Raw genomic sequence first — 1,065,203 nt, 5'->3', positions numbered from 1 at the left:
GTCACGCCGAGAAGCAGATCCTAGAAAAACAGGTGTTAAGTTTTATTAATAAATATATACCACTCCAAACAAGGCAATTAGGGAATAATATAACCAAAAACATTTGAAGTAGTTCAGTTTCCGGAGCCATCAGTGGAAGCAAAAGGATCTCTACACTGTTCCAGTTCAGATCTAATAAAAAAGCCAAACCTGTAATAGCTCCTCCTCACAGCACAGAGCAGCTCTGACAACAAAATAAAATAAATAATCAGCTGTAATATAACCCCCAATGTATTATTATGGCGTAGTTTCCCTCCAAGTTTTTGTGCGAAGCAATGCGACTTTTTTAAAAAAATAATTATTATTTATGGTTATTAAAAATAATAAGTCATGGTTATTAAAATTAAATTACAACATTTATTTGGTGCTCATATTCATCATTTCAGTCTGGAAAATTGACTCGATTTTGCAGGCAACAATACGTAAACAGGCTCTGGATAATGATAGCTCTATTCAATTAAACTAAAGGATTTAAGTACAGAGATAATATTTTCATGGTTATTATAAATTTCAAAGTAATATTGACTGAGAACGTAGTAGATCTAAAAATGGTATCAGGGCGGACGGTGCTCACAGCACCTCCTGTGCGGTGCCCTGTGGGGAGGCGGGTTTGGCTAACCCCCCCCACACCACCCCAATCCTGCTCTAGCTCTGCGCTTGTCATTTCTTAGTTTCATCACCTGTCAATGGTAGGATTACTGAGGCTGGTTTGTACCAAGGCAGCATCCCTGCAACAGCATCAGCAAAAGTGCTTTGCAGCTTACCGCAGGCGCGGGAACGGGCACGGGCAGCAGCCGCACGGCATGGCCAGGAGCAGCTGGACAACGTGCCGGTACCCAGCGCAAAGGAGCTGCGTGCACACTGTACAGGCCATGGACAGCAGAACCCTGCCCCTTCCTCTGCCAGCCTTTCCACTGCTCTCTGCCGCCTGCTGTGGTGGGCAAACCTCGCTGGCAGCACCCACATCGCTGGTTTTGCTGGACGCCGTGGCGCTGGCCAACTGATGTGCTGGGCGGCTGACACAAAGGGCAGGATAACGAAGCATGCACACACCAAGTTATGTATATATTGGGGTTTCTAACACTGAAGCATTAGCCCTAAATTATTTATGATGACTGTGGCCTTTTAGGATGACAGGACATCTTACAGAAGAGCGAGAGGACAAGTTCCCACTCTGCAGCAACCTGTAATGAGAGGAGCTGGGTGGGGAAAGCAGGGAAGGTGCCATGAGGAGCGAAGTAGCACAGGGTGGGGAGAGCAGAGCCGAGGAGGCACAGAGGCCTCCAGCAGCGCGTCATTTCCAGCTGGTGAAGAGGCTGCTGACATCTCCAAGCAAGCTGGCAGAACTAACACCTAAAGGTGAACGCTGAGCCAATTTGTAGCAGTAGACGAGGATCGAAACCAAACTAAGCAGTGGCACCTGGCCTGCCCTGGCAGGCACTTACAGGGGATTCTCCCAGCATCCATTTTTGCTGCAGTTTCAGGTCTTTGTTACCTTATTCTAGTTTCATGTGGTGTGGAAGCAGCAGTGAGGAGCTGAATGCAGCAGCAGCAAACAAGCTGAAGTCTAAAGGAGGCGGCTCTGAGGAAGGGCTGGGAAACATGGCAGGTGATCACAGACCTGCCGGCTGAGCTGGTGACTGGTCCACACCGAGTTAACAGGGGCCCATGCAAGGGTCCCGGCCTCGGTGGCAAGGAGAGGACAAGGCACATAAAGCCTAGGAGAAAAAAAAAATGCACAGCACAGAACTACCACCATGATGCTGGTAATGACTGGTGCTTTAGATGATGTTTAGCACATAAATAAAGTAATTGACCAATTAATGAGCATGTGGCAGATGCTTGATACGCTGTAATAAGTAGGGAAATGTATGCTCTAACACAAGACATTGGCAAAAGGAATATAAAAGCGGAGCTGCAGTCTGTGCAGAGAGCAGGAGCGGTGCCCGTGTTCCAGCAACGAGCAGTGGTTGGGGGCAAGGCCACAGGTGCTGGGGGGACAAAGGGTTTGGTCATCACTGAGCAGGGCCCAGCAGGTGGTGAGAAAAAGGGATCATGCCAGAAAACCACAGCCTGGGGGAGTGTGGGACCAGCGAGTCTGGGACCAGTGAGTCTGGGACCGGCCAGCTGCGCCCCCGGCTCCTGTCTCTGCTCTAAAACCCCTTTGGCCATTAAGACTCCAGTAGCGTGTCTGCGTTCACCACCAGCCTGCAGGCGCCGTGAGGATGTGGTGGCAGCTTTAGCGCTGCCCGTCTGCTCAGCGGCACAAGAGAAGCCACTTGAAAAGCTCAGAGCTGCAGGACACAGGGCCCGGCGCTGCGGTCCCCGGAGCAACACTGACATGCAGCGGCCAGTCACCCGCGACCCGGGGATCTCACCCATCCCACGCCCAGCTGTGCATGTCCCACTGGGACCCCAGGGCTCCCCCAGCACCTGTCACCCGCTGGAAGAGCCCCAAGGGCGGCAGGACCCCAAAGGAAAGGTGAGCCCCAGCCAGCCCACCCATTCTCGCTCAGCTCACCCTGCTTATGCCCCCATTGAATCCCGTCTCCATTTAACGAACTCCTTCCCACCCGTGCTGCCGTGACAACCTCCCACACAGGACTGGCTCTTTCTGAGAGGGAGGGGTGTTTGCTGTGTGCTCAGGGAACAGATTTTAATATCATTCGGAGCTTTTCAACAAATATTGGATTTTTATTCCAAATATGGGCTGAGCAGGCTAATTACCAAAAACCTACAAAATTAATGTAAGGGCCACAGTTTGATCTGAGACAAATAAATATAAATGGTATTTATTTAATATTCCCCTGCCCTTTAAACAAGGGAAGTTTGCCATATTCAAGTAAAATAGCTAATTATAAAATAGCTGAAGTTGTGACCTATCACAGATGCTGCAGATTACACAAAGCAATTATAATATCACATCAGAATGGGTGCTTTATATCAGGTTTTCCCCAGGGGCCAGGACTGTGGCAGGGTGTGCTGGCTGGGCTGCCTTCCCACTCACCCCCCATCCACCCATTCAGTTCTTCCTCACAACCCTCAGATTTAGCCAATGGGGTAAATGAGAATGCCAGTGGCACTCCCAGCCACACAACCTGGCCGGCTCTGGACACACAGTCCCTTTCTTTCACTGCTTTTCCCAGCCCTCTGGGACTCTCTGACCCTTTATTTCCACTCAAGGTCTCTGGCCTTCCCCCCATCATAAGCTGCACTCTGCATACAACTCCAAACATGCCTAAACCCTCACTGATGTCTCCACACATGCAGCTGAGTCCTTGCAGAAACCCACAGAGGGAAGAAGGACCAGCTTTCTGCTGGAAACTTTTCTTGTAGGAGAAAACCTTCCCATAGGAATGCAAATGGCAAAGAAACTGTTCCTGTGGCTCCTTTGAGGCAATCAGGACATTGTGGAGCACATCTGCATTATCCCAGCTACAGCGTGTGCTTCCACAAAGCACAGTACTTCCCTTCTGGCTGCTGCAGTATCTCTGTGCCTGCCCCACTGGTGACAGGGGCAGGGTGAGCATCCCTCACCCTGTATCCCTTCTCCTCTCCCACCGCTGCTCATGGGCCCCTGTAAGTGTGATGCTACTCCTGCCAGCTCAGTGGCATTGCAGGTGGAGGACAAGCCCTCCCGCCAGGGCTTCAAGCTGAATTTTAAATGATTGTTTCAACTATGTTGCTGCCAGTCCCCTGTTCTGTTTGCAATCACAGGATGTTCAGCGGCCCCAGGGTGACCTGTTCCTTTGCCCAGCCAAAGCCCCTCTGGCCGTGGCAGCTCCCTGGGGACACGGCTGCACCGCCAACCAGCCAAAGCCTCGGCTCATCCGTGCTCCAGCCTGTCCCAAGGACCACAGTGACTTCGTTGGAAGTATTTCATCTTAGACTGCCCTAACGAGCTAATTAAAAGCACCTGTGTATTTAGCAAGGTTACACACCTTTTTAGTAATTCTTCCTCTCCTGTGATTTGTTGAGTAACTCTTACCCAATTCTTTTCCCAGTTTCTCCTTGTCCTTGCCCTGTGGGCCAGGGGTTCATAATCTTCTCCAACTCATTCAGAAATAACCTCTAATTAATAAGTACAACGTTAATCAGAAGAGTTTTAATGATCAAGCTTTTCTTAATATTTAGTACTTTCAAATACAGCTACCAAGACAACACCCCTGTCCCAAATCCCACATTACTGAAGACACAAACTGGCCTTCACAGAGCACGAGGGATGCTCAACTTCTGGTTCAAGCTCTCTTTCTCTCCATTATGTTTAAAACAAAACCCCACAATATTTGGAAGAGAAGTAAGCCACTGTGTTTAACAGTATTAATACTCAATGCAAAAAAAGGATAGTTCTTCTATCGTTACAGACAGCAAATATTCTATTAGCTACAGGTTTGCTTTTGTTAATGTTGAATCCATGCAAAAGATTTATTTCTAAACACTCCTAGGAATAAAACAAATTAATTTGCTTTGTGGGCAGTACCTGTAGGCCAAGATCATCTTCTGCAATTAAAAATCTGTCAAGTGACAAGTTCTTACAAAGCTGTAATCTTAAGCAGGCAAGTGCTCCATCTCAGTCACATCATCTGCTTTAGAGCCAACAGTATCATGGAGTCAGTCGTGGCAACAGCTCAGATCCCCGTCATCTCTCACAACACCCATGCCCATTGCTTCAGACACAGACAGGGGCACGTTACACACTATTTTAAGCAGAGAAACAGGATTCTCAAAGGGGAAAAAAATGCTATACTGCAGTTATTTAAATAAGAGACCTTTACGGTGTCAGCATAACATATTCCCCATCGTCACATTTTTTGTGAATCATCAGTTGTTTAAACGACCAGTTAACCAATTCATGGCGAACTTTTATTGGGCTCAATACTGTGGAACACACTGTCAGTTTAGCACAGGAAGTACCTTGTTCTAAACAAGCACTGATCGAGCTCCACGGAAACACCAGCTCGAGCCAAACGCCACTGCCTGGCCCGGCCTGACCTGCTGCTGAGGTACAGACAGACTCATGTCCGTCACCAAAGAGCATCCCTCTGCGGAGAAATGACCCTTGGGCTCCTTGTATGATTTTTCTGGACAAGGGGAAGAGCAGGAAAAAGCAATACAGGTGTGACACTCCATATAGAACAAAACAGTGTTGCTTAAACACAGCATATAGCAATTAACTTAACAACTTAAAACAAGATTTATTTTTAATGTCACCCTTATTTCCTTGTGCACTTTTAAAGTTCACATAAACAGAATATTGAATATTTAAATCTATTTAGCATGTTTTGCAGAGCAATCATTAAAAATCAGTTTGTTCTCATAGAGCTGTATTTTATATACTTCCCCATGAGCAAACCCCCTTTCCCGAGCCTGTTCAATAAGGATTGATCTCCCCCTGTGAAGTTGATTTGTATCAATTTCACTAATTAGCAGCGATGAACCTCTTTCTGGGAAGACACGGCCAACAGAAAGCATTTATGGGAATCATTGCTGCCACAACCATAGTGCTTAGTGGAGGTTGAGCAGAATTAAGGCAGAGACCAGTACATGTGCGGATGGCAGCGACACAGACCGTGACAGTCCCACGGGCAGAATGGATTTTCTGCTTGTCAATCTAAAAGTGTAACCTTGAAAAACACAGTCATCCTTCCCTGTTAGGGACCATCAAAATGAGAACACACTCCTTTATGTAATAATTCCAGTATTATAGGGACTGGAATACATTAGAGTCCTGGGAGAAGTTGTACCTGCAAGAAATCTCAGTCTTTGTTATCAAGATTACCACTTTACTGCACTTAAATCTTTCAAGCTACTTAGATCCCACACCTCCTCAAAGAAACTGCTCCTTACCTTGCATGACTTCATCTTTTAAAATAATTATTCAAATTAAAGGGACTATGATTATCTTTGTGTTCGCTGTGCCTTTTAAAAATAGAGGAAAGCTTCACTCCAGCCTTTGGGCAGCAGCTGCGACATCCCTCGCTGCTTCTGCTCACATTCTGCAGCTGCACGAGGACCGAGGCTGTAAGGCTTTTCAGTTCCGCTAATATTTCAGTGTTAATATTGTGAAACACCTCTCTCTGGCATCAGACCCTCTCCTCCACACCGCAACACAGTTTTATTGTGTTGATATTTAGAAGAAAGCAGATCCTTACCAAGTGGAGACGGAAGACACAGTGAACACCCAGGCTGATCCAAAGGAACTACTCGGTGCAGTCTGATATTACAATGCAACTGCTTTGACATGGGAAGTGTTCTCTCCCCATCTAGGTCACTGCTTCTCTCGTAGCTGATGCCTGCGAGGGACTCGGCTGGGCTGTCTGTCTGTCCGTCCCATGAGGCTCCAGGCAAATACAGGGGCAGATGTGCCCAAAGGTTCCAGTACTGCAGGTCCTGGAGTGAGAACTGGCTGCAGAGAAACAGTCTGAGGGATGCACCATCTTCCAAACTTCACAAGAATCTGGCTGTAACAGGAGCTCCTGCTTTCTGGTGGATACATACTCATCAGGTATTTAAACTGCTGCACCCAGGCCAAAAAAAGCTCAGCTTCCGGTAATACCTTTTTAATCATCAAATGGTAAACCAAGGCTCCAGACAAGGCATTGGAATCTCCTCCAAAGAACCCAGATCTTCTAGTTTAAACAAAGCAGAGATTTCTACTGAAGTAAAACCACACCTCTGGGGGGATATGGGTGGAAGTCAGGCATGAATGGGACCTGAAGACTTCCAGACCTGAAGATTTCTTACCCAGGTGACATTTGAGAGGGCAGCTTCACCAAAGTGACCTACCACGCTGTGTCAGAAGTCAGGCAGAGTCCCTTTTTGGTCAGGTGTTAAAATTACACTGGTTGACCTGAGTGCAGATATTTTCAAGAAACCCTAAGTCAGTCTAAGTTGACTGAATTAGGAAATGGGGGTTGGAGGGAGGGAAGTGCCAGAGATTTTAATGAGCTTTGGATGAGGGACAAATGCCTCAAGATGTAAACTTGATGGAAGGCAGGAAGGCAAACCCTGAGCTTCTGGAAACCCCTGGAGCAGCGTTAACATGGTCAGGTAACCACCCTCTGCACCTGCGGGACACAAAACACCTCTCCCAATTCCAGCTGATACCCACTGTTCTTAACAATACACAGCGCAATAAAGTGACCACACACAGAATGATTTACGACCCATTGAGAAAACTATTGTTTATTTAGAAAAAAGGTTACACTGGTAGAATTCAGCAGATAAAAAAATTCTTTTTCTTATTTTTTTTTTTTAAAAATGTCGTTGTGAAACTTCTCAGACTAAAGTTCAGCAATACAAAGCTCCTGTAGCTGTAATTGAAACTTAATTTATTTCATTTTTGAAGAGAGCATTTCCAATCAATCGAAAAACAACATGACAAACAAAAGGTGTGGCAAGGGACAACTGAGCACAGGTTTAGGTTGGGTTGGGATGGAAGGGACAGGGTTCATTCTTTGTATCTTTAAACAAGTCAACGTTGTACACAATATACAAATAATCCCTAAGCATTGCATGAAAACAGTGCTCCCACTTACTTTGTTTTTTAGTCACCGATATTAAAAACAGGCCAAGTAATAAATAAAAACTGAGTTTAAATGAGGTAAATCCAAAAAGGTTCAGTAACTGTTTATTTGTGGTTTTCAAACATCTAAAAGAATGCATTTCAGATTGAAAGAATTACTAAACTCAGGCAGTATTTTCGACAACCTAAAGTGGAACTCTGTACACGAGACCTCATTTGCACTATGGCAACTGTTTGTTTGCAGCACATTGTGCTAAAATATGGAATAGGTAACACTTTCAGCCAGGTACTGAAAATAAATGTGTAAGAAACTAAGCAACAAGTTAAAATACAGTAATGTACAACTCAACAATTAAATCCTCAGCATGGGGAAATAAAGCAGAGAACTGAATAATTTAAGGAGATGCAGATGGGTCCTCTTCATTCACAAATTTCTGTGCAATCTATATTCTGGAAAACACATTTCTGGTCACAGCTGGATATCTTCCCATTTTAATCTCACCTGCAAGGAAGGCACACACACAATTGGAATTAGGTGTCGTTCAAGTGAAAACTGATCTCACAGCTGAGCACGTTACTCCATTTGCAATTCAAAGAATGAGGGGGAAAACAAAACTATTGCATCGGTCATTCATTCCCTAACAGCAAGAACTATATTAATGCAAGCACTGCCTTGTAAGTAGTGCAATATCAATTTAAAGATACAAATAAGAAACAAGTAGTCGATGATGAAGGGAAGTAGTCTTGTAGGGGTACAACCCCCTCAAAATGTTATTATCTCTGAGTTAGGCAAGAAATAAATAGAGTCAGATGTTGTGCATTAACAAGAATGTTATGAAAGATTTAACAAACAGGAACACAGGATTTAGATTCCACAACAACCCATTTTTTTCATCCTTCACGAGGCAAATGAAGGGGTGTTGTCAGTATCATAGGCCAGATGCTCCAGCTTAGTTCATTACACAGCTGGATGTGAATTTGCCTGTGCAACTGACATTCACCTAAGCATTTGTTGCTTAAATCATGATGTAGTCAGAAAAGCACATTTGTGCTTTTCTAATTGATGACAACCCTCATTTTATATTGAATTGCTGGTCAAGGTAAAACTTCACATTTTATTACTAAAGAAGCTGCAAGTCCTCAGTAGTGAGCTTCATCTACTAAGACTGTCCCCCCCACACTTTTTTTCCCCTCAAAAGGAACATGTGAAGAAATGGGAAAAAGATGAGGTCCATCCACAATGATCAGACAATAACAGCTATGAAGGATAGTCAAAAAAATTCTATTAAATCCTTTCCAAAGAATGCTCATAATTTCCAGTTTGGGAAGTGTTTACAGAAGGATCTTCTATTATTTCAAGCAGATCAAACAAATAGCACTCAGAAGCAATAACCAAACTCGCACCCTGTTTCCCCACCAACACTCTCCAAAGAGGCACAGTATGACCATGGGCTTTGTCACACAAAACCCCTCCACACGTTTGCCCTCGGCTTCAGTGCCTGAACGAGCAACGTCACCAGGTGAAACTCTTGAGATGCTGTTTCCAATAATCCCCCTTTGGCTTTCTGAGGCCACAATCCACGTACAGAGGCTTTTTTTAGAACATAGTTCTGGCTGATAGCAAGATTTCAGCATTCAAATTTTGGGGTTTTGTCTGATTTGTTGGACTCCCATCAAAACACTCCTCTGTACGTGTTATATAAGCCATTCTATAACCCTTAGGCTTCTTGAAAAAGAATTCCCAACAGCAAAGCATTTACACCTTTCAGGTTTGCTCTCTGTTGTTGTAGTCAGAAGCAAACCAGAGAATGTGGGACTATGTCATGGTGTCTCCTGACACCTGAAGCGGGCACAGCCAGCACAAGGAGCAATGCTCATCTGAGAGTCCACAGCCAACAGAACATAAGTTCTGCCATACATTATCACCGTAACTATTCTCAAACATGATACCTGTACAGTTGAATTTCACTAATGAGGCTGCAAGGGACCCTTGCTCCAACAGCAGGATTAGCAGGTTCCTGCGGACTGTGGGTTTGCAGTGCGCTCAGGATGCAGCTCTGCACCTCTCTGGGCAAACTGCTACAGGTTTTGACCACCCTCACGGGAAAAAGATCTTTTTCCTCTCCTGTATCTCTAAATGAAATTCACAGCAAATCGTGTTTGTGAAAGGTTGCATCACTTTCCAGACCAGCCAAGGCAGTCATGAAAACACGGCAAATTTTCAGCCTCATTGATCTTTCTTCAATACGAGACAAAGCTGCACTTGTGTACTTCAAAATGTTGTCTTTCCCCTCTCTGTAACAGAAAACTCTAGCCTGCCTTATATGTTGTTCAGTAGTCAGAACAATGTAACTCTATGAAAGCAAATAATCTCAAAGCACAAATAATGTGACTGAATAAAAAAAATTGTTTCTACTTCATTTCTGCTTGTGTTCACTTTGAGTGCTCACAGAGTCTACAAACTGTTAACAGAAACAATTCATCAACTCTAAAGAGAGAACAAACATGAAAATTATAAAACACTTGGACAATTTGTGAACAGAGAGAAAAGCCAAATTCCTTGATATTTGTGGAATACTATCAGTTATTTTCACGTTTACCCAACATATACATAAATTGTAATATGTAAAGCTGCACACTGCTTTATGTAGAAAGATTGGTAGCAGTGTGTGACTCAAATTGGGATGGTCAGGTGAACCAATTAAGCTCACTGGGGCACCTTCCTTCCCACATAACTGCAAATGAAACATTCCAAGACCCTTAGATGGCTAGATGCAAAGAGCAGAAAACACCCCATCGCCATTACCCTAAAACTATAGTTAAGTTTCCACATATTGACACAGGTCTGAAAAAAAATCAGAACACTGACAGCTTCAAACAACAATTTATTTTTCTAAAAGCTCCAGTCTGAATACGGGTTACTTAAAATACTCTGAAGTTTCTTTTCTTTCTGCAAATAGTCAATGTCTCCATGCGCAAAGTTTTCCTTTGGCTTCTTGCTCCTCAAATCTGATCAGATAAAAGATTAAATAGAGATAATGAACTGACTTACTACACTATACAGCTATTTGGTTTAAAAGCTACTGCTTTTTGCTAAAGATAAATAAGAACATATAAAACTTGAGTTTCCAATATATTAAGCAAGATATTCCTAATTAACAGGGAGATTATCAAGACGAATGACTATCAGATCACATGGATTCACCCCTGGTTTTGTATGGCAACCTTGCTTGGAAAAAGTGCCAAACATGGAACTACACCAAACACTGGTGAACCCCCCATGTTGGTTTTGGTTTGGAGTTTTTTATTTTGGCCAAAAAAAAATGTGAGCATCTATATACTTCTTAGCTGATGATGGGGAAAAGTGTTTTTTTCCCTTAGATAAAATTAAGAAAAACAAACCAAACCCAAAACGACAGAAATCCCCCGAAACCAACCAACCCACCCACTCCTGAAAATCTCCCCAGAACACACAAACAAAATCAAAACCCCATGCTGGGTAATTTCAGCCCTTTCACACTTTGGCTGTTTTGCCTGTACATCCTTTATCAGTCAAAAGGAGTCACAGGAGATACAAGTCAAACAGAGTCAAAAAATTTTTACCTTGCTTAGAACAATCTTCATTATCTGTGCTTGTCTGAAGATTTATGAGTAGATTCAGTGTTAAGGAAAAACATATTTTACTACATATTATGAAAAAAAGCTAATTTCCTGTATTTTTCTGAAATGCTGATGTTTAAAAGGATATTGTTTCTTTTCTTCTTTGCCTCCAGTGCTGTCTCGTTTTTCTTTCTTTTCTGCTTTTTCTTTATCATGTCTTGATTCCTTTAAAAATACACATGTGGGAAATAGTTTATTATAGTATACATTGTACAATCTGATTAGAAGGATTATACATATTTAAAGTTATAACTGGCCACAGCTAAAATTAGTAATCGGGCAGAATGACAGTAATCAGCTCCTGAGATTCCTTCTAACAGTTCCATGGATAACTGCTACCACTGAAAAGTTACAACAACTGGAAACTACTGTTTGGTGTTTTACAAATCTGACTACAACATACTTCCCTGTTCGCACAAATAAAAGCTGACACACACACACTTGAAAATCTAAATACAAGCAGACTAGTTTATATGTAAATTAACCCTGTTTTCAATGCATCTCCTCACCAAACCAGTCTGCAAATCTTGTAGATTCCTCAACATCTAAAGTATAAGTTCCGAATTTTTCTGGCTACTGCCAAAATGAACTGTTCCTCCAATTTATTCTGCCAGGAGTGACTGCTGAGCCACAAGATACCAGAATGTTCAGAAGCGTTTCCTTACATATTCAGAATCTCTTCTTAATTTAGGCAATAAAGCAGCAATAAAACTTAAGTAAAAAATCCAAACGATTGGTTTGTTCTGTCAACAACAACAAAAACTAAATCAGCTAAATAAGAATAGCTTATTTTACCTTTTTGCTACCAGAGGAGCTCTTCTCCATCTTCTCTGCTTTAATTGAATCACCTTTCTCTTTTCCTGAAGATTTTGATTTGTTCTTCTCCTTCTCCTTTTCATTTAAGCGAGGGGAATCAGAAGGACTTTCACTTTTGCTGTGTTTTGAAGAACCAGCTAAAAACACAACAGAAAGCTGTAACTCACAAGTCAAAGCCTAATACTCACTCACACAAAACAAAATACCTACTTGTCCCGTTTTCCTCCTTGCGTCGTTTAGTGGAATCCTGTGGTACCTCTCGGTCACTGTTTGAATGATCCTGGCACCAAATACAATTATGCAGATATTAGCAGATTAAACCAGACTCCTGAAGTAGCACCTGCTCATAATGTTATTTTTGAGAACTAATTTTTGAATACTTAAAATGTAATTGGACTATTACATCTTGTGTAAAGTTTCCTGAGATTGGTTTTGAAGGGAGGAAGTTTTGAATACATGACTGTAGCCCCACCTTCAAAAAAGTAACAGAACAAAAGAGAAACCACCCTGATATGGATTCGCTTCTGCTTGGATAGGCTGTACAACCGATTACGGCTGCATGACTTCAAACAGAAAGCTTCCCAAGTATATACCAACTTTCTAAACTAGTTCATAAAAATGTCACCAACCCTTTTACGATCTTTCCTGTCCTTTTCATCTTTCTTCTCTCTCTCTCTGGATCTTTCCCTTGACTTGTCCAAATCTTTCTTCTCCACTTCTCTCTCCTTACTCTTGGACAGTGTTGGAGTAGTGTGGTTAATGTAGTGCTGTTAAATTAAGGCAATATCACCAAACATTAATACGTATTCCTAAGATGTGTAAATAAAACTCTAACATTACAGATCTAGCTCAAAGAGCAAAATTAAACATTAATACCTCACTAGCAAACAAAAGTGATTAAGACACCTTCAAACCTGTCATCTATAATTTATTCTATAGCTTTGTTTTCTCAACACTGGAAATTCAAACACACTTCCTCTTAACTAAAACACTTATATTAAATACACACAACGTTGTTCACCAGTATTGTTTGATGCATCAAAACAAATCAGACAGCAGTTGCTATTGACACAGGATATGTGGATTCCCAGCCTGACTTAACGCTTCCAGTCTTGCCTGGAATAAATGAATAGAATCAGCTTTTAAACAGACTCTAGGCAATTTTTAATGAATAATCTTAATCCACAGAGTATTTAAGGCAATACTCTGAATAATGTGGGTTTTCATCTGAAGTAATACAGAATTTTACCTTAATCCTAAACTTCAAATGCTAAAAGAAGCCGGACATAGGAAAGAATTGGTTTTGCTCTGTAATGTGTTCAAGACTGCTGCTTCACTCTTGCTTCTAACCAGTTTGGATAAGCTCTGTAAATCATACTAGTTTTACAAAGCTGAACATTTTTAATATAAACTGGGATTGCAGTGGAGGAGAATAGAAAATAAGACAAAGTAATGTAAAATATAATACTTGACAAAGCTTAAATGCTATTTTATATATATATTTACTAGCGTATGTATATATATAAGGTAGCACATGTATCATATAAATACCAATGCATTACAGTAACTAATTCTGTCTTTTTAAATACTGTTATATACTTAGATCTTCTAAGAAATAATTTTCATAAAATACCAATACACACATTTTATATTAAATGCGCCTTTCTTTGGTATTTTATACACTTAGTTACAGCACCACAGAGATTTAAATCAGTATACTTTAATCTTTCTCCAGTTACACAAGCTATCAATTTTATTTAGGAAAAAAATAGTATATTTTAATGAAAATGTTGTATCTATTTCTTTCCAGAGAGACATCTTCCTGAAGAAGACACCAAAAGAAAGGTTAAGTGGAAAATCGGTTTAGAACAATCTAGAAATCACTTGAACCAAACCAAATACTGTTTCCAATAATTTTATTCTTTTAATTAAATTAATCCTGTCCTCCTCCAGTTCCAAAAATTGTTTAACTTACCAAAACCAGATGTTACTGGTCCTATGTTAAAAGTCACACTAACAACATTAGGTCTCTCTTGCTTTTATTACTTGAGTGGAATTTTATCCTCCTATGCCAAAGGCTGAACCTTCAATACTCCTTTTCACTAAATACTTTTCTTTCTGCTTTTTTCCCCCCCTCACTCCTCTTTTCTTGTTAGATTTCCTACATTGCCATTCCACAAGTACACTTATCCTTTTCTGCTGTCAGCTTTTAAGAGTGACTTGCAGTCCCACTCAGCTGTCTCCCAGAGATGCTTTCTATGTAAGAAAGCAACCTCACAGCCTTCTCTCCTGCTCTGTTTCCTAAGCTCACATGGCTGTTCATGATGGATTCCACTGCTCTTCTACCATCCCAACGTAGTTTTGGAAAACTGTGTCCCACCCCCCTCCCTTTACAAGAAAAGGCTCCATCAGCTTGGAGCTTGAAACCACATCAGCTCTGGAGCACTGCTGCACACTGTGCAACCTGCGCAAAAGCCAAAGCAAGAGTCACCACGCACCTAACTCAAGCCTGGCACCATATATTTTATAACCTGCAATGTAAACCAACATTTCAATGGCCTGGCCCCAGAAACTGGGCAAAGTCAGGAATCAATCCAGCCTGGAAGCATACAACAGCACTATGCTTCTACTAACTTTCAGTGGAAGCTGAACTCATAAATCTGACAGACTCCTGAATATCCCATTCTTGCCACAAACAAGTACATGGCAGTAAAGAAGAACATTTAACTTATCTTAAACCATGTACAGAAAACATTGTCAAGTGCCTTAAGTCTGTCAGAACGGCACAGAACAATGAAAATCAGTTCATTAAGTGAGAAAGAAGAGAAAACAGCATTTAGATGAGGAAGGAAAGGGCTGGACGCTTCCCATCCCCTGAGCCCTTAACAAACAATAAATCCATGAAGAGTCACACAACTGCAATACACTTCCAGCTCAGTCTATACCAGTGCATTGCAGTTCAATCTAAAAATAAACTTTTCAAATTCACTAGAAAAATAAAGCTGTTTGTTGATCATTTAATTACAAATAGCTCCACTGTCTGCTTGATTACCACCTCCATATGCTAATAAGCTAAATTTTAATTTTTTTTTTACTTAACTAATGAAAGCTTCCATGAAGTTTCAATTAACCATTTGAACTTCGACTAATATAGTAAGGGAGGGAAAAAATGAGATTCTATAGACTACCATACACCCGACTTGAGAGATGTGAGCTCAAGATAAAGATTTTTAATTTCGAAAAAATATAAATACACAAGGTATCACTAAAATTATTTCTATATCATTTTTTGAAAGCACATTGATTCAATCTATAGACACTGTAATTTCATTAATTGTAAGAATCAAAGGATGCTTCCTATATACACTCTCCCTATAAGAAGCGACAATGGGTACAACTTACTCTGAGGAGATTCCAGTTGGACACGAGAGGAAAATTTTGACAACGAGATCAATCAGCCATTGGAATGAATAATCTCCCCAGAAAAGTGATGGAATCCCCAGCGTTGGACACTGTTAAGGTTCAGCTGGACAGGGTGCTGGGCCAGCTTGTCTAGACCGGGCTTTTGCCAGACAAGCTTGGACCAAATGATCCTTGAGGTCCCTTCCAAGCTGGCACTCTGGTTCTATGAACTCTTGAGAACATCCTTTAGCGGACATTCTCCTAAGGGACTGAACCTGAAGTGCATCTACAGGACGGATGGTAATTCAGGAGGTTGTCTGTGATGTTCAGAAATATAGTACAACAGCACTAAACCATGAATACAACAATAGTAAGAGGAGAGAATGCTGATACTCCAGAGATATGTCTCATTCTTTGTTTTACATAAAACCTATTAAAACCAGTAGTTAAAATCCCCCTAACTATTAGAAGAACTGTTTTAACTATTCTATTACCTCTTTAGCCGAATCAATGGCTTAATCATAAGGACATTTCTAGAAATCTACAGGTTTCAGAGAGGACCAGAAATACTGACCCATAAAATCTCTGACAGAATGGTAAATTCAGGGGATTTTTTTTTACTGCTTCCACATAATTATCCCTCTCTCCTCTACAGAGGTTCTATACAGCAAAAGAAAAATTCTCTCTGTTACTACATCAGTTTTTATAGGAATGGAATTAGAATTTTCTGATGGGGTTTTCAAAAAGACCAAAAGTTAAGTTCTCTCTGCAACAAAATATGAAAGTAAACTTTGGCGGTTTCTAAAAGATTCAGACCTTTGCTGAAGAGTCCTTGAGTTCGTTGAGGCTGTCCTGTAGAAAATGAATGGAGATGACACGTAAGCTGGAATTGTTTTCAGAAACCAGAGGAACTTTGGGAAGCGTGGCCGTGCCCTTCAAACAAAAAACAGCTACTCCTTCTGGAATAAATCTTATGTTAATACTGTACAATGAATAAAGCTAGGAACTGAAATATATTTTAAAAACAAAGAAAAAGGGGGGAGGGGAAAAAAAGACAGTCGTATCTATTCTCTAGACCAAATTATTAAGTAAGCTACAAAATACGTTTATATCTAATTCTTCATAAAATGGTGAAAAACATTCTCCTGACAAGACAAAATATAAAGAAAAAATAGTCATGACTCTGAATACAGCTGAGCCAGGTTTAAAATGTATCTTCTCCACGTTCAGTTAAATGTGGTAGAAGTCGCTCTAGAATGACTTTACATTGCCATGCACAACAAAACAGGCAAGAACTGTCATTTTGAGTAGTTATCACTGTCACCTGCTTCCTCAAAACTAGCAACAGCTATGTGATTTCTCCAAAATTAGCCTAAATCTTTAAAGTAAAACTTACATAGAAAAATATGTACTCTGAAAAAAAACCAAAACCCAAAAACCACACACAGGAAAAAAAGAAAAGCTTGTTCTAAAGTTGGTAAGATGATGAAGTTTAAAGGCCCACATAATCCATCACAGTGCTCTTGATGAAGTATTAGTAACTTACAGTTTTAAACGTTCAACGTACTGCAAATTCAAAGATTCCATGAACATAGATGGTTTAGAAATAAAATAAATATGGAGCAAGGAATGGCTACCCTGAGTCTTCAAGTAGGCTACGCCCATGGTTTTGTGCTGCGCTTGAATGCTTGGGGTTTCTCTTTGCTGGGTAGGAGGCTCGGTTGCCACATCTGGTTTTATCGTAACGCAGGGCTCAACATGGTGGGAACCCATTGGACATAAACAAACCTCGAAGGGAAGGTACAACCGAAGCTGCATGCGCACTGAATATACACAACTACAGGAGAACTGATCACCAAGGAGACTTTAAAATGGAACTCCTTTCCAGACTCCTCCTTAGAAGGCACATATCGGTATGATGCTCATCAAGAAGCCTGATGAATTCAGAGGTATCGTACATCCCGTATCATCCAGGAATCTTCAGTGACAGATTCTTCGATAGCAGCGCAGAAAAATACGCTCCACTCTGCTGCAAAGACTCATTTGCTTGTAGCTACCATTGCACTCCAAAAAAACTGACCGCTTAAAACAATGAGGCACTTCTGTGTAAAAATTCTTGCCATTTCCAAACACTATTTACAAAATTTGTGCTAGGTCCTTGAAGCATTATTCTGGATAATGAAAAATATTTTTATAGAAAAAAAAAGACAGTCCGCCAATAAAGACAAGGAATGCATTTTCTAATGCAACATAAAACCTCCAGTGGCTCCAGTGTATACTTGGCACAAAACTTGAAGGAAGTCGAACATTGGCATCCCAAACTCGTGAGCCTAACATGGGTGCTGCCTTCCTCAGGCTATACTAACCTTTACTGTTGAGGAATGTGACGGAGAAGAATGTGTATCAACTTTGCGGCGTTTTTGTTCTGAGGAAAGAACAGAAAAGCAGCATTATTAAAACACGTTTAACAGAGGATATTCTAACAACATGCCTTTCTGAAATACCAAAATACTTTAAGCTAAACTTCAAGCTTTACCACTATGTAAATATTTTCTTAAGCTATCTAGGGTTACCAGCATGCCTTGACCCTCTTTATGAAAGTGTGCAGGAAAAGTATAATGTGAACAAACTGCTGTAAAATTATGCTCATTTCAAACCTCCATTTTATGTGAGTCTGTACCTGAATTTCAGATTGGCTATGAAGACCTTGGAGAGGTGAACCCAATGAAAAGCATTACAAGCCTCCTTTACTTGGTTTGCCTTAAGGCAGTGCAAGTATAAAACTTAACATCGGCTTCAGATGACACATAATTAGAATATCAACATTAAGGATCTGTTAACCCTTAACACAAGACGGAACTGATAAAGTTTCCTGTGTCTTTAAGGACAAAGGCCTAGGTCTTCCACATACCCTTGTTTTCTTTCAAAGGTTATGATGAAACTCTCAGAGTACGCTCCAGGTTTTTTTGCATTAAATTTTTGCAAAATTTGCAAGGCCAGTTACATAAATATATTTTAATAAAAAAACATTTAGACTTCTAGTAAAAATGACAGGTTATCAAAATGAGCACTCACTGAAGACACATGAAGTTCATGTATTCACACAGTTCACCTTTTGCAGATTTCCTGACTACCCACTTTAGGCACTAACTGTATTTAAAAGCTGATGCCAAAATGCCATCTAATATGTAGCAATTGCTTCTCACCATCTCTAACATTTTTTTGTAATTCAGTGATTTTTCCAGTGGCACATTCTATTATTCTAGACAAGAAAAGAAATAAAGTATGTAAACTTACCCCTTTCAGATTCTGATGTTTCTGATCTGGGAACAGGTGACTTCAAGGACCCAGCTACTGGCATCTTTTCTCCTCCTTTAGCATTTTCCTTGGATTTCATTTCCTTTGCTACATCTTTTTCTCTGGATGGCTCCTTTTCTCTCTCCTTTTCTACAGTTGACTTGGACTCAACGATGGTAACAATTGTCTTGGACTTCTCTTCTTTTGAAGCTTTTTCTTCTTTCTTGACTTTTTCCTTCTCTTTTTCAGATTTTGGTGTTTTCTCCTTGATCTCTCTTACTTTATCATCTTTGTTTGCCCGTTCTTCCTTTGGTTTATCTTTCCCATCCTTCCCAAGTGCCTTCATCTCTGGAGTGGCAGCTGGAGTCTTGTCTTTTTTTTCTTTATCTTTTTCCTTCCCACTTTTTTCTTTATCATCCTTCTCTTTAATAATTTTGCTGTACCAAAAATAAAAAGGCCAGTTAGCATGAATACAAACCCCGTTCTAGTTTTATCACAAAAGTTTTACTTCAGATGGCTTGACAGAACATCCTGAAGCAGCCAGGGCCAGATTTCAGGTGTGCTGTCTCTCTGTCAGAGCAGCAAAAAGCAAACATTCTCATTTGTTTTACCTTTATCCAGCTAAAATGGAAGGCATTTAACAACAGATTCAGATCAGTACCACTGTATATTTTGGAAGAAATAATCTCACTTATTTAACTTTGAAGAAATGGAAACTATTTCTATGGCTATAAATGAATATAAAAAAGAAAACCCAGGTCCATTTCAAGTGTATTCTATGGTTTGGAAGGAAGAAAACAGAGAATGCTAAGAGTGCTTTTCCTTACCTATTAGAAGCACTGTTTCCATTGCTTGTTGTCACCTTTGGTGCAGCGTTGACAGTTTTATTAGTAACTTTCACCACACCTTGAGACTTCTCCTTTAGTTTATCTGCTTTAAAAAGGAGAACATCTTTATTTCAACAAGTTAATATACATCCTATCAGTTAAAATAATACAAATACCGAAGCACACGCACGTAAGATCATGTGTAGCTAACAGGTAACTAAATGCAGAACACCCTCTCCCAAAAACCAACTAAAGAACACACACTGACTCTATTCTGCACCAAAGTTTAACAAACTGAATTTTGATAGAATAGCCTGTAGTGTCCAAAGAATTCTACTTAAAAATAAATAAAGAATAATCATAGGTTTGTTTACCAGTCTCCTCAGTATTGCCTTCGTCCAGTTTAACTGTATTTATTGTGAGAGATGTAGGCATCCCAGCACCACCTGGCCCATTTTGCACTGTTGCAGCTACAGCATTCCTGGCAGGTGGGTCTTTGTGGTGGAATTCATTTTCAGGTATCATGAAAGGCTTCCTACTTTTCAACTGCCCAGAATAGCTGCAAGTCGCACAGATTGTTAAATATGCACAAACATAAAGCAAAACATGGGTTGAATTTTAAATGAGGACATAATCTAACAGTTCATATGTTATTTGTTTCACAGTTTTTCCCAACTGATATGCAGTTTCTTCCCCTCTACCGATGAGCTCAAAAAGAAAAAAACTAAAGACACAACAAAACCAAACAACACAGGAAAAAAATAAATCAAAACACACACAAACACCAAGAAAACAAACGAACCAACCCACTAGACACAGAAGCAGCCCTACTTCCACTCCTCAGCGCACACACACCTGCCGGACACACAGAACAAACAGCCTACTGACAAAACTTCAAACTATTAGGGCAACTACCCCTCAAGCACACACGGACGAGTCTGCATGCATCACAGAAAGATGTCAAACATAACTAAGCATTTTAGTTTAGCATTTCAGAATCATACAAACTTCCAAAATCTAAGCGGTCTTCATCAACAGCCCTTGGCTTTCTTCATTTAACTCTCCCTCCTATCTACTTGCTGCTCTATTATTCCTCTAAAATTAAGCTATGCTCTTGTGAGTGGAAATCTTTACTAGTTAAAATGTCTTGTAAAGGAAATTAGTGATCATCCAGCACAAAATGAAAGTTTTCATTCACACTGCCAGCCCTGAGATGCAGGATAGCAAAATCTTCTGTGATAAGGTAAAAATCAAACGTTAGGACTGTAACAGTTCCGAGTCCTTAGAAGCTTTTCACGATCCACTTTTAACCACTTTCTTAAAGTAAGGTGTTGTTACCCCATAGCCAACGCATATAGATCAGGTCTCTTCTCTTTCTCTTCCTGACATATCTTGTGAACTCTTCTTTCCAAGGCTTGGCCCAGGTTCAGCACTTTGGGATACCACGGAAGGATTTTGGTCAGCACAATCAGGATATTTCTGATATGTGTATATTCACCTGTTTCAAGGCAGTGCACAGAAGCCTAGAACACAAATTGACTCTAATGAAGTTGGGTTTTTTTGTTAGAGCTTTCAAAACCTTAAGTTTTCCAGCTTCTTTATTTACCTTAGTTAGTTTATAGTGCCATTTGTGTACCACGTGTCTAAAATTCTCATAATCCAATTGATCAGCTTTATTTCCACCATCAAATCCAGTTGCCCGCAATATAGTAAGGAAGCCTGGATAATTGCCACATTCCTAAATGCACATAAAGGAAAAAAAAGTATTTTCTGAGAAGCATAAAACCAGTAATTCTGCAATATTTAATAAAAATGAAGCACGTTCTCACTGATTCTGCTCAAGACTAAGACATGATCACACTTAACTAGACTTGCACACACACTTTTTTTAAAAGCTTATTTATGTTGCAATCTTAGCTGTGGGTGAGAGAAAAGATTATTTGCAATTTAACTATTATAACTTCTGCAAGGAGTATTATTAGAGTTTCTATACGCTTCCTAAATGATCCTCAAGACAAGTTCTGAGAAAATCAGAAATGTAAGGGGTTTTCTTTAGCCACTATATATTTTGACACTATACAAAATTACTTCTATTAAAAACAACATGAATTAATAAAACTCAATTCTAAGATTATGCCACCAAAAAAATTCAACCACAGAGTGTTTTTAAATCGAACTAACAGTTTCATTAAATCCATTTTTATTTGGTTGAATTACAAAAGTGGCCACTGCATATTCTCATGAGCAAACTCATTTTAATAACTTCACGTACCTTTTCATATATGACTCTGTCACTGTGCCATCTGGTCACAGTCTCCAGCATACAGCATAAAAACCTGCCATATCTACTGGCTTCGTTTTCAGTGCAACTTGCAACTGTATATATAATATCAGAGAAAACCTGTGAATAGCAGTAATAAAAAGTTAGTGAATTTATGGAATTAGAAAAGCAACAAGAATTTCAAATTTCTTTCATCTAAACCACCACTACACTGGATTCTACATATAAAGGAGATCTCTTATACTCTGTTTTCAAGACTCTATTACCCAGCTGTTGGTCCTTCACACTTGGCCCAGAATCTAAGCACTGCACATAGCTGCTGCTGACACAGTTTTCCATAAAGCTTGTTTTGTTTTCAAGTTAACAGCTTATTTGAGCAGATAGACATAAACACCTAGCCAAGCTGGGTTCTCCTCCTGGCTGTAGAAATGCAGACAACTGGAAGGTTGCAAAGCCTGAATGCAACTCTTGTGACTGCTAATGACTTTGCTCTGAAACTCTGGTCTCATGGATAAATCAAAACCAAAAGTTCCCGAAAATAATCCCCTGAACCTCTAGGAAAACTTGGTTTGTAGAATCTAGAGTAGAAAAGGGAACTTTTGGTTTTCACAGATCCTAGAATTAAACATCGGTCATAATTTTCTTTAACACTTTTGGGAGCCAGGAAGAATACTAGTCTTTCATGCTAATAGTAATTAACTACACACACGGAGTGCCAGCTACTTACTCTGTCATAGCAGAGAAGTGTGGAGAAGTTGGGCGTTTTCTGCTGATGCACCAGTTCCACAAAGTGAGCACAATAAACTGCATCGATTGCCGAAAAAATGCACCGAGGAAATATACATAACTGCAAAAATTTTGTGATAGTCTCGTTTTTGGTAGACTCTTCAAATACAAAGAAGTTGAGAGAAAAAGAAAGAAGGAAGAAAGGCAGTTAATGGGTTAATACTCAACTACTCACTTCCCAATTATTTCAGTATTGCAAATGCATATTGTCGAGTTTGTACATTAGGTTGCTTGTATTCCAGACATGTCTTTGGCACTGCTCAGAAGAAGACAAAATGAGCTTAACAGTCCAAACATGGGGGGACGGTAGAGGGTGGCTGTAGCAAGTGTTTTATTTCTTACTGTGGGAATTCTTCTATTACACAATGCGGAAGGGGAGGAGGAAGGTCAGAAAAAAAGACTTTGCTGAACTTCTCCACCCGCTCAAATTCTGCACATTAGCGAAAGGAATACCATCTGCTATTTATCTACAACACTTGTTTCTCGTTTCTAGATGGGGTCAAGTTTCAGCTCTGTTTCCTTAGAAATAGAAGAACAAGCTGTCTATGTAGAATCCCTTAACAATCATTTTTCCAATCAACCAACCAACCAACCAGAGGAACAGTTTTCAGCACACCACTGTCCCAATACACACACATTTTACGCAAGTTTCATTCTAACACTGAGTTAAAGACTGCACTGAATGCTCAACAGTTACCCCTTCCATTTGGCCAACCACTGGCTGATTAACACAACAGCCAAACACACACCCAAAACTGATCCTGCAGCAGCTCGTGCCCAGTTAACAATGAGCACAAAAACAAGCTTGGAGTGACGTAAAGCACACAAAAGGAAGGCAGGAAGAATATAAACACATGGATTAAAGCACAGAACTCAAGACTCTGAATGGGTGCCTTCCGAGGGAAGCCAGACATCATCCTCATGATGGCAACTGGTGGTTTTGCACTGGGATGCCTGCACAGGCTGCAGAGCACAAGTCACAAGACCCAGGATTTGCTCACTTTGATTCTGTGATGCTCATGGAACAAAGACTGTTCCAGAAAGGACTGTCAGCTTTTACTTAACTAAAAAGCTCATGTTGACTTTATTTCATTTTAGTATCTACCCCTCAAAGGTTATAACAAGCCTTTGACACTTAAAAAAACGAAACAAAACCACCAAGAGAATCACAGCTCATAGAACAATCAAGTGTATAAGTTTTACTTCAAAAATGCAAAAGTAAAGCAAGTAAACAGCCAGTCAGAATAGCCAGTTTCCAATTGTTACAACTACCAGTCTACTTATTTTGCCAAAAATTAACCTACTCTTAATGATGTAACACTATTAAAAGTACCAACACAAGCAGCCCATCTTACAAAACAAAACTAAATACTAAATCTTTTTTAAAATAACAATTAAAAAATACTACTACAGTCAATGTGCTGTTCAATTTCCTTATTTACCATCTATAGATAATTTCTTCCAGTGGGGACACTGCTGAAAAGGTTTCTCTCTGGATGCAATGCTGGGAAACTTCTGGCAGCTGAATTGTGAGCACTCACGAGCCAACAATAAGCTATGCCCCGTGCCCCACAAACGCCTGTGTTGTTAGGAGTACATGTTTATATGCAGATCGTACCTACACAAATTTCTACATGCTTTCAAGTACTTCCTTAAGCAAAATTATCAGTCAGCTCTAGACAAAGCTTCAGTCACGCAGTACTTTTTCAATCAGTAATTCCATCTAGCTAATTAGCTGTCCATATCAGTACATTTAATATTTATAGGGAATAACCTTTTTCAATTTAACTATCAATGTTTCTTTGTTAAATCAGTTGGGTGCATCTTATGTGAGTCGGACAATAACACACTTTTCCACTGGATTATGCTAGGCTTCTTGAGACAGGCAAACAACTACTACCAGTTACAAACCGAAAGTTCTTCCAGACAAGAAAACTGACCAGAGAAAAACATGTCAGATTAACCATAATAGTAGAGCTCACAATCAATATGCAACATAACAGAGGCTTTGTCAGAGAAAAATGTTCTGCCTCCTGCATGTCTGCCATATGAAACATTCACATGCTGTTTCATTTCGTGGTGCTCCTCGGCTGGCGCAATACTTACCTTGTCACTGGAACAGGGTTTATGTTACCGCCCAAATGGCAGTGTACTGCTCCTAACTGTGGCCCTCAGACAAAGTACATTAACTCAAACCACTCACTGAGAGTTACATGCCTATTTCTTGCAATGTAGCAATTAACCTAACTTAGCAGCGCTCTAACTGCAGTAAATAAGTGCAAGCCATCTTGCAATTACAACTTCCCACTGAACTGGTCAATGTCTTACTTATTTTCTAAATTAGTGCAACATTAAAAGGTCTCAGCATCGCAAGAAACAACACAAAACATCTCCCTAAAAACCAACCACTCAGCATTTGCAGCATACACATTTGAATTCAAAGTTTACCTTGCTAACAGACCTCAACATATAAAGAGATCAAATTTTAAAATCCACATTAAGAGTATTAGTGCAAGTTGAACTTTAAGTTCTGGGGACAGTGATGACAACAACATCCAGAGTGTTTCCCCTCTACACACTTACTCGCCAGAAGCCAGTTATCCTTCTCCAGTTTCAGTCTCTGTAGAACCCGCTGCACATGCTCCAATTGCTTCTTCTCCTCTTCCAGAAGCTTGTCCTGAAGAGCTGTGCAACGTTCTTTTTCCTTTTTCTTTTTATTTGGAGGCTATAAAATGTCAGTGCAATTCACTTAGCATTATACTAACACTTGCTATAAATAGAGCAATTAAATTCCTGACAATGCTAAAGAATATTTTAAAAGCTTTCTATTTCAATAAATAATGTTCTGCTCTAGTAATCAACTGATTTTATGAACATCAGCTGATTAAAGTTAAAACAAAAGTGAACAGCTAAACCACAGATGTGAGTGTCAAAAGGTTGCTGTCAGAGACACAGATTTTCCACTAATTTTCACTTAGTAAAGACACTGGTACTTTTCATGCAGGAATTATAAGGAAGAGTCAATCCAAATTATGTGCATGTGACAAATCGGAACGGATGAATCACGTGACATAAAACCTTCCAGAACAATCTTAATACAAGATTTATATTAAAAAAAGAAGTCTTTCAAGGTTAGAAAGTTTAAACTGGACCATAAAGTTATACAAACATACCATTTCCTGATTGTCATCTATGGCTTTCATCTGGACTTTAAGTTTATTGACTTCTCTGTCGTAGCTACTATGTGGGACGGCAAGGTCATACATTGTCAAAGACCAGAATGTGGCATAAAACTGAGGACTGATGTCATCCCAAACCTTGGGAAGGTGCAGAGAAATCACAGCATCATGAACAGGAGCCATCACTAGCTCACATGATGTAATGTACTTGTGTACTTTGTGCTGCTGTTTATTTCCCTTCTCAGCTTTTTTCAGTTCATCATACTTAGACTGCGGATAAAAAAAAAAGGGAAAAAAAAATGTAATCTTTGTACACAAACAATATAATTTAACTCTTACAATAATTTAACTGTTCTCAAAAAACTTTCTATATAACAAACATTTACACAGGTAAAATGCCATTGATATACATAAAGCATTGAAGAACATCGTACAGAACTTTTAGTATTCATCCATATTGGATTGATTTATCTTTCTTCACTGATCCTTCTACTTGTTGTTATAGTAACATTATACTACACCAAGTAAAAATTGCTCTCAACATTTAAAACTTTAGATGCAGGGACCCTTCTTAAGGTACCACATTGTTTGGCAGCTGCAACATTTGGGGGAACAGAGAGGGAGAGAATTCCTACTGATCACCCAAATCATCAGAACAGACAACTTCATTAGCTATAACTTCTGTCAGCTGTGTGAAAACTGACACATGGGCCACATTTTCTATTAATATAAAGGATAACTGGCCCACAGCTTCTCTTTCTACCTCAACTCATAAAGCTTCTGCAAGCTCTATTTTGCAAACTTAAAACTTTAGCCGGAACCTAACACATCTATTGATAACATGTAACACAGCAGCACTAACAGCAGGCAAACAGACGAGTTCTACTTACTGAGATGTGGTGTGCGTACATGGGTCTGGAGAGGAAAAACGCAGCATCGTGAGGCGTGTGAAACTCGTTGCAGAGAACATCAATAGAAGGCACTCGCTTAATGTAATCCTCTGTGCTCAGATTGGATGCTAAAAACCCACCAAATTGTACCAGGGTGTCATGGCACTGCATGTGAAAGACACAAACAGTTAGCATTATTTTGTTCAACAGTTAAGTCAGGGAGAGTTTAAAAGCTTGCTTTTAATTTTTTTTTTTCCTTTTTTAAAAAGAGTTAACAGTGCATAGTACAGCAAGAATTATCTCATACAGGAAGAGATGCTAAACTCTCTGTGTAACACACTTCTGTCACTCAGTGCTGCCTCGATTCTAACTGCAGCACCTTAAAGACCGACCAACCAACCAACCCTAACAAACTGCAAAAGAGAGGAGAACTATAAGAGCATTCTGTTCTACCAGAGTAAAATTAAGCTAGTTCCTATTACCTACAGCAGCAAAAGGATTCAGGCTGCTTCTTTAAAAAATAATAAAGTTCTCCTAACAAAGTAAGATCATAAAAACAAAATAGTGAACTTAAGAACTTTTTTCATAAAGGATGTTCTAATCTTTCACTCAGAAGTCACTTCTCAATATAATGTATATTTAATACACCCATGTATTTTAACAATGAGATCACTGCAACTTATTATATTGTGCTGATACTGTAAAATTTACCAAAGAAAAGGGGGGTTCTTATAAACACAAGTGTTTCTACTTGCCTGATCGTACAGTTTTCCCACCAGCTTCAGATGTTTTTCCCCTCCCTCTTGAAAGATTACACCATTTCTCTGCTGAGCCATGAGCAGACACAGTGGAAGGGCAAGATCATGGTCCAATAATGCATCCTTCAGTCTCTGAGAAGATTTTTTTGTATTCCTGATTTGGCCAAAGTATCCACCCTGTGTAGGACAGAAAAAGATGCCCAAGTTTGGAAACGGTGCATCACAAAGTATTAGAGAAGCCATGTGTGCTTCTGACTGCAGAAATACCAATGAACTAACATCGGTACAGTTTGCCATCTGTCAATAAACTCTCTCCTTGGATCCTGTACTGCAACGTATGTATCTAAGAAACAGAAATTAATTAGTCTTGCATGTTATTAATTAGTCTTTTACACAGTAAACAAAAAGTGACATTTCAGCTCAGGCATGGCATTGCCTTCCAGACCGCGGTCTGCTGCGATCTGCTCCAAGTCACTTCTCGGTTCAACACAGGAATTTCAGATTTTAGTTCTGATAACAGCTACCCAATGCCCCAGGGAGCTGACTCCAGGTCAGACTTGACCATGACTCTGATGCCGAGGCTGCAGCAGTTTTAACTGTTGGAAAGGTTTAAGACGTTCCTCGGCTCAGCAGGGAGCTGCTCCCGCAGAGCAGGACGGAAGAGCAGAGCTGCGCAACATCCCAGCGCACCAGCTGCTGCAACTCACAGCTCTAACACCCTTCTGAGCTATGTTGCCAGAGCTGATCAAAGTGTCTTTAGAACCACCACGCACAAGCAACAGATCTTATTAATTACATTTAACACAAACACACCTCAGCTTTCAGTTGTTCTCCACCAGTCATGGCTTCCAACTGTTCCATTGTCATTTCTTCTGTAATTTCTATCCCAGCCATTTTCTGTACTACCTCTTTTAAAATGAGCAAGTCAAAGCTGCACAGAAAACAGAAAAGTGGAGTGAAACAAGAAAATTTGTTTAAGAAATGGCAGCTATCACATTCAATATACTGTACAAAACAATACTATGATGCACATTAAAAGAAACAACATTTTAATCCTTTTTCGAAGAAGAAACCAGTGTGCTGAGCATACAAGGATTTCTTTATTGCGAATAGAAAGTTAGTACTTAAAAGTAACGCAGGCATTCACAGCTGGATTCCAGAACCCCTTCAGAATGATTTCATTGCTTCTGAAAGTAACAGTGAGTGTGGTGCTATTCAGTATCAACAAATTAATCAAAATTTATTGCTTCCTTTTGTTGTTTTACATGCTTCGTACTGTTGGAAAGGCTTAAGACCTATTCATGTTATTTCATGAACATGGAATATTTTAAATGTTATTTAAAATTTTCTAATAATAGTGCACAGCCTAAGAAATTTACTGGAAAAATTAGCCTGGAGTGCTTATCCAGAGCATGGAAAAGATTTTTTTACTTAAAACACAGAATATACAAACCACTCCAATAATCATCCCATCTCAAGCCCAGGCTTTACCTCCTGCTCTACATTCTACAAGGGCAATGACTTTTCCTCAGCAGTGGTAAATTGTAACTTGAATGATCAAATCAGCAATATTTTCCAGTAACTTCTGAAATGTGTGTGTCCTACTTATAAAAAGTGTTGACCTATGTCCTCCAATACAAAGTTTTTTATATTGCAACAATTTATATTGTTTATATTTTGTTTCCTTTTCCAAACTTAAGTATGTCTTCTGCCTAGTAACTATGTGATACAAGCATATACTCCTGTTCAAATGTCTGAATGCTCCAGTCCCATGGAACTGGTCATAGTGGTAAATTCATTTTATTTCTATGACCCCAAATACTCAACTGAATATTAAAAACAATTTGATTTTTTTTTTTTTTCAAAATACTTAAAGTTTTAATACTTAATTCTGGGGAAAGACAAGAAACATTACTTACCCTTCCTCTGTAGCTCAATGTGATTGTACCACCATCAGAATACAAAGCAAATTGGGGACAGGGGAGCACATGAGACTGAGTGTCTACATTGCAAGGAAGGGAAAAAACTAGGTTTCTCAACATAAATACCCTAAAATAACACGCTGTGTTATCTCCACTGGTAAGCTGTCTTTCAGTAAGCATATGGGGATTAATAATAGAAAAAAGTTGATACCTATGTGATAAAAATAACACATTAAATAAATGAAACAATTATACTAAGTGATGATGATGGAAGGACAAAAGGAAAAGGAATATCCAAATTGCAAACCTTGTTTAAAAATATTCTTGAGTCATTATTAACACTGACACATCAAGAAGCAATCCATCTGCCATTAAATAAATTGGATGGAATGTTTAACATAATATTAAAATGTTAATAACTATCCCTGCAAAGAAGACATTATGAGAAAACAAAAACTCAAACTGGAACAGTCACACCCTTGTATATCACATACTTATTTTTTAAATAACATAGAATAACTTCTATGACAATATTACAGACTGGCATGGTTTTTTCCCTGTCAGGCTCGTTATTAAGTGTATTAAAGTAAGTTACAGATGAAAACTCAGTACTTCAAAAATAATATGTCACAGCTAAACAATCAGAGGAAAAATCATGTACTAAAGAGGACACTATTCTTCCTTCTACTTGAATTTCTCAACCTTCCTCGTATTATGAATGGAGTTTTACTGCTACTAGAGAAACAACTACATCAAGCACCCATGTATCAGCAAGCACTCAAAAATACATTCTAAAAATAGAGTTTATAAAGATCAGCTATGCGAGACTTGCCTTTTCCCAGCTTTCAGTTGGTTGGCTACATATTGAAGCAGACCAGCAAGCTCAATCGGGTATTTTCGGAAAACTGCACCACAAAAGCTAGCCAGACCTAAAGCAAGGAGAAACAGCTGTGACTGCACCTCATGAGATACTCATCATTGAATAAGCATTAACAGCATACACGTGGAATGTTAGTAACACAGGTATTTTTGTAACACAAAGAAAATACATCTCGCTATTGATTTAAGTTGCCAGCTCTCTGCTTAGTTTAAAACAAATAGCTGGCAGATCCAAGGGAAATATCCATCATACTCATCAATAGTATGGTAGATCATAGGGAAGCTGAACTATTTGAAACCTTAATGTAATAAATAAAACAAGAACACCAACTCTGCAGCCAGCTCGAGATGGTAGTGTCATCATGCTTCATTCTCTCCTTCTCAGGGTTTGCCAGAGCTTCAATGATACAGTCTTTAGTATCCGTTAAAGAGAATATTTTTCCTCAATTTGTAAAAACAAAAGTTATACAGTCCTGTTTTTCCAGTTCCACAATTCGTAATATACAAACACGATATGCAAGTAGGGCAAGAATGATATAGGGATCCACTAACATAGTTATGGTATAACAAAAGAAAATCATGAAAGAAATGGTAGCTTTAAAAGCAGTATCTACAGAATGACTATGCCTTCAAGAACAAAGTAGTAAAAAAGCCTTTAAAACAAAGTCTGACAGAATGAAAGAACAGAGAGGGTTCTGTCAGCCACTAAGATTGCAAAGGTATTTGCAAACTTCACTAAAATCTCCAGTAAAAAGTAGCAAAAATAGAAAACAATAAAATATAATATTTACTCACAGACAACAGATTTAATCTGTCTACAACTGCAACTTTATCAGAATGTTGATGTATTGATTTACGTAAAAGGATACATGCCAAGACGTCATAGTTCAGAGAAGTGAGGTATTTCAGTGAATCAACAACTGGAGTTATTAGGTTATCATATTTTTGTATTTGTGATAAAATCTGAAAGTTATAAAAGACAGAGCTGAACAGGAACAGTATTCCTTGTCTTTCACATAATAAATCAAAACCTTTTAACAATGCTTGTCTACAAAACATACACAAAACATCCTTTGCAATTATTTTTTCAGAAGATCCTAAACCAATTCCAAAGTAACCGGCAATGTCATTATTCTATCTAGCACTTTAGAGATCAGTGAAACATGTCTCTAACATGTAAGAACAATTCTGTATAACTGTTTTCCTTTTCAGTGCTCAGAAAATAGAATCGCAAAAGCATTTCACTCATTTTTTTCTAAGATTTCTTGAGAATCCTAACCCTTGGCAGTAAGATTTTCTGTTGCTTCTCATAATAATAAGACTATTTTAAAAAATGAACCTAGGTCATGAAAGAATACAAGTAAACTGTACTCATAAAATTTCAGAATGTTCTCACTGATGCATGACGTGCATGCTTTGTGTGCACGTGTATTGCAGCGTTAACTTCAAGTAAAATCTAAAGTCACATTTGTGAATCAGGTGGAGGTCCATCAATATACTTTTACACCTCTCAAGCATTCTGCAGCACCAAGTAGTCTTAGAAATCCTCTCCAACCTCCGAGGTGTATTTCAGACTTCAAAGCTTTAGGTTTTCTGCTAAATGAACCTGCTGTATCTTTACTATACACATATATGACCGCCGGGAGCAAGCCAACTTGAAATCACATTCCGCATACCCTCATCAGCGTGTCCCTGTGCCTCTGAGATCCAGCTCAGCTCTCTCAAGTTACTTTACTCCTATAAATAAGCGGATGTAATTTTCTGTGCAGTTATGGTTATTCAGTAGCTACTCATATTCAGTATCTCAGACCTGTGCACTACTAGCAAATTACCGCATTCTAAAACTTGCGTCAAGAGTAAAAAAATAATTAAATTATAGCTGCCCTGTCACTAAGACAGCAGGTCCCTTCCTACACTTCAATATCTGTTAAGATAAAATAGTATGTAAATACATGTAACTACATACATAGTCAAATAAAATAGTAGGATTGCTGTGGCTGAGCTTCCCAATTTGTCTTCCAGAGGGTTTCACATTCTCCTTAGTTAAACGCCTGTAAAATAGAACATAATTTATTGCAATACATAATCTAAAAGAATACTAAAACAAGCTAATTCCAGTGAAGAAACACCTTTATTAGTCACAGAGTTTAAACTGTCACTAGCAAATGTGTTTTTAAGAAATCTAAGCATAGAAACGTCACTCCTCTGGGAATGTGAAATTTATGATCCTATAAGGTGCAGTACATACAAACCAGTTGTCCTTGTACTACTATAGACTGTATTCGTTTCAACTCTGAGTACTTCGCATGTGATGCTGTTAATGTCTCCTGCAAATCTGACTTAGCCACAGATCAGTCACTTTGCATTTGTTACATTCTGTCCATTGACACACAATATGAATTTCATTGTTACACTTCCACGGCATCCCCTACTGAAGATACCAGCTTAACATCAAACCTGAAGTTGATACACAAAAGTGAATTGTACGCCTCACAATCTCAACAAGGGACAGCACTGTGGCTCATCCGCGCAGCTGAAATCCACTGCACCAGAAAAGGGAGGTAAAGCTTTACCATCTCTGCTGGCTACGCAGCAAGTCAGAAGAGAATCAAAAACATTGTTTTTAGCTTTCACAGCTGCAAGTCCAAAGTCTTTCACCCAGTAATAATTATTCTGTCTTCCCTCTGTAGAAAGGTTCTAATTATCCACGTTATAAAACCATGGCATTTGCTTTTGGCAAACAGAGAACTGAAGTCCCTGACAATGATGCCAGAGATGTTAAACGCGAGGTCAATCTAAAGTTGTTGTGTGCCCGCTTGAAAATGAGAATGAATCATTCCATTCAGTTGAAATTACTGCCTTAAATTCAGACCTGCAGAAACCTTAACAAGATTTTTAAGACTCTTTCGATTAGAGAGTCTCCGTACCTAGAGAAAATATGTTACACTCTGACATTTCCAGAAGCAAAGCAATTTTTCAAACAACAGTATACCCAGGGAAAAGGTTTTCAATAATTTAAGGGGTCATTTTTCACAGATTAAATACCCTGTTAGTGACAAACTCAACTGTATCCTTATTTCACTGTTCTTAATCACAGTACATTAAATACTTTATGAACAAGGATTATCAGTGAAATTACTGACTCATTAGAAAGGGAACGTATTTGTCAAGTTTTTTTCTTCAGTTGGTGACATGCAATATCACAGCTGATCCTTATTTATGGCATTAGACAACTTACTTCATGATATATTTGGCTCGGTCTATGGTTTGAGCTTTAACTTTCACTAGAAGAGGGTGACTATTGTATGTTTCGTTCTTCCATTGCCCATAAAGACGGTACCTTGAAAGATCATAAAGAAAAAACATTTTTAATGCTGACAATTCAAGAGACCACTTCCAAAGAACGGAAACAAATTATTCTACTCACCGGTACTGGTATGGAAAAGTTTTGAACATTCCCCATAATTCCTCAGACATGCATGCATTGCAGTCCATCAGAGAAAGAGATGGAAGTAAGACTTGATCGGTAATACTCAACAAACAGCTAAACAGTATCTCCTGAGACAAAGAGAAAAGACTTGAGGTAACCATCGAGTATGTCAGAAGCAACGCTACACATCCTATGCAGATACGCACAAATTGCACATCTTTGTAGACTGATAAAATACAAGTTTGCCACAAGATTAAGACTTCCTCAACAAAAACGGGATTAAAACTATCTCCCATCATAAATCTTCTATTACGCAATTTATGGACCACGTATACTGTCAACATTTTGTTTGCCTACTTAAGATATTTGAGCAAAGCTGCTGAAGTTCTCAGCAAGTTGCACTCAAATTCTCAAATCAAATAAATAATTTTAAAATGGATATACTGTGGAACTGCGTGAAGTGCAACAGAACAAAATAGATGTTGGCAACTGCTTTCTAACGCATTAAGGTGTTCCTTGCCACAACTTCCATTTTCAAAACTCCAGATTAAAACCTGAAAGCATTATACATGTTTCCAAGGCACACTACCCATTTCCATTTTTTCAGTATCCTATCCTCTCTCTCTCTTATACATTTTCCTTTTCCACAGAGCTATGTTAGAATAATCATAGCAGAAAAACCACCCAAAACATGCACAAACAACACAACACACACCAAAGAGAAGAGACTCATTTTCTCTGCAATGATTCAGGAAGTCAGGAAATCATGGCACGTGAGAAGCGAGGAATAAGTAATAATGAAAACTGAACAAACTTCATATTGAAAACTTGCTTGTTGGTTAAAAAAAACAAAAGCAAAACTTATTTTTGCAAGTTAGATCTTAATAAGACACTTGGGTTTTATTGTGACTAATCTTCATAATTCGATAAATTGAAAAAATAGAAAGAAATAAATTAGTCAATAAAGAAGCATTTTCCATTGCACTACCAAGCACCTGCTCTAGTTCTAATTTCTCCTTTTCTCTATGCTTTACCCCAGTATGTTCTTTAAGATACAAGGTGCCACCATGAAAAACACATTCATGGAATAAATAGTTGGAGGTACCCCCTAGAATGCACTAGACTGAAAGAATTAGATTAGGATTGAAGAATGCAAGATAGAATGAATTTATTTATTTTTTAAAACAGGGACATGAATATGGAAAAGCCCCACATGACTGGCTCAGACGTGTTGCTTAAAAAAAAAGCCTATAACATGCATTTGGCATTTGTTAAAGCATAAAACTCTACAGAGAAAGAAGTGTTGTACACTTCTTAAACATTTGGTGTCGATTACCATCTCACATAAAAACACCTTCCTCCAAAATAAACTCACCATTTTCTCTTTATCTTCTTGTTTGCTTCCATCAGACTGAAACTGTAACAAAGACAATCTGTTAATTGTAGCATAATTAACATAACAGTTACGGTTTCACAACGAGGCTACCTCAGCAAAAGCATAAGCCTGGAGAGCCACATGCCTAGTAAATGCTTAACTTTCCAACTTGTCAGCATTAAAATATTTTTGAACAGATATTCAAACGCATGGATGAAATGCATTTCTTACATATACAGGGGCTTTGTACACTTTTGTTCAAAAGGAGGTAATAACTAAAATATTAAGGAAACTTACTATTATGTATGAAACACTGGATTTTCGTGTTGGAGAGAGGAAAGCAAAGCCCTATGCATTCACTTTCTAGTTAAAAAACAAATACCAAAACGCAGGACTTACAAGCCAGTTATCAACAGCCATAGATTGTTTTTTCCCATCTTTCTCTCATAATAATACTCTCTTAAGCTTTTAGTCTTCGTTATTAAATTACTTTTTCTCTCTTCTTGTTCCACTCACTATGAAAAGCATATTAGGCTATCACACCAGTAACGCACACTGATTTTAAAGACGCCCTTGAGCATGAAAGCTGCAGTGCAATGTTAGTAGTCTAACTTTTAAACTACTGTATGGGTTAACTCCCAGTCAAATCACCTCCAGTTTTAAGTATTTCTACTGTGTGTTAAACATAGTTTCAAAACTAGAACATGCTGATGGCAATACTGCATTAAAAGTAACTTTCCCTATGTTACCTTAACCACTTTGTCACTGACGAACTTCTTCATAGTTCCAACCTAGAGCAAATAGCTAAAAATGTTGCTCATTCTTGTCAGAAACACAAACTATTATATTCATGTATTTACAGTAAAACTGCACAAGAGATGCCTTTAGCCAAGTAATGTTAATTATTCTAATGTATGTATCCACAGAAACAAGGGCTTTCTCACAAAACATCAGTACTTGAACTTAGTTACAAAGTCATCCTAATAGTCTGCTGACAGCAGTGAAGTGAATTACTGCCTCAGGATTATAGTTTCCAAATTAACCGTGTTGTCAGTGCAACATCACATATCACTCAAAGAGCAATCTTCTCACAGGCCAGAAATAAGCATGCTGCAAAGCCAGAGTGGGAACCATTAGGAAACCTTGCCATGCTGGATGAGAGAATGCTGAAAAATGACACCTCCTACAAAGATATGGAAACAGGGGAAGATGGAAATGCTTGAAGTTACTATAATTTTATTACAAAGACTACTTGGAACCCAAACTTAGCGTAACTTCCGTCACCCTATCATTACATCTTGGAACCTGGCGAGACCAAACTCTCTTGCCAAAAATCTGGTACTTTTCAAGTTTTGACCAAATGTTCTGTCATACCAACCTCTTTCATAAAGGCTTTTCCAAGGCGCACCACTTTTGCAAATAAAATAGGATCGTGGGAGAGATGAGGACCAAGGTAACAAAGCATGTTGAACACTTCCTTCCTCAAGTCCTCAAAGCTGTCTGCTTGTTTTGGTGCTCTCTTGTTTGGCAAAGAAGAAATCGGTGACCCTTTAGCTCCTTTCGGCACACCAACTCTGAAAAATAAGACGTGCAGCGTTTCACATGAAACAGAAGTGAAAATTTTAGAAGTGTACCAATACAGTCAGACTTGTTAGTGAATTCATGCTTATACATCAATAGCAGGTTTCCCCATGAAGAAACAGAATTCTACTTTTCACTTTACCTGCGGTACAGAGGTTCAATTGTCACGTGTACAAGCTGGCAAAGGGCAATTGCAATAGGCTTGTGTGAAGTAGCATAAAACGGAGGCATCTGGTCCATAATACTTTGTGCATGCTGCCAATCACCAATTTTTAATAAAGCTTCCAATAAACCAAGCTTTTGATTATCAGGAGGCTGCGAGAAAACAAACAATGAAAAAGGGTATTCATAAAGTCTTCTTAATATTTCTCCTTAAGCAATATCCAGCTGTAATCCACAGCCAGAGGGAAAAAAAACCTTAGTATTTTAACTATGTAATAAAAATATGTAAAAGAGAATTCAAGTAGACATTTAGACAATAAGCACACTTCCAAGGCAATAACAAACCAGGCCACAGAAATCCAGAACAAACCCCAAGCCACGCATTTTTGCACATTCAATACAACAGAAGTAACCAGAGGACAGACACAAGCCTTCCAAGAAGTATGTTCCTGTTTATGTTTCAAATAAATACAAAATGTTTTCATAACAATTATATTTTCTTTTAAATAATCTTATTGGAAAGGAAGCCTTTGATAGATACACACCTTTTCAGTTTTCTCCTCCTCTTTTTCCTTTTCCTTCTCCTTTTCCTCAGTTTTTTCAGAGGATAAGACAACCATCGTCAGTTTTCTGACAATTTGCTTAGCTTCCACTATCTCTCGCTTATGTTCTTCAATGATGGCATTATCCCCTGGAAGAAGCTAAAAACAAAAAACCACCAAACATTATATCTGAAAATTAAAGCAACCTACTACCACTTGAGCTCAAAGTAGTTGTTTGTCCCTCCTTGTTACTAATCAGATAAACTTACTCTCTGAAAGATTATTTTCCTTGCTATCATCACCCCAACAAGGAAGTATACTGGTAGAATTCCTCGATTTCATAGAAGTTTGTGGAAGAAAGAATCCCACTTGGACAGGTTAAAGTTTTAAAGAGCTACACTCTCCTCATTTGAAAACACAGGTAACCTACTAAGATTCACCAAGAAATACCTAGTGTGGAATTTCAAGGGGTAAATCATATCTTCAGACTGCGGTAGATACAATAGACGACTGTGTGTATACATATGCAAGTAGAAAACAGTTCTTACACGCTTGGAAGGGGAAAGCAGAGGTGGGGAAAACATTCTTGATGTGACTTATAATCCTGACAGCTCCTCTTGTATAGGAGCTGCACAATACATACACTTAAGACAACACCTACATGCTAATTATTTTCTTGAAACTCCCATAGCAAGTTAAATGAAGCCTGAACTGAAATGAGGAAAGAAATGCCATCCCGAACAAGCAGAGCCAGACTGGCAGAGACACTCTGGAATGCAAGTGGATTCAAAATGACGTCAAGAAACAACATGACAAAGGTGACCAATATAAATGAATGCAGGGACCAGTCCAGCGGTGAGACTGGCAGAGAACATGCCCACACCTGTACAGGTCTGAGCTGGGATTGCACAGGCCACCCTAACTCCCAGTCTGAGCAGTTGTTTTGTAAGCTTACAAACATTACTTAACACAGTAGCATTATTACCATGCATTCTCCCTCCACATCAATTATCTGAGACAAGCACTCCTACTCTCGCTCTACCTGACACATTTTTTAGCCAAAATACTCCTGTGAAACCAGAAACACTTATTGACAACTCGGATTGTGACTAACGCTATTAACTGCCACACAAATTAATGGCAGGACCATATTCCAATATTTCCATAGTTGTAACTAGAGCTCATTTCCTTGATTTCAGTGGAAGACTTAAGAGTCTCAAAATATCTACAGCTAGTCTGAAATAAAAGTTTGTGTATAACATAAAATTATTTCGGTAACTGTAACATTCTGTTTACCGTTGGCCAAATTGCTACATTGGTTGGTTGATAACACTGTCACACTGCAGAAGAGAAGTCAAATAGCTAGTCATCGTACTCGGGCCTGCACTCATAGACTTCAAGTATAATATCCAAAACTCTGTTACGATCAAGTGTGTCTGATTAAATCTTAACACAACTCCGTTTTCCTCTTTCAACCTGACATTCTTGCAGATGGAATGAGATGCCTATTCAGGAATATTTAAGGGTTAAAAAAAAAAAAAACAAACAAAACACAACCCTACTATTAAAATAAACAAAGCATGTTAGGAGCTGATTGTCCTATCACTGTTGAAAAAATGGGTTTTGTAAAGCAAAGCACTCAAAGGGTCTAGTTCTTTAGCAAAGTTACTCAGGCATTTAAAGCACACTCAGGCATTTGGCTCCTGTCTCTTATTCAGGCAGCAGGAAAACAATCTGGAGGATGCTACACAGATAATTCAAAGGCAGTATATCAGCATTCAGATTTGTGTGTGTTTACTTGAATATGTGACATTAGAAAGTGCTGGAAATTTTAAAAGATGCTAAACATGTACATATACAGGTATTATTCAGTATGTTCTGAAGCTTTATATTAAAATATCTGGTTTGCTTTCTTGAATTTTCTTAGTCTTGGCATTTGACAGAGTAGCACTGCCACTTACGTGAACATAAAGATCGTCCAAATCTATGAGATTATGTTGCAGAAGGACAGCAGCAACTCTGTACAAGGAGCAAGGTGTCTCACCACTTGGATCCTAAAAAGGACAAGATTGCAAATTTAAGAAAAAAAAAAAGGCAATCAGACCACTGCAGGTCATGTAACAAAAGAAACGACTCAAAGTTCATACAAAACATATTAACCCACAGTTCTCCTTTTTACCATATTATTTAACTGCTGTTACTCCAAGCCACTAGACTTAATTGTGATACACAAACAGAATTTTCAGAAACAAAATCATTCAACTCTCTTCACACTTTATGGTACTCGTAACCAATTCCTAACCACACACTTAAAAAAACCCTTGAATATTTTATCAAATATCAACCATCTCTCCCTTGCAAACATGCTCTTGTCCTGGGAACAAGTCTATGTTTATAGGGTACAATCTCTTCAATAATGCCAGACCTTATATAACTATACAAGTTCAAATGGCAGGTATCAAGATTGTTTTCAGCTGTCTTGGAGAACGCTAAGCAGCTTTCTCTAAAATTCACTAGAGACTTCCACTCAAATAATGAAATTATTGCTTTCAATACTGGAATTTTGCAACTTAAAAATTATTTTCTACTTTTTAAAAAAAAGGCAGCAAAAATCTGTTCTCACTGACTGCAACTCAACACTGAGTACAACCAACCATCAAACCCAAAAATTAAGACTGGAAAGAGATTACCTGATAAAATTTGAACTTGAACCCAAGGATATGGCACAGAGTTTGAGGTTCACACATGTACATGTAAGACTCTATCAGTGGTACAAAGAAGTCATCGTACTCAGGCCTGCACTCATAGACTTCAAGTATAATATCCAAAACTCTGTTAGGATCGAGGTTAAAACATCCTAGTGGAGAAGAACAGAGTAGAAAAGTTTAACACCGCTGCTTTTCATCTTCATTCTGTTACTAAAACACATATCAAATAGTTTTTAAAGTTAATTCTTTTCAGGTAAAATTGAGCGTGGATCTATCTACAGCAAAATAAACTGAATCATCTGTAAATACAGCAATCACTTTGACTTACACTGAATATTGTACTAGGCAAAAATAATAAACAGGACTTTCAATTCAGATTACCGAAAAACTTCCACCTTAAGGTGAACATTTAGTAAGTAGAAACCCAACCTTGGCATGGGCTGCTTCCTCTCCCCTTGGCTGGCACACATGTTCATGCAGGCACACAAATCAGCCAGCTAGGAATCAATTACACCCCAAAAATCGTTCTAGTTTGAGCTAGACCCTGATCCACCTGGCTGTACTGTCCTGTCATTCCAGTATTATTACTAGCATTAGGGAGAACAGCTTGTTTATTTTGAGCGGAGCAAGAGCAAGGATATAGATTAGGTAAGTCAATGTTGTAATCATACCTGTATTTTACTATGTAAGCTTTTCAAACAAAACCCCAGATGTGTTTGAGACAGAAATATTACTTATATCAAAAGAATACATATCTAGACTATTTTCTTCATTGCGCTATGAGAAGTTTTTTCCAGGCACATCCCTTAGGCAGATGTATAATTGAATCAGCCTTTCCTTCCCAAAAGCCACTTCTACTACACCAGGACCTACTGCAAGTCAGTACTTTAAAAGAATTGACAATTTATAGAAAGTCTATTTGCAACTCCTAAAATTCCAGAAGACAGAAAAGCCTTCCGTTATAAAATTCCTCAAACTCAGTATATTTTTAAATGGAGTAATTAGCAAAAGCATTCTCTTCTCTAGCTCTCTTCCAAAACAAGTAGTATTATTGCAGGGATTTGACAGTTTCAGGCAAAATTCTGTGACAGATGAAAACTACCTTTTATAAAATACTGGCATAGACTTTTAACCATTACTGCACTGGCACCAAATGAAACAGGCACTGGTGCAAACATCAATATATGGTACAAAACTCTTATTTGAAAACAGAAATGTTAAACATGGGAAATTACAGATATTTCCTGGTTTTAACGAATTTTGCATTTTGACTGTGACACTCTCGCCAAGACTCAATTTAGAAAACACAAACAAAAAAGGAAGAACATTTACTACTTCTCATTTATCTTCAAAAAAATTACTTGTTCAACTTCTTAAAGACTAAAACTCATGCATTCAATCCCCTACCTTAAAAAGCAAAAAGCATTACTTTGTTACCCTCCAATCTGCCTGCTAAGCGATGACAAGTGCATCGTCAAAAATACTGCTGAAATGAATCAAAATCACAGCATGCAGGTTCAAGGCTGTACTGTAAATTCAGTGTCTAAATTAAATTTAACTACAGAACAGTCCCAAAATTGATTTTGCCACAGAAATAGCAACTTTCAAATGTCATCATCCTATCTGAGGTGATCTAACAATACATGTTACTATCACACTACATGCCTGCATGAGATATTATCTGATCCACAGATGACCTCAAATAGTAGTCTAGGATCAGTCTCTGGAGTCATAAGACCACATGGGAAAACCAGTGCACATATTCCTTCAAATTCCTTACCTATTAAAGATTTGATATTTTCAAGGATTAAATCACTAGTCATATTTCCAGACAAGTCTTGACCCAGTTCTGCAATGAGCTTTGCATAACCTTCGTTTTCCTCTCGTAACAAATTAAACTTCTGTTGCTTATAACTGCAAATAAACAGAAATTAAACACTATTGCGTAACACACATCACAGTGAAGCTTATTTATGCTCTTATCAATATTAAATTTGTTATACAAAATGCTATTTTGAATACACTTTTAAGAATTAGTAATTTACTTGTGTTATTGCAGAAATTATATAATGCAGTACAATGAATGCTTGCAAGAGAGCAAGCATTCTCCAAACAAATCCAGCTGCTCTTTTATTTCAGATGCAGACTTAAGAGCAAGATTATGCTTCTACTTAACAGTAAAGCTTGGTCTTAGACATCATGCTGGAGAACTGCTCATAACAGTCCGTGCATAAGGACCTATTCTAGTTTCAAGCAGTGTTCTTCTAGACTGAGACTGAAACATTGGATGTAGAGATGAAAACCAAATGCATACCACAAAACACACCCTGTGTTAGCAAAACTAACATCATTACATATGCTGATTCAGGAAAACCGGACTAATTCCCATTGCCCCTCCCCAGTCACTCCCCAAACCACCCTGGCCCCAAAACTTACAAGAGTTTTGTCTTTATTTTAACAGATTTCTGATTGAACTGTTGAGACTGCTTGATAAGTCCTAATGACTCCAGTGTCTCTGGATCTAAACGCTCCTTTAGGACAGTGTCAGATACAAGATACTAAAAAAACACCAAAATACACATTAAATTTGTCAATTACAAAGACCTAGAAACCATGTGATTATCACTTTAGGCTACATATCCTTTCTGACTACAAAAAAAAGGTCAAATATTGTGATATACCAGGACACTAAATGCATTCTGCTTCAAACATAAGCAGACAAAACTGAGAAACTATTTAACTGAAACTGGAATTTTACAGGAGTAGATTTTACATAGAAAAGCACTCTGAAGAACCAAGTCCCAGAGCCTAACTTCTGGTTACAAAGTATACACTGCATAGCATCTGGGGATATTGTTGATGGGCTAAAAATTTGAGTTCTCTCAAAGCTCTTTAAAGAATTTAAGGGACAACTTCTAACAATCTTTTACTAAAAAATAAATAACTTCAAAACTCTCTGATATTTCTTGTCAGATTTCGGCATATACTTTTAACAAAATACTTTCTAAGTGCAACTTACCAAACAGGCTAATACCAGTTGGGTAAAATGATCCCTCTTAGTTTTTTCTTCTAAACAACTTGTTTCAATATCTAGTATAAAAGATGGAAAATGAAAAGGAAAAAACAAATCATTACTTGTGGGATTCATACAAATTCATTCTTTTAATAACTATTCTGTTAAACGCTAACGATAACACAATGTAAAACACATTGTTTGTAACATGCTCACTTCTTGCCACGTTCCACCTACTCATCCGCCTTGAGGTCACAGATTCATTTCACCAGAGAATCACACAACACCAAGTCCACAACATTGGAAAAAGAAATGCTGACAGCAGCAAATACTGGTTAGAGGGAAAAGGTGCTAGAGGAAACTCATTAAAAACAAGCAAGAAATTGTCAAGTGTCCTTTGTCCCACATTTGAAACCTAGCTCCTCAGCCATACCATTTCTCTGTTACTAGTGGGGGCACAGCATTTCGCTACACACTAATTCAAAGGGAAGGAGGGGGGAAAAAAAAAGGCAAACAGATTAACTAGTCTCAATTACTCAGGTAGTACAAGATATAACTAATCTAAATTTTCTAACCCAGCTTAAAAAACCAAAGGGTATCAGTGTAATGCTGCATTATAAAAACTAATTATTATGAAAAGACAGCACAATTACACAGGACGAAACACTGTGAATAAAACAGTCAACATTCATCACTTAGGTGTTGTAGAACAGAGGCTGCATATGCAAACTTAATTAGGTGTCCCTCTGCACAGGCAGCCACAGCACAGAAGACACCACACTCCTCCAGTGTGCAGGACAAACCAGGAGTTGCGATGAGCACGCTGTCAAAAGAATTTGCTGAAATTTGTTGAAAAAAACATAAGACATAAAACAAGACAGGAACTGCAAACAGTTAAAACAATGACCTGGAAAAAAAGTATACAGGATAAAATGCTGTAACACGAGAGAAAGAGCTTTGGAACAACATCACAACACCAAAACCCCTGAGTTATTACCAGAATAAGAAGCTCACATCTTTAAAGCCTGCTCGGTCAGCAGACAGTAACCTGGCAAATTATGTCATTTGCATTTAGATTTCTGGACAATTAGTCCAAGCTCCATTGCGCTAATAGTGACTGTACAGATAAAAGTATTTACAGAACACATTCTGAGAACAGATGATCTACCTACCAGCAACTCAACTTTTATTTAATATACTCATAAGAATGATAAGAACACCAAGTCCATTAGCTAACATCCAACACTCTTACAAGCTAGCTCCTGTAACTATTCTCGGCAGATCAATTTCCATTGCCTTTAACAGGTAAGCTTCTGGAAACTATAACAGAATAAAGCAGAATGGAAAGACATTAACAACTGAGATACAGATACACTGAGGAAGAATCAACACGTATTTTGTAAATAGAAGTCAGATTTAATATAAGTTACAGATTTATTGAAATTTCCTAAAGAAGTCAACAAGCAAAAGCATGTATTTCTCCAAATCTGTCGCAATGCTGAAAGGAAGGGAACCCCACTTACCTAAAATGCAGAACACATCAGCTAGGATGGAAGGCATGTCTTCCCGAAATTCCTAAAACGAGAAAAAGATCACTACTTAGTGTATACAGAAATTCCAGTATGTACACTTAGATAATTCTTATTCTATTGCATAAAACAAAACTTCAAGGTTCACATTAATTAATAATGCAGACTGTTATTACTAATGATATTAACAGTAATTAATAACTCCGATTAATAAATAATGAAGAGGCTCCATTATTGACTAACACCTAAGTGCCGTACTAACTCTTGATATGTAATGATATAATATTTTAAAGTAATTTAAAAGAGTATTTAGTGGCCAGGTACAAAAGCCTCTGGTTACTCCATTTCTCCAGCACCAAGGAACTCCCCGTCTGAAGAGCAGCAGCAGCCTGCAAGTAAACTGTACTTTCTCAGGCACCCACAGTAACTAAAGATCAAACATCATCACATGCTACCCCAAGAGCAAGGTGCACTTCAGCCTTGGCTTCTCTCAAACCCAATGCAGAAGCTTAAAAACCTAAAAAGGTTATCCTAGAATTACTGCAAAATGTGTTTTTCCTTAATGTTCTCTACATGTCAAAACTGCAATCTAAGAAAGAATAAGAAATCATCTTCAGAAGATTTTTTTTAAAATGTATTATTTTCAGATTTTTTTTTTTTTAGGAACACCAACATTACACCTTAGAAATTTAGAGGAAAAAAAACCTCATTTCCCTACTTTATTTATTGAAAACATTTTAAGAAAAACCCTCTTGAAACAAAAAGTAAGGCTAACACACTATTTTAAAGGCAGTAACAGGACTTAAGGCATCCTGATAGTAAAATGGCAGATGCACACTGTTAAATTCTAAGAAAGATATAAATCATAAAAAGACCAGTAGGTGGCATTACAGACATGCTGCATAAGCAAATGAAATCTATTTTTAGCATTTATTAAAAGCTTCAGTCTTCATATGCCCTTAAAAATTACTTAATTTTTAAATTATGCTAAAATGAATACATCTATTCCTTACCACAAAAAGTAGGGGAAAACACAAAACCCTGACAGACTACATGTGTTGCAAGTGAACACAAATGAAGAAAAAGGACAAGAATGACTTTTTAGACATGTAAAAACAAGTCCATCGAATATTATCCTGCTTGATTTCATTTGGTCTTTTATATGACAAACTGAAAATTTAATAAGTATGCAATTTTTACAAATATATACTTACTATGACATCACCAAGAACATTAGAAGCTTGATCATGCTTCAGGTTTCCCCTGACAACATGGTATGCAAGCTCATACAAAGCCTGTTGAATATCTGTTGAAAGGAAACAGATAATTAAGGAACATACAAGGTAACCCTTGGTCTAACTTCTAAAGCAACGTTTAAAATAATGCTGTAGACTTCAGACACCCTGCAAGTAAGCAGGATACGCTTCTCTTATCAATGATTGGGATTACTTTATTACTGCTGACAGGTTAAAGTTGAGCATCAATATCTAAGACATCACACAAGCAGATAGTAAGACATGATCTACTTTGCCTGGAGACTTTACGGAATAACAGTAAAATGGTATGAAAAACTACAGTCCTGTACATAACAACTCAGGTCTTGGCAGGTGGTTTAACAAAGACACCTTTAGCTTATAATTCACATAAATATTAAACATATACATACATTAAAATATCATATATAGAAAACATTGTACTACTTTTCCTTAACTGTATCACAGATAGGCTTTCAAAAAACCTTTCTCTACAGGCAAGTAACATTTAAAAAAGTGCTTAACAAGGATTTTTTACTTTTTTTTAAGGAAAGTCTCCTGTAACTGAAGAATGCTGTTTTACGAAAGCTTATATTAAGCTGAAACACTAAACAGAGGTCCTGCATTTGAGAAAAATCTCATAATGTTAAACATGGTGGTTGCGAAAACAGCTATGGTAAACTTGTAAGGAACTGTTTTTAAATAATATACCACAATGATGCTATACTTTCTAGTATATGAAAAATAACAAAACCCCACACTTTCACTTTGCACTTGTACCACATGGTTTGTTTAATAATATTTGCCATGGGTATACAAGCTATAAACCTTAACATCTTAAACCAAGTACTCAATACCATCATGACTGTACACCACTGTAGCTGCATTAAAAACAGGTTTGTTAATTTTTTCAATGAACAGGTTAATTTTGTCATTCACAGTGCTTTTGGCAAAGAGCACTAATCGCTAAAGACCTGAATACAGCAGGACTGGTTTAGACATCAATTCTAAGTAAAACATAACACTACTACTTCAAAGGCAAATTCGAGAGTACAGTGGTGCAGCACCCAGTTGAATCATTCACGATGAAGCCAGGCCAGCCATAAGCACAGCCTCAGGCCTCTGCAAGTGGTTCCCCCACACTGCGGAGAATTTGTTTCACAGGCACACCACCAAATCTGACCTGTCTCCATAAGCTTGTGAAATACTGAACTTCAATGAATGTCTTCCTGGAACTAAAAGGCAAAAAATGAAAGCACCAGTGCAGACTTTGGAACTGGATCCAGGTCACGTGAACTCAAATTCTTAGCAGTCAGAACCTTAGTACCTCGCTCCAGATTATCCACAGTTTCAGGGTTTCTTTCCATTACCAGAAGGACTTCAGCTATTTCTACTGTCTATTAAACGCTCCAGTATAGCCACCTCATGTATCTACCTAGTCATTCCCACTGAAGCTTTTAGATCCTGATAGCAAAGACAAAGAAAACAGCATACAGAAATTGTCAACCTCCCTCTAGAACAGAGAACATCTGCTGGTTGCCTTTCTTCAAAAACTTTGGGAACAGTGATTTGGCATTACTGAACAATAATTCTTCTTACTTAATAATATTACTTATAATTTATATTGAAATGTTTTGGTTTATCTTTTCTGCTATTACAATTGCCCATTATGACTATTTTAGCAAGAACCAAAACACCATCTAAACAGCATAGAACATTTGTGGTCCTAGTAATATGGAAGCTTTTCTTCCAACAGATTCTGCAAAGCAAACAAAGATTTAATTTTTCTTTAAACACCAAAGGTTTCTTAAACTGAGGATTTAAAACTTAAAGACAGCAGTGTATCCCTCTATCAAAGGAGAAAATGTCTAACTCAGGTACTGTTGTAAAAATACAATCACTTGCATACATTATTGTTCATACATTTAACTTCTAGAATAAAATCTAGTTTTATGTTGAGTCTGCAAAATGGAATTACATTTTCTACAGCACAGAGCACATACTGGACCACCACACCACCACTCACGACTGTCTAAAAAATCTCTCACCTGGACATCTACAGACAAACCCAGTTGTGGATATTTATGTTGCCTTCCTATTTGTAGTATTCACCTTTAGCACCATTAATGGTCACTGTATATGAATGTTCCAAGCAGATACATGCAGAGGTACCACAACCAACTGTTTCCAGGCTTTTAAAAATGTAATTAAAAACTACTAAAAACACACAACTTACCTCTGAAACTCATACTATCATGGCTTTTGTTTTCACTGAGTGCACGACATAGTTGCACACTGAAATAAAATAAATATTTTTAAATTAAAACAAAAAATAGTTAGATACTAGCATACACACACAAATGTTCTTTTGTCGTTGTTCTGGCTAAAATATCTTTAAATTTAGGCAGTTTAAATGGCTGACTACATTTTAATTTTTATAGAGTAAACACTAATTCACAGAAGTTACACTGCAAAGAAATATAAGACTCCAAATAGACCTCATACATATATACATAATATACTTTAAAAAATATTCTTCCTAATATTACATGTGCTTACAGAAAAGTGAGAACAGTAGGCAATGTTGGTATGTGAAAGGAAGCACACAAGTGCTAGCATTAACCTACTGTTGTTAATCGATGAGGAAACGCTTCTTACAGAAATACCATGTCTGTGATCGTTTTCAAACCCTTGCCCGTAAAAAGTTTTAACATTAAACTACATGCATGATTTCCTGATGCAATATTTTATCAACGGTAAGACAGGACTTGACATAGTCTAGTCACTAAAAGAATCCACTACAGGATGCAAAGACCTGTCAAGTTACATTGTCTTTAGTTAATCTCTGAGGCTCCCTCAACTAAATTAGCCATAGGTAAAGGGTACACTAAGCACTGTACAGACTGTGCCATGAAATAATAGTTCTGCGTGTTATAAAATAAATCCTTAAAGAGCAAGCTTCTCCACTACACTGAACATGCTTCCAGGCTACAAGGATTCTCCCTCTACTCTACTGCCACTTTCACCCCAGCATGATGCTTCAAAAGCAGTTTCACATTTAAAAGAAACAGTATTTTTAAAAAGTTAGCGATTTACCTATAAGAGACACCAATGAGTATCTTAAGAACTTCCTTCACACTGGCAAATTTTCAACCAAAAGTTTCACCTATTTTTCATCAAGAAGTCTTTCATGTGCTAAAACCAAAGACAGAATCTGAACTACATCACATTCCTGTATAAAATGGCAAGACTACAATTTCCTGTGGGAGTGATTTTTAAGCATCTTCTCAAATAAGCCAGGTATGTACAATTAGTACAGAGGCTTATCATGAAAAATAAACAGTAAAAACAGATTCTGTAGCAATCCGTTACTCATTTTATTTGCATGCTATACAGATTACTACCTCTCTAGCAGGACTAAACAGCTGTTCAGCAATCAAAGGATTATACTTAGCAAATACAAGGTATATGCACCCTGTAAAGACAACGGGAAAATGGGCAGTTTCACATATACTGTAAATCGGCAGAAATGTGCAAGCTCAGAAAAAAAAAAAAAAACAATGGTATGGCTAAGATGTTCTAAATGCTACTTAAGAGAATGTAATATATTTGAAAATAATCAGAACAGAGATAGCAAAATAGGGGAATAGATAGCTTATTTTTCATAAATGGTAACTGCACTTTTTTTAAAGAAGCAATAGATTTTTTTTCCCCAGACATCCTCCAAGAGTGCATCAATTTAAGTCAGATTCTCTTAAATTTTAATTACTACTTGTCCACAAAAATGCTACTCTATAAGCACTCATTTCTAAGGTCTGTACACAAATAGCAATAAAGTGAAACATCCAACTCAAAACTATCTATTGAGATGCACACTTTAACCCCTACGTCATAAGGTGATATCATCAACCAGGTTACACAAGCAACAACCCTGTCTGCTTGCACTGAGGAGTTGACTTAAGTACATCTTGATACAAAGTAAGAGTTTCAGCCTCTTCCAGTTCCCTTTCCAGCAACACCAAAATAGTACTATCCGCTTCACACTACTTTAGAACACAAATCAAATATAGAACACAAGAAACACTAATTAAGATGAGTCTGTAAAACAACTTGCTCTATATTTGTAATTAAACCCCCTTGAATTATTAAATGGACATTCACAAAAATAAAACTGTCAATATTAGTACAATTAATCAACCCAGAAAAAAAGCCACAACAATACTTTCCCATTTAAACAATGCCCAGGAAAATGGAAAGTTATGAGGTCCACTTTTCAGTTCAACAGACCCAAGCTGTTTGTTGTTTGTTCAGAGTTTTTTTAAACTTTTATTACTGTAATCTTGTAGTTCATTGCTGCAAGCTTAGGATGGAGAACTTCCCTACCCTAGTAAAAATTATATGCCTTCATCCATAGATAAAACTGTGCAATAAATGTAAAATACAACTAAAAAAATAGAATAACCTAGAAAGTAAATTAAAACAAACAAACACAGAATCACTTTTGAAAAACAGTTTCAAAGTGAAATTTGTTTTAGACTACAATGGGGTAGAGCTGCTTAAACAACAAATTCTGAAGCAGTATTGAGCACCTATCAAACAAGTTTGCATGGCAGAGCCAGCAACTGAACTTAAGCCTCCAAATTCATATACAGCATCCTATACCCTCAATTACACTCCCACACAGAGCATATGGCAGTAATTATCACAAAGTGTGCATACCTGCAAACATTAAAGTATAATGCATAATTTAACTCACATGGGTAGTTTTCTAGTTGAGATAAAATACTATCAACTGCATTTTGCAGGCAGGATGGCAAAACTTCAACTAACCTCTGTTTTTCTGACTCCCAGCCCTTTAACTCAACACTGTGACATTCCTCATGCAAATAAAGCAGCAAACATGTTGGGAGTGCTTGAAAGATCAAGTCTTGAAATTTCACATTCACAGAATGTTAAGCGTCTTCAGTTTATCTCGAGGCTTAACGTATTGCATAAACTGCCAGTCAAGTTCATGATTAAAGCCCCACCTTGCCACTAAAGAAGGGTCCGCAATGTGTCTAATTGAGCAAAACAAATTTAGACAGAGATGGGTCTGAACAAACTAGAAAGTGACAGGATGACCACGTCCTGACCAGTTTATAGTTTTTGGCAGCTAAGAACACTCGAAACTACCACATGATGTACATTCACGTATTTGTATTAGATACTACTACACATCAGTAGCTGGACTAACTAAACTCAAAGCACATACAGTTTTGAACAAGGTCTCTGAAAAATTTTTAGGAAGTGAAGGGTCACTGCTGCCTAAGTTCTGTGATGCTGCCTTGCCAATTATCTAATTAAGACACACAGAATCCATTCTCATTTTGGGTGTTACTGCTATACATGACAAACTGATTACACCAGCAAAAATAAGGTTGTTTATTTTTCACAGCAAAAGATCAGTCAGTTTAAAATTGATTTCCTTACCGGATTCCTTTAAAATATTCCTATATTTTGTTTTCTTCATAAACCAACTTTTTCTTTCCCCCTCCTTCCCCGCGCCAATAACAGCATCTCCCCCAGACTACAGCAACGTTACAAATCCTCCATACCACTCAGAAAGTAAACATCAGAAAAAAACACTACAATCGCTTTAAGCATCCATAACTAATCACATAGAAGTCAAAATGCCAAATAAAACCAAATCATTTACTTCTCTCAATACAGTTTCATATTCCCTCAAAACATAATATTGTAGTTTTATTTAGATAACCAGTAACTGCCTAAATACTATCTTGGGCTGATCTAGTCAGATCATGTAAGCCATTTCACACTCAGGCAAATAACTATTATTTTCCTGTATAACCTAATCTTTTCCTCTGCTAATTGTGAGTGGGTTTTTTTCCTGTAATATTCGCTTTTCAATAAAGCTGGTATTTGTCTCCTTGTGAATAAGCCCACCACTTTGTTTAAAAACAAACCCCTCCATACATGGCTATAAAGGTGGGCCATGCCACTGCAAAACAGAGGGTCTGGGGAGAACAGTGTTTTGTGCAAGGAGCTTCTATGACGTCTGTTCTCTACCCTACTACCTTTTTCTTCATGAACAGAGGAGATCATTACCATAGCTGCACAACCTTTATAAACAGATGAACAAAAGAAAAAAACAAAAAGAGCAAATATCAAGAAGCGTTTCTCAAAGTGATCCCCCAAACACCTGTATTTGAAACTGTAGGATTTTTTTTGGTGCAACAACAACAAAAAAAACAAGAAATGCACAGAAGAATTAAAATAAGGGCATTTAAACATATAGTGAGGAGACCAGAAACCCTTGTCCAAGCTGACACAGTAACACGAAACTGACACCCTGGGAAATAACCCCCAGAGCATGGGGACTCCTGAAATCCAGGCCCGCAGACCTGGAGTGAACCTGCCCAGGTAAGATTGCTTACAACAGACAAACAGAAGGCCCTGAGAAGGAAAGCTCCCAGCACACCTGGGCTGATTTAGGAAGCTGCAGCCAAACCCCTCAGCACACACAGATTATCTTGTAGATCACACAGGAACGACCAGCTAAGTCAAAAGATACAGCGCTGGGTAGAAAGGTGGGAACGGGGCTGAGACCTCTGCCAGAAAGGTCGACACCGTGGAGCCAGCGAAACAAGAACGCTTTAGGCCCCACATCGCCCCGGCGGAGCAGCTACCGAGGGGCTCGACACCGATAAACCTGGCCCAGGGCAGGAAGGGGGCGCTCGGGGAGCCGGCAGCGGGCGTCAGGCGCGCTAGGCCCGGCTGCGGGGGCCGAGGTTCGGCGGGGGCCGTTCGCGACCAACAAAGGAGGCCGCACCGGACAGGCAGGCGGCCTAGGCACTCCACTCAGCCGGGGTTCCGTCCCTGAGCCCCAGCAGCAAGGACGCAGCTCCGAGCGACGTCCTCCCCGCCCGCTCCCACCTCTCCGCCGCCCCCCCACCAGCCGCCCTCGGCCGGTGAGACCTAAGCACCCTCTCCCTCTCGCAGGCCGGCGGCCCGCAGCACCCCATCGCCTCCCCGCCGCGACACCCCGCACTCACAACTCGCTCTTGCCCCCTTTCTCCCAGTTCTTTATCCACTCGGCAGGGAGTAGCGCCGCCATCTTCCCCGTGTGGCGCCGAGAGCCCGGATGGAGGAGCAACGGGCCCGGGTCAGAGGGGACGGTACGGCTCGCGAGGAACGACGGGACGCGAACGCGCCGTACCCTGGGAAACGGCGCGCGCCGTTCCACCGCGCCTGCGCAGCCGCCCCGCCCTCCCGCGCGCGGCCGCCCCCGCAGCGATCGCCCCTGAGGGGGAGTTCCTGGGCGGGCGTCCCTGCGGCCATGGCGGCTCCTGAGGTACCGAGGGGGCCCCGGAACCCCTTGGCGGCGCCGGCCCCTGCTGGGCCCTGCCGTCGCCCCCCTACAGCCGAGTGGTGCCCTCAGGCCGCCCGCAGTCACAGAGTCCCGGAATGTCAGGGATTGGAAGGGCCCTGGAAAGCTCATCCAGTGCAATCCCCCCATGGAGCAGGAACACCCAGATGAGGTTACACAGGAAGGTGTCCAGGCGGGTTGGAATGTCTGCGGAGAAGGAGACTCCACAACCTCCCAGGGCAGCCTGGGCCAGGCTCTGCCACCCTCATCGGGAACAAGTTTCTTCTCATCTTTCAATGGAACCTCCTGTGTTCCTGTTTGTACTCATTGCCCCTTGTCCTGTCACTGGTTGTCACCAAGAAGAGCCTGGCTCCATCCTCCTGACATCCTTGCTTACAATGGTGAACATCTTCCTTAATACTATCTGGTACCAGTTAGCTGAATTGTAAGGAATTTCTAGGTTAAAAAATAAGATACATTTTAGTTCTACGGAACAGCCTTTATTGTCCATCTTTTCATGAGGCTTTTGTGTGCTAGAAAAAATGTCATGGGCATCCTAAGATTCCTACGAGTCAGAGACCCTTGTTAAAAGCTAGGACGGCTTTTTGTTTCCTTCTGTTATTTTCAGAGGTTGACATTTACCTTTCTAAACATTGGGGTAAAATAAAACTTTGAAAAGAGCAAAAATGATGATGACTGCAGAGGCATGGTATGTCACACTGCGGTCTTAAGTCACCTGCTGTGCTTTCTGCCCGAATAAAGAAGCAATCTGAGTGTTTTGTCCCAACTACATTAAAGAAATTGCCTGTGTTGGGCACTATGGTAACAGCTGGATAACAGTAGGAAGATATTTAGCCTAATGCCAAATAAATACAAGGGTTTCAAGGGTGTAGTATATTATCCAGCAAATATGTAGTTAGAAAATAATTAGTGTTAATTTAATCTTACAAAAATGTATTTGTTCTTGGTTTTCTAAATGAATACTAGAGACACCAATTATGAGAGCTGGAAATGTACAAAAGCAGAAGAAATAAAACATCCAACAGCTCGTTTCCTCTGAATTAACCCATTCCATGAATTCATGTGACAAGGCACAACATTATTCGCTCTGAGGGGTAAACAACTGAGCACTTTTATTGCATAGACATTAAAGAATTACTGTTTGGAATAATATGTCCTCTATTACTTGGCTTTTATATCATGTGCGTGAAAGAATTGCTCTAAATTCCTGACTTTTTATAAAATCCGTCATTGTTTGGCAATTGTTCCAGTTCTTTTTCTGGGGATGTTTCCTAAATGCCCACACAGAAGAAAAAGCTTATGAAGAAGACATCCTTCCACATTTCCCATATTATTTCCATTTGGCAAATGTTGTTTAGGCAAGTAAGAATCCTAAAGTTTATCTAGTACCAGCTGTTTCTAATCAGCTAGGCAACTGAAAGGAGAAACTTTCTCAAATAGTAGCTGTCAAACAGATCTTACAACTTTTGGGTTTCTGTCATAGCTAAACTCCAGTATCACCTCATCATCCTGAGCTATAAAATGTACCAGATTTAACTAAGATCAGCGGATGTGGAGAAACACACTGTTTGGGAAAAGTTTGCTCGTTCTCAGCTCACAGAAAGCAGAGCTGTTTCAGCAAAAGTTGGTGGTTGTTTGTCTTTCTCACCTACTTTGCAACACAGGCAAGAGCCAACCTTAGATTTAGGTTGTACTTCCAAACCCTGTTGGTGTGGAAGTCTTCAGGTCAAGGATGGAGAAGAGCTATTCTGAGGGGCTTTGCTCCCAGCCTGTGCTGAAACAATTACATGGATGATTCCTGTTTGTTTTCTCTGAATAATAAAGACACAATGAAAGACTAATAAACAAATTAAGAAACATTTAATCTTCCCGTACATACACGTAGCATGTGCCACATCAAGGTTAATTTATGTGAATCTCAAGATAATAACATGTAAAGTGTGAATATATGGAAAAAGCATTATATTTAAATATTTTATATCAACAAAGGTATTTTGCATGTTTTGTAAGCTGTGTAGCGATGGTATCCCTGGCAATGCAATTTGGAGTCTTGCAGCATTACCTGAGCCCACTAATGCAGACAGGCAGAGTACAACTTGTAAAGCTATTCCTAATAGGAGAAATAGGCTATTCCTCACATAATAAAGGTATTCCTGAACCCACAGCTCATCACTCACTTGTTTGTCTAACAGCTGGATATTCTTCAGGATGGGCCTGTATCCTTGCACCTCTTGGATTACATACGTCCTACCGAAAATGTTGTTTGACTTCTTGCACTTTGCTCAGCTCAGCCCATGATTAGCCTGCAGTCACGCGTACGAAGGCTCTGCTGTAGCAGCTCCGTGGCAGCTGCCGCTGAGCGCTGGGAGAAGCAGGCAGCACATGCTGGTGTCCGAGCAGCTCTGCAGCGTGTGCTTATGGTTCGTGCTCCTGCCCCTTCCTCAGCATGTGTCCTTGTAATTGCTCATTACGAGGGGTGAGGGCAAGGGGTCCGCTGGGATTAGCGTGCTCCGGACCAGAAACCGTCAGGAGAAGACGGCGTGAAATGAAGAGGCTGTTCGAGATGCTGAGGGAGGAGAGGGAGTCTGCGGGCCACGGTGGGGCCTGCGGCACTGAGGGCCGGAGCAGCAGCCGCAGGAGCTGAAGCCGCTGATGCCCGGGGCCCGGCGGCGGGCGCTGCCGCTCTGCGCTTCCCGGCTGTGGCCGCTAGGTGCCGCCCTCCGCCGCGGGGAGCCGGCCCGCCGCGCCCCGCCCCAGCCCGCCGGGGGGCGCTGCTGCCTCGTCGCCGCCGGTCCGCGGCGGGGCCGGAGCGGCTGTCCGGGGCCGCCATTTCCTCGGCGTGCGCTGCGGAGCGGTTCCGGCGGCCGGTGCCGGCAGGAGAGGGACGCGGTGGCGGAGCGGTGAGTTGTGAGGCGGGCGCGGCCGTGGCTGTCGGTACCGCGGCGCGGCGGGCGGGATGCGCTTCCCGGCTGCGCGCTCTGACGGCTCTCGCTGCTCCGGGCAGCTCGGCTGGGCTCCCTGCGCCGGGCAGGGGGCTCGGTCCCTCCGCGCTGCCCGAGGCCCTCCCGCCCCTCACGCAGCCGGTGCCGGGGTCCCCGGGGGCTGTCGGGGGCGCCGCTGCCTCAGGCCTGTCCCGGGCGGCCCTCGGCGGCCGGAGGGGGCGTTGCCATGGGAACGGGCCGGGCTGAGCCCCGGTCGGGGGTGCGGTGCGAGCCGGGCCGGGCTGAGCCCCGGGCGGGGGTGCGGTGCGGGCCGGGTGGGGGTGCGGTGCGGTTCGGGCCGGGCTGAGCCCCGGGCGGGGGTGCGGTGCGGGCCGGGTGGGGGTGCGGTGCGGTTCGGGCCGGGCTGAGCCCCGGGCGGGGGTGCGGTGCGGTTCGGGCCGGGCTGAGCCCCTGGCGGGGGTGCGGTGCGGGCCGGGCCCGGCTGCCCACGGCGAGATCCGCAATCCCCCGCGCTCTGGATTGAACATCGAGTGTTGCATTCGCTTTGCATAAATAAAAGAAAAAATTGCTATGCTAGTATCCACTTTTTGTGCTCGTCTCTGGTTCTTTTGGCATGTTTGAATATTGTTTCCCCTTGCAGATTCTTTTATTTTTTTTTTTTTTAAATAGACTTATCCCATTCTATAATGTCTTTTCTGCTTCTTGTTATTAAAAATGTAGTTTTGTTCAGGTTTTCTATGATAAGAATTAAGTAGTTATTAAGAATTCTGCAGGAAGGAGTTCACTCAGATCCTATGTTATCAGCTGTGATCAGACCTCAGGCCGCTCTGCACAGTGCCCGGGTGTCTATGCTGATCTAGATCTCTTCACCAGTTAGTGTGTTCCTGTCTCTGTGCTACTCTCTCTGATGCTCCTCTCTTCCTGATAGAGACCCTACAAATGGGTGTGAGAACTATTGTCAACCTTGGTAACTTCTGTCCTTTTTAATTTCTATTCATCTGTATCTGCTAGAAGGTATAAATGTGTTCTTGAAACTGCTTTTAGATATTTTTGCAGAACTGCTTTCTTTATCCTTTCATTGCTACAATCTGACTTTGCAATTTTAGGACTTCATGTAGGTAAGTGGGGAGATTTTGTTTCTTAAACGAACGATTAGAAACTACAAGTTCTTAGGGTAGACTGATATGGGAGGAAAAGTGACTAACCAGGGGAAGCACTTTTTTGTCAAATACTTTTTAAATCTAATACCTTAACAAAGAGCAGTATGATATGCATTAACTTAATCTACTCTTTGTTTATTGTGAGATAAATCACTGCGTAACAGAGAAAACAACAATGAAATACTGTCTCTAAGAAAGCAAGTTTTCCTATTATTTGTTGATTAAGCTTTTATTTGCGTATTTTTCACTTTCCTAGGTGCTTCATCTTTCTACCTACTTGATTGCCTTGCAGTTTTCTTTGAGGCCTTTTAAAGAACACCCAGCTACCTCTTTTAAAAGAAAACTTGGCACCTACAGCATTGGCCAAGAAGGGCAAAGGAACAAGTTAATGATTGTTCTGTACCTCCTGTGACCTTGCCCTTCGTAACCAGCAGCACAAGTGAAAGAATTCTGATGGGAGTTGTTGTTTGGCTGTGGGTTTTATTGACTGCGCCCACTGGTACAAGGCAGACTTGCATTTGTTATCAGAACAGTGAGAAAATGTGCGTTCATCTCTCAGTTTTTGAAGTGTGAAGATGAATTTCATTTCAGGTCTCTGTGTGGCTGCGATGGTGTTGTTACTACACCTGCTGCTGGCCTCCCCGGGTGGGTGAGACGGCTGCAGGGAGCTGGAGACTTGTACAAAACCTAAATTATAATCAGATGCGGAATTTCCTAGGAGAGAGAAGGCTGGATTGTTGGATCTTATTCTGTCTGCTGTTAGTCTTTCTCCTTTTTGCCACCCTCTAGTTTTAATTCCAGGATTTTGTTTTGTTCTCTTTGGATCTTCTGGAGTCTCCAATTAATGTCCCGTGCTAGTTTCAGTCAAACATCTGAATTTCAGACTTCCCTTGACCCCAGACTCTTTCAACTTCAAAACACATTTCAGTTTGGATTTCTTGGCCAAAGGATAGAATTTTTTTTATTTTAATCATAGTTTTGGAGTTGTGCCTTTGTAACTGTGCTGAAGGTTATGTGAAGAGGAAGATTTTTAACCTTTGTTTTTTCTGCCAACAGGAATGCAAATATTGAAATTTGTTCTAAAGATTGGCGGAAAACAGAGATGAAACCACTATCTGCTTTGATTAATCTATTACTAAACTCAGCCTGATTGTATACAAATTTCTTGGGGGAAAAACTATTGTAAGTACCTTTTGCATTTGTGTGTTTGTTACAGGAGTTAACAGTGTACAGTCCTTTGCTGCTTTTTCTTTTTCATAGCATGTGGTGTTTCAGAGTTCTAATCCAAAATAGTCTGAACAAGGCAATTGAAAGTCGGGCTCCAGAAATAACAAGGTTTTTGAATGTCACAAAAAAGTAGCTGTGTGTGAAATTTTCCAGTATGGTAAGACTGAAGGCATGCTGCAAACTGGAATTGAATGTCACCCCATCACAGAAAATATCAGTGAAGCTGCACTTACCCTGCAGTTCATTGTCCTTCCCCTTCTGTGTTTCAGGGAGTTTCTTATTAAATAGAAAGGCAAGCAGCGTGTTTTCAATAGGTGCAACTTTCATACTTAACTTTTGGTACTTTAGTTAGAATTAGTCCCCAACTCATTCCAGTTTCCTGAGAAACTTGAAATATGAGGATAGTTTAAGAGAGATTCCAGGTTTACAAGATTGAGTTGTGTGTGTGGAGAAAACAAAAACACAAAAAACCCCACATACGCAAACTCGCCTCATTCTCTAATGGCAAAACATTCATTCTAGTGATACCAGAAAGTATCACGATGCTGCATCAGGCTGCAGTTCTGTGAATGCGAATGATGAGCCCAGCGGCCCTGGTGTGCTCGGGAGCAGTGGCTGGGTGGAAGGGAACACCCTCCCCAGTGGGCACGGCAGAGGTGATGGGCTCTCTGTACTTGTGGTTTGCAAGTTCTTTCTTTAGAATCCAGAAGATTAAGCAGTTTTGCTGTAATATTATGTTGCTGTAGTTACACTTCCATACCATTCTGTCTCCTTGATGAAAGATACCCTCTTTTTCCATCGTTTTCTTCCATTATAAGTTTAAATGATTTGTTACAGGTTGTAACACTGAAAGATGAAGCACAGCTCAAACTTAGGAAAGGAGATGCATCCCAGGGCACTGTAGATTTTGCTAGGCTTTGTGTATGATTTGCTGTTCTATCTAATGTACTCCCGTTGACTGGGTGAATTTTTGTTTCTTGATCCAAAGAGCAGTAACTCAACTTTTAGGGGTTATGTTTCTATAGTGATACGCTTTATGATCATAGATTTAAAGTTTTAGTTAACTCTTCTACTCAATTGTGGACAAAAGCAGCATGTCATTTCCAGTTTTAGGAGGGTAGGAACTGCATATCTTGCATAGCACCCAAAACATATTGATAGACTTTCTTGGATGGAAATACGCTTCAAATTGCACTAAATACAACTTCCAAGCTATTGGAGGAAAAAGTTCTGGAAGTTTACTCTCAGTTGCTTGAGGAAGAACTTGAAGCTAAATCAAATTCTTGTTAATAATACAACAGTTAATGTTCTGAAGTTGAAACATAAAAATTGCATAAAACATAGATTTTTATATCACTTGAATTGTACACCAAAAATCCAGGCATATAATCTAAAAATTAAGAATCTTTTGGAAAATAGATTTTTTCCCCTCTATATGGAATGAAAATATCATTAGGGGATATGGAAAAACTAAATAGGCTGGTATTCTAAAGTGCTGGGGAGAAAAAAGCCAGAAATATAAAAATTATCTTTCACTCTGGTTTGCCTGAAAGGTTACGTACGGAATGTCAATAAGCTTAAATGGTGTAATTCAAGTGACCTTGTAAATAAAAATTGATAGCTGAATCATACACAGACTTCTATATGATTTGCAGAAGTACAGTGCCTTTCATGACAAATATTTCATTATATTCCTGCTTATGCCGTGAATAAAACGTTCATCTTATTGGAACTGCCAGAGGACTTTGAGACCATCAGGATTGCTCCTTTCTGTTTTATAGTTTTGTTTTGGTAGGGAGTTATTTGAGGTCTTGTGCCCTTGGTGTTGGCTCTCCTGCTCTCTACCTTTGGTTTTCTTTCAGTCTCTTTCTCAGTATGTCAGGTTTGGGGTTTGGTAGGGGTTTTCTGTGTTGGTTTTGGGGTTGTTTGTTGTGGTCGGTTGGTTGGGTTGCGGGGCGGGGGGGGGGAAGGGTTGTTTGTTTTGTTTTCATTCCTCCCCACAACTTATTTTTAGGTACTGTCATGTGTAGGCAATTAATTTCAGTGGCAGCAGCTGTCAGAACTAAACCTTGGCTTTATATAGGTTTTCCTGTGTCCAAATTATAAATGCCAACATGTCTTTCACACTTTGCTTCGTACTAAACACTTAGCAAGGTGTGGTAGAGCTAAAATAGCTTTGTCCAGACGTTTAGTCCTTCCTGTTCATTGGTCACTTTGGATAACACTTATTTATACATTCATTAATGGCTCTAATGGATTATGTCTGTTTGACTTTTGACATCTCTGTAGGACCAGCTACTTAGGCTACAGCGTGTCACTTTTTTCTATAGCATCTGGTTTTTACTTCTTCCTTCACATACATACAGCTAAAGTTCTTCTGAAGACATTTATCTTGCAAGTTCACAAAACCAATTTATTTTCTTTCTCTGCCCTCAGCAGATGCACATTTGTCCCACTCTTACCTACTGAGAGCACTGCCATGGGTTCTGTTTATTGCTCTATTCTGTAACCATATGGCTTCTTCAAGAAAACAGTTCTCAAAATGATGTGTTTCTATTAGCCTGGCCATATTTATTTTTAAGGTGGAGAGTGTGTAAAAGTCTTCGGGACTGGAGTTGAGAATTAGGAGGCTCTAGTAGCCTACTATAACCTTGAGCAGCTGACTGACTTCTTGTGATGATAAACCCTGATGGGAGGCTAAGTAGGACCTGTTTGAAAAGCAGACAAATGAAGCTGAGCTGATGGATTTAGGTAAGCCTTGGCACTGAATCAAAAGGCATTGTGCAGATACATACGCTCTTTATAAAATAAGAATAAACCAACCCAAACCTCTTAGCAGAATTGTTTTTAAATGGCCGTTGATACTTGGATGGATGCATGCTAGAATTTGTAAACGCTGTTTAAATAAATCCTATGTTTCTTGTGTTTTTAATCTTTACACTTGCAGCTCGCAGCATGCCGCTTGCTTGATCTAATTGCGGCTGAGCAGGCACAGAGTGAAATTCGGCGAAGTGACATGTGCATAACCTGTGTGTCAGCTGGTACAGTATGTTCTGTTTGATGCTTAGTTGGTGCACTGCTCTCACATTTCAAATGCAGTCAACAATAAACACTAACATCCCTCTCATAGCACGGCAAGCAGCAGCCGCCCCGTGTTTCTGTACCCTTGGTCAGGAACATGAGGCTGCGCAAGGCGCTTTCTGACTTGGCGGTCACTGCCAGGCTTGTCATGTGGAAGGATTAAAAATAACTCCTTATAATGCCAATCTGGTTTAGGATTAAGGATGGAAATAATCATGTCTAATAAAATATACCTGGAATAGAAAAACAGGTTCAGTACTTTTCCTTTGAAGCATTTCAGATCTAGGTAATGCAATGATGATGTATTTTTGCATCAAATCATACTTGTTAATATTTTAAGATCTGAATTGAATATGTTTGGCTTGAAAAACCACAGTACAGTTTTGCATTTCATATACATTAATGTTTTTGCTATAAATTATTTATTTTTGCTTCTGAAACTTACTCAATAGACTATATAAATTGGTGTTTTAACTTGAAAGTGGGAGGTGTCTTGTGACAAATACCTTCAGATGTTTAAAAGCAGGATTAAATGTGGCTCAGCTTAGAAGTCTTTCAGGCTAAAATAGTCTTTGTTCACTCACTGCATGTATAACAAAATATTTAATGCTTCAGTAATAGTTAAAAAAATATCCTGGGTATTACAATTCAAGATAAATTCTAACATTTCTGGACCTTCTACTTTTAATTCATATGTAGTTAATTAAATCTATGCAGAAAGGCTTAATTAACTTCCATATACATAAAGTATATTCTCTGAACTCAGGTTTGGTGCTGGCACATATTGTAAAGGCTTGTGCACCTGTCTTAGTTGGCTACTTTTTATTAATATGTGTTTGTTCGCCATAATCATTCAAAAACATATCTGCAGTTATTTTTCTTCTGCAGTGAATGTTCGAGAGCTGTTACGGTGCAGGTTATTGTTTCCAGTCATTACTCCGACTAACTGGAGTGAGGCAGCTGTTAAAATACCTGTGTAGAAATACTATTCCAAAGCTAGTTCTAATTTCACACTTTGAACAGTTGCTTTTGACAGTCATTTGAGACAGAAGTAATTGATATTGCATTTAAAGTAGGAGTGATGTTGTGTTTAAAGCAGTATTTACACAGGCAAAGTGTTTGCCTCAATGCTTAATAAGTTTATTAATGTCTTTTTCTCTTAAATAAAATTATACTGAACTGTAAACCAACTGTGTTTAGAGGGGCTGTCATAAATGGTGTGGTTGATGTAACTGGAAACAGTTACTTCATATTAAAGAACTGATGTGTGGTGATCAGACCTCACTACTTGCTTTTCTTTTGGTATGTGCTTTTCACGCTCTTTTGATTGTGAGGATTGAAATCATTGCTAACCTCCAGAGAATCCAACAGAGCAAGTATTGCGATTATGGCCACATCGAGGGCATATTTTTTTTAATTCATTGTGGTAACAGAAGCAGTATTGGAGTGTTTGTAGCACTGTGATTCCCATTGCAGTTGAGGGTAGTACAGGTACTGAATTTGGGGTAGTTCTGTTGATTAAAAGTAATCAATAACACTGAAAAAGAACGTCTCAGTTAACCAATTATAATCTCCATCCTGATTTCTAATATTTCAGTTTAGTCTTTGATCCTCTTCCTTCCTTTGTGTCTTTGCTCGAGTGTTTCCTTCTCAGTTCGCTGGTGTCATTAAAACACACAAACATCTTTCCAGGAAACACCAAAAGGCTCAGTAGAGTAAATGGAGTAAAACCAGTACAAAGTGATTTCAGTAACAGTTTAAAACTCATGCTGTTATTTCCGTTAGGAAAGTCTGTCATATGTGAGGTGTAGCCACCTACGGGATATTGAGTTCTGCAGCCCCTATTTTTAAAGGTGAGAAGTTGTTTTGGGAGCAGAGGAGAAATGCACAATTAAACATTATATGTTTATCGGCACTCTGAAAATGAAGCCTGCTTTAAAAGAAGTGGGGTCTTTGGAATGAAATTATGTGAAAAGTGGATATTTAGCAATTGCAATAAATAAAAGTTTTTGGAATTTTCAGCTTATTTACTAAAAAAAGTACCAGAAAAGTACGGAAGACCCAGGCTTGTTCATGCAGCATTAAGTGTGATTTGAGGATCATGCCTGTCAGAGGGCACTGGAGCATCTGGGCCTTACTTAAATTATAGTATTTGTTCATATTGCTTTGGTAAAATATCTTCTTTAGCTTATGAAAAAAGTCTTGCTGTAAGCAGTGCATTCATGTTATAATGAAGTGTCATATATGCACCTGGTATATATTAGTCAATTTTTCATTCTTTGTGCGTAAGACGGTGCTGCATCAGACTTTTCTTTTTAAAATGACGGACTTTAAGATGAGTTCTGATAATGGAGCAGTTAAGTGGTGCTTAAAACAGAACCTCTAGATAGTTTACAAGAAGTGGGGCATAATTAATTCTGTCTCTTACCAGGTTTTTTTAACTTCATGTGTCATGGTCATCGTTGTAGGATGTGGTCACCGCATATGGCACGAGGAACACAAAAAGCACAAACCAAGGGTGCTGTTTGTCGGCAGTGAATTCTGGAGATGTGTCAGGCTTGACCCTTGGTCTGTCTGTACCCCGGGTTTCACTAAGGACAGGGAGGGGGCGTCACGGAGGGAGCCTGAGCAGATCCTCTCTGATTTGCCACAGGTACTTCGTATGCAACAGATCAAAAGGGGATGTAGCAGCTCTGTTCTGTTTTTAAAGCAAATGTAATTTTTAAAAAAGTTAATATGTAAGCATTTAATAGGATGAGTTATTTTTCCACTGTTTCTGAAATCCCTTCTATGTAAGTAAAATATTGATACATTAAAAGTATATGCATTTGTTCTGGTTTTCCAACATGTGTTTTGAAAAGGACTCTAAAAGGTTCAAGGTAGGTTTTGTTTGTCTTCTTGTAGAAAGTCTTCTAGGCGTGCGGATCCGAAAATTAGTTTGCAGCTAATGATATTTGAGTAATACAGATTGTTTTATGAATGCAGTGTGGTAATGACGATAGACCCACAAGGTGGCTTAAGGTCTCTACAGAAAGACTCTTAAAGGATTTAAAATAACATCTTAAAAGGAAATAAACGTGCACTTTTAAACTTTTGTTATGAAAACTGTTTTCAATACACACATATATTAAAAATATGTATTGTGACAGCTTTCTTATTACTACATGCAATTACTGATTGATTTCTTTTTTTCCCCCTTCAAAGTCAAAACAAGAATATAGGTCAGATTTGTAGGTCAGTCAATGTAATTTATTCAGAAGCTATTTTTTTAATTTGCTAAGCTAAACCAGAAGACGGTATAATTTCTAGTGTCATTACATTAGTCCTGAGCTGCCTTAGAGAAGGAGTTGAAGCCGGTGCTCAGAAGTGGTCTTGTATCCGTGATTACGTGGGGCGAGGGGGCTGAGTCTCTGACGTCGTGCTTTCTCAGCCTTCGTGTAGGTTAATTATCTCTGTGTTCTGGGCAGAGGATGCAGCTGTCCTGCAATGGGCGCTCATTTCAATTTTCCCCTCCCACTTCTGAAGTTCAAAAAAAAGGTTTTGTCCTTCCCCTTCAAGCTAAATCTGGTATTATATAAGGAATTATTGTAGTTGTAACATCTGCGTGGATCTTACAGATAGTATAATCAATATTAATGCAGCTATTGGGGAAACTAAATTTTTGCTTGATGGCCTACTTTATGAAGGTGAGGACTGGAAATAGATATATTTCAGGATTCGCATAGAAAATGGAGGAGGACACTTGTTCAAATAAATACGTATTCTGTTCTTCCTTACATGAATTTCTTCTTGCTAATTACTGAATTATATTGCTTTGTGCCGAGAAGCCCCTTTGGGCAGTCTTATAATAGTTTAATTTACCAGTTAATAAAGGAATAAGTCTGAGATGTGTATCAGCAGTAGCCTGTGCTTTACCCAAGACTTTCTAAGTCAATATCACTGCACTTGTCAGGGCAAGAGATGAATTGAATGTGCTCTGACTTCATCCATCTTGGGGTCAAGGCGACACCGACGTCAGTTTGTGGCTCTTGCGCAGGACCGAGTTTTTCTTTTATCCTGGTGAAGGAAGGGGCTTGTCCGAGGGCTCGGGCAGGGCAGCGGTCGGTGCTCGCCCTGGGGAGGTGTAGGCAGGGCTTGTGACGTGGCCGGGTGAGCGGCGCTGGTGGCAGAGGCACGGGGCCCTGTGGTAGTGCGGGAGCGGGGAGCAGCGCCGTGGGCACGAGCGCCAGGGCTGGGGTCCCGCACTCGGAGCGGAGGAGCCGCGCGCAGCTCTTCGGAGAGATACCCCAGTGAAACGTCTGAGAGTTTATTTCACGAGATATTCTGCTGAAGTGAAAACCGGCGTGTGTCTTTACAGTGGAAGTCCGAAGGCTTGTTTATTTTTGATGGTTTCGCCAGTTGATGCTCATCTGTAAGTGAGCTTGCTGGTCATAGCTCTATTACGGGGAAAAATAAAGATAGTTGTGTTTCAGAACTGGGCTGTAAATTCTTGCAAATGTGCTCTGGCTTAGATCCGTGTTTTAAATCCAGTAACTTCATATTTCATGTTTGGAAGCCTTTTGGCAGCGTTTTGCCCAGAGCTTTTGTTAAACATTTTGTTGATTTCATTCTTGCAGTGTTTGTTTGTTGAGAAGTGCTTTTAAAGCTGTAAATGTATAAACCTATGTGTTTTCCAGGTAAATTGTTATTGGCCTGTGAAACTTCATGACCTTCCTGCCTTTCTTTATGGATGTTTTTTTTGCTTTAATTTTGTTTTCAATGTCCTGGTGTTTGCGTGGTGGGGGGGCAGGCAGGGGCGAGATGGAAGAGGAAGAGCCATTATTTTAAGACATAAAGGATGGCTAGTTTAGTTTAGCCAGTTTCCAGGCTTGCATGTGGGTTTGAATTCTTCTGTCTGTGAAGACGTTTATTCTTTGTTTAGGAAGTCCAAGAGGAGACCCCTACATATGAAGAGATGACGTGTAATGGCCCGGATAAGTCAGAAGCTTGTGCCAGTTCAGACGCTGACTCTGACCAGGAATGGGCGCAGGAGCGCTACCGACTGGGGACTTTTGCGGAATTTCCGCGTGGCTGTCCGGTTTCGGCATCGGCGCTGGCACGAGCTGGCTTTGTTTATGCTGGAGAAGGCGACAAAGTGAAGTGCTTCAGTTGCCATAAAACCGCTGAGGGATGGGCGCCTGGGGATTCCGCGATCGAGAGGCACAGGAAGCTTTCCCCAAATTGCAAATTTATTACCGAATCTACTTTTCTGGAAAATAACATACATCCTGTCGCCCAGAACTGCCAGCACAGAACTGAAAATGGTTCCGGTAATTCGGGCCTCCCACATGCGCTGGATGACTCATCTGATGTGGAGGCAGATTACCTTCTGAGGACTAGGCAGGTTGTGGATATGTCAGATACCCTCTATCCTAAAAACCCTGCCATGTGCAGTGAAGAAACCAGATTAAAGTCTTTTCACAGCTGGCCCCTCAATGGGCAGTTGACTCCAAAGGAATTGGCTAGTGCTGGATTCTATTATACAGGTGTTGGTGATCAAGTGGCCTGTTTTTGTTGTGGTGGAAAATTGAAACAGTGGGAACCCAGCGACAGAGCTTGGTCAGAACACAAGAGGCATTTTCCCAAATGCTTTTTTGTCCTGGGCCGGGATGTTGGAAATCTTCCATGTGAAGAAGGGAGGAGTGGTCTGAACAGCGGAGAGCATCCAAGGAATCCATCTATGGCAAATTATGGAAGACGTTTACAAACGTTTTTAACTTGGGTATATCCTGTTGACAAGGAGCAGCTTGCTGAAGCTGGGTTCTATAGCATAGGTAAGTCAGACCTTAAAATGACTAGTATATTTTACAGATAAATTTTATATGAATACCTGTTTAATTAAGAAAAATAGGCTTTTTTTTATTCTAATGTGGAATGATTTGCCAGAATTTCTTGATAGTGTAAACTACTTTTCACAGTTCTTGGGTAAACTGATCTACATTATATCAAGTATTTTTAATAGCAAAGTATAAAGTGGGTCAAGTTCATTTTTAGCAGTAAAACAGCAAAGCACGTTTTCCTTGCCTGCTAAAGCCCTCATAATACATCTTTCATAATGACAGTTATTGAAATTAGTGTTTTTTAAATGAAGTGCTGTCCCAGCTGTCTGCCTCGGGTCTAAGGAGTGGGTTGCAGCCCATACCAGAGCCCACAAACAAGACAGCCCAGGTTGTGTGCCGTTTTATTTAGATAACATGTGTTTGCACTGCCATAGCACTCAGACAGCTGAACAGCAAATACTACCTGCCGTAAAAGCTTTGTGATGACAGTGACTGCGGTGGAAGAGCTTTTACTCTTAGACGTGTGGAGTTTGATTTGGATAAGACTCCCGACATCTTTGCGCGTTGGTTTCCCAAGTCTATTGACTTGCACGGTGCCGTTAAAGCTCTTGGAAGTTCCTTCACTGAGACATGTGGTACAAGTGCAAAGTGTTGCTCTTCCTCAGTCACAAAGAAAAGAAAAGGGGATTATCCAGGATAACTTCTTGCTCTCGTCTTAATTAGTTTCTCTCCTAGTACCTCTTGGAAGAACTGATTCCATTTGTTTTACTTGTGGCCATAAATAAAACCTTCGATATGTTGCTATATGGGTGATACATGAGTGGGCAACCTAGGGAAAAGAAGCTTCTTTAACAAGCAATATTTGTAGCCAGTAGCACTGTTTTTATTGATTTCTTCTTGGAGTCCTACAAGTCCCCAGCTTCCCACAGCCACGGGAGACCTGTGCTGTGGAGCTGCACTAAACGGACACCAGCATATCGGACCCAGTGGCTGTTCAAGCGATTTCTGTGAAAACTCTTTCCCGTGGCCTGAGAGTGATTTAAGTCTGTAGGAAAAAACTATCCATAGCTCGTCTCGTTTCAATAAACACAATATCTAAGCAGTTTCTGGCACATCTCCGATTACAGTAGGCGTAGTGCTGGAACAGAGCGCGCAGCTGTGCTGCTGCACAGAGCCCATTGCTCTGGGTGCTGAAATGGAGCACTGAAGGGCACAGGAACGCGGGGGCTTTGTGGCACGCTGCGTCACGGTTTGTTTACCAGTGCGTTGAGCTATTTGAGAATAGATGATTCTTAGCTTTTGCTTTTTATCTGTATAATTACTCCTTGAGTAAAATTCAGGATATTTCATGTGACTCACATTTTGTATTTTTTTAGGCTTATGGCTCTCCTAAACATTTGTTTCCATCCATCTTGAAAATGGAGTTCATTTTAATTGATTACCAATTGTAACTAAAATTTTTCTTAACGCTTCAGTTGAAAACTTATTGTTATGCCTGCTAGAAGTAGGTAACTTGATTTTCGTGTGCTTCCTCAGGTAATGGTGATCATGTTGTGTGTTTCCACTGTGGTGGAGGATTGCAAGAATGGAAGGAAAATGAAGACCCATGGGATCAACATGCCAAATGGTATCCTGGGTAAGGTATTTTTTTACTGGTTTATTATTGCATGTCTAAGGGTTTGTTTTTTTTTACAGTATGTTACATTTTAATGACAGAGCGTACTAATAAAGGTTTCAAAAGGTTAACTATGGCTGAGGATAGTTTAGATTTATTAAAATAACTTCATTTTTTTCTTTAGTTGCCCTCTTCCATTCCTTCCTTCTTCATTTTTGCCATGTAGGCACCACAGGAATATTAGTTATCTTCCATGGTTTGTTTTTTCCTTTTCAATAAGTAAAAAAGATTTTAAGGAATTTTTGCATGGGATCCTTATTTCTGTTGTTCCATCTGTTCTGCCTTCTGTAGTCCCGCTATTGTTATGTATAACCATCAACATATGCTTTAGTGTTATATCAGAGGCCTCAAAAGAGGAGATGAACCTGATGTCTGTGGGAGAGGCAGAGGGCGGTCTGCAGGGGGTGGGAAGGAGAGCTGAATCCCAGGAGGCCGAGGGCACACCGAACTCATGGCAGCTGATCAGTCCCAAAGGTGGGCCTGAAATTGTACCTTCTTACTAACTTTATTTTGAAGTCAGTGTTGTTTGCACGCCAGCGTGTTTGTAGGAATTATTAAAGGGATGAGGAGACTTCTGTGTCTGGACTTAACTGCTGTCTTGGGTAGCAGACCTGTGAAGTTCTGTGAATATGTATTCAATATTGTTCTTTTTTCTTCCTCCTCCAAGCACTACATTCTAAGTGTTATTTTAATGGCCTCATACATGTCAAAGTTTGTAACTTCTGTCAGGATACAAAGTGACTGAACTTCTGCCACAACAAACCTGTTTGCGCAAACAAACATGAAGAGTCAGTCAGTGGTGGTATTGAATACAAAACATACTCGTGCATAACTTTAAAGGGTTGAGGATTCCAGACCCAGAAGCAGTTTTTAGAAAGACTGCCGGTGTTGTCTAAAATCTGTCTTGAGGAAAGGAGGGAAAGTATATCACTCACTTTTTCTTACAGGTGAATAAAAGCTGTTCAAGTACAAAGACTTAGTTACTTGTAGAACATTGATAAAATCAATGTATTTTATGCGTTAGCTGCCAAATTTGTCTTCTGTGGTGGAAAGCCTTCTGGCAGTTAGTATTTGTGCATCAGCTGATCCTTGTGTCAGCAGTGGTACAGGCAGCTTTTAATTGTTAGCCTCTGCCGCTAGAGCTGCCATTCCAAGTTTTTGGCTTGGTGTGGTGAGTGGTTAAGATGCATATTCTTGCTACGTTTCACTCCTCCTTATATGAGTTTGATATTTGGTTTAGGTTGCTTAAAGGATGTCAGATCTGACGATTTTCTCTCAGGTCATTAACTGTGGTACGTGGAGCGTGTTTGCACGTGGGCTCCCTGGGCAGCGTACAGTCTGTCCCCATGGGCTGCTGAGGGTGAAGCAGCTGCTGAAGAGAAACAGCTACTGCATTCTGCAGCCCTGCTGGTAGGGAGAGCTCAGCCCAGTGGCTGCGACTGCTTGGAAAATAAAGCAAGCATGCAGGGCACCTGGCTGGCCAGTGGCTGCTTTTCTGGGATTGCAAAAGACTAAAGGAACCACCATTTTAACATGATGTTTGTTTTTCACTGGAGTCTTTACTTTTATAAATCTGTGGCATCAGCTGTCATGGCAAACGACTTTGGCTTTCCGTTTCACCAAAAATGCCATAAAAAGGAAGTGGAGCATCTCCCTTATGAGCAAAGGCTGAGGGAGCTGGGGCTCTTGAGCTTGGAGGAGACTGAGGAGTGGCCTCATTAATGTTTACAGATATCTAAAGGGTGAGTGTCAGGAGGATGGAGCCAGGCTCTTCTCAGTGACAACCAGTGACAGGACAAGGGACAATGGGTGCAAACTGGAACACAGGAGGTTCCACTTAAATATGAGAAGAAACTTGTTCCCGATGAGGGTGGCAGAGCCTGGCCCAGGCTGCCCAGGGAGGTTGTGGAGTCTCCTTCTGTGCAGACATTCCAACCCGCCTGGACACCTTCCTGTGTAACCTCATCTGGGTGTTCCTGCTCCATGGGGGGATTGCACTGGATGAGCTTTCCAGGGCCCTTCAACCCCTGACACTCTGTGCCAATGTGACAGATAAGTACTGCTGAAGTGATTCTGGTGTCTTTAGAAATGTTTAAATGATGTTACTGACATTGCTGACATCACATAGAAAGCTTGTTTTGAAATTTCTCGATGTTTAGTCAATGTAGCAAAGCTTTCAAAAGTTACATAATCAATATTTGTTTCCTGCTTATGCAGCTTTATTATAACTAAATATTTTCATTTATAGGTGCAGATTTGTGATAAAAGAAAAGGGGCTAGAATTTATAAATAATGTTCACTTAAGAGATGGATGTGGGGATTCAACAGTAAGTACCTTGCTTATTAATCAGACATAATTTTGTTAAAATAGAAAACAATCTTAATATAATTTTCATATGAAGTTACTCTTCTAATTATCTGCACATCGTTAGTCCTCCTGCTGCTTCTTTCATTGGCAGAAAGTGAACAACATTGAAGTGTGTTGTGGTTCTGTCATGTAGGGTTTATAGTTATCACAGTTCTCCTTAGCTGGGTTCTGGATTTCGGGTGTAGGGAGCCTTGTGTGTGTTGTCTGCTTGGTATTGAACAAGTGCTGTTGTTTTATAGCCTGGGAACCTAAGGTTTATGATCAATAATTCCCTTATTCAAGTGTAGTAGATAATTTTTCTTGTTGGTAGAGCGTTGTTAAACACGTATATAGTCACTAAAAAGTAAACCCAATGTTATTTTAGAACTCTTCAATAGACTAAGAATTGTGTACATATGATTATAGCAAAGATGGGTTAAAATGAAAATTTAAAACAATATGAAAGACATACCAAACTGCTCCCTTTGCAGTTGTTCCGAGCGGATTTAATAGTTTCAGTCAATAAAATAACTGAGATCAAATGGTTATTTTCTGTCTTGTAGCTGTACAAGTTTCCTTTTATCTTCTGCAAAACGGTAATTTTGTCTATTTGTATTTCACTTTTAGACAGAAGCTGCTGAAGGGACAATACTTCCTAAAGGTATCTGTTCAGGAGAAAAAGCCAAACCCAAACAAACACACCACACTGCACGCCTCCCCAGCTTGGAATTTCTGTATTTGCACGTATAGTAAAGGAAATGATTAATTTTAACAATAACTTTAGTACATTTTAAAATAAAACATGACAGGCAAATTGTTGGGTGGTACTCTTGCATTGCTTCATTGCTTCTAGTCAACTGTGGAATGAATTTTATTTCTATTAGGGAGCATCTAATCATGGTCGGATAAATATTGTAAAGATTGTAAACCATGGAAAAAGTACATATAGGATGCAGTCCTGTCTTTATAGCTCTTAAGTGAGCATCAAGCATCAGTAGTGCTGTGGGATGAATGTTATAGAATACTGAAATGAAACAATCACTGGTGCTTTTAAGGAGGCAGGAGGAACTGGTCTGTCCGATAGCAAGGAGCAGGATGCTGAGCAAGCTGAACAGCTCATTATATGTTCCAGTGTTGCGCTTTCCTGCACTGTGTTTCACAAATACCGAGCGATAGAAAGCCAAGACAGTTAGGAGGGTAGAAGGAATGCAGTCAAGCAGCTTCATTCCAGGGAATGATAGTTGTTGCTAGTAAGAGTGGTCACACAAAACCTATTTTAGACATCTTATTTATGAGAGTGAAAGGTTAAAATGTTTGCTTTTTGAACAATCTTGTTAGAAACCAGTAATGTTATAAATAACTGGAAGTTTTTACAACTAGCAAAATTCTCAAATTAGAAATATAGTTCCTTTGCCTAGATATTTGCAAAGGTGTCTTAGAGTACTATAGTGAATACTGTCCAACAATCAGATGCATCCTTGTTGAAGTGTTTTATTGTTTTTGACTTTTTTTTGTTTTAGATTATCTCTTACAGAATCCTTTGGTACAAAGTGCCATAGACATGGGTTTCAGTTTGTCTGAGATTAGGAGCACCATGGAAAAGAAATTGCAGATGTCTGGAGAAAGTCACACATCTGTTGGGGAGCTGGTAGCAGACTTAAGTGCTCAGAAAGAAAATACAAGGGAAGAACAACCAAATGAAATCCCAGTTGAGGAAAATGAGCTTGTTCAGTTACAAAACCTCTGTGTGTACTTTCATTTCAGCTCTTTAGTCTATGGAATATATCTTATTGTTATCTGTAAAATAAGTAGTATTTGTACCTCAAAAGTGTATGATATTGAAATAGTAGTCTAGTGTGCTTCTAGAAAAGGTTATACATGCTACTTAAGGTCAAAATTATTGTGACAATGACTTTTAAAATTAAAAGCAGGGTTCACTATAGATGTCAGGACTGGTGGCAAAATGACATGGACACAGCAACGTGCTGTCAAATATTCAGTATAATCAAAATGAAAAATCTTAGGAGGGGATTCTTTATTTTTCAGTATAAAATTTTGCATGGGACAGAAGCACTTTCCTTCTTGGCCAATAAGAGCAAGTATCCTTGTAGATGGTGTTTGTTTCCAGCTGTTCCAGCTGTGCTGGGACATGCGCGTTCTGCTCGGAGCCATTGTGCGCTCTGCAGACAGAGCAAACCCAACATTTCTCACTCGGGACACTTTAAGACAAGCACATGGGTGAATTCACAGGGAGGGAAAAGGCCGTCTGGTTGGCGTGATAGGCAAAAAACGTACCAGCCCACTCTTCCTAACGAGATTTTAAATTGACGTTATGGGGGAAAAGAACTTGCGATGAAGCCAGACGTGATTTTTGTGGCTGGCTGTGCAGGGTGTTCCCGAGTGGCAGGACAAGGTGTTGGAAGTTTGCGTTTTCAAATGGGGCAACTGGAATAACAAAGAGCTTGTGTACAATGCAAAATTGATTCTTTCTGTATCACAACTGATAAAGCTTTTGAAGCACAGGCATTTTGAAAACAGGCAGGGAAGGAAATCACATCCTCATTCTTTTAATTGGGGAAAAAAACCCCTCCAAATTATTTAACCAGTATCAATGAGCCTTTCTTGCACCTTCCGCGCAGGTTTTGGGAGTTGTCAATGGGAAGTCCGTGAAAAGAACGGTTCCTGATTGAAATATGCATATCCTAAATTCTATAGGTATTTCGAGCTCCTGCGAATACAGAGAGCTGAATTCCCTTCTGGTGTTTTCCTGGGAGCTGTAATGAGGTGGGGAAGGAGGAGGAGGATTCCATGCTGTAGCTTGGTTTCCTACCTCTTGTAATTTTTTTTGCCTTTTAAAGCTGTGATCTTTAAATCATATGAAGAGAACCTTGTCTTTGTGTGTAAAGTTCAATGATATTACGTATGTTAACTTGCATTGTGTGTTTATTTTCCTTAGATCTCAGTACTGAAGAGAAGTTAAGACGCTTGCAGGAAGAAAAGCTTTGTAAAATCTGTATGGCTAAGAACATATCAGTTGTCCTCATTCCCTGTGGTCACCTAGTTGCCTGTAAGGAATGTGCTGAAGCAGTTAATGAATGTCCTCTGTGTCGTGCAAATATTATGAAAAGGCAGGAGATTTTTATGTATTAGTGAAATATACAGCACTGTGGATGCAAACATTTCCTGCTTTATTGCTTTAAATATAAGTTATGTAATGTCAAAAACTAAGTTAATTCCAGGACGTAATCATATGGCAGTATTTAGATTTTTCTGCTATCAATCTCTAAATACATTTTAACATGTTAAATTATTTTTCTTAAGTGATTCTTTTTTGTATGTAAAAGCCAATACTGAAAGGCAAATATTTATATTCTGTAACTTCAATTTCCAGACCTGATGTGGGAAAGCCTGGGTAATGCAAAGCTTTATTTATGTGATCATTCCTTTGCTTCGCTTTGCTAGGACCCTGTGTGACTGACGTTTATGCAAATACAGCTGTATAAAGAGTCGGCCCTATATAAAATTTGTAAATAAGTGAATTTAAAAAATATTTTATACAGGTGTATTGTATCTGAGATTTTATCTTCTCAAAAACGTTGTGTAAGATTGAAAATGTTTGCTTCTGCAACTTTGGTTGTGACAATTCAGAGACTGCAGGGCAAGCCGCTGCTGGAAGATTTCACCTTACGCGTGTCGCTGCTGTGATGAAGTTTGTCTGGTTTGATGTAGGATTCCTGTCCCCCCCTTTTTTCTGTTTAGATGTATAAATTGGCTTCAGTAGATTGGTTTTAGCTGTCTGGTTTTGGCAGCAATGCCTCTGTATATAAAATGTATATTCTCTTGAAAGAGAATAGAAACGGAGGAGATTTGATGTCCCTTGTGCCCTTCATGAAGAAGCGGCCTCAGTCTAAAATTCCCTCCCAGCACAAAAAGCTGTTCATTGGTTGACTTTTTGTTCTTCTGTGCTTATTTTGAATATTTAGCATTATCCCAAGTCACTTGTCTGCTGAAGCTTTGAGGTGCTTTTGTTTGACTAGTTTTTCATAAAAACTCTGTCTCCATGAAGATGCTTCTTTAGCAATCCACCAGTAATGTTAGAAACACTTCATTTTTGTTCGTGTCGGTTTGCAGCACTGAAATTGAAGAGTTGAGAACCGTTCTAGTGAGAGTCACCTTAAAATAGTTAATGAAATATTTACTACCAGGCTGTTCCTCAATTCTCCAAAAGGTATCACAGCTTTATGCTCAAGTACAGCTGCTTGACAATCGCTCTCATTATGTAACTTCCTTATTTTGTGGAGCTACTCGTGTGTTCTGTGTATATATTTGTATCTTTAAGTCTTACACACTAGTATATTTAGAATATACAGAATATAGTTTTTCACACGATCAAAGTTTAATGTCTACTTTTTCTATTTTTTTAAATATGTGCTGTGATTATATGCTGGTGTAATGTTATGAATAGTTAAAATAAAGTGCAACCCAGTCGTTCCTGATCAGCATATTTGTTTCTCACATGCAAAAACCAAAAAGATCCTGACAGAAGCCTGCGTTCTGTTGCTTTGTTGGTTCTGTAACCTGACTGTTATTAATTTAACCTGGTTGTTATTAAGGATAACAAATGTATTTTAATTGGAGAGGAAATAACATCTATTGTTTTTATAACTAATGAACTTTAATTTATACAATTAAAACAGGATAACTTTATTTTTTAAATAATAAATTAGGATTTGATACTTAGGAATACATGATGACCAGAAATCCATGAATAAATCAGCACAGAAAGGTTTTATTTTGCCTTTTTGTGCCTTTGAAGAGTTTAGCGTTTCACGTAAGTCGGGCAGGCGGGGTGTTTCAGCGCGGACCCAGCGCGGCGATCCCACCCGCCTGCTTCTGACTCGTGTTGCTGTGCTTTTCCGGGGCGGGTAAAGGGCAGGGGCCGGTGTTTGCCCTGGGCTGCTGTCTCTGGGAGGCAGAGCGACCGGATCATCCTCAAGATTCCGTTTTGTCGCAGCTCTAGGCAGGAGATGAGTGTTGGTTGGGAGTACAGCACGTAAACCGTCCGAGAAAAGCCAGAAGTCATCACAAGTAATACCCCCTAAACCAAACCAGGGAGCAAACGCCTTGTCCAAACGATCTGCAAGCAAATAGCAAAATGCTTCATGTTAAAGCTTGTCAACTTTTAAAAGGTGCACTGTGTCCCTTATTGGAATGTTTTGATAAATGTTTTAGAAGTCATAACTAAAATTCGAATTGCTGTTATAGCTACTTAGGAACATTAGAGGGCCTAAAGGGCAGTTCTAGCCAGGTGGGGATTGGTCTCATCTCCCAGGCAGTCAGCAATAGGACAAGGGGCCATGGGCTTCAACTCTGCCAGGGGAAATTTAGGCTGGATATTAGAAAGAAATTCTTTACAGAGAGAGTGGTCAGGCATTGGAATGGCTGCCCAGGGTGGTGCTGGACTCGCCGTCCCTGGAGGTTTTTAAACTGAGATTGGACGTGGCACTTAGTGCCATGATCTAGTAAACGGACTGGAGTTGGACCAAGGGTTGGACTTGATGATCTCTGAGGTCTTTTCCAACCCAGTCAATTCTGTGATTAAAATCCTGGTAGTGAGATGACAAAATAACAGCTCTGTAGGTTTAATCAGGGTTCTATTCAGAGCACATGTGAAAAAATAATTAGCATAGTAATCAAATTCTGACAGCTTGAATTAGGAAGAAGTTTTTCCAATTACTTTGATTTTCAGTATATTAAAGGCTTGGAACAACAAAATCTCAAGGAAAATGGGAGGGGAAGTATTAAATGTATTGTGAGTATGTAATATTTCAAGGCAGGTGAAAACTACTTGGTTACCTTTGGATAATTATTATTTTACAGTTTTATAGCCTGGACAGCTATTGGTGATGGCTGAGATAAAACGCTTGATAAGTTAGAATTGCTGGGAATGTATCAGAGAGATATTTGAATTAGGGTTTTGCTCTTAGATTGAAAAATAACATGTACTATCGAGAAATGAAAAACCGTGTGCAGAGTCCCACTGGGAAAACATCTAGGAGAATTTTTACAGTAATTGCTGAAATGCCAAGTTTAGTAGAAACACGTGGTCACCTGCAAATTTTGGAGAATGAGTTAATACAACTTGCAGAAATTACCAAGACGGAACACATTTAAATGTATTTATGTTCTGTCCTCATGATCTCACAAAGTTAGATCTTTCTATAAAACTCTTGACATAGTTTCTCTGGCATTGTTTAGTTTTGCACGGTATGGCGAGTCATCACTTAAGCCAAATAGTTAATCTCCTGCCTACAAGCTCTTCAAGTGCGGGCGTCAGGCCACGTTGCCTCCTTCTTTTAGCTCTTGTGTAACAGAGCGGGACTGTGGACCCTCAGCCGGGCTTCACCCCCCAGCCCTGCTCGGCCAGCCCGGGGTGTTACCGAGTCCATACGGGAACTCTGCTGGGAGGGTACAAGTCACCAGAAAAATATCTGTTGCTTCAAACGTCTCTTTTGATGTTTTGCAAAATAGAATGTACCAAAAGTAACATTAATTCCACGCCTATCTCTGCATTACAATTTAGCCCCTTTATAACTTTGTTAGAAGTTACTTTGTAAAGGCTTAATGGGCAATTGCAAGTTTCTGTAGGGAAGACCCATGTTGCAGGTTGGCAGCTCCACCCCCGCTGGGCTCACTGCTGGAACAGGGTTCAGAGAACCAAGGTGCCCCCAGGCAGCAGGGCTGGGAGTCGCCGTCCTTGGCCCCTGTGGCGAGTGTCCCAGGAGTGCCCTCGGCCATGGAGGAAACAGCTTGGTCACAGCTGCTGGCACTGGGGCTTCGCGGGACCTCTAGCATCATGCTGAAGGAAGTTACAGTCTAAAAGAACTATTTTTATCTTAACGGTTTTGAACACCTGTGCAAACCACCAAGATGCCATAAACTGTTGTATTCCTTGCTACTCATTATACGTTGTGCTGCTTACAAAAAATCCAAATCACAGCTAACGACAAGATGGCACTTTGCTTTGCCTCCACCTCCCACTGTGCCAGAGCCAAGGCAGCAAGACCGGCCCTGAGCCCGGACACGACCGCAAGGAGAGGGGACTTCGGGAAGCTCCGTATGAAAGAAACCTGGGAGCTGGTTGATGATGGAATCTAAACCAAAGGAAACCGCATTAGGGATATATGTAGGATCTTGGGAATATGGTAGGTCAGCCCCAGAAAACTGTGCAAGCTTGTTACCTGAAAGAGTAATCTGTTCCCTGACCTCATCTGTCATGTAAGTAACAGCCGCCTCCCCATTGCATATAGTTCCACTTCAACCTTCTGAGTTCTGGCCTTGGTAGTTTGTGGGGAAAAGGCCAATCAACTGCCATCATCCAAACCTGCTGTTTGCCTGTAAATACAGGAGAGAGCTGTCCCATTCGTTTGATGGAGGATTTTCCTCAAAGCTTAAACACAAATGCATTTGACTTTACAATAGTTTTGCTCTAAGATCTTGTGCGGAGGTTGAGCTGAATAAGAACGTTTCTGTGCCAGTTGCACTCTAACCTCACCTAACCACGAGCCAGCCTTTTCCTCGCCTGTTCCTGGCAGCCCTGGCTCCATGTCAGCTCCGTGTCAGCCCCAGCAAATCCCACCAGCTGAGAATGGCGCTCTGCTCCGGACGGGTTTGCCCTGCGCGTCAAGCATGCCGTGCAGCTTCACTGCCTGTTCTCCAGCTGTCCCTAAGCCGAAGCTTCTTCCCCAGTGCTGGCCGCTGCTGTCTGGCCCCCTTGACCTGATTTCATTCCTTGCCTGCTCTCACCCAGCCCTTCTTCTGTCACACAGCCTGTTCTTCCCCGCCTTTAACTGCGTCCTTCCATTTATCCGGGTTACCCAATTTGAAACGTGTTTATCTGGTTCCTGTTCTTCTTCCACAGACTTTGTCACTGATGCTGTCATGGTGTCTGACTCATAAAATGGTCTTTGATTCGTGATGCCTCTGCCGGGACTTGGCTACAGGTCACAAGCGCATGCTAGTCATGTCTCCTAAGAGCTCCCGGAGCAGATCGTGCCCCAGAGCCAAGCACAACGGCCTGAACGGTAACACTCTTTCTATAGATAAGATGAGGTGGTGCCTCTAGGGAAAGCTCTTGACTGAAGCTTGGAGATGGGCTTTTCATTATTTCCTACCAATAACTGGTGTGGCCTTTACACTGTTTGGTGAGAACTTTAAAACATGGCTAAGAGATTCTAATCTCAAAGAATGAGATGTGGTGAGAGAATCTCACCTCAAATAGGGGGATGAGTGAAGGGCTATGGGTAACAAGTGGCACAGACTGGATAAATCTCCTGATAATGCAATTAGCAGGAAGCATTTGTGATTTACTGAGGATCTAAATTCATTTCTAGAGCTGACAATGAAGGGGAGTTAAAACTTCCTTTTTAATGACAGGGGACAAACTGTGATACTATGCTCTTTTATAGGTCTGAGGGCACGGTCAGCAGAAACTTACTGAATCAAGAAAATTCAGATGAGTTAGGTGTTCTGGAAAGACCTGCTGGGGCAAACAAGGGAGACGTCTGTAAATCATAAAAGGAAGAAATTATTCACGGAACATGGAAAGGCCTAAGGAGCAACCAATGTGCAATCTCTCTCCTGCAAATTATAGGAGAGTAACCCATTTTTTGCTCTTTAATTTTGTTTCTTATGTAATAGCTCATCTCCAAAAGGATTTAGAGCAGATTTCCCTACAGTGACTAAGCCAGTTTCAAAAATCTTGGAAACAAAATCTGTCTGGGAAGACTGCTTTCCCGCTCTGTACCCAACTAAACAGATCAAAATATGGCTGTGGCTTATTTAAAGCAAGCCATCAAGGTTAGAACATCACCTTGGAATGAAACCAGTGTACAAATTCTGGCTTGTTTGCCAGTTCCCATAAGCAAACACCCCTTTTTAATAGAAATGAGGAAACGGAATTGCAGAGGGGTTCCTGTTCTGCTACCCGCAAAGAAAAGGAAGCAGCATGAGCATGAATGTCCTGCCTGGAAGAATGAACCAGCCATCTGTCAACTTGAGTTTATTCTGATCTTCTCTAGCGGTAAAATTCTGGCCATTAATTCAGACACAGAATTGGTATCTATGCTTTCCTTGCTCAGTTTCTTAACCAGGTGACTGGTCAAGAGCTCTCTTTGGACCAAGTGTAGTAAAAGTCCCTGTTGCAAAGTCTTTGTTGAATTATCTCTCAACTGGGCTCAATATCAGAAATGGACTCTGAAGCTCTTAAAGAGTAGCTGTTGTGAGAAAAGTAACATAGTCCTGTAGAACAGTTCCTCCTACAGTTTCCGCAGAAATTCTGTCAGACACAAATCGCTGCTAGGAAGGTCAGAGTTTAAAATATCTCTGTTTCCTTATTATGCTTGGATAACATCTTTTATAAAATTGATTTTTGCATTTTTTTTCATTGTATTGGAAAAAGAGTGCTAGATAGTTAAACTTTGATTTCTTCTCAGTTCTGAACAAATGGTGGAAGCTCATTCTGGAACTGTTAGCTTGGAAAGAAGCGGTGTGCTAGCAGAGGAACTGCTTTGTAGCTTCCCTGTTGTATCCACTGGAATGCTCTGTTCCAGCAGCATGATCCGTTCATGGGGAAAATGCACACATCGGGCACTCGTGAGAGCCAGTTTTGTCCCCCACAATGACAACAAATGCAATGGTTAAGAACTTGTTCCGCTTTTCTGCCCCCTACATTCCTGCCCACCACTTGAGAGACTGTTGCATTTGCTCCTTAGATGTGTGCTGTGTAAACTGGTTTATGACAGTTATTTGCATGATCCAAGTGTGGGGCTGTGTTAGGAATCCTCCCAAGGCAGCTCTGGCTTAAGAAATTCCCGTCTTCTTGTCACTGGAGCAAAGCAGAAACCTCCCCAGGCTCCCCAGGAGCACACCACGCCTTCGGTTGTGCTGACTGAATTGCTTACGGACTTGTACTCTAAATGGCATCTGAGAAATGATTTGGTTTGGGGGGGGAAAACGAAACCAGTCCCTTGGAAACCAAATGGCCCTGCCCCCTTCTCTGCTGAGGCAGCAGTTCTGCTCAGACAGCAGCCGGGCAAACAGCTGAGTGGAACAACTGGGAGGGAGGAAATGAACTGGAGAGGGCAAAATCCTCTCAGGCGGGCGCTGTGACCGGCGGTTCGTAATACGCCGCTGCACCTGGAGTCTGGGCTCCAGAGGGTTTCCTTGGTTTGTTGTCACAAGTTTCAAAAAGCAAATTCTGTCACAGGAGTCAGGACACCCAGACGAGTTATGAACTGGGCTTCCAAGGTCTGAGTCAGCTTTTGAAACGGGCTGAACTCTCCGCCACGGTTATTGTCAGCACTTGCACGCTCATTCCTTTAAAAACACACCCTAAAAACGATGTCGCGTTTTCTTCTGTTGAACACATTTACCTAAAAAAAATCTCAGCTATGAGGTCAAGTGTGAACTATGAGGTTTTTGGAGTAGACCAAATATCTGCCATGTGTTAACACGGGGATTTGGGGCACAGCTGACCCTCAAGCTGCCGCAGTGTTGTGCTCCTGCCAGCTCCCCCAGGACACCGCTATGATCTTACCGAGTTCTGGATTTGAACTGTAATGTGAGTTGCTCTATTGTATCTTCAGCAAAGGATACATTACTGGAATTCCATGTGCAGGCAAAATGTTAGTTTTGGAAGTGTGTAGGTTATTTTCATGGAAAAGTTGTCTATCTGGCAGGTGTCAGAAGTTAATTTGTAGAGGGAAGGCACAAATGGACCCAGCTCCTTTCCATCTATTTCTATGTGTAATTTAACAACTATTATATATCATAAGCATGTTTAAAATTTACTTGAGGTTTGGTGTGTTGTTTTGTGGTGGGTTTTTTGTTTGTTTTGTTTGTTTGTTTTTTTCCCCCAGACTATCTCTTATTCACACTTCTGCAATTTCCAAACAGACATTAACACATTCACATTTAAGATTAGCACCTGTACCTGCAAGTGAAACTATAGACATAGTTTTATGACTGGGTATTCAGGATATCATTTTAAAATGTTCCCTAAAAGGAAATATTTCTCATAATTTTCTGCTGCTTTTTTTTTTTTTCTTTTCCCCACAGCCTTGACAGGAGGAAAAAAAAAACATTCTGAAACATTAATTCAAGCTATACAATGTAATTTATTTTTGAATGTCTGTCTCATGTACCAACTGACAGATTTGCTGGAATTGCTTGGTGACATCAACTCCTATTACACTAGTTTTTTTATTTTAAACACTCCGTATCTGATCAGAGTTTCTATTATAAGTGTCATTTGCTCTTCAATACCTCATCTTAGTTTTGAAAAGACTGGAACTGATGGATAGTCTGAAGCGTCCTGCCTTTGTTAAACAGCTGAGCAGAGTCACTCAGCTTAGTGCCTGCTTAGTTAGGCCAAACCTCTCCCCAAAATTAAAAGTAGATAAACACAAGAGGCTGATTAGAGACTAATTACCAGGACAAAACTATTCTCGTGCTGACTAATCTAACAATAGGCTTAGGTGCTATGTGCAACTATTCAGCATGAGTAATGTGCTCAGCATTACACAATACGGAGGAAAAAAAATGTAGAAGGAACTACTGAGTTGTGTGTTTAGAAACACGAGTGTCACAAATTTTGTATCTGGCTACTTTAAGTATTCTATACTGCTTATATGTGATCATTTCAGGTTCATATCAACCTTCATGCAGGGAGAAACACAGAACTGCACTCAGAGCCTAGGAGCAAACACCAATTTAAATCAGGAATGCACTTAGTGATGGGCAGCAGCAGAAAACGTTTCAGGACAACGCTCCTAGCCACAAGAATACCCCCAGCCGTCAGCAAACATCGCTTCTGTGTGTATCACCACACAAGCTTGGAGCTCACAAGATAAGGCACGCTGCACCCATCTGGGCACATTTATCTGCAAAACCATAGGCTCCCTTGCACACAACTTTGCTTACTGTGCACAAAATGAACCAAGATAGGCCAGATCAGGTCTGAAAAGCCAGCGGTGGCCTGGCGGGGCGAGGACATTGTCCCTGCAGTGTCAGCGGCTCTTGGCCTCCCAGTCTGGAAGGGAGGAGATGCTGGAAACAGATGCTGGAGTTCATGGTTAGAAATTCCAAGCATGGATCATACCCGTTAATTGTACCCATCCATTTCTGTAAATCATTCAATGTCTTAATGTCATTATTAATAGTCAAAGGCTGGGGTTTGATAATAGTTTCAGTTAAAATCCAGCCTAAATATTTCCAAGGAGGCACAGTTTGCACTTTTTCCTGTGTAACTTGTAAGCCATAAAGTTTCAGAGCTTGAAGTAAGCGTGTCACCACACTCTGCAGATAATCAGATTGTTCAGCACACACTAAGATCTCATCCATGTAATAATCTATTATAGCCTGTGTGAATGCTTCACATGTAGGCTGCACAGCAGTACTCACAACAAACTGGCGAATTGCGGGGCTGTTCATGAAAGTCTCTAACCACATTTTGGCTTTCATGTTTATCGGATATTGGTGAGCGAAGAAAAACTGCAAGCGATTAATGGATTATTTCTAGAAAGACTGAACTTCGCCTCAGCTGAACATAGAGAATGTGAGGGGTTGAAAGGGACCTGGAAAGCTCATCCAGTGCAATCCCCCCATGGAGCAGGAACACCCAGATGAGGTTACACAGGAAGGTGTCCAGGCGGGTTGGAATGTCTGCACAGAAGGAGACTCCACAACCTCCCTGGGCAGCCTGGGCCAGGCTCTGCCACCCTCACTGAGAAGAAGTTTCTTCTCATATTTAAGTGGAACCTCCTGTGTTCCAGTTTCAACCCATTGTCCCTTGTCCTGTCACTGGTTGTCACCAGAAGAGCCTGGCTCCATCCTCCTGACGCTCCCCCTTTCCATATTGATCCCCAGGAATGAGTCCCCCCTCAGTCTCCTCTTGTCCAGCTCCAGAGCCCCAGCTCCCTCAGCCTTTCCTCACACGGGAGATGCTCTACTCCCTTCAGCATCTTGGTGGCTGCGCTGGACTCTCTCCAGCAGTTCCCTGTCCTGCTGGAACTGAGGGGCCCAATTATTTAACAATCCCCGCCGCGTTGCAAGGGGGAAGGACACCAGGCCCCGCGTCTCTGCGAGGCCCGGGCGCGTCCCCCCGGCGGAGCCGCAGCTCCTTTTTAGGCCGCACTGGCGCTGCGGTTACCCGATCCTGCCCCAGAATGGAGCCAGCAGCCGTGCCGCCCCCGCCGGCCGCGCACGGAGGAGGCCGGGCCGCTGCCTCCCCCGCCTCGCCCGCCCCCTCAGCCCGGCCCGGCCCCTCAGGCCGCGCCGCGCTCGCCAGCCGGCGGGGGTGGGGGAGCGGCCGGGCGGCCCGCGCGCATGCGCGGCACCTTGTTTACCCCGCTCGGCTGGCGCCGCCGCGGCCGGCCGGCAGGTGTCGCCCCGCGCCCAGGAGAGCGGGCCCCGCGCGGTGGCCGCCAGGTGGCGCCTGCGCCCTCCATTCGCTCGCGAGCCGCCGAGCAGCGAACACCCCAAACAATCCCCAGCGCCGCCGCCAAATTAAATAACCTGCCCGCGCCCCGCGCCCTCCCCAAACCCCCCCTCCGCGGCCGAGGCTCCGGGCCGGGCGCGCAACCGGCAGCCGGGCCGGGGATATAGGAGCGGAGCTACGAGCCTGGGCCTCCTCGCTGCCTACGCCGACACTGGGCAAGGTAAGTTAGAAAATGGCGGCGAAGCTTCTGGAAGTTTGGAGGGGGGACTCGGGATCGCGGTGCGTGGCTGCGGAGCGAGGCCGGGACGGGGCCCGCGGTCCCCCGGCCTGCGGGGACGGCGCGGAGCGCTAGGCCTGCTGGCCACAGGGACTCCGCGCAGCCAAGATGGAGGACGGCGGGGCCGAGCCGCGAAAACACTCCAGCCCCCCGCTTCCCCACCCCCCCTTCCCAGCGCGCCCCGGCGGGGAGGGGGGACGCGAGTGGAGCGCGAGTGAGAGAGAGAGAGGGCGCCGAAAGCGGCCCCGCTGCCCGCCCGGAGCCCCGTTCCTCGTCCCCAGAGCCGGCCGCGGGCAGGCTGGGCCCAGTGCGCGGCGAGCTAAAATGGAGAACCACCTTCTCCTCCTCCCCCCTTCTCCCGAGCCGAGCAGGGGCTGTTGGCAAGATGGAGGACTCGGGCATTGTGTGTGTGGCGGGTGTGTGTGTGGGCAAGCCGGGCCGGGCCGCTCGGGGGGTGGCTGGGAGGGGAAGGGGGTCGGAGCCGCTGCGGCCGGAGCGGGGTGGGGGGGGCGGAGAGCGCTGGGCCGCGCGGCGCGCAGCAGAAAATGGTGGGGCGGCCGCCGGTGCCCCGGGTGGGTGTCGGTGGAGGCCGGGGAGAGGGGACTCCCATCCCTGACAGCGCTCCCCCTCCTTCCCTCAGCTGAGCTCTCCTGCCAGCCCGCTCCCGGCGGCTTGCCCGCGGAGGGAAGTGCCGGGGGATTGGGGTTTCTCTCCTTCGTCTCCCTTTCCCGGCTCGGTCGAGCTGGGGCAACTCCGGCTGCCTCTTTCTGAGTGACTGGGCTGGAGAGCTGGCGACAGCGAGTTCCCTCGGCCCAAGTGAGGACGTGGGGTCTGACCTGTGCCTTTCTCTCCCGCCCCTCTTCGCTGCCTCCTTCGAGAGAGCTGGCGACCCCCCCCCCCGCCTCCTCCGGCGCCCAGCTCGGGGAATGCCTTTGTAGGGCGAGTTTTCCCCTCCGGGTGACTTTGGGCGAGCTCTTCGGCGGCTGCCCTCTAAGAGGAAGAGTTGTGGCAGTTTCCGTTCGGCTTGCTTTATTTTTTTCTGTTTTTTTTTTTTTTGTTTTTTTTGTAAAGAAAGGGCACTTGCCAACTTGTGCCGGGGCCGCCTGATGCCGGGAGCCGCGTGTTGCAGGAACCCCGCTGGGCTCTCGCCGGCCCTGCTGGGGGAGGGAGGGGGAGGAGGAGGAAGAAGAATGCTTCTTACTGGGGGGTTTTGGCGCCACTTTTGTTTTAGATAGTGCTTCTCTGCCCCCTCCTCCTCGGCACGCACTGAACTGAGCTGAACCCTGCCCAGGTAGGAAGCAAGAGCTTTCCTGGTGTTTCTCTTTTCTGGGCGCTTCTTTTCTCTACACGGATTAAAAAAATATATACACAGTTGTTGCTGTGGTGAGGGACTTGGAGGGACGGGGGAATGAGAGCGGCAGCAGAGGCCTGTGCTGGGCGGCCCTGTTTTTTCGGGGGTTCTTTCTCCCTGTCCGAGGGCAGCCCCGAGCCGGGGTGCGCTGGCTTCGGGTGCCCGCCCCGCCGGCCTCCCGCCGCCTTCTGCCTTCCTCCGCGCTGGTGGCGTTGTGTAATCCGCTCGTCCCGTGGAAAACCGCGACCGACCGACCTCATTTTTTTTCTTCTTTTCACCCCCGAGAACGGGGAGTGAAAACGCTCGTCTCCCTCTTTCGCTTCACTCGGCTCTTGCTGTTGTTTTCCCACGGGATGTGGTGTTTGGACTTAATACAAAGTTTCAATAACCGCTGAGTCCGGTGCTGTAGTTACTGTGTGCTTTTAATTTTTGTTACTTTTTGGAAGCCTGGGTAACAAACGCTGCCGCGTCCCCCCTCCCGTGCTGGCTCAGTGCTCTCTTCCCGTGTGCTCCCCGCAGCCACACCCTGGCGTGTCCGGCCTCGTTAACCGCCTTATCGCCCGTGCGACCCCGCGTTTTCCCTCGCCTCCTCCCCCCCGGGAGGAGCGTGAGTCCCGGCCGGCCGCAGCAGCAGTGCCCGGAGGTAACCCGAGGCGGCCGAGGTTGCGCTGCGCCCCGCTGCCGTCTCCCCGGTGGGGTGAGGAGGGGCCATGTCAGCGCGGCGGTTCGTGCCGGGGGCGGGGAGTCGGGTTACCGAAGTGCGTCACACGCGGCCCCGCCGGGGCCTGCTCCGCCGCCGCCTGGGGCCGCCGCCGCCGCGCCCGCTTGCCGCCGCCCATTGGCCAGCGCCCGGGCGGGAGGCGGCCGCTTCCTCCCGCGCCCCGCGGCGGGCAGCCCGGGCGCGCACCCCGCCGGGCCCCGGAGCCCCGGGAGTGCCGCGGAGAGGGCAGCGCCGCGCGAAACGCTTCCGCGTGTTCCTGGTTCTGTTGGGTTTGTGGAGGGGGACGGAGAGGAAAAGGCCTTTTGGATCGCGTCCGTCGAAGCCGTTGGGTGACTGTGTTTCTGCTGCCTGGGAGTTTTGTTCAATCCTGGTTTAAATGACCTAGAAAGAAGAGTTACTAGAATTTCCTGCAGTAGGATGTTCTCCAAGCACAGGTCACACTGTGAACTCTTGGCCGTTCAGTCTCGATTTGTGATTGATGGCTTCTTTCTCGTTTATAATGCTTGGCCGTTTGAAACAAACTTTCCCCCTTTTTATATTGCCTTTTCCCTAAAGCCATTATTTATTAACGTATTTACTGTTACTTCTGGAGTGTTTATATTGTATTGAACTGTACAGGATTTAGAAAACATCCCTGTGCAGGCTGGTTGGTTACATGCAGGTAAATAAATACCCTAAGTGATTGTGCAATTGACAGACATTAATCTCTAGCTTCTTGGTATTACATGGTCATTATGCCCAACTCATAATTTTGCAGATAAATCTTGGCAGTAATCAGTTGCAGAGTCACCATGCCACAGATCTTGTGTGGGGCTCCTTGCTGGGTAACACTGTATCTTTTCCCTTATAACCATGATGACAGTTTCATTACAAAATGACACAAGATGTGAGAAGGCCACTGCCAGGCTGTTAGCATAAACCTTCATCTTTTTCTGCTTTCAGTGCTGGAGCTGAGTGGGGTGGAATGCCCATACTGCTCTGATTAATTAAACAAAGACTAAGAAAGCTTCAAGGTTGAAAGGAGAAAAATGAATTAATTCCCATATCTAATAGGTAGATCTTGCGCCTTAACTGATGAGGCTCATCTAGGTCCTTCTTAACAAAACCAGTGATGTTTTACAGTGTCATCTACAGGTGGGCTCTTTGCAACCTGTGAGAGAAATCAGTTAATTTCCTTTGCTGTTGTTTATGTTGAATTAGCATTCAATGTTGTGTAAGTGTAAAGTCAAACAAACCAACCAGGCATGGAACTGGGGGATGGGAGAGATTCTTTAATTTTCCTGTGAAACTTCTTAGCGCTTGGATATCTCCCAAGTTATGTACCTGGGCCAGAGATATGTTTTTGGAGCTTTTTCATCCATTTACAGTTTTGGGAAGATATTACTGAGTAAAGTCAAAGAGCAGTGTAAGGATTTGTTAAACTTGTGTTTAAGAACACTAGTCAAAATTTATGTACAGATAATTTCTTTTAAGTGTGAGGTCTTGATGTTTTGCAATCAAAAGCTGGAATTATTGGTTGGGATAAGTTGGTTCAAATTAATGATGCTGTGATATTTTAATATATTTTTAAAAAATTAGTTCTGTGAAATGACAAAAAAATGATAGGTTCATAGCTTATTAAAATACTTGGTTTAAAAATACATATTACTACTTGAAGAACATTCCATTTTTAAAATAGGAATATTCAATTAAGTGACTGTTAATCTAACTTGAATTCCATAAATATATCACATTCCATCTTTACATGTTACAGTCTTTAAAGGCATAAACGTGCAGAATGAAATTATTTCCACTTGAAAGGAGCGTAAATAGAATTGTCAGTTAAATGCTCTCTTTATTTTTATTTTATTTCAGTATAACATATCAACAGCAACCAAATTATTTTTTAAAAATGTCATGCAAACAGCTTCTCTTGAATATTACATGCTACTACAGTCTCCTGTAGAAAATAGCTGCAGGCAACAAACCACTTGAAAGTACATGCTCTGGTTGGTGGGAACAACTGCATTAGGTTTCGTCAAATCATGAAATAATCTTAACACAGCAGAGCATTATGAACTTTTTTTAATTAGATTGCTCTTTGTCGCTTATGGCTCAAATTTAGAATGATATGAGAGCCCTCATTTGTCATTTTCATTTGTGATGTTACTGTCTTGGTTTTGCTGCAGTCAAATGCTGTAGGAGATATTAGATTTTCTGGGACTTGTGTGACAGCGTAAACAGGTTGTATGTTTTACAGAAACCTTACGCACTTTGGTTGCTTATTTTCACCAAATGAATCCCCAAAAGCAAGCAAATATTTCTGCTGGTTACTTACGCTTCTTGGTTCTGTTGTTGGAATGCTGTGTTTTGTCAAATGAGATGAGGTTCTGAACTCGGTGCGGTATGCCAACAGTGTCATAATTTCTTCTCCCATTAATTTGAAAACTTAGGAGAATATCGTAGGTGTGAATTTCTAAAGTTGTAAATTGTAATTGGGTTTTGTAGTGTGTGTTGTGTTGGTTTTTTGTTGTTGGGTTTTTTTTTTTTTTGGTTGGTTGTTTTTTTGTATGTGAGGAATTAAGAAAACATACAGGAAAAGGAATGTATTGTAGAATGCATGTCTGTCAGCTAGATGCTAGAATTTCCCAGAGCTTCATTTGCTTCAGTAATTGTTTTGTAATGGAGAGAAGTGATTGATAGCAGCCATCAACATATCAGTTTAGTATTCTTAAATAAGCCCTGCTCACTTTCTCAGTATCACTTAATTCATATTCTGAAAACTTTAGCTTCCTTATATGAGGATCATTGACAAAGAAGAGGCAAGAATTAAGTGAAAACTTCGTCCTTGGGGAACTGAGGGTGCGCAGGGAATTGGAGCTTTGGCTTGGGAAGCTTGTACACAACAAATCTATGGAGTAATGGAAAAGACCTTTTTTCCATATGTATGATAAAAACTTAGATAGTGACATAGAGGCTTATTGCCTTGGTTCAGATTCAACGCCATTCAATGTTTTAGATCGCCTCCACTTTTGAAGTGAAAGGTAAGTGAAAATGGGAATGCTTTGTGGGCCCACAGCTCTTCCGTAACTGGCCCTGGCAGTCCTTTGGTTTGATCTGATCTAGTCTTCTTCCCACCTCCTGACCCTTCTGTCCTGTTGGCCACAGGCAGAGGTGGAACTAAATGGGGCTACAGGCAGATTAAACGCTCTGGTCGAGATATTAGAGTCCTTCCTGCAAGGAAGGAGCTTGTAGTGTGCCGAGTTACTCAATCCAGTCTGGTCAGGTTTGATCTGGATCTGTCAAGTCAGTGGTGGTTTCATGTGGGCCAGGCTTATGCTGCTGCACTGGCTACCTTGTGCCTTGAAGGGTGCTGGGGGGGTCTTGGAGGGGCCTTGTGGGGAGTTGTGCTCAGCGGGTGTTTTGTGAGGGTGGGAAGACTTGGGTGTTTGTTTTGGTAAATGAAATTTCGGAGAGAAAACCTTTTGGTAACCTTTGCACTATTGCATCAGCATGACTGAATCTCTTGCTCTAGCTTTTGTTTTTTCTTAAAGACTACTTTCTGGAGTAAACCAGTTAAACTCTTCCACCTCTGTGAACAGTTTTAATGTTTGGAGATCAGTCCAGTGACTTCAGTTGGCTTTTTATATTGGGGAAAAAAAAAACTATCTACTTTCCAAAAGTGTGTATCTTTGTGATTTAAGGGTAAGCCTTGAAATCTTATGAGACTTTTAACAGGGTCAGATATTTACTTATGAGTGATACAGTGCAAACTTCTGTTTTGAGAATTGGAGATTTAAAATGTACTTTTAATTGTATGTTGTTTTAATTAGAATTTAGCTTCTCTAAGTTTTCTCATGTTGCAGTTCGTAAAAATCTGGTGAAGGTAGTTTTTTTTTTGTTTTCTGTTTTGTTTTTTGTTTTTGCGAGTAAATACAAAGTAAGGGAAACTTTTGAACGTGACCTTCATTTAGATCACCACAGACAAATGTAGGGCTAGTGCTGATTGGGTTCTATCTTGAGAAAGATGATTCACTGTTCAGATATCAACACAAATACTGTGTTTTCTCAGTCCTCTCATTTTGATGGCCAGGATCACTAAGACTAGACCGGAGTCCTAAATTTGATGGGTTATGCCATTGCAATATTTCACAGTTTACTCTACCCCTTTTTAGTATCTGTGTCTCCCAAGTGTTGCACCATTAAGAAAATCACTGATCTGTGAGATCTTGAGTAGAGAAGAAGGGAAAGCGAGGTGTTTCTTTTTGTTAATCTCTCAAACATTTTCCCTCGACTGCTCGGATCTGAGGAGAGTTCTGGCATGCATTTTGGAGATAGGGATATGGGGAAAAATTTGATCTCCTTGGCTTTCATGTTACAATTAACCCTTAGCCTTTATTGGCTACAGTCACGTGGAGGAGTGCAGGCGTAGTCTGCTTTGAATCTTCTTAATCCCAATTTGTGTCAGAAATGAAGTGCGTACAGGATTGCATTTGTATGCAGTTATTGTTTGTCTTATTGTGACTTCAGAGGGAAATTAAATTAGCTGTCATGTAACTGCTTTATGCAGGTATGCACTTCATGTCCAGGCATGTACTTTATTGTTGTCTATTCTGTACATTTTTTAATTGTATAACTAGCTATAACATCCCTCTCTGGAGGACTTATTTTTGAAAAAGAATATAATAAGAAGAGTGAGTAGATATAAGAAGGTTGTCATATATTGGAGGGTAGATTGTGATCTGTGATTGAGAAGTTAATCACGATACCCACCCAAAGACAATTATCTAGAGATGAGTGGGTTTGGTTTGGTTTGGTGGGGGGGTGGTTATAGGGGGCAGGTAGATGAATATTTATTTTCTTATGGCTCTGAATCTGATGGCTTATGATATTAGTCCTGCCCTCACACAACCTTTTATGCATTTTACTTTTCTATGCTTCTGTTTCAGTAAAGGTTAGTTATTGGATTAGAAGGGAGTATGTGTGGCACTAGAATTCAGTGGAAGAATATTTGTTTTCCAAAGCAGATTTTTGTTAGTGCTTCTGGGTGGCTCCTAGAGAGGAAAGTATTTTTGCATCTGTTCCCATTGTTTTAGGCTTGATAGGGTAAGCCAATGATTTTTGCTTATATTTTGAAAAAGGTCTTAAATGGTGTGTGTTGCCATGTAATATCTATGTCTGCAGTGGTCTAGGTGGATGATAAGTACTATAGATGATGTGCAAATATCAGGGTTTTCTAATAGCAAAATCATGGAAAGAAATCAAGTATACTGACATTTCAGAAAGCAGGAAACATTTCCAAAACTACTGACCAGTTAAAAAAAGAAACATCAAACCTTAGGAATGCATCTTTTGTTTAGTTGGGTTTGCATTCCAAGATTGGTCTTGAGTTGCTGCAAGGTTTGGTGAAATGCTGCTTGGCTTCTGGCCAGCGGGTGAGCTTTGGGTGATGTGCAGGATGACTCACCTTACCTGCAGACACCCCAAGTGTCTCCCTTCCCCACTCCCACTGAGTGACTGGTGTCATTCAGTGTACGTGCTTGCCAGTTTGGTGCTTCCTGGGAAGGTATGGTGATGTAGTACATGTAGTCACGTAGCAAAGAGGACTTAATGCAGGTGTTTTCCTGTTGCTTAATACAAGTGATCTGTCTAGAAAGAGATGAATATTTTTGATTTGTAGGTAATGTTGCAGTTCTTGATTATGGCTGAATTGCATTTTTTTACTTAGGATTTCAGCCATGAGTTTTATGAAATAATATTATTATATTAATATTCCTTGCAGCATCTCATCTGGGGAAAAAAAAGATTGACTTTTACTTTGCAAATAAAAATAAGCTGTTCAAGGTAAGCCTTTTCTGTCTTTCTTGCAATTACCTGCTATTCCTTTAGGTAAAACTGCTAGTTCATCCCTTAAGAAGGATCAACTCTGGAAATTTGGACCATATCAAGTCTTAGTAAGCAGATAATATACAAGTAATGTAATTGTCTGATTTCATTTGTCAGCATGTCATCTTCAGCAGCGAGTGTTCAGTATGAGGAGAGTTTGTATGGATTAGGGATGTGAATATTCAAGATGCTTTTTTTGTTGTTTTTTTTTTTTTTTTAAATATATGTTATTTTAATTATCTTCCTGTGGGCAGTTGAATATATAGACAACTGAGGTTACTAAAAAACGATGTCAGTAGTAATGTCAGGAACACAGTTTTGTAATTCATGAAGCATGCATTTGAGATCTCTGGTTTTTAATTCAAAGGTGATTTTGTATGACATGAGTCCTGGAATAAATTTGGGGTGTGGTTTGTTTGTTTGTTTTAATTACTTATGGATATAGTGGCCAACTGATTTAATTTGAGTAATAAGGCACTGCATCCTGACCACTGGCAATGTTGTTCATTTCACTTCTGATCTTCTTAGAAACAGAGAACTGATTACCTATGATTTTTTTTTTCTTTTTCCCAAGGAATAAAACTAGGGAAACTTGATAAAGACTTGTTTCAAAATGAGGATGGCCATTGGCTGCGGTCTAGGTACGGCAGTGCTGTGTTTGTGGCACACATACAGGAAGTAGGATTGATACGGACCGTTGTATCTTGGTTTAGGGTAAAAAATATAATTTAAATATAGTTGCAAAGGAAAGACTGTGATATTCATAATTTAATATTAATAACATAAGTATTTTTAAAGTATGTTTGAAATTTTGTTATTTTGCACTATTTTGGGATAGGAGCTATATTCTTACAGGAAAGTACCAGTTTGGTGTGCTGCCATATACTGTTTTATTTTTATTGTTACTTTATGTACCTGGTTGAAAACCATATCCCAAATATTTTATTTTCAACTTCACATAAAATAAAGCTTTGTATTGTGAATGGGCAGTTGCTTCCTTATTTGTGTTGTAGGTTACAGAATCATATTGGAAAGAAGGGCCCTCTGGAGATCTAGTCCAGCTTCCTACTTAAAGCTTTTCCAGTTAGGCCAGGTTGCTGTGGAATTTGTGCAGTCAAGTTTTGAATATCTCAGAGGATGGAGTTTCCATGATCTCTCTGGCAACCCATTATGCTATTCTTGTTGGACGGTTGTTGGTATTTTAGTTGTTTGTGGGTTTTGTTTGGTTGTTTAGTTTTTTGGTGTTGTGGTGTTTTTTTTTTTTTTTTAATTATTATTATTTTTTATTATTTCAGGTCTTAAAGTAATCTTAAATTCCTATAAAGATTCATGCTCTTCCACCCCCAGTATATTTGGAATGTATTCCTTCATGATGGAGGTGTGGGAAGCTAATGACCAGGTTTAGAACTGATTTGGTTTTTATTGAGAATTATTGAAAAAGAGAGAGGTCACTGGCTACAGGGATTACTTTTTGGTATCTACTTTCCTCTTGCCTCTGGTTGTGTTTACTGTATTCTTCGCCTGTTGTCCATCTTCAAGCTTTGCTACTGTGTCTATGACAAAGTCTTGCAAATAAAACTGCCTTCCCTGAGCACCTACCTGTTTACTTAGGTGGTGTTCATACACTGATTGACAGGATTTATCTTGTGGTTTTCATATTTAAGCAATGATATTTTTATTCCTTCTCATAAGAAATCTACAGTTCATTTGAAACTATGGTAACCAGGAAGGAAGGCTGCACAAATCTCTTTCTCTGGTATAGATAGGTCTGTTCTTACTTGCCTAATAAATGATTGGCCAAAAAAGATGAAACTGGCTTTTGCATATTGATTTACACAACATAGAAATGCTTTATTAAGACAAATACATCAATGATGATGGAAAAATGTTTGGTTTCTTTTGCATGTGCTGCTGTACTGCATTTTTATCTTGAATAATTCCATGTTTAAGGTGCTCTTGTTTTATTAAGTGAGCTTCCGTTCGGCTTGCTCTGATAAGCTGTATTTTCAAAACTGATGCATGCCTATTGTATTTGTTTAATTTTTAAAACGTATTTTTTAAAAGTATCACTGATACAGCAATATGTATATGCCGTATTACTATTCTGCTGTGAGTTAGAACAGATTTTGTAAACTAGAGGACGTGTGGCTTGACCGTTGAAAAATAACTGGAAAAAGACTTTAGGCATTATATTTTTCTTGCTGAATTGCATTGTCTTTCTGGTTATACTGATGAATTTCTCTTCAGCAATGTGATAGTTTAATGAAAGTTAAAAAAGTTGTGTACTCAGATTATATTGGTGCCTCAGAGTAGTAGTTGGTGCTAAGTAAAAATTTTCAAAGGTGAGCAGACAGAGTTTGTGTACATCAGTATGATATGAAAACGAGAAAAACATTTTTAGAAACTTCCTCTTCATTAACACCATGAATAGAAGAAAATGCAGTAAATCATCCTCTTCATATACAGGAGGTCAGGCCCGTTAAGATTTTTTGTATTGATCTGAAATGCAGTATAATCTGTGTAAAACTGATTCTCAAGTTCTTTCCTCTTTGTGCCAAGGGAGTATAAAGTATGTGTAGCATATCTTGCATTCAAAACTGGTTAGGGAAGTTTTGTTTACGGAGAAGATTTATGCATTCCTGCATAATCCTACAAATGGGCTTAGTCTTCTGCTATCTCCAGTGAAGAGAAGCATGGAAAAATTCTAATTGAGTCCATGTTCTTAGTAGCTTGGAGATTTAAGAAACTTAGTGAAGTTTTCATTTCATTTGCAGTAAGGACTATTTGACAGTATATAAGGAATTAAAATTAAAATTACCAGAATGAAGAAAATGATACCGAGGAAGTTAGGAACGATAGGAAAGTATAAGAATATGTTGACGCTTACTAGAAGCATTTCAAAAGTGTGTTCTGTGTCCTGTTGCATTACCTTCCCTTTATTAGTTTCTGTTGTGGAATATGTTGGCATTGAGTTATTAGCTACATGAAGTATAAAAAACTGCATTTATATAAAATTTTAATTTTGGAATATGTTGTTCTATCAGACGTGGAAGGTTGCAAATGTTTGTCTTATATGTTTGATAAAGTTAGGAATTGAAAAAATAATCTTTAAAGCCTTTTGAGGTGAGATCTGGAGGAGAGAAATGAAGCTGGCAGTCCATTGACAATGTAGAGTTGTTTTTCACCATGAGGGTAGTTGGTGGAGAGACTAGGTACCTAGCTGATGTGAAAGAACAGAATTGGGGCAGGTTTGTAACTGGCACTTGTTTCTGAACATAACTGCATGTGCAGAGTTTCCTCCCTCTTTCATAGTCATCTTCCTTTCGTACTTGTTCCCTTCAAGCTGCTGAAGATGTGCCATCACCATGTGGTGCTGCTGCTGGTAGGGTGGTTTTGTCTCTGTGTCCTGACCACCTGCTTGGGTTGTTTGCCCTGTGCATGTGTGTTCTGCCTGTTCGAAACCATAGGTGAACTGGTTTAAGGAGCTAAACTGTGAAGAAGAATAGTTTTCTGTGGGTTTAATCTCTATGCAAGGAAATTCAGGACTGCTGTTGATTTGTATTAATTTATGCAGACAGGAAGATCATGCACATTTTTCTTCGGTTTCAGTCTATGCACTGGTTAGAAGCTGTGCAGATGTTACTTGGAATGAGACAGAAGGAGTTAAGAAAAGATTTGAGTGGTTATAGAAGAATTTCCTCCCCCCAAGATTTTTCTTCCAGCTTTAGCATGGTTAATCAGATGCCGTTGTCAAAACCCTGCTAGACCTCCTCCTTCAGCTGGATGCTTACCAGCTTGTTGTGGTTAGATCTTACTATGAGCCTTTGCACTCTCCAGTGTTCCGTGGTTTATGGAAGCTGCAGTGCCAGTTCTGTACGTGAGGTCTGGCTTTGGCCTTTTTACAGAACATGGACCATCCTGTGCAGTGACCTGCGGTCCCATCCCTCCTGACTCATCTCCCTCCTGGATTCTGAGTTTTTGAGGCATGCTGAGGCTACAGGTCTCATCTCTAGGAATACCTGGTAGCTAAACCAGACATACCCTTTTTTAATCTCATAAAATATTAATATTGTCCTTCAGAGAACCTGAGAAATAGACCAGATGATCCCTGAACACATTGCATGCCTCTCCTCTCTGCCTTACATTAGGCTCAGTTCAGAGCATTTTGTTTTCTTCCACTTTTGGTAGAAAACTAGCAGTGTTTTTTACAACATGGATTATTTTATTTTTATTTTATTTTATTTTTTAAAAATTTCATTATATTTTACCAACTAACTAAGAAGATGTCAGCTTTCTTCTTTAGGTCTTTGGGAAGAGCTTTAGTGTTATTACTGCAAAGTGATTCATTGCTAAATTCCTCACTATTTTAGAGTTTAGATTTGGGGAAACCGGTCTGTGATTTGTTGAAGATAAGCTTCTATGTGAATAATCAAACTGACAGCTACGCTGTAGGCTGTGATTTTGCTTTGGAAGTTGTAGTCTGGTTGGAAATACTAGACAACGGGAAAGCCACATGTACAAAATTTTTGGAGTGTTGTGCATGGTTTGGGTTGTACAGGGGATTGTAGAGATTCGGGTTGTATGGTTTCTGTTTATATAAGCCATGTTGGAACAGGAGTGACTCTTTTGGTGTTGAATTTTTAGAGGGCATTGGGCATGGGTGGTGGGCATTGGTTCTACCCAGTTTTGCAGGTGTTCCTTAGAAGGACTGTTGTGAATATAGCTGCAACTGCCCGAGCTCGCTGTTTCTCCTTACTGCTGTTGAAATGTTGCTGTGGGACTTCCCTGCTTGGAGGCATGCCAGAATGAGTGTGTGGGAAGACTTAATACTTGCTACTTACATAGCATTTTGTATGTTCAAAGTCTTCTGCAAATACTAACTAATCTTTATTTAACATTTGAGCCCAAATTCTGTCAGTATAAATCAGTAACAGCCCGTTATGACCCCTACTTTTCGATGTCAAAAGAACGAAAAGCTGTAACTAGTGTAGTTAAGAATAATCTTTATCATCTTATTAACGTACTGTTTTTGTCACTCTAACCTTCTGCTTTAGTGTTGTGTAGAAAAAGGTTACGAATAGAGTATAGTACTACTCTTCAGGAGGTCTGTGCCTTGCAGAATGCTGACTGCTGGAGAGAATGGCATTTCATTCATTTTGTGTGTGGTATTTCAAGCTTTTCTGGGCTAGTTTTTGTTTCTGCTAGATTAAGGGTTATTTCTTTGCAGTTTGGGAGCCATTGCATATTCATAACAAGTAATGCTGTGAGAATGATGTTCATTCTGAGCTTGCTTCTTAAAAGCTCTGTTCATCTTAAAACATAGTCTTAAGTTGAAAATTAATTGCTGCATACCTGTACTAAAAACTTATTAAGGTTTTCCGTGTCTGTGTCTTGTCAGTATAAATGTTAGTTTTCGGTTAACTGATATGTATTAAATATGACTGGTATGACAAATTCATCAAGCTGTTAGTGTTCTGATTAAAGTTCTCACAACACCACAACCGAAGTAGCTATGTACATTTTTACTAGGATCTCATACTCACTTTGAAAATTACTATTGTGTTGGGTTTTGTCTAAACTGTTGCTCAGCTGTAAATGGCTAGTGTGTTGCATGGAAGTCTTTTGCTGCAGCAGTGTCTGAAAAATCAGTGTATGGATTTAAAACAGAAATGTAATTCAGAAAAATGCCTCTTTTGAGTGGCAGTTTTTATAGAAAGTTATGTGGTTGTGCATTTTAGCTTTTATTACCCAGATTTTCTACTGCTTGTTTTTCTTCTGAAGAATCTGTAAAATATTATTTTCTTCAGGTAGTTTACAACTGTAATATGCATGAATTTATAAATGTGTGTCTTTGCAAATTGCGTTAGGTGTATTTTCATGTTAAGCATTCTTTTAAAGAGAGGCTTCAGCAGTTCTGAATTAAGCTTCAAGATTTTGTTATTCCAACTTTTCCTTAGGCAGTTAAACATAAATTTGCAAGAACAGGTCTATACAATAAATTGTGTGCTGGAAACAGTGTGGACTAATGGGAAGAAATATTGAGATGAGGGCCATTTTAGTATATCTGGGGTTCTGTGCTAAACCTGTGCTTCTGTTTGCTGCATCAGGACTGGCCTGGATACTTCTCTGTGGCTTGGTGCTGCATCTTGGAGATGCTTACAGGTCACTAAGGAAAATGATGGGGTGGACAGTGCATATTGGTCTTAAACGTTTAACAGAGTTAAAAGGGAAATTTCGTAAATTAAAGTAAAAATTGGTCTGACAATAAATATAGTCTCTGGTAATATATAGTTTTCAGAATTTCTAGAACAAATTTGTTAGTCCTTAAGGAAGTTTGAATTGTAACTTGTAACACATGAAAAGCTGACTGTAAATTTCAGAGAGAAAAAGTCTGTAAAACAAGGTTTGATCTCCTGCTTCCTTTTACGTTTGCTCTTTGACCAATCAGTTCACTAATTTTGAATAGGTTGTTATGTATTAATTTGTTGTCGAGTTTTAGTTAATGAGGTTTTTTTGTTTGTTGTAAAGTTCAGTAGCTTTAAATGGGTCTGGGATATTTGACCTCCACTAAGTGTTTAAAATGTAGCTAACCTTTTTTAAAAAAAGTAGTGTTATACAAAAATTAATAGCATGCATAAGTATCCCATATACAGGCCTAGTACTGTTCTACGAATTCTTCTGATCTTTGTTAAAATGGGATAAATCTGTATTTCTATGTAACTTACCTGAAAAAAAATGTTAGTCAAACCAACTTGAGCATAAACATAGTAAAAAATCTTTTCTTCTTTGTTTTCTAGTAATAGTGTGATTTTTAGAAACTACACAGATCAATGAAGAAAATCATTAGAAATAGAACTAGTTCTTATTACGTATTCTTACAGTATTAAACTACTCAGTGGTGAGTGCTGTCTGATTAAATAAAGCTAGTCCTGGCAGATTCTAATTATGTCTGATATGCCCAAGAAACATCATAATAGCAATGGATAATATAAATTATATAGATCAGCCCACTCTTGGCTGTCCTTGGTAAAATGGTGGCCGTTTGTTAGCAGGGGTGTGTGTCTTCTGTTTCTGTCACATCTCTGCAGCTTTCATTGCCATTTTATATAGGGTTTAGGCAAAGGTGACCAGCTCTTTACTTTTGAGAACATTTATTCAGACACCACAGAATATACTGTGTTACAAATTTTTGTTATTGTTGGAAAAGCAGCATGTTGGGGCCAGGCTTTTATGTTTTATAGCTGGCTAGGTGATGGTGGTACAGGTGTTTGGGTGCTGTGCTAAGTGTGCATAGTAGTGCTGTGGCCAGAGGGTAAGAGCTGGATTTGGAGCAGTGCATGGCGACTTTTAAAGCAGTTGTAGCCTACCAGAACAGTATGGACATCTCTTTTGTTTTTCCTTTGGTGTAATTTGATAGTAGATCATGTCTGTGGTAGTATCTCACTGATTTTAAAATGACCCATTTTCTTGCACCAACCACGGGAATCTTTTGTTGAGCCAGCTTAATTTACTAAACTGTTGGAAAGGCAATTCATTCAAAAAGAAATTAATAGATTGTTGCTCAACAAAGGGTCTGACCAGTGCCCTTGACTATGAGATGTGGCCAGAAAGAAATGCAGGGAAAAGGGGACAGTGGGACTGTTCTTTTACCAGTAGCAACCAGTCTATTGTCATATTGAATTACATGGTTATTATTTGTAGTTTCATTCATTATTTAGCAAAAAAAAAATATAGATACAGTTGATGCAGTTTGTTCAAGTTAGTATAAAATGGGCTCTCTGTTGATAATTGAAAGGAATACTGGAAAAAAATTTGAAATTACTAGTACTTGGCCAAGTTGTTTCCATTGAGCAGCTTCCTTTTCCCAGGGTGAATGACAATTAGAGAAGGCATATAAAAGGCAAAGATTGTGAAACGGAAGTGAGTGGAACTAGTAGAAGTGTTTAAGTTTTAAAAAAGGACTTTGTGTAATGTATGTGTAACACATTTTATATTTTAAGTTTTCAATAACAACAGTGTAAAGCCTTTAACTGCTGGAGAGCACGTTGGTTTTGAATATATACTTAATTTTTAGGATTTGGTAGTTTCTGCACAGAAGATTTAATGACATTCAGAGTTGAAGAGTATGTGTGGTAGGTTGTACACTGGGACTTGTGTATCACAATATAGTAGAATGTAGTCTAGAGTGCTGGAAATCTGGGATATCTGTGTTTTCGGACTGCTACAATTTTACCATATTGTTACTTCTATTTAAGTGGTTCTCTGAGCTGCTAATCTGGGAATAGATTATACTCCAAATGGAGCAAGGTTCTGCAGTTTATTCAGGCAACACATAGATGACGGAGTTAATCAGTTAGACCTGTCAAACAGTATAAGCTGCATATTGCTGTAAAAATACTGCTATTTTGGACATCATACAAATGCTTAACTGTTGCAGTTGTCACGTTCAGAAGCGATATCTTATAGCAAATCAGAACAGTTAATGCAAAAAAGTTACTTGAAAAATAGATTTCACCAGTGTTGTTGTTTCTAGATCCTCAAATCTTGAGAAGGCAATGCTAAGGAATGTCTTTGTATGGATATATATGGAATGAGAGGGGAGAGGAAAATAAGTTTAGTTTGAGGGAAGTATAAATTAATGTTTAACATGTAAGAAAATACTTGTTTAGACTATTTTAATGATACATTACATTATAATGATAAATCAGCATTGAAGGAAACGCAAACTTAAGGCAGCAAGTGTCTTCAAGGAAAATTCAGTAAAAGGTGTTTGGTAAGATGCTTTGAAATAGTACTTTGCATTGCTGTTGGGTATATACTACAGTATTTTGGTTTGTCATAATCTGTGTTGGGTTTACTGGACAAATAATGTGTTTACCTTTACTCTTGGAGATACTTTTTCCTGCTACATAAGAAAGTTGCTTTTCCTTTTAAAATACTGTTGTATTTGAATACTTTTGAGCAGCAATGCCGTTTGAAGCTATATGCTCTGTGCTTTGTGCATCTCTCCTTTCCTTCCCCACTCATATAGGTGTTCTTTTAAAGAGCATGGTGCTAGATAAAGTAAGCTCTTTTGTTATTTTTAATACTGGTCTTAGCATTGCTTCAGTTAGTTAATGTTTTATAATGTACAAACCAATATTTTGATCATTTTTTTTTATTGTGAAAAAGGCCTGGTAGCACTCTCAAGTGTCCATGAATCAAAAAAAAATGCCACAGCTCTATATTTGGAAGGTGCTAACTTATTCTACCTGTTTATAAAATTAACCTATAATTCTCAGACAGGTTTAATGATGAATCCCGTATCTTCTGTCCAGGACAGATCTGGCATTACGTGCTTGTACAGACTTACCAGAAATGAAGTTGTGTGCCTCAGTCCAGTGTAGGTCAAGTTTTCATGACTGGGTCATCTGGTGCTGCTTTGTCCAAGCCTAAGCAATAGTCAGAGGACTCGTGCAGTGTACTTCTGCATTCTGTTGGCACAGAAGGCAGCTGTTTATGCAGAAACCTGGAAAATGGTGTGATTTAAGTATCACACTGCAGTTTTTGACTGTCCTGTAAATTAGATCTTCTTGTGCTTATGCTCTTCCTCTCATGACTTAATGACAGTTAGTTATTCTGCAAATGCCACACAGTTATTTGGAAGAGGCTGGGTTATTCTTCCCCGAGTGGTGTTCCTTGTGAACTGTGCGTGGTGGCAGTATAGGTGAGTGTACCTGTGCCTGGCCTGTATTGCTTTGTGGGTACAAAATGGAATTCACAAGTTTTATTACTGTTGAAGTTTCTAATAACTGTAAATTATTACTAGAGTACTAAACTTCTCTATCTTGAGAGCCTAATTAAAATAAAGGCACAAGATATTGCAGAAAAGTCAATACTACTAATTTTGCTTACTGAAGACTAAATTATATGTTAAGTAAATACTGTCCGTTTCATAATAGCTGACTATTAATCTTCTTATTCTAATTTGATAGGAGTTACCTTCCTGAAGTAATTCTTGATCCATGTCATTTTCATTTGTTTCCTCCTTCTCCCTCATTCCTGCCCCCACATATTTAGATTGATGAATAGCATCTGTCTTCTAACGCTGTTAACTCCTCTATCCTTTGGAATTCTCTGAAAGACATGGTAGTGCTGCCCTATTTAATTGCATTAAAAATAAATCTTTCTTGCATTGCTGTTTGCTGATTCTACAATGGTAAATGGTCTTCAGCATAGCAAGTAGAAACAGGGGCGTTGTCACTAATGGAGATGTAGGATAATGGGTTCACATTAACAACTACCACTGACAAGACATAGGAAACTCCATCAGGACTTTTTAGAAAAACCAGATAAACTGAAGAAAGCCCAGGGGACACCCTCGGTTTTAGAGACCCATCCATATCTATGGAAGCAGATGTGTTCACTTAGTACCAGTTCGAGCAAAAGGCTGGAAAGGGTGAAAGAAAATGTTTTCACTGTTTTTCTGTCACTATTATTTGGTTAATGTGCAGTTTCCTATTGTTTGTGGGTGTTAATTAATTAATTAATTAAATACATTGGTAGGCTTCTATAGATTTCCCTACAGGTAGAAATGTGAAGACCTGAAATCAGGTTAGTCATTAATTCAAGTTCATAAAGCAGATCTTGAACTAAAATTTCATTTCGCTCTTGTATATATTGATGAAGAAGATAAAAGCCAAGCCATTTTTCCAGTACCTCAGAAAACATTTCCACATTAGACCAGTCAGCTTTAATTGAAATGATTAATTACTTTGGAGTGAGAAGTACATTATTGTAGATTCTTTTTTTAATGCATACTGCTGCTAATCCAGCTTGGAGATGCAATATTATGAGCTAGATAAACTCTGCTGTGGAGACTCAAGCTTAGAAGAATGGTTTTTGAAGGCAACGGATAAATGGGTGAGCAGGTGTGTTGCTGAGCTCTTGAGGGAAGTGGGGTTTGTTGGGGTTGTGTTGGATGAGCGCTGTAGCTCCTGCATTTGTGCAAAGCTAGTGGAGGAATTTAAAAGAATATGTGGGTGGTGGTGGTGGTCTTACTGTTTGGTTTATGTAGTTTTAGTGAGGGAAGCTTAAAACTGGGATGTGCCATAATGTTTCAGTTGTTCTTTAGAAGCAGGTTGGCTCTAGTAGATGATTGTCCAATTCCCTTATGCTTTGGACAACTGTATTCAACTGTTTGCATTTCTGTGTACAATATACCAGGCTTAAAGGTGTATTTTAAAACTCATAGCCCTCTAGGAAACCCTCTGATTTCTTGTCAGTCTCACTTGTTTAGGATTTTTCTGGAGACTGCACTGGTGTCCAGTGATCAGGAAAAAAAGTTATGATTTTTCGACATGACTAATGCATGTGAGATTCAGGTAGGTAGCCTCTTGACAAATGTTTTGGTTTCCCCAGTATTCTTAGCCAACTTGGTGGCTTAACTGAAAAAAAATCATTTTTCTTGTCTTAAGCCACTGGTTGAGATCACCGTGGCTTTTTAAGGGAACAGCACAAAGCTTGCCTTGTTGGAAAGGTAACTGTTAGGTTAATAGCCTGTTTTAAGGAGGAAGTTGTTTATTGTTGAAAGGCTGTTTCTTTAATAAATAATGGTTACATATTTGCAAATATTTTTGGTGGGCATTATTTCCTTAATAGATGCACATTCTGCAAATGGATTTCACGGAACATCATTTTATTAGCAGCCCAGATTTGCACTTTGACTGCTCATACTCATGTGCTTGTAGGATTTTTAGTTTATTAGCGAAGAACTGTGGACAACTTCCAGAAGTTCCAAACAATTGTCCCAGGTTAAAGTGAGAGGTAAAAAAAAAATATGAAAAAGTGTAGCTCATGATCCCTTACTGATCGGAAGGAAATAGTGAAGGATGTAGGGAGCGTGTGCTACAGGGGCAGGTGGATTGATTGTTAGAGATGCAAGGGTCTGTATGGTAGTACTCAAGAAGGTTTTGGGAACTAGATACCCGTTCCGATGCGTTGTCCTTTCTCTTCCTCCCCACATACGAAAGTAAAGGCAGCACTGGAGCAGCTATAGCAGAAATTTTGTCTACTATGAAATGGCTGGAGGAAGACCAGGAAGATGAATACTTTTTATTACAGCTCTGCAGTTTGCTTTGGGTTATGGGCGTCCATTATTCTTTCTGGTTTCAAGCTGGATTATTGGAAAACAGGTAACCAGTGAAAAAAAACAGGTATCTAGTCTCAAAATTTTTCTTGTGTATAGAAGTTTGTGAAAGGTTTGTTTGAAATGACTGAAAATAAATACATTAAATTATAATATTTTCAATCTTTCTTAAAATACTGCTCTTCATGAGTGATACTATGTCTGTATGGAAGATACACAGATATTAGTATTTCCTGTGGAATGAGTTTTGCTAATTGTGGCTTAACAAGTGTTTCCAATAATAATTTCTTTTCACTCCTGACAAAATGCCTGTGCATCCCTTCTTTCATGTGATGGAGGCGACTAGAATACTGCAGTAGTGCTGGTTTGATTTTAGTTGGTTTTGAAGTGCTAAGGTTTAACGCAAGTGATGTGGTCTTTCGCTTTTTCCTCTGACTAGCAGTGTGGGGTGGTTGTTAGCTGCCTGTGCATAGCCAGATATTGGTGCTGCTTTCATCAGCCTGAAGCAGTTTCTAGAGAACATCTTGAAGACGTTATTGTTTCCTCGGGGATTTATTGCATTTGCAACATCGCACCTCTGTTCTGCTGGTTAGAGAGTATGATTATCAGCCGTTAGTACTGAATGCTTCAACATGGTCACTACACAGAGTTTTCCTTCTCATTCACAGATTCTGTGCTGCTCAAATGAAGGATCTCTCTCTGGCGTGTTTAGTTTTTGTTGATTTGTTTCATCCGCTGTGGTTATTTTCCTGTACTTGTTATTTCAGTAGAAGTGGTGTCGAGCTGTTAGTCTTGCTGACAGAAATGTTCATAGATTTTTACAAAACGAATTTTTCTACTTTTTTTTCTTTTTCTTTGTAGGGAAGATAAAAGTTCCTTCCTTTTTTTTCTGGTGATCAGTCAGTCTCTTTAAAAATATTTTTAAGATAAGTGCTTTACATTGTTTCTCCACCCTTTAGTCTTGTGTGTGAGCTCTAGAAAAGTGAAAGATCACAGGCAGAATTTTTGGGTTTTGCCTTCATGTTGCCAAGATGGGAACTGTTAACAAATAGCATGTCATATTGCACATTAGAGGCAGTGCAATACATGAAAACATCTAATGGTATTTCAGCTCCCATGGTTAAAATCTTTTTGTATTTGTTTGTTACTTACAGTGTACATTTATATTGTCACGCTTTGTTTACTTTCTACTACTGTGCTGGAGATGGACATGTTTTTAAGCAGTTGCTGCTTATATGAAATTGTGATTTATTTATTAATAGTAATAAGTACATAATATTTATTTAGTCCATTACTTTAATGTAAATTTGGGGAATGGTAAATATAGAAACTTAAATTTGTTCTTTTTGTTTCAGGACAGGGAATCATAGCACCTGAACCTTGATGTGTTGACTGATGAGAGATTTGGTTTAAATGGGCAGCCAGGGCACTGCTTTGTCTTGTCTCTCCTGACAAATCCCAGCTTCCATTTTGAACAAGAATGTGGTTTTGGTAAAGGGGAACCATTTAATGGGATCATTTTATGCTAAGGCATGAGGGTTGTAAATATTGCAGTCCAGCAAATACTTGGTGATTCCTTGAGCTGGAAATTGCTGCTTGTGTTGCTCCAAGGAGTCACCTCATGTGTGAAGTGAATTGCTTGATGGGTACTTCACTTATTTCAGGGTTATTGGAGGAAGTGAAAATATTCTTGGTATCTGCTTCTGGAAGTAACGCTGGACAATTGCGATTTTTTTCTATGCAAAACGATCTTCCTTCTGTTTAAAATGGATGTTGTTGATTCTTGGGGAAGTAAGGTGAAGATACGTTGATATCATTAAAATTCTCAATTTATACTGTATAGTTTTTCACCTATCAGAGTCAAAACAACTCTAATTTTCTTCCTGATGTGTTCTTTTTGAGGATTGAAGGGGACTAACTGATTGTAATTCTAAAATGTGTATACTCAGTTGGGCTGTAATACAGAATTAAATATAGAAATATGGCAAAGAATGATTAAACGTTCACTACTGTAGAATGTTGTAGTCTATAATCACCATACAGTTACTAACATCTTTATATGGTCTGATAGAGAATGACATACAATAATTTTGCTTGGGAAGAAGAAGAAATCAGTATTTTTATAGGCTACAGAGAAACCTGATAACATTTTGTTAGGCCTGAGCTGGTAAGGTGTCCTTTGTGGACTTTTTGTAGATAATGTGAAATGCCAGAATGACTTCCTTAACTATGTCCTCCTAGGTGTTACAAGTTTCATTTATTTATTTGTGGAAAAGCTGTGTGAACAGTTCTGATGGAGTACTTTCATTCTGTCACTACTATGAGGCTGAAAAGGCTTCTTCGTAGCTTGTCACTGGTAGTTTGCCTTTACTGTGGGAATTTAGTGCTACACCTAATTTTTAACACCTATTATGCTTTCTTATTGTTGTATGATACACAGAGGTCTTAGGTGGAGTTAATTCCCTGGGAGACCTGTGCAGAGTTCTGTTAATCGAGTGGTATCTCCGATTCTTGTTCAAGCTTTTTAATTTCTCAGATGGTGTTTGTGTGTTGTCATTTTACTTTGCTGTTGAAACAGCTGTGAGTTTGCCATTCTTGGGCTTTAGTCCTTCAAATGCTCTAGCGATGTTCTTAAACCTTCCCTTACCATGTTAGTTAAGCTCACAAGTAGCTAATTACTGCTTGTTCTGTGCTCCATGGTCAGTCTTCTCTGGGCTGTGTAAAGGTTCTGTGTTGTTGCCTGGCTCCTCTGTTCTTACCTTTAGTCCTTACCTGCAGCCAAAGTTTGCAGAAGCGGAATTTTACTTGTTGGTGGCCTAACAAGCGTATCTTGCTATGATCAGCTCCAAGAAGTGCTTACGCACCTGTTTTATTTTTGTTTGTTGTTTTCTTTTTTTTTTTTCTTTTTTTCCTTCTGCCTTGTTTTCTTAGTGGGCTGTGTATTAGACCAGATTCTGCGTTTCTTGAGTAGTTTTTATGCTTTAGCATGTAAAGTCTTAAGTTAATTCACATAGTAATAAAATTTATGTTCAGTAATTAATTTTTTTTGGCAGGCATCTGTTTCACAGTAATGAATTGGTAGCAGTTCCTAAAATGTCTGTTGACTGTCTAGAGAATTGTAGGAAAGCTGGCATTTTAAAATGTTTCTCACAACTGAAAGAAGTAGGCAGCTTTAGATTAACCCATGTGTTCTCAGAAAAACTTCCCAAACTTTCAGCTGTAATATACGTGTATATTAAAAAATAAAAGTGGTGGATAGTTTTTCTCTTGACCTCTGAATTCAAAAGGCACTTACTTTCCCTTAATCTCAAAAATACTCTGAGATTTAAAAAAATATTTTAAGAGTAGAGATAATAGTTGTGTTTCTTAAAAAACAAAACAAAACCAAAACCAACCAAGAAGCCCTACTTGATATAGTATTATATATTATTACTATTGTCTCTTCAACTTTTTAACAGCAGACAAAAACCATGGCTCTTTTTGCAGGTTCATTTTAGGTTGCTTGCAAGACTAAATTCATAACATTTAATGATCTAGGATTTTCATACCCTAGGGCAAGATTATAGTAAGTGGAGGTCAAGCTGAACAACCACCAGACCTAATTTACACTCGGATAAAAATGTTCTTGTCTAACAATTAGATTGAATGTTATTACCTCTTTCCATAACTTTGCTAAAATTTGGTTTGTCTTGTTTCAAGACCAAGACAATCGGATGCTGAGAAAGCATCTTCTGAATGGTGTCACAGTCTCACCTTTCACGTTTATGAAATAGCACAGGATTGGGTATCCACATTAATGACCCCTATCATGCTTGTTGTGGAGAGGATAGGAAGACTTAATGCAAATAGAATGTGTTCTTAATGTATAAACTTCTTAACATGATGTCCACATGAAAGTAGCAGTCAGTGATTCCAAAATAAGGGAAGAAAAATATTTGGGAAAGATATAACTAACCCTTTTGATTATTTACGTTTGAGTCTTCCAAGACAGATCTGATAAGTGTGTTTCAGTAGGATTACTATTGTTATTTCTTCAGATTGGTTGATCTGTTAGTTACCCATGTTTTGCCACTGATGCAATAGATCATGACCAATAGTTGTATGTAGGCAAACAAAAGTAAAGACAGTAAATATTTTTCAGTCAAAGCCTTGTGTTTCTGTGACTGAACAGTGTATGTAGCTATTTTGTCAGGTTGTGGTAACTTCTAGTGGTGTGCCTGTATAGGAATTTCATTTAAATTTTAGAAGTCTGAGCACAAACCTATTTGAAACAAGATAATACACTTGTAATCCTGATTAACTAACTGTACAACAGCATGAGAATTCTATGCTGATGATTTTTGGTAAGAGCAATACTAAACATTAAATGGCTTTTTGAGTAAGCAGAACACAAAGTTGGCAGTTTGCATTAGTAATGTAAAGAGATTAATATAACACAGCTTATTGCTGATCCAGTGTTCTTATGAAATCAGTGTCTGGAGCACGGAAATCATGACTTGAAAAAATTAAGCTAGGTTATTTTTTTTTTTTGTATAAAGGTATTTTAAACGTGTGTGAATCCTGATCTCATTACTTAATTATTTAGTCCCTTCCCTTTTCCCATAACAAATAGCCAGTCCTGCCATAACAAACCTTTCTTTCCTTTTCTCTTTTTTTTTTCCCCCACCAGGTGAAAAACTCTTTGCCATTAGATGTTGTGATTTGGCATTAGAATCCTGGGTGGTGATTACAAACTATTGGTAAAAATAATATATGAGAACAAAACCTGTTAGCCATAAGTAAGCAGAGTCTGCTGAGTTCAATATGGGAATAATAAATAATTATGTAATTGATGGCTAACTAAGTAAAACAAACACTGCATTTGAATAAGCAGCTAGGACAACTGAATAACTTAATATGGGGAATTCAACTAGATTTAATTTTGTATTTCAGAAATTTCAATATGTGGTATAAAGTATATTGACTTTTCAGCATTGCATCTTTGTACGGTGTAAAATGGAGCAGAAAGGTCAAAGTGTCTGAAAGAGATAGTGCCTGTTTTAAATAATCCCTCTCGTGTCCAACTTTTTAAAATAGTTGAGATTATTATTTACTGAGAAAAGTCAGAGAAACTAAGGCAGGGCTGAAGAAACCCTGTACGCTTAATACTGTGTTGTGTTCTTGACTGCTGAGTTCCCATTTCCAGTTTGAGCATGGGGAGATGGGGGATTATGTATTTGGTACAAAATAGGATGAGAAACCTGTGTTACGAGTAGGAATGCAGTTAATTATGAAACCGCAATTGTTGGGGAAGATGTGGTGACAGATACACCACTTGAAATCTAGCAATTCTTGTTTTAATAATTAGAGGTAATTGCAAACTGATAAGTCAAATGTGATCATCAACTGAAAACCACAAGGTGATTCAGTTCAGATAATAAACTAAAAGCTTCAACTCTAGTGAGTTGCTGAAGCATTTTTCCATGCAGTAGTTGGACAACTGTAGGTTTGGATAGCCGTCCTTTGGTGAATTCTGCCGTGGAGTTGAGTTCTCCATCCCTCTCCTGGAGGTTACCACCTGTGTAATGACAGTCAGCAAAATGGGGTTTGCCAGTTCTTTACACCTCCCAATTTGCAGTTCGGAATATTAGCTTTAATTATCAGTGAAGATGAGCTGTCATCTATAAATCAAAGTATATGAAATGCGAAAACTTGATTTTAAAAAAATTTTTATGTCTATTTTTTTTTCCTTCTCAATTGAATGATAATATTTGATCTAGTTAGTTTTTCCGCCTTGTGTAGCAGCCTGTTAAGAGTCCTGGGAAAGGGTTGTCCAGCAGTAAATATATCTGAATTTGCCACACAAAATCACAAATATTAAACTGCTGTATGAATTAAAATATAGCTGCATAAATACAGTCAACATTGCAATGAAATTTTATTTTACATTTTATATATACTTACCAACGAACTTTCAGCAAAGTGGTTTGTTGGTATGCCTTGTATGAAAGAAGCTAGTGAACTATGGTGACTAAAAGGAGGTTCTTTTTGTGTTTAAGATATGCTAAAAACAATAGCTTGAATTCTCCTCTTATGCCCAAGATTGCATTTTTGTCTCGGCTGTAAGGAAGAAAGCCGCAGCCTTTAGCGCATGAGGTGTGTTTCATTGCTGGAGGTGAGCGGATTAGCGAACAACTGGTAGCTTGGGGTGCTGGAACTGATGCGCTTCCAAGAGCACGGAGCGGCTCTCTGAAGGCAGCTGGCGGGTGCTGCGGGGTGCACCCCGTTCCTCCCGCACAGTGGGGGCAGGGGAGGAATCGTAGCACAGGAGCCTGTTTAAGAGACATCTGGCACTACTGCTTTGGTTTTTTCTTTTTCTTTTTCCTTCTTTTAAAAACAAAAAGCAGGAAAGAGAGGATGAAAGTAACTACTTAACAGCTTCTACTGGGTAGCTGAGCTAATAAGTGTCATAGTTGTAGTTTTAAAAATATTTTCTGTGTATTGAACTTGTTTGAGTAAAATATTTACTACAAATTGTGATACTTGCATAATGCAAACAGTAAATTTCCAACAAAATTTAGCTGTAGGCTGTAAATACCTTTTGAAGGGGGAGGGAGTTACTAGCTTTGTGTGCCTGATTACCTATAAATAAACGTATAGGTATAGCTTTTTGAATTCTTTTTTTTCATTTTAGATTAAATGAAGAAACCTAGCCTTAGTTTTGGTTGATTTAACAAGCTGTACACTTCATATATTAGATGTGTGTGGAATGAATGCTTGTATATCCCTACAGTCCCTAATGCACAGTATTCAAGAGACTTACAAAGAAAGATGATTTTGGAAGGACAAGACTCACTAACCTGTGCTTTAGAATATTTTATACATATCAAGAGTTTCTCAGTCTTTGTCAGCTTAGTAAAAGGAGTTTGGTCTCTAAGAACACCCGTTTTTATTCTTTTTCTTCACGTTAGCTTTCTTATGACAGACATAGTATGTTCTAGCTCTTTGGTACCTGCCACAAGGAAGCAGTTAGAGAGTTGAAAGAACTTAGTGATTTGAATAACGCCAATATTTTTGCAGTGTTCTTAAGACATACACAAGTGGTCACGCTGCTTTCCTCTGGATGTTTAATGAATATCAATAGCTAACTCTAGGTCTCCATACGTGAGGCTTCAGCACCAATCATCTCGCCCACAAAATCATTTTAAGAGGGCTCTGTTTTAGGATGATTAAAGAAAAAGAACGCGTGATTTTCAGGCTTGGTGATGATAATATGTCGTTTTTGGTTTTCTTTTTTTTTTTTTTTTTTCCCACCTGTTAATGAATTCATTAATGGATTATTAGCATTCTGCATTGTGGATGTATTATGTTTCCTAAATTGCGTGGGGGAAAGCCCTGCACATTGCAACTGCTGTTTCATATAAAATTAGTATTCAGTGCTGCAAATCCATGAACAAACCACTTGGGATTTTAGCCCAAATGTTATGAGGGAGAACAGGAACAAAATGTTGGGTATTAAAAATCTTCAGGTTATGACTGAGGATGTGTGGAGCACAGATGTTCTGAAGTTGGCAGAATTGCAGAGATAACTTTTTAATGCAAGATAACAAGGCTTTTATCTTTACCTCTTCTGTTTTAGAGGTGAAGCCAACTTTTACATACATGAGTAGTTGCTTGAATATAATTTTGTAAGGATGATTATTTAGATTGATTGTTGAAACAACCATAATCCACTTATGAAAGGCTTAAGTTTTAGCTGTCATACTGCTTGGTTTGGATGTGGCACAATATTTATTTCTTGCTTTTTAAAGAGTCCTTTTCCTTTCTGATGGCATAGGTTTTCATTTGAGCCAGGGAAGGATGAATGGCTGCTCTTGATTGTTTACACAAGCACTAAGGTACTGGCTCTTTTGGATCTTCACTATAAGTAGAGTTTTAAACTGCTGTTGTGAGACTGATAATGCCAATGGTCACCCAAGTGAGAGAGTGACGGGGCACCTGCTGCTCGGGGTGCAAGTCAGCTGCGTACCCACGGGTCCCAGAAGTGATGCCCTCTCTGTAGTCCAAACCCAAGCCAGGGCTGGTGGCAGGAAGAAAGCAGGATGGGATGGGGTGTGAAGCACTTACCACACTCTGTCATCCCTGCCCCTCCTTATTTTTTTCTAATTCATTTTAGAGATCCAGTTAAGACTGAAGCAGTTTCACTTGTGCTTATACTCTTCTGGTTGTTTCTGTGCTGAACTTAGTCTCTTTCGTTGTTGTCTGGGAGGGGTTCAGCCATTTTTATGTAGTGTGAAGCTTCAGCTAATAAACTCTAGTGGATCTCAGCTGATGAAACACTGACCTGAACTGGTTCTCCGTTTTTCTTCGTATCTTAGAAGGCTTGGGACCACAGTGCAGGGGAGTGCAGCACAGGACTGTCCATAGTGCGCTGTGACCTGGGCTGATGGGAGCTGATTTTGGGAGATGTGCTTTAGAGATTTTACTTTTTACTCTTTGGTAGTTTTGTCTTATGTTCTTTTTTTTGTTTGTTTGTTTGTTTTTTGTTTTTTTTTTCCCTTATTTCAGTCATCTAATATTGACTGCATCTCACAGTAGCAGCTGATGCTATTGTACTTTGTGCTGTGTAGTCCCCCCTTCAGAATTTATAATTAAATCCAGTTGTTCTTAAAAATGCCCGAACAAGATTTGGGGCACAAAGCCCTAGTGAACTGGACTTTTCAAAGAGGAAATCTATATGGTAGGAGAGGAGGCTGAGATTCCTATAAAGTGAGGAAACTTGCAGGCTTGCATTGATCGGTGGAAGAATAAGAAATAGAACTCGCCAGATGGGATACCTTGTGCCATGTGTACTGAAGTAATTCATCACTCTTGGCTGCACGTTTGAACAATCCTAGTTCTGTTCTAGGCTTTCCTGGTGTAGCTGGTTACCTGCTTGCTGTGGGCAGCGTGTGTGCCTCTGCATCCCTAGCTTTTACAGGAGCTGAAATGTTGAGGGAACGTGCAAAGGACTCTGTTTGAACAGTCAGCGTGCAAAGCGGCAATATTGATCTATTCTGTAGTTTAATTTGGAACTTCAGGCAACTTGGAGGTACGTTTGCCTGCTTGCCTTGTATCATAAATGAACTAGTGCTCCTCTTTTAGCCTATTTAAGTAGGCATATGTGGAGCTTTTTTTTCCCCTCAAATTGTGGTTGTCATCTGACTTGGCTTTTATTCTTAAGAGCCTCATTTTCCACGCAGTCAGACTTCAACATCTGGAAGCCATTTCTTCTTTGGCAGAGAAAGACGTGACAGACACAACGAGGTTTAACTTTTTCTTTTGTTGTCTTACCTTTACCTTTCCAAAAAAGATATTGAAAATGAAACCCTTTTAAAGATATATGGGAATTTCAAGTGTGTTTTAGCAATGCTCAGGAATACTGTTGCGCACAATTATTAAAGAGTATTATATGTGTTTTTCTTTAAGGGTAATAGTTGCATTTATTGTACAGCTGATAATGTAATGCTTATATAAACTGATTTAAACCTTCATTTGACTGAACAGTGTTAATTACTAAATATCAATTAAAAACCCATATTATTCAAACCATGACAATATATTTATATTTCAAAATGGCATTTAACCTACTGCATGAAAGGTATTGATGTTATTAATGGTATGTTAAAGAGTGATCGTATGACTGTGAAGCACTGTAGCAAGCTCTTTTCCTTCACTATAGTTGTTCCACATATTTATTTAATAAAAACAGTAGAGATCCAAAAACCACTTTTAACGAGAGGGGGACTATTTGGTGGTTGAGGTTGGTAAAGTTATTAGGGTGGTCCTTGAATGTTATTCACTTCTCAAGTCTCTCAGCTTACTGTAAAGTCTAAACTTCACTTTAGGTTTTAGCCTTACTTCATATGCCTTTTAAATATTTTTTGTTCCCCCCCCCCTTTTTTTTTTTCCCCCAATAGTAAAGCCTGTTTAAGCTTTTTCTTTCACAGCATTAAACTATGAAAACAAATTTTGCTTTCTGTTTGGTGATGTGTGCGTTACCTCTGGGGACCTGTGTTTTCCATGTGCCCAGCTGTTTCCTGGCTGGTCTCAGGCTCTGGCGGTCACCGCCAGCTGTTCACTGGGCTTCTCCTCCCAAAGCTGGTCAGAACCCAGTGGATCTGTAGGTATATGTGCAGTCTGCTGTATATTGAAAATGCAGGGCGTTCAGCTGGGGATCTGGCCTCTCCACCGCCTTGGAGCTACAGGGCAGCAGAGTGTTGCAGTATTGACAGTAGCCATGCAAGGACTCCAGTTTGGCATTTGGATGCAACTGGTCCCGCCGTGTTGTGCCTGTGCTGGTGATGCGCTGTGTTGGCAAAGCTGGTCACCGCGTTGTGGTGCAGGGGCAGGGTTGAGCTGTGTCTGCTGACTGGTGTGGTGCAGGAGGAGCTGATTCAGTTGGCTGAGCCAATGGAGAACTAGTCATGGGGGAGGAAATGGTGATGTTTTCCTAAGTTGCTTGCTCCTGGTTCATTTGAGTGCTAGAAGGGAGCAGAAGCTTTCCTGTGTGTTTTGGGAGCAGGAAGGAAGATTACTGCTTCAGACAAGCATTTTGTGAGATGGCTCTTTCCCACTTAATCAGCAGACATTTTTGCATGAGCTAAAGAGCAAATATCATAAAAATTGAGTGAAGAGCAGGCCAGGGAATAAAAACGGTAGTGTGACAGCATATCAACAGCCACCATAACATCGCTTTTTTGTTTTTTTGAAAGATGGAGATGTATGGACAGAACTGGTGTGGATGGAGGTGTAAGAGCTGAAAGATTAGAATAAAATAAATTGTGAAGAAAGGGACTGAAAATACAAGACCTGTATGAAGTAGGTCATTTAGATTCTTTGTTGCAGTGTTAACTGTTGGGTGACTTTGGCACCATGAACTGGTAGTGTGTGTACAGACCAAGTCTCTGGTAAGCATGGAAGAGTGTAGATTGATGATGTCTAGTTCAGGTCTTCTTGTAAAGGAATTACAAGACTCATTTGTTAAGCAAACAGGCCAAAAATAACCACACATCTAGAGGTAGTAATTGCATTATTGTTCAGTTTAGTTTGATTATGCTATCATAATCTGATCAAAACTGCTGATATGGTTATAACTAAATTACATTAAAGCACAGTTGTTACAATACAAAATGCTACTTGAAGCATGTTTTCTGTATTTTACTCAAATTACAGAATTGCTTTAGAGCTTGTTGGCAGCTGAAATATTAGGTTGTATGGTATCAGTAGAAATCACACATGTAGAAATAGCACACTTTCTCAGGCCTGTAGTGAATGTCATACAGTTGCTCAAAATCTCGCTTAAAAATCAATGTATGAAGCTGAATGCAACAGTAACTTGGGGAAGAAACACCAAGCAACCAAACCTTATTTTAAAAAACAAATGTTTAATCATATTCTTGTCTCCCAGAAAAGGAGTGAGGGGCATAATATAGTCAATAACATCTTTCTCTTCTAAAATAGTTAGGACAAAATATTGGACATACATCTGATCCCTTATTTAAATTTATCTGACTAGCATTTTAACTGTTGGTGCTGCATAATTGGTTCTGAAGCATCAGCATCTCTCATTCATGGACAGATAAATAATTCAGGGATGCACTTTAGGTACACACTTTAGCATTACAGTTTTAGAAGTTCTAATTTTCTGGATTAAGAAAGTGGGGTTCTTGATTTTTTACAGAATATGAACTGAATTACAGGGAAAAATCAATACAGCTGTGAACAGCCATCACACGTTTCAAAAATCTTTGTCCTGCCAACATAGCCATTTTTAAACTCTGTGTCTCTGTCTTGCCCAGAAAAATAGCAACTTTACTGATGTGCCGTATAAGATTTCCAGATAATAAATGCCAAGCAACAAGAACAAAAGTGTGCACGTCTAGGGAACCCACCCCAAACCAACCCCTGCCTGCCTGGAACTCCTTGCTGTGAGCTTGTTAAGCAATACTTAGATACTGTGCATGCAGAAGTGCATGAAACACAAGCTTCTGGGACAGATCTTGTGATTTGTATTTTGTGTGTGTGTGTGTATATTCTTCTAACAAAGGCTGATCACCAGATGACATTAATTCCTGTTTAGCCTGTCTGTGCATTTAATAGGAATGGTTGAGAGAACACTAGTGCTCGGCAGCTGCCGATGGCATATGTGTTGTTGTGTGGATTGTGCTGGTGGATTTTGTCAGCTTTTGCCAGATCTCAACATGTGGCCAGTATATTTGAGTTAATTACAACCATACCTAAATTAACCATATATTAGGGAAAAATAACCTTTTAAAATGTAAAGCTGTTTTTCAGCAAAGACACTTTTGAGTTCTTTACAGTGTTTCATGCTTAGCTCTTGCTTTTATCAGTCAAATTATTTTAAATAGAAACTCCTCTTACATTTAGATGTGGCAGCGTTATTATGATTAGTATTCCTGGACTACTTCTGTTGTTTCAGTGACTTTTTAGTAATGTTATGTTAGCAAAATTTTAAATAGAAAGGTACAATGAAGGGATACATATTTCTGCTATTAAAGTGTATTTTGAAATTCTGCTTGCTTTTGACAACTAAGTACTGAGACTAGTCATACTACAGCAGCTGTATGCATTTCTGTCATTGAATCAAATGTATATGCATTTATTTCAGCACAGACCCAGGAATCTTCTGGTGTCTTTAATCTAAATATAAATCTAAAGGAAATGGGCTACAATATTATTGCAGTTTTCACAATCTATTATAGTTTATCGCACAGAAATAACTAGGTCAACCTCTGGATGACCTGTCTTTTGGAGTTTCTTCAGTTAGCTTTAGGCTAGAGCTCCACCTTGTGATCTTTCAGCAGGATACATTTTCTTTTTATAGTTAATAATTTAATTATGATTTCACAAAGTAGAGTGACTTCAGAAAGTTTTCACAGACTTGAGAGATTTCAGTATCTGCTTTGGAAAGTTGAAGTTGCGATTCTGTGAACATGCAAAGAAGAAACTGAAGAGATGCTTTTTCTGATACACTTCAGTTTAGATTTAACTTATTAAAATAATCTGCTTATTAGAGCACATACAACAGTTAATGTAGACTTTTACCATTTGAAATGCCATCTGCAAGAATTTCGCCTACTTCTTTTAAGACTGCACTGTGATAAACTTGGTATATTTTAAAAGCCTGACAGGATGCTTATATGGACTGTTTTCCTTTCTCATTGATTTCCCAAACCGGGTGCTTTGAATGAGTCATCAAGTACGTGCACAAGGAAGACACAGCTGGCAATAGTCTTGAATTTCTAGAAGGCATTTACTGAGATAAAGGATAATGGTGAATGACCAGTGCCAGCCTTTTCCCATACCAAAACAAGAGAAAAATCAAATAAAATTGGAAAGTGATAAATTGAAGGGAAAGAACATGGCTCTGGGCAGTATGGAGTTTGGGTGTGGGAGTTCCTGTGTGGAATACCATCATGACTGAATACCGAGTTCAAGAAGTAATTGGAAATGTTAACGGAAAACTATGGTTAAGGATTTATAAAACATTGGGACAGGCCCTCTGACTGAAAAAAATCCCTGAGTTATTTCTGGTTGCTGGGAACGTATTCAGGGAAACATCACTGAGAACAACAAAGCAAATGTGTATTCCTTGGGTGGCTTCTGTTGGCACGGCCAGGGAGGGCATGCTGGGCTAGGCTGGCCCTGCAGGTTGAGAATCACAGGTCTGTGTCATGTTCTGGATGCATGCAAATCTTTTAAAATTATCCTTTATTGGGACAAATGCAAGGGGTTTTTTGGTCATTGCTGAAATCCGAGCCTGATGCTGGAGGTCCTTTACAGTCTTACCTCATATATTCTTGCAAGACATTCATCTGTAGCTGCCGTTTTCCTTAATACCAGTATATCGTTGCACTCATGAGAGCCAAGTTTCTCTTCCTTCAAGAAAAACAGTTCTTGGAATGTAAATCTGAGCAGCTCAATGCTTCAGCACGTAGCAAGATCTTGGTATTTCTTTCCCATGTTATGAGTTGATCCTGTCCAAACACTGCTGTTTTCTTTCATGTTTTGTTGTTTGCACTACAATGAACGGTCCTTACAAGAAGTTCAAGTTGGTATAAACTGCAGCCAGCTAGATTTGCCAGGTTATTTGACTGTTTGATGTCAGGAATGCATACTTTAATACCCATTCTTTTTCAAGTTTTCATTACTATTTTCTTTTTCTTTAAAATATATCTGTGATTTTAAGGAACTTTACTGAGTATTCCTGCAAAATTTGAAAGGACAATAGGTTTGCTTTTCATAAAGGGAGTTTAAAGTGTATTAATTCTGTGAACAAGTGGTTAAACTTTGGTCAGTACTTTCAAAGTTGATGGAATAGGTACTTTTAGTACTGCAAATAGATAGTATTAATGAGCCATCATGCAAAATTTGCATGTAAGGTTCTTGATTGTCACTTTAGTACTTCTGTTGCTTCTCGACATTGAAAGATGTAAACTAAGAGAACTCAAATAGCATTGTCGATAGACAGGTTGAACTTGAAACTGAGCAGTGTGTTTTTTGAAGTTTGCATCACTTGCTTTGCACTGGGGCTGAACTGCTAATGTGTCCAAAAAAGGGGCGGGGTTTTTTTCTGCTGTCCCACTCCCCCTGCAACTGAGCATGTAGTTTTACAGCCAACCTGGATGGAATCATAACTTCTTGCCACCGAAGAAGGGAGTTTTACTCTTCCCTCCCCTGCTCGTGGCCATGTGCTCCTGTGTTTCCCATGCATTGGCTCTGGATACCTGCTGCTGAACCCGTTTAACTTGATAATCTAGGGAAAAAAAAAATCTCGAGGTGTGTTTTACCCATTTTATTCGGGAATTGGATCGGGAGACACTGAACGGCAGAGCCTACAAAGATAAATGGCTGGGGAGGGGACGTTGCCCTGCCCGTGGGCGAGTGCTTGCCAGGGAGAGGGTGAAGTGCTCCCCTTGTGTGGCCGTGTGGCTTTAGAGGAGCAGAAGTGAGGTGACAAGGTTGCTGTTCTGCAGTAGTGATGTTTTTGAAGCTTTTTAGCTTCTACTGTGTTCTGGATAGAACACTGGTAGTTGCCAACTATGTTGAGATTCACCAGCCTACCTTGAACCTCCTCTTTTTGCCACTATTTCTTTCTGCTCTTGTTCTCTGCTTTTATGTGATTGTGCGAAATGTGAAGAAAATGTAGTAAGTTCAGAGTTTATGGTTTTTCTCAACTCTGGAAATTCTGGAAGCTGCAGTGGCCCCTAGCATTGAGACAAAGCACTTGCAGGAAGAAGTGGCGTGGCCTGGATCTACATGCTCAGTTGAAATGTGGTCTCTGAAGCATCGCTACCAGACATTAAGCAACGTGTGCTCAGCATGCCAAAATTAAATCTTTCCCTCAAATACCTCATCACTCCAGCAAGTTGGAGAGTCAGCAGACTTTGACTCTGAAGCTTTTTCCTCCTACTGCTGTATCTTTAAAGTAACCAAACATCATGTTTTCTTTATCTACCTGAGTAAAAGTTAACCTGGGGTGGACAATTGACATAGAAAACTTTAGCCTGCCTGTTTAAATCTCACATTTGAAGTATCCAGTAATGTTTGGGTTTGGTTTTTTCCCCCTTAAACATAGGAAAATTAGATAAATGTAAAAAACTACAAATAGGTGGCAACATTGTAATTAAGTTGAAAAGCAAGTATTTCACGATCTTATGTTTTCTTGATAGAAAGCTGTGCTGTTTCTGATGTTTTTCTTCGTAACATGTGGATAGTATTCTCTTCCTTGATAGTCTTAGAGTCTTGTCAAATGCTTTACATGTTAAAACTGTTGTAAGCCTGGAAGAAACTGAGTTGTTAAACAGCTGGGTAGGTTATAAGAATTAGTTACAAGAGCTTATCTTTCTGGAAAATGCTGTGGAAGTTTACAACTCAGAGCTATAAAGTTGGTATACATACTGTCCTGGATTGAACACATGCTGTGCTTTAAATGTAATATCAAATCTGCTTTTGGTTTGGTTAACCAGAAATATCCTGGTGTTGCTCGGTCTGAGCTCTGCAGTGCATGGTGTCACAGTTCCAATTTTAGTATAGATTTTGAAATAAATCTATTACTTGTAAGGTGTTGATGGAAACCATTCCAGTTTGTTCATCCCATTCAGATCTTTTTTTTTCCCAAATGCTTTGGTATTTTATTTTGCTGTGATGCTTTTAAGATCGTGGAGCTACTTTGTAGTAAGATCGTAGGAGGAGCCAAAAATATGAAATCTTGAAACAGGAAAAAGCTTGGTTGGGAACAGAGGGGGGTGTGATCTAAATTTTCAATGTTTCCAACTTTTTACCACTTCATACGTGGAAAAATTTTCACTGTTTGTTTGTTTGTTTGTTTGTTTTATTATAGAAGTTGTCCACTACAAAGGAAGAAAGAAAAGTAAGCTTGTGCTACAGACTGGTTTTTGAATATATTTCTAATACAGTGGTGTTCCAGAAGATGATAAAGAAATGATAGCAGCTCCAGAAATACCAACTGATTTTGCTCTCCTTCAGTAAGTGTTTTAATTAAGAATTTGTAGTTTCATTTTTGAATATCCCGTCTGTTGTTAGTGTTAATACATATGATTGGTTTTTTCTTGGAAACAAGGAAACAATATTAAGGTTTTTTTCCTTTTGAGAAGTTGATAAAGCATTGTCTGAATTCTTTCTTGAGCATTCAGCACTAGTTAATTAATGTAAGTATTATAGAGGTGCTTAATTATTTTAAATCCATTTTTAAACTTTGCTAGTAGGAAGCCATTGTGACAGACACTTTCGTTATTTGTGTGATGTACGTCTCAGGATTTTGTCTTTCAAGATGAACTGTTTGAATCAGAAACTCTTCGATTAGGAATACCAAAAAAAGTTGAGGTCATTAAAGCCTCTTTATAGAGACAGAGGAAATAGTTGAGGTATTTGCCCTTACTAACTGGGGCAGATCGTCTAATATTTAAAATATCTGACGCCAAATGCTGTAGTTAAAGCCAAAGTCTAATCGTCACTCAGGCATCCGTTCCTCAGTGTTTTTGACATAATTTGATTAGCTCGCTAGTCTTCCTGCAATTTTAAAGAAGCAGACATTTGATTTTTCCAAGATTTAAAATGAGGTATAGATTACATTTTGGACAGGTAAGCGATTATTCGAAGCAGACCAAAATAATCCAATTCCTCACCTTTTAATTGTTGAGAAATTGGCCTGAAGATGTTTCAGTGGACTGTTGAAATGGATGAAATTAGTATGAAGTCTAAAAAGATACAAAGATGCAGCTTTGTATCAATGAGGGTGATTGTGTGGTGTTCGGGGTTTTTTCCTTTTAATGTTCTTTCCTGTGAAAATAGGAACACTTGACAAGTCTTGAAGCAGTATTTGTCATCTCTCTCTTCCTTTCTCTCTACATGCCCTTCCTGCCCCTGCAGCTGGAGACTTCGCCGGTCCATATCAGAAAATATAGTCAACAAAACAAGAAATAGCAAAATGCATGTTAAAAGGCAGAAAACACCTTTCAGACACTTGCAGTAATGAGAGACCTTACATTTCTTGATTGTTTTAGAATGTTATTAATAAATCTGTAGAAATAGGTCTGCCGTGCCCCTGGCCATTCTTTATGGTTGCATTGGTAAATTGCATCAGGAGTTGTGTAACAGAAATTTGTGCTAGCAGCTGGAATCCATCGTGCTGCATGTCTGTGTTAAAACAAGATCTAGTAGCATCATTTAAGTTGTATTCTATAGGAAATATAGAACTAGAGAATATATAAGCTAAGCATTCTCTATTAGTAGTTCAGGTGATTTCACAGACCATCTACCCCCTCTCTCATTGGCAATTAAGGATTTGTATATCGGTGCAGCATATTTTAATGATGTAGAAAATCAAACAAATGAGGAAATTCATTTATTGTTTAACATCTCTTCACCTTACAAGCTTAAACAGAACTACTGGCTATCTTTTTGACAGACAAGCCTCAGCTAAACTTTTTTCCTGTACCTTTCAACATTGTACCTCTTAACTGCTTATTTAGTTTCTAACAGCATGAAGAGATCTGCTGAGACACTTTGATTATGAGGGAAGGTGGTGGTTTCTCTTTTTGATGATAGTTTTTTTTCCCTGGCAGATATCTCTAGTGCTCTTTGCTTTTTGAAATGGTGTAATGTTTGTCATGTGCCAAAAACAAGATTCCCAACTTCTTGCTACTTTCTGTCCACCTTCACATCTCTTAGCCTTGGTGTATGTCTGTCACTGCAGGCGAGTTGTTAGGAGGAGGCAGGGTAGGTGTGGGAGGATATGCTCTGGTCTGTTCCTCCACAGTAGACTTAAACGAAAGAAAAAAGCAGTTTCATTGTTAGGGCCGACTTACTGGACAGAGAACATAATGTGACTTCAAGTGTTATATCTAAGAATGTTGCTGATGAAATGTATAAATGGTTTGTACTTCTTATCCTTGCAGGGAGTCTGAAACACACTTCTCTTCTGATACAGACTTTGAGGATATTGAAGGAAAAAACCAAAAACAAGGCAAAGGCAAAGTATGTTCAGCTTAATCTGGTTCCTGAAAACAGAAGCATTGTATATAGTGGTCATGGTATGAATATTTTTTTTTTATTACCACGTAATACCCAGTTAAAACGTCTTGTGTGTGTATGTGATTGCAGACCTGTAAAAAAGGAAAAAAAGGTCCAGCAGAGAAGGGGAAAAGCGGAAACGGAGGAGGGAAACCTGGTGGTCCAAATCGGATGAATGGACATCACCAACAGAATGGTGTGGAAAACATGATGCTGTTTGAGGTAGTTAAAATGGGCAAGAGTGCCATGCAGGTAAGACTTGGGGATATCTCTGTGACTTAGGTGAATATACAATTTAATATTATTTTCCTGTTTTAATGAAATGAAGCATAAAGTTTAATTTTTTTTCAATTTGTAGTTTTTAGTTCCGGAATTTTTTTTTTTAAGTGTTTTTGCATTGTTAAGGTTTGAATTTGAACAAACTGATTTTTCATTTCTTAATGTCAGGCATGAATAATCATACGTATAATGAAGTAGTTCAAACTGTGATTTGGAGTGAATTTTCAGTATCCTGCATGAAGAAAGATTATTTTAGATTACATGACTTTAAAGTCCTTTCTGTGTGGCTGTAGCTAAATACAAATGTGGTTTGTGCCTATAGTTGCCATAGAACTTAACAAGGAATCTGTAGTTTGTAGATGCTCCCAGAGCTTACATTATCTGAAAAGAAATAACTGCTTCTCTCACTGAAAGTAAAATCACTGGCTACAACTTAGGGGAAATTTAAAGAGTAGCCCTTAAGTTGGCTTGGCTGTATTGCAACGCTGTAATTGGGTGGAATTTGGGTCAGGAAATTTTAGAAGTCTGTGTTAGGCAGCGTCTCCCCTGCACTTATTAATAGGACTGAAGTCAGTCTGTTAAGAAATTCAGCAGTTAAAAAGTTTAGTGAAATCAGTAAAGCATTTGTTTGGCTCTGTGAATCTTGCAGTGGAGGGAGGGTTAAAGTGCGAGCCTGTCCGCTGTGCAGCATCCCGCTGGCTCCGGGTGACTCTCAGCAGCCTCCCAGAAGCACTGTCTTTGGGACTGGAAATGTGGAGTGTCCAGCTGCTGCCGTGTCCAGCTGCTGCCGTGTCCAGCTGCTGCCACACGCGCAGGAGGCTGCGTCTGTGTGCAGTCCTCTCAAGACTTGCTGGCTCCTGCATTAGTGCTGGGAACCTTGGAGCCTGAATTCTGTGGCAGAAATTTAGTTCAGGCTTTTTTTTTTTTTTTTTAAAGAACGGGCTGATTTAAAGTATTTGCACAGAGAAATTTTGATACTTCCATCGTTTGTTTTGTTCTGTTGTATTTCAAAGTGGGTGGAAAAACTGTACTTTTCTAACTTGCTTTTTGTGCTGTGTTTTTAGTCAGCAATGTATCTTCATGACATTATAACTGTTAATACGATACATAGTTAAAATCTTTTGTTTTCCAAGAGCAAAATGGACCTTTGCCAGGCATGATCACTCTGTTGAATTAGGGAGTTGATATCTGGGTAATAGTGAAAGAAAAAGAATCCTTAAAGCATTTTGAAAGTAAAGTTCACTTAAGCACTCTGTGCAGAAATTTTTCTCAGTGGCCCTCAGTTCTTGCTTGCATGAAAAGAGTTTGATAATAACTTTCTTCTGAGTTGGTGTCTGTTGTCTGGCAAAAACAGGTGGTTCAACCACTGAGACAAAATGTTTTGAGAAACTGCTGTTTTACTGGAGGTTCTTTAAATAAATGCTTGAAACAGGCTGCCTATCTGAAATATTAGTCCCATTCCTAGCATTATCCTGTTCTTGCACCGTTGTCACAGGTTTTGTGTTAATTTGCTTCTCTTTAAAGTTTTTTTGGGAAAATGCTGTTGTTCCTGTTTGGTTTGGTTCATACAGGGTAGGGTAGTGCTGTTCATCCCATCACTCTGCCGTGCACGGAGCACAGTCCATCAAAGGGGCAGTATTGCTGAAGGGATTTGTGGCTGGTGGAACTGAAGCCCTAAGTGCTGTCCTGAGAAAAGCATCACTAGTTTTGGGTTTCTTTTTTGAGGGGAAGAAAACCCGGCTCTGTAAAAGATAGCAATTATTTTTGCATTCTTCTAAGAAAAAAATGACTGTAGTACTCTGCTATTCCTGTGTGCTCTGTTTAGGTGTCAGTTTTGTACATGTATATGTTTATAGAATGAGTTTTTTTTCTTGAAAATTGATGTTATGACAGTAAAGGATCATTCAGACATTTTGTTCTGTATTAATAAAAAAACACAGAGTTCAAGTTATTTATGGAAGAAACTATCGCTTGCTGGTAAGCAGCTAAATAACACTGACTGCCTTCAATTGCTGAAAAATAAGAACGGCCTTTCTTTCTTTTCAGTCTGTAGTGGATGACTGGATAGAGTCATACAAACATGACAGAGATATAGCACTTCTTGATCTCATTAACTTCTTTATTCAGTGTTCAGGCTGCAAAGGTAAGATACTGAAATGTTTACTCATCCATTAAAGTAACATTATAGCATATTATTCTCATTCTTTGCTGTTATACTGCACATACTGTAGGAATGTTCCATGCCTTTGGCTAGTCTACATTATTAGGTTCTTGTAGTTAACCTAGTATTTTTGAAGGTGGGAGCAGGAGCTTTAGAAATATTATACTGTATTTAGAAATGTAGATTAAGCCTTTTGTATTCACACCAAAGAGAACGCAGTACTGGTACCTAACACTCCGTCTTCCTCTGCTGCTGCTATTAGTTCAGAAAAACATCTCTCTCTTCGAACAATGGTAGTTCAGCTTGTTCAGTCTTGGAATTCTAGTTTGGATTTATCTCCTTCATATCATGGAGTGTTTGAAGACTGTTTCTTAGCCTTTGTAGAGATACTTGCTTTAAAAAATATTACAGACAGTAAAATTATATTTCCATATTTTATTTTCTTCCATATTTTCTTTCTTTATGTCCTCATCCTCCATTCTTTCCCCCGTCACCCCATTTTGAAGAGGAAAAGGTGGCTTACCCTGCGGTGTCATTGTGCTTGGTAGAGTAGGAATGGATATAACTGGTTCTGCTTAAGCATTTTTCTGTTCCGATAAACTTTTAACATGCATAAATCTCCAGAGAGCTGGCAGCTTTCCTCAGGTTATCCATGCTTTCAAGAGCAGTGACCTTTTGATTGTTGTTAGCAGATAAAACTACAGAATAATTTGATGCTTTCTGAGATGATCTCTGTCATGAATTTTAGGAGATCCGTTTGGTTTTTAGATCGCACTTCGCACTCTAGCAATTGGAGGCTAAGATGGATAGAAATGGTGTGAAATCACTGTGTTTATTAGAGTGCGGAAGACAATAAGTAGCACTAGAACTGTTCAGCATTGTCTTACACCGTTTAGAATCTTGAGCTGTGACAGGTCACTTGGGATTAGTGTAGCCTCTCATCTGATGAACAGGTCTGGCACAAGTGTGTTTGACTTTGGAATATGAGTGAATGAGTAAATTCTAGATGTGTGTGTACATACACAAACATACTGTAAAAGAATAATAATGAACCCATATATGTATGTAGAAAAGAAGACCAGTTAGTGCCAAGCACTTGTTATACATGAATGCTAAAATAATTTATAACTTCTTAAAAAAATAGTTGTATAATCTGTACATTAGCTGAAAATTGATAATTTTTACATCGTAGAAGGAGGCATGTCATCTGCCACTACTTCTTTCATATTTAAAGTGCTAATAATCTAATATCTAAATTGTAGGAGTTGTTACAGCAGAGATGTTCCGACATATGCAGAATTCTGAAATAATCCGAAAAATGACTGAAGAATTTGATGAGGTAATTTTATGAAGTGCTGATAACGTATGGATATTAATTTTTTATTTTACCTACTCTTACTGGATCACATTGCTACAGGTTTCTGCCAAGGCTAAAGTCAGCTGTAAAATTGACAGGAATGAAACCCTTGAACTCCCTTATGCCACTGAACTTGTGAGACTAGGAAGTAGAGCTCTCCATGTATATAAGTTGTTTTATTAATGGTTTGAGAAATCAATATCCACGGTCAGTTTTTGAGTAGTGGGCACTCCTGCTGCAGGGGGGCTGGGTGGGATACCTCCCCGGTCCTGCTGCCTGTGCAAGGCCTTGGAATCTTCTTGAAGTAACTTGTAGAACGGTTGCTAGATTTATTTCTATGCATTCATTAATGTATGAATCATGGGGATTTGAATTTGATTATTTTTCACTTGGGGACTTTAATGCTTTGCCTTTCATGGGAATTATAACTTTATCTCTTTGAAATTGTCATTGAATTTCTGTTCCACTGAGTGTTTGGGTGAGTGAGATGGGCTGTGGGTTGTGGTGGGGTTCTGGTTGCTTGGTTCTGGTTGGTTGGTTCTTGGCGGGGGAGGGTGGGTGGTCGTTGTTTTTTTTTGTTGTTGCTTTCTTTCTTCTTCCTCATGGGTTTGTTCCTGGGTGGGATTCCTTCTGCCCTGTGTCCCCCAGAATGTAAAGATAGCTTTAGAACCTGCCCCCAACATTTGTCCAACACAAGAATAATTCCCCCCGCCCTCACCAATTAAAATCCAAAGAACACTGGTAGTTTTAACAGAGGGGAAAATATAATACGATTTTGTTTAAAAGGATCTTAGTATTCATTAGTACTATCTCAGTTCATAAACAGTTTTCTGATTTGCATAAGGTAATGCTGAATGAAATTTGTAAAGTTTCAGCTGAGTCTGTTTGTCCAGTTTGTTTTTATCACTGCCTTACGCTCACTTTTTCTTGTAACAGAACTCTAACAAACACCTCTTAGATTTCTAATAGTTTTTCGTGGCTGCTTTCTTCATTTTCAACCTGTAATGTTGTTTAGCCTCTCCAAGAAGCTGATCACAGAAGCACCGACACAAATGATTGCATTTTTTTTCTTCCCCTGTCATTTTACCATTGTTTGTAAAGGATCCCAAGTCAGGAGAGGATCACACGTTTGTTATATTCCAAGTGTTACAGTAGGTCATTTTATGACTTCAGGAATTTTCACTTTTATATATATAACAGGTCCCTGTAAACTTCTTTTTTGGGAGGGAGCGAAAGAGGGTAAAATAGGACAGAAGGAATAAATTAGTAGTTATTTCAGTATATCTGGTTATGTGTGGTTTATATGGTAGGACTTGCAGAATGTTATCTCTGCATATAACAAGCCCAAGCTGTAAAGCATATTCATACTTGTGGAATCACGTTCTGATGTATTGTTTTCATGGCATTGGAGATTTTTTGCTTTAAAGTTGTACCCATCTCTTTTTAATCTTTATTTAATAATGTGACTTTTAAGACATTTTTGTTTTCTGTTTCCCTCCTTGTTTTTTAATAGGATAGTGGAGATTATCCGCTAACCATGGCTGGTCCCCAGTGGAAGAAGTTCAAATCCAGTTTTTGTGAGTTCATTGGAGTACTCGTCCGACAGTGTCAATATAGTATCATATATGATGAATATATGATGGACACTGTCATTTCACTGCTGACGGGGCTGTCAGACTCCCAAGTCAGAGCATTTCGGCACACTAGCACACTGGCAGGTCAGTGAGTTATATTTGTCTGTGAATTGCTTCCAGTTTGTTTCGTGTTGCACAGGAAAGAATGGTTCTGCTTGAACTCTTTGATATTTGACATTCAACTTGTGTTTCATTGTTTTCATCTAATGCAACTTTGGTACAGCTTTCTTGCCTTCATTGTTTTTTCATTACTGAAGAACACAGCATTGCTTTAAAGCATTCTTTACCAGCTCTCTAGTACTTAATTAAGTCTAGTAAAAAAATAAATAGAAGGAAACTTTTCAGTTGATTCTCTTAGTTTGTCTTTGGTCATAATAAAGGTGTAGGTATCTTTTTATCCTCAAATGCAGTTCAACCTATTTATACTCTGCAATAAGTCAAACAGGAGTCATATTTCAGATTGAATGCAAAAGTGATGGTGTATATTGAAGCCATGGCACAATGTAGTTGAAAGCAGCATTTCCATTCATTGCGTTAGAAATAATTTTAAAGAATGCCTCATCAGTGATACAGTTGCTGAATTTCTGTGTGATTTTAAGTAATTGTGGTTTTTACATGATTTTTTTTTTTAATTTGTTAAATTATGAAGAAATCCCTTATGAGTATGGAGCGTTTAAAATAAATTTGTCATTATATGCACAAAAGGTAAAAGCTTCTTGGATAAGGAGGTGCTAAAGCTGCGTTGATGTCCGAAGAAGGGCCTCAGCTGGCATTGCGCAGCGCTCCACTTTGCTGTAGCAATTTCAGTCTGAGCTAGGTGAATTTTGACAATATACGTGGAGTTTTTGCCAGGCTGGAGGTGGTGGTTGTTAGCTTCACTGGCCGCTTTGCAGCTCCCTTCAGTTGTGGCCGGGCAGCTGTGGTGTTTCATGGCTGGGCCCTGGCGTGCCTGTGGGCACACTGCGCGTCAGGCCGCTGCTGCCAGGCTCCCGCTGGCCCAGGCCTGTGTCGTGGAGACACAAACAAACCCCTTTATTGCAGGAGAATATACTGATCCTCCCCTGTCATCAATTTGACTGTTGTACCATATGGCTAATACAGATTTTAGTTCTTAAAAAAAACAAGATTTACTACTTTAAAAAATTTCAGTTGTATCTGCATAGAAGTTGCCCTGTTGAATGTTAATTTCTGTCACACAGAATGATTTTTATTAATAGTCTGTTTGCATTTGTTCACATCAGTAGTAAATTCTGTTGATTTTCTGTAATTACTTGTGCGTTTCATATGAGATTAGTTTGTATTCTTGAAGATTGTGTTCTGTATGGGATTGAGACAGCCAACAAAATCCTTGTGTCCATATTTCCTGTTATTGGCAGTAATTTTGGCTTCTATGATTAGCTCAGACTTGTTCATTTGGATATCCTTGGAGATCAGAGTGTATGAGGATATTTTGATGTATCTGCATGTTTTTATGCCTAACTCATCGACTTTATTCAGCGCGTACCGCTAGCGTAGTGTTGTATGTGTGCTCTGCCAAGACAAGCCCGTTCAGGCCTTGTTGTTACCAAAGTGCATCAGAAAGGCAAGTACGCTGTCGACCGCCTCCTGTTTTGTGCAATGGGCATGTTCGTCTGCACCCCTTTTAACAGGGTCCATTCAGAAATAAAAGCACACCAAAAATCCCACCCAAGTGTATTTTACGATTTGGTTAGTTCTCTGGCTTCCGAACGGTTAGTCTTTTCCCTGCTTCTGCAAATAAAGGAATATTTAAAAAAAAAAAAAAAAAAATCTGCCCCTTATTAAAAGTATAATAGAGGAGGAAAGAATGATGTGATATGGTGGCATTGGTCGTGCAAGACGTTTCCTTTTGAAGAAAGAAACTTGTATGTTTGAGGTTGAATGATTTTGTGATATCAGTCTAACTGATTCTAATGATGCAGCCCTTTTTAATATTTCCTGGGCTGTGTTTCTGAATCTTCCATTCCACCATTTTTGGACAGAAGCGTATCCAATGTCTCAATTCAACAATAATGCTGATAGTATTAAAAAACTGACAGAAAGAAAAGAACATGTCAGTGTTCCATCTGTTGTGTTGACAAGTAATGCTGCGCTGCTTAGTAAAACATTGCTAAATTTTATGTAAATTTACACTGAATATATTTTTGTAAATACAGAAAGGGTTAAGGGAAGATGTCAAGATTTTTGTTTATCATTTTTCTTTGTTCAAGTAACCTTTTAAATAATCCTTATTCTTTTCATTTGTTTGCAGCCATGAAGTTGATGACAGCTTTAGTGAATGTGGCGTTAAACCTTAGTATTAACATGGACAATACACAACGACAGTACGAAGCAGAACGAAATAAAATAATTGGGAAACGAGCTAATGATAGGCTGGAACTCTTACTACAGAAAAGAAAGGAGGTTAGTGCAGCTATCTGTAGCTGGCGTGCATAGAATGAGTGCTGATTAACAGCAATTAATAATTAATCCTGTTCTGTAATGTTTTGGTTTGGTGGTGGTTCGTTTGTTTTTAAAGTTAGTTATTAGTCCCTCTGTTTCATTCTTTAAGTTGTTAATGTTTAATGTTTGAAAAACTTAATTACTTTGAAAGGTGGTTCTTACCGTGTGGTTTTGTGTAAAAAGAGATAAATGAAGACTTCTAAAAAATTTCCAGATAGTGCCATCGTAGTGAAGTTACCAAGAGACACTGCAATCAGTCATAGGAAATTGTTTGTTGTATTTCTTGACGAGTTTCCTAAACTAAGCTTAAATATGCAACAAAAATTACCATATATCAACTGGTTTTGGCTTCTAAAGAAGGACCCCACGATCTTGGGGAAAAATACTGCTTTTATGATGTCAGTGTTTTCAATACTTTTAAGGGGTTTTTTTTCTCCTACAGAAAACACTATCAGTGTTGAAAATGCAATCTCCTTCTGTTTTCTTTTGTGTAAAAGGGGCTTGCTGATTCATTGCTGACAGTGCTGTCTCATTGAAAGCCCTAATTCACTCAGGTTCAACGTTTCATTTTTTGGAGAGCTAGAGTGGGGTTTTTGTTGTTGTTTCGATTTGGTTTAGATGTTAGAAATAACCTTCTGGTGATCAAAGGAAACATCTTCAACTCTTGTGCTGTTTTGTGAAACGTTTTTACTTTCTTGACCACTGAGATAAACTAACGACTTTGTGTTCGTCTCACAAAGCTCTTGCAGTTTGAGACTGATCCCTTAAACTCCTATTAAATGAAGTTGTGCTGGATGCATGTGCAGTACCAGCCCTAGAATAAGTAATACCTAGAGACACAGAAAAGGCAGTGAGGTGGTGATGGAGACTTTTACAGTCTCAATTGCTCTTATGTTTATTTGCTTTTAGGATTTCTTACCAGCCTTTCTAGTTTTTGTTTCAATTTTTTATTTTTCTTGTACCAAATGAAATCAAGCTTTGAAGTAACATTCCATTGTTTGTTTGATTTCAGGTTTTAGTTCTTTTATAACTCAGCCCCCCCCCACCCCCACCCTTTCAGAAGCTGCTGTGGGCAGGTATAGATTTAGGGCTAGAACAGGTTACATATTTTGCTTTGTTAGTCCTTTTCTTCTGATGCTTAGTCTTTATCTTCTTACTGTACTTCCGCATACTTTTTCCTTTCTTCCACAATTCCTAAAAAAATTGGGCTGGACATTAGGCTTAAAATGTTACTAGAAAATTAAATCAAGTTTTCTTATAACTAACTTAAGAAGGACCTTGAAGAAACCCAGTATGTTTTTGTTACTGTTCAAGAACAGTTTTCAGGTGGTCAGGATTATTAAAATTTATATGCTGTTGTAGATATAATTCCTTAAATAGTAGCATGTCGTACCGTGAAACAGATTTCTGAATGTTTCAGGATTTAATGGCCACATTTAAAGAATGTTGACTGAATTTAATTTAGGCAGCATCAGCAGAGTCTGGTCTGACTGCAGAGGTGCTGCTCACTGTTGATGTACTCTGTTCATTCTTGCAGCTTCAGGAAAATCAGGATGAAATAGAAAACATGATGAATGCAATATTTAAAGGTGTTTTTGTGCATAGATACCGGTAAGTTTCTCTTAGTAAGTAATTTGTAGCTGCATTAATTTATTTGGGAAGCTGGTGATGAGTTACTTCTAATTATTAATCTGTTTGATCCTGTTACCCCACTTCCCTCCACAGAGATGCAATTGCTGAAATAAGAGCTATCTGTATCGAAGAGATCGGCATATGGATGAAGATGTATAGTGATGCCTTTCTCAATGACAGCTACTTAAAATATGTCGGGTGGACTATGCACGATAAGGTAAGCTGCATGGAGGAAAAGGAGCAGGGTCCTGGAAGCTCAGCTCCATGGTTTTGGTTGTCGATCTTGCCAGACTGAGTTCTGATCACTTGATTGTTTTAATCAGTCCCTGCTTTTCTTATCATTCAGAAGCACTGGTGTTTCGACATATATATAAAACAGGCTGGAATCTTTTGGATGGTTTTAGGGAGTATATATAGATTTTTAAGGTACTGTTATTTGTAAGGAAATGGCTTTTTCTATTCATTTATTGCTGATACAAACTTCTACTTTATAATGCTTAACTATTTAAAATTAATGCATTTCACACGGAATAATCCAGTCATACAGCCTAACAGTTTCTCTGTTTTTCCAACTTAAGAAACTTCTTGGCATTCTCAGCTAGCTGTAAGGAACATGGGAAAAGTCCCCTTTTGTGCTGATGTGTGCCTCAGGCTCTTACCACCTGCCAGCTAGAGATTCTCCTCTGCTTGGAGTTTACGAATACTCCTTGACTCGCTGTTGAGTCAGCACATTGTCTCAGTTCTTGCATTTGGAGTGGAAGAAACGCAGGATGCTCGCTCATGCCACGCTGTTCATGGGTCTGGTATCAAAAACCAGGAACCTCTGGCAGTGGGATGATAAGAAACCATGTCAAGTCAGTTGTCCTGGACTTTGAAAAGTGTTTCTCTATCTGTACCTTGAAACTTGTTCCTGCTAAAGCAGATCTTGTACTTGATAATTCTCATCTAACAAGAGATGGTCATTAATGGTACAGATGTTGAAAGGAAGCACAGAGGATTCTACTTGGAAATATCCTGTGCATTTAAAGTACATCTTTAAAGAATGAAACGAGGTTATTTGACTTACTGATACAAACTGCAGTGTGATGTTGGGGGTTTTTGTGTTGGTTTCTGCACTCCCCCCTCCCCCCGCCGTTGGCTTGTTATAAACAAGTAGTTTGTATAGGATATCTTGGCAACATTTAATTTTTGTCTTTGAAATAACTCAGGCTGCAGAAGAAGCATGTCTTGCTTGATTTGAAGATCACGTTTGTATCCTATACTTGACTTTTAATCCAGTTCTTAATTTTATTTTAGCAAGGTGAAGTAAGACTCAAATGCCTAACTGCTTTGCAAGGGCTTTACTATAATAAAGAACTGAATTCCAAATTGGAACTCTTCACCAGTCGGTTCAAGGTTAGTGTAACTTCATATTTTTAAGTACATGTGAATTTTTTTAAAGTTGTATTATACTTGTTTCCTCTTTAAAAATACTTTGTTTTGTGTTCTTAGGATAGAATTGTGTCTATGACTCTTGACAAAGAATATGATGTTGCAGTCCAAGCAATAAAATTACTCACTCTTGTTTTACAGTAAGTACATGTACATCTCCTTATCTGACCTACAACAAATATTAAAAGTATTTCTCATACCTGTGGGCAAGGACAGCAGCTTGACAGAATTCAGAAAATGCCTATGCATCTTAGACTTAAACAAATTAGAATTTCAAAAGTAATCTTGCTAGAACAGTGCTGCTACTTATCTACCACAGTTAAGTAAGCATAAAGGCTGGAAACTCAGAATTCAACCTCCATAATTTGAAGCTATTGTGGAATATTGAACTGAAGAAATATAGGATGTATTTAACATTACACAATAATGAGCTTTTGAGCATAACCTCCTACCAAACACTTATACTTTATCAGTTAATTTTCGTTTAGGAAAACTTTGGAACTAAGATGTCTTGTTTTGGGTTTTAGGATGTTAAATTGAAGGAAAAGTTTTCCGTTTTCCTTTATTTCCATCTCCTTCTCTAGCATTCATACTCTGACTCAGCTCTTGTTTTCTGTTTTCCTTCTCATCCCACCCTTAGGAGTAGTGAAGAAGTTCTGACTGCCGAAGACTGTGAAAACGTCTACCATCTGGTTTATTCAGCTCATCGGCCAGTAGCAGTTGCTGCCGGGGAATTTCTGTATAAAAAGTAAGATGGGGAAGTTATAGTTAACTTCTTGTTCATGTAGCTGTTTTGAAGGCTGTCCTTTAAAAGCTTGTACCTACAGGGAATATAATAAAACCCTTCCTCTGTCTTTGCCTTTCCTGTTCTTTCTGTGTTCCGTGAAACATCTTAAAATGCTCACGTAGTTTGGTACCTAGAACTTGCACTTGCATCATAACAAGTATTTTCCTATTTGTAGTCCCTCCTTCTCCCTGCCAAAGTTGCCTCATATGGTCCTTTCAGAAAGTATTTTTAGCTTTTTCCAATATTTCTTTGTTGCTTGAAGTCTCATGTAGAGGTTCAGAAAATGTAGTTTGTTACAGAGGAGCATGGGACCTCAAGCACCTGCAGTTATCACTGATGCTCGTAAACTATTTTGTTATAATTATACATTCCACTGGAAACAGTCAGTGAACTACCAGCTCAGTATATATGAAATTGTTCAAATGATACTTGTCCTCAGTTGCTTCCTTTCAAAATTAAATATGGAGCCAAGCAGCAAAGTATTGTGTGTCTGTAAGAAACAGTATTTTGATCTGAATTGACTGTGGCAAAGGCAGTGAAGAAACAGCTTGTCCTGAAATAACTTTTCTTTTAGGCTTTTCAGCCGCAGAGATCCTGAAGAAGATGGAATACTTAAAAGGAGGGGAAGACAAAGTCCGAATGCTAATCTTGTGAAGACATTAGTGTTTTTCTTTTTGGAAAGTGAAGTAAGTTGAGTTTCAGGGTTATCCTTGTTTTTGTAGTGTGTATAGTGGTGCTGGTTTGTTTGTGTGTGTTTTTAATTTAATTGTTTTTCTTTTCCCCACTCATTTGTTAATAACCATGAATGCGTCCTCATTTTCCTATTACTTGAGCCAGCTGGGAGTTAAAAGATTTTTGTGTGGTTGTGATTATTTGAAGGATCTGTCCCATACGCGTTGTTGAGACAGGCTGTGAGCTCAGCTCAGTGTTCTTCCGTTGTTCTTCATGCTCATGTACAGGTGGAAAGAAATTGTGATGTAGGTGATTTATGAGTGAGTAGGGGAAAAAAGCCTCAAACCAAACAGCCCCTCACGATACCCACCTCCATATCTCCTAAGTTTAGACAAATCTTGTAGCACTACTCTTGTTAGCAGCTGGTCTGGATTAATCTTTTTAAGTTAATCGGGGAAAAGATGCTTCTGTTGAACCAGAGAGCTTGCAAAATTTTCTGGGTTTTTACCGCAAACAGGACCCAAGTTTAAAAAAAAAAAACACAACTGTATTATAGCAAGTTCTGTAATGAATTTTATTGCTGATAAAGAACAATACTAAATCTGTTCTCATTTTAGTTGCATGAACATGCTGCTTATCTTGTGGACAGCATGTGGGACTGTGCAACAGACCTCTTGAAGGACTGGGAATGTATGAACAGTCTTCTGTTGGAGGAGCCTCTCAATGGAGAAGAACGTAAGAGATTTTTCTCCATCTTTCTTTATTGCTGTGCAGTTTCTTCGTCTTGATTTATAAGGAAATAAGATGTTTACATTTATGAGTCCCCATATATTCTCTGTTTTTACATGACTATAGTAAATCACTAATAGTCATTATGAAATGTGAGGAGGAGTAGAAAGAGATCACTTCTGGTATGGAATTGAAACACAGAAGAACAATGGTGGAGAGAAAAGAGAGGGAATTGCATGTAGTGTCCAGTTGCCCTGTTGTTCCACAGGCTCAGGCTGCACTTCAGGCACTGGAGAAACTAGGTTACTTGTGAAACTGCATCATTATTGAGTGTCACAACTACCCTATGGAAAAATACTGTCATTTCTTTAATGACAGTAAAACCAAGCAAACCCTCCAGCATGATTCTGTAATTTTTAGGTCCTCTGAAATGGACCTCTGAAAAATGAAAAGGAACTAAAATGATTATAAAACTTGGTATTTGTTTCATCCTGTTCTGTGACTCATCCAGTGATATTCCTTCAATTTCAGATATTTTCTTATGTTGTTTTATAAGGTGCTTATCTTCTTTATCCCCTGTGTCAGCCCCACCCCTGGAAATGAGCTATTGGCCTAGATAAATGCCTTTTTTTTTTTTTCTTTCAAAAAATAAACATATTTTGAGCCTTAAATACTAACACTTACGGAAAAATAAAGTTTAAGCTGTGTGTTAACGTCTGTTTCTTAAATTTCAGCTTTAACAGATAGACAGGAAAGCGCACTGATTGAAATAATGCTCTGTACAATTCGGCAAGCAGCTGAATGTCATCCGCCTGTGGGAAGAGGAACAGGGAAAAGGGTAGGAAGCAAAAAGCTACTTGTCTAGAGATGTGGCAGTGGTTCTGTGGGGACAGTGTGGGGAGAAGGACAAGGTCATCGGCCGTGACTGCTGAAGGGACTGAATGCAGAAATTCAGCTTCAGTCGCCACAGCCTCCAGTATCTGACTGCCTGGCTAGTTCACTTGTCCTGGGCTTCGGCACATGCTTAGTACAGTTTGGACTGCTGCATTTGTTTTTGCTATTAAAGGTAATACAAAATTGATTTTGGAAGAAGTATTGATTGGAAAGGAGAACAAAAATCAATGTTTGGGAAAGCTAAAACTATTTTCTATTTGAAAGAGCAAAATGAGAGAAGGGGATATAACTTCATATTCTCTTTGGAAGGAGGACAGCCCAGCAGCTGGCTTTTCTCTGATGATCTAGGTAAACCTGTCCTAGATTGTCACTTCTGTTTTCAAGATAATCTAAGTAGTATTAGGTGTCACTTTGAAGTGGTTTTTTTTGAGTGCTGATTTTTTTTCTTTTAAATTGGCTTTTTTTTTTTTAACAGTGATATTTTACAGTGACGTTAGAAGGTCTGTGTACCTAGTTGTCATTTCATTAATTATAATAAAACTTTCCACCAGAACTTTTAGTTGTAAAATCCTCACAATACCGATATTTCAGGTGCTGACAGCAAAGGAAAAGAAAACCCAGTTGGATGACAGGACAAAAATTACTGAACTTTTTGCTGTGGCACTTCCTCAGTTGCTAGCGAAGGTAGGTTTATTTCCATTTGGACTGTTGTTGAAATGTTAACAGTATAGTTTCTGTATTTAACTATATGACTTGCACAAGTCTTCATTTTTTCTTATTAGTCTTTATTAATATTTGATTGTCCTATAACGAATTGTTTTTTCCAAGACTTTTTCATTTAAACTTTTTCCTTGTCAATTTTACAGTATTCCGTAGATGCAGAAAAGGTCACCAACTTGTTGCAGTTGCCACAGTACTTTGATTTGGAAATTTATACAACAGGGCGGTTAGAAAAGGTACAGTAACATTCAATAACACAAAAGGAGAAACCCCATAATTTAGACTTAGTCACTGAATTTCAGTCACCATTGTACATGCATTAGTTTTGTGTGAGACTTGGACTTTATGGTAACCCCTATTGAGATGAGACTCGGACTTGAGGGCTGTGGGTGGCTGCAGTTCTTAACTGTACTGAAAGAGTTGTCTTGAGGCCTGGCTGGCCAGTTTTAACAGGGAATCTTGCCAGTTGAATGAACTTTATGTGAGAGCATTTATTGATGAGTTGTGGTCATGTTTGAGGTATGCTGCCTGACAGACAAAGCTTGTAGAAATAGTTCAATAAGTTTTCTTTTTCTGGTCAGCAAAACTAATAAACCACCAACTTAATTGCATGAAAAAGGGCAAGACTACTAGACCACAAATTATGTAGTTACTGCTCTCACTTTACCTGCTGTGGTGATGAAGTTGGTGTAAGCTCATCTCTATTTTCCCCTTCTCACGTGCGCTATTTTGTGGTATTGTGAAGGACGTAGCTGGAAATCATTAGGGTCAATAAGATAAAAACATGTAGAGTTGACAGCATAGCCTAGCAGTGATGGAGCAGCAGTGAACAGCTCAGGTGGAGAGGAGGCTCCTACTTAAATTTTGCCAAATAGCTTTTTATTTCACTCAGAAGCTTTACCAGCTTTCTAGAAGTGTTTTGTGTTCCTTATCATAGCTACAAATGTAATACGTTGAATTTATCTTTTAAAATTCCTTAAGGTCTATTAAAAATGTGTGTGTGTATGTATATATATTTGTGTGTGTGTATATATATATATACATATGAATTCTTTTTTTTTTTCTTTCTTTCCCCCACTCATCTTTCTTGTAGCATTTGGATGCCTTACTGCGACAAATCCGGGATATTGTGGAGAAGCACACAGACATAGATGTTTTAGAAGCCTGTTCAAAAACATACCACGCTCTCTGTAATGAAGAATTCACAATCTTTAACAGGGTTGACATTGCAAGAAGTCAGTTAATAGATGAACTGGCAGACAAGTTTAATCGACTTCTCGAAGACTTCCTGCAAGAGGTATTTCAATGTGCACGATCAGCTTTTCCTGCCTCTGTAAATATTTGCAGTATGTTTTTGTCTTCTTATATAAGTCAGGGTGTTAGGAATGGGAACTTTGCTCTGACTTTCAAAGCTGTTAAGCACAACAGAAACACAACAGAGTCATTGCTGTGATTATATGAACTCAGACTGTTCTTTTATATTAGGACAGAGAGTCTTTAATCTCCTTTTGACAAGTGTCTTTTGGGAATTTGAGATAAGTTTCAGATAAACTATGGAATTGCATAAACTTTTCACCTTTTGTTTTTGAAGCTTGTGTTTTCGAGAGATGTAGCATTGCAATTCCACTAGGATTCTCTTCAGATGTACAAGCCTTGCTAGTCTTTGATTGCATATTGCTATTGGTAGTTATCAAAATCTCCAGAATCCTCTTCCTTTCTGAACGCAAGCAGATGCAGTTAATAGTTTAAAAATCACTTTGTTCCCACACTGTTCTAATCTGAAGGGTGAGAATTTTCTGATACAGTACTTTACTATGTGGGATCTCAGACATTCAGACAAAACTTGTTTCTTCTCTTCCCATCTGTGATAAGGAGGATGAGAAGAGTCTGTTTGAGAACTTAATTATCAACACTTCAGATGTAGACTTAACAAGCTTTGCTCCCATTCCTCTTGCTTATTGGCCTGAGCTGGGACTCCACTCTAAAAACGTGAGACATATGTGGACTACCTAAGAAATGTGCCTAGTAATACATTTATTTCCCCCTTTGTGAGAAAAAGAGTGAGAGGTAAAGCAAGGAAATGGAATGTCAGGCAGTGGCCTTGGAGGAAAATGGCAAATGCTCTGCAAGTGTTGAAATCTGTAGTGCTGTGATAAGGTTGTGCAACTGCAGAACCGTAAGAAGCATTGGACTTGGAGTGGCTGTGATATACTGAGGAGGAGTTTCTGTGACCTTAGATAGTTGATCCTGTGTACTTCAATAGACACTTTTTGGACCCTTTCTTTGTTATTCCTTTCTCCAAGTGCAAGTTGCTCAGAACTGGTGGGAAAATTAGCACAAAACACTTCCCTTACCTCTCTCAAAGACTTTTTTTTTTTCTGTGATTAAAGTAAGATTGAGGTAGTGACCTGTATGTAGCCCATCTAGTCCAGTATCTATTGTCTGAGAGTGGCCTCTGCTGGATTCTTCAGAGAAAATTGAGACACCTACAATAATAGACTTTTTTCCTTTTTTTTCTTTTTCCCTCCTGCCCTATTTGTCCTTGTGCTGCTGACTGTTTCTAACCAGGAACTGCTACCTTCTCTCTCAAACTCTTCTGCAAACAAAAGTGTCAATCATAAATAATCTAGATATAATTCTCTCTCTTGGGGAGAGGTGTTTTGGGGTTCTTTTTAAAATAATAATAATAATAATAATAAAATCTTAAGTTCCCTAGTTTGCGCACCATACATCACTTGTGATATCTTCCTGTATGATTACTAAATAGGGGGAGGAACCTGATGAAGATGATGCATATCAAGTCTTGTCAACACTGAAGAGAATCACTGCTTTTCACAAGTAAGTAGGTTTCCGCACACATCGTTCATTCAGGGCTTGTGGTGTGGGAGAATTATTTTTATTTGTTTTTAATTTGTTAACTTTGTAAAGCAACTTAGAAGGGATTTTTGTTTAGTGTGAATAAGAGTTGTGCAGAACATGACACATTTTGAATATATGAAGGAATATATACAGAACTGAAATATTTGGAGAGGTTTTTTTATTTTGCGTTGTGTTTTTTTGGGGGTGTATTTTTGTTGGATTTTTTTGGGGGAGAGGGTGTGTGTTTGGTGTGTTGTGATGTTTTGAGTGTGGGTTTTGTTTGTTTGGGATTTTTTTTAGACCAGTTAAGCTTTTAGTAGTTCTTAACATCAAATTGCAGAAGCAGTATTAGTTGAATTACATCTTTGCTTCATTTCTAATGCTTCCAGTGCTCATGACCTATCAAGATGGGACTTGTTTGGCTGCAACTACAAGTTACTGAAAACTGGCATTGAAAATGGAGACATGCCAGAACAGGTCTGTAGTTAAAAATGTGTTCTTTAAGTACAACAAGAAATAGCTTTTGTTGCTGTCTTTTGTTGGCCTTTGTCATCTAATGCGTTTTTCCTTTTGATTTCAGATTGTCATTCACGCACTGCAGTGTACTCATTATGTGATCCTGTGGCAGCTGGCAAAAGTCTCTGAAAGCAGTTCCACAAAGGTATGCCTTGTTCCAGTTGTGTTAGCAAATAAATATTGGTATGTGCCTACAGTGGCATCAGGTGGGAACTGTGATGGAATTAAGCCTAAGATCTTTTTATGCCGATACCTGCCTAAATATGCACTTAAGTTCTACAGATTTCCTAGGTTTAGTAGTAGTAGTTGCTTGACTTTTAAACCCACTATTTCTCAAAATTGTTATGTTTTTTATTATTTAAATATCAATATTTTGTTTAATTTGACAGAGTCTTAAAGTAATTGGAGTAAATAAATGCAATACCTATTGGACTGGCACAGTGAGAATGCTAAGGAGTTTATAGATACTCCAGTTATAAAATACAGCATAGTTAGTATTACTACTCAAGTAGTGGGTTTGAATTTGTTTGCAAACTGAAGTATCAGCGACAAGTCCATGACATATAAGAATTTGCACACTATTGTAACGTTTTCAGTGCTCAGTATGTTGCAATCATACTTTGCTCTTCATCAGTCTTTTAAATGTGTTGTTAAATAAAGACATGGAAAGATTAAGTTAAATTTCAGGCTCTCTCAGGGAATAATGAGAGGGCCTGTTCTGGTTCTATGTATAGTAATCATGAAGGGCAAAGCTCTGGCAAATGTCATCTTTCTAATTTCACTTCTTGAAAAGTCTTGGAGGAAGGATTAAGGTTTCTTGTGTCCACTGGCCAGCATTGCCTAGAGAGGGGGAGGAGCCGGTTTGCTGTGTGACCTGCCTAAGGAAAGTGGCTTATGAAAGGCTAGCAGGTTAGAACTGAGTTCCTAAGTGCGGAAACAGTTCCATTTCTTTAAAAAAAAATAAGAATCAAACATACTTTCTGCGGAAGCCTTCTGCAGTCCTCTCAGGAGGATGCATTTCGTGCTCTCTTAATCAGAAATACACACTGGAGTTGCACTTTGTTGTTGGAGTTACTGATAACACACCCTTTATATGGCAGAGGTGAAATAAGTACATTCTTCAGGTTTTTTAGACACTCTAATTGCCATACTTATAATTAATTTTTAAAAAAAGAAGTTGAAGGCATCTGTTGTAAGTTACTAGGAAGAAAACAAGAACTCACAATATAATTTATAACCAATAAATTGTAATTTGTAATTAACAATCCATTATTACAATAAATTAATGTCAGCATGTATAATATTCTTTTTCCTTTATTTTAGGTTGTGGTAGTATGAGCTTCTGATAGATAGAGGGCTGGAGAAGCTGTGTCATTTGTACTCATGTTTTTTATAACAAAGAACACCTTTGTGAGATCCTGGGGGGGTTGGTTTCTTTCTTTCTTTTCTCTTTTTTGTTTTGTTTTTTATTTGGTTGTTGTTTTCTTCTTTCTCTCATGTTGAGAATGCAGTGAATAATTGCAGCCGTACTGATTGAGTCATTACAAATCTGAAGATCTGTTAAATAAATGTGAACTTCTTCAATACCGGCTGGCTAACGAGTTTACCATCTAGGTTTTAATGGCTTTTAGCATTTCCAAAACCGAAAATATCGGCTATGAAGTGGATACATAGATTGTTGAGAAGCACTTACGTTGAGTGAAGTTTTTGGAGGCTTTGTTAGCCTGCGTTTGAAAGGGTAAACAGCAGTCAGGATTTTTTGTAATAGCCATTAAAGCTTTATCATAAGCCTGATGGCAGAAGCTGAGCTAAATGCTGAAGCTAAGTTGGAAATGAAGATTAATTTAGCTATTTTGCAGTAAAATATAATCTGTAATACTTTCAGCAGGGATGAAAAGAACTTATTTGAAAAGTGGTCCTTTTTTGAGACCGTTTTCTGCTGCTGTCATAAAATTTGGTAAATTAAAGCTCTCATAGGTTTAACTTCTGAACCACGATGATGTTATTATATTTAACTGCTTGTCTTCTACCAAATATACCAGGTGCGTACAGAAGTTCCATTGATTTCTGTTCAATGCCGATGGAATGTAACAGCAAAGAAGCTGAAGCACAGAAACAAAAGTGAAAGAAATGTGCTGTGCCTAAAGTTTGGGGGTTTTTTGTTCAGTGACCAAATGAACTGCTAGCTGCCTGCTATTTGTGAGCAGGTTGACTGGATGGGAATTAGCTTCATAATATATGCCGCTAAAATAAAAGACTACATAAATAGTTTGGTTTTATTAAAATTTAAATGAGTAATTCTGTGCAAAGGAAAGAAAACATTCCCATGTGTAATTCTCTTAATATCAGTATAGTAATCTGAATGGAGAATGTTGAGAGAAAAGGTTTTATATGTGGTTAAAGTGTTCCAAAATCATATTATACTTAAACTCATAGTCAAGAAGTAGCTTTGCTTTTGTAATTCCTGTTGAGATTAAATGACGCATTGTACCAAAGTGTTACCTGTGTTGTTGAAGGGAGAGACTTGCTTTGGTTTGGATTCCATGGAAAGCTTTCAGGCTTCTCTCAGGTAGTTCTTCTTTGTCTGGACTGATGCTGGTTACACAGTTGGTCTTTTCTAATACATTTTCCCCAGTTCTACATGGGCTAAAATCTTCCTGTGATTGAGTAACACCAACTGTGCTGCACATGGGGATGGTACTTGTGCCAGTTTGATACTTTATTTGCTCAATAACCTACTTTTGTGGAAGTAATTGCAATACTTACAGAGCTACTTTTTTGTTTTTCGTTGGAAGAGGGGAAGAAAACCCCAACTCTTGTCTGACATTTTACGTTATCCTCAAACAGTGAGTTTAAAAAAATACCGTGCAGCCATGTCTGGTTTAGTTACAAGCAGCTTCCTAAAATCTGTCCTCTGGCTTGAAAATACAGAAATTGAAAAGACAAGATGCTTTTGCTCTGAGTTGGTGTGGGGTGGGGGGACATTGGTGGTGTTTCTTAGGTGTTTGTTTGGTTTTTTGTTTGTTTGTAGTTTTTTTAGTGTTGTTACTTCACGGTTTTCTTGCAAACTTCCATTTCTTTTTGCGGTACACAGCACGACAAAACTGAGGAAATTGCTTTTTGCTGATTTTATTTGTAATAATGATTTTAAAATAATGCAGTAGACTTGAACATTACAACTACACATGAGACCTGTGGTGCATAGCTCTGTGGACATGTGTACACTAAATGTACAATTGAAATAAGATTTACATGAAATCCTTCTCTTTACAGGAGGATCTTCTGCGTCTAAAGAAGCAGATGAGAGTGTTCTGTCAAATCTGCCAACACTACCTGACAAATGTAAACACTGCTGTTAAGGAACAGGTCAGTGACTGTTGTTTCTCCTTGTCGTTTGCTAATATTAAACTTCTAAAGCAGCTGAAAAGTTCCCCTTGCTAATATTTTTAGCACTTAAGTGGGAATGTGATGCATCTTAGATGTTTAGGCTGAATACCCTTGCAGTCTGAATACATACTGTACTGGTATGCTTGCCTTGCTTTAGGCAAATTAGGTAGGATTTCAGGATTGGTTCTTTCTAGTCATCTTAGGCAGCATAAACTTTTATTCGAAGGGGTTTTTTGTTTGTTTCTTTAAACCATGACTGGGCAGACTCATGGTAGAAGCCTCTTCTGGTTTGCAAGTGAGGTGGGGGAGCTCCATTTCAAAGCTCTTGCTTACCCTGTGGTCATGACACATGCCGCCGGTGGAGCTGGTTGTGGGTTCATGGACTCAGAGCTTCAAGACCTAAGGACAGCTATTGAAAAGAGAGAAGTTGTAATTTTTAGTTCTATCTTTGAATGCTTTTACATTCCCACATTTGTACTATGGTTTAAATGTGGCCATCTTCTGAAGAACTGTGAAGACAACTTTCCTCCTCTTGCTGTAAACCTGTGAGGACATACAGGGGTAACTTCTCTGTTCCCCTTCAGCTTGATGCTGCATGCACAATATATTCCTTAGTTCTGCAGAGTTCCCAGGATTTTGGAGGATCTGAATCAGGAGAAAAACAATGGGTCCTTAACATAAGAGTGAATGTATTTTTGCATGCACATGTATGCACTCTAACATAGGGGATTTTGTTGTTGGGAAGTGGGGTTTTTTTATTGTCACCCTTAGGTACAGTCAGATGCCGATCAATTGGTAACAGCATTGTTGAGAGATATTTGGAGACTATTCTAGTAAGTGCTTGGAAGCCTTGCCAATGATGTACTGCTCAGTAAAGATGTGAACAGCTGTCACTTTACTGGTTTCATCGTCAGTCTCTCATACAGTTATCCCTTGTGGGGGAGAGCTTTAGATGGAAGTTCAAGAAGAGCTGAGACATCATCTTGGGAAATACTTGAGTTCTGACGGTAGCAGGGTCAGAGAAAGAGGTTAAACTGTAGAGGCTGAATCTCTCCCAGTGTGCAGTCAAACACTTCTCTAGCCAGGATGCTCACAGGAGTTTCAGATTCCAGCGAAGAGCACAGGTTACTGATAGGAGGATTAATTCAAAGTAAATGCCTTTAATAACCTTCAAGTACTTCTCTATGGGGGAAGGGCCAGTCTGTCTTCTGAGTGTGTTTTTCACTCAAATAAGTAGCCAGAGTGGTTTTGCTGCTAAAGGCAGTAATAACGTGGTTGAGCTTGAAGTAGAAAATCTAGTCGTCTGAGTTGCACAACTGCAGCTTTTCAAACTCTTGCTATGACAAGAGTATTCCTGGAACTGAATAGGCATGTTTTATGTCAGAGAGCAATCCAGTGTCAAAAATCACAAGGTGCAGGGTGTGAAAGGGTGAGTAACAAAAGTTACTGAAGCTCTGAGCAGGTCTCTCTAAAAGGCTGTGGAATGCTCGAGAAACTACAAGTGCCTTGGTAACGCAGGGCACAGTAGCCACGGCTCCTCTTCCCTTCCCTCATTGCGTGAAAGGGCACACGGAACTTCACAGGAGCATATGGATTTTTGTGATCAGGAAATTAGTAATATGTGCTTTGAAGAATTAGAGAACAGATCTGTTCATTAAAATTGGAAGTACTTAAGAGGTTAGAGTCAAAGAGAGGAGGTGCAGCACCGAGCAGTGTGGTGCCTTGGTCTGTTGGTGTGAAGGATGTCGGTCTGGGTACCGATACATGGGATCTTTCTGGGGAGGCGGAGAACAGGCATTTTAAATCTAATGTCAGATGCACCAGTTAGCAAACAAAAGGAAGAGGTAGTTGTTCTTTTGGAAGCAAGACATCAGGATTTAAAGGGATTGAATGCCCTCATCTATTAGATGTTTTACAAATGTGATCAAAACAATTTTAAAAAAGGGAAAGAAAAAAGGCAACTCTACTATGGTTGGTGTCCATAAAATTCTCTAGTGACCTAATGTAGTAACTGTCAGCACAATCTGGGAGTTTCAGGCTCGTTGAGTTTTAATCTCACAATGTTGATATTTGGTTGGCTTCATCTGTGCAATATTTTTATTTGGAGACCCAGTCTTCATACAGCAGCCTCCCATAGGGAACGCTGCACATTTTGACTTCCAGCTGGCCTGTGGCTCATTAGGACTTTAAGTGGCCTGTGTGTACCATTAAGCTCTAAATAGTTAAGTGGAAATATATTATTCTAAATAAAATCCAGTTTCTGAGCAAGTATTTACTAAGGTTTCTTTTTAACAGGCTTTCACAATTCTCTGTGATGTGTTGATGATCTTCAGTCATCAGATTATGACAGGAGGACGTGACATGTTGGAGCCACTTGTTTACACTCCTGATTCTTCATTGCAATCTGAACTACTCAGTTTTATTTTGGATCATGTCTTCATTGATCAGGATGATGATAATAACAGTGCAGGTTTGTACAAAACTTACGTTTCCTTGATATTATTTGCCTTCTAACTAAGGTATTTGTTTCCCTGTGCTTTTTTTGTTTGTTTTTGCTTTTCTGGCATTGAGAGGTGTTTGTGGGCACAGAGGTAGGTTTGTCTTGTAGGTGTCAGCAGCCAATTAAAGCATTTATGTTTTGGGGACATGGAGGATCATTGTGGTGAAGGTTTGGTGTAACAGGCACAAGTATCTTTGTCTCTACATCAGGGAAAGATATTGGTCAGCGGGCAATGAGATGCACTGCTGTCAGAATTGATATTTGATTTTCGGAATCCTGACTGTTAGCCTACATCACTTTTTACATAAATGCTTGAATATGAAATACTAAAGGCTCACAGTTTTCCTGTTCTGAACTCTTTGCAGATGGACAGCAGGACGATGAAGCTAGCAAAATCGAAGCATTGCACAAAAGAAGAAATCTGCTTGCAGCTTTCTGTAAGCTCATTGTATATACTGTGGTGGAAATGAACACAGCTGCAGACATTTTCAAGCAATATATGAAGGTAAATCTGAAGCCTAGTAGTGGGACTTAGTAAAGCTACTAGAACACAGTAGAGACCACATCTGGAATATTGTGTCCAGTTCTGGGCCCCTCAGTTCAAGAAGGACAGGGAACTGCTGGAGAGGGTCCAGCGTAGGGCAACAAAGATGATTAAGGGAGTGGAGCATCTCCCTTATGAAGAAAGGCTGAGGGAGCTGGGTCTCTTTAGTTTGGAGAAGAGGAGACTAAGGGGGGACCTCATTAATGTTTATAAATATATAAAGGGTGAGTGCCATGAGGATGGATCCAGGCTCTTCTCAGTGGCAAAAAATGATAGGACAAGGGGTAATGGGTTCAAGCTGGAACACAAGAGGTTCCGCTTAAATTTGAGAAAAAACTTCTTCTCAGTAAGGGTGACGGAGCATTGGAACAGGCTGCCCAGGGGCCTTGTGGAGTCTCCTTCTCTGGAGACATTCAAAACACGCCTGGACATGTTCCTGTGCGACCTCACCTGGGCGTTCCTGCTCCAGCAGGGGGATTGGACTGGATGATCTTTTGAGGTCCCTTCCAATCCCTAACATACTGTGATACTGTGATACTGTGAGCTGTGGATTTTTTAATAACTATTGATTTTTTACCTTACAAGATAACTGATTGAAAATGTGAAGAATTCAAAACTCCAGAGTTGGTAGTTTGTAGGCCTTTAAAAGTTCTTTTTCCATAAAAAAGGGAAAAAAATGTCTGAGATGAGTTTCATAGTTCCAGTGTGTGACTAGTGGGGAGGTAGGAAGGAAACCTGATAATTATTTTTACATTGTTTTTAATAGATCTATTTTCTTATCCTGATGGATGGTATAATTTTAATTCAGTTATTAGTTTAGCAGGCCTTTAGAGAGTCTTCTTACAAAGATCAGCTCCATGATGTCTGGTGTCATCAAATAACCTCTTTCTATCTTATTTTAACATAAAAGCCCCGTTTGTGGCTCCTGGGACTCACAGCTGCACAATAATATGAGTTCTCATTTTATGAACATGATAAATCTTTGCTCCTTGGTGATTCCCTTAAAAAAATAAAATTTGAGTAGCCCGCTTTTGTCTGTCTGAGTGCCCTACATGTATTTTGAATCTCTAAATAAACTAATTGGGTACTTACTGAACCTCAGATACTTAAAGAACTGAACAGGTAACGGTTTTCATTGGAAAAATCACGGCTAGGAAGCCATCCATAAGTGCTTCCTTTCAGCAGAGAAAATAGAAAACTCCCCAGCAGAGTTACAGGAGTTACTAAAAAGATTAGATTCTAATCTTGTACCCTGAAGGGGTGACCATGTGTTATTAACAAATGTGTCATGGCCTTGAAGATAAATAGGTCAGTCTGCCTCTAAAGTAATACGACCAGAATGAAAAGAAGTGGATATATTCTTCCTGATTGGAGGTTTTAAAATCATTTTGGAGGTGTTCTAGGGTATTGTTTTGATGATGTGTTCACTTTTCGAAGTGTTCTTTTTTAATAGCAACTCCTAGATGTTTTCTGAAGAATTCAATAGTTGTAATGTTTTCAACTGCAATCAGAAGTTAACTTTTTGTTTTAATTTTTCCTAGTATTACAATGACTATGGTGATATCATTAAAGAAACGATGAGTAAAACAAGACAGATAGACAAAATCCAGTGTGCTAAAACGCTTATTCTCAGCTTGCAGCAGGTAAGAATGGTTTGCAATGTTTTTATGCATGAAATTCCATGTGATAAATCACATCCTGTTATTTAACAGCCAATGCAAGGTATTAATGAAGAAATTGTCATGGAAGGTGTGGATAAATAGGTCAAAATTGAAATGCATTTTCTGCAACTATTAAAAAACTGTCAGGCTTCCTATATTGAACACTTTTGATAGCACAATATTTGGTATGTGAGAGGATAATAATTATGAAATGAATACCTCTGTGATACCTTCTTAACTAAAACAATAGTTTGAGTCACATACTCAGAAATGTGGTATGAAACTGCTAGTTTACTTAATCTTGAACAGATAAAGAAGGGAAAATGCTTCCTGTCTGTGTGGTGGGATTTTATGGTTTGGTTTGTGGGTTTTTTTGTTGCTCTGAGGCTTTTGTTTGGTTTTTTTTAACTATTCTGAGGAGTTATGGGAAGTTTTGGTAATTCAGTATTTCTTAAGATTTGGTAGGGGCTTCGCCTACCTTTGAAATGGAGACACGATCTTGAGTAATTGAGCTTGTTTGTGTTGAGATATGATGAATTCAGTTGAGGTGAGAGTTGGATTTGTCTGCTCTCGTGATCCATCTGCGTGAATCTTATTTACAGGCTCAGAACAATAAAGCCCTATCCCTGCAAACCGCTGTAATCCAACAGATCTTGGCTCTTGTTGAAAGGAAAAACTTACTCCAATTTGTCCTCTCTCTGCCCACACCTTTTTATCGGTACTAGAGATCATAAGCCACATAGTGGATATAGATCTAGATATTGATCCTGGTTGAGAATAACCAGGGAAAGTCCTTAATGAAGCCCCTGAGCTGGCTCATCTGTGTGGCTATTGCCAGTACAAGGGAGGATGAGGCCTTGCCTTTTGGTAGCAGCTTCTGGTAGTAGCTGGTGGAACTGCAACGTAAAATGTGCAACTGAATACTAAATTCTCTTACAGTTTGTGCTGCCTTTTCACCAGAGTTCACAAATTCTTGTGATATTGAGTAAATGCTCTTCTTATTAGTCTTTTCCATCTCATGAATAACCAGCCACTTATATTTTAAAGGGCAGACAGGGGAAGTTAGTTTTGGAAGTACAATTACGCTGTTACCCAAGCCTGATGTGGCAATAAGAATAGTGACGTGAGAGGACCCAAGTATTATGAAACAAACAAAAAACCTCCCACATATAAAGTTAAATACATAACTAGCAGTTTTTCCAGGAAAACTCCTTTAAAAAAGGAACTAACGAGAAGAAATATTAGAAATGTGATTGGATGAAGGGAATAACTAAGTTGCAGTGAGCTACACCAACATAAAAGTATGCAACTATGGGCCCAAATTTATCTGTGAATGAAAAGTTAATGTTCATAGCCCTACTAAGTCTGGTTTTGGTTTATTCAGTGTTACATGGGAGAGTGGAGGGTGTGTAACACAAACTTAGAAAATAATAGAAAAATTGTTAAAGAGAATTCCAGTCAAGTTCAGTAGAATGAGAAAAGGATTGCTCAAAGAAACAGATTGTAAAGTTCAGGGTGTTCAGCTTTGCCAGCTGTTGATGGGTAGTTACAAGTGTGATCCTCAGTGACAGGGTTCCTGGTGTCTTTGGCAACTTCCCTGAAGACATGTTTCCATTTTAGATTTTCTTCATTATATTTTGAAAAGATACCAAAAAATGAGTTACAAAGTAGTAGTTTGACAAACTAGTAAAGACCAGGTGAGAATTTACTCCCACTTATTTCTTCTCTGTTAGTGTATGTATCAAGGAATCCTACTAATGTTTAGTATTTTCAACTCTAGAACACCTAATTTAGGGAAGTGCTGAAATCTGTCATCCAACATATTTACAGTTTGACGTGTGTTTGGCTAGTGTGTATTTCAAGGATGGGCTCTGAAGTGCAGACTCTTCAAGAGTAGCTTTGACTTGGGTCTCCTAAATCTGTGTTTGTCTTTTGGGGCCATTGCATTAAGGTGGGGGGAGGGAAAAGGCAGTAAGCCACTTTTTTACTGAAAGTTAACTCTGTGTCAATTGGTTCGAAGTTTGGCATAATTTTTTAATAAATGAAAATCTCTCTTCTCTTTTCATACAGCTTTTCAATGAAATGATTCAAGAAAATGGTTATAATTTTGACAGATCATCACCGGCATTCAGTGGCATAAAGGAACTTGCTCGACGTTTTGCTTTAACGTTTGGACTGGATCAGCTGAAAACAAGAGAAGCTATTGCTATGTTACACAAGTAATTGTGTGCTTTGTTTTACTTCCCTTTTTGTAAATGCTTCTTGACTAAAGTTAAAATATCTTTTCAGGCTTTCAAAATCAGTTTATTAATACGAAATGCATCAGCACTGAAGATTGTATAGCTTATTCATAATTAGAAGATGACAGCAGTTTGGTCCCTGAATTAGACACAGATGTTAAATAATGTTGATGTTCTTGAGCATCGTTGTATGAGCCTATAAATGACAGTAGTGTTGATGCTGCCATGAAAAACCATTGTGAATGTTTTATCTGTAACAGTTAGAACTGATCCGCCTCACTGCCAGTGATGGTCATGGTGGCCTCATGCAGAACACTTGAAATGCAAGGAGAATCTATTGCATCATGACAGAAAGAGTGCATCTGGGTGCCCGTTAGGAATAGTGGTTGGTTTGTTTGCTTGTTTGTTTTTTCCAGAATAGGGAAACATTGCATGTCTTCGTGTAAAGGAAAGATGTTCAGTTTGAATAGCTCCCAGTGCTTAGGACTTTTTCTGTAGTTTGCACTTAATGTAATTTAATGTTTTTAAAATTTTTCTTAGGGATGGCATAGAATTTGCCTTTAAGGAGCCTAATCCGCAAGGTGAGAGCCACCCACCATTAAATCTGGCATTTCTTGATATTCTGAGCGAGTTCTCCTCCAAACTTCTCAGACAAGACAAAAGAACAGTGTAAGTACTTCCTTAATATTCTTAATAATCGTAATGATAGCCATAAAAGACATGCATCTGAATAAATGTGTTTATGTGTATTGTATTCACCTAAAGTGGAATCTTTGGCACATCAAGATAACTTGACACAGTGCAGTCAAGTATAATCGCAAAGGGTAAATTGTATTTATCATTTTTATTCTCATTTTATGGTGGATGAACAGAAATTATCTTCTGCTTTTGCTGTTGTCAGGCCTTTTTGTTAACTAGATGAAGAGCACTGGGTGTCTTGACATGTTAATACCTTGTTACAGATCTTTTGCATCTTTATAATTATTTTTTCCATTTAAAGGTATGTTTACTTGGAGAAGTTTATGACCTTTCAGATGTCTCTACGAAGAGAAGATGTGTGGCTTCCTCTCATGTCCTACAGAAACTCTTTATTAGCTGGTGGGGATGACGATACTATGTCAGTGATTAGTGGAATTAGTAGTCGAGGATCTACAGTAAGAAATAAGAAGACAAAGCCAGCAACAGGGAAACGGAAAGTACCTGAAGGTAGAACTTTTCATATTAAGATTTACTCACATGAACTACACAGATCCATCCCTCCTCTTCAGCTTGAGTGAATTTGTATGCTTTAACGTATTTTTTTAAAAACAAGATAACTTCTGTGCATGTCTCAGTGGGAAAACTCTTCATTTGAAGAGTCTGAATAACATAACACTGGTTCCCAAAAGGAAATAAAGGCACTATGCTGCGTTAAGTCACAAAATACAGAAGTATTTCAAATACTCTAGCCTGTGGTTATAAATCCAGACCCTTTGGGGCACATGCAAGATTTTGTGGCACAAAAATAAATCAGTTCTCAGGAAGTGGAAAGCACATGCATTTCAGTCATCTTTAAACATTCCCTTCTAGGCTAGTTTGAATTTACGGGTGTCCTGTGTTTCCTTCCAGCTGAAGAAAGCAGCAGTAGTGACAGCATGTGGCTGAACCGCGAGCAGACGATGCACACACCGGTCATGATGCAGACGCCTCAGCTGACTTCCACAATAATGAGGGAGCCCAAGAGATTGCGACCTGAAGAAGGTTATATGGGTGTCTATCCTATGCAGCCCGAACACCACCAAGCTCCGCTCGATTACAAGTACGTAGATGAGTAGGTCTGCTTTGTGTTAGCGTTCATACACAAAACCAGTTCGTGTTTAAAATAGAATAATGGTCTTTTTAAGCACGCAAGTAACGTGGATGTTGGCTCAAAGGCAACAGGAAGAAGCCGCGCGACAACAACAGGAGAGGGCAGCGATGAACTACGTCAAGCTGAGAACCAACTTGCAACACGCTATGTGAGTGAGAGTGGAATGTTTCCTTCAGTGGTTCGGGGAGGGAGGGTTTATCAAATGAGGTGTTACTCCTGTATCTTTTAAGAAGGATACATGTTCTAGTTCTTGACTAGTGTTTTCCTGTGTTCTAAAATTTTAAGTTGCCTTAGAAAAGCTGTGGCAAAAGTGCATGGTGATGTGTTTAGTAGATAGATCTGTTTGATTTCTTGCTCAATTCAGAACTTAAACTCTAGAAAAATTGAACAGTAGTGAGCTTTGTAATAAAGGGAACTGGTTATTAAACTGAATGCTATCTGTGGCAGATATATATAACCAGTGCAACATATGAAACGTCACCTTTATGTATTTCCAACTGCAGAATCACTTTTAGAAATAGAAAACTAAAAATTAGTTTTAAAATAGGTGTTCAATGTGTGAAGCAGAAAGTTTCTGCTGAGCTTAATTCCACTATTTTTTTTCTCCTTTAACTGCTGAGTTGTAACTTTTAGAGTTCAACTACTTACTTATTTTTAAAAAGTATACGTTTTGAAGAAACTACTGTCTTCAGCGTTTCTGTGATTGATTTGGATTTTGTCTGACCTACACTGACACCAAAGTTGGAAGGAATCCTGTAGTACCAGTTTTTGTAGAACTTTGCAACCCAAACACACAAAAAACTGTGTAGGGTCCTTCATGTTGTGCAAGAAGATGAGGGCAGGCTGATGTTTCCTAACGTAACGCTGTCCTTCAGAGGCTGTACATTCTTACTGTGGTGTCATTTCCTGTGATTCATCATGGGTGCGTTTTGACATGCACACTAATGAAATTATGTTCCAGAGCTAGTTAGCTGAGGAGGGGAGGGCTAGTTTTAGAAGTTCTCTGCTTTTGTGAAGACTCTGTTGTTCTACAGAAGTACAAGTTGTAAACTAAAACCGTGGACATAATATTGAGGAACTTTACATCTTTCCCCTACTTGTTTTTAGTTCCCGAATACCAGCATTCATGCACTATAGTTTCAGTAGCTGGGTTGTTTGTATAGTGACACTAGTTAGTATAATTAGAATGCCTCCATACTTTTCTCATGAGGTCTGATGTTGTATGTAGAAGTTGTGAGGTTGAAGGACTGTGTGGGAATATCTGAAAAGGGATTTATGCATCCCCTTCATTGCAGAGACGTTCCTCCTTGCCGTGTCATAAGGCAGGAACAATTTTTCTTTAGGCAGCAAAACTTCTATTCTTTCTCACTTGAGCATAAACACCTGCATGGAAATCTCTGAACTAGGGGTAGTTTTGATCTGCATATCAATTCTTGCAGCATCTCAGGATCCTCATTTAGAGGTGTACCACAAGGTTCCATAAGTTGATCTTTGTTAGTTGTTGTTCGCTTTCTTAGTGTCTTCTAGAACGGGGTATCAAACTCATTTTCCCTGGGGCCATGTCAGCCTCACAGTTGCCTTTAAAGGGCCAAATGTAATTTTAGGACTGTAATAAATGTAACTGCTCCACCATTTATACAGCCCTAAAATTATATTCAGCCCTTTGAAGGCAACTGTGAGGCTTATGTTGCCCCCGGTGAAAATGAGTCTGATACCCTTGTTCTAGCTGGTTAAATACCAGCTTTCTTTAACAGTATTTATGCATTTATTTAATTACTTTTCTGTCTAATTGAGTTGTAATTTGTTGGCAGTTCCTTACTGAATTATTAGCTTTTAGAATATTCAGATAAAACTTAATTTGATGTGGTGCTAAACAAGATGCTTTTTCTTTTCATTTCAGTCGACGTGGCACAAGTCTAATGGAAGATGATGAAGAGCCAATTGTTGAAGATGTGATGATGTCGTCAGAAGGGCGGATTGAAGATCTCAATGAAGGCATGGACTTCGACACCATGGACATAGACCTAGTAAGAAATCAACTTGTCTTTATAGTGTATTTTGGATTTGTGTTTCTGCTTTTCAAGTGGGATATTTGAATCAAATTTTCTTTTTGGTGAAACAGAAAAGCAATTCTTATTGATCTCTGTATTCTTAAATGGCTGTGCCACTATGTGTGTACAAGTGCCATCTGTTCAAACTGCCATACAAAAAGCAAGAGCACTTCCTGTAATAGTTTTGAGAGATGAACATTTATCCCGGTAAATTCTTATCCCTTGAGAGTTCAGCTTCATTTATTACACTTTAAAAATTCACTCTTTTTTCAGGAATTGCAGTTAACATGTTTATTTGCTTGCTTTCTAAAGCCACCATCGAAGAACAGGAGAGAAAGAACGGAACTAAAACCAGATTTCTTTGACCCTGCTTCAATCATGGATGAATCGGTAGGTTAACTTACGTAAGAGGAAAATGCTGTAAAATCAGTCTTGAGGTTACCTTACTCTCTTATTTCAACTTTTAAATGGAAAGAACGCAATCTTTAGGTTGGCTTCATTAGCTGATTTTGGCAGACTGGTACAGTCAGTGAAATATTTTATGCTGTAATTCAGCCTCATAAATTCTAAGGTAGTCAATGTTCTTTGTAAGTTCATAGGATTTTGGTCCTTAAGACTTTATATATAGCTATGTAAAAATCAAGAGCCTTTGAATCTGAGAAGAAAACCCATCTGGTATGGAAAAGACCCTTGCAGAGGTTGGCAGCAGAGAGCTCTAGAAAGACAAAGTGCATACACAATATTAATGACAAGTTTCCTGTTGTGATGAGCTTAGTTGAGTGACTCTGTCATTACCAACTGTCAGCACTGGATGGTTTGTGTGGGGTTTTTTAGGTGTTTTTTGGTTTTGTTTTTTTAATTGGCATATTTACTTTTGTGTGCATAAATAAGATACTGGACAAAATAGATAATAGAGATAACACAGATATCTGTTTATAGAGATGAGAGGTATTTTTTCTTTCCATATAAAGTTTTAGGTCCAAAACATCCGAAGTCTGTAGTTTCTGCTTGCAGTTGCCCCTTTTTCCGACTTGATAAATCTGCAGTCTCTATTCTCTTTTAAAAATCTGCATGAGGGATTCCTTCTGTCTTGAACCACTTGTAATGTATGCAGCCATTTTTGACCTTGCGTAGCTGGTACAAAATTACACTGGAAATAACAAGCTGCAGCAAGCCAGCCGAGGACAGTGCAACAAGGCTTCCTGGGAATCTTGGACAGAGTGCTGGAATTTGGAAGACGATTGTGTATTTTTTACAGTATTGTTGCAGCATGAACTTGTCATGGGAGAAAGAAGTCTTAAATACTGTTTCAAATGCAAATCCATATATTTTGTACCAGTAGGCCTTTGCTTTATTACTACTGAATCAGATTAGGTTGTGCATCTAGCTGTTGTGTGTCCTGTTCTCAAAGTAACACCAGGAAAGTATATCACCTGTTTTCTCATGTTCTGGTTTAAAATAGCACTAACCCTCTCCTTCTTGATTTTCAATTGATAGATCTGTGAAATACCAGTCATTTTTATTCTGACAATGCTGAAAATTTGGTCTTCTACAGGTGCATTTCATTGACTTCAGAAACCTTTCAACTTTTCAGTCTCTGAAACCAATTAAGAATGGTTTTAAGAGGTTTACGCGTAGCTAGGGTTTCTTTCCCGTTACTTTATTTCTCATCCATCCCCCCAGCATGAGCCGGGCTTTGCCGGGCCTCAGCCGCACTGCGGCAGTGTCACCACACGGTGGCAGGCGGTGACAGTGGCTTTGCTCCTGCCAGGGGGAGCCGCAAGGGGCAGCCCCTAGCAAACCCGACCCTGCAGAAACGGCTGCTCTCCAGTGTGAACCCCACCCGAATTCCTGTAACTGCCTGCGTGGGGAAAGCTCTGCTAATAGCTTAGGAGACAACATGAGTCAGAGCTGAATTTGTCGGGCAGCATTTTAAATGGGGGGAAGAAGAAATCATAAATGCAGAAAAACTTTCTCTGGATCAAGTTAACTTGCTTTATTAATATAATTTATTTCAGAAGTTCATTATTCTTGGAGTTGCACTTGTTTTTAATAGACCTAAACATAATAAAGCTGTTTAGTTTATTCAGATGCGCATGGTTTACTATCCAAATTTTAGTCTGTTTTCGTTTTTTGATGTGTCCAGTTATTGCTGGCACCAGAGGCAGTTGCGCCTAGTGCTATATTCCATGATGCATCTAGAGTGAATTCAATACCAAGAACAGTAAAAATTGGTTTGTAAACAGATAAATGTGAACAGCAGTCTTAAGGTTCAGGAGAACTAAGTCTCTTGTGGCTCTTTCTGATTTTATAAAGTCCTATAAAAGCTAGGCCAGTTATAAGATCTGGATCTTCTGAGATTGTTGTTGGTTGGTTGGGGTTTTTTTTTGCGTATCAGTGGTGATACCTGCCTCCATTGGCATAGAAAACTATATGGTTTGATCCCACGTGAGAAGGGGAAGCTGATTCTTTGTTTCAGGAAAGCTTTGTCTTCACTTCATCAGAGAGTCTCCTGAAGGACAGTGGTTTGATTTTTTTAACCTGATTATTCTTTTATTTTTCCACTGCCTTCCTGACAAGGGCGATATATTTAATAGGAAGCATTAAGTTCGTGTCCTGGCTGCTGCGAGATGCCCTGTTGTCGTTATGAACGCAGACCCAGCAGCAGCCGGTGTGCAGAGCGTTTCATCCCAGGTTGCTGGAGCTGCACACTTGATTTCAAGTTAAGCCCTAGAAAATGCCCTTGTCAAAGAAGTCTAAATGAGGCAACTAACTAAAAATTATTTTACAATTATTACCTAAAATAGTTAAAGCACAGTCTTTATCACATTTCTACTGGATCTAGCTAATTTCAAGTGTGGGAAAAATATTTTCTAATGAATGAGGTGCCCTTTGCATATTATTGCGTAAATCAGAAGTGTGGTAAACCTGGTTTGGAAGCAAAATAAACTTGTAATGCCTTAACATATCTTGAAGTGTCTTAATCTAAAATCATATACTAATTGCTTTGTTTTTGTTAAATGTGTAGTAGACTACAAATTGACACCATTTCTAACTTTTTTTTTAGGTTCTTGGGGTGTCAATGTTTTAATACCAGAGCAACAAATAAATCAGTGGTGAAGTCATTTTCTAAGTGGAAGAGGAAGTTTTTCAATACAAAATTGTGGTAGATACAGTGAAATTCTGAACAGATTTTTCTCTAAGGAGAATGACATGCTTTCAAGATCAAGTGCATTGAAGGGGCAGTTTTGTTTGCCTGAAAAAAAATAATGTAAAGGACAAGTAAACAATTTGAGGATAAGCTACACTTTTTGTTGGGGGAAAAAAAAAAAATCAATATTTTATTTATGTGCTATCGGTTTATTTCCAGATCATAAGAAGTGTTCCCTCTGAGTTTTAATCTAACAGCCTGAGAGGTGTTTGGTACAGGTTTGAGCCCCTCTCTGTACACGTGCTGGCTATACTAAATAATCACGAGCTCTGCTGGATTGCTGTTTACATCCATGAACTGCAATAGATGGATTGGTTTTCTTACACTGATAGAACCAGAAGAGTGTCAGTATTTTAAATTAAATGCAAACTTCAGCAACAGAAGGTTTGTATCAATTAATCATGGCAAAAATGCATAAAAGAGAATTTTAACAGCTTCTTAATCTAAACCACACTTTAATTCCGAAAGCTTCATGCTAGCCTTCTCAGAAAGGTCCATAAACGACGAACTACCGGAAAGTACCAGATCGCAGTCATGCTTGCCCATTACCAACCCTGAAAGTTTGCTTGTCCTTTAAGAAAAATGTAATGTTGTGAAATTCCTTCCAGTAGTGCCACTGTATTTTGTCTCCAAATAAAAGAAGCTTATTGTAGTATGTTTGCAGAAAAATTCTAAACAAAAATTATACAGCTTATTAGAGTGTGGGAATAGGGATCTAAATTTTAAATAAAATTATATATATATATAAATTGGTGCTGATTTTATAATTGCGCAGTTTGTTTAGTTTTTTCTTACTTTTAAATTCCAACTTAAAATTATGAGGTTTCAGAAATATATTGAAAGTTTAACAATGTTTAAAAATAGAAGAGCATGAGAATTCATGCTTTAAAAATGATTTTTAAATTTGTATTTTATATTGTTTTATCTATCTGTCTTTGCAAGCAGTCTTCAGGTTAAAGATACTTCTAACAGGTTACAGTACATTTCCTCTGTATGTAAATTAGATTGGATAATAGAAATTCATAAACAACCCATAATATTCTTTGAAAGCTAAGCTTTAAACTTCATTTTGTGTCCATTCACAAATAAATTAAATTTGGTCTAAACCAGAAAGTGGATCTATGCCATTTTGACATCGGCTCATTTTGCGAGGCTTAGGCAGCTAGACATCATTTTAAAGGAAATATTAACTTATATTACATATGTATATTTTTTGTCAGTTGTCTCTCAGTTCTTGAGGTATATTATTTTAATCATTCCATGCCTTAATATGCTTGCAATACAATAATCTCCCCAAATGGGTGAATACAAAAAGGCTTCCTGTTTCTAGACTCAGAAATGAACCATTCGGCTGTGGTAGCCAAAAACCATAGATAATCTAAAGGATCACGATAAAATAGAATTATTTTACTAAGTCATGGGGTAACAACAAACTCAAAACTAGATCTGCCTAACTCATTTTACATAAATAAATACTCTCATGTCTAAAAGTACTGCCTATATTGTTTTTCACACCACTGCATTTAATAGAACTGCTGAGAGGACTGTATATATGATTTTAAACTTCAGTTGATTTTTCTTACTCTCGAAGGAGTGTTTCTTTGTGAAAGCAGTTCTTACAGCTTTGTTTTCAACCAGCTAAAAATGTTTTATATATTTACCTTAACCTGTTGTCCTCCACATTCTATTGTCCTAATTGTACTGTTTTCTGATTTGTATTTATGTCTTGAGACAGTAACTTTTTGAATAAAAATAAACCTGCAGTATGTTGTATGTTTGATCTTTTTAAGTGGGGGTGAGGGGAGGCCAGTGAAGAAGGGGGTGTGAGTAATGCAAATGTTATGTTTATAGAAATCAAAATCTTTTTCCATGTCTTTTAAGTGTTTGTCTCAGAGTTGGGATAATGTATGAAAAACTGCACTGTTTTATATTTGTAATAAATTGTACAAGTTTTTAAAATGTGAATAAAGCACTAATTGGGTAATAATTTAAAGTAGAAAAGTTAATGCAATCATGATTGTTTGAAATATGCTTTAATTTGAGATAACCTTGTTAAAAGAATTAGTGTAAATACAGAGTGAGCTTTTCATGAGGTTAGTACCTGCAAATAAAATTTTTAAAATTTGTATAGAACTTTTACATGCCAAGAAATCAATGGTTAATTATTTTCGTGTTACGTTTTTTTCAAAGTGTATCGATAGCCTTTCTGTTTGTTTCTGTTTCTTATTAACTCTGATCTGACATTACTCAGAATGCTTTTGATGAAGATGTTGGAGATATTGTGTATAGTCGAATTGAAATATCACTAGAAGTCTATGCTACTTTCCATTTCTTAAATTGAGCATAACTTGGGAAACCTTTTAAGCTTAATTGGCAAGTCAGCAAGGAAATGAGGGGAAACCCAGACCAGCTCTTCCCCCCCAGCCCCCTGGCTGGGTGTGGAAACCTCCTTTCTGCTACAAGGCTTTTGCAAGGAGTCATTTTAAAATGGTAGAGATAATAATTCTAATACTTGCTAATGTAACTTTGAGTGTTTTGGGGTTTTTTTTTAAATTAATATTATGACAAATGTTCGTTCCTGTCTCTAAATCCTGCTGTAAGGTCAATAGTATCTTGTGGAAAATGGTTTTAGTAGGCTCTAAGTTTATAACACAAGAAAAATACCTTCGCTATACAATGTAAAGTCTGTTCTAGTTATACCATTTTGATACAAAAGCCTGTAAATGAAAGAAATCTGACTTTTGAAAACATATGTGGTTAAAATGTAGAAAACAACAGACAATTCCGAGAAGGTAAAGCCTGTCCTCTAGTTTACCAGAGGCCACAGAGAAGATATTGACACAGAATGAAATTCAAAGGAGTAGTCTTCTCATATTCTGTACAAAGTGTTTCTTGACATTAAACAACCAAAGACAATACGTAAGACATTAGCGGTTGCTGTTGTTTGTTTTGTTTTTTCCTTTGGGTGCTGTGGTGCTGAGTCCTGTAGCTTGTTAGTAAATCCCCATCTTCTCTAGTCTCAGTATAACTAAATAATTGCCTCTTTAAAATTCCCTCTTCTCTGTTTCCCTGCTAGTCTACACAGACACTTGGGATTTCAGGTGCTGATACTATTAGCTTTAACTTCCTACCCATAAAGAGTCTACTGAGGTTTTTGAGCTGCTTTGATTCACAATAGCGTTTTGCTGCTTTTCAGCCTATAGCTACCTTACTTTTGTTAATATCCTGTGGAATGTCACGCCTTATTCATGCTTTGAAGCATTTGTCGTAATTGACAATTTGTTTTGCAGAATTCTTTTGGTAAAACACAAATTGGTTCTTCAAAAATATACTTATTCCTGCTTAACTGCTTTAGTTTCATATTCTTTAGTCAGTTTAGGGTAGGTACTGAAATGCAGCTTATGCTGTTCCCTCCTTTTTCACTAAGCAATATCTAGTATCAAGATGGTTTAATTTCTGATATTTATTGGCATCCGAAAGGAACCACATCTTTGGAGGTGGGTGATGACACGTACTTGGAAAACAAGGTAACGTAGGACAATACTGTTCTATAATAATAATTCTGTTAGAGTAACAAATCAGTGTCAGTTTTGCCTGTCATTTCCTCAGCTGTCTCTCTCCCTTCTCCGTGTTGCTGAGCTCTCTTGAGTGTATGTCTTTGATAAAAATCTTTTTATATTCCTTTTTTCTTTCGAAGATTTTAACAGCTACACTTGGAGTCATAGGATCTCTGTAAATTAGTGCCTTCCAACCAGAGATGCGTTTGCCTTTGTGCTCTTTGTAGCCGCTGCCAGGCGTTGCAGATGTAATCGCAGAGGCGGTGCGCTGGTTCCGAAGCACGTGGCACAGGTGGGACGGACAGAGCGCTGCAGCTCTGCTCCCCACACGGGCTGGCCAGTTTCTGCACAGCTTTTCCAGCGGTTTGGGTTGGAGAAGAGGAGGAAAGGCCATTATGTTTTTCCTAGATGATTTTTGTCAAAGAAAAAACTGGAGTTAGCAGTTCTAGAAGTAAAATTTGTGTTCAGCTCGTAAGAGCTTAAATTCTGCACTTTTTGAAAAGCCGTTAATAAAAATATGAATCAAAATAATAAAACCTATAGGGGTCCTAGAAAATCTCAAATTAGGAAGGGAATATGAAGCTCGTAGTTACTTCATTAAGTCGTTCAAATGATACAATACAGTTTTGGAAAAATCGATTAATTAGTTTGAAGACATTTTCATGGTGTTGATGGGTGATAACAGATCAGGTCGATGTGAACAGCAGCAGTTTGTTTCAGATTTGGTAGGCAGGCTGTGGACACTGCTTGAATGCTTGCTTGAATAAGCAGCCGATGTCCCATTTATTTCCATTCTTTAGGAGTGCCTTTGAGAGAGCTGGGGTTTGGAGCACGAACACCTTGTGCATGTTTACAGAATCCCAGAATGTCAGGGGTTGGAAGGGTCCTTGAAAGCTCATCCAGTGCAATCCCCCCATGGAGCAGGAACACCCAGATGAGGTTACACAGGAAGGTGTCCAGGCGGGTTGGAATGTCTGCACAGAAGGAGACTCCACAACCCCCTGGGCAGCCTGGGCCAGGCTCTGCCACCCTCACCGGGAACAAGTTTCTTCTCATATTTAAGTGGAACCTCCTGTGTTCCAGTTTGCACCCGTTACCCCTTGTCCTGTCACTGGTTGTCACTGAGAAGAGCCTGGCTCCATCCTCCTGACACTCACCCTTTATATATCTGTAAACATTAATTTAGCCCTACTCTAGACTGCTCATTCAATACATTTGGCCTTAACTGCGGCTTTTTCCCGTGAACCTTTAATCAGAATTGGCTGTGAGCTCCGTCGCCGGGCGGTGCTGCCCGCAGTTCAGTGTTTTGTGTGGTCGGTGCGGTGAACCGGTTGGGTTGGCCGGGGCTGTGCTCCTACCGTGGGGCTCGTGCTCGGCCCCTGGCCTGTGCTCGGCCCCGCGTCGGTCCTGCCTGGCAGCCAGACCCCGCTCAGCCCGGCTGCCGCTGCTCCGGCAGGAGCGGTTAAACCACAGCTCCTGAGTGACGTACGTGCGGAGCTCTTATTAACACTCTCTTTTCACCCGTCTATATTCTGTTTTCTTCTTTTTAGGCTACTGAACCCCACCAAAAGCAAGAAAGCAAACCACATCCACTTGTTTTTCGTATCATGCACAAAAGCATTTAAAGATTTGGCATATCTTATATTTAGCCTGCTCTTTATATTCATCTTAAAATACTGAGCTGTCTTTTACCCAACTGTTTTTACGTACCAACTGACAAAACCTGTCTTTTCATTATTTCTGTTGCTGCCTTACAATCTTTTGCATCTTGAAAAGCAGCTTTATAGGGCTTTTTTTCAAACTGAAGTGTTCCATTGCAGCCAGGAATTGAAGTGCTCTCCGAAACCCGACGTGGATCGGGGAAGTGGCTTTGTCAGTGCAAACACCCTCTTGTCATTTCCATCCTGTTGGAGGTACTGATGGTGTTACAGTCTAGGGGCATGTTGTGTAAATGCTCATAGCTGGAGCAGCCCGCAGATTTGTATTATCAGTAGTTTTCCTTGTTTAGGAACTATTCTTTTTTCTTTCTCATATCAATAGATTATACTTGGTGAAGGCAGCTTGCTTGAAGTGCCATGAAGCTAAAAGGAACAGATGTTCTATTTAAAGTTGCTTTCGTTACAGATTCTTTTTTTTTTTTAACCTTGCAACCTGCTTATTTCAGAATGACTTTTAACTCGCATAGTTCTCTAGCTCACCTGGCTTGGATTTGTAGATCTGATAGCAAGAAGTGGTGCCCTGTAGAACAGAGAGGCTGCACTTCTCCTGGGATTTGTGTTGAGTTAACCAAAGAGAGCAGGTTGCTTATGTTTGCTGTGGCATGGTACTGATTTGTCACAGGTTGTGACAGATCCACAGATTCTGTGGATTTTAGATGCATTATGTGATTTAAAAGCATCATCTCTTCATGTGTGCTGTTCCTTTAGTTAACAGTATTAGATTTAGGTCACTTGATCCATTATTAAAGTTCAAAAGACATGTCTTTTAGACTGTTATTAAATCCCTACCCACAAGAAAAGTAAGAGTTATTTATTTACTTTAATTTGATTTGCTGTTCATCTCTTATTCATTTACCAGTAATGAAGGACGTGTGGAGTGGTCCTTAGAACAGACCACACCACTCAAGGATGTATAATCAAAACCCTGGTAACTTGGCAGGAAGGCTCTTGCGGGCGGATAACAACTCCCGTTCTACAGAACACAGCTGTTCTAGAGAATGCAGCTGAATGCTCAGATCACGGCGCCACTCCAGTTCACACCAGTGTAACGTGGCTCTGACCAGTTGACGTGTTGGGGCCCGGCTGGCAGCTCGGCCGTGACGTGGCTCCTCAGGCTCTGCCTTCTGCACCGTGTCAGGCGGGAGGTGCCCAGCCCCTCTCTGAAGGGTGGTTAATAATTATTCCTACACTGGCTTGTCACCAAGCTGCTGCTGGCCCTGCCAGCCCTGTAGCCTTGGGCCAGACACCACCTGAGTCCACCAGAAAGAACACCCGGAAAGTGACCTTCACTGGCCAGTTCATTTTGAACTGGTCAGTGAGGTCAGTCTGAGCTGGGCAAATGCAGTTGGGCCTCACCTGCCTGGGGAGTAAGAATTCATATTTTTATCAGAAAAATGTTACAGAGAAATAAACCAGCTTGGTTTAGGCCAAGACTTTCACACCATTGTATTTTAGGAATAAAGACAGATTGAATGCATCGGCATTAGGTACATCTCTGATCCCTGTAGGACTTGCTGGGGAGAGGAGTGGGGACGTTTCTACTGCTAACATCTTACCTGAGACGTCTTTTTCAAAAAACTCAGAAGATTTGAAGTAGTCCTCACTCATTCCTACTTAATATCTGAAGAAGTTCTGAAATGAGGACTGAGCCACAAAGATGATGGAGTGCAGCATCTCCCTTATGAGGAAAGTATGAGGGAGCTGGGGCTCTGGAGCTTGGAGAAGAGGAGACTGAGGGGTGACCTCATTAATGTTTACAGATATATCAAGGGTGAGTGTCAGAAGGATGCTCTTCTCAGTGACAATCAGTGATAGGACAAGGGGTAATGGGTTCAAACTGGAACACAAGAGGTTCCACTTAAATTTGAGAAGAAACTTGTTCCCAGTGAGGGTGGCAGAGCCTGGCCCAGGCTGCCCAGGGAGGTTGTGGAGTCTCCTTCTGTGCAGACATTCAAACCCACCTGGACACATTCCTGTGTAACCTCATCTGGGTGTTCCTGCTCCATGGGGGGATTGCACTGGGTGAGCTTTCCAGGGCCCTTCCAATCCCTGACATTCTGGGATTCTGTGAAAATATCTCTGCTTTTATTCTCCACTCAGTGTGAGTTTTGAAGGCATCTCTTGCTCCACCCTCTGTGTAACTGGTCACTCTGTTAGTGTCTCCATCCTCCGTGCTGCTGTGGGTAATGGGACATGGGCAGAAGCGCTTGTCCTGGGGCCCTGCAGTGGCAGGCGGGTACCGAGAACCTCTGTCACCTGCGTGCATTGAACAGGGTGATTATTTTCTGAATTTCAGAGTGGTGATTCTTTTGTGCAATGATAGGCTTTTCCAGCACCATTTTAAGGTACAGAGGAGGGTGCATTATCCAGGAATTTGGACTGAATGATTTGGAGAACTGAGTTTTGCCTTTTAAGGCAGATGTGAATCATTGAGTAAACTGATGTTTGTGGTGTAGCTTGTTACAAAGAATTCTGCTTTCAAAGGACGATGCTAGCAATTATGCAAAGTAGAGCTCAAGGTAATAATACCATGCAGCTCAAATCAGTATGATAGTTTTGAAGTGATGCCTTGTAGCTTTTGCAAAAGTCAAATTAAAGTATTAATCCTGTTGTCATTCTAGTACCATAGCATTTAGGGTGAGACTTCCCAGACTTTGTATGAGAATCAGATCCAGAGAGATAATTTGTGGTAATTTATTCATTGATTTTTGGCCTCTTTGATTCGTTCAAACATTGGGTGATTTTTCAGTAACTTCTATTTCTGGTGCTACTACCCCGTGCTGAGCTTCAGGTTGTTTTTCTGCCACCTTTCCGAAATACAGAGAGCTTTTCTCGTTATCTTTGGTCCCTGGTGTCTTTCTTTTCATATACTGTTTGGAGACCCAAAGCTTTTTAATGCTGTTCAGGATAGCTCTTGATGTCTAACACACGACCGAGTGAAGATAACCTCCATATTAACAGACAACTTGAGACTGACTGTGACAAGCCTTAGTCTCCAACCAGTCGGAAGAAAATCTGCACAGATATTTGTTTCTGACAACCAAAATGTTGTTAAAGCAACGAAATGTTTGTTACAACATCCAACCTGATGATAATTTTTAGTGAACGTTCCAACATTGGTTGGTAGGGATCTGTGGAGATTATCTAGTCCAGCATCTCTCTGAATGTTTAAGTCAGTTGAAGTTGGCCTAAACAGAGCAGCTATTTCAGAGCTGAGCCTTAAACCCTGGAAGATCATCTTTAATCCACTTAAACCAGGATCAAGCAATTTTCGTATTCAGCTGACTCTCAGCAGGCATTTCTAGAATTATGAGGCAAGTATATTTTACTGTACATTGCATTAATATATCACTGCTTGAGGGAGTATTTAATATTCCCTGTATGCCTGTTTAGTGGCTCGATCTGCGTGAGCAGAGACTTGTCTGCTGGATAGGTGCTGGTGAGCAGAGGAGCAGTGTCCCCACTCCCACAGGCTTTCCTGCTGGCTGCCGAGCTCGGGAAGACTTTGTGTGCAAAGTGACCCTTTTTCTTTCAGATATTTGCAGCTAACTCTGGTGCTCGTGTGAGCTCCAAGCGCAGCACCGTAGGCGAATCTGGATGCGTCTTTGGGCTAGAACTGATCTGATCCCCTGAGGTGGATGTCACTGCCACAGGTCACAGCTGTCTGTCTGGCTGTCTGTCTGCTGCCTGGGCTGTGCTCTTGGTTTTGTAGTTCTGGGGTTTCCCCCCTTTCTTTTCCTTCATTTTCCCATATCGCTTTGCACCTACAGATCTTCACAAACTAATTCTCTACAAGAACCTACAAATAAGCACAACCGTTCTTGTTGCTTTACAGCAACAACAAAAAAATTTAAAAATATCCTTTTTTCTGATGAAAGAAGGTTATGGTAAGCCACTTCAGGGTGAAGATAAAATTGGTTAACAAGACTCTTCTTAGAGGAGAATAACGATGAAGAAAATAACCTTCGCAAAGAGGATACTTCAGGGTTTGTGTTGCAAGAGCAAGGCTGAGGCTTCTCTGCTGTGTTTTACAGGCGTGTGTGGAATTCATCCGTCCCCGCAGCCCTGGGAGCTGTGGGGTCTGGTGGGCACGGGTGGAGCCCTGGTGGGTCCCTGTGGGGTCCAGTGGACGCGTGTGGGGTCCAGCGGGCGCGGGCTGCATCTCCGCAGTGCACACACCAGGGGCTTCCACCTTTTGGCAGTTACAGGATTACCTCTGTGCTGCTGAGCAAAATCGCAAGTGCCTTTGGAGCTGAAAGGAATTAATTGCTAGATTAAAAAGGGCTGAGTTCTCTGTCTTAGGAAAATACTAATATGTTAGGAAAATATTAAATTGCAGGAGCCTCTAATAGAAATAAAGAAGCTGGCATAGTAGAAAGGTGGGAGAGGTTTGCGTGGTTTTAGTGGCTGTGAAATTTGAGCACAGATTGTACTTTTCGGTACTGTCAGGATGTGATTTACAGATGTTCTGGTTCAGATGTGTGCTGGAAAATACGTTTTAAGTGCTGGAGCATCGTTGTGGAGAAGACTGCTCTATTTCCTGCAGGAGAAGGATCAGGTAAGGGATGTTCAGCTCCTGGGGAGAGGACTTCATCCTTCTTGGCTTTGGCCAGAAATTTAGGGAAGAAGGTACTTTTGTTCATGCTTAAGTGAAACATAAATGTAGCTAAGTTTATTCTAGGACCCAAAATAGCCCAGAAGCTAAGTCATAGTGCATTATCCTGTGCAGATACCTCCTGATCTCCCCTTTTAGATCCTTCAGTAGCCTGATGGGCACCTGTGGTTCCACAGCGTAAAGTGATCTGCTCCAGCAGCATGGTCATCCTTAAGACACTCAGACCGCGAGACAAATTCCCCATTCTCACCATAATGCCTTCTGGGGGACTATCTGGTCTTGTTTCAGGTCCCTATAACACAGTTATGGATCAGTGGGGTTTGAGTGCTGTCTGAGCTGATGGTTCCATTTCCATCACAGGGACCAGTCTCCCTTCCTCATTTCTCCTGTGGGGCCCTTTTCAAGATAACAGAGCAGGAGGGCTTCACCATAGCAGGGAGGTCTCTGCTGGGGGCTTTGGGAAGAGGTTCATTCCAAATCATCAGGAAAAAGAAGGGGATGTGCATCAGCCTCTGTTGGGCTGTGTTTCTCTACTGGCCAGCCTCGCTGTGTCCTCTCAGTGTCCTTCCAGCTAGAAAGAAAAATAAACTCCAAGGTCTGAGCATGTTCAGTGGAATTCGGGATGGAAGTTCCACAGAAGCCAGTCGTCCAGTTTCCCGTATTTTGCCTGAGTATCGTTTAGGTCTCTCTTCTGGATGGCTTTGTCACGACTGCAGTTCTTCAAGCTGAAAAACAGCTGTTAGGTTTTAGTTGGGGTTTTCGGGGGGTTGTTTTGCGTTGTTCTTTGTTCTGTTTCCCTGGCTGTGCAGTAGGGTGGGTGCCGCGTGGTGTCGTGGGGCAGCCTGGGTGCGACACTGGCAGCTCAACGCAGCAGCCGCTTGGAAACGCACCCCAGGAAAGCATTAAAGCAGTGACTTGAGAAACCACATGGCTACTGCCGTATATTAGATGACAACATAAGATATACAGGTATATGGTTTCATTAATAGCAGTTAACTTAATCAGTTCTTTTCAGCCTTGGGTATGGAGCCGGCAGCCTATCCAAAGTGCGGTCCTTGACTTTCTTACTGCCGTACTTCAACCTTTCTTCTCCTAAAACTGGTAGTTTCTTAATTTCTTAGACTTTTGCACAATTAATTTGTCAAATGTGTTCTCAACATAGTGAAAGATTAAAAAAAAAGAACCAACCCAACCCACAATTTTCATTTAAACTTCAAATAGTTTTAAAACAGAATTTATTTGACTTTGCCTTCAGCTCCTGAGCTGGTGTCAGCCTGAGGTAATGCTGACTCCTGCACCAATTAGGACTAATCAGTGTCATTTAAAAAGAAATTTAAGATCTATCAAATTTGATATGCTTTGCACTAAATAATGAATGTTTCTATCTCCACCCTCTCTCAGTGGTAGTCGAAGTCTCCTTGGTGCTGCAGAGGGATTTGTTTTAAGCCAGGCTAAAACTCTCCTGGCTCTTCCAATCAGCGAGGCCTTGTTACAAGCCATAAAACGAAATGTTGGAGGAAGGGGGAGCAAAACCCCTCTCCTTTCTTGAGGAATGATCATAAAACCTTGAATGAGTCAGTGTTCTTTGCCTGTGTTTTACACTTTGTGTAGCTGGCTCCGCCAGCCTGACGGATGTTTTATAGCATCTCTGCTGTGCGTTGAGGCCACGGGGCTGGGCTGGCCCAGCACCCCTGAGCTGAGGGAACCAGGGCTGGGAGGTGACAGAGCAGGTCGCTGGGGATGGACCAGCAGCAGCCGGTGAGCTGCAGCAGCACAGGAACGCGTGAATCTTCATCAGAGGGGAGGCTGTGCCCCAGGGAGCCTGGCTCTGCGTGGTCCTCATGCTGCGATGGGGGTCGAGGGTTTTCAAACTGCTCCTTATTGCCCTCCTTGGAAGGGTGTGTGACAGCAGTAGTGCTTGAGGAAGGGCTTGTGTTGGAAGCTTTCTGTATAGATGAATTCTCACCACCCTGTTACATCAAATTCAGCGATGGAGAGGCTTCTGCTTCTCTGGCTTCAAGAGGCGCTGTGTGTTTAGCAGGGCAGGTTGTCACAGCGGGACCTCAGAGGCTCCGGGTGCAGCAGAGATGGAGGTGCTGGAAGGAGGGGCGGGGGTTCAGGCTTCTCCTGAGAACAGTTTCACGGGCTGTCCGCTGGGATCACAGGTCTGGTGCTGCCCTGTCTCACCCCCGGCAGGACATTTCTGCATGGGGACTGTGGATGGGAACATCGGGGGTCACATGGGGAGAGGGTTGGGTGCTTGTTCAGCAGCTGATGTCGGCTGCCTGGTTCCAGTCCCAAGTGGAACTTGAACAAAACCGGGATCCTCTGTCGCTGCAGCTGCTGGACAGAAGGCTGAGCTGCGGGGATGCCCAGCAGGTGTCTGACTTACAGGCATCTTCTCCGGTGCCAGGATGGTGTCTAAGCCATTGGACAGATATGCTGGAATCGTTATAGTATCTTGCAATATTGGTGAAGTCTGTGATTCTCTGCAAGGCTGATGGAAGCCACATGGAACCTCTCACCTAAATTGTCATTTCCTAATCATGTCTTTCAGTGTCTCACAAAAGACCATCTTCTACAGCTTTTGAAGGTTTACATGCAAATTAAAGTCAACCCTACTCGTGAACAAGTGCTGCTTATGTATGTCTGAACAACACAGCGTCTGGCAGCTCAGCAGAACACAGTTCTAAATTTGGGGTTTATTTCACAGCATCCAGGCACATCTGTACAAAAGCAGAGTCACGCAATGGTACCGAGTGCTGCTGCAGCTTCTGCTCATGGCTTCCCAGCTTCTGGGAGCCCACCCAGCCCTGGGGCAGTGATGTGTGATCTCAGGACAGATGGACAAGGAGTGGGGGTGAGAGAAGAGGGACCATAGCTGGGTCACCTGCAAATACCTTGATTCATTTAGGAGACTTTGGACTCCTTCTTGCTGTTTTTCTGCAGCACAGCGGAGCCCTGTGTCTGACATCCATAAATGAAGCGGGGGGAGCACTATTCATTGTACAGGGCATCCACCTAAAAAAACAACATGAAATAAAGTGTGATGTTGTGGGGTGAGCTGTGGGCCGGGCTGTGAGGTCACCGTGAGCTGGAGTCTCTTGTACTTGTGTTATGGGAGACAGACCTGGAAATGGAGGGATGGGAACAAAACAAGATACAGGTTGGGAAAAAAAATACTGTAAGAGTGGGAAAAACACAGGAAATTTGTTAATACCAGTCAAGCTGGTTATCCGGCAAGCAGGTGGACTTGCACATATCCCAGGAAAAGAAGCTTTTAAGGAAAATGGACCTGCCAGCACATGGAGAGAGATGTGATTAAGGAGGAAACTGCTGGTGCTGCTTTATAAAACCTGGGCTTTGAAGGAAATTGCTGTGTTGGGTGGAAAAACTGAAGTCACTAAAATGGAAGAGAAGAGGAAGTCGCAGAGCTACACAGAAGGCAGATAGTTCTGCAGAAACCTGATGGCTGATGCTGAGCCAGTGGGAACCCTGCTCAGGTAGGTGAAGGTGAGAAGGCAGCTCCTGCCTGCATGAGAATGGGCCCTTTGGTCGGGAAAGCTCCATCATGATTGGTCTCTTGCATCTTTTTGAATGTCTTCCATTGCGGCATCCCACATGTATCGGATGCATGAGAAGGACCTTGTGCCACTGGTTGTAGGTCTTGGTCCAAACCCCGGCGCGTGAGGGAAAAGGTTGTCTGATGAACGTGCCGGCTCTGCCTCTGCTCCAGGCTCGCGGACCCGAGCGCTGTGCGATCCCATGGGTGAGCACTCAGCCCTTCCCTGAGCATGAACCACGTTTGCTGGTGCTGCAGGGTCCATGGCACAGCTCCTCCTGCCCCTCCTGTGAGCGAGTGTGGGTGCTTTGAGCCTCCCGTGCGTGTGGAGCCATTCCTGGGAGGTCCCTGGACACTGGTGTGGCCAAGGACAGTGACTGCAGATGGTCCCAGTCCCACATCCAGATGACTGGACCAGCAGCTGAGCCCGGGGTGCAAACCAGAGCTGGCAGAGGTCCCATGCACAGGGCTTGGAGGGGCTCATGTGCCCCCTTGCAGCGGCTTTTGGCCCCTGCTCATCATCTCTGCTCCTCCACGCGGACACACGTGGCCTCTACAAACCCCTGAAACCTGCAAGGAGCTGCGCAAACTGCCAAGAGCTGCCAAGAGCCTGTATTGTTGTGACACTGGCAGGTTTTATTGGTCTGCTTAAAATGTAAGTGCTCATGGGAATATAGGAACCCTGGGAGGGTGATGACAGGAGCTGCGATGTTTTCTTCAAGCAGCACAATCCATAGATTAGCACAGATCGAATGCTAAATTTTGGCTGGCTGATTTCACATCAGATGAGGAATCCATTTTGTATCTAAATGAATGCTTTTATCCTTCTGGGTTAAGTATAATATGACACATAATGCAATACCCGCTGTTTCACAGTGCAGTTAATCAGTCCTTTCCTTGGTGCCGCAGGGCACTGAGCGGGAGCTCCGAGGTTTGTTCTGCAGGATACGGGCACCTCGGCCCCCTCCTCATCGCTGTGCTGGGCGTGAGGAAAGCACTTCACTCCACTGAGCTGCTGCTGTTGCCCCCGGCTACAAGGAAAAGACAAAAGAAATTTCTAATAAAGTGAGCAGTGGCTCTTTTTTTAAAGAAAGGAGATGATTAAAAAGTTGATTTACTGAAAACACCTCCAGCCCAGGAGTTAAGCGTCTCTCAATTGGGAGAAGAAGTGTTTCGCTCCCTGAGAGCATCCACTGGGCTCCCGCAGCACCCAGCACTGCCCAGGGTGGCCAATGGCCTCTTAGTGCCATGGAGGCCAAACCAGGGCTGGGAGCATGGGGACACCACCCAGCTGGCACCCAGGGCAGGGGACAGGCAGATCAGCCCCCACCATGTTCCTCTTGACACTCGTACTCTGAGCTCCATCCTGCGGGTGTCTGTCTGTCCATCCCACGTGGCCCACTGCAGACCAGGTGTGAATATTCCCACCATGTCAGCACAGGGCACTGCTGGACGGTGAGGAAACCCCTTGTGTTCTGGGTCTGAGAGCAGTCCCTGGAAAGGTTTTATGGGCTTTCCTGGCAGTTCTGGGTGGGGGAGGAAAAAAAAAAAGTGAATATGTTTTTGAAACGAAGATTCCTTCTTGCTATGAGATTCTGCAGCTTTTCAAGCTCCTGAATAAATGGTTTGTTCTGATCCAGCTCATGCTGCATCTCTGCGATCAAACCAAAGTGATTTGAGTGGGGTCATGAACAAAAAATAGATATTTGCATTTCTGTTTCAGACTGTCCAAAGCACCAGGCTCCAGAGATGGCACTTGCTGAGTGATTACTGCATTTCAGTGCTTGGCGAGTGATGGGTTTGCCTGGTGCTTTTATGCCAGATCTCCAGAAAGGCCCAAAACTCGCCTGGGGATGTGTTTTTAAAAGTGCATCATCTAATTCAAGTACAAAGCAGATCACATATATAAATGTGATCAGTCATTTGTGTGCTTAAGTCAAAGCATTATCGCTTTGAAAATCCAAATACCTGTCCATCTTCAGCCACAGCTGCTAGCTCCTGTTTTTTCCCCAGTTTATTTATTTTTAATATCTAGCTGCTAGTATGGCTGCACTCCACCCTTAAATGCCAGGGGAGAAAGCATGAGCAACCTTGCTGGTGAGAACGTCTTGGGAAAGCAACGTGATTTGTGTTTGTGTGCAAGCAGTGACAAAATTGAAGTGTAAATAAGGGTTGAGGCTGTATAAATCTGACACGGCACCAGGTGCTGCTCGGTGGTAAATCCGCGTGTGCTGTGTCCCGGTGGCAGGAGGCTGTCCCTGCTCCTCGTGGCGGCGGAGAATGCGCAAACCTGGGCGAAAGCTTTGTCTCTTTGCAATGGCGGTGAGCGCTCTGCCCGTGTGCTGCCTTTAGCTTGTTTTTATGGAGGAGAAGGCGCCTCCAAACCTGCTGCTGTGCCCTACCTTGTCCCCTGGGCACTGGGAGAGGGTGTTCCAAGCGTGTTGGGCACTAGTGAGTGGACCCTGAGAGCAGCAATCCCAAAGCAAGGAGGATGATGGTGCTGGGACAGTCCCATGGTTCCCCCAAATGGGCTTAGCTTCTCTGCTGGCACTGGCAAAGGTGCCAGAATTGCCCTGGGGAGACCTGCAGCAGATAGAGGCCCCTCTCCCTAGGAAATCTGCCTAAAGCTCAGTTCAGCTCCCAGTGTGTCTGTGAGGCCAGAAGCCGGGGCGATGGGCTCACTGTGTGAGCTGCCCCAGCTACCTCCAGGTCTCTACACAGCTGTAGTTGGGGAGAACCAGCTTTTAACCCAAGAGGTGATTTTCTGGAGAAGCAGAGAGGCTGGCTGCAAAAAGGAGATGTCAAAGTGCTGGGAAGAGGTTTGGCCTCTGTACTGCTGAGGGCTGTTTCCAGAGAAAAAGAGTATTTATAGAGCAGCTCAGAAATAGCAGCATGATATATCCACAGTGCTGCAAGCCCCTTGTTCCCTGCCAAGGCATTTGGGGTGGCTGGGCCACTGGAAATATTTCAGGCATGGTGCAACATCAGCTGCCACCAGAGCTTGCACGGAGGAGCAAGAAGAGTCTGGGCACAGCGGCAGCAGCCCTGAGCCTTCTGCCCAGAACTGCACATCAGCTGTGCCACCCTCCCTCCAAACTGCTTGCATTCTGACAGCGTTTGCAAGCATTGAAGTCTATTATTAGCATCTTTAAGTTAATATTTATGTTTGCAGTGCAAGTAGGATGGGGAGAAAAAAAACAGATCAACTCTTTTTACTCCCACTATTTATTTATTTCCCCCACTAAGCCTGGCCTTCCCCTGGGAGGTGCAGATCAGCCCTTTTGTGCTCTCTCTTCAAGGAGCTACAAGAGGGATACGGGACAGACAAGTCCCCATGTTGCTGCCCACACCCAACCCCTCCCTGCAGGCCAGAAGAAAGCCACCGCTTTCTGTTCCATTCCTGCCTGCCCTGGAGCCCTGCACCCCTCCCCTGCCCTGCTCTTGTGGCCCCAAACCCCACAGCTCCTCCTGGGGTTGCTTTTTTTCCAAAGCAAACAAAGAATAGTGCTGGGGCTGCTGATGCTCGGCTGAGGAACAGCTCCGGCCAGGGACCCTCCCACATCCCCACATCGTCCGCCCCTCCTAAACTGTGCAGGGACTTTGACCAGGCTGAGATAGAGCCTGGAAACCCTGCCTGGGGCTTTGACATTGTTCAGTGTTTTATTTTTTCAAGGTTTCCACTCTGGGGAACTCCCACGTGTGTTTGGGCTGCTGTGAGCCCTTGGAAAGGTCTGTTTTGCTCAGGTTCTGTGTTTGTGCTTGAAGCTTTTAGCTCTGCTGAGAAATTAAAGGTGGTGACAGGAGCCTCCTTTTGGGGGGAATCTTTAGGTTTTTGTGATTTGAATAAAATTAATGATAACACAGTAATGTAGTAGTTCAACTTAGCTTACAGTATGGAGAAAAAGTTATAAACCCCACGGTCTTGCATTTGCCTTGAGCTAAGAGCCCGCACCTAAGACCCACCAGGCTCCTGCCTGTCTCTGGTCCCTTCCAGCCACCAGGAACATATGGGGCTGTTTCCTCTGTGCTTTGGGTCCCTCATGGGCACAGATGGGTGCTGGAGGGAACAGGGCAGCCCTGTGCCTGCTTTCGCCATGAAGAAAGTCACCATTTGGTAGACCTGCAGGAGACTTTGCAGCATTTATATAAATAAATGGAAAAGGTGGAAGAAAGGAGCTGGACAGAAGGCAGCTCTGCTGCCACCCGTGGAGGTGATTCCCAGGCTTGGGACTTTTGGATCCCCCCCTGTGCGCTGGTAAATACCGGTGGGCTGTGCAGGGAGGACCCTGCAGCTTCGCCCCACAAGCCACAGGAATCGGCGTGATACAGGCACGCACGCCAAAGGAAATTCTCCCATTGATTTCAGGAGGTTAAAGCAGGGCTAGAAATCACGTGCATTAAGATGAGTTTTGTTCGCCACAGCATTGCATTGATCTGTCCCGTACGGCTCCGCTCTGCGTAGGAGCAGGATGCGTCCCCATGGGGCCATTTGCAAGATCAGATCTATACTGCACACAGCTGGGGAGTAACTTATCTGTGAAATCACCTGCCTAAAGGACAGCTGGTTTCACCGCTACATTTTCTGGCTGTGTGTTTTTTCGTGATAAAAAGAAAAAAAAGAGCTTCATCCACCTTTCCCAGCAGTGGCTAGGGCAAATTTAATTTGGTACACGTAATTTGAGGGCTTGGCGGGCAGCAGTAAGACCAGAGCTTAACAGCTCTTGAAAGCCATTAAATAACGGTGCTTAACGATGATTTAAAAATATCTCCCTTTCCTACCCGCAGGTGAGGGTTGGACCTTTCCTCCCCCCGGAGTTCTGCCGGGGCTCACGGCAGGAGGAGGAGGATAAGGGCTCCAATCCCTGCAGCTGCGAAGAGCTGGTGAAATGAAATCAAATCAGGGTTTCCTCAATAAGAGCAGGGGGCTCAGCTTCACGTTCCTGCAGAAAAGCGTGGGGTTGTGCCGGGGGAGTGGAAAAGGCCACTGAATTGCTGCTGTAGGATCCAGGTGGAAACAAGATGTGTTCCATTCTCCCACGAGAGAGGAACCGTGACCGAGGGCCGGCTGTCCCCACGTGCTGGTGGCAGCTTGGATTTTGTGGGAAGACACCAATGTAAGCTGTTGGCATGAAGCAGCAGCCAGAGACACAGCTCATCTAAAGTTGTTTATGCTGCTTAAACCAACAACCAAACCACAGCAAAGGTAAAACTTTCTAGCTGGGGGTTTTTATAAGAAAGTGGGGCAGTCATGTGCTTTTTATGGTCTGTTTTATTTTATTTGTTGATGATTCGTGTATGAAATGGGAATCCTTCCATTGTGTATGCTCCTCTCTCTGGTGTAACCAGCTCTCCCTCAGGTAGCACATACCACCGCTGCTCTGGAAGGAGCAGAGACGTTCTTCCCTGCGCTAACGTGCTAAATGTGAGCATCTTTCAGTGGTTTGATGTTACGGGGTCAGAGGTTTTGCCCCGTTGCATTTGTCGTGGTGTTTCTCTTTCACGTGTTCTTAGGAGGGGTAAATGCTAGAAGTCAAAATCAAGCTGTAAAGCTCATCTTTAAAAAGGACGTGAAGAATAAATAGCCCTGACCCATAAGCGAGCTGCATGGCACCTCACCCTGGGCACGTCCCGCTTGGTTTTGATTCAGACAAACTGGGCTTTACTGGGCTGCATGGAGGCCAAGCCGAACCCTTCATGTCTGACCAAGCCACCCCCAGTGCTCACTGGGATGTCCCAGCAAGGCAAGTGACCGAGGGGGCTGTGTTGGAGGGTAGAACATCCCTCTGCCATTGCGGTGAGAGCAGGAGGCGGCAGGGGTGAGGTGCATGGTGAGGATAACGTGTCAGTGTGGTATTTCAGGCAGCGACCTCCCTGTGTTTCCACCTCTGTTCCCCCTGCATCACTGGGAGGTGCCGGTGGCCTGGCGCTGCCTGCGCCGTGTGTCCCAGCTCTCCTGGCCTTTCCAGGCCTGAGTGGGTTGGGTCTGTTGGTTTTTTTCTGGCTATGGCCTCACGCTGTCCCTGCCCAGACAGCCGATGGGTTCCCCAGCTGCAGTGGTGGTGGCCATAACCCCCTTCTCCCTCAAGCATCCCCACCACAGCGTTAATTGCGCTCAAGGCTTTATTTTAGCCAGCTTGAACAGGGCAGCTGTATTTGTGCCTCTGTCTGGAAGGTGGAGATATGGACATGGGTGTTAGTGTGTCCCAGCTCCTTTCTCCTACTTTTTGGCCTGAGTCAATCAAGGCCACTGGGCCAGGGCTGAGTTTCCAGCTAGACTCAAGGCTGAGCCCAGGCTCCATTGTAAAGCCTGTGTTCACTCATCTTTAATATCTATGCCCAGACTGCAGAAGTTGGAAATACTTGCAATCAATAAAATAGTTCGACAAAGCCAATCAATAAAACATTATAAAAAGCAGTGAAAGATGGAGGAGAGAGACATTTGCTGTAATGCACCTGCTGCTGTGTGCAGCCTCTTCAGACAAGGAGCATGAATTGCTGGCCGTTTCCAGAATCCACCTGTTCCAATGAGATGAGAAATAGGAGCCTTTAACATCTCCAGCTGCTGGGATGGGGTGTGTAGGGCTGCACTGGTGTCAGTGAGGCATCAGGGCTCTCCCCTAAGAACCGAAACCATTAGCAAAAAACACTTGGTTTTGGGTCCAGAATGATGGCAAAGCCTGTGCAGAGGCTCATGGTCCCCAAAACACCACTGTGCCCCTCAGCACCCTCCTGCCTGTGTGGGCTGGGGATGGGGAGGGCAGTGCAGAGCTTGGTGGTGGTGACTAAAGGGTCTGGTCTGAGGGTCAGTGCTGGGGGACAGCAGAGGTGCCAGGGTGGCAGCAGGGACCGTGGTGCCAAGGGGTGGGTGATGGCTTCACCAGAGCAGCCGGGTTACTGTCCCCAGGGACGGGCAGCAAAACCAGCCTAATGCCGTATCAAGTGCTGAGAGCTGCAGGTAACCCAGGTGATGTCTCATGGCAAAACCAGGTCTGGCTAACTTTTCCATCCACTTAATCAGGAGAAAGTGGCAAAAAAACCCTTAAAGTCCCAAAACAGGGAATGTCAGAAAGCTCTGCAGAGCCTGTGGTATCTCTGCAACCACCCACATTATTTTTCCTTAGTTTAATTAAAGCCTGGGAAATGTAAACTGTGATGGTTCTGCAAAGAGGAAGCGATACCACAGATCACTTCCTCGGCAAAGGCCATTATTACATGTTTGTATTGTTTGTTCCATTCTGCAGCTGCAGGTGTGTAACCGACGGGTGCTGGTTGTCCCTGTCCCCCGATCGCTGCGCGTCCTCGCTGTGCGTGCCCACCCTCGGCGTGGAGGTGGGTGTGAGACATGTTGTGCTAAGAAACAGGCAATGTGCTCTCACCCCAAGTTTACACCTCGTGACACTATCTGCTCGGGGAGGATGGAGAAAAGGTAATTCATCAGCTCAAAGCCTGGCACCGTGCAAGCTGGTTCAGGAGCTGTGTGTGAGGAGGAGGAGGGAGGGAGACAGGAGTTGAAGACATAGAGTTGAGGATGCTGGACTGGCAAGTGAAAAAGTAAAGCAAAAAACTGAGTGACTAATGTGCTGTGCCTGAGACGGGTGCTGGGTTCACCACAGTGAGCAAGAGCTCGGCTGTAGAGCCACCGCATCCTCAGTCGAGGTCCATGTGAGTTGTTCATCTCAGGAATTAATGACTTTGGAGCATCATTTCCACAGATCTCCTCATTGCTTCAACCCCTTTTGCTCCACTGATTTACTCAGGAATCGAATCTTGTCCAGAAAACCAGCTGGACTTTGTGAAAGACTCAGGACAGGCAGGGCTGGGCTGTGGGCTACCAGTGGTGCAGAGAAGCTGCTTCTCTGTCTTCATTAGTTCCCAGGGTTAGGACAAACACAAATCCAGCCGGGTTCCTCCTTGTCTGGTGAGGCTGTGCAGCATTTCATGTGACCTCACAAGGGACAGAGTGGTGCAGCGGTTGGGATTGCCAGAGAAATGTTAGTTTGATTAAAGCTGGCACACTACTTGCTGAGAGTTTTTTGGTTTGGTTTGGTTTTTATTTTTGAGGAGATTTTCCAAAATAAAAAAGAGAAAGAGGAAGAGGCAGATGGTATGAGCAGCCATGTGCAGTGACCCTCACCATCATTGCACATGGATGAGTTTCACAAAACAGTATTTCAGAAACACGAGGAAGGAAGTAACACAGAAACAATCACCTGAACTGGCACCTTTTAATTTATTGTAAACCCATGTGTGGGTTTAGTTGAAATCCCCACCAGCTGCTCCGTTAGCTTCTGGTGCCCACAGGGACCCCTGAGCACAGCATCTCCCAGGGTGTCCTGCTGGGTGCTCAGGGTGCATTGTGCCGTGTGCCCTGTGCTGCTCAGACCCCAACAAGAGCCCGGAGAAGGCTGAACTGGAGCCAGCCTTTTCCCCAAGAACCGCTAAGGTCTTCAGGCAGTGCAAGTGTCCCCCCTCGCTTATGGTTCCTGCTCGATTAAAGCTCCCGGTGTTAGATATTTGTATTTTTTATTACCGTTGCAGAGCTAACAGTGCTCGGCTATACGGGAGCGCTGTAAATATGAGCCTTTCCCTGTCACCTGCACTCATCTTGATTTTAGAGCACTCGGTGGTACCCAGAGTATTTAACAGCACTCCGGCTCTGACTAATGGTTACAGATGCACATAAGATATAAAGATTAGCAGCTCAGCTGTCTGATTAATATGTAAATGTACCCAGTTATGTGTGAGTGCTCTTAATGAAGTAACTCATACTTCTGTCTGCATATACCAAAGGTGATTGATGGAAAAAGCACTTTAGGTGCCTGCTGGAAAGTGTAAAAGTTTTTGTCTGTATCTTTCCTTTACAAAAAATCTGTAGACCTGGGGCTGAGATTTCCTAAGGGACAAAAAACAACCCAGTCTGAGTTTAATCTAAACTAATCCAAATTGTTGGCCATGCTCCTGCGGTATCTGTAAATTTTCAGATAGGAATAATCCATCAGGATCTTGTATAACAATCCACATGGTACCTTAAATAAACCTTCTCTTTGGCTGTAGCTTGCAGCTGACACCAACTGTAAATTATTTCATGATACTTTATATGAAGGGCTGTGGGCTGGATTGAATGTTGTGGTGAAGGCAGGAGTGCCCATCCCGATGGAAGATGCTCCTGAGCTGCTGCTTCCACCCTGGCCGCGCTGGGGCACAGCCCTGTCCCCACTGTGCCAATGGGGCGCGCAGTGCCTTGTGCCCAGCTGTGTGGCTCAAAAACATCGAATAACTATCCTGAGCCATCAATGGGTTTGTGCAACGCAAAGCGCTTCCCAGTCAGGGAAGGAACGCTGCCTGAGAGCTCAGGCCTGCAGCAGGGGCGGCGATGGCTGTGCCCAGGGCAGGGATGTCACCCTTGGCGCATGAAGCTGGCGTGTCCCGTAGCGTGGGCTGCCTGTGATGAACCTTTTCCTGGGGGAGAGGACAGCCCTGGGAACACCCCTTGAGAAGGCCACCGTGAGTCACATCTGGCTTTCATCCTGCCCCTAAAAACCGCTGTGTATGTTTCAAGATCACTCTGCAAAATAAAGACCATTAAGCTGCAACTGGTTGTGAGGCAGGGGAGAAGTTTTGCAGTGGTAGTGAAATTTGGCACGATGCTGCAAGCTAAGCACTGCGTAATGTCAGCTCCCTGGTACAGGAGCTGTAAAGTGCTCAATTGCTGCAAGATCTCGCACAGATGAAATGCACTACGGCGTGGGGCTGTCAAAGGAGTTTAAAATATTCAACTCCTGTTATAGTTCTGTGCTTTACCCTTCTCCCTCTCGCAGGAATTCCAGGCGCTCAGAGCACCCCTGTTTTTCACCTCCTCTCCAGGCTGGGGAATCTGCAGACTGCTTCTTGCTGGCAAAGCCAGGCTGGGCAGGAGCCCTGCTCAGTGCCCCTGGCCCAGCAGCTCTCCCTGGAACACCTCTCACGTTGCTGTCTCCCTGTCCTGGTTTCTGTAGCTTGCTGAGGCTGTAGTTGCTTTGTCCAAAATTTTCCATGCCTCTAGCTGCTTTTTTTTTTTAGTGTTGGTTTTAAATAGTCAGACCTTTCCTAAGAGCAGGGGTTGGAGTGGTGTGAAGTTTCTTTATTAAGACTTTTTGCTGATGTTCTCTCTGTGAGCAGAAACGTCTTGGTTGGTGTGCAAGGGAAGGGGGAGTGACAAGGTGGATCTGGTCTCGAGGCTGCCAGCAACAACACAAACTGGCACCATGTGCCCATGTTCTCGGGGCTGGTTTCAGCTCTGGAGAGGAGGATCGAGGGTGGCAGAGCCTGGCCCAGGCTGCCCAGGGAGGTTGTGGAGTCTCCTTCTCTGCAGACATTCCAACCCGCCTGGACAGCTTCCTGCGCGATCTGCTCTAGGTGAACCTGCTTTAGCAGCAGAGTTGGACTAGGTGATCTCCAGAGGTCTCTTCCAACCCCAACCATTCTCGGTGTTGGGGGTGCCAGCCCAACCACCATTTGGACATTTCTCCATAAATAATTGCCATTGCTGGCTCCGAAGGTTTTTCTACTGTCATGTTTACCAGCAAACCTTCTTGCTTTTTATTTTTTCTTCCCCCTAAATGCAGCAACCTGGATGCACACTCTGGCTTTTTAAGTGTTTCTTTTTATTTTCTTCCAGTTCCTCTGATGCAAGAGAATCAGCTCATTGTAAGCACTGGCATAGATATAATGGTTTATTGTATTCTGGATGACAAATTGGTTTAAGATAATTATTAGGCTGATGTTTAAAGCTTTCAATGCAAATCAATGCAATTAAACATGAAATAATACTTCATAATTCATATGGAGAAAGATCTTTGTCTGCAGTTAATGTTTCAGGAGAAAATGTTATATGAGATTTGTTCAGTCCCTGTTACATCAGTGTCCAGCTAACGGGTGCTGAACAGGGACTGTAACGTTTTTCTCCATTGATATTTCATGCATTTTCTTGGCAATTTTCTTTTTTCTTACAGTTCTGTAGAAAAATACAGCTATTCCTGCAGTGCTTCCCAAGGCCTCTGGCAGGAATCCCATCCTCCCTAGGCTGTGCTTTGCAGTGTTACATGCATGCTAATGCCCCCACTGCAGAAGGAGAGGTGTTGCTGTCCAGCCTGGAGGGGCAAAGCTGGTGGCATGGACACTGTGTCACAGGGTCCCCAGCACTGACTTGACAAGCTGAGAGACCCTTCTCCTCTCTCTCCATGAGCACAGAAAAAGCTGGTGGCTTCAGCATCTTGTTCCAGACTTCTCCATCATCCAGCTGCTGCAAGTTGCCTGCTCTGCTTTCTCATCCCACCCTTCCATGAAAGGCATGTAGGAGAGCAAATCAATGGTTGTTTGGGATGTGCTCCCTGTGAGCTGGTCTGTTTTTCAGCTGAAAGATATTTAAGGGTTCACAAGGTGCAAAGCCCATTCACCTTCCAGACAGATTGGGTAAAAACACAGCTCTCATTTGAAAGACTGAAGAGACAAGACTGGTCCATCACCCCCTTACACTGCAAGCCAGCATTTGTAATATGTGTGGGACACTCAGGATTGATTATTTATTCCTGCCCAAGATGATTTGGCTTCATGTCTCCCATCTTTGGGGTGTCCCTTGCTGTCAGGCTCTGGGCACAAGTACTTGCCCTCTTCCCATTGAAGCCACCGCAATCAGCGGCAGGAGGGGGTTCACTGGGTTGGGAGGGGATGCCCATGGCTGGTTGGCTCAGGCTGTCCTGGAAGAACGGCAGCCTGGATTCTGACTTTTAAGTCAAAATTACCTACAGATTTTTTTACCAATGACTATTTGGTGATTTTGAAATAGAAATATTTTCTGAGCTTTATGATCTTCAGAAAAGCTGTTCACTCCTTTACTAAATGCTATTGTAGCTCACAGGTCTAATGCATACATTTCTGTACATATAGATATATAAATATGGATGTGGTATATTCACTTTGTTGTCATGTAACATGTTACTCATGTATTAATAATTACTAACCGCACAGATCTTGAATCCTTCTGGGTGGAGTGTGTCCAAAATTTCTGCAGAGGGATCCTGTTTAAAGGCTTCACATACTTTGATACTATTATGGAAGTATCCTATTATTAAAGTGTTTGTATTAATACATTACAAAAACGGGCTTGAAGTTGTTCAAGAGATATCCAGTATTTCAAAGCCGGGTTTCTTAATTTGACACTGCTTTAAAACTTGGCTGCTAAGCAGACCCAGCCTCTTTGTCCCTTGCTAAGGGCCAACATTGTGAGTGTGCATTGCAAAGACCCCAAGTACCTTCATGTTGAATACAACCATTTGCATTCAGCCCTTTGCAGTCACATCTGGATCTTCTGTGGTAGACTTTTTTCTTTCTATTTTAATTCTAAACCAATTTAAAGCCTTTTTAATGGCAGCAAGTGTACACCTGACCTGCCATTTTCAAGCCGCAATTTACACTGTCTCGCAGCAGCATTAATTCCAGCACCCGAGGCGGGAGAAGGGCTCACGGCCACCACACTGATGAGCAGCAATGGATCGGTGCTATTTAATTAGGAGCAGCAGCTGCTTCCCACAGAGCCGCTCGCACACTGTGGGGGCAGCCCGAGCACCAGCTGCCCCGTGGGGCACAGAACAGCCCCAGCCCCCACTCGCACCCACCTACAGTGGGTGAAAATCCCCCCCCAGGGAAAGAGCAACCTGGCACAGGCTCCAGTCCTCACCAAGGCTCCTCTGGGGCCCCCCTGGGTACAGACTCCTCAGATCAACCTCTAGACACAAACCCCATGACATTTGAACTGAGGTTCAGCTGGAGCACAATCTGATTTGGGGAACCCTGAAGATAATGTGTAGTTGTGAATTGGGGGAAAAAAAACCTCAAACATGAGATGTTTTTCTTCCTGTAGGAGAGCATTGCTGCTTGTTTTTGTGCTACAAAATGCTCTGGGTTTGGGGAACACTTTTTGGCAGTCCCAGTTGGTACTGCATGCTCCAAACCACTGGGCCAGCAAAGCTCTCACTGTAGGAGGAACATTGGCTGACTATAAGCTCTCCATATTTCCAAAACCAGCACAAAATTGTCATGGAAGAATGTATACTGGCAATAGCCTTTGATCTATTTTTGAAGGGCAGAGATGAAACCCTACATCTCATGATACAGACATAAACTATCAGCAAACTTGTCCCTGTCAGAAGAGGTATAGTGCAGGTTATTTTCCTTTTCCACTGTCTTTGTCCCTGGCCTTGTAAATGGGACAAATGCTTCTCATCAGCTTCTGGGACACTCCAGAGGAAGGGGAAAAAAAGACAAAAAAGGAGAAAGGCAGGCAAAACTGGAAGCAGCAGGACATGATGGATATATTTGCATATCATTTTGCGTTTGTGAGAACAATCATAACCCACTTGTAGAAGGATGACGTCAGGTCTACCCTGTCAGCAAATCACTTTTAAGAGCTTTTTTTTTTCCCCCAAACAAGTTCTCTGCAGTTGTTTTCCTTTACAATCTGCACTCGTCCAATCTACTTACTGGGATTTATGGACTGAAATTTGGCATAGCTTTGTTTTATCCGTCATGCGAAAAGCCAGATAAATAAAGACAGGCTTCTTAAGTGGGACTGGAAGCTGCAGGGTTAAGGGGTAATGATGAGAAATGTGCCTGAGCAGGGGATGTAGGCAGTGGTCAGACACAGGCAGCTTTGCAGGGTGGGTTCAGGTTTTAATCATCCAGCCTAACTGCACAGACTGCTGGTGATCCCCTGCTCCCGGCAGAAAATGGGTCCCAACACCTTCTCTTGAAACATTTCCTTGTCTGATTCTGGCTCCAAAGCTCTTCTACATTTGAGAAAATGGGCTTACCTTTCATATGGGAAGGAAAATGATCCAAGCAGAGCTCAGTAATTCTCAGAATATACTGGGAAGAGAAGACATTTATTTGGTCAGGTATCAGCTAAACTCGGCAGAAAAGATACTGATAATGCAGAAAGGGCACTCGATACATGCAGAAACATTCAATAGATGTGTCATGTTTGGGGAAAACAAGTTTCAGCTGCAGTGCTGTGGGATGGAGAGACCCATGGTGACCTTGTGCGTGTGGCACAGCACGGGTCACTGCTGCATTGCGGGTGCGGGGGACTGGGCACCGACACTGGCCCCGCAGCTCTCTGAACTGGCCGTACTGATTGCCAGTGGCACTGGGGTTGTCACGCTTGAGTGGCAATGGAAGCAAGCTGCTGCTGCACCAGGATTGCAAAACCAGCTGGGGATGGCCCAGCTTGACACCAGCCCTAGACAAACATGTAACAGTGTGTGCAAGGGTCTGACTGATGAGGGATGGAGAGTTAATCCATCAATGTGAGGTTACAGAAAAGAATTTGATGTCTTTTTAATGACATTGCAAATTAGACTGCTAAAGGTGAAAATGTTGTTTTAATTTACAGAAATATTTGGTTCTTCAACACCATTGATTAAGGAATTAGAATGATAGAAAATTAATATATACATACTGAGTGAATTTCAAGCCAGTAGATTTACAAGCCTCACAACGCAGCTGCAAACAGGGCAGCAGGTGAGCTTGTGCCTGCCCAGCCCTGCTGGGGCTTGGGGCTTGCCCTTTCTCAAGCTAACATATCTGACAGTGGTTTTGGGGAGAAGACAGAACATTCATAGATGACATTAAACCAGGAGAAAGGTGAAAAATGAAGTAGTAAGTCACCGAGGCTGAGCAATTGGGCTTTGTAGCCTGACACAAATAAACAGTATTTGTTTTTTAATAAGGTCAAACATCATGCCCTGCATCCTGGAAGCCAGGAGCCAGGTTGTGCTTGCCGAGCAGCGATTTCTGCCCAGACAAGTAGAGAGCCAGGGAATGACTGAGAGATTATGGTGAATTAAAACTCCTTGTCCAACACCGTAGCCTAAAAGGTATAGAAATCATTATGGTGGTTGCAGCACTGGGGAGGAGACGCCGTTGTTTCTGTGCCAGATGAGATGGGAATATTTCTGAAACATGTGCCCACTTCTGGTCTCTTAATAAAGTGGCTGCTGCTGTGAAAGGCCCCAAGAGGAGCACAGCTGATGTCCTGGGCACCGCTTGGCATGGCCGACTGTGACGGGCTCCTTGTGCCGAAACCCTGTGCCTTCCAGAGGCACTCTGTAGAGGCGTACAGAAACACGGCTTGGGTAAAACCTGTCAGAGGTAGAAGATCCTGTCCAGGCAGCTGAAGGTGGGCAAACGCAGAGCCCAGAGGCGAGCCCGGCTGTGCTGGGGCAGGGGACAGCAGAGGATCGAGGTGATACCTTTTGCATCTCCCCTTTGCCGCTGCCTTTTGCTCCTCCATTGTTGCTCAGTGAGAGCCAGACACAGCCTTTGAGCATTAGAAATATTTAAAAATCATCCCTTCTGCTCAGGGGAAAGGTGGAACAGCAAACAACTGCCACATTGCCCGAGAGATCAATAACACCCTGCAGGAAGCTAAATCGTCCTTTATTAATCTGATGAATTAGCCTGATACAGGGAGGAAGAGATCAACAGCATGGAAAATAAATGCATGCCCTGAAGCAGAGCTTGTCAGATATGGAAATAGAAGTGTCTTTCCTTTTATCCATAACAAATAATCTTCAAAGTTAGGCTGGGAAACCAAAGTGACTTCTGAGTTTTATCAGTGCTACATGGATAGAGAAACTCACTTCTCTCTTTGAAAAGCAATTACACAATCACGCCGAGACAAGCAGTTTCCCCACTGTGCTGCTGGATTAGAAAGCTTGAATGTCTTCCTCCTTATACTTTAAGAGGGTCTGATTCAGCAAATTATTTATGTACATGTTTCAGCATCAGAGCTATTCAAGGGAGCTCAGTTTTAGCTGTGCAGAATCAGGATCCAGAGAAAAGGCAAAATGAAACAGCATCAGACTTCCATCTTTAATTGAAGAGGGCAAAAATGAGTTTTCATAACGAAGAACAAAAAGCTGCATGTCTGAGCAGTTACACTGGAGAGGAAGCCCTGGCCGCTGGTTTTTCCCCCAGCTTCGCGGTAACAAACTGCACACCACCAAGGGCTGTTGTGGGTCTCTCTCTGAAAATGATGTGATTAAGCCATTCCTTATGAAATGTGGTCAGCTTTTTGAAAGTCTCTACACCACCTTCAGTGGTTATTCGGAAGATTTTGAGGGAAAACATTAGATTTGCCAGTGTGGAGAGACTCCTGTTGTGACTCGTGCCCCTGTTTTCTTTTTTTTGGGGGGGAACATGGTGCAGCATCATCCAGCCATGCTCTGTGTGGGCCGGGGCAGCCCAAACCCCGCAGCTCTGCAGTGAGAAGCTGTGACAGGTTCTCGTGGCTGAAGGAGCATTTTGCTTCCTGCAGCCGCATTGGCTCTGCAGCTCTTGGGGGAGAGCTCTTGCGCATCTATTAATTTCCATTAATTTTCATAAGAGTAAGCATTTCAGTTTTCATTTTAAAAAATCCCAGAGTTTCCAGCTTAAACTGTTAGAATATACTTGAAAAAAAATTGTCAGTTTTAGGATTTGAGGACATATCTGAATTTGAAAATGGTTGAACATGGCAACCTACATTGGTAGATATGGCTTTACAATCGCCATTGTGGGGGTTGAAGGTGTGTGAAAGTCCCTCTGGAAGATCCTCAGGCAGAGAAGTGCATGGATCTTGGTGTATTTTGCTGAAGGAAGTAAGTGCTACCATTTCTCTTTGGACCCCAGAGCCCCAGTCAGACTGGAATATTGGCACCTCTAATTCAGTCTTTCCAAATTACTTTTATTTTTTATTTGATAGGAGATGATACAAATACACAAATAGCCCCTTACAGTCTTTGGTTCTGTGCAAGCCACAGATATTACCAAACAGAAAGAGGGGAGTTCTGCAGGTGCAAAACCCACATCAGATGATGAACTACCTCCAGTGCCAACGCTTTGCTCATTTCCCATCCCTCTGGCCAAAGAAGATTTTTTTAACCTTTAACTATAGCACTGAATAAAGTTATGTAAATCTGATGCAATGAGGAAGGCTTTAAAGCTGTGATAGGTATATCACGGTCCTCTTCCATTCTGTGAAATTGCTTTACAGCCAAGCCATAATCACAACGACAGACATACTTGATTGAGTTTTGTCTGTCTGTTAATCTATGGAGTCATTTGCAGGTGAAAATGATGAGCTGTGTGTATCTGTGAAACTGGGGATGCACTGAAAAATTATCCTTTTAATACTAAGTGTGGAGATTCCCCCGTGTTATTATAGGAGTGCATTTTAGGATTAGAGTCTTTGGAAGCTTCTCATTATGACTGTGATTTATTTTTTTAGTGTTTTTTCCCCATAAAGTAATATTAGAGATTAAGGAGCATATATTTCAGGTGATAGTGAAAAACAGAAGATTAAGGCAAGGTACTGAGAATGTTACTGCACTAGAGATGGCGAAGATGACTCATTTCTCTAATGCATGGGGCGAAAGCTTAACTGAAAGGGTGAGCAGATGAGAGGCAGAGCACAAGTGGTGTTTTATTGTCAGATCCTGAAAAATGTCATTTCAGACTCTCAGGGGAATTCTGCCTGGGCTCTCCTATTGTGAGTGCAATTTATTGTACGTTAAGAGAAACTGAAAACTAGGGGACGAGTGGCCTTTCACAGTGGGATGAGGAGGAGAACAACACTTTCCAGGTAAGGTCTGACTTGCAATAGCATGTACCAGAGGAGCCAGGAAGGCCGACAGTGTCTTTGCTGATGAGGATGCACCAAGGGGAGGTATGACAAAGTGAGGAAGGCTTGTCTTGAGTCTACAGTAGTGGAAGGGCTTGGTGGGACTCACCAAGGCCTGGAGCAGTGTGTGAAGTTAAATCCATCCCTTGTAGCCCTGAAAAGGCTTTTTCCCTTTCGGTTTTGCACAGCGGGATGTCTGCATGCTGCTGCTGGAGCCTTGTGTGGTTGCAGTCATCCCGTGCAGCCTGGGAAGGTTCATGTTGCCTCTGTGAAACAGAGTTAGCAGCCTGTCTTATCTACAAGGCTCCTCTCAGATATCAAGATGATTAAGCACACGCATCTGTAAGATGTGCCCCGACACCTCTTATTATTGATGACAATGATGACTGGGAGCAATGAGTCAAAGTGAAAAATCAAAATACAAGGTGAAGCAGTGGTGAGATAGTGACTCCCCAGTCACGAAGACCTTGGCTGTGGTTCTTGCTGCCAGGGCCATTTCCCACCCCAAGGAGGAATCCTGCCAACAACCAGGTAGCCCCAGTTGCAGATGGGGCAAAGGGGTTGTGGGTGCTCCTTGTCTGATTGTGACCACAGGAGCTGGCCGTCATGCCTGAGAAGGGATGTCCCCTACCATGGGGTGGGGTGCAGAGCCATGCCAGAAGTAGATGTCAGGAGGTCGAAGTGGGAAGGGGTCTCTGGAGGTGGCTCTGCCCTCCTCAGGCAGAGCTCGTCTGATTTTCCTCTCTTGCTTTGAGAAATAAGAGAAAGAAAAGAGAGTGAAACAAAGAGCGCCTTGAAATATTGTTTGATTTTAACGCCCAAAGTCCATGTCCACAGGCTCCTCACTAGCTCCCCTCACCTGCACCCAATTACATGCCAAGCGAGATGGTGACTAATGGAAGATACAGTTGTATTTCTGCGAAAATCAACGGCAAGCCTTCCCCGGTGCAGGACCAAGCTTCTGCGAGGAAAGAGCTTCTTGCAAACTATCAAAGTTTGTGAGAGAAAAAAAACACACCTCTTAAAAATCCTCTGCAGTGATCGGCTTTTAAATTTAGCCATCCAGAGACTTCTGATCCAATCTAAATGGAAAATTGTAACCTTTGCTGAAGAGAGTGATGCTATTCTGTGTGAGGTGGCAAGGTGCTCTGAATCTTGTGAGCTTGAACCCAGAGGGAGGTTTGGTTTTAGGTCTCATGTTGACTAAGTTCTCCTGTCTCATTTAGAGAGGGTAGTGTTACTGTAAAGGAGGATATTCAGATGATCATTGCCTTGGCTCCTTCAGAAACATTGCCACATTTTACATTAAGTACAACCTTCCTCACATAGTACATTGCTGCAATTAATTGTCTTGACACATGATTAGTACCTGGGGGCAAGGACAGATCGTTCTGTTGATTGGGCAGGGATGCGTTATTAATTGTATAAGCTGGCTCATAGTCAAAGGACACAAACCAGCGGCTGCAGTTATTGTCACTGTGGAACTGGTATTTGAAAGAGCGCAGGAGATTTGTGGCGGGGCATTGCCCCTTTGCCATCGCAATATTATTAAGATTCTCACACTGCAACTCGTAAGAAATTAGTCTTTAAACCTGATCTCCTGGCAACACCAGGTCAGCTGGTATTTCTGGCACTGTGCTGCACCCTCCCATTTGCTGCTGTTGATTTTCCCTCTTTGCACAGACATGGCGTCTGGCAGACTGACCAGCACAAGTGGCTTCTTCCTGGTTAACAGGGACCAAGTAGGAGTTTTGCACTTGAAAAAATGAACTGGCTGACCTTGACTCATTCTGAAATGACATGGTGTCCTGCTTAGAAATTTAGTTCCATTTTCTGGCAAGAAGTAATTGTGAGAGGAAGAGAGTTCATGAAGGATGTTACAAGATTTAGTGGAGTAGGAGTAAAAAAAAGCAAAAATAATAATAATGATCCTATTGTGTCATTTATTCTCTCTGCATCCCATGTAGTTGAAGCAATTTTATAGCTATTGTTACACTGTGCGGGATCTTTTCTTAGTATTAATTACTAGACTGTATAATACAATTCAAGCCTTACATCCTCCACTGAAATGAATCCTAAAGTACTTCCCTGCTGATTACAGGCTGTACATACCAATGCAGACACTTTACAGAGCACACCTGGGCTCACATACACACACAGGAGGCAGCCACAGACGGAGGGGAACGACGGTACTTCAGAGGTGATCACAGCACCCATGGGGTCCTGAATTTGTACAGGGAAAGCTGCCAGGTGGAGGCCAAAGACAAGTCAGAAGTCCCAGGATGGGAGGAATATGTGAGTTGTGACACATCATGAAGATGAGATCGAATATTAAGGGTTTTTTTCAGGCCGATGCTATTAGTTGTGCTGTGCAACACCTGCAGCACCTCCACGAACCAGGAGGCATTTCCATGCACTGCGTTTCGTTAATGTTCAGCCCCATCCTGTCCACAGCACTGCGTCGGGATGGCTTTCCCGGCCACTGAACAAACTGGCTGCCTGCGTGCGGCTTCGAACTGTGCTGCCAAAACTTCTCATCTTGACAGCATCACCCTCTGCTCTCGTTACATTAGGACCAGGAATTGTACATACCAACTTTCTGAGTGACACCTAAAGGGAAAAGCATGTTATGTTATGTGCCATTATTAAGCGCCTCAGGCTCCAGCAATCTTTTTTCCTGCCAGCATCGATTCATTAAGCAGCATATGGAAGCATAATAGTGGCTGGTATTAGGTTATATCCCCCGTGCTAACCAGGCTCTAACTCTTCTTCTTCATTTTTATTTCCAGTGTTTTGCATTGTTGTAATGAAGAACAAATTGTACAGGATAGAAGGGACCAATTTTAGCTTTTGGCTCATGCATGTCTACAAGGTCTGTGTGTTTTACTGGTAGGACGTTTATATATTTGAAATTCAAAAAGAAAGACTTCTAAATCTAAAAACTATCTTGATTCACTTGGGATGTCAAATTGAGAATAAAATTCATGAGTTTAGGCACATTCAAGAGTAGCAGGCCATTGCAACTGATAACGTATTGAGATGTCCAAGGCCCTAGAAAGCTTATGTAGAAGATTAGGCAGGAAAAGAAAGAAAATGGCCAAAAAAAAGGCATAATAAGAAATATAGAACAATATTCTCCCTCCTCACCAGAGAAAAACCCTGTTTCAAATGACAAGAGCAACCTAGTTTTGGTTTAGCTGAAAGCAAGGCTTGTTGCATTCAGAGATGCTCCTGTGCCGTTTTCTGCAGAACGTGCTAGGACGTTGCGGCACCCTGGTTTTCACAGGGCCAAAGCTCCGCACCCCCCGCTATGTGGACCTGCGACAACTTGTTTTTTCAGTTGATCATCTTTGCACTTGTGTCAAACCTCATAACAACAGAATCAAAAATAAACTAACCTAAACCACACCATGTGCAAAGCCAAGTGTGGGAGCTGCTTCCTGGGGACCACCCAGAGCAGGTGCTGGGGAACGGCCAGGCAGTCACAGCCAAAATGCTGCCTGGCCCGTGACTCAGGTGGGTTTTATATTTTACTGAATTTTGTTCTCAGGCAGTTGCAGAGAATTCCCTTGGTTCCTGGTTTCTGCTCTCCGTTACACCCATGGTGATGGTGCAAGGGGTGAAGTGACTAAAAAGCAGGACCCCCAGTGTGTCTCACCCCTGTACAGCTCCCACAGCATGAATACCATCACTAAAGCCTTTTACTTTTTGGTTGGGAATCTGTGCACAGGTGACATGTTGCTGGACTCAGTCTGCAGGTTGTTGCTCTGGTTGCTCAAGGGGCTGCAAGCCCATGGTGTTGCCCAGGGCTCATGATGCCTCAGGCAAAGGGCAGCTCACCAGCAGCAATGGTCCCTCTGCTCTCGAGACATGGAGGGCCGCATGCATGTCACCCTCTTGCCCTGTGCAGGTGGGTGCCAAAGGGGTCAGAGTGTCAGGACAGCCCTGCTCCCCAGCCACCCACGGCAGGTCAGGGTCTCAAAGGCACAGCGCTTGGTGGGGAGGGAGGGCAGAGACAGTGGAGAAAAGGAGGAAGGACCGTGTTTCTCTGCTTACATTGACGATGATCTTTCTCTCAGCAGAAGACTGGTTTCTACAGCCGTGGTAACTTCTTCCTTCAGCTGAAGCCCCACATCAGACCCCACGATGCCTCACAATGCAATGGTGAGCAGCTTGGCTTGTGCAGCTCAGAGCAGAGCCCACAGGTGAAACTCAGCAGTCCTGGTGCTGCCGCTGCTGTGGGGGGTCCTGAGCTCACTGTGCATTCACTTATTTCTCTGTCCTGTCAGAAATGAGCCCGCTGCCCTGCTTCTGCTCATGTCCTGAGCTTTAGCACATCCCCAAGTGCTAATGACTTCAGAGCTGCTACTGAAAAGAACTCCGAGAAGATTAAAACTGCAGTAACAGAAATACACTCATCTGTAATGAAAGTCAAGTGCCCTGTTAACCAAATGCTTAATTTCTTAATTCAATTTAAACTCTGCTATGACAAATGTGTTCTTCTGAAGCAGGCAAAAATATTTTCAACTGACAATGCATATTTTAATTTCAGTTTTAAAGGATTATCTTAAGATTCGCTAATGACAAAGAAAAGGTGTGCGTGCGGGTGCTCGGGGCAGACACGTTCTTCAATGTGAATTTATGGCTGTTTTCACCTATTATGTTATAATCTGTCGTGTGTTTTATCAATGTTAATACTCAATTTGCATATTAATATTTATTGTTGCTCTGGACTGCAGAAGGATCCCAGGGCTCTTTCTCAAAGGAAAGGGTGACAAACTCCTCACGCTCCAGCTGCAAGAGGAACACAGGCAGGCAGTGGCAGCGAAGCGCCTTGCGGGGATCAAATCACTCCACGTGGGCAGAAGTGAGCTTTGCGTGCAAGTTTAAATGGAAAGACAACCTTGAGGAATGGCGGGTTTCCCCTCTTCAGAATTTCCTGCAGTGTCTCTGGTGCTCCTGGTGTGGATGACCTCTTCTTTAATTAATTTTTGTTGTAGACAGTAATTTGTGGATAATTTTCCAGGTAAAACAAAGGTTGAACTTTTGAAGCAAATGTACATGACATGACCTTTATATCTCTTACTCACTGTCAGGCTTCGCTGGGTGCTTTGCACCTTGACATTCAGTGAAGCAATAAAGAAATGAAATGTACTAATGTAACCTTTATAAAAACAGTTAAAATGATAGTTTAATTTTTAATCTCCCACTATGATGTTAAAATAAGCTCAGTAAACTTTGGCAGTAAATTGCATTCAGAAGGAACTCAATTTAAATAACATTATGGTTATGATAGTCAGCAAATTATGTCCTAAACTGCTGCTCAAAAAAAAACCCCAAACCACAGCACTTTTAGGAAGGGGCTGTTGACCTTTCCAATTTTTGGATAATTATTGAGCCACTATTCGATTTTTGGTAGTTGATCTGGAACCTTAGGTCCTTTCTCATTGCATATCCTGCCTGGGCAATCAAGGGGGTGTTGTAGATGAACATCTCTCAGCACCCAGCGCAGATGAGTCTTATGTATTTGAGCTGCAGCACTGTGTTTAATTTCATCTTTATAAAAGACTGCACAAAAAAAGGACCAAAAAACCATTTGAGGGGAAGATGAAGAAATGAAGTAAAAGAATGTTTTAAGCAAGATTATAAAGTTGTTTGATAGTAAAAATAATTTCTTGGTCTTAATATAAAATGGCATGGTTTGCTGGGTTATCATTACAGATCAGGCTGTAAAATCAGGCTGAACTTGTGACTCTGGAGTCCCTGCAACAGACTGAAAATACCATCGGCTGCAGATGCCAAAGCATGCTGGAAATGAGCACTGTGTGATAACTGAAATCTGGTATGAGATACAAGTTATTAGAAATGTATATACGAGACTATGTGTTGCACCTCACATAGAGGGATCTTAAACTATTTCACAAACACATATTTCTCAGAATTGTTTTACCAGAAGTGTATTCTTTCTGTAGTTCGTGGTGACACAGCAGTCTTCATCCATTGACCTGCATGCCATTTTGATCTCTGTTTTGTCTAATGAGACAAAACTTACTCTGGAAAGTGAAGGACATGTGCCCAGCATTGGCTTGGTTGGTTGTTTTAATCCGTGAGAGATATCCGTGTTCTTCTACTTGTTCTCTTACGGTATTAAATCCTTCTCCTGAGAGCCAGCCTTTAGTTGCCTGTAGTGCTTAGATAGAGCTTGGACAGGGACCATAAAAGCACTTTGATAAATAGGTAGGACCAGAGAAAACAATGGTGCCTCAGCTCTGCTCTCCCCCTCCCGCACCTGTGCCTGCTCAGAAAGGGACATGTTGCCTGTCATGGGAAAGTGCCAGGGAAGGTAAATAGAGTGAGAAAATACAGTGATGCCACCACCTCAGCTAGACCAGGAGCAATTACTGGAGTGCTGACTTTATTTCTTACAGCTGTCGAGAGGTTTCTGGTTCTTTGAAGCTGAGGCCAGCAGAGCGAAGGTGTGGGAGGTGATGTTCAGTGAGGGGGAGACAGAGGAAAAGCAGAATTTGCACTGGTGGGGAAAACGAGATGAAGGGAAGGACACAAATCTTACCTCTGGGCGGTAAAGAGGTGGGTGCACATTGTATACTAGTGGGTGCTATTTTCTGCAGAAGTGGTGATATCGACTAGCAGGTGATCTGGATTACAGTACTAAAGGCTCATTACGTTATTCCTGATGCTGTTTTCTCTACAAATAAATAATCTTCTGAATTAGTTTTACTGTATAATTTTCAGTGAGTGTAATGTAAAAAGGCTTCAGTAAACCGGTTCTTTACCCCTTGAAGGAAACTGACAAGTAAAAGCTCAAAAATTTAAATTAGTGATCTAGTTTCATGTTATTAGATTTCCCCTGATCAAGGCAGCAGTGAATATACTGCATTAATAAAGCACCAACTGTGTAGAACAAATAGATTATGGTCCTTTTATTTTTTTTTTAAATGGTGGCACTACGAATACTTTTTCACTACATACCTTTGCCAGTGGAAGTGAAGGATGACATTTAAGCACGTGTAAAGAAAGCACACAATCTTATCTCCATAATAGTTACCTTTTTACCTTCTCGTGACTAATTGGGGACATGGGGACTTTTTTGAAGCATTGGTCCTTTCTTCTTGAAGATTAAGGCAGGTAAGTGTGTTACAGATACTGAATTGGAAGGGGTTTCATGCCTATGATTATATTGTTACTACTTTGACCTTAGTCAAATTGGGGGCATTTATACACTGTTACAAAAGAAAGACATGACTCATTCAAGGGGGACGCAACTGAAAAGAATGGAGTGAGCTAAAAATGTGGTACTCCATGAAATTACCTGACTTCAAATGCCTGGAAATGAAGAGGAACATTTCCAGTGGACATAACCTGGACATAGCTCAGTCAAGGAAAAACACACGTTTTGTTGGGTTTATTTTCTTATTTTTTTGTGACTGTTAAATGAAAGGTGCTTTCTGGAATTATCTCATTTCTTGAACTTTTTTTTTTTTGTTTTTCCTTTCTCACTCGGTAATTTCTCAGGTTTTTCTCAGTTAAGTATATACATGCCACCATGAGTAAAGAAGTTAGGTTTACATCTCTGAAATTTTTGTAGAAACTAAGGAAATTTTGGAAAAGTTATGAAAAAAATTATTCTACTCTCTGTTAGAACTGATGGGTGAAGATGTTGCAGGGAGAACAGTAAAGGAATTTCAACAACACAAAAAGACAAGTATTTTGTGAACTATTTATGTAAAAACTAATTAAATGAAAATAAAATAATAATTGTATTTCGCTTTAAAATTTGCCCTACAATATTTTGGTGGGAGAAAAACCCCTTGTATTTGATGAAGAGCTCTCTGAGATAGGAAAATAATTCAGGCAGGAGTTTTCTGCCTGTTTTAGCTGTCAAACAAGAGCAGGAATTGGAAGTCAAAGACCTACATTTAGCACCAAAAGAATAATGTACCTGCTATGGTCCAAATGGCAAAGGGCTGGGACCAGTGTGGTCCCATTGCCACTGCATTGCCTTACCCAGGGGCTGGGGTCTCTCTGGTGGGCAGGTCACTGCAACCTGGTGCCTGAAAATGTTCCCGAGCACATTCCTCTGTAAGCAAAGCCCTAATGTGTTTTTTGGACAGCCCTGAGCGTGCTTATGAATAGTTCATAGTAAAAGCTTCCACAGAGAATATAAAAAGCAATTAAATCTTAATGGCCCGATGTTTACATTTTTTGAACTACAGGTTGGAAAGCCCAAGTGCAGATCGTTCAGACACAGCTAACGTTTTTGCTGTAAGGGGATTTGTGATAAGTACTGGGCAAAAAAAGTGTCTAACCAATCTAGTCTCTCATTTTTTAATGCACATTTTCCTTTTACCACTAGAAGTAAAGGTTTTCAGTTATATTTTAGAGGACAGACCCATCAGAAAAATAACTGTTGGTACCTGCAGATATGAGGTCCCAGGGAGAGGGGAGCCTGATCTCACCCCGGCGAGAAGGTCAGGATGAGTATGCTGTCCCCAAACACTATCAGGGTGCTTAGACACCATCCCCACAGGAAACACCATCCCCATGGGAAACACCATGGCTTCATACAAATATAACAAGACTCAAGTGTGAAGTACGTTATAGTTGGTTTTTAGGAGGCGGTCCCACGGGGCCAGCAGCCTCACAAGGAACTCCTTACCCTGGCTGGGACTCGGGACCCACCTCATGTAGACCTACTAGCAACCTTTCATGGGTATGTTATGCCAAGTCACACAGCAAGTTTCATCTCCAAATAAAACTTCTCCTTTGACACTAGGCGGGATAACATCTTTGATGCCTCAGGCTTTTTTCTGCTCCCTACTGACCATTGCCACCTCGACTTGGGTATAACCCATGGGTCAAGAGATCCATCAAGGGAGGCAAAGGCTTTCCTTTCAGCCTTGCAAGCTTTGTGTCTTGGTGTGTGAGGCAATTTTATTTCTCTTAAAATAGAGTAGCAAGCCACCACATGCAGTCTTCTTCCTCATCCTGTCCTTCTGGGTCACCTTGACCCAGACATAGAAGGTTCAGCCATGCTTGGGACGGGGCTTCCTAACCAACGGGACTGCCAAGGCATGCCAGCCAAGGGGGAGACGGTTCGCTGCAGGCACTGGTGTGAGAGTGCTGGCTCTCAGAGGTACCCATCTGGTGTGGGTTGAAAGCAGTGACCTTGAGTTATGTGAATTCTCTGCATCACCCAGACATCATCTGCTGAGCTTCTAACCTTTGAAAAACCCACATCTGCCTTAGGGAATGGCCTTAAATGCACAGAACTGTGATAGTGATATGAGGAGTCAGAGCCTCTCTTGGCATGTAAATATTGTTGTCTTAACCAGCTCAATTTCTTTTGCTCTTTTCTCTCACTGTATTTGATTTGGTCTGCAATCAATAGTGAAATGAAAAGGACGTGGGTTTAGTCCACCCACAGACTTTCACTGCGCCGCTTGGAGATGCCAGATCTGCAGGGTTTGGCTCAGCTATGCTACAAGCCGCAGGAAAGGTCTAACCAGAATTGCGTGCTGGGTAGTCCTTGCCTAAAGATCACTGCTCTCCAAAAACACGCGCTTCCTGTTGTCTGCCGAGAGACGCTTCAGCTGCTCTCGCCCTCGCTATGAGCAGGACAGCTCTGCTGCCGAGTCTACTAGTCATTTTACTGTCAGTGTAGCTTATGATCTGATGTACAGCCTGGCATTGACTTCAATGCAAGTTTTCTTTCCTGGCTGAACCAAAGCAACTCTATTCCAGTCTTTCATCAGTGGCAAAAAATAAAGCTTAATGAGGGCATTTTACAGGATCTGTCAGAAAAAAAAAAAAAAGAAAAAAATAGAGATGTAATATGCACAGGTATTTTAAAATGCATAAGCACCACATATACATGTGTGTGTTTGGACACAAACATCTTCAATTCTGGGTTTTTTTGTTTGTTTTTTTTTTGGGTTATTTTAGGACAGAAGTGTAATTTTCTTGCTGCTGAATTTGGTGTTGTAGGCCAGAAAAGCAATCTGTGCCCAAAATATGAAGGCAAAGCTTTCAAAGAACAACTAGCATAACCAGATAACCAGAACGTGTTCTTTTTTCCTATTGAGATCATGTCTGTTTGTTTTGCTGACAGCCTGGCTTGTGCAATGAGCATGCAGTGAATTCCACTGCCAGTGTGCTTTCTATACAAAATACTCCAGGTAGGAGCGCACGTGTGTGTGTATTTCTCTGTACTGAGACCAATGTAACGTCACCGCAATACATTCTGAAAGACTTATGAAATGAAAAATCTCTCCTTAGTGCAATGAGAGAATACATGCAGGGCTGTACTGAACTGCTTGCTCTAATGTTTAATTTAAACCTGGTTATTAAACCACCTAGAACTTATATGTTATTTTAAAAATCTATTTGTATATTTTCTCTTTGCGCTGTTATATGTTATATGTTATATGTTATATGTTATATGTTATATGTTATATGTTATATGTTATATGTTATATGTTATATGTTATATGTTATATGTTATATGTTATATGTTATATGTTATATGTTACTTATGATTGGAGTCTCAAAATGTTGGAAACTCCAGCTGGAAACAGGAACATGCACACAGTGCATTTTTATTTTGCCATCAACAGTCTTTGGTTTTGGGTGAAGCAGTTTGTGCATCACCACAAATCAACAGTACGGGATGAGGCGGTGAGCACAGTCATAAAAGAAACCTGGATGTATCAATAAACAGGTCCCATTGAGATCAAACGGTACATGCTGAATTCTGTATTTATGAAACTTCAGCACAGTGTTGTTTGCCTCACCCTCCAGTTGTGTACTGGGAAGGAGAGAATTTGTTATAGACCAGAGGTTGGTAGCAGGAAAGCAACTCAGTGTGCACTTCCAGGGCAGCGGGGACTCCTGTGATCCTTGTATGCATCGTCAGCACCACAACAAGGGGCTGGGCACCGCTGAAATAGATATCAGGTAAAATAAAAGCACAGACAAAAAAGACCAGAGAAAACACTTTATCCTCTGAGTTTTCAGAGTTCAGTGAAGCCTACCAGAAAAAAACAGAACAAAATATTTGAGAGGCGACTTGACTCTAGAGAATAAACACTTACACAGGGAAAAAATAATGGGTACCAAAGGGCTTTTAACTTAACTCTGAAAAGTATAACGAGATCCAGTGGATGGAGTCTGGAGCCAGACAAATTCAAATTGGAAACATGACCTACATTTTTAATAGTGAGTGTGATTAGCCATTGGAACAAAGTACCCACAAAGTAGTGGATTCTCTCCTCTTGATGGCTTCAAATCAAGACTAGATGCCTTTCTGGGAGATAAGCTTTAGTCAAAAGTAGTTACGCTTTAGTCAAACACACGTTACAGGGCTCAATATAGAGGTAATTGGGGAAATGTAATGGCCTGTGATATCCAGGAGGTCAGGCCAGATGGTATAATGATTCCTTCTGGCCTCAAACTCAGTGAATCTCAGAATGAATACAAATGTTATCATCTGGATGTGCATTTGAAATAATTGCAGGCAGAGATTAGACACGCAATTGCATATGGTTCAGAACTGATAAACTTTCCTCCCCTCCAGAACAAAGGCCCTTATTTATGCCTAATTACATGGTGCTGTTGTAATTCAGATAAATATCTGCTAGGAACTCGGGTGGGATGTCAGCAAGTCAGTTTTAACTACTGTGTGTGTGTTGTGTGTAAATCTCGTTTTCAAGGCTTAAATTTGACTCCAGACTTGCTCACACAGGAATGTACCAAGAAGAACTGCATCTTGGACACTTGCTCCACCCTGAGAGCATCATCATAGGATTTAGTCCTGTCAGCTTTGAAGCTGATTCAGTTAAATCACGAAGACACGGAGGTCCTGGTTCCCAAAGCAGCTGTGTGCCTAATGCTTATGACTACCTGTGCATGGCTGAATTTTGCAGGAAAGGGTTGTTGAAAGAGTAATAGCAGAAAAGAAAAAGGTGCAAGCTTCTGTGAGCAGTTCTGCTTACGCTGACATTATCGCAGATGGCATCTCTGCTCGGTAATGCACATGCACCTGCAAAATAGCCAGCTGTTGCAAGGCTTCTGGAGAAAGAAATACAAAATATTAGCCGGTAAAAGAAACCGCATTAAAACACAGATAACTTTTCATATGAATTTCACCATAGTATGTAGCTTTCAATTTTAGTGTTATCTCACTCACAAAGCATTCAAAACAACTGCACAGGTAAGCAGTGAGACCACACAGAGGAAATAATATTCTTAAAGTTCAGTGAAATGTCGTCATTTATGGTACGTGTGTATATACCTGTGCTCAGAAGGCAAATGTCGATGAGTGTAATGAGTTTCATTCATAAAGGTCCATAACCTTTTGTACTCTCAATCCTCCCCCAGAAACAAATCTGATCGATGGCACCAACCACCCAATTTCTGGGTGATGAGAACATTTACTTTTTTCAAGTTCCGAGCACAGTAGCTAATGTGCCACTTGAGGACTTGATATTCTGAGGAAATGACATTTTCCCTGCACTATGTATCTCATCTGAAGGGGCCAAAAGCCTGGATCTGCAACTGCCCTCACACCTACCCAAACATTTGAACAGTTCTGTGACAGCCTAGTCTTACAGGTTGGCCTTTCTCAAAGAGAATGAGATCTGAATGATGTATGTATCCTGGAGTATAATGCTGGGATCTGCACCTGCATCCAAACCTTATTTCTTATAGCCACTATAACACATTTGATAATTGTAGCCTGCTTTTTCCAACTTCTTTCATTTCAGCTCAAAAAGGAAACATGACAATGATGACTCTGCAGCTACTCTGTAGAATAGCCAACGTTTTACTGAATCTCAGCATTACTTTCTTCTATGAATAGCAAGTCTCTGTCTGTAAATATTATTCTGTACGGTCGTTCTGAATATTTTGTTAGATTACACTAAAAATGAAAGTGACATGAAATAATGAAAATCATATTTAAAGTTAGCTGTGTTTTAATGTGGCATTTTGCCAGTTAAATATTTTTTCAAAACCATTGCAATAGCTGCTGATTTTGAAGCTACTTTTTCAGTACTTCTACAGGGATGGCGTTTATGATAACACTGCTGTATCAGCAAAACTATCAATACAGGTATTTTACTTTCTATCTTGCTTTATAGCCCTTTATACAAGGCCTTCCTATAATGGTTCTGCAGTAGCATCAATTTCATAAAGGTCCTGAAGGTCATTCTTATTTTCAGTCAAATAACAACACCCAAGAATTTTAATGATTCTTTTTCATTAGTGTTATATTCAGAATTGTTATAAAATTCAACAATGTATGAAAATGTCATCGCTAGGGATGAATGAAACAACTCATCCGAAAATGAAAATCAGCCCAAATCAGGCAAAAGAAACTAAGGCAATTTCATTTTGTCTCCCCTACCTCCACTTCTCAGGTAATTCAGCAAGTTCCGGTGCCTGAAATATCATCATAATTTATTTTTCTAGACAAAGGAAGTTCTTAGAGCAAATGACCTAAACTTGAATACAGCACTTGCTACAGTGCCATGTGTGAAATTATCAGCTAAAATGGGAGAAAAGTGAATAAGAAAGTGAGTAGTAGGAGGAGAAGATCAGCACTGAGGGAAGGTAGACGAGCTTCCCAAGTGTCAGTCTGGGGCCTGGTATTATTGAATGTTTTTATTAATGATGATCCCATAAAAAATAAGCATGTGCTAATGGAATTTACCGGTGGCATAAGGGAGGGAGGTACTGTCACTGCAGAGATGAATAAAACTCTCATTTACGCAGAACTGAGTGACCTTGAGGAGCAGGATAGGATAAATTGGATGAAACAGAAAAGGATTTGAGTGCAAGTTCATGCATCTGGGTCTTGTTAACCAGGTTTCTATAATATTGTACGTGGATGCTCAGAGGTGAGAAAAGAATAAGGAGGGCAAAGACATGGAACAAGGTATTTTCACCAGGGTAATGAAATGCTGGTAACTGTGTATGAGGCACATGTTTGAAATCAGCCAGGATGGTGCACACTATTCACAAATGATTCACTTCACTTTTGGGAAGATGATTAGAGTGGCCATGGGAAGGGAGAGCCTTAAGTGGGAGAGGAGTTTGGCAAAATGAAGGCTGAGGGAGGCCGCTATAAATACCACATGGGCATAAGCTCTAGGAAGAGAAAACATCTATTTAAACTAAAAGACAACACTGGCAGAAGAACAAATGAGTATAAATTGGTCATGAATAAATTTTGGATGGAAATTGGAAGCAAGTTTCCAAACAACAGAATAGTGATGTTCTGCAATTGCTTTCCAGTGAGAACAGTGGAAACAACAACAACAACAAAAAACCCCAAGCTACTTTAAAGACGGAGGATAATGAGTTTCTGAAAGGGATTATATGATGTGTTTGGCTAAGATAGCAGGGAAGTAGACTTGATGACCCAAGAGGTCTATGCAGGCCTATCTTTCTAAGCCTGTTTTTCATGACCAAATACTTCAGAGCACTTTCAAGTGCTTCCTTTCCTTCATGCATTTTTTAGATAAATTTTTTACAGTATACTGCAGGGACTGCTTGCTGGACTGATTTAGGGGAGGCACAAAACTGTGGTGTCCAGAATATGCTGAATACTCTCCAAAAAAAAACCCAAGAGAAATGTCCAGAATCCTACAGGGCAAGGCTCAGGGTGATAGAAGAAATGACTCTTTTCAGTGGAAGGCAACAGGGACTAAGTCCAAACAGCCTCGGTGGTGCGGTGCAGGGCTGTGCCAGCGGTGTCTCGGTTTCTCTCTTCTCAGCCCAGGAAGCACCTCTGTCCTTCCGTGTGGTTTATCCTGCTTGGTGCCTCAATGCTTGCTTAATGTCTCTTGTGCCAAAATCCAGCATTTCCATTACTTCTTAAAAGCTGCATGTCCCCTAGTCAATGTGGCCAGAAAGGGATTGGTATGGAAGCTTGGTCTTTGGGGCAAAGTACCTGGAGTTTTATGGATTCCTCACCCACAAATTAGTGTTTACAGCTCTTTTACAGTAATAGACACTGCTTCACCAAAGTGCTGGGAGTATGCAGGATGGCCCGCTAATGTGGTGATGCCCTTACTAAGAGAGCATCTCATAGTCAAAAGGTTTATGATTTTCCACCTATGCTTTAGCTGAAATCTGATGAGTGGGACAATGAGATCTGCAGAACTGGGTTATTCTGGTTGTTTTTCTGCTCCAGCTGACTACATAGATATTTTTTGTGAAATCAGCTGTTAATGTTGAGAATAAGTTCAGAAATGGGAAAGCTAGATGAAATCCCCAAGAGTACAGGTAGTTTGGAAAAGAAGCAACAGGCAGCGGTTTGCTGAGGGAGCGGTGCTTTGCTTACACCTTGTCGCCCTCCACATTAATCACGTTTGCAGTAGCCTCTACCAGCTCTACCTTTTTTTGTGCAAATACCTTAACAACCTGTTTAAAAAAACCAAGTGGGATAGCCGAGTCCCCAGGTTCACGTAAACAGGGTAATGAACACCTGTGTAATAAAACAGAAAAGCATTAAACACGGTGGTGGAAGTTTTCAGTCCCTCTTCAGCTGAGGTTTTCTGCCGCTTTCTCAGCTGGGGTCTCTGCAGGGAAAGAGGCTCCTGGTGCCTCCAAAAGCTGCAGCGTTGCCATCAGTGACTTTGGTGCAGTGCCCCATACACCAGCTACCCTGTGACTCACTGGTCGGAAAAAGGAAAAGCTAAAGCTACAGGGTGATTCAAAAAGATGGACCCGATTTCAAAGAAATACTTCTTTGAAGTCGGGTCCATCTTTCTGAAATACCCCGTAGTCTGAAGGAAATATTTTCAAGCCAAAACTATATTAAAGGTCAGAGCTGAAATACACCCTGGGAAATGATCAAAAGAAAACAGTTTGAGTGATTGAAACTTAAAAAGAGGAGCCCTTATTTTTGGTGGGTTTTAATTTAATCTTTGTTCCTGAAATGTGTGTTTCTAGACAGCTATTTTTTCATCCAGTTCCTTAACTTCAGCCAGGACATGGGATTCTGTGAGCACCTGGGTGAGATGATTTCACTCTGCCCCGTCTTACTAGCAAACTCAATTTAAAACTAATCAGTCATAAGGACGACCTATACTTATTGCTGTACTTTAGTGAGTTATTACTCGTACACCTGGGTTTGAGAGCGTGGCTCACTGGGGAGCACAGCGGCCTCACACCAGGGATGAATTCAGCCCTGAGGTCACTGCAACTCGCAGGGTCTGTCCCGATGGCCATGGTGGCAGTGGCAGCACTACCTTGTCACTGTCGTGCAGTGCCACTCAGCGCCAGGAAACGTGCTCGGTTTTTCCATGGATGGAAATATCTTTGTGGTATAAAAGCACACTTTCAGCTTGTTTCCAAACAGATCCTTTTGCATGCATGTGTGTGTGGGAGCTTTCAAGTGACAAGCGTACTGAGGAAATGTCTGTGACCACAGCAGGTGAGAGAAATAGCATTTTCAGACAAATCTGGATTTTGGCTGCCCACTCGTGCACCTCACGAAGGCGGCAGCGGCACCGATGGTGCCAGGAAGGATGTGAGGGGCCTCCTTGCCTGTGCCGAGGCTGTTGCCTGCCTCCAAGCAGAAACAATGAGCACCGCTGACATGGGCAGTGATTAAACACCACTAGAGCCTATGAAAGCAACCGGTCATGAGGTAAATTAGCTGGGGGCTTGCATCTGTAGGCACTGGACCAGCCACCGTGAATCAGGGGCTGTGCTCAGCACCCACAGCCCGAGGTGAGTGGCCTGGCGGGACAGGGACAGCGCCACCGCCTTGCTTTCTCTGGTTCCTTGCCCCTGGGCATTTTAAAAATAGGAGGTTAAAAAATAATCCCTGCTTTGCAGGGATTCAGGTCATGCTTCGCCCTTCTTTGTGCCCCCTTAGGTTAATGCTAGAGGAGACAAGCACGTGTGGCACCTGCTGACAATGGCGCCATGGTCCTGGCCTCCCTGCCCTGACGCAGTGCGGTCATCGCCCCATGGCCATCGTGTACTGCGTCATGTCACTCTCCTGCTGCGTCGGGAACAGCATGGGTGAGGGTGGGCTGTGAAATGTCACCTCTGTGTTTGAGCCGCAATGCCGTGAGGATGTTACAGACCGCGAAAGAGGAAAACAAAAAGGGGTAAAGGAAAAAATAAAACACAAAAAAGCTGTGCTCGTTCCACACTCTTCCCTCAGTGCTGTCTCGCCCCGTGTGGAGGCTTCAGACGTGTGAACACATCCTGTTTACATCTGCCACGGAGACAGAGATGCTGAGGGGAGCGCACAGCTGAGGAGCAGTTGGAGGCAGCGCTGTGTGCAGGGAGAGCTGGCAACTGCCCCAGCATGGATGCACTGCCCATCTACCACGGGGGCATCACCCGCGAGGCTGGGGAGAAGCTGCTCTTGGCTGCGGGCACCGATGGCAGCTACCTGCTGCGGGACAGCGAGAGCATCCCGGGAGTCTACTGCCTCTGCGTGCTGTGAGTGCTGCCGGCCCCGCGCCACTGTGGGCTGGGATAGGGGTGCTGGGATGGTGATAGCTGATTTCCAACCTTCACATCCACAGTATGGGATGTTCCCACATAACAGTGGCAAAATATGTCCTAATATTATCATTTGCAGATGCATGAGACTTTTGGTTCCTTTGCCTTGACTTAGGGTGTGCATGAGTGTTGTGGGGTCCTTTGCAGCGTGAAGAGGAGCAGGTTTTGCCTTGCAGAGCCCATGCTTCCTCCAGGCATAAAACAAAAAGAAAAAGCAGGTCTGGAGCACATAGGAAGGACAAGCGAGGTGTTGTGGGGAAGAGCCAGGCAACTTGGCTTGAAATGACATGCACTGCCTCTTTGTGCTGCATGATCTTGCTTTCTGCCCGCTGCCTTCTGCTTCTTAAATGTGCTCGTGGGTTTGCTTAGCAACATCCACATTGTCCTCTGTCATTGGGAAGGGTAGCATGGATTGCTGTCAACCAGAACATGCCTTTGCTTCAGGGTGCTCTTGGGCAGGCTGTGTGTCCCACAAGCCATTTGGCTTGGATTAAACTACCAGTAAAGAACATGAAATACTGATGGGTGAGTGCTAATGTTTCATCAAATAGGGTGAAAGCAGCAAAATTTGATGGGCTGGTCTGTCAGAGAGAGGGTAGAGAGTTTTTCCTGAGGCACCTGGGGTACCTTATAGTCATAGGACCTCATTTTAATGCAGTAATTTAGTTACCTTACTTTTGGCAAAACCAGAGGTCTTGGACGTCCTGAGAGGTAACACTATACAAAGAAATGCCATTGTACTAAAAGAACAAAGATGTGTCTACCAAGGCTAAACAGACACTTGTGCTTTACCTCAGTGGGAGAAGGAATCCAAGAGAAAACTGGTTTAGGACCATCAAGAAATTAGCTAACAGAGGGCACTTAGGTACCTGGTAGGAAACCACAAGAGGGAGAAGAGTCCTAGGTCAGGTTCCCAAATGTCTTGAATACATTTCCAACACTATGTAATTAAGCCATGAGTAAGCATTATCATTCCCCTGTTGTAGACTAGTAAATGGAGGCATGCAGGAGTGTTATAGGCAGTCCAGAAATACACAACCTTGTTTTCAGGGAGGATCTTTGTGGCAGAAGATGTGTTCTTTTTTCTCTCATGAAACTGGAAGGTGAACCAAGCTAGGCTGACAAATACCTTAACAGCTAGCTGAAAAATGGGAAATAGGCATTTTGAGTTAAATGAAAAGTAGAACAGACATAACAAGAGGTAAGGAGTGCTATGATTCCTGTGATGGGAATAGGCAATAAAAGCAGAATATTTTTTAAATAACTGTGAGAGGAAATGGTGATATATTTTCTTAATGCTCGGAAGTCATTCAGTGCAGGTGAAACACTAAGACATTAGAGAAAGGGTCAGGCAAAATGTTACAATGCCAAATAAAATAGAGAACTCTGGAAGTCCACCATAGTCTAAATCAGAGTGTAGGTATGTAACAAGGTCTTTCACCTGCACACAGTCAATTGGGATATTTTTCTGTGTTAGTGGTAATTTATGTCCTTCAGAATAAATTTCATGAATGAAATAAAATATATAAAATGAAAAAAGCACAACAACAGAAAGAATTGCTAACTATGAAGGTCTGCAGTGCTTGGAGAAAAAGAAAAGTGACTTCAGTAAGGAATGGAACCCTACCTAATTGCTTCCCTGAAATTATGGGCCACTCATGTCTTCATGTTATGTTGCATTCAAACATATATGATAAGCGAAGAGGGGAAAGCAAAAAAATATTACGAATGAATGTTATACAGGCTTCTTGTGGAATGTAGCTCCTCAATCAATTTTTTATGAGGGAAATTTTCAATAGCATCTCGGATAAATCAAGATGAAGAAGAATGTTATTATGAGTATGATGCAATATAGACAGAAAGATATCTGAAAAATGCTAGAGCTAAGCCTTGATACTTAATATTTCAATTCAGAGCATTATGCAAGAAATAGCAGATACACTAAACAACACATCATGCAATAACTTTGGAGACAGTGGAGACAGTTACCATAACGACACCAGCAAGTGGCCTCACACTGAAGATACCAATGACAGTTAAAGAAATGTGGACCATAAACTAGAGAAGTGTTTTAACAGGCAAAAGTTTCCCAAAGCAGAGCACTTGAGTGGAGAGACTGGAGGAGCAAATAGGAAAGGCATGTAGATATGTATTAATGGAGGATGCTAAGCCTGGCTTTGGCAAAATAAAACCAGTGGACCCACCTCCGCCACTGTCTGAACAGAGATGGCAGAAAGTGTGTATGTGCATGAGGGCTTTGGTAAAAACTGAGAGGGAAACCTGAAGTTGCTATATTCACTGTTTAAGAAGAAGAAAATAGAGGAAAGACTAAGTACTTCTCAGTTTTTTTGTTTGTTCATTTGTTTTTTTATCTATACTTCCTTCTAAATAAGTAATGGAAATCATTAGGAATAACAAAGTTGTTAAGAAATTTACATTTCTGTTCAGAAGTTGTGCTAAAGATCACTCTGGGAATACCTAGATATATCAAGATTAGGCATAACATGTATTTACTGCAAGTCCTAAAGTGATCTTTGAAACACGAGCAATGAAGCTGGTCAGACATTAGATGTATCGCAATAAGCATCAGAGCTAAACAAAAGATTTTACGTCCTTCCAGTGACAATTTCTAACAGAAGTGAGACTGTTTCATGCCGACAGCAATGTTTCTATTGCTCTTAGAAAAGAAAAAGAAAAACAGTCCAGTTTTCCAAAATCAAAACATGTTCAGTCTGCCTTCTTTCTCCTCTCCCTGCACCTCCCTGGAGAAGTAAAATAAAACAAATCTAAACCACCCCAGCTTCCCAGACCAAACCTTCTCAGGGTTAGGTTTGTTGTTGATATTTTTTTGTTCACCATGAAGGAAGAAGGGAGTTGGAAAAATAATAATAAAAAAGCATAGTTCTAATAGAGAGAAAAACAACATGTATCAAATAAGTCATTAAAGAAATATTTGGATGACAATGCTGTGATCAGCTTGAACTCGCAGAGGTGGCCGCTCTGCCCTTCTAGCTCCAGGTACAGTAATCAGTAAGTGCTGTGGTTGCCACTGCACTGATTAGGCTCAAAGATTGCCTCTTTTTTTCCAAGAAACTGAATAAAATTGTAATGCCATCACTACCACCATCCCCTCCCCATCAGGCACCCCCAAAAAGCCTTAACATGTTTGGCCAGTCTTTGCTGAAACACGTAACAAGGGCAACGGTGTTCATGGTCAGGCTCATTCAGCTTTTGCTTTTTCAATTAAAAAGTGAAGCCCTGACCTTTAAAAAGGAGAAGAGTCACAGACTTCATGAATCCCTTGTGACTGACACTGATTTTTACAGGCAAGCATAAAAGAGACAGGTAGTAGCATAAAACCTGACCTACAGAGCCGGGTAACTGCGGCAGGCAGGATATTGTTGGTGGAGCGTTTGGCTAGAAAACTCTGCTTTCTCTCGTATTTGTTTCTGCTGAAGTATTGCTTTATCTTCCTTGAATGCTGCTTTCTGCTGTCCAAAGTCATGGTGTGCACATGGCATGCCTGCTAGGCTTCAAAGACAGAGGTTTTTTGGTGTGGCTGTGGCAAAGCACAAAGAACCCACTTTCATAAGTATTTTAAGACCACAATCAAACTATGCATGGAAGATTAGAAAGGTTTTGATTTGCAACGGTGTCCCCTGGGCTTCTTACAAACGGAAGTGCTGCCTGCAGATTTTGGCCAAGTTTTTTAATACCAGATGCTCCCAAGATCTTTGTTGTGTGAATATTATTATTAAATTGACAATATATACTTTAAGGGTGTTCGTCATGTTTTGAACATGTCAACAGAGGAGCACAATCTTTTCCTGGAAATTTTTTAGGGTTGCTTTGAAAAGCAAGAACATTTTTGTTGTTCCTGAAAACTGTGCTAGAAGGAATGCATATGCTTTAAAAAATGTACATGTTTTACCTGTAAACGTTAGACACTACATGCAGTGCACCAGGGTTTTAGTGCCATAACCTGGTTGTTCCGGGGAGCTTCGTTTACTGGGCTGGTTTCCTCTTTGCTCAAAGCCCATTTGACGTTTTTAGCACCCCTAGAAATCTTCTGTGCACACCGCTCCTAATGAAGTCAATGGGGGACACAGGACACAATAACGGTGGCAGGTTTGAGAAGCAGCCTCTTAAAATGTGCCTGAAACATGCATAAACAAAATGCCAGAGAGTACAAAAAGCACCGCTTTCCTTTACAGATACATGAGCACACATGCAGAAACAAGCAGCTCACGCTTGAATGGGCAAGGATAAAACATTTGTAGTTTGGGTCTTAAAATTAATATACTTGAAAAATCTTGGAATGTTAGTTGTTGTTTCAGACCTTTAAGTAAGCTAAACATGACATACTCGTCAAACTGTATGTTCAGATCATTTGTTTGAAACCAGCGATTCATGTACTGTGCGGCATTCAATTTGTGGAAAATAATCAAAAGCCGGAATAGAAAGCTGTTTAGAGCTCTTGAAGCAACAGTAATGGCAGCAGGGATAGGCTGCAGTCCTATCAGATCTTACGTGTGCTATTTTTTCTGTCACCATAACCACAGTGCACAAGTTCAGGCAACGTGCCGAAACTTTCTGATGCGGCAGATACATCAGCTGTACAGCGTGAAGGTGTAATACAGGATCACGAGCCAGCTCCAGCTTAGCATTTCTTTTGTTTCACAAGTAATAGTTTTGATGATAGAAATGGCAGAATAATTGCATTTATTATAACACTGCACATAATAATCATCATAATTTAAAATGTAATTTGGAACAAAAGCTTCTCTCTGAGGGGGTGCCCCTCAATTCAAGGTTGTCGTAAATATCACACATGATTTTCAGCTTTGAAAAAAGTCTTGTACAGCACAACGGTAAATTCCACTGAGGTGAATATTTCAGCTAATCAGAAGGAGCTTCGTCTTTGCTGAAAATAACTTGGCTAATGGCCTTCAGACATTCCAATGGCTTTTATTGGAAAGATTTTAGAAAGGTAGACAGCCTGAACAGTGGGAAATCACTACGTTAACAAATATGTAAATGGCAGAATGGGTACAATCGTTAGACAACAGATCCTAGATGAGCTCTACTCTGGTTTTGCAGGCTCGAGTTTTGAGGATTAAGTTGCAGCAGTGATTTCAGGTTCAGGGATTTTACAGTCAGACTGTGCCTACCTTGCTCTGAAAGAAACGGGAAATGTGACAATGAGCTACACTGAATCACTCCCTAACAAACTGAGAAATGTGTCATAGAAATATGAAACAGTAACATTTACAGGGCTATTGACAGTGTATAATGTGTTGCAGTTCTTGTGAGTTTTGCCTAAAGTGAGTGAAATTTTACCAGATAACCTTATTTAGTGAGTTTTTGCCTTTGTGAGGTACTACTATTCTGGAGGACATGGTGACTCACGAAGCTTAGTTATTGGCCCACCATAAAGTATCATCTCAGATTCAAATAAATTCTCATTTTATTTTCAAATTTGAAAAAAAAACCAAACAAAAAAAGTCTTTGAGACATTGCTTTTGGCTGGCATCACCTTGTATTAGACCAATAAAAACCTTGCTCAGACAGGCTACATGCTCATTAGGTAAATCAGCAGCGTTTCTACTGATGGTTAGGAGTGTTCAAGTGGTGAAGATGCTGACAATCTCACACAGAAATCTGTGCATAAATTCCGAGGCACATCACAAGACCTGATTTGCTCTTTCAGGCTTCTGTTAATTTGAGAAAAGAAAATCAAGATAGTGTGTCTGCTTGATAGTGCCATAGCAGTATGGTAAGCTTATTGTAGTTATAGATTCAGTATCACAGGTAAATTTTTTGTCACAAAAAGAGTGTTAGTAAGGATATCAGTGACAGACATGTAAGATGAAGTGGATATGTATAGAATCCTGCTGTGAGTTAAGCTACAGTAGCTGTTGGGCTTTTCAGGTGTGGTAAACACTGGTTTAAACTGTTTTATTCACTCTTGCTGACATAGAGCTTGTATCTTGCCCATCATCTCAATGTGAATGCTATTTCTTCAGCTTGAGTTAGCTGATGGATGGTAATTGCTAAGTTGCTGTATCTTGATTGTGTGTCTGAGACCTAAATAAGGCAGGAACCAGGCTGCCTGTCAACAAGAAAATGCAAATTCCGGGGCACAGTGAGGAGATACAAGCTTAAATAGGATTTTCTCCTACATCAAATAACAAGACTTTTTGGCCTTTCCATGATTAATAAACCGAGCAGAAATATAACAATTAAAAGGGAAAAAGAAAGAAAAAGGACGAATAAGTGGTCGTCTGGGTTGCCTATTCCATCCTTTTGGCAGCTGTCACCTCTGTCGCAGGGGGCCCAGGGGTGCCCTGGGCAGGGGAGACCTGGCTGAGCCCAGTTGTGGAGGTGCGGGCTGCCAGGCGCTGATGTGCCTTCCCCTGATCTCAGGACGTTTGGCTCTGTGGAAACCGCGTTCCGCTCCTGTAGGTGCCGTGCTGTTCATGTCACTACCCATGTTCCCAGTCCAGGGCTGCCCACTGGGACACGGCTGAGGTTGGTCCTTCTGACCGAGCATTCAGGAGCTGGTCTGCAACCTGCATCCAACCCCTGTGGATAAGGCAGAACTGCAGGCTGACCTCTCTTGCTCAGTGCATTATTGGCTGTGTGCCACTGAACCCCACTGCCGAAGTACCGAGTCCCCCACGAGCTCTCACCGAGCAATATTGTACAGTGAAATTACAAGTAAGACCAGGATGCAAATCTACCAGGTAAGAAGAACTGATTGGTATAGTGCAAAGACACCAGAGGAGAAAGCTATGTAAAAAGGAAGAAATTGATGTCATTTATCGCTGACATGGCTTTCCCTGTCTCTCTGGCTTTCTCCTTTTATATTTGTTCCATTTTGGACCCAGAAATGAATACAAATTAGTTTAATAAAATTTCCCAACTGAGATACAAAACATTTGGAGATGGTTTTAAAATATACCGTGCAGCTGAAATGTCATGCTTAATTTTAATCTGCAGCATGTGGCTAATATCCTCTGGCTATTCCAATGGTGCAGAAGATTGTAATTATTCACCTGTTAAAGCAAATGCAGCTTTAACAAGCCTGATCACAGTTGAAAAGGAGGAGTGGAGAGGACAGGTAGACAGATGCTGCCTCAGTATGTCATCTGTGAATGATGCCTTTTTTGCTCTTCGGGAGGAATTATCTAGCTATAAAGAAAAAACCCTATAATATAAAGCAGTCTGTTTTCTGTAATAGCAACATTTTCTAGATTTTCCTTTGTGGAAGTTTTCCCAGCGATGGTGTTGCAACAAAGAGAGCGTTACCGTAGTTCCCAGCTGGTATAACACATCCTTCGTTATGGAAATGAAAAAATGAGTGGGATGACAAAAGAATATCATCTGCAGTGACCAAAACACTCTTTCGTAAGCACTATCCAACACTGTCCTTACAGCAATCGATGTTTTCTACTTCTCATCAGCATTTTGGCATTTTTTGCCTTTGATAAAAAATTTATATGGCTTTGTTCATCAAGCTGTTAATTCATGATTGCTCCCATCCCCTGGGTGCCACTGGCAGGAACAAGGAGTTTTGTACTTGTGAATGAGGCTTGTGGCCATCCCTGGGCCAGATGAAGGGATGGGGGAGCCCGTCTTTGGGCGTCAGGAGCTGGTCGTCCTACGAGGAATGATGGTAAGCCAGTGTCACTGCAAGAGTGCTCACTGAAATCCTTCTCTCAGTGACATGTGTCCATCTCCTGTTGATTCTGTCCAGCAGAGAGAGGAATTCATGTCACTGAGAGGTGGACTTAAACTGCATCTCACTAGGTAATGGCCTCAAAGCATGAGCGATGTGAGAGACCCCCAGTGACTAGTGTCATGCCCAGGCCCCGTGGCACTAGGTTTTTGGATTTAGCTGTGTGGCCACACCACATATAGGGACATTGTGTCACACTAAAAGGTCTTCTCCTGCCATGAATTGAGTAAAATGTAGAAAACTGAGCTGCCCCTCATGGTGGCTGGGAAATTTCTCATCTCCTGAGATCTAAGCTTCAGTAAATGCACCTTTTCACCTGCTTTTGAACCGTTCTCACGTGTTTTGCTCTTTGGAAGATAATGTTCTATACAATCTCTATTTCAACTTCTGTATTTACTTTTTGTTTTAAGAAAAACACCTTGATCTTCCTTCAGCCCACACTGATCTCAGTTAATGTTGGGTGGTTTAAATCATAAAAACCTTTCTCATGGGAGACTGTGCCTGTCTAGCAGTAAAGGGAATTTGGCTCATCCAAATCGTGTCACTCACACACGGAAGGCAAAAAGCACTTTGAAGTGGTAATGAAGTAAGTTCCTGCTGCTTAACAGAAAGTTTTGATAAGATCATATTCGTTGGGAGAGCGCTTATCAGGACAGCTGTAATTCATTTTGTGGAAACAAAAAACCCAATGGAAAGCAGGTAGGTGGGAAGATCTAGTTGTTCACCTTCCTAACAAAATGCATCCGCCTTCCTTTGTGCTTTTCCTTTGAAGAAGCAGGTGTGGTGGTCCTGGGCCACCTCACCTCTATGGAGTAGCTGTGTTTACTGATGGCTTCAGAGCCAACGACAGACTACAACGTTGTGTTTGTCAGCTTAAGCACAGTGAATGCCTTCAGGCCTTTCAGTCTTCTGTCCTCTGAGAAAAAATGTACGTTTGCCAGGGGAGTGGAGAGCTCTCACTTTGTCCCTTGCAAGGCTGTGATAGCAATGTCATACCCCTCCTGTGGTCCATGCTGTGCTCAAAGCGCCCATGTTCTCAAACTCTTGTTCTTTTTTCGTGTATCTCATGGGTTTTTAATCTGAGCTGTCCTTTGTGCTTTCTCTGGGCTTGGTTGAAATATTTTACAGTGGCATGTTTTGAAAAATGCAGGGTAGGTGTCTGTCTTATACCTTACCCTGCCTTGGCCCTGAATATTACTTTATCTGACCCCTATTTTTCAATTTATCCAGCTTAGTAAACCCTTCTGGCAGAGTGCTGGAAGCCATCAGATATTTGAGAGTCAGGGCAGCACCCCAGCCCCTCAACCACTTCAAGTCGTGCAATCTCTCAGGTACAGACAGTGATGAAAGGAACACCAGATGGCAGCTTTCGGGACAACTGAGCCATTTGTGGAAAAAATCAGATTTTAAAGAGATTGAAGCAGTCGGAATGCTTTGGGACAAACAAGAACAAGCATGGGTAATATGCACAGTGTATTATTAAAAAGAGGAGGCAAGAGAGTGAGTTTCAGATTTTTACATACTGATTCTGTTGGTTTTGAGGCTTGAAAAAGAATTACCATGGAGACAGTCAGACATCCACTTCAAAGAGACGGGACAAAATGCCAAGACCTCTCTGGTGTTTCCCAGTACACTACGGCCTATAAAATCCTAATTTCAGCAACTATATATTGGCTGCTGCGCTACATACATAGGTGCAGGAAAGCCCCTCGTGATTTCTACAAAGAAAAGATGAATGTGACCATCAGCTGCTCATGAAAAGCTGACAATACAAGCACAGCTCTCAGAGGTTTTAAGAAAGGACGTGATAGTACAGGATGTCTTGTCTCTGGAGAAAATGCTCCTTTTGTTGACATGAAAAGCTAGATGAAGTTGTGTTGGGATCGTGGGTTTGGGGCAGGCTTATCCCCACACGTGAGGAGGAGGAGGGCAGTGACCCAGCTGCCGCACAGGGAGTTTGTCCCCACAGCCCCCACAGGAGGGAATGGCTTCTCGTCTTCTGCCTCCATATTGAACCACAGTGGGAGCCGAGTGCTGGGGGGAGAGCTCACAAATCATGACAGGCGTTCTTGCTCCCACCTCGTGGGGTTACAGCAGTGTGACAACTGTTAACAACTTCCTGCTTGGATAAATTATATCAGACACCGCTTTGCAGAGGTTGCTGTAATGACTTTTTAACAAGAATTTATCCAGGAGCTATGACACGGGGCGTAAGTAATTGCAATCATACGGTATCTGTGTCATTGATGGTTTTTGCAATTTTGTAGTAACTACTATAATACCATGTATAATTGGAAAGAAATACAATATTTTTCTGCTGTCTTAAGGGAACAGCAACTAAAATCCTGCTGTGTATTCATATAAATCTTTGTAGTATGAAATACAATCTTTCTTATCTGATACCATCCAATGTTGCACCCACAGAACTACTATCAGTTGTCTCTGCTTCTGAGTTAAATTTTTGGATATTGGTATAATACTCTGCCATGTAATTCATTCACTGTGCTGAGTTTGTAAGAGACTGGCTGACTCTGGACACAAGTATGTTTTGTGTTCTTAGTGCATGGCTCCTTATGCTCAAAAGACTCAGATTTAAAAAGAAAGAAGATTCCATACTCTTACAACTCTCCTTTATCAGTATTTGAGAATTAGGAACATACAAGCAAGGCAAAGAAGAATTTACCTGGCTTTTGTGGGTCTAGCTTTCCAAACAAATTAGGCTCATGCTATTGCTTCTGGGAACATCTGCATTTACATCAAACACAAACAGTAATGTTGTCTGCCAATAATACACCTGTTTTTCCAAGGAAAGTATGTCTGGTGTGTGTCAGTAAAAGGAGGCCACTGGAAGAAAAATAGTGCTGAGGCAGGAATGAAAGCAATTTCACTTAGCCTGGAATAACTGAATATTGTTGAACTAGATCTGAGTCAGACCAATCCCTCCCATCCAAAAAGAGCCCAGTAGGTTGCACAGAGCTTCTGACCTGCGTCTCAGTTTGTTTTTTGTCTGCCTAGTGCCTTTATAGGTGAGTTTATTATTAATGAAAGGTTAGCAGATAAACGGACTCTGACATAACAGAGTGCACCTCTTGTGAAACCTGGCAGTAGAAATGAGTAATAAATACTGTTGATTTTTTTTATTCACAGGCATCAGGGTTATGTTTATACCTACAGAGTGTCCAAGACAGAAACTGGGTCCTGGAGTGCTGAGGTGTGTACTTCTTTCCCTACCAAAAATTTCCACGTTCTGTTTGATGTTTGCATTGATTCAGTGAAATATATTCAAATTATTCCTGCTTCTGCATAGTGTGGTTTTCATTGAAGGTAATCGATCCTGAGTGTGCCCATCAGTAGGATGTCTTGGTGCCATTTCTGGTAGTCTTGAACTCATAAATTAATTTCTTGTTACATTTCAGCTGTTGCATAATGCAATAGTGAATTATTTTGCATCATTTTAAATTGCAAAAATATTGTGTTTTTATAATTTGACAAGCACAGTCAGTTCCCTTCTCTCCCACGCACCACTAATGTCAGAATATTTAAGGAAATTATTTTCAATCTACAGTGTTTTAAAGTTAATTTCTCTCCAGATTAATTCATCATGGATGCAAAACCTAGATAGGGTAGCCAAAACTCGATACAAAATACATTTTCACCCATATGATAAGAAACTAGTAAATCAATTGTAGAATAACACAGTTTGCAATACAGACAACTATTTAGGTTGATGGAATCAGGATACTAACCTGTGTTTCTTTTATGAAGGTCTTGTTCTTTGGATGTTCTCTGTGTATTAATTCATAATTAGCTTTCTGTTTGTGCATTAATGAACACTGATTACAAACATTAAGTGATTTCTAGACAGGCATAATTCCTTGGCCATTATGAAGTGGTTGCAGTGCTCTGGAAGACAAGACTGATTCCTGGGGTTACTTAGAAGCAGATTGTGGAGTAGAAGTGACTCCCATTACTGCAGAGAAAATAATTGTCTGTGTTCCCCTTGGGAATGGTCGCCGGGAAGAATTAACTCGGTCATTCCTGTAAGGCGCCAGGAGCACCCTGTAGCTTTGCACGGCCTGAGCAGGAGGGATTTTGGGGAGGGGTGGCAGTGCACCCGGCATGCCAGGGCAAACACTGGTGCCTCAGAATGAGTGCCGGGACCCCCAGGGACCCCACTGTGCAGGATGATTCCCTGAGCGAGGCTGCAGCCTGCTCGGCCCCAGCTAACGTCAGTATCCGCAGCGAGGTTTCACTGGGGTTGCACAGGCCTGCTACAACTCTTGCCCCATGAGCTCCACTGGATTCCTATGTCTGGGTCTTGGGCTTTCACTCACTGTATTTTAGGCAAACTCTGTCTGTATTTCACAGTATAGGTGTCCTGAAGGACCAGGATTATCAGTACATCATCTACAGGACTGCACAACCCAATGATACCATCCCTTTCTTTAAGAAAATGGAAACCTTTGAGTAAATGTTGCTATGACCACGCTGGCCTCAGCTGTTAGAAACAGTAGCCTAAATCCAACTTATCCCTACATAATGTGCCTCCAAGGCCAAAACAGGCTCCAGCTGCAGCTGGTGCTGTTCTGTCTCTGTTCCCTTCCCAAGGGCTGGTGAGTCTCTGCTCCAGCTCGGGTTCACCCGTCTTTCAAGGACTGGACAGGGAAACTAAAACACAGCTGGGGAAATCCCAGCCCGTGCGAAGCCTCCGGCTGGTGCCGGTGCAGGCAGGACTCGGACTCAGCCTGGGAGAGAGCAGTGTCCCTTGGAAGGGACTGTGCCGGCAGGACTCCTGCCTGTCTGCCCATGACTGGATGGGGAGGAGTTGTTACAACAATGTCCTGAAGGATATAACAGAAAAGGTGGGATTTTTTATTAAAAGCAGACATGGTTTCATTTCACAGTGTTTGAAAAGATGCTAATGTTGAAAGATAGAAAAACTCCCACTTTTAATAAACAGGCAACATTTTGCTGCTGCCTTTGTACAAGAGATAGACAGGGATACTGATGAAGAGATAAGCCAGTATCGAATGCTTGGAGAAAGGCAGGCAGAGAGGCGAGTCCAAACCTGAATTTGGTGGTGTAAAGACTCGCCTCCCCAGTAGCTCTATCAGACAGCTCTCTAGACTGTCTTACTGGTATTTCCTGGCTGAAAGGATCTTACCAATAAACCCCAGTCTGGGGGTTAAACGCTGACTGCAATAAGTCAGAAACAGTGAAAGACCACTTGGGAATTTGCCTAATAAGCATGGCAGGCTCTGGGTTCCTCTTGTAGTGATTAAGAAATCATCCCTGTTCCAGCCTTATATCACCTAATAGCTGGAAACTGCTCTCAGTGCAGGGAGGATGTGATGCCCTGGGGGAAGAAGAGCAGTATGGCTCACTGGCTCATTTGAAGTTAGCACATCGGGGGCCCAAGTGAAGGGCTGGCTCTTCCCTGGGAGGTGTGTGCATTTCTGAGGAGAAGGCTTTTGTGCCAGCACCCTGAGCTCTGCACGGATGTTCAGAACCCAGCAACCCCTTTCACCTCTCGCCTTTTGGCTTCACAGACAGCACCTGGAGTCCACCGGCGGCTCTTTCGGAAAGTGCACAACCTCATTTCAGCCTTCCAGAAACCCAACCAAGGCATCGTAACGCACCTGCAGCACCCGATCATCAACTGTGCGAAAGCCAAATACCCCTCAGGTACTTGCAGGTTGGAGGGAATCTTGGCCACAGCTGAGCAGAGCTTCCATCGCAGTGGGGGGGTCTTGGATTCATCTGCCTATTTGACAGGAACTGGCCAGCAGGGTGGTATTGCCAAAAATATGCCCTAACTTTGTTACTGTGGGATCGAAATGCTGGCACCGAGGTGCTCGTTAGAGATAAGGCCTGTCAACGTGATGAGGAAACAGATTTTGAATGTACTACAAACCTTCTGATCTGTCCATTTTCTTGCAGTCTTCAACCTTTCTTTGTGATTATTTTTCTTAGGGAGAAATGAAGGCCACAACTTCCACCTGCAGCCGTCATGAAGATGTTTCCGCAGGTGTGACATAACCATATCTCCCACTGTCTCTGGTCCATGCTGTAGAACAGAACAATTTATGTGATAGTTAATACAACTCCATGAGTTTTCTTGTAACATTTGCAGAAATGTGTATTTCTGCATTTCTGTATTTCTGCTTGAAATTTCAATGCTTGAATTTTTAGCTCAAAACTTCACCCATTACTTAACTTTGGACCCTTCTTTGCTTTGTTCTAATTGGTATTTATGCCGAAATGGGCAAGTGCCTTTTTATAGCTTTAAGAAAATGACATTAAGATGTCTTTGCATTGGGTGGGTTTTGTGTCTGTCATTCATACAGATCCTAAAGATATTCTGGAGGCGGCATCATGAGGATGCCACTAACCAGCTTCCCACTGGCCACCTCTGCCTGACTGTACAGAATTTGTAGCTTGCACAGAATGATCAAAAAGCTTAATCGCTGCACTGAGTAACTGAGGAAACCAGCAGAGAGCATCATTCTTTGCTTTTAGATACTCTCCATACTTGGAAAAAAAAGCATCCCTGCATACAATTTTTAAAAATAAATTATTTTTGCATGACGATTTCTCTGCTTTGCTTTGTCTGTGTTTGTGTGCTGCTGGGCTTCTGGAGGAGAGCCCTGACTCCATAGGACCTATCAGCTGTTGGGGTGAGCACCTGGCTACACGGGAACTCCAGTGCCCGCCTTTTAGATGCAGGTTTAGCAATCACGGTGACCCTGTCCTGCCTGAGCTGGCAGACAGGAGGAAACACTTGACCAGCCTGGCTGTCCTGCAGCAGCGTGTTTCAGCAGAGTCCGTGTCTGTGGGGCAGTCACAGGGTGTGAATGTGGTGTGGGGCTGGGCTGTGTGTGTGCACACTCGCGGGGACGCAGCTGGGCTGCCTGGTAGGTTTGTGCCACTGTTAGTTGTGCTTCAACCTGCACAAATGGTCCTGACTATCCAAAAAAAGGTGATTCTCCCATGTTCCTTTCCAAAGCACAAGAATAAGAGTGGTTGCAAAAATGCTACAAAAACATATATTTTAAAAAAATCTACAACTCTGAACATTCTATAGCCACCTTTGCTCTGGTTAAATATTGTGTGCCCATACTTCTAATTTCCTCTGCACAGCTTGGAAGGAAGGAAGCGTCTCCTAAGAGGTAAAGAATCTTTTTCCAGAAACACCAGGCTACAGGCACAGGAGAACAAACCAGCCCAAATTCCAGCAGACATGGCCAAGCTGGATGCGAACAGTGACAGTGCTAAAGGGGCTGCAGCATTTAATAAGGCTGGGATGTTTACTTTTCTTTTTTGTTTTTTCCTCTCATATTTTTTTCTCTTTTATTTATTTTCCCTCCTCCATGAGTGGCTCTGTGTGTTTGTGTAAGAGGGAGTGTGCGCAGGAGACAGTGCAAGCAATACAACATTTTCTGTAACACGCAACATGTTTGTCGTAAATCAGCAATTGGAATAAATGCAATAAATGAACAGCCTCATTGTAAGAGGGACCAGTGAGTAAGACTGTTGCAAAGTTGTGACAGTTTTAGTTCATTAGGCATTTTCTGGCTAAATGAAGGCCAGATTTCATTTGCAGTGAAAAGTTCCATCCCCTGACTAGTCATATCAGATCTTACACCATGTTGGCATGCGTTGCTCTGTACCTCCTTGTTACATAAGCTCACTGGTTGGAACAAGGCTCTTACCTTAACATAGTGCCATACAGTGGCAGAGCCAGAAGGATTTGCTCTTTAATAAAGTATTTAAAAGCTGGGGTTTTTTTTAATCGTTACATAATTTAGCAAACGCCACCCATGGAGGCGCTGAACTGCCCAATGCGAGCGCGGAGCACAACGTCCCTACACACGCGCTCCTGGCTCACCTGGCCTCTCCTGATCGCACCATGCTGGGGATGTAGTGGATGCACTTTGCTGGGGGGCTGTGCCCTACAGAAATGTCCTATTGCCTTCAAGCGACTACTGAGGCTGTCACCGCCGCATGTGCAAATCCTGTGGCACAGGAGCAGCAACCACGTGTCTGCGGTGCAGCGAGCTGAGGATAACTGGCTCGAATATGATTGACTCCAGGAGTGCATTGTTCTTCTAAAAAATGCATAAAATAAGACAGAAGATGCCATTTTTCTTTAAAACTGAGAATGTTGTTTCAGTTTCTGATGTAAATTATTAAGATAGAGGCTTGTTTGTGTTGTTTCTTTTGGGTACCCAAGGGGCTGGAATTGCTGTAGGCTTAAACAAGGTGGAAACAGAGAGAGAAGTTCATGGTATCTCTGGGACAAGGAGTCGGTGTTTGGCTATGAGAACAGTAATATGGAGATTATATAGATTTCATGCATTGACTTAGGTGTGAAGAGCTACACATCCTTTTAGCGAGCAGCAGCTTCTTTCTGTGGGCATGATTTCTCAGGCAATGTCTGTATCACCTGCTTCTCCTCTCCCATCCCCAGCTGAGCTGCAGCCGTGCAGGGACGCAGCCCGTCGCTGCTGCGCTTGCTCTGCCCCGTCCCCGTTCCCCGGGTGCTGCACCCAGCTCTGACAGCTGCTTTAGCTCTGTGGCCCCCGCCATCCCCGCTCTGCCGTCTCCCCAGTGAAGGCAACGCCGCTCCTGCAGCGTCTGATCCTGCCGCAGCTCTGGCTTTGCCTCCACTAAGACCTCCCCACTCCTCCCCATGCTGTGACAGGCCTGCAGCACTAATCAACACCATCTCCCAGGACAGTTTTCTTCTCTTTTCCACCAGAGCACCCCTTTGGCCTCACTTCCTTCTCACCCATCCAGCACAGCTCTGCCACCCCAGCCTTCACTCCCAGCCCAGTTGCTCCCATCTGTTTTTCACCACGCAACCTTTTCTTTAGCCTTAAACATTCCTTCTGCCCCCGGTCCACCATCTCCTCCCGTCTGCTGCACGTGCTGGGCTTTTCATTTTTCCTCATGTGCGTACTTTTGATACACACAGTCATTCATCACTATCTATTCGAGGCAGCTGTGCAGAAACAGAACGTGCGGGTATTTAAACTTTGCTCCTTGTCCCCTACCACCCTGTTGACTTCACCCACTCAGTTCTTGGGAGCGCAAAGGCATTTAGCAGAATTTATTTTTCTCTCTCTCACATTTGTTCTGATGAAACGTAATGGCCTGTGCACAGAAACAGGCTGATTTCACCTGCACTGAAACCTGCAGAGCAATATGCATGAACTTTGGTGAATGAGACGTAAGATTAAATCTTGCTAGCAACCCCCTGCCCTCCAGCTTCTGAGGTAACCAATATTGTCTGAAACCCTTATCCAACTGCAAGGAAGCACTTATTACTGACACGACCCAAATATCCCAAAATACACGGTGTAAACAAAGACAATATCACACCCCATCAGTTTGCACCTTTATTTTTAAAAAATGAAATAGTCAAAGTACTTTCTTTTTCAAATATCGACACATAATATATTAACTTTTAATATTTACAGCGTGTTGCTGGGATGTTCTTGTAGAAAATGCATGCTTCTGGTCTGAAACCCAGAGCAAAATGCATCAGACCATTTAACTGCAGCCATATAACATAAACCTGTACAGTATCCAGTCACTATTCAGCACAGGAGTTAGAGCAGGAATAAAAAAATTGGGATCTATTGTTTCCTAGCAACGAGGCTGAGGCCATTATAACACAATTTCTGTAAGATCAGAACCTCTAACTGGTGTTAGACAAAAACTGAAGATCTTGGCATACATTGTAAACATTTTTACTGTTGATGAGAAAGCTGAAAAGGAACGTTACTTTGACATATATCGTATGCTATGCTTCTCTTTCTTGTTTATTGACACTTCGGCCTGAAGAGTATGAAGATTTTAATGTTTTATCATGGTTCATACAAGTAAAATATTGTCAAGGACACGATCTGATATACTAACATTTATTAAAAGGCTAAAGTCCACCACGAGATCTAAGGAAAAACTGGAAATTGTCAAACACGTTTCCTTAGACAAATAACGGCAGGTGACAAATGCCTGGACACATACAGCGAGCCCGACTCCATCGTTCCCAGTTTCTGCCGAGAAGCGACGCCTCTGACAGCCAGGGTGCCTTCGCCATGGTCACGCTTTGTATCGAGTACGGGTTTAAAATAACAGTCAGCATCCGACAGGGAAAACCCTCCCGTGCCGGGATGTGCTGAGCTCCGGCAGCTCAGGCTCAGCCAGGACCTGCTCTAACCCCCTCCTAAGCCACTGGGTCCGGCTTCCCGCAACACTGACCACTGGGAGAGGGTTCGCCCGGCGCCCGGAGCCCAGAGTAGGCAGGTAAGGTGGGAATACCCAGTGGCACGTAGACCAGGTCATACATATTTATTTGGCTATGTTCTACATAGATATCTATATATATATATTTATACCTTTGAAATGTTCTAGATCTGCTAAATCAATATGAAAGCAAAGGAAACATTACATGTACACACTGTTTGGCTGTCATAAAAAATATAGCACGTATTTCTCATGGCAGGTATTTGCTACAGGATAATGTGCAATAGTGGTACTTTTATTTTATTTTATTTTATTTTATTTTATTTTAATATTTTTTCACCTTCAGAAACTGTTTGCAGTGCAAAACACTAGCATCAAATTATCTGATCTAAATAACTGTATAAATTTCCATGCTGTTATTTTTCTTTTTTGCTTTTTCTCTTTTGGGTGTCTAGGTTATAGTGCAAAATCAAAAAAAAAAAAGCCAAAACAACAAACAAACAAATAAACACAAAAACAACAAAAAAGGCTGACAAATTGGTCTAACTACTAGGGAAAAGAAATGGAGACTGAAATACTCCCTGCCTCCATCTGAGGTTGTTCATGAACAAGATGGTCCAAAGCTCTTTGTTCGCTCCAGTTCTCATAAATCACTGCTGGCTGGCCCATGTGTAGCTGTGATTTCCTTTTCCAGCGCTCTTTCAGAAATAACCTGTTTCTTCAGCACTGCCACCTCAACACAACATTTTTATTCAGTTTCCTAAATTCCTGAAACTGTGACGATGAAGGCATTTTTTTGCTTTTGTAACCGGGCTGTGTAATGTCATGTGATTCTTTACACATCCGTATTCTCCTAGGAAATACTGTTCAAAAATGTACCTTAGACTGCACCCAGGAACTGGGAAAATGCCAAACCTACTTTCAGTGACAAACTTGTAACACATTTCACTCTTTGACCTTTTGGCATAATATGAGAACAACAGTAATCAAGGCAGTATTAAAAAACACAGCTGTAGGTAATACAAAGTGCATTTCCTGCATATAATACAAATATAATTTTAAGAAACTAAAGGCACAAGCTAACTAAATATGTATTACATACTAGAAATGCACAGTTCAAGGTAATTCTAATAGCTTCAAATATTTGTTTATAATGGATATTTAAAGCAGTTTGAAAATGATACCTCATCAGTGAATTGCAAAAAAGTATAATTGCTTAAAATATAAGTAAAATAGACTCTAATATTGACATCTTGGATCAGTGATAAAATACATCATCACATTTATGAATGCACTCTCTATATACAATTAATAAATTATTCTTCCATTGATTAAAAGTGTATTAGAGGCTCAAGGATTTGAAGGTCCATTTTTAGGCTGGTGTGGAGGTATTCAAATTCTCCATGATCGTATGGAAAATTATGGAAATCAGAGCTGTCACACCTGGGTGTTGTCAGCTCCTAATTCTGTACATTAGTTAATGATGAGCCCGATCAAAATGTGGAGGTACGGATTTTGGTCCACAGTTCCCCCTGGCTGGGGAGTAGAGGGAGGTTTCGGGGGCCAGGCTCAGCCCGACCCTGCACCCCCAGAGCTGCGCTGGCTCCTGGGGAGCCCAAGGGACAGAGACGCTCATGGTGTGAGGCTGGGACCCGGGTCCAAACCCCCGTGGGGTTCAGGTCCAGGTGTCAGCTCAGGCTCATCTCCAACTTTGGTACAGTCTGCTCCACTTGCCCAAAAACAAAGGAAAAAATAAAACTGGGGAGAAAGGAAGAAAGACAACGAAAGCGCTTTGTTGGCTTCCGTAAATATGAGCAGAAATAATTTCAATATATTTACTATGTCTGTTTTGAAAGAAATGTGCAATAACATCACTGTTACGGATACACAGGCTCTATAACAAGACTTCTAGCTCCTTCTGAAAGTCAGTAAAGGAAATCTGCTGCCTTGTGCTCCCCACTTCTTGTGTGCTCTCCCTTCCCTCCCAAAAATCAGGTCATTTAAAAATGACAAGCTGAAAGAAGGATCACCTACTCTGCTATGAAATAACTGTGCCAGCAGCGCATGATACCTTGGGAAATAAAAATTTCTGCCCATGCAATATAATGCTTTTCTATGTGCTCTAGATATTGAGCTGAAAAGTGAAGAGTCATCCCCAAAATATTCTACGTAATCACCATATTTACTATCCACACTTAGGTTCATCAACTCCCAACCCACCAATCTTCTTCAGACTCGAGAAAATGAATAATACAACAGGATTATTATTTTGAGATGAAGAGAACGTGATGCCTAAATCCAACAACACTGCAATTTCCAAATGGTCTGTGAAAGATGAGTCCTGGCCCCACGACTAGAGACAGGCCGGATCCTGCACGGCTTGTTGTTCCCGCACCCTGTGGACCCCCCAGCTGCACAACGAGAGGTGTCACAAAGCTCCGAGTTAAAGCCTGTCGCCTCGGGTGCTTGCACAGCCCTTCTATGGCCACCCCTGACACCTGGCTGGAGCCCAGGGCTGCGGGGCCACTCTGCGTCCCCCCACCAGGATGGTTGGCAGCTCCACGTGTGCTGCCGGGCTCCAGCAGAACCCAGTGTTGAGGGAAACCTCAGGTGAGAGGCCCCCATGGGCACAATGGAGACCCAACATGACGTCCACCACTGAGAGGCCGAGGGGTGGCTACGGCTGAGCAAAGCTACAGTCCACACAGGAGAGCTGTTCTGTGCTGAATCCAGTTCAAGTCAGGCTTCCCAGGTTAGAAAATCCCTCAGGTCACAGCTGTGAGGACATGAGTGGGGCTGGCGAGCAACTACAAAGGTTCCATACACAGTCTGGTTTCTGTGTGCGATCCCTTACGGGAGATCTCACTGGGATAAAAACTACCCAATAAACAAGGGTTGCAGAGTCAGGCTCTGTAACCTTTTAAATAATTGGTGAGTTATTAAATCAACGACAACAAAAAAGTTGTGTTTAGAAGAAGAAGGCAGAGCACGCTGGGCTCCCCCCACCCCGCGGGGCCGTGCGGTGTCACCCCGGGCACCTGGTGCGCAGGTCGCGCTGCTCAGCTGTCAGGACTCTGCTTCTGACTTGTTTGAATACTGCCACACAAGAACTAAAAATCGTCACTGTCATCTCTCAAAGAGTCAAACGAACAATATTAAAATACCATCTTCTGTCACATTTAAAGGCAGTTGGATATGTTTTTTTTTCCTCTATATTTATATATACAGAGTTCTGATCTAGAAAAACCAATACAATAAACCATTTTACGTTTAAAAACAGGCAGTCTTTGGTGACGCAAGGGCAGAGATTTTCTTTGTTACCTTCTGCCTATTTCACTCTGTCTCATAAAGTGAATATTATTGGCACTGTCAGAAAGTTCGAGATACTGCTCCACAGACAAAACAAAATATCCATCGTAGCCTTGTACCCGCCCAGTGCTTAAAAGCTGCTGTTTCTCTCCATCTGTCCATGCCCTGATACCTTCTTCCCCCTCCTGCAGCCGCCTCTGTTCCTTAGTCCAGGCCTGAGCCACAGCTCTCTGTCTGGCTATCTCCAAGACATGGTTCTTTTCTTCTTCCACCGTTGTTCCATACCGAACGTTGAAGCACAGCGCACCGTGCTGGAGCTGGATGTCAGCAAAGCGTCTAGTCCTTCCATTGATCACAGAAGTCATCTGGGACACTGTGACATTGACGCCATTCTCCAAGATGCGTCGTCCTCCGGTGTTGCCGATTAGGGCCAAATCTTCTTCCAAAGACCCCAGTTTGATGAAGTAATGAGTGTCTCGGCCCTCTATGGTGAAATGCAGGTTCTCCAGATAGTGAGCATTGTTGAGGATGGCAGCAATGCGCCGGCTGTCTTCATTAGCCACGCCTATCACATCAGCTGTCACTATACCATCCTTGATGGCGAATTTGATGCCTTTTCCAAATACTGAAGGAATGGCTGCAAATCTTGGTTGCTTCACACCCTCATAGCACTTGCCGTCACTATACCTGGGTGTCATAGGAAGTTGGTCCAAGGATATAAAGTTTCGGAGTTGCTTTTGTAGCTCACACTGAATACCCAGGATAGTCTGGAAAAGAAATTACCAATAGTTTGCAGGTGAGGCACCTTGCAGATCATTATAGTGTTTCACAGACCATACTAATCTCTTAATTGTTTAGAATGGATCTTCAATTCATTTGGAAAACATTGCACACATCTACAAAGCCTGGGAATATGCACAGGCTTTCTAATCAACTATGGTATTGCTTTCTGTCTCTTGGAGTATTTTGTTTCTAGAAAGCAAATGGAAAATGTGTTTACCACAAATGCTATTTTCGTATTTATTCTTTTGTTTTTTTCACTTCCTTCCCCCTTGAATTGTTACTCTTAATGGCAGGTCTGTTGACTCTTAGGTGTGGGGAAAACTGAACTCAAAGCTGTGCTCTTTCACATGATTCTATGCTTAGTGTCTGTGCTTCTAATTACATCTTTTGTTATACACCAGTAACATTTTTTATAGCCCATTCTTTAAGATAAGCAGGCTGTGAAGGTCTCAAGGCACTAGGAAAATAGGAACCCATCTGTAGATCTTGCTCCCCATCAAGGCTAAAAACCAATCTCACTCCAACTGTCTGTTTGTTTTTTAACACTATACCTATCAATTCACCTTCTTCTGTGCCTTTGTAATAGCTTCTTTAATATCATAGAGAAAATTTTATATGGCCATGCTCCTACATCTGGATTGAGCTCTGACCCTCCAGCCCTCTGCAACTTGTGCAGTCATTTGTGCATAGGAAAAAAAGTGTGTTAAATGGTATGAATGTGAACTTGCAACACGTCAGACTTCCTTTTCCTGAGAACCTCACAGGAAAGGCATATTTTCTCGCTCATCTTCGCAAAATCATATTTCCTTGTTAACAGATACTCATGTGGTCAAATGCAAAACACAAACACCTGCTCAGAATATTGGTAGTTCGTCCCGTTGCAGTTACATTGATTGCTAGACCCTGGTAGCTGCTGCATGACTTTTCTTTACTGAAAATAAGCCCTGGAGAAAGGTTGAGCTATATAGATCCCCCTTCAAATCCATAGCAAAAGTTCTGTTTTGCTGCACTAATTACGCAGAGGTAAACAGCTGCAAAGTTCCTTCATTGTGTTGCTAAAAGCTTCTTCTTAAAACTCTTCTCCACACTGATACCTGTACATAATGTGAAAACATTAAAGTTTCAAGCATTGTTAGACTATTTGCCTTGCCTATTACATAGAAAGATAGTCACACTGTTTCCTTCATTTCAAGTATTTTCTAATCAAATTCCATAACTTAGTATTAGAAGCAGTGGAACAGAGTTTCTGCTCACCTTTCCAGGATCCCACTCTTGGGTTTTTGTTTGAAGCTGTAGAAGTTCGTATGTTGTCTCCAACGCTTCTATCTCTGGTTTTGGGAATCCAGGTAGTACGTTGTGCAGCTGGAAACCAAACAGCTCCAGCCAGCTCCCAATGTCTACAAAACAAGAAAAGGATACGGGCAATAAGGAACAAAAATCCTACAAAGAGTGAGGGTAGTCTGCAGAAATCCCAGCTATGCAGAAATAATGATTTCACATCAATTTGTGTTATCAGTACTGGCTAAAGCATTTATCATAGCAAATACATTATTCCATTTCAAAGCATAGCTATTCTGAAATCAATGGTGTAACTTCTAACTATTTAGAGTGGAAAAATTCAAATTAAGCTGCCTCCATTCTTCCCTTAATTTTAGCACTTAGAAAAGCAGCAGAAACAACTATTAATTATTTTCTTGTTTACCTCAGAGGCTATAGAAAACAGATGAAGCTCAGTAAGATGTTGTCTACTAAAGAAATGACTTTAATCTATGCAAGATTAGAGCCGAACAATAACTTTGGATGTGTGCAAAAGATTTCTGGAGTCTTGAATCCACACCAGAACTTGATCAAAAGTTCTATTTTCGTGAGAAACATATTAGTTTTACCTGTTGTATACTTAGCAACATCTTGGATTCTGCCGACTGGGTAATTATTTTCAAATGAGTAGAGATTAAATGGTTGTGGAACAGCATTCAGATGTTTCCATATATGATGATTTGGTGTCGTCCACCGACCAGCAATGACATCATAGTCCCGCTGACCTAGATGAACTAATTTTGTAAGAGAATCATAAAGCCCTCCATGAAAACCAATGATAACCTGGAAATCTGGGTTAGTGTCCTGGTAGATCTCTCCATATGGGGTGTACAAAATTTCTTTTATGACTTGGCCCCGACTGCTAAATACAGCTAGAGGTGTTCCAGTGTTATCACAGGCAACATAATATTCTTCTCCACTGCTTAATTCCATTGCAATGAGATGACCTTGAAGATCATAATACAGGGATGTTATTTCCGAGCTAGTATGATTGTACAAGTGAGTAACTCTTATTGGGTTGGAGAGATCTGCATAGAAGAACTGTAAGTGTTGTCCTAGGCTTGATTTGCTGGCAACTCGTCTTCCAAGACCATCATAACAGTATTGCACCGTCCAGCCAGCCACTTTGTTGTATGCTTTGCTCAGCAGACCATTAGAGTTGTACTCAAAGATCTCATTGCCTCTTTGCCTGAGAAAACCATCTTCGTCCATTTTATATTGAATTTCTCCAAGTCTGGTAATGCGATCTCTCAGATCGTATCTCAGAGGAGTGAGGCGTGCACTGTTTCCATGGCTCAGCAAGTTGATGTTGCCGTTAAGGTCATAGCTGTAGCGCCACTGAGTTTTATCATTCACAGACACAGTCTGAAGTTGACCATCAGCATCATATTCATAAAAATATCTTGTTATATTGGCATCTACACCTACGCGTATATCACAGATCACCATACGACCCATATTATCATACTGGATGGTCATCCAGTAAGCGATAGACTTGAGAATTTCATATTGTACTTCAATCACCTGACCATTGGCACTAAAGATTTTAGTATGTTTCATCACAGTGGTGGTTATAACTTGGTTTAAATCATAATTAATTACACTGAATTTTCCAAATTGTTCAGTCCTGCCAGAAACATCGACGTAACGGTACAGATCTATGGGAAGAGGCGTCTCGTTTATCATGGCCTGCATGCTTGTGACACGGAAGTTGTTGTAGCTGTAGTCGAATCTGGCGTTTACAAGGCCTTCTTCACTAAATCTGAAGATTTGGCGACCAATAAGTGGACCTGTCCAAAACAAACAGGGGAAAGAGGAAAAGCAAGAAAAAGAGTTAATTATGTCCACAGTCTACATACCCTACAGATCTAGCACACACAGGCAATGAACTCATTGCCTCATAGCCTTATTGCTACTTGACTGTCTCAGAAAATACCATTAACTAAGAATATGTTAGATTATTCTCTTACAAACCATTATTAATGCTTGCTCTACAAAATACTTCTATTTTATTAACATTTGTTTAAATCAATGTTATTTTATTCATTATTATGATTTCTGTTTACTTACAAGATAACTCAAAATTTATTTCACATGGTGATTTCCTTCCTCATATAAACAGTCCTTTTGAATTTATGTTATATTATGGTATAAACGGGGAAACTTGGAAATACAAACAATAAACCAACTTGATTTAGTATTTAGCAAATATCCACACAGTGGAAGAAAAACAATCAAACATTATAAGAGCTATTCCATACCAAGCAATAAAAAGAAAACTGTATTTCAAATGGGACAGCTATATATGCCTATGGACACAGACACAGAGATATACACACGTATTTTTCTTTTGAAACATAAAATATAGGAACTCGTAGACATAAAAATAATGGAATTTCATGCCAGGTAACTGCAGGATCAGGGCCAAAAACTTTGGCAAAGTAGTCACATTTACACAAACCTGTTTGTCTGTATCTGATGGTACAGATGAACCCATCATGCATTAAATGTATTGTCTTAATAACCCCAGAAGACTCCTCGTAGGTGAACGTGACTTGCGTAGTATCATAAAGAATCTCGGAAAGTCGGGACTGTTTGGTGTATTTATAAAGGACTCTGCGTCCTGTCCCAGGATACAAGGTTTGCAGAAGCCGTCCGTCCCTGGCGACGTCCTGGATGAAAGCTGCGTGGCTGTCTGGAGGGGTGTAGATGTTGCGGTAGTACCCGACGGAGAGCATGGTCTGCAGGGCATGGCGCACCATGCTGGGCATGGTGACGGACAGCAGGTAGTCGGACTGGTCGTACTCAAAGATGTAGCGGCGCTGGCTGTGCAACAGGAGCATCACGGACTGCAACCAAATGGGAACGGCAGAGTCAGCGGCTGATCAAGGACATGATTATTCATCTACTGAGTGTCTGAAGGTTAAGGAAACACTGAAACAACCATTCACTCTTGTAGTTTGCTCCTACTGTCTATACAATTCCACATGAAGCTTTCAGCTCCAGGAGACCTGGCCAGCAAGCTGGTACAAAACAGGTGGAGATTAATAATAAGTCTAGAGGTAAGGACCTCCAAACTGGAAGGCAGATGTAGCTCTCAGTAGCATTTCAGTCTCATGCTGACTTGCTGTGTTGCTTTGAAATATTTAGGTCATCCTCCCAGAAAGCAAAACCAGAGGGAACCTCTTCCTCACACACAGGCAGAGCATCTGCACCAGCAGCTGTTTCCAGAAGAGGCGGAAAAGGGAAACTTGTAATGGTGTGTACAAGGGGTTGCCACTCTGCATATCTCTAGCACAGACCTGCCCCTTTGTCTGTATGTCTTCTATTAAATGGATGCTGGCCCAGAGGTCACAGTATCTCCCTGCTTACAGACGGATTAAAATAGTCTGCAGGTTCTTTGGTGTGACTACTTCTATCTCTAGTTTTCAACATTTACAAATAATAGAATCTCTACACAGGCACTTGATATTTGTTCTGTGTTGGTTAATTGTGGCTGGTCAATGAAATCTAATTTGTTTGGCAGATGAAGGTGCAAGCATGGCAGACATTTTTCTGTGCAAATTGAAAGCTTGGGTTCTGGAAGACTTGGCACCAGCTATTTGCCAAGTCACAGAGTACAAGCCCACTGGTGACCAGCCACTGTTGAAACAAGCATAATGAAAACACAGAGTGAAAATCTACGGAAGAAGTTTGTAGCCTTCCCTCAGCTCAAGAAAGCGGTTCGGCTGGACCAGAGCACGGCACGTCCTTGCACGGCTGCCCGAGCTGGGACAGGCTCTGACGCTGTGCAGCTCCAAGCTCACAGCCCAAAACTACCGCACATAAGCAAATTTGCCAGGCTCCTGCACGACTGAGACATCATGCAAAAACAAGTCTTGTGAGGAACTATGTGGCTGCTTTTTCACAGAACACTGAGGAAAGAAATCAGAAAAAAAAGGGTTTTTTTCCCTCTAAACTCAAAAATCTTCTCTGGGAAAAAACCACAAAGAGCTCAGCCTCAGGATGTGTTAAGTAACACTGGCCCTGAGCCACTTTGTTCTGACAAATAAAAGGAGTGCTTATTCAAGGACCAAAGATAGGCTAAGCCTTGGCCATCCTCTCTGCACCCCCAGCCCTCCCAAGATGTATTTCTTCCTGCCTTTGGTGACAGACACCTGTCACCTGGACACAAGCCAGTGAGCACCAACATGTGCCACTCACAAGTCACCCTCTGCCAACTGGTGACGACAGGCCTGTGCAGCGAGCTCGTTCTGATCGCTTTATTGCTGCTCTGCCAAGCATTTCCAACACGTACAGCGTTTATTTTGTTTTCAACTCCAGTCAAGAGTCCCCAGTCTGCAGTAAACCACTGGCTGAACTCTCTCCCAGCGCTGATGTGATGCCTCTCTCTATATACTGCTCCCGGGCCTGTTTTTAATCTGTCTGCCATTGACAAAGTATGAATAACAAGATCAGAAACATCTCGAATATAACTTTAGGGCCCCTGTGTGCTATTTTTACAGCACTTTGTGGCTTTTCCACTTTTGTCCAAGATAGTAAAAGGATAGACAGTACAAGGGTTGGAGACTTAGTATCCTCTCCAGCCTGTTAGAGGAGACCGTAAAGAGAAAGAGAAAAAAATAATAAATTCGCAATTCATCCTAATAATATTACAATAGATTTTTCAACTCTTTGCACTAATTGGATTCTAATTGTTTTAAAGGATTTCAGAGGGCAGCTCACAAAACATCCAAAAAGCTGTCATTTTATAAAAGCAACCACAGCCTGGTCAACCATGAAACGCTTGATGCCCCGTGGGATATGGAGACAAACAGCCCATGGCAAGTGCTTGGGCTTCTACTGGGGATGGAAGTGCTGAGCATCACCACTAGATGTCATACCCGTCCAACATACACACGCAGCCGCTCATCTGTTTCGTCTGGTGGTAAAGGAGAGATTTTATAACACCATTAACTAATTGAAGAAAGTGACAAAACAACAGGAATTGAATTTCATCAGCAAAAAATATTTACAGTGCTACTATAGTAGTGCTTTTTAAAACTCAAACTATTTGGGCTAATTTTGGATGGGGTAGAGATTTTTGAAGATGTACAATTAACACATCAAGTGCTAAAAAATGAAGAATTAAATAACTATGAACTGGAAGCAAACTATTTAATTGATTTTTTGATAAAAGGAATCATTGAGTCTTATGAGGTTTCAGGCAACCTTTAGGAATCATTACACAATTAACGCAATGAGTTATTGACTTTAATGGAGCCACAGACTGATATTTCAATGTCTAATTTTGACAGTGAATTCATCTTTCTTTGGCACAAGGAACAAACAGCACATTAAATAGCTGGTAGATTATGTCCATGGTGTGTCTGAATTTCAATAGCTTTAAAAACAAGTTACAGCATAACCCAAGCCTGGTGCTACCTGAACCAGTAAGGCTTTTGCTATTTGCTTCTACAGGATCAGGATTTGGCCACTTATGTAGAATTCCAGAGTAACAGTTTTAAGTTATATGACTTTATTTATAAGCTCATAAAAAACGAAGAACAGATAAAGTGGTTTGGAAAGATAAGAAGCATACATCTTTCCAAAATCTTGGTCCATTACGCCCAAAGAAAATATGAAAGAATCTCCAAAAGGCACATTGCCCAAATATTTGAAAGCTGTACTAAATGCTTGTTTACTTGCAATTTGCAGAAGAGCATACAGACAAAAGAAGCCCTGACAAATTTATCTGAAGCAAACTTCTGAAGCTTCTGGGGTCTGCCAATCTTTTTAACATGTGCAAGAACCATAGTGCATGCAGACAGGAAGGAATCGCATTTTTATGCATTCTTCAGCCTAAATGATTTTTTTTCTCTGGGTTAGGTTTCAGTTTTTTTGAAGATCAAGCTTAAATACATTCAAAATAAGTACAGCAAAGTTTATCTTAAAAGTACACATGTTGAACTCCAAAATATATAAATAACTTCAAAGTGATTGGATTTCCTGCGTGTAATACCCCTATCAGTTTCACCTCACCTGCCCCCTCCCAGCCTTTCCTGTGCTTAACAGGTTCAGAGAAACGTTCTGCAAACTCAGGCTGTATTGGATAGTCCAAGATGTTGCTATTTAAAAAAAAAAAAAGAACACTATTTGAATACAATTTCACACTAAATTCTGAAAGCTTTAAAAATACAGATTGGCTTTTTGGTTTTGAGAGACTGTTTGGATGCTGTTTTTCCTCAGTCTGTAAAACACTTGTTCCCCCATTTTGTGACCATTATTCATAGACATAAACGAAAATTACAACACTCAGGCAAGTTAGACACAAAAAGCAGAATGATAAGTCCTTTAAATACTGAAATAATCTTTCTCCTCACAGGATCAACCCCTTTTTTTTATAGCACAGCACTGAATAGGTGCAGGTTCGTAACTACTGGCTCAACATTTTGGCTTGAAAGAATGGTGTTTATGGGGAGCAAAAAGTTCCCTTTCAGTGACTGTTATATTTCTGACTATGTTATACAGAGCAGCAACATGTTTTTCAGCAGTGACAGTGTCCATTGTTCACCTGAACTTGGACTGAGACCAATAAGTCATTATTCCCTACCAAATAAACAAATCGGAGATGCTGATAACTTTCTTCAGAATGATGGTGGGATTGAATGGATGACATGTAAGTCTAAGCATGTCCAGAGACATCTTAATCTAGTTATGTAATTGTATGTATTTTCTGTTTAAAAAGTCTGAAATACTCTTCCAAGAGGTAGCATTATAACACAGTTCACAATATAATATCTATTTCAAAACAAATATTTTTGCCTTGGTACAACAATCTGCTTTTAAAATTATTTACCTTTTCTAAATATGTGTAACTCCATATTTTACCATCCGCCCATGTTCTGGAAATTATGTTCCCACTTGGATCATACTCCATTTTCTCAGTCCACGTTCCTCTTTGGATATAGGTGACTAATCCAGAATGTGAATATGTGATATTGACCTCATTGTACTTGCTGATGGGAGACCATAAAATTGGGCGTCCTGTCTGGTCATACATAATCCGAAGAGTGAATTTTCGATGATCATCATAAATCTTTCCTGTTCTGGTTACGTGATCGAAATCAATGGAGAGCAGATTTCTGTTGTGGGCCTAACACAAAAATACAGTAAGGTAAGAAAACAGCACATCTTAAATACACACAATGCAAATACTTCCATGTCAAATAAAAACGTGCAATGGTTTAACACTACAATGGAAAAATTAGGCCTCATTACAGACAAGAAAACACATAAATATTCAGCTGAGAAACAGAAGGATGAAGAAACAAAATGCTGCTTGCATTCACGGTTATTACACTTCGCATTACAGGATGCTTCCTGTTTCCATGTGCTAAACCCTCATCTCTGCTCTTGCCTTTTCCGAAGTTTTTCTTCTTCTCAGCTTTCGTATCTCTGTGGATGGACTTTATGATTCCAGCCAAAGATGGGTAGTTAAGCCCATAAATTAGCGATGATATCCACATTTGAGATGTGCAAAATTTGTTAAACTTACTGTGTAACAGAGCGACTGCGCTGTGATCTGTTAACATTTACGGTCCAATAGCAAGATGCAGAGGGGCAGCCCTATTCTTAATTTGAAATCAAGTTCAAAGCTGAGTCAGGTTGACAAAGACAAAATATATTTCTCTAGTGCTTTCATCATCTGCCTCCTTACATCATTCAGTCACTGGGCAACCACTATTAAACTCCATTTAAATCAGAGATACAACTGAGGGAACCATAAAACATTGTTCATTGACTTGTATTTCTCAGATCAATGCTCAACACACTCATTGTATTCATCTACTGTATTTTATCTAATCACTTGTATTAATTTATTCCAATTAATAACTTCCTGACGGCAGAGATGGTATCAGTGCAAGTGCTCGCAGAGCACACAGCACCAAGACCTGGAGGCAGAGCCGTAAAGTAAATGGTTAAGAATACCTGTTTAATAATTCAAGCTGTGATCATATGGTGGCAGTGATTAGAAAGAACTTTCTTTTCCTTTCTCCTTTCTCTTTTTAGATACAAAATGATCTGAAAATCTAGAAGAAGCAGGTGTTCTTTCTTCAACTACCATTCCTGGGGTTTTATATACACACATGTCTAACTTTAATAGTGTTCATTTACAATAGCTATAAAATACCTATATACCCCTGTAGACTGCTGTAACTATTACAATTTATGCTCTAATGATAGTTAAGGAGCTCAGGTAAAATGTGATGCTCAGTTCAACTATATTTGCTTGTATACAGTCTGATGGATTAGGTTTATTATATTTATTTGCAAACTTCATGTAATTTCTGAAAACAAATCCTCTTGTGGTAAAAAAACTGAAAAGCGAGCAGGGGTTATACCCTGGCTTATATTCATTTATTGTCTGTGTACATATTTAATGTTCTTATTGCTATTATTATTACTATTGTAGAATGCAGTTAGGGGAAAGAAAAGTCTTGAATACAAATTGCTTGACATCTAAATTTCAGGCATGATACAAAAAATAATGAAAACCAGAGGCAGAATTTGCAGCAAAGTAGATAGCAGCAGTATTTGAGAGCTCGTGGAGCTAAAATAAGATTTGGATGGATGCCACTGCTTCCCGTACATTCCACATTCTATGTCTCACTTATTTACTTCCTCAGATTTAAGTTAAATTTAACACCCTTCTCAAGGTGAGACAGGACAACACATGGGTAGTGGGTCTCAGCTCAGTGTTGTCACTGAAAAGCTGATTTCAAATCCCAGTGTCGTCTTAAAGATGACTCCTGCAACACACACGGAATGTAGTAAGGAGCTCCTGTGAGAGGCTGGAGCTCATGCGTTCTGTTATAAGTCAGGGAAACTGGTTTCTGAAAGCAATGGCAGGTCAGAATTTCAGCAGGTGAAAACAGGGAGAAAAATTCAGCTGACTTCAATAATAATGTTAGTAGTGCATAAAAAGATATTTATTATGTGTTTTTAAACATTCATTGACTCCCATTAGTTTCACAGTTAGAAATTTTGCAGTGTAAATAATCACAGAAATGTGCAGCTCTCTTGACTTTCATTCTCAAGACTAAACTGTCTACGATGTGTAAAACAGATGAGATTGTGTTATTTCCTTGTCTGTGTTTTGATTTGAGCCAATGTAAACTGATACACACTGGCAGAGGATTTGTTCCTGTCATTAGAACTTGCCGTAAGACTGGTAAATAAGGGGAGATCATTTGCTAAATGCAATAATAAACATAGCTGTCAAAGCCTGTATCTGCAGGACTTTTGAGTTGAGGCCATTGGGTTATGTGCATTTTTTAATTTTAAAAAAATTAAAAAAGCAAAAATAAGGAGACTGACCAAGCATTCAATTTTCAATTTGGTAGATACTCAGTTGTAAAACCTGGACTGCATCCAATGCCAAGTTCTTCTAAGTTATGCAAAAGACAGGAGGGAACAGAGCTGCATTCTAATCAGTATATTACTATGCATCATGCTCATTGGTTTTAACAACAGCCTTTGCCTCATTTTTAGAAGTCAATTAAAACAGCAGCTCAATTGATAAAAAAGAAGTCTTGGTAGATTAAGATTGATGTTAAAATGCCTGATCGTACATAGATTTATTATTAATATAAAATGCATACATGCCTACAGACTCACATACTTTCAGAAAGTGTCAGGGCAGGCAGTTCTGCAGTTAAAAGAAACCTGTGATTAACTCCTGTTTCTCTCATTGATTTAGATACTGAGATGAAGCTAGATGTCTGTTCTAGCATTTCAGTTCACTTAGTCACTTTTGCTCTATTTCTAGAGCAAGGAATTCGCACCATGCAAAAACCCCACTTTTTAAAACACAACATTTACAGCATTATTCAGAACGTGCTAACAGTAGCCTCTTTCCAAAACTTGAAACAGCACTAATAGAGTGACATACTTTGAGGATGGTTGCCAATTGTGATTAAGAGTTAAGAATGTTAGGACCAGGAGGAAAACGAAAAGCTTTCTTCTTCTCAACTAGGTCATCCTTTACCTCACCCAGTTACCCACCTTCTAATTTATACCTCTTAGCACTCAAAGCTGTTTGTTTCGGTGATGGTATCAGGACTGATCTCTAAGTAACATCTTTAAACCTTATTTCTATGCTTTTTTTTTCTTTCCTTTTCTTCTTCCCCTTCAGAAAACTCTTCCATTGTGCTGTGTTTTGCTTTTTCTTTAAATGATGGCTCCCACAAGTCCGCACCTTTCCATTGAGAACTGATCCAATCCCCAGAACTTTTCTTTACATGTATTTTCAAAGTTCAGCATAGTTCTTCCTGCCCTACATTGCAAGCTTTCTAACACATTTCCTATTATGCTAGTCATGGCATATCAAGAGTTTAAAAACTTTCTTTTTTACAATATGACTTACTAGAAGTTTTCAGAAGGTCCCACCAGAACCTCATCCAGCATAAGGGCTTCTAATGATGCTATATTTTTTCCCCAGCAGTACTCAAGGATCTGTCAACAGTAAGCTTTAAATCCCTTCATTAATTGGTGCAATGCTTCAAACACACTATATGATGGTATTTTTGCTCCTGATGTCCCGCATATTTCCTTTAACCACCGAATAAAGATAGCTGTCCCTGGGTAGATTCTGCTGCTTGTTGCCTTCCTTGCCAGCTGCACCATTCAGCTGCCTCCCAAGACAGAGCTATGAGGATTCACACTATGCCAGAGAGGGGCCAGTCAGAAGTTGGCCAAGAAAAACTAAATGAAGCTTTCCCCCACTTCCGATGTCCTAATAAAGTAACTGACTTCCAATTCTGAAAGCTGCTCTTTCAAACAGGTATTTCAGATGCAGTGGTCAGTCTGTCCAGATCACCCAAGACTTGTGTTTTTGATTGGTCAGAGAAGTTGAAAATCAAACAGATGATACACTTCAAAAAATACACAGTAAATCATCACCAAAAGACAATACAGAGTTTTAACAACCATCTCTATATTTTCAGAGCAAACAGATATACCTTCAGAGATAATTCCTATCCAGAAAGGCTATAGTTAATAAAGTAATATTTTTAAGGCCAAAATTTGCAGTCCTACTACTGGTACAGACATTTTAAGGGGTATTCATGTGAAAAACAGAACCAATTTAATAAAAAGCCTGTTCTGCAAGGTAGCAGATTCTTTGAGCCTTAGCGTTACCTAATTGAATGTTGAATGTTGACCATCTGTCATTGTAATCTATGAGTTCTCCTCACAGGCAAATATAAACCACAGATGCAATGTCAAAGCAGCTAGAGCCATAGCGTAACCCAGCCAGAGCGAGCCAGGGGCTTTGGGAGCCGGAGGCAGAGGGCAGGACACACAGCCTGTCTGATGCACGGGGGCTCTCCCATTGCTTGGGTTTGCAGGATGGGCGCTGGCAGGACACCCAAGGTGTGCCCGGCAAGACCTCCTGCCCCAGGCAGAGTCTGGCACCTGTGATTTTGCCCAGAAGAACGAGGGTTGACAGATCTGAGAGCGGCAGAACATGGATCCAACTCTGCTGCTGTGCCAGAGCAACTACGCACCGTCCTTTGCTCACAGCTTCTTCCAAAGCTGTAATTAACTTCTTAGTCAAAAAAGAAGAGCAAGAAAAAGAGTAATTATGTCTTGAGGTCAAGTCTCACAAGCAAATTCAAACAGAGATGAAACACTCCCGCAACTGTCAGAGGAGTTTGATTTTGAAATTCATGGCTGGGGCCCACCATTGATAAAAACTTTCCGCTGCTCTTATTATAAAATAGAACATTTCAACACGATTTTAGTTCAATGGCTTTCAAAGGGAAAACTGCACTTTACAGAAGAGGAAGCCTTACCCTTAGCCTTCTCTCAAACGTGGAAATATTGCCTTTGGTCTGCTCCCTCCTTTGCCTCCATTCAATGAGATTTGAGTTATGCTCACCAGGAAGGGAGATATTGCACTTCCCTAAAGTGGGGCTGACAACCCCTGCTAGAATATGAGGCTCCGTGTTAAGCGTGATTTCCATTCCACTGGCAAAGGTGACTCTCAGAGACCCATCTGGGCTGACCCGGTAGATACTCTGCGTGTTATCTGTCAAAAAACAACAACCAAAAACAGGCAACAGAGAAAAGTTCAGATCTCTGGATTTACGAGGCAAATGTTAGGTGCAATAGGGATTTGTTTGTCCCCAGGTTACAGACAGCTAAACGTACTGAACCAGCTGCAGTGTGGTTTTTGAAACCTGTAACCTACAGGCCTTCCCATGTCTAAAGAGATCTTTGTTACATTTGGCTTGATGATTTCCATCGTGAAGGTTTCCTGAAGCAGTTTCTGCATTCAGCATACTTACAAGTATGCAAACCCACAGGCTGGGTTCTGACCACTGCTATTCTGATGATTTTAGCACATTGGGATCTGTTAACAAGATAGTGTACTGCTTGAATGACTGCAATGAGTAGGTGAAGTCAAGCGAGAAAGCCATTTTCAAAATGCCTCGGCCAGTCTCTCATTTCGTCCCTTTTCCCTGTATCCCCTTCCTCTCCCCCATTAGCAGCTGGACCCTGGGGCACGGTGAGGTCCAGAGCCTGGTGCCACAGACCCACTGGGAAGCAGTTGTTGGCAGAAAAATGGAACAGGTCAGCAATGTGGCACAGCGAGCAGCTCCGAAGCTCAGGGCCGGGCTGCAGAAGACTGTTGAGGGCAGCTGGGACGAGCCAGCACAGCCTCCTCCCCCTCACCAAAGCTGCCCGCAGCACGCAGAGGGTCCAGAGCAGGTCTCCACCAAGGGATGCAGAGGAATACAGACATGGCATGCTCCTTTCTCCGGCCTGTGCGCTGCAGCTCCTCCACACGGTGCCGCACCGCCCTGCGCTTGGCCAGGAGAGGGACATGCACACTGGAGGTGACTGTGGCTCAGTTGCCAGGGGACAACTCGATCATGAGCTTCAACCGTTAGTGCTAAGGGACAAAGTCTCACCCTTAAAATGCAACTGAATACACACCAGCAAGGGACTGTGAAAAGCATTTTTGTTTTTTTTTTTTTTCTTTTAAGCTGGTTCACACAGAAGAAACGGGTCCAGCTCTTGGGATGTGAATATGTGCAAAATAGTTGGGTGTGTCAGAAAGTGAAGGTAACAAGCACTACATTAAAAGAGACTTTGTGACCCAGATGTAAGGATACCATATCTGGCTGGTTGTTCACAGGGTGCTTTGTGATAGTTTCACAGAGATAAGGAGATATGCAAATTATACGAATTCATAAAAATGATATGTATTATAACAACTACAGCTGTCCATTTCTGGCAATGCTCATGGTGTGCTAGCACTTTCCTGAGACAGGACTTGGTAACATACCAACTTTGAGGAGTTCCAGATTTAAGAACAGACATACACTCAGGCAGTCAGTAAGTGATGCAGAGAGCAGATGGGGTCACTTGGACAAAGGCTAACAGGTGATACAACAACATAAAATAATTATTTCCTCTTATTCAGTGCTGTCTCTGCAATGCAATAGTAAAGAGGTATCAGTGAGTATCTCGTGAGGTGAGTTCTTCCTATATTTTTCTTATAGATCAAAAGCTGAGAGGAAGCAAAGTTCCATGACTTGCTCAGGGTTACAAAGCTTTCCTATAGCAGACTGGGAAGCAAAGCAGAGACCTATTTCCCAGCACTTGCCCTCTCAAAGCCTGAATAAGCCACTGACAACAAAAAAATCAACAAGGAGGAAAAAAACCTCATATCAATTAAACTTTATAAAACTGGAACTTTAGTGATGAACCTGCAAAATCTGGAGGGAACACTTGGGCATTTCCATTAGGCAGAGAGTAGATTCTTCTAGAGAGAGATGATATTTCCAGGGCAATACTGGGGCGTCTACAGCGGTTGAGTCAAAATCTCATCCTCGAGGCAGTGAGCAGCAGGCCACAGCACGACCAGAAAGAATTCATGGCATTGGCCAAACAAGGCATCTCGCTGCTAAAACGTCAGGGGAACATGTCACTCTTCTGGGCAGCATTACTCAGAATAACAAAGTTCAGTGTATTATAGGTTAGCCTAAGCCCTCTGGATACTGAAATAGAAAGTAGCACATAAAGCCTGGAGATATCAGAGGTTTCAATAACTAGAGTCTATCCATGGGATTCTTCTAGGAGGAAAATAATTCACTTGTGGCTTGTTTCTAATTAGTACCCCAGGAGAATTATAGGTAGTATCTAGCTATTTGTACTGAAGCAAGGAAGAAACAAATGAACTAATTCCAATGTCTTTTTTTGGCAAACAGTTAAGAATGCAATAATGTCTAGAGTTTGAAATGTAATTGTTAGGGAAGAAATAACAGAAATGCATTAATTACCTTGTTTTAAAGTATATATTGTAGAGGTAGCTGAGAAGTTTGTGGCTGTGATCACACTCTCTCTGTTTGAAGTATCAAGTTCCACTCGAGTCAATTTTTCAACATCACTGTGGAAACTGCTGACTTCCCCAGTTGGGAAGGTCGCGTTGGTCAGATGGCCATCGGAGTCATACCTGCAACACAGGATGTTAAAGAGCCATGAAAATACATCACCTTTTTCTTGTAGATAACTCCTAAAAGAAAAAAAAAAAAAAAGTAAGAAGCATTGTCAACACCGTGCAATAAATAAAAAGGTAAGAATTGGTCCATTTATTCACTCGAAATTCCCCAATCCGAATTCCAGCTTAAACTCTTCTTCTGTGGTGCTGGATAAAATGCAAGTGGAAGCAGTATGAGCTGCTACCTGCATTGTCCAGCCTCTGCCAGTGGTTGTAGCCCAGTGGGATGTGCTGGAGGAGGGTGGCCGCTGGAGTTCACTTGGCATTCAGGCGACCAGCTCAACCCAAAAAGGGGTTTTCTTACCCTTAAATTTAAATCAGAGTGACTCTTAGATTCTGCAACACTCAAAAACTGCCTTTTGTTGCTGATGTGTGAAGTACATAATAGGAATGGTGAATTTAAAACAGAGACCTAAAGCGTAACAATAGCGATAAAATTAGATTGAAATTTGCAGCGATTAAGTTGCCTACATGGTTTTTACTCTCGTGTTACGTTCCCCACAGGCCTACTGAAATCAGCAGGAACTTTTCCTCACAAGTAACAGCACCAGAATCTAAAGCACCACATTTCAGTTCACCAAAATTTTATCAGTGCTGAAGAAATTCTTTTTCTTTAAGGTACTTTATGTTAATTGGGCCATGTTATGAAAAAGTCGATAATTAATTCAAAAGCTCTGGAGCACTGTTCCTAATGGGTCTTTTCAGTTCTACAGATATATTTGTTCTTTCTGATGTCTTACATGGAAAACAATGCACAACATTGCCTAGTGCTTGATATTGTTTCATATTAATGCCTTCCATCTTAAAAACCTTACTGACGTTAACACATTTTTATTCATCCAAGACACCTCACTGATACCGCAGCTGTATCTGCATGAGTAAAACTAACTCATGTTCATAAAATAGAAGCCTATTTTTGCAGGTAGGAAAGCATAATGAATTTTTCATGTTTTATTAACTGTCTTCCCTCATTCACAAAACATATCCTCAGCTGGCTGGGGTACCAACCAGCAAAGCTCTGCTGCCTCCAGTGGAGCTTTTCCAATTCACATCAGCAGACAATCTGGCTATGTCCTTCACTTTAATGTGTTGGCATAATTTCCTTAGGGTCTTTATTTCCCCCTAATTAGTCAGACAAAATCTATATGTCACAAAAAGTTTTGGTGAAAAAGATCAGGAATTTTTCTCTTTCCCCCAGTATAAAAAAAGAAAAATACAGCAGCTGTTCTTTTCAAATGAACCAGTGGAGAATGAGCTAGTGGCCATTTTGTGGTTTTTGACAAATAAATTAATCAAATCTTAAATACAATATAATCTCTCTTTCATTTCTACTGCCCACACATAAATCATGCGACTAATTTACATTCCACTCTTACACTGGTCCTGCGCAAATTGACTGGGTGCCACACCCAGCGATTAAAATTGACTCAGATCACTACTTTTCGCCATTAGAAAACTCCATTAACATCAGGCAGTTATATTTCATTTACTGCTTGATCAAACAGATATGACAGCTGCTCGCTTATTTGGATTTTCTACCGTGCCATAGAAAAATCCTCAGATCATGCATTTTTATGGCGTAAATGCAGCCATACTATTGAAATATACTTGTGCACAAGACTCAGGATCCATTCTCACTAAGGATCTGGTCTTGCTGCTGGTGATGCTGATGAAGTGATACAAAACTCCCTGTCTAGCTGAAACTGTTACTGGATGGTCCAGATACAGAACCGAATTACAAGGAGACCAGAGCACACACCAGTGGACTCTTACTCATGTTGATGCTCCAAATGACTTCAAGGAGAACATGCAGATTAGTGTCTCGGTAATTATTCCACAGTGTGACGATCTAAAGGGTTTTTTAAACTCCAGATTGCTCTAAGAAACCCAGCCCTCTGAGGACAGATTCTGCCACCGTTCACATGATGAATAGTAGCACACAGGGACTCAGTTCTTGCAGAGCAATGTCCTACCCATACTAATAGGGGCAGGATCCTGAGATAATTCTTAATGTTAATTTGGGGCCCAGTTATGCCACTGTTAATCATGTCAGTGACCATTTAATCATGCAAATAATTGCATTGATTTCAGTACCCACACGAGGAAGTGCTCACCAATATCTGAGATGTGCACTTGGGGATACAGCTTCACAATCCATTTGCATTTCTATGGGTAGCACAGTTAAGAGTTGTATCATTTCAAAGGGAAAGCGGTCTAATTATTTTTGCAGACAGTTGTTTCTTGCAGGTGTTTTCTTGTCCTTGATTTAATAGAGGCCCAGTGCTCCCCCTCCCCTTTTACAGCTTTAATGATACAATATTAAAAAAATGTAGATGACTGAAAATTGTACATTAGCTATAATTTTATGCAAGAGCTCTTTCAGTACTTCCATTCCATCAGATTAGAGTAGATGGATGACAAGTACTTTTGTAGGTGGTTTTCTACCTCTTAATAATTTCCCTCTGTGAGTGAATCTGACATATAGGTAGATGATCTGAACAGTTCATTATCTTTGCTCATATTCCCGAGTACGTGTGATATGTGTTGTTAAACAAACTCATCCTTTTTTCAGCTTGACAGTGCCATGGGTTGAACTTTAGGATGTGAATGCAAATCTAGTTTAAACAGAGAAGACGATTCCAAGCAATTTGAAAGTTGCTTATATGATAATTTTCTGTGCTCCAACACTATGTTCATAAAGGACTCAAAAGCAACTCACATGTAAGTAATCTTTTCAAAGAAATCTAATTTTCAAACTGAAATCAAGTGTCAGTTCAGAATGTGACCTGTCTGGAAAATAATGCCTGGTTAAAGGATAACTAAGGACCATCACGGCCCATGACCTATTTATGGCAGAAAGTGAGCAGCATCTCCTGAAAGCACATTACTCAGCACAGCACTGATTAGAGTCAACTGCTTCTGACAGGAGCAGGCTGAGCGACATTCTGTGTATCAGCCATTCGGAATTTGTAATATATTATGAAGGTGACTTTAAATATTTGACTGAACACAAATATGAATGACATGACTTCACTGTTTAATTCTGCTCTTGTTTTTGTAATGCTAACAACTGAAATTCTGTTGATTGCTAGGGACTGATCCAGACTGGCAGAAGTGCATGGTCGTGCAAAGCCCAGACAGCTTGAAGCATCAGTGAGGACAGTGTTACCCAGCCTGCAGCAGTCAAAGCTGTGAAAGTATGAAAAATTGTTCAATTTAGCAAAATTTCTTTGTGTAAATCATATACATTATATCGATCGTTTCCAGGCACAGTTATCTCTTTGTGAAGAAATTTCTATTACATACAATGGGAGGCACTTGCAAGCAGGTGAAGTCCTTTAAAAGATCTTTACTGTCCTTGAGTCATACTTAAACAAACAACCTGCCAGAAGACAACAGGAACAAGCAATAACTGTGTGAAATGGTTTTCACTCCATGTCAGTGGGACAGAGGAAGAAAAACGAGATTAAGAAGCACACAACTAAAATGATCTGCTCTAATGTGCTCTAACAATCCAGGTCCCGCAACAACGCAAGGTGTTCAGCATTTTAAGAAGTAATAGGCATGACTTGGAGCTACTGTAAAAGCTTTTTGAAAGCCTCACTGCTCCATGGTCTGGATTGATGCCGTCTTCAAGTAGGGATTTAAATGGATCACTCTCAGTGTTGAAATTATTACAAAGCAGCATATATTTTAAGACAGTTCTGCTTATAAAAGGTAGCGCTCAGTTCAGTGTTTAAACAGCACCAGGACAACAGCGAGCTTTGTCTTGTTGCAAGATAATTTAAATTTGTATCGATAGATGCCTGATAATGAGAACTGAAGCAGGAAAGCCCTGTATGGTTTTGTTTTTCTGCATATTTGCAAAAATGTCCCTCTCTAATGGTTTATACTTATGTTCACCTTATCAATTTAGTCTTTGGCAGAATAATAGAGGGCAGGATGGAAAAACAACCCCTTGAATAAAAAAATCCCACGCACTAGGTAGCAATTCTCTCTGCTTTTATGCTATGTCCATTTTAAGAAAATACAATTTTGAAAACCTGTAATGATGGTGACTCAACTACCTTGCCAGGTGGCTTATGCAGTAACTGAATTCTCCTCTATGTGTTTTCTGTTCATACCTCACCTGGATGGCATTTTGTTTTACTTTTTCACCATGAACTCCTACAGTCCACAGAAAGCAGGCATTTGTATACTCCCCGAAGACTCTGAATTAATACTGCAATGTTAACATATAATTTCCATCCATCACTTGTCACATCCTCAAACACGGATTATGACAATTAACTATAAATGACAAGAAACCCTGATACATCGCACCTCTTTATAAATAAAAAACTAACTTTCTCTTGGGTTGTTCTCTCTCTGGGATGTTCTGACTGCATCTTTAACTGGCTTGCCTTGGTCTAGAGAAGTGCCATCAAAGGTCTCCTGAATTCCTTGCTTACAAGGCCATTCCTATTCCCCTTACACACAGCCTTTTGCTGTTACATATCCTCTCCCCCTGCTGATGGAGGCAAGTCCACTCTTGTCCTTGAATATTCCTTCCACTGAGATTCTCCTTTTCCTTTGCAACACTCCCTTCTTCAATGAGCATGCTAATTCTCCCCTTTTTGCCTTCTTTGGGATTTTTTTGCAAATTCCTGATTAATGTCACAACTTGCCTCTACTTCTTCAGTTACAAAATTTTCCACAACCATATTTTCACTTAGAGAAACATATTCACTATGATAAATGAAGTGCAATTTCAGGCAGTTTCTGCTACACTTAATGGGGACTACGTACAGAGCTTTTACATATGAAAGGCTTTGGCAATTAAGAAATGGTAGTGTTTAATTGTAAAAACTTGTGCAACACAGCACTACTTGTCCTTTCTCATGCAGCAGTAGTAGCAGAGTATCTTTTTAAATGAATAGAAGTAAAAAAAATACCAGCGTTAATTTAAAATAGGGTTTCTTACATCAGGTGTTTAAGTCATGGACTTACTCGTACACAGTTGTCCATCCATTTTCATCGCTTTTGGTTGCTAAAAGCCCTGTGTTTCCAGGATATGTCATCAGAGCCAGGTTGTAGCCTTGGGCATAAACCCTTTTCAGGACCCCGTTGCTGCTGATTGTCAGCCAGTAGACCTGGCCCCCTGGCACCACGACCCACAGGGGCAGCCCGCTGGTGTCCCTGCGGATGTGAACCGAATTCCCATTGCTGCTGGTGATGGTGCCAATGTCCCCTTCCCCGCTGTAGCTGAAATTGTAGATGTAGTCCCTTGTGATGAGGTTCAGCGTGTGCAGGTGGGTGCCATTGATGGTGAACTGGTACAGCTCTTGGTCCGCTGGTGATGCAATCTCGTACAGGTTCGTGTCACTGAGGTGAGCCTTGTTGCGGCTGACCGCGCGGATGCGAACGTTGCCGAGATCTGCTACATACAGGGTGTCATCGGGAGAGACAGCTAGAGAGGAAGGTGCTTTCAGCTTTGCGTCTTTGGCATATCCACCATCACCTGGAGGACAAAAGGACAAAATTTTAGTGACCTTTAGTGTTCACATTTAAACTGATCCCCACAGCCTGACATCCTGCTTCTCCTCAGTATCATTTACGGGTCAATAAAACAGTATCTTCTTCCAACTAATTACATCGGTATTATCTAAGGCTGGTATAATTCTAAATCAGTCTCACTGAAGACAAACAAGAACATAAATTATCTAATTGACACCACTTTTGCTAAGGCTAAAATCCTGCTGCTCAGGAAAGCATTAATGGCAAATTGTGAAAGAGAAAAACCCATGACACCTGAAGTTTAATCTCCTACTATTTGTCTAGTGGTATGTAGTTAAAGTAGAATTGTCTTATAAATAAAACCTAGTAATAATAAAAACCTAATAATAAACCTAGTAATTCAGCTAAAAAAACCTAGTAATCACCTAAAATTACTCTGAAGCAAAGATTAGTTTATACTTATTAAAAACTCAACACAACAGGAAAGCAAAAGAAGAATTATAGTCAAACAGGGCCTTGAGAAACCACCCCTTCCAGTATCACTTGATAATTGACATGGTTTGTGTATTTTAAGGTTTGAGGAGAATATTTGCATTATCATGGGCTGTATATGCATATTAAAATGACTTTGCATGAGCAGGATTTTCTGTAACTAGCAATAAAGCACATTAAACCTCATTCTTGGGGAAAAACACATTAGTGTTTGTATTGCTCCTTTTCTCCTGATTGAGAAATGAAATTTGGTGCAAATTTTGAGCATAGTCTGTGCTTCCTTGCAGATCAACAAATTAGCTGGTCTTCTCACCCTTCCTCTCACCAGCCCAGCACTAGCACAATCTTTAGATTTCCCACAGTCTTTAATTTTTCAGCAGTGAGGGCAGTTTCCCTCAATAGAACCCTGAAGAGGATTCAGTTCAGTACCGCTCTACCATAGCTGTAACTGAAGCTGGCAGCACTTGGCAAATGGACATGAAGCTTTGATTATCATTACAATGCTGGGTCAGCAACTCATCTTCTCTGGAAGACCATTTACATTTTTTTCCTCTCCATTCTTGACATACTTAATGTTTTCTTGTCAGTAATTAACCTTTTCCTTGAAATGGGAGGCTTAAGAATGATGATGACATTATGGAGCTGAACACAGTGGTTCTTAGAGATGACAAGATGACAACATATTGCACACCTCTGTATATGGGAGTGTTGTCCTTTGTACCATTATGAAATACATTTTTATGAAAACAAAAAAAGAGCCACAATTTTTCTGGTGCATGCATAGCAGAGGAGCTGTGTTGCTCAGGATGTCTAGTGGTGCAGCGTAGGCCCGGCACCGGCTGTTCCAGTTTAAAGCGCACATAGAAGAAGAAATTCTGAACATCATGTGTTTGCATCATTTTGCTGGTTGTGCAGCATGACACAAGTGCTGAGAAGGTGTAAGCCAGTGTTTTTCACTGGCTGTGAAACACCTTGATGCCTCCTTGATGAGAAGGGCTGCCTGATCCAGTGCAACCTGCACTGAAGCTGGTACCATCAGCAGTGTGGGCAAGCATAGCTGACACAGAATGGCAGACTTGGAGCTAAGACCACCCTGGGGTTCCTCCAGTTGTAACTGGAAGACTCACATCTCTGCATCCAATGGATTAAATCCACAAAGAGAGCTGATGAGCTTTTTGGCTTTCCAAGGAAACAGAATCATTGCTCGCCTCTCCTTTCCCTTGTCACTTTGCTAATCAGCAACTGTTCCAGGAGTTCTCACCAGGAAATACCAAACATTGCCTTACCTGAAAAACAGTCACAATTCGGGTCAATCTTGCAGTCACAATCTGACGGGGCTCCAGCGATTATAGAGATCTCACCGTTGGTTGTGACCTGCTGTATACGGTTGATCTTTCTTTCATCTGTCTCTGCAATGTAGAGTATCCCGCTGTGAGACACAGCGATGGCCCTGGCTGACTCCAGGGTGGAGTGGATGGCCACCTTGCTGATGATGAAGTGGTCGATGCCCGGCACCTGGCAGTGGATGGGGCGCCCTGCAATAATTCGCACACGCCTGTTCTCAGAGATCTGCAGGACAATGTTGTTGTCCAGGACATACAGTGAATTGTCTAGAGGGTTCACAGTGAGGTCTGTTGGCCACTCTAACCTCACCTGGAAAAAAAATTAAGGGGAAGGCGGAGGCGGGGGGAGAGAAAAAAAGAATGATTAAGACAGTAAAGCAGTTTCATTCAACCATGTCTCACCACTGTGTCATGAAGGCACTCAGTGGATTCACCCAGTACTGCTTCTCTGTTATGTACCTTTAATTAGGTGTGGCTGAAGAAGTTTCAACAAGCATACTCTTTTCTGAGGTCCAGCTCCAGTGTGGAACAAAATTTAATGTGAAAAATAATTTAACGCCCTCTAAGAGGTATTTGCACAAGTCCATTAAGGTGGGAACTTTATTATACCTATGCGGTCATGCGAATACACACACTTCATGTCATGCAACGTCAGCTAGAAAATTTTCCAGGTCTGCATGTTATTGTTTCAAGGTTGCAGTCAACACTGGCAGAGTGGAAAACTGTTAGAGGTTGTCAATGTCCTAACACTTTAATTGACTGTTAGCACAAAAGGAAAATGACATACTAGAAGAGCACCACATATTTCCACAATTTATTTACTAAGCAAGAAATGTTATTAAGACTTATATACCATAAGAAATATAAGCTTGTTAATTCTTTGTAACATGATAATATACCAATATAGCACACTTCACATGATACAATAGCCAAGCCGTAATTACTTGTAAGGATTTTGCTTTGTGAATTCAGCATTTCAGTCCCGGATTAATGTTCTTCATATATATGGTTAGCTTTTTGCCTTTTTCCCTGCAGGTGAGGGTGTTAACCAAGCAGTTTCCAAACCATGCTGGAAGAAATGCTGGAAGATTGACCTCACTCGTCTGATAGCTCTTGCACCAGGATCTGGAGGAATTAAACTTGCTCCCAGTTAGAGGTGGGGCAGCCTGTCAACCTGAAAGACAACCAGTATGTGGCTGCTGAGTGCAGCATGCACTGTGAAGAGATGGCTGCTGTTATCTGGGTGCAGTTTTTCTGGACCAAATATTTCAGTCATCAGAAGAGAATAAATAGCAGTCTAAAATGTAACAGTTTTATCTGCTTTATATGTCACAGAAGCTTCTATTATTTCCTTTACTGGTTTTATTGCTGTTTTTGCTCATTTTTCCACTGTGTTAATTAAAAGATCTATGAATCTGGAGACTGCAGATGCTAATACAATGCTGAGCACTGAGGAACAACATATGGTGGAGTGTGTGGCCATCGCAAGCCACCTGCTCGCCTGGGGTCAGAGCGGGAACCAGGCTGGAGGCCAAGTCACTCCCTTTCTCAAGCAACAGTATTTCCTGAATAATCTCATTTCCAGAAGTACATTGCTGGTTTGATAACTGCTGTGAGGGCATTGTGGCTATCGTGCCTCGCCCTGCGTGGTTACGTGGTGCACCACACAATTACGACGGCTCATGGAGTAATCGAATTCCTCCCTGTGCCCAGTCCATTTCACTAGACAGCACAACAACTGGCATTAAGACTAATGCTGTTGGGTTCAAGATCTCTTCCGAACCAGGTGGGAGAGTCCTTCCAAATGATGATAAATGCGGTGAAACAGTTGGAACCAGATTTCTCCCATGAAGGTGCTGATTTCTGTGCATGTGTGACTGCCCAGATTCCACCCGCTGTGCTCGGGCTGGTTTACACACTGCTGTTAGCTCGTGCTTCAACTGAGGGCTCACTGGGACACGAAATAAACCTCTTCAGTTAGCACAAAAATCTCTACAAGGCTATCTTCGGGAAACTTGGAAAAAAACCATATTTGCAATGTACCTTTAATGCAGAACATTTGACTGCTCTACCAAAGTAAATGGATTATTTTAAATGGAAAACAGACACCATCAACTTTAACAGCCTCCTTCACAGATCACTTTGCTGTAAAAATAATCTTTGATTAACCGTAACTAGATTATTAGTGATAAAAACTTTGGGCTGCGACTATCTATTTTTGCCATAATGACTCTGCATAGCACCTGCCATGTCTTAATAGCAGGTTTTGCTCCGTGGACCAGCCACACTGCCTTTGTCCACTCAGTAATTTGAATTCCTCCCACTGTGTACATATGCCTGGTCTCTTACAGATAAACAGGGACTGGTTTGGGTCAAACCAACTTTTTCTCTGGTTGATTTGAGGCTGATTTGGTTTACTGAGATAGAATAAACTTTTATGCAACTGTCCATTTCACTTGCAGCAATGTCCATTAAGCTCAGCCTGAACAGCTGTTAACTGCAAGCACATTTGCTTGCATACTGTTTACATCTGTAAATCTAGTTGCATTATGGTAAAAAGAAATAAAATTTTAGTTGGGAACATCTAAACAAGTTTGGTTACTACACCAGAACCACTGCCTACCTCTCTGCTCTGCAAAGCCCACAGAAGGCATGGCTACAGCTTCTCCTGCCTGGGGTTAAACCGTCATGGATGTATCAATGGTTTATTAATAACCCCAGGTGTAATACTAAAGCTAGCATGTTCCTGTCTGGAGACGGCAGCACAAAAACCAGCAGCTGCTCACTGTAGGCTTATGCCAGTGCAACTGGAGGGGGAAAAATAAAAGGTAAAATAGCCCAATTAAAATAAAATACACATACAAACTCAACCCTCTGAGCATTCCTGATCTGAAGAACTTCACAGATTTTGAAAATAATCTGCAGTGTTTGTGTCAGGATGAGACTTGAAGGGATCAACACAGTGGTGTGAGCTGGGGCTGCTCTGTCCCACCCCGGCCCTTTGGCCCATGCAGGCCCAGCAGCAAGGCCAGGGCTCATGGGCTACGACAGAGAGCAGGTTCAGGACAGTTTGCTGCCTAAAAACTGATCACCTAAATCGTGTTAAGCTGGAGTGTAACTGCACCCTCAGGTTCACTGTTACCTTGAAAAGTCACCGGTTGTTTCTTTTATTTTAAAGTAAGCTGCCCTCTGGCAGGTTTCTGTGACCAAACCATCAGTTGTGCTTCATTCAGAGCCAATAAACATGTTACAGAGAAGCCCTTCAATTCTCATCAGATATGACTGTGGCTATTAAAAAGTGTTTTCCAGACAAAACCTCAGTTAGGATTAGAATATGAAATCAGTTAATACATATTTTAATTTGAAGCAGTACTTCATAAGCCCCTGTAGGAAGTCCTGTCCCATTTATGTATAATTTTCGTACAACTCAGAATTGGGCCAATTGGAAGTGGTTTTGCTTATATTTGGTGGGGTTTTCTTTTGAGCAGCGTACAGAAATGGGATTGCTGATCATCCCATTATAAACAGATGAGCAGTCAGTACTCTTCGCAGACTGAAATTTTCAGGTGACAATTCTGGTTTGGTTCACTGGAGGCTGAGAATATGCAATAAAAATCACTGCTGAAACAAGTGAACCTCTGAGCAATGAGACCTTTTGCATGTAAGTATTAACACGTCAACTTTTCAGGGAATTCAGCATTTAACTGTCAACATTAAGGCTCCAGCTATATCTAATAATCAATCTCTCATTTGAGAAGTGCAAAATTAACACCTACTGGTCTGGCTTTTTAATACATTTTTTCATGCCAACTGTTCCGGAAAACACAAAGTGCACTAAAGTGGCTTCAGTTTAAAGGAATTTTCATTTGGAGAACTAGATTTAGGTAGTTAAATAGCTCTCAGACACAAATGGTATTTTTTTTTTCTTTGTTTCTTTCTTTCAAAATATGCATGTGCTTATACAACTATCTATCTACCTGTCTATCTGCTTTGGAAATTTGTTGTTTTTTTATTTTACAGCAAATCTTTACAACTAGCTAACTAACTGAGTGTTTTGCAAAGTAGCACTGATAGGAGAGCCTTCATTTAGATACCTCTTAAACATACATGCCTGCACATGTACACACATTTAAATGGTTGTTTGTGAAGAATACTGTTTCACTTTTTGTTTTGATATGTTTTAAACATGTGGTTAAAACTTTCTGCACACTTTGCATGACATTTTATGACTGTGGCATTTCTGGTACTATTTTGAACAAATCAGATCAAACAGATTCTCCTGTTCCTATCAAAGTAAGAAAAGTAAAGAGGAAATATTTATCCTTGTCTGTAGATGAAGGTTTCAAGCTTAACTGTTTGGTTGCAGGGGTAAATTTCACTGGGATAGGTTTCATTTATCATGGATTAAAAGAAGCTCCATAAATCCCTCAAAAGGCTTCTCTATTGCTTTGATTTCTTGCCATGCATTGCTTGTATATTTTGATTCAATTTCATGTAGTAGCATGAAGTTCATGCCAAAGTTTTTCTGATAGTCCTGACTGATGGATTACTTCGTATCACTACTGCTCAGCTTGAAGCACTTCTGTTTCTGCACCTTTATTCAGCTCTGCGATTCGCCTTTGCAGACCTGATCAAAACATCCTCCGCATTTCTCTTTGGCTGCTAACTTGCTTTTTCCATCTCCTCTTATTTATACTCACTTCAGCTGTTGTTTCCAGGCCAAACTCGTTTACCCACCACAATGTCTTTCCAAATAGCGTTGTTCTCTCTCCCCATCCCAACCCTCCTTTCTCGTTCCTTCTGTGCGAGCAGTGGCTCTGAGGAAGGACTCCTGGCAGTCCCTCAGGAGCCAGCCCGCACTTTACAAGGCTGAAGGAAACCAGTTCTGCTTCCCTGAACTTTTTACAGGATGTCTTACTACATGTATGTCTCTGTATTCTCTCACAGTTGACAATCACGGATATTTTTCCTGTCATTTTCTGTCAGTTTGCTCTCACTTCTGGGCTCTCTCTTTTGCTGACGCTGGAGTGTCAGCTCCTCTCGTCATCTCTCTGGGCGACGCACACACACACACAGATGCCGTTCAGCTCTGTGCCCTGACCCCGGGGACCCGTCCCTGCCATGGGGCTACAGCCTCCTCCCACGCTGGACAGGCCTTTGTTCCTCATGCTCCTTACGCTGCCTGTTATCAAATTCAGCATTATACAGTTCAGCTGCAGCAGTCCCTGCTCTACACTTTACAAATGTTGCTCTCTCTGCATTCATTGCTTCCCAGTGAAAAACCCAGACAAATGAGTTTTGCGGCCCTGGGCTGTGGAAGCAGCTGTGCCACATTTACAGATGCAGCTCAGAGGTCTGAGGGTGCGAGTTCTCCGGCATCACAGCTCGGGGAGTCTCCTCGCTGACCTGCCTTTGCCATCCGCTATTTCCAGTGGATGAAGAGCACCTAGCGCAGGAACACAAAGGGGAGGCACCTCTCCGGTGGTTTTCACTGCTTGTCTTAGCTTCACTTGCCACAAGGTTTGCTATGCTCTTGCTTTCTAGCTCTCATTTTGTTCCATTATTTTATTTTATTTTATTTTTTTTTTTTCTGCTTCACAACTTCAAAGATCCTGTGAGGAATCTTGAGTCTACTAAGTCGACAGAAAAACTGATTTCTAAGGGGACAGGTTTCATGCTGTCTTTATTGAATAATAGAGGGAATATTATCCAGAACTACATAAGCCCATTGACTACAAAAATCAATCAGACTTAGATTCCTAAACCATTTAAGTCTGTTTAAACATAGTACCCATGATTTATACAGGCTATGAAAGAAATACTTTGTTAAATGCTCAGAAGGAATTAACAAAGTATTTCGAGAAGGCTGTTACCTCTGAGAGGAGGATTCTTAGACTCTTCAATTAAAATATCTCAAAATAGACCACGAATTTGAATCTAACCCAAACTCGTCTCCAGTGCTGGAGTGGGAATAGATGTCCTCCAAACAGATCACTGCAGTGAATTTGCATGGCCAAAAGGATGGAGGGGGACCAGGTGGAAATCTGGTCAACAACAGGACTGTTTCTAGTCTGCCTCACTTTCTAACTTGCACTTCCAGGTACTGTGCTTGTCAGCTGAGGTGGCACAAAAGTAATGTTGTATAAATCTTAATAAATCTCTCACTAGTTTTGGCTTCCCCTTTCCCTTCTGGGCTCAGTAGTTCTGGATACAGAAAGCCAGTGTGCTGCCAATGCAGAAAAGGAGGGAGGAAGACCTTGAAAAGCTTTAATTGAGACAGTAATTAAAAGCTATTTGAGAACAGTGGAAGCTGGAGATAGTATGTTATGGTGTCTTTTGCTTCCAATAACTATCGAGGTTCATAAAAGCACCTGGGCTGAAAACTGAGAGGAGGAGAGGATACATAGAAATAAGATTTCCAGAACTGAAAAAAGCAAAGCGAGTGAAAGCCCTGCCTTTGAGCAACACCAGCCACTGTGGATAAGTCACCCAAATACTCTGACTCCGCCCTGAATCCTGAGTCAAACTCCGAATTAAAATTTAAATTATTGAAATTAAAACTTTCTACAGGTTTGTGCCTGGGAAGCTGCCTCTGACAGCAGCTCTGCTCCTCGGGGCAGCGCTCCCCTGGCCCTGGGCTGGACAGACAGACAGGGCAGGAGAAGGATGAGGAGCTGGGTGTGTAGGAGCCACAACTGCAAAACACATTCCTGCCAGGATCAGAACAAGTGCTAACTCCACAGCTTCCACAAGAAAATGCAAATTCAGTTTTATGATTTAGGCTTTCCCTTAAGAGTTACACTATTAGACTCACAAATGCAACTTCTGCAAGTGAAAGGAAAAAGGATGGGAAAAATAGATGTTCTGCAATTCATATTTATGTCTGGGCATTTCTACGGCATATTCCTACAATGATACACAATTCAATAGTCATAGCTTTTAAAAACCCATTGTAAGAGTGAACAAATTATTTTCTAAACTGTAGCAGAGAGTTAAAGCAAAACAACTATAGACATTTTCAATTTCTATCTTTAAGTTATTTTTTTTTTTTTCACATGGATATAAACAATTATAGGCAGAAAAAGCAACTGAAGTAACTTGAGCACTAAGATTAGTTGTTATCATAACAGGATTTTCTCCAACTATTTTTTCACAAGTATTTACACAATAGATACTTCAACTGAGCAAAATGAATGTAACTTAACTAGCTGTCATGCTGCATTGAAAGCAAACACATACTGTTGTTAGACTTGAAATAGCTAATAAAAAGAATTAGGCACCTTGCATTTTGCAGGACAGACAAGACAACTGCATTCCATGCAGCAATCCTTCTATGTGAGTATTCACATTGATCAGGTACTCACAAGAAAACACACTGGAGAGTGTTTGATTCTGGTCTGAGACTGTAAGCATGCACTCTGCTTTAAATTTATGTCAGCTAAGGGCATTAGTTACTGATGTGATGCATATTTGGATACGGATTATCAGACTGTGCCAGAAAAGCTTACAAGGATGAAATATAGGACTAACATTTCTTCAAGCAAAATTCAAGAAATACCACTCAACTAAATAATGTATCTCAAGCCTGAGATGGATACAACCTGGATGTAAAAGGAGAAGCACTTGGTTTTCTTGCCTTCCTAAAAGGTTCTAGGCAAAGATTTTAGAAGTGCACCTGAAATTAGGTTTCCAACAGGTTCCTAATCAGGTCTGGTTTTCAGTACCTCTAGATCAAGAAAGGCATAGAAAGGCTCCAGACCTAGAAGGGCTCAGGAAAGCTCTACAAAGTTTCTTGCAAAACAAAAAGGGGGTGGGGGACAGGACATGCAGGAAGCCCTAGAAGGGGTCTCTGGAAAGTTCCATTATATATTCAGAAAGAGCCCGTAAGGGCTCCGGATCTAGAAAAGTCTGCCATGCTAGAAAGGGCTGCAGAAAGGCCCCAGAGAAGTGCTAGGTATGCTCTGAGAAAAAGTTCTAGAAGGCTTCCAAACCAACCCAAGAAAAAGATCTAGTGAGTCCAGAAGCTATAGGTGGCCCCCTCTCCCCCTTGGCTCCAAACAGCTCTAGATCTAGGAAGGTCCCAGATCTAGAAAGGTGCCAGATGTCTTCAGAAAGGCTCTTGACATCTCCAGTAAAGTTCTAAATCTCTGGGTCTCAGGCTCTCAGCAATTTCCAGATCTAGAAAGCAACAGGAACCTCTAGACAGTGCTAGATCTAGAAACGTCCTTTAAAAATGTCTTATTTTCTTTAGTCCTTTGAACAAAATCCCCAAAGACTGAAGCAAATAGCATATTATAAATCCTTTTGGATATGAGCATACAAAAATCACTTCACAATGAAATTAGTTCCTTATCACTCAGCTACATACACCAAGTTTCAACCATTTGACATCTCCTGATTCCCCAAATGTTTGGCATACCTTTCATGAGCCCTGCAACACACTTATTATAGTTCATAGTAGTAAAAGCAAAAAACATGTTGGTTTTGTTGTCACAATTGATATGGACACAGAAATATAACTCTGAACTGGCAAGAAAAATGGAATAAAAAAGATATACATATGGATGGAGGACCTAAAGGGTTTTCCATCATATCATGACTTTCCCCAGTGCTCACCAGAGACAGCTACATGCTGTTCCGTTTCCCATTTTGCTTTGAGCAGTTGATTGAATGGCTATTGAGTGATGTTCAGACACTTATGATTTTTCCTGCAACGTGACCTACATTCCTAAACTTCATAAATTTATTCTCCAAGGCAGTGTATCACTTTGCATGCCATACCCATCCCAAAGGAATCTATCAGCAGGAGATGAGGCCCAGTTTGTAAAAGACTAGTGTCCTTCAGACATTTTTTAGCTAATTTGTTTGTAAGTGTGAGTGCTATTGTCAGAGTACCTTATTGCATAAAATGGTGCTCTCTATCATTCTGTTTGTGTCTCTTTCTGGCCTAAACATCATGCAGAGCTAGAAGCGTAACCTCTGTATGGCATGCTACAAATGGATACAACCAATTTCTGTCTTGACATTTGCATTTTTTTTCTCTCCACTGACACAGTTTTCTCTCTTTTTTTAACTTGGCAGAAGCAAGGGTAGAAAAGATGCTGAAGCAAACATGGTATCAAGAAGAGGGGACATCAGGCATTCTCAGCTGTCATCGCCCAGCCTGCAGCTCCTGCAACGTCACTTTCTGTGGTTGTCACAACTTCATTTGACTTCAGCAGCTTGTAAGCAAAACTCAGGGCAAACTTAGTCGTAATAATACTAGAGATATCACTAATACCTCCACAGCGATACTTCCTGATACTAAAACCTGCTCAGTCTTTGTTTATAAGCAGCTTTGAGGCCCGAGAAATACCCAGACAGTGAGGAACACCATGAGCTAGAGTTCCCCCACGCTGACATGCTTCAAAGTCCTGCCCTTTGTCAGCTCTTACTATTACAGTGCTGTTTTGACAGGATCTGCAGACTTTAAGGTTCCCCTTAGCACCTGGAGGAATTTGCAGCCCAGAAGTATCACTACACTGACTATTTTGACGCCCTTGCTGCTGGTTATCACAGTGCAATGCTTTCAGACATGCAACCATACCCACACTTTCTTTTACAGCTTTCAAATGCAGCAGCTTGCGGCTGCGTAACGTTTCAATGACCCGACAATATAATTAAATGCCTATATTGCTTTTTTTACTTACACTGGTTTTATGCCTAAGCTTTCTCCTGCTCTGCGCTGTTGTGAAGACAGACCAGGAGTCCAAAGACCAGTCCTCACTCCCCGAAGCTGTTGGACAATCTTCCTCTGGCCTAGACAATGCAAGAGTTTTCTACCCCAGCAGTGGGGGACACCACCAGCTCTGGTCACTGCTGGCCTCAGACCTGCCCTGGACTCAAACTCCATACTTGTGTCAGCCCATTTGGTCTCCTTCCCCCTAACACTGGGCAACATTTCCAAATGCCCAAACCAGAATATACTGGGCAACATGAAAGGCTTGGAATAGAGGCAGTAAAGACGGGTCCACATAGAAATCAATTATTATTAACTTGATAACACACAAAATCTGTTGCATCTGTGGGAGGTCCTTTACTCTATAGATGTGTAAAGGGTTGGTTGGGGAGAGGAGGAGAACAACATACAAACAGTACCAGCCCTGACAATCTTAAAAAAAATGACTGATGTAGGAGTTGACTTCATCAAAGCAGATATTTCTTAAATCACAGACAGGCCTCATTATTAGTGGATGTGGATGAGCAACTGGATTAAAAGAAAACGCGGGGCATTGCCTGCTCAGCCTGCCTCGGCCTGCTCCCATCACCACCTACATTCCTTTCTCAGCAGACTTTCCTGGGGCTTGGACTCCAGGATGTCAGGGTCCAGCTTGCACTGTCCAACTATTCATGGTAGCTGTGCAATATATGTAGAAACCACATAAACATAAATGTATATAGAGATAGTTATATATGCATATACAGGTATATATTATGTGTATATATATTTTCTTCATGCATACATTTTGTCCACTGTGTCTCCTCAACAGATTAAAAAAGTCAGATATCAGTCACTGACACATCTCAGACTCCCACCAACCTGGCAAAGCTGCACTAAACATTTTCAGCAGCGTAATTCAGCGTAGCAGATACAAGGCCCCTGCCACAAATAACTCATGGGCCAGACTCCATGGTACTGAAACCATATTTAAATGAGAGACATAATTGAAGGCTACTTGTGCAAAAAGAATAGAAAGTGAAGCAACCAGATAAGTCGGTTCCTTGGGAAAGACTGACAGAAGAGCTTCAAAACGAGCCTGGTTCAGCTGTGAACCTGTCCCCGGAGAGCTGGAAGTGGCTCCTGTGCCTGGGGACCCGGGCAATGCACTACGGACTCGTCCGGAGGAGGAGGGTGGGCGAGCGGGAGGAAGGCCGGGGGTGGCAGGGCAGCTGGGATGTGTTGGTGTGGCTGGGTGGACACATACAGGGCTCAGTGCAGGCACAGGCAGCATCTGGTGAGCAAAGAGGTTTCTGTTGTGAACGTGCACCTGGGAGCACCTGGACTCAGGGCCAAGCCAGCCATTTCTTACAGAAATGTCTCCCTTCTTGCAGTTTCTCATTAGAAACAGGTGATTAACAACCAATTTAAATCTGGCTCTGTATAGCCGGAAACAAGAGAAAAGTCATGAGCAGAGGTCTGTCAGGCCTCCATTCCACCACCAAGAGTCAAACACTCCCTGCCTCAACAATCAAAGAAAAGGATGCAATTGCTGGAAGAGTTGATTAAAAATGTGCATAGTCTTTTTCTCAGTAGTAATGCATTATTTATGGAAGATAATTGAAATAAATTGCTGTTTTGCAGGTGACCAATATAAGAAGAGCACTTGGGCTTTAAGGAAGAAATTGCAGTGTGACTTCATCGCATGCTATCTCACTTCTATGACTAATATTTTAAATTCAGTGATAGAATAACTTGATTAGAATATAAATTAGCTGTGATGAAACCATCCTTCTTTCCATTTGATATTCTAAAAATCACATTATGCACCTACAAGTTTGATTCATGAGCTCTCACAGACTTTTTTCCACCTGAGGTCCTAATCCTATGAGCCTCTTTTCTCAGTTCCTGTTAAAAAGAGGGTAGTTAACCTCTCCTCCACCCCTGGGAAAAGACTACTTTATCTTCTACCTCAAGATCCTTTCTTAAAAAGGCTTCCAGCTTGATTTTGCTCCAAAGTATGGATACTAGTGACTGCTTCTTCCTCAATGTGATATTATAGCCAGAATTATTTTCTATAGGCTTATGGTTTCCAAAGACCAACAATTAATTAATTGAGGAGGAAGCTCATATATGAAAAGGCTTGAAAATGCCTCAGTAAAAGCTGTGTCCTTTATGTACTTTGGACTATTTTTCAAAACCACATTACTTTAGGATACAGTTGCTCCTTCCTAAAGACTTCCCACTTACTACCCTTTTAATTAAGCGTGGAAAAGCACCCAGCCAGAAGCCCTGTTTCTACTGAAGTCAGTGGCAAACCAGTGGCTGATTTTGCTGGGGCCACAGCTTTTGCTCTAGTAAGCTTCTCTGGTGCAAAAGCCAGAGCAAAGCCAGAGAAGAAAGAACATGAAATTAAGCAGCGGAGTAAAAAGAAACAGTGAATAAGACAACTTTTTACCAGAAAAAAAAACAACAGCCTTTATGGGCTCCTTCATGCAGCAAAAATTAGAAAAAAAATAATAATCTTTTCTAAAAAGAAAAAAGCTCTGAAAGTTTCCTGTAAGGGAAGAACACACACACACGTACAAAAGAACCCATAAATTATCATTTCTGCTTTGTGTGCTTTTTTGTTCAGAGATTTCACAAATGTACATAAATCATGTTTTGCAAAGCACTGGAAAATACAGCTTAGAGATTTGGAATATTTCTGATACACTAATTACACATAAGTAAACAGTGTATCAAAAGCCTTTCACAGGTAAAGGACTAAAAGTGTATCAAGAGCAGGGGTAGTTTTGCAATGCTTTACTACAGTCAAAACAGGTTTTGCTCTTTGATGGCATACAGCTCTCTAACACAATTAGAATATTATGCATCTAGTGTTAAAAAAAGCCAATGAGAAAGCGCTTTGTGCTTTCTGCAATACAGGAGTGCAGTATGTCAGGTATGTAGATAAATACCTAAAAGGATAGCGTGTCTTCCTCAGACCTGTAATACTAATTAATTAATTTGCTCCATGTAATCCTGCAGTTGCTTTGAGATACCCTACTCTCAACCTGGCTTAGAAGTACTTCAGCCTGGAACCAATTTGGACTTCATGCTGGCAGCACACTCTCCCTGTTTCTCACCCATTCATCAGATCATATTTTTGTCTTTCACATTTTTCTTTCCTGCCTTCAAACGTACCCAGGGAATGTTCTGTTCAGGCCGTGCTTGCTCTGATGAGCAGACCCTCATTGCTGCTTTCAAGTGAGGTCACCATGTCCTGGGAGCTTTTTGTTCTGCTCAAAAGGCTTCCAAAATGCCACTGAAGCGTATTGTGCCTGTGCAGATGCTGGTGGGGAGCGCCTGCAGCACTTGTGACTGCAGGAGCAACATCAGCGTTTGCAGTTTCGAGACACATACTATATTTTCAAGCAATTCTGCTCATCTTTACTCCTGTGTTCCAGCATTCTGTCTCTCACTTCACTATTTCAAGTAAGTCATCAACAGCATTATGTACTGTTCTCACCGCTCTCCTGATCATTCAAAGCAGGCTGTCCAGGACGTGACATTCTTGCCATGTGTGGGTCACCTTTAAAACCTGTTCTAAAAGTTTGCCTTTTAATTTGACCTATGCAAGCAAATTGCCTACGCAAGTAACATTTTTATATGGGAGCAAAACATTTTGCAGTGTCACTGAAGTTTATGTGAAGCAACACAAAATAGATGGTTCCATCACGTGGAGAACTGCTAAACAAAGGCTGATGAAGTGCAAATGTCGAGAAAAAGTCTTCAAATCAGACCTTTCGTTTTGGAACACAGCAGTGACAGTTATTAACACCATCAATCAGGCCGGAGCTGTTGCTTTGGCACAGACTCATGCCTAGTGGGACTGACATCAGCAGAAGAACAAGGCCATGCTTACGGGCTAAGAGAAAGCTCTTGGGATCCATTTTCTGTTGCCTTGCAAATGTTTGGACTCTATATGTGCAGGGACTGTGCTTGAGACTGGTTTAAACAGTTCCCAAATATTATACTAACTGCTACCACTCTCACAGATACAAACGACTTGAGGTTCAGAGTGGTGAAAATTCAACCCACATATTTCTCATGGGAGGAAAGACACAGGATGAAATTGCAAGATGGTAGAAAAATCTGCTAATTCTCTCCTCAGCTTTCACCACAGCAATGAAGGCAGAAGGGAAGTGAAGCTTATCGCTCAAGCTGAGCTGAAGTGTTTTTACCTTCTCACAAAACCTCCCACAACATCAATATAACTTCTATGAGCACTGGATCTAATGAAGTCTGGTTTCCTAAGGACTTCCGTCTCATGGCTGACTGACTCGGGAGTTTAATAAGATCCAAGCACTAAATGAAGCTTTTCCTGTGAATGGAGCATTTATTAGATCCTGAGTGGAATCTCTGGAGTTTAATAAAAGAAAGCTCATGCTGCAATATTTCCTTTTGAAAGGCCACTTTAGGTCTCTCTCCTCCAACTGGATTAATATTTTTTATGGAACATGTAGGAATTTAATTGCTGTGAAGGCTGGTGTTCCTCTACAAATGTGTTTGAAATTGTCCCAAGATTTTGATTTACTGCAAGGAAAAGAATTCTGACAGACAGACTTACCCACACCATGTGCCCTCATTTTCTATCAATAACCAGACTAAAAAATTTCTCTATGCCCTAGGGATGCAGCAAACACTACAAGAGTGTGCACGTTTGAGAAAAAAAGCAACCCGGAGATGCCTCTGATCTAGACCAGGATCAAACCCAAATCCATCAGGCAGTGAAACAGGATGATGGCCCCCTCTCTTTCCCTTCTTTCACACTCCATCCCAGTCTCCTCTGCATCCTCCTCTCCTCCTCTTGTGGCTTGTGGGAAGTTTGGAGAGCAGTCAGCACTGCAGCAATTCAAGAAGTCAGTAGGAGTATTTTAGACCAAAGCCTATGTCCCTGAATTAGAGTGCCTACAACAGCCTTCCTACCAAAGGGTACAGGGAGGGAAGAACACTGAACAGGTAATTCTGTTCTCTTTAGCTGGGCTTCGATTTGACAGAAGGAGATACAGAACACACAGCTGCGAGATCAGTTAGCTCAATCCATGGGGCCTCCAGCTCAGATGCTAAAGTATAAGGTTCAACATAGGTTTATTATTCATTCAATTAACGTACAACAAAACAGTTTCCAAAGAACAAATGAAGAATAAGAACCAGACCTAGAAGACGCCAAGGACTGAGCAGCAGGGGCACCCATCTGAAAAGTCCAGCATTCAGATCCTGGGTACGGTAGATTAGCAAGGTGAATATTAAAAAGATCATCAGTACCTTTTGATATTCTTGAAAAATGTGTTGCCTTTAAAATTTAGCTCTTGTTCATGTTCTAGTATTCAAAGTTTCAGTCAGCATTTTCAAAAACTATGACCAGCTCTATCAGAATGAAAGATACTGGAATAACTGGTTTTAATGTAGATGTCTGCTAAAATCCTGCCACTCAAAGTGTTGAGTATATACATATATATTCATAAAACTAGCCTGAAGAGCCATTTTCTTTAGATTTGCTCCTTATTAGCTAATTGAAGAACACTAAAATCATTTGTGCTGAGCAGAAAAGTCGTTCAAGTTTTGTACATGCTGAAATAGTACTGAAAACACTGGCATGTCATATAAATACCTCCACCGAATGTCCTTTTCCTTCTAAATTCAGATTAACATCCTCACAGTGAAGCATGAGATCGAAGTAATTAGTCAGAGGTTGGTGGTTTACTTGCCACAACATATAATCTTTTCAACCCGAGCTGGCCTTCTTTCCCCCTGTTCTGAAAGCAGAGTACTGTGCTTAAGAATGAGAAGGTGGTGAATGATTAATAAGAGGTGTTTCCATCAAAACTGATATTGGAATAAATGATTAAAGCCTTTCACAATCAACTCATTCATTAAAGTGAATGTGTTAAAGTGAAAGCTTGTCATTTATGGTAGTTTTCGCAATGGGCAGTTTTTCTACGTGTTTACTTCAAGAGTACATTTTTGTACTTTGGTAAATCAAGAAATACCATTTTTGAGCAAGTCATTGATTTTATTGTCAGAACAAATTTAGCTTTGAGAATTGATTTTATTAACGTATTTCATAAGTCCCTCTAAACACAATTTGTGAGCAACCCACATTCTCTTGATGTAAATGCCATTTGTAATTTGGCCAAAGAACAATTTAAGTGGAGATGGGCCAAACTCATTTTTCATTTATGTTTATGCCATTCTGGAATAAACTCAGCAGTCTTGCAAGGATATACAATTACTTCTGACTAAGTGAAAATATAATTCCCATATTTTCATTGATACATTATAATTTCAGCTTAATGTGCTTGACTTCAAGGGGATGTGATTATTTCATAGAGTTTTCTGGCTATCAGCAACAATTTTGGAAGAAGACTATCGAGCAAATTTGATATAGTTACTGTTCAGAACATGCATTCTTGGCATTTATTTTGTATCTGTGTTTTACTGTGTATGTGAAAAACCTCAAAGTACGGATTTTGTGAAAAATTTCAATAAGTAGATTCACTCAAATCCCCACAAAATAAATCCTCCAAACAAGAAATGCTTTCCAAAGCTGTATGTACATCTGTACTGCAGATTGTCAACTTCATCTATCAGTGACAGAAAATTATACAGTATTACTATACTTAGACCTAGCAAATGAGACTAGCTACTTTTTAGGGATACTTTAAAATGCCATCATTTATTACGTTTTTTAGAACATTTACTGGCATGCATCTACAATTTATCTTATCTCAGTCTATGTGGTAAGAACACGTATTGATTTCCCAGAATACTGAAGCATTTGCAAAATTTTGAGAAATGTGAAAGGAGCTTCCTGTAGGTGCTGCAGCACGGAAGCATCTGGATTGTTCATGGCAAAACCCGTTTATTTCTGTCTCTATGAAAAGAAAGCCTTACCCCAGCTGAATGCTGATGTCCTGAGAGCAATACGAAGAATCTGCTCTATGACATGCTTTTTCTCACCTATGATTTTGCAGAAGCCCTTTCTCCATGGCATTGGAACTATGTTGTAGGTAAACAAAGCCTATTTCTGGCAAGAAGCCAACCTACCAAAAAATAATGGTTTTAAGGCTATTTTAAATCTACTTACAAATTTGGCATATTTGATTTCAGCCTCAAAAGCTCACCTTTTTAATTTCTTTTTAACAAAAAAAATTGTATGTTCATATTTGCCAGACACTCTGCTGTGACTTCTTTGCTAAAGGTTATTTGCATTTTTTAAAAGGGATTGAAAACCACCAAAACTCACCATTTCAGATTTAGCGAAACATTTTGTTACTCAGCAAAATGAGCAAAAATTTGAGCACAAATAGACACGCTATATGGCGAGTAAAGAAATTATTTGTCCAGGCTGAGAGCGCAAGGAGAAGGCGGGGAGCAGATGTTGCACCGGCACCATTCCCTGCACCTCGGAGATCTCTAATCTGGTTATTGATGCCCCAGGTGGCTGTTACACACACCAAAGAAGCAGGAAATGTGCTTGGGGCAGCTCTTGGACCCGCGGAGTGCCCCCGTCCCTCCCGCCAGCCGGTCGGCAGCAGCGGAGCCCGGTTGGTGTCTCCAGTCGCGGGCTCTGCGCCCAGATGTGCTGGAGTGGGAGCCAAGGTGCCCAGGAGCCATATGATCTCAAGACAACTACTAGGCTGGTTTAAGCTTGGGTTTAGCACAACTAAGCCACTTCAACCTGTCCTGCTTTATGAGGAATAATTACATATCTACTGGAGAAGACAGGACACAAGGGCCTGTCTGTCCAAGAACTGGGAATAGGGAAGCTGAGGTTCCTCTGCCAACACTTGCAAATACGCAGGGTGCAGTGACATGCGAAACAAAGCAAGGACATGTTTTTCTCTTTCAACTCTAGCAATGAAATCCCCAAGTGCTTCTGTGACAGTGGCATCTGATTCCATCATTTGTCCCTGTGAAATTTGATAAGAACTACTCAAAACATTGACCCTACATTCTTCATGTATGCAAATACAAGATGGTAATCACCTGCTATTACTCAAAGCCTACTTAAAAATGAGGAACAAACTCTGGCTATTGTTACAGAGTGTATTTTAACTGCTATTTTCCAATTGCAAAGGACTGAGAAAAGGGCAGGGAGAAAATGAAATGCAAAATTACCTGCATCCTGGTTATTAGCTTACACAGTCCGTAATATAACTTAAGTATGTTACTTGAATGCCTCAAGATTTTTTCAAGTACAGCTTTTCCCTCATTGTGAAGCTGATTAATTCAAGTATTTATTGGCAAAGGCCAATCCCTTCCTTGTGCTATCTGTAAGTGTGGCTCCCTGACTAGTCAAGAGTACCATTTATGTTTCTTCATGTTTATCTATATAACTTTTTTAGCATAAACTATAGATGTGGTATCTTTTAGTCCAATTTCTTCTACACTGCTCTTGGAATAAGAACTGAAGAGCACTTTGAGAAATGTCTTGAAATGCAGCAGCTTCACTACAATACTGCTGTTGTGTAATTACTTACCATAATGCTCCACCATGATTTAGAACAGATTTAGATGTAAACAGAAAATATATTTTTTCCATTTAGTAATTCAAGCAAATCACTCTGAATGCTGGACTACAGGAAAGCACTCTACACTTCTGATAAACTCCTCAGAAGATATATCTCAGAGTAGCAAGCAGCTTCCTAAAGTAGTGTTTATTCTTTACATAAGCCCCTCTACACATTCATATGCCATCTCCTGGGAAAAAAAAATCAAGTGCACGGTTTTGCATATATATAGTACACCTTAAAATAATCATGTGAAAGAAAGATCCACTCCATATTGTGCATTCCAGAATGATCTGATTTATCCAGGATATTCTGATATACAATCCTTGTACAAGAAAGTAATTTATCTGTCTCCACAATGTGTAGAAAAGTGACAAGACATGAAAACCAGGTGCCTACCTGAGTGATGTCCATTCCAGAGTCACAGCTCAATGGCTGGGTTGATGTGAGGCCATTCGAACCTATTATTGTTGTGATCACACCATTCTCATCAATTTTCCGAATCATGGTACCGTCAACGAAGTAAATAAATCCGTGCTTATCCACAGTGATACCTGGATGAAGGGAAAGGGTAAAAATGTGTTAGAGTGTTAATACTGACATTATCTAGATTTAAAAGCATGAGCTTAAATTTCTTCCTCTCAGACTCTGAAAACCTGCTGATTAAAAAAAGTATGACATTTTTTTTTTACTTATTACTTATTTGAGACTTATACAAACTCTATATGGAATGATCCTACCCACATATCAGACTCTTTGACTTACAGAGAAAGAAGGAATACACGAGGAAGAAACAGAACAACACAGCAGAGTCTTTGCTTGTAACGTAGTTCTATATACATAGAATTAAGATCTTCAGTAACTTTGTTTCATGTCCTTCACAAAGTGGGACAAGAGTAGCTTTTCTAAAAACTTATCTTACAGTTGATTTGTCTTCATTTTTATTTCTTTAATTCTCATGCAGAGACTTTTTTTTTTCCTTTATTACTGTACTGCCTGAATTATCAGAGAGTCTGAGCGAGGAAGAAGCACCCACAGAAACCAAGACATACTTTTGTTGTCATACACATAAAAAAGGTGCAAACCTGGCTCTGCTCAACAGGCAGAAGGAATATCTGTGCTACAGATAGTGCAGTGCTGCCCAAGATGATGCCTCCTGACAGTGATGGGCTTCACAAGGAGCTGGTTCAGTTCTCCCACTTCTGGATCGGCAATAGGTCCAGCACGGCTACACCGCGCAGGAGAGACGGACCCTGAAATGAATGTGAGGGCTACGCAAAGGAAAGGTCTTGGTCTTGTGTGTTTCAGCGGGGAAACTGAGGCACAGAGGGCCTGTTGTCTCCCACCACGTAGTCCAGCCATGTCAGAACTCATGCCCAGCCCTGGTCTGTTCCAGTCTAACTCTTTCTCCCCAGTTCTCCCTGCATTCAATCTGTTGGACTTTTCTATAGTACATGAATGGTAAGATCTTTTTTTTTTTCCCCACGAAATGTTGAAAATATAGCTAGAAAAGCACTTCTTTTCATGTTAGGTTTGTGAAATCCTTTCTACCAAAACTGCTCAATTTCTTGCTTTAAACTACTTCATAATTTCCCATTTAAAGTTGCATAACTGTGCAATTATAGCAGCTGCTGTGCACAGCCAAGCTATTTTAATAATGAATTTATGTTCTGCTACACAGAAATGAAAGGCAAAGGACTTGAACAGATGGTTTGGACAGTGGCATACAGAGTTCTTGATTTTATTCCTCTGCATTTAGCACAACTAAAGCTACATGTACTCTGAGTTTACAAAACGCTTATCTGCACACCAGTCTAGCATCTCATACAGCAATTCCACACATCATTAAAAAAGAAAAAAAAACAAAGCCAAATCAGATTCCTTTACCTCTGAGCCCCATTTCCCCATACTTAATTTAATTTCTGTAGTATATAGGAGCAGTTGTAGGTGGGAGCAAGGGACAGTAAGGAGTCTGGGGGGCAAGGGAAGAGGCAGGAGACTCTGAGGTTTGAGGATATCATCACAAAAAAAATATCCAGAGGCCATAACCATCTAGCGTGTAGCTATACTGCAGCATCCAGCACTCCTACTACATCCAGCTTCTGGGCTATTCATCAGTTGAAATTCTTTAAATTGTCAATACAGTGTGTTTACCTGGCTGTGAGCTGCTGTTAGAAGAGGGGTATTCACCATCCTGTCACCTGCTCTACCCAGGACAAAAAAACTCCCCCGACTGCCAAAGTGCCGCAGGGTACAGGCTTAAGCTGTATCGCTTTGTTATGTTAAACAGCTGACTGCTGAAATGTCCAGTTCACCAGGCCGGATGTCACCCGGGGGACTGAAATCCCCTGTGGGGGCCGGATGGGTCAGCTGGGGAAAGGCTGGGAGGTTGTAAAAAGGCTCAAGGAAGAGCAGCCATCTCAGGGCTTGGCTCCCTGCTGGACTGGGAGCTTGCAGCTCATGTCTCCTTGCAGCTCCCTCGGAGGATCTTTACTCTTTAATTAGAGTAACAGTGCTTTCAGAAACTACAGGATGACTGGCAAGCTCACAGCTATTGTCTGCTTCTGAGAAATCCAATTATAAACCTGAAAGACTGAAGGTTTGAAGGTGAGCTGAGGTAAAGAGTGCATAAAGAGTGCATCATGAGAAGCAGAAGGATGTGCTTTGGTGTTGGGGGGGTAACCTGTGTGTTCTAGTATTTGGGGAGGGATGGCATCTCTGTCTCTCACGCATGCAGAAGAGACTTTGCACTGGATAGACCTGTGCACACAGAAGGCCAGAATTAGAGGTGGCTGTGTTGACTCTGCCACTCCAGTTTGGAGCCACAGAGCAGGAGAAGCTGGGCTCTGAAACACCTCCTGTGGTTCTCGTGGGGATGCTCAGGGGTTCCTACCCTCCTGTCTGGTCTCTGTCCTGCTCTGATCAGCTTTATGCAGTACAGGGAGTATTAGTAAAGGGAAAAGCTGCTAGAAAATTGTTATAGATTTTTTTCTTTTTTTTCTTCAGGGATGTGTGAAGGTTGGAGACAAAAGTCTCTTTGATCCCAGACTCCTACTACTTTATGAGTCTCCCCAAGACTTCTTTTGAGAAGACAAAGCCATGCTGGTCTGCTGTGGCAGGCAAGGTGTGAGGATCAGGAACTGCTGTATGTGACTGTTGTATGTGATATTACTGATACTGCACCATGGAGCAGTATCAGATGCGATTTGATTTGCTTTCTGGTGTGGTTCACAGAAACCTGATGTGGGTGGGAACTGCAGCGCATGTGCTGTGTCTTGGTTTGCCTTTGCAGAGGGGTGGAGCTGTCTGCCAAGCAAAGAGCTCTGCTTCTCACCTGGGTAGCACAGCCCTGGATCAGACCCATGCCATGGGTAACACAAGGCTGGGATCTATCGCTAAGGCAAGCGCATCTTCTGTTTTACGCAATTTCCCTGCGAACAGATGGCTGTGTTGGCTGCAAACCATCCATTACATAAAAATCAAAAATTATGCTGCAATTAAATAAAGCTACTCAGCTGTGTTGCTGAATGGATTTCAAACACTGACTATATAAGAAAACTGAAGGTCCTTTAGTGTTAACAGTGCACATCTTGCTCTCTAACCGTTGCAGAAAGGCAGTCTATCTACAAGAGAAGTACGTATGTCAGTGTGATGGCATAAACAAGCCCATGTCTTTGGTATTTGTACTAAAGATAATAAATTCCTGGTACTTCCTAATAAGCCAGTTTCTTCAAGTATCAGTGTATATACATTCGACAACAAACTACTGCACCCAGTGCTTACTGCCATATACTAAAAATACCCATTTGAAAAAAAATTACTTATGCATTTAAGTCTTGTTGACAAATACCCAAATAAGGCATTAATTGGAAAAACGAATACAGATTTGTGGCTAAACTGTTCCAATTTATTCATTGTCAGAGTTGGATTCATTAATGTTCCTGTCACATCGTGCATGATGCTTCACATAATCTGTACTCCAAGAGCTTATTTTTAATCCTTTTCCAACATACAGCGTAATGCAGAATCAAATCACACACAGCACTTCAATTGTGCTTTAATCGCCGAGGAACTCAGAGAGGAAACATGCACATGCTGAGTGTAATGAATTGCACCAAATGCAAGTAGGAACACTGCTCACTCCATGAGGGAGTATAAAGGTCATTTCAGGTACCTTTTCTTTGCACAGAGAATGAGATGTAGCCTGTATTGGGCTGTTAATCTGATTGTTTTTTTTTTAAGGAACTGTTGCACTAACCTGTATGCCCAACTGATGCTGTCTTTAGGCTCAAATGTGACCTGTTGCACAAGTGACAGACTTACCTAGCTGGGATGTGAGATTCCTCATTAAACACTGATGTCTGAGAAAGGACAAAATAAACTTGTGCAAGGATTTAATCTTGTTCTTTGACTCGGGGCTGAGCACAACCCGTTTTTCTGAGTAACTTGCTTCTACTGAAGGACTGTTTCTAGTTATTGTTATTAACAGTAACTGAGACTCTCAGACATAGGACTAGACTTTGTATCTGAAAGTAGAACGGTAGCTGTCATGAAAGTCTATCTCCAGTAGATTTATGTGCAGACACCTTGGAACAATATTTGTAACACTCAGAGGCTTTTTAATCAGTACCATTTAAATTCTGTCAACTAATATTAAAAATGAACTGCTGCTAGTGCAGTCAGATGTGGCTACTAAGTGTCATCACTAGAGAGACTCAGCAGCAAGAGTTTTGATACTTACAACTGTTTTCTGCACAAAATAGTACCTAGTAGGTGGGCTGAGCATAACCATGGTAAGCATGGAAGGCTATAACCTCTCCTGTTACACGCTCTCAGGAGTGATTCTGGTTAAAGTGTTATTTCACTGGGCAGATCTGCCTTAGTGCACATACATACACAATACAAATGCAAATAACCCTTTGCAAGCAAACTGATCACTTTTGTATAAATTCACAATATATATGATTATTATACATAAGATTTTTCAGTCTAGAAACGTTGGCATTTCATTGTTAATAGAACTAAGCTTATAGTACTATTAAAAGCAATAAAGCAAACTCCCCACTAAGGTATTTTATTTTCCTTTCCTCCTGCCTTGAATTCTGCACTTGTATTTTAAAAGACTCTTTTTGGGAACAAATCCTTTTTGAACACATCAATAAACAGCAGCCAGAGTATGTTGCCCACTTCTGGAAATTCGACTTTACACCTTTTGCCCAGCTAAAAACTTCACAAATAAGCATTTTACATTGAAAACTACTAATTAAACTTCTGAATAATTTGCAAAAGAACACCTAGAACTACTGTTGAGACCCGATAAAAGAGAATGCCACCTTCTGCTGAAGAAAAACTGTATTTAGAAGGAACTTGTGATTCTCATAAAACTTTAAATAGGAAGAAGTGAATCAAATTGGTTAATTACCATTTTATGGTTGGTAAAAGGGCAAATTACATGCCATCCATCTCCAAACTTCTAAATGTCTCCAGTGCTTTTAATTAAAGCTGCCATCTAGAAACTACTAAAGCAATTTTATGCAATTAGTTATTTATAGGTTACCATAATACACCACTCAAAATATGATTCAAGTGATTTGCAGTCTGTTGCTTTGTGATCTTTGTCATCCTTACTTCATTACTGTCTCAGTACTAGAAGCAAAATACTCAGCCATTCTTTGTCAGCTGGAACACGACTTCAGTGCTTGCACTTGAGTGTTGTTCTCTTTAGATGCCTAACAGCAGAGCTGGAGCAGACAGCACTTTTAACTGCTGACTGTGAATGAAAACATCCTGCTTCCAGTCGGAGCTGGATGACTGGGGTCATTCTTGACAACAGTTAGCAGAAAAGCGAATAACTTATGCATTCAGATGGAAGTTGGATGAAAATTAAAATAAAACTTACTTTCTGAAAAGTTTACCTTAAATGTTCTACAAGTTTCCCAGATCTCTGAAATCATATGTCGCTAAGACGACTAAAGAGAAAAATAAGGAATAAATTTTGCTGAATCAAAAATGGCAAGAAATAAATTTTTGGCTGGTTCCGTGATGCATACATGACAATGATTTTCGGTTGCAAATCACCTTGTTTTGTCTACCTACTTTATATATTGCTAATGAAGCATCTCACCCCATTCTTCTTTCCTTTTTAAATTGTGTGGAAGGGTTGTAAAGGTCTTAGGAATTTATGGAACAGCAAAGATTGCTGGATAAATAGCATTGATCATTACCTGTGACAAGGGGGTCTTTTTTTTCCACAAAAGGCTATATTAGGAACATGGTGTATATCCTGCTGAAGGTAACAGGAATCTTTTAGCCGAGCAGGAGCAGGCCCTAAATGAGCTACTGTCATTTGTCAAATGTAAAGGTTTAATCTGAGCAGTTGTTCTTACACTTCATTTACTTAAGAAAGTATCGCTGCAGATAGTGAGCAATAAGACTGATTATTTTGGGATGTAAGCTACTGGGGTGAACACATTTTCAAAACCGTGATTTTTTTTTTTTTTAGTATTATTTCTTTAGTAAAGTAATTGCAAGCAAATGAATAAAACTATACTGCAGAACTGATTTTTAAAGTAAGCTTTCATTCGTGATGCTAGCTCATGGCCAAGGCTCCGACTGAAAAAGGTTCTTTGCTACAGCTGTGTGTGAGGTGTGTTTATGCACGGGATTCAGAACGTACTCCAACCTTCTGCCTTTCCCTGGTGTTTACTTTGAGGTCACTGCATCTGTAGCGAGGTCACTACACTGCGGTCAAGTTTTCTCACCCCTGTGCAGCGTTCAGTGTCTCGAGGCACCGACACTGCGCATCAGCCCTCTAGTTCCAGAGCCTGGTCTGGACTCAGGAGTCAAAAAGCAGATACTGCAGGAGCCTAGGTGCTTAAATCTTTGGATTTAGTGCTTGGGATTCCAAACGTTGTAAATAGCTTCTGACAATTAGCATTCAATCATTGCGGGGACTCACTGTTTTCACAAAAGCTAGTTTGCTTTTCCACCACGGCTGTCCTGTGTGGGTGCTCCGAGGTTGTCACAAATACAAGGTAATTGAAATCAGATGTTAATCTAAGACACTTTTCTTAGTGTACTGACTGGGAGATGCTGTAGCTCAGCAAAAATGTGTTAACTTGATTGTCTCAGCTTCTCACTGCCTCTGTCAATTAAGCTTGGGAAATCAAATATATCTGCATGTCTCAAGCCTGCTGATGTCAGAAGGGCAGGGTAGGTAAGTGTTTAATGCCTTTGATCCAGGCATTGGCTTTCCACTGATAAGTAGAAAAACTCCCAGGTATTTCTGTTAATTTTAATGCTTCTTACTGCTCCAATATTCAATGATTAATCTAGTTAAAAGCAGGACATTATTCTTTAATGCCCTATTATAAATACTAATTCGGATTGCTTAAATGATAGTGTAGGTGACCAGCACTGCCATAAATACTTTTTATTGAAAAAATCCCCAAACCCACCAAACAGAATTTCCCACCCCAAAATTAAAATCTGTTACTTGGTAAAGTTCAAGTGATTGAAATTCAGTCAATGATTAATATCTTGTGTAGTTACTACTTCATTTTCAATATCTTCTCGTGTAATAAATGTGTTCAGCTTGTCACAGATCTTATTTTATGTCCCCACCTTGTATCATTTCACATTCTGCTTAAGTACTTGGTCATCTATTACATGACTCATTAGTCTGAGATCTCTACAGAATTAAAGAAAGTTGTAGTTAAAATAATATATTGAAGTTCAAGTTTCAACTACATCACCCATGCATGTTTAAAAGCATCTTTCAAAGTCAGCCCAACATACAACAGTGTAAGATGAATGTTCACTAATCCCCATCTCTGGTCCTTCAGAGCAAAGTGGGAAGGGACTGAATAAAGCTACATGTGTTTGTTACCTGCAAAGCAGAAGTTGTGGAAAGTGGATCAAGTCATAATTGATTAGTGTGGCTTCGTGATGTTTTCCTGCCTGGCATTTAATTCCTGGTCACTAGGCAAAGGTAGTCTTGCCAAATAAAGATAATGAGAAATAAAAGTTGATGAAAGCCTTCAATCATTAAACAATCATGTAAGACTCTCCCAAAACCTACCTGCATGCCCACTGAAATAGAAAAAACTGTTATGAGTTCAAAAAACTTAAACCAGTATTTGAAACAACTTTCATTCAGAAAAGTCAATAAGAGTATTTGAATTTCTACTTATTTACATGCTTTCGAGGATCTTGCCAAACAGAATTAAGTTTCAGAAGTGTTACACAGTAGGTATTTCTTACCAATTTTGCAAATGGATAAACTGAGTCGTATAAAGAAGCCCTTATTCAGAATCACAAGCAGCCCACAGCAAAAATGAGGATACAACTTCAAAGCTGTAACTAACCAAGGTCAGGTGGCCACTAAAGAGAGTTCTTGGATATGACCTTTCTACTAAGAAAGAGGTAAATTTATTTTTCATTTGTAACAGGAAAAAAAGGAATACTCGGCACAAAAATAAGGGGCCAAATGGAAAAAAACGAAAAGTTTTTCTGCATCAGTTTAAAAAATAAATGCTAATCTTGTCTAGTCATGAAGCAATGCAAGTGGTTATATTTAATAATCTCTTGGCAATTACTCCATCTATTTCTGCATTACCAGGCAGCGTACTGAGAAATTAGAGGCAATTAATTTATTTCTGCGGTCAAATACTATGTAACATTGTGTTGCTTTGTGTTCAAGTATTTTTAAATGTGGGTAAGAGGTTGGTGAGTCTGTGGACTCACCATAACTTTTGTCAGTGTTTCTTGTCTCCTAGAAAAAATACTTTTGTGTATACTGTTTGAATGCTATTTCAGTAGAAACGTGGTGTCTTCTAATTGACAATTATGCCAATAACAAACAAAATAAGTGATATAAAATTGTATTTAAGTGAGACTTTTACATTTCTTAATAAGTAATAGATCTATGGGTACTAGGTAAGTATTCCCTACTACTTTCCAAGGTTATTCAACCTCTTACAGTTGAGAGGAAAACAAGGACATGCACTTTTAAGGCTATTATGATAATACACAGCTAATTGTTTGTACTGTGCTGGTGACTACAGGTTGATGCTGTGTTTTGTTAGACCCTGTACAAAAAGGGAATGTGGCAGTCCATGGTTTCTTGAGATTAAAATCCAAAACATAACAAAACTGACAATTTCAAACTGATGTAATTTAGAGTAGATGCACAAATCAAAAGCAGCTGGGAGCCATTACCTGAATTTGCCCATATACAAGCCATTGTCTGCTAACAGTTAAGGTTTTAATATCTGCTGGCTGCCCCTGAACTCATGAATTGCACTTTTATTCATCTTAATTTGTTTATGACTAGAACCTTCTGCTAAGGAAGCCAGCTATGCATGGGTATTTTTAAAGTAAATAGCATATTAAGAATTTTTACCAACATAGTTACCCAATAAGTAAATAAGATGGAACAACTAATTGTATTCTAATTAGATATAATCAATTGTAATCAGCAATAAAACATTGATCATTCTCCTGCTAAAGGATCTGAACCCCTTTGTTTTGTACTATTTTTAGAAGTGATTCATTACATTAATTAGTTGCCTGAAGATTAGCATTTATTTGCACTTACCTCACACCTTCTACTATTAAAGACACGTTAAAGTAGCTCTATAATTGCAACGTGTCTCTTGCTGAGCCTTAAAACAGGATTATTTGCTTGTCTTAGAGGCACTTCTGCCTGGATATACATTCTAATTTCCTACCGAAATACAGCCTTCCTGTATCAGCTCACAAAAAATAAAATATATAAAAATAACCAAACCCGGTTCTCAGAGCCAGTCAGCAAGAGGGAGCGGTGTGTGACGGGGATGCTGAGGACCCTTGTTCCAGGGATTTCAGTGGCAGGTGAGCATGATCAGCTGCTTTAGAGCACCAAATCCAGAGACTTTTCTCGCAGTTGCAGGGCACGCTGCAAGGGGATTGCTGGTGGCACTGGTGGGGATTCAGCCTTCACAGACGTTTTGCCTGTGACACTACAGGAGATTTTCTGACAGGAAGGCTGCAGCAAAATGCTTATTTCATGTGCAGTAGGTGAGATGCTCATGTTTTGTAAAGGGCATTTAATGAGGAAGGACAAGCTAGTGTTCCAAAGAAACCTGATTTTGCTGGCTCTCTGATTTGAACAGCCCTAAATTAATGTGTCTGAGTAAGCTCCATTAACATTCTAAGAGTCAACTCAACGCATAAAATCTAAAAAATTGACTCTGCGATCACATTACTTGCTTTAAAGTTAAATATAATTAAATGCTGCCACTTCACAAGTGAAAGGTAATAAAAGAGGAGTGTTGCCCCACAAGGAAAGAGTATTTCAGAGGACGCCAGCTGGAGCCGGCTGCTCACGCTGCTCCCTCGTGAAGGACTGGTGCTATTAGAAACATCAGTGAGCTTTGTGAAATGATTTGGCTTGCTTGTAGTTGGTTAAATCATCACCTCAGACCAATTTTTGTATGCCCATTTGCATTTGAGTTTCTAAATAAGGGAGGGAAATGACAGATGACCAACACCAAGAACTTCAGATATGCTCTTTTCTTACCTCTTGGGCTGTTGAGAGAGGCCTCGGACGCCTTTCCGCCGTCCCCGCAGTGACTCTGGTCAAAGGGAAGGCACTGATCCCCTGTTCCTGCCACCACATCTGCATTTTTGGCCAGATCTTTTGTTTCAATGAGAGATTTTGCTTTGTAGACTTTTCTGGTGTTGGTATCTGACAAGTAAAGGGATTCTGACACAGGATCAATGGCCAAGTAATATTTATGAGCAGGGCTTGTACTGAAACAGAGAAGAACATCAAAGTTAAATTGTTTTTTATTTTTAATGTGTTTGTGGCAGCATAAAAAATTGTATTCTACTTATCTGAAGACATCTGTCCAGTGATTCGGGGATGACAGAGGCATAAGTGAGACCAGCTTTGACGTGGCTCCCGCAAGCAGCACGGCTGAGCAGGAAGGCAGAGTCCTGGCTCAGTATAAAGCTAACTGGAGTGACTTCAGCTTAGTTATCATTATTACTATCAAAAGCAAGGTCAATTTTCTATACCTGAGGAGTTCTAGTTCTCTTGACACTGCAAACAAATCCATGAGTTGCAGCAGAGTGAATCACAGACTGTTCTGCAGGGGCACAAATACCCACTCTTGGTTATTTTTATCTGTTTCTAAACCTTAGGAAATATGAAGGTGTGAAATACGGTGCCTTAATTCTTGCCGACTGTATTGTCAGGAGCAAGGCAGAAGGCCAAGTACTGTCAGTGCAACTAGGCATGAATTAATGCATCATGATTCATGCACTGAAGTGCCTTATTGAGATTATAAAATGTTATTTAAAAAAAATATTTACATATGTTAATTAAATGGTCAGGATCATAAATTCTAATTGGAGAACTGGGTTGCATCTTATTAACCAGCAAGACGTTTTGTTTCTTTTTCAGAGCAAAGTCAATTTCCAGTTTGAGGGAATTATCTGAGCACATGGCACACCAGGCTGGTGTACTGAGCCTGGTGAGTCCTGCTTATAAAATAAAAATCCAGAGAGGTGTAGATTCTTTAAATCGCACAGTTGGGGTTGTTAATGGGACATTTTATTAACATTGGTACAACACTACTCCAGGTTGCTGCAACGAAGTTAGAAGCAAGTTACTCCTCTCAGCTTTGGCAGGTCTGTTTGTGGTGGGGTTGCCAATGCTTGGGTACAGCTCCTTCTGCAGGGTCAGGTTTTCATGCTACAACAAACCAGGGAAGGAAGATTCTGGATAAAACAGACATGAAGAACTGGCAGAGGCTCCAGGACGGATATGTAATGAGATGATACTGACTTATTTTACTGACTCAATTTCAGACCGATGGAGCCTCTTGAAATAGGAAGTTTTTGCTTGGCTGAGGCAGATACTAAGCTCTATTAATAATTCGTTAGACAGTTCTACCTTAGTGAGCAATGTTGTGAAACAATGGAAAAATTGCTTGCTGATATTTTTATTTTAGCAATCTATTGAGTTACTTTATATATTGCTAAGAACCTTCTAACAGATGATCAGCTGAAATCTTATTTCCATTTATAAGTGATAAGGCTAATGTTGTACCACGATAAATGTGATAGAGCTTGGGCCATTTCTCTCAGTTCTTATTCTCCATCTAAAAAGGGATATAAACTACTCAGCTTCTCTGAGGACTGGGCCACAAGCTAGACTAGCTTAAAGCTGACCTTAGTCACAAATCTCTATACGAGACACAAGGGGGAAATATAAGGAAAGGTATATTCCCATAGTTGGGGAACAGATGTGAAACCCAGCCCAAGGAAACATAAGACAGTGGTATGATGAAAGGTAAGAGGATGAGCTAAAGCAATTAATGCCAAACTACAGATCACCAGTATTACAAAATTTTGTTTGTTGGGAACACTAAGAATCATTTGTGCCCTCTGGAGTGAGCTCAGAAGAGACCGGCCAGCCAAAAGATGACTTTTTACGTAAAATATTTCTGTGGAAAAAGTTGCAAGGAGAATTCTAGATGTTAAATAAACATGTTGTTCATCATGCAGAAACTGTGGAGAAGCAGGGGTCGTTATACACTCTCCTTGTAGAGACATTTTCTGTCACCCTTGTTGTTACATTTAATAGACCGGCTTTTAGAAAACTCTTCATGTCTGTGCTTCAAGCCTTGCATACTACAACATTTAAATGTAAAGAGTATTAGCAAAAAAATGGAACAAAATCAAATACTTCTTATCTTTGCAGGAGTTTGCAATCAAATCTAAATCTGATGTTTTAATTAAATTAGCCTATTAAAACCTCTATCAAGTAGACTAGGATTACAATGAACCCTTCCAGAACAAGTGATTACTATCCTGTAGTAAAATTTTGCCCTGCAACTGCAAATTCTAGTTTCCATTTTTATCAGTTACTAAAAGCCTTGCTATTTCCTATTAAAACCTTGATGACAGGAAAAACCAATGAGATAAGTTGTTTCTAAAGAGTCAAAAATAAGATCAGTGACCTCTGTACTGGTCTCCAAACTCTATCACTTTTTACACAGTGGTCCTGGTAAAAGAAACCCTTTTTCCCTGCTCTCTTGGAGAATAAAGGTTATGTTGAAGAATGGGATTTTGAAGCCTTTTCCTGCTTGGACTGTCATCAGCCTCTGACACCTTTTAGTTGTTTATTTATATGTTTCTTTGATAACCCCAGAAATTTCCACCAGGGACTGCTGAATACTCACTCATAACCTCCAAGGCTGTATTTACTTCAAGTGGTTTCCTTCAATTTCCCACAGATTTGACTTGGACAGAATACTGATAGAGGCAATTATTATTGTAATTAATAGGGCTGGGGTAGTTGAGCATTGTCACAACTTGACTGAATTAAGGTTTAAGCTCATCTCCAGAAACCAGTATTAGTGAACAGGTATTTAAAAATATTCTGCTTTACAAAAGAAAACCCTGAATTTAAAGCCTGATTCTTGTTCAGAATGCATTACAGAATAAATAAGTTTGATTTGCTTCATTTCTTTATTTTACAAAGATACAGGTCAGTTTAAAGCAAATGGAAACAATCCTAGTTAAAAAATAGAACCTTGCACTTACCAACTAGGAAATATTTTTTCAAGTTTTCATTGTAAAACATGTGAGAAGTGACACCATCTGTAAGCAGGCTGGCAAATAATCTATAGTAGTCAATAGCATTCTTGTGGCTAAAGCGAGTAATTCCAGCCAGTGCTCTCATCCTGCAAACACGTTCAGTCCACACTCTGCTTCCTCCTATGCTATGAAGTTACCGGCTTAGCTTGTGCTAGTGCTGCTTTATTTATCTCACTTAAGTACTGAAATGCCAAGCAGTTTGTTTCTAAGGACACAGGGTGCCTTGCTGGCTCTGCCTTGCCTGCAGCATCACCTCTACAGCTCGCTCACTGTCTGTTGCAGGAGCCGAATGTACGACATTCATTCTTTGAGAGAAACCCCTGCACTGCAATGCCAAAATGCCAGCTGGAAAGTGGGGAAGCCGCTTGCTTTTGCTACAGCTGGAGATGGAACTGTGACACAGCATCCTCAGCTCTGGGGTCTGCTGTGTACCCTCTAACTGCAGCAGATTTTAAAGTTTGTAGTATCCTAGAACCACTACAGCACAGTCCTCTCTGTGACTATGAAGCCTTTTTCTGTTATTACTCTGTTGCTAAAACTCCAGTTTCCTTGGCTGGCTATATATCTGATCATTCAAATAACATGTGAAATGAATATGACAGCTATGAAATGCATTCTCAGCTTTTGGGTTTAAACCCCTCCTCCTCTGCTTGGTGATCAGCAAACAGAATTTTAGACAGAGACTTCATTCCTTCAAAGAGAACAATCAAACCTACTTGACAATAAACAAAGGTAAATTTGATTAACAATTATTTTTGTTAAATTCAGAGCGTTTCTCTACATCTAGACTTCTAAAAGGACTTTTGTAAGGCTTTTTCCTCAAACACAGTTCACATATTACTATTACTGTGCTTTACTTACCTATGTCGTGTGTCTCTATTCCTAGGCAAGACAGATCAGTTCAGGTTTAAAAAGAAAAAGACAAGAAATGTTAGTCCTCAACAAAACTGTATTCTTCGCCTGACTGCTCATAGAGCTGTACCCCAATAACAAAACATTGCTTATCCTGTTACTCAGTATTACTGCTTTCTATCAAACTGCTTCCTTTCCACTGCCTGCATATTGTCAAGTTAATTCAGAACAATCAGCACAAAACATCATCACCAGCAACATTAGCCAGCTGGAGATTCATGGGTATTAAGTAAGGAAATATCAGTGTCTGAAATCTTTCCTGCCTTCCTCTCTGACCCTGAAAGGGAATGGGAAGCCAGAGTCATAACTACGTGGGAGTGAGACTGCAATGGCAGGTTTCATTGTCTGCTTAAACTCAGTCACATTGTTTGTTATAGATGAGGAAAAACTTAATTTTATTAATTTTAAACACAATAAGTCTGTCTTCAGCTGTGATGCTGTGACTTGATACTTGATACTCTGCATATTTGCTATTGAATTATGGGGTTTTCTTCAAAAAAAGCACTTCATGGAATATTTCAAATTTTGAGAAAGTGTTTGCAGGGCAAGAATTTAGCTTTATTAATTCTGCACTTTGTAGAAATTAGTTATGCAAAATTTGTTCTAAAGGCCACTTAAGAAGCCCTTTTTAATTGCTGCCTTTAAAGTAAGCGCAAGTTTTCTGGTGAGTTTCTTTGACAGTTGGTGAAATGTATGTTCACCAGACAACTAAATGTGGCTGCTACTTTAAGTCCTAAAGGGAAAAAAAGGCTCGCCATGGTTTTCATAGGCATATCACATCCAGGTTAATGAACGCTAGTCAGGGAAAGTTAGTTATTTTATTTTTTTTTTTTTTACCTTAATTCTAATATACCAATTGAGTTTCCAGAGGGAAAGATCCGTCTGACGAAATTGAAGTCGCCGATATACACGCTGCCATCGGGCCCAGAAGCGAGAGCAACCGGGGCAAAGAGTTTGCTGCTGAGTGCGAGACCGTTGCAGGTGGAGCACGAGACGCTCCTCTGGTGCCCGTTGCCCATCACGGTTGAGATGACTGGTGGCTGCTGCGAAATGAACATGTTTTCACCATTTCCTTTGTGTACGATTCCTAAGGGTTGGGGAGGGGGGAGCAGAAAACAGAGACAAAAAAAGCAAATGTATAGCATTTAAACTATTCTGCAGCTTTGGGTGATGCAATTCTCTAGAAAATCAGATTACCAAGCCAGCAACAAACATCAGGTCTTTTAAAGACTGCCACAGGGTTGCACTAATCTCTTCCAATTTTGTTCAGTCCCAAGATTTGCCATCACCCTTTTGTCGATTAGCGGTTAGCGGCTATTTTAAAAGCCAACATCATGAGGAGAACTCATGGTTGGTTAATGCTCTAACAAATTGACTGTTAATTGCAGTGCTATCTGATTTCTTGGGGATTACTATTTTAATATTCATTTTATTCATAAATTTTTATTAGGTAGCAGAGGAATTTCTTAGGCAGTTTGAATATTTAATTAAAGGAGATTAATAGCAGGAGCACTATGCATTTTTCACAAAAGAGCACTGAGTGGCAGTATAAAATCAATATTCAAATTTAAATGTGCGTTCTTCATGGTATATCAAAATGGTGCCAAGTGCAGGAAAGCCAAGTTAAGAGTCAAGGAGTAATTTGGAGGCACAAGTGAATCTCTTACCAGCAAGAGTATAGTAAGTTCTGCCATAAAGTTTAAACCAGCTTTCCAGTGTGTCAGTATTTCAGCACTGCTCCGTGGCATATGGCATTGAAAGTCTTCCCAATTGCTGGGCCGGTGATACCAGAACCAGTACAAAGAAATATTGTCTCAAGCTAACAGCTGTGGTGTTTATTTTAAATAACAATGTGGTAATGTAGTTAAGAAGTACCTTTAAAATGATATGCTATTGTAAGATTTTGTCTGTTTCTGTAGAGGCAGATGGGTATTCTTTTAAACTGCAGTCCAAAATCTCTTATTTCCCTTGGAAAGCCCAGAACTTCATTAGAGAAGTGGCCAAAAAAAGGAATAAACACCTGCGAGTACGCGGCTGAAGAAAACATGCAGGCCAACTCAATGTGAGTGATAAAGCATGATTCAACTTTACTGCCCGAGATAGTGTGCATTTATACCAAATACCATAATTATGCATACTTGTCTCTATCTAATAGGCTAAGCACTAAAAGGTTACATTTACTTACTCCACCTACTTGGGTTTAGCTAGCTATGCGCATCCTGCATTCTTCTGACTCTTATCTCTTCAAGGATATCCTGACCCTGCCTTAGTTAGTACTTTTCCGTTCCCCCCTTCCCACGGCCTAATAGACAAGCTAACTAAGGCCTACTTATGTCAACTAAAATGGGCTCTGCTCGTACAGTTGCTTGGTGGACTCATGTCCACGCTCCTTGAGCCAATCCCTGACAAACACCCAGGAATCTAATTTCTGGAGGACTCTTACATTAGGGAATGAGCATATTCCAGATACTGCAGGAAGTACATGTTGAGACATATCTGAACTTGCCCGAAGTATGGCAAATGTCTTTATGTACTGTTTCTACCAGCTTTTGTTAGATTATTTTTTGTGGCTTTCAGGCAAGTTTGAAGCTAAAATTCTCCTTGGAAGTTCCTGAGTGTTGCCAGAGCAATTTTGAAGGGATTTAAAAAATATATATTTCTGAACAACAGAGGACAGAATACACATATTTGTTTGAATGTTATCTTAAAAAAAGTATCTTGGAAACACACCATTAAAATTAATGGCAATATCCTTCCTTACACACCAGATAAAAACACTACTAAATGAGGATGCTGCCCTTTGTCTGAAATTAACAATGTAAAGGTAATCTTTCAACTGCCTCATACAAATGCCAGTAAATAATTAGGGCTCCAGAGAGTATGTTTTGCTGTCAATAAATGTAAGCCTGTGCTTAATCTCAAGCTTTTGAGCTGTTGCTTTAATTTCAGTCAGTGCTGTGTTTCACTGGGGCTGAAATTACCGTAAAGCATAAAGTCCCCGTAAAATTACTTTCCTTCTCCCAGATAAATAAAAATAGAATCAATACACTTGCCCATCAAAAGAAAAATCTAATTCAACGAATACTCTGAGAAATCGGTTAATAGGACATTGATTTGTATTCATGAGATATGGGTGTCTTTAAAAGGTACCAGTGTTTATAGTATGTGTTCTCTTTGTGACTATAAGAAATGCCCTGAAGATCTCTCAAACTGACCAAACTCTTTGTGTTAGAAAGCATTAAACTCTCTAATCATGTCACAAACTATATGTGATCAAACCTCTAAACTGGAGGGGAAAAAAAACGGGAAAAGAATAGTTTAGCATAGCTGAGAACAGCATGCGATCCTTTGTTAATCCAACAGTCATACTGATACATAACTGTGTACATTCAAAAAGCTTGAGTTTCCAGTGACAGCCACATGGAAACAATATATGTTATTTCACATCTGTACTGCTGGTATAGGACATACTTTTTATTTATTTTATTAATTTTTATTTTTTAAAAAAATATATTTACATCTGACATTAGAACACAGTCTTTACTTGCCATGGTTTCTGCAAGTCAGTACTTGTAAGTCCACAGTTTAGACTGTGCTATGAAGTGCAATTCTGTAAAATTGCATGTATTTATTTTACAACTTTTCTGTTGTACCTACTTATTTTGTAACATCTCTAAACTGAACAGTGTTTTGGGGAGGGAGGGAAGTGTATCCCCCCTTGTGTCTGAGTAGGGCTATTGCGCACAGCAGCAGACCTGCTGAAAGACCAGGCTTAGTGCTTAAAGTTAGGTATAAACTCCTCAGGACTGGCCAGCTAACCAAGCAAAGTGCTTCTAGTTTGAAAACAACGTTGTAATTTGCAATAGAGAATTTTTAGAAAGACATTTATGCTATATTCCAATGCTATTTCTATAGTTAATCCAGTGACAGGTTTTCAAAAACAGATGCAAGTTTCACGCTTCTAAAAAGAGCAGCTCTTCATGCATAGTGGGAATGCTTTAATTAAAAGTAAAAAAAATCTCAATATATTGATACTTCAGAAGGCTACTCATGCTTTTCATTTATAGTGGCATGGAGATAAGCCTGAAATGTATAATTCTAAGTTTGAACCATTTCTTGTCCTTATTCATACAACCAAATGGAAGAGCAGTTCACTAGTTTCTAGATGAGACCAGAAGCACACTCATTACTTTTATTCTTTTGGTTTAACACAGTTCATTATTTGGTTTTGTTGCTTTAATATGAGCCTGCAGGCTGCTCTGTTAGGTATGCACTAGCTATGATGTAGTCATTGTTTTTCTGCTCCTAACTGCTTTTCTGGTTCCTACACATGAGCCAGGTGTGGATGCTCAAAGCCTGTTAGAATCACGAGGAACATCTGTACATCCCTGAGCTCTGGCTGGGCTCTGTCAGCCTCGCTGGAGATGCTCTCACATGCAAACTGAGAACAGAAGAGACCCACTGATTTCAAGCCAGATGTGTTTATGCCCTCCCCTCCCAGATTGTGTCCCTTTGAGCAATAGATAAAGATGTTCAGCAGCTTCCTCCGGCTTCAGCCTGGATCACGCCCAGCGCAGTGGGAACATCAGAGGAAGAGGAGCAGGTACAAGAAGCTGCACATTCCCCACCCTTGTTATTGGGCTGGGGTAGCTGGTTTGGGAGGAGGTGGCACATGGCTGACAGGTCTCTGCTCTCTGGTGTTCCCAGCCCCACCACTGAGACAGGGCCAGGAAACTATTTGTCACCATGTGCCCCGTGCTCAGGAAAGCAATGACCGAGCCCCACTCAGATTATAATTTTATACTTCACAAAATCTCAGAACATGTTAGTGCCTATGGGGTGAATTATAGGGGTAACCACTGCAGTTAGCAGCCAGTCATATAAATAGGAGTTACTGCCAGCAATTTAGTCTTGGAATTAAACTATGCAAGTGGTAAATTGGCACTAAGGAGTAGACTATGGGGCTCACAGTTGGGGGCTGAGCTGGCTGAGGTCAGATTTCTCTTTGTGTTAAATGTCAATAGCTGGCATTTAAAAGAGACAATCTATACAAACCAATAAGACAGGGTATGAAAGAACCGCTGTTTAAAATGTCAAACTATTTTAAATCAAACCAGAAATCCAGATAATTTACAAACTAAATCTGACCTTTTGTATTAGGAATATTTATCCTGTAGATGTGCATTCAACAACAGAACTTGTAAAAACCTGACAGCTATACATCTGTGCATGAATCTTCATTAACAGAAGTCTGCAGATGGAAATTTTAGTGGGCAGACTCTCAGCTGGAGCAAATGGAGAGAACTTTACTGAATCCAATACGTTGTTGATTTATAAGTGCCCCAAGTTGTTCTTTCCCCAGACACTGAGATATCTATTGGCAAAACCATATTTTTTCTAGTTGCCATAATTTATCTACAAGTATTGTTTTAATAATTTAATCCCACCAGTTTCTTATTATAAATGTTAAGGGAGAAAAAGTAAAAAAAACCTCAGGAATAAAAGAAAAGCAGTAAAAAAAGAGATTCAAGTCTCCATGCTTGAAGAATTTCTATGCAGGGTTAATGCTGTGACACCAAGAACACACTATAAACTGACCTAAAATGTGGTACTTCTATACAAACAGTGCGAGAATGAACCTAAATTAGTGTGCCCTTTTGCTGCCTGCATGATGACAACGTGCTAGTGATCGCAAGAGTTAGTGTTATTAATGTTTAATACCTGGGAGCCAGAACATCAAAAACATCCTTTCTGATGGCATTTACAGTGTAGTTCTCAATAAATGAGGGTGCGCATTCAAAGAGGATTACATATTAGGAAGTGTAATGCTTAAAATCTGAACAATTAATTCCTTTAAAATTTGTATTCTTCTTCTGCATGGCCAGTTAATAAAGAAAGGACTTACCACTTTGTGGATTTAATACGTGGTGTTTGTTTATAGACCAGCCTCCCAGATTTGAAGCATCCATTTCAAAGCCTTGAAGGATTACTGTTCTCTTCTCCCACAGAATAAAATCAGCACATGTTTCATATTCATATCCCACCGACACTGCAAACAAATAATTAAAGATCTATCAGTCTACCTTTCCCTCTGTGAACTACCAGGTAATTTTTCATTCCAGGTTTTGATATTCATATGTCAAGTAATGATGCCACTAATTTTCCTCTGCCTGATTAGTATTGTTGAGTGGTATTTTTTTTAAAAAAAGGATTACTATGTTATTACAGCTATAGCGACTACTGATTCCAAAGCAGAAAATTTTCTGTTGTATCAGTTATGGATTTCTTAATAGTATGAATCTCATCCAATGACTCCTGACTTGGTTGTTTATTGCATTTCTGCTTATTACCTGAATAACAGCTTAAACAGAAAAAAATCCCCGTTAAAACAAACTGTTTTAAATTCGGTTGCTAATTGTAAAACCTGTAGTTAGGCAGAAATGGATTGCCAAGCTGAAAACTTCTAGAATTAAACATTTATCTTAACAGTCTTGCACATCACATGGTTCCCCTCTACATCTGGCCAGAATACCTGCTGAAAATCAGAAATTTCTCAAAGGATGGTGGTTTTGGGGGTGCCTCAAACTGGTCAAAAATCCTTCCCTTTCATACTGTACAAAACAAAATAAAAACAAAATAAAAACAAAACAAAAATAAAACTCTTAGAGGTTCTCCTGCCTCTCTACTTTGTGCTGGTGAGACGACATCTGGAATACTGTGCCCAGTTGTGGCCCCTCAGTTCCAGCAGGACAGGGAACTGCTGCAGAGAGTCCAGCGCAGCCACCAAGATGCTGAAGGGAGTGGAGCATCTCCCGTGTGAGGAAAGGCTGAGGGAGCTGGGGCTCTGGAGCTGGACAAGAGGAGACTGAGGGGTGACCTCATTCATGTTTACAGATATATAAAGGGTGAGTGTCAGGAGGATGGAGCCAGGCTCTTCTTGGTGACAACCAGTGATAGGACAAGGGGTAATGGGTTCAAACTGGAGCACAGGAGGTTCCACTTAAATATGAGAAGAAACTTGTTCCCGGTGAGGGTGCCAGAGCCTGGCCCAGGCTGCCCAGGGAGGTTGTGGAGTCTCCTTCTGTGCAGACATTCCAACCCGCCTGGACACCTTCCTGTGTAACCTCATCTGGGTGTTCCTGCTCCATGGGGGGATTGCACTGGATGAGCTTTCCAGGTCCCTTTCAACCCCTCACATTCTGGGATTCTGTGATTCTTCAAAATGTACTCTTGGTATCTCTACTATACCAACTTTTTTTTTTTAAAGTTATTTTTCTCACCCAGAAAACCTTTTTAGATTTCAGTGCAACTATTCATAAAGGAAGAACGTTATTTTGGTACCAAATCCCCAAATTTAATCTAGGAAATACTGAGACAGTTCAGCCCTTTCCAAAATAAAAATATCTGTAAAAATATTTTAAGACGCAAAATAAAAAATAATTAAGAACACAGTTTCTGACATTGTCAATATTTTCTTCTCACTTTTTCTGAGTAGTAGCTTCAGGTACATTTTACTTGAACCATAAATAGTTTTAATGCCATCTAAATTCCATTACTGGCTGCAGTCAAAATATTTTGACCAGCTATAGCAGGGAGCATTTGTGTCTGTAAGATAAATGTTTTATGGCAAACTGAAAGCTGTTGCTTACAGCAACTTCACTTAGAGCCGCTTTATCATTTTAGCAGAAAGAACCTGTTTTCGCAGCTAAACTCTGACTTGTAAAAATTGCATCTCCTTAAGTACTGTAAATATTGTATGTTTTAAACATTATAGGTTTCGGTCTGAGGATAGAGCAGACACTTGGTCCATTTTTTGTGTTACAGGAGATAACTGCTGATGGACATCAGCAGTTTCTGGGTCGCTCCCCAGCTGTGGGCACAGAGCTGGTCCCAGAACGGCTGCATCCTGTGCTGGGATGAGCCACCAGCCACCAAACGTGCTGTGTTCTGGGTGTTAATGCGGAGAGAAGACAAAGGGCAGATTTTTCCTATGAAGAAACCTCACATTTGCCGCTTACACATTGGCATCTTCAATCCATTCACACACTTAACACATTCAATCCTGGGTCAGATGTGTATACTTGAAAAATGTAAAGCCCTGCAATACGGAGTCACTCAGTCTTGCTCGGTGAACCATGACAGGCCCACAAGACAGCCCAGCATCTCCTGTTGGGTACCCGGCTGGTATCTGGGTCAAAGGAGGTACAACAATTTACACAATCTGATAATCTCTTCCAGTGGATCCTCAGCGGCACATTGACACTGTAAAGTGTCTGCTATTCCCTGCCGACATCTGATGTTTCTGAGCTGTCCAATACCCCCCAGAGGTCACCATCCTCTTCCTTAGAGTTGCCCTGTTCTCACGGTTATTGTGCGTAGCTGCCTCTCTGTCCCTTCTCATCAGAGAGACACCTGGACATATACTCACTTACATGCCTACAACCATGTTTCCATGTATGCTTACACATATTTATGAAAAAAGCCTCTGCTCCAACAAGGAGTGTCATGTAAACTTAAAGGAGGGTCTCCTGAAACATCTAACTGGAGATACTGATATGCCACCTGTGAAAATTTCTTATCAGTTGTCTTGCATGCAAAGCAATCAAGGTGAAGCATAACAATCGTAAAGTCAACCAAGAGACTGCAGTGCCACTTGAAAAATAACTGTTTTGTTATTGGCAGGTTTTGCAAAATGTAATTTTGAAAGTGAAACGACAATCTTCATCAGCTTACCTTTGTTATGAGGTGTTGTTTTCTGGTTAAGTTCATTTATACCCTTTTTTGAGGTGACTGAGATTTCACTGCATGAAGGAGAACTGCAGTGACTATGGTTTTGGACACTAAAACAACCAGCAAGTACAGTTCTTTGCAGTGTCAAAATGGATTTCAAAAGATTTACTGAAATCACCTGTTCTTTTGATACAGGTATTTAGAAGAACGAACAACAATTTCTTAGTACTGCCAGCATATCAACAGTTTGAGGGCCGTTGCCAAAATACAGGTAAAAAATAAAAGACAAGATTAAACAGGGCAGTAACATCTACTTAAACCCTTCCTGATATATTTGTACTTTTCAGCATCGTACCTCTTCAAACAACAAATACAATGAACTCAACCAAAGTAATGAGTAATAAACAGAGAAGGCCTCAGACTATTCTGCTTGAGAGCTGGTTTATATTCACACCAGAATGGCTGGTCCTTGCACATCCCCTCATGCTGCTGCGTGGGATGCAAGTGCTTGCTGGAGTAAGACTGAGCACGCATGGGGTTACACAGGAGAACTTATTGAGGTTTCTACTGAAATCCTTCCTTTTCCTATGTTAAATTACAAAGTAACATAGACTTTACCACCAAGGTTTCGTGTGTCAACATCCACATGATGTTTTTTTATTCAGAACAAAGAATGTTTATCATCTCAGATTTTACTCCGAGAAAATGGCCTCTTGTTAGGGACTTGGGCACTAGACAAACACTATCAAACATTTCTCCAACAAATTTAAACAGAACTACTTGTGTGTGGAAATACACTTACAAAGTCTTATTTTCTGCAACTGCTGTCAATAACCCTGAAAAAAAATAAGGATGTTTATAGTATTTATAAAACCAAAGACAGATGGTTATATTCCTGAGTTCCAGGACTTCAACCTGCTGCAATTTAATTAAAATGAAAACTGAACAGAATGCATTATTAAATATTGGTAATATACTGGCAGAGGAAACTATTTTGACAAAAATTCATAGAATGGAAGCATATAATGGTCCCTGCGAACTAGTGTGTCAAATTAAATAAAGCTTTATTGGAATCTAACAAAGCATGCTAACAACACACTTAAAATATAAAGATTTTTGCTTCTATTTTGCAAGAAACATAATTAAGTGAAACTTTAAGGAAAATAAAAAAATTAATCAGCGGTTAATTTAAAAGCCATTATCCAGCACTGTTGCACAAGCTTTATTCAGAGGGCCAGGGCGAGATTTACAAGGAGGTTTCACAAGACAGTAAAGGGCACCCTGCTCCCACCACACAGCGTTCCTAGGACACTGAGAGCCCTCTCTGGTATCAATGCCAGCACCTGAGCGGACACTTCAAAACGTTGCCCATCCTTCTGCAGGTGTGAACCAGATGTGGCAGATCAGATGCAGCTACGACGCTGCAGCAGTTCAGGCTGCTTTGCACTAAGGGTGAGTTTTGATCGCTTCGGGCCAATGTTATGTGTGAGCTACAGCTGCAATGAGAAGACCTGCGTTTCTGCACTGGCTTTCAGAGCAGATCAGGAAACTAACGAAGCTGAAAATTTATCACTTATTTTCTAGTTGCTTCAGTTTTCAGCTGAATTTGTTCCTGATCTGGCTCATTTCATGATCAAATGAATGTGAGTGGTGGCCCGGGGGTAAGGAGAGAATGTGGCAACACCCCTTCTGGCAGCAGCCTGCAGCTGTATCTGCTGAAGTAGACCGAGGGACCACAGCCCTAGAATAAGCTCCTTGCATTCTGATATATTCCTGTGTGCATCATGTGATGTAAAGCACACTCCACATCTTGGTCTCATAACCCATTGTGGACACCAACAGCTTTCTGCATCATTGTCTAAGTAGAAATGACTAGAGAAAAGCTAAAATCCTCCTTCCTGCCATCACCTCTCCCTGCAGCTGCCTCCAAGACAACCTGGATGGGGCAGCTGAGAACACAGTCATGCACTGAGTGCACTGGGAGCTGCAGGGCTCGCACAGCCAGGCTGGCACTTTCAGCTTTGCATGAGCCAATTTGCAGCCACGACTGCCTGTGTGGACCCTTCAGAACAGCATTTTGAAATACAGAACAAGGCGCAGTCCTTGCAAGGGCAGATGGCTCCATGTAGCCCTTGCTATTCTTGTTTCATAGCCTGGTCCTGCCAGTGCTGCTTGCTAGAATTGCCCTGACTTAAAAAGCAAAACAAAACTGCTCTAAGGAAGTGAACAGGGCTTATTCACATTACTAAGCTTTGCTGGTAAGGTAGATAATGTTAATGGAAAGTATCTATAAGATTTTTCCATTAAGCAACATGACCTCAAATTCAGTTAAAAAAATAGCAAGCCTTTTAAAAAACAAATAATGAAATTAATGAAAAAAAATGGCTGGCTAAATAAAATGTGTTTGCACAGACAGCACTTCTGTGGCAATCTTTAGAACAGCTGCTCGTGCTGCTTGGTAAAGAGAGCCTCTGAAACATGATGATTTCATATAAACATCTTTAAACAACAAATCAAAAAGTTTTAACTGCTGGGGATGTAAAATGTAGTAAGAAAAGATGCCTAAAAGTTAGAATTTTATAAACCCTAAGTGGAAATGACATTTTAAATGTCACAGCCAAAAAACGACAGAAAAAATGACACACCAAAGGTCATATTCAAAGTAACATTCAAAAACAAAGACAGCTGAATATAATGCCGTTAGTACACAACCATTCGCCAAGGGAAATGGGGATTTTCAAATTGATTAAATTAGAAAGAAGACATTGGAAGAATAAGAAAGAAAATGCTCTCAGGAAATCATACAAGTCAGTTCAGCTAAAAAGGCATTTGATTTAAAAGAATGTAAAAGCAGCAACAAAATTTATCAGCTGTATTTTCCCAGGTTGATGCGTGTGAGCGTTTCTGCTCACAACAAAGAGATTCTACATACCCATAGCCTCGGCCAGACCAGAAACCTTCTGTCCGTATATATCCGTCTTATTCCAGGCAAACGTGTAGACCAAATTGGCTGCAGCAGGAAACCATTTCTGAAGCAGACGTCCTTCAACAGCAACTATCAGATGGACTTTTGTCATTCCAGAAGGGATAGTTGTGTGCGTCAAAATAATGCGCAGCAAAGTTTTATATCCTGGCGTTCGACTGCTGAGATAACTCAGCTTCACAAAACTTGAAGGAATTGGGATTTCCTCTTGGACCACCTTGGAAAAAAAACCCCCATCATTATATGCATAGCCCAGAAAAATGCAAAACTACAATAATAACAGCAGGTGCTTATTTTACATTTCACAATCATTATGTGAACACGGTACCGCTTGAAACACTGATGGTCTTTCTGTGTTTATTCCAGCAATTCAGTAGCCAGGCATATTACAGGATGTCCAACACCAGAAATTGCTTTGTCACCTTACTGGATGGCTGTCTATTTTGATAAAGAGCCTCTTCCTCCAGTGTTTTTCTCTTATCTACCTGGAGCAAACACTGTCTCCATGAACATACTCACACTCAAAAGCTCTACTACTTTACCTCAGCTTTATTATTTGTTTTACTTAATGAGTGTTCTTAACCAGAATACAGTTAAAAACTTTTAAAAATATGCACACACTTTGTGTACTACATGATGATTTGAAGATACTATCCTGCTTTGGGGGTAATAACTATGACTTGGGGAGAGCTGAGAAAGAAACCAAACCTTCCTGCTCGAGCACCTTCTGTGCAGAAGCGCTTGCAGTGAGGCTGAGCTCCAGCGAGAAGGGACCTGGCAGGGACAGGCACAGCACAGGAAAACTAATGAGAGAATGCGGAAACACGGCAGCGACGCTGAAACAGTCTGGGTGACAGAGCCACTGAGCTAACAGGTAGGTCCCGAGGGTCTGCAACAGAGGACACATCTCACGGTACCTCTGGCAGTGCCACTGTCTGAGTCACTCGGATTAAACTGGCTTGGGCGTGCCAGCAGCGGGGCGACATCAGCACCTGGAGGGACAGCACGGACCGCCAGCTTGCAGGGAAAAAAGGAGACTTGGCCTCGACCTTTTGAATGATGTGGGCCTGGGAGCTACAAAAAAGGGCTTTAGCTCTCGTGATCTCCTGAGAGAGAGGAGCTGTTCTGGGACTGAGTGTGAGGAAGAACAGGCAGGAGAAGAGAGCAGCTTCTTGGAGGATGCCACTGCAGCCACCCAAAAAACCACTGAAAAGTAGACTGTACTTTACCATGGTTAATGATTTTAGTGTATTTCTGTAATCACAAGTCAACCTGTCACAATGTTAAATCTGTCAAGCTTGGAAAAATACAAACTGTTTTGTTTATATCTCCCAGGTTTTCAATTTTTCTTGTTTAACAAGAGATTGCTTCACTTTCAAAACAATTTTATTTACACATTGCAACAGGATCACTGTCAGAGGATTGCTGCAGTACAGCTGGAGGCCTGCCAGCCCTCATCATTTCAACATATGAAATGTAGTGTTGCCAGGGAAATCCTGCCCCATTTATTGTCCCTGATTTGCAGTGTTCCCCTTCTTTCCTGCTGACATCCCAGCTGCCCCCACTGTCATACATCTGACATCTCTGCTCATTTTTTAATAGAAAAGTGGGAAGAAATATTCATGCATTAATACATGCTAATATATCTCCTTCTTTTATTATTCTGGGCTCCTTTTTGTTCATTTCCCAGTACTGTACAAAGAAATTTAACCATTTAAGGACCCTGCAATGTCAAAAAAGGGACTGGGGCCAGTTTCTCTCTGAGTAGATGGCATCTTTGGGTACCTCGCTGTCTAAAGACGACCCAGGAATATCTCACGTGGAGTAAAGTATCTCACATTGATGTACGGGGAAGTCGTATTGTTTATCTATAACCTAGCATTGGTTTTGTGCATTATTCTAAATAAAGCAGGATTTCAGTAATAAATTGTGTTAGGACTCCCCACTTTCTTCTACTTGCAGGTAAGAAATAAAGCGCCTTAAAATATTAACAAAAATAAATAAAGAAAAAAAGACAAAAGCATTGTGTGAAACAATACTAGAAATCTGCATAGCTGACATTCTGACAAGTCAATAACATCACAGCAGTTAATTGTGTATTATTTGGTATCATCTTCTAAAATTGTCTATAACTTGTTTTGCAACTGAACAAATTGTTAATTTGTAAGGCTTTTCATTACCTGTAGCTCTGGAATAACAGTTCCTCTCTCAGGACAGGATCCTCCAAATGCGGTCAAGGGTGAAGGCAGTACTATTGGATTTGGGCTGACAAAACTACTGATGTCACAAGATGGTGCGTCCGACTGTGTTCTTTGCATTACAACTTTGTCTACGATGATAAATCTATTCCAAGGCAACCAAAGTGTCCTTTTTTCAGATATGAAAGGAGATCTGTCAAAAACCAGAGTGATGGAGATGCCTCCAACAGCCACAAGGTCAAAACTGGAAAAAACAAAATACTTTGTTTCTTTTTGTTTTATCATCACATTATCACAACTTTCAAGGCATCACAAACAAAAACTTTAGGTTGCTCATTACAGCCCTGAATTTACTATGTCAAATCACTCAAGTAGACCTTTCCTTTTCACTTTGGTATTCACGAAGAAGCTTTACCTCCCCATGCTTTCTCTCTGCATGCATCAATAGTAAGGTACAGCGCTTCACTGCTACTTGGCCTACCTCCCCTCTATTTATCAACTAGAATCAATACTAACAAGTCATCTGTAACAAGAGTGTAGACCCAGCTACTTTGGTTTATATGAAAAGAAATTCCTAGCCCAGAAAAGGGATGTTACTCATAATCTATGCAGGTACAGCATGCAAAATAAGAAGGCTTAAAGCCTGTTTGGCCTTTTCTCTATTAACATATCCTTTTGTCTTTTTCTCAAAGTAGCAGGAAGAAAAGGTTAAATACATCGAGCAGAAGACCCCTCTGTGCAGGATATTAAATTTTTGGGAAAGATGCCAATTAATTGCATTGAGAACTGAATCAGCTCTTGTACATAAGGCGGGTGATCCGCTGGGAGCTATTGTGAAGAACCTTTGGCATATCCAGGCTGCAAAACAGTGGGACATCAGAGGCACGATACACAGAGTCTCAATTTTCTGAGCTTCTGACATCCGCAGTCAGGCAACATAAGGTAATATGTAAATAGATACTTCATCCTCTGTATTATTGAATGCATCTATTATGGAGGCTTTTGATGGTAACAAACTGTGATAAGAAGTCAGACTTAATTATGCATATCTCATCACATTTCCCAAATGACACCGATTACATTCACAGCGAAACACAGGTAGCATATTTGAATGCAACAACTTTATCCAGGCTAGCGTAAAGAGGAGATGATAATTACTAATTTTCAGTAGTGCGATTTGAAAGTCAATAAACTAAGGTAAAATAAATACGCATGCTCCTTACTTTGATAAATTGACAAAGCCAAACAAAAAAAAACTGTGGAAACAGTGACAAATGACACTCTTTCCTTCTTGGAAGGCAGCTTCTGATTTCTTGTCATTCACAACATAGCCAAGGAAGATGAAGTCTTAAACTGCTCTTAGCAGGTTAATTCAAGTTGAGGAGCAAACCAGGAGTGTATTGCAAATGGATGGCCAACCCTGGAGTGCAATATAGAATACACGAGAACTTCATTTTGCTTCAAGAATGGAACTCAGCCTTACAAGGCTGGGGAAGAGAGGGAAGCCAGGATTGTCCACAACTGCTTGTGGAACAGCCGTTCAACCATTTTGACTCTGGAAAGAGTCGGTCCTCGGTTTTACTTGTGCGGCTAAGATAAATCAATTAAAGGAATTAACTTCATTGAGACCTCAATAAACTACTTGAAAGATTCACATTTAATAACAGAAAAAAAAAAAAAAAGAAAAAAGAAAAAAAGAGAAGACTGAATTCTCTGGAAAATCTTACTAGAGAAAATATTCAAAAGTCAACAAGGTGCTGTCACAGCAGTATTGTCACATTTTGACTCCAGGTGTTCGAATGCTGCTTTAATCCTGTTGCTGTTCAGGCTTTTTCTTCTCTTTCTTCTTCGGTCCCTTTACCACAGACAGCTTTAATAATGTGCTCCCAGAGCAGAATGCCAGATGCCATCCTCAACCTACACCAGCGATGTCTATGAAAATTTTGTACATGAACAGAAGGTGGTAGATGGCACTAACTACGAAAAGCTAAACTAGTGAAAGACCCTACAAGAAAGTCCTACCTTCCGTCTTGTCGGCTGATAGTGTACCCATACTCATTGTGGTGCAGAAAACTGACATTCACTCCTACCAAAGGCGTTCCGTCTATCGCCACCACTTGACCTCGAATCACACATGCCCGTCTGTAACAAAAAGAGTGGAAGGCAACACATTAGACATATCAGGATGGTGAGAAAGGCATTGATTTCAGAAACTGTGCTATACTTCTGTTCCAGACAGACAGAACCGCTCCGATATCATTGTGACTGTTGATTTTGAATCAAAATTCAAACAAGTCCAAAAGCTTGGTTTGAAAAACCATTATCTTATGAAGACGACACACAGACTCCTCCGTGTATCATTGGTGTATTGAGAATATATTTCTATTTATGGCTGTATTTCAGGATGCCATTTGTTCTGCCACTGAATAGCGCTACTAACGTTTCACTGATTTAGCTTGCTGCAGCTCTAGGGGGTGATGATTTGTGCAAAGGGAGAATGAAACCTCATTCTCTGCCGCTAAGAATAGGGCATCGCTGTCTATTAGAAAAAAGCTGAACTAATGCAATAAGGCAGCAGTGAGACACATGGTCTTCAGTGAACTTCAGAAAGTTATATAGGTAAGTTCAGAGAGTGCCTAATCAAGTGTAACATACATTTTTCTCAATACCCCATCACATTTTATGCCCTTTTAAATTCCCTCTGGGATTTGTTGGACTTGCACCCACTTTCCAGCATAAAAATCCTCCCATTCTAGTAAAGAGGCTGGAATATGGCAGCACAGCAGAACGCATCAGAGTCAACGGACAGGAAAGTGAACTCGTTACTAAGTGGGTCTAATCGGAGGCTAACAGGATCACAGAATCATAGAAAATGAGAGCTGAAAGGAAATACAAGACTTTATCTTGTCCATTCCTTTGCCTCAGGTAAGATCAACTATAGCTACATAACTCCAGACAGATGCTTGTCTAACTCTATAACCTCACCAAGTAACCATTCCAGTGCTTCTGTATGAGTGCTTTACTCATGGCAAGTTTTTCCTACCATCTAATTTGAATCTCCATTACTGCCTTTTAAGACCATTACTGTCACCCTAGCCACAGAAATAGGGAAGAAATTACTCTCTTTTTCTTAGCTTTATCCTTCTATGTATTTGAAGACTGAAATGAAAAGGAGACAGGTCTCATCAAGGATGAGGAATAAGATGTAAAATACACTCATGGTGTAGATTAGGACCTAGTGGGGTTTTCTAACGGCTTACACAGCTCCATTCCACTGAAACTCCTTCCAGCATTTTGCCCCATGCCATCAGGTATGCTCCATCAGCACACCTCCACCAGCAGAACAGATGTGGGTCTTGGGATCTAATGAGAAAATTGCCCATCTCCTGAACTGTGGTTTCACATAACAAAGAGAACAGTGTATGCAGAAGTCTTTTGATAATGTTCAAAACCAGTAGAATACTTACAAAAGTAACCAGCATGAATTATTCCATATAAACTATAAGCATAAATTTAGACATTGTTTGTTTTTCTCTCTCATTTTGAAAGTTCCTGGTAGACCTCAACAGATACATCCTACCTTTGCACAGTGAATATGTAATCTAAAACTTAACAGCTCCTCAGATGAAAGGTATTTAGGAGTCTATATATGAATTTAAAAAATATCTCTTGAGAGATTAATTAATCATGATCCAATGAAATCATAAGAACTAATTGGAGACCATAAATTTCTGAAAATTCTGACTTGTTTCATAAGATTCTGTTCTCCAAAGCTACTTGGCAGGACACTAATTTATTGCTATGATATCATCAAACCCAGTTGACTATGAACTGAGAAAATGCAACCGATAAAAATTAACCCCTTTGTGACACTGGACATTGACTACAGCTGCTAATATAAGTTCCATGCTCCCAGAAAGATGCTGATAAATCCCAGAGGAATGGGAGAGGCTGCATTACTGCCAATATGTGAAAGGGAGTTCTGATGTACCACGTTTTTTTTTTCTGCATTAACCAAATTTGGTTGTGGCTCTATTTGTGGGTGAAACCTGCTGCTTCACTGAAGGCAATCAAGCTTCTGTGTGTCTCAACAGACTCACAAGACTCACTCAACAGAACAACCAGGCTCAATTACTCTTTGATTTGTTAGAGCAGAAAATACTGGTTTCTATCGTCTTCACATATTTCTAACATCAACAGACCTGCCTTTCCTTTTCTAAGTCCTTCACTAGTGCACTCCCTGTATCTACAATACATTTTTATATGATAGAGACACCCTTAAAAGCCATCATTATCCAGTATATTATTCTCGTACTCCTGTTTGTTCATTCCACACAGACCTGTATTCTGACTCTACTCTGTCCTCATATTTTATCAAGCACTCAGATTTGTGTGATAAAAACTCATCAAAGTCTCCATTATTTCATACATAGTCTTTCTTTCCTCTACCGATTCACTTTACTTCTCGTTATTCATAAATAATATTAAAAGACTTATCTTTCAACTTTCTTACTCTTTATTATTTGTCATATTTTACAAGCTACACACATTTACAGTATGTGATAAAGATTCATAAACCTCATTATTCTACATTTATCTGCATTGAACTGTCTTTACAATCTTTCAGATTTTAAACGTTCTAAGCCTGCCTCAGTGTTGCTACATTTGTCCTTATTATTTACTCTTTTTTTATTACCTACTCCAAGCTGAAGAGTCTTCTACTCTCTGGCTTCTTCTTGAATTACCAACATCTACTAAATCACTGACTGTTTGATCAGAATTAATTTTAGTTTTTGCTTTGCTGCAGGTATGGAAACATTTTCCAGTTACTTGATGAGCAGGACGAATCTCCGAGGCTCAGGAGGTAACAAACACCCCCCAGTTTGCAGCAGGTTGTCCCTCGTTTCCCAGAGCCCGTGCCCGTGGGCGTGCAGCTCCCCTGCAGCTTTGCCGCTTGCAGACCTCGCTTCACTCCTTTCCTTAGCAGAGCTTTTAGAGCATGTTCCCTGCAGTCATGTCCCTTCATACTCAACTGCCACTTCGTGTTTCATTGCTTCAACACTCACCCGCTTTCCAGAGGAGCTGTGGACCTCGCTACCTCTCAGTGCTTTTCTTAATTTTAAGAGAGAAACCTCTGAAGATCATCATGCCTCCTCAACGTGTTGTATGTCCCTCTTCTATTCTCAGCCTCTCAGATTTGTTCTGCACGCTTGTGACTGGCCTGCTTTTGTTTCTCACGGGGGATAACAACTCATAATACCTACCCACCCAACAGTCACCTACTTGCAGCAATTGCATAAGCTTGCACTAAGGCCATCCAAGTTGTTTTAACTTGAAAGTAAGTGCAAAAATGTCTTTTCTAATTTGGAGGAGCTGGGAAGGAACATGTCCCTGATAAGCTGCCTTAGTGTTTTCAAATGCATTAAAAATGTTTCTAGTCCCCTGGCAAGCTGTACTAAATCTGCAACTCCAGAGGGAGCAGTTGGCTTTTTGAGAGATTCCCACGGGTTGCAGGTGGCCTAAAAGAAGTGGGATTTCTCTGTTAATGCTTCGTGGGTCATTCCATGTGTAACTGGGGGCCTCAGCTCCCTGCCATCTGACAGTTTGTCTGACATCTCTAATTTAGGATATAAATAGAAGTTTAAAATTCTAGGTAGATTTTTTTCATTACTTTTAAACCATTTTATTATTCCACCACCATTCTTCTTTGTTCTGTTACTACTTATCCGATATTTTTTTGCTTTTGTTTTGTGTGTTGAGTTGCCAATATTCTCTGAGCACCTGAGGCTGAGACATTAGGCTCAGATGTGGCACTGTGTCAAGCAACTCATGAATTCACAAGTGTCACATTACCAGAAGATGTCATTTACTGTATTACATTTCTGATTAAAATCTTCAATCAGAGAAATTAAGCTAAAGGCTAGTAAGGTACATTCATTTCTTCCTGCTGACAACGTCGCTGTAAGCAGCCTGTGAAGGGTAATTAATTCAGTACCATACGCTGGACCCTTTTTGTAAGCTATTTGCAGTGAGTCAAATAGCTTGCCAGCAGCATGCACTAAAAATATTCGCAAAGAAACAAGCTAAAAACCTTCCTGAAAACAGAAGTTCATAAAAACATTTTAATCTGCTATGCCCTGCTACATGCAGTAGGTCAAAACCATTCCTGATGTAAGCAAGTACATTTCCATTTATTCAGAATGTGTCTAATCTGCCTTTTAGCATGTCACAGTTTAAGTTGGGAATTTGTAAAAACCCAGTACAAATTGACATAGCTTTGACATAATAAAAAGCAAAATATGTTTTGAAAATATCTAGCTCCTTAACATTAATTTTGGTGTAGTGTTTACCCATGGCTCAATGCAACACCATACTGCATAGTAGAAACCAAATGTTAAAAAAATAGATCTATGCTAAAATTTAAGATGCAAATTCAAAAGGACAGATGTCTCAGCAGTTGTCACAACAACTAATTGTAGTATTTCAGATCATGTTGAAAATGCTAGGATATGGTAGAGACAAAACACTTCAGTCTGAATGACAGAGATAATCTTCACCAGTTTTTGATAGGTTTCCCAAATCTATTCAACCTCCCTTTGGCTTTATGTACAGTGAGATTCATGCGAGCACCACCCATATTGGAGTTCCACTGAGCTATGGTACAGTAAAACACTGCACAATGTCATTTGAATGAAAAGACTCAAAACATTGGCTAGATATTTCTTCCTTCATCCTCCTAATGATCTCAGAGACTTCTTGAAAAGAGGAAAAGAAAAGAAGTGCCAGATAGGACTTTACAAAATTCGAGCACCAGTGGGAATGGATGCCAGTGCTCTGAAATAAATGAAAGCTACTGTTTCATCCAAACCTTCCCACATTTCTTGTTGAACCACCAGTGCTATAAAATAAGTGGCACTGCAGGTGGCCATGACTTAATATCATCTGCTTGGACACAACCTTTTCAGAAATAGCCAAAAGGAGATTAAAAATCCCCAAGCATCCTTTGGTCTGTACCAGATAGGCAGGATCACAGATTTCTGATATTTTTTTTACTGTAGTAACAGTTGTCTTTCTATATTTTTTTCAGCAATCTTAATTCCCAGGAGAAGAACAGACACCGGATGACAGTCAGAGTGACAATGTCAGAGGAAGATTTCTGAACAGAGGCAGGGCAGCTATGCTGTTGCCTCTTTCTAAGATCTGTCATCCTTGAGGAAAATTCTGGCAGTTTTTAATAATATTTGACTTATGGATGAGCAATTTTTCAACAGCCTGGAAGACTTGAGGATCAAGCAAAGTGTGGCCTGAAGAACTCCTCAGGGTGCCCAGCACATTGCAGATTACTGTTGACAAAACTCAGGAGACATGGCTCAGCGCAAGTCTCCAGGCACTGCCCTGATTCCAAAGACACAGAAAGCCTCATCTGAATCTCAATGATCTTCTCACCAAACTAAATAGTTATTTCTATATAGTGGGAGCAAACGATATCTGGGGTGTGAATAATGGACCAATGCAAGTACGAGTCATATTCCTTAATGGTATAAAGCATAAAACCAAGGTGAGCGTGGGCTGCTGCTCACACACCAGCCTTTGCTGCTCTTTGTTCTTCAAAGGCATGGCAGATATCAGGGTAAAGAAATAAAACACTCAGAAAAAAGCTTTTAAATCCAAGTTAAATCCCATCAACGATAGCTTTAAAAGATCAGTTCCTTATATCTATAAAGGCACATTGATGGGATTATGTGCAATCTGGCTGCTAACATTTGCAGTGTCACAGAACACCATACAGGCAACTTGAGTGCTCACCTCCTCTCCCAAAACACCTCACTGCGAGGCATTTTGATGAGGAAAGTCTTTTGCTGGTCTCTTTTGGTTTGAAGTGTGTACATCCCACTCAGGACCTCGCAGCAGGTGCAGTGGCATTGCTCCAGCAGCAGGAGACCCGCCACTGGCAGGTGGGTGCTTGTTATGGAGTTCATTTTCATGCCCTATGGTTCTACATATTTATCATATCCTGTTACATTATTAATAGTGATTAAATGTTTAGGTATTTCAGATCAATAAAGACTCTCTTTACATATTTACTTGATTAAAAATTAATAAGTTACAAAGATAAAGTGCACTGAATTTGTGCGCAGCTATGGAATGAAGTCAAGGTTGTAACCTAAGTGCTATGTACTGTACTGTGAAAATAAAAAAAATCTTATGGCCTTATTACGGGAACATGGTTTATCTAATGTATAGTCCTAGTTGACAGGGTAATAGTTAGGTGATGTGGATGATTTGTGGATCTCTTTGTCAGCATGTAAGTTATAGCTTCCCAGGTGAACTACAGCATAAAAACTTATGTGCCCCTATATTTCAAATGTTCAAGAAAATATGTGTTACCAGGTTTTCTGAGTGAATGCCCCTTTCCCATTGCACAGTCTTTTCCTGTTAAAGGGCAAGCCAATCTCACAAACACCGATCACTCTACTGTTTGCCTGACAGCTTGAGAGCAACCACAGCATAAAATGCTGAACTCCATGCTGGTCTATCAACCTACGGTAAAACTAAAAAAGTTTCTTAATTTAGGTAACTGGATTATATGTAAGTGACACATATGAAATTTATTATGCTGTAAATATCACACAAACTCTATTGTGCAGAAAAGTGACTGAATATAGCGCATATGAATCCAACTCGTGCCACTGTATGTATCTACAGCAGAAAGGGCTGAGCTTCCTCCAATTACTCTGTAAGTACAAGATGGTTTACCTTCCGCAACCGTCCAAGTCTTGTTAATATCAGCAGAAGAGTTTGTTGCTGTGACAGTTTATGAATTAGACAGGTAGTAACAAAAACCTTGTAAACAAAATCCTGAGCTGTTGGGACTTAAATGTTTGCTATCCTTTTAAGTATATTTTGATAACCAGAGAAGAATTCTCAACTAACCAAGTATCTGTTTTTTCCTTGTTAAATAATTTCATTGTATTTCTCAACATTCAGAAAATTCTTTTCTCTAAAAGAAAACTCACCTGCTCTCAAACGAGACATCTCCTGGGATTACATGAGTGCTTTCCTTCCCAATGAGGAATCTGATTCGGTCATAAAAGAGCCTGGGAGGATGCTGAGAGAAAGGCGGTTGGCTGTGCTGGATCAGGTCAAGGGGATCGGGTGAACCCTGGCAGAGAGGGCTTGCGTAACAATTGCTTTGCTGACAACAGTCAGGGTCTACGCAGTCTGTCAAGCCATCTAAAACAGAGAGAATGGAAAGTTCAGGAAACTGAGCGATTCTGAGAATAAAGCACTGTGTTTAGTACCGGAGAGCACAGGAGGTATTCCATCAATCGGAAGGCATGCTGATTACGACACATTCAAATTCAATAAAGCATTAGTCCAGGAGGGGTATTTCCTCTAGTCATTAACACTGTTATCACCTCATAAAATCCCCACATTGACAATGAGAAAACAGAACCTACAAACTAAGTCAATAGGGGAGAGTGAGAGTGTCTCCACTGCAGAACAGGCAGAAAAGGAAAATCACTACACAATACTTGCTAGTCCAACAGGTGCATGATCCACACTGTGCAGCTGCTAGCTCTAATAGTCCTTTATTGTCACTAAGCTCTGTTCACACCTGTGAAGAACATACAGTTACTGACCAGTCTGCAACAATGAAGTCTGAAATGTAACTCTCATAAGCATCTTCACTACGGTAGTAAAAAAAAAGTACTTGTTACAGTTGTCTGTCTTACATTTAAAGTTCTACAATAGATTTATTAGTGGTTTAGGATGTTTACTTTTCATTTATTGGTTGCAATACTAGAATGATCCAAAAAGGACAGAAGCATGGCTATAGTTCTTTTGTAGTTGGTAATATATTATGTACATGCACACCTTGATGCAGGCTCTATCCCAGTGACCTGACAGATACAGTCTTCTCCACAAATGTTTGCACCAGGAGAACAATTTTGGAAAGCAAAAATACACCTATTCCTCCTCCCTCTATTTGCAAGTATGAAAAACTAGGAGAAATTTTTATTATTGTTGTTGTTGTTGTTGTTGTTATTATTATTATTATTATATTTCTTCATAGACAAACTTGCAACATTTGTGGGTGAAATTCATTTACTTAACTGTCCAAAGCTTATGGTGAAAAGTGAAACACTGAAGTGCATCTAAATTAAGCACCTTAAAATTGGGCTTCTATTAGCAGCTTAGACATCCAAATTGCTTAAATTGCATACTCAACCAGAAACAGATTTAATAAGGTACAGTAAAATGTCCAACTACCTTCTTAAACATCCATTTTATGACTTAGCAGTTGCTAACTTCCATGGATTGACAAGCACACCAATGCATATAAAGCAAGATTAAGGCATTGTATCCTTCAACAAAGAGATGTCTTTGTATTTTTAACAAGGTCAGTCTGAATAAATGTGGAGTCATCATATCACTGTATGGACTTCCCTTGTGTTAAAATTGGAATGCTATAGGATCAACATACTGTCAGATATTTTCACTTCATGTTTTGACTTTTCATGCTCTGTTCGTGCCTATAAAACTGTACCTCCTCAGGGCAAGCGGCGTTATCAGGGAAGATGCTGTAGTTTTGTCATTGACTTTAATGGGTGTGAGACCAACCCTCAGATAACTCTGCTCTTTTATCAATAGAGCACACTGCACCGTGTGAATGCTCGGTAAATAACACCATAAAATATTCACTTTGAAAAGAAAGCAAAAGCCTTTCTACAGAACCAACAAGCATTAAGAAATGGGCTTTCTTAGAATCTAAAAATCCTTGCTGGACCTTGAGCAAGGTAACTGCTTGGCTAAATAAAAAATATTAACATATCTATCCTACTGCAGCTGAGAAATCAGCTACAGCTGGCTAGTTTTTGTGACGATTAGCCAAGGGCAACTGTAGATAGCTAGCAACAATAATCTAAGAACCTCGGACCCAGCAAAGCTGGAATAGCTACAGGTCAGTGCATGCTTTAAGTTATTTCCAGATTGCCCCAGTCCCAGAGACAACGGGCATTTGCCAGCGGTGGGAGAATAGCTTCACAGGACGATGAGGAGTTTATTGAGCTTGAGTACACTCAGCAGTCACTTTATATTCAAGAAAACCTAGAAAGCTATTGGAATCTGCTAGGAAATCAGTAAGCTGAAACAATAAGGGCCCTCCAGTCCAAACAAACCCACATGGGAAGTGGATGGAGGAGTCAGCGATATGAACCAAAGGGATATTCATTGTGTTCTGATGAAAAAACAAAAGAGCTTTTTGGGTTGAAACCTTGAAAACAAGGCTTGAAATTGCAAGGGAAATATATGTCCTCTTATTGTTTCCTCATTTTGTCCAAGGAATGAAACTCTATAAATTACTAATAAGTCTATTCTATTCTATTCTATTCTATTCTATTCTATTCTATTCTATTCTATTCTATTCTATTCTATTCTATTCTATATTATTTTTATATTATATTAGTAATAACATATTACTAATAAGTAAACTAAAAAGCAGCAAATTACTATTAGATTCTTCAAGACTGCAAATATTAAAGCATTCTACTAGACTTGAAAAGGTGACAAAGAGATTGAAATCTCTTGCTTTTGCTGTGTACTGGTGGAGAACCCTGTGAAGGCTCTGGTGTGGTTAGACGTGGCTATTCAGGGCTGGTCCTGCCAGTGGGCTGGTTCTGGCAGTCACAAGCCGTGTTCAAGGAGTCCAGGTACTTTCTGGAAGGTATTCACAAGCTGACTGCTGTCTACCTGGGAAATTTGACAAGCATTGCTCTGGCAGAATAAGTACTAATCAGGCACACTTATTTCAGAATAGCAGATTCCAGGGGGAAGCTATTTTGGAATAATTTATTCCACAGTAGCTATTCTGCTTAATTTTTCCCTTGTCAACAAGCCATTAGATGTTGGAACTGAGCTGACCTGATTCTCTCATTTATGTAAGAAATAAGGGTGAAAATTCATTGAAATATTAGAATATGAAGATTTGCTTAGAAAGAAAGAACTATAAAAATAACAATTAAATACTTTGCTTTCTCTAATAGAGTCCTCATTCTCTGCTTTGGTCAACAGCTTACATGTCTGCAACAAACCCTGTGCATTCATGCTGTACACAGAAGGAAACCGAGCAAAGGGAAAGCAGATTTCCATCTTCTAGTCAGGCTCAATTTTCATCTTGTCTTCACAGTTTACTTGTCAGCAAAGTGACTATCTTATAAACTCTTTCAGGTTCTGCTAAGGGAGTTATTTTGGTCTGAATTACTTGCACCTGGTTTCATTTGTCACTCCAGGCTCTCAGGGCTACAAAAGGGTGGGTTTCCCATCTGTAGGGTTGTGCAGTCCCAGAAGCAAATCTGAATAACTCATGGCAAGAACGGTATTTGTCCTAACAGCACCATGAATGTACAAAGTGCTGGGTACACCAGGGACAGCTTATGGCCTTGTGAGCAAAGGCTATCAAATTGTCAGAGGAAGAAATTGCTAACCAAAATATAAACGTTAATCCGAAGTAGGAGTCTTTGAGGTTATAGATTATCATTCACAGCTTCTCTCTCATGCTGTGTTTAATTTTTTTTTTTTAATTTTTAAAATGTTTTCATTGATTAGGTGTCTATTTATTTCAATCTCCCTTCTCAACCAAGCAGAATGAAACAGAAGAAAGATGCTAGATCTGGGAATGATGCTCCATGGACAGGGAAGCAGGAGGTGCAGTAGCACCAGCTCCTCTATGACTCTTAACACCAAGTATTTGGCTCAGGCCACTGGGTGTATGTAATTAATAATTATTAACTAGAATTGTCTGAATAATGCAACTTCTAGCTTCCCCCCCAAAAAAAAACCCAATCAAACAAAACTAGAGAAAAGAAATCAACCTGGATAAAACTAAAAAATATTGTTCACACTTTGTGCTGAAGTAAAACAATAAAACACCTATTTATGGGCAAATAGAGAACTCTTAACCCCAAATAAAATATATGTTCCACTTTAAGCTCTTTAAGACTTTGCTTTTAACTTAGACTATTTGAAAGAAAAAAGAAAAAAAACCCAAATCTAAAACCCGATAAGAAACTACTGTAGTTCAGCATGAGACCCATGAAAATTAACCAGGTAAAAATACCTGGTACAGAATCACAAGTTACATATGGAGGCAGTTTATGGTGTGAGGACAACATTTTCAACAAGCCAATCCTATTTGAAAATTCACTACGTTAAGAAAACAGCAGGTTTTCTATTAAATCTCAGGAGACAACAATCAGGAGTATGAACAAACTACTATGCACAGCAAAAACTGTAATTCATACAGCGGGGGAGCCTGTCTGCTGAAGTTTTTACTGTCAGTTACCACAAAGTGCATCACAGCATAAGTGTGGACTAAAATGTATCACAGAGGTGTAAATGATTTTGGTTTGTTATTAGAATTTTTTATTTTATATAAAAGGCAGCCAGGTACCCTCGCGGTGCAGTACAGATTATATAATAAAGTGATTAACATTTTGATGAGCCTGAGATTGTGGCTTCACATCTTCCAGGTACCTCGTTCCAAATGCAAGGGATAATGACAGACTGAGATTTTTTGTTTTTGTAAGTAAATTAGACAATTAAAATATTTTTAATATTACTGCTAAAAGAGAATTCACAAAGATCAACTTGAGGATAAAAAGTACCTCATAGAACTCTTAGATAATTTAAACAACCTCAAAGAAAAGGCAGAGCACGCCAAAACAAGTTGCTCTGTTTTCCGTCGCATCACTCTTCTCTGCATTGCTGTAGCTCACAGAGTTAGAACAAGATTTTCCCATTTCTTGTTGGGGAAGAGATCTTTTCAGGAAGCTTTCTATGAGGAATTATATTAATATTTATCATGTCAGGAGTTTGTGTCAATGGAATCACACAATGTTTTCCATAAAACAAAATATATTTTCTTGCTTATACACTTATATACATATTTGTTATTTAATATGATGGAAAGAACGCCACAAGTGTGATGAAATTACCTCCTCAGCTCTGTTTCTATCGCAGTCATGGAACGCTCAGTTTGTGCTAGGTACAGCACATTCTCTAATGCATATATCGTGCAGCAATCTCTCTTCTACATGGGTGACCACCTTCAGCAGCCGGACAAACTGGGAATGGAGCTATGGATCCACCTCCCCATTGGTTCCTGTGTAGCAATATATCTCTTTGCTCACCATGTTTAGGCAAGTGCTGTGCAGTGATTGTATTTAATATATTTTGTATTTCAGCTTTCCGTATGCTGCATAATATCTATATTAAATGCTCAATAAAATAACAATGGGAAAAGGAAAAGGCATTTTATCAGCTACAAGCTAATAGCAAGAAAATGGAACAAGTCACATATTTTGGGCTGGCTCTGAACAGCTTTATGCCATCTACTTTGCAAATCCTGGCTTTTCTAGTCTTCTCATCTAGCCCTGAATTACTTGCAATTCATGACTACAAATATGAGAATATCACAATAACTCCTGTCACTGAAAATGGCCCCGTGTTCACAATGAGTACAAATTATCTAGGTGGCAGAACACTGGAGGACATTACGGGGGCACCGGGCGGGGTCCCTGCTAAGGGAAGCGAAGAGCAAAGCTGTTCTAATTCCAGCAGCGGTGGCTTCCCCAGCTCCCCAGTGCAGCATGCAAGAGCTTTCACAGCAGCTTCATTTTTATTAAACCACTAAGACACTTTATTAACTGGCTATGGAAACAACAAATTCAATTGGACTCCACCTCCTGTATTACTGTGTTATTTTAATAAACCATCCACTATCACTAGGTTCTGTCAAGCAAAACATAAATAGTTAGCAATAATACTTAAAATTGCTATTCTTCTGCTTTAAAGTTCATTAAAAGAGCAGTATTCTCACCCCTTCAAGCTTTTGTTACACATGGAGAAGACACCACTAACGTTAACTGCAATAGATTTGAAGTTTTATGGTTAATGTCAAGCCTAGAATATCGCAAGGAGTGGCGTATATGCCTATATGGTGCATGCATATAAATGTACACATACTAATAAATGTACTTGCTCAGTCACATGAAAATCCAGCCCACCTCTAAGCAATACGCTATACTTAATATAAGCAATACCAATGACCTTTACTTTTACTGCTGCAGAGCAGCCCAGCGGTGTGCGGGTAAGTGCTCTCCTGCTCCCTCTGGTCCAACCCCAGTGCGCACAAGCCAGTGCTGGAGCTGAGAGAATGATGTCCAGAACATTTTCACAGAAAGTAAAAAATGGGATTTAAGTTTCTCCTTACAGTAAGTCGACTTTTTTCTCTGAATGCTTTGCAGGACAACCTAAACAACTCAGCACCATGACTCTGCACACTTGAAGGATTTGAGGTTTTCGGTACACTCGTATGATCAATTGTTCAATACTATTGTTGTTTGCGAAGAAAAAAAAAAATCCACAGGAGTCTTCAACTACCATTTGCTTGCTTTCTTTTACTGATTTCAAATAAGCATTAAACAATGCCTGTGCTGACTTGTTTCACCACAGGCTCAGTTAAGTCCAATTAGGGTTGCCAGGAATCTGAGCAAACTGAATCAAAGCGGGATTCTAGAAAGGACTAAGCGGCAGTAACCACCATGAGTCTCTAGTGCTTATTCGTATGTGTTAATCCAAACTCCTTCAAATTCCAGCTGTAAAACAGAGCATGCAGCAGACAGTGAGGCTGCTAATTGGGAACACAAGTGTTAGCATAAGGCCTCTGGAAACCCACCAGTATGGCTGTGGAAAGGCGATACAGTGTTTTATCCAGTGAGTACCAGTGGTGGTTGGCCTTCCACGCACAGGAGAATGCAAATATATCAGGGTATGATTTTCAGAATCTGTATCCCCAGGGAGCCCTCGCTGCTCAGCAACAATGAAAACCATTCCCATCAGTATTATTTATATTTTGTAATAATAGCATATTACTTATATATGGACTCGATATCTCTGTGATGGATAGGTTATTAAAATGCCAATGGATGGGTCAGAAATACATCAATATTTTAGCAGCACTGGTTATCAACCCAAGGCTATGCTGAGTCATATATTTTCTCGTGCTTGGAAAAGCTTGGAGAAAGCTACGATGATTGTCTGAAGTGACTGAAGGCATATTTGGAAGTGAATTCAAAGCCTGTAGTAAACAGTATTTTTCTAAAAAACAAACAGCCAAGATTGATTCACAAAAGAAAAAGAAAATGATGAAAAGCAATCCAGGCAAATTTAAAAGAGCGATCCATATCTAAGAAATCAGTGGGAGTGACAGGCTGCAACTTTCAGCTTAAGACAAAGCCCTGCAATGTAAGTAGGTGTCAGAACTGCAGGTAAACGGTGGCTTGGCAGGGGCTGAGCTGTGAGCAGGTGCTGAGCACCCTGCATGGCCAGCGCTGGGGCAGGGGGCTCTGCCTCCTGTGCCTGGACACGGGCATGAGGCTGAACTTCCCAGCAACTCCTGCAGCTACTGGAGCTTTTGAATGAGTCTAAAGTAATGGCAGGACAAGAGAAAATTGCCTGCTCAGACAAGCTGAATGGTCATCATATAAACTGAAAATTAAATCATGTCAGTCACGATAATGAAAGAAGGAGAATAAGAAATGGGGAGTAATGTGATGGTGAGGGAAGCCAGGGCAAGGGAAAGGCCCCACTGCAAAGGACATCTGCTTGACATCTTGGCATTATTTAATGGACATCACACTGCTAACAGACTGCAGATGCACTCCACAAGAGCAAGTGCAAACCTTACTGTTGTGCATCTGTTATAATGCTAAGACCTTTTCAATGATATTTGTAGTGATATTTGAACAGGTAAACATGCCCTTAAGTCAGCAAGCAGGAAAAAGCTAACAGAGAGTTATGAGATGGAATGGGAAATGCAGTTATGGTACAGTCAGGTTACAAGTGCAGCATATACTAATGTGGCTCTAAAAGAAATAGTTTTTTCCCTGCTCAGGAAAATATTTCTGCGTGTGTTTAACCCTCCCACCATGGGTAACTGCACTGATGAGGAACTTGGTGCTTCAGCATCTGCAGAACCAGGATGCCTGTGAATATGCCTGTGGTTTACCTTTATACTAATATGCCCGTCAGTCCTTAAAAAATTATTTCAAGACTTCCTCCCTCCCAAACCTTTTGTGCTGTTACCACAGACCAAATAATAACACTGACCCTTCCCCAGGCCAAATAAATGACATTATTAGATCCCTACAATTTGAACTACTAAAATACTTCATTTTCTAACATGTTTTTTCTACCATGTACTTGAATGTATTTTTCTATAGTAAAAATCTCAGTTTTTCAGTCTCTGAAAGTACCATATAACAAATCAACTGGAAACTACACAACATTATCATGCTGCCTAACTCCTGAAATTGGAGTTTGTTTGAAATAATAATTGTTCAACTTTACTACAGCTTTGTTCTTTGTGACTTCTTCCTAACGAGCTTGAAGCAAAAACATCTCCTAAGGACTGAGATATAAATATTTGATTTAAACACAACTGGCAGCATGACTAAGACCTTGTCCAGGTGAGAATACCATGATTTGGAATACACAACAGCATTACCTCAGGTTTAGAGCATTATCTCCTGGGCTGTGCGCACCAACCGAACATGATCACATCCCAACGGCTTAGGAAGTTACTACCTGTCAGCGGAGTTCTGTAACGCGGCTGAGTGCATGCTCTTAACTCACCACAACCGACGGCAAAAATGTTAATAGCTTCCATCTTTATGAACCTAATCCAGCTATGTGGCTGGAGGGATGGTAACTTGTTATGCCACCGTAATATGCTCATAGTCTAAGGCACAAGCTCCCAGCCAACATGGCTTAGCAGGTAATGTCATGTCTCCTAATTTCTGTTTTTACTGTTGTGTACATATAAAAACCCCTGAAACACTAGAAATCAGCTTCTGATTTCATATTAATGTAACACTGTTATAACTCCAATGACTTCAGGGGAATTTTTCTAATTTATGCTTATGCCAAATCAGATCCTATGAATGTCATATATAAAGAGAAGTGGTTGTAATATGTAGATATAATTTTATTTTCTTATATAAAATTGATTGTGAAGGAAACTTAATTACATTTAGCCCATCTGTAGTAGTCAGATTAATTAAACTTTTCTCTTTGCATTTATCTCTAATTGTAATGTCAACAGAGCTGTCCTAGTCCATGTTATGTTACCATTAAAAAGGAAAAAGAAAATTACTTTTAAAACCTGCAGTGAAATGATGTTAAGAGTCTGCCTTAAACTGACAAATTCAAGGAGATTTAGAGTTAAAACTGCCAACTCTTTCAATAACTCACCATTATTGCAGAATATAAAGCACCCAAAACCACAATACAGGGCAGTTTATGCAGAGCCGGTTCACAGAGTGCATCAGAAAATGCTTTGCATACATTACAGGCTAAGCAGGGTTTTTGTGGGCAGGTTTAAGAGGGCAGGCGAGTGAGTCTGTGGCTGGGATGGCGGGGGGAGCATGGGCAGATGGGGGGGCAGGCAGGGGCAGTGATGGAGCTGTGGGACCGCGGTGACAGAGACACATACCAGCCTGGAGCAGCAGAGACAGGGTTGTCAGAGGGCTCGGAAATCAGGTGGAAAGGAAAGGATAAAAAGGAAGAGAGTGATTTTGAATGGGGTTCAGAAACAAGAAAGCCTTTGCCAAAGGACAGCATGGTCTCAGTGCCCACAGGATACAAAATCAGAAGGTCTCAAAATATATCTGTAAATGAGGAATCATCACTGAGTCAGAGTGTTTCTATTGAGGTCCCACAGTGACCTCAGTTCTTGGCCCTAAACCAAGCTTAATTTATCAATGACCTAGAAGAAAATAGACAATCACTATACTGAGGTTTGGCACTACAGCGGCCTCTCAGATCTCACCCAAGACACTAAGATGATAAGTGTGATATAATAAGATAATATATATTTCAGTACACCTCAATGTAGAATCTAAGGGAAAAAAAATGAAACTATGCTTGGGGGCAGATGTATCCAGAGGCTGCATGAGAAAGCTGCATTGCTCTGAGAATGGGGGAAAGCACACCCTAAAGGATGGTAATAAGTAAAGGAAAGGAAAGCAATAGTCATTCTTGACTGTCCAGTAAATGATTATTCCTAAAACAGACAGAAAGAAGAATGAACTCTGAGAATCACCAGTGAGGAATGTCGTGGCTTTTCTCTTAGTGGTAAGTCTGAATCGGAGACTGGATGTTTTTTCTTAAAAAACACCCACTAGTTCATGTGTTAAAATGAACTACTGGAAACGAGGCAGAGACTAACTTACCTAAGAACTATGTTTTCCCCAGCAAACCTAAAACTTACACAGCCTTAGAATGAGTCAAGACTACAAAGGTAGGGAGCATTTAGTGTCAAATGCCCTGGTTCAACTGGTGGCAAACAGCGAATTACTATTTTAGTGCAGGGCTCTGATTACAGTACTTTCAAAAATGACTTCTGTATACTTTCTACAGTAGTTTACTCAACAATCGTTCAAATGTAGGTCCAGATAATTGCAAGAACCGTGCTGTGTCTCAGTGGAAACATGAAGAAAGAGATTAATGTTAAAAAAAAGAGTCATAATGTATGTGTTATGCTTGCAAATGTATTCATTTAATATTAACATAAGACTAAACTCTGGATGCATTTTGACAGGCACAGAAGTTTTGTTCATTTGGGTATCCATTGGCTGTCTTTTCTGAAGTAGAGGACTGTTATCTTGAACAGGAGACAGAGTGGAAAAGAGATAGAAGAAATTACTTGTTGCCCTTTTATTTATTTTTTTTTAAAGAAAAAAATCAAGTACTGGGATGATATGCACAGCACAACATCAACATAACTTCTGCCTTGAATAACATATAGCACAAGGGTCTCTTTGCTCACTGCACTACTTCAGATGAAGTCAGTGGATCAACTGTCTTGAGCAGACATACATTTACATTCTGTGATAAAAAGGGAAACTTACACCAAAACTATAGACTCAAGTGACAATCAAGGATGTGATAAATAAACAAAGAGACTTGAATTATGTATCATACCTCCATCATTGTCCAGGTTATCTCCACACACCATTTCCATGACAACATTACATCCCGAGCCACTCCAGCCCACTTGACAAACACAGTGCCATCCATTCTGATCAAGAGTGCACCTCCCATTTCCATAACAGAGACCTGGACAGCCATCTAGAAAAGAAAATGGAAAAAAGAAGCTTTAAGGGAGGAGCTTTCTTTTCTTCCTTTACAGTTGCAAGTATTCTTTAACATTCTTTCATATAGGATTATACTTGCTGTCTTCAAATGATCACAGCTCCCTTCCAAGCCATTTCTATTTTTGGCCAAATATGGAAAAATCCCCATCCTGGTCCCTGCCCTTGCTTGCTCAAAAGTCATTTCTTGGTGAGGAATGAGAATTTTTTTAGTAACATTTTGTGTGCAGGAAAAAAGTGAGTAAGCTTATAAGAAAATATTTAATAGCCTACTGTTTTCATCTTTTTCTCTACTTATTGAAGGATAAGTTGTAGATTGCACAGGATGGTATATACATAATCAAGGTTTATATCAAAGATTTACATGGCAAATATTCCTTAATTGACAAACTGGCATTTGTGGACATAATCGTACACATTGCAGGGAGCAGAGGTGACCTTTTTATTCTATTCATAAACAGTCAGCTGACTGAGAAAAAAGCTGATCTGATTTATGCTACAACACAACTCTTTCCACAGAAGGCAAATGAGGGAGCATTTCCTTCCAACACCCAGTTCCACTTCCTTCACATTATAGCTGATCGAAGTACGACAAACACTTGCCCTTTAGTGGCTCTGATTCTAGATCAAAACGGGAACAATGACTGTAGCATCCCCCGGATTACATACTTGTAAATTCTGAATCCATAGTAATTTGGACATTCTCAGCTTGATCTCTTGCCTATAAGAGTGGGGGGGGGAATTGTCGCTTGGATGTGTACACTCATGTCCATCTGCTTGCGCAGTGTAATGCCAGCTCAGACATTTGTCAAAGCCTCACCATGTCACACAGGGAGCCAAAGGACAATGGGGAAAGCTCAGCAATAAGCTTAATAGTGCAAGTGGCCTCCCTTCTGAGAGTCCTCCTTTCAGCATGGACATACAATGGACATACAGGAACTGAAAGCCGTTCTGCACTTGATAGTGAACATCAACACTTAAGTGTTATCAGATTTTTTTTTTGGGGGGGGGAAAAAGAAGAGGCCTCAGCCTGCATAGGTGTTTTGCAGCCCCAAGAGATAGATGCTCCAAAAGGGCTTTGGAGGCGCTGACTAGGGAGTTGGTACAGCTGGTCTGCCAGGTTGTGGTGTACAGCCCAGCCTGCAAGACGTTTCCTGGAAACTCTGCACTAGACACATCTCATTTCATCTCTCCTTCCCACCCTCGGCACAGGTTACCAACCACATCTGCAAACAGGGAGACTGCAGACTCCGACCCCCATGCTCTGAAGAGCTGGAGACAGCTGGCACTGTTTTCTCGCATCAGAATTCTTTAAGTTGCTGCTCTAGAACAGAATGAGGTTGGCAACCACCAGATATCCTATAAAAGCCAATTATTTCCCTCTTTCAGGGAGCTGGGGGAAAAGGCAGGATATGAGAGCTGTTCTGGGTAACAGGGATGTTTTTCCACTTCAATTCACTGTCCTGCTGAGTTAATTCATTTCTTGTATATGGTTATTTTTTGCTGCTGTGTGTGGTTATCCTCTAAAATGACAAATGTCATGACACGAATGCCTACTTGTTTTTATTGTCTAATTCTGAAGAAATAAAATAATAACCACAAAACAAACGCCCAGCTCTTGCTGGAACATTGGTTAGTTTGACATTTCAGCTAGCAGCACTTCGGTAAGGGGCAATGTGCACCAGCGCTCCGCACAGCACGGCCAGGACGGAGGGACTGCTGCCAAGCTCGGGGAGGGAACTTGCGCTGACATGACCAAGCAGGACCTGCGGCAAGGCACGGAAATCAAATCGACAGCACCAGATACAGACCAACATAAAATTTAATGCTTGTATCAAATGATTTGAAGAGAACTATATCACATCTAGCATCGGTAGCTTTTTAAAAAAAGTGCACTTCTCGATCAAAAGAAACTTCCCTCAAGCACAAATGACAAAAAACCAAACAAAAATGAAATCAAAACACAAAACATTTTTGTTCTCATGGAAGACAGGATCAACACAAAGTTTTTTGAGCAAGTCCTCACCTCCATCATTACTTTTAAATGGTAAGTGAAAGAAAAAAAACCTCATTTGCCTAACATTGCATATCAGATGGCCACATAAAACATGCTTACATCGCTACAAGTTCACAAATAAGTTGAGCACATTTTTTTCTTAAAGCTGATTTTTTTTTCCCTGTGTTTATATATCTCCATAAACAAATGTTTTGTCTGTTCTGGCAATGTAGAAGTACAGAAGCTCAGACAAAACAGGTAACACAAAACACTCCATTCCCAATACTTGTGTATCTTTTCACTATTCTTTCCCAGTGCTGATATGAAAAACTTACCTCGAACAGCATCTAAGTAGTGAGCTTAAAAAAGAAAAGAACAAAACTGAGATGGATTGAACTTCTGTACGCAAATGAAAATACAGACACCATTTGCTTATGACTTGCCATCTGTTCGTTGATATAAAGCGTCTCCCGCTTACTGCAGTTGGTTTTGTTCCTGCTACTGTGACCACCACACATCGTGTCTGTGATCATTCTCCGTTTGATGATAGGGATGCAGAGGACAGCTTGGGCTGCACCTGACAGTGCCCACAATACGACGAGCAGCTCTATATCTTTTTAATTATTTTCTAGACTCGCTCTACACAATCTTTATAAAATGAGGCCGTTCCTCCTTCACAAACCTAATTCTTGCTTTAGCAAATCTGATTTAGTAAATTCTAGAGCCAGTGAACAAACTGTCTTAAAATGATGAAGACAAAGATAAAACATTCTACGCTTTTTTCAAGAAGCATATATGAAAGCTTATGCTGCTTACTGCTGAAAATTAGATACTCTGCTATTACGAACAATGAAGATGTTTATGAATAAACTTGCTTTGGGACATTTTAGGGAGAAAAACTATTAGACTTTGCAAAAACCTGTTGTATTTAATTAAAAATATATCTATTACATTTGTACAGTAGAGTTACGACTTCTAAAAAGGGTCTGAAAGTTTTTCCTTATTAGGAATATTGGTAGGAGTCAGCTACAGAAAAACTACCTCTAGTAACAAGTAAAATATGTACATCTTCAGACATGAAGGAACGAGATTTAACGCAAGAATTACTTAAGCTGAATAGTAGCTTCCCCTCCCTCACACCTATTTCTTAAACATTTTTTTCCTTCCTGACTCAAAGTTCACATGTGAATGCAACTCAAATATAGGTTAGGAATTTCCTGTAAGTAGCTGCAGTGAGCTGCGATTCTGTGGGACAAGCGGGGTGGCTCTGGCAGATCTTTGTGTAACCAGTTAAGACTTTGTGCATTTTCTTTCTCGAGGTACAAAACGCTCTTACCGATGGTGCAGTGGTCCCCTTCCCAGCCAGGGCTGCACTCACACTTGCCGTCCTTGCACTGGCCGTGCTCCGCACAGTGCGAGTGGCAGGTCCGTTCTTCGCAGGCGGGTCCCACCCAGCCCTCTTCGCACTGGCACATCCCTCTGGCACAGACACCGTGGCTGCCGCAGTCCAGGGTACACAGCTCTGCACGGGGATACAGACGCACCCAATGTCAAACAGCAGTTTATACCACAAATAGACTTTGCTCGCTCATCAATTGGATCAAATACAGGATTCCACCACCCAGTACAGACCTTGTGCGATGTGGCTGCCTTATTCTTAAGCAGTGGCTTGCAAGATCATTTATTTGTTTGAGGCGGGGACTGCAAAAATGATGACTTTGCATATGGTAGGGCAATGGGTCTTAATCGGTCGAAAAATGACACGAAAAAGTCCATGTCTTTTGACTGATTTCAGGTGAGGCCTCTAATAACAGCATGTCCTATCCATCCCTAGGTCCCACTGGCTCAGTTCTGAAAGCTTTTATAAACTCAAATATTGCAAGTGAGCTGAATGAAAGGATAAAGTGGCAGATTAAATACATATAAGCAAAAGTCTTTGAGGTATTCAGGTGTTTGCAGTGATGGCAAATGGCCTTCACTTACAGTAGAAAGAGCCACCGTAAAGATGTCAATAAGGCAGAGAAGAGCAAGCACCTCATTCTGCCACCAGTGTACAACATTACATGACTTACAGGCCAGGCACATCTGCCTAGTTCTGAAATGGCTTTTGAGGCTTAAAACTTGTTTCCTTCCTCACTCTAATGAGCCAGCTGCTAAGAAACCAGAAAAGCCATTTTGGGAAGACAGGAGTACCTCCTTCATCGCACTCCAAACAATTTCTCTACCTGGGCACTGTAGAACACCACTTATCGTGAACCGGAATGAAAGTCCTGAATTGTTTCAATACATCACAATATGCCAATTGCAATTCTACTTCCACTTAGACTAAAGTTGTTCTGTGAAAAGAATGGCTTCATTATAAAAGGGTTCTATGTAGTCTGAATTTATTTAGAATAATTAGTGTCAAGAGACAGAATTCGCTTGTTATTCTGCAATTAACCTGCCACAGAAATGTTTCCTCCTTCTTCCTCTCAGAAAGCAGCTGATAGCACTACAAGTGTAAGCCAAATAATCCTGTCTGCTCTGATTGCAAATGTCAGTGTTACATATTTAGTCGTGGCAAGATTTTTCCCTTGACAGATTTGAAACAATGATCATTTATATCTTGGAACTACTGTATATAAACATTCTTAAAAACATTTGTAGTGACAAATGGTGTCACTGTATCTACCAAGCAAGGTTTTAAAAGTTTAAATTGAAATCTTATCAATTCCAACCATTTTAACACACATTAAAAAGCAGCACAGAAATGGACCTGCAGAGTGAGATTGCAGATGTGCCAGGTTATGTCTCAAGTCTAGAGTGTAGCCCTTATTTTTGTTAATAGCCGGGGTGATGGCACAGAGTGCAACTGAAAAAATCATTGAGTGGCAAACTGGAAGAGCATGGTCAAAGTCTAAACCACCTTCAGAAGTGGAAGGCATGGTAAAAAACTTAAGATAAAATTCAGTAAAAGCAGCTGTAGAGTAGTGTCCTGACAAAGCAAAAATCAACTACATAAAAAAATAATTCTACCATTCAGATAGGCACTTGTGTTATACTGGAGGACAAGATAAACATAATTATCTAACGATACTCTTGCAAAAAGAATATGTAAGACAAGGAAAGAGACTGCTCTGCTATTTTCAAATGAAAATGTGTGCTAAGCCTGGGGCATTATCCCTAAGCAAGACTTGATTGCTACCTGCTGATCATGTATTAATCTAATGATTCATGCCTTGGACTGCCTGCCTGCAGGTACTGAGAAGGATTTCTTCCCTCTTGCTGCATAATTTGGCTTGGCTTTTTTGTTTTATTACTTGTTTGTTCCTTGGAAACCTGGGAGACTGCTCAGGGGACTACAGGGGCAACTTGCTCTGTTATTTCATTGGTATTAAAGTTGCCCAAATACCTGTTCCTATGAGCAGGAACTAAACTGATCCCACCAGATCTGGGATCACAGAAGAATCACCCTGCGGTCAGACTGGCAGAGGACCTCTGCAATTATTTTAACCTATCTTTATAGCTTGGGGCATGGGCTAACTCCTGAGAATTAAATCTGACAAATTACCTGCTACTTCAAGGATTTAGGCTGCTAGAGGGATGCCTTTGATCTCCCCCGATCTCCCTCTACTTCATTATAATTACTGCTTTTGGTATTTTACTGTAAATGACAAAGATTGTTAAGAGGATTTTAAGAACTATTCTGTAGTTTACACTATGCTGGGCTAAGTGGAATAGATTTTTTGGGTTTCTTTGACCCTTCTGGATTGAGTATCTACTACACATTTTTTTGCAGTTGTGGGACTGGCTTAGTTCAACCAATACCAAAACTTCAGGCAATATTCTAGGCATCAGTGTACAGAAGTGGCAACGCAGGCTGGAAAGGCTGAAGTGGAGGTACAAAGTCATATACAGAGATTCTGATTGTGTCAGCAGCTCTAGCATCTCCCATCTCTTCTACATCTGTAAATAAATCAAAGACCCAGCTGTTGGAAACCTTGATCCCATTGCACAGATGGCACGCACGCCTGCCTCACCTCTGTCTACCCAGCAGAGTCTAATCGCAACAAACTCATCTTCCAAACAAACAGAACAGAAAGCAGTGTGGAGCCAAAGGCAATGTAGGCACATCCCTACCACAGGGTCATAGATCTTGCACATATTCCTATTTTACAACCCCCAAATGAGACAGATCTCAAAATATTTGAAAGTTTTCCATTGTTTTCCCCATGTTCCACACAAGGAATACATGTTGAAAGACTATTTAAGCTCATAAATTCAATCAGACTAATGAAGTGGAGATAAAAGATTTCCTTTCTCATTAAAAAAAACCTCTAGGCAAGTCAGTATACAGTCTTCACTCACAAGGCTCCTTTTTTAAAATTCTATTTTCCCACATAAAATCACACACAGCCAAACAAATTTTATTTTTCACCTATAGGAATACACTGTCTTGGAAAGGCAACACAGCAGCACAAGTTCTGGACTCCAAACTGGCTCTGGGTGATAGGAAATGTTGGGTTAGTTGTCTTGCCCCCAGTCATTCCATTTTCACACCTCATTTCTGCCACAAGTCAGGGCACAGTAAACAAACCAGTAGCTGAGTAACAAGTGTTACAAAAAAAGTGTGTGTCAAACCTGCTCCGGGAAAGGAACGTTGGAATGATCTTACCTACCTCTTGCCTTTCCTTCTAGTAACACATTTTTTCTGCCAAATCTAAATCTTCTCTGATGCAAACCAAAACCAATTTCATAAGCATCAAATGTAATGAAATCCAGTTTCTTAGTGTGGAACAGAGACTTTCCTCATTTACCCTTGTCCTGCTGCTCAGCCCACTCACACTTTATGGTCAAGAAGGCCAATCTTGAGACTTACATTTGTTTCAGTGACTTAATATAAGGCTTCAGAAATCCTGCTTACTGCAATAATGTATTCTTCTGCCATGCAAATTCAAGATTCTCCCCAGATTTCTCATGCAAAGCAAGGAAAATCAAGCCTAATGTCATCCTATTAATGCTGTGGTAGAACCTGCAGCTTTAATCCTCAGCTAATTCAAACAACTAAGATTAAAAAAAAAAAAAAGTATTTTCAGTTCAGGTTGTTCTGATTTTAAATGCAAAACAACTCCTTAGCTTCTCGTGTAGATAAACATGTACGGAAATATAAGCGTGGCAGGGAGCCAAATTATCATTTGTGTTTTTATTGAGAGACTGGGTTTCCGCAGCAGACTAGACAAAATGAGATATTCGAGTGAGTGGACAATGACCAAATGCAATGGGAAACAATGCAATAACTGAATTTAGGTAAATAGCTTCAGACAAAGATGACATGGTAAAATTTCAGACAGCAAGTCAGACATCATGCAACTGTTCTGCTCAAGGGAACATCTTCCTCCTCTCATAGCAATAGGTCCTACAGGACTTGGAAGCACCCAAGTTGCCATGAGTACCGCACAAGGGGCCAGGACAGCATGGAAAGGGCTTTGAGCTGTGGGTAGGTGCAGCAGTTGAGACAGCCAAAGATGCCTCCTCTGATTGAAACAATTATTCCACTCCGCCTCATCTCCATCCATCTCCTGGCTCTATCTGGAGCTTATCTGAAACTGTGGTGAGCTGATCTGGATAATGAAACTGGCAGATAATGATTCACTTTATTTTCCTGGGTTAATATGTGACAGCTTGCTGAGCTAGATCAGCCCACCGAGGGCCCAAAGCAGCACCACGGGCAGGGCCAGGGAGGAGATGCAGGCCACAGCCCGGATGGGGACCGTCCTCCTGAGGAGCCACAAGCTGTGCCATCAGACAGGACAGCAAAGGACAAGAGCATGGGGGAGGTAACTTATTTAACGTAAGAGGTTATAATTTGGAGTAGGAAAGTCAGCTCATGGGTATTCTATCCCAAGCCTGTAGTTATGCTGTTGCATTAACATTGATTATTCTCACAACCCACAGCGCAACACACACGATCCGTTAAATCCCTCAATTGTGTTGTTAGATTTGTGGGCTCACACAAAAGCCACCTCTTCTCTCCCACTCCTCTCTGTGGATGGTCAGTGGCACACGTGCTGCCCAGCCTGCCCGTCCCCTGGCGGGTTCTGTGGAGCGCCGGGCGCTGCAGGCTGGCATGTGGCTGGCATCAGATCCTCAGCAGCTGTGAACCTTCCTGGATCCCATGAAACCAACACTCACCTATCTCACAATAATTCATGGCCCTATTTCAATTTTTGTACCTGTACGCCTTGCAAGCAAAACAAAGTTCTCTAAGTGTAGGGTTGGAAAGTTAATTTCCTCATTTATAAAAACCCTCAGCTCTGCAGATAAACAACAAGCAACGTGCTGGGAAACTGGCCTCAGCCAGCCCCTGCAGCTTCTTATTAATACAGTCTTTACCAAATCTAAAACTCAGAGTCCTTAGACTTATACCAATTAATGAATAAGAGACTTAAAAAATGTTCCGCTCAGTCTAGAATTTTTACTGACATGTCCTTAATTCTGGATGCTCATTAATTTTACTGGAAGAAGGCAAATGTGAACAGTGAAGCATTATTTGTACATATTCTTGAGAAGGAGACAAATATGTTGATCATTCCTGAGCTAATCTAAAAAGCATTAAAAATTCACTCCACACTCTTCATTTTAATTACCTAAGTCAACAATGAGTTCTTTCAAATGTGTTTTATAATAACTTTCTACTTATGTGATATGAAAAGGGAAATTAAAGCTAAATATTTTATAATTTGTAATGATAAGGGAAGATTTTATAGTTAATTTGACATGTTTCAGAAATAACTCATAAAAAATCATGCTAAGAATACAAAACTATATGTAAATAAAAGTGGTCCAATACTACAAAAATACTTCCATTTTACTTTTCTTTACATTCGGTGGCAAGTCTTGTTCTACAGATAGTCTGAACCTTATGTATCACATTCATAATTCTGCTATCCATTTTTTAATAAGTGGTTTTCCACAAAGATTAGAAATTAATCTATCCTGACTTTCACCCAATAAGCTTAACTGCTGGAGGCAGCAAAAAAATCACCTATCTAGGCCTAATAAAGAAAGTTTTTTCAATTTAAATATACATTGCTTTTAATAAGCGTGCATGATAATTTCAACAATGTTACTGAGCTTTTTAAATTACCTTCCTGCTGTGTCCTGGAGACAACTCTGTTCTAGCTTTCATTTGCAGCTTTCATTTGCAGCTGCTGACTTTATTAATATAATTTTTTACACCACAAAAAAATTCAAAAATTTAAAGTTTCACGAGTTTCAAAAGCACTTGAGCTATTTTTCAGTAAAACCTAATGGCAAGTTGTCCCCACTAGAGAATGCTACCTGAAAGGGTGCACTATAGAGGTTTGATGTAGATAGCATGTTTTACATATCTGTACTTGAAGAGATGTTATTTTAATGGTACAGCTTATATTACTTTCCCAATTTAAATAAGCTCTTTTGGCAATGTGAATGTTGTAAGTGCACCTAATCTAGACTTCTCCAACAGCGTCAGAGTATGTCAGTTAAGCGTGCAATTTTTTACATTTTTAGCTAACCACGGCTAAGCCAATAAACCGTCAAGGGACAGATTTTCTGCAGAGACAACACAGAAGTCTGATCAATACAATAGATCATCACTGAGTGGCTGACAATTTTTTGGCAAAAAGCAAACAAACAAACAACCCTCTTACTGCTCTACTGTCAGAATACTAAAATAACACACAGTTCTGACAAGTATCTACATGCATAGCTTAGTTTACCTATTTTATTGTCTTTCTCTCCATGCATTGCATTCCTACATGTGACAATAAAATACATTAAAGGGCATCTAGCAATAGCATCACAATTTGTGAGTTGGAGCAGTTTGTTCTATGTGAGTGAATAAATTCAAAGCAACATGTTAATGTTAATTACATGAACACTGCAAAACGATTGCATGGAATTTAGTCTCACATATACCTCCAAAATCACTTCCACGGTAACTTTCCAAAGATTTTGCTCTTGCACAAAGCAGGACTCTGTGGTCCATCCCAACAAAGGACACAAAGTGAGATTCACCTCACCCAAATGTAGAAATCTATGTCTGAAATAGCTTTCTGTAACAGTCCGTTATCAGACTAGAATGTTTAAATCTATTCAGCTATTGATATCTATCATTTCTGACACTGCCATGAAGGAAGAGACGGTAACAAACATATAAAGCTATGTTAAGCAGAAGAGGAATGATTTTGGAAGAATTCTCAAGGAGAAAACAGATCCTACTCCAAATTATATTTGCCTTCATTTCTGGCTCTGAACAATGTTACAGAGGCTCATAGGATATTACAATTATTTACAGGTTTCTGCGCCTTATATAGACATGGACTTTCCCTAAAATATCATTCATTTCTTCTGTCTTCTTGATGTCTTCTTTTACTCAGACTCATATTAATTATGCCCTTTTCTCATGATTACATGACTGATACTCTATTTGCTATCTTCTGTTCAGTAGATGTATTGGTTTTGCTATGAAATGAAGTAGTGATTCTAGTAAATAAGTTTTGGGGTGGTCTCACTGGCAACTGAAAAATAGCCCAGCTGAAATCACTCTAACAGAATAAAGGATAAATCCTGGCACTTTTCTTCATGTTATGAACTGGATTATTGCAGGAGGCAATGAGGGACTTCAGGAAGTCGGGTCTTCCTCCAAAAGACAAGAGTTGCAGAAAAGTACTATTGAACTAGTCAGTGTCTTCAGAACAAAATGGGGCAATTTAAACTTCACACAGACCTATTATTTATGATGATTCAGACACAATTACCGCACAATGATCAACTATTGCTACCAAAGGCAAAACTTCTCCAAAACCTCTTGATTTCCCAAACACCATTTCATTTTAAACCTTTCTACTGCAAGATTTATGCAGAAAACCTTTCTGACGTGTTGCCTCACAGATATCTAACTACCTTTCTTATCTTCTTACCACAGGCCACAACACATAAAATAAAATAAAACAACTGGAAGTAAAATGCCGTATCACTGCTCGTTACTCAGAATGTTTCATCATCAATCTAGTGACAGTTTTAATTGCTTTCTGGAAATAATCCTACCATCATCTCATTGAACTTATTTCTGATGCATTAAGTACTCTATAAATAGCTCCTCTGGCTTCCAGTAGGAAGGCTGCCATTAACACTATTGTGTATCTCAAACTATATGAATTTAATTGCATTTTTAACAAAACCGTAGTGTAGCTTCTGATAATGCTATACCTATTTGAAAGTATCTTTTCCAAACTGGGAGCTTTGATTCACCTTAGTATTTGTTTGTGTAGAAAAGTAATAATTGAATAGACAGAAAAGTCCAAAGGGCAAATACAGCAGAGGTAGGGGAAATGACATAGAAACTTTTGCCCCTTCTTAGATCTTTTATTACATTTTTTTTCAGCTTTATTTTTCATCTGATGAAGAATATTTTCTTCCTGATCCAAATCCAATTTGTATATATATAAAAAACTTCACCCTTTATCGATTTTGCTGTGGTTCAAAATGGTATTTTTACAGTGCAAAAATTTAATCAATACAGCCTGATGAATCTGGACTGGTGACGGTAAACATACTAACAGATATTTCATTTCAGGCAGCCAAAGCTTTAAAAACTGATACGACTGAAAAGGACGACTCATTTGCCATTGGGTATATCTCTGTTTACCCAGCCACAGCAGGGGTGTAAAGCAGAATACAATTAGGCTGTGCTTGCCACACAAGGGACTTCAGCTGCAGAACCTGTCTCTTTCTTCGAGATCATACAGGTTGGCAGGTTGGACAAGGCCTTTGTGGGAAGCTTTTAAAATAAATGAGCAGATGTGTAGCCTAATAGTAAGTAAGATTGAACTGACACAAGGGTGAGGAGAACCACAGAGTATTCTGACCAGGACATTATTTAAATACTGTTTCCCAAGTAAATGTGGAGTTTCCTTGTCAAATTTGGTCCTGTTTTATAATTTGCCTCCACTGTTTGATTTCAAGTTGTACATGTTGTAAATCAGTGAGAATACGGTCGTCACTGGAGATTCATATTCTGACTAACGAGCTCTGAAATCCTTCACAATACACTGAGAACCACAAAAGGAAACGCTGTGCAACGTCTACCTTGTTCGATATTTTATTTGATCAGGAGACTAGTAAGAAAGTGGTCCAGAACAATCTATCACGAGCAGTAATGAGTGAGATGAAAGCTATGAAAGCTATGCCTTTGTGTTCAGCCACAGAGGGGAAAATGCAATCCACAGTTCTGTGGGCTGAAAAGCCAGTTGTGTAGGAAAAATCAGAAACCTGTTGAGTATGTGACAGACCATGAGAATCAGGAAAGGCATGAGGCCTATGGTAGCGATGAGAAACATGGGGAGCGACCAAATGGCTTTGTAGGGAAAAAGGAAACAGGTAAAGGTGGCTCAGCAGGTACATTTAATAAAGCTGTCTCACAGCTACAGCCTGAACTAATACAGCAGCAAAAGAAAGTAAAGATGTTTGAAACACCTGTTTTCAGCAAAGGTTTACCAGATTGCCTGAGTAGATCACAATACATCTTTATATAAGCACTAAATTTTTCATGATACACAGAAATAATATATTATTAACACTGAGTATGGCTCTGCTCAGAGCATCAAGTTTTACACAGTTATTTAATTAGTGAATTTAATTAGTAATATTCAGTAAAGAAGTAAGGATTTATTTAAGCACTATTAGCAAAAAGTAGGCACCATCTTTAATTCACTGGCTTACAGGAAGACCTTTGAATACAGGTCCACTCACAAACGCTGCTCCAGTTCAGTGGTTACCTCACCCAGGTCACAAGCTCTGTATGTTAGATGTACCTGCTGACTTCAGGAACAAAGATATATGTCACTTTCCATATCTCTGAAGGGCTCAAAATGCTGAAAAGGTGGGCACTGGTACTACTTCATCACGTATTACAGGAACATCTATTCAGATTCACCTGTGTAAAAGCAATGGCAACCCAAAAGTGAGACAGATGCCATTGTCACCCAAACCAGACATAGGGTTGGCACTCAGAAGAAAAGGGGTCAGTGACTTGCAGAATCTAAATCAACATGGCAGGACTGGATGCTTTTAGAAGGACATACTTCCATTTTTTAAATTTTCTTTTCAGTGAAGAGCTGGAATACATAGACAGCCAGAAGCACTGGATCAACCAAAATGAGCCTTATTAACTCTGTTTCCAGCAATCAATTTGTATCACAGAAAAGACTAATATGAGAAATTAAAAGTCATTACCAGCTTCTAAGTAACATCTCAGGTTTGCAATCAAAAGCAAAATCAGCTGAAGAAGCTGGGCTTGCTCCTTCTCTTTTTAGCATAAATAGTGTCTTGGACAAACTCAACAGCCAGGCACAACAAGCCCTGCAAGAAGTGCAGCCTCAATTAGCAAAGTCATACAGTGCTCAATAACTGACTATAAATACCACTTACACGGACAAGAAGCAAACATTTCTAAGTCCATTGCTGTGCTTCTGAAGATGAGTAGGGAGAGATGAAGCAGCTCCCAGTAAACAAGCCATAACTTCCTCTGTGTCAGCAGCACACACAGAAATAGCAACACGCATCTGGCGGCTGCTGTTCTGTCTCGTTGCTGCTACAGCAAAGTTGCAGCTCATGACTTGCATTTTTCCTGCACCAGGGAGAAGCAGCACCTGGGTCACAGGACCCTGGCTGTCCCATCCCTCTGCATCCTTGGTACAACTGCAATAATGCTTTGTGGATTTCAAGAAGTGAATGAGTATCCTTTATTATTTTTCTCGCTCTCTTCCTTCTACGCTGCCTACATTTTTCCACTAACTCATCACTTCCCCATGTCCCTCCTTGCGCATGCAAACTCTGCTTTGCTGAGGCAGTTCTCTCGTTCCTAGGACACGCTGCCCCATCACATACTGCCCACAGATACCTGCTGCTTCTCGCTTGCAGAGCTGACAGAGGCACCGCATTTTCGTGATGGGTGCATGGGTGGGCAGAGCAGGAGCTGAAAATACGAATGTGCCATCTGAGCAATCAGCTTTCTGCAGTCCATCAGACAATTATTTTGGACCACGAGGTGAGAGATACTATTTAAATAATCTTGAAACTATACTGCAGCTACAATACACAAGGAGTTTTTGCTCTATCGCCACTGAAATGTTCTTGCATAATTACTATAAATGTAATTTTATTTAAAAAGTATTACTTGAGCCTAAACATTTAAGCAGAAGTCCTTAAAGGGAGCAGAGACCAGGACTTCCTCAGATGTCTACATACATTACCCTTGCAACAATCTACACAATCAAAAAGATTAAAAATGCAATATGCTGGAGAAAATAAAGTTCCCATGATTTTGACTTTTATCAATAGCAATTTCCTATTTTCAGAGATAAGTTAAACTTCATAGGCTCTGCTGCATAAGCATATTGAAATTATAGCTATTTTTGTAGAACTCTTACCATGAGAATAAAAAAGATATATTATAAATATCTGCTTTTCAGGGACCGATGCAACATATTTTGCATAATAGGTGTTCTGAAAGTCACTGAAGGACAAAACCTTTAGTTATTCTAATGCTTTTTTATATTCTTGTTCTAACAATTCCCATTTGTGCTTTCCCAGCTGTGAGGAAGCGAAGCTCTCTGCTAACACAAGAACCCTTCTTTCAATGTTGTTGGTAGGGATAACTTGTCAGTTTTGTCACTGGGCTTGGCTTAGCAAACTAAAAGTTGAAGATTTTGTATGTCAATACCGTTCTGTTGTCCATTTAGGCTGTTTTCCCCCCTCCATTGCAGCATCCACAAGACCATCAGAATGTTCCCATAACTTCCCTACTTTACAGAGACTTCTTTTATAAAGTATTCTTGTGGAGTACAAGCCTTTCATATTCAGATTTCAGTATTTTCTTGAACAATGAGTATTTGCAGAAGTCCTTTCCATACTATAACATATCCTGTAATTTGCTTAATTATGCTTCTTAATCACTGTCTGGTAGATTGACCACCATGGAGGTGATAAGGTTGAGGTGCAAAAAGGAATGCAGGCATCCAACTACAACTTTAAATGTCTAAAGCCGAAATTTAAACCCTTTGTTTAGCTTAACTAAATCTGGAGGTGCTTGAACAGCTTTGGCACCTGAATTACTATTAAAATCCCACTTATTTGCCAGGTTTTGCTACTATCTAATCACCCAACTGAGGTCATTAACAGCTTTATGTTAAGCTGGCCTAGCACAGAACACATGGAGGTGGACAGGTCCTGGACACAATGGACTCGCTGTAGAGATGCAATCCCACGCATACAGAGAGGAACGTCTCTGTGAGGCTCCTGGAAGGCAGGATGAACAGGACCATATTGCTGTCACCAGAGCAATTCAGGTATTTTGCCCTTGGATATGGGAAGAACTGCCAGGACAGAAGCATCTGAAATTGGGTCAGTGGATTCCACCCAGTGCAACACCTTTTCATGGATGCGAACAGGATTCACAAAAGGTGACTTAAGTAAATTATGTTTACATTCGAATGAGGAATATTTCCAATAGTTGCTGAACGGGGTGCAGACAGCAATAGATTAAGAAACTTAATTTTCAGGAAGAAAAAGGGAAGGAAAGAGCCGTTATGTTTGGCATATCTGCAAAATAAGCAGCAATCAGCTGAAAAACATCCCAAGTTTCCTCACTGTGTATCTCATACCCTTGACTTATCCTATTTCGTAAATCAATACATGACCACATCAGGTATTTCTGGTTCCCTCTGGACTGATTTCAACATGCAGGAGAATTAATTTTTGTTGGAGTGCTTCCTCACTGCCTTAAATTTCCCATGTTTTAAATTCTCCAGCAACACATATTAAATGTTCCAATCTTTAACTACTAAGTTTTTAATAGAAATCTTGCTCACCAGATATCTTTTTGCAAACTCTTGCAACTCTACAGGAGATACAAATCAAACTAGTCACACACAGTTTTTTTTTTCTTTTCAATGAAATATACAGTAGTAAGAAGAGTCTTTCTACAATGTCAGACAATGTACAGCAGGGGAAACTTCAATCATCCCTCTAATTAGCGAAGCAGTAATAGTCAAAGCTCCTCACAAATTAAAGAAAGAGGACAGTTAGATGAAATTAAGTCAGTCCATCATTTCTTCAGAACAAAATAATGAAAGATGGTTACAGTGTAATTAAAAAGTTCTTGAGATTTGTGTAAAATAGGGAGTAGAAATAGCAGCATGGAACAGAGCAGTCTAGAGAAAATACATGACAGATTACATCACGTATCGAGGAAATTTCAAGGCTATTTTCACTACTGCATGTTGTTTGTACTGAATATCCTTGTCCTTGGCAAATCAGAATGACTGACACCCATAATTTGCAATTTCCGAAACCTGAAGAGTTTTCTGATTGCGATGAAATGGTTTACCCTAATTATTTTTTCAAGTTGCAGTTTTTGATGTTTAATTTTGAAACCAATTTGAGATGTCTTGAACTATATTAATGTACTGTATTATGCCTTCATTTCTTTTTGAAGCACTTTACTTTAAAAAATGCATACTTCTAATGATTTTAAAATTACTCTACTCTGCACATATCAATTTACAACAATTACAACATTTTGCATTTTTCAAAGCACTTCAGTTTTAAAGAGGTTTTATGCTTTGCAAGATACCGAAGGAAGAGGCTGCTGATCCATTTTTACCCTTTGTAAAATTACCGCCAATCTTGCTAGAGAGAGCTTAACCAAAAATAGGTATGCTAAATATATACCATCTCCATATAATCATTTTAGGATGAATGTTTTTGTGACTAAGAACTGCCAGTCTTCTTTTCCCCCTCATAATTAGGTTGCTTCAGTGGTATAAATGGATTCAGTGGAATTATGACAAATGTCCTGGAGTGAATAGGACAGGCGCTGGCCTACTTTGTCTGAATAGAGTCTAGAGAAATGAATACAGGACAGGATGTCAGAGGCATCAGCTCTGTCACAGATTTCATTACTTTTCAGTCTACGTTTTAGGCATAGTGCTGCAATTAATTAGCGACTCAGGGCTGGATTCTCACCTGAAACACACTGGGATTGCACTGGTGGCATCACTGCAGTTACACTAATTTATGTTCGCTAAGGCTCTGCCCCACTAAAAACTCTGTCATCCATTTTCTCTTGATGTTTCACTCCCTTAATCTCAAGGCTCTGTGTTGAAGGTGTCAATCTGAGAACACAAGATGACGTGTTTTTTTTTTTTGTTTGGTTTGTTGATGCTGCACCTTCAATTAGCCAGAGCTTCCCTTCGAGCTGACACGAGCAGTCAGTATTCACAAGTTTATCTTTCTGAAATGAACTGTCTATGAGCCTCAAAGAGAGATAACTCATTAACATCAAGGGATTTTGGATGACAGCCTATAAATAAAGCAACAAAGATTGCAAGTAGAAAGTTGACGATACTGAAGTCCTGGTGACATTAAAATAGGGTACTATCAGTCTTCCATCCTCCTGTTTTATTTTGTCATGTATGCGGTAAATCACATCCGTGCTCCACAGGTCAACTAAGCCATATGTTTAAGGTCTGAACAACGGATTGTCACATCCAGCCATAACTTGGTTCAGTACGGTGTGATGATGCCGATACTCTGAAATAGGCCAAGGATGATCTTTTGCAGCACAGGTAGTTTTCACAAAAAATCTTTCATAATCAGTCTCAACTGGAACAGAGGAAGAAAAGCCTGTCCTCTAGTCACATCTTTTAGATGAGGGGGGAGACTAAATGAGAAACAGAACCCAGTCTCTTCTGTATCTCTCTTGGCCATGTCCACTATCAGGTAGCTAAACTAGTAATGGCCAAATGTCTTTGGACGGTTCTGTGCGACTTGCCAAAAAGATGACCAAACTAGGAATAACTAGAACTAAATGACCAAAGTGATAAACAAGATAGTAAGTAATTAATTCAAACACAGAATGCTCACATTTCTATAGTGAATATCATCATGGGTTTTTAATTTTCAGTGCTTTGTATCAGACAGGTGTTTGTTTTTCTACAAACTAATGATTAGACAGATAGTGGTTTTTGAAATCTGGAGGAACAAAAGAAAATGACTCTTTGTGGATGTTCAGTATTGAGGCTAAATATGTTTGTAACAGATATTCAACTAATGTTGACAGACTGGATCTTGATAGAGCTGAATAAGAAGCCAAAATAGGTTGTGTCCTCCAACTATGTCCTACAAGCAGTGTGGGATTAGCAATACTAAATGTCTAAACAACTTTCAAACCATATTGAGTTACTGTTATTGAGAACCAATTCAAACATGATGAAAACATTTCCTGACAGCTGTTTTTGAGTTCTGTAAGAGGATTTTCTGGACCTCAAGAGATGGCAACAAGAACTTTGGATCCAGAAGGAGTATCTGGAGGTGGCACAGCGAGATCAGTTTTTGGCAGTCCACACATCAGAGCAGAGACTATTCTGGACATCTGTGTTACATCGACTAGCCAAAACTGGCTTGGACTGTATGGAAATGTAGGAGTGTTGTGGCTGTGGTTCTGGTTTGGAAATACTTTGGGAATCAAAGCAGTGCAAGGAAAGTGAGCCTGGCCTCAGGCCTCTGATGATAACAATAAGGTTGTGAAGCAGTTCAGAATGACCAGTCTTTTGGCTAGAAGATGCAGTAATGGCCACATCAGGAGAGGATGTCAATGATTTTGGCAGCAAGCATCTGTTCTCCCTAGCTCATAGCTGGGAACAGTGTGCTCCCAGGTGGCAGTGCCACCAAGGTGCCCAATTGCCAGCTAATCCTCATGCATAAAAGATGCTCAAGCTGACAGGTCATACAGGACAGTTTCACCAGGGCAGTAAGTCAGGTGGACTCTGGACTGGTTACACGGTGGTTAATTCAGTGCCACACAGCTTTTCTCCACAGCCACAGTGTAAGAAACTTCTCTAACACTGGAGACAGTAATCCTGAACTCTGATCACAAAGTAGGGCTGCCCTAGTTGCACCAGCCTTTGTAGTACAGATGATGTCTGCTTAATTATTCTATTCTAATGAATACATTAGATCCTTAAAAACATTCATAACGTCTAAACAAAAAGGAAGAGCTCTTCAGAAAAAGCATTGCAAAAGTTCAGTGGACAATCTGAGACATTTAGCTGCTTTCCCCCAAAAAGTGGATAATACTAGAAGTCATATTCTTCTATGGAAGCATCAAAGATGAACTTTGCAATACTTAGGTGGATCACAGTGATGGCCTCCTCATTTTGACAGTACCTTTAGAACCCATGCCCCATGTAAGGGAAGACTAGAAATAAGTCAAACAAACTCCAATACTCCGTGCTTTTGTGCATGTGCTCCCTCAAATATCTCTCTCTCTATATATATGTACATTTCACTTTTTTTTTTTTTAAATTAGCCACTTCTTACCAACCAATTGATAAAATCATGTCACAGTTCAGTGTCTGTTATATCTAAATAGTCTCAAAATGCAATTTCCTGTAGAATCTGATCTGAATAGCCCGGTAGCTTAGAAAAAGGCATTGTCTTTAGTACAGAGATTGTGCAGTAGAGCAAGCACATACACAAGAGCAAGTCACTGCTTAAATGATCAGGCCATACATTCTTAGCAAAATAGCATTTCTTTAAGTGTGAAAAATGAAACCTGTTTCATAAGAAACACGGGAAATATGAGTTAGTTAAGGTGCAGGTATCTTCTTTTACCTTTCTTTGACCTTTGAATATTTAAGCGTGGAATTTCAGCGTTCCCTTGGTGCAATTATTTTTATGAAGCAGTAGGAAAAGAAAAACACATACTTTATGTCGTCAGTCATACTTCCCACAAGGCCTGCCCAAAATCCAAGAAATACATAATTCTGGCATTATTCTTCTTGTGGAGGTGGAGATAGAGACAGGGAGAGAGAGAAAGACAAAGAGGAAGAAAAGAGGGTTGGGGAGAGAGGTGTGTGTGTATGAAGCATTATGAGAAGCAAATGGATTTAAAATTTTGGCTTTTTTAATAAACATTAAGGACAAAATTACAATGAATTTGACAAAGAATTTGACAGTCTTTCACCTCACAGTAAGATACACAATTGTAAGGCTTTTCACCTATTCAAACTGAGAGTAGAAGGTACACTTTTCAGCAGAGGGAGTCAGACATAATTGAAACAATTTGCCTAAGGACATGGCAGACCATCCTTTATTTTCAGTCTTTGTGTGAAGGCTGAATTTCTAAAAACAGAAATTTTGTGCCAAGTAGAAACTGAAGGATGATTTTTCTAGGTACATGTCCTACAGAAGAATCAAACAGCATGAACACCGTGGTCTTTTCCAGCCTCTAAAAATCCATCAATAATTCCAGAGCTGGGGCTCCAAACATCGGCAGTCCTTTAGGATATGCATGGATCACAGTGTCACCCTTCTCTATTCCTCCATGTCCACACTGATTTCTGTCTTTCCCCAGTCTGCCACTCGTAAAATGGAATTTCTTATTGTTTGAAGAGCTAGAGATGGGCAGTTAGGGGAAGGTATCCTAGAGACGCCTCATCCCACTCCAGGTGGGCCACAAAGTATCTCAGGTAACGTACTCAAAAGTATTCTGACACCTTTGCTATTGTTCCTTTTTAAAGTACAGTAAGATACATTATTTTCTATTTAGGAAAAACCACAAAACTTAAAATAATTTATCCTTTCATTCTGGAAGTACTTGGGATTTGATGGGGAATGTAGAAATTATCAGGACAGGAACCTGTATCCTTCAAGGCGACACAGAAAGGCAAATTCTCAGTGCTGACAACAATGCAGCACAGAGTGCAAGGTTCGGGGTGCGCTGAGATGCTGCTCAGCTATCAGTGGCAAAGCTTTCCTTGCTGTCAGACGAGCAGTCTGTGGTTCACCCTCTACACCCTCTTCATTGTACAGAACCTCATGATTTTTTCCATTCGCATATGACAGCTCGTTTATTCTGACCTTGTTGCCTTACTCACCTGATGTTTTCCTTTCTCACTAAAATCAAGCTTTACTTCCAGCATGCTGATCCACACTGATCCTAGGAAGAAAATCTCAAGTGCAAATGAACATCTATACTCCAGTCTAACACTCACTGTATTGCCACAACAATCCTGAATCTAGTTTAACACCTATGAAAAAATATATATTTGAAAGGGGAAATCTGAAGTATCTACCTATAAAAAGAGATGCCTGTTGGTGGCTGTAAAAGCAGTCTTTGATAACTCAGAAGACAGGAGGGATAAGAGAGGTATTTTCTCTACTTGGTTGACAGAGGTAAGGAAAAAAGTTACCTTTCTTCTAAAAATTAATCAAAACAGCTTTGGAGGTGATACAAACATGAAAACTATGATCCTAGCACACAAGATAAAAGCCTCTTCACTGCAGTTATTAGCTCTTTGCTCCCTTACTTAATATCTAACTGCCCCATGACATAACAGAGCTATTGGAGATTAGCATATCTTTTTGAGCTACAATAATGCTGTAGTAGAACAGAATTAGTTTGCATATTTTGAGAGTTAAAAATTAGGATGCAGCTAGCGCCTTTCCTAATTAGCCTAATTATTTGCTTCATTAATGGAAGTACTACTGTATTACTAACCTTCAGGGAATATTTTTAACAAATAATAAAACACGTATAAAAATGCAAGCAACCAGACTTTTGCTAAAAGTCAATAAAAAGTCAATTCTTACCAAAGCCAGTACCATATCTGACAGTGTCAGACTGAATTTGCCTGCATTAATTTTGGAGCGTAGAACAAATGCAGGGTCTTTGTAACAAAGTTATCATGGCGTGTGATGTTTCGTAAGTCCCAATATAAAGATCATAACTATACACTTTAAAGCTCAGCATGGAAATTTATACTGTTCCAAGTGTTCTTTTGAATGATGATTTCTAAGAAAAATTGGTGACTTGGACGACTGGTTGTATTCCACAGTATTCAGCAAACCTGTCACTTGGATCTATTCTGTACTGAGATGTGTTACTTATCATCTGAGATTCTGGCTTTGCGAGTTTTATAGGGGAAAAATATAGTAGCACATACATTGGTAATGACATGCTCCATTACAGAGTAAAATGGCCAGAGTGCATTCATTTCAAGAAAACGAAGTGTAAATGTACAAAGCGCATAGGAAATCCATTTCAACTCTTAATCAAATTCAGTGGGATCAAACCTTGATGGTCGTCTAAGAAAGAAAAGAGTTTTTATCTCAGCGTGAGAGAATGGATGGTCATTTTTGTTTAAAGATTTCTTTGACAGAGCCTTCTTCCTCACCAGTCACTGAATTTAGACCATTAGGGGTTTTTTTATATCCTCTCAGTGTCTCTGAGAGTTGTGGATTCCCTCATTGCATGAGCCTGACAAGTGCTCAGCATCTCAGGTGAGAGTCACACTAACTCCGACCCGTGCCCGCAGGGACGTGCGCTCTGGTGGGACTGCTGCTCTCACTGGCATGCCATCAGGCACTCAGTATCACTCCTGTCACAGAGAAAAACCCTTCCTATCATATTGTCACCGAACGGCAGGGATTGGGAGGGACCTGGAAAGCTCATCCAGTGCAATCCCCCCGTCGGAGCAGGAACACCCAGATGAGGTTACACAGGAAGGTGTCCAGGCGGGCTGGAATGTCTGCAGAGAAGGAGACTCCACAACCCCCCTGGGCAGCCTGGGCCAGGCTCTGCCACCCTCACTGAGAAGAAGTTTCTTCTCATATTTAAGCGGAATCTCCTGTGTTCCAGTTTGCACCCATTGCCCCTTGTCCTGTCATTGGTTGTCACTGAGAAGAGCCTGGTTCCATCCTCCTGACACTCACCCTTTCCATATTGATCCCCATGAATGAGGTCACCCCTCAGTCTCCTCTTTTCCAAGCTAAAGAGACCCAGCTCCCTCAGTCTTTCCTCACATGGGAGATGATCCACTCCCTTCAGCATCTTGGTGGCTGCGCTGGACTCTCTCCAGCAGTTCCCTGTCCTTCTGGAACTGAGGGGCCACAACTGGACACGATATTCCAGGTGTGGTCTCACCAGGGCAGAGTAGAGGGGCAGGAGAAGCTCTGACCTATTGACCACCCCCCTTCTAGTCCACCTCAGGTATCATTGGCCATCCTGGCTGCAAGGGCCCAGTGCTGGCTCATGGTCATCGTGTTGTCCCCCAAGACCCCCAGGTCCCTTTCCCCTACACTGCTCTCCTTGCCAACAGAAAGCCGGCTGCTGACAAGCCCACTCGGCACCATGCCACCGCGCTCCTGGTTCATCTCTATCTTGTTTTTTTTTTTTTTTAATCCAAACCAGCTCATTAATAGCAACCACGTTCTTTTGCGACTCAAACAGAAAGCACAAGTATTATTGAAAAAGTAACATCTCCAGCATACCTGTTGAACAGTCCGGACCTGTCCACTGCGGCTCACAGCTGCAGAGCCCCGTGTCCAGGAGGAAGGTCCCGTGCCCCGAGCACTGCTCCTGGCACACAGGCAGTGGCGTCTCGCAGTTCACGCCGCCCCAGCCCGCCGAGCAGTGACATTCCCCTTGAACGCACACGCCGTGGCCAGAGCACATTGGATCCAAGCAGTCCTCTGGAAAGCAGGGAATATACAACTTAGAATATAAAGCCAGCAGCTTGACAGGGGTTTCCTGGTGAAATACAACACCAGGGATTCAGATTAATTGGGGATTTTTGTGCAAATACCCAACCTGAAACAATGTTAACAAACACAAGGACAAAGCAGTCTATCCTAACATCTGTACAGAAGTATAAGCCAAAGAGAAGAAAAAAAAGCAAGCACGTAGGCTGTTAGAGGTCATATGATTCTTCTTGTCAAGGATATTGTCTTATTTTTTAATTGCAGATTTCCAAGATGGATCTCTTGGTCCAAGTCAGTGAAGTCTGTGCTTCAGCAGCAGGGCTTGGAGAAAAGAGCACCAATTAGTAATTACCTCTACAATTGCGCATTCTGTTTCCATTTGGGTATTTGTGCTCTATGTTTTCTTTACATCTGGAAAAAGGAAGATTTATTCTTTCATCCTCTCGTGGAAAGCTTTCTCTACAACTGAAAATTTGATACAAAAAAAAAATGGCCATCCACTAACCCTAAGTAGTGAATCCCTGACTGAATGCTTGCTCTAAAAAAAATCTCACACTCTCATAAAAAGCATGTGCTGGGCAATTGCAGATAATGAACAGATTCATAAAAGTCATAATGTACTGATGAACAATTTGCAAACAGACCAAGAGCTACATTTGTTCTCAATTTGGATTAAAGTATTCCTAGCGAAAAATTCAGGAGCTTTGTAGAAGAATTTAAATCAGCTGGTTAGTCCTGTATAATCAGCATATTCTTTCCTAATGCCCCAGTACTTCTTTAACAAGACAGATTTTAAGCAGAACACAACCTGCCTGCTCTGGAGGCTGCAGTAAGACTGCAGAGCTGAAGAGGAATTTGTGGGGTCCGAGCACAGGAAACAATTAGCCAAAAGCCTATTCATGTTGGATCACGCTTCAGACTAAGGTTAAAGAGGCACTTTGGAAGTTCGTATGTGTATTTTTCAAATATCAGCACAAGTACTGTTTTAATAGTTAAATTGTAAACAGACAGTATTGTCTACTACATGACTGAAGAGATGCTCTCTGCCTCAATAATGGAAGATTAAATACTTTGGACATAGAGATTAATGGCCTTCAGTTTATAGGACCTTCTGACCGAAGAAGAAAGAAGTGATACGGTGTCAGAGCTGCTGTGTCATCAGTTCAATTTATTATTTCAAATTTTATTTTGTATCTTATTCAGACTTTCAGGCTTGTGCATAGCCCAATGTAATTCTGAAAGAGGGGAATCAGTGTTTCTGGACAACACATATCTTGCTAAACATAGGACAAAAACACTTGGCAATTTTCTCTCATCCTGAGACAGCTCTTTATTTTGCTGATCTTTTAAAATTAATGGAGTGACTCCATAAACAATTCAAAAAGTATCACTTGCTTTAGTAGTGCTAACCTGCCAGGACAAATTCAAAGGACTCCCATAGCAACGAATACATGTAGCCACTGACGTTCCCTGGATAGCATGGCTGTTAGTATGCCTGCTATGTCAACAACAATGCTACAATACTAAACTCATACAGTAACATAATCTGAATTCCTGACAGAATTACTTCCACTACCATACAAGCTATGTTGTACAATACAGAAAGCTGAACAGTCATGAACAGTCATGTAGCAGCCTGCGCTGCTACAATAAAACCTCACTGTGCTTGGTTGCACACGTTTGTTTCATCCACCCTATTTCTACATAATTCCACCCTTTAAAAAAAGTTAAATACATCTCTTATTTGACAAATCCAATGTTTTCACACTCTTAGATTCAATAGCTGCCTGAGTATATTTATCTCTATTTTTTTCATTTTTTTCATCACATTATGGTAAGAAACAAAGCAAATGAAAACAGCAGTCAGTCTCTCACTAGCTACTGACTTGTTTGGCAATAGCTTCAGTGAGGAAATCTGTTTATTACTTGCTTTTTCCCATTTGGGTTTTTCTTGGTTTTGCCCGCTTCTGAAACTACCCAGTATGAGTATGTCAGAAGCATTTTCTTGATCCTCCCTTTAAAAACCGTACCAGGTATGTCAAATCCATCAAATCCATCCTGGATATTTTTCTGACTAGAGAATTCAAGCCACATAAAGAGCCTCCTCTGTGTGCTACTCAAAAGAATTACCTAAAATCTATATAGCAGGAAGCATAAAGTATGCTGTCACAAGCTTCAGGCTAAGGGGACTAGTGAAAAATAATCAAATCAGGGCAAGCATGAAGAAGAGTTCTGCTTTCTGAGGCTATGCACACGGGAAGAACGTCAAAGCTGATGAGCTATCTCAGAAATGCTAACAGGCAAACGACAACTCCTTCTTTCCATAGACGAGGGCATAGACACATTGGTGCTACAACTAGCAAAAGTACAATTACTTGTTCTCAGAATTTCCCACTTTTTATTAGATAAGCCTTAAAGGATGCCACTTTAGTACCCTGAACAGAGGCTCACAGTAAAAATGACATATGACAACAGAACTATACAATATGCTCTGGTAAACTGAAACTGCTGCTCTTTTGGCTTTATATTGCCAGTGTGTTCTTTGCAGAAAAATCTAAGTTGTAACAGAATGAAGAAAGGGAAAAGCTGATTAAGATCTGCTGATTACTTTGGAGAACCACATCCCATTTTGTTTAAATGATCTTTTGACAAATCATCTGAGAACCAGAGTCCTCCTGGACTGAAAGACAAACTGAGCATTTCAGAAGACTGCCCATGCTACAATTATTACATTAGACAAAGTTAAATAATTCTAATCTTTTAGAATAAAAATATGAATCTTGGAAATTATGTGATCAGCTTCCACTGACTCTCACTGAGAGCTGAATGCCTTTACCTTCGATAATTTTCTTTCTTAGAATTACTTTCCATGAGATAATAAAGGTAGTTCTGAGAAAAACAGTACTGCTTCATAGTAAGCTACTCACATCTACATGAGTTCTTAACTACCTTAAAAACAGGTTTGGAGACTAAAGACAAAAATCAACCTCCCTAAGTATAGAGAGGGAAACTTCACAAACCTTCCTCACAAATCTCTCCTTTGTATCCAGGGACACAGATGCAGACACCCATGATACAAGTGCCATGGCCAAAGCAGGTTGGATCAATACACTGTTCTTCTGGAACATCACACTCTGGTCCTTTCCACCCATTTCGACACACACAGTGACCTTTCTCGTATTCTCCATTTCCGCTGCACAGCACTGGACAGGAATCTAAAGAAGACAGATTGATCTTTTTAATGTATTTACATACTTACATAGATTAACATTTAGTGCATTTATCGTTCAGTAAAATGGCTTTTCCATTCCAGCCCCCCCGACCCTCCATTCGATTTGAGGGTTGTGAGATTACAATCTCTGAACTAGGCAGTGCAGCAGTCACACAATGTCCTCATCTCCTCAGTCTGCTTCAACAGTATACCTGAAGTTTGACCTGAAAAGGGATATCTAGAAGATAAAAATAATTCCCTCCCCTTGATTGGCCTCCGCAGAAAATTTGCACAGTGATGCCTGCTTATGACTTTCAGGAAGATTAATATTTTTTCCCTGTGAACTGAAGCAAGATACTGCCCTTTTCTTCTTTCTTCTAAGCAGACTTATCATTACTGAAGTTTTAGCCATTACTGATCTGCACATAAACCAGCAATGTGGAAGCTTAGTTTTACAATGCAGCTCTTAAAAAATAGCCAATCCTAAATTTGATGAAATGTTGGAAAAACATGAGAGCTTCCAGACATCATCTACAGCAGATGATGGATAATGCCAACAAAAATATCTGAAACAGAAAGAAGATCACTTACAATATTTTTAGCATTTTTTTTTCCCCAATGCTGGAAAACAGTGTCTAAGCTGCTTTAGGTCTCTTTTCTACACTCTATTCACCTTAAGACCACAGAAGCATTTGACTTACTTGTGCAATTTTCTCTGAAGTGAAACTGTTGGTCACTTTTAAATAACAGAAAATATTATGCTAAGCTAACACATGTATTTCAAAAATGTATTTTGTAGTCGTGGAGTGGATGCAAAGGGGGATGGAGGAATCTATTAACTCTGAAAGTCAAGGAGAGGTGGTTGATGCATTTTAGCTCATGTACAGTATAAAGGAACATTCTACACGTGTGCTTGTACTGTATCTGCCATCTGGCTGGAAAAAGGAGTTTAATCTCCATTAATCACTCTGAATCTCTGCAAGCCTAGCAGTCACACATCATAATCATGAGCCCTGTCAGGCACTGGGGGTCAGTTAATACGAGATTACCTTTTGCACAATCAGGACCAAGAAATCCTGGGAAACAGTGGCAGTGCCCCGAGATACATTCTCCATTCCCATTGCAATTAGTAGAGCAGTCATCCAGGATTTCTGTTTATTCAGAGAGTTGTGAACAAAGAGAAATATAAATTGCTTGAATTTGAAATGAATGGCATCTTCACCTCACTCTGCAGGACACATCTTAACATACAAATAGGTGCAGAAGCAGTAAAAGGCCCATTTTCATTCACAGGGAGCATAAAACAAAATTCCTGTTCAAGCAGCTTACAAATATTAGATTTTGTCTTGACAGCTTCGAGATAACAAGTGCATCATTTATATTACACCAAAAAGCTTTTAAAGTAAGTGTTCATGTAAAATTCACCGCCATTAAAAGCACTGCAAAAAACAGAATATTTGCTGAAAAATGTCCACCTTAAACACTTTCCTTTATTGCTGAAGTAATTTGTTTGAAACCTGTTTATAGAGTAAATTGCCTTCTATGATGTTCACCTGAACTATGTGAATTGAATTCCTTGGAGGAGGGTAGGATTTTCACTTCTATACAATGCAGTGATGGAACTCAATGCAATAGACGACTACGAACTAGATTTGAAGAAAAAATCCCCAACCAACCAACAACAACGAAAAGAAAATTCAGACCAACCAACCAAAAAAACAACCACTGAACATAAACAACAAACCACCTTCAATTCTGATTTTAAACTTCATCGCACAGCTTTGGCCAGTAAACCACTCAACCTCACACATTTGGGGACAGGCTCATATCTGTACAAGAATTAGCTGGTTTTAATTTACACATGTATTTCCTACAGGGATTCAGTGGATTCATTGATTTATAGGGGTTTTACGTAAAGAATATGAAGCAAACCCAAGGCCCAGGCGCTCCCGTGGGGGAAGGTCCCAGTCAGGCCAGCACGAGCAGTGAGGGACCGGGCAGGAGGGGATGGGGCTGCAGGACATGGGGAACTGCGGCTGTTTTACAGGGACACGCACTAATAGATGTGGGGAAGTACCTCTGGCTGTAGGAAGATGGAGAACACGCCTCCTTTCCCACAAAATAATAACCATTGTGGGGAAAAGAAGAAAACCCAGGTCCTTTTGAAGAGTATCCACCCACAGCAAGTGATTTGGGAGGAAAAACTTCTCTCAAGAAAATGCATAGCATTGGAACAAATCTGATATACTTTTAAACGCAAACATAACTTGTCAGAAGATTGATTATAAGCCCATCCTACAACTAATACAAATAACTGAAATAAGTTTATTTTGATCCTATTATGGGCACTTGGATAGATAAGGATTGGTTCCTCTTGGAAACTTCTTCTGCTATTTATAAATGTTCCTTTCAGGCTATCAGTTTATACCAAAGAACAGGCATTTGATATGTATCTCTTCATCAGATATCCACAACCTGTACACAGATGTCTAGTTCAAAGTAAACAAAAAAAAGCTTGTTTTCAGAATTAAGTTTTTTTCACAGATATGCTACTCTTTATTAAATTTATGTATTACTATTCATTATCAACTTTTCTCTTGCTCTATCTGTACACTTGCCTGTCTTCTCAGTTTTCCAGAATCACGTGGTAAATGATACCTACATTGATCTGAAATGAAGAATTAACAGTTTGAAAAGCTACTTTCCCTCAATGCAATGTCTAGTTTGGGAGGGGTCTTTATCCAGTCTGTGCAAGTACTCGAGGCATGTCAGATTTTGCATGCAAATTACCCCCTCAAGGGAAAGTCTGATCAGAGCTTTAGCTGAAGTGTCAGCAAAATCAATTTTGCACATAACTAACATTGAGCAACTCGAAATACTACCTAACAGATGCTTATGAGGAGGGCATGAGTGCTTCACACAGCCAGCGGCAGCACACGGCAGAGATGCACCCGAGCTCTTGCTCTGAGTGTTTCAATCTCCGGTCCTGGTTGATTCCTTTGTCAGCAGAGATGTCAAATATGATTCCAGCCCAGTCTTGGGCAAGGAGCAAGGCTCAAGGATTATTATACTTTGTGTGTAAATCCTCAAAGAAACAACCAAGAACCATTATGCAAATAAAAATAAGAGAAGCAGCTAGACAGGTTATGAAAACACAATAGTTAGCACTATTTTCAAATGCATCCACAGTACATTCTTGTAACATGAACCCTCTTTTTCCCCAAAGGGTCTTCTTGCTGCCATTTCTGAGATGAAGTATAAGGATTCCTGCCGCACTCTGGCTCTCACTGCTCCCCTCTGTGAGACCCAGTCTGTTCTGCTTCTTGGCCAGAGAAGGCTTGGACAAATTATTTTCCACCAAATGTATTAAGAACTGAACCACAGCATCCAATTTCCTTTTTTTTTTTTTTTTTTGAGGTTATGCTACTTAAAAATGAAATATTGGTTAAACCCTCCCATATAAACACTGCTGTCTTACAGTAGAAATAAACAAGTGGGCAGGTATTTGGATTCTAATCTGGACTGGAGTTTGGACAGGTTTCATACTCCTCACAGACCATCTGTGAAGATGCTTCATAAATTGCTTGAATATTGTTCTCTCATATGGCATCGAACAATGGCAGTTTTTCTTGCTTGTAAGAGATTTACTTTTCTGAAGAGAGCAAACATGAACTTTTAATCCCAAACCAGTCATTACAATTCTATCTCAATTTCTAAATTATTTTCCTGCAAGTCCTTCCAAATCTTGGTATTTGAATCATACAGTCCTGCTCTGCAAGGTGTTTACCATCCGTAAAAATAGCATCCAATCATTCTAAAGAGCAGATGGCATGTCCGTTACTAGCAAAGACATCTTGCTAAACATATGGTAGAACAGGTTAACTAAAGGGCATAGTGGTTAAAGTCTTGCAGCAAACCGAGACTGTCATAAATACAACGCCTCACCTAAATTTAAAGCCCAAAGAAACCCTATGTGTGAGCACTGCTCACCAACAACACCTACAGTTGCAAACATTTACTGTCTCCATGTATAAAAAGGCAGCAGGGAACTGATGTGCCACCAGGACACCGTCTCTTCTATTTGCCTTCTGTGCTTCAAACAAAATGGTGCATTCGAATAACTGTATAAAATAACAGCACCCATCCATCAACGACGATCACAACCAAGTCCACAAAAGCTGACTTTTAGATTTTCTAACTGACTAAAATACTGTAAATAAGAACTTAAAGCCTGGATAATTTTTGTAGGATTTATGGTTCCCATGTAAACAGAGAGGGCAGACATAATCTCTTTTACTTTGAGCAACATAACACCACAAATTACTCAAGCATTCAAGATATAGTATAAAAATCTTAATACACATGGAAACTTGACAGTTAATTAATTTGATAATATCCATCTTTAATACACAAATATTGCTATTTGTCTAACATTAGCATAAACACGAAGTTGCTCCACTGAGGTTAATTAAACTACGCTGAAATATAGCATATTTAAGAGAATACTTAAGAGAAGCTGGAATCGAGGTCAATAATTTATTTTCAAACACAGGTTTCTACTGTAATAATCAGAATAGCAATTTTCTTGTAATTGTTCTTACCAATCGCTGTAGTTAGCACAAACACTTGCTCCACTTTCTTTCCGTCGTTGTAGAATGCCATATGCCAAGCTCCCTGGTCCATATACTCGATGAAACCTGTCTCTTGCAGTGAAGTTAAGATCAGATTCCTGGGAGCTTGCTGAGGCTCCTCTGAGTTTTTTGGTTCCTGTTTAATTAACTGTTTTCCATCCATCAGTTTTACAAAATCAAACTGAAATAATAATGAGCAAAAATTAACCACCTGGCAAATTTTTATTAATCTACTCTGCTCACCTCGTTCAAACAGGGATAAACAGTTGAAATATTAAGAGAAATTGTCTAAGTATTCACCAATGTGGACAGCAGTTGCATAACCCAGTCTATTTAACTTCAGGTTCCATATAAAGAACATTATGGTAGGTCAGAAATCTGGCACCACCACTTGCCATTTGCTATGGCAGGGTAAATTCAGATTTGGTGCACTAAATACAGCAGATTTACTTCAAAAATGACATCTCTTTAATGGGAATAATTCCAAATAATTCCAAAATTCCCAAGCTGTAGTGCCTGTGCTATGCAATGATTCATGTCAAATGCAAAGAACCTGTTGTTCTGCAACAGATTTATAAATGTTTGTCCTTTAATATCAATATCATAGATAAAAACTTAAATATAATTTTTGTTTATACTTAAATTTATTAATGCAAATAAATATCTATTTTTAACATGGAAGTTCTTGATACCTAACCAAGTTGCTGCTGAGAACTTTAAGACCAGTTAAGCTCAAAGCAACAGCAATGTAAACCTTTCCATGAATCCCTGTTCAAGAAATGTATATATTTCTCCAGGTTTTTCCAAGCATTCTGATTTTCAGCAAAGTTCAACTTCAGCTTATATAAACACCCACCTTCAATTAAAGTCAATGACAGCTAAAAGCACTTATTTCTAAGATCAAAATTCTAGTAAATAATTTTTGAGGTTAGACTACATGATGATCTCCAGAGGTCCCTTCTAAACAATCTTTCTATAATTCCATATACAAGTATGTCACCCTCTATGGTGTTTGAGCCTGCTCTAAGAAAGCCAAAAGGAATCTATCATGCGTAGAAAGAACAGCTTCATGTGGCCAATACATTAAGCCTAAAAAGTTTCATGTGGCCAACAATATCGCATTTTCTTACTGCTTAGCTAGGTTTTCTCCTGCAAAATCCCTATGAGTAAACACTCAAAAATAATCTTCATACTAAAACCAGAAACTTGTTTTTTTTTTTCAATTAACTCTTTATACTGATGATGTAATTGATGAAGTCATAAATAGATTAAAGCATTTTCAAATTATCTGGTGCTTCATCCCAGTGCCCCCGCACAGCAGACACAAGAGCCACACAGCAGCACCGGGTATCCTGTCCAACCTGTGGACAGTCACATCCCAGTGGTCACAACTGCTGACACTTCCACTGTGACACTGTCCCCTCCCTTGTCCCTTCCCCTGAGTGCACAGTTTGGGGGAATAGCTAGACCTCAGTAAAAGAAAGGGATGAACAGTCTGCTGTTTGTGGTTACGGCTGGTCCCTCTCTCCCTCCCGTCCTTTGAAAGTTTATTTGTGAACACCTGCATCCACTGCTGTCTGAAAATACAAGCACAGAGAATTAGTATTATTGCTAATTACCTGGGTGTGAGTAGGTGGAATGTTTCTTCTGCCGTAAATTCCCAGCAGAGAATCCTTCGCCAGTGAAATGTTAAATTTCAGGTACACAGGGTGATGTATAGTAATCTGAAAGCGCCAGAATAAACCAGGGGGGATCGTCTGCATAACTTGTGCTCCAATCTCAACTTCTCCTGTGTCTATGGCCCGGCCCTTCTGAAACACTAATTTTCCAGGAACAAACGAAACCGTCAGTTGCATATTCACAGTGGGTGAAGATAATAGGTCACAAGGTATAAACGTGCCTTAGATATATTTAAATGTATTGAAACAACCCCTAAATGGAAGGTTTTTCACTGAAACCACTGCATTTTTTATTCAACTAGTTGAAAAATACAAATAAGCTTGCATGCAATATTTACGACAATAGGCATCACAGAGCATTTTTGCCCTGGAAATCTTGGAATGCTTTACTGAATTTAAAAAGGTAGGAGTGCTGCTGCATAAACCATGGTCTTTACCTATCAGCTATGCAAACAAAACCCATTCAACTGAGAATGCACGGAGAGAAGGCAGCAGGAGAGCTTCCTCTGGCACATATCTCAGGCTGCTGCTGAACGGGCATTGCATAAGCTACACAAATGGACACCAGTGCGGACATAAAATCCATCAAATCTGGTAGGTTGGAGCCCATGTCCAAAGCCTAGGTTTCTGCTAATCACTATTCCTAATGATTTTATTATGGCAGCAATAATCTAGTCCTGGAACATCTGTTTTGGCTTGAACTTTCTGCATGGAAGTGTAACAGGGGCAGGAGGATAGGGACAGGCAAAAGAAACTGGCATAATTTGGTAATGCCTAACAATAAATTTGCAGACATCTACAGCATGTAACTTCACACATGGGTATGAGAGAGCTGAAATAGAAAGGGAAATGGAATGTGTAAAGAAGACATTGCCAAACTAAATTGGAGCTGGCTTGCTTTGCTGGCTTTTATCACCATCTTTGTGTATTTTAATGCCTGTCTGTGATCGGCATCCTGACATGCTGCAAATCACAGACCCAATGCTGTGAACATCTGAGCTAATTCCATTGTAAGTTTTGCAAAGCTCTAACTCACATTTCCATACTTGTGCCTAGAGAAATGCAAGGTGGTATGCTGCATCAGAGGAACAGCCAAGAGAAGGAGATTGCATTCAGCAGTCACATCTATTTATGTTTCATTTCATTCAAGTATCACAGTGAAGGCTAAAGAGAAGCAGTCAAAGTGATTGGAGCCTCACCTTTTACAATAATGCATATAAATAACTAACGTAACATAAGTTACGTGAAATTTTATAAATTGCCATTGGAAACAAAACCAGCAGTACCAAAGCCAGGGCCAGCTTTTCCCTGAACATATTAATAACAAAGATCCTCAGTGGGATCTTACGTTGCCTTTAACTAGTGTAGGAAGTACTTAGCATTCTTAATGAATAGGGATTTAATTTACAAGGCAGAAGTAATTCTCAGGGTACTGGATCTTCCAGCTTTATGGCTGCTTTGTGCCACCGAACCTCCAGGAAGAGCTCGGAGCTCACTTTTAACACCTTATCACATGAAAGCATCTATTTTTAGAGCACAGAACTTGTAATCTAATACTCTAAAAATACACCTGTTACTTAGTTCAGGAGCTAAAGTATTTCCAAATTGCTGCTTTAACAATATTCAAGGTGAGACTGCTTTTGTCCAATTTGCTTCACAGAAAAAAACTTGAATGTTGAGAATTAAACATTCCAAGTTGGGCAATGAAAGTGGATCCCTTCCCACCCCAACCTATATAAGATCCAACCTGGCTGATGTAAATTTAAAAACCTTTTCCCCTACTTCCAGTACTCCAGAGATATTAAATCTTAATGATTCTTTGCAAGCAATTACCCTGGGTTAAGTAAAACACTAAGGAACTTTTTGGTGATATTGACACATGGTAATTAATGTGATTCAATTACAAGACAGTAGAGCACTAAGAAAAAGTCAAGGATACAGTATCGTTTTTGAAGTTAATGGCATTACTGGTCGGTGTTCAAGGTTCTTTAAAATACAGTAACTGCTTCTTAGTTTGTTGAAGTGAGAAGGCCTGTTTCTTTGAAAATAAAAAGCATTATGTCTGTTGTCAGGGAGTATTTTCACTAATTGATGTTATCGAATTATGCTGAATACCACGTTAATGTTGCTAGGCTCAAAACAACATATCACTGAGTTTTTCCACATTTGGCTGAAAATGCCTTTGCTTTAGTAATAATTTCATGCAATCTCTGAAGAAACCAGATGCACTTAGATCTAGTTTTATCTCATTACACAGGAAAGAAGTGGATGCTGCTGTTCACGATAGTAACATTAAAATATATATAATTATCTACCACCTACTGAAAGTATGCGCTTGCAGCAGCTCTACCTTTCAAACACTATTTTTCCAGACAACCACACAGCATGAAAAGGCTACTGTAAAAGCCAGGTCTGAAGTGCATGTTTTCATATTCACTGAGGCACTGTGCCTCCCTTATAGAAAAATAATCTGGCTCTGTTTCTGTGTTTTTAATTGAACTAAGCAGGTATTTGGCTGTACAAAAAAAGCATCTGAGGATACACTGTTCACAGACTATTCTTGTAGACTTCCTTGCTCCTTCTTGAGAAAGTCCAAGAGAAGCTTTTAAAATTACAGTGCTGCAATACAACTTCTGTTCTTGTTCTAAAAACACCTTTCATATAACAACATTTTTCTTATGACAAAGTATTGTTTAATTATCTATATTCAATTCCTTGTACAGCTCGCAATCTTGCCAGCTGGTATTAATTCTTCCCTATCTTTTCTAAGCACACTTTCCTTGCAAGTCTAAACCAGAGATAGATTCCTAATCACAGGCTTCTTTTAGCTTCAAGAAAGTAAAACTCTTAACAGTGTGGTGCCAATTATCTTCACAAGAAAGTACCCATATGCTGATTATTACTGATCCTGAAACAATCAATCTCCTTGTACTCCCCTGGTAAACACCAGCGTCAATAGGATGTCTGAGTTTTTAATCACATTACTACATATTAAAATGTTAACTCATAGCCGTGGGTCAGTGTGCTATAAAAATGCCTTCTTAAAGAAATCTGGCTTGCTGGTTTGTAAACTTGATTTTCATTAAAAGATTAGTTAAAGTATATGCTTTCAAAGTCTGGAAAAGCATTCTGTGCTACTGCATTGAGCTGGGAAAATGGGAGGTCACCATTTCTGACAGTAGTTATTCATCCCTGTGAAATCACATCAGAGGCTTGAAGTTTACAGGCGAAGTATCAACTTTCTGTGATATCCTGCTGTGGTGGAAGGGGGTGTCTGTTTCCAAATGTGCCTTCCCAGCACATCTACATGGAAAATTTGGTAAAAGCACTTGGAAGAAGATTTCTGCTATGTATTAAAAGTGATGTAAAGAAATAAAGGCAGCAGAAATTAGCCACAGCCAAACTATGTCTGTACTAATGCCCAGTACTAAGTCCACATGAGGTTTCTTGTGTTTTCCCATGTGTGTACTCCTTGTTAGTATACACCCTGGATTACAGGCTACCCCCAAAAGGCAGAAGGGGACAAGTTGAACAACACTCTGGCTACATTCAAGACTGACTTCAGAAACTGCTGGATAAGCCCTCAGTGAAGCAGCTGCTACCACAGCTTCCCACGCCTTAGTGTTGTGCTGGAATTGTGTAGCTACACGAGACACAGGGATTGCCTGCGGCAAGGCAGGTGCTTTGGGTTTTTTACCCAGTGCACTGAGTATCTATTGACTCACATATTCCTTTCTCTGTTCTCAAGCATCTCATTTTTAAGATTTTTGACCTTTTTCCTACACATCCTCCTTTGGAAGCCAAACTCTTTGGAAAAGCTTTTATTAAATGTGTAATATATTGATGAAATTATTTAATGCAGTTGAGAAGAACTACTTGAGGTATTTTCCGTAGTTCACCAGGACGAAAATACAAAAGCGTATAAAACATTTACTGCAATTCACTACCAATCCATTGTAAGGGACGGAATAATGGATAACATCATCATTGTCTCCTTACATATATTTCTGTAGCTCATTTATCGAATATCTCTATCCAGTTGTGCCACATGTATTTGTTAAAACTATTGATGTGAGATGTAATCTTCCTTCTGGAGCGACTGGTGCAACAACGTCCCACCCTGTCTCATATTTACAGCCATAGATCTCACCTGGCACACACAAAATCAGATCACTGCTCTGCTCTGAAATTTGAAATCTCTGGAAATCTCCTATCATTGCAGAGCTCTCAGTATAATTTTACCTTCTTCCTAACAATTGGAAAGACTTGGTTTCATATTCTACTCCCATTCACCCTTTTCTGATCTGATTTATCTGCTTTTTCTGAGTATCATAAAAAGAAAGGGGAAGGCCATCTGCTTCTTACAGTCAGAAAGCATCGGCATGGTGGTCAATGGGAAGCGCAGGCCAAAGCTTTTAACTAATTCCAGAGTAGGCGATCTGAGAACATTGATGAGAGGACTTGAAAGAAAGTAATTGCACATCTCCAAGACAGTGCTGCTCCATTCCCTACTCCTGGCTGCAAAGTTCCATCCATTCCTGTGGCAGCTCTGTCACTTCTCTGCCCCTTCAAAAGAGCTGGGTCAGCCACTTCCACGGCAGAAGCCTGCTTCTCAATTTTTAATGAAGCCATTTTCTGCTGCCACAGTGAACTGATGTGTCTTGGTCCCTGCAGCATTGCAGGGACGCAGGGAGCTGCAGGGAGATGCTGTGGGGACAGAGCCAGAGCTGTCAGATGGGCTCAGGCACCTTGCAAAGCCTCAGTAGGTTCCTGCGAGCTGATTCCCTGTGACTGGTTAAGCCGGGATGCAACAGGATGCTGTATTCCAGCTTACGTCTTCAAGAACCGGATGCCTTTAAAAGCATTAAGATTTCTGCGTATTCAGACCTGTCAGTACAAAGGGTTTAACTTTCCCTAAGCCTGACTTTGGTCTGCACGACAGGACAGCATCGAACTCTCTGCACACATGGGCACAAGGTGAACAGGATCTCACCCTCCTGTCTTGAGACAGAAACCAAATGCTCCAATGTCTCCCCTCTCACAGAAAAAGGGTAATTATTTTGCTATTGAACACTACCTCCTAATAGCTTGGGTCAGTTCAGTGAGAGTTCTGCTAAAGCAAACAATCTGGCTATGGGGTTTTTGTACCTGTTTGAAAATTATACTAGAGAAGATAGAACCGAAATCAAAACACTCTCAAACTGCAGCAAATACAGAAACTGAACCGCAGTAATGTTTAAATATTTGTAATGTCTGTTCTCTCATTCACACGTACCTTTTTTCTCTGTTTTATCAGAAACCTTCCCTCCGATTGGTGAATAAGTAGTATCCATGGACTCTGTTCCTTTATTTCCTTTGCTAACTCCATTTTCATACAGCTGTCCCTCAACAGGCTGTAGTTGCCAGGTTAAACCAAACAAGTGTACTGCTGCAAAAAAATGAAGACCAATTAATTGATATCTAAGCTACAGCACCTTCAGTCAGACTAAGAAAGAATGATATGACCCAGTTTCTGCAAAGACAAGTATAATATTACTTCTTTCTGTTAGCAGTAAATCAGAATTTTAAGAGGTCTAATGAGCAATTTACTATTTCAACTTAAAACTCTATGTTTAATTAGTTTCCACACTTCCTTTTGGAGCTCAGCCAGATCAGGGTGGTGCATTTCTACAGCAATTAACAGAAATACTTGCAATTAAAAGGATAGAAGTTGAATGAATTTAATATTGTGCGACAGATTCTAATGCTACATTAACGTTGTCCCTCAGCTTTCAACTGTCAAAGAGCTCAGAGTTTGTTGATTGAAGCACTGACACCAAGTAAAACTTCTCACCTTTCCAACCCGGTTCTAAAGGAAACTGTGCTCATTGCACTCTCAAATCTGTTCACTCATGCTAAACATCAGTGAAAACACTGACTCCGTAGATTTACACTGCAGATAAAAAACTGGGTCTAGAGCTAAAATAAACACAATTATTCTACAACACATACTAGCAGAAATATATAGAGTTAGTTGTTATGTATAGAGATAGTTGTTATTTATGTATGCACTGGGAAATCTACTCAATTGATCGTTTTATGAAGTTATAAACTCTCTTTTTTACCATAGACGCGGGCAGCCTGCTCCACTTTGCCTACACAACCATTCAATTTTCTCCTTTCCTTCCTTTTGTTTGTGATCTGAGGCATCGAAGGATGGTCAGAGAAAGACAGCAACTGAGTATCTTATTTTAGGCATACTACAATAGTATTGCAGTCACTCTAGACAATTACCTGGGTCCTACTGAGGAGGACAAATTCTTCCAGGGAAGTGGTTGCCTTAGCACTGAAGTAACTCGGCAGGGAGGACAGATGACCCACTAAAATAGGGATTGAGAATACCCCCAACAGAGGAGCTGAAACTGTCGCATGAAGAGCAAACCCTGGGTAGCAGGCACTTTAGCCACATGCAGCAATTTGCACTGAGCAGCATCTGCTCACAGTGGGAGCCTAAAAGGCAATATATTTGCTCTTCCTGAATCATGTAGGAACCTCAGAGGCCCTCAGGAGCAGTAAGTGTGATCTAGAATGGGTCTTGCATTTAGAAAGTACGTTGGTTTTCTTTTGGACTTGCACACACTTTAAGGAAAAAATCCCAATACAAACAGGAAACAGAGTCCATTATTCACTTTCTCTGTGTTTGCTCACAAGCCTTCCTTGCATGCCAGAAAGTTAAATTATATGGCAAACCCCCATGCCTTCAGTGGGTTCCTGGCAAGGGATTACCAAAATTACCACAGGAATGCAAAGCTGCTGATCTACAATCATTAATTCCAGATCTGTGCACTCCTGAATCACTCAACAACAGATACAGGATCCAAATCAAGCAAATGAGAGCATTTCTACCAAATTAGTGAGGCGACTATATTTGTGACACACTTATATTTTTTCTACTGGCTTCAGGAGAAGAGAGACAAATTTACTGAATTCTCAAACCATGGCTTCACCATCAGATCCGGGGCCTGGAGACACACCACCGGACAGTAAATTCCCATCCCCCAGAAGAGCTACTAAAAGCTTACTCCAGTGTTAATGGCAAGATCTCAAGCCACAGATGTGCCTGGATTGCTCCATATTCTATGGACTTGAAATCATCAAGGGACCATGCTAATACTTTGAAATGGGTCTTGCAGTCAGATCACACAGACCTAAGCTCTGATCTTTGAGCTTATTAATGCAAGACAGACTACTTCCACGTATAGAAGGTACAACAAAATCAACGTGCTTTGACATCTCTAGAGCGGGTGGCTCTTGCTCCTGGCTTGAGCTTCTGGACATTATTATAATTTAAACAGTTAATAACAACAAAAAGGAACAAAGCTCAATGGGACTGATAACTAATGAATGTACATTTCATTTATACTAATGCAAATAATTATGTCAGCACTTAAAACAGACCAACACTAGATAGAAAATATAACTGCACACATCAATAAGCTTTTAGTGGTTATAGAATCACTAACATAATCTAATTGCTTTCTTATGCTCTTTCCATTGTTGCTATTACTCACTTCCTAAAATAGCATTTGCATGTGCTGCAGAGGGTGTGTCACAAAGCAAGGACTTGAATACGTAATGTGCCTTTCTCCTTACTATATGTCTTTTCCAGATTACATGCACTATGCATTTTGTCATCCACTTGCACCTATTCAAATAGTTTGCTTGCTTTGTCTTCCTTCAGGCTGGGGAAGTGTTGTTGTTTTTACAGTTCGTGCCAAAGCTTGGCAAGCTCGCAAAACTGTTTGTATGGATGTTTGACACTCAGTTTCCTCCCTGAGAAACACCAGCTGTACTGTGGAGATGATGGGCTCTGCCAGCCTTGCACTTCTAGCCTGTGGGAGATGACATGGGATACTGGTATACCAGCTTCAGGTTAAACAACGTGCAAAAGGGAGTGCTTGAACAACCAAGCACATTGCTGTGAAAATGAGGCCTAGTTGAATTAAAATAAATGACTTCTATCACTGAAGGAACCTGGTCATATTGCAATCTTAAAACCAATACAATTTTCATTACATTAGCTCTTGAGAAATAACTTTCAGACCCAGGTATCACTCTAGTACTAAGCAGACCACATGGAGCAGTAAAGGCATTAATTCTTAGAGATACCTTTTTCAGAAGTTAACTACAGGGTGTAATAAATGTTTATTTAGCAGACACAGAGCCTTACCTTGCCTCTTCATTTTCCACAATACTTTTCTTTTACCTAGGGTATACATAATTTCTATAAAGCCCATGTTTCCTACAACATATGTACATCCTGTTTTAAATACACATTTATTTCACCGAATAAGATTAAATAAAACTTTCAAATCTCTCTGTCTCAAGTCTCTCTAGAAATAAGTAGGCACGTACTGAATTTCATTAAAAATCTCAAAAGAACTTCTCTTTTGAGTCATTCCCTCTTTGATTTTTCTAGTGGATTTCTGGCTTTTGCTCATCTGTACAGATATTCTTTCTTGTCATGCCTGAACTTCCAGTATATTCCCCCCTCTATCATGACATTATTACTTTGCTCTGTGTTATTTATGAGTTGCATTCTGCCAAGAGAAGAGCTGACCATTGCTTTTGCTGAGGTGATCTGGAGAAAGGCAAAATATCTGAGGGCAAATTTTGACCCTCTTAACATACTATTTGGAGACAGAACTTATATGATGGATACTACCATACCTCTATTTTATATCGGTTTTATTAGATAGCCCTGTTTAATCCAAAGTTTCAGATAAAATTGTAGCACAAAAGTGGATGTACTTTTTTATTTCTTCCCGCAACATGCATTATGGATGTTATTGCAGATGCTACATTTGGAGGATGCCACAGGATTATACTGAAGCTAAGCTGCTTCCTCAGTTACCTGCTCTGGCCAGGCTGCATGGCCGAGCACTCAGGGTAACCTTAAACAATCTCCCTCTTGAATACAGAAGATTTCACTCATAGTAAAGGGCTTTTCTTGGCTAATTTATTATGTTTCCTAGGCAAAAAGTAATTATTAGGTATGGAACAGATCTCTTGCAGAAGAAGATAAATCAAAGGCCTATATCATCTACCCCTCCCATAAATTTCCTTCACTGAACAAAGACACAAGAAGCTATTGTGACTTTATGCTGCCTTAGGGATTTTCTCCATTCAGAGGCAGGTTTTTGGTTGTTTCACATTACTGCTGTAAATGAAACCAGTTGTGCCCTGTTCAGAACCAAAGCTTGGGTCTTTAGCTCTGAAGTAAATGGCCAGATTGTTTATTATGTTTAACATCTAAATAAACTCATATTTCCAGATAAACTAACTTGGTCCCTGCAATTCTGTGGCATACTCGAGTAAATATTCACAAATATATAAGCATTTTTTTCAGATCTCACTTTGTAAACTGGATTAACCCGCCATCTGCTATGAAGCCAATGATCTAATTTAATTTATTCTTATCTACCTTCTGTGTAAGCACAGCTTGTCAACTCCTGTGCTACACGTTTGGCAGAAGATGAATAAGAGGCTTGGCTCCAGTGCAAAAGAGGCTCTCAGTGGAGAGGAGATGTCAGAAAAGTCCTGTGCAATAAGTACTTATCAACCCACAAGATGAACTTCAGAGGACAAGAATCCTATAAATGTGAAGTCTCTCCAAATTGCTGACCTCCACTAAAGGCTTTTGTTTAGCTTTCTCTGCTGTTTCCAGTTGTTTTACAAAATCTCCGTAGATCATCCCCCTGAAGCCTCGACTTTAGAAGAGCTGTAGTAGAACATATATAGGCAGCTGACTATTCTTTCTGCACCTGCTCTGACCAAGTGCCAGAAAAGTATTTATTTTCTATAACTGCTAGCAGGTTCTGCTTATAAAACCGGATTTCACTGTGGCACGAAGCCATGGGTGCATCCGTGCCTCAGCTCCAGTAATGGTGAAGCAATGTGAAAATACCTGAACACAAATAAGTCAGAAGCAGAGTTCTGACCTTGACCTACAAAAGGGGTGTTCTTCTTTCGTAAGTTCATTTTGTAAATGAAATGCTACATCATTCTGCTCTAACCAAATTTCAGAATTTGACACTCTTAATATTTGATTCAAATTGAGCATTTTTTAAAATCCATATTGAAGTGATAATTTATTTTGTACTATATATGGCCTTTCATGAAATAAGGATTTTTCCATATATTTGTTACAGCCAACTTAACTCCCAAGCATCCTCCTCTTTCTCAAGCCTTCTTCTTTTTGTATTTAATACACTTTTACACCTGGGAACAGAAATCCCACCTCCTCTCCTGCAATCCTCCTACTGGGATGTACAATGACTAGCCTGGTTTCCCACTAAGGAGCTCCACAACATTTTGGAGTTGCACATCTGCATCACAGCTTTCCCGTATACCTGAAACACTTAGCAATCTTTACTACACCATGATATTCTTCAGTGCAAAATCAGCATATTTTCCCCTTGAGCCTTCTCTGCATAATTTTGAGTTCTCAGATTTAAGGATTTCTGTTTTATATTGTAAAAAGCTATGCAACCAATATTATAAATCAATGTATTGAGATGCATACATGCTTGAAATTTGGCCTGGCCCTTCCCAATGTTGAAATCATCACTCCTCTACCCTGCACACCGTGTGAGAAATGACAGGTCACAGTGGCAGACAGCAGAGAGGTTTTAATTTCCTCACCCTCTGTATGCGTATAGTTTAAGACCCAACACCCATCTCCAGTGCATACTCATAAACAGTGATATTATCATGAAGGATAGGGACAACTTCATATTCATACTTGAAAATTCATTTGTATATAAAACAGTCATTTTGTAGTCAGGGATGGTTAAATCTAAGAACGTGGGATGTATTTTTCAATGGCACTGAATGTTTGCATCTCCTGCTGAAATCAATAGGAACTGTAGGAGTGCAGCACCTCTGATCAATAGGACCAGCGATTTGCAAGTCCAAATCAGCTACTGATAAAATGGCAAGGTATCATGAAAGAAAAATCTGACTTACTAATGGGCTAAAAATAACTTAATAGATTAGCCACATCCAGCATTGTATTATACTTAAAGAAAATGGTGTGGTGCTGAAAAATTATAAGAAAAAAAAATATTTCCTATTCTCTCTCTTGTATTTGCCTTATTTACTCTTAAATTTTTGGTCAAATTTCTTCTTTAATTGCTGATGGCTTCTTAGGTTTTTATTAGAATTAGATTTATAAAAGAGAATATTTAGTATACCATTCCACAACAATAGCATATTTTATACTCTTTGTAGAAACACAGACCAACGGAAGACACAACTATGGACTTAATTGAATCAAACAGATATGTTCTTGCCTTTCATCTGATAGTGTGGAATTTATTTCATAGCCTTTGAACATCAGTATGTACGCAATGTCTGCTGGTCCTGATCTTACCAGAAAAAAATAGACTATTTAAAAGTATTAGAGAAATTTCAGTTTTCTTTTCTACACTGTTCTTTCACAAGGTGCCATCTCTGTAAATATCTGATCCTAGAATGGTGACACGATGCAGCTCAGCCCTTTCGAACACCTTGTGCCAGACAAGGATACATCAACACAGAGCCAGGGGCTTAATCTGTTTCTGTTTTAAAATCAAAAGCAGAAAAACTTCAAGGTAACCGGATTTCAAAAATTTTCCCTGAAGATTTTTTTTTTTTCCTTTAAATTTCAGCATTCTTTTGCATAAATCTTTAGAACACACACAGCTCATACGCCCTCCGGACACAGAGTCTGCCAGCAGGCAGGTTTTGCCCATTTTATGCTGCTGTCTGAAGAGCCGCTATCCTGTGTTCCCCAGTCAGTCTTTCACTGCACTGGTAATTCACCCTGCTCCACCAAATGCTCCGTTTGCTCCCAGGAGTGGCTGGTGAAGCTGCTCCAGCCCCTGACGGGCACCACCGGCACCCTCCCTGCTGGGTGACCCAACCGCTCTCCTGCCTTACTGCCCACTATGTGGGCAAATTCAAGCAATTGTGTCTCAAACTGCCATAAATCACAGAATCCCAGAATGTCAGGGGTTGGAAGGGCCCTGGAAAGCTCATCCAGTGCAATCCCCCCATGGAGCAGGAAGACACAGACACACAGGAACGTGTCCAGGCAGGTTGGAATGTCTGCAGAGAAGGAGACTCCACAACCTCCCTGGGCAGCCTGGGCCAGGCTCTGGCACCCTCACTGGGAAGAAGTTTCTTCTCAAATTCAAGTGGAACCTCTTGTGTTCCAGTTTGTACCCATTACCCCTTGTCCTATCACTGGTTGTCACCGAGAAGAGCCTGGCTCCATCCTCCTGACACTCATCCTTTATATATCTGTAAACATGAATGAGGTCACCCCTCAGTCTCCTCTTCTCCAGCTCCAGAGCCCCAGCTCCCTCAGCCTTTCCTCACACGGGAGATGCCCCACTCCCTTAATTATCTTTGTTGCCCTGCACTGGACTCTCTCCAGCAGTTCCCTGTCCTGCTGGAACTGAGGGGCCACAACTGGACACAATAAATCCATTACAGTTCTCAACATACCTGAAAGTACAGAAGAAAAAAAGTACGTATGCCTTTACATGATAGAAAATAACTCAACGTATTTACGGTGTGGAGACTAAACATTTGCTTTATGAAATGAGTTTTTTTTTGGAGTAAGTACTATGACTTTAGAACCTATTCACAGAAATTACTCCTGTTAAAATGAAAATATGTGTTTTACCTGAGAAACTAAATATTTTGACTAAAGATTTTCAATAAATCAGCTGTTACAGAAACATTTACAGGGTTCCATAATTTTCTTACTGTCCATATAACAGTCAAATTTGTTTCAGAAAGGACCAAATAATAAACATGCTGATTATAGGCCAAAAGAGAAAATGAATTTTTTAAATTACTAGTAGTTCAAAGGAGAAAAAATACAGAAGAAATATGTGTTCTCAAGTAAAAGGTTCTTTACTGAGTCTCCCTGATAATAGGGAAATACTGAAAAATAAAAGAACAAAAACATTCTGCTTCTTTAACTTTTGATTGAAAAGAAATCACAGCCTAGAGGACTCTGGCACAGGTCTCAGTTTGTTACAAACAGAAGAGCCACTTGCAAATTTTTGATCTGGAATAAGCTTTGCATTTCCAAGACTTTGGGAATGTTCCGACTGATTCGAGGCTGCAATTTGGGCCTATTTTTAACAGGAATATGTAGCTCATGCACCTAATGTCTGTGCAAGATACTTGAGAAAGCACATTTGAGTTATAAGGGAAAGAAAAAGCTTAATGTTAAATTTTTATCTACTTTCATTTAGCCTGAAATCATAGCTCATTATAAGTTAATGCAGAATATGTAATAAAATACGAAGGTGAAAATACTTTTGCCTTTACAAAACCTCCCTTATTCTTCCAGCAAGAACCACTTAGCTGATCCCTGGTTAAATCTGATGCTTAAATTAAAATGAGTTTTGTTTTGCAGTGTGGTCCTAAGTCTGTAGCCATTGCTTGGACATAATTACCTCTGACTTGAAGAAAACCTGCCTGGAGTGAGGACTGAGGGACCTGAGCCATGGGGAGCAAAGAGAAAATACTTGTGGGAGTGGATTTTAACTTCAGAGCGTTACATACAACCTGATTTTGTATATTCAACTACTCTTACTTAAAACGTGAACATTTCAATTTTGGATGTGAAAAGATACACAAACATGAAAACTTACAGAACAAGTAAACTTTAAAAATATTTTATATGCTATTATTCATACCTAACAAAAGGGAAAGAACTAAGATACCTGACCCATAAGAACAGATCATGAACTTCTTTAAATATTTAAACAACCAGAAATGGGCAGCATGAATATTAATTTAGAATAAGCTAGCTAATACGACCTGAACCTGCAGGAAGGCTTATGCAGCTGAAAAATTTCCTGGAGAAGCAAGAGCAAATAACAGCATCTTGGAAAGTTTTCTGAAATAGAACTCTGGATTCAGAGATTTACATTTTTCTATAGAAAACATAACTAGAAATACTAATAATTTCTAAAATACAAAGACATCTTCATTTTATCTTGTTCTGCCCAATGAGAGAAAACATGTTACACCCTTATGTTATCAGGTTAAGATAAATACAGACACATCTACAGGAAATTCATACAGAGCTTTTTAATTCATGACGACATGATGCACTCAGGGCTTTCTTGGGCTGATGACATGTAGCAGCATATCTCTAGAAAGTTAAGAAATTTTCAGTGGCAGACTGAAATTAAGCAGGGATGAAACAGGCAGTACTTCACCCAGATGAAATCGAAATGGTGTGGGTGGATATATGTGTAGCAAACAGATGAGGCTGCAAAAATTATACAGCTAGTCCTAACTGAGGGCATATGCTCACCAGCTGCTATGTAAATCTGCAATTAATGTAGCTTACTAGATCCTCAGGTGCTTTCAAATAATCATACACCCGAAATGATCAAATCTGCTTTCCCATCTGCATTAGATGAGGATGTCAGAAAAAATCCCTCCTGATGAGCATCTCACTGATAGAAACCAGAATTTTTTCCCTATGGGACAAAAAAAACCCCCCAAAAACCCCAAAGCAAGCAACCAACCAAAAACCACCCCACAACACACTGGAAAAAAATGACTGAAATTTTAATAATATTCACTATAAGGACATTTATATAAGGAACAGAGAAAATTAGTGGCCACTTATTAGTTTGGAGGTATCTGTACTTGTACCTCTGTACAAGTTTTACTACGTATAAACCACTCTTTCAGGCAGACCCAGCGTTATTCCTGTTCAAGCTATAAGATGCTGGTGATACTTTGGCTCATGCCCATCTGTAAACTGGCCCCTATATCAACAAAGCAAGAGTGCATGCAAGAAAGTGCATCACACCAGCAAAAATTAATTAGATTTCAATATGTTTACAAGTCACAGTCGCATTCTAAGATTCTACACACTGAGTGTTTTGTAATGTTTTCAATTCAGATTGAAAAACCCATGTGATAATTAATGTTCAGCCAAAATGTCATAGTAAGTCACAAAGACTTGCTCTCTCCTGTATGATTGTAGTCCCATTTCCCATATACCTATTTTACAAAAAAAGGAAGGTGTTTCTTGCTATTCTGATAAATCCTGTCAATCTATCATGATAACAAAATTGCAAAGTTAGATACTTACAAAGATGAGTTTGAAATTAAGTAAACGCCCTCCAATCTATGTAACATTTTTTCTGAAATATAAATTCAATAAAGGGACAGCAAAATGTAACTTAGAAAACATATTTCAAAATACTACGAATTTTTAGAGCTAGCTGTCATTCTGTCCAAGCATATAAGAATGAAGAGGACAAAACGGAAGATTTGAATCACGATTAGACTGAAGAAATACAATTAAGAGTTATCAATCATTGCTGAATAATTCTTTAACAGCAACAATGTTGTAAGGCTTAATATAAAAATCAAATGTTTAATTTAAGAAGAATATCACAGCAATTAACATCAGTAGGAGTCCTCTGCTAGTATAAACATGTCATCTTGAATAATATTTCTTTCTCTATCAGGCAGTATCAAGGTTAACAGAGTAGAAAGTTAATGAGAATTCCATGCTGTATTCAACCTCTGGCCAACCTAGCATTTAGCTCGTCAGAATTTACAAAGCACCCAGTGGCAAACAGGATTTGTATTAACGTGAAAGCAGGCAAGACAACAGAACAGCGAAGGTAAAGAATAATTGAGCACAGAAAAGCAAGAGCGGCTTACCGATGACATAGGCTAGCAACAAGGCCAGGGTGACTGTAATAGCAGTGGCACTCAGAGCAGTGCACTTCCAGTTGCAACATCTGTAGGGTTTGTTAAAAGTGAAGGTGGGTCTAGAAAAGGTGCTTCTAGGAAGAGGCCTAGGAGGTGGAGAGTAAACAGTATTGGATGTTAAAGGATAGTTCTGACTGGCTGCGCTGAAGATAGCTGAAGACCCAGATCCATGTTTAAATAGGAAATGCCTACAAAAAGAAGACAGAGAACCATGATGTAAAAACCAGTTTGTGATTTAAGAAGCAAAAGGAACTACAGAAGTAATGTGTGATAAATACCACATATATCCACAGAAAATACAAAGGCAGGAAAATGTGCATTTGAATACCCTCTGCACTGGAAGTTTTTCAACCACACTGCAAGATTTCCAGCAATTTTTTAGTGAAACAATATAACGTGAATGACTTCTATAGTATCCTTGTAGTGGTTCGGAGTAATGCTGAGGAGAGGTTATTTCGCAGTGAACCGCTGGGGCGTCCTGCAATACGAGCAGCCCCATGTGCTTTGCTACTTGGGCATTCCCAAGACACGGGAATCATTGCCAGCAACACCCACTCCATCCACAAACACACAACCGGATTTATCTCACCAAAAGTACAAAAAAAGTGCAGAAGCCACTAGTACTCTGAATATTTATTTTCACTTTGGATTCTCTCCAGAATATAGGAAATAACAAAAACAAACAAACAAAAACCAGACAAAAATGAAAAAGAGAAAAAAAGAAAAAAAGGTAGAAGAAAAAGGAAGAAAGAAAATGAAAAAAAAGAAAAAAAAAAAAAAGAGAAAAATCCACAAGGATAATCCATTTTTGAAGGACTGTAGTTGCTGCACAGGTAAGTACAATGTCTTTAGTATTCTTAATTGAGCTATTTTGAGAGCAGTTTTTCTTAAAATGCTTTTGCCTACTGTGGTGATTCTCAAACATACTAAGAAAGAATTCATTTGGAGAGCTATTTCAGCATATTTTGGAGGACTGATTGCCTTCCAGAAAAAAAAGCAGAGACCTACATTAGCACAAAAAATAAGATACAGAAATGTGCCTTGCAGAACAGGCTCTGCTGCAGAAACATCGAGTGGTTGTCTATAGGAAGATGGACGGTTTTCAAGACTGGCAAGTACTCTCCAACAGAATTTGGGAAAGGATATTTAAGTTTAAACAATAACTTGCTCTGCTATGTGCTCAGAAACTGTAGCAAAAAAGGACATATTCAAGGCTGACCATAGCAACCACATATTCTTTCGGAAACACCAACTTTCCCTTGTTTTATGTGAACAAGCTTCCCGAGCGCACTATTTTCTGACAGGCACAGATTAGCTGAATCTCATGCCAAGCATGCACCCAAAGAAGTGCAGAGCATCTTGGTGGCGCTCGGTCCCACGCCAGGAGGTCTGATCTGAGATGGCAGGTGAGGGGCACTGCTCCTGCACAGCTTGTGAGAACACGGGCTGCCTTGGCCACAGGGCTGCCACCGCATGGCCTTTTAGCCCCGATCTCTGGAGCCTTTCTGTTGAGCACCCCAACCCAGAAAGGCATTTCCTAGAGAACCGCATTCAACTCTCCTGAGCTTGCCAGCTCTTTGCCTTGGGAGCCAGATACTGATGGGAAGCAATGACCCACTTGTATCTCAGGTGCTTTGAACTGTGCTCCATTCACACCAGTACCCTGCTGAATAAGAGCACCTGTGGCTGTTGCTGCTGGTGGTTCCTGCACAGCCCATCTCTCTGTTCTTCCATCAGCTGAGCGCTGTGCAAGTGCCCTGAAAGCATTACCATGCCACTTGTGCTGGGGGTGCAAGTTGTCTTCAGTTGTTTCTGCCAAAACTGAAGGAAGATCATGCATTTAGAATCAGGTGGCACTATGATGCCAGCAAGCCAAAAGCCACAGACACACCTCACAACTGAAGTTAACTGGCCAGCGTTGACACAGCCCAGAATCTTCCCAATGACAAATGTACCTTTACACCTTCAGCAAGGCACAGGACAAGTTTTTGAATACATATATGGATCAATTAATCCATGCTGGTGGAATTTCTTTGATGGATACACAGCAGGATGTACACTGGATCAAACACTCAAGAGCATGAAACACGGTTATACTGTGACATTTGACTTTAAGAATATTGTAAATACATGTTCCTGAAAAGGTAATTGCAAAAACGGTGTAATGAGTATGATGTTACGTATTTCCGTTATAAGATTTTAAAAGGTAGGTTACAGTTTTCAAAATGCCAGATCATAGAAAATAAAAAAAAAGTATCACAGGGCAGCTTTATCTTTTAAAGGGCCTTTATTCAGGCAGTTACATGAAAAGAAGGTAAATGAGAATACCAGTTAGCTTGCATTGAGATTACAGTGCCTACATGTCAGGAGTCTTTTGATGCACCATGTGAAGAAAATATTTGTGTTGCTTATGTTGAATACCAGCTATTCCTGTTTGGTACAACAGCACTCAGACAGAAAAAAGATAAGCGAATCTGAGTACAGTATCTTGACAAGGCATTCTAGTTTTCTTTCCCATTGACTTTCACAACTATAGATTTATACATCATATAGATGGCAATGCTCTGAACATGGTAATGTTACCTATAGCTGTTTTAGTTCAAAAATCCTAAACTCAAATATAGTAAAATAATAAGTTCCAATGAAGAAATATAACTGTCAACAGGACTATACAATGCTGTTTTCCTCATACCAAACCATCAGAATAAAGTTGGTTGTTTCAGCTTCAATGCTTTGTTGTCACACATTGTTTTTACAAGTATGCAAGGCGTTAATTTTCGGTCAGTATTTAACTAGGTACAGAGTTTTTTAGATATCCAGGAGAGACCATCACAGCAAAATTTGTACCAATATTCAAGGGAGCAGAAGTTGAATTACCATATAAGAAATATGTTAATATATATAAGCATATACATAAAGTATGTATACATTAAAAAAAAAAAATAAATATATATATATATTTACCAGCCAATAATTTGTTAACTGCTTTACATTTTGAAGACATAATGACAAAATGCTACATATTGGATAATTATTCATCTAATTTTTTTGGAAAATATAGCAAAGTGGTCTGATATTGGCAATATTGATTGTCCTTTATGGTGCCTAGCTCAAAGATATCAGAGGTAAAGGGAAGGAAGCACTGAACTGAAAGTTATTATTAAGGCTCTAATAGCCTTGCAGTCAATAGCCAGCAATAATTTCATTCTCTTGTACAGGAACTTATAAACGTGACTTCTTAGGCTGATGGTAAAATGCTGGTGTGCAGGGGGACTTCGTGATTAGCAGAGAGCACACTCAAGCTGGTTCCAGCTCACACACTTGTAGATAGATGACTCCATTCACACAGAGGAGAATTTACATAGCTCTAACTTGTAATAAACCTGGGATTCTGAGACCACAGCACGCTGAAACTGAGCTACCAGTGAAATAACATCAAGAAAAATGTTAAAAACCACAATTGTTTATGCCTTCCATTTTTGGGGAGAGTATATTGAGTATCCAAAGACATTTCTATAGAATTTGAAAAACACTGGTGACACAAAGACAAATTTCCCAAGCTAGACTGTGACTATGTTCGCATAAACTCAGACAGCTCCTCATCAGTCTGAGCACACCACTGTTCCCAAAGGACGTTAGGACATGATAAACTGTTGCTATCAATTCCATAAAATCAGGTGCTCTCTTGAAAGAGCAAAATAATAAAAAATGCAGTTCAAAAGTTTAGATGTGACTGCAGCCTGGTATGTGCTTTAATATTTGATCTAAGAGAGAAGCTAAAGCCTTTTTTAATTTTATTTTTTTTTTTTTTTTTCAAACTGAGAACACAAAGCAAATCAGACATTTATAAGAAAGAGTGATAGACCACTTGTTCCAAGTGGGGAAGTTTACAAAAACATCAAAAACATCCATAAAGAAGACGACAGTATTCTCTTAAAAAGGACACAATCCATAAGGCATTTGTTTGTGAAATAAAAGTCACTTAATATTATTACACTGATAATTCCAATATATGCATAAATGTTAAAGGCTCAGTAATAATTTCATATATAAAAGAGGCAGTTGGAAAACATTTCCCCTTTCGTAAGTTAACCACAGCATCTGGTTGGCTATCTGTCCATTTGTTCATCTCGAAAATGTAAAACTTTTGAACTTTGAAACCTCTCAAGCAAAGCTGACAGGAAGAAAAGGATCCTACCAGACTGATAAAAATAAGGGGTGTGGAGGGAGGGAACAAACCCGTCCCAAAACCCAACAGAACCCGTAAAAGCCCCAGTGAGGTCCTTGTACCTAAGCTCAGCTCTTGGTCCCCTCCCAGCCCCTCCAGCCAGCCCCCGGCTGTGGCAGACCACACATGGGCTGAGCAACAGCAACGAGCCCAGGAAAGAGACAAAGGACTGAGGGAAGGGAGTTCCTGGGGAGTTTGGGGGGCAGAAGACATGAAGCGAGACCTCTCAGTCCTGCTGATCACAGAAGAGTTTGCTTACTGTCAAGATGCTGTTTCATGTGGCTCATCTAACTTCTCGTGTTCAACCTTCAGAGGAATGGCATATAACTCCAAGAGTGCAGTTCACACAAAAATGGTGAATTCTCAGCGAGGAGAAGGTTAGAGAACAGGAGTTCATTTATTTCTCTCCACCGTTCACCGTGAGAATATTTTGTTATGTACTTTTGGCTTCCTATCTGGAATGGTAATTTAAGCCTTACAAAAGCTACACATGAAGCACCATCCCAACTGAATTCAAGTGGTGGTAATGTAATACTATTACAGAAACCAGATTAACTCCACATGGAAATCCTTAATTGAATTCTGAGAAAATATTTAGATATCCCAGTACTGTAGTGATGTCCCTCAACTCTGTCAAGGGCTCGATATCCCTTCCCTTCTGTAGTTTCTGTGCATTTACCCTATGCCTAGTGTCTGTAGGCCTAGAAGTCCACCCTCATTTGTACCTAGAACATGTTTTCCTTGCATTTCCACTAAAAACTACAGCTTTGTAAGAGAAAAAAAAAAGAAAAAAAAAAGAAGGAAAGCAGATTTGAAAGCAAACCACTGGGTTAGTAGAAACACAAATCTTGCTTCCCTTTATTCACTCATGTTTACTTTACATTCTGCTTGAAAACTTGGCCCTGTGACCCAGGATGCGAAAGGATGTAGAAAGAATCTGTATCCTTTACTTTTCACTTCAGTACAGAACAACTAGTGACATGATGCTGACTCATTTGTCTGCTGCTGCTGTAGGTGAGATAAGCCTGTTAACTAGATGACTTAACTTCCAAGTCCCTGGTAGAAATCTGGGACAATAATTATATAAATACAGAACAGTGCCAAAGCCAATTAAGAAGAGCTTCTGAAATGGAACAGGTGTCCAAAATATAAGTGTCTTCTGGTTTCATTGGCTATTTAGTGGTAAAACAAACAAACAAAACCCCCAAAACTACCGCACTGGGGACATACATTACTCTTGTATAGGTCAGTATAGGCTTTATTATCATGAAACATGGTGACATTGCTACATTAACCTAGTAGTTTTCAAAAGTGCTTTTCTGTGGCTTAGAACTTTCCTTTAGCACTACAAACAGCAACTGAGGGGGTGAATCCAGATAGAGTTGAGTGTACACGGTCTATGTGGCGCAGATTCTCACAAAGTGCACCACCTACATATGCTAAGATATTGGCAGGAATGTTCGTGTCAACTGGTGGTAGACAAAGTGTTAATGACATGACTGAGCGGCTCTGGGAATTTGAGGAAAACCTTTCTGATCCCCTAGGGGCTTATGTCTCTAGGGTGGAGAAACTGAGTGAAACAACTGTTGACTGTTTTGAAAAGCTGTTGAGAGAAATGAAAGCACTCAGGGAAGACACACATGACTCACGATTTGTACGAACCAATGTTTCAGCCATTAGGAGAAAGCATTTCCAATATCCAGAGAGAGAGAGAAAGCGTTTCCAATCCCCAGGGAGAGGGAGAAGGCGTTCCCGATCTCCAGAGAGAGAACACAAGCAGACCACCATCAAAGGTTTACTGTGGTTCTTCCTACGTGAGCAGGGAGAAGATATGAGTAAGTGGCACAATAAACTTACTGGGGAACTTCAAGAATGAGTGCATGAGTTAACAGGGAAGGCTTCTAGGAAAAGGCCTGCTCCGGTTTACAAAAGAGATTCTGATGCTCGTGAAGGAACTTCTAATTCACACCAGGAGACCGTGCACCGAGATTAGAGGTGCCCTGCCTCCAGCCAGGTGGAGGAAAGGGATAACAGAGTTTACTGGACTGTACAGATAAGATGGCTTGGTACAACACACCCCCAGGAGTACAAGGCTTTGATGGACACTGCTGCTCAGTGCACAATAATTCCGTCAGACTGTAAGGGGACACAACCCATCAGTATTTTTGGAGTGACTGGGGGATCCCAAGAGCTGACTGTTGTAGAGGCTGAAATGAGCCTAACTGGAAAAAATTGGCAAAAGCATCCCATTGTGACTATCCCAGATGCTCCGTCCATCCATGGCATAGAGTACCTTAAGAGAGGGTATTTTAAGGACCCAAAAGGGTATAGGTGGGCATTTGGGATAGCATCTGTCGACACTGAGAGAATTGAACAGCTGTCTGATTTGCCTGGTCCTGCAGATGACCCTTCTGTTTTAGGACTGGTAATGGTTGATGATCAGCAGGTGCCAGTTGTTACCACAACGATGCATCGTCGACAGTATCGCACCAATCGGGACTCTTCGATTCCTATTCAGAAATTGATTCGTCAATTGGAAAGCCAGGGTGTGATCAGTAAGACTCACTCACTTTTCAATAGCCCAATTTGGCCAGTGCGTAAGTCTAGCGATGAGTGGAGACTAACTGTAGAGTACTGTGGCCTGAATGAAGTTACACCACCGTTGAGTGCTGCTGTGCCAGATATGCTGGAGCTGCAATTTGAACTGGAGTCGAAGGCAGCTAAGTGGTACGCTACCGTTGATATTGCTAATGCAATCTCTTTTCCTGTCCTCCCCAAATCCTAGTGTCCTAGTGAGAAGGAGGGGAAAGGGGTGGGGGGGGAGGGGGAGGGCAATGCTGAAGGAAGAAGGGGGAAAAAGGTGAAGGGAAACCATCTGCCACAGTTGTCTCCCCACGATCAAACCACGACACTTACTCATACAAATACTGTCCCCCTGTTCCAGGGATGCCCACACCAGAGCTTCTCCCAAATTAAAAATACAGGAGAGTATATGAACTATTTAAATCACCTTGTTGTCCCTAGTTACCGGATCTCAAATTATTTGAAAGAAGGACCCTCAAGTGCCACTGCTGCTGACATGAAGAACGTACTTTGTTGTAGCTGAAAAATGTTTATATTTTTGTTTCCATAAAATATTCTTTCATTCCCACATTATTAAATTTAGGGTCATATTTACAGCTTTTATTTTAAGTTCATGGTCACATTTACAGTTTTCAATTTTTCTTTTACAATTGAGAAGTCTTAAATATTTTTAGATCTTTTCTTCTGTGCAGTGAAAACACATGGGACTCTGACTGAATTTAAAACCCTTGCCATGTGTCTGTTTTTAATATGGTCAGCCTCTCTATAGATTAGATTTATTGTTTAATTAGGTAGAAAATGTCAAAATACAAGTGAAATGTCATGATAGCAAATACTGACCAACAGGATTTGAAGGAAAGATCATAAACAATGCCCTCCCCTGTGTTGATTCTTGGAATAACCATTAGTCCAATCATTTAACTCAGGAGACGGCTCCATTCGCAAACAAGTTCCTAATGAATTGCGTTGCTCAAATAGTAATTGTCTCCCAGCTTGGTGGTTTATGATCATCACCACCTCTGTGCCTCGGGAGCTGTAAAACCATTTGGTTTGCTATGGAAACCTTGAACTGGGAAAAAAGGCACAAAAGTGCTTTCTCTATCTCTGCAGCAGAGGAAAGATTCACAAGATGGTCACACGAAGAGACCAAGGAGAAAGAATGAATCTTCCAAGAGCTCACACTGACCTGTGTGAGCGTGTATCTATATCTGCATTTTTATTGAATTATTTCTGTTTCTAGCACTACTCCAGATTAAACAGAAAATAAATATGTACAGGTTTCTACGTTTTGAAAGGTTATGAATGTACTTTTTGAAGAGCACAAATACTTACAAGCTTGATTGAAAAAGAGCAAGGGAAAACTGCAGTACAGAACAAATCTCTTGATAAGTGATAGTTGCCAAGGTCTCCCCTATACTAAACAGAATTATAAACAGGATTTTTTAGGAAAACAGAAATCCAGTTGGTCTTAAACATGCGCCTTAAATAACTACATAATACAGAAAGGAATGACTCCATCTATATGATGGGCTGAATAAACTTCTTGAACTCCAAAACTCTCAAAGTTTTTAAGTGTTTAGAACCATAATCAACCTTCAGGGCTCTGAAATAGTTCTGAATAGTAGCTAAAAATCATAACTGCCTTGAACCCCAAATACTACTTTTATTATTCTAGTGCTTCAAAGTTTTATATAAATTAATGATAATTGAATTTCAGGTTCATGGTTTGGTACCTCACTGTCCCTTTAGAGATGTTATTACCATGGTGATAAGATTGCTTAAATTAAGCTGTCTTTTTCCACAGTACTTGGCTCATTGCCAGTGCAGTGAAGGGAGATTTCAGTCCATTCAGCACAGCATTAACCTCACTGCCAACACCGCTAAATGGGTTGGAGGAACCAGAAATTTGATTTAGAAAGGAAGGAACAAGGAAATATGTAAAACACTGAAGCACAAAGCCAGACTAAAAAAATACTACTTCAAAATAAAATCAAAATTAGGTAAATTTTGACATTTAGACAGAAAACTCAAAAATTATAATCTAAATGCAAAACTTTATTCAAAATAAGCACATCCAATGGTTTACCCATGAGGGAACTCTAACAGACTATAGGGAGGATCACAAATAGTTTCAGGTAAATTCCCCTATTTAACATCTACTTTTTTCTTATTATTTGAATGAAGTGGGAAAATTAATAGGAAACACATGAAAAAAACAATACAAAATACTGAGTCAACTAGCAAGGCATGGAGAAAATGAAAAACACTCCTTTAAATTGTCAGGGTTTAATACATACTCCATAAAAAGATGTAAGCTGTGTTCAGACGGGGCTGTCAGAGATAATGACAATGTATTACACTGTAAATCATAAGATTTGAAACATTAGAGCAAAGTATCTATGAAACCTGAAAAAAACAATTATTTTAGTGGAAAGGAAGGGAATAAGCAATAGGTTGCAAGTACTTTATTCTGAGGGAGAAGAAAAAAATCAATTTATGTAAAATAACATTATCCCCCAAAAAAAGAATCGTTGTTCCCTGTGTTTTTATGTGGTGCGAGGGATCCTTGCAGTCTTTTTCTGGTAATACCTACAAATTATTTTTCTGCGTGACAATGAAATTACTGCATGTTCGTAAGTCACGTTAATAGTAAATTGTTCCAAGGCTGTGTGTGTACGCACACAGATGGTGCCTGCGTGTCCAGCGCTGCAGGCTGAGCGCAGTCCATCAGCTTAAGCTGTTACACCTCCCACAGCTACAGCTCTTCTCCCATTCCTTCTTCAACAACTACTCTGTGACACGGTGTCTGAAGCTTTAAAGGTATTCCTGATTCTTGCTTACAGTCAGAATAATTGCCAGCGTTAGAGAACTGGCCTTGGCAATGACATACATTCAGACTCTATTTTTGGCTTTGTCAAAAGCTTGTGTGAACTTGAACAAGTAATTTCACCTTTCCAAGTCAGTCTCCTCATTAAACCATTGGGCTAATAGGGTGGGTCCTGACAAAACTGTTTTGCAGATTATTCTATGCATAAAACACCTCTAGATGAAGCACAAACCAGAATTTCTGATTTACCTCTTCCTATGAAAATAGCGTATAGTTTTAGTCTACAAAAAAACTTTTGGAACACTTTCCTCAGTATATGCCTTTACTGCAGCTCTTTCCATTCTAATCTAGGTTTTCAAATTCTAATTACATAACAATACATGTCTAACCAGAGTATGTTAAACATTATCAGAACTACAGAAACTTTTTTAGTTCAATATGACACGTTATCATTATGAGCAGACTCATGAACTTGCTTCATTTCTGACTGCCCAGAGTGAACAGGATTTACAGTCATATGATTAGTTCTAGTAAATCTTTTCCTGTCTGAAAATTCTCTAATACTACACAGCTATAGATAAACCACGCAAACACATGTGCTGCTTACGGATTAACAGCAGATATAGTTGGATAGAAAAGCTGAACATGTGTGTTCGGATTTTTGCCTAGTTATTACATAGGGAATACATTACTGTCTAAGTCTTCTTTTTGATTGCAAATCTTCCAAATTAAAAAAAAAAAAAACAAACAAAAAAACCCCCAAACAAACAAAAACCCCAAACAAACAAAAAAACCCCCAACAACTGCTTAGATATATTAGGTATGTACATATTAGGCAGATTTTGTGCTATTAAAGATTTAGCACAAAAATACAGCTGCCATTGATATGCTTACCTTTATTTTGTAGGGTTATTTTTATTGAGCAGCTAAATATTTATGGAAGGCAAGAGAATCCAGATATTAGACTAAAGTATTTGTTCAATTCTAGCTGAATGATTCTCTCTTAAAGGAAGGAAAAATGGGCTACAAGCCATTATTTTTCTCTAAGGCTGTGTTGTATACTACAGACTTCTGGGAAGTGGTGATTGCAAATGTTTTTATTACAATGTTCCCCTGCTATAGTACTTGTCTGCACATAAGCTTGTTTTGGCAAACAGTCTCGCAGATTCTGCTCTCTGATTCTATAGTCGTTCAGGCCGCTCCACGACAGGCTGCAGCTATTTGCTACCAGAGGGTGTATCAAATCAGCCAAACCACCCACTGAACAGCAGGAACGTGGAAAATTCCCTGACTAACGTGTAGCCCACAGTGTTTTCCAGTCTGAACTCCTAAGCCACTGTGCAGCCCGTTTGTTAGCATCCAATTACATAATTATATATATAACTAAATATCTAGGTATTACACTAGATAATGCCCTTTATGAGAAGTTTCAAATTTGCAAAAATAATAACCAGAAAAATGGAACTGAACTCAAAGAAGACTTAAAATTGCAAAGCAATTTCAACCAAAAGGGTCTAAAGAGAAAATAGTGACCAGGGATGTAGAAAGACTGAACAACATCTATCTAAGTGTTAATTGAAGAGAACCGAAAGATATTTAATGGGTACAGAATGCTCAGGGATCAGTCTTACATGCAGCAGAAAATACAGAATATATATGTTTGTTACACTAGAAACGGCAGAGATTTATCTTTATAGAAATTATGTAGACAGAAGCTTCTAGCTCTAGAAGAACCAGCTGAACTAAAATTGTGTTCATTTTTGGAGAAGTATCCCATCCTCTTTGATTCTTTTTGTGATTTTTGCTTAAGACAAAGAAGCAAAGTTTTATTTCAGAATGAATCAGAGGAGAAGAACTTAATTTGACACTTCTGATTAGCAGCAAAGTGTTTAAAGATGTAAACTAAAATTGAGATATGTAATAAAATAAAAACCACCTTCTTATAAAAGAAGAAAATTTAGGTTTCTGTGATTAATTGTGATAATGGCCCTTGGATATATGTGTATTAAAAAGTAAACATTTCTATACATGTTACCTAAAATTCTCTGGATGTCAGACATCCATCTGTGTTTCACCAAACAACTTTCACAGAGTCAGGCGCTTTGTGAGTCTGTGTTTTAGAATGCCAAAGGGACACCCAAAGGGAACCCTTGTCAGAACTTTTTGGTGCTCTGCTGGCTGTAAAGAGGAAGAACGTTGTAGAAAATCAAGGACTTGTTTTAAGCATCAAGTCAGCAAACACAGCTGTAGTTGAAAGCCATCACATTAGCTACTGCTTACTAGGAACCAAAAAGCTTATTATAGCCAAAAATTCAGAAAGCTGTGTGTGTACCCCTGCAGACAGAACATTGGCTACAGAATCACAGGTTTGCTGGATAGAGAAGTTATTTGCTTTCAGTTATTTTCCAGAGTTAATTATTTGTGTAAATTGTGAAAGATCCTGAAGCAAAACCCTCCATCCCTAGCTCCTTGGGTTAAGGTTCTCCATACACATACTTATCTTTTGTCCATTACCAAATGATTATCAAATTATATTCTTTGTGTATATATAAAGTGTATAAACACACACAGAGGAAAATAGTATTTTAGTATTATTCCCTATCTTTTCTTATCCACAGGAATGTTGAAGCCTGAACACTGACTCCAGAAGTGTACACCAATCAAACACAACTTCTGTTTGCTGACTGCAAAACGACCCTGGGAGAACGTGGGATGGTGTGACAAGTACACAAGCACAAATCCTGACTGCATTCAACTCTAAAACACCTATCTAATCTATTTGCCTTAAGAAAATCAATGTCTTCCAAAACTTAGCAAAACACGTGCTTTCTTGAGCATTAATGATCTGGATGAATCAAGTAAATACAGCCTCACATGGCTACACGACATGGCCTCAAATCAAAACGCACTGGCATGTCCTGAACAACAAACTTGTAATTCCCCATCACCCCCTCACGTCAACGTCAGGCCTCCTTCCGTCTTTTTTTGACTTTTGAGCTGTGTTGTGTGTAACGAGTTGCTCTGTACCTGGTTTCCAGCGGTATGTTGCTGTTCAAGACCCAGCTGTTATGGAGATGCACCGAATCTTGGGTGCTGGTGGGGGGCGTCGGGGCAGCAGGACTGGGCTGGCTGCGGGTGGTCATTGATCTTCTCTGCAGAGAATCGGCTGCTGGAGGTGGTTTTCTGGCGCAAGTGCACGCGTGCGGCGGTGGAGGCGGCGGCGGGAGGGGTCTGAAGGTGAACTGGTTGTGTGGGCTACCTGGCATATCTGAAACAACAAGGAAAAGGAGAAGAAACCCACAGAGGGTTATTAATTTAAAAAAAGATCAAGAGGGTATGCGCATGATATAATAGTTACAGACATTAAAGCATTGTGCTTTATCATGTTGCTAACACAGTTGCCTGTAAAATGTTGCAACATGTGAAATAATTTAAGATATAACACACTACTGAAATGAAGAATATGAGAACATAGACACACATCCTCCAGCACTGTAGTTCAGTAGTTCAATCAAACAACAAAAACAAAATAAAAAAAAAAGAAAAAAGATACAACATTCACTTAATTTGTCATAGGATTTTTTGAGGAGGAGAGTAAGGAACAAATAAATCAAGTTGACATTGTATTGCAGCACAGACCAACTGATTTCATGAGGTATAAATCTCATTTAAGAATATCTGTGAAAGAAATAGAGTGTAAGAATTAGTGTTGCACTTCAAATCAAGAGAGAAAATAATTGAATAATTCACACCACCTAGAAAACATCTTCGATAAAACAAGGTTAACACATTTCAGCGAGTTTGTTACTGCATTTGTTAAATGAGCTGTGGGAGAAGGCCCTCTTAAAGATTACCTGCAGCACTAATGATCCAGATACCCAGAGAAAAGGTTTTGTGGCAGCTAAAGGCAGATGAGCTGGCAAGGAGCTCACAGCTACCAAACCAGGCTGGGAAGCAGACGGGGTGAAAGTCGTGTGTGGTGGGTACCCAAGGCCCTGCTGCCTGTGCCCTGCTCCCCCACGGCACCCCCAGTGCTGCCCCAAGGCACCCCTAGTGCTGCCTGGGAGCCACTGGGAGGGATGTGGTGCCCGCCCCAGGGGGTTGCAGCTCCCATCCGAGAGGAATGTGGTGCCCGCCCCAGGGGGATGCAGCGCCTGCCCGCATCCTGCCCTTTTCTAGCACTGCTATTTGGCTTTACGGTGGCTCAGCCTGTGCCAGTGAGCTTGAATGCTCCTGCAAAACACAACAAAAATACAAATATGGTGTAACGGTACTTTGAAGGGACAATAAAATGTTTTTTTCTCTGCTTCTCAGAAAAGTCTCCAAACCTCTCAGCAGAGCAAGAAACAGCTATGGAGAATTGAGGCAAGAAATTACTTTTAAAAGGAACAATAAGAGATACTTTGCAAAGAAAATGCTGATAAAAATTGCTGCCAGATTGGGTGAACTGTGAAGCTGTTAACTTGAAACTCTCCTAGTTATTTTACTTCAGTGTCTAACACGGCTTTGTCCCTTTTCTATACTCACCCTCACTCTCCCTTTTACCTTAGCAGACATCCAGTTAAATTTGCACAAGACCAGCTGGAGCAGAGCTCTGATGAACCTGCAAAAATCCCCTGCAAGGAACTGTTGTTGCCATCCACTTACAACATGTGCTTGCTTTAAATTAGGACATGATGTGTCTTCAAGGTGAAAGATGAAAGAGTGCCCCTTCCCTTCTTGGAACGGCTGGTGGAAAAAAATTTTAAAAAGCACTTTTTTCTCTGTGACAGCCACAATTTACCCCAACTGGAGAAACAAGGTTGTTTAGTGCTCCACATAAGCTTTTCTATGCTGTGGTAAGCAAAGCTGTCACGGATTTGGCCCAGGCTTAATCCTTTTAATTTCATTGATCTTTTATCAAGGCAGCATTCTTACAGTTCCATTAAGGTTTACACTGTAATATTAGTTTGCATATACCAGAAAAGCATTTCTAAGCATATTTGAAAATTGGAGACTTCAGTAAATTAAATCACTGCAGTCAACAGTCCAGAGCTCTGAAATAATCTGCTAAGGCACTTTCATATAATAATTAATCTCAGTAAATCCCGTATCCTGCTATTTTACAATTGAAAGCTACCTAAATTTTGGACATAATATTTGATGTCCAGCATCCTCAAGTATTTGATCAATGACATTCCCTTCGCAGTATCTATCTTAAATCCACTTTATGGAAAATCTGCAAGACTATTATACATCCTACAATTTGCATGACAAGCCATTTTAATGGTTGTACCACTGTCCTGTTACAAAAGTGCTGATCTTTGCCAGGACACGCAGTTAGGCTCTACAAGGTACATCAAAAGCTATGTAATAAATGCTGAGCAGCCAAGGTGACTGCTTTTCTAGGTAAATGGGGGAAACATGTATAATCTATATGGCACCATATCTTTTAGTTCTCTTCTTCCCCTTCTAGCTGCACCGTCCCTATCCCATTGATAGCACACAATTATCTGACAAGTAGTTTGGTATGTTCCATGCAAGAGACTGGTTCTACTTTGTGAACCATAAAGTATTTCTGGTTGGTACGGTACCTTATATCTCCCAGCGCAATTTATTACAATACATTAACACATCAGATTTCCTGGGGAATTCCTTTTTAATGATCACTCGTTTTTAATGTCACTCGTTTGTCCAGCCACTGACATCAAAGAAAACCTCGCATGAGATTCTGAAGTATATTGGTGATTTAAAGACAAGTCTTCTGCATCAGACCTTCACTTCAGTAAAACACTGCAAATTTATTATGTTGACAATCAGTCTGAGTTTGCAGTTAGTTTTTACAGACTATTTAATTTGGCAAAGTCATTTTTATTTTGCTTGAAACTAAGTCTACATCTCATGCACTTTATTTTTATACCACAAAAAATGTTGTTTGGGCTATAAAGCATCATATCTAAATATGCACACTTAAGATTCTTCAGGACTCTTCAGGAATAAATGGTGGACTCTGTAAAATAACTTAACATGGGATCACTTAACTACCTAAAAGTGACATTACACAAGAAAATTTGTCTAAACCCAACAAGTTTCCAAAATATATAGGAATGATATAGAAATTAGCTTAGCCTTAAATTTTTATTCCATTGCTATTGTTCAGCACAATGCTATCCATAGCAACTCCTGATTTTTTTGTTACTAATAATGTTCAAATTTAACATTTTCACACTAAAAAGTCTATGTATGATATGCAAATACAGCGTTATTTGTTTTCAGTGTGTTCACTGACATGGCAGAAGTTTCCGTTAATCTAAAAACGTAACTATAAAATATGATTTCAGCTCAGACTTTACATTTACAATAATTTGCTTCAAATTAGAATTTGAGCAGCTCCCAAGCCAGAAGAGATGCTCTTGGCCATCGCTGTTGGCCTTCGCATCTGCAATTGCATTTAGCCCATTTTTTTTGTTTTACAGACAGAAGAGGCTGTTTAGAAAATGTCAAAGTTCTTTCCCCTGAGAATTCATTATTTTTAAGTAGTTCTCTCCTTTCAGCAAAGCATACATACCATACACTCACTCCAAAGGAGAAACCTCTGTATTGATGCTAGCTATAAACAAGAAAAACTTTCCTTGCAATTCTGCTAGTTTGAAAGATTTCTACTTGCTTTCCTTTCTCTGAAGTATGAAGGAGGGAATTCTGCCTCTGTCCTGAATGTTTTTTCTTCTTTAGTTCTGACTCATTCTTTTGGGAGGCCCCTGATCAATATCGAACACACGCTTTTCCACGGCGGTTGTATAATGGTGCTTGGTATCCTACAGTTATGGAGTGCAGATCTCAACAGCCCTTCAGCTGCCAAGTGCTACTGCTACTGCCTTTTCCTTCAGAAGATACGATAATTCAATCTTGTTTTTTTTTACTAGGCCTCTGCTTTTCAGAAAGTGCAAAGTTAATTAACTGAGATGCTTCCCTTACTCTGCCATTTTGGTTGACTGCTGCTATTCTGCTCAAAAGTTATTGGAGACACAGACCAATGGATGAGAGCAGCATTAACATAAACTCATTTTCCTTAAGAGTCAGGCTAAAATGCCTTTGTAATCATAAAAATGCAGCCAAATTGCTTTATAGACTGACAAAAATGAAATAAGCTGCTTTATCAACTAGTTAGCACCTGACTAAAAATTGGTTTTGAAAATAAGCCAGGCCTTAGCTAACATCATGTCCTAACAGTTTTAAAGTATACTTTACTATACTTTTTGGATCCACATTGAAAGAGGGGATAATTGAACTGTTTTATCATTTACCGACAAGATTACAATAGCCTCTATCATGACTAAGTGAAGTATATCAGAGAGAATATATTAAAACGCAATGAACCTTAAAAGGTTTGCATCTAACCTGTAGTGCTTTTCAGATATTTTATTTTTTTCAGTTCTTGAATTCATTATTTATTGGTCTGTTTGGATTTTTTTTCTTTTTTAACTAGACATGTCTCAGCTGAAAATGAATTAGCTTGCAATCTGATATTTAATGAGCAAAATAGTAACATATATTCAGAGAGCTTACTTTAACTAAAGTTCTATGGGTATACTACTGCTTGTTACCAACAAATGTGTAATTTTTTATCAAGCAGAGAAGAAGAAGCATAATGCTATTTATCCAGACTGAGCCTCGGAACAGGTACATCCACATTGTGCAGGAAGATACGTCTGACACCTTCTAACAGAATGGAAGGATTATGCCCAGAGCACTGTGCCCAATTTATGTAAATGGGCCCTGAAGAACTGGAAATATTCAGTGTGGGGAAGACTGAGAATCTGTATGCTTAAGATTAGAGCTAAAAAGCACAGAATAAAAATCCTCTATTTTACAATGAGATTTATGCTCTGGGTCTAAGAAGACAAACTAAGTATTAGAGGTAGGTGCTACCATCGCAGAGTGTTTGGTCTGCTTCCTGTTAATATACTTCCTGATATTGTGTCTTTACAACCTTTCCTTCCATTCTAAAGTTAAAATTATTCTTTTTTTTGTGTATACACAAATGACCTAACTAAGCCCCTAATAATTTTTTGCCTATCTCTGAATTACTTTTATTTTTGATGTCACATATTTTAAGGTAAATTTGAAAAAAAAAAGTGTATGAAATTGCTCTATTGTTGTGTAGAGTTACATTGTGTTTCAATAATCTATTCCACCCTCGCTCCTTCTAATGTAGCTCAGCATTTAGTTGGCATGCCTTCTTGGAAAGTCCTTTGCTTTGCAAACTTTATCACACCACTAGGATATAAAAGTATCTAACCAGTACATTTAACACCAATTTACCATTAATTAATTATTCTGCTGTATATATATATTTTTTTCCCCTCAGCCTTACTACACAGTAAATCTTCCAGAATATAAAATATCAAACATCTCTAGAGAATTCTACAAACCATATGGTTTTATGCAAAATAAAGTTTATAATGTAATGAAAGCTTATAAACTAAAGGTCACACAGACTCGAGTTTACACACCAAGTAAAAGAGATTTAGAGACCTGCAGAGACCAACACTACTCCCCAGCACAGCTCATGCCCACGGTGCTCTGAGATCGCCCCTGCGGCAGCAGATTGCCCTTGGTGAGCAGGTTGGGGCGGCCCAGAGCAGTGGGAGGGAGGGACCAATTAAGCATTGGGCACCTTCAAGGGACTCTGGACAATTTATTTAGCAGTACAGGTGTGCCCTTGAATAGCCATGTATATAATTTCTTACCATACTGCCACTCTAAGAGTAGAATGAATCCTATGTATCATTATTAATGCTGTGCTGAAGACACGGCACTTCCAAAGTAAAATTAACAGAGATCTTATACCACGTACTTCGAATGGCATCAATGGAGCATAGAATACAGCTGGATTTAGACTGTAATAATGTAATGATGTCAAACAAGTTATCTATAATACTTAAACACGCAGTCCAATGTGTTCATATGGATCTCACTAAATGTTTACTTTATGTTCTCAGTATCACATATGTTCAATTTCCTCAAATCCCTCACAATTATACATATGCACGATAAGAGCTTCCAACACATAATGGATCTTTTTAACAGTGGATCTTTTTAACAAAGAGAGGCTGGGTAAAATAAGAATTCTAATAATTTCCTCATGCTAAGAGAAACTTATTCCTCCTTCAGCACTTCCAAGTTTAGTCATATTTAGAAGTTAAATATGATGGTAATTCAACTCTTCTTAAAACACAAGTCACATTTACATTGAATGCTGTATGGCCTGACTATGTAGGAAAAAAATCTCTTCTGCATATATGCTACAAGGACAGTAAGGACAGCTCACGACGGCTGTGCAGCACTTCCTTTTCTATTTTTACACTAACAGTCAAAACTTGCACTGTATAAGACCTGAGTGACTGTATTTAGTAAACACTCATGATAGACCTAATTCTAGGAAACTTTACAAAAACATAATTACCCAGTTTGGAATGCCAGAGTAACAAGGAATGATGGGAGTATCACCAGCAGGTCTCTGTTTAAAATACTGTTGCTTTTACAGAAGGAAACGATTTATGTTTCTTTAATTCTGTTTAATGCGGTCTCTTGTGAAACAGTGATAAACTTAGATAAAATTCCTTCTGGAGTCCACATGATCAGTTGGAACATTAAGAGTATGCAGGGATGTGGTGAAGAAGCCTAAGCTCCACTTGGAATTAAATCTGCAAGGGATGTCAAAGGCAACAAGAAGGGTTTATCAAAGTACATCAGCAGCAAAAGGAAGACTAGAAAAAAAACCGGGCATACTGCTGAACGAGGTGGGTGCCCTGGTGACAGAGGATGGTGAGAAGATGGAGCTACTGAATGCTGCTTTTGCTTCTATCTTTACCGCTAAGGCTGTCCCCCAGGAACCCCAGACCCTGGAGGTAAGAGAGAAAGTCTGCAGGAAGGAAGGCTTTCGGGTTAGAGACCATTTAGGCAAACGGGACACCCAGAAATCCATGGGCCCCGATGGGATGCACCCACAAGTGCTGAGGGAGTTGGCAGATGTTACTGCTAAGCCACTCTCCATCATCTTTGAAAGGTCAGGGAAAGCAGAAAAGGTGCCTGAGGACTGGAGGAAAGCCAATGTCACTCCAATCTTCAAAAAGAGCAAGGAGGAGGATCCAGGGAACTACAAGCCAATCAGCCTCACTTCCACCCCTGGAAAGGTGATGGAACAGCTCATTCTCAGGGTCATCTCTAAGCACCTCGAGGAAAATACAGTTATCAGGAGTAGTCAACATCAACGGAGCCAGGCTCCTTTCAGTGCTGCCCAACAATAGAATAAGAGGCAACAGGCACAAACTGAAACACAGGAGGTTCCATCTGAATATGAAAAAAAACTTTGATGAGGGTGGCAGAGCCTGGACCAGGCTGCCCAGAGAGGTTGTGGAGTCTCCTTCTCTGCAGACATTCAATCCCACCTGGATGCATTCCTGTGCTGTCAGGTGTGCTGAACCTGCTTTAGCAGCAGGTTGGACTGGATGATCTCCAGAGGTGCTTTCCAACCCAACCATTCTGTGAGTCTGTGATTTCTTCAGGTAGACTAATATAAGCCTGTGATTTTCCCATTATTTATACATACCGGAGATTTCATAGTGTTTTGGAAAGTAAATCAGAAGTGTCTCAGAAATGTCCCTGCAAACAAACTGTTTCCAGATGCAGGAAGATGTGGTAGAATTTTTTCAGGCAAAAGGAACAGAAGTTAGAACTCATTAGAGAATGGAAGGCAGTGATTAACCACTAGGGAACTGTCACATCGCCACCCTTTCCAACTTTACTGATAGGATGCATTTAATAATATTCTGCCTTTCGAGACTCTGGCATCTGTCATCTTTGTACTGTGTACTTAACTTGTCAGTTTTACTTTGTAAAATTCTTGAAATAAGACTGATACACCCTTTTTTTTTTCTTTTTAGGTGTGTGTGTGGGAGAGTTTTTGCTTTTTCTGATGATAGAAATGTCAATATACTCAAACCAAAAGGCGGCATTTTGGGCCCAAAGCGATGTATTTTCTTCTCCAGGTGTATCAGCTGGTGCGATGAAAGACATTACCTTCCCTGACAAACTTTGCCTCACTTAGAGGCACTTACGTCTGTAGACCATTAGAGCTACAACAGCACTACTCCTCCTTAATTAACTCCATCACTCAGTGTTCTAACTTGGGAGCCTGATTGCTGAAGTAGAATAATTTTGGACATAAACAGTGCACTATAAGATGCTATTCTCTGTGCTGTAGTTTGTAACTAGAAATGAATTTCAGGTTAAAACGCTGTGTACTGTGGATAAGATGCAAGTTTTAAATGTTATCATGCGGAAGCACCTGCCAATAGAAACACACTGATGCGTATTCATATAAAATAAGCATTGTCAGAGGGGAGTGAAGAGCTGGAGCTCCTGAGGTGCTTTTATTCTGAACTGTCTGAATTATAGCTTTGTTCTACAGTACTTCATATAGCTGCTAAGTACTAATGCACACTATGTGCAGTATTTACATGAAAAACATCATTCCATTTATGTGAAATGCTCACATTTATGTCAATTAATATGACAAATTCAAAATGAAACTATCCTACTCACTCTCTTCCATCTCCTCCGTTGCAGGTGGTACATCTGTCAGGTTCTCTCAAATACCCATCCAGTTGAGTCAGGACTCCTCTTAAATCACTACAGTCTGTTCCAACACAAGACAGGACCATCGGTGGTTGAGTCACAGAGGTCAAGGGCAAAACGTGAATGGAGCAGCAAAGCAGCACTCCAATTATAATGAAGACCCAGGGAACAACCTAAACAACGAGTTCAGGCTTCCAGTGGTTTGTTTAGCAGACCCAGCAGCTGCTGAGACAATTAACATCACACAGCAACCAAAGGACAGAAGTGGAGACTGACAGCTCCCAGCCAGCTTAAAGGTGATATTTCAGGAGAATGCATAATTCCTGCCATTACTCAAAAGTGGTGGGTTCAGTCAATATCACGAGTTGTAACTTCTATCAGTGGCACCTCACAGGGGACAGTACAATCACTATTCTAAAACTCTGAACAAAGCGGGAGAGATTATAGCTTACAGAGTAAGCCTATCATCCAGGTTTACAAAAGCCATGCAGTTACAAGTAGCCTGGCAGCAAATTTTGATGACCTTAGAGGTGAACAGATTTTGATTAAAGAGCAGTTTATGATTGGTAAAGTAGGTTGCAAGCAGCCACGGCTGTAAAAATTAATGTTTCCCTGGTTATTGATGGTTTTCGGCAGAGTGATATATATTCAAGTTTTGGCCTTTGTGTCATTAAATTCATTAGCTGTGAGGGCTTTCTAAAAGGGATCTATGGGTAATGGAATTAGAAACTATAAATCATATTGAAACATACAGTATATTTAGAGTGGTAGTTCAGTGGACATATCATTAATATGGACACATGAAGCCATGCTGTCAGCAACCCCTACAACGGATGATAACCTTCCCTGCCTCACTCGCACCTGGTTCATCTGTTCCTGTTACTTTGCAACATTTTTAGGAAACAGGGCTGCTCGAGGCGATGCCCTGTTACAGACCCAAATAATGTAAAACCCTGCAGCATCTGAGTCCACTGCACCGTGATGGCTGAGTTGAAGACTCTTCCATTTTAGCACTTGACTTTTCAAGGCTGGGGACAGTGATATGAGTCCTACCAGTTGACAAAGTACAGAATCCTTTTCAACTTCAAGCCCAGCCACAAGTGAGGTAAGTTTGTTGGTTCATATTTTTTCTAATATAAAGTATTCTGTGGCTCTACAGAAATATGAGAAGATGATAAGCCCTTAGTCATGGATAAACCTGCCAGTCACATTAGGACCCAAATTCAAGCCCTGAAGAGAATGCTCATGCACATTCCCAGCAATACTGGGGGCAAGATCCCAAGCATATCCCCCATCTAATTAGACTCAGAGATAGCGCTTTGCTGATAGCGCTGCAAACGTCCTCTAAATTTAATTAAAGGTGGAAGTGCCTGAACTTCCTGGCTTCAAAGATGAATCCCACTCCAACTTCTCCCACTGGGATATGTAAAGGCTTTGCTCAGGACACCTGACTCTGCCCACCAGATTATCATGTCACATGCAGACATCCAGCACATCTCCTGACGTTATTTTGCAGAGCACAATTGAAAATGGCTTTAAACTGAAAGAGGAGAGATTTAGATTAGATATAAGGAAGAAATTCTTCCCCATGAGGGTGGTGAAGCGCCAGCACAGGCTGCCCAGAGCAGCTGTGGATGCCCCATCCCGGGAAGTGTCCCAGGCCAGGCTGGACGGGGCTCTGAGAGACCTGGTCTGGTGGGAGGTGTCCCTGCCCATGGGGGTTGGAACTAGGTAACCTCTAAGGTCCCTTCCAACCCAAACCATTCTCTGGTTCTATGAGAACAGTAGATCCATTTTTACGATCAATACCATGTACAGATGTAGAAGCTTGAAGCTCTTCTGAATCATTCACTAATTGTCTCTACCCTCATGTGTTCATTTTAAGACAAACGTTATAGAAATATATTAATGAGGGAACATCAGGAGAAATTCAGACTAGTTTCTGTGTTTGTAATATTTTGAAGAACATGTTTAAAGCTTATATAGGAAAATGAAGGTCTCTATTCTATTCAATAAAACAGCATTCCATATGGTTTTTGTTATGGATTTCACCCTGACATTAAATTGTTTGATATGAACATCTTCACATCCATTTCCAGTGACCATTATATGATTACAGGGAGTATTTAAAATAATTAATTTATCTGCAGTTATATAGTAATTGTGAAGCAGCAGAAAAAGCTGTCAAATGTATCCATAACATGCAAAGATACGTAGAGTTTAACTGTGGCTCTAATGCATATCTATCTCAAATTCATCAAAATAATACTAGTGTACTAGTGGTTTATAAATAAATAGTAATAAATATGTATCATCTTGACTTAAGACTTTACAACTTGGTTTTGTGGAAGCACTGTAGTCAGTTAAACAGACTACAATGTCTGTGAGAGTACTGCATAAAGCCCTTGCCAGGGCTGGAGGATACAGAGGAGCAGAACACATGGTCATCACACTGAAATTAACTAAAAATTATTTTAGGCCATATCATGCTATTGAGGGTTTGGGGCCATTTGCATGGCTGTGCTCTACAGTGGAGATGTAGAAAACAGCTTGCTCAGAGCCAGCTGTTCAGAACAAATATGCCTTGAACTACAAAGTTCAACAAGCATTCACCAGAAATCACTGAGCTCCACCTGATTATAAATCTGTATCCCCTGTACTGGCTCTGTAGAAATCTTTTCTGCTGTATTATTTGAGATACAATTTTAAAATTATTCTTCTTTCTCTGTAGACTACATGTGGCAGCAGAATTGTTTATTGCTACAATTTTCTGCTAGCTATTTTGGATAATCATAGAGAAAAACTTATACTGAACCAAATTTGTTACCTAAATCAGGAATATGATTCATTACTCTTCCTGAAGTCAAGAAGATACTTCAATTTTACCTTACTGGAGGTTAATTTTAAAAAGAGTTGATGAATTGAGAAGCAGCTAGTATTTGTGCTCATTATAGGCAAGTAAATATTGCTGATAACTTTTTAAAAAAATGAAAGTACATGTGGCCGAGCCTATCCTATCCTGAGAGTAGCCTGATCTACAAAATAATTTGCAATTAATACATAAATTACAGTAGGACAGGTTTTTTTCTCAACAACCTGATTAGCTCCCTGTTAGTCAGGTTAGAGAGAGCTCGTAGGAAACCAGAATGTTTCCTTCAACTTCACTTACCTTCTACTTCACAAACTTTATTTGACAGATTTCTTAAAGAAGAGTTCTTTAAGATATATACAGTTTCAAAACATCTGTTGTCCTTTTGACATTTTGCTTTAAAACAGAAATCAATTTTAAAATAGAGAATTCTTTTAAACTATCTTTAAATTCTCTTTTTAAACAGAGAATTATTGTTTCAAATAAGGGAAACACTTTTTTTAAAAAACAAGCACTGTGGTAACCTTAGCTGTAGGATACTTAGCATCCATTTATTCTTGGTAACCCTTGAAGTACATGGTATTATTTAAGAAGGTTGCAAGTATTTTTTCAGATAGCATTACAGAAAGCTAATTGTCACTCATCAAATGATTTTATATGGTATCTAAATTACACTAAATTAGTTAAAGGATGTACCTCAGCATAAAATTAGCTGACTGACTACTTCTGCCACTTATCCCTAGAGGTAGTTAACAAGTTCCTGTCCCTCTCAACTTAATCCACAAATAAAAGGAATACTTCTACAAAAAGATCTATTCTTGCCATTGATGTTTGCTACCATTTTATTTAGGAATGTTGACATTTCTTCTATAGTACTGAGTTTGCTGGGAGGAAAGACAACGGTACACGTGTACCTGGTGGTAAACAACAAATTGATTCTTTTTTAAAGAGAAGAAAAACTCCTGTAGGGAAAGACAAAACAACAACACAGAAACAGCTAAGATAACATCTGAGAATGAACATAACAGCCTAGGCACAAACCTACAGTTGTAGTCTCTCTGATGCATATTTGGGCATGTAGAAGCAGGCAGGTAGATTTTCTGAAATACCAATATGCTTCTACCACTCCACTACTGCACTAGTTGTGGCCTGAGGCTCCTCACAACTATCTAGGGCTTTTAACTCCACTCTGCATTTTATTATTAGGAGTCCTGTGCTCTTAAACACCTTTGAAGATCTGAGTGGAGCTTCTGCCAAGTACCAACAGGGTCACTTCTGCATAAACCCATTCAGGTAGTTAACTTGGGGCAGTAAGGTTTGACAAGCTGCTTCTGCTATTCTTGTTTGACTTGCAAACGAAAAGTAGCACAATTCAAAATTAACAGAGATTACATCATTTGACAGCATTAATAAAAGTTCTTTGTGACCGTATCCTGAGTTTACCTCATACCACATTTCTAAGGTGCATCACTCAAAGCTTATCTATGTACCGCTATTTAAACTCTTTGTAAATAAGACACACATTTTTGAATATTAGTAGAAATTGCACCTATAAAATATTGAATAAAACCTTCAAAACAAACGCATAAAAAAGTATCAAGGGAAACATACTTTTTCATATGAATCTAGCCAACAAAGTATTTTAATGAGTGCACATCTATTAAGAGAATTCTCAGGATACTGTAATTATTATTCATTTTCTAGAATTGTTTCAGCACGAAGCTTTATGCTACTATAGGGACTTTAATGTTTATGTTTTGTGACGGCTGCGTTGACTATTAAAAAGCAATTTGGCTGACATTTTAAGTCTTTTGTTGCCAGTTTTAATTGGATTGTTCACCAAGCATCAACTCCCCCGTTAACTGCAAAAACTACAGGCCAACGTCAGTTTATAGTAATGACTGTTTAATGATTTTATCCTGTCAGTATGCCAGCTTCATATGGATGCATGCATGATTAGTTTCATATCAAGACCTGTAATTAAATAACTGAAACCTAAACAAATGAGCATATCAAACGAGAACACATCTTTAATAAAGACTTAAAGATTTATCAAGACACTCATTCCAAATTAAAAAATAATTAATGTTTTGAGGTCAAACACTGCAGGAGTTGGTATTAAGGGAAAAAGTTCTCTGCACCTTTTGCTATAGAAGAAATTTCCCTTTAAGTGGTGCAAAGTTTGAGACTTCAATGCAATGAGTCTTTGTTTACCATTCTTAAGACTGACTCATATTATTCAGAACTCATCATCAGCTATTTTTATTTGCTTTCCAGATTAGGTAAAGCTGCTTTCATAGTAATAATTATAAGATATAAAAATAATTATACCTTAACTGAAACTTATAGTGCTTATAATCAAAGAACAACAAGCCCACTATCTTCTCACAAATTCAGATTCTTGAAAGAAACCCAATTATTATTCTTTGTTCAGCTCTGAATCCTATGCCAACCTCCTACATATTTCAGAAAATCAAATACAGAAAAAAAAGGCTTTTAGAAGATAACTCTTTGAAAGTGTGAAATATCCATGAAAACAAAGCCCTACACAGAGTCCCACAGCAGGGCCAGCACTGCCAATGCAGTGAGTGTCTCCTCATCCTGCTCAAACAGAGTTCAAGAAGCTGGGAGCTTCTTTAAGAATTTCACACCTTATGGTTTTGGCCATTTGACATGGATGGTGACTTTCTGTAGGCAGTTAAACTCCTGAATTTAGAAACAAACTAGGTATTTACACATTTTGGCCCTTAGGAAGTCCAGGGAAATGAACTACTGACCAAGGGCTTTCATTGTTTTATTAATAAGAACATCTGCACTGTAAGATTTAGTCTAGAGTGTCTCTGTAAACAGAGCTGGTACGTTTATGGATTCCCATTAAACCTAGACCTCAAAGGTCAAATACCAGACTTTATTGTGTTACGCATTCAGCAAGTATTCAGGCAAATTTCAGCAATTTATAGCAACTTAGAAGAACTTACGTTCATCTGTTTTCAGGCTTGACTTTTATAGACTATAGTTACCTACTAGAAAATATTAACCTACTGGAAAGTCAATAGATTTTCAAGGTTGCTTCATTTTTATGTACAAAAAGCTGGATGCCTCGCAGAATCATTCATTTTCCTTTTATTGCCAAGATGATGGCTTAAAACCTGTTCTGACCAAACTTCTGAGCAGATGGCTTTATTTGAAAGATTTAGGGGTAAATGTAGGACTCATCTCTTTTCCCAGTTACAACAGCATGATATGGGATTAACTCCATTGATTTCAATTATGTTGTTCTGCCGTGGTTTGCTAGATATAACCACAGAAGCTAACAGTCTAACTTCAATAGGGCATATCCATTTCTTATATATTTAGAAACAGAAAATTTGTCACTTCAAAATATCAGCTATGGAACAGCACAATTCTGTTCCAGGAATCGGTTTCCTGTATTTTTGATTTAGAAAAGGGTGAACAACTGAACCAGTAAAATACAGGTTGGCACAAGCTTATTTCAATTTGTAAAATAAGAAGGTCCAGCAGAGGCATGTGAATGGACCATACATCAGAAGATGAAAATTCACATCGACAAATGCAAGGTACCTCAAATTGATTGCTGAGATCTAAATTGACTCCAAGTACTCAGAAAATGGACGTGGTTATGTCTGTAAACAGCTCAATGAAAAACTCTTTTCTATGTACAGCTTTAGTAAAAGAATGTAACAGCACGGACAATAAAGCAAATTGGACAGAAAGTAAAAAGGCAAATAGTGTTAAATCACTACACACACCTTGTGGAGTACTTTGTTCCATTCCTGACACCTTTTTTCAGAACAGTTTGGTAAAAATAGAAGGGATTTTACCAAGAGGTGACTAGATTGGTGACGTGGAAAAAACCACTACATGCATAGACACTAAAGAGAGCAGTAAGATGTAAATGATAGAAAAACAGCATAATGAACTCGGTAGGTACGCAATCATTTACACTCACAATAAAAGTATAGTGGATCACTAAATGAAACAGTTCAGAGAGAAATTTTTTTTAAACACCACATTTAATACAGAAACTTGTTGCTATAAACTGTCATTGAGGAGGTGCAAATATGTTATGTATAAGATTTTATCTAGATAATTATTCATCCACGCAGAGTAGGCAGACAATATACACACAAACCTAAGCATTTTTAAGTATAAAACCTACCTATAAAAAAATATGCATTTTTATGTGCATAAGTACATAATGTACATATGTATATTTTATACATACACAAAAATCTCCACTGAATTCAAAAATAAAAGTTACACTGATATTTGCTTGGTTTGTTTACAAGTCTAAATGTTTATCATCTTGAAGGATTTAATTTTACATATGTTAGCAAACCAGCACAGCGCCAAACTGCACTCACTGCTTGCCTCCTGCTCCAGCCAGAGAGCCTCCACCATGTTCCAGCCATTGGTGAACTTCTTCCTGCGTGACCCTTCAGCCCTGGCTTCGTCAGAAACCACTTGGGGAAAACCATATGTGTATGTCATTTACTCAGCCAACGGATGAAACGAGTTTAAGGTAATCCATTCTCATGGAGGAAAATGAAGAATGGATCTGCCCTGAATTCATGTGCCACCAATAATGCAAATACTAGAGATAAAATAGTTGATTTGAAGATCTCAGAGTGAGCTAGGTATTGACATGTATGGCAATTTGAAACTCAGCACGCAAGAAGGAACCCAAGAAACCACTTCTATAGGATCTATTGTCCAGAACAGAATAGTAATTCAAGTGTCCTTCTGATCCTCACCCTGGTCTTTAAATTCTGATTTTCATGCTTACTTGCAGTCTTTTAAAATACATGACTCCAGTGAATATTGCAAATAACATCATACAGATTTTGTGAACAGCACAAATGGGGCTACTGCACTTCAACCTGAGTGATGCAACAACCAGGTACCAAAGTACCCTCCACCAGCCTCATCTCACAGTACTGAATAACGGAATAACCAAGAAACTAGGATAGAACAAATAGCTCTGGTCATATACTTGCCCTGTGTTTTGTACATCTGCGTGCCTTTATTATGCAATATGCAGACAGAATGCAAACAAAACAAATGTATCAATCAGGTGGAGGAAAGAGTTGGTTATAATAAATGCTATAGTTACCTTCTACTAAAGAGGATGGACAGAATGGGTGGAGACCAGCAGGTGGTTTCAGCTTATGTAATTTCAAAATGACCTTTTAAATGTAATAATTACAGCTGAGTTGGAGCATTCAGCTGAAATTGAACTCTGCAGAATTCCACACACTTACAAAGCAGAAATTTTGGAAGAAAAATGCACGATTTGCATCAAAAAGGAGGGGAACACTCAGATACAACTCTCCTTCTCTTCTCATTTGTTTTTATACAATCTTGCATTGAAGAAAAAGCAATACACAACATAACCAAATAAAACATATCCTATCGTAAAAAAAGTACATGGCTGAAAAACGTATGAGTAAACACGTCAATGAACTGGTTCCAACTAAAGACAGAAGAACTGAGAATAGAGATACGACCTAAGACAGCAGTATGGTGGTACATCGTCCAACTTCAGACAAAAATTTTGCCTAATGTAAGTGGGAATATCAGATGGGTGCAGAGATGGTCCCAGGTTAGTTTATAGCTGATAGTGATCTCCGAAGCTCTAATTCTGTGTTGTTGATTAGACAGGAAACAAACAAACAAAAAACAGCAGAAGGAAGGGAAGGATCTGCCACCAGCTCGGCTCTGCAGGGCTGGTTCCAGCACCCATACTCGCCCTGCGTGCTGCAAAGCCACTGCCCTGGTCCCAAAGAGGCTGTGAAGAAACAACTGGGACCATTGCGTGGGACATCTGCTGAATTAAATTTCATCTCATGTGAATATCCTTGCAATCTGATAGCACAAATATAATTATATTGCTACATTGTTTATATTAAAAACATTGCTGTACTGTACATATGACAGCATAGCTAACGCAAAACTAACTTTTACTTCACGAGACAACTAAATGACCAAAACTGTAATTGACATTTAAGGTATTGATCAGGCTCCAACACTAATACAAAGTAAAATAGCTTGGAAAGTTTATCCATTTACTGATTAGTGATTCACCTCCTTACAGATGATCTCAGAGTATGACAGCATTGTGCATGTTTGCATTCTTCTTCATTGTGCAGCATCAGCTCCACTTCACCCACTGTAACGGCAACACTAAAATTACCAAGCATTACCTATACAAAACTATACACTTCATGCTTCTTTCAGAATTACTCTGCTGCCCTAAAAAATCCCCCTCAAGCCCCATAGCAAGAGCAGTAAGCTCCATGTCTACTAATAAAAGCCTTCCCTAAGCATTAGTCGAAGGCAAAGCTGTTCTACTAGTAGAGAATCCTTAAATGGTTGCTGCTAAAGTGAATAATATTGTCCATGTCATCACTGAAAATGTAAAATCACCTGGAAGATTTACAGCAGATTCCATGAATTATAAGAAAATTCTGCACTCAGTAATACCACAAATTCCAGGCAGAGCAGCACTGTGGGCAGTTGCTATGTGGAGTGTAGAGAGAGCGCAAGCACAAGTGGTCCCCACATGTACCAAAAATAAGGGCAACACACTCGTCACTGGAGCACAGACAGTGCACCGAGATGCTCCCTTCCTGAAAGCAGGAAGGGAGGAACACAGATGAAGTGAGACACTGTCTTATTTTCTTTTCACATAAGGCCGGTGAACACAAGGAAATTGCCAAGTGCGATCTCTTGATGGGTACAGCAATTCATTCCTTCTCCCTCAGTCTCTCCTGGTGCTTCCACTGGTGCAATGAAGATCTTTATTTTCAGTCTCGACTTCCTACTGTCAAGCAAAACTGAGCAATGAATGCGGATACAGTTCAGCTGAGAGCAGAATTTGATTTAATATTCCTATAACACTTTGAACATAAAACTGCACTATAGGAGTGCTAAGTCTTATTAGGCTTCGCAATAGTGAATGCAGGCTGACAGGTTCCTAGACTTGACAGTGTTGCTCACCAGAAGACTCCAATGCTATAAGCACAACTAAGCAATGCAGAGAACACTTATGGGTATAAAACAGAGGAAACACTCCTCCTCACAAATCTAGAAAGCCAGTCTTTATGGCTTTCATGTGAGCAGGGGAGGCTCAGCTTTATTGGTTCTATGTGACACAAAGACAGGACCAGAACCTGAGGCACTCGTGCTGCACACCCGACACACGCTGCTCCTGAAAACACAGCTGGCACGGGGATTTGAACTTGTGTCAGTCACATAACACAGGAGTGCCTGACCACTGCGCTGCAGGACACACTGGTGTCTGCCTCCCTGCTCCAATAAATATTTGATTATTTATATGCACTGAAGTAGCTCCCAAGAGATTAGGAGTCAGAGAGAGAGGCAGAGGAGACTAATTGTGTAGCAGGTGCAAGGATATTATTTTCCATTCCCTCCTCTACTATTATTTGACTTTGCAGGCAAGTACCTTGACACCTGCCTTTCTTCTGTGAACCTCTTGCTCTGATGGGGAATTTCACCTCCAGGCAGAGATCTCTTCTTTGGGGAAACGTCACTGGAATTGACACATTTCCTGAAATGTTTGGGTTTCAGCACACTTTCAAAGAAATGGGATTTTACATTTTAAAGCTCTACCATAGAGAAACAGGCAACACCTTAATGTCAGGTGTAAGCCACAGCAGCAGGTTTCTCTTTCACAGATGGTGGTAGAAGTCTCAAGTTTGAGGAGCTTTTCTGATGAGGTGCAGAGGGCTCGTGCCTGGGGCAGCACGTCTGCCCGTCTGGACATGTCGCGAGTCCTCTGGTCATTCAGCTGTTCACCTACCAAACCCAAGGTAACCAAAATGTAGGCTAAATACCACCAACAGGAGCTTCTTATCGATTGCTGTAGGAACTAAGTAAAACTCCGTGTGCGTAGCTTCAAGTTCATTTAAAACAGCAGAAAAAACAATTTACTGGGTTTTCTTCATCTATAAGAGAAAGACTCCGTGGATTCTGAATGTATCCACACCCCACTGATGCTATAAAGACAGACTAATTCTACTATATAGCCCAATAAAAGACAAGATACCTGGTAATCTGCTTTTTTGTGAAGCAGTACTTCTTCTCATCTAATACAGGAGAGATAAGAGACAGCATAGAAAGCTATAAGGACAGCACTTTATCCCTTTGTTTGAAAATTCTTGATAGACAGCATTAAAAAATAAAAAAGAAAAAGTATTAAATGGGCTCTATTCAAATGCAGCACAAAAGAAAATGGTGTCTAGTTCAGGCTGGGCACAGTGACCTGCCCTAGTTTGTAGCTGAACAAAGGCATAAAAGCAAATGATAAAGTTCCATTTTGTTATACAATATTTCATTAGGGAGCTAATTAAACAGGCTATACTCAAATGCAGCATATAAACAATATCACACATGAAGGGGAGCATTTCTGGGAAGATATTAGCTCGTAGCACTAACATAAATGATTTAAATTTTTTTATTCATTTCTCAACAGTTAGGAACAAAAAGCTTTTTTTCCCCCCCATTACCTCACCCTAAGTAGTTTTTCAAATCAAGCTCATGTTCACATTCACGCTGTCACTGATAATGGATCTTGTGTCAAATAAGAAGAGAGTAAAGGACCCGATAATAAGTGCAATTATAAAACATCAAAAATGGTAGATCAAAGTGGATTTCCTTTATTCCACTGTGTACAGTCACTTCACAGCTTTTCAGTGTTCCTGTCATGCGGTCCTGACAGGATGTATTAATTTTCTCTATTATCATAGCAACAAGAATGGCACACTTCAGAAAGCAGCTGACAAATGCAGCTCCTCATTATTACTCTGTCTTACTTTTATTCATTTTGTTTATAAAAACACTTTTAAAATCCCCTTCTCCTGAGACTCTGGGGCATGATGATAGCCACCAAATGGTTGATAGCCTTGCGATAAACAAAACTCAGGGACAAACTCTCAAGCCTTCTAAGTACTGTTATTCTTCAAGAAGATCTGAAATTTACAGCCTCCAAAAATTCCAATCCCAAATTTCATGTTAGAAGAGCCTGAAACCTTCACTTAAATATTCTCATGCTAATTCATCTTGGAAGAGTATCCATTTTCTGAATTCTGTATGAGAATTTAGAGCATAGATTGGTAATTTAACATACAAATTGCATTTGAAAAAAAAAAATAATAAAGCTCAGGAGTTAAGCAAACCAGCTCAGCTTCATTCTTCCTGCCTTGGCCCCACGGGTGCCATGACTCAACTCCTGGTGCGATCGCTCAGGTTTATCATCGCAGCAATAGTTAAAAGCTTCTGAAATGAAATGTGCATGGCAAGAAAACAGTTGTACAGCATTTTCCAAAAGGAAAAAATATGGATAGAAGCTTTCAGCTGGTGGTCTCCTCAATAAACTATGCTCACCCTTCCTGACATGAAAGCTTGTGTGCTTTTGAGCTCATCACAAATTGTGGCAGTCGGTATCACCAACATGCGAAGGAATGCAGACTCAAACCCAAAGAAAGCAGAATAAGAATCAAGCAAATTGCTTACTATAAACAAGCACATGCAAAATGAATTCTGAAGCAAGAGACTGTCATACAAAATTGCACATCCCTTTTGAAGTGAGTAGACCATAAGAATTTGCACTAAGTGAAAATATAGTATTCACACTAAAACCTGAAAATTGTATTTGACAGGAAGAATTTCATAGGATAAATTCTACTCTAAGTATGCAGGCTAATTGTAAACCATTATGTTCAAAATTCTACAATGTTAGTTTGAATTCGGAATATACTTGACCAGCATTGACTTTCAAAAATAGCTTGAAAAATAAATTCACTAATTCAAATGACATGGCCCTACACAGTTGGAAATAATCGGAGGTACTATACCATGCTGCCATCACAAAGACTAACTATCTCAAATATTAGTATAAAAGCGGATGCAGCAGTTTCATATCCTATAGTATGAATATTATGGCAATGATGCGTAGAAGTGATTTACACCTTCATTATTTCTAGACTGCAAGAACTGCTATTGCTAGCACTTTGTAGAGTCATTTGCTAACATTTAAGCAAGTTATGATTAATGCAATTTGAGTAGAACACATATTGGACAGATAGATTATAGCCCTGCTGATACTGTATGTACAATAATTAGTACTGTGACAACAGCTAATTATTTTTAATTTTAAAGCTGAAGGATTTTATCCATAAATATTGTGGCTGGAGTTAATAGATCAGTTCTTTCCATAGCCAAATCAAGGTGACAGAAATTATGCATTAAATAAATGAATAATTTCTTATCAATATTTAAAATTAATGGAATGACAATCAATAACATTAGACATTTAAAGCACTGCTGCAAGGTATTACTGACAAAATTAGTATATAAAGCACCCACATCATCACACACCTGCTGTGCAACATGATGAAACTTATTAAAGACAATTGAAAACATAAAAACTACCTTCTTAAAATTCAAGAGATCTAAGATAACAGCACGAAACACTGTTTCAGCTGTATGAAAGACCATCTGTCTGCATAAGAACTTGAGTGAAAAACCAGATTCTCAGATGGACTTAAAAGGAATTGCTTCATTGATTTTGATTGTGCTACTCTAGAAGAGCAAAAGCCCAAATTGTATGGCCTGCAGTTACCATCAGGACCTTACATATCTGCTCATGGCCAAAGTAATGTTCTGTATAGCATGAGCACATACATCTAAGAATTTAGATAGTAGAACACCAAGGAAACTGTGAAGAGCTCACTTACGAACCAGCATGTGGTATATTTGAGACTGGAAGTTCAGAGTTTAAAATATTCCAGCAAGTTTGGGACTTCGGGAAAAGTGATTTGAAAGACTTTAAGAGAAAATTCCTAGAGCCGGGGTAGCGGGGTGGGGAGAACAAAGAAAAAAAAAAGCGTTTCACAGACACGTGAAGATGATACACAACTTGCAGTAGTTCATTGTGGCCAATGATGGACTTATTTCAATACCTGGCTCTACTCAGCCACAGACATAATATGGGAGAGGACAACAGCACTGAGGTGATTGCTTCAAGCACTAGTACCTACTTTTTCTACCCCTGGGAAGTCCAGGAATCACTGATGTGTGCACAAACAGCAGCCCCTGGCCATGGCAGCGCACAGCAGACCCAACGCAGCGTGCTGCTGTACCAGCAAACTCAGATGTGGGTCTGAGCTGCTGCCAAATTGTATGGACAATTCGAACATTTCAATGGCCTAAATCAATGAGGCCCTCAACACAATATAGGAATGCAAACAGTATTTATGTCCCAACTGTTCAGAAACAATGAAAAAAAATCCCCAGAAAACAAAGGATAATGCTAAATTATGAGATTTTCCTGAACACTTTTACCCATTTCCCTGCGAGTTCCTTTAGTCTCAATGGGTATAATTTCAGGCTTGCTCACAATCGAGAGAACACTACTTCACTTGAAAAGCAAGCTGAAATCCTCACATCACCCTGTCAGCGCTGCCTGCCCACGGGCTCCGAGGGGAGCGGGCAGAGCTGGGGAAGGCTCTGCTTGCAGTCTGGCCCACATTTTAGAAGAACCTTGTGTGTGCCCTGGGATTGGAGCAGCATACCGATTTTCTTTTAGGTCTTCCAATTTTCTGGCAATACAGAACATTTATAATTGATGTTTCATTGATTTGATTATTTTCTAAAGAAAGTTGTACAGTTCTTCCACAGCTAAGAGCTGCAGAATGCTCCCCGAAGCATTCACATTTATCAGCACTTCTCTGACTCACTCAATATCAGTTTATTAGCCTTGATTTGTACCCTTGTGTTTAACATCAAGGCAGTTACTTTTTGATTGCCTCTGAAGAAATAACCCTTAAAAACAGAAACTGAAACAAAAGCTTTCCCAGCAGAACAATTTTTAAAACTTAGCGATACTAGAACAAACTTCTTGCTTTCATTTACTTTGGTAGTAATTGCTCAGTGCAACAAAGAAGCCATTTCTAATAGAAGACTCATATCCCTTGCTCCTTTAAGTGCTTTTGGTATCAGATTAAATATTAATACAAAACTAACTATACTGTTCAACTACTTTTTGCGTTACTGTTCTGTAAGGGATCACACTATGAAGCAGATGTAAGTCTGATGTCAATATTAAATGTACTTAGCTTTTCTTGGAAGTCAATGTGTCGATTTATACATAAAGGTACTCATCTATTGGCACTTCAGATTTTCTTGAGAGTCTACATCTCGGAATCATCGTGAGATGAAAGAACTGGTCAGAAATGCAAATAATGTATTTTATTTGACTGAGGTTCCATTACATTAAGAACAGAAGAACCTAAGAAAGCAGTCAGACAGCTATACCTGACCATGAGTCTATTAAGAGATCTGATAAGTTAGCAGAACCAGTCTTAATTTCAAGGTATGTTGTACATGTAAGAAAACAGTTATTATGATTCTATGCACATCTTAATTGTATTCCTGCCACAAACATGTATAAATGTGAGTATCACTAAAAATACCTTATTCTGGTTTATTTATAATTCACCATCTTTTGCCTCATGGAGTAGAGAAAGATAAAGAACCAATAGTTATTTTCAGATACTTAAAACAAGTTCTCGACAGCATAAACTTGAAGAAGTAGCAAAATTTCCTACCACAAGTGGAAAGTGAGATATAAGATGGAAGATAGAAGTTCAACATACAGGGAGTCCCAGTGTCAAAGATACTGAAATTCTCTGAACAGCCAGGATAACGCTGAAGTGCTGCTGAACTGAGGTGGCATCTAATTGTTCAGAGCAGTGTGCCAGTGTTCTCACTACCACATATAGTGGTTTTCTCACATGAAGTGGCATTGATAGAAAGTATTCTTTTAGCAGCTTGTACATAACTTGGCAAATGCAAATGTCTACAGATGCAATATTTAGATCACCTGCCACATAACAAGCTTATGACCCAGTCCCAACCATTGCTGGGTAGAGAAGAGCTCTCTGGCAATGGAAGAAGGTTACCAGAGGACTGAGACCTCAAAGGACACCAAGACCATTTCAGAAGCACAAGGTTCTGGGGAGATGTAGCCCAAGTAGAGTAATTCTCATTAACTTTGAACACACTAATCAGGATATAATCAGTATTAGCTTGCGTGAGCTTAAAGGTATGCGTACTAAAATAGCGTACCCAAGAGAAGGAACACTTGCCAGCATAGCTATGCACTATATTTAAGCACTGTATTTAAGTATGTGAGCAATACAGCCAGCAAAGAGAGAAACTATGACTTGTGCTCAGGTGTCATGGAAAAACATGTAACTAGTGACCCAAGTAACAGAATTTACAAGGTAAAGAACAGCATAAGTACAGGGTATTGCAAACTGACAAGGACATCCTCAGCATGAAGTGCATTGTCAGTTAATGAATCTAGTAAAGTTTTGTTCTGAAGTCTAAAACTGGCTTATCAGAAGAGTTGTCATTCTTCTACATAGTGTTTCCATGGCTCTTTCTAGTTCTCTGCCTGATGCATATAGGTACACACATATTCAACTGCAACAGGATGTTCCCCAGCTTCCCTGTGATCTATGAGCTTTGCCGGAGACTTTATGCCCTTCAGATATATAATAAAATACAGAGTTAAGTCATACAAGATGATTAAATACAATCTGACCTGAGTTCCTCCTTCTGCATTATCATCCAGTCTCTCCTCTTCACACATCTAACCTGTTTGATGCAAACACCAGCTTGACACCCTACAGTAATCAAGAGTGAAAGTGATAACAGATGCCTAAAAAAAGAAGCTGAAGTAGTAAACCAGAAAAAGGTATGGGTGACAAACTGTGTTCCTGCAGATTTTAATGTTTTTCTTAAAATCATCACTGGCACTAATTGCACTATTTACATGTTAATGCACAACACCTGGCCTCAGCTGGGTATAAAGAGGCTGACAATGTTTTCCTCTCACCTCATTGACAAGGAACTCAACACGTACAGTCTTACAGAGATGGGCTAGCCAAATATAAGGCACCAATAACTAGGACAGTGGGAAAGCAACCGAACTTCTTCAAAACATTAAAAAAGCACAAAGCTACTCAACATTTGAATTATTAAAGGACTAGACTGAAACTAAGTCTGAAGCACACAGGTACATGAGAAAAGTAAAAACAAGAGACAAAGGTTGATTAAAGAAGCTGTCTTTCACAGAATCCCAGAATCACAGAATGTCACACAAGCAAGCTTTATGATACAGTAATAGATCAATAGATAAATACACAAAAAGACATAGATTTTATAAGGGAAAAAGACTGCAGGAGGAAATGCAGAAGTTGTAGGAATACAGTTACAATACCAGAATCACTTTAAAAAATAAAGATGGATAAAATAGGCAAGCAGCTTGTATATAAACTACACACACTAAACAAATGAAATCTGCTCAGGTCTTACCCAGCAAACATAACCACGTAGGGTCCCACCAGGTGAGCAGAGACCTCTGTGCACACACAGGCCCACAGGACCTCCAGCCCTGCATCCCTGTACAGCTCCTCCTAGGGTCTAAATTGCCTTGGAAGTCAGCTCCATTTCCTCTCTCAAGTAACAAGCCCATCCCAGCTCATATGGATCAAAGCTTTCCACTCATCCATGACACAATCTTTATAGCAGTAATTTTCCCAATAATTTAATATGATAGGAAAGTTACTTCAATAACACTGCCATTTAACACAGTAGAACATACCATTGTTTGTGAAAGTTCATGTACATAAATACATCTATATTTCTATCAGAAAACAAACAAAACAAGAATGAGAAAACCCAAAAACACCACAAAGAAAAACCTGACTCCCATAGTTGTTTTTTCTCCAGTTGTCTCATGCAATTTGTCCCATTACTGGGTACTTGCTAGAAAAGACCAAATAAAGGAACCTGATATGTCCACACAAACAGACACACGCAGTCAGTTCCAGAACATACAGATAGAAGAGAGGTATAGAAACACTAGGTGATGACAGCAAACAATATAAATCACTCACCGTGCTGTGGTAAGAGGAAAGACTCATCCCTAAACCCGTTTCTCAGCCCAAGTATAATTTCAGCCCTTGTACAAATATAGCATTAGTATACATATTAAACACACACACACGCCATCTAGAAAAGAGCACTCTGGATACCACACATGGTATGCATGTGATGATTAAGTTGTTGACAAAACCCCCTTTCATTCCTGCGCTGATTTTTATGAACAAGATTTAGAAACTCCAGGAAAAGATATAAAATGCAATCTCTATGAAACTCAGAGCTCCATCAATCAACCAAGAAAAGTAAAAAGAAAAATCAAACAACAACTTTATAAGAGTTCAGGAAAAAATATCTAAGTCTGCAGTAGAATGTAAAAGGCATTCCAAAGGTGTGTGATTTCCTTTGTATTTTAGGTTTTGTGGGAAAAGACTTAATGTGAGATGAGAAACTATACTTTATATAATGTCTAACTGACACCAAAAATAATGGTTATATTTGTGAAAAATCAGTACGGAAAGATAAATTTGAAAACAGTGATTTAAGCATTGAAGACTCTGAAATGGAATGACAAAATATTAATCACAGGTAAGGCTGACATCCTGTAACAAATGACTTCATAACTCACATCTGACAATACCAGATTTTATAGGAGAGAATTCATTTATAGGGACAGTTAGGTACAGATTTAGCATTTGAACTTTATTTCTCACTTTTTGTCAATTTAAGTTATGGCTCACTTCATTATTTGTATTTTAAAATTGCAACTAATTTTTAAGAATTCTTTTATTGAAAGCTAAAATTGTATTGTACTTAAGGTAACTAAAATATTGATTTGTAACACAGATCAGCAAACACAAGTGCTGATGTAGCTTCTTTCCCAAAAGGAACCACAGCTGGCAATGGTCTTGACATATACTTAATTTTGACAAAGGGAAAACAGCAATTTTAGTATTGAACCAAGTTTCAAAGTAACTGGGGATAGTTGAAGCTCTCAATTTTTCTTCACTGTGAAGAAAACTCTCTTGTTAGAAATTCTCTTCATCTCCCTCCTATCCATACACAGCAGACTTTGCTTGGCTGTTGTTTTATGCCCTGAAGGACATCTACTTATTTTCCAAAATGATACTTTACCGAGTATATCTGTTCTTTTTCTTTGATTACTGAAGGTAATTTTTCTCATTCACGTTATTTAAAGTAGATTTACACTCGGAAAAGAAAGCAGAATTCTTTCTCTTCTTTATATTACAACCTTATAATACATAAAGAAAATACAACTCAATTGAAAACATCAAATATGTATGCTCAACTTTGCAAGAACTGATGGAATAAGGGTGAACTGGGGGGTTGTCCTGTGCAGGGACAGGAGTTGGACTTGATGATCCTTGTGGGTCCCTTCCAACTCAAGACATTCTGTTATTCTATTGTTCTATGATAAGCAGGCACTAGATGTGGCATTTTGTGAATCTCGAAAGAAAAACAAAGCAGAAGAATAAAGATATGTAAAACAGTTGTAAGGTTGTTTTCTCAAGAGTACCCTCAATAAGACGACCAAGACCTCTGTCTCCACTGAGATCAGAAATACGTTTGCAACAGAATATGGTTATTTTACAATTATATTATTGAAACAACTGGACATTTCCCAACTCACTCAACAGAATCTGTCATTCTTCTATCATCAGTTTAACTGGGAACAAGCTTACAGGATATTTATAGATGTATTCTCAGAAAAAAGGGAGGTTTTTTTTTCGCAATTGACCTTTTAGAATACCTCTGCAGAATAGAGACCTTATGATGGCTAATCTTGAGGATCTCTCATGGCAGTGAAAAGTCACAGAGGCAGCTCCTGGCTTCCTGGAACTTCTTTACATTCCATAGCAGCTCTGCCCCAGTTGGCCAGGCCCAGCTGCAAGGCTCTGCTCACTCGGAAGAAAATATAAAGGCTTCTGTGACTTAGATGATTTTTGTGTGACAAATATTGTATAAACTATAGCCAGGAGTCAGGACCTGCATAATATCCTTTGATGTGTCAGACACTGCAAGCTACACAAATCACTTCTGAACAGTAAAGCCTGTATGCAAGTTTATTTCACTTGCAAAAATAAAGGCTTAAATCTGGAATGAGAAATCAAAGAACAAGTATTCAGCAAAATATATATGTATATATACACAGATACACACCTATATATAAAAATGCCAGTGAGACAATGCACAAAAGCATCTAGAAACTTAGTGATACAGGGGAAACTGGTACTAAGCAGTCAACTTCCAACAGCCATCTCCAAGCCTTCAGCCATAATGGGAATGTGGGGGAAGAGAAAGGAAGAGAGCATCAATGAAAGTAACTATTGAACATCAAACAAACAAAAGTAGGTTGATCTCCTCCTTTCCATGCCAGTCACAACAAATAAACTTATATAAAAATAAGTCTGACAAACAAGCCTTGAACTTACAGGGGAAAAACCCAACTTACATGAAAAGCCAAAGCATATTAGGGCTAGATCTTGGCACTCTACACCACTCAACAACCAAATGGATTCCGAACTAATTAGGGGATCTGAGAAACGGCTACACAGCAGTGTGAATAAACTTTTTTGGGTAAGCTACAGTTCAACAGAAACTTCCTTGCATGTAGCTTGTTAGGAAAGAACATGGTCAAGCCTGAAGGTACTGCATGAGCTTCAAACACCCCATCAGAATCCATGTATTACCAAGAACACAACCATCAGTTTTAGCAAAGTGCAGCCAAGAATAATGTTGCAAAATTGAGCTTGCAGTGTTTTGTACTTTGAAAATCTATCGAAAGTCAAACCTTAGTCTGATGCAAGTGTTTGTAATTTTATTAGCTGTGCTAGAATACAAATAAATATAGCTATTCATCAAAACTACTAAATGCAAGTCAAAACTTGTTGAAAACAAAATCTAGTGGGCTTTCCAAATTTGCTTTTATCAGTACACGTTACTACAACTATGTTTTTTTAAATCCCTGCCAACTTTTCATCATCCATCAGCAAGTCTTCAACATGAGATCAGCTATCACATGTCAATTAACAAATCTGTAAACAAGCTGGATGCTGCAAATTAATTTAATGTGACAAACAGAAGCTGGTGACTGCTTAAGCTGTTAAACCATTTCCTCACCTTAACATTGAAGGTGTAGCTGCTCGTCAACTTAAGGTAATGCAACTCAGAGAAGCCATAATTCTGCTCGTTCTCCCATCTCTGGTTACTTCATCTGGCCTGGCTGTACTGTGCAAGTGCATGGTAGAGTAGTTCAGGGTTCTGCACTGAGAATTATCTCAGCAAAGGGACTATTTCTGTGTAGGTCAGCTCTGATGCCTGAGAGGAGATGAGGCCACTAGGCCACCATCAAGGAGATGGCAGAATTCTGGCAGTCAGCATGATCTATGGTCTAAGTGAATTTTAAGAGTGACAAAAGGACAGCTTCAGGGTAAGACAGGAACAGCACCCTTCCCATCCTGAACCAGCGCTGCAGTGCTCCCAGCCTGTAAACACGTCAGAACTGACTTCTAATCATGTCCACAGTGCTCAAAAAGCAATTTAAAAAATAAAACTGAAGAAACACATAAAAGTCAGCTGGCAGACACCTCTGTATTTAGTTGTTCAATTTCAGGCTGAGTTTACCCAAGTTAAAAAACAAACCAAACTAATTTCATTGAACCATGGACTATCTGTGGAATAAAGGCTGAGAGAATTAGAACCGTAAAAAACTAAGGGAAGCTGTACATCCTTTTTCTTTTCCTCCCGAGTTTTCTCTGCTCTCCATTCCCTATGCATATACATAAGGAAATAGGGAGCCTCATCCTGTGTTTTCTGCCAGCAGAATGCTCACTGAAGTCAATCGCAGCTTTGTGCGTGAGTTGGTTAGACAGGGCTCCTTCTGTAGAAATGGTTTGATAAAAAAGTATTTTAGAAAAAGATTTCTCTTTATTTAATCATCTCTCTATGTATTCTTGTCGTTCCGGGCAAACAGCCAGGAAAGGGGAAAAAAATCTTCTGCAATAGTAACAGAACACACGAAATTGGTAATGTTATGATTCAGCCATTTTTTCTACCTTCTCCAAATACAAAACAACACATTGTATTTTTAGTTTGAAATTGGCTCTATTTTCTGCCAAATGCATTGAAAGCACTTAAGCCATATCTCTTAAAGAAAGAATAAATGTTGCAGATATCATTCCCATTAATATGCTACCTTTCAATTTCAGTTTTGCAGGCTTTCGAGGAGTGCGCAGTGCTTGGGGGGAGGAGGAGGCTGGCAGCTCCGCAGTCCGGCTGGGTACGCATGAGGTTCCTGCTCCCCATACCCCACTCAGCCCACGGCCGCCCTGACCGGCAGGGCACCACCAGTGCCAGCATAGCGTTCTGCTGGGAAACCCAGACGGCAAATTGTGAGCACTTAAATGCCGAGACCCCTTGTTGACCATTTCACTTTAGAACTGTGTAACAGCAAAATACAGGTAATGTACCTTATAACGCAGTGAGATATTATCGTGTCCTGACCTTTCTTTCATTTGCAAAGATGTTCTGTGAGAACCAAGTTAATAATCTATTTCTCTCTTTTTGGCAGCATTTGTTGAGTACTCTTGTGAATATTCAGACAGGTGTCAGCTCAGGGAAACTGCTGCTTCAGTAAGTTGTTTGGCAGGAGAGCATTCACCGGTTGGTGAATACTGGATGGAATAAAAACATTTCCTACATATTTCATCAATGAAAAAAGAGTGGATCACTTTAATACCTTATCTAGGATTCAAAGTGCACAGCATGGGAGCATGTTGTTTCCTACAACATTCTCAGCATCATCATTATTATTTTTTAAGGCTGGCTTCCATAAGCTCCATGCTCTTCACACTAGTTTCTCAGAGCAACCTCTCTCCTTAATTACAGAGACGGCACATATTACATTTGTACTTTTTAAGCTCACCTCATATTGCTCCCCTGTTTTCCGTCATAGTTTCTGTGTACTCCCCATCTCTCTCTCTCTCCCATCTTTAAAGTGCATCTCTGTTTCACTGCACACTGTCCCTGTTTCCTCTGTCACATTCTCACAACACATCACAGTAGTGAAAAGTACATTTCTGACCCAGAGCGGGCACATACACACAACTGTGTTGCTCCCGCTTCACCACAGCCACCTCATGCTAAATGCTGTGTTAATTTTTTCAGGTCATAATATATAGAAACTGAGCAATTTCTGGATTACTTAAAACATGTCAGTGGGACATAAAAAAAAATGCCACCAACTATCCTTAATTCTTATTTTAATGCTAGTAGTGCAACACTGAAGATGCAGTGTCTGCAAGTAAAGACCTGTCAAGAAACAATTAATGAAAATAGATTTATTAAAAGTAGTTTGAAGTGTGAACTAATATTCTGAGTCAATTCCTAGCTATTTACCATTTCACACACATCTAAAAGCATCCTCCAGTAATACAACACAATGATTGCTCAGCTCCTTTGCAAAAACAGAATTCAAGATGCTGTCACAAATGTTTTAAATCGGCTTTTATATAACAAAGACATTTAAACTGCAGCTTAATGAAAGAGTAGTTGGTGCATGATGAACATGAAGAGGGTAGGAAGGCAAAGCTGTTCATAAAATGCGAATTCAGTTTATCTTTCTTTTATCTATACAGGATTGCATTTCAAAATGGACTCAGTCATGACAGAACCAGTGGTCTAGGTGAAAACAGTTAATTATGTGTGTTCAATGACAACAGCTTTTGAAATGACAATTTAGTAACAGGAAAATATCTTATTTTCTAAAGCCAGCTTCTCCACAAGGGTAGATGTTTTTCCTATTTACAAATACAGAATAATAGTATTTAAAATAAGTATCCAAGTGAAGAAAAAACAGAATTTTCTACTCCTTAATTAAGATAAGGCCAATATATGGACATTCACATACCTGAACCAAACAGTTTTGCTTCTAATAGATTCATTTTTTCAATGATTAATTTTCGTTACTTTACAAGACCTTAATCTGGCTTATAATCAAAATGTATGGCTCTTAGCGAAGATCATCGGACTTTCTCAGGTCCAACATCTGCTTACCTACTAACCTGAAAGCCAGTCTGCCCTCCAAATCCAACAGTGATCCTTTTCCCCTGTCGGTGTTAAAAAAGCAGCAATTCTAACTCTATTGGGTCATAACAGATTACAAACCTGTCTCTGTGCCAGTATTAGAACACTGTTTGTTTTACTTAAATGGCATGATAAAAAAAATCAGGTTAGAGGAAGCCTCATCTGCCCTTCGTTGGTATTACTAATACATCCAGTGTGACCTCTAGGAAGTCCTCAAAATGATTTGGAGACCACTGAGTTCCATAAGAACAGTATACTGAATACCTACAATACACCTTTTCTAGAATATTTCAGCAGCCTGTAAAGCAGATGAAAAAATATAAACTGAAATGATTTAAGAACCACCACAAAACTGCAAACTCAGAAAGCTGTGAAGCATGTTGGATAGAAGGAAAGCATTACAGCTGATATGTTTGAGATCCATATTCTAGAAGAAAACAAAGATGTTTGAGCTTTGATATAGGTTCAGAAACTACATTTCTCTTGAAGAAAAGTATCAGGAAACAAAGTTTAAAAATACAGCCAAACAAAACACAAGTGTGAAACAGGAAAGCCTTTCTTATTTGAACAAAGTCTGAAGGAGTGGAAGAAAGTGGCTTTAGGGTGGACAGAAGGCCCAGGACAGAAACAGAAAGAGGAGCTACATCCTTCCTCAAAGCATGGAGACTGAGGAGAGAAAAAACAAACAGCAGGACAAATTCCTCCGTAGTCTTGCTCTTCAAAGGAGGAAATGTGGCCATGGGTTTCTTGTTATCCCACTGGGACCATGGCTGTGTGCCAAGTAACTGCGGGATAGCCGAGGTGAACCCTAGAACTTTGCTAAAAATCTGCAGGAGCAAAATAATTTGTTCATTACAGTATCAGTTTGTAGCTTTTAGTAACCACACAACATGGACAATGTGGGATTTTCACTTGCTGAGAGCGTAACTCAACCGATAAAACCAAAGATGAGAGATGTTTTCTCCATTGGTCTGGTCACTAAGTGGTAGCACATACTTGATTTCATAAATAATTCAAGCTAATGGGAAGTACTAGTTTTAAAGAAATTATTAGTGAAAATAATGCTTTCTATAGGAAGCACAGCCTGTGGTACAAAAATATACTCATACTCTTGGGAAAAATTACACTTACATTCATTAAATGCGACTCTTCCAAGGGCATCAATGCAGATAAAAACGGGTTGGTGTATAGCATTTCTTGCAACTTAAGTATGATGCTGCATGGAAAAATGTATTTGGCTGAATCACAATTTCAGAATGGAACCAGGGTGAAACAGGCTGCAGCAGAGCTACAGATAAACCTAGATTTCTTATCAACAGGAATTAGAAGTCAGACTGTTGTATTTTTTAATTATATCACTCTTCTCAGTGCTCCTAGATAAAGTCGATGCTACTATGAATACACTTTACTTTTTTCTTTTTTTCCTCCCAAGTGTTAAGACAGGTTCTTTAGAATACAGTCTTTCTCAAACCATCAAATATATATCAGAATAAATTAGGGCAATCCAAAGGAATGATTCATGCTCCCTGGTTAGATGATGTGTGTCATCCACACCCGTTAATAAATAGAACTCTCCAGTAACTTTGGATAATGTCCAAATCAGAAACAAGGAGATACTAGGCAGAATTTGTGGTAACTCTCCGGCAGAGCAGGTGAATTATTTGGTATACAATCAGAGTGACTGTTTGTGGATGTATTTAGGCCAGTGGAATATTGCAAGTATCACATACTAATGAAATACATTGTAATATGACTGTTCACTGGCTATTTTTTAAAATGGAAATTATAGCACATGATAATCACTACACAGAAAACAGAGAAACAACAGTAACATTACCTGTAAATTAAAAATCCCTCAGGCTACACATCACATCTTTCACTGAGTCAAGATGTATATGTGTGCACACATATATTTTTAACACTGTCAATCAATTATTATGTACTGTGTGCAGAAATTACATTAAACAATGTATGGATTTACAAAGCAAGCCTAAAACAGCCTCTGAATGCAGCATTGTCAGGGACTTAACCTCCAGAATTAACACCCCCTGCAAACATATCCCTTCAAATCTAAATCAGACAAGCAGAACAGAACACCAACCAGCAAAACTTGCACCACTCCCAGAGGGAAAATCTACCTGTAAAGCCTGGGAAGGACAACAGCCGTCCAGCTGTTCCTGGAGATCCTCATCTTGGAGCTGAACATCTGGGCTCTGTATACACACAAGGGGTCACAGCTCTCTTGCTGAAGCAAGCGCAATTGGAAAAGAAAACGAAGCTTGCCAGCTTCCCAGAGAAACGCCAAGGTAGTATGGTTAATTGTGTATATATGGTGATGTAGGAATGACAACGCTATTTAAAAAAGCCTAAAAAACTTACAAAACAAGCAGATCATAAAGATGTTTAAATTTCAGAATGGGCAAATAAGTCCGCATTGAAATACAAATTAATATCCTTTAAAAACTTCAAAAGTTTACATTTGTTAACATATAGTTACTGAATGACAACAGCACTGAATGACTGTCTTTGAACAAATATTTTTAGCAGGACAAGCTGTAAAAGCTTTGTAAAACTCAGCTCGCTAATATCAGGTAGAGGTAGATATCTGTCTTTTGACTACATCATGAGATATACCTGAACTCACAAATTGAAATATGCATGCATGTATATGTATGTACAACCTACAGGACTTGAATCAATAATTTTTATCAAGTCAGAAATGTCATTCCAATCAGACTCATGTAACAGGGATTAAGCTAGAAATTTTTTGGGGAAAAGGTTGCAGAATAAGTTACTGGGGCAGGAGGGTAGGACACAGATCACAAATGTAATGTTACACAACTTCAAAAACTAGTCTATTTTTGAAAGCATTCTTTTCAGGGAAAAGTTGTAGGAAGCTGGTATATTACTTCTGCTGTTTGTCTAATCTTCTTAAAACATTCCTTACTGCAATACAACATTTGGTTGCTTTTTCTGAAATTTTAACCATTTGGGATGAACCCCTCATACCAGATCTCTACCCCAGGGTAGAGAAGCGGGGAGGGTTGTTCACATTCACCCAGAAAGCTTGAAGCATGATGTTAAGGCCAATGTGCTTTACATATGCTACTGGAAACTTCTCTTCTAAAACACTCCAGGGCCCCTAGCTGTTCTTGGAACAAGAGATGTGCAAATTGTCACAGCATTAGCCTTTATGTCAGTCTTGCATCCAAACCGAATGTACCAAGTCCTCAGAGGCCCCTGGGCAACCAGAAAGTGCCGGCACCACATGGTAGAGAGGCTGAGAAGACTTGAGCCCAGGGCTACCGCGCTCAGGTCTCTGCTCTCGTTGATACACAGACTCATCCAGCAAGGACAATGCTATAAAATGAGCCTGCGAGCCAGAGGTTTCTTCCTTCTATGCTCCTAAAGACCTTTGCTTAATGGCACTTACGCATGATGGAGAAGACAGATGGCTGATTTAAGCTACTACAAAAAAGAGAGGATCAGGTGAAACCATCTGGACAGAAAACAGATGAAGGAAATAGAAACAAGAAGCAACAGTGGATCATTAAAACAGACTAAGATGCAAAAGGAGAGAAGAGATAAGTACACAAGAATGATTTGAGCAGGAACAGCGAGATTAGATCTCTTTAAGACTGCTGTGGTAAGATCACTAGAATTTGAATAGAAAGCCCAGAAATAAGAAATTAAGTAGCAGAAAAGCTCTGGGGCAAAGCTCAGGCTTGGAAAGAAAGTGACTGAGACCATACCAGGGCAAGAAGTCAACCTCCAGAAACAGAGGAAACAAAAAAAAGAAAAAAGGCGAGCTGTCAATTAACATTTGTGAAGCCAAACAGCAATACATGGATTTCTTTGCCTTTCAGTGTTGCTTCCAAATAGAAGACGATAGCTTGCTACTGCTATCAAAAGTTCTTCAGCTCTTCAAGTAGTGCAAATGTTTGTACTGAGCCCAGATGTTAGGAACTGCTCAAAACCAACTGATGCCATGTGATAATTTCACTTCTTTTGCCATTTTATAAACTTACAGAGCTGTAACTTAAGCCAGCATGAGCTATTCTTAGTACTATAGTGTACTTATGTTTGAAATATTCTGGAAAAAAGATCACATGTTGAACAGTTCAGATTAGATGCCCAAATTTAGCAGGTGCCTTTCACTTAATGTGTGTGTATGTGAGTTCACCACCCATAAAAGGGAGGTAATACCCCCACTGTTTCCGAGGGTTATTGCAAAGAGAAATATTAATACATTAGCATATGTGAAGTATTTGAATACTCTAATGATGAGGAGCACAGAATTGCCAACAGAAACTTAATACTGTTGTAAGAACAGGGATGGAACAGTGGTAATAAATGAGGCTCAAGGCTATACATTGAACAATTAAAATAAGCTAAAATATTGAATAAATTGTCACCATGCTGGCACAGTCCATTCTGCTCATTCAATATGAGAGGGGTCCTGAGAGGGCAGAAGCAGAAAATGTAAATAGCGACTGTAACATAACGCATATGCATATACACCTTTAATTCTGACACTAGAAATTTTTTGACAACTAGATTTGATATTCTTAGAATAATTATAATTGTCATAACAGAAAGAGCATAAATACAGAAAAGCAACATTTTTCACACGAAAAAGTAACCAACACTAAAATGTACCAATAGACAGACAAGAATATTCAGTACTGCTGTAAAAATTAAAATTTAACAAAGGTGGTGACACACTGTAAAATTCTTTTTGCTTGAAGCTTTTAATTTACCAGTGAACATTTATTATAACTGACACTGGAACATGATTTTCTCTGTTCCAGACCTTTTTTACCTTTACACATCCATACACAACTACAGAAGCTCATTATTCCAACTTCCTTGGGAATGTGTTTTGTTTGATTTCATGGCATAATAATTTAAACAATAACACACACACATACAGTCTTACTTCCTTGACCTGTTCACTTCTCTGTGATCTCTGCATATATGAAGAATAAAGGTAGAGATTTCAGTATTTGCTTTAACGACATGATGAAGCAAATTCTGCTCCCATATAAGTGGGATTATATAGCAGGGCTGACACCTTCTCATTCATAGAATGTCTGGATTAATTAGCATGCAAGGATAGCAATAATTAAATTAATTTAGTCATGTGTACTTGCACAAGTGCCCTTGCCATGATCTGTTATTAGCACCTCTAAGCTAACACATGATGAGGTAGCAGAATTGAGCACAATGATGCTAGCAACAGAGCTTGCATTTTCAAATGTCTCTTCCTATTCTGGCAACTCGCTCAAGGTCTGTCAAATCACGCAGCCCTTCCTCAGGTAAAAATCCCAGTTCAAACAAATGTTTTCACCCAAGGAAACGGTCAGAAGCTATATAAATATACTGCTACTTCTACAAACAAAACAAATTTCGACTGAGCTTTGCCACCAGTGCTGAGCTGGGCTGAGCCGCTCGGCCAGCGGCGCTTGCCCACTGCCACAGCCCAGCGCCTGATGCCAGAGCCCAGCACTGCCCGAGCTCGTGGCCGTCACGGTCGCTTGCTGCGCTTGCAAAACAAAACCAGACTGACGCACAACTCAAATTCTGGACCTCGTTAAAAAAATTCTAGGCCAAGGGTCATGTTTTATATGCCTTAATGTTGATAGGGCAGTCAGGAAGGGTAACGCTCTAGTGTGAGATAATAAAATGCCTTTGGTGCATTCTTCTGCCTCACTTGATGCAGCAGCCACAAAAGCCAGAAACACACAAGTGCAATAGATAATAAAAGAGAAGGTAGCCAGCTACACACTCCAAGTGCTTTTGTAAACTTGTTTTAAAACACCGATCTATTGTGGTAAATATATTGCTTTATGTTCACATTTAAGTCCATTTTCTCTGGTTCTCAATGAACGATGATAGCACCTGATTTATAACATTTGTTTCAAGGCACCTTAATTTTTTTCCACTGGCATCAAATTAGTCACATGCCAGCCCACGGATAAGAAAATCACTGTTAGTTCTTTTCTAAGGAAATAGTATGTAAGTTTTAGACAAGAAGAACTATCTCTTCACATTAATTTTAAGTTAAGGATAAGCAAAGGACTGACTGCTAAAAGAGAGAGTCATCAGTCCTGTGCAGTAAAAGACACATCCTGTAGACAATGTTTGCAGATACATGATTTAGAGGGGAAAGAAGTTACTGTGACACTAGTGCTTTGTGAAGACATAGATAACAGCCCAGATGATGTACTTCCCACCTATAATATACCTGAAATAAAGACAGATGAGGACTCATCTCGTGCACAGCGTACTCAGCAGTGTGCAGTGGAGAACCAGAGATGAGTTAATCAGACTGGTTTTAGATCATTACATTCACAAAAGCAAAACAAGCTCTACTAATTAGTAGCCACTTTCACAATGTCTTCCTTTTTTAAAAGGTGTTCTTGCCACAAGGTAACTAACTTGAGATGAAAGTCTAGCAAAAGCATGGCAGACTGTAAATTTTTGAGTCAGTAGGTCAAATTACGGAATAGTATTCAACAAGTTCCCAATTCATAATAAAACTACAAAATTGCTTACTTAGATTTTAGCTGAAAACTTGTTAATTTAAATATGAAAGGATTTAATCTTTTTCTTTATACGAGGTCAATGCTACAATTCTGAAGCAAAGACAGAAATAATAACAAAGGATTTCTGTTATCTGTATCAAGTGTTTGGCAAGATGTACAGATTTGCTCAAGACACTTACAAAATCCACAATTCAAAATTTTCCAAAGCTAGTATTTGGCAAAGCCTGTTTCTGACAGATGACATGAAAAGTAATCACAGGTGAGACACACTGCACTGACAGGGAATTTGGAAATCAGCTACTCAAAATGCAAAGTGGATTGATTAGAAGCATCCACCCTCAATCAGGAGTCCTGGGAACTGAAAAATTAAATGTGCCTGGACCCACCAGAAGACTACAAGCCCCAGCTGAGGCAGAAAAGCCAACACATTGGAATAGATGGCAATTTTTTTATAAGAAACAGACTCTGCCATGCCTCGGGTCTGACGTGCAAACCATACAGGAGGAAAGGAAGCCGTGATTTACACCTCCTCAGGGAAGGGCAGCGATGCAGCAGGATAATGAGGGGAAGGTTCTGATTTAATCTTGGCACACTTTAATTAGATGTGTATTTCTCTAATTCCTTTGCTTAAAGCTTTAATAAACACTTGTCTGTTTGGGTTACCATAGATAAATATCTTGACCTGCCTTCTACCCGAACACCCCTTTAGTTAATGAATTACTGATGACTGCACACGTACTTTTCTGATATCTTGGAATTATTATTTTACAAATGGATTCTACTGGCTCATTCCCAAATGTATAGTATTCAGATTCAATAAGCTTTCCATATAAACAACAGATTGAATGGCCTTTGTCCTTATTAGCTTATAGAAAATTAATTTATTAGTGTTAATTTTCAGGCTTGGGCCAGTTGCCAAATGTTAAGGGCAGCTGCTAGAACTATAGACAATATCACACAAGTCAGAGATGGAAAGATCTATTAGGTTATTTCCTTCAACTACAAACTGATGAAGAACTGCAGTCAATGAATCACATGCCTGTCATGTCCTCAATAGCATATACTCAATTGCGTCGGCTGGTTTTAAACAACTGTGGCCACAAAACCTCTACCACTTCATTTATTGCTTCATACTGCTCTAAAACAGACACATTTGAAATATTTAACAGTCAGTAAAAACGTATTAGCTTTACAGATTCTGAAGCAAAGGACGAGCCAATGCACCCATCCAGTCTGATCACCTTCAGAACCAGAACTCCAGCTTCAGCCAGCGAGCCTCGGCTGACCCGCATCACGCAAGGCTCAGCTCAAGCACACTTTGAGAAACACTCAGCCCCTAAGGGCTCCAATTACTAAGGACTTCCTGTCTATTGGTGAATGATTCCTGTGTTAAACGACCACACGGTTTAAAAAATGTCTTTGATTTCATATTTAAATTTCTCAGACTGCCAATTAGAGCTATTGAACCAACATTGCTGGGTCTATGTCTGCTGGCAGATATATTCTGCTATATATTCTGCACTGCATTCTTAGTGAAACATCTGTGATGCTCTATAGCTCTTCCCTCCCTGTCCCCTCTACTTGTTTCGGTTATACGAGTGAAAACTCAAACATTCTGTATGGATTCAAACCTTTTAAAAAATAATCTTTCCCTGAATAACAAGTCCCAAAGAGGTAATTGCATTTTGCGCTCCTCTGAGAGTTTCTTTATTTTATACATCCCTAGTGTTAAAATGCCCAGAACTGACTTGTCAGAGAAGTCTTAGCGATATCGCTGTACTTCATAGACCCCTGACAGGATGTGTATATATAGGCAGCCCAAAGTCGCATTTAACTTGTTGGCTCCATTTATCTCATTTACTGGCCCTTACGGTCTCTTTCAGCATTACTGCTTTCCAAAGTAGTTCCTATTAAATATTTTATATTGGTTACTGTCCCCAACACTGAATCTCATTTGTTTTTTCGTGTATCCTTGTGGATATTTGAAGTGTTCTGTATTGACTTCTGTATCAGCAATGATGTTTTAATGTCTGCAGCTTAAATATCAGATAAGAAGCACATTTCTGACATCTTTTACTACAGTTTCTCATAACGATCTTCATGTACATGGATACTGTAGCATGCTATGCTGTCCCCACCCACCACGATTGAGATATTAAAAAGGTAACCAGCTAAATGGTAATAAATAGCTACATTATCTATGATTTTAAAATCAAACCCATTATATTTAACTATACTTGGTAATTGTTTCTAAACACAGGTTTCAATAAATCAAAAATATAAAAATCAATTATCCTTGACATAATAAAAGCTTACTTATGCAGAAACTAATATTTGTGCAAATTCTGACCTGATACCATCTTAATAACAGATAAGGATAATCATGAAGTTCTTCACAGTTAATAACAAAATTCTGTATTGAAGAACTTTATGCATATTATATGAGGCTCAGAATGAACCTGTGAAAGATAATAGATAAAATAATCAATATATGTATACTATTTTGGCTCTTCAGAGGACTGGCTCATCTTTTAACCATATCTGTGTAATGTGAACTAATATAAAACTTGATTCTGATAAGAATCTATTAGCATTCTTGTAATACAAATAACAAAATTCTCTGTTTGGCAGCACTGTTTAGGAGACTAGAAAACTGCCAAATGAAAAGGTTAACACAGTTACCTAAAACCTTCACTTGGGACCTGTTTCTATGACAGTGTCATTTTCTGATTAGGCTTATTTTTTTGTATTTTTCCTACTATTCCATTAATTGATAAACTTTATTGTGTATACTGAACGTAAGTAAGGGTTTCAAAGTAATACTGTACAACCTATAAAGAAGAGGCAATCTGGAGTTATGAGCACAACCAGACTGTTTCCAAATGTTTAAAATTCCACCCAGAATTAACTGGGAGTAACTGGAGCTTTTTCATCACTACAATTTGCCATGTTCCACCTTCTGAAACAACAGCTCAATGGAACCGGGCTTTCTACTTCTCTGTTTTCCTTTAGGATGACTACAAATTTCAGTCATAGTTATCAGCTTATCACACAACTGAGGTGACCCAGAAGCATGTCTCTAACTAATCCCCTGTGTGCCTTTTCATTAGCAGAAACAAGCTTTGTTCAAAAGAAAAGTCAAGGAAATTAATTCAAAGATGTAGTGGTATGAAATGCCATTGAATCTGGTAGGCATTTCAAATCAATCAGGTTAGATTAATAGAAGGTTGATCCTTCTTCTGCTATTCTTAATCAAGTAAAATCACCAATCAGAAAAACAAACACATTAAAATACCTGTCACCTGTGTTCAGATCACTAAAACAAACCAGAAAATATTTTTAGAAGTAATTAAATCAGCAAGATATAGTGTGCCTGTAAGAAAGACCTACTTGTAGTGGAGAATTTCTAGACAACTATCCCTACTTCTCTTCTTCCTGTTCCAGGGGGTCATTGGAAGCATCCAAATAAGGGTTCAAATCGGAAATTACCAACACCAGCTGCCTGACATAAGCCAATTGAGGAGCTCCTCCAAATACAATTTTTATTCATGTGAACAGGAGCAAATGTTTGACTGCCCAGTCAGCTGCTTTTTGAGATGTTTGATTTTCTTGTATTTGTACACCGATCGATATATGAAAACAGAAGGAGGAGTTCTCTAATTGGGGAAGTTTTAAAACACTTCTCAAATTAACTGAAATTTTGATGTATCGGTTGTGAAAATCAAGCTAAAAACCAACAGCAAATTTATCAACTGAGACAAATTTCTCACTTTTCACATGCTTACCTTTTTAATTTGAGTAGCGACTGTTTTCAGTGCAACCACTCACATTCATGAGGTATATAAACGCTGCCAGGGCTCAAACTGTTCAAGCTGCTACAAGAAGCAGCTGTACTGAGACAGAGCAGGTGTGTATTTGACACCTACCAGAACAAGTAAGCAGTCAACCCCAAACTTGCGACCTAGAAGGCACCCACAAAGCGGCTGACATACACTTCAAATGACCTCTCTCTGCATCACTGAAGTATTAGCGAGTCCCAGTTCTCCAGGAGTGACTGCTTTGTAAAATTATACAGGTGTTTTAAAACTACTTTAATACCTCCTATTTCCACTTCTTAAGTTAGCTTTGTATTCCAGCTTTATCAGTACACTGATACTTGTTTAGGATTCACGCTTCAGAATATTATCAAGGGCTTTATCTACATCATCACAGAAATGTGTTGATGTCCTCAGAGGACACAAGGAGAATTTAAGGGAGGCAAGCAGCCTTACAGCAGGAATGAGGGGCAGCAGCAGGATGGGAAGCTCCTGCCACGTATTTTGGACAGATATGTTGTACATCTGAACTAGGCAACTATATTTCAAAGAGTACTCGACTACTGTTTTTTCCCCCATGGGCATATAAAACTGCAAATTACATCATTACATACGGAAAGGGCAGCCACGACAGGGATAGCAGTGCAGGAGACTGGGTTTCTGGCAATTCAGGGAACTGCTGTCAAAGATGATCATCAAAACATGATTTGAGCTGACAAAGCTAACAGCCAACATCTCCACTTTGTGGCCTATCCTCACTGCTCCCAACCCGGCTGCAGGTTATTTCTGCCTCTGCATTCTGACTCCTAATGCAAACCTCCCCTGTGGGAAGCTGCAACCTGGGCTCTGCCAGCTGTCTAGAGCCCACATCAGCTTACGGGGCCTCACAGCCAGGAATTAGATCAAGTTTCATGACCACACAAACCTAAAGCTTTGGAAGAAAATAATATGAAACCATTTGAAAACGTCAACTCACTGCCATTTCTCTAAACAGAGGCTTCTTGCCATAAATCTGGCCATGATTCAGTACCCTAAGAGTTCTTATGCGTCTGAGAGAGAAACTTAACCGAGATGCAGGCTTGGGCGTAGCTTTCTGAAACATTAAGGGGTATGTTGTTTTTTCTCTTTTTTCTTTTTCCTAAGCAGAAGATAGATAATTCTTTCCAATCTATTATAGAAGCAACAAATGAACAAATATTGATGCAATGAACAAACATTTATGCAAACCCCCAATTTCATTTAGACTGTTTACCTATTATGGCTTTTTATTTAACATTAATAAGCACTGTTTAAATTCTAAAGTAACTGCTTTTAAACATGCTCATTTTATTGTATGTACAACTGTAGTATTGTTTAAAAATGCATTCATTATAAAACAATATCCTTTTTTTTTCCCTTTATTTTTCAGATCTTTATAATTTAGGGTTTTTCTTGCCATTATTAGCCACCAACTGATTTCTAAGACTCCTACAAGAAGGCTCAAAAAATTCTGCTATAGTTGGCTGGTAAAGTACAGAAAATGTTTTCTATTTGATTTTGTATTAAAAAGAAATTGGATATCACAAGACTAAAATGGTGATGCCAGCCAGAAAGATATTTTGAGGCAAAACGCAGCAGACTGTCTTCAGAGAAAAGATGTAAACAAAAACGAGTGACTGAAATAATGTGGAGCACTTCAGACATGGACGAGAGGTACTAGGGATCAGAAATGAATTATTATGCTCTAAAGTGATCCAATAAAATTCGAACCGTAGTGCAGTAATCAGAAAATGTATTGGAAAAAAGATAGGTTATAAAAAGAAGAAGGAGCTTCCAAGTACTGTAGGTTATTAACTACTATGGAGAAATCTGTATTCAGGTGATTCTTTTTCTAACAAAATATGCACACGACCAAACACAGCTGAATTTGCTGTTCACAAGGAAGTGAACTATAAAAATTAAAAAGCGAGAATGGAGATAGGATCACAGGCTAGGATAAAAATAATCAATGCAACCATCAATAAGCAAGTCAAGATGAACATTGTACTGACTGAACACACAGCCACACAGGCTTGATGAAGAACTCAATTATACTTTTCCCCATGGGCAAAGACATAAAAGAGAGTTGTAGACACATTGAGCACATCCCCACAAAGCATTTGGGCAGTGTCCCTTGTTAGAAAGGAAGAACTGCAGTTCTAAATGGTGAATAAAAACAGGTGCTCTGGAAGAAAAACATTTGAGCTCTTTTATCTTTGGCAGTGAAGTCCTGGCCAATGGCCACTGTGCCCATGGCCACTGTGCCCACCTTCCCCAGGGCTCCCAGATCTCAGTAGCCCACAGGCTCACACAGAATGGGAGGGAAAGTCTTCCTCTATGGAAGCAATGGAGAAGTGCTGGCACAGCCATGTTCTTAGCAATTTCTAAGCCAGGAGAGGGAAGGGCTGAGGATTTTTGAAAAACCCTTAATCAGTATGATGCTAAACCAGGGCAAGGAAGAGGTGGGACACAGTGGCTTCCTTGTGCACCTGCACCATGGATCATCTCTCACATTCTCTTCCTATCAAAGCAGGCAGATTTCTCAGGACTGCAGCATCCCTTATGCCACTGGCACTGAGAAGACACCAAAAGGCAGCAGGGACTTGGCAGAACACCAGCAGCTCACCCCACGTGCACTGACTGCCTATGGGCAAACACATACTGCTCACAACCCAGGGTAGCATCCTCCTCAGAGCAGGAGCTTCCCGCTGCTCCCTCTGTTCCACAAAATGATGGCTTTTTCACTCACATTCACACCACTGAGGTAAAAATAGATCTTGAGAGTCAAAATAGGACATTAAACCTGTAGAAGTTGACTATATTGTTGCACCATTCCCAGACAGGGAAATCTAGGCTGCAAAGCCAAGCATAAACATGGCTTTTCATTTATACTGAGGTAATTTGAGTGAGATACTGCAAAGAAAATTTATATCACCTTATTTATCAAGCCACGATCTCTGGTCGAGCCTTTTATAATCATACCAGGAAGGCAACCACAATGATAAGTGAGGTGCATATTCACTACCTCAATCTTGACTTTTCAAAAACAGTTTCTGTGACTAGAGATGAGTCTTCATCACTATCACCTTCCTTATAAATTACGCAGAAAATCAAATTCAAAACACACATTATGATTCTGCCACTTCAACAATCAGTAAAATCCTTGCTCTAAAAGACCTTAGCATGACAGGGCAATAACAGAAAGTTTGCTGTCTCAGAAGCACTGTTTGGGGAAAAGTTAATCAAATACGTTGTACTCAAACCAAAAGTGCCACTTGAAATGGCTGTTGGACAAAGCAATGAGAAGGACACTTAAGTCTAATGAACACTCACTGTGGCTTTGGTACATATGAAATGCATGTATTAATTTATGTTTTACATTTACTCAAAAATAATTGTAGGCAGAGAGTGAAAAACATATTGCATTTCAAAACCATGTTGAAAGATGTGAGTAAGACATTTTTGATTGTGTTTTGCTACACTGACTAATCATGGCAAACCTGGGGTGTGTTTGTGGCACAAAGACCCCTTTCTACTTGCTGTCTTTCCATAAGACAAAGGCATTGCTCAGGAGTGTAGGAGAGAACCACTCAACACTGTTAAAAATGCCAGACAGCCCACCAGTGAGTTAGAGCTAAGTGGAGTGACAATATGGTGCAAATATTACAGGTGAAGGCGCCACATGGAAACTCTCTTTAATATGAGGCTCATTAAAGAAATGGCTTCACCCATTCCCACAGGAAATACTTTTGAATCTTCCTTGGCTGTGGTATTTGATTCATAGGAAATGTAACAATATTTTGGAAAAGACAAGAATAAATCACCATGAAGTACTCCAAGCTCATTTACAAATTCATTTCGGCTCCAAAGCAAGTGACATGCTTACTACATTGATGTAAACAAGCCTGAAGCAACATTTGTAATGCTCATTACAATGACTAGATTCAAAAGCCAAAAGAAAATTAGCAGTTCATCAATAACAGTCAACTGTTGCACAAATATACCCCTAAGATAAAACAACACTGGCTGCATCAAACGAGTCATACTCTGCAGTATTTATTAGCATAACCAATGTTAAAACTGTATGGGATCTTCACATAAATAAAACCAGGCAGAAATTCTTAGAGCTGGAGTCACAGAAATTCAAAATCATCGATATTTATGTGTTCATAGTTGTCTAACGTGCATATCATCTGGGGAGAGTAGGACATTTAATAGTTACAAACATTTCTTTTTACTTGTCTGTAGTTAAAATACTGATATTTTTCTTCTTTGAGTTCCAATGCACAATGCTGTCTTGTTTAAATTTCTAATGATGTCAGAGAAGATATAAAATCCCTCTAATGTACAAAACTGATGAGGTGGGGATGGGGGAGCATTATGAACCGTAATAAAAACTATATACAGGTTAGAAGTACCCTTAACTTTTGTTCCCTGAGTTTCTTACATGCTTTTGGTAGCTCTTAGCAAGGTTTTTAGCAAGAGAGCTGAATAACCCTGACCTGATGTCCTAAGCCATCCTCACTTGCAGGCATTTCCTCCCACATACAAGTATTTTAGGAAGTGTGGTTTCATGGAATAAAAGAACCTACAAATCACTGACGTTCCCCAGTTCCTTTTCCAGATAACACCCAAGGGGAAGGGATGGAGTTATGTGACAACATTTGGTTTCTGTTGCCCGAAGGGCGGCTCCCCTGTGCTGCCAATACATCTCATGGTGAACAACGTGTGGTCAGATGCTGACTGGTGCTGCTCAACTGATGGTCAGCATTGCAAAGCAATGTATAAAATCTACATTGCAAATCATCTGGAGTAGAAACTTAAGATAAAGAAACAACACTGGCAATAATTAACCATCAGAATGTGTGACTCTAATTAAAATACTACCCAAAAACATCTGTCAGGGAGAGGAAGCAGCCTGCAGGAATTATTCAGTGCTCCTAGACCCATATTCTAGATGAGCTAATTATACACAATTCCTCTAATGCTCATATTACAAAATATAAAGTCAGGGTGTAGAGCTAGGTATGAATTTCATTTTGTAAGGCCTGTATATGAAAGCAAGCTGAAATAAGCAGTATTCAAATCATGTCCAAACTAATTGTGTAATTTCATATACAACTTCCCATTCTTATCCTATTTCTATTGCAGAAGTGAGAAAGAGTCTAATATGTCTGATTTAGCTTTCACTTTGCGAAGACTCTGAAGGTTGCAGTCATGGAAAGTAGCCACTTCATTTTCTATGGTTCTTCTAGGTGATGTAACCAAAGATATTTGATACTATCAATATTTCCCATTTGTAAAATGGGGATATGCTAATTGTGATTCTGAATAATACAGATTTATGCTGATCTTCATCTTACTCCTAAGCCCAAGAGGAAATGAAATACTAACAAATTTGAAAATGGAAGATAAGACTTTCTCATGTAATTTAATGAACAATGAATTCAGTGGGTAAAAACAAAAAAAAAGGCTGAAAAGGAAGAATGAGCAAACTTTTGTCATCCATGGTAGGATGACAATAAATTCTTAGGAGATCTCATACTGTCAAGAAGAAATTATATTTAGATTAAACCTTGCTAGAACCTAAAAGGATAATTTGTCAGTATTTTCCACTTTTCTACCAATCCTGGACTCATTTGCTAGATCCCTTCTTTTTATCTCACAGTATTAAAGTTTGGGAGAGCTGAAAAACATTTTGCAAGGGGAAGCAAAAAGCTCTAAATATCTTTGCATTTAAAACCATTCTGGCTGAGGAACCAAATAAGAGTAATTTGATCGTATTTATCTAGTAGCCTGAACTATAACCTTCTATGATGAGAGCACAAGTTTTCCCGCTAGCCATATTTCACACTAATGAGGTTCCACTGGCAGCTTTCAGCAGAATATCCCAAACTTTGATGAAAACCACGTTCTAGCTGCCAAGATCATTTACATTTTAAGACATATAAGTGAGAATTGCTTGTATTTCAAAATACGTATTAAAAGCAAACCAGTATTAAACAAAAATAATTAACTTAATCCAAAGGTTATACATATAAAATATGTCTGTAGGTTGTTTCTGTAAATCAGATTTCTGATCTTTTAATAGATTTGCAATTTTAATCAAAAGAGGTGAGAAATAAAATGTATTACAAACTTAATAATAAAACAACATAAATAAAATATCAAGAAAGATATGTTGGTTGTTTAGAAACAAACTGTTCTCAGCAACACACTAGTCCAGAGATACCCACATAGAATCACAGAATCACAGAACAGTCTGGGTTGCAGGGCCCTTCCCAGCTCCCCCAGTGCCACCCCTACCATGAGCAGGGACATCTTCACCAGCTCAGGTTGCTCAGAGCCCCGTCCAGCCTGGCCTGGGATGTCTCCAGGGATGGTTCATCCACCACCTCTCTGACCAACATGGGACAGGCTCTCACCACCCTCAGTGTAAAACATTTCTTGCTTATATCTAACCTAAACCTCCTCTCTTTCAGTGTAAAATCATTACTCCTTGTCCTATTGCAATGGTCCCTACTGAAAAATTTGTCTCCATCTTTCTTATAAGCCCCCCCTTTAAGTACTGAAAAGCCACAATAAGATCTCCCCAGAGCTTATCTTCTCCAGGCTGAACAAGCCCAACTCTCTCAGCCGGTCCTCCGAGCAGAGCTGTTCCAGCCCTCTGATCACCTTGGTGGCCCCCTCTGGCCCCTCTCCAACAGGTCCATATCTCTCCTGTGCTGGGGGCTCCAGAGCTGGACCAGCACTGCAGGTGGAGTCTGGGCAGAGCAGAGCAGAGGGGCAGAATCACCTCCCTCACCCTGCTGACCACGCTCCTTTTGGTGCAGCCCAAGATGGGAATGGTCTTCTGGGCTGCAAGTGCACATCACTGGCTCAATTCATGGTAGACGTTTAACTATAGAAGAAGTATTTAGTTCAGCGTCCCCCTAGTCTCACAAAGATTGCTGAAATGACGAGTCAGATACCCTTCACCCTGCCCGGCGTGTCCCACCGCACCTTCCCCCATCGCAGCCCAGATAAACCGAGTTCCCAACAACTGCAGCAGCACCACAACACCCTTTTGCACTTTAAAATATTTGTGGAAATACTTTTGCTGCCTGCTCATTTGCACCTGAGAAAGTCAAAAGGATTCAAAAGAAAGGAGCAATAATTTATATTGCTACAGGCTCCCTAAGCCATTCCCACTATCCTTTCTGCATAATATATGGGAGGAAAGCCAAGTGATTTTTTTTGAGCTCTAATGCTAAGTTACTCATTTCTGGGATAAAAATTAGACCTGACTGTTCTCCTAAAGCTTCTCTCCCTCCCCTCATTTAGATACCTGCGAAAGAAAACAAAACTGCAGGGCTAAAAATATTACACAACCTTGTACAAATGCACAGATACTTTTTACTGTGGGCAAAGGTCATTTGGATTACGGAATATAAAAAATATTTCTGATACATTCAAAATACCGTTTCATTATCTTTAATGTAAAATATTGAACATTGTTTGATATTTGTCTCTAAATAAGCATTTGTTGTCCCTAAAAGAGAAACACAAGGAAGGGAATGTTTTAACGTTGTGTACTGACTGTAATATGCAATATGAGAACTGTAAAGATTAAAATAGCAGCTATGCAGATGCAATGCCCCTGTCAGTAAGAAAAAGTAATGAAGACAGCAATGTTTAAAGGCAGCATTTTCCCCACAATACTGACAAACTACTAATCATTAGCTGCATTTCCATATATGAGCAATTTCATAAATGCCTTAAATACTAGGGGCACAAATAGATGATTTTCCTATACTATTTTATTTCTTTTGTAATAGAAGATATTACAAGTGCGGTGATGTTGCAGTGCTTACAGAAGCATCTCACATTTATCCAAAGCAATTCAGATAACTCATCTTCTTCCTTTGAGATGGTAACATTTCCAAAGGAACCACTCTGAGGTCAACAAAAGCATCTTACACTCTTAACAGCTCCAGCAGAGCAGTTACAATATCAATGAATACCACAATGCTCCCCAAAAGGCATCGCTGGGTTACCGCAGAGATTCACGCCCTTCCTTTGACACTGAGGAGGCTTCTTTGAAACAACAGCAGAAGCAACCAAAATAAATACCATCTAAACAGTAACGAGAAAAAAACACTACTGAAGCAAGATAAGTCTTTTGCTAAGGAAAGATCAGTGGCCCTTTCTGTTAAACATCTGAGAGCATCATACATCGAATATCTCACAAGCTATAGTAAACTCCAGAAGTTGAAGGAATTTCACCTTGAGAGCTTGGTATTTGGTTTAAGCTGATGAAGTTGCCTTAGTCTATTGGGTGACTAAAACCACCCAACAGAGAGGAGTGTACGACCAGGAATGCAACCCATGCCACAATGAAAAGGCAAAGCAAAGCACACTAGGAATGAAGAGAAAAATATTAAATGGAACAGACAGAATGGGATTAGGACTGATATTTACCTTTATATTTTCAAGGCTACTTACACATATCTGACCTAACTGCTCTACTTGCAATGTAGTAACTCAGTTTCTTAATTGCATCGTTGTAAATAGTGACATAACAGGAGCTAATGGAAATATTCCAGATACAGCCATCATTATTACAAACACAATCCTGCATAGAGTCAGTCACATGCATATTACTCTTCAGAGCAAGTTTTGTTATTATAATGCAGCTGTTGCTAATAATTTCCTGAAGAAATAAGAAAGCCAGAGATCAGCTTAACGACTGGCTTGTTTACAAAATAACAGTAAATGACAATATTAATGCTAACATGCTCACTTTCTTGCATTAAACACAAAACTTTTATGGAGACCCAAATTCAAGTGTAACTTAAACAGGCATGAATTTACAGCATGTCTATTGACATGTATGATAAATAAAATCAGAATCTTGTCCTTAGCTAAATTGTCCCCACGTTTGAATAGCTACAGTATTCACAAAGCTGTGTTCCTCATACAGCATCAGCAGTTACAATATTTCTTTTACTATTATGCTTAATTATCTTCATCCCTTTAACAGGTACTGTTAAGACACTGATTCTGAAGCGCAAAGATCTGAGGTGACTTGTCCCAAAATCACCCATCTGCCCAGCAATCCAAGTGAAAAAACCCCAGATATTTAGAAAGAGACAAAAGCTCCAATAAATGGATCACTGCTCCCAGGGTATAAAACAAATACTTAGGTGAATTACACAAGATTAACCTTACATGTTTGTGTCATTAAACTCAGACTTGATCTGTAACCTACTGATTTCTCTATTACATCCACTTACTAATATATGGCTAATATTATTCTACCTTTGCAGTTTGCTGTTTAAAACTACTGATATTATTAAAATTATTGCTTCAAATATAATCTGATCCCATATAATGATGTTAAGAAAGAATAAAATAATTTTAAAAAAATATACCCAGGCCAGATCTCAAGCACTCTAAAGCTATATTCCACAGCCAATCTAGTGGTATTTCAGCCTGTACTAACACCCTAATTTCTTGTCTACAAATCTCAAAGAAGCTGTTGTGAACTATAGCTAATGCCTAGTTGCCATAATATAATGCAGCCAAAGGAACTGAACATGAATCTGGCTCCAAGGCTGAGTGTGCACTTCACAGTGCACTCATCCAGTACTGAGAATCCGGTAGTCTGATATTATTTCTCACTACTTAGTAGAGAAGGAGTAGCTAATTGCATAAAAACATCTAAGTACACATCAGGAGTAAGCGAAACAGACATTGGAGTTCTACAAAACAATCTGACACCCTAAAACAAGTTAAAAATTGCATTATTGCAGAAATGGCTCAAGTTCTGTACTAGCCTCAGCTGAGATGAGTAGCTAAAAGTAAAAGAGTTGATGGTTGTGCAAACAAGTCAACTGCTGCTCAGAAAAGGATGACGGCGCAAATGCACTTGAGGTTAAAATTCATGGCTTCACAGCAAGGCAAACGTCCTCTAGAGCAAAACATAAGAACTGCGTGAACAATTTAATGGGAAAGAGTATATGGATACAAAATGGACTGTAGTCTCCTTTTTAGTACACCAGCTAGTGTGGGATGCTGATCCACATCAGGTGATGTAGATTTTGATCAGGATTGTACCATCTCCTGAACCATGGCTTTCCTCCAGAAAGAATAAAGAAATTTGCCAGCTCAGTAATCTGGCAGTCTAAACCACATTCTGATACACTGCAATGACAGATACCATTGTTTCAGTGAATTGAGGGTAAATGCGGTCTTCTTCAATGGAACAAAGTAACTATTCTTGATATTGTTTTTCCGTAGTGTTTCTGTCTGAAATTTGCAGTCACATATTATAGAGTAACGCTGCTCATGTTTAAACAGAGCTATTTATACTGTGCCATAGATAAGCAATGATACCCAAGAAACTGCCCATTCATTACTTGCAGTTAATATATATTTTCCTCAGCCTCAGGCAAAGCTGAAGGCATTTTGTGCACTAATAGGCTATTATTAGTTGCCATTAACATCGACAGCACTAATTTAAATTGGAATGTTGGTGTTTCACACAATCTGTTCTATGCTGCCAAAACAACCAGAGTATGTTTAAACAGTGATTATGACAGAGCTGGTGTGTCTATGAAGGAAAATAATCCTCAAATAAATTCTCAAATTGGGCTACTCGGAATACATAATGAAGTACTTATCCTGTGTCAGGGAACCTCCTGCTAGAGCTCTGAATGAATATGAGAAATTGAAGGAATATCTAAACAGAATAAAATTAGCAAAAGTATATTTGCTTCAGATCAACATAAAGTGAAAAACGTCCTGAAAGCAGGTCTACCAGAGTCCACATGCTTAGTTGTCCTAATGTCACCACAAAAAGCGCTACTCTGCATTTGTAGCTGAATTGCATTCATAGAGAAAAAAAATAAAGTAAACCCAACAAAAACCAACTGACCTTTTCAAAATACAGACAATAATAGCAATTAGTTTTCTCAAACAATGCAACAACTGTATCTTCCTCATTAATTTTACTCCAGTTACAAATAGCTGTGCTCACATACAGTTTGGTCAACCCTTTGAAAGCCAGAATTTCTAAATATCTATTTTTTTAGCAATTAGACAGTATCATGGAAACTAGCATTTCATGAACTTCCACTAACTGATCTTCTATGCTCACTCATTTTCACACCACAGAAGTTACTGGCTGGCACAAAGAAAATCTGCTTCCATGGCAGGAGCTGGCGAGGATAAATGCAACATGTGTGGCTCTCTGATAAAGCCCCTGGCACAAATGACTGCATAGAAACAGAAAGATGTTACATCTATTACTTCATTTAAGTAGAGATTTATTAACTTCTGTATTCGAAGAGTGCTCTGCTACTGAGTGCCAACCCAGATGGAAAAAATGGTGCTCTCTGGATCAGGAATCTCGACTATGAACTTACCTGTGAAGTACTAGATAGTATAAACTAATATAGCTTGAGCCATAGTCTTCAAATTTATCCATATTAACTTTCAAAACTGTAATCATTGTAACAACTTGACACCACAGGAAGCACTGATACCTGCTCTGTCGACCCTGCCTGGAGACAACTAAAGAGTTCAAATGAGCTTGTGCTCGCAGTTTCTTTCTCTTCCAACTTACTTCCTCTCCCAAATATTTAGTTAAAATTCATATTCAAGTATTTAAACCACAAATCCCCAATTAAAAATGTCTTCTAAAGCTTACAAAGAACCAAATACTAAATCCACATGCAAAAGGACAACCTGTTCTATTCTAGACCATGCAGGAAATAGGTTTCAATTCATTCAAATCATTCTCTGAGACAAACATTTAGAAGAAACTACTCCATTCTTTGTCAGTGAAACACAATGATTATGTGTTTCTATCTTAAGGACACTTCACCCATGGTTCCTGTGATGTAGGATGATGAAGGTAACAAAAACATTTCTTTTGTTACCTGTAATAAATTTTTTCTATGTCAAGATAACTTATTTAGTGCAACTGGTATGGGTAGCAAAACATCATGAATACCCAGCTGCATCATTGCATTCCAGACTAAAATATGTACCTTGGTACCTAATAAAAGAACGAGCTGTGCACTAAAACATTTTTTGAAACTCAAGAAGATAATCTAACATATTTGAACCTATATTTGACGTTACCATTAGTATTGACAAACGTACAGCTGAAATTATAAGTTACCAGCTTCGTATTTGAGAAATGCAAAATACATAAGTATAGAAATGGCATTTATGACTGAACTCTCATCTTATGACTATAGAACTACTAAAATATATCACTGTCAACACTAAAGTGTCAATCTGCCACTTTCACTGGTTTGCCTATCTTCTGACAAGTTAAAAATACATATTTAACTACCTTTAGAACTACCATAACAGGTAGCTATTAAACACAGAAACTAAAATATGAGCTAAGCTTGTTCATCATAAGCATAATGAATTGTCTTTAACATTTAGAACGTATTTTCATAAATTTTAATGCAGAAATAAAAATTATTAATTCCTCCATGTTACTTAATTAAATACACATATTTCCCTTCTATGACACACTAAACCATCTGAAAAGCAAATAAGTAACAAGATCCTGAAAGACAATGGATATTAAAACAAACAAACAAACCTAAAACCATCGAAGAAAACCCTGAAAACCCCAAAACCATTCCATCACCCTTCAAAACCTAATCCAGCAACACACCCTCCATATGCTGATCGATACAGAACTGAGATACAACCAAGACCTGTTCAATCTGTCCAACTGCTAAAGGCACACCTTCAGGTGTAGCCAGCATGTGTATAAACAATTCTACACAAAATGTGATATAAATGTACATGTAGAGATTTGGTTTAGAACCTAATTTATGGGCTACTAAACTCAAATGATAAATGTCCTATGATATAAAATGGAGAATGTGGGAAAGTGGTCTCTAGAAGAATGATATTTTAACAAAAATATTGTTTCATTTTTTTGTCTTATTTTTAATCTGCACTATAAATACAACACACATACCAAATAACCCTTTTGCCTTTCATATAATACAGAGACCTAAGAATGAAGGTGGAAAAGAAAAAAAAAAAACAAAACAAAACACTAAAAGGAAAATTAAAGATAAGTAGAAGAAGAAAGAGTGAAATAAATGACTATTTCTATTCAGTCAATTAGATGCATTTCTTTATTACCATTCTCCCCATCAGACTTCCTTTCATGGTCAGTGTCTGTGAGGGACAACGCTGAGTTTGCCCGGCTGGACAGACAGGAGCTGTGTTCCGATTTCATCCCCCTCATCCACATCCTCAGGGCATGATCCGGGGAGGCAGCACCTTCTGTTTCGGTATCCACGTCAGATCCCACCTCCAGCGGGTAACTGTGCTCCGCTACCCCGTGTAAATCCGCTTGGTAGCCAGAGCACAGAATATGGGGAGTCTCACAGAATTCCATGTCTGGAAGAAACAAAAGTTCAGAAAAAAAACTCAGAAGAGAAAAGCTATATACCTTTGATTTTCTTTTGGAGAATCTGTTTTGAGAATTAACATTGTTAATACTATTAGAAGACTTTTTCTGGTCAGTGACTCACATTTATCTAATCTACTATAATACAACTGGAAGAGTGCAACTCGGTAAAATATATGATGATGCACTGTGCCTTTTTCTCTGAAAGAAATATATATTTTTAGCTCAAATATGTGTACACACCCACACGCTGAGAGTAGTACATCAATCTACAACTGAAGTGAGTACTTACAAACACAGACACTGTCTTGTTTTTTGCCAGAAAGGCAACAGCTCTAAACCTAATCTCAATATGTTTTTATCATAGGGAAAGCATAGCAATTTTGGAAATAGCAAATTTATGAAATAAGTTTTGAAACATTTGGTTAATCACAGAAGACAAAGAAAGGCTACTTACCATTGGATTGCTCTTTGAGAGTGCTGTCCTTGCATATTCACACCAGTGGGTTTTGGTTCTCCAGTGCTGGTGACCTACAGGAACTTCCTAGAAGATCGGTGACTACTAGCACTGTACAAGTGCCACCTCATGACACCAAGTGACCAGAGATTTGAAAGAGTTGTACAGTGCTCAATATTCCAATTATTCTTACTAAACACCACAACTGTAGAGCACTAGAAATTCGAGGACAAACAGAAGGTGGACAGGACCCATAATGTGAATATGCAGAGGAGACATTCTCGAAGAACTACAGGTAAGTAACAGACATGAGCAAATTACAACTTCCCTTTGAGGTGGCCTCTGCATATTCTCACTTGTGAGAATCCAATTACAAATGCAGCTCCCAGGGAATAAGACAAGGAGTTCTAATTAAATAAGGATTACAGAACCGCACTCCCTAATTGAACATCAGACCTGGGATGTCATCTTGAGAGACTAAATACAGTATCAAACATGCATACAGTATTCTTTCAATTTCTAGAAAAGAAACATTAGAGACAAGAGTCATTGATGGAGATTGAGGACAAATACTCTCTTCTACTGTCATCCTAACTAAAGCTTTAATTTGCCAAACTAATCCACTTATCAGCCAGCGAGAGGAGCAGTTCTTATTTTAGAGCACACTCTCAGAAATAACTAAAAGCCCTGGTATTTTCTTTAACGTATCAACCAAAATCTACAAACCAAATGCTAAACTAGAATACGCTGAAGTGTCTCAATTTTTAAGTCATCTATCTTTGCATGTCTTTCCTTCGCAATCAAAACATTCCTGAAGGTCTCAGTTGTAGTGACAGCCAGCATGGGCTGGCTTTCAGCTCAGGGAATGGCAACTGTTTTCTAGAGGGCAGGGGAAGATGCTCTGTTCTCCAAGTCTCTCATGCCTTGAGACTGACTATGAGGTTTGATGGAGATATCTAGGAGAAAATAGCCAAGATGCTAAAAAGCAGCTCCATAGTTTCTGCAGTAGAGGGAATATTTGGCACTTGAATATTATCTACCATTACAACGCAGTGTAATGGTCTCTGGGGCCTGTTTAGAACTGGCACTTGGTTGGCTGTGAGAATGAAGGAGGAAAAGAAGATCAAGCAGTACTTGTGGACACGCTTGTGAACACAAGTGAAAGCTGAGACTGGACTCTACTGGTTCCCAATCCTACAAAGACACTTGCAAGAGAGACTTTGAAACCTATAAGACCCTCTGGAAAAAACTCTCCTTCCTCTATGGCTAAGATGGTAAGCACAAAGCATTCAGTCTTCAGACGAGTCCTTTTTTTCGGAGGTTTTCAAAGCTCATGGGGCATGGGAGAAACCAAGGCAAACTCACAGAAAGGTACTGGGTATAACTAAGTACAGTGTGATTTGTACAATGCCCTATTTTTAAGTATCATTTAAATGATGTATTATATACACAACAAATAAGCTCCACTTGATTTAACTAGACAGCATGGACAAAATCTTTGTATGACATGAAGAGTGCAGGTATTGATGCTGAACACTGAACCATCACAGCTGCATTGCACTCCTAACTTTTACTTAAGTTTCCTTTACCAAATTTAAAAAGGACTTGTAAATAAACCAAGAAATAAAAAGCCAGCAATAGTCCCAGATTATTAACCCAGATGAATGAAACACAAAGGGAAACATATCAGCAGGCTGACTCTATTCCACCCTGACAGGGTGACATTGTTCATTTAAATTGAGGTTGTGGATGCCCTTATTTCACAAAACTTTTTTTCAGTAACAGAGGTAAGTTAACGCTTTCTTGTGAAACAGCTGATTTAAAGTTCTGCTTAATTGAGCTGAGCTACTATGAAAAAGCGACAGGAGCTCTGCTCCATGTACTGCACCTGTGCTCAGAAAGAAAGGTGAAAGCCAAATTGTGCTGGCAAGGAGCTCACAACTAGCAATGAACTACCTTGTCCCACGCATTGTCTAATCAATCAAAAATTGATGATGGTTAACACATGCTTTAGCAGATAGCATAAAAGAGAGGAATAGATGTATATAGCCATTTAAAGAAGTATATTATCAAAGAAAACTAAGATTTAGCTGCTATAACCATATAAAACTCAAGGAAAGTAAATCAGGCTCATACAGTTGTGTTTAAAGACACTAGTGGGTTCTTTAGCACTTCTTGTAAGCTCTAATGAGAAGGTTCTTCCAAAGGGTGATAATTTATCAATGTACAGCAAGAGCAATTTATATTAAAGAACACATTTAATTATTTCCTCATGAAATAAGACAGCCAACAGAGTTAATTATTAGCCTTAATACTGGTCTTGATTTTGACTGAGGCCCACAATGCAGAAATAACCAATGAAACTGCCCAATAACTTTTTTTTTGTTTCTTTTTTTTTTTTTTTTAAATTATCTCAAAAAGCAGTATTATTCTTATTTTTTAACTTAGATTCCTGTGAAGCACTACAGCAACACAAGTTTCTTAGAGGATGTCTCTGTCAACTAAATTATACCTTGTGATCTCAAGAAGCATCTTCTGAACCTCTTTCCCCTGCAAAGCAGATTTCTACTTATTTTCACCAGCTGAGGAACTTCTCCGTAATTACAAATCTTCTCAGAACTTCGTGACCCATGTCAGCTGCTGTCAGGTCCTCAGGGATGCAGGCACTTCTCCCCACGGATGCCCACTCCAGGCAGATCTCTGCCCCTAGCAGCCCATGTCCTCCCTGCCTGCAACAGCATACGCCAAGGGGAAAATCCATCCCAGCAAATCCCACAAATGCTAATTAAATTACACATGTTTAAGAAGCACAGAATTTACCCTTCAGTCTATATGTTAATTCAAAATGTGGCAGCTAACATAATCAGTGTTTTAGCTACTTTTTTTGGTGGAGCAAAAGAAAGCGACTTTTTTGTACTATAATTCATATTCAACTGAACTCTAACATAATATATTGCCTTAATAGTCTATTTCTTAAGTATACAAGCCTTTGTAGTATTTTAACTCCCACGGGATGAATTTTCTGAAAAACACTTAGAATGCTATGAGGGGCTGGTTTTAGTCTGCATATCCAACCTTGTTACCTAAAATACTACATATTTCCACAAGGATATAAAGTTCAAGTGTGGATTTATGATAGATTTAGTCTTACCAAAAAGATACAGTCACAAGAGAAATGAGGGAACATTAATGAGAAATTCAAGTTCTTGCATGAATGATGGACGGAGGAAAAAAGGTTGCAGTTATGAAGGCAGGTAGGAGATCACAATAGGATATTCACATCTGGAGCCTCGTGGTGACGACTGTAACACAACTATTAAAAATGCAAGTCTTTTATCATTCATTTATATTAATTTCTTTTTACAAAAATTAACATATAAAGAAATATAAAGAATTTAATGATCAAGAAAAGGAAAGAAGGCTGAGTGCATTAAAAAAATACATGAATTAACAGATTCTTTCTACCTTTTAGCAACTTAATTTTCCTGAAAAACACGAGCAGTTAAAAAAAAGTTTGACCCCACTGGCCAGTGATGCCTTTGCTATTTAAGGTGTTCATGTCGACATGAAATTTAGGCAGCTGAACAGGCAGGCAGCTCCAGTGCTGCTCCAACTCTGCTCACCAACAGAAAGCTCCTGAAAACTCCAACAATCTAGTTTTTCCAGCAGAGGAAAAAATATTACTCAGGGGAAAACTATAGAGGTTCTGCTCTTCAACTTGGTATTGCTGCAAACTTAGTGGACTTGCAGGACTTGTGAAATTTCCACACCGTTGTCATTTGCCAAGAATTTTGCTAATTTCAGACAGCTAACTGGGAGAGTAAATAAATATTTACTTCAATAAATAATTATTTAAAATAAAGAGAAGACTGTCCAAACAAATTAGATAAAAAGAGAATCACAAAACCATTGTATAAACGGAGATGGGTACAAAGAACATTCCTTTCAAATTTCCCTATTCCCTTATAGAAAAATGTTAAGTAAGTATTATTTGTCATTCTGTTATTAATACAAAATAAATTACTTAATTGACCTATCTGTTCAAATACAGAAAGAGCTTACAGAAAAATGTAAATTATTTATAGACTTGAATAGTTTGTCAAGTTGCTACTATGTACCATTTACGAACCACATCACATAATTAAGCAATACTGACTTACATATTTTAGAAGTCCCTTTAAATATCATAGATTCACAAATTTTATCCTTGATTCTTGGTATGAGGTGGCTCTTATTCTGAGGATGCTCACTGCCCAAGCACACATAAAATCAGTTCTCCAGATGAAAATAGACAAATCCTCTGTCTCTGCAGATGCAAAGCCATAAAGGAGCCTAAGTAGTTCAAAGGCAAGGAGAAAACAGCAACGTCTTGGCAGTTTGAATCCATGGTACTTATCTTGGGCCGGCCTCCTTCCTTTTTCACACTGGATGTTATTTGTGAATACTGGGAATATATTGGAGTTTGGGAAGCAGATCCAATGGAAAGATCCTGAACAATAACAGAAAGAATTCCAGAAAAACAAATAATATGCCCTAACCTGAAGAGTGTCATGGTTCCTTTAGTTACTAATCTGGTGTCTGAAGGACTGATAATGGGAATGCAGTAGATAAAACACCCCAAACATGCTGTTTTGAGGTAGGTGCAATGTTTGGGATTTTCTAGTGTTGCACCATGAATTTGTGTTTGTTGTTTCACACTCTGAACTGATGCCAATGGTTTAACCAGTAAGGGTATTGTATGTGTTTCAAAATGAGAAAAAGGCAGAGCAGCTACTCTGGGCACAGGAGACATGGAGAGAGACGGGGAGGGAGGGAAGAAGGGAGGAAGAAATGTAAATCAAATGGGGAAAGTGAAGTTCACATTTATTTTTGGAAGCAATACATATGCACCCTCCTAAATGAGAAATTTTGAGGGCTATTGAGCACTCTGCTAAATTCAGTGTGCTCAATGGCCCTTAAAATTTCTCATTTCTCACCTAAGGACCATGGTTTACTGGCTGGACTTGAGAATTAAATGGGCAGAGATCTTAAGATACTTCATAAAGTCATTTATGTAACACAGCCTGCTAGATAACTTTGGGAATGTCTTTGTGTGTTCACATTTCATTTAGTCAAAGATTTTGCTTGTTTCCACATTGAGAACATGCCACATCTTTCCCAGGACAATATAATTCAAAGACATTAAACTTCAGTAACCATTCATATGAAAATCATTGAAGAAGAAGCCAAAAATCAATTCACTTACAAAAGCACATTACGCTGACTATTAATTTGCTTTACAAATCTCATGTTTATCACCAATTTCACTATTATCACAGCCCAAAACAGATTCTCAGCTGCATTTATTTTAATTTTTAAAAATTTATACACTTGTTACACATAAATAACATGCACATAAAAGATACCATTTGCGTTTTTATACTTATCTGTCAAATGCATCATATTGTGCATGTTTTCTTTTACTGCGTTTCAACTTTTCCTTGCATTCCCTTATCTATGGAGTTTATTTCCTTACAGTAACCTCCAGTTACCACCAGAGATGCTAGAAAGTTAGAAATAACAGTAATAACAAATAAAGGAGGAATAAAAGAGGAATCAGAGTCTGCTATAACACTAAAAAGTTTCACGAAATTTGCAGATTAGGCAGCTGAGGGATCAGGAAAGGAGGCTGCGCTTTCAGGAAACTCTTCAGCTTGTGAAATTTATGAGAAAGAAAGAAAGAAACTCTTTATTCCTCAGGTCCTTCCCCAGAGGAACCAGAGGATGAGGTTCCAACCCACGCCTCCTGGCAAATATCTTTCTAATCTCTTCTTCAGACTAATTCTTCAAGCTTAAAGAAAGAGGGCAGAAGCAGAATGAATCTATTTTTAAAAACGCTCCTGAAGTTCTCAGGTATTAATTTTTATTTTTGTCGCTATTGAATTCAACATGAATAAGGGAATGCACTTCTCAAATTCTGCACGGAAATCATCCTCATCCTATGAGGACAAAGACAAACTTTGTCCTCAGGAGCAGAAGATTTTTTTTTTTTAGATCACTGGAAATTTTTAATGTTAGAGGTTTTGTTTTCCAAGAGCAACTAGCAAGGTGCCAGGGAAATGGATGCAGTGGGTGACATTTTAATTTGGGAAGAAACCTTGCAATTATCAGATGGACTAGGAATTTAATTCTTCAAGTTCAAACACATCTTAAGTATTGTGGGCTATAGCCTTTCCTATTCCTAAAGTGTGGCTTTATGAGGTAAAGTACTTCCATTCACAAGATTCTATTAAAGAGAAATTTCTATTGGAGGTATTCATAAATATATCTCCTCTAGTGAATTTGAGAGTTATAAAACCATAACAAATACCAGGAGTTAGCATTTAACCTAAATTTCTGATAAAGGAAAACTACTTAATCTAAAATAATGACCACATTAACTCTACCTTATTAAAGACAAGAGGAAAAAAAATAATCTAATTATCACAAATGAGAAAGAACCTCCATATCCTTTGTGAGGATAAATGAAGTCCTTCTAATGCTACAGCTGAAGAAGAGTTTGGAAACCTTGTCTTACAATAGATACAATTTCTTTCTTCTTCTGCAAAAATCTATTAGGAAATTAAGAATTTTTATGAAAAAATATTTTCTGTTTCCAAAACCTCTGTTCTGAGAGAAAAGCATTATAATTTTCTGTCAAGAATTTTAAAGGTTCCTTGGTTCTGAAATAACTTTTCAGTTACAAGTTTAGGAATACGTGTATACGTTTTAGGGAAGCAATAGATAATGGATTCTTTCTTCTTCTCATTACATTTTCAAAATTACAGTTAGTCACAGCCTTAGCCTGTAGATTTTCTTATGTTTTTTGTTTGGTTGTTTTAAATAGCAAGATAAGACTTTCACGGAGGACAGCAGAACTGTGACTCAAGTCATCTAGAGCACATTAACTAACTTTTCTTTTTGAAAGAGTTCCACATAAACAAACATTCTTCCTCAAGATTAACCCCAGAGTGTGAAACAGAGGAGCAGCTTTAGTCCAGTACATTTACAATTCGTAACAGGCAAAGTTAAAGTTGTAGTTCTAACTTGTTTCAAAGCCTGTATAGCACTTTAGAGAAGAAAGATTGACAGAACTATTGAACAGACTGTAAGCTGTACACTAACACAGATTGCTGCCATATCCTTACAAACTTGAATTCAACTCAGAGATGCTTTTCTGGTAGTAATTTCTGAACACAGTTACACTTAAAGCAGAATTGCTTTCATTCAAACTTCAATCTCAGAAGTTTCACCACAGGTGCTACTTTCTAGTAGCACTTAAGATTAAAATAGGCAATTAATTTCTATCAACAGTTTTTATTCCAGTTTAAAAAATATTTTAAAAATACATTTTTTTTCCCCAAAAATATTGAAATTGTTTCTCTTTTAAAATTCTAGTCTAATCATTGACTTAAGATACACGAGCATCAAAGGCTTTTTAAAATGTGCAAAGCAGGTATCTTCATAAAGTTCATTGACGTAGTGTTAGAAGGCATTTAAAAATGTCAGAGGGCATTTAAAAACCAGAAGTCTAAAATCTGACTTAATTTACAGTGCTGTAAATCCAGAAGGGAATTCTATGAAGCCAGTGGGCCAGGTAAAGAAGGCAGCACTTAGGATTCAGGTCAGTGTGACTGTCTCAGAATAAGCATCTGGCAAGTGTATAACTTTGCGACGATAGAAATAATTTTAGAAGTCTGCTCTCAACAGTGATTTACTAGAAACATTCTCCTTTTCTGATGGGATACTCAACAGACCTGAGGCACTCAGACCACAGATACTGCTCAGAAAGAATTATCACAGCGTAACTCAGCTCCTCACTTTAAATTTTACCAAAAATTACTAATATCATTTTAAAATTGCTTCAGAGAGTATCAAGGATGCTAACTATTTTCCTTTGAAGTGACATGGAGGGAGAGCAGCCAGCAATGGAGGCAGGTGGGAGCGGAGGAAGGTATTTGTGTCGCCCTGTGCCAGTTCCAGCGAATGCTCAGTGAATGAGCCATTTCAGATGGAAACAGCGCAAGTGAGAGGAAGGCTGCTGCAAGACTGCTCTGACAAAGATGCACTCGTTCACATTCCAGCTGACACACTGCTAAAAGTACTGAACATTAGGATAAGGTATTTGCAATGGAGCAGGTGTTACAGAGAGCTCTAAGCACCTAGAGGCACAATCCCCTAAAGGAGGGGTGATGCATAAGGCAGTCACCAGAATCACCTTGGGTGTTAACAAACAGGAGAATGGTGTTTTGTGTGCAAGAGCACAAAGTCCAGTTGCTGCAGTCCCTGTGCTGCCATCATAGATGGAAAACAGGAGCAAGAGCTTCTCCTGGGGTACCTCCAGGTGGTCCAGCAGCAGGGATCCCAGCCTGCACCCCGGCTTGTCCGAGCCGGGTCACAGCCACTTCCAAGGCAGAACATGGGACATTCTGTTTGACTGGTTGTGTTTTGATCTCAGGGGCTTGCTAAGAAGGTTGTATGAGAATGGCAGATCTATATCATATTTTGCCTTTTGCAATTATTCTCTCAGAGTAGTAAGTTGCAGAAATAAATAAGTAAGGCTTTACTTTCCTCTCAAACCTCTGCAAGCAGAAGGGTTAGGAAAGGTAACAAGCAACAAAGACATTTGGGCACATAGTGTGTAGGGAAGGAGGGTGCTGCTTGGTCTGTGTTCCACTGGCCTCAAGCATGTGGCTGGGCCTGGATGGAAAAAGGTGAAGCAGTGAGAGTTTCAATGCGAGCAATCCCCCCCTGCAAGCCAACAAACCTGAGACAGGATTAGCATATCTATCCTTTCCTTTTTGTTGTGAAGCTGCAAGATGTCCAGAGCAGAGAATGGCTAAAAGACATCAAGAGAAAAGCTGCCAGTGAGACACAAAAGGCAGCAGCACCAGGAGGGAATATCTTTGTAAATCTTGACAGACACTTTCCAGGCTTTGAATGGTGAACCATTTGCTGAGATTTTTGAAAAGTGAGGAAGCATAATGAATCAGAACAAGTATTGCATATTACTTTGGAACCATGCATGTTTGACCCTTTCTGATTACTCAGGTAAAACACTGACAAATCCCTGGCTGCAAGCTTCCAGGTTCACCAGGTCTGCCTGCCCAGCAAGCGGATACACACAAACCCCCAGCCAACCTCTTCAGACCTTGGCGACCGCAAATGCTGTCAATCCTGAAAGGACATCTGATACCTCTCCCAAGCACCCACAGCTAAAAAGTCTGGCTAACGGAGCAAAAATTGGAAAATTTCACCCATTGCTTTCTGAGTTTATCTGAGTTTATACTTTTTTTTTAATGTATATATAAACACATCTGTGAAATACTAGATGCATATAAACATAGATACAGACATATATAAATTTAGAATTTGTAGGATCTTTAAATAACTGAAATTGAAAGGAATTTCGTCAATCAATAGCAAACCCCCCCTGCTCAAATGAGAGCCAGGTTAGATCAGGTTGCCCAGGGCTCTTAATGAAGAGTATCAGCATTCTTCTACAGAGCAAAGACTTCTGGCAAGACTGCTGTTGTAAAACACAAAATGCTATGAAGCATTTTAAGACCATTTCTTCTGGTGAGGTTTTCAGGAGACTCTGAGTTATGATGCAACAATAAAACTAGAAATCCAACTTGCTTTCCACGATTTTGAAAATCCAACCCACGAATTCGTTTTTCACTGTTAAAATATTTTAAATTTTTCCCATAAATTCACTAAAAACTTTTTAGTGTTTAATCAGCTTTTTAATTAAAAAAAAAAAAAAAAGAAAGATATTTCCACATTTTTTTTCTTTTTTTCCAGATATTTCAAAAATTTACATGTGGTAGACATGATTTTAATAAGTTAATATCTAGTATGATGTGATGAATTCTTTAATTTGGATTAAATGGCTAAGTAACATTTAGACCAACAAATATACCCTTCAGATTAATTATGGAACGATGCAGAGCGAGAGCATGTACATGTGCATAAGCTCTTCAGTACTTCCATTCACATCCAATTACATCCAGCTGCCAATCTGACACCAAGGAGAACATATGAAAGACAACTTGGCACATCCGTTCCATTTGATTAGCCGACTGGGGATACAGCTTGTCAGACAAATAACCCCTCTTCCCCAAAACACTCTTGAGGGGTTTGTCATCAAATGTTCCATCTGATCAAGAACTGGGAGATTAAACTGCCTTCAAAACACTCTGACCACTTCTGCTCCCTTTCTTCAAGTGTTTAGTTTACCCAAAGGGATTTCCATAACAGCAGTTCAAAATTAAAGGTCAGCTCATCTGCAGCTTAAGTGATATTAAAACAATTTAATGGAAATAATTGGGTTTGCATATCTTATTTGTGATACATACAATCACAGTAACTATTTTTGAACCATTTAATTACCTTCCAAGACCTTTATTAGATTTTCTAATATTTCCAGATATTATTTCTTCTACACTATATTTCTTTAACTACATAAATTATAGCTAAAAGCTGTTAACTCAACAACTTTGTTACACAAATCCTAACAAAGAAAATTAGAAAATGAAATAATCTGTTTGGATCTTAACAGATTGAAAAATGCAGGAGGAATTACCCACAGTATTAGCATTCCCCATAAAAATCGCTTCTCAAGTTTTGCAGCATCTGCCTTTGAGACATTTTATTTGCGGAACAGAAGATGCACACCAGTAGCCTTTTCCACTGCTAACATCCCTTGTATTCTGCAGCCGTGGGTGACTGAAAGCCTGTGAGCTCACCATAATTCTTGGTTCTATGAAGCTGCTTGATCAATGATGCTTGGGAAGAGTCAAAGTTATGAGCATCCACAGCAGCTGAGAGTACTCTAACCCAAAGAAGATAAATCAAACCAAAAGGGCAAGATATCTCACTAACAGATTAGCCTACAGTGGCCCTGTACACTCACCCATGCTTGCCATAGGCAAATAAGCAAAGCTTACATTCTGTATTGTTGGAAATACTTTGTACCTATGTATTAAAAAATTCACACAGCTGGAGGTGAACTAATTGAGGTGGTGGAGACAGTAACACAGAAGGCACTTAAAATGTAATTAAGCCATGATCAGAAAAGGAACACATAAGGGAGAAAGCACTCAAAACAGAGACACCAGGGAAATATCAGATTCAAGCAAAAATGAGAGTAACAGTGTATTAAACCACATTCAAAGACATTTATATATACTGCTAATAGAATCTGTGTAGATTTCAGTTGAAACACTAAGGCTGCAGGTAACCAAAGGAAAAAAGAAATACACCCTTGTTTGAGACAACCTCCCTGTGCTTTAATGCCCAGCAGAGAGCTGGTGTTTGCAGAGGAAGGAGAGGGCCCCATCCTGCCCCTGAGCCATTCTGAGTCATGCTGGGGATGCAAGAACAACAACACTACAGGAGCATTAAGTGTCTCGATTCTTTTGGTTTTATTCTGTAAAAACATATTCTAGCTCTACCCTAAGCTGTACTAGAAGGACTGGAGCAGGAACTATTTGATATATTGAAAAGCACAGTTCATACGTACACTCCCTATATTAAGGAGAGGGGAAGTAAACAAAACAAAGTAAAAACGTGAAACTATAAACTTCACAATCTTGACACAGCACATATAATAAATTCCCTTTGTGACAAACTCCGCAGTCTCAAGAGACCTGCTGATAGTTCACAGAATTTACTGCCTATTCTTCCCTCAGTGTTTACTATTTTACAGGAGAAAGAAAAGTATCAGGAAAAAAAATGCAAGCTAATATCCATTTGTGTAAGAGGTTTTTTTTAGATAAAAAAATTAAAAAGCCCAAATCCAACAACAACCTCCACAGAAAAAGGAAATGCTTAAATATCCTTTTGTATAAAGGTTTCTTCTAGCAGACAGCTTTATGTTTTAAACAGACCTAAAAGCAGTTTTCCATTGTTTTTTCCCTATTACGTTTGTTTCATGCAAACCTGCTGAGTTGAATCTTTACAAAAAACAGTTCCCCCACAGGGTACAAGTCACATGTGGATTTTGTCTTTTTTTCACTTTATCCACCATTCAGTATTGTCTCATCTCCCTACCAGCTGCTTCCCCATTTCCTGAGCTGCACCACCTCGTACTGTGTCTGATATTAGACACAGCAGTGACAGAGCAAATGGGAAATAAGCAGCACAGCTGATCGGGGCAACTGGCAAAGGATGCGAGCAGCACATCCAGGAGTGGATATGAATGGAGAAAACCCACAACATTTGTTTGTAGGAGCTTAAATCACTTCTCTTTAGAAACATAGCAGCATCCTCTCTGAGCCAACTCTAATCAGACAGAGCTCTTATAAAGCAGTTTGACTCCTATTTCAGTAAACACATGAACTGAGCACTGAATTAGGAGCAAACACCTTTTTATAATAGAGCTCTCAGTGGAGGGGGCAGCAGGGCAGGCAGGGCTTGGACTCAGTGGGTGTGAACATGACAATGACTCAAAACCAAGAAGTGTGAACAGTGAGCTGCTGTGTAGCAATGAAGAAAGTGGACATAGGACTAAGAACAATTTTTGCCAGGCCAATAAAAATCACTTATTCAGGCCATCTTATCAATAACACACACATTCAGAAGGGCACCTACATCCCTCATTGCTGTCCCCCTTCCCATGACTCCCTGGTTTAATTCAATTCAAAATGAGGAATGGTAAAAGATCAAGGAATGAATGGACAGACACGGGGACAGAAAACAAAACATTAGGAGGAGCCTGCGGATGCACCACTGCTACTGAAAAGGTTTAGATGTTGACCAGAAAATTTCACAAGTCAGTATCTTCCTGTTTAGTACAGTTGTCTTCTCGCTTAGACTAGTTCGCTGAAATTTTAACAGGCAGGTTTGTTAAGGATGTCTTGAGGCTAATTTTTACAAAATAATGATGCAAACACTGTAAAACTGTTGAATGTTGCCAAAGAGAGCCAGTCAGTAAATATCTCACTTGCAAAGAATCCGCCACTGAACTCCAACCACTTCAGAAACTGGCTCATCTCTTCCTTCTGTTATTGCATCTACTTCTTGTTTAGCACTTTCATTCATTTTAATAATATATATACACAAAAGAAAGAAAACTGTCTTTATGTTCTTGTTTTTTTCTCCTTTAGTATGGCTTATTAGCCATGAAAATATATTTTATGCATAAAATTCAAATATAGGTACTTGCTAGAAACATTATTCCACTCAACTGACAGTCTAGACATACCCATTACCATAGCTGATTTAAGGACCGAGATTTCTTTTAGTAACCAAAATCCTTGGGAAAAACTTGAAAATAGTAAAAGATAATGTCTGAACACTCAATTGATGGCAATAGATATCTAAATTGGAGCAGCAAGTTACAGCAAAGAAGCACCTTGTTTATGCCCACAGTGCTGTTACCTCACATTCAGGTGTGGGATTTAAGGCAGCACATGGAAAGATGAGTGGCAGATGCGTCTCTCTTCTTTCTCCTAAAACATCAAGCACCGTAAAAAGGCAAAGTTTTCTAACCCTCTTCATAATCATTTAACCCAAATCTGATACCACAGATGATGGAGCATTATTAAAGCGTGAGGAACCATAAGATACATGCTGCCAAAACAGCAACAGAAATGATTGGTAGCATGAGAAGTTTGGTTTATTTGAGTGGAGCTGTTCAGGGATGACGATAATTATCTGTGAAATGAATATTCACCACATGGGTGAAATCAAGGCTGAATAATACTTCACTGGAGAGTGGGAATAATGTTCAGGAGAAGTTGGCCAAAGCAGACACAGCTCACTTTGCACTGAGGTCTAGTGCAGCTGTATGACACACAGATGGGTGCCAGGAGAAACAGCCTGCAGTAGGCAGACCTATCCCCTAGGTTAGGTTCTAAATACAAGGCTGAAAAATAGCTAAATAGCTTTTATGTCCCTGAAGGTGTGCTCAGTCCTACGTCAATAAATACATTACTGCTATTACTTCTATAAGAAGTCAATAGCACTGAGGTATCCAACACCACCCCCTCCTTTTCTCCACTACTCCAAAAACTTTTCATGTCAGAGAACACCTTGCTTACTTAGAGTAATGAAAATTCCAGAGGTAGCCAGTTCTTTGCTAGTGGCACAAGCCTCTGGCTAGCTGAAGTGAGCACCTGGCAACCCACCCAAAAGCACAATGGCCACCACAGTGGGACTGAAGTAGGAGAGTTTAACTCTCTGAGGTTTAAAAAAACAACCAACCAATCAACACCAACCAAACCAAACCAACCAACCAAAAAACAACAAACAAACAAACCAACCCCACAAAAACAAACAACCCCCTCAAATTTAAAAGAAAATGTTTGTGTGCCAGAAGTCCTCAAATGTTTTTTTTCCCTTTTCTTAAAAAAAAATATATATATATATATATATATATATATATATATATGTAGAAAGCAGACCAGACTATTCTGAAGGACCTTTCATGACCAAAAATGAGTTGAACAGCAACATGGGGTAACAGAGACCTGAGAATACAGAGTTCACAAGGAGTCTAAGAGGACCATGAAGGAAAAAGGAAACATTGCCTGTATCTTCTGGCTCCAAACAGCATGGAGTAAAGCTATGACAACCCTTAAATGCGAACCAGCAGTTATTATTTAAGTAGGCAACAGCAAATAAAGCTGCTCTGTGGTGAAGGCAGTGGTAAAAGTGCACCCCATGTACCTGTACCACTGCCCTGGAGTCAGCTGGAAGGCAGGTGTGACCCAGCCTGCAGCCAGAGCCACTGCTGATCTCCTGTCCCTGTGCCATCCCTGGGAAACAAGCCAAACCTTCACACTACATAGTGCCATCAAAGTCGTAAAAGTGTAGGGAGGAGCCAAGAGATACTTTAAAAAGATGCATCAATTAGGTCTTCAGAAGTCTGATCCAGCAGCTAGGACATAAAGATGGACAGATTTGCTTTCTAAGCATAGAATAAAAGCAAACTGTTAGCATCCCTCTCCTTGAACACATAAACTCTACAGATCAACAGTCAATAATTATTTGCAAACATTAAGTAATCACTACTACAATATCAGCTTAAACTGATGTGACGCCTATAAGCATAATTCTCACTGATACCAGGAAGAGCTCTACCCCTAGATTCAACAGTTCGATTAATCCTTTCAGAACCTGTATGCAAACCAAACCAATCAAATAAATACTACAAATAATTCCTTTCTGAAACCACTAATTATACACTTCTGACAAAACACTACTCAAGGTTATGTACAGGCACATACTACAATACATAATTTGTAATGTACTTTTGTTGTTAAAGACAGAAAGATTATTTTCTGATTTACAGTAGTATGACTAGTGAAGTCAAAGGACTGAATGCATATAGAATTAATATTAAAAACATACCTACGTTTTTCATATTTTTATCCATAAGCAGAAAAATAAAAAAAAAAAAATCTCCTGTATCTTCACAGAAAATTTCTACAGAAAATCCAAAGATCAAAGTAAAATACAAAACTACATATCAGATAGTTTCTCTTAAGAGTCAAAAAAGCCCACCCTATTAAAACTAATGCATTAATTTATTACGGAAGTTAATCGGTGGGAAATGAATTTTTAAGATGATCAATAAAACCCCCAAAATATCTTAGAAAATTCATCAAGCTAAGCTTAAATATTGAGGAAGCAATGAGAACCATCAAGCAGCGTATCAAAATACTGTCCTGGCACAATGCATTCCTGAATAAAGCTGCCTAAGTTAGTATATTCAGTTTTAGCTTTACCCATAGAATCAGTATAATGCTGAAAGTATAGCCTGTGCTGACTGGTGAGGTGAAGGGTGAGCTTTGTCCTTTGTCACAGACACAAGTCGAGTGGTTCTGACATTAAACTGCCTTGTGCTCAATAAGATCACACAGACAGATACTCCAGTAAATGTATTACTTTCCTGCTCGTTTTACCTTCTTTCACTAGAACTTACTAAATATTACTGAATACAGTATTGATTCAGAAAAGCTGGATACATGGGAAGAGAAAATAAATATAATATAGTTAAAGAAACAAAGAGACACTTTATGTGATGGCAGTCGCAATGGGAAGAGGAGTGCGCTAAATGCAGACAGGTACTGTGTGGTCATCATTATTTTTAGAACAGGTGACAGAAAAGATGGTCATCAGAGATAAGCTCACATGAATTAAGATTTCTCCAGTAAGAACAGGTGAATAAGATCCTTGTATTTCAATTGAGAAAGGAAAAAAGGAATTTTTTCATACCATGCCCTTTTCTTCATGAATTCTGTATTTCCTTCCAGAGTGACACAGATAAACGAATTTTGTAATCAGTCCCCAAGTACAGAATGAGAATAGGAATTACCAATATATTTTTCCAAGCAGCACAGGGGAATACAGCTGGGGGTAACAATTAGACAAAATTTCTATCGATTTAAACTTCTGGTAACTGGCCCTAATTGCAAAATAAAAAAACAAATTGGTTCAAAGTTAGCATGCAAGTGTACACACTCCTTATTTCTCCATTTCCTTTAATATTTTTCATCTCCATATGTACAACAAAATATCAGAAAACAATTCTGGCTATTTTTCTGGACTAAACGAGGTAGGGTACAAGATTGCATCTTAAAGTAATGCAGGTAGAACTTGTATTGTACTATGTCGATAACACATGCATACCCTTCTGTACTTATGTCTGTAGAAACGAATCCAAAAATTCTCACACAAATAACAAAAGAAAACATTATTGAGAAATTACAAAATTAATTCCTGCTTCCAGCTGAACAGAATAACTAATTTTATGGAGGGCAATATACAGTCCTTTGATTTCTACTAAAAAATATTGAGTAATAATCAAGTTCTTTAATTTCATTATTAGGAAAGATTAAAAGTATTTCTCAAAATTACATTACAGATGACCATATAGTCAGTGTCATTATATGAGTTTTATTAAAAAAATAGAAAGTTCTCTTGTCTTGATTAGAGCGGCATAAGTTACAGAATTGTTTTACTTCAAAAGATGCTGAAAGAGAGATTGAACTAGTAGACATCATTAATTTTTTTGGAAATAAGGAAAAAGTTTGATATGTCCAAATGTTATTGAGTGCAAATGTTTTAAACAATATTTGAAGTTGCTCTTTGATCAGAATTTTAAAACTTCCTTCCCTAGCAGAGGTGCGTGCATGTTTCACAGGCCACAAAAAGATGCCTGATAACAGAAAACTGCAGGGTTTTTTTGCACTAGTGCTGTTAACTGTGTTTCTAGTTATGAATGCTTACTTTTATTACTTACCTCTCTCTTGAACAATATTGTAGTAAATCATGCAAGTCTCTTGGATGATGCCAGATATACAAACTTCTACAGTTAATCAGTGAAAGCACAAGTGAGATTCTGTTCTTAAGACTTAGAGAAAGATTATGATTAATAAATTGAAAGAAATTAACATATGCATAAACGATCACTCACTGTGTTATCTGCATTTCCATTTCTGTAACTTTTATGTATAACAAATCTGCTTCCAGAACACATTTTATTACATTATGCTGTTAAGAAAATCATATGTGAATAATCTTTGCTCCGTAATTTAAAATGAAGAGGAACTCAAGTTTTTATGTACTTCTAAACACCAACCAGTTTGATCCTATTAAAATGTTTAGAAGCAAGGGAGCCTTAAGAATTTCTGGCAAATATTTTGCTGCTCATGCTGTTCTGCAATAGAACTGTACACCTGTACCAGGAAGCCAAAACCATCAATATTAGACAACTGTTAGAAAGCTTAAATAAAACCTGCTCATAAATGAAGCATATTGGGACATTTATTCCCTTACTTACTTTTAGACCAATGCGTCTTCCTTTGTTTGAGTGGAAGTAATCTTAAACTATATATTAACTAGTGAGAAAGACTGTGGCAAATCCAGTGAATCAATAATTCTCCATTCGGTGGGAGATTTAAAATTCAAATAAATTTAAAAACCAGATAAACATAAAAGCAGATTAACCTCAGCTCATCTAAACTTGACTTTATTAACAGAAGTTTTACAGAACAGTTCAGGAATCTGCAATGAATTTTTCTCAATGTTTAAGACTACACTGATTTTTCCTTCTATGGCAGCTTTCTACCAGCAAACACTCCCTGTTTTTGTAAGTGCCAGGACCGGTTCCGTGTCACCCGTCCCCGCAGGCTGTACCTATGATCTCGCTGCCTGTTCGGGAGGCAGCGGGAGCAGGTTCAGGTGGTTCCATTGCACCTGCCTTGGGATGGGCAGAAATGCCACCTCCCGGAAAGTGGAACAACCTTAAGCATCTCTAGGTTTTTAAAGTCATCGACTCACTGAGCTAATCCGTGACAGCTCTTTATTTTGAGAGGTACAAACTCTTCTGACAGATACATAATTGAGAGAGAAACGCTGGGAAGAAATGTTATTTTGTTTCAGCATCTGCTCTATAAATGGAGATAAGCAAACCAGAATTCTAATTACAGAAAATAAGACAGCTTTTCTTTGTTTCAAGAGTGGCATAAAAGACACAACAAGAGTATGTATATTGAAAGGGCTGTAGAACAAGTGTAGAGCTCTTCACTGGTTCCCATATTCTGTAATAATCACTTTGTCATCCTGTCTTGATGTTTGTTGATATCTTGTTTTTAACTTATGACAGATCTTCTTGGGCACTTTTAAATGTTATAGGAAGAGGCTATATTAATACAGCAAGAACATTTTACAGATATAATTTCAGGCTTTGACAAACAGAATTCCAGAACATATTAACTCAAAAGTTTAAGCGTCTGCTGTAGATATTCCATTAGCATTGGGCACAAGTTCCTGTAAGGATTGCTATCACTCAGTTTCTGTTACACTGGCTGGGTTATCCTTCCCTTCTAATTTTTATTTCTATGATTTCTGGCATTTTATACTATGGAAAACTGGTGATGCAGAGAAGAAAATGGAAAATAGGTTTGTCATTTGCACCTGTACACTGACAAATGGATTGCTAAGCTAGCGTAACATTTGGAGAATGCTTTTTTTATTCCTCAGATGAGATTTGTTAGCAGGGGATTGAAAATGAACTGAGATCCTTCTCTCATTTCTTTCTTTTCTCAGCAGATTTTTTTTCTCACTTTTCCCCTCTAGAATATTCACTTCTTAAATCAAAGGAATTACTTATGAGAATGAACCTATTTTTGATCATACAAGACATTGTTTCCACTGAGATGATGGCATACATGAGAAGATTGGAAGCAGCACTACAGGTATGGTGACAGCAAGTTACGAGCTCTTGTAACAGAGTTGTGATCTAGGGAGGGAGCACTTCAGCCTCGTGGGAAATAGTTTCTTTGCACATTCAGTTTGCTCACATATTTTGATTCTATGAGGGGAAGGAAATGTATTTTAATGAAGCCACAAACATACGGTTTCTTCACCCCAGTTATTCCAAGGAGAGACATTTCCAATTACTTGGCAAATCAAGACAGAATATCCAGAGGGGGTCTGAAACTACGTGCAGCTTTTCCGTTCCTTAGCGCTCGCAGATGCTCCCCACATGGAGGAGAAGGCTCCAGTCCAGGGAGCCGCAGGGAATGGCTCATCGCACCGGTTTTCTCTGGGAGACTGTAACATCCCCGTGATTAGCACACAACGAGCCACACAAAGCCCAGCACAGAACACCAGGAATCCCCATTTCTGCAAGGGATTACAGGAGGAGACAATGCACTAAAGTTTTAGCAGTGTGGAATCTCTTACTCTGCCTCATATGTAGTTTTTTTTGAACAACATGAAGCTCATAACCAGTCCGACCAGATGGTGTAACATGCAGCAGCAGGAGATGGAGCTTATTAGCTATCGCTTCCTTCCGCTAGTTTGCAGCCCAGAAATCTAAAGGACCTTTAAATCACCCTCTCACAAAAGCTGAGTCCCTGTCAGGAGACAGGCCGAGGGATGTGTTGTGTGCCCTTACACAGACATCACTTCATTACCCTTCAAGTCCCTCCTCTGAAGCAGACAGGGCCAAAACATGCTTAAATTCTCAGAAGAGCTTCTAAAATTATGTAAGATTACAAGGAGAAGCTAATAAAGATTGGGTTATTTATACCTTTGCACATAATTTAAAAACAAAGTAATTGAAACAAAACCCACATACTATATTACAGCCCAAATTCAACTCACTGTGGCCCTGGTGCAGACACAAAGCACATCTGCTGCCCTGAATGGATTTACGTAATTTTGAAATCAGAGAAGAATATGTCTATTATGTAAAAAGCTTTTGCTACTTCACATATGACTAAAAAACATCAGGACATTTTCCTGACAGGACAATTTCCTACCAGTGCTTGTCAGCATGACTTAAATGTATGTCTGTGATGATAAGTAAAAGTGTTTTTGTGTGGTCATATGATGTTAAGAGTTACATGTGTTTAAATCTTCCTTCTTGGTAAGATTAAATTTGCTGAGAGCACAGCAAAACAGACCATCAATTTCTGCACTTCACATATTGTTTTTCCTTTCTAGGGAACGAAAGCGCTTTTCAGCACTACAACATTTCTATTGCCTGTATATCCTCACCATTACTAGAATGTAATGGAGGGCAGAAATGAGAATTAAACTGCAACAGCAGTAAGCTAAAAAAAACAAAGGATGAAACACAAGTGGCCTTAGGCTGAAGAGCACAACCTTCCCACATTGCGACCCAGGCCTCCTCTTGAAGCATATGGAAGATTCAAGGAAGATTTTGAACATTTAGCTGGATCTGTTTACCTGTTGCTCCTGAAGACAACTCTACATACCTTATCTACAGAATATTTAATACATTACCAATCTGCAGCTTTTGTCCTACAAAAAAGTTTTCCTTACTTTTTAGGCTAAAAGTAGAAAAGGTCAGTTCTTTGTGAAGCACTCTAAAATGTTGTTTCTTTCACAGAGATTTACCAGAAAATATTTGCTATTGGATCCCGCTGCTAGGAATAACTCCAGTTTGCCTTGCCAATAATGCAGCTCAATATATTTATCTTGCCAGGAAATATATGTTTGTCTATCCAGAAATTTACCACCATATGCTCATATTGTTAATGATCAATAAACTTTATCATGCCAATGACTCAATCCCAGATGCTTATCCTATCAGGAATTCATTCCTCTAAACTAGTGTTTTCTACAAATCTATAATTAACCTAAAAGCCATAAAGCTTTTTTCTACTGCCAGTATTTGTAGAGTACAGCTTCTCTCATATTAACTTTGGTAGATACAGAAAAAAAAACCATTCAAATGATGTGAACATGCCACAAAAAAGTTAGAACTGCAATCTATGGATGATACAACTACAAGAGCTTATTTCCTCACGGCTGTGAGGTTCCCAGCAAGAACATTTCTGATGACTTCTGCCAAATCTGTCCCACCTCCTTCAAATACAAAACACTGCGTTTACCAGTTCTTTCAAGAATTAATTTACTACGTTTGCTAATATCCCCAAAATATATGGTGTAGGTTCTGCTAGGAATTTCCTTCATCAGATCTTCTTGCCAGGATGAAATATTGCAGATTTATGTATCTTCAGATAAAAAAGGGTTTGAACATTCCAGCAACTAAGAGAATGCCTTTTAACATGTACACACAATGCAATTAGCACTGACTCTTCAGGAGCCAATGACACTTTGTCAGGAGAGTTTGCTATCTGCTCACATTGAGTTGTTGGGCCGGTGAAACACAGCTCAGCTTGAAACAGTCTGTGGTGTTATTTGTTAAATTTGGAACGGTCAGATTAACTACAAATTTCTGATGTGAATAACTCCAGAGACACCATTTACCTTGCACTGGGCTCTCCATAAGGGATATCAGTACTAGACCTCAAGAATGACACCTAGAAATCATTGCTTAATCAACAGATTAACTCTGTTACTTACTGTTGGCTTTTTTCTTTCATATTTCTATCTATAAAATATGTGGCATGAAACCAACCAATAAATAATTCCCTTTGAAGAGTAAGATTTGAGATACAATTTCAGGAATTGTAAGGAGTACAAAAACATCGAAGCAGTTGTTTGAGTATTGTTTTCAATCTTGGAAAAAAAAAATTGTAATTTGCAAGATCACATGGCCTTTCAAACAAAACTTTGACACAAAAAGTGCTTTACAAAATATTAAAAGAGCTATTCAACTCTGCAGGATATAATTGAGAATTCTGAAAATGTTTCCTTTGTGTTCATGCCCTGCAGAGTTTGGGTTTATACAGATTATCTACGTATGCCAATGTGTAAATAGCCAAGTGTAATGATTTTACATAGTCTCAGATTTCAACTGAAGCTCTTCATAGAAAAAATCCTCAGTTTTGATAGTAACAATGAATAGTCCAACTGCTCATTACAAAAAGCTTCACAGAAATTGCTGAGATATATCAGCATTTTGAGCAACAAATCACGTTTTACTCTGAAGTTATTTACTAAATTCAGAACACTGCCCAGTATTATTTATATAAGCTGCCATGCTTAAGTAGCCAATACAAATTCTTCCATTTTCCATAAACATCTAAATTGGTGATTCTTTTCAGAAAACTAACTACATCAGTACAGATACCCCTACACTTGTGCCTGTTGTAAGCGTCTACTTATTAATTTTTTTATTCTGAAACAATTTTCCTCTCACATTCCATCATTAGAGCTCATTTGATATCACACCCTTCATCATTATCACTTCATTCATGACTGTTACTACGTGTCTGTTTTCTCATCTATTCTCGCACCTCTTGTGGACGAAGTTCATGGATTTAATCCTCACTGTGCAGCCCATTAATTGAGCACACACTCAGTGCAGGGTACTACTGCAGTTGTACCTAGTGCTAGAGAAGAATATTATGTCACTATGTTGGGATACAACTATGGATGATGTCCCTATCATTTTTTTTTGTTTGTTTGTTTGGGGTTTTTTTGTGTGGTTTTTAATTTATGGTATTGACTGAGCAGCTACCAAGATTCACCAAGAACTCTCCAAGCCCCCGGCCCCAGTAGCATGGAACCTGGTGTCCTTTTGGAAATAACACACTAGATCAAATCAAACCCTGCTTGAGGTCTGGAATTTTGTACATGGTTTTGCAAACTTGTTTGCTCTTGTTGGAATTTTGAGCTCAACTAATTTTATATTTCAAATCTGTGTTTCTTGCCAGGCCAAATATTTTGGTTCACTTTATGGCAGAGTAAAACTGTATGATTTAAATCACTAGAAACATATAGGGATGAATTCCTGTGAAGCCTAGAAGATACACTTAGCAGCGCAATTACTCACTCAGTTCTACCAAACTGAATTTGTCACAGAAGAAAACTATGATTTCTAGTACAACAACCAAAGTTTAACTCCGTCCTCACAAACTAGTACACAAGCATGTTTTTAAAGAACACTTTTATACTCAATAACACAATAAAGTAAGCGGTATATATGAAATAATAATGTACTGTCTGACCTAGATTGATCAGGAAAGAAGGTGCCTAGAGGTAAGCAGGTATTTAAGAGCTGCCCTGCATATTGACAAACTACTGTAGAGGCTTAAGTGATTTTCTCCAAATCCAGACATCAGGCTTCATACCGCAGTTCGAAGCAGTACACCACTGTGTTTCTCCCGAGAAGAAAAATACCAGTGCTTGTAAAACAGAAGATCTGCAAATTCCTATAGTATCTAATAAAATTTAATTTGAACAGAAAAATCTTGGGGCACATATTTCCAGTAAAATAATCTTATGAGTGCAAAATACTTGGTCTGCACAAGCATAAATCTGATTCCTAACAGGCCAGTCCTGAACAAGTGAGGTAAGCTCATGCCTGACAGCTTCTTGCAGAAACTCACACTAATTAGACCATTTCTTTAAAATTATTAATGTGATTGCTTTCAGAGGCACTGTTCTGGAAGAATAAACTCAACACAGAGGCTGGTTTCTTATGCCTACAACAGAGTGACTGCAACCCTGTTACAAGTGTCAGAGCTAGGGATGCTACAGCTGACAGAAAGACCAACAGCAGCCAAACTTTGGGAAGCGGAAGCTCTTCAGACTTGGTCACAGCAGAGGTTCTGCTTTCACTGCTGCACTTAGCAGTAATGAGATAGCTGCTTAAGTAAATCTACATGTACATTTACATCATCTCCAGTTACTAACAATATAGCCATATCCTAGTTAAGCAAAGTCTCATAAGATGCTCAAGATCAAGTCATTTATAAAGAACCAAACATGTAAGTTGAGTTCTCTATACAATACTTTGTTGAAATCTGTATTCATGACTTTTTCTTTTCCAATATTGCAGTTTTGTAACTCTTTGGAAGGAATATATGTGCATAGATCGAGGCTATCTCTGGCAGCTAGGTATTATTTCTCCCATGAATTACAGGTATTTTCAGGCAACACCAGTATTATGAAAGTAACTTGATTCAGAATATAGGCAGTAAAAACAAAAAGGCTATAGGAGTTATATAGCACAGCTATTCTAATTTTTGCATTAATTTACACATCACAGAGGAGACAAAGTTCCCAGCTTCAAAAAGCCTATATTTTATTTCCTTGTAAAAAAAAGAACATTATTTTAATATTCAGAAAATTGAAGAAAGCTTTTCTGAGTGAGCAGTGAGCGATTTGTTTGGTTTCTTTGGGTGGTTTTGGTGTGCGTTTTGTTTTTTCCTTTAATAAGTGCCAGTTGTTCAGCTGAGGGGCACAGGCCGCACTGCAGCGGATCAGCTGAAGCAAGTCCCTGAGGCGCAGGGAGCAGCTGCCCCTGGCACGGCACGCTGCTGCTGTCACCTGGGAGGGGACGGGACTCTCGCTGCTTCTGACACACACTCTGATTCCTAACAATATTCTCCCTGTCCCACCATCCTGCCTGAATTTGTGACAGAGCTAAAGGCAACAGATACGCTCCTTGTCTGTAACGAGTGTGTGAAATGCAGCACGTTGGTTCCCAGGAGCAGCAATCTATCAGGGTATGCTGCAGTAAGTTCTGCTTATTTCCTTCCATTGCTTTAGTATTAGTCTTTCGCTTTTACCTCTTACCAGACAGTAGCTTTTCTTAACCTTAGCTCAACAACCCTAAAATCTCAAATATTTGTCCTAGAATTCTGCCTGTATCATGCAAAAGGTTAAGCAATAAATTCAACTGCCGCCTTTTTTTTCCTTGCAATACACTAATTATCTTCAGCTTTTAAATGCCTTGGTTAATTGTATAATTAGAAATTTTGATGAGAGAAATTGTTGCATTTTAATTCATTCATAGGCTCTGAAAGCACATGCAGGGATAGCCCATGTGGAGGGGTTTTGATAGATAAAGATTTGTTGCTGAATTAGTCAGGCTCAAAGGAATCTCAAGGCCTCCTCGAGAAGCTGAGAACAGAATCTGCTGTGAGAGAGAGGGGTGTTTCTCAATCACCCGGATCCTGGCGTGGCGTGAATCATCGGACGTATCATCAGTGAGACTCCAGCGCATGGACAGCCCATGATACTCATTTAGCGAATCCATGCTTGGAGCGTGGACGCGTGATTAGAATATAGTTTCATATATAAGGAGGCTGGTTTCTGTAATAAATGGCTTTAGCGTGATTCACATTGAATCGACTTGTTTTGCTGAGTCCTGATTTTGTTCCAACAAGCCCACAACCTCGACGTTGATTTATACCAAAATGCACACAATATGTGCAAAGGTAGTAAATAATTAAGTAGGCAACATTAGTAACAAGAGTAGCAACTACTAAAGGAATGTTTTTCTACAGCTATCATGTGATGGTCTCCAGAATACCAGTCAGTCTATCCTGCTAGAAAAGCAATTCTACTTCAAAAACGTATTTCCTAAATTTTTGATACTACAATATGTTTGAAAATAGCTAAAAAGTTGAGTATCACTACAAGTCTTTGAAAGCAAAATGTTTGCTTATCTGCTGACAACATTATATTGTTTCATATTAAGCAATCAGAATGTAATAACCATAATTAGTAGATTGAAAAAACAATTTACCTTGTGTGGACTGGTCAATGGTTTTTCTTTTTCTGCTATGACTGTTATAATTAAGTCTTAGCTCTTGGCTATATTCATTCAGAGTTTCTCTTGAGTCATAAGATTGCCTCTGCTTTCCCCCATCTTCACTTTCATCTGAAGAACTTGTGTAAGTTAGATCCACTTCATGTTTAACTTTTGACAGGGGCTGGTAGGGTTTGCAGTCCATCTGCTCCATCTCTGGTTAAATAGGCTCAAAGGCATCAAAACAAGCAACTGGAACTCCTTAAGGAAATAGTCCTAGAAAACAGAACAATAATTGACTTCAGATATCACATACAAATTTAGCTCACAAAGGGCCAGTTTTATTTTTAGTTTATATAAACCAATTAAACTGTATTAATATCACTATAATCCAGGAAAGAATCTGAACATGGCTTATTTTATTGTTTTACTTTTTAAAAAATAGAATTAAAACAACAGCCACTTGAAGAAAAAGAAATAAAACCAAATCTTAAGCACTATCCGGTTAGAGCAAGCAATCACTTTACCTTATGCACAAAATGCTACAAAAACTTATTTTTGGCATTAAAGCTATGATGGAACTGTTACTATTTCTCTACAGGGACGCACAGTCATCTTAAGTGAAAATAACATTTGGCACATTTGGTATCTTTTAAACTATGAAGTCTAGAAAGCAGATAGTTCACTCTTTCGAAGTGTTTTGCTGTACATTAAATTAGGTTTAATCAAGAATTACAGACTTCATGAATTAGAAAACCACAAGACTTAGTAAAAACAAAAATACACCACACTGTTACTCTACAAGAGCATATGCCGGCTCAGAAACCGAAGTTTTCCTTTCATATTATGCGACCCTTTCAGCAGGAAGCAGCTTCTACCCCGCAGTACAACAACCTCCTTATTCCTCTGCACCTCCTGTCTAAACTCAGACTGACATGGGGCTGCACTGATCCTCAGTCTAACCTTACCAACTGCAATTTGTCATCTTTTATATCACTAAAATTACGTCCAAACCCAATATCATTAAAAGCAAGTGGGTTGCAGCTGCACATGCAACTTCAATGTGCTTGTCCTGCAACCTTGCCTCCATGAAGATATTTCATTAATTTTAAGGCAAACTCCGCGATGAAATAACAGGGGTCGTGTCACACCTTTTACAGCAGGATGGTTCACAGACTTTGGAGCTCTGTTCAAACAAGCTTTGTGGGGCTTTTTTGTTAGGTTGGTTTTTGTTTTGTCCATTTTGTTTGGGTTTTTTTTGTTTGTTTTCAGGTTTTTGTTTGTTTGGTTTGTGGGCGTTTTTTCTGTTTGTGTTTTTTTAGATAAACAGATGCAATTACCCTAGAAAACCAAATACAACAAAAAAGGTGCCTGTAAATATTATTACTAGAAGACCAGAAACACAGAAGTTAAAAGATATTTTACTTAATTAAAAAGCAATTGCTTATAGCTGCTTGATAATTTTAAGGTCAGCCACAGAGGGAAGTAAGTTTAATACGCAGTTTGATATCAGACCATTTCCCATCTGCAACAAGGACTTTTAACTCCATACATTGCCAGCTGTGAGCTCCAAAAGCAACCACAGAAAAAGTGAGAACACATAAAAGGTAAACATAAAAAACCAAAAAATCCATAGAAAGCACTTCTTGTTGGAGAGCTACAGAAATGAGTTTAATTTTTGAAACTGTCTGAATTTTTTGAGAAACAACTGCTGGTGGGCGTCACTGTGAAGCAGCGTAACAAAACTCCATCTCCTGCTTGTGTGTCCTGCCCACCCTTTGGAAAAGTCCCCTCTTCCCGAGCAGGAGTGGAAAACACTGTGCGTGGAGTGAAGAGGGAATACGGCTTCTAACAACACAGAGGGAGAAGAAAACCCAGGCCCACAGAACCCCTGGAGGGTCGGCAGGAACGGAGACAAACCGCTGTGGTTTGTGACACAGTGCAGCTTGTGCCTTCCCGCGCCCACAGTTCTGGATGCGACCTGGAGAAAGAGATTGAAGACACATCTCTGCCTGAAACAAAAAGTCTCAGGGAGTTTTATCCAATCATTTAACCTGAGACGGAATAGCTCTTGAGAAACAAATAGCACTTGGATAAAGAGCTTTAGCATTAAAAAAAAAAAAAAAAAAAGGCGGCACAACAAAAATAAAAAAGGCAGTTCAGCAGTTCTCATCTCCTCCTCAACAAATTGGACTTGAAAGTGCCCAAGTCAATAAAAAACTCTTTAAGAGAGAAAATAAAAAGACAAACGGAGGAGCTGCCAGTCTGCCAGTGACCAAGGCTGCCTGACACATGTGTTGTGGGGCCTCAGCAATGAACACAAGTTTTTGTGCTCTGGATTGATCACACCGTATCAAGGCGGTATTAAGATCCTTCTGTAGACAAGTTACTAATAACCACTATTTGCTTCCCAAAAGCCTGAAGAATTTACCATCATCTGCCAACATTGCCTACTATGGCACAGGAAGTTCAGTGCTTATTTTTTAAATTGCTTTAACAGTCTGATCTGCAACAGAAGAACACAAAGGTGCTGGGACTTCCAAGCATAGGGCTGGCTTTAAAGATTAACTGGTGACTCCATAGAAACAGTTACTGACAGGGAAAAGCATTCCTATATATCCTGTCTGACAGAACAAATGGAGATGATGCCAGAGAAACCAGAGGAAAATGAGGAGAAATTAAGGGCCTCTACTGCAAAGATATAGTAGACAAGAAATAAATTTTGCAACGAAGACAAGTGCGAGCAGCCTCGGGGCACATGGTGCATCCCACTTTCAAAAGCTCAGAACAATGAACCTGACAAATGTAGCTCATTACAGGAAAAATTAGTCATATTCTTATGCACCTTGACTCACGGAAGAAAAAATACACTAAGTTGCTCCTAAAAGATAATCTTGCTGCATATCTATTTTGCAGGAGGCTTTATTTGTTACTTGTGTTTTTTTAAAAAAAAACAAGTAACAAAAATTTATTAGAATGTACAGAGACCTATAAAACTTAGGCTGCAGAAAACCAACTACTTAAAGATTTGTTTTTATTATTTTAAAATAAGGTTTAATAACCAGAATCTTCACTTTTTGTGAGAACAGTTTGTAGCAAAAATATATTTAATGATATCAACCAAGGCAGCAGACTGACCAAATCATTTAATGTAAGCAATTCACATTAGATTTATTACATATTTCAGGTCTTTTCTTTCACTGTGTTACTTTCATAAGTGCCACCTTCTTGTGTTTCATAGAATCATTTCAGTTGGAAGAGACCCTCAGGATCATCAAGTCCAACCCTAACCTAACTCTAGCATTAAACCCTGTCCCTAAGAACCTTGTCTAAACACTTTTTAAGCACCTCCAGGGATGGTGACTCCACCACTGCCCTGGGCAGCCTGTTCCAATGCCCGACAACACTTTCCGTGAAGAATTTTTTCCTAATATCCAATCTAAACCTCCTCTGGTGCAACTTGAGACCATTTCCTCCTGTCCTATCACTTGCTACTTGGGAGCAGAGCCCAACCCCTCCATGCTCCAAGCTCCTTTCAGGCAGTTCAGAGATCAGAAGGTCTCCCCTCAGCTCCTGTTCTCCAGCTGAACCCCCCAGGTCCCTCAGCCGCTCCCATCACACCTGTGCTCCAGACCCTTGTGCAAGGATGCACATTTTCTTAAATTTAAATTAATGTAAAGGCTCCATGAAATATTCCCTTAAAAACTGTAATATTATTATTCCTCACTATGTAAGGAAAGAATGATTACAAAAAAAGAATCAATTTACGAATATCACAACCTCAGTATCACATTCTCCGTGCTCGGGGACTCTACTTCTGTCTCCTACCATTGCCATACACGACCAAATTTCCAGCCGCGCAGCTGCACATGTGCCTGAAGCCACAGCTTGGCTTTTCTCAGTGTGACACTGTCCCCAAGCTCGGCTTTTCTCAGCGTGACACTGTCCCCAAGCCACACAAGCACCAGGCTGGAACACTCACTGACTGCAGCGCATGCTGCACAAGACCAAGAAAACTTAACATCAAGTTTGACACCCTTTATGGCAGAAGGATGCAGACACAGATATAACACCGAGAGATCTCAGCTTGCCTGCTCACTCACCACCTGAAGGAAGAAAATCTTGCTGGCTAAAACTCATCTCTTCCCAGCCCAGCCCAATTTTAGCAACACCCTCTAAAGTTCAGTGGTGCTCATGGCTCACATAAGGGCTGGAGATGCAGCACCAGAGCATCAAATGCCGCAGTAAACTTCGACTTCCTTTCACACACAAACTAAACTTGTGCTTCCTTTATTTTTTCCTTAGGGCTTTAATGTCTCATAAACCCACAGCTACCTGGCCTGACATGAAAGCAGGTGATAAATCATTTGCACGAACTGGAAAAATACTTCATAAAATTTTTCAACAAAAGATGCTTTTATGCATCAGGAACATACAACAACAACAAAAAAAACAGACTAAATTTTCAAGCTTTTTACAGTACAAGTTAAATTTAATTAAAGATGATATGTTATGATAATTTGAATTTAAACACTGACAATCAAATACTTTAACCTTATTTCAGATTTTATCTGGAAAAAGACTACAAATAAAAGACAAATAAAAAGACAACAATAAACAACAAAAAATGCTTCAATAGGGCAGGAGTATAAACAATACTGCATAAATGTTTACACAGGTTTCTTCAAATAACTGGCCTTCAAGTAACTAAACAGAATACCCAGCTGATCAATATCATGTTGACTTTGTCAGCAAAATGATAAAGTCTAATAACAGCTCACAGTTCCTGTAAGTGACCTTTGTATAACTGTCTTAATGCTCTCCTCCTCACAATAAATAGCACTTTTTTGACTTTCCATCACTGTTCTGTCATTGAAGGGCTTCATAAAACATTTACCCTCAAAATATTAGAAATAATATATATTACGTGTTTATAATAAACATACAGATACATGAAATATATACTTAGGCACTGAATATCAAGTAATTTTCAACCATAGTTTAAAACAGATATATGCCATTTACAGAATACACAACTAATCATTTAAATTCACAATTAAATATTTGCAACCCCCCCCCCCCAAAAAAAAAACCAAACAAAAAAACCCACACAAAACCAAGAGTTTCAATTACATGGGAAAACACCATCTTTTAAGTAATGGAATTAATGTGGAGATGTATACGGATTTATATTTTTAATGTATATTTTATGCAACTTTCCACATGCATGTTGTTCATGTTGTTAGAAACTGTTTTCACATTTCACTGGCATCAAACCCCTCTTACATCCACCACCTAATTTCATGTTCTGCTTAGATCAGGATCCCACGTTCCCTTAAGCTCAGGAATAATGGGATAACAGTAGCTCATGAGAAAGCCTGTGATGAGGCTGTTGCAGTGCACATACTAATCAATAAATGCTTGTATAAAAACCCTCACTGTATGCATTTACACCGCATAGACACTCTATAGTCAAATACGGTGCTGCCACGAAGACCACATTAGTTTAATAGTGCCTTATATATTATCTGGCTGCTCTGATAGGGTGCCTGTTTAATGAGCAAATTTCCATATCGATGACCCTCCATCAGTCCCATCAAATCACCAGTGGTATACCCAGTTGGTTATGAGTAAGTCCACATTATTTAGAGTGGTGAAGATATGGATGGTAATGAGTATCATGTAGCTGAATAAGGTCTTCTAGAAGCGTAAAAGAGTGAAAGCGTGAAGAACTGTGACCTTTTTTGGCCTCAACTAAGCATTATGTCCAATAATCAGATATCCCAAAGTACACAGAATAAAATGCAATTGCAGTTATGACACTAAAATATAACCAGGAAATACTCCTTGTTTACATGCATTCAAAACCTAAATTCCAAAGGAAACCTCCTGTGATTCCATTTTTCATTCTCAGGGGGCCATTCAATCAACTACAACCCCCAGGTCCACGTTTGCTCAGTTCTCTCCCGTATTTCTTTTTTCCTTTTTTCAACATATACCCTTATCTGAAAGTTACCATCTGCTTATTACCTTTTCAGACTACTGGTTTCTAAAAATGAGCTACTAAGCAGGTATTTCAGCTCTGGATTGCTGAAGGCAAAAAGAACAGCACCTTTATCCTGCAAGTCTTTTCTGAAATACAAAATGGTAAAATACGAAAGGAAAACCAAAGCAAACATTCTTGACTTAAACCTTTGAGAAATGCAACACCAAGAAAAAAAAAAGACACGGAAAAAAAATATTCTGACCTTGTAACATACCTTCAAAACTATATCCTTCAAATATTTGTTTAGATATTATAAATAAAGGAAGTCCTTATGTCGTCCTTAAAGTTCTCTGTTTTACGGAACTGTTACATGCAGTAAGAAAGATACCAGCTGGAACAGCTGAGCAGTAGTACAGCAGGAACAAATTACGTTTCTAGATGATGCATGGAATTAGCACTATGAAGAAATATTGAAAGTCTGCTTAAGTTTGCAGGGTGAAAGTAGATAATACTTTCTGCTGGAAGGAAAAAAGTCATACTAAAACCAAGAAAGAGTAATAGAAAGCAATCCCTAGAAGACCAACTGAAGAAACTGGGAATTTTTAGAAAAAGAAACACACAAAATTCAGATTAACATTTTCTGTAGATCATAAAATATCAACACATCAAAAGATGTTTGAAGACAACATAATGAAGTACGGGTCACTGAGTATGACATGCCCAGTATTTCTGCATACAAATGAGATTCTGAAATACTGACACATTCTGCTATTCCTGCAAGAGGACTACACAGTACATCTTCAGATGAACAAATGTACAGATGAAAGAAAACAATGTGAAAATATGGGTTTTTACTTATCTTTCTAAATCTGATATGTAAAAGCAAAGCACATTTAGGGACATACCATGGGTTTAACACACTCTCTAGAGGATGTGCTGTTTTAACCTGTGCATGGATTACACTCGCCCATACATTTATATCTGTCATTGTGATAGATGCAAGTGGAATAAGGTTCATTTTCACATTAAAAGATTTTAATTTAAAATTAGTAAAAGTCTAATTTAAATCTAGTTAACAAAGTAATTCAAAGTTTTGCCCATTTAATCTAAAGTTTCAGAGAGAAAATACTGCAGAATAAAACTGAAAAAAAATGTCAGGTTGCTGCAGTATTTTGTGGCATATGGCAAGACTGAAAGTGAACTGAAAAACATACGTTATGTCAGCTACTCAACCGTGATACAGAATTCTTGGCCAACACATGCCCTTCACTTTACTTGAAGAATTGTCACTGACTGTAAAAATCACACAACTCCCTAATGTTTTCTTTTGGAAACCCATCATTTGATATTAGTGAGCATAAGCAATGGAGGTTCAAGCACAAAAGATCAAGCTCTACTGCTGTGGGGTGACGTACATCCATGATTTGGGGCAATATATCCTTGACAGGTTCAGTGTATCTCCGGATCTCTTTCTGAAGAACTGCACACTTTAGAAAATACAATTCCTGATTGCATTGCAAGATAACTCCTGCTGTGAACTTTTAATATCAAATAATAAGAACATTGTGAAAAATATCCCAACACCTTGAACCTTCAAGTAGGAATCCTGCAGAAAATAAAAATATCTGGACTTAAGTAAAAGTAGCCATGTGCTTGACATCTACAGATTTGGTACAGTACACATAGGCACGTCATCTAATGCCTTTGAAATTTAATTCCCAAGTGTATGGCAGGGACAATATAGGGAAATAGATATAGGAAGTCTGGCCCATATAAGAGCATAGGTTGAGATTACAGGATCAATAAATATTCCTACGTGGATCTCTCAGAAGTTGTTTTTACTCCAGGGAGGGTGTACAGGCAGAGTTACATTGTCTTAGTAAAAAACAATATAAGAAGAGAATAGAGTTGAAGAAGGGGATGTTCCACTTGACATTCAAGTATGCCTGGGACAACCAGGCTTCCTCCCATTTCACAGGACGTTTCCAAAATATACCAGACACTTCTTTGTACTAACTATATTCAGATGCAGTGTTAAAATGCTTGCATACGGAAACTCAGGTTTCTCTCCACTGTTAACATTAACAGTTTGGTGTCAAGAGCATAATTCTGCGCTGTAAAAACCTAAATTAGGAGATTCCATTTAATAGTCAAGTTCTATGAGAACACAGTTTAATCTTGGAGCTCTTCTGACAGAAAGAGGTAAACAGTGTCACTTTTAAAATACATGTACACTATGTAAGTGCTATAATTTATCAAACAATGTTACACAACAAAGTGAGGTGTATACGTACTTATGCATATGCAAGTAGGAAAAAAGGAATCTTCATTTCATCTAGTACATATGGAAGTATGGTCCTTTGGAATATATGCTGTTTTAAAATACTTGCAGCAAGAATTGTATTAATTTATATGTAACAAGAAAATTGAATTGTGCTTTGGCTATTTGTTGATAATGTAAATTGTATAGCCGTCAAATTGAGATAATTATTGCTACATGTCTTTTCCAACTGTGTGCTTAATTAAGAAGACCCAGTAAGACCTAATTAGCAACAATGTAATTTTTAAAATCCAATTTAGTAGTGCAGAGATTAAAAAAATTGAAAATAACATGTTCCATTTAGATATTATTAATTTTTTGAGATGCCAATTTAAATTTTGTCGCACAATAAGGTTAGCACAGGAGAATAATTTACAACACATCAATACCATGGAACAGCTAAAAACCAGTTCAATTACTACGTTGTCACTGATACCAGGATGCCTTGGCAATGGCATTTAAAAACATTCAACTGACTATTTTGTCTACATTTTTACTTTTCCTGTTTCTAATTAGAATAAAGGAAGAAGTCTTCATTGAACAAAGTAGACTTATTCACCACAGTATTGATGGACTATCAAAGGATAAGAACACGTCTAAGTGTCATCACACTTTATGAGACGAAAGATTTAATCAGCTGACATCACAGTAACAAAGTCACAAGAAGGGAGTTATGCTGATAGATTTTTGTTTTGTTGTGTTTTGTTTTGGCATTATTCTTATGTTTTCATTTTCCTGTCTAAGACAGATCCCACAAGACGTTGTGGTAGATCTCAGGGGGGCTTAGCACTTGCAAAACCAAAAAACCCACCTAACAGAAATCTGACACAAAACTCTTGACACCACCCATGTGCCAGCTGCAGTTGAATATTGCTAATGAGGCATGTTATCTTAAACATTATCAGAATCTCTAGTATTGTCTGCTTCTCAGCTTTGCTGTGGCTTGTTCATATTTAGACTGATGACCTTTTTGGGGTAATTTCTTTTTGCTATATTATAGCTTCTAGGATTTCTAGAAGCAGTATTGATTCAGCAACTTGTTTATTTCCAGTACAGGCTGAAAATGTTGCTGCACTCACAGCAGGCATATGATCTATAGTTTAATGTCTTGCAAGTATACAGATATTCAAACAGGTTATCACAGCAGTGTGCAAGAACTTTTATGAAGCCACCATTATTCACTACATATAGAAAGTGAACTTTTCAGTCTTTTCCTAAATACTTAGTTTTCTTAACTTTTGCTCTTCTAACTCTACGAAGAAATACCACCAATTATTATGCAGTTTTGACATCACCTCCTAAGTTAAAACTTTAAAGGCTTTTCAGGCACTTGAAGTACTTTTTTGAAAGACGACCTGACTACTGCCTGACCACAAGACCAACATCTGCAGCACCTTCATTTGAAGTATCACTCAGGTTGCTATTTGCGTGCCTGACACCATCATGACTGAGAACTGATCTTACTGTTCCTTTTCTTCTTGCTTTGATGTCTGTCAAAGTATTCAGTGTCTTCAAGTGCCATTGTTCTGACAAGCAGACCCTCCCAATGGACTTGTACTATATACTGTGACTCCCAGAACTGCTATTATTTGAGTTGGTGTCAGATTGATTTTCTTTCTGTTCATGAGAGTGCTATGATCTCGCAGGCTTGAAATTACTGCTGATTTATGCCTTGATGCAACCCCTCGAGAACTGGCTTGTATCAGCATGTCACCTCTGAAAAGGTACATTTGAATCCTCAGAGATATTTCCAGTGGAACCTTTGTTCTCATTTCAATAGAGAGCCCTTTGTAATGGATGTTTGCTAGAAATTTCTCCTGCAAGTACCAAGAGTCTTCTGTAGTGCAAACTGGAAGTATATTATGCATCTATCCATTTTTACCAGCCTGTGAGAGCCTTCTTGGCAGAGATTAAGTGAAGGAAAGTTCTCCATCCATAACCTCACTGTTTTCACAAATTGATTATACCATTTTCCTCAGCACTCTGCAGAGGCAGTGCAGGTTGTGCAGGCACTGAAGAGTGAGAATTTACCCTAGCATTATATCTAAAGACTCACCTACATAAGGAAATATAACAGACTGCTTATGTAATAGTAGCGGGTTTTTGCCAATTTCCTCTATTATTTAAGCATTCATGTTTTTACCTATTCTGCCTATTAGCATCATGGACAGTTGTTGCACTCTCATTACAAGTAGCCTCTTGCCTACATCTTTGTGAGCAATTTTCCTGTCAAACATAGCATCTCTTCTGCAAAAATACACTAAAAGCTAGGTACTGATTTTACATTTAAAAAATTCTAACACGGTAAATTGCAACTGAAATCTTCTTGCCTGTTTTAAACATCAGTTTCTGAAATCTTAAAATATTTTTTTTCCTTGTTGATAGAGCAAATTTAGGTAAACTAATTATTTTATTTTCATGTATGCTTTCCCGCGTGGTGTAAGAGCAAAGACAGACATGGAGATTCAGCCACGTTCATTACAGCTTTTTAAGGGATTTGCCCATTTAGTTCCATACTAATGTACAATTCCACACTAGGGAAAACTTTGCAGGTAGATTAAAAAAATCCACATGAATTCAGATATAGGTTCAATGTTGAACATGAATTTATTCAGTTATGTGTGAAAAACAAACAAACAAAACAACAAACAAAATAACAACCAAACCAAGAATTTTAGCAACTGCACAGAAGCACATGAAACTTTTGATATATTTTAAAAAAATCCTTACCTCATTAGAAAATAATTGTTTCTACTCAAAAATATTTCTTAGAAACAAGTGGTTATTGTATTTAGTAAACCATTACTGCATAAAACGCCGTCTCAGTCAGACCTCTTAACACTCCTAGAGAGGATTAAAAAACCACCGACCAAGTGGCCAACTCCTGTTTGCCCATGTTCAGTGCCAGTGCTACTCAAGTGGTCCTACTCTCCTGTTTAGGTGCTAGAAGGAAGAAGAACCTTCAGAAAGACATCAATAGTGTCTGTATCTCCCCCAGCTACCAAGGGAGACCAGGGTGCCTACAGCTTCCTCACAAGAGGAACATCTTTAGTGACCAATGACAGACCCCAGGGAACGGCAGGAAGATGTGCCAGGGGAGATTCAGGTTGGACATGAGGAAAAGGTTCTTCACCCAGAGGTGCTGGACACTGGAACAGGCTCCCCAGGGAGGTGTCACAGCCCCAAGACTCAGACTGTTGAAGAAGAGACTGGACAACATCCTCAGGCAGATAGTATGAACTATGGGGTGTCCTGTGCAGGGACAGGAGTTGGACTCAAAGATCCTTGTGGGTCCTTCCAACTGAGGACATTCTATGATTCTACGGTCCCTACCTCGGGTATGTAAGTTAGGAGAAATGAAATCTAGCCGCACTTCAGTGTTTGGAATAAGTTCTCAAAACTCTCAGCTACTTGACCCATCATATCATATACCTAATACATTACTATCACTATCACCACCCTGAAAAGGTACTTGGCAGGAACATATTGTCCTTGCACTCGTGCAGTGACTCCATTCAGCTCAGCAACCTGTCTTCAGCTGAAAAAATCACAGCAAGGAGAAAGACAAGGATGAAACTGAAACAGCTCTTATCTATTGCTTTTATACATATGTATACACACACACACATATCTATACTAGCTGCATTAAAAAAAAAAAAATCAGAATCATTATCCCTGCCTTAATATTAGGATGTGGTGTTATCTTGGTGAATCATTTTTCCTCAGGGACATTGTGTGGATAACAATTCTGTTCATGTTAATTCTATTTACATTGGGAGCGCTGTAGTAGACGTTTAATGTGAAGCTGTGTTTCTTTCACGAGCAAGAAAAATGTCACTTTCCTTTCCCAAAGCACCAAAAGGCTCCTTTTACTGTCACAGAACACAATTATATGTTAGGGCTCTGCTGTCTCTTTCCAGCCAACAAGGCAAGAAAATGACCTTTCTTTAACATATGGCTGAATTGCATTATCTTCGGTTCAGTGGATATCCTTTCTTATATCCTCCTGTATCAAGTGCCTTCTTACTGAGGTTCTGAAATGGGCACCTGACTTTCACATATGCTATTGATTTAATTTTTTCCAAAAAACTTGCTTTCATTTGAGGAGGGATGTTAACTGTCATCCCACATTTCATACCCTGGTTTGTAACATCTGTAAATACATCAAAACACTCAAAGCTGCACGGAGGCTGTCAGCAGAATTTGGTCACGGGCTGCTGCATTTTACCCCACCACAATATCATGTAAAAAGGTCAGGAAGAAATATCCCACGCACACTCACTCCGTCTTGTGCTGCGGTCTTGTGCAGAATAACAACACTGAAACCGGTGCCCTGTTCCTCCTCCATTCTGTGAAGCAATCTGCGTGACTGGTGTGCCTTGGGTACCTTGGCAATGAAAGGAGAGAGACAGTCCCCACAGCACAGATATCTCAACTGTGCTTCGGTTTACACAAACAAGATGCTTGGGGAAGGAGAAAAAAGTAGCTGTGACATTAATGAAGTGAGCCACTGCTGATCTGCACCAGAGAGCACGTCAGCAGTGGAGGAGTTGTGAACATGATGCTGAATGACAAATATCATTCCTGAAGAACATCACACCACGCAGCTGCAACAGAGTGTTATGTTTTAAAATTACAAAAGTTCAGAGACACCAGAAGACCTCACAAATCATCACTTAGGCACATAGCTCATCTCACAGGTAGCCACATAAATAAGCTCCCCCAGAAAACATTTGGCATCACTGTTGATCTGGAAAGAATTCTAAATATTCATTTCAGTGCTCTTAAATGTAAAGGAGTGAATGCTGAGCCTTAGAACTATGTGACAAGAAGGTTTCTGTCAAGTGTTATTAAAGATGACTCAGATTAATTTCTCCTCTGTCTAAGAAAGAAGGCTGCATAGCTTAAGGATACCTTCCCAAATGCTACCGTTTTTTCAACATGTTGTTTGTTACATTAACACTGGAGGCATTATTACCATGGAGGTAAAATGTGACTGTAAGTGCCAAAGGAACCAGGCTAGTAACACATATGACATTAACAGTTCTTTACAAGATTAATGTCGTATTTGTTACTAGCCTGGCTCCTTTGGCACCTACAGTCACATTTCACATGTTAATGTAAAATACTTTCCATTTATTTCCATTTATTTTCAGCGTAATGTAATAGCAGTAACTCAAAGTTTTACATGTTACATGTTCTGAAGTAAAATAAACCTTTCTATTCAGCTGAAGATGAGTTGAAACACTTCATGCCCAAGTGACTGTTAATTTATGAAATGTCTGGGTCTACAAACAGTTCTTGCATTTTCAAAATCCATTGAATTTGAACATCATTCTGCTTAACAGACTGGCAATACAAGGTATACTTGCATATTACAAGGTATACTTGTACATGAGATATATATGCTATACACTTTTCAAAGGACAAAACTACTTTTTAGTGGAAATACTGTGCAAAATTGTCTAAACAACTGTCTATATATATTGATTTCCCCTGCATCAATGTGGTAATATGTCAAGGTGAATTTCTCTGAAAATTGATACTGGCTTTAGAATTCACTGTGAACTAAGGACAGGATCCCTACTATCAATAATGGAAAAAAAGCCCCGAGAAATATCTGCACTGAATTCCTCTGAAGAAGACCAAATAAAATACAGGCTTCACATTCACCTATAGTAGCCTCTATAATTAGGAAATGAAAGTGCATTGTCCTGGATAAAATAAAATACAAACAAAACCAACCAAAATCCACCAACCAAACAAAAACCCGCCATAAACGAGTAAAGTACCCCCCAAATACCACTGTAGATGCACAGTGCCATTCTTTTCCTAAAATCACAAGTCTGAACATACTATTAGAGCACAAGTTCTGACCCATGTTCACTTACTACGCATCTGGCTCCCAAGCAGTGGTATTGTTCATGTTTTTTACAAACATATATATTGTGGGAGGATTCAAAAATACTTCAGGTAAAAGGGTTTTAATCTGTGCAAATTTTGACCTCCCAAAAGAAACACAGAAATTCCTCCCACACGTAGAATCTACTTATTAATGTATTTTTATATCTTAGCCCTATAAAATTAAAAGGAACACAAATCTGCAGTCTAAACTATAAACGTTAACATGAAATTTGCTACTAAAATGGTCATTAGAGGGCTATTTCTCATTTCAGCTCCAACAATTCCCAAACCTTTTATTACAGATTTCTGGCTAAGCTTTAATCAGGATTGGAGGCCTAATCACAGTTAAAACACATATAAATCAAAATCTTATTCCTACTCCTACATACAATTCTTACAACAGTTGACTTTGAATTGCCTGATGTGAAAATATAAGGAAAAAAAAACCCCACAGATACAGAAAATAAGTGGCTCTGGTCCTGCATGCACTGTTCTATGGTCCTGGAAAGACATCCCAGCTGGACCACTTGGAAGGGGAAACAATTATTTTTCCAGTGGCTTCAGCTGACCTACATATTTAGGGAATGGAGCATTCAATGAGTCTGACAGAGAGCAACACTTCAACAAAAAGAAGGAAATTTGCAACTGGAAAAAGCTTAATAGTTGGAGGAAGGAAAAAACCAGCATCAGTAGACTGAGAGAAAAGAGATTTAGTTTAAATTTTTCTTTTGCCATTAATGGAATATTTTTTTTTTTAAATGGTTAAACTATAGCCACAACAAGCTTTATGTAACAGTTATTGTTGCCTAGTAATGCAACTACACCTCTCAATTAATTTAGATAAATTTAATGATGAGCACACACACAGAATTGGAACAAGGATTCCAGGGCTCACCAGAACTGTTTCCAGCTATTACTGTCTCCAATACTATGATGGCCAGCGTGCCGCCTGTGTCAGAAAAACACACAGATATTTCCATTTAATTTTTTTCCCCCTTTAATTTAAGACTTGTAGTAAGTTGTTTTGCCTCTAATTTCTAAAACATTTATTAATCTTAAACACTTCCATTTCTATTGATCTCCAAGGTCAGTTCAGTAGCCCCAGAGTTTTCTTCTTACTGAAATGAGCATTTGAAAAGTCATGTCTCAACAACACATTGATCTGTGTGACTTTCTGTTAAACCTTCTCGTTTAATACCTAAAACTGCTGAGAACGAAGCACGATTTCCCTCCGGCTCCTGTCAAACTTTTCTTGTTAAGTCAAGTGCCAGAACTCTTGTAAAATCCTGTAAAGTACAAAGGTCTTTTGTTCTTTAAAGTGACAATCCTATCTAAGTTTCTTGCTTCAATACAATGTCTAGCAAGTCAGTAGGTGTCCAAAACATTGTAACACTAGTACTTTAGCAAAACAAACAATTAAGCAATCCTCCTCTTTAGTGGGGGATGAGTGGAATTTTTGCATGTTAAAGAAAAAACACAATGAAAAGGTGACTGCACTAACCAGACATCAAGAAACATTAACAGCTGGAACGTGAAGTCTTTCTTACTTGATACTTTTCTTATTTATTATTAGAAAAATGAGCTCATTAAGATTACAAGCTTACAAGTTGCACAACGAAGGTCATCCGCAATATTATCCTCTTAAATAATGTTTCAAAGTGAAGTCTGAGCAAATACAGTGAAACTGCTGGAGTTTCTCACCATTTTACTGACTTTGAAAGTTAGAATTTTTTTTCTTTTTTTTGGGAGGGTGAAACGTGCATTTCTTCTAAAATCTACATGCAATCCGCTAAAACTTGATGGGAACTACACTGATGCACAATGGCATAAATGAGTTCAGACTCAGCCTTCATGCACTGAGCAATATAATAATGCGATTTCTTCGTTGAAGGTCAAATAAGAGAACTAACATAACCACTACAAAAACACTGGGAGAAACTCTGAAATAAATGTCTTATTAGCAGCTTGAGAGGGTCCATTTTACAAACACAGATGTTTGGAGGCTGAACTTCTTTAATAACTTGGCTTTAAACCATCTTAAGCCCTATTACAGTCCAAAAGTAATTCAGAAAACAAACTGTATTAGGTGAGTTTGGAATTAAAAATCCTCCTTTATGTATTCAGCAGAAGGAAAGCAAAAGAAGTTCATATTTCATTGAAAGCATGCAGCACACAAAATGTTAAAAAGTTAGTTAAGAATTCATTACTTTTTTTGGATAATATCCAAATACTGGTGCATAGAGATCCCAAACTAATCAGTTGACCAAAACACCAAGTAAATTTATCTCCCTGATGAGCTGAAAAGTAAAAGAAAACACACAAAATTAAGTTCTTATAGCATAAATATCTTGGCTGAAATCAGGAATGTAATCAACATTCTCATATTTACTGAAATCTAAAGACTGCAATTAATGTGGACCAAGTCTTTACCTACCAAATTTCAACTTTCTAATCACCAACTAGCCTGACTTTTTTTCCCAAGTCAAATGGTTATGAGATATGCTCAACAAATGTTTAATAATGATCAACTACATGAAAACAAACAACCCAAACTTAACACAGAACACCGTTTCATGAACACATAAAAATGGAACATGGATCTTCTTGGGATACTGGTGTTCATAATAACAAATAACCCTTTAATATAAATGTATGTGTTGCCTGCATTGACAGGATAAGAAAGCAACACATTTAGTGATCTGTGTGGCTGACTTTAAAAGTATTAGTTCAGATTTTAGCTATCAGATAGTGATTATCACAACACAAAGTTAATCTTTAAACTGCAGTAACAAATACATACGTGAAAAGTTATCTGGAGCATTTAAGAATCATGTAAAAGGAGAAGCATTCTGCTCATGAGAAGTATCCTGCTCAGAAAACATGGATTGACTGAGAAAAAGCATAAGTAACAATGACAAAATACGTAGAAATCTATCATTGTTGCTTCCCACTGGCAGGGATGTCAACATGGGGATATTGGTGCTGCACAGCCTGTATCATGGGTGCTTCTCATCAGGTCCACATTATTCCAAATACATCACTAAAGAAATAAAGAACAGTAATCCCAACCATCATGGTTTCCAGTCCAGTATCCAGTCCTCTGTATTCCTAACCCATGGAAGATTATTTCTAACTGAGTCACATTAAGCAGTGAACTCTACAGGCGGTTTAGATTTTTGTAATTCAGAGTTCTTTTGGCAGGATTAGGTTGATCTCAGCAGAGATGCACAGATTCCTAAGAAGTTCAGGTCTCCCAGATTTAAAATAAATAAATAAATAAATAAATAATTCCAAGTTAATAATCAGAAACAGCCTAATCAGATTAAGGTTGTGAACTCTGGACTACCATAGTGTTTCCCATCAGCTCAGCAAGCTTAATCCACAAGTGGATAATACGATTCAAAGCATTCCTATCAAATATTCCCTTGCAAGACACTAAACCTATCATTACTGCAAAAGAAACTAATATCTTTGCTAAATCTAATAAGATTTAACCAAGATCTTTAAGCGAGCTATTGAGGGCTACAATTGTTGCCATGTTAATCCTTCTCCTCACAACACAAATACTTCTTTGGGTATTCAAACTCATTGTCGTTTGAAATATGATAGTTAAGCAAATATTTCAAAAGGAACATATAAAAATCCTTCTTTCAGCAGCTTCTTGTACTAGCAATTAATTTAAAACCCCAAATTCCAGAACCACTCCTCTTCTACAGACAGTCAATTTCTCCAATAGTTTATGCTCCCTTGTGCATCTCTCCTTTCATCCTGAAGAGATCACAACCCCTTTCCGCCCAACCCATACCAGAGTTCTCTGGCTGTGAGACCACCAACACCACACTGAGGTCTGAAAACAGTTCTGCTAAAGGTCTGATGATTAACGATAATACAATTTGTTTTTAAAAATGTATGTACATGAAATGTCACCCCTCATATGTTAGTATGTGTACTAAATTGTTGCACTAGCTTAGAGTACTTAAAAGGACAAATTTTAAAACCATTATTATTATGGTTTATCATGGTATTATTATGGTTTATCATGGTTTATTATCATGATGGACGTTCCTAATAAGCAAAATCAAGCCCACAAACAAGGTGTTTTAGAAGTCTTGTCTTCTAGGGCATATAAGTGTCAAGGTTTCCCCCACTCCTCCATCCACAAACCAAAAGTCAAGGCTGCATTTAAAAAGAACATTAGTGCTCAACAACAACATAAATACTTCCCATATTACCTATTCCTTGAATGACTCTCTATAAAACAAAAGATTCCTTTCAAAAAAATATGCCCCTTCACCTTTATCTGTAGTGATAGTAATGGGACTAAATAGTACAGAGCCATTTCAAAATGCCATTTCATGAGAAGTGGTTTAGTGTACACCACATGTGATGTAACTCGGATTGCCTTATTAGCAAAGGTCATCCCCACAGTCAAATATTGTTGGGTAAGTTTCACTTGTCAGTCAAGCTTGGATGAATACATACAGTTACCAGATTGAACAAGCCATGCAGGTGTTTCCTATCAGCTCTTGACAAATGAGAGAGATAAGACCTTGCAGTTCTCATTACTTGCTGATTTTGACATGCTGATTTCTGTATAACTAACTGTTCACAACTACAAGCAGAAATTAAAACTCTGCTGTGGAATTCAACTTAGCTTGCAGCTAAGAAGCCACACTTTCCTATCACAAATCCTATGCCGTTCTAATTTATGACATTTGCCATAAAAATAAAGTTTTGGGGCCACCTAAGTAGTCCAAATTGATGTGGGTTTTTTTATTATTATTTTACAATAAGTACATAAAATTGCACTTCTTTGAATTTCTGATTAAGAATCTTTTTCACTCATACATTTCTCTTTGGTAGCTCCTTAATGAAAAACCTAGAAACACTTTTCTTCCCAATGCTTCCCTCATGTTCCCTGTTTGTTTTTTGCTGCACGTCTCAGTCATCTTCTCTGATCTTTCCGTTGCTTCACTTCAATTATCTTAGGCGCTTTCGTGTTTACACTCAGCCGAACTGAAGGTATAGTGCCCACACAGAGCTCAGATGGCTGCATAGTGCTACACAAAGTGTTTAGAACATGTGATAATGTTCCACATTTCAGCTCTCATAGTCTATAATGGAGGTTAATTTTCACTTATGTTTCAGCTGAAAGAGCAACAGGAACTCTGCTCTCCCAGATCTGAGATTTACTTCCACCCCCTGCAGAAAAACATAAAAATTTCATGGTAACAAAAAAAAAAGCTAATCAAAGTATCATGCATAATCCTGCTCAATTTACAGTGAAATAAACTACATCTTAAGAACATACAGTTTGAATATCAACAGACAATCTTTGAAGGCTTCAGTATATGTATTTAGAGATTTGGATACTGGAAAATACATGACCACCACTGTTTCTGAAGGGCTCCATAAACTACACAAAGCTCACCATGCTAAGCTAAGAGTCAAGAAGACTCAAGGCATTTGAGGATAGGATCCATCCTTAAACACAGACCCCAAGAACACGGTAAAAAAAAGTCATGGTTATTAACACATGGGTCATTCTTTGTCTTATTTGGACTGTCAGAGAAGAATTGCCATGGAAAAGCAGCATTTTACTGAGAGAAGAAAAGGTATGTGATGTTACTATCCAAGAAGTGTTTCAGGCCAATATTTTCTTCCAGGATCAAACCCATAAGAAGCAGAGATCTTAATGGACAGCAGGACAAGGGTTGCCACTTGCAAAACCCCAAGCAGAAACATTGTGCTTACGCCCCACAAGGAGTCTGAAGTTTCTGGCAATGTTAGACTCATTGTGCCTCCCCTGCACGCTTCATCTGCGAATGTACAGTAAATCCAGCTTATTCTGATGCATCAGACTTGCCTTGTATGCACAAATCTCCCATGTGGTACACACACTGTAGGTTTGCACAGATGCAGAAGTCTCAAGGATTCTCCAAGGGAAGGAAATTTTGCCCAAACAAGATTTCTGCAAAGAAGTGTGAATGTGTCAGGAAAATAGCCCTGGCTGCAGCTTGTCTCCCAAAATGGCCAAATCCACTTTGCGGTTTTCAGGATGATCCATGTGAGGAGCTCTGGGGAGACACTCACTGTTACCTGAGACATCACAGGCTGGATTCGTCTGCAGCAAAACAATATTCAGGAAAATAAACCGTGTTTGTCACGGAAGACAAAACATGATTGTAGTTTTTACTGTACACCCCCAAAAATCTGAGGGCTTGTTCAAGAGGTTAGACTAACAAATATTGAAAAGAACCCTAAGTAAGAATAAATGTTGATTGCTTAAGAGAATGACAAATAATTGCACAAGTGCATATGTATCTTAATGGCTATACAAAAATATTTCATTGGTCTTTTTTTTCCCCTCAACTATAAATCAGCATTCACATTTTCCCATTAATTTTTAATGGAAACGCTCTGAGTACGTATTGGACAACTTCTGATTAATTGTCATTTGTTTTCTAAAACCAAAAATATTTTTCTTCAGTACAAACAAGTCTTCTCAAACAGAAATATAAATTAAACAGCTTTTTATTCTCCAAATAATACTAATTTTTCACCATACGTATCAGATGTAATGCCAATGCATATTTGTTTATTTTCTGAATAAAATCGTATCGCCTCTTCAGTACAATTAATAGAGAACATCTTGACTCTGAACACATTTTTCAAGTACAGCTCAGGCACTCATACATTTATAAATATTGCCTCAATTTACTTAGCTATTTATTCCACTGTTCATTTTATCCCTATGAAAATTAGAGAGATAAGCTTGAAATGTGCAAACCAGACACACTCGCTACCTTGTTCATCAAAGAGCTGCCGCTGACAATGGGATCATACATCTAAGTTATGTAAAAGCACCAGCAGCTTTAGATTTCTTTGATAATGTTTATTCTTTCTTGGTTTCTGAACAGCCCCCATTACTTTATAACCCCGTGGTATTATCAGAGCCTGTAAGAACTATTCTTTCACAGACAATACACATTTCCTTTGCCAGTCTCACCAGAAGGAGGAGACCTTAGCTACGTGTGAAAAACTATATTCTAAATATCTACGTGAAGTTTAAATTTCTGTCAATAGGTGGCAACACTGTTATGTGTAACATATGAAGCATATGTGTTTATGTACATGCACGTGCCCAGACACTTGCTATTCCACTATGGCACGCTTTTCCACATGTTGCTTCTTTTGTGTTTTAAGTGTTACCTGACACCATTTTCCAACTACATACAAGTAAAAACTGTCTGGTTCATATGCTTTTTATAGAAAATATGTATGGATCACTGTGATATTTAAAGTTTTTTTTAGTAATTCTCCCTGACAGACTGCAAACCATACCAGCTAGATTAGGAGGCAAATGTGTGCATTTGGCTTATGGTCAATTGGGTAACACATCCCATGGCTGCAATTTGGAGACCAAAAGAATTTTCAGGAGTACTGAAGAGTTGCTCTTGCCCCTTGTGAAGCCCACATGGCTGCTGGGGCACCTAGGGAATTTTAGGGGTATTAAACCTTTCGCGTATTTGTCATCACAAACAATTTTTTTATTGCAACATGATGCAGAAAAAGTCCAATTTCTGAACAGAAAACATGGTCTTCTGTTGGGCGCATCTTATGTCGAGTCTCACATCCAAAACTGGTATGTGTGAGGGAAAAACGGCACCAGTTGGGGATGTAAAATTGCCACTTTATAGAAAAAAGTCCTGATTTGCTGGAAGTCAGAGGTGGCACTGGTAACCAGCACTGGAATCTGCCTCTCTTGCCGGCTTAAGCCAAGAGGCAGATGCCAGCTCAAAGGTTACCCAGTGCTGGCCACAGTCAGTAAACCCAGAGCTCTGTTAAAGCTGAGATACCTTCCTAACAGCTAACCATCACAAAGCACTATGCACTAATTAATTCACTTTCCTAATACGTTTTTTCAAAGCTTCTATCACACCAAACAAGAATAGCACTAGAAAGCCAAGTGCTACTAAACCTACATTTCTATATATGCTGTTGGTCTATAGAGAAAAGCTAAACCTTCAAAGAGACAGGATTATACAACGAGATAGCAGTTCAACACACACAGATAGTGTTTTGCTATTTTCTGAACTACATTCATTTCCCTTTTCAGCTTTTTTTTCTTTTTTAACTGAAGAAAATCCAGCTGTGTATTCTCAACTGATAAGAAAGGAATTTGGGTGTCAGTGCAACATGAGAGCTGTAGAAATTTTGATAAAAGCTCTTTCTGGGGGAAAAAAATGACAAGGCATCAATGAGGTTATGTTGGACCATGTTTCAGATACGGTGGTTACAGCTGACCAGAGAAGGAGGCTTCCTGTATCATTTCTCTTTGGATACTCCATTAATTTTCTGTTTAACAGCAATGTCACATGCTTACTAGGGTTCAACTATGATAAAAGAGGCATATAAATGAGATTTACAGATTACTAGGATAACATTAAAAGTGATATAATTTAAACTACTTCAGGTGTTATGAGGATAGTTAAAATCCATCAGGACTAACACCTAAACCCCGTACAGACTCATAAATTCGTATACATAAATACAGATAGATCTTAATACACACACACGTAGATCCACAGCCCAGATTTTATTATTTGAAGCAGTATCTTTGTACTGCCACAAAACTGATATGGGAATGATGCTCAATAAAAAACCTGAATACATGTTTTAATTTCTAGCACAATGCTAGCATCTCCAGGCTAAACAACTAAAACTCTGAGTACGCGTACATACATGTAGCAGCAATATTGCTGGACAGCTTTAAAAGAGAGGGGCAGTAACCATCAGCAATATTCTCAATTATATTTCCATCTGGTGGAAAATCTGTTATTTTTAAAAATACTTCCAGATTTAAGCCTTTCCTCATCATCTCTCCTTTCTCGTTATTTACTTGTTTTTTAAACATGATGTACATCCTCAGATGGCAGCATCACAATAACAGTACATCAGGCTGCCATGCTTACTGAAGTTATTTTCATGTTTGCAGATGATGAAAAATGATGTCTCTAGGACTGCGATCCACACTATGTTATGAAGGCAAACACATAGCCTTGTTACTGCAGTAAGCTTTGGTAAAATACATTTGTCATAGGAAAACCATACAATCTTTTGCAGTCAGAAAGACTGCAAAGTTCCTCCCCTTCCTTGTGGTATCCATTCAGATTAATATAATTTTATGCTGGCAATTTGTTTGTATATTTACTACCTCCTAGGCAAAATACTGTGCCAGAAATCAGTATGTAGAATAAGAGACATTTTTCTCACATCGACATATTAGTGTTCTACTCATGTATCTCACCTTTACAAACTGATCTAGTTACACCCTACCAGGAAGCTATTAGTGGTAATTCATGGAAAATGTGGAGTAAGTACTTATTAAGGTAACCCTAACAGGTTTATTGCTCATGAAGGCCTAGTAAATTCACCATATGCTTAGAAACATTTTCCCTCTCTACCTTATTTCTTGCTTGCAGAATGAAAATTATACATTATCTACTTTTCAGAAAAACGATTGCTAGTACCCATGCAGAAAAGCAAAAAGAACTACATGTAATTCACTGGTAAGAGTCACAGATGAAATGAAAATATTCCTATACACAAAACTTTCAGAGGTGAAGAACCACATACATGTGGTGACTTTAATCATTAGTTTACAGAAGGATCTCAAGTTTTCTAAGTGTGCTATAGATCTACATAATGTCTCAAAGGCAAGCTGTTGCTTTTTATCTTTAATTTACCTGAAAAAGTATAAAGTATATCACTAGACAGCTCTTTATTGGCCCTCCACCTGAAGATGCTCAGGGGAGTTACTCTAGCAAAAAAGATGGCAGTAATTTAGACTCAATAAAAAGGCTCAATAAATTGATCTACTTTTTTTCCAGAGTGATGTAGGAACTAATCAGATCTGCTAAGTCTCCATTTCTGCAGATTTCTAACACACATTTTGGGATGGGGAGAAGATGGGCAAAATACTTCTACAGAAAGTCTGCTGCTGTTACAGACAGAAAACTTGTTATGTAGTTCAGAAATACATAACTTCCCAATAGAATTTGGCTTAGAAAATACCCTTGGATGAGGGGAATCTCGATTTACACAGCCATTTTAACCTGACTTTCTTTTTATAAAGAGAAAAACTGAACACGATCTTCAAATGTTATAAAGTGTAGAAGAAAGAGAAACTCCCCCAAAGGGAAGCACTGGCAAAGCAATTCTAGTAAATATATCTCGGCTTTGCTGCTACACTGAAATATGTAAAATCTTTTTCCCTCCAAAAGCACCACCAGACACTTGAGAAATGCTGCATGGTACAGATTCCCTTCATCCTACCCAGTCACCTCTAAGCAGAACGGCAGCAGCACCTGACAGCGTGGAAAAACACCTCCCTCCACTTCAAAGCAAGGAGGAAGGAGAACAGTAAGTTAACATCTTTTACGCTAAATGTATTAATCTTGTACAAACCATAAAGTGTGATTTCTGAATATCTCTCACAAACACTATGATGTAGACAATGCTCATGTAAAATATACAGAAGCCCTAAGAATATGCATGTAACACATGAATATGTGCAAAGGCAGGCATAGAGAATAGCTCTGGAAATAAAACATTAATTATAATATCCTGAACATAAATAGAACTGTAAAGTATAATCATCCTAAAATAAGACATCCTTGAGGAGGGAGGGGGCGGAATTACTCTAACAAAATGAAGTCTCAAATTCTTGCAACAGCACACAGAGTTTCCAGTGCTAACTCCAGTATAATTTTTCACAAAAATGCCATCAACAATCCTACTATAGCAACTCCCTGGAGATAAAGGATGTGCCAGCTCAGATTTTGCAAACACTGCCAAATCTCAGAGAGGGAGGGGAGGGTAGAAAAAAAATAGACAATATTTCTGTGCAGATTCTAATATGTTGAAAATATGGTGAAGTGATATTATCCTGACATAACTGAGCTGCCGTCTTGCCCCTTTTCAACCTGATTAGTATAGCAAGATCTGCTTTTATACAGTGTTTAGAAATAATCACTGCTAGATTTCATTTGATGCACCTTGCATACCAGATTGTCAGAGCACTAAAAGTTTAATTGATAATAAAGATAATATCATTGCCTTACTTTTATATGGCACCTTTCAGAGTGAAAGATCCCAGAGGCACTGTTGACTTACAGGTAGCACCAGAGTGGAAATGTGATTGCCATTTGCTACCATATAGCAACAGAGCTACAAGATGGCACACACAATGAAATCACCACCCAAAAGTTGAGGATTCTCCTCTGTTTACTTCCCCAACGTTGAGAGCTTCAGTTCTATGTAGCAACTGGGCTTGATTAAACAAGCAAAAGTGAAATTTAACATCCAATCCTTTTTTCTATCCAGTTATTTTGATTAATAGCTGAAAGAGAAGGCAGACATAGAAGATACTCCAGTTTTAATTCACAGTAATTTATTCACAAAGATCCTCTGAAGCACAGATACCAAAATGAAGACGTGACTTCCCCGGGTTCCGTAGGGCCTGGGCAAATGGCTGCCCTGAGACTTTGCCACCGTGGTTTCTGGAAAGGATGGCAGAGCCACAGCCCCTCAATTCCCTCCCAGCTCAAGCCTGTCCTTGTTCAGCGGAGAGCTGGAATTGAGCTCCCCGATTACAAAACCTTTGAAAAAAAAAGCTTCTCAAAAGCATAGATCCTCTCCACATTCAAAACCCCTCAAAATCACCTGAACGCGATGGATGCATTTTCTAGCTGATGGAAGAGTAATGACCAGCTTGTTTCTCATGACTGAAATCATCACTGCCTCAAATGGGATGGGAGAAGGGGCAAACCTTCTCTCCCTTGTTTTTCAGGCACGCCTTAGTCCAACCAGCACAATATCGGTGTATTCTGGGCGTCTCTAACTAGGATATGACAGCAAGATGCTAACAGAAAGCAGGAGCATTAGCCAAAGACTGATGAACAGCTACTCTCAACTCCAGGCAAGGTCAAGATTCTGCTCAAGGCATGATGAAAAGAAATCAGCCTCAACAACAATGATGCACAAATCTCTCTCCAGTGATGAACGGGAAGCAGACATCTGTTCCCATACTCCTAGACTTCCCTACAGCATTTAGTATTGTGGATCAGAGGGATGGCAAGGATACAAAGAACTGTACTGAAGTCATTGAAGTCCTTTTTGAAGGTACATACAGAAAGTAAGGCCGCAAAAAGCAATCTCAGCAGTGCAAACCTCCCTCAGAGGGCTGACAAAGATACAGTCTCTCCATTTGTATTCACAACAATATAGACTCAAGCAACAGAAAAATGGCATTGAAGCCAAAGTTGTATTTATCTCATGCAAGCATAAAGACATCCCAAACCCCACAATTTTGTTATGTTTAGCTGAAATCAGAACTAGAGACCGAATTTGAACCTAGATTTATGCAAAGATGAAACACTGAAGAATATGCAATCACCACTCATACAACTGGTGGCAAATTTCAACCACAGGCATTGATGCTTGGCCAATACAGTTCACAGTTTCTGCATTCCTCATGTTTTCTCATTCCCAGAGGGAACTACTTAGAAGGGAAGCTTCTAGTTCTCTTAGTCTCATTACTTAGCAATATACTGTATTTGGTATAAATCACTTAAAGCCAGTCTAATTTTAGTCAGGGTGGGAAAGCTTTCAGGAGGGGAACCACAACTAGAAAAGTCAGCATCTACTGAATTAGGCATCAAATAACTTCATTGTACCTCAACTTCCTGAACAAAGTAGTTACTTCTGAAAGAAAAAGTATTACACAAACTAGATCCATTTTATTCACAGAACTAGCTGCCACCCATATCAAAAGTTTTCTGCAGACACGATAATGCTCTCATCTTCACTTTCTATGTTTATACAATCTGTTCCAATTTAGCATCCAATTGTGGATGCTAAACACCAGGCCAGAAATGGATCTACTCTGTTTTCAGTGGACACACACAACCATTTTAGATTTATGTCTTTGTTACGGACATTAGAGTACACCTTCATTTTACATTTTATGTTTGGGTATTTGTTACCTCCATGTATTTCAGGAAAAACAAAACAAACAAACAAACAAACAAAAAAAACCAAACAAACAACAAAAAACCCACACACAACACAAAACTTTATTATTAAGATAAAAGCAACGTATGGATATATTTTCTAGTTTATGCTTACCAGAGCAGATGTTTCTGGCGACAGAAATACTTTTATGGATGAGTTAAATATTAAATCTGGAGGAGAAGGAAGCTATTAGCAGATTCAGATTAATTTCATTGTTGACAAATGCCAGGCAATGCATTCATACACACAACTGGGCTCTAAATAAAATGCATTTACTCAAGAGAACATCCTTATTGTTACCACAGACAATCGAATGAATGTTGCTGCTCTCATATCCTGACAATGGAAAATAATATGAAATAAAAATATTAAGGTGCACTAAAAAATTAAAGTACAAAACAAACCTTTAAATATTCTGGGTGATGTGGCATACAATCAGTGCTAAGCCTTCTCCTGTAATCCTCTACTGACATCGTTTATTGTAAAAGTAATACAGATTCACAAATGGGCAATGAAAATTATTATTAAAACAAATATCCTTCAGGTTTTGAACCGTATGGGAATTTCTTATCTGCTGCTATACAGTGAGGATTCTGGATTACTGATCTGTTGGACTGTTCATTATTAATCATAACAAGCTGGTTCAATTTTCCATTGAGCCATACGCTAGACATAAGACCTCAAAAAAGCAAATAAAAAGTGAAGCAGAAGTCTAGAATATACCTCTTACAGACGACAGCAAACTTCCATCCAGATCAGAGTTCTGAACAGTCTCCTGCAAACCAAGATCTAGTATGTGTACCACATACTCACTGTCATTTAGAACATCTATAAAGGACAAAGTAAATGAAATATCTCTTGGGATTTCCAGTAAAAAAAAACGTTGAAAGGTTCAGCTTCACCGCAGAAGTCTGTTATCGCATGTGCTACGTTATATAGAAACACTGAATGCTTTGGCAAATTCATTTTTCTACAATGAATTACGTATGAACTGCTTTAGCCCCGCTTCTCCATCCCTCCATTAATGGCAGTCAACACCACACTCTTGGACTGATAAGTCCTTCAGCTCATCTCTGGGTTTGAGTCACGTCGCTGTCACCCTCACCCCACAGCTCGCTCTGTTTGCAACAATGACAAATATTGCGTCTTTTGCTGTTAATCCTTTTCACGAAGCTTCTCTGATCTACTACAAATGTAAACCCTCATTAAGATTCATACATATATACATATTTTTTTTTTTTTTTCCCTTTCTGTGTATATTGCCACAAGGGAAACTTGAAGTCATTTCTCTCTCACTGATCCTTTAAGAGCCTGTGGCTACTGCTGATCTGTATTAATTGCTACTGAGAATTCAAAATCTGCATCTTCAAAACAGGCCAGAATAGCTCCCTTCATCATTATGTCAACTCCAGTAACATGTTACTGTAGAAACCCTGAGCATGATGAGGCTGAAGTCCTCTGTGATTTCAGAGTAAGAATCATTTCTGGTGAACTACATTCACAAAACAATTTCGAGTCTTTTCCTTATAACAGTAATTTCAATAAGCACTTCACTCTTTCCAAGTTCTAAGCGTATCTGAACTCACCACAGTTTGCCAATGTAGAATATAAAAACTTTTCTTTGTATATTTAAGTCATTAGCCTTACAATTTCCTCTTCTCTGAAACAGCCTTTCCAGTAGAGTAAACATCATCTAAATTTAGCCCAAGCCTGCACATTCAAAACCAGATAAGCAACGTGCATAGGCAAGTGGTGAGGACAAGTTCACTGGGATTAAACAGAATGAGGACAAACCTTCAAGAATAACAACATTAAAAGGAACTCTAAGCTCTCTTATATCCGAAAACTCACTGCTTCAGAAAAGTACAAACACACCAGAAAACAGATTAAAAAAAAAAAAAACCTGTTGGAAAATATTCTTTCTGCATTAATATATACAGAGAAAATGTGTACAAGTTTTAATCCAAGACCAGATATACCTGAAAAGCAATTTCAAATTGTCACTAGCTTTACTGTCTACCCCAGAGCATTTCAGTATATGTGCATTTACTGACAGACTAACCAGAAAAAAAATAAATTTGCCTTAAAATTCTTTCTTCAGTGAGTCCCTGCTGAACCAAATCCAGTGGCACTGCCTTTCTTGTCAAAGCTCAAGAGCACTGTCTTCACATACAAATACCTTAATTGCTTAAATAATAACTTGAGGTATCATATGTACAAAGACGAAAGATAGGCTTCCCTAACTGTTTGTGTTGCCAGTGAGAGGAACCATCGCTTCCCCAAAACAGGTGTCAAGAAATGAGAGAGACTAATACATCATTGAAATACAAAGTAAGAATCCAGAAGCCATGGAGATATCTGGCCAAACAGTTAAAGTCATTTGAAGGGAAGCAGAAAGTCTGCAAAAAATTTAAACAGCTACAGAAACAAAACCCACTGATGTGACCAATAAATACTTATGGAAATGTTCACTTAAAAATTGAAGATGGTATTTTCACAGATTCTGATAAAATGCTGATCAAATTTCAACTCCAGAAGATTTGTAACTATGTTGACTAAAGAAAACAGCTTACTATGAACAGTACCTAACCTCAGATATTGACTGAAATATCCTTAAAATGGTACTGTAGCATTATTTTCATTTTAATATGAATTACTTACAGATCAAAAATGCTTAAAAATAAAACATTGAAGAACCATAAGCTAACAAAGTTGGGTTTTTTTTCCCTAAATTGGAAGGCATTTTAATATCCCACAGCATGCTGACTTCTGTGAAACATGGATTTACTAAACACTTGAGCAAGCAGAAAAAGCTAGGTTCTAAGATTCAAATGAGAACATACTTCAGTGCATTTTGCAGAGTCTGATTTAAACTGGATTGGCAAAGATGCTTATCAAACATAATAGCTTGAAACAGAAAATAATTTATTACATTGTCTTATATATCATGGAGAATAGAATCTACAATAAGATGCAGGTGGAAAAAGGTTTCTCATCTAAAACCACTTAATTAGAAAATTTAACAGAAAATTATTTTTGCTGGCTTTTTGAACGTATGGATTGTTGGTCAAAGTTAAAACAGGAAGAGAAATTACGATACTCAACCATCAAAAGCTCAGAAGTAAGATCAACGGCAAAGTTTAGAACTTGTAATTAGCTCAACATCAAATCTCATTTAGCCTCTCAAGCCCAGTAGTATTTTCCAAAGAGTAACAAAATCCTGAAATCTTCCCCCTCTTACACTTCACCAGTAAGCAAAGACATATGCCAGGTTCAAGTGCACAGCACAAGCACCTACAGTAGTTATAAGACTAAAGTGCACATAAATAATGCGTTTAAGATATAAGCCAGACAGAAACCAATTGCCTAGATGCAATTCTGGGAGCAGAATGCAATACCCATGCTTTATATTTGAGTTATAGAGGGGGGCTTGCGTAAAACATATGTAAAAATAGCATCTCGATTTTATGAGCCTTTGACCTGTGCTAAAATGCCAAGAAAAATTCTAGTTTGTAAGTGGTACAAAGATTCTGAGAAGATAGTTTGGTAGGTAGCATCAAGGTCTGCATCTTAACATTTTATGGACAGATAACAATCCAGTATTTTAGAAGGAGGAAACCTAAATCAGCAAAACCTAACAATTTTAGTATATTTTGTAGTCACTGTCAAGTTTGCAAAAAAATGTTTCAGTCTAAAACCATTTATCATTATTTTAAAATAGTTTCAAGGACTTCTCTGAAACTCTTCAGTCATACATCATATGTGTCCTACAGAGGATTCGGGTGGCAAAAAGCAAAGAAAACAAAACAAAAACTAAACCCACTTTCTGTGATCTAAAAGACTCTGGAAATAACACTATATATCAACAAATGAAAACTTCAGAGATATTATTTAAAGAAAAAAAAAAATCACTAAAAACATATATCTTTAAAGCAGCACGTATTTTACATTGTTTAGTCTAGAAGGGCGTTTTGCTGTGAGATTTTCCATTCTTTCTCTATGTCTTCACTCCCAGGACTCAAACCTTGATTAGCATGGGATAGTTTCAGTTTAGCTGTATCTTTTGCTCCCTTTCAGAGCCAGGGCCTCTGCTCAGCCTTCGCTTCTCAGTCCTGGTCTCAGCCCTGCTCCCCAGTCACTGCCCATTGCCTCAGACCTCTCCTTCCCAGCAGCCCCACTTTCTTAACCATGGAGTACAAATGAACCATGATGGATAAGGAGGCTCCAGCCCTTCATTTACTCTCCTCTCACTCTCCCTGTGTGGCTTTAGCCCCTCACATTTGTTTATAAAGCAAAATTACAACATGTTAGCAGCCACACCAGCTCATAGATACTACAGCATGGACCCATCACTAGCCTGCGGGTGTTTCCATCAAGCGCCTTCACACCGGGAGTACCACTTTCTAAGCTCACTCAGAGGTATAGATCCTGAAAATACTTCTGATATGCTTCACCTTCATCGCTTGTACCAAATTCACACATACATATGTTTAATAGTAGTTATATAGTAGAGAAGTATTTGCATGCATCACAATGAAATGCTCCTTTTCTCCACTCTCTATACTTATAGGTCTATTCTGTACAGATTTCTATCTGAAATAGAACATGAGGGTCTGGAAGAAAACCTGATTTCCACACTTATTTAGCTGCCATATTCTATTGCTTTGTATCAGCAGTTTGAAATTGCTACAATGGTACATGATAACATGCACTTTAGGGTTCTCCCCAAAATGTTGCCAATCCCTGCTCAAAAAGTCAGCATAGTATTGAGCTACTACATAGCCTTTAACCGTAATTTTCTGAGAGAAAACAGGGGCAGAACATGGAAGTCAGTATGCTATTGACGGCCACATGATATTTGGTTGTCTTGCAAATCTTCCTTTCTCAAAAAATATACGTAACGTGTAACTCTGACACCTATAAAGGGCAAAACCGATAGCGCATTCAGGCTAACCCATGCATTCAAATCTGCTGCAGAAATCTCAAAAGCTTTCCATTAGGGGAATTGCAGAGGTGTCCCAGCTCTGGAGCCACACGGGTATCGCCTCCCGTGCCGCTTACCAGCCTCCCAGCTCTTCCTGATCATCGCCCTTCTGGCCAGGTGAGCTGTTAGAGCTGCTAAATCAGATTGCTACCTCAGCTGCTTTCTTACAGCTTTCGTATTGTTTATAAGTCTATGAGATTGGAAATTAGGTCCATATTTTTATCTTTGCAATCTCCTTTTGGTAAGGCCATAATACTATATGTATTACGGAATAACAACCTCCCTAATGCTGTGTTACACTGAAACCAAAAAAGAACCCTGCCACTCAAAATCCATGGCTTGATCTCTTCCAGAAATAACATTGGAGTTCTGTTATTGCACAAGACTACAGAAAGAAGTTTTTCATGAGCAGGCAAAGGGCAGGGCATTCAGGTCTTCTGTTCTTAGCAGCAGGACAATCCTCCTATGTGCACTTTGAAAAGCTCTTCTATAGTTCTATCAATAAAACAGGAAAAGATTTTTTCCTAATTCTCCAGTGCAGCTGCATCACTTTGTCCACGATTTACAGCTTCCGGATGTTGTAGTTATAAGATTCATACAAGTGGTTATTAAAGAAACCTGAGATGTGGGTTTTAGAAAAGACAGGTGCAATGCAACACAAATCTCATCAAGTCACTCACTCTTGGGAAAGTTCACACATAACATATTTCAGGGATGTTCAAACTGTGCTAAGAACTCTGCAAATATTCTATCTTCACATCTTAATGTCCCTATATAAATCATAAATACTATCTACTTATTCATTTACATCTTGATTTTAATTTAACAATCACCTTGATACCCAGCTGTCAAATTATTTCTTTGTTTGTCAGTTGCATTCGTTTAGCTAATTAATATGTCTTGGACTCCTGAGAAAATAAAATGATTTGAGTTACAGCTCCAGAACAGGCAAGCATTCTCTGAGAGAATTTCAACACAATGTCCACAAACAGTTCTCCTTGCCTCTCCGGTAATTCACTTGTGTTACACAAGAGGAGAGTAAGCATCAGCTCCCCAGGTTTCTCTTCAGCTACCTGTGCCAAACCTTACAAAGACAAACAGAAAACTCCAACTCTGTTGTCTGTGGCAGAAATAAAGACTTGGTTCTCTTAGCATCATCCTCCCTCTGATGTTTGGATTCTACTACAGCACCCAAAAGCAGATCTCCTCCATGCGTATTAGAAGGTTTATACCACCAGACAACAGCATCGTGACAAAGATGGAGGGGAGCGTGTTAGATGGGCAGAAAAGAAAGACTTCATTGAATAACACATAAAAAAAAGCATCTCTCATACAATGAAGTAATTGTTCTTAATGTTTTAAATAAATGCTGCTTTTCATTCTTCCCAAGCTGCATTTATAGTATAATTATATGATTGCTGGGGGCTTCATATAGCTGAATTATAGGGTGTCTCTTCCACATTAAAGTTTGTGAAAGAGCCTCTCTGCTTCCTTTCATATTTCTCTAACCACCGACAAGGATACTCTCAAGGCATTCTATAATTCAATTACAACTATCCTCTGAGAAACATATAATTTTATAGAAAGAAGATTTAAGCCATCATGTATCCATTTTTTCCTGTTATGAAAGCATTTCTCTGAAGTCTGGTATTAAATTTAAATAGGTCTGAAACAATCTTAACCCAATAGTTTTCAACTGTGTCATTTGACAGTTGTCAGACTGGCACAACCCCCCGAGCTCACTTTTAACTTAAGTGCTGTATGGGCTAAGTACGTGTTGGAGGCTATTGTATGGGAAACACCACACAGAGAGTGTATGACAGATTGTGTGCGTGTGTGTAAATACGTGCTATATATGCATTCACCTCAACCTCTATGAAACTAAATTTTACATAAACACACGCACTAAACAGATTCAATGCAATTCAACTGTAACATCACATTCTTAGCTGCTGTACTAAATGTGATATGCTAATGAGAATGCAAAACCCAAATGTCTGAGCTAATTAGCAAACGGCATTATAGTATGAAAAACCTTTCCCCATCATACAGATTTTTCCAGGCACGGAAATGCTGGTTCATAACAAATCACAAAGTGGTTTATTTAGTTGGTTGGTTGTTTTTTCTAAGGAATGATATGAATGACAATGGCAGCAAAATCAAAACCTAAAAAAAGGAGCTCAGTGGGCAGTTCCCACTCAGCTTGTTTTCTCAAATGCTTTGCAGGAAAGGAAAGCCTAATACCCCAAGCAACTACACACAGCCTGTATTTGTATTCTAACAAAACAGTGCAAACAGCACAGGTATAACAAGCCCTACAATTCAAGGTGTAGACTGAAAATAGATTTTGGTTTGCAAATCTTAACCATAGTTAATTTCCACTATTTTTACTCAGTTAATTTCAGTTGACTGTTAGAATGAACTTTCTTATGTCTTTTGTTTTATTACAAATCCATTGCAGGGATTTTAAAAAAATACATAATTTAAATATAGTTTATTTTACTGTTTAAAGATTTTAATCTAGGCCAATATTTATTGTGCAACTTATATTTCACATAGTCAATATTCTGGGCATCACAAAATATTATTATAAGAATACACCATTTGAGACTTCATCTTCAGGTTGATCAAATGAAATAGGATGGGCAAAGTGAGTGAATTGTTAAGAAAAATGATGGAAGTATCTCATAAATGCACATAATTATGAGACGTACAAAAGAATGTAAAAAATCTGGAATGTTTTGATGCTGATGAATTTAATCTCCTGAGTAGGGACATGCATGTTTGCTTACACTGGTGTAACTAGGGGTCTTTAATGTCAGAGACTATTTGTGGTAGGCATCTAAAGTGGTTTTACAAGTCTACCAGCAACAGCTTCTCCAAACACCCAAGCTCAAAGAGAAACCAGCTTTATTCTCAATGTGTTCATCAGGAACTTTACTATCTTGAGGCATTTGGACATATCTATACAAACAATAGACCTAGAAGGAGCAATGCTCATTGTAGCTCAACTTATGGAACATACCAATGAACTTAGCGCCAAATTCCAAAACCAGGCAAGTAACATTCAGTCTCATTGACAACATACCCCTGGTCAAGTCTTCTCTGATTTAGTATTTTGCAGTTATTTTCGCCATGAAGCTGGAAAGCAAGAATTTTCACTGTTCATACATGCTGCTTTGTTTATACACACCAAAAAATACCTTTGTGTATTTAAGTCATCACTTGTGGTTTTCCAGATGCCACCTGAAATGGATTCTGAAAGCAGCCCTGGGGCACAGAACTCCAGTGGTACCAAACGAGGAGAACAAACCCTGGGCATTTTCAAGTCATCTTCACTTGAGTTTATTTTAGTGTTTCTAAAATCCGCAGCCTCGAAGCAATCTCTGACTCATCTCTTTCTTCAGCAAATTCCAAACAAGCCATCAGAATAATTCAGCTGCACCATAGCAGTTATTTTTTATTTCCTAGTATTTCAAGTATGACTGGATGGCAGCCAATGCCAAATGCTGATTTTTGTAAGGGTAACTACTTGCTACCTAGGGAAAGGAAGAAAGTTGCCGGCTGACATATCATATTTCATCTATCATAATTTGTCAGCTAAACCCAAGAAGGGTTTCTAAAAAGACAATCTAGACAGCACTTCAAGAGTTTTCTTTTTCAGATAACACTCACACAGCTGACAAAATAAAAAGTATCTTTAAAACTCAGACTCCTGATGAAATTAAGCAGATACACTGAGCCATTTCACAATTATTTTTACAAGAGAATGTTTTTGAGATCAAGCAGCTCTATAATGGTGTTACAAATGACACTGCAGTAACACTAAATTGACACTTAAAAACAGAGGTGAACTTAATTACCTTCATTTTGCAAAACAGACTGCATTACCATAACTTTCACCACACAAACTGACTGTTCTGCAACAACAATCTAAACATTAAACATGTTTCAAAAAGAACTTTTGGGCAAATTCAACACCTGCACCATGCAAAATAACTAAAAAAGTGACCTAAATCAAAATAATTTCAACATAAATGCATCTGAAATGTGTGATACTAACTAAAAGACAAGTAAAACCTATGCAAAACAAGAAAATAAGTATCTGCACATTCCTGTTTATACTGAAAAGAGATACCTCAAACTTCACATAAGTAAAACAAGTATAAACCATTTCACAGGCTCTGTCTGCAATGCCTAACTACTAATTCACTAATGATTTTCAAACAGAAATCAAAAAGCTTTATGGAGAAATAAGAAAAAGTCAATATTATAGTTAGAATAATAAGTATGTACTAACAGACCAAGACAGCTGTCAATATTTCATATTTACTCAATTTGGATGATCACTGCTCACTAGAAAATTTTGTTGTTATGCAGGAATATTCAATTTTGCTATCACTTTCCACCAATTTTAAATCCATATGAAATAGTCTGTCATATAATAATCTGAGCTGTAGTTTAAACTGTGCATAGAAATAATGTTTACTTCTGTAATGAATGCAGTCTTACTCTGTTTAACTGGAAATAGATATTCATTTGAATTCTTTGATTTAGGAAAAGCTGTCCAATACTTAGCCCTCTATTTTGGAGCTCGAATGGCCTGTTCAGCTCCACTCAGCCACAAACTGCCCATGTGACCTTGCACAAATCACTTTTCAATGTGTAAGACTGAGATAACAGCACTTCTTTACTTCATAAGGGTATTTGGTGGATAAATGTGTTAGGGAGTGCAAAATGCAGGCAAGCTACAATCAGAAAAACTTCGCAGAGAGAGATTAGTCTCCATTTGTTTAACAATCCATTGTCAAATTCACGTGTAGCTGGAACCAGCAGCAGATCGGTAATTTTCTTGGATTTTCAGGTGCCTTACAGTAACAGTGACTAATTTAACTTTGTTAAGATAGATATTGATACTTTTGTACGAATCAATTTGTCAATGCCTTGAAGCTTGATAAGACCAAGCATAAGAAGGGAGGCAGACTATCCCAGGTGGAGCTCTGCTTCCCACTCCCTCTGTACTCAAGGACCAAATTCAGCAAGTGCCATTATTGGCCTCAGTTTCTCTGGGACTCATCTATTTAGGCCAGATCTGAGAAAGACAGGTAGAGTGCATGATCTACCAGCCAGCAATAGGAAATGAGCAGTAGTACCCCAGATTTTTCTGGGAAAGGGAAGTATCTCCAGATTCATGGAGACTGGGTCTGTTTCCAGTTTGTGACGACAACGGACACGAATGGACTCTGCCATCATCCAGCCTCCAGCTGCGGCGCTTAGAGCATCTGACACATGAAAGAACTTGGTATCTAACTTCCTTTCACCTACATGTCAGGGTCAGAGAAAAGCTGGGCATTTTTCCTCTGTTTCAGTACTAGAGCATGTGTGCTTCAGTGCAGCTGATCAGTAATTCTAATGGGTCGCCACTTTGAGATACCTCACAGTGCTATCAGACTCATCTATTCAACACCAAAACAGTGAGCTTCAACGACAGAAATGTTCCTTAGAGATAAAAATGTATTTCAGAAAGATGTGGAAGATGTCAAAATTACATTTCAGATTTGCTACCAAATGCCCACCTGTGTCTCCACATTTCCTCTATACCTGGGCCGCATGACATGGAAAAACATTCATTTGGATATTGTTAGCAAGCTGTCTGGAGCTGTGCTGGTAAGCACAAGGACTCAGATGCCTGATGTTGCCAGAAAGAACCCTAGACTAAGATGAGGAGCCAGCTTGGATGGGGGGGGGGGGGGGGGGGAAATAATAATAGGATAAATAACAATGTTGCAGGCTGTGAAAGACAAAGCTTGCTGCAAAACTACAAAAAAAATTGCATCGGATTTGCTTCTAATAAGAAAGTGAGACTACATTGGGGAGCCCTGAAGAGGAAAACTGCTAAATCTTTGTGATGCTGATCCTTGGAACACGGTGGACTAATACATTTTAATACAGTGTTGAATTTTAACAAACTGCAAAGGCCTTATTAAATGTGAAGTGAATAGAGGAAAAAAATTATCAAGATTTTCCAGTCTGTGAATTCCTCATAACTGTGAATATAAAAGGGAATTAAAACACACCAATAAAAATACATTGGGCAAATGTATCAGAAAGTACCCTGAAAGTTAAGGAATAACCAACAACAAAGCACAGATATGCTTAGATTACCGTTGTGGCAATTCCTATCTACAGGTAACAAAAGAGAAATCCTCTACTTCCTAAGTATAAAATGTCTTAACAAGAGCAAAATGTTAGCTTTGTTTTTGTACAAATTAAAATCTTTTTCAAGGGGAAATATCTTTTAGGACTTCTATAAATATAATAATTTGCCTATCTTTAGACAGCAGGATAAAAAAAAAAAACTGATAAGGAGAATATCATATGCCTTTTAAAATTCCTGAGTAGTCAAAAGCTAAGTAAAAATTACTACTTTTCTATAACTGATGTATTGTTAACACAGTATTCTGAGATCCAAGGATGTTACTGGCTGCCATGCTGAATCATATTTACAAATCTCCAGCTTCCCAGTGAACCAAAAGAACAGACCAGCTCATTCTCACTAAGTGTGTAATATCCACAAGAATGAGCAAATATTTAACTGAGTGAAACCAGATTATTGACACAACAGATTTTACAGGGCCTTGGCACAGTAGGTCTTAAAGGGCAAATATCTTACTAGAAACTAGAGTGGGAGAGATTGATGTTAGAAGGAAATGCAGTGGAAGGCAGGTCACAAAAGGTAAATGACAGAGCTGTGCCAGCTGCCACAGATGTCCCAGGCACCTTGGGGGAGAAGATGCCCTCCCTGCTCCTCCAGCCAGCACCTGGCCAGCCATCGGAGAGGGGCCCAGTGTGGAGGAGAGGACAGCCAAAATAAGCACTCTGGGTGCTGGGACCATATGATTCCCATTGATATTATCAGTCTTATTTTGCCACTAGCCAATAATGTTCCTACACAAGATCAACCAGGTAAGAAACTGAGCTGCATTGCCCCACATGCTACCAGAGACCTGTATTTCTCCGCAGGTGGGGTGAAACACGTCACTTGTACGCTTGAAGGTATTCTTGCTGGAGGCCTAAGGACTAGCTTCTATTCCCCAGATGTAAACTCTTCAACAGAAACCAGTTACTGAAAATATTATTTTGGGGCTCAGATTAGAGGATGCGTAGAGAACTAATTCATCCACCATCCAAATGAAGGCCAGATCCTACCACTGTTCCAGGTGCTGAGCAGATTTCTATTCTGCAAATAGAACAGAATATTCTCCCATGAAAAAAAAAAAAATAAAAATTACTAGCTTACCTAATTAGGTTGGAAGGCCTGGCATATATATTTATTCATCAAATGAATCAAAACCACTTACCAAATAAAAATTATCCAGTCATGATATCTGAACTGAGTTTTTAGTCAATGGCAACTAGAAATCTAAGTACTGTTTATCTGCTTCATAAAAGCTACATATATTTTTATTACGGTGCCAGTATAAAAATGAGAAAAACTTTGCAATCTACCCTATGATAAGAAGTGGTCTTTGATCAAGACTACAAAGTAATCTTCAAATAAAATGAAAAACAAGGAAGCATGCCGGAAAATGGTAGATCAATTGCTGTCATTAAACACATACCAGTATTCTTTCAAAGATTCATTTGTTTTTGACAATTAGCTGATGATAAAAGAACCTTTCAAATCTTTCAAGGAGTAAATATAAGAATAAAGAACTCAAAATAAACGCTGTAAACTTCCGTGTTGTCCCTCCCCAACGATCCTCATATGGTTGAAAACTGCGCCAAGCCCCCCGTGCTGCTCTGCGGCAACGCTGGCACGCTCCGTGCTAACAAAACCAAACTCTCCGAACCAGACAAGCCTCCCGATCACTTGTCTATTTTTTCACAATCCCAGACGTTGACCTATGATAGATAAGTGAATATAGTTAGGAGGAAATCATGACCTGTTTTCAAATAGTTAGAACAAATAAACATAACACTGTCCAGCCAAGAACCTACAGGCAAAAACTAAGATGAAATCACAAAAAAGTCGAGCAAAGACTTTGATCAATCTGTTAAGATGTTGCTTTTAGCATTCAAGAAAGCATTTGTGAAAGTCCAAGGCAAAGCTCCATTTACAATGCATTAAAAATAAGTATAACAAAGGAACCAAGTATTTTCTTCTGCCCCTGCTGCCAGTTTTTCCAGTCGTCTCCAGCAATTAGGCACATATTACTAATAAAATACATGCTATTTAACGTATGTCTACCATTAGGTACAAAAGCCCACAAAGGTAACATTCCACAACTTCAATTTGTGCTCAAAGGCAACTTCCTTAGCAAATTTTAATAACATTATTGTCATTAGCATCATGATTACCTCGTCCACTAATTCTCTTGGAAAAGATCCTGGAAAGTATTGCTGTAACTGCAAACACATTTGCAAAAACATATTACATTCTGGGATGGAGGAGTTGGTTGTTTAATTTTTTTTTACATTAAGCAACAACTTTGTAGTTTGCTCAGAACAACCATGCTATGAAGATGGGGGCGGATAACTTCTGCATGTTTCCCACCTTGTGCCTTCTTTTTTGATTATTTAAACTCATGGACATGGATGGGCAGACTGAAGAATGTGATTTCTTTGTATTTTTCTGAAGATTTAAAATAAAAATATGGGGTTGAGGGGGGAAGTAAAAACTACTACTGACTGATATTGCCAATACCAACTGTTTTAGTGATTTCTTCCCAGCAGCAGTTAAATAAGCAACAACTTCACAAGTTGGGAAGAAAAACTCAGAAGAGGGAACTGAAATGTTTTAGAGTTTAGATGCATCTATCGTACTCAGACCATTTAAGCACCTTCAATATAAAATCTGACTGGTAAAGTAAGCAGGAAGGAAGATTTACCAGGAAATAATGACAGTTTTCAGCCACTAATGTCCATCACTTTCCTCCCAGAAGCTTGGTCTGGAGTCCAAGTCCTAAGCCTAAAATGCTGGGGGAGGGAGCTCAGATAGGCAGAGGGAGAAGAAGGATTTTGTCCAACTCATAATGAAGGCAACTGATGTCTCATGCACTGACAACAGGGTAATTTCATACATACATAGGCATATAAGTATAATAGATTAACATTATGAGGAACTCCTGGGTGCTCTGAATTCCATAGAATCCATTCATACTAAGCACTGAATTTCTCTGTAAGCAGATAAGGGAAAATTCTAGGACCTGCGCTCTTCTAAGTTACAGGAAAATCACCAAAAAAGTGAAAGAAAAATTGTAGACCTACTGCACAACGAGTAAGCAAGGGACAGACATATTAGACTGTCAAAAGCACCAGATAGAATAAATCATTGCATCATTACTTAGGAAGGTCACTTTCCAAGAAATACTGTAATGACAGGAAATTTGAGTATCCCATCTCATATTAATTTCTACTGTAATCTACTGTAATAAAAAAAAAAAAGCTCACACTTATATGTAAAAGATGCAATGGAGAAACTTGGTAGAATTTTGGTTGCAAAGTTATTCATCTTGACTTTTCAATTACTCTGGAAATGATCAGTTGATTAGTAAGCAAACTACTGATATATTATCCCTTAATAGCAGAAACTGAATTGGTAAGCTAGGCTGAAACCTGGCTGGGTGGATCAATTTTTTTATTAATACTGAGTAACACTTAGTAAACATTTAGTAACATATGAGTGCTGTTGGCCTTGTAAACTTTCTTTCAACCCTCTTCTGACACTTCAGACAGATCCAGCTAAGATTCATGCACCTCTCAAAGGATTCCTTGATTTATAATCATAGCATTCACCAACGGGGTTGTCAGTGAGCAAGTTTCTTTTCTTTGTCTGCAATTACTTCCCCTTCTTTTTAAGTTTTTGAACAAATTTTGACATTCTTGAACTGCAAAACATTATTATATTAGTCAGAAGATGAATAATTCCTAATTCTTGTATTCTTCTCGTTCCTCTGCCTCAGCTAGGGGGAAAAGGCTGAGGCATATCCTTACCAACAAATGCTGTTTCCCATTTTCATTCTCACACTGATCTTACTACATGTACATCCCCGAAGCATGAAAAATACCTAGGATCTTTTTCCCCAAATAATAAAGAACAGCTACATTACCTTTTCCAATCCAGTGTTTTGCTTAAGGTGTACGCAGTGTTAGATACTTTACAAAAGCATGACCAATCCAGTGCACTCAGTAAGTATAAAATTTTCTAACTGTTAAGGCCAACTGGAAAAAGACAACAGGGCCTTTCAACTCTAGCCCAACAGCTCAAATTTAATTCAAGTATCTGGTATGAGCTAAAGGATAAAAAAGCAATGATACTGGGATTTAGACAACCCTTCTTTCATTCACAGCACTGCTGTGTAATCAGCATAAGACAAGGATCAGCATACTCTGACTGGTTTTATCCAAAATTCTTAACTATCAGTGAACAAATGGACAGACATCTGCATTTAAAAGGTATCTCTGATTTACAGCGCAGGGGTCGGTGGGTCATAGAATGGTGTTAGCACTACTTATCTGATTCTCCTTCTAGATCAAGTGAATCTCTACAGTGGGTAAGGTTTACTCCCAGTGCAGAGGCCTGTACACAGCACAAGGTGATGAGAGTGGAGCAAACAGGACAGAGGATTTAGATATTTGGATTTAGATATTTTAGATATTGGTGGATTTAGATACTTGCAAGAAAAGCTCCAACTCAAAAGACTACTGGAGACGTATTTAGTAGTTCTTATTTTTCGAAGAAAATTACTAACTGCATTTAGGTTTTATGGAATAAGAAAGAATTCTACAGCTAAACAATGATGTAAGCACAGAACATTAGTTTATAATCTAATGAAAACACCTGCCTTAGGCAGTAAGCTAGCTAGTCAATAATTGAAAAAACCCAACCACCTCCTATAGAAAAGATGTCAAAAAAATGACTGAACTATTGACAAAACAATTTTTTGTATATAAATCATACATTACGGGTGGGGGGAAGTTAAAAAATCCATGGAAACTACATAACAAAAAAGCAAAAACTTCTGTTTGGAAGATGCCTCCAGAAGTCCAACAACCTGCTCAAAGCAGGACTAACTTCAACATTAGAGGTAAGGTTCCCCACAGCCTTTTTCAGACAAATTTTGACACTCTTCCAGGATGCCACAACTTCTCAAGGAAACACAAACCCAGATCCCCACCAACCCTCGTGCAGAATTATTCATTGTCCTGCCTTCCTAACCAGCACATCCCCGTGCTCCCTTCTGACCAGTAACTCTTGTCTTGTCACCATGTGTCCCCAAGAGCAGCCTGGCCCCTGCAGGCTACTAGCACGGACATGCTGGTGGTGAAGGCTGAACTTAGCCCATCCTTCTGTCCTTCCTCACAAGGTCACCTCTTTCCCCACCTCCTGTCTGCTGAACTGCCCACAGGGAGAAAGACCTTGCATGGGAGAGTTTCTAAACCACTTGGTATTGACTTCACACTGCTCTCACTACTAAGATGACACCAAATGCTTATGAAAATTCCAGCCTACCAGCCTGCTAGCTGAAAATACTATTAATAACCAAACAGATTTAAAAAAAATATATATCCTTTTTTTCTTCTTCCTATATTGCAGACCCCATTTGTTGTCTATTAACTCTTAGTTTATAAGGAAAAAGGCTGAAGCTCCTTCTGTTCTGTGATTCCTGGCAGGCTAGCTATTTATACTCCATCTCAATGATCTCCTTTCATTTTTCAAGGGAAAGAAGGTCTAAAGTATTTTTATTTGTTCATTACACACTATGTTGTCAAAATATCTTTTTGAGGAAAAAGGTCAAAATCATGTGCATATCACAGAGTTCTTGCACCTAACAAATTTTTCCTAATAATAATTACACACAAGTATTTATTTGTAGGTGCATACACAAATACAACTCACACACATTTAGTGGATGAGATATCTGTCCTCTCCTCCCATATGATACTGTCCGACTATTAATCTTTTTCTACAAAAACACAAAAGAAGACAAAAGTAAAATGAATAGTGTAAATCAAACTATGTGAAATGGAAAGTTGTTCTTCAAAACTGCTGACTAATCTTGTAGTCAAATCCCATTAAAACATCTCAGCTTGTCTCTTCCACAAGCAGAAGAAATAATACTGCAATTAGATCATTATTTTCAGGAGCCAGTAACCCTGCACTGACATTAACCACCTCTGCTGACAGAGCAGAGTGGTTGGGGTCTGTGAAGGGTCCTGGTGGATCCAAAATGAATCCTACAGGCTCATCCAGCCTGGATTATCTTCTGACTTCACTGGTGAAGCCTATAGCATACACCAATAAAAGCTTTCCCTAGTGACCAAGAGTTATTGTAACATTTTAGTTACATTTCAACACACACTTTAAAAAGTGTGCTGGTGAAAAGGTGATTATTTTTAATAAAATTATTAACTACCATTTTTAAGGTTAAGAAAGTACTGAAATAATACCTGAAAAGAGCAAAACAATATATAAGTTATATATTAGAAACAGTATGTAGTAATGTAATAGTAACTGGGAGTATCAGTAGGAAGGCCTGAAAAAAATCATTTCAGTGTGTCTGTGACCAACCAGTGTAGAGTAAAAGCATCCCCTACACAGTTGTATATGCACTGTATAACAAGGAATAGATTTTTTTTTATTTGTAGTAAGATAAATATACACCCCGTAGTAAGACCCAGCTACCATCCAGAGTTAGAAAACTAGAATTCGTTATTTCTGGCCACAATGAAAGGTGTGAAGTGCTGCCAGCTCCCTGTCCTGCTGCTCCTGCAGTCCCCAGGGGAGGGATCTCTCCCCGGCAGAGCCACCACGCTGCCTTTTCCTTTAGGCTCAGGATTTCCAGCTTCAGGACTCGGTGACAACACTGCCGTATCATCTCTGAATTTTTGAAAGGCTAGTGAGTCCAGCATAACAGAATATTAATACAACAAACAATCTGATTCTAGCAGATTTGGAAATGTACTAACACACTGATAGAAATTACCATCTAGCTCGATGAGAAAAATCACTATTGACTTGTAAAAATATTTTTTAAAAATTTACTAGAGCAGAGTGTGACAGAACACTTTGCATAACAAACAACTAGCAGGAAATAAGAACACTAAATTCAAAACCTCCTCAAAGCACATTCCTGTATTTTTTTTCCAAATAAAAATTGTTTTCAAGATGCCAATTATCATAGTAATTTTTGTTGTAAAGGTAACATCTTTCATGTGTTTTATATTTCACTGTTTTTGGGTGGGTAGATGCAGCCCTGTACACAGGAACATGAGGATAACAGGGGGCCGGAAAGATTTTACAGGTACAGACACAGCACACGACACACAAACTTAGTGCTAACAGGGATGTTTTGTTCACAGGGTCAAACAGCTTCAAATCCTCCAAGTGACCCAGCAGACCCAGTAAGACCCAATTAGTAGTTGCACGTATGCAATTCACAAATAGAACAAATAGTATGTGCACTAGAGAAAATGCAGTGTTTATAGGAAATGTAGTGCACTGTACAGGCTTTTCACACACCAAATGTAAACACCTGCCTCACCAGCCAGCAGAAAGCTTTTTATCTCCCTCGCATTTAGATGAGCATCTTGTTAACACTGTAGTGAAGCTCTAGGACTTTCAGGAGTTCTGGAGGAGGAAGAAGCTTAATAATCCCTTCTGACTAACCTGATTATTAGAATCTGGAGAAGGGGAGAGGGTAAAAATTTCATCCCTGCAAAAACCTAAACAAGGCTTAGGCATAAGAAAAATGCCTGTATCCAAATCAATGCCCTCTTCCAGGGTAGCAAATTACATAACAACTGAGTGCTGGCTATAAAGTTAGGGGGCTATTAATTCATCAACTGGTTAATATCAGTTGAAAAAAACCCTTTTCTTAAAGAGGCACCATGTTCTGTATTTCTGTTCACCCTTCCACAATGGCTGCAACTCTCATTTGCATTTGGACTTGGAAAATACTATCTTTACTTTGTATTTCTGTTAATATTTTTTTCTGGTTTTAGCAGATTTCAACATAATTAATCCGAAAAATGATAATCCACTGCTACAACTTCAGCAGTCCTTAGAAGCAGTACACTTAATAACTGACATTGATTAGGAGCTCTAAATGATCCTGCTGGGATTTAGATGTGTAACAGAACGCTTCTCTACGAAGTCACATTGGCTGATGAGAAACAGAACAAGATGATGCGTGCAAAGGGGAAGTTCCTTTGACTTTCAGCAGAAAAGGAGTTCCCTTTCAAATCTTATACACTTCCTTTCTGAAATCGAAATATATTCAAACAATTTCTTTGCTCTATTTCTCACCAGCAATCTGGCAAGTTGAGTAGTAAACCCCATAGTACCATATGGTAGAAGACAGCTGAGATAGAAACGTGTTTTGTAATGTCTGTCCTAATGAGTGATAGAAATAAAACTTAAACAGCTATCTGGCTTAAACATCAAAAAGCATCAAAAATTCACAGTTATGGTTAAAAGTCTATTGTGTAGCCAATGCCAAATATTTGCCAAACTGTAATACTGTACCTTACAGACATGTGGTTCCACTTCTGTTCCCTGTAGCAGCCTGACTAAAAATACGCATTCTCCAAACCCCTCAAAGAGCTTGGCAATGCTATCAGCTGTGCCTAATTGCTCAATGCTGCTGGAAGAGAAAAGGAACGTAAACACATACATTTATCTTTTTCCATTTGAGTACAGAGACAAACGGAAGATAGAAGAACTAGAAGTCATTTTCAGACTTTGTTCGGTACAGTTTATTGCATATGTAAAAAATCAGCTTGAAATAGCAGATAACAAGAAACACAGAAACACTTAACATTTGTGGAAGTGTAGGTTTGAAGACCTGTCTCAAACATTTGAGTTGTAGTTTTGTTGAACCATTGAATATACCACTGACAATTCCAGAGCTGTAGTACCAGAAGCACAGCAAGTAAATTCTTGCCCACCCCTACCCCTTCTGCCACCCCACTGTCCCCTTTTAAAAATATTCATGTAGCTCAGTCTTTCCCACTAACATCAAAAGACAAGCAGAGACGGTAATGCCTACAAAGCTTTTTTTTTTTTTCTTTCCCCCCCTCCCGCCCCACATCTCCTTCTCTCAGAATACACCTTACAATTAGAGAAAATCATCTCCTCCAAAAGTGTCAGTTATCAAAACCATCTGCATGGGCCTACAGTTCTATAAATATCACAAACTGACACATTGTTGGGCAGAAAAAAAAAAGGTACAGAATATTTTACAGAAAAGAATTTGTCTTCGAACATACAAGAGAGAGGAAAAAGTATTGATGGAGGAAACTAAGCCTCCTAAACAGTCCTCATGCTAGGCTAGTGCATTACACACGTTCCTCAAAGAAATCAAACTTGGTCATCATGTGCATCTCCATTTAGTGGGCAAAGATGGTTTTCAAAGTCAGATTCCTGGCATTCCCTCCTCCCGTACTCTGCCCTGCAGACAGGCCTTCCAATGCACAAACTGGACTTGCTAAGCCAGAAGATCCACACCAAACAGTAACGGGCACTGAGTTCACAGTACTAACCGAGACCCAGCTGCAGCCCCACATGACCAAAAGTCCACGCTGCGCCTTCTGTGTCCCACGCTACTGACCCACCACTCCACGTGCACTACTCTCCATGCTAATGTAGGCACAGTCATTGAGATGTCCACTGTCCACTTCTCTGTAAACTGTGTGTTTGGATTTGACTTCTTAAGAAACACTACTATTTAAGACTGGAATAAATAAGATTCGGACTCTCTGGATTATAGACTGATATTTTATACAAGTTTTAACAACTAATAATACTTTTAATCTTAAATGTGTGCACTTACTGTTTCTTTTTAGAACAAAATCATAAGGTTCATGTTCAGTGAATTCATCTCCCCTATATATTTGTCCTCTTGACACACGTTATCTATTACTACATTCTGTTAATTTTATTTCATCATTATATATGCAAAATGAAAACTAAGAATATTTATCTGCTCTGCTTCCAACATTTTGTTCTGCACCCCAGCAAAAATTTGAATTTCAGGAAGACTCTATAAAATGAATTTTCCCTTTTTAAAGTTTCCAATTTTATTGCAAGTCTGCCAGTCTGTCTACACTTGTATCACCCAGCAAAGAAAGCAGCCAACAGCAGAAAGCTCACAAACTCAAAAGAGGTTACCAATCTAAGCTCTTTGGTAGGCAAAATACTTCATTTTCAGTCCACCAAGTACCAAAAAGTTTCCTATATGTTTTACCCTACAAAATTACTAAAGGCAACTCTTCTATTACTCTTTAGTGGAAATTGAAGATGGCAAATTTCAATTACCATTTAATCTATTTGAAAGGATTTACTATAAAACACCACTCAGAGGGTAAAACACATTTGCTAGAACACTGAAGGCAAGCCCAGAGTGAGGATGTGAGAGCCAGCACCTTGGACAGTAACTCTTGTCCTGCTGCTCGGATCTCGGTCACTAATTATGTAATTATAAACGTTATCTCAGTACAATTTTGCATGTTTTAATTTGAGTGAATTTGTGTGCAGTATCTGAACAACTAGAGCTTAATTAAAAATCGTTAAATAAATACTGCTGAGGAGACCAATGTTTCACTTGAGCTTTGCTGCCTGGTAAAAAGTAGGAACAAATTTTGAGGCTCCTGTACCAGTCAGAGAAGGCGTATATGCTCTAAGAGGTCTCTAAGTTCCAAAGAATCTATCCAACATAAATGCTGAGTGAAGGGACAAAAAGGAGAAGGTAAAGTAGTAGAGGAACAGCTTCTCCACATGTTCACCTGAAACACCCCTTATAAATAGCTTAACAGTGATCCAAACAGCATTAGCTTTTCCTTAGAGCCATAACATAGTCAAAACATTTTGCAGACTCCTATTCTAGCAGGCACTGCACAAATACAAAATAGAAGTGATTTGAGTCAAACAGTTTACAAATCAAAATGAGACAGAAGAGAACACATGAATACAGCAAACAGATGGGAAAAGAAAAAGGGAACAAATAACGAGACAATATTGGTTAAAAGTCAGTCTCAGAGCACAATCTCAAGTGACTGGTGTTAAACATTCCATAGATATAATGAATGCAGAGTTCTCCACAGGCTGTTGAGGATGATGAACTAACTTGGCAAACATTTATGGGTAACCTTTTTGTTGAACAAAAGGGATAGAGGTGATTTTCTAAACAGTTTACTGGACAGAGACAAAGCTTTGGCACAGGCTAATTCAGCATTAGTTGTCTCTTCTTCTAGGCTACAAAAAGAGAAACTAGGTCACAGAGATCTAAGAACAGAGAAGTTAACCAGTTTATATTTGATGAGGCACAGAAAGTGAGTTGGAAGAGACATTGAAATGACAAGCTAGAAATCCAGTTTTTATAGAACAGTTTTCAGTAGTTATAAAAGGAATATGTTTAGGGAAGACTAGAGACAATCGCCACAGTAGTCAAGAATGACAGAACAAGAATAAGAGATTGAACTCTTCTGTCAAAGGAGTAACTACAAAAAGCCAGTTTGGGTCAACCAGAAGTCATAGAAATGGTCTTGCTGCAGCTCTGAGCCTGAGCTATCAAGCCCTGCCAGACTCCTTCAGGCAGAATGCAAGAGCAGATAGGAAACAAAAACAACTGCTGACCTCTTACTGTCAAGACTGCCCAGAGAAAAGCTTTACAAAGAGAAGTGGGCAAGACAGCAATGATAGAAATTTAGAAGAGACAGTGAAAACTCAGCTGTAAAGGTAAAAGGGAGGAGGATAACAAAGAAAAGATGAGACACAAGCACATGATCCAGAAAGGGCTGAGTCATGAAAGGCCAAGGAGGAAAGGATCTCAGGAACAGAACAGCATACTAAATGTTAAAAGCATGCAATGGCTTTCAGAGGATAAATGGCTTTTGTTCTGACCTTTTCTTCGGTTTTACTTCCTAAGCAAAACAGAATTAATTCAGCAACCCCTCCTCCCTGCAACTACGGTCATAGGACTCCTAACAAATTACCAAAATACTTGGACACCAAGAGCCATCTTTAACAACCCTGTAATTTGTGAAAAATCACTGAAGTCTTCAGAATGAGGCTTCCACCAATAATTCCCTACTTTTAAGAAAATGTTATTCATTATTAGATAGACTTCAGGAATATAAAAAAAATAAAAGAAGCTCAGGAATATTTTTATCGATTTATACTATAAACCACAAACATCTTTCTGTTTATATGAGCACGAGGGGGGGAAGGGAAGGCTCCCATTCAGCTTCCAGTGACACCAAACACTACAGAATATAGACTCCATTGGCCCTCTGCAATGGAAGAATTCAGTGGGAATTTCACACAGCAATGCCAACTATATATTTTAACCTTTATAGGTTATTCATATCCAAGGAGGAATAAAATAAGTGAAGACCAATAATACAACTACACAAAATCTGTGGAGCAGTACCTGCCTGAGTTTTAAAATATTTATGTGTGTGTTGTGAACACTGGAAAACACACTTTTGATGAAGGCAGTGGAAAGTAAGTCACAAACTATGAGGTTGCTTTATTGCTTGAGCTGAATTTTCTCAGTTAACTACACATAAATATGCGAAGTTAAGTGTCTTTTCACTTTTTATTCTGAAAAGAGAAAACCTGTAACTACAGGTGTTTCAAAAAGATGGACCTAATTTCAACAATATAGTGATTACAAACTGGGTCCATCTTTTTGAAACATCCTCTATTATGTAAAAAAAGGTATATTGTTCATCCAGTTACTCTTCCGTAGGGCAGGAGTGCACTGAAAATAAAGAACCTCTAACTCAATACTGAGTTAAAAAAAATCTAATCGCCCAAACAGTTTGTCAGAAGTGTCTTGACTTTTAAAGGCAAGAAGATGCTGAACCTTATCCAAGTTTGTTAATTAATATCCTCCCTAGATAAATTCCTTCTTACTGCTGTACTTGATTACTAAATCTCTCTGCTTCAAGGCAACAGATGGCTTAAGTTGTTCCAAAATTAAAAAGTCCAGAACTCTCCACACTATCATCTAAATTTAGTAATATCCTTAAGAATCAATATTATTTTTTTAATTTAGCAATGAAACAACCATGGATAGATAGAAAATTCACTCTTGCAATTGTCTGACAGTTACAAGTTCAGAAAATTATTCATACATTCCCCTTGTTTACTAAATTGCTGGTCAACACTAGGAACATAAACAAAAGCACCGAATCCTTGACAACAAATCTGTAACCATTATGACAAGAATGGGTCAAATCACACCCTTCTGACAAAATTGCTAGTTGAACATTCTTCATTATAAGAAAACAAAAACACACCACACACTCAAGTTTTCAGTCTGGTATCTCCAATTGTTCCTTTTGCTTTTAACTCCTTTCCAACAGAAGGGGACAGCCTTTCTGAACTCACCTAGACTATTTGTATAGTTTAAAGAAAGGCCACAGGAACCATTTTCTTTTGGTGACTAAGCACAAACACCACTTATTTTCTCCTATTTCTATGGCATCATGACCTATGGGCCACAAAAGTCAGCAGAAACCTTTCCATTGAATTGAAAATCCATTCTCGGACCCTGATGCTGCTAAGATCTGCACAGACAGATCCTTGCTTCAATGACTACCTATTTCTTTATAGAATAAGGGCTACTAATATACAGCAGCTGATTTTTATAGCAACTTTGGACTTTACTGCATTTCAAGTTGTTGAAAATACTGCAGGGTTTCTTTATCAAATTACACTAACTCTATAAAAGAAAAAAAAACAAAATCTAACTTTTGGCATCACATGAAAGCATATATCAGAATCTGAGTGCAAAGCAAACAGGTCAGTTGTCAGAACTCCTGGCACAAAAAGAATTTCAAGCCTGTTCACATTAGCACTTCTGAATAGATCCAATCTATTCATTGAAAATGCTATTATAAAGACATTAATAAAACTATATTATTGAAAGAGCTTTTTAAAGTTTCACCCCAACTACATTCATTTTACTCCTCTATAGTTGTTGTATCTCATGCTTAGTATCTCATTCTTTGAAATGTTTTCAAAACACTGAGCTTGAGAACTTTAAGATAATCTCTCTTTTCAGTACATTGTTGCTTGCATAGGCCTTCTGCTTCCTCCTAAATTAAGTCACAGAGAAGAATTCATCAACATTGCTATTACACTAACTTTGTTTTAAACTTAAAATTTTAATCCATTCCTAAGTGGCTGTTCTATTAGAATTTAAAAGAAAGAATGTGGAACCTCTGGGAGCTGAAATTCAATTATATGTATGTGTCCACTGGCACTGGGGAAGAAGCTAATTTATATGTAGAAACCAGAACACAATTCTCTACTGGTTTATGTAAGAAAAACAGCTTTTGTCTCCTAAAATGGTCACTATAAGAATATAAAACTTCTAATCTGAATTTTAATTAGAAATCGGGAAAGAAAATGCACTTGCCCCTCTCAAATTTTGCCAGCATTCGTGTAATCCTGAAAATCATAGTATAAAACATCTCTTAAAATAAAGGTATTAATACACTTTAGCACTGCAACCATGAAAAATGAGAGTTTTCTGTCATTTTTACAAAACACATACACACACAAAAAATTTGGGAAACCTTGATTAAACCAGTTACTCAAGAGTTATCCATTTCACTACTAAATATATATATATATATATATATATATATTGCATAAAATATTACCAAACTCTTCATATGTAGTTATTTCCTTCCCAGCAGCTCTTAGAAGGTATTACTGTAGAGATGTCCTAGATACAATGACTATCCCATCAGACATGCAGAAATGCAAGACAGACACACTGTAGTCTCACAGGCACCTTGGATTTCACGGCATCGCTACACATACGGACAGCAACGAGACACTTGATTTTCAAGAAAAGCCCAAGCACTGCAATAAGTCATCTCAGTGGAATAACACACTCCTGCCTGCCTTAAACTGAGCTGTCTACTGAAGTGAGTATAATATTCAAGGTATCCTGGTACACTGTAGAAGAGCTGAGAAGGTACATTTCTTGTAAGAAAAAATTATCCCCAGAGAGGGAAGGAAAAGCGCCCAGTCCTGCAGTTCTCATTTACATGAAATCTGTGAAATCACAGGAGACAAAAATATAGGCTCCATCTCACAGTTACGATCAGAGACCGATCTGTCAATTCACGTGCATAAAGTTACTTACACAAATACATTTGAGTTTTGACCTCATTTGGAGGAATATCAGAACACTTAGGTACATGGGTTTACTACTTACCACTGTATTTTGATTCAGAAGCCAGTAAATTACTGTATGCCAACAAAACTACCCAATTATTTCATAATAATTCAGCTGCATATTAGACCTGGAGCAGCTCTAGATAGGTCGCTATAAAACAGAAGGTCAAAAGAACCAACATAATTTATTTAAGTATAAATTCTTAAGTACCTACGTATAACAAAGTTTGTAATTTAGAGAAAAACAGATATATTCAGTGACGTTATTTCTCACTTCAATTCACTTTCTTCTGTCCACATATTTAAAATATACCAAAACTTATTTTTATTTTATGCCTGTACGGTTAGTTTTCAGAGATAAATTAGTTTTGTGTACAGTAATTAAGTATAATAAAAATAGAATATCATAGTTATCTTGCCATTTATTTGGAAATACATTATTCCAGGAAGACTCCTCCCGTGTCACATTTAATTGCCTTTGAAGATCCTGCCATTTGAATCCGTCTTCTGGAACATGCATTTCATCATTATTTTTTAGCCTTGTTACATCAATCACCACAACTGCTACAGAAGATTTCTGGGCTGTGAAGTGATAATTTGTTCCAGCGATATTAATGAGGCAAGCAGTGGTCTTGAGGGAGGTGACAGCCCATTGCTTTGCAGACAGCAGCAGATTAAGGTGTTGTACTATACATAGTTTGAAACATATCACTGGAGCCTTCACAATATTATACACTACACCTTAAGGTATTTTTGCTACCCATACTACCAGTTACTCATGGAGTAACACTCCATCCCTTGCCATGGTGCATCAGCATTCAAAGCAGCAATACCAGGGGTATTAATGGATGGTTTGGAGCTTCTGGGAATAACATGACAGAACCAAAAAAGAAAAAAAGAAGATGTGTTGATGCTGTACTGGCATTCCCAGTATACTGCTCCAGGAAGTGGTACATCTGGAAAAAACAGATGGTCTGTGTTTAAATGGGAGGGAATAGAGTGTTTTAATTCCCACACATCTCTAATTCAGTTCTACACATTTGATTTCTGTTTTCTCAGATTATGGAGTGTTACAGGATCTGTATGACAGGCTTTATCCATATTACTGTTACTATCAACATTGCCAGCTAAAACCCTAATGTTGTACTGTCTTTATCTGCGAACTCTGACTCAGCCATATGTGCACTTTCAGAAAAGCAGACTTGGTCTTTAAAACAAAGCTTAAACCAGAAATTTATATGAAATAAAATACAATTCATTACAGGCCAGATGCTCTGCCACCCTGAATCAATTATGATCGCCTATTTAGCCTTTTGCACCTACTTTATGATACACTTTGCATAGGTACACATGGCTCTACAGAATAATTTTAACTAAAAGGAAAAAAAAAAAAAAAAGATGACAACACACTCAGGAATCTTTTACATGTATTCTTTCCACATAAATGCCTCGAGATCTTAACTGATTTATACATAAGAGCCACTTACAGGCATTCTAAAGAATAATCCTAACCATGCATGATTTACATTTACACATTTTAACTCGAATAAGGAGAGGAAAGAGGATATGGCCATCTGCGTAGTTTCAAAGCCTCCTGTGGATAACAGCTAGTGCTACCAGCTCTCCCAGTTACTAATGCCAGATTGAACCATTTGTAACTGGCGCACAGGGAATGGCTGGCTAAGAGCGGCAAGATAAGCTTCTAGAAAAAAGACCAAATACACTTTTTAAGCAGAAAGCACAATTATCTTCCTGATGATTAATCTCCAGCAGAAATGTAACTTGGGAGACACGAATGAGGAGCAAATCTTCTAAGAACATTTGGCTTTATCTTCTTTTCAATAAAACTCATTTGAGGTACTGGAATTTTGAGCCTGACACAACCCAAGACAAATTTAACAGGTACGTTATACTGATCTAACTATATATATATATATATATAGACACCCTTGGAAATGTACAAAACCCTTTCTTATAGATGGCCAAAACCAGGAATTTGTTCAAACATAATTAGCCCTTATAACTTCGTAATATAGAGGTCAGCATCTGTTTAAAGTCGGATTTGACATCAGTTGAAGCATATGGATAGGAATCCAAACTCTTTTTCTCATTAAAAATACACCATTTAATTTGGCTCAGTTCAGAACGATTAGCAATATGTGCTCAAAGAGAAGCCTACAATTGGAACAGGGAGAGTTGGCTTGGGCAGAAGACCATGCACAGAAGAGAATCCAGAAGCTTGTAACGAAGGCCTATATACCCTATTGCCAGACTCTTGGTAATGCTATTAGCTCTTCATTTTCATAAGCACTCAGATATATTAAATAAAAACATGCAGCCAACAAGAAACATAGTAACAATTACATGTAAATAAATGAAACATATTGCCTCCTTAAAATAATCAAAGACCTATCTTCCAAGCTTTCTAGAAATAACAGATTTCTAAAACCAAAACCCAACCTGAGGTTATTTACACCTAAACATTAATAAAAACAATTAGACAAAAATATACATTTGAAGAAGACATAATGCTCTGATTCATGGTTTAGAAGAATATGCAATCAAATACATTGCCAAATCTAAGGCTTACAGTTATTGAACTGTGAGGTTCAAAGAATGTTGCAGTGCAAGAAGTATGTTACAGGAGAGATGTTGAACTCCTAGCACTTTCTAGTATATGTCTTAATAGAAGTTAAAAGAAAGAAAGAAACAAACAAAACCCCTGAAAATCCACACCGTGCATCTTAACATTCTCCTCTCTAGAACATCTGTGTACAGACAGAAGTTACTGCACAGAATAGTAACCCCTTATTTTGAACTGGCATACAGAAGATGCTGGATTCAACATTTGCAAAACAGTTAGGTGTTTAATACAGTGGAAGCATTTTCAAAGTTATTCTGAAACCTACTACTGAAACCTTATTTGATACCAAATGTAGAAAACTAGAACCATCAGCAGGAAAGCTGATCTAGCATACATTTATATTTTTTTCTTCCTTCATAGAATTGCAGAAAAAATATGAAAGGAAACAAATACAGCATATACAGTAATGTACAATTTAAAAACTGCAGGAAACTCACTGCTGTAACTTTACATTTAACTTCCTACAATTTAACTGAAGTTATTTGGAACCCCAGAATTCAGTCGTTTGAACTTTAAGACTTCAAGACTAGATTTAGTGCAAACCTTTAAAAAGAAAGCAAAACCTAATGTCATCTAACTTCCTTGCATTTCCTCACTTTATGTGCTTAATATTTTATATATAAACCTTGCTATAAAAACACAAACAAACCAACAACGAGAGTATGTCTGTGCCTCCTTTTACCACACCAGTACCTTCTGCCCATTCAGCCTTTATGAATAGGATGATCTGATAACACAAGACAGCCAAATGTTTTTGGAAGCACCATTACTCTGTCATGATATAATGATGGCATATTTGCTCACAGCTTTCCCTCTTTTTAGAGAAAGCAACTGAGAAATTACTTCTCTGTGCACTAGTATTTCTATTTCTAGCAATGAAGCTGGTACAATAGAGCACAGAGAATCTCTCCCTGTGATCACAGGAGTAGAAGTTCACTTGTGCTTCACTTTTAGGTTGGATTTAGCGGGACCTCTATCAGAAACCTAGCCTTGGGGCTCTGGATAAACCCTTTCATGTTTCCAGGGCACAGTTACACGACATAAAAATGCAAACATCACAATTCTACACAGTTATCCTCTTACTCTTACTAAGAAACTAGTAGAAACAAGGTGGACTTTAGTGCATCTTCTCATTTACTGGTAACACATTCATATAACGCTTTCACATAAAATTTACCTTGATTATAAACTACACTTTTTGTTAAGTGGCTTATTAGATTGTTTTTAATTACAGACTTTGCCTATTGGAATAACAAATCAAGTTTTGTAAAAAAATGCTTTGCACTATAGCTTGTTTCTGGATAATTTAAAACCCCATGATACTTTATTCTTTGACTGTCAGTCTGAAAAGCAGAACAAGCTAACCAGATCCCTAGTCCTTCTTAATAGGGCTGACTGTTCTCATCAAATATGTGGAAGAAAAAAGGAAAACAGGCACTTATTTTTCCCCCTTTGGATTTCTCAGCTGGGGAGAATACATTTACCAAACACTTTCAAGAATATCAAAGTCAAATCTAAATCTTCAGCTGCATAATATAGTCATTTTCAAAGGATATTCTTTCTTGGTGTGCTGAATATAACAATATTAAAATGTACTTAGAATGGCACTGCAATTTACCACTGGTTTGAAGTCACTGTAAAGCAACAGGCATGGCTGTACAATATGGAACTTTAATCTGCCTAATTCTAAGAATTTCCCAGCTTCAAAGCAACTGTTGATTAAAAACAACCACAAACAAACAAAACCAAAACAAAACCACACACACAAACAAAAAACCCTAATAATAATAATAATAATAATAATAATAATAATAATAATAATAATACCCACAAACTAAAAAAAGTCCCAAAACAAAGCACCCCACACCACCCCTCCCAATACTACTACTTTATTAGGAGACATCCCACATGTATTCACTACATAGTGGTCTGGGACAGACCCCTGTAAAACATGGAAGGGGTGTTTAAAGAGTCCAATAATTATCGCTAGTCTCCCATTGTTTTTCAAAAGAGTTTTCAATTTTTTTCTTTTTCCAGCCTGGAAAACAATTCTATTCATGAGGGAAGAAGGTTAATAGTAATATTTGAATAGGCTAATTAAATTTTCTCAAAGCAGTGATTTGCTATTGTTTCATGTTAGAGCTAAATATTCTGGGGAAAAAAAAAAAAAAAAGGTTTTCTTTTTTTTTCTTTTTACTGCTGCACTGTAATACCTTACTGTAACTTAGCACTAGGTTTGATGTTACATATGAGGACCTTCATGCAGAGGAATACCAAAATGGTGCTAAGTGAATGTTTTAAATAAACATTTGAGAGGTTTCACAATTTTCAAAACAGTCCTCAACATACATGCACAATCATGACCGCTGTTCATGCTCAACACAGACCAAATGCTAAAGTACAAATGACTCTTTAATAATAAACTTTTTAATCATGGATGAGTACAGTGATAAGAAACAAGAAGAACATTGCCACCTAGCTGTTTCAACAGTGCCCATAGAAGATGGCATGTTCAGCTTAAGTCTCAAATACTCCAGAGAAAAATCAACCCAAATCAAACATGTAGGAAGGGCTACCTAAAACTATGGGGAAAGAATGAGTTTCTGTCTTTTTTATCTTAGTGACTCTGGAAGCAGCTCATCACAAAATATGTGCAATGACAGCCTTTTCAAAAAAATTATTGAGTACAATCATCAATCAGCATCTGACACCATCTTTCTTTCATCAGTTCTCAGCAGAAAGTCAGACAGACTAAGACAGAGGTATGTACACTGATGTTTGTAAATTAACCTGCACTGAGAAACTCCTGCAAAATCTGAAACGTCCTTCAATAAGATATCCATGTATACGCAAATAAGTGAATACCTCTGATGGACAGATGTTTTTCTTTAAAATACATTTTTTGGCTTTTTGTTACAAATATTTCTAATAAAGGTTACATTCAAAAAGCAGTCCCTGTACAATTTGCAAAACGCAACTGGCTACACACATGCAGTATAAGGACTTCCCAGAAAATTCAAGGTAAAGAAAACCAACTGAAGGCTGATATTGCAGGTGCCCAGATGGTATTTTCGGAGCAAGTAACTGTAAGAAGTGCCACAGCAGAAGACACCCTGCCCAGCACCTCCCCTGCTCAGCAGCTCTGCAGCCGGGAGCTCGTGTATTTCCAAAGCTTTTGGTAGTTTCTCTGAAGCTCTTCAACCTAATACACTAAATTTAGGGAGCTGTGGCACTGAGTAAACAATCAGAAGAGGGGATAAAGCTCCTGTATAGCTGCAAGGTTTCAGACAGTGATTTGATCCCCCTTCCTAGGAAAATTTTTGTCATCTTTAATCTAGAACAATGCTAGAGTATTAGTGTCTTATACAGTTCCACATTTACAACTTTTCCATAAGATCAATTTTAAAGATAAATTAAAATATCAATTAACTCAGCCATTCAAGACTAGATTTGCATATTAAGGTGTTTCATTTAACCAAAGCTCTGAGACAGAGCTGAAGGTGTGCCTAAGGAAGAGTCACAACACTACTGCCCGAATTCCAGTCCTTCTCAAGGACAGTGAAAAACAGCACTGGGATTTCATTGAGCCGTTTATGTATTCATACTGTGGCATTACAATAGTGATGAAATAGGGTTTGTGCTTTTTGTTTGTTTGCTTGGGGTTTTGTTGTAGTTTTTTGTTTTGTTGTGGTTGGTTGGTTTGAGTTGGTTTAAATATTATTCCATCAGGTTTTTTTCATCAGCTGTTAACATAAACATAACAACATAAAATAATTAAATGCAGATAGCTGTTAAAAAAACCTAACAAAAACAACGTAGAATCATAGAACAGTTTGGATGGGAAGGAAACTTATTTATTACAAAAAACAAGGCTTACCTATTCCAGTCCAGCCCCCTGCAATGAGCAGGGACACCTTCAACCAGACCAGGCTGCTCAGAGCCCATCCATACCTGCACACTCCTGTGAATGAGCACACGTGTATTTATTCATGCATAAGAACTCTTTCCACATGGGTAATCCAGTGCCTTGAAAGCAAAAGACTCATGAAAATAGGGATAGAATAAAAGCAGCTGCTTGCACTATCTAAGGAAGACACATTTTGGAGAATTTGCTTTTCATCAGACCAAAGTATCCAAATAGTTTCCCTGACTCCAAGACTATAATTCAAACTATATTTGTCATTGAGTTCTACTACAGCTATGGTAGTAGTAGACTTAGTAGTAACTAAAAATCACAGCAGCCATACGTCTACATATGTGCACAAACAGGAATCGCTGTATGAATCCCAATACTTTCATTCATGAAATACAGCATAAAATTCCTCTTAATTTTTACAGTGTACATAAAAAAAAAAAAAAAAAAAGAAAAAAAAGTTGGGAGAAAAAGGGAGGCTCACTAAAAAGTTAATCTTGCCTTTAACTGAATTTATGAAACGGAACAGGAAACAAACACCAAATGTGAAAAAAAGTATGAGTAATCTCCTTGTAGAGAAAGGGAATTATTGCTCACACAAAAAAAGGAAAGGAATATGAGCTGACAGATACTTATAAGCAAACAAGCAGAAGGCTAATGAGAACGTGGGCCATTGTCACTTGCAAAATGTAAAAATAAAAGCTGATAAAGACTGAGAACACCTTTTACAGTTCTGTAGGTGGGCTTTTGCTAATTAGAAGTCAGACAGTGCCTCCCCCCCAAGCCTGGCAGAAAACAGAACCAAATATTTACTCCTTTAGTAACATTTTAACAAAATATTTACTCCCTTAGTAACATTTTAACAAATTTAGGAATTTCAACATAGAAGATGACAACCGCTTTGCATTTCTGTTAATACATTTCAGTTCTAACATGCAAGTGGTAACAAAAGTTTAAGAATTAAACTCCCTCTCCTCTTTTAAATCACATCTAGCCTCGTGCAAATGAATCCCTCACTTTAGGAAAAAGTAATATTTACATTTAAGATCTACACAAAACTATTTTCTTTTCCACTTAAAAGAGGCCTGTTATGTTACTTTGTTTTTCCACTAAAATCAGGACATAGGAATGAAAACCCATATGAAGAAACACTGTTTTGCTAAAATTTAGGCCTTTAGAGTTGTAAAGAGGCTCAGAATGGGCTGTGGATGAGATTATCTCTACAAAAAGAATCAGAAAAATGAGGTCTGGGGGGCGAGCAGGAAAAATAAAAACGCTTTCCTTACATGTCACCCAAATAGCTGCTACCTAATCACTATAATTTATACAGCAAAGACAGCAGGGGTAAAGAAAGCCATACAAAATATATATACCTTGTGGGAAAATGGTAATTCCTAAATCCCTAATTCTTAGGCATGGAGAAGTGTATGCATTCTCTTATGAAATACCTTGTCCATGGTCTTTTCCAGGGCAGGGCTGCCGGTCTCTGCCTCCCGGCCTTGACGACCTGGACTTTATTCCCTAAATGTGAAGCTGCTCTCTGCCCACAAGCTCAAGTCCAAGAGCTGACTTTCAAAGTAATAATTATACCAGTTTCTCTGGAGTCTGCAGAAAGAGTTAAAGCATCACTGAAAAAACTGAAAAACTGCCACTGGAGACTGAATGAAGAAATTGCTGTCAGACTTCTGATGATTTGTAGTAAATCATAAGTATCTTTTGTGCTAGTTCGCCTGCGCCTCAGTTTAGGAGGATACCAGGCAAATACCTTGGGTAAAACTTCAGAGTTACAGAATCCAAACCTAACGTCTCTAAATTTTGTTAAATGTTTACTGACTTACAGCTAGTGGTTCTTAGTGATACTATAACTTAATAAAGCACAAAATACACTATCAGACACCAAATATAATTTGGCATTAGTTACTCTTACGCGCTATACCTATTAACTGACAAACTGTACTGTTCAACACTCAACACAGAAGTTTGCTCAAACGAAAAGGCCACATATAAAGCAAGTAAAAGTTCCTTTTTATGATGGAGCTTAAAGCACAACCAATACATAAAAATAATACCAAGACGATTCAAAAAGAGAGTACAAATTACATTTATCATCGTTAGGTGGTACATTTATTTTAAAGTGGAATATTATGACAACTTAAAATAAAGTCTTTATCCATTTCCAAATTATGCTAAAAAAATCTATTCAGCTGTTATAAAAGCAACATATCAATCATTTCACAGTAATACTGTGCTCGATTCAGTCCTAATGCCAGCTATATTACTAATGTTAAGTTTCACTTTGTGACCACTAATTTTCACTACTTAACAGCAGTATATTCAGTGTCTATGGATACTCTGTTTGAATTCTGAAGTGCAAACTTATTTACAGATGAGAAAGAAGAAGAATATTTTACAGACCTCACCAATCTTCCACAGGGAAACCTTACTATTAATAGGAAAGTTAGCCTAAAAAAAAAGAGTTATTTTTGAAGCCTTTCTTTGACTCCTCCAAAATTCTTATTCAATGCATTTTAAACCAGTTTATTTTTAAGGCCCATAGGTGCCTAACTCCCACTAACCTCTTGGTACTTTAGTCCACCTGTAAGTAACCTGCATGTAATGATTTAACTGGCATTCAATTCAAATTCTGAGCACTCCAACAGGCCATTAGCATTTATAAAGAACATGGTATCAAAGAAAAGTTGCCACAGACAGAAACTTAAAATACTATTGGTAATAATGCAACACTGCTCTCTAATCAGAAAAAGGAATCCCATCTACAAGATTTACAAATACTAAGAATGGTGCCAGAAAAGACAAACCACAAATAATGGAGTATTTCTTGCAGACAGGTAGGCAGAGGTAGCTGGGCAAATCTCAGAACTGCAAATCCCAGCAATGCACAGAAGAAAGGAATTCACAATTAATCCTTTTAAAATTAACTACATGAATAATTTCATAAACAGTCAAAACAATATGTTAGGAAACAGCAGCAAATCCTGCAGATGGTGGCACAGGTGTGCAACCAGCACTCCCTCTGTTTAAGGAGATATTCGGCAACATCAGCCAAAGTTCTGGCACAGGAAGTGTTGTGTTACTGCCTCTCAAAACACAAAGCAGAGGTTCTCTTGCATCTTTCTAAAGGTAGTTAATTCAATGCTTTTTTTTTTTTTAATTAACACAGAGAGGAGAACTGTGAGTTGCAACATGTTGCATATTGTGTAATAAACAAATGTGCTACTAAGGGCTGTAGAAATTAATGGCTACGGCCCTGCTACACCTCCCAGACAAGTTACTGCTCTGTGGCTGAAGGCTACATATCTTTATTTTTTCCTCTTATCCAAATCTGAATAACATATTGACAGTCTTATATGTAAGAATAAAAGGCTGAAAGCCCATTGCCTTAAGAACTATGAAGATAAGACTTACCTTCAAAATTAATTCAGAAAAGGGGCTTTTAATCCCCATCAGTCATGTTATCGTTACAAATTACAGCTTCAGTTCCATTAGGCAACTTGAAGAAAAGGTGAAGTTGTGCAGAAACCAAACTCCAATTTTTTTATTTATTTTTTTTTTTTTTTTTTAACATTCAGAACCACTCGTTGCTAAGTTCTTTCACTCATTTGACAAGCAGCTTAGAACCTTTTACTATGGAAACAATTTCTATCTGTCAGCCTGTGAAATTCTTTTGTCTATATGACTCCAAAGGATGAAAGAATTGATTTTAATTCATTTCTCAGTAGCACAAAATTCCAAGCAAATCTACAGTATCCAGAATTCAAACTGACAATTATAATCTTGAATACCATTCATTAAAAAGCACTCATGTCTAGGAGAATTATATTATTTAGCCATGCTTAGATTTATCATTTTTAAAAATGATCCTTTATTTAAATGGACATTCTCCAAATACATGTATTTGTATGCTATAAATACATAATTGTTCAGATCAGAGGTATATTAACAACAAGACTTGTATACTAAACTGAGCCCTCCTGGGTCTGCCACCATCTCTACCATCAACTGAAAAGTTTCTAAGTCAGAAAAACTCTACTTGGGTATGAGTCCCTATCACCACTGATGGATAACTGCAGTCATGCTCAGTATATATTCTGGGGAAAGAAGAAAGAAGGGAGGGACATCCAGAGTGATGGCATTTGTCTTGCTAAGTAACCGTTACACATGATGTAGCCCGGCTTTCCTGGGGATGCTGAACTCCTGCCTGCCCATGGGAAGGGGTGAATGAATCCCTTGTTGTGCTTTGCTTGTGTCGTGGTTTTTGCTTTACCTATTAAACTGTCTTAAACTCAACGCATGAGTTTTCTCGCTTTTACTTTTCTGATTCTCTCCCCTACCCCAGCAGGGGGAATGAGCAAGCAGTTGCATGTGGCTGAGTTGCCGGCTGGGGCTAAACCTCAACAAAGGAATATCTTTAGTCTTTTAGATATAACTAAGAAAATGCAGAACTGGATGCCTATTTGGCAATGCAGATCTCTGGTTCTAAAAGTAATCTCTCCCTATCCACAGTCTACTTGGATAGGTTGACAAGTTCCTCCAAAGAGCTTAAAACTTCCAGTGAGCATTTAATGTTCCTTTCGCTCTGTTCATGAACAAAGATTCCATGTAACAGAAAAATCATGGCCTGAATATAGCTTTAAGTAAGCTTTATTGCTTTGAAAACCTAGAAGGATGAAATCCTAAGCAGCGCACAGTAGCCCATATATGAACGTGCAACTTTATTACACTTTATAACCCAGCAACCTCAGAATCTGTTCCTGTTCTGCTAGAAAAATCTGCCCAATGACTCTTTATTCAGACCTGGTTTACTCCATCAATGGTAGCTCTCCACTTAAGAGGACTTAAGGCACTGCTGGGCATGTGAGGGGAGGGAAGAACTGTAGAGCAGAAACAGGCAACCGAGAGGGAAGAAGGGCCCTGCAGGGCCTGGGGAACATCCCTCACTGACTGCTAAGTCCAAGCGGCAGAAGCAGATAATACTGCACTGGTTTATTTCCCCCAGTAACTATGTTTATCAGAAGGAAAAAAAAAGTGAATTTGGATATAATCTGGGAATTCTCAGAAACTGGACACAAATTGCACTTGAGGGAGCGTCATCTGTGTATTCCCCAAAACAGATGAGTTATTTCAGCAAACAGGAAACAACAAATCTGTATTTCTACTAATTCTGTTAACATCATCCCTTAGGCCTATACAGCTCATCTACTGTCCAATTTTAGCTGTTTGCTTCCCCAGAAACATAGTCTTTCTGAAACAGTGTCCTTCTCTGCCCTTTTTTTTTTTTTTTTTTTTTAAACACGCAAATATCATCTGGTCTAAGGAAAAGCATCCAAATGTTTAAAAGTGCCAAAACAGTAACTCCTTTACATGGTCATAGTTTTTAATACGTACTTCTTAACAGAGGGCTCTGTTTGAATCACTATGGTAGAGACAGTTCAGTTTTCCCATCAGTAATGAACGATGCATTTTTACTCAAATGTACCAGATCTTCAGCTCCCAGGATAACAATGAGGACAAGAGCTCCTGTTTTATTCTGCAGACAGAGCAGATATTACCATACCATAATTAAGGTTTTGTCCCTAAGAGCTGGAACCATAACAGAAGACAGGTTTTGCCAACAGTTTAAGGAAATAACCTTTTAAAAGTTTTCACACTACACAATTCTGTCCTAAAGCCATTTTGATAGAAGGTTCCCATGGTCACAACCACCTTCATGGTACATATAGTTGCCTTCTCATCTGTTAACAGCTTTGTAATCCCACAGCCCTTTTGTGCTGGAACACTAAATCAGTTTGGAGGGGAATTTTGCACAAATGCAGAAAAACAGGTTCTGTAAACAGGCACAATGCTATTCAAGTCTTCTAGTGCCTGTAGACAGCAGGCACCAAGAACACATTTCTGACCCCCAGGCAAAGTATCAGAGAAAAAAATTGAGATAATAACTTTGAGGTTTATTTCTTAATTACAACAAGCTGTCTGCAAATTCAGGGCATAATAGCATTGAATTGATCTCACTCATCCTCAGTGTTGGACATGAGTATTTACATTGTTTCTGCGTATCAGTTTATAATAGATAAACAGATTTCCTGGAGTGTGGCTCTGTTTGAAAAATCCTTCATTTCAAACTTTGTCACTCACAAGACTACCATTAAAACACATTTTTTTTTCTGAGAACTACCATAATTTCATCATTAACTCATGTTTCAAATAATGCTGCAGAAAGTTGGTAACAGATTGGCTGTCCTTCTTCAGCTCCCTCATGCTCTTCAGCTGAAATCTGTGTAGCAGGTCACAAGTCATTTAAAACAAGCAAAAACCCTGCACACACCAAAAAAATAGTTTCCCCTTAGAAATCACAGCAATCTCAGTGGTCACGGTTAGGGTGGCTAAGTGTCTAACATACCTTTATGGATTTTACTCTAAGAGGATACAACCAAGAGACTTAGGAAATCTCAAGTCCTGTTCTGCAGAAGACAACCTGAACCACCAAGCATACAGGTGAGTCACAGTGCCCCTTCTTGTCAGTCCAAGGAAATTGCTTTCCTTTCTGGTGGAAAAGTAGAAATACTTTCCTAACTGTCTCCCAGATCTGAATTTACTAGGAGGTTTTACAAAATACACACGCGTACATACATGCTAATGATGTTCCAGTGAACAAAATAAGAAAAAACCAAAACACTCTACTTTTCCTTTTGTAATCAAGTTTCCTAGCATTTCTCAGAACAAAAAAGTTGTTCAAAAACTACAAGAATTAGTGACACCTAAATGCAAGACAAAGTGAAACCATCTAAAGAAGAGCAACACAACTTCAAGTGATTCACAGTTGATTATCAATGGATATCACAATTCAATGTTCATTTCAGAAAAGCCATCAAGTTCAGGTTTTCGCTGACCCTCTTGCCATGAGCCTTCCCATGAGGTTTCACATAAACACAAAATATACAAGAAGTTAATTATAGAGGACCACACTGTAATCTAATGCAAGCTCAGAGCTAGTGGAAGAGCATGTATATGTCACTACAAATATTTAAGGAAGATCTTTGGTGTTTGATTACATCAGTCAAGGCAAATTCGGAAATGTTAAGATCTGCCAAAAGCACTTTTCTATCAGGTGACATGAGGAAACAGGCAGCACGTGTCAGCCTGTCTAGAGCCCCACAGCAAACCCCGTTGCCTTTCCTACCAGCCCAGTCACACAGCTGCATCCTCCTGCTCCGCCTCACCTCTCCTCTTCCTTCTCCATCATTTTCCGATCAGTTTGAGCATATTCAGTTCTGCACAGACCTACAAATGCAGCTGGTTTGCTTCCCTTTCAATTTATTTCTCACCATACCTTGCTCCTCAGATCTTCCCTAAATGGTGCGCAACCTGAAGGCTTGAACACTCAGCTTGTCCCTGGTATCACACAAACACATTAAAAGAACAGGTAGTGGTCTCTGCAGACTGACACCCAACAGTCACACTCTTCTAAGAGCATTTACCCTTTGATTGTTTTACATTATTTTCGCACCTTCAATCTCATCTGCTATTTCCCTTGTTGTTTTTTTTTTTAGCTATCTTACAGACTCTTAGGAGAAAGGGCCACAGTAGGTTTTTCATACTGAGTGCTGAGGTTTTTCATACAATAGCTGAGTGCTACTTGGCTGAGGTTTTTCCTTTTGTGGATGCTGCCAGTTATGGTTAAATTTTAGAGGTAGATAATGTGCCCTAAAAATTCAGCCTTAATTTTAAACTCCTTCAGAAAGGTATTGTCTTCATTTTCACATGTAGAAAAGTACAAACACAGAATACAATTGAAAAAAAAAAATCCAGACAATTTAACATTCAGTTTTATTTGGAAAGAAAGACAACTACTAAGAGTACCCTACTAGCATAACCATGTCCTTTGATACAAAAGACTGGGCTCTCAATAGCTTTATTTAGGAGTTCAAGCCAGATCCTTAATATGCTTTTAATGCAATATTTTTAACTGATGTGGTGCTTATACCTGCAGAATATTTTGATGCATTTACATTGCATTTGTGATTTAATCTACAGCTCTACACTTATCCCTTAGGTGTGCGGTAATCCCCACTGTTAAAAAGGCAAAGCAAACCAAAAAAAAGCTGAACGTACACTATTCAAGCAATCTATTTCAAACAGATGTCAGAGACATATTTTATTATTTCTAAATTGTGCCATTGATCAGCAAGATGATGAGCAAAGAAAAAGATCTGCTAACCTAAAAATATGTGACTCTTATTTACACTGCATTTCCAATCAATAAAGTAAAAACATTACTGAAATATGAAGAGTCATGGTTTTGATTTACTGCTGCTTCTCATGTCTTGTATGAAGTCCACCATCACATTGTACTAGAATGGTTTACACTTCATAACAATGTCACTTTGTCACTGTAACATATTAATGCCACGTTAGTTATGCAGAAGTTGTTCAAAATTTCTAAGCCCTTATAAAGGTGTGAGACATCTTTGGCTGACTGACACAGCTGGATTCTCGGTCACTATCCTCAGATATTTGTTCATCCTGTAAATACCTTGTACACATTGACGGCAATTGTTATGATGAAATAAAAGCTTGCAAACACAGCTTTTGGTTGGTTGGTCTTTAAGAGGACCACGCTAGAAAGATTTAATGCCCTTTACTTATCTACAAACTAAAGCACATGTGAGGAGGAGCAGGGAATACACACTTCTCTTGTATCATTCCTGTATTCGACCTTCAGTAATTTCTTTTAAACATGAGAACTTAACCTGTCTCCATCTGATAACAATAGAGGCAGTACATTTAGCATCCAACATGACAATGTTTAATGAAATGTCAACAGCTACTCATTAAGAACAGGACTGGAATGACTAACACTTCAAGAGGCCTATTTGTATTGGCTGGATGATTTATGGCATGGTAGTAATAAGTAATGGTAAAACACAATGCAATCGCATGTCTGTGAAAAGTTCTGGACGCTAAAAACTCAAGAGAAATTTTAAAATCAGCAACATAGACATCTATGTTCTAGTATCCATCTTCTGAAAATTATGATATAAAATCACTTTTGATTTAATTTCTTGGACCTTGATTATTTTTATTAATTTGAGCATATGGTCTAAGCTTAGTGAAACAGCATGTACATATACACACAAGACAACTACCAGTATCGCTCAATTTCCATACATCTGGCATTTCTAGATACAGTTAAAAGTCTGAAAGCATGAAGGGTTACATGGCTAATACGTAATGGGACTCCAGAAGTTGTTCCATTCAATATCTGAACAATCAGCCTCAAGAACTCCAACATGTAAGTAAGTTCCACATTCAGAACAGAGAATATGTAAATCTTCCACATCTCAGTTGTCCAAAATAAACCCCACTGCCATTCCCAGCTGATGAATCTAATAATCACATTCATTTCTGGCTTCCCTTTGATTCAAGAGAAAATGCAAATCAGTTAAGTTCAATATAGAACCTGCAAGACCAAGCCACGGAACAGACAAAGCTTCAGTGCTGTTGATAAGTGAACTGCTTCTGGCAGCATGGAAGGAAAATAGTTTCCTCTTTTTCAGTCTAACTGGAGCTTTAACAGAGAAACTTTGAAAATACCAGTTTTATACTGACACACAATCACAATCCAGCTAGACTGGAAATAACAGCACTCAACTGCTGTGCCTGTTGTGTGGAGAAGGGCAGGCACATTCAAACACCCTTGGCTCAAGAAAGTAAGCAAAAGGAGTATTGAAACTTACTCCATGTAAGTAATTAAAAACTACTCAGCAACAGGAAGGTGAGAAATGTCTCATCTCCTTGCACTTGAGAATGGTCTTCACAAAGTCATCTGTCTTTTCCTCCCTTAGGGACTTCTTACGGAGATTAATTTATATTCCTCGTTTCATTAATATTCAAGAAAGTGCTTTAGATTTTCTGTTCAAATGTAACACCAACAGTTAAGTTACAAACTGCATTTTTAGGATGCATTTTCCCCAACATTTAAGGACTCATTTAGCCTTTTAAAACACCTTGAAATTACTCTTGACGTAGAAGTTACAAATAAAGGAGCTAGCATTTTCATCCTCCGGATGGTATTTTTTTCTGACATTCAATTAACCAGGTATAACTGATGCTAATATTTCAATTTCCACTAAAGTTAAATTTCTGGTGCTTTTTTTTTTTTTGCTCAAACAGGTTTTAAAATTTATTACACATACATTAAGGTAAAACCAATGTCATTTAATATAGTGAATTAACTGAACAGGTAACACCTACAATCTATTCAAAAAAGCAGAGAGGCAGCTAAATTAAATACCTCCTGTCAGGTATAAACAGTAGTGACATTACTGTGTTACATAATGCTAACTGCAGCTATAATTTATACACAAAGATTGTCACATTATATTATACCAAATTTTAAGATGGATGAGGGCTCTCAAGTAAACACCTTTGAACAAACAGAAACCACTTAAGCATCAACAAATAAAAAAGATACAGCTTTTCTAAAGTTACACGGCAACAGCAGACATTAGCTTAACCCACATAAAATGATTTTTAAGGCTAACAGTGAAGGTACTTTTTTAAGGAATTAATATTGATGTAGTTTCAACCACAGGCAAAGATGAATGAGGATTGAAATCTGTTCACTTAAGCATACTCTCCTCACCTTGAAATTCAATAGATTTTTGAAGAATAGAGTTATCCAACATGCCAATATAAGAATACAAACAGTATCTTCTTTTTACTTCAGCAGCATCAAGATCTTACTTTCCTTCCAGTGGAAGCACCATTTAACACATCTCTCTTATTTAATTCATGAAGACCAACTTATGCTTTGCAAATTTTTGTCTTTTTTTTAGCTAATTGTTGACTCACAGAAAGCAGAACAACAGTAAGATGCAACACGCTGGATATTCATTTTGAAGACGACAGACACCACTGACAATTCCATCATAGTCACTAAAACATGGTACAACTGTACTAGGGAATAATTCCAGGCATATGTAAAAGCTCAGCCAAATATTACTAGGCTGTACCCTTGGCCAAGAAACAATAAAAAGTTGGTAAGCTGGGGGAGAAGTATACCTCTAACTGATTTTAATAAGCTTTGAGTATGCTGCTTATCAGTGCTTCAGCAAGATGCTCAACCTTTCGAAACAAGTATCTACTTAGTAAAATGAAGATGGAGCTCTTGGTGAGCATCACTGAAAAACTGTGAAGATGTAAAAGCACTCAACAACACCCTGCTGGTCTGGCAGAATTACCAGAAAAGTTGATATGTCGGTAGCTGGTTGATCAGTCTGTCACCACAGATCCAGGGACGTGCACGCTACCTAGACTGAAGCAACAATCAGAGCTTTTCATTCTCTAGAGGGATCTCCATTTAGTCGTGTCCATTACAAAAGGGCATCACAGACACATAAGCATAGCGCTAGCATTGAATGACAGACTGGATAACCTGTTGTAAACTTTCCATATCAATAGACCATAAAAACAAATCAACTTCTATAGGGGAACAATAGAATCACTTTAATACGTGTTCACCTGATAATTTTTTATTTTTAATCTAAACATGGTATTTTATTTCTGAACCAAAGGACTATAGTCAAACACTGAAATCAACAACAATAAAATTCCCCTTATTATTTTTACATATTTAAAGTTAACTTCTGCATGGGTTTTATATTCACAAATTGTGATAAAAAGAGAATGTCCTTAGGAGAGGAACACAAAAATCTTGGCAAATTGCTTAGACCAATCTCTGCTAAACTACAGTCTGATTTTATCCTATTTTCAGTAATTTTGAAGGCAAAAAATCCTGTAACTCAAGTCAGTGGGATCAGGATTGGGCCTTTAGAGTGAAAGCAAAACTATATTAAAGTCTGCTTGGTCTCACACAACTGTTTTCACTTGTTCGTCATTTCAAGGGTAATACTTCTAAAACAAAAAAGTAGACTTCAAAAAAATGAAATGAAACTCACTCTCAATGATTCAGTTGCACAGCAAAAATAAATGGTGTCACATACAGAAGTACTAGTTTTTTTTCTTTTCCTTTTTTTTATTATACTGATCAACATTTTCACAGCAATTACTAATAATTATAAAATATTTTTTAGTATTATAATATATCCACTTACTAAGACTCCTCTGATGGGCTTCAGTTAGTTAGGTCCTGAGAAGCTTAGAAAAGTTTCCATGAAAATAACTGTTGTGATGCTGATTTACAAGCTATAGTTTGCTACAATTCCATTAGATTACCACACACGGGTTACCACACACTAGATGTGGTAACAGCTCATGTACATACATATGCAGGCAGTAAATACATTTTGTAGTAAGAATAAAACACATATATCAATACCTAGGAGATTCATTTTAAAGCTGTATTATGTACTATCACAAAATTGGGTTGAGAGTCTGAACCCGGCAATCTTTTAGTTGAATTGTTTCATCACTAAATAATGTTGTTTGGCACTGATTAGAAACAAACAAACCAACCTGTAAATTCTGACAGAATTTGGCAATTTATTTCATTCTTTGTTCATGTCAAAACAATGTTTCTTCTTTAGAAATGGGCTAAGAGAAATCTTGTTTTAATGCTTTAGAATTTTTCATTTTACATCACCCAATGTGTTTCTCAGTCACAATTTCTTAACTTGTTCATGAAATAAACTTCAGGTCATTCCTGGTTTTAGTCCTATTCTCAGTTCTAAGATAAAGAGATGGTATTGGACATAGGATGCCAATTCCACCTCTCTCTCCATAAGGTCTTTAAAGATGGACGATGTTTGCATTGTCCAGAGAAGACATCAGTAACAAAGCATACAAAACAAAAACAAACCAAAAAAAAGGAGAAAACAAGGCATCTTGTTTCACCATATGAACTGAATAGTTATTTCTCTGATCTGGAGGTAAGTGCATAAGTCAGGTCTTGTTTTCTACCCCTTATTTTTACTAAAAACAAAACCAAACCCTGCAGCTTCCATGCTTAACATATAAAAAAAAAGCAAATTGCCAAGCAAGAAAACCCAACATAACTCAATTGCTAATAGCATTGACCTTGTTAATGTATTATCTAAATGAAGTCTCAAAATAGCAGTACAGTAATTTATAGTAACCTCTTGCACATTACAGGTTTGCATTTGGGAATGGTAACATCAACATATAAACCAATTTCTCACGGTCTGTAGCTGCTGCTCTAGAAGACTCACTATGAATCGCTCAGAGCAGTTCAATACAGCTCATATAAGCTTTATGATTTCAAAATTCAATTTTGTAACTCATAATCAACTACAAATATATTAGTAACTGAATATGAGCAATATTAAAATGAAATGTCTTCTTAATATTGACTACTTATCAACTGGTGACTTAGTCTGTTGAAATTAAAACTATTAGTATATTTTATGGTGATTGCTAAAGCTGCTGACCAGAAGTAAAATCATTGTGCTTTATAGAGTTAAAAGTCTCTTAATCTAAGCAGCCAATTTAACCTAACGTTTCTAAAGACATTGTAACTTTAAATAAAGTGTATTAACGAAATACTAAAAGGTTGCACAATTAAATTATAGGTGAATATGTTCATGTTAACTCCTCCCTCCAGTATGTCTGCAGAGATAAGAGTCATGGAAATGATGGCTATCCACCTACTCTCACAGAAGTTCAGATGAAAGACATCTTATCCCTTTCCTCTCGTTCAATGCTCAAACAGCTAATTCGGCAAGAAAATCAGGATCAGCTCCTCTGCTGAACCACTTGCTATGGCTTCACTGATGAAATCAGTGGCATTTTTCCAGGTAGGTGGAAATATGGCATATAGTGGCATTTACCATATAGGTGGAAATACACCTATTTACATCTGTGAGAAATTGGTCCATTTCCTCTCAGTTAATGCTTTATTTAATAGGCATCACCAAAACATTTGTTCTCAAAACCGTTCTGCAAGTTTCAAACAATGAGTAGCAGAAGTTCCCACACTCAGCTTCACATGCTGCATTTTCTGTTTTTTTTTTTTTTAATAACTAAAATAACTGCTTACTACTAAGATTTGCTCTTGTACTCTTTAAAGATGCTCACTCCATGGTAACTCTGATTTATTGAAATTTATGGAATTTATGGAAATCCATAGTACAGCTAATGGGTTTATAAACCTCCAAATGTTATCATGCTATAATTGCACTGCAAGTGATGTTAGCTCTCATGTTCTAGCAAACATGCATGAAAATGCTTCGTGCAGATAAGGAACACCACCATTTGCGGACATCAAATCAGACGGGCAAGCACAAGAAACCTCTTTTACAATAATACACAGAATAAGTTTTGAAGATACTCTGTATCCAAGACAGTTCCAAGACACCTATTAACCTAAAAACTCCAATGACCAAAATTCTGTTTTGTACAAAAAAGGACACCTTTGCTGGTAAAATTATAATAGCTAGCCTACATGCTGTAAAATCCATCTTGTCCTAGCCTAGGAAAGCTCTAGGTACAAACTCTGACTATAAGGGTTTTTTTTTTGTAACTAGCTGTCTACCTATATTACAAGAAGCAGCAGCAGCAATACCAGTCACTACACCTACAACCAGATCTTTGTCACTTAAAAGCAGTTAATAATACAAACTTAAACAACAAAAATATGTTAAGATATGCATTTAAATGCTGTTTTACTAGTTGAGGGCACAGTGTGGGCTCTACATCAAAGAGAATTATTTGTATTTTATAGGAGAAGGTTGGAATTTGCTTGTAGCAGCCAAGGTACTAATAAAGAGAAGAGAGAAAGGGAAATCAAGAATAAAGTTCACAAAACCATAGAGTTCTCAATTCAACACTAACCCAATGTTAGAGAACCTGGTATGTGGCACTTCCCTGGTAAAAAATGCAAGAAGGGTGCTATTTCCTTTCCATACTCAGATCTGGATAAAAACAAAGAGGAAAGAGATGGTGGAGAAAGGCTTGGCTCTGGGACAGACTATAAAGAGGAGGCTGGTGATGGGTAAGATCAAAGTTGTGAAAAAGCAGCTGAAAGCAGAATTGCATGAATTTCAGTTTGCTGGACTTCACAAAACAGAAAGGCACAACATTATGATACTCTGATACTCTGCAGAAAAGCAGACAAAATTTTGGATGAAATGAGAGCTCTGAGGAAAGAACTGGGGGAGAAACTGAGAAAAATGAAAAGAAACAAACATCAGCTCATAGGTGCATCTATAACCTAGATGTATAGGAGGTGAAGGATATTTATTTGTGATGGTTTGTAAAGCACATCAGGTGGCTATGAAAGAATGAATGGTTCTCAAATGTTGTGAGGAATAAGGGCTAAGAGCTGTGCAAAAGTGGGAGTATGGGGAATGTGAAAAGGAAGAGGAAAAACTGCTGCGTGGGGCAGAGAACAAAGTCAGAAAAACACATAAGTAGGCTGGAGCAAGAAACAGTTTAGTGATAAAGGGGCACCAGAAGTAGCTGTCTATAGGAAAGCAGCATGGACTTCAGAGGTGGGAAAGGCTCTGTGGTTAGTGGCACATGCGTGGAATACAGAATTTGAGAGAGGAAACGTGTATGTGAGCAGTAATAGATATTCCTGCTGAGGATGGCTTATGGGAACAAGCAGGAAGGATTTTATCCAGACCATCAGGAAGCCCACAATGAGCAAGGCTGCTTCTGCATTGTTTCTTTCTGAGTGACACCTCCCTAATCCAGTAGCTGGCCAGTGTCTTGTGGAAGAAGTGAACTCAAAAACAAAACACAGCTGAATCAGAAAAATCATCACACATCAGAGCTGCTGAAAAAGAAAGCGTCTTCTGGAACAAAACCACGTGCTATGAGAAAAGTAGCTTACTTGCCTGCTTGTTTTTTTTCTTTTTTTAAAAAAAAGGTATCTGTGTTTTTTTCAGATAAGCAACACAACTTCCATAAATCTTTCTTACTCCACAAAAATGGACAAGAAAGTCTCACTCCTCCAACCACTACGTGAAAGCTCCATCATACTCACCACTCCACTACCACCTTTTGGAACCAGTTTCCATGGGATCAGAGCACTGGTAAATCCAGTCATCCAAAACAGTGTTCCAAATCTACCTACAGTCCTAAAATGGAGCTACAGAAGGGATCATTTGCTCACAACCCTCTTCAGATTTAAAACCCAACACTTCCATAATGGAAATATGAATTCTTTAAAATATGTCAAAATGTTGTCAGTTATTTAAGCTTGAAGTCCACATAGATAGAAAGAGATGTACAGGTGAGACACACATGCATACACAGTCTAAAAGCAGAAGGCTATACCTAAAACCCCAAATGGCTTGTCTATGGGAAGGGAGAAAAATAAAAATAAAATAAAATAAAATAAAATAAAAAGAAGAGAGATTAGGGTCTCTTCATAACCCCTAGCAAACACCTGTCTGCATTCAGGAAAACAAACAAACCAAAACACCAGAAATACCAGCAGCCTACAGGCAAACCAGCAAGATACATCTATAATTTGGAACAAGCAGCACTGTCTACTTAAAAGAGGCTATGAACTGGAAGAGTGCAGTAATTGCTCATTAAGACTACAGAAAATAAGCACTGCTGAGTAAAGGCTTCCAAAGCAACAAGCCAGTGCTGAGGTCCATTCAATACAGTCATTTTAATTTCAACATACTTACAGACAACACATTAAACTGGAAGTGATCTTTTCCCTCCAACCTTATACTACTCATTTTCTAAAACTCAGAAACGAGAATTCTGTACTAGAAAATAGAAAACAATAAAACATTGGTTTCACATAGTAGGTTCAGCCAAGGAGATTAATATCAAATATATATGATTTTTGTTCTTTTAAATAGAGTAAAACAGTTCACTGCAACAAAGTGAAAACAAACAAGGAATACTTATATTCAATAATATACTCAATATACTGAAGTTCAAATTTGTATGACAGACACAGTAGTAGAAACAAAAACAAAGGCGTAGCTTAATTATCTTTTAATCAGCTTTCAGAACATAAATATTTTGCTTAAAAAGTAAATACAATAGGAAAGAAATTAACTTGTTTTCTGAGTATAGATTAGTCTACTGGATATTTAGTAAGATTTCGTAGAGTTGAATTTTTGGGTATCCTCAATATTTTACTGAAAGAAGTTTCAGAAAAGACTAGTTCTCATTAGAAAATCCTACTTATAGTCATGTTTTAATGTATGTGTATGTATTTCTATAAGTCATGAAGGACAGCCATAACATATCCTGCTCTTAAGACCTCTGAGACCCCATTTAAGAGAGAGAACACCACCAAGACCACTGCATGTTTTCGGCTTTATTTAGCCCTAAATATATTGTCAGAGTACTCACTACAGAGCAACGCCCAGGTAGAACGTTACATACTAGGAAGACGTAACCAGCGCAACTAAAGTCTCTTTGACTGGATGCTTTTTACAGTTACACGGTGTTGAACTGAGTTGCGCTGAAATTGTGAAAGGTAATCGACAGACAAATCTAGATGTGCAAGTAGCAGACAAGAAAGCAGAAATTCCCAAATATCAGACACAGTGCCATCACTAATTTAATATTTGGTCTCTCAAACATTTTAAACTCTAGTGCCACTACAGTCATCATGAGACATTGCCTGTCATTGCGACTGAACAAAGAAAGGGCACGCCGTTCTCCCAGTCTGGGAAATGGGAACAAAAATTATTCCCAACCAAGTGGAGAAGACTGTGTTTCCATAATCAAAGCCCTGAGATAATTATAAATTTAGTGGCATTATTCTTCTTACATTTTTCAGATTAAAATTCATTTAAAATTAAATTCATACCACCTAGACCTCACAAATCACAAGGGGCTAATGTCCTGCCTGCTCCAATTAACACCAGTGCCAATCCCCAGAATTTCCTACCACAATGAAGAGAAGAAGGTATACGCTTATCTATTCCTATGCCTTTACTGCAGAGCAAAAATGTTGCGTGCCTCCATACACACGTGACTACGGGTACATGTGTGAGCAACCATGTAGTTTCTTCAGTTTTAAAAACTAGCATTTTAAATTACGATGCCACATCAAAGGAAAAATAACAGATTTCCTATGCTACATCTTTTCTCACATGACATTGCTTTTCTGAATACATTTCAATAGCTTTTTTTACACGTAAGCTATCAATACAATATATTCATTTACTTCCAACACTGACTACTTGAGATGTTAAGAGTAGTAATTTGCATGCCCACATTCTTAAGAGGTGCTTTTAATAAGACTTTTTAGTTTTTTTTATTTATATGTGTCATTTAAACGTTAAAAATTTGGCAAATGGAAAGCACATTTCTCTTTAAAATAAAAGATTTTGACTTAAGTATTTGAAATGCAGTTTCTTGTTTCTTTTTAAAGATCAGACATTCATAGAACAAAACCTATTGGGAACGTGTTATTCGGAAAACTTCTAATCATTCCTTGGAACAAAACTGTGATATAATGAAAAAAGGCAACACCCACAAAGGTTCCTAAATCCCCATGCTGTTATAAGATTTGACTTCTTGAAACAATCCACCTCCCCCCCTCAACACACAGTTGCATTAAAAATACACTAACAACTTCTGATGATTTTATATTATCAATATATGCTATCTATAGTGAAAACAGCAATTAGTTTATTAACAACCTTATATTTCATCCAAAGAGAAGCATTTTGAAATTAACCTATAGCCCTACAAGTCATGCATAAAATAAGCTTTCAAAAGAAACTATGGACAGGAAAGCAGAAAAACTATTGGGCTATGTCTCACCTTCTGATGGATAGCTCTGTCCCCACTACAGTGTATCTTGTTATTTGTGATTCACAAAGTGTTCTCTACAATACCAGGAATACCATATCTTAAATAGCAGATTGCTCTACCCTCAGCTTCACAATTAGCAGCCAAAATACAGGCACTAGCAGCAGTGGGGTTTTGTAACTGCAAAAACATTTGGAGCTAGAGCAGATGTTTGAGATGCTTGCCCCACCACACGGACAGCTGGTATTTATTTCCATATCACAGCGTATCTGACTCGTTAATGATCAGAGAAGCATCAGCACGATCAAGATGGGTATCTACAGCATTTAGATATTATGATCACAATCAATGAGAAGACTATCACTAAGATATTATACAGTTTGAAAAGGTTTCACGTATTTAAGCCAAAGAACAGAGAGGGGTGGGAGAAGTTCTTGCCTTTGGTTTGAGAATTAGAACGTGTAAACCCCACATCGGCTAAAGGAAACACATTGACATTTAACACAGTAAGATCATGGAGTTAACACTCAAGATGCAGGGACCTCTCTACGTACCACAACCATACCAACGGCCAGTCTAAACATTCACCAACCAAGCCTAAAGCATCAGTACAGCTTTTACTCTAAGGTATTTAAGAAAATAACGGTTGAAAGCAGCAGAAGCAGAGTATTATATATGCGCCTTGCCTTACACTAGAGATTACCAGATCCCATAGACAGCAGGGAGACAATATACTAAATATACATTTAACAGATTAAGCCTGAGCATCAGCCAGAAACAAGGCAGCGCCCAAACACTGGCGGGGAGAGCGCGGTGCCACTGCCCCGCCAGACCCGCCTCACCCCTGCGCGCCCTGGGGATGCGGCTTTTCACTTGAGCGGGCCGGGCGCTCCCGCAGCGCCAGCGCGGAGCCGGAGCCAAGCGCCGCGCCGGGGCGCCCCGCGGGGGCGGGCGGCGGCCCCCCAAGCGCGCCCCGCCTTTCCCCGCCGCCGTACTCCGCGCAGAACCGCGCACACCAGCCGCCACCGCCCCACTCCGCCTCAGCGGCAGCAGCCGGAGACCGAGAGCGGTTGCCGCCCGGGGGGACAGCACCCCGGCCGGGCGGGCAGAGCCCCACGCCGCGCCGACTCACCCGGTCCGCTTGCTCGAGTGCGACGGGCGCGCTGCAACCACGGGCGAAGGAGAACCCTACGAACGGGAGGAGAGGCAATGCCTCAGTCCTCCGCACAGCTACGGACGCAGCATCTGTGCTGGGCGACGGCGCCAGCTCCGCTCACAGGCGCAGGGGCAGCGGGCTCCCTCAGCGGCACGGCCAGCGGTGAGGTGCCCGCACACCGGCACACACCGCTCGGAGGCACCGTCCGCCCGCCGGGCTCCACTGCCTCGTAGCATACATGTAGACGCACGTACACACCCAAAGGCATCCACCAAAAACCCTCCGAGAGCGCCCGGTGGCTGCCGCTCCGGCGGGGCAGGGTACCCTAGCGGTGCCGGGCACCCCCTCGCTGCCCCGGCACGGCCGCCGTCCCCCGCAAGAAGCGAAGTTCGGGGCGCCCGCGGCGCCGCGCCCGTCTCCCCAGCAAACTTACCGAGCGCAGCCACCGGCTGAACTTTCAGCAGCGACCCGGCTCAGCTCCGCCGACGGCTTCTCCCATCGCCTCTAGGTGCGGTGTCCGCGCCCTGCTCCCCGGCGGCTGCGGCGCGGGCGAATATAAATCCACATTCCGCTGCCGGCGGCTCCCCCGCAGCCCGCCCCAGCCCCTCCGCCTCGCTGAGGGGACGGCGCCCGCTCCTGCTGGCGCGGCTCGACCCGCAGCTACCGGCGGCGGCGCGTCAGGCTGCGAAAAGCCAAGGAGCGAGGGGCAGCGGGGCCGGGCTCGGCGCAGCCCCTGCGCTGCTGCTGCTGCCGCTCCTCTCCGGCGGCTGTAGTGTCAGCGGCGCCGCTCGCAGCCTGAGCTGCTTTTTTTTTTTTTTTTTTCTTTTTTTTTTTTCCCCCCTTTTCGGCTCCTTCTCTGTTAATGAGCATGCCCGAGAGATCTGCGCAGGCGCGTTACCAGCCGCCGCGCCTCAAGTCGCCTCGCACCGGCTGCCACCGCGGGCGGTGAAACGGGCGCCGGGGCGGGTGCGGAGGCTGAGCCCTCAGCCGGGCAGCTTTCGGCAGGGTCGGAGAGGCCGCTGCGCCCACCTGAGCGAGAGGAGCTGCCCGGCCTCGCAGGGCCAGGTCGCCGGCGCTGGCCCAGGGAAGGGGAGGAAAGTGAAAAACCCATTGTCGGTCCTCTGGGTTTGGAAATAACGCAGAATCTATCCCTCTAAATAATTTACTTCGCCGAGGAAGTAGCACTGATAGTGGAATCAAGGCTTAGGATAGAGCTGTTGATTTAGAGATTGTGCTTCAAACGCTTTCCTTCAACGAGCTGAGCTTACTAAGGTGGGATCTCCTGTGGCCACCTGCACTACCAGTCTCGGGTTTTGCTGCAGGGGAACTTCATCTTCTGGTGATATCTCTGTAATTTCAAAATTTGTACACTGTGTATCCTCAAGAGTGCATACAAAGGTGTAAAGATGATTAGAACCTGCTTTTTCATTAACAGCTACATCTGCAGTTTTTTGTTAAGATTTTGTTGTACTGAAGAATCCAAGGAACTGGGGAAGGTGTGCCTCAGGCTGGACCCAGCTCTGCTGTCTCCCTCCATCCTAGTTTCAGCTGCCATGCATACCTGTATCTATCCATTCCTTAAAATCACTGTGTCTGTTTACATTATTTAGCCTGTGCCTTCAGCAACAGGAACACACTGGGGGGGGGGGGGGGGGGGGGGGGGAAGTGTATAATTCACAATTCCTGTTATTTCTTCGCAAGTTTCTGCGTAGACCACCCGAAGTCGAGTTTCTCTGTACCGTGCCCCAGGGCACATTTCATTTAGAGAGTTAGTTTGTGCTGTTTACAAAATATTTGGGGAAAAGCACATCTTGTAGAAACAAAACATCTTAAGAACTGGCTGTTAAGTAAAGATAAATTATAGTTTTGCCTGTATGTCTTGCAGTGCATAAATAAAAAAAGAATAAATTAGGTAAGACCATCTGTGATTCTAATATACTGGCTGCTAATACGGAGCTTTTCTGTTGTTTTCAACATTTGCTCTTAGAGACAACCCTGCCTTGAGCTTGCTCTATCAGAAATAAAATTCAGGTGCCCACCAGAAATCACTTTTTCTTGGTTCCTCAGGTAAAAAACATTTATAAATAGACCTTTGATATTCCAAATTATTTCCTGCCAAAGTGATTGGTTTTTAGGGAGCCTCACTGAACATCATTGCAAAGATGATGAAGGAATTGGCCCAAAATACAATTCCTTTTCCAAAACATGTACATTAGTATTAGTATGTGTATACCTGTGAAGCAATGGAGATGTGTCTACCCAGTTCATGCAGGCTGCAACCCAATTCTGAAAAAAGTTGAGAGGTTTCAGTAATTCTAAAGTCAGCTTCTTTGAAAAAACAAGGATGGGAAGATGAGAAGAAAGACGAGGAACCACAAAAATGGTAAAGTTTTCAAATCTAGCATCAAAATTGCTGCTTACGTGAATGACAAAATACTGTTATGTATTATATCTTCCTTTCTAAACCTTAGGTAATTATTTCCTTCTGTTCTACAGATTTTTAAAGATTTTTTAAGATTAAGAACTCTGTCTAGTTCTTCAGAATGAAATATCCTTTCAGCAATACTCCAGAAACCTAAATCTGCCTCTCCCTAAAACAAACACAGCTGTAAAGATCCTGAGGTAAATACAGAGTCCTTTAGGAAGTCCTTTCTTTCTATCTTCCTTGGATTAAATGCATCCTATGCATCAGGAAGAAAGTATTGAACTACTGACTATACGTTACTTTTTTAGGAAGGCCAGAAGCAACAAAACTGAAGACATTTCTCACGAATCTTGAAACCATTAAGCAAGCTTCACCAAAATCAATTCTTTGAAGTCAGAATAGTCCACTCTCAAAAGTTTCTCTCAAATGTTTGTGACATAGTTCTGGTAGGTGGAATAATTCTTCGGCAATATAGATCAGTCATGAACTATTCTGAGCCCAGAGTAAAGAGTAAATGTTCTTTCCCGGGAGACATGGTTGTTTTGGTTTCTTCTCTCTCTGGATAGACTTTAACATTTGCTTTTCATTAACACAAAAATTAGACAGCATAGGTTGAACATGGAAGTAGTTCAAAACCAAAAACCAAAAAAGGTCCAGAATGAATTTGATGTACTAGTCACAGAAATATAAACCAAGATAGCTGACCAGTCTAGATTCTGGGTTTTAAGATACCATGATACTCAAGTAAATATTGGCCTGTTTTAGCTGACAAAGGTCACACATTATGATTAATGCTTCTGCTTGGAACGCTAAGTAATTGTCTGTTGTAGCCATTACCACATAACAGCATGGTAGCCTCCTCAAGGGAAGACATATAAAGATGACTGGTGGAGATGGACATTCAGCACTACCTTTGTCTCTTCAACCACTGCTGAGATAAATAAGCCCGACTTAATAAACTCAATAGTGGAAAATTGTTGTCAGATTTGAAGTGGAGTACCTGGTATATATGGTAATTTCAGATACCCATGGAATGCTCCCTGGTGAGTTGCGGTTAGGGAAACCAAAAAGGTCTGCTTGTAGTGCCATGCAGCTATTACACATCAGTCCATGAGAAAGACAAATAGGAAGGTGTGAAACTTCAGATGTATTATATGCATTTTCCAGCAGAACTAGGAGCAGATTCCAATGTGAGACAAGACCCATTGAATAATGAGAGTGTTTCTTTTAGAGGAATTACCCCAGTAGAACAAACAGGTACAGATTTTTCTAACTGGCAACAAGAGCCCTTATGCTTATCAAACCTAAATGTACCAAATACCAGAAGTGCATTGACCAAAAAAAAAAAAACAACTTCTGACTGTCAGATTTCTCAATCAAGTATGCTTAGAAGAAAGCAGGAGGTAAAATATTGCTAAATACGCTGGTGCCAAATGGATTTTTTTTGAGTGAAAGCACATGCAGGCTTATATAGCATTACAGCTCCCTGCACTCTCTGTACGTGGCAAGGAACGGTATCACTGGTGCGCAGTTGCAATACTAGGGAATGCAGAACTGATGCTAAGGACTTGCTTGACACCTTTTGGCTAGCTCAAGTTCTAAAGAGCCTCCTGAGTGATTTGTTGGCTTTTTTTTTAACTGGTAACTGAGTTATGCTGAAGCACTGATTTTAAATTATTCTTGTGCCTCCAGTGGGAATAGAGATTGTTGCCTGCATTGCAACATTCTCTGTTGAGACCTGAGACACAGCTGCTGGTCTCACTGCTGAGTAGGATCTTTTCCACCCACCTGGTGTAGGGTATCACCCTGTTTAGCAGAGTTCTGTCAGCCTGTGCTTCTGAGAATGATGCTGAAACTTTATCTTTTTGCCTCTAATGCTTTGAATCAGATGAAGTCCTCAAAAAACTTCTCTGAAATTTTGGGGAATTTTCCTCATTTACGAGACTTTTTACTGGACAACTGTAAGACAGGAGAAGATACTTTCCTAAATAATTTAAGTGGTTGGTTGGTTGGTTGGTTGGTGTGCCATTTGTGGAAATTGCTCCTCTGCACGGTTAACAGGCTTCAAAACACAGAGGCAGGAAATCAGCCAGATCCCAGTGCTGATTAAGCTTTCTAACATAATTTATCTGAAATAAAAGGGTTGACTAGCTTGTTTTGGTCTCTTCAACAGACTATGAGAAAACTATTTCAAAAAGGAGATGAAATTTTTACGCCAAGTCCCTTAATAGTGATAGGAAAGTACCGAAATACGAGGGACATTCAGATCCCAGCTGCCTGCCACAAAGTGCCAGAAAGGACTGAGCAGCACTAATAATATTGCCCTTCCCTGTACGTAACAGACAGAAAAACAATAAGGACATTTGCGACACTGTCAGACTCCAAAAGGACACTTTTGAGGAAGTTCTTGTGTACACCAACAAGGGATCCCAACTATACTCTAAAAGTTTAAATTATTTTTTAAATCCAGTTATTTATAGTTATATATACTTAATAAAACTGGTGAGACTGATCCATCAGAGTCGTGCACAGTGGTTTTGAAATGCTGCTATTTTTTAAAATGATACCTTACATTAATCTGATGTAGGTGCATGTGAGGTGTGGATGTAAAACATGATCAAAATGTAACAACGGAAGTCTAGCTGCACCCAATGCATATTCACTTTGACAAGGCACAAATCACTACGCTAAGTTAAATGTAAAGGAAAATCAGGATCATTTTTTATAGTTACATATTTTTCTAGTTATGTTGCTACCGAACTGGTAATTGATACATTCCACTGAAGCGAGACACAGGCACAGACTTGCCTTAGTCTGGAAGTATTCAAATCTGTAAAAAGTTAGGAAGGCGAAAGTGAGGTGTGAAAGACCAAAAGAAGGGTCCAGAAAGCAGGGAAAGTTGTTCTTCTATTTCCTTCTCACTGAGAAGAGCTGAATTTCATGAAGCTAGGTTAAATACACATGGATATAGAAAAAACATATATGAAATTGCACTCCTGTATGAATGGGTTTTGCCCCAGACTTTCTGCCAGGTGCTGTACGTCGTGTAGTAGAGCTAAGAGAGAATAGCAATTTCTGATAGGATATCACTTTTCAGAAAGTGTACCCCAAGAACCAAGAAAATTACTAAAGAGAATGTGATCATTTTGAAAAAGAAATAAAAACCATTGTATTTTGGTAGTCATCTTGGTGAGAAATATTCCAGAAATAGATTTGTTTACAGAAGAGTTCCTACCGTGGCAAAAGGCTGAGGAAAGCAAAGCTGCCTTGTGCCATGTTTACACGCTATGAAAAAATAATACAAACATACGATATTGACTCTCTCTCCAAGGCTTTCCATCATTGCATGATGCCTGTGTCCTTTCCTCACTTCTTAAATTTTCAAAGAACAGACTTCCACAGCTTTTACAGTGTCATCTCTCACATTCAGAAAGAACTCCTGTAAATAATTGCAAACCTTGTTTCAAAATTCACCTCTAAACTACCTCGTTCCAAGATGCCTGCCAAAAATCTGGCAGCTCTCAGGCTGTTTGTGTGCCGTGACCGCTGCCTGGCGTGTTGACCGAAACTGCAAACTTGTTTCCTGATAATTTCCCATCTATCTGGATGAATCAATTAATCTAAAAAAGGCACCTTTTCTACAAATATGGCTCCCTCGTTAATCTGCAGTAGAGAGAACGGAAAAGTATTTCAATTTTAATGGCTGGGGAGGGGTGTTACTTGCTTATTTTCCTATCACATGAACACAAGGTGGTGCTAACGCTCCTGTCACCAGTACCGGTTCTCTGCTTCCCCAGTTAACCTGCCCTGCTTGGGTGATGGTAGCTCATGTGCAGCTGGTGTACCAGATATTGAATTTTCCTTACATTTATTCTAAGAAATAATATCCATTAAGATAAAACATTTTGTTTAAAGCGAAACTCTGGTTTTTATTTTGGTAAACTGAAAAAACTCCAGTTCCAATTGGCAGAGAGAAAGATTTTCTTCATTGTTTTGGTTTTAATTCTTCCAAACAGACTGGTTGTAGTTGCAGATTCCCTTCAAGACTCAAAGAAAAATGAATTCTAGGTCAAGAAAGAAAAGGAAAAAACCCATGTTTTTCAGTTCTTAGGAAAGAAGTAACAAAAACCCCAAAAAACAACATATGAAATGAATATGTGAAATATATAATTAAGTATACTCCTGGATAACTGAAAAGAGCTGGAGATGGGAACTGATCGGTTTAAATGCTTTCCTCCTCTTAGCAGGAAGTCCTTTGGTACTGCAGAAAGGTGCATCTGAACTAGAAGATTTTAAAAACTCTTTTACTAAGAAAGATGACTTTTAAAAATAATTGTTGAAAAATATTCAATGAAAATGTTAATTCCTGAATAAGAATACATGCTAAAAGAGGTTTGAGTCTGTCAGCTTGCCCATTAGAGTAGAAGTAAGTTAAAGCACTTTTGCAGAGCGATTGAACTTCCAAGTAGCAGGGATCGTTTCTTTCCTAAATAAAATAATAATAAAACTTCTCACTGAATTGAAAGCTGACACTGAAGGAGATAAGGAACATAAAAAACAAAGGCATGCTACATAGAATATTTTGAATCCATTGTTTCATCAACCTCATGGTTAACCTACAGTATGATGTATTGCATGGGAAGGAAATAATAATAAGGATATTTTTTTAAATATAGTTTATAGTATGAAGACAAAGTCCCTTCTTCCATATTTCTCTTCAGGTTCATCTGATAATTACAGAATTATTGTGCTAGAGAAAAAAAAGCCTGACTTACAGTGCAGTATTTTTTGAGGCCTTTGAAAGTGAACACACTTTATGAAGGATCATGACCCAACCTGCTTCTGCCTTTTCATGTTCCCTTTTATTACATAATACTCCCTTATGTTCCTGCTGCTTTTCTTCTTTCTTTTATTTTTGCTGATCTCTGTTGCTCAGGTATTTACTTTTTTCCCTTAGGAAAATATACAAAACCAAGACCTAAATATCTTAATATCTTCAGTTTAATTAGACATGAAAGTAACTATGGCCTCATTAAGAAATGTCCTAAAGCAACAGGTAAAATGGAATCAGATGAGTTTGAAATCTCAACCAGACATCAGCTTGTCAGACAGTCCTAGTTGTTAAAGTAGCCTGGGATATAGCTACTGTAGAGAAGATAAAAACTAAGTGCTTAGTATAAATCTCAGTGGAAGAGATGACTAATTAGAGATAATTATACACAGATTTCTTGCATTAAAAGTGCTTTAAAACATAAACATTCAAATTTTACTTAGGCTCCCAAGTGCTTCCTAGGAGGCAACCTTGCAAAAAAATGTCCTTTAAATGATGTCAAATGCTTTTAAACCAAATGATTTTTAAGAGGTGTCTCACTGAAAATGGTGATGCCTTGAATTTTCTTGTTCACTTCCAGTTTAGTAAGAAACTGCAATGAAATTTATGGCCTAAGTTAGTGTCCTAATTGTCCTATAACACAGGTAATCAGGAGTGATGCAGTCCTGGTTTGTTACCGTTCACTAGCAACTTCAAAACCTGTCCCCAAAATTCCCTTGATAGGAAGACAATGAACTGTCTTCAGAACTGAGGGGTTGAAACTGTCAGAACATTGACAAGGAACACAGAAAAGGATGCTGTGCTAAAAATATGTCTTCTATCAGGCTAAAAAACCCAACCAAACACCAACCCAAAACTTAGGACACAACCTGTAAAAGGGCAAATTTCTGGAATATTTATGGAAAAATCTCAAATTCAGTGCAGAAAGTTGTCTTCGATGTCTTCATCCTTTAGTACTACTTACACTGTAGCAAATAGAGAATTTTGGATTTTTTTTTACAATGGAACTCCATTTTTCTTTCAGTTTTATATTTGTTATCGAAATCTATCACATGGCTCCTGCAAAATCTTCAGGCCAATAATTTAGAGTGAAACTGGTTAATGTACTTTTCTTGACATAGTTAGTTAAGACACCGCAATTCAAAACACAAACATTTTTAAGGTTTTGCATAGTTGTCATGCAGATATTCCAGAAAATCTGCATATACTTATTTATTCAAGATCCATTGAGAAGAAGTGCTGGGTGTTCATCTTTTAAAATATTGTCAATTCATACAGTTTGTGTCAGAAAAAAACAGAAACACACACTCATCTGTGTAGTTACCTGCCAGATTCTTTATCTTATTATTGCACGTTCATGTCCAAAGAACATTTAATGTCTTTATGAACAGCTTGAACAATGGGCGAGAGCGCACACTCAGCAAGTCTGTGGATAATGCCGAATTGTGGTGAGTGGTCTGTGCACAGACCAGGGCTCACAGGAACCTCCTAAGTTCAATAAGGGAGAACTCAGTATTGCGAATGCAATAGTGTCACACACCTGTATAGTACGGAGCCAAGGAGAGAAAGCAGCAAACGCCTGAGGATCCTGATGAGCAAACAGAACGAGAGTGAGCAAAGCATCCCTGCAGTAAAGGACAAGAGAGGAGCAGGCCGTATCCTGCATGTATGAGGTCACCCCTTGCCTTCCCGTGCTGCTTCTGACACCACATCTGGTGTGTGGTTTGGGGTTCCCCAGTACAAGAAGGACATGGACTTTCTGGAATGAGTTCAGCAAGTTGGGACAGGACAGGAGGCAACAGACACACACTGGGACGTGAGAAATTCCCATCAGGTATTAGGAGAAATGTTTTCACCTTGGGGCCATCAAATACTAGAGCAGGTTGCCTGGAGAGGTTATGGGTTCTCCATCTTTGGGAATAGTCAAACTTGAAAGGACCAGGCTCCAAGTGGGAGTTAGACCAAACACTTCTTGAGATCCCTTCCAACTTAAAAGTTATTTTATGATTATATGAGCCATCACTTTTTTTGTTACACCCAAAGAAAATCAGGTAAAAATACTTACATATAAAACCTTCACAATCACTATATTTATAACAAACTATTCTGGGCAACTTTAAAACAAAACAGAACCTTTCAACTGATTCAACACATTCTTCCAATGAGATAATAGTCCTGAATAGCCACAGAAAATACAAAAATCTTTTCAGCACTTCACTTGACTTCAAAAAGTAGAGCTTATATCATAATTACCCTTCCAGTGAATTACTGTCTTCTTGTTTGTATCACTGCCCTCAACATAAGTTGGAAGAGATCAGCTATTCTGAGTAGGCAAAGAATTAAAATATGTAACTGGTCATAACAATAATGAACGTTTAATCACTGTGAAAACTTTTAAAAGGAGCAGTTCTTAAGTATACAAATGTCAGTTTTTATAAATAGAATTGGTATTTTGGTATTAGCCATACCAATAGTTTGAAGCTAATAATAGCACATATGCAAGGTTAATATTCTCACAATTTATATTATTTTCACTTGCTTACCAGCAGAACACGCTGGCAGTGACGAGGGGGATGCAGAGTCAACTAAAGCAAAGATTGTGATCACCCGCAATTGTAGAAAACACAATGCAATGAAAATAAATACTGTAGGGGGCCATATGAATGTCAGGAAAAAGCAATTCATTAGCAAGATTTGTCATGCCAGTAAAAAGCAAAACAAGAAGAATGTTGTGGCTACATTTGTTCTATAACTATTTTTTTTTTAACTGTTCTATAACTGTTTTTTAAGATAATTTTTTTCAGGGGCCGTCTTGAAGACAGAACGGAATTGGAAAGCCATTATTTATGAGACAGACTATCAATCTGTGATTGGAAGGTGCCTGAGTCTTAAAGTGTTGTAGCATATAGACCATTACAGAAATATTCTGATAATCATCAATGCAGTTTGGGGGTGACAGGTGCAGAAGGCTGCCTTCCCCCTTCCTTGGTACGTTTTTAACTAAAAGTAATGTGATGTGAGTGTTAGTATTCAAGGCTGCTAGTTCTTCACTGCTAATTTACATTTATATTCTTTATGTCTAGATTGAGCCTAGGGAAATTTAAAACTCTATTTCATTAATGCTAACTTCTACAGAAATCCCAATATGCAGAGAAGTTCCTAGATTGCAAGGCTAGTTGGATGAGAATGCAGAAGCTGAACATAATTGCTGGGTGGTTATGATAGTTAAATATGTACTGTCAGTTTTGACTTTTGAAATCCCTGTAGACATTAACCCACTGTTCTAAAAGTTTAAAATATTAAGTAACAGAATAATGGTATAAAATATCTTTAAAACTATTGTTTTGAGTTTAAGCTTTTGTACGCAGATATGTTTTAAGCTGTAACAGTGTAACAACATTGTGTTTGGCTTTTTCAGGAGTAGTTTCTGTGAAAAAGTTAGATAATTTAATCTCTTTCTTTTTTTTTTTGGGTTTTGAATGGATGACAAATCACAATTACATGTGCATCCATTTTAGCAGCCCAGATTGGGCTGTGTTCTGGCAGGCTTTTGTAAAGTGCTGCAGTTTTCCAATGCTAATGCAGCGCTAATGAGCACCCATTTACTGCCTGTCCTCAGCTGGTGCACAACCTTCTGATGCAGCTTCTTCAAAAACAACCCATTTAGAGATCTGGATGCAGAAATCTTGATCACCTGCAGAAATCCTTGTGTATGCACATATATATATATATATATATATAAACACCAAATCTACACGTCTCCTTGGGCAATAATTGGCTCAGGATGAACAAGACTTGCTAATTTTGTTATACAGTGACTTAGCGCCTTAGGTATGACAGCAACTTTTGCCACACATTACTCCAAAACTTAGCTTCTGACCTGCCGCAACCCTATGGGACCTATATAACGCACTTCCATTAAAAAAATAAAGCATATTTGTATTAAGTGATCAGAAAGTTCTGTTTTGGTCTAGTTTGTATCCATCTTGCACAGGTAAGACACCACCAGTACCAGACTGGAGAGAATCAGACTCAAAATAAATAAATTAAAAGTGATTATAAAATATGCATGGGGCATTTACGTAACACCATATTTTCTGCAAGGTAATCTTGTATGGAATTTCTAGTACAGTATATCACCAAAGAGAGAAACTGCAGAAAAGGTTAATAGCTGGAGTAATTATAAATAGAGATATATATAATTCAGTCTACTAAACAGCATCAGGCCTTTGTGGTTTAAGTAAGAAGTTATAGGGGAAATACACTTTTGGAAACTATTGGTCTTTTCTGTAATATTTATGAGTATACAAGCATTTAATTCATTATTTATAGGTTTCTGACATCCACCTCATTTATTTGATATATAATTTTTATCAGTAGCACTTTGTAGACAAGCAGGTACTTCAAGAAAGCAGAATATAACGTAAATCTGCAATTGCCTTTGGGTAAATGTATTAAGTATGTAAACTTGACTAAATAAAGTGTGGAGATATGGGACAGTATGTTAAACTTAGAATTTTCCTATAGCTGAGATAAATTTTAATGTTTGTGTTATTCATCCTAATTGCAAAATCTTTAATTTTCACTATACAAGAATGGATAAGAAACATAATCATTCTCATGTGAATGAGAACTAAAATACCATGGAGTTCCCTCACGCCTTTTTATGTTGTTTGTATATTGGATGAGAAGAGGAGAATCAGTTTGAAACAATACAGCATAATATTTGATATAGAAACTAGTGACTGGCTGAAAGGGCCATATATAAATGAGTGAATTATGTGCAATTTAGCTGTCTGCAAACTGACAAGCACACACACACACATACATATATATATATATATATATATAATAGGAAGCTGTAACGTAGTGTGGAATTATTACTACGCATCTTGTGATCTACAAATAGAATGCACATACAGCAAAGCAGCTCCGATAGCTTTGAATTGTAGAATTAGAGATGATGGGACCTTAAGCCTATATACTATTTAAGAGACACTAATACCTGTCTGTAGAAATGCATAGAAAAAGTTCCTTGTATGAGAATAAAAGACATATGTCAATCTAAGCAGGAAAATACAGAAATACTATGACTCATGAGTAGAAATAATAATGAGACATAGGCCCAGTTGGAAGAATAAATAGCAAAGTGCAGTAATATTCTGTGCTTTGCAATACAATGTAGTTAAACAATATGTATCTGACCAATTTTTTACAGCTGGAGATTATATTTTGGGGGTTTCTATGCATTATTTTTCCCCTCTTTCACAGATCTTGCATTACTGTAACTGCCACAATTCTCAACTATTTGATAATTTTGCAAAAGTTGTTGCAAAAAGGTAATAAACTTTTTTGAAGACCTCGGAGATAATTATCCTTTTGCTAGATAACCTATCACAGGCACAAAGAGCTGCTGTTCCATAGGACTCCCGGTGATCATGGAGAAGAAAGAATTACAGGCATTTATTTATTCTTAAAACTAGTAAATGCAATAGCTGGTCAAGCCTCTCAGCAACTACAACTAAACGCAATCGCTTTCGACCTTTTTGGCGCGAGATTCACTGCTGACATTCTTCCTGTAGATTAAAAGCAGGAGGAGCAGAACTGGGGTGCAGCTGTGAGGGACAGGAGAGGTCTCACAGCAAGTTGTTCTGGAATCCTCTTGGTAAAGGGCAAATTAAAGAAGAAGAAAAAAGTCTGACCTGCCCCACAGCTGCTGCTTTCTTCCCGGCTGATGATGTGGGAATAATGCAAAAAACAAGTAAAGCTGCGTATGTCACTGTTCAGGGATCACTAACCCAGGAAACGGGTACCAAGTTGGGGTCTCTGCAAATTAGGTTCTACTCCCAGTGTGGCAATTGGGCCATATTCCAGAACTGATTTTTTCTTCTGTTAGGACAGCACTGACCTTTACAAAGAACTTTAATCTCTATTAATGAAAAGTATGTCATGAGAGTGAGAAAAGGCTCTATTGTTATTGTGTGGAAGAACAGAAGAGGAAAAGGTAATAATTAATATTTTTACAAGTTCAGAAAATAATATTTTTTATATTTAGCTGCATGAATATACATATATAATGTTTACTGGGCAGATTCTTCTGAACCAATATACCATTATTTTTAAAAGCAACTGACAACAATCTGTTTTAAATAAATTTAAATTCTTACTTCTAAATGTGACTGGAAAAAACTTCAAAAAACCATCAAACAAAACCAAACTCTGCCCTAGTTGATAATCTCACACAGCCTCCTATAAACACAAGCACTAAATCTTTAACTCATTACCTCTTTCCTTGTTAGAGGCTAAATGATACTTCTTTCCACTGTGAGAGGAATGAAGAGTGTGCATTTTCTGAGCTGCTGAAGCTTGTTATTGAAATTAAGCTTTATGACACTGTTGTTTTCCATACTTGGACCCAGTCTATTGGATTTGTGTGGCTGCTTGCAGAAATAAGAAGGGCAAATGTCAATGCATTTTCACAAGCAAAGGCAAGGAGCAGGTTGTGGAATGGGCTGAGTTAAGCAATCTCCCAGAAAGGACACCTGCTAAAAGCAGTATGGGCAAGAGCTTGTCCTTATGTGCTCCCCCGTTTCTGTGACAATACAGTCCACACTCAACAATGTCCTTTCCTGTTACATTTAGTACCTTTGCGTCTCTGTGGTTTTCAGTAAGATTGATTCCTTTCAAAAGGCTGGATGGCAAGGAACATATCAACCCCTTCACTCATCTTTAAATAAAAGAATGTGTATTTCAGTGTTTATGAAGTAGTGAGGAAGTACTGCCTCTATTTTCCGAAGAATTCTTGTCAATTTTCCTTTCCACATGTTATAAACCATATTGATGTGAATGCCTTCTGAAGTTACTCAGTCAAAAAAGTAATTCATCTCAGAAGAACGATTTCTGAGGCACATCACTGCCCTGTAGACTTTCATCAGATTCCTTTCTTCACAGGAAAAATGAGTACATTCCTGAACTGCAATTTTAAATATTGAATAAGGCTAGTGATATCAATAACTTTGATTATTCAAGACATGAGCTTACGAAATGTTCAACACTATTATTATCATCAAGGCACAAAGCAAGAGTGTGCAGCCTTTTCTATGTAGCATGCAGCACTTTGGAGGATTGGACCCTTAAGAAAGAGGATTAACAGTTTACAGGAATTAATGTAGAGAGACAGAAGCCAAGATATTACATAAGCCCAATATCTGGCCTTTTAGATTATTTAGATATCTTAATTTAGAAAGATATATTTAATTTAAATTTAAAATGTATTCAAGCGTAGATCAATAGACTTTTTTCAATTTAATGGTGTATCACATCTATTTAATGATGTTCATATCCCCTTGGATCAAGGAGCTGGCAGCTCTGGATATTTAACACTTCATTAACACACAGTATTAGTGTTGTCAATATAACCTGTTGTTATTATACAATATGCACTTTGTAATTTGACAACATTCATTTAGAATTAACAACAGAGGGTGAGATAGGTAGTGATTATGTTAAAAGTGGCATGGCAGTGAAAAACAAATTTTTGTACTTCATTAATAATTTAAGGTGTATACTTTAAGGTCCTGAAGAGTTTATGTGTTAGCTTCATATTTTAACTTAACTGCAATGGAAATAGAAGACAACTGAAATTAGAGATGTGATTGCAACCCTAAGTGTCTCTGCAGTTTGTCAGTATTTTACTGTGTGCTAGTTCTAGAGGGAGAGAAAAACAAAATCAAAACAGCAGCAACAGTTTAGTAACAGTCCGTTTTCCAGTCAGGTTTTTCTCTTTGGAAGTCAAGTGAAATTCTGATGGGTCCTTGGCACATATTTGTCTTTCTGCCACATATCTATCATCTTGGAGCATTAATGTTTCCACTAAAAGATACACTGTATTTGTTGAGCACTTTGATAAATGACATATGCACTTGTTTGTGAATTAGGATCTCTGTTCTGTAAGTTGATTTTAACATGCTTAATACGTGCTTTGATTCTTACAGCTCTTTATCTTGCTTCTTGATTTCAGTAGAGTTTTCTTCTTCAAGTAGTACATGCTTTCAGATGGACGTTTTGCTGTTTTGCCTAGGGTATTCTGATTCATCTTATTCTAGTGTGTTTTCCTGTTCAGACAGTTGCCATGAATTGGAAATTTATTTTCTTTTCATCAAGGGCTTTCTCTTTCCATAAGGCATAATTTTATTTACTTTTTTCCCTTTTCTTTTGCCTTTTCTTCCTGGTTCTTTTTGATAATTCATTTAAAGAAAGCTACATCTTATTTAATGCTGTTGTAAACCATCCCTGAACACATTACTACAGTGTAAATTACTCCTCTTTCGTGAAACGCTAGAAAAATTGTAATCATACAAATTCTGTAAAGTCAATGGAACAACTTCATTGAATGAGAGAAAACAACGTCCACTCGTTTCACTAATCTAGATCCACAAATTAGATAACAAGTCGTCAGTAAGCACCAATAAGCCTAGTCTGCAGGTGAGTAATCAAGGGCCAATAGAGGTGAATTTCTGAAAATTTCAGCTGAAATTGTTTGTCCGGGCTGTTTGCTGGACAGTATTTGGAACCAGATGTTCCATGGATTACTGTAGCACTGGTTTTGGTAAACCTTCCTTTTTCTCTGCTGTCCCTCACAATCTTTTGCATCACAATTTCCAGATACTAAACAGAAATCAGTAATTGTTTTGCTCAGCTTCAAAACCTGACATTTCAAGTATAAGATCAAAATACATTTTAGGACACAGTGGAAGACTGAAAACTATTTTTCCTCTGAGGTGGTATTAATACTGCAGCCTTTAATCAGCAGCAGCTCAAACCATTATTCTGTCTCTTGTAATTTGTATTATAAAATGTATTATACACACATGTGCTTCATCTGTAAAGAATTATTTTCCACACTGAAAGGATAACAAAGAAGGAAGTGTTCCAGAAATGTGATAAGATTCCCAATTTACATCGGAAAATACACCAGTTCAAAATCTAGTGTGTCGGATAGGGGTGAAGATTAGAGTTATCTTTCTCCAGTCCCAGGCAGAAAGTATGTGCTTTTTCCCAAGCTACACCAGCGAGCTCAAGGGAGTCATTCATAACTGCTTTGCACAGAAAAAACTAATTGATAAAGTTGGAAAAAGGAAAAAAACTCTATGGTTAAATAAAGGATTAGTGTATTTGCATGATAACTATAGAGGTGCTTCAAAAAGATGGACTGAATTGTGAAATATCCTGCTTTGAAATGGGGTCCATCTTTCTGAAACACAACGTATTTTAAAATGCCAACATAAAACCTGGATTTGCATTTCAGATCAGTAACATGTCAGGCACAGTTCTAAAAGCAGCTGATGATATATATATGTATTTTTAATGAAAGAATGTTAAAAAAAGATGCAGAAAAGCTTAATGAGCAGAATAATAGAAAATATGAAGTTCAAGCAAAATTTTCTTTGGCATCTGTACACTACTACCCACATGCACACGAACTGAGATGAAAATTCCAATAAATTAAATATAAAAATGGGAGGATCATATATTACAAAATGAGGATATTGTAAAAATTACAGATTTAATAATTGTTCTTAAACCAGGAACCATAAAGGGATAGCAAGATAACTGTTCATGTAGGAATAGCTGCCCCTCTTAAAGGTCTGTGATGGAAGAGTAGTTATACACTTTCCAATGAGCATCCGGCTTTCACCAGCCTTATAAGACAGAATCCTTACAAATGTGACAGCTACTACACGCTTTGTGTCACATCAAAAATAAAGAATTAAAAGGAAAAATTAAGACCATTGTTTCCATATAGGTTTTTAGAAGAACAGTGTTCTCAAGTTAAATGGGTGTCAATATGCATGATGGGGACCCTAAAAAAGAATTTTATTTCTTCTATAATATTGTCTCAAATATTGTCCATTTCATTTTTTGTATAACTCTGCCACTATGAATTAACTATAATTGGAAAAAATTCATCAAGAATCACCAATTAAATTTCTGATCCGATATCCAGAATAAAATTCAGTTCAATCCCTTAGTTTTTTTGTTGGCCTAACTGCTAGAAACATGGCAAGAAAATTACTTTTGTCACTGAAATATGCACAGAAAGCAGTATTTCTGAGTAAGCAAACATCACATTTGTCATGACCTGGATAGGCTAATAGATTGATAAACTGTGCATAATAAACTGTATAGCTCACCAAAACAATGGTTACTTTTTCAATGAAATTCTTGCACGTATCACCGTCTCCCTTCAGCTTCTGAACAAAGGTTTCTTTTGCAGTTTGCATTTCTCTTGGAAAATAATGCTGATTTGTAGTTTTCTCCAGAATGGCTACATTTAACCTGTGTATTGTTCCTTCTGTTTGCAATTCTACTGTCACCAAAGATAGCTCTGCCAAGTTCTCTGCTAGTCTGAGTAGCGTTTACTCCATATTTTCAAAGGGTTTCTCTTATCTGATGCAATATACAAAAGAAAAGGCATAACAGACAAGGAAAGGTTTATACTGGCAGCTATCCATCTGAAAATATATGCTGTTTTATTCTCTAACTTACTACAGAAGTTGATCTGCTTATTATAAGATTTCCTGCTATCATTCTCTGATAGCTGTCTAAAGAAGATATCCACGAGCTATTATAATTCATTTCCAGGCAGAGTGATACTCTCAATAGTGTTGCTTTAGGTATTTAGTCTACATCAGAATAGGAAATCAGTATAAAAAAGGACCTTCCTTCTTCCTAAGAACAGGTGAACATTGATTCTCATCTTTGATCATGAGAACATCTTTCAGTTTATGGTTGGGAGAAAGGCTCATTTTCTTCTAGCACTGATAGAAGCTATCCATCTCTGCGCTGGGAGCTGCACATCTGCACCCTCAGACAGAATATTCCGTCAATTGGTTAAGACAGCTGTGATGGAAATTTTTATCCAGAGGACATTTCAAATACAGAGGAGCAGCACCATGCTGACATCAGACAGAAGTGCCACCGAAGCCGTGCAGCTGGCACACCAACGTGCCTGCCTCCCACCTCTAGCCGTGGTGTGCCACCAGCTCGGATAGCAACAGTCTTATCCGTAAAAGCTGCTTCTCAGGGTTGAAATGGACTGTATTTACATTCCTCTTATACTGCATGATAGAATAACTGAGCAATAAATAAAATGGTTTATATTGCACCATGCAAAGAAACTTAGGAATTCCTAGTAATGGGCTTCAACAAGAGTCAAAAGACACATAGTTCTCAGTGCAACTGCCCCAAGCTGACCACAAGCAATTGTATCATGGCAATGTTTGGTGATGTAGATATCAGCATCATTAACAGCATGGGAACTACTATTAAGTGAAGGCCCCATTAGCTGCTTTGAGAAAGAGACAAGGATATAAAAGGGGACAGTGTGAAACTTTATCCTGTTTTTTTAAATAATGACACCTGAAGGTCATGGCGCAGTAGCACTGAAAAAACTCCATGCTGCAGCCTATGCTATGCCTGCTCTGCAAGAAAACACGCCTTCCAGTGCTGTGAATAGAGACTTCTCACCGCACTAAAATTTACTTTTAGAAGATTACTGTATCATCTGAAATATGCTTCAATCTATAAATATAAATAAGTCTTTTAGCTTGATACGGTGGCAATGAATATTGAGAAGTGAATATCATTCCATTACTGTACTCCGTTTATTCCTTTTTGTTATCTAAGAATTCTGATCTGTATTCCTTTGCCCTTACTGAATGGATGTTCCAGTATTCACAGCATTTTTATAACTCCTGGTTTAAAATTTATTTATTTTATCTATTACTCCCCCCAACTAAGTATGTCATCCACATGGAAGAAATAACCCCGAGTTAAAAAGGGTGAACACACTGAATAGCTGGTTTGCAGCAATCTATTTGCATAGCTTTATCTCTGGTTGGCCTATGAGTCACCCCAAATTAAGGCCCTGTTTTGCCATGCACTGAGCACAGCAGGAGAGTATCGTGGGGCTTAAGACAATCTCAAGCAAACCCTGCACTCAGGTGTGAGATGTACGACTAACATGCTGCGTGCTGTCTTGTTTCTTATTTATTGTTGTAGAGAAATGGATCTGTATGGATAGATGTGAAAATCATATGACTGACGAGATTCAACACAGGACTCATGCAGTGGAATCTCCTCCTTCCCTCCGGGCTCTCCACCCACACCCCAGGCTCTCTCTCATGTGCTCTCTCACCTCTCGCCTATCCCAGCATCCCACACGTAGCACAAAGCTGACTGACAAATAACTAGTATGGCAGCAAAATGAAGATGTCCTCGCACACAAAGAAACCTGGTCTGCAACATGTTTAGCTGAGTGTGCAGTGCATGCTTTAGCCTCTCCCCACCCCACTCAGCCACCTCTCTCCATCCATCAGGACATAAGGCTGTACTTCAATGTGTAATTCCATGGCTAATTCAACCATTTTGGAAGGTGCAGGATTCGGTCACAACTGTTCGTAAGACTCCAACATTACAATACTAAAAATGTCAGCTGTATAGAAAACATTATAGCCAAACAATGAATGACTTCACTACTTTTCAAAGTATTTGAAAAATTATGATTCAACTAACACGTCTTAATCTGCATATTTTTTCTAGAAGCCTTCAGATTTTAGTGATATCAGGATCTGATATCAGGATCTTAAGATGAAGACCATCCTATATCAGGAAAACCACTGCCAAACAGACTGGTCTAAAATGATATTTCACAAAGAAAAAACATGTTTTATACACTGTTCCAATACAGAATGGTTTTTTTAAAGGAATTTATTTCAAGTCCAATGCAGCAAGAATATCTCAGATAGGCTATAGTGACTTGACTTTTAGATAGATTTTTGTATTCAACTACATCTCATTACTGTATTGTACCCTTAGCTAACTGCAAGCTTTGTGTATTCCTTTTAACTCCATCTGTATACTAACGGTGTCGCATCTGGTTTTAGGTTTTCAAGCCTGCCGTTAATGGAGAATTTTTCTGACAGTTTTGTACAGCATTTTCCATTTTAGTGGTAATGCTACTAACCCAGGAGTTTCCATCATACACTAAAAAGTATTACTGGTATAGATCTCTGTTTCTTTGTAAAGATCCATAATACATGCCAAAAAATTCTATTCTGACAGCTATGGAAAAGTTAGAGGACTATGTTCCTATCACAAAAGAGAAAGTGATTCTAGAAGTGCTAACGTAACATCAGTTATTTGGACTCTTGTTAAAATCTTACTGAAGTATTAGTACAAGCATTTAAATAAGACTGTGAGTAGCTAATTTAGGGAATAACTAAGGGATATTTTTAGATAGCCACCCTTCTGAGCTGGAGTTTTAAGAACTCATATCACATAAAGTTAATATTCTTGTACTATAAAATTTCTTAATAATAGTGAGAAACAGGAAATGGGGAAGGAATATACACTTATTCCATTTAATCCTAATGTTCCAAAAGGGAATTTTACATTACATTTGGCAAAAAAATATCTGTCTATTAAACCAGATGCAAAATTACCAATGCAAACCTTTATGCTACTGCAGAATGAATATGATATATATATATGCTTTGTTTTAATCCAGCTGTAGCAGTGACACCTATTCAAATTTGGATGACATGAATTTGAACGATGTTTTAATGGGGACAGAACTGAAATGTGAATTCTCCATAGAGTTCTGCCATGGAGATATATAGGGTGAAGACTGCCAGTAGGAATAAGGTCAAGGGCACTGTGCCAATTCTTGACCTCTAGGGATCTCAACTAAGCCTTGGTCACTGGCTGGGAAACACAACAGTGGACCACATAGGAATCAGCAGATACCAGAGGCTCTTTATTTCAAAGGAATAAACCTACCACAAATCCTATTTCAAACAGAATATGAAAGAAAATCAATGAGTGGAAACACAGATTTTTCCAACTTTTTATGCAGGAAAACCACACATAGAGGTCTAATTCAGCTGTGAGTGTCAGGCTTAACTTCGAATGACCTGATTTTAGCCAAATGTGTCACAGCTTTAATGTTATTTAAATGTAGCTTTTTTTTTGTCTGTGAATATTAGCAAAGTCCTTGCTGCTTTAGATAAGCAGATGACATTCCATTCCTCTTCGTTTCCCTCATTAAAGCAAAGAAGTTGAATATTAATGAGTGTGGAGAATTATGTTGTCATGCATGTTAGTCTAGAAAATATAAATTCGTCTCATAAAAAAGTCAAAGGATCAAAGAGGGTTTTTACTGTTAATTGGAAACAAAGTGTCAACAGTGTCCTGATTTAAAGGGCACTCAAGGATGATAAGGGAGGGTTTTATTTTTTTCCAAAAAGGAAATATAATTAAAGTAGAAGTGGAGTTATTATTAGTACTTGTTTAATGAAATCCTTTTCACTGCCTATGGCATTCAGTGTGGCATACCCAGTGTTCAAAGCAATTTCGAAAATATAAAAATATATTCTCACAAACATACTTCAAAATTACTAAAATTAATATTTTTATGACCAAAAGCACTTAAAACATTATGGTTGAAGGTATTTTAAACATGGTAGTTTTTCGTGGTTCTGTTGAACCTAGACATTTAATGCAACTAGTACGTTTTCATTATTCTTTTGCTAGGTAAACTTAAAAACAGCACATTTATCTTGTGACTAATTAGTAGACAGAAGTAACAGGGGATCAACTCCCCATTTTGGACTCCTGTGCTCAGCCCTAATTGCATCAGTACAAACTAAATCTGGGCTTGCTGAGCAAGCCTAGAAACATGAGATTTTTTGCACATACATGCACATACTAGAACAACAGACTGAGCTTATGCTAGCATGGAGTATACTGTTAGTGTTTCCTTCAGTTATGAGTAATATTATACTCAACATGTACTCAACCCAGCAGTATTACAAGCATATCTTAACTGTTTAGACTTCACGAAATAACTTGCGAGAAAGCGGGAATGTCTTTTACAGGTCAGAATGCCGAGTATCACAGGAGTATAGACAGGGACCAATTTTATGTTAATGTTTCTTTCCAATTAAATGGGATTAATAATAATAAAAATAAATAAAGGGATAGATGTCTTGCTTTTCTGATGAGATAACATCTGCGCCTTTTCAAAATGTAAGGTCATTTGTGTGTGGTTTTCTTTAACATTGTTTAATTGCAGTAGTCTTCAGATACATCTTGCAAAAGGCTCTTATTGTTTACTGTAGCAAACATACATGTTAATCCTTATTTTCATATGAACAGAAGTTTGCTGAAAAAAGTGAAAACCTATTATTTACATTAACTCTAAGAAACAACTTTAAAGTCAAGTGAATATTGACAACACTATCTGAAACTTTACTTTAGAGATCATATAAAAAGACCAGGACAGCTTAGAAAGTTACAGAGTCCTATAGCTTGGACATTCAACTAAAATGCTCTAAAATGTATTTATTAAAAACACAAAATCCAAACAAAAATATAATCTGTATGCTCCTCCACGTGCATCAGCTGAAATACTATGAGAATAAATTAATACCGTTTAATCACTATTCCATTTTACTAGAATACTTATTAATAACACCAACAAATAATTCGAATAAGTGAGATGTGATGTTGGAAATCATTACTGCTAAGAACACAACTGTGTGAACTTTTTTTCAGTAGTAATAGAATTTGCATGATTACAAGTGCAGTGTGTGCCATTAAAATTTTAACATTTGCCACCCTTTGTCATTGTAATTCTGCACATATTCAGGGGCAGTGAATTTGAGGTCTTAAAGCACCTACTGCATCTATAGAAGTCTCAAATTATATTTAATTCTAAAATAATTTGAATGTTCTGCTGATAGGATTATTTTGCTGCCTGAACTTGGTGCCATTACTTTTCTCTGAACACAGACTCTCTGAGGCAATGTCAGCCCAATGAACTATTGCATAACTATTGTACAAACACAGAAAATTGTTTTTAATTTTAAAGTTTCAAGTCTGCTCCTTTAAGCTTTCAAAATTGCGAGTCAGTGAAAAAGTCCCCTCTTAAGTACATGTATGGAGGATATTTCAGAATATATATGATGAATCTCCCCTTCATCTAATAGGTAAGCCGTAGACATGAATTACTTGCTTGGCTCTCAGCTGCAGGACTTCTGTGTGCATGCTTGTGGGGTGGGGGGAAATACCCCTGTGCCTATAGAGCCATTCAGCAATAGTCATTATTTCCAGCATGACATGAAGAAAAATCCAATGTGGTTTCACACTGGTGAGAAATTATTCATTTTTTCTGCTCACCACTTGAGACACAGAGTCATAGAATCATTTAGGTTGGAAAAGACCATCGAATCCAACCATGCAACATGAAGGGCAAATCAGAAGTGGAGAAGTCAGGGAATTCATGCTGAGGAGAAGAAGCTTTTAGGTTTCACTTGCAGAGCAAGAGCTGCTGGACTCAGCCTGGGCCATGGAGGAAGCAGGTGCTCAAACACAATCACTCCAGCTGAGCAGCCTGCATTGTCACGTAGGAAAGAAGACAGAAACACCAGCTTTCTGCATGAATTGCTGCATATTCTGCAGTTACATCTGGCTGTGTTAGAACCCCTGTAGATCTACATGTCCAGGTGGTAACTAAGGCTTCAGCACTAATGTCTAATCCTGCTGGGACATCCAAATGCCCTGACTTCTCCAGGAGGGCACTGTTAACTCCTTCTAAAAGGACCAGTCTAGCTACAGTTCTCTGCTGAAAAGACATTAAAAGCTTAGACTTCAAAATGACATAAATATGCTTTTCTATTAAGGGAAAGACTAACAAAATAAGATAGTTGCTAACAGAAAAGAATGTTACGTTAACTTCTTCAATTACTGCTTTCATATGTTTGCTTAGATTTAAATATATAATTCATAGGGTCAGTATGGTTAGAAATGTAAAAGACGTACTTAGGTCACCTAGTCCATCTTTGTCAGCACAGCATTATTTTCATGACTGTATTGCCTGTTTTCTCTTTAAACCTTGATCACCTGCAAGTCATGTAGGATTTAGGAACTGGATGCTTAGCAGAAATGTTATTTTGATGGTGATAATCGCAACAACATTGGAATACACACTAAATTTATGGATTTGGTTTTGTCCATTGCAAAATGGCTGTAGCGATTGGTACCAAGCTATCAGTGAAGTCAAGTACCACACAAGTATACCATCCATGGGTTTGTTGCGTTTTGACTACAATATACTACACAGAATTGTGTTCACTATTTGAATTTGGCCTAAGAAAACTAATTTGTTTTGGTGCACTGACAGCAGAATCATGCTGTCAGGAAATTTGTCTAAAAATAAATAAAAATCCTAGAACTCCCCATCACAGCTACTTGGCTATTGAAACACCATTCAGGCTATATGTGCAGAAACACACAAAGGAAGGCTATTTTTGGAGGTACTTATTAACAACAGAGGGAGCCTCTACAAGCAGATACGGCTACCTGTCTGTTAAATATTAAAATCAGTTAAGATTAATTCAGTATTCACTCATTTGTTTGTTTTTAATGACCCCCAAATCTGCTACCGAACCACAAAGAGGCAGCGTTTGTGGTACAGGTGAGGAAAACAACAGCCCTGGAAATATGCTTAGAGCTGCTACTTAGACTGAAGTGAAACAGAACAAATACCTATGACTTGCAAAAAAATCAAGACTGCTTCTAAACAACTCTTAACAGATACCACGGGCTTCTTAAAGGGGTAAAATGAGGACTCAGGAAACTCTAAATATATATTTTTTAAAAATATTATTTGTGTCTATGTATGTATATACATATAAAAGTGTGTATACATAAATATATATTTAAATGACTTTTCTTATTGTGAAGGAAACATTCAGTTTGTAACCCAGTGTTAACAGATTGTATTTTTTTAAGTCTGAAACAAATGCCCCAGAGCTTTCCACACTTTCTTAATGCAGCAAAGACTTTGGAACTTAATGAGCACAATTAAAACATCAATATTGTCAATAACTGTACTTCAGAGCATTTTCAGAGATCTCTGGCTACTGAGGTCACCTGCAGTCTGAAAGAGTGACAAGCTCTAGAGTGAGGAAGAGCAGAGTATGTGCTATCTGAAAAAGACTGCTGGGACAACATGGAATATGCGTGGAATATAGATTTAAAATTCAGATGATTCAGTCACTAAAGTCTCTACGTTAAGAAAGCGAAGGAAGAGAGACCTCTCCCAACATCTTCTGAATGCTCAAATAACCTGCCTTGCCAGGGTCTCCAGGCTCTAGCCAGCTGTCAAAGGCTCAGGCTACAGGTTTGCAGCTTTTATCTGCCTTTTTGGAAACAAACAACTCCCCTGTTCTCTGTGGAGTACTCTAATTGATGAAAGCTCATGCATTTATTCTGCATAGAATATAACCCTACTTACAAAACAGAGCAGAACAAGGTTCATCACATCACTCTCAGTCTGAATTTTCCACCACTGGAAAGCAGAAAGGGTGAGATCAGTTGACAGATTCGGGGTGGGGGATCGACAGTCAGGGGCCCAAAGAGCTTGTGCTGTTTCTGTCCTTGGGGTTTTCAAGTCCTCACAGCAAAGCCCTGAGCTGCCTGGCTGGCCCAGCGGCTGGCCCTGCTGCAGAAGGGACCTGCACAGTGCGACCTCCTGAGCTCCCTTCAAACCCGATCCATCCTACAACCCTTTGACTTTTTGTATCCATGTTCAGACTGGTTTTAAAACAAGGACCACCCATACAACAAAAAAAAAGTCAAGATGAGTGGTAAGCAGACAGTTATAAAGGTTTAACAGAACTCAGATATTACTTGAATAACACCTTGAACAGCTTTGATCACCCTCCTGTTTCTAGGAGTCTCTTCACTTCATGATTATAAAGTCCCTCAAGATGAAAAGCACTCCATGAATGGCATATATATTCATTTTTCCTGTATATTTAACCTACTTGAGGAATCAACAAAGACACAGTTTACTTTCATTACAGTTACCTGTTAATTTTGTTCTGCTTTGTGGAAACATGCAGCTATCCTGAATGCACTGGGGTGATTTATTTCCTTGTTTTATCATGTCAGCCAACTCTCTCCTATTAATTCAGGACATTAAAAATCTATGCCAGCATGCAAGGGATTCAGAAATACTCCACTATGTATTTTATGTGTAAGTCTACAGTCTGAGATTAAACTAAAAACAAACAGAGCACAAAGACTCCATGATACAGACTTGGTGTGCAGCAGTAATCAGGTTTGTAACCAGGATTATGACCAGAGAAGATGAAGATTTAAAAACAAAAAAACCCAACAAATATATATAAAAATATAGGCTTTCCTCCAGAGAATCTTACATAAGATTTATTTTAAGTTTATGCTGTAATTTTCCTTTTAGTTTATGAAGACAAGAAATGTTTGGGAAGATGCATTTTCTTCTCCACCAGTCTTTTTAATGTATTAGTGTATAACGCTTAACAGCATCAGTTGTCTAAATACTTAGGGAACAACTTAGGGAACAACACAATGAATGCAACAGTGAGATTACTTCCTAAGCAGTTAAAAATTTCCCTTGTGAAATACACCTCATTCCCATTGACAAACTGTATCTGCGCTTGGGTATCCCGTCAAAAAGGCTGAATTCATAAATGCAGTTAAATTATTTCCCCCCCACTTCCTTCAGTAATACTATATACAAGATGAAATGCATCCAACAGAATAGGGGTCCATGACAGCACAACACTACGTTTGAAGGGAACAGCAAGGAACACTAAGTTGTGCATACTGGAATGTGATGAACACATCTAGCTTGACGTAGCTTTAGTAGTGAAAAGTTTCAGTGGATCTGAAACTTGCTGCCTGCATTTGCTGAGAATCTCAGCTCTCACAGTGCCCAAGCCTCTGCCCTGAAGGCAAGACACACGTCTTACAGCAACTTTCTTTTCTCCTTAGTTGGTTTGTGTAAAATTACATTTTGCAGCCTGTCTATCTGAAGTGGGAAAAAGGGAACTGTAACAGAGTGAAGGAGAAGATTGCCTACATGTAAACCAATTTTTCTCCCAAGATTCTTGCAGTAAAAGAAATAATTGCTTTGTTTTATGAAATCCAGGAAATCCTCCAAGTAACAGTTTATCCTTGGCCTCACAGCAATACTTGAGAAGCACATGTGGAGGCTGAGCCAACTCCCTGGTAAGTTCATCTCCTGATGTTACAGCTCTGAATCTTGTACACAATTTCAAATTACTTTCTCTTCAATCAAATACTAAACTGACTCACGCTTACACTGTGAAGGAACATGGGACTTTCAGTTCAAGATGGCAATCTGCAAGACTTACTCAGATTTGCTCTTCTACATTTGTTTCAGAAAAAGACCTGACACTCAGTCCAAAACTAAAACCTGTTTTACAGAGTGAAGTTCTAGTTGTAATACTAGATAATAGTTGATTTCTGCTTTAAATAGCCTCATCCATTAGGTTTTAGATGAGGTGCAAGAAACAGTTACATTTTTTTTGCTAATTAAATCAGTTAAAAAATTTTCAGTTTTTGTGGTCAGACTATGACTTATTACCTCCAGGGAGCTAACGAGGCAACACATTTGGAAAAAAAAAAAAGCTTTAACAAAGATATTTGTTTGATAACTTTGTACTTCATGAAAAAGCATAGATACATTAACATGCACAATTGTTTTAAGTAGAAACTATGGAACATTCAATATATTGTATATAACACAGGGGTGACATTTTTCACTTTGATGTCATGAGCATTAGAGAGACATAGTTCCTTAAAATCCTGTTGCCCTTGTATAGAGAGTGATCCAATTTAAATTGGGATACTGATGTGACTGGTTCCTGTGGCAGTCAACATCAAAATACCTTTCTTGGAAAGACTTCCTCCAGACCTTCCAATTTTGGCCACTCATATGGCGTTGACTCAAGGGCAGAAGAGACACCCAAAGACAGCAAAGCCAGGTACCAGACCATCAGTCTGTGAGTACGGACTTGAATATTTTCTGAAACAGAGGTTGTACCCAAGTTGCCTCCAGGAGTGTACTAGGAGAGCTGCCCTCTAGACTAGAGGACATCAACAACAGGTAAAGAATGTGCACAGTGGGATGAATGGGGACATGAATACAGGCTCAAACTAGGTCCTGTATCACTCCGAAAAATGTAGCTCCTGAACTTGTTCCTAAAGAAATATTTGACACGCCATCCATGTGCAGACTTATTACTGATGTGCTTGGGACTCATAAGCAGAAAAAACATAGGCTGTGTCCCTTAGATTTGACAATCTGTATAAGAAAAATATGGTTTAACTAGAAATGTATCTGTTTCTGACAAGAGAATGATGGATAGAGCCACTTTATTTACCCTGACAGAAATATCTTTGTTGATGAGCTTTGTGTTTTGCAAAAGAAAATGAACAGTGAGTATCTAGATTTATATATGTGAGGTGAAATATTGCATTTCAGACTAGAATGTATAATTTCATAGATTATGAGTTTTGTTTAATGACTGACTGCAAAACTGATATTTCACTGTTTAGCATTTCAATGATTTATGGTCTTGTCAGCGAATTTTTAATATGCTTTATGTGCACAGATGTTTCTGCAATTGTGACATGCTATAAAAATTCACAGTGGTCAATCGCCCTCCAGTGCTTTTCACGGCAGGCCTGTTGCAGAAAAGCCAGAGGATTGCACAGTGGAGCTGCAGGGACCGGCAGACAGGGGTAGTTCTGAAGTTTCTTGTTGTTAACCATTGCTTGCAGTCCTGTGTGCCTCCCAAAGGTGTTGAGAATAGAAAGATTATTTGAAGTGAAAGAAGAAAATTCAACTGAAAATATTGCAACAGTAACATATTTTCAAATTAACAGATAAGTAAATAAATTATATGTACAGACCTGACTTCCTCATACCTGATTTTGGGCTGAATTGCTAACTTTAGTTAGAAACAAGTTTCCCCAATGTCTCTTCAAGATTAGTTTCTTTGTAGAAAAATCTGACTCCTCAAAACAGACAGGCAGGATTGGTTGGGATAAGTGGATTTTATGAAATTCACAAAGATTTCATGGCATGGTAGTGACAGTACAATGTTGCACTCAAACTGGTTTGGGGTCCACCAATATGTGGAAGAATCAGCATCCACAGCAGTGCTGCTTAATACAGAAATATCTGTACAATATCTTGAGACACATTTCTATAGGACCTGAATAAATTTAAACTTCAAAGCACTCTCTGTTCTCAAAAGCAACATTTGCTAGATCCCAAGGCTCCTGTTCTGAAAGCAAAATATCTGGTCCTTAATTTTTTGTTTTAAGGTTTATTTTTATCCTTCTATTCCATTGGTATCATTTACAAAGCTGTGTTTGCTACCTATATTCCTGGGTTTATTGGAATATTTTTGTCTCATCCTAAGCCTATGAAAGCAACAGATAATTGTGATATTACATTGTTATGTGGCAGGCCAGGGACAATAGTCAGCTTGGTAGCTTATTTGAAATGTATATCTTTTATTCTGCCTTCCTTCAAGCTGTTGCTCAGTCCGTCATGGGTTTCATGTTTTGTTTGACAGACGTATTTTCAGTCTAACTGAGCTCATTGAATTGCAAAGGAAACTAATGAGTATGAGCATTACAACACTCCCACATAGACAAGCTCTTCCAAATGGATGCCTACCTGCCACACAGAACCCTCGCACAGCTCCACCAGATTTGTTGAGCAACAGTGATGCATCAGAACAACAATAAATTGCTTAAAAAACCCCTCTTTCTTCATATATATAGGTGAGAACACAAGTAAACAAAGCTACATTTTAAAAGTTGAGAATTATTCTTGCAGAATTTTGGGAAACAAAGTCAATGTGCATCTAAAATTGATACGTCTGTTGTTAGCGTAGCTGCTAGGAAGCAAACAAAACAAAACAAGAATGGCACCATTTTTTTCCCTTATTGAATTGGGTGACTTATCCAATACAGCCATACTAAAAGGACATTCACGCACACACACAAAAAAGAGGGGCAGAGGAGGAGGGAAAAGAGATTAGCTTCATCATGATCCTGGTATATACCTCTTCTGCATCAGCAGCTCTGACTGTTGCGTTGCTGTAAGCTCCCTGTACCTTAAAAACTTGCACACTTCTCCATGGATCCCCGTGTGCCTCTCTAAAGCCCAGCCAGGTCCAAGGACATGAGAGAATTCAGCTGTTTATCTCAAGAGTATGGAAGTCAATGGCCCCGGGATATTTCAAGTATCGTCACATCTGGCTATGCCTACTTCATAATTAGCTGCATTCGTCGACAATGGATTTCAGTGAGAATAATCATTCCTGCTTCAGAAATACTTTTTAGAATTTGTTATTTAAGAACATTATTAGAGAGAAGCAATACTGCAAACTAACTCCTCTGTTCTTTACTGTCCTATCATTACATCTGACTTCATAATTTATCTTTTATAAGAAGAAAACAAATAAATTTAGCTTAAATTTAGTTGTGAAAAAACAGATAAGCCTTAAAAAAATACTATGAGTAGTCAAACACATGGCAACAGATTTTAGCTCAACTAGAATATGAACAAACTCCCCATATGGCAGCATGAGCAATCGTGACCAAAACAAGACTATATATCTTGTACAAGGAATAACAAACAACTATGTGTTAAGGAGAATTAAAAAAAAAAAAGGCAAAACAAAGCCCAACAACTTCACTGTTCTATTTGCATTGAAAAAAAACAACTATGTTTTTCTGAAAGTTTAACTACAGGAATTGCTGGATTACTAAACATAAAATATCCTTTACCAAGCTGGTTCCAGAAGCAGCAGATGATGATAAACAACTTACATTCTAATTTTCTGTAGGAAATTGTTCATTAAAACTTCATAACAGGAGCTGTATTTATGTGCAGATACAAAAAAAAAAATATTCCTAAGTCAGGATTCAGAGAAAATAAGCAGGATTGTAGGTGGAAAAGGGTATAAATCAACACATATCTGGACATTCTCCCAGAATGAGTATACTAAATATTCTTGTAGAAGACCAGGCAATGAATGATATATATAACTTCTACTTCCAGTTTAGCTCCCTGGGTCCTTTCAATATCTATTCAGCCACCGTAGGGCTGTGAGGTAGAGAGCTATGGTGCAATAAGCTCAGAGCACAATACTTGCTTGCTCAACAACGGTTTAACTTGCTGGACAGATATAAGACATCTTTGTTTCTCGTATGCAGAAGAACGATGGTATAGCTATCTGACCATTAAAGAAAAGATCTTTTACCTAGGAGGTCTTAGTAAATTTCAGTACAAATGCATTTATGCTCTAATGTTAAGCTTTGAGGTCTTTTCCAACCCAGTCGATTCTGTGATTCTGTGTGATTACTGCTCTGAAAATGGCATGTTGACAATTCTTTTTTTGTTGTTTTTAATGGAAGTTAACTAGTCTGACTTCAATATTATGGCAAATAACCACTACTGTAATGTAAAATAAAGGTAGACAAAGCAAGAGCGTTTATGCGATATCCTGTCCCTGTTAGAAGGATTCTCTGCAATTTTGGATTATTTTCCTAACAAATTTCTACACTGATTGCCAGGTGGCATGTCTGACCTCAAAATCTCTTTCCAAACAGTCTGCTGTTGCTAATGCAGTAGAAATTCAAATAATTTGTTCTAGAGAAACAGGCTGAATCAACATTCAGACAAGGTGCAACACCTATATTTGTTCAATATTAATTACACTTCTGCCTAGTTCAGTACTGTACACCTGGCTCAAAGCTGTCAAGCAGGGAATGAGAGGTAAAGAGTATCACCATGCTAACTGAAGATGTATGGAGACAACCGTCTGAGCCATCATGTCAGTCTCTTCTCACAAACATCACACATAATCCATCTTTCTTTACAGCATAAGGCGAGTTCATAGAATTATCTAGCCAAAAATGTGTAGTTCACAATATGTAGTTCACAATGTGTAGTTCACAATTATTTCACAATATGTTCATACATTCATCAAGTTGTTAAAAATAGGTAACTCTGTACTTTTTCTATGTTCTGCATTATTCTTATACTGCACAAGACATCATAATTTCTAAAGTGCACATAATAAATAGAAAGCCATATCCTTTATTTGCACTGGAATTTGCTACTTACTTGTGAATTCAATAGCAGGAACTGCATCCCCTCACTGAAAAATGGTTATACAATCTGCTAGCTAGTATTTTGAGGTTTCCATTTCCGTATCTCAAAGACCTTTGCAAGAGATGAGCATCAGTCTGCTTTCCAGCCCAGGCACAGAGTTTAGAATTCTAAACTTCAGTCCTGGGTGCAGTTGTTCTATTACCTTCCATGGACACTACTAAAAGCTAATTGGATACCAGATGACAGAGCTTGCCTTCCAAGGAATAGACACTGTGCACTGCATACGCTAGAAATGACAGCTCTGATAAAGCCAGAGATCTCCCAGTGCACGTGACGCTCCCGTTGCAGAGTTTGGGTGCCAGTGCTTTTCCAGTGAAGCTCCTGTCCTCATACTATACAGCCATAAGATGGTTGCTGTAGCAATAGTTATGTCAGGAAAGGAATCACAATACTGTCACAGCCTGCTGGCCAAACTGACTCTTCACCCTACAGACTCCATTTAAACTGTTGACAGTGATTATTAAGATCAAGAAATGACCCATATCGAGAATTCATGTTGGCTGTAACAGATATGTTGAAAAAAATGGATTCATAATGACCATAGAATCTCCTTTGGTTCGTGTGACCAGTATCTTTTGGAATTAAAAACAGGAAGCTTGCATGCAAGTGTTTTTTAATTTGTAATTAATTGCCCACTATCAAGTTATTTTTTATTCTCCCATCCTATTTTAATACTACGAAGGTCATTTAAAATAGCAACTGTAATTACCTGGAGACTTCCATGGAAGATTTACAAAATATACATTTTCTTCTTTACACTTGCCACAAGCTGCTGTATATTAAATGTGATTTAGACAAATTAAACTGTTTGCCAGTAACGAACTGAAAAGAACATCTGGACATGTGTACCACATGCGAATTCACCTATAGCACATCAGTCTGGCAGTGTTGAATCTTGGTTTTCTTCTCGCTAACTTTTTATTTGTGGTCAAGTATAAATCACTCTTGACCTCTAAAAAGGACTAAAACATTCCTACATTTGTAACTGTTGACATACACTTCTTGTTTACTCTGTAATATCAGATTTTAACACAGTCTTTCACTATAGATAAGATACATAGGTAGTTCCACTAATTTAATATAGCTCCTCTATAGATACAGATATTAATGACTCATAATATACGAGCAACTACAGGATGTTTTTAAACTGGTAAAGATATTTAATTTTAAAAACTTTACTAATAAAAGACTTAAGTCTCTGAAGCTCACTGTTCCCTTTGGAAATCACAAAATATATCTGTCAAAGTGGTCAGATTCATCCCCACCATCACTGTCCTGAGGTCAGTGATGTCAAACCTGCACTGAGGTACCAAGTTGCATCAGAGGGGACTGAACTCCACTGGAATTTCACGTTAGTGACTTAAAGGGTTTTTGAGGAGTCCAGTATGATAAGTCCTAATGAAAGTGCTCACCATCAGGCACAAGTATTCAGCCTCTTACAGGACTGAAACTTACTGGCAGAAAAATGCCTGTTTTTATGAGAAGTGGACACCCTAGTCGTAGGATGCTTTTGTCTGATGTTACTTTCACATGTGTTTAGATCCTTTCTTAAATCTTGAAACTAAACTACAGAAGAACCAAGTCAACATATGAGTCTGGGGTTTTGGCTGTGTATCTTGCACATGATTTAGTGTTTATAGGTCAACAGGCCAAGAAGTCTTATGCTATCCCATGAAGCTTAAAAATATACTCTTATAAATCTTAATATTTCTCAGGAAGAAGTATAAAATACAAAGATTTAAATATAGCTTAAAGAATAACTCTATTAACATAGACTCACTTAGCATTATTTTTCTTATGGGATTTTCTGACTAACAGTAATGAAATTATAAACCAGAAAAATACAATATCCTAATCTATAAAATTAGCACCATTAGGATTATGAATTTTTAAAAAATCTGCATTATTATGCAAACCTGAGAATTCTGTAAAATATATTAGGAAATAACAGAGACTTTGATCAAGCTTAAGACTTCTTGGTTTTGCCTTTAAGTGATAGTGTTTGTGGTATTCCCCACATAAACCACTATTCTTAAAAGTAGTTCCTAGTGGTTAAAGGTTTGACAAAACTGAAATCTGTTCTGATAGGTACATTCATTTAAATAACTCTTAAAGCAGATGCTAAAGATAATTTAAATATCAACATAGGAATGCGTTTTGCTGCACTTACACAATCCATCAGGCTGAAGAATGAATATGACATTTTATTTCTTGAAATCGGCTGTATATTTATAAATCTTGGATATTCTACAGCCTGGTAGGGTAGAACACCTAAAGCAATGTGAAGTATTTTATATGTGTCCATGGTTCTCCACTACAGACCTAATTCTGCAGAAAACATACAAGATTTTTTTATACCATTCTAGATGTGCTTAAAATTAGCCTGAAATTCCAACAAATGACCAGAGACAGTGGTATCTATCACTGTTCACTAACCACATTTCTTTTGAAACACTTTCGTAATTAATAAGAAAATGATGCAGGCATGTGCCTTTGATGCATCAGTGCGGCTAACGCTGAGATCAGGAAGAGCTGAGATTATTTCTTAGGTGATAGTTTCCTTGTATGATTTTTCAGCGCAACTGCAAATTTTCCACATCAAAATTGGAAAAGCTGCTTCTGTGTCACATGAGAGTAAAAATAAGTTTGCCCTTCTGGCCCTTGTTCTATGTAAGCACTAGGGCAAAGCAACAAATTAGTAATGTGTTAAAAATCAAGAGTAATTGTTACACCAGTAATGTTTTCCTCTCGATAGAGAATGGCAATGCTGCTAGTGGAAAATGTACGCCGGAAGTCACAGTAACAGTTACTGTCTGATGCTGTAGAATTTCAGATCTCATGTTCTTTATGTTAGCTCTAAACATTCAGCTAAAATTGGATTTATTTTCTTTTTTAAGCATGACAATTGATATAAGTAACTAGACAGATGAAATAAGAGGTTAGCAAAAAAACTCCAAACAAACAAAAAAACTCCCAAACCAACAAAGTAACATCACCTCCCCCTCAAAAAAAAAAAACAAAAATCAAAACACCCCAAAAAACAAAACACCCAAGCTTTGAATATCTTCTCACAGCATGAAATAGGCTGCAAAATTGTATTCTTGGTATCAGGAAAGTATATGTTTGAGCTCATTTTTTTTCTGTTCACTTTCTGCCTACTTCCCAAGAGAATATTTCAGATTAGTGTATAATTATAATCAACAGTTATTTTATGAGGCCTACAAGACCTCCCTGAACTAAATGACTTTTCCATTTTAGTCACAAGCTTTTCTATAGCACTAATAATTTCTTTAAGTAGTCAATCATACAAATTCAAATAATGAATAGCAATCTTTATTAATACTGGGTTTGGCTGCTTTGTCAACTGATGAACGTATCTTATGTAATACATTTTTTTCATGTGCAGCTCCTTCTATTTTTGTTATTATTTTATCTGAAGTGAGTAGAAGTTTGTCTCTGATAGTAACTGAGCTTTTTACCAGTACTGTAGCTGTATTCACTTCTGTGATCACTGTATCTTCCTTGTCATTATTTTCCTTGTAATTTATTGGCTGCTGTGCAATCCACTACTATGTAATGGTCAAGCAGAAGGAATATTTCAAAGGAATTTTTGGAGTAATTTATACTTGCCACAAATCAGAGTACTGTTAAAAGTACTAACAAGGGACGATATTCCATTCACAGCCTGAATCTCCTTTTACAAAAGTTCACATTTTTCTGCCTTAAACCTCAGGTAGAATATAACAAATAATACTAAAATAAAATGAAGAAGTGATACTTCAAGTAATACAAGGAAAGATGTCATTTATAATGGTAACCACAAGCATATGTTATATCCTATTGCACATACCCGCTTTTCATTGTGGAAACGTGATTTACAAATTCCGTTCATAAACCAAACAAGAAGTTAGTAATTCCCAGCGGGAAATATGTAATTGAAGCACTGACAAGTGTTTTGGGACTGCACAATAGAGAGCACCGTGGGTCTGGGGCAGAAAACAACTGTGGCCACAGATGTTTACAGAAAAAGCTCCTCCCCAGGTTCAATAGTGAGTAGGAAAGGAAACACATGGCTGAGCAGCCATCCCCAGTCATAGGCAGAAGTTGACATCCTAGTAGCTGATGGAAGATTATAAACAGAGGGGACAAGTAGTGCAGGATCATAGAAATGAAGCTAAAAGTTTGTATTTGATGAGGAAGAGCCAAAAGTGACACAGCCAGAACCGGGGCTGGGAGGATGAGCTCTGCAGATGAGCCAGGATCTGCAATGGCTAAACCAAAGGATGATGCAGCTGCAAAAAGAGAAATGAAATGCCACTGCTGAAGGTGTTATTTGCAACAGAAAGCGCTGTTAAGTAGAAGATTAATAGAGAAACAAAAAATTCTCTGAGCATTTCTAGCGCTGAATTACATCAGAGCAAGTGAAGAATGGTAAAGCTGTACGCCCGTGTCTCACAGCAACCCAGGAGCAGACCCAGCTCTTCCCCTCTGCAGCCCCTGTCTTTACAGTAATCCTGAAGTGATGCTATAATAACTTCCTAGCAGCAGAGCACTTCCTGCCTTTTTTTCTTTTCTTCATGTAAATATGTACACGTATACTGTACGACTGCAGTCTCCTCAGGGGAGGGCAGTTTCTTTGATTTGGTGTGTCTACACTGAACAAACTTAAGTACCACCATAACCCAATCCCAAATATTAATGAAGTTGTGTAAGCATAAACATTAAAAAAAAATATAGATTGTTTGGAAAAGGTAGTTAGAAGTAGTCACTAAAAAAAGTCAATGAGCTAAGTAAAAGCAGTGTGTTACATACAGTACCTTCCCTGCACAATGCAGGTGGTGAGATTTGCTCATATGGTGAGCATTCCTGCCAAGCTTCTACCATTATCTCTTGTTAAGAAACATTTCTTTTTAAATTAAAAAATTCCCATGGTTGCATTATTCACCTGCTTCAGTTTGCTCTGTACACAAAAAACGCTGTTGGTCTGGAAACATCCATCATTTACTTAAAACAAAACCCCCACAAGGTGTGTGTTAAAATGAGATAACACATGCCCCACTGGCCTCAAATGATCCAATAAAAGAACTATATTACAATACCACACTCTTGGAAATGTCTTATTGTGACAATGAAATGGCACCGAAGTTCATTTTGTTCTAGAAATCTGTGTTCATCCACATACTATGAGTATCTTTACGTGACTTAAAGCAAAAATATCTAACCTTCCTGTTATTTAATATGTTAACTATGTAATGTAATAATATGTGGTAGATACAAAATGGTTTTTTTATTTATATGTTGACCAACATCACAACATTGTAGTGGTTTAGAGAGCTGTTCATTGTCCTGTGAGTTTCCAGTAAGGTTCTGGATAGGAGAATGCCACTCTTTCTGTGTTAATATAATAATACTGGTAATAATGTGGCAGGCAGAAAATAAACTAGTGTTTATTTGTAGGTCCATATTTGTTATTCTTTATCCTAGATCTTATCTTTCTACTGTTATTACTGATTTCTTTCTACTGGACAATTATCAGCATTAGTGAAACTAAATTTTATCACGTGCAGTGCTCTATAACTAATACTTACAGACAACCAAAATATATTTGCTGTCTGGACAACCATAACTAAGAAACATGAATAGCAATGAATCGCTGCAAGACAGGAAGAAGTGATGACATTTATGATCCTGCGTAGTTCCAGCCCTACATCAGAGCACCGATCAAGGGCACTTGTCCGTACAGCGATGCTGTACGTTAAAGGCTCAGCTCCTTCTTCCATTTCTCCTCGCAGAAGGGGACCATTTAAAAGCAGCTGTGGAGGCCGACCATGTTATTGTCTCCTTTTCCTTTCTTTGCTGGCAGGTGGCTAAAATTGAGAGACTAATGTTCCAGTACAATTCTGCTACTGCTGCCGTAGATTACTTCTTAAATCTCTCAGCTTCACAATGAAGTGGGGAAAAATAATTTTTCAGTTTTGTAAAATGTTTTTATCCTGATGAAATCCTAAGAATGAGAGTGCTTAAATTGCTGTGCTTCTACTTAGGGAGCAAAACTTTTTAAAGTACGTTGGAGATTCAACAAAACCCATCTTTAGCTTCTGCCCTTCAAAAAGGAAAAAGGCTGGGAAGAAACCAAGAAAAATAGGTCAGAAGAAGAAGAAAAAAAAATAATCTGAACCCAGTGTTGGATTTGAAACTGAGGTAGTAAACAGTGAAAGATGGCCAGGAATTTTCGTTATGAAATTCCACCCCCCCCATGGCTCACTGTCTTCTTATCTGACATAGATAGTCACTAGGGATAATGTTAGTTCTTCATTTTAGCTGTGAATATTAAGATAATGGAAGAAATTGGCTAGTCAGTTGTGAAATATTATAGCAATAAAAGTCTTTGGTGGAAGATGAATCTTCTTCAAACAAGTATGAGGGTGTCAATAAATGAAGAGTAATGTGAAGATCACTTATATTTAGTGAGACTGCAGCATTTATCAAAGTCATCAACAGTTAATTGGAGTTAATATACTTGCTAGCTTTTTATTTCTACTGTACAAGCTTGCTCATATATTTAAAGTGCTAGACTTACTAGTTTTTATTTTAATTCTTTCTGGCTTTCATCTTTCATCTTTAAATAAATGTTCATTTGGATTACACCTATAGTGTTCCATTGGTGGAACAGTTGGGCTACTTTTTAAACACATTAGCATTTCCCATAGAGGATCTGAATATTAACAAAACCTCTCTTATGTCTTTGAAGTAATACAAGTAAAAAACTAGGAATTTTGCAATTTGAAGTCAGTAAAAATACTTTATCTACATATGTTTCTGGACCATTGTTTTATGTTTATGAAAGAATTCTATGATAACAATATTAGCTTGAGATGTGATGAGTCTGAGGTTGTTTGAATTTAGGAATAAATGTAAATATCTTGGCTATCCCAAGCCCTGCCCTCCCTGATGTCTCAGGACCTGAGACAGAGAGGAGAGTGGAGGCATTGGCATCTGAAACCATCTCACTGACCAGGCCCTCTCCTCTTTCACAGGATGAAGGAGCTACTAGGAAAACAGGAACTCACACACTTTGCATTTGTGGGCAATTTATCTTCTAACATCATACTGAGCTGATACCATAGGTTACCCTGTATCCTGTGAGCAACAGACACCAGCTCACCCTCTTGTGCTTAAGGCTCTGAGGAGTCGGTCACCCCAAAGCAGCTGTAGCAGCCCACAGCTGGCAGAGCACTGTTGCTGGTGTACACCAAATATAGGAACAAATCATTTGTGAAAATAAATTACAGAAAGATGACTCAGTGATTGTGTTTTACAGGAATCTGCAGACCTATTGGGACCCTTACATTATTGATTTTTTTTCTATTGATAGATTCATTTTCAAAATGTAAAGAGAGCAATCAGGCATTAATGTATGCATGCAGATTTCATGAGGCTCCCTAACCAGCTGCTCATGAAATAATAATGTCATTTTTGAATAACGGAAACGGTGAATCAAGTGGCCATTTTAACTGCTGTCAAAAGTGCTTGACAAAAGGTATCTAAGTGATACAACGTAAGATGACTTTTTACTGCAGTTCATATTTCAAGCCTGAATTTTCAGCTGTCGGAGTGTGATTCCTAAAAAATCCTCAAATGCACTCACTGTGAGCTGTAAATTCCTACTACACTGTAAACAGGATGTGTTGTTTACAGCTGTTTAGATCCTCTAAATATTTGTGGATTTGCTTCCTCAGCTATAGCAGGAACCTAGTGGTCATAACTCCCTGCCTTGTTCAATAACTTCCAGTAATTATCATGAAGAAAATGCAATAAATTTATGTAATAGACTGCCCCTTCGCTATAATATACAATGAGAAGCAATCAATGCTACTTACAATAATAAGAAGAAATACAACTGTGTTTTATTTTATAGCTTTGATAATGCAGCTTCAGAAACCACCAGAGGGAGCAGAGTGAAACTCCAGTGGTCAAAGTCCAGCCCTGTAAAACAGCCCAGGGCTGACATTTTACAAAGGAACAACAAAACACCGAGTTGCGTACTTCTTTGTAGACTATTTTATTTGTTCACCCATCTAGTAAATACAACGTCCCCATGAATTGCTGCTCTTATTTAATATGCTTAGAAACAGGGAAGCTAGATGCGTCTCATAAATAACTGTCAAACTTAACCTTGGGCAAAATAATTACAAAAAAGGTAATGTAGGAAGATGATAGCAAAATATCTACTTTTGCAGTTATCCACAATAGTCTTGGAAAACAAGACAGGTATATTTAATCATGGTTTCAATATATAGTTTTACTGTAATGTAAATCAAAGGGCATTTCTGAGACTATCCTTGTGCTTTGAGTATAATTACATGCTACATGTCTTGGAAAGTAAATGAAAGCCTTTTCTTGGTGATTTGTTATACATTTCTTTTTTGCCTCTGGCTAAGGGGAGGCCAGACCTCTGAAGAGTTTCAAGTATAATGCACAGTGAATATAAAACAGTCCATTAATTGGGATAATAGGTCCTGGCATGTAATTGCATTGCTAAGGTACTATGGATAGCTGCTGGGTGAAATGGTATTTATTCAAGGTTGTTAGTCACCCGTGGATAACTTTATTTGTCCACTGGTGCTTAAATAAATGCATCATCCATCAGTAAGAATACTTATGAAAAAATTTATAGCAAAAATCATTATCATGTCTCAAATTATAAAAGGAAACAGTATATAAAAATTGCTGAACGGTGGTACAATAAAGCCATGCCATGCCAGGGTTTGCTTATTTTCCTACCACTGGATAGTAAAATATGGTTGAAAAATCAAGACTGAATGGCAAGTTTACATGCTTACAATATTTACCCTAGCCACTGAATATACTAGTGGTCTTTAAAAAAAAAAAAAAAGAAAATCCAAAAAATTCAGTCTGAAAGTGGAAAGCATTGTAGAAATTGAAAAAAAAAAACCAAACCAACCAACCAAAAACCAACCAACCAAAAAACCTAAACATCCTCAAATACCCAACACAGCATTTTCAGGCCGCATCCATGGCAGCATGTTTTGTTCATGTCATCATTTTGTTGTTATCTTGCAAGAGACCCTAATAGACACAGTGAAAAGCAAATCATACATACACAACAGGAAGGCACCGTTATTGCTTGATTATAGACAATCTTAAGTAAAACCTAAATAAGACAGAAGAAACCTACAAAGAATTCCCATTGATACTGCCAACAACCCAGCTTGAAACACCTTCTTATCTCATATAGATAAATAATTATTATTATGAAGGATCTGATTTTCAGATAGAGTGCAGCCACATCCTCCTATATCTTCAGCTACATACACACTCATTATTTTGGCAATCCTACCCTCAAGATCTTATCTCATCATACATTCCTTCTGAAAAGAACTGAATAATATCTAATACACAAGAGACACAGGTTTCCAAACATGGTTTTAGAGGAAGTACCTTAATTAATTGAAATAATGGTGTCTATAGCTGCAGCAAATATCTTATTATTAATATTTATCATTTCTAAGTAATTGTCAGCATAGTTTGACACAGATCATGATACTCTTTCTGTTGGGTCCAGAAGTATATCCCTTTTGAAAGGGTCATATTTTACGATATAGAAAGAAAACAACCTCATTTGAGTTCAAAAGGGTGGCATAAGCCTTCTTTGTTATTCACAGCACTAAATTGTGGGTCAGCTTTGGCTGTGTTTGGTGTCCACACCTCCCACCGGCTGCAGGGCCACCAGCCGCCTCCTGCCCTGTATGGGAGGCTGGCCCAGCACCTCCCCAAAACCATCCTGATCATCAAGTGGCTACATTTTTCTCATGAGGTGTAAAGGCTGGCAAATTGAATAGTTTGATGAGAAAGAAGCCCGTTTAAAAACATTTTACATTTTTAACAGTGCAAAATAAGAGTATTCACTCCTGCCTTTCTAACAGACAAACCTAATTTCACAGGAGGCACAGAAAATTCCACCCAGCTCACAGAAGGGGTTATTAGTTACATCTAAATATGAAGCCTGATCCTGCAAACATGTATGCATGCTGTTAACTTTAGATATACAAGGTGCTACAGCAATCTTAGTGAGCTAACTCATGCTTTCAATTCACCACACATGAATTATGGGAACTAGAACACAGCAGCAGTGTCTTTTCTTTGAGATCCACTTTTCAGGACTTCTGGAAGATATCAAGTTTTGAAATATCAAATACAATAATGTGCTTGAACAGTAAGTTGAAGAAAACCCCCCCAGTCTTCTTTCAAAGAGCCTCTGCCCTCAAAGCAGGATTTGCAGCTTTTCCTCTGAGTTCTATGCTCCAAACTGAGGCTTTCAGCCTCTCTGCATATTACTTTATTTCCATCTCTCTACACCATATATTCCCAGATTTATCAGCTTCACTGAATGTGCTGCTTCATTCTATTTTAATCCCCGATATTTCTATGTTTACAAATCCTATGACCAAAATAGGGGAATTTGGCCTAATGGTTATTCTATATCAACTGGTTTACAAAATAAGTTCAATTTCAAATTAAACGTTAGCCTTTATTGCTGCTACACAATGAAGTAAGTATTTAATGTTGAATCTGTCAATAAGCATGCACTGAACATTTCATCTTGACTATTACCTAATTCAATATCTACTTCAAATACATTTGTATAATATTCCAACCCAGAAGCATCACTTAACACTTAGATCTACTGCATTAAATTTTCCACCCTCTTGTCCATTAATTCAGTTTATCAAAAATTATGCTGCAAAGAAACTACAACCATCTGCCAGTTGAACACTTTCCTTTGGTACCACCTAAGATATTTACTGTCTTGTAATAAAGTAAATAATGTTATAAAGTAAATCAATAATTAAAATAACAAAGAGAATGATCCCAACAAAGAAAGCAAAAGGATTCTACTCTTCAGCAATACCCCAGAACACACTTTCTGTGCCCTGCTATTCTGGTTACTTATCAGCATTAAAAATCTTAAGCATCCACTCTATATTCAAATGGGTTATACAAAAATCTGTTGCATGAAACTTTGGTAAAAAGAAAATGCTTTATTGAAATGGACGAATACTAAGTCTTGCATTTTCTCTTCTTTCATTCACTTTTAAAGAAGTAATCTTATTTGCTGAACATGATTCACCTTTCAGAAATCCTTGCTTACTCATGCGCTTGAAGTTGTAGTTTTCTAAGTGTATTCTTTTGTCAACCATGAATTAGTATTTTCCACTAACATACTGAAAATATCACACTTAACAGGACTCTAATTTTCAGCCTTTCATGTATGCTCTCATTTTAAGAGCAGTAACTAAATTCACAGTTTTCAATCTGCTGGAGACTTTTGTATCAAATATGCATTAAAAATAATAATGGCATCAATAGCTTACTTTCACTGTCACATATGAAGCATATGCATGGTCTGTTTCCATGCTTTCCCAAATTTCAGTTTGCCTTAATATTTGCTAACTGAATACTTCTTCAAATATTTGACTTAATTTGACTTCTCTACGTGAGTGATGTTTCACAAAACATTAAAAAACCCTAAACCTAAAAGCACCTAAAACCACTCCCAACAACTCCCCCCATGACCTGAGAGAACATTATTAACACAAATATTATTATTAAAATTTCTGATAGTCTCTTCAATATGACACATTTCTCTGGCTGACATAGGCTGTACCAGGCTAGATGGAGCCTTGACCTGGGCTCATGTCTGGAAATGATGGACAGCACTGAGAACACCTGTCACATTTTTTTTCCAGGCTATCAGGGTACTCTTCCAGCATCCAAAAAATGCTGTTGAAGGACTTCTGACACTCCCATTTTGCATTCATTCATGGCAGTGTTTAAACACTTATCCAAGTGTCACAATATCTTCCTCCCCTTCCTTGTATTTAACCCTTGATTTTACTTATAAAGATAGATTGTGTGTTTCTGTCTTTACTAGGCTAAACAGGTAGGTCCTATTATATAATACACTTTAATTTCTTCTTGTATGATAGATTCACTGTTCACTTAATCATCGTAATTGCACTTCTTTCCATCTGTTCTCATTTAAATTCAGTTTTCTTGAACAAGGATGACCAGATTGTACCTACTATTCTAAATAAGATTAATGCCTTCAGTGGCTCTCATTCTTCACTATTTCTTTTGGAAATACTCTGCGTGATCTTAATGGACCACATTTGCAGAGTAATTCAGTATCATTCAGTACCATTTGCAACTGAAAATGTCCCACCATTTTAATATTAGGTTCTACTCATAAAAATTGTTACTTACTGATTTTGAACTTAACATGAGATGTCCTTTGATATAAACACACATCTGTGTTACACTAGGCATCAACTTACACCCAAATTTTGGATCTTAAGTGACACACGTTTTATAATGTTCGGCAAAATTTATCTCCTTTCAGAACTAAGATTTAAACCCACGAATTTTGAAATCCACCATAAAAGTAAGGCAAAGGTGGCCTTCATAGCAGAATTCAGGATCATCCTCTGCACAGGCTCCCTGCCCAGTATCCTGTAGCAATACTGTTAGAAAACTCACAACAATGCAATAAGGCTGTGTTACTGCTACCTGCACTCAGAGGCACTTCATCAAGTCAGAGACCAAGTAAAAGCTAATTAAATATTCTACTATTTTCTCTCATTTAGGACTCTTTTTTTGCAATCTAATCAGCAACACAACCAGTACCATCAGCTTTGTAGAGAGAAGAACAAATGAAGAGCTGTCATCAGAAAACCACTGATATTTAATACATGATATATACCTACAGGTTAAAAGCTTCTTTAATTTATTTGTTTCATTCAGTCACCAATTTATTTATCAGAAATTCTGGGGAAAAAAATGTATTGGAAACTCCAGCCCACACGTAAGGCCTTAAAATTGCAAAATTCTAAAAGAATAATGTACATGCAGTCATTAAGAAAGCCAACTATATTTTAGCAATGAAGTAGAACAACTGTTCAAAGCACCACTGACATCATTAAAAAAAAAATCATTCTCTCTATATGATATCATACCTATATCTTAAAATCTCAGTACTTTAAATTATTTGCCATTTACATTTATACTAAGAAAATATTGGCAGGTCACAAACACATTTCAGGTTGTATTGTATGAAATTGTAATCCATTATGATCCACTCCCTGTAAAGAATTTCCTAATTAGCCTCAGATATAGCAAAAAGAAATTTAAATAATAAGGTTGTAAAAGAACACAACTGTACTGTTGTACAGTACCATTAAGTTACTCAACTTTGCTATTTCTGCAACAGAATAACATCAAGCAATTAGTATTATTTTTTTGTCTATTTTTACTGCAATAAAGAACGTACTGAATACACATTAGTAAAGCCTGCTAGATTGTTTCATGTTGTAAGAAAACTTAAATCCAAAATAATTAAGAGTGTCTAATCAAAAAATACCACTCAGAAATCATGCATAGCTTCTATTCTAGCAAATCCTGGCTCACAACTCCAGGGCTATGCTGTCTCCTGACTCTTCTGTCATGTATATAAGGACAAAAAACATGAAACTTTTTTGACTACATTTCCAGATACACGTCTGAAGAACTGACATCAGTAATCACAAAAATAGGAAAGCCAGTAATATGTTCAATCAGGAAGAGAACTTTCATTCATTTGCATATATTTTTCACATTTAATGCTCTGCAACAGAGTTCACATTTTGATAGGGTAAAATCACTTCATATTTTTTTGAAACCTGACAAGGAAAAAACTCAAAGGAAACCTTTTCATTAAGAAATTCACTTCTAGAATTCAAATATATGACATTTCCCCAGCCTCCAATTTTCAAGTTTGCTAATTTTGGAAGTTTTCCATATCTGCACAGGAAAAAAATAAATAGCCTAGAATTTCAAGGTTCCCTATGAGACATTAAAATTTAGCTAAAGACTGCAATAAAAAGTATTCTTACACCTTAGACTAACATCTTAAAGATATTGCATTTCCTACATTTATCCTGCTCCAACTTTTATATCACAGTTCTTGAAGTATAAAAGAGAATAATTCAACTTGGAATTCCCAAGCATCAGGTTTAAGTCCAGCTGTTAACAAAGGAAAGCACTTGCGTAAAGCACTTACCAGGATTTAAAAGTACCTGTTTCTGAATGTAGAAACCACAACTTCATGAGGCTTCTCAAGCTAAAATTTGCTTCACTCACAGGGAGTCAGGACCAGCTTCTGCTTCCTCTGCTGCTAACTGGAGGCAGCAAGATAGTTCTGGTGTGAAAAACATGGAGTTTCTTCTCCTAGAACACATAAAAAATGTAAAGGAACTTCAGTGGGCTTTGCTCAGGCATGGCTCGTCACTCAGAGACCATCTGCGGTCATTCAGCACAGCTGAGCTCTTCAGGAACTCGGAGGTTCCACAGAACTTGGCTCCAAAGACAAATCACTATTTGTGAGTTTGGGATCTACTTGTATCACGTAGTAACATTTCTTCTGTGAGAGTTTGTTGAATGCACAAGCAATAATGGACTTATATTGTTTGGGTAGATGAGAAATACTAAGAGGCCAGATCTCTTGTTTCAAACAAAATTTCCTCTATTTGACAAGACAGAAAAATAATTTCACTGAAAAAAGCCCTAGGGTATAGAACCATTTTAGTTTAATAAATCCATCACACATCAATAACATTAGCATACATCATCCTGTATAACAATCACTATCAAGTGACACATTACAGACTTCTAAACACATTTTACCATCAGTGCAGCTGAAAGCCAGTTTACAGTTTAACGTATGGATATGTCCATGAGATACAAACCCAGAACCCTCCACGCAACACCCTCCCCTCCCCACTGTAACATACATTTGGGGGGTATAAACTACCTCTGGGGATTAATGTTATCCCTGACTTGTTCTTGACTGATGAGTAGAATACAAGAGGGCAGAACTAAAGTGCCTCTGGCCCAGCCTTCACCTACTGGTAGCCAATGGCTCCAAGAGGAGTGTAAAGGTAAAAACCCCACCTACCCCACCCCAGGGTTGTCCAAAAACCCAAGGAATAAAAAGTTGCCTTATGTTTCATTTTATATTCCTTCTATGTACAATAACATGACAAAGAAGACAGACTTGGTCTAATAATGTGACCTAAGTAGAAATCTCTCAAAAGGCAAGGAAAGAACTGAAATGAAAAGAAAGAACTAATGCATCAGATAATGGAGATAACCTGGTCCCTTAGATTTATTATCTTTGTTCTTTTTAATTATTATTACTGATTTCTAGTCTTTGATGATGCAAGGATACCTGTTTTCTCAGGGTCAATAATTATAATAGTGAAGAGTGTGCTATATTCCCCTATCCTGCCTTGAGCATAATCACAAAGCCTACTTTAAACAGTGCAGGAGCTCATAAAGAAATTAACTGTAAGCTTATTTTTAGTAGCAATATTAGCAGTCACTAGAATGTATAATCTATTTTCCTCTGGTTTTAACAATTAACCAAAATTCATAAACATCCTAAAAATCAAAACCAAAGCTTATTCAATTAAGCTCTACACAGAAAAAAATGTCCAACAGCTGTTGACAGCATGAATTTAGATTGGAAGCAGAATAAATACAGTATTTCAGATGCTAGCAGGCAGTTCCTTGTACACATGAGGACAAGCAGTGCACTAAAAAGTATTTAAGTTTTAGCTACTAGATTTAAGTGAAACTCATGTAGCTGAGGGAATTCGTTACACATGATTGCAGTTCAGAAGTCAGTGACACATGTACTCCTGGGCCACTAGGAGAGTAACTTTGATGAGGACAGATAGCGGGAAGGTTGGCTTCTGTATAGGAAACTGAAATAACATCTTGCACTGTCCTTTGATACAAGGAGACAGAAGCACACAATAGGTACTTCATTTAAAACAAGAAAGAAAAAAAATTGTTTTGTTTCTATGAATTTTTGCATCATATTTAAAAAGGCACATGAGGGCATGGCAAGTAAGAGGGTTAAAGTCAAACTCTGGAATGCAAGCTAGGAAATCTCACAAACTCAAAGTATATGGGCATATTCTTATAAGATTTCATAATCAGGTCTATGAACAACACACACAATGTCCTTCCACCACGTTACTGTCTCCCTGACCCCGGGCTCTGAAGTTTCTCAGGACAGCGTGAAACGGTGGTCGACAAACTCCCTTTGCTTGACAGATGTAATAGGAGAGCTGAGCAAACTTAAAATGCATGATAGTAAGGTCTAGTATCAGACAACTATTAGAAAATTATGTGTTTTTTGCTATCACATATACTGAAGGATCACTAGAAGATAATGCAAGGTTTATTACATTTTATTCTTTTAATGACAGAGATGGGACAGATCTTAACTGATCCTGACAGGCTAATGCTCAGCCTGTGCTGGGCCCTTGCTAACACTTACTCCAGCTTTCTGAAATGCTTGTTGGTTTGCTACTCGTTAGTTAATAAAGTCACCTGCTGATTAAATTTGGATATAGAAAAAATTGTTAGCTATGTTTTAGTTGATTAAGGTGCTGCCTGGATGGCACAAATGGATTTTGATCAGCATAGTACTAGTAGCTGGACACGTTTTAGAATAGTGTAAAGTACAGGCGAAATTTGAAGAACAAATTGTTCCTCTTTTTCCTTTCAAATTGGCTGGAAAACAGAGGGCAGGCCTATGGCACATCACACACTTTTGATGCAAGCATTCAAGGACTTATTTTCATGGAAAGCTGATGATAGGTTGGAAACGTAAGTAAATTTTTATTTCTAAATTTAGTTGTTTAGTTTGTGGGTAATTAAACAAGATTTTTAATTTTTAAAAGCTTTTTTTTTTTAATTAATGAAAGGCAATTTATTTCTCTGTGGCTAGCCTTGTCTGTGCTGTTGTAGTGGGGGAAGCTCAACATGCCTGGTAATTCAACAGCAACTTTGTTCTTTCCTTCCATATCTGCAGAAACTTCTTGAAAACTCCAAGTAGCAATCTTAGCCCAGTAGTATAATTACAGTATTGTTCCCTGCTGTGATATATTCTATGTTATTTCAATAGTAGATAGAATATGCACTTAAACATGTTGATTGTAAAAACTATGTCAGTTTTATTACAGAACGTCTTTCACATGATTATGAAAGGGTTGATTATTTCTGTTTTTTATCCAAAGATCTGTCTGATGCCTTTTATGTGAGAATATAAATACATTTAATGTATTTAATCTCATAGTAGGCCTCAAGGTAACAAAGAATTAACTCTGTTTCACAGATGGCACACCAAAGTACAGAAAGGATGACACCAATTTGTGCAGATTCCAGAAAACCAATGGCATGATAAGGTCATGAACTCAGTCTCACAAAATCCTACACTAATGCACTAAGCACATTTTTGTCTTTTAGACACCAGAACAACAAAAAGGTTTTAGAAAGAAAGCAACATAATATGTTTTATAAAGTTCTTTCAGGGAAAGTACACTGTATTTTGAAGGAGGATGTGTTTTATTATTATAGATGACACTTCTTCAGTTGTGGATATTGTTTTAAAAACCATCAGTTGAAGAGCATGTCACTTTTGGTCACACTGACTTCACCACAGAAAAATCACTAGAAAACTTTAAGAAAGCGTCAAGATAACTTCAAGATTATCTTCTTCACTTTTCCTGGCTAACAGAGCCCCTCTGTTAACACAGCCTACTCAAGTACTGGTGCTGGGAGCCACATGAAGAACCATCTTCCAGCCCTTGCATTGCAAGCGTGTGCTCTTGGTGCATCCTGCACCACGGATTCATAGGTCTGAGAAGACGAGAATCACCCAATCAACATTATGAATCACATGTAAGAACTGTCTTTCTCTTACTTTTTAGGCAGCCCTTAGGAGAGCACGTCCAGTTGAGCAGCACGTTACAGTTGGGAGCAACAGCTCCGAGGTAGGTACGGCAACCGCTCGGCAGAGACAGGACCTGGGCAGTGTAAGGCAGCAGCAGTTGCCCATGCCAGAGAAGAAGGAAACTTCCAAGTTTTTTATTTCCTTTTCACATCTAGCAAATCTCTTCTGAGAGTGCATAGAAACTTTTCAAAGGCTGAGTATTTCACCAAGTACGGATAGATTTTCATAGAAAAGGCAAAAGACGTACTTCTGACACAAAGATTTCCCTCCTCCTGCCAAATTTCAAGCCTCTGCTTTGTAAAATGTAAATCAAAGTCGAGTCAGACCTTCCATTTTCAGAATCTCTTTGAATTTGCTTTGACAGTTCCCTACTTTTTAATGAAATAAAAATGAATCATCTGAGATCTCCTGACCTACACTGCAAGTTTGTTTTCATTATTAGCTGTTTTTAAGATAACTAGTTTTTGTTTTCTTCACACAGCGAGTCTGTCAAAATTAAGACACCAATTTCCCAATTGTATTAATGCAAGTATTTCTTAGAGAAAAACATTGAGAAACAGGAAAAAAGAAACCTTCCTACAGCTTTCGTGACAGGCTGCTTTCACAATACATTTTTGAGCAAATTGAAAGTCAAACTTTTAAGAAAAAAACTCTTCATTTACAAAAAGGCATATTTATGAAATCACAAACACTCTGAGAAGATTAAATCAAGTGTGCATTCATTATGGTTAAAGAAAACCTCCCCATGCATACATCAAGAAATTAATTCATAAGGAAAAAGAAAGGGACAGGATTCAAAGTCTCTTTGCCTTTGAAATCAAACATTTGGCATAAATGAATTACAATGGAAAGGGGATACAGGAGGAAAAAAATCAAGAAATATTAATGACTGAAACTATATACATAGATATAAGGTAACCGAATAGATATATATGCTGAAACATTTACTGCAATGTTCATTCAAGGGACTTTTTTTTTTTTTTTTAATTTGGGATAGAAAATAAAACATTTTCTGTGGTTCTGTCTTGTATTAGTATTAACTCATATGAATTAAAAGTACTACTAAAAAGGAACAGTTAACTGCATAAAACAATGCTGTTTATTTCCACTACAGTTTATAGCAGCATGCTCTCTTTGGCTATAGGAAAAATATTGAGGAGTCCAACTTTCTTCTAGGTTTGGGAATATTATGATCAAACAATAAACAAGTATTCTTTTAGCATTTTATGCTTTTCAAACCACTGAACAATATTAATATTTAATGTGTGAAATGAATAAATATTGTTAAGGATCCTATACAGGGAGAGTTTATGTTATTTACTGAAGACCACACAGTAATTCAGAAGCATATCTAAGCTGCAAATTTGTATATTCTTGTATCCTTGGGGTTTTTAAATTATTATTTGTATATTTTAAATTAAGTTTTATATTGCAGTTCTTAGGGTAGGACCATTAATTTTCCCTTGGCCTTTAATGTAAATTTACTACAGAGGTATTTGTAGAGAAATTTTCTAGTGCACATCAGCCTGAGACTGTTGAATCTTAATCCTTCTGTCATGCATTATCCTTCAGCATAAACCTCAATCTCCCTGCTCTTCTTTCCTTTCTTCCTTTCTCCTCTTTTCCATTGCGAAAACAGGAATGATATTTGAAAGTGCCTTTTATTCTTTTCCCCCTTCTTTTCATACCAATGTATTTGCACTGTCAATATTCTTCTGCACTGTGTTTTCTTTCAGGATAATAATAATTTAAATCCTTTATCCTGCTATAGCTAAGTACTTTTGAGGCTAATCTAGCTCCTACTAAAGTTAATGGATGCCTTGCCATTAACTTTGATGGAGGAAAGATTAGCCTCTAACCTCCCTATCCTGTTTAGTTCTTTCAGGAGAGAATTCAACTCTTAACTTTTTATTCCTTATTTATGTATGCATACATGCATATGCATATGGTATATTTCCTCCATTTATTTTCCAAGTGCTTTCCTAGTTTCTTTCTCCAAAATAGAAATATATATATATATATATATATATATATTTAATATTTCAAAATGAATATATGAAAACATGTAAACATGTTCTTGCCACAGTTGTTCATGTCTCGGTGGTGACATATAGCCACAGAGAAAGTTCTCTGCTAAAACAAGACAGCTCTATTAACTTCTAGGGAATTGACCAGGTACAATCAAGGGCAAAATTTTAGGCTTTACCAGAGCTGGAAGCCACAGTAGAGTAGTTTATGGCAAATCTGGCATAATAACAGATAACTGTACAGCTTCCACATATCATATGTATACATAGCAATTAATATCACAACTGGATAAATCCTTTTCCCCATTCAATAATCACAGTGGCATGTTCATGCTGCTTTACTCTGTCAGTATGTCTTACATACATAAATTTATTTTACCTTGTACTTTAGGGACAGTCTTAGGAATGGGCATCAGGGCTAATATTGCTGATATGTAGCACTGATTACGGTGGGCTCCATTCACATGCAAAATCACTTGAGTGTGTGTTTGGAAGATCTGGCACTAAAGGTGCTTTCAACATACTAGGAGAGTAAAACAAGACTAAAAACCGTAAAACAATAGATTACAATAGAATCAGTCATGTATGTAAATACATTTTTGCAGCTGTAGGGTTTATTATTTCCAGGTATAGAGGAGTAATGCTGACCATTGATCAGAACTGGACACAATTAAAAAATATAAAGAATATTTTTAAAATAGTGCAAGACTTCAGAGAATTTACACGATAGTTGTTTATTATATTGAGCATGTCGTGTGATGCAATATCTACTCTAGTGGTAGCAGCAGGATTTCTATCTGAACACTCAGGTTTCTTATGACTTTTATCTTTAGATAGGATTTAAGAATCCATAGTTACTCTACAAATTAAAATTAATTTAGCTTCACTTTAAAAAAACAATAACAATGAGGATTTTTTTTCCTATATAATCACAAGTATTATATTTTATTTATGTGAGCAGGAGTGAAGTTAAAGCATTTACAATTTGCTATTGCTTTTATACCCTTTCATCTGTTGGCATGTCTACATCACAAAACCCATCACAAAGACACGTGAGTTAGCTTGGCCTAAACTTAAGTTTTCGAATCAATGTTCAGCAGTGCAATACCATACACACACATTTTTGGGGTCTAAAAAGGCATAGCCACTTAATTCGGGAGTCCCACCACACTAATTCCAATTCCAAAGCTGCCTGAAATGTTGACAGGTTGGGCATTTTTGCATCTTGATACATTTGTGTCATGCATAACACAAGAAAATTCTGAAAGTTAAAATGTAGGCTCATATTCACATATTTTGTTTCACCTGGACTCCTCTGTTCTTGAATACAAAAGTCCATATGGGTATTAGCATTAAATAGTTGAAACAAAGTGAGCTACTGTGTGAGGTGGCTGGTGGAAGAAAGAAGGTTTGAGGAGGGAGGCAGGTCTAGCATCACCTCCTCGATGAGGCAGCACCTTTGCAAATACACAGCTGAAGAAAGCAAGAGACCAAAATTTAAGCATCATAACCAATCCCAAGTAATCCACTCTGAAAAGCAATTAGACCTTCATATACTGTTTAAAGTGATCTGCATATGTCCCTCTGCAGTTGGAAGTCCTTGCCTTCAGTCTTCAACTAGCTCTCATTTCCTTGGAAAACTAGGAGCTGTAGAATCATCCATCTCTTTCTGTTGAACAGGTCTATTTATAATTACAAACTCATGGCCTTTTCTGGATGAAATATTCATGTAAACTCAACTGCCAAACTGCACTTACGGTGTAGTAAACTGCAAAACATTATCATATTAAAAGCAATTCAGCAACATGCTTCATGCCAACTTAATAAAACTGTCATTTTAAATATTGTTTAGGAGCACTAGTCTATTTTACAGTGCATGATCCCAAAACATATTCAAGAGACAACATATCTTGAGAAAATAAAATAAAAGTACAAGGCAAGTAATTTCCAGGTACTGGCAAAGAGCTTTATTTAGTGAAAAGTGTCTATTTTCCCCAACGGTTTCCTCATACCTATTACAGATATTCTACACTTTTGTATGTTAGCAAAACTTATTTCCTTCATATGTCTAATGACTAGTTATAAAGATAACTGAAGATTATTTAGATGGCACTTGAAACGAAATGCTTGTAATAATATTTGCACATTTACATGTATGTATACTGACTTCAAATATTTGTAAAGACTGTAGAAATCTTTTAGATGTAGTGATTACTCAAACTTATAAGCACTTAGTAATTTTAATTAAAGAAGTAATATGTAAAATTAAAGAAGTATGTATGTAACAATAAAGATCATTTGCATAGTGCAAAGGGATTCAAATATGTAAAATTAAAGAAGTATGTAAATATGGGATTCAAAAAAAGGGATTCAAATATGTAAAATTAAAGAAGTATGTATGTAACAATAAAGATCATTTGCATAGTGCAAAGGGATTCAAAGATTTATGTCTTCAAATATCAAGCTTCATTAATGCAATATTCAGAAGTAGCATCTTATTTTTGTTCCTATTCTGAGCAGGAATATTAATTGTTAATGACAGTAACATGAAATCAGAAATTTTGAAAACAAGGATTAAACTGTCAGGCTGGACAGTAGAATAAAAAAAAGGCTCTGACTCTCAAATTACTTTTCAAGTAATAAAGGGTTATCCTGGTATGAAAAACTGGACAAATTTGAACCAAATGAGAATAACTTTTCTTCCTACTAAAAAAAAAAATAATTAAAAAACCCCAGTTAAATGAAACATTTCTGACTCTTTTAACAAAAGTTAAAGCAGTTCAAATGAATCTAAATCACAATTTACAACATGAAAGTAAAAAGGTGGCCCTGGGACTGACTTAACTCAGTAGCTAGTGGCTACAGTCCCAGTCTCTGCTTTATTAAATATTTAAGTATTTTGTACAACATAGAACACTACAAACAGTAGAGACTGAAAGCAGCTTACTGTGAATCATTCTGTGTGTTCTCAAGGAATACTCTATATTCAGATTCTCCTATGAGGTTGCTGCTGAAAACTTGAATAGTCTTTGGCAGAAAAGAGAACTGAATCTGCCTTTCACCTCCAGGCTAAGTAAAGCCCGAGTTGTTCTGCAAACTCCCTGGGGATACCTCCAATATTTTATTCCTGCTGGTTTTGTCAACACTCACCCTGTTCACACCACAGAGCCCACATAAATAATCTTTTTGACCACATCTACTGTGCTATTTATTTTGCCTTTCTTTGTCATCTTCACTCAATGTGTGTCCCAAGAGCAAATTCTGCTTTCCTTTCATCACTGTAATACCAGTGACAGCCTCAGAGCTTGCACAGAATTATGCAGATATTAACAAAACTAAAGATAGTCTTTATCTTCATAAACTCTTCTCTGTCCTAAAAAGAAAAATCTACAGAATATTTGAAGGAGGAGGGAAAGAAGAAAAAAAAATCCTCTTTCCTCAATTATTCCATATTTTTCCAATGGGAATGTGAATGAAGTGGTCTGTAGGGGGAAATAAAGCCAACAAAGTGAAGAAAGTAGAAACTACTGACTAGGTCCAAGAAGCTTACTATAAGAAGGTGTTCTGCTCATAAACTTCAGAAGTTCTGTGCTTATTTTAAAAATCATTTTCTTTCAAAGCCAGTGAGAGCTCTTCACATATAAACCCTGCTTATTTGTTAGCAGGGCAATTATTTGGCCACAGTGAAGCCCTTCCCACTCAGGGTGCAGGAGGCATGCAATCTGTGCTGACATAGATTTGCCAATATTCTAATATTATTTTTATAATTACTATGTTCCAAGAGGTTTTATCTGTCATAATTTTATTTTAAAATGTTTAAGTTATTCAGCGCTAGTGAATGATTTCTGGATGGGAAAAACTTCAAATGGATGATAGAAACTCTTAATTTTTAATAGCACACCTTCCTAATTGAGGACAAACCAGTAACTCCACCTTCCTAAGAAAAATACAGAATCATAGAATAGTTTGGGTGGGAAGGGACCTTCCCAGCTCCCCCAGTGCCACCCCTGCCATGAGCAGGGACATCTTCACCAGCTCAGGTTGCTCAGAGCCCCGTCCAGCCTGGCCTGGGATGTCTCCAGGGATGGTTCATCCACCACCTCTCTGGCCAACCTGGGCCACTGTTTCACTGTCCTCATCATAAAACATTTCTTCCTCATGTCTAATTGCTGAAAGTGAGGCTTTACTACTGTATAAAAAATAAATTTGTTTACACAAATATTGTGTAAATAAAACACATTCTAGTTTAATTACTTGAAATTATTTACTACAATTGCAGCATTTGGTAGCACACAGCAGCTTTCTCTGCAGCAAACACTGAAATTGGTTCCTTGACACTGAATAAAGGTTCCTTGGCAGCAGAAAGGGTTTACTACAATTGTAAAGTAACTCCAAGTATTTCAGCATATTGCAGAGTGTTGTAGAATTTGACACAAATGCAATGCAAAATGTATACAGGTCTGTTGTACAGACTGAGTGCCTTCTCAGATACTCCAACAACATTATAGTACTTTATCTGTAGAGAGAGATTATATTTGCCATAAAATCCAAAGAGCATGGTCCTCTAACTAGAGCCACATGACATGTTTACTACCCAAAAGGAAAAATATGTTCATTCTTGGTACTCCACATATGGAGAGGAAGAATCGTTCTCAATTACCATTAGACGTCTGAACTATTTCATTTTAACTCTGGAATATACTAACTAGGTGACAGTATCAGTGTATATAGGAAGGAGGGAGGGCATAAGTGGGCTAAGTTAATGCATACTATGAAGTATTTTTATACATACGCATGTGCGTATAGGTGTGTGTTTGTTAGTATTAATCTAAAACATTTGCTTGCAATTATGATTCCCTGTAGATTCACATTTTTCAAAATAATTTTCACGCTAAAGACACAATAACATTCTGTTAAATACCTATAAAAATCTCAGTCCAGATAACAGTGATTAAACTGTGAATTTGGTGACAAGCAAAGTAATGAAAGATTAAGATATCTAATTGAAAGTTACCAATAATATTTTTTACAGGTTGTCCAACATATTCAGTGTGTACATTTCAATGCAGAAATGCAACAGCATTTTTTTAGGCTAAGATCATAGTGTCCAATATTGAACTCAGAATTAGATCACTGCCCATCCTCATTACAATATATATAATGTATATATATAATGGTATCACATTATCTTCTCTGCATCCTTTACTCTGGCTATTCAGCAAAGGAGCTTGTTCAGCTGTGAGCAGCTGCTTATGATACTAAATAGTCAGCATCAGCACATGTTGCATCTAGATGCCTCCTCACCAGAGCAGAGTATTTCGGCAAATAAGCTCCTGAAACTCATCAACCTCTTGACTTTCCCACATGTTACCTGGGGCCTGACTACATGATGCAGACTAAGTCTAACGTAATGATAACAATAAATCTAAGTAGCACCTTCCAAATCACTAGACCTTTGGGAAATTCACATTTCTCCTTGTGTGAAAAAGCCAACACACCCATGCAATAAAACACTGTTTTACTGACAGTACCAGTAAGTTGTTAAGTTCTCTTTCCAGGCATAACTCATGAGAGAACGTCACTTTTCTACATACAGATAGAGTATCATGCTCTCTTCTGTTATTACTGCTTGACTCTAATAGAGTCATAAGAGAAAAATTTGTATCTTCTTGCTCAAATTGGAGCTGTTTCGAATTATAGCGGCTTTTTTTTTCCATAGCTGAGAAAAAAATATGGTGCTGGTGATGATGTCAAAGTTGCTGTAGTGCCTAGTAAGGTGTTATAGGACTCTAAAGCCTTAAAAGATTTGCTTCTGCATGTGATAAAAGTAACAACTCAAATAATAAGCAGTAGACACATTCAAAAGCATATAAAATGATTATGTGCTCCGCAAGGTCAGATGAACCACAAGTATTCCTCTTCTAGAAATAAACTGCACAAATTGCTAAAGTTTCAGAATTAGGTACCTAAAATTAGGAAACATCACGATTCAGTCAGTTCATAGTCTCCTTGTGATAAAACCCCCAGATTAATATTTCTGCAGAAAAAATGCCTTCCATTAGCACACAAGATGTAAATAAATCACTTGGTGATGCTTATTCAATATTATGTTTTTATCCCCACTGTTTACTGTATGGTGTCATGCCTTGTTTATTGTATGTGATTCAACCCCCATAGACTAAATGATTAATGTCTTCACAGCCTTTCTGTGACACTCATCAGTGCAGTATTTAGGTCCTTCACAACACATTCATAATAGCTAAGTGTATACTGTTATTCCTATTCTAAATATAGCAGATGCAATGCCAGAAATCTAAAATCTGATTTATTGTTATATTGTACTTTATATATTCAAGGCAGAGCAATTTACTTCAGTTGCAGCCGTGAGCTCTCAGCACTGGTATATATTACAGCCCCAAGTCACATGTCCAGAATATACAGTTAAGGTAAAGCCCTTATCAAGTGTGGGTTTAGTAACCAGCGCAGCATTACTGTGTGTCAGGAGCATGAAGAAAACCAATTCTCCAGGTCACTAACCATGAGGACATCTTTTTTTCTTCCTGCAACACCCTGCCTCGTTCACTGAATTGTATTCAGCTGCTGAAATAAATGAGACAGGGGATCCAAACAGTTTTCTTGCTGCAGAAGTCACTGGGCCACAAAGTGCTGGAGAATTGGGGAGCTCTCTGGATGAGCAGCACACTACATCCTCGCTTTGTGCTCTTGCCTAAGCAATCCCTTTAGGTAGTGACCTGTCACAGGGTACTGGGACAGATCAGCTTTCTGCCTTGACACAGAATGGACTTTGCTTTTATGTTTTGTGTCTTTTTTGCTTTTGTTGTTTGGTTTGTTTTTGTTTCCCCCTCCCCTCCCCACCCCTTCAGTCCTCTGATTAAATACCATCTTCTTTAAAACCATATGCTTCCTTAAAAGTGTTGGGACCCATCACATGGGTCCAAGTGCTGTAAACTTCTTTGTGGACTAGTTCTGGAAAAGGATCGAAAACTTTCCCACTGGGTTTCATCCACGGTGTAGGGGCTACAGAGGGCACGGGAGGGAGAGTTTTCTTGCTCATGTGCTCTGACTCTCTCTTGGCAAAACCTACACAATCAAAGTTGCAGGAAAAGTCCTGTTTGGCTCCAGGGCTGGATTATACACACCCACTGCAAATAAAACTGGTACAAAGTTTGCTGCAAAATGAAATCTGAGAAAGCTGAATGTACCAGAAGGTTTCCAGGTGGATTTAATTTTCAGAGTTTCATCTGAAATATTCCAGAATAACATCCTGGATATCACAGCTCTCTTCCCCTTACCTACTTCTGGGAATATCTGAGGATGGCATTATGAGGTGTCAGATCGTCTTTTAGTTGAACAAACCAATATGTTTTCTCCTTGTCTCATTCTGGACATGTGCAGTATTTTTGCTGACATTTTTTAAAGTAGCTGCAGACTGAGGCAGTTTTCACTTACAAATTCAGTGCAAGTAGTTAAAGAGTAATACAGACATGTGAAAACTAGGTCTTACGATGAAGCTGTTTAATGTTGATTTTAGGTGATGCTCCCTGCTCCACTTATAGAATAAGAATGCCCATACATTTGTCCACGCATTTGGCATCTCAGATTGTCACTGAATTATATTAAAGTAGATATTTAAATTCACACTTATCAATACCTAAATGGTTTCATGGAGATTTGAAGAAAAAATAATATACAGCAAGTGCCAGTTGAAAATTCAGATTAAGAAAAAACCTGAAATACTAAGAAATCTGAAAAGTAATAAAGTTGTACTTAAAATAAAGTGCTGAATATTTCAGAATTGGTGTAATGAATCAAAAGTGGATGAAAGATATTGGAACATCACAGGAGAATATGTATACAAAGCACAATATGTGAAATTTGACTTCCAGAATTTCAGGGGAAAGAAAAGAGGGAGAAATGAGGGAGAAAAGAGGAAAGGAAAATGTTCAGGTTAGTTTGCTATTAAAATCATACCAGCTAATTTTTCTTGTCTCCTCATTGTATATTTAATGATTTATATTTTTAAATTATTTATATTTTTTAATAATTAAGTTGACAGAATCTGATTTGTGTGTGTGTGTGTTTTCTTTTTTCTTTTAAACAGAGCTTAAAATTAGGCAAATATTCAGGAACAGTTTTGATTTAATTGATCTTGGGAAATAAGGATGAACTGAAGCATCTCTTGAGACCACTCCCAGGCCTAATCATCGATGATGAGCATCCAGAGACATCTGGAACTTGATGCATCTTATCAATCATAAAATCAAAAAATGTGCAGACTGCACAGCGACCATTACAGCACTATTTCTCGGCACACAGTCGTTCTAATACCGGTTTGCTGTTTAACTGTAAATGTAAAAGAAAAATGACACTCAGAAGCATGAACTTTTTAAATTAAAGTGCAGGGACACAGTCTAGGAATCTCTGACTCCTCAAGCCTGTTTCTTGCTATTGCCAGTATTCCCACTGCAGACATCATTATCAAGGTACAAAGCACTAAATGTTTGAAGGACTAGATTTCAATAAGTCACCATATGCCCAAATAAAGTATATAATAGCAGCATAAGGAACACAACATATCCTAAGTCTTACAACAAGCAGTAAACAACAGAATTTATGCAAAGACTACTGTGCTGGCGAGAAAACTAATTCGTTCTTTTTTATAATTCCATGCATTTCCTCACACATTTCACATTTCTTGTTGACACAAAGCATAGTATTGTTTTATCTCCTTGTCTACCCATTCTTTCATGATATAAAGCTTTCCCTACCTCAGTAATATCAGCTCAATCTATCACTTCAGCCTAATGCTCTCATCAAAACCAGGCAGTCTCACTCCGTTTCTCATTTACAGTGTGCCACTGATTCATGCATCTCAACCTTCCCCCAGAGCCCAGGGAACGGTCCTATAGCTGAACAGGATTTCAGGCCCTCCAGGCTTTACACAGAACAATGCAGACTGTGCAGATGCCACAAAAGAGATGCCAGTGTGCCACTGATCTCACACTGACCTCGCTTTCTCTTATGGTTCTTTACTGACTTTCTGTAATTGCCACTGTCTGTAACATATTCCATACTCTGCTTTCGTAACCCTACAAAGACAAGCCCAAATCCACTACATATCCAGAACGAATGAAAGGTACGTGTGAAGTCTGCAAAGAAAATATTCAGGAATATGTTTCAATAAGCCCCAGAAATTCACATTGATATCAAATGCTTACTCATCTATCCTCACTTTTGGGAAACTGAAGTGAATTTTCATGGACGCAGTTTACAGGGCAGGAAAAAACATAGCACTTAAGAAATGTCTGTCTAACAGCAATGAAGAGCTAATTATGGACAATAAACATTAGATGAAGAGAATCAAAAAGAAGTGGTGGATGCCTATTGGATCACATAAATCCTTGATCAAATATTTCAGGGCAGCTAACACCAACAGGAGCAAATTAACTATTTGCTGCAGTTTTCTCAGACCTATACAGATTTCTTTCCTACAGCAGCATCTCACTCTAGCTCTGCATCTTGCAAAGTAAGCAGGCACAGGAAAAACAAAACAAAACAAAACATTCATCTTTTAGGAAGAAAAGTTCTGTTTCTATGAAAATATCTATATGACAAACAAAAAAGTTAAACTAACTGGAGAAAAAACTGAACACACCTAAAAACTAATATTGTTATAGCTCTTACTGTAGTATGCTCAAGTCTCTCCAAGTATTGTCTTATAACCTGGCTCAAACCCTCTGCATTTTTTTTCAGTGTTTTAGTATTTTCCAGGATACTCTGGAGATATTCTCCAGATTATCTTTCTTTCAGGGTATCTAAAAACTTCTTTTTTTCCCTTAGAGGAGCTGTGAAATTGCACACTTTAAACTTTACCCAAAAGTTTCAGAAGAGTGAGCAGATTACAAAGTCCTTGATTTTCATTTTGGTTTGGTCTGTTAAGGGATTGCTAAGACAGTGAGCTACATGTAGCCAACTTGCTGGGGAGGCAGTCCCAATTAAATTGAAATTTTTACCTCTTTTTATTACTTGTTGTAAATGTCCTGTTTAACATTTAACAGCTAATAAGAATCTCAGACAACACAAATAATGAAATAAAGAAATGGTTAGCACAGCTTGGCTCAAGAATAGCAAAATCCTTGAGCCAAAATGCTCTTTAATACCATGACTATGTGCTATTCTGTTACTCCTATATTTTTTACCATGAAGCAAATACTTCATATCTCTAGGCATGTTTGCTAGTGTGCTTCCATGAAACGTTAGAATACTGGGGTTACTTGAAAGAGGAAGCTACTATTTCATGTGTTAACATGTGATCAAAAGCTGATCATGAAATACTGATTATTTAAAATGCAATCAAAGCACAGACATTTATGGTGTGTAAATGTTGGTACTAGTTACAGAGTATATTAAATACGCAACAATACGGGTGATGCTCACAGCAATTCCGATATTTATAGAAAAAAGTGAAAGCCAGCTTGGCACATATAAATGCACATGCTTTCAGCAGCTGAAAACCACAAACATTGCTGGAAGTAGCATCCCGTGAGATTTTAAATAGCTGCTGAGCTTTTGCTACAGGTCAAAGACAAAGGCAATCAATTTGGCAGCTTTTCTGGTGGCACTGCTCGGGGTCTGGGATGCCAGACAAGGATGTGCACAGACCCTGTGCCACCGGCGCTGCAGCTGCTGCTGGCGCATCGCTCCCCAGCTGCGCTGTGCTGGGCGTGCACAGGGCTCCCGCGGCAAGGCTGGCTCTGCGTCACGGGAAAAACACACACGTTGGTGTGGATGTATGGATGCACACCCCCATATCACAGAATCACAGAATGTTAGGGGTTGGAAGGGACCTCGAAAGATCATCCAGTCCAATCCCCCTGCCGGAGCACCACTATGCACCACTAGGTACCACTGAGTGGGACACAGTACAGCGGAGTTAATGTTTTACTGCTCTGTGACCCACAACTTCATCTGTTCTCCTCATAGATATTGTGACATATTCTACAGATAGCTTATATTAAAGATGCTTTTTAATGTGTTTGTGAATTATCAATACAATTCTTCATTCCTTTACCTGTCACATGCCTATGTATACACACATCCACAGGAGGATAAAAACAAACCAAAACAAACCCAAGCAACAATTTGCCATTTAAAATTACAAGTAACTATGTTTTACCTTAAATAGTTCTGCTGTTGTATCAGGTGTTTTGGTTTTTTAATGTCATCCTTTTTTCAAATCAATATGTACAGTTTACCAGGATCAAAACCAGCTGTGATACTGATATTTATTGCAAAAAACAAAAAAAAACAAAAACCATTGTTGTCTGCTGAACAGCAGTGTCTGCAACACCCTAAACCATCCAGACAACAGGAAATATCAATGGCAATACAGACCATAAAGTGAGGTAAATGTGAGGCAATTAGTTTCGACAATGACAAAAAAAAAAGGTCAATATCCCAGTTACAAAGTATCAGAAATACTCATCTATCCCTGGTCATTTTCTGTTTGTTCTAACATGAATCTTTCTCATCTGCACATGGTCATATTGCCTTGCAGCACTATGGTGCATGCATACTTTTATGTGAAAATTTTAAAATTTCTTGTTGGATATTTTTTAGTTGTACATAGCAATTTTTTAAACATGCAGCATTTATTTAAAGGTGAGTATAATTGTTTACAGTTGCTGAGAAGGAGATTAATTATCTGGCAGATTGAATTTAAGACTGTCATAACTGCATGATAACTGTAGTTTATCAGTTGGATATCAATACTGGATGCATTGTGAAAACAGGAAAATTTTGGCAAGGTAAATTTCTATTTTATATACACCATTAGCTTTGGAAGGCAGAACTATACCCCTGCGCTCCTGTCTCCAGGACCCCCTTAAATCCTGCTTCATTTCAGCAACAAACTGACAGTTAATTGCAGACAGAAACCAGATGGAAGGTACATGCTAAATGTAACTATTTAGTATTTGGCTAAAATACCAAAAGATAACTCAGAAGATAATAAAACTGTACAATATTAAGAATAATTATCTCTCTAGCTTTTGCTTCTTTATGTAAATGCCTAAGTATGTGTATAAATACACAAAGGGTGCACAGAAAGTTCACCTATGAATATCAGACTGCTCATGCATTAATTATATAGATATGCTCAATCCCTTTTTGTTAAATAAGAAATTTGATAAGAAACATCAGAAAAAATCATAGTATCCTAGATGTGCTAGGCTGCTGTTTGGTTGCAGTATATTGCAGAAAGCCACTGTATATGCACCACAGAAATTACAGATATGTTCAGTGCCGTGAGGCAACCACCAATCGATTTTAGAGACTTGTAAAATCTTGCCCTTCTTATGCTATTGATAGGTCCTGACCTTATTGCTGATTCTTAAGCTGTGTTAAAAAGCTTGCAGTAAAGAATTGGCACACAGTCGAGAGGGTGGGTAGATGACAAGCTACTCAAGCAAACTGATAGCATGGGAGTCAAAATACAGAGATCAAATCATAAACTATTTATTGAAAAACATCTACTCATTTGGTCATGTTAAACACAACCTTAAATGTCTGTTTTACAAAGTACAACAAAGACTATTTTAGCTTGGAATGCAAAAATGTTGATGCTCTCTGGTGTTCATGTTTCTACTTAATCTAAAGCTAGGCTTATACTGCTGTTAATGGTAGCATTACTGCTTTTCACATGTTGTACTTACTAAAAACAAAGCTAAACAAAACAAAAACAAAACCACAAAAAACCACAAAACAAAACAACAAAAAAGCCCCACCAAAAACAACCAAACCAAATAAATTTTAAAAAAACCCCAAACACAACAGCAACAACGAAACACACCAAAACACAACCCCCAAAAAAAACAAACCCAGAAAAAAAATCTCCACAACAACCAAAAGCCACTAACAATCTATGTTACTACCGAACTGCATAGCTCTCTGACTGGGTTTCAAATGGACCCTGACTTAAATGAACTTGCTGCTTGTCCTAGAAAGTCTTGCAGAGTAATTCTTGAGCAAGCACAGCGGAGTTAAGCTACAGCAATACAATACCCTGAGCAGAGCTTTTCTCTCCCTGCGCGGCCCGTGCGGCACACAGCGCTGACCCTCTCCCAGGAACTCTCATCTGCAATTTAATACTCTAAATATCTCGGGAACCTGTATGTTATTAGACAGCAGTTACTGTAATGTTTATATTAATTAATATAATAGTTTGAGTTCCTCTGAGTGTAATCACATGTGTGGACAGTGTTTAGATGAATGAGTCCTATACCTGCCCATAACACTGCTGTAAATATCGAGGAGGTTACAGGGAGTCACACACTGAAAGGCAGGTGTTTTACCCACTCCCACCAATGCACCAGAGCAACGTTCAACCTTCCCAGTGCTCCACGTCAGCCAGCGCTCTCAGAGATGTTTCCTGGCAGTCAGCAGCCAGAAACAAGCTCTGGAGACCGTGCCGTGGTCTTAACAAGCCCTAATCCTGCCTGGCAACCTCTGATAAATGAGCTGTTAGAAGCCGTTGGAAGCTGGATCAATGCAAAGAAACATCGCCCCAAAGAAACATGCACAGAGATTTTGCAAAGCAGGAGAGTGCTGAGAGAGAAATGGCGTTGTTAGTGCGGTACAGCATCCAAGCAGCTGTACCCAGGCCTTGGCAGCACCACTGAAACGTCAATAGAGTTACTACAAATGTGTCAAAGACTCTTAGTTTTGCAAAAATAACTCTGAATGCTACCCTCTTAAAATACAGAAATAATTCATGCTTGTTCCACCTTCCTCCCCCCACCCTGGGCTCCTTTAAGTTGGATTTACAGTTTTGGTTTGTAATTTACCATTTAGGGTGCCAGTTGAACCTTTGCTATGAAACGTAAAAAACATGTGTTCATAGAATACTCATCCATCCTTGTATCATTAATTGTATAGCTCAATTACTTGAAAAATGAAAAGCAGCAGATTCCTATTTGGAATATACAGCACATAATATGTGCAAATCATAAAGATTTGTCTTCAACCCCTGGACTGTATCACAAAGCACATGTGGCACGTAGTTATCTTGGATTGACTGGTTTTGTACTGGGTAGTGGTGGAATAAAAAACGTGAAGATTAAAGAAATATTCACTTAGAAAAACTATGAAGTGAAATGCAGGGCTCTGAGTCTGTTTAAAATAAGTCATGGTCAAGTGATTGCATAAATGAACTAAAGACTGAATGATGCAAAAATCACTAAGATATTTTTTCACACCAGGATTCCAAGTTTTGCTTGGAAATAAAATAGTGGAAGACAAAAAAAAAAAAGGTAAAAAGTGAGATCAAAGTTTTTGTATCAAAACATGAATATTTTTTAGGATGTCATGCATTCCTTTATTAAGATAGTTTTCAAAATGCATCTACTTTCAGGTCTTTGCTTGATAACTGGAGCATTTTAAAGAATTCTGAATCACACTGAAAATATTCTGCACAGCTCTAACCAGAATACTCATGAGTTCTGATTCTGTCTCTCCTATGACAGTTACTCCCTCTACAGCTTTTGGTGACTAAGGGTGAAAATTTGTCTAGTAAAGGCAAAGGGTATTTCAGTTCTACTTTAAATGAGGCAAATGCTCCCTAATCTGATTCTTCTCCTCTACAGTAAGGCAATCAGAAATGTCTGAAGTGTAAGATCTTGTGACACTATTTATAATGCACATATAAAATCATATACTAAAATGCAATACTTTCACGACTAAACTCTAGCTGGTCTAGTAAATAAGTACTCCATAATTGTCAAAGATCAACAGTATTGTCTTTCTTAATTACATTTGCAAGTAATTAATGCCGTTGCTGCATTCCTAGATTTGTAGTATTCCCGGGCTGTTCCTATACTGAGTAAAAGGGGAATACTGTGATAACGTAATCTAATTACAAAGTCAAACTGTAAAGATTTTTTATAGCAACCACTCTGTAGCACTTTTAATTTTCTGTCTGCTTCATGAGCCTTAAATAATTATTTCTCACGTTACCCATGTGAGTAGGTGACACCACTTCTCTCTCTAAGCTTGGTAGCTTCTATTCTCACTCCACCATGATGCTGAACATGTAATGCTTGAGAGGCACGTATGTCAGATGCAGAGGCTGACTACCAGTGTTTTCAGTGAGTCCTGCTATTGAGTTGTAAAGAATCTCTCTAGCATCATCCATGGAAATCTGTTACACGATCTAGCTGCAGTACCAAATCAGATCTCTGTATACAGAGAAGGTTTGAATGAATCTTTTCATATTAGCAGATGAAATTTTAGAAATAATCTGATACCATCTGCTTTACTCTCTTGAAATTTTAGCAGTTCATATTCTAAATAGCTGCTATCAAATGTATATTATATAATGTTATCCCTAGGAGCCAAATCAAGGTCAAATTTGATGCCACAAAAAAAGAAAAAATCGTTGTCAGGATAGACATGAAATAATTTTCACTGTATAAAGAAGGGCAAGCCTTCTTGCACTCCACTTAAAACATATCCCTTATAGGAGAATACAATGTTCATTGTAGAGCAAGTGAGGGAGGACAGACCTTCAATCTTTCACAAGCCAATACAATTTTATTAGCAAAGGGAGCTATTCAAGACTGTCCACTTTCTCCTGGAGCAAACCCTTTTTGAACCACATGCTACTGTGTGAACATAATAATTTGCTATGACAAGGGCAGATTAATAGACTACCACTAGCCGCCCTGAATCCTAACAGAAATATGGGCTGTAGCAGTTGAATTAATGTGCAGGAAAGTGGGGGACTGAAAGTCTGAAAGTTTTTCTTCGGCACAGCTCAAATTTTGCTGAGAAATGTCTCACAAACAAGTAAACAAGCAAACTTTTACTTTAGATGTCTACCTATTTCAGTTCCTGTATAATTATCATTTACCTAATTATTTTGATTTCAAAATCTTTAGTACATTTTTTAAAATGAAAGATTCCAAAGAAAGTGAGCCACTGTAATAATTTATTTTGACTTCTTGAACAATACAAAACACTGGATTTTTTTTTTTTTTTTTTTTTTTTTTTTTTTTAATATGGAATGCTTTATAAAAAATTTCTGGACTGGTTTTAAAACTAAAATGAGAAAAGTTCTTCTAGTGCTTAGTTCTTTTACTGGTTTCATCTGGGCATTTTTTCCTCCTTTCCCCAAATTTCTTGTTCTTTTTCTGTGAATGCTGACAGCAACAGAACTGGACCCATTTGGAGACAGGCACATATAGATGAAGCCTGTTAGGTTCAGAAAAAAATAAATGAATCAAACTTAGAGGGTGAGTAAAGAAAAATCAAAATGAAACAAGACTTACTGTGTGTTCTAGTCCTGTCAAAGAGAGAGGCTTGAAAAAGGAACTTGAGGAAATTGTTACTAAGAGGTTAATGTGTTTGTCAGACTCTTAAATCATATTGCCAGTAGACTCAATGAAATGACAAATTTAGCTATAAAAAAACCACACAAGAAATCATTCTTCAAACTAAGTATTGAATAGCCACTTCACATTGGTTTCTGCAGATTTTTTGTAGAATTGAAAGGTCCCAATACATACTCTGGATCTTCTCTATCCTATGGGAATTTAATAAGAGAAAATATTTCCTTGTCAGCTTTTTAATGCTTGTCTGAGAAAATTGGCTGAGCTCTGACACTCACCAGCCATTTTAATTTTACCTATTCATCACATTTATTTTTCAACAATGATCAATATTAAAGATGTAGAAGGCCTTTTCTATGAAATTAAACCAGAGCAGGAGGAGGGAATAAAATTCCAAACTAAATCATTCTTGGTTTAAAGAAATACAGAGGTAATTTCACATATGCATGAGAAATTCAGGGCCCACCTGTATGAAACATTATACAGTGGAAAACTTTTAAGTATATTGTACTTTTAGGTCTGCTTCCTATCTTATTTTTCTGCAATTATTATTAGAACAATCAGAATAATCAAACACATCAATACTGCAAAATTAGGCAAAGTAACTTTTTTGTAGAAAACTGATGACAAAGGATAATAATAAACTATTCAAACCTTAATGTACTTGAAATCTGAGCTCCTTCAGGCCACCTGTATAACGCTGTCTCGTCCCTCATTCCTGCCCAAGAGATAAGTCTCTGCTCAAAAAACAAATCTCTTCTGGTCTCTCATTTAGCTTCTACCCGAATGACGCTGCCCTTGCACTTCACTTGTCCATTCACCTCAGGCTCTCCCATATGTTTCATTTCTGTCCCTCTCCCTCTCTGCTCTTTTTTTTTCTTCTCCCGCTCCCAGTTGTGTCCCCTTTCCCGTATGTTTTTCTCCTCAGTGTTGTCGAATCCTTTCTGATTCCACAATATTTTGCTAATTAACAGTCACAAAATTCCTATGAGACTCATGCTGAATGACAATGCCTAATAGGAAAAATTAAAGAAAGTCTAATTAGTTTGATCAGGCCCCTGTTGGATTCAAAATCAGAGGTGCTATTAGGGCATGGATATCTCTTGGTGATGTTTCTCATTCCATAAGTAGAACAGACATATATGTATGTGTCAGCTGCAGCTCTGGGACTGTTTGTGTTGGTGGCAGCTTGACAAGCATCTCCTCCAAAGCCACCATTGCTCTGTGCTTTGCCCAGCTCTGTACAAAGCTGTAGAATGGGAAATCTATGATTTCTACAAAGAAGCCAATATGAATGCTTTTTTATACTACATGATCACATTCCATATTTATGCCTTCTCAATAGAATGACTGATAGACTACTTTTAAAAAATGGAGCTTCAATGTCAAGCTCAAAGTACTACAAATCACAATAGCAGCAGCGAGACACAAACTCACAAACTCCTCTACCAGAATAAACTTATAAAAGAACCCTTGCTTGCATGGGAATGTCCTGAGTTTGATATAGATGAGCAACAGAGAAGACAAGAAAGAATCGTTTCACTGAGGGAAGACCGAAAACATATCCAGTGTTATTCACACATCCAACAAACACGTTTACCCAGGTAAACACTCATGTTGCTTTGCCACCATTCCCTGACTGCAGGAAGTCTGATAATAAATGGGACATAACTGACTTCAGTCAGCAAATCCAGAAGATTCTGGGATGGAGTGAAACACTCCTTATAGCAGGTATCATCTTGTCTGTAAAGGTTAATTTTTAATGACTGTATAGCATATATGAAAAAAAAAAAAACAAACACATTACCAATTTTTAGCTGCAACGTAATGTTGGTCAAGTTATGATCCTTATTACTTTTTTTCCTCATATTTTGGGGACATAGGGACACACACTGAACCTATCATTCTCTCAGCAGTATGAGAAACAGATAGCCATTGCTTGCACCTTCATTTCAAATATCCCATCAAATGGCTGATTAGGGAGCAAACCTAGTAATATCATAAGGGTAATTGGATACATTTTCTTCCATTGCAAGCAAATTGCCCCCTGGCACAAGAATTTTAAAATCTTTGGCAGCAGACCTCCTGAAACCCATCTGTGTTGGAAATTAATTTTTTGCTTTTGGGTATACTATATTTACATATTTTATTGTATTTCTCAGTATTTAGTGAGAAAAGAGACTCTTAGGGCAACAATTGAAACTTCTCAGCAGATCTTTTAAAAAATGTTGGGTTCCAGAAGAAACTGGACATACAGCCCATGAGTCAAACTGGAACTGACCCAACTTTTATTAGGTAGTCAAATGTTAATTTTAAGCACACCTATTTTTAAACATCTATTATTTATGATATTACACTGAGAGAGAATTTGACAGCATTCGCTACAAATGCAAACTGATGACTGTTCTCTCATATGCTAGTAATTTCCTCAAACTTTCCCTTGGTTAAACCTGCCATGCAGGGTCTCCTAGCAACATTGAATGCCTGTTGTTTTCACACACTTTGTTTATTTCATATAAAGTAATTTTGATGACCAAAGCACTGGACACTTGAGCACAGACTTATCCTTCCTAATTCAGGACTATGGTCCGCCTGACTCCTTCCCTAGCAATGGCAAGAGACAGACACTCCAGAAGGTAAACCCCAACGTAAACCTGTACTAAACTCAGCTGCATTAATTCAACTTTCTTGGTTTGTTTCTCATCAACAGTCCTCTTGGAATTGTGTGATTGCAAGGAAATATAAAGACCAAGTTATAATTTCACTGGTGCAAAAGTAACTTTTAGTGTTTAGTGTAAAACATTCATGTGGATTTTTTGAGAAAAAAAGAATAGCAAATTCTTTGAAAGTAAAAGCGCTGTTCTCTAAATAAATAGCATAAATGCTTAAAGGATTTGCTACCATGAAATGTCTTAGGTCCTCCATACTTAACACAGAAACACCTCCGCATACAGAAAAGCTTCTTCATCCTAAGTGCTGTTTGTGCAAAAGAGAAGCACTCTCTGTAAAAGCTTGACCTTTGCTGTACGAAACTGCCACTAAGACACCAACAGCTTTAAAAACTAACAAAAAGTATTCAAGGTTATCAAGGGCATAAACTATGAAAAACACAGGCTATTAAAAAACACCTGAAACTCAGATGAGCAAAGATGATTTACACAGCTGACACAACTCTAAAACGAGACATGGAAAAAGCAAATGTGACATCTCAGATGGCACATGTTGTAAAAACTATGAACTTCAGGACGCAAGCTTGTTCCCAGATGAGGTTTGGAACAAATTACTTTCTTGTGCAGCATCTGGCATGGTCTACAGCCAAAGAAAAGGAGACCCAAGTAGCTGAGCTACTGTTCTGCTTGGCAATTTCTGTATTCAAAATTATCTGAGGAAGTTATGTCTACATACCCCGTATGAAGTCTCCATGGGCAAGGACAGAAGGAAATTGCTCTGAAGGACATATATCAGAAACTATCCGTTATTACAGACATAAAAGGACAGAATAATCCAAACTGTTGCAAATAAACAGTGCCTGAAAGGGGAATTCCAGCTGTGAAATACCTGAGCAGTGTGAAGTTGTCTATTGGTACATGCATGGGCTGGCTATGGTACTGCTGGCTACAGGGTATTTATCAGCCAAATCTTGCACTAGCCTCCCCAGGCACACACAGATAGATGTAACTGCTGGGACTCACAGGCACAGGAGAGCACATTAATATTTTTGAAGTACGTTTTCTACAGTATGACATGAAAGTGTGATAAGATTCAACTCTGAAACTTTGATCAAAGAAAGTCAAATCTCAAACCATTGACCCTCTGGGAAGGCAGAGGGCAGTGTCCACAGATAATAAAACAGTCCTGCCAGCCAGGACAAGTGGGTAGGTACCAGTAAACTCCATGATGGCCAGACTTAGTAAGATTATATGTACACACTTTTTGTTATTTTTAAGCCTTTCTTGATCTCCTCATTATTTCCAAATGGGTAACTGAAACACTTTGTTTTCTTCCCTCATCCACAGGGTGGGATGTGAAGGGGGTGCTGTCAGAGCCGAGATAACGGTGGGTGCTGCCTGCGGAACAGGCAGATCTGGGCTTCGCACCACCAACCTGCACCCTGAGCAATGCGCCACCGGTGCAGATTACCCCGCAGGCAGAGCTCCAGGGTGTGAAAATCATCAGATGGTAAAGTGAGTACCCTCCACTGATTTCTCTTGCTATTTTCATTTGTATTGGGTATATTTTAATTTCCCTCATTTTCCACATTCTGGAATGGGTGCCAAAATTTCCGTCTTCGTATGTCAAGGTCTTGGCAGTCCCCCTCCAAACTTTAACCCCTCTTAGGCCAACAGTGAGCCTTTCAAACTGGATCAACTCAATTTGCACGAGACAGTGATAAACGGTCTTTTTCCAATCTTCTCCCACAATATAGGTAGGGGGATGAGAAAAATTACCATTACATGTCATATGTGTGAAACCTAGGGGTTTATGACTAATTCTTTGTCAGAGTCATGCAGCAAGTAGCTATTTTAGCTGTTCGAGGTGGAATAACCTTCAGAACCAGGGAATAAGAAAATAAAAGTAAACTTCATGGCTATTTAGGCTGGATACCTCACTAGCACCTAAGGACAGAAGATAAGCAAACACAGAGAGAGAGAATCCTTCCCCCTGTTAAAACAGAGCACTGAAGGGGTACGAAAGGAAAAAAGTTGCAATGTCTGCATCTGGCAAAAAGTTGGAACCTGATTCAGAGCAGGATGTACTGTGTTCAGCTCCAGGATGGAATTAAATTACCTGCTGCAAAACAGGGCATCCACCTCACTGAGAGCAGATGTGCTCATTTTTGGATGGAGAATCATGAAACCGTTCCTCATTCAGGATGGCCAGAGCAAAGCATTACAAAGTTTTTCTGGCCAGAGGGATCATTGTGACTATCTGCTGGTTTTGCATAAAACAGGCCATAGGATTTTGTTGAGTGTTTTCCACATCAGCCCCTGAAACATGAAAGCTAACCGTACCAGAAATAACGCTGATCTAAAAAGAACTTTCTAGTTATAAAGTTGAAAAAAAAATCTAAAAAATACATTTGAAACATATTAATACATTTAGAAAATAATTGATTAAATAAATAAAAGCCCTAGTTTACATAAAGATGACAAATACAAGCAGTAAAATATATTGGGGAAAACTGAACCACATTTCATGACATCTTAAGTAGCATTACTGCACCACATTAACCTTTTTTAACAAAGTAGGCAGGTTGAAATTCCTGGTTCTCATGATAAGACAAACAGGAAGAAATACAAAAGTAAATATGCTTTCATTTGGAGCCAAATCAATGAAATATTCTTTGTAATGTGTTTCCATGCTGGTGTTATGCCATGAATATCAAGAGAGCCTAGGAAAATTTCTGTTTTCCGAAAGATGAACTTCAAATTCAGAGCTGTAGACATTTTTGGTTTATGAATGTGACGTTCAAAATGTAAAGGTTGTTTTACATAAATCTTAAACAAAAATACGGACAACAAAACAAACCCTATGTGTGATGAGAAAGGAAAGCAAATTTCCCTCTGAAAGAATAGCTTCATCGTATGCATATCTAAATACTCTAGCAATTCATTTGCATTTTCATAGCAGTTAAACTTGTAGCATAAGCCCTAAAAATAATATAGGTGGAAATTACTGTACCTGCAGCTTTTTGCAACATTTCCTCATGAAAAATATTAGGCTTTTACTAATTCTTCAGTAATTTAACAGTCCCAGCATCCTGCTTCTTTTGACTGGGAGAAAACCTTTTGTTTAGTTTTTCTGTATTGAATATTTTTAAAGAGGGGTAGTATAAAGTCTATCAGTAGTATAATTATTAGATAATATTCCTGAATTTTAAAGTTACAGAAAAGAAACATTGATTATTTAGCCAATCTTCAGTGAAAAAGAGATAGAACAGCTTCTGTGAAATAAACCACATAATAAGATTAGCTTTAGAGCACTGATTACTGTACTTCACATGCAAATAAAAGCCAAAGAATAATTTATTCAATGTACTAGTTAAGTTAAAAATGCAGAATTGACAGAATATGGAAGTTCTTTGATCTTTTGTAGGTGTTCAATATACTCTCAATGCTGCTTGATGAGTGACAACAATTCATAATATTTTAAAAATAAACCTCTATGCACAGGCGTTTTTTTTTATCTTTAAGCTTATTCTTTCATTATATGACTGCTGCTTTGACTTTGAAGATTTTTTTTTCTTATTATTAAACAACATTTTATTCTCAACTTGCAATGCAGAACTAGAACCTGAAGTAGGTTTGTACAGGAGGAACAAAGTTGACGCAGATTCTTTTCAAAAGAGATTAGAAATATGGTTAGCAGGGTAAGGTTCTCATTTACTTTCCTTCTCAAAGCTGATGGGAAGTGACAAGAGTCAACGTGAGTTCATTCTTGTAGTATCTAGATATGTTTTTCTGAATGTCAGGTTCAGTCAGGCCTGCCTTCAAATTTGTCTCCTATTTCCTATTTCCCTTTCATCATAGAAGAATAAAATTGTGTGAAATATGAAGGGAAATTATGGATTGGGAATAAGCACCCCCCTCATTTCCCAACACATACTCTCCTAGTTCTTGACATCTTCTAAAAAAAACAGTCAAAGTTTTCTAAAAATTACAGGTAGTCCAGTATTAAGGTTGATGGGAGGATTTACTCTCAGAAAATATTAACGAAGCAGCAAATAATTTTTTTCCAACTGGAAGGTTTTATAAACTTTTAGACAAACTTCTATCACTTCTGTGTAAAAATTGAACTGAATCAAGTTGCTGAAGTTTGCAGTGTTTCTTTAAATTGCAAAACCATGATTCATTCATGGTTTTTGGTGACTTCTGGTCCACATTGGAGAAAAGGGTTGTTTTTTTCAGGTTTTCAAGGCAAAATTTCAGAGATAGGAAGCAGGAATCTCCAATAAATACGCAAGATATACTTGTGTCACCAAGGTCTGTATCAGGACAATTCATGTAGAGCAATCAGGCTAGCAAGATAATGGGGGCAAGACATCCAGGCCAGCTGAAAATCCATTTTCAGGCAGCTATTGAGGTTGGTAAGATAATGGAGAGAGATTGCATTTCACAAACTGTTCTTTATTTATTTAACTATGCTTTGAGTTTGCCCCCATAGGAATCTTCGATATGAAACAATTCTGTTGGTGCTGCACTGTTGAAACACGGTCATCAATTTAAATAGAGCAGAATGGACTGGACCATTCACATCCAACAAGGCTAAATAATTCGCAATGGTGTTTCCCAGCATAAAAGAAAGCAACGAACCACTACTATGAAGTTAGAGTTTTAAGCTGTATTCTAGAGAGAAAAAAGTAAAATCAAACCAACCACCTGCACTAAGTATGAAATTCCAAGTGTATTTTACATGCATGCAATCATAATTCTCCCAACATCTAAGATGACAATACAATATTGGTATTTAAAAATAACTCAGTGTATACTTTTTTTTTTTTTTCTGATTTCTTGGATGTAGGAACTTAGACCTTTAATACATTTTAATTATAGCGGGGTTTTGTTTATTTGTTTGTTGGGTTGTTTTTGTCTGTTTGTTTGTAACCAACACTCAAATGACTTTAACAAGTCAAGTTCGGTAATGTAGTCACTTTTGCATCCTGAGATCAGGATTGCAGCAAATCAGCTAGCTAATTTGTGTGTGGTGTGGGTAAAGCGATTCCAACTTGTACTACTGCTGAGTTTACATGACTTTATTCCACGATTCCACATCCCATGAAGGAGTTAGAGAGATAACTAGAATGGCATTCACTCAAAAGAAGATGTCTCAAGAAGCAAATAATTCTGTAAGCAGTTGTACTAATTAAACCACCTTCCTTTTACCTGGCACATACACAGCTGCTGAGCAGCAGTTCTCTTGGCTCCTCTTTTTTTTAACTTGCCCCTACTGCATTATTCCCAGGTATTTCTGCTCCTTCCCTGCTTTCCTCCAACAGGACACCACTCACCAGAACCACAGTCCCTGCAAGAAACTTCATCACAGTGTCATCAATCAACCCTGAAATCTGTACATCACAACAGTAATATGCCCTAGAGATAATTTCCAGTATAAATGTGAGCCTGTGCCAGGATAAGTCTTGAGCTGGCCGACAGGAGGACTGTTGTATTGACACCAGTCAACATTGTACTTTGGTCATGACTTTAGGATGGGAAGATCTCAGGAGTGTTTATCTCAGAAATCACAATCCAAATGATCAGCTTTTAGTAGCAGAATACAATGTCCAGTCCCTGCTGCCTGCATGTTCTGAAATTAATTTAATCCTGACTTACATTGACACATAATTTTCATAGGCTCCCTTGACTATTCTATGAAGGGACATATTAGTTAAGATTCTTAATGTAGTATTATGCCATTTTATGTCAGCTTGACTGTGTTTCCTATTAATATAATTTGTTATGGTTTTGGCTATTTGGCTTCCTTGGCTTTTGTGCCAGTGCACAAAAACAAACATTGGTTTCAGGCTGAAGTTAGAACAAACCTTGGTCTTTTGGTAAACTGCAAAAGAGGCATTGGTGGCTATAAAGGCTCACCTGCACATTTCTGCTCAAATGTCAGCATCAGAAACAATCTCCTTCCATGATTAACTGCTCTCACATGACCTTCTAAGTCGAGCTCATGAGGGATTTTGTGAAAAACTGTGGTCTTGAGCATGAAACAGTGACTAAATTCCTCTCAAATCACATATGATTTACATAAATGAGTCTCGGCTCTCACACAGTCAGCACTAGACCTAGTTACTAGCACATGAAAAATGCACTCTCAGGCTTGGCACTCTGCTTTTGCAGCTGCCAAATACACCCCTTGTGAGAGGAGCGCAGGCTGATGAGGAGGGCAATGAAAACATTTTCAACACTGCTAGCGACAGGAAGAAGAATGAGAATTCTGTTTATCTTGTTAGAGATTTTCTGATCACATTAGTGATTTCATTATGCTGTTCCTGGAGACCAAACCTTTTCAAATGGCATGGAGCTCAAAAATGCTCTATGAAAATTGCTGCAATACATCAGTCTCATACCATATTAACAGTGTAGGAATTATACAATGTCATGAAAATACAGATACTCCTTGTAGCTGGTGTTTGAACACCCTTTTACACTGATATTCACACAGGTGAACCTGACTCCATAACATAAATTTGTCCTAATATCTGGTTTGTGGCATGGCCTGATTTCTCCACAGGGTGTGGGCACATTTGCTCTTGTGCTTTCAGGTAAGCCCTGAAAAATAAAGCACCTGGGCAAATATTGAAGAGAAGGGCTTGAGAGCAACAAGTGCAGTTCAGTCATCATTGGAAAAAGGCCCAATTTATTTTAAATGTTCAGAAAGTTTCCAGCTGAATGGAAGAATGTTAAGAAGTGAATGTAAAAAATCCTGGTGGAATAAGAAAAATCTACACTGGATGTTATTTGACTGTTAAGAAACAAAACATTACATATAATCACATTGATAGGTGTCTGTAACAAGGCGAGAGGAATGCTAACAATTAATCTGCATACGTTTCTAAGACTTGCTCTTCTGTTGTGTGTGTGTCCATAATCAGTTTCATTTCTTTATTCAGATTGCTTGATCTTCTCTTTCCTTCGCTTTAAAACAATAAGAAAATGCTGCTACACTAGTATATAATCCCTCTGTGTGGTTTCATGCATGAGATTATCCCATCTCCTGTTTTTCAAAGTCTTCCAAAATAAAAATAATAATAAACCACTTTTTGGAGCCATCCTAAACCACTTCATATTAAAATACATTCTCTCACAACATAGAGCTATTGTGACTTACCTAATCCTTCAGGCAATAATAAATCCAATCTATGTGATATAAATGACTGCAGAAAACTGTGTACCGTTAGTTAACCTACCTGTATTTTAAGATATGCCTATACATTCAGAAAAGGATATGCTTAAATTCATTTAAAAGAACTTCTCTTGCGAAGATGTGAACTGAGAGCAGCATAATCATTAACGAAAAAAACCCTTACCACCACCTGTTGCAGAGTAATCCAATAACTGGTACAACATTATAATAATAAAAAGTTCAATGACAAGTATATACATATCATAGCTAAGCTTTGCCATCTCCTCAAGAAATTAAGACAAGATGTCAGAGTGTCCTGGATTATGTATGAGAAAAGAGAATCTCATTTGTCAATGCTAGCTTACAAACTTCAGGAATATCCCATTCTTGACTTTATATTAGCTGTGCAATGAAGGAGCATTTAATCTTCATAAAGAGAGAATAAACTGATTTCCTTTTTGAGATATCCAGAATTCTTTAGTAGCGTAAGAGGGGAAGAGATGGAAGCACATGTTTGGCTTTATTTTCCCTGTGTTTAGACAACCTACAGAAAAAGTGGCAAGCAGAATTTATTTGGAATACAAAATCTTCTCATCCCAGACAGATCAGAACTACCTCTCTGCTGGGGGTTTCTAACAAATGCCTGGTTTCTGGACACTATTAAAAGGGAATATCTAGAGCAGGAGGGTAGAGAATAACAGTAGCACTGAACACAGGAAGGGAAAATCAAGACTATCTGATATTACTGAGTAGTAGTGCATACATTACTTGGATGCGTTATGATGCACAGGACCTGCTCAATAATCTCTCTTTGAGCCAATGACAGCGTTAGTGGGATGGCATTACTCAACTGCAAAAGTCTCCAGCCCCTTTGATAAAAATTACTACAGCATATCACACAGACTGAACATTTTGGCATTGTACACAAGTAAAATGCATTTGAATGTGTCTCAGTTGGCATGGCCAGATGAATCCAGGTATATTTCCCACAAAACGCACAGGAGTGTTTAAAAGACTATAGTAATTCCATAGATGAAGCAAACAGAATTTAGTCTCAGCAGTCTTACATCTGGCCTTCCTATACAACTTTTTATTTATTAATTTTGTCTATACTATTTCTTAACTATCAGGTGTCTGAAAAGTCACTTGGCCAAGGACTGTAAACGCACTTTAAGTATAGTTCAAATTGCCTTAGAAGTTTTTAAGCAAACATCTCTGTCATACTTTGTCAACGTGCTCTTGGTTCAATTCCTTATCTCCCTCTCTAAAGAAAATTCTAAGATAAATTAAACACCATAATGACAGAAGAAAAAGAAAGTGATGTCACAGATATTCTGATGCAATGGAAAGCTGTACTACTTTGAAGCTTCTTTTCATCCTAATATTTCAACAAAATATTTGGTGGCTAAAATGACCAAACTGCTATGATGATACCTGTTGCACAGTTTATCCTTGCCTGAAGGATTATACAACTCTGCAGATATCCTAGCTATCTATAAAAAAATATACACAGAACTATTTAACCCAACATTTAATTGATAAAACACAGCTTACTGAAGTGAAACTTTATGAAAACAACAGAAAAACTCCTGATCTGGATTTTCAACTCAATAGTCTAAGCTATTGAAAATAAAACACCCAATAGTCCTCTCAAAAAACTCAGCCATAGGATTGCCAGCTTGTATAAATAGTATACAACCCATAAGCACTGCAATACTGGTGATATAATCCGTTAAATTAAATATCTATAACTGTAAAATTCAGGTAAATAACTATTCCTTAGGCAATGAATGTGGAACCAGATCTTGGCAATTTATATTGTATAATTTACAGAACAGATTTTTTTCCTTGTTACGTTTCAGCCCTCAATTGCTCAATGTGAAAGTTGTGACCTTCTGGCCCATCAAAATTCAATAGGATTTCTCATGGAAACCCACTATTAGCACTCTTCAAAAAAGAGAAGTTGTTTTTCAGGTAGAATTACATATTGCTTTTTTTAGATACTATGGAGATATCACTGTTACTTCTCCCTTATGATACAGGTGACTTCAGCTGTCAGACAGTCATACTCCTTTTAGGTTCATAACCTAATTATATATATACCCCATTTTAGACAGAGTCTATTCAGTAGCCAAGGAACTATTTAGGACTATGCAAATATATTCTTTATCATAACCTTATAAAAGTTTCAAAGATACATGTGATCATGGAAGCAACAACAGTTACTTGACATGCAAGATGAAGTAAAAATAGGGACACCATATGTCAACGTGATAGTGGAAAAGTATTCAAATACATCACAAAGTACCGAACTACCTAAATATCAGAACACAGTAATATCCAGGAGTGTAAAATGGGAAACACAAAAGGCAACTGGTAAGCTAAAAAATGGATTTTAAAATCTAGATTTGTAAGTCTGTTTGACCATCAAATACCCTTCACAGAAGGTACACTGAATCTGGCAGCATCACAAATTCTACATCTCTATACTGTGAAAAACTGATTGCCATTCTTTTGACCATTTAGGGTTCAAAAACAAGTGAAAAGCTTCGCTACTGCCTTTCAATGACACTTTAGCAATATGAAGCAGTGAAGAGACAATAGAATGCTTCGGCTTGAAGAGAAAAGAGAAATCTATTTATGTCACACTTTGTTTTTGCAACACAAATAGAGTTATATAGCAAATCATTAAAAAAACACCCTTAATTTTATTACAGAGACCTTGATCCAGATAATTCCTTTCTAATATAAAGATAATGTTTTAGTGTCCTGTAGTGCCTCCCTTTTCTCCATTAGATTTTTCTAAAGAAACATCTTTCATCGTGGCTATTTTTCCTTTATTTCATGTATAGCAAGCAAATATAATAAGCTTCTTTCAGAAAATCAGGCTGGTATAAAATTGTGCATTCTTTATGTAATTTTAGGAGGAAAACGGTTAACATTTTAGCCTCATGACTTGCAAATGAAAGAAAATAATAACGCTTAGCAAAAGACATTAGAAGAACACATTCACCATGAATCATACTGCCCTTGAAGGTGCAGCTTAAAAAAGCAGAGAAATAGATTTGACACCACTTGGACTTGCAGCTCGGACATGCTGCATTAAACTGTTCAAAATTAATTTAATCTGAGCATGGAGAATAATAGCCTCTCAGTTCAAGGCTTCTGATAGCAGTAATTTGCACTCGAAAGCACTTCCAAAGGGAAAGAATAAATGAAGGGCGACTCTCCAAAACTGAGCGAGCAAATGTATTCACTAAATGAAAGCCTCTTGATCACCCTGTAAAAGAGCATTCAGGAAAACGACACATTCTATATCATTTTGTGGGTTAGGAATTTTTACTTCAAACTGCTCGCTGCTACAAGGGGAGATACTGTTCTTCCTGGACTGATGATGGGATAAGAAGCTATTTGCTTAAAGCTCTTGCATTTTAACTCAAAAGCCGTGAAACCTCTTTGCCTCAGAAACAAGGAAGTAAGACAGGCCTCGTAAAATTCCACTTGTCACATTTGTAATAAGGGGCTTTGCAGACTAATTGCATACAGGGCACATGCAATTCGCCTTGCTTTTTCAGCAAGAGGTAACTGTAACAAAGTGTTAGCCCTTAAAAAGTACCTTATCAACCAAAAACATTTAACAAAAGTCATATTCTCTTCACTTACACATTTATAACTTTCACTTCCATTCATCATGCCTTCAACTAAATTTTTTTTGTACCTTTTTCTTTTGTCACTCATCTCCTAGGAGGCAGTGAGACCTCATTGAAAAGGTGCTGGAACAGGAAGCAAGAAATGCTGGTTCTCTGCTTTAGCATAAAGACATAATTGATGTGTTATAGCAGCACCAACCCAGCATAAAACTGCTCAGGTCACATGTGGCAACACACTGGACGGCTGAATGGGGACACCTCACCACCTTCAAAAATCATACACAGGCAGCGATACCCAACACAAGACAATGCAAGACGGTACTCCACTGTTAGTTTCTGGCCTTCATTGTGACTTCTCAAGCCCCAAATGACTGTCCTAAAGTATTCTTTAAGTATAGGAGCAAAGGCTGACCTGTATCGAGTACAAGACTGCTGGAGGAAACTGTGGGGTGAATCACAGGGGTCAGAAGTTAATCAACAACTTTGCAAAGGTTAGTGCTGTAGCAAGAACAGGGGTGAAAGAAAGGGAGGAGGACTGATGTTGCTGGAAAATACGGATATGGTCCAAGCAAAAGATCTTACAACTTCTGAAAGACTTGTTTTAGTTTTGACTGGGGAGGGACGGGGACAGGAAAGAACTGGAAAACAGAGTAATCTCCAGCTTTTCAATCTTCTGATTCTTTCTGAATTATGTTCCTACCCTCTTTAACAATTCAGAAATTAAAAAAAAAAAAGGAAGAATGTATTCAACAGTACACATTATCATTGTTTATTAGTAAAGCCAACAAGCCAATATCCTGGGTATGTATGGCACAAGCTTAAGTGCATGCTTAAGTAATAGAAAATAATAATAACATCCTATCTAGGCAGAGAAGAAAATATAAGAATCTGCTTTTTTGAATGAGAGTGACTGTGAGGAAGTCTGTGGAAGAGATACAAAGAAAAAGTTTCATCAGACAGCAGGAGACTAAATAATGTATTAGTATTCAAGTTCCATTTCCAATCCCACAGTTGCATTACTTTTGCAAATTTACAACAAAGAAAGCCAAAAGGTCTTTTTAAATTCTCTGGTACCGCTTAATTTCTTCTGAATAATTTACCTGCCACTAGCTGTTTGGTCTATAATAATTCAAAGAAAACTGGTTATACGGAAAGTCTAAAAAAAAAATGAAAAGTGCTTCTAGAGTCTATTAAAAAGTTAAAATAAATTGAAAACCTTCAGGATATTGTAAGTCATACACAGTTGGTACGAACAGTTTTGCCGATTACTGGTAATTAGAAGACTGAAACTGGTCTAAACATGATGTTTCTGGTACTTCTTACCAGATCAAAATTGGAGGATGAACTGTTAACTTCCATTATCTTTATGAAAATTATTATTTGAAGAAAACACTGGGTGCAAACACAAGTGGTTCAGGTCTCTGAGGGCTCATCCTTCTATATCCAACAATTTTCTTAAAATACCTAGTTTTCTACTTCTCTATGATTAAACAAGGGAATGATATCTCGGTTTTTAAAGTCAACTCTTTCCAGCACATGGCCCATTTAGTTGGCTAAGTTAATTTATCAAATTCCATTTGAAGTACACTAGTATTTAACCCCTGACTTTGCAGATGAATTAGCATACCAATATTAAGTGACTTATGGGAAAAACTACCCTGCAAGCTAACAAGTAACTGACATTAGAAAACATATTAAGGTATATTATCCCACAGTTTAATTGATTAAGAATATTAGCAACAGAGAATAACACTGAGAGAATAACGACTGGTCAACCTTTCAATTAATTTCTGTCTTTCTAAACTCAGGTTCAATTCTACATCCCCTGCTTTTCTTTTTACAAGGGAGGGGCATGTGCTTCAAACCACTATTTAAGAATAAAAAGGGATGCCTACTATAAGCAATAGCTCATAACTGAACTGGTTTTAGGTCAGGAATATATATTTCAATAAAAGAAGAATGGAATAATAGCAACCTACAATCTTAAATTTGACAACATATCATTTTTCTTTTGACAGGATGAATGAGTTTATAGAATTTGGAATATCTCTAGGAGGAACAAAAAAAAAAAGCATTTGTCTTATTATATTTTATAATTTACAAAGATTTTACATATTTACAGTTCTCAGAGGTAAAAATAAACAGACATTTACCAGACATGACAGTTTAATTTTGTTAGGCTATGAAGTTTCATGGCCCTTGTACATTTGGAAACTAAAAGCTCTAGCACCTTTTTGAAGAATTAAATGGTATAAAAAGGTTTTGTCTGAACATTATATCTTTGCTTTAAAAGATAAGTGTAGGCAATTAACTCATTCAATGACCTCTGACTGCACATCCCGCTAAGGAGCTCCCTCATGACCCTATACCACTATATCACATTTTTTAGAGATGAACAAAACAACTTGGGCCCTGGGTTCAGGTAAGGTTTATGCATTTAGGAGATTAACAATGTTTGTTCTTGTAAGAAATAAAAGTATTTTCCTGTGAAAGTGAGATTACATATAGAACTTCTCTATATTCACAATTTGGAGACATCAGTTTTCTGCAAAACCATGGTGCAAGGGGCTGTGCAGCTCATCCACAGCGGAAGGCGGTGAGCTGTGGCACTTTCTCTGTTCCACTTCCCTCCCATTGCACAGACACTGCTGGTGGGACTGGGGTATGAATTGGCATCCACATGACCCTGAAAGGCTTTTTGTTGCATGACAGGCAAGGGCCAAAAATCTGGTGCCAGTTGAGAAGTACTTTTCACAAAATAAAATCAGAAGATGCCGTTTTGCAAATCTGTAACAAAATCACTTTCCTAAAATGAAGAAACACTGATTTTCACCATCAGATGGGGAGCTATCAACCACACAGAAAATCTGAGGAAGCCAAGTTATTATCCCTAAAAGTGTTGGGGTTCTTTTTGTTTCTTTCTTTGTTGTACAGGAGAAAAACACTCTGATGGCTGGAACTGTTTATAGACATTTACCTTCTAAGGATAAGATGGAGAAAAAGAAGATGCTCACAATGATGATAATTCAGAATGGGATAAATGTCTTTGTGAACTACCTCTGGTATTGCATATCAAGCTTTCTGTATTCAGGAGCTCACTAACAAGCAAGTTCATAGAAATTTAGAAAGTTTATGGTCTGTTACAAGGAAGCATCTGTGCAAAATGAATCCTGAGTGTGGGAACTTGTACAGGGAACTCGAAGAGTTATATGCCTCTGTTGGGAGGTAGTATTAGATCACAAAGTAACTACTCAACCAAGACCAGGCAGAACTACTGTAATTTCTGGTTATTCCACCCAATCTACAGACCACTAAAGTATTTCCACGTGTGAGTAGTGATAACCAGTTACACATCTATGTGGTAACCAAGCCACGGAGATAGATGTGTGCAGGAGAGAACAGAGAAGCTGAGGTGTGAATGAAAAATTACTTCTGGCATAGCATTTTACAGAGAACTAAACAATCCACAAACCACTAAAGCCCAGTCAGGCTTGTAGGCTTGTACACGTATATCTTACTATACCACAATTGCCATAGCTGCCAGAGGATAGATTATTTTTTTTTTTACAGCACTTGCAAGTATTTATCTTATCTGAACTGTGAGGGAGCATGAATTACAAAGATAGGAATGACTGAAAATAATACAAAGTTCTGCTATCAAGTAGCAAGCTATTATCCTATGACTTGGTAAAACTGGGATCTCTGTTTACTGAAATGACCACTGAGGGTTGCAGGAGCTTTGTGGCACGTCCAGTCTCATTTCTGACCATGTCTGGATGCATTCTGTGGCAAAAATAACATCAGTACAGGTCCTATGGGTCACCCTAGCGTTCCTCTTCACAAAACCTCTGTGGTTCGTGAGAGAACATGGTGAAGGTGTGATATAGGTGGATTCATTACACAGATGAAATGACTTTAAAGGCACAGAGAAACTAGGAGATCATTTTTCCATCTCAGGAATACCATTAACAATACAAGAAACAGAGTAAGATAAATTAATCTACTGATATCTCCACAGCACCGACAGGCTGGGTAACAGTTCGGTTAAAATCTGCAGATTAGATAAGCAACAGAGAAAAGCAGATACTATGTTTTTAGGCATGGAAATAGTGCTTGGTCCTTCTACAAAAATCAAGTGAATTTTGTCTCCTGAAATGGTGCAGCAGGTCCAGTCTGCTTTACCAGACCAAGGATCAGTGTCAGCGCTGTGGACTACCTAAGAAAATAACTATACTAACAGGTAGTGAGAAAAATCAATTCTGTGATAATATCAAAGCAAAAGAATAAGGTTACTTTTGCAGGATGTCTCAGTATAAAGAATAACTGAACAAAACTGAAAACATGAACTATGAAAAGTATTCAACAAGCAGATGGTGTGAGAATAATTTGGGAAGCTGATATCCAGTTAAAAACACTGCCTAATTACTGGCAATGCAAGGAATTGGCGGCATTGGTTACGTAAGTGGATACATTCTGTGCTACACTAGCTGAAGACCAGCTGCAATGTAAAATTACACAAAGAAAGCAAAAGGAAAAGCAGAAGCAATTATTGTAAAGACGAAATAGAGCAGAAAAGTGCAAACATGGAATTTAAATGAAAGCATGGCAATCAAACAAAAGTAGTACGAAAGTAAAAGGAAAATATTTTGTTTCCAAACAATTAATTAGAAACTAAATCAGGATCTTTATCAACCATATCTGAAGATAACTGGATATGGATCACAGATTCATATTGCCGTTATTATTGAGTTAGTCACCATCATTTTATTAAGCCTATTACTTTATATCATACATTGTTCATGCACTTACCCCTAATTAAAGAGCTCTCATGCTGCATCTTTTTAAGAGTCCAAATCACCTTGAAAATGCTGCAGGGTGAAATACTGACATGCCTCTCAGCACAAATATCAGAAAGAAGTTTAAGAACAGCAAATTAACTGTGACTGATTTTAGGAAGGATCCTTCAAAAGCATATCTGTACTTGACATCATTCCAAGCCTGGTTAAGTTCTGACAATGTATTTCTACCTTGCAGCATATCTGGCAAACCTTGTTAATCTTTCTAGGGGCATATATGTCACCAGATTGGTGATAACACATGAACCGCATTTTAAGAAGCCAAATGTCATCCCTCTAGAGGCTTCTCAGCTCTTTTGAAAATGCTGATGGACAATCTAGTCCTTTCACTCTGCCCTGTCTTTCTCCAAGTGATTAGCTCCTAGAAAGCTCAGAGAACTGCAACTCACAAAACACCCATTCAGAAACTCTCCTGATTGAGCAAATATTCATGGATCCCTTGTCAGGATATTCAACAGGACTTCTGCAGAAAACATAGCTTTCAAAACCTTTTGCCTTCTTGTTCTCTCAAAGGAAATACACTATAAAATACATTGCACAGTAATGACAAGTAAATACTTGTATAAAACATCAGCTTCCATTAGAGATACCCTCCACTTATTTGAGATTACTTCCATCTTTATTTAGCAAACATTTACGTCATAAATATCCCTCATGGGTGTTCAGATTTATTATTGTTATATTATTTTTCCTTGCAACTACAATGAAGATTGATTTAATCCCAACAGCATTAGCCCCTTGCCAACTGAATACTGTGTTATTCTCATAAGTTAGTAACTAAATTCTTTATGAGGGTGCTGTTTACCATTACACTTTCTAAAATACTGATTTTCATAAAACACAGTTTACTAATTTATAGTTAAAAAACTCTTACACTGAAGAACCAAAGTTAATAGAGAAAAAACAGAAATACTTTAGCTGCTTCTTTGAAGGATCATCAAGCAAGTTATTAGCATTTCTCTGTTAATAACCCTAAGGAGTTAAATAATTAATCTGTGCACCTCAATTAAATGTAATTTTTGTCATTCAATTTGGACAAAACCAGAGCATGCACTCAACAGTGTATTGCTAATGACTGCAATCTTTGTGATCTTCTCACAAAGCATCGAGTATGGGAGAAGCAGTTACCCACCACAACTTTCAGAATGGGCAGGAGGTCCCTTTTCTGTCCTTCACTTTTAAATTTCTGTCCATTTACGAGGTACACATCCATCTGCTAAGATATTTGAGAACAGAGTTGATTTTTCTGTTTCAAACATGTTTCTCCCTGCAGGCATGATTAAATGCTTGAATTCAAAGATAAAATGGAAGAATTTATCAAGTTTCCCTCTTGGACTTATATAATTAAAAATCATTTCAATTCTTTTAATCACACTTTCCCAGCTGAACCTTAACCACAGGTCTAGAGCACCACCCACATCAGTCTATTCTGCTTTCTCAGGACTTGGAGAGTAAAGGCTAAACATATTTAACAGAACTGGGTGAATACGAACATCCTAAGGTATAGCATTTAGAAAAAATAGTGCAGATGTTTGGCCTTACTAATACAAGTGTTCCCAAACTACCTTTAGAACTTCACTGAAATTCATTGGTAACAAGAATTAAATAATTCTGACAAAGCTGACATATGATTTATGGCATATGCATGATATGGCATATGCAAAATGCTATCGTATGCAGGAATCTGCATATGGCAGTATTTTGTGATCACTAAATGAAAAAAGATTGGACAAGAACAGTGAAAGAAGAAGAAAACAAGCAATATGGTTTATATTACTGTAGCGTATTAGACTATGATGACTTTTCAAACCATTAAGTGAAGAACTGATTATGTTGTCATACCGTGTCTAATGAAAAACCTAATTGTAAAATGGCCCAGTATTTATTTTTATTTATATAATTGACATTTTTTTAAACAGCGTATAATCATGTCTTGGGCAGAAGTTTATATCCTGGTGAAGATATGAACTGAGTGTCCTTGTACTGCTGTTAGGTGATTCATGGCTCATATATTCGGTTCCTCAAAAAACTATACAACAGCTGTAAGGAGGAATGCATCTCTCAAGAAATACAAGAAGGCTTTGTTCCAGGCTGGAATTCTCTGTAAGAATCCCTGTTTAGCTCAGCTGCCTTCTTCTGTACAAGTTGCTTCTATGAGCAAAGAGGACAAACCACACACCAGAAATAGTTTCTGTGCCTTCTAGAAAAGATGGACAGACAAAACCATTAAATAATTGACTGTAAATAAAAAGTAATCTGGGTCCAGTTTTAAATTTGCAGTGTTACTGATATCCTAATTATCTTTAATTTCTAGTTGAAAGACTTTTTTGCATATCCATATAATTCTGAAAGGTGGAAATGAAAATATTTCTCAGCTTGATTCTTGTATTTTATAAGCATTTCTAAGTCAATCCTTCCACAGCTCAACAGAAATACCTGTCAAAATATTCCAGCTTCAAATATACGTTGCTTATGACATATGGTCTCTACCTGAGGAAGACCAAAAGATACACTGTGGAAGTGAATTATGAAAGCTTAACTTTAAAGAATACTTTTACATTTGCTAGCTTGAGATTATTTTAAGTTCTTGGTATGATTCCAATACTTTCAGGACACTTGTCAACAGCATGGGTAGACATATGCAACCTAGATTAGATAACAAGAGCTGTGAAGATGTAGCAAGAACAGCTTCAAACATACCAAGAATCTAAAGTACTTACCGAAACAGTTCACCTGGGCTGGTGTTCATTCTGTCGCACCTTCACTATTACCAAAATAAATTACCCCATGGTGTCATTATGTAAACTTATGCAAGTTGCAGAACTTTGGATAGGGATGTGAGCTTAACAAAGACAGAGAAGTTTTTTTGGAATTTTCAGTGCATTTTTTTTTATATATTTGACATATTTGTTTAATTCACTATCAATTCATGACTGTTTTAGTTGTCTAAATCTCATTCATGTGTGTAGAAAGACTTTCACAAAATGCAGTATTCCAGCTTTTGCTGCAACATAAGAGTGGCCTTTGGCTGGAGCGAGGTGAGGCACAAACCACAGCTGTATTCAGCAGCTGGACTAAGAGGGGCCCGGGCATTAGCTCTGCGGGTGCCGAGTGTCCTGCTTGCCCCAAGGCACAGCAGTGACTGCGCTTCTGCACGGGCCTGGGCATCGCCGCACTGCTCACACACAACTATGTTATAACTCACACCAGAAGAACTAGTATATTGCAATCACTGTGGTTGGTAGGATGGTTGGAAGTGCTGTTATACAGGTACAAACACAATGGATATCTTTAGTGGTAAATACAAAATATCGGGGCATGAGAAATGTATCTGTAATGCTCCAGTTGTGACCTAGCATATGCATGCCAATCTAGCTCTAAATGGCTGAATACAAACCAGTTCTGTTGGGATGCCAATTTACTTACCAGCTTCTGTGGATTTTGCTGCCAAATAACTTAATTGCAAGGGTAACTAATACCTGTTATTATTAATGTTGCATGTGAATACAAAATCATACTCAGATGAAGACTTAGCTCCTATTTAATGCACTTAGCATACTTTACTCATAGAGTCTCTGATATTTATGATGAAATGCTGATGTTCAGGGTGCATGCTGAGTAATATATATTTTTACAAGCCTAAAGCTTGGAACAAAACACTCAGATATTTATCACCTCATATGAAAACCGTACCAGTGTGGTGGGCTGACCTTGGCTGGACACCAGCTGCCCACCAAAGCTGCTCATCACTCCCTTTCTCAGGTGGACAGTGGGGAGAAAATATAACAAAAGTTTAATGGGTTGAGATAAGGACAGGGAGACTTCACTCACTAATTACTACCGTGGGCAAAACAGACTTGAGTTGTGGAAATTAATTTAATTTACTACAATCAAATCAGAGTGGGGTAATGAGAAATAACCCCAAATTTAAAAACACATTCCTCCACCCCTCCTGGGCTCAACTTCACTCTTGATTTCTCTACCTCCTCCCCCAGGTGGTGCAGAGGGATGGGGAACAGGGGTTGTGGTCAGCTCATCAGACATTGTCTCTGCTGCTCCTTCCTCCTCACACTCTTTCCCTGCTCCAGCATGGGGAACTTCCAACAGGAGGCAGTTCTCCATGAACTTCTCTAGTGTGGGTCTTTCCCATGGGCTGCAGTTCTTCATGAACTGCTCCAACATGGGTCCTTTCCATGGGTGCAGTCCTTCAGGAGCAGACTGCTCCAGCCTGGGTTCCACATGGGGCCACACATCCTGCCAGGAGCCTGCTCCAGCGCAGGCTCCCCATGGTGTGAGAGCCTCCTTCAGGCATCCCCCAGATCCAGCATGGGGTCCTCCCTGGGCTGCAGGTGGATCTCTGCTCCACCACTGACCTCCATGGCTGCAGGGGACAGCCCGTCTCACCACGGGCTGCACCACAGGCTGAGGGGAACCTCTGCTCTGGTGCCTGGAGCAGCTCCTGCCCTCCTTCTGCACTGACCTTGGTGTCTGCAGAGTTGTTCCTCTCACATACTCTCACTCCTCTCTCCACCTGCTTTTCCACAGCATTTTTTCCCCCCTTCTTAACTATGTTATCCCAGAGATGATACCACTGTCAGTGATGGGTTCGTCCTTCGCTGGCAGTGGGACCATCTTGGAGCTGGCTGGCATTAGCTCTATCGGACATGGGAAAAGCTTCTGGCACCTTCTCCCAGAAGTCACCCCTGCAGCACCCCTGCTACCAAAACCTTGCCATGCAAACCCAATACAGCCAGATTCTTTGTTTCCAAAGAACAGTCAGTTAGAACTTTGATAATAATCAGGAAAAATAAAAAAAAGTCTTTAATGTCATTTTTGTTGACTGGATGCTGTGCGGGTCTGATTATTCTTTCATTTTGAAATGTTTAGATTTTGAACATCTCTTTACTTGTCTTCTCAAAGGAAACATTTCTCTGATATCTGGGATGTTTCTAAATTATTAATACATGGTCTGCTTGGAAGTAGGTGGTATTCAAAATCTTTAATCATTTTTGCAGGGTATTTCCAATGTAATATCAACCATACTTTTCTTCCAAATCTTTTTGCTTACTTAGTAGTATAAAGAACATCATTACTAGTTAGATCAAAACTTTGGAAATAAAATAGTTTCAAAAATCAAAATATCCTGATATTAGTACCAACTATTGCCTCATCTTGGCCAAGTGGGTCCACACTGAAGTCAGTGACATGTCATGGCATTCAAGACAAGCATGGAGAGAAGTGTTTACAAGAGGATGAAGGTATAACCCTGGAAATACTATTTGAATGCTATTAAAATTCTGCCAGTCGTCCATTTTCATTTGTTTTCAGCTAATCACTGATTTTCACTCATTCAAACTAAAATTAGTTAAATTTTCCTGTCCCTTTCTCTGCATTTTTTTAACCTCGTAATATTTTATATATGCATTTTTCAAATACTAAACAGATTTTTAAAATAAGATTATTATTTTTTTTAATCACAGTGTACTTATGCCTGTATTAAATCTATGAGAATGTACAGTGCCTGATCTAAAAAGTGATATTAATACTTGAGCGAAAGAGCTCAAACTGTAAAGAGCTCACACAGTAAAGAGAATACAAAGAGAGCAAATACCAAATTACTATCTCTCTAATATATAATAGTATGAACTCAGAAACCAACAAATTTAAAACAGCAGTCCACTGATTTTCTCCTGTCTCTTTGTTCTTTAAAAACTATTGGTTGCATTAATGCAATACAAATAAACACAACTTAAATAAATTTCAATATATGGACCTACTTACGCACATAAAAATAAACAAATAAACGGAGAATAAAATTATGGAATCTATTATGATTTTTTTTTTTCTAGATGCATTTAATATTTTGCAGGGCTGTCCTATTTCGTTCAGATGGTACTCCAATACCTCAGACTCCTGCTGTGCCTCTTACTGTGCTAAAGTCATTCACACTAATTACTGACCTAAGAGTGTTGATGTATCTGCTGCTACTGATGTTACTAGAAGAACATTTTGAACATAGCCTGCTGCTATATAAAGGCTGTTAACTAATGCCAGACTGAGGAAAGCATCTTACGGACACAAAACCCCCCAATTTGCGCTTCCCTCCTCTGCTCTATCATGGAAAGCAAATGAAACGTGAAACCAGCACTCAGTAGGCCAGCTTTGGGAGTGACCTTCTATTTTCTGGCGTAGCTATTTCCTGTATGGTTTAGAAATGTGAAAGAATATAAGAATTATCAAACACACAGTTAAAGAGACAGATAGAGGAGGAGGAATATAGTAGGTACAGCCTTAAGCTGTACTGAAGGAAATTGATAATGTGTTTGCTATAATTAATCTCCAAACAAACCTGTTATAAAAATCCATAACAAAATAGCAGAGCAGAAGACCACTGGTTGTGGAACTACTAAAATTAGTGACTGTACTGTATTCTGATTTTTAAGACTTTACAAAAAAGCTTTACTTTGCACAGGAATTTGAACTGCCTAGAGACCAGTGTCCAAAAGTGTGTTTGGATTTTTTTAAATTATATTCCCTGACACAATGGAACAACCAGCTGTCAATCCATGCTGTAAAAAGTTCCTTGGGAAAGAAAGAAAGAAAGAAAAAAAAAGCAAGCCCAGAGATCATCTTTAAATTCCATCTACTGGTACATAAATATATTTTTAGAAGCAAAATGAAGCAGATTTTTATTCCTAGAGACACGGACTCCTTCTTGACCTTTCTCATGTTAACTGGGTCCAAATTCTGCAAAGCAGTTACAGGTACGCACTTTGACTTTAGAACGGGCACATTCTGGTTCCAGCTGAATCCATATAATTGTATTCCCTGAATTGATCAATCATTTATCATTCAGCCACTAGCCAGACTCTATGAAGTCCTGAGTATTTAATAAAAAATTAAATGTGTGGAAATATGAAGTATACTAAAAAAAAAGTGAATGTCAATCTGGGAAGAACAGCTACTGGAAAGCACAACTCATGAAGACTGATACAAGAGAAACAAATAGAACCTGTCTGCAGCAAATGTCGATTGACATTATTGCAGTTTGCCTTCAACCAGTGGGAGTTTGCTGAAGCCGTTGAGGAACCAGTCTGTATTCTATTGATCAGATAATTTGTATAATTCTAATATTTACTATATCTTAATGAAGCACTGCTAGTCATAAACTTCACAATACATACACATTTTGTGATTAACACATTATTAATTTAGAAACAATTTCTAAGTATTTATGTACTGCAGTTTTTAAGGAAAAAGCTCTGGCTGTTGAAGCACTTTATTGTGCACTACATTTAAAATAGGATATTCAATGTAAAAGCTATGGATTAGATAAGTAAATATGAAAAAAAGAAAACCGTTTTTCATGTAAAGAAATCTAAAAGATTCCTCCTGAACTCATTCATTTTCTGGACAAGATGTATGTCCTCACTGAAAAAGGGAGGGAAATATGGGAATGGGAGGGAAATTTCAGGACTTCACCCTGAAATTGAACAGAAAATGAAATTTGGGGGCATGTAGGAGGAATCATCTATAAGTAGCTCATGGAGAACAGCATCTATAAAGAGGTTGAGTGAAGAGTATCTTCACAGTAATTTTGGTCTCCTGTGCCTGACTCCTGACCTCAGGTTGTGTTTCAATGGATTGTTGATCCCTGGAATTAAAGCAATTTCTGGCATCTTGTGTTTCAGGAGGGGGTCTCTTAATGCGTACTTGGCTGGATGGACATTTTCCTCTGCAGTCTGTTTGCCATTTCTGAAGTAGAAATAAAGAGAAATATAGGATATGTAGGAAGACTGTGAAGCAATGGAAGGACTTAAAATAACAGGTGAAATAAAAGTATATGCAGCCTCACTTTATTTATTCCTGAACTTCTGCCCACATAATTCCTGCAAGTTAAGTAGCTGTTTTATTGCAATTCTCTCTCAGAATCCCTAATTTCTACTCCCACGGTTATCCAGTAGTCTAAAACACATCCACTTGGTGAATAATGTGATATGCAGTTCAAGAGCCACTTGACGTTTAATCAGACCGGGGATACGTTCTTTTCTTTTCTTTCACAGCCAATCTGCTGCTGGATTTGGTATCCTTGCTGTTCATGGTATTTATAACTATTTGTTGAAACCAGATAAACTGATCCATTCCCTCATCCTCAAAAAAACACTCAAAGAAAAATCCTAGGCTTTAATGATTTCTTGAGCAGAGTAACAAACAGTCTGTGACTAGACTTCTGTATACAGAAGTTCTTTTTGAAACTGTACTGACATGAAGTGAATGTAAACTAGAAATAACCAATTTTAAGACCTCCACTGAGATTTGTTCTTTGACAATTGACAGAAAGGCTGAGAAATTAGCATTTTGGTAAAACCTTTATTTGTTTAAGATGCCTCTTAGCCAAAGAGACTGTCTGTACAAAAGGATTAACCTATTGACAATGACTTTCGAAACCTAAACTCATTGAATAACAAGTACTGAATGTGTTTACCTTCCTAATGCACCCACAATTCACAATGAAGCAGGCTTTCTTGAAAAGGTCAAAATGCATAAGGAGCTGAATTTCAATGGGAAAACATAGAAAAATGTAGAGCTGAACAAAATGGAATGTGTTTTATAGAAGACTCAGTGGCATTAAATGCATTTTGGCTACCTAAATGAATAAAAAATGAAAAAAGGGGCTTTTAAATAACTAGCTTTGCAAGCAGTTTAGTTTTTCCTGAGCCACATTCAGTTCCCTGTGTCTTAAATAAAACATCCAACCGTTTCTCGATTAAGCTACTATATATGAAATTGCTTATGAGGTGAAGTAAAGAGCACGTTATCCTAAATTGCTTACATGAGTGCATACATGCATTTATATTTTCATGTTCACCACATTTACATGTCGCCTCTGGTAAGACAAGCTTAAAAATGTGAAATGAACCATTATAACTTATTTAAGTTTTCTTCTGAAGAACAGTTTCCCCACGTGAGGCAGGTGCACTTGAAGGGTCATTTGCTGAGCTGATTTTGAGCCAAGTTTTATATGTTTTACAGGGTAAAGTGAAATAAGATGATTATTCACCCTAAGGCTTACCTAAGGGATAATTATTAAGATAGATCACTTGTCATGCACTGAAGGATTTTTTCAGGTAAGACTGCAAATGCAAATGAAACAGTTTAGATTAGGCAACTGACAATAGGTTGCTGATATCATAATGGGAATAATATATATATGAGAAACAGAACATTTTTATAGAACAAGTCAAAAAATGTGATAGAATCAAAATAGAACATTGTGCCTGTAAGAATAAAATCTTCACTACATTGTAAAAATATTAGCTTCCCTTGAGTAATTTTGGCTACATTTTCTAAGGCCCTTAAATTATTAATGAAGCTTAAAAGTAATGTTTATAATGCAACTCAGCAACTACATTCAGGTGTGGTTTTAGTGGTACATACTGATAGGCAAATTGTTTTTGAAAGCAATAATTAAGCACAATTCAATTTTAGGCTTTTGAAAACTTTTCCTCAAATCTATATTCTTACAGTTTTTAGGCAGCCTCTTTTACTCAAAATTGCAAACCTTTCACTACATCCAGAATAAATCTGTCAGGATATTTAGATCTTGCCTGGTGCCATCAGAACTGGATCATGAATTCTGAACTGATCTGAATTAGCTTGACCTGTTCAGACTTTTATGGCGCTAACAGTGATGAGACTTAAGGACACTTTAAGCATGTAAAACCAGCAAGGATATGAGTCCTTAAATGGGTCTGTGAGTCGCTCCTGAAAGGATTTAATCACCTGAACTGTTGAGAAACAGTCCCTTAGTTGCAGACTACTTCCTTGACTTGGATATCCCCATCACAAAAAAATACCAGCATTTCACACTGCATTATAAATGCGAATGATAATTTTGGTATATCACCTTGTTCAGAAGATTCTTTTCCTGGCAGAAAAAGACATGGCCTCAGTCATCCAATCTTTCTCACTTCTGTGTCAAACAGCAGCAATAAAATCTGTCCAAAGTTTTCTGCTGTTGGGAAACCCCAAATACTATAGCATGCAGCATGACACAGTATTCTCTTCATTAAGACAGACTATTGCAAACATGAAATCTGCCCTGTGCCTTGGTTGTGTATTGTTGGTGTTTGTTTGTTTGGTTGGTTGGTTTTTATTTGTTTGGTTTGGGTTTTGCTTGTTTTTTGTTTGGTTTGGTTTTTGCTTTGTTTTGGTTTTGTTTGTTGTGTTTGTTTGTTTCCAAGAGAACTTCAGAATCTACTTCTTCCCTTCAAGCTCTTAAATTAAATGACTAATAAAAAGCAATCTGCAAGTTTCAGCCTGCTAGCAGTTATTTTTCTGTTGCAGAGTAGGACTTTCTACAGTACAAATAAAATTCACTTGTGCTTTAGACAGAGCTTTCACAAAGGTATCTTGAAAAAATGAGTTACTTGAGCATCAGTGGTCACCACATCAGTTAAGCCTCATCAACACCTACTGTAAGTGGAAGGAAAAACTCAGTGATGCTTTGTCCCATGTTCTTATGCATGAGCTACCAAAAGGCTGCATTCCACTGCAAGCACCTGCATTCATAGCATGAAGGTGCCAGTGTAAACATGACAGAAACACTTATCAGTGTGTTATCGAAGGTTTTTAAATTTGACAAAGATAACAATAAAAGAACATGGACAGAGAGGCATCATTACTCTTTTGGCAAATACATGCCATGGTACCCAAAGAGATAAGAACGCTAATGATAAAAAATAAGAATAAAAAAAGAGGAAGCAGTGCCTTTTTCCACTTGTAGGAATAGAGCAATGAAGTGTGGTGTAGCAGATGCTCTGATGAAAAATTAAGCAGTATTCTGGTGAAATAATAATTCAATATTTTTAGTGAGGAGCTTGAAGTGAAGCTTCTGTGTCTGTATATATAAGTACACTTATAGGTGTATATATACTTCTATATGTACATAGTTAACCACAAGTTTGCCCTTCAGGATATGGAATGTCAAAATACATTGGGAAGAAGAAGAGCTCAAATTACAGCATTACGTAGAACTCCAATATTTTCTTGTTTTGTAGCACAGAAACCTAAGTGGATATCATATAGAACAAGCTCTGAAATGTAAACTGCTGAAATAATCAGACTGAGGCAGTCTGATTTTCAGGAACATGTTTTGGAAGACAAAAACTAAAGATTTAGAAGATGACTATTGCAGTGTTAATATATGTAAGTGGCAGTAGATAATTCAGAATATTTCAACCAAAGCATGACTTTCCATTAATAACAGCTGAGACATAGAGAGGAATTTAATATACGGTAATGAAAATAGAAGGAACAGATGTAAAAACCATTCTTAGCTATGAAATGCAAGAAAATGACAATGTAATGAACCTATGCAACACATATTTGTGAACACTGCATCAATTTCTTCTGTTTGAATGGAGACCCACATCCAATACAGAAACTCTTAAGAGTCTTTCAAAGTTCTGACTATCATCTAAAACCAAAGTCAGTAAACAAGATTTGGAAATTAAGATTCTGGATTATAATCTAAATGTCAGAAGCAAGGTAAATACATTTGGAATAAAATATTTTAAAACTTAAAGAACGTGTTTATATGCATGTTTAATTGTCTTCTTCTTATTGCACTGACTATACTCAAAGTAGCTTAGCATGATTTTTGATCCTAGAATTGTTTGCATATTTTGTTGCCACATCAAAATAAAAAATGTATTCCTTTAATTTAAAATCAGTGGCATCAATTGAAAAATATCTTCTATGCTTGTCAGATGACAAATGTTTTTCAGTACTTGAGGGAATCTTCAATAGGATTAGAATAACCTAATGAAATAATGAACAAAGTCTTATGTTCTGCTGCGTAGGTATTTTTCTTCTTCTCTGTGCGTATTTAAAACACTGTATGACTGACCTGTCATATGGCTCCCTGTTTTACTATTCCTATTTTAACAAAATCTTTCTTTATGATAACTCAAAGAGAAATATGAAGTGAACAAGCAATGTTTCTGACCCATTGAGAGCTCTAACTGCACATGCCAAAGAGCTGTTGCAATGCTGCACTGAGAGCAGGTCAGAACCGTGACACCGCTGAATGTGTTTACTTTTTCCTCACTTTCCTGATGTGGTTCAATGTCATTTTTACTTTATTTTGCTTTTTTATTATGGTAGATCAGTTAAAACAATGTTGAAGTGTAGAGTCAGTGCTGAAGGTTATACTAGATACTAACAGTCATGTTGCAAACAACTGTTTAGCAGATGAGGACATATAATACTGTCCTCTTTTGTGTGTCTGGAACGCTCTCTATTCCTGTCTTCTTGAAATCTTAATTGTGAGGAGACAAAGACAAAACCAAAAAAATTATGAAACACTTCATCTGCAAAAACTTTTGTTAACTTCTAAAAGTACACAGGTTTAACTTCTATGCTAAAAAAAACCCTGTCTTAGAATAAATTGTGCTTATTTGTTTTATACAGGTATGGCTTAGGCAAGTTAATGTGTTTTGTATTTTCTACACCAATGCAAGAAATCTAAAGAAAAAAAAAAAAAGAGAGAGATGTGATTTGGAACACCTGGTTTCAAATGAGGGTGTTCACATAATATGCATGTCAGAAACTTGGTGGAATAAAAATAATGACTTGAAAACCCTAATATCAACAAACATTGTATAGAAATAGCATAGTAAATCATTCTGCTAGCAAAGTGCTCTATGTTAAAGAAAGCTTAGGACCAAGTCAAGTAAACAAGTTACCTGTATCAAGGATTCAAATTACAAGCTTAAATAGAAAGAAGATTATCATTTGACCTATAATATGACAGCTTGACTGTGAAATGCCAAGGTGGATTAAACTGCAAGGGCAGAAAACAGAGCAGGACTGAGAGACTTCCATTATTTCTAGGCAGACAAGGTAAATGTCACAAATGGGTTTTGGTTCTCACATCAAATTCACTTTTATGAAGGACAGAATTTTCACAGAGAGGAGTATCGGGATTTTCTTATGCAAAACAATGCATGTGCTCTTTTCTGTCTGGTGCCTCTGTGCCACTTTTCCTCCCATTCTGGAGCTCGGGAAAGAAACTTTTTCAGAGAAATGCAACTGTATACTGCTACAGAGGTAGGGGGCACTACACTGACAACAAATATGATTACAAATGAAAAACAGCTTTAATTGCAACTCTGACATAGGAAAACCAAAATTACATCTAAGGAAAATTTGTGTGTGAAGACATGGAAATAATAACCATTCTTTGGGTTGGATTTAGAAATAGTGAGCCACTGAAATTTAGTTTCAGGCTGAAGTTGTAGCCATATGCTGGCTATATTGGATATTGTTACCATCTTTGGTTCTGAGTTACCATACAGAAGACAGCATACAAATTGGCTAGTAAGAAAATAAAACCCATAACAAGATGATCTTACTTCCCAAGGATGCTAGCGGAATATATTGCTACAGTTGAGGTACACATTTATGTACTCTACTGAAAATAAGCTATACTGTTTTGCATTCCTGATATTGCTTCAAGTACAAAGAATTGGTTAGAAGGTGTAAATCATCAGCTGGTTTGGATCATTTTATCTAATCCTTTACACATATATTAGTGACATAAAAAAATAGAGATGTAATTTTCCTTTCTCAAGCCCTAACTAAATCTTAACATTATGTAAATATACATCTGCTCTTCAAAACACAGCTAGAAAACAAACCACATTTACTACAGGATAATGTAGGATTGTAGGGTGCTGTAACATAATTTTGCTTTTACTTTCTTCAGCAACATCAAGGTCTAAAAGCACTGAATTTGACTATGACTAATGTTGCAATTAATGTTTCTTCAGAGTGTACGTACCATAGCAAGATCCAATGTACAGCAAATCACCACCATTTATAAATAGTATGTTTAAGATATCTACTCCCCTTCAAAGAATAGCCTCCAATAGATTTAAAAATAGCAGAAACGTGAGACACAAGAAAAGTATGGTTGAACAAGAACACATACAGTTATCTAAGTCAGGTACTGAGGAAACACATCTCTGTAAGTGCACATTTGCAGGTTTACGTGCTTTTTCCTCACACCTGTTTATCTTACTATAGTTGTTTTCCAGTGGAATGAAATGTGATCTTTTTTAAAATTTATTTTTTATATATATATATATATATATTTAAATTATTATTATTTTTTTTGCTAGGAGCTTGCTAAGATGTGGAGCTGGCATTCGTCTGCTTCAGTTATGTCAAGAAAAGAAATGGGGAAAAAAGAAAAGAAAAGAAATGTCCAAGTATTTCAGACAGCGTTTCTGAAGGATTGATGAAACTCCACTCAATAAACATCATAGAAATAGCCCAAATTAAGCAGGAATACAGTAGCTATAAAGTTAGAAATGCTTTACTGGCCAATAAATATTTCTTAAATTGTATGACTATAGTAAAATGAATGATGGCAGTCATCTATAGTAAATCAAAATCCAAAATCGTACTTTCAAATATGTAATTATCGTAGCATGAGATCTTGTGTTTCGCACGTTGTACTTGAGGACAGCAAATACCTCAAGCTGCTCATGTGGGTTGTATTTATTATACTTTTGGTATAAAGCACAGACATTTGTAGAAGGTTATATTATGGAAAATGACACTCAAAATCCCTGAAACTCTAAACAAATTTCATAGATATGCCAGTGTTGTCTCATGATGACCTGATAACAGAAGTAGGCTTTAAGAGATTATGATGACAGAAAGAAATATAAAGTTTCCAAGAGAGAACAAAACACAAATTCAGACAGATTCTGAAGCTCTTCATCATGGCCAAAGTGCAAACTATTTTAAGTCATATTCCTGTCTGAATGAAGATGATTGTAAATCACTGTAAAAATCTAAAGATATATCTAATAGTTATATGTCAAATGCTATAGAAAAGGTATCAAGGTTTCTAAACTCAAGATCAAGAGAAATATTATCACAGTTTGAAGGTTCTGTGCAACAAGAGAAAACAATGCTGTGTTCTAATACATTTGGGATAGTAGGGAACATAAAAGGAAAGTAGAAACTGCTCATAATTCTTGACATTATCATGCACATGCAGCAAAACAGGTCTCTGGCCTGTACTTTACTTCACTTTTCCTTGGACAGAATGCAGTCCATGCAGCTTTCCAAACACAGCAATATTGCATGATAGACAGAAAAGAGTGATTTTTATTTTCTGCTTTAAAGAGATGGGGCTTTAACCTAATATGCAAGGGGTTGATTTAACTGAATATGAGATTTTCTTTATTGTATCCAGAAAAGCTATGTGCTTATTTTGAGGGTAGGTCAACATTTTTTGCATTCCCTCAAGGGGCTTTGGATTTTCGAATGCTGTGTTCAGGAATATAAATGAAGATAGATCTTGAAATAACTATTTTTTTCTTGGCATTTCAGATGGTAAAGGTAAGCAGCATAAGGCCAAGTGTATATATCTTTTATAAACAGTTTTGTCAGTTCTAGAGCATACCTTTTACAGAGTGGTTATTTCCAATGACAAACCAGATGAGAGGTCACATAGCCAAAAAAAATCCCCATCCTAAATATAAAGTTTTGGTCTTAGCCAAAGTTTATTTTAAAAAGTAAAATCCAGAAAATGAACCCCTCCTCCACCCCACCTTAAGAGATCCTTCAAATAAAATCCCATTAGAAGCCTCAAAATGGAGCTTTACTCAGTGCTGCACATGGGCACTGCGCAGCTGCAATCCCAGAGGCAAGGCTGAAAAACTCTCATTCCACATAGTGTAATCATTAACAGCAGCGCGTTATTCTAATGGCAATCACCACATTAAAAGTGAAACATAAAAAGACATTATGCTTTGATACAAATCACAGAATTAAAATTCAAGTGGATGTTGATGGAGCAGCAGTTGGAAAATCATGGTTACTGTATTAAACAAAAGAGCAAACAAACTGCTGTAAGCCATCATCCAATTGCCACTGAGAACACAATGTCTTGCAGTATGTCCAGCGACTGAGGCAGTTTGTGGCGAAGGTTATGGTGTGGTATGTAACTGGCAATCAGGTCTGGGATATCTTGAATACATGGAGCCTACAGTTTTAAATATTCTTAGTTCTGTGGTATACACCTGTCTTTCTTGACATGCTATTTTGAATAAATTCAGTTCACTTTTTCTCTTTCCAAACTGATCTTCCATATAGTAGAACAAAGCATACCTACTGTGCTTACTTAATACTTATTCGCCATTCAAGAGTAACCTGAAGTGACTTGCAGCTACTTCCTATGCTTTATCTCCATCCGCAAACCGAGACAATTCTCCAGTGTGAGACAAAAAAAGATCCCACGATGTGAGAGCAGAATGTAAGTCTCAAGACTAGACAAGAGTTAAGCATTATCTAAACTTACTCATCACAACAGTAAAGCTCCCTTCACTTCCTGTCTTCATTGTCAAAAAAACCCTAAAATTCCAAACAAAACAAGGCTGGTTTTATTTGAAAACTCAGGAACTAGTTTTGCTAGCAGTAATCCACTCAAAGCCTAAAAATTCAGGGGAATAGCATTTCTCTGCCTAATTCTGAACAATGTATCCACATGAGCTTGAAACAGTGATTCATGGACAGAACCTTATTAAGTTTAGGAAAATTGCAAATTCTTAAGGGAAATATATAGATCTCCCAAACATGTTAGTGGAGCCAATATTTTAAAGGTCAAAAACCAGCTTGATGGCAGCCACCAAGCCATTCCAGCATAAGAATACACTACTGCCCAGCCTAGTTTATCATGCTGGTTCCCTGAATTATTTCCTAGGCAGAAATCAAAGAAAGAGATTTTGGTAGGAAGTACATGAGGCACAGAGGAACAGACATTGGAGCTATATAAGGATACAGGAAAGGCTCCATTAGAAATCTAGTTCTAATAATGAGAAACCTGTATCAGATGTTAGACTTTTAAGTTAGAAGCAATCAAAATAATTTGAAAGTGCTGTAAATAGAAATGAAGGCTCATGTGCAAATTTCCAAAGAGTAGGATTATGCATGTTTCTGTAAAATGACTTTTAATACGGGGAAATTATGTTCATGGATGTAAAATTATTTCATATTTTGCAAAAGACACTGCTGCACTTGGTAACACAGATAGTAAATTGTTTTTTGAACATCATTCACTATATTTATCTCATGTTTTCCTTATTTATTACATTTTAACAGCTTACAGAAAGGCAGCGTGCTGGAAAATACAACCAGGGATTTTCAATTACTTCCATATTACTTCCAAAGACAATTTAAGCAATGGATTTAAATCCCTAAGATGTAAAATATTTTGTACTCCTTGGACCATGGTGACCACCTGTTCCCTCATGTTTACAGAACTTCTTTCACATAACAATTCTTATGCTTAAAGCTGAGATTGCCTAAAGTAGTGTATTTTCAGGAAAGAGTTCTTAGCTTGCTAATCTACTTTTCTTTCTCCAAAGGTTTGCCAGAGTTTATGTCCATATAAATGTTTGTTTCTATACGGGCCCAAGTTATCTATTATGCAGGTTTTTATTGTAAGCTGAACTTTGTAAATAGAATGCATTTTAAAGTAAACGAGTACCTGAATTTTCTAAAAATATTTTAGGTGAAAAAATTAAAGTCTAATAACTACGTTTTTATATTTCACAGTTCAGATATAGGATTAGCAAGTAAGAGACAGATATTCCAAACTTCACTCATTTGCAATACCATAGCAAGGTTTCCAGCTGCTGAGCTATTTAGGTATTAAGAAACTGAGGCCCTGACCTCCAGGTAAGAAACCGAATGAGCCCCTGGACACTTCACAATTCACTAAAACACAGTTTCTCTAAGGAATTATTCCTACGAAACCAAGGCCCTGCTGATCATTCCCTTTTGCCAATTAAATCAATAGAACCCCTTAGAAATACACAAAAGAGAGTTCTACAAGAGGTAAATGGAACTTACATTTCACAGCATGAGCAGTAAATAGAAAGAAACAATAAAGATAGTGGAACTACTAGAAATAGGTTATTCTTTCACAGACATGGTGAACACAGTTCAGAAAACTGAAGGACAATACATTATTTTCTATAGTTTAACAGAAACTTGAAATAAATGAAACAGGCACTTACAGCCTTCACTTTCTGGCATCGGCTTTTTGTGGAGACAACAGTTCCCATACTGTGCAATACAGTTTGTATCCCTACTGTCATTAGATTCCAGGTTTCAAATGGTTTTATTTCAACTGTTAAAACAAATATTACCTTAAAGGGCAGAACATCAATACATGATACCGTAATTGATAAGACTGAGGGGGAAAGGAAGATTTGAAGCTTTCGTAACAAAATGTACAGCTAAGTGAAATCCTCCTTTCACCAGTGAGAGTACTAAACATTGACATAAATTGAACTGTTTCATTTAAAATAAAGCTTAGATTTCAAACTTGCCAAACCATTAGCATGGACAGTGAAATGAATTTTACATTAATTTTTAGTACATTCTCTTATTATGAGGTATCTAGAGAGGTTAAACAATAACTTTGAGGAAAATATAAACCTGTTCTGACATTTATCTCAACATAAAAAGGCATTAGGACAGTGGCAGACAAAGCATTCTTTCATTTGACAAAAAATTCCATTAAATAGATTTTTTTTTTATACATGGCCTAATTTCTTTAGCATGGTGATATGATGGCCTATACGCTCTTGCAAGCTATTATATTATTTATTATTAAATTTGCAAAGGGTATTATTAAAAAAGGAGTTAAAATTCACAGCCTCTGGTACACGGAAAAAAAACCTCAAGCTGGAAATTCAGTGAGCCTGTGAATTACACACAGAGGTTTTCAAAGCATCGCTCAGTAATGGTAAAAACTGATGAAGTAAACATAAATAAGAAAACTCCATAGTTCTCTTAATCCCTTTTCTACAGTGCACAAATAACTACCTCCCTCTTATATGTGGAAAGAAACCAAGAATCAAAACAAAAAGAGCAACATTGATCAAGTTGTAGTTTTTAAAGGCTTCTTTATTTCAGATATTTAATACCTGTTATGTGACTAGCTTGTCTGCTGTATATCAATAAAAGGTAGCTTTAATGAAAAAATTAGTTAAAGGAGGGAAAAAATATCAATGTCACAGTTTTCATCATCAGCATCATCATTTTATTACAGATCAGTTAAAAATTCTAATTAAAACCTTGATTAGCCTGTGTGACTGATAAATTATACTAAAATCTTATTGAATTTTTTCTTCCAAAATTTTGCACAGGACTGAAAAAATCATGTCAGTCTGCCTCTCTAAAACTGGAAAGTTTCTTAGACAAGTTGTTCTTGTACAAATGCTATGAATTTGCCAAAATGTCTGACCTAATGCGATTTCAGTCAGACAGTGATTGAGAAACTGTTCAGCTCCACTCACAATGTGATCAAACTCTTCAAAAAAGTTTGAGGCATGATGGCATGGGGGTCTACATTAGATTCCTTACCCTACCTTCTTGCCCATGATAGCCTATCTAATCTTATTTCTTACAATATTTACCCCAGGAATGATGCCCATCTGTGATTGTGTGGCATTTAACACAAAAGTTGCATTAAAGGAGACTGTGACAGAGCTTCCCCATTATTTCATGCTTTGTTTTATTTTTGCTGATAAATAAGAGAAATAGTGATTAGGTCCCTAGTTTGAACAATTTGTAGGCTGCACTGTACATAGCACAGTAACAGAACACGTTGTTTTGAAATACAGTGGTAGAATCAACGCCTGCGTAAAAAAATACGTGCAGAATTTACAAAATACCCAGGAAGTCACAAAAAAGTGACATAAAATCATAGATAAGTCTACAGACCTTAAGTAGTATCATTGCATATTTTAAAACAATATACTTAGTACTGGAAACTGCGGCAGAAATTGTCCATTAATGTGTACATGTTGGAAATGGGAAAGCCAGATTTTTATTCAGCTAAAACTCTCAATTTTTATAGTGGCTGCTGTCTCTACAACATGGACAGTTATAAAGTATTATCTGGGCCTTTTCCCTTGTTCTTTAAGGAGATGAGATGCACATAATCCATTTTGTCTGTGACTCCTGTAAATCTACCACATTTATTCAGAGCAAACAAGTGAGATTTGCAAACGCTCTCAGTTCTGTGAGGTTATGTTTTAAAGTTTTAAGTGCCCTGTGGACATCCAGGAATGCAGTTTGTGCTCCAAGGAATCAGGAGGCTTTGAGTTTAAGAAAGGTTTCCTGATTTATTTCAGAGCTGGAAGTCACTTTGGCAAAAATCCCAGGATTATTCTTACTCCTGCTTTGTCAGAAAAGAAATACATAACATAGGAGCAGGAGAGCATGAAGCTCTAAGTCTTCAAGCCCAATGCACAGCAAGGTGCAAGGCAGATCCCAGGTCAAAAGCCTAAGAGGAATGGAAGCTGTGGTTGAGATGGAGAGTCCATCTGGAGACCCAGCGCTGATTTTAGGTCCCATGATGGGGGACACTTTGTGGAAAGGCTGCATTAACTTGGGATGTGAACAAACCTGTTTCCCATTAATGCATCACCTACAGCAGTCATAGAAATGTTTGCAACATAAAGTACTCTTAGCTCCTTTCAGAACTACAAAGTGTAATATAGCGGAAAGAGTAATCTGTGCCATGCTTTCAGTGAGAGCTTTTAAAAGGAATATATGAGACTATTTTTAAATGAATGCGCAAAGTTGTAAGCAAACCCTAGATTAAGGTAACTGAACATACGTTGCATGTTTCTTTGGAAATCCAGAAAGTTTTGCAACGTGGTTTCTTCATAAGACATTTATAAGACTAGCAAAACTGGTTTTTCATACTGCTAGTACATGTAGGACTGACAATTCTAATTCCAGGGTCAGAGCTGTTGTGCTCTGAGATGGCATCTAAACTGAACGACTAATACACACGAACACAAAATTATCCCTAAATATACCCAAGTGTTACACAATTTACCTGCATTATTCCACATTACTCAGACTCAATTTTACTGTATTTTTCTTTGCATTTTTCTTTAATAACTTTATAGATGACACAGAAAATACTCCAATATTTCCCCATCTTCCTCTGGAAAGTCTTAATTTCAACCCCACTAGTTTTAATCTCTGAAAAGTAATTAAATTGCTCTGCAAAGAGTTATTCAAATTTAGCCTGATTTTTAAGCAACATAATGATGATACAACATTTTACACCTAACCTCAAACAGGAAGATTTCTGAGTGATTTAGCCATGAATACAAAATAATATAGATCTAAAAATAGGTTTAATCTATATATGACATGGATATGGAAAGAAAAAAACCCATATATTGATTTATGCACATTTTCTTGGCTAGGACAAAGTATGGAATCCTTTATATTCGACTTTAAGTTAATTTCAGTAATGATTACGAGTAAAAAATAAACTCAATCTTTTTTAAGTCAGTAAGCTCAATATTGTTAAACCACTGAAATGACAAAGAGATAACAAAGAGAAAGGACATTTTGACATTTTTAAACTGAGACGTTTAGATTTAATTTATGGCATTGAAAGATATGGCACAACAGATCAAATTAGTCTAGCTTGTGTTTCTACCTTAACTTTCAGATGCATGAATATATAGCAAAATGACATAAAGTAGTCACCACAAAATTGGATTAAAATTCTGCATCACAACACACATAAAAAATTCTAGTAATTATTTTGTGCTACACCTATTACAAATGACTTAATAAGTCATCTTTGGTTCATGTTCATGAGAAGCATACAGATAGAAATTCTATCTATCAAGCTTGACTTGTATTGTGAACAAATGATTATACAAAAATTGTACACTGCTCTTACACCCAGTCCAACCAATGTTGCTATCCCTTCTAAACAGCAGATTCAGAACCTCCTTTGAGAGAATATTGCGTCTTTAAAAACCCATTGCACAGGTCTTGCCACTGAAACATATGAATGATGCTCTAATACTGCCAGCATTAGGACAAGCATGGTATTTGCTGACCGGGACAGAATGTTTTTGCACAGATAGGAAATTCCACATTCCAAGAAACACTGTGGGTTTTTAATTAAATAATTTTACTGTGGCCACCACTTCTTTGCTGTTTATTTTCTACTCATGTTCCAGCCAATAAGAACTGCTCTTAATAGGGCGAAGAATACAATTTGTGTGTGTGTGTAAACTCTCAATTTAAATATAAAATTCACATTCTATTCTAAGAGTTTGTCACGAAGTTGTGAGAAGCCTAATGTATGCAAAATCATTTCCTCAAAACTGACATGAAAACTATAAACCTTAGTTGACCGTTCTCGACAAACATTACAGCTTGAGTAATTAGCAAAGAAATTCACATATGTGATTTAGCATACAGTTAAAAATAAGGAATTACCTTTAAGAAAATTCTAATTTGATCTAAGATCATTCACAAAAATGCCACTTGATTAATTATTTACTGTTTTGCTGCAGAACATTAGATGTATTGAATAATAAGCTACATAGCACACCAGCTGTTATTTAAGTAGTAATATAAGAACTTAGGAGATGATCACTCAATTTATGTCCAAGTGCTCAGGGTAAGTGATGGTGGTGAGGACAAACGAGACAGATATTTTTGTCCCTTTGTAATTTGAGTTTGATAATACTAGGATTCTCAAAATTTATGAAATCTGACATCATTAAAATCTCAACATATCATCATAAATCCTTCAATTTAGAATAGATTCAAGAATTATTCATGTCTCTACTGAGGAGCTTAGATATAAATGACACTGAAATTAGTATATGAGCTTCACCAAACTCTTCCTAGCAGCACAGGCACTCCAAAGTGCAATGCCTGAAAAATTAAAACCTTTGATGTTGTTTCAAAAAAAAATCTCTCCTACTCAGCTGTTTATGGTCCCTGGTACCCTGCACCCATGTTGTTGACTTGTTTAGCCTGGGCTCAGATCATCTTTGCTTAGAAAGAGCTGAGTTTGCAGTTAGTAGACTGAATTTTGGAGTGGTTCATCATCATACATGCCCTGTCTAGAGCACATGATCACCCTTTATTTAAAAAGTTGTGGGAGCCTTCAATTCATCTCAGCTTAGGGGCTTTCTAGGGGAATGCTCAAAGACATAGAGTTTTCTTGCTGTGGGTATTCTCACCCACAGTTCTGGAACTTTTACCACCATGTAAAAATAAAACCACATCTTCACTGAGGCAGAAGAAAAGCGACCCAATCCTCTAGGCAGGTGCTCAAGAGAGATAAAAGCCAGGTTGTAGCATCCATGCTCCAAGAAATTACTCTAATTTTTACATTGGCCAATGTGGGCACAAGGACTACAGTGGTCACCATGAAGCTCTGCAGGCTTGTCTGTGACTCAGGTAAAATTCCCCATCTCAGATGGGAAATGATGGAGGGCCCAGGATGACAGCTCGTTGTGAGACCTGCTGGAGCACTCCTGTTCCCTAGGCTGGGTACCGACAAGTTACTCAGCCTGATGTGGACACAGACTGCACCAAATAATACTTGTTCCTAAGTCAATAATTTGAAAATAGGACCAGCAATGCGAGATTTACTGTGTTAATGTTAACTTTGTAGTAAATTGAAGTGTTTGTAGCATCTGTAAAATTGATGGATTGTTTCTCATAGAGTTAGCAGTTCAGTAGCAAATGTAGCTTTTATGTGCAGGAAAGAAGCAAGGTCAAACAGCTGTGAAGGGGATACTGGAAACACAACTGATTTCTAGGGGAATAATACATGCCCTAGAACCTACTATTTGTTTCTTTGAAATGAGAGCAGATGTGAGAATATCCACAAACAAAATCCTTTTTTTTTTTATTTATTTTCTCTTATTTTGCCAGGTTCACGTACCTCAGACAAACAGGCTATGAAAAGAATTGCTACATTTGGGTTTACTTTTAAAGAGGATTCAACAGAAAGAAATCCTTTTTCAATATGATTTTATGACCTAAAATATATGCTCAGGTCTTCCCAAATGTAGGAAGAATACCTGGTATGTCCGTGTTACCACCTTTAGATCTCAGAAATGCTAAAGGGCAGAGGGAACTGTTCTTTTGTTCTCTTACTCAAGCATAAAATGATTGCAGTGTGAGAAATAGTAACCATCATTTGAATTTTATTTTTATTCCCTTCTCTCTGTGTTTTCAGTTCATACTTTTTCATTGTGAGGGGAGAAAGCAAACATAACTTCAGAGAATGTATTCCTCCATTGTATAGAAAAGTATCTTATTAAAAGTCCATTACTGAGAAAATAACCACAACACATGACGAAATATAACTTTTTATTTTAAAACTACATCAAATAACATTTGATCAGATCTTGTAAAGAATCAAGCCATTGTGAAAAGCATGTGAGTTTATGGTGCAGTCTAGTCTAAGATCACCTTCAGCTCTGACTGCAGCTTATCATCACTGAAAAAACATTGGCTGTTAGTCGTAACAGTAAGACATAGGTATCTTGTCAAACTGGGAAAGCTGGCATGACTTTGGCTGTTGCCTAACCAAACAGACCTAACTGAAGTGCTAGGAAACTGTGTTAAATAAATACTGAAATAGACAATTATTACAGATCTCTGTTTAATTCCTGACTTTGTTAGTATTCCTGTGTGACCTTCAATGGGGCATTTGATCTCTTTCTGTATCAAACTGTAAATAGTTGTCTGAGAATGACTGTGGGATGCTAGAAGGCATATAAAGAGCTAGCAGAAGGAGAGTAACATAAATTATTCATCTGTTTTATGAAAAGCTTGCCTCCAATTGAGTAAATAAAGCTTTTCAGTGAATTATAGTGTATGCGTAATATTTTCTTTACAATGAATTCATTTTATTCACTAACTACATTATGTTCCTCAAACACCAGGAAATAGGTGTCAACCACGCCTTTCATAATTTATGAACAAATTACAGTTCTACTTATTAGACTTAGAGTTTTAGTACTATTCCTAACACCTCCTTAACGGAGATTGGACTCTTCAAGGTAGACATTTACTAGACACCTTGCCCTGACAAAAAAAATGTGCTAAAAAGTAGAGAGCAATAAGTCACATACTCATAACCATTTGGCAGTCTAGTTGAAACTGAGTTTCCCAGATTTATCCTTTTACACAAATAACATTGCTCCAGGCAGCTCATACAGGCAGGTAACTCATAACTCCAGGTAGCTCATACTGGCCGCCTCTCAGCCCAGATGAAGGCAGGAGTTCCTACAGCAGCGTCTGCTCTGTGAGCACCAGCGATTCCTTGCTGCGCTGAGCAGAAATGCAAAAGCTGATTATACACACCCCCAGTAACAGAACAGCAGTGCAATGACAGTGAAGTATTTCCCCCTCATTAAAATGCATATAATTAATTTCAAAACAGTGCATGTCTAATAGGATGCCTTGCTATTTAAACAATCTTAACTCTGCCATGATGTCATGAAAATAGATTCACAGAACATCTTTCCTATCTCATTTAACAAGATGCAAATGTAACTAATGTTTCCTTGAAAACTGAGAAAAATATCAGCACAGTGCCTAATCAACTTCAGTAATGTTATGCTGTTTATCAACAACCACAAGTGTAAAAATGTTTCAACAAAATAAATAAGCACCTTTTTCAGTTTGCATTGCACTTTATTATACCTTTCAAACTGAAAAACTTTTTATCCAAGAGGTGATGAACAACAGATTCTGATTTTGCTTTCCTCATGTACTCCTGGACCTGAATCTTACACAGGTTCAGTAGAAGAAATTTATGAAAACAGCTTCAGTGAGTTAAGTGCATATATAAAATATTTATGATTAAAGATCATATATGATCCTATATAGTGTATATAAATGATTCAATGTTTCTGAATGCAAAGAAGTTGCAAACAGTTGGAATAGTATTAACAGCAAAAGGTCTACCTTGCTGTTAATTTTAGTAGAATAAGACATCAATTCCTTGAACTAATATCTTACATGTACCAAAAGCCTAATAGATCAGGGACAAGAATTCCCACTGCTTACATTTCTGTTACAGATAACCTTACTGAAATAATTCCATATCTGATAACAAATTCCCCTGGTCCAAGCCAAAAGTATTCCTGCATAGCAGTAATTATTAGCATGTAATAAATGACGAACAACAAAAAAAGCAAATGTATAAAGTACAATTTATCTCACTGTGAATCTCAGGTGAAACATCAGCAGAGCATTGTAATTATCACTTCAGTTTCTATGAATTTCTTTTAAATACAAAAAAAAGATTAGTACTGACAAGTTCTTGATGATGTTTTCACAACCTCCCTTATACCCACCACAAATCCCAAAACATGAAAACAACAAACGGAAGATGTGTAAGCTTTTTCTGGATGTTCTCCTATGAAATTAAGAATTAAGAATATAACTATTAACTCTCTGTAATTCAAGTGAGTGGCAGTATCTTATGTGTAGGATCAATCAGCGTGATTCTGTACTTTGCTAGGTTAATTTTACAGAGTTGCTCAGCATTTGACAGATAACATTCCTACATTCTCAGATAACATTTCTACCAATGGGTCTAACTGTGTCTGAGAGCAGTCTGAGCATTATCATACAATCATAGGATAGTTTGGGTGGGAAGGGACCTTCCCAGCTCCCCAGTGCCATCCCCACCATGAGCAGGGACATCTTCACCAGCTCAGGTTGCTCAGAGCCCCGTCCAGCCTGGCCTGGGATGTCTCCAGGGATGGTTCATCCACCACCACTCTGGCCAACCTGGGACAGTTGTTCACCAACCTCGGTGTAAAAAAGTCCTTCCATATATCTAGCCTGAATCTCTCCTCTTTCAGTTTAAAACCACTACTCTCTGTCCTATCAGGGAATACACTAATAAATCTGCTGGGTTTCTAGACACCTGTTTTGCTGGAACACTGTCTGTGGTCTGCAAAGCAAGTAATTCTGCCTATCACCTTACTGCAAACACCTAGCAGAAATGTAAATGGTAGAAGCTGAGATCAACCACTGCTTCCAACCAATTCGTAATTTTCGTGCCATATTTGGCTAAATCCTGGGGCTTTTCTCCTCAGGCTCAGCTTCTTTTTTGGTTAATTTCACTTTGTTTTCAGGGCACCAGTACAGGATGCAGCTGTACCAGCCAGAGCCATGTCACAGACATGGTCAATCTCTTTTCATTTCATTTTTTTTTTTTAAAAGAACTTCAGTGCACACTTTTTTAAGAGTACTTGGCATTTTCTAGGAATAAATTCACTAGCATATTTATGACCCACTGGATTCTAATGAAGGCAGAATTATCACCTCCTGTGCAATTAAGATATGACTATCATGTAAGCAACCTAAGCCCAAAGGTCATGACAAAGCTAAGGTTTTTTCAAATAACATGGAAAAATCATAGTACTTTCAGGTTTAGGAACCAGTTTTTCCCCTTTTATCTAATCAATAGCTGCAGTAGAGATAATATCAAAATAAGTCGAGAGAAAAAGCAAAGATTTCCAAGAAAACACTGAGAACATCAAAATATTTTCAAACAGAAAAGTAAATGGTGCAAGAAAAACCCAATTTCTAGAAGTAAAAATGTTGTGTTTTCTTTGAAGAAAGTAGAAATTGTAAGAACTTGAGGTAGCTGCAAAGGAGTCTGTGTGCCGTACTTAGACCATTAACAAGGAAGTGTACGTAATTTTAGTTTGCATAATCATTATAGCTGGCCATTCAAGCATAAAAGTGGATTTTCTATTGTAGCAACACTTTTAGTTTCTGTTTTTCATCATAAAACTAATTAAAAGTAGAGATGGATTGAACTGCTAAGAAAAAAATGCTTGGGTATATTTGAATACTGGATTACCCGTTAAGGCATATATCACTTACCAAATACTGTTTACTTGTATCAAATTCAAGCTGTGCCACAGAAAAAGCTCCAGAGGAGTTTAACTGAAGTGTGCTTCCACAGACTTAATATCCCTAAAATTACTCCAAAATGGTTTTGTTTGTTTGTTTTTCCTGCCTATGACTTTCTAAAATAAAATAAATTCTTTATTCCCTGGTAGCTGATCAAACACAACATTCTTACGTTGATTTGCTAGGAGGAAGCATTTACTACAAAAGACATATAAACTGTTTGAGAAAATTTTATTAAATGCATACAAAGCTTCTTAAAGGCTTGCTCTTAAATTCAGCTGTGCCTTGATCCCTATAAAACTAATGGAAAAATTGCCTGATATAGAAATACAAGTCTGAATTTTGCATAGGCAAAATGTTTTAAGATCTAATCCACCAAGCCTTCTACTTGTTTACTCAGGCATATGGGTGTAACTTGAAACACTTTCAGGAAGAAGGGTAAATGGAAGAGACAGTGCACTAGATAAGCCATATCAAAACTTAAGAGAGAATTTAACATGAAGATAATGGATGTGTGTTAAGAACCGTTATCAAAGACTTGATAGAACATAGACCTGGAGGCCAGAAAATGGGCTAGTGAACCATAACTTTCCATTTCACAATTCTAGAACTTCATATTTGAAAAGCATAATACACAACACACATGAAAACACACAAGTTTAGAATCCTTCAGTTACTAGTTGAATGTGCTGTCGTCACCGGCATACACAGATATATATACATATGATTAGTTATTATATTTTAAAAGTATATAGAGTGCTGGTATTCTTACACTCTGGCACCTGCCCTGAGCTGCTGCTGGGGACAAGGGACCCCAAGGTGGCCAGACCCAGGATGTGTCCCACAGATCAGCCCCAACCACTAGTGCTATGAGTCACAAGTACTGGAAAAGTTATTTTCAAAATAACTGAAATGATATTTTTCTCAAAAACATATGCAATTATTTTCAGATTGTATAGTTGGATAATGCAAACATCTGATCTTCACCTTTTGGGAAGCAAATGATTTGAATAAATGTTCCCTCTCCTGAATATTACGGCTGTCCCATGGTGAGTTAGAATTTCAAACTCCTGTCCAGTTTCTAATTAAAAGATGTGAAAGAAAAGCTGACATTCTATTGTGCTCAAGAAGCCTTTTTTTTTTTTATTTTGTACCTGCAAATGATAGGCAATTGTGTAGTCAGACTATTCTATACAAATGTTCTAGAAGTTGGATGCTAACTTGACATTTGTAATTTAATATTTCTGGTGCTCAAGTGACACAGTTAGTTTATAATATTCAGACAAATATTGCTTTACCTACCATAGCGTTAAAAGTTCAAGTACATTTCTCCTAAATGCTTGCAGCCTAGAAAATAAATTAAATTCTGAGGAAATATGTATCATAATCTGAATATAAGTATTATTAACTAGTTTCACAACTAAAACGACTTACAAAGCAAGATTAAAGTTTTAATAAATCTGTAGTACTCTAAAGGTATGTTTGCTTATATATTCAAAACTTACTGGTGTTTTAGTTGCTCTCTTTGTCATGTTACAGATTGTTACTATAACATTTACTACAAAGATAAACGCTTTTTGTCATAGTTTATCAAAAGAAAGTTATTCAGATTAAGACAACACAGCAACTAAAACTATGGAATAAAACAATATTTTTTTTTCCACAAAATGTATTGCTCTAGTTATACCTAGGATCGTCTACAAACTTATAAATGCACGTTTTAATGAACAACCATCATATGCCAAAGAGATTGAGAGAAAGACCAAGCACTGACAATAATGGAGAAGTAGAAATAAATTTAATTTAAAAACTGGAATTTTGTATCCTTGAGAAAGAAGAAGAAAACAATTTCCAGAGACATGGTGAATTGCACATGACTAATGAGAATTAAATTGATTGCCCTAATTTCTTTTACATAAAATTATTGTTTCAGTACAGGGTATACCCATTAATATCTACTCATGAAATTTTCTCAATTATCTGTATTTGTACAGCTGTTACACATGCTGCTGATCAATAATGGTCACACAGCAGTCAACATTATTAAGGTTCTAGGGTGACTGGCCAGAGCCTGCCTGCAGATCTACAGTATAGTCCGCACACAATAGGACAATCAATGGAAATAAAAACAGAAAGTGAAGAAAAGGATTTATTTATTTATTTATCTATCTATCTATCTATTTATTTATTTATTTGTAACATAGTAGTAACTCATATTAGTTGCATGACATTGTCTGCAATGCTTTTAGAAGGTTAAATAGACACATTTATTGCTATGCAGTATTAAATAACTAAACCGATCAGCTTTTAAACCTCCAGAAGGGATGCTTTCTTGTTAGGGATGGGATCGTGCACTATGATTAGTCCTGGGTCTTTCACCTCGATTAGCACCATGACTTATTCCTGAGAGAAAGAAGATAGAGTAGATACATATATGGTCTGATTCAGTACAACAAAATCATCTGCTCTTTCTTAAAGCCAAAGCATCCAGAATATGAACATATTTTTAGGAAGTGAAATTCAGAGCTTACTCTGTGATTTTGCAATTCCACTTACAGTTCAAAATAAATTTAGAGAAACATGTCTATGCTTTTATGTGTTTAATATCCATATTTTTCATACTCTTTTCAGTCATTTGTTTAGGTACATGCACAAGAAATGGCTGTCCTATATCTCATTAAATAAGCAGACATTTGTATTCAGCAATATTTCACATGGCAGAAACAAATTGCAGGCCAGTTTAGAACCTCCAGGCATACAGTCTGCCAGGTGAATACAAAAGTAATTTGGTTAACTCAAGCTAAAAAATAACTAAGATATTCGTATACTCCTCCTAGCAGAAATCAGATGTACAGTCCTGGGAGGGTGCAAGCTGAGGTCTTGTGTAGACCAGCAAACATCAATGCCCACAGGCACTACTCGAAGCTACCAGGTGCCATCACTAAAGAAGTGCTGCATGTCAGCTTATAAGAGAAATCCCTATTGCATCTAATAATTAAATTTGAAGGATTTTCAAACAAATGCTTTATTATTTAAAAGTTGGATTTTTAATTCCTCTAGCAGAGGCTGAATGAAAATGAAAAAGCACATTTTAATTTAACCTCTGATCCAATTCTACAAAGTCATCACTTGATAAATTCTTCTGTTTGTTTAAGGCTATTATTTGGCTGAGAAAGAGTATTTACAAAGAGCCTTGTGGATTTTTTTTTTCTTTTTTTTTAGCCTTTTCAGCTTTTTAGTGTATAAATTAATCCAAATGCTTGTAGACACTGTGTTGTTTATTCTGATTGCCCATAGCACATACATTCAATGAAACAACTGCCTGAAACAGTTTCAAGAGTCAAGTAACTAAAGGTCTGCTTACACTGTAAAATGCCTCAATACGTTACCCATGGCCACTTACTTCATAGAGCACTTGTGATCCTTCTCACCAAACTTCTTCCCTTCACCTTCCCTCCCTGCTTCCACTCAGGCCACAGCAGCTAAACTAAAGGTTGACTTAAACACAAGGATTCGAATGAATGTGTGCTATGACCATATAGACAGCTTTGAATGTCCTTTCAGGATCTTTTAGCTTGTTTCTGTTCAGAGCAGAAACTTGAGTCCTGACTCAGGCATCTGTTGGATATGATTAGCATTATATGAGAAACCTAATGTTGTGACACTTTGTATTTTACCCCAGTCCCCTGCCTCATTCCATCTGGCACACCAACCAAAGGAACTCTCACGGATGCTACAATGACTACCAGAGCTATCTCCTTTGCACCCATTTCTTTATGGAATTAAGTCTTCCACTGAGCTTTGTCTCCTCCTTCCTTCCTTTCATATATATATGTGAACTGTTCTCCATCCCTTCTGAAGGTCTAGACCATGCTAGGTTTTAGTCAACAGGACTATTCTCATAGCCATCAGATCCCCTTGGATGACCCTGCAAAACTCCAACTGTGCGTCATGTCAAACAGGAAAACCCCAAATCATCTCTACAAAGCCTCTGGTGAGCTCAAGAAGATCCAAGAGAGTAACAGAGGCTTTGGGATTCCAGCATTACAACTGCTTTTACCAAAAATATTTTTGAAATCAGTTTCAAGCTGGCAAGCTTTGTGAAACACAAAACGGCTAAAACTGACCAGTCTACTATTTAGAAGAAAGTGAAATATGTGCACTTTTGCTGTAACAGTTCCTGCAGAGATTAAGCGGTTTTCTATTGAACTGTTTATTGTTCAGTATTATAATTTACAATATAAGCTGTGCCAACATGCAGAAAGAAAGATTCAAAGAGCATTCCTTCCTGTGCCTTTTTAATGAAATTAAAACTTTCCCAGAAACACTAAAAAAATGTAGGAACTGAGAAAGTTTAGCTGAGCTCAGCATACGCAGTGCCTACGGGACAAGAGAAAGATATCAATCTGTACAGTCCTCATTCACAATGAAATTTAACTTTATTCTTTATACTTAGCATCCCCCCATTTTAAAGTATTTGCATACCATTTTGTCATTGTAATCTTTGTTATCTTACAAGACTATTATCTGTTACTTGCTGTGAAAGAAATGACTGCTTCTGAGTTGCATAGTCCGACTATATTTTTACATATAAAAGAGAAATACAACTGAAAAAAACAGGCCTGCATTTAAATGTATGTAGAAGGTACAACAGCCCAGCTGGAAACTGGATTTGATGGCGAGTACCAGTGATGGACTGTTTCCTGTGGAGGATATCACAACTTAATAGAGTAGCAGTTGAAACAACACTTTCAGTAACACATTATACTAGCTTCATTTATCTGTTCAATGAATAGGAAATCTACTTAAGCCACAGTGCCAAGATATGCTATTTCTTTTGCCTCAAATGCATTTTTCACATTGCCATACTACTAATGGAAAATGTGTTATAAACAACAAAAAATGTATTTTATCTCACAGAACACTTAATTCATGCAGTGAAAATTCTAACTGAAGTTTCTATAATTTTAGATATGAATGAGGTTTTTTTTTTATTTAGTTTTTCAAACTTCATGACCACTTTAAAAAAAGATGTATTCATTATCCGTTAAAAATACCTATACACATCAGAGTTGTCTGTCAGCAGCACATACGGCATATAAAATATAACTGCCTTCCATACTGGGCATCTGTCAGCATCTTTAAGTGGTGGTCAGCAGTAGAGGACTACTCCATGCGTTTCTCATTTGTGCACTCAAATTTTAGTAGAGGCCACGAATATATTTTTCCAAATTCAATTGGAAATAAAATTGTTCCAAATTTACTGTGCTGTATAATCACAGCAAAGTACATCACCATACTTTCTGTGCTTGACCAAAAAGCATGACCTATGCAGTAGCTGATACTTGGACAGATCCAAATCATAGCTGTCCACTGTTGAACTAAGCCAGAAGGAAGAGCTCACCAGTTGTCTTTACCTCATGGTGGCTTCCAAGTTCTTGCTAAATATGCACAATAGCATTTCGCAAGAAAACAGGAAACAGGGTAGTATCCAAAATTCTGCCATGAAGTCTACTAGTTTTTGATGATAGTTCTGTCTCATGTTTAAAAGACAGCTTTGGCCTAGACTCAGGACCTAAAACTTCAGACATGTCCTCTTAAGTGACATAAAATGCAAAACGCAAAAAAAAGCATCTAATGTCAACCTATATAAATAAATATTAAATTGTATTAATGCAGCAAGAATGTTGAGAAGAATGAGCAATGATTTCCTAATTTGTAATCTCTGAATCATATCAGGTCAGAGGCACTTTATGTGATGCTATATATCAGCCACAGTTATACAGCTTTATTTTTATGGAAACAACAAAGGCAGATGAACAATATTTGCACTTTCTGAATTTAGCAGTCTATTCTCTGTGCATGCAAAATCAAAGTACAAAAGCTCATGCATAAGACGACTTTTGTGACAGAAGAGAACCAATGACAAATTCAGAGCTGATGATTTATAGGGGATAAAACATTTTGAAATTTCCTGTGAGAGAAAGGTGTTGACGGCAAGAGTAGTGCTATATTTATTTCTCAAATTTACTATCTATCCAACAGGCCCTCTTAAAAGACAGAGCTATAAAAGGCCACTCTTCTGCTATGACAGCACTCTTAACATTACACTCACTGATGATTTTGCCAGAACAAGAAAACATTCCTGGTATTATTATAGTAAGAAAATGATGGGAAATGGCATAATATTTTGTTGTTTGGGTTCATTGTTGATATCTAGCAATATTCAGAAATATTTTTGGCCTTCAAAGTTTACTTGTTCTTCAAATTTCCCTTCTAATCAACAGGTTCAGATGACCCAAGCAGCAGCAGTCAAGCTTCTTAGCGTGAACATTTTAGGCATGCTACCCCAATTCCCATTAAACTGTTTTATTTTCAGTGCTGCATGGCTGCATTTTTTGATAGCATGGAGTGCTATGAAATAAGTTTTTGTGATTTGTGAAGAGCATAGGCAATCAAACACAACTTATGTCATTACCACTGAATAAAAGCGTATGTTCACTCTAACATTCCAGAGCTGTAGGAAATGTCAAGTAAAAGAAAAACAATGTTTGATTGTTTACTCACTCCATTTATCCCACATTTGTGTGAAATAAATAAAAGAGCTATAAAGGGGCTCCAGTGGCACACCACATTTAACTCTTGCTGTTGAAGAACTAAAACATAATAGATAAATACCAGAACATTTTAGAGAAATGCTATGCCCTTTCCATCACAGCCTATATCCCAAAACACTGCAAAAACACAGAGAGGAGAGTATTTAAGAATATGTATTAAGTTTACATGCTTTTATTATTTTTCTTTTTTTTTGTGCATTCTATTGCAGTCAAAAATCTGGCTTCACTTAGGCAAATAACAATTGCTATGTGAATGTTTTGACAAATAACTCCAATTTCTTCTTTAGAGCTTTGGTCTATTGCACTGGGAGGTGGGATCGTTTATCATCTGTGTTGGCAACTGTCACAAACTGCCTGGAATCCTGCAGACTCTTTAGTTAAACATATACTTAATTGCACTTAAATAACATATAAATTGCATTTGGTTTTAGACAGCGGGGAAAAACACACAGTTACTAGGTAGGTATGACATATGTTTTCAAGTTTGTCATACAGATGATTTGCTCCATAAAACTCAATGTTATTGTTAACACGAACAATGGATTCCATTTTTGACATGTGCCTCTTGACTAGAGATACACAGATTTTGTTTTTTTGAGGAGAATTGGCAGGTTAAGAATTTACGATACATTAGGTGATGCACTGCAACTGTCTATGTTTAAGCTCTTACCTGTAGTAAATGTGAGGTAAGTTCCCCTCAGAGGAAAAGGGGAGCTACCTAAACCACAGGATCTTGCTCACTGCAAAACAGAAGAGAGTCCAGAACCTAAGAGCTTAGCTTACTGCAGTGTAATTTTTTTGGATGCCTTTTTGCTTTCATTCATCAATGGAAAAGAGATGCCAGCAAGAAGAATTTTCTCTTTGGTTCATACAATGAATTCTTCTATAATAGAACTAGCAATAGTTTTAATGGAAGACTGTTAGTAAACTCAGCCCTGAAGATCACTGTTCCCTTGTCACACTCATAGCATGACATTGCCATTTCTATATTAAAGTAGTAATTGTTACTCTCATCAGAGCAGTGATCCATCAAATCCATGTATTATAGTGTCCAGTAACTGAAGTTTCACTTCAATGTGGAAGAAAATCTGCCTGGACAGAATAACCTGCAGAGAGGAAATTATTTGTGACCTCAGGCAGCTGATAGATTTGAGGTAAACTTAAAACTTAGAGAATTTTATCTCCTCTAAAGAAATGTTTGCTCTCTGTAATTGCTTACTTATTGTTCACATATAGTGCCAGTTCTCTCTGGAACCTTGGGTCCTGAGATTTCTCACTGAATCCAGTTTTTGGAGTTTAGTGTTTACCTTCTCTCACTAAATGTTTAGTTTTTTACTTTTTATTTTCATTTAAATTTCTCTTGAAATTTAGGGGAAAATAGAAATGCATTATACACTTCACTGTGCTATTCGGTAAGTTCTACAGAACTCTACTGTGTTCCAAGGTAATTATCTAATCTTAAAATAACATTTCCATCTTGTCTGCTTCCTTTTGAAGGTTTCCCCTACCTCTAATGATTTCCTTTCTTTGTAACTTCTATTTACTTTTTTTAAAGAAACTGTGACCAGGAGATCTTATAATAGTGCAAGAAAAGGATTAACATATAACATTTTCTCAGTGGTTCTGGTTCCTTATATATATATATACACATATATATATACACACATATATATAAGGCTTACTTAAAAAAGCACAATGGCATGTGGACCAGTTTCTCACTAATATTAGTAACACTGGTTCTGGTTCCTTATATATATATGTATATATACACATACATATATACACACATATATATATATAAGGCTTACTTAAAAAAGCACAATGGCATGTGGACCAGTTTCTCACTAATATTAGTAACACTTAAGCCTTTCTTGCAAGTCATTACAGTCAAAGTCCAGTAACAGGTATGACTAGCTGAACTGTTTTTCTACCACGTTTAATTAATCAAAACTGGAGTTCATTGTCCACATATAGGTTATTCACCAAGTATGTAAAAAATGTCAGTGAGACCTATCAGTTTCCTGTAGCATTGCAAAGACAGCTGTTTTCTGCAATCTCTGATAACTTACTGTGTTCAGAGTAGTAAACCCATTATGCAATACAGTTTCTAGAATCTACATTTGTGGGTTATTTAGGCTTATAGGATATTAGCAAAAATATATATCTGTAGTCAATATGCTAGTTTTAGTTACTGGGCTTGCTGTGTCAGCATTACTGGGGGCTGTGGAAGGTTACAACACGTGGATGTAAGAACAAAGAACAGAAACTGGTGGTCAAGTAAAAGGATCTTGTTACAGTGAGGAATGCAGAGCCTTCCCAGCACGTAGGGCACGTAGCCACAAGGAACTAAGATAAGATATGCATGCTCTCTTACTAACCTATCATGAGTTCAGCTTTTGTAATATGTATGAACTAATTAGTTGGTATACCAATCAGTATAATCCACGATAGTAGTTGTAATGTATGTAACAGTATAAAAGGACTGTGTAAAGAACAATAAAGCGGATACTTTGCTTGCATCAAGTTGCGTCCCCGTCTCTTCATTGTGGCATACATTAGGTCTCTTGACAACAGCATTAACCTTTTGCCACACAGAAAATTGTCCATTTATTTTTACCTTTTGGTTTCTGTTATAGCCTTTTTCTAATTCAATACAGTACTTTACCTTTCAGACAAAACTATTTATTAACTTTGACAAGGGACGACTTTACGTTACTTCCTCAGTCTATTATCCATAATTTGATAGACAAGATAGCATGTCTTTTTCTTAAACAAAGCGTACTAGGTTTTTTTGAATCAAATATAGGTATTTGCAAAATATGTTCTTAATTAAAGCTTGCCATCTATAATTTAATAAAAAATCCTCTATCAGTTTATGAGCATAATTGACAAGAATTAAATCTTGAAAAGACAACAAAAAAAGCTGAGATAACTGAGATGAATGCAACCTAAAAATGTAGATTAAAAAATCACCACAAAATATGCTGACGCTATAAATCAAGTTCCTACAGTGATAGAGGTTCACCTGAACAACAGTGTCTGCACCTTGAGAATTTGGTTCAGATGTCTGAAGAAAATATAACCATGTTTCTAAGGTAACATATGTGTTTTGTTTTGTTTTGTTTTTTTTTCTTGGAAAAATAAACAGGCATGGAAAACCGGTATCAAATCAACAAGTAATATCTTGATGCCCCAGGGCTTTTCCAGTTTATATATGGCAGTTGGCATAGATGCTTAATATTTATATTTCACAGCTGATTACCCCTCTCTTCTTTTAGAGTTTCCTTTAGAAATCAATTGTGTAAAATGGAGATATAACTAAGGACTCAGAAGAAAGGGCAAACTGGTCTGTGAAAGCAGTGCTACAGTCCTACTCAGCTGCTGCATCCATGAGCAAAATGCTGAGCAGTTTTCTCTGAAGCACAGAAGAATGTCAGTGCAAAGCAAAACATACATAAGGGACCTCCAAATCATTGCACAAATACAATAAGGTGGCATTAGAACCTTGAATATTACAAACAAACAAAAAGGTCTGAATCAATTTTTAAAGGGGATTGCATTGGAATCTTTTCCCATTTTACGTTTATTTTCTATGAACTGTGATATTTTTTTTGCACAATTCTTCCTGAAAATTATATTACAAATTGCATTACAACAGGATATCTCAGGGCCCAAAGAGAAAAGTTAGTTATCCTCATCACCCCAATCTCTATCCCAATATTTTGACAATTAAATGAACTAGACAAGAGTTTCAACTCTAAACATCTCACTTCACATGCTTAGACAATGTAGGTCTGGGATCAGATGACATTGTACTGCAGCCGTGATTTTCACTGATGTCTCATTGCCAGGTTTTATTCAGAGATGGCAAAGACTGAAGTACTAAAGGTTTCTGTTTTACTTAAGTGCAGTCAGCCTTTTCCACTACAATCTTTTTTCCTTCACCTCCTTCCTTCCTATCCAGTGCCTTCCACCTGCCAGACAGAGAAGCATCAAATAAGGGTTCATAGAAACCTGAACAACTTACAGATTTCAATCAGGCATAGTAACAAATTTAGCTTTAGCTCTGAGGTTTTTATTACCTATAAATACACTATTTGCACTTCTGGGAAATTATCCTCTTTCCATCTACTTTTAGGCAACTCCAAGATATACCTTCTTTGGGAAGTGAGGTCAAAGGCAGAAATACAATTCTCACTACTTCCAACCTGTCCACATGAGTCATCACCGTAAAAAGAAGAGTTGCTCGTAGTTTAATGAAGAGTGTTCAGTGCTTTCCCAAGCTAACGTGCACCACTAGGTCATATTTTAATACAACATTTGCTGTTGAAGAAGTCTCTTTTGGCCCTGACAGTCATTAGTGATTTGGTAACAGGAGGTGATAGTGTGAAATGGGGGTGAAGCAGCAGTATCTCATTGAGCAGGAGTTATGTGAGGGGCTGATATGGACATGAAGAACAGATGACTGAACTGATGAGAAGGGATGGGGAACTAGATTAGGAGTTGAAAAGAGGGACCTTTGAGATGGCATGAGTGTTAAATCTAGGAAGAAAGGACAGGGACTGTCATACAGGTGGAAAAGGATGTGTGGAGATTGGAGGTGGGAGATTGGTGAACTGGGCATTTTACGTCAGGAGGAGAAACAGGGAGTCGATAGCAAGGGGACGTGGAACTCCTGTGTTCACAAAAGTGAGAGGTTGCCCTTTTGGGGTGGAAGAAGGGCTGGGACAGGAGACCTCAGGACTTTACTATGGTAACTCCAGAGCAATTCTGTGATCCAGTTCGGCAGTGCACCTTGTATACAAACCTACTGAGCCTCTCTCATTCAAGTCAAATGCATGATCCTTTGCTGAAATTCTTTCTAACTGCAATGTTTTGTGGCAAAACAAGGACAACAACACATTGGGAAGGAAATTGAGGTTTCAACCTTAACCAAACAACTTGCACAATTGCAGAATACTAGTTTATGAGCTTTCCATGTTCCAGAAAGAAAAAATAATCTACAATCAACCACAACCATTTAAAACATCAAAATAATGCAGTTCAAATATACTTTCTTCTGAATGCATAAGGTGTTTAAAAAGACAGAGTAGATTGAAAATGATGTCTTCATACAGCACATGTTGATAGTCTACAAACTGAACCTCTACTACAGGAGCACAGTAGCACAGTTCTCCATATGACGAACAAGCCTTAAATTACACACAATTAACCTCAAACAATGTTTGTATGTAATAAACTTTGGTGTGCATACTGAAGATTAAAGTTTAAGTTTTTGCATTCTGAACAGAATATATTTAATTTCACTAAAACTAGATTTATTTTTTCACATATGTACTTCAGGAAGCTTTACAATACAGCATTTGAAGCTACTGCAGCCGTTTTGGTAGCTGAACAAATGCTGTACAAAACTGAGCTAGAACAGAAGAAAACAAAAATATTTAATAATATGCCAAGAAACTGGCCACTGTACGCTATTCATGTGGAGAGTTACAGGTAGTTTATCACAATCCTGACAATTACTGTTATCATCTGTCATGTTCAATTATCAGGTATTCAATGTTTGCTGTCCTGTTTCTTCTCTCTTTATTGTTATTACATGAAGCATTTACATTACAACTGCTCTCAGTACTAACTCCCCATCTGACACCTAATTATCATTAGCAACCATTTATGACATCTAAACATTATTATATAACTTAAGGCTAGTAAAATGTTGCAGAAATAATGCATGCTTATGAAACAAAGTTACTTTTATTAAAACCACTTCAGCAGATTTTCAACAGCTACTGAAAATAACAAACACTCTAATTAGAACATTGTGGATTCTTTTTAATAAGCTTTGGAAGAATGAAAAGAAAATCTTTCTCTTAGGCTGACAAGGTAGGATGTTGCCAACCATGCTTAAGGTGCTGCGCAGCAGAGAAATATTTTTCCACACATTATTTCTACTCTCCATTTGAATAATGTTATAAGTTGACTTGGAGCATAACTCTGAACAGAACACTTAGAAAGCTTTTACTAAGTAATTACTACATTTTTTTTTCTTCTGGGGATAAACTATCAAATGCAAATTATATAGATATTTGTGTGTGAAAACCAGGCCTGAGTTTCTATAGATCTTACTCATTGATCCTTGCATTATGCTAGCCCTCTCTTTCAAGTAGTAAGGGGCCTCAGAGCAGCCACATATGTAAACTGGGATGGGTTGAACTTGTGGATTTGCTTACATTTCATTTTTTTAAAACTTGTCACTCAAAGATACATGTGTATTCCGAAGAATCTTCCGTGGGATCTAAGAAGCAGTTCTCCTGAGTAGGTGAGCAACTGACTGGTGCGGTGAACTATCAGCAAAGTGAATGATCAGCCGTGCTCAACTCAGTCTTAGATCTTGTATCTGGGCTTCAGCTAAAGATACTACTAAAAATAGATGAGTCTTCTCTTACAAAATGAAGCAGGCTGTCTTGGAACAGTCCCAATATACTAGAACAGCTTGGCTTCAGTTATAGGCATCTGATCACAGAAATTTAAAAACAGTGAAATGCCATTTCCTTCAGTCTGGAGGTTTAGGAAAAAAAAAAGTTCTAAATGTCTCACCTATCAAAACAGTAGGAGGATTCTAAATTTTGAATAACCTTGATGCAGATGGAAAGCAACAAAACAGCTATATCTCAGGTTTGAGAAGAAGCATCACATTACCATCACAGAGCTGACAAGAAGTGACAAACATTTGCCTCATCCTATAAGCTTAACAACAAGAATGGGACAAAATGTAATGTGTCTGTCAAAGGCTTGCACTTCAGGATTCGAATGGTAACTCACAATCTCAAATACAGAATTTTAAAATGAAAAAAAGCTATGTGTCCATTTCTATTAGACTAGGGCAAGACACAAACTCACTGTGATAGTGCTGTCATCCAGTCTTATCCCCAGCTCCCAAAACTTGCACAAAGAATGTTGCAATCAGCTTCGGGATGACACAAAATCTCCCAGGCCCTGACAGGCATAATCCTTTGGTAAAATAGGCTTCCTTATCTGTAATGCTATCACCTGTCAACAGAAGTGATGTGATGCTACATCAAGGAAAGCGTATAATATGATTCAGATATAGATTTCTTAAAAAAAACCCAACTTTTCTTTTGACTGAAATAATCTGATTTAGACATTTCTGACAAGTGATGTAATTATTTGAAGTACTTATGACAAAATGGCATAATTTGTCAATATAGCAAAGATAATTGCAAGGTGACTGGTCAAAATAATTGTGATTAAACCATTTTCTAGATATCGTTTAGATTATGACATAGTGACAATGACAACACAATCCAGTTACTGACATTTAGAACTCTGGAAATATTTCAAAGTTCTAAGGAATAATGCAGATGGAGAAATGTTTTCTGTGTTTATTTTGGTGTTACAAAGGTGATTAGTACTGTTTTTTTTCCTGTGCATCTGTCACTGAAATTCTCAAGATTGGCACAAGACATCCCATTAGTCTAATATTACTGTTCTGTCCTGTGTATTCTTCTGGAAGAGACACACCACTCCTGCTGTTGTTTTATATCAACCTGGGTCCCTTCACAGCATCTCAGATTATTAAAAAATAGTATTGTCCAATGTGTTTTACAACATTGTTCTTTAGAGTGATAACTCACTATATTTAGCCGTTTAGTCCAGAGAGGACCCCTTAATGATCATTCAGTTCAGCCTCCTGCAAAACACAGAACCAATATTTCAGGCTGCCAGATTAAAAATCATGTTAAAAGTACAGGTTACCATAAAAAGAAAAAAAAAAAAATCTGTTTTTTACATAATGACTTAAAGCATCAGCAACTCCATCATATTCCCACATGAAGATCTGCTTCCTTCTTTACCTTGGGGCATTGTTGACTTCCTGGATCACCTGTGGATCTCACCAATTTCCCTGTTGTTATGCAGCAAAGCAGTGGTTCCCTTGATCTCTCCTATTCTCTTTCTGTTGCAAACAATAGGTTTAGGTTTTGGTCTTGTAAAGTCTCAAGTTTATAATATTCAGTATGTAAATGTTTTCTGCCTGTATAGTGCAGGAGCATTCAAGAAATATGTTCCTTTGCACCCTTGCAAGCTTAACACATCAAGCTGAGACTGGATCATATAGCTATCTCTAGTTTTAAGGGAGTGCTGAATCAAATGGAGTCTTTTCATTCTACATTTCCATATTGCTAGAATATTTAACGGTCCTGTTAAAAATTAATGTTTTAGTTCTTGTGTTACTATTTCCTCATTGATTTAGCTGCGCCTTCACCTGCTAGCTGAGAACTTACATCAAGATCTTCTCTCATGCATACAGTTCTAGGTATTTTTTCAGAAGACATCTTTCCTCTTGGAAAAACTAAAAAGACAGACATTTTTATATATATATATATATAATTCTTGTATTATTGTTACTAACCCTTTCTATTTCCCACTATATTTTGAAGACATGGCCTCTGATAATGACTTATTTAATGCCATACACATGTGATAGAGCATCTGCTTTGACCTAAAATCTTCCCACTTAAAGACAAGCTTTAAAGCTACCTCTCATAGATATCTTTTCAAACTGGGATAAATTACATTTGCCTTCACTATGTTGACACCTTAGTTATTTTCAGAATTATATTTTTCAAGAGCACATTGTCACCTCTTCCCTCTCTCCAGTTTCCATCTACTAAGCATGGGAGTTTCTATTCCTTCAGGCATGACTTTTCATTTTAATAAAGAAAAAAGCTGAGTGTTCTATGTGACCACCTTTCAAAGTGATACAAACTTCTTTATTGAATCAAAACCTCCTTTATGCCATACTCTTTCCTCATTCAGCCTTTTAGAAAACTTCAACCTCTAACCAAGCAGTCACAACATGTACAAAATTACAATATTTCTTTCACTTCCTTCAACCTCAGCTACAAAACAAACCTGACACTTCCACAAAACTGTAATTAGTTCTCTATTTTGAGCTCAGTCTCTGGTCCATAGTCTTTCTACTGCTTTTAAACAGACACTAATAAAGTTCTAATACATATGGATATACCTGTCTGCTTGTGAGAAATGCAAAAGACTATGGCTGAAACACTTACGTTAGTTCTGTATGCAAACAGTATATAAAATATTTTTTTAAAAAGTATGTACTCATAGATCTACACAAACAGTTTATATCCAATATGCCGATCCAAACACAGCATCGTTTAACAGACCTTTAACGTATTCGTCTACTGAGTGTACTTATTGAAACCTCACAGTACTGACAGACTTGTGAGCCTGTAAAAGAAATATGACCACCAGAATGCACTCTTGAACTTGGGAGGACAGTATGCAGTAGATCATTTTAATACCAACTTGAGAGTCAATGTCTTCTGGTACTTTAATAATGCTGTTTGGTATTATAGTAAAAATAATGTGTATGAACTTCAGAAAATGTGGTTAAACTTGTGTGACACCTGCAGAATTTTGTCCTCTCTACCTAAAAGCCTCTTATATGACAAGATTGATTTGTCTCTTGATTGGGTTTTATAAAGCTATGACAATTCTTTGCAGAGAAGAACGAAAAATATTCATCCCCAGAGCTTCGGTAATCCATTAAAAAAAAAAAAATATCCCAGTTTCTCTTTAATTTCAAAGCAGCGAGAGCCTTATAGACCTGACATCTTTTAATCAGAGCAGAACTACTCTTTCATGCCTTCCTACTAACTCCTATTCATCCTTTCCAAATTAACTCTGTCTTATAGGAAAAGAACCAACAGTTTCAAAGCAGTATGTAAACTGAACAGAGAACATAGAACAGACATCAGGGAACAAGGTCTGATGTCTGATTTCCTACATTTGTATTCTTAGTTCTCTGAGGATTGACCCCACCACCCATCTTGTGAGATCACTGCTTGGAAGCTCATGCTGTAGCTGCTCTTCAGCTACTCAAGAATGACTGAGTGACCACCCAGAACATTGCCAGAAGTGGCTGAATACTGGTGGACTGAACTGAGATTCTCTCTTCCAAACAGCTGCTGATTGTCACAAGGGTTATAAGAATTTGTACATCTTAAATTCAGTTGAAACTGGACAATGTTTGAGGAAAACAGCATGCCTGCACTCTGAAAATGTCACCCCGACTACTAAAGATCTCACAGAGGTCAGTACTCAAAGGCAACTAAAAATCTGAAACATAAAGCGAACATTCACTTGCATTTTACAAGAGCTGAAGCTTCCAAACACCATCACAATTCAGATACTTTCACACAGCTGGTGCTGAAGGTGACACAGATGACCAGAGCACACTCGCATTAGTAAGGAAAAGTTACCCATTTTACCCACATTATATTTGCTTTTGAAACCAGGAACAGTGCTCCAAAAATAACTAAAGGTTGTAAATTCTTTTTTTTTGAAACAGAACATAACTCCAACAAACAGAAAACAGTGGCAGCTTACATGATTTTCATTGGTTGATTCACATTGTCAATCAGTGATGCTTCTATGTTGCCTGCGCAAGTGCCTACACAGTAGGCCAAAGTAACAGCAAAGCAAAAACATATTAAAGAGGGACACTGGAAATGAACACACTGCAGAGAACAATATTGACATAGAGAGTGTGATCAAGAATAAAAAAGTGTTAGGAGCCTGAAAGAACAAGTGCCTGTGTTTAAAGCCCACCATCATTAGAAACTCAGATACAAAGGAATAAGAAAAGCTCTGACCAGCTCTTTATTCCATGTGTAGATTGGTTATATCTTACATCAGCAGTGTCCTACATTATTGAGCCATTTAACAATATTTCCTTAAATAAAACCCTCTACCCAGTAACACTAATTCATGGTGTGAACCTACCACAGCAAAAGGCTAAAATCCCAGACTAGGTAAATAGAGATACTAAAGTCTTCCCACTGCTTGCTGTTAATTCATCACTATAATTTCATGGATATCGTTTAGGATTACATCTGATTAATGCCTTATTAGTTCAATTTAAATCACACGGCATTCAATATTTTTAAGTTCAGGTACCTTACTAGCTGTGCTTTTTATGTTTTGTTCTCTGAGTTTCTCACTAGTTTTACAGATAAAGTTCAGGTGGGTTTAGAAAAGTGTCTAAAGGTATGCTATTGGGAATGTGTCCAAGAGTGGGCCAACAAAAGAGGAAAACAACCCAAAATAAATGAAATTGCAAATTTCTTCAATGAGGGTGGTGGTTTGTTTGTTTGTTTTAGGGATGGGGAAGATGAGTTTGTGAGCTTTCACCTACCAGTCCCCAATCCTTTTTCAGCTTCTTTCCAAGCACTTTGTTTCTGATTAAAAGATATTTTTGCTGACTTTTTCTTTTTAGTGTAAGTATTTCCCTCACTTCTTTCTCCTGTACACCTTTAAAAGTAGCATGCAAATCTATTGAGGTTTCAGGTGAAGTTTGCTTTATATGGGGTTGGATAATGGGATTACTAGGGTGGATCAGCTGAAATAAATTCATTTAATTTCAAATAGAATTGGCAGACCATGGTTTTTGGTTCACCGTTCTGGTCAACTAAGTAATGTTCCTCTGCAGTGGACTCTTTTTTATATACAGAACCAATCTAGCATGAAGTGCTTTGAAGTTGGTTACTTACAGTACCTGAAAAGGAATGCACTTAAAGCCTATTTATTTATTTATTAAGCAGATAGGGGATGATGTGCAAACAAAACTAAGTGAGGAATCATTGAAGAAAGCAAGATAGCCACTAGATTTAGAAGGTCAAATGCCCATTTTTTGTCTACAGAAAGTGCATACACAAACATGGGAGGAACATGAGTACTTCAATATACTAAACAGAATTGTTACCATTTTGTTGTCATCTTTCAATCTTCTTTAAACTCTTTGGGAATCTGTAAATAACAGCAAACCATGTTCTGTTCATGTCGTTTTAGGGGAAGACTGATGTATACTCTCCTGCTCTAAATACAATGCTGAGGTGTCACAAACCTTTGTGGGGCCACACTTTTTAAAAGTAGTAGAGAAACAGTGCTATAATCATCCAAAATTGCACTAAAGTCTGCAGTCCTCTATTACAGTAATTTTTCAATACAACATCCCCTCCCTACTTTTAAAGCACAGCTGCACTCAGAGGATCATAACAGGCCTTGGATAACAGAAAGAACACTGGTTATTGTCATCCCTCTGACATGAGTTTGCCTGGCAGTAGCCAGAGTATCCTCCCATTAACTTTCCATTATTCTTAGCATCACTTTGTTACTGCTGTGTTATTACTCTCGATATGTCTCACTGCAAAAAATCTAACATCTGTGTTTTATGATATCGGCTAAACATCAAGGGAAAAAGAATGTCATACTCAAATTCTCCTTGTAAACAGAACAGGGAGTGTACAGGGGACAGAAGGAACGTATGGTCCCACATTAAAATAAATTACTCGAGCACTTTAATTAGAAAGAAAGCAGGTAAAATGTGAAACAATGAATCTTCTGCATAAAAGTAAATTACACAACTGGCCCCTTGGATTTCTGTCACCCAGTGGGGTGAAGTAAGTATCTAGTAAGTATCTGAAGATATTTCCTCAAATGCAGACATTGAATGAGTTTTCTTTTTGTTTTATTTTCATCTCCTGATAACTGACTAAGTAAATTTTTTTTGTGTTTTCAACTGTGATAGGTTGTAATCTATATTATTGACTCAGTTGAAAGCACTCATCAGTAAATTAGTTCATGTGTCCATGTGTCACTTCTACCTACTGTGACACAATAAGGCCTTTTTTTCTGGTGATGATTTAATGTGTGGAGCTCAGCAGTGCAGCATACATTTTTCATATCCATATTCACTTTTTATAACTCAAAATATTTTCAAATAGGTGCTGGCTGATTGGTGAATATGTTTCTTAAATAATATTTATACACTCTCTACAACAGTACAATGACAATTATAAAAGCAATGAAGGCTAAATCTAATTTTGAGAAACATGCTTCTTTTGCCAATCTGCAAGAGACTGGGCTGCCTGAGATTATACTGTTTTTGAAAAAAGAAAAAAAAAATACTGAATGGGAATGCAAAAATTTTGCGTATGTATTTTCATCATCGTAAACTAGCAGCTTCTTCTCATATTACATATTCCTTCCATATATCTTATTGATTAGAAATGGTTGCACTTTTGCTGGTAATAGTAAGAAATGGCAGACTAGGAATGCAAATTTGTTTTGTAGCCTGAGAGGTCTATTCAAGAACATTTGGCTAGGACTCATTCAGCTTCATTTTTACACAGTTTCCCTACACGGTCACTCAGAGCTCCCAGCACATTATTCAGGCATATGCCCACCTGATGCAAACACTCATGGGTTCACTGGCTTAGTGAACAATCACAATTTACACCAGCTGACAGAAATGAATATATATTCATATAAAACCAAACTGTGTATAAATCATTTTTACAACATTAAAGAGAATACAAGCTGAAAATGTAGACTTGCTGAAGGAATAAGCTGTATTTATTCAGTCCATCTCACACTCTGAGTTTCTTAAAATGGTACATTTAACATTCATATTTAAGATGGACACAGTAGTATGTATACTACGTATTTTGTTCTTCCTTATAAGATGCAAGTTCTTTGGGTCAAACACATGTCCTTTTTAGACAGGATTTTGAATATCATAGGCACTACTGGAAATACAGAACAATGAATAATGAATTTTCCTTGAGAAAGACTTTAGGTAGAATAAAATGAGAAATTCTACATATAAAATTCATGTTATACTACATGCATAAAATGTAAATGTACTTCAGCCAAATTCTTCCTCTACAGTTTGACTCAGCCAGGGGAAACAGTCATGAGAGAAGCAAACACAGATCCTACATACATTCAAGTTTTAACGTTCTCTTTCGCCAACTACATAGGTACATGACAAATTTAAATTATAATGTTCTTTTGATGATGTTCTTTTCAAAAACTATCATGATAAATAACTGTTCTCTAAAACTTAAGAAAATAAATGTTAGTTTAAAACATTTCTACAGATTTGTAAAGTTAAACTTTGGAAAATTCTTTTGTCCAGCTGCAGTCTTTATGAACGCAAGCTGATATATTTGCACACGAATTGCATAGGTACACAGTAACAAACTGTTGACACTGGTGCTACTTATTTGTACCTACAGGTTGCCCAGAGAGTTGTAAGACCTTCTTCTTTGGAGATATTTCAAAATCCGTCGAGACATGGCCCTGGGCAGGCAGGTCGAGGTGCCCTGCCTGAGCAGGGCGGTTGGACAAGGTCACCTCCAGAATTCCCTTCCAACCTCAACCATTCAGGTATATTTAAAGATGGCTGTATCTTCAGATATTACAGACATTATTAAGGTATCTACTCAGACAGCCACATCATTTAGATAAATGTGGAGGAGTAACTATAACTTCAGTTGTTTGGTGTTCTTTTGATAAAAAAGTCAAGACAATCCAAAACACTAAAATACATTCAAAACATTGAATGCTCTTCGAAGATAGGTTATGGGTAAAGATCAACTAAATGTTTCCTTAAAGAAAGATGTCACAGGTACGCTGAAAAAGAACTTGCTTACATTAGTCACATCATGGCAATCCATTTGACATTTGCATGTTCTATTTGTCAAACATTGAGATATATAGTCTCCGCCCCCCCCTTTATATGAGGCATTACATGATAACATACAGTCACTTTGGTATATAGATAGGAAAGCTAGGAACTTAAATTGGAAATAGACTATTAAAAACCCAGTCCACATCTAAATTCCATCATTCAATATGATAATTTTCTTCAGTCTATTCAACTTGCATGTGATTGCTGTTCCTCTGCCACTGTAATTACCTTCACTGCTTATTGCACACAAACCATTCCTATTACTAATCCATACTATTTCCTTATGAAGACAAAGGAAATACAGTAGCTACTGTTGATCTATATTTCAGTAAAGGGAAAATATTAGCAAAATAATATAAGGTAGATCAAGAAATTATTACAACTAGATAGGAAAAAGGGAACAAAAAAAGAAAAAAACTGGGGTTAGAAAAGTTTAAGAAGATTTTATTCCTCAAGGATGAGTTTTGGCCCATCCCTTAAAACATCCTCATTGTTAAAGATAATTCTTTTTAATAAAAAGAATGTTCTTACCAAATCTGCTGATGAAACAAAGTCAGAAGATTTCATTGAAACAGAAAAAGATCAGGATACCATACAAAAGGAACTATATATCCTTGAGGACTCATGTAACAAAGAATTAAGTGCAGCAGTGCAAGAAAAGCAAGGCTAGAGAAATGGAAACTATTAAAAACCCACATCTGCTAGAGTTGAAAGATCATGAAATATAAAATATGAAAGAATAAAATGTTTGGCGCAACATAGTTACGAATGAGATGATCAAATGCAAAGCTAGGATGCATCAATCAGTAAGACTTGACTTTTAAAACTCAGTAGATGTGTAGAACTATTAGTGTTATTCTAGCTGTGCACCTCTGTATAATACATCATACGTATTCAAGGAATAGTACTGCAAACTGGAACTAGATTCAGAGACGAATTCCCTGAATGATCAAGAAAATGGATTCTTAGCATGAGCAAAGATGACCAGACTCTCATTTTCACCCTAGCAAAACCAAAGTCGAGTGTGAAAGGCAAAGGCACACTCAGGTGGAAGTTTGAAATCCCATAGCAGCAACTCAGAGCACAACTCTGTTTCAGAGGAGAGTTCAGGAGACACCTTTTTACACAGTTTGGTTCTTGTAACAGAAATTTTCTGTCTTCGCTTATGGGGGGGAAAAGTAATTGCCTTTGAGGTACATGCTTGTGGATATGGAATATATAACTGCAGAGAGGTTCGTTAGCTGTTTACATCAGCTAGCAAATGAAACAATTTCTTTACCATATCTGTAAGCCAGGAACTATGGAGATCTTATTTTTCTTTACACTTCTTACTGGGTTGTTTTTATAACACATCAAAGATCCCTCATTACAATTACATCAACAAAGAAGCCCATTGCCATAGCAGCTTATTACACCCAATTATAGAACCTGAGCTACTTTGTTAAGGTATTCATTAACCTTTTCAGAACTTTTATTATAAGAAATCTAATCAAATAGAGGTGGTAGGGTGCATTCTGAAATGAGAACAGTTGTCATATACAGCAAATTTTAATACACTGATTTTCTTATGTTAGCTAGTTTTATTAAATTGAAGGAGGTGAATTTCTTTTAATCAGCACTAACCATGCAAAACAGGAATTATTCTGCACTGTAAAAGTAATATATATTGTCTGGAATGAGGGTTACAGACTATTTTGACTTTTATTCAAATTAAAGCTGTAGCATTTATTAAATGTATTCTTTTTAATTTTGTGGCATAAGCAATTATAAACAGAGCTAATTAATTTATTTAGTATTTATCATTCTAGAAGTACATAACATGCTTAAAAATAAGCAGGGACTGAAATGGCAGACAGTTTATAGAGCAATTTTATCAAAATAGTCAGTAGCTACCTTACAGTATGATTTCAGTAAATATCCCCTTGTAAGAGCAGATTGGATGTGAGTTGACGCCAACTGGTAGGGGAATTTGTCACACTGTCTGAGGCCTATAAACCCAGAAAATTTCTCCCATAAAAGTCAGTCTGGTTAAAAAAGTTGAAGAAATTGATCTTGGAGAAGAACAGTTAAATACAACAGCTAATTAGATCAGCTTCCTGAAAGATGTGACATCTGGGATCTAGTGCTTTTTCTAATGAAAATTTAAATATTCTTTATGAAATGAAACAGTTTCAGAAGGAAAGTCTAAGACACTTTATAGACTGACACTTTCAAAATATATTTGGGATAAGAAAGGAAGTATTTTGAACCTTTGTTCTAGAAAGATACTGGTGGAATTCAGGCCTATGCCTGTTATTTCCAAAAGGTGTATCATAACTGCCAGAAAGTATTTTGCAAATGTAAATCCGCATTGTGGATCTAGCTTTTTTCTTTTATTTAAGAAGCCAGAAAATCAACATGGGACCCTTTGATCTTTGATCTTCATTTCCCCCCCCCCGCCCCCAATTTGTCCAAATACTCTGTTGCACACATCGAATTTTCTTTCCTAAAACACACGTAACTTCCAACTTGAACCATTTCAGATAATTTATTTTTTTAGACATCATTACAATTTCAATCGTCTTTTCAAGACCACCTGTAGGTCCTCCTCCCAAATCTCTTGCATATCGCCAGTTCATCAATTCTAGGTGAGAAGACGCAAATGGAGGTTTTGGTTTTAGAATGCATAGAATGATTTTAGAATGTATATTCTGACCTTGATCAGAACTAACAGGATGCATATTTCAGCCACGATCCTATTGTTTTTTTTTCCACAAAGTTTTTCTGTTCTGTCTGGCTTCTTCCTGTTCTTTTTGTAATTAGCTTTTTTTTTTTGGGGGGGGGGGGTGGTGGTGGGGAGAGCATTGTTTATTTCAGCAATATGGAGTTTGGTAGGTGTTCACACATTGTTCTCAATGCTGTTTGCAAGTTGCAGGGTGATACTTAGAAGCTTTACACAACTGTGTTCTGTTGTACAATATCAGCGTGGTTTGGAAAGAATTACAATTGGGCATAAAATACTTAATCAGATTACAATTTTTAAGCATTGTTAACATTCATCATTTAATCTTGTGCACTGACAACGTGGTTTCTACTTTTTGAAGCTCACTGGTGTACTGTCAGCAAGACTCGCTGTAAATATGCAATATTTTAGATTACAATACCAGTTAATAAAAAACACAATTAGTGATGTACTTGCCCTATTGACCAGATATAAGACAGTAAATGGAGAGCTTTATGAAATATATAACATTTACTCGCCATAAGTTTGTCAAGTTGGTTTCTACCTCCTCTTATATCAAATCCTTATAACCTGTCTCAATGATAACAGCCAGTTAATCATTGCTAATTATTCAAGGGATTATTTCACATACATAATTACAGTTTTTGGTTCACCAATTCTCTGTAAAATATTGGCCTATAAAAGCTCCTGTTAGCCTGACCTTGCTGTAAAATACATTATTAAGTGACCGAAGCTATTAGTGAAGAGAACTAAAGGCCAGTGTGTGAAGGACAGAGTCAACTATCTCCACATTTAAATATCTCTGTTACTAGATGAAACTATACAAAGCCAAGGTCAATTAACTGATTACATCCTGGTTCTCCTCTGCAATTTTCTTGGGTAACTGAGTAGTAGCAATTTTGGAGTTGAATGAACACAAAGTTGAATAAAATTGTAGAATTTCATTCAAAATTAAAGATTTGTGGAAACAAGCAACAAATTGTAAATTGTATTTGTACAACGCTATTCCATGTGCTGAAATTAAAAAAATATGGTCTGAACTAAGAGACTACTGAAAAATTCAGAGATATGGGAGGTTGTTTAAAAGCTAGCGAGTGAAAGCAAGCAGTAAAAAGTAAAAGAAAATATCACTGTCCTAATTACAGATATAACATACATCTATTAGACACTGATTCAACAGAACTACCTCTTTCACAAAAGTCTTGTTTCTATTTTGGGTGCTTCTGGAGAATGACTATGAGATCAATATGCATTGGCTAAGCTAAGACCTGAAAATGGGATCACAGGAGTAATCACATTGTGATCTCAGAGGTTCTCAGATTTCAAATCTATTCTTTGGCCTTCATATAAGCCAGCTATGGCCAGATTTCAAAGGTCTTTAAAAAGAGAACTATCTTCTGGGCTTTTCAGAAGTTATGTAATTTACACTGGTGCAGAAAAGTACACATCTCCTGGAAACAACAGGATATCCTAACAAAACACACTACTTGGAAGAAAATGGTTTTGAAACACTACCACAGAATAACCATGTGATCCCTTAAGGTCCTCCCACCAGATTGAGATTAATCTATATATGGAGAAATTTACTGGCTTCTCACAGCATTGTATTTGGCTATCTGTTTGAATACATTGACCATCAATTTCTGATATTATTCACATATAAATTTTATAAATATTAACAAAAAGGTCAGTAAATATATTTTTCATCACCCTGCTCCTTCCTGTTTTTAAGTACTACTCTTAAGGTTTCCTATGCACTTGGAGACCTGAAGGTGCAAAATAACCTGGACGGTGGGGGAGCGCACTCAGTGATTTTGCAGGTAATACCAATTATGGGGAAAATGGTCAAAATATGTAAGCCTGATACTCAAAAGTACCTCATTGGGCTGGAAGGTGGGCTGATGTGGACCTCATGAAGTTCAGCAAGTAAAAATGTGAAGTCTTGTGTCTTGGAAGGAAAAATCCTACACTAGAAATACAGATGTGGGGCCAGGTAGATAGAAAGCATCTTTGTAGAAAAGACCCGAGTGTGCTGGTGGACAATTTGAACCAGAGCCAGCACTGTGCTCTTGAAGCATAAAAGGGCCAACTGCATCCTGGTCTTAATTAGCAAGAATGTAGCCAAAAGCCTGAGAAAAGTGATCTTTCTCCTCTATTCAAGACTTGTGAGATGATATTTCAAATGTTGTGTCACTTTTTGTCTCCCACAACAAGGAAATTGTAGGCATATCAGAATGAGGTCCCACAGAAAGCCACAAAGATGGTGAGTTGGATGGAGCACACAGCATGTGAGGAGAATACAAGAGCTTTGTTCAGCCTGAAGAAAGGAGACACAGGAGACACCTTATTCCCACCTGTAACTACACAATGAGAGGATGCAGAGGAGATGGAGCCAGGTGCTTCCTGCAGAGGTGTACAGACGGGACAAGAGGCAACAAACGTGTTGGAGTGTGGGAAATTCTGGCTAAATAGAAGAAATAAATCCTTTCACAATTAAGATGGCCTGGTACTTGAACAGAATCCAGAGAAGTTGTAGAACCTTTATCCTTGGAGTTATTCAAAAACAACCGTACAAGGTTCTGAGGAAACACAAAACACAAGTATACTCTGCCTTGAGTACACATTAGAATCAGAGGTAGCAAGCTGCCTCTCCCAGCTCAGTAATTTTGTCTAAGTGGCTGGGATTCTTTTAGAGATTGGTATAAATCATCACACTATTTTAATAATCTACTGTAGATGCGTAGATCTTTCTGCCTTGAAGGCTTTTCTTCTGGTAATTCACTAGCATGCAATTCTTGCATTAATAAAATTTTTGCTCCCAGAAGTTCCAGGAGTGCTACTAAGCTGGTAACAAGTATGCATTAATGATCTCCTAAACTTGGCTCCTAAAATGTAGCAACATTTGTTAATAATAGCCTCCAAACCTTACAGCAGATGGTCACTTCATTTGTTTCAACAATGCAGTTATTATTCCTCTGCAATCAAGAACACCTAACAAGAGCTACCCTGGATCAGTGCAAGGGCAAAATATAAGAACCTACCAAAGCCTACCAGGACACTTCTACCAGCAAACCCTCCTAATGTATTTCACTATGTACTATTCTGGTTTTGGCATTGTATATTGTTAATTAGGATTCAGTTTTTTATACAGATTTAAACATTGTTGGAGATCAGAAAAAATGAGCCAAAAGAAAGAAAAATAGGAAGAGTAAGAAAAAGAAAAGCACATCTGAAATGTATGCCTAATGTATAACCCTAAAATGAATCAAAGCATTATAAAAGTCAGGATAACTCAGGAAGCAATGAGGAAAAAAAAAAAGTGTTTACATTGGTATGGTTTGTAATCATTTTGATTTTACATGTAGTTCTGTTACTTCAAATATAAAGCCCCTGGGCAAAAAAAAAAAGCATTCCTCAAAGCATTCTTTTCTTCCCTTGTTCTCCCAACAAATTCTTTTGACTACATCAACAAACTCTTTTGACTACATCCTCCACTGAACAAATGTTCTGCAGTGTTCAACACCAAAAAGGAAATGAAAGACAAAAGGTGAAATCCTTTCCTTTCAATGCATTTAAGCTGCAGCTTTGCTAGTGGAAGCTGTCAGTTTTGCTCTGTCTCATAGCGCTGTCTGCCTGCTGCTGACCCATCACTCCCTCACATCCAAAAGCTGCGTCTCTAGTCCCTGGTGTTTTACAGTGCTCCTCACCATCTCCCTCTCTTCTATGAAATAAAGAAAGATTCAAAATTCAGTGAGCTCATGTGTAGAATGGAAACAGTTCGGTGCCATCTTGAGTCTTCTTACATGAAATATTGCAACTTTTTGACTCAAGTTGAAATATTGAAAGGAGAAGTAGTTCTACATGCATCAAGTTCTTTCTTAAAGAAATGTTTCACATTGATTAAAAAACGCTAAATAATGCAAAACCTGACAGTGGCAGCTGAAGGGGTAAAAAATTGTTAGAAAACAGCAAGATTTGGAGTTAGGGGTGGTGTAGTTTTCATTGTTATTGTTTGTTTTTTAAATTTGAAGTAGAAAGCAGTGTACGCTAAGAGACTGAGGGACGATCTTTCACAACAGAACAGTAACAAGAAAATTATAGTCTACAGTTTTACTATTAATCATCATGTTTAGTGGACAAAAACTGCACTGACTGGTGGTGCATGGACAGCTCAAAGGACTGTATTTGAATACATTTTTGAAATCAATATCTGAAACAATGTGCTGACTGTACACTCTGTAAGAATTTTTACACAGCTGTATAATCCAAGGTGAATTTGGAGACTACCAAGAAAATTAGTCCAGCACTCATCAGGTAATTCAGAGCTAAAAATTCCTTAACAAAAACGTATATAATGAGTTAGTTCCATATATGTAATCAATATTCATCTGTTCAGCTCAAATGTATAACACAAAACATCACAGATGATCTCCCACCGGCAATGTTGTGTCTGGCACAACAAATGTACTTCAGGAAAATAAGTAGCTCAAAAAAATCTCCTCCTTTCCCACAAAATAAGTTAAATTCTTTGCATTAAAGAAGTTAAAGAGGTTAAATTATTTGGTCATACATCTCTGGATACATTACATAAAATTTAGTTCAGCCAATAATCTACGTAAAATGCAGGCTACTAACACGGTACTGCGAGAGCTGAGCTCTACTGGTAGAGCTGCACGGAAGGGTTTTTGCCTTCACAGACAGATATTCACAAGTCAGCAACGGTAGTGGGGGAATTGTCAATAACATTACTTGGTAGATGGGCTCAAGTCAGAGCCAGCAGAGCACAGGGGTGGTTTGTACATTTGTGATAAGTGACAAAAGTTAAGTGGAAGGTGAAGATTTACACAGGGGGCTCAACCTGAACATAAGCGAGTGAAGGACTAGTTTTTAATTTTTTAGCATATTAACTTAAAGCAACTCAAGCTTCAATGGAAAGCTGTAATTGATGTATGTTGTCATGGATGACAGCACGGATCAAATGTGCTATTTTAAGAGGCTAAGGAAGCCAAGAATAGCTGAAGACAGAACTACTCCAGTTCTTAGAAATAAAGCAGAAAGGCCAAAGGTGCAGAGCAATGGGCTCGTTTCCTGGCTCTTCAGGAGAGGACGGCTTCTCACCAGCAGCGGCTCTGGCTGGAGAGAGGCTGGGACATTCTGCTGAGAAGTGCCAGGGCATTATGCTGCACTGCATATGGATGTATGGATGGATAACCTGGCTTTCTGGCAACACACAGCAAACACCTGTTCAAGGCAATATGCTCAAGGAGCGGATTTAAAACCTCCCCTTCCTGATTTCTGGTAAAGATTCCAAACACCTATCAGGCCCTGTTGGGACAGAAGAGTTCATCCCACGTAACAAATTGTTACTGGCTGGGAGGGTGGGAGAGGCAGAAGGAACCCTTGAGTATAAAGCTTCTCATTTCACTAGTGAATTACTACTTTGCAAATAGCAGAATACAAACTTATTAGAAATATTTCATACTTTCTATTTAAAAATTTACTTTCAAGTACTTGCATTTAGTAGCCATACATGAAGAAAAGACACTAAGTAGTTTGATATATCTGCTTTTCTGAAAATTTGAAGACCAAGAACTGAAACAATAAAATAAAATGCAATGATTTATACAGCTCTGTCTACATGATCTGCATCAGCAGTCATTATGCATCCACCTTTTAAAGTTCACATGCACACATTTTAAGCAGAATTTCACAGAATTGTACACGTATTGGTAGATGTAGGAGAGAAAAGTCATCCTTCTGTTCTGTTCCTACTCTTCCTTTTGGAGAAGATAAGAAACCCATGGTCATTATTTAGGGGAATCACCTGTCCCCAGGAATGGACATGGCAGTTACTTTATGGAGCAATATAAAGATAAGAAGCTCCTTTAGCTCCATCCATGAGTGACTGAAGCATGTCCAAGTCTTGTCACTTCGAATACCACTCTTTGGCTGTTAAACAAAACAATTATTTCAGCACCATTTCAGTTTGTTTCTCATAGTCAGGTTCTAAGGAAGATAAGAATTTAGTTTTTTGTTTTAAATGAGCTGAACATATTTTGAAAGAGGCAGACTACAATCATACTGAATAATCTTAGTGCTGATATAAACGTATATAGCAGACAGGTTAGAGTGTTCATAAGTTAAGCTTTATTACTTTTTCTTTGTATTTGCTTAGAGCATATTTGCAAATTCATAAAAATAATTCCTCTGGCTAAATGTGCTTTTTAATTAGCTGATGTTCAGTGATACAGAGAAACTTGATATCTGTGACAAGACTGGTCTGCATTGTTGCTAGGGAATGTGTTAACACCTCTGCTTTTCACCATGTTAATACTATTGCTAATGTTAATACTAAGGTTACTATGTACTTCAGATGACAACAGGTTTATTTACACTTTAACTATTTGTAGATAAGCCATACAGAAGTCTGTGACAGCTAACCTTGCAACTACAGCAAGTTATAAAAGCAGGCTGGTCTGAATTTTAGAGTGCTCAGTAGAAATTACTCTCTTGTTAAATAGCTACTCTTCTAATGTAAGTGTCACCTAATAAGAGGTTAGATTGTACAGTGAAAGCATTCAAGATCTGCTTACCCTACTCTTTATAAGATTTTCACTTAGAATTTGGAGAGATTTTTTTTGTTTGTTTCATTCTGCAAAATGGCTGTTTGCTTTGTACTGTTAACCTGTCTCGGCAGCTTCACAGCAGAGACTTGACACATGATCATAACCAAATCTTACTAGATTGAGAACAACCTGCAGATGTGCAATGCTTAATTGTTTTTGAAAATCTGACCATGCATTTATCTAGAGGAATACATGTGAGCTGGGCTTCTCAGACCACTGAGCATTCTCACGCAGCTCCTCTGAACATGCATACCAAGATTCACCTGCAGCACTAGAATTTTTAGTCTGGAAAACAAACAAACAAACAAACAAACAAACAAACAAACATTCAGAAAAGTTTCCTTCAAAGACAAAGGTCTAAAAGTGAGAACTTATTTTATAAGTTTGTGTGGTGTTTGGTTTGTTTGTTTGTTTTTCCATTATTGAGTTTCTTCCAATTCTTCTCGTTTCATCTCTTCAGAAGCCATGCACATTGGTAGCAATATTTTGTATGTAATTGAAACCAGAAACTGCAGAATAATTTAAAAGTGGAGAAGCCCCTGTGGAAGTAGTTATCTCAAAAGAATTATTTCGTGCAAAGGTAATAAATCTATTCAGTAAGCAAACAGAAGAAAAATAAAACAATAAATGAGCCATGAGCACATGAAGCAATAAAAATTTAGCAGAAGTGCCATCTAAGGCAGCAAAACAACTAATCACAGTACACGAGAATAAAACCCCCACTATCAGGAGAGTTTCAGCTGTTAATGGATGTAAAGGATGTTTAAGCTTACAATGCAGAGTCATTTTGCTGGTGATGCACAACAAAGATGTAATTCTGAAGATTGTACAAAGTTTTCAAATGCTGTTTGAGAGTTGATGCTATATGCTTTTATTTTCACACTGTCCTGTGTGCAACAAAGGTATAAACAACTGAATATGCAACTTGTACATACAATTGGTATGAGTAGCAAGATAATTCCACACACTGCACCGAGTTATGGAAAGTGTGTTGGGAGAGGGAAATAAATGATCAGCAATATGTTCTGGCAACAACAGTAGAAAGGAAAAAGCAATAGTACTAGGGCCATCAGTGGTAAAGTAGCAGAAAATTTTAATGTGCTTTGGACAATGAAACAAAAGGGATTTAATTTTTTCTCCAAAACTGTTGTTTTAGGTATTACAGTGCAGGCAGTATGCAAAGTCCCTGCTGAAATATTCAAGGATGATAGCACAGGGATAAAGATAAGCATTAGTCTTGACTGAATTACATGTTGATCATTAATGTAAATCAAACTCCACCTTTTTTTTTTCTTTAAATGGACCTTTAAAAGGCAATAATAATGTAAAGGTGACTGAGACTAATGCACTGAGATGATCTAGATTCCTCACCTGCTTTCTGAAAGAGAGGTACTAGAAACCTACTCAATGCTTGCAGTCTGGACGGTGCACTGAAAATCAAGTTAATAATGGCTGTTGTCTATTCCCTAACAGCTGTAATAGAAATATTTCTTAGAAATATATTGCATTAGTCTGAGAATGAGAGCTTTTCCTTCATCCACTTTATAGAAGATTTACTACACGGACTGAGAGATTTCCCAGTGAAAGTATGAGCTATTATGGATTTTTGGCAATAGACCAAGGTCCCTGAAAGCAAACAATAATGGGATGACTAAACAGCACAGGTAGCTTTCCTCCTAAAAACTGAACAGCAAGATTCCTTTTTTTTCTGCCAAAAAAAAGCACCAAACCCAATTTCATTATTCTACTATATGAAATAGGGGAAGACAGACACCGAAGAACTGAATCTGCTCCTGGCATTCATTTTTAACAAAATAAACAAATAATTTCATAACATTAGGAAAGTGCCAAACCATGAATATTTACAAAGAACTGAGAGTTGACCAGAGGATCTCAGTCTCCATCTAAGAAAAAACAATAAAACTGAGTGTAAATCTGGCAGCAGATCCCATCTAGCAAGAACCTCAGGATGGACAAATGTGACCTGGAAATAAGGCACATATTTTAAGGATAATTAATCTTTGGAATAAACCACCAAAGGACACTGCCACCCACATCCAAACACCACGACCTATTTTTTCCCCTTGGTATCTTCAAATGAAAATCAGATGAGCCCAGTGGTATCAGTGTGGAGAAAAACCAACACAAAAACCACCCAAACAAAAAAAACCCAAAACACCACACATAGAAAACCACAAGGATACATGCATAAAATACAATGGCCTGTGATACACAGGGGGCTAAATCAGATTATATCATGACACAATTGTGGCTCTGTGAAAGCTCACTTTTAAATGAACAGGAGGAAAATATTTTTCTGATCTCACACAATATTAACCTGCTACACTACTTCACTTAGCAGAATCCAGTTATTTGAACTTTGAATCACACTGTCCTATAGCATGCACACAGCTTTACAGTCAATGTTTAATGTAACAAAAGGAAAAACATTACATTAATGTTAGAGCTGTTCTTATCCTGGAGCTCCTATTGTCATGTGTACCAGAACCAGAAAGCAAAACCACAGTATTGATAGATTTGTGCTCTGAAATAAGTTTTATGCCACCTAAAAATCATGTGAATGCTTAATATTGACTGTCTGTGTTCTATTATATGTTGTACAAGAACATTTCACAGCTAAATTAAGTAACTGTCAAATCTTTAATTGTTTCAAAAATACATTTGATTTTAAGTATCTTTTGTTTCTCAAGGAAGCTCCTTTGCTTTATTTCTTTTGAGCTGTAGGTTGGGGATTTTTAGAGGTGGTGGTAGTTTAAGATTTTGCTCTGTTTTCTCAAATATCTCTGTTGAAAATGCTCTATTGTTGCAATTGATGGAGTATCGTCTCTATTTCATTAAAAATTAAATAAAGACCCAAGGGGTTGAAAGAAAATGGATTTTTCATTTTTTTCCCTTTTGCTCTTGAGAATGACTTATGAAGTACAAGTACATTCATTAACTAGATACTATACCCTGGAGAAAATAAACTAGATATTATTCAATTGTTAGTGGTTCATATTATAAATGGTCACCACCACTTTTACATTGTTTGCTGAAATTATTTTTAACCACATAAGTTTCACTCAAACCATGAAAATTTGGATTGAAAAGTGCTCCGCATATCAGCCAGATCAAAATGTAAACTCGCATGTCTCTATAGTTAAATCCAAAATTATACTGTCATGTTTTATTGCATTCATTAAAAGTTACAAATACATAGAGACAACATATTGTTACAAAAGCCAGTCATTTGCTTGTCTGCCAGATGTGAGAAGCACACACAAATGTAGACCATTAGGTACGACTTGGTGCAGGATTTCAGCCTTTGGGCAACGTGGCCCTCAGCATCCCACAGCTCTCAAATTCCACCTGCCTTTAACAACCTTTCTGTCGGGAATTAGGACAACACAGAGTGGTGGTGCGACATCCCTCATGGGCATCATACCTGTAGGGGATCTCTCCTGAACAGGGCAGCGTGTGCGTGTCACTGTATTCAAGCAGGATTTTGGATGCTCACTGTCAAGAGCAAGCCTTGTGCTGCTTTCTCAACGTGCACAGTTGTCCTCCAGAAATCCGTAATACCCACATTCTTTTGAATGACTCATGAAGCACCCATTAAGCAAAAGTGGAGGAAAGTATAAAGATGGATCCTTAGATTTCACTAAACCACATTTGTGGGCAGAACTGACACTGTCAGGGTCACACTCCTGCCAGTGTCAGTTCTAAGGGAGCAGGGCTACCCAGTGTGACACAGAGGTGCACACAAGCTGGGGTAAAATGAACCTGCACCCTTGAAATATTCTCCAAATCTTTGAAAATAGAATTATTTCTTCCTTAAAACCCTTCTCACTGCATAATTGCAGAGACGGTCTGCACATGAGTTAATATTTATAAGCCATGCCAAAAAGAAGCTGATAGATACTGCTACTTCATTGAAATTTCAACAGAGACTGAATAGGACTTTCGCTGTTGTGAAATGTGCAGTCAAACTAACAGAAATCTGGGTTTTTACGCATCTCAGTTTAATAAACACAGGTGAAAATACAGTTTTTAATGATTTTAGAAAAATGGTTTAAAATCTAATGAGACTCTGCATTGTATTATAGTGCTTGACTTGTTCTGTCTTGCCATCTGAGATAATACTACTGACAGACAGCAGCTACACGTGTCTCAAGTTCAATAAATAGCCACTGGCAGTAGTATTGCAAGGAACTGCATGTAAACACCACCTCTGCAATGCTTCGTTTTCACTCCTTCCCAGCTAGAGAGCTACAGCTACTGCAGCAAAGCTTTCAAACAGCGCACACCTGTTGCACCTTTGTTGGAGAACATAAGTACCCTGTGTTAGCCTTATATAAGCACATCTCTGAAGTTTAATTAATGGTGAGACAAAGAGCGCACTAAGCACTCAATTTTTAGGAGACAAAGTGATCCAGGCCCCATTACGTAAATATTTGCTAGCTCCAGGAACACGTGCAAGGAGCCCAGAGGGGAAAAATGTTGAGATTCAACAAAGCTGCCTAACCTCCCCGGGGTTAGAGGTATTCCCAGCTTCACAACATCGGGGTTTCACTGAGCTGAAGGAAGGTGACACTTCTTCATAACTGTTGTTCAGTCTTGTTCGGTAAACTCTGGAAGCTGTGGCACATGTGAGGAGGAGGCATTTACTCAACGTAAAATTCTGAGGATACCTACACCTTGTCACACTGGGGAGGAAGCTTGACTGCAATACAATTAGCTGTCTAGAGAAGTTGTGTTCGAGACAGGAGCAGAAATACCAGCAAGAGCCTCTTTTCTCCTATTAACAAGACAAGTCCACTGAGAACCAATCAACCCTGCCACTGCACAGCCCGTGTGAGGATTGTTCTGCACTAATAGACTGGAAGAAAGTAAATAATGACTTTTTAGTATTCTGAAAGCTCTCTTTAAATCACAGAAGGCTCTAATAGCATAGTTACACATTTAAAAGTAATATTCACATTTCAGTAACACAAATGCTGGGAATGATTAATGAAGTAGGTTTCAAAGACTTCCCATCCCCCACTACATCACAAAATAGCAAGCAGCTGTTATAGAAAACGCTTTTTGCTTTACAAACATGATAGCTTTTGTTTAGTGCCTCACTACTTGGCCTTTAAACAATTACTGAAATAGCATTTTTAAACTGAACACTAAATTCAGCTAAGTATTTTAAGAAAGGCAATGAATTTGGGAAGGATGCAAATCACACATTCAGTGTGCTTGTATTTCTTCCTCAGCAAAAAGCCTGGAACAACCCCAGGCAAAAGTGAAGTAGTTGTTTGCACACAGATGGAGCAAGGATGCATCTCTGCAATGTCTGTCTTATTTAGACCTGTCGGAAGCATTCACTTGCACACCAGTTTGCCACAGTTCATTCTGCTGAACTTCTGTGACATGCCAGACACATAAAAAAATGAAGCCCACATTTTACAAGAAACAGAGAAAGAAAACACATTTGAGTAACAGGAATGTGTGTTAAGTGTTGCGTATATAATGGTATGGAATAACCTTGGTTTGTTTGTAAACACAAATCTGGTAGCATTCCAGGAACTAAAAGTGAGCCCAAGAACACACCTCCAGTGGGACAGGACGTTATTTTGAACAAGACATACAAAAAAGTCTAAGGCTGCTCTACTACAAGAAAGGGACAAAGCAACACTTGGGAACTGGCTAAAAAACTTCTGTGATCAAATACAGCGGATTCTTAAAGCAACAGAGAAGTGATTTCAGATGGAATTGCTGCACGTGCACACTAAGGTACAGCACAGGCTGGTTTCAACAGTAAATTCATTGTATTTGTAACAGACATTATCTGTAAATACTTGAGAGCAACTGCTGCATGTCCATTTATATTATAATTGTATGTCATTTAATAATGATATCATGTGTAAGTACTATTTCATGTGTTTTTTCTCCAACTGTCAACTCAATGTTTTCACATCACATCAGAAATCTTGTCTAGAGTTGATTTTCTAAAACAAACAGAGAAATGGACATTCATCATACCACATGAAACAGTGAAGTTTACCAACACCAGTATATTTGGACTGACTGTGCAACAATGCATCCTGTGCATAATTGTGCAACAACACATTCCTTTGGAAAAGACTGGGTTATTCTAAAAAGAATATGTCCTTTTCTTCCAACCTACACTTGCCTTCCTTCTCCAGTTTAACTTTCACAGAAGCTCTTCACTGAGCTAGTTTGTTCTTTTTGGGGGCAGCAGCTTTGATAGGTATTTCTGAAATGATACAGGAGTGATTTTCAGGTATGATAGTGTAGGTTAATAGTCTTTTAAGCTGACTACTAAAATAGGACAGTACACAATAAAACTTCTGCTCTGCAATTCCAGAAAGGCTTCACTATGAATGAAGAAACAAACTTCTCAGGAAAGAACTTCTTGCTTCAATGAACAACCACTGCAGCACAGCAAAAAAATGAGAAGAGGGTCTACACCTTAAATCATCTAATTGATTATATCATCTACAGCTCTGAGCTACAGCTGCTTTCTTAAAGAAATCCTATCCAACCCAATTCACTTACACTTACTTTTATTTAAAGCATGTTATTGACGGCCTCTTTCTCCAAACTATTAGAATAACACTGAGTGGAAAAAAGTAACAATAAAAAGGAAATTATCTAGAAAATACAGCTTTCCACAGTTTTTCACAGTTAAAGCATGACATTCCAATAGGGAGATACAGAACACAGTAATTTACAGCCACAGCCCGTATGGTCCTTCCTCCATCCTCCTCTCCTCCTGCCAGATTCATACACTACATTACTTTGGCATTGGACTAGTACTCCTTAAAAGCTGGCTTTCAGCCTGGATTCTGTTGGCAATTAAGCCACTACACTGTTCAGATTTATATAAGCCAAACTAGGCATAAATGAAAACAAAACAAATACAAGAAAACCAATAAATCCCATTAGTTGTGTAACTCAAAATAGAATTGCACAATGGCTATTAAAATATTCCACACCTCTTCTGTAAGAGATAGCATCTAATATATCACTGCCTGTTTCAGATATGCAGGAAGCCAAAAAAGCTGTGAGGCATGTGGTGTGATTACTCAATAACTTCATTAACTTATTTAGAAACTACACAGAGATAAATTATACAAGGTAGAATATCACGTAACTCAAAATAGGTTCTATTTTTCTAACAATGTTATTAAAAGTTATAAACACATTTTTTTTTAAAAAAAAGATAACTATCTCGGAAGAAGTAGCAATTTAATGCCTAGGCGTTTTGTGTCACCCAGCTGAATATGTAGCATAGGTACCAAACTGGGCCAACAGGAGAAGACTGGCTGCATCGGCTGACATCCATCACTCCTCCTCCTCCCCAAACCAAGGAAATCCCAACAGGAAGAAAACTCTATTCTTCATTAAGAACATCTTTGTTAAAAATTAGGTGAGACAGGAACTACTGTAACTTTGTAACTCATCTGCAAAGTTTTGTTCCTCAGGTTCCTTCAGAATCTAATTAGGGATGTTTTATCATATATCATATCATATTATCATAGCAGTATCAGTATCATGGCACTAAATCATCACATTGAAAAAACTTCTAAACAGCACTAGTTGTTACCATCAAACTAATTGCTTCAAATTATTTGTGTGCAGAGAATCAATGACTGTTCAGTCTTGTTTGGGGTGTAAGAGAAAAGCCCTCAGCTGCAGTGTAATGTGTCCTCCTGCATACAGCAGCCCCAGCGGCTCTCTTCACACCTTGACCACCACGTGCAAGAGGCAGGAGAAGCGCAGTGACAGCAGAGCCATTTGGTTTGCAATAACACTGAAATATCGGTAAGTTCTAGTTTTAAGACACAGGGTGACCAGGCAGGCCCACAACATATTTTTTAAGTACTAAAGTAAATGTACACGAGATTGAAAACCACACAGTCAATCTCTTTCACAAATAGCTTATTATCCAATAAGCTAGGATACAGACTCAACAATGGAGTATGTGGATGTATAAGGAGGATTAGCGATGGCTCTGAGGAATGAATGCTTCAAAGGGTAGGAGCAGAAAATGGTTAAAATACAGAAGTATGGAATAGTATGGGAAAAGAGGCAAAGCTAAAAGGTAAAAACCTAATTGGGAAAAATATGCAAAGGGTAAGCAGGGTAGATTAAATGATCTAATAGATAAAGAAAAATTATATCAGGACTTTGCAGGATGCTTTGACTGCCTGGATTGGATGCAGTAAAATTCCACAATGCTGCAGAACCACTTAAAGAGATAAACTACTAATGTTTGAGGTGTGGGAATGGAAGATTTCTCATCAGATCTCTACAAAACAATTACCAAGGAAGGTGAAGGACAGGAGAAGAATAAAGAAAAGATAGAATTTAACTGTATTATAGAATGAAAACCATAAGGCTTAGGTAAAAATTAATAGGAAAAAAAACCCCATACAGGTAATATGTGAAGTCTGGAAAAGAAAAGTACATTCATCAGTGGTAATAAAAAAAAAAAAAAAAAGTAATTGAAAAATTCAGATAAAACAATTTTGAAAACAGAGCTGTGTAGCCATGTATTTGCTTTGCTTTCTCTTTCTTCCTTCCTTTCTTTTGTTCTGGTTTTATAGTAGTCTGTCAGAATATTCTCTAAGTGTTAGAGAACAAGCATCAATTGCATGAAAAGACTAATTCATTTTTGGAGTATTTATCAGAGAATATTTTTCCTAGTATCAAAACAATTACCTTCTTGCATTAAAAGATGTCATCAATATCTAAGTGATGATGTATTATGTCTTCTCTGTCTGTCTTTCAATGTATTCCAGGCAGAAATTGTACCATTTGTGCACAGAAGACAATACCATGTCAATAAAGGTTTTATCTCCACACACTGTCTCTCTCTCTCTCCTCCATTTAATTTGTAAGGGTGAGAATTTTTGTGCTGTACTCTGCAAGTACACACACTACTGTACAAAATTGATACTTCAGCCTTTTCAGCATTCTCTTTAAGAAACACAAGTGTAGTGTCTCTGCAGATACATTATGAAATGATTGATTCTGTAAGAGTATTCATATATACTTTTGAACATTTTAATGGTACAAAAATAAATTGAGTTTTGAACTTTCCACCCTTTTTCTGTCTTTTCTCTCTGAGGGGAACACACAATTTTTTTCTCAAAAAAAAAAAAGCAAAAAAAAAGAAATCACACTTCAACCATTAGTGTTCTCACTGAAATTGCAAAGCGTCACACTAAATGTACCAGCATCCCTTTGACAGACATATAAGAGTACCTATTCACTAGTGTAATGGAAAATGTTGGTGATTATATATACCAAAGTGACTGAGCCAACAATGACTCTAATGGAGGAAAAAACCCTTGATTAATAACAAGTACCGCTAAAAGAACAGATTGTTTTAGGAGGAATGAATCACAAAAAGTAGCAGCAATACAGTATGTCCTTGTCCATTGGCTGAGAACTGGTAAGGGAAAGAATAAAAAGACAAATGCCTAAAAATCAGTAACAGTTTTGCTAGAAAGATTTTAAAATAAATTTCTCCCTGATCTCCTCTGATTCACAGTATGCAGATATATCAGACTAGGTATTATGTCGTTATATGTTTCTGGAAATCTCTCCCATATCAACTATGCTGCTCTTTTCATGGGTGGTAGTTAACACATATGAAAAAAAGGAAGATGCAGGATGATGTACCACAAAGCACTGCTTTTGTACCTTAAGGTAGCATATCACATCTATAAATCAAATACTGTGTGTTTATATAATCATAAACACTGAAATGTACATACACAACCACCCTTGAATAATGTTGATCCAGGGCAGGAAACCCTTTTCATCACTAAAGAAGACAAAGCTCCAAGACAGGGATTCAACACATGTTTTCATCTAATGCCAGACATTTGCATGCAAACAATGTTCACTAGCGAAGAAAACAAATCAGTGACTAAGTGAATCATTTACTGTGTTTCCATAAAAACCTTTCTACTTTTATTTAGACAAGCATCTTGATTTTTCTAAAAGAGAAAATGCATTGGCTTAAGGAACAATCATAAAACAGCAGCATATCTCAGCGGTATTGGTAATCTCATGATACTGTTAGAAGTGTTGTACCAGCTAAAGTTTGAGAACTGCCCAAAACAAGAAATTCCATACAATTGGTAAAACTCTACATAGCCATCAGCAGAAGACTGATAGAGATCCTGCTGTAAATCAACTTGCTTGCTATTTATAGAAAATACTAGCAAATAGAACTTGAGAAAGATTTTCAATTTAAAAATTAAAAAAAAAGGAAAAAAAGTCCAAAAAGAAAACCCTTAGATATTTTTTTCCTCTGCTTGTGTTTCTTACCTAAGAAATAGTTTTGGGGAAAGATCCGAATCAGAAATTACAGTTTCAGAGACAATATTGTTCTATGACGTACACAGATCCACACTGCAAAATGCATTTTAGAAGTCACCATCTCTGATTCCAAAATAATCTTGCCATTTCACCATAAAATGTTTGATCATGGCTGACAGACACTCTAGAGAGAGATTTTACAACTACCCACGGGAGACTGAGGCAGCACAAAAACATAAGCCACAACTCTTCTATGACAGCAAGGGATAAATATGCTCCCTCTCTCACTTAACTCCAAGCAGAGCCATGAACTACAGCCACCAGCACCGGCGGTACCCGCAGTTTCCATTGGTTTGGTCCTTTACTAGAGCATCTGAAGTGTGGATTTAGAGATACAACAGGGAGCCCTTGAGTTGCCAACAGTTTTGAACTGATAGTGCTAAACATCATGACACAAATCTCATCTATACGTTCTTTTGCCACTTCTCCTCCACTTATCCGCTATTGCACCAACATAAACCAAAGCAAATACTACTGAAATTCAGTTCTTAGTCCATCTCCTGCTTGTGTTTGAACACTGTTCTGCCCATTCAATGCACTGTATCCCTCACTTCAAAATATATTCACAACAGAAGTTTCCCAACTACTTTATCTGAAAAGTTATGGAGCAAACAGGCTGCACACACATGGTAGAAACTGTGACAGCCACCAGTAAATCTGGCATCACCAGCAGCAAACTATAATGGAAAATCACCTGTGCTGCTACAGTGTGCAGTTCTGGATATGGACTAAATCAACCCATTCCATTCCTTCTATTTTTATCAATTTTTTACTTGTTAGAGTGCTTAAATGAAATAATCATGACCAGACTGACTTATTTGGTGCACATTTGTTTCTAATCTTCTCAGGGGAATGAACAGATGTAGTTTCTTAAGAACGACAATCCTAACCTCTTTAGCAATAACACTAACCAGATATTGGCTTTTTTCCTGAAAACATCAAGATTAGTTGCTCTACAACAAATTGTTTCAGATGCATTTCCAGACTATTGCTGCTTGAGAAACCTATTTGGTAAAAACAAGAAAAAAATCTGACTGCAAATAATTTAATAATTAGGCCTACCCTACTAGTGTTGCCATTATAAACGCACCAGTTGCAGATCAATGCCTGCACACTTATTGTAGAGACAATACTAATTTATAAATCAAGAATACAAGAAACAGCTGAAGTTAATGATGGAATATTAAGGAATTTGGTAAACAGACTGCAAATGATACACTTCTGATGTGATAGGCTTTGCGTCTGCAGACTGCTTGAATATTCTGGCTCTGAATCAGCAGAACACTTAAGTAAGTGTCTTAATAGGATAATTATTCCAATAAGTATAAAAGTGATTCCATTGATTTTAGTGGCGTGACTCAAATCTAAGTGCATGTAAGTATTTTTCTGCATAGTGACCTTTAGTGTCCATCTAAATTGGAGCGTATGCTTAATTCCACATTTGTAGTTATTCCTGACCTCAAACTGAAGCTTTATATTCCACAGATATATCTATATTTTATTTTGAAAAGAAGGTAATAGGCTTCCTTTCACTGTCGTTTAAAACCGACCTTCTTGCTGCAGCAATAAAACAGACCAGTAGGCTCAACAGAACAGAAATAGGAACTGGGCTAAATCCATATTGATGACACTGTATTATTAATAAATTACCTACTGTGAACTTTCCATGAATTATTAAAGCAAATAAATCCTATTTTGAAGTGTTATAGATACTAGATAATTTATAAATATGGGATATTTGAATTATAATTCAATCTTTTCCCCTAATCTCTGTCTGTATTTCCATTTCCAAATGGCTTTTAAAATGTCCATGCTGTATTATTGGGTATAGCTGTTTATATATGAATTTGAATGCTCCTATATTTCAATGCAGTGTTGTCAAGCTTGCTATATACCTGATGCACTGCAGGCCCATAAAAGGACAGTTGCTTATCCAGAATCTGCTCTCTGCTATGAAATGCTTCTTTGCATTACGCTTTCTAAGAGGACACAACACATGCCCTTCTACACTGACACTTAAAGCTATTTTTGGCCCTCACACCTGGACAGTGACTGTAATTCTATCTTAAAGAGACTGACATGGGAAAAGGCAGGCGAAATGTGCAGCCAAGCACTCAAACAACTTTTACTGGCAAGTCACCTTTCTTTTAGAAGTTAGTTTCTGCTCTCTAATAGCTGACAGCTTTGAGCAGGTCTGCCATCCAGTTTCTGGAAGAGAATCTCCAAGTGCTGCGAGGAAGCTCTGGTTGCAGACGTGCCCTGTCTCGGGCTCTTTTGCGGAGGGCACAGCACAGAGCAAAGGCTGATGGCCAGTGCTGCTGCCTGAGCTCTGCTAAAAGGTGCTGAGACGGGTTCAAAATTCTCTGTTCCTACTTATAGAGCCAACCTGCACATATGCAGAGATCCTCTAGACAAAGATTGCACAGAGACTGCAAATTTTCTACATCCCACAGATGGAAACTAAGAGCTGGGTGACTGAAGTGGGTTTGTATCTATGCAGTTGAAATAAAGAGTCTTCCTGACAGTGGGGGTGAGATAACAAATTTCTCCAGTGGGGTTTCTGAAGAGGTCAGGGAGAGTAATCTGACAAATCTCGATTTCCCTCAGTTTCTAGCCCCAAACTTCCTGACACTGTAAGGAACGAGCCACTCTGCTGAAATAGTTTTGATATATCCAGTATTTCTACCTTGTTATGCTTTTTTATGTTGAAAATGTAAAACCTCCTTAAATGAAGGAATAGAGGCTTGTAAACCTACAGAGAGCTTAATGGAAAATATTGTGTGTTGGAACGATCTATTTTTATTCCAGCAAATGTAATTTCTCTCTCTTCTGCCCGCTGTGTTTCAGATACAAATCAAAATAAATCTTCAGTAATTAAATTAAGAGCTTACACATGCTGTTTTGCTTTGTTTTCATATAGGTTTTTTCCATACTTGACACCTTCTTATATCTTTGTTTTTCAGCTGAATTTGACATGTATCACAAAGGATGGTACCACCAAGACAATGTTGCCACTGTTCATACTTTCCCACTTACGTAAGTCCTGACCTGCAGCACTTATTCTTTTTTTTCAAGCACTTAGCTACTTAGGTTAAAAAAAATATATGTTATTTTGACGTGACTGCATTTCTAGTTTTAAGATTTGGAAGAATGCCTACCAAGGATTAGGATGAGATCAGTACTTACAGAGAGTTTTATCTAACTCTCCGGAGGCAGACGTTTAGTATACTAAGCCACCTGAAACCTACATACCAATTAGTATCCAAGAAAATCTCCAAATAATGTTTCTGGGAATAAAGGGAAGCAGAGGTTTCTGCAACTGAAGAGAGATGCTCAGAATGTTAATTCTGATATTATTATTTTTCTTAGCTGTTAACAAAAGCAAATTATCACTGTTACATGTAGTTTTAAGTGAAGTTGTACTTGGCCTTTGGTGATCACATGCTACCAAGGAACAAAGCCAATGCTGTGCTGCTCTGTCTCATTGCCCCAACTCTAGGATGCAGTGCACAAACTTACTTGGCAGTTCGAGTAAAAGATCATGAAAATATTGTCTTGCTGCAAGCCTGGGGTAAGATTTCACCAGGATAAGAGGCACCTTAGAGCCCCTGTGCCTAAAATAATTTGAGGTCCTCTAACATCTTGATATTTCTAGCCTTGCTGTTCGCTGACAGCCTAAGAAGGACAATTCAGTGCTGATTTCCTTCTGAGCAAGGTAGCAAAGGTTCAAATCCAGCAGCATTCCAATAGTTCGGGAACTGCTGTTTGGAGCCACAGGCCTCCCCTGTGCTGGGAAGCACTAACAGTCAAAAGATAAAAAGAGCAGGCTATGATCACTTTTGTGGAAGCATAAGTGAAATGTGTCAGGCAGAAGATATATATTTAATCATTTATTGCCTTTTTGATCCCAGCAAAATATATCACAGAATGTACTCACACAACCCTTCTAATGCTGGTGGAAGCACATACTACTATATTTATAGATATAGTACAAATTGATCAGCTTTATTTACTCAAAAATATGTTTTATCTGTAAAATTATGGCCTACAGGCACAAAACCAAAAATATATTAATACTCTAAGTATCTCTGGTCTTTTGTCAACATTGATCCTTTGAATTATTCATTTTATCTTTCCTGTTACTGATTCACTGGTTTATAGAATATGTTGGAAGAAGTAAGAAACATCTCTACCACATATGTGCTTTTGCTAGACTAAACTCAAATGATTAAGCTAAGTTAATACATCAGTGATTTGTAAAATGAGACTTTAAAAATTGTAAAATAATTTGGATTGCGTAAGAATACATTTATCTTAAAGGACAGAAGTCTGGGATATTGCAAGAAACTGTCTCCGTGGTGAATAACTGAGAAATTGCATTGCTGGAATTCTATAGTATCTTTGAGTTTTTTATTTTATGTATGTAATTAAAAGAATAATTATATTTTACTGCTTGATATTTCAAGTTATCTCTAATAAATGATTAAATTCTATCTTTAAAAATAGTGTTCTGATATTGTAAGTAGAAACAAGAAGAGTACGTGAGATCACGTTTCAAATAGTAGGGTATATGTTCATGTGATTTATAGTACCGGACAATGAGAAAAATGTCCCGTTTGCATCATTGATTTCCATTGATATCAAAAGGAGCATTTCTTGCACAAAAGAATAAGTAATATAGTGTACTATTGTCTACCTTGTCTGCTCTGTGACTTAGATTAACTCTGTCAACTTATCTTGGAATCACTACAAAATATATTGCTAACACATTTTTAGCCTGTGAAAGTTGGAATGACGTTCCAGTGGGATGAACTAATGAGATACAAGCATAATAATTTGCTAGGCACTTTCTGACAACAGATAATTCAGTAGTTCCTACCCTACATTAAACCATCTTGGCTGGGAGTAGTAAATACAGAATGAAAGTTTCACATTAATATACAGAACACGCTGTAAAATTTAAACAAACACTTTATGGAATTATGGGGGAGGGAGGAAGAAGGAAAAAGAAAAAGCCTGTCAAACACAGCTAAGGCTTTGCTCTTTGATGTTTGCAAATGTGGCTATTCCTCCTTATCCATAATTCACAATTGTTGGGTCTAGCCTTTCAACAGCGTAGAACAGATTGAATGTTGAACACAATCATTCTAACTAAGAAAGTTTCTACACCTAGGCAAGATTAATTCTGCTATTAGAAAGCTGATTTTTTTCTCAGAAGACTCAATGAACCTGTATTTCCTCTACATTTGGTGACTTACTTTCTTTTTGATTATTCAGATTCTTTCAAAGTTTAGATCGAGTTAATAAAAAGCCCTGACTGAAGATCAAAGCTCAGCCTGAAAAAGTAGACTCCAGAGTTGGGAAACTGCAACCTGTGGACATTTTTTGAATTAGAATTTTATGGATGTCCAAGAGCGTCTACAAAAAATGAAGCCCAGCAAAGGATGGGGTAGTTTGTGCTGACATAGCATAGCTGTTACCCATTTTGATCTCAGTTTAAGTTTCTAGGACCCAATGCTCACATAGATCCAGCTTCAGGAGCTTACCATAACATGTTATTAATGTTTGTAAATTGCTTTCAAAACCTTTAAGGAAAGTAAAAAGGACAGTATTGTTGCACAATATTTTTCCTTGATTGCCTGGAGATTCCCAGCAGTCAGTCTCCTATTTCACTATGGCAATATTAATACAGAATCCCTGATATGAGAACCAGTAGAAATGAATGTTTAAGATCCTCAGAGCAAACCATTCACTGTATGGAGGAGAAGCCTCAAGCATTTTAAATGGTGTTATATCTAAAATAGAAACTGCAAAGCATGCTTTATCTTTTATAGCTTGTAAATCCAAATGCATCTTGAAACTATTAATACCTTAAAGGTGCATTATACAAATTATCCAAGAAGCCACATTTCATCTTGAAGGCCTGTAATACTGTCAAAGACTTGGCAATGGCTAGGAGCCATGTGCTGACATATACTGCATCTGCTTAAGGACTTCACTGCCAAACACTTCACTGCTTGTACAAGCTAGCAGGAATTTGTAAAGTAGCAACATAAGACATGGTTTATGAGAGTAATGTCTAATCACACAGCTAGTATACTTAATAACGGAGACAAATCAAATTCTTCCATTCATACCATAAGGTTTGTTACTGTTCAATAGGAACAATAAGCTGTCCCATAAGCAAAATGGATATTTTTCTGTGTTTACAGTTGAAATTGCAAGTATAATAAACGATAAAACACGAAGCCTGCAAACCACATGTACGATAATGTTTTTGATTTTAAACACAAAACCTATAACCCAAAAGTAAATGTTCCTACTGCTGCAAGACTGAGGCACTGGTTTTAATACCAAATATGGGCACCTTACAAAGAAATAGGATGTAGTATACGTACCCAGAAGAAAGAGGGAGATACTCAGAGCACACAAGGAGGAAGGCAGTCTGCTTTCCTGAGCAGAACCCTCAGAAAATTCCCTGCATTCACAAATTTTATTTATGGATCCTGCCATATTCAAGAGTTTAAGGTTCTGACCGAAAACCCTCTCCAAACTTGGCACATTAATTAGGTCTTCTTCTGCTGTAGAATCTTTTAGAGTAGCTTACAAAGTGGCTTTTCCTTAGTCAGGGCATTTTAAAGATCCTTTTTCTTATTTTCCTGCAAAGCCATGTATTTTTGCTAGAATGTTGGGAACATAATTATCTTTTGAAACTCTATCTTCCTGTTAATGTCAGTCATTGGGCTGAAAAAACCTCTGATGTCAGTCAACAGGTTGAAATTATTATTGGGGAATAAAGACCCGCAGACATCCCACTCACACGCATACTTTACTGTAATCATATGTCTCTTTTTCATTAGAAACCGCAATAAAACTTTGACCATTTTCAGTATCAGTAGGGGTCCCAATTAAATTGCATACACAATTAGCACATTACTCATTTTAGGCACTAATTCAGTGTAAGATTTTTTTTTTTAATGTCATCTCTTAATGATAAAGTAATTATGCTTATAAAAAGCTAATAATTTCCAGGATTATTTATTTTAAGTTAACATACCTCACTAATAGGGTTCTGAGGAAGCAGGAAGGTTTTGAAGGTGGAAAAGCTAATTTTTCAAACAAGAAAATATCAGAGAATCTTTAAGGCATTAAATTTGGGATCTCTGTGTATTGAAAGAATAGCTTTGAAATGCAATTATATGACACTGAAAAAAAGTTGAGAAGCTATAGACAAATCAAGTGTGCTTTTTTAAATCCTATTTAGAGCAGTTCATTTAAAGTTTAAATATTTTTTTTTCTGAAGATGGACCGTGTTGGTAACTAATTCTACATAAGCAGCTCATCTTGCTCCCATAAACAATGCTAGGAAGTAATTTTTATTAAATTATACAAATGTTCTTCGTCTCATCATCTTTTCCAGTCTCAGAGACCAATACAATGAGATCCCTACTGTAGCTGCTCAACAAATGGATTATTCAATCAAATTCTGTAAGCTTGAATGTTGGTCAAAATGGTTTTGTGCAAATGTCCACTGCTTTTAGCAGCTATGATAACCTAGATGGGCAATATACAAGACAACTTTGCTGTAAGACAGAGTTACAGTAAGACAAGATTGAGAAACTATGAAGTTATTTGGCAAGCCATGGCAAGCATGACTTATCCAACAAATCTACATGTGTAAAAGTAGTTTCTGATACCAGTTGCAGAAATTATTTTAGGAATGCTTGTGACAATCAGATATGTACCTCACCAACTCTGGATATGGAGGTACAACTGTCCCTCAGCAACATGTATGCTTTAAAAACACACCTACTAAACCTGGTTTTACTTATTGCTGACAGCTACCACCAGCTATTTTCTGCATGGCCTATGGCTATCAATGGTCTGATGATGCCACATTCAACATTATTTTCCCATCTACTCAATGATACCCTTGATACAGCTAGAAAAGCAAGATTATAAATAGTTATATTGAGAGAAACTCTAGATAGGGTGCATGCTTAACAGTCCCAAACCAAATACATGATATTTGATGTTGAAAAGGCGAGAAGCCAACAAGCTTTCTAGCCTGTTGGTTTTCAGGTAAGGGGGCTGGGGTGAAAGGATATTCAGGAGCAACTGAGCCTGGTCTGCATCAGCTACTATTAGTTTTAACCTGACCCTTGGCAAAAATCTGAGAATGTAGACAAAAAAATGAGTGAACAGGAAAAATAAGAACTGAGATCCCAATATTTTCTCTTGGTGGAAGTCAGCAGTGACTACAGAGGTGGTCACCGCAGGCTATGCTTTTCAGACTCAAAAAACGTCTATATTTTTCAAACCACGTGTTCCTTACATCCTTATCCCACCAAGGTTAAATCACTGTACTACTCTTCTCTGTCACCTCCAGTTACGTCTGCCTTGTTGTATATTATTGCAATCCTAAATGAAATAGCAAAAGTCAATTCCAGGAATTTTAGGAAGATCTATTATCAACAACAAAGGATAGCACAGCTCTAAGTGCTGAAATAGCTAAGTCTCTTAATGCAGTACACAATATTGCATTATGCATATTTGGAAAATATAAATCTAGACTGACCCAAAACTGAATTTTAAATAACTTCAGAAATGTTAATTCTATTAATAAATTCAGCAACAAGATGTCAAACAATCTTCCAAAGGACTCTATAGTACAGAGAGGTGCATTTAGCAATTCCAGAGCATCTATTTTGATCAGTCATTTGTATCCTGTGGCTGCATCAACAGTAAATCTCTTAAACATAAACAACCAAACCCTCAGTGTACGCAAGAACATAATGGTCGTTTCAGATCCCTTAGAATTAAGATGCCTAACATGAACACATTTAGTGCTCAACAAATAATTTTTTAATGTCATTGATCCTGAATATTTTTTTTAAAGCTACTTTCTTTTCCTTTGACAGATGTGCTATGCTGCATTTCATTACTCTCTCTCCTCACCTCGTTCTTCTTTTGTTTCAGATAAGTGATGAGGCTTTCAGAGAAGATTAAGTACTGGCAGGCAAAGCAATGGCCCAAACACAGTTTTAATTGGAACCTCAAATCCTGTGGAAAAAATAAGAAATTAAACCATTAATAATTTAATTTTACTAGCAGACAGAGTAAGTTCGTGTATTCTGTTTTAGGTAGCTTTTACCATATTTCTTCATATTTAATTTTAACAGGCATACAATCTGTTAGTCAAATCATGTTAAAAACAAAATTATTACCACAAGATTTCAGTGAGGTGTGCACAGCTGCTAAGTGCTGGTGCAAATAGTTCTCATCTAGAAAAGCAGTCCGCTGATTACTAGTAATAAGTCAGAATTCACTTGATAAAACCTTCAGCCCAAAAACCACTTTCTTCTGTAAAATCTAAAAATCTTCCCATTGCTGTATAACATTCATAGTATTGCTTTTTTATGCTGCTACAATATGCTCTTTGCCCCACGAATGCTTGACAGAGTGCAACCATTATACAGCAATATGACTCAAATGCAACTAAGACATAATGCTAAACAATTCAAGCTTCAAGACAAAAGATGGTGAAAGAAATTTCATTTCTCTTGAGATTGGCAAATGCTCTAGACACAAATAACTCCATAAAAAAAAAAAACATAAAAGCAATTTTTTAGAGAGTCAGAGGTTATATGTTGTAGTATTGGGCAAGCAGCAACCAAATAACTAACAAATAAAACAGCTCAGCATATCAGTAACTTACTTATTTCTGAAAATAAGACATTCTTGCATTAGTAACTTTTATTCAGGCATACAGTACAAAAAATCCCAGATATGTCACATAACATCTCTAATTTTTTCTGAGAATTTTGCTTTGTATTTTAAAAGACCATAGGCCTCGATTCTTCTAGATAGTAAGCGTCATTAATACAGTTGTTTCAATGGAGCAGCAGTTAACTTCTACACGTAACTAATCTGACCAACAGAGATTAAATTGTCTAGGTTCTCAAAGCTATATTCAGGGAGGCTGTGTTTCATTTTCTTCACTGCTATAGTATAGCAGGTATATGTAAATTTAATTTGGGATTACAATCAAATTTATGTACCATGACCTCAGCCACACTAGGCCACTGAAATTCAATAGACATTTTGTAGTAGGCAACTAGTTATCAATAAGTGTATTCAATTACATATATTGCTGTTATTTAATGCAGCAAATACATCTAAAGCCCGTGTAGAAGGTGGCATTTGGAACAGCTGTAAGAACATATATTTACAAAAGCTCTTTTCATAATGATAGTTTGGATGAGTAGTGAATTTACTTTATTGTTTGTTAATTGAGGGCTGCAGGATGCTATGTGAATTTTAAAGACTAAACTGATGTTTGTGACTAGAATGGGAGGCAATATTTTTTTATTAAACTTTCTTTTCTGGAGAATGAATTTGCTGAAATGTTCCTCTGAACATTCCATCAGAAGCATTTCTTAGGATGAAAAGGGAATCCCTGGTTAAAATGAGGATAAGATAGAAATGGAAAACTGAAGTTCAAGCCTCTAACCTGGCCAGTATTAGAGAAACCTTAAAATCTTTCCCTAAATAACATTTTTGTTTGTGAATGCTACTTATGACCTAACACATGTAACCACAAGCAATAGCAAAGCTTTGGTCCACAGTCGGATTATCTAGTCTATAGTTTCCTTTCAATAATTGTGTATGTGACAGTCTGCTTGCAAAGCTGCTTGGGATGGAAAGCAGTTTCTTTGCAAGGCATAGAGACTGTGCCAACAACACCTGCAAGGACGAGACTAGATCTCTCTGCACCATCCCCGTCTGCCCCGTCACATTCTCCCAGAAATCAGAAGCCAAGATATCACCGCAGAGACACAAAAGAGGCTGTGCAAGAGCCCATGCAGACCAAGCACGGTTGATGAAGAGTCAATTCAAGTAAAACTGAGCATAGGCATTCATCTAAGCATCTGCATCATGGTCCCCCATTATTTCTAGTTGTTCCTGTACTATCAAATTATTTTCCACTGCCCGGGTATGTCCACCTTCCCTCAGCCTGCTAGATTAAAGGGACAGATGTTATTGCTCTATTAGGTGCAAAGGCAGATGATAAGGGTACCAGATGAAGGCAGGCATGAGCACTGGGAATGAATTCTAACTTCTATAGAGCTGGAATCAAAGCAGAGGCAGCCTACACTGCCAGCTTCAAAGCAAAAGTCCTAACGTACAGATACATACTTGTGGATGTCCAATGTAGCACAGACAGGAAGCAACTCAAGCAATTTAGCCTCAGACATTTTTAAAGGTTTTCAAGATTTTTTTTTCTCCTGATATTCAGAAATGAGCTTGGGGGGAAAACAGGCTGTTTCTTCCTGAAAACAGTTCTTGGTCTAAATATCACTCCTTCACTTCTCCATCAATAAATAATTATAAAGACAACTACTGGCTTACTCTGTGTCCGTATCAAAAACGCCTTGCAAACTGCAAGCTCTCCAAGCAGCACTGCTCCTCCTTGCACAAAGAAACATTTAAGTCAGTCATTCAATACACAGCCATTGAAAGACATTACTAAAGTTTCACAGGAGGCAATTTCAGAGCCTGGTGTTCTAAATAAGACCCAGATACTAAGCTCCTACCTAATGTTTAAAATGTGGGTTTTTTGCCTATGGAGCTATAAAAATAACAAATACAAAAATAACGACAACCACAATAGCCATCATTATAGTTTTGTACCAAAGCCTGCAAGAAACCAAATAGGACAATATCTTATCCTGAGCGGTAAAAGCAGGACAGAGTAGCTGTTAAGCCCCCTCGGGAAAAATGTGAACCCCTGGGGCATTAAGATTTCATGCTGTATCTGGGACATAGAAACATTCCAGATGAGATCCATGAGAACAATAATTGAAAAAAAATCAAAATTGTTGAATAGCTTGACTATAAATATACTAATTGATACTGCAGGAGTAGAAAATTCAATAAAGTGGAGAAGTATACAGTAAACCAAATGTCACAATGGTCTTCAAATTAATTCACATTCACAGAAATGTCAGAAGGATAACTTTAAGAGAGGGGAATGAACTCCACCTGACTAACAAACTCAATATTTATTTAGAGAATAACCGCATTACTTGATTTACTGCCAGCATGCTTTTTGCTGCTTTAGCTGTTGCTCTACAACCACCTAATTTTTCAGCATTTGAAAGAGGGCTGCACTTCACCTAATTGCAATTTATTATGGTGCTAATATTAAATTTCTCATGAATCTACTCTACCATGATGAGCACCTGCTTGAAATGGAACAGGAGAAGAAATGACATCTCCTCCACAGTATGTGTTTGTGTAAGAATATACTTGAAAGAAAGAGCATGTGAGAGCTTGACATGTCCTTGGGGTACGATTAAAAGCTCCTGAAATACAATAATTCAAAAAAGACAGCTCTGACTTTAACCACCACTGGGGACAAGAGATCTTTCATTTAAGACATGTCAGTCATTCACAGGTATAGCTGAAATAACACAGAATACGTATTTTAAAACCTGGTTATTTAAATACAAACCCCTAACTGGACAGACCCTGTGGGTGACATAAAATTCCACAAAGTTTGACTAAAGTTTAATTTTTCATAATAATAGCAAGCCAAAGCCTAAAAACGTACCCACTTCATATTGGTAACATCGAATGATAAAGAAAACTATAATTTAGGAAAAAAAACCCAAAAAACAAAACAAAAAAACCCCAACAAACAAACAAACAAAAACAAACCACGGAAGAGATAAAACCCCGTGTAGAATATGATTCTTCAGTAAAGAAGAAACCTTCTGCCCCAGGTGTCTTCTACCTAATGTCACATCTTGGCCACATTCTTTCAGGTTTGTAGCAAAGGTCTGAGTTTATTCAAAGCTAATGAAATTTGTCACCTAGACTATTTCATGTTTTATGTAATGCTGCCTTTTAAGTGTGTGTATTTCATTAAAGATATTCTTTCCTAAGCTTCAGAGTCTGTTCCACTTCTGTGAATTCCCTTTATTTCCTTTCTGACAGTGCTACAATTAGCTACCTACAGAGATACAAAGCCAGCTGAAACTCACAGTATTTTATATATATAAACACAATTTACATGAGCTCTCATCTCGTCCAAAGTTATCTTCAAGAATTTATTTTAGAAAAAGTAATGAGAATGACCCAAGCATGAGGCAATCATACCTGGCATGCAAAACATCTTGTGAACAGCAGAACTTGATGAAGTCTGGTTCAGAGTCTCATTTTTGATTTTCCATGGATGCTTTGGGATTCAAGTAGTTCAGGACTGAAGTTAAAATTTTCCAAATGCAAGCACTGATCAAGTTTCTCTTCTGTGTGCAATAGATGGTGTCAAATGAAGAGCATACTCGCCCTACAGCCTCAGTGGGAACGTATGTAAAGCTGCTGAGAGGAGCTCAGCCACTGAACCCTTGACTGTCGAGAACTGCTTTGAGGACTCTCAGTTTGTTGGAACTTACTGTTTTTGAGACCTCTGTCTCTCTGTGAAATGCATTTCAAAATTGTTTCAAAAGTTACCAGGGGAAAAACACAGATGTAAGGCATAAACCTTGTTTCCTTATGCAAAAGAGCTTAAAAAATTATTGCATCTTAGATGTTTTCTGACTGAAATAAATAAACTAAAAGACCAATCAAAAACTGCATTAAACTGCATACTATGTTAGAGGATGTTTAGTACTAATGCACTTGAAATTATGTATCCTCAGAGTGATATTTACTGTTTCTATAAGCCAAGTTCTAGCTTCCATTTAGTATCTGCTAGATTTTTTCTGTTGAATTGTTTAAACCAAAGAAAACAGAAGATATGTTGCATGCTTCATTTCATATGTTTGTATCTTTTGAAATTAGCTGTAACGGTGCTTTTGTGTTAATAACAAGCCCATTAGTAACAGACTAAAGTGATTAGGAGATAGTCTTTTTGTTTTTATCAAGCATGGATGTCAGCTGAGACTGTACATAGTAGTTCAAAATGAATTAGCTAGCATGGATATTGTCATAATTTTGACAAGCCTAAATATGCATGGCTTCCTGACAGACATGAAAACCCCAAATACTGGCTTTCTCCAGCTGAGGAAAGGTGTTTACAGACAAGAAATTTAACACAACTAAAGCAGTTAAAGCTCTGAAAGCATCTTTCTAACCCACAAATTCTTGATTTGCTACACTTTCTTCTTCTCTCTTGAAAGACCTTAATTTTTCTGATATGTTCTAGGCCCTATTTTAGCCCATAATAGGTCTTCAGACTCAGTTTAAGGCACATTGTCACTGTGCTTAAGGATCCTTCCTCTCTCAGTGCCACACCATTAAGATTTTCTATTGATTTTCCAGCCTAGCTCAAAAGCGGTCTCCATAGCCCTTGGAGCAGTCTCCAAAGGATACGTATTTCTGAACAAACAGAGGGTTTGGTTTTTGAACAGCAATCCCTTTTCTGCTAACATATTAAGGCTGGCTGAAAGCCTGCTTCAGGTGCTCTCATTACTGCAAAAAGAGTGCTACTCTTTTCTCTACTTGTGCTTTCTTCCCTTCGAAGTGCATGCATCCTTTTACCTTTGAAATGTTTTCAATCTTATTACGATCAATAAATAAATTGCTTTCAATATTCACCAGTTAATTCAAATTCTGCTTAGCCTGCTTCTGAAAAAAAAAATTATTTATTTTATTTTTCAAAAATAAATTTATTTTATTTATTAGTTATGCCACTCTCTCTGTTATTTGCTGTTATGACAATCTAAACACATAGTTATGTTAGTCCCTGCCCAAAAGGTCTCAACAATACCATGTAATTACTTAGATAAGTTTCTAATTCATTCGTTGTTAGTTTTGTTCCTTTGAAATTTCCTCATTAAGTTATTGGAGGGAGCTGTGTTTGCACAGCTGAAGAGAAAAATACAAGCTCTTTATTGCATTCTTTCAATACCCCTTTTATCTTTAAACTAGCTAATTAGCATATTAATTAACTAGACACAGTATTCACGATCCTACAATTAGCTGTGGATACCACATTTAGTGTACCGCCATTTGTACTTACATCATAATAATATATTCACTTAACATTGCTCTGATCTATCAAACTGTTTCAAAATTAAAACAGCTAGAATTGTAACATATCTTATTAATGGCATGCATCCAAGTGAACTTCTTCATACTCTGTCAAAATTTTAAAGTCCTAACAAACAAACCATCTCAGTAATAAACTCATAATGGAAAAAATTCTAGCTCACAATGAAATAAAATATTTTGCACTTACAGGATTAGTACACTACAGTTTGGCCCACAATGGTCAAAAGATGTCAGCCAATAAATACCTGAAGACAATTTCAGTATAAGTGCCTACGTTCACTGAGTAAGATTCATCTGCTGGAGTGACAATGTTACACTTTCTGTAGCTGAACATTCTACAGTACGAAGAATTCATTTAACAGCAACATTCCGGTAACATGTTCATCAAACCATGGTAGCCAAGATCTATGTTTTCACATGAATTGAAAGGCACACAAATATTTATACTGCAAGTCTGACAGACTGAATAAAAAATGTGTGTCTAAACAGTTATGTACTGACTTCAAGAAGGATATGACAAGACCAAGGACTATATGGCTGACCACACTGGCGAGACAGCACTTGTACTCCACAACTGTTCCTTTAAAACATAAAAAGTCTTGTTCATGCATGGCGCAATAAGCATCAGCCCAGTCTGCAGGGCTCCTTTCCTTCCCCTGTCCTGTAACTCTCCTCAAGTCCTCTGGACTTGGGCAAAAATCCAAAACAATTTAACAAACGAACAGATAAATTACAGGCTGCCCACTTACCATATTTCTATCTTTCCAAATGCCTATTGATGTTAACAAGTGTTTATGAAGTCACATATACAAGATGACAGTATTTCAAGCTGGCTGTGCCCTTGTGGGAATGTACATAATGTACATTATTATATTTATTTGAGAAACCTAGCAGACCTGGACATTTTATATTCAGTTTCATATAGACATTGATGTATTGGGTGATTTACAGAGTGTATGCTTTGCATTTGTTTGAAATCTCTGACAAGTAGATATTTTTGAATTACTGATCTGAAGATTTTTTTGATGATATAATTATGAGCTGGAGGTTGAATTTTTAGAAGTGAATTTGGTGCTAGATTTGCAATTCAAAGAAGTTACTTAAATTAACAAAAAAATGCCCTAAAAGAACAGCTGTCTACCTGACTGATCCTAGAAAATGAACACTGAAAATAAACAGCTGCCCTGTAGAAGACTATGTGATAAAACTAATCACCCTTTGCATAATGTATTTATTTTCCCCTGTGTTTATTACAGACTTGGTGAACCTTCAAAGCTATAAATATTTAAATGTAACAGACAACCCGGGCATGTGAGTTCAAATGAAAGCACGATTTCAGTGGCCTGACTACAGCAAATCCAGATCTCTAAGAAATCAGTTCTGATTGTTATGTAACACTAAAACCATATTTATTTTATTTTTGTTGTTGTTATACCAACAAATCCTTTTAAAATGACCTTTTGGATGAAATCTATATGTTCTCCAAACTATAAAAGGCTCAGTATTTGGAGAAAGGCTACAGTTCTACTAGCATCATCACAACAATATAACATGGAGAGCAAAAGAACAGTATGTATTTAATGCTACTGGGCTAAATAGCCCCAGGTGCTATGCTTAATCATAGATCCTTCAAAATCAAGTCACTGAAGTTAACCAAGTGATGAAAATATCTAGTAGTTGAGATGCCTCAGCTATATCTTTTCCAGTTTCAAAAAGCTAGATAAGAGCATAGACAGAAGTAGGGATGTCTAAAAATAATTTCAAGGTTTAAACTAAGGGATTAGCTTTAGATGCAGGTATTTTCACAGCCATGAGGACTCTGCGGTCATGACCCACATTAAGACAGCTCATGGAGACCTTGTTGCGAAAAACTGTTGTGTGCCAAATGAAATAAAGTGTTTGAAGACAAACTGATTTTCCTGTTCCTGTGTCCACACATGGAAGGAAGGTGGGTTATCCTTTCCTTTGGGCCTGTTTTCCACTCCAGTGGCTTATACCACTGAAATACTCCCCAGCCTGTGTTCTCTCCCTCATTCCCTGAGCAGCAGATCTGACTGGGATAGTCCAAAACCAATGTCAATAAGCTCAGTTCTGGCAAAAGACACAAGACGGAATACCAAAAGCAAAGCTAAGACAACTATCTGTCACTTGTCTTGCTTTGCTGGCACTATGTATAGCTTGCTCTGATTTATAAGGGAATCCAAGGTGTCCTGAAAACTCCTTTTGGAGAGCATGACTTGGGATGCTACCACTGGAGCAAACAGAAAGCTGTGACAGCTGCAGATATGGTCTCTGCAGTGAAGTGCCATAGATGTACCCTTTATAGTTTCAACCATCCCCTCAGTCCCTATTGTATGCAGGGCTTTCTCCTAAAATCCTTCCAGCTTCCAGGTTTCCCAGGTCCCGTCAGACCTGCTACCATGCCGCACAGTCTGCAAAATGAACACTTTTTGTTGCTGTTCTCAAGAATCAAACAAGCTCTTGTCTCTCCAGGGGCTCAGTCTCACTCAGCAGCAAAGATAACAGAAAGAGGCCTGATACCCAGACATACTCTCCTAAGTGTAATGCACAGTGCCCCTATAGAATCAACTAAACAACTCTGTCCTTTCCTCAGACTTAGCATTTTAGTTGTATCCATATATAGATCTTAATCAGAACTGTTCACAGACAGCTGCATCATTCACTAGGCAGAAAGGCCATGACAGGCAAATGTATAATATTTACTGTACTTGGAATACTAAACTGGACAAGCTTCAGTTTATGCTAATTTATTAAAGGTGAGGATCTGCCTGTTATCAAATCCCTCTATTACCTCTTTCAAATCCATCTATTAATAAGCAATTGCAGTTGTCACTTGCCCAGATACACAGGAGGAAGACACAAGAACCCATCTTCCTTTCATTCTGCCACAAGGGATGTAGTTCAAGACTAATTCCTATAAAAAGTGAGACAAGTAAGTAGAGACATTTCCATCAGTCAGCAGAGGTGGCAGGCTGGAAATGTACCTTACAACAGCTTTGCTATTGAAGGCTATAAGATATATTTGTCTTTTAGAGGCATATATTCTCCCCTTTACCCCTTCAAAACATGCTGAGAAGATCCAGTTCCCACCAAAGTCAAAAGAAGTCTTTCCACTGATTTTAATGAGAGCTGGAGATTGCAGTGTGGGGCCCTCAGTGAGGCCAGTATTTCTTTCTTTTCTCTTCTTTCCCTAATTCAAAAATTGTCTTACACAGACTGTCTGGAAGGATATAAAGATTAGCAACAATATTTTGAACCAGCCTAACCTAAAAAGAATATATTTATTCTAAAAGGTCTTAGCACACTCAGATGGACTACATATTATGAATACCCAGTACAGCCCCCCCCCAGCAGCCATTCTTTGCAAGACTATTTTTACTAAAAGCTATTTTGATGTGACATACAGAAAAGATGAAACTTTTTACACAAAAGAGGATTCATTGGAAATACTTTCTAATGACATTTTTATACTATGTAAGCTAGCCTGCCTGCACTCCTTTAGCTTATCCACTATTCGCTGCTATAATACGTTCTCTTGTACAGCACGTTAAAAGAAGGACCAATATGGTCATCCTTGAGCCCGTGCAGTCGAATATGCTATTACAAACAGGAGATGACCCAGGAATTTTTCAAGAATAAACCACTGAAATTGCATACCCTCACTGTGCCATCAAATTTGTTACACATTCTATAAAATTAATAATGAAAATAGATCTTAAAAAAATGTTAATAAATAAGTACAAGAAAAAATGAATTTTAAATAGCTCATGTTAATTGTGTTTATCTCAGTGTGAAGCCATGTCAAAAAGCCTGCAGCAAATGTATTTTGGTAAAAGTACCACTTGCACAGTAGGCATTAAACTTTAGAAAGCAAGCTTGTCATTAGTGGGCTACAATTGAAAAGGCTACTAAAACTCAACTAAACTCTTAATATGGTATCTTAAAAATGTGAGATGGAGAATTAAACTCCTTTTACACAGTATGTGATTTTAATGCTACTTTTTCATCGCATTATTCCATCAGTAATGTCCCAGTTTATACAATCTCAGAGAGAACCAGAGGGCAGCCACTTGACAACCTTGACTGGCACTCTTCCACATGAGAAATCTCCACTGCTCTCCCCGCTTTGCTGCTGGTGAGCCCATATTTTACTCATGTGCTTATCCAAATGGAGTTGATAACTTCGCTTATTTTATAATTATAAGGTCATTTATACTGTTAATAAAGTTAATTTAAATCCATTGTGGTGTTTGGAGTCCCTAGTATTTCCGCAGGTGCGGTTTCAGGCTGAGTCTAAGCCAGTTTAACACTGAGCTGACACTAAAGGAGGCAATTTTGCTCTTCCTTGCCAGTTTATGTCTGAGTGTCAGTTGGCTTAAACATTGTGCTCTTTCAGGGTTATTTTTCCATTGGATCAGCCACACTACCTATACAGGAAAAAAGGGAACCACCAGGAGCACCAAGGTAACAAGGCAGAAAGCAGGTGGTGATTTTAGGAAGTAATATACCATTGAATTGGTTTCTGTTAATGATGGTGTGAAATCAGCTGGTTTAAAGAGAAGGAAAGAAATCTAGAAAACATCTGTGTCAACTACTAAGTACATATACGGAATATCTCAACAGAGGGAACAAGCTACATATTAAAAGCTACATATTTAAAGTTTTGCTTGTTTGTAATTCATTCATAACTCTCCACCATCAGCAGGCAATACATAGCCACAATGCAACATTTTTTTCCTGTCGGTCTCCAAAATCTGCCAGAGAATAAGAAAAAGAATAAATACATAAAAGATCCCTTAGCAACACAGCTATGATCAGAAATCGTGTTGCATTAGAACGTGAGCAGGCCAGACTCTCAGCCAGCAGCTGCATGGGCCAGTGCATGCATTCATCTACCATGCTGAGAAAAGAACTTCTAGGGGTTTGAAGCTGATTTTATTTGTTTCACTTTTTACTTACAGAAGTTCAGTCCCATTTTACAGATTACTTGTAGTCACAAAACCATTCTGAAAAGATAATGGAAGCTCAAGCACACAATCCTACCCAATTTCTATCATTGAAAATAAGGTACCAAAGGTTACATGCTCTGATACCATGTAGGTTTAGAAAGCAAAAACTTTACGAAATACATATTTTATTCAGAAAATAGCTATAACTCATTTGGTATTAACTCTGAGTCATTTTTGTAAAATAGTTTGCTTCTAACTTCAGGGAGGATGGGATGAGATGAGATGAAATGAAATAACATGAGGAAACTCGTATTTGTGACAGAAGAGCAGAAAGTACCTTGGTATCAAACATGAATACCTTTTTTTCCTTCAGATTACTTGGGAAACAATGAGAGAGGGTGTCATGGTTTAACCCTGGCTGGTAACTAAAGCCCCATGCATCCATTCGCTCACTCCCTCATGGTGAGACCATAAGGGAAGGACAACATACATGCACCATTGCAAGCCAGGTAATAGTCCCTTTGCAGCTCACTCTCTTCTAAATGCAACTTAAGGTCTTTCATTTTACTTGTAAAATCTTAATGTCCAGTTTCCCGCCTATTTGAGGAATCACATTCTTCATAAATATATAGTATTAAGGAAAGTATTCAAGCCTCAAAGCCCTATTAGTTTAAGAGACTAATGTCAAGGTATCATCCATCATACAACTCCAGATCACTATCTACTTCAGTCTCTACTTCAGTGGAAGAAAACAAAACAAAACCAAACCAAACAAAAAAAACAACAACCAAAACGAACCAAACAACCACCACCAAAACCCAAGTTTCTAGTGATATAAGACAACATTGGTTTCCTCAGAAAATGAGGAATGATGTCCATCTACATTCAGCTGAAAGGACGGACAGGAGCTAGAAGAGCCAAATGGAATAACAGCTCTGAACTGCAAGAAATTGTGCTACTTGAAATTTTAGTCCAAAATTGAACTTAAACAATTGAATAGTTCCTCACCTAACATAGTTTCTAGAAAGTGCTCTGGGAAGTTGCCCTGGAAGCTTTGACAGAACACAAATTCGCACTTGTTTGACTGCTGCTGCGGCAGTGACACGGGGCAGGTTGTTCCATGGCCAAGGCTCCTCTGGAAATCTGTATAGTCAAACTAAAACTATTTGGAATTAAACAAATAGCATATCTTATCTATCTCTACCCTGCAAATAATTTTGGTTTGGTTGCTTAGGCTGAATTTAATATTTTTAATTATTGAACAACTTTTTTTTTTTCCTTAGTAACTTTAACTCTTTAGGAAGTTGTGTTTGGATTTTTTTTTTAATATAAATACAAACAAATGTATTAAATCCAAATGAGGGAGAGGCAGCAGATTGCACAACACTGTGTGACGGAATTGGAGAACAAAGGAATGCAGAGGTGACTTTTCTTTGCCTTGCCCTTTATCACAGCTCAACTAACTCCTAGCATTAGTTACCATTTAAATGGCTCTCCTACTTTCAGAGTCTACTCAGGCATAGGGAACACTAGTAAGAAACACTGATTATTGTTTTTCTTCCCCCATTTTTACTAAAAGAAAAAAAAAAAAGTCATATCCATCTGTTACTCTGCTATCCCTCTGCCCCCCCACTTTATATATGAATATTGGTATTTTCAGCTACAATAAACTCTTTGAGTAGTTCAGTTTTTCAGCCTTCTTGAGCAGCTTTATCAATCAGTGACTTTTATAGGGAGGATCCCAAATGTTGATATAAATGTAATAAGGTTGACAGATTAAGGCAAGAACAAATAAAACTGATACATTATTGCAGCAAGGATGCAGTCAATGTTGTGTGAAATGAGTTGGTCTCCCTATTCTGAATTGTTTTAGGAGACTGAGAAACGTGCAGCCATCTTTCTGAGCACAGCCAAGGCCCACTTAACATCAATATTTAGAAATGCATAAATAAATCTCACTAAGATCCAGACTTTACTGAAGAGACAGGTTAATTACCTGTTTGTTTGATATTTAGGGTCTATGCTTGTAACTTTATAATGATTTTCAGAATTGTTTGGGTGGAAAAGGAACAGTATTTTCATGTTTTCTCAAAAAAAACTGCATCTCATACTATTCTAAAGATGTTTAAGACATTTCTGTCTCACTTTTGAATTATTTGAGGCTTAGATTTGACAAAAGTGTGCCTAGAGATTATTCAATATTGACAGCAACCTCATCTATATTTACCTCTGTTCTGATAACTGAGGTAGCCTGTATCACAATAGCCCCAGTACAGAACAATGGGTGTTATGGTAGCTGACAGGTGACAACATCTCATGGACAACACGTGAGCAAGAGATGAAATTTAATGACAGAAGCTCAGCAGTCAGACAATTCATTCTCACTTCATGGAGTCCAATTTTCTTTCTCATTGTGCTAAATCATTGGCTCGTATTACAATGCTTTATGCCATCTTGCGGTGTCAGATGGACTCCTGGTGCTTGTGTGGGAATCGCTGCAACAGGATAAAGTTGAAGTCTGTCCTCCAATTAACAGGTAAGCTCAAAGGAGAAAAATAGCTACAGGTATTAGCTCTTTAAATACAGACATTCTTTTTCACTAATCAGCTTCTTTTTTACTTTATTCACTATTAATATGGAGGTAGGGACTTTGTGTGTCACGTCAGTCAAACAGTCAGGTTCTGACCTACTTGGCTGCTATAATAAGGACAATATTCCATCTACAGAGCACTGCAATAGAAACATTCCTTTTAGCACAGATTTTTGGAGGCAATAGTGAGAGTCTAAAGTGAAATAAAATGTGTTTTGGTATGGAAATAAATGGATTTTAAAAAAAATCTCAACTTTGAGAAAATATCCCAAAGAGACATCATGAAAGCTAAGATAAATTATGATCTACCATAACTTTCCTAAATACTTATTTACCTAAAATAGGTAGAAAAATCTAAAACTAGACAAATGCATTGACATTTTTCTTGACAGATTCATAACCTTGTGGTTCCCAAAATTTTAATGTTCAATAACATTTCATTAGTGTACTCCAGTGTATTTATTACTATCCATTATTAATACAGATATGTGCCTAGGAGATGTACAGTTCGTAATTATTTTCTCTTTCAAAACATAATAACTTCACACTGAGCTTGTTGCAGCTACAATATTTCATCTCTGAATGCTCCTTCAGACACTCTGGGGCTGTGACAGAAATTTGTATTTGAACAGAAAAGCTGTCAAGAAGGTACTGTGGTGCTATCCATCACATTTTTAATCCTGACCATACTTAGATGTTAGTGAAGCTATCTGTCCAGGACACTAAACAAAGACTAAAATTATGCCTTCTGTTCTTACACATCAGATCTACAAAGTTTGAATGATTTCAATAGGCCTGTATTACACTCTATTAATTTCCTATTAGTTCTCAGCTATGCAAAACTCAACCGCAGTGTCACTGAGGTTTAGACGTGCAACCTTGATTTCAGCATTAAAAAATGGAGCCTGTCACTTCTCATAATTTTGCAGAAGATTCTACAAATGTAAATCCTTTTTTGTCCTGTCATACTTTTATGTCTTTAACGAGTTTGCTCTCTAACAGTGCAGAATCTGAATTTCATATTCAGAAATATTAACAGTTACTATAATTTAAAGCGTCTGAAGTAGCTGCTCAATTAAAGCATAATGTATACAAAAGCAATGACATTTAGAGTTTTGATTTTACTCTTTTTTTTTTTCCCCCTTTTTCTCCCATTTATGTTTTACATTCCCAAGGGGAAAAAAAAAAATGCAGTCAAAAACTGAACTAAAGAGTCTAAAACAAAATCTTTAATCAGGAGCACATTATGCAGTATAATACGATTCCTTAGCAGTTAAAATCTAACATTTGTAAAAACAAATGGCATGCACTTGACAGGCAAATTACACATGGATTACCATTTGTTAAAATTTCATCACAGAAAATAGTTTAACTGTTGTGGATATGAGCCAAGATCAGCCTGACAAGTACTTTACATGAAAGATTAGCATATTCTCTTCCAGAGGTTTATGCTTAATTTGGATGCATCGACTTTTTGCCACCATTGCTGACCTTTCTGTCTAATCAAAGTCCCTTTGAATTCAAATCCCCAACCTTTTATCTCTCCTGACAGGTTTTAATTTGAAGGCTTGTAATAAAGTCTATTAAAATTCAAAATGTATCAGTGTTTAAAGCTTGGTTCACTTTGTTGGATTTTCAGATATGAAACTTCAAATGTGCTGATTACAAAGACTCCAAACTTTTCATTTTAAGCTTTACACCAGGCTAAAAAAAGCTGTTTGGAGGGGGAAGTCAATCTGGATTTTTTTAAGTTATAATGCACAAAGATTACATACGCGGCATAATTATAAAAAATGAATATCCATAAGTAGCATTGTACATAGATACGGGGTAAGTTAGGACTGCAGTTGCTTCTGTGGTAGTCCTGTATCTGTGGTTATTTTTATACTGCCATTTCATCCAAGGCAGACAAAGTTTCCATGTGAGACAGGATGAATTCAGTGCAACTGCCTCCAAGACAATCACTGCTGCTGCACCCATGGTGCCCCAGCCCCTTGTGTGGCTTGTGGCCCCAGGCAGCACCCCCAAAACTGAATCTCTCCTGAAGGAAAAGAAAGCTCCTCTGAGTCACCTCTAAGTGTCAGTTCACAGAATAATAAGGCAATTATTTTTTCCATCTTAATTAAGATAATTACTTTAAAAATAGTAAGGTAAGCAGGAGAAAAATGTTATGGAATTGCTGAAACTTGTGATTCAAAGATTTTTCTGCAAAAAAAACCCCAAACAAAACAGAACACCAAAAACCCTCCTCCTATTCAAGTATGTTGTTTCTTCAATTGGAATTTTTCTATTCTCTCACAGTAGCATGTACAAATCTGAACATTATCTATTTGATTATCACACATAATCCTACTGTTTCATCAGGCAGGTACTAGCATCAGAGAAGGAGCCACAGATACGAAAAGAGGATTAAAAAGTAACCTAAAATAAGCTGATGTTACAAATTCTTTTAAAGAAGAAATGTGTATCTGAAGTCTACAATGAAATATGAACACAGGTGAGATTTTTTTATCTCTGCATGCATATTAGTTACAGAATTAAGTGAAAAAGTCCTGTGTACTGCTGTCCCTATAAAGAGAATAGGTTAGTCCGTGTGGGCTTGGAAATCTCTCCATACACATTTCATGGCAAGATAAGGACTTAATTTATGGGCAGTTCAGAGGAAAAAAGAAAAAAAGAAATAAAAATAATTTTTAAAAAAATCTAGTCTTTGGGGTGAATGGAGTCAAATCCAGTCACAAGTGGTGTTCCCCCGGGCTCAGTTTTGGGGCCAGTTCTGTTTAATCTCTTCCTCAATTATTTGAATGAGGGGTCAGTAAGTTTGCAGATAACACCAAGCTGGGGAGTGTTGATCTGCTGGAGGGTGGGAAGGCTCTGCAGAGGGATCTGCACCAGCTGGATCAATGGGCTGAGGCCAACAGCATGATATTCAATCAGGCCAAGTGTTAGGTCCTGCACTGGGGGTGTTGGTTGACACCAGCTGAACATGAGCCTGTTGTGTCCTCAGGTGGTCAACAGCATCCGGATGTGTATTGGAAATAGTGTGGGCAGCAGGACTAGGAAAGTGATCATCCCCCTGTACTTGGTACTGGTGAGGCTGCACCTCAAGCCCTGGGTTCAGGATCATCAAGTCCAACCACAACCTAACATAAGTACAGACATGGTTTAGTGGTTCCACTATAGTTTAATCTTTTACAGCTGCTTTTATTCTATTACAAGAAGGCAAAACTTATTCTCTAATTCCAGCCCAGCAAACTATGCATCACCCTCATCTCGTGCAAGTTAAATGCCAGATGATACAAGGAACTTCTGAAACATAAAATCTAGGACACCCGTTCCAAGGATGCAGTAGAAAACCCAGAAAAGTTATTTGCAAAATTATCTTAGATAAATATACTAAAGAGGAATGTCTGTACTCATTTCTTAGTACAGAAATCACTAGGAGGCTGCAGGTGCAAGCGTAGCTGTGCTGCAGCAATGGACATTTGTCTGACTTTTATTTCCTCCTGTTGTTCATTTCACACATTCCCCTTTATGACTTTCTCCCTCCCAGAGGCTGATAACTAAAATAAACTGAACATCTTCCTTTGCTTCAGCTGCTTTCAAAATACTGTCAGAAGCTTTCTGAACAGAGTCTCCAGACAGATGTTCCTCATGTCCTAATACCATTTTCTGGCACTTTAGTGGAGCATGTTGCAAATATACTCAATGTCACCCCAAGTTCAGAATGAGCTGAGCTGTTTATTCCTGAAACAGGTGTTGTAGCTTCCATAGAATTTAACAAATACAATTTGGTTTATATAACTTATTTGTTATTTCTTGAGAGTAGCTTAGTTTTGGCGTCTTTAAAGACTTATTGATGCCTATAGTGAATTTGTCATTACTCAAGAAGCTATGTACATCCTTGACCAATGACATGTAAGTGAGAATTTTGCTCAACTTGCAACAAACTCTAGAAATTCTTTTACTCTAGAATTTTGTTAAATAAAGTTCATATTTTAAATAATTTTTCCTTATAATCCTATTTTTTTTTTTAATGGAACTATTAAAACGTTATTTTCTTTTTCTGGTTAACAATAGTTGTGCCTGGTCTCAATAGATAGGAAGCTTCTTATATACTTTGGTCTTTGACAAAGTATTTTATTTTAAAGCAGGTAAAGATTTAAATATCATTTTACCTACAGATAAATAAGCAAATAAATGAAAGTTGAACTTCAAATTTCAAAGAATTGTCCGTATAAATATGATTATCCTGACCAAAGAGCTTAAAAATAAACAATGCACTTATAGGCTTAGATTCTGTGGTGACAGAAAATCTCTCAAATCTAAAAGTAGTTTATGTATATACAGAGATGTAGAATTTCTCATATGTAAACCAACAACAGTAACAAAACAAACAACAACAAAACAACAACAAAATACACCAACCCCTCCCTCCACAAACCAACCCACCCCCCAATTCTGCAGCTCTGGAGTAAGGCTTTGCAAGAGCTTAAGATGTTCAAAACACCACCACCATAAGCTAAATATCTATGGCTGCCAAACACTGTTTAGGTTTTACAAATTGCTAGTCAGCCTATTTGACCCGAATTTCCTGCTTATTTGCAAGCACTTATATGCAAAACTCTCATTGCATTCTGTAGACTGGAAGATGAAAAATGGGACAAGAAGATGAGACAAGTTGGATGTCAATGTTTTAGGAATACATCATCCTTCTGACACATTTCTTCACTGTTCTGTCACTTTTTCTTGGTCAACGTTTGTTAACATTACTAAGAAAGCCCTACTGCTGATTCTCACTGTCATTTTAAATCAGCTTGTATAATATCCATGTACACAGATATATGTACAAACCATTGCTGTCTGATTTGCCAAATATTCTTCTATGAGAAAGCTCATCCTGAGTGGAGGAAAAGGAACAGTTCCAACCTGGGCTGCAGCAGACAGGAGCTGAGGTCAATCACTAAAGTAGTATTTTTGTTTTTTCACGTCTTCTCTCCTTTGCATGTGCTTTGTATGCATTTGTCACTTCATTTAGGAGATAGCTTACTTTCCAAACTTAGAAGGCACATAATTGCTCATTAAATCTAATTACACAAGATTCAAGTTTTAAAGTTCATCCCTAGGAAGAAAATGAAAAGTGGCCACTATTATCTGCTGGTTTTATACAAAATTCTACGCAAAACCAAAGTAGAAGGAATTTTATTAAGTGTGTTAAATGACTTCAGGAGTTGACTTTACACCTTTCAGGCCACAAGGGTGATGTTTCAGAAAACAATGAATGCTAAGACCAGTCTTTAAAATACAAAGTCTTCAGAGACCTCAGCTCCAGGTTTTATCACAGACAGAATGAATTTGCTTCCAAGGACCCATGTTAAAATGAAAGGAAAGAAAAGGTAGAGAGAAAGGGAGGGAGGAAGTGAGAGAGACAGACAGAAAGACAGAAAGACAGACAGACTGACAAACAGACAGGCCTGACTTGTATACATTGCTCAGCCCTTGCTTTCAAGATAATTGGAAGAATTCCTTTCCATTATTTTAAATGTTCTTTATATGGTTGTATGCAATCGCTAATCAAGGGATAAGTTAATTTTCACAACAGCCCCAGGTAGAAGAAACAGCTCTATTATTCCTGTATTATGGATGAAGCACAACAAGCATCAGGTAAACAAAAGCTTTGTTCATTTTACGTGCAGAATTTGAGAATGTAGGACCCCATTGTTTATGTAATAGTAGTTTTTGTTACAGCACTTTATATTTTCAGAACTCGGTTCCCAATGCACTACAAGGTGTCAGCGCTCAATATTTCTGTAAATCAGACCCTGATTATTAAGTTGGACAGCAACAAAATGAAAAACAGACAGTTGGCGACTACCTGTGAAACCCTTTTTCCCTGGTGTGACATAAGAGGACTGTGGCAGAGGCCAGGACATAACCAGCTCCCCAGCTGAGCATTCGGTTGCCTTACATGAGGCTTTCTTTTCCTCGCAGTCCTCTGCATCATTCTCTTAACATTCTCCATCTTCTGTAACCAGCAATTTTGGGGGTAATACAAAGAAGATACACCTGTGTGATACAACCTATTCCCAAGTAACCTTATAACATCTATTGAGGCAGCTTGGCAAACACAGGTGTTAGCCATCCTGTCTGTGAGTCCCATCAGAGCACCCACACCCTGCCACTGATGGAAAAAGGAAGAGAGATTTCACACTAGATTGTTTTCATTATTTTGGCCTGGAAAGTAGCTCAGTTCCCTAAAAGGTGCCCAAAATAACAAGTTCATAAACGTACATGAAGAGAATCCTATGATTCTGAGAGTACCACCACAAATTTCAAACACACTTCTGAATAAAACTGCAATATGCCACCAGTCTACAAAAAATGACATCAATATTATTATCCATACTTTAGGGAGATATTATCATTTTCACTAATTAAGTCAAAATGTCAATGAAGACAAAGGAAATAGACCATTTTTTTCTTTTTATACAAGGTTTCCAGAATCTCAGGAGATAATTTCTAAAACTCAAATGCAATATCCAGTGTAATACTCAGCATGGTTAAAGACAGAACATTAAATAGACAAAATAGACAGAAAATTTTCCATTGAAAGCTGGTTTATGTAAAAGACTAATCAAAATATTCATTTCCTGTTTGTAACTTAACTTGAGCCCACACCAATTAAACCACAAAGCCATAAAATATGCCTTAGTTAAGCAGCAATAAAACACTTAATGAGCCAAATGATACTTTCTAATGCCACTGCTCCTGATTTGCATTATGAGGGAAAACCAAAACCGACCACACAAAAAAAATCAACACAAAATTTGAATGCAATTTGCTGTTGAAATATTGCTTCTCTGCCAGGAGAAAGAAGCTGTAGTGTTGTCTTATGTAGTATACTGGGTGTTTGGGAAGAAGACAGACATAAGCACCGCTCCCTTGTCTTTCTGGGTGGGAGCCAGAGATAGGGAGTACAAGCTGCAGTAAAAATCAGTTGGGGCAAACATTAGAAAATTATTCTTTGAATACCTCATTTGTAGAACTGAGATGTGAGGCTGGGCCTACCAATTCTAAACCAGAATACAAAAATGTAAACTGCGTGATCCCCAAAAGCTGCTCCTCCCTAACAGTGGTAGATCTACATATGGAGAATACCTATATATTGGGGAAAGTTTCCCAGGAGCACTGCCCTCGAAATAATGCTTCCTATTTGTGAACACGCAGATAACACCACAGTAGAAGCAGAACAAGAGAACTTTTTCTATTCTCAGCTTCGGTCTCCATGATAAAAGCTTTAGAAGGCACATAAACCAGTCTCTATCTGCCACTCTTCAATTTACAGCAAAAAACATATAAAATAGCCCTTGGAACATACATGCAGGAAGGAAAATATAGTATATCCGAGACACTATTACAATAACAAAGACAAAACCTGGTGAGATTTTCTAAATATTGTAAGAGATGTCTTTTGTCAGGGTTGGAGACTATTTTAAATCAAAGATCTTTTCAACTTTCCATTACCGGTTTGAGGCTTTGCCAACTCAAGAGTCTGTACCATCTCATTTTTGAAACAGGGCCTGGAATGACTACTGCGACTAAAGGTCTGCTAAAAGAGCTAGTTTCCTAATCTGCAGAAGACTTTCAGAAGAACAAAAAATAATAACAGTACTACATGTTAAAACATCTCATTTGATTATCTCTATTCCACAGGTTTTTAAGAGGGGAATGCTGTCACAAGTAACACAAGGATGTGGTGGAATGACCTAAAATTCTAAAAAAATTTGAAGTTTGAATTCCCAGAATAAGCAAATCTCAAGGGAAACTGAAATCAAGTTGTTGATTAGAAAAAATACCAACACCTGCTTATCTACCCAAGAGATTCCCTTATGTACCTCATTATGGCAACTCTGTGCCACAGGGCAGAGATGGATTAGCTCGGCATGAGCTCATTCCCATTGTAATGGCTAAAGAGGACACTGCAGAAACACCTGTGGGAATTCACTAGTTCATTCTGGTCTAAGCCAAGAGGTCATTGGCTTGTATTTCATTAAAACGGACAGTTATGCCAGAGGATATCTTTATGGAGAATTTGTGTTGATGGTTTTCCTTAACTGATTGTGAGGAAGAGATCAAATGATACACTGCACTTGTCACTATCCAATTTTAGCTCACTTACAAATATGAGGCTATTCTTTAGTGCAGCCTCCTGGAGCAAGACAAGCTCTCTGTTCCTTTTGTATGACTCTCTAAATGAGAAAAGAAGTTTTCTCAGAGGATGCAGGTCATAACTGTGTCCCCTACCATCTGGTCCTTGAAATCCAGTAAAGGAGGTTGAAGATATTGCATTCCAGCAATCTCCACTGACAAACAGTCCCTCAAGGATTGTAAGTAACTGGTGAAGTTTAAAACAACCTCCAAACTTCTTTAAGTAGTGCTAGAGCTACAGAAGTCTTATATTGGCTGGCTCTGTAGGAAACCGTTACCATCTCCTTCATCTGCTTCCCCTTTAACTACAGCTAATCTGTATGTATTTGCATTCAGAAACAGCTCATACCTGAAACTTGACTATTTTTTCATGTAATCCTCTTAATCAGTGACAGAGCATTTATATATTTAATTCTAGACTACGATTGATGATGGTTAATACTCTAATTAGCTATTTACACATGGTAAAAATTACAGAAGTAATTAAGGATATTCAGATTAATTAAAAGCATTAGGCAGCATTAAATGCGAGAGAACAGATTTTAATTAAATCTTTCAAGTATTTCTTTATAATCTCTTCTGTTGAGAAACAAACTATAGTAACACAATTATATCTGAATCTGATAGTTTTCCACTATCATCACCACAATGTTAAAAAAAAAAAAGCCAAAAGAGCAGTGCATGAACTTATTCTTCACTGTTTATTAAAAATCCTCTCCATACAATATAACTTTCTTTGCTCTCCATCTATTTGTTTTACCAGTACTTATACAGAATGACTGGTGGTAAACTGAACTGATTGAAATGCTGTCCTAGTCTCACAGAAGCTTATTTATACTTTTCTGAAACATTTGAGCAAAATACCTTTTAGCCTGTCTGAAAAATACCATTCAAAGATCTCTCCTTCATCTACTTGAAACTAAGCATAGTCCAGAGGGCTGTAGATACCCTGTGGATTGTAGGATTGCTGTTCAGCCCCTCTTTGTGCAAACCACACCATGGCGGACACGTCAGTGCGTGTGTGGGCCCCAAGCTTCCATTTGCAGATGGGGTGGTGCTGAGATGTACCACCCAGCAATTGCACTTTGCCAGCTGCTGTCTGGGGAATCAGTAGCATGGTGCGTGCTACTAGATCATATAGCTCTTTCAAAATATCATGATGAAAGCTAATAGACTTTTAAATTCAATGTTCTTGCTGTACATATGCAAGCCAGAGTAAGATATTTAAGTTCTTTTACTCACAAATGAATCATCCACATGAATACCAGTGCTGTTTGTTCCATTCCCATATGTTCGAGAATGCTATTTTGTCCTACTTTTGCGTGTATACAAAATTAGAATTTTAAGTTACATCAATTTTAATCTTTAAATTGGTTTTATTTACAACCTCTAAAGTTCCTTGATTATTTCTAGTAACATTTGCATCAATGTTTGCTTAAATTATTCATGACATTTCAGTTATATCATTGGATGCTTCAAAGTAAAACTCAAAAGTAACTTTTCTTTCCTGAGAACAAAGATATACTTTCCTTGCTCTCAAGCAGAAATTCATAGGAAGATGAAAGAAATGCCAAGAATTGTAAATAAACAAATTTGTGGAGTAAATTATAAACAGAAATATGAAAATATTCCCAGTAGAAATAGAAAACTCTCTCTAAAAATGCCTCCAAACACCAATTAAGACTATCCAATTAGGATAGTATTTGATTTATCTAGGTCAGGACTCAAGATTTTTTTTTTTTTGCTGCCTAAGTAGCAACTGAATTAAACATCCCCCCTGTGCAGGACATGGCACTGGAGAAAGCTGCTGTCCACTCCAGCCTTGGGGCTCAGACCTGGGGGATCTGGGAGGGCCAACAAAGCACGAGATGGTGCAAATGCAGGGACTGCAACCTCTGCCATGTCCCTGCTGTCTTCCCACACCCCCAACCCCACTGGTAGACACACTCTTTGCCTTTAATATATGTAATGCTATTAAAACTATAAAAAGCACGTAACAACAGCATTGACATGCATTTCTGCTGTTTTAAAGACAAGAAATTGGAATTCTAATTCTTCACACTTAAACTGCTAGAAAATGTAAAGCGGGTTGCAGAAACCTGTACGTTTAATTCATCACAAGGTTATTTTCATGTTTTGACACTGGGACAAACATCATATTTGTATAACACAATTGAAGAGCAGGGCATCATGAAACTTCTGACTCAAAGCTTCAATTAATATTCTAAATCAAAAGTTTTCCTTCTTTCAATAAATACATATAATGACAACCTTTGGTGAAGGTAAGCAATTATATTAATGAATTAAGTAAATTAACTATTCAATTTAACTTTATTAAATTGGTGGTAACATTTTATTGGTCTGAAATGAATTATTCCTCAAAAACCCCAATATAAGAAAAGCACAGACTTATTTCTGATAGCAATTTAGCTTCCTCAAAAGGTTTCCTCATGCATAATTAAACATATTTATGATTTCACACCAAATCGTATGAAATGTGAAGTTTCATATGGCTTTGAATCACAACCAAGTGGAATGGTGTAAAATGCTGCCAATATTTGCCTGAAACACCACACTGTGACAACAGCAGTTGATCCTGACGTGCACGTGATAAACAGGTCACAAACCACTTACTGAAATAGGTGATTTCTTATTTCACCAGGAGCAAAGAGAAAAATGTGTTTAAAAAAAAAAACAAAAACAAAAACCAACTTGGACTGAGCAGCTTTCCTTGAAGAATTATTTCATTGAAAGGTAGAAAAAAAGTAGTGCTAAACTATATTTCTCTTATTATCAAGCTTTAGCATTAGAAAGCTAAGCAGCAGCAGTTTAAAATTAAAACTGATGCCTCGTCCGCCTTCTTTCTCTGGTATTGAGTTGCTCTAAGAGGTAGAGTCTCACCAACACAGAAGATCAGAAGATGACAGAAGATCAGAAGTGAAGGATAAACCAAGGGACACAAGCACCAGCAGTCTAGCCACTGCGGACACAAGCCCTGCTAACTACAGCTCGGATCAAAGAGCCCCGTACCAAGTCCAAACCAAGTTCTTTAGTCCAGCCAAAGACTTCGGGAATTCTGCAAGAAGAGAGTTTAAGGGAAGAGAAGGCAAGACAGATCAAGGGAATTAAAAAATCATCATGGAGGTAATTTTGTTTTTAGTGATATTTCCATTAGCCATTGTGTGAATAATGACGTCGTCATCTGCCACATTGACAAGAGTGGGTGAAAGCCTTAGAAATAAAATTAACTTTTAAAAAAATCTACAAATATTTGCTTTCCTTATGGCACTGGAAACAAGGAAAGGATGAAACGCAAATCTATGTTAAGTTGTTAAAACTGCTCAGGCTTAAAGACATACTGAACATTGCACACAGATATCTAAAAAGTAACTATTATTCTATGCTAAAGATCTTAAAGAAATGGTCTGGGGAAAAAAAAAAAAAGACACATCTGTCAGGCATTATCTGAATAGAAATAAATGACTAATGATGTAAAGCTAAGGCGGCAGATGGTCCACACTTCACAAGCCAGCCTGAGACATGGAATGAGCTCAAGCAGTTCTTCAGGCCTAGATGGGTAGAATGGCACATTAGGAAGATATTTGCATTTGCTTGAAATGTTTTGTTAATATTTTCTTTATAAAACTCATGCATTTTCTTATAGTAGTGTCTGTCATCCTAACACTTTTATTTGATCTCAATATAATTAGAAGATGTCAAGGAAGTCTTAAAAGGCAACAACATACCCAAAGGAAAAAGGTGAGATGGGAAAGAATTATAATTCTTAAACTACACATCGGTGGAGTGAAAGTGTCTGATATAGGCAAACTAGCAAATTAGAAATGTGTAAAGTTTGGACTTTAAAATGTAGAGAGTGGGAGAATTTTAAAAAGCAGTATATTAACATTTCTTTCTTAAGATACTGTTCAAGGATACTGTTCCAATCTTAAAGATCACTCAATTAAAATGTACTTGAATAATCGTGCTACTGTAGCTACATTGGAGACTTACAAGGTGACATATAACTTCAGAGATGAAAACTGCCAACCTAGTTAAATTTTGTTAAGGCAGTCACATTATTTAGACATGACTACACTGCAAGCATTGCCAATTAAAATTAGGTCATTAGACCTTCATCTGAATTTAAAAAGGCAAAAAAAGAGAGGCAAAACCACAAAACACTATTAAAAAAAAAAAACCACAAACAAAACCCCCAAAACAACAACAAACATAATCCCCCACACCACCACAAAAAACCCCACCACCCTAACCACTTCATCTAGCTAAAAAAAACCAACTTAAAATTATTAAGATATCTACACACAGAAGAAAGACAAAGGTTTATTTCTACTTCATGGTTCAAATAGACATTGTTCTTTGTGGTCTTCGAGATCTTGCACCAAAATTTAAGAAGCTGGGAAGGCCTGCTAAAGCAATTAATGGGAAGGCAAGCACTACCTTGTCTAAAACTGAAAAAGAAATAAACGCTTTATTTCAAATATTTCATTCCTGAACTCTGGCTTGTGTGGAAAGGATAAAAGACTTACAAGAGAAAATTCTGCAAACACTTGGTTGTCATATTTTCAGAGATAAAACTAAACAACATCTTAAAGCAACTTCTTATGACAAAGAGCTACATTAAGTGGAGTATTAATCTGGAAACATGCGGTGCCGTTAGCAGTGTTTCTTGGTATGTGGGTAGACCAAACACCTCACGGTCACTTGTATTGAATAAGCTTTAGTGACATATATTGAATGACTAGTTCTTCTTATTTTCTGTGTAATGTTTTAGTATCTATCTTCTTCCTGCTGCACTAAAAGAACTTTATTATAAAGCTGAGAAACCATTTATTTTGTTGTCAAGATAAATATTGACCAAGTCAGCAAAATAAAAACCTTGGGTTTTCAATTTGATGCTAGTTGTACTGTATGAACATACATATTAGGATGCATCTTCTTTTCATATATTCACAAAATAACTCACTAGACATTTTGCACCACCTCTACTAATGGCATAAATATTTCAGCTATTTTTAAATATTCTTCCTAGAGAAAAAGTAGAGTACTGAACAGTAGCAGCAAATGACCTTTGATATGCACATCTATACATTTATATACTGCTAGCTGTCATGTCAAGAGAGCTGATCTCACATCGAAAGCATTCCCAGACAGTTCTGGGGAAATCAAACCGACATCTTACTCCTTCACTGTACCCTTTCTCCAGTTACAAATAAATAAATAAATGGAACACAGCAGCAAGGAGTTAATGTCAATTTATCTGAGACAAAGATATCTCATGATTCACATGCTTGGCTTTACAAACTTGGCTCTGCTACTGAAGACATATGATGCAGCTGTAAATAGCAGTCCTTGTTATCAGGACAGATCCATATCAGCTCTATTTAATAAAGCAAGAGTTGTAGTTACTTTCTGTATCTCTGATTTGTACATTTTCTTCCTTCCCAGAGAGCTCTTAGGTGTGCTGCTTTCCTCACCCGGAATCACTCCAGAGCAGTCACCATTTGTTCAGCAACTGGTTTTGAGCTGGTCCCAAGGCTACAGGACTAAGAAGTACCACCAAGCTCCAACAACTGGACTTGAATGAATTAGGGACTCTGGGGAACAAAAGGGATGCTTTACTTTTAACATTTTAACCAAAAACATCTACCCTCTCAAATAGTTGTCTTACAGGAAATCCTGGGCTAACTGTACCCTTCCCGCTGCCAGAACTGACATTTCGGCTTCTCTTCTTCTCTGCAAAGTGAATATTTCATTATGGACCGTTAAGAGTCTGCTCATGTGCTGTGGTTTTTAATGGAATTTCTACTGCACTTTCTGTGATAAAACATTTGACAGTGTTAAGGCACTCCAACATTATGATTCAAATAAGGATGATCATCAAAATTGCTACAATCCTTAAGAAGCAGCTTGTGAAAATCTTCTGAATATGGTGAAAAGGTGAGGTACATGAAAAAACAAATAAAGCAAAGGTGAGTGAATCATCCCTCAAAGGGATGGAGCTCCCCATGTCGTGGAAGCCTATGCTACGCATCTTTATTCTTCGGGTAAATAGATAACTATGGCCTCATTGATTTACTGTCACGAAGGCTTTCTCTTTGACCACATGACAAAATACAGAGAAGAAAAATCTGCTTTTTCAATAAAGTAAAAGAAAGGCTAATCCTAAAGCTTCTGAAAGAGGTAGGGGCTGAAAGTCCTCTGGAAACCTTAAGTGCTGTTCTTATGGCCTTACCAGCCTCACACACAGTGAAAAAAGTAAATTGCACTGAAGTTAATTCATTATTTTTTTAAATGCTTGGTGTAGACCAAAGCTCGAAACAGAAGCAAAACCTGCACAGGTGTTGTTGCCTGAGTAGTAGAAATGCAACCACAAATTGGTCTCTCAAGCCTCTCATTAGTACCAGAATGCCTGATGTGAAACAGTCTTCGCTTCTATTGCTATGACCTGCCTCTTCAGACACTTCTTTCACTCTCTTGTCAAAAGCCTTTTACTCAAAGACTTTCTAAATAAAAAACTCCTTCAGCGGTCTGGACAATGGTCCCTTTCAGTCCCTAGTAAGATGCACTTCAGATGCTGACAGGCTTTTTCATGCACCTGGAAGGTTTTATCCCTGCTGCCTTTTTTGCTTTCATCTCTTTCATGACAGCAGCTTCCCCAAACAGAAGTGAGAGGGCACTGATATGATTTTGCTCTCTTCGCAATATTCATAATATGAAGACGATACCTGGGTACAGCTAACTTCTCAAAATTCATGTCTAAATGCCTGTGTTGCAAACAACTGCTTCTGTTCCAACACAGAACAGACTTGCCTTGGTTAAAAGGTCCGAAAGCCCCTTACAGGTTCTTACTCACTGTTCTAAAGAGGACTCCTCTGTTTCTAAGGACTTTGTTTCCAGAAGTATTGATGCTTCTTAACCAAACATCTGTGCCATTTGTCTTTAAGTGATTATTTCAAGAGTTTGGGCTGTACTGATGGTGTTACTGCACTCCTATTTCTTCAGAAGTAACTGAGTAACTTTGCACCAGATCTGCTGCCACATGACGAACTTTCCTGGTCCAAAGACATGTCCCACAACCTACTGTATTGTGGCAAAGTATTAATGAGGAAATTTTCTACTCAAGAAATAAAAATTTTATTAAAAACAAAACAAAACCACAAAACCACAAAACCACAAACAAACAAACAAAGCCAAACCTTGTGTAACAAGTAATGAAAAACAAATAGCATAATTCACCTGGCTGAAGGTTTGTCACCGTCTGTTCTTACCATAATACAACTAAGTGCCTTAGCAATACTTATTCTTACAAAAAGCTATAACTTGGACATGGCAGCACTCTTATTAACAAACTATCTGTTTAATCTTGTGACTTTTCCTACACTCACCATTTGATGAAGTCTGACAACATAGTTCAGCTGCAAGACTGCACGTAATGAGAGCAGGCTGTAGCATCACGCTGTCTTCCTTGAGGCTAATCACTTTATAATGAGTTTAGTGAAAAGTACCTATGCAATAAGTTGTAGCTGACAGCAGCCCAAGGGAACCTCTAAGTGCTAAAAATTAGCTTCTAAGGGATGTTGAATATCATCTTTTTCAAGACAGAAAACAGGTTTCTTTCTGTGATACACACAGTTTAACTTAGACATAAATCAAACAGATGGTAAAAAAATTGTTTGGCTATAGGCTTTATCCTGTTTTCCTTCTTTCACTCTTATGAAGTAACAGATACTTTAAAAAGAGAGTAAGATTAGTCATCCTACTAGAGATACAGTTATACTAATTTGTGGCACTAAACTACTTGGAATTAAAAAAAAAGACATGGTGAACTGCACAGCCTAAGTGAAAAACTTTGCTCCCTCTTCTGAGGACAGATACTCAGGATAAAACTCCTCCCAACCAGATCCAAGTGGTAGAATTAGGCCTTTTTTTAAAAGAACAGACAAACCAACCAACCAACCAACCAACAAGCAGTAAAGACTTTCTATATTGTTCTGTACTGCCAATACATTCATTTGCCAATTAGCACTATTAGTTGTTATCATTATATAGCATATTTCACAAATACAGTTTTCTGGGAAATCTGTAGTTCTTAAACATTTTAATATCACACAGCATAAAGCCAGGGAGAAGTTCAGCCCTTTGGATTCCAGGGCTATGTGCCATAAGGAAAAGTAATTCTGACATAATGAGCTGGTAATACATACAGATATAAAATCTCTGAATTATAAACCCACTAATTCTTAAGTGAAAAATATTTCTTCTTCTACTGCAGCCACTGTAACAATGGACGCTGCACTTATCTTTGCCAGTATCTTTTCAGAGTGATAACGGTTTATAATAGCTACTAGGAAAACATACAGAGCTTACAATACCTGTTCTAGATATTTGACTGAAATATTTCAAGGATGTTAAATAAATCACTTTACAGACTGACCCAACATCTTTTAATAGAAAAAGCCATGCCTATTGGAACATTTAAGTGAAATACTGCATGTAATTGCATCCAAGCCTTTCTGGAACAAATATATTTATCAGCTACACGAGATGAGCATTCCCTAATCTATTATCTGCCTGCATAACACGTTAACTGCATCTACTTAAGAAATAACAGTTATATTTCAATTTATCCCCAAATGCACCAATATGTATAGTTTAACAGAATCAGATAGCCAGCTACTTGAGTACTAATTGACAGACAATGGAACAAATCCAGAAAACAGTGTAATGACATCTAAAATAATCATTCCAAGCTCTCCACAAAGTGGTTAAAAAAAGATTGTTTTGACATACTGTAATTATACCTGACACAAATATACAGTTAAATGTGAACTTAATTTGCATGTCTACCCACATTCATAAAATATGTACCTGCTTATTTTATTTTACTCCAGGTTGCCCTTTTATCTTAAATTTACAAAATATAAATCCACAATTATTGGAACTGTTTCTTTTTCTATAGTGAGGTAAAATGTTCAAATGGTAAGGAAAAGATGCTTCTATTTGCACAAGTAAAATGATATTCTAAAATTTTTGAGAACGTGACAAATAACTGAATCTTGAATTTTAACTCTTATGAATGAATGATTTGGAATTAATCTATGCTTTCTGTTAAATACTGCTGAGATATGAAAAAAAAATTATTTAAGAATGTAGTCTATTAATTATTCTTTTTCTTTGTTGTTTTCAATAAGACCTGAAGATTTACTTTCAGAGGCACAAGAAATCTTTAAAGAAGTCTGACAACAGCTTAGTTTTCCAGACCCAGAGCATTCAAGATAAGCTTCAAATATTAAATACTGACTGCTTATCTGAATTGGAATCCACATCCAAACCATTTCAAGTGAGTCATTATATCTAGCGGCCCTTAGGTTGCTTTAGTAATTGGCAACACAGACTTCATTTGGAAACAGGATGAAGTTCATAATTCAATTACAAGGATGACTGACTAATCCACTGAATAAAATGGACATAAAAGGTAAAATAAACAAAATTCCCACCTCAGTTTAATGAAATTCTTAGACATAAAAGAGGTAAATTTAGTCAGCTCGCCCACAAATAGGTGCTGAAAATGTAGATATTTATCACTTAAGTCCAACTTTAACTGTAGCGTAACTTCAATTTAAACAGAGTGCACTGAGTTAAAACTGTGTTGTAGTAACTGAAAACGTGATTCATCCATGCCTAATAGTTAACAGTAGTATGGGAAAGAAGAATCATATTTGAATAATGACTACTATTTGAACTCATGAGCATGCTAGGCAGAATTCCACCATCAGAGTAGTATAAAAATTTTGAAAACACTTCCTACATTGATACAAATTAAAGCAATAATTGATTGTCTATTTCCCAGGAAATATTGATTGCTAGATTTGATGCTGCAATTAATACTTACCAAGATCCACCAACATTAAATTAATGTAAATTAAATGTCAGAAAGATAGGTAGTAGGTGTTAATAGTAGGTGTTAGATAGTAGGTGTTAATTTAACATTAGAACATCAAAGGGTAAAAAATGGGAAATAAACAATAGTGGAACTACTTTAATTTAGTAATGCAGGAAGAAATCATAGAATAGAATAAATCATAGCATCATTTCAGTTGTAAAAGACCCTCAGGATCATGGAGTCCACTCATAACCCAACTCTGGCAGTAAACCACATCCCTAAGAACCTCATCTAAATGCCTTTTAAACCCCTCCAGGGATGGTGACTCCACCACTGCCCAGGGCAGCCTGTTCAAACACCTGACCCTTTCTGCGAAGAATTTTTTCCCAATATCCAATCTAAACCTCCCCTAGCATAACTTGAGGCCATTTCTTCTTGTCTTATCACTTGCTACTTAGGAGAAGAGACCAACACCCTCCATGCTACAACTTTCTTTCAGGTATTTGTAGACAGCAATAAGGTCTCAACTCAGTCTCCTTTTCTCCAGGCTAAACAGCCCCACCTCCCTCAACAGCTCCTAGTAAGATTTGTGCTCCAGATCCCTCACCAGCATTGTCACCCTCCAAAAATTCTAATGATTAAGCTCAATACAAGAGAGCAGCGTGCTGCTGCAGCAAAGAAAGCCAATAGGATGCTGGGTTGCATCAACAAGAGCATCACCAGCAAAGACAAGTCATCATCCTGCTCTACTCCAAGCTTGTCAGGTCAAGCCTGGAATACTGTGTACAGTTTTGGGCCCCACTACACAAAAAAGATGTGGACACACTGGAGAGGGTGCAGAGAAGGGCCACTGAGATGATCAAAGGACAGGGAAGCCACCACAGGAGGAAAGGCTGAGAGAACTGGGCTTGTTTTGCCTTCAGAAAAGGCTTGAGGGAGACCTTATCACCATGCTCCAGCATTTAAAGGGTGACTACAAAGAAGATGGAGACTCCCTTTGTAGAGGCATCATAAGAAAAAGATGAGAGGTACTGGGTACAAGTTACTCCTGGGGAGATTCCAATTTTCCACCAGAAGAAAATTTTTCACAACGAGAATGATCAGCTGTAGGATTAACCTGCTCAGGGCAGTGGTGGATTCCTCAGCGTTGGACACTGTTAAGGTTCAGCTGGACAGAGTGCTGGGAGAGCTTGTCCAGACTGAGCTTTGGCCAGGAAAGTTTGGACCAAATGATCCTTGAGGTCCCTTCCAACCCGGTTTTCTATGATTCTTTGAAAAGTACTGTGATCTCATGGTAGATATAACTAAAATAGTTTAATTTCTATTAGTATTTTTAGATTCAGTGTGCTTGGTAATTGTTTCACAGGATCCCCAAACTTCAGTTTGAGAAAGGCAAGTACATATACCCACAGGAAACAAACAGACAACTTTTGAGATTCTGCAACTTGTCCAAGTCTAATAGTATGCCATGGATCATGGCTTATGTCCCTATATTCAAGAAAATATTTGTTTCTGATCTACCGAAAAAGGACACACTTAGGAATCTAAAACCTGCTCCAGATCTGTCACACAAACATGGGGACTCTCAAATAGTGTGTTGTTTCTGATAAACTGTTCCAAAGCACAGTAAACTCTGTCTTCATGGGAAAACTTAGCAAAGAGAAGAGCCAGCCCAAACGGTCATATCAAAGGCCTCTCATTTCACTAGAGTTTTGATATGTGCATTTGTACATGTTCAGTAAATTTATGTTTAAAATAATTGGTGAGAAGTAAAACCTTCCTACCAGTAGCATGAGACTTTTTGCTATCTGGGGCATGTGTTCCCCTCCTATAGCTCCTACAGGTGTTCTGTACTGTCCCCTTCACTCTCTTTCCCAGATCTACTTATCTTGGTCCTAAACACCTTCTAGACTCAGCACCTTAGAAACGTAACTTGCTTTCCTAGGTTGCATCTGCAGCAGGCTGGATGACCCAAGTTTGCCTTGTTTCTTTTATTCTTCTCACAGCTCTGTCAGAAGATTACTTTTGTAAAACAGAGGCTATTCACAGCATGTACGTGGTCCTTGACCTGACAGGTATAAATCTCCCTGAGTAGGGACACACAGAAAAACCAATCCCTACCTTAACACTTTGGAGGAAACAATTGCTCTCCATCACTAAGGTCTGCTTATGCTATCACAATTGAAAAGGAAGTTTTTCTTTACTGCAGTGTTTTCTACTTCATTGTTATATAAATGTAGGCTCTTCAAAAAATTTCAGTTTTGCTCCAGTCACAAAAAACACCCTTTGAGGACAGTAGATACAACAAAGTTGCTAAACAAAAATCAAAACCCCATGATTAGTAGGAAAAAAAAGTGTTACCTCCATTGCAACTGAGACTGTTTGAACATACAACTGCTTCGTGTGACACAGAACATGTAGGTTTGTTAACTACTTTATTAACTATAGTAAATACAAAGCCTCAACAAAGGTTGAATTTTCAAAGAACTTTTTCCTGCTGTCACTAAATAAGTATAATCTATAAATTCCTCCAAGCTTAAATGGCAGGGACAAAACACACTGTTATAATTACAAGCCAAAGACATTAAAATACACTATCCACTTCATGAATAAATACATACGGAAAATCTCACACTTGTCATTGCTACTGGTACAGTTGCTCTCAGGGGTGAGATAATTACTAGGAAGAAATAGAGACTTGCACCCTCAGCAAAAATGGAAAAGTTTGTGTACCAAAAATCAACTACATAGTCACATATCTTTTTACTGGGAAGCAACGAACAAACAGGTCAACATATTTTGGCATCTAAGCACCTCCCTCAGGACCCACTGAGCAAGGCATCAGTGGAAATGCAACCTCTTTTTTTGCAATGCTGCACTAACTTTGGCATACAGCTAAAATACTGCAAGCATTCGTATGTTAAAAGGTCAAGAGAAGATCTGTTTTTATATGAGGCCATTTCTGCATTGCACCAAGTTGCCTTTAAAAGAGGTTATAAAGACAGAGACTTCCTAATTTGAGTATACTCCTAAAGTACAGGGTATTTGGAAGATAAAGTGCCAATATATCCAGCTCTATGCTGCAACACTTGAAAAGTCTGCAAAATGAAAAAGTATACTCAAGTTCTAACTCAAGTTCTTGGAACTTCCATTTGCAGTAAAAATCAGATGCTATTATGTAATTTAGATTTTTGTGAAGCTGGTTTATTAGGTATCTACATATAAATATTTGATTCCTTTTTGACCTCCTACTATCAGAATGCCCTTTGCTGGTGTGTGAATGAAAGAGGGTCTGTAGATCTTTTCACCTATTATTTGTAAATTCTAACGACTTTTAATAGACGAAATTTCCATCTTTAAAGCATTGTAGGACACAAGCCCTGCCGAACATGCAAGTTCTGATGTGTCCATCCCAAATAAGAGCAAAAGTAACAGTATGAATACACTGTTACATACAGTTTCTCAGAGGATAGACAACTTAATTGGAATTCACTTTCACAGCAAAACCAAAGCAAGAAATGATGTGAGCTCAAGTCCTGTTACTGTACCATTGAAACTGCAATTTAATTCCTGTTCCGATACCTTGCCGCATGTTTCAGCACCTTGGTTACACCCCAGCTTGGCTCTTCCTTCTCAACCATGAGAAACCAAACCTGCCATCCAGCCCATCTGCCAGGGCTGCTCCTTCATTGCCATCGTTCAGTATCAGAGGACAGAGCAGACAACAACTAAGAGACGCTTCTTCCCAGAAATCATCTCACAGGCTCCAAAGTTCAAGCATTCACCAACATAGAGCCATGGAGTAACAATATTGAAATGATTGGACTCTGCCTTAGTGCACATCAAACATAAAAGCATAGAGAGCTGTGATAGATTATTCCATAAAGGATATATAGAAGCAGGCAAATGCATTTCAAACACACAAGAATGTTTAATTCTAGTATTCATAGGGGGTTTTTGCCATTTATTGATGGTATTTATTGGTTTTTAGTAGTTTGTAAACCACTTCTGAATCATCCCCTATCTAAACTATACCACCAGGAAATAAATGCTAGAAAAAAATCACTAGCTGGCAAACTATAGCTGCTTCCACTTTATCCAGTGGGAGAGTTAACTGGTCAGTCATTGAAGTTTATCACCAGAGCCACAGATTTGTGGGAAAGGCTACTTGCATCTCAATTTCTTCCTTGATTATAAGCATGCATGTTTTGCCAGATATTCTATATAATAAAGAAATTCCACTAGACAGCTTAAGACACCTTTATGTTTATTATGAGTTTGTTTAAAACAACATCCTCATGACCATAAAGGGAAAAAAAAAAGCTGCTAAGGCCTTAGTAAATATGTATGATCTGAGTGACAATGCGCTTTTAGTAGTGTTTATTTACAATGTTCATAATGAGTTAACAGCCATAAGAAAGTTAGCTAGAATCAGTTTTAACTTAGAGCTGTAGTAGCAATGGAATACAGAAATAAAATTAAGGAAAAAAAAAAAAATAGGCTAACCAAGAAAAGAAAACAAAACCACAACAAAACCACTATGGAAAGAAGTTTTCACAAACATGCAGTTTCTATTGATCTTAAACAGATTTTTAAAAGACTGTCCCCTTCACCCTTTAAATTGATTAGCAGTCATTTGTAAGATAGGTCAAGCTAACATGCTTCTTAAATTATGTTCCTAATGCAGCTTTTAAATAGTATTGAGGGATTTTTTTTAATTCCATTATAATTTAATTTATTAATTTATGGCCTCTGAAATGACATAGTAGATAATGTTTATTTATAGAAATGACATGTGCAAACTACTAAACTTCAAGGTATTTATTTGAATCTAGATAGATACTGCACATTTATCGACAAGTATTTACTTGGAGCTCAAAGAACTAGCAGGATATCATACTGCTAATCTCAATTTTTTGAACTCACACTAGTTATGGGGTTGGTTAAAATACACATCTTGTAGATAAAGCCTAATCAAAGATTTTGTAGAAAAATCTTCCCGCTAGACCATTCCTGCAAAAAAAGAGAATCACAAAGATCTGAATGCAACTTCATGCATCATCAAACTGTCCATACTACCATACAATCCTTTGAGCTCATTCAGTGGGGAAAAAAATAATCTTGTAGCAGATTGTTGAAATAAATAAGATTTGCTGGATTATGTGTTTTGTAGAAATCAAATGTTGGTTAGTTAAGGTTTGTGCCTGATTTTTATCCTTCTGTCCTTGAATTTAAACTTTGATTTTGTATAGCTCTGTGAAAGAAATTAAATCACTTTAAAATTACATAGTTTAAAAAATTCACTTCTGTTCAGAGGATCAGCCCAGGGTCTAAGAAATGTTCTCATCCTCATTTTGACAATGATACAGTTTAGGTAGTCTCTTCTATCCAGATTCACTGAAATCCAAAATCAATTTCTCATGTACTGTATGTGCACAAGAGCTGAAGACCGTGGTCACATAATCTCAAAATATAATTTGAGATACTTCAATGAATTATACATTTTGAGCCAATTTTGATTCTCCCTGTTAGAAGGGGCTTGATACCAAGAAATAAGAAACTGATTATACATCTTAAAATCACTTATATTAATGTGCAATATATTTATTTGTATTAAGGAAGACAGTACTTCTCTGTATTTATGCTCTTACTTAATGCTTATTTATGCTATTACTTAAGAAATTACTACCCTTTGTCAAGCTGTTATAAGAAATCACTCTTGCAGTATCAATAGTAATGCAGTTTTCAAACAAAAGTGTCCATAAGGATTTAAACCAATAACAACATTCTGCAATTCCTTTTGTTCATCAGTGTGCATAACAGAAGTTTCATTTGCAATATAACTGGAAATTAGAAACGTATTAGTATTTCTAAGGATGTATATGTCTATGTGACTAAAATGTCCTATACAAATTTGAGGCAATCCACTTAACAAAACTATTGTCAGATTCTGTCTTTTACATTTATTCCAGCAAGTTAAGTCTCTAGAGATGTTATGCTTACTCTGTTAGACACACTCAAAACTAAAAGCTTTTCTCAAAAAATTTGTTTCATTCATAAGGATATTTGCACTAATCCAGAAACAAAAAAAATGTGTTTAAGGATAGTATTGCATTAAAAGCTTTTCATAGATGATAGAAAAGAAGGGTTCTATTTCCATCCTTTTACTGAAGCCCAGTTTAAAAAGACACAGCACAAACAAAACAATAAGGAAGATGTTCATTTTATGTTTAGCAGGATTTGCAATGCAATAAAATATTAACTATGTTTTTGTTTTAAATATTCAAAGGGACACAATGGATAGATATCCTCTGGGCTGTGACAATGTCACAGGAGTTGAAAATCTGAGGAAATGACCAGAATTTCCAGTGTAACTTTGGACAGTTTCCATGTCAACACAGAGTAACTAAGTAATAATCTCTCTTTTCACCTGTTTAAGAAGAAAACATCTTACTGTTCCTGAAACTAGCCCCTTCGCGCTTAGGAAAACTGGTGCAATAACAACATAAATCCAAAGTACAGAACAAATACCTTTCTTAGGTCAAAAGGTCTAATTATTTCCCAAAACTTGTTTTAAAATCCAAATCCAAAGATTTGTCTTCTAAGGAATTTAGTGGAAAAAACTTGTCTTTCCATTATGAAGTTTTACCACCACAAAACACTGTCTTGAAAATATTCAGATGAAGGTACACAGATTAGGACAAGTGGCAACAGGCACAGACTGAAACATAGGTGCTTCCATTTTAGCAATCCCATCTTTTAAGGATTTTTTAAAAGAAATTGATTTGGGTGTCCAACATTTTGGGAAGATTAGGCTTTCAGTAAAAATTTGCTTAAAATCAATTTAAGACATGACTTGTGCTCCCCAGCTATTACTAATTACATGATTTCTCCTATAGCTCTTCCTTTTTCACCTCTTTCACTGCATCACAAAGTGTAATGGAGGCTGAGAAGACTTTCACCAGTTCATATAAACTTCTGACTTGGTACAGACAGAAAAAGCCAAATATCCATCAAATTCTCTCATGTACATAAGAAATAACTGCAAGGAATTTGGCCAAGAAAGTGTCTCATAGGCCCCTTTGTTTTCTGACGAGTTTTCTTCCATATTTACTTTTAACTGACACTGAAAATTTCACGAGGTCTTTCTATAGCTTCGCTACATTATGATTTCTTTTAAGGCAAACAAAATTACAGAAACTTTTTCCCTTCTCAAAATTGTTTGTTTTAGAACTAAAGAACCATGCATGAGAGGCATAAACGAAATACTCAAAAATAAAACATACCTGATCCAGATAAAAAAATGCCATGATGAGATAAATTGAAACTTCGAAGGTCATGAAGGGGGAGCGAGCCCATGGGGGCAATAACCCACCACCTTCTGTGTTCATTTACACAGCCAACCCAGCCCAAACCAGCACCTGCTCACAAGGTGGAAGCATAATGATAACATTACTGTTAACATAGAGCTGATGAGTAGGGACCTTAGAATTTCTCTGGTTTCAAGTTATATTAAATGGATTTTGATCGCTATTGTATTTTCTTCTTGGGATGAAGAGTAGAAGAGAACAATATAGCTAATATATTCTATGCCTTCTCTTCTGTTCTTAAAAATGTCCTTACCTGTTTTAAACCACACTTAAGTTCCAGGGAGTCGGCATAAATGAACTAATACTTTCTGGGAAAAGGCAATGTTTTAGATCTCTCTAAACCACCTTAGGAGCTCCTTGCATAGACTTGCTTAACAGCAGCTTTAATATAAAAATCTCTAAAGCAGTTTGAAATAAAGCTTTATTAAGACAGAATATATTCAGATATAATTGAAAACTATAATTGTTTGATTTGGTTCCCCAGTTAAATATTATTGTATATTTTAGCATTGATATTTATAGGGCAAAGATTAATATATTAAAAATAGCAAATCAAGTCTAAAGACCTGCCTGAAAAGAAGCTCTCTTTACAGGAGAACCCTGCAAATACACTAAACACACTATAAGCAAAACTGGTTTAGCTGGATTCTAGGATATTATCGATGCCAATACAAAGAGCTTAGACATTAAATATTTACAGGAAATGAGCTTGTAACTGCAATTAAACACTTTCTGTACATATCGGCACTGATACCTGAGACTTGTCTCTGCAGGGACTAAAATCCTTTAATAATCTGGTTTTAATTTCCTGAAATTAAAGGATAAAATTTGTGTTTAATGCACCTTGTGGTGTCCAAATACAGTAAAACTAGTTCTTGATGAAGAGGAAGCCTTGGTGAAGACCAAGACTGAAGGTAGGTGTCTGAGAGGATGCTCCAGACCATAGCTGGAATCTCCTGGGTGTTTTGCATGCACATAAATGGGTCACATAATCATTCTGCTATTTGAATAATCCCTCCTTTAAAAACAATTTAAATCACATTTCTAATCTGTTTACTATGATCACAAAACACAGAAGAAAATGTGATAATAAGCTGAGGCTATTATTACTTATCTTTTATAAGTCACAAAACAAGAAATTAGGTAATTATGTTAATGAGATAATATTCACAGCCCAGAACTTAAAGAATTATTATGCAAATCACATCATGAAAAGGGAAAGAAAGCAAGAGAAAGGTTTGCATACCATAGTCAAACAATTATGCCAGAATGCGCTCACCTTACTGAACTTTAATTTGAGTGAACGGAATTAAATAATGTATTTTCATATTTTTCTAAACATGAAATACAAAGAACATGCAGGCTGCACTGACATTAATTTCAACTATTTTTTAAATGACTGGAGTAGCTAAGCTGTATTGCTTTACGTAAAATCTACCTAAACCTGCCATTTTCTTCAGTTAAAATTTATACAACAGTGTCAGTACTTTATCAGATGTTCCCTTCCAGTACCACAATATTCCCTCCCATCAGATTCTGCAAATCAGAATAAAGTAAAAGGCTCCTAGGAATGAATGTGAGCAGCAATGTCCAATTAATGAAAGGTCAGAGACGAGAGCAGGGGCACATATGTTCAAATGATGCTGTGATAGGGGGTCACTTGCAAACCAACCTGAGAGCCGAGAACGCGTGTCCCCCAGCTGAGCCCGGGGCTGGGACACAAGAGCGCTGGGTTTGGTTTGAAGTTGCTGCGCTCTCTCTTCTCTTGCTGAGCTGAAGTACGGGGACTTTTTTTTCCTTTTCTCTTTACCTTACAAACCTGTCTGCCACAGCCAGTGAACCTCTTTGTATGATAGTGCTCAAGTGCTTTGTCCAAGAATGAGAAGTGAGGAGTTCTGACCTGCTTAGATTTAGGTAATATTCAAATACAAATATTTAAATAATACTTCACTGTGGGATTCTCACACACTAACTTTTACAGAGCTTAAAAGTTCATTGACCTGACAAAAATTCTCCAGTAAATTACACCACTCATCTAACCTACCCTACAATGTTTGAGCTCTAAAAGGAGAATATTTCAGCTAATTGAGACATATCCTTAAACTCTGGTAGCGGAGCTGTGGAAAAATACATTTACTTGAAGATGTTATTCCACAGTGAGACCAATGAGGCCATGAGCAAAACCATACTGTGGTCCCCTTTAAAACTGGAAGGTCAACACATTCATTTCTCAGTTCGTTAAACCATGATCTCAGTGGCATTTTTAAAAAGCTATGTTGATGAGCTAAGGCTAATTCAAATGACAATGGGAAAAGAGCCAAAGAAAAGTTTGAAACCAAGGAACTGTCTGTCCTTGAATAGCTTCTTGGATCTGTCAGTAGTGGGCAGGGTCAGCAAAGGAGCAAAAACTAAGGAAAACACAAAACGTGTCCAAATGTACGCAAGATGAACAATAAAAAAACCTCAATGCCTATTGGATTTTTCATGTTAGCACTTGTCTTCCTCCTGAAGCAAAAAAAAGGTTACACCTGGGCCAGCTCAGTCTTTCATGAAAGGGAAATCAACTAGAGTTTACCATTTCTTTAATGTGAGACTGACTCTCATAATGAGGAGGAGGGGACTGCGATGCTGGGAAAGCTTTTCTCATTAAACTGTCGATTTTGTGTTTCTAAAAGATTGATTAAGCAAGGTACATGTTGATGATCCTCTGAATTTTAACAACTATAAGTCAATTGCACCAGCATCCAAGCACAGTTTCAATATTGGTGCTGGAATGTTATCTTTTATATCCAATTGAAATAAAGTCTTGAAAAGACAAGGCAGGAGAGAGAGCTTAAAATGTGAGAATGCAGGAGGCAGCTCCCTCCATGCAGCTGTCGTAAAAACCAGCATTGTTTAAAGCATTTTGAGATAAAATGCAACAAGGTCACTTAGAAATCATGACAAAGCATCACTTCTCAGAGCCAAAAATTACTGTGATGGAGTCAGCATTTCCTCCTGCTTTACCTGTGGATCAGATTAACTAACAGGAGCAAAATATGGAAGTCAGCAGAGAAACTTTAGAGCTCTTTTTGTGTTTTTAGCAGGAAATGATGCCGACTACTACCAGGGTAAGGAGTTGCATATGTCCTTTAAACCCCTCTTGGGGAAGGACAGTATCCCTGTGCCCTACTAAAACCTCACTATGGGAAATGGAGAAACAAAACCAACAAATCACAGAAAACAAAACAAAACAACACCATCAACACCCTAAAACACTTTAAAAATGTCAGAAATAGCTTACAAAGTTAGGCTGAAATGTTCTATCAAGGAGTCCTTGACATGTGGTCAGGCACTGTGAAATTTGGTGGAAAAAAAAAAACAAAGAAAAAAATTGTCTCTATTCCCCCTAATTGCAGCTTTCTACCCTTTGAATTTGGAAAGCTACAATAACAAAAAGCCAGTGTTCTATTTGTGCGTTTGATGCTTCCAGGACTGTAGGCAGAGAGAACTGTTTTATAGTTAACATCTTAATTAGTTTAGGAACCATATTGCAGTTACAATGACTGGAAAAGACATTTATTTTAATGGAGCATAGCCTTTTCTACAACAATTGTATCAAATCATAATGTCAGAAAAGTTTTTGTTGGTTGGCTTTAGTCATTTCTGGCCAGGTTAATACTTAGTGAATTATTCTTAGAGAGTGAGCGTATAAATTTCCATTTCATTTGAATATATTACATAAACATGAAAGATTAATGCTGTGCCTAACTTTTAGGGGAGAAGAGCAATATGCTGAATAACATACAGAGTTTTTTTTAAAAGACTGACAATTTTCAGCTTTAGTTTACTAAGTTTTAGTGAATATTATCTACAAAAGCTTGTTTTCTAAACATGGTAAGGACAGAGTGCACTGATTTACATTCCAGACTGGCTGCTGCCCCAGCATTATTTCTTACTATAGACATCTATACGATTGATATTTTGCAGAGAGAATAATATACTTTATGATAGAGAAAAGCCAAGATTCCAAGATTTTCTTGATATATATGATTTTGTTACATACACTTTTTGAATAATGGCTATATTGTACTTTCAGTGTGAAGGCATTAAATCACTCCTACTTGTAATTAGTAGGCCAAAACAAAAGGGGACCAATGCTTAACACTGTATTGCCTAAAGAAGCGTTAGTCCTGTGTTACAGTTCCATGGGGGTTGAAAAAAATGATATTTTATGAGCGTGACATGAACAAAATAATTTTATCATCTTCAGATTTAAATTACAAACCCTAATTTTAGAGAAACTTAGTGTTAAGTGCTCTGTTTCAAACAGCAGGTTTTCTTTCTGCTTCGTCTATATGCAAGATCCATTTCAATATTACTCTGGTTCAACAGCAACTGTCAGTCCAGGACCTGATTTCTACCCACATACTGATCCATATGTCCCATCCAAGAGCAACCCCACCAGGACAAAAGAGAAATTAATAACAATAAAAATAATACAGAAGAGTACTCAGTGCAGTTCTGTGCAAGCTCTGCCCCCCTCCTATAATTAAGCCCAGGAACCAATGGCCTTTTCTGACGAGTTTTCTTAAGCATGTATTTGACCTTAAACAACGCACGTCTCTCTAGAGTCACTGTTCATCAGTTGACACCACACCAGTTTTCAAGTACTTGCTGAATTAAGACCTATTATTTTATCTATTCTGAAAATTGTACAGGGATTCTACATTAGTAGTAGTATTTCTTAAACAAAAAGCTATTCCTAGAGATACTGCAAAGGAATTTTAAAAGTATTATTTTTAGTATTAATTGCATTCCTATATATATATATTTAAAACCAAGCTTATTATCCTTCAATTAAAAGACCAATAAATGATCTCTCATATGAACAGATGTCAAATTAAGCATCATCTGCCTTGAAAATTTGTTATTTTAAAGTAGTTTATGGTCTTAAAACAGTGTGTCCTTAAGCCATATTGGGTGAAGTAGTCTACTGCCTCAAGTTAGTAATACATAGATAATAAACTGAATTAATCATAAAGTATAAACATGAAGAAAGTATAAATAATTACTTATTTTAAAAATTTAAATTTTTTTTATCTACGTCAGAGCTCAAATATATTAATGGGTGTATGACATTTTATTAAGACAATCTTAAGCATTTAATAGGAAAGCTCTTATGTGAGTGGTTAATATGCTATTTGTTATCAACAATCTTCCATGTCTCAGTGGGAGGAATATTTTTTAATTTACCATAACACAAAAGTTAGTCTAGCAAATACTATATCTTAACCACATCTAACCCTATGTCAACCTTATGGCAGGTAAATTGGTATTCTGAAGTTGTTACTTATTATGCTTACATTTCTGTCTTTTCCTCTAGTGAAGCACTAAATTTTCATTATTTTATTTCAGGTTTACTCCAAATAAATTTAAATCTTCCACAATAAAACTGCACAAACCCCCACTCGCTAAATCAATTAACTCGTTCAATTTTTAATAGGTTAGACCCGTGGTATATTGTGGTTTTAAAGCAGTTCTAGAGGCAAATTCTATAAAGATCTACATTTTTAAGCCCCTTTTATTGGATTGTTTCACTGCTGACCTTAGGGACTTCAAAACATCAGATTAGAGCTTGTGAATTCCAGACTTCTGTTGATAAAATTGGATTCCTCAAAGTGTGACCTGTGGCAATGGTTTTGTTTTGCTTTGCTTTCCTCCCCAGAGGCAGCAGTTCTCAGAACAAACGAAATACGCAACAGTCAGTGAATGACTGAATGTACCAAATATTGTCACAACAACACTCAACATAGTAGGAAAAGGGTAAGATGACAGTTAAAAGGCATAAAAATGATTTAGTGGCATTCATTTTCTCCTTTGCCCAATGGATTGTCCATTGGTTCAACAGCTGATTTGAGGCACATTTTGCTGATAAATCAAACTTGCCTACATTCATCTTTCAAATGAGAATTGTTCAAGCCTCTGTATACTCAATAAGGTTTCTTTTTCCTACAGTGAAGTCTTGGGGACATTTGAAATACGTTTCTGAGAGCAGGCTGCACAGAGAGCAATTCAGAAAGGGTGAGATTTAGTTCAGCTGTGAAGCTGAGCAAATCTACTGGGGACATAAAACTTGGACAACATGGCATCTGCATTCCCTCTCCATTCAGGAAACATGGCTTCTCGCTGACATGCTAAGGCTGCCCTTTCCAGCGATGGCATTGGGAAGTTATGCATTTCATACTAGGAAAAACTCCTTTTATACAATATCACTAACAAATTACATTTTAGCCTTAAAATCATAGGCTTCAACTAGCGGAGAGGGGGAAATTTTACCTCCCTACATTCTCCCCGCTGTTTGGTTTCAGGCAGCTGCAATGTAGTTCACATTTATAATTGCTTACCACAGATTCTTTTCAATCTTTTAAAATTCCTTCCCCCAAAAGGTGCATTTCTTCTCACAGAAATCTTTCTCCTCACTCTGTATAAATTTAGGATGACTCTTCCTGAATAGCTTTGTTAAATCACTGCTGAATTTCCAACATTTGATACTCAGTAGATGGAAGCTGAAGATGAACTAAGATTACAAATAAAGCACACAGTTTTACTAGGGGGATAATCAAACCTTGGAACAATTTATCTACAAGTGTGCTGAACTCTACATTATTTGAAGTCTCCAAATCAGCGTCCAATATCTCTTAAAAATATGAGCTCTAAGTCAACCAGGGACCACATCATACCTGGTACAAGAGTTATTGCAGGAAATCCCGGGTTTATATTAAACAGCAGAACAGACAAAATTACCATTATAGGGCTACTTAACCTTAAAAACTGTTAATAAGACCATGTAGTTTTTGGATAAAAGATAAGGAAGGAAATGTAAAATAGTTTAAGTTCCATAAGAGATACCAGAATAGAGAGGCAGAATTTGGATAAAGCTAGTTTCAATTAAGACCAATAAATCAGAATTACCAAAAACTCCTTGAGAATATACTACTTTTTTATACTGGTGAAAGCAGTAAAAATCTAAATAGACAAAAATCATCACTGGTCTTGAGAGACTTGGGTTGGCATGGAAGGCACACCCATGAACCTTGGTTCATGTAGCTCTTAAAACACTGATAAAACTAAAATTATTTAAAAATTGGTAATCAATGATTAATCAATAATGACAAAAAATGAGCAGCCAAATAAATAGCTACATACTAAACAGGAGAAAAAAATAAAAATAAAAAAAGACCTTTTTATGAAGAAACAAAACATCGAGGCAAACCCCAACTTCACCATGGTATCCATGGATACCCAGTTGCATGGAAAGACACCTTAACCAGGTAATGGTACTACTGAAAATTCTGATTTTCTTTTTCCCCTGCTTCTTTTAGTAACATTTTCCCTTCTGAAGTGCCCTTACAAAATAAAGAAAGCCAGTGACTGATCAAATGCGCACAGCTCTTCAGTTCTCAAACTCAATATATGCATTTACTTGTTCTTTAATCCACTAACAAACCAAATCTGAACGATTCCAGCATCTTGTCTTTCAAGAGATCCTTGTCTGAAAAGTGATTAAGAGAGAAAAAAGCTGAAATGCTGAGCATTGTAACAAATAAAATGTTGGCAGAACATATCAGGACAAACACAACTCTGAAAAAATTAATGGACACAAACAGGAGTACGGAATCTACACACTTTCCTCTGATCTCTTACCCTTTTCCTTTATTAAACCCTTTTTACATAACCACTGTGAGACACTGATTCTGCTGCAGAAGCATCCACAGCCAGGCCGTCCAGCAGTGCCACCAGATTAAATCAATTACTCATTTCCCTAGAAAACCACAGATCTGTTTTCCTATAGTTGAAATGACAACCAAACAAAATTAAACCCACTGCATGGGCAAAACAAAGAAGAAAATGAAATTCAAACTCAGAATGGATGTCAGATAGGTTGTGAAGCTTTAAGATTGTAACCATCACCCTGGTAATACAGCTTAAATTACAGGACAACATAGAGGAATACTTTATTTTCCATTTCTGAACCATGGCTACTACATCTGAGAGGAAGTTACATTGGGTTGGATGCCTCCAAATGTATTTTTACAATAAGCAAAGATGAGGAAAAGCTATCGAAAGATCATTGTCTGCATATGTTTATGCTTCAGCAGAAGGACACAGAAGATGCTTAATCGTGAGTACATTTATTGCTGTCACAGACACGTTTTTCTTCTAAAAATCACGGCCAGCACTGATAATACTGGGGACACACAGACTGTGTTTAATGCCGGGTCATGACTGAGGCCACTCACCATTCTTACAACTCTGAGTTAGGAAGCCAGAAGGAGATACACTAGGGATTTATTCGATATCCCATACTTTAAAATTTCTCCTGGTATTTGAATTAGAGGACAAGGATCATCAAAATAGTTCACAAGAGTGAGAAAGCTCTTTAATTACAACGTGACACCCACACTCTGAAGCTTTCCTGTATCTTGTATTTTACACAGAAAGCAATGAAGAAATGGGTATTATTATGTTATTTTTATTAATAAAAATAATGTAAAACTCTCTAGCCAAGCTCCTGAAGCAGCAAATGTGTCCTGTGTTGTTATAATTGTTTTCTAAATACATTGTAGTCTTGAGAATCTACAGTAAGGTAGTGCTAATTTGGAGGCTGTCGCCTGACTATCAAAATATAAGGGCATAATCCTAACTGAAGAAAAACCGCTATTGCAAGCAAATGCCAAAGTTCAGAACATTTCTACCAAAACTGAGAATATTCCTGTTTAGAGCAATCTTTCTGAATGAGTCCTTCTCTTGGTTTGCTTTTGCCTACTTGTCAGTGGAAGATTCAGCAGCTCTATTCCTTCCTTTGAAGACAACAGAGAATAAAAATATTATGTGTTACTAACGTTAACTTTCATACTGTCGGAATATGTAAAGTTTGAAAAATATACACGTAAATGACAATTCTTTTTGTGTATCAGCTAGACAGCAAATAGCACTTACTATCTGCTAAAATTAATGTTTTTTTTCCTCCATTGAAATAAAACAACCTTCATTTTCTGTTTTCAGAACTACCGTTTTCTGCAAGTAGTGTTCAATTCAACAAATCACTTGAATATATGCTTACAGACAAATTGACTTTCACAGGGCTATATTTGATATTAGACATGAACTTACTTTACCGAATACTGATAATGTCACTATATTACTTTCCTGGCCCATCTTCTGTACCTCCCAGGCATATCACAATCACAGTTATATTTGTTTGAATATATATTAGTAATGCAGCACTTTGTACATAAGATATGTTCAATAAAGAAAGTGTTATAATATCATTCTAGGACATTTGTTTTACTGGAACAATGTCTACAGATATACATATTAGAACCAACACAACATCCAATCTTTCATTTTTAAGAAACTGAGGGAAATTCCAGTGACTGCGGACACCTAGGTGGCGAGTTTCCTATGTAGAAAACTCCATCCTTTGGAGTCTTCATGGGCTTAAAGGCAAAGCAATTTCTATTAATACAGATGCCAAGAAGAACAACAAAGCTTCAGATACTCAAAATTTTAGATGTTGTAAATCCAAGAAGACAAAATGTTGTAAATTGCCAAGAAGGCAATTCCAAGCAAACAATCACAGTGCCCAATTGTCAGTAGTATTGTTTGTTTTTAAACCTGAATATTGGAGAAAATAAGGTGGTGTTTGTTTCTTTGGTTGGTTGGTTTGTTTTTTTTCTCCTAAATAAATTCACCATTCTGCTTATTATAACTACTCTTTCCCTTTTATTCTCTTAAAATATACTTTTCTGTACTGCTTAGTTACATTAGGAAATTTTCATACTCATCGCTCTTGTAAAAATGTAACATGCATATAAGAAGACAACCTGCCTTTGGGTGCCTCTTCTGAATTAATCAGTCAATGGGTTTCTCCTCAAGCTTCAGCTTGCATTTTCAGTAATATGATTATTAAAGTTTTTGCTTTGCCTCACTTTACTCCTGCCAGCTGATAGTAACAATTACCCTGAAAAAAAGCTGTGAAAATTAGGAAAAGTTAGAAAAACAGAACTTCTAATAAAAAATCCTCATGTTGATCTGTCTTCTCATCTTCAGCTGTAGCACCTACCCCTACAGTTTTCCTAGGATTCATATTATTTAGAGGTCTCTGTGCAGAGCTCCAGCTCCTTTCTTTTCCTACAATGTAGAAAGGGGGCAAAGGAAATATGCTAATGTTCCATCTGAAACAACCATTTTATCTTGTGAGCAGGAAGGATATAGCTTCAGACAGAGTGTCTTTAGGGAAATGGGATGTTATAGGTGGAAGAAAGGTTGTCTATTCTTCAGTGCATGGGGAGCTGCAAAAATAAATAAGGCTGGATTGAAACCTTAGCCTGAATAAATAATAGTGAGCTCTGGTTTTGTTTTACATGCAGCTGCCAGGTCTGTAGAAGTGTTTTCTCAGTGTGGAAGAACAGTCCCCTGGAAAGCTGCTGAGCCCCGTGCAGTACAAGCTGGTCTCAGTGAAGACAGGGCAACAGAAGGTGGAGACAGGATGATGATACCCAGGTAGCTGTTCCTCTAGGATACCCTATGATAGCCAGCACTTAGAACCAGTTCCTTTTTATTCCTCTGTTAGAGTAATCCCACCAAAGTAGAAATACTTGGAGAAAAACCTTAGCACAATCTTTCAAGTTTCTCACTGGTAACTCCAGAAATGTATTTACTTCTCACAGCAAGGAAGAGTAGATTGGTCAGTATTGCAAGCTCAAGCAAATATATATATATATTTGACTTGACCAGGAAGCCAGTGTTAAATTTGATTTTTATAGTGACAAAGTTGAAAGTGGCAAAACTGGGGTTAAAGAAAGAATACAAACAAAAATTAATTATTTTGCACATAAGAGGTAGTTTCAAAGAGAACATAACATAGGAGGTATAATTTAATTGAAATCACTAGACTATTCCCCACATTACACCAAGTGTTCATACAATCCCTCTTGTAAATACATAAAATTCAATAAAAATGAATAAAATTCCCCAAATTTTAATGCATTTATCTCCTTTACTATGAATCATAAACAGAAGTTGCATAGGTCTCCAAAGTATCATGTTTCCAAAAACTAATTACATCCACACCAGATAAAAGAACGCATTAAACACTGGTTTGTTCACTCATTCATTTACAGAGAGAGTTCATTATGAAAAAAGACACAGTCACTGGATTATAACACAAATCCCACTTCCATTCTTTTCTGCAGCAAAACCTCAATTCACTGGGACTAGTTTGACTGTAGAATTTAATTTGCAATAGGCAGAGACAAATTGTTGACCAGAGAACACTCAGGTCTTTATTAATAAGCATATTCTCATACAAACAAGCTGGAATCAAGAAAAGCATAAATACAAGTTTATATACCTAAGTAATTATCTCAAGTGAGTTGGTCACAAGTTATACCTGCCTCTACACAGTGAATATATAAACTGGTGGCTATTGTATACTGTAAAAAAAAGGGGAGGGGCGGGGAAGGACATTGAAAATGCGTAATTTTACAATTGTCACCCAACACCTTTAGTTCTGCCTTATCAACAAAAGACAAATGCCAGTGACACAGGGAACGAGTAGCATGCAAATATTTCTTTTTAATGGTTTTATTTATAAGAGTAAAACACTTCCTTTGAGACAATGCAGCAGGGAAGTAGCAATACATGGTGCATCAATCATGTAGCACTTTTCAGGGAAATATCTATGTGCCCCTATAGTATAATGTTATTAGAGATGTCTGTTTCAGAATTTAGTGCTGAAGTGCACAAATAAAAACATTATTGGACAATACTGCCAACAGACTGCAAGTGTTAATTTTAAATTACATCAGCCCAATTATAAAGGAAACTACTGGAAATGTTCTGTTATTGTTATGGCATAGATACAACAAAGTGGGTTTTGGCACTTAAAGAAATACCATATTTTATGCAGATTCTCTGCTGTGCACATAGGATTCTCATAATTAGTTTAGATGGAAACCATTTCTTTTCCTATTAAACAAAAATCCCTTTTCACCTCCTGATTTACTGTACTGATTCCCAAGTCACAGCATCTACTCTAGTTCAAGGAGACAGTGAATCAAAGATAACACAGGGGCTCTGATTCAGGAATTGTTGTTTTTCAGTGGAGACTAACCTCATCTGCATGAATTAAAGTACTAATGAGCTAAACAGTACTGAGACAGACTAGAGAAAAGTGAAGTGGGATGATATTATAATACCATCTATATGCACTGTAGACAAAAATCAAAGGACCTCATTTATTAATATTTTATTGATTGTTGCTTATAAATAATGAAGAAAAACAGCAAATTCGGTGGACAGAGTGGGTATGATAAAGCAAACTACATAAGCTGCATACTGCCTTAGCAAAAAATGAGCAAAAGTGAATCTTCCTTAGCAAAAAAATGAGCAAAAAGTGAATCTTTAAGTAGTAAAAGACCTACTTTAAGAAGTCAGCTCTTTTTGAAGATGCCTAAAATGTCAAATCAGCTAGCTGCATGTCAGTACTCATTGGATTAAAAAAAGAAAAGAAAGTGTTTATGAGCAGTGGAATGCACCAGCTGGGTCTCCTTCCAACAGCAGGATCCTTCCAACCCAAGCTGTCTGAGCAGGATACCTGGGAACTGAGAACGGCAGTGTGATGCTTCTGCATAAGTGTAGCTTGCAGAAAAGTTTCAGATTCATTTTTAGCTCTTTTTTTTTTTTTTTCTTAGAGAGAACTACTAGTTTAGCTATTATTTAATCAATATGCAAAACAACTAAAGATAACTATACACGAAAGTTTAACAAAAGAGTCATAAGGATTATTTTCTAGCCACTTTGCAGGCAAGGTCCAATTCCACCACCTTTCATTTTGAAGCCAGACATATTGAGGTTTTTCACCAGTTGTCCTTGAAGTTAGAGTGAGCCAAGCATCTAAGCAAGTGGCCTCATGTTTCAAAACCTCAAATTGCCTCTTTCACCTTTAAGAATCCCCTGCTATTAGCACAGAGCAGATCCTGCCAGACTCTTTGCTGATGCACAGGAGGCAGCATTTTAGAAACCCTTTCATGCCCCATGTATGGCTATGTCAGAAATGCAGTTCCAGGAGAGAAAGAATATGTCACAGCAGGAGAGGAGGAGGCATTTTGAACCACCACAAAGGACTGCATCAAAGCTTGTCCTTTTCCTAGGCACCAAATTAATGTCACAGAAGGAAAAGGGAAGAAAGGGACCCTGCTTTTCTGAGAGAATGAAGAACTAGTGGAGGACTACAGCAACAAATCAGAAGTTGGCCACATGCAAACCTTTTAGGAGAAAACATTGATCATGAATCTAACAATAGGCTGCTGCAGAAACAATAACAAACATATTGGCAGATTGCAAAGGTGCACGAATGTTCTCCCAATAAATCATTTGTGAGTTTGCTGCACAACTGACATGCTGGGAGGAAGCTCTGACACAGTGTCACCTTTCCACTGCTGCTAGGAATGTCCATGTCCCCATCCCTCCCCCTCATCCCACTTACAACTGAACGTTACTTGCCAAAAACCAAGAGCCTCCAATGTCTTAGTGTGTTGGCAAACCAGCAAAACAGCTTTAAAAAATACCCCTGGCAATTTCTTGATGCTGAAAATGTAGTAAAGATGCATGCTTACTGGTTAGAAAATAAAGTTCACGGAAATTTTGACTTATTATTCATCTTTAATTACTTCACAATGAAGCAATAAAAACAACAACAACAAAAAGGGAAATTAGCCATTAAACTTAAAATGTTTACAATTTGAGGTGAAGGTTCATTTCACATTCAGTCCTACTTCTAAGCAGTTTCCATGTAAAACCACATTTAATCACTGTTTTTTGGGACCGTTTGTCTGAGACCACTTTCTTTCACAACCACTCCTATGCTGTTACCCTCTTACTTTCAGGTTTAAGTTTAATTGTCAGTTTAACATGTTGTTCCTGTATTTGAAACAACATCTATCCTGTTTTCATAGGTCTTCTGACACACTGGAATAACTGTCATCATTGGTTACATAGAATAAAAGCCCCAAACAAGAAAAACTTGTATAGGGGCGCTTAGGCTCTGAGTTTAATGGAACAGCAACAGAACTAGTGACATGCAAAAATAAGCATTGAGGCCAGAAAGCGCTTGCAGACAGACTTAATGCTATGTGGATCATCACTGAGTTACTATTCCATGCATTTGAATAATCCATTTTGGTCAGGTGGTATGAAACCTAAATATCATAAAACCAATACATGAAAATCTAATGGAAATGAAACATAACATTTATATGGTGCTATTGCTAATTAGTAAAAAAAAAACATCTTTAAGTCATGTATGAATTAATTGCAATTGTTTTCATTAACTGTGACAGGATATTTCTATTTATGTTTTTGTTTCACGAAGGTAAAACCTAAAGCTTTAAATTTTTAATTATAATTTTTGTATAAATTCTATTGATTCTATACATTTCACATAATTTATCCAGAACATTTCTTTTAACTGTTAACTTTTCATCTTTTTCTGTGCTGTGTGGAACCTCTAGAACCAGAGATTTCATGTGTACAAACACTGACAGATCCAAAGTAAATGTTAAATATGCATTTCTGCCAAACCATTAGTTATGTGTTTCTTATCTTTTAAGTCACTCTTGAACAGTTCACAACAGCTTTCTACATGTGGAGACATCTCCTTCCACTCTAATGAAAAAGCCTGGAGAACAGGTACTATTACCATAGTTCCTAACACAGACAGATGACATCAAGTACAGAAACAAGTTACTGTCCCTCTCCATTACCAATATGAAAAAAAAAAAAGTCTTCATTATCTTCAGAAAGTATCCAAACTGGAAAGGACAGAAGATTCTTTCACCATTCCCTGTACCACTATGGGGGAGAGGGTGAGGAAAATGAGGATTTTTTGGGAACAGTAAGGAGAACTCTCAGTTGCAAGACAGAGACATTTTCAAAACTTTTAACATTGTGGTGTTGAATCAAAACAGGAAATTATAGAACCAGGTGCCCCAATTTGCTCTGAAATTTTCCAACTGCAAAACCAGGTCTCTGGTTCTGTTCACAAAGCTCACACAAGGTAACTTTCAGCTTAAGTAGAGGTTTTAAGTTATAAAATGAAAACATACTGATTTGCAGAATTTATACACTTTTTTTTTTTTTTTAAATGTACTAGACTTTTCTCACGTTAAGCCTATATAGCCAGACAGCTTACGCTCCTGACAGGTTTAATGCCATATCTTGCAGAGGCAGGGTAGACACAAGGCTTAAGCACCTGCCCACGTAGGCACATCATCTCACGGCAATCCTCTATGATGAACTAATAACAAATTCCTTTCTCTCTCTTCCTTGTGGTCATATAATGCCATTTTTGTTCTAGTGGATGCTAGAAATAAAAATTAAGCAAAGCAGTAACAAACAAATACTTTTTCCTGAAAATATCTATTTTCAAGTCCCAAGTTGCCTACCATTTTCTTACATCTACTGTTTAAAAACCAAACCAAAACAAAAAAATAAATAAAAAAAAATTAGAAAGAAATGCAGAGGAAATAAAAATTTAATAGATACTGAGATAATTATTTTATAGAAACTATTCTTAATTTTAGGTATAGCTACTGAAAGAATACAACAGGCAGTCAGCTGCAGGAGAATTCTGTAGTGAAGAGTGGATTATAGGATTTAAACCCTTACAACCACAGCCTCTCTGAAAAAATACAACTGTAACGAAAGAAACACCAAAGGCTTCTGACAGGAATTTTTCAGAATTTTAGTTTTTGCATCCATGAAAGTCCTCAACATCTGATCTAGCAATGCTTTTGATAGCCAGATAGAGGCTTGTATGGTCTTCCACTCTAGCACGGCCGTGAATTTCAGAGTTTAAAACTGTGAGGACATAAGCCACCTATTCTCAGGTCTGACTTGCCATTCAAGAGTCAAAACAGAGGATATAAATCACAACAGGATCCACTTAGTGCATCTTGGGCAAACCAGAAGAAAGTCAGGGAGGACAGTGGGAAAAAGTAGGTTATTTTAGCATTGACTGGTTCTTATCCCACACAGGACGCAGTAGTAGAGATAGCTCTTTCCTCAGAAAATACAGTCTCTAGGTAAATCTAAAAAGGGGTTCATATATTAAGCATATGAAGCTTCGCATATCATGTATTGAAGGTGTAAGAGATTAAAAAAAAGATAATTGTAATCTACTCTTCAGAGAAAAATAAGAGTCAGCAAGTAGAAGAAAAACCCCAAGACCTGACTGTCTCTGCTGAGCTCTAGGAGTCCAGTCTCTGAATCACAAGCTTGCTATCCATGCTTCTATCCACAAAACCTATCATTTTGTTTTCTTATTAGAAATAATAGCTAAAGAAAGTAGAAAATGCTGTTAGAACAAAATAAATTCAAGATTTGCTACATGCAGACATTCATGTGGAACATAACCTTCTGATCTATTGTGTAACTTTCAAATCTGTCCCTACAGATAAAGATACAGCCCTGATTACAGCATAACGAAATTTTTCGCATGAACCACTTTAACATATGGATTGTGAAATACACTCTTATTATGATCAAACTAATTTTTGTAATTTAATAATAATAATAGTCTCCTACAACCTCTACAATTAAAGAAGCCAATGCCTTAGAGTTACAAATATAAAAAGCATTTCTTAAGCAATGGACCAGCCTATTCCACAAAAATTTTAGAAGAGTAATCTTCTACAATCTCTTTGCAATATTAATATACAAACTAAAAAGTACAGTATTAACAGTCCCAGTATGCATGTCTAAGTTATATACCAATTATTTTATAGATTCTTAAAAAGTACACATACAGTTCATGCAAACAATTAAAACTCCTCAAATAAAATAAGGTGAAATAGGGCTGCAGATCAGGTTTCCAGGAGGTGCAATGCTTTAGACTGATAACTGCTAATTTCTGAAGATACTTCAGAATACTCCAGGAAGAATACTTTTGGAAAATTAATGTCTTCATAAAAATGTGCAGAAGCAATAAACCCCCGAGATTAGCAATAGAGCATCTGTTAAGTAGTTTATTTTTTATGCCAATATAAAGTCTGACAAAGAGGTCATGCAGAGTTAGTACGTAAGTCACAAGTTACAATACATTTATTTCTCTGCAAAGCATAAAATATTTACTGTCCTGTAATATGTTGCTGATATTAAAGAATTCTATCAAAGCCAATACAGATATAAGGTTTTGTTGATTTCCTGAGAAAATACCAGCATAAATCTTATGTTTCTGTATAATTAGCTAAAACAGACGATAGACCTCATATGGTTCTTCAGGCCTCTTTGTTTCTTAGGGCAAAACGAAAAATGGTGCTTCTTCAGGGAGAAACTGCTCAAATATATTGACATTAACACTCCAGCTTTCAGCTTTATGTAACCTCATTAACTCTGCTGCTATCCTGAACAAGGACCAAACATTTTCTCAATTACATCAACCCCAACTGAGTCTCAGGTAATAATGGCAGTGTAAATAGAAGAAAATAGCCCCTTTGTACTAAGTGAGTACGTACATATGACTTTCTAATTTAGCAGTCACAGCTTCAATAAACTATTTCACATCAGGATGTAGCAGCAGCTATGGAAGAACCATCACTTGGACAGAGCCAAAGTCACCTCCCAGAGTTTCTAACAATACTACAGGAAGAAGGTATTAATGCTTGGATCAGCAGGAATTTGTAAATTTAGGTATTTCCACGTGCTTTTCAACAAGCTTCTGATATTTTGAACATTTTTCTTCAGTAATTGTAACCAAAATATTATTTTGCTTAGGTTTAAGTGGTCTTCTTTGTCTTCAAACAACAACAATTTGCAGTATGAATCTCTTATATTGTTAATGCAGCAGCTGTTTACTGCTACTAACTATTCATAAGCAAGTATGTAATATAGTCAACACTGAACAAATTTGAAATTATTTCAGATACAGTGTTCTACAAATGGTCACTTTCTTCTTTAGTGTGATTTTTAAGGCTGAAGTAAGATTTTACTTTATAAAATTATCAGGCTAATATTATTTGTGAAAGCACAACAGTGGGGAACACTGACATTCCTTATAATTATAGTGCTTATATTATTCATTTTATTAATTTCAAGTACTGGTACTCCCATTAATGTTTCAGAAGAAACTGAATTTTTCATTTCTGCCTACTTGTAGCCAAATGTGCTGATCAAAAAGCTACTATACAATCAATAGCATTTAACATTCTTTCAATTTTACTAGATTATTACTATTATTCCAATTTAAGTTGTCTACTATCTAGGATATCTTCAGTTAAAGATCAGATAAATGCAGCCCAACTTAAATATATAATATATAGAAAAGGTGACACAGCCACACCCATCTTATCTGCTGAGAGTATTTGTGAATGTTACTTAACAATGTTCCCAGGTCTCAAATTTTATCAATTCAGATTTTCTCTCATCTTTACCTATAAAAAGAGACTTGACCTCCCCTAACACATTAGTCATCTACCTTATAGTAAATGCATCTGGTCTGTCACGGGAATTCAATGGTAGTAAGCCTTAGTCAAGCTCAGAAAGTTCTTTTCAGAGCTGTGAAAACTATTTTCTTCCAAGCACAAAATGGAAACAGAATCCCAAAGCAATCGTCAATAATATTATCAAGTTACAGAGTAACGCTCTTTTCAAAACTCTGGAGAATGGCTCCCTGCTCCTTCCAAACCAATCCTCCCCTGGGGCTCTGTTGTTTGCTCTCAGATGGTATCTGGGACAAGCAGCCTTTACTGTCTGGGGCACGATCAACCCTTCGAACTTCCTCACAGGAAATAGGAAGAACTTTGACAAGAAAGATGATACAAAATGCTCCAATCTTCACACATTCACTTGTTCAGCCTATGGACCAGGAGTCAAGGCCGGTCTCATTTCAAGTGGGTCTACTTCTCTTAAGTTAGAACATTCAATAAGCTGGCCAACCTCTCCAGTAACCTTTTCAGGATTCATTTTACCTATAATTTGTATTGGAAGAATGGAAGAGGGAAAGAAATTTTGCTTATAGTTCCAAACTCATGCCACAGCATACAATCACGGTCTGTCATAGAAATACTTTTCCTAATTATATAACCTATTCAATGTTAGTATCAGCTTTTCCTTTCAACTTTCACATGTTCAAAAACTTTCAAAGGCCAAAAAAACCCCACCAAACAAAAAACACCACTGCCTATTTTTTTTGTTTTGTTTTTCCTTTCTTTTTAAGTGAGTTTGAATTGCCTTAGATGCATTTTGACTGACACAGTTAAATGTGTACTGCTTCTGCACACAGTTCAGTTATTTTGATAATGGGACCACAGAAATACTGTATTCATCTTTGTCAGATATAGAAGATCTTTACCAAGTTGATCAGGCCTTAAGTGGTCCACAGGAAAACAAGAAATGCAATAAACAAGCACAGATTGAGGGATTGTGCACAAGGACTAGGATCAATCCCTTCAGTTGCTTGAATGATCAAACCATACCCTCAGGCAGCTTGAGACAACTTACCAAAATAATTGTTTCAGCATGATCTGTGTTATTCAACAGTAGCATTTTATTAAACAGTAGAATTTTATTAAAAGATACCATATTCAGCCATACTTAAAAGATACTTACCATATTCAGATTACAAACAAACAGAGTCTTGAGAAAGCCTCACACCACCGCGTTCAATGTAACCCGTACATATAAAATTTCTAACACCTAGCAAAAGTTGTGATTAATTACAGTCTAGAAGAGAGAATAACTCAGAAATGAAAGGAATGAAGAGATCAGGCATCCAAAAATAAAGCTGGTGGAATTTTGTGACCTCTTCTTTTGTTATTGCTCGTTCAAAGCAGATCTCTCTTGCCCCAAACATTTAAGGACCTTTTGCTCTCCAGCAAGACAGGCATATTATGTACATATGTCCTGGATTGAGAAGCCACTACAGAAATAAAATCTTATAAATGATAACTTCACCCTCAATTCTAGCTACTTTGTCTAGTATAAAAGGGCACAAAACCTTTGATTCTTGGTCACTTGAAGTTTTCAATGCAGTCACTAATAAAGACTGTCAGCAAGCTACCTTTTGAGCATCTCATTACAAGCTCTGACAAAGGGATGAAGCCCAGAACCCAGCAATATAAAGTTTCTAAATAATGCTGTGACTACATAACTTCATAGATAATCTCCCTAACTTGGAGAAGTTCCTTCTTCACCTTTTCCCAATACTCCCACAGGCTTTGCTAGGAGTGAATTTTCATGGGCAGGTGCAAACAATAAGTAGTTCTACAGAAACAGGGGCACCCCAGAATCACCTTTGTTCCCACAACAAAGATTGCAAGTTCTGTGCTGCTTCTCTAACTGGGAGTATAATCACAGAGATTTTGAGACCTCATTTTACAGAAGGAAAATTAATATCTACATAGCCCAACTCAAGGAGAAAGCACTGAATTTTTAAGTTCTCCTATGCATCTCAAACATCTCCACTCCCATACACTGGCTAAGTTTGCAGCGTGAATTGCCCTATGCACACTCTTATCTTTAGAAAAATGAACTGGAAGTGTCATGCAAGGCTGCACAAATGTGCTCCAACATCTAAAGCAGACACAAGGGTCCAAAGCACTGAGTAATCCTTTGGGCAACTTCAAAACAAAACTTCATTTAGTTACTAAGCACAGGTATCTACATTAAGCACTTACTATCAAAATAACTACCTACTTCAGCATCATACTTGGGGTGTCGGTGCCCGAGCGCTCACCGTGGGGCTGCAGGTTCCTCTGAGGGAGCTGAGGGGATGTCCCGCCCAGGCACTGCTGGTTCCAGCTGGTTCCTACTTTGAATTAGCAAGTAATTAATTTGCACCATGAGCTTTTTCATCTTATTTTCTCCCCCTGTCCTGCTAAGAAGGGGAGTGAGCAAGCGGGTGCCAGCCGGCTGAGCTCAACCCATCACACATGAACACAGAAGATATGGGCTGATGTCCTTATTGTTAGATTCTTGACATTGCACATCTCTTTGTGACCTGTCTACCTATTGCCAGATGCCAGTCCCTGGTTTTGTTAGTTTCATTCTTTCCAGCTTCAATATATACATAAATCTATTTGCACCATGAAATCATGCAAATGAGGATGCTTCCACCAGAAACTTTGTAGATGTAGCTATGGTACAGCTTCAATCAGCATCCTTACCTTTTGTTCAATCCTAACTGATGAAACAGTATAATCAATTTAAACAATCACAACAGGTAATGCACTTCAGTGGGTATCAGCAAGAACGCAAGAGTCTTGTACAATGGCAATTAAAATAGGTTTGTTGCCTAAGACAGAGGGACTGAAACAAAATATTTTTAAAATCTCATACTCCCCAGCTAATGAGCTTTTAAAATATAATTTATAGCAAATCTATTTTTCCAAATGTGTCCATATTTAATTTTTTTATTAAATTTTTAATAATATGCTCATTAACCTAGGAATGATTTACTTTTATCTACCTTCTTATTGCCAGTGGAAGTGACTGTGATTGGAACATGGAACCACAATAATGCCATAATGAAAAATGTGAACCTATTTTGAAAGTCTCTTCACACCTCTTTCCAAGCATTTTAACTTATTTTCATACTTTGCACATCATACTTTTATCTTCGCCTTCACAGCATCGTGTATTTATTACAGTTAAGTAAACAGTGTCTTTATTTTCTAATCTACTGGGTTGTAGTGTTTTAGTCTATATATTAAGTGAAAAGACTACCAAGTTAAGATCAGATTATTAGATATTCTGCATAATTACGGGCTCAGTGGAAGGCTAAGAAGGATAACGCATTACAAACCTCGTTTAGTAGGGGTTATTTTTTATTACATAAATGAAGCTTTATCTTAAATTGTATCTCACTAGAATTCTTGCTGAGCTTGAGAACTGTTGGCCCCTCTCATGTCAGCAAAAGGGTTCTGAAATGTAAGGACTCTCTAGAAAAAAAATAGCAACAAGACCTTCGCAACTAAGGACCTGATGTTTTATTACTTGTCAAGAAATATCAAAGCAAAATAAATAAATTAAAATGATGCACCACTTTAGTGAGAATGGCAGCTTGTCATATAAATTTAATCCCCAGGATTTAAATTGGTGTTCCACAGTAGCATTAGAAAAAGATAGAATCCAATTAAAACCATGCTGGATTCCAAGGACATTGTGATATTCACTCTGCTTCTGCCATGTAAAATAAATTTAGACCTGATTCGGTGCTGAGTGCAAGGAACTAGATTCTCTGTAATGGTCTAATTCCTCAGGTATTTTGCAGTACTACCTTAAAAATGCTATAAAATGGTCAAGAAGTTAGCTGGGCAGGTGGATATAGGCATATTTATAAAGTAAATTCAACTATTAGGCAAATCATTGTCATTGTATCTTAAGCCAGTTTTCAGTACTTTGGGCACATATACACAAAACAAAAAACAAAACAAAACACCCCTCCTCCCCCCCCCCCAAAAAAAAAAACAAACAACAAAACAAACAAAAAAACAAAACCAAAACCAAACAAAATCAAACCCAACCAAACCTACAGGGTATAAACAATTCAGTGCACATTTTGTTTAAGAAAAGACAGCAGGACAACAGGAGGCAAAGCTGCCTATTTACTTTTTACTATAGGTGCTGGGGTAGCATCCAAAGGCACTGCACAAGAGTGATTATCTTCCACGGCTGAAATTTTCCAGAAACAAAATACCAGCTCTAACTGCTGCCACCTCCAGAACAAGTATTAAGGACCAGAGCATCACTCCTCTGCAGTTACAGTATTAGAAACAGCAACAATTACTGAAAAAGAGAATATGTCTAAAATAACAGGAGATTTGTAGCAGGGGGAGGAGTGCACATGAGAGCAATTTCCAAGTATAACACCATGTCGGAATTTCAGCAAGAGGAAGCTACTGTAAAAATTGCAAGAGGACAGTTCATGAAGGAGACCTGACTACCCAAATCCCATCAGCACAACAACCAACCTCTAGCTATGACACCAACAATTTAACAGGGAAACTGTGTTCACTATGGGAATAAGAACCAGATCCCTACACGGGGCCACCACAGGAGGCAATGTTATGTCTCCTGTGATGAAGCTGGAAGCCACAGGTGACACCACAACCTAAGGGCATAACCTAATTCGTGTAGAATTCAAGCAAACCTAGATTCAGTTTTTATAAGTGGGTTATGAATAAGTTGGTTCAGACACACCAGCTGGCTCTGAATGAGCCATCACAAGCCTGGTAGCTATTGTTGCATTTAAATAGAATTATCCACTGATTTTAGCGTCTAGGGTAGTGCATGCCTGATTTACATGAGATGGACTTACTGATCCTAGTTTCAGGAACTGCTGGCTCTGGAGCTGTTACTGCTGTCACCTTTCCATTTGCCCTGTAAGATGTAGTTCCATAGAGCTCAATTTGTGCCTTTCTTTCATTCTCCTTGAATACCAGTGGTTTCCAAGGTAGCTCCCCTCACCTGAGTAAAGCCACTAATCCTTACTAACTTATGACTTGACAAGATAATTATGTGGGGTTTCTTTTTCCCATAAACAGATTATTTATCAAAGTCTCTCTTATGAAAACCACAATTAAAATATAAGCACAACCTCAGTTCCAGGAAAAAAATATCCTAATAGTTTGTAGAAACTTCATTTAAAACAAAGTATGAAGATTAATTTCTTTGCATGTACTTTGGTCAAAAATAATGAAATAAATAAAGCACCAACTACAGGTAAGGTCCTTCAGTAACAATATACTTTGCTTGACAATTAAGAATTTGCATATAATGCCATACCAATTATGGTATTATTGCATCATAAATTTGTTTTTAACTGCCGAAATGTTTTACTACTTTGCATAAAAATAATTTAATATTCTTGTGCCATTAAAAGAAAAAAAAATCTGTAGCTTGTTAATACCTCTATGCATCTCTTACAAGTAATGAAATAAACATACTTTAATTGTTTCTTATACATAGATCCTATTACAAGCCTGTCTTCACAAACTGTAGTATCTCTAGCTCTGTGGTATTTTAATTAGATCACAAAAGCAGAAAAATGTCTACAGAGATCTCACGTAATGAAAGAAACATTTTCAATAGAAATTTTATTTTCAGATACAATTACTTAACTGATTTTTAAGTCTTGGACAACAAACATAGTATACTTACATTCCACACACATGTTCACTTAATGAATTGGATTATGAATAATAATGAAAGGTGCCAAAAATGTTTTAGCACAACTGCCAGTGGAGCTTCTTACTCAAACAATACATTGGAATACAGAATGTATGAAAAGCAAAGGGTCTTAGTAGCACTTCCATTTCCAAAGGTGAATATTTTTCCTAGGTGATTAATTGGATGATTGCTGAAAAAAAAAAGAAGTTCTGATAATTGCTTTTCGATACAAATGTTTTACAGTCAGTGCTGAAGGCTCATAGCACACCACTGAATTCAAATACAGCATAACAACACTACTATGATTAAAAGGACCATTATAAAAATGCTACTTATGCAGCAACTTTGAGGGAAAAATATATGTTCTATATCTTTATTTCAACGTAAAGAAGATTCTAGTTTTTATCATGCCAATCTATAACTGCTTGAAGACAGTCTTTTCCTTTTATCCTCGATGACCTTTACAGAAGTCTCAGGTCACAAATGATATAGCCTGGTGACCCAAGATTAGTGATCAGTAAAAAATGTTACATATCTATTCTGCCTCTATTGAGTAGAGGCTGGACAAAGAATCTCCACGTAAAATGACAAAGTTTTCCTTTCTGTGTGGAAAGGAGGGGAAAATCCACCTTGCAGGGCAACCAAAATCTCTCAGGAACGTGGAAAATCCAGGCTTTGTTCATTTTCAATAACACAGCAAAAAACTTGCACATCCTAAGATTTAATTTTTTTTTTTTTACACATTTTCTTAAAGCAAAATTAAGTGTACACATATAGATAGTGAACAAAAAAAAAATCATGAAAAAGTGGCAATTTTCTGGTCCATTGCTTGATCACTGTATCTTCTACCAGCAAAACACAACCAAAAGTGCACTACAGTCTTATGATCTGCTTGTAATTGTTCAAGAATCTGCTCACTCTTTAATGTGAAGTTTTAAGTAGCTCCGGAAATTAAAGCACCTACAGCAAAATATATCTCCTGACTTCCAAAGTGTTTTCACCAGATTTATAACTATTTATTCTATTTATCTTTTTTCACAACATACAAATGAGATAGGACTTACAGAGAGTAAGTGATGCAATGAATTTGTATTCCCATCATCAACTGTAAACAATTTTAGCTAAGCATGGCAGACAGCATGTTGGTATTGATTTCCCTTTTTCTGTTTACTGTTGTGAAATATATACCATGTTCTACAGTGATTTGAGTGTTGGGAAAACCTTAGTAAGGGATAATATTTAATAAGGATAATTTCCAGTTTGGTGTGAAGAACTCAGACTAGGTAGTTTTTATGCCAGTTCCAGGCTTTTGCAAAACTTTATTTGGCATAGCTTGTACTATGATCGCATTTTACAGCATGGCAGACAATATCTTCCTTCCCTGGAACAGACAAAGACACTTTTTCTGAAACTTTTTATAATCTATGAAACTCTTCAATGTATCTCTCTAACAACCTCAGTATTGGGTCACCACATCAGATCAGAACTGCTAACAAGAAGCACATGGAAGAATAGAACATTTTTAAGCATCAGGAGGTCAGATCAATTGACTCTAACAAGAATCCATTAAGAGTCTGACAATTTTGGAACTATGTTAAGCTACATAAAGCTGTATTTTGGAACTGCATAAAGATAGCTGAAATATGCAATTATACCTATTAATGTCATTGAAAGACAACTATAATGAGTATAACACTGTTCCCCTCACACGATCAGGATACACAAGAGGGATCAGAGGGTCATTCAGATCTATATGCCAACACTTCCCTTTCCCCATACTTGTCCAAGTAAAGTAAAAAGGATGAATAAATAAGGCATTTCATTAATTTGGCACAATCCGAAGTCAACAACAGAATTAGATGCTGCTTTTACATCTGTTGAGCTGTTCCTTAAAAAAACTTTCTGCTTATGAGGAAAATCTGAGGAGTGTGAGGGATCTCAGCATTTAACACCTAAATCACATTGTTAATTGCACACATTATTTCTGGATGTAAGTTTGATTCTAGAATGACTATAATACTACATAATATTTCCTTTTAAGAAGTGCTATAGCTTGCTCTCCTGCTCAAAAATTACCCAGTTATACCAAATAAATCATATCAATGCACTCATATGCAAATCAAAGTAGTATGAGCATTTTACCTGTGGGCTGGCAAATACCACAAAGTTCATTGCTACATCAGTTTCTCTTGAACCATAAAGCACATCAACCTTTACTACATGGATTCCAATTTTTAAACCTTTAATAATACATTAGCCATGTCCATTTTGAGGAAAGCAAATGAATATAAATGTAAAGACCTCAGAGAGAATTTCAAATAATGATCGCATGGCTATGTACTATAACATGCAAGATTCATATTTTATACCTACTCACTTTTTTCCCATCAGAAAATATGATTTATAATTCAGAAGTATAGCCCTATTCTCAAAATATTGGGGTCTTGCATTATAAATCTGACATATAAAAACTTTTTAAGAGCCATATAAAGTCTGACTTCAATATGCACAATGGATACTAATGAACAAATTATAATTTAGATAGTATGCAGTAATAATGTAAAAGTAAAAAACAAAATTAAGGACACTTGGAAGCATAGATATTTAAGTTACAGTATTGCACAGCAATGATTTCTTTATTACAATATTTAGCTAGAGAATTGTTCTTGTGTTGCACAAACAACTGTAGAAGGAATCTGCCAGATTAGGATGTTTCTGAAAAGTGAGATGTTCCTTTCTTTCCTAATTGAGTGGTTTAGTCTGTAATGTTATAATAGAACTACCTTTCAACCAAAATTACTAGCAGCCTTAAAAGATCACACAGAGAGCTAAGGGAGTTGAAAGAGGTTGTAGAGAGAGCTAACTCATTCTTCCTCTGAATATTTGAAACACATGGACACAAATCTGCTTTTGTAAAATACGAATAAGTCTCTGTATATTTCCAGAATTACTTGCCTCCTACAAAGAACAAAGAGTGTCTCTCAAGAGGAAAAAGGGAGTCAGGGTCTTACCCAGCTGTTGTCTTCCCCCAACGCGATCTTTCATTGCAGATGATGCTTCAAAGAAAAAGCAAACAGTCTTTTTCTTGCTTTCTCCTCTTTTGAGGGTTAATTGTTCAGTGACTAGACAATATAAATAAAGCAAGGCCTTAAAGCGAATAAAGTAAGGGCTGAGAACTAATCCTTTGGTTTCCTTTGCTGAGAGAAGTTGGGAGAGAGGTCAAAAAGTAGCATCCTATTCATCTATGTCTATTAGTTTAATTTCCTGAACATAAATGAAATAGGCTTCTCAATTTCCTCAGTGATCAAGAAGAGAGTCACGTTCATAAGACTTTGATCTGTAAGACTTTGTTTTTTCATCTGTGACAATAATAGCCTGATAAACTCTTAACTTGCTCTATGCCACTGAAAAGCCTTATGACAGGAAACACATTTTCAGAAAAGCGCATATTTGAGCAACATTAATAGATTTGAAGATAACTTATTTTTCAAAGCACCAAAGACAGCTCAGCAATTATCTTGTTGAAAACCAAAGTCTGATGACAATTAAATAGAACACCAGATGTACAAAATGACATTCGACTCTGAAAGTCATTCAGCAGCACAGTCAGATTCCGATACTTTTCATAAGGAAACCATACAAGAACCGTGAACAACGTACAGAACTTTGACATTTAGTGGTACAAAATTCTTGAATAACTTGTGCCATGCGGAGGGTCAAATTTTAAAACACAGAGTTACTGAATACCAGGATGAATCTATTAACACCATAAACATCAAGAGGCTTTCCAAGCATGTTTCAGCAACTATTCAAAGCTATAAATTCCTCATCACATTGAAGTGTTCAAAGGGAGAACAGAACAGCCTTTAAGATGTGATCACTTCTGGTTCTTTAGTGTTCACAATATCAGCTCATACCATTGCTCTATTTAAATAGCTGCACCGTTTGTATCTGCAAACCCCAGTAGTATTTATATGGCACTACCAGACTTCAAACTCAATAAACAAAGACTGCAGTGAACGCTGACTAAATTGCAAACCAGAACCCAATTTCCCTCTTCCCTCTCCCCTCAAACCTTGAGGGCAAACTACAGCGAGAAACAAGGTATCTCAGGCTCTGTGATGAGTGGTGCATCTCAAGTGCTCCTGCTAAAATGAGGTTACATGTTTGTATCAGCCACAGAGGAGGACAGAGTCAGTCATCCACATTGGATTATTACTGAAGGAGAGACTTTCTGCCTGTTTTGCTGCTGCTGCAAAGAAAATATTAGTTCTATTCTAGCAGAAAGAACATGATACTGTATTCTAGACTGTAGTTCTGCCAATACTGCCGAGTTATGAGGTCAGGTCACAATGAAGGCAGTAAAGATGGGCTTGCTAAAACTGGGAATTTAAAAGATCAAGACTTTAGAAGAAACCAAAATAGTTTTGTACTCCTTACATATTGCATTTTCAAGAAGATTTTTAGCATAAACAGGAGGATTAGCTTGTCATAAGCAGTGTTATTTGCTAAGTTGTAGGTCTAAAGAGACAGAGGTACATTCACAGTACTTCAGGAAATGAGGTTTTAAGGAAAAAAGAGGAAAAAAAAAAAAAGCCGTAAATTCCCAATATGACTGTGAGCTGGCAACCTGGATCCTGCAAAAAGCAACTGGGTACATTGGTGACTACAGCTATCTTCAAATTTCTGTTGCTCTTGAATCCATTTCTCTTATAACACACAACTTTATGTTAGGTACCACTCCATTTTCCTCTGACAAATTTTGCTTGCACCACTTCCCTTTAAAGTGATTTAAAATGGTCTTGGCATCACTCTTACTGAGGCTCACACATGCAGCAAAGTTGCAAAACACTGCAATTCTCTCATAAACTGTCACATTTGGACTTAAGACCTGTTCCTATATATGTGTCAGCTGTTGTTTTCACCTCTGGAATTACTTCTTAAAAATTAGGCAAGAAAATATTTTGAATAAGTCCCACTGAACAATATGAGAGGACTCTGAAGACTTCTGAGAGCCCAAGTCCATTAGCCCATTGCAATGTCTCGTTTGGTAACGATCTGGTAAACATTGATAATTCATCCTAAAAGCAGAATTGTAATAAAGCTATTACAACTTTATTATTTGCTACTTTTCAACAATAAGTAAATAAAATACTTTTCCTCCATGAAATATCCTTATCTGAGGAAGTACAGAGAACTAATCCTTTCTTTAATCTCTGGCAGATGCCACAACCAGAAGAAAATCTGAAGTAGGATGTACGTGAAAGAAAATCCTTCTTGGGAAAAGTGTTACAACTAGGCCAAACACATGGGCCAAGGGCAAAAGCGCATTGTAGAGATATGAAAAATTTAATTAATGTTAAGAAATGAGTGTAAGGAAGGTAACATTAAGAACCTTAACAGAGGTGACCCCTTCAAGAAATTACAGAAAACAAGAGGCTTTTTTGTAACAGAAAAGACTTTCAGGAAGCGAAAAATCCACACATTCAGAAAAATCTCCAGAAATGAGCGTATCAGAATGCGATCTTCCTCTTCAGAGCAACAACTAAAGGTTATTCTCATTATTTTTAATAGCTGGCCCCAATAACTTTCTCTCTCTATGTAACATATTCTAAGATCTGGGGAAGCTGCTTATAGCACTCAATAAGTACACGAAGAATGTGTATAATATAGGAATGAAACCACATGCAAGGAAAAAGGAGATATTTATCAAAGAAAATATGGAGAAGAACTCTTTTTGATATAATATACTTCTCTGTTGAAGATGCAGTCTAATTTTACCAAGATCTTGAAATAAGCAACTATCAAACACGAATTTGAGTATTCTCATGCAAAGCATTATGCTAAGAGTACTCTTGCCTAAATAGATGCACCAAAATAGACCATTAAATACAAAAAAAACAGTGGCCCACATCAGTTCTCATTATTTCTAATTATGTATTATTTTTTCCATTAAAATAAGTTAGATCTGATACAAATTAAAGTGATTATCAGCAATCTGAGACAGCCAAAAGGCTAAAAGGAATTTTGCTAACAAATTACGAGTCCCAAGAGCACTGACCAACTAAGATTTGCTGCAGTTATGAATTAGAAAGCAACTTGGACTATAAGTCAATTTAAAGCGTGTTATTTCTCAACTGCAAATCTGTACTTGCTCCTAGGAATGGAAAACGCTATAGAAAGCAGAGCAATGGTGACACCGGCATCTAGAGGAAGTTCAGCACCCTCAGGCACCAAACTCTAATTGTCCAGTGGATTTCATCTTTGAGATATTTTTTGGCACAAAAGCTAGGTCATGTCAGATAAGTACAGCGATTTGGGGAAATATTTCCCACCATGGTACATTTAGTGTTACTAGAAAGACTCCTGTGAATGTTAAATTCACCTGTAAGAAACAAACCAGCACCCTCACCCCAAAACAAACCAACAAAAATAAACAAAAGAACAAGCAAGCAAATGCCAAAAGACAATCTCATTCTCTCAACCTGATTTTAGACTATGGAAAAATGATATCAATAATTAAAAATCCTGTAAAGTATCACTCATTTTGAAGTTCAGACCTGTAAGTGTGGTTTCTGTTGAGGAAAAAAGAAAAGACAAAACTGAGAATGCTTCTTTGTACATTGTTTATAAATCAACAACATTGCAGTGATGCCACACTTTCATGAGAGCAAGAACAGATTAATACAAGGATGGAAGGTCTGGTTTTATTCATCGTCTTTTACACAGCACCAAATCCAAAATCCTCTCTACAGTTTTCTTGGAACTATTTTCTTTTTTAAAGCTCTTTCAGATTTTTCCTGGCTTACTGTGATGTGCCTGTGATAAGCTTCCATGTTCACAGTCTCTTGCACTTGCACATATAGTCAATCTCCTTTCTGAGCTTACTCATATTAAAAATTGTGTCTTCATTTCAGATGGTGAAGTATACCTGAGCTTGGGAGTAAAGCCAATGCCAATTCATAAAAGCAGCATAGCTGTCTTTTGCATATGTTTTTTGAGAAAAAGCAGTGGTTACATTAACTTCCATGGCATTTCTTCAAAATTACACCATCACAAATGAAATATGATATTCTTTAATTTTAACTCCACAGAAGATTCGTGTGAAGCTTAGAGAACAGTATATTAGTGCAGTTACGAAGCAGATGCCGATTCAACACTTACTGTTATATTTAACACAATATAACTTCTAGCAAATATTACACAGCCTTAAAGCACATGCCAGTCTAATTTGTGGCAAATTTTCATATATTTCTTAATTACTTTTGAAACACGTATGCATTATGTTATGTATTAAGGATCTGATCCTTTCTAATAATCCTTTCTAAATAATCCTGTAACTGTTAAACATCATGTTTTTTTAAAGATACATTATAAAATCAACATATCCAAGTTTGTTCAATGCATCATTCCTTATCAATGTTTATAGTCACAGAAGTGCTGTCAGGATCCCATATTTCACTCCTTTTCAGCTGATACCATACTTCTTTGGGATTTGTGCACTTCAAGCCATCAACTGCTCTTAGGTTGCCATCTTCTCAACCATTATTGCTCAATTCTACATTACAATGTTGCAAATTCTCCTTCACTGCTACTTTTTCTCAAGCACTTATAGATAATGCCCCATCTTGAATTGCAGGGGTGAAAGATGGGGTTGGTAACAGTTTATTTTAATGCTGTTATGTTAACACTTCGTTGAGACTGGGGGGCTGTCAGAAAGCCATCTGGTCAGGGATTAGTCAGGGATTGAATCCAGAGGTTACTCTGATTTAACAACTACTAGAAATCTTTCTTTGACAACTTTAAATGCTCAGTTTAGTGAAGAAAAAAAGAACTAAAGTGAAGTCAATTTTTACTTCTCATTAAAACTTCAACAGTTGATGCCATAGTATCACATCGTCAGCTCAATTTATTGCTTTGCTTTGAGCTGCAGGTAATTCTGATTTACAAAGTGATATCAGTGATCTCAGGAATCACTCCCAAGCAGATTGAAATCAGTGAAACCTGCAGGATGTTTCCCAGTAGATTGTGAAACAGACCGTACAAACACTGACAAAGCTCAAGTGACATTGCAGATCTTGGCAGCATCACAGTTACTTAAGGACATCACACAGTTACTTAAGGACATCGCATCAAAGAGACAGGACAAATGCACAGCACTCATCTAGAAAGACTTAGAAAAGAGCAAAACTTGATGTTAAAAGTAAGAAATTATCTTTCAGAAAGATGAAGCTGTAGAAAAACCAAACCACTAACCAAAAACACACACCAAAAAAACCCCAAAACAAACAAACAAACCCACCAACAAAACAAAACCCGAAACCGGACAGAATCAACATCTGACCATTTCCTTAAAAAAGTATAGACAAGTCAGTCTTTAGGTCCAGTATCAGGTATAAATGAAGCACTTATAGAAGATAAGGTGGCAGCATGAAAAGCAGGACTACGTCTAAGCAAGTGTCTCTATAGACCCAGTTCAGAGCAGTCATACATGAGCTCAGGTTTTCAGATACTTGGGCACTGAAAATTGCATGTTTGAACCTCATCAGTAATTAATGTCTGTATATATACTTAAGACTTGTTACCAACTAGCATAACTGCTAAAAATGTGGGTTTTAATTTCATCTTTAATAAAATTCCATCTTTTCATTTTTTTCTTTATCCTTTCTTCCAAAGAACAAATAAATAAGCTCAAATATTTTACCTAAGGATTTTTCCCTTCTAAAATAATAGAATGAAAGACATTAGCAGCCAAGAGAATCTGACAATACTGGAACTTTCTGAAAGGAGGTTTTGCATATCTCACTTGGCAGCTGGCAGCAGAATGTGACAAATGAGAATTCTCACTCCAAGCTGCTGGCTGCCAGTCATGAGTTATCTTATTCCTTGCAGTGAGAGCAGTCCACAGGAAAACCAGCAAGCAAATAGGCCAGAGATCCAGGAAAAAGACTAGAGAAAAAAAAAAGAAAACAACAACAACAAAACAAAACACAAAACAAAACAAACAAAAAAATCAAACCACAATCAGATGATGAATGGAGTGGTACTTGTGCTCCCGATGCTTTACTTAGCATCGAGAATTCTTGTGTCACATTACCACAGGTCCTAATGAAGGTTATATAAAATTTAAAACACGACCCTTACTATAGGCACATTTTATTTTTTCTTCAGTTCATTGAAGTGTGTGAACTTTTAGTTGTTCTTTTAGAGGAACTCATAACTAACTGAAACTGCCTATTATAACGCAAAGCCTGTAGCTACGCCCAAGTGGCACATATCAAAGCTGTCTTCTATTAATAGTTGCGATATTACTGACTTGATAACATAACCGGGAAAAATAAACACTTTTACAGACTGAACCACGAACAAAGCTCCCCTTCTCCCTCAAAAGAAGAATTCAAGCGAGGAACGCCTCTGTCTCTCATTTTCTCCTGTGCTCAACACGTCACGTACACTTTTACTCCAGTATATTTTCTGCATTGTAACTTACCTACTGTCAGGTTGATTTTTTTCCCCTCTAAGAGCCCCATCTTTCCCAGTCTTTTAACCATTCACAGACCATTGACTTCTTAGAATTCAACCATTCACTTCACACACACAAATCCTACTGCCCCATCTCATAAACTGTCAACTGGTAACCAAGGGAGAGGCCAGATAAAATAACAGTATTTTCAGAAGGTCATTTCCTTAATGGAAGCCACTGCAACAACAACTAAAAAACAGAGGGAACTGCTTTCTAAGCAGTCTGGAGAGCCTGACTGAATATTATTTCCTGTATCTTCCTCCAGCACCATAACATTGTTCATCCTTTCCCAGGCCTGTGTTCCCCCTGCACCAACACAGGCTGCCAGGGGCCACGTTTCCCTTGTTGGAGCTTTGGAGCAATTAGAGTTCATGCTCCGAGGGGGCATTTGAGGCATTTCTTGGGTGCCTGCATTCCTCCCTATGTCCCTCTTTGCTGAGGAATCAGTCTGGCTCCCAGCATCTTGGATCACCCATGCTTATATTTGTTATCTTGGAAACACATAGATATTTTAATGTTTAGTTCCACTGAAGTTTGAAAAGGCAACAGATAAAGAAACAGCTAGCACCACCACCTATTGGTGAAAAGAGGTAATTTTGAGTTATTAATTTGTATTATATTATGTGAATTTATAGTTGCTAATAGTTCAGGTTTTAGGGCAGACACTGTTTATGCAAAAAGCTGGGTGAGTATGCTGAAGACTAAATAAAGTCCTGAGAATGATAGATGGCTTTTTAAATATAATTTATATATATACATATATATATATATATATATATAAAATCAAGATACATAAGTACTAAAGCTTTCTTTAATCATTTTGTGCAATAGTAATGAAAACTGGGAGCAGGATACTATATACATGTGGGTTCTTAAGCTTTTCTTAATTTTATTTGATTATTTGGATTTACTTGAAGTTTAGAAAGACTTAAGAAAGGTTACTTATTTCCAGAGAGTACCAGAATTACAATCCCTGAAAAGGATTTATGACATTTCATGACAATATACAGGAACTTCTCATAATAATAAGAGATTTTAGAAAGTAGACCAAAAAATACTGTGCAGTTGTGTGGGTTCTACAAAGATTTACTCCAATTTAATTTAGAAGAGAAAAAAAAAAATTAAAAAGCCTTGTGGCTGATTAGTTTTGCCTTCTTAGATTATGGAGCTACGATAGTCTTACTGAGACTTACTGAGTATTAGCCCCTGACATACACAAATATTTTTTTCAGGATTAAAAGAGTAGAAGATTTTTTTCCCAGTGACACCATTGTCTCCCGCTTAGCTGTCTTTCTCCTTACCTATCAACGTCTTTAAGAGCAGAAACTCCACAGATTAAGAGACTCCCCAGGACTCTGTCAATCACTTCAGACAGTGCATGCCACAGGATATTATGCTATTTAGTTAAACACTAAATTTTGCTAAATGCCATTTATTGAAAACAAGGATTCCTCCAATACTTCCTAACAGCATGAGATATAAGTAAAAAACCTGCACATTTTCCAATGACAGTATGAAAATCTGATTCAGCTCTGATGTGTAGTATAGTATTTGAAGATATTCCTTAATAAAATGTAATAAGAAAGCTATTCCAAAGAGACAGAGCAAGACATTGAACATTAAAAGTTTCCACAAGTTATCAGAATGAATCAATGTGTGAAACGCAGGCAAGAGCAGAGTTGTGCTTTAAATGAAAAGAAATCTTACTTGGTCCTTGAAAGAACGAGGGATTTCACACCCTACTACCTTCAACAGTGGACAGAAAGCCATGGAACAGTTCCCAGTCACAGTCTTTCCCATCACATGTCTGAATACAGACAATTGTATCCCACTGCAAAAGGTTAAGATCTCAGGGTTATGTGAGCATATGGTTCCATCTATTAACCAAGGTATTGGCACAGTTTAAAACAGCCATTGCAGAAGTGTTGAAACTTCATTGGACATCACCCATTAAAAAACACCCAGAAGACACAGTCTGATGGGCATTATGCATGCAGATTTCAGATGACAACTCAGCCACCTATTTCGGGAGCTTACGTCCACTGAAAGATCGAGGCTCTTACAAAAGGCAGCACAGAGTGCCCAGTTTTAGAGCCCTGCTCCCTCACCTTACCATTTGCATGAAACTATCTTTGTTCCTTGGTCTTGAGTGATTACAGTCAGTCTAAAGCACACCAGTTTACAGACAAAGCTAAGAGTTTTTTCCCCACACATGTTGTTTTACACATATCTACAATAAAATTCATTCGCTGTTCTGTTATTCAGTCAGTCTCACGTCCTATCAGTCCCAAGAGGAACATGCAGAAAACTTAATTTCACTGATGTGGAATCACCATGATCAAAACTGATCACCCGCTCAGAACCACCTGCTCTTATATCTGCAGACAGAACATTTTCAGAAACACAAACCTCAGCATCCACTACCTCCACAAACACAACCATGTCTCACATGCAGGTTTATATATCCTAATCAATCAGGCTGGTTTTAATTAATCCTAATTGTCCTATTAAGGTTCCTGGCTAACAACAACACAGCAAAAAGGACTCCCTAAGCAGCATAATTGACTTAATCAGCTCCTTAATAATCCTTCTTCAGGCCTTTAAAATGAACTAACCTCTAGTTCATTTTAATAAGCATGTTGAATAGGAAGATAAAGCTGACTTCTGGATTCCAGGAGTCAGATTTCATCTCTGCAATGAAGAGCATGCCAGGCAGTCTGTACATTAGGACCCACAGAGAAGGACCGCACTATGAAGATGGGACAAACTTCCCTCTGGGCATGGATAAGCAACGGGGGAAGTTTAAAGAACTCTAGCTGTATTTTGCCACAGGGAAACATGGGATTGTAATCTTAGACTACAATTACAGATGTTGATGAGGCTTCAAAGGCTAATTGAAGGTACTGTAGGTATTGATATAGTAATGAATTAAAAACCTTGAAAATTAAAAAGACTTGAGTTAAATTAATATATGAAAAAATAGCAAGCAAGTTTTACAGTATTTTTAGTACTGAACTGCTATATATACATTTAAGCTGTGCACAGATTTACAAGGTGGTGGTAGGAAGCATGCCAAATCCACACAATTTTGTTCTGACAGTGATTTGTATCCTACTTTGCATGAATGAAAAGGGTCACTTTTTCAGTATTTTTGTATGTGCTAAAGTCATGTCAACTCTAGCTGTGCAACTTATTCACCACGTGTTTTCTCTCGTTACTCTTATTTGTCTAGCAGTAGGAGTATTCCTGTCTCTTTACCGACAAATGACATGACGTATTCCCAACCTAAGGACTTAGTCAGCTGAGGCTTTAGGTCAAGATTTTTCACAACCATTAAGTGTTTAAAAATGCATATGAATCTCAACAGGATTTTAAAAATCACCTGAAGCAGGGGCAGCTTCTGTGTTTTGTTTGGTTTTGGCAAGAGTGGTTTGTGGGTTTGGTGTTGTTTTTTTTTTTTAATTTCATAAAGCATTCTAAAGCACATAAGTACATGGAGATATATGCCTTCCACTGGCTCAATCTCTGCATATAATGCATGTAAAATAGGTCTTCATATTCACTCATCATTTCACTGAAGACAGCAAGATCAGCACAGGGTTAGTATGTGTGAATCAAAATGAAGGATCTTAATTAGAATTATGGTGACAAAGTTTTGCTTCTGACCCTAGTAAATATTTATTCATATAAGTAGTCATTAGTTCCTCAAGAACTTGCACATTAGCTGTATGTTGGAATTCTATATATGCAAGCCAAAGTAACGACAGGTCAGTTGCAAAAGCAACATGTATTATTTTATTTTGGCCTTCTAATGTATTAAACATTTTAAATTATATTAACTAGGTAGCATGAAATAAATTAACAAAACAAATTAATGGCAGCATTGCCTTTCTTAAAGTTATTCATCTTAAAAGAGTGGAGCATCTTGTTGAAACCAAGTTTGACCAACTCAGATCACACGGACTGATGTGTTTCCTACAGGCTGTTTAAAGTGCTCTCTGCAAAGATTTGTATGAAAGACAAATATATTCCAATAAAGCAGGATTTAGAATTAAAATAATACCAAATCACTTTACATCCAGCCTGATTCTATCGAGACAACCTTCAGCTAACGTTGGCTTCTTCTTTTTCGCAGTGTGGGCAAGAAGAGGCTTGAGATACCAACAGACACTACTGCCAATTCCAAACCAGGCCAAGCGGCTGACTTAGCCAGGACTCCCCGTGTGATCTTCAGAGCCAGCAAGATGTTTGCTCAGGACATGTGGAGCTGCTTCGCTGCGGGAGCAACATACCATTCATAAGCATCCTTAGTTACAGAGGGGTCCTTACTCTTCTACTTGGAAATCCCCAACTTCAGAAGGTCATGTCATTCTATCCTCTTCAGGAGATTTTATTCCCCAAAATGAAAGCTAGAGAATGTACGAGATACTATAAAGACAATTCAGGAGAGAGCAGTTTCCTTGCAAACAGTTACAAGCTTCAAGACTGAAAGTGCTGATATTTCAAAAGTTAGTTTTCTAGCAGTTTTGTTATGAATCAGTTGAGGTATTTGTTTCAGTGACTTAAGCTAGTCTTACTATGAGCATTGTAAATTAAGAAATTCTAGTAGATGGAGGGAACCTCTACCTTGATTATCACACTTGAGGATATGCAAGTGTTATAAATTATTTGAGTCAGAGAAATTTTCTACCCAGACCAGGAGTCTGTCTTAGAAACAAGCAATAAATACAACCAGCAGGAATAATCCTGCCCAGTCTCTTTAGCATCCATTTATACATGTTGTCCATAAACCTAGTTTGTTTTTTGACCCTGCTGATGCTGTCTGCCTCCACAGCCTCTGGGAAAAGCAAATTCCAAAAGCCAGAACCATTAACCTTATCTATCACTGAAGAAACCTTTTTTCCCCCCTCCCCTCATCTGCTTTAAACTGTTCTCCTACTGTTGTCACTGAGTATCCAGTGTTATTCCGTTACAATAGTCAACAACTATTCTATATTGAGCTAACTGACTGCCCCTGTAATTTTGCAGATCTCTATTCTAAAGTGCTCTCAGCTTTTCTTCCTTCCAAAGTAAAGACTTCCAGACTTTTCGGACTTCTGCTGTAAGGCAGCTGACCTGCTCTGTCCTGCTTTGCTGTCACCACGTCCAGGAAGACCAGAGCAATACTCCAGATGTCAGTACAACGAGGTTTTATTTTTAGTTCCAAATACCACTGCTGTATCAGCAGTCATGCAGTATTTCACTTTCACCAATTTATTTAGACGTCGGATTCAAGCGTGTGATAGACAATTCTTAAAAGGCCTTTCTGTTCATAGTGGAAGTGCCTACGTCATCTCAAACAAACAGATAAGGACTTTTTATATATTTAAAACTTTTCTCTGTAACTTACAATGAGAAGACCTTCTCTCAGATTGTGTGTAAAACACATTATGCAAAAAATCACCTGCCCAGCTATCATTACAGAGTAGAACTGACAGAGAGGAAAACCTTTCCATTTCTAGGCTGTAGAGAAACATTTTCTAGATCCATCTCCAAATCAGTCTTTGTTGACAGTACACGGATTAAACAGTCTTTCTCAGAAAGCCATACTATGCATTAGGTACATGGAAGGGGGATGAGCAGCTGGATACACAGCTAAAAGCTGCACTTTTAAACATTTAAGCAGAGAAACAGATTTTGAAAATGTGTTGAAGTTTCATAGAACTACTAGAACTTCGAAAGCATAAAAGGCAGCCAGGCTAAATTGATATATTTCCTTAACTAAGGAATGCCATATGTTATTTTTTTTAGCCACAAAGGTAACCAGGTAAAATGTCAGATTTTCTTTTCAGGCAGTGAACAGAAGTACTTACAGAAATGGAGATCGAATCTGAAGTTAAACACAAGTACATCACTCAAAGATAATGATCCTCATACATAAGTATTAAAGGTATTGAAAAATAGAAGTAATTCAGCTAGTAACAAGTATGTGCTATGTTACTGTCGTTATCACAAATGAAAAGTGGTTTCACACAAGATCTCAGAAAAGGACATCACATGAACATCTGAGAAAAGCATGGCATTTCTTTCATGACTAGTTGAGTTCTCTATGCATGACAGTCATCTTCTGTGAAGTGAAACTGATAGAAATAATAGGACCTTGGGTGTTTGTTTCCATTTGCAGTTACAATAGTTTGTTCTAAAGCCAGGGGAGGGACAAATACATGGATTTCATCTGTCACTTAGTGAGGAAAAGCAAAACAAAACAAAAATCTATCAAAATTAATATTTCAATTATTTGCCTAAATGACAGATTTCTTTCAGGTCTTACAAACAGAAGAAATATTGTTTTCTTTGTGCTCAAAAATCAGTTAGAGAGCAATACCTACTGATCCAATAAAAGCAATATTCTATGAAAAAAAAAACAAACACACACACCAAAAAAACCCGAAAAGCCACATGATGGAAAAACTCAGGTTGCAGCCTGTTCTAGCAGACTGTGCCAGGTAACACCAGTCAGATTTCAGAATTCCAGCTGCTGTCCACAAACTGTGCACCAATCAAAATAGTGTGGTATTCCCATTGTTACAACAGTGTATCTTCAGAGGAGAACCTAACTATGTTATGCCTTAAAATAAAGGGTTGTCCATTACAACAAATTTCCCATTGATCTCAGGAAAAGCAGTTGTCAAGGCTATTGAAGCCCCTAAAGACATATATTATAGGGTATTTGAGCAAAGTTTTCCAGAAAACAAACAAAAACAACACAACCCCCTCAAACAAGCAGTAAAAAGCCCCAAACAGCAACCCAAACCATACAAACAGTTTCTGTATCTGACTCCTTACACTTCACAACAACATTCTTGACACTTCGATCTGGTAAACTACAGAGATCTTGATCGGTGCCTACGTGCTGGCATCCCAAACTAGCAATAGCTACTTAAAACTGGCTTCATACTGGGAATGATGCTTTGCTGTGTTTCAAACCTACATTACAAGGAATACAGTGTAATTCAAATACTATTTGTCCTTCTGATGTACATTTGAGAAAAACATGTCAGTTTAAGCACTTTGCAAGTATTTAATCTTTCAAGCTCACTTTGATAATTATTTCAGACTGATATGACTGTGTGATGGATTCTTCTATCAAAGATATTAAAAATGACACAGTACACTTAGACTTTGCATACATACAAATTATCAAACTGCTGATTAACAAAGATTTTTGGATGTTGTAACAGCTAATTTGTGTATGTAGCCCTTTTAATATTTTTTAAAATTTAAGACGCTTCACATTTCATTAGGAGCAAAATCATCAAAATGTAATTCAGAAATCTGAAGCTGATTGTTTTTTAAACCATAAAACTCTGTAGTTTTGCAGCACTTATTTAACAGAAATAATACATTTCCAGGCTCAGGAAGAATTTCAGTGTGCTTACTGTACATTAATAGCCCAAAGAAATTCAGCATTAGGTTGCTGTTGAAATGAAACTCTTGTAACTGTGCTACCATTCTTCCATTCAATAAAGGTCAAGCTGTTAGCAGGCTGTCATTAGGCATAGTTTCTTGACTGCTTAAAGGTTATATAAATATTACAGTTTATGAAGTCAGCTGAGAAACTTTCTTTTGAAATATATTGCCACATTTTTGTCTTTTTCCCAGAAACAATTATAAAACATTCAAGAGGGTGATGTGCCTTCTTTTTTTGTTTTCAGACAAATACCTACTTTTCCATAAATAATGGCTTTTTCCAGTATCACATTGAGCAAAGAGAAGGATAAAAATCTTAACTAAAAGTGATGATTTGTATGCTTATTAAAAAAGACCCAAAGCCACCCTATGACTTTATTTCATTTATCTAGACTCTGAACAGTGTGGCTTTCATTATTAGGCTACAATAGAGAAAGATTCACGTTCGCACTAATGTTGCCCTCATTTCCATTTATATTAAACTGGTATTTGTTTTTTAAAGGAGGCAACTGAATGAACAGAAACTTGCCCAATCTCTGTTTGTTCAGCTTGTAACTTGCACAATAGCAAATTCAATCTTGTTAAGAGGCTTATTCTTCCATTGTACAAGTTACTTGAATTGCAAGAAAGTTTGGATCTGCATAGGCTACCTGTTCATGTCAAAGTGAAAAACAAATTAGGGGAAGGGAGTTTTGACTTGCACTAATAAATTACACAAAACTGGCTCATTTCAAATATCCTTTGCCCATTTTATTACAGAGCTAGGAGACGTGCCTTCCTTAGACAACAGCAAATTGAAGTTCCTCTGACAATACTGTAGGAATAACAATGAAATTTCCCCCACTCCACCACTTGCCAGGGCAATTTGTCACCTGAACATCTGCCCTTGCCCACCGAGCAGGCAGGTAAATAGAAGGCAGTATTCCAGGGTTGAGACATTGGCCACAAGCAATTAATGAAAAGACTAACACTGATCTTAATTGTTCACCTGAATTATAATCCTAGTCTGGCTACCCTCTGTTGTCCTCAACAAGGTGTTTATACTCTGTTTTCAACTTCCCAGTTTGTAAAGTGAGATGATAAATAAAGTAGGTCTATCTCATAAGGATATAGAAGTCTTGTTTCTGCAGTATTTCTAGGCCTGAATTTACAGTAATGTTACCTGGCCAAAGTTATGGGAGTAAAATAGCTGCTGAAACAAGTTCAGTGTCTTGCAAACTACATTGTTCTCCTTGAATTAAGATTCCCGAGGAAAACTGCAAGCTTCTGTTCATTTCTTCTGTTTTCCTCAGCAACCAAAAAAAAGTTCTTCAGTGCTGCTCACTCATTTCGAAGCAAAACAGAAAGGAGCATATGTGACAAATCAGAATATGTGCTATTATCAGATGTGTCAGATGCCATTTTTGGACCTAGCAAGTCTTTAAAAATATTGAATAAAAGCTTTGTTCAAGCTTCTGGTGATTTCCCATTTTCTATGTGGTTCTTTTTGTATTGTTTTAATTTTAAGCATAGACTAGCTCTGTTTATAGTTTTTATTATTGGATCTTATTCATATAAATAAGAAATCTCTTTGATTTCTTTACCTTTTGAACTGTTTTCTAATTGCTTCTTCATGGCCACATTTGCTTCCCTACCACCCACATAAACTCTCCAATAACCCCTCACCCCGCCAAAAAAAATGGGGGGCGAAGGGTGGGGGGGTATTATTTAGAAGGAAAACTGGTATTTTTCAGAAGTAAAGGAAAAATTAAATTGTGAAACAGAATACAATAGTGAACAGCTAGAAGAAGCAAACAAGTAATCTTCATGACATTTCTTTTATAACAGTGTTTTAATTGTGGTATCTATTCTCTCACTGAAGGAGACATATGCTATCTATAGCGGTCACTTACATATTCTTCAACAAGTTGACAACAGTAATTTTCTAATGAAATAAGGAGTATTTAGACTGTCCCAGTGAGGCTAAAAATGAGTTATCTTACTTTGAAGTGAAAGTAAATACATAAATGCTTTCCTGTGCCCAAGAGCACCACTGAGAATTGGAGCGCTAGATCATTAATTTCTGTGAATAAAGAATATGCTAAATGTTTCTCTAACGGTGTTTTATAAAGATTCAGGGTTGTTAAGATAGAAAGTTATTTTTTCCTGTTAGAAAGCTGACACTTTGGAACTTCTGTGGAAATGACTATCTGAAGAAAGATATTAAAAGACATAAAACCAGAGCATTTGCTTAACCATTAGCTGTACCTTGCAGGCAACTCGGCAGAATGATGAACATCAGAGCTTAAGCACATTCTGTATCTTTTGCCTTATAGCCATCGTCAATGGCTTTTACCGAGGATTTGTATTTTACTGGCACAGACAGAAAAACATATCGTAAAGATGAGTGGCAGATCAACTGTCAAGAAGCTTAACAATATATTGGAAGGGTTCTTTCCAGTAAGGCCTATTAATCTTCTTCCACATTGAGATACTACCAGTAGTTATTTTATTTAATTAGGCTTTTAAGGTCTATGAATAAAAAAGAAATTGTGGTGCCTCTGAACTACAATTTATCTCAAGCTTATGAAAACAGAGGGAGACAAAACCTGCTGGATATTAAAGGCAGGAGGGAAAGCACCTTCCTCAACCAACCAAGAAGTTACCAACTTGGCACCGATTATTTCCATTAATAGAAATAGTTCAACCACAATAGTTAGTTACAGCTGGTATTGAAGGACATTCAGGGTTTCTCCTACTTACATATTTCGATACTAAGCTTTACTGTGCTATAATCCAGCTACTAATTCTACTACCCTTATCTTGAATTACTTTGCAGTCATCAAGCCAAACTGACACAAGGCACCAAATTCCTTTACCCTATCAATAATGGAGCAAAAAGGACCAAAAATTTTTTGTAACACACACAGTTTTTGATCCAAAATCAACATTTGGGCATCTCTTTTCTGAATCATAACCAAATCATAATGATCATAAATCAGAAGGAGGTGCTACTTTGAAAGAATCTGCCTCACCATAAGATTTCACATTTAAGAAATAATAATCTGTACTCTACACAAACAGAACCAATATTAATCGAGTTTCACCAGGAGGAAACTTCACCACATACAGATTGAAACAAAATACATAATATTACATTTTATTTTGGAATACAGAAAATAACTAAGAAAAATTCATGAGTCATCAGAATGCCAAAGTGATGACATTAATAAGAATAAATGGGAAAAATTTTATCATCTATCTCATAACAATTGACTGCATTATTAATCAGTAACTTTTGTTACAAGGACAAAAGAAAATGAGAGCACCCTCCCGAACTATGATGTCTATTCAGATTGCAGACAACTCAGTTCTTAAAAGCTGTCTGAATCTGTGAATCTGACTTCAGTTCTCTCTAGAAAAGCACACTATACTATCAGTTCATCCTCACAATCCTGGAAAATGTACTGCATTTCTGTCTATGTTATGGAAAATTATTGCCATAAAGATACCAGAGAATATAATAAAATACATACATACGCTTTAAGTCATTGGTATGGCTAGTTAACTAAAAATTATTCTTTGGGTTACTCAGAATTCCTTGTGTCCTCAAAGGGCACACTCCTTTTCATAGATTAAAGGAGCTCATTTGTGCAGCCAATTCTAGATGTTTTGTTCTGTTGTATTAAACAATGAATCTGGAATTGTTCACATATTACATTTCTGCTCCTCCAATATACAGCTTAGTAGAATTTATAAACAATTAGAGGGACGTGAAGATTGTCTATGGTAAACAGCCGTCACTGGAATTTCAGCTGATTATACCAACTCTTAATTCGTTCTACAGTTTTGTGCATTAAAGATTGCCAGGTTAGGCACCCAAAAAAGCTGGCTAGAGGATCAGCTCCTAGTGACCCGTTTGTTTATGCATCTGCTACTATACTGTATGTACATGATGATGTGACTGCATTTGCTCTGTTATAAAAAGGATAAAATATATATGAAAGTGCAAGTTCTTACTGCTTTCCCATTCTCTCAGAATCTTCATTGGTGTGCTTTCTTCAAGCTACCAGCATGTTATTTAGAATGAATGGAACCGTACTTGGTCCAACGCTCAGTTGTTGTAAAATAATTAGACCCCAAATGCACCCAAATAGTTTCCTAGGCTACCAGCTGGATAAAACGTTAATTGCTTCTTCTGCAGGTATTTGGACTCTGATTAAACACTTTTCCATCTTAAAAATCAAAGAGGGAACATATTAGCAGAGGAGAAGAGAGGAAGAGACCGACTAAGTCACAGTAACGCAGACCTGATGATAACTCAAACTTATAATTATATATGAAACGGAAGAGTTAGTACAGCATATCTGTCAAGCTCTGTAGTGCAGGTGGGTTTGCTTTCTCAAGATTTCTCTTTTTACTTTTCTTTCTTCATCAGCATATTAATGCTCTTCATCATCATTCTTTGGAAGTGTGACACATATCACATTTCCCATCCTTCTGAGCATATGGTCTGGAACTATTCAATAGCTGCAATATGATGATTCCGGGCTGCTGAGCACAACTGATTGGCACATTAAACTGCTGGGAGACTCTTATCTAGGGCAGACAGGATTCTTTCCAGTGCAGTCCTAAGGGGCCCTTAGTAATGAAAAATAGTAATTCTAAGTCTTTTTCACCTGTCTGTTGCCAGGCATTTTAAAATGGAGTTTCAATAGTTTTTCTTTCCCCATAACCCTTATTAAAGGAAATCAAGTGTAAGCCAGAAGAACTTGGAGAGTTTCACTAGAGACCCTGCAGTTATCAATTTAAGAATAGGTTTTTCAAAGCATACTTAGCCTTGCTTTGGACACTATAAGGCAACCTTGTATATAAAAATATTGATACAAATAGATATCAAATTAACTAAATAAAAACAGCAGTGTGACGGTTTGTTTATAATAAAAACCCACTTATTTTAAAAGAGATTTTCCCCTTTATTATTGAATTTAAAAGAGTAAATTAAAATGATTTATTTTGCATATAAGCAAGAGTAGGGAAGTCAGAATTAAAGATATGAAATTTACTGGATCTAAAGAGATCCCTTCAGCTACTGCAGCCCCCTCTTAATTGATTATAGTGATAACAAGCATTGTCTTGCCATGAACAATGAATCAGGCACTTGCTTCCCATCCACATTTCTTCAGCTAAAGGAAAAAAATCAGGTTCCAGATTCATGGCTCTTTACAAAATAAGGGAAGGATTTTCTGAGGACAGTGATTGCCTGAAGAATTACTGTAGGAATTGGATAACAGTATCAAGATCTAAGAACAGAGCTTTTGTGGTTGACAGAGTGGCAATTTAAATGGTTTACATGTATTGCCTTTTAACTCAGTAAGATAATGCTCCACATTCTTTCATCTATAAAAGTAGAAAAACTGATTCTTTTCACCTCAGTATAAGTTTTATTATGTTTAGATCCTTGAACAGTGGCTGTGTTGTTTCCTCCCAGCCGATAATGTTAAATCCTGAACAGATATCAGGATGTACAGGACTTCAGAACAGATACACCTTCTGCGGTAGTGGCCAAAACTGTAGCATCACTAAGAAGTCTTGAAAATATCCTCTATTGCCTTAAATTTTTAATGCACACACTTTTCCATCTTGTGTTTCAAACTTTGAGAACCTTTCTTGCACTGGGTGCCTTGTATCTCTAAACTCTAAAGACAATAGTTTCTGGAAGTTCATGAGTTTGCCACACTGTCATGGTCTTGCAGCTTAGAAAATATGGATACAGAAAGGATTTTATTTCATAGGAGTTGGTCATTCATACTACACAAAGTGTTGGAATTTAGAGTTCTTGCTTTTGAGACTGCAAAAAGATTCCAGAGATAATTCCATACACAGGTCCTTCTTCACAAGTATTGCTAAAAATTGCAACTACTGCCCATTTGCAGGGATTAGCTACTAAAATTTTTGTTTGAAAAACTTCTTGCAGGCGAAGCAATAACTTTATTTTAAGGCTGCTAGAAAGAAATCACATGCAAAACTGTCTATTTTCACATAAAGAGTAATATTTAAATTATGCCTCACATAGAAACTGTGTTAACATTTGTATTCTTCATGGACTTACAGTTTTTTTGCCTTAGTTTCCAATCTTTATGTGTTAGCAGTATTATTTTCCTCCAGCATCACTGTACAGTGAGGTTCTGGCAATGTCATTTGTGTTCAGATTGGTAAAACTGATTTTTTTTCAATGGTGCTATGTTAAAGCAGATGGATTTACTAACATTTTACTCTCCTGGTGGATATTTGCAAGACCCCTTATTTTCATGTTTATCTATAAAACATAAAATTCCTTATTTGGAGAACTTTATGAGTGGATTCTTGCAGAGTAATCTGCTGTGAGAGACAGAGCTGTGGATGTCAGCAGGACAACAGCTTCTCTGCAATAGAAGAAAGAGTCAAGAATGGGTTACTAGTAGTTCAGTGACCAGCGGTATAATAATTTGAAGTGGACTGAAGGGTAACTTCCACATACTGGACACAAACTGTACTCTTCGGGGGGTTCTTGGGGAAGAAACAGCAGTTAAGTAATTCTACTAGACACATTCTACTACTATTAGACATGTAGTACTGCTGTAGATGCATGGGCAGGTATTAGTCAGCTAAGTGTAAATTAAATTAGCACTTTACTGAATTTATTAATAAGATGTTTAGCCAGCTACTGTATCCTACTCTAAATTTGGATAAAATAGTAATAAAGGTCAGAATTTTAGACTGTTTTGTTTCTTCCGTGCAAAGGCAGATGTCACATCACTAGTATGATGTGTTATTTTTTCAAGCATCATAATACAAAATGAGGAGTGGCTGTGGTAATCCCAAGTGTTCAAGACTTGCAATGTCTGTGGTATGCCCTAAATTTTCCAAGCATCCTTCTCTCCTGACTGACTCTTGAGGGTTGCTGAACTGGCTTTAAAAGTAAATAAAAGACCTGACAAATGTGTTAAACTAGCATTATTGATTTTAGCATGTTTAATAAAACAATGCTACTAAAACTCAGAAGCAAAACACAAAACATTGTCTCTTATGTGTTGAGGAATGCACTTTTGTGGAGAAACTTGTACATTATGAACATCTTTATTTGATGAATGAAACTTTTATTTATTTATAAGACATATTGTAATTTGGGGAGATACTTAAAGAAGAGTGTGACAATGGAAAAGGTCCTCATCTTTTTTGGCTTCTTCCCACTCACATCTCAGAGATGTGCTCCATTTCCCACCTTGACAAGGTATCATGTTCCCTGAATGACTTTAGAAGGTATTCTTCCTTGAGTCAGTCTGTCATTAGCACAAAGTAAGCCTTACTATAATGGTATTTAATTGCCTTTAATTATTTTATATCTGAATTACCGTACACTGCAGGACATTTAAAGCCATAATAATAAAATATCTTATTACAGTGGCTTATTGAAGTACTACTGGGCTTTGACTTCTGGGTATCATTCTCAAGTCCAACAGTGATTGTAAATCATTCTGATCTCCCTGTGTAAGTCAATGGGGATATTGCATAAGAAACTGAACTTGTAAACTTTAAAACATTAATTCCTACTGGAACTGCAGGCACTAAATTCCTTCCTCATCTAACTTGGGTTAGACTAAAGCTCCAAATGGAAGGCAAACATCAACTATGGCACAAAATCAATGCTTTCTTTTCTCCTGAATATACAGTATTTGTGGCTCATAAAATCTCTGAAGCTAGTCCAGTAAGACAAACACTGCTGTATAGTTGTCAATGATAGTTATACATACATCATATCCTCAAATCATGAGTTAAAATTCATGTTTTCAATCTGGGAAAGTTTTATGACAATGTTATTTTTGAAAGCCAAACGTGAAAGGCAGCCTATCCTCACCAAGACCTGAGATAGAAAAATAGTAATTAGAAAATATGTTTAACATGTTTGCTAGAAGCAAGTACGTTTTTTAAAAGGAAGTCAACTATCATATATTAGCAGCAAAGGGGAACTGTAAAAGTGTTCAATACTAACATCAGTAAAGCAGTTAAACTCTGAACAATGGTGGTATTTTCTAAGGGACTGTGAGCAAGGCACACAGGAGACACACGACTGCCGTTTTGCAGACATGGTTGTGCTATACAGTCAGAACCTCATCAATATATTCTTAATATTCCTATTAGCCTGCTGTACAACATTGCACATGCCTCCTCTCTGTGCTGAAATGTCAACACTTTAACAATGCAAGCAGCATTGCTTCTGCTGTACACAAGGATGAGTGGCTTACGGTTACCTGGTATCCCAGCTCAGAAACAAGAATTATCTGCAAAGGACACAACATAATCAAAACCTGAGATGCTGTTATTTATTTTTATACAGTACATATAGCACTGTGTGTTCCCAAGGTCTGGGTGTGCCGAGCACCATGTAACTATACACAGGAGAAAGCTGGAGCCCAACACTTGTGCTACCCCAGCCCACCTGCAGCACAACAGCAGAGATGGGGAAACAGTTTCTGATTCGTGTTGCAGACAGCTGCCTGTTTGCATCAGCTGCCAAATCACATCAGCTGCCCACATGCTCTGGTGTGTTAAGCCATCATTAAGGCTTTAAATCTGTACAGACTTAAACTACCCACTTTTCCTGGAGCAGCAGGACTAGGAAATTGGCAGCACTGTCACATCACAAAACTAATGAAAATCCTATCTTTACCCTCACCAGCCCACTGCCCCCCTTGCCCCTTTTTCTTTTTCCCTCCATATTTTGTTAACAAGCTTACACATTTCAAGACACGTTGCACTTCCAAAGGACACACCATAACTACTTTTAACCTGAAGAAGGTCAAAATGTTCTCCCATAAGTTAATAAACTGAATTAACGAACAGCAAAAGCTAAGCCAGTGCTTTACAGGAACTTTACTGGAAAACAAGACAGACATGGGAATCCCTAGACAGAGTACTAGATATAATTTCAAATAACTGACCAGTGGTTTCAGATCTTCAGATGGTATTTGCAGTGACACTACAGAAAATAAATCAATAAACCATTCTGATTTCAAAGCATTTTTATGCATCTTGAAAGAATTTACTAAACTTTTGCCTTACTCATCCTTGTGATTGTTCTTTTCCTGTCCTCAGGTACCTAAGGCAGATTTTAAACAACTGCAACCCTCTCCATCACAGACTGGTTTTAACATCAAATCTTTTCTGTTCAAAAGTAACACAAGCATTCTGTCAATATTGTGACACAAAAGGTACCCTCAACGAGCCCAACCTTTTAATTTTATTGCATTTTATTTTATCTTTCATTAATAGCTTGTATTAAAAATCACTTATGGAGAAGACAAGCAAACATAGACTTTTCTCTTTGGAAGAAGAAAGGTTTGTTAAGTTTGTTGGCATATGCCTACCAACCCAGCACAGCTTACACTGATAAATAAGAATTTGATTAGCATTCAAATTGTAACTTGTCTATTCCTCTTCATAAGGACAGCTTGACTGAGATTGTGTTTGTCCATTTTAAGAGATGAATAACTGTGGCATTTAGCAAAGAAGTGACAAAACCATGTTTGGTTTTTAATTTGCTCTGATGACTTTCTTGGCCATGGGTATTTGAAGAAGAGTCTAACCAGCTGCCTTTATTTCACCTTCTGTTAGATTATGATCTCTCTCTAAACAATACTTGAAAATGGCTCATCTGAAAAAAATTCAGAAAGTGCTACAGAGCAGCTGACTAGAAAGAGAAAAGGAACTGTGCCAGTATCACTAAGCTAAATTCAAGGTATGTGAGCAAAGTTAATTTCAACAGAATGATTTATGGTAAAAACCTGGAGAAAATAATTTGTCCTCAATCTTCCTTATAAATAATTTGATTTATTTTCAAACACATTATAGCACTAGGCTCTTCTTTTTTTCTGTCCTGAGGCATGAAGCATGTAGTGTTAAGACACATTTTCAAGAAAGCCTTGCATTATGCATACACAATCCACGAGTAAAGATAAGGGAACTGCTTTGTGCTCCAACTCAGCGGTGTACCCTGCGTACCTGTACAAGCACACATGTGAGTCTCTGAACTTGACTACTATGTGACTATCAGTTCTGAAATGCGGGTCAGAAAGTATGTTTCTTAAAAATGTGCTGCATACTAACCATTCTGTAACAAACATTTAATTTTTTTCAGAGCACTGCAGATAGGCGGCGTGCCATTCCGTGACGGTTTGCTTAAACCATTCTGTCTGTGCTCTTCAGCACAGTGAAACAGTATTGCCACAAGTACCATTCCTCACTTTCCACAGGACATACGGCACTCTAACCATTTTCCCATATTCTTATTCCGTACGGTTATTCTCATATTTTTATTCCATCTGGTGAAGAAATAGGAGGAGTATTTTATGAATAGAGAATACTGTCAAGTGGTAACACACAAAAAGATGAACTGACCAAAGAGTGAACGTGCAACAGATTTCAGTCTACATATGCTAAGTAGAATAAAAATAACATGTTCCTGATTTTGTTAGTCTTCATATTAATTGTTTCAGATAATTTGTTCGTTATCACCAAAATCACTAATCAGAGGATATTTCAACACTGTTGTTCAGTGTCCTTTTCCCTTCCACAAACTTTCATGCTTTATTGATTTAATTATACAGTATGGATTTTTACTCATCTCTCTTACATATTCATATAGCACATGCCAACATCATTCAAGTTAAATTTCTCAAATGCATTTAAAAACTAACTCATTTAAAGATATTTATCTAGTCAGTAAGGATGACTCAGAAGCTGAGCTGATACATTCAACTCACTCCTTTTTTTTTTTTTTTTTTTTTTTTATTATTATTTCGTTACATTTATCCCCAGTTTTAGGGATATCAAGTTAATACAAAGGTGGACTTTCAGCTCAGTGGGAAACTGCCAAACCACATACCACCAACAAGCTATTTGAATATGCTGAATGCCAGTTCGATTTTTCACTAGAATTTAGTTTAACTTTTAGAAATGTAGAGGAATGTGTGTTAAACAATATATATTGCATGGTGAGAATCTAAGAACAGGGTCTGAGAATACTAAAGCAGCATGGACTAAGAAAAGCCATAACCTCAAACAGAAGAACAGTTGAGTCTACTGTATTTCACTATGGCATGAGAAACAATGCCAAGTATCATTCTTTTGCAAGCTATTTATGTATTCAAACTTTTTAACTGTCTAAATGTGCAGTTGTACCTGACAACTGCATTACAGTCATAACCTGATATCCATGACTGACAAGCAGAAAAACCTTAGCTAGACCTACTGGCAAAACTGTTATGTGCAGCTTCAAACCCTCCCCATGCTGCACAAATGGCAACTTGAAGTGCTGCATTTTACATTATATTTAAAAGTGGACTGAAATGGTGCAAAAAGGAAATTCAAAGACGTGAGGTCAAAAATCTCATCAGGTATCTCAAGGTGTTGTCTCTGTTCATTACACACAGTAATCAGTCAGTGCACCATGTAAATTAAAGTTTATATAAATATTACATTATCCAAAGACCCTGCTTAAAGGCATAAGGTAGTGGCCATCTAATCAATGGTAAAAGTCCTCTTGTGCAGTTATATAAAATCTTATCTCAGTAAAATTTCTAAGATTTAGCAAAATATTAGTGACAATCTCTTCTTACTGAAGATCTGGGAATGTATCTCTGTGCTGAGTTACACAAGGTTCTCAAGTATGATAATTAATCGAAATGAAGAATTCCCATGTGGCACCAGAATCACATTGGATTAGAATGAGCAAACAGGTTTCCAGTCAATGGAGTATTTGTTTTACATTCATGTAAAATGTATTCATAACAAAAAAGCACAGACTTTACATAATTTTCACCTTTGTAATGTAAATCAAAATACCCTGCCTATTATAAAGCCAAGAACTTTTGCTATTCTAAAACAATAAAATAAACACATTTTAAAGTGGTGAAGGTTTCTGCTTCTGTTGAATACTATCTGATTTCACACAAATTCCTAGTTTACCAGGGGCTTCTAATATTAGATTACATCTGGTGCAATTGGTGTTAATGTGCCAAAATTTGGTTCAAGTCCAGAGGCCCATTCATTGTACAGCTTTGCAGCATGTGAGAAATATTGTCTGTAAGCATTCTCTACGCATACAGAGCAACCTCATAGAAAGACTTCTGGACTGATTCTTTTCTATTATTACCTTTATTCAAGGAAACTGAAAGCTTTATAATCACTATGTTCTTTAGATTTTGAAGGGATTGGTGATTTCAAAAGAATTTGCTTGGAGATTTCATCTTGCTCTTGAATTTTGTATGTCCATGTGTGTTTCCCTCAGAAAAAAAAACAACCTGTTTTACACGTGTGTGACATTTGAATATATCAGCCTAGAATATTTATTATTTTGATATTTACCATGTTCAAGTGAATTGAAGATTTTCTTTTATTTACATCTTTTTGGCATATTCACACTTCATTAGTATTTTCTCTCCACAGTTGTGACGGGACTGGCTGCAAATTAATACTCTGAATAGTTTCCTGAATTCCCTTTCCTTCTGTGAGCTACAACTAATTTTGTATGCATTTTGTTAATGCCTTCTTAATTATCTCGCCAACTGCTGAAACACAGCAATGACGGCTTACTGCTACTGGTAAGGTTGAGGCATTTTTTCCCTATGAAAGCAGAAGACACGGTTCCTGGGTACAGCCAGAGATCCCTTGTACATCTGCACATGCTCTCATACAGCAAAGACTTCTCCACAAACTCTTACAAATCTTGTAAATGATGAATACATGATGAAGATGCCATGGTGGTATGTAAGAGTCCCATTAAAATAACAGCTGTCTACTGTTCTCTTAAATTATCCTTGCTCCCCTGACTTAGCCTTTCACAATGGGAGGGCAGGGCAGGCTTCACCAGCGCACCCCAAAGCAGAACAACCAACAACCCCTTATATGCAGAAGTAGCAGCAATAGGAGCTGGAGTCAGAGTCCAAACACACAGTGACTCTCCTGTTCCCTAACACCCGGGTTTGGGGTTTCCCACAGCTCAGCTGTTCAACACAACTCAGTAGTTCCGGTACCACGGATTTCGGGAAAGGCCGTTGCTGAACTTTAAATACAGCTTTTCCTTGAAAAATGTGGTAAAGACAAAAAGTGCTTTCACCGAAATGCAAGATGCAACGCATTTACTGTGGGTGTTCTGCCTGTAATCACTCTGCGCTTTCTGTTGGGAAGTCATTACACTTGACGATTCTTTTGGCATTTTTGTTCATTTTTCAAATAAGTGGTGCAGCAAGACTTGAAGATGCTGAAACAGTGTGTGCTGCACAGGCTCAGAAAGCAACAGTCGATTTAAAAAAATCTGCAAAATATATATGTAAAAAAACCCTAGAAGGATGGCTACTTTTAGTGCATATATTTGCACTAACGCATATATTTGTATAATTCAACATGTATCCACAGCTGTCCTATATTTCTGAGTTTAAATCACTTGGTTTACAAACCAGATTATCAGCTGATAAAAATACTGATAGTTATATTGATTTCTTAGAGCTAATTTTATTTAAACCAGTCCAGAAACATAGTTCTACAGATGTCACTGTAAAGTCATCTATGTGGTACTAAATGTGCAGCAGTACAAAAATCACAAGTACCTACCCTCTATTTTTACATATTTCCTCTTGCCTTGGAGAACTTAAGAAACAGAAGCTGCAGTTTCACATGTCATATTTTGAAAGAGAACATCAGAGTGAGTCAAGAAAAAGCATTTTTCTGCTCCAGATCCTGACACTTCACAATTGCAGAATGTAAAGAAGTCCTAGTGTTACTGCTGAGCTGTCTGCACTCATCAGACACTGAATTGACTTGTCCCCTCTTCTGTAGATTTAGTTTACCAAGGGGATGCAAAATGAGAGAGAAAAGGAGAAGAGAAGGAGGAATTGAAGCACAGCTTCATACCATCTCTGTCATTAAAATGGCCCAATAATTCCAGTATTATTAAAACGTGAATGCAGAACACCAAGCAATGATCTGGGATTTCAATGCTACCTGATCTAAGATCCAACACTGCCATAGCAATATATCCATGCAGCTCACACAGTACATAACAAATTGAATGTCCCTTATATAGTATACAAAAGAAAAAATTACCAAGTGATAACTTTCTATCTACTTTCTTCAAGATTCACCCTTCTTTTCTCTCTTCTTACAAACTGTTGTTAAAATTTCACCCTGCTTTTGAGAAAGATGGATTGTATCTGAAGCCACTAATAAATAAAAGTACTCATATAAATTTCATCGGGTACTCAGAGACAGAAGTGCACTTACACATGAATTTATTAGCAATACAGAACTCTCATCACACCAATTATAATTCCATTTTCACCTGTCTAAAGGGGCATTGGCATTAATGTTACTTACTGATTATAAGCACTCCAGGCTGTAGGTAATCCTTGCTATTTTTGTTATTTCAAACCTTTCGATCTGATCTTACCTAATACCAAGAGCTTCTGAAAGGTGTTATGTCTTCAGTTCACATAGACTTTGATAGAAAAAGGGGACAGCTGAACTAGGACCATTTTCAATGCATATTTTTAAATGCATATTAATTTTTTAACCCACCATTTTATGCACTTGTTGGTGTGGTTGAGCAAACATAAAACAGCATAATCTGGACACTTCATAATCTCTAAAATGGTTGTATCTGTTATAAAAAACGCAACATTTTTCATCTGAGTATTGTAAAGTCCTTTTACAAAAGCCTGATCATTCAAGTTTCACAACTGGAGAAGCAGCAATAAAGACAGGTTAATTTGCTGTTAAGTACATAGAATAGTTGAGACTAAACAATTTGACTTTGTTTTGTTCTGGAAGATCAGAATGACCTTCCCTGTTCTAGAAGTAGTCCTCCAGGTACTATTTGTGGCACAAAAGATTTCGAATAATATATCGTGGAGAAGCAGTATTCTTCTGGCACCATTAAAATCTTTATTGTCTTCCTTTATCTTAGGTTAGACATCAGTCAACATTTCTTTTACTTTCACTTCTAATGTATTTATTTATTTCTTGCCCTGATTCTGTCTTGGTTACACTTAAATCCTTATGACTCCCATTAGTAGGGATGGAATTGTTTAATTGCACCACAGTTTATTGGATTTTATGTTTAAATATAATTCAACTATCTCTATGTTTGTTTCCACTGCAGTGAGATAATGAATTTCAACACCTGGAAAGTAATTTTCATTTAGAAATGAGCTCACGGCAGTTGATGATCCAGTTCAGAAATGTGTTTGTTGAGGGGTGGGAGAGCCACAACAGAATGCATCATTATCTTATTAATGAGAAAAAAACCGAAGCAGGTGTTGAATACTCACTGGCCTTAAAAAGGAAAATGTAATGAGCAGCTGCCAGGTGTAAAATTCTACTTTGCAGCACAAACTTTACCCCTAAAGGTAAAAGACAAACTCCAGAAAGGTAGCATTAGAAACCAATATTTTAAAGGTATGTGATGGATGAGGAAGGTAGATGAATATTAAAACCTAATTCAAATGGGTTAGAGAGTGACACCTGATAATGTCTAAAGGATACTGATCATCTACATAGTTTTTTTTAAGTTCGGTTCTCAGTATGAAATTTGAGTGACCAAAAAATAAAGGCGTGTATAACTGACTCCTCTAGTTCTTATGAGAGGAAAATAACCATTGGGAACCTTATACTAGTTATATATCAAGAGTTCAGACACTGATATCTGAAAGAGTCATTAAGGAACAGTTAAGTGAAATAACCGCATTTCTAGATGCTTTCATATTTATTTGCAGATGCAGCAGGGGACAAGGACGCTGTTAACAAGAGTTTATATTTATGAGCATTTTGCATTTCAGTACAAAATAAAAGGGCAGAAAAGCACATGAAACCATAGCAGTGACACATCTGTCCTGAGAAGCCCACAATGGAGCATCACAGACCCCTCTGGCCAGCGGAGCCCTTCAGTGTCAACCAAGTTTCAGAATCACAAGCAGCCTGGTTAGGAAGGCAAGAGCCAGAGGTGACTGTTAAAGATCAGGGTCTCTAAGCTTATTCACTCTTTGTGAAAGAGACAGTGAAGTCCATCAAGAGAATTAAAAACATTTCTTCTTTATCTTGTCAGGTCACCTCTTCTCTTGATTCTAGAAAAGATAATCCAGGAACATCAATCTGCTGTATTCCAATTAGAATAAAGTTTTGCTTATTTTCACTGCCTTAGAAGAAGAGCTAGGCAAGGCTCCTTCATACAGCATTTCTCTAATGGCACCTACATCATATGCCCTTGGGCATTTCACATATGGTACTTCATTTTTCCTACCGGCGCTTTCCAGCTGTGGCTGTCGGGAATTTACACTTGGAAAGAGCTGTGAGTTTAGGACAATAAGCATCCTTGGGTATGCAAGTAATAGTTTACAGGAGAAGCCAGGTACCTTTCCTGCAGTAAGGCAAGGCAATGGGAAGACTGTCAGGTCCCTGCTGAGGGAACAAGCATGGATACCATCAGGGACAAGGATTGTTCTGTTGTTCAGAAAAGAAATAAAAGGTTTTTTTCATTACATATGAGGTTTCAGTCCTTCTGCTTTATAAGGGTTTGAGTTTAATTTTAATGTCAAAGAAAGACACAAGTCCTTTCTAGTGATCATAAAGTATTAAGACAGTTTGTATGCACACAGTGTCTCTGCCTCAGTGCATTTAGAGAGCCAGAGCCCGCCGTTTCCATCTGTCAGGAACGAGGGGTGCATGCAGGTGCCCATTTCAGGGGAATTCGGGATTCAGCGGAATTCATCGTAAAAACAGGTGGCATTGTTAGGCTGTGGGGCTGTTTGCTAATTTAAGAGGCCCATAACCTAGCTAGAGCTCATTAGATTCCAACAGTGATGATCAGGGTTCCTCTGGGCTCATATCTGGGTTTAGCCTTCCAAAGAAGGAAAAAAACCTAAGCTCAGAGCTTGCACTGCAGCTACAGTTATCTAATACCATCAGTAGCATTTTACAGGGAAAGGGGAGGGGCAGTGCTAATGTACAGTCATAAAATATGATTTCATTTTGAATGTTTGCCGTGTTTGAGTGAAATTTTCACTCTTGCTTCAGCATGTAAAAACCAATTTATTTTGTCGTGATGGAAGTAGCAGCGTTGCTCCAAGTAAAAAAGGATTTAACAAAAAAAGGATTAACAAGTAGTTTTTGTTCTCGAGTTTTCTCCCTGTATTTAATAAAATATGTGCAGAGCACCAGAAATGTCATTTGTCTATTGTCAATAAAATACAGTAACAAGGTAAACTTTAAAAAGGATTAATGATCCAAAAGTATCATAGTTTCACAAGCTAATCATTTGTGACAAGTGTAATGTATTGACCAGTAAAATGCCCCAAGGTTTCATATTCAATCCAATATTTAATATATTTAATAACAGCAGTGGAGATGAACAGTGAGGCAGCAGTATTTGCAAATAATAGATTCAATTCAGAAAAAGCTGTGAAGAGTTCTGGGGGGATTTTGCCATGCTATATGAATAGGCAATGGACGAAGTGCAAAGGGAAGGAAAGAATTTAAACCGTTTGCACTCCTTATAGGTTTGGACCTGACTGTTGTGAGAACCTCTGTTCACACTGTTATCACATTAAGATGTGTTAGATATGAGTGGAAAATGATGTGCCATACATTCTTATTCAGCCTTCTCTGGAAGGTATGCTGTACCAAAGAAGGACGATAAAAATAATACAAGCATAGAGAATCTCTCACACAGAGACTGTAAGACTTAGTTTATCCTGGAAAAGAGACAAATAACAAAGGACACCTAAAGGGCATATTCAAAAATAAAATGACAGAGAAGATAGATCTGACATTACCATTCCACACACATCATAAAACAAGAGTAAAAGCAAAGCTAATGAAAATGAAAGATGGTGGAATTGAAATCACCAAATAAATGCTTTTACTGTGCACAATTCGACTATGAAACTCCCTGCCACTAGGTCCTATAGATGCAAAGATGTGCATATAGGAGTCTATCCTATTTCTGTTGGGATTGGACATTTAGACGTGTATAATAAGAATATATTGAATTTCAATCATAGAAATTTAGCCTCATTCTCTAGGGTTAGGTTGACATCTAAGCAGGGCAGTTTAAAATCTGGCTTCAGAGAAGGCAAAGGATATGAAACCTTATTTTACAGGTATCTGCTTTGCAATGTCCAAAATATCTGTTACAAAACACTATCAGATAGCAAATCCTGAGCAAGATGGACCATATTTAGTACAGCAATTCATGTCTGTTAATGATTCGTTTTCCCAAACAAATTATTATTTTATACATTTTTAAACACCATGTTGTTCCGTCTCCCTCCAGCAGACACTTTCTGTATGAGAAATGGCTCCAGAGAGGAGCCAGAATGTCTGATTCCTCAGACATGTGGACCTGCCAGCCCCACGAGGCAAAAACAGGGAGGTTTTGCTGCTTATAATTTTGGGATCTGTTTAGGCCTGCGTATGTGTGTTTATCCTAGTGTCCATCTGGGCTGTCTGAAAACTGTCTTAACATATACTCTGATCCTTCTGTAAACAGGCACATAGGGTAACACTTGCAGGCAGAGGTCTGAAACCAGAAAATCAAAAGATGCCAAACTGTGAAAAGTTGCACTATAATTGTAAATTACACATGCCAAAAACCATAATTATATGTATCAAGCAACCTTAAAGTTACTCATTTAAAGCAAACAAAAGAACCAGTTCTACTTACTGCTTCTGATTGTTTCCTTTGGCTACCAAATTTGAATCAATAGGACTGAAGGGAATTTGCTGTTGCTGTTTTGATCCATTAAAAAATAATACACAAAACCCCATTCCCCTCAAGCAATCTCAAAAACAAGAAGATACAAACTTCCAGTATCTTTTATGTTTCCACAGTGTACTTGCTACGGTGCAAGAATACTTTTAAAACAAACAAACAAACAAACAAACAAAAAAACCCCACTGTGTTTCCACTACAGTATAATACAGAGAAAAATGTGATTGCAAAAAAAAAGTCTAATAACCCCACTACCTGATGCTTGAAATTGCTCTCCAAGAGAAAAGGCTTTCACTGGAAACACAACATTTCAAATTCCTTCTTCTTCGATGACTTTGAGAACACCTCTTTCTCAAAGGAACTGTGGCTAAGATGTACACAACAACAATGCTATCATCTTTGCCTACAAGATTCTGGATTCATGTGTTGTCAACTATTTTCCAATGCAGCAAAAGGCAACAGACTAAGAAAAAAGAAAAACAACCCCAAAAATACCAATATTCTTTTGCCGAATTCAAAGATGACCCAGTCTAACAATGCAAAGGTGTTTTATAGATTTTAGGGAGCAGTGAGGTGATGTTCTTCCCCTTTCATAGAGGTCACAGAACTCTTCAAAACAGGTGAGATCACCTTTTTAATTTGTGCACAGACCAGCATAATATCCTGCATTTTCAGGGAATAACTGAACCCGGCCTGCTGCTTCTATAGAACTCCAAAATGAATCTTCGTGCCTTTCCAGTATGATTTAGCTCTTACTTGGCCCTCAACAGAAGGTTTAATCAGGAGAAAACCAGCTCTCCAATAAAAGTAATATGTTCCAATGGTCCACAAATTCATACTGAATTAGGGTTTTCATGCTAGAAAAGCTGAGTTCGTAATTTTCAATTAATTTCACTTCTATAAAAATGAAAGTGACTGCAGAGCTGAATTATCACACAGCATAATCAAAATATACCTTGGCATCTTAGGTGATATAGCTTCAATTCATCAGTGTAGCAACTAAACTTTAAACAGCAGCACATTCAGGATGGATAGTCGTCATTATCTATTCAACTGGACACAAAATAATTTGTTACAGCCACTTGGTTTTATCATTACTTGATATTGAAAACTGACAAGCATCATAACCCACTGGCATTTTGAAATCTCTTAATATCTTGATCCTTTAGAAAATTTGTTTTCACCAGGTAATCTATGTCTGGCCTGCTAGGCTTATAGCAATTAGTTTCAAAAGTGTATATACTACCTCAGTGTGTCTTATGGCAATAATGAAAACGATGGAAAGGTCCTGTCACGGTTCAAACTAATAGTTTCTCCAACCTGATTGTGAATTCTCCAAGCATATTCTCCTCAGCTGCTACACTTCAAGACTTTTATCTCAAGTAAATCACATGAAGCTTTCAGACCAGAAAATGTCTTGCTGATTAACCGTTCTTATCAAGAGGGCAGTTCTGTAAGCTTATTTATGTTTTCTACTGTCTGTTGCCTCCTCTGCATGCTATATTCTGCTCTCCCTGATATTCGGTCCTGTATTCCTCAAATTGTGAGTCCCTGGTGCCCTCTGTCCCTGGGCTCTGTGCTGCCAAATCCCCCTCTCTCCACCAGTCCCCTCTCTGCTTCTCCCAGCCACCCGCTCCAGTCTCCTCTCACTCTGCTGTCCTGGGATCTGGCTTCAGTTTGACTCAAATTCTTCAATGTACCTGCAGGCTTAAACACTTCTGCCCCTCTCTGCTCATTCCTGCCCCTGTGCTGTCTCTTATACTCTGCCAGCACCTCTCTCTTGCGCAACCAAGTTAGGGACTGAATATAGGAACTGTTCCAGCAGAAAATGGGAAACTCTTCTTTGTCTGTTTGGGTTTTTTTTTTGTTCAAACTGGATCAGGTCCTTGACACAACACACCAGACAGTTACATGAGGAGGAAAGCTGACAGCAAGAGCTAGAGCTGCTCTGGGTGGTTGAAACAGAGCTGTTATAGGAGGGGACAGCACGGCCCTGGTGTCCTTTCATCTCAGCATTCAAATCAAGAGAGCCCTGGAGACACTGGGTGAACATGCCTTGGTCCTGTTTCCTGGAGGACCAGATTTTTAAGCAAAGTCCTTTGTCCTCTGCATTCACTTAACTGGGCTTTCAAATCGCCAAACTTACACATAAAAACATGGAAGACTAAGGAAAATATTAATTTGTGAGTGATGATAACTGGAGAGCTGCCCAGCTCCCTTCCCCATCTGGAGTCACTAGAACTGCTCTAGAGTCACTTTACATTCAGTAAACATCTGAGCATTCAGATAAGTGGATAAAGTATAATGGTATTCATAGCTTCACTTAAAATTCATTACGTACAGATTAACATCTAAAGAAAACAAAGAATCCATCATCACATTAGAACTTGTGCTTTCCTACCATTTTGCATCCAAGCAGCTGTGAAAATCCAAAGTTCACTTGCCAAACTGGCAGGAAGATCCCCAAAAGTTTGTGATACACGCTGTATTGGATGCTACTTCCCTCTAGTGTGCAGTCCTTGTAAAATCCCAGGGATACCAAACTTCACAATCCCCAAAATTTACTCCAAAACAAAACTGGCTGCAAAGCTGTTCAGTCCTTAAAGCACAGGACCTTGCGAAATCATCTGATTTCAGACACGAACAGAATTTGGTTCTAGCATCTCTTCCATCTTCCGAGTACAGCCAGCATACCTAAATATGATAGAGCAGCCATGAAACTCAGGCAGAAACTTAACAGTGCAAGTTATTCTCATGACACTACAGAAAACTCAGACTAATCTATCATCTAGGACTTGAATGGGAAGGTGATCAGTAATAAGTAATTGATTACTCCTTAAATCCAGTAATCAGACATTTGTAATAGAGTACTTTGTCAAAGGAAATTTATGAAGCATGTCGGAATTTGTTATAGTCTCACTCAAAAAGAGTGATTGTTTTGATTGAATTTTCCACCAACCTGTACTTGATGTACAAGTCTGCAGTAAACTAGCACAATCATTTGGAGCATTATTTGAATCAATGTAACACATTCATCTTGCTCACAATCTGACTTTTACCTAAACTGTAGATAATTGAGAATAAGCACTCAGGAAGAGATCTATTTCTGTCATTTCAAAGAATAATTGGGCTTCCGCCCTTCCTTTGAATATTATGGGTATTATGGAGTACAGAACTAGCTGCTTAAATTGGCCATTCAAGCCCCCCATTCACATGCCAAAAAAAAAAACCCAAAAAACAAAAAAAAACCCATTAAACTTTGCTCGTAGACAATCTTTCAAAATTGTCTTAGGAAAAAGGGTATTTTTTTTCTCTGAAGTTTCAAAATAAACTGTTGATGCACGATATCAACCTGCCATTGGGCCATGAGAGAAGAGAGAGACACGCAATCCTTGACTGCATAGCCAAAATTAATGATCCCTGCTTTTGCCCATCCTCAAGTACTTCCCTAAATAGAGTAGTATTTCTCTTAAAGTATATTATCAATTACCCATAAAGACTGACTGTCTAGTAGCTAAACAGACAGAGATCTGTTCCTTCTTTTTCTCCACCTGTTTTCGTGGGCAGCTCGCACATTCCCTGAAGAGAAGTCCCATGACTTCTCTCTAGCTCCTCTTCCACTTACATGCCTGTCAACCAGCTGCATCTGCCACAGCAGCTCTTGGAGCAGGAGAGGAGCTGTGCAGCTGTACAGTTATGTAGCCCAGAGAGAAACAAATTTAAGTAAACAAATTTGGTAACAACTACCAACATTTCAGTAACTAGGCAGATGCTAAAATGTTAATAGCAAGTAGACAGACAGGAACTGTACACATACACCTGTGTATTCATTTACTATTGTTATGTAACTTGAATTTTCAGGGTCCCTGAGAAACCTGGGAACCCAAAAGTATATATGTACGCATTAACAAGAATGTATTAAGGCAATCTTGAACCATTTGGGGAAAACATCAGTAAGATACTCTGTTCTAAACAAATGTTAATTTGTATCTGAAGAAAAATATGCCATGATGGTATCCTGAGAGCTGTTGATTCACAAGATGAACAGGTTATCTAAGAAACAGCACACTGATGGAGACGCTGCCTTCACTGAGAAAGCCACTTGAACTCTCATAAGGATCATGTAATTTGATCATGTGGGGAATAATCAAAGCTAATCAAACCTAATAGCATAGCAGAGGCATCTCTCTGTTGACTATAAGAGGGCATCAAACTCCAATGAGTTCCACAGCACTTCTTTGCTGGGATTTTTTTGCAAACAGGATGCGCAGAATTGTACTTCCACAATTGTAGTCCTGTGGTACTACCTGTGTAGCTAATGCTTCATTTTTCTTGGCCAGGCTGTAATTCAGATGTAAAAACAACAGTAAAAGAATGTGCACGCCCTCACACCTCCCAGGTGCAGGCTCACAGGACATGGCGATGGCAATACCTGTGTGGGTTATCCTATTCTCACATTTAGTGTCACAGTATCTTGTTGGTTTTTATGAGGAAAATTTCACTCCATGTTCTGTAGTTCATATGTTGGCATCAAGGAACTGAGTTCACATTCACCCAGACACGTTTGGGAGTTTTTGATTTTGAACACTCTTCTATTAAAGAAGCCATTATCTTCTTCTGCTCCCTCAAAACATTTTTTTCTGTTCTCTCAGCTGCTGGATCAGGAGCAGAAGCAAGTTTAACAGAGTACCCTTCAGTCCATTTAGGATACACACCACACAATCAAGTAAAAAAATCTTCATACTTTATAAAAATCACCATTAAACGGGGGAGGATGAAGACTATTTTTCCCCTCTTTCTAGTTCTCTACGTCCACCGGTCTGGTACGTGGGGTTAACAACCCTATTTCTACATTCATTATTAGTACAACAGAGACAGGTGTCATCACTTCATCTTCCCAGACCACTTTTCTCTGCTCACGTTTTGGGCATAGTTAAGCCAGGCCTGCTGCCTTTTCAGATCAATTCAGCTCCCACTCCTTCCCATTTTGGCCACTTACTCTCACTCCTGAGCTGTTCACTGCCCCCTAACTTTACTGCATTATTGAAAAGTTCTGAGTTAAAAGTAATCCTTTAAAAACAACATCAGAAAGAAAAAAAAAAAAGAATAAAAAAGAGAAAAATGCATGGTTACATGGTGAGCATTCAAGGAAAAAGGGGAGAAATTTTCCAGACAATTTTGTTGCTGAAGTCAAATATACCTGATAGGTATAACAGCTCTTTCAGGTAGCAATAACACTTATTTAAACAGTATCTGGTATAACATGGCCCCAGTTACCCATGGGAGTCACAGGTATCGTAATACAAATAATTGCAAACTAGAAGCAAATGCACCATTTAAATCTTCAGGGTTTCTTTCCTGTGAGGTTCCTTTTACTTCAGTCACATTATTTCACCAGCAAGAATCCAGAATTATTGAATCCCTAACTTATTTTTAACAAAGTACCAGAAATGTTAAATGCTTATCACACATTAAATACTGAAAATACTGATTTATGGAATGTAAACCATAACACAAAGGCTGTCTTTGAACGGGTATATCGAATTCAGCCTTGATTTTGAGATTAAAAAGCAAAGTCTTTCCCCCACCTTAAAGCCCAGAGGTCTCTCAGGGTCAGGCCTGCAGAGATGTGTTTTACAAAACTACTAACTCCAGAGTGACAGGAACTCTTCAAAAATCATTATACCTTACTTCACATGTCTATATTTAAAATCCTATAATCACAATTGTATTTTCTTATATTTTTTACATCAGTTTCTAATAAAGAACCATGCTCATACTTGTAATAGTAATGAATTTATAGGTGCCCATCTGTCTCGTTTTTTATCCATTCAAAGTGTTTTCAGCCTGTGGCTGTGCCTGAGGCAAAGTTATATCATCTTGACACAAAGAAATACGAAGACCTGCCTTGGAGACTTCCCTTGTTTGAAAGCAACAATTTATTAAAAGCTCCAAGGTGTTATAATTAAAAATGTATCAGTTATACAGTCAACTAAAAGAAAATGTCCATTAAGAACTATTTTTCATCCCTATAGCAGGTCTTTTATTGTTCATCTGTGTTTGTACTTTTAAATTTCTGATAAAAGTGCTGTGTTCCTTACAGAAAAAGCATACCAAGTATCTTAAATGCCTCCAAGGATTACTAATCGGTGAACCCTGCGTGCTGTTTGTTATGGATACATGGAACATGCATTTGAAAAGACATCAATTAAGATGCGAGTTTTCTGACCAGTGCTTTGAGCAGCTGAATACAAAGTCTCTCTCCCTACAAATGCTAATATAATTTTAATAACAGACATGAAATTGAAATTTTAATTAAATAATGCTTCTTTTTTATTATTTGATCCTTTCTGGTATGTATACAAATGTGGAATATAATTAGAAACATTGTAATTAAAGAAATAATTAGGCACCGCAGGCTGGTATCACAAACATTTAGGGAAATTTCAGGCTTTTACCACCATGTCATATTAGCAAATTCCCTCCCTCATGCAAAGTTTACTAAACAGAATCACCGGCTCTTTAGCCATTTAAAATTAATAAGACACATTAACAAGAAAATGAACATTTTATCTTGTTGGGAAGGGGAATAAAATTATTCCTGCATAAATTAAACCCCAGAAATCAGTTCTACTTGGATGAATCTGTGCAAACAAATTCTTTTTATTTTATTTTAATTAAGTGACAGACTCAACCCACTGCAAATAATTGTGGTGTTAATCTCACCACATTACTTTGAACAGAAACCGAGGCAAAACTGGTCAATGTTAATCAATTGCCTCAGAGGAAGAGAGTATTTTTTGACAGACTTGCATAGTGGATGAAGCACAAAATGAGATAATTGGGAGATGTTTGTCCTAGAGGGTAAAAAGTTTGTAATTATATGTAAAAAGTTTCATTATAGCCTTATGTTAACTCCTTTCCATGCATGAACAATGTATGCTCATAAACTCAACAAAAGACGGGTTTGGTAGTTTTGTCAGCTATTTAAACCTGTGCTTACTTTATTATGCTAATGAAAGCCTTAGTCAACAGACTTTCACCTTAGGCAATCTTCTGTAAACTAAGTTAATAAAACATTAAAAGAATACTGAAAAATTTGCCACGTACTTACTTTACACAGTATGTAAATTGAAGTGATGATTGTTTAAATGTAACTTAGAACACTCTAAATCTCAATATTTACCTTTTCCTTTACTATGATCTTTATCGTTACTGCCAAAATAATAAAATAAAAACTGAAAGCACACTGTAGAAAAGACCAACATAGAGAGAGTGTTTTGACAGGAAAGTAAATTACTTGTATTATCTGGTGTATGATTCAGAAGTAAGAAAGAGGAAGATCTAGAGATGGTCTAAAGACTCAGCTTTAGAAGAAAGATTTTCACTTGCACCAGGAGAGTAGAAAAGTCTCTTTCCTGTCATTAGGAGGTTTTGGTCAGACCACTCGCTCACAGATTGCTAGTACAATATCAGAAGGCATGCTTCCTTTTAATTGTCGTATTTTGTTTTCTAGTACTTTGTTACAAGGTTAAGATCTTTTAGAAAAAACGATACCTAAGTCATAACAGCAAATATGCCAGGGGAACCTTACATTTCTTACCAAGGAATGTGAGTCCCAACTATATAAAAACTTGAATTACAGTAGTGAAAAGCAACATGTTGAAGTGCAGCTCTGGTTCCAGTCACAGATTTGATTCAGTAAATTGAAATATTCTGCAGAAGCTGTACAACATCTCATTACATTTCAGAAGTTATCTTTAAAAACAAAATTTTAAAAAGCAAAACACTGGAAGCTGCAGAAATATATCACTATGTCCAGTTCTCAATTAATAATGAAGGATTCAGTAAAGAAATTTCGGATAACATTTTAAACTTTAACTGATGTAAATTCAACCTGTGCTCATCTAGTAGCAAATAGTTCATGTCATAAAACAAGACTGTAACATCTGAGGGACTCAGCAAGCCTTGCACCAGGAGAATTTAATACATTTTGCAAAAAAATTGAAAAAATAAAATCTATGGCATTTTATGAGGAACGTAATCAACATAATAAACTAATAACTTTCTACTAATGACACTTTCATCTATGAGGAGCAACAGAGTTTATTAATTTGCATCTGGCTTTTAACAGCATGGCAAAGCAGACCACATACTTCATCCCGCTGCTACATTCTTCCCACTTCTGGAATATTTTTTCACCCTTTTTCATGGTTTTCTGCCCATCTTTGAAGGTACACATCTGTTGCCATCCGCACCTAAATTGCATATCAGTGTTTCTGATGAAAATAAAAAATGTCATGGCAATAAGAAAATGTTTTGAAAGGAAGCCAGTTTGTCAGTAAATTATAAGCTTCATTATCATAAAACTCTAACAAATTGAACCCACATCTCATTAACTGAAATCACAATATGATGGCAGCAATATTCGTCTCCCAGAAGAGTGCTTATCTATAGGGGGGAAAAAGATAAAACTTTTGTTGAGAGGTGCCACTAATGATAGCATTACCTTTATTTATTACAGAATGCCTGAACATTTCTGAAAAACACATTTCCACCTTCAGCTGTGCTGTTCTAAATAAAAGTCTGTACTAATAAATTTTATGAATTTTAAGTTTTTTCTGTCACAGAACTGCACTTTAATTTAAAGACAGAAAAATGCTTTATCCTGGGTTTTATTTTCATCGGCTTGCAACTTTTCTATTCATTCCACAAGAATGATTTGTAAATAGGACTCTCTTATGACCTGCTCTACACTTTGGGCATATGCATAAGGAATATTAAAGAAAAACTCCCCAGCTGTTTTTGAGTTTCTCAGGCTTAGCTTTTATTTCTAAAGAAATTTCTAGTTTCTATAGACCATTGGAAACTCATTTACAGAAACCACTGAGAAAAGTCTGCTCTGCAATAATGAAATAAAGCATTATAGCGACAGTATTAATTAATGATGGCAAACAGCACATTAGGATTTCCAATCACTTCACAATTATGAAAATAATTGTTTGGTGCTTTCAAGCAACATCCTATATTCATACTGCTTTCAAATGAGTTCCCTTACCTGTTCAATAGAAAGTAGAATGTCCAGTGTGAACAGACAAAACCACAGCTCTCACCGGGTTCTGAAAAATCATGTCTTGCCACAGCACATCTGTATGATGCTGCTTTAAGGCAGCAGTAGAAAAGATGGACTTCACTCTCAGCCAGCCTTCCTCCCGCTCCTCTCTGTCTGGTGAGGGCTTTAGGGAATGTGTGTTGCCCAAAGTCTGAGAAATTTGCTTTGATCTGGATATCACTCCCAGACTATCCAGTTTTGATACACATGAAACTCTCAAGAGAAACTACAAGTCTTCAAGCATCAATAAATTCAAATAAACTGTGCAAATATTCATCCCTGGAATTTTAAATATGACACTTCTTTGTCCACCTGAAATGCATCTTTTCGTGGACAGGAACTGCACAGATTGGAATGAAATTAATCTTCTAGCGTACGGAATTGGTGGAAGGTGGAGTTCTAAGGTTATAGTACAATATTATTTGCTTTTCAAAGCATGCCTATAACAGAAAAAATTACAGACAAAATGTTAATATGGATATATCTTGCAAAAATTTACTAGTGGTGAAACTCAAATAGCTCTTCTTGCTTTATTCAGTAATGAGGCCAGCCTGCTTGATTTTTTCCTGTGATAATAATATATAGTAAAAAAATTGCAATTCTCTTTAAATATCATATAATTCAGTGAAATGTTATTTGAATATTGTTTACTCTCCAAAAATATTTTAAAGTTCAATATGAGACTCTAGCTTACAAAAACAACCTGTGTCCAAGTTAAATAAGCAACTATTTATTCTGAAGGTGAAATATCAAATCCATGTAGAGAAAGAAATCAACTGTGTCTTGTTTCTAAATGTTATTGAACAGCTTAAATTGGCAAATATATATGCATTCTATTAAATCTAAGACCTTTGAAATTATTTAATATCAGATGCTGTTTACTAAATGCACGAAACTAGGGAGACAGCCAAAATATTTTATATAAGTGTGGATGGTCAAAGAGGGTCAGAAGAATTACAACTAAAGTCAAATTGTCTGCAAAAGGTTAATGAACCCTTGACTTATGTAAATAAGAGCAAATTAAATCCTTCCGCTAACAGATTCTTTCCTGCTTGGTGGATGTACCCAGAACCCTGGAGCTGCCTCTACCCCTGATGTTCCTCCTGCCAATCCACACTGCCCCATGCAGCCACCTGCCCATCAGCTTGGTTTGATCAACAGCTAAACCAACAGGCCACTTTCTCATTTTGAAAAGTCTCTGAAAATACAAATCTAAGACAAAACAGTCTTAATTCCTAGGACACTTTAAGCATTGTGACAACCATGGATTCTGCAAGGACTGATGCATTCAGCCTCTTGTGAGGTTCTCAGCAAGTCAGGTCATCTGGCATAATTGTGTCATTTCCTACAGCTTGTCTCTTGCATTTATTACTCTGTATCTACTACTGCAAAGATACCAGACCTTGCTTCTGCTATTTCTGCTACCTGTAGATGCATAAGTAGGGAAAGTAGAAAAATTCTTTGCAAATATATTTTTCTGATCTAAATCTTACTAAACTTTAGCCTCCATATTGCAGAAGGCCCTATATCCAAACAGCGTCTAGAAGTTCTTTTGCCTTTTTTCCTTTTCTTTTCCCTCTGATATCAGAATTCTCCTTCACTCTAAATATTTTTAGCAGGTTTATACTAATCCTAACATACGACAAATATGGTTCACAATTTCCCCAATAGAGTTACAATATAAGGAAAAAGCTTTTTTGTGATTAGATTCAAGTAATTATTATAAGGGGGCTTTTTCCTTTTTAGTATTTAAAACTGCATCTGTGGAAGATACTCTTTTGGTAGAAGATCTTCCCTTTCTCTATTTCTAAATAATCTAAATATTTTGACAGCAAACTGGGAATTGCCAAGAGAGAGAAGGTGATGGAATTGGCTTCATGCTGCACAACATCACAAGTAAATTTTGTAGCTCTTCTTACACAGGTACATCTATCTTGAGGAAGGCTAAAAGCCATAATTGAGGCTCTGAGTTTGGCTTACACATAATGGATGGACTGGGGTCAGCACATGCACCTAAACAAAATCTCTCCCAGACCAGTTCTTTATTAGTCTGCAATCAACACAAAATTAGTTTGAACTCGTACTACTGCAAGGGGAAACCATTACCTTTGTCACCTCTGTCTTATCAGAATTATAATGTTCAGACAATTCTGATAATGAAAGGTAATTCAGATTTTTTTGAGGCTCTGATTCTGTAATACTGCAAACAACTTTAAATAATGTGCTCCATAAAAAGACTTGAGCTGGAAGGTGAGCTGAGGAAAATATGCTTAAAAGCTTATTAAAAATAAAAGCTTGTTAAACTTTAAGGCAAATCCACAGTATTTGTAACTACTAAATACTCATGCAAATAACTTTTTCATTCTTGCATCTACAGCTGTGTTAATGCCATTATACCTGTGATGCAAACAGATTTTCTGATCAAAAAACCCAAACCAAATCAAACCAACCCACCAACAAAACAAACAAACAAACAAATAAAAAAAAAAACACCACAAAAAATGAAGGGGGGAAAAAATACTCTGGTCAAACAGGATCATGCTCCGTTTGGTCTTTCATTTTGGTCCCTGTCTGGGCCTGAGATACTAGTGCAAGTATGAGTCAAAAACAGGAGCCATTATTTTAGTAGCAAACACACCACACTTCTAATACTTCATAATTTGTGTTACATGGGTAATTGCTTTCAGGATGGCATGTCAGATTTAGATTCCATTAAATTATTGCATTAAATCTGAACATTTATGAACAACCCTTCATAGTTTTATGCTCAATGGGGATTAGTTTGTACCCAAAAATTTCCCCAAGTATTCCAGAATGTTTTTATTTGACTTACAAGTTAAAATTTAGCCCACAGTTCAGACAAGCTGTGTGTATATTACAACAAATAATAAATACATTATATTGGCACTTCTAAACTTTCCTGCAAATAAGCCAAAACACATATCTGCACTTTATCTAGGCTAAAAAAATACAATTAGTTTTTGCTGCATAAAGTTATTGTTTGTTTAAATTCTGTAATCCTTATGCTAAATATAAGACAAAATTTAATTTGATGGTACCAGTAAATATTTCAAAGAAGTTTCATCAAAGCTACCTAAAATAGTTTTTATTTTTCTCTCCTGATGACTATTTTACATTTACATAATTAGAACTCTTTACAGTTTCTCCTGCTGTTTCCTACAGATTGGTTAATAGATCTTTCATGAAGAAAAAAGAGAAAAAATAACAATAAAAAAAAAAGGCAGAGCATGACTACTAATGCACAAAAGATAGCTGATTTCTTGGTGTGTATACATTAGATTTACATGCAGATGTGATACAGTGAAGATGAAAATGCAATAATACACCTGAGCTTTTTGGCATCTGGTTCAAACATTTCAAAACACCCATGGGAAAACACTCTGGGAAATGGCTTGACCACAGTCTCATTGATTGAGCTCTACTCCAATGCCAAGTCCTTGGCATTTTGAAGTTTCACCCATGATCATCTATGGTAATAGCTGTAATACTTAACTGATGCAGAAACAGGGTTTGATTCAACATACATGTAGGAAATCCCACAGTCTTGAGTATTATTTTATAGCTGTCATGCCACTAAACTTCAGGTACCTTCACCTTCTCAGTATCTTTAAACACATCTGTTACATGACATGAATGCATTAGATACCTGCACATTTCGGAGCTGTAGTGCCTCAACTGTGAGCATCTCCACTACAGCCAGATCACACCATTGGACAGGCAAGAGAATGAAAAGATGAAGATGTACCTGGAAAGTCAAAAGTGATTCACTTTCACACCTTTTGAACACCTCTAATGTGTTACACAAAGATCCTAGCCGTGAATCGTGAACAATCCCATTTTGGCAGGAGGCAAACAAGAATTCTGAGCCATGTTGAATCCTCTGCTGTTTTTGAATACTATTTATAAACAACTCGGGGAGGGGGGGGGATGCTGGCAGGCGCAGCCAATTCTTTTTAGCATTTACAGACTGCACAGGGGAAAAAACTTAACTGGGGATAATGAACTTTTGCATGTCGTCACTAAGGATATAAGAAACACCTGATTTAAACACCAATCAGCATGCACCCAGGCTAAATGATCAGATTAACATATGGCATTATTTATACAAATATGCACATACATGCATATGTATATATAAATGTCCTGAAATATTTAAAGAATGAGTGAAAAGCAGAAGGTAACAATATGGTTGGTCTTGGGTTCCTAATTCTGTTAGGCTCTTTCAAAATACCCAATTTGAGACTTGCTTGTCTTCCAGTCCCACTAGCTAGGTCCCCACTTGTCTTCAGGTCCCCACTAGGGACTCTCACTGTTGAGCTCTACAAATGCAGTCACTGTCCCAAACACTTGGAAAACAAAGCAAAGTGGAAATGGAAAAGATAAAACTAAAATAAAGAGGAATTCACCTTTTCTGCATCTCAGCCCAGCAACAGGGACATGCTGCTTCTTTTGCCCTTCCTGACATCTATTTCACTGAGCAAGAGGTTGATCATGAATAAGCGCTTCTGAACTTTTCTGTTTCCAGGGGATGAAAACTGTCATATTTAAGCCTCTTCCTGAAAATTTTGCCCATATTCTCAGTGGAACATCAATCCCATCTCAAGAGTGCAGAAGGAGACCTCTTCACTGATTGGTTATTAAGGTACAGTTTTCAGCTCATTGGAATCCCTCTTACATTTCATTTATTTGCTTTAATAGGTTGCAGTGTTAAGAGCAAGACTATATTTATGCTTCTATTACACTGTAATTTATTTATTAACTTTGAATCATGTACTAAAGTGCAGAGCACTGACTGGGAAGAAGCATTTATGAAATTTAAGGGAAAATTATTGTTCCTTCAAGGGAACACAATGTCCCTCATTAAAGGCCTTGAAGTCAAAGTCTAAACACTAATTCTTATCTAATTTCTTTAAATAAGATCTGATGGATCTCAATCCCTCCAAATCAGAAAACACTTAGAAAATGGGCTGGAGCTGATTGTAGCAAGATGAAAAACAATTAAATCTGTCACTACATTTTTAACTCATTAATATGAATTTACACAGTGCTGCTAATACACGGAGGCATTGGTCTCCAATTCCAAACAGACCTGGCAATTTGAAATTTGCAAGTATCTGCAACCTTTAGTTCCAGCTACACATAGAAAAAAATCTGCAGTTAAAGAGGTTTTCATGCTTTGCATTTGGCAGTCAGGCATGTAATTAATCAATTTCTAAATGCTGATGCAAATGCTGGATTTTGTATGTGCATATTTACTGTCTTCAAAGAGGATTTCAAAATCTGGACTACTCGAGTAAATCATCTATAAACTGCTTCTTGTCTGTTGGTTTATGTCTCTTTCACAGTAGTTTAAATTTTACATACTGGTTTCTACTGAATGATTTGTTTCTTTGCACAAATAAGTGAAATGCACCAAAATAACAACAATCTATTTCCATATAATAGCAAACAATTTTGAGGCAAAACAGCTGCCTTCAACTGACACTGGACCTACATTGGCACTCCAGAACTGAGAAAACATTTCTATGTCAGGCATCTAAAAGCACATCTAATAAGTGCATTTTCTTCAAAAACAATATAAAGAAGGCAGTTTGATATCAAAAGACAAGATAAACATACACTGAGGGACAGCATGACATGTCCTATAGTCCTTCACAAATCAGGAAATAGACCTTTTGTCAGTAGAGATTTAAAGGCAGTTTTAGCAAACACAAGTGACAGCAACACAGTAGCACTGTGTAATGTAACAAAGAATGAATACTGCTTCTTTTAAGTGGACTTCTGTAATTATTTTAATTTAGAGGCTCATCAGCATATTTTCTTGCATCTTGAATTATAGACCGTATATTATGCAAGCTGTTTATTTGACCATGTAAAAAAAAATCATTAGTGAAATTCTTTAATGTATTAAAATTACATAGTTAATCAAATAAACATTCTCTAAAGGAAGAGGAAACAGCAATCATGTTTTCTGACTGTTTTAATTAATCATTTGAATGCTTTCAGTTCTTCAGTTAAACTCCAAATCTAAGCCAATGGTGAAAGGTGAAATGCCGATTACTATTTGCAGCCATAAAAAGCCGTGTGCCATGTTACAAAAAAAGAAAGAGGCAAATGCTTCCAGCCTCCTGTCTGTACGGTAGGACATTACACATGTTGCAATGTACTGTAGCCGCTAAATGAAAGAAAATGAAAGAGTTCTTATATCCAGGTGATATGTTTTACTATTTTCTTAAGTGCTCTGACAAGGAAAATGACAGCAGCCAGCTACAAAGGGCCTGATAATTAAAAACCAAAACTATTTAGTTGGTGAAGTTTGAGAGTACTCAGCATCAGAAATGTGGTCACAAGTCTTTAGAAGGAAAAATGTGTCTTGGCAAGACTACTTTATACTTAATGCGGTAAAGAACGAACAGATGAACCTCAGTCAATATTTCTTCTTTAAATACTTTTCATTTTAATATAGATCTGTTTGCTTTGGAGACTGATATTCTACCCAGGCATTTCATGCTAGTCAGACTGGCAATATTCTATTTTGGAACGTGACCTGTTATGATACTAGAAAAAGTCCTGTGTACTTAAACAGTTGATAACCAAATCCTTCTTACTGCAGGCCCCAACACTCTTAATGTCGTGGTGGAAAATCTCTCCAGCCCTGCTGCCTGGTGTTCTGTAAATTACTTCACTTTTCTCTCTCTTTCTAAAGTTTATCTACCTGCTAAGTGGATAAAACAATCTTCCTCTGTGATCTTACACATCTACCTACAATGGATATGTCGAACATAAGACATCAGGTGTAAAATGCTCTCCTACCTCTCCTCAGTCTGTTTTCCTCCAGTTCTAAACAAACCATACATATCATAGTAAGAACAAGAAAGAAGGAGCTAACAAATACAATTAGCAATTTAAAGGGATGCCTGGAGCTATTTGGCTGCTGAAGTAGTTGCTATTGATTTAACTAGGAACTTCTCACCCTTGACTCAGCCAGCTCAAAGTAACTGAGTTCAATCTTCTTTTTCACCTTCTTGGCCTAATTAGAGAAGGGATTCATGTGAGCACAGGGTAGCTGCTGACTGACAGCAGCCTTTTACCCAATCACAATCCCAATGCAACTCTAACATGGGCATTTTAACTTTTGCAAAGCGTTTATTATTTCTTAATTAGAAAATTTCAGTCTTTCCAATCTCACTGTTTCTTAGCAACACTTACAAAGTGAATTGTGTGCACTCTCCCAAAGTAACGCACTTACAGCATAAAGTCACATCTATTAGCAGACCTTCCATTTCTCAGACTTCACTTTACAGATCACAAAATAATTTAGAGAGGTTTTTTTTAAAGCATTTTGAGATGTGCATCATATACAAAGTAAAACAGAAAAAAATCAAATGGCCCTTTCTCTGTTCTACATAAAGCTCATTACAAGAAAAACGTATTATTTTGGCAATAATGCAATTTCTTTAACTGCTTCACTATTATTAAGAAAGATTAAATATGCACAAGTAAGATTTCCAGCTGGAATTTCAGCACAAACCTCAAAATATCTCAGCGACCCAAGAATAATTTTTCAAGTCTTTTCAGTTGACGGGCCATGGATAATCACTATAGGTTAAATACTCAGCTGTTTTCCAGGCAACTTCTCAATTTCTGCTACTCATCCAGACCTCCCAAAGTCACATATTTCATTCTCTAATTGTCTGTATTTCTCTCCCTCATACAGGGATACAGAAATTACACTAAACTACCCACATTCTACTTCTTTCTTTCCTTTCGCACACCAAAGTGACCAAAGCCCAAAGATTCAGGTTATGTAGGGACTGAGACAGAGAAATTAGTCCAACCTGCTGACACACTACTTGCAGAAAGTAGATTTAAATGACATCAAAGTACATAACACAAGGAAGCTCAAAGTATGGAGAGTGAAAACTTAAGAATTATTTCAAAGATCCGGGAAGAAAGCACCAAGGAGTCTCAGCAATTCTTTCTAATGTCAAATAGAGGCTGCAGGAAGAAGCTGATACACAAAACCCACCTGCAAGAGCATCAGTAGTGTAGAGAAAATAGATTTAGATTTAGATTAGTATAGTTTTGTTCTATGATAGGTCTGTGAGAAAAGTGGAGTTTTAATTCCCATATGGAAAGGTAAGCATGGTCTCAGATATGTCTAAAATGAAGCTGCAGATGTGAAGACAGTACTGATGGTATAAAGCTAATTGGTATCTCTTGATCCTCCACCTTTAGACTGCTCAGAATTTTACAAGAAAAGAGACTTCTGGGTTTTGACCTTCAAACAGTATGGCACCACTACCGTGATTCTCTTTGGCAGTTAAAGAAATAAAAAGTATTTTGTTAATGCCTCCTGGATTTATTTCCACCTGAAGGAATTCCTTTTGGTTTGATATAATTACATCTTGGTTTCACATATGTAGTTCACAAAAATAACCAAAGTTCAGCATTTTATACCAACTGTAAAACTTAAATATTAATCTCAATTCAGTTTTGCTAACAGCTTGATGAATACAAGCAGGCTTTCTTGGGAGAACTAGTAGAAAAATAAGTGGTTAAATGATAGTAGGCTGAAGTTTTGACAATTTATCTTGAGTTCCTGACACTTTTCAATAACTCAATGAGAAGACTGCCCAAGATGAATAGATTTTCCTCTAACAAGTTGTTCCCTTTTAGTCATACCAATCTCACAAATAGCAAAAAGAGTTCGGAAAAAGCATCTGGACATAGCAGATGAACTTCCTATTGTACTGTGCACATCATGGAGTTGGAAGTTATTCCAAAACATGACAGTGGCTTGAACCGACACATTCAGCAAACCAAGTCTACTAGCTGTAAGGAGACTTAGCCACAGTGTGATAAACACCTCCTGTATTTTCAGACCTCAGAACAAAGGAGCTGGGAATCATCACGAAGATCAAAAACATTTGCTGTAATACCTGCAGTAGTAAGCCTAAGCCAGATACAGACAATAAGTCAATAACATCTTTCTAACTAACTGGGTCTGCAGACAGTTTCAGGAAGAGGTGGTAATGAATTTATTTCAGGTCTACAGAACTTCTCATATTCTTATTTTTATTCACGTTATTAATAATTATATATACACATCTATCCACAAATGCCTCTCATGCAAAAAATGTTACATTCTAGAAGAGAGTGTCCATGAAAGCTAGAACATTTGAATCTCCACCTGCCTTGCTGCATTCAGTTATACTTCAATATCCCTTTTTTCATTCTTACAGACACTTAAAACATACACATCCAAGGAGAAGTCCTATTAGTGCAGTGAGAATGGGTTAAAGATTTTCTCCCTCTTATGCTTGTTACAATCATTATCACAAGAAGAGATTCATGTTGTGCTGTTTATTATTTATAGTTCTCATTACATTCTTTGTCACAAGACTGCAGCATCAGAATTTTAATGACTCATATATTCCACGGAAGATAATAGCAAAGTGTACTACTTTGACCTTTTCAGTGTCCCATAGTTTGATTCATTAGCCATTCCTATTCTCTCCTATTAACAGCATCAGTAACCTGGGAAGAAGAGGTTGATTGGGCAACCAATCCAAAAGCAGAATATTGAAAAGGTTAAAATCTAGATTTATAAATCTACTCAAAGTTTATAATCCTTTCCAAACTACGCTTGCTATAAAAATGATATCTCACTCTTCTGGCAAAGATTGTCACTGGAATACAACTTATGTAAATAAACTACTTTGCATTAACTTTTGCTCTTCAAAAGAGTCAAAGGTGAATAAGCTCATTATATAGTCTATTTGTCACATACCATGTCTATCAATTTATGTCCAGGTTGCAGGTACAGTTTAAGTAAATACTGTAACTATTGCATTGTCATTTAACAATGATGCTATAAGTACCAGTGAGAAGTGCTGCTTATAAGACATTGTAAGAAAAATATATTGAATAACATACTTCTATTCCATTTCACAATAAAGATTTCAAGTAGGAAAGTCAAAGTGGCTTATACACCATAATTTCATGATCAGCAAGCATTCTCAAATGATTTCTTAGACAGTGTTTACTACACAATATGACTAGACTCTTGAGTACAATAAAAAGACATTCCTGTTATAACAAAGATAATGATGCTAATAGTGAACGAAAGATTATGGGAGTACAGAGGAGAAATACTAAATTCATTCATATCATGATTCCATTTTACTACTGCACAGTCACAGTTTAAAAGCAGGATTATTTTAAATTTCTTTAAAAGTTAAACAAATGATAAAATGGCAATAAAACCGTATCCTTTATGTGCCTTTACTTAGCTTTGAATATATCACACTATATACTATCATGCTCTTGACTATAGTATATAGAAGATTCTACAGCTGAATAATTCCCTGAACTAATAAAAATTTTATAAAAATTTGGTTATGCTAAAGCTCCCAGAACTGCTATAATTCTCAGCACAATGTAGCATTCTAAATGGAAAATATAAATAAACAAATAAAGGAAACAGATTCTGTAAACTCGGAATTCCTTTACCTGATTCCTATTAAAATTGAGGTCTACTACGTGTCCATGGATAAATGAAAAGAAGCTATTGGACATTATCACTGAAATTAGCTTTGTTAGAGCAATAGGCTCAGGAAGGATTTACTTTCTGCTTCGAACACTTTGCCATAACAGACATTGATGACTTTAGAAAAAAAAAAAAAAAAATGCACTCTTTTTTCCTTTTTGGTTATCTGAGAACTTATTGTTTCCCTCTTTCACATTCTCAGCCATTGTGTAGTTTAACAATTTGCAGAGGTGAAGCTAGGAGGGCTATACCTGTTTTTATTCAATGCAGTCTTCATCCAGCAGCCAATAAATGTGTTTTATTGCTCTTCCCATAGTAGGCATTATCACATCCCCTACGTAAAAAAGCCCATATATTTTCAGTTCTTATAGTCACTCAATAGCTAATCAGGAACTCATACCATTATAAATGTGCTGAAGACAATGCATAATGTCCCAGCCTGAGTGTTGATTATTCCTTAAAAAAGAAACTTCTATTAGTAATAGGTCACTTGTGTAGTATAATGGCTAACTCTAGGCATAAATTACTTTTCAAAATAAAATATATTTATATAGCAGGTAGTCTTTAAAGATCATCAACAGAATACAATATATTTACACAAATTTCCTGGTACTAGTTTCATTCCTTCCTTTCTTATTGCTTGGACCAGTGCATAAACCATATATTGCTGTCTCTACAATCGCAACACAAACTCATCTTGTGTTTGCAAAGACTTCTGTACTAAATTTGTTTTCTTTATTAATAGGTGATAACATTTCCACATGATGCATCGAACACCTGTATTCTTATGCAGAGCCCTGTGAAAGTCTTTTAGTAGTTTCCTTATGGCACGAGCATTTTCTGCCGTCTGAGCTGTCTTTATTACTCGCTTGCACTGCATTTGGTGCTGCCGGACATGAAAGAACGTATTGTTTGGCGTCCCTGCTCACGTGGTGCCGTGCCCACACAGCCGGTGCCCTCAGACCCAGCGACACCTCAGCAAGTACCAGCCCAAGAAGTTGTGCAGAATTTTCCACACTCCAACCCAGCTCACTACAGCAACTCTTGATTAGCTCAGAACCAGGCTAGAAATAAAGCCATCTAAACAACAACCTTACCTGACAAACTGGCCTAATAACACAGTTTTTAACCATAAAACAAGGAATTGTAACAACACCACATCTGTCTAGAGATATTACACCCTTCCTGCCCACCCATAAAGTTTGAATTAGGGGAGGCTTCAAGGGTCTTTACTCTCCAGTTCTTCCCTGATATTCGGGCTCGATGGAGATGTTTCCACTCATCAAAGAGCAACCTAGTCTTCAAAAAGATGTGGGTGAGATGTGTGATGGGGCTTTTCTGGAGCTTCTTTAATTTAGAAAGTAAGAATCAGAAAGGCGTGCATCCAAACCCTCGCATGTTAATGTATGCTCCTGTATTTTCTATTACTTTCCCTCTGCAGTACTATAGACGTCTTCCTCCTATGTTTGGTCAAGAGGACATTTTAAAACAAAATCATATAGAAGATGAGACATTCTATGATACCCCTAACAGTAAATTTTATTCAGTTTCCCTTCTCAGAATAACAATCATTTAATTGCATTAAAAAAGTTCTGCAGATAATATCATTTAGCTTATGTCATATATTTGAGAAAAGATAATATGAACTTTTAAATTATTATAGATATAAGGTCTGACAGTATTAATTTTTCAACTGCATACATTCAGTATATAGGTTTAGAAAACGGACCAAGTGCAACAGTAGTTTTAAATTTTATATTTTATCCTAGAAAGGAGAAAGAGGGTAGATTAACAGTAGAAAAACAGGGGGGGGGAAAGTGATTTTATTTCCCTCCCCACAGCTTCAATTGTAACTGTGACATTTCTGCAGATTCTTTCATGTTGCACCTGTCCCTAAGACACAAGACACAGATGCCAGTAGAGAAGCCAAGTAAAACACTTTGGAAATATTCACAGGCAGTGTGACACTGGGGGTATACTCTCTGGAGGAAAAATATACCATCATTATCGTATTAAAAAAATAAAACCTTAATATAACAATTAACATATAATTGCAGTATCATACTATGCCACCTATTGAAATGGCAGGGCAAGTGCAATTAAGAATGAGGGCATCTTCTCTTGATGAGGTAGTAAGATTCATATATACATTAATAATATACTTTATGTGAACTAAACAAGTTTCTTCATAGTACTCCTTTTTTTGCCACTTTCCAAAGCATTATGTAGCACATAACTCCTTAAATATAAATCCATCAAGCATTGCAGACCTATTCACATTTCAAGTGAAGCAACTTATTTAACAATTTCTCAGGCAATGTCTCTTGGGTTTAGCTCTAGGCAGGAAATGAAGTATAATTAGCACTTTTATGTGGCATTAACAAACAATCTTGTTAGTTCATTACTTTTTTAATATTTGTATCAGTCTTCTGAAAGCAGATTAAGACCAACTGTAATTTCCATATGTGAGATTCAGTGACTATAAAGCTAAAGAATGTTCACTTTAATCAAAACAACTATGATGTCTTCAATTATTTTTTTCCCAAGATCTTTTGCAAACTTAGTTTTCTGTGAGTAAAGTGCTAATATGAAATGTTTATTCACTTGATTCTGATTTTTCAGCTCAGACATGGACAGGGTCATAAGGAAAGGCTGTTTATACCAGTACAGAGATGGATTCATTTTTTGTGGAAAAAATACAATTATGTTAACTACAGTGCTGAAATGGGAAAAAAAAAAACATAGATGTTCTGAATTAAAGATAGGTCTGACCAGGGAAGTCAAATGATCAGTCAGGGCTTCTCAGCCTTCTACCTACAGGAATACATGAAACCTTGAGTTTTATTTGTTATTGCAGTAGTTGATAATGTTGGACAGTTCAGATCCTGGTATGGGGATTCGGAGGAACACTTGCCCAAAACACTTGGCATATGTGCCTTCAGAGTGTTAGGTAAAAGGCAAGCCTAATTAGGTTTACCAAATGCTATAAATTAAAATGTGGTGAATCAAGTGGTTGAACACTCAGATTGCACAAACATGCATAGGTCCCCAAAACATGCTACAGAGAAAGTAATTTGAAAATTTCTTCAAAAATTAAGTCCCACATTGATGCTTAATGAAAGCTTTCCTTTTAAATTGTTTATGCTGCAAAGCAAGATTGGCAGCTCAGAGCTTGCATTTAAATTGAAAGTGGTAAAAAGATATTAAATTCTTTTTAATCCACAGTTTCTTTAGACTGGACATTAGGAAGCATTTCTTTACCAAGAGGGTGGTCAAACACCAAAACAGGCTTCATAGACAGGTGGTTGATGCCCAAACCTGTCAGTGTTTAGGAAGCATTTGGATAATGGCCTTAATAATTTGCTTTAACTTTTGGTCAGCCCTGAACTGCTCAGGCAGTTGGACCAGATGATCATCATAGGGGTTCAGTTGACTTTCATCTCATCCAAAGCAAGACCGTCTACATCCTTTTATATGTTCTTAGCGGGTTTTGCCTGTGACCAGGAGCAGATTTCATCCAGTGATCAAGGAGGTCTGCCCCTGAAAACTACTTGGGAAAAATGTGGCACCTGCAAAACCATCAAAGCAGTATGGTTCACAACTATATGAACACATACACACACATAGGTACTTACACACTTTAAAAAGAAAGACAGTTGGAACAAAATAAAATTAAAATAAAAAGAGTTCTTGGATCCAGAATCCTAGCTCCCCAACACTTCCAGTCACCTAGCTGAGCAAAAAAAATCTGAGACCTCACTCTGGACAGGTAGGAGAGGGGAAGAATCATATTTACCAACCAGAGAAAATGAAGGCATAATAATCAGGATGTGATGACAAAAGCCTATATGACAGACTCAGTCATTCAATAATCCAAACATGAATAGAACTGCTGTTTGTTAGACATCCAAGGCTGTATCTGAGCAGTTGCTGGACTCTAAGTAGCATGCATCATATTCTGTTTAGAGTGAGTTCTTTATGAAGGGTGGCACAACACAAAAGTAAATTGTACTGAATTACAGTCACAGTATTGGCTTGAAGCAGTTAACATCAGTCAGTCTAGCTGGAAATTTCCCAGTAGTATGGATTTTAGCCAGATCCTTAATGGAACTTGAACATTTTTATTGTGGTAGCCTTATGTATTAACACATTAAACATCTAATACAGGCATTTTTCTGGCTGTGAGGTGAAAGACTTGAAATGCTCCTCATTGTCTCTGAAGTACAATGAAAAGAAATCCATAGACACTGGATATATCATGACATTTCTAAATCCAGCCCACATGACAAATGAATGTAAACTGTATTACAAAAATATTTGAACTCCTCACTTTCATTGAAAACACACCACCCTGATTGAATATCACTTTTCATTTTATGTTTTACACATATTGAAGTCGGCAAAAGAAAACAATGACTTCCATGATGGCCATAATCAGTATAGTACAATTTAACTGATTAGTTAGACTGTGTTTTGCAGATTTGCAAAATATTTTGGGGAGCATATATTGAACTCTTGACAATTTGGCAGTAATGACAAACTCTTGACAATTTGGTGGTGTAATGGGAGGCAGTAGCTGTCATTATCTCTAGTGCCAGCTAGTAGTCTAGTTACTACTAGGGCATTTAGGTGTAAAGCTGAGGTGTCAATCCTAACTGCAGATGTTGAACTTCGGAAACTGTGGCATTCCATTAACTTTTTTCAGCAGTGGTTTGGTTTTTATAGATACAAATGCTAACTTACGGCAGTGGAAAAGGATTTACACATTTCAGTGCCTAGTGTATACTATAAGAACAAATAATAACAAATACTGACACAGTCTTCAAGCCAAATGAAAACACAAAATTAACAAAAGCCACAAACCATTTCTTCTTAAAATATTTGAAACGTGCATATTTTAGAGTATGGTATGATCCATTTACGACTTGTTTCATGCATCATCCTACTCTTACCTAATATCAGCAGATGAGCTGATTTTATAATCAGAGGCACTGTCAGCTTGTCACGTTCTGCGGTTCAAAATGTCAGCTGCACCGTAAACAGGCTCAGACTAAGCCAGACACTTCAGAACAAGAGAGACTGCACACTGAGTACGGATGTAGAGAATAGATGAACCCTCTTTACATGACATAGAATAATACATGAGCCAATAGTTGTTGTAAGGGCAAATTTCCTTTGAGGGATTATGATGAACAGGATAACCGTGGGCACTGGAACACCTATCAATAGAGCCTTAGCAGTCTCATTCCTTTTTCCTCCAAATTATCCTTCAGAAACTTGTATGCTGTATCAGGATAAACACTCTAAAATATCTGGATATTTCAATTTGTTTTCTATAATTTTGTGGTTCTTCTTTCTCACCCTTCAAACCATTTAGTTAATAAATGAATGACAGATCTGTGTGTAGTAAACATTTAAAGGAGATTAACATCTATACAGCCATGAGTGTGAAGAACCATGAAGTCTTGTATGTTTTTGGATGGACCACGAAGAATCTGAGTCCAGTTAGAATGTCATTTGTTGAAACATAGTAATTTCCTTTTTTTTTCCATTTCTGTTTAGTTGAAAAGGATAGCTTACCTCTTTCTCATGATATAGCTGCCTAAAAGCTACCTAAAAATGTGAATTTCACTAGAAAAACTAGCATTTAATTGATAAGTCAATGTGAATATAACAATGACAAACCTTTTTCTAAAGCAAAGAAGTTTGAATTAACCGAAGTTTGTTAAAATGAGCATAGTATTAGCAGCAGTGCACTCTTTCTATGATTATAGTGATGGTTGCTAAATAACTTTGTTTTAAAAAACAGAGTTATTATCATAACTGTACTAAGCCCAAAACATTTTAATCTTACTGTACTTTGGGACCGAACAGTAAAATAACAAAAGCTCCACAACTTTGCATTTGGTATGTAAAAGATGGCAAATCTAAATTAATCTTCAAGTCTTTCTGCTAGCAACTTTTTCAATGGCCACAGGCACCACACTTCACACACAGTTAGCCTATTAATTCTCCCACAGCAGTGCTCCAGGGACAGTGACGGATTAATGAATAATTATGTCCTAGAGGATAAAAGCAGGACTCCCAAAGATGAGAAAGCAGAGAAGCTGAACTATCACTCCTTCAAGCGCCTTTTAATCTACAGCAGCAATTGTGAAGAATGTAGAATGGAATCCATGAAGGACTTAAGACAGCAAAGTCACTCCCTCTGAACTGTATCAACCATTAGCTGAAATGATGGGGAAAGCTATAAAGACACACAGACACACATAAGCAGGTCATAAAGTCAAGAAGCTTCTCATCTGCATCACACAAAGGCCAATCTATACATCATGCTTAGGCCAACATAAAGCATACAGTGCTCACGTTTTCGCTCATAAATTTGCTATGAGCAATCTCAGCAGTCAATCTATATTGAGACTGCTTTTAACAGGATAAGATAAATTTTAAGTAGGAAAATGTTACTTGTCACCTTTGCTATTGTGTTCTTTCTGTTGTTGTAACCTTGCTGTAAAAGCATAAGCATTGATATCAAACATCTTTATTCTACTGGTCAAAATACATTCCTGCTAATACCAGCAGGTGCCACTGACTAGGGCTGCATTAGCCAAGCATCCCTCCTCGCTCTTGGTGATTGCAGTAAAACGTTTTCTCTCTACAAAGAGTTTACAAGAAAGAGCATTCTCATTGGTTTTGTCAGTCCTGATTTAAAAGCAAATGTTTTTCAAGACTCTGATCAACATTTAGTCATGTGGGAGGGAGAAGGAGCGATTAAAGTGTTACATAATCTGACTGGATACTTCTTTCCATTGCATATATAAATATTTTATTTTTTGTATAACTCCCATACCATTGCTATTTTTGCCAAACTTCAAAAGGACTTTTACTCAGTTAACTTTTCGGTTACAATCATTTGGTGTCATTGTGATATCTTGATCATCTCCATTCTGAAAACATTGAACTGCAATTCATGTTAACATAACAGCTTCTTGAAGGCGGTATACTTATATGCGCTTACAAAACGGTAATCTCAAATTAATATAGGCATTTTTTGTGATTAACCTATGCTTAGTAGGTACATGCATCTAAACTAATCTACAAATTTGTTATCTACAAATCTATCTCAACTTGATACAAAGTGTTATGCTGTGAAGGGTAAAACATCAGATTTCCTTTGTTTGTGTTGTTTGAACACAGTCTCCTATTACACTGTCCTAGAGGGATGCAAGGTGGAGGATAACTGACAGTGCCAGATCATACAAAAAAAGCGAGATGGGGGTGTCTTACACGTACACAAGCATCTACCACTAAGAAAAGAGAGAGTATAAGATGAAGGTAGTGTTAGCCACTGAGATTTAATGCACATAATAACTACTAGATGATGAAGGCTGATCCATCCAGTCAAGTAGCTGCCTACGCAGAATGGTTCAGGACCATTAATGACGATGGCATACAGTAACAGTTCTCAAAGACGGGCTATATATTGAAAGACTGCAGTGGAAAGTACAGGCAGAGGGAAACTATGATGCTTGATCCAGGTTTGTACCTGAAGAGTATCCACCTGTAAAAAGAGGCATTTAATATGTGGCTGCAAATACAGTCGTGTTTTGCTCTGCAAAGAAAATGGAAAAGGAATATAGAAAGATTTTTAACCATAATAATCAGATTGTGTGCATTAATAAGGTACTAAGGCACTTAATAAATTATTTGTAAGTGCAATAATGTCTGTGGACAGAGAAAACTGGTTGACCTTAAATCACTACTTCTGTATGGGTGCAAATCTGGTAGAAGTGGGATAACAATTAACCCTCTGTTAATTCTTGCCTAACAACATAATATCACTGTCCTTTAGCGTTAGTACTCAAAATTTTACTGATACTTACACTGGATTTTTTTTTATTTTTATGTTTGAAAATGTCACAATATCCAGTTGGGGTTGCCATAATTAACTAATCAGTCATCTGCCTAATAAAGAACAGTAGCTGTGTGCCACAGAATTTCAAGGATAACTTCAACTTCTCAGGGATCTCAACCTGAAATCTTTCTGCTAAAAGTGGTCGAATTGAATTCCAATGAACTAAAAATCAAGTCTTTTTAGACTTCTTAATGTTCAAATGTAGCTTTCCTTGTGACAATCCTATTATAATAATATGTAGTTCAAATTTTTCTACATCACATATGCCCCATTCCCAAATCTATTACCTTAACTTTAAAAACATATTACTTTATCTCTATTTTTGATTGACTCTTTATTGCTTTTTTTTTTTGATACATATCACCTACTCATTTTAGATGAAGCTTCTGCCTACTGGAATGTTTCACAATAGGTAATTACAGCAGTATATCCTAAACTAAACTCAAAAGGCTTCTAAAAACTGGATTCTTTCCATGATGACAATGGCCATACATATAACTAATATAACTAATAGTTGCTGTTAACAGTACAGTTTATTTATAAGCAAGCTTTCTTAAAAATAAAGAGCGCATATAATAAGTTGATTATAGCAGTAATTATTCTCAAATCATCATATCTGAATTACACCATAGTACATCCAGCACTGTGAGTTGCAATCCCCGCACTCCAGTCAAACACAAGCTTTGTGGTGCTTCATCAGATCAAATATTCCCTAGGGCTACAGGCTGCTGACTGTACATGGATAGAAGAAAAAAAGTGTTTCTCCTACATTTCTGTGTTCCTTGGACAGTATTGGCAGTCAGTACGAGCTGAGCGGGAGCAACTTTCTTGATGGAATGATGCATTATTCACAAGGAGAGAAGCAGAGCAAGCTGGCTCTGAGTTGCTGAGTTGTTTTGTTCCATTTCTGAGAACAACACTTCAGCTTAACAGCTCCCTTGCTTCAAGATTTATCTCCTGGGCCTCCTAACTGGCTCTCTCCAGACTCTTAAAAGAAAAACAAAACCAAAAAGCAAATAAACAAGTTAAAAGAGGCAGAATATGTGAAGAAGATTCTTGGCTAAGCATGTCCATCTCGGGCAGGATGACACCAGTTGGGGAGGCAGCGGCGCTCTCTGCTGAGCGGCAGCGTCCATTCAAATTGAGGACAGCTGGGGAAGGACCAGCTTTAAAAAATGCTGTGTTGAAACGAGCTGATTGCATGTGCAAACGGCACTGGAAATGCAGTTCTCTGAATAAAGGATAGGACTGAGGTGATGGTGTTAATTAGCTATGACATACTGAGAAGCTTAGTCAGCACAAACTTTCAGAATAAACATCCCACTGATTTGAGGACTATTCAGAGCTCCTAATTTTAGAAATATGCAGTCAACTAAAAAAAAAAAAAAAAAAAAAAAATTACTCTTCTTGATGTTTTAACTTAATATTGTCTAAGATCTGGCTAAATAATTTGCAAAACAATGACAGTAATTTTACCAACACTGAACCATCTAATAACTCAAGTAGTATCAAATTAGTCCTCTCAGTTAAGTGTCAATAACTCCCACTGAAGTTAACTGGAATTGCCTTTCGAAAATCTCATGGTTAACTCTTTAGACTATCTCGGACACCTTTTCAAGACAATTTCCTTAGTTTTTCAACTACTTCAAAGGTAACAGTTGTGTTATTTGGTATGTGCAGCTGGACAAACACAAAGTTATTCAAAGCTGAAACACTAAGATTCTGCTCATGTACAAATTCTTCACTGGAGTTTGGTTGTAACCACTAAAAATAATTTTATCTTTAGTCTCCTAATAAAACTTCTGAAATACATCAAGTGCCTAGTGAATGGACAGAGCCTGCTTATTTGTAAAAAATGACACTTCTGAATACAGTTACAGAAAAACTAATTTTATCATTGGATTCATCAGGGTAAAAAGGATATATGAAGTCATATTCCAAAGTTGGAGGTTTGTGCCAACCATTTTGCTGGTTGCTCTCTACAAAACCAGTCAGGATGTACCTATGTTAAGAAAATGGGATTCAAACTTAAATCCACATTTTGAGACCTTCTACCCTTTTTAAAAATGGGTGTGATGTTTCCCTTTTTCCAGTCACCAGGGACTTCACCTGACTGCCATCACTTCTCAAATGTCCTTAATTATGCATACGCAATCAAAAACCAAGGTTTTGACGAGCCATTTAAGGTGAAAGTAGAATTAAGCAAAGCTGCAAATGAAACTCTCTGAAATTCAAATATTAAATAACCATCCAGCTCTTCTCTGTATTTCTAAAGCTCTGTATCTTCTGATTCTGTATGATAAGCAGACAACAGCTGCACCTGGTGACTGCAGGTGCCAGCTCATGGAACCCCTCAGTGCCTGCCACTTCTGGTAGTAATTTGGTTTATTATTTTGGCAAGTTGTTTAACCTAGTGTGCTTCAGTTACCTGATCTGTTAATGAAGGAAATGATGCTTTTTGATTATATTGAAATCTGTTGTTGAAAGGAGTTATACAAGAATATAATCTAAAACGGAGGAAAAGGAAAAAAGAATAATATTTTTACTGATATATTTTGTACAAGCATAAAGAAAGAATAATATAGGAAAAGAAAAATGTCTCTCTCAACCCAGCCCTTCATACAGCAGTGAACTACTGTGAATGATCTGCCTGATAAGTGTTTGCAAGACTGGGATCCAATTCAACAACCAAGATAGCTTAGGAAAAATGATACAAGTTTTTTAAATCACAGCTACTACAAGATCCTACTAGACAATCCATACAGCTGTCATCTTAAACTATTCACAAGTTTTCAAAATCTTGGAGAAAAATCCCATGGCAACACCATTCTATCTAATATCCTGACAGGCAAAATATATTTAAAAATAGGTACCTGTTTACAATCTGCCATATCAAGATTAAAATGATAAGTAAAACCTATAAGCTCCAGGTGGTATCATGAATACAGCAGATGTGAACACATGATTTGTGGAGAGGACAGAAAACAGGGAAGGATGGGGCAGGACTGAGAATGGGGATGCAAGCTCACCATCCTGCTTCAGGACAGTTAAACATGTCCAGCATCCGGTTGTTTGCAGGGGGTATTCTAGAGAAACAGCTCTTGCTGTAATACATTGCACTCTTGCAAGGTCTACCAGGTTTGGGGAGAGGTACCATGTCATTTCGGTTGGAACAGATTGCTATGCCCTAGTGAAAAATTAATACAGAGAATCCTGAAAGGGGCCTTTGCAGTTTTGATACACTTGATCTCTCAGATTATTTATTTTAACCTTTGACTTAACACAACATGTTTGACAAACAACCACTAGTCCTTAATCTAACTTAAAAGCTGAAAAGCAGTATCTTGCAAAATTGATACACTTATTTAATAATAAATACCTTTTTGTAGAGAAAACCAGCAATTTAAAGAGAGATCTATGCCTAAAGTCATGACTCTAACCTTGAGTAATGCATTTCTTTATAAAAGAAAACAGGTGGAGTTACTTCCCAGAGGATCCTTTTTCTCTTGGGAACAGATATTGGTAATTAACTTAACGGACCACTGGATACAATCTTTTCTTCATATACATGAACCTGATATAGAAAGAAAAGACTTCTAAAAGAACATAACCACAAAGTGACATTTGCAAGCAGTATTTCACAGCCTGCATAGCTGGTAAAATTGAACATATTATAATCCTCAGAAATTGACAGTTTCCCATAATAAAAAATGAAGTAACCATTGAAAATATCATTAAAAATTAGAGTAGATTTCAAAAAAGCCAAATGGATACACCTCAGTGCATCCCACTTCACTGACTGCAAACTAGTTCTCAAGATAAGAAATAAAAGGCAGGTTTGAGAGTCTAACAGAGTTCCAGAAAAAGAAAATAAAAGGTTTATGACAGGACTTGAGTATAGCACATTTGATATGTTCTTATTCTGTTCATGCACTATATTTTTTTAGCTTCCAATATTTAAGTGTTCCTTTCTATGTTTTCTGAAATTAAAAATTAGACTAAAATAATATCATGTCCATTTATGTCTAATATTTACTGATCTAAAGATGTTCACATTAAATAGCAGGAATTTTAAACCTCACAGAGGCAATTTTGGGGCTTGAAAGGTACCTTTTAACAGCCTTCAAATTTATTCAGGTTTTGAGAACCCATCAATATTTTATCATGCAATAAAAATAATTAAGCATTTTGTAGCCATGTTCGCCAGTTGTGGATACAAACATGCATACCAACACAGCATGAAATGGATAAGTACAAATTTTCATTTCATGCTGCAGCATATGTTAAAAAAAGAAATCTAACTTCATGGTTTTCACTTAAATAATTCTGAAAATAAAAAGAAAATTGCATTTTTTTAAAAATCAATACATGGTTTCCCTTACATTTGCTGATAACTAGAAATATGAGAAGAGCCTGCTAATCTCTAATGCAGAAAAAAAATGAAGGCAGACATTTGCTGTTGATGTGGTGGTATGCTTTAAAGCAATATGGAGAAATCCCTCTCGAAAATGAAAAACTTGAAACTTATCTCTGCCCAGAGGAGCACGGAAACGTGGCCAAGGAGATCTTACCCTGCAGATAGATTTCTCTAACCACAAATCCACCTTTTGCTTCCTCTATGATGACAGCACTTGCCTTTAGGGCTGAAGAGCTGAAGTCACTTCAGGTGTTAGAAGTGGAGAAGATCCAGAAAGAGGATTCTTTCCCTGAGTCCTTGCTTTCAGAAATACCCTTTTTTTCCTCTCTTGTGACAAGTAGTTCCAGGGATTTCTTGCACAGGCCTGGCTTCTATTACATTACTTCCGACTTCGGAAGGATCTCTGTAAGGGGTGAATATCCACCTACAACTTCTGTAACACCAAATGCTGGATGTACAAAATTGAGAAAATATGGGAGTCACACATCCAATCCAGTCCTAATGCTTCACTGGTAACAGGGTCCCTGTAGCTCACAGTCATTATAGGAATTAAAATAATTAATTTTATTTTGGCAAAACACATTAATCCTGCTCAGTTGGCACAAATAACTTATGCTGCTACTGTAGACAGCTATTTGAAACATATTCAAGCTGTTGAACGCATCCTTTTGTTCAAGAGTGGAAAGCAGCAGGTTACTTGGAAGCATAGAAAATGTGTGTTCAATCAGTTTGCCTCCTTTTTATCATCATCAATTACAAATAGTTTGAAAACTTTATCTAAGTTTTACACATCTACATTGTCCTCTGGAAGTGCCATATTTCTTGGTTTTTAAGATAGGGCTGCTCAGTCCCTTGGGTGTTTTTCTGGAGTACAGACAAGCTTGGCTGGTTGGTTGGTTTTGTTTGGTGATCAGCAGCGACCATATTTGTAATCATTGCAATGCAGATGGAAATCATTCTTTAACTAAAAAATTATGCAACTTTAAATAGAAACTTAACCCCATAAGTAATTTTTAAGGAGTAACAGCAGATTGGGACAAGACCACAGATGACAAAAAATGTCTCTCAGGTTACATTTAATCTGATTAAATAAGAACTGTTTCTCTTTACCCACTCCCAAAAGCCTTTTTGGAGCTAAGACAACAGATGTTTGTCACTACAGTTAGTCACATGCTGCAATTTCACTCTGGTGAACATATTTGGAAACAAGCTAATGAGGTGATCTGCAAGAAACTTGTTCGCTCCCCTTTGGCTAATATTTCATTACTGATGTAATTTACCCCTCATCATTAGGGAGAAACAACCTGTAATTACTCTATCCTCAAAAAAAAAAAAAAAAAAAGTATCTAAAAAGTCAAATTTGCACAAGTATGTGTAGCTCTCCATATCTCCATAAAGACAAAATTGATAAATCAGGTGTTCAGAAACTAAATGTCCCTATAAAATTATTAAGTCCTTTTCTTTGTCTATTTTGCTACATTGTAAAGTGATTTCTTCCCACCTCAATTCTCCCTTCTGCTCTATGCTTTCTAAAGTGTAGCTTTTACCAGTTTTACCTATCAAACTCTGTAAAAGTTACAGTAATATCTCCAAAGTTTTGTGCCAGAAGAGTTTTTGAAAGTTTTGCACTTTTCATTGAGAAGTGGAAATTTCCAAGGATAATGACTCCTCCAGTTCTTTCTGGTCATTCCATAAAAAGGTAAATTATTTTTCTGCATTTGCTGTCCTCAGGATCCAAAATAGATTTCAATTGCTCATTGAAGACACATGTCGTTTTGCATTTACTGGGCCAAACTAGACTCTTTCCCTTCACCATAAACCATGGGACTGAAAAATGACCTGAAATTTCTCAGCACTCCTGGTACAGTGGAAGCCTTAAAGCTTTCGGAAGTACAGCATTACCATTACACACAATCCTTAACACATGTTAGTCACAGTAAGATCCTGTCAAAAAGTAAAGCCAAAATGGCCTTTGTCTGAGGCAAATATTATTACATTAACTAAGAGGATTCTAACAATATTACAGATTGTGTGGAAACACATTCCTGGAAACTTCACACAGTTTCCGCTTTAATTAGGCCATTCATTTCTGTACTCATCATGACAAGAAAGACAAAGAAAAACAAGAACATAAGAAACAACAGGAGGAGTAAGTGAATCTGGTTTCTGCTGCTTTTTTTGCTAATGACTTGCTGTGTTTTTCTTTAATGAGACAGTTCCACATTTACATCCAGTCAGTTGAAAAGATAATTAAAAGCAGTTTCAAACACTATATCACCCCTTGATTCATTCTGCCAAATTTTGTGATTTTACAAACACATTTCTCTCCAAAATCTCCCTCTCCTTAGTTGTTCTGTGAAGCAATCAGACATAAACCAGACAATCTGAAAGAAGTCTTTCATTTTTGATATTGCTGTCATTTGTAACAATGATAAAGACTTATTGTACAGAAACATAATGCTTATATAGAAGCACTAACTTTAAGTTAGACATCAAATAATTTTCCATTTATCTGCAATGGGGTTGGAGAATACACTCAAAAGCAGAATAAAAAATTGATCTGACTGTAACAGTGACTGTGGCACTATTGAGTGTGATGATCTGAACTGCACTTTTCAAAGAGATTTTTTAAAAGCAGGTTAGCATTCAGTTAGTTTCACTTGTATTCTGTACAACTTGTGTCTAGTGAGATCAGACAAAGTGAATTTGCAAAGTCTGGGGACAAGAAATGAGAGATGGTGATGGCAACACCGCTGCATCCAGAGCCTGTGTGAGTTCTGTGGTAAATCAAACGCTCTCCAGGTACATCTGTGGAGCATCAGCCTCTAGGAGGCAAGAGAATGGATGAACAGAAAGGCAAAGCACAAAATCACCACCAGAAAGATTTTGGTTTTTCAGCATTCCCCATTATTAGTGTTTTTCCTCAGGATTTTTAATTTTTCACTTAAGCTTTGAGTTTAATGTGATATAATAGTACTACTTTTAAGAATTGCACAGTCAAAAGTTTCCTCTGTTTTGAACCAGCTGTTTTACTGGTAAACAAAGAACATAAGATTTAAAAAACATCACAAAATCATTTTTTCTTTAGCAACAAAGTATTTAAAAATAACTCTCAGTGACTCTCCAGTTCTCGGCTCCCCAGTTTAAGAAGGATAAGGATTTACTGGAGGGAGTCCAGCAGAGGGCTATGAAGATGATGAGGGGTCTGGAACATCCTCCTTATGAACAGAGACTGAGAGCTGGGGCTGTTTAGCCTGGAGAAGGCTGAGGGGACCTTATTTATGCTGATAAATATCTCAAGGGTGGATGTCAAGGGGATGGACCAGACTTTTTTTCAGTGGTGCCCAATGACAGGATGAGGGGCAACAGGCACAGACTGAAGCACAGGAGATTCCATCTGGATATGAGGAGAAACTTATTCCTTTGAGGTGCCAGAGCCTGGACCAGGCTGCCCAGAGCGGGTGTGGAGTCTCCTCTGGAGACATTCAAACCCTCCTGGACACCTTCCTGTGCTGTCTGCTCTGCTGAACCTGCTTTAGCAGGGGGTTGGACTGGATGATCTCCAGAGGTCCCTTCCAACCTCAACCAGTCTGTGATTCTGTAACTTTTACATGGCAACATCCAAAGATGAGACTCAGAAATTTCATAGCCGTGACTCAGCAAACTCTAGTTTGTGACACAACGATTTGGTACAGGGACAACCCTGGAAATCACAATGTTGTAGGTTACACTCAGACCCTTAAAATCTGTCCTGAACTAAGCAGTCATGAAAGGAAATAAATAGTCAATAATGCACAATTGCTTTTTCAGAGATCATCTCAGCCTGGTGACAACTGCATTATGGGGTTCTAAAATATTCAGATTCTTACTTTCTTCCTCTGTACCGCAGAGCTTGATGTGTTTATCTGTCCTGTGAATTGGCATCATTTTGTGCTATACAGCAGTAGGGAACAGGAACAAATGGCTTTCAGTTAATGAAGTTCGTTATTTATACTAAAGCAAATGACTACATAATACAAAATAAGTGGGATAGATGATTTGATTGATCTTTTGAGGAAACTCTGAGGTATTAACTGCTTATACTATGAAGACAGTTTAACAGGGTCGATGAGATTGCAAATTAAAAATACATTTGCACAGAAAACGAAAGGGAACGAGAATAGAGTACCTACTGAAAAATGAAATTAGTCCAGCAAAATTGAAATCAATTAACAATGAGTAATAGATTCAGGACTTAATAAACTTCTGCTTAGGATCATGGAAATAGTCAACGTGGTTTCAATGAATTTGAGTTTAGGCCTTGGGCAGACACCTTAAAGTGAATGAGATTTTACAAGTCACTTAATCTTATCATATCTAAAACTACATCTGTACCCTCTCATCAAATACTCAATAGACTGTGAGGAACAGCTAAGAAATTAACATGTTAATTCATAATAAATGTTTCGAGGCAGGTTAGATTTAGATACCTCTAACATGTGAGATTGAAAACAACCTCAATTGTTTCATTAACTATGAAGTACTAAAATATATCTTTAGAGCTTTCTAAGTTTTCAAATTTTAAAGTTAAATAAAAAGGCTAGAGTTCTTTTTAATTAATATCTTTGGTAATTTATTTTCTTTGAACATTATTATCATTAAATACATGATAAAGTCAATGATAAGCATAATGTTAAACATGAGCACTTCTCAAACTTGCTGTTTTTCTGACACAGTGTGAGCTCCAGTAAATATTTCATGCATACTTTTCACATTTTGTATCAGGTCTAAAGAGAACTAAATCTTGGTGACACAACTGCAGAAATTCATGCATAATAAAGATTTATCTGGGCAAGTAAGATTGCTTTCTTGATTTACAGGACATCATTATAACATTTTTACAGTAGCTTAGGGAGTTTGCTCTTTTCTTACTGTCAAAGACTGAATTGAGTAGGGTTAAACAAGAAAATTTCTGCTTTAAGTTCCTCAAAATAGAAGATTTTGCAAAACAAGTAAGGGACAGAATAGGCAGATGTGGAAAGAGCACAAGAAGTTATTATGCAGTTATTTGTATTCAAAATAATGAAAATCAAACATCCATTCTTAAGAAGCTGGCTAATATTAGACACCTGACAAATCTCTCACCATGGGGATTCTCAGTGTTGTCATCTGCAGCGACTTACATATGCTTTGCTGGAAATAAAATGCCACTATTATTTAGCAGGTCAACGGCTCTTTTTACAAAACAGATCTCAGCCCATCACCAGCGGGCACAGCTTTAGCTCAACCCGAGTCCCAGTCAGACACTGGGCTGAGAAATGTGGCGTGGAACCTTCTGGTCTCTGGTTGCCGTAAGATTAAAGCAATGCTCCTACTACGGCAAGATGTTTACACCCTCTGGCAACTTCCCTTTTAGTTGCTGAATTTTCTGAGTAATTGCATATAGAAGCCATGCACTTCACTTATTTGTGTTCTCATATTTAATGATATAGTGTGGATGTAACTTTTGATATGATGATGTACGATGTTTTAAATTACTTTTCTTGCTTATCTTGATTATATATGTACTTCATAGAATCAAGTAAAGTGATATTACTTCATATATATACAGAAATGCTTTTTTTAAAAAATGCAAGCTGAAAAATATACTTCTAGATAAATTATTCCAAAAGTCTTAATTAAAATTTTAACTGCAAATGATATAATAGTCAAACCATCACAAGAAGGTAAATTATATTTATTTTTCCTATGTTGAAATGCTTGGAATTGTAACTGAAACATTTAAGGGGACAGAAACAAAATATGTATTCCAGAAGCGTATCAATTTTCAATATAAATAAAGATATAAATTAAGCTATGAAGAAGGACTTGATAGCTTTCATTTGCAGTAAGTAATTCAGAAATTGAGTCATTTCTGTCAAGTGTTTTTATTACATTCAGTTGGCGTTAGAAGAACCTTGAGGATGGGTTCTGGATGATACAGGACATATTCAGTATTTTAAAGAACTAATTCTCCTATTACAAAATTAGTTCTAATTATATGTAACTTTACATATTTGCAATCTAATCCTAGCATCCTCCAGAACTTCAGATTTGTTGAGTAAAAGAGAGTTTACTTGTGTGCAGAAGGTACATTTCTCTCATATATTTCATTCAATACACAAGTCTCAGAAAACTGGCTACTTAACCTTAAGTTTCCTGGTGGTGGCCAGCGCTACAGGTGGGAACCTGAGTAGTTATTTAGATTAACAAATCTGTAATTAACTTGATAGTTTGACGGTTCATTGCAAAATCCATTGCAGGAAAAGTTTGAAATAATAAATAATCAACTGGAAAAATAAACTAAGCTGATTATTTTCAAACACACAAGTGAAACTTTGCCAGTCATGCATTTTGTGTTAAAATTATTTACATAGTAAAAACCAAAGCTCTGGATTAGTTTCACGTTTTCTAAGTAAAATGAAAACAGTAATTAAGCAAAAGGCTACAACTGAGATGAGGATTCCGTTTATCTTCTTTCACAGTTATTTGCCAGAATTTCACTTAAAAATTTGAAGATTTTGCCACAAAAGTTCATTCTGCTACAGTTAGTAAATTTGCAGCACCATACTACTTTAAAATCCCTTTATAGAAGGCTGTGCATCACCCTCATTTCTAGCAAAAAGCATAATTTGAAAACTTTTTTAAGTTTGAGAAAAAGTACACTGATTTTATGGCACCAGTAATAAAATAAAGTCCCAGTGGAAAAAAAATATTGATTTCTCAAGCACTTTGGAGACTATAAATAAAAGTTGCAATGAACTCTTACAAATGCAGTTGCTACATAGCTGCCTGACATGAATTTCAGTTTTTACTTAGGCGAGTGTCTCTTTTTTCTCTTTATTAAACATTCATTATTGGGGTTTAGAAAAGGATATAAGAAAAATTTTCATAATAAAAAATATATCTTTCAATTATTGATCTAAACTATCATTAACTAAATGCTAAATAATTCAGAAATGTGTGTTTAAACCTACTTTCTCTTCTATACAAACTGCTTTGTAATGAAGAAGTAACAGAGCACTAGACTTTATCACAGATCATGAGCTGTATTTCCTCCCTTATTTTTAGTCCAAAATGTGATTCCAAAAATATATTATTAAGTTATAACACCTTAGTCGTTTTCAAGCTCCAGGCACTTAAGGTGCTGAATTTTAGATTGCTTTTTCATATTCTGCCTGTGCCTCGTTTCCTTACTGTATGTTAAGTTATTAAAGCTGTCTGCTCCAATTTCCCCTCTGCTCAGGAAGACACGACAGAAAGATGAAACAGACTACCTTTAATCTTGAAAAGCTAAACACACCATAAAAAATTAAACAGTGGAAACTATAAGGAAACAGTAGGAACTAATTTTCCCTTACCAAGGTAGTTGACATGGTGTGGTCACTGAAAATATATTAAACTAAGAGTATGTGACATAAGTGTGGCTCTGTTTCTCCTAGAAATACTACAACTGCTATTCCTCATATTATGAGCTTTCATTAGAAGGCCTTTATATAAAAGAAATTCCATTAAATTAGTCTCATCATGACAATTCTTTAAGAGCATCAATTTTTAAACTTCACTTTCTACCTAAATGAAAAAGGTTAACTTTGAGGGAGAAGGTTTCAAAATACTGATTAACGACCAAAACTTCAGTCTGAATCAATCTTCATTCTCATAGCTTTCAATACTTAAATTGCATTGTATCCTGGCAATTCTTTTATTTGCAACCCTTGCTGTCTTGGAAAAATAAGGAAGAATCAGGTCTGGGTCTCAATGACAAAGTACTAGAGGCTATATTTCTATTTGTAGGTGGGATTTGAGTTTGCAGCGTGTGATCTTAGCAACCGTTCCACAATAAATGGCATAATTTAGAAGAAAAAAAGTGAAAACAGGTTTTGCATACATCTATTCAACCAAGAGCCATCAGGTGCAATTATGTTTTGCTTGTCCCACATGAACATACATCTAACATATAATAAATTTCTTCAGATAATTTCCAGCAGGGAAAAAAAAAAAAAAAAAAAATAAAGGATTTGGTTACAAGCTGTCCTGAGGAGAACACTATAAATGTTTATGTTTATATATAGATACAGGAGACTAGTTTCCAGCAACTTTGACACAAGTGACATTTGCCTCACCACAGACCAATAACTACTACCTGTCTTGAGGCCTTTTGCTTAACCAGGAAATTCCAAATAGGAAACCATGAAAGCAAACCTCCAAGCCAACAGTTTGTTCATACGTAATAGGCTGATCTCGTAATCTCCTAATGCTTCAGAAGAAATATTCTAAGCCATTACTAACACCAAAGGTAAATAAAATCGATGATTTTGGAGCAGAGAAAAAGGCACTGCAAAGATTGATTAAAGCAAACACTAAATGAGTTGGCATACCAGCCTGTGTCAGCTTGAACAGGTTCGACATGGAAATGCAAGAGTCCCAAGCCCTGGCCATGGAATGCCATTCCCTTTGATCGGTACCATGGAGTCAGACCCCACGGCGATAAATGCAGCATTAGTCTCACGCCACACACTGTGATATACTGAGCTGCATTACCAAGCAATTGTACCATGGCAAAGGTAAGCACTGAGTTCCTCTTAAAGCTTAAAATGTAGTTTTATGGTTCTTCCTAGGAGCATTTGTCATTAATGGTTAACTGAGCCTGTCCCCCTTTGGCTGCTCAGCAAAGCCACTCGAAGCCACGATGGCAGCAGGTTGCTTCAGGCCAAGGGGAATCTCTTGCTGTTTCTGGAGTGCTGGTGACAGGAGCACAGCTGATTTTATTTGAGATATTTGCATGCCTTTTATGCTAACAGCTTACTTTTTAATGTTGGGGAAATAAAACTTTGCAAGACAGAATAATAAAGCCACACTTTCTTGAGACTGCAGTTAATAACCCTTCTCCACAGAGGTGAAAACAGCGTTACCTCAGACACCTCTGTAAAACAGGAGAACGTATGCAATAATTTGAAACAAGTGACTATTACAAATAGATTTATATTTTGTGTCTGCTGCTTTTTTACTATAGAATTGGTGGGATATTTTTTTCAGACTGAGGAGATTATTACTTAACAAATCCATGAAACAGTTCTCCTATATTGACAATATGGGGGGAAGAGCAAAAGTTTTCCTTAGTAAACTTGGAACATTTTCCTACAAGCTGGCTTTGACCCAGTATCAGTGCTGATGGCAATATGTTTCAGAATTTTCTCTCAAATAACCTGGAACAATCAGGACAAATTATTTTTCTGCACTGCGAAAGCAAAATCAAAGATGTCATCTACTGTTTGCATCCCACAAGCAGCTCTTCTGGAAGATCTGATAGGAAGATTTTCCTTTAATTAGTAAGCAAGAAAAGAAATGCTAATACGAATATGTTGTAATTACATGGGATAAAAATCTATCCATCTTATGATATATATATATATATATTCAGTTTACTCTGAGAGTCAGCTTAAAAGGCAAATGATTCTGATAAAGACTAATATGGTCTCTGTGTCATACAAGCAACATATAGCAGAAGGAGAAGCAAAAATCAGTACTGTAATCAACATGATTACACATACATCTGTTTTGTATTTAACTTCTTTTTCTGCCTTATAATGCATCTACTTGCTCATGCTCTCTTCCCATTCTACATTTCAGAAAAGCAATAAAAACAATAAGAACAATAATCAAGGATTTTAACTTGCAGACACAGTGCAAAGCCTTGCCATGCAAAAAGAGAGAGAAGCTGATTAAATTCATATATTGATAAAGCAGGACTTCATTAAGTGTTCAGGCAACAGGATTTTGAGGCAGCAGAGAAATTAGAAGTCTGTATATTCCTCTGATTGAGGTATGCTAAAAAATCCCACACTTATTTAGTAAAACTGGTCATTCAATATTGTTTCTAGATAAACTGTGTAGTAAATAGTAAATTCAGTAGAGGAAATAAAAGAGAGATAAATGTGCTAAGAAAAGGGAAGTGTATCTAGTCTCAATATTTCCATTTCACGTTGACTGTTTTGTTGATGGTTAGTTGCACGTTACTTGTGTTTTCTTCAAGGGGTTATTCTGGACAAAAACCTTCACATTTGGGCTATTAAAAACAGGCTCCAGTGAAGAGCTGCTCTGCTTACAATCCATCCAGCTTCTGCAAGCAGACAGAATAGTTGTGCTGTGATCACACCCTTGCAGAGATCTCTAGTAACAGATACCTCCTCAGCTACTGGGATCAAAGCTATCAGCATCGGTTTGAATTTCTAGTCTGAACGTACCTACCTCTCCACATATCTAGGGAATGAAATGCCCAATGAAATAAGATCTAAGTCATAGCTAAATACCAACAGAAGTCAAACAGCAAGCTTAGCTGCACCTTATTCACTGGTTTCTACTAAAACAGCCCAAAGCAAGGCTGAATATTTTCCAGTCAGTTATAATAACCAGAATTGCATTACTTGGTTATTTTAGTGTTTTGAAAATATAAATAGAACAATAGGGGATGAACACAATCTCTGCTTTCATAATGCTCTTCAAATCCCACTTATGGAAGAGTAAATTTTCCTATAGTAAAATCCATCAAATAGTCAGATTGAGTAACCATCAACAATTCATTAGCTCCTGTATGCTGCTTTTGTAAGGATTTTACATCCTTTCTCTGCTGGGCGCTCAACAGACATAATGGAACATATATATGATAAAATAAATATATAGCAAAAGGGAAAAATTCAAATATCTCAGGTAGGACAAATTTGGTGGAGCTCACAAGGAATAGCACTGAACTATCGTAAGCATATATGATAAAAATGTACATTGTGTGGATAGATGAAAAGAGGGAAGAAAAGCAAATACTGACCTTATCTTAAATGATTCTGAGGTAGAGTGACGTATTACCACTAGCAAAGCAGTCACAGATTTGTAATAACAGCAAACAAAAATACCTCTTATATCAATGGGAAAATAATAGACCAACAGAATTTTTGTTCTTGTTTTTATGTAGCTTGACTATCCACTTTCAATGTCACCTGATTACTTTTTGATGCCTAGGACATAGCATTTAGTATTCTCTAGTGCATGCCTGAATTTGGGCATTTTAGACATAAAATCTTCTACAACAACTATGGAAACACATTTGTGTTCCCTGTCTTTAACTTCTTTTGGAAATTGAAGCTCTTCACAGTGTTCTCCATTAGAGAAACTCCCATGGAAAAGTTTCAGAAACCTTAAGAAACACCTCCACATTATAGCAACGTCCTTCTTGTGGTTTCTTAAGAATTTTGGAAGAGGTCAGCCTGATGAATGTAGGAACTTTCTTGGCAACAGGTATAAGAATGGAGAGTTTATTACCAGAAAAAGCAGACACAGAAATTACTGCTAATAGTGATTTTCATCAACACAGCTTGAAAGATGTTCTCACTTTACACTAACAAGCAGCAAATACTACATAGAAATGAAGGCAAGAATCCAAGCATGACGAGCAACAGATCTTCTATGTAAATTGTAAAACAAAGTTTGAAATCCCTGAAGTGATTAAGAAAAAAAAGAAGCATTTCCTGTGTGACAGAAGTGCAAGTATCACATGAACACTGTTTTAAGTATGCAGAAGGAAGAAGAGCAGCACTTGAAAGGAAGAGAACGTGATTACAAGAAGACAACTTCTATCTACGTAGTATATTTTCACTGTCTCTTTCAACTAGTCTTTTGTCATCCAGCAGAAGCAAGGCATAATCTACAGCTGGATCATGCAGCTGTGCGCATTTGGCTCAAAGGTGTGTCAGCTCAAATTTGTTAGCAAGGCAGCCAGCAGGCACACGTCGCAGGAGCACGGGATGGGATCAATACCGACATTTGTTCAAAAGAGCAAGCGAATGCGTGTGGGCTATTTGTGACTCCGCACAGCTCTGTGCGCGCCGTGCGCCTGTGGTAACTGTGTGCGGCTGCTGCTCCGGTTCACTGCCCAAACAGGCTTACCCTAAGAGTTCAAGTGCTCATAGCCCAATTTTTAGAAATAATTCAGAATCGCATTTTTATATTAAGGCTTATTTCACTGAAACTCTACAGTGGGACAACATAAGAAAAAACAGTTATTTGGGGTGATTTCAGCAAAGATAACATATTCTTCTTTTTAAAAATTATTTACAACTAGATGTTTTTAATCCATCGTCTATGTAAAATACTAAATAATTTTTCAGCTTTTAGTTGTCCTGGTTATGCACATATAATTACAGAAATAAGAATAAAAAGCAGAAGAGAATAACCCAACTGGAGAGTTTACTGGTTTAGGATGTGGGAAACGTTTACATGATCTTTTCTATAGCACCAAAGAGTAATAAAGGAATATAGTTGCATCTTTCTAGATATTTTTGTTACCTATCTCAGCTCCGAATATATGAAAATTGTGCTGACTTTGCTTTTTAATTTTACATTCCCCGATATTTCAAAATTACCACAGTTTTAAATTTATATTATTTTTGTACATTTGAGCATTTTACTTCCTTCAGGACATAGCACAGTGAATATAGGTTTTTTTTCTACGTGAGGTCCTGGAGACAGAGGCCAATGATCCTCATGTCTCCCTGACCTCTCATTCCAGAAGCTTACTCATATTGTGGAACTCCACAATCATTATATTGAAGGTTGTCTCAGTGTTGTTTTTCAGTATGTATGGGGGTCAGTACTGCGGTTTTGAAATTGTGTTGTTCCACAGAGATTCTTCTCCTCATGTCCATGAAGGTGGTAGATTTCTCATCTTCCTTGCAAGTTTCATATAGTTTCTCTTAAATTTCCTGGGGTCACCAAAGGAGAATCTCGTATTTCATTCTAATTTCAGACAGTAATTTCATGATTGCAAATTTTTGGGGAAAATTTGAAAATGCAAACCTGCATTCAGCCAAAACTTACAGGAATATTCAAGTATTTAGACTGAATATATTTTAATAACAGTCAAAGGTCATCTCATAGGTTTTAAGATCATATTCATTATTTTTGAATTCTTGCAGTACAAGATCTATTATCTACATATAAATGAGTACGAACCCCACATCTGGATTTCGTTGTGTGGCCTAAGACTACTTTTGTAGCTAAAATTACAAGGCAATATTTATTTTACAAAGCCTATGCATAGATATCAGAGCCCACACTTTCCTAGATTCCTTATCAGTTTATCATATATTCATATTTCCTGTGTGTCACATCTCCCACGCCCATTCACTTCTCATCTACCCTTCTTCAGTATATTTCTTCATACACGTGTTGCATCTAGTCTTCTCATTTGTTCTTCAAAACATAATTGCAAAACTGAGGAAAAGAAATAAAAAATACTAGCAAAGCTCCATATGCAGCAATTCAGTGCCTAGCAACCTGTGATAGACTGAAGAAAAAAAATCACAAATTATCTGCAAGAGGCAGTTGGAACAAGGGCTTGGGGTAAACAGACACACAAACAACACGTCAGCCATGATAAAGAGTGTAAATTTGAACAGATGTCACTTCCAGAGCAGCAGCAGGCAGATTAAACAGAATTGGCTTTGGATGAAATCCAAGGAAGAGCAAGAAAATACAACACTTTTGCCCTGAGCTCTCACAGAAATCTAGTCTCCAGAACCTCTTTTCTTTAGTAATCGTAATTGAGCTGGGCTAAAAATAGGAAGAGACACTAGGAAAGACAGTTTAAAATAAATAAATTTATTACACATGTGTATTGTTCTGTAAATACTTCATTTTCAGAGAAAAAAAGAAAAAAACTATCTGCTATGAAAAAAGTTGCTTAATAAATAGCCTTCAAGTTATAATCATTTACAGTAGTATTAATCTCATCAACATGCTACTAGTGCTCAATTAATCTAGGCCAAGTCTGTGAAACAAAAGATAATGTTGCAAATGTCCAAATTAATAGTCATTACAAAATGTTGCTGTACCTGTTGTTTCTTAAATAATTCTGGTTACTAGTTTTTTGTGCATGTATATTTTAAATCACTGTTTCTTCTTACTTGCATATATCAGCTTATCATATATGAAGTACACCAAGAGAAAAAAGAGAGAATACAGAACGAATGAAAACCTGAGTCAATGAATAACAGGTATATCCATTTGGATTTCCCCCAAAAACTTTCTAAATCAACTTTACTTTCTAATTCTGTTCAGTTACATGTTTATTATACTTTACAAATCCCTAAAGACTGACCAATTATATCTATGTCTGTGGCATGTGGATTTGTATGTTGGGTTTTGGTTTGCTTTGTTTTGTTTGTTTGTTTCCCAGGGCCGCAATGTCTCCTTGGCTTTGAATGCCAAACAATGTAACAAAACTTTATTCCAGTGGTCATAATTTATAATATATTTATAATATATTCCCATGATAAGCATACAAATATTCTATTACTTTCAAATCATAATAGTAGCAAAAAATAAATGCAAACATATTAGCAGCTGTCCACGTCCCCACACTTCAGAATTAAGAGAATTTCATCTAGAACCTACTAATAAGCCTGAATCAATCTGTCATTATCATTGCCATTATTAGACACAAAGGAGGAAAACAAAATTTTGAGAAGCTGTAAAATAAAGACATAAATCACAGAGGTAGAACACCAAACCAACTGAATTTTCAGTTATTATTACTGAAATTAACTGCACCATATGACTCAGGATTACGTCTTTGGTTCCTTAAAGGGACTTACTTTCAGTAAGTCCTACAGAAAGGCATAAATCTTTTCATGAGCGCAAAATGAAAGACAAGTTATTATTCATCAAGTTAATTCATATCAACTTTCCTAGTTACTGTTCATCTCGATGTGGAAGACATAAAAATCACACACTTTGTTTGATATGCACAACAGATGCCATTTCCACACATCTGAACAGTGTTTTCATATTTGTAAGTCAGTATCTCAAGTTGAAACATCCCGGGGTTTTCCCAAGCCTACAAAATTAAAATGCACTACTTGTGTCAAACACACAAAATCATTGTTTGTTTATTTTTAAGGTGATAATAAAAAAGATTAATGATACTGCTGGATAATGAAACAATCTGCCGCAAGGCAAGCTGCAGAATACAGAGTAAAGCCCTAGCAACGGTCCCAAGAAAAACTTCAGCTTTCTCCCAAACAAATTAAGAAGTCCCTTTTATTACCAAGTGACATTTTTGCATTTAAAAGAGAGTTGATTTTCATGCAGTGCTTAAAGGTCAAACAGTTAATCTACCTCTGTAAGGAGAACATTTTCCTCTGAAGAGATTTCTAGAGGACATCAAATCAATAGGAGTCATCAGACTTAACAAGAATAAAACCCTTCACTGTTCTCAGGGCAAAAGCTTATACCAGTTCCAAAGAAATTGGAACCACTTCATGAAAAAAATCCAGATAGCATGCAGCATTAAAAAGTAGCAACCTTTGTAGTTGAACACAGATAAAAAAGATTTTTATATCATTAATTCAGAAGAAAAATCTTATTCGGTGTGGAACCTGGAAAAGTATCAGTTTCTTCATATGTATTCACTATGTCTTCTCATTTCTAAGTGGTAAAAATAATTATAAGTGAGTAAAAGTTGAACTTACCACAGCACAATATACTGGAATTTTCACTAGTGTGCTCTTCAGCTCTCACGTGATGCAACAGCAACACCCCGTTTCTGCTGGAGGGGAGAAGGAGAAAAAGGGATCCTCAATGAGAAAAGGGGAGATCTAGCTCTACACTTCACCTTTGCTCAGTTTATTCCATATAATAAACCCGTTTCTTATCTTCCTAAGGGAGCTGCCACTTGCCCTGCATACAGTGGCTTAAGAAATTCATTTGGGGACACCCCAAATGAAGATAAAATACTGAATTCTGGAAACTATAGACAAGTAATTTCAAAAAGGTGTAAGCCATGGGCCTGAGAAAAGGCTAGTCATGAGTGTACTGGTTTAGAACGGGATTCGAAAGAATTGGTCTTCTGTTCCTAGCTCTGACACAACCTTGTACAAGAGCTTTTTGTATGAGTTGCCCATGTATAACATGAGGGTAATGATACCTATTTTTGTTTTAGCTTTTTCCATAGACCAGAACTCTTCAAGATGGTGACTGTGTCAATATAGAAACTGCATCTACAAATATATACACATGTGTATAAAAGAAAACTCATCTTAATATCCTAATCTCACTTAAAGCCACCAGGCAGCTTTATAGCACAAATGGAAGGACTGCAACTAATAACAGTAAAAGAATAATAAGAACTCAGGTTTTGACCTTCATTATATGTGCAAAAGTCTCACGTGCTTGAAAGAAAGAGAGACTTGAGGATTACACAGGAGTATGGAATCCTCTATGAGGACTGCTCCTTAGTATCTTTCTGCATGTATACAATAGCACTGTTTATGACGGGTATGCTCCTGAAGGAAATAAACAAAACACAATGGAAACACACTGAAAGAATGAAAATGTTGGGGAAAGGTAAGAGAGAAAGTGGGAAAAAAATAAAAATCTAGTGAACTACAGAACCAAAAGACTGCATTATACAGACAGTACTAGAGTATAATTACTTAATTTGTAGGAAAATAATTATTCAAGAGATCACAAAACAATACAGCTGCCTGGTCTGGATCACACCTTGAGGAATTCACCTTGACAGTGGCATTGAGATTTCTGAGTATTATATTGAAGTTATGGCACATACATTTTTAATTTTCAGTCCAGTTTCAGCTAATCTAGTATAAATCTAAATCATTATTCGGCCTAGCTTGCTTTCAACCCCAGGAATAAAAAAAACATAGTGTATAGGCTTTGATGCTTTTTGTTTATATGATAACTGCTTTTAATTACCATTTTGTTTGCCAGGTCTCTCCAATGAAATTTAAAATGTAATTATTTTCCACTCAAATACACACTAATTTGAATGACTTGTATCTTGATATAATTAAGGTAAAACTAATCATTACATATCACACATTTTTAACATGTCCTGAAAATTTTTATTGTTTATTTTTTAATTCACATTTCATTCATTATTTATTTTGAAACCATTTCCAGAGCTTTTATTGCATCTAATGATTGATTTTACAGTTATTAGATGTAAAATTGTTAGAAGAATGTTTCCTAAACAAACCTATCTTTCCAATTATTTTAAACTACCTGGAACGGATGATTTTCCTCTTCTAATTAATGTCTTTTGCTTCTACACACAGTCATCTTTGCCTCAAATTTTCAATTAAATAAATTAGACTCCTTTGGAGAAGAACCAAAAATCCAGATCCAGTTCAGAATGAGAACACAGACTGGGGGAAAACCATGTTTCCCTTTCTGTGTCCTCCCCATACATCCACCAGTCAACATACATCCCATTACATTCAAGTAACTGCACTACAGCTCAGCCCTGCTGCAGAATAAGCCCCAAAGCAGTTACCCGGTTTGCAGCCGTCTGAAACCTGAGCTAACAAAGGTCTGTGAAAAAGGCATGGAAGAAAGATATCCCAGCTTCCAGATATTTGGAGAGATGGAATTTTTGGATTTGACCTTGTTCACAATAGAAGAGTGACTACATGGTCTTTAATAGAATTCAGCACAGTGAAAAAATTCCATCATGCCCACAATGCACTCCTTTAATTCTAAAATCTTCCAGAGAATTATTTTTCACTACTGTCAGCTGGCAGAGGACGTGAGTGATGGTAAGAGCAGCCCCTGCCAGAGCTGCCTCCCTTCTGACCTGCCCAAAGCCACAGCCGCAGCTGTAAAGCCGATAGGGCTACTCGTCTAAGGGCCATCTGGCTGCTGAGGGTACAGGAGAGCAGCACATCCCAGCTTCCATCCCTCTGCCCCCAGCTTCTCCAGGTCAGTCCTGGCATGAAGAAGGTTGGACCGTTCTGAGGCCAGTGAAACAGAGAACAAGCCAGGACACAGTGATGTTGAACAGGTAAGTAATCTGGAACAGGTGCATTCCCCTTCATCTGCTTTGGTTGTGATGTTCAGGGATGAGATATTATCTCTCATTTCATATTTACATAGGGCTTATACTATAAAAAGAAAGAAGTATCAACAGATGTTAGAGATCTTTAATACTAGCAATAATTTACAAAATAATTAGAGGTGAGACATGAGTTATATGCTATGAAATATAAGAATGAAATCTCAGCCAACAAAGCCTGAAGGTCAGAACTTTTCCAAGAGGAGGTTTAAATTATGCTCATTACAGAGGAGGGGGGGACCAACATATTATGGGAACTTAAGAATTTTTCTTCAAGCTTTAGAGGTCACCAGGGTTTAAGAGGTAAGCTCTATACTTAAAAAGTTCCCTTGAGTTTTAGAGTTTTTGCTAGATCTCATTATATTTTCTATATATGAGTACATTTCCTAAAGTTTACATTAAATTTTAAATAACTAGAAGTTTCAGAGGTCAAATAAATAATGATGCATCTCACTGCAACAGGAAATATTTTTGCCACAAAGTTTTCTGATTCAGTTGGTTCTGGAAGCAAATCCTTTGCTGTATTGACTTGTTGCATTAAATTCTCATCATGCTTATCATTACAGAATATACAATATAAAACCAGGTTAGACAGAAGCATAATAAAATCTATAGTGATGTTTTAGCCATGATAACCTCTTCTCAGAAATGAAAACATGCTTAAATATTGAAGACTAGTACTTCACCACCACCAGAATGAGTCCCAGAGCATCACATAGTCCCTTTATTGTTGCTTGCTAATTGGTGACAACAGTGGAGACTGAAGTCTAAGTTCCCTGCCTAAGATTCTAGAGGATACTAAATTTTTCTGTGTGGGATGACATTGCCCAGAAATTGATGCTATCCTTATTTAACAGGTACTGGTTTATCTTCCCAGCATCCTCCTCTTCCCCAGCCATTGCTGACACACCAGTTACACAACTAACTCATGCTCCACTCCACTAGTGATAGGTAGGAAAGCACCTGAACCAGAAAAGCCACTCACATTTTTGATCCAGACAAGTATCATGGTGTTTCACATTCACTGGTTTGATCCTTTCTTCACTATATTGTATATCCTCCCATGAGCCACTAACTTTTTCGTATTTGTTACACACTTCATAATTAATCAGTAACTTTACTAACTGAAAAAATATACTTGAGAGAAATTGATTATCAGCAGCATCTCTTTAGTTTTGTGTATTAAGTCATATAACTTAAGAAGCTACCTGAACTACTCGCAGGTTGCACAATGTCATCATCGCATAATACCTTTTTGTACCAGGTATCTATCAGGCCACAAATAAATGGTCAGGTCTAGGCATCTCCACCACTAGTCCTTTGTTAATTAAACTCTCTTGAGGAAATCAGCCTTGCCCAGGTACCGCCTCATTTCCCTTACACAATGAAAGAGTTGAGTCTCACATTTCATGCGATCATTGCGTTAGCTTGCAGCACACTAGGCTAGAGCTCAGAGCTATATCCTAAGCAGTCAAAAATTAGGATGCTACAAGTAGGTAAAGACATGCTTTGACACTGAGGTCTAATAATTTAAATCAAACTCAGAGAAGCCTACATCCAAAATTCTTTATGAAAGAATAACTGGATGTCTGACTATCTGCAGTCGGGACTTGAAACTTTGCGCTGTCTCCCCAGGCTCAGAGTTAGCAGGTTGGGTATTCTGGGAGTGAGTTTCTCAGATTCCCTCATGAGCTGTTCTATTATTTTGGAGAAGTAATCTGAACTCACATATTAGTAAGTCTAAATTGCAGACTTGATTTTTTTCTGTTCAGTGGAAGCTTCATTTGAAATAAAAAAAAGTTCTCACCAGTCCCATCTGAATACCCTAATCACTGGGCTAATTAAATATTCTGAGCACATCTCTGTCTTTTTTTTTTGTTATACAAAAAGCAGGAAAGCAAGTACATAGACTCTCAGGTGAATAAAACACTCACCTTCACAAATGGTTTCACAACACAGGAAGCCAAGTACCCGTTTGACCGGATTGGTGCAACCCATCCTTTCTCTGTCTTTTTTTTTTTTTTAAGAATTCTCTGTAAGCAACTTCCTGCATGATTAAATACTGAGGATCACATTTGGTTGCATGATATCTATGAGTCAGTAAGCATTTCAATACTTATTTCTAAGAAATACTGCTTTGAATACTAATATTTCTATACTCTCTCCAGGAAAAAATGCCTAGTGATTAGCAAAACCTCCACTAGATAACTATTTTTACTTATGAAGCACCATCACCAAAATATAAGGTGGTTCTTAACTGAACATCCAGAGAGAGACTTGAGCAGTAGAAACCAGAGACAAACCCAAATCTGAACCTTTTCCAATTTGTGGTTGTTTGGAATGAAAGGCAAAGCCCTTCAGTTAGAATTTCCAGCTCTGACTTCTAAGAGTGTTTAGATATCCTGAACTTGGCAGTCTCATAAGCCAAATATATGTTAGCTTTTACCATCTATTACTTTTAGTACACAGTTTTACCTTTTTATACTTTCAGTGTAGCTGTCTAAACAGTTTAATTTTCATAAAAATTTCCACTTGCTAAAGCTCTCTGATAGATTTAAAGGTAGATAACATAAATTCAACTCAGCTTTGTGTTCTGTTTTCATTTTTGAACAATTCTCCGCAGGAAAATTCTTTTATGTTTTGTTTCTTTGCAATAATTAGGTAGAAGAGCCTTGAGGCAAATTAGAAATGTAATAATCAATAATTGAGTTTTATTAAGAGATTGAATTTAGGTAGACATGCAAACTGAACATTAATGTACCGATTTATTCTGCTACTCAACTTTCTATGTAATATTTATTCAGAAAGATGCTGACTGAGACAAAAAAGGTCATAATGGTGAACAACTCTTTTTCTACTTTGGCAGTATTTGTAACTATTTTCATTTTTTTTTACTTCCCACAATATTCCAGAGATGACATTTTCAATCAATTCAATAAGATTTTCTATGATCACAAGACTCACTAACCAAAAATCTTGTCACTCAGCAACTTCTAAGATCTAACAACACTTCTGTGAAACACCAATATAATGCCATTTACTACATTATTTTGGGAATAATGTAGAATGAAGAGCAGGAGAGAGATCTAGTTAAAAAAAAACCCTCTGTTTTTCTACATAGGTAAGTTTAGTGAACTTGGAAGCAGAAAAATATGATCTAGTTATTTAAATGACTGAGCAGAAACAAGAGATAGTAAAACAATTCTAGCATTGTCATAAGCACAATAAATATCAGTATAATTAAATATTTTGTTCTAATTAGCTTGAAAAAGAGGAACACCACAACTGACGGCTCTTTGAGCCCAGGGACCATACATCCATATCCATCTGGACTTCCAGAAGTCTTGCTAATTCTTATTCATCCTCTCCAGAACATGCCCTGCCACTACCATAAAACTTTGCTTATGAGTCATTCTGCTTTGCCGAGGCCACCCTCCTACATCTAGACAGCACTAGAGTAATTTCACAACAGCAAAGAGCTGGGCCTTCAATCAGTCTATCACTCACTGACACAACACATTTAATCACAGGAAAGTTAAAAGAAAATATGCAAAGAGCTGTTGCCTTTGCTCCTCTTTCAAGTCTCAAATAAATATGAACAAACAGTCTCACACTACACCAGACCTGTCTAAACAGATCTGCATCTCTGGAAGAAAAGGGCTGATGCAAAATAAGAAAGACATACATGGAAACAGATACATAATGCCCTGGAGAATGTTGATTTTATTTTATAATGAGCGACGAAATAATCTCAAGAAATTCCATCAAAAGAAAGGCGTGGCTTGAGCTAACACTTCTTCGACCTTTAAGAGTCTGATTAACAAATACTTCATTAGGAAGCAGAATCAATACATGAATGCTTAAGAGGAGTTTCTAGATGATAACATTTTAAAGTTTTATCTAATGCAATACAAACCAATGGGAAATGCATGCTATAGATATTTCTCCCCAAACACATTCAAACCATAGAAAAATTTATTTTCATTCTAGCTATCTCTAGGTCAGGCTTTTCATATAATCATTATGCCAGATAAGATGGTATCTACAAAATAACAGATAATAATACCTAGATAAGGGTACAAGAGGAAAGTCTGAAGAAAGAATATGTAATTATTTCCTCAGTAAGATTGTGATATGTAAGAGCGACATTTCTTTCTGTCCCTGTTGAATTATTTTACCTTCTTAACATCATTGTAGCAAGCAAATTCATCCATTCAAGTGCAATCACTGTGAATATTACAAATCCTTTGTTTCAACTAAGAAAAACCTTTGCACTTAATTTTAGCACAGATTTTGAAGTAGAGTCATTGGATGGAGGAGTAGAGCTATCTGAAGTTATCTTGTTTGATATACACTGAAGTTAACAGTTTAACTGAATTTTCATAATAAATTCTACAAGATATTGAAGAGTTCCATTAGGTAACTATAATGAAATGCTAATTTTTTGTGAGGTCTTGAATGCATTACCTGAATATAAGAATTATTCACTGTTTTTCTCTATTTCCTTTATTTCTCATAAATAATGTTTCAGTTCCACCTTCAGCGTTCCATCTTTAAGACACTGTTATGGTATACAAGCTGCTATATTCAATTCATTTTGTCCAATTTTTTCACTTCCAGCCTAGAAAACTCAAAGCCAGAGCTCTGACTCATCTGTCACACAATCAGCTAAATTAGGCTACTCCAGTTGGTTTAACTGGCAACTTTCAAGCATGCAAAACAAAGCAGCAAGGTTTTAATGGTTTAAAGCCTCCAAAGTGGATCATAATACAAAATGTATTGCTCATCAGCTGGCATAGAAGGCAAGAAATGCCATATGCTTTCAGTTTAATTTGTGTGGTTTATCTTTAATACTAAACCCTAATGCAATACACTTTCTATTACTCTGCCATGTCAATCTTTTTTATGTGTAAGGGGGTCAGGAAAACAAGACAATATTGGTTTCAATAGGCACAAGCCAATACAGGCTCTACTAATTCCAGGGCAGCTGAGAGCTATGGAGTAGTAAATTACATTTTTTCATGCGTGAATTAGAAAGCACATAGCTAACAATACAGTTAAAACACTTGCTTGGACAGCTAGCTATATACTTGAATTTAATGTTTAGACAAATTTGAAAACAAAACAGCAAAATCTTCAAAATATGGATGAGGAGCTCAAGTTTTAGAGCATTGACGCAATAGTTAAGTCCTACATATGTAAGCTACAGGTTAATTAGCAGGTGGAGAAGGGAGTTTCTTGGTAGATAGCAGTGTATTTGTGAATTTAGAATACTTTTTACTTAAAACAGGGGAGGAATGACAGTGCCTTGGTGACAGTGACTCCCCACAATGCAAAGCAAGAAGTCAGTAGTAATGAAAAGCCAGACTCCATCTGATCCTTTTCAAAGGTTTCCTGTTCCTATTGGGTTGCTGGTGTTTTGCTTAATCCTGCTCAACACACACAAAAATATCAGTGTGGAGAAAGGCAGCAATGAGCATCTGTGAGATTAAAATTTTAAAGGTAAAATATTTCATTCCAACCACTTTATGGATTAACAACACTACTCATCTTTGAGGAAAAAAAAAAAAGGTGAAGACACTTTCAGATAACTTTCTGAGGATGTCTTTGTCCTTAAATTTTTCTTTCAGACACCAGCTTTTTCCTCTTTAAACTACAGAGTAGGTTACTTATTGATGACAAGATGTTTTCACAAGAATATATGCTACTACACTACACTATACCTTACAGAAGGTGTCATATTGCTGCTTTGCCCCATTTGTGTAGAATTCAAAGCACTATTTTTGATTCTACTGCCATTTCTTCTAGTCCTCTGTCTTTGGACCAGAACTACCCATTGTGAATAAGAAAGATGCTGCAATATGACGTGATAAAAGCTTAGAAGAGGCAGTTTGCCAGCTGGCCACTGTCCTGAAAACTCTGGGACAATGACAGAAGGCAGCAAGCTGAATTGCTAAAAAGAATTACAGGAGAAGACAGAAAATACAGCTTAATAGAGATGCTGAAGAAATTAAAGCAAGAAACAGAATGAAATGGATAAATTTGATGTTCACCGGGGAAAGAGTCCGCTAAAACTGCGCTCAAACTCCAGACCTAAGAAATTAATCTTGAATCAGGAAAACAAAAATTGTCTGGTAAGGAAATCGGAAGAAACTGTTGACCACAACAAGTTCTATATGTTAGGATGATAGAAAACTGAAAGATATGCAGCTGAATTAGGAGAAAAATAGTTAAAAAGTAAAGCAGATTTTGCTGAAGAGGAGCACATTAATTATCTTCTAGAGAGAATTAAGTCCCTGCAGTCTTAAAACACTTTGAACACAGTTTCACTGGGATAAGGTCAGAGAAGCAGCTGCTTTGTTCTCAGTTAAAACATAAAATAAAACTAAACAAACAAAGCAAAAACAACAAACAAAACCCCAGGAGACCATCTATTTTCTAAATTGTCTGGTTTATTTTAGAAAAAGGAATTAGAAATAAAAGTTAAAATGCAATTAAAACACAAATCCCAACCCTCCTTCATGTATCTGTGAAGTATTCATCAACTCAACAATTATATTTGTCAAGTATAGCCTAATATTTGCTAAATAAAAAGAAGACCACAATCTAAAAGTCTTATCTTAGTGAGGGGACACATCTGCAGGCAAAGATGGCTTTCAAAGAACTTGCCAGAGGTGTCCCGGAGAGGCAGGGCCTCCTAGTAAAAAACCTTTGCTTTGATGACTTTAACTAAAACACTGGTCTCACTCTGGGAGCTCATGACACAACACTTTCTGCAGGTTTTACTGCCTTCTCCGCTGACAGCTTTAAGACCATTACCATTTCACTACATGTAAATGTGCTAAAATATAGATTAAAGTTTAATTAACCAGATAAATGTTTTTCAGTGTCATCCTTGCAGGAACAGCCTAAATAACTGCAGGTAAAAATATTTATATAATTTTAAAATTAATTTTCAAATGGTGCAGCAGGAATATAATTCTTTCTAAAAATGTATTTTAATCTTAAGGTGACAACATGCAATCGTACTTAGCTGAGAAGTCTTGAAAGGTTTTGACGTGGATAAAAAAGGTCTAATATCTATGTTTGAACTGAAGTTCACTTTTTGGGAAAATTTAATTCTTGGTGTAATATCTTCACAGCTGTAGAATTCATCAAGACCCTTGGCAAATCTTTAACAATTAATTGCCTTCACTTAAAAATATGCTTGTGGCCTGAATTTATATAAGTTCAACTTCTGCCCATGGGGCCATATTATCCAAGAATCACAGAAGACTTGAGGCTTGCAGGGACATCTGGAGATCACCTACTCCATATCTAGTCAGCTAAAGAAGGTTGTCCAGGACTGTATCCCATCAAGTTTTGAGTATTGGCAAGGGTGGTGACTCAACAACCTCCCTGGGCAACCTGTGCCAGTGTCCAACCCCCATCACAGTAAAAAAAGTTGGGTTTTTTTTGCTTGTTTAAATGCAATTTCCCATATTTCAATTTACGCCAGTTGTCTCTTGTCCTGTCACTGGGCATCACTGTGAAGAGTCCATGTCTCTCTCGAACCGGGGAGCTCAGAACACAGTGCTCCAGTTGTAGCCTCACGAGTGTATTCACATAACGCAAGTATATGTGTTTATACACCAGAACAATGAGCTTAGGAATGTTTTACCCAGTGGTATTCACAGAGGTTCACCCTGAGGTCTCTCTCTTCGGCATCAATCAAATGCAGTTACAAAAGAGCTTTTGTCTCTGCCACTCTCAATGGCTCAGCTGAGCTGAAAAATTTTGTTGGCTGCCACTTTCAGATGGCACAATTAGATCTCCATTTCTTCTCTAAGACCCCCTTTTTATACATCTTTGAGAGATGAGTTTCTGTTGTGAATGAATTCTGCTTGCTGACTGGCTTCAAGAGCTGTATTTTCTGAAGTGAGATTTTTAGCCCTGGATGGGCACAGACATTGTCTCTACTGTTCTGGCAAAAAGCACAAGCACTAGCAGGTGCTCCATTTGTTTGGCCTTTAAAGCAAGAGCCAAGAGGGATCAGTGTCTCTAGGATTTTAAAATTCCCAACTCTTTTAGCTCTCTGGTAATCTGCAGCTCCAGTATGTCCAAAGTTTCAACCCTGCCACCCTCCTGAAAAAGAAGAGAAACTGGATGCTTCCAAGGCCAGTCTCTGCTTTGCAAATCTATTCTCATTACCACATTCACACAAAAGGCTGAGCATTCAGGAGCCGTCTGTCCTTCAGTCTGCTCCCTGCGTGTTGGTGCCATGAACCGACCAGCGCAGGCATCACGCAGCTCCAGCCTGAGTGCACTGCTCAGATCTCAGTCACCACCCAAACCTGAGCTGCTCTGCTACTTTGAAACGCAACCAGGGAAGCGAAAGAAAAAAGCCTGACATTAAAGATCTTCTATAATTCAACTTTTGATTATATATTGTCATGTATCTGTGTCTAAGTGACCTGGATATTTTTTCTTTATATTATCAAAGTACTGAAGTAAAAGCAAAATTAGATTGACTTATTCATTAATGCAGTTTCCAATTTCTGTAAGCCCACAGAAGATGTTGTAGATGTTGTATTTTGTCCTGAGAGTATAAAACCAGCGTTATAATGAGAGCTAACAACACACTAAATATCAATGAAATTTCTCATAATCTGCTGTGTTCTAGAAAAACTAGAACCTTCAGATGAATACAATCCTTAGATTGTTTTATTTTACATTTTCATGAATGTATATATTGCTTTGTGCACAAAGCAGTTCTGAAAACTAAAGTTATTTACTGAGAAAGACATGAGTATCCTAGAGGTAAAACCATAAAATGAATTAGTAAGAGTAGTATTTGAACAGATCTAGTTTAATGGATTTGTCATTTCACCATTTATCATTTTTTTCCAAGCTCATTAAGAAAGAATATAGCGAAGTGCAAATGTCTGAAATAATTTTAACGGGCACTGACTAAGCTTAATAGAGATTGTTTTAATTGTTTTGAGATAGGGCTAAATTATAACATTACATGTCTCTGTTTTGGAGGAATAAACTTAGAGCTTCATACAATAACTAAATAAATCAATCTACGTAAATCACCATTACTGTTTTGAGAAGGAAGGGATTTTCAGCCCAAATACCTTGAAATCAGCAGAGAAAGCTGGCCATTTACTAAATATTGTATTATCAGTCCACAAACACAGCTGCTGACTCAGAACAGGTGGAAATAAACAAACCTATCTGCCATCATACACTGCATGTAAAATTCACTTATACTTGTCTGGGAATTATTACAATCAACCAGGTAGCAACGTATAATGCAATTGTAACTCTCTTTTAGTCACTTGGTTATTTAATCTGTATGGAGGCTCGTGGTTTTGACAATGAAGTAATGTATTTGCCCTATTATAAACAAATAATATAATTTTCTATTAAGAGACCCTTCTTCAGCTTCATGATTATGTACAGACACAGCATGGGGCATTTTGTCTAATTTTTCAAAAAGCGTATATTCCTGTTCTCTGCCTCAGTGCCTTCAAGCTATGCAGTGATTGAATACTTACTACAGCAAGCTGCTAATGTTGTATGAAATTAAAAATTCCTGTTCAATGCATAAAGACACTATTTTGTGCATTCACTATGGCAATATTTGTTGTAAAGCTCAACTTAAATATAGTAAGAAACACTGTTAAAGGAATCAAAAAGCCTAGGGGAAGAGGTCATAAAATCAAGGAAAACATACTGAAAAACAGATGACTGTCTCTGCCCTGTAATTCTTGTTTTGAAGTACATCCACTGACCAGGCAATACAACTGCCTCGAAATCAGCAGTAAATGATGTGGAAAGACAACAGCATTTTAAAATATTTCAAAAAAATCATGTTTTACTGTTGCCCCATTGTCTGCTGCAGGTATCTATTAAGTAAGGTCCTGTAAAAGAGGATCCAGACAGGCACTCCTGCATCCACTTCATAACTTTCTGGGCTTGGTTGTGTTAGTTGCAATACTGAGAATCAAAGATTTTTAAGATACTTTGTGCCTTGGTTATGTGCTCATATATGTAACAAAACAAAAACAAACCCCAAAACACATAGAGCTCAATCTGATGAAAAGCAGTATTCCCTACTGCTGAAAGCATCATTAGTTAACCTGGATGATATTTTGTCAAGCCCAAAGGTTTAATCCACCAGAATATAAATTTAGTACAATCAGATGGATTTCCAAGTGAACACACTCGCACTGGCACTAGACTTAAAATTTCTTCAGTAATTAATGACTTCAATCATACCAAAAGTTGTTGTTATGCTACAGAAGTCCTTCACATAATTATCATAAAAATATAATTAGGAAAATACATACAACTACTTCAGAAAAATTCCTCCACATTGCAGTACCTCTACACATAAGTAACTTTATATGAAAGCTTTACAAAGTTAAATTTTTAAATTAACCCTATTAAACGTTTTCTAGCATCCAACTAGCTACTTCTTCCTTCATCTCACAAATGCTTTTTTTTCTTGAACTCTGATTCTGGACACTAATCAATTTTACATACGGAGCTGACTTGTGCAGAATTCCTTACTCTTCTGTTTCTTTTATCATTTATCAGATTCAGCCTTTCTACCCAATCCTTCAGACATGGCTGAGAACATTCCAAATAAATATTAAAGAAACCACAATACCCGACTGCAGTTGCTCAACAAGTACTCATGCCAGATCATTAGTGAAGGAGCTGTTCATGGCACAGAATATAGAGCTTCAGACATACCCTAGGACAGATCAGGCATATTAATGATGTCACTCGGACACCAATTTTATGAAAAATTGATAGTTTGAAAATTCAAAGAATAGTAAGTTCCTGTCCTGTAATTTAAGAAATATTGTAATTCGATTCTAGGCAAATTTAGCCTTTTCCAAAATAATTTCTGTTACTAGAAAACAGTTATTAATTAACATTAAGAGCTCTGTGTTCTGGCTTGTGGTTATTATGCCATGTTCCGTTTTCGTCACTTGCAAACTGAAACTGGAGCTGGAGTGTTCTCCAAGGGATACTCAGAGACTGTCACCTCTTACCCTAACTACATGTCCCACTCTTGGACAAAGGTAGAATTTCACTGCAGTTTGCACATCTACATCTTCCCACAATCCTCTATCAGACATTCCTTCCTCATATCATGCCCTCCCACTGAAACAGTACTTTATTTTCAAAATTCCTTCCTTCTTAGCAACAGACCATGCCTAAAAAAACGCTATATTTCTAGATATCTAGAAAAGTCATCATCTTTTACTGTTCAAATCTAGCTATCACCTGCAGAAATAAAGTGTTCTTTTTAATTTCCTTCTAGTAATTCTGAGAGAAATATTTTAGTTATTTAAACTCAACAAACTGCCGGCTGTTGGATGGACTGAGTCAAGACCTTCCCATTGTTTCTGGTTTCCTCTCCAATGATCCTTTGTACAATATCTCACTCTCTTCCATGAAAGCCAACTCACTGACAAAGCTTACAGAAATAAATACTGAAATCAAGCAAAGAATCACAACAGTAAAATGTGGAAGCTTTCCAAACAATCTATGAGTTTTTAGAGACATTTCCACTTAGCTGAAATTCAGTAGCTACACAAAGCAAGCTGAATGAATCTCTAAATACATGAAGACAAGAAAATAACGTACAAACAGAATGTAAGGAATTATCACTGTGTTCTTAAAAAAGTAGTAGTGTTCATCAGACTCATTTTAGTCCTGTGAAGAAGCTTTGGTATGGATAGGAGGTAAAAATGAAGCCGATAAAGGAAATTATTAGAATCTTTTGGAAATAACCACAGCCCTTCAGGACTACGCATTTTGAACACAGGTAGATGAGAATGACATGCCTGACCTTAAATGTAACACTTTTCTTTACAGATTGGGTTATTTGTGTTAGACTTGTCAATCAAATATGGCATGAATATATTTCAGCAGCTGTGAAGTTTGATTAAAACTTAATGCAGCTTTTTTTTTTCTTAAAGTCTGAATGCATTTAGATGGTGCACTACCTGTGAAATTGTGATTTTTGCTTGTTAATTGTTCATTATTTTTCACTGTAAGAGAAACCTATTCTTGCTTTGCTTTTAACTGAAGGGCTGATAAAAGGAGCCTTTTGATATTATCACTTCATATCGTGAGGCAATTTTTAAGGTTCATTTTGCAGTAAGGATCCTGACTGCATGCACTGGTAAAATTTATGTTTAATACGCAATTTAAAAAATCCTAAAAGACTTGCATTAGATGTTAAGACAAATTAATGCTTTGGGACTTCAGAAATCCAATCTACTGAACTGGACTTCATCATCACTGCTTGAAAAACTAAGTTGTCTATCAAAAAATGGGAGACAGGCTGAATTATTATGTAAATATGAATGATAAAGTTCTATCAAGCACAGTTAACTATTGGGACAGTTACTAATTATTATTGCTTCTATATAGAAAATTATGCACTGCTCTGAAAATACTAGTAACCACTCTTTAAATATCAGGCAAATTGTCTAAATATCAGAAAGACGTGATTTTTAGTCATTTGCCATAGCTTAGAAAAAATAAGTTATAAGTAAGATAATTCTGTCTCTTCACAGCAATAAGAAAGCTGTAGGGTTTTAGTCTTGATTTTCAGCTTTCCTCCAATCCCTAAGAGGAACAGTTTCAAAGGTGCAAATAGATGTGAAGTCATTTTATGTTGAATTGTCTTCTATGATTCTGATCTCAGCTAGATAGGTCTATCTAATTCATATGCATATTTCACATGCAGTATTTTTATGATTAAATGACATCAGTTGCACTCATATTATCTGCAGCTCCAAACTAGGAAAACTGGATTTAAAATTCTTTCACTACTTATACTTCTTTAAAGTAATTTCAATAATTATGATATTCTTTTTATCATAGTCTTCAAGGTGTAAAGAAAAAAATATATCCAACTGTTCTTTCATAGATTATTAATAGCAGTAAGTAATTATTTTACTGTATTTATAGAGAGAAATGTTACAGTTTGCTGGAAGAAACACAATATACGATGTGCATCTGAGGTGACATGCATGCATCATCACCACATAGGTGACCACATTTGTCTGAAGCTGCATAACCAGTTTTCTTTCCCTCCTCAAGTCAATAGTTTGAAAGGCTGCATTTCTTCATTCCTCACAACTAAACAAAATTGTTGAAATCATAATTTTAGTTCCATTATTCTCATCTAAATTAGAGATAATTTAGTGCTTATTAAGGTTGTCAGTACAACATACAGCGTACTCCTCAAATTACAGACAAATTTTATAGCTGCAAAACTCTGCCATTTTGGACTTGAAAATCTATTATAATTTTTTTCTGTGTTTATCATTATGTTGTTAGAGCATTTTTAGAAATATTGTGCATAATGCAACCTCGCGGAACTAGTGTTAAAAATTATCTTTACTTCCCAGGAAGCCATTTTCTCTGTGCTTAAGAAAAAGTGGAAATATTCCCAGAACTTCATTTTAAAGTTAATTGTATCCTTTCCTCTGTCCTTCAGAAGATGACAAGTGTTTTTAGGAATGGACAGGTATTTGACCAATATTGTAATATGGAAAGAAGACTTAAGACTACTATGCAATTTCATTACTGATACTCTAACCTATACCAGGATTTCTGCATAAACACTCAGAAATAATTTCAGCCTCTGGTTTCAACATTTGCTGTCTCACCGAATATGATGGGCTGCACTGCTTCTTCTTCGGGGCTCTGTGGAGACCTGTTCTGTACAAGATCTTGTTTTCAATTGTTGATAGCAGCGCTGAATCTCAGCACTGCAGACCGGTGTATTCTGGGCACTGGGGCATCCATTTCTTGTCTGGCTGTTTCTTTGCCAGCAGCAGACACCCAAAATTCATAGCCAAGGCTTTAACTCTTTTCGCCACCACAGGTCCATGTAAAGCACACCTTACTGCTTTGTTCACCGTTACCTGAGCAGTTACAACAGCAAAGTTGCAGCCGCCCCAGCGCAGGCACAGCTGAGCCCCTCAGCCAGGCTGGCGGCTCCTGGGGAAAGTGCATTTGGGGAAGAGCAAAAGGGGTGAGGGACCAAGTGTAAAAAATAGCCCCACAACAGGGAGGGCTGGGCAGGAGGAAGGAGACACTCCAGAAAGGGTAGAGGTAGGATAGGTAGGAAGATGTTTTTGCCTTTGTTTCAAACCTGCCAAATATATTTTAACTAGTAATAAATTAAATTAATTGTCCTCAAGTTGAATCTCTTTTGGTAACCAGTAAGCAATCTCCCAGTCTTTACCTCAATCCCTGACTTTTCATCTTAATTTGTTCCCCTCTTGTCTGAGGGAGCGAGCTAGCGAGCGGCTGGGTGGGCGTCTGGCAGCCGGCAGGCTTAACCCACCCCACACACACAGCTGTTTGCTGTTTTCACAGCTCAAAGTCTAGGAAATGACTAAAGGTAGTGCCAGAGAAATAATGTGATCATAAACCACAGATGAACCAGGAGCCCTTAAATTTAAAATGACTCAAACCAAGCACTGCTTAAGATAGCAGATCCGCTGTAACTACCTGAAGACAGTGACACACTAAAGGTTTTATGTAGTGGCCTGCTCACTACCAGAATATATCAACTCCTATTACTTAGACTGGGTAATATCCAGAAAAAATTAAGACAAAGGGGAAAACAAAAGATCAGTTCCTTAAAACTACAATAACGAAAAACAAATCTTTTAGGCATGCTGATGAAACTGATTACGGAAAACCGGGTTAGCAAAAAAATTGGAAATATGTTAATTCTCTTAACCCAGTAAACAATGTTAAAGTCATTCCTTTAGGAAAAATGAAAGAGCTGTATAAAGCTTGAAAAGCTCAAGTGTTATCTTGATAAGAATTCAAATATGCACAATTTATTTTCAGATTACTTTCTATGTTATGAACAGACAAACTGGTGTAATGTCAGTAGCTATGCATGTGGCCTTCAGCTCTCTAGCACCTAGCAATGACAATTGTTGCCTACCCCCAGCCTATTCCCCTTTAATTATCTATTATATCTCCTCATGAGTAGTCACTGAAGGTTTTCGTTTTGCTTGTCTGCCTTGAGGTTCATCCACCTTAGGTGCTGTAGAGACACTAATCCAAATCAGGAGGCATATCATTTTTTTAAACCACAGACATTTACAAATCTTCCATGTACTGAAATGGTAAATGACCTTATGCAGAACTCCTCGGCACTGCACAAGCGTCAAGGGCAGCTCAGATGTCGCTTGTATGGCGCTAGGTTGTACCATGAAGACATTGCCTTCACTTCAGTGGATGACAGGGGTCTCAAAGCCTGAACACATGATTTTTCACAGCTTCCACTGAAGTAATAAATGCCATCACTCACTCAAGCGCTGAAGCTTGGACTGGCAAAACAGGAACCTTAAAACAAATAAACAAAACTACACCTTCACAACCTTTAAAGTCAGCGATTTATTTGCTAACATAGAGGTAAGCCCACAGGCAGATAACTGCAGTTTCAAGGCCTTAAGGGAAATCACAAGCATACAGAATAACGTATAGGTCAAAATGGAGAGCTTGTAAAGACTTACTCCTCACACACTCCTGCAGTATTTGTTAGCCATGGATCAGGTGGTATTCTCTACGCATTCACTGCTCTTATGTTCCAAGTTATTTTTACAAAGCAGAGTCAGACATGCCTTTTATGAACAATAGCTCTGTTACAAGGAAAAAAACACCAAATGTTAGTACCACTTTTAATAGAAATATCATCCATTCAGTCAACAATTTATAAGAATAATAGCAAGGCTATTATACAGATCATAAACATCTTATTAGTTTAGCAGCTGACAGTGCATTTTAGTGCATTCCACGTGCTCTCCACTTCCTTTTAATTGTTTAATGAGGCAACATCACAGATGCCACCACTAAACACTGTATTTTCTATTTCCCTTAGATTATAAGAGGCTAGATAATAACATATTAAAGATGTTAATACCCTATCCATTAGTCATGACTTGATAGAGGAGGATTAATATGATACCTCATTTAAAATAGAAAGATACCTCAAGCTGTCAGCGGGAACTTGATTAGTTTGCAAAAGAAACTTGCTTAATTAATTTGTATGCTTATGAGACACACTGCCAAAGTTGTGTAAGATCAAAGACAGATACCCCGTTGGAGTACACAGGCAAAGATCATGTACACATAAACATACCATCAGTCCAGATAGATTCACATTTTTCAAAGTGCACAAGCTAATTCAGAGAAGTCTGAATGCTCTTCAGCAAACTGTAGTAACAGTTTGAGTGCTGAGTGTTACCACCAGAGAGATTTCTCATGTGAGTTTTAGATTGACTGACATCCTGAAGTATTCTTTTTACTCTTTGAGCTGAAGCAAGGTAAACTTTTCTTATTCTGAATTTGATAAAAGGCACACAATTTTGGATGAGGAAATCTTTGTTCCAAGGGTTGGAAAACAAAATGAAACTGCAATGAAGTATGCTATTTCACATCCACATACCCTCATTTATTATGGCACACTAAGATAGCTATAATAATAACTCAGGCAAGGCTTATTATGGACAGACCTCCACTCTTCACTGTGACCTCTATAGAAACTGCTAAAGTCATGGCTGTGGTGACTTATGCATCAGACCAAGTAGTTCTGATTGATTCATTCTGATTAAGCACAGGGACAAATGCAGAGGTGTATGATGGTGCTGGAGAGCTACACAGCAGTGAATGTAATGTCAGATGTCAGGCAGTCTCAATCTAAGGCGACTGTGCTAGTATAATTTATGTGCCAACATACTGGAAGAAAGTGCTTAACTTGAAGCAGAAATAGGCAATATTAAAATAAACTTTAATTTATTCTTCTTCCTGTTTCTGTTAATTCAAAAGGGATCTGTACAAATCAGCAAGTCCTGCATGAGCAAGTGAGGATAAGTCTATGTCTAAGCTTGTCAAGTAGAAGGTGTTGAAGGAAAAGTGCAAGTTGCAAATTATTTCTCTTGAATCAACTTTGAAACTCATCTTGAACATCCTGAACTGAGTAAGGGCAGACAAGGTCCACAAAACATGGTAGTATTAAGTACCCAATAGATAAACTAAACTCCTAGAAATGTCTTGTATTCTAATCAACCAGTTGGACTGTATATACTTGCAGCCAGTTTAGACACATTCCCAATGTAGTGAAACCTCTGGAAAATACACTGGCAACAAAACTAAAATACAATAGAGTAGTTTAAGAAGAAAATAAGTAAACCACAATCAATTAACTTCTTACTCTTGCAATGCATGTCAACTTCTAGAAACAATTGCTCTAGTTTAATTACTACATTTTAAGTTTTATGAATTCTCAATATTATGCTTACAACAAATTTTATGGTAATAAAACCTAATTCTTTTAAACAATTTTACGGAAGCTTTGAACTATTCAAGATTAGAACAACTGTTTTGGCTGATCTTTATAGGAATAAGGATAGAGATATTTGGTGGACTAATTATCATTGCCCATAAAAAGATAATTGCTCCATTCATTTCTCTTAGTTGCACATAGAAAAGGAATCAACTCATTATGTGTGAGCTGTGTTAACCCCACACAGCGGTACCACAGATCTGGCCTTGTTGCACATATGAAACACGTAACCTGTGATCTTGTAAAAAAGTGCTTTGCCACCATAGTTGATAAGTTAATAATGAGCAATACCTGTACAGCATAATGTGTAAAACTAGCACTAGCATTCAGATGACACTAGGATAGTAAAGAATTTCTATTGTGGAGGGTAATGAGCTTAGACATAAGCATCGCTACTCATTTTGACACCCAGAAGCAGATGGAACTGTCTTGCCATCTCATGAGATATTAGAATATCCATACCCCAAAGCCTGTTAATAACAGCTGTTAATTGAATTGCAGAGAATGCGTATCTATAAGAAAATAATTTCTAAGTCAACAAGTTTCTAGCACAGTCATAAGACTGTTGATTTGAAAGGTGGATGATTTTTTTTTCCAGAGAAAAAACAATCAAACAAACAAAAAACAAACCAACCAACCCACCCACACACTCCCACTTGCCAGATATTTAAAAGTCTTAAGGATCGAACAGCTATTCATTTGTCAGGATACAAGTTTTTGGCTTGTGCACATATGACACCAAACACAGAGTTTTCTACAGAAGTTGTCTTAAAACTAGAATTCATAATTAAAGGTATTTGGACTCAGTTTAAGAGCTTTCTTACTGATTTCTCTATTTTCTTTTCTAAACTGGCTCTCACCTGATTTTTGCAGTTGTTTCTAGTGATTTGCATGTGTGTGAGAAGATAAATAGACACAGTTAATTATGCAGTATCTGGTGAGAATAATGTATGTATATTAACCACATGTATCATTGACAAAGACAATTTTATTCACGAGACTAGGCCACGGATTAAGATGAATCATCAAATCACTGAAGCTCGTTTCACCACAGTCATTTCAACAGGCTCCCTCTGAATATTTCAGCACTTTGGGTTCACATGAATCTCTTTCCTCAAGCTGTTCTGATGGGACAATTCAAGAGCAGAAATGCTAGTTCCTTACCATAAAATGGATGGGGGAGCGAGGGGGGAGACAGGGAATTATCATCATATACTACCTGTAGCGTGTAAGGGTTATCTTTCATTTTACAACATTTATTTTGGGGGAAAGTAATTAAATGCCTCCACACTGAAGCAGGTGTGACTATCACCTCCTGGTCAAATACAGTCATACCTTTAAATTAATCTAGGTTTATAGAACATCCATCAATACAGTGAAAAAGACCAGGCAAACTTGCACCATTAGATTTAATACATCTGAGCTATTGCAGTGGCTTTCGTTCTAACTGAATGGTTTGATGGTACTGCCTCCAACACTGCCAACAAACCTTACAATTCTCTCTTTTTAAAACAAAGACTCAAAGGCATTTGGTGGTATTGACTTTGGAACCTACAAATCCAGGACAGGTGAATTTTTGCCATCACCCTAATACCTCTGTGTTGTCGACTATTTAGGGTTGACCCCCATGTTTGCCAACCAGGATGAAGAAACATCTATTTTTGTTTGTTTGTTTGTTTGTTTTAACAGACCCCTAAGACTCAAGAGTAGCAATGACTGCACTTATTATTATTATTATTATTATTAATGCTTAAAAATAGACCAAATCGCGGGTCCTGAACCTCCTCCACAATTATGGCAGGCAAACTTCATAGCATCCTTATTGCCCATAAGACAAAACATTTGGATTAGATTATTAGTTTTAGATAGAAATTAATTTGTACACATTAGACATTGAGTTTGCATTAAGGAAAAGCAGGACTGAAGAAGCACATCTTGCATCTGGAGTGGAAGCTTTGTAGTGACACTCAGCTCTTGGGGCAAGTTGTCCCACAGTCTAGCACCATGCCCAGAGAAGATCTATTTATTGAAAAAAAGGGTTTAACTCTTTCTGGAGAACATTCCATGTGCTTCATCCTAGAACTCACTATCGTCTAAGTGATGCTGGAGTATGTTGAATGCCTAATAAAGAGTCCGAGAGTTTAAATGTTGTTATATATCATAGGAACAGTAAGAATTCAGCACAGAGACGGATGTTCAGGGACTTGCTGATGTAACTTTCCTGGCCTAGATACAATAGTGAAATCACCCCAGAGTGACATTCTAGGTGTATATAATAGGTTTCTGTTTGAAGGACCTTTCCAAATTGAAGAAAAAGAAAGGAAAAAAGATATATACTTAGAAGACAAATATATTAAAAATTAAGCTACATTAAAATATTTTAGAAGTGTTCATGCTTTTTATGTAGCAAATTGCATGCTATACTATAAAATCTAATGGTATGTGAAGCACGATTTACAATATCTCTTAAAGAGTAATATAAGCAGATGGATGATGTTTTAGTGGCAATCTCTTCTATCCGCATTTCCAATTAAATAAAGAAACCAAACCTTTCCTGTCATGTGATGTTATGATGATAATAGATAACTGAACTATGCTGTGGCACAACCATTTAATAAGGCTTCCTATGAATTGCACTTTTAAATTTTAGAGGAAAACCTCCATCTGCTACTTAGAGACATATCATTCACATTTCAGATAACTAAAGCATAAGAGAGTGAATCATTATGTGGAACATTTTCTCTGAGGTACTTTTGTATAGATGCAAGAGAGAACATAAAGAAAAAATATCCAGAGAAGACATAATGAAACCCTGTTTTTCTGTGGAATACATGGCCAGTGTGGAATTAGCCTATGACTAAGCTATGCTCTCTCTCACAAACTCCCAAAGGGTTTTTCAGAACCTCAAGGTCTTCAGGCCATCACGTTGCCAAGGTCCCGACATGTTCTGGCTTACTAAAGTGTCCCAGAAGACACTCCCAGTTCTCCCAGTTCCCTGCGGCTCTCCTGACTGCGGTGCCCTCTGTACTGGTGCTCTGTTACTCCTCAACAAGGAACAGCAAAACAAAATCCCAAACCACAGGCATCAGCAGATGCAACAAGCTGCTGATCATTCTTGAGCCAATTCATCAACACACACATTCAAACCCAGCATCAATATCTTTTATGATCGTATTTGCCATATGAGTGTATGACTCAACAGCATCATCCCACAATGTCAAGCCTAGAGCAGACACAGGACTTCTGAAAATGGAGCACAGAAACCCAATGAGTGCAGAAGGCTTCCATTAGTCCAGACATTTTCCTTAGAGATAAATCTCTGTTTAGAAGGGAATATGACAGCTTTTTAAGATTTGCATAGAGAGAATACTCCACTTCAACTTTTTAAGTTCAAAATTGCTTCATATAAAACTGTTCTGTTCACTTTTGAAAATTATATGGGTAGTTTATGTTTATGATCATCATAATTTCATTGTCACATTCTCACCACAAACTCTCTCAGGAAACACATTTATCTATTTCTATATATTTATAGAGATATTATAAACATAGTATGAACACTTCTATATTTGTGTACAGTTTTATATCTTTCTATTCTTCATTTCTACAGACTATACAGAATACATAACTAAAGATTTCTAGATATATATACACTTGAATGTTAGTAAAACTGAAAAGCTGATACACTTCATCAAACCAACAGTAGGCAGATTAAACTGAACTTCTTTTCTGGAAAACAAGTAGCAGACAAAAAAACCCTAAATATTTCAATGCGAAAAGAATAATTTAGTATCTGTAAGGTCTACTGCATGGTGAGGACATTACTTCACAGTTGTGGATAATCTATTTTGGAGATAAACTGTCCTTTTGTAATTTAAAATTGATAATTAAATGCTCTTTTTGCATACTGGCCATGCAGGTTGTTGTAGCTCTTCTGACACCTTGGATTCTGAAATTTTAGTGAACAACACAGCAAAGACAGCTCTTGGTGCTTCACACAGTGTGAATGAAAAAAGTTGTGATCTTGGCTCTGCTACCATTTGATTCTTGCTCAGTAGGTTCCCCAACTAGCTGTTTTTCATCTTAGTTTCTACAGTTAGATTTGAGGGTTGTTTTCCCATTTTTTCTCATGCAAATGTCACAGGTCTAATGAAATACGAACTGCAAAACATTTTAAGATTGTTGGATGAAAAGCACTACAGAACTATAAACACCACATGCATAGAAAAGCCCAGCACTAGCATGTGAGACTCCTGTCCTTGGCATCTGCTGTGTTGAAGACACACCAGAAGTTCTGCTACCACAACACCCTTCTCTCCTTGCAGGGATTGTACTTCCTTTCTATACCAGTTATGAGTTTCATGGGTATTTTCAAGTTCCTCTTCTCATATACAATGCAACAATAATAACACTCTAAAATGCTGATAGTCTAAAATAGGGTGTCTCAAAAAAAGTTTAGGACTGGCTTATAGTAATCTGCTCTGAGATAACACGACTCAGAATTATGTAAATCTAGAGACTGTGGAGAGATAAATAGCTCTCTAATCTTGCACTGGAAAAAAAAAACAACCAACCAACCAACCAACCAAAAATCCCACAGAAAAATTACCAACGCCACACGCACACACAAAAACATTATTGACATTAATGAGATCAGAAGCAAATTCATATGTTGCTTATGATTTGAACATTTGAAGACCAGAGCAGTGACACTTTAGAGAAATCAATGACCTCCTTTAATTTCTCTCTGATAACATTTCCTATTGAATTACGTAATTTCCTGTGTTGTTTTATGTTACAAAAACCAGTGGTCGCCTAGCCTGGTAATGCTTCCTCGCCCCTGAAGATTATACTGGTTTACGAAGGATTTGCACAGCCAAAAAAGGAAGACATGAGAACACTGAAATACTTTTTAAATCACTTTTTTTTCCTTTTCTGTAAATATAGTTCTTTGACCATGTATATCCTACAATATTAAATACATTTATAGAATCCGAAGTAACATGCAGTATAGCATTTTTCAACAGAAAAATAACAGAGAAAAGAAGAACACTACTTTTCAAATATTTTGAACTGTCAGGCATCACCAAAGATGGAAACATCTTTTTGCACTCATGCTTTTATTTTTTCTTGTATGGCTGATAAAATGCTAAGTGCTGAATCTCATATTTCTCTGTATTTAGTTACAGAACAGCTGTCAAAGGCTTTATGCAACTCAGAAAAGGTGATGAAATTCCACTTTTTGAAATAACCATTTGTTGCAAAAGACACATTTTCTATCTTTTCCTCTATATGAAAGTCATTGCTGAGATACCAGATATAAATAGACTTCTCTTTGTACACGAGATACTTTTGTCTCATCTTTTCTTCTTCCCTGTGATTCTGTCCACTGAATAAGCACTTTGCTGAAGCAATTCAAGAAGTGCAGTGAAATCAAACATTCTCCGGTCTCTCTACTTCTTTTAAATTTTTTTAATGTGTTTTCATGTACTGTTGTAAGCCAGCATTTTTTTTTAATATTTTCCTCTGTTAGAGCTCATTGACTTGATTTTGGAGGTTTCAAGTGGAAATCTGGGGAGTGGGATTGCTTTATTTTTTATTCCTCTAGAAGTCAGTTAATGCTATAATTACATTTTTTTAATGAAAGAAAAAATCTTAGTAGACATTCAGGTAGTGAAAAAAATGTCATTCTAGCAGGCCAGGACTCATCTGAATAGTTTTTCAGTCCAATAAGAAGGCTTATAATCTCCTGAGATCCCATTTGACCCCAGTGTTTTTTAATTCCTTCACAAAAAGAAAAAAATACAGTCATCATTCTGCAGACAAGATAGTGTCAAAACACAGAGGAAAGTCAACCATGTCAAAATAGTACAGGTAAACAAAAGGTAAAGTCTTTCACTCACTCTGAAAACAGCAGAAAAGTTAGAAATACATGCTGCTACACCAACCTGCTATCAAAGATTATGGAAGACAGCAAATCACCACTCACATGGTTTTGTCCTGCAAAATTTTAAAAGCTTAAGATAAATATCTGCATTGAGAAAACATCAGCATTTAGAATATTCATACTTCTGACAATGTATTTAAAGAGCTTCCCCACTAGCAAGACATAAAAACGTATGACAACTCCTGATACATTGCTATCTGTAACATAACTTTGATTACAATGCACATACTGTGATTCGGAAAACTGAGGCACACTTAAGCTAGTAAGCATTTAAATCATTGGATATTTAATGGTAAAAACCAGGAGAGGCAAAAAATTCACAACACTAAAAACTGCTAGACAGAAAGGGAATTTTATACCTGAATATTGTTTTTTCTAGTTCTGTTATTACAGACATTAAAAGCACACCACTACAATATGAATACAGGAAAATTCATTGTAAGTGAAGTTTCAGATCAGAACAAAAATGGGAAGCTTTTTTTAAAAAGTAATTTTGTTTTTTTTTAGAAATAAGTTTTCTCTTGTTTTCATACCTAGTAGAAGATCAGAATGCACTTGCCTTCAGTGGCTGAGATTTCCCAACATCCACAAAGAGAAATCAGCAACTGATATCCACTCTTTTGCTCTTTTAGCTATAGTATGATACAAGAGAGTAAACTCCCAGAATACATCTTTGGGTTTGGTAGTACAAGCTATGTTTTATGCACATTAAAACCATTTAAAGAGATCTCTTCTGGTCACACATCCCTGTCATCTCAATCAGGCTGGATCCTGTTCCTAAGCGCCAGCCCAGACACCAGCCTGCTGGACCCTTTCAAGCAGGGGAACTGGAAACAGAGATGTAGCATCTAAATTATTTTATATGTCAACATCTCCTCCTCTTGTAAATTCTTTTTTCCAATACATGTGTGCCCAGACTCTGCACTTTTCCAAGTTTCTTACAGTAGCTTGGTTGTCTTCTTACTTGTTACATTCTTGCACAATTTCTACCTCCATTTGCCTTAAAATGCGTTTGCTAGCTGCATCTTTTTTGCATTCCTCATTTCATGTCAGACACACACAGTTTTGCTCCCACTAAGTTGAACAGAAAGTTTATTGTTGTTTCAGTCAGATCAGCCAGATATTAGGCAAATCTTTTAGAAGAGAAGTTCTCCAACCTCTTACAATCTTTGCAAAAATACACTTATCTTATAAATGCAGCTATGTAAGAACACTTCAGACTTTTCTATGTGTTCTGCAGAATTGCACCCTGTTGCATTCTTAAATTTGTAGGATTGATCTTTAGACTACGAAAATTGTTGCATTTCCTCCAGTAAATAAACCCTGCTCATTCATATAAGTTGATGAACCAGCTTGTATCATCTCCTCAGTGGAGCCTTCATCTCCATTGCAAAGATGTTATTACTAATAGATTTTCCCGTAAGAGTGTTTTAGTTTGTTCCGTAAAAACTGTTATTATTAAGAATGCTGTCATAATCAGTATGAGAATATACAACGATCTAATATTCAGTATTTCTTAGCTTGTATATAAAACTAGATGGAAAGATTAACAAAGAAAATGTTTCCCAAAAGTACATTAAATTCATCATACACACCAGATTTTAGCCAAGACTTAGAAAAGGGAGAATGGAGTCATTGTTTGGATTTTTCTTTTTTTTCCTTGATTTTTTTGGATGCTGGCCAAAACACCTAAAGAGCAACTCTTGAGTCTCTCAGCCATGTTAAAAATTGTTCAACATATATTTCTGGGACTAGGATCAATGTTTGAAACAGCCAGTGCTGCTAGCAGCACTGTGAATAACTTGAAAACATGACATTTAGGGGTTTGATCTTTATTTTTTTTTTACACCAGAGACATGTATATTGTGGTATATTTTATGTACTACTCCTTTCTTATATCATTTTGGGACCTCAAAGCAAGACATACTAACCTAGCTAAGCTAACTCCCAGTAAAAGAATATATTTTAAACAGCAAATTTGATGATATTCTTAGTTGTGCTTATGCCATTTAAACTAAAGGGCAAAAAAAGCAGATAAATTCACTCCAGGGTAACTACACTTTACAAGTGAATCTATTATTTTTCAGAAAGGATTGTGCTTGCTCTCTTCTGCCCCCTTCACCCCATTCAACTATGTCTCCTATGACCACTCAATCTGAAAATGCTACATTCTAGTATATTGTCTGAGGAGCAAAAATACTTTATCTGGGCTTACTGCTTTTATTCAACACCCAGAACAATCTATGTCTGTTCCTTTAAGCTCCTTTGGATGTGAAAAATATATGGTTACATAAATCTTTGTAATCCTGAGGGGAGGATAGCATATAAAGAGTTTACTGGCATTAGGATTAAAGCTAGTGTATTACAGTGCAATCTTTAATCTTCTAAAATCTACCTCACTATTCCAAGCTGTTTTGTGCTAGCAGATGAAGCTTTAGAAATAGGACACAGCTGGCAACAGTGATAGAAACACTTAAAAAAGAAAAGGAAAGGAAAGAAAAGAAACAATTGGTGAAACTGTTAATGAGCTGATTTAACACAGTGACTTGCACGCTGTTTGTTCTATTAATCTGGAAGTGACAGAGGTTGGAAGAAGTCCTTGTAACAGAAATTAGGAGGAAACAAAATCACCCAAGTCTGAAATCAAGGGAGCTATAAATGTGGACCAAAACTGGCCTAAAAATATTGTACAAGACGAAAGAGTCTTGCTTGGTTTTGGAATTCATTGATCCAAATGAATATAACTGATGTGTCTTTTGATAAAACTGTATGGAACTAAAACACTGCTGAAGACATGTATTACTTGAGAGGAAAATGTAGAAAAAGCTTATTATTAGGTATAATGTCACAACTCTATTATTTGGACTGACTCATGACTTCCCAGTCAAGTAGGTTTACAAATAAAGAGACAGAAGGGCAGAAGCCACATAGCTCAGCAACTAATGCCCAGGCCTGACTGGGAAATACTGGAGCACCAGTCCCAGCTCAGCAGCCTCAGCTGGACCATCTCACCTGCGTAAGTCTCTCTTTTCTTTGGCGCTGCTCTGTGTTCAAGAAAATATACATACTTACAACAAAACATAAATGTTTGTTTGAGGGCTATTGTGGCCAATGGTGATTAAATATGTGATTAAATGACAACCTAATTAGGCTTTAAACACAGATTACATGCTCATGCTCCTCTACTGTAGCCCAAATCCCTAAGCACAGGAACATCATAAATTGAAACAAAAAATAATTACGTAAATTCTTCCCCTTCTGCTCTGAACTGATACTTAAATTTTGAACCTTTTTTTTTTTTTTTTTTAAAAAGGTATTTCATACTTTCCTATATTTGGGTTTGTTCCATCTGCCTTTATCAAGCTTTAAATACTCGTAAGCTTATTAAGAGATAAATATGAGCCATAATACGTAGAATTTTGTTTATCTGATGAAGGTATGCAAACAATTCTGCACATAACTGATATACATCAGTATTTCAGCTGTTTGGCATGTTAAGTTTTAATCACTTCTAGCACTGAAGAGAAGTATTAGAAGAAAGCAATCATGGTACTGCAGAATCTAGAAGATAGTAAAATAATAGTGTTTCTTATTTAGTTTGTCTTTCTAAAGCACTACACAATCATGAACAAATTAATCTAAGGCTTACACTGAATTTTACTGATAAAGACATTAAAAGCCTTTAGCAAATGTTTAATTGAAATAACTGCCACACATTAATTCCAATAAAATTCTTTTAGTATCACAGAGATTTAGTAAACACCTAATGAGAACACACTCAGTATGCCTCAGTACACAAAATCCTGTGTGTGCTCTTCTTGAGTCTCAGCTTGGAAGAAAGTGCTTAGAAATGACATCTTGGAAGCAAATGAGGGGCACACTAAGAACGGAAACAACCTAATGATACGTTGTCCCATAGAGCACGAGCAGAAACCATAGTCTTTACAGCTGTCTCTTAGCTGACAGCACAGTTTTCAGGGAGAAAACATTTTCACTTTACCCTTTCAGTAGTTCTGAATTTGACTCCTAAATCCAAAGGCTTGCCCTCTCTCAAGCAAGTGTCACCTTTTTTCCCCTCCTTCTGATAACTCAGTAAAACTTGGCAGAGGATGCACTGTGATGAACCCAAAGGCGTTCTCAGAGAACTATTTCAAGGAAAAGCACCACTGCTTCCATTCTGCTGTCTCTTGATGGAGATCTGAATCCTTTGGGTTCCCCACTAAACACCACTATCATAAAAGAGGTTTCTATTGTGATCTCCTGTTCTTGTGCATTCATTTTTTAACTAAGTGTATGGCATTTAACCAATTGGTCTTTTTCCCCAGTAAAGGTCATACATAAAGAAAGAGCATGATTCTTCACATCCAATTACCCATATCTCAAATCATTTTTACACTGGAAGATTTTTGGCACATCTCAACCATTAGGACACTCCTTTTCCCAGCACAGTACAAAACTGATGTGTTTCTGAAACTGATATCACAGTAGATATTTCACTAGAAAAGGAAAAAATAAAATAAAATCTATATACGCCAAGAAAAAAGACCATAAAAATTTCCCTATAAAGTGTACTTTGCATTTGGATCATGTATGAGCATAGGATTAGCAGCCCAACTATATGGCTACCCAGCCTGAAGCATAGCACCTGTTTGTATGATAATGGATGACTTTTAAAGGTACATATTTTAACTGTGAGGGTAGACCACCTTTGGCCTCCTCTGCATGACAAGGTTAGGTGTTAGAATTGCCTAATTCCAGTGCTGAGTTTTAGACTTCTTCCTTACCCAGTTTATGAGGACAATCTTCAACAGACAACCTGAGATATTTTGAGAGAGGAAGGAAAAGGAAGGCAGATGGCAGAGCAATGGGCAGGGAGTGGAGAGCAGGAGAGTGACTGACCACTTCTATGGAAAGAGGGTAGGATGGAAGAGTATTATTAATATATTACCAAGGGAGGATGTCCTGCTGCTGTAAACTTAAGTGCTTCTGAGATCCACCCATCTAAGTTTAGCCTACATCAGCACCATTTTGCTGAATTCTCTGAATTTTACCTGTAAAATTCTCTCAATTTTACCTGTTTCTCTGTTTTTTACCTGTCTCTCTTCAGGTTAAGGTCTTCACTTTCATTAAAAAAAAAATAATATCACTTCAAAAAGGGAATTTTATATATGTAAATTACATGCTGAATTTCAATCCAACGTCAATTCACCTTGAATAAACATACAGAAATAATAAAATGAGTATACGGAGAAACAAAAAGTGAAACTGCTTAGATAGTAAGTAGGTGGCAGTCTATAAAGAAATTAAGCTAGATATGGACTAGCTTATTCCAATATACCTGCCTTTAATATTTTATAATTTTTGTTACAAATGAATGAGTGTCATTTTACTCATTTACTAAGTAAAGCTAGATACACTATGCATATCAGTCTGTGCTCAGACAATCCATTATACCAAACATACTCACTTCAATGCCTTACAAGAAAAAAAGTATAGAGTGTTCAGTTAGTGCCGGACTGGATGAGTTTTCTTCAGGCCTTCCTAAATCTTTTCCAGTTTCAACAAAATCAGAACATAAGTACTTACTCTCATGATTGTGCAAAATAGAAATGATACCCAACATAATAGCAGAGCTTACTAGGCAGATGTGGATTAAATTCCTCTCAGTAGATATACAAATGCAAATGTTTGCTTTAGTTCGAGAGACATGAACATTTAAGTTACACTGCCTTGCATTATGTTAATAATTTCTCTCCTAAATGAAGTCAGAGAAAGTATCTCCAACCAATTCCAATGGGACTCCAATTTCTTTAGTATATTTAGCGTATATATTAAATTGACTGACTTCACTAGAGTTCTTAAAGCCATCATGAGTAATTTTATGCTCAACTTTTTTATGAAAGAGGAAAAAGAAAAAATCTCATAACGTGTGCATATTCATAAAACACTAGCAGAGGAGAATTAAAACTGCATAAACTGTGAAGAAAAGTTGAATTGTGAGGTGGGGTTAAAGCAACTTCACATTAGTGAAATATCCTATGGTGGCTTTCATTATTGATTCTCTGTCAACATCATGTTCATTCTTTTCTAAATTAGTTCTGTGGCTTGAACTTGGAAAGATCGTGATGTGGAGTCCACAGGTTCATTCTAATTGCTGTTTTTCCTGGTGGACTGCACCATGCCAAACTGTCACTCATCAAGACCATTTGTCTGTGAACAGACTTAATTAAACACCTCAAATCCAATTTCTTTGATCGTTTCCACTATTAAAAAAACACACGTACTCCATCAGCTATGAAGAGTTTTCTAAAGAAAAAACTCCTTAACATTATTCACTGGCATTATTCTCTTCTGTTGAAGCAACAGAGAATTCGAAAACAAAAAGATTAATTAGGAAGGGAACATAAAACAGTTCTAGAGACAACAAAGAATTTGTTAACTCCTAAATGTTTGGTAGATTAAAGAAAGATTCACATCACCTGCACATCCCTTTTTTTTCCTCTCCTTCAAATAAGATCTTCAACATGCAGTGCAGGCTTGACTTGAATATAAATTCTGAGTTATCTTCCTTCAGATTTAAACAGGCAATTGCATTGTTTTTTGTGAAAGAGGTAAGCATTTTCAGTATCCTTTGTCATAGCTTATATTTCCGGCACATTTGTAGAAATGGTTAAAATGATAATATCTCAAATATAAATATGCAGTTTCATAAGAATTATTCACAAGGTGGTTTTGCTTTCTATTCTTAACAAACATTGTTGCAATTTAAACTTTATTTATTAAATTGTTTTCAAGTAACATTCACTTAGGTCTAGTCTTATAATTGCATTTACAAAGTCTTTTGGATTTAAAAAAAAAAAGTTCAAAACTCACAGCTTTGTAACACAAATTGTTCTGTATTTGATGGATATTCACTATACCATCAAGTACACAGTCTTCAATGTAGATTGCTCAGAGTTATAATTTGAAAGCATTTCTTGATAATTAATTTAGCAATAATTAATAATCTCCTACATTGGGAAATAAGCTATTTGTATTTTAGAAAATGCTGTTTCTGTAAGTGGTTTTATGGAAGAAAATTACTGATCATAGCTGGTTTTATTACTGCACGGTCTTCAATGCCTGTTGGGCTAATTCTCTCTTCTTACTCAGTTACATATTTTCTGGAGTTTTATGGCTGCACAAAGGAGACCTGGTTTCTGCAGCCATGTCTGAAGAGGAGCTCCTACGTTACAGATACTTCACTGGCTAAGTACTATTTTACTACTCTAAGTAAGGCTGCACTAATGTGCACTAAAGAAATATTCAGCTCAACCTCTAGCTTTGGACTGTACTACAAAAACGTCTGTGAATTCAAACCCTTCCCAAGGAGAGCAATAGACAAGTTTGGTTAGCTTGTTATTTCATTGCTTTATCCATGTGGAGTCTTGGAATACAGAGTTTATATCGTAGGGACATTTAAAGAAGAAATGCACTGAGGTTTCAGAACCACTTTGAGCTTCTAAAGCAGTGTTCAAATATGGTCACAATGGGTTCTGTCATTAGAATTTAGATCCTTCACGCTGTAAAAAAAAAAAAACCTAAAGGCTTATTTTCATGTTTGGTACAGCAAATAATGTAAACTGCCTGACAATACAATAGTGATCAATCTAAGAAAGACAAACATATCCAAAACAGCACATGCATCTAAACTTCAATTGAGTTTGTATCACCTTCAAGAAATATAAAGTAACATGACAGTGTCAAAAAAGGCAAACTAATGTAACACAATTGATCTGTGGTGTCAGGACAGCCAAACTCATCCCTCTGTCAACTCCAGGGCCAGACAAGAGATGTTTCCTTTACTGCTCAATAACATGTTGTATCTATAGCTGCCATAACATCTGACTCATACAAATGCATACATTAGCTCTTTATAATACTGGTAAATCTTTCTGCATACAAAAGCTTTACTAATGCTACATGCCACAGAGATTTAAAAAAATAAATAAAAAATAAGGAAACTGGTTCTTCCCAATAAAATCTTTTATATGAAAGACACTCCCTAGAATAAGGCCGCAGAAGTGCTAAAACTACTCAAGCTTCAAAGTACTATTGTATGTGATGTCTTTGATGAACACACACAACACAGTTTATCTGGTACCAAGACTGGACATTTGCATGTTTCAGGTTTGGTCTCTTGGCAGAAAGAGAGATTTGTGAATTTGAAAACTACAAATATCTATGCTGAAAGTCTATTCTCCCTTGTGGTGACTATCACTCTTACTGTTCATTTCTCCTATTCTTTAAATTCTGCTTTACATCACACTAAGGTACATCTGAGCAGCATCACCAGTATAATTTTATCAGCTTGATAAGACTCTTACAAATGATGTACGATGATAGTGCTGCCATCCTGCACAATAATAATTTAAAAACATGCACTGGATCAGACCAGTTGTCCATCTGGCCCCCTATACTGTCTCTAACACATTCAATGGGTGAAGCTATTTACAGGCAGCACAGTGGCTTGGCCACTTTCTGTGGTCCACTCACCTTTTATAACCCTATTAAAAGAAAAGAAAAAAAAAAAAAAAAAAAAGCAGCATGCTTTTATAGACCTGTTGTTCGTGAATTTGTTCAAACTCTTCCTGGACCTGCTGATACTGTCTGCATTCACAATCTTCAGTGGCAGCAAATTCACATACCTCGTGCTGAGGGATCTGGTGAATAGCTCTTCCACTGTATTCAGCTTATCTACTACCTTCAGAGTTTTGTAAACTTTAGCTTGTTACCTCTTCCAGCCTAGCAGCAGCTATGTCAAGCTACTGACCCAATACACTCCTGCCTTCAAACACATGCTTAGCTACTCCAAGTTGGAACATGAGGGTCAGAGCAATGAAAAGGAGTGTTTAGAAATATAAAAACCAATAACTAGATATAACCCTCATTTTCAATTATATTCAGGGATTTAAAGAAAAAAAATATATAAAAACTAGCCAGACACTGTGTTGGTCTATTATTTGTACCCATTACAACTGTCATTATGCCAGTGTTAGTGCTTCACAGACAGCGAGACATCCTGTCTTGCAAACAGGGGACACTTCCACATCACAGTCCAAATGGTGCTGTTACAACTTGATTAGATATGCCCAAACTCCGAAGCAGGCAATTTATAACAAGAAGGATGTGGGTGACAATCCACCTGCAAACACTGTGAAAGGCTCCAGTAATTAGCATGTACTGAACTCCAGTGATGCCTGGCAGTGCGAGCAGCAGCCACTAGAGAGACAGCCAAACAAAAACTATTCTTTCAATAAAAGATTTACTAATGTGATATTTTTTTGTCCTCACACGTTGCTGCCACCATTGGTGCTCAGCAATTACCACCTTTACCTTATAATTTCATACCTTTCTAGCTCACCCTGACGCAAAAGATTTATCGCTTCTGTTTCAGACTTGGCATGAATAACAAAAGTGAAGTATGATTTTTGAACAGATCAAAACATTGAAGACAGAAGGGAAAAATCAATCTATAGATAAATTAAGATCAATTCAGTAAGTGGGAGATCTCAAGGCTGCCAATCCAGTAATAAGTTCCAGTTCAGGATCTTTTGTTCAATAGTTCCAGTTGGAAACTTCTGATTACCCAAGTAAGTAGACATGAATGTGTACCAGAAGCATGACTTTAATGTCATAGCTTATGGTTTTAACAGGACCAATAATTCCCACATTCAAGCTCTTTTGTCCACCAGCATAAGGACTGAGAAGTCAAGTTTCCTATATTGCTATTTTTTTCTATGCTACCCCTTGGGAAGACTTCTGAGTCGGCTTTTTCTGCAACAGTAAGGATGATTAGAAATAGATAAAATTCGTTCATTAAAACTTCATGATAAACTTTGCACATATATTTGTATATAAAATAGTTTTCTCTTGAATTTGAGTCTGTTTCTTCTATTAACAATCCATTATGGAAACTACGTACAAATGTAATTGAAGTAGAAAACTCTTTAGAGTACATTATGCTTTATTGTTTACTAAGCTTTTATGTATCTTCAGACAATAAAATTTTTATGTGAAGAACGTAGTAATTTCACATAGTCTTTTAAGAAGCATTTTTGTTTCTTCACACAATTAAAAAAATAATATTTATTTTAGGGTTTACTTTTTCTAAATTCCTAGTGCATATGACAGAGATTTTTAGATTAGAAAACAATAAAGAGCTGATTTAATTACTATTCCAGTCTCTATGCAGAACACAAGGTACATTTGAAAGTTTGAGAAACTGTAATATAAAACTTATCATGATCAAAGCTGAAAAGTGGCATTAGACTTGATTCCGTAAAGCAGTGTTAAAACAAGGTAGAAAGAGCCCTGAGCAATACTGCAAATTACATGTAGTCTCAAAACATTCCCATTTCAGATTGCAATAATACACATCTGTGTTATCTCTTACTATTAATACGAGATCTACACAAACACAGCACAGCCAGACATTGCTGTATTTTCTTCTAATTGAGTGTTACCAAATCACCAACACAGATTATTCCATGTAAGTATGCAGCAGCAAATTGCATATATTTTTTTCAAAGTATCAGGCTTTTAGTCCTTTATCCTCAAAACAAATACAAGGAGAAGAGGGGTCTTTATGTTTATTAGGCATCTTATCAGTAAGTTTCCATGTTATTGCAAGGCATAATCAGAGTTTCCAAAAATAGGACTTTCTTGTGAAAGGTATTTCCAATATTAGAAAGTGAAGCACAGAAACTTCTACTACTTCACAGTTTACCAGAAAAATAAGTGGCAAACTGTGTTGCTCTACAAACTACAGCCTTGTCTTAAAAACGTTCTAAAATGAGTGTAAATACATTTTTCTTAGTACACTGAAGTGGCAAATTTGTGTGGTTAAACTGATATTTATAAAACGTCACGTCATTCCTAATCCCCTTATCTTCAAAGTATTAGTGTTTAATCTATTCTGAAAATAGTACAGGTCAATTTTTTCTTCAGAATATGGCAACAGGTTGAGATTATCTGCTAAAACCCAGAATGCACGTTTTGCTCGGTTTCCAAACAGTGCAAATTGACATCATTCTACTGGATACGGTGGCGGTGGCACCAGTGCTTAAGTGCTACAAGAGTCAAATGTGGTTGAATTCAGAAAAGTCTCTCATCTCTATTTCTCATTATTCCAAACAAGTCCTATATACAGTCTATCATTAGAAGGTACTTACTGAAAAAAGTCACACATAGCATGTCTCTTGAATCAAAACATCATAAATAACTTTTTTGAAAACAAACTAGGCAAACCTGCAGTTAAATAGGCTGTTGGTCAGACCGCTTTATCAAGCAGTGACTATACTTCAAAACTGAAGCAACAGGCCTTTTTTTTATCAGTCTTCCCCACAATCAGCTAGAATTTTCTAACAAAAATCACGGAAAGCAAACAGAGTGAGGAGAGGGGAGAGGTGGCTAACACAGCCAGCTCTGATTTCCCTGAAGTATTCAACTATGTCCCGTCACCAGAGGGTCTTAAATTTAGCTGACATAAGATAAGAGGGAAGGTCCTCACAGGGATAACTAACTAAAAAATGGAAACAAAGAGCTGCAATAAGTGGTCAATTTTCTGAGTGAAGAGAAGGTACCAGTGGAATCCCACAGGGATCATGGCTGGGGCCTCAGCTGCTCAACACGTTCAGGAATAATCAGGAAAATAGAACGGAGAGGAGATTAAGTTTGCTACTGCTGATAAGTTTTTCAGAGGAAGAACAGCAAAGGCTGACTGCAAAATGGAGTTGTAGAAAGACTCTGTAGCACTGAGTGATTGTGGATAAAATGGCAAATGATGTTCAAACCAGACAAATGTAAAGTAATGAACTTGGCCAAAAAAAAAAAGTTCCACTTTATGCACCCAGTTATTGATCCTGAATGAGCTACTGCCAAAATCAAAAGAGATCTTAGGTAAAAATAACAGCCTTATGAACATGTCAGTTCAGTAGCTTACGAATTACTATTAAACACAAGAAAACATCAGAAAACTTAATGCTAGTGGGCAAAGTCAGTGTTGTACCCACATCATGATTGTTATGTGGAGCTTTAATCCTTTCATCTGAGAAAAAGTGTGTAGTAGAATTATGTTTTGAAAAAAGGTTGGCAAAAATCATTAAATTAACCAAATAACTACAACAGAAAGAAGATATTCACAGGCTAGGACTCCCAGTCTAGAAAAGCATCATCTGAGAGCCAGCTAAAAGTCATGACTGGCATGGAGAAGGTGAAAGAAAATCAGTTAGTTGCCTCTTCCACTACAATAACAAGAAAGCTTCAAATACAAGTTAGTAGGTGAATGTTCAAAACTAAAAACCAGGCAGGAACTTCTTCACTTAATGCAAAGATGAACTGTGAAACTCCCTGACACATGATATTGCGAATGCTAAAAATACACGTGAATTCACAAACTTTGGGAAATACTCAAAAAAGAAAAATCTGACAGGCCATTAAAAACCAAAAAGCTCATCCCTGATTTATGCAGCCCCTTTTCCCCCAAGGCCAGGAGAGCGTCCATCAGACAGACCACAAAGTGCCTCCTCCTCATGCTCATTCATGTCTAGCCCATGCCTGAGCTGGGATACTGACCTAGGTGGGGCATTAGTCTAAACTCTTAGGAATATTTTTATGAGCTCTATAGATAGGATGCCGGTAGGCAGAACATCCCCCATGTTCATAAAGCATTGTAGTTCCAGAAGCCCAAGGGCAGCAATTTCAAAATCCTGTCTCAGTAGGACTGACGCTGGGTATGCAATATTAACAAGGCAGTCTGTCTATCTTCAGCAATTCTCCTTAGCTTTTGCTTTAAAAAGTCATTTCTAGAAACAAACATGTTAATTTTAGAGGACAGATTTTCATTCTGGTGGCAAGAAGTATTTAAAATGAGAAACAAATAATAACAATATGCATATTAATAATTTAACTGTCATCAGTAGGTTCAAAAGTCCTTTACAAATGAAAGGAAGATTAGTAATCTGCTCTGCAGATGAGAGGAATAAATGGCAGAGCAAACTGTACATAAACTCAACCTCACATAATGGTTCGGAGTTCTGTACATTGACCAATGCAATCTCCTAGGACATACAGGAAGACTTCAGTGAGAGGTAGAACACAGATTGTATTCCATACATTGTAATAACAGGGTTTTTGTTTCTGTTCAAAATGATTTATCCTCAGTCTTACAGCTAGTCTGAAGTGTAAGCAATGTGTCATAGAAGTCTGAAAAATGTTAAAAAATAGAGGAAAAGAAAATAAAGCTGCATTTCTGTTCACCTACGGTACTAATTATAATTAATTCATAAGTTTTTAATAATAATTTCTGATAAAATTGAAGTTCCTGTTTACAAAAATATAGGGGTTTTTCCTTACCTCATGAACTGTAGGTGGAACATTTATCTGTCTTCTAATTCTAGGAAGAGAAAACAAAGGCTACAGTCTCACAAAATAAAGGTGTATTTGATCTTGAAGACTGATTGAACTATGCATTCTGTACACAGTTTTTAATATCCTAGCAAATGCATATCATTTTTAGGAGTCTTGCTTTGAACTGCTATGCATAACCTATAGCTAAAATCTGTAAAAGGGTTATCTGGTTTTAGTTATTTATTTTATTTTCTTCAAAACAAAACCGTATAATTGCACTTAATGGCTTTAGGATTTTTATCCTAACGTTGAGAATTTAATGATCTATCAAACTATAACTTATGCAGTCTGTTCTCTTTACCGAAAAATTTTACTGCTATAATGAACAGAAATAAAGGAAAAATTTGGTCATGCATCTGTATACTGATCAATTAAGACAGCTTCACAGCATAAACAACTATTGGTTGTGAAAGTCCAAAAAATACCAATAGAATTCAAACATTTTGAGCAATGGGTGAATGTACCTCAGTAAAGATTGAGAGTTATTTCTCCTCACCACCCATTGCAAGATTAAAAAAAAAAAAAAAATCCATACCCTGTGAAAAATCAAATGTGATATTTAAATGCTATGGTTTGTTAAAAAGGGCTGATAATGTTCTCCCTCAGTGGTTTAATGGTACTTTTTAAAGGGACCAAAAAAGTCCATCATAGTTTAGAATCATCGCACAAATTATAACTCATTCCTTTCAGCAAATAATTGAACATTCATGTTCTTGATTTTAGGCTCCAGGCAATAGTTGTTCTATTGTTTGTGGTAACTTTTCTCACTTCAGCTCCCCTGTTTTTACAACATCATAATAAACAACTTGAATACTGAAAGTCTTGAACAAAAACATCACAAATTTTGCATCAAAGTCATGTTAGGGACAACAGAAAAGTAATGGAATATATCATGAGAAATGAGCTGAATTTCAAATATTTAACACTCAAATGCCTTTGGTTACCCAATGTACACCCCAATACAAGAGGTTTGTAGGAATAGCAGGATAACAGGCAATTCAATTCTAACATGGTAAGACCAGTATCTCCAAAGCAATAGCAAAAAGCTAACCTTGGGAGGAAAGCACAAACAAGAATAAACTCAGATGCCATAGCATTTCCTTAACTTTGTAAACAGCCTAAAAGGAAACGCTCAGGCAATTTGAATATATCGGCTTATTAACATGCAGACTGTGCACAGATCAGTCAAACCGCTCTAAGCCTTGGCCACTCATCATCTCTGAGTTGTGATTTTACAGATCAAAGTGAAGAGCCGCTTGAAGGAGCTCCAACTAAGTCCATTAACATTCCTCCTCCGCAGAATCTCTTTTTGTACGAAGTTCAAAATGCAGCCAAAACCATCATGCATTCACGTGATCAACAGGTTAGAACTACGTATGGCACTGAGATTACTCGCATAGATTTCGAAGGAAGGAAACATACTTCTCCCATATTAACACATTTAATATTAGAGAAGGATTTCACACAGTTTGAAAACAGCTGCTTATGCCAGGATTTTGCACAGTAAGAAGAATTTATTGCATTGTTAACAGGAGTTTCAATTCTACATGTAAATCCTCATGACAATTTGTAAGTGTACCCAACCTTTCTCTGTTACGTTGCCCTCACTGGCACTAATTGGCATTTTCACCCGATGATCTGAGACTAAGAACTGACTGCAGGTAAAAGAGACACAAATAAGAGTTCCTATACTGGCATTAACCCTGCCCTCATTTTTTTTATGGATGAAGCTTTGCGGTTCAACAAACACAGGCACTAGGCAGGTTAATAAGTTGATATTCAAAATTTTATAGTGTGCTCTCATATTTAATGTACAAAATTCAAATTGTGACCTGAAAATGTAATAACTAGTTTTGCCATCACTTCTTCTAGAGCACTCATCACTGAATTGAAGTTATTCACAAAAAAATTAATCTTCATAATGTTCCATAAGGAAAAGCAGGGCCAAAATTCTCAAAGCAATGGGTATTATGATACAGCCATAATGATAAGTGAAACACAAGTTTCTGATTTTTTTTTTCCATCTCTGGATTCCAGATTTTGGAAGAGGCTTTTTTTTTTTTAAGGAAATGGAAACTTTAGATTCACTTCATGATCATCTGCTTCTTGATTGCATAGAGTTAACTTGTAGAACTACTGTATTTTTTAAATTTTCCTAGTCCAATTAGCAATAAAGACTCAGTCATTTTGACTGTGAACTAATTCACTTTTCAAAGTAAGGAACATGGCACTTATTGAAAAAGAATTATATTAATGAGAGTACTTTAACTTATGGAAGTAAAAATCTGTGGGATTTAAGTAATACAGCCAGCTGATTTGAGAGACCATCCAATATCTGAATTGATATTGGTGATAAACTATTCCACAGTAAAATTATTCATACTCAGTAGGAAATTAAATTGTCATAATATGATAAAGTGATAAAGAAACTATCTTTTAGCTACACCTATATGTGTTGTATGAACTCACTGAGAAGTCCTTTTTCATGGTGTTATCTATAACATATTCCACTCTCTACATGGAATAAAGTAATGTTGCTTATTTAGCACAAGTTACTGACATCATTAACTTTATATTAAAGCCTTATCCCCCTCTATAGGTGAACACTGAAGGAGTGCTAGAACAGCTACTCAGTGATAGTGTTATTACAGAACATCAAGTAACCCACTTTATGAAGATTCAATTTTATAAATGTATAGATTAATTCATTTAAGATTTAAGTGATTGTATAATACAGACTAAGCATTTCTTGTAAAATAAACACAAGTCTTCCATTGTTTGGCTTAATCATGAGGTTTGGGAGCATATTATATAGAAATCTATGTCGGTTTGGAAGGTCAGATGGATTATTAGTCACACCTTGACACAAGATGAAATGGCATCTTCAAGGGATGTGTGGGATTTTTATCTGGGCTTGATATTAAGTTGTATAAATAACAGAAGGTTCAGATGTCAATCCAGTTTTATCATATCTAGTTTTAAACATATCTAAAGTGAGTTGCCTATGGCCTCATGCATTACCATTGTACAGAAATGAACAGCATGGAAATATCTAAGATGTTTAGATGTATCATTCCAGATTTTCACATACAATGGTTGAAGATGATTGTTTACCACTTACCACCTATCTTGTTTGGAAGATGGAGGTATTTCAAATACTTACAGAATAAAAATAACTCATAAATATATATTTTAGTGATTATTACTGTACCTGCCAAATAACTTATTTTTTCTTCCAAATTAATTAAGAACTTTGCCTAAGTTGGAGATCCAGTAAACTCATTAAAGTACACCTAACTAACTAACTACAGTCCTTCAAGCCTTACCATGAAGCATGGGCATAAAAAGAGGCAGAAGTTTCTTGGTGTGTCATGAATAGGTCTGTCATCATTAGCAGACAGATAATCCTCCTTTTCCATGAAGGCAGAAAAATCAAGCAGGACTTAAAGAATTTTCATCAGCATTAAGACACTAAGATGGATATTCAAAGATGTTAAATGAAAGACATTCACTTGGACAAAATTAATTGCTCGTCCCCAATTTATCAGAACTTTAACCTGTATAAACAATCCTTTGTTTTTCTTTAGAGATGTGTAAATAAATTAAAGAGTGTGTGTGCAATGTCAGAACACTTTCTGCTCAACCTCAGGGAAATGGAGACACAATTCCAAAGAACCAACACCTGCTTTAAAAGACAAAGCCTGGCATTCAGAAATTGCCAGGAAAAATAATGGCATATTCTGTCCTGTGCAAGTCTGTATATCCTAATTAAAAAATCTAGCCCATGTAGTGAAATTAAGGAACTTGGTCTGTACAAAATTGTCATTAAATGTAACTAAAACTTTTTCTTAAATATTTTGCTAAAGAAATAAGCCCATTAAAAGGCAAAACTTGCAAAGTCCCGAAGACAATGATCTGGGAGTTTTTCTTGTTTTCATAATTCAGGTGTCAGGTTAATGACATTTTTCTGCCAAAGAAGTAAGTAGAATTAAATTAGGATTTAGAAGATGTGTGGAATAAAATTTTGTTCTGAAGGTCTGTTTTCTAGTCCTTGTTATAACTATTTAATGTCATCCTGATCTTGTTATTTTCTTCCTAATAACTAAAGCACTCACCGAAAATGTGAAAGAGCATGAAGGACTTTTAGCTTAAAGCAGCTATTAGTCAATCAGTCTTGCTTTACTAGGTAAACAACTCTCAATTTAAAAAAAAATAAAATAACAAAAAAAAGGTTTGTTTCTATGTTATAAACACCTCTTGAGAGAATAAAGTTACCACTGGAATTACATTTGACCTTTACTGCTAGAACTCCAGAGAAAATAATCACAATTCATAGAGTTAATTAAAAATACACAATGCCACAGAAAATTGAAAACTGTTTGAAAATAGAGAGAGAAAATGTTGTTTGGTAAGTAAAGCTCCAGGTGTGGCTGTTTCTCAGGCAAATAGAAATGTTTTAAAAATCCCTGCTATTATAATTATAGTACTAATTACCATTCTGCAATTTCCCAAATTTTACGGTCTCTTGAATATTATGGTATAAACGTACTGATAAAATTACATCTGTTGATAAACTGGATGTTCCACAGACTGGTTTGAAGTGTAAGTTCATATTTTGCAAATCTGAGAGTTTTTTCCTGATATTAAAATGTATGTGCGTGTATGCACACATAAAGATCTATAGTTTGTGTATGTCCACCTTGAAATGTATCCATTCGGTCTAATGTAGACCCCAGTGCAACAATAAAATAACTTATTTGATTTCTCATAAGAGATTCAAAATGTATTAATAGAATTATCTATTTGCCCATTTGGAGAGGCTTCTGATTATTTTATAACATTGCTTTGGCATTCACTGCTTACAATAAATGGACAGAAGAGCTACAGCCAAAGGGTTTAGTCAGAATTAGGATCTGTTCACTAAATAAACCAGAGACAGTGCTTGTCAAGGAAATTTATAACCACATATTGTGTGCACGATACCAAAGCTCAGCGTACTCATGGGACTGTAATGATGAAGCAGATCAGAGGGCTGCAACACTCTGCTCTCTACAGGGAAAACAAAGGTTGAATTAAATCCCCTACTGGTAGCACTGCCACAGGTAGGGATGTGTTTTACTCTGTAGACATATAAGCTGTTCTGGAAAACCATTTCCCAGCTTATTGTCACCGAGGTCTTCTATTGATCACAGCAAAACAACACTGTGATTGATCCTTCTTGTCTGTAGTATTTCCAATATGCTCATAAAGCAAAAGTTGAGGTACCGTTTATGTGAAAGTTAATGTTTGAGCCTGAGTTACTCAATATATGTACAGTTTTACAGAACAGAGTCCAACCTCTTTATGTCTGTTGGTTTTACTGCAGAGGATCAGCAGACTACTTAAATAGTATTGCACATAAAATTATTGCTTGATAAACCTATCACAATATATAAGCTTCCCCATTGAATCATACTGATTTAATATGTTTTTCCATCCTGGTCTTAAGAGTATAGTAGATGTCATATTTATCATCTCAGTGTTCAATGCTGTCTTCTGCTTTTTCGAGCCTTACCCACTTTTCTAGCAGGCTGTGCTCCAGGTCCTATATTTGTGCTTGCCTTTGAGCTTCACAGCAATAGCTGGGAGGCCTTTATTCCTCTTAAGAATTTAGCTCTCCTTTTGATACACGTTCTATGCAAACATGCAATCTTTTTTCTAAATAAAATCAGTCTCTACATGGCAGGCCTTACCACACTAGCATGTAACTCAACAAGAAGTGGAAAATCATCAAGGAAAGGAGGACATAAAACACAACAGTAAAACTGGTGCTTCCCAAGACAACCGAATAAATTTTGTACGTTATGTAGCCAGCACCAAAGCAACTGCTTTACTCTTGTATGTCTTAAGAAATCTATACTTAGTTCGCTGAAACTGATGTGTGTACACACTTCTCTGTCTTTCTGATACCATGAACCATTTTATTGAGAGTCATGAACTTCCTGATAGGTCTGCCACATCAGTATTGATAGAGGATAGGACAAACCATCTCCATCAGCAGTATAAGGCTGATCTCTTTTTCAGAACCTCCACTTCTTGTGATACCTTGGGCAATAAGGTTGAGAAAATTAATTTCACATTGAAAAGCCATCTTCTTGTTACATGAAAGGAAGGAACACAGGAAAAAATGAATAAAAACAAGCCAATATTTGTGAATGTTAATGATGAAGAGGACATAGAAAATTAAACAAAGTAGTTATGCAAGCAGCATTATCTAGAACTGGTTCCAAAGGAATGACAATATATTTTTCTTTATATTGCTAATGCCCCACTCAGTGGACGTATTTAGTATGCTCCTGCACCTACCTGCATTAATGCACACTTGAAACATGAAAAAGCAACATCTAATCCAAACCATGGGTACAGCATATCTTTGATTTGAATCTGAAGAGGCAAGGCAACCATAACTTCTTATAAGTTATGCAAAATTATATACGGCTTCAGGCATAAGAATGAGAGACCCTTTAATTTCTTTCACTCTATTCAACAGAAACCCACCCTTGTAAACACACTTGAAGCAAAAGGAGTGTAGAAAATGAAGCTAAAGAAGAGAAAGATGAACTGTGCAGAGAAAAAGAATAACACTCAAGTCAATATGGAGCAGAATTGGCTGCAATTTTACCATAAGCTAATGTTTTTTATTGAATGAAGCACTCTCTGTAATTTGAGGTCTGTTATTCCAACCATATACCAGCTCTTGAAGGTTACAGAAAAAACAGGAATTGTAGTCATACTCAATTCTGCCCTAAAGCAAATTCCTTCACTTTTAAAAGTTAAATGAAGAGGCAAAAAAACACTTCTCCACAGCACTAGTTTCTCTTGTTTGTTCAGTTATTTTACTACCTTTTTTTTTTCAGTAATTAAATTAATTAATTTCAGTAATTAAATTCTGAAATTAAATTAAACTCAAACACTGTCACAATCTGTTTTTCACAAACTAGATATGATGAAGACACCAAATATTCCTGTTACCCAAGAATAAAGTCTGGGTCTTGGAAAAGAGTCCAAGATTTTTCTCTGCAGCATTAAGCCAATTTGGAGAGACATCCAGCTGCATTCTGTGGCACTGAGGAACTTCTCAGGGAAAGTAATGTGCATGATTTCAGTATGTTCGGGTTTTTTTGTAAAATAGAAACAGCAGTCAATTCACTAAGCAGAAACCATGATCCTCATGACATAGGGCTGTCCCAGTCCAAAACAGATTGCAGGGATGGACAGACAGAAAGGACAGAAGAACATCTAACAAGTGAAGGAGTCTCTTCCAAGGAAAAATGAGCAATGACTTGATATCCATGTCTATTACTAAAATGGCTGAAGAAACATTAACTGTAGAACTGACTAACATAGGGCCAGAAAACAAACCTTCAGTGTTTGGAAAACAATGTTTGGAATTTAGAATACAATAAAAAAATCTATACTTCATCAGCAAGGAATCTTGAACAGAATTCCAAACAATCTAGCCAAATAATGTTTCTATGAATGTTCAGTCCCGAATCTGAATTTCAGTTAGACTGTTTTCACACTGCTCATCTTAATTTTTAATACACGCCTAGGTAAGGAGTCAGTTAAGAGGAATTCTACAGCACTGGTGAATGTAATAAATAAATAGATAGATAGACAGATTGATAGATAGATCTGTCTGGAAAGTTAATCTTCAGTTAATAATTTTGCTTGTATTATAAACTTGGTTCTGAAAGAGCAGCCATTCGTTTGATGTAGGGGCACTTACTTGTTGACCTACAAGACCAAACCAGCTTACTCGCAACAAATTTTGAGCAGATAGTCTTTGTAGGAGCAATAAGCTCAATGCATACACATAATCTGCATATTAAATATTATTCAGAAGTAACTTTTAAAGGTTCAGTACAAATCATTCTACAAGGAATAAAATACCGATTAAATACTTATCTCTAAAAATTCCCTGGGGTTTTTTTATTAGTCATTACCTTCATTTTTCCTAGATTTTAATCTGATACCATACCTGTGACAAAGGGATTCATAGTAAAATGTTACTGCAGTTGCTGCTTTTAAACTCACCTAATTATTAGTTCCAAATGTCTTCCATTTGTGAATGTTCAAGAAAGCCTTTCTTCATCTCCTGCAGTCTCAGCCAAAGTGTGTGACAGAGCTGACACTGGAAAGAACAAGACAGATGAAGACAATTTTATTCAAAACTGAAAAAATAAGTTGTACTTGCAACAGAGCTCCAACATACAGCAGATGTGTTCAATGCAGTCATTTTAAAAGTAAACACAAGCCAATGTTCTAATACAATCAGTTAAACATTAAATAGCATTTTTTAATCAAAGCATCAATGATATTTGTAACGCTCCTGATTCTGCAGTAACTTCCATTTCTGGATTGGCTTTCATGTTAAAAATACTTTTAATAACAGCAAAATATGACAAATATTTACTAAGAATAGAAAAGTGATGTATAGAAGTGAGGTATACTATAAATATTCTATAGCAGAAATCTTTTTTTCACCAAGAAAATATCAAGGGAAAAAATAATATCTGTTCTGTGTTCTACTAGGCTAAATCTACTATAACTCCATGTGATGTATATCAGTGCAGCTGCAACATCAAAGTCCCCCTCTCTACTACTTCGTAACATGTACTGTTTCCATTAATTAACAGATTTGTGCTTAGTCTCGAGAAACTTCACTTCATACAAATTTTGAAGGTCAAGATATCATCTGGAAAGGGATTCTCTTGCATTAATCTATTTATACAACACAGATTAACTAGGCTGCAAGATATTGAAAAAAATGAATAAAGGTAATTATTAACACATACTACTTGTCTAGGATCTGTGGATCAGGCTACTTTTCTACACAGAAACAAAATCAAGCTTTATTTACATTTGCACCATTGTATAGGGTTTGGTTTTTTTTTAATATGCATTAGAATACACTCTCTTTCATTCTGTGAAAAATAAATATATTCAGAACAGCTGCAAAACATTGCAAAGAATTATTGTCTTAAAGCTGGCACTGATTTCAAGCAGACAGAACATTCATTATTTCATCTAACAACCAGCACAGCTAAGGAAAAAAAAAAAACAACCAACCAACCACAACCAGATAAACATTCCAAATGCATTACTTCATTTCAGCACCCCATGCTAGTGAAAAAATAGCACATCTACATCTAGGTTCATCCACATCAGAAAGCACATATAATTATATATAGGGAAAATTAATTCAATAAACAGAATGTGGGAAGTCTCTATTTTGATCATCTTCACTTAGATAAGCTTATTCATCAGGCAAAAAAGATTACGAAGCTTTTACTAAGATGTCAAGTTGTAGCATGTGCTCTTCTTGTAATAACTGGAATACATAAGGTGTATGGACTGGCTTTTCCTCTCCTTAATTTCAGTTGGTCCAAGTGGAGTCTCAGCAGAGCAGAGCAGAGGGGTACAATCACCTCCATCAACCTGCTGGCCACGCTTCTTTTTTTGCAGCCCAAGATACAATTGGCCTTCTGGGCTGGAAGTATACATCGTTGGCTCATGTCCAGCTTTTCATCCATCAGTACCATCAAGTCCTTCCCTGCAGGGCTGCTCTCAATCCCTTCATCCCTCAGCCTGTATTGATACCAGAAGTTGCCCTGACCCAGGTGCAGGACCTTGCACTTGGTCTCGTTGAACCTCATGAGGTTGGCATGGGCTCACTTCTCGAGCTTGTTCAGGTCCCTCTGGATGGCATCTCGTCCCTCAGATGTTTCAACCACACCACTCAGCTTGGTGTTGTCTGCAAACCTGCTGAGGGTGCACTCGATCCCACTGTGTCATCAGTGAAGATATAAAACAGTACTGGTCCAAGTACAGACCCCTGAGGGACATCACCCATCATGGATTTCCATCCAGACATTGAGCCAGTGACCACCACTCCCTGGACACAACCAACACAATTTTCCATTCACCAAACAGTTCATCCACCAAATCCATCTCTCTCCAACTTAGAGAGAAGAATGTTGTTGACAACTGTATCAAAGGCCTTACAGAAGTCCAAACAGATAACACAAGAAGACCTTCCCTTATCCTCTGATGTAGTTACTCTGTCATATAAGGCCACTTGGATGGTCAGGCAGGACTTGTGCTTGGTGAAACTGTGCTGGCTGTCTCAAATCACCTCCCTGTCCTCCACGTGCCTTAGCATAGCTTCTAGGGCGATCCATTCCATGATCTTCCCAGGAACAGTGGTGAGGCTGACAGGCTGGTAGTTCCCAGGGTCTTCCTTTCTACCCATTCTAAGAACAACTTGATGACTTTATAAATGAATGGGTTATAATATCTTGCCTAAACTATCTCCAAAAAGCACTTCTTAATTGCAGCCCAAGATGGAATTCCTTTTAAAACATAATGGAAATTACAAGGTCAAATTAACAAATTAGAAAATTAATTTTTAGGTCAAATTCCACACATTAGACATTATTTGTAATTTTTTTCTGTTTCAAACCTCCAAAAACCTCCATTTAGCCCCCACTGCCCAATCAATTTTTCCGCTCAGGTCTTTTTCCAATGCAATTTCCTAGAGGTCAGCTTAGACATATATAGAATATATATCATTTTAACCTGAACCACAAACTATAAGACATTAAACTGCTCATGGAGCTAGTAATTTTTCTCTACAATTGACCTTTCAGTCCTCCATCTATTTCATATTTCTGTTTAATCACATAGCCAGGGTTATTCTCATTCAGCTACTCTCTATATATTTTACAGTTTTTATCAAATTTTTACCGTAGTTCTTTTCAAACCAAGCCTGGCGGAGTTTACTTTGACAAAAATATTCTTGAATTTTTTATCAGACCACACTATGTTCAGAAGTAGTATAAATTTTGCTATACTATGGTCTGGCTTAAGCTAATCGGACTAATTATACTTTCAAAAACAACACAGAAATTGAAGGAGTTAAAATGATCACTGCTGAGTTGGCTTGTATTTATCCATAAAAAACAATAAAGGAATATTAGTTTTAATATGAACATTTAAGAAGTCATTCAAAATAAAATTTGAAGTATTTTTGCTTGCAGTAAGAAAAAACTGGTTTGCACCTATTAGGAAACATTATCACAGGTTACATAGGAGGAAACAAAATCTGAACACAGCTTAACTCCAGCACAAAAGCTGACCAACACTGTCTTTTTACCCTCCATCAGGAACACTATGTTTAAAGAGCTGTGCTCAAAAGTAGAAGATTGGAACTTAAATTAGAGGACCTATAACAACGTATTTCATAAATTTTCCAAGTATGGATTACCACTGATTAAAGTGGCAGATTTCACCAAACATGACATTGTATAATCACAGGCACAGCTATGTATTTTTTCTTAGATATAATTACACGCTGCAATTTTATCACTTGCACTCAGGGAGGAAGTAAAATACCATTTACAAAAAGAGAAGATCAAGTTCAGCTTTGCTGACTGTGCGCGGATCAAAGTAATTTTTAGAGAAGTAATCAAGAATGACAATAGCTGTTTGCCACCAAAATTCCCTTAGCCTTTTACCAGCATGACCATTTTTTTCTGTATAATTTGTACCCTGGTATCAGAATGCATCAATGTTTGAGCCCTACTTGTCAATAATATGTCAACTTTGTCAATTTCCTCATTTTAAAATAGGTATATTTATTAATATCTTATTTTAATTATATTAAGGCTGTGTTATAGCAAATAGACTCCTATACACAAATTGGAAATGATCTGATATCATGCAGCATCCTGGGTGAACTGGCAGCAGTGCAGCGATCCGCAGCAGTATAGTAATATTCAAACATAACTCTTTCTTAGGGCTCCTACCCTGCACCATAACTAGGAAACCCAGCTCCTGGTTCCAGCTCAAATCAGTCTATATTTATGCATACTTACATGCATACTTTTACGTATGTATGTATGCATCACAATAGTTTTTAAGTTTAATAATCTCTTAACGAAAAAAAAAATAATCTTCATCATAAAACAGTTCTGTTTGGTACTACTGGTTCTCTTTCCAGAAAGAGACATATTCATTGAAACAACATAAGAAAACCATCAAACTGAAATCCCAGTAGTCGAAAACTTCTTGCAAATGATGAAAAGCAGTTACTTTCTACAGGAAAAACCCAACTTATTTTCACATTAAGTGTTTTTTATCCAAAGTTTGAGTACCTTTCAAAACACAACAAAAGGATAATTTGGCCAGCACTGCTAAGGATGCGTTTTTATAGACACAAACGTAAGTTCACAGCAGTGAGAGAAGAAATTAGTCCTGTGTCCGCAAGTAACTCACAGGAGGACTTCTCAGGAACTTCTGAGTCAGGAACTGTCAAGCATATTCCCACAGTCTTTGTTAGTCTATAGTGTAGAAAACTATCCACACTGAAACCCACAGTGTAAGCAACTCCCCTTTGAACTTTCTAGCTTTAAACTAGTAGTTCTTCATTTATAACTTGGGTAGTTTACCAGGCAAGGTGTCCCATTTTCACATTAATTTTCATTATTTTCTAATACATACAGTAAAATAGTTCGATCAACATTTTTGAGGGGGAAATCTGAATTTGAAGAGTTATTGTTCTGAAAATCTTGAGGTATTCTTGGAGTAGCACAATATTTCTACCATATGTTTTGCTTCCTTTGCTGCAAATAGGGACCAGGTTGCTGTGGCAACCGAGTTACAGGATGACTAGAGAGCCATGTTTGCTGACATGATGCAGCAGGATTACAATCCTCGTTGAAGCAAGAGTGCCATATATTACATTTACAGTGATTTAAAAGAGGGTTCATTTTGACTCTGCAGTGGAGTCATCATCTTAGTTTTATTGACACCTTCATAAAGGTCTGAAAAACATCAAGAGCCAGCTGTCATGATAACACCCTGGTGGTGGGGTCAGTTAGATATTTGTTCTTGACTGTGAGTGGGATTGTAAAATTAAGGTAAATGAGGTCCTATCTTAGGAGAAAGGTTTGCTTTAGAGTAAAGATCTGATAAAATAAAAACAGAAGTATGAAGCCAGTTTTATTTTATTATACTTCTGCAGGTCTCACTTTAAAGGACAAAGTAGGGTCATAAGTTGGACACTCAATAGCCTTACAAATACTATGGTATAAAGGAAATAATGGAGAAATTTCAGCAGCCTTACAAGTCTGCTTGGTGGGTCACTTGGCAAGTCAAAAATTATACAGAGGTACACACCCACAAATATCCCCTTTAGTATTACTCAAAGATATTTTCACTTTATACTTCAAGAGGGACTAACACTTAAAACCGTTCCTACAGACAAAACAGACCAAGTGATAACAAATGATATATAGACTAATGTCTGCTATTCTGAAAATTTCCATTCATATGCCATGAATATAAAAAAGTGCATCAGTTATCCCAGACAGGCAACCTCCTGAGCTGCCTCTGGGCACCACTGTCCTGATCACGAGCCAAAGACATCGTGGCTCTTAGTACATCTACAATACCTTATTGTATCAGCAACTTTTCAGTTATAGTGCATAAGGAAGATCTACAGGAAGAGTCTCACACAAATATTTGACGAAAACATGACTTTCCATTGGACTGATGACCCACACCTCTTTGTGAAGTCAACATTTAGGAGCTGAGAGTCAGTTGGTATCCAAGTAGTGTGGTAATCACAACCCACTAGTGCATTCCCCAAATAGAGCAAATTTCAGGCTCATCTGGCTGTTCAATCATATATGTGCTTGATAAAGCACACAAAAATACAATAAACTTTAGAAGCAAGATAAAACTACCCTCCAATTTAGGATGATTGTTTAACTTGTGCTATGTCAGGAAAGGAAGTTCACATTGCTTTCTGGCCCCAGGTTTCTCTTTAACAGCTCACAAAGTCCTTCCTTCATCATATTACCTTCATTTTATATATACTGCCCAACAAGATATCACATATTAATATGAAGCTTCAGGGCAAAATCCTAACCTCTCTGAATTCAATAAGTGTTTTGTCATTCAGCTTCCTAGGGACATAATTTAATTGCTGGAAAAGGTAAGACTTTACCTTTTATATAGAGAATATGTAGGTGTCATCACTGTAACTACTGTACTCTCCGAGGTAAACAAATTCCTGAAAAAACTTATTAACACTATTAACCTAACATTCCTTTAGCTCAAAAAAGGGCTTGTCTTCATTAAAATTGCATTCAAATATAACTTATCAAATTGGCAGGTCTCATTAGTTAGATTTTGCCTTTAAAATCTAATCAGTATCTTAGTCCCAAATCATTTTTAAGCTCCTTCCTCATTACAAAAACTGTTATTTTCAAGTTAATCAGTTTTACTACTTAGTTATATTTCATTAGACACAAAAAAGCTGTGAGAGTGGAGTAGTCTATTAAAGACAACTTTAAACTTAGAGCTTGGTTTCTGAGAAATAAAGTGCTCTACAGGACTCCGTGAAAAGAAAAAAACCTCTCCTTTTACAAGGGAAGAGACATTTTCCTCAATATCCCTGTATAGAAACCAGGAAAACACTAGTCTTAAAGTATCACTTCCAAAGGGTAAAACAGACTAGGACACAGTACTGCTTGAATACAGGTGAGAAAGTGCACAATATAATATTTAGATATCTAAGAGATACTTGTGATGTGTCTCCAGCTCAGAGAAAATTTACAGTGCAAATGTTGTATGAATCAGTGTGATGGCTGCTGTCAGCTACAAATATCATCCACATATTACACACCTACCACATGCAAAATACTCCCACAATGATCTTATTAAAGAGGCTGTGCAATACATCAAAATAATGTTTTACCTACAGCAGCCCATAGGTACTAAAATATACCCTTCCTGCTTATTTTGTACACGGTGAAAAATGACACACTTGTGGGTAAACTTACTCATTAATTCTGACAGATAATTCAGAATACATGCTTGATACCACAACTTAAGTATCTGAAAAGGTGCAGAAACAGAAATGTTCTAAATGTTAGTGAAAAAGAGAAAAAGGTAGAGGAACAGAGATGACAATTATTTGAGCTACACAGAATTTTTGGTGGGTAATAATTAACTTGGCAGTGAGTAGTGAGATGAGTGACTGAAAAAATCTCACTTGTACTTGGTCACAGCCTTGAGTAGATCAGCATTCATTAAGATGGAATAAAACTGAAGAGAGGAATTCCAAAAATTTTTGTCTCAAAAAGCCAGAGCTGCCTTATACGGCTGAGATCGTTCCTACCTCAGTGTTTCAAGCACCATGACTATTCCTCTCCATTTGTAGCTAGGCACAGCACGGGGCACAACTTAATCTCCTGGACAGGGCACAGCATACCCTTTGAACATCGACATGTTAGTATAGTCCTCTGCATACCAACCAACTGCAAGAGTAGCTTCGGCAGGACTGACTGTTCGTTCCTTACTCAGGATTGCAGACAACGAATCAGAGGCTGAAAAGAGAAGCAAGAAGCCTCCATCCCACCACGTGCGGGCTATATAGGTCCCAGAAGAGACAACAGCAACAACAGAAAAACATGAGTTTTAACTCGCATGTCAGAAACCAGCTGTGAATTAACAGCTTTGTGTTGAGTGGATTTCTCTCCACTTCTTTTCCTTTGCTGTATAAAAGCTATGTATAATCTACCCCGTTTCATATTTTTTAAGCAGGACAAATTATATTGTTCATTCAAAGGTCAGGCCAACACATACGACATGCAATTCAGAACAGTCAATATTAAAACATTTGTCATTAATTATTATAACCCCAAGGTAAAAAGTAAACATAGTTACCTACAAAGACTATTTCATTTTCTGTAAAAGGAGGTGGCAGTGCATGTTCACTAGCACCGAGCTGTAGGCAGTACAATAATTTGAAAATTTATATACACAGTTGGTGCTCCAGCCAGCAAATAATGTACGCAATTACCATGAGTGTTAATGTGCCTGCATGTCTAATTTCTGGAGCAGCATGCTGAGTGCTTTCCCCTTAAGGTGGCTTGAGCAACTGGTCTGTATTTTAGCAGAGAGAACCACATGTAATGAAGCAGATCTTTCAGGAGACAAGCTACACTTTCAACTTGTTCCTGCTGCCAAAGCAGTAATTGCAGTGAAATGGAAAAAAAACAAGTACACACCTACTATAAACAGATGGCTAATAAAAATTTGGGGAGCTCTTTCAATACAGAAATTGAGTACTCTAAAAAGACACCTACATAACAAATGCTTGGACATGTTGCCTCCTTTTATAGACTACTTAAACATGTGACCTTTAGCTCAGCACCTGAACTGTTTGTTTCTTTATTGCTGATTATATGCAGAAATTTCAGAACACATGTATACCAAATATTTAACCTTTTTAATAGAATTCATCAAACATGCAATTCAGGCAGTAGGTATTAACTACTAATGTGATAAACCTAATTATGGTAATCATAGAATCATTTTGGTTGGAAGAAACCCTCAAGATGATTGAGTCGAACCTAACTCTAGAACTAAACCATGTTTCTAAGAACCTCATCTACACGTCTTATAAACACCTCCAGGAATGGTGACTCCACCGCTTCCCTGGGCAGCCTGTTCCAGTGCTTCACAACCCTTTCTGTGAAGAATTTTTTTCCTAATACTCTATTTAAACCTCCTGTGGCGCAACTTGAGACCATTTCCTCTTGTCCTATCCCTTGCTACTTAGGAGAAGAGACCAACACCCTCCATGCTACAACCTCCTTTCAGGTAGTTGTAGAGGGTGAGAAGGCCTCCCCGCAACCTCCTTTTCTCCAGACTGAACAACTCCAGTTCCCTCAGCTGCTCCTCATCAGACTTGTTCTGTAGACACTTCACCATCTTTGTTGCCCTTCTCTGACTCACAACAGCACCTCAATGTCCTTTTTGTAGTGTGGGGCCCAAAACTGAGCACAGGATTCAAGATACAGCCTCTCCCCAGTATGGCACTACACATTAATGTTATAGAGCACAGTTTCCTAGTCTACCCTCTTTAGATAAAAAGTAGTCTTGATGAAATTAGGAGGTTACAATATGCAGTAAAAAAGCATCTTGGTCTGCTGAGGTTTACTCATGCCTGCAAACATCTGCTCTTGTTTTGTACTTCCATTTGACAACAAGAACAAACATTTCCATTTGCTCAAAAATGTTGACAGGTGAATCAGTGTTTTAACATTAAAGTAGGTCAGCCTACGTTGCATTATTCTGTGTAGCAAAACTACAATTCTAAATGATAAAATATTGTCTAATACAAATTTGAAGTGGGACAAGCATATATCTGCTTTCTGCAGAAGAAAAGCTGCTTTAATTTGAAATTGTCCCTCCTCCATCTGTAAGAAAAATGTAAAGTATTACAAATCAATTATTTTTGCCTAGCTATCCTCTTCATCCTAATCAATAGTTGGGCAAACACATGAAATAAGTACAAGCATTTGTCTGTTCCCAGGCAGCACAAATTACATCAGAATTAAAGGGACATCATCAGCTTCACATATAGGCAAGTAAAAGCAAAAAGAAGAATAAAAGCTATTTCAGGTACTACCAGCTTCCTGGAGTCTCCCCCATACGGTCATAGGGAGGCATAACCAAGCCATTTTCTGTTACTTAGAATGTTTTCTCTGCCCTGTTTGTGTTTGAAAACTCATGCCCCCAAGGGAATCACAGTCTCAATGCTCTACATTATCTGTACACAGAAACGCTTGTCAGTGGGAAAAGTAGACAGCACAAAGTTGACACCTTTCACCTGCCTCATTTGCAATAATTCTATTCACTTTCAGTAATAGGAAGCTGGATATTTTCAGGAAGCGTTTATCGAACAAATACTTGCCACTGAAAACCATAAAGAGAAATCAAAATTCTACTTCTACCAAGAAATTGATAATGTCATTTACACCAAAAAATACTCTTATATTCTCTTGTCAGAATATGTTATTCTGTCACAGAATGGTGACAACATATATCCACTATAAAGTTTCCTCCATGGAAAGAAAAAAATTTTAAGATTTCTAGACACAGACCTTGAGTATTTACTTAAGTTATCAAGAGTGGGTTTTTTGGAACAAGAAGAGCCAAATTCTTTTTAAAAAAAAAAAAACTGAGCAAATTCGGTATTTATGTTGTCATTTTCAAAAAAGAAAAACACACAAAAAAACCCCAACACACTTCTAGTGTCCTGTGTATAATCTAATGACTTATAAATTAGATCATTGAACAAGGTATTTGTACACGGTCTCAAGCATCAATTTATGGAGTAACTGACATGAAATGCCATTTTTTGGCATTGTGGAGAATAGGCTTCATGACTTCAAGTATGTTCATTCATCTTTATGTGCAAGAAATATGGTTATTCAGCAAAGACTACACATATGCTTAATGCTAAATATCCCTGAAAATACCATTGCAGATGGAACAGCCCCACAATCGTAGTTGCAGCAGATGTGATGGAAGAAAAACCCTACAGCCTCTTAAAGCAATATTAGCAGAAGAAACTGATGTGGATTTATCCAAGAACAGAGAAAAAAAAAAAAAGTGAAGTCTCTTATTATATATTGTATTATTTTCCCATTAGCAGTGTGTTCCTGTGTGGCGGTTTTATTTGCCTCTGACCCTTAACAGATGTGACACAATAGATTCAGCCTTTCTCTGCCACACTTCACAAATCCTCCAAAATGGTAAATGGTTCAGAACTGACTGAAGAGGGAGGGCTGAGCCTCTAAATGTAAAACAATGGCCATAGAAGGCCACACCCATGTAAGTTGATTTCTCTATTAAAAAATAAGTAACTGACTACAATATGGTATTTTTCTATTTTTAGAACATTTCAAATTAACAACAACAAAATCTCAGAAACTCTCCAAACATCTGCTCAATATAAAACTCCGACAACTCTGATCTAGCTATGAGTACACAGAGGAGCTCCACTTTGACACTTCCTACAGAAAAGGGTAAGAAGAAAAAAAGCAGTGACTATTCTTGGCAGCTTTAAGCTTCTGGACAAGTATGTGGGTGGGAGGCTTGATTCTGGCTACTGACATGAGTTTTCCAACTCACAGAAATTAAGGGGAAGAAAGAGTCCAGCTGAAGCCATAGTGAATAGCATCACTGATAGTCTTTCAGTCTTTCCCCAAATCACAGATTCTATCTCTTCCAAATACTAATTTTCAGCACATGCCAAATAACCCAAAGCACAATATTACAGCATGAGTGCTTCCACATGCTGTTGGTAACACACTGGTAAACACAATAGGCAGCTATTTTGGTGGCATGAATTTCTATGGGTCTGTTTTCTTTATCATGAACTGTTGCATAAAGCTCAACAGAAAAGCTGGAGAATTTCAGATATAAGAACCAAGTCTATGCATCTTGTCTTTAAATACATTTTCTTCCAATGAACACTCCTATGAAATACTTATCTACATGAAATCACCAAGACATTTTAACTCTGATCACATTTCAGGTTAGCCACCCTGAGATCATTCTTTCCAACTTTCTGATCAACCACATCATCTTAATAGATTTAACATATGAACAGGCTTCATTGCTCTATCTGTTCTAGTCACTGTATTTATCAAAGACTTTTTTTGTTTGGTTTTTGGGTTGTTTTTCTTTAGTTTCTCTCTTTCCTTTAGGTCATCTATCACAGTAATTTAGAGACTCAAAATGTTGTATACGAGCATCACGTTGTCACACAGCACCAGAGTGCGAGCATTTAAAATGTTCCTGACAGCTCTCAGTTCCATCTGTAGATGGACAGCTCTCAGCTCCATCTATCCATTCCAACTATGTTGCAGAGACAGATTTCTTCAATATTTACAAATTGATATATACTATCATCAAAAAGAATGGATTAACAGGTTCAGAAGCAGTTTTCCCAAGCAGCAGTTGGCAATGACTGCACTGGAAAATAATGATAGCATTTGTTTGAGTTTCTTTGCTTCAGTTTTGCTAGTCTTACCCCCTCTGCTTTTATCCTCCACTAACAGCAATGGCACGCAGGGCACGGAACAATCACCTCCTTGCTGAAAGAAAACTTATGATAAGGTGACACATTAGTTACTAATTTTAATTCATTTGCTTTTGTTATGTCTTGAGAACACACACACAAAAATGATTGCTTTTCCTATGAAAGTGTGATTCTCCATAGAAAACTGACTAAACAGTGACACCATGGGGTGCCTTGCCTATTCACGCTAATTAATTTTCACCCGAAATTATATAGAATGTTAAGCATTTCAGCTGCTATTGCTGTGCAATCAATCAGAAAAAAAATGTGCCTTTTTCACCTGCCACATGACTGAACACTAAAGATTATTTAATAATTAGAATATAATTGTGATGCCAGTCAAACAACACAGCCCATTTGCTCTTCCACAGGTGTACTGGACTGTCATGGGCAAGACCATAAGCAAGCCCTGGTAGTGGGTCTGGACAAAAATAAGGTGTTTTTTCACAGGTTCAACATCCTTCAGAGACACTTCAAGTGGTATGTCTTATCCAACTCTCACATTAACAAGCTAGACAAATTTCTTCAAACAACTTCAAGTTCAGTCAGTACCTACAGCACACCCCACATGTCTGACCTTGCCCTGCCGAAGTAAATAGGAAGCTAAAGCTGAATCTCGGATCACTAAATTCAAATAAACTTGAGAAATGATCAGGTCCAGTTGAGCACTTCAAATCTGGACTCTGCCTCTAATGATAAGAAAAATTATTCCTGCTCTGACTACGCATCAAGAAGTAAAAATCCAAGCTTTGCTTGGACCTGCGCCATTTCAACCACAGCAGCTACACTGTAGAACAGGAAAATGCATTCATAAATGCCAACATTGGAAGGAACCACAACACTGATGCTAGACAGCACCTTCCAGATTTCCAGGCATTTAAAAATACAGTCCCTTGCGGGTAGTTGCTTTGACAATCTCAAGCTCTGAGAGCCAAATCAAAGACACCTCAGGTCAGCTCCTCAAAACCAGACACTTTCCAGAGCTAGATATCCCTAAAAGGGAGGCACTGAAAAGAAACTTTTTCAAATGCACATCATTGCGCTCTAGATTAGGAACAGAAAGAGAAATTACTATTGCAGAAAGTTGTGTTAACTCTTTTATAGATGAGATTCATTCAAGTGGGCTGAAAAAAACATTACCTGCCCTAAGGAAATGAGTTAAGCACACTGGTCTTGTTCTGTCCAGAGGAACCCACTTGTTTTGGATGCACATCTCTAGACACAATGCCCTGGGTTATTGTTTGTTTTCTAAAACAACCCTTAACTGTGTTTTTCTAAAACTTGTGTCTCTCTACATTTCTCGAGGTGACACAGTTCTGTGAGAGACATCCTGTCTGATTACATCAGTCAGACCACATTAAGCTGTGTCAGTAACGACTGCCAATGTGACTGATATAACTGGGGATGACACACCAGCACACTGTTTTCTCATCTGTGAAATATGAGATGGATTTGGGGGCAAGGAAAAGAGGAAAAAAAAAATTCATACCAGTAGAAAATAAATTTAAGGAAACCTTTTCCTGTGTTCCCTTTCAAAACCAAAACTGATTGAAAATCTCCTATTATGTTAGGGACTAAAATAACAGTGGTGTGGTATAACATACCTCTGCAGCCAGCTGTGTAGATGTTGTACTGAGCACATTTTTTTAAAGAAAAAGAAAACTGCAGGTAAAGTCTAAAGAGTTTTGCACGTAAGGAAGTACTGCTCACTTAAAAACCTGCACAGTCACTGCTGTCACACTTCTAGAAGAATGCTCTCTTCGTTATAATTCTGTATATATGAATACAGCAGGCAAAACAGGGCAGTCTAACACTTGAACACTTCTGGGAAATGGTGAAAATTTGGTGGACCCTAAAGGCTTCTGGTTACTATTTATGATTAAGTATTTTAACATTATTAACATGCCAGTCACTAACACATTTCTAAAAGCTCTTCCTGTGGTTGTCTTGATTCTTTTGGCACTGGCTCAGGACCAGGTTAGTTCCCTTGGTGACTGATGGGATGATGCTCTGAGTGTGCCCAGGGTGCAGCACAGGGGCCAGGAAAACCTCCAGCCTTGAGCAGCCTCAGTGTCCCAGCTGTAACGCAGGCTCGCAGATGAGATTTAAGCTCTCTTCAGCAATGCCAGTATCACAGAAGCCAGAATATTACTTGCCATGGATGCATCCTCCTTCCTAACTCTCAAAAAACTAAGCAGTCATGAGAATCCAAAACAAATTAAAGCCTGGAAAGCAGCGAGAACAGCAAGACTCTCATATGGTATACTCAGCCCCTTTCAAAACAGATCACTTTCTAAACCACCCCCAAAACTAAAGCGCAAAAATTACAAGTAGTAACAAGCACATAAGGGTCATCATTTATCCTCTTAACTTCCTACTATGTATTTTTTTTTCCTGGGCAGTTAGAGAATTGTCCCAGCCAAACCCTCAGACAAGCTGGCTGTATATGAGCTGCCACACGGCTGTTTCCAACGGAAAGCACTCAACTTGAACTGGCAGAGTGGCATCCTGAGCAACAAGAAGAATCAGTGGCTCTTCGCTTCTCTGCTGAAATTACACAAGGCATGTTAAAGTCCTTTGTACCACCAACACAAGAAACTGGAGTTCCCCAACATTTTGTATGGCTAACACCCACCTGATCAGTAGTAAGAGAAATCTTTGTAGTAAAAGAAATCACACAGAATCAAATGGCTATACTAAATGCAGCTTTACAGTAGTGAGGGTTGAAAGGAGGATAGTAGCTTTTTTGTAGGTGGCAGCTGACATTAGAACCCCAAGTATTACACAATGTTATGTATTGATTTGGTTTGTTTTGTTTTTTAAAAGTAATAAGAACCAGCAAAGCACGTCTGGGTTTGATACTACCTGATGCATGGCAAACAGAGTGCAGCACTGCCAGGTAAATAAACTCCTTTTAATTAAATCCATTACAAGCATTACATCCCATGTTATTCTGGGGAAATATAGTCATTTTTTTTTCTTTTTCTTCTCCAGTTGCTTCAACAGTTCACAAAATTGTGACCTACCAAAGCAATATAGTGGTCACACAGCAGGATAGAGGAAATATGCCTTGCAGGGGCTGGAGGAAGACAAAGTCACACATGCAGCAAACACACACACACACACACACACAGAAAAATGCACGACATGTTCAAAGCCAACGTATTGATCCTAGTAACCTACCCTACAGCATGTTCTCTGCCAAGTGCTCAATCCTGTATTAGTTTTAGCTAATGGCCCAGCTGCAGGGGTAGAGGCTCCTGCCAGCAAACCCATAAGCTCATATGGCAGTGCTATTTGCAGGGAGGGAGAGATGATTGTCTGAGTTAAACAAATCTTCGCTCTGTTTACAGCAAAACAGACAACAAGATTTTTGCCCTGTATACAAATTACCATCTGCAGGTCTTTAAGCCTTTTTTGTGGTTCAGTAGGAACTTGATTGTATATAAGCAACAGGTAAAAAAAGCTTTTGAGTTTGCTTACTGTGGAAATAAAATGAAACATGTACAAAAAAATATGACTGAAATATGTACAAAAATTAATCATTTATATTAAAGCATTCACTTTTAAGTTTTCACACTTACACACATGGAAACTTCTATTCCAGACTATGCACACAAAGGTATTTAAGTATCTTGATCACTCTGAGCTTTCACCTCAAAGGCTCATATCTGACAAGCGGAAGAAAAGAACTGGTAACGTTTAGAGTCATACAGGTACATCTGAAGGTCCATTCCTGTCCTTAAACTCCATTTCTAAATGCATCCAAGTGTTCCGATAAAAATCAGCCCTCAATGTGAAATAGGAGGTGAATGCATTTTTGCTTCATTTCAGCCTTATCTTGGAAGGTCATCTCTCCCCCCAACACATTTTGCTTGCAACAGAAAGGAGACTATTTCCATGATGTTGCCTCAGTAAACTGTGTGAGTCAAATTAATTTGTGTGTCCATTTTCCACAAAAAATTTTCTGAAGCCTAGAGCTCTTTACAAGAGAGTATGTATAAATTAATTGTCTTCAGAAGGAAAATGATGTGAATATTGAAATAGAGAATTCTTTATGCAAACTTTAGCATTAAAGAGCTGAGCAGAATGCAGAGTATAATCCTACAAGTGGAAATATCGTTTACTACAAGTGGCTTTGTGTCTTATGCAGAAAAGCTGCATTTGCCACTTCTCCAAATTACACTCTGCAGGACAGAAATGGAATTACAGGATACTACTCACTGGACTTGTGGTAAGGAAGAAATCAGTGACATTTCTAACTTTATTGATCAAACTTTAATTGTAATTCCTAATTCAAATTCAACTTCCCAATTTTTCAGATAACCTTAGAGAAGCAGAATTTTTAAGTCTGTTTGAATATATGGTTCAAGTGACTCTCAAACACCATTTCTAGGACACAGGAATCCTTGCCACCTTCAAGAACTTTTTCTTGTCCAGAACAGTCACAAGGCTACACAACACAGTGCCAGGTATCAACACATTAGACAGTGGTAAGGTCATAAATCAAGAATTTATTTGGTACATCATCTTATCCAGCATCATTCAGGAATCAGCCTATGTTAGCCACGTTTTTAAGCTACTTCTCTAGAATTTTAAAAGAAATAGCAAAGCTACAAAGGAATGAAGAAAAATCACCTTCAGACAAATGTAATTGAGTCACGTTCTCTTCCAGGGTCCTGAGCAAACTCATAGTTTACTTTGGCATCCTTTGCTCAGCCACTGATGGAAGTTTGAAACAAGTTATTGAGTACGGAAACACCTTTCACTTGGGAAACTAATCTGTAATCAAGACATGGTGTAAGGTAAGACAGGTAAGACAGGGTGATATCAAGTAAACAGAGTTCTTTAGTCTAGTTCACCCTATGGCACCCTACTCCGTCACCCAAAGGTATCTCACCAGGTTTCACTCAGAGGCTGCTATATATACACACATATATACGCACATATACATGCTACCAAACAATAATCTACAACAATTCTTGGAGAAACAGAAGGAAGACACCGGACTGCAACTTACAGTCTCCCTTCTGGTGATGTGTTAGTGAGCCAGCTGTGCTTTGTTCCAGGTGATATCTGTTTCCATACACTGGATTAGATTTCAAACACTTTCAACAACATTCAAGTAAGACTGCACTTGATAGCGTTACGTTATCAGTTGAACTCTATGATCTTAGAGGTCTTTTCCAACCAAAATGATTCTATGATTCCATACTGATGAGACATTTCTATGAGCATGCCTAATTTCCTACAGACCTAGAGTGTTCTTGACCACATGCAGAGTACAAAAGATGCTATCAACCCTGTCCGGAGCAGATGGTGATCTAAAGAGAGCTTTAAACATGTTAAGTAATAGACCAGAACTTACTCCTTATAAAGGCACATATTAGAAAGCAAATTCCTTGCCACTAATGCGTATACTATAAATGAAATTGTGAAAAGCTAACCAGCCCAATGACACCTTGATGCCCAACTACTAGCAATGAACATTGACATAGCTGAGATGTCTGCCTGGAAGCTATCTTCTAACCCAGATGACAGCAACAGAAAAAATACATTCAAGAGATTGGCATCTGAGTCTTGCAGCTGTCGGAGCAGAGAGTGGCCACAGGTGCTACTTCCAACCATGAAATCCTCTCAGGGGAGAAAGCAAATGAGAGTACAAATGCTACCGGCAAAACAGGGAGGACAGGGCAGACATAAAACCCCTTCAACTGCCAACATAGTGGCGTAGATGTCTCCTGACTGTGTTTACATTGTGACATAGAAATGGCAATCAAACTGGTAATCTTAACCTGTTGAGTACTTGTCTTTAATGAAGGCAAGTCAGCACCTGCCAGAGACTTTTAAAATAAGAGTGGGGTGGGGGTGCAAAAATATAAACATATAAATATACACATATATATATGTAGTCAGAGCATTAAATGACTGAACACAGAGCAGTTTACTTCTTTCCTCAGTGATTGCTCAGTGATGTGGAGATGTACCCATTTCTATCAATTTTTCCTGTGTTTGGGCCTTCTCCTTTCACCCCTGTGGTCAGCTGTCATTTCTCATTATATGAGCCATCCATTCTCCAAATGTCACCCTTAAAACTGCACTTGTGCCCTCTACAGTGCTACGTAAATAGCTACATAGAAACTGGTAATATTAGAGGTGACTCTGATGTGGCCAAGGAGCTCATGTCAACTTTCTGTAATTACAGAATTAGGGTAATGGGTCATTTGCAGCATTCATAACAGAAGAAAGGTCATTCCCAGTGACCCCAAATCATTCCCTCCCTCCCTTTTCCTTTCCTCCCTCCAAAAAACACCTACGTGGAAGGTGGAAGGTTTCAGCAGCAGGATGCTGGGAAAGTCGTTACAATGGTGCAGTTCTGCAACACAGAAATAAATGAGGCAGACTTGCTATTGCACCTGAAGGAATATGCAGGTTTCAGCTGCCCTCCTATAAGCTGCTTACTCACTCCAGGAATGGAATCCACCATTATCTTATCTCTATGCATATTTTAATTCTTCCCTTTTAAAAATAAAAATTAATGTAGGAGAGCAGAAAAAGACAATATCTTCAAGAAAAACACCCTAATAGCAATACCATTTCATAGAATTTCCATTTTAAAAAAATCCTTGCTTTTCCTACAATATACTAAATATGGAATTTTTTTTTAGATTTTATAAAATCCAAATGTCTTGATAGCCAGTTTTTTTCCCTCTTTCCATTTCTCCCCTTTATTTATAAATACATCTGTAATAATCAGATATATACACAATACTAACAGACTTGATTCCTTAAATCCACACAAATTCTGAAAAATTAGCTAAATCCTTTCTGTTATTTCCTACCCAGCTTACAAAAAAAAAAAAAAAAAAAAATTGCCCCAAAAATGCAGCTGAACATAAATTCCATGAGGTCTTTTGAAAATGCAAGAAATCGGCTGCTGTGTAAGCACTATGGTTAGATCATAGATAGTCCTTTAAATATATGAAACAGAACACGGTTTAAATGCCTTTGGTGTTAAGTATGGCGTGTTCAAAGTATTCAGGTAGACCCCTTACATGTTTAAAAGCAAAATATGGATTAATCTCATGCAGAATTTTCTACAGCTGCATAAAAGAGATTAATTCTCCTATCAGCCTTCACATTACATTTGGTCTCCACGTCTATATATTCCAAAGCTTTTCCATTTAGTAATTGCACTTTGCAACTTAAAGCTTGGGAGTATGAGTACCAAGATGATGTACTCCAACTGAAAATCTGATGTGGATGTTTCACACATGGTTCTTATCTAGTTTGATGGTTCAGCAGGTGATGCCTGTGCAAGGTGATGCTGTGCACAGGGCCCAGGCTGCCGAGCTGCCCATAACTCACCAGTTTAAACACCAACCTGGAGCTGTGAATTGCACTGGGCATCGGAAAGGTCTGTAGCACCAATGGTTAAAAATATTTTCACGGCACTGCTAGTGCTTTTGATTTGATACCTCTAGCAGAGCAAGTACTAGTACTTGAGGAGATATGGACTCCTGTAGCGTGTTAGAGGTTTACAAACACTAAGTTTAAATACCAATGGAATTTACACGTTCAACTCAATTATCCAACCTGTCACCAATTTGCAGCTAACAGTGCCCAAATAGCTTAATAATAGATTGACTTTATTAATTTGCATCACACAGCCTAGTTTTACTTTAGGGACAAACTATTTTCATGGATGTTCCCCGGCTGTACTATGTTACATTTATTATTACATGGGCTTCTGAAAGTATGATGAACAGAGGGAGACTTGCAACATTAAAGAAAACTCTTACACCTTTCAAAACAGAAATGGAAAAAAGACAAACAAACAAACAAACAGTCAACCAGGTATTGTTATTGGCTGAATTAATGCCCATTTTGGGATAGCAGACTGGCTTTCATGAAAGCCACAGATGTCTATTACAGCTTCCCTGTCTTCTTTCTCCACATCCCACCCAACCCCAAGTTCCCATTACAGACAAAAGTATAAGTTTTTCCAGATCTGATGCCTGACCATGAAATTGAGAGACTGTTAAATAATTGTATCCAATCATCATCCTAACTCTTATTACAAGCTAGATATAACCTACAACTTGCAAAGTCTTGATTTTCAATGACTATGAAAAATTGACTCAGTGGGGTAGAATATCAACTAACGTTACAAACCTTTTCTAAAGCTATAACATATTATGCCTTGTCCAACATCTTTTCAGTGAGATAAACTGAGAGATCTGAGCTACACAGACTCTGCAAAAGTCAGATAAGTAATTCAGAAAAATAGGGAATGCTGGAAAAATGTCAAGGTAGGGCTGTTCTAGGGAGGACATGACTTACAAATCTAAGGATTTCCAAATATTTGCTACCATTATTCATGACCATCTGAAAAATGTAAATGGTGAAGCATGGAGGTCCTTTTACAACCTACTAAGTTCCATCTTAGTGCAAATAATATTTTTTCCAGAACAAACAGTAACGTCAGGTGTTTTCCTTCCCATCCCAATGCTGCATAGTGATAGTGGCACTGACCTGAACGAGCAGCTTGGCCTCGCTGTGATGGGACATCAGGCTGGCGATCACCTTGAAGTGAGGCTGTCCCAGTCTTTCTTAAGAGCACATCTACCAAAACACTCTGAAGGAAATAAGGTGCTTATATTCTGTTACCCCCATCTCTGCCTTGTTTTTATCCCAATAGGGAGGACTCTGTTGCCTATCGCTGTTAGACGTGCCCTGGGGCACCTGAGACATCTGCATAGGGTCAGATATAAATGTTACCCTAGCTACATCCAGGAATGCAGGGTTAGGAAAACAAATCTCAAATCACTATTTTCTAAATCAATGCCCTGATAAAGTAAGGTTTCTTGCAGAAAATTTATAATTTATGTGACTTTTAATTGCATTTTAGATATCATTATGTCCATGAATAATAACTAACCTAATGTGGATACCTTAGAATAAATGTGTTAAAATGTGGTGATTTTCTAGACAAGGTACCTTCTGTTTCATAAAGCTACCTAGCTTACATATAGTTCTATTAATTCATTAATATGTAACCAAGGATTCAGTGAAGCAACGCCATGTTAATTAAGGATCAGGTACTTCTGGGTGCCAAGTCCCTTTGATGGAACAATGTTCCTTGAATTCCAATAGAGCAAAATATCTTTGTTGTGTGACAGTAACACTCATACAGGAAGCCTTTCACAAAAGAAACCACAATTTATGTCTCATGAAGGAATAGATGCTGCCAGTAAAGTCAGACCAGACTAGTTTTAAGGATAAGAACCAAAAGTATAATAATAAAATTTGAACAAGTAGAAATTAAACTTAAAATCAAGCTTATTTAGAAACAAGCTTGATCAGATAGCCTTAATGTTTTTCCTCTTCAGTTTCTGGATTAAACAAATTCAAAACTCAACCAAACAGATCTCAGTCATGATGAGATTTGACATGCCACTAAAATGGTACTTAAGCAACCACCTATCCTACCTGTAACATATTGAAGAGCTTCACACAAGCAAAATCCTCTACTCTCACAAGAAAAAATAGTACAACATTAATGTTGTGATTTACAGGATACCTGACTGCTGTTATATGGCAACATGTGATGCTATGCATTTCAAAAACATCGTTAAAAATATTATACAATCAGTATAGACACCAGTGTTGAATTCTTTTTTTCTCAATTTCTTTTCATGATGGGACACATATATCTTGAAATATGGGGGTGAAATTCACAACCAAAATTGATGCAGCTGTTTAGTGTTACACTTGCCTGAAAGAAAGGGACATGTTTCAGATAAGGAATTATGAAAGGTGTAAATTCAATTGCATGGTAAAAACCCCTAGATACCATGTTTTAAATAGGGTATTATCTTTAAAAGCAGGATCACTGTTGTAAGTTGTTATACATGTGAGTAGTTCATGCAACTTAAAGATTACAATAACTGAGAAACAGTCTCGCTCCTTAAAGCGGAACAGTGAGCTATTAACTTTTATAAAATCTGCTCTGTTTTGAAACCAAGTAGTAAAAAAACTACACTTAAAAGAAATATTATCAATGTACACTACAGATAATTGTTTTCATTTGTGTAACCTTTGGTAAAACCTAATCTAGTTAAGTGACACAGATGGGATTTTTTGTTCACTTGTGTGAGTTGCTTCATGTAGCCATTTATTTTAATGGATGCTGCACAAGCCGGACACTTCTGAAGTTTATGCCTCCCTAAAAACTTTCAGTTGTATAACATTTCCTACAGAAAACAGCCTTAGGTACCAAAGTTTAATTTCCTTCATGGCCCACACTCAATTAAGATCTATGTTGCTAGATACGATGGGTATCTCAATATAATACGAAAAAAAAGAGAAAAGTTTTAAGCCACTTTACAGTAAAACTAAAAGCAACTGCATAATTTTTCCATCTCATGGAGTCCGATTAAACACCAGTTACGGTCACATACTGAATTTACTTGAGTTGGATGGGAGATTTGTTACTTAAATTCAGAAGATCAGGACAACATCTTGGATACTATTTGAATCTTCAAGATAAAATTTGGTGTTCATTTAAAAGGCCATTTTCTGCTCTACTTAAGATTTTTAGGAATCTGAAAAAGTGCCCAGTGCTTTGAAGCTGTAGAGAAACCTCTTCTCACTTCAAGCTTGGGTAGCTGCTTTAGAGTTTTTGCATGCCTGCTGTATTTGCTGAAGACAAACAACCCTCTAGTCAGACTTTGTCTTTATGAGCCATGACTAAACACTATGCTCCGTTTCAATTTACCAGATGAAGGCCCTAAAAATGCATTTTTCAGATTAGTTTTCCCTTTGTTAGCATTTCCATTTGTACTCTGGTGTGAGTGAAATTCGTCAACTAAAAGACTTCTTAGCTGCGTAAGTCCAGGTAATGAGGTACACAGTATGCAGGGGTTGGAAAGATGAACTGCAGGCAAAGGTACGTGAGCTGCCATATAGCATACAGGAGAGTGTTCAGGGGCTCGCTGTGTTCAAGGACCTACTGGGATGTAGCGAGACAGCACAACACAGTGTGGTCAGGTGGCAAAAGGTGGTTCATCCTACAGTCAGAAACCGGGACCACTGAAATTTGTAATGTGATAACCAAAGGCTGCCATAAAGTTTGCTCAATTACAGGTTAACCACCAGTTTCCAGCCTGCAAATCAAGAACATTTCGCTAGGTGGAATCCAATTGAATCTGGTCTCATTTGCTAAATCTCAATGCCTGTAGGTTTCATTACAAAACTTGCAATTAACTAAAGCTACATCCACAACTGCTCTTTTTTGTTGTTTGTTTGGCATCCACTATGAACACCACGATATTTAGTTTTGAGAAAACCAAACCTGTGATGTTGCAGTTTTTCCTCACATAAGGGGAAAAACACATTTACATTTGATATAAAGTGTTCTACTTGATCAAACACAAAATATAAAGATAGCTTTGATTGTAATCACCTGGATTAGGAAACAGACATACACAATATCATAGAAGTACATTATTTCTGATCATTTTTCATCTCTAAACATCTGCTAAACATTTAACAATGTGAGAAGCATCTTTTTTACTATACAGAGCAAATGTTTCCAAGCAAGCTCTTGGTCTCTCTGAAGGGAAGCCTTTGAAAGAGCTCCTAAGCCCCAGACTACCTGCATTCACCTCAGACACGGGAGAAAAATCAGCAAACCCATAGCCATCCATAGCCCCACAGACACTGCAGGCATGTCAGGCATGACTTGAGCTACAGAATGATTTCAAAGTTACTGAAGGAAACTATGGAACCTTCTCCACATTAATCAATAGGTCAAATTCACCATGTTTTAATGAACCCTTAATACCCCGTGACAATACTGACACACGAAGTCCAAGCTCTTTCAAATAACTACTAACATCACACATGTCAAAATCACTTCACATGAAATGGAAAAGGCTGTGGAAAGACAGTTACTTTTGAGTTGAGACATGGTAACAAAGCTGCATAGGAAAACTACTTAAAAAAAAAATAGATATAGATATAGATATAGATATAGATATAGATATAGATATAGATGATATAGATATAGATAGATATAGAGAAAACAAACAAACAAAACCCACCACACCAAACACACAACAAAAAACCCACCTCTTTCCAGTCATGGGAAACTTCTTATGAGTTTGGGAGTTTTTTTGGCCAAATCCCCTTACACTTGTAACTTTCCTTTATGGTATCTCCTGAATCCCACAATGCTTCCCCTCTCCCACACTCTGCTGCCTTTGTTCTCCCAATTTCTGTCTTTGCTCCCAAGTGTCTGTCCTTTATTACCTCTTGATCCTTACTCAATTTCTTATATCTCAGCAGCTATCATCTCTGCAGAAGTCTTTCCTTCGCCAGATGAGCTTTGCAATATGCAGTTCTATAAGCTGTGTTTCTCTGGCACCTCCTTGGGGAAAACCTGCCTACATTTTCAACTAAACACAGAGAAACCTGCAATGGGGATTACAATACTATGCTTGGTTTTTACTTCTTAAAAAGTCGTTTCACCAAAGCAAACCCAGAAAAGAGAAGCAAGACTTTCCTATAAACTAGAGCTTGAAAACACAAGAAATATCATTGTCTGAATGGTTTCTCAGGTTCCCATGGCCCCACAGGTTTCTGTTCAGCATCCCCTGCAGGCACAACACCTGTACAAAGGTCTGGAATCCCAAGGACCCACACAATTAACACATACAATTAATACTAATACAGGCATTTGTACAACTTCTGAAGTAGTATCTGTTTCTTTTTTTACTGAATTTCAAGGAGAGACTTAATATTTGATCGTTTGCCCATAGAGGATTCTCTTAATATAGTATCTCCTATGTGCAAATTTGTTTACCATGAGGAACTCATTTATTTCAGGGCAGAATTGTTGATAGCTTCCAAAAACAAATAGAATTTCTGACTTAATAAAGAGATTATGTATCTATTGGATTTATGAGGCTATAGAAAATATTAAACCCATGAGAACTTAACTTCCAGTGGTTCATAAGTGTTATTTCCAACTGCTAAGCTAATGTCTTACAGTATCATTATGCGACTTTTTCAGTCCCACTGGAGAATCTCATCTGTTCTCACTTCTCGAATAAATAGCCTGAAACAATGTACTCCCAAACTCTTCTGGCTGAAAATCTTATGACACCCTGTTGAGAATCATAGCTGGATTATTATTTCTTGCAAATACAAATATTTGCTTCCCAAAGCATTCAAGGATGCCACATTACTGAACAGTTATTTCTTATTCATATTTCAGCTATCTTATTAAACCTTTAAGATGTTATTTGCAAAAGATGGACAACTGAAAATGAAGAATTACCAGTGATCTTACTGTTAAGCTTGAACTTTATGAAGAGCACAGGGATTATTAGTTGGTCTCTACTTGAAATGTGACTGAGGGGTTTTTAGTATTTGTGTCATGTCATAGTGAGTGGATGCAATGAGGATTTCTACATACAGCAAGTGCCCTCTTATGACAGTGCCTCTGGTCATGTAACTCTTCACCGTACTGCACCAGGAAAAGCTCCATTTTGGAAGCATGCATGAAATTAAAATGAAAAATTAAATTAAAACCAACTAAAATGGACTGGGTTTGAAGGGAGACCTTAAGTCAGCAGGAGAGTTTTCTTTCTTTGAACTGCTGACAGCATTTGTGCCCCCCAGAATAGATACTAACAGATTAGTAGAAAGTAACCATTCTTTAAAAATCAACCGTTCTTTCTGCTGGACCCTTGGAAATTTGAGGGTTTGTGTGACTGTAGTACCCAGCTTCAGTCCAGCCTCAACACCAGCGAATCCGTGACCAGGAATCTTGGTATCTCAAGTACTGAATGCAAGTGCCGCAGGCTGAGAAACCACCACTGCGAGGGAACCAAAAGTAAACTCAGCATCTGTTGTAACAGCATATCAACAGCACTAAATGATGGAAGGTTTTGGTGCAAAAATCTTAGCCTGAATGTCCAGCAAGAACAAATGTTTTTTCTACCCAAGCTTATGCACTGAGGCACTTTTTGAGGAAAGAGTCAACTACCTAAACAGCACAGACTATTAATATTATTGGATCACATAATAATTTCTGAAAAGCTGTGTTTTTGAAAAAAAAAAAAAAAAAAAAAAGAAATGTGCTATGTAAAGCGTTGTTGGGAGATTTTAGGGTTTTTGTTTTGTTCGGGGGTGGGCAGGGGTGGGTGGTTGGTTTGGTTTTCAGGTGTGGGGTTTTTGTTGTTTTTCCTTTGTTTGAGGTTCTTTGTTTCTTTGCTCTTGGGGTTTTTAGTTGTTGTTGTAATAAGTTCCCTGGAACAAAGTGTCATTACTTGTAACGTACAATCTTCATTCCTGCTAAAGCTGATCTAGTCATTATTTTTTACTTTACACCATGAAAAGCCTCCATTGCAGATGACTTCAGGAATACGGTAATTTCCTTTTGTGAAGCTAACAAGGTTATACATCTCTGTTACTGCAAGATGATATGAATTGTAGTAATCCTCATTTTTTTCAAATTATTTCAAAGTTTCCTAATAATTCTTCTCAGCCACATAAAAATTACTTTTTGGAAGCAAATTTTCTACACCATTTTTTTTTTTTTTCACCTATGTCCATATGCCTGATTCCATTTTGAAGATACCCCATTATATTTCTAAATTACTTGCATTTTGTTTAGCTAATTATGTTGTGCATGCAAGCAATATAGTTTATGAACTGTTCAAATCTTTAATCTGTTGCCCCTCTATGTTTTACAAGAGGGAGTAAAATTTCTTTTCTATTATAGTCCTGAGGGTGTCTTGACATTTGCTTTGTGACTTGTCTGTACACTAAGCAAACATATGTATCATCTTTAAACCTTCTACATCATTTCAGCATTGTGCAAAGATGGCGTGTGGTAAGCAGTAGCCACCTATTCCACCAACTTCAGTTTTGACTTATACTGTTATTTTCTACTGCAAAAGATTTTGAGCTTGTCAACATGGTGCCAAACTCTGAGATACTATGCTGAAGCAAACAAATGATCAGCTGAAAGAATCGAGTTTAAAATGCTCTCTGATTTGATGCAGAATTGACAGAGATGGAGATAAACCGGGAAGAGGAAAAAAAAGAGTTTGCAGTAGGCTGGAAAAAAAGAGAAAATAACTCCTTGGAGTTGGAAAAAAAGAGAAAAGTTGATTGTGAGAAGCTTAAGAGGAAAAAACAAACACACACACACACACAAACAGGAACAGAACTGAAGGTCACGTTAAAAAGAAACGATCTGATTCAACGTCCATACTTTATATGTAACTTTTGCAGAAAACTCAGAAACCAACTTTCTTTAGAATAAACATATATCACCCTAGATTTAATTCATTCACTTCTGGTCACAAAATTGCGAAATATAAAAATACCTGAAAATATGCCAGGAAACAGAGGACTGAGCACAAACTCAATAAAAACTGTCAGGACAGCTCACCAGTACCATCACTGCTGGGCTGCCCAGGTACCACGCAGCTGACCATTGCCCCGCTGGTTTCACACAAAACACAGTGCTTATCAATAGAAAACTTTGGATTGGATATTACGTTCATCTGTAACACAGAAATACGCCGCGAACACAAAGCACCAGACTCTGCATACAAAGGAATAGTTACGAATACACAGATCTACAGGGGAGAGAGGCAGGAGCAATACTGCACTCATTGATCACCACTTGGCAGCACGGGGTCGGTGACACAAATATTTTGTTTTATGAACTGATTAGAGCACTTGTGCTTTTAATTTTTTGGCATTAAAATTTCATAAGAACTTTAATGTTGACTTACTGCACATTTACAACAGCCACACCACGATCCAATCGACCATGATGACTCTAAAAGCCTTTTAACAAACTATAAGGACTATAAAGTAGCCTTGACAAAGGAGCCTTTAGAGACTTTCCAATGGAGTCATGTACACTTCCATAGGGTTTGTTGTTCATTCTTTACAACAGCCTGAATTTCCATCAGGTGATTCTTTTTGCTAGACCTTGCTAAACTTTAGAGTTAGGAAAAAGCTGTTTGAACAAGATAAGGTGCGGCATTTTGTGGTCAGCTTTGAAACTTCTCATAGTTGCTTTAGCTCATATCGCCTCAGTTGCAGTTGAATTTCCAGCTGTGTATCTTTCAGGATATACAATAACAAGCTAGAAAAATCACGAAGTACTCTATTCACATACCTTAATAACTATGCATAATACTTTTTTCAATTTTTTTCATTATCTGCTTCTGATTTTCTCAAGTGTATTCATATCTCTTCTTTCTTCACACCTAATAACTTCACTGCAAGAAATTTTTGGTTTACTAAAAATGCATAGTAAAAGAGTTCGTTCTCATTGGGAATTCAGCTGGTGTGATAGTATTTCTCCTCCCAAGCTGGATTAATGTGATTCTTGAATTCAATGTGTAAATATCTATATTTAACACAGGCAGCTCCAACTTTTTTTAATATTTGCTTAAAATTTGCTAGTTTATTTTTCTTCAACTTTTATACTTGCTTTCCACATGCATGGTCTTATGTATAGGAAAGTCTCTCTTATTTTACAATGTTAACAACATACACACATTGAAACTAGTGGCAGTTATAGCAATCTTAACTCATTTCTGTAATTTGCACTTTGACAAAAAAGATTTCTGAAAAAGATGTCACAAACTAAGTATGATATGTTTCAGATTTTATTATTAATATATATGGAGCAGTTTAGGCAATCCTCAAGGAAACTAAAAGGGAGGACTTAGAAAAAAACCAAAAATGTATTTTAAAACACCCTTAATACCGAAGCGCCTAACTAGGAGGCCAACTCATTAATCAAAACAGCTCAAAACTGCTCTGTGTAAATGCATGATCTAATAAAAAACGGACAGTCCCACCACTTTATTCATGGTGTATGGGCTTGCTCATAATTTATGACACAATCTTTGAATTCCCCAGTCCACTTCATTCAGTCTACATCACCTTCATGAACATGAAGGTTAAACACTCTTTACATGAGCCCTGCCCATGGTAAACTACTGCCAGGGAACTGGTTTCACCCAGAAAATTCATACCACAGGAATGAATGCAAAACACTTTCTCAGAAAAACCTTTCTTTGGCAAGAGAAATAATGGAGCAGAAACAAAGAGTGCCCTCTTCATGATTCAAACCCCCCTACAGACCACTACCATGCACACTGAATTCCTGCATGTAGGTATTAGAAATGTAATATAGTAATATTATCAGAATACAGGATAAGAAATAAGTCAAAGTACTTTAGATTTCAGGGAAAAAAAATTATGTCCCCATTTTCTCTGAAGTTGACAAGGAGGATACCTGCCCACAAATCGCAGTCATTCTCTTCATCCATATACTTATTTTTCCTTTCAAAATCAGGTATTTTTCATTAAGTATCCCACAGTGTAAGAAATGTACTAGCAACATTACAAGTAGAAAAATTGTTTGTAAATGGGATTGGGAAAGGCAACGCAAAGACAAGTGAAAAGGTGAAGAGTTGAAATAGCTGCTGGAGTCTTGTTTGTTTAGATTAGCAACTGATTACCACTTGCCCACATCAATTGCAATCAACAGTATTTATATTTATCTTTGGCATTTCCTTCTGAGCTATCAATCAAAACATTTATTTCTGGTTTTCATGTTAATGCCCACTTCTAGTTTTAAACATATGTGCACTTAGCCCCTAATTCAACAACACTTAAACAGGAGTCATTAAAAGCAAGAAAGAGTGAAATAATTTAATGAGTATGGACAAATTTATGTTCCTGACAAAAAGCTGATCCTTTCCATTAGGTTTTAACAGAATTGAAGTTTTATTAAGGTCAAAATTGCTCCAAACATTCAATAATTTTATTTTCTAGTAAGGACTAATATTGAAAGACTATTATTCTGTATATTACAGTATATTATCAAACAAGTCTGCAGAACCTTCACCAGTGTCATTGCCCCATTTCTGAACTGTCTCCAGTACTAGGATAACTAATTGAACAGTCTCTATTTAAGAAAGCTGGATTTCATCTCCTCATATTTTGCTATTAAGAATGCTGGAACATAAACTATCTTGGTCTTTGGCTTACTCACAGATGTTCATTGAGAATATTAGATTCAAAACTCAAGCTGTTCATTGTACATACTGCACATGGCATGTTTCTGCACCACATGTACTACAGAAAACTCATTATAGCAAGGTTTCCATGGAAAAACTACTCATTATAAATCCACTCTACCTTTAAAGCTGTATATTTACAGAAAATATGGAGCTTTAGTGAATATCGAGTCTAAGTGGCATAAAGGTATCCACACAATGTGGACTCTTTTGCATATTTATCTCATGTCTCTGGGTACACAATTATAGCACCTTTCACTAGTTCTTCCAACAGAGATGGACCGTGTGAAGAAATTTCCCTCTTGTATTTTAAGAATTGTCCTAGAGCTCCTAATTTATATGACATTCAGCTCCTAATAATGCACAAGTACACAGAACTTTCAAACTGGTAGAATCTTATGAATGACTTTTTAAAACTTAAAAGCCAGGCAAAGATTTTGCATTTAAATTGATTTTTGAAGGGTTTCCCAAAAAGGCCTATTTTCACGACCACACTTAGTGATATGTAGCAGGATACCATAAAGCATGGGGATCCTAGAATAGAATGACATTCATTTACATACAAATGAGCTCATTACTATTGAAATTTTTTACCAGCTGTTGATTCAAAATTTGAAAGATGTTTTATGAATCTACATAAAATATAAAGTGATGGCCATTCTATTATCAGTGTCCCTTATTAATTCTTTGTACTAGTTTTTATATGAATTTTAGTAACTGTCATTCCATATGTTGATTTTAATCAAAACCATAACACGCCGAAATTTGAATCTATGCTAGGAAGTATTTCCAAGTGTAAAACACATTGCATTGCCTAGTCATGGAGAAATTTGAGCTATGACATGACGAGCTAACAAAACACACACTCGTATTTTAATGGAACCAATATGTCACACTTCCATTCAAGGAAATATGTATTTTACCTATTGCTTAAAGCACCATGAAATTTATGGGCAATCTTTGCAGAAACTTCCTTGAAGAAACATTCGCTTCAAAAGGATTAACACACATCTTTTCAGAAACCAGCTCTCAGGCAATATTCTGATTGTCTTGCTTTGAGGCAACAGGAACAACTTATTCTTCATCTACTGTATAGCAAATAATATTCTAGAACCTCTTCCAAAACCCTCACCTGGGTAACACAAGGGAAGATTTGATTTACACACAGAGAAATCTTTATTTTGTAATTAGAAATTACTTAATTACATAATTACTTTGAGTAGGTTCATGTTATATTTCATGCATTCCCTTACATGGCAACAGCATGAGCAGACCCATGGGACATGCCCTGAATTAAGAGAAGATCTACTATGCAATGTCTGCCAGAATGATATTCACGCCTTCACTGGTGCTGTCTATGCTTTCCTCTGCAGATGGGGAATAGTAATTAAAGTAGTTTATTGATCGTCTAATATGAGAAACTTAAAAATTATCCAGAAAGAAAAAGAGATTCTCTCCTAATGCAGGAGCGCAAATCCCAGATCCTGTGCAATAAGCAACCATAGCATTGAAAACTACCCCTAAAGAAGTAAGGTCAGCAGAGCTAGTTTAACTGAACTAGGACTACGATGCTTCAAAGAGCAAAAAGGTGATGCCCGTGACTGTAACAGGAGGTAAAGGGAGACAAATGTCTATCCCTACTGCCTTGATCGGAAGCACCCAGTGATGACCGGTAGCTCGTCATGTCACATAGTTTCTTACATCCCAGAGGTACCAGTTTTTGTTGGTCAGCCATCTTCAGAAAGCCAAGCTGCTCCTCTTTCCATAGTTTATCTGTCCCACACGGTAACCATCGGCGCATCGCCGCTTCCAACCTTGCCCAGGGACAGTGCAGCCTTTCACCACCACCAGGCACGGTTTGCTTAAGCAGCAGCCAGGCACACTCAGAATCAAATAATGAACAATGCAGGACAAAATAAAACAAAAAAAGGCTTGGAGCTTGCCACACGATGACTGAAAAACAGCCCAGTTTGAGGGCCTAAACACAACATTTCAGAGGAATTTTAAAAGGTGGTTTAGACACTGACACCATACTTGCATGCCAGATTTTCACCCTCACAAAGCTGCAGCAATGTATAATCCTCTTCAAAGATCCTTTGGACTATAAACTTCCCCATCACTGAGCATGAATTAATAATATCTAAAGTGGTGGATTTTAGCTTAAACGTTGCAGTACATTACTGTTAACATTATAGCCTCTGAAACTGCAGATTGTGTACTATTGTTCATCAGTTTCCTTCCTGCAGAGTTTTTGGAGGAAACAAGCATTCACGAACAAAGCTTTGCTAATTAGCTCGGAGTCTGCCTGTCTGAAGGGGCCATGAGTAATGAAAAATGAGAAGCAATCAGCAAGAAACTTCAAAACACAAGAAATTGGCAAGAAGAGCACAGCAAACCAGAACATAATTGTATTCTAAATATTGCACCAGCTCTGAAATTAAAAATATATAAATATAGGAAAATTCTTTAACAGAAATTATAAGCATAATTGGAAGGTATATAGAGCTGATTAACAGCTTCAGAAAAAAACTTGCTATTTTGAATACATTATTCTCATGCACTGGTGGGTGCGTATCTATCTTTAATTTCAATACTTTTCATGAATAGCCAAGCTAGAAAACCATTGATGGCACCACCAAAAACTCATTTGAAATTCCATCTTACACACTTAGAACATAGTTTGTGCAAACTCTGTCATTCTCATATACATCAAAATGTAACGTTACACCAACAAGAGAGGTTTGTGCAGTGTTTAATGGAACACTTCAGAGGAGATGCAAAGAGATTTACCCCTGAAAAGCCACCAGTCACGAACACAATAAAAGATGCCATCCCAATATCACACTGAAATGCTGATGCATCTTCACATTAAAATAACTCCAAACTGATAAAGGTATATTAAAGGCCAACTGTGTAATCTGGTTAATAATGATATAATAGAAGAACTTGCTCTATCTCAGGAATTAATCAATGAAGTGGTTACAAACTTAGAATACTGCAGAAGCAAAGCATGTAACTGTGACCCCACATATCATATCACCCTAATATATATTCAATAATTCTGTTATAACACGAAATGTTTCTGAGAAATTGTTTATATTTCTATAAAATGCTAGGTTTATCCAGACATTTTCTAGCCATGTTTTTCTACGCTGCCTTTCTTTTTCCTGTGCTAAGTTTCTCAGTAAAATTAAAAAAACAAACAGAAGTATCTCCATCAGAAGTTATTTGCTAATTTTATGCTCAAACTATTCCCTTAAGAGATAAGTGTTGTCAGAGGTTCAGCAGTGGAAATTAAAATATTTCCACTACATTTAACTTTCCAAAAACATTCTATTTGAGCCAGGATTATTGTCCCTGATGAATCAGACAGCTAAGAATTAGCTAAGCTTTGAGAGAACACACTGTTTCACCCTATCCTGTACTTTCATCATGTCTATACTCTTTCCACGTAAATAGGCTGGATCAATACAGACATCCAAAATACTAAAAGAAATCATTCCTTTCAATTTTGAAGTTGCAAGAAGATAGAAAATAGATGTCAATTAAAATCTCAAAATTGGATTCTTCAGAGAAAAGTCACATGTAGATATTATTTTTCAATTACTTATTCAAGGCTTAAGCGAGTCTTTAAACTTGCTTTGACTGTGACGGTCTGTGAGACTACTGATGATTTTCTAGAAGTTTTCAAGGTCTATTGCATAAACTTCTTCATGGAGTTCGAAAATCCATATTATTACCATGATAGAACATAAAATCTTTGAGGTGTAAATGATTTGGGAATAAACAGAAGAGGGAAGTATTTAATACAATCCATACAACTACTTAACACAGAAAAAAGCTAATAATGTAGAAACTACTATGAGGATGGAGGGATTCCCCCTCTCACCCCCTAGATTATATGGAAGTAAGGAAATTCTGAGCAAGTTGTATAGTATAAATTTTATGCACCACATGCATTTTTATATTTACAACTGTCTGGCTTCTGTCACGTTTTATTTCAGAGTCATTGAGTCAGTTCTCCTGAAGGACACAAGTGTTGGTTTGCCCTTCCTATACTGCACAAAACAACAGTCCCCAGATTCCAGGAACTGTTTTCAGAAATATCGCAAAATAATATTTACGTACACACATACGCACCAATCCAGATGTGTATTGTGTATAAGCACCTCAGATAATGAATCATTAGGTTGAACAGAAGTGACAGAAAACAAAGAGAGAAATAAAGTGGATTGTGCAATCCTGTATCATTTGCTTCATGTAACTGTAGAATACTACACATCATTTCAGTAACTGTGAAAAATCATAAAACCCAGAATGTTGAACCCTTTACTGAATTCAACAGATTACTCATACGAATAACCAGTTACAATATAGGTAATTTTTAAGATAAGAAGGCCAGTAAGAAACAGTGCCTATTCATCTGTAACAATGATTGTTTTCCTTTTCTAACAGGCATTCCCTATAATGAGTCAGACATCCATGTAACTTAAAATGTATCATTCTACACCAGTTTTTTAAATTTGAATTCCAACAGAAATACAGCTTTCCTGTTCAAAAATAAATATGCCTAACAACAAACTCTGCATATTGACAATTATGTTCAATTGAAAGGCATAAAATGCTTTTAAAATATTTTTCTAGATTGTAAGAAATTGTAGTTGTACAGAAACCCATCCATGTAGGGATCTAGGAACAGCTATTATTAAATAACTATGCACAATATAATCTGTGTTCTGTTTGCCTTTATAAAATCCTTTACAAGCCAAAATACATATTCTCCACACAAAAAACAACTACTCTGTAATTGTAGCTGAATGAATGTGCAACATAAACACCAAACTTTCTGATAGGATAACTCCATTTTTAGATATAGATGGAAGTAAGATTGCAAAGAACCAGGAGGGAGGTAAAACAGTATTGATGTCTGCTGGCTGGGCTCTGAGGAATCCCCCACACTACTCATCCTCTTTAAAACAGTATCCTAATGGGCACATATGTATTAATAACAACCCCAAACACAGATTCACATCTTTTGACATAGAATGCTTAGATGCACGAGAAAAGCTTACACTGTTCTCTAAAACCTGAGCTCCTTTTACGTTTACAAAAATTCTTATGCACTACTGAAAACAGAACAAAAAAAAACATCATACCTCTTGAATAATATAGATTTTATGCTTAGGTAGGCTAACCTGAATTAAAGCCTAAGCCAAAACCACAGTGAGATTTTCATACAAGAATATAAAATTCATATAATAAGAATGAGCAATACTTCCTCTCCTTGTGCTTCTCTGAAAGTTAAAACAACCAAATTTACTTCCCAAGCCAAGTTTAATACAGTTGGGATTTCTAAATTGCTATTTCTTAGGTTTGACACATCTCCCAGAGGAAAGAAAAGAAAGTTGTCTAATGCATTTCAGCAATGCGTTTGCTTCCCTGTCCAAGAGAGAGAGTTATTTTAAAGCTCTGCAGCTTTCTACGTTTCTTTTCCTCAGTAAAAGTATTCATGCATGCTGATGCCATCTAATAGACATGTTCACGTCTGCTTTCTGAAACAAAAGCCAACTGAAGTACATTTAAGCACGTGTTATATACTTCAGGACTTTGTGCTTTTTTATAAGTATCACAGGCTGCCTGATAATCTGTTTGAGAAAGCTGAAAAAATACACACGTATATTTATTTCTGTTTTAAAAAATGCATTTGTATGAAAATATAAGTTTTCTAGAAAGTGGAAAAAACACCCAAAAGAGCAACGAGAAAACACAAACCCAAACAAACAAATGCCAGCGACTGCGGGAAGATTTAACTAGGTCTACAAAAGGCTTAAAAATAAATAATAAATATAATAACCAAACACAAATTGCCAAGCACTTGAACACGGTATAAAAACATCCAGGAACTGGATGTTTTAAACCCCAGTCCTGAAGAGATTAACTGCAGAACTAAGGTGAAAAAACTACCTTCATGAAACACCTAAAGTATCATTCTGTGCAATCTAGCCATGTTGTGCCATTATGTGCTTAAAAGAAACAGAGGCAAGACACGTAATTCAGCACACGTAATGCAGTTTTAACTGTAAACCCCCAATTTTGCCAGATGTAATGGTTTTGGTGTTTTAAGAAGGGAAATTCTCAAGACTTCAGTTTTAGGGATTTGTAGAGAGGCTTATGTAGACATTTTGGATTATTATCCCCACTCTTTTCTAGTGAAATCTTACTTAAAAAAAAAAAAAGAGAGAGAGAGAGAAAGGAAAAATTCTTAGTTCTTTGAGTTTAGCTTTTCACCCTCTTTGCTGTTCTCAGGATTGCCTTTCCTGAAGCTGTAGCTGAGCTGCTGCCACTTCCTGTCATTTCTCTAGTTAAACTTAGTCCAAACAAGACCCATCAGCAGACTGAGCCAATAGAACCTGCTGGACCTCACCAACCCCCCTCACTACAGCGGGGTACCGACACTTTGCTTCCCAGTAACCCTCATTCTGGAAATGTGGTGCAAAATCCCAAACTGTCCCTGCATATACCCAAAAGAGATCTGGCAGTGCATTTTTGGCCTTAGTTTTCTCGTGCAAGTGATCTGTAATTGTCTTATGCCTTCTCAGGAGGTATATTCACCTAAACACTGTTAGATGTGTTATAACTACATGTGATTACAACATCTGTGATGTCACTAATGGTAGCTTTACTATAATCATCTTGGCCACCTATCCTGGTACATCGCTATGGCTGCATAAACCCACATGAACCTGGCCCACAACAATGTCCTCTGCAAAGACACATTGACAACAGATAGATTCAAGTTAAAACTACCAGCAATCTCACCTTCAGTGAAGAAACACTACAATTCTACAAATATTTGCATGCATACCACAGGCAAAAAAAGTCAGTAGATTTATTATACATAGGTTTATATCTAGCCAGGGACTAATGTTTAGAATAAATTGCAATAGGACAGCAATATGAGGATTTCTTTCACAAGAACTCAGAGAAATAATGCCTAAAAAAAAGAGAGAACTCTTCCAAGCGTGAGCCCTGCTGAACACTATGAAATCCCCTCCTTGGTTCAGGTTGCATGGATTCGTTGTTGGCTGTTACGCTGCAAACTCTGATCAAAGCCTCGATGTAGCAAGGACACTGACAGTGCTTGATAGGATTTTTTTAAATACCATGTGATTTTTAAAAATATATTTTTAATAAGAGAAATGTCACACTGTGGATTTCCCTCACTGCTCAGAGTTAGTTTCAAAACAACAACAAAAAATCATCCCAAGTTGCCAAGGAAATCAAAGGCAACACTGAAGAAGACAGATGTGGGTTTTTTTCCATTTCTTCAATGGGGAGTAAATCAAAGCAGATTATTTTTTAAACTTCTTATTTTCCATTTTCTCTGGATTGATATGCATACCTGCAGTCAAAAACATAAATTTATCCTCCCCAAAACTTTAGTCGTACTATTCAGACATTTAATTTCAAAGGATAACAAAATTCAAATATTTAAATGTATATGCTAATACTGGAATTTAATTCTTTTTTCTATTGATAATTTTTACTGCTTTATTTTAGAATTTACCTGATTATTTATTGGATATTACAATGCAATTCCACTGCTTTATTGCATTATTTAGTAAACAAAGTAGCAAACTACAAAAACACAACAATAAAGCTGACTTAGCAATAAAGGTGTTTTTAATTAAGTTATGGGAAGATGGCTTTGAAGATGCTAAAGCAAGACAGTTTACTGTCCTACATGACAGAAATCTGGAAAGCATTCTAGTAATTTTTTCATATCAAGTAAAAAAGGAAAGGAAAATGGGAAAGAAAACGCAGATAGCATTTTCCCTCAGCAGAATGACTGTGGATTACTGCATATTATAAGATAGTTCAGGGAAGAAAAAGAAAATTAACATTACAGCAGATTCCCTTGCCATCAGAATTTCTTCAAGCCGTTATTCCCCAAGAGAGACATTCACTAAACCCACAAGAGATGATGATGACAAAAACCTCCTGAAACCCAAAATATACAACCCCCATATGGTCTAAAAAGATTAAGATACGCATAACATTCATACAGCTTTCCATTTATGTACAGGTGAGCATATTTTTCAGCTTCATATTCCCTTTTCTGGTGCGCTTCATACCTGTAATGTTAATACCACATTTTACAAGACCGTTTTTCTGGATTTCCCATTCCTTGCGAAAAGTGCATTATCATAGTGCTCCGAGTCGCAACATTTTCTTCTGAGCTCGTGTACATCAACACTGGCTCTGCCTCAATTTCCGTGCCCTCTTGTTTCTTCACTAGACATGGTTTTTGCACTTCTTCATTAGAACCTAGTGCTTCCAGCTAGAGACTGGGTCATTCTCTGGGCACAAATTTGCTTTCTGAAACTCCTGAAGAATTCAGTGGATATTCTCTGGAAAGCTCTTTCTGCATTCTATCTAATTAATCAAAAACTGATTTCTTCCCTTTAATTAAGACCTCAGCAATTTGATTTCCCTGCACCATACGTTGATGCGTTTGGTTATCTTTGGAAGGTCTGGGCAAGCTGGAGAACAGACCAAGCAGACAGACTTGGCTCCGTCACTGCCAGGACAGTCCAAGCCCAGGACAAGGCACAGCATGCGGATATTGTGTACAGAGCCAGGTGTCACTGTGCAGGCAGCATATAAGGGTCTATAAAATGCTGCTGTTACTCCTTGCTAAATACATATCTAGTATTCAGCTGGCATATACCAATGAAATTCTGGCAACTATGAACTAAGTTCTGATTTAAAAAATTCAACTATTTCAACCAACGTCAGGGTGTCTCCTTTCTAAAAACAATGGCCACTGGTATGGCAAACTCTGTAAAAACCCGACAATAGCAGATAGCTATCATTTTTTTTAATACTTCCTTTCTCAGTAGTGTTTTATTTTGTTTCCAGCCTTCTCCATTATTCAAACAGATATTCCAGTTTATTTCAGCTGTGGAATTAATCCCCATTTTTTGTGAACCCAATTTACCTTCCTTCTAGATAATAGGAGCATGAGAGGATTCTGGTTATCAGTATCACCTTTTACCTTTCTGAAAATAGGAGTAAAAATTTAAATATGATGTTTCAGAAAGACCATATTCTCCTGACTACACCAAAATAACCCAATAGGAAGACCAAGGCCTTTTTCTTGCTAATGCAATGGCATTGCGTAGCTTTTGTTCTCTTATGGAAGGAATATAAAGGGAAACAGAAATACAGCATACTCCGTGCTGTAAGATAAAATAGAAACTCTTCTTCCCTAAAAAGCATGCACCACTTCCAATAAGGTGTACATAGAGTGAATGTAATTTTTAGACATGGATCTTTTTCCTTTGGACTAGTCTTCATGTATGTTATCATATAATTCATGAATCCACACGTGTGATGAAGGACAGAAAGGCAGCAACACTGTGAGCCAATATGGCACAAACTGAAATGGCAAAGTGACAGTGATGACTGGAATGACGAATGACAACATTCATATTAATAAGCGCTAGATGACATTCAATCACCGTCCAGTCCTGGCTACAATCAAAGATAATACAATCTTCAGGCACGGCAGCAGAAGAGAGATGACAGTTTTAAACATCTTCCACAACTTAAAAAGTCAGCAGGAAATGGACAAGGTTACATGCATCTGTAAAGAGCTCTTGTTGGAGTCCAGCGACAGAGAAATTACTTGGAAAACCTATATGAAGTATTTTTAATTGACCTAGTTAGCTGTATTTTCTTCTTTCTTTTTTAATCCATAAATTAGAAGTTCTCCCTTCACATAGAAAAGGAATGAAAAATAAATTGGTTCTCACCCTGAAATGGGGACATGAGAAATCATCTCTAGGCTTTCAACATCACTGCTTCAATAGAGTTTTTGCAGAATTGATCCATGTACTTCCTCAACCAAAATGCTCAGCTGATCCCACTCTGGCTGTGGACCACAGGTTTTCAGCAATTATAAACATTTGCTGTCTTGTATCATACAGAGTATCAATACATTTTTGCATATGGCCACGGAAACCAAATATTTACTGTTACTTGCCTTAGCAAAAGATCAATATGCATTAAAATATATATAAATAAGCTGGGAAATATCAAGGGGTAAGTGTCATGTTCTTGCAAAGTAGAAAGGAAACATATGAAAGCAGCTTGTGTTAACAAAGCATTAAGAGTCATGCATTTTTTCCAGTAAAAACCAGGAAACGCTCTTTGGCAGCAACAGATTTGCTATTGTAGAAGCCAGAAAAATCAAAAGAAAGTGTTGACTAAAAGAATAAACTGCAATGTTCTGTTGGTAATGGCTGATGTTGTTTACTGAAGTTATTTACCCAAGCAAATTATAATTTAGGAATAGTGAGGCACATACACCCAACAATATTAAAGCAGCATATATTTCTGATACATGTAGCACTGTGTTTTATCACATTCCTCTGCAGAATTGCTCACAGGACATCATTAGAATAGCCAGACACTTTGAGGAAGATGCTAGCAGGAAAAATAAAAAACAACAATACACTACACACACAAAACATACAAATGGTAAATCTGTATGAAGCTACAATACTTTCAAAAGCCTCCTAATAAATCAGGTGTCCAAAGTAAAGAGCTAAGCCTGAAAGATTGTTATATATGTTTTGGTTGTTTTACTCCCCACCAGCAACCTCTGCAGGCTTTTTTTTTTTAAGAGCCAAACCGACATACTGATGCAAAGATTGACAGGACTCTGGTTAAACAGGGCATTTACCTCATAGCTCCAGTGAAATACACAAAACATTTTGCATGCACTCTCTGTAGCTAATACACAAGGTGGCAGATTGGAGTGCAGGGAAATGCTTGGGTCCTGCCTTTGAATTTGCTGCGGTCTCTCCATACCCAGAGCTTTGCAAATAGGGATAAATCCCACTAACGACCAAGTGAAACACCAGACATTTGGCAGTATAGGTAGAAGGTTCTCATTAAATGAAGCAAAATGGCTTCTAAAGACTGTAGAAAAGCGCATCCAGTTGTGTCTGTCTGGCCAAGCAGAGAGATGCTGCACTGCACACAAGGGCTTTGCAGACACCTCGCGGCAGTCCCTGCAGCGCTGAAGTGCAACTCGTGCTGCACTGGGGGCGGTTTCCTTGCTGAACGGTGTTTGGATCCTCTGTTATCATGCATTAGCTTCATAGAACAAGGCAAATCAAGGAGACTTGCTGTCTTTAAATGAAGCTTTTTCCAACAAAATCTATATGGAAAGATCCAGTCTAACGCCGTCTAATTCCTTGTTGGCAGAAGAGAGTCTTCTAGGTACTTCCAGAGCTCTTTTAAAATAACAAAAACCTATACGTACCTATGAAACATTGATGAATCAAGCCGTGCTGTGCCTGAGTAAACATGTAATTTAGATTTAGTGTAATGTTTTCTGAATATTCAACAATCAGTTGATTGTGGAAAGCATTTAGAGTTTAACAGCCATATTAAAGTAAAATATACTTGGCAGACAATTACTTGGGGGGAAAAAAAAGCCTCATGATGTATTAGCAAGTATAAGGATATGGTTTCCTTCTAATTGTATTTGAGTTCTCTTCCTTAAGAACTGAATCATCCATCCTTCAATGGCGATCTTCCCTCCCTTTTCTTTTGTACCCTATCAAAGCATGTTATATTGGATTAAAGACAAAAGAAAAACAGCAGACTCATGAAATTATCAAAACAGCATTTGATTTTAACATCAACATTGGGGCTTATATTTGACATTCATTTATCGTTTTGCTATTGTATATTTTCAAACTTTCTCCTCTCAACCTAAAAAGCCTTGCAACAGGGATATATCAGCATTGTCTGTGTTTGCCAGGCTTCACGGCTCTTCCAGCACTCATGAGCTTTGCTGGCTAAACAGGTGAGGGATTTCCTTCAAGATCACTGCTTTTCCTAAAACAAATTGTTCCTTTCTACTGCTGCTTTCCAGCACGGCTGTTTCTCTATCGCTTATTCCAACCTATATGTCTTGTCCCTCTCCACCTTCTGCTCCCAGTTTGCTCAGGTTGCATCTTCCAGAGCAGCTGGTTGAGTTGGCTGCTTGCTAAGGACTGAAGAAGGCAATTACATCCTTCAGTGTCACCTTCCAGACTGTCATTTGGGGTGGTTATATCCCATCCTATCTTTCTTTCCACAACACAATATTTTTCATGGATTTTTCCACTTTGGTTCCTCTAAGAACACTTTTCCCAAGCCCTGGTAAAAGACTCAGAATCTACCAGATTCAGTGGGGTTGTACACCAGGGTTCCAATAAAATAAATGAAGCACTTCCAACAGAATAAAAATATCCCCTCAGCTGAGAGAATTTTTAAGCCCTAAGAAAAAAAACATTAAAATAGAGACATGGAAAGATCAAGCTTCTGCTCTGCAGGCCGTAGGACAGTGCAGCAAAAACTTGAAGTCAGCTTCAGATCAGTGCATAATCAATGTTAGTCTTCTAAGCTACAAAAGGCTTCCCCGAGGCTGCCAGCTCTGCTGTTCTTCAGCCAAGCCCTGACTACCTCCCCAAGCTCATCTGCAGGCACCCTCCACCTCTTCGGGAAGAGAAAACAAAAGAAATTGCTCCTCCTTACAAAAGGATAACAAAATAAAGGATAACAAATAAAGGATAACACAAATACGTATCCCAGATTTCCTAAACTGTTAGGGCGCAGTTCAGCTTTCAGACTCTATACATTGCATTCATTCCTGAAACTGTTTATTATTCCAGCAAAGTACCTTCCTGGGAAAATGCTTTTGCAAAACAATGTTAACTATACATGTTGTCCATATAGCAGGGATGAGGGGAGTTATCCATCATCTACCAAACTTTTCAATCTCTTTGTGACATAAAAGCGATGAGAATTTAGTTCTAAGCAGCTAGTATTGGAGGGGGAGGAGGAGGGAGTTGTGTGTGCATATACATAGACATACAGATAAAACAAACAGCCCTACGACCCTGTTTCATAAATATGCTAAGTCTGATTTTTTTTATGAAATACATCAAAAATCAACTGGAAGTCAGGTGCAGAGATGCGCTACAGTCAGACTACTAACACAACTTTAACACTCTCATAAAAAAAGAAGCCTGCCATAGGAAGAAACAAGGTGAATACCAATACACTATTTATATATTATTTATATAATACTATTTGGAAACAAGATGCAATGGAATATAGGATTCCATGTTAATTTGAAATACATTATTTGTACGGCATGTTTTCCTGTTTTACAACTACAGAATATACGACTGGTACTCAGTTCAATGTACAGAGCAGAAATAACTACTGACCCCATATGCTCTGGATTTCCTTTTTTCAAAATGCTGTTTGTCTTCTGTGTGCATTGTATTACCCACTCAGGAAAACAAAACATGTTTACAAATGGAGTCCTTTAGCGATTAGTAACAATCATTAAAAATCTATATAGAAATTACTGAAGCCTTTTACATTTCCAATAACTCCAGGGTTTTAATACTGTGGACAATATTTCAAGTCCAGGATGTAATCGGATTATTCCAGTACGCTGAAACAGAGAGTATAATACAGGAGCAAAATAGGTATTCTAACAAGAACAAAATAGGGAGAAGATGTGGAGCCACAAACCAGAGAAAAGATAATTTAGTGTCTACATAGACAAATTATGAATCAAGTAGATCACATCCACTTATTCTATCTAAAATCAATGAGAACAAATGCAACAGCTTACTCTATGTGAGAGTTTAATACTATATGGAGAGTTTCTAACCAAAAGTCAAAAACATAGAACCGACAAAGGAAATACTGAAGATATACTGACCATATCGACTTGGACAGCTTAACCATTGAACTTAAAATCCTTCATCTATTTCTTTATCACAAAGCATAAGAACATGTTTCATTCAAAGAACTGACACTGAAACGTCGCCACTGGTTGCTGGGAACCCTGAAGGTCTTAAAGCATGAATCACAAATGTACAAAGTGGCCAAAATTGGAACCCTGAGCAAAGCCAGCTCACTGCATGCTCAGCCACCTGAAAACTACAGGCATGTCAACAAACTATTTCATTCACTCTGCTTTAAGAATAGATCAACTCAATTATCTTTCCCACCTGCTTTGTCTTCCTCAGGACTACAATGCAAAAGCTCAGCTTTGTTCCAGAAGATTTGAGAGATCTGCAATCTGTTAGTCCCTTACCAGGTTCACATCACTCAGCGATTCTTTTATTTTCTTCTGCCTAACAGAGAAGAATGCTAATGACCAGCATCTGTGTGTTAATATGTGTTACAGTGGCAGATAAAACCACAGAGAAGATAGAAGCCTGTTGTCTTCATAAACTTTAGGAGTGCTACTTGAGCTGGTTAGGCACTGTGATATTAGAACATTAACAGGAGGCCCCCAGAATACAGAAGAAAAAAAATAATAAAAAAACAACACACACGATCAATACATGCAATGAAGAAAGCATGAAAAAAAATCATTTTACATAAATCTAGTCAAAACACTGTCATGTCTAAGTGCTTGGAATGGTTAGGAAAGCTGATGAGGAAGAAGAGCCATAGAAACATTTTTCCTTGTTTTTCAGCAAAAGCAACACAGATAGGAATTTTATTCCTTTATTCCAGTGCAATACTAAATCCAGCCTGTTAGCACTAGAAAATAGCTTTTCATGTTGGTGGGATGAATGTGTGATAAGATGCATGGGATGTCTGCAAATTCAGCACGGCTTGAAAATTGAAAAGTAGTTTGAGACGTACAGCACATCTGTCTGGACTCTGCCACAACACTCCTGTGAGATCCTCAGAGATGGTTAAGGATGAATCCAAACCACAGAAGGAAGACCAGCTTCCTATAGGAAAGGATGCAATATGTCTTTTCATACTCCACTGAATTTTGCAGGGAAAGTATGCAAAGACTGCGCTGACATTTTATAAGTTTATATTATAAGTTTTCCTTTTAAATACCACTAGTTTTCACTAAATCCACAGTGTGTATTATCTGTTACCACCAAAAAGCCTACAGAAAATAGAAACAGAAACTTGTGTTCTTGCTTATTCTCCTTCACTCATCAGGCCACTTACTTATTCTTACTACTTTCTTTGAAATCTGAAGTTCTATTACTAGGCTGATACCACATTGAAATTTTTATAAAGTTTCCTCTCAGTGCTGACTATGATCAATCAAGAAGTCAATTAACTGTAAGGACAGTTACTTCATTTAGGTCCTAATCACCTGATTGCAACAGTGCATCATGCATTTGTATGGCTAAGTGCTGTCACTTATCTGTAACTGATTTCACAGATAAAACTGTAGGTGCCAGATTACAATCTAGAAATTGAACCTTAAAAGAAACACACAAACAAACAAAAAACACCAAAAACAAAACAAAACCACCAAACAAACAAAAACCCCTGTGAGGGATGGTAACTGTGAATGCGCTGCCAGTCTTTGCTGGAGTTAAAGATATGCTCACATTTCTGACTATAAAAATAGGACTTGCAGCAGGTGGACCTGACTTTGGTGAGCTGGCAGGGCTGGTTCTGGGCTGTTAGGAGCCCTCAGTGGTGGCGTTTGAGGCAGATGAATGGACAGTGCAGCTGGAGAAGTGTGGAGTTCATGGCTATGAGCGACAGACACTTAAAGAATCCTATATTTTATCCAGATTATAACAGGATCAAGAAAAGCTCCTGAAGTCTAAAAATCTGACAGTTTTAAACTCATTATATAAATAGATTCAACAAAAACCAGCTCCTTTCAGTCAAACCAATGAGAGATTGCGGGGAGTGATGACTGACATTCACTGGTTGCTTTGCACACGCCATTGCTCAGCACTACCTTGCGCTGCTGAAAAGCATCTTTAGCACATTCTTCAGCTGTGTTGCAATGCAAGTGTCACAGCTCTAATACATGTTCTGAATCTTAGGATGAAAAGCAAGGCAGTCTTGAGCACATATTAAAAAAAGATGTTCCTAAAGGCTATTTTATTCTGTGCTCTCTCTCCACCCCCACAATGGCTATCAATTATGTAAGTGACATTTAACCCAAAGGGGGAACTACATTTCCTTTTCTATGTTAAAAATCCATACCTAACACGTCAAAAGCATGACTTAAGAAGGACTTTCATAACTGTTGCCATATCATTATGCTCTACATCTTTTTTAATTGAATGACTTAAATAATTTCTTTTCCATTTATTTTTTGGAGTTGACTATCTATGTTCTGCTAAGCAGTGAGTTATGTTTGTTAACTTTAGCAAAAGGCAAATCTGACCATGCCTCAAACACGCACCTACCACTGCAGATGTATGCACAGACAAATCAGCTGAACAAAACAGAAGGCATCCCACAATTTGCTCCTCATTCCTCCTTCTAACTGTGTGACCCAAAACTTGCATAGTCAGTATTTTTTTTTTTTCTAAATAACAAGTTACTCCTCCAGGTGCTAATTTCTTCAAACATTATATCCAAAGCTAATTAGTCAGCCAAGAAACACCACTTAGCAAAACCTTACAGAAATAAAAGAATTTAGATAAGGCTAAACCAGAGGTTAGAAATTCTCCTTAATTTCAAGACACCAGATTTTCCTGATATTACTTCATTTTACAGTAAATTACCTTTACCATTTTGTGGAGCTTGCTTACCGGCCTCACCTTCATGAGGTAGAAGAGATGACAGTCCCCGGCACAGCCTCACTTCTCAGCCCTGTTTTGCTCTGCTGGCTCAGAGGCTCTTGAGAGACCTTCCCCTCAACAACTGGAGTTTGCACAGACAGGGAACAAGCGGCTGATTGGTAATGGCTGGGGGCGGTGGGCTGGGGGTCACACATGGTTGCCACTGGATGCAAAGGGCTGGGGGTCACACATGGTGATGTTTGGGTGCAACGTGCTGGGGGTCACACTTGAGCCTCTTCTACTGAACACCTGGCAGGGGGTTACCGATAACCAGCAGAACAAGACGACACAACTGCAGAAAAATCTGTTTTGTAGCTCACCTTGCTTGTAAGAAGACAACAGGCCATTCTTATCTTGTGGGAGTGCCTTTTACAAACTATGTTCCTCTCAGGAAAGATATTATGAATGTTCCCTGGTGGGCAACTGTTTCATGCCTTGTCTCCTATTATTTGGGTGGAGGGGTTTTGTTGGTTTTTGTTTGGTTTTGTTTGTTTGGGGGGTTTTTGGTTGGTTGGTTGGTTTTAGTTTTGTTTTTTACTAGCATTTGTCCCAAGTGCAGTATATTCAGTGCTGGACAATATAGTGAATGTAGCTGTTGAGTGATATTTCAACAGCAGTGTTACTTTGAAGATAAATTGTTGTATATTTGTACTCTTCTTTTTCAGATAATACTGTTGCTGTCCGAAATATAACAAGCTGCAGTAATTAAAGCTATGGGTCATCTAAGTATGATTTACAGATAGCAACAAAAACAAACAAACAAAAACACCTGGCAAGATGAACAACCTGCCATTAAAAAAATAAACATGGCATGACACATTGCACAGTTCTTTATGGCTTAGTCATTATCTGACAGTTTAAGCTACACTGGTTAAATAAGTCAGTACAGAAAAAGGAATAAAAAGTATTACTACATTTGTGGGTACCTAGACATGCAAAAGAAGTTGAGAAACAATGGAAATCTGAATCAAGTGAACTAATGGCTATCAAAAGCAAACACTTCACTGTCATTCATCTCATAAGCATGATAAGTGTTTCTGAGGTTTTGTTTGTCCTGAAAGCACGAAATGCTACACTTTTAGTAATTTGTAGAATTATTTGTACAATTACAAATCCTGGCTTATGTAGTGGACAGTGAGACAGCAAGAGCAAGCAAGAGAGAAGGAAGGATGGAAGGACAGAAGGATGGAATGTGCTTTATTAAAAAAAATGAAAATAAAAATAAAAAAATAAAAGAAAAATGAAGAAAAGGAGCTTAAACTGAAAATGTGAAACCCAAAGTGGAGAAGACGGTGACCAAAGGGTAATCTGCTGCCCTTTAGGTGAGCAAGAAAGAGAGCTCAACATCCTGAACTTCAGTTTAGTACTTCATCTGCTCAGTCACACTGTATCCAAACTGAATAATTTAATGGCTTCAGCTATGAAAGGTGAGACTCTGAAGAACAGGACCTTTCCTTTCATTTATGAAAAAGCTACTTGTAAATGGTATATATCCAAGATCAAACATTGACAAATGGAGCTGAGAAATAGTAGTACCATAATTTTTAAGACAGTGCATGCCATCACATGAGAGATGTTATCATGTAGCATTTGCTGCAAGAAAACTACCAGGCTCCATTTGTAACTCTTGTACAGACATTATTCAACTTTCCTGCATCTCAGTTTCCTTGTCTATAAATTGCATAGTAAATGCAAAAGCATGTTGATATAAAAATCAAGAAAATGCTCAGTTGAAAATCAGCATTTTTAACTTCTAAAGCCAAATATGTCCCAGGATCCTCCTTTTACCATTTGCATAAATGGGCAAAAGAAGCTGCTTTTGTTTTATATGGAAAATCTTTGGCTATTGCTTTCAGCAGAATGGTGTAGGCAGCACAATCATGTAACAGCTGCATCTGTTGACAACAAGTGCTGGATAAAAAAAAAAAAAGCTTTTCTCATTTCAATATGCTAAGGTTTTCAAAAACTTTTTTCCTCAACAGATTGAAAAATCATTCCCACTCCCTTGCACAAATCATTACAAGTTAAATGTATTTAGTAATAGCTTGTTGGACATAGCTGAAAGAAAAATCACAGATGAGGCTGAACAAACTATCATTTTATGAGAAGATATGGCTTTCACTTGATGAGCTATATGCAAAGTAGTCATACGGGAATCCTCACTACACTGTTTTGGGATTAATGCTGCTTCTCTGGAATTTTAAAAATGACTTTACATCTGTTTGATATCTTTTACAGTCAGTCTTCCTCAGCTGAGTATGATTCACAGCTGAATATGCCAGCAGTTATTAGCCAATTACATATAGTTCATGCTTCCTTGTGTATTCTTGCTTGTGTTATTTATTCTTTCTGCACTTGTACCATGACCTGCAGACCACACTAACACTTAGCTCCTAAATCACAGACTGATTTGTCAGAAATGCTGAGCTTTACAACTCCAGGGAAAATCTTCCACTACTTAGTATTTGATTTTCAGCCTCTTACATTACCTTGTAGTTACCGCCAATGTACTTTCAATACCTTCAGAACAATCCATAAAGGCTCTGATTTAAAACATCTTTTAAATACATGCCACTAAGCAGGTACAGGATTCTCCACGGTCTTCAGCTGAGATGTAAGCTTGTGATTAAATACTCTGCTAAAGTATACAACTAGGTTTATATTATCACTATTACTGTTATGTATAGGCTTATATTATCATTATCATCATTATTATTATTACTATTACTACTACATGTTATTATTATTGTGAGGTCTCCTTCTCTGGAGATATTAAAAACCCTCCTGGACACGTTGCTGTGCTGTCTGCTCTGGTGAACCTGCTTTAGCAGGTGGGTTGGACTGGGTGATCTCCAGACAGACCCCCAACCATTCTGTAATTCTGTGATGGTTGTTACAGACCCCTATAAATAAGAACTACATAGTTACTCCAGAGAGCTTTGTACTAGGACAACAGAAACACCAACATTTTCTTCATTGCGCTGTTTTCTTTCAGTGATCACAAAGTATGTGTTTATCAATACAAAACATGATAAATATTTTATCATTATGTTTTCTTTTAAAGTAGTCACATTTTTCAAAGTATTTCTATAAAGTAGTAAAATATATTTCCCAGGCAATAAAAAAGGGTGTTATAACAGTATGTTGGTTGGGTGGTAGATGAAACCTTAATAATATAAATGTAAACATAAAATAAATAAACCTTAACTGGAGTAAAAGATCTAATTGAATGCACTTATTAAAAAAATGCATGTTTACACAATACCGTAAATATTAATTAAAATTACTAACATGGATTGTGGTAATATACATCTTGAAATTACCCATTTTACTGCAAAACAAGAATACTTCTTCATAAAGTTTCTGCTATGAAATGTTTTGGTTAACTCTAAAATTTCTCTTTGGCATTATGACTGAGCGGCAGCATTTCCTGCAGCAATACTTGCCAGAAAACTGAAACTGGGTATAATTATGTAAAGTTTAGAAGAACAAACCCAGCCTCTAAACAATTAACAGTGATGGGAAGATTTTTAAGTTCCAAAGCTGAAGGGTGTCAAATTATCACACAGAGTAGTTATGCTGGGATACGAACTTTAAAAGGAAAAGGGAAAGGGAAGAAAAAGAAAAGAAAAGAAAAGAAAAGAAAAGAAAAGAAAAGAAAAGAAAAGAAAAGAAAAGAAAAGAAAAGAAAAGAAAAGAAAAGAAAAGAAAAGAAAAGAAAAGAAAAGAAAAGAAAAGAAAAGAAAAGAAAAGAAAAGAAAAGAAAAGAAAAGAAAAGAAAAGAAAAGAAAAGAAAAGAAAAGAAAAGAAAAGAAAAGAAAAGAAAAGAAAAGAAAAGAAAAGAAAAGAAAAGAAAAGAAAAGAAAAAGTTTGCCTCTTCTATTTCCATTGCTAAAAATAGTAAAGGCAGGTCAAAAGGTTTCTAAAAATATCTTAGTTATCTTAGGGTGTCTTTTCTGTCAGCTAAGGTGATGGCCCTTTTATCTATACAACATAATCTCCCAGCATCTTACCCCAGTCTGGGGGATCTTGCACGCAGATAACACCATACTTAGTTTTTCTGTCCCTGAAGTCCCAAATTCTAACCCAAGAACTGGTCACACTCTAAATGAAGCCAGGAACTTCTAACTGATCTAAAATCAAGCTACTTACCCTTTTTCTTAGCTGCATAAGACTTGTGTGATTTGAAAATAAGCTTTCGTCTTTGACCCTAACAATACAAATCCGTCACCCCCAGGCAAGCCCATAAAACCAAACTTACCCAGAATTTACCACAACTCTTCACTGTTAACAATATTCTCCCACACTGAAAACCAATAAGCCTTTCTGAGCCATGAAATTACCTGAGATTTACTCTAAATCTAAACGTAGCCTGCACAGAAACTACCGAAAAATTCTTTTTGCCTGCTGGCATTTCACCCCAGCAAGACTGCCAGATTCTGAAACAATTTTGTTTTTTATTTTCATAAGCAAAATAGAATCAGCATCTGCAACATCGTACAGCCCTGACACTAGCCCAACAGCTAATAAACTCAAGGCACCCTGCAAAACAATAAGCAAACAGCATCAGGTCCTCCCTCTACCTCTAAAACTTTCTGGTCAGGCCCTGCAGTCCTTGACCCCACCATTAGATGCACACCTGGAGCTTACACTGGGCTTAAACATCTGGTTCCTTGCTCCAAATCCCAATGCTAGGTTTGCACCAAAGCAATGGATTCCAGCCACAAGGCATTATTCCAGGCTTGTGGACCTTGCAGGATGGAGTGATAAAACTTCTGCCCTGTAATTCAAAGCCCTAACCCCAGAGAACCCTTTTGGTCACCGGAACTAATCAACCACTAGTGACATCAGCACCAACTTTGATCTTAGCCCCAAGGTCTGTCACCATCACGCTGGGCCTTCACTTTTTCCATCCCAAGCACTAATGTCACTGCAGGTAGAAAACAAGCTTTTCCTCCACATCGCCAGGTGACAAGGGTCTATTCACGTCTAACACAACCAGCTGTAAGACCAGTTGGCATACACTGAAAGCATTAATCCTACATTAATCCTAAAATGAATCTGATGAATCCTAAGTTTCATTTAACCTTAGGAGTCTTTACACAACCATGAACCATAAGTTTTCCATCAGTAGCATCACTGGATTTCATCTTATTTCTGTGGCAAGTTGTAGGTCAGAACAGGGATTACCTGATCTTCCCTTTCAAAGGATTTCACGAAGTATTTTTGGGACTAGGCTCTGATCTAGGGCTCAGGAAAGAAACAGCAGAAGATCTTGATTTATTATTTGATCTTGCAAGGCTGCGGGACTAACATGGACTGCGTGGCAGCAGTAAAAAAATACATTATTGTTATTTCTCAGAAGGCAGAGCAATGCTTATGGCTAGAGTTTGAAATAGGTTTGAATTCACTACAGAGGACAAACATTTATTGCTGTGTCTCAAAAGGCAACAGAACTAGAATGAATACTGGTGCCAGTGGGCCACCCAGGTTGTGCTTAGCTTCAAGCAGACGTATATCCACTAGATCGTGGTTACATCTGGAATTAAAGGTGATTTGAGAAACAGAGATTAAGGATCTCAATTTACTGCACACTTCTATATTTGTAAGTCTTCTGAAATCCAGGAATAAACTAAGCTGCTTGAACACTACCTTCTCAAATACCAACGCTTATTTCATCATTAACTCTAAACGTATCCTAAAAATAAATTTTCCGTTTCTTACTCACCCTCACCATAAGCCTTTCATTCCCGCCTAAACTATCTCCTTCATGTTAAATCCTACAAGATCCAGAAACAAATTTATCTGTTGTCATCCTATAGTCTCCAACCCTAATCTTCAACTCATCCCTAACCTTAATCTTAACATCATAGTAAAGAGATTTTGCACATCCTGGAGCTAAGAACAATCCAATCATCCTACCATATATCAATTCTCATAACCTTGGGGACTTTATGTCACTCAGGAAAAAAACCTGAGCTCTTCAGCCAGTTCTCTGTATCAGTATTTTTATAGGTTTTAGAATTAATTTTTCTTCTATGGTGTTTGTGAATGTGTACATAAATCCTGATACACTAAAAAACGCTAAAAAACTTTCATTTCTATAACAGACTTGAGTGTATATAAAGTTGGAATGGTTCAGCTTCTAGTAAAATGATAGCATGTGTTTTCTAATGGCATATTTAAAGTAATTAGTAGTATAGAGCACTGATTTGCAAGCTTGAAGTATTTGTATGTGAGGTAATGGGGATATTTGAACATCAAATGATTTGATAAGACATTTGTGGAGTTACTCTTTGTTAAAGTTCGTTTTTTCAAATGCTTCCAGGATGAAGTTTTTCTAATGATGCATATGGCTTTATGCTGCTATTAATATCCATGTAATGTGAATATACTAACAGAATAAGGTTTCCTAAGTATATATTATCAGAAAAGTGATAATGAAATCTGAAGATATTAAAGGATGAAAATATACGTTCAAGAGAGCTGGTTTGAAAGGTTTTTTCTAAAAATCAAAACTCTTTTAATCTTACTCTTCAAAAGCCAAAGGACTGGTGAGCATATGAAACTGCTTTGTTCTAATATTTGTTTCATTCAGCTCATGGAGCATGATCTTATCCAGGTTGTTTTTACTGTGAAAACATCCAATGTTATAACAAAATTTTTCACATTCCTCTTCCAAGTTTCAACCTGATCACGAAAAATTTAACTTATTTTCTGGCTTTGCAGTCAACAGGTAGCAGATATTTAGCCATTATTCACTTATATTTCCTTTGCTTTATTTTTAACATGATACAAGAGATATTTTAAATGTCCATGTGCTCTCTGTAACTCAGTTCAAAGCCTGAAATTCTCTCTTTAAATTCATTACACAGAACAAAGACCCACTAATAGTTCAGTTCTGCAAAACTGTGTACTCAAAACACTTGCTAGCTGACTTATGCATTATCGTGCAAAACCCTTCCAGACTTCTTTTGCCATTCTTGGAGTACCTGTGTATTATTTTCACACAATATATTATTCCCCTTTAACCAATGGTAGTATTTTGAAACCTTGCAAGGCTAATTAAAAAGCAATTCACAGTTCTCACCTTTGGTAAACTTTGCATTCATTACTCCCTCAAATTTGGAATAATCAGCAGATTTGCTGCTTCATATTTGGACTCCATTACCTGAGCCATTTAAATAGGTTGGAAATAGAGTTAAGAAGTGACTCCTACAAGAACACACTTAATTCTTTCTGCACTTAAACATACTGAGTGTGTCCATTCTCAAGTACCCTGTGCATAGTATTTTAAAATCCAATTCTTTATCTGTCTTCATATTCTGCACTCTGCCTTTAAAAAGTATATACTGTGTGTGTAAAGCTGCCATGTGGAACCCAGCATTATATAAGTCCTAATGCTGTATGTGTCACACTGGCTATTACAATCTAAGGGTAAACTCTGCTTACACACACATAGTCCTGTACAAGACAACAAGGTATGAAGCAAGCCCGGGTTTCTCTGCAGTCTTGAAAAACAATGAAGCACATTCTGTTATACAATGAATGTTACAAAAGTACTGCAGGAAGTGCAGGTGCAACAGACTGTTTTGTGAAGAAAACCATCTAAAAATGGGATGTATGGCACAGAGCAAGTCAACGGCATATCAGAATTAAAGGGAACATTCTAGGATGATTTAATTAGCACTATAAAATACCACTGTGCAGGAGAGAAGGAACCAAGTGCTGAGACTTCAATGAGCAACATGTTTCAGAAAGACGGACCACTATCTGTTCAAACAAGAGGATATCACTCTATCACAAAATTTTTCAATTTTTTGGAACAAAATTCTCTGCATGTTTTAGAATGAGTTGTAGGAAGGACAGTAAGAAAGCGACATCTGTGTAAATATATTCTTTAAGTATCACAAAGGATAGACTCAATAGTATAAAGCAGTCACACAGTGCAGCAGCAAGAGACCAAAAAAATCACTGCTCTGCTGCATTGCATGTCCACATTTACTGAGGGATGTTTATCAGATTCACTTTTATTCAAGCTCTGAACTTGGTAATTTGGGGACTTGCCCCTCTATTGCTTGTGAAAAAGGTGCAAAGAGCCATTAATTGAGTCCTTAATGCAGCAGGCTTTGGGGAGTCTCCAGCACTGAGGACTAACTGCAAGTTGCTTCTTGCCAGAACAAGCAACAGTGAGATGTCCAAGCCTGAAGGGACTCCCAAAGCTTCCTTGGGGGTAGCACGTGTACATGTGCAACCTCCTCATACGGGAGGCTAACTGAGACTGAATGAGTAGGAAAGAGAAAAATAAGGTGATGGCACTCTAGGGCATCCACAGATGTAGTTACCCCAACCAGCACTAACTGCTCTTCTGTCCTCGAGGGACTGAACTGTTTTAAGCCCCCACCTCATTCAAGGTAATGAGGGTCTGTGTTCTCCAAGGTCTGTTGGCATTAATACTACACTGCTACTGCAGAACTTGGATGTGATGACCCAGCAGTGTTTCTCTGAAGATCTTCTCAACAAAAATAACACTGTCTCTTGTATCAGCTTACTTAGACTGTCCTGCAAAGTTCCCTTCAGGCAGGTCCTGAGGACCACTGGAAAGTTTGCAGCAGAATACAATATTTTAAGTGATTTTGAATGTTGATACTTAATATATGATTTAAACACAATAACCACAGAATGCACAATTTCAAATGCTGGTCATTCTTAGTGCGTATTAAATGACATGTTTAAAATGAAAGTAATTGCATTATTTAGAGACAATTTTCTAACCAATAAAGTTTCAGTTCCAGCAAACACAGAACTGCGATGTTTGCAGAGGCATTGGTAGGCTGTAAAATTTAGCTAAAGAACAGCTAAATGCCATATGATACTATTCTTCAATGCCACCAATACGTTTCTCAGTCTGCCTAAACTTGCTTGGTTTCTTTTAATATTTTCACAACTCTTGAACTAGCGGCTAACTACTAATGCTTTCCATCGTTTTTTTCAAGTCAGCAGCTCACAAGAGAACAGCTATATTTACCTTCTTTTGTTCTTTTTAATCTGTGTTAATTACAGAGTAAGTATCTAACATTTCAGTCCTGTTTCTTTCTTCACAATTACTAACAATCTCCCAGCTTTTAAAATATAACTGCATGCAGTATCCTAATGATGGCAGAATGTAGATACCATTTTAAATCGTGTTCCTAGACCTCCTTCCGACACAAAAAACTCACAAGGTACAGTTATTTCTGGAACATAAAATTGCTTTATAGGGGAAGATACTACGATGCCAGTTCCAACACTACAATGTACAAAAATATCCTCAGGGCACGAGTGACTGACAAAGAGAATGAGGTGGCATGAAAGGACAACATGTCTTTTGTAGTGGCAAAGTTTTCTGTGTGGGCATCGAGGCTTAGATCTCCTGAGGAACACGAATGCCACGATGTAGTTATTCTCAGACACAGCAGATGCACACAGATGTACAAATTTCTCATAACAAAATATATGTCAAAGACAAAGCATTCCAATAATCAGGCAGTTTCAGTTCACTGCAGATTTTACTGAGCAAAGGACCAAAAGTCAGCCATGCTGTGATCAGCACAACTCCCACTAGGATCTGCAAAGGAAAAAGGACGCGATCATCTGAGTTCTACCGCGGAACTGCCATGGTCTGTGTGTATTCCTGGTTATTGATTTTTGTGTTGATGTACACAGGGAAAAAAAAATAGAAAGATTAATCGAGCCCTTTCCCGAAATGTAATCATATTCATAATCAGGTATTTGCATAAAATTATTGTAAATACCAACTGGGCTAGAGAGGAAACAGAAATGGGTGAGGCGTAGGCTTGAGTTTCATAAACAAACTGATGTGGTACCAGTAAGAAATTTGAGACAGGTAACATAAGAACCTAAGAGTAATCTTTGATATTGACTGACTAAATGAACACTCCTGTTGTCGCTGATGAAGCTCACATGCACACACATTTCCAGGTAGAGTTGGGGCAATGGGTAAGAGCCAAGGAACAGCAGCAGCCAAATATCCTCATTTTCCCGTGCCCCTGTAGAAGGGCTGGCCTCAGCCGAATCCTTGGGCTCTGCAAGGACAGTCACATTCAAAGGCTCTGGACAAGGTATTGACTCAACCTTTGTTCTTATCAAACAATATAGACAAATAATTGGCAATAAAACGTGCACTATATCCAGGGTGCAAAAACAAAAACTACCTTCTCTTTAAACACGTCTTACATTAGGGAAAATTGGAATCAAGTCCTGCTTTCAAAAGTAAAAAAGGCGAGCATAATTGTACAAATGCTTTTGCAAGGTACCATGAAATAAACACACATCCATGTAACATCTTTTTTTAGCAACTCAGGTAATTTTGCTAGTGTGGAGCTCCTTGAGTTCTCAAAGTTCAAGAAAGCTCTGAAAAATTGTAATTCCAAAAGTAAAATGAGTCTTAAAAGCAAAAAGACCAGATTAAGCTATAACTACTGTATATGCTGACTGCAGTAGCACCAAAGTCTGCTTTTTATTGCTTTGACTCTGATCAAGTGTCTGCAATCAATGCGAATTATTACAAAAGAGTTAGCAGATAATTTTCAAAATATGTCAAAAATGCAAAAATTTGAAAGTTAGATGAAGCTGAGATGGCTGTATTGATTTTGAAAAGGTTTGTAAATTACACAGAAATATCACCCTGTTTCAAAGCGGATGTCAAATCTGTTTAAGCAAGCTCTAATATGACACAGAGTTCCCAGTGCCGCATTTCCAGCTGTGAGCAGACATTCTTAACCCTTAACCTGCCTGTATGGTTGCTTGGTTTTGGAAGCAAGAATGAGGTCCTATGTCACTGATGCCAGCCAACTGGCTTTACTGCTGTGCTCTTTTGGAACCCTTCTAGACCAGTTCATTAAGAAATATACACACAGCCTCAGTTGCTAGTTATCAACCAATATTGTTCTTCTAATGTATTCTGACCCTGGAACGAAGGTATTCTCCTAGACTTAGATTGACCACCACAACAATAGCCACCACGTCTGCAACCTAATCAGTGTGTTATTGTATTTTGTTTTTCAAAGGTCCACATCAACCTTTTATTTTAGAGTCTGTCTACATGAACAAATTCTCTGTATTAGGCTCAAATCTTATACAGATCTAATTTTAAAACAAAAGAGTTTCATTCAGGTTCACACACAACTAAGCTTTAGTAAATCTTGCAGCAGATCAAATCTATATTTTGAATTTTCAGTGAGATCCATAGAGAACAAAATATCCAAGTGTCTAGCTTTGAAAGGAAGTATTTAATAAACTCTAGTTCCTACATGTATGCCTATGTTAAAGATGTATGATTGCCACAGGAATTTTGATTGAAGAGTGAGAAATAGAATAAAACAGAGAATTCCCAAACGAAACTCAGGTATATAAATATGCATAGATGTAATCTTATCATCCTTGTTTCTTTGTATATTGTAAAATACTCCATGGATGTTGACCTAGGTTGAAGAATGTAATTTTCTGTACTCTGATGTTCCCACTCTGAGCCCTCAACCTTTCCCAAGGGAATCAGAGAGGTTCACTTGAAAGGACTCTAAATCTTCCAAAATTTACTGAAACAGTGAAGAACTGTAGCAATTCAAAAGTCATAGATACATTAAACTAAGAAACATACAAAAATGCAAATATTATCACAAGAAAAATAGTAATCTAGGCTTAATTGTACAATGAAATTTAACTGACCTTGTTGCCGATTGTTCATGTCAGATCACTCAGAAATCAACCATACTATTTCTTTTTCTTTTAATACTCAGGGAACAATTCCCCAATCTTCTCTCAGATAAACTTGTTTCAGTAGTGACAATGTCAAACACAACACTGTGACTCCAGTATTTTCATATTCAAAACCCTGCCTTGGGACTAGGTGCTAAGAAAGTATATGAGAAAACTCAGAAGGCATGCACAGCAGGACAAGCAGTATGTATTGACAGATTAAATCATCAGACTCCAAAGTCTCTAGGCTTAGGGCATTTTCTTTCATCTGACAATAGATATTATATATATTTATGGTGACCTAAACACAGTAACACATTATAATTAAGAGAGTGAAGTAGGATGAATGACAATGAAGCTGACTGGTATTTGCAAGGAGAGAAATATTTTAGTTACCATTTGGCTGTGGTTGGTAATCTGGATAACAAGGAGCATCCTGGCTTCTCTACACAATTTCCTCAGAGCAAGAGAGTTCTCGCTCTCTTCCCCCTCACACCTTTATGTTATACTAGAAGAGGAACAGCATGGTAAATAATTGTTAAAGGTGAAATGACAACCTGTATCTTCCAAGAATTTTCCCAATGCGTAGGAGTTATTGGATAATCAATTTCAGGCTATTTTCAATACCTTTAAATTACATTACTGTAATCAAGGTCCAGAAGATCAGTAGTAGAATACTTAATTATTTGATGATTACGTTGGCTCAGATAATAATTTGATCTGTTAGAAACATCTAAAATTCCCCAAAGCTATATAAGTAGAAAGAATATAATTTTTCAAAAGGTAAATATATTGTTAACATATTATTTGAAATTTGAATTTCAATATCATATTCCCTCATTTTTCCCAGTAAACAATCAGATTAGAGTGCATTTATTATTAAAGGGAATTAAATCATCATTATTAAAAATTATTACTGGTAATTACAAAAGACATTAAAGTAAAGATGAATTCATCTTCAAAAGAATAATAATTTTCCTATGCATTTAAACTATGCCTTTATTTCTATTAACAAGGTGCATAATAATGACTCTGGCCATTTGAAAAGCTAAAAGTCTGTAATTGAACAATTATTAGTGTCACACTGCCTCAGGGCACTATTTGTCAAGAGATTTATATGATGGGCAATTATATGCACTCAGCCTTGAAGGACAGATAATATTATCTTCTGATAGAAATGAATTAGCCTTTATGTTTGATTTTTTTAAAAAATGTAGAAGTTTCACTTTCACTATTTTATTATTTAGACTTTCCATACTAGAGTCTTTGAGAATAACTTTTAGCCACTATAAAGCATTATCAATTTCACTAGGATACAGTATGGAAAAATTGCCAGTGTCAATTCATTACATTAATTACCTCACCAAAGGAAAAAAAATATAGGGTATTTCTTTAATTAATGTGTTTGACCTATTATGCTTTCTTTAACTTTTGTAATGTATAGAATTGCATACATAATCCCCATCGAAAGACAGAAGAACCTTAACAAACACATAGAAGTTCTTCAAATCTTTCCACATATTTAATTACAAACTAATTTATTCTTTGTTACTTAAATGAGTCCTTAAACAGAATGTAATGCTATATAAAAATGCAGACATCCAAGTCCTTGACCGTTCTTACCTAATTGATTTTCAAGTCCACAGGAAACGTAGATAACCTCCCCCTGCTCCTTCATATGACACTCTATCTACCATATATATATATATATATATATATATATATATATATAATTATTTTTTTTTTTAGGGGAAAAAAATTGGAGGGGAAAAAAAGAGAAAGAGAAGAAAAAAAGAGAAAGAAAAGAAAACAAAGAGAGGAAGAGAAGAGGAGAGCCTTGTAATCACCCCAAATAAGGCAGACTGTAGGTGGGCTCTCACAGCATTACACATTTGTGAGGTCCAAATCCTAAAGCAAGTTTAAAAGCGCTTTAAAAATACAAATGCAGAGGATTTTTCTTTTGTTTCTTTTGTTTTCTGAGGCCAATTAAACTCAAGGAACTTGACTAGAATGAGTAGACCATGATTTGAAGGAGAAATGCTTCTGTAAAGGAGCTTCAAACCATGGCAGGACAAGGTGTTGGGTTTTTTTTCCCCTCCATCTACCCAAAGTGAAGAGTGATTAGTTCTGGAAACATTCATTAAAGCTTCACATTGTGTGCTTGAACTATTGCCTGTCCCTGGAGAGGTGAACGACACACTGGCCATCTCCTAATAGATTCTTAAATCAGAAAGGTCCCAATGTCTCCTTAAAACATTTCCAACACAGATAATCAACTTAGAAATTACATGGAAGGCCAGAACTCACAACTACAGTCTGTCACAGAGCAGAGAGATCTACAACATTACAAAAATTGTGTGTTTTACTGGAGAGAAAATAAAAATCACAGTGTAATCACCCCAACCATCCTTCTGTGGTAGACAGGGCAGTATACTAGCAGTGGAACAACAAGGACTAATATAGTTTATTGTAATCACGAGCTAGATATAATAAGGATATCAAATTAGTTGTTACATCAAGACTACTTATGACTGTACACGTTGCTCCACAAGAAGACAAGAAAATCACTCGTCTTGTATTTAGAAGCAGGACTGAAGACTCACTTCATGCACAAAAAGAAATCTTTTCTGGGAAGGATCTGGGATCTGCCACTCATTATCTTTGGCGACCAAAAGAATTAAGAACCAAGTTCTGGTTTAGAAAGACTTACTCCACATGCTTCACTGACACATTGCTATTATCAAAGTCTGCAATGCTCTTCACATGTTATTATTTGTATTAAATAAAACAGTGGAAAACACTTCATTCTTCTCACAAATTCTGTTTCTGTCAGCTCAACCATTATTGTTTTCTTCTTGTCACCTTCAGCAAATAGCCTACTAAAATGCTGTCTGCAGCTTAATTAAAATACACATTATTAATGTCATGTTTATATGGAAAATCTTTGGCAAAATAAGTAGCCTCTAGCTTTTGAAGTAATCGCAATCAAGTCTGTCGATATGTACTCATCACTGAAATACAAGAAGAAAACAAGACTAAGTGAAGCAATTTGACCTCCTTTAACCACCTCCACACAAAGTGGCATTTCACAGGACATTTGCTCTAGAAAACTATCAATCGATCAATTATAAGAAACTGGCAGTTGTGCAATATAATGTATAACTGAAGGCATTAGATAATTTAAATGTAATTTTCTCTAAAAAAAATGGGCAATATCTTGTCTTGATTTGGATACATAGAAACTTTCCCACCAATTTCCACAAAACCATAATTTCTTGGTAGTACAGAAGAAGTAATCCTAGTTTAACTGCAGCATAAGCAGTGGCTGTTCCAAAAATATCTAGCCAGAAGAAAACATTCCCAATTCCAAGGCTAATCTTTGGAAACGTCTGTTGGCGTCGCAAGTTCCTCTCCGCTGCCACCCCTCCATTTCATGACTGCACTTTCCAGTTTGATCAGTTGAAATCTCGGCCATTTTCCATGGGTACCAAACATCACCACAGTTCTTATATGACCTTCTGCCTCTGAATGACTGTAAGGGGCTATGAAAACACCTATTGAATAAACTTTCCATTTCAGTAAGATTACATCTTCAAGAGTACTCTACAGATTATACAGAATTATCTTTTTTTCTTCTTTTTCTGTCCTTTTTTTGTTTTTTTTTTTTGCAGGGGGGGTGAATTTTCCTCTTAGCATTTAAACCCTTTTCATGTTTGGCCGTGAGATAAAAACATCATTATTTCCTTTCAAATATTTTTAAGTAACCTATAGATTCAAAGAAAGAGGTATGTAATTGTCCAAAACCCCACACTAATTTGCAACTCTTTTAACTTCTTGTAGTTAGCAGTAACAGATGTGAAACTTGATTGAAAATCCTTTCTGGTTGTTTCCTTGCTGCTACACCTGCCAGCACATTGTACCTACCAGACTTTGTGCTTCCCTTCCCAGGGCACAGGAGCCCTGGGGAGGTGAGATGGAGCAAAGGCTCGGGAAGATTTCTTCCCATTTGGGGAATTCAGAAGCACCAGGGATGATACAGACGAGTGTGTCTGCTCAGGCAGCTGGTGCGGAACAAATTCAAGAAGCAGATTCACATGGTGAACTTCTAAACATGTTTGATTTAGACAGGTGTCAGAGGCCTGAAAATCAGGGATCTTTTTCTTTTAGCTCAAAAATACCTCTGAAATATTATCGAACAAGACATTTCTCCAATATAAACATACATTATACACACACAAAAATATATAAAAGCATCAACCCATCAGTATATACGTTATCAACATGAGTAGTGCCACTCTTATGGGAACTCTGCACGTCACGCCAGTTCTGCCATTTGCAAGTTTAACTTTTTCCCCTTTCCTCTAGCAAGACTAGACAAGAAGGTTTGATTCACTCAGTGTTACAATGAAGGAGGTTAGGAATGGGGGCGGGGGGGAAAGTGTGTAGATATATATAGGCAATTCTCAATTCTTGAGCAAAATAATAATTACAGACATTTTTTATACCCTCAAATAAGAAACTTATTGCTATGCAACATGCTTGAAGCTAATGCAAGATCAGAAGCAGACAACTGCATCCAACCTCACTAAAAAGGCACATTCGCAGGATGTTTCCAATACAGATAATCAAAACTGAGCATTTAGATAGTGTTAAAAATCAGATGCAGCATTTTATATCCAATGAAATGACATGTGATTCCATCAGGACCCTTGTTTCAAATATTTTCAGACTCAAGCCCTACCTAGACTATAATTTCCATCAATGCTATCTATGATGCACATGTGTGGCAACTGCAGGTCCCAGCGTTCCTGATACAGATATAGCCAGGTGCAAAATGATAATGACACTGCAGGTGCCGTCTATAATAACAGACATGCAGGAGTTTTAAGAAACTGTGAATGCGACGAAATGTGAGAAAACTTAGGAAAGTCTCTTCCCAGTAGCAAACACATGAGTTTGGATTTCCTGACTTAAGAATGTTCAGGAATGAGCAAAACATCCACAAAATCCTGCCTTAGGAAACAAACCCAAAGAAGCTGAAAATGTTTGTTTTGACTCAACGTTTTCTTTAAGAACAAACTCCTGCAGCACATTTGGTGAAATTCTGGACCCAGTGAATATAAAGAAGTAACTTCTACTGATTTTCAACAGAGCCATAATTTCATCTCAGGGCCACTCACCTCACCATGGGCCCTATTGTGCATTCTTTGAGCTACTAATATTGCACATGTCTGTTCAGAGGCATAAGGGATGCAAGGTGAACCTTTCAGAGAGCAAAAATGTGGATAAGACATTATATACATCATTAAGTATAATGAAATTCCATTATGTTTTAAAATACACTAATAAACATTCAAGCACTATTTGATGATATTACATAGAACCCTATATTTGCAAATATGGGGTAGGATTACGGGATTAGGAGAAGCAAATACTAGAAAAAACTTCTAAAATTGTGCAGTTTACGTCCTTTAATTATGTTTCATCTCTATACTCAGACATGGGAACAAGAATCACTTGGTAATGTCGAAAAAAAGTATGTGCAAGGTGAGGTGGGGAAAACCCCATGAATGGGGATAATACAAAAAATAGAGAGAGATTAAGGTTAATAAGTACACAAAATTAATCCTATATTAACTGCAGGTGATTAATCTTATTAATATCAGTCCTAAAATGTTACCAGAGAACAATTACGAGCAGGAAGTAGACATAGAACTAATGGCTGAGCATAGGCCAAATACTACTAAAATAACAGTAAATTATTATGATAATTTCTATAAATCTGAGCACTGTAAAACATAAGAGTTCAATCCACAAAATACATCTTTCTAGAGCCTATGTTTCCCTAACAAAATGTTGGATCAACATTTCCCTGCAAATAACTAATGGATATTTAGCTATGATAAAGCACAAAGAGTTCCCTCTCTTTCCTCTCTGTAGGAATTCCATTTAACTATAAGAGTCACAAAAAACACAACCCCCAAATTATTTTGCCTAGGCAAATAAAGTAACCATCAATCAGAACAAAATTAAATACTCAAGCACACACTAAAAACTATTATCCAAGACCAATTCCAACAAGCTGCCTGTGATTACTGTAGTAACCACTCAGGAAAAGTCCAGGTGAAATCAGAAGACCTGAGAATGAAAAGCTCCTCTGCCTGTATTCCCCAAATACAAGTTCAAAAGGAACCTAGAAAGAATCCTTAAAAACTAGCTCAGATCTTTTTTTTTTTTTCATCAGATTGCCTGGTTACAGATGTAAAATACAAGTTATAACTTTAAAGTTTCATTTTCACTGGTAAGAAAAAGTAGAAAAGCTTTCAGGAGGAATCAAGTATTTCACTGTTTTATTAAATGCACTCTTCAAAGACACTTTCACAGGAAAGCAAATTCCAAACTGTTTTCAGACCTTGAAAAGCCTACATTAGACATTTTTCACTCTGCCAGAGGAGCAATGTGGATAATATATATCTTACAGAATATCTGAATGGCCAGACATTCACATTTGCTGAAGTATGTACTACTGTCTTGGGAGCAAAAGATACTTTTTTTTCATGTTCTGAAAATGCTTACATCTCCTCCAATAATTAATTAGTGCAAAAAATGCTTCTTACAGATTAAAATATTATCTTGATATTTCCTCCAAGGAAGACAGAAAAATAATAGGCATGACAATATTTCCGACCAAGGAATGATTTGATTGAAGTGACATTTGAGACATGAAGACGTGAAGGTCTACTTCTATTTTTGTGCTAAAGTTCTAAGCTATAAATAGTCATAAAGCCCATCCTGACACAAAGCTGTGAAATTATACTAAGAAACTTTTCCGAAGTGCTAGTCTCACAATCCAAAGGAAAAATGAAGTAGAAATATTATATAATGCTCAGTATATAGAACCCAAATGTAGGCAGATAAATCAGTCTATTCAAACACACACATGCACAAAATTGTATCTACCTCAGTGTCACTGTAACAATGAAAGCAAGAAATACCAAGCATTAAAAAAAACTGATTGCAGCAATAAGCATGCTGAAAAGAACAGAAAAGCAGGACTATACCAAAAAAAAACACCAAACCTGGAAACAACCAAAAAAACCCTACCCAACTCACCAGAGAGGGTAGCTCAGTGTGCCACGTGCTGCACAAAGCCCAACAAGACAATGTCCCTCATGACACAGAAGGTACAAACTATGTTTTATTTGGTACAACAATGTGTCTTCAGTGAGAAACCATAAAATAGACAGTAGATAAGCAGTTTCAACGGGAATTGTAGCAAGTCTTTTGAATTAATATTTGGATTTCACTTCAACCTAAATCCACCAGTAATTTTTCACACCTTGAGGTTCAAAAATAATTCGCTGATAAGCTTTCAAGTATCCTTAAATAAATTCCATTTCTTCTTCATCTCAAATTTGTCAGTCTGCTTTGGGTTTTTCACACGATCCTTTGCACCTTGTGTGAAAATTTTATCTGGCCTCTGCAAATTTAATGTACCCTCATGCTTCTCTAAGTATTTCACATCCCTTTTGCCCAGTCAACAACTCAACAGGACTTGGGTGGAATAGGATCAAACATATTGTGTGCTGACAAGTACTTAGCTGTACTTTTCTGAACAATTTGGTATTTTTTGAACAAAGAAAATGAGATTACTTCCTTACAAGTGGAAAAGATTGAGCAAGGTTTGTTCTGTGTTATCTGAGATGTATTTATAAGCCTCCAAAAGCATCTTAAGTAGCGACAACCTGAAAAGCTCAAGGCTCAAAAAAGGGTACTCGCATTATGGTGACTGACAAGAGAAACTGGGGCTATGAAGGGAGCCTTAGGTTAAAGGAGAAATGCTGCAAGAGAAGAAAACTAAATTCAGATTAAGTTGATACACTGGACATCATTAACTAGCGAGATATTTTTCAAACTTCTTCATAAATAGGTGGTTATTCAAAAAAGGACAGAGTTGTCAGTGGAATTCCAAACATTCTAGATCATGTACTATATAAATGACACCTTTATAATTCAGGATAGGCAGGGCTAAATCTGGATTGGTTTTCTATATAACTCTCTGATGTGAGTGACCTCTAGATTAAATTTGTTGGAATAGATTTCCCATTAATATTAAATGACACCAAAAAATTTACCTCTGAACTCCAGACTTAGATTTCCTCAGGCTCTTTATTATTTCTGTGCTCCAATTATTTACTTAGCCTACTAATATAAAGACACCCAAACCAATATCATGTCCAGCCTACCAATTTCAAAATTGACTGAATTACTTCCAGTATAACTGTACTCCAATACAGAGACAAAAAACATCATTCGTTTCTCATCATTAGTTCAAATAATTTCCTGCCTGTTTTATCTGCAAATTATTGAGTGTGTTTTCAATCCTGAAAAACGTTCCTTTCCTTGTTACCAGAGGTAAAAAACTAGATGTGTGAGCAGCAGAACTAATGAAGCCTTGTTTCCAAAGCTCTATGTGAAGTTTCTGGTGTCTAATAAAAGGAAAACTAATTAGCTTTGGGGTTCATAATTTAGGATATTAATAGGGTCTTTCTGCTCCACCCAGAAACCTGTATTCAGAACTTAGCATGTTGATACTTCCAAACCTGTATCCATCATATATAAAAAACCCCAGCCAACCAGTCAAAGAACCAAACACATAACGCTATGATCAGAAAGTTCTGTGATTTGGGAAGCAGCGATAAAGATAAAAAAATCTTATTTTCTTTCATAGCAGGAAAAAAAAAAAAAAAGTATCTCATCAACTCCACAAATAATACTGAAGAAAAAACATGGTATTAAATGTTCTCCAGCGAAACATTCACAGTCCTTGTCATCTATCTCTTCTTAACAAATAAACACGCATGTGACTGATGTGATGGAGGAGAGCATGTTGCTGCTTCTGAAGGCATTTTAACACATATTTAGATGATACGTGCAAACCGAAATTCAAAATTTTACAAAAGTCAGGACTCTGAATTTCACAAACAACAAAGCATAAAAAGTACATGCAAAAATGCAGACAAATAAAAGATTTTATACTGAATTCCCTAAGAATATCCATTGGCTCATTCTGTTCTACAGAAACTAAAAGGTAACCTTCCCAAATCTGTGAGATATTTATCCTGATAATTTTATTAAAAAGAATAATGAATTAAAGGACAGGTCAGCTCAGTTGCTCATCTTGACAGAAACTTTGGGTTAGGAAAAACTTTGGGAAGAGAAAAAAAGCATATAGCTCATCCAGCATCTAATCAGTAGCCCCAAACTGACAGCCTAATTCTATTAAAAAATACAAGTACAAAATGCTGCACACTTATTTCAACAATACCCTTGTCTCAGTACCAATACATTAGCTTTAAACCAGCATTTTAGAAATTATTTATACCATCTTTTAAAAGAATGGGCTACAACTTATTACTTGTATAGAAAAAGCACTCTGCTTTCTATTTTCTGTACCTGGCAATCATCCTTTAATACAGAATTGTTAAAAAAATATCCAGAAGCTAAATAGCTATGTTTGATTTATCACTATGTTTAGGCTTTGGTTAAGCAAATGAATTTCATAAAAACCTTAAACCAATTGATTTTTCCCCTTTAGAAATCGGTCAAAGAATGCATTTTTATGGTGGACCTTAGGCACTGAATCACGATTAGAGAATTGAGCAAGCATCAAAATGTTCACAGCACCACAAGCTATTTTCTTCTCTGCTTCTGATTCCTAGACAGTTATTACTTTTGACAAAGAATTACAGAGCAATATTCCACTAGGTTTTTGAAAGTAAGGAGACATTCATTATTAAAAGCATTTTTTACCTTGGTAAGAATGTTGTGTCAGAAAATACCATTTGGGGAGCTGGGGAGAAGATGAGAGACAGGCAGACTTTATGTATGTTGTATCAGAGGTTTTAAAGATCAGCCACTTTTATTTTTTAATTCATTATTTACTTCAACTTTACACACTTTTGTGGTGACTGCCCATGAATTTCACTTATTTTCATTGCACAAATAATCTACAGAAATCGTCAGCCAAAAACCTTGCTCTGTTGTAGGCATGTAAACTGTCTGAAAATAATAACCTAAGCACATACATTATGTTTCAAGTATTTGGTAATATACTTTTTTCCTTACTATTGTCTTGCCAAAAGTAAGTGGTTAAAAATTAAAAAGAAAAATTAAAAAAAACACAACAAGACCCACACCAAACAAGGAGAGACTTAACACATCAGCTGACAGCTAGATGGACTGCTCCAGGTACCTGTTTCCCAAAATGGCATCAAATTGAGTTGATTCACTTAGACTATGCAAGAATGATCTTGATAGAGGATGCATGAGCCAGAACTAAGTAATCTCTAAAAACATCAGGTTCTTTTACAAGAATAAATTGTAGCCTGGTCCATAATACCTCAATATTTGATGGTAAATTTTATTCACAGTAAGTGTAGGTAGTGGATCATTTACGTGACTGATACTGAAAAATGGAACCAAGTGCACTTGGGATGAATGTATTAGAGTCTCTAAATAGGTTAATGGACCTGTTCTTTGAAAGTTAGTTAATAACACTGTTGAAAAATCACACTCTAAATTCACAGTATTGTTTTCCAGCAGTTTCTAGTAAACAATTTAAGAAAACTCTTTTACTTTAAGTGAGTGTTTTTAGGTATAAAAAACCCCATTAAAATAAAATGCCTTAGATTCCTTACAGCCCTTACAAAGGCTTGGCTTCTTGTCATTTTTTGTGTCTGGGTTTTTCTGTTTTGGTTTGGCTGGGTTTTTTGCTTTGATATATTTTGTTTTGGGTTTGTGTTATTTTGTTTTTAATCTGCAGAAATTTCATGTTTGGAACATAACAGGCACCTTCACATCACATTCCTATGAGAAATAAGAGTTTGATTTGATTAACATGATTTCAGATTAGTGTGCTCTTACATGTAAGATGAAGTTTGGATGGCGTTTCCTCTGCTACGTCCTTTTCTGCAGTCTGGGCTTTCGCTATGCTCAGTTACACAAATCAGCAGCTCTGTACACTAGACCAAAACAGTTCATGCAAAGAAATGAGAAATGATTTCTCAGGGTTTTGAAAGCTACTTGTGGATGCACAAGGCTGTCAGATGTCTCATCGTAATGAATATGATTATGATTCTGCCTCTTTTTTCCATCACTTCATGACAGAAAGAAACTGAATATCACAAACAAGGAGAAGACCTCAATATACTGAGTCTGTCATTTACAGGTATATAGATTTATGTAGTAATACCATAAAACTGAAACCCTTATTTTACCCTTGAAATGTGCTTTGATTGTTCATGCTACACTAAAGTGTGGGAACATTTAACGTGCACAGTAATGCTTAAGACCAAGAACCACTTAACTAAATAAAGAAGGAGCACAAAATCATATAAAGAATACTGAAAATATTGACCTTATATTTTCTTAACCCGTTTTTGCGGGAAGCAGGGAGTAAGAGTAGAAGGTGATTATAGATATATGGTCCAAATACACAGTCAAATCTAGATTTTTAGATTGAGGTGATACTTTTATTGTTAGACCACCAGATTTGGAAAAAGTAGACAAAATTTCTGGCACACAAGTTCTTTTTCAGATCTGAAACAGAAGGAGAAAATTGTGAAGTGAACTGTAATTAAGACATTAAGAGCAATTGCTTGGGATTTCATTAGGTTTGTATTAGACTATCCAGGAGAAGAGGAATGTGTAGCTGGGGAGTCAAGGAGAGTCCGTAAAGAGGAGAGGGGAGAGGTGGTTGCCTTCCAGGGGAAAGAGCTACATGTCATTTATAACTTTTGGAACACTGTGACATTAATGGAGGAGTCAGGGGTGGAACAGGCCTTGCAGGTTATAATGGACCAGAAAAACAGTATCTCCACTGAGTCCACAGTTTTTGGTATTTACTAAGTAATGAATTTGAGTTTCCAGACATTTCTCAAAAGTGTTTTGTAGGTCATCCTTTAATTAAGTCAGAGCAGTTGCTTCCAACTTGAATTCTGCTTTGAAGTTTCCTACTTCTGTTTCAGACCTAAAGAACTACTTCTGTGCCTGAGAGCTTATCTGTATTTTTCCAACTACACTCAGTCTAATTAAAGATGTTACAGGTAGGGACCTGTAAATCTCTTAATTAGCAACTCCATGGATTTGCTGATGGCAAGTGCAAGAAGGGATCATTCCACTGCTATTGAACCAATAGGCAATTAAACTAAGCACGCTGAAATGTCATTTCCTCATTAAAAAAATGCAGTAACACCTTTTCCTGTCTAACAAGACTATGGCTGCAAAATGCAGCCCTCCTGGAATGGAATGTTCTTGTTGAGGTCTAAGAAAACAGCTCTCTCATACTGCAGTCATTGCTGAACAACAAAACCATGGTTAAAAGTCTCTAAGGTTCTCTGGTATGCAGGTGTCACAAAGGAAAAGATGAGAGAAGAGCTGACACCTGGAAAGAGTTAAAGCTAAGCTAATTGAAGAATAATATGTTGTCAGTGAAATGGAATAGGACATAAAATAGTAAAGTTGTTAGAAGAGGCAGAGGGAGAGTAAACATTGAGTTGATTGGCACAGTGTTGAAGAGGCCAGGTCTCCTTGGTCAGTGTGTATTCCCTACAGAAGTTATACGGGAATGCCAATCAAAGAAAACATTTTCAGACTCCAGGGATTCAAAAATTTCCATTGAAGTATCTATCTGCTCTCCCTTTTAAAGTCAAAGCCAGAAGACTCGAAGGGCAAACCAAGCAGATGGGACATTATGAGTGATTCAAGAATGACTGTATTGTTTGTTGAAACATTGTTTGTACAATGGTGTTTAAAGATTTACACAGAATGTAAAGTGATGGAGAGGCCACCAAGCTCACCTGCAAAATCCTGTCATGAAGGAGAACCTGTTCAACCTGCCTCCCAAGGGAAAAGGAAGAGGAATAAATCTGATATATTAGAGAACAGCAATTTCATATTAATAATTTAATTTTAAATTTCCTATAGAAGCCCTCAAACTTTCAGTGCTAACATACCATTTTTTTTACTACAAAGCAGAGGGAGAAACACACAGATGCTCCAAATCAGTTATGAAGTTGCGAAATAATAGTGATACAAAACTTCATTAATATTTTGAAGCAATTATACAGAAGACACTGTATCAAAGCTTTTGCTTTGCGGGGGTGGAAATAAAACAAACAAACTGCTGTTAAACAGGAAAATTAATATAATATGATTGTAGTTCTGACTTAACGTATACTTATCAAATAAAACAAATAAAACATCTTTGCCTGGTTAAACAAACAAACAAAAATGTATGGATACTTTCTCCATTCTGTCTTTCTGTTAAAAACAACAACAAAGCAAAAATGATGAAACTACATACATAAGATATAAAATACTAAGGAGAAGTGCAAGGAAGTCAGTGCAAATAACAAAAATGTGACTTAACCTAGTCCAATCTCTGGAGCTTCTCTGCCATTTTTCTTTACTCATATGAGAATAGTTGTTTAATATTTTATATTACAGGCCAAGTGCAGTTTCAAAAGGAGGCAAATACAATTCAGCAAAGGGATTCCTTAGACAAAATTACCAAAACTGAAATATAAATACAGTATTATGGAAACCTCCTTAAGATGGCACACAGCAGAAAATTAATTTCCCAGTCTGTTTGCTGCAGACGCTGACAGACAAAGAATTCTGACTCTGTCCGTGGATGAGCACTGACAAAAGCATGCGGTAAGTTCTGGCTGCTGCTTTGCCACGCACTGAGATAAGAGGAGCCAGATGCAAAGTTCCCAACCTGCAGACCCTAAAAGCCAGAGCCAGACTGGCTGGGGTCTGTGCCCTTCTGGAGAAGGAGCTGGAAGCCAGCTGGGCCCACCACAGAATAGGCAAGTGATTCCCACCCTGTTTTCTTTGTAGAGTGGCTCACGTCCTTTACATCTGGCACCAATACTCATTTGTGGTGTCTTTCCTTCCCCACAGTCTAGATTTGAAATGATGTTCCACCTTCCTTGCTTGCATACCCACATTTCAACAAGCCACTCTGATCTGACCTGCACGTTAGACAACTTTACACTAGTCTGCATGTCAATTATTTCTTTCTGTAGGAATCAGAGTTAAACTCAAGCTGCCTACAAAGTGATCTTACTTGCCTTTTTTACATAGTTAACTTATACCAGAATTTCTAGAACTTATAAAATAAGAATTAACAGCTTAAAAATAATTTATCACAGGGTTCTCTCATGCACATCTGTCCTGCTATTTATTTTAGTCAGTGTCGCTCCTTCCCTACCCAGCGCAGAAACTTCTGTTCCTTGCTTACAAGGGTCTCTGGTGCACACTTTTAACAGATGTCTTCCTGTAATTGTCATCTTCATGAAGCCCCAGTGAGATGATAATGATCCCCACAGCTTTCAGTTTGCTCTGAGAATCTTCCCTTACTTAAAACTTCTGCTTTGTCTCACAAAAATCAAACCCTTTCTAACAACAGAGCCCTTCTGTCAAGCTTGTTCTCCTGATTTCAAATTTCAGTCCTCTAATGAGTTTATACATACTTTGGTCAAAATTTCTTTGGAAAAGACCAGTGTCTTTGACCTCTACTCTCTACTACAAGACCCTTGTACCAACTATTGAAAAAGGCTAGTGTCAAAAAATTAAGAAGAAAAAAGCCATAGCCTCCAGTACAATAGATATTGTAATATATAGAAGTTAGTTTATTGATCCCAGGATTAGAAACCCAAGGGTGAGAAATGGAAAACTCTGTATGAAGAGGACAGAGCATCCTTGAGCTACACTAAAGCACACATGCTCACCCATCTCCAGAACTTAGGCTCCTACCTAGAGACTGCAACAAATTATAGTGGTGGCACTTTTTCTGCCGTAGCCCAATAATTAAAGTATTTGCAAAATAAGTTAGGGACTGTAATTCAAATCCCTTTTCACAGCCCAAAGGGATTCAAATCCTTATCTCTTGCCTTCCCAAGAACATCCAAACTGTGAGATTTTCTGGAGCTGCAGGTAACCGGATAATGTTGACTTACAAACCTATTAAGGTTGCAACACTGAATTCAAAGGAATACCAGGCTCATAGTGCCAAAAGGGAACAAAAAGAAAGACTTCCCCAGGACGAGGTAGAAAAAGGCCATCCCGGGTTGTGGCCCCTCCTCTTCTAATTCACTGAGGTACAACCCATAACAATCCTGGGAAGGGGAACTGGAATTTCTGACTCCATCATGTGTTTCTCTCAGATGACAGGATGTCGCCAAAGGGATTCAAAGACTAAATTGCTCTGGGTCTGATGTCAGTGCACACACAAGACAGGACCTCAGGATCTTCCAGGTCAAACCAAAGGTGTCTAGTAAATTTAGGCAATACACTGTGCCTTAAGCACAACCAAATGTGGACTGTTAAACTACCATCTTGAATACAAGTGCTGAATACTTCTTCATGCGTAAACTGAACTTTCTACTTCAGTGTTTCCGCTGCTTCCTATTTCCAAGCTGTTTCTCAAGCATCAGGTGCTAATTACACTTTTTTCTCTGCATGTGCCCAAGGTGTGTGACTGGTTACCTCTGGAGAACTAGATTAGACAGACGCATTCTCACACTAGTTGCTTCTTTTCTTTTAATTATCTTACTAGGAAAGAGGATTCATTTTGCTGCTGGTCTTTGCTAAGTATTTACCCATCTGATCACTGCCTTAAAACCACCTGAAAATGCTCAAACATGGGAAGATCTTCAAGAGCAGAAAATCATTGAAGCATTTTGTCTTTTTTATCGCTAGCAATATATATGCTTAGGCATATCTTTCTCCCTTCCCATTCTCTTTATTTTCCAATATAAATGGCAGAGAGGTTCATTTTCTCATCTAGCTCAAGATACCAGCTGTGCTTGACTAATGACACTGAAGCTAAACAACAATAATCAGGAAAAAAAAAAACAAAACACATATTACATTAGCACACCTGTGTGCCTATATTTTAATTTCATGGAGTTTAGTGACATGTGTTTCTCACAGAAGATTCGCTATGTAAAATTCAAGGTGTCTGGAAACAGTTTAAACATGCACACACACACACAGAGAATATGAAATCACTGAGGACTCTGTACAACAGAGGTAACTTTCATTAATTCAGCCTGCAAAGATTTGCTTACAAAGCTATAAAATAAAAGCAGCCCCTCTAAAGCCAGCTGGAAAACCCACAAATGCATTTAATCACATCTTTAGAAATTTACTAGATTGGTGACTACTTCCCTATTGGAAATGAAAATGACCCCAAAGTGAAGACAAGTATTAAGTCAACTTCAATATACTAAATACATGCGGCATTTTAGATTATTAATCCTTACTGCAGTAAAGAAAACAGTCAGCATAGGATGTGATGCTGTTCAAGAGTAGAACATATTCAGTCACCTATACGACTATATGAAAGAAGTTTCAGACATATCCAGGCTGATCGTTTTGTATTTAAGATCACATACAGTGAAAGAGGAAAGCAGCACATTCATTTAACTGTGGGCTGATACCTTAAACCAGCATAGAACTTCAAACAGGACTTAGCCAATTACTAACATCAGCTTTATCACCTTAATAAATGACACGACACATTAAGTATCAAAGCTTCCTTCAAGCTGGACACTTCAAAGAAAGTCATTACCTTCTGACTGCTCTTAGCAAATACAGCAACTATTTAGTATTATGCAATTGTCTCATCCAGATTTCTCTACAGATGTGGGACCATCACAAAATCCACAAAGGGACTAATTTCCTGGATTCTGGTCACAATTCTCATCCCTAGGATCAATTCCTTTGGGCCACAAAGGTAGATTTCCATGAAAATAATTTCTATAAATCCCTGGTAGTACATATTGGGGGGAGCTTAGCATAAAAATATATCTGCAAACTTGCTTTCAATAATTTCCTGCTAAAATATACATCAATATTGCAAAATTTACATACACTACGACAAAATACATCAAATGACTTAAGACTGCAAGTCTAATCAGCCAAGGTGACACCTATATGTGGGAAAATGAGCCTTCTTTAAAGTTAAGGTACTTAAAAGAACCAATCCATTTGAAAACAGGACTTTCACCACACATACATGAAAAGATACACATAGAGCTGAGCGAGCCCTGCTTCTGTTTGGGCTGTGGAAGTGATGAGTGACAAAAAAGTGCCTGTTTCCTAGTGCAGCTCTAGCTGGGCCAGCCCAGTGTCTGGGGCTGCAGTGGTGCAGGAAAACCAAAGAAGGGCCAGGAAGAACCTTTGTGACACATTCTACTCAAAAGACTGACCTGTGTACAGTACAAAAAAACCCCAAACAAACAAACAAAAAAACCAAACAAAACCCTACAATTTTTGTTGTTCTTCTCTTTGGGTTCATTCATTTCTTTGAGAATGGTCATAAAAAAAGTTTTCAAAAAGTTTGATGTTTTCATGTGTCTTTCTTCATCACGGGAACTACCAGTGTAATATTTTACTGCCTTTAACCCCTGTACTACCAGTCTTTATACTATTATAGCCCTGTCAGTCTCTCCCTCTGAACAGGGCACACTGTCACCACCTTTATCAAGAAGGAAGAGTCTCCATATTCAAAGAAATGCAACACCTGCAGCTGGAGAATCCAAACTCGGTTATCGGGATTACCCCTCCTTCACTGACAGACAATTGTCACACACTGCTATTAATGGGTTAAATTAGCAAACATACTGCATAATGTATACCTATCTTAAGTTAGGTCTTTTACTTCTTAGAGGGCCAACCCCTGGTGATGGAGAGCTTGCTTTAACTTGTCCTGCTGGGACTATTTTATTTTTTAAAGTGATTAAGTGTTCGGGATGCTATTCTAGACAAGCTGACATTTGGCAATTTCACTTTTAAGGTTCCCCACTGTTTATCAAGGGACTTGTTAAAACTAAAAAGAAGTTAGGTTTTTGTTTCAGGTATTTAGCTTGTCCTATCAAAGGAACTCCTTGTTTCAGGATGCTTTGTTAGTGCACTTTGTTAGTGCCTTTGCCTCTGCCTGTTCCTGGCATTACTGCATGTTCTTTACCAAGGGACATCAGTATCCGAAGTGATAACTGGCAAGAAACCTGGCAAACAGACAAAATCAATATTATTTTGAAAAATTAAGTTTAGAGGTGGGTATCAAAGGAGCTCTGTATTTGGAGGTAGAAAGGAAAAGCCTCCTTTCCTCCCTTCCCCCACCCCCTCAAAAAAAGTTTTTAAATAGAATTAAAAATAAAATATACGTTTTTTTCCTTTAAATAAGGCCAAGCTAAAGAGCTCATTTTTTTCAAATGAGTCAAAAAGGAAGCAAGCTGACTGAAAATAAACCTCAGCCATCTAGAGTTCAATAAACCCAGCTCAGCCTGTGGCCCGGGTTAGCTACGTTATAACATTAGCTCAGCTGGTCAGGATACCATGGCCTAGCTAAAATCCTACATCTTACAATCATTCTTTACTCCTTCAGTGCTTTAGTTCATTTATATTTTATTGCTGATAAACAGTATTTCATAAGATCTTGCATAAAAATCTAACTCCAATTTTAATATTCATTTAGTCTGAAATAAATTACACCAGACACTTTCTATTTTTTCTGGTGAAGGATATGTACTATTTTTGTTTGCTTTGATATAGCAGTAGAAATTTCTCACCCTGATCAAGAGATTCATTGCAAAAGTCTGTGCTACAGGAGCCATGAACTCCAACAAAGCTCTTTACTCTCTGCACGTGCCCTTACACAATCCTGACGCAAACACAAGCTCTTAACTAGACTCGCATTGTGCCTTGGAGAGCAGAATCACTTCAGAGCAGACAGGCGATATCTGTGCTGACTATGGGTCATTGAGCTCTCTGCATGTTTTGAGATACCTAAAGAGACACATTTATTTACTGGGTTTCACAGGCACAATATATAAGCTGTGTCTTCCTGAACTGAATGGTTGCAAACGCACTCTCCATGGTAATTTGTTCTCCAAAATCATGACTTCACAAACTAATTAATCTTCTTCTGTCTTCTAACCAAGAGCTAATTATTTTTTCTTCACAGTGTTATGAATGAGGCTTAGCAGTTTACTTTGTTGCTCTAGTTCTTCCATTTATAGAAACTGTCTGCAAATAATAAAACCCCATATTTTTAAAGGCTGCTAGAAAGGCCATATACCAACATAAACCAACAGTTTTATTTTAAAAAAGTTCATTAAAAAAAAAATACACACACAAAAACCAACATACAAACAGAAAATACAGAGATCTGAAACGGCACTGCCAGGGAACGCCACATTTGTATCTATTTGTGCTTTAACTTCCCCTTCATCACCATGAATAAATTAGCACCTTTACCAGTTCCACCCTTAGCCTCTTTTTTGAGATGCAAAGGATTCATAAAATTAAAGATGCCACTTGTACTCCAGCTCACCAGATTTCACTCACGCTGCTGCTAAGAGAGTCAAGTCCTTATAGATAACTCTGAACCACAGAAATTCATCATCAGAACCTGCACATTTCTGTTCAATATTTGCCTCAAGGCTGGATACCATGCGCAAATATGAAATGTAACAATGCTGAATGAAAGCACTGCTGACTAAATCATGTGATTTGATAACAATTGCTTGTGTTTTTTACAAATTAGAAAACTTGTCATTTGATACATAGCAAAAAAACACTTATAAATGTGGGTATGGTAATAAAAAATAGGCCAAAATATTTCTAATATTTTTGTAAAACTGTTTGGAAGATGCATCTTAAAAAGTCATTAATGTTTACAAAAGATATTCATGAAAGTTATTATAGGCAGAATTTTACAATAAAATGCACTCTGTATCACACCTTACCAAACACAGCCTTGCAACTCTTCCGACTGAAATCTTAATCTTACACACAGAATAACACCACCTATTTTACTGAATAAAGTGAACTTGTGAGATGATAGTGTCACTTCCAGTTCTCATTCAGGGAAACCATATAACTTGTTCTGAGTGGGAAAAGAAAAAGTGTTACTCTGGTCAAAATGGTGCAATCACACCATGTAAAGAACATGTGTTAAAACCAAACTCCACACACCATAGTGACCTCAGCCAGCAGTGGTGTCATTTCAGCCATCTCAAAAACAGAACTGAAAACCCCCTAATTTACTGGGCTTAAAATAAACGTTTAACTCCAGTCTTTTGTATTACTATTTTATTACTTCTTACGATATGTATATTTCTGTTCCAGCCACTTTCAAGAGTCTTTTAGCATTTTAGAATTAATATTTTTTACTAAAATAATAGGCAAGTCTAACCTTGCCTAATAGATAACTTCAGAAGAACCAGAAAAAATCTCTAAGTAGTCATTAATCAGAACTGCGTTGTCTTATAGAAAACTGTCTCATTTAAAGACTCACATCTTGCAACCACTTGAACACGGGCAATTTCACTCATGGGAATAAACCCACAGGGCAAAGGGTGGTATACGCAAAAGCGAAATCATTGCGTGTTCAAAGGTTCGCTGCATCTTTATCTGTTCAGTGCTGTTCAGTACTGTTCAGTATCACAGTTTGAAACAAAGCAGCCCATGGACTGTACCCACTGAGCTGTGCCATGGATATTCAGTAGAACTGAAGAACTGTATTTACATTTCTGTAAAATTCAACTGACAGACTAGAAGCTTTATCTATGTTTGTTCATTTTCAAGAAGCAGAAAAATGTACCATGAATCTAGCACTTCTCTCTCGGCAATACAAGTATTTGTCCAATGAGAGGAAAAAGGCTGTGCATGAAAAGTGGATGAAAATTAATCACATTTGTGGTAGGGTCAGGGTCCATATGGCTCAGAGAGCCATCCTGATTCAACATGTAACCTCACGATTGTTCATGTAGGCAGACTCGTGGCTAGAGAAAAATACCCAGCACAAACTTAAATTAGTATAAACTCAGCACAAAACAGCACAATAACTTCTTGTGCTTGTTCTGATGGCGCAGTTTGCTCCAGCTCACTTTTAATCTATTATTCTCACTGAAGTCTTTGGGCTTATACAAGAAGTCTGTTCCTTATGTTACCAAATTCCCATGCAAATTAGTAGGAGAAAAGTCTAAATAGGACCCAGACCAGAACTCAGCACAACTGCAGCAGCTCTCACAATGTATCTGATGGAGAAGGTTACTGAAACCTCACTGTGCAAACCCTGGGGCTCAGGACGAGGCTCCGTGTCCTCTTGCTCAAAGGCAGCAATTGTCAAGAATTGAACATATCTAAAAGACGGCATCCACTTTTTTCCTCTATTAGTATTCATTGTCACACTGGTACAAAATGGAGGCAAAAGTATATAAATAAAACTCCTCTAGCAATAGTTTAGGAATTTAATCCTTCAACCTTTCATCTTTTGAGTTATTCTTATTCACACAGGGATCTCTCAGCATGTGAGTCACAGCAGCTCAGGTCCAGGAGGAGTTTGCCCCTTTAAAATGCAGCACTTCACACTGAGAAATTAGTTACTGGTTTCGGCTTTATTTTTTTAATAACAGATATCGCAAGCTGCTGTACCTTCCAAGCCCACTGATGTTAATGGGCAAAATTCTAAGGTTACAATTTATTCCTTCCTCAGCTCCCACTGAGATGAATGACAAAAACTTTGTACTGCTTTCAGTGAAACAAAGTTGGGAGTTCAGTTTTACTTCAAGCCTGGCATGTGCAGGTTTTGCACTGAAGGCAGTGGGACCAGGCTTGAACAAAGATTAAGGACCTCAAGATCTAGCCTAGCGTGATCTCAATCTCTCAGTAACTAACAGGATCAGGCCCATACACATTACTTTAAGTGGAAAATGATGTTGAGAGAAAATGAAACATATTTCTGTTTGACTGATTTGTTTGAGATTTGAAGAAAAGACCTACTATTTCAAAATGATGTAAGAAAGTATATTACAATCCAGTAAAATATGAAGACATAAAGAAGAACTCTTTTCATGTGTATATTCATCAAAATAAAACTCATTTGCAACTCATATGTCTATCAACCATAGCAGGCAAATAACTTTCAAGCTATAGCTATGGCATTACGAGCTCAAAGGCAGTAATATATTTTATCTATTTAATGCAGCGGAGAAGAGCTTGTATACCTCTTCATTTATAAACTGAAATGCATTGTGAGGCTACATGAATAATGAATATTAAGAGAAGAAGACACCTGCTGCCAATTGGTTAAAGAAATCCAAACTTTAACAGAAACAGGTTTAAAATGCATTCTGAGCTTTTCCATTTTCCCCAACATGACAGCTTTGAGAAGACTCTACTGAGCAAAATAGATGCTGCTTCCTTTAAAGTTCACTATTTAATTTCCTCTGACATTTGGAAAATTTTCACTCCATTCAGCTCTTTCTCCTCTTTGTGTTATTTGTTAGACTCCTTTTCCTTTCTTGTCTTTTATGTCAGAAAATAGATGAAATGATTTGTCTCCTCACAATAAAAGAAAAGCTCATACTGTTTTTCTTTCACTTCTGGTTCTCTATTACTTAACTGCAGCCCTAGCTGGTTCTTTGTATTATGGTTTCCATCTCAGGAATTAATAAATTAAACAGAACAAAAATTAAATTAGATTGGGCAGGCTTGCAATAGCTAGTGATTTAGGTGCTTCCTCACATCAAATTGAGAGGGAATGTTTCAGCATCCTAGGGGAGACTAAATGAGACGAACACCTTGAAAGAGGTTAAAATTTGTTAGGAAGACAGAAAGAATAGGGAGCAACTTAGGAAAAAGATCTAAAGGCAGCAATTCTCTTTTTTCAAAATTTCTTTGAGAAAGAAGGAATTTGACCTGTCCAAAGACCCCTTCTGAAACTTGGCATGCTGAGAAGTATCAAAATATCACATACTTTCTGACAAGCTGATATCACTTCTATCTGAAATGTTCATTTTTAACTCCGAGTAGTATAAAGAAAGCATCAATTTTATTGGCGATACACTAAAAGTGAAATTATTGCATAATTGAAAATATGGACCCTAATTAATTTTGCATGCTCTCAGTTTGCATATCACATCTCTTTAAACACAACTGGGTCAGGGCAGAGCCCTGGGAAGACATGGAGAGTGTCCTGGGTGAGATCAGTCCATGGTCTTCCACACCGGGTTTACAGAGAAGTGAAAGGAGACAGTCACAGCAGGGCCAGGAAGCCTGCTAGGATCATTCAAGACTTAAAAGTGATGGAAATACCTTTCCAAAGACCAGAGCTTGCCACAACTCAGAAAGTCACCAGGTTCACGGAACTCAAACCTGAAACACCTGGAAAGACACAGCTCACATTGCCTGTGCATTCTGAGCTGATCATTTTGTATCATCTCTCTTAAAACAGTCTAAGTTGAAAAGCCTTTCAGTCTTCCAAGGGAGCTCATTATAAGGAAAATATCCAACTACAACAGCCTCAAACTCCTGACTGATTCAGCATTACCCTGTGACATGTCAAGACACGGTTAGAACAGAGCTGTGGATCACCAAGGCTGATTTTTCTTACAAGAAAATAGCAGAACAAAAAATGACTTATTTTATTAAAAGCAAGCTTTGGGTCCACAAACTTGAATGGGGAAACGGCACTGAATAATTTCTAACACATAATTTATTTTCTTTTGCATTGCATTACAAAATAGCCACTTTCTCAAAAGAAACTGCAATTTCAATCTGAAAATTTTCTACTGCATTTTCATTTATTTCCTACTTTTTTATAGCCAAACTAAAAATTGCAGTAGAGTTTCTTACTATCAGCTGATCATATCAAGTGATATTATTTCCTTTGCTGATAGTTCATGTAACTGGTATTTTGGGGGGTTTAAACAGCAGTCCCCCACGAAATCTCTGCAGGGTTGCTGAACACGCTGCTTGTTCCACCCAGCAAGTTCCACGTCACAGACTTGTATATTTGCTTAAAGTCCAGAAATAACTGATTTTGCTCTAGAACCTCGGGCCTACGATGACATACAAGGCACACAATTTGTTTTGCCATCTTTATTAGGGAAGCAGTTACCACCAAGGAGTGGTGGGTACGGAGAGTTAACAACATCCCAGGTGAACTGGGGCTGTTATCCCAGCAAGATTTAGCAGAAGGGTCCTGTCCTGGCTCTGATACACGAACAGAAAGCAAATCTTTAATCACAGGTTATGTGTCCATGTAACAGCACTGACATTCTGAAAGAAAAACATACCCATACACGAGACTAAGTAACTCAACAGGAACTGTTTGGTTTGCCAAACCTGTTTTCGCCTTGTCATGAATTTTAAGCTGTTATGTTAATCAAGTAAATCGGAGCCAACTCAACATAACCCCTAAAATATTTATTTATATATGTATACACACACACACACACATATGTATACACACACACACACATATATATATATATACACATCTATATATATACACATATGTTACTGATCCAACAAAACCCCATATATTTACATCTGGTAAAATTGCTAATGCCAGACAATACTTGGAGTAAAATTGAGAAGTTACTGCTCTGCTCCCTGGAATACAGCACAAACGCCTCAAGAACAAAATCCAAATTGGTTTAAGAAATATTAAAGTTTTTCTGTGCAATACACTGAGGGATTTTGCACCTGATGGCAGTATGGGAGGGATAAGAACATATAAAAGGATACACAGTATTCAATGGAAAGGTCTGGGGAAAGGAAAGAAAAAAACCCCACAGCCAAGTCAAAAGTAAAAAAATTACATCTTGTTGCTATATGGCTTCTACCTACTAATTAAAATGAAGGAACTACTCTATCACCTTCTTGTCATGAATTATTCCAGTTTCGTAAAGCCTTTTCTGATTATTCCCACAAGCAGGCCTGTGTTCATTCCATACAAAACAGTTCCTCATGAACTGACCTGTATTATCTTATTTTTATAACTAAGTGAAGGAAATACATCTGCTGTGATGGTCACACAAAACTAGCCCACTATTAGACACAATGGCACAGCAATCAAGCAGGATTTATTACTACAATTGACTGTAAGTGGGGATATAATCATAGTCCTCCTTTCTCCATCAGAGCTAAGAAAACCATTAGGTGACTGGCTATTATTTTTTTCGCTTTGGGTTCTAAACAAATACAAAGCACCACGTTGCTTTTCAGATCAGATATTTGTGTCCAAGTATATTCAATTCTAAGTGAATGCAGTTACAAGCCAAATTGAACCATGCTATTTATTTGGCCTTGGGGCTGGCCTGCTAGATAATGACCAAGATTTTTCATGGTAAATGTGACTAGTCAAGGAGAAAAGTTAAATAAAGATATCTCTGTTAACAAGCAAAATTGGAATAATACATTACAAAGCAAACTCAGGTTTCAGGTCCTTCATTATGGAACCTCTCTAAGAGGTCATTTGATTAAAGCTGAACAGAAATACCTTTACATCTTTATTTAAAAAGCTTACCAAGTTTAATACATATAATAATTCTAGAGCCAGATCTAATGAAAGACTTCTAGCACTGAGACACCAAATCTTCAGGTTTCCTGCCCTCTAGGATGAGTCTGTATCCCTGTTAGGTGCACAGGCATCCTATGTACCACAAGAAAGCAGCGACCCTTCAAACAGAGACAAAGCTTCAGAGATGAGACCTTCCTCTTAGCAGAGGTAATTTTACTCATACAGGAATAAATATTAAATTTGACCTATTAGATATTTTACCAAGAGCTGCATTAGAACACCTCTGTCTGCTTGGCAATAGCTGCAACAGTTGAAAAGCGGAGTCCATACCCTCTCTTTCGAAGAGCTGGACAGATTGGCACTTTTCTTTTGAAAGATTGCTATTAGTATTAAGGGTAGACAGAAAACAGCATTTATGTAACTCATATAATAAGATAATTTGCTCAGAGACAAGTCTACATGGGAAGATCTTAAGAGAAAAGGATGTTGAATGGCAACTAAGTGGTGCTGTTGAGGTTTATAATTCCAGTCTCCACTTTTCAGATAAACTCTATTTTAGATCTAGCCCTTAAGGATATCAACTAGGTGAGAAAAACATCAGACAATCTTTTTAAAATCTTTTTTTTTTTTTTTTTGAGCCCAGTCACAGACATTAGTAGCTGAAATCCCTTAGCAATAACTGTCTAAACACTGAACTTAATTTTATTTCTTTGCTAATCAAAATGGTCATTTGAGAAATAGTGATCATCCTGAACACTCTCCAAAGACTACAGAGAAATTATCCTAAACTTAATGAGTTCTGGATAAGTCTACAGAGCATCTTAATTTTAATTTATGAAATTGGCATTTCATTTGTTGACCATTTGTACATGTTTTAAAAAAAATAAATCATTGTAGCTATCCAGAGTTAATTGATGTATTCATTAAAACTGTATGCCCATAGGTAAAACTGCATGCCCATAAACTTCCATGAAAGAGCTGTACTTAGAACTCTCCTGCTCATCAAAAACACTACATGTAAAGTTATTTATTGCACTTCTGAAAGACTGAAAATCAGTTGTCAAGTGAACTTTGCAATTTCCATAACGTTATTTAGTTTAAATAGTTAGACACTAATGCCCTCGTGATTTTGCAATTAATAACTACTAAAGAATTTCCTACAAAAAAAGAGTAATCTTTTCCACTTTACTCAACCTGCTATTCTTTGCAATCTCAAGGGGAAAAACATAAACAAGATTTACGTTCAAAGGAAGAAAGCTATATGTTTTTTATTCACAAATAATTCATCTAAACATTTCTATCCATTTTCCTGCAAAATTTACTGGGGTGATCAGGCTACAGTTGAAGTACCTGTAAATCAATGTGTGATACAATGCTACATATTTATTATTTGGAAAATATAGGATTGTTTTATATATAGGTATAATGCCTTAGCTCTCATCATACTCTGTCTGTTACTTCTGAAACTATTTTGTTTTTAATAAAGCAAGTGAAATCAAGGCCATACTGAAAAAAATAAAAAATAATTGCCCCATATTGACAGCCCAGGTGCCTGCATTTCACCTGACATTTCCATATCTATTAGTATACTTTGTGATCAGAGAAGTCTTAGCCTCCTTAAAAAACCCTCTGAAATAGGAAGGCATTACTATCTGCATGCTAACAAGCACAAGCAGATGTGCAAACACTGACATGAAATATTTCTAACATTCCTTTGCTCCTTTGACACTCAAATGCCCCGGAGCCATTGGTATAACCTAGTCATCCCCTGGGGTTTTCTCCAAATTTACAGATCTCCCCATAACAACTGAGATTCTCTCAAGCATCTTTTCACATACTGTTGCCCCATCCACTCCCACAACACAGACTGTGAAGTGACCCTTGGAAATCAAGCCCCGAAGTTACGTATACAGTGCCTTCTTTCACCTGTAGAATCAATAAGAGGAAAACCATGCTGATGTCTGGTCCTTCAGCACCTAATATACTATATAGCATCACTTCTGATCAGTACTTGCTGTCTGCAATGAATATGTTTATTCACCTGGAAAGCAATGTGTCATACCATGTGTTTCTAGATGGTGAAAGAAACTCTAGACTTTTCAAATTCAGGAAGATTTTAAGATTGAATGAAAAGATGACAAATTTGTTTTCAAACCAGCAGCTGTGGATGGCTTAGGGACAATGTATGGCCAACATTCAAGGACAACTAGCTAGCTAGACAAAATACCTGGAGGTATTCCATGATAAATCAAAGGTGCTAGCGATCATTGGTGATCATTTAAAGAGATGTAAATATGGGTCATATACTTTACACAAATAGTTAAGTCTATTCTAAATCTCTGAGTATTCACTGTAACCAGACCGGCACTTCTTTCTAGTTAGAAGTGCACTCGCTCTCTCACAAGGGTGAAGTCTAACTCAAAAGTAGGAATTTCCTACTGACAAGTGGGAGCATGTTGCTTTTGACAAGGAAAAAAGGTGGAATATGATTTATGAAGATCTAAAACCACTTGAAACAACTCACATCTATCTCACTTAAAGGAGAGCCCAAAGGAAATTTAGTAAAGAACAATCCTTAAGTCAATCTGACATTTGCTGTCCCATGTATGAAAAAGCATTCCTTGTAAATATTAGACTTTATAGCTATATGAGAACCCATAATCAAAATTAATATGAAGAAAATGCTTTAAAAAAAAAAAAGGAAACACACCACAAACCACACCACAATGAAAAATTTGATAATATTATTTCATCAAAACAGACAACATCTATCACTGACTCTAGAAATATATAAGGGACAGAAAATAGGTATTATCTCTAAATCCCAAAACATTAAACAGGGTACAAACACTATTCATAGTGTCAAGATTTGCTTCAATATTAATTACACTGCTACTAATGAAAAAATTCACAGAACTTTGTTTTCTTCTAAGTCCATGAGGTCTAAGACTATTGTGTTCACGACAGGTTTTAGTAAAGACAAACCTAAGCCACAGAAATAGATAGTGAACACAAACTATTCCCAAGTCTCCACTTTTTGGTACTTTAATTCAATAGATTTTAGAGAAGAGGGCCAAATATTACACAGGAGTTCAGGTATTTCGATTCTGAGTTCCTAACAAGTCCTTATCATTACGAATGTTGAAAGCTTTTCAGAGACAACCAAGGGCAACTCTGTCCTATCTTTTGCAAAGGAAAAGATCTTCTCTTTGAATCTGTGCCACTTAATTCGATTGATTGTTAACTTTTGTTCAAATTCTAGTTTAGATGAACATAATTCTCAGATGACATTCTCAGAAATGCAAGGTTAGACATATCTGATAAATTAATTCCCTTTGGTTGTTACAAACTCACTTTTCTTGCAAGCCTCAGCTCTATTAATTACCAGTGTTTTGCTTTACGATCTGACATTTAAAGGTAGAACTCTGTTACCTTTATTCATATGAATTGTGAGCCCCATGAACTGGTGTAGAGCTCACTGATAATGCAGGTTACATATGACAATGGAAGAAAGGAGGAAAAACACAACAGACATTCCAAATGTGACCCCCTGATAGAAAAAGCATCAAGTATCAGAAAAGCCGTATAAACTATTCATTAACAATAAAATTAAGAAAGATGTTGATGAAAGACTGAAACATGACACTGCAATTAGCAGCTAGTGTGTTCCTGGAATACAGTGTGTTGCATGAACACTATTGTGTCCAACCAACTTTTATGTCAGAAAACATCCTATTATTTATAGAGAAGTGGAGGAGAGAAGATAAGCAGAGAGAAGACACTTTATAAGTAAACCAAGCAAAGTCATTAGTGAGCTAAGAGGCCAATTTCTGTTTGGCTGAGGAGTGAGAATGCAGTATTAGAAGTATTAGAGACCTGCAAACTGGTCCAAATAAGTCTGTCTACAGATCCCACAAGGAGAAGTCCAGTTTTGTTCCTTGGATGCTTATTTTCTGTGATTCCTTGTTTGCTAACATGTGGGCTTCTCTAGGGATTGAGGGTATATGAGCATTTCTTTCAAATAGATTAAATACTTGATGCAGGGGATGTAAAAACATGCTGTGCTGTAACTCTCCTAATTTCTGATGAATATTAGTGTGTTTCAAACTTGTGATTAATTTGATTACACGCAAGATTCTTGAAACACAAAGTTTTTATTCACAGGGTTTACATTTTTACGGGGTGAAAACACATTATAAATGAGGTATTTTTAGACACCTATTAAACAGTAATTTTCATAATCTAAAGAGGAAAACATGATGTGGTTTTTTAAGATGATAAGATTTTCTGAAAAATCAAGTGTGTTTGCCCTCTTATTACACTAAAGCTTTATCAGCTCCTTTGGGAACGGCACTTAACACCAGCATCTGTTCTGTTGTGCCAGATAACCTGCCCCTGCCACCCACCGGATGCCTTTTCTAAGGGCCAGCAAAGTGTGATAACACGAGTACTTCTGTAATTATTTCAAGGCTGCTGCCTTACACAAAACATAAGATTTATACAGGTAAGATTAACCAAAGGTTCTTACATCACTACGAAAAGTGTCAAGCTCTATAACTCTCCATGTTAAACAGTAAAGGAGCCAAATACTAGCCAAATATTAATTCCTCCTCCTACCAAGATAATGAGCTTGATTCTATTCTTAGTACCAATTTTATGGAAGTTATTTTCAGTACAATCTTTTCAGATCTTTGTTACTCTGAGAGGAAAGGGAATCAAGTACAAAGGTTTCAGAAGTGATAGCCCTGTAAAGTAAACTGATTTCCTTATATATTTTTCTGTCAAAATTGAAATGCTAATGATAATGTATTATCAAAATCAAGGCAAAATCTGTCCACATGGTATTTCTTATGCAAGTATGATTGCATACAGAGAACTACTCTCCTGTTACAACACAGAAGATTGCGATTGTAATGTCGATATTTTCAAATAATCATAAAAAATCACTACTGTGAAAAACAGAGAGGTTCAATAAGCACTCCTTTCCTCTTCCGCCTCCATCACCTCAGACACACTGACAGAAGAAAGGACAGAACAGCAAATATCCATCTAATCAAATGGAAATAAAGCAAAGTCACAGGACACAAATTTCATCCCATTTCTTATGAACAACTTTCTACATGTTTAGACCGCAAACTCGCTATGGGGAAGAAACCTGCAACACCCCTGTCACACACTGAGGAGTTATCAGGCTTTCAAACTAGGTACTCTTAGCTAAAATAGCCGCAGCAGCATGAAGATCCTCTTAGTCTGATTTACTCCCCTCAGTAGACTACCTTGGGGAGTTTTAACCTGCTGCCTTCACACTGCTTGGAGAAAACCAAGCCCCACGGCAGCAACACGCAACTATTTCATAGCAAGTGGCAACTATTGCGAGTCCTCAGGATGTGTGCGGTGTGAAGGGTGGCTGTGCTCCCGGTGAGGGATGAGCACCCAGGTGGCTGCACTCCGGGTGAGGGATGGGTGCCCGGGTGGCTGCACTCCGGGTGAGGGATGGGTGCCCGGGTGGCTGTGCTCCGGGTGAGGGATGGGCACCCAGGTGGCTGCACTCCGGGTGAGGGATGGGTGCCCGGGTGGCTGTGCTCCGGGTGAGGGATGGGCACCCAGGTGGCTGCACTCCGGGTGAGGGATGGGTGCCCGGGTGGCTGTGCTCCGGGTGAGGGATGGGTGCCCGGTGGCTGCACCCTGCGCATCATCTCCTGCTGCCAGTGGTGCAGCGGGACTTCCCATGTAACATTGGATGAACTTTTCAAAGTTTCCTATATTTGGCAGTGAGAATAGCTTATTGCCACCATTAAATTTTCTTAAAACTTGTCCCTGTTGATGGTGATTTAGCAAGAGCTGGGAGCGGCTTCCACATCAGGACAGAAGGACACACTGTGCTGGCTGCTGGGCAGGGGCTGGGTGAAAAAACATTAAATTGTGCTTTAACAGACAACTTACATTAGCATTTTTAATAACTTATAAATAATTATTTCTCCTTTAAGAATAAATAAATAAAGCCTTTCCTTAAATTATTTCGAAATCTACTTTCCAGAGGCAGATAGGCTTTATGCCTTATTTAAATGTCTTTAATATTTGCTATTGCTGGCTAGTAACATGACATAAATCCTGTCTTCAGTCCTATGGTGTATTTAGGCATTCTTACTTCCCAGAATTATTTCGTACTTATTTGGCCCAAAGCCACCGTTTTCCTGTCAGCTTTTGTTTTATTTTCCCTCCTGCCACTCATGTGCGTGCACGCAGACCCGTCCCACAGCTCCGCCCTCCGCCGCCCCTCGGCCGCGGCTCTTCCCGCCCGCACCGCCAGCACCCCGGCCCGGGCCCCGGCTTCTCCCGCCTGCCCCCCGGAGACGCCGTTTCTGCCCCATTTTTGAGAGCATCGCGGCAGCAGCCGTTGCCCCCGCGCCGTCTCCGGGCGGGTTTTATCCCCTTCATTTCAGGCTCGGGCGCTCTCAGAGCTGCTCTCCCACAGGAGCCATCTTGGGGGGTAGTTTCCGAGGACAGGGGCTTTCAGTCAGTGGGAGGTGGCGGTGTTTATAAAAAACGTAATGGAAGATGCTTTGGAAAGGGAACGGAAAGAAGGAAGGGAGAAAGAGAAAAAGAAAAAACCAAAACCACAAACTACGAGAAAATGGCAGGCAGCTGTTGGCTGGAGCTGTCCCTGGGCAGGGAGCCGCCATTGTGGCCTGTTCATACATTTGTTCCTCAGCTGTTCCCTCTTAAACTCTACAATTTACATCCTATTTAGAGCTGGTTAGGAGTTTTGGAAGAGGAATTAAAAAAAAAAAAAAAAAAACAAAACAAAACAATCGAGATGGTGTTGAAAAAGTTATTTGGGGAAATGAAGACTTCCCATAGTTCCGAGGTGGTGGCAGAGGGAGGGAGCTGGATTCTCCAGGCCTGCTGGCCTTTGCAAAGCCACTTCTTCTTTCAGCTGCATGTATTAGTAACTCCCTAAGGAAATATCCCACCAGCTTCAGTGAAAAAGTATTGCAGGAGGCAGTATTGACTCTACATTAAATTAAAATGTAATCTTTTCATAAAGCAAAGAGAGCACAGAATTTTAAGTGAATTGAGGAGATGGGATAATTTCTGCTCTGAGTTAAGACACATCTACACAATTTTTCTTTCTAATGGTGGAAATGTATGTGTACATACCTCATTTTTACTGCGCAACAAACTGCCTTTAACTCATGTAGATAGAGCTTTTCCACCTGACATGGTGAAATGCAAATTCAGATACATATATAGTGACAATTAGTACTTTCAACAAATAATATCACATCAGTGGTACTTCTGACACCAGATTGTAGACAGTCTGCTCCACCAGTGAAGCCTCACAGTGGTCCTGAGCCTGCAGGGCACACGATGCTTTCTCCTTCCATTCAGATCAATGGAAGCTGAGGAAGCTCACTGTCTCCAAGAGGCCACTTAATACTTCACAGAACTGTGTCTAAATCCACCCATTGCTGGTACTGAGGAATTATTGTCTACAATACAATGTGAAAGAAAGAGCCTTACTGATGAGCTGTGGTTATAGGTGTGTTACTAACCCTCTCAAAGTGAGTCGGTCTCTAAGCCTCTGAGGATGACAGAGGAAGTCAGAACAAAGTACATGAAAATAATTGTGACCATTACTATTTAATATTTTACTTTTTTCTCCCCCCCTTTACCCTGCTTTCCTGCTAAAACAGCTGGGATGAAAATGACTTTCTTTAGGGAGCCAGCATTTTGTTATATTGCATCTGTTTTTTAAACCCACGAACCCTGGAAGCCACAGCAGCAGATAAATCTCTTTGTCAAGAAGACATACTCAGGGTTCCAGGGACAAAACTGATCTTTGCCTCATGGGTTAATGCCCTTAATAATTGCCATTTTGATAAGTCTAAATGTAAAAAGCCAGCTTAAACAAAAGAGTCAACCCTTCAAAAATGACTATCCATGATAAATTTTCAAGAGCAATGAAAGTTGTCACTCTGCCAGCTTGATAAATTGTAGCCCCAACTGGCAGAGCCATTTGCCTTGCAGTAAGCACAAAATGACAGATCTTTGCTGAATACAAACTATATGCTTGCACCTTTCACAGCTGGTTTAGCTTGTAAACGCAGCAAAAAAAAAAAAGGCTTTAATAAAAACTGAAGGTTATGCACAAAAAAATGGTTTCACATCTAACTTCTCTCAGTTTAAAGACATTTCTTTCATATTAAAAAGTAGTCTTGAAAGAAACCCTTCAGCTGTCTGTAGGATCATTCCATAAAAATACATGTACAACTGCACTGTGGTGGCTTGTTCACTGAAATGATTCAACAGTGCAAGTGCAACCATTTCAGGGAGAGAAAAAATCATATTATTAGTATCACCTCAATGTTTTCTAGGACACACACACCCCTCATATGTGAACAAGACATAAATCCATGTACTGAACTGCATATCATTATATAAATAGTTCTGCACCTACTCTAATTCCATTGTCTAACTGCTGATCTATCTCCCTGGTGACTCATTCTAATCTTCCAAGTCACAGAGCATCATTAACATACTTTTAAAAAAGAAATAGCTTTGTCAGAGATGTGTTTAATTCTTGTCAATAGATGGAATTCCTTCTAAAAAAAAAAAAAAAGAAATCACACTTGCCTGAAGCCAATTTTGCATAATATATACATTATGCAGACACTGTGAAGTTGATCTCTAATGGCTCTGTGTTGCTACAAATTGATGTTTTATGCCTTCAAAAGGAGATTTCCACCTGCTTGACACAAGCAGTCACTCCTAGTCCTAGCAAGATTTGATATTAAATGTGTACGAATGTAAAGATGTGATACACACAGGTTATTTTAGGGTGTATTTAATGATTCTTAGCTCTCCTGAGCCATAGAGGACTCACCGATACCTGACTAACGTTCAGTTTGATGAGCAAGAATTGTACAAAGTCCTTCTGACTTCCTTGAAATAATTTGCCTATAATGGATATTGTGATGGGCAAGAGAGGTTTATTTTAAAGTCTTCTTACTTGGTCTGTTCTGTGCAGAAGATCAGAAGATGATTTTTTCCCCTCTTTAAAAAGCTACTTCTAACCATGTTTATGTTGTAGTAAAATACACCTTCAGAGACCAGGGGCCTTCTGGTGTGTTCTGACACATTCACTTCAAAGAAAGCTCTTGAAGCTCCACCTCAGGGCTCTGGATGTGTGGTTAGCTGCTATGGGCAAATATGCAGACCATCTTGTAAGCAAAGGGTACAACTGTGCACATTTTAAACTGCAAATTCCAGATGTACCAACAACTAGTATTCTTTAATTTCCTAATTTCTCACTACTACATCTTTCATTATGTTCTTTTAATATAGTTCACACTGTACTCTTCCCCACCTTATTAAAAAAGAAAACAAAACAAAACCCAAACCCAACAATCACACACACAAAGAAACCACAACAAATGAAAACAACACCAACACCACAACACCAAAGAACAACAAAAAACCCCTGTAGAAAACAGAAAATCTCCCCATTAAACAAAAGCAGATATTAAATATGGGGGAAAACCCCTTGGAACAAACAGTTAATATCTTTGAAAATAATAAGCAGGTAAAAATCAGAGTAATCTAACTTGGCAAGTTATGTAGCTCAGGAAGCGTTAACCAGTATGTTCCACTGTTTGCTACGCCTGTTAACGTAGAGCTACAGACACACAGGTTCTCTCGCTATAGCAATTAATATGGGACAAATTTTGTCAATAATACCTTATTGTCTTAGTTTTCTTAGGTCATGAAGTATCTTTTTGCCTCTGATAGATGTCGGAGAACTTAACTGACGTGTATGAGACAGCAGAGAAAATCCACGTCAATCTGTCAACAGAACTGGTGGGCTCTTGGATCTCCTTGCAATCCTGTAGTTGGATAACTAGATGATAATGCTTAATATAACTCAGTATTTAGGAGTTTGTGGTATACGTTGCATGCAAATGTACATACACAGTACAAAAGGAAAGACAGAAAAGGAAACAATACCAGAAGGTGGGGGAAAAAAAGTTAGTTGAACACTAATGACGACCTATAATTTCATCAAAACTCTTAAAAAAAATTTTACTCTACAAATACTTTGCCTGAAAGGAAAAGAGGAGTAGTTTTAAAGAACAAAAATCTCTGCATTGATTTCTGGAGTATTTCATCCTTTGATAATATTTCAAACAGTAGAAGAATGGCATTTCAGTCTTTATACTAAGGCTTGTAAAAAAACAGGTAGCACTGGGGGATGTAGCAGCAAATTGCACAAAGTGCCAAAAAACCACAGATAACAACAAAAAACAATTCAGCAATTTAATAGCAAGGACTGGGTGACGATATCAAGCATAATCAAATACATTTCCTTCTGCCAAAGGCATATATATGCAAAGTGCTAAACTTACCATGGGCAAAGTCGCCCAGGAGACTCTGCTGTCTCACGAGTAACCCCATAATAAATGTCTACGTGCATATTGACCCACAGCATCAGCTATCTTTCCTGGAACTTTTCTTTGACAACACATTGCTGAGGTTAATTATTTAGCCACTAGATTTTTATGTTTTGTTTTTTTTTTTTTGGGGGGGGGCAGTGAGGGAGAAGGAGGGGATGGGTAGTATTTTTTTTTTTTTAATATTAAGGCTGTTGTATGCTGCACAAGTGTCCAGTCCAGCCGACAGCAGAATCCAAGTGTAAAAGCCACTTTATTTATCACATGATCAGCCACCTCCTGAAAAAAACATGGCAATTTCACAATTTGGGCTGACTGTTGTCATGCATGTTAACTAAGCAAGTTAATCTCAAGAAACTGGTAACCTTCAGTTGGGCAAGGAGGGCGTTCACCTGCTGCCCGGAGTGTGGACTTGCCTCCATTGCCTCCTTTCCTTTAAGCTCCTGCCTTCAGTCTGTCAGTGGGAGGATACAGGGTCCCCTTGGTCTTGGCTTTTTCCTGGTGGCTGTTTCTGCCTCAGGGAGGGCAGCGCATGGTCCCACCAGCCTCTTTATCTCCTTAACTTTCTCTTCCTCTCACAGATCTGCCACCAGGCTGAGCAGATCACCCACCTGGTCACCCCTCACACAGCTCTCTCACCCCTGGCCCCGGGGACCAGGGACAGGCTCAGGCACAGCCGGCAGCAGGTTGTTGTGGGAGCTGTGTCTCGGTTGCAGGGGACATGGCTTTCTGCTGGGTAGACACCACAACTGACGACCTGGGTGGGTGATGACCACCGGTTGGACTCGCCTTGTGAGCTGATGGGGTGTTGATGCCCTTCTGTGCAACCGTTTGGGCTGTCTCTGTTTTAACTGTACAATCAGTATGTGCATCCAAAGGGAAACAGGTTTGCTGAGGCAGGCCATACAATTAAATTAAGATCACAGATTTGCATATTCCTCAGTATTCCAGTCTGTTATCTTAACTGACAGAGTGAACCACCTCATAAGAGAAAGCACCATAGCTCATGAGGACATGACTAGTTATCACCTAACAGAGAATGTATAATAATAATCGATGCTTTTGATCCACTTTGACTGAAAATCAATTAAAGATTAAGCTCAAGAATGAGATATCATGGGGAAAAACGTACCATCTGCAAAATAACATGTATTTTAGCATATGTACAAAACACACCATATAAAAAATAAGACAAAGATGGCACTGCATATAGCGGTCAAGGTGGAAATATCATAGAGCTGTTAGCAGCTGGGCATTTGCAGCATGGAGGAAGCACAGTTAGGAAGAACTTCAGGAAAGTGCAACAATATCCTCTAAGTAATAGCTTGACCTCAGATCTTCAGAAGTACAACAGAGCTGTCATAGCTATCCATAGGGACAGCTAATCACAGAATATCAGGGGTTGGAAGGGACCTCGAAAGCTCATCCAGTCCAGTCCCCCTGCCAGAGCAGGAACACCCAGATGAGGTTACACAAGAAGGTGTCCAGGCGGGTTTGAATGTCTGCAGAGAAGGAGACTCCACAACCTGCTTGGGCAGCCTGTTCCAGGCTCTGGCACCCTCACTGGGAAGAAGTTTCTTCTCATATTTAAGTGGAACCCCTTGTGTTCCAGTTTGAACCCATTGCCTCTTCTCTTATTGGTTGTAGTGGACAAGTTAACTGGGGTAGCTGTGGACAATTTCAGTTATTCGTCTAGGCAAAAATGGTCACACATGACCATGGTTAGAGGATTGCTTAAAACATGGATTAGGACTGGAAGTACCTGTCCCAGAATATGTAGATAACCTCTTTTAGTTTGTAAAATTAGTGGAGATGGGACAGACTACTCTCCTAGAGCACTCTTACCTGGAATAAAGACCAGAACAGAAGATGACATATTTGTGCTAAAGGACAATCTTGGCACAAAAACAAATGGGTACCAAAAAAATTTATCTAAGAAAAGAAGAGGCACTTTCCAAGTCCCACATTCAAGAGTTTTTAGAAGCCCTCCAAAGGAGAGGTGAGCAAGGGAAAGACACCTAGCTAATTTTAGAAGGAAAGATATATGATGCTGCTGTCTGAAATAATAGGAGACTGTGACTTGACCCAGAAAATCCTTTCACTTCATACATTTATAGTGCTGCCAATAAAAGCAAAAAGAACATGCAGTCAACAGAGGAAGAGAAGAATGGGGAAAGTGTCGAGATTCTTGACTGAATTGAAAGCCCATATTGTAGATGCTGTTAGGAAGACCAAAAAAAAAAAAAAAAAAAAAATTAAAAAAAAAAAATTTCTCTTTGCTCTTCCACCAGGGTAAAGATAAGGAGCTTTTTTTCCATCCTGTGAAATCGATTTTGTTCTATCTGGCCTACGGCTTTTCTTTCCCCACCCCCTCAACATTATAACAGGAATTTGAAATCTGAAAAAGTCAAATAACTGTAAGGTTACCACAAAGAAAATGTGTTCATAAGTGGTCATTTTCCTGAGCAGAGAAAATCGAGAGCAAACTCAAGCAATGATCTGCCTTGGTGGTGCTTAATTTTTTAACTAATTGGAGTATTCGTTGGCTCAGTACCAGCCATGACTGGAGCGCTGGATGGTGTTTAGCTGCAGGAACAGACCGAGTGATGAAGATATCCAAATGACATGCTCCAGATTCTGTGTGTGCAAGTAACTCCATGGGCAATGTGACTTCCTGAGCCCAATACATTGGGAAAATCTTCTGAAGGTTTAACATAACAAAGCGGTTAGCTGGTTTGCCCCAAAGCAGATGACATAATCCAACCAATAGACTATTTTTGACATCTCTATCTACCAGAAATCAAGTGACCATCTATTTCAACTGCAAAGAACACAAAGCTAACGAAAACAGTTTTTCCATTTATGCTCTGATTAAATACCCTGCATAAAGTACACAAGTATTTCGCTATAATAGACTAATCCAGGCCAAGTTGTTCTATTTACCAAAAAGAGTTTTTCTTCTAAGATTGCCCGAGCTTATCTTTCATGTATTACTTGATCCAGCAGATTATTTCCTTTAAATCAGAGCTTTCTCAAATGAAGAATAAAACTTTCAAAGGACAATACAACTGTTATACAAGGAATGTAAGCAATATTTCTGCATAATGTCTCTGCAGAAGTAAGGGAAAATATTATTTTTATAGTATCAGATAAAAACTATTTGGCAGAATCTAAGAAAGTTAAATACTAGAAATACAAACATACAACAAAACCACTATTTGAACTTTCACAACATTCTGCTGTGGTGGTTGGTATTTTCCTTCATGTTTTCTTTGTGTAAGTTAAGGGGGAATGTTCTAGAGAACAGCATGTATGTACTGAAAGAAAATAATTACAAGAAGTCACAAAACCAAAGAATCCATTATTATCATTTAACTGGTATTAATGTCCTCCCTTCTTTCCTCATTTACCATTTCTTTGAATTCTCCGTAATATGTAAACAGAAGCAGATAAGGTTTTCTGTTTTATTCCAGGCTGCAAATACTAAAATGTCAAATCATGAAGGACTGAAAATACACACTTGTGAGACCTCATTAATCACGTACCTCTACTGATACCTATGTTTTCTCATCAGTTCAACAGTTACTATAATTAGTTTGTATAATTCTTATGTCTTAGACAAAATGCTTTACAGTATGAAATCAAACATCTTGTATGGTTCTACTTACACTATACCTATGGTATTAATTTAAACAGTAAAATTAGTGTCATAAAACCAGCAGACTTCTATAAGACCAAAATTATAAGCTTCTTTATGTTGCTACTGTTGAGTTATTTATTTAATCAAGTCTGAGTTCTTCCATTTTTTTTGTTTAATGCTACCGCCAGTCTGGCATTCTTGCTATTATCAGGGCTGTCTACCTTTAATCTTTATAAAATATTGTTGCAACATTTCTTCCTTATTTCTGGCCTTCAGAAACTGCTACCTTACTAAAAACTGATACTTTCTAAGCCAAATATTTCATATCAAGGAGAAAACTAATTTAGGCTTTTGGTAGAGCACTCACTCTGGTCCCGACGTTCTTTCCCATTTGGATTGTCTCCAACGAAGAATAAACTACAGAACATGATGTTCTTGCAGCGAATAACTCTGTGTAACAGGAAAAGTACTTCCAAGAGCCATATTAAAGATTATTTTTTTCAGAGCTCTGCAGCAGATTGAATCATTAAAGTTTATTTTGTGTTAGTTTTGACTCCTTTGTGAAATATTTTTGTGGACATTTAAACCTTCTATAAATGACAATGTCCTGTATCTATTAGAAGTGCCTCTATGTCAATAACTTAGACCTTACAAAGAACTGAAAATTGCAGCACTGAAGAAGTCAGGAAGCTTTGTATTTGAAATTTTTTAAAAAAAGGTTGGCTTTGTTAGCAAATATTTCATCAATGGGAGTGGGAAGTAAAACTATGAAGATTGTTATCTTCAGTGGGCAACAGAGAAGCATAAAAATAATACATTACTGCAGATAATAATCCTTCATTAATGACCACGGCTCACTCAGATGATCAGCATATAGCATTTAGGGATTTAAAAATAGTCTAGATTTGAATTAAGGTTGAGAAAAGCAACACATACTGGCACAATTGCTCTATCAAATTGCTCTTCTTACTCTGTGCAGACAATCCATTCAGACTATGTCCGATCACAAGGTTCAGTCAAAGAAGATATATGGTATTATAAAACTGCAACAGGAAGAGTTTAGTTATAAAAATACTAATTTCAAGACTAAAACTGCAAAACTGGACTATGATGGTTCAGATGATAAAATAACATTGTGGAGATTATTCAGAAATACCCTTTTATGAAGTACTTTATGCATACTAAGTAATTTCGAAAACAGTAGCTAACGAGAAAGCAGAGTGCTGGTGTGTAGTATTTTATAAACCACTACGCAAGTTCTTCAATTCATGGTTTAGCAGGACCTGACACAACTTCTGATTTCTGTATTTTCAGGTCTTTCTCCATACCTTGGAATTGGAATGCATTCATCTTACATAATGGTCCATATTTGCTAACACTTCAAAAAGTTATTTTCAATTATCTTATGAAGTAAATCTAGCAGTTGTCTTAATTTCTTGATGAATATATCCAATTTCCTTTGAAAAACAGCAACTAAATTTGTTAATCCTTTACTAGTAACTAACTGAACAATTCGAGCTATTAAATTGATAGACCTCCAATAGAAAAAGTCTTTAAATATGAATTGGACTAAGTAAAGAATTTACCTTATCAGTTCAAGTGAGTAACAGATTTAGAGACCGTAATTGTTGCCTCACAAGATTAAAGCTGAGGTACTTAGCTGACATTCTGAAAACTGGACTGGATCATGATGGTTCACATGATCAAAACTTTTCTGTTAAGTGATTACAGCTGGTTCTGGTTATGTTTTCTGGGACATTTTTACTCCTGGCTGTGCACTTTCAGGTGATCTGTAAGCTGAAAATAGTAAGAGGGTTTTGAGTTTGGGTGGTTTTTTTTATCCTATAATCACTACTTAAATTCCTACAGAATTTTTAGCTTTAGATGAATCACAGAGTGTCAGCCTAAATATGAATATGAAGAACAGAATGGAAGACAGCCTAAGCAAGCTCCATAGAAGATCTACAAGACCGATTAGCAGAAAACAGAGTTTAGAAGTCAAGCCCAAAGATGACACACAGCACAATATAAAAATAGGTGTGCAGGGATATGTATCATAATGAAAAAAGGAGCCTACTTTACTATCACTATTTTGTTGAGTGGCTTTCTTGTGTCCTCTATAAATTATCCTGCTATAGGTGCCCCCATTTTATCTGACAGTGTGACACATAGGCATTCATTTCTGTCTCTGGACATGTTCAGAATCGAGCTGAGAAAGGATTAAAAGTGGTTTAATGAAGCTGGTGCTCTGAACAGAGCCATGGGGAAGAATGTGTAGCAAGTGATCCTGGCTGGATCTCTTCCTGGAGGAATTTCACTGATAGCCCCCTTCACAGATATTTGTGGAGTTTTTATTTAATTTTTAAAATGCAATCTTAAAGAATTACAATTAGGAACTTAAGCAACTATTTCCAAATATTTTTGAAAATCAAAAATTGCTAATGCTCTGAGATTTTTTTTTTAGTTGATGCCTCTATCTGGCTTGAAAACATTTTAGTACTGCTCCCATGGCATTCCTCCTGGATAACAAAGCCCCAGCAATTTCATCCTTAGGCAAACAAACCTTCCACTGAAAGCAGTGGGAATTTTCTCTGTTTAAAAACATGCACATCACAACTGGGTCCAAAATTCCTTTTAATCTACTCTTAACCTAAGTGTTAGCAGATCTTCTATTGACTTGAATGCAAAAAGACTGTCTACATCAGAAACATTGTACTAATTTCCTGTATGGGATTTGCTATGATACCTGTGATCTTTGTTAACTTATAATATGAAAAAGCAGTAGGAACGCAACAAATTGACTCTTCCCCACCCACCCCGCTCCCTCCAAAACCCCACCATACCAGCTCATGCTTTCTAAAAAGCTTTGTGGGTCTTAGGCAGGATTTAAGTTATGTAGATATTTCACATTTCAATTTCATATCTTAATACGTTCGAAAACAGTGCATTTTTCTGAAAGTTCCAAGTGCAACCTACAGTAATGAGAACCATCGATTTAGTAAGGCACTAATGCTCATGATTGGGAGGAAAAATAAAATAAAATAAAATAAAATAAAATAAAATAAAATAAAATAAAATAAAATAAAATAAAATAAAATAAAATAACTAGAAATTCACCAAAGTCTTGGAAAACAGACTATGAATAAAAATCCTTCTGCATCAGTCAGAAAGGGTCTTTTGTATGTGTGCATCAACCAACTTGGCTTTAAAATGTGTCATTTAAAAATGTGAACCATCATAATTACAGAAATGTAAAAGCATTTCCTTCCTGACATCTTTTTCCCCCATTAAGAGGAGTAGCAGGCATACGTTGTTATTGAAAGAACACTTGCAAATATTGAATTGCTTGCAAAGAATTAGCTATTCAGCTATTTAAAAGTGGCCCTGAAGATTTCGTTTGGGGTATAAAAACCCTTAAAGAAGCAAATGAACTCTACAAAAACAGATGACAGCAAAAGCAGAAAAATAAGAACCTTGTCAGCTGCAAGGCTAAACACTTCTGCTGTAGTCTCTGGACTGAATCCCTGGAGTTTTCCAAGCAAAAGCAACAGGAGAGTGAGCTTCCATGATCCCTTAATACTTTGCTTTATCCTGCTGCTCCTGTTCCTCCTGCCACGTCCTAGGGCCATATCAACAGGAAGACACAGCCTCATAATTTAGCAGTTTTAAATATGGCGAAAGAAAACCAGGATGGTTTTAACCTCAGAAATAGCCCTGCATATCTACCTATTTCTTTCATTTCATTTTGAAGCTGTTCATATTGTGAAAAGAATGTGTGACAGCCACCTTTATCTAGAGCATCTTTTGTTCACCGAGCCCTGGAAGGTCGATGGCAGGTGTACAAGCTGCGCAATGCGTTTCCTTCCCCAGCAGTGAGGTTCCATGGATCTGAGTGAAGCGACAGTGAGAGCAGAGGGGAGAGCTGAGCCCCTGTGCAGGCCTGTCCTGTGAGGGCTTACAGCCATTGCAACTCAAGAGGCATCTTTCCTCAGTCTAATTTAAGACTAATTTGGCCTAGCAAAATGGTATAGATCATTGCATAGATACGTAAAACAAATTGTACAGCCTGGTCATAAAGAGTCAAAATAGTTTCCAATGGAAAAATGGCAAGGACATATACTTCGCATAATTTTATGTATGTTCGGAAAAAAAAAAAAAGAAATTATTACAACTGTGAAATCACAACTTGATGAAGTCTGACTGATGCCTTTTGAACAGCCTCTCTGACCTTTCCCTGCTTGCTCTCTTTGCAACACAGAGGGCTGGAACAGCTGAGGAGTTCAATTCAATCCCACACCGATGGTGCAGGGTTTGATCTTGTGCTCTTAACACAACTCCCATTCTTCAGCCAGCAGGATTACATGTATCAACTGCTATATATAACTTTTTCATTTCTCTTCAACTCAGTAGTCTATATATTTTTAAAGCCCATAAATAAAGAAATGGGGCAGAAGACCAAATGCCACTGTCACGATGAATGAGGTTTGCATTTACACCACAGCACTGACACATGAACTAAAGAACCAATAATTGCTGTAAAATTTACCACCCCTCAAATCCTAGCACCTGGTGTTCAAGGGAGACAAGCTAGAGCAAGGACTGCAGTTTCACAGAGGAGAATGAGAAAGCTTTCTGATCAGGGAAAAAAACAGAATTTATTGGAACAAAAATGATGCAAATATACAAAACCAGATAGTATTTCAAGTAAAAAATTATTTTGGTCTAATTTCCACTGAATTCTTGGTTTGAAAAATGAATATAAGTCTCAGATTTGTATTCCTCCTAGAAAGCAATACTTTCCAGGCAATGCAGGCATTTTTGAAACAATATTACATCAGTCTGTTTCAGTAATAAGACAATTAGTTGACCAACATGTGGCTGTGTCTCTCAAATAAGTGTGGGCACTAGTACTGGACACAACTTGTGTAAGATCTAATTTCTTAAAAACAAATAAAAGAGAAACAGAGAAAACTGCAGTGATGTGTGGTAGTTAATGAAAGATTATAATCTGCAGCATACTGTGCACATCATGTGTCAAGAGGAATTGGTCCCACTTGTTTTGCTAGGATTTGACAGAATCCAGACTTGGGCATGAATACAACATGGGTGAAAGCAGAAGCAAACACATGTTAGCACCCAGGTCTAATGGGAAGAGGTTAAATTCTTCCCGTGTATTAACACAAGACCTGCTATGACAGCACAGGGTATTTTAGAAGCAGCCTTCAGTACTGCTCCTAGGCAGAAAGAGTCCTGGGTGAGGTCAGGGCATCCCAGAGGAAGCGCTGCCATGTCCAGTCTCTAGGACAATTCCTAGAAACAACACTTGGCATGACAACAGAGACAGACAACACCTGTCTAGCTGAAACCTGAATGGCAGGCTGTAAACTGGCTGGATGACAGCAAAGTCTGGCAAGCAGAAGGCACTAAAATAAGCCAGTAGCACAGTAGCTCAAGTAACTGGTGAGGTACAGGTTGGCATGGCCAGAGGAAGCCATTTGTCCTGGTAATCCCAGTGCTCTGCAGGAGCTGTGAAGAGCACAGAGACTTTCTTGAGGCTGGAGCCTGCTAAGAGGCTTCAGTCTTCGCCTGAAGATGTTGCTGTGGCATTTGACAGCTCATTCCCGTAGTTAACCAAAGTCATTCAAAGTCAAGTCACGTTTTATTTCTCTCCTGTAGCTGAAGAACTCACTTCCAGAACAAACACACAGGAGACCAGGCCTCAGAGCTGCACAGGTTTCTCTCCAACTATTGCTTCTGAAGAGGACTCCACAGCTTAAGCTGGTCATTACCTTTATGTAAGTCATTGTACATCCAGTTCCCCAAAACTGCTGTGATTATCACAGCAGCCCACACAGCGTGAGTGGTTGTCTTTTGCTACAACAATATCATACAATCCCCGCTCAATGACATAGAAGTTGTCTCCATCATCATCTTGGTCAATCACATGCTCCTGAGGTTTCACCTTCCTCTCAAACATGACATCAAGGACCTGAGACTGCTGCTCCTGATCTAGGATTCTGAAGAGCAGAATATCTTTACACACTTCCTGCTGTCTGCATCGCTGTTCATCAGTTTTTGGATGAACTACCCTTTGTTCTCTATCTTCCTCCTCTTCATCTGGGTTGAAAGCGTCAGCACAAACTGATACTTTTCTGTTGTATCAGTTAATGGCTGGAGAGGCTCAAAGTCAGAGTCTTCATCACCAGGGTCAGGCTCCTCTTTGCTCTTGGACTTGGTCTGCATGGGCTCCCTGTCGAAGCTGACCACCCTGTGGCCTTTGCCAGCTGTCCTGGTCCTGTTGCGTTATTCCTAGCCGCAGTATGCCAGTGCCCGGCCTGCTCTGAACACTCTAATTTTCTCAAAGTGAACGCATTGTACCCCACAGGACAGTCAGCTAAGAGCATCGAGGGGGTGCCAAGAGGCAGGGGCTGGGCCATGGGGTGGCTCACTTCATGGCAGATGGCCAGCTCGATCCCTACATCCAACTACGAGCTTTTTAACTGCAGTAACTTTAATATAGGCTATTGGAGCTGGAATTTCCACAGCTGCTGGCACCAGACTTGCCCTCCATTCAAACCTCTCTCAAGGATTTAAAATGTGCTCGTTCCAAATACGGGGCCTTGAAAGAGTCTGTGTTGTTATTTCTCTACGTATGGATTTAAAGCCGTGGCACAAACTCTTCTGTTGTATTGGTTAATAACTGGAGGCTCGCAGTTGGAGTCCTCGTTGCTGCGGTCAGGCTCTTTCAGCAGCCATATTTCAAGTTCTCTCAAAGTCTCCTTGCTCCTGTCTCTGCCGGGAACGCTGACGTCCCTCCGCAAAGCCTGCCCAGCTCTGAGCCGCGGGAAGCCGCCCCGCGGGGACCCGCGCGGCTCCGGCCAATGGGAGTCCCCTGCCCCACCAGAGCGTGTGCGCTGCCGCCCGGGCCCCGCGGCCGGGGAGCCTGTGCAGCTACACGAGCCCTGCAGAGCAACAGACCGTCCGAGCCGGCAGCCCCTGTGCGCCCGCCAGGGACCCGAGGGGGCACCTGTGAGTGACAGACGCGCTGCCGCCCCGGGACGCACCGCCCCGCCAGGGCAGTCGATTGGATCCTGGATCCACGGTGTACACTCTCTTTAGCAAACCTGTCCCTGCTGCTTGCCAAGTTTCCTGCTTTCCTACTCTTTTTCTCCCTGTCTTCTTCACCAATGTTCAGTGAATTTCCCGAGCTAAGCGGCATTTGACCTCGTTTGCTTCTTAATCTCGTTCCAAGCATAAAGAACCTGTGTGGGCTTCCCGGCCCGCACCCCGACATTTCCAGGTGTCACAGCCAGGGCTGCCCGGCTGTGGGAGTACCTCCTGGTTTCAGTGCGAGCCTCTCAGGGACGTAGCGGGGACCTTTGTGTAAAACTTACACTTAGGTGTTGCCTCTCTGAGACGACCACCACCCCCCACCCCGTGCCTATCGGAACCTGCTTGTCGGAGAAACCCCATATGCTTCAAAAGGACCCCAGCAGAGACAGCGTCTGCCCTTGATTGAGAGGCTGCAGCTCTCTTTTCAAGAGATATAATTTGGATATTGAGTGTAATCATCACTCAGAGGCTAAACCAAGCCACCCTCAGCATTACACTGAGGTCCAGCTGGATCAGCTAGGGGGTTTAGTCTCTGCCTAATTTATTCTTTCCATGTCCTCATGAAATTAATATCTTTCTAGGTATAAAACTTTTAAATTTCTCATAGCACAAGATCCTTTTACTACCAATCATTTTTAATACCTCTTGCCTTCTTAAAAGAGGTTCAGAAGACTTAATTAAAAATTATTGAGCTTCCACCTTTCCCATCTTGGTGAAGTCACCATCCTTTCATAGCAGTGAGTTTCAAGAGGTCTCTTATTCCAAAAGACTGTGTGAGCCATCAGTGGATATCTCCTGCCTCATCTTAGGGTCTTTCCATTTTTCAGGTTCACATTCCACATATTTTGTCTTGGGACAGAGTCTGCCCTCATGGTCCTAAATACACTCTGATGACAAACCTCTCAAGTTTTAAGAAAGGGTTCCCCATAGAATCACAGAATGTCAAGGGGTTGGAAGGAACCTGGAAAGCTCATCCAGTGCAATCCCCCCACCGGAGCAGGAACACCCAGATGAGGTTACACAGGAAGGTGTCCAGGCAGGTTGGAATGTCTGCACAGAAGGAGACTCCACAACCTCCCTGAGCAGCCTATTCCTGTTCCCCTACACTTATACTGGAACCTGGGGTTGTTCCTGCCCAGATGCAAGACTCTACACTTGCCCTTGTTATATTTCATTAATTTTTTCCCCTGCCCAACTCTCCAGCCTGTCCAGGTCTCTGATGGCAGCACAGCCTTCCAGTGTCAGCCACTCCTCCCAGCTTGGTGTCATCAGCAAACTTGCTGATAATACACTCTATTCCCTCACCCAAGTCATTGATGAATATATTGAATAATATAGGCCCCAGTACTGACCCCTGAGGCACTGCACTAGATACAGGCCTCCAACTGGACTCTGTGCCATTGACGACGACTCTCTGGCTTCTTCCCTTCAGCCAGTTCAGAGTCCACCTCACTACCCGGTCATCCAGACCGCAACTCCCTCAGTTTAGCTGTAAGGATGCTGTGGGAGACTGTGTCCAGTGCTTCTCTGAAATCAAGATAGGCCACATCCACCGCTTTGCCATCATCTATCCACCTCGTTATGTCCTCATAAGAGGCTATGAGGTTGGTCAAGCATGACTTCCCCTTGGTGAAGCTATGTTGACTGCCCCTAATGAACTTCTTAACTTTTGTATGCCTTGAGATGGCACCAAAGATAAATTGTTCCATCACATTCCCAGGGATGGAGGTGAGGCTGACCAGTCTATAGTTACCCAGGTCCTCCTTCTTGTCCTTTTTGAAGGCTGGAGTGACATTTGCTTTCCTCCAGTCCTCAGGCACCTCTCCCACAACTTAGCAAAGATGATGGAGAGTGGTCCAGCAATGACCTCACCCAGCTCCCTCAGAACCCACGGGTGCATCCCATCTGAACCCATGGATTTATGGATGTCCAGATTGCTTAATCCGTCCCTTGACCTGTTGCTGATCTGATTTTCCACTCCCTCTCTTCTGCCCCCCCATTTTTTTCTTTGCCCATCTCTCAGAAGATCTTATTACCCAGAGACTTCAACAGACCTGCCGCATTACCTCCTGGGCTTTGGTGCTTTCTCTTCCTTATTTGCTTGATATCTAGAACTACCTGACTTCCATATCAGCTGACCCAATTGTTTTCTACATCCTCTACTGAAATTGCCTTGTCTTTTAACTCTATTTCCTTCACTTTCCTTTGCCACGTGCTGAAGGCCATGTGCCCAGGTAGGTCACGCTGCTTGTCTAAAGATCTGCCATTAGGTCCTTTTCCTGGACACACGTCAAGAAATTGTAGTTACCTGTGAAATGTAGGGTTTACTTCAGATTAAAAAGATAGCTTGGTGATCCCACTCTCACCTCCTAACTGCAACCAAAGAATAAAGTCACACGTCCAATGAACTCCAAGAACAAGTTGACTCTGTCACTAAATATAAACTAGGTTACAAATATTTTTTTTCCTCCAGAATTAAGTTAAATCTCAGTGGATAAACCTAAATAAAATACAAGTAAGCTGAAAAGTCCTGATTCATTCTGTGGTTTTGGATTTGTTTTTGATCAGAAAAGATTCAGCAACTCTTTATAATCTTGAAGTAATGACTATTCTCAGTATATATCCACCAGCTAGTATTTACAGCCACATGCAAAGCAGAACCACTTTAATTTACACAGCAGGACAAACAAAGCCTGGTATTACCACCATATTAGCTCTGCTCTTGGAGCAGAGTCAGAAATAGATTTGTTTCCAAGCTATCTTCTCTCTGACCCAATAGACTCCTTCAATGAGAAAGACTCTTCAAAAACTTAAAGAAAAGAACATGTTAATGCAGCGACACATTCGTAGCATCCTTATTTGCCATGGTAATTTCCTTCATGACCGTTTTGAAGCTGGTAAAGAGGATAATTGCAGAGAATTCTAATAGAAACCTACGAATCAGAAGTGATAGTCAAAGGTTTTGATGGCGTTTATAATGTTATTGATTTACTGAGGAATCATCATGGGGTAATGATTGCTGAAAAAAAGACCCAAAACCAGTATGGTTGCAAAAACAAGAATCAACTTTTCAGTCTCACATTCTATCTCAAACAATTGTCTCAGTAGTTTCCCCTTGTCCAGGGTCATCTCATTCTTCCTGGTCAGAACTTTATGTCGTTCAAGTTCCTTGCATTCTTTCCTTGCCCTCCCACCCCCAGTCAGCAGCATATACTCACACTTTTTCTGTTTAGCAGCTTATGCCATTGCTCTGTGGAATACCAGCTGCCATCTTTATACTCAAATATTTGACAGATACTCTTTAATTCAGAGTTTATGTGCTTTGGTGGCTTTTTTCAGGCATGGGGAATAAGTAAAACAGCAGCACAGAACATGAGGATTTTAGCAGTCACTGTTCTACTGTACTATTACTTGATACATCTCTGTATCTTGCCTAAGGCTGTGCAGTTTTAATCTACATGTGCATTTGTGTGCTTGAAGCATAAAGTTACCTGGAAACATTAAGCAGCAGACTAAGGTAGTGAGACATTGGGTTGTTTGATATGCACTTCAAGTAAGGAGCAGTGAACCATCTGGGGGACAACAATCTACAGGTAGACAGTCCTCTGCTCTTCATCATTACCTATGAGTCCAGATGCTAAAATTGTTTACTCTAGTTCTACTTTGGCACCAGCAATTACATTTTGTACTGTGCTTCAGGCTATTAAAGCTTCAGAAGAACATTCTGATACTATGCACCTGGAATTTCTAAATGGGAGTAGCAGGTTGTTTTTTGTGAATATGAGAATCACATTGTTTATAAGGCACTCTGTGACAAGTACACCACCACTTCACCTTTTGGTCAACAGCAGAAGTAAACCCCACAGTTAAATCCTTAGACATACAGAATTACTAAAGAAGTTTCTGTGGAATTCATTAGAGACAGAAATTCATTCTCCCAGAAGCCAGTAGAAATAGATACCATAGAAATCTTTACAATGTCTAGTTTTAAGAAAGACTTTGTGGGATTACTTAAAAGCAAGCAATACTGGATATTGGGTAGAAGCAAACTTGTGTAGATTAGATGCTTTTCTACATAGCTGAAACTCTGCTAATGACATTTTGATGGAAGGTTTCCTTCTAACAGTAATTAGGATAAGCTTCATTTTATGGATTATGAAAACTTCACATTTAACCCTGAACTTTCAAATACAAAAGCTTTTGTTGTGGGTGGGAGGACAATTTGTAAATTTCTCCCTGTAGAAAGATTTTTTTTCCCCACTGTAAAACTATGTAGCTACAACAATATGCACTCATACAGATGATTTCTATTCTACTAGAACTCTAGCTGTGTGTTTAGGTAGCTTCACGTGATGAGTTGCTGACAGATTCAGAATATGCACACAGCCAATGCTTTTTCCTCTATGGCTCACCAGATTTCTGCAGAAAGGAGCCCAGAACAGAGAACTGGAGTGAAGACACAGCACAGACTTCACCCATGGAGCACCTTGCAATGGGCTGGTTTTTGAAGGACCTGAGCTACTAGGTGCTGCCCTCTCCAAGCAGGTGCCTTGCTCCCAAAAGGAAGCAGTTGGCAAATGTGGTGACCATTGACACCACATGAGACAGTGAAACAGATCCCGTATGGTCACAAATACCACTTATGACTAACTTTCAAGGGAATGTAAAGTTGGCTTTTGCTGAGATGCTACATGTCATGGAATTCAGAGATTAAAAAGGAGAAAAATAATGCAAAGGATTTGGATTGCTTGACCCTCAGTAAATTTATAGCTGTCTTCATGGTGCAGTTTAGTCAGACATTCCATCATGACCACACATACCTTTAATCATACAGAATTTAAAGCTGTCTTAAAACCCCTGATATTCTCATGTATATCTGTCTTGTAGATACTGTCCCTTTTGTGGATATACATGAGGAAAGTGTTTATATTACAAAAAAAATCCACATGCCATGAATGCAACACGCATCTGTACACATGCAAGCCTTGTAAGAACTATAAATATATTGCATTAGTAACAACTCAGTATTAAATTCTGCATTTGTTCTTACTCTTGTGGGGGAAAAAAAAAGAAAAAGGCAGATGGAATTTATTTGCAAGCTTATATTAAAACAGTCAGTGTCTTGCTCATCTGTGAAGCTCTTTCCCAGAAAAGGGGTAGAGATACTTTCTGCTATGGCTTCTGCGGAGCATAAAACAACCAAGTATATTGTCGTACTCTACTGTGTCCCTAAAATTGCAGTGATTAGAGACGGTGCATACCCGGACGCAGACAGAAATTCACACAGAGGCAGAGGTCTTGTTCATGAAGAAGCACAGAGCCTGGCCTAGCAGAGAACTGACTTAGGCTAGCTTCTTTATTCACCATTTACCATTTTATAGGATTGACAGATACAAGCATGGACTAAGATGTTTACACAAGATGTTTTTCCACTAATTGTTATTAAAGACACACTAAAGTCATGTGATGTTTGTCTCACTTGTTTTTCCACTCATTCACAGAGCAGGCCCAAGGACATTCACACATTATACATATGGGGGCGGTTATCCGGACCAAGATACCATTCTCACAAGTCTGGGCTATAACGTTTTACAATTATGAGAAAGATACTTCAAAGTAATCTGTCCAAGGCCTTTTATATATTATTATGTTAGTATTATGTCTTCGATCATCCGGATGGTCATGTTAGTATTGATCTTCCTTTATCGTCCAGGTGGCCGGAACCACACATCTTGTTTTCCCACATTTTACTTTCCAGCAAAAATCCCCAATATTCTTATTAGCAGTGTAAGTTTTATGGGGGCTGCCACAGTATCTTAATGAAAATAATTTCATTGAAGCAAAACTTGTTAAACATAAGGAAGAACTGTTCTACAGCATTAAACAATTCCTGCTTGTTTGCTTAGCCCCTTTGCCAATTAATACCCGTTACCTCATTTATGCCTTGGGAAAACTGAGTATTAGATAATTTATTTCCAAAAAAGAGTATTACAGCTCTGCTAGACAGGAGGTCACATATATATGCTCATTTAAAAATATTGGGGAGGTCTACTACGAAAATTATAAATGCCTGTGGGATATACAGCATATTTCAGTAGACTGTATTGTATAGATATACTGTAGAAGAATTCATTTGTGAGTTCCTGAGAGGTAAACTGTGGATACTATATTCAGAATCAACACAAATACAGGGTCTGTGTTAAGACTGTGAGGAGCTATTCACTGAGGTCTGAGTGAAAAATGTGGTTTCTCTGAAGGAGAAAATTACTATTGTTGTAGTTCTTCCCTTTTGCAGAGCATTATGTGAAATTCCAGTTTCTATACTTGCAAGGCAGACAGACAGAAATGTTTTCAGTAAACATCTAAGGAAACCTTCTGATTTCAGTGATTTTACCATTACTAAATGAAATACGGTATACTAAAAAAGAAATGCAGAAGAAACGCAACTATCAAAATACAGGCACAATTTAGAGCATTAGTAAACTAGATCCGGACAACCAGATTTTGATAACAAAGAGACTCAGTATGAGAGATGGACCTCAGTTTGTTCTGATATCATTAAAATAACTTATTGTCAGCACAAAGTATGTAATTTTGTGTAATCCCAAATACAACAAGATCTTTCATTACAAAAAGGTAAGGGGCTCAGCAGCAGCATCACCACCCCCCCCCCCCCCCAAAGAGAATATGACGAAAAAAAATAAAATCTGAGCTACTTTGTCTTGCCAGAGAGTCATAAAATAGAACTATGATGGAAGAATTATTAGTTCTCACCCTGCTCTACTTGCTGCCTATGTAGAATTGTTCCTTATGGCACATTATACAGTGTTTCATCCAGCCTCATTTGAAGTGTTCAGCCCGATTTCAGCCATGAAAGTGCAGCTAACAAATAATCTCCTTTGGTTTATTTTTATCACATTCTCAAGTATGCATTAAAATTAGCATAATTGATGGTGGAATTAAAGACGTCATCACAGCTCTGAATACAGGACTTGCTAGTTTACGTGTGCTTCATGCTGGATGGATCTTAGAAAAGGATTTTTTCCTGAAAGCTTTCTGCCAACGTGACATTGGATTGTTTTAAAGACACTTTTAATTCCTGAATTACTGTCCAGCAGGTTACAAGAAGTTTTAATACAAATGAAAATGAGAGGACACAACTCATCCTGCTCCCATTCCATCTGTCCGTTTGGATATATAAAATTGATTCTAGTCATGAAGTCTCCCCCTATGCTTCCTTTGCGAAAATGCATCTGTGCTAGTGAAATAGGAGCACAACCACCTCAACAGGCACAGCAACTTCCAGTTGCCTCCACAGGTGTCAAAGCTTAAGCAGCTGCCATCAAGAAAACATTTCTCTTTAAGCTGCAGCACTAGCAGAGGTGGAATAAAGGCTTAGGTTCAACAGAGCTCTGAAGAGAGTGACAGTCTTCCACTTCTTTTTCCTACGTGCCCTGTGTCATTAAGATTCTAGGACCAGCACTGAAATTCAGATCGAGCTGTTAAAATGACCAGGGGGAGCAAAGTTAATGAAGAACACTCCTACATGCCATACCAGCGAGTTTGTATTCTTTCATTCATGTCCTGATGGACCTGAAGTGACAATTACCCTGCTTCAGAGATAACACTAGTTTCAATAAAAATCTTCAGAGCATAATGTTTGTTATATCAATGGTATAATTAATGTTAGTGCTCATTTTACAGTCAACTTTTGGACCATGCCAAGTCCACGGTTGAACGTAATTTCATGTATGGGATGTTCTTACACTCTCATCCGTTCAGTAAGAGATATTATTGTACTGTGACCCTGTGCTATCCAACAACAAACTGTTGCTGCCCTCAAACTAAGGTACCACATTCATGAAGCCAAATACTAACTCATATGTGAATGTAAAAGTGGTAGCATGCTTTTAAACCTATTGTAATTAGCACCTGTTTTGTCACTAAATTAATAGTTCCCATTATACTCTTCCCTTTGTACCAGAAACTACACACAGCTGTTAGACCTAGCTCTACCAGTCTGCTTGATTTCACAAGGCTCAAGGAATAAGTGGATTCTGAAACAATGTTTTAGTAAAATACTGCCTCAAAGGTATTTTCTTTCAGCTACTCTACTGAGTATTACGTAGTTATACGATGAATGATCTGCTCCAAATTTATGAGCAAGCCAGGCTAATGTCTCACAGTTGTTAGTGAATTCAGTTAGAGAAGTTTTCTTCTCAGATCAAGTAGAAAGGAGATAGTAAAGATGTCAGAATAAAGTGTAACACATTCTCTCTTTTTCCTAAAGAGCAAGCAAAGATGGAGCTGGGAATAACTGAGAGGGCGAAGTGTATGTGTCCCCAGTTTGAAAGTTCATGAGTTACGAAATCAACTCAGAGCTCCCCCCCCATGTGGTACTCAGCAGAGCTGTAGGATCTCTGTGTGCTTCAAGATAACTGCACCAACAAAAGATTTTAATCAAGGATGATGTATTAATAAAAGCATAGTGCAATGGCAAAGAAGGGATCTTGATTTCTACACTAAAATGTTATAATAGCTCTTAATGAGAATTAATGGAAGACTTCCATCTATATAAACCGTTTATTCAATGAAAGATGCTCCATAAGTCCAAAACCCTTATACAAAGCAGAAGGGAGGTTTTGTGTCTGTACAGGTCTTTATCAAGCATGAGTTTATGGCTCTACATTCAGAAGTCTTGAAGGAATAACTTGTGTTTCAACATAATCTGTACAAATGTTGAAAGTGTATTTTTAAACATGGTACCCAATGTTGGTTTCTGATAAGTAAACAATGCAGAAGAATTTGTTTGTGCCTGTAATTTGGCACAATTCCCTTATAATTTTTCATTTAATTCTTTCAAATGCTTCTCTGCCACATTTCATCTACCTTATAGATTCCCTTGCTCTCAGCTTCTTTTTCATGAATCTGTTACAAAAGATACTTTACCTGTTTTATACTTCAAAATACCTTTGTTTCAAAGAGAGAAGATAAAAGAGAATAAAAAACATCAGAAGCAAGCCTTGATAATGAGGGAGACTTTGAAGCTTTGATATAAATACAACACAATGCTTTCTAACAGATTTTTAATTTAAAATCTCACATGGTACTGCTTACTTCCCTGCTTATTTTACTTTAGTAACATTTCAGCTATATAATGGTGGTTCTGGCAACTGCTGTCTGTAAAAAGCTTTTTGAAAATGTAATCAGTCTGTACAAAATGGAATTGGTCGAATAGTACAAGTTACATCAAGACGTAAACTTAGGAAAAATACATTGGAGCTGCATTTGAATATAGTTTACTCTAACAGGTATTTCTCAAATGTACACTTACAAATATGTAATATTTATGTTACATATATATATGTAATATATGCATAAATAATGTATATTTACCCTGAAGTTCTTAAGGATAAGGAAGTTTAGTGCAAAAATCCTCCCACTAGCATGACTGTAAATAAGAACAAATCCCTTTTCAGCATCCACATCCTCACCCAACAGTTAGCGGTACAGAGTCTAAATGTGATTTGCTGTCAGTAGTTATTAGGAAAACATCACATCTCTCTTGGTAACAAGAATTAAGAGCATAGGTCATGGAGGTAATGAGTTTTTAATATCACTCAAAAGTAATTATAAATTTACTTAAGTTACCTTGGATTACTTTAGAATTAAAGCGTTAATTAATTCACATGTGAGGCAGTATTTTTAGATGAATCAGGATCATTTGGGTGGAAAAGTCATTTAGCCAACAAAAAGAAATGGAAAACATCACATAAGTATGGGAACGTAGTCCACAAAGAGCTTGTGATGTGCTGAAGTGGGACCTCCACTATGGCCCATTAACTTCAGTAAGCCAAGTGACTGCGTGTTTAAATTCACTCTGAATCAGGGAGACCCAAAATGTAGTCTCATTAATTAGAAATTAATACATTGTAACACACAGTTAACTTGTAAGGAGGGTCTTAGTTTTTTGGGAAACTGAGTCCTAAGAAGCTACATTTAATTTCAACAAGGATAGGTACCTATCAGGTTAGTTCATCTTAATTTGCTGTATTTCTGACTCAGGAACATGAGTAGGTAAACATCGTAATTCATTTTAAAATATCAGTCCCACTTATTTCTAAATACTTTTTAAAACCAGGAGTGTATTTTGAAATAGACATTCTCAAAAATCTGTATCACTAACATAATCAACTGAGATTTAGGATTACAAAAGTAGCAATGCCAATAAGTTTGAGTAGACGAGTGTGTAGGCAAATAAATTAAGTTTATCCCATGTGAAATGAAAATGGGAAGTGTGAAATGAGCTCTATTAAGAGTCAAAGTTAAGTATATCCACTTTATCTACAATTTTGTTGCAGTTATATGTGTAGTCAAACCTCTTAATTCATGTGTGCAATTATAGTTGGCAAATACTAGTATAAGCCAATATTCTGTACAACCATCTTTCCACCCGCAATTCTGGATTTAAACTAGGAAAAAAGCCCAAGCATATTATGTACAAGTTGGAGGTTACAGCACTGAATAGCGAGAATAACAACGTGAAAGCTCGGAAGATCTGATTGAGTGACAACCACTGACAAAACTTTGGAAGAACAAAGAGAAGCAGAAGTAAGAAGACAAGAAAAAGCAAAAGTATTCTTAATCACTTCCACTATGTATAAACCGATATAGTGCTTAAAAATAACCAACGTGCTGTCATCTCACACTTCCAAATACAACTTCTCAAAGCGGTTTCTAGTGCGTGTTTCTGACAGCCATGAATCAGAGAGATCTGCTATTTGGCATGAAAATCTAGAAACCAAATTGTACACTGCCAGCATCAATGTACCAAAGTAGTGAGAGTTTGAAGACAATACGTCAAGTTGTCCACACAGTACTCTAGACTGAATATTTTGTCAAGACGTGTCGCACAGGCAACAGGAAAACAGTTTAAAGTAATATAGCCCTTCTGGTGAAATACTTCAATGTAATTACAAATCTATTATCCATTGCTGTGGCTTACCTAGTGGTCTAGCACACCTTCAATGGGCAGATTTTTCAACTTATTTTTTAGCCTCCATGATAGGTCAATGCCCTACCCATCAATTTTACTCTCCCTGCCAGATGAATGAGGCGATGACCCTATTAACCGTTTCTTTGAGCAGCTCCGTGATGGCACAGCACTCACTTTGCAGGGCATGTTACAAATACAGTAATGATACGGCCTGACAAGCTGCATGACTGCACGTTATTTAATGCTCAGAGGGCCACTAAGCGTGCAGTGAAATTTTATACTCATGAGATAAACTAGGCAGCATTGACAATTGTTTCGTTCAGTGGGCTGGATTCTCAGAGGAGGTCGCCTAAATCATCTCTAAGCTGGTGGCCCAGCAGTCTGGGCAACAGAGGAAAAGCAAAAGCAGGTAGGGTACATGGGATAACACAGGGACTCAGACCAGACTTGGCTCTAATTCTGATATCTGACATATTTGAGGGAGGTATTTAGGGGTGCTTCTCAAATTCCTGAGGGACAGGCAGGAAAAGTCTCAAAAAACAATGTTCACCGCAGCTCTATCAAACTATTCTAAGCTTAGCCCAACGAGGATCACAGACCCAGCTCATCACAGGCAACACCGCAGGAACCAAAAGTGGCAATATTTCTTACTCAAAATGCCATTTCCATGCTTCAATCAGCTTTCATATCAATTTAGAAGAGCTGAAGCACCTTCAGCATATCTCCCTTGCAAAAAATTTTGAAATTATTGCTTTACAATGGTCACTTTTCCACCACATTGCTACAGTCACAATTTTACATACAGACCCTTAGGCACATATCAGCTAAATAGCTTCTAATAACATCTGCAGGAGCTTCGCAGTGTTGTCAGGGATAAAAGACATTAAACACATGGCTGAAAAATACAAGCCATTACTTAAATAATTTGGTTGTTTTACCTTTTTTTTTGCCATTCTAAGGGGTGGGGTTGGGGAGGGCTTCTTGTTTTGTTGTTTTTTTTTGTTTTTTTTTTTTTTTTTTTTTTTTAAGAACTGTGATGATCCTGAAATAACAACAACAAGAATATGGCTGGCATGTCTGGGACATTTGCCATAAGTGAACCAACAGCTGTGGAATACCCCAGGACTGGTTCCACTTGTTCAGTGATAACTGCTCTTTAGAGAAGTCAGAAAGAGCAGAAAATACAGATAACAGAACGAGTGAAGAACTGTTGCTCCCTAGTGCCTAAAAAAGTAATCCCTTGACAAGAAGCAGAGCATTACTGTAAAGGGGAAACAATTAGGTGATCTGTGTATCTCTAGCATTTAGCTTCAAGCAACATGATATGTTTCATGCTATTCTTAACATTTTTGTTCCAAGATAAAGTATTTTCAGGAATATTGACCTATACAAAACAAAACGGTTTCCTGCATTCAGTCATGTTTCAACCATCTTGCAAATAATTCGTAGATAATAGAAAGTAATAAAGAATACTGTTGGAAGCTAGATTGTAATGGGAACACACAGCACAGATCCTGCAATGTTTGCCAAGAAGAATGGATTAATTTTAGGTCATATTGCATATGAATTTAGTATTTATGAATGAATTATCATGAAATTTTAATGCATGGACTGCTTTAAGTATATTTTCATTCAAAGTGTACAAGTGCAGAAAATAGTACTTTTATCCATTCTTATGGCATTATGAACATAATCTCCTTGTGATTGTAAGCTGTTTTGTTCTATTTTATTTATTATTTGACATAGTGCTTTGGATTTGTATATCGGGTTGCATCATTTGCTGCCTGAAGTTGAACCTGATGTAATTTTAACTATTCTAGGTTTTTTTTGCTGTTGTAGTCAATGCTCTGTTTATTGTCCAAACTATGAAAATTACAATGCATGTAAAATTACACTTTCTTTCTAAAAGCTGCTTAAGTGTTACTCTAAAATGATCCTGTATTAAACATAGTGCCTCTGTAATTTACTTCCAAATTCCAATTAAGACATTAACTAATGAATCATTTAATATTTCATCAAGCTATGCATGTAACGGATTTTTGTACTTCTTGAAGCAGGCCAGAGCAAGTAAGCTTGGCCTCAGTAAGCAGGACAATGTCCATCCTATTGCTATGCAGAACCACGTGCCAAGACCAGGCTGAAGCAGACTCCTGCATTTATTTAATACTCTAAGGGTTTCACACAACTATTCTCCCTTTCTAGCACAGAAACCTCTCTCTTGAGCTGTTAACCCTGCTGGGCCTTGCCTTGGCCTGCCCACAAGAGTCAGCTCACGTCTAATGTCTCTGGCCTTCTCCTGAGGAGAGAGGCAGCCAAGGGTCCAAGGAGGACCCTCAAGTCACACACATTTGCGATTACCTACTTAGAGAGCTGAACCCTGGAGAGGTCAACGTGCCCAGCCTCCAAAAGAGGGGGGAGAAAGGGAAGAAGTGTCTCAGCCTTGCTAACACAACCTCACGCTCCGCGGAGCTCATCTGGACCCCCAGCCAGGACAACACTGGGAGTGGAGCAGCTCTTAACAGTGCTCCCCCAGGAGCTTTACGTGCCCGCAAGCGTTTCCTCAGGTGAGAATTTGAGATGATCTGCCATACACGAGTGTGGTTGCAGTGCACTGGGTTTTCTCACCCATACAAGACAGCTAAAATACCAAGTAGTGTGTTGGTTTTGACCTTGGCAGCGTTTGAAATAGTCTCCCGGTACTAACAGCGAGTTCTGGTCTATTGTGTCCAGCAATAATGAGCACTACCTTAAACCAGCGCGTATCGATTTCACTGCCACTTGTCAGCCCTTACTTATTCATTTCACAGCACTACAATAAGATCAACAGTGCTATAACCTATAACCACGCCATGCTGATCATTGAAATATGCACTGTGATATAATACAGTGACGCACTTTGCATTAAAGAATGGCCTAGTGAAAAAAAAAAACAAACCACACACACAAAAAAGCAACAAAATCCTGGTAGCACAGAAACAATTTCTTACTTTAAGATTGATTGCAATATCAAGTAGGAAAAGAATAATTGGTTTTGCTCTGGTGTTAGGTGAAAAGCATTATAAGCTTAAAATATTACCCGTGCTTTTAATGCAAATGAATTCAGAAATTAAAAAGTCTAATAATTTACCTGTGTAGAAAACGAAAATATCAGCAAGATCATTAGAAACTTTAATTTTTACTTTAATTTTCCCTGTAGAGCATGCATTGATCATAACTGCACACTATGGATGAGTTCAGTTCACTGTAATAACAGACCAATTATTATGAAAATCAAGGTGTATAAACAAAAGCATGAACAGATGAAAAAAATTAACAAATAAAAAAAAACCCACCACATGAAACAGTGGTTTTCCAACCTCAGTACTTATATTCTCCCTAGTGCCATTAACCACTACTCAGTTTATTTATAGGAATGTCCAGAACTATTGATTTTTATAAAGACAGAAAAATTAGTATTATTTTCATCTATTTAATTTCAAGATAGTAAAATTTTCATTTTTTACTTCAAAAAGTTAACACCATTTCCTAAGCCATGCAATAGTGCTGCTCACAGGAATTGGACAAAAAAAGTGAAAAAAGCTTGAAAGAACTGAAAGTATTTGGTCATAACTCCCTTGTATCTTTCTAGATTTTAGCTTCATGATTAAGTTAACTCGAAGATTACACCTTTGGGTTTGAAAGTCTTCAGCAGATTTGGATTTTCATGAAGGTCTTTGATCACCTTCTGAACCCATATAAAGTTTTGCATCTCACACATTACATAGCACAGAGTAACAGAATTTTACAATGTTGTTGAAAAGGACTTTCTTTTGCTTGTTTAAATTTTATTGCTTCTTGTTTTCATTTGTAAATGCCACCATCCTGCAAGGAGTTCTTATAGTCTGTGAAAGAGAGGGGTTATCCTCGTCTTGCTTGCTCTGTTACTCACAATTTTCCAGATAAGTCCTGTATCTCCCATTATGGTCTCATTCCCAAGCAGCTCCACATCTTAGATCTTTGCCTTTTTTGCACCCATTCCACCATTACCGGGTTTTTGGCTTTTGAGATACATGAGGATAAGATGGTGGGGAAATACACAACTAAAACATACACGGACATGAAAAAACAGTTCACTGCTGTTATCAGCGTCCAGCCTTTCCCTCCCCCAGATATCATAAATCACACTGTCATTGAAGATTGACTTGGATAAGTGTCAGCAGATTTTTCAGAAACAACTCTACAAGGATCTGTTGGCCAATCACAAGTAAAGACCAGAAGACTACCTAACGTCTCAGAAAGACAGTTATTTAAAAAGAAAATCCCTTAACTCTCTGATCTGAAGCTCACTTTATACCATACGCAACACAAAAACAGTGTTTATTGTCACACCCTGGGTGACAGCGTGCTAACAGAAAAGCATTTCCATGTGGATGTAATGCCACAAATGGGCAAAACAGAAGCACTTTCACCAAATTAGCCTACTCCATCTAAAAATGGATATCTGAAAATGGAAACAAAACAAACAGAAAACTAGAAAAATAGAAGCAAGACTGTTTATGTTGCCCAGGCTCAAGGGTTTAACTGAGTGACTCACCTTCCCACACCTCGCACTGACAACAGTGAAAGCCCAACCATCCGAGAGACCGAGACAGAGAACCCAGCTCTGAACTGCAGCTTGCACCGAGGATGCACAAAGAGCAGCTTGGCAGAGACAGGGATGATGGAGCAGTTATCACAGCCACAGTGACATCTGGGTGGGACATTCAGACAGGTAAGGGTGACAGCTCCGCAGGACAGGCGCGTGGATTCACTGGAATTAATCAGACACTGATCAGATTGAGAGTGGTGCCTTTTGACACGCTGGTCTTTTGTAGGTAGAGCATGTAAAGACCTCTCTCAAACACAGCCCTCTCCCGTGCAAATGTTGAGAGATTAACATCTCTAGAACTGCCAAAAGCACAGACAGAAGAGAAGAAAATGAAGAGTCATGAAGTTATCACACGGATTCATTAACCAACTGATTGGCGCTTTCCTATTGCTGCTGTCATGAAAAAGGACAGGAAGACAGATTCACATTTATCTTAAACACTTCATAGCAGCAATTCTCAGGGAAAGTACATCTTCTCATCTCTGAAAGGTGTCTAGCAGTAATGTATTTTGAACATAGCAGGTGCTAACTGTGGAACGAGCAACTTTTATTAAGTACAAACTTACTAAGAAAACTTGGTATTTGCCATGGGATTTTGTTAATTCCATTCTTAATATAATTACAAATGCTAGAAGTGCATTCACTGAAAGTGTAGGCATTAAGAAACAGGACCTAAAGCCACAGATAAGTCCTTAAAAAAAAAAAAAGGAAAAGGCACTTTTATTTTAAAGTTAAAAAAAAAAAGTAAATTATGGCAAAGTAATATAAGACTAAGAAATTCAGTCGTACTTTATATCATCCACTTGGTGACAAAAATCATAGTCATTAAGAAAAGCTAATTGTACTAGCATTTTATACCAAAACCAAGATTACAAATCACTAGGATAAAGATCAATCTGTAATGAACAGTTCCTGAGGTTAAACTCAGTAATCTAAAATATTGGAGTGTTGGTACAAAGACCCAGAATTTACCAGTAAATCGTTCATACAGTGTTCTGGACAACAGCCTTCATACACTACCTGCTTTTGCAGAGTATGCAGCAGTATGCATTCCTATTTTTGTCTTTTTTTGCTTTCATAAAGCTTGACTTGTCTATATAGAATAGCCTAAAAATCTTCCTGATAGTATGAACAATGAGATTTTACAATGAGCACAAGAACTGGGGCATTGTTAAAATGTCAGCTACAGAGATACTACAGTTACACTGCTATCTACAGGTAGATTTCTTCTCTGTGGGTTGTAGAAATATACATAGGCATGTTAAAAAAAGTGGCTATTGTTAAAAACTAGGTTCCATGCTGTGATTTTCTCCAAAGAGAAAGTGACATTTGAAAAAAAAAACAGAATACAAGCACACAACTAGTACTATCAGTAATTATAGTTTTTACATGACAAGATTATTCAGAGCCTCCAATTAACCGCAGTGTTGCATCTTACTGGATGCTCCGTGGAAGTACACACAAAGAAATGGCTCTTCTTGAGTAGCTTAAAATCTAAACAGACAGTTGACACAAGAAGCATGAAGAAAAGATGGAAAGTCTACTGTAGACAATTAAATATGCGCAAAAACATATGTGAAAATACTAAATGCATATGGAGAATGCTTACTAGATTTAACAAATGAGGAAAAGGGCTCCATGAGAAACAAAGAAAAATAAAGCTGAGAATGGCTGCTCTCCTCCCTGCCACTGCCAACACGCAATCCTACTTCATTTTATCTCCAAGGTAAATGAGTTGGTGTGACGGGAGCAGATGCCACAAATGCTAACATAGCAGGAACGCTTGCTGCAGCAAAGGAGGGGAGCAAACAAAGGGATTCGGCAGCAAACAGCGCAGCAGCAGTTTCTGCAGCAGACATCACCCATCCTTCTCGCTTCGGGGCAGCCCCAGAGCTCTTGGTTTTCCTGAGAGTACAAGATAAACTACCACAGATAACCTTAAACTTTGGGGCTACAGCTCGCTCTTGCGACCCTGGGAGCACCCAAAGCTGGTGCAGCAATAAGAGCAGCACTCCAAGTTACAAAGAACTAGCCTGATGTAGAGTTGCTGAATGGAGTTCACTTTTCACCTGTTAGATACTTTCAGTAACGAATAATGTGCTTTAAGAGGGCCAAGGAAAATTCTCTTTGGAAAGCTGAAGGAACACCTTGATTGCTGTCATAACATTTGTTCTCCCTATTTCTGCATTCAGCTCCGTTCTGCATTGCGTCCCCATTAACAAGTTCACATACCTTAACAAAAAATGCAAGAAACTGGCTCTACCAAATGTATTTTTAATGTTTCTGAAAAAATTTAAAGTAATTACAAGGTATATTGATATTTGGCTGCGATTCTAGTAATCTCTTGCTTTATCTCTTTGCCTGCTATTCTGGGGTACAACTGTTTGGCACCAACAGCTGGCAGTCTGGTGTGAACCCAATGCAGATGTTTTCCAGTAGTTAATCTCTGACTGTGACCAACAAGAGTTTATTCTAGCACCAGTAAGACCATCCCTGAAGCTAATGTTAAGTCATCCTGGCCCAGCTTGTCACCTTGGGATGCTCTCAGCAATACTGCTGAACCTTGTCTTTGGACTTGAGTTTTTCCCACCATCATTGTGGCTTATAAAACTCACATTTTAACACAACTATGTATTCTTCACACCTGCAGCAAAAATAATTATTTTGAAAAGCACAGGTTAAGACCCAAGTCTCTCTAAGAAGGACACTTTATCCTAAATCAATTCAAGCAATATTCTGTGAAATAAATTCATATGAAAGTTTGTCAGCTGTGTGATTCAAGCTATAGATTCTTAATAGAGAAGAACTGAAACTCTTTATGAGGCACTGGCAGAGATTTTGAATGGTGTGAGAAGAGACAAAAGATATGAAGAGTAATTTCTATTCCTTCAGTCTTCTATAATCATGCATTTTTCCGATAATGAATGTGCTAGAAGTATATATCTCCTAATCAGTCCATTACAGTGCTCAGTTTTTCTGCATGATACAGTCATTCTCTACATGACGCTACAGAAAAGTAGAATTTTCAAGCTTCAAGGAAGAATACTGGAATTTGAAGTTTTGAATTCTTTTAGAATATTTCTCCCAGAACCCAAGGCTCTTCTTACTTTCTACCTCTTCTTAAATATTCAAGCTGCCAACAAAATCAAGTCTATCTTGGCAATAATTATATTTTGAGAACACATTTGAGGGGTTTGGGGGAATCTTTTTGGGTTTGTATCAGCCTTTGATTCTGCTACCGAGGTACGTTAAATTTCTTTATGAAGGACATTGAACAAGGTTACTCTCTACAAAAGTAGGAATTGTCTTCTTATCCATGGAATTGACTGGCTTACAAAGTATCTATAGAAAATTATTCCTTCTCTGGCTTCCATTTTCAGAAGAACAGGTATGCAGTCAACGTAACAAATAATTTTTAAAAAGGGAAATGGAACATAATTCTGGAATAAGACTATTTCTTGTAAAAAGCTACTTCATGATCACCTTCACTCACGCACTCTAAAAGAAAACATCTTTGCTTCTCACCATTCCCTGCCTAAATGCTGTCTATCAACTAGGTACAGCCAATAATTCAGCAGCAAAATCAAAGGTGAACAAGTCTTGATAGTAAAGGTGAAGAAAATGTAATCCTGTGAAAACTCGAATTAGGGGGAGGAACAAGAAAAAAAAAAATCTGTACACGAGCATGGTGTTTGTAAGAATTCCCTCCCAGCAATACTCCGTGACAATAAGACCACAATTTAAGCCCACAATTACCATTTGACAGTATTTGAGGAACTTCAGTTATTATCTGTTCTCAGAGCTACTCCCTTACCCTCAGGCATTGTAGAATAAAAGAATACATCTCTGCTGCTGTCTCCTGTGCATGTGGAGGCTGGGGGATCAGAGGGAGATGCTCTGCCACAAGTGTTCTGCAACTGAAGGAACAAAAGAGGTACTCCCAAGGTTACTGAGCTTATGTGGACGTAGATCCCAAAGCAAAACCTTGGCAATAATGAGAATATTACAGCATAACTTGAGAGCTATGTGAAGTCAGAAGATTTGGGGTTTTTGGGGGTTGACTCACTAATCTGTCAGCACTCTCGTGCACCTTTTCTCACTCCAGCAGCACATCCTGTAAGACATGGTGTCTCAGCTATGGATGGGTTCTCCTCACCTGGGAGAGTCTCCTGGCAAGATGGCAACTTCCAAAACAGAACACACTTGAATGTGGAAGGATTGTGGTAAAACTGGAAATGGCTACAAATAAGATCAAACAGCTGAGGTGGCAAAACAGCCTGTGGAGACCAGACTTCAGGCTGAAAGATCTTCAGGCTGGGTTTAAAGACAGCCTTAAACATATGAGTGCATGATTTCCAGCTTCCTTCAATGTAGTAACAGCACTGGATACTTGTCAGGAGCAGGCTAGTGTACAGTTCTGGTTATGTACTATTTAGCTCTAGTACAAACTTTGCAGTAAAAATTAAAATTTATATGGCTTTACTCTGTAGCAATTCCTTTCAGCCTAAATGAATATTTAAAAAGGGTGGTTGGCCACGTTTGTTTTGGTCTTGCTTTTACTAATATTTTACCTCCTTTCCCTGTTTTTTTCCTTGTCATTGTTTTTGTCTTCATGTGTTTTCTCTCTTCATCCTGGTTTTTCCTTTGCATTTGTCACTCACAATTTTCACTCTTTTACTTTCCTTCCCAGCCAGCTCTCCCTTGCTGAACAGAATGGACTGTTCAGACACAGCGATTCCTCTTGTTCCGTGTCCACCTATCTCACACACCAGAGAAGAGATGCTGTTTTCCAAAGTACCGATTCAGCTCAAAAAGGGGGAAGTGGCTAACACCAAGAGCCGCAAGAAATCCGTGTCAGTTCATTATGCAGAAAATACCCACACCAAACCACCCAGCAACTACAAAGCTAAAAATTCAGATCAGCAGGATGGGAGAGACGGCAGTTTTCTGAGAGTCTATTAATAGATTAAGGCAAAGTCTCAAGTAAAGAACAATTTACAGGACAGGAGTTCAAGTCTGTCTTTGCTCCATTTGTAATTAGCATGTGGCCCACTTGGATCGAAGGTACGGAATTTGGAGGAAAATCAGATTAAAAGTATATTGGCACCGAATATTTTACCTGAACAAATATCAAGGAAGATATTTTCAGGATGTGTCCTTACAGACAGAATAAAAAGATAATATGTCAGTGAGCATAAGCTGCATTGTCAAAGCCATTACAACACTGCAACTCTTTCCAGTCTGACAACACTGTTCCGGCAGTTTATGATTCATGCTGACTTCTCCCATCTTTGTTACAATCCAGGTGTATAGAGACTGAACAACACATGAACCCGGCAGTGTCTGAATTATAGAACTGATTTCAATATTAGCTTTTCCTTTTAAATGCTAGAAGAACTGGAAATGGTTGCTCCTGAGCCTCTCTCCCTTCAATCACTGGCAGGAAGGTCAGGTTTTCTCCTTTAAGGGTATTTCTCCAGCTCAAAGGCTGGGTAGGTTTTTTTGACAACCATCAAAATCAGCTGCAGAATATCACACATCTGAGAGTCAGACACATTTGTTTCCATCTTAAATATATTTATACCATCATTTAACTCACTGCTCATCTTATGATAGATTTATCTGATTGCACTAACCATGACGATGTGTCTTAGTCACTCGTCTTAGGAAAGACTTCTCATTCTCCTCAACATCCCAGTTACCTTTCTTTCCACCTGTTCCAGTTTGAATCCACCTTAATTAAAAGCAGGCAAATAGAACTATTAAAAGTATCCTTGATTCTGGTCTCTGCAGGACCCAGTGCAGATATTTGTTATTTCCTTTGCTAATGCAAAGATCTCACCCAGCACAGCCTAAGATTGTATTTGCCCTTTTCATTGATGTGTTGCATTGGTGGCTTGCAGTCATCCTGTGACTTTCCCCACCTCTGTCATTTCCAATTAACAAGGTCCTAGCTTATAACAGAAATGTATTGTTTTTGTGCATGACCTTGCACTTTGTCCTATTGAATTTCATTCAGCTACTATTACTGTAGCCCTCAAGGTCATTTTATTCTTCCTGTATGGTATTCTAAAGTCCCCACATGACAGGGCCCACAAACTTTGTGGGCATCAGAAAAATTGTTTTTGCTAGTTTTCAAGGGAACAACTGACATTTTTAAGCAAGATACACCAGAAGCAATTCTTGAGGGACTTTCATGTAGCCCCACCACAGTCCTCTTGGTGCAATCTGTTTGTTTCCAGCAAATTACACTAATGGATATCATCACTGCAATGACTTTGAAGTACATGAAGCAATGTTCAAGAAAGTGTTGGTCTTTCTCTCTGAGAAACTATTGGAGTTTTCACAAACATCTGGGCATTTTATCCAAGATCTGATGATGCTCATACACAGTATTGTCTAAACTAAAGTAATCATACTTAAAATGTCCCAGCAGTACAACTGTGAGCTGCAGAGCTAACGGGACACAACCACACACAATACAGAGCATGAGCTCTTGCTTGGAGATGTAGCCAGGTATGATTTGACTGCAACATATTTATCAGATACAGAGCGGCTTCTTAATTTGTCATGAGGAAGTTTCCCCAATGAAAACTATATACCTCTACAGACCAGTCTAACCTCTATCAATTTACAGCACTTGAAACCTCTTCTTAACTAAGATTAGAGAAAAATGCATGGCTATCCTAGCTCCAGGACACTGGAAAACTGATACATAAGTTTGAGTTATGAACAAAACAGTGCTAACCCCATGAAAATGAAGTCTTGGCATATCCAAAGATGATGAATCAATCTTTGTTACAAAGAAATCTATTTTTTAGCACTTTTTTCCTCTTACTTTGGAGTTTTCCAGCTCGGAGGCTTGAATGATGACCTATCTTGAGAATAACTGTTTTCATAGTATTTTACAGGACAGCTTAGAAAAATTTAGAAAATTATACAATTGATACACATCAGGACTTCAGAAACATTAGCCACAGAACCAGCAATAATGAAAGCAAGAATGAAGAGTGGAGAAGGATCCTTTTACTCCTTAACTGGGACATCAAAAGCACAGAAACTACTTGTCACTTTTGCCCTTGGGTTTATTTAATCAGCCATAAAACAATGTTTTGAAATTCACAAATCCATTTCTATCCTGCAGGAAAATGTTAGTGGAACAGTCATTCTGCTGTTACACAGCACAAAAATAATGAATGTGGAAGCAGGTGTTGCTTATGTGCTGCATAGCAAAAAAACAGCACCCCATGAGAATAATTTCTTCTTGTCCCTTCTGCCTCTCAGTGTTCTTCTACAAACACACATGAAGGACACAACCTTCTACCATGACCTTATTTGATACTCATTTTTACCATGTCATTTTTGGAGGCTAGAGGACACATCTACACTGATCTTCCCTGTAAACTGCAGCGTAGATGCAGCCAGTGAACACACTTGCCAAGATACAAGGTATAGACCATGCAGACCTATTCACCAATTCGTAACACCTTTTTTCCTAAAATGTTACAGAACATCTAAGAATCTCAGTTCCTCAACAATGGCATTTGCCGGACTTTGTTCTTATATACTGTGTTACTGCTCAAAATGTAAATGTGGCTTCAAAACATTTCAAAATAATTATGCAGACTTCATGAACTTCAAGTAAGAGTGTAATTAAATGATAGCAAAGTGGGAGAATTGGAGCTCTTCCAAGAGCCGCCTGGAAGATTCACCTGAGTCCAAAAGCAAAACTCTTCCAGTGTCACAACATACTCCGAACACACTAGTCCCAAAGACTGTAATGTGAACACAGATGCTAAAAACTAAATAGATTTAAAGGTAAGCACAGAGATTTTTATAATTTAAGTCTTCCCTCTGCTTTTGTTCCATTCTTCATATACATAATTGGAAAGAGTTTCCTTCAAACAATTTTATGAGTTGTAAAAAAAAAAAAAATCTCATTTCTATTTCTCTGCAAAATATATATTTTTAGTTGCTAATAATTAAATATTACAGCTCCTTGTCAAATCATACAGTACAATTTCAGAGAGGAAAGACACACATGGAGAAAGACCATTCAGACTTACTGCAGAAAGAAACAATCTCTCCAAGTGTGTGTCCTAGTGTAAATCTCTCAAAATTTGCCACGAGTCAGGGTAGTAAAAAAATGTTCAATGTCTTGGGCTACTCAAGCGAGTTCCTGTCAGCTGATTCTATAGGACACTTGTTTTTAAGCATGGGCTTAATGAACAAAAAAAATATCAAACACAGGCATAAATGGCAGGGACTTGGTGTTCCTTACTCAGTAACCACCAAAAAGAGTAATTTGAGTAATTTGCTACTAATGCATCTGTCATTGTCCATGCTCTAAAAGAGACTGTTCTTTCTTTTGCTCCTGAGGGCATCCTGGCACCTGCACCAGCTTTTTCCTTAGTTGTTTTAAGTGTATAATTCTTCAAATGTCAATACAAACTGAGACATCTTTACAAAACCCACATTATTCACAAGAAAAGCATTGATGAGTATTCACTTGCACTAAGCAAAAAAGAAAACTCTGTGGGATGCACCACTGTACACCAAGGCTAGAAGTACAGAAACTATAGCCAAATAAATTATTCCTTGCATTTGTTATTTCAGTCATCTGTTGACTTTGCTTTGACCCTTTTAATGATAAATTAAAAGTGAAATTCTGAAGGTAACTACTGATAATTTCTTTGATGTATTTTTTATTTGAGGACTCTCAAGGAATGAAGCGTAAAAAACAATGAAAAAAAAACAAACAGAATATGCTCAGAATTTCAAAGATGCTTCTACTGATGTCTCTCAAATTCATTGTTTGGTCAGGTTTACAACTAACATTGCTTGGATGGAAACTGCCATGTGGAACAACATTGTAAATAAGCAGCTAGAGATGGGACGGGACACTGGCTTATTTGCAAAGCAACATGGAAAGATCTCCTATGGTATTGTCATTGGTGCAGATACCCAAACCCCTTTTGTGTGAACTGGGAAATTACAGCATCATACCAGATTGATATGGTAGTAATGCAGCCACTAATGAGAAGTAGAAACTGAGCAAAGAGTGCCAGAGACTTCAGTGGTGTTGGCTTAAAAGCAGGTAAATAATTCCATCCTGTCTATAATATGTGTATTAATTTCATAAGGCAACAAATTATTGCCTAAGCTGCCAGTACTGCAAACCCAGCTGGACCCCAAGTCATCACACCCTCCCAAATCAGCGGTTTGCCACCAAGGGCAGCTTGCGCAAGTAAGCAGACAATAAATGCATTTGATCTACATCACCTGTTGTACATTCCCATGTATTAAGAGATGACGTTACTCAAGGACATGGCATGCAAAAAAGATGCCATTTGCACATTGCTGTTGTTTATTGCTGACCTCCCACCTCGCACTGGTCTTTGTAAAGTACCTGGAAAAAAATATCAGTCCCTTCTGATATTTTCAGTCTGGAAATTCTAAACACAAAGTGTGTTTCAAGGGCTGTTTGTGGGGAAGATCACAAATAAGTACTTTTTAAAGAGTGTCCTAGAAGCATGCAGTGAGAATTCAGTGTCTTATGAATCTAGACAAATACGTCAACTGCCAGGGCGCCCTGGGAGACCTGCGTTACCAGGAAAGAAAGACAACATGGGCACGCTGTGCCTGCAGACAGCATGGGAAGGTGGACCAGAATTAGGCATCTCTCATGTTGAGGCTACCTTATAACTAGTTTTCTAGGAAACTTGACTAAATATTTAGGCAATTTTCCTGATTAACAGGGAGAAAGATTCAAGTGCAGCGGTTCTGTGTGGCTGCAGAGGCGCCCAATGGGGAATTACTGGGTCAGAACTCCACCACAGCCAACAATTCCGCTCAAAGCAGTTGACCTTTGGTTTCTGTTGCAATAAAATCACACTGAACTGCTTGGGTTTCATGTCAGTGCAACATGTAATTCCTCTGTCATTCTTCCTGAATTATGCTTATGAAAAATGTTGATCCTAGATGATCATTTGATATTAATATACCAAAGAATAATTCATTTTAAGTATTTGAGTACTTAAAGGTCACAATTCATTTAAAAGTCAGGTTCTGTTGTTTTTACCTGTATATTCTAAGTAGTGTCTATTCTCTCTAATTTCTAGAGGGTCTCCAGATAAAGTATTAATCAAGCTAAATTAGTTTTGTCCTATGTAAATTGTTTTTCTGTTTTAGTACCTTACCCTAGTATTCTTTTTTCCTGGCAAGAGAAAACAGAAGCCTGTCATTTGTTTCTGAAGACTTAGATATCTCATTATGCTACACTGTGGTTTGATGGTAAATCTGGCAGGTGTATGTAAATGTAAAGGTGTAAAGGTGTAGGCAAATGTAAATAAAGGTACCAGCTGCTCCAGAACACTGAGGTATGCCTCCTGGTCAACAAAACACCAGTGTCAGGAGCTTGATGGATGTATTTTATACTAGGAAAACCTTTTTCATGTAAATAGCTGACATTTTAAGAAAGAAAGCTACAAAATAAAGAAGTTTACCATAAGAACAACATTTTTACCTTTACTGCTGCTCTTTAACAAAGTTTCTCTTCTCAGAGAGCTTTGCACGAGTCTGATACTGAAGGAAGGAACATGCACAGAAGGAAAATACACCCGACAGCATGGCCACTTCACAAAAATCATTTCTGTCTCAGAATTTCAGTTGCTTACTTTTGCTTCTTTACTGGTAACTTCAAATTGTTCCACATCTCAGTGGGGAGGGTGCTGAACAGAACGATCCTCCTTCTCTCCACCCCTTGTACTTTCAACAATAAGTTGGTTTATCCAAAAGGTACTTCAAAGCAACATTTATTGTACCAAACTGATGCACTATAATATAGCAAAAATCGCTCTCCCATCCCTCCGCCTCCCTTGCAGTTCTCCAATAGGGAAGCTTAGTCCTGACAAGCTTTACCAGCCCTAGGAAAATCCATCCACCTTGACACTGCCCAGTTGCTGAAAATAAATATAAAATAAGAGCTTGTGAACTGTACAAAGGATGATTAATGTTTTCATAAAACACATACTAAAAGCTAATAAGTTTTGCATTTTCAGGGGGTTTTAAGCCCCATACGGTACAAGTACTTGTGTCATACGTCCTTTTTATCTGGAAAGACAGTAGCATTTGCTATACTAGGTAAGATTCAGACTAAAGACTCATGTAAGCCAGTATCTGGGTAATTTTGTTTTGTTTGATTTTTATTCCAAATTACTCAGATTACATATTTAACTTTTGATTTTTTTTTCCTGCCAACATTGTATGTGGAGCTCATTAGAAACTGACCTAAATCCATCTCCCTTCATTTCATTGCAGCATGGCAGATTTTGTGATGGTTCTAATCGGCCTTAGAGGAGCTGCCCACCTCAATTCCATTAACAAAAAGTCAACAAACGCACATTTGCACCCCGAGCTATTGACAATTTCTGGATCAAGCAAATAAAGCCCACATGAACAACTGTCTTACTTTAAAAGAAATAATATTATCTAGCTTGTTTCTTTCTCTTTTTTTCCTGGATATTGAAAAGTAAAACAATGAAACAAATAGAACATTAAATAAACCTGGAATTTTACATTAAAATAGCCGCTGTCCAGCTTCAATTTTTTCTGGGTCTCTCACCATTCAGTTCTGTTTACTGTGAATGAGGCTGAGGATAATGAGAAGGCCAAAATATCCCAAGATGTGTTTTTCAAGAACGACCTGTATCAGAACAGCTTCCTTGTGCTAAACACTTGCTACAAGGACTGATTGAATCAGACCAGGGATGAGTTTCTTTTGTCAGTTATAATTTCATTTACCAAAAAAAAAAGTCAGATAAGGTGGTTTTTTGTTTTGGTGGGGTTTGTTGTCGGTTTTGTGGTTTTTTTTCTCTCTTAAATTCTTATTTAAATAATAGTATTGCATAAGGTGTCTTTAAAAAAAATCAGTAATAAAGTTGCAGGGAAAAAAATGACAATAAAATCCCCACAGTTTGTCTAAAGTATAGCCCCACATTTAGTCTGAAGTATAGACTTATAGGTGTTACAAATCCAGCTCCAACATCACTGCCTTTCCACATAGCATCAAAAGATACTAACAGGGAAGAAATTATTTAAGGCATCCCTAGCTGCTAAAAAAAAGCATACAACAGATAAAGAAGTTATATCACATGAAACAGAGCAAATACAGACCTCAGAATTTGCTGTTACTGTTACTTTAGTTAACAATCAGTTTGTTAGAACATTAATAGTCTAGTAACGATTGGTTTCTTGGGGATTATTGCCTATATAAATCTCAAAAGTTGTGTGCTGTTAAGTAACTTACTATTTTCTTGAAGCTGGCAGTCAAGTCCAATGGCAGTCACGTTTGTTAACATTAGTCGGCCTCACCATTAATCCTGATCCCGAGTTCAACCATTAGTTCTAATCCCTTGCACACACAGAAAGCAAAGTACCAAAGTCCTTGATTGTCTTCAAGTGTTCATTTGGAAAAACGTTATCAAATATCTTGAAGTCGAAAAAGGAAAATCTAGTCTCCTACACTCGCTTATGTTCACAATAGAAGGAATACATGCCTGGGTGTGTTCAGTGTAATTGTCCCACAAAAGCAACAGTGAGGCTGTTTGAAAATCCTCGTGTATAAATTTGCAGAGTCATCACACATCACTGGGACCGTGTGTTTGGTGGTTTGCTTCTGAAAACCAAGGAGCTTATTAAAATTAACTAAAGCTAGATCAAAAGATAATGCCCACTCTGGGGACCCATAATAATACGGAATTATATCAACACCTAGAATTTCATATGTTGCATTTTGATGGTCCTTATACTAACAACATTCTCTCCAGTCAGTCTAACAGAAGCACCAAGAAACATCGGTTACTTGTACTTTTACAGGGGGACCTGATCTCAAGAGATCAGACCCTTGCAACAAATCTGAGGCTTCCTCATCTTATTTCCAATGGCACCAGGAGTCCCAGTTCTTCACCACGTGGATGCTGAAAGGATAATCATGGAGTAGGTCTAGCAGCTAACAGACAGGTAGAGAGCTTTCATCAAAGCCACCAACATAAGGGGGTACTCGCATATTGCAACATGACAAACAGGGACATCAGCTGGTAATTCCTCTGGTAGTCAGATTAGTCTACTTTTTTATTTCAAAAAACCTCAGCATAACCAAATGCACCATTTCTCCTGAGATATCATAAGATTTATGGGACAGTAAGTTCGATCTAGACTTTTAGATATATAAACATCATAGATTTGCTTGCGACGACTCATTAAAGGCAACAGGGTTCCCCAATGGGACAGGAGCACCCTACAAATCCGGTTGAGCTCTCTGCAGTAAAGGCAGGGTAGGGCTGAAGCATTAATGGATTTCTGCTACCTGTTTTATAAATTAAAAACAATTATAGTCATGGAGTGTCTGTTCAGCAGGCTTTGAGGGGTGAGCAACAGGTAATATACCAAGAAAAATTATTAAAGTCAAATTTATAAGCTACAACATAAACTAGAGACACAAAAAAAACAAAACAAAATCTGCATAAAGCACCACTACTGCGGATGAGGATAATCTGGAAAAACTCAGATCTGCAATATATTTCCAAATAGGCAGCTGCCAATACTTGTATTTACATGAGTAAACTGAGGCAAAGAAACATAGAGACCCACAGTCAATACCAAGCAAAGAAACCTATATATGGCAGTGCACAGATGTCTGACTATTCCTTTCTTTCAGAGTGTGACAATGAATTAATAAGTAATAAACCCTGAAGTGAAAGTCAAAACTTAATGCCTAAATAAGTTCATCTCTTTGAGAACGTATGAGTTTCCATATACCTATGGTGAGCATTTGGACTGGAGGTTGAAAAAAACAAAAAAAAAAGGAAAAAAAAAACCCACACCACACCAAAATACAACCTCCCACCATCAATCAGCTGTACTTTGCCTTAAATTTCTCTGAAACCTGAATTTTATAAGAGTTTCTAGTGAAATGTCTTAAAATGTTCAACTTTCTAGCCTTACTAATGCCTCTTTCAAGTAATAATTCACTTCAGTTTTACATCAAATGTTAAAAAACAGAAGGGCATAGGTATAATTTGCTTCATATTTCATATATGAAGAGAAATAAAAGGAGTCAATACATCACTTTCCCATTCCAGTTTTCTTCCTACCTTAGTTGCTGATGGAATAGGTACTTTCTAAGTGTGAATTCTCTGAAGCATTAAATTTCTCAGGACAAATGATACAGAGGGCAAGACTCTTCTTAACTGCTGCCAGGTTCTCTAACCAACCCTGGTCACTAACTAGATCTCACCTCTATTTCACAGCTATAATTTTCAAAGCTATTTCTTTTTTACCTCCTTAGGTTTTATTGCTACCTGATATAATTCTCATTTTCTAACAATTGGGGTTTTTTTTCCATTATGCTCATCAGAAAAAAGCCTATGGATTTAGACATCCCCGACAGTTTTTCCTACAGATAAGAGTCACAAGATGCCTTTAAACAATATATATGGAGCTATTTCTGCATAGAGCAATTACATACAGGAAGCGGTTGTGTGGGTACAGTCATCTGAGAGAGCTCTGCTATTGTCAGTATTTATTATTACAGCAATGGTTCCTAAGGTCTGAGTGTTTTGAACATGATTTTTTTCAGTTTTTCTTGCAAGCAACTGAATCTTTAGACATGGTATACTTGCTCATACCACTGCTTACACTTCACAAGTACATATATTCTTACCCTTAACAATTCACTGTCACTGGTGTGATTTACAGAAGAGAATGTTCAAGGTTGCAGAAGTTTCCCTCACACTGCATTACTGCTCGGAAGACAGCAACTTAAATTCTAACAATGAAACTTTGAGTCTTGCAGTCATGGTGGCCCTTACAGGATCCGCTAAGCTCTGACTTATTTCTTCATTGCACACAAACACTACTCTTGCTTTTATTGAACTTAAGTCACATTTCTATAACAATACAAAAAAGTTGAGCAGATGTCACCTAACAGCTCATTTATGTGAATGAACACAAAACACAAAGTTCTAGGAAGAAAAGACTGCACAACAAGATCACAAAGCCCAATTATCTGTTTCTCCTCCTCCACAGGTTCCCCTCGGTACTTCTGTAGTACTGAAGCAGACAAAATCAGTGTATGGGTTCCATCCCACCCCAGTCCTTAAACATTGCAAGAGATGCCAGTGTTCCTGCAGGCTCTCAGTACAAAATTATACTGTAAAGCAAATATTGCAACCAGCTCACTACAATTATTACGCTAATTATTTGTCAGCAGGAATATTAATCTGCCACATAAGACATGGCTGCCTCAGGAAAGTTTAGAAAAGTCTTGATAAAATATGCATAAGCAACTACGAAAATATAGTAGATAACTGTCAAAACAGCTCTGAATACACTAAAGCATATCTGCTTAGTTTCCAGCACACACAGAATTTATGGTAATAAGTTTTTGAAAGTAATACAGCCATGTTGCTAAAAATGCAGAGCAGCTGCTTGAGATATTATAAAACAGCTAATTTTTACTCATTTGTGACATGGTTTCATAGGCGGGTAACAGCTGCAGTTTCACCCAGCTGCATCCTGATGCTGAACACACACCTCCAAGCAGTCAGACCAAAGTATAGATCGCTTTACTTTACAGCACTAAGTACCAGCGTCTTTCCAAGAAATACCTTGAAGGTCACTGGCAATTAAAGCTCCCCAAGGTCTCTTTCACTCCGAGAATGGTGACGAGCAGACACAAGGTCTCCAGAAGTCAGCCACCATGTAGTAACATAGCAAGTAGTAACTGAGCTGCATGAATTAAAGAGGATGTTGAAAGGGCTTCCTACCTGGTACAAGTTGCTACTCCCCCTCACAGCCTGGAACCCTAGATGCTGGCTCTTCTCCTTAATTGCTGAGGTAACACGAATTTCTCTAGTAAGCAGTGGGGAAAGAAAATTTTAAAAATTAAAAAAAAAAAAAAAAGGAAAGAAAAGAAAAGAAAAGAAAAAAATAAAGGTTCTATTGGCTGCTGCCTCCTTCTTAAAAAGGTTACTTCAAATGCCTCTCTCGCTCCCTATTTATTTTCTCTCCCTCCCAGAAGAGCAGTTTAGAGGCAGAGTAACGGAGTGTTTATCCTGGCTCTGAGGATGCACGCTTGTGCGATAACTGCCTGCTCCCTGCAGTATAGCCGGCATGATGTGATGTGCATACTAAAGCAGTTTGCATTAGGCAAGGCTTAGCAGAGCCAGCTACCCAGTCTCCACCTTCTATATCACAGAACGAGCTTGCTTCTTCGAAAACAGTGGGGATTAATGACAAAACCATAGGGCTCTGATTATAATATAAATGTATTTTCTTTGAAGATAGTATTTAAGGATAAGGTTATATTTATATACCACCTCACCTGTGAAAACACAGAAGCAGCCGTCTGTGAATACACAATACAGTCATACATACGTGCAAAAAATTCCCTACTGTTTGCTGCCATATGACAGATCATACGAAAAGCAAAAACTAATGAGACATCTCCAGTTAGGAAACATTTATCTGCTGCCATCTATCAAACAAGCAAATGTGTAAATAAATAAATAAAGCCCTGAAGAACACAGAGGCTTAAATGTCTACAGGCTCAAAGATAAATGCGTGATATTTATACACCATAGTCACAACTGAACAACAGCTACATTATGAACAAGAATTAGCTCTAAAGTACCACATTTATCATAAATCTGAATAAATATTAGAGAAGGGCTCAAGCTGTAAAGCCCTGATTTGGATTTTGAACACTCCACCGCTCAGAAGTGCCCGAATCTGGGGATTTGGCTCCGGCCTATTTGTCTGCATTACCTACTCATGCACACGCTTAGGGAAGTACACAAAATAAATAAGACCGCACACGACTGTGTGAAAAATCCCATTGCTTGCCCAGGTTTAAGAGTACAGTAGGGAGTGCTAATGTGTCAGCAGCTTAGACTTTTGTGTTGTTTAAAAAAAGAAAAACAAAAATCAGTGATTCAGTTCTCAGTTACAAAACATTTTTAAAAATTGCTCATTTCTTGACTATAGGGGATGAGCTCAAGACAGATCAAAGCTTTTGGGCCCATTTTTTCCCATATGAATAGTGTGCTAGCTGAATGCTTATATGAATTTGCAGTGCTCATTGTTTATGCAAATCAACTTTACTATCAGCATGTTCAGAACATGCTTCTTTGCTGCTTTTTGTTCTTATTTTCTCGGGTTTGCTTCTCTCCTATGGGGTAAAGGCAAGGGTCAGTCAATACCGCTCTATTTCCATTGGCAGGTGATGTTGCTGGGCACTTCTCAATAGTTTTCCACTAAGCATAAACCCGGTTAATAATGAGAATAGAGGTAAGAACATTGAACAACTTGTATGAATCACTAGCAAAAACACCGTACAGATTTATGTAGAGTTCCTTTAAAGGACATATAGAGATTTCTATTTAAAAAAAAAATAAAAAAATTTCTTTTTTAATCAATGCAAGCAATGACTACATGGTCAAATGTCTGTCTTTCTGCTCAGGTAGGCGTGGGAGGCATTCATAGAATCATAGAATGTCCTGAGTTGGAAGGACCATCAAGACCAACTCCTGCCCTGAAATCTGATTTGAATTCCTGACTTCTCTGAAGAAAGCTATGTGTAAACTATCACATTTATCTTCCACTGTGGTCCCTCAGTTGTGAAACGTGAACAAATACTTAGCCCCGGAGTCCTGTGAGAACCTAGAAATACGTTTATTTGTGATCCTGAGATGTTTATTTGGACACAGCAATGGTGAAAAACATATGGGAAAGCATCAAGATAGGGTTTCTATGCATTCATAGAATCACAGAATGGTAGGGATTGGAAGGAACGTCTGGAGATCATCCAGTCCAACCCCCTGCTAAAGCAGATTCCCCAGAGCAGACAGCACAGGAAGGTGTCCAGGTGGGTTTGAATGTCTCCAGAGTAGACTCCACAACCTCTCTGGGCAGCCTGTTCCAGGCTCTGGCACCATCAAAGTAAATAAGTTTCTCCTCATATCTAGATGGAACCTCCCATGTCTTAGTTTGTGCCTGTTGCCCCTCACCCTGTCTTTGAGCACCACTGAAAAAAAGTCTGGCCCATCCTGACACCCACCCTTGAGATATTTATCAGCATAAATAAGGTCCCCTCAGCCTTCTCCAGGCTAAACAGCCCCAGCTCTCTCAGCCTTTCCTCATAAGAAAGATGCTCCAGACCCCTCATCATTTTGTAGGTTCATAGGACACTAGAAAAAACAGAAATCCAGATCCTTCACAACAAGGACAAGCTTGTACTAGGATAGAAAGAAAAAAAATTTGCAAATCACACGGCTTAGCACACAGTGACAATCTCCTCTATGCTTTAAAACAGTGCATGCAACTGTGATTTCAGAATGCTAACTTGAAATTACACACCAGATCTGTTTACTAGCTGTCACGATGTAGGGTGAAGGTGTTTTCCTCTTAGACATAACGAGTAGGAGTTATTTCCCAAGTCCACATAAAGCCAGACTACTGCACTAAACTGTCAGGGCTCTTTCTCCTCTTGGGACGATGCTCAGAGCTGAATGGAGTGTCCAGAGTCACCAGTGACACTTCAACCACCTTCCTGCTGGGAACCTACCTGAATCCTCAGTATATTCAGAGTAATATTATAGCCATATATTCTTTGGTTCATATTCAACTTCTCTTGAAGTAATTTTTCTCCCTCCATGCTGTTTACATCACTGGCATATTTATGAAAGGGTCTCAGCTTTGGATGGCTGATTTAAGGGAGCCTACCATATTTTTTTACTTATAAGGAAGGCTCTGAAATCCTGACATGCCTGGCAGCCCTCCTCTAAGTTTGATATCAGGTGTTTTCTTTGTTTAATTGGTTTTGGTTTTATATTAAGCACCAGTGACCAGGACTGTGCATGGTTTTCCAGCAGACAGCTGAAAAACACGTTGTGCTATTACAACATTAGTATACTTTCCACTCTGTTGGAAATCATTTGCAGTGCTTTGAAAGATCGCATTTGCCTTTTTATGGCTCTGTCACTCAGGCAACCCTAGTAATCTTATTATCAATGTGTATACCTAGAGTCTTCCCACTGGATGAGTTCCCATCCTGCAGAAGTTAGTGTTAGGGTTTCTCATATGAATGGATCTGCTTTTCATACTAGTAAATTTTGTTTACTTTTACTCTCATAGTTCTTATGGATCTCTATTTTGCGTATGATATTCTAGTACTCCTTTGTCCTGACAATGCCTCATGTCTTTATGTGCAGACTTCATCAGCACGACACCTATGCAAGGATCATTCTTGAAAAGAAATATGTTTAATTGGTTCCAAGACCCATTCTAGATGAATTTCGCTAGTAAACTTCTTCCATTCTACTACTTCCATACATGATGCAAATGTTCTTCAAGCCTGGAATAAGCATGCAGCTATAGTTTAGATTCAGAAAAGCTTGTTGCAAACTCTCTGTTCAATAGTCTGCTCCACAGTGTCATACGGTATAATGACTGACGTTATACCTGGGCATCCACATAACGAACTTGCCTTTCATTTGAATGTCTTGACTGAAAATTCTCATAAAGATTCTTGAAACTTCTTAAAGCAAAACAAAAACCACCCGCACATGAATCAATGCCTCTGTATTAAAAATCTGAAGGATTTTGTTAAAGCATTCATACCATCCATACATCGGAAATTACACACAAATGTGTGCACAATAATACATCTTTATTATTCACAATAGCAAGTACCGAAGCCTTACAACCTTACAAGATGAAAGATGCAAAAGAAAAAAGATATTATTGGATTGTTTCTTCTCTTTTGCTAGCTGCAGCTTTAATATATATTAAAAAATGTTTTTAGCACACTATCACTTATGAAGCTTGAGATCTCTATTCCAAGTATAGTCTAAATTGATTCAAGCATTGTCGCCATGGATGTTAAGCATAGAATGAGTCAGAAACTGGTGAAATTAATTGCAACACTTGACCATTCTTTGATGCATTTTTGTTAAAGACCTGCCATGTCACTTTGAAGATGTTCATTAAGATATCTATATCAAAACTATGTGTGTTTGGGGGTTTTCTTTGTTTGGTGTTTTGTGTGTGTGTGTGTTTTGTGGGATTGTTTGTTTGCTTTGGTTTTTAATTGTCATAAGATTTTCAGCAGAGCACTCCACTATCTACAGTCAGCTAAAGAAGCTTTCAAAAGTGTCTTTTATACATAATTGCTTCCAGGAGTTACTCAAAAGGCTAGCAACAGGAAAAAAATATAACTGCCTGTAGCAAATTTTAATACAACCTGTTACTCTTCCTGTCCCGTGACAGACGTGAGTTCTGAGTGAAACAGAAGTAACATTTGGCTGGCTAAAAAATCTTTACAGACAACTCTGCCAACAGACATTACACATTAACACTGACAATTTCTGATGTTCATTGTGCAAACATTCTCCTTGTGTTTCAAGTCAGAGCCAAAAGATTTTTTTTTTTTTTATGGCTTACATAAAGTTTAGTGGCAACAGCAGAGGCATATTTTTATGGACAGTAGAGTAAAAGTCCTCCTGTTCCTGAAAAGGCTATTGGGAAACAGCTGGCAGTCACAACCTGGGGAGAAGCACCAATATTGAAATAGAGTATAAAATATACCTGTCACGCCTACACTTTGCAGGACAGACACAAAGCACTATGCACTATATGGTTTTCTAAGCACTGATTATGCCTTCCAACAAAACTTTATCTTGTACTTTTGACGTTGACTAACAGATTTACAACACAATCAATTCCCATCAAAATAAAACAGGGGTGGAGTTTAGGGTGGGGCATGGAGAAAGGGAAGGAGCCATTCTAAAAATCGTGATTCCTTTGAAACACAAAGGTCAACTGCTCACCCAGACTCTCTAAAGCTGAGAGCTACACAACTGTATAGGTCAACAGAAGCACAAAAATTTTTTCAAAAGGTGTTTTCTGCCTTACGGAGGGAAAAAGAAAAAGGGAAAAATATGCACATAGGCAAAAGGAAAATAAAGTAATCCAAAACAAAATTCATAAAAGTTTAAATCAAAAGGTTATTTTTAAAATAAAGGGATGATATATTATTCATAGCAATGTTTGTGTTGCCATTGTACATAGCTAAACTTGAGTCGCTGCCTACCGGAATGGAAAGGGCACGTTTCAGATATCCTGATCCTTCTTTCCTTATTGCCATCAGCAGATGTCACAGGCCAAAAAGGCTCTGTGCCTCTTGGTGTATCACTTCCAGAAGTCTTATTGCAGAATGGTAAATGTCACCATTCTATGGTGACAAACCTTATTGACAATAATTTCACTGGATGATAACCAGGAAAGCCTGACATGTCATTATAAACTGAAAACTGGAAGTGGGGCAAAGACTTGGAGCTGATCTCACTCCTCACGTGCTCAGAAGTACGAGATGTTTCCAGCAAGAACACAATGTTCTGGCCCACCAAGATACATTTGACACTATTTCAATTTCAAGAAAATAACTTCTCTTGACATACAGTTCCCTCAAAAAAAAAAAAAAAGAAGAAAAAGCAGCAAGGCTTCAAAGATGCACTAGAGAAGTCTAGAGAAGTCTGCTTAGCAATTGGCACATGACCAGCCTAAAGATTAAAGTGATTGCGATTAATGAATTGAAAAAGGAGATGGGAAAAATGCTGCTTTTTGTCTCTCATATTGAGTTTGCTTTTGCAATAGGCAAATTATGCATCTTCATTAAATACTGTCTATATTTGAAAAGAATGTTCCTGTTCATTACCTGACAGAGATTAAGTGTAAAAAGGCTGAAGGCCAAAAAAAAGTGCTCCATATGATTAACTCTGATTTTCTGTTCTACATAAAGAACATCATTAAAATGAAATTATTATTCGCTGTAACCAGTATAATTCAGTCGAACTGCTAGAATGAACATTTTCTAAAACTCTGTTCTAGGAGAACGGTCCAGTCTCCTCCTCTGGATGTGTTTCCCCAGGGACACAGAGGAGGCTGCCCACCTCCCATAACCTTGGGACACAAGCCATTGGGAGATGGGTAGAAAACTTTGCACAGAGTACCAGCTGCTTTGATCAAAAAGTTATTTAAGCAGTGCTGTTAAGCATTTAAATATTCAAAATAGGAATTACCACGCTGCGGATTGGAATCTGAGGGTAAGTTCAGCAAACTATTTAGCAGAACAATACATCAGAACAAGATGGCACTTTATTTTTTCTTCCCAGGAAAGCTAATCTATATTTAATAACGGAGCACCAGGAGAGGGGCACCCGTAATAGGATGAGAAATATGATGGTGTTTCTCTTGTTAAGCAGTGAAATATAGCTATTAAATCGTTAAAACCTCTGTAGTGCTTAAATATGACAGAAGAAAATTGGTCCCAATGAGATGATATGATCTTATTTCAGTCTTTTAGAGTGGCGAATGTGGACAGCAAGATTGGGAACTACAGTATTTTTCAGTGAAATTTCAGGGCATAACCACAATTGTAGTAAATCAATTTTGACTTCCCAGAGAGATTTATGCAGAGATGTATAATACAGCACATTAATCCCCTCATGTGTCCCCAGAGGGGAAACACACTGCTTATTAAACAACTTAAAGAAAAAAAGTCTTTTCAGACACATATTTGTCCTCCAAAACCAAAATGAACAATTTGGATGATAGCAGTATTTTAACAGAAATAAAAATAACAAGATCCCCATATATACAGCTACATATATTATAACATGAAGGAACCACAGAGGCCGATTAGTTTGCCATTCTGCATCTGCCTCTGCGGGGCTCTGGGCACGAAGGCACAGATGTGGCCACACTGCCAGAAATGTGGCTTTAGGGACTCGCTCTTTGAGCCATGAACAGCTGGGCAAAATTTGAAGCGGACCTAAAACTGTTCAATGCTGCTCTGGGAGAAATGAGGCACAGTCAGTCCCTCGATTCCCAAGGCAGAAAAAGTAGAGAAGAACAATGTTTCCAAGTATTTCAGAAGCGCAGTTTTCCGGGTTGTATGTTTGGTTTAAATTATTTATTTTTATACCAGATTTCAGGATATAAATTGAAGTAACTTCCCAATATAAAAAGCCACACCAAAGAAACCCACAAAACCCCTGAATCCTGCAAGTGTTTTATTGCCCTCCGTGTGAATCAGTGATGAGAAGAAGTTATAAAATCTGCGGAACCTCTGAAGTACTCAGACAGCGTGCCAGCTCTGCTCTTGTGCACCTGCTCAGCCAAAGCACAGCCAAGAGATATTAGCAGACTTTTTGGAAGACAGTGACAGCAGCAGTGAAGTACCAGAATCATTGCAAAACGGTCACCAAGCTCACTCTTGTCAGGTGATTAATAGGCAGGGTTTCTAAAATTTCGATTATAATTACCTGCAGCCTGTTTACACATATCAGAAACACTGTTCAGTCTTATCATCGCTTCTGCGTTTTTCTCAAAAATAGATCTTTATAGAAGCACTCACACTTCCTCACAAGTTACCAGAATCCTACAACTTTACCTTCTATTTTGATTTCCTGTCCTCAGCCATTGAAAAATGAAACAAATGTCAACAAATACCATTTCCACTCTAATTTTATAGACCCTGACAGCCTTCAGCAGTTTAGTGGCTGCTAATTCCTTTAATAACCTTATTTCTCAGTATCATATGTTATAGTTTATGACTTCCTTTTTAAATCAAGTTGTATCACCCCAGAGGAAACAAAGCATCTATTCCTAGCAGCATAGTGAAAACAGCACAGCTGGAGAAAACTAGTATCTAATTATGATGCATTATTAGTTTTCCAGCAATTGTACCACCAGTGCCTCTATAGTGCTTTGCTAAAGCACCAGATTTCTTTTTTGTTTTATTTTAATTAACTCAGCTCTTAGTTCATTGTTAATAAGTGCATCAAAAATAATATTTATGAAATCGATTACATTTTGGATCTAAGACACTCTGAAATTTTTTTTGTTGTTGTTTGTGGGTTTTTTTACTCTTTTAAAAAAGGCAGAGGGTGTATTTCTGCACATTTAGCATACACCATTTCCTATGCCATCATTTTGTCAAAGGTATTTTTTCTTCATGCAGCAGGCTAAAAACTTTGGGGCAGAAGACATTGACTTAGGAAAACTTAAATGTTCAGCTTAAAGGAAGGTTCACTTTTGGTGACTTATGCCAAAACTGCATCCTGAAAACTCCCAGTGGAACTCATTCAAGTGCATCACAAACTCCATTTGCAGAGCAAACCAAAAAACCCATTTGCAGGCACCAAACAAGAGCTAATAATAGCAGTCCAGATGACCGGCCTGATAGTATAGTTCAAATTCATGTGGAATTGTGCTAAAAAGTCTGGGTAAAGCCAGAGGATGAAATAGTGATACAGCCCAGAAAGCTTCTCAGGTCCCATCTGGCACACACTAAGTGAATGCTCTCACAAAATCTTCTATTTCAATGACTCAGGAAGGGGGAGGAGGGAGGGAGGAAACAAAAAATAGGGCTTGTAAAAGGACAAACAGGAAGACCACGTGATGTTTTAACTCATGGACTTGTGCTGTGTAAGTAATTGCAAGCCAATTCTAACCACTGTTCTGCATATGAAACTACACATGGTGGTAGGAAGACTCATATTTTAATTCAGTGTTTAAGACAACATACTTTATTTTTATTCTGAGTGCTTATTGCAGGCTTCTCCCCATGCAATATTAGGGTGCCCTTGTGAGAAAGGCCTGACTCAATGACCTTAGCAAAGATAAGAATTTATAACTCAGATATTGTAGAACTCACTCAAAAATACCCAGGTACTTTCTCTACATTTAGTAACATCAAAGTAGGTCATAAAACATTGATGGAAGAAGGTGAAATTAAATTATACTTAAGGCTTAATTCAATATCCCTGGCATCCCAAGTATTTTATTCTTATACTACTGGTCAATTTAAATTTTCCCCCTTGATCTCTTGCCTTTTCACCTTGGTTGCTAATTTGAACGTAGAAATGCAGATATAAAATCCAAGTAATACAAAACTTTTCAGAGAAACTTTACACATTTTAGAATTTCTTTGGACTAGATTTTGTAAACTAAATATTTGCTCCTCACTCTGAATTCGGGATGCTTACAGCTTCCCCACTTGTAAAAAAGATGTGTAAAAACAAGGATTTAGCCAGTTCTTCTCCAGAAATATAGTAACGCGTATACTCAGAAGATAATGTCTGCATACATTTAGGAATTAGTGGAATAGAGAAGTTTGTCGAAGCATATTGGACTTCACATTGTATCTTTTCGTACTGTGTTTTCTTTTGTGGCCCTCCTACACGAAGCCCTCAGTATCATCATGGAATTAATATTGTGAGAAAACTCTATTTGACTTTATTGAAGAAAAATAAGTTTTAATCAATATAATCCAAATCAGCTCCTCTGCTCCTTGTTTTCATTCCAGAACAAAATGAAAACAAATTCTCATGGGTAAAGAATTATTATCTGTAGATGAGAATCATACGAGATGATTCAACAGGAGCGTGACTGACAGTAGCAGACGCCTCAAGTAGCCTTTCAGAAACTTGTCATAACTAAAATGGTATAAAATTGTTTTAAAAATGAGCACAGCATTTTTGCCTTGTGGGGTTTTTTTGTTTGTTTTTTGGGTTTTTTTGTTTGATTGATTTTTTGTTTTGTTTTGTTTTGTTTGTTTAAACAAAATTAAGATTATACATGGCCCAACAGATGGAGAATAAGCCAATGAAGAGATCACATGAGCTACTAATTTGGGGGAAACAACAGCGAAAACAGCCAATCTGACTACCAAGATGATTAAATTCCTTTTCTTCACTCTTGATATTAGTATTATTTGCAGAAAAGTCTGGAGAATAGGGCCTCAGTAGAGCCTGGTATCTGTCACCCCAAGGGGTGTCATCCATTAGAGGTATTCATGTCAGCACTGCCAATATAAACGCTGTGCAGGTTGCACTGGCAAGTTGCAATACTTTACAAGAGACAACACATACTTTAAATATACCCTCAGAAGCAGATAAAATTTATTTACAGCGGAATCCCCTTTTCCATTTTGTTACACAATGGCCAAGCTCTTAGGGAAGAGAGCAAAGACCCCAAACGTAATCCTTTGTGCAGAAAAAGAAATAAAATATCATACATTTCTGTATGGTAATCGAAAAAGTGCACGTCGAAACATGGGGAACAAAGAAATCTTTTTAATGGCCTTTCTGTCCCCTGTGCAGATACAGGGGCAGCTACGTTGTGAGCAAAGGAATACATGCATAGACCTAAAGGTGAGACCTGTGAGGAAAGGTGTCCAACAGTAATGGGCTCAGTCCGTGCACCTTGGCAACAGCAGGACCTCTAGGTACAAGACTTCTCCCCACACCTTCATTTTTGACTCTAAGCACCACCTGACCTATTGCACTCTAGTTCACACAGTTCTTGAGCCTTTCTTAACCAGTGACACCATTAATGAGCCTATTTGTTATTCAGAGGTCAAGATGGCAGGACAGCACTGGAATAACTATCTGGACTCTCACCTCTCTCTAGAGGACCTATGCAATCCTGTTTGTTATTGCAGTCAGTATATTTGTGATTTGTACCAAAATGCTTGATTAATTTTGAATGCATATATGTAGTTTCGACAGTGTCACCATCCCCAGAGAATTAGAAGGTATTAAATACCTGTTTTAAAAATTCTGTAAACTTTCATTTAAACAGAATGCAGAATTTCTTTAGTCTGTTTTGGTGAGCTTTTATGTTTGGTTTCTATAGCCCTCTGGCAAATGAAGATGTTTGCAGAAAGTACTGAAACAATAAACATAGATACTTCGATGCAGAAAAAATAAACCCACTTCAAACAACTCACAGCTGCATAGAAAGGAAGATAAAGGCAGCATGTATTCAGTCACAACGTAAAGCTACACAATCTGGTTAATCCCTCCACCAAATTAAGATACACAATATTTTCTCTTCATCAAAACAAAAATCAAAGAGATAAAAAGGAAAAACACTAGACAGACCAGCTAGCCCAAGAGAAGAGATGGGACCGTAACACTCCAGCTCTTTTGCTCTGTATCATGAATGACAGCATCAGGCCTTTTTTCAGACACCTTTCATCCTCTCCTCTGCCTCTGGCTACCACGGTATCTTTTGTGATTTTCCCACATAGCAAGCAATAGCTCATACCTCAGAACCCCAACCAAGTTTTATAAAATGCCCAGAAGGCACCTCTTAGGGGGTGGGAGGAAACATAACAAGCTACACATGAGAAGTGTGTTTCTCCCTGCTGCATAAAAGCTGGCTTGTAGTGCCTGCCAGTGAAAAGAAATCCTAAATGGCTTGGAAGTAATGATTCTAATCATTTAATTTACACTTGCTGTTTCTGTTCCTAATTCCACCTTTCAGTGGAATGGTATTTATCCCTTCTTTATTGTTAGTATGCAAATGCTGTCTTCATTTCCTCAAATAACCATGTCATTGTTATACTGTAAGATACTGTACTTTAATACCAAATGAAGGTTTATGAACTAATGCAAAATACACTGATCTGTGTCCTCAAACTAGCATGCCATGCTACAGGCCTCTTGCACAACAAACAGAATACACTATCACTGTGACATTTTTCTATCCTCCCATACTGGGTTTTTTTTCTCACCCAGATCTTCGGAAATATGTGAAATTCATGTGCAGGGAGAGAATTTACAGAAGGCACACACTGATTTTGAAATTTGTCTGATTTTTATGCGAGTTGCATAGAAAAATGATGCATAACTAAGCTGAGAGGCAGTCCCAAAGTAAATCTTTTGTCTGCAGCCTGAAATTGTATGCATAAGAGACGAGGCAATAGCATATAGTGCAAATGAGTATCTACCATTAAAGGAAATTAGCATGGAAGACAGGTGTGCTTAGCAAATAGGCCTAGAATTTTTCGTCCTTTCTTGCTAGATGTGTGCCAATTAACGAGATACCAACAAATCTCCCTTTTTTCCATATCAACACACATACAAAAACTCAAAACCTCAATGTTGTTATGCAGCAAACGCATTACCAAGTATATTCCATTTGGATTCACTTTGATAAACTATATGTTTTATACTTCAAACCTGACTGAAACATTTCCATCACACTTTAAAAATTATAGCAATTCAACAAAATTGGAAGAAAAAGTTAGACTACTTTAATAATAGAATTTCATTAGACTTGTTCATTTGGGTGCTTATTTCCTTCCTCGTCTGACAACAGCTGTGCAGAGAATGTCTGAGTTTGTCTAAGAGAGACTGGGAATGCTTTATGAGAGCTGCATCCTTCCTTCTTGAATATACACTATACAAACTTATTTACTTGCACTTCAATAATGTGTAGAGCTACAGCCATGGGATTGAGAGTTGGCTGTCCCTGCTGTCAAATAAACCAGTAATAGCAATAGAAAAAAAAGATAGCTTCTTTCTCAAGAGAGGTCATACAACAGAAAACACGTGGAGGCAGAAAAAACAAAGGGAGCACCGAAACCTCTGAGAAGATACATCTCAGCAGGGGAGGCGATACTGATACTAAATCACCCACACTGCCTCCTTGTCAAGTTTTTGCAGCCTTCCCAGCGCAGGAGATCTCAAAGGGGGCTATGGAGCAGGATGCTTGCAGATGTTTACAAAGAGCTCCTCTTGCATGAGCAAAGCAACAGGAAATAAAATGTGACAGTCTTGTTTGGAAGCACACACAGGCAAATACAGGACTGCAGAATAAACCTCTCTTTGTATGCCTGAGCTGAAGTTCACTGTTAATCGAGAGCAATAACTGTTCTTGGAATTCTTGCATGTCAGAATGAAATTTCACAGATCTTTACTTAAACCAACAATTATCAGAATTGTGGTTATTTTTTAATCATAAATACCTTCTTCCTCCAAAAGGGTAAATAGATATGTAGAAAAAAGGATTTACCAATGACTACGTGATGAGCAGCTCTACTAATTCAGGGTGGTAATGCAAGTACTATGTTCCTGCTGGTTTCCCCCGACTCAGATGTAGATGACAAAATGCATCAGCAAAACAGAAGATTATCCATCAGCTGTTACAAACCAAGAATCTTAGGAGCTGGATTTGTGTGTATGTGCCAGAAGCAGCGGGGAGAATGTGCCTGGTGAGAATAATCAATATTATTAAGAGTTGTGCTCATTCTGAGATTCATCCCCTTCATACCACCTAAGGGGCTCAAAGGGGCCTTAATCCAGCCACAAAGTGTGAGCAGAGAATGCCCTATGAACATAAACCACTGCAGCATTTGTGTTGGACCTTGATCCTACAAACGTCACAAGATATGACACACACCAGTATAAGACCTCTCTCCAGCCTTATCTCTTGCCCACCTGAGCCAGCGAGAACTACCTCTGAACTTTTACAGGTGGCACAGCAAGACAACCTTGGAGCCCTTGAGTCCTTGCACATCCTGGAAAGCCAAGTACTGCCTGCCCAAGAGGAACAGGGCTGAGTCGCAGCTGTGCCACCAGCACCGGAGCCTGACACTAGTTTTGAGTTGTTCCAAACTGTCTGGAGCCACATGCCTACAAGATTTCACTGTTTCTCCCTACCCACCTTTACTGACCCTTCTCTGGGTCAGTAACTGATGCAAACGTGGATGCTGTACTCCTAATACACAGCCAGTGTTCACGCTGTTGGCCCAGTGCAGGTTTGTACATTCACACCACATACCTGCAACAATGCAGTAACAATTTATGGCCAACTATGAAAAATGTGGCTAGCAGATCTAGGGTGTAATTACATGGGCTTCCAGCGTCATTGTTACATACCTGAGAGGTAGTTAAATGGTAATAGAACTTTTTTCCCTCCAGTTATGGACTCATACCTTAACAGAAGATCAGTCCTCCTTTGATGGAAGGTGTGTGGGGGGAATAGTGTTATGAAAAACAAAACAAAACAATCAGGTAACAGAGGCCTCAGTAAAGCAAGAGACCAAGAACAGCACTACATTTATGCCTAGAGGACTCGATAATAAGCTCAAATTCCAGAGTAATAAAGAAACTAGCCAATGTTTCATTCTTTAATTCCTTTAGAAGTCATTTAGAACTGCTTTATACAAAATCCCAATTTTAACCCCCTTGTGAAGATAATGCTGTTGACCTATAGCCAGGATTTATCCTGTCAGCTTTTGCTATACAATGCACATTCTATGTGCATTACTTCCCCAAACTGCAAATACCTCTTTGCACTTAAGAAATGGCTCCTGGCAGTTGTCCAGCTTATTTCTTTGTCTATGCTCCATCAAAGCTCAATTACCCTGAAAACTTCAATAAATGTTACCAGGATCTCTGCCACAGTTCTTAGAGGACATGCAAGAAGATTGTTTTTTAAGTAATATTATTGCAGTGAGAAAAAGTAGCTACAAAGTTAAATATTTTCCAGGGAGGGGGCAAGCAAAAAAAGATCCAGGGTAGGAAAACATATTAAAAGTGGAATTTGAAGTGCATCTTATAATGAGAGTCATTGTTTTTCCTACATGCATTCTCTGTACTGATTTCTGAAAGTATTTACCTTTTTTGGGTTGTTCACCAGTTATATTACAGGTACTTTATAGTTCTACAAATCATTTTTTGTCCTATGAATGTTTAAGCAGAACACGGCGGAATGTGATACTAGCGCAGTTTATTAAAAAGAAAAAATAAAAAATAACAAGCAGAAAGGAGAATAAGTACAAAATAGTAAAATTGAATAATATGGACCCACTGAAAAGTGCCATACAAAGGCAGTTTCGCAGGGGAACATTAAATATTAGGTGAAGGTTACTGTGCACTGCTAACAATGAAGGCATGGAAATGGATAGTTTTTTGCAAACACATCTGACCAGACCACAGCAGTTTTGGAGACATCCCAGTGAGCCTTCATACATTCCCATTCGCAGTGCAGGGAGACTATGAAGGGCAGCTCTGCAGCACACAACATGGCAGATTCCCACCAATGAAGAGATGTGCATAAATACGAGAAAATCAAATTAAAAGGGACCTGGCTGCTAAAAAAATCCCTAACGCGTTCTTCCCAAAGCACAGCCATGCAACCAATTACATACTTTGGTTGTAAAATTTAAAGATGAACATGTTTTTTCCTCTCATTCTATTACAGAAAAACTACAAGGGAGCAGCAGCTGTGCGGGAGCAGAGCAGAGACTCTGCAGGACTAGCTGGGGCTCCACAGGAAGCACTTAGTGCTGCTGGGGCTTCATAAATGATAACAAATGCGCTGTTCTCCGATTTTAGATACTGTTAGAACCCTCTTTTTAATGACCAGACTGATATGAACAGCATCCCATGTGAATATGCATTAAAACGTTTTGTATTTTCAATTTTTAGCTGCTCAGTTATCACTGAGCTAATTACGGAAAAGCTTGTAAAGCTTCATGCTAACTCAACAGAGCCTGTATTTCTGCATCATCCACAGTCCAGCAAAAATCTGTTTCCAAACAAAAATTCATCTGTAAGGAGAGCTATCATTGTAAAGGTTACTGACACACCATAAAAAACAACTTACTTTCTATATAAAGTTAAGTATACACTGTATAAGATTCTGAATCAAATCACCTGCTCTGATAACCTCATTTTAAACTGTGAGAAAATTGACATACAAACTCAGACATTGATTCACGAGCCATCAGGATTGCTCAGTGGTGTAAAAACTTCTAGAAAATTGCCGTATCCAGAACAAGATAATGTGCCTAGAGCTAACCATTAGTTTGAACTATTAAGTACCATGACTGCGGCAGCTACAGGGGAGCCTCTCATCTTGGGTGAGGAATCCGCCCCAAGGGTGTATTGGATGCTGAAATCTGTGCACATACACACCTGCCCCCTCATCCCATTCATATTTTGTACTTGTACATTTTTATCATTCAATGAGACCAGAAGTAAGCCTTAGTTTGGATAAGCCCCATTTTGGAAATGGATAATAATGGCTTAATGTATGGGGTTTAAATTTTCTAGTCTGAAACATTTTTTCCTCTTTGAGAAGAAATGTAGCTATAAATCCTACAGAAGCTAATACTACACATTCCACAGCTGAAGATTTCTGCAAATCCCGAAGGCCGTGACATCCACCAGATTACAGATAAAGAACAAGACATTTTGCAATAATGTGTGTTTTTAACAGTGCAGGGCTGAAATTCACTGTGCATACATGCTGAACAGTGGTTTGTGTGTGGGTTGGTTTGTTGTGGTTTTGGTTTTGTTTTGTTTTTTGTTTTTTTTTTTTTTTTTTTTTTTTTTAATCACAAAAGAAGCTAATTCTCCTGGCCCTTAAAATACAGATTTTAAGCTGTTCTTAATATTTAGTCTCCTAAAAATTCAAGCATTTGCAAATCCAAAAATTCTGCCAAATGGGCTATCACAGGCACTAATAGGTCTTAATGACCTGACAAACCTCACCCCAACTCATCCCTGCCCAGCAGCACCTGCATTTGCTGCTCCCTGGCAAGGAAAAGATCAAGGGAGGTTTCAGGGTGAAAATGAATTGTGACTTCATGAGTCACCCAGGACAAGAGGACCAGCTTCACACCCCTTGAACTTGCCTGAGCACTGGGCATCTGACCCAGCACCCAGTCAGTTCAGGACATCTTTGCAAATTCAGTGCTAGAAGTTCAAATAGAACTTGAGTTGTGTGCTGAGCTGGAGTTTTTGCACAGCGGCACTTCTCTGGTGCCTATCAAGTAGCAGGGACTCGTTGCAGGAAAATAAGTTAAAAAAAAAGTTGGAAAGAAAGAAGACAGCAGGAAAACAAGTAAAAGTAGCTATGGAAAATATAAGAGATCAATACCACTAGCTGGAAATGCACAAAACTGACCTATAAAGCCAAGACAGATTTACACACCCCTCACCACACCTGGGTTTCTACTCATAGGTTTGCTTTAGACCAAACCGTGCTTAGGAAGAATATATTTCAAGAACCATCTTGCACCATGCTAGAGAAACCCACAGCCACTGGTCATTAGAAGTGCTGCAAAGACTGTTGTATTCTCAAGGTTCATGTATTAATGTGATCAACAAACTAGGAAAGCCAACCCCAGCTCTGGCCAGGCAGTGGGCTTGCAGCAGGAATTTGGCACTCTTTACCTCCCAAATCCAGAGGAGGAACAGAGGAGACAAGTCAGTGGTGCGTGTGCTGCTGTGCTGGAGAAAGACAAGTCTCAGGTGACTGTGAGTGAGAATGTCCCTTCTGCTTCTCTTTTCACCCATGAAAAACCCAGAAGTAGAAAAAAAAAAGACTGCTAGAAAAATTCTGCTTCACATGTAGCCAGTGGGATAGGGATGCATGTGTTCCAGGCCATAGGTGGTGACACAGGTAGCGTTACAAGGTGTGACAACACTGGGATATCATCGCAGGTGGGTACCATCCTACCCAGCATGGGGGATGGCTCTGTGTCAGCCCCAGTCCTCCAGTGGATCTCCTTGCCAGTCCAAACACAAGTGAACCAGACAGTAAACGTGCAGCCTGGCCCCAAAATGCTGCATCACTCTGCTTTGCTCAGGTGTCATACAGACCAACTTCACCCAACACATCTTTGCTGTGCCCAATATCCTGTAAATTTAAAGAAAATATCAGATGACTCGCTGCAGTTCTGTTTAATTTATACTGAGTTTTGTCTCTAAGGATCCTGTTAAGAGACCTTGGGTACAGTTTCTCCTATCAATAAGTGTCCAAGCAAGCAGAAGAGCACAGTTGTTTGCGTTTTCCTAAATACTTAAACCTCTCCACACTGAGATCCAAACTGTCACTTACGTTCCTCCTAAAGGAAGTACTCTGCTTAAGAGGACTTGCTATAACTTTTCCCCTATCAATAGGCAAACATTGCTACTTCCAACAGTAAGGTGGGCCAACACCAAAAATATTTGAGAACGTGAATTTTGTGTTTGGCTTTAAAAGCATGAAAACAAAGATGGAAATAGCAAGTGTAATATTACTCTTTGTTATGTTTCTCTGAAGCCATTAAAAGAACCCAAAAGCTGCTGTAATTTCTGGCAGGTGCTGCTGCCCTCTGGGGAGCAATAGGGACAAGCCCAGCCATGGGGACCGGCTGGGTGCACTTCTCAGGGTACTGAAACCCAACACACTCTGCTCATCGCCTCCTCTCACGCCACTCAACAGCTTGAAGACAAGAATCATAAGAATTAAAGTGCTTCCATCACATTGCACACAGGCACCAATTTAAAATTAGATGTATTAACAGATATGAAAAACAGAGAAAGTCCAAGAGCTTCTGATTTCTGGATGCCTGCAACTAAAACCATCAATCGATTTTAAAACCTAATAAAATTCATAAAGGAATCTAATTATCTATGGAGCCTATTCAATTATAGAACAAGATGAAGAAAAAAAAGAGACAAAATAAGACTGCTGTCTTGTATTTACTGATCTATTTAATGTTGCTAGCTGTACACACTAAATTAATATTTTCCTCATAAAGATAGCTGGAGTATTTATTCAGGATACCAAGGAATGCAATCATTATTTAAAAACAGTAGCAAAAGCCCTCCAGAACAGGAAGCTTTTATTTATTGTCCACAAAGTCTATGTGCATATATACACACACATACAGTGTGTATATGTATGGTTTTATATAGTTTGTATGTGTATGCTTACATATTTGTGTGCATATAAAAATGCAGTTTTGGTATGTTCTTGTGGTTTATCAACTATATAAGAAAAGTTAATTTGTGATTAGGAGAAGCCAGATAATGTCAAACTTTTCATACTGAGGTCATTACTGTTTATTTTTTGTAGTCCCAGAGAGGGGATATACCAGGTTTCATCAGGATTTTAAATAAATTGTTAATTAAAATTTACAGCTTTGGAAAGTTCTTTTCTGACTGGAAAACCAGTATTGGACAGCTCTATTCTCAGAGGCTTTTGGACTGCACCATTGCCAAATCCTGCCTCCTCCTTAAAAAGCAATTTTCAAGAGTGTTTTGCTACTGCAGCTTCCATTAACTGCAGCTGGAACTGTGGGGTTTTAGTAGCATATTTGGTTAGCTATTGATGAAGATCTAGATTGTTGCAGTTCTTTAGATTTACTAGATTTATAGGCAGGAGAATTTCAAAGGAGAGTTGATGCAAAGGCAAATGTAACCCCCAGCAGTTTCATTATCTGCTTTGACTGGTCATTTTAAATATTTGCACCTCTTCTTTAGGTACACAGCAGAGCCACGTTAATTAACTTAAAATATCAAGTGACTATGTCTGAACGTACTAAAATTATACTGAAAATACCAACTGTCTGAAGTATACGTTACACCATAGATCATTTAAAACTTGTCATATTTAGAAAGCACTAACAAGAATTCCCATTATTCTTAAGTATAGGTTTGTGGGGGTGTTTTGTTGGCTGGTTGGGTTTTTTTCTTTCCAAAAGAAATCTCTACTTAGAAACTTGAATACTAAAATTCTATACCTAAAAACTCACATTTTTGCTCAGTATGAGGCATTTTCATGTTATTCAAAGTCAGCCAAATTTCTGAATAAGGTATTTTGTTAGAGAGCAAATCCTACACAGAGGGGGAAATTAGCTGAGCAAAAATAAATATGGAGCAATCATTAGCAAACTACCACGCAGGTAACACCACTGCCATTGGAAGACTGAAGGAGATCGATTTATCACCAGCAAAGGCCGCAAGCATCATTGAAAACTGAAACTTATGAGTTGCAATTGGCATCTCACAGAACTTTCAGAAGTTTAGTCAGAAAAAGATCAGCCAGCGTACACGGTGTCTTTTAACAGTATCCAAGTTGCCAATGCCTCAAAAATTGGACAGGAAATCTCCTGGAAAAAGATTTTCTCGGAAAAACATCTCAGCAAGGAAAACATGAAGACAGGATTTCCAGCAGAGTTTCAGCTACTACTGGCAGAACTCTAGAAGTAAAGAGGCAAAAATGTGTAAACAAGGAAACAGTTCAAGCTTCTGGAAATCTTATTAAAGTGAAACTGGGTTTTCTTCAGACAGTAGTGCTATTTGAATTACCTTCTCAACTACCTAAGCCTTCTTGCCATGTTTTGCTGCTTCACCGTGTTTAGGAACTGAAGGACAGTCTAATCCTAACAATGCACACAAGAAGGAAAGGCATCAGGATTTAGGTACCACATTCCCATATATTTTAAGTGGTAAATTAGTTAATCCCATTCCCTTTCTCTTTTTTTGCTGCCTTATCTTCTTCAAGGCAAATATTACTTTTCTACTTGGCTTGGGTATTGAGAGATTTAAATTCAAAGACAGGTTTCTCACTAAATGGTAAGAGACATCATTTGATCTCTAGTTATAGATACATCATCTAATTAAATCATCCTAGAAAACAGAAATACAGTACCATGCAGCTACCATAAAAAACATCCAGTGTTATTTACATATATGGGTACTTTTGTTTTTTCGTGTTTTCTTTTTGACAGTACACTTTTTCCCCATTTGCCTAAAATGTTAAAGCCACCTAATTGCTTCGTACAAAGAGAACCTAAAATTAACTTTAGCTTTAGCTCTGAACTTGGGTCTTGCCAGTGATTTTCATGAACACCAAATTTATCTGATTTCATTTTAATTACACAGTAATATTTGACATGATTTGACAACATAAAGCTTACTAACTATGATGCAGTGATTTATCTTGGACCATAATGCTTGTCACCAAAACCTATTAACATCGCTATCTGGAAGCCAATTCCTCACATTTCTAAGAAGGACAATAAACTGGAACTTAAATCACAATCAGATATTCAAAGCGAATAATTCCAGAATAGAATGCATTAATCAAAACCACATAATTAACAGTGCAATAGAACCAATTGCTGAAAATCCTAAGGATACTATTATTTTTAAAAGGCAGTAAAAAGGGAAGGGGAGAACAAGCTAGAGGTTATTCTCTATGAAAACAAGAAAAATCAGGATTTTTCTAATGTGCTGTATCCTCTTTCTCATAAATGAATAAGGCATATTGCTCTTGCTCAGGATTTGTGCTGAACATCGCTTGCCGCTGAGCCAGCTGGGACAGACAGCTCTCCACCCTGCTCGGAGGCTGCGTCTGTCACTCCCATGTGTGCAATGGGTTCCGTGTTCTTGCCCCTTGTATTAAAAAGCAAAAACAAATGAGGAGATTAGCTACCTATCATGCCAGTGGCATAGCAGATTTCTGGTAGGAATGCTACGGTACTATTAAAAAACCCCAAGCTGCCTTATTTAAGTCCCTATTTCTGCACTGTATCTAGTTCTGGGACATTGCATTGAGAGGCTGCTGCATTTCTGTTTATTTGGGGTTTGGGTCTGTTGATTTTTTTGTGATTTGTTTTGGTTTTTTTCCCTTTACATACCATAGTCTGCAATCACTGAGGGGAAATAAAAGGTACTATTCATGACGCTACCATTCGTTATCATTCTTGTAAGCGATAATTACTTCATTAAAAGCAAAATACCAGAATTGGTACTGAAATCACCGATTTAGGAAAGTATGGGTAGATATTGAAGAGCTGGAGCCTTGCTGAAATGGTTCTCCTCAATCAAATCTTCCCGTAGGTACACAGCAATCACACAGAAACCAAGGGAATCAATATAAAGTTGAAGCCTCAGTTTGTTCACAGAATCAACTGGGTTGGAAAAGACCTCAGAGATCATCGAGTCCAACCCTTGGTCCAACTCTAGTCCGTTTACTAGATCATGGCACTAAGTGCCACGTCCAATCTCAGTTTAAAAACCTCCAGGGACGGCGAGTCCAGCACCTCCCTGGGCAGCCATTCCAATGCCTGACCACTCTCTCTGTAAAGAATTTCTTTCTAACATCCAGCCTAAATTTCCCCTGGCAGAGTTTAAGCCCATGCCCCCTTGTCCTATTGCTGACTGCCTGGGAGAAGAGACCAATCCCCACCTGGCTATAACTTCCCTTCAGGTAGTTATAGAGAGTGCTGAGCTCACCTCTAAGCCTCCTCTTCTCTAGACTAAACAACCCCAGCTCCCTCAGCCTCTCCTCATAGGTCTTATGTTCAAGTCCCTTCACCAGTCGTGTTGCTCTTCTCTGGACCCGCTCCAGCACTTCAATGTCTTTCCTGAACTGAGGGGCCCAGAACTGAACACAATACTCCAGGTGTGGCCTCACCAATGCAGAGTACAGGGGAAGGATCACTTCCCTTGTCCTGCTGACCACGCTATTTTTGATACAGGACAGGATACCGTTGGCCTTCTTGGCCACCTGGGCACACTGTTGGCTCATGTTGAGCTTCCTGTCAATTAGTACCCCCAGGTCCCTTTCTGTCTGACTACTCTCCAGCCACTCTGCGCCCAGCCTGTAGCGCTGCAGGGGGTTGTTGTGACCAAAGTGCAGCACCCTGTTCCTGGAGTTGGCATTACAGAATGAATCCTTTTTATTTTTTCAACTTTCAACATGTTTTAATAGTAATGAATACTAATGCAATATCACTCCTTGATGGGATTTTTTTTTTTCCTAATGATACAGAGCACTTAAAAGGATTTTTTTTTCCCCTCCACCAAGTGTAATGGTATTTTAATTATGTAGTTCTAAATGCTCAAGAACTTTAATGAGGAATTTGATAGACTAATTGAACGAGCTGCAGCCAAATATAAAAACTTAAATAGATGCTCCACACACTTTACGATTCCTGGCAAAGGTGCACAAAAACGTGTTGACCCATTTACACATCACCCTGGGTATTTCAGTTCACTGCTTCACATTCTACATCAACAATCCATCTGATGGCAAAAAAAAATAGTGGATATTAATTTGCAGTTGCAGTGCCACCATCTTCATCTGAGCATTCAGGACTGAGCAATCAGGACTCTTAATGTGTACGTGACAGTATACAAGCCTTTAAGAAGGTTTGTTTAAAGTTACCTGTCTAATTTACGATAGCTCCACAGTTTAAGAGTAACTTTAGAGAAATTAATTACAAGAGAAGAAAGCTTCTGTGAAAGAAAAAGCTGGATCAGAATGCCTGAATATTTTGGGTTGCTAATTTACAGCATTGGAAACCCGGCTTTTAAAAGCCAGCACAGTGACAGGTGTCTGAAGGCTCGAATTCTTTCTTTTAACCATTTAACTCAGACTGCAGAGAGGACAAGGACAAAGTCCTTCAAAGTGTTCTTCCCACCAGCGGCTTAACAGAGTCACTGCCACAGGAATACTGTGTCCATCTCTCTGGCAATTCAACACGCTCCTCCCCTGGCAGTTTAAGATGGAACTTTATCTGTTGCTTCTTACTGGGAGCTGCTCTCATCGTGAAAGAATGCATGTTAAATGACAGTAAAGAAACCCTTACCATTTAACATTTCTTATTATGCATTATTACAACAATGCAGCTTATTGAAGTGCACTACTTATTAAATCTGAATATTTAACTACCGATATATTTGCTAAGTTAGAATTTCATTCTAAGTCTTCATAAACTACATGGCACAAAGTGAAGGTCTTCTGTTTGTTTAGATATATTCATTTATCCTTGTGCAAACACTGGTTCACTTTCCATCAGTTCACCTTCCACGCAGAAGTATTTCATATTGCTTTTAAGTTAATTTTCATTTCAGATTTCTTCCAATGCAGCCCCATTAGTTAAAAAAAAAAAAAAAAAATACTGTAAAAATCTAACAAAACAGACCACAGGGTAAGCCAGGCTCAGTTCATAAAAGACACCAAATTTCCAAATTTTGATGGAGAAGATGAAGACTGAGGATAAATGCCTTCTGGAACAGTAGGTCTGCCCATGGGCACCAGCACTGTGCTGTGTTCAGAGAAGCTCCAGCTTCAGCCTCCATCCAGTGTGTGTCCATCCGAGCTTATCACTGCTCCCTGGCTTTCTGTTGCCAAAACACAGTGGTCTGGGGACTTCTGCAACTCAAACAGATTAGTCTGACATTAACCTCAACATTCCTGGGGAGGAATGGCAGAACCACATGGAGGGAACGGGATGGAGAAAGACTCCTACACCTCATAATGAAACAAAAGCAGAACATTTCTGTATACAGCACCAAGACACTCCATAAACTGTTGTCCACCACCTCTCAGCTGCTTCCAGATGCATGCTCACCCAGCAGGACAGCTGTCATGAGCACTTGATCAGACCTTAGTGCTTTCTAGGACAAACAACAGACTGAACACTGATGAATAACTGGGTTGTCATTAAATCGTTAATAAGACTGATTTTAATTTCCCAACACCTGTGTTGTGTCAAACAGGACACTGCATCTCCCAGAGCAACCAGAAGCAGCTGCTGGGGGTTCAGAAGATCCTGTAATGGATGGCTATGGAATAACTCACTTTCTGGGAAAGGATTATTTCCAATTCGCAGGCACTGGGAGGATTGTCAATAGTCAGAACTAGGAGCATACGCTGTCCATCATGCCTGTGGACATTCAATAGCCATATAAATATCTGGTCAATGAACTCCATTAAGAGCTTACTATTTTTTTGGCAATGATTTCTATAGATTAATTCTGTGTTTCATAGGAAACAGATTCAATTAATTTGTAACCTAGTAACATGAATCAAGATGCTTTTGCTGACACTAAATGTAACCTGCCTTGCTAATTTGTTTGCATCTTCTATGTTTACATTTGTTTATAAAGTGTCCAGAAAACCACTAGTGGTACCTAAATACTTGTACACCTAATGAAAATTAGTTCTACACTGAGTCATACTGCTAAGTTAGCTGAGCAATAAGTATGGTAACGGCTGAAGGAGAAAATACAGAGGAAATAATACTTTGAGGCCTTAAATATTCTTATTAGATAACCTGAAGTTGCACTTCTCATTATTCAAGGCAATTCAAGGCCAGTGTTCTGCAGCTGGTTAGTAGACTGCAAGGGTTTTGTAATGTTAAAACAAAAATAAAGATCTGATGATTCATGTAAAAACATGATGACCGGGTGAAATACTGTAGGATGACAGCTTATTTTTTATAATAAAACTCCCGAGTATCACAGGCTTCAAGAGTCATCAGCGTAATTTTAGGAAGAAATATGTTGTGTGCATTTGTCTTCATACACTTAACTACACATCTCTCAGCTAACACAAAACAAAATATCAGAAACCTAACATGTTTGGCACTTCTAACCTTGGTACACATGTAAACCTGGGAATCATCTATTGAGGTGATACACGAGTTGTCTTACAGAACCTCTTCTCCACAGATGTGACCTTTCTTCCATAAACAGTCATTTGTCTTAATGATAAGTTATGACACATCTACAGCTTGACTA

The 1,065,203-nt window shown here is 38.3% G+C and overlaps 7 protein-coding genes across 42 annotated transcripts; 4 read left to right on the top strand and 3 right to left on the bottom strand.

Annotated features, from left to right (window-relative positions):
* Nucleotides 1-7,197: 7,197 nt before the first annotated feature.
* THOC2 (THO complex subunit 2) lies at nucleotides 7,198-53,101 on the bottom strand. Of its 9 annotated transcripts, none has more exons than XM_065077951.1 (39): nucleotides 52,907-53,101; nucleotides 48,091-48,149; nucleotides 45,816-45,907; nucleotides 44,596-44,647; nucleotides 43,079-43,149; nucleotides 42,496-42,617; nucleotides 41,840-41,973; nucleotides 40,042-40,208; nucleotides 39,313-39,405; nucleotides 37,355-37,510; nucleotides 36,790-36,962; nucleotides 36,445-36,640; nucleotides 35,067-35,108; nucleotides 33,689-33,819; nucleotides 33,500-33,601; nucleotides 32,228-32,312; nucleotides 31,131-31,224; nucleotides 30,593-30,673; nucleotides 30,215-30,311; nucleotides 28,274-28,391; nucleotides 27,458-27,637; nucleotides 26,703-26,867; nucleotides 25,807-26,082; nucleotides 25,217-25,358; nucleotides 22,575-22,732; nucleotides 21,839-21,967; nucleotides 21,173-21,304; nucleotides 20,905-21,089; nucleotides 19,941-20,125; nucleotides 19,567-19,672; nucleotides 18,740-19,176; nucleotides 17,809-17,867; nucleotides 16,259-16,375; nucleotides 12,670-12,807; nucleotides 12,251-12,320; nucleotides 12,020-12,177; nucleotides 11,313-11,389; nucleotides 11,168-11,215; nucleotides 7,198-8,066 (listed from the first exon to the last, which is right to left on the bottom strand). In XM_065077951.1, exons 1-38 carry the CDS (start codon nucleotides 52,966-52,968, stop codon nucleotides 11,188-11,190), a joined length of 4,869 nt encoding a protein of 1,622 aa, XP_064934023.1. In that variant the 5' UTR covers nucleotides 52,969-53,101; the 3' UTR covers nucleotides 7,198-8,066; nucleotides 11,168-11,187. The 9 variants fall into 9 exon arrangements, 6 of the variants coding, with proteins under 6 accessions (XP_064934023.1, XP_064934026.1, XP_064934025.1 ...); XM_065077954.1 differs by having other exon boundaries at nucleotides 16,259-16,294; XM_065077953.1 differs by having other exon boundaries at nucleotides 19,567-19,669.
* Nucleotides 53,102-56,006: 2,905 nt separating this feature from the next.
* Nucleotides 56,007-75,988, top strand: XIAP (X-linked inhibitor of apoptosis). Of its 10 annotated transcripts, XM_065077965.1 has the most exons (9): nucleotides 56,007-56,141; nucleotides 58,400-58,525; nucleotides 64,120-64,304; nucleotides 66,573-67,464; nucleotides 69,007-69,106; nucleotides 71,394-71,472; nucleotides 72,120-72,153; nucleotides 73,013-73,237; nucleotides 74,449-75,988. In XM_065077965.1, the coding sequence occupies exons 4-9, from the start codon at nucleotides 66,606-66,608 to the stop codon at nucleotides 74,640-74,642; spliced, it is 1,491 nt and encodes a 496-aa protein (XP_064934037.1). In that variant the 5' UTR covers nucleotides 56,007-56,141; nucleotides 58,400-58,525; nucleotides 64,120-64,304; nucleotides 66,573-66,605; the 3' UTR covers nucleotides 74,643-75,988. The 10 variants fall into 10 exon arrangements, 9 of the variants coding, with proteins under 9 accessions (XP_064934037.1, XP_064934034.1, XP_064934041.1 ...); XR_010475726.1 differs by lacking the exon at nucleotides 64,120-64,304 and having other exon boundaries at nucleotides 73,013-74,276; XM_065077962.1 differs by lacking the exon at nucleotides 64,120-64,304.
* A 273-nt stretch (nucleotides 75,989-76,261) lies between these two features.
* On the bottom strand, nucleotides 76,262-92,903 carry LOC110360126 (serine/arginine repetitive matrix protein 1-like). Its single transcript, XM_065077812.1, has 3 exons — nucleotides 92,791-92,903; nucleotides 78,734-86,937; nucleotides 76,262-76,629 (listed from the first exon to the last, which is right to left on the bottom strand). Exons 1-2 carry the CDS (start codon nucleotides 92,901-92,903, stop codon nucleotides 85,587-85,589), a joined length of 1,464 nt encoding a protein of 487 aa, XP_064933884.1. The 3' UTR covers nucleotides 76,262-76,629; nucleotides 78,734-85,586.
* STAG2 (STAG2 cohesin complex component) lies at nucleotides 85,013-161,614 on the top strand. 6 transcript variants are annotated; one of them, XM_065077960.1, is made up of 34 exons: nucleotides 85,013-85,210; nucleotides 121,716-121,860; nucleotides 123,793-123,871; nucleotides 123,998-124,159; nucleotides 126,233-126,329; nucleotides 127,610-127,686; nucleotides 129,218-129,422; nucleotides 131,608-131,759; nucleotides 133,336-133,409; nucleotides 133,524-133,647; nucleotides 134,727-134,825; nucleotides 134,922-135,001; nucleotides 135,502-135,609; nucleotides 136,223-136,334; nucleotides 136,938-137,055; nucleotides 137,784-137,887; nucleotides 138,535-138,627; nucleotides 138,810-138,899; nucleotides 139,757-139,960; nucleotides 141,431-141,501; nucleotides 141,912-141,999; nucleotides 142,103-142,183; nucleotides 145,312-145,404; nucleotides 147,721-147,895; nucleotides 148,291-148,430; nucleotides 150,011-150,112; nucleotides 152,201-152,349; nucleotides 152,911-153,039; nucleotides 153,371-153,576; nucleotides 153,979-154,168; nucleotides 154,284-154,367; nucleotides 156,120-156,246; nucleotides 156,583-156,660; nucleotides 159,338-161,614. In XM_065077960.1, exons 2-34 carry the CDS (start codon nucleotides 121,817-121,819, stop codon nucleotides 159,359-159,361), a joined length of 3,759 nt encoding a protein of 1,252 aa, XP_064934032.1. In that variant the 5' UTR covers nucleotides 85,013-85,210; nucleotides 121,716-121,816; the 3' UTR covers nucleotides 159,362-161,614. The 6 variants fall into 6 exon arrangements, with proteins under 6 accessions (XP_064934032.1, XP_064934029.1, XP_064934031.1 ...); XM_065077957.1 differs by having other exon boundaries at nucleotides 154,254-154,367; XM_065077959.1 differs by having other exon boundaries at nucleotides 154,254-154,367; nucleotides 157,242-159,395.
* Nucleotides 161,615-162,394: 780 nt separating this feature from the next.
* LOC110360145 (uncharacterized) lies at nucleotides 162,395-197,561 on the top strand. 3 transcript variants are annotated; one of them, XM_065077971.1, is made up of 5 exons: nucleotides 162,395-172,874; nucleotides 180,175-180,359; nucleotides 193,421-193,503; nucleotides 194,714-194,795; nucleotides 195,371-197,561. In XM_065077971.1, the coding sequence occupies exons 1-5, from the start codon at nucleotides 172,840-172,842 to the stop codon at nucleotides 195,601-195,603; spliced, it is 618 nt and encodes a 205-aa protein (XP_064934043.1). In that variant the 5' UTR covers nucleotides 162,395-172,839; the 3' UTR covers nucleotides 195,604-197,561. The 3 variants fall into 3 exon arrangements, 1 of the variants encoding a protein (XP_064934043.1); XR_002415803.2 differs by lacking the exons at nucleotides 162,395-172,874; nucleotides 193,421-193,503 and adding an exon at nucleotides 176,553-178,136 and having other exon boundaries at nucleotides 194,711-194,795; XR_002415804.2 differs by lacking the exons at nucleotides 162,395-172,874; nucleotides 193,421-193,503 and adding an exon at nucleotides 176,557-178,136.
* Nucleotides 197,562-207,756: 10,195 nt separating this feature from the next.
* On the top strand, nucleotides 207,757-222,507 carry SH2D1A (SH2 domain containing 1A). The gene is made up of 4 exons (XM_065077950.1): nucleotides 207,757-208,115; nucleotides 219,067-219,130; nucleotides 221,469-221,604; nucleotides 221,893-222,507. The coding sequence occupies exons 1-4, from the start codon at nucleotides 207,979-207,981 to the stop codon at nucleotides 221,931-221,933; spliced, it is 378 nt and encodes a 125-aa protein (XP_064934022.1). The 5' UTR covers nucleotides 207,757-207,978; the 3' UTR covers nucleotides 221,934-222,507.
* Nucleotides 222,508-225,307: 2,800 nt separating this feature from the next.
* Nucleotides 225,308-1,040,164, bottom strand: TENM1 (teneurin transmembrane protein 1). 12 transcript variants are annotated; one of them, XM_065077940.1, is made up of 37 exons: nucleotides 1,039,803-1,040,164; nucleotides 903,314-903,410; nucleotides 874,013-874,138; nucleotides 856,072-856,148; nucleotides 709,406-709,510; nucleotides 591,135-591,301; nucleotides 464,722-465,000; nucleotides 438,046-438,306; nucleotides 381,944-382,184; nucleotides 369,228-369,466; nucleotides 358,765-358,917; nucleotides 353,430-353,629; nucleotides 351,781-351,991; nucleotides 348,229-348,330; nucleotides 346,989-347,183; nucleotides 343,759-343,959; nucleotides 323,738-323,923; nucleotides 322,737-322,760; nucleotides 320,236-320,382; nucleotides 309,207-309,423; nucleotides 302,212-302,331; nucleotides 300,172-300,433; nucleotides 297,941-298,208; nucleotides 292,184-292,327; nucleotides 287,116-287,365; nucleotides 286,228-286,248; nucleotides 282,278-282,510; nucleotides 272,116-272,270; nucleotides 253,405-253,771; nucleotides 251,120-251,630; nucleotides 245,913-246,085; nucleotides 243,417-243,652; nucleotides 238,418-238,714; nucleotides 234,041-234,428; nucleotides 232,149-233,369; nucleotides 231,517-231,659; nucleotides 225,308-230,246 (listed from the first exon to the last, which is right to left on the bottom strand). In XM_065077940.1, exons 7-37 carry the CDS (start codon nucleotides 464,936-464,938, stop codon nucleotides 229,488-229,490), a joined length of 8,142 nt encoding a protein of 2,713 aa, XP_064934012.1. In that variant the 5' UTR covers nucleotides 464,939-465,000; nucleotides 591,135-591,301; nucleotides 709,406-709,510; nucleotides 856,072-856,148; nucleotides 874,013-874,138; nucleotides 903,314-903,410; nucleotides 1,039,803-1,040,164; the 3' UTR covers nucleotides 225,308-229,487. The 12 variants fall into 12 exon arrangements, with proteins under 12 accessions (XP_064934012.1, XP_064934015.1, XP_064934011.1 ...); XM_065077943.1 differs by lacking the exon at nucleotides 709,406-709,510; XM_065077939.1 differs by lacking the exon at nucleotides 874,013-874,138.
* Between the last annotated feature and the right edge of the window lie 25,039 nt (nucleotides 1,040,165-1,065,203).

The sequence above is a fragment of the Columba livia genome, chromosome 12 (genome assembly GCF_036013475.1).
Source record: "Columba livia isolate bColLiv1 breed racing homer chromosome 12, bColLiv1.pat.W.v2, whole genome shotgun sequence".
Classification (NCBI taxonomy): Eukaryota; Metazoa; Chordata; class Aves; order Columbiformes; family Columbidae; genus Columba; species Columba livia.
This window is presented reverse-complemented; position numbering and strand designations above follow the sequence as displayed.

Coding starts and splice junctions, on each gene's coding strand:
- THOC2 (XM_065077951.1), bottom strand. CDS start 52,968: ATGGCGGCGCTACTCCCTGCCGAGTGGATAAAGAACTGGGAGAAAGGG. Junction 32,313..33,499: donor CGAGCCAAATATATCATGAA/GTAAGTTGTCTA, acceptor TCTATTTTACAG/GCGTTTAACTAAGGAGAATG. Junction 28,392..30,214: donor CAACTGAAAGCTGGGAAAAG/GCAAGTCTCGCA, acceptor TTTTCTGTGCAG/CTTTGACTTGCTCATTTTAA.
- XIAP (XM_065077962.1), top strand. CDS start 66,606: ATGACGTGTAATGGCCCGGATAAGTCAGAAGCTTGTGCCAGTTCAGAC. Junction 69,107..71,393: donor CATGCCAAATGGTATCCTGG/GTAAGGTATTTT, acceptor TTTCATTTATAG/GTGCAGATTTGTGATAAAAG. Junction 71,473..72,119: donor ATGGATGTGGGGATTCAACA/GTAAGTACCTTG, acceptor TTTCACTTTTAG/ACAGAAGCTGCTGAAGGGAC.
- LOC110360126 (XM_065077812.1), bottom strand. CDS start 92,903: ATGTACTACATCACCATACCTTCCCAGGAAGCACCAAACTGGCAAGCA. Junction 86,938..92,790: donor GACACTTGGGGTGTCTGCAG/GTAAGGTGAGTC, acceptor AGCCGAGTGAAG/CGAAAGAGGGAGACGAGCGT.
- STAG2 (XM_065077957.1), top strand. CDS start 121,817: ATGATAGCAGCTCCAGAAATACCAACTGATTTTGCTCTCCTTCA. Junction 121,861..123,792: donor ACTGATTTTGCTCTCCTTCA/GTAAGTGTTTTA, acceptor TTATCCTTGCAG/GGAGTCTGAAACACACTTCT. Junction 127,687..129,217: donor TGACTGAAGAATTTGATGAG/GTAATTTTATGA, acceptor GTTTTTTAATAG/GATAGTGGAGATTATCCGCT.
- LOC110360145 (XM_065077971.1), top strand. CDS start 172,840: ATGGCTGATGCTGAGCCAGTGGGAACCCTGCTCAG. Junction 180,360..193,420: donor TCGGGGAGGATGGAGAAAAG/GTAATTCATCAG, acceptor TTTTATTTCCAG/TGTTTTGCATTGTTGTAATG. Junction 194,796..195,370: donor CGATGCCTCACAATGCAATG/GTGAGCAGCTTG, acceptor TCTGGACTGCAG/AAGGATCCCAGGGCTCTTTC.
- SH2D1A (XM_065077950.1), top strand. CDS start 207,979: ATGGATGCACTGCCCATCTACCACGGGGGCATCACCCGCGAGGCTGGG. Junction 208,116..219,066: donor GTCTACTGCCTCTGCGTGCT/GTGAGTGCTGCC, acceptor TTTTATTCACAG/GCATCAGGGTTATGTTTATA. Junction 219,131..221,468: donor CTGGGTCCTGGAGTGCTGAG/GTGTGTACTTCT, acceptor TTGGCTTCACAG/ACAGCACCTGGAGTCCACCG.
- TENM1 (XM_065077940.1), bottom strand. CDS start 464,938: ATGGAGCAGATGGACTGCAAACCCTACCAGCCCCTGTCAAAAGTTAAA. Junction 287,366..292,183: donor CGTATTAAATCCACAAAGTG/GTAAGTCCTTTC, acceptor CCCAACCCTTAG/GAATCGTACACAAAGGAAAT. Junction 234,429..238,417: donor GTTACACATATTTAGAAAAG/GTAAATAATTTT, acceptor ATTTGGTTGCAG/TCCGTGATGCTCCTGTTGCA.